Source organism: Schistocerca gregaria, chromosome 3 (assembly GCF_023897955.1).
Source record: "Schistocerca gregaria isolate iqSchGreg1 chromosome 3, iqSchGreg1.2, whole genome shotgun sequence".
Classification (NCBI taxonomy): domain Eukaryota; kingdom Metazoa; phylum Arthropoda; class Insecta; order Orthoptera; family Acrididae; genus Schistocerca; species Schistocerca gregaria.
This window is the reverse complement of record NC_064922.1, coordinates 155374234-156527666: the sequence shown is the minus strand read 5'-3', so window position 1 is coordinate 156527666 and position 1153433 is coordinate 155374234. Positions and strand designations below refer to the sequence as shown.

Here is a 1153433-nt window from a genome sequence, read left to right as displayed (position 1 = left end):
ATTCGGATACTCTTGATCTCACTCTTGTCTGTCTTATGTAAAACTAGAAATCTCATTACCACATACGTTTCTGTAGTCAAAAGTTAATTTATATTATTTCTTACGCCACGGCTAATGCAACTTTTTGTTCTGTGTTGCCAGATATTACGAGAATAAAGTATTTATTTATTGTAAACGAACATCATTGATTCTATAGATTAGCCTTCATAGTTCACACGGTGGCACTGAACTACAAGTACAAGCCAGACTCCTCTGGGAGAGGGAGGTAATCGCGCAGTGAAAGGCTGTTGAGCGTTGAGGAAGCTTAGAGAACCAAACTCGGCAGTCTTCATCGTTCACCGTACGGTGGAAATAGGAGATAGCTGGGCTCATACTGAGGCAAACAAACAAGCATCCCCGCTCCCCCCCCCCCCCCGCCCCTACAACTGCGAGTGTAGTAGGAGAAGGAGTGACTGGCAGTGATGCACAGTACTTAATTAGCAAACTGAATTAACTGCTTCAATACAGACTGTATCTAGTAATACAAACTGTATCTAGTGATTTAACGAAACACGTATAATAATTTCAGTCTGAAACTACATTTACGAATGTATGTCATAAAATATTCGAATGATGAAAGTCAGATGTTATCTTGCTATAATTGTCAATACTTCTAATTTTTGATGGCTAAAAAGCCTGAATTCTAGAAGCTAGTAACGCATACATATTACAAGAATGTATCTATGTATTTGTATGTTTGTGTGTGCGCCACATATCCTCCTGCATAGATTTCAACAAAATTTGGTACACATATCCCTTACTGTTAGGCAACAGTCGCTGTCAGGGTAAGAGCCACCTACCTGTATGTGGCGTAATAAACACTGAGATGCGTGAAAAACCGTCGCATAATGCAAGACGTAAAAACTTATATTGCTAATAACTCTATTCATAACAAGATTCACAGATGGTATCCACATATGCTGAATGTACCAACACAAAAATATCATTCTACGGCACATATTCAAGAGATATGACGTCATAAACACTTATGTGTGTCAAAAAATACTTCATCATGCAAGACGTTTCTACAATCTGTTCTTTACTGCTAACACAGTCGTAAGGTCGAGCCAATTTAAGGAAATTCCTGACACCTGGCTGAATATTTCGACAGCTTTCAGCTGCAAGTGCAGACGAATTGCAGAAGGCACTGTCGGTCAAGATTGTCCCACTCCTCTACGGCGATTCGGCGTGGATCCCTCAGAGTTGTTGGTGGGTAACGTCGTCCATAAACAGCCCTTTTCAATCTCTCCCAGACATGTTCTATAGGGTTCATGTCTGGAGACAATGCTGGTCACTCTAGTCGAGCGATGTCGCTGTCCTGAAGGAAGTCATTCACGAGATGTGCACGTTGGGGGCGCGAATTGACGAATGCCTCGCCAATATGCTGCCGATATGGTTGGACTGTCGTTCAGAGGATGGCATTCACGTTTTGTGCAGCCGTTACAGCGCCTTCCATGACCACCAGCGGCGTACGTCGGCCCCACATAATGCCACCTCAAAACAGCAGGGAACCTGCACCTTGCTGCACTCGTTGGAAAGTGTTTCTAAGGCGTTCATCCTGACCGGGTTGCCTCCAAACACGTCTCCGACGATTGTCTGGTTGAAGGCGTATGCGAGACTCACTAGTGAAGAGAACGTGATGCCAGTCCTGAGCGGCCCATTCGGCATGTTGTTGGGCCCAATTGTACCGCAATTCATGATGTCGTGGTTGCAAAGATGAACCTCGCCATGGATGTCGGGAGTGAAGTTGTGCATCATGCAGCCTACTGCGCACAGTTTGAGTCGTAACACGACGTCGTGTGGCTGCACTAAAAGCATTATTCAACATGGTGGCGTTGCTGTTAGGGTTTCTTCTAGCCGTAATCCGTAGGTAGCGGTCATCCACTGCAGTAGTAGCCCTTGGGCGGCCCGAGCGAGGCATGTCATCGACAGTTCCTGTCTCTCAGTATCTCTTCCATGTCCGAACAACATCGCTTTGGTTAATCCCGAGACGCTTGGACACTTTTTTGTTGAGTGCTCTTCCTGGCGCAAAGTAACAATGCCGAAGCGATCGAGCCGCGGTATTGACCGTGTAGGCACGGCTGAACTACAGGGAACACGAGCCGTGTACCTCCTTCCTGGTGGAATGACTGGAAGTGATCGGGTGTCGGACCCCCTCCGCCTAATAGGCGCTGCTCATGCAAGGTTATTTACATCTTTGTGCGGGTTTAGTGGCATCTTGGTGCAAATGGCTCTGATCACTATGGGACTTAACATCTGTGGCCATCAGTCCCCTAGAACGTAGAACTGCTTAAACCTAACTAACCTAAGGACATCACACACATCCATGCCGGAGGCAGGATTCGAACCTGCGACTGTAGCAGTCGCGCGGCTCCGGACTGAGCGCCTAGAACCGCGAGACCACCGCGGCCGGCTTAGTGGCATCTCTGGACCGTAGAAGGGACTGTGTCTGTGATACAATATCCACAGTCGACGTCTATCTTCAGGAGTCCTGGGAATCGGGGGGATGCAAAACATTTTTTGTTGTGTGTATAAACTCTTAAAAGTACACATGAGGAAGGAAGCAGCGTAACAGACAAAGAGGTTAAGAAACGATCATTTCACACAAATTGGTAGTCATCCTATTAAAAGAGTGAACTATTTGCTGCAGAGGTGAGTACGCGGGGTAGCACAGGTACCTACAGGCCATGCTCGTGTTTGGACACGTCCACATCGTGACTGAAACTGTCCGATTTGTTGGGGTATCAGTGCACCTGGTCCAGCGTATCTACCAGTAATGGCACACCTCTTACGGCCGTGTAACACGATGCAACAACGGTGGTCGTAAAAAAAATCCCGATCGACGGGTGGCGGAGACGAGTGTTGTTCCATGTCAGTGACAGTCACATTCAAATAACACAGAATACGCTGCTGTTAGTGAGCGCATGTCCAAACCAACCAGTTTCCTAGGGAACACTGCTAAGGGAGGTGCATACAACGGACAGCTATAGTCGTGTAGCGTAGTTCGACGAGTCGCGGTGTTGACTCATTTCAAATGAAGGCAGGCATCAACTGCAGCGGAGATTGAATGAGACCTTTAATCCGAAGTTTGTGAATAGCATGACATGGGCTCACTCACCCAGGTGTGTTTTAACATTCACAGCGGTCAGTCCTAGTGTTATTGTTAGTTCCAGAATGAGATTTTCACTCTGCAGTGGAGTGTGCGCTGATATGAAACTTCCTGGCAGATTAAAACTGTGTGCCCGACCGAGACTCGAACTCGGGACCTTTGCCTTTCGTAACCTACAGGAGCACTTTCATTCGTCACAGTGGCATAACATTCCTCACTATTGAAACCATAGTAATTGAAAACAGTGTTAGTGTGTAAGCCAGTTTACGAAGCTGTATTTTCCAATGTATAGTTTTTTACCCAGAAAACATCAAAATGATGCTCTGCTCTATCCATGTATTTTTTTCTTGTTGTAGTACTTTAGGGACATTGGTGTGATATAATTGGAATCGGTTTCTGAACCCAGTTTGACACACGACTGTCGAAGACAATCTACGTAATTCAAAAAATGGCTCTGAGCACTATGGGACTTAACTTCTGAGGTCATCAGTCTCCTCGAACTTAGAACTACTTAAACTTAACTAACCTAAGGACATCACACACATTCATGCCCGAGGCAGGATTCGAACCTGCGACCGTAGCGGTCGCGCGGCTCCAGACTGTAGCGCCTAGAACCGCTCGGCCACTCCGAATGCACGTAGTTCCTCATATCCTTAGTCGGCAGCAAATGGTATTTCAAAAAGAACTGTACGCAATTTTGTACAGTTCTCAGGCTCGGAATTAACTCGCACCATGCGAGAGTATTACAAGTCGAAATTGCGCCGGCCTCACTCGTCCGTATAACACTATTGAAAGATCTTCAGCAATTTTTTTCCACCGACTGCTGCAGCGCTGCCAAGCGATTGGCATATATAATCAAAATCGTTATCATGAAATGAAATCGATATCTATAGCTTTCACAGTCGCGCATTATATATATATATATCGCTTGTAAATATTCTTGGAAATTACCTCCATATGACTTTGAGAATGTATTTGTATGCTCAGGGAAAACCTCCCATTAACTGTGTTTAGAAATCTCCATACTCATCTCGAAGATGAAACGACAACCACCCCTTCTTAGTTTTCGAAGTGCGTAATTCTGCCGTTGGACAGTCCTTGCCAGACCACTTGGTTTCACTACTGACAAGTGCAGCCTACATGTCTACGTGTAACGCTTGAAAAATTTCCTCTTATAATTAGAAACTAACAATCTTTGACATGTATTCGAAAGTTAGAGCAGCAGGGAATTAATCACGTAGGTTACAAAGATTATTGCCACTGGTTTTGTCCGTTCATTCACTTGACGTTTCTGAATGTTTCAGTCAACAGACTTGCGGTGGATGAAAGAATGTGGTTTAATAAATTCTTATTTTACATTAACATGAAACGTTAATGACAAATATAACATAAACCTCCTGAGGCGCCTGTCTCGGTAGGAGAAACGAGGTATCTCTAGAGTGAAGGTCCGTTGGAATTGACGGATAATCATGAGCGATATATTACACGTTAAGCCTTTAGATGAAACATATCTAACATTATGTTGAACACTGAATAAATATATTGATAGTAATGCCAAAATTTCTCACATCACTGTTAACAATACAGGGCTGAAGCTAAACGCACTGTTACCCAAAAAATTCGTGTACGCTACTGCCCTGTTGATATTTACGGCACCACTGTGGTTCCGATGTGTAAAAATGATTTTGGGAAATATTTGGACTACTTATTACCAGTAATAGGATACCTATCGCTAAAGAGAGTTGCATTTCAGTAGCACTACAGTGGACAGTTTAATGCCTGGATGCCTTGGGTTCTGATATAGATATGGTTTAGTACCATTATCTACCATTTTAGCTAGACACTCCACCCTACCGATCTATATCACAGCATTTTTCTAGCAGAACACAAAAAGTACCTGAATGTCTTGGATTCCCGCTGAATGCGATGCCACATGGCACCTACGTTACTCTATGGTGTACAGAACAATGGAAGACAACTGGCGATCGGTGAGGTCGTTTCCTCGGAAACGATCCCTGTCAGTTGGTCCATTACGGCCAACGCACTCGGTTGTGACCCGACTGGGATACGGCTGTGAACGTTGGAGAAGTGCTTCCTCCGCTGGAGGCTTTTAGGCAAGGTAAGCCCCGTGTACAGTTCACCGCACAATTGCGTCTAGGCGTTGAATTTGGAGACAAGCACGAATGACCTGAAGGCTACACTTGTTTTTCAGTTTTTCAGCAGTAGCTGACTTCCTAGCAGCTCGTGATACGACGAACATTTTTCGCTTTTCATCCACCGACACTGCACATTCTGCAGAGACCATCAGCGATTCACTCTCTGTTTAGTCTGCGCAGTATTTGCTTCTGAAGGCTGCCATAGTACTTGTTTTATGTGAGTACGTGACATATAAAAATATATTGTTTCCTGACGTTTTTATTTTGAACCGAAGTAATGAGGGGTAGGGATTTTCAAGTTTTTCTTTCAAGTTAATGTTGTGTTGGATACCATGTACGCTTTTACATGTGAACACTTATGACACCCATTCGTATTTTTTAATAGTTGCTCTCGGAATCGATAAGAAACACATGTGGTAAGGTCTTCTCATGAGGTTGTACCACTATGCACTTAGACCCCTCTCTCTCCCTCTGTTGTCTGTCTCTCACTCTCTACTACACACACACACACACACACACAAAAGCGTACAAAAACCGTTTTCTCATTCTATCTGCCTGTCTCCCTATCGACCTCCCCACCCATTAGTTCTTTAGATGCAATTGAAGTATGTTATTGTTTACTACTGCTCATGAAAATGTGATTGGTATGTTTATCTATGACTCTGTGATTCGTGTTGCAATGATCCGTTCACAGATGTGAACATTTGTGAGAAAATAGTTACAACTTCACCATCTTCGAAATATATGTATATCCTTGAAGAGGTTATATAATTTAGTTAACTAGTCCCCCAGAATAGTGAATAGCCACCCCCCCCCCCCTTCCCGCCCACTCTATCCTCCCCCCCCCCCCCCTTCCCACCAAAATATTACGACATTTCCACTGAAGTTTCGGAAGAATTACATTTTACTGTAGATGATTGGAAAGCTGCCCGACGATGTAGTGATGTCTTGGGAAAGTTGACAGTATTGAGATGTAGATGAAGTATTAAGAGAGAGCATATTATAGTTGCGCGGTGAAATTTGGTAGTCATGTTTACATGTGTCCCAGGAGAATATACCAATACCTCAAAATACCTTTAATGTGGACAAGACGGTATTGAAGTTCCTGTACAAATAACTGTATAACATATTGTCTTATAGTTTTATAGACGGAAGGTGAACTGGACGGGTGTCATTGTACCGCTGGTACACTCTTCTTTCAGTCCGCCCCGATAGCTGAGTGGTCAGCGCTACGCAATGCCGTGCAAAGGGGTCCGGGTTCGATTCCAAGCCGGGTCGGAGATTGTCTCCGCTTGTCCTCATCATCTCATCCCCATCGAAGAGCAAGTGGCCGAGGTGGCGTCGACTCAAAAGACTTGCACGAAGCTACCCGTCTACCCGGCGGGAGGCTCTCGCCACATGACATTTCATTTCACTCTCATTCAAGGGATGAGCACGAATCATTCCGCAGCTAGGCACACTGTTCCAGTGGTGACTCGTACCCTGTTGCAGAGAGCCAGGATCCCTGGGATGACGACTGGCCAGGTTTTCCGGAATGTTACTTTAAGTTCCTACATATCTACAAGAGTTCAACTTCAATACGGAATTGTGTACGTGTATACCGGGTTACCTCCCTTTGCCTACGTAACTGTAGACATGATGCATCGTTGTCAGGATAGTAGTGACTTCCTTTGTCCTTCATTTCTTAGGAAAGGCGTAATACATGCTATTCAGCCTTAATTAAAGTAAGTAGCGCCACTCGTGACTAAAAGCCGAATGATGTAAAAGATATGGTAAGCAAACGGAGGAGATAATAAACATTACGTGGCATTGCGTCATCAAACAACTACAAAAGAGTCCCGCCGTTAAGAGACGTATGAGAGAAAAGGCTGGTTGGTGACTTGGCGCGTGTCATCTCATACTGTATTGCCGTGAGACTAATTACGACACGTCTCGCGGTTCTAGGTGCGCAGTCCGGAACCGTGCGACTGCTACGGTCGCAGGTTCGACTCCTGCCTCGGGCATGGATGTGTGTGATGTTCTTAAGTTAGTTAGGTTTAATTAGTTCTAAGTTCTAGGGGACTGATGACCACAGCAGTTTAGTCCCATAGTGCTCAGACCCATTTGAACCATTTGAATTACGACACCATCTACCAGAAATTATCTGATTGATTGTATCCCGAGTACCTACTACTTAAGCAGAAGTACATATAAGTAAGTTGGCGTGGCTCAAATGGCTCTGAGCACTATGGGACTTAACTTCTGTGGTCATCAGTCCCCTAGAACTTAGAACTACTTAAACCTAACTAACCTAAGGACGTCACACAACACCCAGCCATCACGAGGCAGAGAAAATCCCTGACCCCGCCGGGAATCGAACCCGGGCGCGGGAAGCGAGAAAGTTGGCGTGATTTTTATTCTTATCACTCTGTAACACCGAAAATGCAGGATGCATGGCACCTGCTATCGATATATAACTTTTTTTAAATTGTATGTTAATATTTGTAATTTAAATGCTTCCTTTTAATAAGTAAGGACATTACTTCATTGTATGTGTACATTTAGGTAGAAGTCTGTTGACGTTTCATTGTATTTGTCTGTGTTTTACTGTGAAACTTATAAGCTCTGGGAAAAAGCCAAAGGAATTGTTATTTACATCGACTAGCAACGACAATAGCAGTGCTTGTGCGTTGTAAAATCTTTGGGTAGGGAGTTGCGCAGAGCGCGGCGAGAGAGGGAGAGACGGGTTCCAGCGCTCGTAGTGTGCCGAAGTGTGGTGTTAACGCTCTCGCAGTAGAGTGTACCATTTTCGGTGGCATCATGTGTGCGTTCCCGGCTAGATGTCTAGAGCAGGAGTATGGCCAGAGGACGGACGGAAGAGGCTGTATTAATTATGATTGCCTGCTCCACAATATGCTACCGTCTTCAACAACAGCAGCAGTTCCAGCAACACAGTTTCTTTGGCGGCTCCGAGTTTCGTCGTATGCACAGCACTGAAGTAAGACTGTTCATTGGTATAAAGTATTAACGGCTCACGCAGTAGCACAACTGAATGTGATTTGATTGAGAAGATTTATGTAAATAATAATCAGTTAAACTCAGGGCGGTTGTATCCTGATTGCACCCCAGACATTGTTACCAAGCAGGATCCTTGTACTTTTTTTTCCCCTAATATGCTAACTGTCATAAGAAAGAAAGTGAATAGTTTCAGCAAGTTCATTAATGAATAATTTCTCTTTTAAGAATTTTATCCTCAGTCTGCTTTCAATTAACTGTTGCTCAACAAAGGTTTCAGTATATGACTAAAGCAAAGCTATTTCATTTTTCAAGTTTGAGAATCAACCACTGGAAAAAATCCAAATCTAAATAAATGCACGGATTAAGAGTGCGGACGTTTTATTTATTTTACATATAGCTTGGAGCACATGGCTGTTTGGTTTGGTACATATTTTAGTATTTAATTCTGTTCAAGTCAGTAAAAAAGGATGAGTTGTTCAGACAATAAAATGAAATCCAGTTTGCAAAATAAGTAACGGCAAAGTAAAAAGTGCTTGCTGTTTTTTTTCCAAATTTCTTTGATGACGTTATGCTAAGGTCACTGAAAGTCATTGTTCACGCAACGAAGTTCATTACTAACATACAGTTTAATTGCATATTTTCAAATCATTACTCGACTGCCTTTTTCAAAATTTAATACCAAACATAACGTAAGAGTGACTTCTCAGTTTTCTTTATCGTTACATACTCACTTAAAATTGGTGTAAAAAATACATTTTTTCTTTCCCATCATCTTGTACAGGATTTTGGATGAAAATTGCCCTAGTGGGCTGACGACTGCTAATTACTTCCTTTTCGTTCATTAGTGTAACCTTTGGATTCATGATCAGTGGTACCCCTTTCTGTCCAGTGTTGTTCGTGAGTGAACGCACAAAATAAGTTGCATTCTCCAAATTTTAGCCATGTTCGGTTTAATTACTTTTATTTTTAGTAGACTTTCCATTAGAAGGGTCGGTTGTACACTTTCGTCCTACTTATCGGTATCACTTCTTCGGGAAAGATAGTCGTATACAATTAGAAATAATCCATTAGGCAAACACGCGATCCACGGTTATATTTTACATCGCAAGCAGGATAGGCCGATTAGTAAGAGGGAGGTTACACCTCTTTGCCTCCTTTTTTCCCAACGAAGGTGAATGCTCTTATACTCACTGTTGCAGTTGTTCCGTTCTCTTCTAGAAGAGCGAGACTCGCCAAAGTGAGGCATACAGTCCTGGGAATAAAATCTACGAAAGTTGAGAACAACTGTGTGTTGCGGGGTAGCGAAGCTTAACAACGACTCAGCCCTAAGACGGTGCTAATTCGTAGGCAGTCTCCTGATGAGCAGCAAGTGCTGTGACCCAACGGTCCCGTGAAGCTGAGAGCTCGTAGCCAGTCTGCTGCTATCGACACGGTCGCACGAGATGATGAGCACTTGGGGAGTCACAACAAATAGTGCGAAGCGGTGCCCTCGGATCAGCTGGTGGTAGCGCAGCGTCAGGACGAAGGCGGGCAGCCAAGTGGCAGCGGCAAGCGGTGTCCGTAGCGGAGTCCTGAGGTGGCTGTCGGTGGCTCGGAGCTCGGGGTGTAACCGGCTCCCCGCGCTGACGCTCTATTGGCGAGCCTTCCTTGTCCGGCATGTTGAGCAGACTAAGCATAAAAACGCTGTTCCTGCAGTTCCGGGACCGATGGATCTCACAGCCTGGTCCCTTCAATCCCTCAAACCAACCAACCTGCAGTTCCTGTGGGGAAGAAAAGAAACGAACCTTGCCTCTACGTATTGTCCTTGGGTGATGTGATGTTGATATTCTGTGTCTTGTGTCAGGCCAACGTGTTGGTGGCATCTGGTGTGGTTGGCGGCCCAGGCCACGAACGAAACGGTTGCGCAATTGTCCCACCTTCTTGGTTCAAATGGCTCTGAGCACTATGGGACTTAACTTCTGAGGTCATCAGTCCCCTGGAATTTAGAATTACTTAAACCTAACTAACTTAAGCACATCACATACATCCATGCCCGAGGCAGGATTTGAACTTGCTACGTAGCAGTCGCGCGGTTCCAGACTGAAGCGCTCGGCCACTCCGGCCGGCTGTCCCACCTTCTAATAGGAGGATCTCACGATGATCGTGAACATGTCCTGCAGGAGCGGGATGCCTGTGTCCTAGTGCAGCAGTCGAAGGGGGGAGGGGGGGGGGGGGGAAGTATTCCCTCGGTAGACATAGAGCGGTCTTCAGAGCTCGATTCTCGATCCTTAGCAGCGTTACGATGAGTGAATCTGGGGCCTTTCGCCACACCACAGCTGAGTATCCTTACACTGGTCGGACCAGTGTTAGGTACATGGTGGTGCTGTGCTGCGGTACAGTGTCGACTGCGGGTTCAGCAGCGTGCAGAGTACGCGAAGACGCTGTAATTGTTCTTTATTTACGTGACCATTACGGTACTCCAACCCCAGTTCTCGATACCAGTAATATCGAACTACGTTTCTGCGAAGTAACAGACATATTCTCGTGACAATATTCGCATCTGGTTTTATTAATGTATAGGTACTACGATGTATCGATATATTGCAGTGATATGGTTCTTATGTGTATGCGTTCCTGTGAGACTGTCATAATCTTTGACTTATTTGTAATCGTTTTGGCGTGAATACGCACAGAGCAGTCTTTGTTTCACTTTGGCAGAAGTTAAGTTGTTTTTTCGCTTTGTAAAAGAACAGTCAAGTCTTGCGTTTGGTTAAAGTGGAAATTAAATATGTGGAGATAGATACAAAACAGTTTTCTTGATGGTGTGACAATTAAGAAGAAGTATATGTGAATTTACAAGAAGTTTATTAAAAATGTGGATCGTGAACACCAAGTCAAAAATTGCTACTACCATGCCATTGTTCTGATCTGGGATTCTCTGATCATTCAGATTTTCCTGAAAAACGCATTTGTTAGGTCTTCAAATATTGCTAAAATACAGATCTGGGCCTTCTAGCAGTCAAAGTGGAATCGCCCTAGAATCAACAAGATGAGCCATAACAACTTCGACGAAATCTACGTGGGAATCCATTCAAGATAAGTGCCAAATTAATGACTTTTTTTACAGAGACCTCATTATTTCTATTCTGACGATACCATCCACAGTTGTTGCCCGATAAAGCGAACATATGCTGCCTGAGCAACATTATTAATCTGATTTCTAATCTACTTTGCAAGTGGTGATATTGTTAGAACGCCCTATGGCTGAGCTTGTGACTTCTCGGATATGAGGCGCCCAGAAGAATCTTTGGTCCAGGGTGACACGTAGGTATTGGCATTTCGCTTGACTCTTCACTGCGTTGAATTTGAGCCGCCATTTCGTTGACCACGAACACAGTCTGCCGCTCCCGAGTTGGAGACGGCGTTGCATCGTGTTAGTGTTCATGCTGCGGGTGTGCATCGCTGTGTCATAGGCGTAGACAGCCAATTCGACGCTCGCCAGCCGCAGTTTATCGGCAATGTAGAGTGAATATAGCAAGGGGCCGAGGTCCCACCTCTGCAGCACCCCAGCACATATCCGTCTGTGGATGTACCATCGTCTGCCATGAGGTGGAACTTTGGTTCCGCTAGGTAAGACCTGAGGACTGCGTGCGACGTCGGTATCCCGATAACAGAGAGTTTGTACACGGGACCCTCGTGACAGATGCAATCGAATTCTCTGGTCATGTAGAGGAACGCTGCCCTAAGGTATTCTCTTGTTTCCAGCGCTCTCATCGCCGGCTCTACAAGTCTCAGAAGCTGGCGAGAGGTTCTGACACTACTCCTTTTCACGTTTGTCAGACATCAGCATGAGTGTGTTAGCGTCAGTAGAATAAATGAGTGAGGTTAGGAGTGGGTCCTTATTCTATAACTCAGCACGTCCGTGTTAAGCTGTAAAATTGGTTTAATTTCTCTGTTATTGTAAAAGAAGCACACACTGTTACATAGATTGTGACATGACAATTTCAGGACAGTTGTCAATACAACGCATTACGTCCTGTTTAGCAGAAATAACACTGAACACAACAATATAAAATTTAAATAGAAAATTCTCTGCAAGATTTTCCTTACTTCTATCCGGTCTGAGTGGTCGAGCGGTTCTAGGCGCTACAGTTTGGAACCGCGCGACTGCTACAGTCGCAGGTTCGAATCCTGCCTCGGGCGTGAATGTGTGTGATGTTCTTAGGTTAGTTAGGTTTAATTAATTCTAAGTTCTAGGGGCTGATGACCTCAGAAGTTAAGTTCCATCGTGCTCAGAGCCATTTGAACCTTACTTCTAGGGAGTGAAGTTGGCCGATATTACGGCAAATCATCCGATTCCGGTTCTAAGTTCAGTACTGTTTAAGATGACAATCAGGGGTGGTTAGTTTTTGAGACAAGATGAGGAAAAGATTACTTAAGGTTGCTCATGTTCACAGTGGAGGCAAGCTGGTGATCCAGTAATTTTACGCCTGTGCCAGCTGCGACGTGCTGTCGGCTGCATGGCTGCTCACACCCTCTGAAAATCCAAAAAAAAGCTCATTAAGATCTTTACTGATTTCATCAGCTGAAACTGTCTCCTGTTTCTCGTTAGGCGAGAAAACATGCACTCATCCCTAGTCTGGAAAATATGGCGATATACACGTGCATAGATGGAGCAGCGTGTATGCTTCAGTGCCCTCTCAGTTCTTGCAAGAACAGATAACTACGTGACTGTTTCCCTTCTCCGCTATCAGAGCTCAACGACTCTTCAGCTAATTTCTAGCTGATTGTCAGCCAAAGTGAACACAGTGTTCACACAAAATTTACTCTTTTGGCGTCGTACAGAGCGTGACGCTCCATGTTCTACACTTGATGCTGGTTCAGAGGAGAGCCCCCGAAGTTTTCGGTATCGTGTCTTTCGTAGCAAACTGTTCCCATCCTGTGTGTTTTCGTGCTCAACGTCATGGCTTTTCCAGACAAATGGGAGCGTTCTTTTCATCTTGTGGAAACTAACCCTGCCAATCGCAAAGGGCCTATCTTTAAATTGTCTCGTAACATCAACCCTTTTTCTCCTTCTGACTTTATTTCAGCCAATCGGACATTTTGTGTCCGCTCCTGACGCCTAATACTTACTTGCGCACATCATAAGCATACCACGGGCCCTTCATGTGGTCAAGTGCGTTGCGTCGCGGGTCTGTTTGTATCCATCTGGAAATTTCCCAACGCAGTTTTCTAAAAAAATTTCTCCATCGCAAGCAGCACTGGGCCGCTACCTGCTCCCCTCGCAGTATCACCCGGCGCCCTCGTTGTCTCTCTCGCTGCAGGTCACCAACCCCTCTTACAATCCTTCCATTATACACGGGCCGTGACGGTGCAACTCGCCTCTGCTCCAAACTAAAACGTTTCTTAGAACAGCTTTTTTCACATTTTGCCCACTGACATGTAGGATTTGGGTTCGGTGTGTTAATACCGTCGAATCGAGTGTCATCCCTTTGCATTACATACTGCACATTTTGATAGGCAAATCTGCTCACTGTCTCGAAGTATGTCAGGTGACATATCCTTCTACTTGTTACGAAGTATAAAATCTCATGTAACGTGCGAAATTAACATACACTACTGGCCATTAAAATTGCTACACCATGAAGATGACGTGCTATAGACGCAAAATTTAACCGACAGGAACAAGATGCTGTGATATGCAAATGATTATCTTTTCAGAGCATTCACACAAGGTTGGCGCCGGTGGCGACACCTATAACGTGCTGACATGAGGAAAGTTTCCAGCCGATTTCTCTAACACAAACAGCAGTTGACCGGTGTTGCCTGGTGAAACGTTATTGTGATGCCTCGTGTAAGGAAGAGAAATGCGTACCACCACGTTTCCGACTTTGATAATGGTCGGATTGTAGCCTATCGCGATTGCGGTTTATCGTATCGCACCATTGCTGGTCCCGTTGGTCGAGATCCAATGACTGTTAGCCGAATATGGAATCGTTGGGTTCAGGAGGGTAATACGGAACGCCGTGCTAGATCCCGACGGCCACGTATCACTAGCAGTCGAGATGACAGGCATCTCATCCGCACGGCTGTAACGGATCGTGCAGCCACGTCTCGATCCCTGGGTCAACAGATGGGGACGTTTGCAAGACAACAACCATCTGCACGAACAATTCGACGACGTTTGCAACAGCAGAGACCATCGCTGCGGATATCCTTGATACTGCATCACAGACAGGAGCGCCTGCGGTGGTGTACTCAACGACGAACCTGGGTGCACGAATAGCAAAACGTCATTTTTTCGGATGAATCCAGGTTCTGTTTACAGCATCATGATGTCGCATCCGTGTTTGGTGACATCGCGGTGAAGCTTGTCTTCGTCATCGACATGCTGGTGTATCACCCGGTGTGATGGTATGGGATGCCATTGGTTACACGTCTCGGTTACTTCTTGTTCGCATTGACGGCACTTTGAACAGTGGACGTTACATTTCAGATATGTTACGACCTGTGGCTCTACCCTTCATTTGATCCCTGCGAAACCCTACATTTCAGCAGGATAATGCACGACCGCATGTTGCAGGTCATGTACGGGCCTTTCTGGATACAGAAAATGTTCGACTGCTGCCCTGGCCAGCACATTCTTCAGATCTCTCACCAATTGAAAACGACTGGTCAATAGTGGCCGAGCAACTGGCTCGTCACAATACGCTAGTCACTACTCTTGATGAATTGTGGTATCGTGTTGAAGCTGCATGGGCAGCTGTACCTGTACACGCCATCCAACCTGTGTTTGACTCAATGCCCAGGCGTATCAAGGCCGTTATTACGGCCAGAGGTGGTTGTTCTGGGTACTGGTTTCTCAGGATCTATGCACCATTTTAATGGCCAGGAGTGTACATTCAAGCTCCCACCTTACAAGGTGAAATGACTGCTACGAAAACCAAACTGCTCATCTGGAATAACACCCCCTGGGTGACGTGTTCCATCAGCATTTTCGGTTACAGCCTTTCGAGAGGGACGGGAGCAGGCTGGTTGATCGGTAGTTGGTGACCTCGCGTGGATCTTTGCTAGTCTTTAGGATGGCCACAACTTCATCGTGTTTCCACACTGCTGGGTACTACTTGTGCGGAGTACCTCGTTCAACATACCAGCTAGAAGCTGGTCTGCTCCTGGTGGGAGGTTCTTCAGCAGTTAGTAGTATATTTCCTCGGTGCCTCCTGCTTTTCTGCTATTCAGAAAACGAAGTTGCACAGTGGCTTCTTCCTCTGTAATCGGCTCGATTACGTCTTCTTCATTCCTAGCTGCTGGGAAGGTCGGGAGTTGCTCGTCGGCTCTACAGCTGTGTGCCTGCTCCACGACGTCGGCCACTGGCGAGAAGTTTGCGGCGAATGCGTCGGCCAGCATGCTGGCTCACTGAAGTATTCGTTGCTGACTTGTAGCGGCGCAGCTGGAGTTTCTTCACGAACTTACAGGCGCTGCCGTCGTCTGGTTGACCTTGGACACTAAGTCTGCCCATTCTCTGTTCCTATGTTCTTCGACAGGTGCCTTTGTCTCCCGCCGAATGCGGTTGACGCGGCGTTTGGTGTCACATTGGCGAGTGAACTGCTAGTCACGGAACAGTGAACTGCTAGTCACGGAACAGTCGGTTCTTCTAGGTGATAGCTGCCAGGATGTGTGGCGGTAACTGCCGCGAGAAATCTCGCGGTCGCTGCGGTCGTCTCGGGTTGGCTGTGTTTGCTGCTCGTAGTATTCTTTGGTTGAGGAAAGCCAGGGCTGCGTCGACCCCGCCTACTTCGGGGTCAGCCGCGCATTCTAGGGACTCAAGTATATCCGCTTGGTAATACTCTCAGTCCAAATTTCTGTAACTTGGGCGCTGGTCTGGAAGGGAGGCGCCGATCACGTCCATCTCATAGATGGCTGGGATATGGTCTGATAATAGGACGTTCCGCGTTTGGACGTACGTGAATTGTATGATCCTTTCAGTAGTGCGAAGTCGATCACATCGGGTCGGCCTCGGGCGGGAAAATGCGTGGCATCAAACGGCCCCAGGCTGACGTCTCCGTTTCGGTGAATAAGGCGGGAGATTTGGCGCCCAGTGGCCTTGATGAGACGAGAGTTCCATTCAGGGTTTTCTGTATTGAATACCCCCTCCCCATGGCAAGTTGTCCCTCAGTGACAGCAGAGAATTTAAAGTTTGCCTCGTGTATCAATCTATTGGGCTGCTGATATACTGATGTGTAGAGAATATTCCCACACCCTTGGCTTCCAACATGGCCGACTCCGGCAGGTGGACTCGATAATGTTGCAGTGACCTCTTGACATAGATGGTAGTGCCTTGTGGGTGGCTCTGTTGTCTTGTTAGCGGCAGTAGTTTGCTGCTCGCACATTCACCCAGGGTTTGAGGAATGTGTCCAGCACCAGACAAATTTCAACATCCTCCTCTCGTAGGAATTGACGAAATTCTCCCTGCTGGGGACACAGTCTGTTCGCATTGATCGTGCAAGTCGTCAAACCGTGGATATGGGCATTATCCATGATGTCCTTGTATTTTGACCGCGTTGGCCTCGACGGCCGCCGTTGCTGCTTCGACGAGTGGTAGAATTTGGCGCATAAGCTGGCTCAGTGCCCGCAGGAGTGTACTGGGTTCGCTGGCGTCCGTTCCGGCAGCTACGATGTTCTTCGTCCGTGGGGTGCTGTGCGCTAGTTGCTGCATGTGCGGTTCTCCGCGCGCGGATCTTGGACTGAAATATACGCCTGTGTAAGGACAAATGTGTGGTATCACGTGAGCATGTTGCCGTGCGGACGTAAGTAACGTAAGTGTCCGCAACCGCAGCGCCGTGTGCTGCGACCTCCACGCCACGTAATGGTGAGACTGGCGCCCCAGACGTTGTGGTAACTGCTGGCAGCTTGACTGTACAAAACAGCTTGCCTCTCCTTATAAATAGCCACCTAGGTGAGGCAGGTGCCGCACCAGACCTGCAGAACATATCATGTAAATATTTCTTTCTTTCGCTACTGCCCTGATCCCAGATTGTGCGCAGGGTCGGCAGGGTTAAGCACGGATTTGGCATGGTTCATTTCAAGGGGTGGCTGGACGCCCTTCCTGCCACCACCCCATACCCCCTGGGACGGAATTAGTGTACCCCAGCCGTCGGCGTCCAGTGTAAATCATGAAATAGCGTGAATGTGTCTGATAGTCGTAACTGAGGCGGGACGTGGGGACCAGCCCGGTATTCACCTAGTAGGATGTGGAAAACCGCCTAAAAAGCACATCCAGGCTGGCCGGCACACCAGCCGTCGTCGTTAAAACGCCGGGCGGATTCGACGCGGGGCCGGCGCGCCTGCCCGAGTCTAGGAAGCAGCGCGTTGCGCTCTCGGGTATCCTGGCGGGTCCGAAACGAATCATGTAAATATAGTGGCTAAAATATGCAGGGGGCAGCGGGTCGAGGCCCAGTCTCTCATTCGACTTTGCTCGGTCCTTCTCGGAAGTACCCGGAGCAGCGTGACATTACATTTAGCATTGCGGTGTGGCATTTTGAGATTGGGACAACTCTCCGAATTCGGCAGAATCGTGGTGTCAGCGCTTTTTACCTTTCGCTATTTGTTCGTGGTACGAAGGACGTTCAGGGGTTTAGTGGCTGTTTACCCAAAAAGAGGTAGTCCAGCGATCACATCCCACTCTTCCTTCATTCCCCTCTCTTTTAAAGGACTGTGACGACAGTCCTTTAAAACAGATGGGAATGAAGGAAGAGAGGGATGAAAATTTTCAGTTCGCGCAAGTGACAGGTACTGCTTATTTGCTATGAAATGACATTATAGTACCATGCAGAAAGAATTTAAATTTTAAGATGACAGTGAAAGATCAAAACATTATAACGACCGACATATGGGATTCATTGTTCCTTGCATCAAAAAGGGCTTGGCGCCAAATTTGCAGGCATGGAGCTCTTGAAGAAATTGATGGTGCGAATAGTGAAATTTCTGAGGTCGCACCCATTATTCCATTTTCAGTTTGCAAGAAGTGCTCAATGGAAATGAACGAAGACTAGTGCAGACTTCATATATTCCTGCAACGTACGTCGGTTAAGTCAAGAGGCATGCCTGGACAGAATTATCGATTTAAATCTCGCCATTGTTGAATTTATGGGGGGAAAAGGTGTGCAGAAACGAAAATTATAACAGTGAGAGTGGACTGCAGACTTCGGATTTTAAGTGGACTTCACCGCACACTATTCACAGTAATACAGTGCAAGGCAGTTTCTATCTGATTTGATGGAGGTACATTTAAGAAGAAAATCTGACAAACACAATCCAGTTCCTTAAGCTCACTGGCATTAAAGAAAGCACGAGGTTTGAAGAATTTATTGTGGCCTTGCAAGAATCACAACTTTAGTTTTATAAAGATTTTGAGGACACTGTCAATCATACATATGTTTTGGAGACCGTTTGCCACTTCAGATCATACAAACCTGTGCATGTGTAGATGTAAGTGACTCATCTGTAAGATAATTCCAGTCTAAATTACAATTCTTTTTACGTTAAAACAGTCCAGGACGTCCACATTGCATTTGTCAGGTGGATTTTTCAAGGCTCCAAAGGGGGGTTTCGAAAGAGCTACAGTATTTCGATTGACATATTTGTATAAAAGACTTTTTTGATTAGAAAACTAAATAAGTCACCATCACGTGACAACTTGAGTGCAAAACTCTGGAATTTTGTGCATCTGTCCCGATGCCGACAGTTTGTATCAGATAAAAATTATATTGTGTATGCAGCTTGCAAAAATAAGTAATTGACACTGAAAACTTATTTTATTTGTTATTTATGTTGTAGAGAAATTCAAACCATAAAACTAAGTCGTATGCAATATCACTGTACTGTCATTTAAATGCGGCGCGTTCGCTGCTTTCCCTCTTCCCTTCCTCACGCAGAGACAGCGTGCCGAGTCGGTGGGGGGAAATGTGAAGCGAGACTGAGCACCTTGGCACGCCGGCCTGTACATCATCCATGAGCCGAAATCTTGGCTACACCTGTTCTACAGCAATGTATAGTGTGGATGTGGGAAATAATCAAAATCGAGTTTTTTTCTTTGGTTGTCAGTGTAAGTTCAAAAATGGTTCAAATGGCTCTGACCACTATGCGACTTAAATTCTGGGCTCATCAGTCGCCTAGAACTTAGAACTAATTAAACCTAACTAACCTAAGGACATCACACACATCCATGCCCGAGGCAGGATTCGAACCTGCGACCGTAGCGTTCGCTCGGCTCTAGACTGTAGCGCCTAGAACCGCACGGCCACTCCAGTCGGCCAGTGTAAGTTGCCAACCGAAAGTCTAGTTGAGTGTTGTTTACAGATCGTCAGAATTGCATTGAAGAGTTTAACAGAGCACTGAAAGACCTAAATCGAAGCAAGGCCCCGGGAGTAGACAATATTCCATTAGAACTACTGATAGCCTTGGGAGAGCCACCCCTAACAAAACTCTACCATCTGGTGAGCAAGATGTATGAGACAGGCGAAATGCCTTCAGACTTCAAGAAGAATACAACAATTCCAATCCCAAAGAAAGCAGGTGTTGACAGATGTGAAAATTACCGAACTATCGGTTTAATACTACTAATTTGATAAGTCACGGCTGCAAAATACTAACGCGAATTCTTTATACATGAATGGAAAAACTGGTAGAACCCGACCTCGGGGGAGATCAATTTTGATTCCATAAAAATATTGGAACACATGAGGCAATACTGACCCTACGACTTATCTTAGAAAATAGATTAAGGATTGGCAAACCTACGTTTCTAGCATTTATAGACTTGAGAAAGCTTTAGACAACTTTGAATGGAATACTCTATATAAAATTTTGAAGGTGGCAGGGGTAAAATACAGGGAGCGAAAAGCTATTTACAATCTGTATAGAAACCAGATGGCAGTGGAGAGGCACGAAAGGGAAGCAGTGGTTGGGAAGGGAGTGAGACAGGGTTGTAGTCTCTTCCCAATGTTATTCCATCTGTATATTGAGCGGGCAGTAAAGGAAACAAAATAAAAATTGGGAGCAGGAATTAAAATTCATGGAGAAGAAATAAAAACTTTGAGGTTCGCCGATGACATTGTAATTGTATCAAAGATAGCAAAGGACCTGGAAGAGCAGCTGAACGGAATGGACAGTGTCTTGAAAGGAGGATATAAGATGAGCATAAACAAAAGCAAAACGAGGATAATGGAATGTAGTCGAATTAAATCTCGTGATGCTGCGGGAATTAGATTAGGAAATGAGACAAAGTAGTAAGTAAGTTTTGCTATTTTGGGAGCAAAATAACTGAGGATGACAAGGAAAGCGTTTCTGAAGAAGGGAAATTTGTTAACATGGTGTATAGATTTAAGTGTCAGGAAGTCATTTCTGAAAGTATTTGTATGGAGGGTAGCCATGTATGGAAGTGAAACATGGACGATAAATAGTTTGTACAAGAAGAGAATAGAAGCTTTTGAAATGTGGTGCTACAGAAGAATGCTGAAGATTGGATGGGTAGATCACATAACTACTGAGGAGGTACTGAATAGAATTGGGGAGAAGAGTAGTTTGTGGCACAACTTGACTAGAAGAAGGGATCGGTTGGTAGGACATGTTCTGAGGCATCAAGGGATCACCAATTTAGTATTGGAAAGCAGCGTGGAGAGTAAAAATCGTAGAGGGAGACCAAGAGATGAATACACTAAACAGATTCAGGAGGATGTAGGTTGCAGTAGGTATTGGGAGATGAAGAAGCTTGCACAGGATAGAGTAGCGTGGAGAGCTGCAAAAAACCAGTGTCTGGACTGAAGAGCACAACAACAATAGTCAAAACAATTACAAATGTACGATGTGAATAGGAATAAGAAATTTTCGACTGACGCAACTCATCTTGGACGGGTGTAGATTTCGAGCAATCCCCACCACAGATAGAGGTAGGATACGTGAAACGAAGAGAACGTCGTCCGCTGGAGATGGTGACAGAAGAGGAGGAGGAGAGTGAAGACGGTGAATAGAAAGGCAAGGAGGTGGATGTGGAAATACTGGCCACTTCAGCGAAGAAGTAGCCACTGTAAGACCTGGAGGTGAACGTAAGTAACGCAGAGGAAAGGGAGGTTGACATGTGGCTCTGGGCTCGTTCGCTGGCTTCTGAAATGCTTCTGTGTTCGGCTGTAGTAGAGGTGCTCCAACACCTCTCACACAGGTAATTTGCCAACATATGAACAGTTTACTGCAGGTCTTGGATAATATTATCTTTGTACGTAATTATCATAGTTTAAATGTAGAGTTTAACAAACCCTGGGAGAATGATCTGGTTCTCAATGTGAAAAGCTATTATTTAATCTATTGCAGTCATATAGATACCAACCACTCAGTGAATATAAGATTTATTAATAGCCTATTAATTCAGTAATATTTACACTTTGGCTAAAGAATTTATTGCTAGCGCACTCGAGCAGATGTAATTTCGTTTGATTGCTCACGCGCTGCCTGCCATATTTAAGCTACAATAGAATTACAGACCAGAGAGCAATGTCGGCAGCAGTTGTAGTAGTAGCTCGCAGTCGGGCGGTTGGGTCAGGTCGCTCGTAGAGAGCAGTTGTATAGCTGTATAGCTCACAGAGAACACTTGTGATCTGTATGGAATTACCAAGGCCGGTCGTGGAGGACGATGGCGGTGCATGAGCGAAGTAGTATAAGGTAAAAGCAAAAATTATTATTATTTATTGTCGCGCGCATTTGTAATTTGCAACTCATTTTGTACTATGGTTATATCAAAGTCACATGTAAACATTTTTCAGTAATAATCTTTCTTATAAAGATGACTTTTGACAGTCATTCAACTGAATCTAAAGTTTTTATAATTTGTCCTATCCAAAGTCATGCCAATTATCGTAAAGAAAAATCAGTTTTTTTTATATACACAACAAAATCAAATGGCCAGCATTGCACTGGGCTGTGCCAGAAAAATTTATTATAGGAGCAGATATATACGCGTTATCCGGCGACATAATTGAGGTAAGAATCTTCAGTTTATTCAGAATGACTTTTCAGGGCCATTGCTGACGCCTAGATTTTCCAGTTTAGATTCACAGTCAGTTAATTATTGAAAGGTTATATATGAGTCACATTTTCATTGGGAGGTTAGTCAGATTTTTTATTCCGAGGTTACGGAAATAATCTGTTGGGAGGTTACAACTTTGTATTCATCAATACCATAAGACAAAATTTCATATTTATTATTTTGTAGAGTCAGCTTGAACTCGAAGTTTGTTAGTATAAGTGGTAAACTCTAAACAAAACAATATCCATTTTTGTCCAACAATACAACTTAATCTACACAATTGTTACATTTAATTATGTATGGCCGTAAACTACCGTATAAAATGGGAAATGTTCACAATTTAGAGGTACACAACCTGTTCTAAAAACTGTGGTTCAGTAACCACAATATGCATCAATAGTTCTAATGAAGCACAGTATTTTTGTCTTTTCAAATTTTTACCCAACTTTTCGTTTCGCACAAATTTATTTCATACACAACATTTACGAGACCATCAAAAATATTTGACAAAGCAATACAGGATGTTACAAAAAGGTACGGCCAAACTTTCAGGAAACATTCCTCAGACACAAATAAAGAAAAGATGTTATGTGGACATGTGTCCGGAAACGCTTAATTTCCATGTTAGAGCTCATTTTAGTTTCGTCAGTATGTACTTCCTCAATTCACCGACAGTTGGCCCAATTGAAGGAAGGTAATGTTGACTTCGGCGCTTGTGTTGACATGCTACTCATTTCTCTACAGTACTAGCATCAAGCACATCAGTACGTAGCATCAACACGTTAGTGTTCATCACGAACGTGGTTTTGCAGTCAGTGCAATGTTTACAAATGCGGAGTTGGCAGATGCCCATTTGATGTATGGATTAGCACGGGGCAATAGCCGTGGCGCGGTACGTTTGTATCGAGACAGATTTCCAGAACGAAGGTGTCCCGACAGGAAGAAGTTCGAAGCAATTGATCGGCGTCTTAGGGAGCACGGAACATTCCAGCCTATGACTCGCGACTGGGGAAGACCTAGAACGACGAGGACACCTGCAATGGACGAGGAAATTCTTCGTGCAGTTGACGAGAACTCTAATATCAGCGTCAGAGAAGTTTCTGCTGTACAAGGTAACGTTGACCACGTCACTGTATGGAGAGTGCTACGGGAGAACCAGTTGTTTCCGTACCATGTACAGCGCGTGCAGGCACGATCAGCAGCTGATTGGCCTCCACGGGTTCACTTCTGCGAATGGTTCATCCAACAATGTGTCAATCCTCATTTCAGTGCAAATGTTCTCTTTACGGATGAGGCTTCATTCCAACGTGATCAAATTGTAAATTTTCACAATCAACATGTGTGGGCTGACGAGTATCGGCGCCCGCAATTGTGCAATCACGTCATCAACACAGATTTTCTGTGAACATTTGGGCAGGCATTGTTGGTCATGTCTTGATTGGGCCCCATTTTCTCCCACCTACGCTGAATGGAGCACGTTATCATGATTTCATGCAGGATACTCTACCTGTGCTGCTAGAACATGTGCCTTTACAAGTACGACACAACATGTGGTTCATGCACGATGGAGGTCCTGCACATTTCAGTCGAAGTGTTCGTACGCTTCTCAGCAATAGATTCGGTGACCGATGGATTGGTAGACGCGGACCAATTCCATGGCCTCCACGCTCTCCTGACCTCAACCCTCTTGACTTTCATTTATGGGGGCATTTGAAAGCTCTTGTCTACGCAACCCCGGTACCAAATGTAGAGACTCTTCGTGCTCGAATTGTGGACGGCTGTGATACAATACGCCATTCTCCAGGGCTGCATCAGCGCATCAGGGATTCCATGCGACGGAGGGTGGATGCATGTATCCTCGCTAACGGGCGACATTTTGAACATTTCCTGTGACAAAGTGTTTGAAGCCATGCAGGTAGGTTCTGTTGCTGTGTGTTTCCATTCCATGATTAATGTGATTTGAAGAGAAGTAATAAAATGAGCTCTAATATGGAAAGTAAGCGTTTCCGGACACATGTCCACATAACATATTTTCTTTATTTGTGTGTGAGGAATGTTTCCTGAAAGTTTGGCCGTACCTTTTTGTAACACCCTGTATATAACTTCTGCTTAGGTGCACAAAGGAGAGACTTTTCAGTGAGTTTCATCTGGACCATCAGAGAGGGAGAGAGAGAGGTCGTGGCATCTCTTCTGGAGTGCAAGAGAGAGTGTTTCATCGTGGAGGAGATGCCCTCTCCGCTCTAGCACCTCACGTAATATGGCGACCCTGCCATTGATGTTTCATGTGCTTCTGAGATACAACGTAGCTAAGAGCGTTGCTGATTTTTTTTCGGAGGAGTATGAATTAATAGGTGCAGATACTATTCATAAGCTACGTTTGTAGGATACGAGATGCTCAGTTTTTTGTCACCTCATTCACTGAGTGTCATACATTGCAGTTGCAGGAATGATAGCAAGAAATAGGGCTAGGTTGTTTCAAAGTATGAGTCAGCTAGGAAGTCATAGTAATATGGAGTATACACAGCATGTGAAGAGAAACCAGTCGCAGGATGAGATGCCCTAATTTCTCAGAGAACAGGAAGCTGTGAACAGTAATGATAAGAACAATACATTGAAATGAAATGAAATGTCGTGTGACGAGGGCCGCCCTTCGGGTAGACCGTTCGCCTGGTGCAAGTCTTTCGATCTGACGCCACTTTGGCGACTTGCGCGTCGATGGGGATGAAATGATGATGATTAGGACAACACAACACCCAGTCCGTGAGTGGAGAAAATCTCCGACCTAGCCGGGAATCGAACCTGGGCCCTTTGGATTGACAGTCTGCCGCGCTGACCACTCAGCTACCGGGACGGACAGAACAATTCAGTGACTGCTTGTGAGAGGTCAGACGGTATACACAGTATGAACAAGGAGTAAAACGTGTTTAAGGTCATCAGATAGGTTTTAAGGCTACTGTTCGTAGCAGGACGTCTACTGCCCTTACAGTGCACTAGCGAACAGAGATCTTGTGTCATATCATCTAGAGGCGTACAGGAGTATGAAAATATATCAAGTATGCTCTTTCAAATACTGTAGCAGGTTAAAGAATCAGAAAAGAAACATGATTAAGAGATACAGAAACCAGAACAAAAAGTGAGGGCTCTGGTATAGAAGATAAAGGATCAAATGAAAAACTCGGCAGAGACAACGAATAAACGCCTCGACAACATTGACTTTCATGTGATAGAAGTAGGGAAAGTTAGTACTGAAGCTAATCAAAATGCTCTGAAGGCGAAGAAGGAGACAGACTTACGTTGCAACTTGTAATGAAGGTAGATCTTTGTCATAAGGTCACGGACTAAGAATATCTGAGGAGTAGTGTGCGCGAGAGAAAGTGGCGCTCAGTATTAAACTCTATTACATGTCGAATAACCGATAATAGGGTCTATGGGCTATACGAAGTGACGTTAAACTGAATATATGAACGGAATTGGACACTTAGCTTTGTGAATGTAAAAGACTACGAAGTTTGAATGACTGTATGGGAGTATAGTAATTGACCATAGTCTTTGCTATAATATCTTTGAGTGACGAACTATAAAAATCACGGGCATTTTGGTTGCCGTAATTGCTGAGAGTAATCCTAGGATCAACCCTCCCTTTCTCTATAAGCAAAACGCAATCATTCATGATCATTTAATTATTATCAACTGTTGTTAATAAAAAACTAAAGTGATTTCCACAATAGCGTGCGTATTGGTCAACGATAATCATAGGCAAGCTGCAATGTGTGTCCCTGGATGACGGAAGGTTCGATTATGAAATATTACGAAGCGTAAATTGTGACTTAAAATATATTTAAAATTTCATTGCCAAGCGGACAGAAATAATACAAAATCAAAAACAGTGCGGGTAAGTAGTAACGTCGGAAATAGGAAACTGAAACAACAAGTAACATCCAAAGACGTTATTAACTATCTTGTCTTCGGTAATGCAGCAACAAATGAAGGGTGATCGACAGTGCAAAAAGTCAATATTAATTATTATTACGAAAACCCGAAATTTAGGTGCCCTTACAGTGAAGATGTTTGTGGCTGCTGCATCTGATGTGCAGATATAACGAAAAGTCGGGGATATACAGTAGATAACAACATCAATGTCTTACGTCAGAGAAGTCGACGACAGCAGATCCTCGGAGAGCGACTACACACTCTACTAAAGTCGAAGATAACAGGCAACAATGACACTTGAAAAAGGGCAATACGCAAACAGAACGAATAAAATATGATGAAAAGGAGAAAAATATTGCTAATAACAAGGAATTCAAAACTAAAAAGGAAAAAATAGAAAAGGGTAAACAGAAATAAAGGATGTCACCATAGCTGCGCTTGTGCTTGGGTGTCACATACAGATGTTAGCTCAGGAAGTTAGAAACCGAAAAAAATAGAAAGGGTTAAGGAAACGGACTATGACAGAAGTCTTATACGGTCGGAATACGTGACTCTTTGACAATGTACACAGTCAACATGCAAACCTTCAAAACAGCTACTTTAAACACTAACTGCATCGTTTCTGAAGTAAAAGTATGCAGTTTAACGCACTAGTAGCAAGTGCCGTAAGTAAATACATCGATGCTTCAGAAAGCTTGAAGATGGAGATGAAGTTACATAGCTTAAGCGGACATATCACCTCAGAAGGATATTAAAACTGTATAGAGCGCAACGTAAATCAGCATCCAAACTATAGCATGAGATACGTGCAAGTAATGTTGACACTCGCTATAAATTTAATTTATACTTGGCAGTATCTGCGGCCTAATACTGCCGCCTCTTGTCACATATCGATAACTACAGCAGGCAGGTTCTCATGGATTTTTGTGCAAAGAGAGTTACACCAGAGTGTTAGTTCAGGTGAATTATGGCCGCTATACTTCTCGTACAATAGAGCATATCATATAAAAACGAAAGATAAAACCCAACCAGTTCACTGAGTGTGCGGGATATGGCAGTTCTATTCAGCACTTCTATTGGAACTCGATACTGAACGACATATTTCGAAAACAGGTACCACTTGCGTGGTAGGAAAGATATTCCAACAGAGTAGTCTTATAAACTGGGTGTGTTAAACTCAACCTTCGGAAGTGCCTCTTTCAATACGTCAAGAGAAAACATTTTGTAGAAAAAGATACCCTACAACTGAAGTTAACCGCATTAAATGCTATATATATATATATATATATATATATATATATATATATATATATATATATATATATATATATATATATATATATAGCATTTAATATATATATATAGGAAATCCAAGAAGCTGACTGAAACATAAATTGTATTTCGGCGAATAAAAACAAAAAACACTCACTGAGCATCACGTGCACACGCGTAGTGCGATGAACTCCCAACGAGAGACCACATCGCTACATCATATTTTGATAGAAATGTTGAGGGGGGGAGGGGGCAGCAAAACTGATTGCAAACATTGTATGTAGAAGAACGTCATATGCACAAATACATAGAGCAATAATATGCAAACTTGTATTGACGCACTCCAGAATTTGGCATCAGCTGGGTTGAATACAAAAAAATGGCTCTGAGCACTATGGGACTTAACTTCTAAGTTCATCAGTGGCCTAGAACTTAGAACTACGTAAACCTAACTAACCTAAGGACATCGCACACATCCATGCCCGAGGCAGGATTTGAACCTGCAACCGTAGCGGTCGCGCGGTTCCACACTGTAACGCCTAGAACCGCTCGGCCACCACGGCCGGCAGGGTTGAATACAGTCACAGCTCTAAGGAAGGTGATCATGGAAGGAAATGAAAGTCGCATAACAGGTACCACATGCCAACACCTAAAAGAGATAATCCCAGCATAGTAAAAAAATGAGTCGTCGGGAATGGACGACATCACAATGAGTTTATTCAATGACTTTGGTCCGTGAGAGGATGGTAATTGTCGTCAATCACTCGTTACCAGTTAAATTTTTACCATACGAGGCTCTGACGCTCATCTCGAGGAACAACATTGTTAACTGTAAAGTGCTGTCCAAAGAGCTCTAAGACCAATAGCGTTATTAAGCTCTGAATTCTCGATTACTTACGCGGCTATTAATTATGAGGTATAGATGCACTGTGTCCTAAGTTTTGGGACCATATCAAGCCAGTGTCACAATCAGTCGTTCGATAAAAAATACCTCAACTGAATTTATAAATCTAGTACACCTACCTTCGATGTGTAAATTTAAACTTGCTATCGGAATGCGTCGTCAGCGGCTGCCAGCTCATCCGTGAGCAACCCGGAGTTTTTCAGAAATCGTGACATTACCGAAGACGTCGGATGTTAGCAAGTCTTACTATTGGGCACCGCCTTTAGCGATGGCTGAATAGTGTAGGCCGTCTGTAATAGCAAGGAGATTGAATTAGAAGCTCTGCTGTTTCGCAGTAACAAACAATGTATTCCAATTTGTTTATAGATACTTTTACTGCGTTCTGAAGGTCGTTTGTAACAGAGAAGAGTTTGCAGTAGAAGATGATGTGTTTCATAGTAGCAGAAGATTACGTGTTTCATAGTAGTGTAGATGACCAAGCAGTGGTCTTTAAACTACAGCCCGCGGGCCGAATCAAGTGGCCCGAATCAAGTGTTCGTGTGGTCTGCGGTTCTCAGCCGTATTTTGTAATAATATGCATCTAGCAATTAACAGTCCAATCCGAAAATGTTGGCTAAGGTTAGCAGTTTATTTCTACTTAGAAAGTAAACTCCATTACACTCCGTTCAGATTTAGTGGTAAAGTAGCCCAGTGGATAGTCTATCAAAAACTGAACACAGATCAAGCATGAAAACAAGAAAAAGGTGTACTGAACACTGAAAAAAGAAGAAAAATGTAAACAGTGAACGGTCCAAGCTCATGACGTGTAACATCGAGCGATTCGCCAGAAGAATGGCGTCGTGGTTGTACGGTTACGGTGTCGGACTGCGAAGGGGAAATCTGTGTTCAAACCTCCCTCGTGTCCCATTCTTTTCTTCACAGATTTATGAACTGTCTGTTCGGTCACTGACGTGTCTGTTCTTCTTCTGTAATTTTGGCAATTGTCATACTATACATTGGTTGTAGAATATGAGTCATGTAGTAAGAGTATACACGCTGGTCCATTGATCGCGACCAGGCCAAATATCTCACGAAATAAGCGTCAAACGAAAAAAGTACAAAGAACGAAACTCGTCTAGTTTGAAGGGGGAAACCAGATGGCGCTATGGTTGGCTCGCTAGATAACGCTGCCATAGGTGAAACGGATATCAACGGCGTTTTTTTTTAATAGGAGCACCCATTTTTATTGCATATTCGTGTACTACGTAAAGAATTATGAATGTTTTAGTTGGACAATATTTTTCGCTTTGTGATAGATGACGCTGTAATAGTCACAAACGTATAAGTACGTGGCATCACGTAACATTCCGCCAGTGCGGACGGTATTTGTTTCGTGATACATCACCCGTGTTAAAATGGACCGTTTATCAATTGCGGAAAAGGTCGATATCGTGTTGATGTATGGCTATTGTGATCAAAATGCCAAACGGGCGTGTGCTATGTATGCTGCTAGGTATCCTGGACGACATCATCCAACTATCCGGACCGTTCGCCATAGTTAAGTTATTTAAGGAAACAGGAAGTATTCAGTCACATGTGAAACGTCAGCCACGACTTACAACAAATGATGATCCCCAAGTACGTGTTTTGGCTGCTGTCGCGACTAATCCGCACATCAGTAGCAGACAAATTGCTCGAGAATCGGGAATCGCAAACACGTCGGTGTTGAGAATTGATTGCACCCGTACCATATTTCTATGCACCAGGAATTGCATGGCGACGACTTTGAACGTCGTGTACTGTTCTGCCACAGGGCACAAGAGAAACTACGGGACGATGACAGATTTTTTGCATGCGTTCTATTTAGCGACGAAGCGTCATTCACCAACAGCGGTAACGTAAACCGGCATGATATGCACTATTGGGCAACGGAAAATCCACGATGGCTGCGACAAGTGGAACATCAGCGAATTTTGCGGGTTAACGTATGGTGTGGCATTATGGGAGTAGGGATAATTGGCCCCCATTTTATTGACGGGAATCTAAATGGTGGAATGTATGCTGATGTCCTACGAAATGTTCTACCGATGTTACTACAGGACGTTTCACTGCATGACAGAATGGCGATGTAGTTCCAACATGATGGATGTCGGGCAGGTAGCTCGCGTGCGGTTGAAGCGGTACTGAATAGCATATTTCGTGACAGGTGGATTGGTCGTCGAAGGACCATACCATGGCCCGCACGTTCACCGGATCTGACGTCCCCAGATAGCTTTCTGTGGGGAAAGTTGAAGGATATTTGCTATCGTGATCTACCGACAACGCCTGACAACGTGCGTCAGCGCGTTGTCAATGCATGTGCAAACATTACGGAAGGCGAACTACTCGCTATTGAGAGGAATGTCGATACACGTATTGCCAAATGCATTGAAGTTGACGGACATCGTTTTGAGCATTTACTGCAGTAATGTGGTATTTACAGGTAATCACGCTGTAAGAGCATGCGTTCTCAGAAATAATAAGTTCACAAACTTACATGTATCACATTGGAACAACCGAATTAAAATGTTCAAACGTACCTACGTTCTGTATTTTAATTTAAGAAACCTACGTGTTACCAACTGTTCATATAAAATTGTGAGCCATATGTTTGTGACTATTACAGCGCCATCTATCACAAAGCGAAAAATGTGGTCCAACTAAAACATTCATAATTCTTTACGTACTACAGGAATATGTAATAAATAATGGGGGTTCCTATTCTTTTTTAAAAAAACGCAGTTGATATCCGTTTGACCTATGGCAGCGCCATCTAGCGGGCGAACCATAGCGCCATCTGGTTTCCCCCTTCAAGCTAAAAAAGTTTCGTTCTTTGTTGTTTTTTCGTTTGACGCTTATTTCGTGAGATATTTGGCGCTGTCAATATCAATGGACCACCCTGTATAACCGTTACAAGTGAATGTGACGAACAGTGAGAGCTGGAGAAATGCCGCATACCTCTCACAGAAATGAAAAATGTGTGAACTATGTTACAACGATGGAATTCAAAGTCTAAAACGGTATATAAGAGGTATAACATGTGATACTTCTGTAGAACAAATGGGAGGTATGTACGTCTGGAGGTCCGTTCGTTACACGTCGCTGTTGCAAATGGACACGTGAACGATCGGACGGACAGTTCATAATTTCGTGAAAAAAACGGTCATGAAGGAGATCTGAACGCAGATCTTCCTCTTAACAGTCCGACACCGGAACCGCGTGCCCACAACCCCACTGTCATTCAGAATTGGTCGATTTTGCACATGTTGATGTTGGACTGTTCAATGTTTCTACTTTGTTTCTTTTTTCTACAGTTCACTACACTTTCCTCCTGTTTCCATGCCTGATCTGTGTTCAGCTCTTGACGGGCTATCCAAAGGGACATCTTGCCACTAAATTCTGGGTGCGTCCGGTGGGTAGTTTCCCTTCAGCTCTTGACGGGCTATCCAAAAGCACATCTTGCCACTAAATTCTGGGGACATGCGATGGGAAGTTTCCCTTATTAGTAGCAAACAATAAATCTTACAGAGAGAGTAATATTTTAAGATGTGCTTAACTTTAATTGACGATGGTAAATTCGGCCGTGAGCTAATTAAAGCTGGCCACTTACGTCAGCATCCTACAGTAAGTAAGCGCGGCCACTGCGGCTTTACAGCATGTGAGAGGGGGGGGTTGTTCTATTGTTTGTCTTCCAATAGTGACAACTCACGGGCGTGCGTAAGTACTGCATATTGTCGCTAGCTGCTGTGCGTCAAGCGTGGCGTAGTGCTGTCGGCAACAGACAGTAAGTACCTCTTTATTTTTTATCATTTCTGGAAGGCACCTGAAATATCCTAAGTATGTTGTGTGCGTATTTTCTGGAAAAGTCAATCTTTATATAAATATCTGGACTCTCTTTGCGGGAGTTCAGTTCTATTCTGACTGTAATGATTTTGTTAAAAAATGTGCATTGAGTACTAAGTGTTGTACCCAACTGACAGCATTGTGTATGGATCTTGACTTTATTGTGGTTTCAACGTGACAATATGGACTTATCAGCCAGAACATTAGGGTCACCGACCTACTGTCGATACAAACCCGTCCAGGCGATTGCAGAGACACCTGGCGACGAATGACTGCTACTCAGACACACGCACGGTGCATGTAGTATCAGCGTGCGTGCTCTCCCTGTGTAGAATGGGGAAGGCGCGCGGTCTGTCTGAATTTGACCGGAGCCACATTGTGATGGTGAGGCTCGGTACGAGAATTTCGGAAACTGCACTCCTCGTCGGGTGTTCGGGGAGTGCTGTGATACGTGTCTTCAACTTTTTATGAAACCAAGGTGCCGGTCGCGGTGGTCTCGCGCTTCTAGGCGCGCAGTCCGGAACCGTACGACTGCTACGGTTGCAGGTTCGAATCCTGCCTCGGGCATGGATGTGTGTGTTGTCCTTAGGTTAGTTAGGTTTAAGTAGTTCTAAGTTCTAGGGGACGGATGACCACAGCAGTTGAGTCCCATAGTGCTCAGAGCCATTTGAACCATTTTGAAACCAAGGTCAAACCAAGTCGCGGTGTTGGTCGCCCACCCCTCATTACACATGTCGGACGGCGTCGGCTGGGCAGACTCTTAAAACAGGAGAGACGGCGAACTGTTGCTGAAATAACATCAGACTTTAATGCTGGACAGAGTACAAGTGTGTCTGAAAACAGTGCACCGAACACCCCTAACGATGGACTTCCGCAGCAGACGACCCATGCATGTGCCAATGGTAACACCACGGCATCGGCAACTACGACTGAAATGGGCACGAGACCATCGGCACTGGATGTTGGCGCAGTGGCAGACCGTTGCTTGGTCTGATGAATCGCGATACCTTCTTCAACATGTCGATAGGAGGATGTGCGAAACCGCCGTCGTCCAGGGAAATAGCTCCTTTACACCTGTACAGCGGGAGGGAGACAAGCTGGTGGCGGTTCCATAATGCGCCGGGGAACATTCACGTGGCTGTCCATGGGTCCAGTGGAGCTCGTGCAAGGCACCATGACGCGCAGGGGGTATCGTACACTGGTTGCAGACCACGTACACCCCTTCATGGCGATCATGTTCTCCGACGGTAGTGGCATTTTTCAACAAGAGAATGCACCATGTCCGACTGCCAGGAGTATTGATGGGGTGGTTCGGGGAACACTGTTCCGAGTTCCACTTGATGTGCTGACCACCCAGCTCGCCAGACCTGAACCCGATCAAACACATCTGGGATGTGGCTGAACGTGGCGTCAGAACTCATCGCCCCCCCCCCCCCCCGGGAATTTAGGAGAGTTAGGTGACGTGTGTGTACAGATGTGGTGCCAATGTGGTGCCAAGTCCATCCAGCAACCTACCAAAGCCTCACTGCTTCCAAGCCACGAAGCGTCGCCACTGTTACCCACATCTACATCTACATACATACTCCGCAAGGCACCTGACGGTTTGTCGCGGAGGGTACCTTGAGTACCTCTATCGGTTCCCCTTCTGTTGCAGTGTCGTGTTGTTCGTGGAAAGAAAGATTGTCGATATGCCTCTGTGTGAGCTCTAATCTCTCTGATTTTATGCTCAGATATACATAGGAGGGAGCAATATACTGCTTGACTCCTCGGTGAAGATATGTTCTCGAAACTTCAACAAAAGCCTGTACCGAACTTGAGCGTCTCTCTTGCAGAGTCTTCCACTGGAGTTTATGTATCATCTCCATAACGCTTACGCGATTACTAAATGATCCTGTAACGAAGCGCGCTGCTCTCAGTTGGATCTTATCTATCTCTTCTATCATCCCTATCTGGTACGGATCCCACACCGGTGAGCAGTATTCAAGCAGTGGGCGAACAACTGTACTGTAACCTACTTCCTTTGCTTTCGGAGTGCATTTCCTTAGGATTCTTCCAATGGATCTCAGTCTGGCATCTGCTTTACCGACGATTAATTTTATATGGTCATTCGATTGTAAATCACTCCTAATGCCTACTCCCAGATAATTTATGGAATTAACTGCTTGCAGTTACTGACCTGCTATATTGTAGCTAAATGATAAAGGATCTTTCTTTGTATGTATTCTCAACACATTACACTTGTCTACATTGGGACCCAATTCCCATTCCCTGCACCATGCGTCAATTCGTTGCAGATCCTCCAGCATTCCAGTACATTTTTCCAATGTTACAACCTCTCTATATACTACAGCATCATCCTCAAAAAGCCTCAGTGAACTTCTGATGTTATATATATATGATAAAGCAACGGTCCTACGATACTCCCCTGCGGCACACCTGAAATCACTCTTACTTCTCTCCACAGAGAATGACATGCTGCATTCTGTTATCGTCAATCCAATCACACAATTGATCTGATAGTCCATATGCTCTTACTTCGTTCATTAAACGACTGTGGGGAACTGTATCGAAAGCCTTGTGGAAGTCAAGAATCACGGCATCTACCTATCAACCGGTGTCTATGACCCTCTGAATCTCGTGGACGATTAGCGCGAGCTGAGTCTCTTTCGAAACCCATGCTGATTTCTACAGAGTACATTTCTAATCTCCAGGAAAGTCATTATACTCAATCATAATACGTTTCCAAAATATTACAACTGATCGACGTTTGAGATATAGGTCTATAGTTCTGCATATCTGTTCGACGTCCCTTCTTGAAAACGGGGATGACCTGTGCCTTTTTCCAATCCTTTGGAACGCTACGCTCTTCTAGAGACCTACGGTACACCGCTGCAAGAAGGGGGGCAAGTTCCTTCGCGCACGCTGTGTAAAATCGAACTGGTATCCCAGCAAGTCCAGCCGCCTTTCCTCTTTTCAGAGATTGTAATTATTTTTCTATCCCTCTGTCATCTATTTCGATATCTATCATTTTGTCGTCTGTGCGACAATCTAGAGAAGCAACTACAGCGCAGTCTTCCTCTGTGAAACAGCTTTGGAAAAAGACATTTAGTATTTTGGACTTTAGTCTGTCATCCACTGTTTCAGTACCATTTTGGTCACAGAGTGTCTGGACATTTTGTTTTGATCCACCCACCGCTTTGACATAAGACCAAAATTTCTTAGGATTTTCTGTCAAGTCAATACATAGAACTTTACTTTCGATTCGTTGAACTCTTCTCGCATAGCCCACCTCACACTACATTCCGGTTCGTGTAGTTTTTGTTTGTCTGCATGGCTTTGGCTATGTTTATGTTTGTTGTGAAATTCCCTTTGCTTCTGTAGCAGTTTTCTAACTCGGTTGTTGTACACGGTGGCTCTTTTCCATCTCTTACGAGCTTGCTTGGCACATACTCGTCTAAAGCATATTGTACGATGGTTTTGAACTTTGTCCACTGATCCTCAACACTGTCTGTAATTGAGATAAAACTTTTATGTGAAGCTGTCGAGTACTCTGAAATCTGATTTTTGTCACTTTTGCTAAACAGAAAAATCTTCCTACCTTTTTAAATATTTCTATTTACAGCTGAAATCACTGATGCTGTAACCGCTTTATGATCGCTGATTCCATGTTCTGCCTTAAATGTTTCAAATAGTTCGGGTCTGTTTGTCACCAGAAGGTCTAATATGTTATCGCCACGCGGTTCTCTGTTTAACTGCTCAAGGTAGTTTTCAGATAATGCACTTAAAACAGTGACCTTCACCCAAATTATTTCACATTTCGGATCTCCGTCAATTTTCTTCAATACTATTGCACTTTATAACACTCTAAACACGCCTCCCCCTTCATTGTCCAGCCTGTCTCTGCGGTATACATTTCAATCTGAGTTTAGAATTTCAATCCTTGCCAAACGTGGAAATACCGGCTATTAGGTAGGCGGTCATAATGTTTTGGCTGATCACTGCATGTGACAAGGAACATGTAATTAAATTAATGCTGTTGTAATACAAGCCCATGAGTAAATGACATTCAAAACATTTAGTAAACGTTTGTGAATGTGTCACTTATTGCGTAATGCATTTAAATGTAAGTACACTTACTGTTATTAATCAGTTAATTATTCACTCACACAGACAGCACAAGAACACTTCGTCAGGCAATTACAGCGTCACAGCAATGGGGTCCCTGAGGGTGGCAGCAATGCTAATCGGAGAACAGTCGACGCGAAGTGTTCCAAGGGGTGCCAAGCTTTAACGATCGGTAACTACTTGGTGGCTGGTGGCCAACTTTTCATGTCCTTACTGTAGCTAGTCTACTGGGGGATCGTAACACACAGACAATAACATCACCACATGTGGCCCAAGGTGCCGACCAAAAATGTCAGTATTGTCTCTTGGGCAAAAAAACAATCGACGACCACTGTCTTAAGGTATGCTTTTTACATCCCATGTTTGCTACTGTAGTACCACCTTCTACATATGGAACACTTTTTTTAACACGTTGCGTGCCTAACGTGCCATTTGTTGTTCTCTGCCCTGGTTTCCAGGAGAGGTAGTCATGGAGTTTTTCTCTCCCATGGGGAGACGTGACGGACGTGTTGTCTACGTTACTACAGGAAGTAAGTAGGTTTCCATCTAGATGACTTAAATGCTTCTTTCTCTTCTTTTTGTATGTTATTCCTTTCTGACTATCGATGAATTCGTTTCATTTTAACGCATTTTGTTAGTTTTACCTACGTAACCGGTGGCAGAGTCAGCCACGGTGCTACACCACCACTGTTTTCTCTGGTTTATCTACCATAATGGGAGGACCTGTTGCTCTGGTAGTAAGGCCTGGGAATTGTGGTAGTACAAAGGCACAACCTGTCCAAGGGGTGGTTAAGTGTAGAGTAGAATGAGATTTTCACTCTGCAGCACAGTGGGCGCTGATATGAAACTTCGTGGCAGATTAAAAATGTGTGCCGGACCGAGACTCGAACTCGGGACCTTTGCCTTTCGCAGGCAAGTGCTCTACCTAGTGCTCTGAACTACCCAAGCACGACTCACGCCCCGTCCCTTCCTTCCAGGAGTGCTAGTTCTGCAAGGTTCGCAGAAGAGCTTCTGTGAAGTTTAGAAGGTGGTAGATAAGGTGAAACGTCCCCTTTAGAAAAATTTATACACGACTGTGCTTAAACTGACACACAATAGTTTTTAGCGCAACGCAATCTGACTTTCAAAAATCCCTACGAAAGAATGGCACTGACTAACATTAACCTATACGTTTCACAAATCACTTACCTCACAAAAATCTTCGTTACTCAAGCTACTGCAATACAGCGAGCAGCACTACTGCCAGCTAAATAAAAGATTCAAACTACGGAAGGCACTATCTACTGATAGGCATAGTTAGCAAATGAAAGATTTTAATAGAGAAAAAACAATGTATTTACCTCACTAGTCATAATATATATAGCAGTTCATCACACCAATTCTTACAAGTTTCAAAACTCCGCCATCTCTCTCCCCACGTCCACCACTGCTGGCGGCTCACCTCCAACTGCGCAACGCTACGCGCTGTTAGCATCCAGCTGCCGCAGCTCAACGCTACAATGGCAGACAACAACGCAAACTAAACACAGACTACGCACAGCACAGCCAGTGATTTTCATACAGAGCGCTACGTGGCGGCGGCGTTACCAATAAAAAAACCTAAACAGTCTACTTACGTAGCCCCCATGCTCCCCACAAAAAATTTTTTACAAATTGTTTTGGGCAGTGGCCAATACAGATTTGAAAATTTTTTTTCATAATTATGATTACAATAGCAAAGAAATCAAATGCACACACCTATTGATACAATGTTGGTCAAAAACTAAAATTTTCTCACAGTCCTTATAGACAGTCCTGACCATTCATCACAGTAAAATAGCAGTGTTTTTCTCAAAGTCTGAGTAGTAAAAGAAAATGCACTTGGAAGTAGTGGATTTCTAAGCAGTCTTGAAGAAGTAGTGTTGTCCTTCCAACGAAAGGCAGTGCTGAGTCTTGACATGCAGACAGGTAATGGGCCACAGCAGAGTCAGTCGACGTTGAAGACTATCGGTAGGTAGGTCATCACAGAGCAGACCCCTTGTAGTCCTGGTAGAGATTACGGTATTGGTGGGCCACCAGAGATGCAGACCCACTGTAGACCTTGTAGAAATAATGATATTTGTGGGTCATCAAAGTTGTAGACCCACTGTAGTCCTTGTAGAGATGGCCAGCAGCCATCTGTTTGACTGTGCAGGCGCACAATCACCATTGAAGAGTCTTGCGGATAATGTAACAAGTCCATAACCACCACTTGTGCACTCAGAAAAATTGTTTTTGAAATGACCTTAGAACCAGCAATGCTGTTATCCAGTCCCTTACTGAGTTATTAACACACGTGCAAACACTATCAGTCCCTACTTCTCACATATTGTCCATATTCTATGACCAACAGAAACGTAGGCAGTGAAATGTAATTTACAAGTTACTTAATTTGATGAACTGGTGTCAATTACAATTTTATAACATAAGAATACAATAACAAAGGCACAAAATATATCATTAAAGAACATAATAGTACAGATAACATTTGCAGTAATACAGGCTTTACAAAAAATCGAAATAGCAAATACATCAGTGTTACAAAAATTATAAGTACATACATAAAAGATCAGAATAAGTTTTGAAACATCAACTTCACACATGAGCATTAAAACAAAACACTATAAATAATGTCTGAACATATTTACAATGAAAATGACATAGTATTTGAAAAATTCTACAACATAAATCTTATTAGCTAAACACATAAAGACTGGAAAAAGACAAATACACAAGGGTACATAAACGAATAGAGGGATAATACGAAAGGAAAGGACAGGGTTTGTTTTATTGCAGTATTTTGCATAGAGATCTCAATTTCATAAGTGTGAAGTTATTCAACTGCGTAATTCCTTAAACATGTGTCACTGACGTAGTAAAAAGATGTTTGTTTCTCTGTCAAATAATCAGATAGCTGTGTAATTTATGTGTTAGAGAAATATGGTACCGATGTGTAAAGTTGTATAAACAAATACCATATTAGCTAGGGCTCCTTGTGCTTGCCAAACACATGGTACACAAAGTAGGCGTGTACCCCCCTGAGGATTAATGTAATTATACCCTCAGGTGTTACAGATTACAGCAATGGAATGAAATGTATCACGAAAAACTTTCTTTCTAATTCAACAATCTTGAAAAATAAATGGTTTAAGTACCTGTAGTGCTAAATGTGCGTTTTGCTGTAAGATAATTCTGTGGAACTGTCGTAGTTATCGTCCTCTGTAAGCAAAGTTCTGCTGAAGTCAATCTACTTACCTCATCATAAATGAAAGTGAAATGCTTTCTCTATAGATATCGTAGTTATCACGTACCTAACCGTGATCCAAAAGTACTATAATGTAATGTATTGTTGTGCAACGATAAAGGCTGTCTCATCGTAGCTATACCACAAAAGTTACTACTAAAACATATTTTACTTTCCAGAAAAATTCAGAAAAACTGTGCAGATATAAAACAGATAAACAGAAAAACCAACATTGTAAATTGTCACTCATTAGTAGCGTCGTGATAAAATCGTGTAGCTGTCACATAAACTAACCACTGTGTCATCTGGTATCTCACAGAAAGTACTTTAAATCCAGAATGTATTTTCAAGTAAACTAAAATGTTGCATTAAAATATCATTAGCAATACTGGTAAATGTTCTAAGTATGTGAGCCTTATAGTCGTTACGTAATCGTGCAACTAACAAGCAAGAATGTACATGCACAATAACACTGTGACGTCTGTTCACTATAACAATGCATTCGTAATTTCTGTTTAAATAAGTTCTCTTGGTTCTTGACTGGATATTTAACTTCAAACATGGTTGCATGTTAACAGATTCTAAGTCTGACAAATTGTACTAGTAGCGTGAAGTGAAAAATTTTATGGCAAAGACAAAGTTAAAAAGCAGATTATCTTTCAATAAACGGTTTTACATGTGAAATGTGGTGCGAACCTTTACTCTTCCTAGTACGCAGACTGTCAACTGAAAAGCAATTGTCATGTGATTACGTCGGTAAGGAACACTGGAATTTTGTTCAAGGTTAGCTTATGTTATTTTTCTCTGAGCCAGCCGGCGCACGCGGCTGCCTGCGGTGCGAGTCATTGTCTGTTTCTTTGTTGGCGCGCGCCGTAATTGGGAGACCTAACTTCTACAAATTCACCTTGCCGAGAGGGCCCCGCCCTGTTTGAAGCTCGCCAGTTGTGATGGAATTCAGGTCTGTCGTTTTGTTGGTAGTTTCTGTAATTTCTTTCTTGTCGGTTAAGTGGTGGAGAATTTCTCCCTGAATCGTAACTGCGAGATGAACTGTTGTGTCTGAAGTTACTCTATCTCCCTTGACAGTAATTGTTTTGGCTCCCATATTGTCTGTTTCTACGATTGACTCTGTTATAATCATTACTACGGAAATGCGATATTTTTCTGTAACTATTACTCTGCCAGTGGTTGTCATATGGGTGGTGCCTGTTTGGTTCACGATTTGCGTTGTAAGAATAGCCTTGTCGTGTCCAGTTATTATTTCTTTCATCGTGGAATTGTGACAGGTGTGACCTGTAATTGTTGTGCTCCTGTTTTCGCGTACCGCAGTTGTCAGTGTCAATTTCTAATTCTTGTAAGAGCCCCTGAAAAGTTTCAATGTCGTCTTTGCAACGGCCTGCCAAAATAATATGCCGTAAATGTTTGGGCAATTTGATTAAGAAAATGCGGATGAGTTCTGACGGGCTGTATGGGTTTGAAAGATACTGATTCTTATGTAACATGTCTTCAAAATATTTCACAAGACTTGAAAATTCAGATTGTTCGAAATTTTTCATCATTATGATGCCATGTAGCTCGTGGTCTCGCGGTAGCGTTCTCGCTTCCCGAGCACGGGGTCCCGGGTTCGATTCCCGGCGGGGTCAGGGATTTTTCACCTGCCTCGTGATGACTGGGTGTTTGTGTCGTCTTCATCATCATCATCAATCATCCCCATTACGGTCGGAGGAAGGCAATGGCAAACCACCTCCACTAGGACCTTGCCTAGTATGGCGGCGCGGGTCTCCCGCGTCGCTCCCCTACGCTCGGTAAACGGAGTATGGGACTCATCATCATCATCATGATGCCATGTTTTACTCGGTCTTGTGTGGCTTGAGACCAATATGCTGAGAGGAAGGCATGATAAAATTCTCCTTCACTATGACAATCGTGAATGACCGATCGCATTCTTACAGCTGGTTCATTCTCTAAGTAGCCACACATAAATTCTAATCTGTGCTCTAGTGACCAGTTGGGAGGAAAACAATGAGAGAATTGATGGAGCCACGCTTGTGGATGAATGTCGTTGCCAGAATTCTTAAATGTTTTGAATTTACGTGTAGTAATGAACAGCTTATAGTCAAAATCATCGTGTCGGCAGGTCGCATATCGGTCATTGTTACGTCGTATCGGCGGTTCCATCTCAAAATTCGGTGTACTTTGCCAATTTCTTTCATAATCTCCAAAGTGCCCTGTGTTGTTATTTTGTGGCAGTTCCGTATTTTTATGTCCCTCTTCCCGTATTGGAGTGCGAGTGTCCTCTGAAATACGTAATTCTTGTATTACCTGTGTCAACTGATCTTGTACTTCCCGGATTTCTCTTTGGTGTTGCGTATTAATTTGATTCTGATTTTGTTTGAATTTCCTAATTTGTTCGAACTCTTCTGTGTCATTAAAGACTACCGGTTTTGTGTCATTCAGATTATCATCTACCTTCGTAGATAAATTATTTAGCTGATCCGAAAGTTCAACTACTTTCTCTGATAATGAACTAATGTCCTCCATGTGTCTTTCTGAACCAATTTTCAGATTACCTACTGTGTCCTTTAAGTTTTCTTGAGTTTTTGCAAGTTGCGTAACCGAATCGGTAGATGCAACTGAGTCAATTTTAGCTTGCAAGGTCTCATGATTTTCATGAACAATTGTTTGCAGTTCTTTTATGGCTGCTTCGTGATTCTGTAATGCATTTTGATGCCGCGAAAAAATAGGTTGGAAATGCTCACAAATTTGTGTTTTTACGTCATTACAGACTTTTTGACATTTCGATTCGATTTTATGTAATTCAGTAGTTAAATCTTCACGTGTTTGTTCAAGCGTATGTTCCACTGAGTCTAACTTTTGAAGCTTTTGCTCCATTGCGTCTAACTTTTGCTGTGTTTGTCTCTGATTTTGTTCCATTGTGTCTAACTTTTGAAGATTATGTTCCATTGTGTCCAACTGTTGCTGTGTTTGTCTCTGATTTTGTTCGATTGTATCTAACTTTTGAAGCTTCTGTTGTGTTTGTCTCTGATTTTGTTCCATTGTGTCTAACTTTTGAAGCTTTTGTCCCATTTGTTGCATTAATTGTAATAACAATGCACTGGTGTCTGTAACATATTCCTTAGTGCTTTTCGGCAATGCATTTGAACCGGCAATATTCGCAGTTTGAAAAACAGAAAATGTGTCTTGACTTATTTGAGAAAGAGGTGAGGACGCAAAACCTGAATGTACAGTATTTCCTAGATTGTGTCCTGTCGTTTCCGATTCCTGACGCGAGCTGTTGCCGACCGATCGATCGATAATGCTTCCCTGTTCACTAATTGTTTCTCTGTCTACACCATTATTTGCAGCCCGCTCCATTTCCCTATGCACTATTCCCAAATTACTACTTTGAACATTAGTTAATTCATTACATGGTGGCGTTAACATACTGCTTTCGTCTTCACTGTCATTTCTCAGTTTACTTTGGAGCCTAGTATTACGTTTTTCACACGCCATTATTGTCACAATATTTCACACAACAACACAGAAAAACACAATTCGAAGAGCAAAAATAAGAGAACACATTAACATAGCACTGAAAATAATATCTAGTTAATTGCAAGCGCAGCTGCGAAATACTTGGTGCAAATCTACATGCATGCCACAACTGTTTTACTGTACAACAATGAAAGACTACAACTACAAAGGAAATTCTCTCTATGATTACGCGCTAGCAATAAACAAAGGCTACACTAACTGCACAACCTACAAGAAAAAATCAGAAGATTCCAGTGAGGTATCCTTGGCAAAGGGTCGACATATGAAACGTCCCCTTTAGAAAAATTTATACACGACTGTGCTTAAACTGACACACAATAGTTTTTAGCGCAACGCAATCTGACTTTCAAAAATCCCTACGAAAGAATGGCACTGACTAACATTAACCTATACGTTTCACAAATCACTTACCTCACAAAAATCTTCGTTACTCAAGCTACTGCAATACAGCGAGCAGCACTACTGCCAGCTAAATAAAAGATTCAAACTACGGAAGGCACTATCTACTGATAGGCATAGTTAGCAAATGAAAGATTTTAATAGAGAAAAAACAATGTATTTACCTCACTAGTCATAATATATATAGCAGTTCATCACACCAATTCTTACAAGTTTCAAAACTCCGCCATCTCTCTCCCCACGTCCACCACTGCTGGCGGCTCACCTCCAACTGCGCAACGCTACGCGCTGTTAGCATCCAGCTGCCGCAGCTCAACACTACAATGGCAGACAACAACGCAAACTAAACACAGACTACGCACAGCACAGCCAGTGATTTTCATACAGAGCGCTACGTGGCGGCGGCGTTACCAATAAAAAAACCTAAACAGCCTACTTACAAAGGTACTGGCGGGAGTATAGCTGTGAGGAGAGGGCGTGAGTCGTGCTCGGTAGCTTAAATGGTAGTGCACTTTTACACGAAAGGCAAAGGTCCCGAGTTCGAGTGTCCGTCCAGCACACAGTTCTTATCTACAAGGAACTTTCAGATGTTAAATAATTTTAAATAAGGTTAGTCTGTAAACCGTAATTTGATAAAATGTTGTCAATTCTGTTACTCTAACACCTGACTGTTGTTATTGTTATGGTCTTCAGTCCAGAGACTGGTTTGATGCAGATCTCCATGCTATTCTATCCTGTGAAGGCTTCTTCATCTCCCAGTATCTACTGCAACCTACATCCTTCTGAATCTGCTTAGTGTATTCATCTCTTGGTCTCCCTCTCTACAATTTTTACCCTCCACGCTGCCCTTCAATACTAAATTGGTGATCTCTTGATGCCTCAGAATATGTCCAACCAACCGATCCCTTCTTTTTGTCAAGTTGTACTACAAATTTCTCTTCTCCCCAATTCTATTCAATACCTCATCATTACGTGATCTACCCGTCTAATCTTCAGCATTCTTCTGTAGCACCACATTTCGAAAGCTTCTGTTCTCTTCTTGTCTAAACTATTCATCGTCCACGTTTCACTTCCATACATGGCTACACTCAAATACTTTCAGAAGTGACTCCCTGACACTTAAATCTATACTCGATGTTAACAAATTTCTCTTCGTTAGAAACGCTTTCCTTGCCATTGCCAGTCTACATTTTATATCCCCTCTACTTCGACACTACTTAAATCTATACACAATGTTAACAAACTTCTCTTCTTCAGAAACGCTTTCCTTGCCATTGCCAGTCTACATTTTATATCCCCTCTACTTCTACACTCATCAGTTATTTTGCTCCCCAATTAACAAAACTCATTTACTACTTAAAGCTTCTTATTTCCTAATCTAAGTCCCGCAGCATGACCCGATTTAATTCGACTACATGCCAATATCCTGGTTTTGCTTTTGTTGATGTTCATCTTATATCCGCCTTTCAAGACACTGTCCATTCCGTTCAACTGCTCTTCCAGGTCCTGTGCCGTCTCTGACAGAATTACAATGTCATCGGCGAACCTCAAAGTTTTTATTTCTTCTCCATAGATTTTAAATCCTACTCCAAATTTTTCTTTTGTTTCCTTTACTGCTTGCTCAATATACAGATTCAATAACATCGGGGAGAGACTACAACCCTGTCTCACTCCCTTCCCAACCACTGCTTCCCTTTCACGCCCCTTATAACTGCCATCTGTTTTATGTACAAATTGTAAATAGCCTTTCGCTCCCTGTATTTTACCCTTGCCCTTTCAGTATTTGAAAGAGAGTATTCCAGTCAACATTGTCAAAAGCTTCCTCTAAGTCTACAAGTGCTAGAAGACATTTCTTTAATCTATTTTCTAAGATAAGTCGTAGGGTCAGTATTGCCTCACGTGTTCCAACATTTCTACGGAATCCAAACTGATCTTCCCTGAGGTCGGCTTCTACCAGTTTTTTCCATTCGTCTGTAAAGAATTTGCGTTAGTATTTTGCAGCCGTGGCTTATTAAGCTGATACCTAGGTAATTTCCACATCTGTCAACACCTGCTATCTTTGGGATTGGAATTATTATATTCTTATTGAAGTCTGAGGGAATTTCGCCTGTCTCATATATTTTGCTCACCAGATGGTAGAGTTTTGTCAAGTCTGGCCCTCCCAAGGCTATCAGTAGTTCTAATGGAACGTTGTCTACTCCCGGTGCCTTGTTTCGACTTAGGTCTTTCAATGCTCTGTCAAACTCTTCACGCAGTATCATACCTCCTATTTCATCTTCATCTACATCCTCTTTCATTTCCATAATACTGTGCTCTAGAACATCGCCCTTGTATAGATCCTCTATATACTCCTTCCATCTTTCTGCTTTCCCTTCTTTTCGTAGAACTTCGTTTCCATCTGAGCTCTTGTTATTCATGCAAGTGGTTCTCTTTTCTCCAAAGGTCTCTTTAATTTTCCTTTAGGTAGTATCTATCTTACCCCTAGTGATATACGCCTCTGCATCCTTACATTTGTCCTCTATCCATCCCTGATTAGCCATTTTGCACTTCCTGTCGATCTCATTTTTGAGACGTTTGTATTCCTTTTTGCCTGCTTCATTTATTGCATATTTGTGTTTTCCCCTTTCATCAATTAAATTCAGTATCTCTTGTTACCCAAGGATTTCTATTAGACTTCGTCTTTTTACCTACTTGATCCTTTGCTGCCTTTCAAAGCTACCCATTCTTCTTCTACTGTATTTCCTTCCCCCCTTCTTGTCAATCGTTCCCTATTGCTCTCCCTTAAACTCTCTACAACCTCTGGTTTGGTCAGTTTATCCAGGTCTCATCTCCTTAGATTCCCATCTTTTTGGAGTTTCTTAAGTTTAGTCTACAGTTCATAACTAATAGATCGTGGTCAGAGTCCACATCTGCTCCTGGAAATGTCTTACAATTTAAAACCTGGTTCCTAAATCTCTGTCTTACCATTATATATTCTATCTGATACCTTCTAGTATCTCGAGGATTCTTCCATGTATACAACCTTCTTTTATGATTCTTGAACCAAGTGTTAGCACTGTGCAGAATTCTACCAGGCGGCTTCTTCTTTAATTTTTTTACCCCAAATCTATATTCACCTACTACGTTTCCTTGTCTTCCTTTTTCTACTATCGAATTCCAGTCACCCATGACTATTAAATTTTCGTCTCCCTTCACTATCTGAATAATTTCTTTTATCTCATCATACATTTCACGATTGTGTTGGTAACATAGCACTACTCTGTAAGCAGCCATTCCGATTCATGGATGTGGAAAAAAAATGCAGTTGTAATTTAGCTAGGCCGATTAGTAGAGCAGTGAGCTGCTGTGGCTTGTGATTGGGGATTGCGTAAGGAACGAAAATTAAGTCTCCAAAGGTTTTCCTGTGTTAGAAAATCTAGATATTTCAACACCGGTGTATTATGTTGGCACAGTCGTTGGGTTTTTAATATGCACATTATAACACAGATGCAGTTGGACATTGGTGGACTATCTTCTGGTTGTTGCCATTACTCTCATCCATAATATCAGAAAGACTATTATATCTTGACGCAAGTCCATGCTGATTTACAACGATATAAGAGGAGACCACAACAATAACAGCATTCCGTTTTTGTTACTGTCTCCTCAACTAAAAAGCTTGTATTTTATGGATGTTACAGTCTTTTATTTTTGTGGGTTACGAATTACCAAGCCACGTCGAAAACATGCAATGAATAAGAACTATATGCTTGAAGACTGATTATTATAACTTTGAAATTGAGAGAAGGGAGTTAAAAGTTTTTCACATGCCCCCTGTAATGCTCAGTATGTATAGAGGCATTGTACACACATCGTGAGAAAGGACTGATAGTAAATCAGAAGGAGAAGTTACAATTACAGTGTAATACGTCTTCGTTACAGCGCTTGAAATCAAAATGAAAAAAAAATAACTGACATGAAAAACAGAGTAATTAACATTCTTAGAGAATATGTCCTTAAAATTAATAGAGCAAGACAAAGGTGATTGATGTATCACGGAATGATGTGTTCTTGAGTGTAAATCATATATGTGTAAAACCTCATACCACGTGACACTTGCTAAGCGTATTCCCAAGGCAGGTTTGTTACATGATTGTAAATGGTTCATAAACCTCACGTTATGGCTAATGTAATACTAATCACAATTATTATAGTCAATCTTGTGCGCCCCAAAGCAATAAAATTTGTCATATCGGCATCCCAAACTAAGTTTCACCTGAAATTTTAGTACGCTGTTAACTGGGAACCACATCTAATACTAGATTTCCTAATAGTTTCTCTCTTTGCTGTGATGTATTTCCTTGAAATTCCTCTACAGCGATTTTCGTTTGATTCACACATTCTGTGTGAGTTCGATTTTGCCTATTTTTTATTTCTTCAGCCTATTGTGCAGGAACATAATCTCATTTGTTTAAAAGTACTGAGCTCTCTACTATTGACTAAGGGTAAATGAAAGAGACGATGTATCAGTGGTACGTAAAATGCTCTTTTGTATCGTGGTGGATGACAAGAACTGTCAGTTGTAATAAAATCTGTAATGTCGATTCCTCGGAAATCGAAAGTACATATTTTTTCTGTTCACTTTCGTAATGATATTATTTAGGTAGATAATGAAGTTCACTTTTATCTCCTTTGTATTAACAGAAAAGTTTTCTGGTGCAACTCATCACTTAGAAAGAAAGTGCGGTACTGAATACATAGAAGTGAGAAGTTGGAACAATATGTGACGTTCACCCACGGTCGTCATGTAACTACCTCTTTAAGGAGCCATGCATTTTAACTGCGATCTCGTACTACGTATATTCGCTAATGAAATTCGTCGTAAATAATCCATTACAATTTGAGAAGATCATTGAAGTACATACCTACAACGAGAGGGAAAAATGACCTTTATTGCCCATTGTTAAAGCTGTCAGTGGCTCAAAAGTATTCCAGTATGCAGGGACATTTTTTTATCACTTGTCCAATGATATAAAATGTCTGAAAGGCAGCGAAGTAAAGTTTAAAATCCAATTTAAAAACGTTTCTGATGCACAACTCTTCTGTACCACTGACGACTTTCTATTTAAAAACTCGTAGCCAGAAAAAAAAGTGAAGTTGCTTGAATAGGACTAAATATAATAACATATTCATTAGTGGAAACACTAATCATTTCTACATTTCCTGCAAACTGACTGGTTCCACATCATTTCGATAAAGGAATCGTTGAAATGATCCGTGTACATCTGACTGTTATTTTTTCCGTGCATGCTACCTAATACTTGAGTTAAGTTGATTACAACTACTTTCTGTCAGTAATAACTTTTGACATAAAGCGAATATAATAAAATACTTGAATCTTAGCTGTGGAAACTTGGCAAAAAACTTACTTTCTACATCAGTTGGAAAAATATCTGCTTAGTTAATAGACTATTACCCGTCCCCAACCATCTTTTAGATAACGAAATTTATTATTGTAGGCTAAAAGAAACTAAAATTTCAATTAGTTTTGTTCGTTCTACAGTAATAACCGTATCATGGATTAACACGTTACTTATGATGATTTTAACAGTTTCTTTTATTCGGATTTTACTGTAGTCATTTACTGTGAGCAGTAGCGCAGTTCACTTAGTGACACTCCCGGCACTGTGGACTGGTTTTTACTATATAATTATATTTGTTCGGCGATGCCAAGCAAATTTTGTATATGTGTTTTGACGGTGGCACTTTGACCAGATCGTATTAGGATAATAGAAATTTTCGGCTCCTTAAATCACGTATTTAAGCTCATATTTTCTATATACATGGAACTGTTACTACATTGCCGTTATTTATAATTTATTGTTTGCAGAAAGTATATTTGTCCAGCAGGTGTATTTGGTTTGCCTTCCCCTGTCATCTGAGGGTGGTCAATATGGACCGACATGGATAATCTGAAGACCATTTATTTGCGATTACAGATAGGAATTAAAGGAGCAAAATATATACTTATCTGTATTTTCATCCCTGAAAAATTAAAAGGAACCACTCTATTTTTCAGTACGAGCCTGATGTCCAACTAGTTAGTATGGCCTTATAAGCAGAGCTAACATTCTAGACTTGCTATGCAATTTGTTCCAAAATTCATACCCTATAACGTGGAGTTAACAGCGAGCAGGAAGCTCGGCGCGTCTTTCCCGATGTTCCGGGGACCTGTACGCTATCGGGTTACTAACGTGCGGAATGAAATTTGCCGTCTTCGAAGACGGCTTCGAGGTACTTCGGAACTGAAGACCTGTCGGTAATGAAATTACCAAACTTGTAAGCGAACCCGGTAATGAAAGGAAGAAGTTATTGCAGGCGCGGGGTTTCGATCGATACTAAAGCTACGCGAGCGGTAAATTTCGTTACCAGACAGCGCTTCAAACATGCAGCCGCTGAAGTGTCCACTCCACGTTACTTTTCCACGTAGACATGCAGATCTCAATAAATTTTCAGAATTTACGTTCAGTTAACTCAGAACGTGTCGCACTTTACTCGGTACAACGTTAACAGATCTTTCTCTGTGCAATGGTGAATGGATACGCAAACTCCGTATGAGGTCGCATATAATTATACCGTATGTTAGACTGTGTACAGTATCGTTTCGGAGTGTCTCCATCTTCAAGTGATTTTCTTTCTGGAGCATCACATGCAATGTTTACGCAGAGTACTACCTCATGTAAACTGCTGTGACATCGAACTGTATTTCATTCTTACCAATCATGGCCATGCTGTTACATACGGCGTTAATTCCGTTGCCAGACTGACACGAAACCGTATAAAGGCCACATGCAAATGTCACATAAACCTCAAAACGAATATACAGGTTCCCAAAAGTTGTGCTCAGTCCATACGTATAATAAAAACGTTTGTATGTATGTGTGTGCGTATGTGTATCTATGTTCCGCAACTTCGCCTAAATCGCAGGGCCGATTTCAACCAAACCTGGTACACATATTTCTCACTGTCAGGTAACAATCGCTGTGGCGTAAGAACCACGTAGCTATCACATTTCATCAGATATGAGAGATACGTGAAAACCTGCCACACCATGCATGACGTTTAAATTTGTTACTTCTCTGTGTATTAATTCTATTCGCAAGAAATTTCGCAGATAGTGTCCACGTAAGCCGCTCCATCTACATCTACATCTGCATCTACATGGATACTCTGCAAATCGCATTTAAGTGCCTGGCAGAGCGTTCACCGAATCACCTTCACAATTCTCTATTATTCAAATCTCGTAGAGCGCGCAGAAAGAATGAACACCTGTATCTTTCCGTACGAGCTCTGATTTCCCTTATTTTACCTTGGTGATCGTTCCTCCCTGTGTAGGTCGGTGTCAACAAAATATTTTCACATTCGGAGGAGGAAGTTGGTGATTGGAATTTCGCAACGAAAAACGCCTTTCTTTTCATGATTTCCAGCCCAAATCCTGTATCATTTCTGTGACACTTTCTCCCATATTTCGCGATAATACAAAACTTGCTGCCTTTTATTGAACTTCTTCGATGTGCTCCATCAGTCCTACCTGGTAAGGATCGCACACCGCGCAGCAGCATTCTAAAAAAGGACGAACAAGAGTAGTGTAGGCAGTCTCCTTAGTAGGTCAGTTACATTCTCTGTCCTGCCAATAAAACGCAGTCTTTGGTTAGCCATCTCCACAACATTTTCTATGTGTTCCTTTCAATTTAAATTGTTCTTTATTGTAATACCTAGGTACTTAGCTAAATTAACGGCTTTTAGATTAGACTGATTTATCGTGTGACCGAAGTTTAACGCGATTTTTTTAGCACTCATGTGGATAATCTCACACTTTTCGTTATTTTGGGTCAACTGCCACTTTTTGCACCATTCAGATATTTCACCTACATCGCTTTGCGTTTGTTTTCATCTTCTGATGACTTTATTAGTCGATAAACGACAGCGTCATCTGGAAACAACCGAAGACGGCTGCTCAGATTGTCTCCCAAATCGTTTATATAGGTAAGTAACAGCAAAGGGCCTATAACACTACCTTGACGAACGCCTGAAATAACTTCTGTTTTACTCGATGACTTTTCGTCAATTACTACGAACTATGACCTCTCTGACAGGAAATCGCAAATCCAGTCTAGAGATAGAAGAGAACGAGAGGCCAGAACAGTCATCAGAGAGACTCTAACATCATTATCATTGACTCGACGAGCAACTGGTGCGTCAGGGACGAAAAGTACCATTAATAGGCAGCTCACAGAAGGGCGGCTGTGCTCGTGACACATCTTGCACCCGCTACCACCGACCTTTACCACTGACCTCTGCACGCCAACAAGACTGTTTGCACTGGCGTTGGGCACATTCGAGAGGTGATGGCGTGGGGAGCAATTTCTTTTCATATCAGGACCCCTCTGGTTGTCATATGCGGCACGCTTACAGGACAGCGGTACGTCGACGATGCCCTCCACAACAAGTCGTCCTGAGCTTTCATTGCATCCAGGTAATGCCCGCCGGGTCAGAGATTCTGCTGCTTGTTTACGCGCCTGCCAAATCCTATCTTGGCCAGCGATGTCGCCGTATCTCTCCCTAATTGAGAAAATTTGGAGCATTATAGGCAGGGCTCTCGAACTGGCTCTGGATTTTGACGATCTAAGGGACCAACTGGACATAATTTGGCACGATATGCCTCAGGAGGAGATCGAACAAGCCTGTCGATCAATGCCAGAGGTGGACCATAGCGTTATTGACTTGCTCAATTTGACAACTAAAGCTCTCTCCCTTCAGTAAAGATCCAAATTATAATCACTTGTTTGACTCGGCATGTACACATCTACCAGTATCCGTTATTTTTTAGGTGTTTGTATGTATAAGCTCACTATCAGAGAAAAGTCACCATTTCACATGGAACTATGTGAAGGGGAAGAAACGTATAATTATTATTAAGTGTTGTCACAGCCTCGATATTTTCTATCCTTCTGGGGAAGGGAGGCGAAAGCGGACGTGTCGTATCGCCAATGTTGATGGTTTAGAGGCAGCACTGATGGAGCGGTGTTACCCAGGCGACCAATGAGCTTTCCCCAGTAAGATCGGGAGAGCTGTGGTCGTGGAAGGCAGCTAGTTCTCTTTGTTACTGGACTTGGCATGTGTCGGATTGACGTTGCAGTGACTGAAGTTTCCCGTAATGCCTCTCCCAGTCTGGGGACTTCGTATCCCTCATTTTCACTGAATGAGTTTGGCGTCTACATCTACATCTACATCTACATCCACACTCCGCAAGGCACCTGACGGTGGGTGGCGGAGGGTACTTTGAGTACCTCTACCTGTTCTGCCTTCTATTCCAGTCTCGTATTGTTCGTGGAAAGAAAGATTGTCGGTATGCATCTGTGTGGGCTCTAATCTCTCTGATTTTATTCTCATGGTCTCTTCTCGAGATATACGTAGGAGGGAGCAATATACTGCTTGACTCCTCGGTGAAGATATGTTCTCGAAACTTCAACAAAAGCCAGTACCGACCTACTGAGCGTCTCTCCTGCAGAGTCTTCCACTGAAGTTTATCTATCACCTCCGTAACGCCTTCACGATTACTAAATGATCCTGTAACGAAGCGCGATGCTCTCCGCTGGATCTTCTCTATCCAGCGACGTACCAAAGCCTCAATGCTTCCAAGCTACGAAGCGTCGCCACTCTTACCCACATCTACATCTACATACATATTCCGCAAGGCACCTGACGGTTTGTCGCGGAGGGTACCTTGAGTACCTCTATCGGTTCTCCCTTCTATTGCAGTGTCGTGTTGTTCGTGGAAAGAAAGATTGTCGGTATGCGTCTGTGTGATCTCTCATCTCTCTGATTTTATCCTCAGATATACATAGGAGGGCGCAATATACTGCTTGACTCCTCGGTGAAGGTATGTTCTCGAAACTTCAACAAAAGCCTGTACCGAACTTGAGCGTCGCTCTTGCAGAGTCTTCCACTGCAGTTTATCTATCATCTCCGTAACGCTTACGCGATTACTAAATGATCCTGCAACGAAGCGCGCTGGTCTCCGTTGGATCTTATCTATCTCTTCTATCAACCCTATCTGGTACGGAACCCACACCGGTGAGCAGTATTCAAGCAGTGGGCGAACAACTGTACTGTAACCTACTTCCTTTGCTTTCGGAATGCATTTCCTTACGATTCTTCCAATGGATCTCAGTCTGGCATCTGCTTTGCCGACGATCAACTTTATATGATCATACCATTTTAAATCACTTAGATTGACCAATGAGGAGCCCTCATACAACTTTTTAGACAATAGGGTGTTCACACCGCGATAAGCAACGCCACGAAGCCGGACCAATGCTTTGTTGTTATCCTTAGTTATGAGGTCTACCCATCTAATCTTCAGCATTCTTCTGTAGCACCAGATTTCGAAAGCTTCTATTCTCTTCTTGTCTAAACTATTTATCGTCCATGTTTCACTTCCATACATGGCTACACTGCACAAAAATACTTTCAGAACCAACTTCCTGACATTTAAATCTAAACTCGATGTTAACAAATTTATCTTCTTCAGAAACGCTTTTCTTGCCATTGCCAGTCTACATTTTATATCCTCTCTACATTGATCATCATCAGTTATTTTGCTCCCCAAATAGCAAGATTCATTTACTTCTTTAAGTGTCTCATTTTCTAATCTAATTCCCTCAGCATCGCCCTATTTAATTCGACTACATTCCATTATCCTCGTTTTGCTTTTGTAGATGTTCATCTTATGTCCTCCTTTCACGACACTGTCCTTTCCGTTACACACAGTAAAGCTGCACGCCCTCGGGAAATATTACGGCTGTAGTTTCCCCTTGCTTTCAGCCGTTCGCAGTACCAGCACACCAAGGCCGTTTTGATTAGTGTTCCAAGGCCAGATCAGTCAATCATCCAGACTGTTGCCCCTGCAACTACTGAAAAGGCTGCTGCCCCTCTGCAGAAACCACACGTTTGTCTGGCCTCTCAACAGATACTGCTCCGTTGTGGTTGCACCTTCGGTACGGCTATCTGTATCGCTGAGGCATGCAAGCCTCGACACCAACGGCAAGGTCCATGGTTCATTCTTTACACAGACATAGCTGCGTTGCCATCCACAGAACGCAGAAACCAGTGTTGGGGCGCACTTCCGCCTCCGCATCCATAGCGTTCCAGGTGAGCAACTGGCAAAAGAACGAAGTCATTTTTTTTAACGTGCTTTCTCTGGGTGGCACAGTTAATACATACTAAGATACTGCACTAGCACAGATGCACGTCACTGGACGCCTAATCCCCATCTTGCGGAGGGCACGTTATGATAAGAGCTGTCATAGTGCGACACCTTGGCACCCAGGCCAGATACATAGTGCTTCGTCTGTGGCACTGTACCTGCCGCAAGCTGATTCTTCGCCTCATCCCTCTCACTTTCTCTTCTGGAGGGCTAGCCAAGACTCCCAGGGTGGCAGACCGGTCACCAAGTCACTACCATGGTCTGGTCTTCTGTACCTAACCTGGCTCATCATGGATCCGACTAAACTGCAGAAAATACCAAATACGAAACTGCCGCCCGGAAAGAGTACGACTTAATATAAAAATAGTTGGATTAATCCTAGCCATCACTGATGTTAATTATTACCAGCATTAAATCTGTATTAACGGATAGGGACAGAACTCAGAGTGCGATGAATTTAAATTACTTATAAACATGTGAGTGCCAGTTCAGCAATGGACTGAAGTGTATCAGTTGGCAGAACACATAGAAAATACGATAAATCCACTAAAGAGACTGACCGCCTACACTACGCTTCTCTGTCCCCTGCTAGAGTATTGCAGTACGATATGGAATCCTTTCCAGATAGGATTGACGGATTAGATTGAAAAAATTCAAACAAAGGTAGCTCGTTTTGTATTCGAGTATTTTGTTGATGTCCGCCAACACAGAGAAAATGATTATCATAATAAAATAAGAGAAATCAGAACGCACACGGAAAGATTTAAATATTCTTTTTTCCTGCGGGCTTTCGAAAATGAAACGGTAGATAAATAGTGTGTAAGTAGTGCACTGAGTCCTCTGCCAGGCACGTAAGTGTGAATTGTATAGATGCCATGTAGATGCAGATAGATATCGGCCAGCGCCTGAGACGCTGTTCATTTCCAGTTGTTTATTAAATTACTTTTTCGTCCCCTTATAGACAATGGGTACTGCCAACATACGGTGGATTGCGTGCCTCAAGGACACACATCGTCACAACCACAACGGAAGCGTATCTGTGCAGAGGCCAGACTAATCCATGGTTCCTAAAGATGGGCAGCAGTCTTTTCAGTAGTTTCAGGGACAACGCTGTGGATGATTGACGGTCTGGCCTCATAACATTAGCCACCATTGTCTTGCTATGTTGGTATTGCGAACAGCAGAAAGCGGGTGGAAAATACAACCATTATTTTTCGCGAGAGCGTGCAGCTTAAATTATTAAATGTTGATGGCAACTTCTTGAATAAAATATTCCAAAGGTAAAACAGTTCCCCATTCGGATTTACTTGTGTGGGGACTACTCAGAAGCTTGTCACCATAAAAAAACTGGCATTCTACATGTCGAGGTGTGCAATTGCAGATCTCTGAATAGGGTTTGTAGATTAGAGAATTTAAAAATGGAGGTGGATTGGATGAAATTAGATATAGTAGGAATAAGTGAAGTGCGGTGGAAGGAAGAACAGCACTTCTTGTTAAGTCAATACAGCGTTATCAACATTAAATCAAATAGGGGTAGGTATAATGAAACGGCAGTAGGTCTAATAATGAATAAGAAAACATGAATTCAGGTAGGCTCCTATGAACAGAATAGTGAAAGGGTTATAGTAGCTAAGAAAGACACGAAGTCAGTGACCACTGAGTCCGAAGTCAACGGGCATCAAGTGTGTTGCGAAGAGATTGAGAGAGTTTATGCCTATAAAAAAGAAATTATTCACATCGTTATGGAAGACGAAAATTTAATTTTGCAGCGGCAGTGGAATTCGATAGTAGAAGAAGGAATATGCACTGGGGAGAAAGGACCTAAAGAGGAAGCAGCCTGGTAGCTTTTGCACACAGAATACTTTAATCATCATACTTGGTTCAAGAATCATGAGAGATGGCTGCACTCGTGGAACAGGCCTGGGTACACTGGGAGGTTCAGGTTATTTATATAATAGCGATAAAAATATTTGGAAACCCGAATTTAAACTGCAAGATATTCCCAGAGGCAAATGAGGACTCTGACCATAATTTATTGGCTATGAGCTGCAGAGTAAAACTGAAAACATTGCAGAAAGATAGAAAACCAAGGAGATAGGACGTGGATAAATTGAAAGAAACAGAGGTGGTTGAAAATTTTAGAGGGAGCTTTAGGCACTGATTGACTGAAACAGGAGAAAGGAAAACAGTAAAAGACGAATGGCTGGCTTCGAGAGATTATTATAGTCAAGGCAACAGACGATCAAACACGTAATGAGGCAAAGCCAAGTAGGGATATTTAGATAATAGAGAAGATGAAGGTATTGAATATAACTGAGAAGAGGAGAAACTATAAGAATGCACAAAATGAAACAGATGAAAGGCAATACGGGCATAAAAAAAATTGACAAAAAGTGCCAAATGGCTAAGTAGGAATGCCTAGACGTCAAATCCAAGGCTGCAGAAGCATTTAATCAAGGAAAAAATTGATTCTATCTAGAGGAAAACAAAGAGAGACATTTGGAGAAATGAGAATCAACCGAACTTAAACGAATTTCTTTTAGTACTTCTGCGGATAATCTTACACTTTTCATTGTTTATAGCCAATTGCCAACTTGTTGAAACATACAGATATCTTTTCTAATTCATTTTCAATTGGTTTTCATCCTCCTATGACTTAACTTAAAACGACAGCATCATCTGCAAACAATCTAAGAGGGCTCTTCATATTGTCTCCTAAGTCGTGTGTGTGGTTAGGAACAGCAGACGGCCTTTAACACTCCCTTGGGGAACGCCACATATAATATTTTTTTACTCGATACTTTCACGTCAGTTACTATGAAATGTGAACTCTGAATCGCACAACTCAGACGATATTTCTTAGCCACCTAATTTCATTAAAAGTCGCTTGTGAGGAACGGCGTACAAAGCGTTTTGGAAATATAGAAATAAGGAACGGTGTCCCGAGCCTTCTGGAATTATAGAAATAAGGAATCAATTTGAATGTTCTGTCAATAGCACTCATTGCTCTGAATGAATACAGTTAACAAAGCGTTTTGGAAATATAGAAATAAGGAACGGTGTCCCGAGCCTTCTGGAATTATAGAAATAAGGAATCAATTTGAATGTTCTGTCAATAGCACTCTTTACTCTGAATGAATACATTTGTGTTTCACAAGAACGATATTTTATGAATCCTTGCTAAGTGTCAATACATCTTTTTCATCGGTTTAGTTCGAACACAGTATCCTACAGAAAATCGACGTCAGCGATATGAGTCTGTAATTCATCGGATTACTCCTATTTCTATTCTTGCGTATTAGTGTGACCTGTGCTACATCCAGTCTTTAGATGCAGATCTTTCTTGAACGAGTGTTTTTATATAGTTGCGAAGTATGGGGCTATCATATCAGCATACTCTGAAATGAACCTAATTAGTATACAATCTGGCCCGGAAGACTAACCTTTATTGAGTGATTTAAGCTTCTTCGCTACACCGAGCCGGCCGTTGTGGCCGAGCGGTTCTAGGCGCTTCAGTCCGGAACCGCGCTGGTGCTACAGTCGCAGGTTCGAATCCTGCCTCGGACATGGATGTGTGTGATGTCCTTAGGTAAGTTAGGTTTAAGTAGTTCTAAGTTCTAGGAGACTGATGACCTCAGATGTTAAATCCCATAGTACTTAGAGCCATTTGAAGCATTTTGAGCTACACCAAGGATACGTGCTTGTAAGTTACCGTGTTTGCAGCTGCTCTTGACTTGAATTCTGAAATATTTACTTCGTCTTGTCTGGTGAAGGAATTTCGGGAAACGGGATTTAGTAACTGCGCTTCAGTGGCACTGTCATCGACAATATTACTATTGTAGTCGGCTGCCAACGGTTAATAATGCTATTTGCTTATGTTCATCTTCAGACGGCTATTCACAATTCATAGTACACTAGCGAAACTAGCAATGCTTCGGATTTGTTCAATACATATCGGCATTGGATGTGAATCCTAATTACATTCTCCCTCCGTTCTCCGTCCGTCTCATCCTTTCCCCTCGCTTTGTCCATCTCCTTGTTCCCTCCAACCCTCTCCTTCGTCGGTCTTTCCATCTCCACTCACCCTCTTTCTCTGACTTCAAGCTTGTTCATTGTTATTTCAGAGAAACCGACGTTAGGGATAGTCGTCTGTAATTCTGCGGGTCAGTTCTTTTGCCCTCCTTGTTTACAGCAGGGGATATCAGTATGAAGACAGGGTTCCTACGAAAGTAATACCACAATGCCTGTAGAATACTGCATGGAATCCATTATGAAAGTAGTAGATACATATAAGACATAAACAATCATACGGAATTACATAGTTTCTTTCATAGCACGAATACAAAATAAGGCGTTTGCATTTCGTGGGTGGAAATTGGTGTAAAGGCGCTCACTGTCATGGTGTGTTATTGAACTGTTAGTACTTAGTTCGAACTGCGTTCTTCCTAATTATCTCAAAACTTATCTTCGGTGTTGATTCTGTCAAGGTTTGTAGTTCCTACAGCGACATTGTAGCTGCTCTTCTCGTGTCACACTTTTCAGCTCACACAAGGCCTCAAATTCCCTCCCATTACGATAAACACGCCTCGCAAGTATTCCGCAATGGTTTCCACGGGATTCATATATGGGCTACGTGGAGGGCAGGGCAAGCCATTGATATCTTTATCTTCAAACCGCTGTTGCTTGTAACAGAAACGTTTAGAGATGCATTATCTTGTGGAAGCATTAGAATTTCGTTCCCTAGGCCCTCATACACTCTGCCTGTATCATCTCAGTGTACATGTTACGAGTTCAGTTCAGAAGAATGCCCAATTCATAACATTTCCACCTCCAAACTTTCTGTTCATTCATACCAGCTGCTCTGTTCCCAGATCACGCCAGTAATATCGTAATCCATCCAGCCTATCTCAATTAAATTTCTTCTCATCACTGAAGATCGCTTTATCCCATTCTGAACACCATGACATATGTTTTTCAACAACGTCCAATGTAGCGTATTTATGTTTGGGTATTAGAACAGTTGCCTGCAGTCGTTTCTTGAATGCAAGATGTTTGTCATTTGTCAAAATTTGTCGTACAGGTGTGGCAGTTACTGACAGCTTCTACAACTTGAGAAGAGTAACGATTTGTGGACGTGTCTTTGCTCAAAAGCAACCGTTTCGATGCCGCAAATAAATTATCAATCTCTGTACTTGAACGGTTCAACTTCTTGGTGATTTGACGATTAGAGATTCCGATTTCCTTGTGCGCACCATTTTTCGTCTCGTGATATCTGTTTTCTGCGTGGCATTGTCACTATCGTTGTTTAGGTACACAATACGCACTGCCTTTACCGAGTTCCACCCTTTGCCACCTCAATCGTTGAAGTGTTGTTATATAATGTACTATTGACATCAAGTGTGATACCATTTGACTGCATCTGTCGGTATAGTGGATCTCATACCATTGCTTATACACTATGCACGACTATTCCAGACGAAAAATTTAATTTTCATACAAATATCCATGCCTTTATAATAACTTTCACTACTGTATAGCAGTCACCTGTGCTTTTCCCAGACGACTGGCACTTCGCGCTGGTAGAGACATTCGCGATAAACGAAGCCTAGGTAAGGGGCCAATGCCGCGGAGTACTCTTTGTAAAACCGAATGGGGATTCCATCCGGACCTGGTGGCTCACTTGTTTTAAACTCTTTCAGTTGTTTCTCTGCGCCAAGGATGCTTATTGCTATACCGTCCATACGGGGGTTTGTTCTATGGTCAGCGATGATGCATTTGTACGACCCTCCTGCCTGAAGTGTTTCATAAAGGCGAAATTTAAAACTTCGGCTTTCGTTTTTCCGTCTTCAACTGCCACACCGGACTGGTCAACTGATGACTGAATTGAAGTCTTAGAGCCACTTTGTGATTTGACATAGGATCTCGGATTTTTGTCTGGTTATCTACCACATCTTCTACTAAGCTATGACAGTGGCAATTGTATGCTTCTTCGCGCATTTGTGTGGATAAATAGTATTATTAACTGTGCCTTGTTTCTCGGATCTTCTTTGTAAAAAAAAAAAAAAAAAAAAACTTGTAGAAACTTTCTTATTGGCATTGAGAACCAGTCAGTTTCCTTGTAAGCCACGTAGAAAGTTGCTAATAAAGTATTTACTTTCTAACATGACTCATTATTTTTTACAATGATGTGGTGAGCACTATAATTCAGTAGTATCAGAATACCTTCTCAACACTTCATCAGTTACGTACAAAGACAGACAAATTATATTTTCGTTTCTCCTGACGAATATCAGATTTGGTCTTTAGAACTTTCTCCGTTTCCACCCCTCCTTTTCATTCGTTCGACTGCGCTTAAGTGAGTTTTTGATACAGAGAAAGTGACAACTACCACATACGTTCTCTATGTTCGATCACGTTTCTGACGTATATTCCATTTCCAAATAAAGATTCAGACAGCTAACTGCTTCTAAGAATAAAACGTAAACATTATCGCCACTTGCAATGAAGGTTTTGTAACCTTACCTCGACTTCTCCTCAGTTTCACCGGTGGCATTGGGGTATTAACCCTCACTTACAGCACGCAAAAAAAAGACGGATAACAGAAGAGCAAAACACAGGGCGGAACACTATAATCACTAAAAGAGGCACATGGAGCTAATATCGTATTTGTTTCTATGAACAGTTAGTGAATCTCCGTTCGTCATACAATGGTGCGCATTGATACATCTTACTTCATATTCGAAAAGTTGATGCAAGAAAAAGCTTATCGAGGAAATAGGAAACACTACTGAAAAAACTTATGAGACATTTCTTGGAATTTATAAAATATATCAGTGGCATCATTATTTTGGGCTGGTGCAAAGTTATGCTCTGTCCATTACCTCAAAATACTGGCGTATGTAACATCTTGCTGTACCAGATCACTGCTCCCATATATCTTCCTGACGAGAGCCAGCGATCAGTCTCTCTTAGACGGCAGGGGACCTTTATGTCGCACTCCAAACTGTTTTGTATACTCTCACATATTAAATAATAATCCATATCTCTTTACACGTGAAAGCTGATTACACCAAACCATCGCCTTTGGTTCGTAGTCTATTGAGAAATTGTTCAGCAACCGTGCTTCATGTTGTTTTCCTCTGAGTGAACGTGAGCTGTCTTACCACCCACCATGCAGACATATTCCGTAGCAACTGTTACTCCTAGGTGATTGTCTCGATACATATTTTGAGCTCTGCTGTAATGTAAGAAGATTCATTGTTACTCGAAAGTTCACAGTGATGAATTGTAGATTTGAAACGTCCCCTTAGAAAAATTAATGAATTACTTTACTGATAAACCTCTAACATTATTTGATTTTCAAACAGCCGAGCAGAACTGAATGTACTCAGACATTTCACTCTCTACTTATTCTGATCATCACTAAACTCACATATGAACTACTGGAATACAGCGAGCGCCACTACTGCCAGCTAAATGAAAGATTCAAACTACTGAAGGCACTAACTACTGATAGGCATAGTTAGCAAATGAAAGATTTTGATAGGGAACAAACAATGTCGACATAAAGTTTTCTGACTTCGGTACCGCGTCATAATGTAAAAACTACTGCTGCTATAGAAAAGCTAACGTTTCGGCCACGATTGCAGCGGCCTTCATCTGCGTCTAAGGCCGCTGCAATCGTGGCCGAAACGTTGGCTTTTCTATAGCAGCAGTAGTTTTTACATTATGACGCGGTACCGAACCCAGACTGACTCTGACTCTGGCTGCGTAAGCCTACGCAATTATATTAACAAACAATGTATTTACCTTAATAGTGTTCAAAAGTCATAATATATATAGCAGTTCATGACATCCAGTTTTACAAATTTACTGTCTCTGATGGACACACGTCCAGATCATCCGCTCTCAAAACTCCGCCATCTCTCTCCCCACATACACCACTGCTGGCGGCTCACCTCCAACTGCGCAACGCTACGCGCTGTTCACATCCAGCTGCACAACACTACAATAGCAAACAACAATGCAAACCGGCCACAGACTGCACACAGCACAGCCAGTGATTTTCATACAGAGCGCTACGTGGCGTTACCAATAAGAAAACCTAAACAGCCTACTTACAGATTTACTGGAGTGATAATACTTACACAACCATCCGCAAGTTGTTAAGTTGCTCCGACATTCACTATCTATATTATTTCCTCCTTCATAGCATTCCTTACTTATTCGAAACTGTCACTTCTATAAAACTTTATCCAATTTCATATTATCCTTGACGTAAATTTTATCACTTATAGTTTCACGGAGGACGACACAGTGCTTTCGTTATGTTTGGTTACTCTGGATGCGCAGTCTGTGTCATGACAGACGCTACGTATTTACGAAGCTACTACGTCCATGTTACGGAAATTCGACTCACCTCCTGTAATACTGGCAAGGTGCAGCCTCGTTTATACGAGTGTTATTTCTTTTTTTCTAACCTCCTATGAGTCGCGAAATGGAAACCACAGTGGAAATCAGAAATGTGTTATTTGCAATTTTTAGCTACACCTTGCAACTACTTCTGAACATTGTCGCCGCTACGATTTAGACATCTGTCGCAGCATGGTACCAACTTTCCAATGCCTTCGTCATAGAAGGCAGCCACCTGTGATTTTCTCCAGTGTTCTACGCGGGTCGGAAGCTCGTTGTCTGAGCCAAAATTACGGGCTGTATTGTGGGTGAGCAAATGCTCCCCACTGAAAACTCTGCAGGAGCGTCCTCATTGACCTTTGAGTGTGAGGCCGACAACCGTCATAAAGAATCAAACGTGTGGCAGTTATGTTATGTGGGCCGCATGAAATCAGACTGAACGCTTCAGCCTGCACTTCATACTTGGTGAGAGGCACACTTAAGCGTCTTTGCGTGCTCAGTGTGCACACAGAACTGAAAAATGCTACGTGATGCGATAGGCGTTCATGCTACATCTACAGCTACGCTCTAGAGACAATGTGCAACACATCTACGCAAAGCTTCATCGGATTTTCACTGTGCTTTTAATTTCGCGACCGGTCTCAGGTTGAAAAAAAAATAGTCTTCGTATTACACCTTCGTAAACCTAGAATGGCACATATGGGCGGCTGCTGATAGTGTTCGAAATGGTAACAGGTTAAACATTCGTTACGTCTGAGAAAGATCAAACGTATTTCAACGACTTTGTTGCCACTAACTTTCGATTTTTAAATGTGCGATAATCCACATTTTAGTACGGAAGGTATTAAAAGTTGTCGGTACAATACGCATTAGGAAAAGATCACACTTTCATATGACTGGGATACAAAAAGTTATATTCCTGCGCTCGAGTAACGTCTGCTGCCACTAGATGCCTCTACTACACAGTATCTGGAATCAGCTGACCAATGGCTCCTGCATGGCAACGTCAGGGTGAGTGGAGAGCTTATTTTCACGAACATCGTTCAACATGTTTGGAGATCTTTCAGTGGCTCTACTGCCAAGTGAAATTAAATTGTTTCATTCATTGTCTTGCAGTTGAACGAAATGAGATCGTAGTGAAGAGCGTTGGTTTCATGAGGACATCAGTCGATAAATTTTTGAAATACCGAATCGAAGGAAATGTAAACCCAAACGCGACTTACATGTGGCTGCAAGAAAAACATAAAAATGAGACTGGGTGGAATTGACACCTCAACTCCACGACAGTATCCAACTTTGCTGCAGACAGACGTGTAGACGTATTCAGAGCACAGATATGGTACAGTCATAGTTAACCACAGATGTGGCTTCTCATTTGGTGACAGTTCATTATATTATATTACCAAAGACTATATCAGTTATAAATGGTCTTTAAAAAAACCGCTACATCACTGCAGATCGAAATATCTACTTGCTCATTTAGAGTGAATTCAAAGCTTTTGGCTTTGGGGTGACATGTTTCTATTTTTCCCAGTAGTTCAAAGTAAGTATTACTGTCGGATTGTCTTCTGTTCAGTTAACGACGTGGTTTTAGTGACGACCATACGCTGATATTTCGAAATCATTTAATTTGAAAAAAAACTCATACATTTGTGGATTCTCCAATATGGGGGTGATTCTGTCAAGCTTCGTCTTGGCGTATTTTCTCTTCTGCTTCGGCAGATATTTGCCATTTCATTCCTACAGTATGTAGCTGGGGTCAAGTGAAACAAATTCTGTTCATCACACGTTTAATGTAACGCTTGTGTCGGCAGAAGTAGTAGGGCAGAGTTCATTCAATGACAGATATATATCAGGTGATATATCACTTCTGTTGATACGATAACGCTGTCATGACGAGCAGTAGGTTATCAAGAACAGTTCTGGGCCAGATTACGATCTTATCACAAGGTCACCGATAAGGGCTCCCGGTGTCATACTACACACTTGGGGAACTTACATTCGTGGTCACCGCTCTTCCACCCCCTTATCCCAGGCAACCACCGGCGATTGATCAAGGACAACAAGAGTACCTCCACCTACTGCCCTACTCCCCCTTCCTCCCGTCCCCCCTGGATCAAAGAGATACAAACATCTGCTCCCCCCTCTTCATCTTTTATAAACTGTGGCAGTTGAGTGGATGGCTTCACTCTGGAGCCGTACACACATAGGGAGAGGCTCAGGCTGTGCCTATTAGCTAATAAAAATTATAGAATTTCCGTTAAGTCACGTCACTCGAGATATTTCCGTTAATAACGACATTAGATGAGTTTTGTCATTCGAGGCACCGGCAGAGACCGCACGCAGACAGCTATGTAAGTACGCTTATTTTTCCATATTTTCCAACATTTTCCGTATTTTTCCCCGTTTTCCACAATTTTACGCATTTTTTCCATATTTTTCGTATTTTTCCACGATTTTATCCAGTTGCATGAGTTCCATTCCATCTCCTCCCTCCTTACAAATTCCATCTATTGTCCACATTAGTTCTTTTATCACGGTTTGAGAGAAGCGGAAATTACAATAAACTTTCTAGTTTACTTAGCTTTTCATGCAGAGTTGACTCCACTCCTTCTTCTTTACGGGGTCTGATACTTGAATCTGAAAATGTCGTATTTGTGGGCCTGCTAGTTGGATTTGTAGATTCTTGTTGTAGAATTTCTGTTTTTACGTTGACATATTTTCTCACATTTTAGTATATCATACAGTCTTTTGATTTTTCAGGTTAACAAAGCCGAAATTACGTTGTTCACACAAAATACAAAAATACCTCCGATCACGTCAGAGGCATGCTTACGACTCCCACACTCTGCGGAATTAACCATATTCCAAAGGCTTCACAATTTTTCTTAACAAATGAATTTCTACTAGTTTCTGTTACATTATTACTTTCGATTGTTATTTCATAAATGCATCCAGAAATAAACATAGTAACCAGTGCAGTATTGCGTAATTAATAATAGAAATTTTATGTGTGCCAGTTACTCGTAATTTCAAACGTTTCTAAAAAAAAATATTCACTTTGCCTTCAGACTAGTACTTATTTTATAAAGTAATTCATTTTCATAAACTTAAGGGCAAGAAATGTTCGTCCCAGCTTATGTGGAAATTTCTTATGCTTTCGCTTTTAGTCTACATTGTTGTTATTTGGTTTCATTTTTCCCTATTCGCGAATTTTAGTATCTCAGATATTTCCTTGTCGTAACAGAAACGAGCATTTACTGCCTCTCACCCTGTTCAAGCGCAAGAGAACTAATATAAGACTTTAACTACACTCCTGGAAATTGAAATAAGAACACCGTGAATTCATTGTCCCAGGAAGGGGAAACTTTATTGACACATTCCTGGGGTCAGATACATCACATGATCACACTGACAGAACCACAGGCACATAGACACAGGCAACAGAGCATGCACAATGTCGGCACTAGTACAGTGTATATCCACCTTTCGCAGCAATGCAGGCTGCTATTCTCCCATGGAGACGATCGTAGAGATGCTGGATGTAGTCTTGTGGAACGTCTTGCCATGCCATTTCCACCTGGCGCCTCAGTTGGACCAGCGTTCGTGCTGGACATGCAGACCGCGTGAGACGACGCTTCATCCAGTCCCAAACATGCTCAATGGGGGACAGATCCGGAGATCTTGCTGGCCAGGGTAATTGACTTACACCTTCTAGAGCACATTGGGTGGCACGGGATACATGCGGACGTACATTGTCCTGTTGGAACAGCAAGTTCCCTTGCCGGTCTAGGAATAGTAGAATGATGAGTTCGATGACGGTTTGGATGTACCGTGCACTATTCAGTGTCCCCTCGACGATCACCAGAGGTGTACGGCCAGTGTAGGAGATCGCTCCCCACACCATGATGTCGGGTGTTGGCCCTGTGTGCCTCGGTCGTATGCAGTCCTGATTGTGGCGCTCACCTGCACGGCTCCAAACACGCATACGACCATCATTGGCACCAAGGCACAAGCTACTCTCATCGCTGAAGACGACACGTCTCCATTCGTCCCTCCATTCACGCCTGTCGCGACACCACTGGAGGCGGGCTGCACGATGTTGGGGCGTGAGCGGAAGACGGCCTAACGGTATGCGGGACCGTAGCCCAGCTTCATGGAGACGGTTGCGAATGGTCCTCGCCGATACCCCAGGAGCAACAGTGTCCCTAATTTGCTGGGAAGTGGCGGTGCGGTCCCCTACGGCACTGCGTAGGATCATACGGTCTTGGCGTGCATCCGTGCGTTGCTGCGGTCCGGTCCCAGGTCGACGGGCACGTGCACCTTCCGCCGACCACTGGCGACAACATCAATGTACTGTGGAGACCTCACGCCCCACGTGTTGAGCAATTCGGCGGTACATCCACCCGGTCTCCCGCATGCCCACTATACGCCCTCGCTCAAAGTCCGTCAACTGCACATACGGTTCACGTGCACGCTGTCGCGGCATGCTACCAGTGTTAAAGACTGCGATGGAGCTCCGTATGCCACGGCAAACTTGCTGACACTGACGGCGGCGGTGCACAAATGCTGCGCAGCTAGCGCCATTCGACGGCCAACACCGCGGTTCCTGGTGTGTCCGCTGTGCCGTGCGTGTGATCATTGCTTGTACAGCCCTCTCGCAGTGTCCGGAGCAAGTATGGTGGATCTGACACACCGGTGTCAATGTGTTCTTTTTTCCATTTCCAGGAGTGTACATTGACCATGGACCTACAAGAACCGAAATACATCGAGTATTGTGAAAAAAAGACATACATTTGTGACTGAGGGCGTTTGCTATTACACTTCCAATCCTCAAAACACGATACAGTCACTTGTTGTGCCCAAGTGCGATCTACGTTTAAAACAAGACCAGTGTTGATTTGCGTGTTTAGAGATGAATGAACTAGCGCACAGCGCACTTGTACTTCAAGCTACCGAGTTTACTGGCGTTACTGCGATCAAGAGCTAAAACAATTGTGTGAGACTGTGCTGAAGAAGAAGTCCTGCACGGTGGCGGCCGAAGCGTTGGCTCTTCGTCTAGGCCAATGCTTCCGATCGCTGTGCCAGGGAGTTACTGGACCAAACCAACACGACAAAGAATTCGCACTTACCGATTCTGGCATCAGTCACACGACCTTCCTAGAGACGTAAAATCTGCTCTGCGGTAATCAACATGAATTACACCAACAATGGCGGATTGAAACCCAGCTTGCTGCGTTCTTCGGCGAGACTCAGAAGACAGCAGACACCGGCACCTAGGTTGCTGCCGTTTCCTTGGCCTCCGGACGGAGTTCGACTCTGTCGTCCGAAGTGAAAAAAATAAGACCGTTCTGATCAGCTCTTGAGGAGATCCTAGCTAATAGAACAAAGAATGTCGTCATTCTTAGAACAGATGTGTCATATTACGAACTCCGATGGACTGTCTGCAATATAGAAAAATAAACTGATAAATAACATGGAAACTCCATCGGATTTCGGATGGTGCTGTTCCTTACAGGGAAGTCGCAACATTAGAATACTGTAGCTAAATACGGCAAGACACACAAAAGCTGGACGCATGCTCCAGGGATTGGCCGTTAATAATAGAAATAAGCAAATGTAATGCGCGCAGAAATGTGAAGGAAGTTCCCTTTAGTACCTGTTTGCTAAACAGTAACGTGAAACAGAGAAAAATAACCCTCATATTTTCCGGGGCAGTTTTGTCTTGCCCACTCTCTATAATTAACCCAACACAACGTTTTCTAATCTACATCTACATCTACATTCATACTCCGCAAGGCACCCTACGGTGTGTGGCGGAGGGCACTTTACGTGCCACTGTCATTACCTCCCTTTTCTGTTCCAGTCGCGTATGGTTCGCGGGAAGAACGACTGTCTGAAAGCCTCCGTGCGCGCTCGAATCCCTCTAATTTTACATTCGTGATCTCCAAGGGAGGTATAAGTAGGGGAAAGCAGTATATTCGATACCTCATCCAGAAACGCACCCTCTCGAAACCTGGCGAGCAAGCTACACCGCGATGCAGAGCGCCTCTCTTGCAGAGTCTGCCACTTGAGTTTGCTAAACGTCTCCGTAACACTATCACGGTTACCAAATAACCCTGTGACGAAACGCGCCGCTCTTCTTTGGATCTTCTCTATCTCCTCCGTCAACCCGACCTGGTACGGATCCCACACTGATGAGCAATACTCAAGTATAGTTCGATCGATTGTTTTGTAAGCCACCTCCTTTGTTGATGGACTACATTTTCTAAGGACTCTCCCAATGAATCTCAACCTGGTACCCGCCTTACCAACAATTAATTTTATATGATCATTCCATTTCAAATCGTTCCGCACGCATACTCTCAAAAATTTAACAGAAGTAACTGCTACCAGTGTTTGTTCCGCTATCATATAATCATACAATAAAGGATCCTTCTTTCTATGTATTCGCAATACATTACATTTGTCTACGTTAAGGGTCAGTTGCTACAATTTTCTAATGCTGCAACTTCTCTGTATACTACAGCATCATTCGCGAAAAGCCGCATGGAACTTCCGACACTATCTACTAGGTCATTTATATATATTGGGAAAAGCAATGGTCCCATAACACTCCCCTGTGGCACGCCAGAGGTTACTTTAACTTCTGTACACGTCTCTCCATTGATAACAACATGCTGTGTTCTGTTTGCTAAAAACTCTTCAATCCAGCCACACAGCTGGATGATATTACGTAGGCTCTTACTTTGTTTATCAGGCGACAGTGCGGAACTGTATCGAACCCTTCCGGAAGTCTAGGAAAATAGAATCTACCTGGAAGCCTGTATCTAATAATTTCTGGGTCTCATGAACAAATAAAGCGACTTGGGTCTCACACGATCGCTGTTTCCGGAATCCATGTTGATTCCTACAGAGTAGATTCTGGGTTTCCAAAAAAGACATGATACTCGAGCAAAAAACATGTTCTAAAATTCTACAACAGATCGACGTCAGAGATATAGGTCAACAGTTTTGCGCATCTGCTCGACGACCCTTTTTGAAGACTGGGACTACCTGTGCTCTTTTCCAATCATTTGGAACCTTCCGTTGCTCTAGAGACTTGCGGTACAAGGCTGTTAGAAGGGGGGCAAGTTCTTTCGCGTACTCTAATCTGCCTACTTATTTCTGTTAACCGAGATGAGGTAACTTTAGAAGAAACCAGAGTAGCGAAACAAAGTAAGACTATCTCAGTATCTATAATCACGTAATCATGTAATGATAATCATGAAGATATATTGCACGGGCAGTAGGCCTAAATGAACCCACATTTTAAACAACGAAGATGACATTTCTTTAGATAAATATCAATGTAAATTCCGATTTCAGTCGGAATTTATTTTTTACTACCTAATAGACCCGGCATTGCCCGCGTATTCATTTTGCCAGTTTTCTTTTTAGGAACGGAAATGAAAGATCACCTGCATTTGTAGCGTAACATCGAAAAAAGTTCATTCCCATGCATTCGTGAAAACACGTTTGAAATTATGAAACAGTCGTATAAAGAAATATGCGTAATGTGGAAATGTATAAGTGCAGCAGCTTCACATGTTTACAGCACCCCTGTCTTTATGGCAACGTCCCTTCATAGCCCAGTAGACGGCTGTTGCTTTCCCTCACGGTCGTTTGCCGTTCGCTGTTGACAACTGTCAAAAGCGCTGCCAGGTGTCAGGGATTTTCTTAAGTTGAATCGACTGTAAGAGTGTCTCAGTAGTAAAGACTTGATGTATTAAAACTTCATGCATGATGTGCATTTTTTTCGCATTTCAGTGTTTATTACGTCATATCTCTATGATGGTTCAAATGGCTATAAACTCTATGGGACTTAACATCTGAGGTCATCAGTCCCCTAGACTTAGAACTACTTACACCTAACTAACCTAAGGACATCACACACATCCATGCCCGAGGCAGGATTCGAGCCCGCGACCGTAGCAGCAGCGCGTTTCCAGACTGTAGCGCCTAGAACCGCTCGGCTATCACATGAAGTGTTGAGTGCTATTGACAAGGGATTTCAGATCGATTCCGTATTTATGGATTTCCGGAAGGCTTTTGACACTGTACCACACAAGTGGCTAGTAGTGAAATTGCGTGCTTATGGAATATTGTCTCAGTTATGTGACTGGATTTGTGATTTCCTGTCAACGAGGTCACAGTTCGTAGTAATTGAGGAAAAGTCATCGTGTAAAACAGAAGTGATTTCTGGCGTTCCCCAAGGTAGTGTTATATGCCCTTTGTTGTTCCTTATCTATATACTCGATTTTGGAGACAATCTTAGCAACCGTCTTCGGTTGTTTGCAGATGACGCAGTCGTTTATCGACTAATAAAGTCTTCAGAAGACCAAAACAAACGCAAAACGATTTAGAAAAAAATATCTGAATGGTACGAAAAGTGGCAGTTGACCCTAAATAACGAAAAGTTTGAGGTCATCCACATGACTGCTAAAAGGAACTCGTTAAACTTCGGTTACACGATGAATCAGTCTAATCTAAAAACCGTAAGTTCAACTAAATACCTAGGTATTACAATTACGAACAACTTAAATTGGAAGGAATACATAGAAAATGTTGTGGGGAAGACTAACCAAAGACTGCGTTTTATTTGCAGGACATTTAGAAAATGTAACCGACCTGCTAAGGAGACTGCCTACACTACGCTTATCCGTCCTCTTGTACAATAGTGCTGCGCGGTGTGGGATCCTTACCAGACAGGACTGACGGACTACATCGAAAAATTCAAAGAAAGGCAGCACGTTTTGTATTAGCTCGAAATATGGGACAGAGTGTCACAGAATTGATACAGGATTTGGGCTGGACATAATTAAAAGAAAGGCATTTTTCGTTGCGACGGAATCTTCTCACGAAATTCCAATCACCAACTTCCCCCTCCGAATGCGAAAATATTTTGTTGACACCGACCTACATAGGGAGGAACGATCACAGAGGTAAAATAATGGAAATCAGAGCTCGCACGGAAAGATACGGGTGTTCATTCTTTCCGCGCGCTCTACGAGATTGGAATAATAGAGAATTGTGAAGGTGATTCGATTAACCCTCTGCCAAGCACTTAAATGCGATTTGCAGAGCATCCATGTAGATGTAGATGTAGATCGACCGCTTCCGTCTTGGCGCTGTCCTTTGCAATCGTTCACCTGATCTTGCCAGCATCGCCGGATAGTGGCAGTGGCTCCTTTTCAAATGCCGAGCCATTCGCCGATTACTCCAACCGGCCTCTTTGAGATCAGCTACGCGTCTTGTCTCAATGCTGACATCTAGGTACATTGTTCACGTGTCTATATGCAAGACGTAGTTACTGTCCAGCTACGTACAAAGAATGAAATTCGCACTGACTTTATGCCTCGGTATCGACATGTCCCCTGTTGACTACCCTTGCCAGTTACGCGGTGAAGTTGTGTTTGCAGCATCACACATCCACCCATCAGCCGCCAAAGTTTACAGTTTTGCATTTTCCGTCGATATCAGTTTGTGACTAATTTACATAACTCCTTCGCGGTGCATCGTTTTCTTGTCTTGTTCCGTAGAGTGTAACTAATGGAGGTACGATTAGTGACGACGAGAAATTTTAATGATATTATTTTAACAGAATGCAACTTGCGAAGGCCATGGAAGCAACTATAGCTTTTATGTGATTGTGGGGGAAGTAGCAACGAAACCGATGTTTACATGTATTTTCTTAAAAAGTGCAGGGAAATGAGTAAAACGGCAATGAAGTGTGTGATGTCTTAAAAATTAGTAAAAATTAGCCACAAAACCATAAACAGCGTCTTATGATGCAGAAAATAGTGTTGGTGCCGAAAATTCACGAAAACCAGGTCAATATCGCTGGGTGGTATGCTATATTGGAAATCTGCAATATTATCCGAATTTACTAACGCTCCTACTGCTGCTCCAGTGAGGTGCAGATTGAAAATGACAATCATGGATACAGTATGGAATTGTGGGGGCGGTGGTGGTGTTGGGGGAACCACCAAAAGGAGCGCACTGTGAATGGCAGGGGGTATCATTGTTTGGGTCATAAGTTACCATCATTAAAATGACAGTTAACACTTTAACTAAAACATCAGTAAACATGAAATCACTTGGTCGTCATCTTGCCCATAAATTATTATAATCGCATGACAATTAATTATGGCATGAATAAAGAAAGCATGCATCGAAGTGAACAGTTTGCTTACAGAAGGGGCATTAAATTAGGCTAGCGCAATTCGCAATTGGTTTTGAAGAACATTCTGGACATTTCGAGCAAATGATTTGGCTACCCAGATCGCCCGACTTGAATCCTATGGAACATTTATGGGACATAATCGAGAGGTGAATTCGTGTACAAACTCCTGCACAGACAATACTTTCGAAATCTGTACGGCTATAGAGGCGGCACGGCTCAATATTTATGCAGGGAACTTCCAACGACTTGTTGAGTCCACGCCACATCGAGTTGCTGTCCTACACCGAGCAAAAGGAAATCCGACACGATATTAGGAGGTAACCTACGGTATTTGTCACTTCAGTCAATCATTGTACTGCACGTCTAAAAAAATAATAGCTCGAACGTTTCTACAGGTGTATATACTTCGCTAATATGCTCCACACTTGCGCTGCTACTATTAAGGCAGGAACGGGAGGGCTATGAACTGTACTAAAAAACAGTAACTTCCTTACTTCACACAGTGCAGTGTGTTAAATCGTACAGCACCACACACTCCAAGGTGCTTGTCTTGATACCACAAAGGACATGGAAAGGTAGCTACCATGACTTCTTCGTTTAAAACGGAAAAAATGCGACAGGACAGGTCTGGTACATCCTCACACTGCCGCCGTTACGTAGCCATCTACTGGAGCAAAGGATGCCGAAGGTGGCTTCACCCCGCACGTCGATAAACAAAACGTAATGATTACAAAACTCTCGTTGTCCTGTTTGACGGCGGGATTTCCCATCCCAACCCCTCTCCCCTCACACGGGCAACGCCCAGGAGGCAGAACGGCGATGTTTCTGGCGCAACAGCCAGCGTCTGTGAGCAATGAGCGTACTTACATTAAAAAGTTATGAGAAATCGGTTGGAAACTTTCCTCATGTCAGCACGTTGTAGGTGTCGCCACTGGCGCCAACGTTGTGTGAATGCACTTTAAAGCTAATCATTTGCATATCACAGCCTCTTCTTCCTGTCGGTTAAATTTCGCGTGTTTAGCACGTCATCTTCATGGTGTAGCAATTTTAATGGCCAGTAGTGTATATTTAGCTCCAACTTCCAGCAGTCCTCAAACGCCTGTAAATCACTCTAGGTGACCGGTGCCGCAGTTCTGCTGTAGACCGGAGCCCACACCTGAATACATTTTCCGGGTAACGTCCCGCAGCTGAAGTTATAGTAAGGACGTCTGGCAAGCTTCAAGTCGTAAAACTGTTTACGTGGAGGGTAGAAGATGAGGTACTTTCGGAAGGAAAGTTGTGAGGACGGGCCATGGTTCGTGCATTGCGGCTGCTCGCCTGTCGCAAATAAAATAAGCTATCAGTTTTTAGTGTTTGGGTTAGTTCCCATAAGTTTCCGGCAAGCGAATCTGAGCCCGACATATGCGTTCTTCTTCAGCTCGCACCTGATGATTACTGGTAGGCATTTTGTTGCAGTTAATGCTTCCGACAACATTATACGGCGTTTCTAGTACTGTTAAAGTGCAAAAGATTTAGTTGTGTTCAGGTCAGCTCCCAGTCCCACCGCAGGTCTTCCCCCACGCTTGTAGACAACTCGCCTGTGACCACTCTACATCTAAACAAAAAAACCGCAAGCCGCTGTATAATGCATGGTGGAGGGTACGTCGCACCAGTATTATCGATTGCCCTTCCATTCCACGATCACGTGCCGATTGAATAAAAAATGTTTAACTATTTACGACGATACATACCCTAATCTACTATTACGTTCCTAGGAGAAGTACGTTTTCTTTCCCAGAGATTTTTTTCCCGTGGCATATTCGAATGGACTATGCCCACCTGTACGATCTTAGGAGCTTCTACATGATGCTTTTGCTTCGCAGATGAGTCACATGTAATGAATACATGTGGGCTCACAAGATTGGTAGGCAGTGACAATGGACTGTCGAGCCTTCGTAACAATGTTACTGTCACCAGTCTGATTTAACAACAAACTGGTGTATGCGTATTACTGTGCTGACAGTGACCTCAAAGCTATACTGGAAATTTAGGATGTATGGCGAGGTGCAAAGGAGAAGCTGTGCAGGAAACTGACATACGTCAAGGGGCAGTAGATAGCGAAATACAGCACATGCTGTCTCGAGGTTCCTATCTTGGACAGCAGCTGGGTCACTGCATCAATACTCATTGTGTATGGTGTTGCTATGTTAAAATTAACGGTTTGAGATTCATCGCAGATCGTATTTATAAACCATCGAAGTGTCATGAACAGACGTGGTTTGCAGGAAGCAATATGTATTGCACTGGACTGAGAAAAGAATTGCAGTATTTTGTACTGATAACAGAAGCATTTAGAAAGAGAAATGCTGTGTGTGATCCCCGTCTCTCAGTCATTCTAAGATCAGTGCAAGATGACATACCTACTCCAACAGGTTTTGGATATAATAAATGTGGAATTCAAAGTATGCAAAAAGCAATTATTTGTGAAATATTATCACATACTTGCTAAATAGCCGTCAGTCCTATGTAAATACAATACTGCTGTGTGTGTTGGGGGAGGGGAGGGGGCGGTGGTAGGGGGGTACTCCTCCCTCATCATTAACCACTGTTCCATTAAAATTACAGTCTTCCATGCCATATATCCGCATATAGACTCCTGCTGTTACCGAAATCTAGTTTGTTTATGAAGAAAATACACTCCTGGAAATTGAATTAAGAACACCGTGAATTCATTGTCCCAGGAAGGGGAAACTTTATTGACACATTCCTGGGGTCAGATACATCACATGATCACACTGACAGAACCACAGGCACATAGACACAGGCAACAGAGCATGCACAATGTCGGCACTAGTACAGTGTATATCCACCTTTCGCAGCAATGCAGGCTGCTATTCTCCCATGGAGACGATCGTAGAGATGCTGGATGTAGCCCTGTGGAACGGCTTGCCATGCCATTTCCACCTGGCGCCTCAGTTGGACCAGCGTTCGTGCTGGACATGCAGACCGCGTGAGACGACGCTTCATCCAGTCCCAAACATGCTCAATGGGGGACAGATCCGGAGATCTTGCTGGCCAGGGTAATTGACTTACACCTTCTAGAGCACATTGGGTGGCACGGGATACATGCGGACGTACATTGTCCTGTTGGAACAGCAAGTTCCCTTGCCGGTCTAGGAATAGTAGAATGATGAGTTCGATGACGGTTTGGATGTACCGTGCACTATTCAGTGTCCCCTCGACGACCACCAGAGGTGTACGGCCAGTGTAGGAGATCGCTCCCCACACCATGATGCCGGGTGTTGGCCCTGTGTGCCTCGGTCGTATGCAGTCCTGATTGTGGCGCTCACCTGCACGGCTCCAAACACGCATACGACCATCATTGGCACCAAGGCAGAAGCGACTCTCATCGCTGAAGACGACACGTCTCCATTCGTCCCTCCATTCACGCCTGTCGCGACACGACTGGAGGCGGGCTGCACGATGTTGGGGCGTGAGCGGAAGACGGCCTAACGGTGTGCGGGACCGTAGCCCAGCTTCATGGAGACGGTTGCGAATGGTCCTCGCCGATACCCCAGGAGCAACAGTGTCCCTAATTTGCTGGGAAGTGGCTGTGCGGTCCCCTACGGCACTGCGTAGGATCCTATGGTCTTGGCGTGCATCCGTGCGTCGCTGCGGTCCGGTCCCAGGTCGACGGGCACGTGCACCTTCCGCCGACCACTGGCGACAACATCGATGTTCTGTGGAGACCTCACGCCCCACGTGTTGAGCAATTCGGCGGTACGTCCACCCGGCCTCCCGCATGCCCACTATACGCCCTCGCTCAAAATCCGTCAACTGCACATACGGTTCACGTCCACGCTGTCGCGGCATGCTACCAGTGTTAAAGACTGCGATGGAGCTCCGTATGCCACGGCAAACTGGCTGACACTGACGGCGGCGGTGCACAAATGCTGCGCAGCTAGCGCCATTCGACGGCCAACGCCGCGGTTCCTGGTGTGTCCGCTGTGCCGTGCGTGTGATTATTGCTTGTACAGTCCTCTCGCAGTGTCCGGAGCAAGTATGGTGGGTCTGACACACCGGTGTCAATGTGTTTTTTTTCCATTTCCAGGAGTGTACCTATTCATCCAACGGAACAATGGTATCACATGTGTATAGCTGAATTTGCAAGCGTCTGTAAGGGCTATTTAAATATTGTGATGCTGTGTGTGGTGCTCCATCTCACCACTAACAAATTTTCCATTAAAACTACAGTCTTCATTGCCATACGTGCATACAGACTCGCTCATGATTTCGAAATGTAATTTGCTTATTAAGAAGAAAATACTAATTCAACAGAGCAATAGAATCAGATGTGTATAACATAGGTTCCAACGTCCTTCAGGCCTACGTTTTTTATACGTTTAGTATAATGTACAGTGCTAGGAGACATGACAGCTACGCTGTACACGAAAAGGCGAATATCCGTGTAATTTATTTGAGTACCGCAGTTTTGCGAATGTTTCACCGATCTTTTTTTGTGTCTTCCGTCCTTGAGAAAAAAAAGAACTTTTTGTGGAGAAAGTCGATATAATTTTAATGTAAAACACATATTTATATGTGTTGTCTTAGAAAATCGTGCGAGAGAATCAGTAAAATTGGCCAGTACACTATAAATAGTGACATATATTAGAGCTATCACTATTTAAACTTTTAAACCAATGCATATTAGTGATGCTTCCCGAAATTCGATTAAACAGCACAGAAATCCGTATTTGCACCTGTTGTCTTAAAAATAGGTCAAATAATCACGAAACCTATATTTACGCTTACCCTCTAAAAAGTGGGAGAAACCAATATTTACGTGTATTTTCTTAAAAGGACAGGAAAATTACTCAAACAGCGACGAAATGAGCGTCTTTTCAAATTTTTTTTTAAAAGCTAGCCACGTAACCGTAAAGAGTGTCGTGCGTTGCAGAAAATATTGTTGGTGCTGTAGTGTCTCTCTTTTTATTTCTTACTTGTTATTCTTATTATTTGTCAGGCATGGAGAGCTGGGCTACATGGGTTCTTCCCTTGGCTCAGAGGATGAGGTACAATAATACATCCCTTACTCACAAGAGTTATTTATTGACAAACATTTCCTTGACAACAGTGCATTCAGCGGACTTCAACCGGTTTACTTTACTCGCTTGGTTCAGTGCTTCCGTAGCAACACGGCGTAGTGGCCTCGTTGCTGGCGGCGGCGGGAGATGCTAACGTAGACTGCAAGGAATGCCCCAGAAACAGCAGCTGACGACGGCCGAACGTGGCGAGCGCTGCTTACGCTGCAAGACTGTGTGCCGGCGAGTGTACTGGCTTGCAATTCCGGGCGGCTGGCCGGCCACTGCGATGACGAAAGTTGCCTCGTGCTAGGAGCAAACCCGTGTTCTCAGATACGGCGGCTCTGGGCGGCGTCCATTGAACTGGAGTTCTTCCCAATTCACGGGTGACTCCACTGGTTCGGCCGCATCCCTTCGTCCGAACCAGTCACCCGGGTTATTCACTATACGTCTTCCTCCGTTGCTATTGTTAAGACTTCGACTTTAATGACTTGACTCAGAACGAAGAGTCGACTTCTGTGACTTACTGGCGAAGGGATGACATCTTCTTCTTTCTTCGTAAGTCGTGGTAACTAGACGCTGCTATCAGGTTCGATGCTGTCCTACGACCTCCATAGCTGCCGCTTCTTCTTCATGCGTACCGTCGGGAGTACATCAGCACGCCCAGCAAACGTCACGAGGCTTCCGGAACATGGCAAGCGTACTCCATAAGATGACCAGCACTTCCAGCAGACTTCGAGAAGGCTCCCAGCAGACTGGAGGAAGCTGCCTCTTTCCGGGGTATTTATTTCGTGTTCCTGCTGACGGCGTGACGTTTGTAGCACAGTGACTGACCTCTGTGGTTCGATGCTAGAAGGTTCCCTCGTGTATCGTACATGTGACTTATGCTGGCTCCTGATCCGTCTGCCCGGCTTTCCAGCGGGCACGGTCAGTGTCCTCCGGACGACGCCCCCAGTAGATTGCTGACTGTTTGGTTCGCATACTCGATCGTACGACTACCTCTCCGCGGTCCTGCTCCACTTCCGTGTTTCTCCTAGCTTGCTTGAGTCCCTGTAACTTCCTTCACCAAGTCTTTACTTAATTTTATAACTAATATTTACACATACGATCACTACACCTATTACAGTGCTGCACATCCGTGAAAACCAGTCCGATACTACTAGGTGCCATACTACCCTGAACATTTGCAGTATCACATGAATTAATGGTGATGCTCCTGCTGTTTCAGTGAAGTCCAAATTAAAAATAACAGTCACAGAGACAGTAAGGAGCAGTGGAAGTAGTCGTGGTGGTGGTTGGTGGTGGGGTGTTGTAAGGGTTGGAGGAAGGGGCAATCATCAGTAGCAGAACAGTGTAGGCAGGGCGGTGTCGTTTTTTTTATCATAAATTACCATCATTAACGCCTGAATAAACATGAACCTACTAATCCGCCATATTACCCATAAATTGTGGTATTTATCATGACAGTTACTGTCCATTAATTGCCATTATCTTGACACTACTTGGCCATTAATTATGGCACGAATACTCAGAACATGAACCCAAGTGAACAGTTTGTTTACATAAGGATCATTAAATTGGGCCAGCGGAAGTGCCTCGTGTGTTTACTCAAGAGAACGCTGTCTCCTCCCCCTACCCTCTCTTTGGGCCAGAACTGGTGCCTGGGCACTACTGAAGTGGTAAGTCGCATCTTCAGAAGTTAACTGATAAAAATGGGAGAGGTATCCTACTGTAGATATCGTAATATCCATTACGTCCTTCTCTAGTTACGGTTGCTCACTAGTATCAATCATGAGAAAAAAAAATAAGAATTACATAGAACCGTTTTTTTTGAGAAATGAGACACTGTATGAGAGCATATGTATTGAGTAATAGAAGTTTTCAGACAGAGCAATATGAATTAGGAAGAACATTCGTAAGTGCCTGTATAAAAGATCACTTGCGTTTAACAGCTCAAAAGCTATGATATAGAAGGGGCCCAGTAATTTTCAGTGGTGAGGGAGAATGAGAGAAGTAGATAATACTAGTTCAGACTTATTCCACAGCATTTATGTTGTTTTAAGTACACTGATGTCTCAAATGATGGAGGGTACTACAACGTAATGCAGCACGACAAGTTCCTTACCAGAGATAAGGACATTATGTTCCAAAGTGGAGTATTTAGTAAACCAGTATCTGTTGATTCTTGGGGGGATATAGTTTCCTTCAGTAAGCGAACTGGTCAGGACAGCATCAGGACAAGGGGTATCTTTACTCGAAAAAGTTATTAAAAAATTCCTGTGAATAGAAAAATTACTGTAAATGGGGCAAACTGAGTCAAATATTTTGTTGTGCCAATCAAACTGTGATGTACAGAGAATCACCTATTCCAACACGTTTTCTGTTGCATGATAACTGTTTCAAAAAAGTAGATAATTCGTCATTAGTGGAATTAAGGCAGTTCTGGAAACAGGTAAGACTGCTCTATACGGAACATGTAAGTAGGGAGATCCAACAAAATGTTAAGCTGATAGATACCAAACATGGCAGAACGAAATAAGTACTGGTGGCTACTAGTGACATCGGAAGGCCACGAGCGAACTTGAGAGGGGCTGTGCCGAGACGAGCTGCAGTTGTTTGTGTCTGCGAGGCCGTTGACTGTCAGCTGGTTCACCCAGGAGCACCGAGTTTACGGCCCTGCGAAGCTCGCTTGTTAGGTCGACATTCATGCAGCATTTGAATGCCAGTGAGAGAAGGCCATCTCACATTATCAGCATTCTTCCTACCTGGTGCCTCTGTTTTCCTCTCTTCGGTGGGAAACGATGGAGTATACTGTCGAAAAAGTATCAGTATTTATAGAACAATCTTAGTGATATTTCTTTAAAGTCATTATCACTATTCGACTATTGTTTATTTACAGCGTTACATTTACACTTACACAATCATGATTTCGGCTTCAAAGTGCCATTATCAAGAGATTTCTGATACCAGGTTAGACAATAACAGTGAAATACATAACAAGTGACATAACCGTATAACAATCCATATTTGTAATTATTTGTAATGCTTACTTACAAGTGTTATAAATTGCCTAAGATGGCATACTGTCATATTAAAATACACTATTAAACACATTGTCTAAGAGTCGATATTTCTGACAGAGCCTACTGCTTTGTTTCATTACTGAGTACACAATCTTCACTGAATGACAGTTCGCTAAGTATCAAATTGTCTTGATCAAAGAAATCCCTGTTACAAGTAGGTGACTTCTTTTTTTCTGCACCGTTCTCCGGTAGAATAGGAAAGGTTAGGAACAATTCATTTTTGGTGGTTGTTACATCTTTGCAGTACCTATTTATCTTAGTATACAATAAAGCTACCTGCTCATAAACGTAAACAGTAACAAACCTCTCGATAATATTCGCGGCATCCATAAAAGTCCAGCTAGTCATTGATGTTGTCTAAAGTGCATTTTAGTAGATAAATATACAGCTTTGTACGTGAAATTAACACGTGGTCAACTCTAAGTTGTGTAATTTTGCCTGAATTCAGAATTAATACAATACAGTGCAATTTCTCATTCTAGTCACTCATCAATTAACCAGTGAGGTTTGAAGCGACATTTATGATGTATGTATCATTAGGCATATAAATCCTGTTATATGTGATCGAACATTACTTAGGAATAAGTGCAAATAACACATTTATGTGAAACATGTCATGTACATAAAAGCATTTAAGCAATTAAAAGAATCAAAAGATTTCATGTTAAACACCACATTTTAATTTAACATAATACAGGGTGCGTCAAAAATGTATACACACTTTGAAGCGTCATAGAAAATTCATTTCCCGTTCTACAATGTTAAATTTCTGGAAATCGAAAGCCTAAAGTCCAATTAGAAAAATAAATGTACTTTGCAAATGTGATTAATGTTCAAACTGGTGGCCTTCAGTGTCAATACATTTCTGAGTACTAGTCACCACTGATTCCGTACAACCTAACAAAGTGTCCAATGAGATTTCTGCGCACACGGCCTGAATCTCATTCCAAAGTGTGTCCACGTTACGTGGTTTACGTTTGTACACATCATCATTTACTGTGCACCATAAGAAGACATCCAGCGGCGTGAGGTCTGGAGAGCGTGCAGGAAACTCGATTGGTCCCATTCACAAAATTCTTACCTTCGATCTGGATCGTCGTCACTTAGCTGTTGCACCAGCCTTGGAATGTACACACGAAACATGCCTTTCTTCAGCTAGCACTTAACATTGCTCTCACGTGCCGCTTGCCTTGAAGATTTTTGAGGCGAACGCTGAAACAGTTCCAAGATCGCAGTTGTGGAATCATCACTTGTAGCTGTACGAGGTCGCCCTGATCGACCTTTATGTACATCACACACTGTTTCATGAATTTAGAATTTGTCTCATAGACGTGTAATTGTTAACCTTGAAGGTGGTTCTGTAGCATACTCACTTCTCCACTGTCATCGAACCACAGCTACATTCTCAAACTTCCTGTACGACTTAATTATCTGCTTCCGCGCTTCAAAGCTCAAACGCATGTCCGCCATGTTGCAGTTACTTCCTTGCCACTGCTGGTACCTGTTGAAGAAAGTAAACATAACTTTCTCACAGATATTTACCCTTGTAGAACGGGAAATAAATTGTCTATGACAGTTCAAAGTGTGTATACATTTTTTTGACGCACCCTGTATAAAACGTGAGGATGTCCTAGTATTTGTTAATGGTTGATGGGATACAATTACAAACGTGAGTGCACCGTGACAATGATACATATGGCTGTAATTTTGGTGCTATAAATCTTATGTACATGTTATAGTAGTTACATCTTATTTATATCACATAAAGATGACATATCAATGTTAACAACTTCATCAGCTACCACATATGAAAGCCCCCAAGTTGGTTAATTGCTATTTCTTAACAACAAAGATAAATGGAACATTATTGATCATAATTACTTCTTAGAGAGGTAATAAACAACTGAGAAGAAATGACGACGCACCAAGAAGGAAATTTAACCAGACGGCAGAATATAGGTAGATGTGACGTACATATACAGACAAACAAATGACTACAGTTTCAGAAAAATTGGATGATTTATTCAAGAGAAAGAGCTTCACAAATTGAGACAGCCAATAACGTGTTGATGCACCTCTGACCCTTGTGCAAGTAGTTATTCGACTTTACGTTGATTCATACAATTGTTGGACGTCCTCCAGCGTGCCATATTCTGTCCAATTGGCGCGATAAATCAAAAGGCTCTAAGCACTATGGGACTTAACATCTGAGGTACTCAGTCCCCTAGACTTACAACTACTTAAACCTAACTAACCTAAGGACATCACACACACCCATGCCCGAGGCAGGATTCGAAGCTGCGACCGTAGCGGTCAAGCGGTTCTAGACTGTTGCACCTAGAACCGCTCGGCCACCACGGCCGGCTTGGCTCGATAGATCGTAAAAACTCGGAGCTGGTTGGAGGGCCCAGCTCCAAACGATCTCAATTTGGTAGAGATTCGGCAACCTCCCTAGCCAAGGTAGAGTCTTCCAAGAACGGAGACGCTCTTGCTTTGAGTGGGTGATATAAAATAAATAAATAAAATAAAATAAAATAAAATAAAATATTAATTATTAATTATGTATGATAGTGATTGGTTGTAATTGATATTTGCTTATCTAGAACGTGGGCGTTTAATTATTTGGTATCAGACGCTTGACAATGGCTTTTTCGTGAATGCAATGTTATTCGTAGTTGACCGTGAAATGAGACTCAAATAATCGGACTTCGTATTTAAATCGTTTCCAAAGACTGCTGCGGTAGGTGCGGACTCAAAATCTAAATCTCAATATTAGAATAATTTGCCAGCGTTGTCAATACGTCGTACAGAGGTGACTGTCTACTAAACATAAAAAAGTTTACGCAATTGGTTAAATCAGATATGTTCGACGAATAAGCCTACAGTTAAATAATTCTACTTACTTTCATAAATATAAATTCTTTACAGAATCGAGTGCCTAGTAAGATTGCAACTCGCAGTGTTCTTATATAACATCAAATATGGCGGTGTGCCAGTTAATAAAATATACGTGCTTCCCGCACCAGTTATTCTACAACGCCTACTACACATAAGAGTGTCATAATTGTATTTTGTTTTATCAGCGGCATAGCGATGCAGTTCTGTACCGTTGGCTTTATTTATTTGTCAGAGATTAATTACTTAATTAAGATTTCGCGTTTCCGAAGAAACGCACGCACGGCATGCAAATGTGCCTTTATAGTGAGCATTATTCTGCTGAAAGATAACCACAGAATGACGTGACATGAACGGCAACCAAACGGGGCGTAGAACATCGTCGACGTAGCGCTGTAAGGATTCCGCGAATAACTACCAGATGGACTCTTCTATGATAAGAAATGGCACCCAACACCATCATTCCCTGTTGTCTTGCCGTGTTTTGGGGGAGAGACAGGTTGGGATCCCACCACTGTTCGGAACATGTCCAGAAACGTGTTCGGCCTCGAACTATGGTTGAATGCACTAGTATTGTCTTCAGCGTTGAGTCCGGCTTCGAGCTGAACCACGACGACCAGCTGAGACGTGCATGGATACGCCACTGATGGTGGTTGGGGGGGAGAGGGGGTGCCAACCCGACTGTCACGCAGCGTAAAGCCCGAGAACAAGAAGGAGTGGTGGCCTGGGGGGGGGGGGGGGGGCACTTCTCTTCATAGCAAGACCTCTTTGCTTACCATCCGCAGAACTTTTACAGCTCAGTTGTACTTCGACGATATTCTAAGCCCCGTCTTGTTGCCGTTTATGGTAAGCCATTCTGGGCTTACATTTCAGGGAGATAAAGCCCGCCCGCAGGCGGCGAGAGCTTCTACTTCTTGTCTTCGTGCGTGGCAGATCCTACCTTGGCCAGCAGATCGCCGGATCTCTCTCCGGTTGACAACGTTCGGAGCATTATGGGCCAACCATCTCGGGATTTCGACGATCTACCGTTCTAGTTCGATAGAATTTTGCACGATATCCCTCAGCACATCCAATAACTCTATAGTACGCGCAAAGCAGAACAGCTACTTGCATAAGGGCCAGAGGGGACCCAGCGCGTTGCTGACTTGCTGAATTTCTGAAACTCTTTCTCTTCAATATATCATCCAATTTTTCTGAAATTATAATCGTTTCTTTTTCCGTACGTGTAAATCGCATCTAGAGATTTCCGTCCCGTTCAGATAATTCCTTCGTTGCGTTTCGGTTTTTGTCTTAGAGTGTACTTTACTAAGGATACTGCTAAGATGTAGAACATGTCCAATGCGTACATGAAATCACGACGGACGGGAAAGATAGTCGGGCTTCTTCCTTATGTCGAGAACTCTAAATCGCCACCCAGTGGAAAGCGATTATTTGGTTATAACAGATAATGATGAATAAAGGTTAGACTCCAAGGACCTTATGAATCTAGGTCATTTTATTATACCTAAAGGGTGTCGATATTATCTTGAAGTCTCATAGAAACCTATGTACTTTCTCAGAGGAAATGGAGAGCATTACACACACTGAAGCTGCAGTAATAGACAAAGTTATTTCTGAGAAGTTATGCAGACATTATAAGACCACAAAAGCGGCTGTATCATTAATACTTCTGTTAATAGATCGCAACCCAAGCTAAATTACTTTTTCTTTTTACTCAGCTCTCATGACTACCACTAAGCAGTACTCACGTTCTTCTGCGAGCACCCACTGACACGTATCTCTTCCCAGAAATCTGTACCATGTGGTGTAGAGTTCTACACCAATGTACGTAATAAAGTAAAGGCATTCATTACATCGACCATTAGGTACCAAAGATAATATTATTGATCCCATCAAAAACAGCCACCAGTAATAAAAGAAACATAATCATCGAACATAAAACATTAGAACACATTACCATGCTTAACTCACTTTATCATTGACAAGCCTATCAACGACGTTTTGTTACTCATTGAATACGCATAAAGATATCAGTATGCCAGTATTAGAATCACAACCTAACAGGACTTGGGAAGAAATGCAATCGAATAAGCCATAAGGCATGAAAAACAGTTCTGGGGGACACAGCAAACAAACGACTATTCATGTTGGCTCGTAGAGCAGCGTATGACTCCAAAACCCATAGTCCCGAAGACAGCTAGGGCAGAAAAACGCAAAAACTACTGCACACTCAACTTCTCACACATCAGAGTGCTTGCAAGAATAATATGTCCAAGAATGGAAAAGAAAATTGAGGATCTGTTTCTAACATTCTGGGTGGTGTCTGTCTGTTCTATATCGTGTCTCCCTACTACTTTCACGCAACGACGCTCTGAGTGTGTTTTTTAAGGAATTGACTAGTTTGAACCTGGGACCTGTTGCTGGTAAGGAGACGCCAGACCACACATGACATGTAGAATTCAGAAGAATTAAGTGAGACTAGCGATGATATAACCAAATACTTAATGATTTCAGCGTCAGCTCCACTGCACTCCCTGTAAAAGAATCTTAATACTAACTAAATTTAGTGGAAGGGGTTCAAGGCTTTCCTACTTTTAGTTAGCTGGTAAAATAACGTCGAAAAAGCAGTTAAGTTTGCCATTGGAAATTTTATTCTACTCACAAAACATTGATCATAAATTGCACTATTGATAAAAGGAAGAGTTTTAATACATAATGGTAAAAATAAATTGCATTCAACAAAAAAGTGAACGAATATTCCCTGAATGGGTTTCCAAGTTCTACAATGGATCGAAGGATGACCTATGCCATATCACATCTATAATCTAAGTTTAAATTAAGTTTCACAAAAGAGAAAAACTATCAAAATGGTCTACAGTGACCATCAATTATCTTTAATTACTTATCTAACTTGTCGTAAATTACAGTAGCTGACGTGGGATCTCAATAATTATATAACAGAAAAATCATCGCATTTCAGATCTTAACTTCAAGTGGTAAATGTGAACACCATGAGCTTTAATTGACGATCGACACTAGTATTACGCAAAAAGGGAGTGTAAAAGATGAGACTTCTGCAGTCATGAGTGAAGCTTTATGCAGCAGCATCGCGTGCGTTCATTACCTTGTTGGTGTTCGTCAGGGGGCGGCGGCTGGCGCAGCATCCATCCAGCTCGCCGTCTCGGAACTAACTTACTTCTCCTTATCACCATTTACCGAAGTTGGTTTAAAAAAAACTAACTGGCTGTGTTTTCATCGGACTAATCAGGGTCTCAATGTTAACCTTGAGCTCCGCCTACAAAAATTCTGTCTATCCAATGAGAAACGCTATACTTTTCGTGGTGGGGCAATGTTTTTAAAGTTTGCAACGTAACAGAGACGCAAAAAAGTCTCATGCTAAAACTTGCGGGTGGCGTTTACCTAGTGGTTAGCTGGCGACGTGGGTGTCCAGTCCGTCCCTTATCGTTGGGCCTTCTAGCTTAACACGGTTCTGCTCTCGGCTTCTGTTCTTGTTTCTCCCCTTGGAACTGCGTCTGTCTCATGGTGGGAAGGTATGACATGCATTTAGGCATTCTTGTGTTAGTCTGTGGTATTCCATTTGCTCACTCGTTACTCGTATTACTTTGGTTAATTTAATGTCACGGTTTATTCGGAGCTATGTGACATACTACTGGATTTGCTTGTCATGTCAGGGTTTTCATGGAAGGTGCTGGATTTGCGTGACATCTTACATGTCACCACCCTTCGAACTTAATTTTTGCACTGAATTTAGGCAATGATTGAATCATTGTCTAAGTCAGTCAAAAATTTTCTAATTTATCTAAATTTTGTTGCGTACTGTTCAGCCACATTATTCTGTTCTATGCTAGTTTGTATTACTAATTTATATTTTTATATTCTTCCACATTATTATTAAAATTGACAAGAGAAGAATATTTTTATGCTATTATTAATTTTTAATTATTATCATTCTTTATTTAAGTGTGAAGTTTGTTTTTTAAGAAGTTTGTTATCGAATTTGAGGAGGCTTTCACATCTAATTTCTTAGAAATATTGTTTTTATAAATGTAGTAATTAAGTAAAATCTATTCCTAACACATTTTCTGAATATCATGTGCAAGTAAAATGTTTTTTTTTTCTAGTCACTCATTTCAACACTGTTACACTAACAAATAAGAATTATTTCCAAGAATTGCTTTGCAAAGAAATATACAGACACAAGTATTGAGATATTATCCTAATAAATGGTACAAATGTTAAAAAAGGAAAGCATCTAACAAGATAATGTTTTATTCTTTGTTTTTATAAGGAGAAAATAAGTAAAATATAGTTATTCTTTTATTTTTATGAGGAGAAAATAAGTGGCATGTCGTTTTAGTGTTTATTATGCCTTACTTTTGTTCCATGTCAGAACTAATGACTTATTTTTATCGGTAGTCTATTTTTTACGTAAATCCATAGTCAATGACTGTTATTTTGTAGTTTATTAGCTGTCTGGTGTGTTTAACTTATTTAGTTTTTCACACATTTATTTTGCACATAATTTGATTTCACACATTCACACAATCCTATGAATGTTTAAGCATGAGGTTGGCGAATGTTTTTGCACGAAGGTGATGGGCTTGAGCGAGATGGATGTGGGCAAGTATTTGATGTACAGCTTCGTTCGTCATTCCTTGTTGGCTTTGCAAGTGTGTGTTGCTGTTGTGGAGGTCCCATAATGGAATGGAGCTGTGAGTGCAGAATCTCGTGGTTTACTGGCTTTGTATATGTGAAAGTCATCGTTATGTGTCGCTGAAAGCGGTCGTTTTTCGTTGTAATACTTTGCGGACGACTAGTTTACAATAGGACAGGGATTTGGAAAGGTATGTCGTCTATTCTTCACCCACCTTCTTTCTTGGTCTCAACCTTGCGAATCTTCAACTTCTGTTCTTCCTGCTTTTTCTCTGTTTCTTACTTGCTTCTTGGTTCTTCTCTGGGCAGGATATGGAAATATTTATTGATAACTAGTCGCTTTGAAGTTCTCCTCCTAGTAACAGTTTGATAAATTGTTTGGGCGAGTCATTTTTACTTTGTGGAAGTTCTTCAGTTTTGTGCATCAGCGTGCTGTTTAATAGCAGTAGTGTGACTTTTATACATATTTTTTGCCAGTGGTGGCTTGCCCAAGCCGTCTTCTCGTCGGGCCGGTTTTTGCTCCTCTGCTGAGTGGGGGCGTTTGGAGACCCTCTGGCGTTTTGTGTCCTGTCGTGTCTCTGCAGGGTTCCGCCTAGCGGCCTGATTTACTGCCACTCTACATGGGCCCTCTGTTGGTCTTGCTGTCCTTTCCTTCCTCTCGACGCTTCTACCTTGTAGGAGTCGTGTCTGGCTAATTATGTCCTTTTCTTTCTTGATACTTCTCGCGTTGTAACTTGTGGGTCGTTGCATCTCTTCCTCGCTGGAGTTTTTACAATGGTTCTTACAAAAAGTTTTACTTATAATCATCTAACATATGTCTAGTACCTACTTCTTTTACGCCTTCTTAAAAAGCTTTACAAATTTCGGTGCCCTTTCCATGTTACAATTCTAAGATATATGGAGTCTTACCGTCTACTCGAGAACCCTCAAATTCTTTTTTTATTTTTGCGTAGTGTCGTGGTGTATAGCATTTTAGTATTTCATGCCGTTAGACTATCTACGCTTTATCCCTTCACCTTAATCTATGGTACTATTGGTGTTATTATTGAAACTACTTTCTTTTTCCCACCTTCGTCTCTTTTCATTCTTCTTTCTCCTGACGATCTTACCTGCAACATAATCTTGAAATGTTGTGCTGATTATTTACCAGTAATAAAATTAATCTTCAAACTTTCTGATATGGCTCACAGGGTGAAGTCCTAAGGTTTTGCCTGTTTTTTGGGTTCATTAGCGCCACAACATTTTCGTGAGCAATTCAGCTAATTAGACAGGACCTTTGTATGCAGCGTAAACCTTATGTATTTTGTGTTTCTGTTTGCTGGAGAGATGGTGTGTTTTTACAAATACTTTCTGGCCTACTGGGAATGTTCTTTTAATTGCTGTTCTATGTCCTCTTTCTTTTCGTTTTATGGCTGCCTTTCTGATGTTGGAGAGTGCTGTTACTATGACTTGTTTGTGCTATCTACGTGGTACAATAGGAAATCTAACATTTTCTCTGGTTATGTTTAGGGGTTCAATATTTTTAAGTACAGTAACTGGAGGTAGTAGTGTAGTGCATTTCATTTATTACGTCTTGAAAATCTTTAAGGTATATATCCCAAGTGTTGTGTCTTTTGCCTGCATATAATCGGCATAAAGTGCCAATGTCCTTCATAGATCGTTCTGCTGGATTTACTCTAGGTTTGTACTTAGATATGTAGATGGGTTTTATTTTGTGTTGTTTTAATGTGTTCTGCAATTCCACTGATTTTTGTTGTGGGCCATTATCAGAAATTATTCGATCCACTCGACCTACTTGTCTGAGAAAATCTTGTCTAAAGGCTTTACTTATAGTAAGACCTGTTGCCAGTTTAATGGTGTCAAGGTAAAATATTTAGAAGTAAGTTCCAAAATGACAAATATGAAAATATATCCATTTTTTGTGCATGGGAGGGGCCCTGTCAAATCTGTTGCAGCTATTTGTTTGAATCTTTTAGGGATTATTGGAAACATAGGTGGTTGGGTTTGGAAAGTGATGTGTTTAGCCTTTTCACATTTTTTGCATTTGGCTAATACTGTTCTAATTTGTCTTTCCATATTAGGAAAATGGCTTGTTTGTTTTATTTTTAAAAAGCATTTCTTTGGTCCAAAGTGGCCATTACTTAAATGTGTATACCATATGTACTTATTAATTAGTTCATCTGGGATATAAATTAACCATTCATTTGTTGCAACATTTTGTCTAAAAAATAAAACATTGTTTTTTATGAGATAGTGCTGTCGAATTTCTGGAAAATCCTTACTTTTCCAATTGTGTTTGATTACTAGTATTTCGGGATCCTTGTCCTGTCCTTTGACTATGTTTTTCAATGCTGTCATAATGTAGTTTTCGAAAGGTACTTGTTTCATATATTATTATAAACTGGTCTTCTGCTGCTTCCAAACCTATGTTATTGGATGCACCCTGTGGACATCGTGATAAAGCATCTGCCAATACATTCGCTGGTCCTGGTATGTGTGTAATAGTGAAGTCAAATTCTTGTAGTATTAACATCCATCTGGCTAACCTCCCATGAGTTAGTTTGGTGGATAAAGGAAATTCTAAAGCTTTGTGGTCAGTGTATACTTTCGTTTTTTTTCCGAATAGGAAGTATCGAGAACGTTGGAAGCCCCACACAATGGCCAATGGTTCCAGCTCCGTGACTGAAAAGATTTTCTCACTTTTTGTGAGTACCCGACTGGCAAATGCAATTGTTCTACATGACCTTAGCCCTGCCTGTTCGTATTCTTGGAATAAAACAACTCCTAAACCTGTTTTCGCGCTATCAGTGGCCATACAAAAATTTTGTGTTAGATCAGGATGTGCTAAAATCGCTGCAGCTGTTAGTGCGTTTTTCACTTTTAAAAATTCTTCATTGGCTTGTTGATCCCATACCCATGGCATGTTTTTCCAGTCAGTGCACATAGGTGTGGTGTTGCGAGAGAGTCGAACCAAATAAATTTTTTATAGAAACCGGTGAGACCTAGAAATCCTCTGAGAGTTTTCTTATTATATGGAGTACAGAATTCTTTGATTGCCGTTAGTTTTTCTGGGTCGGGCATTACCCCTTTCTCGGAAATTATGCGTCCTAGAAATTAGACCTCTCTCCTTCCAGATTTGTATTTTGTTATGTTTACTGTGACCCCATCCTCTTTCATGATCTGTAAAAACTGATTTAATGTGTCGTTGTGATGTTCCCAAGAGGGTTCTGCTATAATCACATCATCAACATAACAAGTAATTTTTTGTAAACTTTCAGGACTGAGTATAGTATTAAATCCCCTAATAAACCCTGCTGATGATATGTTTAAACCAAATGGCAATCGTTTAAACTGGTAACCTCTACCGAATACGATAAATGCTGTAAATTTTCTACATTCTGGGGCCAATTCCATTTGCCAGAAACTACTCCGTAAAACAACTGATGAAACTATCTTAGCACCGTCTAAGTTTTGTATCAATTCCTCTAATTTTTCTGGGCGATCTGTCTCAGTGATTATGATTGTGTTGATCTGTCTGGAATCAAGCACTAGCGTGATGCTCCCATCTCGTTTTTGTACAATATGGAGCCGGCTGTTATATGTGGAAGTCGCTGGTCCAATAATATCGTCATCTAACATTTTAGATATCTCCTGGAATACTTTATTCCTGTAGCTTAATGAGACTGTATAGGGTGGCACTCTAAATGGTTTGTGCTGTTTTACTTAAAACTTGTACTTAAGGTGTTTAATACTGCCAGTCTTAGGTAAAAATACCTCTGCTTTATCTCGTAAAATACCCTCTAATTCTCTTTTACTGCGTTCCGAAATACCTTAAACTTCTTGCAATTTTCGTCGATTTCTTTATGGACTTCTAACATGAGTTGTGGCGATTCCTTCTTTTGTGCATACCATTCTAATTCTTCATCCTCTTTATCTCGCATCATTCTTAATTGTTTGCTTATAACTGGCATTTCTTCTAATTTTAGCTTTTGCTCAAAGAGAAGTGTGACATTCCCGAATGTTACGCTACCTTTCCCCATATCTATTATCGCTCGTCTCTCATTTAAAAAATCTGCACCTGTAATCAAATCTACAGTTAGTTTAGATATAATCACGAAGTTGGCTTCGATCTTTTGACCTTGGCACGAAAGAGCTAACCTTGTTTGTCTCGTAACTTCCGCAGCATTGTTTCTAATAGGACCTCTTACTTTAATCTTACGTGTTTTCAGAACTGGCAATTCCTCATTGCCATTACACTGCATGAATAAATTTTCTGAGATCGCAGTCAGTTCACTTCCGCTATCAATTACAATATTGACTGGGATATGCTTTACCATGGCCTTCACAATTGGTTGAATTTGAAAGGGTTGGTTCTGTTCTTCTTGCATCAACGAATCCTCCACTGAATCATACATGAGTCTTTTTAGGAATTTCCCTTGTGAATTCGAACTTTCTGTAGGATAAGCTTCGACTGCTACTTCTCTCTCTTTTATTTCCTTTTCTCTATTTCTTCCTTCATTTACGCTTTCCTCTACATCCTCTACTTTTTCCTCATCCTCGTCTATCTTCTCCTTCTTCGTCGCTACTTCCACATAATCGCATCTAAATACTCTAATTATCGCTTCATAATTTCCTTCTTTATATACGTTGGGTTGTGTGCCCACTTGTAACTTATTTTCAACTTCTGTCGACTGCGCATTATCCTCATTGAATTCGCTTTCCCTGGTTTCCACCTCAAATAGCTCTGCAATACTCGTTACTTCGTCCTTTCCTCCTACATTCGTTGTGCATGCGTCTGGTAATTCATCTTCCTCGTCAGTATGCTTCCAATTAATTTCGTCCCAACACGATATTGTTATTTTCTTGTCTTCGTTTTCATCTGGTCCCTGCGAATTTGTTTCTTCCTTTTTCTCTTCCCGTGATAAAAGTTTTACTTCTCTGTTCAAGGTGCTGCAGTTGTCCTGGGTCGGTGCGTCATTCTCTTTGGCATGGGAACTTAGCTGTCAATTCGAACGTTTATCGGGGTTTGGTGGTCTTACCTCCACCTCTTCTATCTGTATTCGCTTTTCTTGTTCAGCTTGTTGACAGTGGTTTCTTTGTTGATGATTTGTCGGTCTATTGGTTATGCAGTACCCGTTCCGGTTGTCGTTATTCCCTCTGTAATAGTTGTTGCCGTTCCTGGGTTAATTATAGTTATTGCCATATTCTCTTCTAAATCCATAATCGGTTCTTTGTAGAAATCTATTGTCGTTTCTTGGTGCGAAGTTATCGCGTGGTTCGTAATTATTGTTTCTTCGTACTGTGTCTTGTGGATTCCACTGTTTTTTGCTTTCGTTTTCACGTGCGCTTCGTCTTTTTCTTGCGTCATCTTCCGAAAATATGAACTATAGTTCCCCTAGAATACCTTTAAATGCTTCGACGTCATTGCCTCCGCGACCTACTAATGATTGCTGGTATTCAATGGTAGCTTGATCGCGCATAATTTAATCAACTCTCCGTCACTGTATGGTACACCTAAGCATTGATTTTTCTTTACCATTAATTCGAAAAATTTCACTGGACTCTTCTTTCCTGAATTTTCAAAATATTGGTACTGTAATAATTCGTACATGGTTTCTGCGACTGTTCCTGACATGTGTACACATATAAAGTCTAATTTGCGTGATAGCGTCCAGTGTTCTGGTAATCCTACTCGGAATTGATCAATAAAGGTCGTGGATGTAATGAGTTTCCTTCTCGAAAGTGTTGAAATTTTCTGACTGTGAGGAAATGATCGTTGTGGTACTTCGTCATAGTTCTATATGAAATTCGCGATTCTTCGCCACTTTTGTTTCTGATCATTTCTCCCCTCGTTCCTTCCGACTGTGGTAGATCCATTGGATATTGTCCACTGCAACTTTCTCCTACCCTTGCGTAGTATCGTTGGAGTGGTACGCAATAATGTTCTTCCATCGGTTGTGAACGTGTAGCTGAATGCATTGCACTGTACTCTTCGCGACCTGGCTTTCCAATGTCACGTATTGGTTGGGTATCTTTTCTGGCTAATCTTGCCGCTTCATTGCACGATCCAAACTGTCTTAAAACACACATTTGTGGTTCCGCATGTGTTTGTGATGACGTTTGTTCATCAAGAATTTCGAAACGTGTTTGTTGCTGTGCAGGCTGTCTGATGTCACGTATGTTACTTTCCGCCTGTGATTGGAATCGCACATGCGTAATATCTTCGTTAATTGCTTTTTTTCTGGTGCTGTTACAGATACGGATGTGGTTGCAGACTCTGTGCTTGTTAGATCCTGTTCACTACGCTCTTCAATGGTTTGCAACAACTCTTTGCAATTTCTGAAATTGTCGCTTCGTTTGCGCGTCTAGTTTGACTATGCGGTTATCATATCTTTTCAGCGCTGCTTTTGTGATACGTTTGTGTAACACACTGTTTTCAACAATTTAACGCGCTGTACCTTCTGCTTGTCTAGTAATTTCGTTTATCTGTTTCTCTAGTTTCTTGACTTCTCCCTGGGTGTTGTTACGAAATGTTTTGATCTCGTCCTGAGTGTCATTACGCAATGTTTGTACGTCCACTTGTACCTTGTCAATGTCTGTTATCAATTGATTGTAACCTATTATTAAGTTTCCTATCACTTCTCGAGATTCTTTTGCCTCGTCTTCAATATGACTTAAGTGTAACTGAATTTTTTTTGTTTTGTTCTTTAATCGCACGCATTTGTCTCTTGGTTTCTGCAATTTGTTTCGCCATTTCTGCATTCTGAATTTTAATTTGGTTCGCAATTTTTTTATTTTGTTTTGTCATTGTTTCCGTCATTAATTCTAATAATTCTGCCAGATTGGTGGGTCCTATTGCGTTTTCTTCCGACGTCCTATGCTCTGTGTTTTCGCCCAATTGCTGGTTTGCAACCGATTGCATTGAACTGTGCTGTGACACGTTTCTGCTCGCGTTCCTTGTACTCTGTGGTGAGGGAGCTCTGATTACTTGTACTATGGGTTCTACGTATTCAAGACGCAAGTTAGAATCCTCATCGACTGTCTCTCTACTTTCCTGCTCCTGTGTCGTATGCTGACCTAGGTTTTCTGTGCCTTGGCGTACATTATCCTCGTTATGGTGCGTTATATGCCCTATTTCTCGCTATACTGCATCGTCTGTTGTACTGTCCTCTATTCTCTGCCCATTTTCATGCTGGGTCTCTACCTCAATTCGGTCAAGGTCTCGATCTGCTATTGCTGATCTTTCCGAATCCCTTATTTTCTGTTTTAAAAGCAATTCACTCGCCCTACTTAGAGTCAACATGCGCTCATACGATCTCACGCAGTTCATAAACTTTTTGTTCACACGACTTGACAAACCATTCACTTACCGCTTGGATCAGAACCAACTTGTCAACGATGTATCCGCCACCTGTGCGCTTGCATTGGAGAGAAAACGCAATTCTAACAATATTAAAATTCATAACTTAATTATGCTATTGTTTCTGCTAGACTCACTTTCTATTGAATACTTTAGCTATCTATCGCTGCAGCTACTGTTTTCGACTATGTATAACTTAAGACCTAGTTAGGCATATGGTCGACCTTTAATCATGGTATTTTACAATCCTGGCAGGGTGGCCATTTTCTAACATTCATAGTGATGTCTGTTTGTTCTATATTGTGTCTCCCTTCCACTTTCGCGCAACGATGCTCAAGGGCGTGTTTTTTAGGTAATTGACTAGTTTGAACCTGGGACCTGTTGCTGGTAAGGAGACGCCAGACCACACATGACATGTAGAATTCAGAAGAGTTCAGTGAGACTAGCGATGATATAACCAAATACTTAATGATTTCAGCGTCAGCTCTACTGCACTCCCAGTAAAAGAATCTTAATACTAACTAAATTTAGTGGAAGGGGTTCAAGGCTTTCCTATTTTTAGTTAGCTGGTAAAATAACGTCGAAAAAGCAGTTACGTTTACCATTGGAAATTTTATTCTACTCACCAAACATTGTTTATAAATTGCACTATTGATAAAATGAAGAGTTTTAATACAGGATGGTAAAAACCAACTGCGTTCAACAAAAATGTGAACGAATATTCCTTGAATGGGTTTCCAAGCACTACAATCGATCGAAGGATGACCTATGCCATATCACATCTATAATCTAGGTTTAAATTAAGTTTCACAAAAGAGAAAAACTATCAAAATGGTCTACAGTGACCCTCAATTATCTTTAATTACTTATCTAACTTGTGGTAAATTACAGTGGCTGATGTGGCTTCTCAATAACTATATAACAGAAAAATCATCGCATTTCAGATGTTTACTTCAAGTGGCGAATGTGAACACCATGAGCTCTAATTGACGATTGACACTAGTATTACGCAAAAAGGGGGTGTAACAGATGAGACTTCTGCAGTTCTGAGTGAAGCTTTATGCGCTGTTATGCAGCATCGCGTGCATTCATTACCTTGTTGGTGTTCGTCAGGGGGCGGCGGCTGGCGCAGCAGCCATCCAGCTCGCCGTCTCGGAACTAACTAACTTCTCCTAAATTCTCCTTATTACCATTTACCGAGGCAGATTTAAAAAAGCTATCTAGCTGTGTATTCATCAGACCAATCAGGGTCTCAATGTTAACTTTAAGCTACGCCTACAAAAATTCTGTCTATCCTATGAGAAACGTTATACTTTTTGTGGTGGGGAAATGTTTTTAAAGTTTGCAACGTAACAGAGGCGCGAAAAAGTCTCACGCTAAAACTTGCAGCTGGTGTGGTCCTTTTAGCGTTATCGTAAGATCTATACTGTTCTTCTGGAGGGCTCTATCTTTGAACATAGGCTGGGGGTGGTCCTAACGTAACAGAGACGCGAAAAAGTCTCACGCTAAAACTTGCAGGTGGTGTGGCACTTTTTGTGTTATCGTGAGATCTATACTGTTTTTCTGGAGGGCTCTAGCTTTTAACATGGGCTGGGGGGTGGTCCTAGACGTAACAGAGACGCGAAAAAGTCTCACGCTAAAACTTACAGCTGGCGTTGTCCTAGTGGTTAGCTGGCGACGTGGGTGTCCAGTCTGCCCCTTAGCGTAGGGCCTTCTAGTTTAACACGGTTCTGCTCTCGGCTTCTGTTCTCGTTTCTCCCCTTGGAACTGCATCTGTCTTACGGTGGGAAGGTATGACATGCATTTAGGCATTCTTGTGTTAGTCTGTGGTATTTCATTTGCTCACTCGTTACTCGTATTACTTTGGTTAATTTAATGTCACGATTTATTCGGAACTATGTGACATACTACTGGATTCGCTTATCCTGCCAGGGTTTTCATGGAAGGTGTTGGATTTGCCTGACGCCTTACATGTTATATGAGGGTCAGTATGACTTTATGAAAGGTAATGGCAATTCATAGGCCCTTCTGACATTCTGCTTGACACTGGGAAAAGAGATAGGAGAAATTAAGACATTTCACAGGATTTATCGACTTCGAAAAAGCGTACGTAATTGTTAATCAGTGAAAGGCGTTTGAAATTCACAGGCAGCTAGTTATAACCTGTGGTTAAAAACGTATAACATACCTTACAAAGAAGGAACAATGATAATAAAGACCGTGAAAGAAGCGCTAGGATTAAAAAGGACGTAACGCAAGGATGCTGTCTATCTACCCGCCTTTTCATTCTGGACATTGAAGGAGCAATAATAAATCTGTAGGAAAATTAAAATTCAGGATTAAAACTCAGGGTGAAATGATATCAACGATATAATTCACTGATCACATTGCTATTTTCAGTGAAGGTGAGGTGGACCAGCAGGACCTGTTATGTGAAACATTTTTTAACCTACTCCTGCATTACCCCTATTTGATTTTGTGTTGATAACCCTGTAGTCACCTGACCAGAAGTCTTGTTCCTCCTGCCACCGAACTTCACTAATTCCCACTATATCTAACTTTCACCTATCCATTTCCCTTTTTAAATTTTCTAACCTACCTGCCCGATTAAGGAATCTGACATTCCACGCTCCTATCCGTAGAACGCCAGTTTTCTTTCTCCTGATAACGACATCCTCTTGAGTAGTCCCCGCCCGGAGATCCCAATGGGGGACTATTTTACCTCCGTAATATTTTACCCAAGAGGACGCCATCATCATTTAATCACACAGTAAAGCTGCATGCCCTCGGGAAAAATTATGGCCGTAGTTTCCCCTTGCTTTCAGCCGTTCACGGTACCAGCACAGCAAGGCCGTTTTGGTTAATGTTACAAGGCCAGGTCAGTCAATCATCCAGACTGTTGCCCCTGCAACTACTGAAAAGGCTGCTGCCCCTCTTCAGGAACCACACGTTTGTCTGGCCTCTCTACAGATACCCCTCCGTTGTGGTTGAACCTACGGTACGGCTATCTGTATCGCTGAGGCCTCTCCACCAACGGCAAGGTCCATGGTTCATGGGGGGAGGCCTCTCCCATATTTAGCGATAATACAAAACGTGCTGCCTTTCTTTGAACTTTTTCGATGTAATTCGTCAGTCCTATCTGGTAAGGATCCCACACCGCGCAGCAGTATTCTAAAGGAGGACGGACAAGCGTAGGGTAGGCAGTGTCCTTAGTAGGTCTGTTACATTTTCTAAGTGTCCTGCCAATAAAACGCACTCTTGGTTAGCCTTCCTCACAATATTTTCTATGGGTTCTTTCCAACTTAAATTGTTCGTAATTGTAATACCTACATATTTAGTGGAATTTACAGCTTTTGAATTAGACTGATTTATCGTGTAACCGAAGTTTAACGCGTTCCTTTTAGCACTCATGTGGATGACCTCACACTTTTCGTTATTTAAGGTCAACTGCCACTTTTCGCACCATTCCGATATTTCATCTAAATCGTTTTGAAGTTTGTTTTGATATTCTGATGAGTTTGTTAGTCGATAAACGACAGCGTCATGTGCAAACAACCGAAGACGGCTGCTCAGATTGTCTCCCAAATCGTTTATATAGGTAAGGAACACCAAAGGGCCTATAACACTACCTTGGGGAAAGCCACAAATCACTTCTGCTTTACGCGATGACTTTCCGTTAATTACTACGAACTGTGACCTCTCTGACAGGATATCACAGATCCAGTCACATAGCTGAGACAATATTCCATAAGCACACAATTTCACTACGAGCCGCTTGTGTGGAACAGTGTTAAAAGCCTTTCGCAAATCCAGAAATACGGAATCGATCTGAAATCCCTTGTCAATAGCACTCAGCACTTCATGTGAATAAAGAGCTAGTTGTGTTTCACAAGTACGATGTTTTCTAAACCCATGTTGACTATGTGTCAAGAGACAGTTTTCTTCGAGGTAATTGATAATGTTCAAACTCAATATATGTTCCAAAATCGTGCTACAAATCGGCGTTAACGATATTGGCCTGTAATTTAGTGGATTACTCCTACTGCCTTTTTTGTATATTGGTGTGACCTGTATAACTTTCCAGTCTTTGGGTACGGATCTTTCGGCGAACGAACGGTTGTATATGATTGTTAAGGATGAAGCTAATGCATCAGCATACTCGGAAAGGAACCTAATTGGTATACAGTCTGGACCAGACTTTTATTAAGTTATTTGCTTCACTACTCCGAGGATATTTACTTCTACGTTACTCATGTTGGCAGCTGTTGTCGATTCGAATTCTGGAATATTAGTTCGTCTTCTTTTGTGAAGGCATTTCGGAAGGCTGTGTTTAGTTAACTCTGCTTTGGCAGCGCTGTCTTCGATGGCATCTCCATTGCTATCGTGAAGAGCAGCATTGATTGTTTCTTGCCGCTAACATACTTCACATCCGACCAGAATCTCTTTGGATTTTTTGCCAGGTTTCGAGACAAAGTTTCGTTGTGGAAACTGTTATAAGCATCTCGCATTGAAGTCCGCGCAAAATTTCGAGCATCTGTAAAAGATCGCCAATCTTGGGAATTTTGCGTCTGTTTAAATTTGGCATGTTTGTTTCGTTGTTTCTGCAACAGTGTTCTAACGTTGTTGCTACTTTACTATCACCTGTTGATATTGTTTTGTGGCAAAATAAACGCAACCTTTCAAAACTTCCGTTTGTTGATTTAATTTTGGTAACAAGTGTATGCCGGGACAGTTATTGAATTGGGTGAAAGTAAGAGAAAGGGAAGATTCAACTAAGGTGTTGCACGAATTTCCGACGTGAGAATATAACAGAATACCAGTCAAACTCCGCTACGAGAAAAGGTATTGTGCATCGCCTTACTCAAATAAATACAAAGTCCGGAAGCCAGTACCAATGGAGTAATATATTACTTTCTCCGATTCACATCTCGCGTAATATTCGTGAGGGGAAAAGTAGATAAATTGTAGTCCTATGCGGTGCAATATTGTCAGTCATTCTTTCCCTGTTCGTTTCATTCTTTGATTAATTACTACGGGGTCTGAGAATGATATTATAGCTTGAGAAAGCAGTTATTGATTCAACCTATTCAATCATGCTGAAGAATTAATAAAGCTGCCGTTAGTTATTGGTGGGATAGTGGGAACTCCATAACTGAAAGTGGAATCAGACACGTATGTTCAGTGCGAACAGGACCGTTTTCACCTGCCGCAGAGGAAGCACTTCGATACCTAAACCTGGAAATATGAATAATATGTTAAAGGAGCATATCATCAAGCGGGCGATCTTAGTATTCTCTCTGTCGTTAGTGCAGATAATCTTCAAGAGCGAATGAAAGAACGTAATTGAACTAGTTAAAATTAAGACTGAAGGTCAGCAATAATAATAGTAAATTAATGGATAATTTACAATAAGTAGTCGAATTAAGTCGTGTGATGCTGAGGGAATTAGATTAGGAAATGAGACACTTAAAGTAGTAAATGAGTTTTGCTATTTGGGGAGCAAAATAACTGATGATGGTCGAAGTAGAGAGGTTATAAAATGTAGACTGGCAATGGCAAGGCAAGCGTTTCTGAAGAAGAGAAATTTGTTAACATCGAGTATAGATTTAAATGTCAGGAAGTCTTTTCTGAATATATTTGTATGGAGTGTAGCCATGTATGGAAGTGAAACATGGACCATAAATAGTTTGGACAAGAAGAGAATAGAAGCTTTCGAAGTGTGCTACAGAAGACTGCTGAAGATTAGATGGGGAGATCACATAACTAATGAGGAGGTACTGAAGACAATTGGGGAGAAGAGGAATTTCTGGGAAAACTTGACTAGAGGAAGGGATCGGTTGATATGACAAGTTCTGAGGCATCAAGCGATCACCAATTTAGTATTGGAGGGCGGCGTGGAGGGTGAAAATCGTAGAGGGGGACCAAGAGATAAATACACTAAACAGATTCAGAAGGATGTAGGTTGCAGTGGGTACTGGGAGATGAAGAAGCTTGCACAGGATAGAGTATCGTGGAGAGCTGCATCAAACCAGTCTCAGGACTGAAGACCACAACAACAACAACAACATACAATAAGTTTCTAAATGTTGCGAAAGAAGTAGTAGAACTAGTTTTTGAGAATTCAGCGCAGTTGAAAACATGACTTAACGGGCAGCGAAGGATGGATCTTCTTGTAAACTCCATAGCTTTGAAACTAATGTTTACGTTGATACAAACGGAAAGTTTTAAATCAATGGCTTTCACCAGTTTTGATATAATGAGAATGAGGATTGAACATTTAATGGCATTAGAAAATAGGCAGAAACCACATGAAAGAGATTTGCTGAAAGTAAGAAGAGGCGCATCTGCACTAGTTTATGTCAAACTGTAAGTAGGCTGTTTAGGTTTTTTTATTGGTAACGCCGCCGCCATGTAGCGCTCTGTATAAAAATCACTGGCTGTGCCGTGAGCAGTCTGTGGCTGTTTTGCATTGGTGTCTGCCATTGTAGTGTTGGGCAACGGTAGCTGGATGCTAACAGCGCCTAGCGTTGCGCAGTTGGAGGTGAGCTGCCAGCAGTGGTGGATGTGGGGAGAGAGATGGTGGAGTTTTGAAATTTGTAAGAATTGGTGTCATGAACGGATATATATATATATTATGACTATTAAGGTAAATACATTGTTTGTTCTCTATTAAAATCTTCCATTCGCTAACTATGCCTATCAGTAGTTAGTGCCTTCAGTAGTTTGAATCTTTTATTTAGCTGGCAGTAGTGGTGCTCGCTGTATTGCAGTTGTTCGAGTAACGAAGATTTTTTGTGAGGTAAGTGATTTGTGAAAGGTATAGGTTAATGTTAGTCAGGGCCATTCTTTTGTAGGGTTTATTGAAAGTCAGATTGTGTTGCGCTAAAAACTATTGTGTGTCAGTTTAAGCACAGTCGTGTACAATTTTTCTAAGGGGACGTTTCATATGTCGACTCTTAGCCAAGGATACCCCACTGGAATCTTCTGATTTTTTCTTGTAGTTTGTGTAATTAATGTAGATTTTGTTTATTGCTAGCGCGTAATTGTAGAGAGAATCTCCTTTGTAGTTGTAGTCTTTCATTGTTGTACAGTACAACAGTTGTAGCATGCATGTAGAGTTGCACCAAGTATTTCGCAGCTGCGCTTGCAATTAACTAGATATTATTTTCTATGTTAATGTATTCTCTTATTTTTGATCTTCAAATTGTTTTTTTCTGTGTTGTCGTGTGAAATATTGTGACAATAATGGCATGTGAAAAACGTAATACTAGGCTCCAAAGTAAACTGAGAAATGACAGAGAAGACGAAAGCAGTGTGTTAGCGCCACCATGTAATGAATTAACTAATGTTCAAAGTAGTAATTTGGTAATTGTACATAGGGAAATGGAGCGGGCTGCAAACAATGGTGTAGACAGTGAAACAATTAGTGAACAGGGAAGCATTATCGATCGATCGGTCGGCAACAGCTCGCCCCAGGATTCCAAAATGACAGGACACATTCTTGCAAATACTGTAGATTCAGGTTTTGCGACCTCACCGCTTTCTCAAATAAGTCAAGACACATTTTCTGTTTTTCAAACTGCGAATATTGCCGGTTCAAATGCATTGCCGAATAGCACTAAGAAACATGTTTCAGACACCAGTGCATTGTTATTACAATTAATGCAAGAAATGGGACAAAAGCTTCAAAAGTTAGACACAATGGAACAAAATCTTCAAAACTTAGACACAATGGAACAAAATCAGAGACAAACACAGCAAAAGCTTCAAAAGTTAGACACGATGGAACAAAATCAGAGACAAACACAGCAAAAGCTTCTAAAGTTAGACACAATGGAACAAAATCTTCAAAAGTTAGACACAATGGAACAAAATCAGAGACAAACACAGCAAAAGTTAGACGCAATGGAGCAAAAGCTTCAAAAGTTAGACTCAGTGGAACATACGCTTGAACAAACACGTGAAGATTTAACTACTGAATTACATAAAATCGAATCGAAATGTCAAAAAGTCTGTAATGACGTAAAAACACAAATTTGTGAGCATTTCCAACCTATTTTTTCGCGGCATCAAAATGCATTACAGAATCACGAAGCAGCCATAAAAGAACTGCAAACAATTGTTCATAAAATCATGAGACCTTGCAAGCTAAAATTGACTCAGTTGCATCTACCGATTCGATTACGCAACTTGCAAAAACTCAAGAAAACTTAAAGGACACAGTAGATACTCTGAAAATTGGTTCAGAAAGACACATGGAGGACATTAGTTCATTATCAGAGAAAGTAGTTGAACTTTCGGATCAGCTAAATAATTTATCTATGATGGTAGATGATAATCTGAATGACAGAAAACCGGTAGTCTTTAATGACACAGAAGAGTTCGAACAAATTAGGAAATTCAAACAAAATCAGAATCAAATTAATACGCAACACCAAAGAGAAATCAGAGAAATACAAAATCAGCTGACACAGGTAATACAAGAATTACGTATTTCAGAGGACACTCGCACTCCAATACGGGAAGAAGGACATAAAAATACGGAACTGACACAAAATAATAACACAGGGCACTTTGGAGATTATGAAAGAAATTGGCAAAGTACACCGAATTTTGAGATGGAACCGCCGAAACGACGTAACAATGACCGACATGCAACCCGCCGACACGATGATTTTGACTATAAGCTGTTCATTACTACACGTAAATTCAAAACATTCAGGAATTCTGGCAACGACATTCATCCACAAGCGTGGCTCCATCAATTCTCTCATTGTTTTCCTCCCAACTGGTCACTAGAGCACAGATTATAATTTATGTGTGGCTACTTAGATAATGAACCAGCTGTAAGAATGCGATCGGTCATTCACGATTGCCACTGTGAAGGAGAATTTTACCATGCCTTTCTCTCAGCATATTGGTCCCAAGCCACACAAGACCGAGTAAAACATGGCATCATGATGATGAAACATTTCGAACAATCTGAATTTTCCAGTCTTGTGAAATATTTTGAAAACATGTTGCACAAGAATCAGTACCTGTCAAACCCATACAGCCCCTCAGAACTCATCCGCATTTGCTTAATCAAATTACCAGAACATTTACGGCATATTATTTTGGCAGGACGTTGCAACGACGACATTAAAGCTTTTCAGGGGCTCTTACAAGAATTAGAAATTGACACTGACAATCGCGGAGCGCGAAAACAGGAACACAACAATTACAGGTCACATCCGTCGCAATTCCGCGATGAAAGAAACAACAACTGGATACGACAGATACGACAAGGCCATTCTCACAACACAAATCGTGACCAAAACAGACACCACCCATATGACAACCACTGGCAGAGTAATAGTTACAGAGAAAGATCGCATTTCCGTAGTAATGAATATCACAGAGACAATCAGAGAAACAGACAATACGGGAACCAAAATAATTATTATCAAAGGAGACGGAATAACTTCAGACGCAACGGTCCAGCGCGCAGTTACGGTTCAGGGAGAAATTCTCCACCATGTGACCGACAACAAATTAATTACAGAAATTACCGACATGACAACAGACGATATGATCGTAACGACAGACCTGAATTGCATCAGAACTGACGGGATTCAAACAGAGCAGGGCCCTCTCAGCAAGGTGAATTTGTAGAAGTTAGGTCTCCTAATCCCATTAACGACGCGCGCCAACAAAGAAACAGACAATGACTCGCACCGCAGGCAGCCGCGTGCGCCGGCTGGCTCAGAGAAAAATAACATAAGCTAACCTTGAGCAAAATTCCAGTGTTCCTTACCGACGTAACCACATGATAATTGCTTTTCAGTTGACAGTCTGCGTACTAGGAAGAGTAAAGGTTTACACCACATTTTACATGTAAAACCGTTTATTAAGAGATAATCTGCTTTTTAACTTTGTCTTTGCCATAAAACATTTCACTTCACATTTCTAGTATGCTTTGTCACACTGAGAAACTGTTAACATGCAACAATGTTTGAACTTAAATATCCAGTCTAGAACCTAGGGAACATTTTTAAACAGAAATTTCGAATGCATTGTATAGTGAACAGACGACACAGTGTTGTTATTTGTACATTCTTGCTTGTTAGTTGCACGATTACGTAACGACTATAAGGCTTACATACTTAGAACATATACTGTTAATGAGGTTTTAATGCAACATTTTGGTTTAGTTGAAAAGACATTCTTTATTTGAAGTACTTTCTGTGAGATTAAAGATGACTTAGCATTTGGTTTCTTTGATAGCTTCATGATTATATCACGACGCTACTAATGTGTGACACAATTTACATTGTGCTTTTGCACTGTATCTGTTTTATATCTGCACAGTTTTTCTGAATTATTCTGGAAAGTAACACATGTTTTAGTAGTAACTTTTGTGGTATAGCTACAAGGAGACAGCCTTTATCGTAGCACAACAATACGTTACACTATAGTACTTTCTTGATCACGGTTAGGTACGTAATAACTACGATATCTATACGGAAAGCATTTCACTTTCGTTTATGATGAGGTAAGTACATTGACTTCAGCAGAACTTTGCTTACAGAGGACGATAACTTCGACAGTTCCACAGAATTATCTTACAGCAAAACACACGTTTAGCACTACAGGGCACGCATTTGAGTGATTAATTTGGTACTTAAACCATTTATTTTTCAAGATTGTTGAATTAAAAAGAAAGTTTTTCGTGATACATTTCATTCCATTGCTGTAATCTGTAACACCTGAGGGTATAATTACATTAATCCTCAGGGGGGTACACGCTTACTTTGTGTACCATGTGTGTGGCAAGCACAAGGAGCCCTAGCTAATATGGTATTTGCTTATACAACTTTACACATCGGTACCATATTTCTCTAACACATACATTACACAGCTATCTGATCGTTTAAGTGAGAGAAACAAACATTTATTATACTACATCAGTGACAGATGTTTATGTAATTACACAGTTGGATAACTTCACACTTACGAAATTGTATTTCGTCTGTACTTTGTGAACTGTTTATATTTTTTCAGAACTATTGCGATACTATAAGAGCTTTGAATGACGTATTTGGTATGGGATCATGATTTTTAAAGTACGTTTGAGGCAGATGACACTTTTGACATGAGCAGAGAATTTTTTTTTAGGTTTTGAAATTATTGGAGGAAGCTACGACGATTTCGAGAGTTGACTGAGGTGTTATGATGTTATTATTACGATGACTGTGTGTATTATGCTGTTGCGGTATGTTTATGATCAATAAGCTGATGCTAAATGAGTTATTTGATTATGCTACGTATCTGTTATGATGAAATATTGAAGAAGTGTCGACGAATAAGGTAAGGAATAATGAGTAGTGGTTAGGGACTCTGGTTTGTGGGAAAGGTGGTTGGAAACCAAGAATCGTACTTTAAGAGTTATGAAATGTATGTAAATGCGTGAATGTATTACAATGCCGACGAAAATTTTTTGGACACTCTTATATTTATAGGATTTTATTTTCTACACATTTATAACGCAAATTCTCAACCTGTGAAAATATTTTTATAAGAGACTGTCACTGTAGCGGAAACTGCTGTCGTAAACTTTTCAGTAAGAAAGGTAAGTGACCACCTGCACGTAATGCGTCGTGGGCACCCAGCTGCGCGACAGGCGCCTGGAAAAAAAGCCATTAGTGTGTGCCTGTCAGAGGCACAGGTGGAGAAAAAAAAAGAGGCCATTATCCTCGCTATTGACATTCCTTTGTAGAAAGCATCGTAAATACGACACCCTCAAACTTAAAAACATATGATTACACTTTGGAGTTCGTAATTTATGGTATTTACTGAAATGAAATGATGAGAAACATTTAATGTCTATTGTCTTGCTAGTTGGAAGATTGTTTACTGCATTATGAAATGACTTATGGCTAGCGGATGATGTTTCACGCCTTGCTTTGCCTATTTTGTTTAATATCTAGTTTCTTGCTGCACTGCAGCATTGGTTAAAATAAAATTTAATACATGTACTAATATAACTATTTTCTGTCTACAGACCCAGTAAAGGATCATTTTATGATGTACTTTCTTAGAAAAGAGAGCACAAATAATCATTTCCCTTCACAGGAATTGCAAAAATAATTTTTTTACGATTTGGTAACTTATCTGCTAGCGTATGTTCTTGTGATGCATCACTCTAGTGTTAAGATGTTACATAGGTATTAAACATTTTTACTGTAATATTTTTTCTGTTTCAGCTTTGTCATGTTTAGATATAAATTATTACATTTATTGCTGCTCGCTTTGCTTACTTGCATTTTTTTGTCATTGCTGTTTGTATTTATTGTTTTGTGCTGCTGCATTGCCTCGTCCCTTAGTTTAGCATCTGAGCTCAGTAGGTTTAAGTTAGCTTAAGAGGTGGTAGAATATATAAGAAACTAACTATGATGAATTGGAAGAAAAGCATTTAGAAACTATAAGAAAACGGTTTGGCCAAAAAAATAGTGTATAGTGGAAAAAAACTATTTTTGGAAGAGGATGTGAGCATAATACAGAAAGCAGGCTTCGATATGACTTTTTGGAAATAATGAAGAATGAAAAGAGATCGCTGAGAAGTTAAGAAAGTTTTGTTTCAAAATACTGCAGTAAAACAAACCCTGTCCTTTCTTTGTGTTATGCCACTATGTGTTTGTGTACCCTTGTGTATTTGTTTTCTTCCTATCTCTGTGTACTGTTTCATAGAATTTTTTCTCTTATAATACTAAGCTACATTCACTATGATGAGGAATACTGTTATCCTCAAATATAATTTGCATTAATAACTTGTTATTTACTTCGTAAAGATGTTTACACATTATTTATTCTGTTTTGTTCTAATTCTCATGTGTGAAGTTGATGTTTCAAAAGTTATTCTGATCTTTTATGTATGTACTTATGTCGTAATTTTTGTAACACTGATGTATTTGCTATTTCGATTCTTTTGTAAAGCCTGTACTACTGCAAATGTTATCTGTATTGTTATGTTCTTTAAAGATGTATTTTGTACCTTTGTTATTGTATTCTTATGTTATAAAATTGTAATTAACATCAGTTCATCAAATTAAGTAACTTGTAAATTACATTTCACTGCACACGTTTCTGTTGGTCATAGTATATGGACAATATGTGAGAAGTAGGGACTGATAGTGTTTCCACATGCGTTAATAATTCAGCAATGGACTGGATAAAAGCATTGCTTGTTCTAAGGACATATAAAAAAATTGTGAGTGCACAAGTGGTGGTTTATGGACTTGCTGTATTCTCTGCAAGACTCTTCGATCGTGATTGTGCACCTGCGCAGTCGCAACAGATGGCTGCTGGTCATCTCTACAAGGACTACAGTGGGTCTGCATCTTTGATGGCCCACCAATACCATTATTTCTACAAGGACTGCAGTGGGTCTGCATCTCTGGTGGCCCACCATTACCCTAATCTCTACCAGGACTACAATGGGTCTGCTCTGTGATGACCTAAGTACCAATAGTCTTCAACTTCGACTGACTCTGCTGTGGGTTTGCTCTGTTGTGGCCCATTACCTGTCTGCATGTCAAGAGTGAGCACTGTCTTTCCGTTGGAAGGACAACACTACTTCTTCAAGACTGCATGGAAATCCACTACTTCCGTGTGCATTTTCTTTTATTGCTCAGTCTTTGGGAAAAACACCACTATTTTACTGTGATAAATGATCATGACTGTCTTTATGGACTGTGAGAAAATTTTAGCTTTTGACCAACATTGTATCGATAAGTGTGTGCATTTCATTTCTTTGTCATTGTAATTATGAAAAAAAATTTCAAATCTGTATTGGCCACTGCCCAAAACAATTTGTAAATTTTTTTCTGGGGAGCATGGGGGCTATGTAAGTAGGCTGTTTAGGTTTTTTTATTGGTAACGCCGCCGCCATGTAGCGCTCTGTATAAAAATCACTGGCTGTGCCGTGAGCAGTCTGTGGCTGTTTTGCATTGTTGTCTGCCATTGTAGTGTTGGGCAACGGTAGCTGGATGCTAACAGCGCCTAGCGTTGCGCAGTTGGAGGTGAGCTGCCAGCAGTGGTGGATGTGGGGAGAGAGATGGTGGAGTTTTGAAATTTGTAAGAATTGGTGTCATGAACTGATATATATATATATATTATGACTATTAAGGTAAATACATTGTTTGTTCTCTATTAAAATCTTTCATTCGCTAACTATGCCTATCAGTAGTTAGTGCCTTCATTAGTTTGAATCTTTTATTTAGCTGGCAGTAGTGGTGCTCGCTGTATTGCAGTAGTTCGAGTAACGAAGATTTTTTGTGAGGTAAGTGATTTGTGAAAGGTATAGGTTAATGTTAGTCAGGGCCATTCTTTTGTAGGGATTATTGAAAGTCAGGTTGCGTTGCGCTAAAAACTATTGTGTGTCAGTTTAAGCACAGTCATGTACAATTTTTCTAAGGGGACGTTTCAAAACGAATGACGTTAATGACGACTCAGGGTGTAGGGCAAAGGGCAAGTGTTGATTTAGGGAGATTTAACAAAGGGTGGATTTTGACTGCTGGAAGACTAGGAACTAATAAGAAGGAACATCTGCAGAAAGTTGACTTTTATGGGTAAAGGCGATTGTAGACAAAAGTTTGTTCGCCATTGTCATTACTTCCCGGAAAGTGAAAATCGCGTCCATCCAATCTATAAATAGATTACGGTGACTGCTCAAGATATGCCGTACATGTGTTTCGGAACACTTTGTTCACCAAGAGCAGCATGAACTCTGTGGCTTCAGCTGAAGATTCATTGTTGTCTACTTAAAGGCTAATGCAATATAACTATAGTGGACGCTCTGAATGTATGATTAGTGTACGGAGCATTGAAAATGAGCCACTTTGGACTGACGCTTGCTGCTGTACCTCCAAGCATAAACGACAGGAAATGTAGACTTCCAGGAAAAATTACTGGGTCGACAGCATTGCACTGTCACGTGACACTTTAGTCCGTAAAGCAGTTTGCAAGAAAGCAGTGTCATTCATAAATGAGAAATAATTAGTGTCACACGTAAAGCTACTGAAATAAAAGTGGCAAAGAAAATGTGCTTTATAAAATCGAAAACAGCGGACATAGATCTTGAGAGTTCCTCTGCGTCTGTGTAAGTTACCCAAGGAGAAAATGGCGGACAAACTACACAACTTTCGAGAGTTTTAGTACTCTATGTCAGCCACTCTTTCAGCTGACACCTCCAACTGTTCATGGCCCGGGACTGTAAATTATGCCAATTTCGGCAACGGGTCGTTACACTTTCATAAACAATTATCTATACTCAGCGATGACGTGAAACTTTTTTCGTATTTTCCTTGTGTGATGTGATGCTACTGAGATCTTCAGTGTGTACTTAGATACTTCAGCTTTTCATTTATCTTGTAAATAACAATGCTCGTAAAAATAATAAGTCCAGTAGTAGAAGAAGAACAAATTTTCTTCTCTTGGGCGCAACAGCTGGAGAATGTTGAAGAATTTACATTAAAGATTTAAAAAATGTATGGAATGGGTTTCGATAGTGTAAGGGACAGTCAAATGAGGATGAGATAGATCGAAAAAAATTAGTAATCTGTTTTTTATTTCAAATGTTATAGCCACGATTGTGAATAAATTTATCTTACTGTGAGATGAGACGTTCAGCGCCTTCGCGGATAAAAGTTTCTGGTTGCCTGTGATTGCCTGTGGAACCACGATTGTACCCAGACGCACACTTCAGAAGCAAATCGACGGCCACGAATGTCTTTCTTCATGGAACTCGCTCATAGGTTATACAAATTTAATTCGCCATTTGAATTAAGGAAGAGACTGCCAGTAAAATGTAAAGTGATATGAATGTAACGCAAAGGATCGACAGACTGTATTAATTAAGAAAATGAAAACACCACCAGACATATTAATGTGCAATAGGAAAAATGATGTTGTGTATACAAATATGTCTCCAAAGAAGAATTTAAAGACTTTGTTGTACCCAATATTTTTTTAAATAGGAACCCCCATTTTATTACATATTCGTGTAGTACGTCAAGAAATATGAATGTTTTAGTTGGACCACTTTTTTCGCTTTGTGACAGATGGCGCTGTAATAGTCCAAAATATATGGCTCACAATTTTAGACGAACAGTTGGTAACAGGAAGGGTTTTTAAATAAAAATACAGAACGTAGGTACGTTTGAACATTTTATTTCGGTTGTTCCAATGTGATACATGTACCTTTGTGAACTTATCCTTTCTGAGAACCATGCTGTTACCTCTGCCTCGTGATGACAGGGTGTTGTGTGATGTCCTTAGGTTAATCAGGTTTAAGTAGTTCTGAGTTCTAGGAGACTGATGACCATAGATGTTAAGTCCCATAGTGCTCAGAGCCATTTGAACCATGCTGTTACAGCGTGATTACCTGTGAATACCACATTAATGTAATAAATGCTCCAAATAACGTCCGTCAACCTCAATGCATTTGGAAATACGTGTAACGACATTCCTCTCAACAGCGAGTAGTTTGCCTTCCGTAATGTTCGCAATTGCATTGACAATGCGCTGACGCATGTTGTCAGGCGTTGTCGGTGGATCGCGATAGCAAATATCCTTCAACTTTCCCCACAGAAAGAGATCCGGGGACGTCAGATCCGGTGAACATGCGGGCCATGATATGGTGCTTCGACGACCAATCCACCTGTCATGAAATATGCTACTCAATACAGCTTCAACCGCACGCGAGCGATGAGCCTCATATCCCTCATGTTGTAAGTTCATCGCCACTCTGTCATGCAGTGAAAGATCTTGTAGTAACATCGGTAGAACATTACCTAGGAAATCAGCATACATTGTTCCATTTAGACTGCCATCGATAAAATGGGGGCCAATTATCCTTCTTCCCATAATGCCGCACCATACATTAACCCGCCAAGGTCGCTGATGATCCACTTGTCGCAGCCATCGTGGATTTTCCGTTGCCCAATAGTGCATATTATGCCGGTTTGCGTTACCGCTCTTGGTGAATGACGCTTCGTCGCCAAATAGAGCGCGTGCAGAAAATCTGTCATCGTCCCGTAATTGCCTTGTCTTCAGTGGCAGAACTGTACACGAGGTTCAAAGTAGTCGCCATGCAATTCCCGGTGCATAGAAATATGGTACGGTTGCAATCGAGGTTGATGTAGCATTCTCAACACCGACGTTTTTGAGATTCCCGATTCTCGCTCAATTTGTCTGCTACTGATGTGCGGATTAGCCGCGACAGCAGCTAAAACACCTACTTGGGCATCATAATTTGTTGCAGGTCGTGGTTGACGTTTCACACGTGGCTGAACACTCCCTGTTTCCTTAAATAACGTTCTATCCGGCGAACGCTCCGGACAGTTGGATGATGTCGTCCAGGATACCGAGCAGCATACATAGTACACGTCCATTGGGCATTTTGATCACAATAAAAATACATCAACACGACATCGACCTTTTCCGCCATTGGTTTACTGTCCGTTTTAATATGGGTGATGTATCACGAAGCAAATACCGTCCGCACTGGCGGAATGTTGCGTGTAACCACGTACTTATACGTTTGCGACTATTACTGCGCCATCTATCACAAAGCCAAAACAGTGGACCAACTAAAACATTCATATCTCTTTACGTACTACACGAATATGTAATAAAATGAGGGTTCCTGTTAAAAAAAGAACGCAGATGATTTCCTTTTGACCTATGGCAGCGCTACCTAGCGGGCCAAATGCTTATTTCGTGAGATATTTGGCCTGGTCACTATTAATGGACCACCCTGTAAATAGTTAAGGCTCACCGGCCATTTGACCATCTTCTTCTGTGCAGATGCACAAACAGTGCCCAAACTCTTACGGGAATGGGCAGTAAAGCCGCGAGCAATGAGTATAATTGGCAGGGGCACTATGAATATAGTGTGGGAAAATAAGTTGGGAATGTGGGTCTCACGGGAGGCGTGCCAGAGATAAGACCCTGCAGTCGCACTATTCTCTGTGGTCTCGGTGGTTCAGATGGACAGAGCGTCTGCCATGTAAGCAGAAGATCTGGGTTAGAGTCCCGGTCATGGCACACATTTTCAACTGTCCCCGTTGACTTGTATCAACGCCTGTATGCATCCAGGGGTATTCATTTAATTGTAAATACACTCTCTGAATAGCATGTGTATTGATCATCACAGGGCCAAAAGCCACATACGGATATTTTTCAGTATCATTTCCTATGTTGTATCATTGTTTACCTCAACATAAGACTTTTCTGAGTATCGTATAGCGATATAATGAAAAAAAGAAAAAAAAAACTGTAGTAGAGGGCCATTCTTCTGGGTCTGCTGTGTCTTATTTAGACCCAGTAAAAGACCGTTGTAACCGTGGCCCAACATTGGTTTCTCCAAGTTTTTCACGTTTTATAACAACTGACTCCAGCCACGGAAGACTATCCCATCATATTCTTTATCGTTTCTGCTTAGATATTTTAACTATCATTTTCTGTTATCCTTGTCATCTCACTGTTAGACAGTGCTAATAATATGACATTTTGCTCTTTTTGCTATGATCCCCTGTTGTTTAAGATTTGGCAATGGTTTTCCTTACCTCATGAAATTTTTCTACAACTTCTTGAATTAAAGTTACGTTTTAGATTTCATGAACCATTGTGTCAGTAGTTCAATTCACATATAATTTGCGTTGAGCTAACATTAACGAAGCGACTGGAAATAAATTATGTTAATGATTTAGAATACTTTTGAATAAGTATTATGCTGCGTTTGAAGAAATTCCAATTATGTTGTATTAGTTAATGGTAGACAGGGAATCTGACTTGTTTCTACAGTCATGTTATATATGCTATTACAGTAGAATGGAAGTGTTGCCAAGTTCTGTGTAGGACAAAGAGATGTGAGTTTTAAATTTCTTCCTTTCATAATCTGAAGTAACTGTTAGCTACTAAATTTTATTTGTAATGTCAGATACATTATTTAATGAAGATCTTGAACCATGGAACAAATGTATGTTTACTTCATTATCAAGGTAAAATTATGTTGAAAATGCACTACCTGTGATGTAGAGAATATTTTGTCCTCAGTCAAGTTGCAATGAGTTGTTCATGATATCCTTAAACAGCTGTGGAATGAAATATTGATGTAATTAGGTCTATGGTGAAACATTAGGATTCTTTGTGGATTATTATGAGGTGGTGGATTTTTCATAGATAAATGATGTTGATGAAGTTATGTTGAAAAAGGGAATGTTGTGATGATTACCAATTAAAAATTTAAAACAAGTGCAGGAATGTTGGACATACAGGGGATGAGACCCTAGTAAATTGAAAGAACCGGTTGTTTTGGTGTGATTCAAAGAGGGCATTAGGGAATGGACTGAAACTCAGAGAAGGAATACAGTCGGAAAAGAACAGGTAGCTTTCAGAGATGAGACATTGAAAGTAGTAGGGTATCAAATAGATATAAATTTAAGATATAGCATGAATTTTTGGCTAAGAAATGAGATATTTAATCTCGTTAACGAAATGAGAGAATACCAAAATTGCGGCAAGTAAAGCAGGGAACTTGGAATATGGATGTCTAAAAAATGAAACTGATGGGAAGTGCAAAATGACACTGCAGGAATGGGTAGAAGAATGAAGCTGTAGAAGCATGAATTTCCATCAAAAAGAAAGATTCCACAGATAGGAAAGTTAAAGAGGCAGCTGTATTAATATCCTACGCAGATTTCAAATAGTACTGATCCAAGAACGGAAAACTGAAAGTCGGAAACGACATAACAGAAGGGGTTTACAAGGCAGTGTGGGAGAAAAAATTAATGAGGTCCTTGGAAGGACATGGTATGACAAAATTATTCCATCTCATTTGGAAGACAAATGAAGGAGCCAAAGTTTGCTCATTATTCAAGAAGAACGTGTAATTCCCATTGCAAAGAACTGTCCAATCATCAATTTAGTAAATCATAGTTGCAAAGCACTGACACTATTTTTTTTATAAAAGAATGGAAAGGCTGCTTTTATAGTGTATCTCAGGGAAATACTAGAAAGAAGAAATATAGGAACATGTGTGGTATTTTTGCCTCATGATTTATCTTAGGAGACATACGTTTATAGCACTTGTGGCTTTAGAGAAAGCTTTTGGTGTTGTTGTCTGGAAACACTCTTTGATGATACCAGAGGCAAAATGCAGAGCTGGAACGGCAATCTGCTACTAGTACAGTAATCAGGTTGCAGTTATAGAGTCGAAGGACAGAAAAGGGAAGCAGCAGTTGAGAAGGGAATGAGATAGTTTTGTGGCCTACTGCAATGTTCTTTAATTTGTACGTCGAGGAGGCAGTGTCACTTGTAAAAGGCCTACTGCAATGTTCTTTAATTTGTACGTCGAGGAGGCAGTGTCACTTGTAAAACAATTTTCAATGTTTTTATCGTATAATCCCTGAAAGCAGATATACTATGGATACAGTGAAAATAATAATATAACCACAGAGAGATAACAAAAGGAGTGGCTGGCCGGACCTCACAATTACCTGGAATAATACTTCAGAGTGTGGGAAAGTATAGTACTATCTGACCGATAGTGCAACCATACCGGTAGCATATTGGCGAGGCATTCGTCTTCATGGACGACTATTTGCGCCCCCATCGTGCACATCTTGTGAATGACTTCCTTCAGGACAACGACATCGCTCTTTCTAGAATGACCAGCATCAGATCTACGCCAAATCGCCGTTGAGGAGTGGGAAAATCTAGACCAACAGTGCCTTGATGAACTTGTGGGTAGTATGCCACGACGAATACAGGCATGCATGAATGCAAGAGGACGTGCTACTAGGTATTAGAGGTACCAGTGTGTACAGCAATCTGGGCCACCACCTCTGAAAGTCTAGCTGTATGGTGGTACAACATTCAACGTATGGTTTTCATGAGCAATAAAAATGGCGAAAATTATGTTTATGTTGATCTCTATTCCAATTTTCTGTACAGGTTCCGGAACTCTCGGAAACAAGGTGATGCAAAACTTTTTCTGATGTTCGTAAATTTTGCAATCGTCAATCACAGTTTCCCAGTATTACGTCTCGCAAAGCATTATATGATGTAGGCGAAACCTTCACGCCTAAAAGTAGTATCAAAGCCTGTCATTTCGAAACAAGAGAAGAAACACTATTTTGATCTTCCGGCCACTCTTTCTCTCTCTGCTACGTAATTACGGTAAACAATGGAGCATAGATACCCATGGGGTCCACATGATATAATACGCTATTTTCGTTGCAAGCGCCCTATGCTGCTGTGTTAGCTCGCTCATTTCCTGTCATTCCCCCATCAGCCAGTGTTCAGTAGAGTGATACTTTCCTCCCTTGACGTTATAACACGTGTAGAGTATTTTGTAGTTTTTAGCCGCTTTGTTCAATGGATGTACACTCCTGGAAATGGAAAAAAGAACACATTGACACCGGTGTGTCAGACCCACCATACTTGCTCCGGACACTGCGAGAGGGCTGTACAAGCAATGATCACACGCACGGCACAGCGGACACACCAGGAACCGCGGTGTTGGCCGTCGAATGGCGCTAGCTGCGCAGCATTTGTGCACCGCCGCCGTCAGTGTCAGCCAGTTTGCCGTGGCATACGGAGCTCCATTGCAGTCTTTAACACTGGTAGCATGCCGCGACAGCGTGGACGTGAACCGTATGTGCAGTTGACGGACTGTGAGCGAGGGCGTATTGTGGGCATGCGGGAGGCCGGCTGGACGTACCGCCGAATTGCTCAACATGTGGGGCGTCAGGTCTTCACACTACATCGATGTTGTCGCCAGTGGTCGGCGGAAGGTGTACATGCCCGTCGACCTGGGACCGGACCGCAGCGACGCACGGATGCACGCCAAGACCGTAGGATCCTACACAGTGCCGTAGGGGACCGCACCGCCATTTCCCAGCAAATTAGGGACACTGTTGCTCCTGGGGTATTGGCGAGGACCATTCGCAACCGTCTCCATGAAGCTGGGATACGGTCCCGCACACCGTTAGGCCGTCTTCCGCTCACGCCCCAACATCGTGCAGCCCGCCTCCAGTGATGTCGCTACAGGAGTGAATGGAGGTACGAATGGAGACGTGTCGTCTTCAGCGATGAGAGTCGCTTCTGCCTTGGTGCCAATGATGGTCGTATGAGTGTTTGGTGCCGTGCAGGTGAGCGCCACAATCAGGACTGCATACGACCGAGGCACACAGGGCCAACACCCGGCATCATGGTGTGGGGAGCGATCTCCTACACTGGCCGTACACCTCTGGTGATCGTCGAGGGACACTGAATAGTGCACGGTACATCCAAACCGTCATCGAACCCATCGTTCTACCATTCCTAGACCGGCAAGGGAACTTGCTGTTCCAACAGGACAATGCACGTCCGCATGTATCACGTGCCACCCAACGTGCTCTAGAAGGTGTAAGTCAACTACCCTGGCCAGCAAGATCTCCGGATCTGTCCCCCATTGAGCACGTTTGGGACTGGATGAAGCGTCGTCTCACGCGGTCTGCACGCCCAGCACGAACGCTGGTCCAACTGAGGCGCCAGGTGGAAATGGCATGGCAAGCCGTTCCACAGGACTACATCCAGCATCTCTACGATCGTCTCCATGGGAGAATAGCAGCCTGTATTGCTGCGAAAGGTGGATGTACACTGTACTAGTGCCGACATTGTGCATGCTCTGTTGCCTGTGTCTATGTGCCTGTGGTTCTGTCAGTGTGATCATGTGATGTATCTGACCCCAGGAATGTGTCAATAAAGTTTCCCCTTCTTGGGACAATGAATTCACGGTGTTCTTATTTCAATTTCTAGGAATGTATTTGCTGAATGGTTTATAGGACACTTAGGGATATTCTGTCGATCACTCCTCTTCTGCACAGGGCTCAAGTGACAAGGCACAAAAAACATTTACCTTTAGGGAATCACGCTCAAATTCAGTGCATTCGTGTGGATGCTTTGTACCCCAGATTCGACAATTATGCCTGTTCACTTTCTCATTAGTGTGAAAAGTGGCTCCGTCGCTAAAAATTAAGCGATCAACAATGCCATCTCCTTCCTCATTCTACTGTTGCAACTGTGAACAAAACTGAAAACGCTTATCTTTGCCGTCGTCATTGAGCTTCTGCAGTAGCTCCAATTTGAATGGTGTCATAGACAGCTTGTGTTGCAGAACTTTCCATACTGTCACTGGAGCCATTTCGAGTTAACGGGAAGCACGACGCACCGATTTCTTTGGACTCCGTATGAATGTCTCTCGTACGCCCTCCACATTCACTTCACTCACACTGGGATGTCCGCTTCTCTTTGCCGGGCACAAGTAACCCGTCGTAACGAATTTGTTGTGCCAGTGGTAAATGGCCTTCCCTGTTGGTAGTTTCTTACCTAGTTTGTTCAAAACATCCGTTAAACAGCTGTAGCACATATGTTTTTGTCGAACTCCAACACACACAACGCTCGTTCCGCACAAGAATTCGCCATGTTTGCGACTAGCGCTGACTATCGACAAATTACCAAACTACACTGTGGCGGTACACATGAAAAAAAAACTTTCAGGGTTTCTCTTCAAAATGACATATGTATGAAATCTGTACAAAATTTGGTTTGTGTGCAATAAATAATTGAAAGTGTTCCTGGGAGAGAGAGAGAGAGAGAGAGAGAGAGAGAGAGAGAGAGAGAGAGAGAGAGACTATATATGTACATACACTATGTGATAAAAAGTATCCGGACATCCCCAAAAACATACGATTTTCAAATTAGGTGCATTGTGCTGCCACCTGCTGCCAGGTACTCCACATCAGCGACTACAGTAGTCATTAGACATCGTGGGAAAGCAGAATGAGGCGCTCCGCGGAACTCATGGACTTCGAACATGGTCAGGCGATCGGGTGTCAGTTGTGTCATACGTTTCTACGCGAGATTTCCACTCTCCTAAGTATTCCTATGTTTACTGTTTCCGATGTGATAGTGATGTGGAAACGTGGAGGGACACGTACAGCACAAAGGCGCATAGGCCGAGCTCGTCTGTTGACTAACAGAGACCGCCGACAGTTGAAGAGGGTCGTAATGTGTAATTGGCTGACATCTATCCAGACCATTACACAAGGATTCTAAGCTGCATCAGGATCCATTGTAAGTACTATGAAAGTTAGGCGATAAGTGAAAAAACTTGGATCTCATGGTCGAGCGGCTGCTCATAAGCCACACATCAGGCCGATAAATGCCAAACGACGCCTCGCCTGGTGTAAGGAGCGTAAACATTGGACGACTGAACAGTGGAAAAACGATGTGTGGAGTGACGGATCACGGCACACAACGTGTCGATCCGATTGCAGGGTGTGGGTATGGCGAATGCCCGGTAAACGTCATCTGCCAGCGTGTGTAGTGCCAACAGTAAAATTCGGAGACGGAGATGCTACAGTGTGGTCGTGTTTTTCATGGAGGGGGCTTGCACCCCTTGTTGATTTGTGTGGCACTATCAAAAAAATGGTTTAAATGGCTCTGAGCACTATACGACTTAACTTCTCAGGTCATCAGTCGCCTAGAACTAATTAAACCTAACTAACCTAAGGACATCACACACATCCATGCCCGAAGCAGGATTCGAACCTGCTACCGTAGCCGTCGCTCGGCTCCAGACTGTAGCGCCTAGAACCGCACGGCCACTCCGCCCGGCCCGTGGCTCTATCACAGCACAGGCCTACACTGTTGTTTTAAGCACCTTCTTGCTTCCCACTGTTGAAGAGAAATTCGGGGATGGCGATTGCGTCTTTAAACACGATCGAGCACCTGTTCATACCCCGCCGCCTGTGGCGGAGTGGATAAACGACAATAACATCCCTGTAATGGACTGCACAGAATCCTTACCTGAATCCTATAGAACACCTTTGGGATGTTTTGGAACACCGGCTTCGTGCCAGGCCTCACAGACCGTCATCGATACTTCACCTCAGTGCAGCACTCCGTGAAGAATGGGCTGCCGTTCCCAGAGAAACCTTCCAGTACCTGGTTGAACGTATGCCTCCGAGAGTGGAAGTTGTCCTCAAGGGTGGGCCAACACCATACTGAATTCCAGCATTATCAATGAGGGCTCCACGAACCTGTAAGTCATTTTCAGCCATTACTTTTGATAACATGGTGTATATTGTTTGTCGCAAAGGGGGCGGGGCCGAGAAGGGGTCAGTGATCACATAGTTACGTGTTTTCGCATTGCTTCTATCTTTTATCCAACTACGTTAGTGAGTGCGGATGTGATTATTGCATTTTTGCGCTTCGCTCACAGCGAGCATAAAAAGCAGAAGTTTCGCAAAATATATGCGCACCCCTCCATGTCTCGTACAAGTGGCAGTGGCGGAAACGAATCAGATCGAAAAAATAAACAGACTTTATAACGACAGTTATCTGATGTATGGTTTTACTGTCATGAATAATAAACCTCAATGTGTGATTTGCGGCGAAGTACACTAAAGAGCCACAGAAACTGGAACACCTGCCTAATGTCGTGTATTGCCCCCGCGACTACACAGAAGTCTCGCAACACGACGTGGCATGGACGAGACTAATGCCTGAAGTAGTGCTGAAGGGAACTGACACCAGGAATCCTGCAGGGCTGTCCATAAATTCGTAAGAGTACGAAGGGGTGGAGATCTTTTCTGAACAGCACATTACTAGGCATCCCAGATATGTTCAATAATGTTCATGTCTGGAGAGTTTCGTCGCCAGCGGAACTGTTTAAACTCGGAAGAGGGTTCCTGGAGCCAATCTCTAGCAACTCGGCACATTTGGGGTGTCACATAGTCCTACTGGAATTGCCCAAGTCCGTCGGGACGCACAACTGACGTGAATGGATGTAGGTTATCAGACAGGATGCTTATGTACGTGTCACCTGACAGAGACAACTTGAACAGTCCCCTGCTGACATGCAGGTTTAATGGATTCGCGAGGTTGTCTGATACCCGTACACACCCATCTGCTCGATACAATTTGAAAGGAGACTCGTCCGACCAGGCAATATGTTTCCAGTCACCAACAGTCCAATGTCGGTGTTGACGGGCCCAGGCGAGGCGCGCATTCATCAAGGTTACACGAGTGGGCATTCGGCTCCGAAAGCCGATATCGATGATATTTCTTTAAATAGTTCGGACGGTGACACTTGTTGATGGCCCAGCATTAAAATCTGCAACCATTTGCGGAAAGGGTGCACTTCTGTCGTTGTTAGACCCGTTCTTTGAAGATCTTTTTCCGACCGCACCGATGTCGGAGATTTTATGTTTTACCGAATTTCTGTTGTTCACGGTACACTCGTGAAATGGTACTGCTGGAAAATCCCCACTTCATCGCTACCTCGGAGATGCTGTGTCCCATTGCTCGTGCGCCGACTATAACACCACGTTCCAACTCACTTGAATGTTAATAACCTGCCTAGCAGCCGTAATAGATCTAACAACTGCACCATTCTTTTTTCTTTATTGTTATTTTAAAACCTGTTTACAGGCAGGCCAGCAGCAGCATACTACGCCGCTCTTTGGCCTCAGGGAAACACACAAGATACAAATGAAGACAATGTGAGACAAAAATACGGTGGACATATAAACGGAGACAAACACTTTTTAAAATACATGGAGCTGTTCATGGGCGTAGAGTCCTAGATAAAAGTTGTTCAGACACTGGGACACATACATAGACGAAAATTGTCACACGTGAACATAGGTGCACAAAACGAATAACACTGAACCACTTAAGCACAAACGACGGCACACACAGAAACACGAGGCATTGATCTCCGGCGCGCGAATGTTCACTAACCGTGTACGAGTCCGGGGACCTGCCAAGAGAGGAGGAGGAGGGGGGGAGGAGTGGGAGAGGGAGAAGGAGAGGGGAGAAACGATGCGATGGGCAAAGGAGATATGGGGAGGGGAGAAGGGGGGGGGAACCCGGAGGAAGAGGGTTGGAGGAAGAGGACAGGGGAAAAGGAAAGAGAAGGGAGGGAGGGTGCCAAGAGGAGAGGACACAGGAAGTAGGGGTGGGGAGGATCAAAGTTGATAGGAGGGGTAGATGGAGGGGAGGAGGACATCATCAGGGAGGGGGAGCTGGCGGAAGCCACCTTGGGAGAGGGTAAGGAGGGTGGAGAGATGGAGACCGGGTGGGACGTGGGAAACCAGGCGCGGCAGCGGGCGTGGGTGGGAGAGGATGGGGCAGACAAGCGGGTGAGGAGGATCGAGTTTGCGGGAGGTGTACAGGATCCATAGCTCTCAAGGAAAAGGAGGAGGTGGGGGAAAGGAATAAGGTCGTACAGGATCCACATGGGGGAGGGGAGACAGATGCGTTAGGAGAGGCGAAGAGCATGGCGTTCAAGGATCTGAAGGGATTTATAAAAGATAGGGGGGGGGGGGGCGGAGATCCACGCTGGTTGGGCCTAGCAACTGCACCAGACACTTATGCCTTATATAGGCGTTGCCGACCGCAGCGCCGTATTCTGCTTGTTTACATATCTCTATATTTGAATATGCATGCTTCTACCAGTTTTTTTGGCGCTTCAGTGTATTATCACGCGAGAGTATGAGAGCATCAAAGTTCATGCTTCACCTCCCAAATAAATATCTCAGGGAAGCGGTGGATTTATTCGAAAGTAAAGTTAAACCTTTAACCAGCAGCAAACTACTATACTTAACAAAATAAACAGTACTGTTATTTGTTGATTAAAAATATTATGTTTTATTACAGAACACTCTTTAGATGCATGGACTATCCGTGGACTCTTTAATCAACAAATACGTCGGGACAAACTGAAGAATCACAGTATTATGTTACTGATTATTTATTTGTTTTTCTGAGTTGACAACATTTTTATATGATTTTAGGTGACCAGTGTCAACGGGAAAGCTTTATTAGCTAGTTAGCTAGCTACCGAGTGACTAAAGCGGCGAAGCCGCATACAGACGCTGAGGACCTTATTTTACCAGCAGCCCTGGACATGGTTGAAATTATATTAGGTAAGCAGGAGGCAATCAATCTAAAAAGCACATCACTTTATGATATTAGCACTGAACGCAGAACACGTCGATGACATTCGAGAACAATTAATCGAAAAATTATAGAAGAGACCACGTGCTGCTTTACATTTTGATGGATCTATTAAGGTTTCAGACTGTGCGCAATTTATGGTATTTGTGCGCTTCGAAGCAGATGAAAGTGTCATGGAAGACATTGTATTCTGCAAAGCACTTCCTGCGTAAACTACTAGCCAGCATTTGTACGACATGTTTTTAGCAAGCACTCGCAACTAGAAGATTGATTGGACAAAATGTATCGCCATTTATCGTGATGGTGCTGAAGCTTTGGCTGGCAATAGAAGTAAACTCGTAGCGAAAGTGAAATCAATAATACCAAATGTTTCATGGATATACTGCGTCCTTCATCGTCAAGCTCTGACAGCCACGGTTTTACCTTCCGATTTAAATGATATTCTTCAAGAGGTTGTGAACTCTATGGAAGGTAAAGTTTCGCAAACTCGACTGTTTAGAATTATTTGTGGTTTGCTCCGTCATAATCTCCTTTGTCATACAGAAATCAGCGGCTTTCTACAGGAAAAGCATTGAAACGAGTTCCGTAACTAAAAGCTGCTTTGCATATGTTCTTAGAAGATTTTAAATGAGGACATGCGAATTATTTTAGTGATCATATTTGGTTTGTAAAATCAACATTTCTCGCTGATCTTTTTACCTAGCTGTGTATGTTAAACAGGAACCTGGAGAGAAGAAGACATTGTAACGGCCAAGGATAACATCAAAGGATTCCTCGCAAAACTTCGCTTGTGGCCGACTTCTTTACGAAAGATGACGTTTGAGGTCTTCCCTTGCGTGCAGAATATTCTCTAAGAAACTGCAATGGACCCGTCGGTTGTTGCAAGTTTTCGCATTCCCTACATGACACAAAGCCTGCATAATTTGGAATAGAAACTATTAAGTTACTTTCCAGAACGAACTTTGAAACTGACAAGGGGCAGAGAAGGACACTAAATACTTTTTTGGATACGTCAGTCCCACTGACTGATGTGAACATGAGAATGAAAAAAACTCTTTTAGACGTTGCTGCTGATGACACGCTTGAAATGGAATACGGTTCGTAAAAGACTGACGTCTTCTGGATGAAGAGAAAAGTAGAATGTCCATATCTGGCAAGGGAAGCTTTGAAATTGTTAGTGTCATTCGCCACCTACCTCCCACCTGTGTTATTTAGCGTTCTGTTCAATGGTCATCATAAGAACTAAGAAGAGAAATAGGTTTCATTTAGGAAACGATATGAAGGATTGTGTCTTAAAAATAGAACCATCAGTTGACGAATTACTAACAAATAAACATGCATAGCCTTCTTATTGAAACTATTATATTTTTACTCTAGTGTAGGACCTACAGCCCTCGCTTACTGTTATCTGACTAAGTGGCATTATTGTTAATGACTTTACTATTGATGGTATGGTTTACGCCCCCCAGAAAAGAAATAACAATGGGATAACGGAAAACGCGGCAAAATGAATAGCGTAATGGTTATATCAATATTATTACTACGGTGACTAAAGGGTACAGTCAAATATTGCTTAACGAGCAACTTTTTTAAAGAGTGATACATAATGTAATTCTGGGGAAGTTCCGTATAACAAGTCTCTTCAGTGTCCTCTTTTTTTTTAAGTCTTTGGTAACCATTTCAAAAACCACATTCTGACCTAGACAGCTGTTTTCAGCTACTATAGCTCGCCAATAAGTCATTTGCTGTCGTTAACCAACACGAGGTCAATGAAGCTGCCCATTAACCACTACGTATAGAGATGTTTTATTCAATTAGCCGTCTTCTGTGTTTATCACTCATTCTGAAGAGTAAACGAAAACAAGTGTCTTTAGACAATTTCCTTATTAAAAAAGGATATACAGTGTTATGCATTACATTACTATTTTATGAATAGATGTATTTTTGGAGCGGAACGCTTTACCCTATTTTTACGTGGATTCGTAAAGAAAAATATGTTTCGCACAACAATAGTTTCTCATTGCGGATAAGACACAGAAGCGAATTGTACTCGTTCAGCGAGATCCCACTGTGTAGTCACTTCGTTAAAAAGAAGATATTTTTTCGTATTCCTCAAAATTCCATTTATTTGACAATCGGTTCCTGAAAACAGTTTTCAGGTTTTGTGCTTACGCGTCGTCAACACGGTGTATTAATTATAAAACACTGTACGTTAAATTAAAAACAATATTATTGTAAAACAGGGGATTAGGTAATTTTAATAACAAATAAATTTCACTTTCCTTAGGCCTATATTTCTTTGTTACTGAACCCCTAGTATTCAGACATGCACTAGTAAGTGTGTTTCATTTACATCCAACCAGTGTCAAAAGAAATCAACATGTCTTTATAATTAATTGCGAGAATATTTGGCCTATTTTATTAAAATTGTGATACTAATTTTTCAGAAGCTATTTTTCAACTCATTTACACAGCACTACCAAACTATTACCGATTCGCTTCACGGCAGTCACAATTAACAACACGAAAGAAATGAGAAATGAACCAGGCTGCATGAATGACGATTTTGTGGGAATCTCGATCAATCCACAGAGCTACGAAAAAAGACAGATCAACCCACAGTGTGAGAATTAAAATCTGAGGTGGGGTCAGGCGTCCTAGAACCACTGCACTTCGTGCATTCCTCCACTGCTGCCACTCGTAGCGATCTACTGTTTGGTTCGAAGTGCGTTTACTGAAATGCACGTGAGTTGTGTGTGTATTGGTGCAGCTACTCTGTATCACATTCAACGTGAGCATCTTTTAAATGCACGATACTTTTACAACGGTAGGTGATCGGCACGAACACTAATTTGTCAGTACTGTACAAGATGCTGTCGCGCATCGCTGTTCCAGATGGCCTGGCCACACAGAACACGGCCTGCAGGTTTGATAACAGCAGATGTCCTGCACATACAGCGGCAGATGACGCCACATAGGCAGGAGCGGCTGACCAATACGGCTGCTGCTGCTACGTCACCTGCCGCACTGTCAAAGCGGCCGAAACCTCATTATTAGCTTGCCTCTGTTGCGTGGAATGACCGAGCTGCTGTCTTCAAACGGCAGTTAGACGCGACAGCAGGTGCACTTGCGCATGCGGTGGTTCCGTATTCTGGGACAACTCGTGGTAGGTCGGTTGCCTCTGCATGAAAGCCGCGATTTGTGTGGCCGGCACGATACACAAACGAGCATTTCAACGATGCGACCTGAACTTTGCTGCCCAACGGCTTAGGCCAGTACCACACAATCATATTTCTCCGTCAAAGTTGATATGTCAAATATTTACGTCAAACAAATGCGACAGTGTAATACGGAAATTTGTCAAACCTCGCATTTCGTCAAAGAAATATGATGAAATCTAGAGACTTACGGTAGATTTGATCACAAAAGTCGTTCGTCTTCTGTTCACTGCAGTGTGAAATGTAACAGCTTGGAGTGCTGACATCGCTACAGCTATTTGACGTCTCTGTAATGTGTTTGTAAACGTGACGTCGAAGTTGGGACCAGTGATGGTTGGGACTCCTTTTAATAATCTTGCTTCAACTATGGTGGTGGTGGTGGGGGGGGGGGGGGGGGGTCAGCAAGGGGCACAAAACATGCAATTAATCGTGTCCTGATGGGCAGATGGAATATGCTGCAGGCGACTTCACACTCACAACCACACCTAAAGACATCCATTTCTACATCCGAAGACATCCAGACAGCTTTTCAGCAAGCTGGAAAGGAAGAGGTGTACAAGTATTATTATTTTTATATTTATATGTTTTTTGGTCTTTTTCGTATCTCAACTTTACTCACACAGAAGAGAGATAACAGTACGCAATATTGATTATGTTTGATATTTTAGAAACTTTGCATTTTTATGCGCTTGGGCAAGGCATCTTTGTCCGTTATGTTAATTATGACCGCGCTTCTGCAGGTATCGGACTTCGTATTTGAGATCAGCACCCGAAGACGTCGATGGTATGAGCTGGGCGACTATCTTTTCAATTTACGGATCCTTTCTTTCCCAAGCCAAGACACTCAACAATATTGCAAATAACTAGTGACACAAAATAAAACATACATGGATTAGTAATAATAATAATCTGAGATAGAAACACAGATTAAAAATACACTTGCATCATGTGATTACGAGTGCCGGTGACTGTAACTCGTGAATAAAATATTGAAATAATATAATGTTAATGGCGGTTGCCACACACGTCCGGTCTGGACGGGACCTATCCAACAAAAAGTAACCTATACTTTCTTCATCTGACGATCGTAATTCTTCCTCTGTTTTCCAGTGGCTCCAGGCAATGCTTGCACAGAAGTGGATTTCATCTGTGGTTTTTTAATATATCTTTACTTTTCAACTTACAACTACTACGTTTTCCTAAATTACCGCTCAGCGTGCAAATGTGCCTTTAAAGGTGGTCACACTCTAAAATAAAAAAAAAAACTCTTAGCTTTTTCTATTTTACTTTCTCGTCCCAGAAGTTAAAAGCGCTTCAGCTGTTTCGTGCTTTTATTAATTTTTTAGTTGTTGGAAAAATAATTCTATTAATTAAATTATTCAAAAATAAAAATGCTTCTTATTGCCCATACAGTGTACTAAACGATCAGGTCACCTTCCATTAGGAACGGGGGTGCGCTCAGCGACTCTGATCTGATTTATAAGTTATAGAGCGCAGCAGCGAGTCGTCCTATTTATTGCTGGTTTTATTTGGCGGATCAAGATTCCGGTTAGTGCCTAGCTATTACCAGTGCACTATTTTCTAATCTCAGTGCATGTCAGTTCCCTGTTGTTCGGGCGTCAGTCACAGTTCTTTGAAAAAAAAAATAGTGCATTGATAACGGCTAGGCACTAGCCGAAATCTGGATCTGCCAAATAAAACCTAAAAAAAGGAGGACTGATTGCTGCGCTCTATAATTTATAAAAGTGTACTAAACAGTTACTTACGTCCAGATATTCCCTCTTCCCTGCTTTATAGATCGCTTCACACTTTTCTGGAATGTGCAGTGAGGTATTCGAGTTCCACTAGAGTAGCTCTCGCCCGTACAAAGAAATCGTAGTGTCAGGTGAGCCTGTCTTCTGCACATACAGCATTTCTCAAGTGAGTGTTCTGATTCGTAACATGAGAATCCACTTCACTGATCAAATACTGAAACGCACTCTCATCCATTCGTAAGTAATTTATATAAGACTTGACATCCTGCACTTGCAGCTCTCGTAACAAATTTTGCTGAACGCTTTTACTATCTCGACATTATACCCTTGGCTTCACCCAATTGTGTTTCCTGTTTCTCGTTAGCTTTTCTTACAAACACACACAAAATGCAATTTTGGTACAAGGAACTTCGACACATAATAAGAGATAGTTGTCCGTCATCTTCAAATTTGACGAAAAATATGTCGACAGTGTAATATCCATTTTTAGTGCCACGCCAAAGATCTTTGTCAAAGAAATTTGATGAATATTTGATCATATTTCTTTGTCAAAGAAATATTCAAGCATGCAGCTAGAAATACATCTACTCATTCATCCTTTCACACAGAAGAGAAGGGGGATGACAGTATCTTATCTTATACTCTATATAAAAGAAAGTGCATGTAGGTTCCATATGAGACTGTATGACATGAATTACATGTAAACTGTGTTTTAAAGCGTAGTAGTGTGACGTGACAGATCGTTCTTGTTTATGTGTAACAGTAACACGTTCCACTGCTCAGTCTCCTCCCAGACAGAGTCAGAAACACCACACTAAATTTAGAAGTGGAATGTATGCTGTAAATGAGAACAGATTTAAGAAATTAACATGAAAGGAATCCAACAGAGACCTTTCAATATGATAGTGTAATACCGGCCTTACAGGCAGGTAGCGCTCTCTCTGCCGAGGCCTTAATGATCCTCGTAGCATTAATCCCGTTCCATACATGTCGGAAGAGTTAGACAGACATCGTTCACTTCTCACTCTTGCAAGTCTTTGCTTATTTGAAGTGTTCATTAGGTTTAAACTGAATTCATATTCATTACTACAAATAAGTAAAACTAGAAGATGACGTACTGAAACGGACTCAAGAGCACCGTGAAAATGGTATGGAAATTAGTTCAAAAATGCTTGAAATACACGCTCGTAAGTTAGCACCACAGTGGAACTTAACAGACTTTTAAGAGTGGGGCTGGTTGGTGCTACAGGCTTATGAAGCAACATGGACTTAAGCATATGAACAAAAAACAAAATTTCTCAGAAAATGCCACAAGAGTATCAAAATAAAATATCATCTTTCCATCACTTTGTTATTAAACTTTGAAAGAAAATAAGTGTGGAACTAAGTCAACTAGCGAATATGGAAGAAGCTCCTCTGGCATTTCAGAACTGTTGCCATGAAAGGTACTAAAACTGTAACTATAAAAGCAAGTGGACATGAAAAAATGCGCTACACAGTAGTCCTTTCATGTTGTACTGACGGTACTAAACTTAATCCAATGATCATCTTCAAGAGCAAATCAATGCAAAAAACTCCTGAAATACCGCCAGGTGTTGTTCACATAGAAGACAAGGGGTGAATGGTTCAGCTGGTTCAAATGGCTCCAAGCACAATGCGACTTAACATATGAGGTCATCAGTCCCCTAGACTTAGAACTACTTAAACCTAACTAACCTAAGGACATCACACACATCCATGCCCGAGGCAGGATTCGAACCTGCGGCCGGCTGGTTGAATGGACGAGGCTGGTATGAAATTATGGGTTAACGGAGTGTGAGAGAAAAGGAAAGGTGCTTTATTGAAGAAGAGTTCTCTTCTTGCGCTTCATCAGTTTAGTTGTCATTTGAAAAATTCTGTGTAAGAGAAACTGAGACAGGGGGATACAGAGCTGGCTGTTATTCTAGGAGAACTTACTACACAACTGCACTCTCCTGATGCCTCGAAAACTAAACCATTTGAACCGTATATGGGAGAGGAATGAAAAAAATGGATGATGGATCAAACTCAATATGAATTCACGCTGAAGAGAGCTTTGAAACGACGTGCAGTCAAACACCTGTGTCAGTGGACAAAACAGTCGTGGTATAGAATGAGATCAGACATTACTGATAAATCTTTCAAGAAGTGCGGCATAAATAACGCTCTCGATGGCAGTGAAGATCATCTTATACATGACGAGAACAATCATGGGCAAGAAAAAGAAGAAAGTTTAACCACGATTTTCAGGGATTTTAAAGGTCAGTTCGGTTTTAGAAACTAAGGATTGTTTTTTAGTGTGGCTTTGCAATCTGATAACAAAAACAGTAAAAAACTCAGTTTAAAAAACTGACTAAAAATTAGGGTGCGTCTTATTGTCTGCACCGTCTTATAGTCCGTAAAATACAGTACCTCCACTTTTGGAAGATATTACATTAGAGTAATGATTGAAAACGTACCTGTAACAGGATGGGTCAGCGATTCACTGTACCAGACAAGTATCCTAGTATCTGAATAACACATTTCCCGAATGGTGGATTGGCCGTGGAGGACCTTTTAACAGGCCTACCGGATCAACCGACCTAAACTCTTTAGTCTTCTGTTTATGGAGCTGTGAAAGGGGGATGTGTCCGCTACGCAAGTGGATACGGGCGAAGAACTTGTCGCTCGCTTCACTGACGCTGTTGCCCACAGTAAAGCCCGCCAAAATGATGTTCGATGTGCAACCCAACGCACACTCCAACGCGTTGACAAGTGCTCAGAGATGGGTAGGGGACTTTTTGAACACCGCTCGGGGGATGGACCAGTCATCTGTCCCACCATTATTTTGTCCACCACAGCGCCTACACAGCATTTCGGTAAGTAATATTCACACTTGTCTTGGACGTGTGTAGCCTTATACCCGCTGCAGATCCGTAACTATCGAAAATCAATCACACATTCATGGGACTTTCTTGGTTTATTTCTATATCTGGAATCACCTCACAAGTTATGCGTCACTCCTCCTGAATCACGCTGTAAATTCGCTCAATTCATAGGCGAATGGTCGAGGTAGTTGTATCGTTGTATATGTTGTTGTGAAAAAGTACACCTATTTGTATTCCGTCATTTTTCTGAAAAGTTTGTTTGATTTCTATGCAATTAGTTTTACCTAGAAGAGCAATACATATTTTTTTGCCTTTCTGTTCCATTTGTCTTTTCTGTAAAGGATCAGCTTTCTTATACATCGGCTTTGGCGGTGTTAGTGTCATTTGGTGGCCAGGTGAAATTCCGGACACCACCACTCCCACAGGGAAGGAATGTGTGTGTCCGTTTGTCTGAGTGTAGTGTAGACCTCATGTCAAGTGTGATACCTTTTTATATGTGTTTGGGTAAAGTTTAACCAAGGTGAAATGTGGGTACCACCTTGGTATTCACCTAATTGGATGTGGAAAACCGCCGAAAAACCACATCCTGGCTGCCGGCTCTCGAGTCATGTTCATTAATCTGCGAGGACGATTCGATCCGGTACTGGCACATCTCCCTGTAGCGAGCGAGGTAAGCAACCTCGGCTGTCCAGGCGGTTACCATTGCAACACGTCAACTTCAAAAATATTAAATCTAATCGTTGGGAATACTGTCCAGAAAAACTTAAGACACTTACTATAAAGAGAAAGACTAATTGGGGTTGGCGCATGGTCACCAAACGGCGACAGTGAAATGACTTAAAGCGGACATATTTGTTCTAAAGAAGGAAGGGAATGAAAAATCTGAAAATTATGATTTTTTCTAAATTTGGACGTTTGAATACAAATTTGACAGGTATGTGTCTGCATTGTAATTAAAATAACTTTGAGTGCTTACATTTAAGATTGATAACGTGTATACGAAAGAATTATCACCACTATCAATACATCTGGAATGAAAATTGTTGTAACTCGAGTGTTTGTACCAAACAAAACTATCCAGTTACAAGCCAAAAACCATTGTCTATGAAGAATTACATCAGTATCCTAGTCGAACTAAATGCCATTAAAATAGGAGGAGAAAGATAATTTAATGCAAGAATAGGTACAAAACAATACTTTGAGGGTACAGAAAGTGATGGAAAAATACGGCTAACAGCTTCGGAAAATATCGATTAATTTTTGCAACCAGAACTCTGAACACAGGGTGTTCGCATAAATGTATGTTTGAGTATTCACATCACCACAAAAACCATTGTTTCTTCACATTCCTCAAGAAACTGAGGTAATTAACAAAGTCTAGTAGCAATTTTTAATTTCTATAAGAATGCACATTATGTTTTGCAGCCATGGTCGCACTATCATGGTCTCAGTAACACGCAAAACAATCATCACGCAGAATTTAATGCAGTGAAACCATTTATAATATTATTGGAAAACTTTTCATTCACTTGTTGTGATCACTTTAGTGGTCACTCAATGAAATACATTTGAAGCAACGGGAAAGTGTAAGAAAAATGGTTCAAATGGCTCTGAGCACTATGGGACTCAACTGCTGTGGTCATTAGACCCCTAGTACTTAGAACTACTTAAACCTAACTAACCTAAGGACATCACACACATCCATGCCCGAGGTAGGATTCGAACCTGCGACCGTAGCAGTCGCACGGTTCCGGACTGCGCGCCTAGAACCGCGAGACCATCGCGGCCGGCGAAAGTGTAAGAGTTTGAAAATATAGGAAAATAACAAATCAATAGCAGCTGCTGTCTCATGTGCTTTCTGAACGACAACTAAAAAAAAAAAACAGGTTGTTTAGTGCTATATTGGCGACATTATCATTTCACTAAAAAGTTTATAGCGGAAGATTATCTAAAAGTTTCAGTTGTATTGTTGCAGGAAAGCAGAAACAGTGTTGTGCTGAGATAACATGTCAAATTACTAACTGCTTTGGATAATAGCGTAGTAGAACTAAACAGGAACAAAAGCTGAACTGTCTTTTTCGACGGGGATCAACACCGATCTTCCTCATAACATGATAGTTGTCTGCAACAATTGTGACTACGGTAATACAAGGAACCAACTGGAGATCTACACATTTCCAGATGAAACCTCATTACATTACCAGGTGTACTCAGTTTTTCAGTCGCGATCTAACGTTTCGTTTTGATCAACACAATAATGATAAACCAGGACAAACCAGATAGCTAACTTACCAAAGTCCAAATATGATTTTTTACATCTATATCTGCATAACTACACTGGAATTAACACTTCTGTGCCTGACAGGGGATTCATAGTACCATCTTCAATTTACACTAACAACCCAGGCTTACTGTGCTCAGCAGTGAATGGGATATGGTCGTTTATGGTATTAATGACTTAGAGCGGCAGACCTGACTGAAGAAATAAACTTAAGAATAACACTAACGTTGCTCAATGGTTGGTTTCGATATGATTAAAATGTGTCACATTACACCTACTCACGTTGTGGACGTGATCTTACTCGCTGTGTTTGTTACAACTTCATGAAGGCAACTAATTCTTCGTTTAATCTATGGTAATGATAAACACGATTCGCATTAAACTATTCCTTGGTTGGTACCTTACCTGGGTCAGAGATTCTAGGGCATCTCTTCCACACTCTAACATACAGATGCTACCTCAGCATCCACTTCCTCTGCCTTACTTACGTTCACCTCCAAGTCTTTCAGAGGCTGCATCTTCTTCAGCATCCATCTCCTTACAATTTTCTCTCCATCTTCTTCACCCTCCTCCTTCTCTTGTACCACCATTTCCAGCAGCCGACGATTGCTTGTCAGTATGTCCACTGCTCCTTTCTGTGGTTGGGGTTGCTCGAACTCTGCACCTGTCCAATAAGGATTGTGTCAGCTGAAAATACGCCATTCGTAGTACTCATGGTACACTTGTAATTCTTTTCAATAGACATCTAATACTTTGCGTTTCATAACTCAAAGACCGAACCAATAAAGCCAATGTGTTTGTCTACAAGCACCACTGGAGGCGACTTCCTGATAACAGTCTAGTAGCGACCCACAGTCACTACGTTAGAGCAAAATTTGTTTTTCGTTACTTCAACACATTACTCTGAGTTGCAGTGGAAAACACATTACTCTAGGAGCAAGGGCCAGCCGCTGTAGCCGAGCGGTTCTAGGCGCTTCAGTCCGGAACCGCGGCACCGAGCGAGGTGGCGCAGTGGTTAGAAGACTGGACTCGCACTCGGGAGGACGATGGTTCAATCCCGTCTCCGGCCATCCTGATTGAGGTTTTCCGTGATTTCCCTAAATCGTTTCAGGCAAATGCCGGGATGGTTCCTTTGAAAGGGCACGGCCAACTTCGTTCCCGATCCTTCCGTAATCCGATGAGACCGATGACCTCGCTGTTTGGTCTCTTCTCTCAAAACAACCAAACCCAAACCAACCCGGAACCGCGCTGCTGCTACGGTCGCAGGTTCGAATGCTGCCTCGGGCATGGATGTGTGTGATGTCCTTAGGTTGGTTAGGTTTAAGTAGTTCTAAGGTTCAAATGGCTCTGAACACTATGGGACTAAACTGCTGTGGTCATTAGTCCCCTAGAACTTAGCACTACTTAAACCTAACTAACCTAAGGACATCACACACATCCATGCCCGAGGCAGGATTCGAACCTGCGACCGTAGCAGTCGCACGGTTCCGGACTGCGCGCCTAGAACCGCGAGACCGCCGCGGCCCATAGTGCTCAAAGCCATTTGAACCATTTTGAACCACATTTTACACTCCAGAGTAATCCTATAATTTTTAAATCTTCTCCAGATCCCGAGAATAACATTTACACAAACATGACAACAGCTCCATTTATATTTAAACCATAGTTACGTGTGATACACGTAACTGGATCATATCGGACAGATTTCAAAATCTTTTTGAGACATCAGTACTTTCACAGCATTACAATATGACATAGCAAGTACCGAGACGCCAGCTACCTCTTTGGTGGTATATAAGTTAAGGGTGGGACAGATTCATAGCTGTCTCGCGTCTCTTAATGTAACGTAAAGCTTAATCACTCTTCTGGTTGCGCCTTGCACGGTTCGCACGGCTCCCCTCGTCGGAGGTTCGAGTCCTCCCTTGGGCGTGGGTTTGTGTGTAATCCTTAGTTAAAGTTAGGTTAAGTAGTGTGTACGCCTAGGAACCGATGATTTCAGCAGTATGGTATACATCTACATCTACATGATTACTCTGCAATTCACATTTAAGTGCTTGGCAGAGGGTTCATCGAACCACAATCACACTATCTCCCTACCATTTCACTCCCGTACAGCGCGCGGGAAAAACGAACACCTAAATCTTTCTGTGAGAGCTCTGATTTCTCTTATTTTATTTTGGTGATCATTCCTACCTATGGAGGTACGGCTCAACAAAATATTTTCGCATTCGGAAGAGAAAGTTGGTGACTGAAATTTCGTAAATAGATCTCGCCGCGACGAAAAACGTCTTTGCTTTAATGACTACCATCCCAGCTCGCGTATCATATCTGCCACACTCTCTCCCCTATTACGTGATAATACAAAACGACCTGCCCTTTTTTGCACCCTTTCGATGTCGTCCGTCAATCCCACCTGGTAAGGATCCCACACCGCGCAGCAATATTCTAACAGAGGACGAACGAGTGTAGTGTAAGCTGTCTCTTTAGTGGACTTGTTGCATCTTCTAAGTGTCCTGCCAATGAAACGCAACCTTTGGCTCGCCTTCCCCACAATATTATCTATGTGGTCTTTCCAACTGAAGTTGTTCGTAATTTTTACACCCAAGTACTTAGTTGAATTGATAGCCTTGAGAATTGTACTATTTATCGAGTAATCGAATTCAAACGGATTACTTTTGGAACTCATGTGGATCATTTCACACTTTTCGTTATTTAGCGTCAACTACCAACTGCCTCACCATACAGCAATCTTTTCTAAATCGCTTTGCAACTGATACTGGTCTTCGGATGACCTTACTAGACGGTAAATTACAGCATCATCTGCGAACAACCTAAGAGAACTTCTCAGATTGTCACTCAGCTCATTTATATAGATTAGCATCAGCAGAGGTCCCAGGACGCTTTTCTGAGGAACACTTGATATAACTTCAGTTTTACTCGATGATTTGCCGTCTATTACTACGAACTGCGACCTTCCTGACAGGAAATCACGAATCCAGTCGCACAACTGAGACGATACCCCATAGGCCCGCAGCTTGATTAGAAGTCTCTTATGAGGAACGGTGTCAATAACTTTCCGGAAATCTAGAAATACGGAATCAACTTGAGATCCCTTGTCGATAGCGGCCATTACTTCGTGCGAATAAAGAGCTAGCTGCGTTGCACAAGAACGATGTTTTCTGAAACCATGGTGATTACGTATCAATAGATTGTTCCCTTCGAGGTGATTCATGTTTGCATACAGTATATGCTCCAAAACCCTACTGCAAACCGACGTCAATGATACAGGTCTGTAGTTCGATGGATTACTCCTACTAACCTTCTTAAATACTGGTGCGGCCTGCGCAATTTTCCAATCTGTAGGTACAGATCTATCGGTGAGCGAGCGGTTGTATATGATTGATAAGTAGGGAGCTATTGTATCAGCGTAACCTGAAAGGAACCTAATCGGTATACACTCTGGACCTGAAGACTTGCCCGTATCAAACGATTTGAGTTGCTTCGCAACCCCTAAGGTATCTACTTCTGAGAAACTCATGCTAGCAGCTGTTCGTGTTCCAAATTCTGGAATATTCCATTCGTCTTCCCTGGTGAAGGAATTTCGGAAAACTACGTTCAATAACTCCGCTTTAGCGGCAGAGTCGTCGGTAACCGTACCATCGGCACTGCGCAGCGAAGGTAAGGTCTCCTAAGATCATGCCGCAACGTTGCTACATTCTGATTGCCGTATCACCTGCAACATTTGTTTGTTAATCGTAGATGGCGCTATTTACTTTGATTCACGTTGTTAACATATACACTCAGTTTCCTAAGAAAAGAAAAAAAAAAGAAAAAATACTTGTCTAAGAGCTACACTGAAAATGGAAATAATCAAACCAAGTACAAGTACAACAAGTACTTAACAGTGGCTCCTCATTCTGAATTCGGAACACTAGTAAGTTGTAAGTTTTCTCCCTCCATCAAAATCCTTAAGCTACTGCTCGCTAAGTTCTGCAAATTAAGTAACAGCATCACACACATCCATTACTCTCTCTCTCTCTCTCTCTCTCTCTCTCTCACTCACTCACTCTCACACACACACACACACACACACACACACACACACCACACACACACACACAAAAAGATTCTATGTATCATCTTCCTTCAATGATTGAGCGAGTCTGTAGTTACATCTCCAAAGAAATAAAATCTGGTGCTCGCGTACAAAGTATTGAATAAATGCCGTACTCTTCTGAGCCTGGCGGTACTTACGGTAAAGTCCCGGCAATCTTGGCCAGTCGTCATTCCAGGGATTCTGGTCCTCTTCGATCTGACGCGTTTCGCAACTGGAGCAGTGTACTGAGGTGAGGAACAACTCCAGCTCATCCCTCTAATAAGAGTGTTCCAGCGGAACACTCGTCGTATTCATCTCCTTTTTAGAAAACAATAACATTGTGAGAATCAAACAGTAACTGTATGTAAATTGACAGTGGAAAGGAAAGAGAAGGCTCGAACGATGTCGGACTTTATGCGGAATCAGCAACGTGGAGAGAAAATATGTGCTACACTGGGACTCGATCCCGGGATCTCCTGCTTACAATGTAATTGCGTTAAGTACTGCGCCACGCAGATAAATCGTTAATAAGACGTGTGCGGACTATCTCAACACGCTCCCCGTACGACCGGTACCTATGCTCAGTCCCCGTGGCCTCTATGCTCGTTGATTTTAGATTCCCGTTGGAGGCCCAACGTAAATATTCATCCGGATTGAAGGTTGTGGATACATTGTTCATCGAGGCGAATCGGTTATTTGAATGTGTGGTGTCTGTTCTTTCAGGCATGTCAAAAGGAACAGGCACTAGACATTCATATAAACAATAAGTTACTTATAAACAAATGACGATAACGTCTTAGACACACTAAAGATATGTTCTGGCCTAGGTGTATTCTCTTGGAACACAATTTACAACGCGAATGCATACGTAACGCTACAAAATTCATCCAAACTTTAAAGCTCACCATAAGATGTCTACGTTCTTCTGTAATATTTGAAGTATCTCAGTACTGTCAGATTCTGCTACCGTCCCTACACTGTCACGTAATTTTCCGACAACTTTCGGTAAAACTAAATTCGTGTAATTTTCTATGACATTGGAATATTTTATTAGCGAGAATGTTTACGAAATTGAGATAGAGATGAATGAATATTAGACAAGATGATCAGAAGTACAAGTTAATTACATGCATGTGTTCGAAGATTGGGTGTTATTTCCATGCAACTGTCGTATCTGTGTACAAAGCATTGTAGCATGAATCATACAGTCATAGGTAACCTTACCTATCACATCCTCTCGAACGGTAGGAAATAAAAATTTAATTGTAAATTAATGGAAAACAATTGAAAATAAAAGATTGAACGGACGTATAAGTGGATAGATACATAAGTACATAAAGCAAGAGAAATAGAGTGAGGGGTGAGAGGAGGGGGAGGGGGGGGGGGAGGTGGAGCGACAACAAAACACTCTTTGTAATTGTCCGTTCTCTCTTTATTTCTGCAGCGATTTTGGACCATACTCGCACGACCACTTACGAAAGACCCCATTTTAATTGTCGTTAATCAATAAAGACTGCAGCTATTCCACACACGAATGGTGTTATTAACGTAAGTAACTGACTGAAACCGAACGAGGTGGCGCATTGGTTAGCACACTGGAATCGCATTCGGGAGGACGACGGTCAAACCCGCGTCTGGCCATTCTGATTTAGGTTTTCCATGATTTCCTTAAATCGCTTCAGGTAAATGCCGGGATGGTTCGTTTGAAAGGGCACGGTCGACTTCCTTTCGCATCCTTCGCTAATCCGATTGGACCGATGACCTCGTTGTTTCGTTCCCTCCTCCAAATCCACCAACCAACCAACCAACTGAAAATTCCTACCTCTCCTTGCCTTGTAACTGCGTATGCACTTCGCTTGATGAGATACAAATTCAGAAAACCAATTACTTTCTTCTAGACGTGAAAAAGTCCTACAAACGCAATAGGGCCTATAAAGACTTATTTCACAAGCAAATAGTGCTCAGATTGTACAAATACTGAATCACTGCACGTCTCTGGAGGAGGTGTAATATCGTTGGATGAAAATCGATGTCCATGTCAAAAGCGTTCGCTCAATCGTATACCGATCTACAAAGAGCTGACCAACTGGTGAACGCGTCATCTACCGGTATCTTCAGGTCATTCGTTACAGTTTCAAACGTGGTAGCTGTACAACCCAAGGTGCAAGGTACAAGGCGTAGATTAGTGCGCTGAACTGGTCACGCGGCTTACCTCGGCAAACGGCCTCCAGTGGACGAAGCGTTCCTCCAGCGTTCCCAGGCGAATGGCAGTCGGATCACAACGTACTGCATTTGCCGCCATGAACCAACTGACATGGATAGTTTCCTCGGAAACGACGTTACCGATCGCCATCTGTCTTCCATTGTTGAGTGCATCATGGCGTGACGTGTGTGCTAGGTTCAGCGAGAAAGGATACTAGCTTGAGTTCTGCTAGACCAATGCTCTAATGTAGACAGTTACCAAACGGTACAGGTGACTAATAACAAAATATCGCATCATTTCGCTGAATGGCTAGCCTGATAACAGGGTTATACATCTACATGGGTTCTCTGCAAATCACATTTAAGTACCTGGCAGAGGGTACATTGAAACACCTTCACAATTCTCTATTATTCCAATCTCGTATAGCGCGCGGAAAGAATGAACACCTATGTCTTTCCCTCTTGTTTCCCTTATTTTATCGTGGTGATTGTTCCTCCCTATGTAGGTCGGTGCAGGCATTCGGAGGAGAAAGTTGGTAACTGGAATGTCGTGAGAAGATTGCATCGCAACGAAAAACGCCTTTTTTCTAACGATTTCCAGTCGAAATCCTGTATCATTTCTGTGACACTCTTTCATATTTCGCGCTTATACAAAACTTGCTGCCTTTCTTTGAACTTTTTCGATGTACTCCATCAGTCCCATCTGGTAAAGATCCCACACCGCGATGCACTATTCTAAAAGAGGACACTAGCGTAGTGTAGGCAGTCTCCTTAGTAGGTCTGTTACATTTTCTGCCAATAAAACGCAGTCTTTGGTTAGCCTTTCCCACAAAATTTTCTGTGTTTTTCTTCCAATCTAAGTTGTTCGCAACTGTAATACCTAGATATTTAGTTGAAATTACGGCTTTTAGATTAGACTGATGTATCGTGTAACTGAAGTTTAGCGCGTTCGTTTTAGCAGTCGTGTGGATGACCTCATACATTTCATTATTTGGGGCCAACTGCCACTTTTCGCAACATTCAGATGTTTTTTCTAAATCGTTTTGCAGTTTGTTTTCATCTTCTGATGACTTTATTAGTCGATAAACGACAGCGTCATCTGCAAACAACCGAAGACGGCTGCTCAGATTGTCTCCCAAATCGTTTATATAGATAAGGAACACCAAAGGGCCTATAACACTACCTTGGGGAACGCCAGAAATACTTCTGTTTTACTCTATGACTTTTCGTCAACTACTACGAACTGTGACCTCGCTGACAGGAAATCACAAATCCAGTCACATAACTGAGACAATATTCCATAAACACGCTATTTCACTACTAGCCGCTTGTGTGGTACAGTGTCAAAAGCCTTCCGGAAATCCATAAATACGGAATCGATCTGAAATCCCGTGTCAATAGCACTCAACACTTCATGTGAATAAAGAGCTAGTTGTGTTTCACAGCAACGATGTTTTCTAAAACCATATTGACTGTGTGTCAATAGACAGTTTTCTTCGAGGTAATTGATAATGTTCGAACTCAATGTATGTTCCAAAATCGTGCTACATATCGGCGTTAACGATATGGGCCTGTAATTTAGCGGATTACTCCTACTACCGTTTTTGAATATTGTTGTGACCTGTATAACTTTCCAGTCTTTGGGTACGGATCCTTCGTCGAACGAACGGTTGTATATGATTGTTAAGTATGGAGCTAATGCATCAGCGTACTCGGAAAGGAACGTAATTGGTATACAGTCTGGACCAGAAGACTTGCTTTTATTAACTGATTTAAGTTGCTTCACTACTCCGAGGATATTTACTTCTACGTTACTCATGTTGGCAGCTGTTCTTGATTCGAATTCTGGAATAATTACTTCGTCTTCTTTAGTGAAGGCATTTCGGAAGACTGTGTTTAGTAATTCTGTCGTCGATAGGATCTCCATTGCTATCGCGCAGAGAAAGCATTGACTGTTGCTTCTGCATGTTTATAATACGTCAGCTGACACTATTTAGACATTGTATTACAAGAGCTGTTGGGTGATAAAGACGCTGTACTTTAGGTCATCAGAGAAATGTGCCAAGTTAATTTGGTGGTTTAGGTTACTAAACGGACAGATTTGAACGTCAATTGATGTGATACTGAAGCACCTATCTCTATACCTGGTGGCCATATTATTAATAGTAATAACTAACCAACTAATTTTCCGATATAACTTGCCTCTGAGATAGAAACACGAAACTAAAGTGCGCCTTAAATATCTCCAATCTAGTACAATAGTCGAATTTTTGACGATTTTATTACGGTACTTGTATCTCTGTTGTTAGGCTAGTACAGTATGTACCTGTGATAGCAGTAATTTTCGCGTTACTGTTAAATTCAACGTTTTCTCCAGAATTCAGCATAATGTTCTACATTTGTCAGTGTCTAAACACTTAGCGCACAATTTAATGTTCATGTCGATTCAAAGACGTCGGATCTTCAACCTAGAGCAACCTCTTCACTCCTACCGAAACAAATACCTGACCATTAATCTTTAACGTTACGGACTCATGAAAAATGAGGAAGATTTTAAACTATATGTAAAATGCTTTCATACAACGTATATCTGGGTACTGACATTTGACTCACTCACGTCAAGCTGATGTATGGACAAACTCATTAGGGACTTCCAAAGGAATCTACTGAATTAACGCACAGTTACTCTTACTTTAGGCACTAATAAAAATCTTAGATTCTGGGCGTCCATTATTAAGTGGAAATATTTTGAGCATTACATACAGACTTGAAAAATATGCTCCTGTCGACAGTGAAGTCGAGTGGTCGGATAAACACTGTACAACAACAGAGATCAATACTTAGAAGGCTAAGTTTGGGCGGATGTTGCTCCATGTTCGAGTTTATCCCGGCTAATGGGATATTATCCCTGAGCCTACAGCACATCTCACTCTTAAGAATTCTGTCAACGGCATGCAGAATGAGATGCATTGCCGTTTCACATTCTAAATGGCATTATTTCACGTGATCTCAACTGTAAATCAGACAGGTTATGTTCCTTCTGAATAGACTGCAGTGCTTGCCTGAAGATTGCAGTATGTTCCGATACGGTTCGACCATCAAGTGTGGAAAATAAATATTACTAGGCTAAGCTGCGATCGAATGTGATATCTTGCGATGGAACATTCTCTGAATGTCACTGGATCTCAGTATAAGCGGACAGACGAAGAGAGATGGAAGAGAACTACGGAGGGATTCCAGGAGTCTTTTGAGGACTGCGTAGTGGGTCCTGGAGTCTACGGAGTCCTATGGGACGCGTAGCTGTATTTTGAAGTATACTTATTCATGTCACAGGCCCTAAAATCATCAGACAATGTTGTTAATCTGTAGCGAGAAGGAAGGAGAGTCAGGCATTATTCGTAGTGAAGCGGAACGTCTTCGTCTAACACAGAACTACTCGTAGCACGTGCGAAACAGATGCCAAGTGACATTTGATGTACGACTTTGCCGGGTAACGTTTATCGAAACGACGTCAGCTCTACTGGTAAGCAGTATTATACTCGTAGCTTTTAAGCTCGGTTTTAGAAGGACGACCAACATTTTTCGCCGTATACAAACGTATTCCCATCTAGGGCGCATTCTCGGAACCGTCTGTCATGTTTACGAACCGTTAGGCCTACGATCCCAAGGTTATAACGGTCAAACCGATCGGCGAGTGACTATCTACAACTTACTGCCGAACCATCACTGGTACTGTATTCGCCACAGGCAGTAGAGCCTTAAATTTTGCACACTCGTAATTTCATAGAGGCTAATACTTTCGATTTAGAGCATGCGTTAAATTAAAATTTTACTAAAAGATGTACAACTTTGCTTTCGCCATTTGCTGATAGGTGGCGACAACGGTAAGTAGCGGTCGAAAGGAACAGATCCCAGACGTCAGGTAGTTAGCTTGTACCTCGGTCAACATAACCTCATTCAAACATTAGTCGATTGATGTCTGCATCATTATGTTGTCCGTGATTGAAAATGTCAGTTTACGAGCCTAATTCTCGTCATTTGCGGGAGGTGTTACTGTTTTGTCTCAATATGAAGAAAACATGATTCTTACATGATTCTTAAAGAATCATCATGAAAGAAGGTTGTATACGTGGAAGAACCCTGGAGATACTAAAAGGTATCAGATAGATTATATAATGGTAAGACAGAGATTTAGGAACCAGGTTTTAAGTTGTAAGACATTTCCAGGGGCAGATGTGGACTCTGACCACAATCTGTTGGTTATGACCTGTAGATTAAAACTGAAGAAACTGCAAAAATGTGGGAAATTAAGGAGATGGGACCTGGATAAACTGAAAGAACCAGAGGTTGTACAGAGTTTCAGGGAGAGCATAAGGGGACAATTGACAGGAATAGGGGAAAGAAAAACAGTAGAAGAAGAATGGGTAGCTCTGAGGGATGAAGTAGTGAAGGCAGCAGAGGATAAAGTAGGTACAAAGACGAGGGCTGCTAGAAATCCTTGGGTAACAGAAGAAATATTGAATTTAATTGATGAAAGGAGAAAATATAAAAATGCAGTAAATGAAGCAGGCAAAAAGGAATACAAACGTCTCAAAAATGAGACCGACAGGAAGTGCAAAATCGCTAAACAGGGATGGCTAGAGGACAAATGTAAGGATGTAGAAGCTTATCTCACTAGGGGTAAGATAGATACTGCCTACAGGAAAATTAAAGAGACCTTTGGAGAGAAGAGAACCATGTGTATGAATATCAAGAGCTCAGATGGCAGCCCAGTTCTAAGCAAAGAAGGGAAGGCAGAAAGGTGGAAGGAGTATATAGAAGGTTTATACAAGGGCGATGTACTTGAGGACAATATTATGGAAATGGAAGAGGATGTAGACGAAGACGAAATGGGAGATACGATACTGCGTGAAGAGTTTGACAGAGCACTGAAAGACCTGAGTCGAAACAAGGCCCCCGGAGTAGACAACATTCCATTAGAACTGCTGACGGCCTTGGGAGAACCAGTCCTGACAAAACTCTACCAGCTGGTGAGCAAGATGTATGAGACAGGCGAAATACCCTCAGACTTCAAGAAGAATATAATAATTCCAATCCCAAAGAAAGGAGGTGCTGACAGATGTGAAAATTACCGAACTATCAGTTTAATAAGCCACGGCTGCAAAATACTAACGCGAATTCTTTACAGACGAATGGAAAAACTGGTAGATGCAGACCTCGGGAAGGATCAGTTAGGATTCCGTCGAAATGTTGGAACACGTGAGGCAATACTGACCTTACGACTTATCTTAGAAGAAAGATTAAGAAAAGGTAAACCTACGTTTCTAGCATTTGTAGACTTAGAGAAAGCTTTTGACAATGTTGACTGGAATACTCTTTTTCAAATTCTAAAGGTGGCAGGAGTGAAATACAGGGAGCGAAAGGCTATTTATAATTTGTACAGAAACCAGATGGCAGTCATAAGAGTCCAGGGGCATGAAAGGGAAGCATTGGTTGGGAAAGGAGTGAGACAGGGTTGAAGCCTCTCCCCGATGTTATTCAATCTGTATATTGAGCAAGCATTAAAGGAAACAAAAGAAAAATTTGGAGTATGTATTAAAATTCATGGAGACGAAGTAAAAACTTTGAGGTTCGCCGATGACATTGTAATTCTGTCAGAGACGGCAAAGGACTTGGAAGAGCAGTTGAGCTGAATGGACAGTGTCTTGAAAGGAGGATATAAGATGAATATTAACAAAAGCAAAACGAGGATAATGGAATGTAGTCAAATTAAATCGGGTGATGTTGAGGGAATTAGATTAGGGAATGAGACACTTAAAGTAGTAAAGGAGCTTTGCTATTTGGGGAGCAAAATAACTGATGATGGTCGAAGTAGAGAGGATATAAAATGTAGACTGGCAATGGCAAGGAAAGCGTTTCTGAAGAAGAGAAATTTGTTAACATCGAACATAGATTTATGTATCAGGAAGTCGTTTCTGAAAGTATTTGTTTGGAGTGTAGCCATGTATGGAAGTGAAACATGGACGATAACTAGTTTGGACAAGAAGAGAATAGAAGCTTTCGAAATGTGGTGCTACAGAAGAACACTGAAGATAAGGTGGATAGATCACGTAACTAATGAGGAGGCACAACTTGACTAGAAGAAGGGATCGGTTGGTAGGACATGTCCTGACGCATCAAGGGATCACAAATTTAGCATTGGAGGGCAGCGTGGAGGGTAAAATCGTAGAGGGAGACCGAGAGATGAGTACACTAAGCAGATTCAGAAGGATGTAGGTTGCAGTAGGTACTGGGAGATGAAGAAGCTTGCACAGGATAGAGTAGCATGGAGAGCTGCATCAAACCAGTCTCAGGACTGAAGACCACAACAACAACATGAAGAAAACAGAGGCAGAGTCTGATCGACTGCTCTCAAGTAATTATGGTAAGGACGCTATTAGTGAAAGAACATGTCGTGAGCGGTTTCAATGCCGTAGACCGGCATAGTGGTGGAAGAGAGAATGTTTTCGAAGATGCAGAATTGGAGACATTGCTGAGTGAAACAGTCGCTTCAAACTCAAGAAGGATTGGTCCAGTGCCACCTATCCATCGTTCAGTAATCCTTTGATTTAAAAATTTCCGCAGTTCTGGATGCCAGACACTAGACGGACATAGGGGACATGTTGAGCTGCAGAGCAATACGGCGAACGGATTTCTGCGGACTTCTTGTAAAACTACGGCCTTTCGATCGACATCTTTGTCAGACACTCGGGGCCGGCCCGGTTATTTGCCTTTACACAAACAACCTATTTCTCGGAATTCTTCAAAAATGGTTCAAATGGCTCTGAGCACTATGCGACTTAACTTCTGAGGTCATCAGTCGCCTAGAACTTAGAACTAATTAAACCTAACTAACCTAAGGACATCACACACATCCATGCCCGAGGCAGGATGCGAACCTGCGACCGTAGCGGTCGCTCGGTTCCAGACTGTAGCCCCTAGAACCGCACGGCCACTCCGGCCGGCTCGGAATTCTTCATGCCATCGTCTAATGCTCTGTTCTGTAGGAGGATCCACGCTATACTTAGTATGAAAGTCACGTTGAACAGTTATTACTGACCCGCACTGCGCAAAACGTAGAACACAAAACGCTTTCTGTTGTCACGACACCACTTTTACGGGAACTGAAGTGGGCGCACACTGCTGCTACGTAGCGGGAACCCTGCAAAACTCGAAAGTTTGCTCTTTCCAACAGTACGTTGTTCACGCACGTGTCTCAAATATCATAATAGTTATGATTTTTTTAATCGAATGATTCTTTTTGAAATACCCTGTATTTGAGGTGCAAGATTTAGGTAAGTCACTCCGTGTAATGGCAGGACTTTTAGAATTAGGGCATGTACAAAAATATCTGGAAAGATTCTACTGACCAAACGGTTGCGACTAGGATGCGGATAGCACCTACAAGAAGTTATTTAGAATATACTGGTACTTGAATTTTGCCTCAAAGGCGTTGCTTTGGTTGACACCACGAGATAAAATTAAAAATGAAGACGTCTGTAAGAAAATGAACCTTGGCACAATTCCAATGAATCGAAGCAACACGGTTGGGATGATATGGGCATGTATGTCGTCTGGGTGACGAAAGATAGTCTAAGAAGATGATGGAGTAGGGTCCAACTAACAGAAGACGAAGAGGCCGCCCAAAAACATCATGGGAAGAGGGAGTGAGAAGAGATACGTCAGAATGGAATTTGCACGCGGAAGACTAGAAAGATAGGAGACTTTGGAAGCAAGGATGCAAGAAACGGCAATAAAGTTGTATTAAATCGCAACTAAAAAAGGAGTAAACGATGTGGAGAGAGGAATAAAAGACAAGTCTGACCTCAAATGTAAAGGTCTGCTGTCGAATCCTTAGTTGATCCTGTGATTTCTTTATCTGTAAATTTTCATTTCTTCCGCCTCTGCAAATGATTTACTAATGCGAAAAATCGCGAATTGCAGCTTTGGTACTGTTCCGACGGTAAATCGCAGGCCCTCCGCTAAGTGACTGGGTGGGTATGTTCTCAGGTCGAGAGAAGGCAAGTTGCATCCCACGTCCAACAGGCCCATGGCTACTAAAATAAATGCTGAATAATTTTTCTACTTTTCTTCAAGAGCGCAGAATATCAAGACACTAACACTCAGAGTGTACCCGCCTGCTTGCGTGCAGGTGCACGTTCTTTACGCCTGCTAGAACACATAAGAAGAAGTTCGTGTAAAACCATACAGCTACGAATAAAAAAAAAAATAACACAACCAATAATATGTATGGACAGTCGAAAATTAGGGTTGCTAGAGACACTAAAGTTCATTGGATTCATATTCGCGAAAATGTACTGAGAAATTTTCATTAGACATTCTTAAATTAAAAACAGTAAAGAATGAGTTACGTAGTAAACATTCTCTGCAACACAACTATTAATGAAATATATCCACTAAAGACATAAAGTCTGCACAAGCATGTGCGGTCATATTTTGCACTTTACTCATGAATGTCAGTCTTGATCGCATGTGCAGTATGATTCACAATGAGCGGTTTCGACTTACTGCCAGCATCACATCATTAAAAGTATTCTGTTAACGGTATCATTGTCAAACAAACATTGCATGTAACAAGTACTCCACGCTGAAATATTTAGGGCCCTAAACGCTGCTTCTGTACAAGCATTCCAGAGATTTTGTATCTTTTCTGAGGAAATAAAACACAGGGCAAAATAGTTATCAGAAAGCAAAATAAAATTACAAGTATAATGAAACGTACAAAATATAGGGTGTCATGAAAAACATGTTTTAAGAGGTAAAAATCTTACCAATTTTCTTCATTTAAACTTTGCAAATAGTCATGCATGTCGAAAGGTTGAACCAAGGAAACAAACAGGTTTTACTCCATGGTTACAGCTCCATGTCAAACAATGTCACACGCATTACTCATTACGGCACCAACTGTGTAAAAACAGAGTATATCACGTACGGAACTAAACTGCACAATAGACTATCCAGACGAATAAAATCTCTTTGTCAATTACAGTTTTAAATGATCGGTGAGTATTTACTTGTTGTATATGTCTCGTATAGCACAGCACATTGTAAATGAAAGAGTGTGACCCATTTCGTAAGTTTATACCATGTTGTTGTTGTTGTTGTCTTCAGTCCTGAGACTGGTTTGATGCAGCTCTCCATGCTACTCTATCCTGTGCAAGCTGCTTCATCTCCCAGTACCTACTGCAACCTACATCCTTCTGAATCTGCTTAGTGTATTCATCTCTTGGTCTCCCTCTACGATTTTTACCCTCCACGCTGCCCTCCAATGCTAAATTTGTGATCCCTTGATGCGTCAGGACATGTCCTACCAACCGATCCCTTCTTCTAGTCAAGTTGTGCCACAAACTTCTCTTCTCCCCAATCCCATTCAATACCTCCTCATTAGTTATGTGATCTACCCACCTAATCTTCAACATTCTTCTGTAGCACCACATTTCGAAAGCTTCTATTCTCTTCTTGTCCAAACTAGTTATCGTCCATGTTTCACTTCCATACATGACTACACTCCAAACAAATACTTTCATAAACGACATCCTGATACATAAATCTATATTCGATGTTAACAAATTTCTCTTCTTCAGAAACGCTTTCCTTGCCATTGCCAGTCTACATTTTATATCCTCTCTACTTCGACCATCATCAGTTATTTTACTTCCTAAATAGCAAAACTCCTTTACTACTTTAAGTGTCTCATTTCCTAATCTAATTCCCTCAGCATCACCCGATTTAATTTGACTACATTCCATTATCCTCGTTTTGCTTTTGTTGATGTTCATCTTATATCCTCTTTTCAAGACAGTGTCCATTCCGTTCAACTGCTCTTTCAAGTCATTTGCCGTCTCTGACAGAATTACAATGTCATCGGCGAACCTCAAAGTTTTTATTTCTTCTCCATGAATTTTAATACCTACTCCAAATTTTTCTTTTGTTTCCTTTACTGCTTGCTCAATATACAGATTGAATAACATCAGGGAGAGGCTACAACTCTGTCTCACTCCTTTCCCAACCACTGCTTCCCTTTCATGCCCCTCGACTCTTATGACTGCCATCTGGTTTCTGTACAAATTGTAAATAGCCTTTCGCTCCCTGTATTTTACCCCTGCCACCTTCAGAATTTGAAAGAGAGTATTCCATTCAACATTAAACAAAAGCTTTCTCTAAGTCTACAAATGCTAGAAACGTAGGTTTACCTTTTCTTAATCTTTCTTCTAAGATAAGTCGTAAGGTCAGTATTGCCTCACGTGTTCCAACATTTCGACGGAATCCAAACTGATCCTCCCCGAGGTCCGCATCTACCAGTTTTTCCATTCGTCTGTAAAGAATTCGCGTTAGTATTTTGCAGCTGTGACTTATTAAACTGATAGTTCGGTAATTTTCACATCTGTCAGCACCTGCTTTCTTTGGGATTTGAATTATTATATTCTTCTTGAAGTCTGAGGGTATTTCACCTGTCTCATAGATCTTGCTCACCAGCTGGTAGAGTTTTGTCATGACTGGCTCTCCCAAGGCCGTCAGCAGTTCTAATGGAATGTTGTCTACTCCGGGGGCCTTGTTTCGACTCAGGTCTTTCAGTGCTCTGTCAAAGTCTACACGCAGTATCTTACCTCCCATTTCGTTTTCATCTACATCCTCTTCCATTTCCATAATATTGTCCTCAAGTACATCGCCCTTGTATAAACCTTCTATATAATCCTTCCACCTTTCTGCCTTCCCTTCATTGCTTAGAACTGGGCTGCCATCTGAGCTCTTGATATTCATACAAGTGGTTCTATTCTCTCCAAAGGTCTCTTTAATTTTCCTGTAGGCAGTATCTATCTTACCCCTAGTGAGATAAGCTTCTACATCCTTACATTTGTCCTCTAGCCATCCCTGTTTAGCCATTTTGCACTTCCTGTCGATCTCATTTTTGAGACGTTTGTATTCCTTTTTGCCTGCTTCATTTACTGCATTTTTATATTTTCTCCTTTCATCAATTAAATTCAATATTTCTTCTGTTTCCCCTAGGATTTCTAGCAGCCCTCGTCTTTTTACCTACTTTATTCTCTGCTGCCTTCACTACTTCATCCCTCAGAGCTACCCATTCTTCTTCAACTGTGTTTCTTTCCCCCATTGCTGCCAATTGTTCCCTTATGCTCTCCCTGAAACTCTGTACAACCTCTGGTTCTTTTATTTTATCCAGGTCCCATCTCCTTAAATTCCCACCTTTTAGCAGTTTCTTCAGTTTTAACCTACAGGTCATAACCAATAGATTGTGGTCAGAGTCCACATCTGCCCCTGGAAATGTCCTACAATTTAAAACCTTATTCCTAAATCTCCGTCTTACCATTATATAATCTATCTGATACCTTTTAGTATCTCCAGGATTCTTCCATGTATACAACCTTCTTTTATGATTCTTGAACCAAGTGTTAGCTATGATTAAGTTATGCTCTGTGGAAAATTCTACCAGACGGCTTCCTCTTTCATTTCTTAGCCCCAATCCATAATCACCTACTATGTTTCCTTCTCTCCCTTGTCCTATTGACGAATTCCAGTCACCCATGACTATTAAATTTTCGTCTCCCTTTATACCATACATTAACCAATTATTTAATCAATTAAATGTGTAACAGTACATTGCATGGTAACAAACTTGTTATAAAACACTTGTGTGTTGAAACTTCCTGGCAGATTAAAACTGTGTGCCGGACCGAGACTCGAACTCTGGACCTTTGTCTTTCGCGGGCAAGTGCTCTACCATTTATTTTTTTTAAATCTCATTTTGTTCGCTTTTGTTCGTTTCGTCTGCTCTGGGCGGACGTCGTAAGACATCCTTTTAAGTTCGTTGATGATCGATTAACTCAGTTTTTTTATTACAGAGGGCACGTAACCCTCTGACCGAACACGCTGAGCTACCGTGCCGGCTGTCCATCTGAGCTACCGAAGCACGACTCACGCCCTGTACTCACAGTTTTACTTCTGGCAGCTTCTCGTCGCCTACCTTCCAAACGTTACAGAAGCTCTTCTGCGAACCTTGCAGAACTAGCACTCCTGAAAGAAAAGATACTGCGGAGACATGGCTTAGCCACGCCTGGGGGATGTTTCCAGAATGAGATTTTCACTCTGCAGCGGAGTGTGCGCTGATATGAAACTTCCTGGCAGATTAATCTGCCAGGAAGTTTCATATCGGCGCGCGGTCCGCTGCAGAGTGAAAATCTCACACTTTTGTGTTGTACAATCAACACGTAAATAATTTATCTGTCATAATATTGTTAAGAAATAGGTACTAAAAATAACGATCCATAAGCAGGAGCTAATACACGGCGGAAAAAAATCCTAACACTAAAACATAATTAATGTAGTGTAATGAAATTTCGGGAATACATTTGTCCAGGCAACAAATTTAATTGGTCAACACTGCAAGACGGCAGGTTAATATAAGCGCGAGATAAGCCATCGCATGTTTGAAACGCTGGTACATTAACAACGGGTGTAACCGCCAGGAATGTTGAATGCAGGGATGCACACGAGCATCCATTTTGTGCCAGATGTCGGTTTGCAGGATGGAGTTCAACGCTTGTTGCACCCGGCCGACCAATGAAGGCGACGGTTAATACTGTCTGTGGTTGACGCAGGAACTGTCGTCGGATGACGACCCATATGAGCTCGATTGGAGACGGATGTGGTGAGCGAGCAGGCCAAGGCAATATGGCGACACTCTGTAGAGCATGTTGGGTTACAATGGCGGTATGTAGACGAGCGTTATCTAGTAGGAAAACACCTCTGGTATGCTCTTCATGAATGGCAGTCCAACCTGTCGAATCACCAGACAGTTGTATAGATTTGCCGTCAGATTGCGTGGACTAACTACGCACGGCGCGGCATACGGTAACTCCAGATGTACGCCCAGTGTGTCTAGCCAACAGCGACTCAAAGGAAGGCCTCGGCGCTTGTTGGTGACGTCACGTCAGCTGTTGCAGCCTGAAACGCCTGGGCGTGCTTATCACTATAAATCTCTTATTTTTGGACAAAATGTTTGATATCGTTTTGGATTCTGCAGTTTTATTTAGACTAAAGATTTACTTACTATCGTAAAGCTACAAATGAAGATCATAGTTCTGTATTACTGAATCCTGTCGAAACAAACGTAGATCAATATGAGAAGACGCTTTGCCCCATTGCAAGTTTCGGAAATTTTTCATTCAAGTAACTATATTTACTTGATCCATTTTGCTATCGAAACTTACCCAAACCCTCTTACAATGAACTCTTTTCTTTTATTTATTTTCGTTTTACATCGTCACTGGAAATGTGAACTAATTTACATGTGTAAATGTTCAGCTGTTGCCAGTCATTAGATTACAGTAGTTTTCAACGAAAGGAATTCTAAACAGGAAACAAAATAGCTTCATACATCGAAAATACTGCTGAGCGTACACTTTTTTAAACATGCACATTAGAAAAGATTAATATTCCCCTCTTGCAATTGAAAGGAGAAACTTTATAAGATAAAACAATTTTATTTGATAAAACAAGTATCTCTCTTTTGCCTCTTCTTCTGTCCCCCACCCCCTCCCCCAACGCGTACAACCGCAAGAGATTTCCTTAACATTCAGTGCTCCTCACCCGATAGCCAACCAAGATACCTAAAGAAGAGCACCAATATGTTCACAGTTTTTTGTAAAAGCAACCCAGTACAAACGTAACTTCCTGAGATTTACAAATAAGGTAAAGAAGCACGAATTCTGTTGCTGCTATAACATGAAGTTGTTTTTGTATGTCAATCCTTAAAACAGGTGGAAATTTAAGTTCAGGACTACACTATTTGATTGCAGAAATCTCTCAGAACAATGTGTGTTGGCCAATAGTTTAACATTTTCCTGTGTCACGGAGGGAGACACCACCATTATGAATATGCCTGCAACAGACCTGGCGTTCGCCTTGCCTAGCTGACGTGACGTCATGAACAAGCGCCGAGGCCTTCCTTTGAGTCGGTGTTGGTCTAGCACGCTGACAAGTTGGTTGCTGGCCCTCAACTGGACCCCTTTTAATCCACACATCGCCATCACTGCCACAGAAGCAGAACCAGTTTTCGTCAAAAAACACAAGAGACTTCCATTCTGACCTCTAATGAGCTGTCGCCTGACGTCACTGAAGTGGCAAATGGTGATGGTTTTGTGGTCAGTGGAGTGCCTGCTACAGGGACTGTGGCTCGGAGCTGTCCTTGGAGTAACCAATTTCTATCAGTTCGTTGTGTCACTGTGGGGCCAACTGCTGCCCATATTGCTGCTGCAGGCGCAGTACGACGCGCCAGGCTCATATGCCGAACACGATGGTCTTCCTTCTTCGTAGTGTCACGTGGGCGTCCGGAGACTGATCTTCTTGCAACCCCATCACTGCCAGAATCCATATTCGGTGGCAACATTCCTGTCAAGTCTTTCTGCAGTATCGCAGAAAGGACATCCATCTTCTCATGGCCCTGTTAAAAGACCAATTTCAAACTCAGTGAGGTGCTGATAATGGCGTCTTTGTCACCTGAAGAATACAGGGTACTCATCCGGCTCAATATTACCTAAAAATCAGCACCTATTTCTTTCAGGTAATGTTTATAATGTTAATTTTTTGCAGATTTTTTGTTGATATCAGGTAATGCAGCACACTAACTAAACAAATTAGAAGTATTTTGAATATTTTTGAACCTGTTTAGAGTTATTTAAAAAATTACAAAGAAATTGATGCAATTTTCTCCCAAAATGCTTCCTCAAATTGAGGTGCCATTTATTGTTGTTGTTGTTGTAGTCTTCAGTCCTGAGACTGGTTGATGCAGCTCTCCATGCTACCCTATCCTGTGCAAGCTCCTTCATCTCCCAGTACCTACTGCAACCTGCGTCCTTCTGAATCTGCTTGGTGTATTCATCTCTTGGTCTCCCTCTACGATTTGTACCCTCCACGCTGCCCTCCAACGGTAAATTGGTGATCCCTTGATGCCTCAGAACATGTCCTACTAATCGATCCCTTCTTCTAGTCAAGTTGTGCCACAAACTTCTCTTCTCCCCAATCCTATTCGATACCTCCTCATTAGTTATGTGATCTACCCATCTAATCTCCAGCATTCTTCTGTAGCACCACATTTCGAAAGCTTCTATTCTCTTCTTGTCCAAACTACTTATCGTCCATGTTTCACTTCCATTCATGGCTACACTCCATACAAATACATTCAAAAAAGACTTCCTGACACTTAAATCTATACTCGACGTTAACAAATTTCTCTTCTTCAGAAACGCTTTCCTTGCCATTGCCAGTCTACATTTTAAATCCTCTCTACTTCGACCTACATCAGTTATTTTGCTCCCCAAATAGCAAAACTCCTTTACTACTTAAAGTGTCTCATTTCCTAATCTAATATCCTCAACATCTCCCGACTTAATTCGACTACATTCCATTATCCTCGTTTTGCTTTTGTTGGTGTTCATCTTATATCCTCCTTTCAAGACGCTTCCATTCCGTTCAACTGCTTTTCCAAGTCCTTTGCTGTCTCTCACAGAATTACAATGTCATCGGCGAACCTCAAGGTTTTTATTGCTTCTCCATGGATTTTAATACCTACTCCGAATTTTTCTTTTGTTTCCTTTACTGCTTGCTAAATATACAGATTGAATAACATTGGGGAGAGGCCACAACCCTGTCTCACTCCCTTCCCAACCACTGCTTCCCTTTCATGCCCCTCGACTCTTATAACTGCCATCTGGTTTCTGTACAAATTGTAAATAGCCTTTCGTTCCCTGTATTTTACCCCTGCCACCTTCAGAAACTGAAAGAGAGTATTCCAGTAAACATTGTCCAAAGGTGTAAGTCTACAAATGCTAGAAACGTAGGTTTGCCTTTCCTTAATCTAGCCTCCAAGATAAGTCGTAGGATCAGTATTGCCTCACGTGTTCCAATATTTCTACGGAATCCAAACTGATCTTCCTCGCGGTGCCATTTAATCCAATGTTATACATTTGAAGGAGATCAAATTTTTACCAGAAATGCATGATATGATGGCTCAGGTACTATACCTATTTAATCCATGTATTATGTATATTAAAATGTTATTTTTCTATAATTTATTTGTTCTTGCGATAAAGCTTGGATATACTAGATAATGATGGACTATTGCAAGTTACAGAACAAATTAGATCAATGCTTTATAAGCTTTAGGAAATATTCGTACCTGAATTCTGAAAAATATAACTTGCGAGAAATTGCGAATGAAAATGTGAGTCAAATTAAACTGTGGTTCAGAACATTCCTGAAGGATAGTCTTCATCCTGCAGCATTTCTTCATCTTCAAGCTTACTCCTGGCATTCCTTTTAACACTTCTCGCTTCTCTGGTAACTTGTCGAGCCAATCATCCAGCTTCATGCACCCGCGTCTGTCACACACAAGCAATTGATCTTCCATGGTAGAGCCACATTTTATGCTTAAATTTCTCAGGACTTCCAATCTTCCTATATCTCCATCACTGAAACATATCACTTCATCTAGTACACCAACTTTTAATGTATTTAGTCCTACAAAAACATTCTTGGGTAATCTTTTCCACATGCAATGGTTGAAACTTGCATTTGTATTCTGAGTGCCCCCCACAAAGGCATTTACTAAGCAAAACAGGGTCACTCAGGTCTCTAAAAATTGGTTTTATATCATTCATAACAGGCTCATGAAGATAACGCTAATCATGTTATATGTGACCACTTTATTTTGGTTTTTGGTAACCACACCAAGAATCTGCTCATTTAGAGCAAAGTCCGTGAACAGGGTGGTCATCTGTGGACAACGTATGAACGTAGGCGGCCCATACAGCTTGTTTCATTGCTGTAACATCATTCACAGGTGCAGTTCGTCTAATGGCCAGTCCATAATAATTCTATAGAAAGTCTATTTCAGTTTCTGTCAATATGCTTCGGCCAGACAGAGATTTTCTATCAAATAGCAACTTCCCTTTCATTTCTCTTCGTAGCTTCCTCAATCCAGCACCCATCCTCTTTTGCACATGTACACAACACTGTAGTTTTATTACCAGGGTATCACCGTAAACAAGGAACTCATTAATTTTATTGAAAGCTTCACAGTCCCCATCACCTAGGTGCTTCGTATATCTAACGTTATAAACGGGCAGCGACTTCTGAAATATTTTTAGAGCTCCATCATGTTCCATACCTCCACCGTAACCATCACAATTCTTAGAATACTGATGTTTAATATGTCCTTCAGCGTTACCATGGCAGGTGTGGCAGTACTTAGATAAGCACTCAACATCAATAACTTTTCCATTGTCCAGAGAAGTAGCACTTGAAACACCATTCCAGGAACGATATCCGCGACGTAGCCACGTGCCATCAACTGCAACAGGAATGTCCCTGGTTCCACTAATATTTACAGTTTCTTCTACTGCACGTTTCATAGTTGGTTTAGACACAACCGTCAAGGCACCTAAAATTATTTTTATGTACTTGCTGAACCTGCTGGGAGGAGGAGGAGGAAGTTACATCAAACCAAAAAACGTTTCAGCAGCCTTTTTTCCTTTTCCTATTGCATGCATTGCATACACTAACTTCAAATTCACATCATATGAATTATGCACAATGTTTGAAGTCATTTCCGAGGTAGATTTGTTGCAGGATCTACCCAGAACAACTAATTTTGACGATAAACGCGTCCTGCTACTTTGTAGTTCAGTTATTTCCAGACAGCCTACACTATCACATTGTTTACATTTCGACACTTCCTTTATCAAAGAAGATAAGATGCCCACATCAACAACAACAAATCCACTACATCAGCGTCATTGTTAACACACATTTGAATCACCAGCAGGTGTGCCATGTGGGAGTTTCTTTCCTGAAGAATTGATACACAGATTACTTTGAACAGTGTGGCTTGCTTTGTTTGTGAAGCACGGAATTTCCTTCTATTGAATTTCTTGATGCGTGGCATAGTTCGTATTTATTGCACACTATAAAGGATGTGTACTTCCACAAATATATGTAACACTTGGGCAACAAACATTCAGTAACAAGTGAACAAACTGCTTCAGCGAAACAAAAGTAAATTGTAGCTAAGAAAATCATTTACAGACACTTGAAACCTGCACTGTTACCAACAGAGACGTATAATCGCTAGGAACACAAGTGCACAGTTATTTTTGAAATAATACTGATTTCTGTAACAGAAATAAAGGGGGGCGTTGTGGCATACATGACAGTAACTTTAAAATTTGGTATATATAGGTCCTTTTAATATGAAACCCTATAATTTATATATCAATTTAATCAGGAAGGACTACATAATTTAATAAAGTCATAAAAAATCCTGTATCCTTAAAGTCATTGTTGACTAACATGAACTCATGACATCCAGTATCAAAGATAACTAACGTCCAGACCGTTACACCGTGTATTTAAAGGAAATCTGATTTGCCTCTTCATAGTGGTCTACTAATGCCACTCTAATGCAAAAGGCGCAGAGTATGAATATACACCATCTTTCAGATGTGGAAACACGGCTAACAACTTTCGTTTATGTCGCACAATTCCTTCTTGGTTTAGCGATTTTTTTTCCGTCAGTGTATAACAACTGTAGAGATTATTGTGTTTGTCACAAATGGTTTTAAACTAGTGGACTAGCTGTATTTCTTTAGTCCATTTTATAAACTCTTTTTGGGTTACACATTCGATGATTTGGTAGTGAACATATATCAATGTGTCTCACCTTCTTTCATTCTACTGTGACTTATTTCCATAAGCGTATTCCTATTTTAAAATATTTTGCCATGGTGTGTTCCGCAACGGTTACGAATTCTCCGTGGAATAGAGCCACATTTCCGTCTCGGTTGATTCATTTATTTCGCCAGGACTAGCGGCTTTCAACACTGTATGGTTTTAATCAAGTAACGTCAGTTATAAACAAATGACGTACGCTATCGCATATATTACACTTTTTAATGGAGATACGGTTGAAACCGGCTTCTCATGGTAAAATAAAAGAATAATTTATTTCAGATGTAAATAGCTAAGGTAGGAACATGATATCGTCCTTATATTAATTCCAGTTAATAGCCGAATCTTTATGAATCTCTCGACTGTACGAACATCCAAAAATTTCATTCTCAGGAAGTTTTTAGGGATTTCAACAGCTTTGATGAGGGGATAACAATAGGAAAGCCGACTGTTTTTAATTTAGATTATCCGGCAACTCTTTTCCATTTGCTTCATGGACTAATCCGATTTACAAGCGCACAGCGAAGAGATAAGAAAACACACTAGTGGTACCGTGGGATTGACTGTATGGAGCTTTCGAAATAACATAAGCTTCTGCTGTTTGCAGTTATCGTCTGTTGTTCATAGAGTTTGTTAGTAATTCTATGATAGGATAGACTGGATGAATCTTACAGCCTGCAGCGTTGTTATGAAACTTGCTAACAGACTGACATTTTCTGGCGTTGTTGGATCAGAATTCAGAGTTTCGTCTTTCCCCTGTACATATAGCTCAGTTGGTAAGAGTATTTAATACAGAACGCAAGCGTCCAGTTTCGAGATCTGATCCAGTATACGGATATTTACACCAACTGTCATATTTTTCTACGCTTGGCAGGTTGACCGGACAATAATCCGAATTAGAGTCCAGTGTCTTCACAAAGACTCATGAAGTTATCATCTGGATCCTCATGGTGCAGAGATTTTGAATTCAGAAGTTAGATTATGAGACGTACGAGGGGCATATATTGCTTTTTTTGTAGTACGGTGACGTTTAATAGAGCTACCAGGAAAAAGCAACTTACAATGAAGTGGGGTGCAAGATGTAAGAAGAACAATGATGCGCTTTTGAAGCTGCCTGAGGCTAACGAATAGGAAATTGAGTAGTTAAGTTAAGGAGGAATGCATTACACTGAAAAGAGCGATCAAAAAAGTTACGTAGAAAAATATAAGTGTAGGGATGGAAATGTAGACAAAACTTTGAGCAATAGTAGAAATGTGTCGGTTGATTGACGCAAGAAGTAAATACAACAATTATTCAGAAAAAGAAATGAATACAGCAATATCGTAGAGACATTTCGAAAGTGTGAAGAACAAGTTAAGCAAGTATAAACGTCAGAATAACTTCTGTAGAATTTAAAAGCAAACAAAAGCTTCGAAATTAAATGTGCAAAAAGAACTTCACTTTTAAACATTTGCGAACGGTTCCAGTGACAAATAAATGCGAGAACTGCTACCTCGTCTGCTAGAGGGATCAGCCTTACAAATTGCTAACAAGATAGTAGACAGTTCTGAGGTTACCCTTGCAAAACGCGAGCAAAACTAGAAAAACCCAAAACACCTTCATAGAATGTGTTGTCATAGACAAAGCATCAGACAACGTAAAGTACTGCAATGTGTCTGATATTCTGTGCCGAATGGGAATATGTTGCAGGAGAAAACGGATAATATACAATATCTAGAAGGGCCAAGCGAGAACATTGAGACAAAGAGAGAAGTGACAGAATTAGAAAGGACTTAAGGCAATGATGTAGTATTCTCCTCTGGTGTTTCATTGTTCAGACAATGAAGGAAATTATATGAAAAGTTCAGGAGTAGGATTAAAATTCCGGATGAAAAATTATAAATTTTAACATTTGTTGGAGACATAGTAATCCTCAGTCAAAGTAAGGACAGAGCACAGAATAAGTTTTGATGGTAAACCCAAGGGAGCAGAAATTGTTTAGGAGTTGCTAAACAGGTATTACGAACAAAAATTACATAACATTAAGGGACCACGTAATAGACGAAGTGAAAGTGTGCTGAACCTTGGAAGAACAATAGCTCATATTTGACGAAACAAGTAAGACCTAAGAATTAGAGAGCACCACTTATCGACTGAAGTCTGCTAGTAACAAGCAGAGCACTAATTTGAGAAAGACATGCCATTTCAGAGAAGAACCGTCTGGAACGCGGCGTTTTTCGGAAGTGGGTAAAGATCGGGAAAGAAGACAATTGAGTGTAGGTTTAGTTCAGTTTAGCCTTTGGTACGTTCAGTAATCCAATCAAAGCTGTGAACAAATGGATGACGAAGAAGAATCGTAATCCGATCATAGCTGTGAACAAACGTACGACAAAGAAGAACCCAGCGATCATTTATACTACAAGGCGATACCAATGAGGAACAAGAGGGCCATTGTCTCGATCCAATGGAATAAATGTCCGAACAGAAGAAATCTACACAATGGGACCAAAAATATCCGGACAGCCCAGTTATGCTTAACCTCTTCAGGCTCGAGGTCTTATTAAAAGTAGAAGTGGGCTACTTTCGTATTAATTGCTTTCTGTTAATGCTACTTAACAAAGAATAACCCTCGAAACATATTTGGAATCGCGGTCTATTTCCTACAAACGGTGTCATATAAGATACCTTAGGACTCAGGCTGGACACTAAACACGTACAACTCTGCAGCTTCAAGTTGCTTCATTACAAAGGAACAAGAACATATATTACACATACTCTTCATATTTGGTGTAGTTTTCAAGATACACCATGTGGTAAAAAGTATCCGGACACCTGGCTGGAAATGACTTACAAGTTCGTGGCGCCCTCCATCGGTAATGCTAGAATTCAATATGATGTTGGCCACTCTTAGCCATGATGACAGCTTCCACTCCCACAGGCATACGTTCAATTAGGTGCTGGTAGGTTTCTTGGTAAATGGCTGTCCATTCTTCACAGACTTCTGCACTAAGGAGAGGTATCGATGTCGGTCGGCGGGTCTCGAACGAAGTCGGCGTTCCAAAACATCCCAGAAGTGTTTTATAGTGTTCAGGTCAGGACTACGTGCAGGTATGTCCATTACATGGCTTTTACTCTCGTGTAACCACTCCACCACAAGCCGTGCATTATGAACAGGTGCTCGATCCTGTTGAAAGATGAAATCACTATCTCCGAATTGCTCTTCAACAGTGGGAAACAAAAAGGTGCTTAAAACATCAGTGTAGTCAGGTGCTGTGATAGTGCGACGCAAAACAACGAGGAGTGCAAGCCCCCTCCATGAAAAACACGACAAAAGAATTTTACTGTTTGCACTACGTACGCTGGCAGATGACAGTCACCAGGCATTCGCCATGCCCACACTCTGCCAGTGGATCGCCACAAGTGAACCGTTATTCGTCAGTCCATGCAACGTTTTTCCACTGCTCAATCGTCCAATATTTACGCTCCTTACACCAAGAGAGGTGTCGTTTGGCATTTACCGGCGTGATGTGTGGCCTAACTGTCATAGTACTTGCAGTGGATCCTGATACAGTTTGGAATTCTTATATGATGGTCTGGATAGATGTCTGCCTATTACACATCACGACCCCTTTTCAACTGTCGACGGTCTCTGTCAGTGAACAGACCAGTTCGGCCTGTACGCTTTTGTGCTGTACGTGTCCCTTCACGTTTCCACTTCACTATAACATCGGAAACATTGGACCCTGGGGATGTTTAGGAGTGTGGAAATCTCGCGTACAGACGTATGACACAAGTGACCACGTTCAAAGTGCGTGAGCTCCGCGGAGCGGTCCATTCTGATCTCTCACGAAGTCTAATAACTACTGAGGTCACTATGGAGTACCTGGCAGTAGTTGGATAAGCAGCTGCAGCAGCAAGTCGTATACTCCTAGCTCACTCATTTGTTACATAGTTTAATTCTTAATTTCTTTGCGTGTTTTTGGTACTTGCATTGTTTAATTCATAAATTTCGGGCGTATTATAGTACTTGAGAGTTGTAGCATCGCGTTTTTAGTACCTGAATAGTGTAAAATCGCGTAGTCTCCTTCCGTCGCCAAGCAGTGTGTCAGCAGTGCGCAAGTAGCAGCATTACTGCATTTACTAGGCACTCTTGTATTTTAATAGCCGTTTAAATTTTGTGTCGAATTGTTTGTGCTCTTTGTAGATTAATTCAGACGTTCTTTGCACAACAGTTTTTAGCATGGATAGGGACTGCAACTGCTGTGTTCGGATGCACGCTGAGTTGGCATCCCTTCGTTCCCAGCTTCAGGCAGTGTTGTCTACGGTCACACAGCTTGAGGCTGTTGCCAACGGGCATCACTGTGGGGGTCCGGATGGGGGTTTGTCGGGGACGGCCAGCTCGTCCCACGCATCCCCCGATCGGACTACGACTGTGGCTGCCCGGGATACTGCCCACATTGAGGCAGATCCCTCACCTGTGGTAGAGTGGGAGGTCGTCTCGAGGTGTGGCAGGGGGCGAAAGACATTCCGGAGGGCTGAACGAAAGGCCTCTCCAGTTTGTCTGACGAACCGGTTTCAAGCTCTGTCTCCGGCTGATACTGATGTTCGGCCGGAGATGTCTGCTTGTCCTGTTCCAGAGGTTACCCCTCAGTCTGCAAAATCCGGGCAGTCGCAGATGGTGGGCTTACTGGTAGTTGGGAGCTCCAATGTCAGGCGCGTTATGGGGCCCCTTAGGGATATGGCAGTCAGAGAGGGGAAGAAAACCAATGTGCACTCCGTGTGCATACCGGGGGGAGTCATTCCAGATGTGGAAAGAGTCCTTCCGGTTGCCATGAAGGGTACAGGGTGCACCCATCTGCGGTGGTCGCTCATGTCGGCACCAATGATGTGTGTCGCTATGGATAGGAGGAAATCTTCTCTGGCTTCCGGCGGCTATCTGATTTGGTGAAGACTGCCAGTATCGCTAGCGGGATGAAAGCAGAGCTCACCATCTGCAGCATCGGCGACAGGACTGACTGGGGATCTTTGGTACAGAGCCGAGTGGAGGGTCTGAATCAGAAGCTGAGACGGTTCTGCGACCGTGTAGGCTGCAGATTCCTCGACTTGCGCCATAGGGTGGTGGGGTTTCGGGTTCCGCTGGATAGGTCAGGAGTCCAGTACAGGCAGCAAGCGGCTACACGGGTAGCAGGGGCTGTGTGGCGTGGACTGGGCGGTTTTTTAGGTTAGATGGCCTGGGGCAAGTACAGAAAGGGCAACAGGGTGTGGGGCAAAGTCAGGACATGCGGGGACCAAGCAGCAATCGGTATTGTAATTGTAAACTGTCGAAGCTGCATTGGTAAAGTACCGGAACTTCAAGCGCTGATAGAAAGCACCGAAGCTGAAATCGTTATATGTACAGAAAGCTGGCTGAATCCAGAGATAAATTCAGCCGAAATTTTTACAAAGGCACAGACGGTGTTTAGAAAGGATAGATTGCATGCAACCGGTGGTGGCGTGTTTGTCGCTGTTAGTAGTAGATTATCCTGTAATGAAGTAGAAGTGGATAGTTCCTGCGAAATATTATGGGTGGAGGTTACACTCAACAACCGAACTAGGTTAATAATTGGCTCCTTTTACCGACCTCCCGACTCAGCAGCATTAGTGGCAGAACAGCTGCGAGAAAATTTGTAATACATTTCACATAAATTTTCTCAGCATATTATAGTCCTAGGTGGAGATTTCAATTTACCAGATATAGACTGGGATACTCAGATGTTTAGGACGGGTGGTAGGGACAGAGCATCGAGTGACATTATACTGAGTGTACTATCCGAAAAATACCTTTAAACAGAGAACCGACTCGTGGAGATAACATCTTGGACCTACTAATAACAAACAGACCCGAACTTTTCGACTCTGTAAGTGCAGAACAGGGAATTAGTGATCATAAGGCCGTTGCAGCTACCCTGAATATGGAAGTTAATAGGAATATAAAAAAAAGGGAGGAAGGTTTATCTGTTTAGCAAGAGTAATAGAAGGCAGATTTCAGACTACCTAACAGATCAAAACGAAAATTTCTGTTCCGACATTGATAATATTGAGTGTTTATGAAAAAAGTTTAAGGCAATTGTCAAACGGGTTTTAGACAGGTACGTGCCGAGCAAAACTGTGAGGGACGGGAAAAACCCACCGTGGGTCAACAACAAAGTTAGGAAACTACTACGGAAGCAAAGAGAGCTTCACTCCAAGTTTAAACGCAGCTAAAACCTCTCAGACAAACAGAACCTAAACGATGTCAAAGTTAGCGTAAGGAGGGCTATGCGTGAAGCGTTCAGTGAATTCGAAAGTAAAATTCTATGTACCGACTTGACAGAAAATCCTAGGAAGTTCTGGTCTTACGTTAAATCAGTAAGTGGCTCGAAGCAGCATATCCAGACACTCCGGGATGATGATGGCTTTGAAACAGAGGATAAACCACTTAAAGCTGAAATACTAAACACCTTTTTCCAAAGCTGTTTCACAGAGGAAGACCGCACTGCAGTTCCTTCTCTAAATCCTCGCACAAATGAAAAAATGGCTGACATCGAAATAAGTGTCCAAGTAATAGAAAAGCAACTGAAATCACTCAACAGAGGAAAGTCCACTGGACCTGTCGGAATACCAATTCGATTCTACACAGACTACGCGAAAGAACTTGCCCCCCTTCTAACAGCCGTGTACCGCAAGTCTCTAGAGGAACGGAAGATTCCAAATGATTGGAAAAGAATACAGGTAGTCCCAGTCTTCAAAAAGGGTCGTCGAACAGATGCGCAAAACTGTAGACCTAATCTCTGACGTCGATCTGTTGTAGAATTTTAGAACATGTTTTTTGCTCGAGTATCATGTCGTTTTTGGAAACCCAGAATCTACTCTGTAGGAATCAACATGGATTCCGGAAACAGCGATCGTGTGAGACCCAAGTCGCTTTAATTGTTCATGAGACCCAGAAATTATTAGATACAGGCTCCCAGGTAGATGCTACTTTCCTAGACTTCCGGAAGGCGTTCGATACAGTTCCGCACTGTCGCCAGATAAACAAAGTAAGAGCCTACGGAATATCAGACCAGCTGTGTGGCTGGATTGAAGAGTTTTTAGCAAACAGAACACAGCATGTTGTTATCAATGGAGAGACGTCTACAGACGTTAAAGTAACCTCTGGCGTGCCACAGGGGAGTGTTATGGGACCATTGCTTTTCACAACATATATAAATGACCTAGTAGATAGTGTCGGAAGTTCCATGCGACTTTTCGCGGATGATGCTGTAGTATACAGAGAAGTTGCTCCATTAGAAAATGGTAGCGAAATCAGGAAGATCTGCAGCAGATAGGCACTTGGTGTAGGGAGTGGCAACTGACCCTTAACAAAGACAAATGTAATGTATTGCCATTACATAGAAAGAAGGATCCTTTATTGTATGATTATATGATAGCGGAACAAATACTGGTAGCAGTTACTTCTGTTAAATATCTGGGAGTATGCGTGCGGAACGATTTGAAATGGAATGATCATATAAAATTAATTGTTGGTAAGGCGGGTACCAGGTTGAGATTCATTGGGAGAGTCCTTAGAAAATGTAGTCCATCAACAAAGGAGGTGGTTTACAAAACACTCGTTCAACCTATACTTGAGTATTGCTCATCAGTGTGGGATCCGTGCCAGATCGGGTTGACGGAGGAGATAGAGAAGATCCAAAGAAGAGCGGCGCGTTTCGTCAGAGGGTTATTTGGTAACCGTAATAGCGTTACGGAGATGTTTAGCAAACTCAAGTGCCAGACTCTGCAAGAGAGGCGCTCTGCAGAGCTCGCCAGGTTTCGAGAGGTTGCGTTTCTGGATGAGGTATCGAATATACTGCTTCCCCCTACTTATACCTCCCGTGGAGATCATGAATGTAAAATTAGAGAGATTCGAGCGCGCACGGAGGCTTTCAGACAGTCGTACTTCCCGCGAGCCATACGCGACTGGAACAGAAAAGGGAGGTAACGACAGTGGCACGCCACACACCGTTGCGTGGCTTGCGGAGTATGAATGTAGATGTAGATGTAGATGTATGTTTTTGGGGTCACATTGTGTAGATTTCTTCTGTTCGGACATTTATTCCATTGGATCGAGTCAATGGCCTTCTTGTTCCTCATTCGTATCGCCTTATAGTATAAATGATCGCTGGGTTCTTCTTCGTCATCCGTTTGTTCACAGCTCTGATCGGATTACGATTCTTTTTCGTCATCCATTTGTTCACAGCTTTGATCGGATTACGAATTTTCTACAAGAACTTCGTGTTTAGTGTCGGTATCTGGAATGTTGTCGTCCTCCAGAGCCTTATCAAACGGAACCTCGTTCAGTCTGCCAAAGTCTTGAGGGTTGTCACCGTCGAAGATTCGCCGTGAAGTCTCCATATTTCAATAAAAGATACAAAACAACATGTACGGTGGCAAACATATTTTTGTACCTCCAATGCATTCCACAATTCCCCTACACACTCACAGACAGTAGCAAAACTCCTGTATGTAAAAACCTTACACGGATGGTGGCTCTGCATGTGTTACTAGTACAGACAACGGCGCTGACAAGATCGAACGCGTGCGGTGGCGCCTCTGGACATTAGAGGTACAGGAATCCGGAGAATATTGACGAGAACAACATGGCATGCGTTATCATTAGATTTCTTGGAAACTTCGCTCAATGGAAGAGGGGTCAAAATAAGAAACATATGTCTCGGCTTGTAAGTAGACACTCGACAATTTCTTTTAAAAAAAAGTAAACGTGGGATCATAGTTTTCCAGGTGTTTTCAAGTAATTTATCTGCATTTTACCTCGCCGTATCCTCAGACGTGAAGGTGCAAAGGTTAGCGTCGCAGCTTTATAATTCCGCGTCCCATTTCGAAACTCGAATATTAGTTTTATTTTTGTTTTTCATTTATATACCCATGTCTCTAGAAGATTCCTACATGAAAGTTTTCCATTGTATATTCATATAACATTGTCTTATTCGTCTACTAACTGTATCTTAGCCGAATGAATTTTTTAAGAAAGGAAAAAAAAAATTTGAATTTGCTTACGGTGAAATTCCTGTAGAGTGTTTTGATTAACAATCAATTGCAAGCGTCAGGTTTCGAAAAAGTGATCCGTTATGCAAGGCTTTGCCGCGAATTTATTGTCAAAATATTACGAAATCTTCATCAGTGTTGCGAATCTGCCTTCGTGGTGTTCGGTGTACCTGTGTTTCGAATGTGTCTACGATCGGTATCATCTAAGGGGGTGTATCAAATCTTTCTGTAGAGTAAACATATGAATAAAATATAACAGTTGCTTTGAGACTTAAATACCAAAATATGAGAATTTAAAAGACAGTAACCCTACAAACATACCATGCAGACGTACACGTGCTAGACAATAAATGTGCGACACTTATTGTGAAATCCAGCTGTAATTTTAAAAATAAAATAATGCCATTGTTCCAATAATTTGATAATTAGTATGGTTACTTCCGACAGAAATGGGTAGAAAATTGAGAACAATAAAAATGCAATAAAATAAAATAAATAAAAACAGTAATCTGGTTTCGAACACACGTCGCAAAAATAAAAAGCCGCGACGCTAACCACTGAGTCACCATTTCATGTAAGAACATCGCTACGTGAAAGACACGTAAAGTACCTCACAAATACCTCGAAAACTCCGACCGTCGATTTTACAGAAACGGTCGAGCATCTAGAGATAAGCTGAGACTCTTGCTCGCTTATTTTGACTCTTCTCCCAGTGAGTGATGTTCCTGGGTACCTGGGTGATGGCATTTGCCATGAAGGGGGAGAATGCACCACAAGATCGCTGCCAACCGTGGTAGCGGAAACAAAACTATCACGCAACTTTGATTGGTGCTCCACAACCGTAATGTTTTCAAATTTGGCGTACTTCATACACCAGCGCGCACGCTAGTGTGTTAAGATAAAAATAGGACTGTTAACGCAAAAAAAAAATACTTTTCATATATCCTTATTTATCCTTCGCCTATAAATGCGTTTAGAAGTTTATACTATCTAAGGTCTTCTGTCGCTAAAACAATTTAAATACTAGTTGGTAATACATTACAGGCCATTAAAATTGCTACACCAAGAAGAAATGCTGATGATAAACGGGTATTCATTGGAACTGACATGTGATTACATTTTCACGCAATTTGAATGCATAGATCATCAGAAATCAGTACCCAGAGCATCGACCTCTGACCGTACTAACGGCCTTGATACGCCTTGGAATTGAGTCAAACAGAGCTTGGATAGCAAGTACAGGTACAGCTGCCCATGCAGCTTCAACACGATACCACAGTTCATCAAGAGTAGTGACTGGCGTATTGTGACGAACCAGTTGCACGGCCACCGTTGACCAGACGTTTTCAGTTGGTGAGCGATCTGGAGAATGTGCTAGCCAGGGCAGCAGTAGAACATTATCTTTATCCAGAAAGGCCCCTACAGGACCTGCAACATGCGGTCGTGCATTATCCTGCTGAAATGTAGGGTTTCGCAGGGATCGAATGAAGGGTGGTAATACATCTCAAATGTAACGTTCACTGTTCAAACTGCCGTTAATACGAAGAATAGGTTGAAACCTTCCCGTCTCATCTATACCTCTTTTGTTGATGATAACCTTCCCTTCTACAATATACTATGAAACCTTTCCTTAGGATTTCTGTCTCTTGCTTATTAATAACAAATGAAATTTCCCTTTGAAATGTATTCTCTTTTCTCAATCTTCGCATACAAATTTAACTGCTGCTTTTCAAATGTGATTTTTGGATTATTTCGACGAAACATAGAATGTGTCGTCATCGTGTGACCCAAAACTGTTCCTAACTGTTTTTACTGTTACTGTATGGCCATCTGACTGCTACATCGAACTGCGACATGAATATACTTACTGTGTTTTACTATACTCTATTAGCTGGTGGTAGGCTTTCATAATAAGTGGCTGTATTTATTACCACAGCTGACCTTATTCTATAATAGCAAAGCTGACGTTATTCTTTAATTATTTTGACTGAAGTTTCGTAATTCATAGTTACACATTTTCTTGACAACAATAAAATTTTGCAAAGTTTTACGTTGATGGTTTTTGGGATGGATTATAATCAGTAATGCAATAATGCTGGCATAAATTAATTATATTCTGAAAATGCTTCAAATATTTACTGTTGGTAATGAAATGATTTTACAAATGGGACATACTTTTTACAATAACCTTACGGCTAGCATTGCGCAAACATACCTTCAGTTGCTTGTGTATCTCAAAAAAAATAATTCAATAATATTAGTTCCTCTTATGATGACAGCTGATGTCTCTGTAAATCCGTTTACAATCTCTTGCAAATCATAGCTAGAGGCTGGCAGGCACACCGCTCCTCTTAACCTCTCGCTTCAGACCTGCTACCGACTCGCTTCACGTCTCGCTTACTACTAACTTCCTATGAACGCTAATGTGCGGTCTCTCCTGCCAACAATGCTTTCTGGTGCAGACAATCCCTGCTACCATTACAAAATGTATCAATGCGCGGTCTTTCCCGCTCTTTTCTTAAAATGTATCCATACGCGGTCTCCCCCGCCCTTTTTAAAATTATACCAATTTTCGGTCTCTCTTATCAACAATACTTTGGTGCAGACATTTCCTGCTACCACAATTATTTCCAACATGACAAATATTAATTATTCCTACTTAATCCTGTTAATAAAATATAAACATCTTTCATAAACAGTGATTTGACCGTAAACAATAGAAATATATACGTCTTACATAATTTTCCTATGTCGTTAAGTCAATTGGATTTGATGTAAGGAGGAAATTTGATTATAGAAATATGTGTAGTAATAAGTAAGTTAATGGTAGAATATTTCTTCCAACAAAGCACACACATATACTGTCATAATAATTTGTTTTCCTAAGTCTAACAAAGAGAATATTTAAAAGAGTATACATCAACATATACAAATAATACGAGTCAGTAAGTTGGAAGTGTACATCAGGTAGTAAAAGTTATTTATAATTCTAGTAGTAATGGATGGCAAAGATTAGAACATAGTTTATGTTTCATTGTAAATTGGCATCTATTAGTACCATATTCAAGGAAGGGAAAAAAAGAATTGGATAGCTTGGTCAAAGCACTGGCAAATGTCTGTGAATGCACTCAAAAGTCCGTTTATTTCCCTCACATAGCACAACACCAGGATTCGCCATGTGATTCCGTCGTCTCTTTGATCCATAGTTTTAGTGTAACCAAACACTAAGTTAACCATCGCATACCCTGAGTTGCCGCAGCTACATCAGGTACGAGTTCCAACTCCAATTGTCCACTAGCAGTGATGGTGTGCATCTTGGTATGCAAGCACCTATTGACGTACATCATGACTGTGGTGTGTCTTGGTATGCCAACACCTTATAGAAAACATCGTAGATTGAAGTAATGTGGGTCACTATTCACTTTTTTTGTGCTCGATATCCAAGGGGATGCACAGCAATTAAGGTACAGGTATAATCATTTTGTCAAAAGGTTCACGGATATGGTTGATACTGTTATTACCAAATTTTACATCATCTCTTTCCTCTGTGCTCATAAAAATTATTTATTTTACGTTTAAAAGGACAAAATATGTCACCTTGTGTGACTGTAGAAAAAGTTAATAGTTTTAAACAATAACATAAAAAAACACATTTTCCATCTGTAGTGAATTCAGCCTACAATACATGTTACATTACATGACAGTTAATAACATAAACAAATATTTCTGTAAGTGGAGTTTAGTAGTACATATAGGCATCAACATTTTAAATAAAATAGACAAAGTACCTTTATACAAACTGTGTCACTTTCTGTGACTCTAAATAACTCATAATCTGGTGCTCATATAAATAATTACATAAAGACATGTTATATTACTTCACAGGTTGTGAATTCACAATTTTTGAAATATGAAAGTACATTTTGACAAAATATGTCACTTTCTGTGACTTCAATGTGTTTGGTAATGTGTTCATCAGTTACAAGACATATTGTCAGTCGACTATATATTATGTTTGAGTTGTGTAGCACAGATCGTCATTGTTATTTAAGGGAAAACATTTGTATTTTATGTAGAGTGGGAATCGGTATGCTGACATTTGGTGTTGTCTGTTTTTCCTATGTATGTATCACATGTAAAAGATATCATGTTCAATGGAGAAAAAAAATTTCGAATAGCAAAGTACATATAGTAAGCAATTTAATGTGGTTTCTCCATCCGTAGCGCTGCGCTGCGCTGTGTCACCTGTCATCAAAATAAACCATTACTAAATTGTATTCCTTACATACTAACATCTTCATTCTCCTCTCTCCTTTGTACCTCGTGTCATCTGTCTGCATAGCCTATAATAAAATATTCATTGTTAATAATCATCAGCGCACGGCATGACTTCAATATATCTCCGTATTACCTATAACAAAATTTTCATGGTTAATAATTGTCAGCGCACGGCATGACTTCACCATCTCTGTGCATCTCGAAAATCGCGTCAGCTCTCGGCATGACCTGTAAAGCATTTATCCATATTTCTCCACATTCAATACTTATATTATAATTAAAACTACGTTTATTTGGTGAACTATGGCATTTATTACTGTGAAACGTATTCGTCCCATGTTGTATGCTTTCTGTGCCAATAAATTCTACAAAGTTTCCCGATCTCTTTTATTATTCTTCCTGACGGGTTAGAAGAACGGTGCTATTTTGATATGTAAATTGGTGTTATGTTCTTACTCTCTAACATTTGTTTCCATATGTCCGACCTAAACTGCGGTCCGTTATCTGAAATAACCTTCTGTACATGTCCTACTATTGACAGAAAATCTCTTACAAATCCTCTTGATACTGATCTAGCTGTTGCTTTCCTTAGTGAAGAAAATGTTACAAATTTGGATGTCAGTTCTACGGCTACTAGAATATAACTATAACCTTTACTTGTTCTGGGGATTTGACCGAAAAGATCTACTGCTGCCATGTGTCTTAACTAACCCGGTATGCTGGGATACAGTGGTGGAATATGCGATACTGTAGATGATTTAGCTTTCTGATATATCTTGCGAATGTGTTTTTCCATATTGTTGAAGTGACAATTTTGTCGAAGAATTAGAAAGCATTTCCTAGCTCCGTAATGTGCATAGCTTAGGTGCGTATACCATATCAATTTGTTTCTGATCCCTTCTGGAATGCATAAAAGCCAGTTGATGGCGCCTGAGTACGAGCGAATAAACAGACTATTTTGATGTATAGTGTAATTATGTCTGATTTTTGCGTTGCTCTTGTCTCGCCAAAGCGTTAAAATCTCTTTTAGTGTTTCATCTTTCTGCTGTTCTCTCTCTATGTCCTGTAATGCTGATGATACAAAGTTTTCGAAAGCTACTTGTTTGATATGCATAATACTATGGTTGTTGTAGCAGAAGGTATTTTTCTTTCTCTAGTCGTTTATGGTGAATATATCTCGATAGTACGTCGGCAACAATATTTTGCGTGCTTGGAATGTGTACAATAGTAAAGTCGAACTCTTGTAAATATAATTTCCAACGACTTAATCTATCATGCGTACGTTTTGCTGATAATAAAACCTGGTTTGCTCGGTGATCGGTATATACTGTGGTGTGTCTTCCATATAGATAATGACGGAATCTCTTAAATGCCCATACTACACATAAATTCTCGAATTCAGCTTCAGCGTCTTCATGCCATGACCAAATTGTGTTTTTACTTGTGAGCTGGTATAGCAAGGGTGTGTCTAATGCTCTCTAATGAATGAATTTTCTAAAATAATTATTAAGGCCTAAAAAGTTCCGAAGTTCCTTCTTATTTGTTGGCACGTCGATATCTTTCATGCTTGCAATTTGTCGGAGTCTGGTGCTATACCTGTTTGTGAAATGATATGACCTAGAAATTTTATTGAGGCTTTTCCAAATTCAGGTTTACGGAGGTTTATAGTTACACCGTTTTGCTCAAATGTATTCACTAATTGTTGAAGGGTGTGGTTGTGCTGTTCCCAGTTTTCTGCTGCGATTAGAATGTCATCTGCATATGTAGTAATTTTGTTTTTAAGATCCTGTAGGAGAATTGTATTCATGCCTCGAATAAAGGCTGCAGACGAAATCGTTAGTCCAAAAAGTTTACAAAATTGGTAACTTTCACCAAAGCAAAGGAATGCCGTATACTTTCGGCAATTTGGATGCAACTGGATTTGCTAAAATCCTGATTTGAGATCGAGGGTGGTATATATAGAGGTGTCATGAAACTTTTGCAGTAACTCTTCTAACGTCTGTGGGCGGTCATTTTCTGCAATGATTATTTTATTAACCTCACTTAAATCTAAAACTAAACGGAGTGATCCATCCTTCTTTTCAACAATGTGTAATGGATTTATATATTGGCTTGCTGCTTGTTCAATTATACCATGATCAGTCATCGATCTTAACTCTTTCTTAACTGCTTCTATGTATATAAGCGGGATTGGATAGTCTTTTGCATTGAAATTCTCGTGTGGTTTCCCCTGAAATTCGTACATAAATCCTGTCATCGTTTCTGGAACATTGTTACAAACTGCTTTATGTTGCACAAGAATATTTTCTAATTTTGTGCGTTCTGTGTCTACTTCTGCTATACTGTCTCCAGCCTTGCGTGTAATTGTCTCTAATAAAATGGCTCTGAGCACTATGGGACTCAACTGCTGTGGTCATCAGTCCCCTAGAACTTAGAACTACTTAAACCTAACTAACCTAAGGACATCACACACATCCATGGCCGAGGCAGGATTCGAACCTGCGACCGTAGCAGTCGCACGGTTCCGGACTGCGCGCCTAGAACTGCGAGACCACCGCGGCCGGCTGTCTCGAATACAATATACTCCTGTTCCTCTGCCACGTCCTTATTTTGTGTATTCGTGCATAGTGTGAGATAACAATCGTTATCTTTAGAATCCTGTGCATATTTTGTTCTTCTGAGAATACTGTATTTTGAAATCTCACTACCACTTCACTGTCTTCCTTCTGTAATGTTAGGTATGACGATTTAAAGTCAATCTTTGCGTTGTACTGTACGAGAAAATTCATTCCTAATATTATATCAGTTGTTAAATGTGGAACTATCCAACAATTGCTGTGCAAAGTGTGGCCTGAAAAAGCAAACGTTAATTGTGTCTGTCTTTTAACTTCAATGATTTTTGCTCTAAACTGTCCTTTAACTGTAGTTTTGTGTAACGGGAATACTGGATAATCATTATCGCTATTGCATCTGTTAAATGTGTCTTCGTTAATTACGCACGTTGGTGAGCCTGAATGAATTATTGCTAAAATATTTTGTGACTTTAAATTTATCCGGTTTATTGGGTGGCATATAGTTTTCTGCATGATCGGTTTTTCTTGTACCAGTATGTGTTGCATATCGTCGAATGTAATGGCATTCTCTATTGTTATCTTTTCCTGTCCATAGTGTCATCATTTAGAGATTCATCACAGGCTATCTCTAGTCATAAATGTTCTGACATTTCATTTTCTGTTGGGGAGTGTTGTGTGTTTTCTATGAGCTGCACTGTTCTACCGGTTTGATTATTAGCTTTAGGTGGCAGATGAAATGTTGTGTCTGGTACATTCATACGGTGACTTGGTTGCTGTGCACTGTTTAAATTTCTATGAAAATTATCATTGTGGAATGTCCTTTGCGGTCGGTGGTCGTTTTCTCTCCTTCTGTCGTCATAACTGTGGTTATCCGGCGAGGCACGCGTGTTTCTCTGAAGAGGCTGTCTTTGTTCGTTTTGTTTACTTTGGGGCTGACCCATGTAATTGTTTGTACCTGTCGCCTTTTCTTGGCGATGAGTCATGTGAAAGTTTGACCGGTTCGGCATTTCCTGTCGTATATGTGTCGTGTTATTTGGATGGCCTTGTTGTTGTCTTGAATTGTAATGTACATTGTTATTATACTGCTGTTCATTGTGTATTCTAGATTAAAGTTTTCATTTTCGCTGCGAAAGCGTTTATTATGTTTGTTAGTGCCAAATCGTGTTTGCTCAAAATTATTATTGTTTGTCTGGTTTGCGTTATGTCGTGAAAAGTTCTTGTTGACAAACGCATAATCTGCCTGGTGTACCTCTAGCAATTGCAGGATGACTCTGAATGCGTACACGATGACCTTTTGCTGGCCTGTTAATAATGACACACCAGTTTGCGGTAACGTATCAAACAGTTTTCTGTGTGGTTGTTAAAACGTTCATCAATGTGAGCGTTTTGTTTAGAAAAGTTCTCTGTCATTGTTTCTCGTATGCTTACCGCAAATGCGTGTAATTCTTGGTTTGAATTTTCAGCGACTGCTTGAATTTCTACTTTGATTTCGTGTTTTAGATTTTGGTGCATTTTGTCTAATTTCTGATCTGTGTGTGTGTGTTCTGCCATGATTTCGTTTCTTAGGTCTGCTGATTCTTGTGCCCTTTTGTTAAAGTTATGATTCATGTCTTGTCTCATTTGTAGCAAAAATGACATTATTGGATGAGTTTCGGATTGACTTCTGCGTGTATTTGTATTCGTTGTTAAAGGTTGTACATCTGTGTTCATTTGTACATCCTCAGACGATTGTAATCGTGTCACCTCTTCCGTGGTTTCGGAAATTTTGTCAATAAAACTGTGGTATCTGCTCCGCAGATTGTGTAGCTGTGTACCGTTTGAATCTGTTTCGGCACTTAATGGAGTCACGCTGTTTGACTGCATTATAGTGGTTTCGTTACTGAAACTATTATGTCTGCTACGCGTAATTTGTGACTGTGTAGCGTCTGTTGTATTTAAAAACGAATTATTTTGCACCAATGTCTCATTATCAGTTGGCATTTCTGAAGTTGACTGTTCGTCAAAAAATCCATATTATTACTGCTCTCGAATGTCTGTTCACCTAATGTTTCACTACCGCGTTTTTTACACATATTATTTCTGTCAATTCCTGAAAAGAATTTCTCGTCTCAATTGTCAGAGTCAGTATATTCATTTTCACAGTAGATTCAGTATAGAGTCTTACCGATTGGATGTCGCCAAGTGAAACCTTCCCGTCTCATCTATACCTCTTTTGTTAATGATAACCTTCCCTTTTACAATAAACTATGAAACATTTCCTTAGGATTTCTGTCTCTTGCTTAATAATAACAAATGAAATTTCCCTTTGAAATGTTACGTTGATGGTTTTTGGGATGGATTATAATCAGTAATGCAACATTGCTGGCAAAAATTAATTGTATTTTGAAAATGCTTCAAATATTTACTGTTGGTAGTGAAATGATTTTACAAACTTTCAAATGGTACATACTTTTTACAATAATCTTACGAATAGAGTTGCGCAAACATACCTTCAGTAGTCTTGAGTTTCTCAAAAAAATAATTCAATAATGTTAGTTACTCTTATGATAATAGTTAGCTGATGTCTCTGTACAAACGTTTACAATCTCTTGTAAATCATAGCTAGTGGCTGGCAGGCACACCGCTCCTCTCAACCTCTCGCTTCAGACCTGCTACCGACTCGCTTCACGTCTCGCTTACTACTGACTTCCTACGAACGCTAATGTGCGGTCTCTCCTGCCAACAATGGTTTCTGGTGCAGACAATCCCTGCTACCATTATGTATCAGTACGCGGTCTTTCCCGCTCTTTTCTTAAGATGTATCCATATGCGGTATCTCCTCCCCTTTTTAAAATTATATCTATTTGCGGCCTCTCTTATCAACAATACTTTGGTGCAGACATTCCCTGCTTCCTCAATTATTTCCAACATGACAAATATTAATTATTCCTACTTAATCCTATTAATAAAATATAAACATCTTTCATAAATTGTGATTTGCCTGTAAACAATAGAAATATACACGTCTTACAAGACGACCGAGACGTGTAACCACGGCACCCCATACCATCACGCCGGGTATACGGCAGTGCCCGCATCTCATGGTCGTGCGGTAGCACACTCGCTTCCCACGCCCGGGTTCCTGGCAGGGTCAGGGATTTTCTCTGCCTCGTGATGGATGGGTGTTGTGCGATGTCCTTAGGTCAGTTAGGTTTAAGTAGTTCTAAGTTCTAGGGGACTGATGACCTAAGATGTTAAGTCCTATAGTGCTCAGAGCCATTTGAAACTTTTTTTTTTTTTTTTGATACGCCAGTATGGCGATGACGAATACACGATTCCAATGTGCCTCACCGCGATGTCGCCAAACACGGATGCGACCATCATGATGCTGTAAACAGAACCTGGATTCATCCGAAAAAATGACGTTTTGCCATTCGTGCACCCAGGTTCGTTGTTGAGTACACCATCGCAGGCGCTACTGTTTGTTGTCTTGCAACCGTCCACGGATCGAGACGTGGCTGCACGATCCGTTACAGCCATGCGCATAAGATGCCTGTCATCTCGACTGCTAATGATACGAGGCCGTTGGGATCCAGCACGGCGTTCGGTATTACCCCCCCCCCCCCCCCTCCCTTCCACGGATTCCATATTCTGCTAACAGTCATCGGATCTCGACCAACGGGAGCAGCAATGTCGCGATACGATAAACCGCAATCGCGATAAGCTACAATCTGACCTTTATCTAAGTCGAAAACTTGATGGTACGCATTTCTCCTCCTTACACGAGGCACCAAAACAACGTTTCACCAGGCAACGCCGGTCAACTACTGTTTGTGTATGAGAAATGGGTTGGAAACTTTCCTCATGTCAGCACGTTGTAGGTGTCGCCACCGGCGCCAACCTCGTTTGAATGCTCTGGAAAGCTAATCATTTGCATATGACAGCATCTTCTTCCTGTCGGTAAAATTCGTGTTTGTAGCACGTCATCTTCGCGTTGTAGCTTTTGATCATCGACTATCATTTGGCACCAAAAACTGGCTGCTGCAAATCACATGTTAATCATTTTGAACTGCAAAGTCGCTTTAACTGTCATATTCGTGAACAGTAATACAGGAGAACAATAATTTTGCTACATCAACACAACCATCCAGCGTACATGACGAAGATTGCTGATGTAGGAAAATTTTTGTGTTTCAAGGAACTTTGAGACACTTCCTTGCTGCCCTGTGTTATATTTTGGACAGCATGACATACGTTGTACATTGTAGCTATGTGACTCAAACACAACTACTTTCCACAATTAACGTAATAGTACATAGTGCTCTTGCGCTGTTTGCTCAGGTAACACGGCGCACACAGTTACCTCCTTCGACTGAAGCGTACCTGCTCTATTGGTGCGACTCTCTGGAATGGCTACCGTGTGATTTCTGCCAGCAGTGGGAGTTCGTATAAGGACATGGATGTCTCATCGTTTCTTCGTTGCACCATTTCTTCACTTATCAGTTCTGTGGCCCTTTGACGCAAGAAGGCCCTCGACTGCCCGATGCACAGCCGTTTCCTGTGTACGTAACCTCAGCGTTTATGCCGGTCACGTTGAGAACAGACTAGAATCACCATTACCCATGAACCAGCATGTCTAGCATCATCATAGGTTGCACACAAATTGTTAACCGTGTCAACACCCCCTGTCGTTTATGATAATTTCACGTTTTTCCGTGATCCCACATGTGTCGTCGAACATACAGCCAAAGTGCAGGCTTGATAACGGAATCACATATCTGTTTCTGTGGGGAACGTAAGAAACCGTAGTTCCCATTGCCCGGAAACAAAAAGTCTGGAATATTCACTTCTTATTAACACGTTTTTGAACTCAGAACGTATTCGCCATTTAATCTTCTTCAAGGAGGAAATGACAGAAACTCTTTTATCTGCCAGTTCATTCATCAGACGGACATCGCTAAACCAGTTACCGGCCGCGGTGGCCAAGCGGTTCTAGACGCTTTAGTCCGGAGCCGCCCGACTGCTACGGTCGCAGGTTCGAATCCTGCCGCGGGCATGGATGTGTGTGATATCCTTCGGTTAGTTAGGTTTAAGTAGTTCTAAGTTCTAGGGGACTGATGACCTCAGATGTTAAGTCTCATAGTGCTCAGAGCCATTTGACCCCTTTGAACTAAACCAGTTGTTAATGGTCAGATTGAGTCCTGTATTGATTACTGCTGTTACCATTCTGTGAAAGACGTCAGAAGAGTGACTAGCGACGTACTGCTGCTCTCTGGTTGTTTACCGGCATACACGGTGGTGCATTGATAGTGAACGGGCCAAATAGCTTACGAAATGAGTATCAAACGAAAAAACCACAAAGAACGAAACTTGCCTAGCTTGAAGGGGCAAACCAGATAGCGCTATGGTTGGCCCACTAGATGCCGTTGCCATAGGTCAGACGGATATGAACTGCGTTTTTTAAAATAGGAACACCAATTTTTTATTACATATTCGTGTAGTACGTAAAGAAACATGAATGTTTTAGTTGTACCACTTCTTTCGCTTTGTGATAGATGGCGCTGTAATAAACACAAACGTGTAAGTACTTGGTATCACGTAACATTCCACCAGTGCGGACAGTATTTGCTTCGTGATACATTACCCTTGTTAAAATGAACCTTTAACCAATTGCGGAAAAGGTCAATATCGTGTTGATATACGGCTATTGTGATCAAAATGCCCAACGGGCGTGTTCTATTTATGCTGCTCGGTATCCCGGACGACATCATCCAATTGTCCATACCGTTCGCCGGGTAGTTACGTTATTTAAGGAAACAGGAAATGTTCAGCAACATTGTGAAACGTCAACCACTACCTGCAACCAATGATGATGCCCAAGTAGGTGTTTTAGCTGCTGTCCCGGCTAACCCGCACATCAGTAGCAGACAAACTGCGCGAGAATCGGGAGTCTCAAAAAGGTCGGTGTTGAGAATGCTACATCAACATCGACTGCACCAGAACCATATTTCCATGCACCAGGAATTTCATGGTGACGACTTCGAACGTCGTGTACAGTTCTGCCACTGGGCACAAGAGAAATTACGGGGCGATGACATTTTTTATGCACGCCGAACATCAGCGACCTTGGCGGGTTAATGTATGTTGCGGCATTATGGGAGGAAGGATAATTAGCCCCCATTTTATCGATGGTAATCTGAATGGTGCAATGTGTGCTGATTTCCTACGTAATGTTCTACCGATGTTACTACAAGATGTTTCACTGCATGACAGAATGGCGATGTTCTTCCAACATGATGGACGTCCGGCACGTAGCTAGCGTGCGGTTGAAGCGGTATTGAATAGCATATTTCCTGACAGGTGGATTGGTCGTTGAAGCACCATACCATGGCCCGCATGTTCACCGGATCTGATGTCCTCGGGTTTCTTTCTGTGGGGAAAGTTGAAGGATATTTGCTATCGTGATCCACCGACAACGCCTGACAACATGCGTCAGCGCATTGTCAATTCATGTGCGAACATTACGGAACGCGAACTACTCGCTGTTGAGAGGAATGTCGTTACAAGTATTGCCAAATGCACTGAGGTTGACGGATATCATTTTGAGCATTTATTGCATTAATGTGGCATTTACAAGTAATCAAGCTGTAACAAATGGTTCAAATGGCTCTGAGCACTATGGGACGTAACTCTGAGGTCATCAGTCCCATAGAACTACTTAAACATCAGATACATCCATGGCCGAGGCAGGATTCGAACCTGCGACCGTAGCGGTCGCGTGGTTCCAGACTGCAGCGCCTAGAACCGCTCGGCCACACCGGCGGGCATGCGCTGTAAAAACATGCGTTCTCAGAAATGATAAGTTCACAAGCGTACATGTATTACATTGGAACAACCGAAATAAAATGTTCAAACGTACCTACGTTCTGTATTTTAATTTTAAAAACCTAAGTGTTAGCAACTGTTCGTCTAAAATTGTGAGCCATACGTTTGTGACTATTACAGCGCCATCCATCACAAAGCGAAAAAAGGGGTCCAACTAAAACATTCATATTTCTTTACCTACTACACGAATACATAATAAAAATGGGGTTCCCTATTTAAAATAAAATAAAAAAACGCAGTTGATATCCGTTTGACCTATGGCAGCGCCATGTAGCGGGGCAACCACAGCGCCATCTGGTTTCCCTCTTCAAGCTAGACGAGTTTCGTTCTTTGAAGTTCTTTCGTTTGACGCTTATTTCGTGAGATATTTGGCCCGGTCACGATCCATGGGTCACCCTGTATATTTCCATCTTGCAGGAGTAGTACATTTCTTCACCATGGGACACCTCCTAATGTCGTGTAGCACCTCTTTTTTCGCTCAACAAGTCGTTGAAACTCCCTTGCAGAAATATTGACCCATGCGGCCATAATTGTAAAATGTTGCCGGTGTAGAATTTTGTGCGTGGATTGACTTCTCGCTATGTTCTATAAATGTTCGGTGAGATTCGTGTCGCAAGATCTGGGGAGCCAAATCATTAGCTCGAAATGTCCACAACGTTCTTCAAACCAATCGCGGACAAGACATACCATCTTGTTTAAGAACATGAAGTCCAACAATGGCTGCAAATGGTCTCCAAGCAGCCGGTTCACGTGGATCAGAGCACCCACTCAGTTCCACGTAAACACAGAGCCCACACCATTATGGAACCACCGCCACCTTGCAAAGTGCCTTGTTGACAACTCGGATCTATGGCTTCATAGAGTGTGCGCCACACTCGGACCCAAACGTCAGCTTTTGTCATCTGAAATCGGTACTCATCTGACAAGATCACCGTTTTCCAGCCGTTTAGGGTCAACGCATAAGGTCACGAACCCAGGAGAGGGGCTGCAGGCCATGTCGTGCTGTTAGCAAAGGCACTCGAGTCGCAAGTCTGTTGACACATTACATTGACGCACTGTCCTAATTGATACGTTCGTAGCACACCCCACATTGTTTTCGGCGGTTATTTCTTGCAGCGTTACTTGCTTGTTAGCGCTAACAACTCTACGCAGACGCCGCTGCTCTCGGTCGTTAACTGAGAGCCTTCGGCCAGTGCGTTATCGCTGGCGAAGTGTAATGCCTGCAATTTGGTATTCTCGGCACACTGATGACATTTTGGATCTCGAATACTGAATTCTTTAACGATTTTCGAAACTGAATGTCCCATGCGTCTAGCTCCAAATACCATTCCGCGTTCGCCGGCCGGTGTGGCCGAGCGGTTCTAGGCGCTTCAGTCTGGAACCATGCGACTTCTACGGTCGCAGGTTCGAATCCTGCCTCGGGCATGGAGGGGTGTGATGTCCTTAGGTTAGTTAGGTTTAAATAGTTCTAAGCTCTAGGGGACTGATGGCCTCAGATCTTAAGTCCCATAGTGCTCAGAGCCATTTTAACCATTTTGAACCATTCCGCGTTCAGAGTCTGTTTATTTGCGCCGTGACTTTTGTCAATCAGTGTATCTTGTGCCACACTTTGTTTAATTGGACAGGGGGTACTGAATAAAAACAGAATTCCCACGGAATGTTTCCAGTTTTTCATCAAGAGTAATGTTTTCACTATCTGAGTAAGCTGCGTTGGAGTTAGCAACAAATATTCAAATGTTTCTCTTATTGGTCGTTTTCCTTTCTGCTCGCATCTCGCTGTCCTCAAATTGGATGCATCTCATTTAAATCGGGAACGACTCAACAACATGGTGAGCCTAAATGACTCCGCACCGTCACCGTTGGCATCACACATCTCTTCCAGATGTAGGCGCGCCACGTGCTGAATATAAACAAGGTATAACAAGCCAATAAAAGCTTGACTTCAACCAGCCTTGTTGAATGAGCATTCGTAGGGCGGGTGAAGGCTGTCTCACTTTGTCCGTACGTTGGTTCGTCCATGTAACGAGTCAATTCAGAGCTGCCTTTTCTAAAACCAAGAAGCCACGTATTAGTGAAGGTTTCCGGACGTCGGCTTTCGCCTTTGATCCCAGGAAGGTGAGTAAGTAAATTTTGTTTACCTACACTATGTGATCAAAAGTATCCGGACAACTGACTGAAAATGACTTACAGGTTCGTGGCGCCCTCCATCGGTAATGCTAGAATTCAGTATGGTGGTAGCCCACTCTTAGCCTTGATGATACCTTCCACTCTCTCAGGCATCTGTTTAATCAGGTGCTGGAAGGTTTCTTGGGGAATGGCAGCCCATTCTTCACGGTGTGCTGCACTGAGAAGAGGTATCGATGTCGGTCGGTGAGGCCTGGCACGAAGTATGCGTTCCAAAACATCCCAAAGATGTTCTATAAGATTCACGTAAGGATTCTGCGCAGGCCAGTCCATTACAGGGATGTTACTGTCGTGTAACCACTCCGCCACAGGCCGTGCACTATGAACAGGTGCTCGATCCTGTTGAATGATACAATCGCCATCCCCGGATTGCTCTTCAACAGTGGGAACCAAGAAGGTGCTTAAAATATCAATGCCGTCATAGTGCTACGCAAACCAACAACAGGTGCACGACCCCTCATGAAAAACACGACCACACCGTAACATCACCGACTCCGAATTTTGCTGTTGCCACTACACACGCTGGCAGACGACGTTCAGCGGGAATTCGCCATACCCACACCCTGCCATCGGAACGCCACATTGTGTACCGTGATTCGTCACGTTTTTACGCAGTTCAGTCGTCAAATGTTTACGATCCTTACACCTTCGGAGGCGTCGTTTGGCATTTACCGCCGTGATGTGTGGCTTATGAACAGCTGAACGACCATATCTCGCCTTACCATCATAGTACTTGCAGTGGATCCTGATACAGTTTGGAATTCCTGTGTGATGGTCTGGACAGATGTCTGCTTATTTCACATTACGACCCTCTTCAACTGTCGGCTGTCTCTGTCAGTGAACGGACGAAGTTGGTCTGTATACTTTTGAGTTGTACGTGTCCATTCACGTTTCCACTTCACTATCACATCGGAAACAATAGACCTAGGGATGTTTAGGAGTATGGAAATCTCGGGTAAAGACGTGTGACACAAGTGACGTCCAATCGCCTGGCTACGTTCGAAGTCTGTGAGTTCCGCGCAACTGCCCATTCTGCTCTCTCACTTTGTGTGATGACTACTGAGGTCGCTGACATGGAGTACCTGGCAGTAGGTGGCAGCATAATGCACCTAATGTGAAAAACGTATGCTTTTGGCGCTGTCGAGATACTTTTGAACACATAGTGTAGATTTATCCTGTTCGGACGTTTATTCCATTGCATCGAGTCAATTGCCTTCTTGTTCCTCATTCGTATCGCCTTGTAGTATAAATGATCGCTGGATTCTTCTTCGTCATCCGTTTGTTCACAGCTCTGATCAGATTACGAATTTTCTACAAGTTGTTCGTCTTCAGTGTCGGTATCAAGAAGGTTGTCGTCCTCCAGAATGTTATCAAACAGAATCCCGTTCAGTCTGCCAACGTCTTGAGAGTTGTCACCATCGAAGATTCGCCGTGAAGTCTCCATTTTTCAATAAAAGATAAGAAAGAACATGAACGGTGTCGTAGGTAGAACCATGTTTTTGCAACCCCAATTTATTCTACGATTGACTTAATTCCCCCACAGACTCACAGATAGTAGCAAGGTATTATGAAAAAAAAAAAAGATTGCAAAACTCCTGTATCTAAAAAACTTACATGAGTGGTGACGCAGCAGCTGTTAATAGTTCAGACAACTGCGCTGACAAAATCGAATGCGTGTGGCGACGCGACTGGTCGTTAGAGGTACAGAAATCAGGGGAATATTGACGAGAACAACATGGCATGCGTTATCATCAGAGTTCCCGGAAATATCGCTTAGTGGAAGAGGAGTCAAGATAATAAAACACATGTCTCCGCTTATATGTTATGTAGACATTCGACAACTTTTTTAAAAAAAGTAAACGTGGGTCATAGTTTTCTAGGTATTTTCAGGTAATTTATCTGCGTTTTACACTGCCGTGTCCTCGGACGTAAAGCTGCAAAGGTTTGCGTCGAAGATTACTACACGAACCTTTTCCAGTGTATATTGATATAACATTGTCTTATTCGTCAACTAATTGTATCTTAGATGAATTTTTTAAAAATGAAAAAAAATATTTGAATTTGCTTACTGTGAAATCCCTTTAGACCGTTTTGATTAATAATCAACTGCAAGCGCCAGTTTCCGGAAAAGTGATCCGTTATGCAAGACTTGCCGCGAAATTATTGCCAAAATCTTGCGAAATCTTCACCAGTACTAACGTTGTTGCTTTCCCCAGTGTGGCAAATCTGCCTTCGTGTGATGTTTGTGGTGTTCGGAATACCTGTGTTATGAGTATGTCTACGATCGGTATCATCTAGGGGGATGTACCAAATCTTCCTGGAGAATAAACATATGAATAAAATATAACAGTTGCTATGAGACTTAAATACCAAAATAAGAGAATTTAAAAAGATATTAACGCTACATACCATGCACAGATATACGTGTTAGACAATAAATGTGCGACACTTATTGTGAAATCCAACTGTAATTTTACAAATAAAATAATGCCATTGTTCCCATAATTTGATAATTCGTGTAGTTACTTTCTACAGAAATGGGTAGATAAATGACAACAATAAAAATGCAACAAAATAAAAGAAATAAAACCACTAATCGGGCTTCGAAAAGACATCGCAAAAATAAGAAGCCGCAATGCTAACCACTGAGTCACCATTTCATTGAAGATCATCGCTACGTGCAAGGCAAGTAAAGTGCCTCACAAATACTTCGAAAACTCTGACCGTCGATTTTACAGAGGTGTCCGAGTATCTAGAGATAAGCTGAGACTCTTGCTCGCTTATTTTGACTCTCCACGCAGTGAGTGATGTTCCTGGGTAATTGGGTGATGGCATTTGCCGTGAAGGGCGAGAGTGCGCCACAAGATTGCTGCCAACCGCGGTAGCGGAAACAAAAAAATCACGCAACTCTGATCGGTGCGGCACTACCGTAAGGTTTTAAATTAGGAGTACTTCATACACCAGCGAGCACGTTAGAGGGCTAACATAAAAATAGTACTGTTAACGCGAAACGTAAAATATACTTTTCATATATCCTTACTTTCCCTTAGTCTATAAATGCGTTTAGAAGTTTATGCGTTTAACGTCTTCTGTCTCTTAAACAGTTTAAATACAAATTGGTAATACACTACAGGCCATTAACATTGCTACACCAAGAAGAAATGCAGATGATAAAAAGGTATTCATTGGACAAATATATTATACTAGAACTGACATGTGATTACATTTTCAAGCAATTTGGGTGCATAGATCCTGAGAAATCAGTACCCATAACGACCACCTCTGGCCGTAATAACGGCCTTGATACGCCTGGGCATTGAGTCAAACAGAGCCTGGATAGCGTGTACAGGTACAGTTGCCCATGCAGCTTTAAGTCGATACCACAGTTCATCAAGAGTAGTGACAGCGTATTGTGACAAGCCAGTTGCACGGCCACCATTGACCAGACGTTTTCAATTGGTGAGAGATCTGGAGAATGTGCTCACCAGGGCAGCAGCAGAACATTATCTCTATCCAGAAAGGCCCGTACAGGACCTGCAGCATGCGGTCGTGCATTATCCTGCTGAAATGTAGGGTTTCGCAGGGATCGAATGAAGGGTAGAGCCACGGGTCGTAACACATCTGAAATGTGACGTCCACTGTTCAAAGTGCCATCAATGCTAACAATAGGTGACCGAGACGTGTAACCAATGGCACCCCATACCATCACGCCGGGTGATACGCCAATATGGCTATGACGAATTTATGCTTCCAATGTGCGTTCACCGCGATGTCGCCAAACACGGATGCGACCATCATGATGCTGTAAACAGAACCTGGATTCATTCGAAAAAATGACGGTTTGCTATTCGTGCACACAGGTTTCGTCGGTGAGTACACCATCGCAGGCGCTCCTATCTGTGATCCAGCGTCTAGGCTAACCGCAGCCATGGTCTCCGAGCTGATAGTCCATGCTGCTGCAAACGTCATGCAGATGGATGTAGTCTTGCAAACTTCCCCATCTCTTGACTCGGAGCTCGAGACGTGGCTGCAAGATCCGTTACAGCCATGCGGATAAGATGCGTGTCATCTCGACTGCTAGTCATACGAAACCGTTGGGCTCCAGCACGGCGTTCCGTATTATCTTCCTGAACCCACTGCTTCCATATTCTTCTAACAGTCATTGGATCTCGATCACCGCTAGCAACAATGTCGCGATACGATAAATTGCAATCTCGATAGTCTACAATCAGACCCTTATCAAAGTCGGAAACGTGATGGTACGCATTTCTCCTCCTTACACGAGGCATCACAACAACGTTTCACCAGGCAAAGCCGGTCAACTGCTGTTTGAGTATGAGAAACCGGTTGGAAACTTTCCTCATGTCAGCACGTTGTAGGTGTCGCCACCGGCGCCAACCTTGTGTGAATGCTCTGAAAAGCTAGTCATTTGCATATCACAGCATCTTCTTCCTGTCGGTTAAACTTCTTGTCTGTAGCCCGTCATCTTCGTGGTGTAGCAATTTTAATGGCCAGTAGTGAACATAGCCCTAAGATCTGTTACGCAGTAATATCTACATCTACATCTACATCCATACTCCTCAAGCCACCTGACGATGTGTAGCGGAGGGTACCCTGAGTACCTCAATCGGTTCTCCGTTCTATCCCATCTCGTATTGTTCGTGGAGAGGAGGATTGTCGGTATGCTTCTGTGTGGACTCTAATCTCTCTGATTTTATCCTCATGGTCTCTTCGCGAGATATACGTAGGAGGGAGCAATATACTGCTTGACTCTTCGGTGAAGGTGTGTTCTCGAAACTTTAACAAAAGCCCGTACCGAGCTACTGAGCGTCTCTCCTGCAGAGTCTTCCACTGGAGTTTATCTATCATCTCCGTAACGCTTTCGCGATTACTAAATGATCCTGTAACAAAGCGCGCTGCTCTCCGTTGGATCTTCTCTATCTGTTCTACAACCCTATCTGGTACGGATCCCACACTGTTGAGCAGTATTCAAGCAGTGGGCGAACAAGCGTACTGTAACCTACTTCCTTTGTTTTCGGATTGCATTTCCTTAGGATTCTTCCAATGGATCTCAGTCTGGCATCTGCTTTACCGACGATCAACTTCATATGATCATTCCATTTTAAATCACTCCTAATGCGTACTCCCAGATAATTTATGGAATTAACTGCTTCCAGTTGCTGACCTGTTATATTGTAGCTAAATGTTAAGGGATTTTTCTTTCTATGTATTCGCAGCACATTACACTTGTCTACATTGAGATTCAATTGCCATTCCCTGCACCATGCTTTTCATTGTTGCGACCTCTCGATACACCACAGCATCATCCGCAAAAAGCCTCAGTGAACTTCCGATGTCATCCATCAGGTCATTTATATATATTGTGGATAGCAAAGGTCCTTTGACACTCCCCAGCGGCACACCTGAAATCACTCTTACTTCGGAAGAATTCTCTCCATTGAGAATGACATGCTGCGGTCTGTTATCTAGGAACTCCCCAATCCAATCACACAACTAGTCTGATAGTCCATATGCTCTTACTTTGTTCACTAAACGACTGTGAGAACTGTGTCAAACGCCCTGCGGAAGTCAAGAAACACGGCATCTACCTGTGAACCCGTGTCTACGGCCCCCTGAGTCTCGTGGACGAATAGCGCGAGCTGGGTTTCACACGACCGTCTTTTTCGAAACCCATGCTGATTCCTACAGAGTAGATTTCTAGTCTCCAGAAAAGTCATTGTACTCGAACATAATACGTGTTCCAAAAGTCTACAACTGATCGACGTTAGAGATATAGGTCTATCGTTCTGCACATCTTTTTGACGTCCCTTCTTGAAAACGGCAATGACCTGTGCCCTTTTCCAATCCTTTGGAACGCTTCGCTCGTCTAGAGACCTACGGTACACCGCTGCAAGAAGGGGGGGCAAGTTCCTTCGCGTACTCTGTGTAACATCAAACTGGTATCCCATTAGGTCCAGCGGCCTTTCCTCTTTTGATCGCGTTTTCTTGATATCTTCGGTCGAAGCCGAAGAAGTTGAGATGACGATGGGGCGACGGATTAGCTGCCAGGATCTCCCGTGATTGCATCGACGGCGCTCTACACTTTCTCCTGCATTTGCAGTTTTGACAACAAGGACAAGCACGTGAAGGCTGATTGTGTAACACTACAGTAATGTATTTGCGTGTAATAAGATCGGTGCAGGTTTTTGTCCCATCGGCACGTGACCCTAGTCCTTATGGTTTCCCCGCGTTTTCTGTATGCGGTATAAATCTTCCGCACGGTGCCTCTTAACACGCTAAACACTTCTGCTACGTTGTTTACCACACGAGCACTGACGATGTTCCTACTTTCGAATTCGCTTTAATCCGACATAATGCAGTCACACCCACAATGAAAAATATTCTGACTTCCAACGCACACTCAGGTGGCAAAAGCCATAGGATACTCCCACGCAGAAGTACTTAGCCATGCTGTCCTTATAGCCGCCATTATTGTCGAAGTGTTGCCGGTGCAGGATTTTGTGTAAGAACTGACTTCTCGATTATGTCGCATAAATATTCGGTGGGATTCGTGTCGGGCGACCTGGGTAGCCAAATCATTCGCTCGAATTGTCCAGAATGTTCTTCAACTGTTGTGACCGCGTGATATGGCGCATTGTCATCCACAAAAATTCCGTAATGGTTTGGAAATACACTCCTGGAATTGAAATAAGAACACCGTGAATTCATTGTCCCAGGAAGGGGAAACTTTATTGACACATTCCTGGGGTCAGATAAATCACATGACCACACTGACAGAACCACAGGCACATAGACACAGGCAACAGAGTATGCACAATGTCGGCACTAGTGCAGTGTATATCCACCTTTCGCAGCAATGCAGGCTGCTATTCTCCCATGGAGACGATCGTGGAGATGCTGGATGTAGTCCTGTGGAACGGCTTGCCATGCCATTTCCACCTGGCGCCTCAGTTGGACCAGCGTTCGTGCTGGACGTGCAGACCGCGTGAGACGACGCTTCATCCAGTCCCAAACATGCTCAATGGGGGACAGATCCGGAGATCTTGCTGGCCAGGGTAGTTGACTTACACCTTCTAGAGCACGTTGGGTGGCACGGGATACATGCGGACGTGCATTGTCCTGTTGGAACAGCAAGTTCCCTTGCCGGTCTAGGAATGGTAGAACGATGGGTTCGATGACGGTTTGGATGTACCGTGCACTATTCAGTGTCCCCTCGACGATCACCAGAGGTGTACGGCCAGTGTAGGAGATCGCTCCCCACACCATGATGCCGGGTGTTGGCCCTGTGTGCCTCGGTCGTATGCAGTCCTGATTGTGGCGCTCACCTGCACGGCGCCAAACACGCATACGACCATCATTGGCACCAAGGCAGAAGCGACTCTCATCGCTGAAGACGACACGTCTCCATTCGTCCCTCCATTCACGCCTGTCGCGACACCACTGGAGGCGGGCTGCACGATGTTGGGGCGTGAGCGGAAGACGGCCTAACGGTGTGCGGGACCGTAGCCCAGCTTCATGGAGACGGTTGCGAATGGTCCTCTCCGATACCCCAGGAGCAACAGTGTCCCTAATTTGCTGGGAAGTGGCGGTGCGGTCCCCTACGGCACTGCGTAGGATCCTACGGTCTTGGCGTGCATCCGTGCGTCGCTGCGGTCCGGTCCCAGGTCGACGGGCACGTGCACCTTCCGCTGACCACTGGCGACAACATCGATGTACTGTGGAGACCTCACGCCCCACGTGTTGAGCAATTCGGTGGTACGTCCACCTCGCCTCACGCATGCCCACTATACGCCCTCGCTCAAAGTACGTCACCTGCACAAACGGTTCACGTCCACGCTGTCGCGGCATTCTGCCAGTATTAAAGACTCGATGGAGCTCCGTATGCCACGGCAAACTGGCTGACACTGACTGCGGCGGTGCACAAATGCTGCGCAGCTAGCGCCATTCGACGGCCAACACCGCGGTTCCTGGTGTGTCCGCTGTGCCGTGCGTGTGATCATTGCTTGTACAGCCCTCTCGCAGTGTCCGGAGCAAGTATGGCGGGTCTGACACACCGGTGTCAATGTGTTCTTTTTTCCATTTCCAGCAGTGTATGAAGTCCATTAATGGCTGAAAATTGCCGCCACATAACTGAACATAACCATTTCCAGTCAATGATCGGTTAAGTTGAACAAGAAGAGCCAGTCCATTCCACACCGTTATGGAGCCAACACCAGGTTGCACAGTGCCTTGATGACAACCGGGAACTATGGCGTCTTGGGGTCTGCACCACACTCGAACCGTGCCATCAACTTTTACCGACTGTCTCATCTGATTACGCTACGGTTTCGCATCGGTTGTCTGCTACCACAGCCCATTAACACCAAACGTCGCCGCAATGTTCTGACGGATAAATTCGTTGTTCGTTCCATAGTTCCATAGTGATATGTGGACTTATTTCGTGCAGTGTTGCTTGTCTGTTAAAACTGACAACTCTACGCAAACGTCGCCGTGTATTCCGTGTAGAGAGATGATGCCTGAAATTTGGTATTTTTGCACACTCTTGTCACTATGGACCTCTGAATAATGAATTCCGTAAGATTTACGAAATTGAATGTCCCAGGTTCTTAGCTCCAACTATCACTCCGCTTTCTAAAACAGTTAATTCCCGTCGTGCGGTCATAATGACGTCGGAAACCTTTTTACGCCAACAACCTGAGTACAAATGACAGCTCCTCCAATGTACTGCCCCTTTCATACCTTGTGTACGAGATACTACCGCCATCTGAGTAAGTGCTTTTCACTAACCTGTGACTTTTGTCCACCTCATTGTACTGACGACATTGCACAGGCGCCATTCATAGTCAAAACAGCGCAACCTGCAGCCGTGGCTACCATCTGAATTTACACTGAAGCGTCGAAGAAACAGATATAGGCATGCATATTCAAATACGGAGATACGTAAACAGGCAGAATATGGTGCTGCGGTCGGCAATGCCTATATGACACGTGTCTTGCGTTGTTGTTAGATCGGTTGCCGCTGCAGCAATGGTAGGTTATCAAGATTTCTTCCAGGAGTGCTGGTTCTGCAAGGTTCGTAGGAGAGCTTCTGTGAAGTTTGGAAGGTAGGAGACGAGGTACTGGCGGAATTAAAGCTGTGAGGATGGGGCGTGAGTCGTGCTTGGGTAGCTCAGTTGGTAGAGCACTTGCCCGTGAAAGGCAAAGGTCCGGCACACAGTTTTAATCTGCCAGGAAGTTTCAAGATTTAAGTGAGTTTGAAGGTGGTTTTACAGTCGGCGCACGAGCGATAGGTCACAGCATCTCCGTGGTAGCGACCAAGAGGGGAATTTCTCTGTACGACCATTTCACAAGTGTACACGATCAACGACGACTGAAGAGAATGGTTCAAGGTCACAGAAGTGCAAACCTTCCACAAATTACTGCAGATTTCAATGCTGGGCCATCAACCAGTGTCAGCTTACGAACCATTCAAGAAAACAGCATTGTTATGGGCTTTCAGAGTGGAAGACCCACTTGTGTGGGTACCGGGCGCGGTTGGGCCACCCTCTCCCCAAGGAGAGTGTCGGGTTCAGCGGCGTTTGCGGCGCACGAGACGGAGGGTCAATGTGGAGGCTGGCCGTGTGGCATCGCCCGCTCTGCCTCTGAGTGGACATGTGGCTGCTCCTTCAGCAAGGTCCGAGCAGACACACGGGGGCAGGGGTTTATTAGTTATTGGGAGCTCCAACGTTAGGCGTCTGATTGAGCCCCTTAGGGAAACAGCGGAAAGGTCGGGGGAAAAGGCCAGTGTTCACTCTGTCTGCTTGCCGGGGGGTCTCATCCGAGATGTGGAGGAGGCCCTACCGGCGGCGATAGAGAGCACTGGGTGCACCCGACTGCAAATTGTTGCTCATGTCGGCACCAATGACTCCTGCCGTCTGGGTTCAGAGGTTCGTACGGGCGGTTGGTGGAATTGGTGAAGGCGGAAAGCCTCACTCGCGGGGTGGAATCAGAGCTAACTATTTGTAGTATCGTTCCCAGAACGGATCGCGGTCCTCTGGTTTGAAGCCGAGTGGAAGGCTTAAATCAGAGGCTCTGACGATTCTGCGGAGATCTGGGGTGCAAATTTCTCGACCTCCGCCATCGGGTGGAGTAATGTAGAGTCCCCCTGAATAGGTCAGGCGTGCACTACACGCCGGAAGCGACTACAAGGTTAACGGAGTACGTGTGGAGTGCACATGGGGTTTCTTTTAGGTTAAAGAATTCCCTCCCTAGGCCCGACAAGACGCCTCCTGAGACGCGTCAGGGTAGGAGTAGGCAAAATGCAACAGGGAATAACAATATTTATGTGGTAATAGTAAACTGCAGGAGCGTCTATAGAAAGGTCCCAGAACTGCTCTCATTAATAAACGGTCACAACGCCCATATAGTACTAGGAACAGAAAGTTGGCTGAAACCAGGTGTAAACAGTAATGAAATCCTAAACTCAGATTGGAATGTATACCGCAGAGACAGGCTGGACAGTGAAGGGGGAGGCGTGTTTATAGCGATAAGAAGTGCAATAGTGTCGAAGGAAATTGACGGAGATCCGAAATGTGAAATGATTTGGGTGAAGGTCACGGTTAAAGCAGGCTCAGACATGGTAATTGGATGTCTCTATAGGCCCCCCTGGCACAGCAGCTGTAATGGCTGAGCACCTGAAGTATAATTTGGAAAATATTTCGAGTAGATTTCCCCACCATGTTATAGTTCTGGGTGGAGATTTTAATTTGCCGGATATAGACTGGGAGACTCAAACGTTCATAACGGGTCGCTGGGACAAAGAATCCAGTGAAATTTTTTTAAGTTCTTCATCTGAAAACTACCTTGAGCAGTTAAACAGAGAACCGCGTCGTGGCGATAACATATTAGACCTTCTGGTGGCAAACAGACCCGAACTATTTGAAACAGTTAATGCAGAACAAGGAGTCAGCGATCATAAAGCGGTTACTGCATCGATGATTTCAACCGTAAATAGAAATATTAAAAAAGGTAGGAAGATTTTTCTGTTTAGCAAAAGTGACAAAAAGCAGATTACAGAGTACCTGACCGCTCCACACAAAAGTTTTGTGCCAAGTACAGATAGTGTTGAGGATCAGTGGACAAAGTTCAAAACCATCGTACAATATGCAGTAGAGAAGTATGTGCCAAGCAAGATCGTAAGAGATGGAAAAGAGCCACCGTGGTACAACATCCGAGTTAGAAAACTGCTGCGGAAGCAAAGGCAACTTCCCAGCAAACTTAAACATAGCCAAAGCCTCGCAGACAAACAAAAATTACGCGAAGCGAAACGTAGTGTGAGGAGGGCTATGCGAGAGGCGTTCAATGAATTCGAAAGTAAAGTTCTATGTACTGACTTGGCAGAAAATCCTAAGAAATTTTGGTCCTATGTCAAAGCGGTAGGTGGAACAAAACAAAATGTCCAGACACTGACCAAAATGGTACTGAAGCAGAGGATGACAGACTAAAGGCCGAAATACTAAATGTCTTCTTCCAAAGCTGCTTCACAGAGGAAGACTGCACTTTAGTTCCTTCTCTAGATTGTAGCACAGATGACAAAATGGTAGATATCGAAATAGATGACAGAGGGATAGAGAAACAATTAAAATTGCTCAAAAGAGGAAAGGCCGCTGGACCTGATGGGATACCAGTTCGATTTTACACAGAGTACGCGAAGAAACTTGCCCCCCTTCTTGCAGCGGTGTACCGTAGGTCTCTGGAAGAGCGAAGCATTCCAAAGGATTGGAAAAGGGCACAGGTCATCCCTGTTTTCAAGAAGGGACGTCGACCAGATGTGCAGAACTATAGACCTATATCTCTAACGTCGATCAGTTGTAGAATTTTGGAACATGTATTGTGTTCGAGTACAATGACTTTTTTGGTCGTGTGAAAGCCAGCTCGCGCTATTCGTCCACGAGACTCAGAGGGCCTTAGACACGGGTTCACAGGTAGATGCCGTGTTTCTTGACTTCCGCAAGGCGTTTGACACAGTTCCCCACAGTCGTTTAATGAACAAAGTAAGAGCATACGGCCTATCAGACCAATTGTGTGATTGGATTGAGGAGTTCCTAGATAACAGAATGCAGCATGTCATTCTCAATGGAGAGAAGTCTTCCGAAGTAAGAGTGATTTCAGGTGTGCCGCTGGGGAGTGTCATATGGCCGTTGTTATTCACAATACACATAAATGACAGGTGGATGACATCGAAAGTTCACTGAGGCTTTTTGCAGATGATGCTGTGGTGTATCGAGAGGTTGTAGCAACGGAGAATTGTACTGAAATACAGGAGGATATTCAACGAATTGACGCATGGTGCAGGAAATGGCAATTGAACTCAATGTAGACAAGTGTAATGTGCTGCGAATACATAGAAAGATAGATCCCTTATCATTTAGCTGCAAAACAGCAGGTCAGCAACTGGAAGCAGTTAATTCCATAAATTATCTAGGAGTAGGCATTAGGAGTGTTTTAAAATGGAATGATCATATAAAGTTGATCGTCGGTAAAGCAGATGCCAGACTGAGATTCATTGGAAGAATCCTAAGGAAATGCAATCCGAAAACAAAGGAAGTAGGTTGCAGTGCGCTTGTTCGCCCACAACTTGAATACTGTTCAGCTGTGTGGGATCCGTACCAGATAGGGCTGATAGAAGAGATAGAGAAGATCCAACGGAGAGCAGCGCGCTTTGTTACAGGATCATTTAGTAATCGCGAAAGCGTTACGGAGGTGATAGATAAACGCCAGTGGAAGACTCTGCAGGAGTGACACTCAGTAGCTCGGTACGGGCTTTTAGTAAAGTTTCGAGAACATAATTTCATCGAGGAGTCAAGCAGTATATTGCTCCCTCCTACGTATATCTCGCGAAGAGACCATGAGGATAAAATCAGAGAGATTAGAGTCCACACAGAAGCGTACCGACAATCCTCCTTTCCACGAACAATACGAGACTGGAATAGAAGGGAGAACCGATAGAGCTACTCAGGGTACCCTCCGCCACACATCGTCAGGTGGCGTGCAGAGTATGGATGTAGATGTAGATGTAGATGTGTACCCTTGATGACAGCACGATACAAAGCTTTACACCTCGCCTGGGCCCGTCAACGCCGAGATTGGTCTGTTGATGACTGGGGACACGTTGCCTGGTCGGACGAGTCTCGTTTCAAAGTGTATCGAGAGGATAGACGTGTACGGGTATAGAGACAACCTCATGAATCCATGAACCCTGCATGTCAGTGAGGGACTTTTCAAGGTGTTGAAGGCCATGCAGTGACGAATGGCAAAACGTCATTTTTTCGGATGAATCTAGGTTCTGTTTACAGCATCATGACGGTCGCATCTGTGTTTGGCGACATCGCGGTGAACGCACATTGGAAGCGTGTGTTCGTCATCGCCATACTGGCGTATCACCCGGCGTGATGGTAGGGGGTGTCATTGGTTACCTGTCTCGGTCACCTGTTGTTCGGACTGATGACCCTTTGAACAGTGGACGTTACATTTCAGATGTGTTACGACCCGTGGCTCTACCCTTCATTCGATCCCTGCGAAAACCTACATTTCAGCAGGATAATGCACGACCGCATGTTGCAGGTCCTGTCCAGGCCTTTCTGGGTACAGAAAATGTTTGACTGCTGCCCTGGCCAGCACATTCTCCAGCTCTCTCGCCAGTTGATAACGTCTGGTCAATGGTGGCCGGGTAACTGGCTCGTCACAATACGCCAGTCACTGCTCTTGATGAACAGTGGTATCGTGTAGAAGCTGCATGGGTATCTGTACCTGTTCACGCCATCCGAGCTCTGTTTGACTCAATGACCAGACGTATCAAAGGCGTTATTACGGCCAGATGTGGTTGTTCTGGATACTGATTTCTGAGGATATGCACCCAAATTGCGTGAAAATGTAATCACATGGGAGTTCTAGTGTAATATATTTGTCCAATGAATACTCGTTTATCATCTGCATTTCTTCTTGATGTAGCAGTGTAGTTAGGCATTAGAGTTTGCGTGTTCCCAGGCCGACGTAACTGCGGAACGAAGCGGGCTGAACGTGCAGTGTGGGAGGCGACAGGTGGTGCGGTGTGGTGAGCCGGGCGGCGGGCTGCTGACCTAGACCGTGGCCGGCGGGGCGCGCGCGCGCAGAAGCAGGCAGGCGCGGGCGAGAGGAGCCGGGGGCAGCGCAGCGTCCAGTGTCTGGCCGTGCGACGTCGCGACCACAGCCCAGCGCAGCCGCACACAGCTTCCGTGTAGCCTTAGCCGACGCCCGCGACATGTTCTGGATCCTGCGGCGGACGCGCCTCGCCGGCGCCGCCGCCTTCTTCAACGCCATCAACAACAACAGCAGCAGCAGCGGCGGGGGCGCCAGCGGCTCGGGCAGCAGCGGCCTCAGCAACAGCAACAACAATCACCCCGGTGAGTCGCGCGCTCACCGCGCATTGTTGCGTCTGCCGGGCGCGGATGCGAAAAACTTATAACCGATACCGGTGTTTTAGTTCGGAATAACCGGTAATTGTCGGCATTTGTTTGGCTCGGTTATATCAAGTATTTTATTTTTTACTGATAACCGACTTCGCCTTGCATTGTTACATATGCAATGTGGGGATGGGATAAACCGACTGGTTAAAACCGATACCAGTATTTTAGTTCTGGTTCAAATGGCTCTGAGAACTATGGGACTCAACTGCTGTGGTCATCAGTCCCCTAGAACTTAGAACTTCTTAAACCTAACTAACCTAAGGACATCACACACGTCCATGCCCGAGGCAGGATTCGAACCTGCGACCGTAGCAGTCGCACGGATTTTAGTTCTGAATAAACAGTATTTTTTGGTATTTGTTCGGTCTCGGTCATAACTGGTATTTTTATTTTTAAAGATAACCGGTTGTAGAATCAATACATCAATGTGCTGTAGTAGTACTAAAATTTTTGGTTTTCACTTTAATCTTTTTTTATGAATGGAAACACAACACTGGTGTAATATTCTAAATATTTACTTTTTATTTTACAAGCCGTTTTTTAACTGTTACGCCATTAAAGGTAAGTATGGGGGCAGTGAAATTTTATTGAATCAAAGAATTTAAATTAGTGCATCTGCAGAGTATCTCCACTTCCACAGATGAAAACTGTTAATGTTAGATTCAGCAATAAAACAAAAGGGATTACTTTAGTGTAACTCTGATGTGAGACTATTTCACTAAGGTTAAATATGAGATGCATTAACTAATGGGCAATATGCAATTTAGAACAGTTGCTCATAAAAGAAAATGAATTGAACAATAAACTTTAGTGACAAGTTCCAAAGGCGTGGCTGAACAAAATCACTTCTAATCGCAGAGACTACTCATAGAGTCACCCAGGTCATATTGTAAATTGCCCCTCTTACTAAGATCTCCGTTTTCCTTTGTTTCAGTTGCTACAATTTCTATTGTGTTAAACAATTTTCCTTTGTATATCACAACTGAATTAGTTACATGCTTCATCTCACTAATGTATCTAATCTGCTTCTGATTTAGGACCTATCAAAGACTACATTATTTTGTTCAGCCACACCACTGGAACACGTCACCAAAGTTTATTGTTCAATTTAGTTTCTTCTGTGAAAACTGTTGTAATTTGTATGGAGCCCATTAGGTAATGTGACATATTTTACCTTAGCTACATAATTTTACATCGCATTTACACTGAAATAACCGCTTTTGTTCGATCCTTAAACATAAAATTAACATTTTTTATCTCTGGTTATGGACATACTCTATAGATGCACTATTTTAAAATCGTTAATCCAACAAAATTACACTGCACCACATACTTATCTATGTACGTGAAGATGGTGTAATTACCAAAAACTAGTTTGTGAAACAAATAATATTGTAGAATATTACACCGGTGTTTTGTGTGTTTCCATTCGTAACGAATAAAATATTTTACCAAGAATCGACAGAACACTCAATCAATGCACTTTTTTTTTCTAATTGCAAGTTTGGGGAAACGTCTGTGGCGCCTGAGAAATTGGTATCGTATTTGAATGATACCGCTTCTGATGAAATGAGTCAACTTACAGACGAACACGTTACATATTGCGTATTTATGAAGAGATTGGAGAATAAGTGTTGACCAATATATTAATTCATTATTGAAATTTTAAATATTGTTCTGTAAGTATTCCTGTTAGTATATATATATATATATATATATATATATATATATATATATTATGGAATGTGTAGCGCTGTTTTTCTGTAATTATTTGGAATGAAAAATTCACGTTTTATTCTTATATATATATATATATATATATATATATATATATAAAACATGAGTTTTTCATTCGAAATAATTACAGAAAAACAGCGCTACACATTCCATACGATAATTATTATTTGTCTGTCATTTCTAAGGAATAACAACACCAAATTATTATAGGAACAGTAATTAAAAACTTAACAATTCACAAAATTAAATCTCCTGCCTGTGTTTAGAATGACTCTTTCTGCTTATAGCCCCTGCAGACGGACAACTGAACAAGAAAAACTGCATTCTCCTCAGTTTTCAGTAACAAGCACTGACAATTCGTAACGCCAAAGAGTGGTATGATCCTTAATTACAACATGATTTTTGGGCACCGATTTAAAAATTTATAATCTGTAGGAGAACACAGGTGAAATTTTTTTAGCATTTAGCCCCTCATTACTATTTGAGAAAAGCAGTGGCTGATGGACCTACTAATTTTTCTTTTATTTATCTATTTTAATCGATAGTTTAACTCTATATATATTGAAACGTATAAGTAAAAGTGCGAGAAAATGTCAGAATTATTGAAACTTTGATTATTGTGTACATCTATTGCTGAAATAATAACAATATTTCAGAAACCGGTTATTTGGAGTGGTTTAACCACTCGGGTTAAACGTCAAGTGGAAAAAACCGGTGTAACTGAAAACCGATTGTTTCAGTGACAACTGCCAACTGTTTTTGCTATTGGAAACGACATTGTCTTACAACTGTTTTTCCAATCAATTGTTTTAATTGGTACAATTTATTTGCTGCTTAGTTTGAAGCACCAACGAGTTCATCTTCAGGCACTTTTGAATCGTTGTCAGTGAACTTTGATATCCTAACTATAAGACTCGATAGCTCAACTGAACTGCCAAGACGTTCGTATTGTGGATAAACACAGATGATTGGAAGTAAGGCAATCAGAAAGTAGCCTTTGTCCTCCGTAGCACAACATTTCAGAGCTGACGTCCCCAATTTCGGACGCTATGGAAGCAATAAGAAAGTGACTAATACTCGAAGGTACAACAACAGTAAATGAAATTGCAGCCAAACTGAACAGATGTTTATTCTGGAAAAGCGCACTACACGGAATGCCGTGTTACTTTCTCAAATGGTCTTTATGATGAAACTTGCTTATTCGTAATTCATGTGTTCGATAATAGCTTAGCAGCCACAAATGTCAGTACAGACAATTAAAAGGACGCTAGCTGTGGGAAAATGTTATCGTATTAACAAAACGCAGCGCCGCCGTACTATTCTGCAAACTGGTCATGCCGTAGAAATACCACAGGTGTTTTTCAGATACGGCTAGTTTCTAGAGAGATTCAAAGTCTCGATACTGTGGCAACATTATAAAATGGGAATATGACATCAGACAAATAAATACATGCCGATTCCCTGACCACCGACGTTCTCGGAGGTTTTCAAGGTAGCTTTGTATCCCATTTCACTATAACGTTTCATTATACTCGCCAGCTGACTTGAGGAAAGGACTTCAACAGAAAGTAATATGTATTCTTTTGCATATGAAGGACTTCAGTGGAGCAGGAGGGTAAGATGAACTCTGTCACTTAATAATGGAGACAACACTACGTTCTTGCGAAGGTCGAGTGTCTTATCTGGAGCAGGGGAAAAAATTTGTTTTATCTACTGCCCACTTTCTCATTTGTTAGCGGCAAAGTTTTCTAACCGCCTACCGATTCCACACTAGTGGCGATTTATAAAGTAGAGAAGTAACGGAATTATAAATAATTTATAAAGCAGAGTTACAGTAAGTTACAGCATATAATAATAGTTACATATCAAATACTTTGTCTAGATTTTATGAAAGACAAATGAAAATGTTTTTAAAATCCCTACCCCCTGCCGCCCACCATGACTGCTAGGACGTCCATTAGTGGATGGTAGGGACCCGCGTGACTACCACAAATCCAGTGTCAATAAACCGGGGAGAAATGAGAACTAACTGCAGCGTTGTGCAGCAGGGTTCTGTTTTAGATCGAAACAAAAAACTGTCTCTCCGTAATACGACGAGTTAATTCTCTCGTAACCTTTTCTCGTAGAGGTGAGCACCTTTTCTGGAGCCTCCATTTTGAATAGCCTTGCAACAGAAGTGAAAAAACTCAATTCCAAATCTACGTTTTTGTGTGTCGCCTAGTGGTGCATTGTTTGTACTGTGTATAAGTTAACTGAACAGTAGTTTGGAGTCTCTTGCTATATTCCGATAATTACTTGTGTGTACTACTGCAAATCTTTTGTACCTATTGTTTTTATATTTTTTATATTTTGTATGTAGTGTCTCATTATATGAGCAAATATGACAGTTCAAAGTGTTCCATGGAACCTACCGAAAATTGAAAACGTAACCAACCATGAAGGCCAACTTAAAATCCTCGTGCCCATAGACAAGCTGAAAATAGCTATTTCGCATACAGAGGCATAATTATAGTTTTCTGATTTCAAGTTGCTCGCCTGTGATGCAAAAGCCCTACAAATATTCATTTGCTCTTTCTAGACCTTCCCACACTCTGCAATTTACCTGCAGTTTCTTCACGTGACATCTTTCTTACATCAGACGAGATAGTTAATACAGTAGTTAACGTCGAAGAACTAAAATTTTTACCTGACAGACACAGTATATGAGAACATCACATAAGCCGATAAGCCAGAACATTATGACTACTACTCACCGCGACACTGGATGCCGCTTGGTGGAGGTTCTGTCACGTGAGGTGGTAACCAAAGTATGTAAGCGGAGCTGACACGGACTGGGGATCCTACAAGCGAAGATATGAGCTGCAAATGGGGAATTCAATTCAGGAAAGCGAATTTGACAAAGGATAGACCCTGCAGACCCTGAGAACAAGTATCTCGAAAACGGCGAATCTCGTCGAATGTTCACGTGCTACTGTCGTGACAGTGAAACTACCACTAGGCGCTAATTGGTTGGACGTCCACGACTCTTCACAGAACGTAGGGCTCGGTGGCTTGTCTGCTTAGTGAAGTAGGACAGATGGGTGATCTGTGGCATCTCTGCCGAAAGACGTCAATACTGGTGCACCCATCTATGTCGCTGTCCGGCGCCATTACCGCGTCCGCAGATCAGCGGCTCGTTATTTGCGCGAATTACGTGACCTGTGTGTAAACACCTAATTTCACATACCTCCACAAACCTACCAAGATACGCAGAGTCAATTATGTAGTTCGTTCCTGAATTGGAGAAACAAGCTATTCAGCGTGTAGTAATAATGTTTTGGGTCATTAGTGTATGTAATATAGAGGGTGGAAAGAAATGTCACGAGATTTTAGCCCTGGATAGGTGATGTCAGTTGGAACCAAAATTATTAATGTTGTGTAGTTCGACAACGCACAATTTTTAAACTACGGAAACTTGGCACCACGCGGTCCGATTGGCTACGGGACTGCCCTGTTACGAGATTCTCTGGACAACGCATGACAGCGAATGCATTACCTGCGGGCCCCACGCTCGATGGTAGCGGGCCAGCCTCCCGCCCTGGGAGCCTGGGGGCGAATCCGCAGGTGTTCGACACGTCCATTGTAGTATCATGATAAGACGTTCCGGGAACAAACCCGTCAACAGCTGTTAGTTCACACAGAGAAAGTCTTTTACAAATCGCGTCGGCACTGAAAAGGGCCTTTTTAGTAGTTAGGACATTGTTTACTTAAAGCAGATGCTGAAACTAGCGACTCTCTGACGCGACACAAGATTGGTAAAGTCAAACGGTGCTTTGCCGAACTCTTTCAAAGATTCCTCGCACTGCCCCGATATGATTGGCGGCATGTTGATTGCGACCCAACAATTCCTCTTCGTTTCTAGGTGGTTCACGTCCGGGTGGGTGGACTAGAAACTTGAAGAATCCCCACAGGAAAAGTCCGGTGGCTTGTGGTCTGGTGATCCCGGGAGCCATGTCCTACGAGCACCTCTGCCAATTGTCAGCCGGAGTGGCCGAGCGGTTCTAGGTGCTACAATCTGGAACAGCGCGACCACTACGGCCGCAGGTTCGAATCCTGCCTCGGGCATGGATGTGTGTGATATCCTTAGGTTAGTTAGGTGTAGGTAGTTCTAAGTTCTAGGGGACTGATGATCTCAGAAGTCCCATAGTGCTCAGAGCCGTTTGAACCATTTTTGAACCTCTGCCAATTACCTGGCTGTCGAATAATTCATTTAAATATCCGTGCACAGCACGACTGTTAAGTGTGGGCGCCCCATCATGTTGCAACCACATGTGTCCAGGGAACATCTTCCAGCAGGCTGGGTTGAGTTTCTTGCAAAAAGTGAAGTGGCTTATCGGTGTATGTGATATTCTCATCTACTGTGTTTGTCAGGTAAAAATTTTTGTTCTGCACCGTTAATTTGCTCCCGTAATTCAAGGAGGCAGACGGACTAGCGCAATCAGATTTTCACCCACAATGCATAGATTTTCACCCACAATGCCTGCCCGAACGTTGAGCGAAAATCGTTCCTGGTGTCAGTGGACGTACGTGACGTGAGAATTTTCCCTTGCCCAGTAATGAACGTTTCGAGTGTTGTAAAGGGCATACCGACGGAAGGTGCACTCGTCAGTAAACAACACAATGGCGGGAAAGCCAGGAACTCGTGCAATACGTCGCAGAAACCACCGGCAAAACCCTAGTCTGTGTTCATAATCCGCCACAGGGTTTAGGTCTTTGACAGGGTGGGAAGTAAATGGATGCTGGCCGTCATCCCTCAAAACCTTCCAGACTAACCGATGAGTGACCTCCATGTCGTGCCCAACCGCTCGAGTACTTGTCGTAGGTGCTTCCTCCAAGCGCTCAAGAACAGTCTCTTCAAATGCAGCATCCCGTCGTGTTCGAGGTTCCCAACATCACCATCAGATCCCGCTAACGAGCCTGTTTCGCCAAGTCGCCAGTGAATTGCTGTAAAGGTTTGCAGGTGTGGGTGGCGTCATGTTGGGTACCGTTTCTCATACAACCGTCGAGCTTCATGCGCAGTACCGTCGGTTAGTCCACAAACAAAAACCATATCTCGTTGTTCTTTCAAACGAATACTGTGCCGCCATGCTTACTGTGTGACAAAATCGCTGGTGACGTGTGTGTGCTCCGAAGCAAAGGTTACATGTGAATGCCTCTGACGTGGAGACAAACAGCAAGACCTATTCGACTCGCATTCGGGAGGACGACGGTTCAATCCCGCGTCCGGCCATCCTGATTCATGATTTCCGTGATTTCCCTAAATCGCTCCAGGCAAATGCCGGGATGGTTCCTTTGAAAGGGCACGGCCAACTTCCTTCCCTAATCCGATGAGACCGATGACCTTGCTGTCTGGTCTCCTTTCCCAAAACAACTCAACCCAACCTATTCGACACCTGTGCTTATCACGTTCTGGGGACGTTCGTATGTGTGAACTGACAACCATAGCGCTGCCCGTCAATTGACGAATGGCAACAGGGCAATCCCACGGCCAATCGGTGCGCGTGGCGCGAAGTTTCCGTAGTTTAAATATGGTGCGCCGTCGACCTACACAACATTAATAATTTTGGTTCCTACTGGCATCAGCTATCCAGGGTTACAATTTCGTGACACAATTTTTCTCCACCCTGTATTTACATTATCGTAACTATTGCAAATTTTATGGAATTTGTAATACAAGATAAAAATTTTAGGATAACTGAAATTAAAAAAAAGAAGAACAAGAAAAAGGCCAGTCTAAGATTTTGGATTTCAATGTTAGGTTGCAACTTATGGTGTATATGGTCACAGTGAGAAGTGAATGTAGGGCCACCATTACGTCCAAAGATAAGCCGTTAAATTAGTTTAGAATAGGTAAGATCTCAGTTCTAATGAAGATGTTATTCTACAGTTCAGTGTTTGCAAGACAGAAGGAACTAATAAAAGAAACTGAATGTATTGGAAAGTGGAAAAATGGGTTCATAATGTAAGACTGCTAACGATAGATGCTAGGGGTTGTGATATGGCAAAAGTTGATGGTCGTTGGGCTGTACATAACCGAGAACGTTTCTGCAAGAAAGTGTAATCCAATAAAAAGCGGTGGTCTTACTAATTGTTCTCGCCCTGGAGTGATATGTGGTGGTGTACAGGCCCTGAAATTTACGATTAGTGGGTAGTGGTATCTTATAGCTCAATTAAAATCTGTCATTCACGTTTTCCATACAATTTCATGAAACAGAAAATACGATTTTTATCACGAACTATTACGCCGTCATATGCGCTGTAATGGTTCTTTCGGGGGTGTTTTCGTTTGGGGTGGGGGGCGGTCAGATTTATTAATGGTTGATTCTGACGCGTATTGTGTGGGTTGTGAAATGTCCCGTTCACCTTATCTGAGCTAAACGACGGCTACGAGTCGTCTTGGCCTATGTTATTTGTCCGTAATGCTTTCCGTTGTTGCTGTTCATTGCGTTGATACGTCTTCCTGTTAATGCTTCTGTGCGCTTCTGATATTACATCTTATAAACACCGTTTTCTAACTTTCGGCCTCGTCTTCGTTATTTCTGCTCTGAGTTTCTTTATTTTGAAATAATTTTATGCCAACCTAGCTTACAACATTGTCAAACATGGACAATAGGTATTCAGTATCATATATTTTCCAATTCAATTATTTTATTTCCTTGTGCAGTTTCGATGCAATTTTTTTTTCCATTTCAGCATTGACAAAGGTTAAATTCAATTCTCCCCTTTTTTCTTTTCTTCTGAAGTTCCTGTAGTCTTTCGTCTATTTACAACATTGCCATTTCCTCTCCTGTGTTCATATTTCTCCAGATGGATTTCTTATTTTTTGTATAGGGGCCCTAAATGCCATTTACTATTGTTAACAATTCCGTGTTATTGCCCATTCTGGAAAACTGTTTGTATCCTAATTTTAATGTATGTGATTAAGGCTACAGTTGATTAATTTTTCCAAACCTCCTGAAGTATTTATATGAGTAAACTGATCACTATAATTCTGCAAAGGGCTTCAAATAAGTACACTTCCGTTTTGAGAATACTTTCTATGTTTTCCGTATACTTCGGTAACTTTCTTCAATACCTGGTACTTTCTAAAGATCATTAATCTGTATTGTAAACCAGGGCTGGTTTGAAGCCCAAGCGACACAAGAGACTGCTTAGGGCAACAAGTTGGGGTCGGTGCCCCAGGCGCCACAAATGTAAGTCTTCTGCACAGGCTGTATCATAATTAGTAGCGAAATTTGACACTGGTGAAAGTATACAATACGATAAGCAAAAAATGGGTCCGCAACCGAGCCGTTTGCGATGTAATTGCAAAGGCCACGCTTCGAGTCAGCATTGACTTCAGTATCAAAATATTATTGTAATTAGTATAAATTTATTTGATATATAACTTTTCGAATATTCTCGTTCCTAACTGGATTCAAATTTCACCCAAGTCTTTCCTGAACTAGAAATACAAAACTACTTTAGCACGTAACATGCTACAGTTGAACTGGGTATTATGTTCGACACATCTGTATAAAATCAGTTGTTTTTTCTTGTACTTCTGGTCCATTTTTTCCGGTGTAAACGAAAACAATTCATAAATGATGGAATTAAAAAAATTGTAATTTTAATCTAAAAATAACACATATTTTATATTTTTCATTTTTTATTTTATTGGTGGTAGAACAACACAATAGACAGAGTTGTTTCTGCTTTCACTAATAGCTTTTAATGATAAATGGAATTACCTAAAAAAATGAATTGTTTCTTTTTTTACTGTTGAACATTAGAATAAAGTTGAGAAAATTATTTTCTGTTACTTACGTATATCTACGTAGTAGTTATTTTAAAAGGAAAAGAAACCTATTTTCTGATTATCAGATTAACGCTTAATTTTAAAGGTCTAACCAAAGGGGAGGGGGATAGGGTGAGGTAGGGGATGGGTCCGTCAAATAATATTTGAGGAGGGATTGTTGTAACCATAACGATTCTTCTGACGTCCTTTCACACTACTCTAGTACATACCGTATAGTATACAAGTTTTTGTTCAGCATGTTCTCAGTTAACTTAACCTCTCTTTCAATCTGTTTCACTCATTCTAGGCTTTTAGACTGTCCTAATTCATTTTCTAGTTGATTTCGTTTAAAATATTAACACTTACTTGCGGTCTATATGTTCCTATTTCTTTTGTGTTGTAATAACCTGAGCTTGCGTTCTTTTACCCTGTCTATGACTGTCGTTTGGCTAGCATGACTTCATATCCAAATGCTAGAGTCCTATATTTTCTGTTTCAACGAGTTTATATCCATTTTGTTTTGTTCTGTTCCACGCCCATCATCCTTCACGTATTAAAATCTACGATATCATTTTAGTTTTCACTGAACTACATTATTCCTTATTTTGTAACAACTCTGTGTAAACAATATCGCTTGATACCATATGCAGCTTCTATAAGTAACACAGCTACATTTTGAGGTAAACGAAACTACGAATAACAGTCGCTACATTTTTGTAAAAAGCCGCGAATCTAAGTAACTTTCCTTTTGTACTGTTCCTTTAGTACTGTTTCGCTGCAAATAAATAGATTAAAATTTTGTGATAATCGTAGAAATTAGGTGTTTGGTCTATTTTGTTTTGTTTTGTTTATACCTTCCTTCCATAAGTTGGCTCTGGCTCTGAGCACTATGGGACTCAACATCTGAGGTCATCAGTCCCCTAGAACTTAGAAATACTTAAACCTAACTAACCTAAGGACATCACACACATCCATGCCCGAGGCAGGATTCGAACGTGCGACCGTAGCGGTCGCGCGGTTCCAGACTGCAGCGCCTAGAACCGCTCGGTCACACCGGCCGGCCATAAGTTGTCAGGCAAAAGATTCACGCGACGTGACGGACGCGGTTGATTTAGGCACGATGTCTGTATGGTGCGAAAAGGGCAATTGACTCTCAATAAGAAAAAGTGTGAGATCATGCACATGAGTATGAGAAGAAATGCGTTAAATATCGGCTACACTACCAATCACACAAACTTAAGTATCTAGAAATTACATTTACGAACAACTTAAATTGGAACGATCATATGTGTAATGTTGTGGGGAAGGCAAAGCAAAGACCGCGCTTCATTGGCAGAACACTTTGAAGATACAAGACATCTACTACAGAGATTGCTTACACTACGATCGTTCGCCCTCTGCTAGAGTACTGCTGAGCGGCATGGGACTGTTACCAGATAGAGTTGATGGAGAATATCGCTAAAGTTAAGAACATCAGCTTGTTTTGTGTTACCGCAAAATAGGGGAGAGAGTGTCCCTGAAATGATATAGGAATTGGGGGTGGACAACATTAAAACAAAGGATTTTTCGTTGCGGCGAAATCGTTTCACGAAATTCCAGTCACTAACTTTATCCTCTAAATGTGAAAATATTTTACTGTCGCAGACGTACATGGGCAGAAATGATCATTATAATAACAAAAGAGAAGTCAGAGCTCAAAATGAAAGATTTAGATGTAGACAAGTTAATTACGTAGACTCCGTAAAGTGGGTGTGCTATGGTTTCAACATAACCCTCTACGATCATAAGCCCAAACTGTGGAACCAAGGAGCTAATCTTCGTGACTTTCTATTGTAACATATTGGGTAGTAATTAAAAATTCCTCTTGCACAAATCGTGATATCTCTTTTCTGAAAACTGGGGACTGTAAGGAGTGCTGCTCTATCTGGCAGGAGACGAAGAAATAATAGAAGTTTGTGCGTCTCGGTAGCTGCACGGTCACCGCGACGGTTTCCTAACCGAAGTGACCCAGTTCGACTCCCTGTCGGATCGGACATTTTTTTCGCTCGGTGACTGTATGTCGTCCTTACGTTCGTATTGTTGTAACTGACATGTCACACCTGAAATGGCACGTGCACTTTCCCGCGAAAGGCAAAGGTCCCGAGTTCGAGTCTCGGTCGGCCACACAGTTTTAATCTGCCACGAAGTTTCACATCAGGGCACACTCCGCTGCAGAGTGAATATCTCATTCTAGTACACATTTAATCAGGTGCCGAAAGGTCTCTTGGGGAATGTCAGCCCAGCCTGCACGGAGTGCTGCACTGAGGACAGGTATCGATGTCGGTCTGTGAGGCCTGGCACGAAGTCGGCGTTCCAAAACATCCCAAAGGTGTTCTATAGGATTCATATCATGCAGCCCAGTCCATTACAGCGATGTTTTTGTCCTGTAACCACTCCGCCACAGCCCGTGCATTCTGGGCAGTTGCTCGATCGTGTTGAAAGATGCAGTCGCCATCCCCGAATTGCTCTTCAACAGTTGGAAGCAAGAAGGTGCTTAAAACATCAATGTAGACCGGTGCTGTGATAGTGCGACGCAAAACAACGAGGGGTGCAAGCCCTCCATGAAAAACGTCACCATACCATAACAGCACCGCCTCATAATTTTACTGTTGGCACTACACACGCTGGCAGATGACGTTCACCCGGAATTCGCCATACACACACCCTGCCGTCGGATCGTCACATTGTGTACCGTAATTCGTCTATCCACTCAACGTTTTTCGACTGTTCAATCGCCCAATGTTTACGCTCCATACACTAACCGAGGCGTCGTTTGACATTTGCCGGTGGGATGTGTGGCTTATGAGGAGCCGCTCGACGTTGGAATCCAAGTTTTCTCATCTCCTGCATAACTGTCATAGTACTTGCAGAGGAACCTGATACAGTTTGGAATTCTTATATGATGGTCTGGATAGATGTCTGCCTATTACACACCACGACCCCTTTTCAACTGTTGGCGTTCTCTGTTAGTCAACAGAAGAGTTTGGCCTGTACGCCTGTGTGCTGTACGTGCCCCGCAGATTTCTACATCACTATCACATCGGAAACAGTGGACCTAGGGATGTTTAGGAGTGTGGAAATCTCGCTTACAGAAGTATGACACACGTGACACCCAGTCACCTGCCCACGTTCGAAGTCTTTCACGATGTCTAATGACTACTGAGGTCGCTGACATGGACCTGGCAGTAGGTGGCAGCACAATGCATATAATATGAAAAACGTATGTGTTTGGGGGTGTCCGGATTCTTTTGATCACATAGTGTATCAACATTTCGTAAATAATCTCCCCTCGTGAACTAAAAATACATAACATTTCCTACAAATTTCACTGTGAAGGTTTTTTTATCCGACGAACTGTTGGTGCTGGAGCGCTAGTTCAGTATTAACGTGTTTCGGTTGTCTCTGCAAAACACCACATTCTTCTCTCCAAAACTCTAACTTATTATTGAAAGGGATCAGTCAATTCTCTGCAGGTACATAAATTACATCTTTTACATAAAGCTGCATGCCGTTTTTTCAAAAAATTACATAATGTTCAAGTTATTTAAGCACGAAATTCAGTTACAAAAAGTTGAAATTCCAACTAAAAACGAGTGCTCGTAGATCGATGAAATTTGTGGAAAAACCACTGGAAGAAACACATTTTACTTTCCACACGAGATGGTAGCATTTGTTAATTGCGTACCGTATTTACACTCCAGGTTACAAAAGTTCCTCAATGTGACGACCATCCGTACCCACGATAGCCTGGAACCGCTCTAAGAAACTGCACTACTGCTGCCCGAAACATCGGTGGACCACGGAATGTTCAGTGATCGTGACACGGCTCGTGCACTGCTTGAAAATTGCACATTGCATCCAGCATTCTCAGCCATGGCAACAGTATCTTCTTTAACACCTTGTGGCGCAATTGGCCGGCGGCCTGTCCGAATCATGTTGTTCAACCCCGATGCTGAAAGAGAATCTCTCCGTAAACCGTTAATGTGTCGGGGCACGAGCTGCGTTGCTGTTGTTTTGATGAAACAGCTTTATGAGTAAAGCCCTGCTCAACTTGCCCGGACTGCAGCTGGACTGCTCTCTGATGCTTATGTTTCAACCCTACGGCGCCGTCCCAGTACCGGCGACTAACAAATCGTGACACTGAACATCAATAACAACACAAATCTTGTCCATTATCATTATCCGGGCTGTTACGCCGTGATCGGTTGATGAATTCTGTGTCAATTGCAAAAATTTCGTTCCCGTCTGCGGAGGACATCTTCAAGGAGGTCTGTAGCTCGATGGAAGGTCGAACACACCCACTGGCCGTGAAAGTCTTGCAGCACACAATCTGGATATCATTCTTAAAATGTTTGGTACTCATGCGGAAAATAGTTTTCCGTCTACATTGGCTCAAGCAGGCAAAGTTTCATTAAAACTATTCTTACATTATTAGATAAGCAAAAATTATACGTGCCGTTGTCGTTTACAGTGTTCTGCCACAGATCTGTCGGACATAAAAACCTAAATAGTGCAATTTGTAGGAAATTTCATGTACTTGCATTTTGAACCGCGACGTTATTTACGATAAGTGTATAGTTTCCCAGTCATAAGCATAAAAGCACCAAAATATGAGATACTTTTTAATTTTCTTTGCATTTTTTTCACTGCTGCGTCACGATATTATGTTGCAAAACCTCCGATTCGGATTCAACATGCCCAAACACCTGTTTAAAGGAAGAAACCAAATCTACCCCATAACTTTTCCGCCAGGGGACCAGTTTAGCACAAACTGAGGTGATAAAAGTCATGGGAAAGAGATATTAACATATTCTGATGGTGGTAGTATCACGTACATGAGGTACAGAAGGGCATGAATGGTTCAAATGGCTCTAAGCACTGCGGGACATCTGAGGTCATCAGTCCACTAGACAGAACTGCTTAAACCTAACTAACCTAAGGACTTTACACACATTCATGCTCGAGGCAGGATTCGAACCTGCGACCGTAGCAGCCGCGTGCTTCCGGACTGAGGTTTTCGAAGTTTTCGAAGTGGTTATGGACGTACGACGGGAATTAACGGAGTTTGTAAGCGGAATGCTGGGTTGAGCTAAGTGCATGGGACATTCCATCTCGTAAGTCACTAGCAAATTCAGTATTCCGAGATCTGCAGTATCAAGAGTGTGCCGAGAATACCACGTATTACGTGTGAACCCGGACAAGGTAGTCGCCGTCGGTCTTCACTTAGCGACCGGGAGCAGCGGCATATGTGTAGAGTATTCAATGCTAGCAGAAAAGCAACACTGCGTGAAATAGCCGCAGAAATAAGTACGTACGACGAACTAATCCGATAGATCAGTGCGCTGAAATTTGGCGTTAATAGGCAGCAGACAGCTGATGCGAGAGCCTTTGTATGCAGCATCTCTCCTGGGCACATGAGCATCTCGGTAGGATCCTAGACGATTGCGGCCTGGACAGGTGAGTTCCGATTTCAGTTGGTTGGAACTGACGGTAGGCTAGCCCTGGAGCCAAGTTGTCAGCAAGGCACTGTCCAAGCTGGTGGTAGCTCCATAACGGTTTGGGTTGCGTTTACATGAAGTGGGCTGGATCCTCCGCTCCAACTGAACCGTTCATGGACATGAACTCCTTATTTTTGGCTACTTGGAGACCACTTGCAGCCATTCGTGGACCTGATGTTCCCAAACAATGATGGCATTTATGTGGATCACAATGCGCCATATCATTGGGCTATAATAGTTCGTAAAGGGTTGGATTAACATTCTGAACAATTCGAACGAATGATTTGGCCACCCAGATCGCACAACATGAATCCGCTCCAACATTTGTGGAACATAGTCGAGAGGTCAGCTCCTGCACAAAATTATGCACCGACGACACTATCGCAGTTACGGACAGCTATAGAGGCAGCAAGGGTCAATGTTTCTGCAGGGAGCGTCCAAAGACTTGTTTAGTCCATGCTACGTCGAGTTGCTGCACTACGCCGAACAGAAGGAGGCTCGGCACGATATTAGGAGGTATCCAATCACTTTTGGCGCCCCAGTGTAGGTGGTGAACTGTGGCAGATCTGGCGACAGGGTATGTTACTGGAGCACACCTTGCAGCGCACAGTATAGAAGATAGGGGCTCCTCTGCAGAAGGGTCCCCTGTATTTCCATGTTCACCCAACGACATTGTCAGTTAGGATTGTGATGGGCAAAGGGACATAGAGATTTGACCGTGGGTCAACGGAAATCTGTAGCCTCGTTGTATGAATCACATTTCATACTAAACATGACTGACAGTCCTGTCGAGCTACCTCGTCATCCAGACGAACGACAGTTGCACAGCGTACGCAGGCTGATGGGGCAGTAGTATTATGGGGGAGATTCACCTGGACGTCTACGGGAGGTGCGGTAGTAATCGAAGGCACCATACCAACTGTGGGTTATGTGAATATTATTAAGGAACATCTGCATTTCATCATACCTCATGTCATCCATTATTGTTAATACTCACAATCACTATGGAATATCAGAGTTACAGTTATAGCTCAAAAATGTTCTACTTCCGTAATTTATAACAAGTATTTCTCTTTTCCATTTGCAACTGCTAGTCACAGCGTACTATAGATCTTTTTCTCTCTGATACATTTGTACTGTAATGTACAGCTTCTTGCCAACAGCACTTCAGCACTTGTAAGGAGATGGGCTCCACTATCTTTAGTTCTTTTCGCAGTGCATCAGGTTGCTCGGTTAATGTAACAATGGAATTACAAGTGCTTGGCTACCTGTTTATCACAGTATTTGCACAGTACCTCTGCTGCAGCGTATGTTGATGTTTATTAATGTGTGCCTGATTAAACTTCAGTTTTGATAATTTGACGAAGTAAATGGAAGCCACATGTTAAGGCGTCTGGAATTAGACACTGTGAGAATCGAGAGAGGTCTGGTGGGATATAACCATGATTTGAGTGCAGTCAGTAGTTTCTAGTGAAAGCTCTGGTGGCTAGACACAAAGGAGGACACTTGGACTGGATAGACGAACTTGGATGGCTGCATGAAACTTATCTTGAGATTCAAAATTAGTACAACAGATTGAGACGGAGAATTCTTTAGAGCACCCTTCTGCATGTGAATCAGTCCGTTGCTGGGATTTGTGGGATTATTTTAATATAATGTCAATCTTTTCATTGCGACATTATGGTTCTTTCTTTTTTCCGAGTCGGGTATGCGATTTATTCTACCGGGTGATCAAAAAGTCAGTGTAAATTTGAGAACTGAATAAATCAATAGCAGACAAATTGCGCGAGAATCAGGAATCCCAAAAACGTCGATGTTGAGAGTGCTACATCAACATCGATTCTACCCGTACCATATTTCTATGCACCAGGAATTGCATGGCAACGACTTTGAACGTCGTGTACAGTTCTGCCACTGGGCACAAGAGAAAGTACAGGACGATAACAGACTTTTTGCACGCGTTCTATTTAGCGACGAAGCGCCATTCACCAACAGCGGTAACGTAAACCGGCATAATATGCACTATTGGGCAACGGAGAATCCAAGATGGCTGCGACAAGTGGAACATCAGCGACCTTGGCGGTTTAATGTATGGTGCGGCATTATAGGAGGAAGGATAATTGGCCCCCATTTTATCGATGGCAATCTAAATGGTGCAATGTATGCTGATATCCTACGTAATGTTGTACCGATGTTACTACAAGATGTTTCACTGCATGACAGAATGGCAATGTACTTGCAACATGATGGATGTCCGGTATATATCTCGCGTTCTGCTGAGGCGGTACTGAATAGCGTATTTCATGACAGGTGGATTGGTCGTCGAAGCACCATATCATGACCTGCACGTGCGCCGGATCTGACGTAGAATAATGTAGATAGGTACAAATTGACACACATACTTGGAATGACATGGGGTTTTATTAGAACCAAAAAAATACAAATGTTCAAAAAATGTCCGACAGATGGCGCTTCATCTGATCAAAATAGCAATAATTAGCATAACAAAGTAAGATAAAGCAAAGATGATGTTCTTTACAGGAAATGCTCAATATGTCCACCATCATTCGTCAACAATAGCTGTAGTCGAGGAATAATGTTGAGAACAGCACTGTAAGGCATGTCCGGAGTTATGGTGAGGCATTCTCGTCGGATGTTGTCTTTCAGCATCCCTAGAGATGTCGGTCGATCACGATACACTTCGACTTCAGGTAACCGCAAAGCCAATAATCACACGGACTGAGGTCTGGGGATATGGGAGGCCAAGCATGATGAAAGTGGCGGCTGAGCACACGATCATCACCAAACGACGCGCGCAAGAGATCTTTCACGCGTCTAGCAATATGGGGTGGAGCGCCATCCTGCATAAACATCGTACGTTCCAGCATGTGTTTATCAGCCTGGCTGGGGATGTTGCGATTCTGTAACATATCGGCGTATCTATCACCCGTCACGGTAGCAGTTACAAAACCAGGATCACGCATGTCCTCGAAGAAAAAAAGGCCCGATAACGATAGATGTGGTAAATCCAACCCATACCGTGACTTTCTCGTCGAGCAATGGAGTTTCCACGACAGTTCTAGGTTTTTCGGTAGCCCAAATTGTGCAACTGTGGGCGTTGACGGACCCTCTGAGCGTGAAATGAGCTTCGTCGGTCCACAACACGTTGCTCAACCAATCGTCATCTTCCGCCATCTTTTGAAACGCCCACACCGCAAATGCCCTCCGCTTCACTAAATCGCCAGGTAACAGTTCATGATGCCGATGGATTCTGTACGGATACCATCGGAGGGTACTCCTCAGTGCCAAACAAACAGTAGTGCATGGAATGCCGGTGCGACGTGCGACTGCAAGAGCGCTGACTTCTCCATACATAGAAGAACCCGCTACAGTCTCCATTTCTTCCTGAACTGTCTCAGCAGCATTACGCTTTGTGCTCGGTCGGCCACTACGGGGTCGATCGTCTAAACAACCCGTGGCTTCGAACTTCGAAATCATTCTCGCCACAGCTGCATTTGTCAACGGACCTTTACCCGTTCGAATCCCCTTCCTATGCCGATAGGATCGTAGCGCTGAACTAGGACATTCCCCATTCTGATAATACAGTTTCACGAAAAGTGCCTTTTGAGGTAACCTCAACATGCTGCGACGGCTGGCGCATCTGATTCTCTCTCTCATTACAGCTTCTTTTATACACGATTGTCATGCGCAGTCACTGACGTTCTGGTGTCCAGCGCCATCTGTCGGACATTTTGAGAACTTTTTTTTGTTCTAATAAAACCCCATGTAATTCCAAGCATGTGTGTCATTTTTTACCTCTCTATCTGCATTATTCCGTGATTTATTAAGTTTTCAAATTTATACTGACTTTTTGATCACTCGGTATATACCGGCGTTTCGACTGTTGCTAGCTCCCAATCGTGAATAACCTATTTCACCTGCAGGAGTTCTCCATTTCTTTTTCCGCCGCTAATAAATCATTCGGTCTATTTCTACGGTATATACTGTTGTATCCTATTGTCTTATACCGTGAATTGTGTCAATTATTTCTTAAGTAACTGACTATTTAATTTCTAATCGTGATATTTAAGGGCTCCTTTCGTGAAAAGTGGTTATCTTCCAGACTAGGAGGTATCATGAAGCCTCAAAAGACAGGACCCATCCCCGAGACGATAAAAAAAAGGCGGCAGTCACTATTCCCGTTGATAACTGAAATTATTGTAGTTGCTGATTATTTCTACTTCAAATGAAACTATGCACATTGCGTTTAATTGACTGAATAAAAATTATCTTCAGGCCGAAAGACCATTCTTGATTAACGGAGCAATTGGACAGGAATGACCGCGTAAGTAATTAATGTTCATACAGAAAAAGTTATTCTGGGACAAGTTAATCGACTTCTAATTAAGATGCCGGCTCGGCCTTTTAGTAATAAAATAATTAACTGTAGAACGCTTAAAGCATTCGATCGTTGCGTCATCAAGCAAGCCCCTTCCAACTTAATTTAAAAGGCCAGAAATTAATTGCATGATTTAATTTAAACAGGAAAACTGAGAGACTGGTGGTTTTACAGAGTGAAAATAAGTTCGCAATGCGATAATCCAGTTGCTACTGGCAAAGGGTACATCTAGTGCAATTAAAATCCATACTGTGTCGATGCGACAAGAAGAAAAAGAACAAGACAGCCTAGTGCCGCATATTCCACAAAGAGAACGATCATCAGAGAATAATGATTGGTATATCATTAATGTGTTAATATATTTGTTTTTCAAAGAATTGCTTTTGTGTAAGTACCACAACAAACAGTTTTTGCAGTTCATTCAACATAAACAACTGTCAAACATTTTAAGCGAAACAGTATTAGTAGTTGTTACGTGGCAGTCCTAAAGTAGGAACACCATTTGACTTTTTACTGTCATACCCATCTGGATTATTTGATTACGCACAAGAATTCACCAGTGTGTCCTTTTCAAAAGATATGTTATAATGTATAACTGCTGTTAGTGGTACCAGGATGTCGTATTGTGGAATACGAATATTAATGAGCAGTAAACCCCTATACCCGAGACCTTAAATAATGTAATATACAAAAGCTGATTTTACACGGATCTCAATGTTTATGAGATTATATCTCCTGAAATTTCTGTCGTACAATAATACAATTCTTGAAGTGAATTCAGTGGGATATGAGAAAGTTGTGTGAAAAATGAATTACGAACAGTGTTAGTTGTAAAGAAGTAATAAATGAAAATATTGTGCCGGATGCTGAAACTTCCCTGTATGAACACCGGAAATGTAAGCGATACATATTTTTCTCTCATTGTTTCCTGGAGTGTTCTCAGAGGGGAAGTTTCAAAAAGTTTGTTGGAAGCCGCTAAGTGACCCCATTCTCAAATGTAGGATGAATAAAATGTGGCAAACCTATGCGCTGCCAGTTACATTACTTCAAGAAATATACACTGCTTCTGATTTTAATACTTGTTATGTTAAATCTTAAATTTAAGGTTATACCGCTTAATGAGCGTAATTGTGACATCACTTGGATTTTTTTAAAGTCGGTCAATAACTGTGCGAAAGAACGAAAATCAAATTTTTGTTGCCCGTGGAAATAACATGAATCCATGAATACACATCACGGAGACGGTCATCTTCAAATGCTGTACTACACTACTGGCCATTAAAATTGCTACACCGCGAAGATGATGCGAAAACCGACAGGAAGAAGATGCTGTGATATGCAAATGATTATCTTTTCAGCGGATTCACACAAGTTTGGCGCTGGTGACGACACCTACAACGTGCTGACATGAGGAAAGTTTCCAACCGATTTCTCAGACACAAATAGCAGTTGACCGGCTTTGCCTGGTGAAACGTTGTTGTGATACCTCGTGTAAGGAGGAGAAATGCGTACCATCACGTTTCCGACTATAATAAATGCCGGATTGTAGCCTATCGCGATTGAAGTTTAACGTATCGCTACATTGCTGCTCGCGTTGGTCGAGATCGAATTACTGTTAGCAGAATATGAAATCGGTGGGTTCAGGACGGTAATTCGGAACGCCGTGCTGGATCCCAACGGCCCCGTATCACTAGCAGTCGAGATGACAGGCATCTTATCCGCATGGCTGTAACGGATCGTGCAGCCACGTCTCGATCCCTGAGTCAAGAGATGGGAACGTTTGCATGACAACAACCATCTGTACGAACAGTTCGACGCAGTTTGGAGCAGCATGGACCATCAGCTCGGAGACCATGGCTGAGGTTACCCTTGACGCTGCATCACAGACAGGAGCGCCTACGATGGTATACTTAACGACGAACCTGCGTGCAGGAATGGCAAAACGACATATTTTCGGATGAATCCAGGTTCTGTTTGGCGACATTGTGGTGAACGCACATTGGAAGCGTTTATTCGTCATCGCCATACTGGCGCATCACCCGGCGTGATGGTATGGGGTGCCATTGGTTACACGTCTCGGTCACCTCTTGTACGCATTGAACAGTGGACGTTACATTTCAGACGTGTTACGACCCGTGGCTGTACCCTTCACTCGATCCCTGCGAAACCCTACATTTCAGCAGGATAATGTACGACCGCATGTTGTAGGTCCTGTACGGGCCTTTCTGGATACAGAAAATGTTCGACTGCTGTTCTGGCCAGCACATTCTCCAGATCTCTCACCAATTGAAAACGTGTGTTCAATGGTGGCCGAGCAACTGGCTCGTCACAATACGCCAGTTACTATTCTTGATGAACTGTGGTATCATGTTGAAGCTACATGGGCAGCTGTACCTGTACACGCCATCCGTTCTGACTCAATGCCAGAGGATCTATGCACCCAAATTGCATGAAAATGTAATCACATGTCAGTTCTAGTATAATATATTTGTCCAACGCCTTTATCATATGCATTTCTTCTTGGTGTAGCAATGTTAATGGCCAGTAGTATGTCCATCCCCAGTAGGTACTGAGCGGCACATGCTCTTCTTTACCACTCTCCATTTCGTCCTTGGTATCGAATAGACGCCAGCGCCCTGCCTCTCTTTTCCGGAGCGCTTCCCATTGTCAGGTGAGTTCGTCGACACGAGAGAAATCTCTCTGTTCGCTGGAGCTTTCCGCCGCCCTCGCTGCAGCTTGAGCGACATTGTGCCGCGGCAGCAGAGATATATATGTACGCCCGAACTGGGAAGAGCCCTCCACTGTCCAGGCGGCTCTGAGTGCCGTGGAAAAGCGTGGCAGTGCCGTCTCTCGTCAGAGCAGCGGAAACCAGGTCGAACACTGCGCCATGTCACCTGCACTTATATTCGTGTGACTTAATTTTATGCTTTAGAACCTGCACCGCAAGCTATTATTATACTTGAATACTCGTAGTAAATCTTACTGTTTAAGAGTACACTCCTTTTCACAGGTTTAAGGTAACATTTTTCTTTCGTTCCCGTGCTACTATTATCAAAATAGACTGTCTGAGGAAAAATCAGAAGCCTTACAAAGGGAGGGGGAAATGAAATGTAACCTGTGGTTGAGAGGATACATAACGTTATTTCAGTGTTCCAAATCCAGTCAAATTTATAAAGACTTAGACTGCATGAGTTCACTTCTCAGTATGACTCTGAACCCACTCTGGCATGTATACATGGACTGACTCGGTGTCATGAAGTCGTTGCATTCTCTCCTGAGGTAAGGTGACCCATAACCACTGTAGCTGATCGTTCATATACTGTCAAAGGGATGGATCGTCGTCCTAGCTGCTGCGTCATACGATTCATTGGGAAGAGGTCTGTCGATGTTGGTGGCTATGACAGTGTCAACATTCCGTATCATGTGTACGAGCATTGTCCTACTGAAGAATGGCACTATGACTGTGAGGTAACAAATGAGTTGCAGGATGTTCTTGACGTACCGTTTTGTCACCGGGATTCCCTCAATCGCTGGTTGCAACCTGAAGTCATGCTCGATGGCAACCCAGACCATGAAGCTAGGTGTAACACCGCCGTGGCTCTCCAAAACATCTGAAGAAAGAGACCTCTCACCTGGACGCCACCATACTCGCAGGCAATGGTCATCCGACGAACACAATGCGACGCCATTCATCAGATTTCCACGCGATCCGGTTAGGGTACCATTGCAAACGCAGTTGTTTGTATTGTGGTGTCAGCGGCAGAGTACACATAACTCGGTAGGCCTAGTTCCCCAGTCAGACTGCTGCTAATCTCCAACCAATATGGTGTGGCATACAATGTTGAAAGCAGTCTGCTTCTTGTTCCCGGATGGCACGCGCAGATGTGGAGGGGTTACGGTGTGCTTAGCGCACAATTTGGCTGTGCTCCCTTGTGAGTGTCAGATGTGGTCCATCGGAACATTGATAACAAGTGTGCCTGGCCTCACATTCCCACGCAATCCAACATCGGGCCACTGTTATATCGGCACGCCTCACAGATCTGGGTATTGCACGACTGAGCCACCTGGCCAAATGGAGACCCACGCTGACACACCTTTAAAACTCTGTCAGGTGCTCATAACGGTTTCTCGCACCACTACACAGCCAAAATGTATACCTTACAGCATCACTTATCCTTATATCTTCCCAGGTCTGGTAACAACACTAGTCAGAACAACACTATTACAGTCTGGTGGCTCTTCTACCTGCCACGAACAACTGCATTTCTAGTCATCTATATTCCCGCCGATGGTGTGTTTGTGTACGAAATTGCACTGATATCCGACCATGTCTCCTGAGTGCTTCACTTTTACTGTCTGGCACTGTATTACATACTCTGAAGTGCCAAAGAAACTGGTATAGACATGCATATTCAAATACACAGATATGTAAACTGGCAAAATACGGCGCTGCGTCGGCAACGCCTATACAGTGTGGTCCATTGATCGTGACCGGGCTAAATATCTCACGAAATAAGCGTAAAACGAAAAAAACTACAAAGAACGAAGCTTGAAGTGGGAAACCAGATGGCGCTATGGTTGGCCCGCTAGATGGCGCTGCCATAGGTCAAACGGAAATCAACTGCATTTTTTAAAATAGGAACCCCCATTTTTTATTACATATTCGTGTAGTACGTAAAGAAATATGAATGTTTTAGTTGGACCACTTTTTTCGCTTTGCGATAGATGGCGCTGTAATAGTCGCAAACCTATAAGTACGTGGTATCACGTAACATTCCGCCAGTGCTGACGGTATTTGCTTCGTGATACATTACTCGTGTTAAAATGGACCGTTGCGGAAAAGGTCGATATCATGTTGATGTATGGCTACTGTGATCAAAATGCCCAACTGGCGTGTGCTATGTATGCTGCTCGGTATCCTAAACAAGTTTCGTTTGGCCCGGTCGTTATCAATGGACGACCCTGTATAAGGTAACAAGTGTCTGGCGTAGTTGTTAGATGGAGGAGGCTCTGTAATGGAGTGGGGCGTGTGCAGTTGGAGTGATGTGTCACCCCTTATACGTCTACATACGACTCTGACATGTGACACGTACGTAAGCATCCTATTGATCACCTGCACCCATTCATGTCCAGTGTGCATTCCGACGGACGTGGGCAATTCCAGTAGGACAATGCGACACCCCACACGTCCAGAATTGCTACAGAGTCGTTCCAGGAATTCTCTTCTGAGTTTAAATACTTCCGCTGGCCACCAAACTCCCCAGACATGAACATTACTGAGCATACCTGGGATGTCTTGCAAAGTGCTGTTCAGAAGAGATCTCCAGTCCCTCGTACTCTTATGGATAATGGACAGCCCTGCAGGATTTATGGCGCTAGTTCCCTCAAGCACTACTTAAGACATTAGTCGAGTCCATACTACGTCGTGTTGCTGCACTTGGGTGTGCTCGCGGGGGACCTACACGAGATTAGGCACGTTTACCAGTTTCTTTGGCTCTTCAGTGTAGTTTGAATCTGTTGCTAAATTTTCTACTGGAGAAACCAACGAAATTGCTGGGGAAATGTCATGTTTTGCGGTATGATGGGCATGTAGACTCTCAACTTTCTTCCGACCGTTATTGAAAAATTTGTTGCTCCGTTTTCAAATTTAATATTGTACCGAATCCTTTGTTTTTTGTTTTCGAGAACTAATTCTGACTGATTCAAGGTCGAGGATCTCACATATTATTTCTTTTGGTAAAAAAAAAAACATGAGGAATATCTTGTTGTTCGTCACATCAACGCATGCTATTTGAGAAAGAAAAACAGGTAATCAGAGAAAAAGAGAGACAGATAGATAGATAGATAGATAGAGAGAGAGAGAGAGAGAGAGAGAGAGAGAGAGAGAGAGAGATGACAAGCACACGACACAGCAGTAAATATCAGACTTGCAATAAAGAACACACTTTAAATTTCCTGTCCAGTTGCAACAGCGAGATTTTCCACACTTCCATTTCCTGTGGCGGTGGCGTACAAAAGATCAAGGCCAGAGTATTGCTTATAGCTGTCTTCGCGCAGATATTTTGTGTCTATGGACTCGCTCTGAGTGGTTCGTTAAACTACAACAACAGCCATATTGTCGAAGGTAAAAAGTGGTGACCGATACGATAGGTGTGCGTTTAACATCTGAAGACGTATGATAATAGTTTAAGACTCGACTGAGTGCTGAATTATCGATTCATTTCATTTACAACAAATTCATTTTTGAAAGAGAATTCCTCGTAGTAAAGGGAGACAAGGAGGAATAACAGGCTGGAATAAGCGATAGTGGAAGTAGAAGCTCCACTGCGAACAGTCAATAGACAGTAACACTGTGCGTGTTCTGTACGTTGGCGGTGGCGATGTCCGATGGTGTGAATCCTCTCTAATTGGTGACGACGGAGCGCTAGTGGTTCTCAAGTGGGCGCGACATCAGCGTGCTCAGAGATGCGATTTGACCTTCGGTTTGTCTCGACGTGGCGATAACGTAGGAGTCGTATCGAACGAGTGCGAGTGGTAAGCTAAACTCAGAACCATTTCAGAATATCAGCCTTGTGAAACATTGGTAAACGAATGAGGCCTTACACGTGACTCGATTAGTCGCCACACGAGAAAGTCTGCGGGACGGGCTATGTTCACTTGTCCATTTATTACGTGAGGGGGGAGGGGGGGGAGGGAGGGAGGGCGGTAGAGCCGAAGCGCACCCAATCTCACGTAAGGGATGAGGGTCTCGGCAAATATCACGCAAATGTTTCCACAAGAAACAGTATAGAATTGCGAGCAAACTGGGTTAAATAAAGTACAACATGTTTCTCCACCAAAATACGAATAAATCCCATATAAGAGTACTTATCGCGTGTTTTGCGAATGCCAGTAGACCCTCGATTGCTTAGCCGCCAGCGACCAGCCAAACGCACGACTAGACGAAAGGTGCGGTGAACTAGGCGCGTGGCAGAGACTGATATAGGAAACATCTCCATTAAAAAAAAAAAAACATAATCAGCCCTTGATATGTCGAAAAAATATTGGCTGCACATTGTAAATATGAGTGTGAGTCAAATAAAACCCTTACATATTTTGTGAAATATTATTTGTTGTGCAGAAGTGGTACAGAGCTGTATCACTTTTCAACATAATCTCCCCCACGCTCAATGCAAGTCTTCGAGCGCTTACAAAATACACAAATTACTTTAGAAAAAAATCTTTTTTTGGTAGTCCGAACAACCACTTATGCACCGCGTGGCGTACCTGTTCATCAGAACGGAACTTCTTTCGTCCCATTCCGTCTTTGAGTCGTCCAAACATATGGAAATCACTTGGGGCAAGGTCTGGTGAATATGGTGGATGACAAAGACACTCAAAATGCAGGTCTGTGATTGTTGCAACTGTTGTACGGGCAGTGTGGGGCCTTGCATTGTCATGTTGCAAAAGGACACCTGCTGACAGCAATCCGCGTCGCTTTGATTTGATTGCAGGCCGCAGATGATTTTTTAGGAGATCTGTGTATGATGCACTGGTGACAGTGGTCCCTCTAGGCATGTAACGCCAAAAAATGATGCCTTTTTCGTCCCAAAAGAGAGTCAGCATAACCTTCGCTGCTTTTGGTTCTGTTCGAAATTTCTTTGGTTTTGGTGATGAGGAATGGCGCCATTCCTAGCTCGTTTTCTTCGTTTCCGATTGGCGGAAGTGAACCCATGTTTCGTCCCCAGTAACGATTCTTACAAGGAAGCCATCACCTTCTAGTTCAAAGAGACGGAGAAGCCCTCCACAAGCATCAACATGTCATTGTCTCGTTTCAGGAGTCAGCTGCCGTGGCACCCATCATTCAGACACCTTGTGAAACCGGAGCACATCATGCACAATGTGGTGTGCTAACCCATGGCTAATCTCTAAACATGCTGCAGTGCCATTGAGTATCACTTGCCGGTTTTCCATCACTATGGCTTCAACTGCTGCAATGTTCTGTGGAGTCACAACTCGTTGTGCCTGACCTGGACGAGGAGCATCTTAGAATGAAGTCACACCATTTGCGAACTTCCTACTCCATTCGTAGGCTTGCTGCTATGACAAACATGCATCAAAGTACTGAACCTTCATTCGTCGATGAATTTCAATGGGTTTCACACCTTTACTACGCAAAAACCGAATAACATAACGCTGTTCTTCCCTGATGCAAGTCGCAAGTGGCACGGCCATCTTTATACTGATACTGCGACGGTGTGTGTGCATCTGCACTATGCTGACACCTACAGGCCATTCTCCACGCCGTTTGTGGCACGCTTACCAACTTACAGGATAACGGTGCGAAATTTCGATTTGTTACTACAAATTTACGGTTTTCAGTTAACTCACCCTCCTACTGTCAGTTTTAGAGTTGTATATTAAAAGTATTGATTTGTTATTAGATAATCGGCCGCGGTGGCCGAGCGGTTCTAGGCGCTTCAGTCCGGAGCCGAGCGACTGCTAGGCTTGCAGGTTCGAATCCTGCCTCGGGCATGGATGTGTGTGATGTCCTTATGTTACTTAGGCTTAAGTAGTTGTAAGTTCTAGGGGACTGATGACTTCCGATGTTAAGTCCCATAGTGCTCAGAGCCATTTGAACCATATTATTAGATACTCTGTACATCAACAAGCTAGCAGCCTGCTTATCCCGTTCATGCTTGGCGATAACCACATTGCTAACAATGGTAACTGCAGCCGAATGACACTATAAAAGATGTCCGATGGGTCCGTCGTCCCCTTTCGTCACATATCGCATTTGTTTGCAACACTTCATGCCGAGTTTCCTGCTTTTTTCCATTTCTGCAAACTCTAGCAAGCTAGCAGTTGTAGTTTCAAAATTGTGAGGCTAAGCTTAACGATGTAGTTTCTGAAACTTCCTGGCAGATTAAAACTGTGTGCCGTGCCGAGACTCGATCTCGGGACCTTTGCCTTTCGCGGGCAAGTGCTCTACCATCTGAGCAATCAAGTATGACTCACGCCCCGTCCTCACAGCTTTACTTCTGTCAGTATCTCGTGTCCTACCTTCCAAACTTCACAGAAGCTGTTCTGCGAACCTTGCAGAACCAGCACTCCTGGAAGAAAGGATATTGCGGAGACATGGCTTAGCCACAGCCTGGCCATGTCTCAGCAATATCCTTTCTTTCAGGAGTGCTAGATTTTCAAGGTTAGCAGAAGAGCTTCTGTGAAGCTTGGAAGGTAGGACTCGAGATACTGGCAGAAGTAAAGCTGTAAGGACTGGGCGAGAACTTGCCCGCGAAAGGCAAAGGTCCCGAGTTCGAGTCTCGGTCCGGCACACAATTTTAATCTGCCAGGAAGTTTCATATAAGCGCACACTCCGCTGCAGAGTGAAAATCTCATTCTGGATGTAGTTTCTGTTGGTAGCGCCGAGCACTGATTGCCTCAGCATTTCCCCTTACACTGCTACGCCCATCGCAAAGACCAGACTGACCATTTACAATTGTGTTCGTCAGTTTCAGCAACCGTTCGTAAAGAATGCCGATGTGAAAAAATAGCACACTAGTTGCGTTAAAAATTGTTTTTTGTAACAGAAGGGCTGTAACTGGAAGGGCCTGGGGCGAGGAGATAGGCGTAGTACAACAATTCTAAGCATAATTTTATTGTAACTAACCATCCAGTAAAACCCTCTAATAATATTAAAACCAGACTCATATATGTCGCCAGACTCATATATTCTACACACCAACGTGAATAGTCGTTTTGTTGCCACTTCCCCTAATGATTTTAGAAATTATGATAGAATATTATCTATCCCTTCTGCCTTATTTGAAAGTAAGTCATCCAAAGCTCTTTTAAATTCCGATTCTAATACTGGATCCCCTATCTCTTCTAAATCGACTCCTGTTTCTTCTTCTGTCACATCAGACAAATCTTCACCCTCATAGAGGCTTTCAATGTATTCTTTCCACCTATCTCCTCTCTCCTCTGCATTTAAAAGTGGAATTCCCGTTGCACTCTTAATGTTACCATCGCTGCTTTTAATGTCACCAAAGGTTGTTCTGACTTTCCTGTATGCTGAGTCTGTCCTTCCGACAATCATATCTTTTTCGATGTCTTCACATTTTTCCTGCAGCCATTTCGTATTAGCTTCCCTGCACTTCCTATTTATTTCATTCCTCAGCGACTTATATTTCTGTATTCCTGATTTTCCCGAAACATGTTTGTACTTCCTCCTTTCATCAATTAACTGAAGCATTTCTTCTGTTACCCATGGTTTCTTCGCAGCTACCTTCTTTGTACCTATGTTTTCCTTCCCAACTTCTGTGATGGCCCTTTTTAGAGATGTCCATTCCTCTTCAACTGTACTGCCTACTGCGCTATTCTTTATTGCTGTATCTATAGAGTTAGAAAACTTCAAACGTATCTCGTCATTCCTTAGAACTTCCGTATCCCACTTCTTAGCGTATTGATTCTTTCTGACTAATATCTTGAACTTCAGCCTACTCTTCATCACTACTATATTGTGATCTGAGTCTATATCTGCTTCTGGGTACGCCTTACAATCCAGTATCTGATTTCGGAATCTCTGTCTAACCATGATGTAATCTAATTGAAATCTTCCTGTATCTCCCGGCCTTTTCAAAGTATACCTCCTCCTCTTGTGATTCTTGAACAGGGTATTCGCTATTACTAGCTGAAACTTGTTACAGAACTCAATTAACCTTTCTCCTCTTTCATTCCTTGTCCCAAGCCCATATTCTCCTGTAACCTTTTCTTCTACTGCTTCCCCTACAACTGCATTCCAGTCGCCCATGACTATTAGATTTTCGTCCCCCTTTACATACTGCATTACCATTTCAATATCCTTATACACTTTCTCTATCTGTTCATCTTCAGCTTGCGACGTCGGCATGTACACTTGAACTATCGTTGTCGGTGTTGGTCTGCTGTCGATTGTGATTAGAACAACCCGGTTACTGAAATGTTCACAGTAACACACCCTCTGCCCTGCCTTCCTATTCATAACGAATCCTACACCTGTTATACCATTTTCTGCTGCTGTTGATATTACCCGATACTCATCTGACCAGAAGTCCTTGTCTTCCTTCCACTTTACTTCACTGACCCCTACTATATCTAGATTGAGCCTTTGCATTTCCCTTTTCAGGTTTTCTAGTTTCCTTACCACGTTCAAGCTTCTGACATTCCACGCCCCGACTCGTAGAACGTTATCCTTTCGGTGATTATTCAACCTTTTTCTCATGGTAACCGCCCCCTTGGCAGTCCCCTCCCGGAGATCCGAATGGGGGACTATTCCGGAATCTTTTGCCAATGGAGAGATCATCATGACACTTCTTCAACTACAGGCCACATGTCCTGCGGATACACGTTACGTGTCTTTAATACAGTGGTTTCCATTGCCTTCTGCATCTTCATGTCGTAGATCATTGCTGATTCTTCCGCCTTTAGGGGCAATTTCCCACCCCTAGGACAAGAGAGTGCCCTGAACCTCTATCCGCTCCTCCGCCCTCTTTGAAAAGGCCGTTGGCAGAATGAGGCTGACTTCTTATGCCGGAAGTCTTCGGCCGCCAATGCTGATTATGTATAAAAATTTAGACAGTGGCGGGGATCGAACCCGTGACGGAGGATGTTTTGATTATGAATCAAAGACGCTACCCCTAGACTCCACTCTAGTGGATCAATAATATCTCCATCGTCAACATACTACTTCCTGCGGAGTTCACAGGGCCAAACAGATGGAAGTCGGAAGCTGCGAGAGCCAGGCTGTAGGGCCGGCCGGAGTAGCCTAGCGGTTCTAGACGCTTCAGTCCGGAGCCGCGCGACCGCTTTGGTCGCAGGTTCGAATCCTGCCTCGGGCATGAATGTGTGTGATGTCCTTAGGTTAGTTAGGTTTGAGTAGTTCTAAGTTCTAGGGGTCTGATGACCTGAGAAGTTAAGTCCCATAGTGCTCAGAGCCATTTGAACCAACCAGGCTGTAGGCTGTAGGAAGAACAGTCCAGTGGAGTTTTATGAGCTCCTCTCAGATGCGCTGACTCGTGAGGCCTTGCTTTGTCGTGGAGAACGAGAATTTCGTTTTGCGTTTTTGTGGCGACCAACATGGTGAAGTCGCTTTTTCAGTTTCCAGACGATAGCAAACTACATTCCAGAATTGATTGTTGCACCTTGAAGAAGGATATCAAACAGAAGAATCCCTTCAGAGTCCCAGAAGATCGTCGGCATGACTTTACCGGGTTAGGGGGTGCTTTGAAATTTTTCTTCGGAGAAGAGATGATGTGGCACCACTCCATAGACAGCTGTATTGTTTCCTGTTCGAAGTGATGAATCTATGTTTCGTCACCTGTAATGATTTTGGACAAAAAATTGTTACAGTCAGTCTCAAAAAGCGCAAGCAATTTTGCACTGATGGCCCTTCGTCGCTCTTTATGGGCTTCTATTTGGCGGTGACGAACTCAGCGGGCACACACCTTCTGGGTACCCCAACTGATGGATGAGTGTGTCAGCACTAGCGTTGTGCAGCAAGGTGTCGGACTGTAATCCGTCGACCACCTCGAATGAGACTCTCCGCACGTTCCACCATTTGCAGGAGGGACAAGTGCGTGCGGCCGGCCGGCACACGGAGACCGAACAGATTTGCGATGATGACAGAGGCCTCGCCCAACGACTCACCGTGCTTTTGGTCATTGACAGGTCTCCGCAGATATTCTGCAAGCGCCTGTAAATATCTGCGATGTACTGGTTTTTCGCCAAGAGAAACTCAGTCACAGCTCTCGGGTTCGAATGCATCTCCTTTACAGGCGCCATTTTAAAGGCTGCGTATAGAGCCGTTACCTATCACAAGTTCAGGAAGTATACGAGCTGAAGCGGAAATAGTCTTCTATGGCCCACAACAAATTCCGCATTTTTTCAACCGAAATTGGTCGAGAAAAAGAAATGTTTTGAATTACTTGTTGAACGACCCTTGCACAATAAGACTGACGCGGGATTAACACAACATTTCTTAGTCACTGCAGGGAGTGTTTTGCGCCATTTTTCCAATAGGTTTTACACTGGGGCTGTGCTGGGCGTTTCGTCAAAACAGTTTTAGTCCTTAACCCTTGCATGAACAGTTCCGCACAAGTTTTCCACCAATTGTGCTTCACATAACACTCGACTGTGAGTACGCGGTGTTTAACCGTGAGCACAGTATTGTGTTACATTCAGCTGGATGGTAAATACGTCTATCCTTCTCACTCACTGAAATGTAGTGACACAGTGAGCCGGTCGGAGTGGGAGAGCGGTTCTAGGCTCTACAGTCTGGAACCGCGCGACCGCTACGGTCGCAGGTTCGAATCCTGCCTCGGGAATGGATGTGTCTGATGTCCTTAGGTTAGTTAGGTTTAAGTAGTTCTAAGTTCTAGGGGACTGATGACCTCAGATGTTAACTCCCATAGTGCTCAGAGCCATTTGAACCATTTGACACAGGGAAGTAGTCGGTTAGACCACGCGTGAGGCGGAGGCTCAGACACGTGACAGTAACCAACTGGTGCATCAATATCACGGTTTGCAGCATTTTTTGAAATGGTCAGTTCTCATGTTCATTAACGTGAATCATTTCAATATTTGTTGTTGTGGCCTTCAGTCCAGAGACTGGTTTCATGCAGCTCTCCATGCTACTCTATCGTGTGCAAGCCACTTCATGTCGTAATAACTACTGCACCCTACGTCCTACTGAATCTGTACAGTGTGTTCATCTCTTGGTCTTCCTCTACGACTGTTACCCTCCATGCCTTCCTCCAATACTAAATTAGTGATCCCTTGACGCCTCAGGACGCGTCCCACCAACCGATTCCTTGACGTTGTGCCGCAAATTCCTTTTCTCCCCCATTTCTATTTAATACCTGCTCATTAGTTACGCCGGCCGCGGTGGTCTCGCGGTTGTAGGCGCGCAGTCCTTAACCGTGCGACTGCTACGGTCGCAGGTTCGAATCCTGCCTCGGGCATGGATGTGTGTGATGTCCTTAGGTTAGTTAGGTTTAAGTAGTTCTAAGTTCTAGGGGACTGATGACCACAGCAGTTGAGTCCCATAGTGCTCAGAGCCATTTGAACCATCATTAGTTACGCGATCTACCCATCTAATCTTGCAGCATTCTTCTGTAGCACCAAATTCCAAAAGTTTGTATTCTCTTTGTGTCTAAACTCGTTATCGTCCATGTTTCGCTTACATACATCGCTACACTCCATACAAAAACTCTCAGGAAAGACTTCGTGACACTGAAAATTTACACTCGATGTTAACAAATTTCTCTTCTTCAGAAACGCTTTCCGTACCATAGCCAGTCTACATTTTATATCCTCCGTAATTTGACAGTCATAAGCTATTTTGCTTCCAGAATAGCAAAATTCATTTACTACTCTAAGTGTCTCATTTTCTAATTTAATTCCCTCAGCATCACCTACAATGTAATAATGTAAATGTGAGTTACTTCTTCCAGAAACAATTTTCACTCTACAATGGAGCGTGTGCAGATTTCAACTTCGTGGTGGATTAACTCTGTTTGCTGGACTGGAACTCGAACGTGGGACCTTTCTTTACCGATTGAACCATCCAAATATCATAGCTATATTTCCACCAGTATCTCATCTCCCATCTTCGAAACTTCACAAAAGTTCTCCTTCATACCTACGGCCTAGCACTCCTAGTAGAAAGGATACTGCGGTGACGTAGCTTAGCCACACCTAGGTGAACGAACGTCTGTGAAGTTTTGGATAGTGGGCGATGCAGTAATGTGGAAGTATAGCTGCAAGGGCGGGTCACGCGTCGTGGCTGGATAACTCAGCTCCCGGCACGGTAGCCCAGCGTGTTCGGTCAGTGAACTGGTTTGCGTCTGTAATAAAAAAAAAAGAGTGAAATGATCAACAACGAACTTGAACGGATGTCATGTGACGTCCTCAACGACCACAAAAAAAGCCAATTTTAACCTGTCGGGAACTTTATTATATGATTGCGTGGTGTCTATTTTTCGGGCATGTCTTAGAGAACAGACACCAAGCAGAACCCGCAGTCGTGGACATATTATGAAATCGTAGGTGGAGGTGGGCAGGGGAAAAGGAAAGGAAAGGAAGAAAAGGAATTAATATTATCAGCTGCATCGGGACTTTATGGGGAGTCAGTGACGACAGAGGAAAATGTGTGCTCGACCGGGATTCGAACACGATCGAAATCCTTTCCCATCCTCGACACAATCCGAGCCCGTGCTCCGTCTCTAGTGACCTCGATTGCAGATGGGACCTTAAACCCAGTCTTTCTCTCTTCCTTCCATGTCGCCCTTGCTCGCTACTTTGAAATTCCCACAGGAGGACGCACGCGATTGTGCGTTCGCACAGAAAGTGGTGGATTCATAGCCCATCAATACAAATCAGTTACATGAATACCTGGTGTCTGCCCTTTCGCACATGTCATTAGTTCGTCTTCTCTCTCCTTCTCCACCTTCAGTTTACATATATTTATGGTTTATGTCGTTAGTTCCTTCCCTTCCTCTCCCGTCCACTTCAGTTTACACAGTACACATGATTTCCTTTATTTCTAATCTTAATTACGTTTCTTTCTGGGAAGAAACCTTCACAACACTGAAAATGCCTGTAATATGCAATCACTGTAACAAGGAAGGATCCAGATGCTTGGCAGCAACTACGTTCAGGTGAAAAAACTGTTATGTGGTTGCCGTCGATGCGGGAACAGCTGAACATAGCTTCGTTCGATTGTATTCAGTGTACCGTACACGAGGTGTACATCGGCCAACTCTTCAACACAAAACATATCCGTGGTGTTGTTTGTGACTCTTGACTCGCAACTAACTGCTGCCGAGAGAATAAATCTGTAGCAGAAACTATAACCCTATATGACCGTGTACCTAAAGTCCCTAATCTGTCCGGAAAAGCCATCTGCTCAGAAGAATAATGCAAAACCGAGAGAAGCAGATGAAGTGGCAACCGAATTGCCACTGCTCAGTACTTTAGCAATGACGATTAGAAACAAAGTTCGGTTAACTTTATGTATTTTTAATTACGTAAATTAATTTTTTAATAAACAGTAGTTAGTGGAAAATTTGGACGAATGGTTTTCAAACTATGTCATTAGTGAAATAACCAACGGTCGCCAGTTCCTTAGCGGAACAAGAACAATTAAATTGGAACTGAACTTCATACTCGTAAGCAATCTTACGTAAGAATAGTTATTGGCGTCATGATGTAGGAACAATACCTAACGCACACTTTCAAGCACTTCACACCACACATATCACAGTAGTCAGATAATAATCAAATAGCAAACACATACAACATACCATATTAATTTTCAAAGATCAATTAAAGTAAGATTGTTTACTGACTGTGGACAGAAACTTTTTTTCGGTTCAAATGGTTCAAAAGGCTCTAAGTACTATGGGGCTGGTAATTTTCAAGAATTATTGCCTATCGAAGTTTCGGGGCCCAAACGATATCGAAAGTGCGATACTAACTCAAATGGTTCAGATGGCTCTGAGAACTATGCCACTTAACATCTGAGGTCATCAGTCCCTAGAACTCAGAACTACTTAAACCTAACTAACCTAAGGACATCACACACATCCATGCCCGAATCAGGATTCGAACCTGCGATCGTAGCGGTCGCGCGGCTCCAAACTGAAGCGCCCTGAACCGCTCGGTCACACCAGCCGGCAATCCTAAGTCGATCACGCGACTCTGATGGCGGGCGTTATGAGTATGTTTACGGTGGTCACTACAGCAGAGACGAAGACCGTTACAAAAATACTTGTAATTACAAAGGAGATGACTTACCTTACTCGTCGTCGGTGTTGTCGTCATTTGAAAGACCATGTGATGTGTACGCTTCTGGAAGAATTCCCTTTTTGCCATTAATTCGCGGAGGTATGTAATTTAGAGCAACTAAGGGAACGACGGTAAACAGATAAAAATGACGATCACAAATAATGGATCATAACGCCCGCCACCACAGTCGCATGATTGACTTAGGATCTCCCATTCGATATGTATCGTTTCGACCCCCCAACATCGATAGGCAATCATTCTTGCAAATAACCATGAAACTTAAGATCTGAGCTCGTCAGTCTTAAGCGCCTAGAACCGCTCGGCCACTACAGCCGGTTTTTGTTACGTTACTCACCGAAACACTGACTGTAGTAATTGTATCAAGCAGAAAGAGTGTTTGAATTTAGTCATTGGTAAGGACTGTCGTAATTGTAGCACTTTCTTTGGTATATCTTTGTAATAAAAGTTATGTATTATACCACAAGTTATAACTTATAGCTGTGCTTTGACAATGAAATTCAGTGAACAAGTTACGTAAGTTTGTACTACCAATTTTTATTATGAAAGTTACTGTGTTTTTAGCAAATGAATTAAACTGGCTTTTGCACCATTCTATTTCTGACTTTATTCATACAACAACCAAAGATTTCATTATTAATGTAATTGTCCAAAAGTTGGAAAGATTATGTTTCGATAATCTAATAAATTAATGTTCACTTCATTTTCAGTTCATTTTCTGATTATCTCGGTTCATACAAAGGGATAGGATGGATACTACTTGCATAACGACTTCGGAAAATTATTTACGTGACAATATGCACAAAAACAATGTTATTCAAGCAATAAAATTCCAACTACGTTGGTCAGTCTATTACACTTCTAGTTATAAAAAGTCTAGATCTTACTTCATTTTATGACGCCGTTGGTTTGTCGAATGGCTTCATTTAGCGGTAAATAGGGCACAGGTTGACCTTCTTGCCATACCATAACCAATAACAAGGGCTCACAGCAGTCTTGATGTTATGTGAATTGCTCTTGCTGCATTTGTACTGTGCCCAATAAATGCCATAGCTTACCCATATTAAACATCCGCCAAAACAACCATTTCAGTTTGCACTGCTCCGCACTTCGGAAACAAACTTTTTGTTTCCGCACTTTTGCATAGCCACACCGGCGAACACATACAACCAACGACATCAACCGTCTCTTCGCGACTCCGAACTGCTAATTTTTTGGCGCGCTCGCACGCCAAGCGATAATGCATTTACAATTTATTACATTCTTTGACAATAGCTTTTCCCTGACTAGGCCAGCGTGTCTACTTACGAAATGTTAACATTCCATGCCTATTCTCTTTCTTAAATAACGAATAACATTTGTAACTTGACAACATATTTACAGGAATAATATTCAGCACAACTGATAAAGCAAACGTATATCCACAGAGTTGTGGTGTTACAAAACGAGCAGTACTTAATGAAAAATTGTGAGTATTGGTGTTATCAGCAGCGAGTACCGTGGGCGAGTGGAATAAGTTTGTTGCCAAACACGAGACACAGTATTTACGGGTCAGATTTGCACTGTTGTGCAGTTATTTTAAGTGCAATACATGAAGAAAGTACGTAATAAGTCAAACGAAATGCAATTACTCTATAACAAACCACCGGATACTTCGGGTTCCTTATACCCAAACACTCAGAAAATATCCCTGAACAACGTGCGAAATATTGTTGATGGAGTTCACCATGCATGTTTCAGAAACTATTCAAGGTAACAAATCGAAGTTATCAATAAACAACTCTGCACAAATCGAGATGGCTTTGGTGAATAGCTAATACTTGAAACATTTTTACTGTCTTGCTTAACGATACGCGAAAGCTCTTGAAAAGAGAAATATAGGAAATAACAGTTATTAGTGATTATAAAAACATTTCTCTAAAACAGTCTTGAAACATTCCAGATGTAAGGCGCAAGGGTGCCGGCAGTTGGCATTTTCAGCTCTACTGCAACGTAAAAATTCTTAAATAGAACATGGACCGGCGCTGCGTGTCCAATATTCAACACGTTTCACGCACGTTATTGTGAAAATTTGCACTGCAAACATTAGCGAACGTTATGGCAGTATATTCCTCTTTGCAGTATTTGTTGGGTGTAATTAAATATACACAGTTCCACGTAAAAAGGCATATTTTCCTCAGTGTTAATTACACGAAAAGATGTCTTTCCTTTGCGAAACACTGCTTGTCGGAAACCGTACACCTGTAGCTTCAAATATTCGTGATAGAACAACGATACACGGGAAATGCTTTGACGTACTTGATACAAAAATGGTTCAAATGGCTCTGAGCACTATGGGACTTAACTACTGTGGTCATCAGTCCCATAGAACTTAGAACTACTTAAACCAAACTAACCTAAGGACATCACACACATCCATACCCGCGGCAGGATTCGAACCTGCGACCGAAGCAATCGCGCGGTTCCAGACTATAGCGCCTAGAACCGCTCGGCCATTTCGGCCGGCATATTTGATATGTCAAACAATTTAGGATTCTTACCAATGAACAGTGAAATGTAAAATGCCAACTACTTCTCTTCCTCCCCATATAGTTATTATGATCAGTATCCCATTTTCCAATCACTTTTTACTTCAAACAAACCTTAAGTGGATGTGGTGCTAAATGACAAATTTTTCAGTTGACCTATCTCTTAACCTTACTAATATGATCATATTAATTTTCTTTTATGAATTCTGTCGTGACGAAACAATAAGAGCAAAAGATTGACTGGCTATATCTTTTCATTGGCTTTGGGTTGATGTTATATTTCCGAATATAACTTCACTGATTGTTATTCGTAGCGAGAGAGTTTTCCACTGTATTACAATTGTCAAACGCCAGCAGCTACTCAGTGAGGAGTATGTATGGAGAAGTACAATAGACAGCACGAATTTCCTTCAGTCGTGCACCAACATCCTTCCCGTAGGTTGTTATTCATTACACGCCGATGTTCCATGTTTCCATATTAAGGAGACTACGTTTTCAAATGTTCCGCTCTTCGTTTACGTCTGGGGCGATTGCCGCGTGGATTTATGAACAGGAAACAAAATTAACAACTGGAACTGTCGTTTTTCAGATATTATTAATATCACATCGGTTTTATACCACAAAGAATCCCAGAGATGTCTTCATGAATTAATAAATCTCGGCAGAAAACGCTACAGTTTGATTTTAGTAAAATAAAGTTATGTTTCATATCTTGATGGTTAAAGAGGAATCCACAAATGTTTGCTCACAGTTTGTGGGTTTGTTGTGTTGGAGCTTTCGAGTTTTCAGATGATAAGAGAATACTAAATGGAACGTGTTTGGGTTAGAAAAGTATGCTGGATCACACTAAATATCCACTGTGCGCCATCTCATTTAATAACCGTTGGGATGGACAATTCGGCAACTTACACACTGTGGTAAGTGGCGAGTAACATTCGTAAAGCCAATAACAGCAATGAGAAGGAGTAGGTGATATTGGAGATGCACTAACAGCTAGGTGATATTTACTCAAATTGAAATTTGGGCTCCAGAAAAGTACGTAATCGTCGTTGCAATGAATACTACGGTTTAATTTCAACAAAGACCATCCATAGTAGAAATGTTTACACAGTATTTGCGAAACTGAACAACGAGAAAACTATTATATTTACAAGTTAAAAAGAAACAGTTATCAAAAACTGAGTTTCGTTGTTACAACAGCACAATCAGGCTATACTTTATCATTTTTTATTCATAGTCCGTTTTTAGAACCATTCCGTGATTCATTTCAAATTATGGTAACTACTCATGTTATTACAAAGTAATTAGTGTGAAATTTATTGCCATTCTTCAGTTCAGTGTATACTGAGGTACATAAGAGACATGCTTTGGAACACGTTCGGCAATAAACATCTGCTATCAGAAAATCCTTTGTCAGATATTAGGGGAGCTTTTATGTTGACAGTGACTTGTAAACTAAACACCATGGGATGTATTACTTTTCTCTGTTTAGTGATCATTCCTAGAGTGATGACGATTGTGAAGTACGGTGGTTAGAGGTGTATTATAATTCCAAACGTACACATTGTTACCGAAAAATTTTATTCTAATAGGAAGATAAATTAGCTAAAAAGCGGTTAAAACGAGTGCTTTGTTCGCTACATGTTGCGCGACTGCGGTATCGTCAGGGAGATACGTAAGATATGTGACAACACATCAAACCATGTATGATGATGAAGAAGCTAATGAAATGAGTTCCACTGCAAATTACAGGCTCTTTGTAATAAGTCCTTCCAGTTTATAGGCTTTATTCTCGATTAATTTAGCGTTGAATGTTCTGGTAATACTGCATGCAGCGGTACCGTAATACAGCGGTTTAAGGGAGACTGGTAGTCCAGTGAATTTTCTGATCAGAACTGGCGGTATTTTGTGATGAGATTAGCCTTAAACCGAGATAATAATTCAATTACCGCCGAGCAGCGCTACATCATTCTTCCTGACGCTACAGTGAACTGCGTAATTTCTCTCGTTGCTCTAGTTACGGCGCGACCTACCGTAATATGCAGCAATTTGTTTTAATAATAACATCCTGTACGTTGCAGTCTGTTACTCAGGGGTGCAATCAGTCCAAATACCCTATTACCGAAAAGTAAGGTCCGATCGGTTGCGAAATGGAAACTACTGTGAAAATCAAAAATGTTTCATTTGAAACAGTTAGCTACAGCTTCCAGCTACTTGTCTACATAGCCCCCGAGCCGACTTAGACGTTCGTCGTAGCATTGTGCCAACTTCCCAAAAGCCACCTGTGCTTTCCGCCAATTCTCTACGCTGGCCTACAGCTCGTTGTCTGTGCCAAAATGTTGTCTTCGTAGCGGTTCATGTGAACAGAGATGAAACTCACAGGGAGCGAATTACGTGCTGTATTGTGTGTGGTCAAACACTTATAATTGAAAACGCAGCAGGAGCATCTTCATTGCCCCTACAGAATGCGGCTGAGAATTGCCTCGAAGAAAGAAACGCATGACAATTATGTGATGTGGGCATCAGGCGAAATTTGTGTCCAGGCCCCCGTACTTGGGGGAGGGGGGGTACACTACTTTCCAGGCCTCGTTACGTCCTCACAGAGCTCTCAGAACTGAAAAGAGCGACGCGACACGATCGACGGGGGTACTAATGGCACTGCCCAACACATCTGTGCAAAGCTTCATCGGATTTTCACACTGGTTCCCATTTCGCGATTGGTCGGACCTCACTTTCCGAATTCATCGTGTATGTGACTGAATTAAATATATTCTGAAAGTACGTTCACCGAGTTCTTACGGAATAGCATTTTTCATGTACCAGAACATACAAAACGTTTCAAAACGAGTATGTGTGTTTCCAATGCATATATTTATTAAACTTTAAGGCATAATATGAAACTTCACACACATATTTACGAACCTCTCTAGTTCAGATTACAAACGTTCAATTCGTCCTCCATCAGCGACACGAACAATTTCACATGATACTCAAATTGCTTCCATACTCGGGCAAGCATGTCCTTCGTCACGGTTGTTATCGCAGTACGGATCCGGTTCTTCAACTCTTCCAGGTTCTGTGGGACTGGTGGTAGATAAACGTTGTCTTTAACGAAAGAAGTCAGAGGGCGTCAAATCAGGTGACCGCGGAGCCCATCTTAAACATGCTAACGCGCCAGCTCCTTTACGACCAATCCAACGTTTCGGTAGTGTTTCATTCAGATATTCACGCACTTGGCGACTGCAGTGAGGGGGTGCTCCCCGTCCTGTTGAAAAATGAAGTTGTCTTCGTGCAGCCTTGGAAACAATCAGTTTTGTAACGTACTGAGATACTGCAGACCGTTAACTGTGTTTCCATCAAAGAAGAATGGGCCGTAAACAGATGATACGGGATATCGCAAAAAACACATTGCCTCTGCGCGAATCTCGTGGAAGTTCAGTGGCTGAAAATGGCTCTGAGCACTATGGGACTTAACATCTATGGCCATTAGTCCCCTAGAACTTAGAACTACTTAAACCTAACTAACCTAAGAACATCAAACAACACCCAGCCGTCACGAGGCAGAGAAAATCCCTGACCCCGCCGGGAATCGGACCCGGGAACCCGGGCGTGGGAAGCGAGAACGCTACCGCACGACCACGAGATGAGGGCAATGGCTGAATATGGGTTCTGTAGGCCCCAAATTCGAACATTGTGTTTGTTTACGTGACCACTAACATGAAAAGTCGCTTCACTACTGAATACGATGCTTTGTGCGAAAGTGTTATCATTGTCAATAGCATCAAGAATGTCGTTACAAAATGTCACACGTTTGCGTTTGTCATCAGGACGCAGAGCTTGTAACAGCTGTTACTTGTACGACTTCTTAACAAAGCGACGTCTCAAAACAAGCCAAATTGTTGTTGTAGGCAGTTGTAACTCCAGGCTGGCACGACGAGTTGATTTTGAAAGACGACGTTGGAAAGCAGTTAGAATTCGCGCAACATTTTCTTCAGGAACACGAGGGCGGCCAGGACTCTTCCCTTTACATACACATCCTGTATCTAGAAACTGTCGACACCATCTGCGAATCTTCCTCCCATTCAGGTTATCATTTTGGTACCTCAATCTGAAACGTCTTTGTACTGCAATCACGGAATTTCTCTCCACAAAATCGGGAACACAAAATGATTTCTGCTGTGGAGTAGACATTTTAAACATATGTCGGTTACCAAGCAAAACAGAAGACAACTGACATCCAGCGGCTATTAATATAAACTACACTATGTATTTGTTTCTGCAATAGCCGAGCCGAGGCGCAGCGATCGATAGTTTGGACAAAATAATACTTTGTAAAACGTATATCCCTTTTGAAACACCCTGTACTTGCACTGCATAACCGGGACCACCAGTTCAGTAGTGCAATATCTGATACGTTTCTCATGGGTTGTTCTCATAACGCCCATTATCGTTAGATCTAATGAAAGAAATACAAATATTGTCTGGTGAAAAGTGACGGTATATCTAATAGTGTCCACCCTTCCCCTTTATAATGGCTAGCATTCTGCTGCAGACGTGTGCACTATGGTGACAATGACTGCGAAGGAACGGCTGTCCGTTCTATCTCGAGAGCCGAAGACAGAGAAACCAATGACGTTGGTCGCTGGCATCCGTAGCGATGTGATCGTTCTAATCCATCACAAAGCAGATGCATTTCATTAATAGTGTTGTTAACAAACCACTGCCTCAGAAGTACTGTGCTATGACAGCGTGATTAGTCACGCTGATGCATTCAACGCCTCCGAACTGCGCTGTACACTATGCAGAACACAATGCTGTAAAATGTGATCGTGTGCTTTGCTTAAAAGCAGAGGGTGGGCCGCATCCTAACCACGGAAAATAACCCCATACTACACTGAAGCTGGTATAGGCATGCGTGTTCAAAAGCAGAGATATTTAAACAGGCAGAATATGGCGCTGGTGTCGGCAACGGCCATATAAGACAACAAGTGTCTGGCGCAGTTGTTGGAACGGTTATTCGTGTTACAACGGCAGGTTATCAAGATTTAAGTGAGCTTGAACGTAGTGTTATAGTCGGCGTAAGAGCGGTGGTATTAAGCACCTCCGAGGCAGCGATGAAGTGGGGATTTTCCCATACGACTAATTCACAGTTGTACCATGAATATCAGCAGTCCAGTAAAACATCAAATTTCCGACATCGCTGCGGCCAGAAAAAAATCTGCAAGAACGTGACTAACGACGACTGAAGAGAATCGCGACAGAAGTGCAACCCTTCCGCAGATAGCAGCAGATTTCAATGCTGGGTCATCAACAAGTGTCAGCGTGCGAAACATTCAACGAAACATCATCGACATCGGCATTGCAAGCCTCGAAGGCCCACTCGTCAACCCTTGGTGACAGCACGACACACAGCTTTATGCCTCGCCTGGGCCCGTCAACACCTACATTGGATTGTTCATGACTGTACACATTTTGCCTGGTCAGAAGGGTCTCCTTTCAAATTGTATCGAGCAGATGGACACGTACGGGTACAGAGACAACCTCATGAATCCATGGCCCCTGCATGACAGCAGGGGACTGTTCAAGCTGGTGGAGGCTCTGTAACGGTGCGGGGCATGTACACCTGGAGTGATAATGGGGCTCCTGATACGTTTACGTACGACTCTGGCCGTTGACACGTACTAAAGCATGCTTTCTGATCTCTTGCACCCATTCATGTCCATTTGCATTCTGACGGGCTTGGGAGATTCCAGCAGGACAATGCGACAGCCCACGCGCGTAGAATTGTTACAGAGTGGCTCGAGGAACACTGTTATGAGTTCAAATACTGCCAAACTCCCCAGACGTGAATATTATTGGGCATATCTGGGATGCGTTGCAACGTGCTGTTCAGAAGAGATCTCAGCCCCCTTCGTAATCTTACGGATAGATGGACAGCCCTGGAGGATTAATCGTGACAGTCCCCTCCAGTACTACTTCAAACATTGGTCGAGTCCATGCCACGTCGTGTTTCGACACTTCTGCGTGCTACACGATGTTAGGCAGGTGAACCATTTTCTTTGGCTCTTCGCTGTATAACAACACCTACGTCGTACTTCACTGTTATTGTTCATTCTCACCGATCTGTGATATCAAAAATTGTTGTAATATATCCAGATACACTATCCCATTGGTGGTTCTCTCACGGAAAAAAGGGGGCCGTAGGCTTTGTTCCTCCTCAATGCACAAAAAACGTTCAGTTTAGGGCTACCACGAACATATTGCAATGTCTGATATTGACTTTCACTGCTCCAAATCCTGCAGTTATGTGTGTTAACCTTACCACTTAAGTAAAAAGTCGACTCGTCAGAAAAGATGATATTTTCCAAGAAATGTTCATCCTCATGTAATCAGTTTAACATATTCGCAGGGAAGTTCTTACGAGTGTCAGTGTATTTTATTGCCTGTTTATCAACACATGCAAAACAGTCGTATGTGGGATTTGCAGTTCGCGAGATGTACGCGGGGTCGATTTCGTAGGGCTGTTGACAAAACGTTGTCTCACTCGCTCGACGACGTCGCCAGATGTTCTTGGACGACCTGATGAATTCCCATGTCTTACTGAGCGCCCTGTTTCTACAAAAAAAAAAAACATTTATAGGCCTACTAGGAGGATCTTTAGACCACTTGGTACGGAAATTAGACTGAACTGTTGTCGCCGACTTCGATTCTTTAAACCGAAACACACAACTGGCATGCTCAGGTCCACTGAAAACAGCCATATTTAACGCAGCTGCCGCTAGCGCTCCTTACGGTGCGATTCGGCATTAGCGAACTACACGAGATAAAACTTGATGTATTTCCCTACAAATTGACGCTACAGTAATCTCTGTAGGCACTATGAATTAATTTATATGATATTTAAAAGCTGTAAAGCCCTTTTAGAAAACCCTGTTTTTGTCGTTCAAATGCTACGGATGTCCGAGAGTCCTTATTTGCAGTACGGCTATAACGTTATTCTGATATAATTTTGTATTCTCTTCAATGGCTATGCTTGTTAAATTTTATTATTTTGAGAGTTTGATAGCTATGGAAAATTATTTTGCACTCACTGGAATGTTTTATACATACTCGGTCTTCTCGCTTAGGTTGGAAATAGGGACACAACTGCTCTAAATGTTAATCTAACGTATCCCACACACGCTATTATTATTACTATTATTATTATTACAACAGTAAACACAGCAAATGATATAACCACAGATGATTTCGTATTTTATCAATAACCGAATGCTTCCCAATCATCTAGGACTGTGTGCTGTATCGGCGGATATGTCGTATACATCACAGTAAAGTGACTTTTGTAGTTGGCAGATTTTATTTTGTCAATGCCAACAGTTTTCAAGTGGCCACTTAAATCTTTTGATACCGCTTCGGTGTGCCGAGAACCACTGGAATTACTTTTACTTGTTTACACTACAGTGTCTGTAGTTCAGTTTTCAGACCCTCTTATCTAACAAGTTTTGCATTTCTCCTCGATTCTGCCATCAGTTACAGGAAAAATCCCCCAAAACAAATATAACACCTGTAGAGAATGTTGAACTAAATACAATGATGTTACTTCCAGCCACAGAGAATGAAGTCAATAACACAGTTCAAAAACTAAAAAAATTAAAAAGTCGGTAGGCTTAGATGAAGTACCAATGTGTATACTGATACAATGCATAGAGATTATACAAGGCACCTAACAAATATAATAAATGAATCCTTCACATCAGGGACATTTCCGGAGCAGTTAAAACACGGGAGAGTTGTACCTCTGCTTAAGAAACGTAATGCAGAAGACAGAAAATTACAGGCCCATTTCCCTGCTGTCTCCATTCTCAAAAGTAATAGAAGTAATTGTGAAAGAGTAATGAGTTACCTGAATAAATACAATCTTTTAAACGAATCACAGTTTGGTTTCCGAAGTGGCAAAAATATGGAGTCAGCCATACTAGAATTCACAAAAGTCTTACTTCATGCTCTTGACAAAGATGAGTGTGACACAGGCATATTTTTGAATCTTTCGAAATCCTTTGATACAATCGACCACAAGATTCTATTAAATAAATTAGAAGCATTAGGAATAAGAGGGGTAGCAAATGACTTGTTTCGGTCATACCTAGCAGATAAGGTGCAAAGAGTAGAGATAACACATACTTCAAATAGATCTAGACATTTAGCAAAACACTTATCAGAACCAAAATACATTAATATAGGGGTTCCGCAAGGTAGCATATTAGGACCAATACTGTTCCTAGTGCACATCAATGATTTTCCCAGTAGTGTTACTCATGGTGAAAAAATTCTCTTCACTGATGACAGCAATGTTATAGACACTGAGAAGACAAGTGAACTCCTTACAGAGAAAGCAAATGAAACTCTCAAGGAAGTTTACGATTGGTCAATAAACTATAAAGTGACATTGAACATAAAGAAAACTAATGCCATGAATTTCAGTTTGAAGAGGGAAAAAGAAAATGTTAAATTTCGATGGCACCTCTATAGACTGCGTAACAAATGCAGAATTTCTAGGAATGACTATTGATTATCAGTTGAAGTGGTGTGAACACACAAAGGTACTTGCAAACAGAATGTCATCAGCATGTTATGCCCTTAGAATCCTATCATCGGTGTGTAACATGCAGTGTCTTTTAGTTACATACTTTTGATATGTACACGCAATTCTTAGCTATGGCATTCTTTTTCGGGGAACAAATACACAAAATATGAACACAATGTTCAGAGTCCAGAAAAAAGCCATAAGAATAATAACCAAAAATAGAAGTCGAACTCATTGTAAAGATCTGTTCAAAACAGTGGGGATTTCAAACTGCTCAGTGTGAATACATTTGCCAGTCAACTGTATACGTCAAAAAAACATTGGTAATTACTGCACAAACAGCTCTGTCCATGACCATTAAACAAGAGATAGATCAACTTATATTTACCAAGAAAAAATAAACATAAAACTCAAAACAGCATTTCCTACTAAGTAATAAAACTGTACAATAAATTACCAAACGAGTTTAAATAAACTGCAAAAATACACTTATTTAAAAGGCACCTAAAAAGTACCGGTTATGCAATACATTTTATACATTGAAAGATTACTTAGATAAAACAGAGTAGGAGTTTAGTAAAAAGTACATCCAACACTCCACATAATACCTTCGCACTGTGTTTTTTTCATTCTTTTTTTCCTTTTCTAAAAAAACTTACCCCCAAGCTATGCATAGTACAAACTAACACCTCTTCCTTTTTCTAAGCTCAACGTCTCACTAATTATAGGGGGATGCTGTGTCAGTTTTTCAGATAGCAGATGGGAAGCTGTGGTACAGAAAATGGCCCAGAAACCACCAGTGTGTGTATGTTTGTGTGTGTAGTGAGTGAAATGTTATGAAACAATGGGTGTATAGTGTGTGCAGTGACTGATAGTGAGATATGAATGAACAGTGTGACATTACATTATTTAATAAGTTATTTGTAAAAGAGGTATTGTATATAAGGAGTAAATCGAATGATTGTCTCTAACTAGAAGTCTGTGAATGTATGCGTATACGAATTAGCTTATTTTAAATTGGTCTAAACTTGTAAATACGTTGACATGTTCTATGTCTTTGTAAAAAGAGACCTACGGATGAGTAACGCTAAAGCTACATAAAGCTACTCTGTCTGTGCCCACCTCACAATGCCTGTCGTGCATCTGATGACGGGTGTGCCTCAGGTATGATTCCCTTGATGATATTTCCATTACTCAGTTTGCTTTTCAAATTGTTGCAATCATTTGACCACATTTTTTACCTGCCCATGTACAATATTATTCAACTGGGAAATGCCTAAGTATCTGTAGGCTTCTGGCTGGTGGTACTTAGTGACTTTGATGCCTTCACTTTCTGAGGTTTCCCATGTTTTAATGAAATGTGGATGGCTTGTCTAGGCCATATTATTATTATTAGTGGTATTGATTTAAGTGTTATTCATTCTGCAGTTCGCTTTGATCCTTGTTCTGTTACCTTTATTTCGTCTGCTTAAATGTGCCAGAGATGGTTCAAATGGCTCTGAGCACTATGGTACTTAACGTCTAAGGTAATCAGTCCCCTAGAACTTAGAACTACTTAAACCTAACTAACCTAAGGACATCACATACATCCATGCCCGAGGCAGGATTCGAACCTGCAACCATAGCTGTCGCGCAGTTCCGGCCGTACCAGGGATGGCTCCTGGCGTCTGATCATATGGACAGTGCGAAGGGAATAGCTGGACATGTGCAGGTAACCAACACGCGGGATGTGATCGCTCCAAATGGAGGAGAGATCGTTGCATGCCTAATGCACGTCCGTTTGGTAGGTCGTTGAGCGTAGTAAGTTTCTCAGTTGTCGTCTTGTCAAGGATGCACCATGAGTATATTGATTCGTGTGAAATCGATGCCGCAACCGGCCGTTGTGGCCGAGCGGTTCTAGGCGCTTCAGTCTTGAACAGCGCCACCGCTACGGTCACAGGTTCGAATCGTGCCTCGGGCATGGATGTGTGTGATGTCCTTAGGTTAGTTAGGTTTAAATAGTTCTAAGGGACTGATGACCTCAGTAGTTAAGTCCCATAGTGCTCAGAGTCATTTGAACCATTTGAAATCGATGCCGCCTCAGTCATCTGGCATGCACAAGAAGTTGATGACTGCAGTTACCGTTGGCCGTAGCAATATGTTACAGCATACAAACGGGCCACGTTACAGAAAATCACATCCCAATTCAGTGTTGGGAAGTAACTAGTGATCACCCACAGTACCCAGTCATCTCCGCGCTGTAAGATACAGAAGCAATTGCTCCTCATGTGTTCCTTTCTCAACGCTCTATCCAACGTGGCAGCAGAAACACCGCAATAGGACGGTAGAAACATGGGAAAAGGTTGAAATCTATCCTAGGCGACGCATCGCGTTTACAGACATGGCACAATTCATAGAGGTGATGCGGGTGGTCTTGTATGGAACGTGTGTACTTGGTATGAGATAGAGTCTGTGATACGTCTGCAATTACCTCTCATCAGCGAATGACTAGTACCCGACTGCTAAAACATGTGCGTCCATTTTTCACCTATAGCAACTTGCAGGTGACCTGTATCTTCAGAAATGCATTGTACCACAGCATCGTTTCCAGTTTGTGACAGAAATATTTGAGGAATCCTCTGCAGACTGGATGGTGCCTGATGATGACTGGATGATGCCTGATGATAACATATCCTACGACCTCAGACTGCGTCACATTCCTCTCCAAACGTCTTCAGTGCTCGAGGTTTGGATCCCTCTGCTGGGACCATCTTTAGCATTCAGGTGATGTCTCTGAACGGTTGAACGCTCCAAAGATAATATCAGCAATTACAACGCCAACGATAGCCTGCAAACATATATAAGACAGTGTTTCCATATCAGCTGCCTTCAGTGTCATTGAGGGTGTGACGCCATCTAGATAGGATTCAGCTGTGGACAATGTCCGTTTGTCCTGGGCGGTGACGGGCCTGTCATAGTGGCTGGTCAGCGGTCTCTCAAGCAGTCACTGCCATAACAAGTCGCTATCATTATTAGCACGAAGGAGGTATTATGACTCCTATGAAGGTAATTTAAATTCGTTTACTTGTGAATGTTTGCTATGACGTAGTCTCTTACGTTGTGGGGTAACATAGATGTCAATTAGAAATATGTAATCTAATACAAGGTTGCATCAGTTTTGTTCTCTTTATCTTTTTTTTCAATTTTGACTGGTGTGATGTGGCCCACCACGATTTGCACTCTAGTGTCAGTTTCTTCATTTCAGAGTAGCAATTACAACCTGACCTCCACAATTTATTGTTCTCTATACTCTAGCACCCTTCTTCTGCTATAACACTTGCGCTGTGCGCCACCCTCTCGTGTCTTGAAAGTATTACCATTTTGTCTTAACACATCTCTTAGCAACCAAATCCTTCAGCTTGATATTTTCCATTCATTCTTTCTTTCACTTCCACGGAAAGCCGCCTCATTTCTTATAATATCAGTTCCATTCATTTTCAGCATTCTTCTTTAACATTTCATCTGCTATTCTGTTGCTTCCTTCTTCTACTGCCCCCCATCTCCCCACAGTATATGATTTATATCCATACAATGCTATGCTCCAGAGTTTATCAGAAATTTACTTAAGTTAAAGCCTACACTTGATACTAGTAGACTTCATTTTGCGAGGAATGCTCTTTTTTGCCTGTGTTAGTTGTGCTACTCATACTCTCCTCATTCCCTTCACCATTTGTTATTTTGCTTGCTATCTAGTATAATTCCTTCATGTTGTCCATAACATGTTCATCACTTTGGATATGTATTATATAATATCATAATGACATCCGAACAGATATTATAAATACAAAAGTAGCTCTATCTCTTACGTTTGCCAAGTTTGATGAACCTTGGCACCTTCGACCCCAAGGGAGAACACTGGCTACATTAAAGTGAACGATGCATAAATGCGCGATTCTGCACACACCTCTCTGCAGGCGCTGCTTGACAGCGATTATAAGTGTGCCGCATCGTCGTGCAGTTCGAGGGGGAGGGGAGGGGGGGGGGGCACACATCACATGCTGTGCTTACCGGAACAGGCGGACACGTGGAGGTAGCTGACGTTGTTGCACGTACTACAGCTTACTTACTCACCGTTACTCATTATAACAAAACTACCGATTTGCGACTGCAGGTGCAGATAATATGCATCAAATCTCTCTATCGTCCCGTGCAGTCTTTCTTAACACTTGATTTTTTGAGGATTGTGTCCATACTTTTCTTTAAGAAGAAAACAGTCACACCACCTTATAAAACCAAATAACATGTAGGCAGCAGTGAACCAAAAATAATTGGCCATGTCTGAGTTGAACCCATACGCAGAGGGTTCGGTACAAACGCGAGTCTCTATGTAGATAGTTAATCCATCCTGGGAATGGAAAATATCGATTATTTTCACCTGTTACTGACATCTATATTGGCAAGATATCTGTCCTGAGAATTCCAAGACTTCCGAGAACGTTTTAAATTAAAATCGGGTAACATGTGACACAAGAAACATTTTTTCATGTGATATAATTACAAATTAACGATTTTCTGATCTCTTCTTCCTTTCCTTTGTTGTGAATCTTTCGTCTCACCTAATGTCCTCATGATTCTAGGGCAACAGCAGTAACCTATAGGTTTTGATAACTGCGTTTGCGAGTATCAAAATATGTGACATAAATGGCTGTGTCTTTCCACTGCACTGGCTTAGAGGGTTACTCATACATTTATTACCCAACCAAGGAACCATAGACCTTAGAATGTGGCGTAAATTTCAGACTGATACGTCTAACTGTACCTGAGAAGGAGAGATCTTAACAGATGGACAGACAGACAGTCGGGCAACAAATGACAAAACAATATATGTTTTGTTATATTGTTACAAATTAACACTTTTTCTTTAGTTTTATGGTGAAACATTGCCTCTTGCTAAATTTCATCATTCTAGGTCAAAGGCAAGTACTCAATAGCTCCTAATGAGTGAATTTGCAAGTATCAAAATATGTGACGTAAATGGCCTTTCCTTCTGACTGCAGTGACTTAGAAACTTACGTTCATTACAGCATCATGCGACCATAGTCTTTTAATACGTGACATAAATTTCAACTTGATATACTTACACTTTCCTTAGAGAAAGGGGGCTTACCAGCGGATGGACAGACAGACGGTTGGATACCACAGACAAATTTTTTTTCATGTGTTATAATTACAAATTAACAATTTTCATTTTTTCCATCAGTTTTACTGCGAAACCTTGCTTCTTGCCAAATTTCATGATTCTGCGTCGATGCGAAGTTTCGATGAGTGAGTCTGCGACTACCAAATGGCCGTCTCTTTGATTGAATTGACTTAGAAACTTCAAATTCTTACACCGCCAAGATATGATATACCTTAGTATATGAAATAAATTTCATCGTAATACGTCTAACCATTCAACAGAAAAAGGCTTTTTAAAAGTCGGACGGATGGACAGGCAAACAGACATGCGGACATGGGTTCCTTGTTTTTACCAATTAAGGTCGTGTTTCCCATGTTCATATATGGATGACTACGTGACAAAATGTGCTGGAGAGCAGAAAATGGATATGGATGAAGCTGAGATAGAGGAGGAAGAGGACGAGGCTGAAGTAGGTAAAAGGCTTTTTAATTACAAGGTCATTAATAATAAGCAGTACCTCTGGTGACTATTTACACGGAGAATGGTGGCGGCTGAGGGAGGGCAGTGGTTTCAGGGCGGGTGAAGGGACACCGGTCGTGGTCTCTCTCAAGAATCCATCTCCGTACTAACGTAATGTGAGTGATCAGTGTTAAACTTCATAGTGCGTGACATATTTGGGGATGAGATGTCGATCATTCTAAATATGAGAACAGTGCATTAATCAATAGAAGATGGGATCCTTGTAAGTCTTTCTGAGCTAGATTGAGAAAAGAACCTGAAAGTGACGTAACGTACTGAGATGAAGTTTTTACATCTGATGCATAAATACTTAAGAAAACTAGTCTTTAGTAAGGAGCCATATCTGGAACGAAAAAACGCTTCAGTCGCTCTTTCGCTTTTGCGTTTGGTTGTTAAAGAAATCTGAAGTATTCTGAATGGTTACTACAGCGCTGATTGGTTATCCCTGAGGCGGAGGGAATTTTCACCACCTGCACCATCCATTCAAAATTTCGGATACTGGTTTTATGACTAGCGTATAAGTGACGTCAGCACAGTAACCACGGTAGCAGCTTGAACTAAGAACAGTAAACAAACATGAATATTTGACCAGAAATTTGTGAGCAGGTACTGCTAAATAGTGGACGTACGACCGTAATGTATCAACGTTGTCGTGTCAAAAATCGTAATAGAGCAACATCTCTAAATCAAGATTAAGAGACATTCTCCAGTATACTTTGAAGAATATAAAACTTGTTCGTGCGAAGAAAAAAATCATCACAGTTGACGAGACTTGGTATAATCTAACACGGACTTTTTGGGCGCTGATGACCACGCTGTTTAGCGCCCGTAAACCTCAAACACACACACACACACGCCACAAAACTAAAAAGCGCTTAAATTCACGTGCAGGATCAGCGCTTTGACGACATAACCGTCATTCATGCCAGTGTGACGTCTGAGCTGAACAAAATTTCAGGGAAGCACTTTCCTGACGATATCGCATGCCTGTGTAAACGTTCTGTGCGTTTACTCCTGTGGAAGGAGGCTATTTAGAACACCTGAAGCATTAAAACCACCACCTTCAGTTTTTTCATGTTTTATTAGTCTCTAAACTTTTTGGAGTGACGATGTATAGGTTGTCGGCAAGGAAAGGACATGGTTGTTACGACTCCTTATAAGAAATTGCACGAAAACCTGCATCAAATCCCTAAATTCCTCCAACTATGTCGTGGAGTGAGAGTTTGTTGCACTGTTGATGATGATCTGATGTTGGTTAGGGACGTAAAGCTCGGCAGACTCCTTGGTTCTGTACGAGAGGCGTAGGCTGTGTGCCGGCAACAAACTTCACCTGTCCTTTCATTTCTTCCCGTACTGTTTCACAACGGGACTAACAGTCCACCAGAGCACTCAAGTAGTCATCGCAGTCAGACGATACAGATACTCATTTAATAATTTACATAAAGTATGGGGAAAGCAATGACATATGATTCGTACTACTACCTTGCCCAAAAGAGCAAAGAGGAATTTTTAAACTGATCCCGTTGTTTTCTCCCTCAGTATAGGATTGGATCTGACCTTATTCTGGAGCACCATAAACAACCTGATCGCTAATAACATGAATATCAAATAGTTCTTCTCTTCAGTGTGAGAACTGGAACTGTTACACCGTCGTCTTCGATCACTTTTTGTATTTCAAATTCGTCGTCATCAGTTTCTGTCGATACAAGACCAAAGGACAACGGTAATATTTCAAATAGGTCAAAATGAACTTCATATTAAAACTGTCGTAGGATGGTGAAGAGTCACAAATGGACAATTTTAATATGAAGTTCATTTTTACCTATTTGAAATATTACCGTTCCTCTTTGGTCTTGTATCGACAGAAACTGAGGCCGACTAATTTGAAATACAAAATGTGATCGAAGACGACGGTGTAACAGTTCCATTTCTCGCTATGAAGAAAGGAACTATATATATAGATGAACCTTATATGTATATAAGGATTTGATGAACTCTATATAGGCATTTAAAATGGATGATGACAACTAAAGTGAATAATTTTGAATAATTTCAAAGTCCACGTGCTATCACATTATTTGAATGTACCTAGTTGATGAGTCTCATTTACGCATGGAAAAATAGCTAATGACGTTCTATAATCAGTCTTTGTGGCTAAACTGTTTGTGGAACACAGACACGTGGATACTCGTTTTGCGGATTGGGGCTGCTCTGTTTATTGGCGAATCCATTAGCATGAAAAGTCGTTATTTCGGCAAATCGTATGATGTTAATAACACGACCATCTGTCCCTTTGAAGCGACGTCAGTGAAAAAAAAAAAAAAAACGATGTACTTCGCTGCACAAAGCGACAACCAAGAGATGATGAATCTGCGTTCCAAATAGAAACAAGTCCCATTACCGCGTCCACTTTGCAAGCCTTCTTCCCCGCGTCTGCGCACCAAGTACAATCATTTTTGTCAACATGTGGCTTCCATTTAATTGATTGACACTGGAAATGTTGCTTTCCTTCTATTAACTTTACTCATTATTGTGTGAGACTAGGCAGTATACAAGTGAAATTAACAATTTGCGGATTTTACTATATAACATTTATGTCGTTGAACACACGAGCAATGCTATTAAAAGGCACAACTAAAAACACTTCAAACAGTGTGCTATTACACAATAACAATATGCGTGACCGATTATCAGCTCTGTGTGTACGGAACTGCTTCCACTGAGCGACTATAAGCTCTGCATGAACGCTTCTGCCTCCAAGCTCGGTATCCCCACAACAATTACAACTGCACTCTCTGTTGCCTGTGCAGAATCGATCCAAAGATCGTATGTAAAGGATATTGTATCCTTACATATCCCCACCAAAACATAACTTTAATATTTAGAAATTAAATGGAGACATGCCATTTTAATATTAAAATCAAAAGAAAGCAAACAGGAAGGTAGATGCTACATATCTTGTGGAAAATAAACTAAGTGTATGAATAGACACATTCACTTCACATATTTATAAAGGAAGAACTACGTATAATGCAGATGCATGAGCTTTAAGACATAAGAAATCAATAAATCATGAAAGAATATTCCCACTGATCTGTTGGCTGAATACCATCTAAATGAAACAATATGCCTGAAGTGGCCTGTACGTTTGACTTCACTGTCCATAGTAATGCACAACAAAAAAATGTTCAAATGTGTGTGAAATCTTATGGGACTTAATTGCTAATGTCATCAGTCCCTAAGCTTACACACTACTTAACCTAAATTATCCTAAGGACACACACACACAACCATGCCCGGGGGAAGACACGAACCTCCAGCGGGATCAGCTTCACAGTCCTTGACTGCAGAGCCTAAGACCGCTCGGCTAATCCCGCGCGGCAATGCACTACAATCAGTCTCATCATTTTATTATGAACACTCATTAGTTCTCATAAACAAAGACATAATTTGAGTAAATTATTTAAATCCAGTTACATAAGAAATGTAAATCTCAATTTACCATTACACAAGTAAACAGGATATACATGAAAATGTTATGATCTTGCTATCTACCTAAGATTACCTCAGGTATAATGAGAAAATGGTCAAAGCAATGAACTACTTTGGCACGTCCTGTACAAGTTATGTAATGTTTACTATAGTATTGACGTACCTTGTTATTGATAGCCAATATTTACATCGAAACATATTTGAGGAGACACTGTCGTTGGACTGTGAATAGCTGTTGCTAATCAGTTTATTGTTTATCTGCTTTTGGTCCCTCCCTAGATCATCACACATAATTGCACTAAAGCTGTGGCATTGGCGCCGCTGGGGACAAATAATCATAGTAAACACATACACTGGTACTCTGATTTAGACAATTTACTGTATGATGTGGTATAAATCGCATGCAATTATGTCGTATCTCGATGAACTAAGGCTGTGGCACCGACGGCACAGGGGAATGAAGACTTTGTTATCACCGTTTTAGCAACTGGAACGACGAATTTGCGTTCACATTTACCAAAACATCATGTGCGCTGTCGATCGACAGGTAAACAAATGAGTGGTGATGCCAGCATTGATATTGATATTGATTGATTAAAGTAGTAAAGGAGTTTTGCTATTTGGGGAGCAAAATAACTGATGATGGCCGAAGTAGAGAGGATATAAAATGTAGATTGGCAATGGGAAGGTTCACTGACAAGGGCCCCACTTCCAGACAGCGTAGAAATGTTATGCCTGGCCAGCAGTAGTGTCTGATGTTGTGGTCTTCAGTCCTGAGACTGGTTTGATGCAGCTCTCCATGCTACTCTATCCTGTGCAAGCTTCTTCATCTCCCAGTACCTTCTGCAACCTACATCCTTCTGAATCTGCTTAGTGTATTCATCTCTTGGTCTCCCTCTACGATTTTTACCCTCCACACTGCCCTCCAATATTAAATTGGTGATCCCTTGATGCCTCAGAACATGTCCTACCAACCGATCCCTTCTTCTGGTCAAGTTGTGCCACAAACTTCTCTTCTCCCCAATCCTATTCAATACTTCCTCATTAGTTATGTGATCTACCCATCTAATCTTCAACATTCTTCTGTAGCACCACATTTCGAAAGCTTCTATTCTCTTCTTGTCCAAACTAGTTATCGTCCATGTTTCACTTCCATACATGACTACACTCCATACAAATACTTGCAGAAATGACTTCCTGACACTTAAATCTATATTCGATGTTAACAAATTTCTCTTCTTCAGAAACTCTTTCCTTGCCATTGCCAGTCTACATTTTATATCCTCTCTACTTCGACCATCATCAGTTATTTTGCTCCCCAAATAGCAAAACTCCTTTACTACTTTAAGTGTCTCATTTCCTGATCTAATTCCCTCAGCAGCACCCGACTTAATTCGACTACATTCCATTATTCTCGTTTTGCTTTTGTTGATGTTCATCTTATATCCTCCTTTCAAGACACTATCCATTCCATTCAAGTGCTTTTCCAAGCCCTTTGCTGTCTCTGACAGAATTACGATGTCATCGGCGAACCTCAAAGTTTTTGTTTCTTCTCCATGGATTTTAATACCTGCCCCGAATTTTTCTTTTGTTTCCTTTACTGCTTGCTCAATATACAGATTGAATAACATCGGGGAGAGGCTACAACCCTGTCTTACTCCCTTCCCAACAACTCCTTCCCGTTCATGTCCCTCGACTCTTATAACTGCCATCTGGTTTCTGTACAAATTGTAAATAGCCTCCCTGTATTTTACCCCTGCCACCTTTAGAATTTGAAAGAGAGTATTCCAGTCAACATTGTCAAAAGCTTTCTCTAAGTCTACGAATGCTAGAAACGTAGGTTTGCCTTTCCGTAATCTTTCTTCTAAGATATGTCGTTAGGTCAGTATTGCCTCACGTGTTCCAAGATTTCTACGGAATCCAAACTGATCTTCCCCGAGGTCGGCTTCTACTAGTTTTTCCATTCGTCTGTAAAGAATTCGTGTTAGTATTTTGCAGCTGTGGCTTATTAAACTGATTGTTCGAAAATTTTCACATCTGTCAACACCTACTTTCTTTGGGATTGGAATTATTATATTCTTCTTGAAGTCTGCGGGTATTTCTCCTGTTTCATACATCTTGTTCAGCAGATGGTAGAGTTTTGTCAGGACTGGCTCTCCCAAGGCCGTCAGTAGTCCCAATGGAATGTTGTCTACTCCGGGGGCCTTGTTTCGACTCAGGTCTTTCATTGCCCTGTCAAACTCTTCACACAGTATCGTATCTCCCATTTCATCTTCATCCACATCCTCTTCCATTTCCATAATGTTGTCCTCAAGTACATCTCACTTGTATAGACCCTCTATATACTCCTTCCACCTTTTTGCTTTCCCTTCTTTGCTTAGAACTGGGTTTCCATCTGAGCTCTTGATGTTCATACAAGTGGTTCTCTTATCTCCAAAGGTCTCTTTAATTTTCCTGTAGACAGTATCTATCTTACCCCTAGTGAGATAAGCCTCTACATCCTTACATTTTTGCTCTAGCCATCCCTGCTTAGCCATTTTGCACTTCCTGTCGATCTCATTTTTGAGACGTTTGTATTCCTTTTTGCCTGCTTCATTTACTGAATTTTTATATTTTCTCCTTTCATCAATTAACTTCAATATTTCTTCTGTTACCCAAGGATTTCTACTAGCCCTCGTCTTTTTACCTACTTGATTATCTGCTGCCTTCACTACTTCATCCCTCAAAGCTATCCATTCTTCTTCTACTGTATTTGTTTCCCCCATTCCTGTCAATTGTTCCCTTACGCTCTCCCTGAAACTCTGTACAACCTATGTTTCTTTCAGTTTGTCCAGGTCATATCCCCTTAAGTTCCCTCCTCTTTATAGTTTCTTCAGTTTTAATCTACAGGTCATAACCAATAGATTGTGGTCAGAGTCCACATCTGCCACTGGAAATGTCTTACAATTTAAAACCTGGTTCCTAAATCTCTGTCTTACCATTATATAATCTATCTGATACCTTTTAGTATCTCCAGGGTTCTTCCATGTATACAACCTTCTTTCGTGATTCTTAAACCAAGTATTAGCTATGATTCAGTTGTGCTCTGTGCAAAATTCTACCAGGCGGGTTCCTCTTTCATTTCTTAGCCCCAATCCATATTCACCTACTACGTTTCCTACTCTCCCTTTTCCTACTGCCGAATTCCAGTCACCCATGACTATTAAATTTTCATCACCCTTTACTATCTGAATTATCTCTTTTATTTCATCATACATTTCTTCAATTTCTTCGTCATCTGCAGAGCTAGTTGGCATATAAACTTGTACTACTGTAGTAGGTGTGGGCTTCGAATCTATCTTGGCCACAATAATGCGTTCACTATGCTGTTTGTAGTAGCTTACCCGCATTCCTATTTTCCTATTCATTATTAAACCTACTCCTGCATTACCCCTATATGATTTTCTGTTTATAACCCTGTAGTCACCTGACCAGAAGTCTTGTTCCTCCTGCCACCGAACTTCACTAATTCCCACTATATCTAACTTTAACCTATCCATTTCCTTTTTAAATTTTCTAACCTACCTGCCTGATTAAGGGATCTTACATTCCACGCTGCGATCCGTAGAACGCCAGTTTTCTTTCTGCTGATAACGACATCCTCTTGAGTAGCCCCAGGCCGGAGATCCTAATGGGGGACTATTTTACCTCCGGAATATTTTACCCAAGAGGACGCCATCATCATTTAATCATACAGTAAAGCTGGATGCCCTCGGGAAAAGTTACGGCTGTAGTTTCCCCTTGCTTTCAGCCGTTCGCAGTACCAGCACAGCAAGGCCGTTTTGGTTATTGTTACAAGGCCAGATCAGTGAATCATCCAGACTGTTGCCCTTGCAACTACTGAACAGGCTGCTGCCCCTCTTCAGGAACCACACGTTTGTCTGGCCTCTCAACAGATACCCCTCCGTTGTGGTTGCACCTACGGTACGGCTATCTGTATCGCTGAGGCACACAAGCCTCCCCACCAACGGCAAGGTCCATGGATCATGGGGGCAGCAGTAGTAGACACGTAAAATGCTGGCTGCGCGTGTATCGCCATAACTCACCGGCAGCCTGATTCCTTGCGACAGTTAGCCAACGTAACAGCTCTCGAGCAGTGACAACAGGGATGCGTGTGCATCCAGATGGCTCACCAACATATGAAAACGTTCTCACATTATTGGTGCGATATTTATTATTATTTATTTGTTAACATTACAGAGTTACCCATCGCCTTCCTAACTATAGTGGGTCGTTTGCTTGTACAAACTAGACAATTCTCAAAATTGTAGTACTTTTGTTGTTTTCCAATATAATTAAATTGTTAATTAAATGGTAAAGCAAAACAAGAAACACGATATACTTAAGTACAATGGGAAAAAATGCTATGTCCTTAAGAAGAAAAAATATACGAAAGGAAAGACTTAGATAGCAAAAGAGATCCCTAATTTACCTAGCTGTTTCATGAGGGAGGGCTAAGTTAAACACTTCGAGCCTGTCTCCCATGAATTAGCATATTATATTCTACCATAGTTACTACTTACTATACGCATGTACTCATATGTCGTGATATTAGCTCTCTGTGAATTGTGTAAAAAAGTATGACAGTACTAATTGTTACTACAATTGCTTCCTCCACTTAATGGCACCCTAAGGGGAAAAGAAGCCTCAGGAGATGACCTCTAACTTCGTCTTCCCGAAGGGCACTTGTTATCTTTGATATGCGCTTGTGTTTGGGTGTTTGCGTCTTATTACACTGCATACGTACTAAAGTGCACAATTTTATAAAGCTTACATGATTTACAGCTTGCATCTTACACATTTCACAAATTGCACATTTACATGTTTGAAGCTAATGATACAAAGAACTAAATAATTACTTGTTTTACTTGCACAAACAGAAAAACTAGTTGTTTTATTTCTAGTACGGTACTAACTTATTGCATGTTTGTATTACTTGTAGTATTGTTGCAGTCCTTTGATCTGCTACTGTGCCGTATACACCATGTGATCAAGTATCTGGGCAGCTGGCTGAAAATGATTTACAAGTTGATGGTGCCCTCCATCGGTAATGCTGGAATTCAATATGGTGTTGTCCCACCCTTAGCCTAGATGACAGCTTCCAATCTCGCAGGCATGCGATCAATCAGGTGCTGGAAGGTTTCTTGGGGAATGACAGCCCATTCTTCACGGAGTGCTGCACTGAGGAGAGGTATCGATATCAATCAATGAAGCCTAGCACGAAATCGGCGTTCCAAAACATCCCAAAGGTCTATGGGATTCATGTCAGGACTCTGTGTAGGCCAGCCCATTACAGGAATTTTATTGTCGTGTAAACACTCCGCCACAGGCCGTGCATTATAAACAGGTGCTCGATTGTGTTGAAAGATGCAACCGCCATCCCTGAATTGCTCTTCAACAGTGGGAAGCAAGAAGGTGCTTAAAACATCAATATAGTTCTGTGCTATGATAGTGTCACGCAAAACAACAAGGGGTGCAAGCCCCCTCCATGAAAAATACCACCACACCATAACATTACCGCCTCCGATTTTTACTGTTGGCACTACACACTCTGGCAGGTGACATTCACCAGGCATTCGCCATACCCAGACACTGCCATGGGATCGCCACATTGTGTTCCGTGATTCGTCACTACACATCGTTTTTCTACTGTTCAATCGTTCCGTACACGAAGCGAGGAGTCGTTTCGCATTTACTAGCGTGACATGTGGTTTACGAGCAGCTGCTCTACCACGAAATCCAAATTTTCTCACCTCCCGCCTAACTGTCGCAGTTCTTGCAATTTGGAATTCCAGTGTGATGATCTGGACAGATATCTGCCTATTACACATTACGACCCCCTTGTTGGCGGTCATTGTCAGGCAACAGATGGGTTTGGCCTGTACGCTTTTGTGCTGAACGTATCCCTTCACGTTTTCAATTCACTATCACATCGGAAAGAGTCGATTTAAGGATGTGTAGGATTGTTGAAATCTTGCGTACAAACGTATGACACAAGTGACACTTGTGTGTCTCTGCTGAGTGGTGCCACCATACATAAAATGCACAGGCTTTATGCAACGTCTATATTTGCTAATCATATTCTGAATGTAATTATAACTATGTGCTTTTACCTAGTGAACTTTTAACAGATATTGTAACTTTCTGTGTTTCTTGCACTGCTGTGTTAATATGTCTGTCTGTTCCTTGCTTTGCGGTGTTGTGAAATGAATATGTGTTGGTATCACTGAGTTGCCCTACGACATTATTTTGTGTTTCTTGTCTGATTGTTTTATTACATTTATAGCTACATTGGGAGAAAGCATCCTATTTCATTTCTTCCACTTGTACCATAAGTCCGGTCTGGGACATTGCCTACTGGAGCATTTCGTGCTTTATCTTCCTTCGTACGTGCTAGTCAATGGCACCCTGCCCACACATGTCGTCTTTGTAATCAGTGATGTTAAAATATCCTTTTATTATGTCACACATTTGCAGCGATGTAAGACTGTTTGTTTCTAAATCTGTTAATTGTGATTTATCCTCATGTCGCCAAGCGACTGCACTTGCATGTACTGTTTCTTGCATAGCTACACCCGTTTTTAAGGTGACCTTTAGTGTCTGACCAATGTAGTTGTACTCCATGTTAATGAACGTTGTCGATAATGTCATAGTCAGTGTGTTCTATTTACCTCTCATACAACTGCTTGTAGGTAGGGCAGTCCCCCCTCCCCCCCCCCCCCCCCCCCCCAGCCCCTCCCTCATTATTACGTGTCCTGTTTCTATATTTGCTTGGTTTACATCCAACTGTGTCTTCTTCTCGGCATTCTGACTTCTTGTGGCCTGGTTTCTTTATTTTGACGGGTGACTCGGCCCCAGCAATTGAAGCTCTTCTGAACAGAAACAAAATTTTTGGTGTATAAGAGCTTGAGCTGAACATAAATTCTTCCCCTTTGTAGCAGCAGAACACAAACCCTTGGAGTGACTTCCAGGACGTTATTAACTGTTCCTTTACGTTTCGGGCCTGTTTTGAACTTTATTTTGAGCTCCTTGTAGAATTCTTCCCTAGAGATGTGTTCACTTGATGTCATACACAGAGACCCAAAGAAACTGTTACACCTGCCTAATATCTTGTAGGGCTCCACGAGCACACAGAAGTGCTGCAGCGCGACGTGGCATGGACTCGACTAATATCTGAAGTAGTGCTGGAGGGAATTGACGCCATAAATCCTGCAGGGCTGTCCATAAATCCGGAAGAGTACAAGGGCGTGGAGATCTCCTCAGAACAGCACGTTGCAAGACATCCCAGATATGCTCATTAATGTTCATGTCTGTGAAGTTTGGTGGCCAGCGGAAGTATTTAAACTCAGAAGTGTGTTCCTGGAGCCACTCTGTAGCAATTCTGGACGTGTGGAGTATCGTACTGTCCTGCTTGAATTGCCCAAGTCCGTCGGAATGCACAATGTACATGAATGGATGCAGGTGATCAGACAGGATGCTTATGTATGTGTCACCTGCCAGAGTCGTATCTAGACATGTCAGGAGTCCCATCACTCCTACTGCACACGCCCCATACCATTACACAGGCTCCACCAGCCTGAACAATCCCCTGCAGACATGCGGGACCAAACTGCTGCGGTCATCGGTCCATTACACGGTACTTAATCTAATTAAACCAGCTTACGCTAAGGACAACACACAGATCCATGCCCGAGGGAGGACGAACTCCCGACAGGGGAAGCCGCGCGAACTGTTCAAGACGCCTTAGACCGCACGGCTACTCCGTCCGCCGCAAGGTCCACGGATTCATGAGGCCGTCTCCATAACTGTACACGTCCATCCACTCGATACATTTTGAATTGAGATTCGTACGACCAGGCAACATGTTTCCCATCATCAGCACGCAAATGCCGGTGTTGACGGGCCCATCGAGGCGTAAAGCTTTTCAGTCATCAATGGTACACGAGTGGGCCTTCAGCTCCAAAAGCCCATATCGATGATGTTTCGTTGAATGGTTTGTTGATGGCCCATCATTGAAATCTGCAGCAATTTAGAGCAGTTGCATTTATGTCACGTTGAGCGATTCTCTTCAGTCGCCATTGGTCCTCTTGCAGGATCTTTTTCCGGCCTCATCAATGTCGGAGGTTTGATGTTTTACCGGATTCCTGATATTCACGGTACATTCGTGAAATGGTCGTAAGGGAAAATCTCCACCTCATTGCACCTAAGAGATGCTGTCCCATCGCTCGTGCGCGTGCTATAGCACCACCTTCAACCTTACTTAAATACAGATAACCTGCTATTGTAGGAGCAGTAACAGGTCTAACAACTGCGCCAGACACTTATACAAGCGTTGCCGACTGCAGCGCCGTATTCTGCCTGTTTACATATCTCTAAATTTGAATATGTATGCATATACCAGTTTCTTTGGCGCTTCAGTGTAGCTTCTGCAGAAAGCCCTGATCAGTTAGAGTACTTGCGATCTGATACAATGCAGGAGTGATCGGTATTTCCTCAGCTCTTCACATCCGATATCTTTTACCTGGGCTGTCTTTTCTACGATTTTACTTTTACCTGTTTGTGATTCCATTTCTGAGAGGACTGTGTTTGTTATGAATCTGCTTTTATTTTTACTTCGTCTTGTCTGGGATTGAGTGTTGTAGTGACTATTTCACGTATGGCCTTGGCGTCTTTATGGTATTCCAGTTTGAAGAGGAGAACACTTGACGGTTTTGTTGTGGCTTGCTGTATGCATTCTTCTCCTTTGCTCTTCGGTTTCGAAGCTGAGACAGCGGTCGCAGCTGGCGCACAAGACAGTGGTGTTGACTTACTTTCTGTTCTTGATCTTTGATTCTCTGATTTGTGATCGCTTATTTTTGATAGCAGATGGCGAATTCGTTCCAGCGCATCCGGTGGATTGGCCATGGCTAATTATTTACGTAAATGCTCAATTTCTTTACTTATCATTCTGTCCTTGTAATTTTGCTTCAGTGATGGCGAGTGCCCAGATTTTGTTTTAGACTTTTGCTAGTATAACTGTTAGGTTCTCTTATGCCTCAGTTCGTTTCCTTTTCCGCAGTCGACGCATCTGAAGGTGTTACCGACGATGCCAATTCAGCAGAGGTACTTCGTTTTGTAGCACCTCTTTTTCTGCCACTCGGTGTGCCGTAATTCTGTTTTCCTTCTAAAGTAACTGTGATTACTGTATCTGATGATCCGCCGTCGCTGCATGAACTAGCGGCGGCAAGTAGTTTTCTCCAGCATCCACGTTTTCGCGGGGATATGGAGAAAGCGCAATCAGAGACGCACAATGTCCGCGTCCCAAATTCTTCACAGCGTTACGTGTTGGGAGCAAAAATCTGTTCTATCTTTATAAAATATAGTCAGTTTACAGTCTATTTAGTTGTAGCGTAGTAACAGAAAATACAGGGCACAAAAAAGTTACACGCTAGTTAATAAGGTTTCACGGCCCTGCTGCTACTTTCACTGTTGCTGCTCATGCACAGGCCCCATTGTTGGTGGCGTGTCTGCTGTTTGTACAGCAGCTGACGTCACACGCCGCCTCCGCCGCTGAAGCCGATGTCCCCCGTGGCTGATATGTGTTAGCTCGTACTGGTGCTGTTGCCGCTGCCGATGTTAAGCCACGCTCATGTTTTACAAAACGACGCCCAAACCGACGCGGCTCGCCGTGGAATGACAACTGTTACTGGGAGACGAAATCACGAAGAATATTTACACGTCTTTTATAATTAAAGTATCAACCACACGGACTGTACTCACTCATAGCGACATCAGTGGCATTACATGCATTCCCCAACCGAGGGCGAAATTTAATGGGTTCCGTTTTCCACGAAAAATACCTGATAATACCGGAACGGACCGTTAACGCACTACCAACGCGGCAGCCATCTTGGACATTGCTCACGTTCACGAAGAACACAGAAGCTGCGCGCGATAGCCTACCCTCCCCAGTAAGACTGTTGATATATTTTAAAATATCAGGATTCCGATACATCGATATTTAAAAAAATATCACTACTGTTCTCGGAATACCGAAAAAGGTATCGGCATGTCGATATATCGTTACAAAAAGTATCGACGGACCGGCCTATAAAAGTATCGGCTACACATTGTAAATATACCACTGGTTTTTGGAGCTTGTGACGAAGCAAGCTGAGATCTGTTTACTTCCTCTCTTGTTTTGCCATCTACCTTCTCAAATTCATTTTATTTCCATTTTTGCTAATTACCATTGATATACATGAGTATAATCTGCATTTTCATAAGAGAGAAACGTTGGCCCTCAATCCTAAGAAATACACCACCAGATCTAATTATGTGCTTAGTTTTGTGTATGTAATCAATTTCCTAATTTATTCTGACCATTCCTAGTTAATACTTTTGTCACGGGGTGAAATCAATAATTATTTCGTGACTTGGAGTCTATTGTTGACTTATAAACAAAAAACGGCTCTCAGCACTATGGGACTTAACATCTGAGGTCATCAGTCCCCTAGAACTTAGAACTACTTAAACCTAACTAACCTAAGGATATCACACACATCCATGCCCGAGGCAGGATTAGAATCTGCGGCCGTGGCGGTCACGCGGTTCCAGACTGTAGCGCCTAGAACCGCTCGGCCTCTCTGGCCGGCAGTTATAAACAAATATAAATTCTCTACCAATTATAAACATTTGAAAGAAGAACTACTAGTATTCTTAAAGTATTTATTTGGCTCTATTCGAAAACATATTACCAAAGCCAGCCCTTAATTAATTCCAAATCTATCACCAGGTTTGTCAAAAGTATTGTTTGTGTAACTACATGGGTTAATTTCATTATTTAAACAAATAACTGGGCCTAAACTTTGTGGTAAGAGAAACTATTAAAAAGAAGGATTTTTCGATAGATTATGTTAATTAAATTAGTCATGTTTTAATTGTAATTTCTGTAATTTAAACATCGGAGAATGTATAGTTTCAGTACCTATTATTGTGAGAATATATAAAGATCCGATTTTTGGTCCCGAGATAGTCAGTCCACAGCCCATTTTCAGACGGGAAATCTGTACGAGTTAGAGTAATAATAATACAGTGTAATTAGTGTAACACCAGTAGGCCATGTTTTAAAACAATGACAGTGTCCGTTCAATTTATTTGAGAAATAGTTTCACATGTATTATATTATTCTGAGAAAAAGTCTGAACTGTGTGGTTATGTTTTCACTGCTCATAGATGTTCAACAGCAAACTTTTGTAGGAGTATCCTGATATTTGCCTGCAAGCTATTAATAAGACTGAACTAAATTTACCAAAAACGAAGTGCCCATATATCTGTATAATATTGGAGATTAAAGAACTGTGAAACGCAACTGTGCAACTGTCGGCTACATCGTTTATAGTAGTCAGTGTTGAACTTCCACCGTCATTTTTCACGCAGTATAAAAGTGAAGTATGTCGACACCGAGGACTATCAACGAAGAAATAAAACAGGGTAACGTCACAAGATGTATATTAAAGTATTGATTTATTATTAGTTATTCTATAAATCAACAAGCGAGCAACCTGCCTATCCCCCTCAAAGGAAGAATTCAAAGGGAAACGGTGCACGTTCACACTTAGCGATAATCAGTTTGCTGACAATAGTAACAGCGTGTAAATGGCACAATAAAAGGTGTCTGATGAGTCCATAGTTTAGTTTCGTCACATAGCGGATTTGTCCGAAACACGTCATTTCTGCAAACGCCAGCGACCTAGCAGCTGTAGCGTGAAAATTGCATGGTGAACCCAAATGTTGCAGTTTATGATGGTAGCGCCCAGTGCCGATTACGTCGGCATTTCCTCTCGCGCGTCTGCGCCCACTGCAACGACCAGCCTTGAAATTTAGATTTTTGTTCATCATTTTGAGCAGCTGTTTTCGAAGAATGACAATGTGAAGAATTAGCACATTAGTTGAGATTTTTTTTAACACACCTGGTTTGCTGTTTCTTCACATTAGATATCGTGTTATTCCATACACACCGCCATCCCCCTGCGCAACAGAGTTCTTCCTATGTGCCACACGTAGTTGCTTCACACAGTCAAAGATTTAATGTGATGAAATCTCAAAAGGCAATGTGACTTCTTCACACAGTGAAAGTAAAATTATGTCCAACTACAATTTGAAAAGAACAACTTCATATATTTTCTGAAAGTTGTGGAAAATATGATATAAAATAAAAATATCAGTTTTCGATATTGCCGTTTAATATCGAAATATCGATATATCTGGGGAAAACATCACCGATGTATAAAGATACACTCTGGAAAAAATGTCATGTATCGATAGTCTATCAACTGCCCTACTCCCAGCAGCTACTGCTGACAAAACACTCGCACCACGCGACACAAACATCGTCGACTGCAGCGTTCTTCATGGCAGTGCAGCACAGATTATGACAAATCTAACGTTAGTATTTGCCTAAACTTAATTCGCTTTAGCTAACCACTTCAGTCTATTAATCCTAGCTTACAATAGCTGCCAACTGCTTTCCATTTCTATAATTCACTGTACTATCACTTGTAAACACAATAACATTGCTCACAAAATTTTATCTTTGCGCACTGATGGTACATTGATGTTTTCGATGTGTTGAGGACTGTGATACTGACCAGATGATATCTTTTCTACTTCCACCGAATGTAGACGTACTAATTTTCTGATCCTAAACGGCCGATTCGTGGTTAATAGTGGACAGTTTATTGTGCATTAGGATAAGTCACGGAAATTATAGATGATTGGCCTAACGATTTTCTGATGTGCTAACTCCCTCGGTTGTTCATTGTTACAAACGCGATTTTAAAATGTTCTTCTTGAATGATGTCATCTTCTTGCGGAAACTTTATGCCAAAGAGAACAGTGCATTGTGGTAATCCCTGTCGAATCATGAGCTAAGCTGTTCATCACAGTTTCAAAATCAGAATGATCAATCCATTTGGTGCGTTTCTTGCTGCAGTAGCCACGGAGAAAACGTTTTAACTCCGGCACAGGGCGCTCAGAATGATTGGCACGTGGCCTATAAGCTGATATAGCAACATGTGTGATCCCGTTATCATGCATAAAAGCTTCCCACGCATTGTGAACGGAATTGTGAGCCATTATTATCTCTGGTTTAACTGTATTGACGAAGTATTCGCCGGCCTGTGTGGACGAGCGGTTCTAAGCGCTACAGCCTGGAACCGCGCGACCACTACGGTCGCAGAATCGAATCCTGCCTCGGGCATGGATGTGTGTGATGTCCTTAGGTTAGTCAGGGTTAAGCAGTTCTGAGTTCCGGGGCACTGATGACCTGTGCTCAGAGCCATTTGAACCATTTGAACGAAGTATTATTCTCTCAGTTACTTGATTATAATTTTGCTATTGGCTTTTCTCAGTGGATAAAGCCGCGTAAATTTTGAAAAAAAATGTCCATCACAACTAAAATTTTAGTGAAATGTTCTTTATATCGAGGCAGGGGTCCGCAGAGATCAAGGGCCGAGATTTCTCCAGGGTCTTGAGATTTTATACTCTGTAAAAACCCTTTGTGATGCACTGTAGTCATTTTAGTTTTGTGACACACTTCTCTAGACTTCATTATTGGGCGGACTTTCGTAGCCACATTGTCGAAAATAACATTTTCCTGTAACTTCGAAATGCTCTTACGTAGTCCAAAATGACCATAGCCCACATGCACATATTTTATAAGATCGTGTATAACATGTGTAGGCATGCATAGCACAACTTCCATTGATTTCAGTTGACATTTTTCTCTCAGTATAAAATCCTATTTTAAATAATTCTGGCCTATTTTGTCGTCACCTACAACTTTCGAATCATCTTATTTCACCTTTACCATTTTAAGTGGTTTGTCGGAGTCGTGGTCATGTTTTATGTTTCAGAGTATGTTCCATATGCATTCACCCTTCATAAAGTGAACCTTTATGTCTTTCTGCCGCGGGTGTGCAACGTTCCAACGGCTTTATGTCCTTCAGATAACCTTGATAGCGCATCCGCTATTATGTTTTGGTTTCCTTGTATGTAGTGTACCTTCGAAGCCTTATTGTTGAAGAGCCTACACCTGGCGGGTGATCCTGTCGTGCATCGATATGCAGTTACGTAGGATTGATAACGCTTCATGGTAGGTCACTACTGCTTTGTGTCTTTCAAACACGTAAGAGCGAAAACTTTCAAAACTGCACACGATAGCGAGTACCTCTTTTTTCTGTGACAATGTATTTTCTTTCACATTTCATTAGAGCACTGCTCGCGAATGCAGTTGTGTATTGCTCAATTACTTCATAAATTTCTGTTAGCTGATATAATTCTGCGCCTATAGCATATTCGCTTGAATCAGTTCCGAGATAAAATTTCTTATTGTGGTGGCGCAGTTTTGGTGATTCATATAGTTGTTTTTTAATCAGTTCAAACACGTCTTTCTGTTCCTTACCCAACTTCCAAATGGTATCTTTCTTTAATAGTTCCATTAACACTGGAGAATATACACAAAATCCAGGCAGAAGATGGCAATTGAAATTACAGAAACCAATAATAGTGAAACGTCCCCTTAAAACAATTATACACCACTGTGCTTAAACTGACACACAATATTTTTTAGCGCAACGCAATCTGACTTTCGAAAATCCCTACAAAAGAATGGCCCTGACTAACAATAACCTATACCTTTCACAAATCACTTACCTCACAAAAATCTTCGTTACTCGAACTACTGCAATACAGCGAGCGCCACTACTGCCAGCTAACTAAAAGTTTCAAACTACGGAAGTCACTAACTAATGATAGTTAGCAAATGAAAGATTTTAATAGAGAACAAACAATGTATTTACCTTTATAGTCACAATATATATATCAGTTCATGACACCAATTCTTACAAATTTCAAAACTCCGCCATCTCTCTCCCCACATCCACCACTGCTGGCGGCTCACCTCCACCTGCGCAACGCTACGCGCTGTTAGCATCCAGCTGCCGCTGCCCAACACTACAATGGCAGACAACAATGCCAACCAGCCACAGACTGCACAGGGCACAGCCAGTGATTTTTCATACAGAGTGCTACGTGGTGTTGGCGTTACCAATAAAAATACTTAAACAGCCTACTTACATTGCCCCCATGCTCCCCACAAAAAAATTTACAAATTGTTTTGGGCAGTGGCCAATACAGATTTGAAAAATTTTTTCATAATTACAATAACAAAGATATCAAATGCACACACTTATTGATACAATGTTGGTCAAAAGCTAAAATTTTCTCACAGTCCATAAAGACAGTCCTGATCGTTCATCACAGTAAAATTGCAGTGTTTTCCTCAGAGTCTGAGCAATAAATGAAATTGCACTTGGAAGTAGTGGATTTCTAAGTAGTCTTGAAGAAGTAGTGTTGTCCTTCCAACGGAAAGACTGTGCTGACTCTTGACTTGCAGACAGGTAATGGGCCACAACAGAGCAAACCCACAGCAGAGTCAGTCGAAGTTGAAGACTATTGGTAGGTAGGTCATCACAGAGCAGACCCACTGTAGTCCTGGTAGAAATTAGGGTTTTGGTGGACCACCAGAGGTACAGACCCACTGCAGTCCATGTAGAAATAATGGTATTGGTGGGCCATCGAAGGTGCAGACCCACTTCAGTCCTTGTAGAGATGGCCAACAGCCATCTGTTGCGAATGTGCAGGTGCACAATCATCCTCGAAGAGTCTTGCGGAGAATATAGCAAGTCCATAAACCACCACTTGTCCAATCACAAAGAATTTGTTTGAAATGTCCTTAGAACCAGCAATGCTGTTGTCCAGTCCCTTGCTGAATTATTAACACATGTGCAAACACTAACAGTCCCTACTTCTCACATATTGTCCATATACTATGACCAACAGAAACGTGTGCAGTGAAATGTAATTTACAAGTTACTTAATTTGATGAACTGGTGTCATTTACAATTTTATAACATAAGAATGCAATAACAAAGGTACAAAATACATCTTTAAAGAACATAACAATACAGATAACATTTGCAGTAGTACAGGCTTTACAAAAGAATCGAAATAGCAAATACATCAGTGTTACAAAAATTACGACATAAGTACATACATAAAAGATCAGAGTAACTTTTGAAACATCAACCTCACACATGAGCATTAGAACAAAACAGAATAAATAATGTGTAAACATCTTTACGAAGTAAATAACATGTTATTAACGCAAATTATATTTGAGGATAACAGTATTCCTCATCATAGGGAATGTAGCTTAGTATTAGAAGAGAAAAAATCTATGAAACAGCACACAGGAAGAAAACAAATACACAAGGGTACACAAACACATAGTGGGATAACACAAAAGGAAAGGACAGGGTTCGATTTACTGCAGTATTTTGCAAACAAAACTTTCTTTACTTCTTGGAGATCTCCCTTCGTTCTTCATTATTTCCAAAAAGTCCTATCTATACCTGATTTCTGTACTTTTTTCGTATAACTTCTCAATGCATTTCTTCCAATATATCGAAAATCATTCTCTTATATAGGCTACCCCCTCTTAAGCTAACTTAAATCTACTGAGCTCAGATGCTTAACTAAGGGATGAGGCAATGCAGCAGCACAAAACAATTTACACAAACAGCAATGTTAAAAAATGGAAATTGGCAAAAAAAGGCAGCAATATTACAACTAATATAAGGCAATGCGCAGCAAACAAGAAAAATAAATCAGTAATAAAATTGGCTTAACCTAGTAATACAAAGTGACATTCAGTACCACTATGAATGGCAAACAGCTGCAGCAAATGGTATAACTTATACCTAAACATGACAAAGCTCAAGCTGAAAAAATGTTACACTAAAGACAAGAATGCAGATAAGGACAATGTCCATTCACACCTTAATGTCTATGCAATTAAAGTGGTGCACCACAAAAATTTATTGTAACAAAATATTACCATGTACTTGAAAAGACAATTATGTATGCAATTTCTGTGAAGGGAAATGTCTTTTTGTGCTACTTCGTTTTTTTTAAGTACATCATAAAGTTATTATTTACTGGATCTGTAGGCATAAAATATTTATATTAGTACATCCATAAAATTTATTTTAACCAATGCCTCAGTGCATTTAGAAACTAGATATTAAACAAAATGAGTAAATAAATGCATAAAGCAAGCCACATGGCATTTCTCTCAACTAGCAGGACAATAGCCATGAAATGTTTCTCGTCGTTTCATTAGGCATTTTAGTAAATATCATAAATTAAGAGCTCCACAGTGTAATCATATGTTTTCAAGTTTGGGCGTGTAGTATTTGTGATGCTTTCTACAAAGGAATCTCAATAGAGAGGATAATGGCCTCTTTTTTTTTTTTTACCTTTTTACCTGTGCCTCTGACAGGCACACACTAATGGCTTTCTTTTGTCAGGTGGTTGTCGCGCAGCTGGGTGCCCACGATGCATTACATGCAGGTGGTCACTTATCTGTCTTATCGACATATTTACGACACCAGTTTCCGCTAAAGTGGCAGTCTCATATAAAAAAAAATTCACAGGTCAAGAATTTGCGTTACACATCTGTAGAAATAAAATCATTTAAAAATAATAGTGTTCAAAAATTTTCGACAGCATAGTGATACATTCACGCATATACATAGTTTTCATAACTCTTAAAGAACGATTCCTGGTTTCCAACAACCTTTTTCACAAACCAGAGTCCCTAACCACTACTCATTATTCCTTACCTTATTCGTCGACACTTCTTCAATATTTCATCATAACAGATACGTAGCATAACCAAATAACTCATATAGCATCAGCTTACACATACCTCAGCAGCATAATACATATCGTCGTCGTAAAAATAACATCATAACACCTCAGTCAATTCTCAAAATCGTCGTAGCTTCCTCCAATAATTTCAAAACCTAAAAAAATGCTCTGCTCATGTCAAAAGTGTCATCTACCTCAAACGTACTTTAAAAATCATGATCCCATACCAAATATGTCATTCAAAGCTCTCATAGTATCACAATGGTTCCAAAAAAATATGAACAGTTCATAAAGTACAGACAAAATACAATTTCATATGTGTGAAGTTATCCAACTGTGTAATTACGTAAACATCTCTCACTGATGTAGTAAAATGAATGTTTGTCTCTCCCAGTTAAATGATCAGATAGCTGTGTAATTAATGTGTTAGAGAAATATGGTACCGATGTGTAAAGTTGTATAAGCAAATACCATATTAGCTAGGGCTCCTTGTGCTTGCCATACACATGGTACACAAAGTAGGCGTGTACCCCCCTGAGGATTAATGTAATTATATCCTCAGGTGTTACAGATTACAGCAATGGAATGAAATGTATCATGGAAAACTTTCTTTGTAATTCAAATATGTTGAAAAATAAATAGTTTAATGCGTGTCCTGTAGCGCTAAATGTGCGTCTTGCTGTAAGACAATCTCTGTGGAAGTGTCGTAGTTGTTGTCCTCCGAAAGCTAAGTTCTGCAGAAGTCAATGTACTTACCTCATGATAAACGAAATTGAAATGCTTTGTGTATAGATATCTTAGTTATTACGCTTATTGCCGTGATAAAGTAAGTACTGTACTGTACGTATTGTTGTGCTACAGAAAAGGCTGTCTCATTGTAGCTATACCACAAACGTTACTACTAAAACATGTTTTACTTTCCAGAAAAATTCAGAAAAACTGTGCAGATATAAAACAGATAAACTGCAAAAGCAACATTGTAAATTGTCACTCATTAGTAGCGTCGTGATAAAATCGTGTAGCTGTCACATAAACTAACCACTGTATCATCTGGTATCTCACAGAAAGTACTTTAAATCCAGAATGTATTTTCAAGTAAACCAAAATGTTGCATTAAAATCTCATTAGCAATACTGGTAAATGTTCTAAGTATGTGAGCCTTATAGTCGTTACGTAATCGTGCAACTAACAAGCAAGAATGTACACATGAAATAACACAGTGATGTCTGTTCACTATAACAATGCACTCGTAAATACTGTCTAAATATGTTCCGTAGGTTCTAGACTGGATAGTGAACTTCAAAACATTGTTGCATGTTAACAGTTTCTAAGTGTGACAAAGCATACTAGAAATGTGAAGTGAAATGTTTTATGGCAAAGACAAAGTTAAAAAGCAGATTATCTTTCAATAAACGGTTTTACATGTGAAATGTGGTGTAAACCTTTACTCTTCCTAGTACGCAGAGTTTCAACTTCAACGCAATTATCATGTGGTATTCGTCGGATTCTGTAAGGTCCATTGTAAACTAGAAAGAATTTGTGACTCGAGTGTTTCTTCTTATGTGACAATGGATGAGCTTTAATGAGAACTTTCTGACCAATATATAATTTCTTTGCATTTGCTTTACCGTGTAATTTTTTCCTTTTGTCTGCAGCAGAATTTATATTTTTAATAGCCAAATCAATTATGTCTTTGTGTCGAAGTTTACGTGTATTCGGAAAAGGTACAAGCTCTCTGATTCTGTTTGGTGGTTCTTTATTCCTCAGTAAAAGAACAGGTGGTAAAGCAGTGGAGTCATGAGGCATTTCATTCAGCACGTTTTGAAATAAGTGTAAATATCTGTCCCAATGCTGATGCTTTCTGTGACAATAAAGTCTGCAAAGCTTATTGATTTCATTCATAATCCGTTCAGACGGGTTACAATATGGTGAGTACAATGAAATAAAAACAGATTTGATTTTATGGTTACGAAGCATGCGTGACCAAACAGCAGATCTGAATTGCGGTCCGTTATCTGAAATTACTTTACTAACGTGTCCAACTTCACTTAAGAAATTTCTAACAAAGGCGTTGGATACAGACCGTCCAGTGGCTTTACGTAACGGAGTGAAAGAAACAAATTTTGAAGTAAGTTCAACAGCGACTAGAACGTACGAAAATCCATTAGATGTTCTGACAAGCGGTCCCAAGAGATCAACAGCAGCAAATTCTTTTAATTTAGAAGGAATGATAGGGAACAATGGAGCACGACGAGAGACAGTAGATGGTTTCGCCTTTTGACAAAGTTTACAAATAGACAAGACTCTTCGAATTCTCTTTTCCATATTGTTAAAATAACAAGTCGTTCGAAAAATATGATAACATTTTCGTGGACCAAAATGTGCATAGCTGAAATGAATGTACCAAATGAGCTTATTAACAAAATCGTCTGGAATGCAAAGTACCCATAGCTTGTCATCAACAGTGCATCGTTTGAACAGTATGTTGTTTCTAACCAGATAATAATGCCGAATCTGTGTGTATGTCTTTTCATGCCATTTACTTTTGATGTCTTTCCAAATCGGATCTTTATCTTGTTCATGAGCAATGTCCTTTAAAGATGTGGTGATGAAGTTTTCAAAGGCGACTTTTTGGATGTAAAGAATACTGAAATTTCTCTCGAGGTTGCTTTCTGTGTTACTTTTCTCAAGCCCAGCCGGTGCGCGTGACAGTGCGTCCGCAACAATGTTCTCCTTGCCGGGAATGTAGACTATTGTGAAGTAGAATTCTTGCAGAAACAATGTCCAACGTTTTAAACTGTCATGATTTAATTTTGAAGACATAAGAAATTGTAATGCACGATGGTCACTGTATACATTTACGTGCTTACCATAAAGAAAGAAACGGAATATGTTAAATGCCCAAACGATAGCTAAAGCTTCTAATTCAGTAACGGAATAATTTTTTTCAGATTTTGTTAGCACTCGGCTAGCAAAAGCAATGGTTTTCTGAACAGTAATGTCATTTTCTGTGGCTTCTTGAAATAAATGGGCACCAAGACCGACTTTAGAAGAATTCGTTCTAAGGCAAAAATCTTGTGAGAGATCAGGATGAGCTAGTATTGGCGCGTTAAGTAACGATTCTTTCAAAGAATTGAATTACAACTGTGCTTGTTCGTCCCAGTTCCAAATAGTATTTTTTACAGTGACAGAACAAAGTTTTGGTGTAACTAGAATTTGCATATTCAGAAAACGACGGTAAAAATTTACGAGACCTAGAAAACTGCGGACTTGTTTTTTTTGTGGATGGAATTGGAATGGCTCTGATTGCTTCTAACTTTTCAGGATCCGGCTGGATGCCTTCAGAAGAAATAATATGTCCCAAAAACTTCACTTTTGTCCTACCGAATTCAGACTTTTCCAAGTTAACTGTAATTCCAGATTCTGCAAAAATATGTAACACACTGTTGAGGATGCGATTATGTTGTTCCCATGAGGCTTCTGCTATCAGAATATCGTCCACATATAAGGTGATGTGACGTTTTAAGAGCTCAGGTAATATGGAATTTAGCCCGCGAATGAATGCTGCCGCGGAAATGTTCAAACCAAAAGGAAGTTTCCGAAACTGATAACAAACGCCGAAACAAAGGAAAGCTGTGTATTTTCTACATTCTGGATGAAGTTCGATCTGATAAAAGCTGGATCTGAGATCAATGGAAGACAACACTTTTACACCATAAAAATTTTGAAGAAGTTCTTCCAACGTTTGCGGCCTGTCTGTTTCAGGAATAATGATAGTATTGATTTGTCTCGAATCTAAGACAAGCCTGATCGATCCATTTTTCTTCTCAACAACATGTAATGGATTGTTGTACGAGCTTACTGCAGGCTCAATAATGCCGTCGTCAAGCATGGATTGTATTTCTGTTCTAACACGGTCCCTATAATGTGCTGGAATTACGTATGGTCTAACACAAAATTTAGTATGCTCACGAACACGAAATTGGTATTGAAATCCCTTGATTGTTCCTGTTTTGTGAGTAAAAACTATGGAATGTGCTTGTAAAATCTCAAAAAGGTCCTGCCTATCAGTGTCATTACAATTCTCAATTGTTTGGATTTTATTCTGAATTAACTCATTAGTTTCAATTGTTCCGTCGATATCATCCCTGTCAGTACCTGCAGAGCGACTGTTAGTGTCTAGTTCCGTAGAAAATTCCGAACTGTAGTCTAACAGAAGGTAAAGCCGATTAATTTCCTCGTCATGGTTTGAGAGCCAATCTTCAAATTTCAAAGCTATTGACTTACCTTCTTTCTCTGAACTTATTTCAGCATCGTGAAAGTTTAAGATTGCTTTGTTTTCATTCAGAAAGTCTACTCCCAGTATAATTTCCGTCGACAATAATGGAACAATAAGAAAATTCATAGAGAAGCTGTGGCTTTGACAAAAGAATTCTAAGTTGGTTTGTTGGCGTACATCTACACTTTTTCCAATGACTGCACCTTCTAATTTAATCTTACGTAACGGAAGTGTGGGGCAATCTTTCGATTTGCTGCATTTACTAAAAGCTGTTTCACTAATTACTGAAATGGGACTGCCTGAGTCAAGTACTGCCGTAAATTTTACGTCATTTACTGTAATGTGAATCACAGGATATGCAATGTTGTTATGTTTTACGTCCTGTTCCTGGAGTAAGATGTCCCTAATGTTTTCCATTTTTACGTAATTACTAGCTACGGCAGCTGCGTCGTCAGTTTCATGCGTACGTTTTGTGGCTGCCAGCGGTATGAGTCATTGCCTATTGTGTCTTTGTTGGCGCGAGTCGTTAATGGGATTAGAAGACCTAACTTCTACAAATTCACCTTGTCGAGAGGGCCCTGCTCTGTTTGAATCCCGTCAGTTCTGCTGCAATTCAGGTCTGTCGTTACGATCATATCGTGTGTCGTCATGTCGGTAGATTCCAAAGTTTCTTTCTTGTCGGTCACGGTGGTGGAGAATTTCTCCCTGAATCGTAACTGCTCGCTGGACCGTTGCGTCTTAAGTTATTCCGTCTCCCTTGACAATAATTATTTTGGTTTCCATATTGTCTGTTTCTCTGATTGTCTCTGTGATAGTCATTACCGTGGAGAGGTGATCTTTCCCTGTAATAATTACTACTCTGCCACCGGTTGTCATACGGGTGGTGTCCGTTTTGGTCACGATTTACGTTGTACGAATAGCCTTGTCGTGTATTATTTCTGTCATCGCGGAATTGTGACAGGTGTGACCTGTAATTGTTGTGTTCCTGTTTTCGCGTTCCGCGATTGTCAATGTCAATTTCCAGTTCTTGTAACAGTCCCTGAAGAGCTTCAATGTCGTCTTTGCATCGTCCTGCTAAAATAATCTGTCGTAAATGTTCAGGTAATTTGATTAAGCAAATGCGGATGAGTTCTGAGGGGCTGTATGGCTTTGAAAGATACTGATTCTTATGTAACATGTCTTCAAAATATTTGACAAGACTGGAAAATTCAGATTGTTCGAAATGTTTCATCATTATGATGCTATGTTTTACTCGGTCTTGTGTGGCTTGGGACCAATATGCTGAGAAGAAGGCATGGTAAAATTCTCCTTCACAGTGGCAATCGTGAATGACTGATCGCATTCTTACAGCTGGTTCATTCTCTAAGTAGCCACACATAAATTCTAATCTGTGTTCTAATGACCAGTTGGGAGGAAAACAATGAGAGAATTGATGGAGCCACGCTTGTGGATGAATGTCGTTGCCAGAATTCTTAAATGTTTTGAATTTACGTGCAGTAATGAACAGCTTATAGTCAAAATCATCGTGTCGGCGGGTAGCATATCGGTCATTGTTACGTCGTATCGGCGGTTCCATCTCAAAATTCGGTGCACCTTGCCAATTACTTTCATGATTTCCGAAATGCCCTGTGTTATTATTTTGTGGTTGTTGTGTATTGCTATGTCCCTCTTCCCACACTGGGGCGCGAGTGTCCTCTGAAATATGTAATTCTTGTATTACTTGAGCCAACTGATCTTGTACTTCCCGCATTTCTATTTTGTACTGTGTGTTGATTTGATTTTGATTCTGTTTGAATTTCCTAATTTGTTCATACTCTTCAGTGTCAGTGAAGGCTACAGGTTTTGTGTCATTCAGATCATCGTCTACCTTCGTAGATAAGTTAGTGAACTGATCTGAAAGTTCGGCTACTTTATCCGACAGTGAAATTATTTCCTGTGTGTGTCTTTCTGAACCAATTTTCAGAGTATCTACTGTGTCCTTTAAGTTCGCTTGAGTTTTTGCAAGTTGCGTAACCGAATCGATAGATGCAACTGAGTCAATTTTAGCTTGCAAGGTCTCATGATTTTCATGAACAATAGTTTGCAGTTCTTTTATGGCTGCTTCGTGATTCTGTAATGCATTTTCATGCCGCCAAAAAATAGGTTGGAAATGCTCACAAATTTGTGTTTTTACGTCATTACAGACTTTTTGACATTTCGATTCGATGTTATGTAACTCATTAGTTAAATCTTCACGTGTTTGTTCAAGTGTGGTGTCTAACTTTTGAAGCTTTTGTTCCATTGTGTCTAACGTTTGAAGCTTTTGCTGTGTTTGTCTCTGATTTTGTTCCATTGTGTCTAACTTTTGAAGATTCTGTCCCATTTGTTTCTGATTTTGTTCAAGCGTTGTGTCTAACTATTGAAGATTTTGTTCCATTGTGTCTAACTTTAGAAGCTTTTGCTGTGTTTGTCTCTGATTTTGTTCCATTGTGTCTAACTTTTGAATCTTTTGTCCCATTTGTTGCATTAATTGTAATAACAATGCACTGGTGTCTGAAACATGTTCCTTAGTGCTATTCGGCAATGCATTTGAACCGGCAATATTCGCAGTTTGAAAAACAGAAAATGTGTCTTGACTTGTTTGAGAAAACGGTGAGGACGCAAAACCTGAATCTACAGTATTTGCAAGAATGTGTCTTGTCATTTCGGAATCCTGGGGCGAGCTGTTGCCGACCGATCGATCGATAATGCTTCCCTGTTCACTAATTGTTTCACTGTCTACACCATTGTTTGCAGCCCGCTCCATTTCCCTATGTAAAATTACCAGATTACTACTTTGAACATTAGTTAAGTCATTACATGGTGGCGCTGACACACTGCTTTCGTCTTCACTGTCATTTCTCAGTTTACTTTGGAGCCTAGTATTACGTTTTTCACACGCCATTATTGTCACAATATTTCACACGAGAACACAGAAAAGCACAATTTAAAGAGCAAATATAAGAGAACACATTAACATAGCAAATAATATCTAGTTAATTGCAAGCGCAGATGCGAAATACTTGGTGCAACTCTACATGCATACCACAACTGTTTTACTGTACAACAATGAAAAACTACAACTACAGAGGAGATACTCTCTACAACTACGCGCTAGCAATAAACAAAATCTATACTAATTACACAAACTACAAGAAAAAAAATCAGAAGATTCCAGTGAGGTATCCTTGGCTAAGGGTCGACATATGAAACGTCCCCTTAAAACAATTATACACCACTGTGCTTAAACTGACACACAATATTTTTTAGCGCAACGCAATCTGACTTTCAAAAATCCCTACAAAAGAATGGCCCTGACTAACAATAACCTATACCTTTCACAAATCACTTACCTCACAAAAATCTTCGTTACTCGAACTACTGCAATACAGCGAGCGCCACTACTGCCAGCTAACTAAAAGTTTCAAACTACGGAAGTCACTAACTAATGATAGTTAGCAAATGAAAGATTTTAATAGAGAACAAACAATGTATTTACCTTTATACTCACAATATATATATCAGTTCATGACACCAATTCTTACAAATTTCAAAACTCCGCCATCTCTCACCCCACGTCCACCACTGCTGGCGGCTCACCTCCAACTGCGCAACGCTACGCGCTGTTAGCATCCAGCTGCCGCTGCCCAACACTACAATGGCAGACAACAATGCAAACCAGCCACAGACTGCACACGGCACAGCCAGTGATTTTTCATACAGAGCGCTACGTGGTGTTGGCGTTACCAATAAAAATACTTAAACAGCCTACTTACAATAGAATTCAGCTGCTTGCGGCATTTCGGCAGCGGAAAATTCCTCACCGTGTCCATTTTTTGCCGTATTCGTTTCATTTCCACGTGGCGAAGTAACATGAACAAGAAACTTAACCCGTGATTTGGCGATTTCCGATTTTTGCTAGTTAATGGTAACTCAAGCTCTTCTAAAAGCGTCAAGCACTCCACAAAGAATATCCAGATCTTCCTCCCAGGAGACAGTACTAATTAAGATGTCATCTACGTAGAGCGTCACACACTTTGGTAAATCTTCCCTTAAGGCCGCGTCCTACGTGATCGACAGAAGCGAGCAACAGCTTCAGGCGAAAAAACACAACCGCATATACAGTTACGGTAGTGTCCTACGTGAGCGACATCTGTGTCGTTGCCTGTCTCCCGCTGCAACTGGCGACGTTTGAATTGAAACGTGTTTGAATCTTGTCGCTGCAGCACGTGCGACACAGAGCGACAGCCACGTGTCTTCTTGGCAAAGCAGTGGAGAGGACGCGACGGTAGCTATGAAATACTTATCATACTGTTTTTACAAAACTATTCGGTGAAAAAATTTGATTCTTCCTGATCTTATAGCTTGATATCTTTTAAAGATAAAGATCTGATTTTAATTTCGTTATTCGTCATAGTTACTGGGTACATGGCTGCACGAAATTTTTAAGAATTTGCAGAGGTAAAATCACACTGCGTAGACTTCCTGTATAGTTCATTTAAGGCCATACATTATTGGATTTGAAATGTAAGCAATATATGTAAATTGTATTTAAATTTGAGACTGGAATGATGTCTCTTTTCATTCTTGAGATATTGGTTGTTATATCTGAGAAAGGGTCGCTCGCGGTGCGTCCGAACCTTTCCTGCCCTTCGGCAATCAAGCGGTCGTACAAATCGTTGCATCTTATAAATGCTTCAAGATTTCGAAACTACGTTTTCTGGAAATGACAGCACGCAGAAAGGAATATTTTACCGTGTGATTAACACTCGACAAGTTTTTGTAAACGTGTGAGCAGGGCGAAAACAAGACTCCCTATAAATTACACTATGAGGTTTCGTCCGAATTTTCATAGCCAAACAAAGGGAGAGAAACAGGTAAACGGGGTATCAAAGAGACCAACGTGAGGCCTGGTTTTGCAAGAAAATATTTAACTGCTTGAAAGGAATCAGGGTAATTAACGAAAACTTAATTAATGAGTTGAGGAAAAATTGAAATATTTCACGAAAAGCTGCTGCCAAGCAATGTAAATGAAGTGTAAGAAACTTCATCTGTTCAAGGTCTAACTGTTTTGCACATAAAAAGATTCATTGGTGTATTATTTAAATGTCAAAAAGGCTTCCTTTGAATTAAGGCTTTAGGAATGCAAACGAGGAGTCAGTAAGATCATGCTTTCTGAAAAAAACTTGAAAATTAAAAAGTGAAAGAAATCAGTCAACTATTTTATGAAATGATTTGTGTAAAGGAAATAAGTAGATCAGAGAAACGTTCTACCTGCCTTTGAATGATGCTCGAAATCATGAATACGAAAATGAAGTGCACCAAACGTTTCCTTAACATTTTTTATTTCATACTTTTAGACAAATGATTACAAAAACATTTCACTTTCTTTTCAAAAATTTTGTATGCGTTACTTTAACAGCCTGTTTAGATTAATTGAAACGCTTGACCTCAGCACTGACTGCTGATGAATTACGTCCCCAACATCAAATAACTGTAAAATTTCGTGGTTCATTGTAATTTATCAGGAATTTAATGTGTGTGATACAGTGGGATAGGTGTATATGCACTTTAAGCTCAAGTTCTTTGGAAGACCTTAAAAATATACTTAGCGATGCTGTGTAAACAGTATACATAAAACGTGTATGAAGATGTATACAGAATTGTATTTGAGTGAGTTAAAATATAAGAAGGAGTTGGAATCGAACTCACGGTCTTTCAAGATGCATGTTTTCACGAACTGAAACGCTATCACTACACCACAACAATCTGTGCATCTGAGTTACGAAGCTGTTTATTTATTGGTGCCAGTCATGTAGTCAGTCTTCATTCTGCAATTATTGGCTGTTAAAAGTTCTTGATCATGTAAAAAACATTCGTATGTAATTTATTGATGAGATAGTCGAATGCTCACGTGTATTCGAAGAATTTGTCTGGTGATCTTCGTCGTTGATATTTATGAAATTCTCCATTGAGGTTCCTCCCCTTATAAATTTCGTGCACAGCTGCTGCTCTTCGCTGGAGTGTCGCGTTTCCAGAAGCCGCTCGCTGTCGGTCGCTTCTGTAGCTCACGTAGAACATGGCCTTACACTTCATCAGGCGATCACATATAAGCTGTTGAAGATATAGATAGACCGAACGGCGACTCCTGGAACTGATAACATCTTCCGTTATATAGGAAGTCAGTATATTTTCTACAATCTTCAACTACGAGTAGTCGCCAACAGCTGCTAGGCAAATCGAGGCTTAATAAATAATTGGCTCCTTTGAACTAGTAAACACTCTGAGTTTTCATGGTGACCACGTTGCGACAGAAGTATGCGATTCATCGCTCGGGCATTCAGAACAATACGGACGCTACCGTCTTTCTTAGCAACAGCGTCTTCTAACGGTTTCCCTCCTGGTTAATGGTACGGTATATGATTAACTGCGAAACGGCTCATTCTCCTCGATTTAATTCTGCAAATAGAGCCTTTAATTAAGCCAAGTAATATTGAAAATAAGTCGGCGTAAAATTTCAACACTTCAGTCACTTCTTCTTACTTCGCTTCAGGCAATTCTATTAACGATATAATCTTTATTTGTATACTTTTCATCATTCTTCACTTGTAGTCCAACGTTTTTCTCGGAATGACTATCATTTACCATTTCATTTTCTCCTAGAAAATGCATTAACATTATCTTGGCCTACGCAGCGCTACTGTCATCTTCAATTATTAATCAATTAAACAAAATCTTCTTCTCTCCATTATTCGTCTTAATCTGCAGACAACTTTCCTCAAAATCAATACTACATTTCATTTCATTTATCCAATCTGTTCGCACAACCAGTCCAATATTAAGAGATCAGACAATTACTACATTCTATTCGTATTCATCCTCTTTAATCCGAAACTTCAATAAAGCCTAAAGGTTTGCTTCTGTTATAGACTGCACAGATAATACGTGCGCTGTTAACAGGGAACGTTTGGAATGCCATCCTGTTATTTAACTGTGTAAATAAGCTTTCAGAAATTGCGCTCGTTTCACTCGCTGAATCTGAAACTATACCATAAGTTTCGATGTTAACAACAGGCATTACAATTTCTTTTTCTGTTTCTTCCTGGTACAAATCTTCTACCGTATCAACGCGTTCACACTGAATCGCATACATCATAATTTCTGACCCTTCCGTTTGAAATTGAATTTCGGGGCGGCTCGCTTCCGAAACTTGGTTTAGTTTAACGGTTCATTATTCCTCTGACTAAGGTCTCAGCTTCTAGCACATTGCGATGATCGATATTATACACTTACTCTATTGTTAGGCGGCCGGTTCGGCGAACTGTTTTGGCTGAATCGATCTCGTGTGTCATAATTATTTCGTCGATGCTTCCCGTCATCACGGCGATCAAACCTACTTGGTCGTCCGTGCTCTTGGAATTCCTACCGTAGCGTACCATTATTCAGACTCTGGAAATTAGTTGTTATTACGTTCTCGCTGTTCTCGTTCCGTGTTAAGTGCTTCCATGCGGTCAGCTAACAAACACTCTTGTTCGGTTTTTAACCGTGACGTAAGCGCTAGCTTCTCACGAATTGCCAAGGGTAATTTCTATGTTGAAATCATCAGTTCTTCTTTCTGGACCGGATCGTTTAAATATGTATTGTCGTTTCAGTACTTCTGTGTACAGTCGCGCATGGTACCGTGATGTCTTGTATAATTGGGGGACGTAAGAATTTTTGATTTAACGACCCACTGCTTCTCTTTAGACCAATACTTATTTAAAAATGCGGACTCAGATTATTCATATTGTGCTGATTTTCGGACTCTCGGATACCCCACACATGCGCTTTCCCCTTCGTGTTACTGACGCAAGTGTAAATTTTAGTACGCTCGCTAAAAGGTTTTAGAGATGCGTGTTTAAATTGCTTAATAAAGGCAACAACATGTATATCTTGTTTCGGATCATAGTTCTGGAAATTTCGGGTGCTCAGTCTACTGTCAAGAATTATATGCAACCCGCCAACATTCTTGCTATCTGCTTTGCGTAACACAGCATTAATTTCGTCTTTACTAAATGAGATCTGCTTTTCGTGCCGGCCGCTGTGGCCGAGCGGTTCTAGGCGCTTTAATCCGGAACAGCGCTGTTGCTACGGTCGCAGTTTCGAATCCTGCCTCGGGCATGGATGTGTGTGATGTCCTTAGGTTAGTTCGGTTTAAGTAGTTCTAAGTCTAGGGAACTGATGACCTCAGATGCTAAGTCCCATAGTGCTCAGAGCCATTTGATTTCCGACTTTTCGACAGTGCCAGTAATTATGTAACATATTTTACCTACTTCGTTGATCAATTAGTTACACTGTGTCCGTACGCTGTTAACCATTATACTCATTAATTCTTTTCCTTCTTGCACGTATTCTTGATTTTAATGATTTAGTGATTTTGCGTCCGTATTTTGTCATGAGCTTTACTATGCCATTCCGTCGTGTGCCTGCTTTTTTCGTCAACTTTACTCCGAAATTCTTAGATTTCCTTTTCAATTTCTTTGTGTTTGATTTTACATTCGTTTTCAGTTGATAATGTTTTTCATCGAAAGTCTTTGTAAGATCGGTTGGCAAATTATAATATACTATCTGTTAATGTGTTCAATTGAGCTTCGATTTTCTCTTTTCCCGCACTTTTTTGCTGTTCTTCCTAATAGATTATAGTTGCCTTTGCAATTCTTTACTTTTGTCATCCATGATTAATTCTATTTTCCCTAATAACTGAGTAAAGAAATCATACTAACAACAGTGATTCGCATTTGAGTAGCCAATGACGTTGGACAAGGCTGGGGCAAATCAAAGTTAACAATATCGCCATTTTCTGTTAATACGGCCGTGGAAGTTTCTAGAACGTTACTCTGTTTTCCGTTTACTGAATCGTTAAACTGTCCTTCTTCATTAAGAACACTACCGTTTTTCTTAGTGTCGGCCTTGTTAACAATGTCATACACAGTCACTACTTGTTGTAAGTTACGACTTACGCATAATTAAAAAAGCTCTTCCTCATAATTGAACATTACTAACACCGTTTTTGTTCCTTTCCCAGACACTCCTACTCAACTTTCAACCGAATTCCACTCGAAGCGCTGGTGTGCCGAATTGCTGCGGACCCTGCAACTGCTATGATACGTTCTCCATCGTATCCAAAGTTGCGTTGGATTCGAAATCCGAACACACGCCACCCTATGTAAGAGTTCTCCACGCGTCTGTGCGCCGAATAGACTCGTTTTTTTAACGGGACTGCCGAATATAATTAATTTAGATAGGAAATACTGCTTTCCTATTGTTAATTTTATTGATTATTGTATGTGGTGTTGGGCGATATGTTATTGAACTGAGCAATTCGCGGATTTTACTATACAACATTTATTTCGTTAAACGCACGAACACTGATATTAACTGACATAGAGAACAGTTCAAATAAACTGTGTGCCATTACACAATGAGCGTATGTATGACCTACAATGAGCTCTGCCTGTACGGTACTGCTTCCAATGAGCGACTATCAGCTCTGCCTGAACGCTTCTGCTTCCAAACTCGGTCGCTCCACAACAATTATAATTGTACTCTCTGTTGTCTGATCATAATGTATGCAAAGATCATATGTCAAGAGTATTGTACGCACACAAATTTTTATGCGCAGTCTCCGCTGAAGCTTTACGGCTCAATGTACAAAGGTGGACCCAATGATTCTCTGAATGATCTGTATGTATGATCTGTTGTAATGGTCGATCGTTCAGTTTTACGACTGACACGTATTTGAACCCAGGTTTGATTTCATTGCAGTGTACAACTGAATTTAGTTCGAACGTTTCCCATAACTAGAAAATTGTGGGAATCAAAGTTTCGGGATACTTTACCTGCTGGCAGAATTGGTGATTTAGTGGGGTTGTTATTATCGTACTTTGTTTTACACCTTCGTGGTGCATAAATTTTTATTCTTTTTTTTTCTTTTTGTAAGTTGGAGTGTATTTTATTATACATCACTTGATTCTGTCACGGATTATACAGAGCGATAATCATGTGACGAACGATGAAAAAGCAATCTTGAGACCAAAAACCGTTAGAGGAATCACCTCAGTTATGGAGGCTGGTAGGTTGTGGCGGGGGTGACGGTGCGACAGCACACCGCGTACAGATGTTCCATGGCTGTAAATAAATTGGCTACGCAATTCTTCCGCCGGCCGTTACTACACTAAAGTGAAATGTACGTCGGACGAGAGGCTGCACCATCGGATCCACCACGCCCAAATGCCTGCAGCTTGACATGATCTCAACAGACAGTACGACTCAACAATAGTCCATTATTATGAGACACACTGTCAAAAATTTTAAGTGTCTGAATATACAAGTTAAATGTTGAATATATAACAAACTTTATTTTACCCCAAAACAGTCTACATAGCCTGCATGTCATTGAAATAATCATAACTTGGAAACTGATAGACAGAGGAGAGTTATTTGTTGTAAAACGTTTAGCTTTTTTCAACGTATTTTTTTCCCATTGTACTATGTTGCAGATGTCACTTGGAGTGCATGGAAATGGCGACAGAGGAGAGAAAGCGCAATTTTTCATCTGGCATGTAGACTCCAAAACTATGACAAGGATACTGCGGAATTGACTCCAGTTCGGGAAGGCATCATCGGCAAAAACTAGCATAATTAGGTTGTTCAAAAACTTTAAAGAGGCAGGCTGTGACAGATACGTCCCTCACAGCAGATGTCCCACTGTCTCTTGAGACAAAGCAAGCTACATTTCCACACAGCCTCCAGAAGTGAATTCGTCGCGCGTGACACGAATTGCACTAAGGAAGATAGAAAGAAAAGTAAAATGTTCAAGTGTGTGTGAATTCGGTCCATACTCTTACACACTACTTAAACTAACTTATGCTAAGAACAAATGCACATCCATGCGCGAGAGAGGACTCGAACCTCCGGCGGAAGGGAAGGAAGATCAACCGCCCTAAATTGCTACGCCTTTTAGAATAGAAAGTTCAAATGGCCCAAGCATTGAGGCCAAACGATCGGTTTTGTTCTATGGATTCGCGTGTTGCAGGCTAGCCTCCATACATGGTGAAAATTACTACCTGAGAAAGTGGCTATTTTCAGATTTATGGACACGAGAGTTGCCACAACACTAGGATTTCGGGCTACGAAAATCCACACAACACACATCTGTAGCTTAGTGCGTGGTACAGTGTGAGAACCTCACCGTTGAGCGCCTGTAATCTATTTGGTGTGGCCTAATGCGCGGTAGGGTTATTTCCTTCAGAGAGAAAAGCTTAATTGGAATTTTTTTTCTGAAAGATGTACCAGCAGGTTTTATTCCAAAATCAGGATTTCGGCCTTAGGCTATTATTGAGTGTTACAATAAGAACAACAACAACACACTGAAGCACAATAGAAGTACAAATATTATATAAAGTATCGATTAAACAGTAGAACCTATACTTAAAACTACTTGAATAGAATACAAGTCATGGTTAAAGTCCGTATCCTCGGTTATATAAACCAACTTTTGTCAAAAGTAAATGCGAAAACATTTGTGTAATAGGCTAATTTACTGGCTGTTAGTTGACATTTACACTTGATATAGTTGTGGAATAAAACAGATGACCAATTCACATTTTTTAAACATTGCTACGCTGCGTCTAGGCAGTCACTGACATAAAAATAAGTCAAATGATCGTCAAAGACTATCATTCAGACATCGCAGTTTGTACCATGTGATCTGTGGTGTACCGTGGGAACATGTAGTGGGACACTTTTATAATAGAAGCTGGTTACATTGTTTTTGAAGTGGGCAGAATATGTATTGTGCTCTTATCTGTTGCAATGTAAAACTTGATAATGGCTTAAGGCATAAATGTAAATTGTGGAATGAAACCTGTTCTACAATCAAATGGCGATTATACCTTTCTAAGGGTTTTATATGACCGTGGCTCCACACGAAAGTAAAATCATTAACGGAAAATGTTGACCTGGACATGCTGGGCTGTCACAGATCGAAGAGCAGCTGTTGAGCAGCATCTTCCAACATGATGACGCAGCCCCGCACTTGAATTTGAACGCATGGGACGTGCTGAGTGACACATTTCCTGGGAGGTGATTGTTGTTTTCGTAGCATCGCCCCTGCGTTCTCTCGGTGTCACACCATTTCTTTTCGTAGGGTTACGTCAAGAATCGCGAGTACACAACACCAGACAATGACATGTCGACACTTCGTTCACGAATTAGTGAAGCAATCGAAACTCTTGATGCTGCACTGCTGATTCGAGCATGAGCAGAACTCGAATATAACCCAGAAGTTCACGAACGCCGAGTGTGGCGCCGTCACGGCAGCCAAGAGCTCTCCGTCAAAAAACAAACAAAAAGAAAACTAAGTAAAGTTTCCATCGTTAGACTTTGAGGGACGTCATTCGACGTCCGCACAAAACCTCTCTCCTCGCTAAAGCAAACAGATAACGTGGGGCACACAACGAAATTCAGGCGTAACAGAAAAACTTTGAGAGCTGCTAGACGTTCTACAACAAACCACGAAATTCCGACTCTAATTGTTTCTAAGGTGTGATTTTTTGAAATGATAGCGGGATTTCATGGATATACTGTATTACAGGTCCAGCGAACAGAATTTGTCCCTTAGAGAGTTAAATTACGGAAAAATATAGTTCGAAATTCTCAATAATTCGCGTTATTGCAATTTGAGGATTACAATTTAAATAGCATTTCAAAGTTTATTTCACTACACCTCGAAAAGTTTTACGTTCAAATTTAATATAAGTAATTGCTTGTGTAAACGTGTAGTGTCATATTTGTGCTGCGTTGATGAAAAATCAGTGTTGACTAAGTTGGTTTGTTTGTTAAATTGTGAGAGCTGTGAGTACTGGAGTCTTGGTAGACAAGTTCCACAACGAAGAAGTGTTTCTTCAGCTTCAAAATTTCAATGACAGGGAGCAGCAACTTTATGTAAAATCCTTAAAGCGTTAATTAATGGTTCTGTCAATAGCTGCAGTTATTTATTAGGTGACTATTTTCGAAACCTTACATATTCATTTTCAAGCGTGGCCCACTTAGGCCGCACTGACAGTACCTCATCTTAACAATAAATAAAATAACTTGATTTTGACTTGGTAACAGGCATGCATGAATGGTGGCATTCGTGTTGTTAACATTTGTAGAGACTGTGCTCCCACTCATTGTTTATAATTAAGATTAGGCACTGTCAGTGCAGCCTCAGTTGGCCAGGCCTGAAAATGAACCTGTAACGGTTCGAAACTAGTCTCCTAAAAATAACTGTAGCCGTTGACAGAACCAATAACAAAAGCTTTAAAGGAGTGTTTCCTTCCATATGGCCATCAGTGAGGCATATATCACTAATGAATAAATTTCGAACTGCCAAGGCTGCTAAAGTCATTTATTCATGTAGATGATCGGTTTCGGCAATTCTCTGTTGCCATCTTCGGATCTACGATTACATCGTTACCCAATCTTCTTCTTCAGTGCCGTTAGTGGTGCTATAAAATATATGTCCATGTTGGTATCGTGAACTGTACTAGAAGGCGGCATGTCAGTTTTAAAATTACAGCTATCTACACACATACACTTTGTGATTAAAAGTATCCTGACACCCCAGAAACATACGTTTTTTCATATTAGGCGCATTGTGTTGCCACCTAGCGCCAGGTACTCCACATCAGCGACCTCAGTCATTATTAGACATCGTGAGGGATCAGAATGGGGCGCTCTGCGGAACTCACGGACATCGAATGTGGTCAGTTGATTGGGTGTCACTTGTGTCATACGTCTGTACGCGAGGTTTCCACATTCCTAAACAGCCCTAGGTCCATGATTTCCGATGTGATAGTAAAGTGGCAACGTGTAGGGACACGTACAGCACAAAAGCATACAGGCTGACCTCGTCTGTTGACTGACAGAGATCGCCGACAGTTGGAGAGGGTCGTAATGTGTAATACGCATACAGGAATTCCAAAGTGCATCAGAATCCACTGCTAGTACAATGACAGTTATATGGGAGGTGAGAAAACATGGATTTCATGGTCGAGCGGCTGCTCATACGCCACACGTCACGCCGGTAAATGCCAAACAACCACTCGCTTGGTGTAAGGAGCTTAAACATTGGTCGACTTAACAGTGGAAAAACGGTGTGTGGAGTGACCAGTCATGGTAAAAAACTGTGTCGATTCGATGGCAGGGTGTGGGTATGGCGAATGCCGATGAACGTCATTTGCCAGCGTGTCCAGTGCCAACAAAAAAATTCAGAGGCGGTGGTGTTACGGTGTGGTGGTGTTACGGTGTTGTGGTGTTTTGCGTGGAGGGGGCTCGCACCCCTTGTTGTTTTGCGTGCCACTATCACAGCGCAGGCCTACATTGACGTTTTAAGCACCTTTTTGTTTCGCACTATTGACGAGCAATTCGTGGATGGCGGTTGCATCTTTCAGCACAATCGAACACCTGTTCATAATGGCCTGTGGTGCAGTGGTTACAGGACAATAACATCCCTGCAATGGACTGGCCTGCACAGAGTCCTGACCTGAATCCTATAATACACCTTTGGGATGTTTTGGAACGCCGACTTCGTGCCAGGCCTCACTGACCGACATCGATACCTGTCCTCAGTGCTGCACTCCGTGAAGAATGGGCTGCCGTTCCCTAAGAAACCTTCCAGCACCTGATTGAACGTATGCCTGCGAGAGTGGAACCTGTCATCAAGGATAAGGGTGGGCCAACACCATACTAAATTCCAGAATTACCGATGGAGGGCGCCACGAACTTGTAAGTAATTTTCAGCCAGGTATCCCAATGCTTTTGATCACATAGTGTATTATTTCGTGTACATAGGTGTTATTTTAAAATTGAGATGGCGATTTCTAGAATAACTGACGATATCAATAAGGACATATATTGTATAGGACCACTTACGGTGCGGAAGGAGAAGGCTTTAAGTATAGTTCACGGTACCATTTACGGTACCGAAGGCGAATATTGTGTACGATGTAAACATAGATCCGAAGATGGCAACTGAGATTGCCGACACCGATCACCTTTATGGCTAAATGATTTTCGCGATCTTGTCAGTGCCCAGAATTCTAGAGATCGCCCCGATGCTGACTATGTCCGAAGTGTATGGGTATCGCCAGCATTTAGTGCGAGGTAAGACAATTCCGGGAACCAAAATAATGTTTCCTCATGGTTATTTTCTCTTCTGCTTCAAACTATGGTTCATAGAGTTCAGAACTAAAGGTAAGCCTCAGTTACTTTGTAGTATACTTCAGTAGTGTAGCGTAACTGAGAAATTAAAGAATTCTGTGAATAGAACGTCCTGATTTAGATGGGAATTTTGCCGCTAATGGTATGCAAATTTCCAGTCATTTTGAAATAGCGATGTCTCCGCTGACTGACGACCGCATGTGTTTCATGTAACGCAACACCATAAAAAGTAGTAGCACTGCAGATAACTTCGCGTGTCTCGATCGTTACGTTGTGTGATGTATCAAGGGGACCAAACGGTAACTACATTTTTGAAATTTTTCATATCTGTGGTACGTGAAGTTCAGATCGCAAATAACGCTCCCACAAAGGAGTTCGATACCACTCTCAAAATTCCCGAGAAAACCGACTTGGAAGTTTTCCGAGTGCCTTTAACAGCCTAATGTCAGGTCGATGTTCCGCTAGGCAGCATGGATGTTTGGCAGAACATTCGCCACGTGGCTGTCCAGGGTTCCATTCCTCGGGAATTGCATATTTTTAAGGAAATACACGTATTTTACGAGCGTTCCGCGAATCGCAATACATCAATGAGTTTTTTTACGACTACCGCCTCTTCTCGCATCCAAATTTTCATCGTCTGCGGTCGTTCCAGTCTCCAGACCTCTCGCCGCCGTTGCTTCTGTCACGTTACGTTTCCATCATCTCGAAGGTGTGCCACTGTGGTATCCGTTTTGCCCATCTTGTATATAGTATACGTTGCAAGTGACCTTATTTGAGAGCGAGACTACTGTCATTTCCGTGCAGTCTGGAAGCGTGCTTTCGACGTTCAAGATGTCTCTGTCACCTTTAACATGACGAGGATCTGGAAAATCAACAACTCCGTCTCCAAAAATCCATCGGGACAGCCAACAGACGGTCATTTTACTTTTAGTTAGTTCTCACAACTGTGCGCCATACGATGTGATACTTTCAACAACAGACGATGGATGGTATGTATTGTTCTATGCATTATGTTATGGTTCTGAGGATGCCATTTAGTTGTTTTATGGATCGCTTGCCCTGACCAATTTTATTCAGCATATCATCCGTACTTCTACCGTTTGACTCCAGCATCGCTCTCAACCCTTCAAGAGTAGCAGCACCCACTTATACATCATTAACAGTATTTTCTCTCACCTTCAGGTATTGTGTTTTAGATATATTTATAGCAAATTCACATTTTTCGTATTATTCTTTGAATTTCCGGAGCATTTAATCAGTATGTAGTTAACCTTCAGCTACTGCCATTTGGGCGGCAGCAAAAAATAAGGCGAACAGGATTTCATAATCTATGAGGACAGCCATTCCTCCGCATTTCCTTTTTCAAGATTTCAACGCCTCCTCTAAGTAGATCTTAAACAATGTAGGGGCGAGTGCGTATTCCGGGCATAGTCCCTTTGTCACCTCAAAATCTCAAGAGCGCCCAAAGACAAGGTGGGTAGTAAGCCCTCTTGCTGTCCTTTCCTAAACTACGTTTTTCGAGGATAAATACTCCATCAGCACAGGAGCGACCATATCAGAACCCATTTTATTCTTTAGATAAACAAGTTGTAACTGTACATCTACCTCTTTATCGCCCCATATTAACATATCATCTGCAAACATCATCTTTTTGTCTTTTTCTTTTACTATATATTTAACTGCCCTATTCATTCCCTCTATCACAACATTAAAAAGTGCAGGAGATAGAATACTTCCTTGCTTAAGTCCTTGTCTTATTTCGAAGTATTCAGAGTTCCCCAGTGGTGTTCTAATTCTGCAATTGTGTCCTCTGTACATTGTCTTTATTACATTAATGTATCCATCTTCTATATCTATCTTCTTCATTTCTTCCCAGAGTCTTTCCTTGTTAACTGAGTCATATGCCTTGTCTATGTCTACAAAAACCATTATCACCCTTTTGTTATACTCCCAACATTTTTCCATCAGTTGACAGATAGAAAATATCTGGTCGATCATGCTTCTTCCTTTCCTAAACCCATACAGTTCTTCACTCAGCTCCTTTTCTATCTTTTCACTTATTCGATTTAGTAAAATTCTTTCAAAAAAATTAGCTTTATGACTCATAAGGTTTATTCCTCTGCAGTTTTTACAAAATCTCTTATTGCCCTTTTTGCAGATGGGAACAATGTCTCCTCTTCTCCAATCGTCACGTATCTCCACACACTTGATAGTACTCTAAATAGCCACTGTATTCCAACTGGACCTGCTGTTCTTATCATGTCCACTGATACTTCATCAGGTCCTGGGGCCTTCCCCCCATTCATCTTCTTCACAGCTATTTCCATTTCTTCCAGTATAATTTATCCTAATTCTGATCCCCAAATTCTCTCAGTTTCTCCATTATTTGTTGTTTCCTCGCGTACCTGCTCCTCAGTGTTTAACAGTTTCTTAAAATGTTCTTTCTAGAGATCTTTTATATTCCCCGGATCTTCAATCACGGTACCGTCCTCTGTTTCCATCTTTACTGGTACTTCAGAAGCGTTCCTCTTATTTTTCATCATTTTATAGAATATTTTCTTATTGCTCTTCACATCTTCTTCAAGTTTTTTTGTAAACTCTTCCCATGCCTCTTTCTTTGTTGTTTCCACTATTTCTAGGCACTTCTTCTTTTCCTCTATGTATATTTTATGCTCATCGTCAGTTTTAGTTTCCCACCACTTTCTCCATGCTCCATTTTTTCTTCTATCTGCCTGGATTGTGCTATCATCCCACCAACTTGTCTGTCTTACTTTTTCCTCTCCAGATGTTATACCACATACGTTTGGTGGTGCTTCGACTAAAGTTTCTTTGAATAAACTCCATTCTTCTTCTACATCGCATAAAATTTCTTTTGGAAATTTTTGTGTGATTAATTCTCTGTACTTCTCAGAACTTTAACTCACATTCAGTTTCCAATCCCTTATCCTCATCACTTTCTTCTTTTTTCTATTTTTCACACACTGATTCATTGTCCCACCAGTAATCTATGGTCTCCATCTGCACACACACTTGGAATTACCTTCACATTTTTACTTCCTCTCCCCATTCCCTATCTACTAGAATATAATCAATTACACTCTTGGTTCTTCCACCCCAACTGTATCTGGTGATGACATTACTTTCTCTCTTCATAAACCAGCTGTTTGCTATTTTCATTCCATTCCTCTGAAACAAATCCATGAGTCTTTCCCCTTCTTCATATCTGCCTCCATATCCAAAACATCCCAACACTAGCTCAAATTCCTTACTATCTTTGCCCACCTCTGCATTAAAATCTCCCATCACTACAGGGTGTACAAAAAGGTACGGCCAAACTTTCAGGAAACATCCCTCACACACAAAGAAAGAAAATATGTACGTAGACATGTGTCCGGAAACGCTTACTTTCCATGTTAGAGCTCATTTTATTACTTCTCTTCGAATCACATTAATCATGGAATGGAAACACACAGCAACAGAACGTACCAGCGTGCCTTCACTTTGTTACAGGAAATGTTCAAAATGTCCTCCGTTAGCGAAGATACATGCATCCACCCTCCGACGCTTGGAATCCCTGATGCGCTGATGCAGCCCTGGAGAATAGCGTATTGTATCACAGCCGTCCACAATACGAGCACGAAGAGTCTCTACATTTGGTACCGGGGTTGCGTAGACAAGAGATTTCAAATGCCCCCATAAATGAAAGTCAAGAGGGTTGAGCGTAGATGGAAGAACATGGGGCCCAACCGATACATCACCAACAATGGCTGCCCAAACGTTCACAGAAAATGTGTGTTGATAAAGTGATTGCACAATTGCGTGCGGATTCTCGTCAGCCCAAACATGTTGATTGTGAAAATTTACAACTTGATCACGTTGGAATGAAGCCTCATCCGTAAAGAGAACATTTGCACTGAAATGAGGATTGACACATTGTTGGATGAACCATTCGCAGAAGTATACCCGTGGAGGCCAATCAGCTGCTGATAGTGTCTGCATACGCTGTGCACGGTACAGAAACAACTGGTTCTCCCGTAGCACTCTCCATGCAGTGACGTGGTCAACGTTACCTTGTACAGCAGAAACTTCTCTGACGCTGACATTAGGGTTATCGTCAACTGCACGAAGAATCGCCTCCCCAATTGCAAGTGTCCTCGTCGTTCTAGGTCTTCCCCAGTCGCGAGTCATAGGCTGGAATGTTCCGTGCTCCCTAAGACGGCGATCAATTGCTTCGAACGTCTTCCTGTCGGGACACCTTCGATGTGGAAATCTGTCTCGATACAAACGTACCGCACCACGTCTATTTCCCCGTGCTAATCCATACATCATATGGTCATCTGCCAACCCCGCATTTGTAAACAATGCACTGACTGCAAAACCACGTTCGTGATGAACACTAACCTGTTGATGCTACGTACTGATGTGCTTGATGCTAGTACTGTAGAGCAATGAGTCGCATGTCAACACAAGCACCGAAGTCAACATTACCTTCCTTGAATTGGGCCAACTCGCGGTGAATCGAGGAAGTACAGTATACACTGACGAAACTAAAATGAGCTCTAACATGGAAATTAAGCGTTTCCGGACCCATGTCCACATAACATCTTTTCTTTATTTGTGTGTGAGGAATGTTTCCTGAAAGTTTGGCCGTACCTTTTTGTAACACCCTGTATATCAGCACTCTCTATATGGTTTTCTAACTCATTTTCAAAGTCCATCTTCTCTTCTTCACTACATCCCACTTGAGATGCATAAATCTGGATCACTTTTAGTGTTTCTTTTTGGAATCTCGGGTTTAAGATTATGATCCTGTCTGATATATATCTCACACTTTCAATAGAGCTTTGTACATTCTTATTCACCATCACTGCCACAACCATTTCTTCCAGACCTGTTATTCCCACTCCAGTACAGTTTTCCTCCTCCTCTCAAATTCTTCTCACTTTTTCCCTTCCACTTTGTTTCGCTAAATCCCAATATATCTAACTTTCTCTCTGTTAGTACATCTGTCATTTCTTCCATTTTTCCATTGAGGGTTAATATATTAAGGGTGCCAGTATATAGGTTATTTTTTTAGTCCAGTTGGTTTCATCTTCTTGAACTGATGAATATCATCAGGTCTCCCATCATTCGCACCAGTACTTGAAGAAGCAGTGGTGTCAAATCGCGAGTGGTTCGTTCCGGGGCTCGTCTGTGTTTTGAAAGGTTAATCTTGGGGTTAAAAGTGGGATATTATCATTATTAATTTCCGTTTGTAGTGTCAGTGAATGATGCACTGTTCTCACTTTGTAGTCCTTGGTAATCTTGTATGTATTCCTGCATCTCAATGTGATTTGTGTCTGATTAATATGTATTCTGCATTCGCGCTGTTTCTAGTATCTTCCAAGCATTATTTGCTCGTTGGTTCGCCATTCTTTCTTCTATCTCTTCGCCAAGTTTCTGCCAAGCTCTGTTTTTTACCTCTTATCGCTGTTCTTTGCGTATGCTTTCTTCTTTCCTGTATTCGTGTCAACCAGTGTCTGACTTTGAGTTTAGCTTTCTTCTTATTTCACTTGCTCTTGCACTGTGTTGGTGCGCCTCACATGAGATTTTCTATTTCTCTTTTGGATTTCTTTTTCTTGGAGTGCTTCGTAAGCTGCCGTATGAATGGCTTCTTTAAACGTTTCATACATCTTACTTGCAGAATTTTCTTCAGCATCGTTAAGTTTTTCTACTAGCCTTAGCTGGTACAAGAAACGAGTAAAATTATGCTAAGGGCTTTTAAATGGTGTTGAATATTAGTGGCATTCTGTGATTCGGTATCCAGTTGAATCTCTGTGTCTTTGATAAACTTGTAAAATGCTTAAAGACGGATAAAAAGTCTGTAACGCTCAGGACTGGTAATCGGTAGATCGTTGATTCGAGTCTCGTTACGGTCGTAATTTTTTCGTTTTTTTTTTGTTCGTTTCTTATACCTACGTCACTTAAATACAAAATTGCTAAATGACACTCATATAACTGTCATTTTCAAGAAAAATTCTCATCTTCTTATTTCCAATTAAAGATTGCACTCTGAAATCTATTTTTTATTGCAAATATCAATTCTTAATTACCGATCTTATCTTAGACAAGAAACAACAACAAATTAATCTTTGTCGTCTTTATGTACTTTACATACTAGAACTCAGGTAGACAGTTATGTTGAAGAAAGTTATGTTGAAGAATGAAACAAAGCCAAACAGATAATTGCAGCATCCAAGAAAAAATCTTGGAAAGACATTGGAAACAAATTGGAGACTTTGGGTCAAGCTGCTGGAAAAGCATTCTGGAGTGTAATTAGCAGTCTTCGAAAGGGAGGTAAGAAGGAAATGACAAGTATTTTGGACAGGTCAGGAAAACTGCTTGTGAATCCTGTGAATGCCTTGGGCAGATGGAGGGAATATTTTGAAGAGTTGCTCAATGTAGGCGAAAATACGATCAGTAATGTTTCAGATTTCGATGTACAATGGGGTAGGAATGAGGATGGAAATAGGATCACATTTGAGGAAGTGGTGAAAATAGATTGCAGTGCAATAAAGCAGCTAGTGTGGATGAAATTAAGTCGGAACTCATCAAATACAGTGGAATGTCAGGTTTTAAATGGCTACACAGGATAATTGAAATGGCGTGGGAGTCGGGACAGGTTCCATCAGACTGGACAAAAGCAGTAATCATACCAATCTTTAAACATGGAAACAGAAAAGATTGTAACAACTACACAAGTGTCTCTTTAATCAGCGTTGTGGGTAAAATCTTCTCAGGTATTGTTGGAAGGAAAGTGCGAGTATTAGTTGAGGACGAATTGGATGAAAATCAGTGTGGGTTTAGGCCTCTTACAGGTGGTCAGGACCAGATCTTTAGCTTACGGCAAATAATGTAGAAGTGCTATGAATGGTACAGGGAATTGTATCTATGCTTTATAGATCTCGAAAAGGCATATGACCGGGTTCCTAGGAGGAAGTTATTGTCTGTTCTACGAGATTATGGAATAGGAGGCAAACTTTTGCAAGCGATTAAAGGTCTTTACCATGGATAGTCAGGCAGCAGTTAGAGTTGATGGTAAATTGAGTTCATGGTTCAGAGTAGTTTCAGGGGTAAGACAAGGCTGCAACCTGTCTCCACTATTGTTCATATTATATATGGATCATATGTTGAAAACAATAGATTGGCTGGGTGAGATTAAGATGTGTGAACACAAAATAAGCTGTCTTGCTTATGCGGATAACTTAGTTGTGATGGCAGATTCGATTGAAAGTTTGCAAAGTAATATTTCAGAGCTAGATCAGAAATGTATGGACTATGGTATGAAGATTAGCATCTCCAAAACGAAAGTAATGTCAGTGGGAAAGAAATATAAACGGATTGAGTGCCAAATAGGAGGAACAAAGTTAGATCAGGTGGACAGTTTCAAGTACTTAGGATGCATATTCTCACAGGATGGCAACATAGTGAAAGAACTGGAAGCGAGGTGTAGCAAAGCTAATGCAGTGAGCGCTCAGCTACGATCTACTCTCTTCTGCAAGAAGGAAGTCAGTACCAAGACCAAGTTATCTGTGCACCGTTCAATCTTTCGACCAACTTTGTTGTATGGGAGCGACAGCTGCGTGGATTCAGGGTACCTTATCACTAAGGTTGAGGTTACGGATATGAAAGCAGCTAGGATGATTGCAGGTACTAGTAGATGGGAAAAATGGCAGGAGTGTGTCCACAATGAGGAAATCAAAGAAAAACTGGGAATGAACTCTACAGATGTAGCAGTCAGGATGAAGAGGCTCAGATGGTGGTGTCATGTTACACGCATGGGAGATGCAAGGTTACCCAAGAGACTCATGGGTTCAGCAGTAGAGGGTAGGAGGAGTCGGGGCAGACCAAAGAGAAGGTACCTGGATTCGGTTAAGAATGATTTTGAAGTAATAGGCTTAACATCAGAAGAGGCACCAATGTTAGCACGGATTAGGGGATCATGGAGGAATTTTATAACCCTGAAAGGCATAATCAGTCTTAAATGATGATGATGATGATGTAATTTACACTTGACATAAATGCTCAAAGAACGTACAGCAGCACAGATGTTATGTCCCATAGTGCTCAGAGCCATTTGAACCATTTGAACATCTGGTAGTTCTCTATGCAGTACCACGTCATCTGTGATGCAAATTTCCTCAAGATCTCTTTCAAGTTGTCTCCTTTAAGTTCAAATGGGTCAAATGGCTATGAGCAGTATGGGACTTAACATCTGCGGTCATCAGTCCCCTAGAACTTAGAACTACTTAAACCTAACTAACATAAGGACATCACATACCCCCATGCCCGAGGCAGGATTCGAACCTGCGACCGTAGCTCTCCTTTAAGCCGTCGTTGTACTATTTGAATACTTCTTGATTAATATATTCCTTAATGTAGTTTGTTTGATGAGACGCTTCAATAAACCTTTAATGGCGGCAGTTTCTTGTAACTTAACCTACTAAAAGACGGAGTTAACAACAATTGGGATTTTCTCCCGTATCGTCGGAGTAGTTGACTTGCAATTCATTTAGTCACCGAGACTAACCAATTAATGTAGGTAAGGTTTCGAAAGTTTGCTTTAATTCTGACTGCAGAGGTACAGTTTCTACGAATTTCACTCATTTCTGAGAGCTTATCGTCAACGGCCCCGAAGCTGTTGTCCTTAGTACTGATCCACTTGTCAGCCCCTTAGGTGAACGGTCAGCACGCCTGACTACCACCCAGCACCTCGGGTGGGTCGGAGATTTTCTCCTGAGGGGGACTGAGTGTTGTCCTCGCCATCATTTCGCCATAATCGACACGCAGGTCTTCCAGTGAGGCGTCAGCCTAAAAGAGTTGCAACTTAGTGGTCGAACGTCCCTATGTGGGGACACCTGGCCATCAATTCTCAACGATGAGTTCATTTCTTTTCATTTGCACAAGTTTACTTGATGCGACTCCTAGAATGCTGCGTGTGGCTCTCAACATTTAATAATATTAAACTGGAATGGACGTAATCTTTGGTGGCCGTGAACATAGTCAATCATCGGCAATCAACGCATGTAAACACAAATTTCTCTTTGTGAGTCTCTCCTACCAGAGCCCGGAATGTGAAAGAGCTGCTTTGATACACTGATTCAGTGCGGCGTATTAATAATGCAAAGGTACTAACATCGTGCTCCTCACTGAGTACTGCCAGGAATAAAGTTTTAAACACGGAGTGAGTGGGCCTGTTTACAAGGTGTTGGAGAACGTGAGCAGCTAAGGTTATGGACGCTGTCTATTCGCAAGCGGCAGTGAGCCGTGCGTGTCTCGTACCATTTAAGCAAAAACATTACGGCCTTCTGCCTTAAAAGATTATGGTAATATATTTTAAAATTTTCAAATTTAATTGTGGCCCTAAGCCGCTTGTATTGCACCTTGCATATGTTTGTTCTATCTGCTTTTGCCTTGAGGCTTTCCTGCCTAGCTGTGATACAACATGTATTTTACTTATTATATTTGCTATTTTAACTGCATTTTTTATTTTGTTGACTTTTAAAATTTCTTGTTTGGAGGCCTTCGGCCGTGAAATAATTGCCTTTTTTGAAACTCGTAGTTCTACAGGTTCTGCTATGTGCCGTTTCGGTTTAAAGGTGTTATTAAATTACAATAAATTACAATTTTGAGTGAACCTGATCGACACATTATTTGCCCCTTCTCACAATCCTAATCATCTGCTCTGACTTGCGGGTTTAGCGGGCGTCTCACTGATTTAGGTTTTCCGTGATTCCCCTAAATCGCTCCAGGCAAATGCCGGGATGGTTCCTTTGAAAGGGCACGGCCGACTTCCTTCCCCATCCTTCCCTAATGCGATGAGACCGATGACCTCGCAGTTTGGTCTCTTCCCCCAAACAACCAACTGGTAGGACTACCGACCGATGATCCACCAAGACCGTGGCCCGGCTCAAGTGATGCGTGGCGGCAATGGTTGGCGAGCCATGTCGACGCAGGACCTCACTGCTTCTCCAACCCGACCGCACTAACGTCGCATTGCAACTCCCCGACCGGGAGCTCCGTCCTGCGCTCCAGACCCGTTGCAACTGACTGGCTGACCCGAACTCGCCACCAGACAAAGACAGGGAAGTAATACCAGTCGAGCAAAGATACTGCGAGAGGGGACGTATCGATATGCGCTGCGATCGCCGGTCACTGTCAGGCAAAGCAGCAACTCAGTGGCAGTAATAATTTGCATAACGTAGTGAGGTGGAAGTACGTTAAAAACAGGGTGTAAAGTATATGATGGCGGGAACACAAAGCATGCACGGCTCAGGTAGCTTCCACTCCTCTGAAATATTTGGTGAGTACTGTAAAGGCAGTAACTTAAGACTCGTCCTGGAGAGATATCATCTATATATTCGCAGGGTCTAACAGCGTCAGACGAGAGAGACACAGCGATCTATTTTAATTACTATGAATTTTAGTAATCTTCATAGCAACATAATATATTTACAAAAAGATGATAACGTGTTTCAGTTCAATAGCTAGCATACTCAGATCACGCTCACACGATAATTGGTACCTAAATACAGTGTTAACCACTACAACACGGCTACTAATCTGTCAGTGTTAAAAGGGCAGGGAAAAGGATGACTACTGGGGTATAAAACCAGTAGTCTCCTATTTCAAACAAATTTGGTACTTACACGTGTAAGTAGGCTGTTTAGGTTTTTTATTGGTAACGCCGCCGCCACGTAGCGCTCTGTATGAAAATCACTGGCTGTGCTGTGTGCAGTCTGTGGCTGGTTTGCATTGTTGTCTGTCATTGTAGTGTTGGGCAGCGGCAGCTGGATGCTAACAGCGCGTAGCGTTGCGCAGTTGGAGGTAAGCCGCCAGCAGTGATGGATGTGGCGAGAGAAATGGTGGAGTTTTGAAATTTGTAAGACTGGATGTCATGAACTGCTATATATGTTATGATTTTTGATGATATTAAGGTAAATACATTGTTTGTTCTCTATTAAAATCTTTCATTTGCTAACTATCCCTATCAGTAGTTAGTGCCTTCCGTAGTTTGAAATTTTATTTAGCTGGCAGTAGTGGCGCTCGCTCTATTGCAGTAGTTAGAGTAACCAAGATTTTTGTGAGGTAAGCGATTTGTGATATGTATAGGTTAATGTTAGTCAGGGCCATTTTGTTTGTAGAAATTTTTGAAAGTCAGATTTCGTTGCGCTAAAAATATTGTATGTCAGTTTAAGCACAGTTATGTATAATTTTTCTAAGGGGACGTTTCACACGACTTACTGCTTGGAGGTGGCAGTGATAAGGTAGTGACATCGTAAACAATAGAAAAAGATTCAGATAAGTGTCATATCCAAAGATCTTCTAGCTCGTCTGCTGTTTAGTGACGGCCCTGATGGCATTTCACCCATACCATTGGGATAAGAGTTGGAATCAGATGACAAAAATATCAGTAACTGGGCAACACAGGGTAATGACACAGATCATCAATGAAAAAAGTAAACTATGATCTATGTCTGGTACGAGCTATGGTTGAAAAGAAAAAAACAACAATCTGTATTACTAGTTTACTCATCTTGAGTGCTAAGGGGGATCTGTAATAATTATCTGAGAGAAGGTGAAATTCATTCAAGGGAAACTCCCTAGGACTTACTGATAAGATGGCCCAGTGGATTGCTCGACAAAAACTGAACACAGATCAAGCATAGAAAGAGAAAGTAGGTGCACTGATCTGAGCAAAAAGAAGCAAAACAAAAACAGTTCACTGTCCGAGCTTAACATGTGATACATCCAGCGAAACCGAATAGTCACGACGTTGTGATTATGTGCTCATGGTGTTGGACTGCAAAGCGGATGATCCATGTTCACATCTGCGTCGTAAGCCACATTTTTTTTTCACAAAATTATGAACTATTCGTCAGGTTGTTAACGTGTCTGTCTGCTGTGTTCAGATTTGTGTCTGTGTCGTAGTGTAACGTCCGTTTGCAACAGCGTGGCGTTAAGAAGGGACCTGCAGACGTACATACTTATTATTTGTTCTCCAAATGTACCATATGTTATGACTCTAGCCTTCCGTTTCGGGAGTTTTGACTCTTGAATTCCTTTGTTATAACGTAGTTCACATTCATTTATTAGTTGCTTTGTTTCCTGTGAGGGGTCTATGTAGCATCTCGCCTGCTCTCGCTATTCATCGCATTTACTTGTGTCGGTATATATTCTTACCATATTATCAGTACTCTGTAATGAATGTATACCGGTAATACGGCGGTAATTGCACAAGACTGCAGAATAAGAACAGATACGTCAATGACAGGACGAGAAGTTCATAAATTTGTGAAAAAAAAAAAAACGATAAGCTAGATGGATCTGAATGCGCACCTCCCATTTTGCAGTCCAACAACGAGACCACGGAACCACGACGCCACGGTGCTCGTAATTCACTCTGTGACGCACATCTTGAGCTTCCGGCGTTAATTGTTTTCAGCGTCTTTTGTAGCACCTTTCTAATATACAGGAACATACTCGCATTTTTTGTGCTCTCATAGGAGCATTTTTCCGCTGATACAGACTTTACTTCGAATTATGAAGGTTTGCAGATGATAACAATGGTAGACAAAAATTGTTACTGATTAATACACAAAATTCCTAAGTTGAGGCTCGATATACAGCGTGGCGCAGGGAAACAGGAAATTTTGAAATATCGTCATTTCCACGAATAACTTCATAAAACTAGTAATTTATTAACGAAAGTGAATGTTTTCAGTATGCCATTATTCAGTATGTCTTTACAATCAAGATGTCCAAAAGTGTCTCTTTACTTTTTAAAGATCACATCGGAAAGATGTGCTCCCATTCGGCGTTCACACTCTAACAGCCTGTTATGAAAACTCTGGAATGCGAGGTGTAGCAAATCTTGGGGAATGGCAGTGATTTCGTTTTCAATGTGCTCCTTCAGTTCATGGATTGTTGCAGGACGTGTACAGTACACCGCCTTTAAGATATCCCCACAGGAAGAAGTCGCACACACTAAGATCAGGGGACCTCGCAGGCCCTGCAATGTCGCCGTTACGTGAAATAAAGCGTCTTCCAAACAACTGAAGAAACTGCTGCCATCGATTGTCGAGCAGTGTGTGACGTGGCTCCGTCCTGCTGAAACCACGTGTTTTCTACGTTAAGATTAAGCTCGTACAGTCTCGGTGTAAAGAATGTTTGAAGCATTTCAACATATCGAGCGCATGTTACTGTCACTGCACTACCATCCTCACGTTCAAGAAAATAAGGGCCGATAACACCACGGCATGATACAGCACACCATATAGTGACCTTGGCGCTATGTAGTGGTCGATGGTAAAACTCACGAGGATTGTCCTGTGCCCAATAACGAAAATTCTGTCCGTTCACGAATCCGTTCAGGTGGAAATGGCCTTCGTCTGATATCCATAAGTTACCAAGGAAATTCGCGTCCTCGTTGATTTTAGCCAATATCTGGCTACTAAACTCCATACGTGAGGCTGGGTCTCGTTCATTTAAGTGTTAGACAATCTGCAACTTATAGGGATGGAAGTCTAATTCGTGAAGTCTTCTTTGTGAGATTCGTCGCTTAATCCTTAGCGAAGATGCACGCTGTCGAACGGTGCGGCGAGGACTTCTCTCGATTGCAGCTGTAGCAGCTGCAATGTACTCTGGTGTACGTACCGTTGGAATGCCACCTGGAGGTTTCTTTTTCAAGGCAGATCCTGTTTCTTCAAAATTACGCACCCACGTTGTAGTCGCATGCGCAGATGGGACACGTCCATGACGTCCAAGCTGGTAATGCTGTCGAAATGTTCTATGCGCGGCGGTCGCACTATCACCTTTTTTGTAAAACGCTCTCACAGCTACTGCACGTTCCGCACCAGTCCAGTTCTCCATGATTACTAAATGGCAATCTGTTCACATCAATTCTGCAAAGTTTCGAACATCTGCCGGCGCTACAGTGCCGCCAACTGTAACGTTCAAAATTTCCCGTTCCCCTGTGCCACCCTGTACTAGCGTTAAATTCCCTATTCGAGTTTTGTTTTGCATTGTAGTAAAAGTCTGCTTATCGAAAGTAACAAACCAGCAGCGGCACGTAACAGAATAATGACTGTAATTCCTTATTTCGAAATTTTTAAACGTTTTTAAGTAGAAAATTGTCTTCAGTTGGCCATAAGGTGCCAGTTTTGATACTGAAAGCGCCGTTTTGTATTTAGTGTAGCTGTTTCGTATCCGTAAATTCAAACTGATCAACAAGTAAATGCATTACTACATAATTTAATTTTGTTGTCAACATCGTACTGTATAGAGGCAAATTTCGCTTCTTTTAAAATCTATTTGCGCTATATCTATCGTGAAACATACCGTTCATTACTGTTTTGTGGCACAAATGAAATTAAACTACTCGGCATAATCTAACATGCTTGTTGCATAACGTGGCTCGCTTTTGTGGAACAGTTCCAACTGTCTGACCCCAGACAGAGACAAATATCTTTCATTATGACGGACTGGGAATTGCGTTTTGTACGAATACAACGGAAGAATGGAATGAAAAAGGTAAGAAAAATTCTACTGTACTGACGAGCCAACACCAATTTATTGTGATCCGCATTACATTTCTGTATAATAAAAGCGCGTATTAGCAACGTTTATCCGCCAGGACAGTGTTTAATGTGCAGGGGATCAATGGATCGTGAAGTGAGAACGGGCGCTATATTTTTTTCCATTTTATCGCGTGCTTTCATTTCCGACGACCGAATTGGACGGCTCGTACAGGGTGAAAGGTCACAGCGGCATCAGTGCCGAGGCAACAACTCTTCGGGTTTTTCCTGCCCGAATGGCAGTTTCTACGGTTTTAATGTTCCTTTCCTTATTTTTATTTGATGTGTAGATACGAATCAGAAAGCATTAACTTGGTACTAGCCGTGTATGTTCCTTGCCTTACCTTGCGCCGTAAGCACTCGCTTAAAGGTCGCAAACGGATTGAAACGTTATTTCATGACTTATGACGCAACTACTTATCGGTTTGAAACATTATTTCATCACTCGTGAGGCAACTACTTATCGGTTTGGTACCTATGCAATTATACAGCGGTTTTTTTCCGGGCGTTAGCGCTGACGTTACGAACTGAAAATCTTGTACTTCAGGATATGACTGTTTTAAAGTGTATCGAATTTGCATGTGAATCTTGTTGCCCATATCTCTCGGTTATTACATTAACTTGATTTTGCATCTTCACTTATGGTCTGTCAACGCGTTAAACGACAATTACGCCAATTTTATATCTTGGTTAGTCCTTTAAGATTTAGTCTACAGATTAAGTCGTATCCAGCATTCAGCAAGTATACATCCGCATTACACTGGGATGCAAAACTAATGGGACTCCTTTCAATATCGTATAGGACCGCCTTTGCCTAGTTCAACAACTCGACATTGCATGGATTCAACAAGCCGTTGGAACACCACTGCAGAAATATTCATCCATGCTGCCTCTACAGCCATTCATAAGAGCGAAAGTGTTGCTGGTGGAGGATTTTGTGCACGAACTGACCTCTTGATTATGTCCCATACATCTCCTGTGGGATTTATGTCGGGCGACCTGGGTGGCCAAACCATTCGCTCGAACTGACCAGAATGTTCTTCAAACCAATCGCGAACAACTGTAGCCTGGTAACATAGCGCCTTGTTATCCATAAAATTTTCATTACTGTTTGGGCACATGAAGTCGACGAATGGCTGCAAATGTTCAATGATCGGTTCAGTTCGACCGGGGGCCCAGTCCATTCCATGTAAACACATCCCACACCATTATGGATCCTCCATCAAGTTGCACCGTGCCTTGTTGACAACTTGGATCCATGACTTCGTAGGGTCTGCGCTACACTCGAACCCTAGCATCAGCACTTACCGACTGAAATCGCGACTCATCTGAGCAGACTACCAACCGATATGGTCACAAGCCTAGGGGAGGCGTTGCAGGCGATATCGTGCTGTTAACAAAGACAGTCGATTGGTGGATCATCTGCTGCCATAGCCCATTAACGCCAAATTTCACTGCTCTGTTCTAACAGGTACGTTCGTGGTACGTCCCACATTGATTTCTGCTGTTATTTCACGCAGTGATGCTTGTCTGTTAGCACTGACAACGCCGCTGCTCTCTATCGTTAAGTGAAGGCCGTCGGCCATTGCGTTGGCCTTACTTCGGTACAGTCTTGACTCTATGGATCTCGGAATATGGAATTCTCTAACGATTTCCAAAATGGAATGTCCCACGAGTCTAGCTCCATCTACCATTCTGCGACCAAAGTGTGTTAATTTCCGTCGTGTTGCCATAATCACGTCGGATACCTTTTCACTTGAGTCACCTGAGTACAAATGCCGTGCCGTTTCATACATTGGGTAAGCGATACTACCGCCATCTGCATGCGTGCATATCGCTATCCCATGACTCACCTAAGTGTATGCGTTCATTGCTAAAATTCTTATCCTACTTACTAACTATGGAGAAATTGTGGATCTTCTGCCACAAATACCCCCTTTACGATATATGTGTCTGGACATAAGTGTATCTGGTACCGCGAGACCGCTACGGTCGCAGATTCGAATCCTGCCTCGGGCATGGATGTGTGTGATGTCCTTATGTTAGTTAGGTTTAACTAGTTCTAAGTTCTAGGGGACTAATTACTTCAGAAGTTGAGTCCCATAGTGCTCAGAGCCATTTGAGCCATTTGAACACAAGTGTAAATTATTGACTTTGGTACTTATTTTCCCTTTTGACAGAGCACGTTTGGAAATGGTTTTGGTGATTTAGTGCTGTACAGCAATTTACAGGAGCAACTACGAGACATATCGTCTGTCCCTCTTGGTCGGAATATCAGTAACAACACGTCTGCAGGCAAAAGCGTAATTGAACAGCCTAAGCTTTTGAGAAGTGGTGCTATAAAGGATGTCGAAAATTAAGTGGACTGCTAAGGAATGAGGCTGTTCTACGCAGAATTACTGGGAAGGGAAGCATGTGGAAGACAGTGGCAAGAAGAAAGAGCGGGGAGATACGACACGTGTTAACACATCAATAAATAACTTCCATAGTACTTGCGGGAGCTTAGTAAAAGCTGGAGGGGAAGACTAGAATATTAAAAAAAATTAAGGACGTAGGGTGCAGGAAGACTGGTAACACACACACACACACACACACACACACACACACACACAAGGATAGAGTATTGTGGTACAGCTTACGTGGAAATAGTTTGTTTGATAAGAACAATACTGTGAGCAAAAACTAAACTTAGTGCTAGATGCAGAAAGAGATTACAAGATATCCTTTAGCTGTAACGAATATTTAAGGAACTTAATGCCTCCTCCCCCCCCCCCCCCCCCCCATGAACCATGGACCTTGCCGTTGGTGGGGAGGCTTGCGTGCCTCAACGATACAGATGGCCGTACCGTAGGTGCAACCACAACGGAGGGGTATCTGTTGAGACGCCAGACAAACGTGTGGTACCTGAAGAGGGGCAGCAGCCTTTTCAGTAGTTGCAGGGGCAACAGTCTGGATGATTGACTGATCTGGCATTGTAACATTAACCAAAACGGCCTTGTTGTGCTGGTACTGTGAACGGCTGAAAGCAAGGGGAAACTACAGCCGTAATTTTTCCCGAGGGCATGCAGCTTTACTGTATGATTAAATGAGGATGTCGTCCCCTTGGGTAAAATATTCCGGAGGTAAAGTAGTCCCCCATTCGGATCTCCGGGCGGGGACTACTCAAGAGGATGTCGTTATCAGCAGAAAGAAAACTGGCGTTCTACGGATCGGAGCGTGGAATGTCAGATCCCTTAATCGGGCAGGTAGGTTAGAAAATTTAAAAAGGGAAATGGATAGGTTAAAGTTAGATATTGTGGGAATTAGTGAAGTTCGGTGGCAGGAGGAACAAGACTTTTGGTCATGTGAATACAAGGTTATAAATACAAAATCAAATAGGGGTAATGCAGGAGTAGGTTTAATAATGAATAAAAAAATAGGAGTGCGGGTAAGCTACTACAGACAGCATACTGAACGCATTATTGTGGCCAAGATAGACACAAAGCCCACGCAGTAGTACAAGTTTATATGCCAACTAGCTCTTCAGATGATGAAGAAATTGAGGAAATGTATGATGAGACAAAAGAAATTATTCAGGTAGTGAAGGGAGACGAAAATTTAATAGTCATGGGTGACTGGAATTGGTCAGTAGGAAAAGGGAGAGAAGGAAACATAGTAGGTGAATATGGATTGGGGGGAAGAAATGGAAGAGGAAGCCGTCTGGTAGAATTTTGCACAGAGCATAACTTAATCAAAGCTAATACTTCGTTGAAGAATCATAAAAGAAGGTTGTATACATGGAAGAATCCTGGATATACTAAAAGGTATCAGATAGATTATATAATGGTAAGACAGAGATTTAGGAATCAGGTTTTAAATTGTAAGACATTTCCAGGGGCAGATGTGGACTCTGACCACAATCTATTGGTTATGAACTGTAGATTAAAACTGAAGAAACTACAAAAAGGTGCTAATTTAAGGAGATGGGACCTGGATAAACTGAAAGAACCAGAGTTTGTAGAGAGTTTCAGGGAGAGCATAAGGGAACAATTGACAGGAATGGAGGAAAGATATACAGTAGAAGAAGAATGGGTAGCTCTGAGGGATGAAATAGTGAAGGCATCAGAAGATAAAATAGGTAAAAAGACGAGGGCTAATAGAAATCCGTGGGTAACAGAAGAAATATTGAATTTAATTGATGAAAGGAGAAACTTTAAAAATGCAGTAAATGAAGCAGGCAAAAAGGAATAGAAACGTCTCAAAAATGAGATCGACAGGAAGTGCAAAGTGGCTAAGCAGGGATGGCTAGAGGACAAATGTAAGGATGTAGAGGCTTATCTCACTAGGGGTAAGATAAATACTGCCTACAGGAAAATTAAAGAGACCTTTGGAGAAAAGAGAGCCACTTGCATGAATATCAAGAGCTCAGATGGAAACCCAGTTCTAAGCAAAGAAGGGAAGGCGGAAAGGTGGAAGGAGTATATAGAAGGTTTATACAAGGGCGATGTACTGGAAATGGAAGAGGATGCAGATGAAGATGAAATGGGAGATACGATACTGCGGGAAGAGTTTGACAGAGCACTGAAAGACCTGAGACGAAACAAGGCCCCCGGAGTAGACAACATTCCATTAGAACTACTGACGGAGAGCCAGTCCTGACAAAACTCTACCATCTGGTGAGCAAGATGTATGAGACAGGCGAAATACCCTCAGACTTCAAGAAGAATATAATAATTTCAATCCCAAAGAAAGCAGGTGTTGACAGATGTGAAAATTACCGAACTATCAGTTTAATAAGTCACAGCTGCAAAATACTAACGCGAATTCTTTACAGACGAATGGAAAAACTGGTAGAAGCGGACCTTGGGCAAGATCAATTTGGATTCCGCAGAAATGTTGGAACACGTGAGGCAATACTAACCTTACGACTTATCTTAGAAGAAAGATTAAGAAAATGCAAACCTACGTTTCTAGCATTTGTAGAGTTAGAGAAAGCTTTTGACAATGTTGACTGGAATACTCTCTTTCAAATTCTAAAGGTGGCAGTGGTAAAATACAGGGAGCGTAAGGCTATTTACAATTTGTACAGAAACCAGATGGCAGTTATAAGAGTCGAGGGGCATGAAAGGGAAGCAGTGGTTGGGAAGGGAGTGAGACAGGGTTGTAGCCTCTCCTCGATGTTATTCAATCTGTATATTGAGCAAGCAGTAAAGGAAACAAAAGAAAAATTCGGAGTAGGTATTAAAATTCATGGAGAAGAAATAAAAACTCTGAGGTTCGCCGATGACATTGTAATTCTGTCCGAGACGGCACAGGACCTGGAAGAGCAGCTGAACGGAATGGACAGTGTCTTGAAAGGAGGATATAAAATGAGTATCAACAAAAGCAAAACGAGGATAATGGAATGTAGTCAAATTAAATCGGGTGATGCTGAGGGAATTAGATTAGGAAATGAGACAGTTAAAGTAGTAAAGGAGTTTTGATATTTGGGGAGTAAAATAACTGATGATGTTCGAAGTAGAGAGGATATAAAACGTAGACTGGCAATGGGAAGGAAAGCGTTTCTGAAGAAGAGAAATTTGTTAACATCGAGTATAGATTTAAATGTCAGGAAGTCGTTTCTGAAAGTATTTGTATGGAGTGTAGCCATGTGTGGAAGTGAAACATGGACGATAAATAGTTTGGACAAGAAGAGAATAGAAGCTTTCGAAATGTGGTGCTACAGAAGAATGCTGAAGATTAGATGGGTAGATCACATAACTAATGAGAAGGTATTGAATAGAATTGGGGAGAAGAGGAGTTTGTGGCACAATTGAAAAAAAGAAGGGACCGGTTGGTAGGACATGTTCTGAGGCATCAAGGGATCACAAATTTAGCATTGGAGGGCAGCGTGGAGGGTAAAAATCGTAGAGGGAGACCAAGAGATGAATACACTAAGCAGATTCAGAAGGATGTAGGCTGCAGTAGATACTGGGAGATGAAGAAGCTTGCACAGGATAGAGTAGCATGGAGAGCTGCATCAAACCAGTCTCAGGAGTGAAGCCCACAAGAACAACAACTTTCATAGGAAATAAACTACTATGAATAATTTTCTATTTAAACGTATAAAAAACTGATATGTTTAGTTAAGACGTGTTAGCTCAGTCCCTTGCCTGAGTCAACTTCTTGATAAATCGTGAAGATATGAGTTGGCAATAAATTACATCTTTAAGTGTAATTTTTAATATGTAGAGTAAGTAATCTGTTCCACTATGGAATCACACCGGGTGTATGTGTTGTCTTTAGCGTAAGTTAGTTTAAGCTAGATTAAGTAGTGCGTAAGCCTAGGCACCGATGACCTCAGCAGTTTGGTCCCATAGGAAGTTACCACCACCTTTCAAGTTAAAATTGTCCAGGATGTCCATATTGTTTTCCTCATATAGAGTTTCCACATATCCATAATTGAGGCTACAAAAGCGCTTCCATATTTAGACCAACGTAGGTGTGTAAAAGACGTTTTTTACATTATGAAACTAAGGTAGCGACAATTACGTGGCAACCTGAATGTGAAATTTCATGTAATTGTCTTCATCTGTCCATATGCTGCACCAGATAAAAATTATATTAGGCCTTCAGAGCGCCAAAAATAATGAAATAATACTGAAAAATTGTTTCGTTTCTGATCTCTGTTCTTGAGAGATGTGAAATACAAAACGAAGTCATATGCATTGTGACTGCATTGCCATTTACATGCAGCACATACGCAGTTTCCCCCTCTTCATGCTCATAATGGACGTGGTGGAAGAGTAATAGTGCAGACAGGCTGTGAATTATGGCACTCGAGCCATCGCACGGATCACTGGCTACATTCATGGTCGCCGCTGCTGTATGGTACGTGGGCAGGCACTAAGCAGAGTTATGCTATGTAACATGTTGCTGCGATAAATTACTGGCACAGAAATAGGGAAAACGGTTGTTGTTGCTGCGTAAGACAACTCGTCTATGCTCAAGTCGTTGGAAAAATCTCAACTACATTGGCCATGCATGAAATAACAACTACTCTGCGAACATAAAAATGGAACACATCTCGATAAAATACATTTTTTTGGGGATATTATGAAAAAACAGTATTATAAGTATTATACAGGGTGTTACAAAAAGGTACGGCCAAACTTCCAGGAAACATGCCTCACACACAAATAAAGAAAAGATGGTATGTGGACATGTGTCCGGAAACGCTTAATTTCCATGTTAGAGCTCATTTTAGTTTCGTCAGTATGTACTGTACTTCCTCGATTCACCGCCATGATTTCATACGGGATACTGTACCTGTGCTGCTAGAACATGTGCCTTTACAAGTACGACACCACACGTGGTTCATCCACGATGGAGTTCCTGCACATTTCAGTCGAAGTGTTCGTACGCTTCTCAACAACGGATTCGGTGACCGATCGATTGGTAGAGGTGGACCTTTCCATGGCCTCCACGCTCTCCTGTCCTCAACCCTCTTGACTTTCATTTATGGGGGCATTTGAAAGCTCTTGTCTACGCAACCCCGGTACCAAGTGTAGAGACTCTTCGTGCTCGTATTGTGGACGGCTGTGATGCAATACGCCATTCTCCAGGGCTGCATCAGCGCATCAGGGATTCCATGTGTCGGAGGGTGGATGCATGTATCCTCGCTAACGGAGGACATTTTGAACATTTCCTGTAACATAGTGTTTGAAGTCACGCTGGTACGTTCTGTTGCTGTGTGTTTCCATTCCATGATTAATGTGATTTGAAGAGAAGTAATAAAATGAACTCTAACATGGAAAGTAAGCGTTTCCGGACACATGTCCACATAATCTATTTTCTTTCTTTGTGTGTGAGGAATGTTGCTTGAAAGTTTGGAGGTACCTTTTTGTAACACCCTGTATATACTGGGTGTACAAAACTACGTAAACAACATTGTAGAGCATTTATAAAAGATAAAAAAACACCAATTCCTTAATGTCATTAAAATATCGCAGGTGGACCATTTACCCACTAGATGTTCATGAAGAATTTAACGCTACTTATGTTCAAAGATGGTACTAAAATTGCTGTGTGATAGACGTTGCTTTAGCGGAGTCGCTGAAAATGCTGTCCGTTTACAACAATGCACAGCTGGCACTGTCTAACACGGTGAAAACAAAACCATGTGCTGCACTCACAGCCGAACGGACAGCCAGCTCTTCTGGACTGTGTTTGTGTATCTCGTACGGCCAAGACGCTTCATCTGGCGCACAAAAATACATCTATAGGAGTGGAGTTGGGATTACATAGTGGCCACGGTAGGTTAGGTTAGTTAGGTTTAAGTAGTTCTAGGGGACTGATGAACTCAGAAGTTAAGTCCCATAGTGCTCAGAGCCATTTGAACCATTTTAATCTTCCGTGGAGACGTCCTTGAGGTCGGTATTTAGCGTGAACTGACGTCCGGTGCTGGTTCTAGTATTGGCCAGCCAATCAGATGTTGGTGTAGTAATACATCCTGCAGGCCATCTCGAACACGCTCTGCAGAAGTAGTACGCGGAATGTCTGTTTCCAAGACAACCTCGGTCGTGTGTGGTGTTAGATGTGTTGCTGGCCCGCAGGGGCTACCTTGGCGACGGCCTAACAGAAAGGTGGATACCAAGCCGTAACTTGGCGGTTCTGAGGTGTGGTAGTGGATTAGCGCAACCCACAGGGGCTGTCGAGCTGTGTGTGGGCGACCCCTATAAATGCCATAGGCAGAGTGTTTACAGGTCAGTTACGGGTAGCGAGCGGGATCCAGCCTCTGACGTTGCCGCTCTCAAAAGGCCAGCAAGCCTTCTTGCTGAACGGACTATCGATGTTGCGTCTGTCATTTCTTCGCTTCATGCAGAGCCTTCCCCTGTTGTTTCGATGTCACTTTGGTTTCAGCAACTCTATAAACTTTGCTCGTTGATGGTCCAGGTACGTTCGTTATTCTTTGTAACCTGTAGGCGGTAATGGAAAGTATTGCATTATGAAGGAGCAGTCCATAACATAATGTGTATTAAATGATGAAACGATCATTCCATTCGGAATTTAGGTCCAATATCAAGTGTGGTCCCCACGTGTGCTATTACATTCTTCTATTCATTTCGGCATTGAATCACATACCGAATGTCACCGTGACTAAATTTAATCATGCCTGAACGTAAACTGTGCCAGTTCATGCCAATTCCTGGCTGGAGCCTGCTATGGATATATACATACGCCAGCACATCCCATCCTGCGGCTGCCAAATCATGGAAATATGCAAACAAGCTAACATGTTATTCAATGCATTTGTGATGTGGTGTCTCGCATTGTCTTTCTCTAATATACCATATAGCAACCTCGCCAAGAAGAGTACGACAGTAGGGTATAAAATTCTTGGCATGTACTGCCATTCAGTCAGACTCCCTTCAGCAAATAACAGGCCAGCTCTGCTGTCATGTCCAACATGTCACGTGGTGTGTCGGTACGGTGCCCGCCCTATAACTCATGCCAGTGATTCGACCTTTCTCAAAGGCTGAAGGATTGAAGGATGGTGGTAATGTGCACGTCCTTTGGGGCATGCTACGAGCAGCGTTCAATAAGTAATGCAAGACACTTTTTTCTGAAAGCAGGTTGGTTTTATACAGGATTCCAATACACCATATTATTCCGACACTTTTGTGTACAAAATCCTATTTTCCATCACAATCTTCGTTCATTGCAACGGCTTTACGCCACGTTTGTGGGAGGCTCTGTGTGCCCTGATGGTATTGTACTCGTCGACGTCTTGCTGTACCAGTAACATTCCCATCATCGACTTACTGCTTCCAGCAGAGTGGATCCTTCTTTGCGCCAAAGAAACTGGCACAGACATGCATTTTCAAATACAGAGATATGTAAACATGTAGAATACGGCGCTACGGTCGGCAACGCCTATATAAGACGACAAGTGTCTGGCGCAGTTGTTAGATTGGTTACTGCTGCTACAACGGCAGGTTGCCAAGATACAAGTGAGTTTTAACGTGGTGCTATAGTCGGCGCACGAGCGACGATACACAGCATCTCCGAGGTAGCGATGAAGTGGGGATTTTACCGTACGACCATTTCACGAGTGTTGTGTGAATATCAGGAATCCGACAAAACATCAAACCTCCGACATCACTGCGGCCGGAAAATGATCCTGCAAGAACGGGACCAAAGCCGACTGAAGAGAATCGTTCAACGTGACAGAAGTGCAAGCCTTCCGCAAACTGCTGCACATTTCAGTGCTGGCCCATCAATAAGTACTAGCGTGCGAACCACTCAACGAAACATCATCGATATGGGCTTTCGGGACCGAAGGCCCACTCGTGTACCCTTTGCGACTGCACGACACAAAGCTTTACGCCTCGCCTAGGTCCGTGAACACCGACATTGGACTGTTGATGATTGGAAAGATGTTGCCTGGTCGGACGAGTCTCGATTCAAATTGTATCAAGCGGACGGGCGTGTACGGGTATGGAGACAACATCATGAATACATGGTCGTAGCATGTCGACAGGGGACTGTTCAAGCTGGTGGAGGCTCTATAATGGTGTGGGGTGTGTGCAGTTGGAGTTATATGGGACCCCTGGTAAGTGTAGAAACGACTCTAAGAGGTGACACACACGTAATCCTCCTGTCTGATCACATGCATTCATTCAAGTCGATTGTGCATTCCGACGGGCTTGGGAATTTCCAGCAGGACACTGCACGGATCGAGAATTGCTACAGAGTTGCTCTATGAACCCTCTTCTGAGGTTAAAAATTTCTGCTAACTACCAAACTACCGATACATGAACGTTGTTAAGCATATCTGCGACGCATTGTAAAGCTGTCAGAAGAGACCTCAACCATGTTGTGCTCTTACGGATTTATGGACAGCATTGCAGGATTCATGGTGTCAGTTCCGTCTAGCACTACATCAGACATTAGTCGAGTCCACGCTACGTCGTGTTGTGGCACTTCTGCATGCTCGCGGAGACCCTACACGATATACGATATTAGGCAGGTGTACCATTTTCTTTGCGTGTAGAGGGAAGTCGGAAGGTGCGAGACCCTGGCTGTAGGATGGATGACGAAGAAAAGTCTAATGACGTTTCGTGAGAACGTCTCGGATGCGCAACACTACCAACAGAGATGTCCAGTTAAGCAGCGAGGTGTTTGATGGCGGCCTTTAATCACCTGAAGTGAGAGTGTCCGCACGTTGTAACGTTGCGGGATTCACAGTTACGTGGCCAACGGGCACGCGGGAGGACGGACCAGTTTGTGCGACCTGGTTGCAGCGATGACAGACGCCTAGCCCAACGCTTCACCGTGCTTTTGTTCACTGCCAGGTATTCGTACACATTCTGCAATGCATATGAATATCTGCGATGCCATGGTTTTCCGCCAAAAGAAAATGACAGCCCTCTGCTTGGAACACACCTCAATTACAGAAAGCATTTTGAAAAAAAAAATCACATGTGTGTGAATTGCCCTGAACCACCTGTGCCTGGACCAACACTGAGCTCTGTCGTCAGACATGCCACAGTTCGCCACCTATGCTGCTTTACATAGCGGGCAAGTCTCACGTCCAATACCTTGCGCCTATTAGTGGTTTCACCGTCCTTCCATCATTTTCCATACATTCATACAACAGTAGGACGCGAACATCCGACCAATCCACCGTTTCTGAGAGGCTTGTTCCCAAGCGCCGCAACATAACGGCCCACCTTTTTGTCAGTGTTGCTTAGGTCAGAGGAGTTCCCCATTTGCCACCCTTGTTGTCGCTAGAATGCTGCCCAATTCGTCTATACTGGTCTTATAAGGGTATTCGCAAATTCTTGGAGGAAGGGAGATTAACGTTCAGTCAACATGGAGATCATTAGAGATGGAGCACAAGGCCGGGTTGTATGAAGAATGGGAAAAGAAATCGGCTGTGTCTTACTAAGGATCCATACCAGTATTTGGCGCAAGCTATTTAGAGAAATCACGGTAAACCTAAATGTCGATGGCAGGACGTGAGTTTGAACCGTCGTCCTCCCGAACGCAAGCCCGATGTGCTAACTACTGCGCCATCTATCTAGGTGGAAATTCCAATTACAAACTTGTAGAGGGGAGTGAGTACATAATATTTAGAACAGGAACCCACGTCTGGAAACATTATCCATGAACGCTATAGAGCGTCCAAGTTTCTGGCGCCGGCACGTGCAAATGTATGTATATACAGGGTGAGTCCGTGATTCTGTTACAAACTGCCTAGCTGGAGAAGGATAAAGGTATGTTTTTGAAGCGAGGATCCTGATATTGGAAACGAACGAGACGAAAGTTGTAAGCAAAAATCTTTCTGTACTTGTACTGTTACACAATTAACAGAGCACCTGTGTTTGAAAATAATCTGGCAACTAAACGAGAGACATTTATAATTTTCGTAGAATTGCTATGTGACCCAAACACATGGAAAACCGAGAATGCCAGATCTGTGCTACAGGGTGGACGCAGCAACTACGTCCAACATAATCCGACGATGTCTTCTCTTCTTCCGAGAGTCATATGGGTGTGCATTGTCGTGTTGGATCAATATTACACTACTGGCCATTATAATTGGTACACCACGAAGATGACGTGATACAGACGTGAACTTTAACCGACAGGAAGGAGATGCTGTGATATGCAAATGATTAGCTTTTCATTCACACAAGATTGGTATCGGTGGCGACACCTACAACGTGCTGACATGAGAAGCGTTTCCAACCGATTTCTCACAAAAATAGCAGTTGACCGCCGTTGCCAGGTGAAACGTTGTTGTGATGCCTCGTGTAAGGAGGAGAAATGCGTACCACCACGTTACCCACTTTGATAAAGGTCGGATGGTAGCCTATCGCGATTGCGATTGATCGTATCGCGACATTGCTACACGCGTTGGTCAAGATCCAATGACTGTTAGCACGATATGAAATCGTGGGTTCAGGACGGCAATACGGAAAGCTGTGCTGAATCCCAACGGCCTCGTATCACTAGCAGTCGAGATGACAGGCATCTTATTCGCATGGCTGTAACGGATCGTCCAGCCACGTCTCGATCCCTGAGTCAACAGATGGGGACATTTGCAAGACAACAACCGTCTGCACCAACTGTTCGACGACGTTTGCAGCAGCATGGACTGTCAGCTCGGAGACCACGGCTGCATTTACCCTTGACGCTGCATCAAAAACAGGAGCGCTCAGCGACGAACCTGCGTGCAGGAATGACAAAATGCCCTTTTTACGGATTAAGCCAGGTTCTGTTAACAGCATCATGATGGTCGCATCCGTGTTTGAGGACATTGTGGTGACGCTCATTGGAAGCGTTTATTTGTCATTGCCATACTGGCGTATCACCCGGTGTGAGGGTATGCGGTGCCATTGGTTACACGTCTCGGTAGCCTGTTGTTCGCATTGACGGCACTTTGAACAGTAGACGTCACATTTCAGATGTGTTACGACCCGTGTCTCTGCCCTTTATTCGATTCCAGCGAACCCTACATTTCAGCAGGATAATGCACGACCACATGTTGCAGGTCCTGTACGGGCCTTTCTGGATAGAGAAAATGTTCGACTGCTGCCCTGGCTAGCACATTTTCCAGATCTCTCACCAACTGAAAACGTCTGGTCAATGGTGGCCGAGCAACTGGCTCGACACAATACGGCAGTCACTTCTCTTGATAAACTGTGGTATCGTGTTGAAGCTGCATGGGCAGCTGTACCTGTACACGCTATCCAAGCTCTGTCTCGATGTCCAGGCGTATCAAGGCTGTTATTACGGCCAGAGGTGGTTGTTCTGGTACTGATTTCTCAGGATCAATGCACCCAAAATGTGAAATTCTAATCACATGTCAGTTCTAGTATGATATATTTGTCCAATGAATATCCGTTTATCATCTGCATTTCTTCTTGGTGTAGCAATTTTAATGGCCAGTAGTGTATATCCTGAGGTGTAGAAAATCATGGGATACTTCGTAATATTGCGTCGGGCCTCCTTTTGCCTGACGTAGTGAAACAACTCGACGTGTCAAGGCCTCAACAAGACCTCTGCAGAAATATTCAGTCATGCTGCCTCTACAGCCGTCCATAACTGCGAAAGTCTTGCTGGTGCAGGAATTTGTGCAGGAACTGACCTCTCGATTATGTTACACAAATGTTCGACGGGGAGATTGTTCTTAAATAGTCGCGAACAATTGTGGATCGATGACATGGCACATTGCCATTCACAACAATACCATCGTTGTTTTGGAACATGAAGTAGCTGAAAGGCTGCAAATGGTCTTGAAGTAACCGAACGTTCAGAAGACTCAGTCCATTCCATGTAAACACAGTCGACACCAGCATTGAGCCACCACCAGCTCGCACACTACCTTGCTGACGACTTGAGTCCATAACTTGGAGGGGGCTGCACCACACTCGAACTCTACCAACTGGAATCAGGACTCAACTGACCAGGCCGTGATTTTACAGTCTTCTAGGGTCCAACCGACATGGTCATAACTCCAGTCGATTTGCTGCACTCGATGTCGTACTGTTAGCAAAGACACTCTCTTTGGTCGCCTGCTGTCATAAGCCCATTAGTGCCAAATTCCGCCGCACTGTCCTATCGGACATTTTCGTCATACGCCCCACATTTCTATCCGGGGTTATTTCAAGCGGTGTTGCTTTTCTGTTAGCACTGACAACTCTACGCAAACGCTGCTGCCCCTGGTGGTTAAGTGAAGGCAGTCAAACACTACGTTGTCCGTGGTTAGAGGTAATGCCTAAAATTTGGTATTCTCGGCACATTCTTGACACTGTTGTTGTTGTTGTTGTTGTGGTCTTCAGTCCTGAGACTGCTTTGATGCAGCTCTCCAAGCTACTCTATCCTGTGCAAGCTTCATCATCTCCCAGTACCTACAGCAACCTACATCCTCCTGAATCTGCTTAGTGTACTCTTCTCTTGGTCTCCCTCTACGATTTTTACCCTCCACGCTGCTCTCCAATACTAAATTGGTGATCCCTTGATGCCTCAGAACATGTCCTACCAACCGGTCCCTTCTTCTAGTCAAGTTGTGCCACAACTTTCTCTTCTCCCCAATCCTATTCAATAACTTCTCATTAGTTGTGTGATCTACCCATCTAATCTTCAGCATTCTTCTGTACCACCACATTTCAAAAGCTTCTATTCTCTTCTTGTCCAAACCATTTATCGTCCATGTTTCACTTCCATACATGACTACACTCCATACAAATACTTTCAGAAACGACTTCCTGACTATTACATCTATACTCGAGGTTAACAAATTTCTCTTCTTCAGAAACGCTTTCCTTGCCATTGTCAGTCTACATTTTATATCCTCTCTACTTCGACCATCATCAGTTATTTTGCTCCCCAAATAGCAAAACTCCTTTACTACTTTATGTGTCTCATTTCCTAATCCAATTCCCTCAGCATCACCCGAGTTACTTCGACTACATTCCATGATCCTCGTTTTGCTTTTTTTGATGTTCATCTTATGTCCTGCTTTCAAGACACTATCCATCCCATCCAACTGCTCTTCCAAATCCTTTGCTGACAGAATTACAATGTCAGCGGCGAACCTTAATGTTTTTATTTCTTCTCCATGGATTTTAATACCTACTCCGAATTTTTCTTTTGTTTCGTTCACTGCTTGCTCAAGAAACAGATTGAATAACATCGGGGAGAGGCTACACCCCTGTCTCACTGCCTTCCCAACCACTGCTTCACTTTCACGTCCCTCGACTCTTACAACTGCCAACTGGTTTCTGTACAAATTGTAAATAGCCTTACGCTCCCTGTATTTTACCCCTGCCACCTTCAGGATTTGAAAGAGAGTATTCCAGTAAACATTGTCAAAAGCTCTCTCTAAGTCTACAAATGCTAGAAACGTAGGTTTACCCTTCCTTAATCTAGCTTGCAAGATAAGTCGTAAGGTCAGTATTGCCTCATCCAATATTTCTACGGAATCCAAACTTATCTTCCCCGAGGTCGGCTTCTACTAGTTTTTCCATTCATCTGTAAAGAATTCGCGTTAGTAATTTGCATCCGTGACTAATTGTCAACACCTGCTTTCTTTGGGATTGGAATTTTATATTATTTTTGAGGTCTGAGGGTATTTCGCCTGTCTCATATATCTTGCTCACCGGATGGTAGAGTTTTGTCAGGACTGGCTCTCCCGAGGCCGTCAGTAGTTCTAATGGAATGTTGTCTACTCCCGGCGCCTTGTTTCGACTAAGGTCCCTCAGTGCTCTGTCAAACTCTTCACGCAGTATCATATCTCCCATTTCATCTTCATCTACATCCTCTTCCATTTCCATAATATTGTCCTCAAGTACATCACCCTTTTATAGACCCTCTATACACTCCTTCCATCTTTCTGATTTCCCTTCTTTCCATCTGAGGTCTTGATGTGCATACAAGTGGTTCTCTTTTCTCCAAAGTTCTCTTTAATTTTCCTGTAGGCAGTATCTATCTTACCCCTCGTGAGATAAACCTCTACATCCTTACATTTGTGCTCTAGCCATCCCTGCTTAGCCATTTTGCATTTCCTGTCGTTCTCATTTCGAGACGTTTGTATTCTTTTTTGCCTGCTTCATTTACTGCATTTTTGTATTTTCTCCTTTCATCAATTAAATTCATTCTCTCTTCTGTTACCCAAGGATTTCTAGCAGCCCTCGTCACTTTACCTACTTGATCCTCTGCTGCCTGCACTACGTCATCCCTCAAAGCTATTCATTCTTCTTCTACTGTATTTCTTTCCCCCACTCCTGTCAATTGTTCTTTTATGCTCTCCTTGAAACTCTGTACAACCTCTTGTTCTTTCAGTTTATCCAGGTCCCATCTCCTTAAATTTTTGTGGTTGGCAGGAGAGCCAACACCGTGTTACTAGAGGAGGCCGAAAGGCACGCGGTTTAGGTCACGCAGGCTGATAATGGCGCCTTGCTAGGTCGTGGCAAATGACGTAGCTGAATGCTATGCTAAACTATCTTCTCGGCAAATGAGAAGGTAAGTAGGCAGTGAACCATCGCTAGCAATGTTGACTGTACAACTGGGACGAGTGCCAGGAAGTCTCTCTAGGCCTGCCGTGTGGCGGCGCTCGGTCTGCAATCACTGACAGTGTCGACACGCGGTTCCGGCGTATACTAAGGACTGCGGCCGATTTACAGGCTACCACCTAGCAAGTGTGGTGTCTGGCGGTGACACCACATAAATTCCCACCTTTTTGCAGTTTCTTCTGTTTTAATCTACTGTTCATAACCGATAGATTGTGGTCAGAGTCCACATCGGCCTCTGGAAATGTCTTACAGTTTAAAACCTGGTTCCTAAATCTCTGTCTTACTATTATATGATCTGTGTGAAACCTGTCAGTATCTCCTAGCTTCTTCCATGTATACAACCTTCTTTTATGATTCTTCAACCAAGTGTTAGCTATGATTAAGTTGTGGTCTGTGCAAAATTCTACCAGACGGCTTCCTCTTTCGTATCTTCCCTCCATCTTCACCTACTACGTTTCCTTCTCTCCCTTTTCCTACTACCGAATTCCAGCCATCCATGACTATTAAATTTTCGTCTCCCTTCACTATCTGAATAATTTCTTTTATCTCATCATACATCTCATCAATCTCTTCGTCATATGCCGATCTAGTTGGCATATAAACTTGTACTGCTGTGGTAGCCGTAGGCTTCGTGTCTATCTTGGCCACAATAATGCATTCACTATGCAGTTTTGTAGTGGCTTATCCGTACTCCTATTTTTTTATTCATTTTTTAAACCTACTCCTGCATTACTCCTATTTGAATTTGTATTTATAACCTTGCGGTCACCTGACCAGAAGTCTTGTTCCTCCTGCCACCGAAAATCACTAATTCCCACTATATCTAACTTTAACCTATCCATTTTCCTTTTTAAATTTTCTAACCTACCTGCCCGATTAAGGGATGTGACAATCCACGCTCCGATCCGTAGAACGCCAGTTTTCTTTCTCCTGATAACGACGTCCTCCTGAGTGGTTCCCGCCAGGAGACCCGAATGGGGGACTATTTTACCTCCGGAATATTTTACCGAAGAGGACGACATCATCATTAAACCATACAGTAAAGCTGCATGCCCTCGGGAAAAATTATGGCCGTAGTTTCCTCTTGCTGTCAGCCGTTCGCAGTACCAGCACAGCAAGGCTGTTTTGGTTAGTGTTTCAAGGCCGGATCAGTCAGTCATCCAGACTGTTGCCCTTGCAACTACTGAAGAGGCTGTTGCCCCTCTTCAGGAACCACACTTTTGTCTGGCCTCTTAACAGATACCCCTCCGTTGTGGTTGCACCTACGGTACGGCTATCTGTATCGCTGAGGCTTTCAAGCCTCCCCACCAAGGGCAAGATTCATGGTTCATGGCGGGAGGACTCTTGACACTATGGATCCCGGAATAGTGGATTCCCTAACGAATCCTGAAATGGTTTACCCCATGCGTACAGCTCAGCTACGGTTTCGCGGTTCGAAGTCTGTTAATTCCCGCCGTGTGGCCATAATCACGTCGGAAACTTTTTCACGCTAATCAAATGAGTGCAAATGACAGCTCGACCAGTGCAAATCTTTTCTATACCTTGTGTACGCGATATTACCGGCATCTGTTCATATCACTATCCCACGACTTTTATCACCACATTATATGCAGGAAAATGTCCTTTTAACTGCTTCAAATTTGATGTTTTTTTCTGCACATGCGGCAAGTTTCGAACAATTAGACTCATGATACAACCGTACTGAACTACCAAAATGGTTTCTACGGAAGCCTCTCGTTATAAACAACTTGCTACAAATGAATTCTTGCTGGCCGCGCTGATGCCACGGTCGCAGGTTCGCATCCTGCCACGGGCATGAATGTGTGTGATGTCGTTAGGTTAGTCAGGTATAAGTAGTTCTAAATCTAGTGGACTGATGACCTAAGATGTTAAGACCCATAGTGCTTAGACCCACGTGAACCATTTGAATGAATTCTTGTTTGTTGCAAAAGAAACCGTGGTGAACATACATGGACTTTCTGTACAGTGTATGGTAACGACGCGGTTGATATGAATACCCTTGGGTGATGGGTAAAGAGAGGTTTGTCAAGAAGAGTGTAAACTGAGCTCCACTATCGCCCACGTTCGCTACGACCCCGAGCTGGGGAATCGCGCGGACGTCATCATTCATGCAGACCGGAGAAGCACAATCGACAATTAGATTTACAGCCTTTGGTGAGCGTTAGAAGTGCGTGTTCAATGATAAGTGCTCACAACAGACCACAAGAACCAAAGCTCAGCCATTTCATCTGAACTGTTGGAGCAGTTCGTGGCCAGTGGAGCGGAATACGAATCGTTGCAAGTGACGAAACCTTGATGCATCAATTTGAGCCCGAAGCCAATGGGCAGTCAGCATAGGCGTACGAACCGCAAGCACCAAAATATAAAAAACACAATGCACCTCCCTGTGGTGGCAAATTCACAATGACATTGTTTTTCGATGGGTAACATTCTCGTGGACGTGTTGCCAAAAGGGTCAACTGTTAATAAAGAGCCGGCCGCGGTGGTCTCGTGGTTCTAGGCGCGCAGTCCGGAACCGTGCGACTGCTACGGTCGCAGGTTCGAATCCTGCCTCGGGCATGGATGTGTGTGATGTCCTTAGGTTAGTTAGGTTTAAGTAGTTCTAGGTTCTAGGGGACTGATGACAACAGCAGCATAGTGCTCAGAGCACCCATAGTGCTCAGAGCCATGTGAACCATTTGTTAATAAAGATGCATCTCTGAAGACTCTACACGAACTGAAAAATAGTTTTCGACGTGTCCGGTCTGACAGGACTCTAAAATTACACTACTGGCCATTAAAATTGCTACACCAAGAAGAAATGCACATGATAAACGGGTATTCATTGGATAAATATATTATACTGGAACTGACATTACATTTTCATGCAATTTGGCTGCATAGATCCAATGGCACCCCATACCATCACGCCGGTTGATGCGCCGACGATGAATACACGCTTCCAATGTGCATTCACCGCGATGTCGCCAAACACGGATGCTGTAAACAGAAGCTGGATTAATTCGAAAAAACGACGTTTTGCCATTCGTGCAGCCAGGTTTGTCGTTGAGTACACCATCGCAGGCGCTCCTGTCTGTGATGCAGCGTCAATGGTAAATGCAGCCATGGTCTCCGAGCTGATAGTCAATGCCGCTGCGAACGTCGTCGAACTGTTCGTGCAGATCGTTGTTGTCTTGCAAACGTCCCCATCTGCTGACTCAGGGATCGAGACGTGGCTGCACGATTCGTTACAGCGATGCGGATAAGATGCCTGTCATCTAGACTGCTAGTGATACGAGGCCGTTGGGATCCAGCACGGCGTTCCGTATTACCCTCCTGAACCCACCGATTCCATATTCTGTTAACAGTCACTGGATGTCGACCAACGCGAGCAGCAATGTCGCGATACGATAAACCTCAATCGCGATAGGCTACAATCCGACCTTTATCAAAGTCGGAGACGTGATGGTACGCGTTTCTTCTCCTTACACGAGGCATGACAACAACGTTTCAGAAGGCAACGCCTGTCAACTGCTGTTTGTGTATGAGAAATCGGTTGGAAACTTTCCTCATGTCAGCACGTTGTAGGTGTGGCCACCGGCGCTAGCCTTGTATGAATGCTCCGAAAAGCATTTGCATATCACAGCATCTTCTTCCTATCGGTTAATTTTCACGTCTGTAGCATGTCATCTTCGTGCTGTGGCAATTTTAATGGCCAGTAGCGTATTAACGGCTCTAGAAAACACCTGAGGCCTTGTTTATTGAACGACCCTCGTACATGCGACATGCTGTCAGTCTTAAAAGCAGCATGAGAGAAGAAATATGTCCAAGCAATCCGTGCCTTCGCACAATCAGTATAGACGATTTGTTTACCGAAATTGATTCAGATGATGAAAAATTACATATATGACTTGCTTAATATTACATCTATAATGACTGCTCTACTTGGAGATGACCTGGTAAGAACACTCCGCAATGACGAAGCATTGCTAAGAAATGAGTACCAGCATCAATTGACTGCTTAATGTGCGGCCAACAAGGCTTAAGCCAGGGAACTTAAGAGATTAGGTGTTAACTGGTTTCCAATAAGAAAGTATGAACACTGACACCTCCATTGCTTAATGTGTTTTGTCCTTAAACATAGTATCGAGTTTATTATTGCTATTCTAAACTACTTTAAATCTCGCATTACGAAACCTTTTCGTGAACATGTATACCAGATGGCGTTGAGCACACTTAAGTGTGTGTCATGCGTCCTCTCCCTTCGTATACGGGGTATCTGTTGGTCAGGTGAAGACTGAAACTGGTTGTGAAGAAAGAAGCATTAACTAACAGCTCTTTGGTGTGGAATTATGTCCTTTTTTTAAATAGAACTGAAAAGATTGATTTCTTTGACTTCCTAAAATACATCTTAGTAATGAACGTTTCAGAGAAACGTTCAGACATATATTTTGCTGAAAAGCGTATTTAAGAAAAAATGGTTCAAATGGCTCTGTGCACTATGGGACTTAACTGCTGTGGTCATCAGTCCCCTAGAACTTAGAACTACTTAAACCTAACTAACCTAAGGACATCACACACATCCATGCCCGAGGCAGGATTCGAACCTGCGACCGCAGCGGTGGCGCGGTTCCAGACTGTAGCGCGTAGAACAAGCGAATTCATGCGACTTTCTGCGATATACCATATTATCCTGAGAAGTAGTGGACACTGAAACAAAATGTGGAGGAATCGATTAGATGAAGACATACTTCCTTGTAATAGGACCGACAGCGGTATTTATGAAATCGTACAAAATAACCACTTTTGAAACTAATAGACAATGAAATAAATTTAGAAATAAGAAAATTTAAAATACCAAGAGACGGCATGGGTATCTACGGAATTTAAAGGGTAAGTCACGTATGTTTAAAGAAATACACTATCGTCCCCAAAATGATATACTGATTTCAGACAAGGAGACAAATACAATTTGTACCATGGAGGAAAAGGTGAAAAAACTGGCACTCTCAGTGGTTAATAGAAAGCTTGATTGGCTGCACATATGTGAGAAATGGATATTCATTTGTGTAATATATCAATATTATGCTAATGACTACTGTTCCTATTTGGGTTGTCCACATCCATTTCGCGAAAACCTTCCACTGAAATACGGTTACTTATAATTGTTATTTTCTCTAGTTCTGTCAGCATATACACCAAAGATGTGCGTCAGTGGTATTCTTGCTCTCTTAAAAACCAACTGCTCTCTGTGTTTTCTCGGTTTTCAGCAAACTGGATGTCCTTTTAGAACCTTTTTTATAGTTGGGAGAGGCCATGTTCGAAACAGCAGTTACGTTTGTGTTCCCGGATATTGCTTTATTCTTTACGAGCTATATAACTACAGTAACGTGGGGGCTATAAAAGTTTAATATCATACATCATCCGTAACGTTGTTATTTTGATGGATTCCGACGGCATTACGACGCAACTGCACTTTTATACTTGTGGCACTCAGCGGTTGTTTTCGGGCAGCGCGTATGGACCATTTGGAAACACATCCACTTCAGTCAAAATTACAAGACGATGGGTAGTACGTGTGAGATGAACTGTATACCGTTTGTTGGGTACGTGACATTGCGTAGACAATTGGGATTACGGAACTGTGCTTGATGTGTAACCGACTACGAGAATTCTGAGTAAGAGAAAGCCTCCACATGTTGAAATCTCTTTCTGAAACCGTTGTACATGAGATCAGAAAGATCCTGTGCATATTCCCGTGGAATCTCCCTGCGCTCAATATCTGTGTGAGTTCGCAAAGATTAGACAGCGTTTATTGGAGAACTGCCTCTACATATTCTAAAGGCATCTTGTCGAGTTAAACATCGTCTTCCGTCGCTGGCCATTCGTTTCGTTTAAAGTTAATGCGATTGTCACATCTTATCCTCTTTTCCATGTGTTCCAAGTACTTCACCCTATTCAGATGGCTCTGAACACTATGGGACAACTTCTGATGTCATCAGTCCCCTAGAACTTAGACTACTTAAACCTAACTAACCTAAGGGCATCACACACATACATGCCCGAGGCAGGATTCGAACCTTCGACCGTAGCGTCAACGTCACTTTATTGCTTATTGTCAAATTGTGAACTTTCTTGACGCTTCCATTTGCTTTCTCTGCCAGACGTTCTCTTGTTTTCTCACCGGCTTTAAATTTGCTGTCATAACCGAAGAGAATTTATTCCCCATGACTCAAAATCCTGGGAAAGTCATGGATGTGTATCAGGAACAGTAATGGTGCTAATATGCTACCATGGAGAAATCGTGCATTCATGTATTTTGGTTCTGATGAGTCTGTTACTGAGAGTTGACAGTTACTTGAGATAGATGTTATCTGTAACCTTCGTGTACAATCACCTAGGTATGATCGAAAACAGTCATTAGCTAACCCTTTTTTTTCGTAATGCTTCTAGCTATCTACAAAAAGACTGGTACTGTTTGGAGCAGCAGGTGAAACATACCATACAACATCCTCACAAATTTGGCGACTCTGCACCATCTATACATCAGTGAATGTCTTCAGAGTGCTATGGTATAAAAAAATGAGGTAACGTACGGAGTCTCTACCCCACTGAATCGAGGGCATTATCAAGGCTAGAGATGATATTTCACGGAATTAGACTGATGCGACCAAGTGGTAACTAATTATCAGTGCAGTCAGGTCGTTGGTATCTCTCACTTCATATAATCGCTGAACAATTCGATTAGTTCCTGATGAAGCTGGAACAATTCAGCTGGCGAATTCACTACCTATCTAAATCCATCGAGTCATTAGCAGTCGTCCTTGTCATAAATCAGTCATCTGTTCAGTTTCGCTGCTGATTCAAATCTGCGTTATGTGGTCCTGCGTTAAATAAATAACAGGTCGTTAATTTTATGCAGAATTCGATTGAATTTTTTGTTTTAGGACAGTGGAGCATGGAAGCTAGAAATTATGCGTTGAGGAACTTGACATAGAAATGCAAAACAGGTCGTAAGTGTAACATTTGCTATGTATGTTTAGTATATCAGGGAATACTTCATTCATGCATCCACACTTGTACCCCCACAAAAGACAAAGTGGTTGATTTAAAGTGTGAATTACGAACCAGAACTGTGATTTAACGGATGCCAAATTTCTCTTATCTTGTGATCGTTGGTGTACCTTCGGTAGACACTTCTACTTACAACCTCTCTGCCGTCAATATCAAGACGTTCAAATATCAAAATTTAGGGAACTTCAAGTGTTTCTTCTGTTTTAATATGGCGTTCCCTTACGATTACATCAAATAGCCGGCCACTCAATATCATTTTGGTTGTAATAAACAATTTTCCAACACTCACTTTCCTTAGGGACGAAGAATGTTGTTTTTTAGCACATCTTCCAAATTTTAACTGTGAGATGGTTCTTGAATCCACAGTTACTTGTTAGTCCGTATAATTATGCTGCTTTTGGCGATAATTCCTTGAAGCGAACGTTGATATAAGATACTAGGTAGAACTTTAAAAAATGGTAATAGTACCGATTTCCAGACATTATTATCATTTTAAAACGACTGTTATATCTCTGATATCTTTATTAATGTAGCTTTAGTGTCATTAAAAAGGTCAATACTTTTTTAAACTTAGAGCAATAAGAAAGTAAATTTGTATTTAAAAAAATCGAATGAATTTCGTCACTATCAAACAGCGTGCATTTTACCAAAGAAATGTCCATCGTGCAATAAATTAAAAAAAAATTAACCGTGTTCTGCTTCAAATCTTTTTCTTTTCAAATAAGAATATTCTCTCTTAACATATCAAAACTAAAAGTTATCGAAATTGGCTACATTTATCAGTAGATAGAATATCAGCATAAATATTATTCTATTTATCTAAAAGGGTAGATATTGCTACTTATGGGACCAGATGTTCTTCTGTTAAAATACGTAGCGAAAAGCACCGTCTACCAGAATCAATTCCCCCGCCCTTCTCGCCCCATCTGATAGGGAAAGAAGATGTTCTGCAGAGAATTGTCGGATTGAGGGTAACGGGGAAAAGATTGGGGAGGAGAAGGGGCAGGATAATACGACTTGTGTTAGGACGTCACGGAAACTGTAGGGGAAAACAGAGCTTTGATTTTAACCCTTTCATGGGCAATGGGAAGGTACCTTCCCACATACTTCAATAATATCTTCCAGGGTCCAAGGGACTCGAGATTCTGACGAATTGATGGTGCTGCCATCTGTAGATTAGAATGAGAAACGTACGAAAATTCCCGGTGCTGGCAGCAGTTGCACTGGCAACAACTGGCAGTGTGTTACTTGTCTGTTCTGCTCAGTTTGGTCCCAGAAAGACGTAGTCTTTGTGTTATTTTTTGGTTTTGTTTATCTGCAAACAGTGGCGTTTGTAAGTAACTCCACGGTACTTATTTGATATTTTATGCCATTTTCTTGATACTAACGCATGAAAGAAAATTTTTAGTCCATACTGACACATCAAAAATATGTTGTGAACGTGTGGCAACATTTGCTCCCTCGGTTCAAGTTGGCAGCCCATTTAGTACTGTTTCACACATTTAGTGTAGACAGTTGCCTGTTTATAGAAGTGTTATTACGCATCTTACTTATGGTAGGTATTTCATTACAGAATTACTTTACCAGAGGGGAAGGCGTGGTGCAGTGTCTCTTCTCTTTTCCTGAAGATGAGTCAGTTTCTGACATTGAACCAGACGATGTTTCAACAGATGAGGAAAATAATATACTGAACATCTATCCTCAGTCTGATGCTAATTTTCAACAACAGCAGGTGCCCTCAGTAGTAGACAATGTTTCAATCCATGGAGTGTGCAGGTTTTTCCACAGAGTACACAAAAATTTCAGCTCTGAGAGATAGTGATGAGAGCACTGAAACCGACTGGGATGAAGCCCTGCCTCAGTGTGTAGACATATATCCTGTTACAGGAAGCTTAGCATTGTCAAAGAAAGCAACGTCCACACGAGTATTTTCTTGATATGCTCAACGAAAGTGTCATTCAGAATACGGTTGAATAAACAAACTTGTATGCATCCCAACAGCGACAAATTTTTCGTATGAGCTCTGAAACACCTGTGACAACAAAGAAATGGGTGGACACGACAGACTCTGCACTCGAAGTATTTATCGTGTTGCTCATGATTATGAGCATCCACAAATTGCCACATTTATCAAATTACTGGATTTCAGATCCTCTTCCGCATGTTAAATTAGGGTTGAAAGTGGTAACTCTAAAAAGGTTCAGAAAATTTTAGAAAACCTTCATATCCACAATAATTCGAAAGCAGTGATGAATGGTGTACCTGGATGTGATAAAGTATATAAGGTGAGACCACTAACTGATGCTCTAAATAGTAATTTCTTTGAGGGATATGATCATTAAGGCACATTGATGTAGCACTTTGAAGGGGAGCTCGAGCATAAAACAGTATACGCCATAAAACGAAGGTTCAAGGTCTAGTACCAGGCTGATGCTAAGACAGGCTGTCTATTGTGAGAAAGAGGAAGACAAAAATGCCAATATTCCTCTTGGTGAAAGGGTTGTACTTGAACTGTGTTCAGCTTTGAAAAATAGGAAATTTATTGTTGTATTTGATAAATGTTTCACTTTGGACGCCATAATGAAAACACTATTGGATAATGGAGTATATTCTGTAGGTATTATCAGAGTCAACAGAAAAGCTCTTCCAGAAATGATGGAGAAAAATGACCAACTTTCAAGACACGAGTTGAAGGAACAGATCCAAGATTCAGTCCTTGCGATAAAGTGGCAAGACACAAGAACAGTAACAGTTTTGTCTTCAGCAACATCTCCCAAGAATGTAACATTCATTTACAGCAAAGTAAGAGATGGTTCCATGTGTATCATAGCTTGTGCAAGTGCCATAACTTTATACAACAGTGTAATGGGCGGAGTGGATCTGTTCGATCAGAAGCGAGAACGGTATCAAGTTGGACGGCGATCTCTAAAATGGTGACACGGAATGTTTCATATTCTAGTTGATGTTGCCATTGTGATTGCGTTTATAATGCACGCAGTAGTCACAGGAAATGGACAGCAGCTAACATTCAGTTTACAGTTAGCAAGAGAATACTGTCAAATTGTCACCACGGAAACGACGTAGGTGTTCACCTGTGTTCACTTAAAAATAAAGCAGACAGAATTGGTGTTCCCGGTGAACTCAGACATTCAAATGTGGCGCGAACATCCGACGAAGAAAATTGTGAAGTAAAGGCAGTAAAGTCGTATGTGTAGTAGGGTCTACAAGAAGTGCAAGAATAATATGCTGCAATTGAAATGTCGCTTAGTGTGTAGATCCATGTTTCAGACTGTTCCATAACATCCAGTAATTAAATTTTCGTTAATCTATTGTGAATAAAAGATTATCTAGGAATCATGTATATTTTTTTATTTTGTTTTGCAGTGTAAATTTTTATAATAAATGAATTCCTAAAAATTTTGCAGTACGAGTACCTTCTTATGGTCCATGGGAAGTCTTTTTCCCACAAAAGTTTTAAAAACAATGAGTGCCAAAAATTGTTTTAATTTTTAGTGTTATGGCGTAGGTTGCTCATAGCAAAGCACTGAACCACCAACTGTTACCCGTGATAAGTCCAGAAAAATGTGCCTATGAAAAGGGATATCCAGCAAGTAACTCAGGACAACTGACAGACTGTGGTTGGGGCTGACGCAGACCCATTACGAGACTCGTACATATTACGTACTACGCAGTAAACAGCGACAGCATAGGTACATACATCAACACTTATATATTGCCGCGCGGGGTAGCCGTGCTGTCTAAGGCGCCTTGTCACGGTTCGACGGGCTCCCCCCTTCAAAGGTCAGTGTCCTCCCTCCGGTATGGGTGCGTGTGTTGTCCTCGGCGTAAGTTAGTGAAGTTCGATTAAGTAGTGTGTAAGCTTAGGGACCGATGACCTCAGCAGTTTGGTCCCATAGTACTTATCACAAATTTCCAAAAAAATTATATTTACTTCCACATCAGCAGATAAGTTGTGCGACGAACAGCACTTTCTATCAGGATCACTTCCCATGCTCACCTCGTCCCAACTTCCTTCTTGTCTTACTGCTGCTACGCGGGGAAAACGGACATCGACATATCTCCCTACGGACAGGAATAGCTTCAGTTTTGCGAGGAATAGTCATAAAGCATGTAAAGGCCCGACCACTTTCGCTGTACATAGAATTTTTTTTCTAAAACAGTAACTTAAAATTAAAAACAAAAAACTGGTCTGGTGTGTTACAAGTGTTTGCTGAGTGACGGGATAAGGGCTTCAAGCAGAGGATAATCCTGTTATTAATTGGTCTTGGAAAATTTGTTGCGCCTGAGTATAAGAGGCGCCACACAGAAGATGTAACTAAAGCTTCGCACAACACCAGTCTTGTGTTCTTTGGCGACGGCCGTAGATGTCTTATAACTGAAATTAATACTGCTAAATTTTCATTAAAAGATAGTTAGGTACCGCGACAAGACGCAGCAAGTGTTTTGTTACTGGAAGAATAATATTGATACATCAGTGTTTAGCGATTCTTATTCTTTCCTTTACACCACGAGAATACATGAATAACTGTGTGATGACTATGCTGATATTTAATTTCAATTAATTGCAGTGTTCTATAGATTACTTTTATTTAATGAATGTTGTGAATAGTAAAGAGTGTCATTTATTGCTTGAGCGGCGGAACCTCGTCGTGTGACGCAGCCACTTCGCGAATTCTAGAGCCCCGGCAAGTCTGTTTTACTGGACAACGTACGGCAATTTTTATGTTAGACCCCCGCTGCGGTAGGTTCACCTGAGTCAGATAAGCAGAACTGATGTTACGACGTAACATTAGCGCTCCGGAACTGGTGATTGGAATTCTCATAGTTACACCCACTCATTCTGGCTAAATACGAGATAAGCCCCACGTGCAGTGTAGTGTTCTGCAGCGTAGCATGCATATTGCTTTTACAAATAGTGAGGTTACTATGTAACCGACGCACGCAGATCTGAAGATGGTTCAATGCAATCGAAACTGATCGTACAATTATAAATATATGCAGGTTAGGCGGACAGGAAATTGTCTGCGCTACAACTGACTGCCCATTTTCTTCGAAAAGACAGTGTGTTAGTTTTTGCAAGTAACACCAAATCCAGAACTTTAACTGATAGTAATCAAAGGAACCGACGAAATAGTTTATTATAACTCCATGAAAGTAGTGAGAAATTGAAAATAGTGAAGGAGTCATCCAATCTGACCAAAACTTTTGTTATTAGTGTTAGAGAACCCTCTCAGATTATTTAACCGGTGAAACGAGCAATGAATACGTATCAGTGGAACATACCTGAGCCGTATTCTTCACAAGCTGTTGACGATGCACTCTTTGGCTCTAGTGCAGATAACAACGCAAGGAAAAACTTGAGAGACCAAACTGAAAACTAGCACTGAATTATAATAATGTACAGCAGGTAAAAATGTGGATCCAAAATGAAAATTTTAGAGTTAAAATACGAAACAATCTCTCGGAAATGTTCCTCGTTACTTCTGGAGTTAGACAAGGAGATGGTTTATCTGGACATATTGTCTCCTATAACTGATGTATTGTCCATTTTACCTTACCTATTACATCTGTAGTGTGGATTGATCCCATTGCTTACATTTTTGGCTTTATTTGACAACTATCGCATCATGCCTTACTTTTATTTATTTATTTATTCACGTATCGTAGCAGTCAGAGGACAGTAAGTTCTGCTATCAATGGACTGGTTATTTTTTGAGTTTGCTTAGTTTCTTGAATAATCGACTGATACGCGTTTTCATGCCGTCTGTGTGTTGCTTCCGATTTTAGGTTTTAACAATCTCTTCTGACTTTAAAGTTTTTTGTCATTCCGTTAATATATTTTCAACTTTAATGTTTATGTACCCTCGTGACCAGCTGACGGGAGTTCGATTACACTTTACCTTTTTACTAGTTTTTATGGTTTCAGTTGTCTTCCCTGCATATGGACTATTCTAACACACCACCCATGTTTTTATTTGCACATTTGTTTTTGTATTACGACTGGTACTTACGAGCACTTTTTGCTGGGAATTTCCTCTGTAGCATTTTTAATGTAACATGTTTCTGCCCATTCAATTCAAGGCACTCTGGACATACTGTTTTCGTTCTTGTCCCTTCTTCCATACCTATGCAGCGATCCTACAATTTTACAGATATTTGTTCACATGCTATCTACTTAATATTATTCATCCTGTCTTACGATTTGTTCGAAAAGCCATGTTTTGTTCAGGGTCAGTTCACATTATTTTAACATACCAATTTTCCTCATAATGTTTTTCTGTGCTATTAAATTTAACTATTACCCAGGTTTTTTATTGCAATAATTCTCATATAAGATTATATAGTGATAGCTATTATAATGTGTGACTATATTCTTCTCTCTGTGTTGCTACACTGCCATACACTGGTTGAGAGTTTACTCTGTTAATGACTTCTTGTTTTATAATTTATTTCTGCCTTATATGTTTGCTTAAATTACTTTAAATTTGGTAATGGGTATTTTAATCACCTCTACAGCGTACACGCAAAAATTAAATGAAAGATTACAAAAAACAAGTAAAATAATAAAAACAAAAAGTAATTAGAATTAACGTTTTCGAATTTAGACTCTTTTCTGACCTAAATGCATGGTTGTCATTTCTGGCGTTCTATTCTTTTTAGGGGCTCTTGCATTCCTTCAAAACTCGGTTGTACCGTTAGTGTTGGTTCGCCTTCTTCCTTTATCGTAGACTGCTCAAAATAATTAGGGGATCATGTCAGATATCATACAGAATAGACATTTGGTAACGTAAGTTACGCCCGCATCTCGTGGTCGTGCGGTAGCGTTCTCGCTTCCCAAGCCCGGGTTCCAGGGTTCGATTCCCGGCGGGGTCAGGGATTTTCTCTGCCTCGTGATGACTGGGTGTTGTGTGATGTCCTTAGGTTAGTTAGGTATAAGTAGTTCTAAGTTCTAGAGGACTGATGACCATAGCTGTTAAGTCCCATAGTGCTCAGAGCCATTTGAACCATTTTGAACGTAAGTTATTCAGATATCGGTTACAATTGTAATCTATGTGTGAGACAGTAAGATATTTTGCTGACTCAATTCTTTACTTGAGGTTTGCATGGCGTTTACGTAGAGCGAGGCACCATGGGACTACCATAACAGTGAAAGTCATTCTCGTTACCCTCTAATAAGGTGTGTGACCACCTCGGCCAGTATAGCTGCACACCTGCGTGGCATGGACAGTATGAAGTTATCAATCAGCTATTGAGGGATATTTGGCTATTTTTCCATGAGCGCAATAGCCAGCTCTGCAACCGTCGAGGGAGGAGCTGGTCTGGCTGCAGTGCGTCTGCTAGGTCCATCCCAGACATGCTCAATCGGGTTTAAGTCCGGTGAACAAGCTGGTCACTCCACTCGTTCAGATCCCTCAGCTTCAAGCATGTTGTCCACCAGTGCAGCTCTGGGGACGAGCGTTATCATCCATCAGAAGGAACCCGTCTCCTGTGGCATCAGCGTGGGGCACAAAAAAAGTTCTGTTATAGGATGACTGGAGCGGGTGACGTGGTCGGGGTTGGAGGCTGTGGCTGTGCAGGAGAAGGTGGCTGTTTTTAGCAATCTTCATCTTTATTGTCGGTTTTTCCAACACATTCTCCGGTATCTCGGCCCCACCGCTCAGGTTGTGGTGGAGATGAGCTGATGCGTGCATACCGGGGAACGCGACGCCGTGCTCGGTCAGTGGCTGCGCAGGCGGTAGGAGGTTAGCAGCACGAGGCTCAGCCTAGCTCGCCTCCTGCAGACGCTGCGCCTCGTGACGATGCCGGGAGTCGCCGGTGCAGCAACGGGCAACGCCCCCTGCCAGCCGGTCCTCGGGGACAGCGTCACTGATGACGACGACGTGACAGCGACCGAACTGTCGGACCGATGCCGACGCCCACCTCTGATGCCCTTAAATAGTGCAGACCGCTGCTGAACCCACCGGCTGCGCGGCGCCGTGTTTATTAGAATGTTCCCGATGATTTGACTAACGCAACCGCGCCACACGCGGCCTGCGCCTGCGTAATTCCGCTAATTCTGCGTTCTGATGGCTTCCGTGCACGTACACACATACCGACGCTCGTTTCAAAACTGTCTCACCTGCGTAACGCGCCGGCCAGCCTTCCGCAGTCTTCCGTGAGGCTGGTGCATTGCGCACTGAAACACACTAAACCACAATTTCGCACCATATTTCCTAAAAATAGCCCCTTGTCCTCTACAGTTCGAATGATGTTGTCTCTACACCTCTGAGCAGTCAAGGCGCCATTCTGAACGGCATAGAGGTCCGTACGTCCGCCAAAACCGACTCCTGCCCACACCATTCGTCCAACACCATGACATGGTGATGTTTCCTGCTCATAAGCAGGATTGTTCAGGGTTCCACGATCTCTCCAGATGAGCGAACGACGATTGTCTGGCTGAACATCTGTGAGCAGCATCCTGCGTCATGCGTTATGATTCCAATCCTTATGTTCCTCCGTCCAGTTTCTGCGGCATAAACGGTGTCTGGTTTTAATGGGACACACACCATATGCGTCCGTGCGTAGAGGGCACATTCCCGAAGGCGATTTGTGTTGATATTGCCCGTCCTGTTGCTGCCAGGATGGCGTGTTGCAGCTGAGTTGCATTCAGCCTTCTGTCTCGACAGGCTGTTAGTCAGAGATAACGGCCGTCTCTTGCTGAGGTTACCCGTGGAAGACCTTGGCTTTGCCTTCCTTATCGGTTCCTGTTACCTGATACCGCGTCGAAGGCCTCGAAAAATACACTTTGGGATACTCCAATAGCTGCAGCCACCTCCCCCTGTGTCTGCCCTGCTTCCAACTGTCCTATGGCTCTCAGTGCCATAGCTTCCGGTAAGTCACATTGTTGTCGCGTTGCACTTCCTGCTAATTACACTATCTGAACCCAACTGCTTGTGTAATTCGTTTGGTAGAGTAAACACAACACCAGCCCCCTTTGCAGCAGCTTTCCGTTATTACCACTATCTCGGTGACCGTAATGTTCTTGTCTCCTCTCCGTAGAACCGACAGCAAGACGTCGAACCATTTTAGTTCGTTCTGCCGATAACAGTACTTCAGAACCTAGATATCTCAACTGATTCCCTAATTGTTTTGACCAGAGTATTTTCGCATTCATTATTTCGCTTTCTTACTTTTCCATATCAATAATTCGAGAAAGATTTTCTGTCTCAATCACATATGGGATGCCATTGTTTGTGCGACATGATTCAGCATAATTTCCGATGAAGGCTTTACTGATTACTACAATAAAGTAATTTTTACTGTATTTCGTAATATGTTTATATTGTATTTTGTTTAAGCGGTTTTTATTATTAGCATGAAGGGGTGACCAATGATTGAGTCTCATGCATTTTATTTTGGAGTCTTAATATTTTTTATGTGTTTGTTATACGTTTCACTAAATCATGACGTTTCACTAAATCATGACAACTGATACAGCATACAGATCCGACTGCTATGGTGACCTAAACTATTTTGTCGATTGTTAGAGGGACCTGAAGGTGGTACCAAAGAGGCACCGAACCTGGTACGTAATAAAATTAGTTGATAGGGTTGGGGCTGCTGGTATCTACTTTCTTCATTTCTTCAACCAGTCACAGTAGCATTCTATGTCTATAAGATGGAATTACAGAAATTTGCACGCAAGGCTTACTATTTTCGGGTGCCCTTATTCCACAGTTCCATCACGACTCCTCCGAGTCCAGCTGACTTTCCATTTCTTATTTTTTCATTATCTGTTTTACTTCTTCCTATAGTAAAGGTTCTGTACTACCAGGAGTTCTTCAAAGTGCTTTTTCGACTGTCCAGTAGATGTATTGTGGGTACAGATTGCTGGCGATTTTCATCTTCCTTCACCTCCACGCCTCTGCTGATCTCCTCTGTTCAAACGAATGCTCGATTTCCCCACTTACTCCTTCCTGTTCCTCTTTCTTACAATTTCTTGTTGACATCCTAGCCCTCATTTTATATATCTAGTACCTATTCCAGTCGACTTCAGTCCCTGAGCTTAACGATGTGTGATATAATTTCTTTTTCTCCTCAACCACCTTCAATAACTTTGCAGTCAAGCATTAAGGTATCTGGCTGGCCGCCCGCTGTGACCGAGCGGTTCTAGGCGCTTCAGTCCGGAACCGCGCTGCTGCTACGGTCGCAGCTTCGAATCCTGCCTCGGGCATGGATGTGTGTGATGTCCTTAGGTTAGTTAGGTTTAAGTAGTTCTATGTCTAGGGGACTGATGACCTCAGATGTTAAGTCCCATAGTGCTTAGAGCCACTTGAACCATTTTTTATGTGGCGGGATTTTAGATAAAATATAGTGGAATGGAGAATATTATAAAACAAGGAAGTGCATAATTTATATGGAGAACAAGACAGTGTATCGAGAATTAAAGCTACGAGACTTCGTTGGATTCGACATGGGCGTCGAGCTCCAGATGAGAGGAAAATCTGTCAAGTATCTTCAGAACATCCTCAATAAAGAAGACCTATAGGAATACGAAGACAACGCTACTTTGATCAACATCAGAGACTATACAAAAATGTTACATGTAATGAAGTGCAAAACCGAATGTCAAGATAGCACTACTTAGCAAACACTGTGGCATCAGCAGAAAAGAGCTTTCATAGCTTGTGATGCGTGTGAACAATAATAGTAATACTAATAACGTACAGTGAACACATCGCAAAGGAACGTGGGATGGGTAAACATCATGCAAAGAAAACCAAGTAGTTTTAGTCTACATACTGCGTACTTAGTCACAAAATAACCGAAAGTTCCTTCCTCATTTGGTTTTCCTCTCACTAGCTCGTATAGCTCAACTAGTTGAGTAAAAGGCACTGCCTACGTATACATTCTTTCCGAAGTGCTATTAGTCCAGCTCTTCCTCCCCATCTCTTTCCCTCTCTTTTTGCCCACCTTCTCCTCCCCCACTCTGTCAATCATCCCCTTCCCCTACCGATCCTCTCTCTACTTACCTCCTTCTCCTCCTCTTACAGCACATGTCCCCCTATCCTATCTCTCTCCACCTCCACCTCTCCCTCATCTCTATTTCTTCCTCCCCCTGTCTCTGTCTATCTCTTCCTCCCCCTGTCTCTGCCCCTCTCCTTCTTCCCACATATGTGTCCATCTCCTCCTTCCCCCTCCCCATCTCTTCATCTCCTTCTCTCCCACCCTTCTCTGTCCATCACCCCCACGCCAACAGGAAGTTGGTGGCTCTTACCCCACAAAATCTCTTTTCAGATAGTAAATAGGATGTGTACAAAATTTGATTGAAATCGATCGTAGGGCTTAGCAAGGGCTTTTTACCTTTGGCTTTTCTCCTGCATGTACATAGCACACATGTATATTTCACATGTTTGTAAACACATTTTTTTGTATGTCTAACGAATTTCGCCCTGCAGTTACTTTTTCATGAGGTGAATGCTAGACGCCTTATCTCCTGAACTGTGTGTCGTATAGTGATGTAATTTTGAGGCTAGAGTCAGTGGTATACATGGACATAGTCTTTGAAATGTGGGCAGTATAGAAGTAAAGAAGTCATAAAGTGAAACGTCAAACCTGATGCGGCAGTTTCACTATATTATGAGACGATACAGCCAGAAAATGTTCATGAAAAACTTTAACAACAGACGCAGCCGTGTGGCAGGCAACCTGTCACAACAATGGCGACCGAATCGGCGGGTGTTGTGACAACCAGGGGAATGTGGTTTGAGAGTTGTGTGCCGCGCGGGATTAGCCGAGCGGTCTTAGGCGCTGCAGTGACGGACTGTGCGGCTGGTCCCGGCGGAGGTTCGAGTCTTCCCTCGCGAATGGGTGTGTGTGTTTGTCCTTAGGATAGTTTAGGTTAAGTAGTGTGTAAGCTTAGGGACTGATGACCTTAGCAGTTAAGTCCCATAAGATGTCACACACATTTGAACATTTTTTTGAGAGTTGTGCGCCTTGCCAGGCCAGATGAGCTTTGCGGCGTGGTCGGCAAGTGGCTGCACCACTGACGCCCAATAACTGCCGGAGCTCAAAGTGTGTGAATTGCTTACTGCACGTCATCTAGCCTGACGCTCTGAAAGCGAGGAGGGGAAATTCCGACCGTTTGAACGAACTGCAGAAAGTAGCGGTCATGACCGAACGAACTGAATAAAGTAAATATGAAATTACGGGAACTCTAAATAAAAACTGAACCAAATCAGTGGAAGAAAAACCAGTTACATGGTTTTAAAGATAAAAATTAGACACGTTTTTCAGTAAAAATGCGTCTTAGCTACGACATTTGAATTGTCGAACTGTTTTAATAGATTTTCTGTGAATATTTCGTATTTCAAGTAACAGGCCGGCATGTACAGGGTGATTATAATTAAACATTCAAACTGCTGTAGATATAACACCACCTGTGAGAATGAATTAAAAATTGCAACGGAATATTATCGGAGAAGGGGGAAACATATGCCAGACGAAAAATCAATAGTTACAAAATGTAGCAATAGATGGCGCTGTAAGCATTCTCATTTAATAGTGATCGACTGCAAATGACAAATGAATCATACAGCAATGCCTAAGGTCTACGTTTGACGTTAAACAAAATTGCACTACTCAGTGTGCATGAGTGTACAGGTGTAATATTGTTAGTTACGTAATCCCATCCACCACGGCGAGGTCATATCACATCGGATGGGAAAAATCAGTTTTTAATTGTTCTAAGGCTAAAAACCGCATAAAAGCATCCTCACATCGGTTTTTAAGTGTTCTGAGGCCAAAATCCGCATAAAAAGCATCACTCACATCGGTTTTTAATTGTCCTAAGGCCAACAACCGCATAAAAACCATCCATCAAAATCAAATCGGATAATTAATTTCAGAGTGACATGTGGAAACATGTTCAATATGCCGTCCACCGCTTTTTGCATCAAGTTGAAGTCGAGAAACATCAAAGTTCGACGAGTTATCGAAGTGTTTCCAGTATCACGATCAGAATGTGTTGTGCAATGCGTGCCTTCCATGCAGCTAAGTTTGCTGTCGGAACACTGAACACAACATCTTTCAGATAGCCCCACAGTCAGAAGCCACACGGATTAAGATCAGGTGATCGGGACGGGCAGGCTGCAGGGAAATGGCGTCTGATAATTCTAGCATTTCCGAAATGGCGCTTCATCAGCTGCTTAAGTATATTTGCAATGTGCGGAGGTACGCCGTCTTGCATAAAAATGATCCCACCCACACATCCACGCAGTTGGAGAGCTGGAATGACGTGGTTGCGCAAAATATAATCATAGTGCTTACCAATGACGGTACAGGTAACAGGACCGGAAGCAGCTGTCTCTTCGAGAAAATATGGCCCAGTGATAAATGATGCCGTAAACCAGCACCACACAGTGACCTTTTCAGGATGAACTGGTACTGGTTGATTACCTTGTGGGTTTTGCGTTGCCCATATTCGACAGTCCTGTGTATTGAATAATCCTGTCTGATGGAAGTGGGCTGTCCACAAAATCTTCCCCTGCCAATCATTGTCCACTTCCATGCGGGCAAGAAAAGGTCTCTCTCGCTGGCAGGTCAATAAGAAGATACTCGCGCCCATGGGTAATTTTGAATGGATAGCAAAGAATGATGTTTCGTAGGGTTTTACGCACCGTGCTCCTGCATATGTCCTGTGTTCGGGCAATTCTTCGTGCACTACACGTTTGCACACCACCACTCATCTGGTCCTGCACTGCTGTGGCCACTGCTTCCACTGACGTCGATTCAATTCGTTTCCTCCCTCTACCAGGTTGAACACCAAAAGAACCCGTATTTTCGAATTTCCGGATCATTTTCTCCAGACACACGGCAGTCATCGGACCAACGCCTTTTTTCAAGCCCTTAATTGTCCGGAACTTCTGCAGAACGACGTTTGCACCGTCGTCATTCTTGAAATACAGCTTTACAGGCAGAGCGCGCTCCTGCATTGAGACAGTCATGACGGACGTCTCAGCCACGAAAGGAGGAAAAGCCGTGTACCCGGCGTGTTTATATCAACCTCAGTGGGTCGCGCGCAATATACGTGTTTTCATTTACGTTTTCTGACACATACATTTTCACACTATTTCTGCTGCCATACGCTTTCCCCCTTCTCTGATAATATTCCGTTGCAATTAGACATTATTCTGGCCAGTGGTGTTATTTCTACAGCCTTTTGGAAGTTTATCTGTAATTACATTCACCGTATATATTTTGCGCTTGAAAGAGTGATTTTTCTAGTAAATAAAGCATGAAACAGTGAAATTGGAGAGAGAAATAGTGAACATAGGTAATTAGTGTTGTATGACTGGAATTACTTTAATTGTTTAGTATCTATTAGTGATATAAAGACTCAAAATAGCGTTCATATGAGCAAAAACACTGTTTTTATAAAAAAAAAAAAAAACTACGTGAAGCATTGAAGCGGGTGAAATTTGCATCCAAATCTATGTGTAACACTGAGATTCATATGTTTTCGAAAGTCGGAAATACTCGAGTTCAACCATGCCTGTTAGTATTGGCGGCCATTTTTGCATGACACAATTTCGGCTCTCAGTTGGGGCAGAGCTCGCGTGCAAACAAATCTCATGTGCAGCTGGAGGTAACCACATGTCTGTAACCGAAATTGTTCTCAGTGTTCGATCAAGACGTAAAACTTTCGCATGCGACGGTTGTGACAAAGTCTGAAATAATTTTTGTTTGTTCGTACATAGAAGAAATTCAATGTCACGTGAACGGATGGTTGAGGCTTGTAAATATTTTGGAAAGAGTTGGAAATGTTATTCAGCTTTTGGACCTTGAATAATATTCGGCTAGCGACTTTAATCATCTATGATATGTTCTACATTTAACTTTCATGATGATCTGCAGTTAAAAATATCGTTAGTCCACGAATACAGAACTTTAACTAAGAAGTGTGCTGAAGCACTTTGAATAATTCTTGTGTCTTTGTTCACAATGTTCAAATGTGTGTGATATCTTAGGACTTAACTGGCAAGGTCATCAGTCCCGAAGCTCACACACTACTTAACCTAAACTATCCTGAGGAAACACACACATCCATGCCCAAGGGAGGACTCGAACCTCCGCCGGGACCAGCGGCACAGTCCATGACTGCAGCGCCTGAGACCGCTCGGCTAATCAGCGCGGCTCTCGTGTCTTTGCTAAAGGTCAAGCAAACTCGGGATACTGGTCGACCTACTTTCACGGACAGATGTTATTTTAATAACAAACGGTGTTGAATGCCGTGAAAGAATATTTCGTTTGTTTGTTGTTGAATAAATTCAGTCAATGAAATTCAACATTATTACACCGCAAATTCCTGCAATTTTAATAAACATGACTGCCTTCATTTACGGTTGAGAGCGACGGATGCGTTGGTTTGGCCTTGGTCAGTGACGAAACCAGTATTTTGAAATCCAACAACACACTGGGAAGCGCTATGAACAGTGCATTTCTTGCTTTATTCAACTTTTTATACGTGTTGAAGCGCATGTGGTCTCATGAGTTGAACTTTGATGGAAGCAACAGCTAATAGATTCACCATTCGTAATTCATTAAGAAAGAAGAACAGACCATTGTAAAAAACAAATATTTATTCCTACCCCTCGCCCCCTCTTCACCAATAAGTTAATATTTACTTCGCACATGGTTGATGTCGTCCAGGATAAAACATTTTCTCTCTCTTTCTCTCACCCCCCCCCCCCTAAATATTACCCTAACAACGTCGCAATGGGCAGCGAAAATGATGTAGTAAACGACAAAGATTTTTCCTTTAATCATGATGAAAATTATTTCGAGCTGTTAGTTCATGAGCCCACTCGAATAGTAAACGGTTCTGAAAACACACTTGACCTCTTGGCAACAAATCATCCTGAGCTAATAACAAACATCAAAATGGGTACAGGGATTAGTCAACACAGGGTTGTCGTAGCGAGACTGAATACTGTAACTCCCAAGTCCTCCACAATTAACGAAAAATATACCTAAAATTTCACTTGACACCTTCCCGAGAGACAATCTTCACACCTTCAAACTAACAATGAACCGGTAAGTGTAGACCAGATTTGGCTTGAATTTCAAGACGTGGTATCAAAATCCATTGATAGATTTATACCAAATAAATTAACAAACGAGGGAGCTGATTCCCCTTGGTATACAAAACGCGTCAGAAAACTGTCGCAGAAACAACAAAAAAAGCATGCCAACTTTAAACGAAAGTAAAATATCCTAGTTTGGCGATCTTTTACAGAATCTCGAAATTTAGCGCAGACTTAAGTGCGAGATGCCTATAACAGTTTCCACAACGATACTTTGTTTCGAAACCTGACAGAAAATCCAAAGTGATTCTGGTCGTATGTAAAGTATGCTATCGGGAAGACATAATCATGCGTTCTCTGCGCGATAGAAATTGAAATACTCTAGATGGCAGTGCTGCTGAAGCAGAGTTACTAAACACAGCCTTCCGTAATTCCTTTACCAAAGAAGACGAAGTAAATATTTCAGAATTAGAGTCAACAACAGCTGCCAACATGAATAACTTAGTGGTAGATATCCTAGGAGATGTGGAGCAACTTAAATCACTTAATAAAAGGAAGTCTTCCGGTACAGACTGTGTACCAATTAGGTTCCTTCCAGAGTATGCTGATGCAACAGCTCCGTGCTTGACAATCATATACAAGCGCTGGCGCGACGAAGGATCCGTACCCAAACGCTGGAAAGCTGCACAGGTCACACCAACATTCAAGAAAGGTAGTAGAAGTAATCCACTAAAATACAGGCCCATACATTAACGTTGATATGTAGCGGGATTTTGGATCATACACTCCTGGAAATGGAAAAAAGAACACATTGACACCGGTGTGTCAGACCCACCATACTAGCTCCGGACACTGCGAGAGGGCTGTACAAGCAATGATCACACGCACGGCATAGCGGACACACCAGGAACCGCGGTGTTGGCCGTCAAATGGCGCTAGCTGCGCAGCATTTGTGCACCGCCGCCGTCAGTGTCAGCCAGTTTGCCGTGGCATACGGAGCTTCATCGCAGTCTTTAACACTGGTAGCATGCCGCGACAGCGTGGACGTGAACCGTATGTGCAATTGACGGACTTTAAGCGAGGGCGTATAGTGGGCATGCGGGAGGCCGGGTGGACGTACCGCCGAATTGCTCAACACGTGGGGCGTGAGGTCTCCACAGTACATCGATGTTGTCGCCAGTGGTCGGCGGAAGGTGCACGTGTCCGTCGACCCGGGACCGGACCGCAGCGACGCACGGATGCACGCCAAGACCGTAGGATTCTACGCAGTGCCGTAGGGGACCGCACCGCCACTTCCCAGCAAATTAGGGTCACTGTTGCTCCTGGGGTATCGGCGAGGACCATTTGCAACCGTCTCCATGAAGCAGGGCTACGGTCCCGCACACCGTTAGGCCGTCTTCCGCTCACGCCCCAACATCGTGCAGGCCGCCTCCAGTGGTGTCGCGACAGGCGTGAATGGAGGGACGAATGGTGACGTGTCGTCTTCAGCGATGAGAGTCGCTTCTGCCTTGGTGCCAATAATGGTCGTATGCGTGTTTGGCGCCGTGCAGGTGAACGCCACAATCAGGACTGCATACGACCGAGGCACACAGGGCCAACACCCGGCATCATGGTGTGGGGAGCGATCTCCTACACTGGCCGTACACCTCTGGTGATCGTCGAGGGGACACTGAATAGTGCACGGTACATCAAAACCGTCATCGAACCCATCGTTCTACCATTCCTAGACCGGCAAGGGAACTTGCTGTTCCAACAGGACAATGCACGTCCGCATGTATCTCGTGCCACCCAACGTGCTCTAGAAGGTGTAACTCAACTACCCTGGCCAGCAAGATCTCCGGATCTGTCCCCCAATTGAGCATGTTTGGGACTGGATGAAGCGTCGTCTCACGCGGTCTGCACGTCTAGCACGAACGCTGGTCCAACTGAGGCGCCAGGTGGAAATGGCATGGCAAGCCGTTCCACAGGACTACATCCAGCATCTCCACGATCGTCTCCATGGGAGAATAGCAGCCTGCATTGCTGCGAAAGGTGGATATACACAGTACTAGTGCCGACATTGTGCATGCTCTGTTGCCTGTGTCTATGTGCCTGTGGTTCTGTCAGTGTGATCATGTGATGTATCTGACCCCAGGAATGTGTCAATAAAGTTTCCCCTTCCTGGGACAATGAATTCACGGTGTTCTTATTTCAATTTCCAGGAGTGTATATTGTGTTCTAACACTATGAATTATCACGAAAAGAATGTTCTATTGACACACATTAAATAGGGATTTAGAAAACATCGTTCTTGTGAAACACAACTAGCTCTTTACCCACACGAAGTGTTCAATGCTATTGCCAAGGAATTTCAAATAGATTCTGTATTTCTAGACCAGATGTGTTGGATGGCCTTAGGTTAGTTAGGTTTAAGTAGTTCTAAGTCTATGAGACTGATGACGTGCTTAGAGCCACTTGAAACGTTTTTCGTAATTCTAGATTTCCAAATGTCTTTTGACACAGTACCACACAAGCGACGTGCAGTGAAATTGCGTGCTTACGGAATATCAGTTGCGTGGCTGGATTCGTGATTTCCTGTCGGAGAGGTTACAGTTCGTAGTAACTGACGGAAAGTCATCGAGTAAAACAGAAGGTAGTGTTAAAGGCCCTCTCATGTTCCTTATCTATATAAGCGACTTAGGAAAGAATCTGAGTAGCAGTCTTAGATTGTTTGCAGGTGATGATGTCGTTCATCATCTAGTAAAGTCATCATAGGGCCAAAAAAAATTGCAAAAAATAGCGAAAATGGCAATTGAGCCTAGATAATGAAAAGTGTGAGGTCATCCACATGAATGCTAAAAGGAATCCCTGAAGCTTCGGTTACACGATGAATCAATGAAACCTACAGACCGTAAATTTAACTAATTACGAACTAACTAAATTGGAAAGAACACCTAGAAAATATTGTGGGGAAGGCGAACGAAAAGTTGGATTTTATTGGGAGAACACTTAGTGGCTGGAACAGATCTACTAAAGAAACTGCCCGCCCTACGCTTGTGCGTCCTGTTTTGGAGTATTGCTGCACGATGTGGGATGGTTACCTGATAGGATTAACGGAGAGCATCAAGAAAGTTCAAAGAAGAGCAGCACGTTTTGTGTTCTCGAGAAACAGGAGACAGGGTGTATTATACAGTATTTTGGGTGGACATCATTAAAGCAAAGGCGTTTTTCGTTGTGGCGGTATCTTCTTAGGAACTTTCAATCACCAACTTTCTTCTCCGAATGCGAAAATATTTTGTTGACGCCGACCTGCATAAGTGAATCATCAGATCGTTAAAAGGTGAAGGGGGATTTGATCCCGCGACTTTCTTTCGAGCCAAGCGCATCACCACTGAACAGCAAGGCCCTACACTTCCTTAGGTTAAATAACGCCTGTAGAGACAGGAAGAGCATCCGGCCACAAAGTTAAAATAAAAATAATTTTGCAAAACATGACAAACGGCGAACTCTGCACGGCAGGTAAAATTCTAGGGGAGGGAGAGACTCTTTATTTCTTCTATAGAACAGGAATTATTAGCAGTTTTAGTTTGATTGTATTCTTTTATTTCTAGGTAAATATCGGGAGACTATCTGTTTGTGGTGTACGCCAATGGCGCAACCCTCGCAGATTAGATTCACAAATTACATAATGTCGAATTGAAACTTTCCCGTGAACTTCTGCCTTATGTAGCTCTCAAACAGCACCAATAATTTCTCTCTCTTTCCAATCGCGATCAACATCAACAATGAAGCGTTGTTAATGTATTTCACCTGTTTTATCGGACAGATGTTCTAATAGGTGGTTAACTTCGCAGTTTAGCGGCGTAGAGGGTCGGCAACGGCAGTCCCCTGCATAGAGGACCAGCACGCCGCGCCATGTTCACCGTGCGTTGTCAGGTAACGTGTTCATCCGACAACGGCGTGCATGACCAATGCAGTTGTGACGTCAGCAGACGCTTAAATAGTTCGCCAACTGCGCCGCGGGCTGTGTTCTGTTCGGGCAGTTCTCGAACTCAACCACAAAGTCAAAGCGGCTTCCCAACTAATTTGCTCGCTCGAAGACAATCTCAAGTACCTCAAGTCTTCCAGAAAATCACGAGGTGCTGCTTGCTAGGTAAATTGCCAGAAATAAGGCTTACTGAATTCTACTGACGCAGTCGTAATTATGGCCGATTTTCGTTGTAGCGAAATTGAAAGAAATCAATTCGATGGCAGACACTTGTTATAACAGACATACGATACAAATCAGCCAAAAAACAGTTTTGCTTTATGTTCACTGAGTGAAACAAATGAGAATATCAACACTGTTTTTTGATCAACCCCAATTTCCCGGCATTACACATTAATAAATTCCAAAAAACAAATAAAATTAAAATAACCCCATCATTATTCGAGGTGATATGTACCGAGGCGATATGTTACTAAAATACTGCAAAATGGCTACTTAACAATAATAATATCCACTCATGAATGTGATTCACAGCAAGGTCGAGGATCTGATTTTCACGCTGACTCACATTTAGTTAACAACAATATTCACGATTCGTAATTCGCATACATACTGCATTACGTTATAAAAATGATTTAAATCTGACAGAAATTTGACAATAGAGTTATGAATAACCCATTATCTCATGTAAAGTTAACACTGGATGCGAACAAATTTACAAAAGTAGCACAAAACAAAACTCCAGTTGCTGCACAAAAAATTAAAGGCGAAACTAGGAAAAAACAAGATCGGGCAAAATAATAAGGGGAAAATTGCAGGAAACATCACAAAAAAATTATTGTACTGCATTCACATCTTCATTCATTCAGACTATATACCGAACGAAAGTAATGCCATCCATTGTATGAAATAATTGAAATTTAAAATGTACCTATAGGAGAATATCTGACTTTTGTTTCGCCTGATATTGTGGATTTATACACGAATATTTCCATAGAACAAACAGTGGATATTGTTTCTGAAAATATTAGACAGTTTTTCACCAGTAAGCCAATGAAGCTAATTGTAAAAGCATAACATACTATTACAGGTGTGGAGATGATACACTTTTGCGTATCAAATAAAAATGTAAATCCTGAAAAAAATTGTCTTCACAGTAGAAATTGGCACAAGGCACTCCCATATTGATGAAAATGTAAATCCTGAAAAAATTTGTCTTCACAGTAGAAATTGGCACAAGGCACTCCATCAGTTTCCTACATCTAACTATAAAGAGTGATAATGAGAGGAGTGTGTCATGAATCCTCAGGAAAGCAAAATATACTTACCTTATTCTAGACTCTAATTCTAATTACCATTACTCACATACAAAAGCATTCTTCCGTTTTGCATTTAATAGAATTTCTGTTTAACAAAACTTTTAAACTACCCTTGTCAAACTCTGATCATGAGGCGGAATTTAAAATAATGCAGTATCTTACTGGGAATATGTAGTGAACATCTGTTTGTAGTGAACATCTATAATACAATTGGTAAAATATATGAACAAAACCCCTAAATTAAGAGCAAAAATTAAGGTCGATAAAGAACTGAAACCGGTAAGACGGACTATAGGTATTAGAGAAAGCCCTTTGTATAATATAGTTGAAAATGTTAACAATTTTGAACAAACATCACAAATTTGACCAATAATATCCAATAAAAATTGTGTTCAGTTAGTAAATGCAATGAAAATGTACCTGTAATATCATTCTCCTCGGAAAAAACTGTTTTTTCTATGTACATATCGTTAGTGACCTCAACGATCCTGTTACCTTTACCATGCCTGGTATTCATTGCGTTATTTTCTAATAATTTAAAAGATTACCGAAAATTCAGCTTCTTATTTGGTTAATAAGCAGGATGCTGTTTCCACCTTACAGATATTCTACTTGTTCAATGCAAATACTTCAGACAAAATTATTTGACAGAGGACTAAAACGCCTGGTGGCTCCGAAAGGATCTGAAATCTTTTGAGTAGTGTAAAACACCAAAAACATTTTTTACATGCCACAACTTTAAATCAAAAAAGTTTCTTAAAGGTTGAACACATGCTTCATTTACAGTACTGCTCAAACCTAGCAGCCTTCTGCGGTAGTAGACACACTTAGCCGTACTTGTCACGCGGCAACGAATCAGTCGCAGCTCTGCTGGCTTAGAAAACAAGAAGTTCCTTCCAGAACACAATAAACTGTGAAGCTAGCAAACCTTCGCACGCAAAATATTAAATCAGATATTAACGTACAGCTTTGCATACAGTCAATGAGCTTGGAGGTCTTAAAGCAAATTGCAATACTTCAAATCATGTAAGACATACTCATTGTGACTTTAACCATCAAATGACTTAGGCAGGAGGCTTAGTGAAATACTCTAGCAGTGTGCAAAACAGTAAAGGCACAGCTTATTATAAGGTTAAGGGGACATTGTATGCCCTACGCCGCCAGTGTTAAATTATAGAATTTTGTGACCCATTATCTTGGAAACTTTTTAAGACACCAACTTACAATTTTCCATTATTATTGAATGCACCTTTCTAGATGCACTGAACTAGAATCATTGCGAAAATTGTATTATGGGGCATGTTATGTTTTTTTCCATACACTCAATTTTTTGATAGAATTTTGTAAATAAATGAACATCAAAACAAAACAACACAGGATATTTTAATTATTCTAGTTAAATATGTGTTGAATCTCACACTTGTCATGCTGTGAGAATGTCTCTACGATCAGAACTTTCTTAGAAAACGGGTCATTTATTGCAAAAAATCTAGTTCAGAGAAATTGAGATAAATTTTTTTATTACAAATTCTTATACAGACTTACATTTCTACGTCTTTTAAGCATTAGAATTGCCCTGGCCCATAGTCTGCGTCTTCTTCAGTGTCACAACAGCCCAGTGTTTGCCTCCTTCTTTTCTTTCTTGCTTCTTTTGTCATTTGCTGATGAGCTAACTCTGCTTCACGTACACGAAGCTCATCCACTTCATTCACGGAAAATTTCTCGCAATACTTTAGCTGCGTTCTGTACAAATCTTACCCCTAACTTCTCCAGAACCGTAATTCTTTCATAGTTTCCACTAGTAAAAGTTATTACATCATCAGTCACTGCTAACTTTCGAGTCATAAGGCCAAAAAGTAGATTTTTAGGAACATAGCATCACGCAAAATTATTGGACTCATTCACTTTCTGGGTCTTCCCACGTAAAACTTCTTTAGTAGCTCAGGATTTGACAAATCTCTGTAAACAGGTTTGATTGCCGCTATTACTGCCAAAGGAAGACAATGTTTATGTGTAAATTCATGTAGGGTGCCAGAAAACTCAGCTTGCCTGTATTTACACCAAGTGTTTGGTGGAGGTGGATACAAAGCATGACATGACTTTTCATCGGTTGATAATCGATGAGAGGAAGTGCTACACACTGCTATTTTCATCTTCTTTAAAATGTTACAGTTATCTCTAATGGCCTTCTCATAATATTCGTGTAATCCTCATCAATTATTTTGTCCATTAATCTTCCAGCATATTTCATTGTCTTGTATAGAAACTAGCATCAGAAACAAAGGACTCGATTTGTTTATTCGTAATGCCTACTTCTGAGACCTAGCAGTAGGCACAAAAATAAAGCAATTCACCGCCTTCCGGAGTGTGGAGTTCCCAAGACGTGACTGTTCAACTGTTGCAATATATGCGTAGCCACGAAATTTTACATTCACATGTCAACATTCAAAATATTCTTTGAAGGTCTCACAATTGTCTGATTTTAAATACCAAAATGTTCAGGAAAGCACAAAGTACATTATGGAGTAGAAAACAGAAAATTTCAAATTTCACCGAATTTCACGTACAATGTCACCTTGAGCAGTGCATTGCATAACTTGAGCTGCTTGCGCGCACACTTGGGCAGAGGTAACCAGTACGTAATCAAGCACTGCAAGAGGCATCCTCACCAGTAATTACACAACAGACACAGATAGTAGTTATAAGCAAAACGCCACTTACAGGGCGAGGAACTCCCACACACAACATGTGACAGCATATTTGAGGTACCACAGCTCAACGCGGTTGTCGTGAAGGGCCACCCAACAGTTAATCGCACAAGAACGCTCCGGGATGAGGAAACAGTTTAGCTACCTGAATTACCACAGCTGAAGGTGGCAGCGGCAGATTAAAGTCCTGGCACGGTGATAGGCTGTAGACGGTTGTATTCAGTCCTCTGCACGGCTACACTGTCCTCCAGACTTAGCAAGGCCCCATTTCCGCTACCAGCGTGAACACGACCAATCGCACCGCGGCAGGGAGCGAACGCGCTAACAACTCCAGAGACAAGCTACGGCTCAGGCTCTCGCTAATGCGCCCCACAAACTGATGGAAGGTTAAAAGTTCATCGCTTCGTACATTTTTGCTGTTCGTGCAGTAAAACTGTCGCATCAGTTATTACGTTTTATTACTTCTTTACCACAAACTCCATTCGGAACACATTTTACTTACATTATCCAGATACACCACTGAATGTACCTGCAAAATTGTCATTGTCGACACGTAGATATGTCACAAATACGAAGATGCCTGAAAAACTAGGTTTTCTTAAAATGAAGCGCAAATTACCATATTACCGAGGCTTTACTCACCCAGCGTTTATTAGGGTTTTATCTCTTCATCCAAAAGAGATTAAATGGTTAACATCAAATATTGAACACATTAAATGGTTTGTAAAGTAATCACATATTTGCAGGTGTTCCCTACACAGGAGTTCGATTCTTTAAAGAACAGAGGTTATGCGGGGGCATCTGATCAATACGAGGAGACAATGCATCACTTCAGACATCGAGTGTGTGAAAATGTATCTTGTTTTTAACATAGGCGTAGGTGTCCCTGCACATTTTGATATCAATTTGTATCTAGTACATACTTCCTTTCATCTTGCGTAGTTTGTATAAGCAGTGGAATATCTTTCTGAAGGATCGTGTGCATAGTTTTCGACAGTTTGTTTCACGAATTGCACGTATCTAACCTTTTTGAGTATTTGTTGCTGTTGTGGTCTTCAGTTCGAAGACTGGTCTGATGCACCTCTCCATGCTACTCTATGCTGTGTAAGCCTCTTCTTCTCCGAGCAACTACTGCAACCTACAGCCTTCTGAATGTACTTACTGTGTTATTAATCTCTTAGTCTCCCTCTAAATCGGTGCTCCGTTGATGTCTCAGAATATATATTACCAACCGATCCCTTCTTCTAGTCAGGTTGTGCCACAAATTTCTTTTCTCCCCAATTCTATTCAGTAACTCCTCATTAGTCAAGTGCTCTACAAGCCTAATCTTCAGCATTCTTCTGAAGCACTACATTTCAAAAGCTTCTATTCTTTTCTTGTCTAAACAGTTTATCGCCCATATTTCACTTCCATACACGGCTACTTTCATAAAGGATTTTCTGACAAATCTATACTCGATGTTAACAAATTTCTCTTCTTCAAAAATGCTTTTCTTGCCATAGTCAGTCTACATTATATATTTTCTCCACTTCGACAATCATTTACTTTTCTGTGCAAATAGCAAAGATCGTCTGTGTCTCACTTCCTGATGTAATTCCCTCAGCATCACCTGACTTAATTCGACTACATTCTTTGTTTCGCTTTTGTTAATGTTCACCTTATATAGCCCTTTCGAGACATAGTCCATTCCGTTCAACTGCTCTTCCGGGTCCCTTGCTGTCTCTGACAGAATTACAATGTCATCGGCAAGCCTGAATGTTTTCACTTTTTCTCCCTGGAATTTAATTCCAACTCAATTTTTCTTTTGCTTCCTTTGCTTCCTCAGTATACAGATTGAATAACATCGGGGATATGCTACAACTCTGTCTCACTCCCTTCCCCACGACTGCTTCCCGTTCATACCCCTCGGCTCTTATAATTGTCATCTGGTTTCTGTACAAGTTGTAAATAGTCTTTCGCTCCCTGTGTTTCACCCCTACTTCCCTCAGAATTTGAAAGAGTATTCCAGTCAACATTGTCAAAATCATTCTCTAAGTCTACAAACGTTAGGAACGGAGGTTTACCTTTCTGTAACCTATCTTGTACAAGAAGACATAGGGGCAGTATTGCTTCGCAAGTTCATACATTTCGCCGGAATCCAATCTTCCCCGAGGTCAACTTCTATCAGTTTTCCCATTTTTCTGTAAAGAACTGGTTTTAGTATTCTACAATTGTCACTTATTATGCTGATAGGAAATATTCTTCTTGAAGTCTGATGGTATCTTGTCTGCCTCATTCATCTTGCTCACCAGACGGAAGAGTTTTAGGGTATGTGATTTACTGGTTTGTGCTGCATCTTATATCGTTCTCTTTCATAACGAAATGTATAAGTAAAATAGTGCAGAATTAGTTCCCTCATTGGTCTGTAAATGTCAGAATCAAACGCAGTTCTTCATCTCATGCAGCAAAATTATCACAATTTTTCTGTGTTAGTCTTGAAACCCCCTTATCTTCTGCCGAAATCTGGAACATGGGATGTAATTGGTTCTCGTGGGCACAGAAGCGGTAATTATTTTCGTTTCCATTGCAGCGACACTTCGTGATGGACTTGTTGTAGCTGGGCATGATACGAAGTCTGAATGACGATCTGTGGGCAGCACACAGAGAGCTGAAGTTCGACATCTAGTTCACATACACTGACTAAAGGTATCTGGACCCCTACATAATGCTGAACTGACCAACAGATGTCACGGGATGCGGACGCGCTGTGTGAAAGGGCTGGGGAGTGTTGTGTGGTCAGCAGAGAGGCTGCAATAGCATAATGGATAGGCCAGGCGTGTTCAGGGACTTGGTTCAAATGGCTCTGAGCACTATGGGACTTAACGTCTGAGGTCATAAGTCCCCTAGAACTTAGAACTAATTAAACGTAACTAACCTAAGGACATCACACACATCCATACCCGAGGCAGGATTCGAACCTGCGACCGCAGCGGTCGTGCGGTTCGAGACTGTAGCGCCTAGAACCGCTCGGCCACTACGGCCGGCGTGTTCAGGAACTCCTACTGTCCTCTGGTAGTTGGATGTCCCCCTGGTGAAAGACTTTTAAAGCTACCAAAGTCGGTTGTTGGTGGTGTGATTGTGAAATGGAAACGAGAAGGAACAACTCCAGCTAAATCAAAACCAGACAGATGCCATGCAGTGATGGACACATATCATTGATCATTGCGGCGGGTAGCCGTAAAAATCGTGTGAAATGAGTAGAAGGTATAACTCGTGAGTCCCAAAGTAGTTACAGCAGTTCAGTTACCAAAATGGATCTAAGAAGACTGGGGTCGAGAAGCTCCTCATGAGTCTCACATTTCTGTAGGCAGTAGTGAGGCGTGCATGACGTGGAGTAAAGGGTGACGCCAGTGGACTGTGGATTACTCGAAAAGAATGGTTTGGAGTGATGGGTCACGCTATGCCCCTTGGCAATCCGATTGAAGCGTTTGGGTTCGGTCAATGTCTGGAGAACGCTGACTGCCATCATGTATAATGGCAAACACGAAACGCTCAATGGGGAAGAACATAAAATTTCGCAGCATTGTGTACTCTGTACCGTAGGGGAACATTTAGCTGTGCTGCGGCTCGCTTTGGTGCTGTTTGTAGGTTTCCACCCTCTGTTGCAGGCCAGACGGTATCGTTTAGTTCGCATGGTTGCTGTTGTTTGTCTTCTTCTCGCGTTGACTGGCAAGCGCTGCGTGTCTGCTAGTGGCAGCAGCGGCAGTTATCGATATGCAGTAACTGTTGCCCTATCTTTGGGGCGACGCCGTTGTTCTTCTGGGTCGTGTGAGTGGGGAGTTCGGTTGGGGATTGAGGAGAAGCCAGGTCCGTGCAGTGCGAAAACATGCCGGGACCGCTGGCGGCGCACATGGACCGTTGGATGGAAGGGCTGTGCTCACGACAGCGCACGACATCGTCGTAAACCGCATCCAGCAAGCTTTAAGATGAGTGCATTTCAACCCAAGTATAGAAACCTCCACCATTGTGATATCTTGCGATTCACCAGTGGCTTGGGTTCGTGTTGCTGTTCGTAGTGTCGCCGAGGCGAAGAGCAGCGAGTGGAGTGCTTGGGGAAGGCTGACCCTCGAATTTTTAGTACTATTTATTGCGTTCAACTTGATGCAATTTATTAAGTTAATCCAGCGGTAATTTTTCTTGACTGGTGGCCGCTAACGCCCTAGTTACCTGCCCCGGGGGTTAGTGTATGTAGTGGCAGTGTACATTTACTCGCCGCTGCTATCGTGTATGGCGTGTAGTTTTGACGGCTTTCTTGATTGTAGGCCGGTTGGTGATTCCTCTACTCTGGTGATAATGATTCCTTTCTCGTTCCGGGGGCTCTAAACACAGTAATCTGGGGACGTAGTGCAGATTATCGGTTCCGGCTTTGGCGTATTGTTCCATCGTTGCATTTGGTTGATCGGACGACAGGTAGCTTCAGCAACATTATCATTAGTCATTCGTCATACTGTCACTAGTCTGAGCTACTGTCTTGTAAAGTGAACGCAACTCTTGCCTGCCTATCTCATCACTCGCAAAAGTGTTTATTGTCGGACCTTCTCAGAGGACGATTCCTGGAGCACCGTCTGTGGCCCCTTGTGTTACAAACTTTACCATCATCTTATTTTATCCGTTTGGTGATCAGTTGCTTGTTTTTTAATTGACATTTGCTACTGTATTTGCTGTTTTACAGCAGGTTTCAAATTTTGTTTCATATTATTGCCATGGGACACTGTGCTGTTATTGTGTCAGATGTGATTGTGGTCGCTTGCTTTAAAATTTTAATTTGGTATTTGTATTTACGCATTAAACCTTTAGAATCTTATTTACCGCCATTCCTGGCGTCTGATGCCTTCTGCTGTGTTTGTGGCGACTTGCCTTTCACATTTCAATTATTGTAATTTGTAAGTTGCAGCGAGTCTTAATCAATTCTTAATTTATTGCAATTACTGGCGTGTAAGGCCTTCTGCTCAGATCACAGTGCCTTGCTTATAAAACATTATCTGTTGTATCTGTTTTTAATGGTGATTTGCTGAATTGTAACTCACTAAAAACGCTATTATTTACACTTTTGTTTATTCCTTTATTAATAACGTGTGGTATTTTTTATTTATCGTCGAGGCTGGAATTACTGGTCTAAAACAAAATGTGTGTAATTGTAAGAGGCAACCAATAGTAACTGATTACGGCCCCGTCCACAATCGCAACCGAATCCTGCCTTCCCTTGACTACAACCCGGTTTCAAACATTTTCGAGACAATGATTGCATCACTGTGACAATAAACCCTGTCATAAAGCAGCATCTTTCTTGCAATGGCTTGTGGACAATAATGTTCGAAAAATGGATTGTCCCTACGTGAACCTATTCGAACACTTTTTGGACAGTTCAGAACATCGGCTTCCTTTCAGTTCCCAGCATCTTGCATCGGCCCTTGATGTAGAATAGGTGTTATTCCTCCACAGACATTCAGACAGATCATTGGAGAGGCCAAGCAGTTGTAAAGGCGAGGGGTGGAAAACCTTACGCTAACGTCAGACAATAAGTTACCGGATACTTTTCACCATATAGTATGGATGTCACTGGAAGAGTCCTCATCTACTGATTAATAACTTTACTTACTACTGTCATAGCTTTGAAAAACTCGTTTACGATAGAGGACTGGAGTACCATGCCCCCTTTCAATTATCGAACAAACGAAAGAATGGCTGACATAGTGTATAGTGTATCTATTGTAAAACAGTTAAGATCCTTATACGCCAGAAAGGCGTAAGGTTTTATGTTGAATATGCTACAAATATAGCACCATTCTTATTCGTCATCTATCAGAGATAATTGTAACGGTGGAAAGTTCCACGGGACTGGAAGAAGGCCCAGATCATAGGAATCTATAAAAAGGGGCAGAAAATCGGATGCACATAATTACCGGTCAATTTCACTGACATCGATTTGTTGTAGACTCATGGAACATATTTTGTGTTCAGACATAATGACCTTTCTAGACTCTGAGAAGCTCATCTGCAGAAACCAGCACGGTTTTAGGAAACAGCGGTCATGCGAGACACAGCTGGCTCTGAGCAATATGCGACTTAACTACTGAGGTCATCAATCGCCTAGAACTTAGAACTACTTAAACCTAACTAACCTAAGGACATCACACACATCCATGCCCGAGGCAGGATTCGAACCTGCGACCGTAGCAGTCGCACGGTTCCGGACTGCGCGCCTAGAGGCGCGAGACCACCGCGACACAGCTGGCCCTCTTTGTACATGATATACATTAGGCTATAGATACCGGCTCCCAGGGTGATGCCATATTTCTCGACTTTCGAAAGGCGTTCGACTCAGTTCCGCACTGTCACCTGGTACAAAAAACGCGCGATTACGGTCTATCCAGTGAAATATGCGGTTGGATAGAAAGTTTTATAGCAGACAGAGAGCAGTATGTCGTCCTGAACGGGGTAATTTCAACAGCGAGGAACTTCAGGTGTGCCCCAGGGCAGCGTAATAGGTCCTCTGGTTTTTACTATTTACATAAACGATGTGGTTGATGGTATTGACAGCGGCCTTAGACTGTTTGCCGATGATGCTGTAGTCTACAGGAAAGTAGTATCACACGAAAGTGTGAACAAATCTATGAGGATTTGCAGAAAATAAATGCGTGGTGTAATGACAGGCAGTTATCTCTCAATATTAGTCAATGCAACCTACTGCGTATAACAAGGCGAAAATCCCCATTAAGGTATAAGTACAAAATAAATGATAAGTCTTTGGAAGCGGTAATATCAGTCAAGTATCTGGGTGGGACTACTCGAAATGATCTCAAATGGAATGATCAGATTACACAAGTAACCGGTAAGCCGAACTCTAGATTGCGGTTTATTAGTAGAATCCTGAAGCGATGCAGTCCTTCAACGAAGGAAATAGCTTACAATACGTTAGTTCGCCCAGTCTTGAAGTACTGTTCGTCTGTATGGGACCCTTACCAGTTGGGTCTGATTCAAGAAATTGAGAAGGTCCAAAGAAGAGCGGCAAGATTAGTGACTGGTATATTTAGCCAACGCGAGAGCGTTACAAATCTCATAGAAAGTTTGAAGTGGGACACACTTGCAGATAGACGACGCACTAAACAGAAGGGGCTGCTCACTAAATTCCGAAATCCAATCTTCACCGAGGATGTAGAGCATATATTATTACCACTAACTTTCAAATTGCGTAAGGGAAATAAGAGGTCGTACTGAGGCGTTCAGACAGTAGTTTTTCCCTCGTGCGATGCGCGAGTGGAAGAGAGGGGGGGGGGGGGGGGGAATATGACTTCGGCGTGAATTGTGGCCCCCGCCAAGCACCGCTTGGTGGCTAGCGGAGTATATAGAGGAAAGATGCCTAATATGAGACACACTTTTGTAAACCCATTTGAAAGACTTAAAAGTAAGTGAAACTATTTCTTATGGTGGTAAAGATCTTGCATTATTTAGTTTTATCACACAATTATCGTATTTGCAATAATAAACAATCTTTCAGAGTAGTTATTAAATCTTCACAAACAAGGCATTTCGTAGAAACGAGATCAAGGTTTTCTAATATGAGACAGTAATAATATTTTGCTTTAATTATTTTATTGCATAATAATGACATATGAATATACAATTTTTACATATGTTCATTCATTTCTGTTATCCTTCACTCATTTCACACTACTTAGGTTTATATTTACGACATCTGGGGCAAACAAAATTATCTTCTGTGACACCGCAATCTTCATGGGTCCGGCGATAACATTTCGTGCACTGTGCCCATTTCTCCCCGTGTTTGCCTTCAGAAAAGAGCCCAGTACATAACAGACACTCTGCGTCATCGTCATCACTGATGTCTGAATCCCCAATGTCATCATGATGGACATCGGAAGCCGAGTCACTAGACGATTCTTCTGCTTTAGGTCTGCGATTGAAAGATTTTCCACTCTTCTTCCCAAATAACTTTCTCGCAGCTTTCTTAGCTTCAGCCTCTGATTTCTTCTGTTTAGATTCTTGCAATTGCTTCACATAAGGAGCTGAAGTTAGTACCGCAGCAGAGCACGAACGCGATGTTTGACCTATTTGACTAACTACAGGTGGTTTTGCGATGTGTGGGAGAGGTCTGATATCTGCCGGGCCGACAGCTTGACCATCACCATCAGTAGTTACATTTTCGTTTTTGGCATCTCTTTCTTGAAGAGCGTTATCATAGCGATGAATTGAAAATTCATGTTCCCTAAAGATGTTTGTGTTGCATGGGATGAGAAATCTTTTTCTGAAGGCATTCACAGATTCTTCCATTTTTGCTGCTCGGTTGTAAACTGCCCCTAATAACTTGGCTATTAATAATGGGATGATAACACGATCTGGGTTACTTGCCAACCACGTTTTTATCTCTTGGGCATAGCTGGTTTTCAAAGGCCCATAACTCCGGCGTCAGGTGGCTGCATTTTATGCGTTGAGTGATGTGGCAAACATACAATATGAATATTATTTTCATGTGCTTTATCTACCACATCGAGATTTTTTGTGTGGGAATAATGCCCATCAAGAATCAAAATGACAGGGTCATTTGAAGATGGTTTTACATGACTCACAAAATGATCAAACCACTGAGTCAAATTGTGAGTTTGTATCCAGCCACTTGGATGGCAAGCTGATATTGATCTTGCAGGTGCACCGTCCATCAAGTTCCAGAAAACATCCCAATTTCTGATCATAAGACTAGCTAAAGTAATGCCTGTTTATGATAATTTAATCGAATTAAAATAAACGCAGTTGCCAAAATTTTACTACAATAAATGGCGAAATATTGTTATGTCATGATAGTATTGCGTAAATTGTATATAAAAAGTCGTGAAAGAACGAGTTCCCACAATATGCGATAGGTATCGTAATATGCGACACTGTCGCGTATTTGAATCTCCATACTATCGCATATTAGGAATTTCGCCATCTTTCACAAAGGATAACGCACTTGCTAACAATTTTCATTGGAAAATGATCCTAATTGTCAGTAATTATAGGTAATACCGTTATAAATAACAACAATAAAAGAGTGCAGTAACATCCACTCACCTTTAAGCTGAATTATTGTCTCAACACCGATGTCGCAAAAACTCCAAACACAAGAAATTTTACATCATCCTCTACGTACTGTGCCCGGCTCAACTATGGCGTCCTGCTCGCTGTGTCGTCGTGTGGCACGCAACAGACGTGTTTAAAAACCTCTCCACCAGAGTGCAACCCCTAACACGAGCACAGTTTGGGTGTCTCATATTACGGAACTATCGCATAATAGGCACCTTTCCTCTATGTAGATGTAGATGTAGAAGAGCGACACGTAAAATACTTTATCGATGAAATATGTCGAATGTGGGATATTTTTCCTACTGTGGACTCTGCTGACAAATTTTCCGACTGGGCACGCGGCTCGCCGGTGTGAAGTTGCCGGCGGCCGCGCTTCTCAGCGACCTCGCGGGCGTCCGCTCATTAGCGAGTTTTGCGCTAATCTCGCGGCCAGCAGGTGGCTCGGCCGCCAAGCGGGAAGCAGGCAGTAGCCAGGCAGCAGCAGCAGCAGCCCGTGACGTCACCGCGCCACTCCCTCCACCACCACCACCCACGACGATAGTGGCACCGGCTCCTCTAGGCCAGGCGAGGCCGCAGCTTCCGACGGGGGCGCCGTCTGCGAATACCCTCCTAATTGTCCCAGTGACGGCGAGCTGCGCCGGGTCGCTCATTAAAACTTGCCCCTTAATACTTACTTTCGCCATTAGGGGACCGAAGTCTTATAAGGCACTGACCCGGGCCGTCGGGACGCGGTCCCTGCCTCCCCTCACCTCTCCCCCCTCCCCAGCCCGCCCTCCCCGCCTACCCTGTCGATATAATGGACCAGAGTCCGGCGCCCTCGCCCCGGTGTGGCGGGGGTCCGTCCCTCCAGAATTGTATTTCCTGACGTCTGGCGGCGCCAACTTGGACGATATTGGAGTCACATCGCACGGATTCAGACCGACGGAGCGTAGAAGTGGAAGGGCCGTCCTCGCGCCGAAGACTGGAAGGCGTCTGCTCCGACACCCACCCCTTGGATACCTACGGTGGCCAGCGCAGGCACAGTGTCGCTGCTGCTTGTTCATTCACTGCCTCCTTCTATATATCTACATCTACATACATACTCCGCAATCCACCATACGGGGCGTGGCGGATGGTACCTCGTATCGCAACTAGCATCTTCTCTCCCTGTTCCACTCCCAAACAGAACGAGGGAAAAATGACTGCCTTTATGCCTCTGTACGAGCCCTAATCTTATCTTACCTTTTTGGTCTTTTCGCGAAATATAAGTAAATAATATAAATAAATACGCCTCAAATGCGGTTCTCTTCCTCAGTAGCGATTCACGAAAAAACGCCTCCTTTCCTCTACACTCCCACCCGAGTTCCTGAAGCATTTCCGTAACACTCGCGTGATGATCAAACCTACCAGTAACAAATCTAGCAGCCCGCCTCTGAATTGCTTCTATGTCATCACTCAATCCGACCTGATAGGGATCCCAAACGCTCGAACAGTACTCAAGAATAGGTGGTATTAGTGTTTTATAAGCGGTCTTCTTTAGAGCTTCCCAAAATTCTGCCAATGAACCGAAGACGACTATCCGCCTTCCCACAACTGCCATGACATGCTTGTCCCACTTCATATCGCTCTGCAATGTTACGCGCAAATATTTAATCGACGTGACTGTGTCAAGCGCTACACTACTAATGGAGTATTCAAACAATACGGGATTCTTTTTCCTATTCATTTGCATTAATTTACATTTATCTATATTTAGAGTTAGCTACCATTCTTTACACCAATCACAAATCCTGTCCAAGTCATCTTGTATCCTCCTACAGTCACTCAACGACGACACCTTCCCGTACACTACAGCATCATCAGCAAACAGCCGCACATTGCTATCCACTCTATCCAAAAGCTCATTTATGTAGATAGAAAACAACAGTGGACCTACCACACTTTCCTGGGGCACTCCAGATGATACCCTTACCTCCAATGAACACTCACCATCGAGGACAACGTACTGGCTACTGTTACTTAAGAAGTCTCGGAGCCATTCACATACTTGGGAACCAATCCCATATGCTCGTAGCTCAATTAGGAGTCTGCAGTGGGGCACCGAGTCAAATGCTTTCCGGAAGTCAAGGAATATGGCATCCGTCTGATACCCGTCATCCATGATTCGCAAGATATCATGTGAAAAAAGGGCGAGTTGCGTTTCGCAGGAGCGATGTTTTGTAAAGTCGTGCTGATGCATGGACAGCAACTTCTCGGTCTCAAGGAAATTCATTTTATTCGAACTGAGAGTATGTTCGAGAATCCTGCAACAAACCGATGTTAAGGACATTGGCCTGTAATTTCCCTTCCGCCTTTCTATCAGATTTGCTTTAAATTGGTTACTTTTCAAGTTACATAACTGAGCGAATAAATTTAATCATACAGATAACATCGTGAACAAATTATTAGGTTGGTGCGTAAGTTGGTAGCGTTTTTGTTTTACAAGGGTCACTCCAAAAGAAATGCACACTATTTTTGCTAAAAATACAGTTTTCATTCTGCATGTATGAAAGTTTTACAGTGTGTAGATACATCCTTCCTGCTTGTTTTCAAACTTAGTTCAACCTGTTCCCGTGAGTGGCGCCGTCACAGCAAATCTTCAAGATGGCTGCTACAATTGGCGTTCGTCAGAAGCAGCGTGATGTCATAAAATCCCTGTGCTGTGGAAACGAGACAGTGGGAAGCATCCACAAGGGGTTGGAAAAGGTGCATGGAGATGCTGCTGTCGATCGCAGTACAGTCGGTCGGTGGGCAAGCAGGTTACGTGATGAAAGCGGGCACGGCAATATTGAGGATTGTCCTCGCAGCGGCAGGCCTCGTACTGCACACACTCCAGACAATGTGCAGGGATCTAAAGGATTGGTGACAGACGCATCACAGTGAACGAATAGTCTTGCTATCTTGGGATAGGGGAAGGAAGTGTTTGCGGAATACTGAAAGTGTTGGCGTTAAAAAAGGTTTGTGCAAGGTGGGTGCCCAGGATGTTGACAGTGGCTCACAAAGAAATAAGAAAAACGGTTTGCAGCCAACTTTTGGAACAGTACAAGAATGGTGGAGATGAATATCTTGGAAGAATTGTGGCAGGTGATGAAACATGGCTCCATCATTTTTCACCAGAGACGAAGAGGCAGTCAATGGAGTGGCATCATGCAAATTCTCCCAAGAAAAAAAAAAAAAATCAAAACCACTCCTTCTGCTGGAAAAGTTATGGCTACGGTGTTTTTCGATGCCGAAGGACTCTTTCTTGTCGACCTCATGCCAAGTGGAACTACCATAAATTCTGATGCATATGTGACGACACTGAAGAAACTTCAAGCTCGACTGAATCGTGTTCGACCACATCGGCAAAAGCAGGATGTTGCTGTTGCACGACAATGCACGGCCACATGTCAGTCAAAAGACCATGGAAGCGATCACAAAACTCCGATGGACAATGTGACTATCATCTCTTTGGGAAACTGTCTTTGTGCAACAAGGTTTGAAGATGATGACTCCCTTGTGCACGCTGCCAAACAATGGCTCCAACAGGTTGGTCCAGAATTTTACTGTGCGGGTATACAGGCGCTGGTTCCAAGATGGCGTAAGGCAGTTGAGAGGGATGGAAATTACGTGGAGAAATGAAAATATTGTTCCTAAAGGATGTACCTAGACATTGTAAAGCTTTCAAACATGTAGAATAATAGATGGATTTAAAAATAAATAGTGTGCATTTATTTTGGAGTAACCTTCGTACATGTTGAAATTCTGTTTACTGTGTGTTTATTTATCGATTTTCATTTCTCATCTGTGGTTCGCCGTTGCTGCTTGAGTTTAAATATTGTCAGTTTGGAGATAGTGATTCGATATGTGGACACTAGAAAAATGAGCGCGAAGTACAAAAATGGAAACCTCTTCGCTATAGGCTTTTGCTCTAGTTCTGTAGACTAGAGGCAGCCCGTGTATGGGGATAATAGCATTGGACAGACAAAGGCAAGAAAATGGTTATCTCGTTTTAAGGACGATCGTTTTAATGATATACCACAGTTCAGGTGGAAGTCGGCTATGACTGAATAATGAGAAAGTAAATGAGTCAAAAATAAAAATGTAATACATTACAATACTTCAATCACCGTTTCCGCAAATACTGCCATTTTCCCATTATATATATATATATATATATATATATATATATATATATATATATATATATATATATATATATATATATATATATGACTTTTGAACATTATTAAGGTAAATACATTGAAATACATTGTTTGTTCTCTATCAAAATCTTTCATTTGCTATAACTATGCCTATCAGTAGTTAGTGCCTTCAGTAGTTTGAATCTTTTATTTAGCTGGCAGTATTGGCTCGCTATATTGCACTAGTTCGAGTAACGAAGATTTTTGAGAGGTAAGTGATTAGTGAAAGGTAAAAGGTTGTTGTTAGTCAGGGCAATTCTTTTGTAGGGATTATTGAAAGTCAGACTGCGTTGCGCTAAAAATATTGTGTGTCAATTTAGTGTTGATCAGAAAGAGTAAAGAGAGAAATGTCTGAGTACGTTCAGTTCTGCTCAGCTGCTTGAAAATCAAATAACGTAAGAGGTTTGTCTGCACAGTAATTCATTATTTTTTTTAAGGGGATGTTTCAATTCTGAATATGGCCCGACGAGTTCTTCGCCTCGTAGAGTCGCGGAATCGAATACCCCAGTGTTGGCCCAGTATTGCAAATGGTGAAGGAGAATACATTATGGATGACTAAAGTCTTTGTTATGTGTATCTCAGATTCATGGAAAAACTTTACGAGCTTATGCACCAACTAATTAATATAGGCAACAGTGTTTCCTGAAACCTGGTAGCATAGACCGTAAAAATTCCCGTGACTGAGAATAGGAATCGCGCACAGAGAACTCCCTACAAACTTAATAACGTATAAAGATAGTTCTCCCATATTGGGAATCGAGAATTTCAATTATTTTTGTCTGTTATACATGTCAATACCAGCAAGATATCAAAATATGTGACACAAGTGGCCATTTCTTTTCATTGCACTGACGAATTGTTTTCTACCACCAAGGGACTGTAGACATCAGTATGTAACGTAAATTGCAGCTTAATAGGTCTACCCGTTCCTGAGAAAAAAGGAATCTTGACAGATGGACAGACAGTCGGTCAGACAACATGACAAAAAATATTTTTTGTGTGACACAATTACAAATTCAAAGTTCCCTGATTTTTTCCCCCTTCACTTATACTGTAAAACTTTGCTTCTTGCCAGATTTCGTGGTTGTAGGTTAGTGGAAAGTACACTGTGCGTTTTCATGGGTGAGTTTACGACTATCAACATATGTGACATAAATAGCCGTAACATTTTATTGCATTGACGTAGAAGCTTAAATCTTTTACATCGCTGAGAGACCATAGACGATAGACCATAGACCTTCGTATGCGATGTAAATTTCAATTTGATACGTCTTCCCGTTCCGGAGAAAAATGTTTTTTAACAGTCGGACAGGCGGATGGACAACAAAATAATTCTCAAGATTTGCAGCTTTACGGATTGGGGTACGAAACTGTAAAAATACAGTCAGCATCACGAGCTGGTACCTGATTAAGTTTTTCTTTCGAGTCCGGCTTCGTTTTGTATCGGCAGCATACAAAGAAGAGAAACACACCTTAACTCCGCACTCCGCATAGCAGTTGTAATAGCAGCACTTGTGGCACGTAGATGCGACCCTCGTCGTCGACAATATGTCTCAAGTACTTTCTCGAGAATGTAAAGGGATACGCGTCTCTTTCCATCGTTAAAAACAATTCGCTATGTTAGCTATATTTAAACGTAATCCTGTTGGACGAACATCTGCAGCTGAGCGTTATGCTAGGGGTTGAAAATACCGCTCCAGTTGTAAATTTCTTTTATTATCGCGACCGGTTTCGAGCTCTCATAACCTCATCCTCAGGTGTCGGCGAAACCAGATCAAGCGACACCTGAGGATGGGCTTATCAGAGCCCGAATCTGGTCGTGATAACAAAAGAAATTTACAACTGAAGCGGTATTTTCAACCTCTAGTATATTTAAACGATTTCGATGTGTTAGCTATATTTCGTATGCAGTAATGTGTGGCATAAAACACAGCAAACGTAAACCACCCAGCGACTACATTTTTTCGCTGTAAACTTTTCAAAATATGTACTGTGTTGTACTTTACTTTGAAGCATCACAGTAACTATGGGCAATAACGAAAAGGAAACAAGTTCGTTGTCAAGTTGTAATGACTGGTTATGAGATACAGAAAAATAGTTTACTTTTACCGAATTGTTTCATCGGTCCGAATGAGAAAGAGTGCATAGCAGAGAACACACGTGAGTCCAAAAACAGATTTTTTTCCCCAGCGAAACCCAAAAGCTTTACTGAGAAAGTTCACCTACATAAAACAACTTTTTTAGACAAAGCACATGACTCGAAATTTCAGTCCTCGTGTATCGTGCGATATGAGTTGCTTGGACCGACCAGCACCTCTGTAGCTGTGGATACCCGGAGACTACTAACGATTGTTCAGCTTTTCTGTTTTTCTGTGTAGTCAAGTTTTCGTAGGATTTGATGCCACCCTCGTTCATAGCAACTCTTTAAATCTTTGCGCCTCTGCGTATTTATTACAGCCAATGTTCTCAATAACCTTGCTCAAATTTTCTAATCTTTGCAGCTTCCCGACTGTGTGCCAAACTGAGACTCGAACTTGGAACGTTGCCTTTAGTGGAAAATGCTGTTCTACATCCACAGAGTGACCAGAAAGTCCCTTTACACGAGCAAATTATTTCCTTCTAGCTGTAATAACACAATTGTTTGCGCAGAACGTCCGTATGTCCACCACCATGGTGGCCGAATTACAAAAATGTAGATAGGCAATGGCAAGAAAAGTGGTCCTGTAGAAGTGATATTTGTTAACATCAAATGTAGATTTAAATGTAAAGAAGTCTTTTCTAAAGGCATTTGTCTGGAGCGTAACCACGTATGGAAGTGAAACGTAGGCGATAAACAGCTTGTACAAGAAGAGAATAGAAGGTTTGAACCGTGGTGCTACGGAAGACTCTGAAGGTCAAGTAACGAATGAGGGGATACGAAAAGACAAATGACAACGCATATGAGCACTTGTTCATCACGTGACGCCTTTAGCATCAGGAGATGATCTCTGAAGGCGGAAGTCGGCCACGACTGAATCATGAGAAAGTAAATGAGTCAAAAATAAAAAAGTAATACACTACAGTACTTCAATCACCGTTTCCGCAAACACTGGCATTTTCCCAAAATGTACTGAATAGAATTGGGGAGAAGAGAAATTGTGGCACAACTTGACTAAAAGAAGGGATCGGTTGATAGGACATGTTCTGAGACCTCAAGGGACGACCAATTTAGAACTGGAGGAAAGCGTGGGGGGTAAAAATCGAAGAAGGAGATTCAGAGGGATGTAGGTTGCAGTAGTTCTCGGAGATGAAGAGGCTTGCACAGGATAGAGTAGCATGGAGAGCTGCATCAAACCAGTCTTCGGACTAGAGATCACAACAAGAAGAACAACAGCTAAACACTATTTGCTTGATACTTTTTTTAAAAAAAATACGCATCCAGGCGGGAAGTTGTTGATGTGGTCAAAACAAGTACGACAGTCTGTACAGAATGTAGATGGCGTCATTCCTGCCTAGTTTGCACGGTTTGACTGAAATTCTAATGATTTACATAACCGAAAGTGTAGCCCACTTCATGCAAATTTTATGCCTTTTGCGTGGCGTCTGACGGCATTGACAGCAATTTCTCATGTGGTGTTCTTCAGACTGGCAATTCTGTCCTACGCTCTGATGTATTAACTTTGTTTATTTTAAGATGAAAGGTAATTTGTTTACACTCGACATTTAATGCTAGAAACACTCATGCTGCGTACTAGTAAAGTGGTTAAAATTGTATCGGTCATAATAACTGTGATTACTTGATACATCTCACTGCTTATGTAGGACTAGAAACTAATTTTTCTGTCCACGATATTAATAACTTTGTGTCTACTTGCAGAACGTTGCGCACACATTGGTTAATTTGCTGCCATCTTTCTAACGAATGAAATCATTCGCATTGAGATGGATCACGTATTTTGCAGCCTCGACGGTACGGAGCAGTCGGAAAGCGGAGCGTCCGATGTAATCCTTCTCCTCTCCTGTTTACCCCACGGCGCTGGCACCGGCGGCAGCTGGCCAATCAGGTGGATTGGTGGCTCCTACCTGCCTGCCACAGGCAACCGCCGTGACGGATTACGGTCGCACCGCGCCATCAATTGAATGCCGAATCGGCGGATTGGTCACCGCGACGCCCGATGCGCTCACGCCCCGTCCTCATTCGTGTAAATGGTGCGGACCCCTTCAGTGGCGAGCTGAAAAAAATCACAGTTTGCAATAGATGCACACAGGGAGGTTCAGATGCCCCTACCTAAGGGTTTTATGCAGCCTGCAAAACCTTCAAAAACCACGTGCGAGATTTTCATTTTCTGTCGCTCGCTACGTGCTAAATATTAGTCCTACTTCAGAAATGAACAGATCCCTTTTGAAGGAAAATTAATGTAGTTAGATTTCCTACTGGGATAGGTTACGGCTGAAGGACTACAGTTTTCGACTTATTCCAGAAAAACTTTTGAAGGCCACTTTGTACTTTTTCTTGAACAATCAGAAAATTATGGCCTCCTGCGAAAATACTGTTGACTGGAATACTCTCTTTCAAGTTCTGAAGGTGGCAGGGGTAAAATACAGGGAGCGAAAGGCTATTTACAATTTGTACAGAAACCAGATGGCAGTTATAAGAGTCGAGGGACATGAAAGGGAAGCAGTGGTTGGGAAGGGAGTGAGACAGGGTTGTAGCCTATCCCCAATGTTATTCAATCTGTTTATTGAGCAAGCAGTAAAGGAAACAAAAGAAAATTTCGGATTAGGAATTAAAATCCATGGAGAAGAAATAAAAACCTTGAGGTTCACCGATGACATTGTAATTTTGTCACAAACTGCAAAGGACCTAGAAGAGCAGCTGAACGGAATGGACAGTGTCTTGAAAGGAGGATATAAGATGAACATCAACAGAAGTAAAACGAGGATAATGGAATGTAGTCGAATTAAATTGGATGATGCTGTGGGAATTAGATTAGTAAATGAGAAGCTTAAAGTAGTATATGAGTTTTGCTATTTGGGGAGCAAAATAACTGATGATGGTCGAAGTAGAGAGGATATAAAATGTTGACTGGCATTGGCAAGGAAAGCGTTTCTGAAGAAGAGAAATTTGTTAATAACGGGTATAGATTTAAGTATCAGGAAGTCGATTCTGAAAGTATTTGTATGGAGTGTAGCCATGTATGGAAGTGAAACGTGGGCAATAAATAGTTTGGACCAGAAGACAATAGAAGCTTTCGAAATGTGGCGCTACAGAAAAATGAGAAGTTATTGAGCAGAATTGGAGAAAAGAGAAATTTGTGGCACAACTTGAATAGAAGAGGGAATCGGTTGGTAGGGCATATTCTGAGGTATCAAAGGACAGAGGGTGACCAAGAGATGAATACATTTAACAGAGTCAGAACGATGTAGGTTGTAGTAGGTACAGGGAGATGAAGAAGCTTGCACATGATCGAGTAGCATGGAGAGCTGCATCAAACCATTCTCTGGAATGAGGCCACAACAATAACGACCTGCGAAAGCGTAGTCCAGTACCAGATTAAGGTTAATTACATTTATTTCAAAAATTTCCAGTTCATTTTTTTTGTAGAACTAACAGTTTGCACATATCGAGCAAGAGAATATGAATATCATGTGTATGGTATTTGAAGGCATTGCAGGTTCCATGAAACCCATAGGTAGGGGAAGCTTAATCATCTTGTCTACAGATACGAATTCAGCTTCAAAAGACGAAAACAAACTACCTATTAAACGGGACTACATAGAGAATTTCATCCTGATAATCCATTTTTAAAAGAGATAGTTTGAAACAGATTTATTTTCTGCAGACGAATATAGGAAACGTATTCAGTTTTCGGTTATTGGTGTTGCAAATCATCAAGTGCAACCTCATTTGTAGAGATTACGTGCTGAAGAACATTTTTGAACCATAAAAGGTGCACGTACGCAGCGATCTGCCACTGCGCTTGTTGCTCTGATGTCAATAGAATTGTGGGCGGTTGAATAGTCTGCGTTGAGATACACACCGTTAATGCAAAATAGGAATGAACCGCCGGACCTAGCATCTTAGAACAAAGAAAGATGTATGTTTGTCTCCTAGCTGAAGTTCAAAGTATAATGCGAACACTTTAAAGTGGCAGTTTTAGATGGCGGGTGCTATGAGCCGCGGTAGCCTCAAAGGTAGATGTCAGGCCTGAAGTACATCGTTTACGTATCTGCAAGGCAACAGCAAGCAATTGCGCGACAGTCTTTACACAATGCTTTGCGTTCTGAGTTCCTGGTTGTTTCGTTTTCTTATTTTGAAATGGATGAAGAAGTCACTCGTGGTCCAACACGGAGTCCGATTGCGAGTATTAAAACCCCAGAAGGGATCGGTGTCCCGTCAGAGGCTATTTGTCAGTTTCTGTTTTAGCAGAAACACAAATCACGGCTGTCCTACGAGGGGGATTATTTCCCCACATCGCTCCTCTCCCCTCTGGTGGTCAAAATTCTAGTTGGCCTACGCTCGCGGCCGACTGCCAGGTTATGGTAGCCGTTCTCTGCACTATAGGGCGACCGGGAAACAAGACCAGTTAATGTATTTCGACCACAAAGTCTGGTCCAACCTGAAAATAGAGTTCGCTTATCTTCTACTTATATGTTAAGTAACTTGTCAGTGCTATCTGTAGCGTTGTCAAGTATGGTCACACGACTATAAAAAGTTCGAAATCAGTACTCGACAGATTTTGTAATTATTGATGTTTACAGTAAGTATCAAAGCACTAAGACTACGTCTTCAGCCATTTGGAGCGTCACTCTAATGAGTTTTACGTCTACTCATTAAAAAAAAAACATCGTTGCAAAGAATGATAAGAATTTCGCCAGACATAGGCGAGAGTTTCGCCAAAAATGTATGTTTCATTTTCAGGTTCACATGCCATTAGAGACCATCTCATCGACGAAAATTACATTTCAGCTGGATTTTTTAACTCTGATATTGTAACGACGTATCTCCACTGTTGTTTGATGCCATTTTTTGTTATTTTAATGTCAGCAACGTAATGCGACCGTAATGGCTAATTTTAAATTCGTCGCGCTACCTCTAATTTGTATTTTAAAATGGATTTGCAGCTGACTGCCACGAGTTAATGAGGTAACTTGATCATACCCTAACTTAAATTTTATTAATATACAGAAAATAATTAACACAACGATGTTGGATGAGTGCTTATTTATTCTTCAGATTTAAAACACCGGTTTTCGTGGTGTTCAGTCATAGCAAAAAATCTTAAAATGCTTTATCCTTCTGCAACCTGCGACTCCTACTGAAATCGAATAAAATAGAAATCGGAGTAAATTTTAGGCTGCCTGCCACTACTCCACCTAACAAAAATAAAAACTTATTCGTCTCTCAGTCATTACCTTCCAACCTTTATTCAACTCATCCAGTACCACTTTCGAAATTTTTTACAAATTTGGCTCAGGTACCCACATCAACATCAGAGATTAGGACACCGCAATTTCGCACATCTCACCGTGTTGTAATATGCAACTCCAGAATCTAATAACCCAATTTGGTTGATGTGATCACTGAGGATTAACTTCTAAGACTAAACAAAAACAACATCTGTGATCTATGGTCTTCATTTGCCAAGCAGTGTAATACACATGGCCGGCCGCTGTGGTCGAGCGGTTCTAGGCGCATTCTAGGCGCTTCAGTCTGGAACCGCGGTGCTGCTACGGTTGTGGGTTCGAATCCTGCCCCGGGCATGGCTGTGTGTGATGTCCTTAGATTAGTTAGGTCTAAGTAGTTCTAAGTTCTAGGGGACTGATGACCTCAGATGTGAAGCCTCATAGTTCGTAGAGCCATTTGAATTTTGTAATACACATGCAGCATAACATCATAATCTCAATTAATGTACATTACAACAAACATCTGTGCTTCTTAGACAAACCCTTCACAGAAAAATACCTTCAATCAGCTGCTTGATATTGTGATACATGGAAATGAGTGTAAAAAATACCCTCTCAGACCGGTAGAAGTGGTTTGTGTGGTATCTTACACTGTGATAAATTATGACAAGATTTATTTATATAACCGTGTAGACTTCAGGATTAAGACTTAGGTAACATAGAAGTTTACTGGATAAGGTGTCGTGTCATGTTCCGAAATAGTCGCTGAAAAGAGAACTACGATTCGGCCATGGTTGCAGTCGTCTTTATTTGAGTCTATTGGTGTACTTTAGTGTATGAGTTCATTACGAATCTGCATGACTCGTCTACTGAATATGACATCATCATTTTAAAATATTATTGTGCCCTTGAAGAGCAAATAATGGGTATTAGTCGACCACGATATTATTGCACCTGATCTCCCCTAAACGCTATCGGGAACATGTGGTGACGTTACAGTAAGCAAGTACAGTAGTGTCCACGGAAATTGCATCGTACTGCGAATGCTTTCAGGACAGTGGTGTATCTACTATCCAGAGGTCCAGGGTGTCCTCTTGAAACATCACAATAGTAAACCATGATAAGCGGAGCGTAGGCATAATCCCAGCTGCAATAATACCACAGTCCAATGCAACAGCCGCGACACTGCGTCTCTTTTTCTGTTACTCACAGCGACAGAAGCGCCCCAAGCGGCCAGAAAGCGACACTTCTGAATACGATATCGGGTGAGTGTAAGTACTAACGTTTATAATGATTCACAACGTGCTCTTTCAATAGAGAGTGTATGTAGTGACACAGCGATCGATAACAACGAAAACATGACACCGCAATCGTCGTTATTTAGTTACGTAAGGACTCTGGGAGGTACCAAATGGTACATTATAAGACAATTCATTTACGATTCTCTTGTAACGTACTGACATTTAATGACCAATATCTTTTTCCTTTAACAGCAAAAAATTGCTGATAAGCACAATAAGACTGGGCCTTTTGCAGAAAGACGTCGTACATCTACCTAACGAAGCAGAGTCTTGTTCGCTACACTTTCAACCAAATCAATGAAAAAGAAACGTAGGAAACCTGAATAGAATGTAATACCTACGTTTTTAACGTATGAAATAAGCCACCGCAACTGTATCTTAAGTGAAGACAGCTAAGATGTGATAATCAATCGTCAAAAGCAATAAAACTGTTTCCCAACACTGACAAAACCAACTGCACAATTGTAAAAGTAATTACATTTACAAAATTATTCGTGTATTAGAAAGTCGAGTGAAGCATAAGAATGGGTGAATGTTTACACTACATACAAAAAAATGTGTGTGAAATCTTATGGGACTTAACTGCTAAGGTCATCAGTCCGTAAGCTTACACACTATTTAACCTAAATTATCCTAAGGACAAACACACACACCCATGCCCGAGGGAGGACTCGAACCTCTGCCGGGATACATACAAAGTATTTCAGTGTCAAGGAAAGTACATAAAATAATAAAACAGACATAAATAGAAATACATTCTTCTCATGCATAAAATATGGGTTTATATTCTCCCGATTTAAGCAGAATAAGCTGAAAATATTCACATATTGGGAAGTTTTACTTCATCAGTAAGTTGTAGCTTACGTCATAGAAACTGTGTGATTCTGCTCTTTTTGCCGGTATTTCGCGATAATTCGTGCCTCTTTGTAATTAACTAAAGCGTGGAACGCAAAAATATAACAACAGTATCGTTATTTAAGAAGAGAATAATTAAAATCGAACATTATCCTTACAACGTATGTGGAAGTCTTCTGTCTCACCGCTTGAAGCGCTAGTATCGCTCCAGCTCTCAAACGGTACCACGTTTTACACGAGAAAGCGTCCTGACTCTACTTACTAGACTATGATAATATTGTGGTCGACTAATAACTGTATGAAACTTGCTTCATAGTAGTACTGCGGGGATACGCTGTTTTCTATTGTCTCATAGAGTATGAAGCGTGTGGTAATCATCGGTGATTAGAGTCTGGATTCCTGGTGTCCTCATACGAGACATACACTATGTGATCAAAAGTATTCGGACACCCCCAAGAGTATACGTGTTTCGTATTAGGAGCATTGTGCTGCCACCTACTGCCAGGTACTCCATAACAGCGACTATAGTAGTCATTAGACATAATGAAAGAGCAAAATGGGGCGCTCAACGGAACTTACGGACTTAGAACGTGGTCAGGTGATTCGGTGTGACTTGTCATACGTCTGTACTACTAAACATCCCTAGGTCCTCTGTTCCCGATGAGATAATGAAGTACACACATGAAGGAACACGTACAACACAAAAGTGTACAGGCCGACCTCGTCTGTTCACTGACAGAGACCGCCGACAGTTGAAGAGGGTCGTAAAGTGTAATAGGCAGACATCTATCCACACCATCACACGGCAAATCCAAACTGCATCAGGATCCACTGCAAGTACTATGAAAGTTAGGAAGGAGGGAAAAAACTTGGAATTCAGGGTCGAGAGGCTGCTCATAAGCCACACATCAACCCGGTAAATGCCAAACGACGCCTCGCTTGGTGTAAGGAGCGTAAACATTGGACGATAGAACAATGGGAAAACATTGTATGGAGTGACGAATCACGGTACACTATGTGGCGATCCGTTGGCAGCGTGTGGGTATGGCGAATGCCCGGTGAACGTCATCTGCCAGCGTGTGTAGTGCCAATAGTAAAATTCGGAGGGGGTGGTGTTACGGTGTGGTCGTGTTGTTTTTCATGATGGAGGCTTGCAGCCCTTGTTGTTTTGCGTCACACTATCGCAGCACAGACCTACATTTATGTTTTAAGCACATTCTTGCTTCCCACTGTTGAGGAGCAATTCGGGGATGGCGATTGCATCTCTCAACACCATCGAGCAGCTGTTCATAATGCACGGCCTGTGGCGGAGTGGTTACACGACAATAAAATCCCTGTAATGGATTGGTCTGCACAGAGACCTGACCTGATACTACAGAACACTTTCGGGATGTTTTTGAAAGCCGACTTCCTGCCAGGCTTTACCGACCGTCGTCGGCACCTCTCCTCAGTGCAGCACTCCGTGGAGAATGGGCTGCTATCCCTCAAAAGCCTTCCAGCCCTTGTCTGAACGTATGCCTGCGAGAGTGGAAGCTGTCATCAAGGCAAAGGGTGGGCCAGCACCATATTGAATACCAGTATTACCAATGGACGAGCCACGAAGTTGTAGGTCATTTTCTACCAGGTGTCCGGGTACTTTTGATCACATAGTGTATGTCTCGTATGAGGGCACCAGGAGTCCAGACTCTATTCACCTATGATTACCACACGTTTCATAGTCTATGAGACAATAGAAAACAGCGTTGTTTGTGCAGTCTGTTGCGCTCTGATATCTGGCAGCTAGGTTGTTGCAAGCCTATAAGGCCATCGCATCCTCTCTGTTCATGTTGTACTGTATATTAATGATGAATGTATTAACATTACTATTAATATTCAATCAATGGGTTTTAGTAAAATTGTGATCATTTATTTGTCTGCACATAAACGTCACATCCACCGATTTCTGTCCCCTTCGGATAACTCTTTCTTTGTGTCCAAGGGATCCCCAGAGCGTACTCGAAACAACTTCTCAGCATGTGAGCTGGCCTACAAGTAGCGAAAAGGGTAAATTTATTAAGTTGTAGCGACGACTTTCGAAATAATAAACCGTATACTCATGTTTCTTCCAATTGTTTCATTTTCATTTGACACGTCATACATAGCGAGGAACACCTAAGACAATCAATGAATCTTTGCTGTATCAGCCAACCACCTGACGTTACACGTATTTTTCTTTCCTTGTATTCTTCCCTTGATAATCGATGAGGCAGACGACCGCAGCACGTTTACATTGCCACCACAAGTGGCAGACTCTTCTCTCTTCTCTGTGACCACGACGACGGCCCAGGAGGGTGTTTTTCCTGAGACATCCAATCTCCTAAGAGACTGACAGCCGCAGTAAGACACGGCAAGCAGCAAAGTGCCAGCTCTGCGTTACAGCCGAGGGCGGACATGCCTTAGCTCCTGTCAGTCTCTCTCTCTCTCCCTCCCCTCTCTCTCTCTCTCTCTCTCTCTCTCTCTCTCTCTCTCTCTCTCTCTCTCTCTCTTCCTCCCTCGCTTCTCTCTCCCTCCTTCCCCCCTTTCTCTCTCTCACTATGTCTTTGCCTGTGTCTGTCCAGTCTCTACTTGGAGAGAGAAGACAGCTGACAGTTGACAGTTGACAACTTACAACCACATAGTGAGGAAGATTGCCAGCAGGTCTGCATGTACATGTTTGATGGTAGTGTCCCTACACACGCGTCTGCACGTTTGGCCACCTTACACACACACACACACACACACACACACATACACACACACAGAGACACAGGTGCGCGGGTATACACTATCTGACCAAAATTAGCTGGACACCTGTTAGTTATGCTGTATGTCCATCCTTCGCTTTTCAAAATGGCTCTAATCACTATGGGACTTAACATCTGAGGTCATCAGTCCCCTAGAATTAGAACTACTTAAACCTAACTAACCTAAGGACATCACAGACATTCATGCCCGAGGCAGGATTCCAACCTGCGGCCGTAGCAGCAGCGCGGTTCCGGACTGAAGCGCCTACAACCGCTCTGTCATAGCGGCTGGCCCTTCGCTTTTATGAGGGCTTGAACTCCACTGAGGACACTTTCAATAAGGTGCTTCAATCAATAAAAGTTGTATACAGTACACACAAATCCCCTGCAGAAGGTCACTTGCAAGAGTGACCGAAACGTCGGTGATTTTATGTATTGACAATGTGGTCACAAACCCAGATAAATTTTATTGACTCTGACAGTGGCTGCGGAAGCCTACGTTTATATTTAAGGTGATTCAGCGAGGAAAGGCAGCCCATCCTTCGCCAAGAGCCGATACTAGAGAAGATAATGAAGTTGGACTCTGAAATCTGGAACGAAGTTGACGCTTTGTGATATCCCATAGATGGGATCCCATCAGTTGGATTCAGGTCGAGATTCTGGGCACGGCAGTCAGTTTTAGGAATGTTACTGTCTTCGAACCATTGTCTCACAGACTCAGCTTTATGAAGGAGTGCATTGTTATGTTGATATGAATAATCATCGCCTTCGAATAGTTCCCCTATTGTACGCAGTACACAGAGCGGTAAAATGTCTTCATATTGCTTCGCAATTTAGCGATTTTCTAAGCGCAGTATGGGTACAATATGCCAACACCGCTGTACTTGCGCTCTGTCGGCACTACATATGATGGCAGGCAGCGTTCTCCTCGCATTCATTAAACATGAGCCCTTCCATCGGATTACCACATGGTATAGTGTCATTCACCACTCCAAATCCCTTGTTTCCGCTCATCCACTGTTAAGTGGCATTGACATTCGCACCACCTCAAGCATCGCTTAGCGTTGACTACAGTCTTAACAATGTTTGAATGTCCCTTATGATTTGTTGCTGAGATGACATCCAACTAGTAGACACTCTCTCTGCTGCCTGACCTATTATGCTGTTTCTTCTTCTCTAATGACAACACGGTAATCACCGGCCCTTCTTATAGTGGCAGGTCTACCTGTCGTGCCTTCTAGTGGTCATACCCATCACGGGTTGTCCGGATAGTTTTGACCAGATAGTGTGTGTACTTGGTCTGTGACTATATTTCGAGAATTTGGCTCAGAAATTCATGGCAAGAGGCAATCAGCTCTGCTTTAATAGCAACACTTGAAGAGAACTGTTACTGTCACTTATGAACAAGTAGAGTCATTCATAAGCGCATTTACGAGGCCGTGCTGAAAAGCAATGCCTCCGAATGTGATACGTGAAAACTCTTAAAGCTATTAGAATAAAACAAATGTTAACATTCTACTATTTTATTCTTCATGTCTACTTATTTGCCGCCCTCTGTCACAAAAGGCGTCTGAATTGTACTGTGTAACATGGCTATGTGTCAGGTGACTACACTACTGGCCATTAAAACTGCTACACGACGAACATGACGTGCTACGGATGCGAAATTTAACCGACAGGGAGAAGATGCTGTAATATGCAAATGATTAGCTTTTCAGAGCACTCACACAAGGTTGGCACCGGTGGTGACACTTACAACGTGCTGACATGAGGAAAGTTTCCAACCGATTTCTCATACACAAGCAGCAGTTGACCGGCATTCCCTGGTGAAACGTTGTTGTGATGCCTCGTGTAAGGAGGAGAAATGCGTACCATCACGTTTCCGAATTTGATAACGGCCGGATTGTAACCCATCGCGATTGAGGTTTATCCTATCGCGACATTTCTACTCGCGTTGGTCGAGATCCAATGACTGTTAGCACAATACGGAATCGCTGGGTTCACGAGGGTAATACGGAAAGCTGTTCTGGATCCCAACGGCTTCGTATCACTAGCAGTCGAGAAGGCAGGCATCTTATCCGCATGGCTGTAACGGATCGTGAAGCCACGTCTCGGTCCCTGAGTCAACAGATGGGGACGTTTGCAAGACAACAACCATCTGCACGTACAGTTCAAATGGTTCAAATGGCTCTGAGCACTATGGGACGTAAACCTAACTAACCTAAGGACATCACACAACACCCAGTCATCACGAGGCAGAGAAAATCCCTGACCCCTTCGGGAATCGAACCCGGGAACCCGGGCGCGGGAAGCGAGAACGCTACCGCACGACCACGAGCTGCGAACTGCACGGACAGTTCGACCACGTTTGCAGCAGCATGGAGTATCAGCTCGGAGACCATGGCTTCGGTTGCCCTTGACGCTGCATCACAGACAGTTGTCTCCATTAGTTGTGAACGCACATTGGAAGCGTGTATTCGTCATCGCCATACTGGCTTATTACCCAGCGTGATGGTATGGGGTGCCTTTGGTTACACGTCTCGATCACCTCTTGTTTGCATTGAAGGCACTTTGAACAGTGGACGTTACATTTCAGATGTGTTACGACCCGTGGCTCTACCCTTCGTTCGATCCCTGCGAAACGCTACATTTAAGTAGGATAATGCTCGAGCGCATGTTGCAGGTCCTGTACGGGCCTTTCTGGATACAGCAAATGTTCGACTGCTGCCCTGGCCAGCACATTCTCCAAATCTCTGACCAACTGAAAACCTCTGGGAAATGGTGGCCGAGCAACCGGCTCGTCAAAATACGCGTCACTACTCTTTATGAGCTGTGGTATCGTGTTGAAGCTGCAGTGGCAGCTGTACCTGTACACGCCATCCAAGCTCAATGCACAGGCATATCGAGGCCGTTATTACGGCCAGAGGTGGTTGTTCTGGGTACTGATTTCTCAGGGTCTATGCAACCGAATTGCGTGAAAAGGTAATCATATGTCAGGTCTAGTATAATATATTTGTCCAATGAATACCCGTTTATCACCAGCATTTCTTCTTGGTGTAGCAATTTTAATGGCCAGTAGTGTATACCAGTGGGTCAGAAACAGTATGCTGCAGTATAGTTTCGGATTATAAATGTTCGTCCACACGAGCACCATCTCCTCCAGCGCGACAATTCCGGGCCACACACGAGCGCTGCGATTTCTACAGAAATCTGACGCCTTTGTCATCGATCATCCTCCACACAGTTCTGACGTCGCACCCTTCCGATTTTCGTCTGTTTCCACAACTTAATGAACATATCGGAGGACTTCACTTTGTTAGGGTGGTGAACCAGTGCAACCACAAATGAGGTTGTGGCTACGCAACAAATATTGTACCGTGAAGGTGTCAAGAAACTGGTCTCTCCTTGGGAGAAATGTGTTCGTCGCGAGGGTGACTTCGATGAGAAAGAAATACGTAATTGTGGAGAATAAAGATGAAAAGAATGTTAAAACAGTTTGACTCATTTAAAAGCCTTCGAGTTTTTAGATAAAAATTTCTGAGGCATTTCCGTTCGGCAGGCCCTCGTGTTTTACCTTAGCTGTCATTTTTATTATCACACGTTACAAAGCAATATTTTTTCGTCGATTATGACTGGTATCATCACCAGTCCTCAACCTCATCTTGCATATTTACCCTAAATGTGAGATGAGATGCGGCAGTTCGCGAACTCTTCCTCACCGGCTTGTGTTGACAGAATGAATGTAAGCAGATAACAGAATGGCTTAGCACCTGTAAGTCCTCGAAGCTTCTCGTGAAGTGGTCGATAAGAATTATTTTTTTTTGTGAGATGTAAAAGTTTTTTTTTTTTTTTTTTTTTTTGGTCATCAGTCTACTGACTGGTTTGATGCGGCCCGCCACGAATTCCTTTCCTGTCCTGTGCTAACCTCTTCATCTCAGAGTAGCACTTGCAACCTACGTCCTCAATTATTTGCTTGACGTATTCCAATCTCTGTCTTCCTCTACAGTTTTTGCCCTCTACAGCTCCCTCTAGTACCATGGAAGTCATTCCCTCATGTCTTAGCAGATGTCCTATCATCCTGTCCCTTCTCCTTATCAGTGTTTTCCACATATACCTTTCCACTCCGATTCTGCGTACAACCTCCTCATACTTTACCTTATCAGTCCACCTAATTTCCAACATTCGTCTATAGCACCACATCTCAGATGCTTCGATTCACTTCTGTTCCGGTTTTCCCACAGTCCATGTTTCACTACCATACAATGCTGTACTCCAGACGTACATCCTCAGAAATTTCTTCCTCACATTAAGGCCGGTATTTGATATTAGTAGGTTCTCTTGGCCAGAAATGCCTTTTTTCCCATAGCGAGTCTGCTTTTGATGTTCTCCTTGCTCCGTCCGTCATTGGTTATTTTATTGCCTAGGTAGCAGAATTCCTTAACTTCATTGACTTCGTGACCATCAATCCTGATGTTAAGTTTCTCGCTGTTCTCATTTCTACTACTTCTCATTACCTTCGTCTTTCTCCGATTTACTCTCAAACCATACTGTGTACTCATTAGACTGTTCATTCCGTTCAGCAAATCATTTAATTCTTTTTCACTTTCACTCAGGATAGCAATGTCATCAGCGAATCGTATCATTGATATCCTTTCACCTTGTATTTTAATTCCACTCCTGAACCTTTCTTTTATTTCCATCATTGCTTCCTCGATGTACAGATTGAAGAGTAGGGGCGAAAGGCTACAGCCTTGCCTTACTCCCTTCTTAATACGAGCACTTCGTTCTTGATCGTCCATTCTTATTATTCCCTCTTGGTTGTTGTACATACTGTATATGACCCGTTGTCCGTATAGCTTACCCCAACTTTTTTTCAGAATCTTGAACAGCTTGCACCATTTTACATTGTCGAACGCTTTTTCCAGGTCGACAAATCCTATGAACGTGTCTTGATTTTTCTTTAGCCTTGCTTCCATTATTAGCCGTAACGTCAGAATTGCCTCTCTCGTGCCTTTAGTTTTCCTAAAGCCAAACTGATCGTCACTTAGCGCATTCTCAATTTTCTTTCCCATTCTTCTGTATATTATTCTTGTAAGCAGCTTCGATGCATGAGCTGTTAGGCTGATTGTGCGATAATTCTCGCACTTGTCAGCTCTTGGTGTCTTCGGAATTGTGTGGATGATGCTTTTCCGAAAGTCAGATGGTATGTAGCCAGACTCATATTTTCTACACAGCAACGTGAATAGTCGTTTTGTTGCCACTTCCCCTAATGATTTTAGAAATTCTGATGGAATGTTATCTATCCTTTCTGCCTTATTTGACCGTAAGTTCTCCAAAGCTCTATTAAATTCCGATTCTAATACTGGATCCCCTATCTCTTCTAAATCGACTCCTGTTTCTTGTTCTATCACAGACAAATCTTCACCCTCATAGAGGCTTTCAATGTATTCTTTCCACCTACCTGCTCTCTCCTCTGCATTTAACAGTGGAATTCCCGTTGCACTCTTAATGTTACCACCGTTCCTTTTAATGTCACCAAAGGTTGTTTTTACTTTCCTGTATGCTGAGTCTGTCCTTCAGACAATCATATCTTCTTCGATGTCTTCACATTTTTCCTGCAGCCATTTCGTCTTGGCTTCCCTGCACTTCCTATTTATTTCATTCCTCAGGCGACTTATATTTCTGTATTCCTGATTTTCCCGGAACATGTTTGTACTTCCTCCTTTCATCCATCAACTGAAGTATTTCTTCTGTTACCCATGGTTTCTTTGCAGCTACCTTCTTTGTACCTATGTTTTCCTTCCCAACTTCTGTGATGGCCCTTTTTAGAGACGTCCATTCCTCTTCAACTGTGTTGCCTACTGCGCTATTCCTTATTGCTGTATCTATAGCGTTAGAGAACTTCAAACGTATCTCGTCATTGCTTAGAACTTCCGTATCCCACTTCTTTGCGTATTGATTCTTCCTGATTTCGGAATCTCTGTCTGACCATGATGTAATCTAATTGAAATCTTCCCGTATCTCCCGACCTTTTCCAAGTATACCGCCTCCTCTTGTGATTCTTGAACAGGGTATTCGCTATTACTAGCTGAAACTTGTTACAGAAGTCAATTAGTCTTTCTCCTCTTTCATTCCTTGTCCCAAGCCCATATTCTCCTGTAACCTTTTCTTCTACTCCTTCCCCTACAACTGCATTCCAGTCGTCCATGACTATTAGATTTTCGTCCTCCTTTACATATTGCATTACCCTTTCAATATCCTCATACACTTTCTCTATCTTTTCATCTTCAGCTTGCGACGTCGGCATGTATACCTGAACTATCGTTGTCGGTGTTGGTCTGCTGTCGATTCTGATTAGAACAACCCGGTCACTGAACTGTTCACAGTAACACACCCTCTGCCCTACCTTCCTATTCATAACGAAGCTACATTGCCGAAAAAAGTAAATAGTATACACTTTCAGAGATCTCCAATTCACTCAACATTTGTTGTTGCAACAGTGCATTTGGAGTACATGAAATGGTAACACTTACAGATCAATAGCACAAGCGGTTCTGAGGTACCAGGAGCCGATAAATGCTGAAACATCAATATTAATATGTGGTCTAGCCCACACGGACTGCAATGCAGGTGCGATACTGTGGCATCCAGTCAATCATACAGTCGGCGAATACTGTCCTGGGATACATTATGCCACATCTGCTCGACGTGTTTATAATGTTCTGTAAGAGTTGTTGGCTGACGAGTCGCAAATTGAGTGTCAAAAGTTAATTTTTATAAGAAAGATTTTTATTAAGATATTTTTTTAAAAACATTTACATGGGACTTGATATAACAATACTACATATGCGCGAGGCTGCCTTTACCTTATACTACATCGTTCAGGCTCCGCCATCACTCCCCACGACCGGCCCAGCCAACTGCACACTTCTTGTCCCATCACATCCCGCACTTGCTCGAAAGGAAACAAGTCTGAAGGTGGTGCTGCCCAGGACAGTCGCCACACGTCTTGCAAAGCAAGCTGAGTTACATGGACAGTGTGTGGGCGAGCATTATCCTGTTGGATTAACACATCATCTTCCTGCTGCCAAAAAGGCAAAACAACAGGTCTAAAAACAGTCTGCCCTCACCGAGTGCTGGTTAGCGTCCCCACCAGAAACACCAAAGGTGAACAAGAGTTGTAGCTTAGCGCACCCCAGACCATAAGGCCTGGGGTGAAGTCAGTGTGTCTTTGACGAATGCACTCTACACGAGACAGTGCTCCTTAAGTCTATGTCGTACATGCGAACGACCAGCGTGCACGCGGAATCTGCTTTCGTCACTGAAGACTGTTGTGCGCCATTTCACCTTCCAAGTGGTCCTCTGACGGGGACCAGTGGAGTTGTGCAAGTCGATGATGGGGCCTGAGTGGAAGACAGGCTAGAGTTGTGCCTGCCCGTAGTCTCACTGCTAATAACCCGTTCGAAACAGTTCGCATTGCCACGTCTGGGCTTACAGGCCCTCTTACCTGTGCGGTGATAGCTGTACGATCTGGCACTACCTGGCCTTACAATGCCACGATCCTCGCGAGCGTCTGTGCTGCGTGAATGTCCAGTGTCTCGTTTACGGGTGTGAGAATGTTCACTTGACCACACGTGACCACTGATACCAGCATCGTTTCACAACTGATGCAGCACGTCCAACATGTGTTGCAATTCTCCGAAAGAGCCATTCCGCCACTTGAAAGGCCACAATTTGACCGCTTTCAAATGCACAGTTGGCTGTGCACGAATGCGCCTACGTGTCATGGTTGCCCGCTTGCTTCACATGTTAGCATAGCACTGTGTCTTATGTCTTTGAGCATTCCCTATTAAAATATAGGCAGATATGGTTCTCTGCCGGCCGTTGTGGTCGAGCGCCTCTAGGCGCTACAGTCTGGAACCGCGCGATCGCTGCGGTCGCTAAGTTCTAGAGGACTGATGACCTGAGTCCCATAGTGCTCAGAGCCATTTGAACCATGGCACTCTGGTAACTATGCTACTACGATATCTGTTGTTAGAAGTCTGCTTAACAATTTTTTTTGCCGGCTGTGTATTAACTGGGCACGTGAAGTGTAAAATGAATAAAAGTATTCTACAGCCAATGCGGATTATTTCTTTGAAAATGCAGAAACGTGTGGTTGCGGTTGCCAGCAGCTTAAAATAATATGCACTATGTTAAAGAGTCACCGATTTGAGACGCAATATGTTTCAGCATTCGTGGCGGTACATACCGTTGTACGCTTGTGCAACTGATCGATGTTGTCGAAATGCCTTTTGGAACTAGCTTTAAATAGCCAAAGAATATCATCCGAGGCTATGAAACCACAATTTCGCCTGCAGCAGTCTCGTACGTATTTGAAATTCATTTGTCTTCAAGTATGACATTTTCACAGAGCGACAGACGCGGTGGCTAGCACGCTGGACTCGCACTAGGGAAGACAATGGTTCAAACCATCGTCCGACCAGCCAGATCTGCGCTTCATGTGGTTTCCGTAAGACGTTCCAAGCGAATGCCGGGATGATTCGGGGGTTAGAATAGGCCCGAGATATCCCTGCCCCTCGTAACAGGCGACTAAAACGATGATGATGGTGTTTGGGTTGTGGGGCGTTCAACTGCGCGGTTATCAGGGCCCGTACAAAGTCCCAATCGTTGCTCAGTCCACCACGTAATCATCTCGAGGCAGGTGAAAATCCCTAACACCGCTGGGAATCGAACCCAGGACCCCGTGCTCGGGAAGAGGAAACGCAACCGTGAGACCACGAGCTGCGGACGCAACTAAAAGGAGTCTCACACTTTTCGGCACTCTGAATTCATGTCCCATTTTATTGTTCGATCTGCCACTTTCCAAATTGCTGGACGTATAGGGAGGGACGTCTTAATTGGTGCATGAGGTATCCATAGCGCCCCTACATTCGATCTCCTGAACCTCTTGTCACGGCTTACATCTCCACCAGAAATTCAACTATTTGGAAGGAAACTTTTTCGGGGTATATCATCTTCTTCCGTTGTCTCCTCTCCTCTTTAGCCCCTATGACAGTATTGGATTTCTCTGCGACCGTTATCTAGCATAGTAGCCAGTCCATTGTGGTGGGGCCGTCATGTACCCATTTGCTGGTAGCCCCCTGACAACACAGGGATTGCACTGCTGATGCCTGAGCATCATGCCAAGGAATAGATGCCTGTATTCCTGCGGCATCAGTACTCCCAGCAACGGCCATCATGCCAGATGGCCTTTGCTGTGGGTGGGTGGCGCCTGTGGGGAGAGCCCAGGAACGGAGTGGATAGCGTCAGGGCGATGACCCGCAATAATGCAGACTGAGTCATCTCTTGCAGGTGACCGTGCGGCGCCAGCAGTCTCTAAAAGGGGCAAGATCGAGTACCATGCTGACAGATATGACCCTAAATCGTTTCCCTTCTTCGCTACACCAAGGGAGGAACATTGGGCTACAGAAAGAAGGAAGTCATATTCACCTCGGTATTTAGTCTGTAGCACAATGGATGGGGACTCCTTTCTACCTATGAAGCCTCAATTTTTTGTTGAACATATTGAGGATAAGTTTGGGGAAGTGACAGCGCTGTCCAAGATGAGAAATGGTGCAGTCTTGATTCAGACAGCATCTCCAGCCCAATCCCAGGCGTTACTCTCAACATGATCTAGGGGATTATTTTCCATCGCGACCTCCTCTTGCAGTCTGACGACGAACTCCGCGTCAATCTAGAACGGCAGCGTGTTCATTTCATCCTATGGGTTTACAGGGGCACACTGTGTTCCAACTGGTGCCTTCATCTTGGCCTTTGAGCCAAAGGTCAAGGTGATTGTTCACCTCTGTCATGTTAAACCATACGTCCCTCCTCCTCCGTAATGCTTTAAGTGCTGGAAATTCGGGCACATGTCTTCCCACTGCACTTCCAACGCCACATGTCAAGACTACAAACGTCCACTGTATTCAGATACTCCCTGTGCGCGCGTCCCCCTACTTGTATCAACTGCAGAGAACAGCAATCACCCTGCTCGCCAGACTGCACAGTCCTCCAAGAGGAGTGGAAAATCATGGAGTATAAGACCCTGGACTCATTGACTTACCAAGAGGCTAAACGTAAATTTGAACGATTACACCCTGTTTGGTTGACATCCACATACGCTGCAGCTACATTACCATCGCCATCAGAAGTACCAGTCATACCATACTCTGTGCCATGAACAGTGGGCCCTCAGGGCTTCCAAAATACATCTCTCTCTTGATGGTAGGGGGAAAATCTCCTTCCATTGGTCCCAAAATACCTACTTCTGGAGGAAGGCCCCCCTCCACCAAATGCAGGGAACATTAGTCCCCTCCCCCCCCCCCCCCCAGCCATAGAAGCAACAGCCTCCTCTGGCTCCTCTAATGTGGAAGTGGTACCTTGGGACCATCTCTTCCAAGATCTCCACTAATGTCAGAGCAGACACTCGCCAGTGCCTAAAGGAGCCAAAAGCTGCTGGAAAAAGAGCTCCATGGTCTTCCTTGGTGTCTTCAGAGAAGTCCTCCCAGCAAGTCCCTAAGGAGAAGCAAGAGGGCAAGCAAACAAAGACGTCTGATAGGGAAAAGGACCCTCTGATGGCTCCAACACCACCGCACCCTACCAATTCTGCTCCTGCAGATGATGTGGAGATCTCAGCATCCCCTGAGGAACTGGATCTCACTGATGCCCCATCCACAATAGGTATGGATACAGGTACTCAATCGGTGGCAGTAGTTGACCCTGAGGCGTAACCTGCCTCCTTGCATGCTTCACACCTTCCCAGCCTCATCACAATATCATTCTCCAGTGTAATTGCTGCAGTTTTTTCCACTACCTGACTGATCTACAGCAACTGTTAAGCGTTACAGCTGCTTTCTGCATTGCCTTCCAGGAAACATAGTTCCCGGGAATGCAGGCCCCTGTCCTTTACGGCTGTAGAGGATATTACAAGAACCATAGCGACTATAATAGAGTGTCAGGTGGAGTTTGTGTCTATGTCCTGAACTCAGTATGCAATGAACCTGTGCCCCTTCAGACCTCTCTCGACACTGTGGCTGTCAGGACATAGACGAGGCAGGAAATAACTGTCTGCAATGTATATCTTCCTCCAGATGGTGCAGTACCCCTGAACGCATTGGTTGCACTTATTCATCAACTCCCAAAACCTTTCCTACTTTAGGATGATTTTAATGCCCATAACCGCTTGTGGGGTGACATAGTGCTTACTGGCCGGGGTACAGGTGTCGAAACTTTCCTGTCTCAACTCGACCATAAATACATTTCAGTGTGGCTCATGGTACTCACTCGGCCATTGATTTATCCCTCTGCAGCCCAGGACTTCTCCTATGTGTCCACTGTAGACCCCACAATGACCTGTATTGTAGTGACCACTTACCCATCTTCCTCTCACTCCCCCAACGCCATTTCCACGGACATCTATCAAGATGGGCTTTAAACAAGGCAGACTGGGAAGCTTTCACCTCTGCTGTCACCGTTCAATCTACCCCACATGGTACCATCGATGAACAAGTCACAGCACACGTTTCTGCGGAGGAAAATATTATCCCTTGTTCTTTAGGGTGCCCCCGGCGGAAGTCAGTATCTTGGTGGTCGCCGTAAATCGATGAGGCCATTAAAGAGCGTCGGCGAGCTCTACAGCGACATAAGCATCTCCCTTGCCTAGAGCACCTTATAGTTTTTAAGCGGCTCTGTAACCGCGTTCACCAACTCGTAAAGAGATGGAAACAGGCGTGTCGGCCATTGGGTGCCATACGCCACCTTCCCAAGTCTGGACGAAGATCAGACATGTTTTTGAGTAAAAAACCCCGACAGATGTTATTGGCATTAACATCAACGGCGTGTTATCTGCCAGCGCAAATGCAATTGCTGAGCCCTTTGCTGAGCACTATGCTAGAGCCTCCAGCATTCCGCACCCTCAAACGACGGATGGAAAGGAAAACCCTTTCGTTCACTGAACGTCACAGTGAACCCTATAATGTTCCATTTACAGAGTGGGAGCTCCTCAGTGTACTTGCAGATTCCCCCGATACAGTTCCTGGACCATATCAGATCCACAGTCAGATGATCAAACATCTCTCGGCCGACTAGCAGCGACATCTTCAACCGGATCTGGTGTGATGGCGTCTTTCCATCGCACTAGCGGGACAACACCAACATTCTAGTGCTCAGACCCGGTAAAAACCCGCTTGATGTGGATAGCTATCGGCCCATCAGGCTCACCAACGTCCTTTGTAAGCTGTTAGGACATATGGTAAGCTGGCGGTTGTGTCGGGTCCTCGAGTCACGTGGCCTACTGGCTCCATGCCAGGGCGGTTTCTGTCAGGGTCGCTCTACCATTGATAATCTAGTTTCCCTCGAGTCTGCCATACGAACAGCCTTTTCCAGACGCCAACACATGGTTGCCGTCTTTTTTGATTTACGAAAAGCTTACGACACGATCTGGCGGAATCATATCCTTGCCACATTATATTAGTGGGCTCTCCGGAGCTCGCTCCCGATTTCTATCCAAAATTTCCTATCGCTCCTTACTTTCCGTGTCCATGTTGGTGCCTCCCATAGTTCCCTCCATATCCAGGAGAATGGGGTCCCGCAAGGCTCTGTATTGAGTATATCTCTATTTTTAGAGGCCTTTAACGGTGAGCAGCAGCTGTCGAGCCGTCGGTCTCACCTTCTATGAATGCAGACGACTTCTGCATTTAGTACTGCTCCTCCTGTCCTGGTGTTGCCGAGCGGCGCCTACAGGGAGCCATCCACAAGGTGCAGTCTTGGGCTTCAGCCCACAGCTTCCAGTTTTCAGCCGCGAAGTCGTGTGTGATGCACTTCTGTCGGCGCCGTACCGTTTTCATACGGAACCAGAACTTTTCCTTAATGACTATCCAGGTTTTCGACGCCCGATTGACGTGGCTTCCTCATCTTCGTCAGCTGAAGCGGAAGTGCTGGCAACAGGAGCTTTCAGGACGAGTCCGGTGAGCAGTGTCCTGGTGGTGGCCAGAGTACCTCCATTGAAGGTTAGGCGTGCACAACTTCTCGCCAGTTACGTTGCACACATTCATAGTTCTTCTGAGCATGCGAATTACCGTCTCCCTTCCCCATCCACGGCGGTTCATCTGTCGCATCAGAGGCCCAGGTCAGGGCTTAAGAGCGCAGTTCGTGTTCGATCTCTTGTGTCTGTTGTCCTTGCCTTTACCACCTATACTCGAGGTCCATTCACGTACACCTCCATGGTGTACACCTAGGCCGAAGCTTCGCCTTGACCTTTCACATAGTCCTAAGGACTTCCTCTCGATTCTCGACATTTACCGGGACAAGGAAGTGGTTTACAAAAATAATTTCAAAATTTCTTATATGACACTTAACTGCTAAGGCCATCAGTCCGTAAGCTTACACACTACTTAACCTAAATTATCTTAAGGATAAACACACACACCCATGCCCGAGGGAGGACGCGAACCTCCGCTGGGACCAGCCGCACAGTCCATGACTGTAGCGCCCAAGACCGCTCGGCTAATCCTGCGCGGCCAAGTTTTACACTCACTGCTCGAAGCCTGATGGTCACGTTGGCTTCACGTATGTTCATGGAGGAAATACTGAACAGCACTCCTTGCCAGATGTCTGCATTCTTGAACGCATCCGCTCATGTCCTGGAGGGTCATTTCTCCTATGTACTGCCTCCTTGAGCAGCCTGCAAGCTATCGACCAGTGCTACCACCGCCATCCTGTCGTAACGACCACCCAGGAGTCCATCTACGCCCTGAAACGGTCCAGTTGTTCAGTGGTATTTGTGTGGACCCCAGGCCAAGTCTGAATCCCAGGAAGTGAACTCGCCGACAGGCTGGCCAAACATGCTACACGGAAACTGCTTCTGAAGATCGACATCCCTGTAACTGACCTGCGACCATTATTACGCCGCAAGGTTTTTCAGCTTTGGAACACGGAATGGCATAATCTCATTACGTAGAACAAACTGCGTGCCTTTAAGGAAACTACGAATAAGTGGAAGACCTCCATGCGGGCCTCTCACAGGGACTCTGTGGTTCTCTGCAGGCTCCGCATTTGCCATACGTGTCGGGAGGACCCACACCAGTGTCATTGCGGCTCACATATGACTGTAGTCCACATCTTGCTGGACTGCCAATTTTTAGCCGCTCTGCGGCTGGCTTTTAACCTCCCCAGCACCCTACCGTCGATGTTGGGCGACAATGCCTCAACAGCCGATTTAGTTTTACGTTTTAATCGTGAGGTTTTTTTTATCGTACCATCTAAGGATGGGCATTTAGCCTTCTCTCTGAGGTCGCCACCCTCCCTTTATTTTAACTCTGTCGTACTTTTCTTGCCTTTATTTGTCTTCGTAGTCGTCTTTTCTCTACATCATCTCACCTTGCCTTTTTGGGGTGGACATTTTAATGTATTGCAGAGTGGCTGGCTCACCATCTTTTATTCTTGTGATCAGCCAGCCCAGACCATCTCCATGGGTTTAATACAATCTTCTACTTTTCCTTATGGTGTATGTTTTCCACGTTCGTTCCATTTGTTTTCTTTTTAGTTGTGGTGTTGGATGTTTTCGTACCTTGAGTCTTGCTTGCGTCAGGAAAAAGGGAATGACGACTCTGTAGTTTGGTCCCTTTATACGCCAAACCAACCAACCAACCTGGTTGATTTCTCTGAGAAGGGCATGGCAGATTTCCCCCCCACCCTTCCGTAATCTCAACTGATCGTGCTGTCGATGGGATATTAAACTGCAATCTCCCCTCCTTCCTTTTCACATATTCCTAGTACGAAACTCAAAAAACGCTTCATGTATCAGCAGAGTCGTGATAATAACATTAATAATGATAAAGAGGGTGGTACGGTTACATATTTTTATCGGAAACATTGCCGCCTTCGCAGCGTAAGAGATACGGTGTTGTATTACAGGCTTCATTATTTTCCAGCTCTGCGCAGTAACACAACTCTTTTGCTTGTCTAATAATGTCCGTGGGCCGGAGCCCGGTAATGAGAAGATATTACATCTGTAGCACGGCATGAGTTTGTAAAACATTCGTAAATGATATTTTCTCCAGAAGCCAAATACGGGCTGCTGCACGAATTTGCAATGAAGTTTACTGGACACCTGCATGAGACATAACGAAAACGTTATTTCAGTGATGGAGATTTGCTATCGTGAATCAACTGCTGCCATTGTGTAGAACCAATCTCCGTTCAAACTGATAGTCATAACTCATTCGATTAGATGCGACACACCGGACAAATTATTCACGTGATATTGCATAAAATTTCGGCAGTCGTACCTCTGAAGACAACAAATTGATGCATAAATTATCGAATGTCTGGGCTTACTATATTCAGTCATACTGTCAGCACCTACGGGTACGTTACTGCATATACATATCAGCCGTTGTTTAACCAACGCTCTGATGGACATAGGCTAAAAATTTTTAAAATATTTATGATCATACACTATACGAAGGGGAAAGGTTACCAGTGACAGTCTCTAGGAGAAGTTCTAGGCTAGTGCACTTCAAATCCTTACAAGATGCTCTAAAGAAGTCTCGGAAGGACGTACGCTATATAGTTTTCTAATATATGCCGTATATAAATATACACATTAAATCTATACGCTGTTTAACGTTACGTTGTTACGAAGAAAGTTTTTGACAGGTTTACTTCAAATTTATACACGATACTCTAGTAAACTTTCGGACGGACGTAAGATACGTATTTTTGAATATGTGTGGTATATAAATATCTATGTAATAATATATAACTAGGAAAAGTTTTCACCAAGATCTCGAAAAGTTCTCGGAAATATTTAAACATTCAGACAGAAATGTATGTGGTATGTAGATAGAGATATATGTTTTGTAAAGGGGAAACGTTGTTAACAATAATCTCTAAAAGTTCTTGACTGATGTACTTCAGATTCTTACAGGCTACTCTAATAAATGGCTTTTAACATACATGGTAAATTTATATATGTAGTAATATAAAGGGAGAATGTTGTTAGCAAAAATATTGAATAATTCTAAACCGATTTACTAGAAATTTGTGCAGAATGCTGTAATAAATTTTCTTATGGACATAAGGTACATATCGTTTTAAAGAAAGACGTACAGGCTTTTTAAACAAAAATGTGTGCGCTGTTGCTGTTTTCCCAGTCAAGGATTAAACAATCTGGTCAAAAACAATCTGGAAAGCATGTAAGGGTGTTGTAGCTTAGGTTATCCTGAGAATTCAGTTCCCAATCAAGGATTATGTGCGCTGTGTGCAGTGTGCTGTTTTGTTTTCTTCCTCGCAGTCGGGTTTAACAGAAAAACGGAAAGCTGTATTATTGCTCATCAGCTTATGATTAGAATACTACCACGGAATCTCAATCGTCCCAAACTTTGTAATACTATCCGTTTCCTGTTTAAAACTTTGTGAAATACTATCATTGAAGCTGCTATCTTCACAGATTCAGCAGCAGGAGGGGTCTCTTATATGTCTTATATAATGACTCCAACCGATTTACCAAATAACATTTTAAGGGAAGTTTGTTCCCAATCAAGGATTATATAACGTGGTCAGAAACAATCTGGAAAGCTTGTAAGGATGTTGTAGCTTAGGTTGTACTGAGAAATAAGCGTCATGAAAAAATTTTTGTATGTTTGATCGTTTCCGATTTAATTAGCCAGTCAGGTCGTTGCGCGTGGCAGAACATCCCTTGCAACACCGTTACAATCTTTTCAGAATGTTTCTGAGCATCATGTGCACGTTACAAGCCAACATACGATGTATGAGGGACAGTACTTCCCATACTTCCCTTACCTGTTGCAGTCGATAATGACGAGCAAGAAAGGAGGTTTGGCAGGAAACTTCAATAAGGGCACCAGTTTCTCTAATTTTAGGGAGGAGTATTAGGTAGGAACTAATGTGTTGACTGACTAATTTTTTGACATGATTTCTCAGGATTTTCGTGGTAAAGGTCTTCGTGACGCTAAACGGCTATTTTGTATCGTCTCTCATGCCAAAAGTACCATCTAAGGAAAGCTCTGGTACGGATTTCACGTCGATGGACGATACTCAGGAATTGGCTGAATTAAAGTACTGTGAATTACATTGCCTTATTTTTGAAACAGATCTCAATCCGGTACATGCTTCCTCGACAAGTAGTTGCTTATGATAATGTACTTGAAATTATTCGAGATGCATATTCATATATGTTTAACAATTGTGTTCGTGTTCAGTAACAGACAATCATTCGTCTTCTGAAGCCTCGATGGTTCACGTAGAAATGAAAGAAATACAGCACCTCACTTCCAGACACTACCAAATAATAATGGAAAGAAACGGAGTGAATCTATAGGCAAATGAAACCATTGAATACACAGCTAGTGTTGCTGTATCTTAATTAATTAAGCTGACCGGACAATACATTTGTCACCGCTTAAAGGAGCACCCTGGTCGTTATACTTGGGGTATCACTGGGTCCATACGATCATGTGACACTCAACGGCTGACGTCAGTCATGGCAGTGACGCATTGTGCATGTGCCAGTCTGTTGTGCGGAAACAGCTAAGTAAGATCCAGAATGAGATTTTCACTCTGCAGCGGAGTGTGCGCTGATATGAAACTTCCTGGCAAATTAAAACTGTGTGCCGGACCGAGACTCGAACTCGGGATCTTTGCCTTTCGCGGGCAAGTGCGCTACCAACTGAGGTTCGCAGGAGACCTTCTGTAGAATTTTGAAGGTAGGAGACGAGGTACTGGCAGAAGTAAAGCTGTGAGGATGGCGCGTGAGTCGTGCTTGGGTAGCTCAGTTGGTAGAGAACCCGCGAAAGGCTAAGGTCCCGAGTTCGAGTCTCGGTCCGGCACACACTTTTAATATGCCAGGAACTTTCAGCTAAGTAAGATGGTTGGTTAAACGAGCCAATGAACATACCGTGAGAGATACTGTTAAATTTTTTTTGTTTATTTATAGACACAATCACATATTGATGACACAGTCGTAACCGGTTTCGGCCACACAATGAGCATCTTCAGATGCTAAAGGCGGCATACACTGAAGACCGGTTCATGCGTTTGACTTTGAAAACGCATGAACCTGTGTTCAGTGTATGCCACCTTTAGCGCCTGAAGATGCTCGTTGTGTGGCCGAAACCAGTTATGACTGTGTCATCAACATGTGATTGTGTCTATAAATAAACAAAAAAAAAATTGCAGAAGAATCAATCATGCAGTCCACAGACAAAATGTAGTTTTTTCCAAGATACTGAGCAATTTGGTAGTATAAGACAGTGCACTTTACTGCATCTCTACAAGTACGGGGTGTCGATAAATAAAGCTCCAGTTTCAAAACGCTGTACCCAGCGAGGTGGTGCAGCGGTTACTCTGGACTCGCATTCAGCAAGATGACGGTTCAGACTCTCATCCGGCCATCCTGATTTAGGTTTTGCCCTAAATCGCTTCAGGCAAATGCCGGGAAGGCTCCTTTGCAAGGGCACAGCCGACTTCCTTTTCCATCCTTCCCTAATCAGATGGGGCCAATGACCTCGCTGTTTTGTCTAACCTCATCCTCCTCCCCCCGCCCCCCGTCAAAATCAGCCAATCAGAACGCTGTAGAAAGAGAAGAATTGCTGAAATGACGTCATACATGAAGCTGTAGTTTGAGTTGCGCGTTACCGCGTCCGTACTGTTCAATGTGCATGACTGCACAGGTTCGGCAATCAAGAGTTGTGGCACTGTTAATTAGACCCATCCACCAGGGCAAGGTCGTACCACATCGGCTGCGAGGAATTGGTTTTTAGTTCTCCTGGCACCAACAACCGTAAAAAAAGCAAAACGTCGTCGGTTTTCGCATGTTGTGGGACTGGTCCGAGACATGTTCAGTATATGTTCACTGTCGTTCCCACAAGTTGTAACTGACATACAGCATGTTCTACTAGGCATGGGAGTGTCTCGAGTGTCCTGTTCAGAATGCGTGCCTCCAGTTAAGCTACGTTGGTAACTGGAGCACTGAACACCAAATCTTTTAAATAACCTCGCAGGCAGAAAGCACACGGATTAAGATCAGGTGATCTGGATGGCCAGGCCGTAGGGAAATGACGGCTGATAGCCCCAGCATTTCCGAAATGCCACCGGCTGTGGAATGCGCGGAGGAGCGTCTTCTTGCATAAGAATGATCCTACCCAGAAAGCCGTGCTGTTGAAGGGTTGGAATGATATTGGTGCCCAAAAGACACTCATGGCGTTTACCAGAGAAGGTCCGGGTAACTGGACCCGCAGGGCTCATCTACTCGAAAAAAATACGATACTACGGTAACTGATGCCGTCAACCCGTACCACACAGTCGTCTTCGCATAATGATGCGGTACCGGTCGATGAGCATGCAAATTTTCCGTTGCCCGTGTTAAGGAATTCTTTGTCCTTCGAAGTGGAAATGGGTTTCGTCTGTCCGCAGAACGTTTCACAGCCACTCATTGTCTGCTTCTATGCGAGCAAGATATTCCAGAGCGTAGATTCGTCTTGCTGCCAGATCAGCAAGAAGCAGTCCCTGAACATGGGTGATCTTGTATGGATAGCAAAGCAGGATGGTTCGTAGGATTTTATGCAACGTGCTGACAAGTATGTTAGTGCAATTCCCTGAGCACTGCGTGTTTGCGCATGACCGCTCGATCCCTCCAGGAATTCTACATCTACATCTACATTTATACTCTGCAATCCACCCAACGGTATGTGGCGGAGGGAACTTTACGTGCCACTGTCATTACCTCCCTTTTCTGTTCCAGTCGCGTATGGTTCGCGGGAAGAACGACTGTCTAAAAGCCTCCGTGCGCTCTCGAATCTCTCTAATTTTACATTCGTGATCTCCTCGGGAGGTATAAGTAGGGGGAAGCAATATACTCGATACCTAATCCAGAAACGCACCCTCTCGAAACCTGGCGAGCAAGCTACACCGCGATGCAGAGCGCCTCTCTTGCAGAGTTTGCCACTTGAGTTTGCTAAACATCTCCGTAACGCAATCACCGTTACTAAATAACCCTGTGACGAAACGCGCCGCTCTTCTTTGGATCTTCTCTATCTCCTCCGTCAACCCGATCTGGTACGGATCCCACACTGATGAGCAATACTCAAGTATAGGTCGAACGAGTGTTTTGTAAGCCACCTCCATTGTTGATGGACTACATTTTCTAAGGACTCTCCCAATGAATCTCAACCTGGTACCCGCCTTACCAACAATTAATTTTATATGATCATTCCACTTCTAATCGTTCCGCACGCATACTCCCAGATATTTTACAGAAGTAACTGCTACCAGTGTTTGTTCCGCTATCATATAATCATACAGTAAAGGATCCTTCTTTCTATGTATTCGCAATACATTACATTTGTCTATGTTAAGGGTTAGTTGCCACTCCCTGCACCAAGTGCCTATCCGCTGCAGATCTTTCTGCATTTCGCTGCAATTTTCTAATGCTGCAACTTCTCTGTATCCTACAGCATCATCCGCGAAAAGCCGCATGGAACTTCCGACACTATCTACTGGGTCATTTATTTGTATTGTGAAAAGCAATGGTCCCATAACACGCCAGAGGTTACCTTAACGTCTGTAGACGTCTCTCCATTGATAACAACATGCTGTGTGCTGTTTGCTAAAAAATCTTCAGTCCAGTCACACAGCTGGTCTCGTATACCTATATATTCGATGTACGTCGGAAAAACTGATTTCGTCCCTCTGAAACACTGCACCCCAAAAGAACCTTGTCTTTTCGAATTTAATAAAGACTCTCTTCAGAGTCTTAGCAGATCTCGGACCAATGCCTCTTTTCATACCCTTCAGTGTTCGGAAACTTCTGTAGGCTATTGGTGCGCGGTCACCATTCTTCTAAAAGAGCTTTACCAGAAGCGCTCGAGCCTTCACAAAGACGGTCATGCTGGGCGCTTCGGAGACAGAGAAACAGCCGTGTGCGGCTCGTATGTTGGCGTGCGTATTTTGACGCTTACAATAACATCTGTTTGTCTATTTTTTTGAAATTTTCTATGTTTTTTTTTTGTTCCACGACATTTACCCCTTCGTCAATTTTTTTCGAGTCATCATCCTCCTGCGGCCCGCCACGAATCCTTCTCCTGTGCCAGCCTCTTCATCTCAGAGTCACACTTGCAACCTACTCCTCAATTACTTGTATATGTAGGATGTATTCCAATATATTACTTCCTCTTTACCTTCTACAGCTCCCCCTAACACCATGAAAGTTATTCCCTGAAGTCTTAACACATGTCCTACTATCCTGTCCATTCTTCTTGTCAGCGTTTTCGATACATTCCTTTCTTCACCGATCTCCTTTATCAAAAACAAGCAAACACCGCCCGAACAGGCCGTGAAGCCCCAACGATACCGACTGGCGGTCATGTCATCCTCAGCCCTGAGGCATTACCGAATGCGGATCGGAGGGCGTGTGGTCAGCATACTGCACACCCGGCCCTTGTTGGTTTTTGTGACTGGTGTCGCTACTTCTCGATCATGTAGCTCCACTTGCCAAAGACATTGACCCATCCGGGTGCTAGCCAAGCCCGGCAGCGCTTAACTTCGGTGATCTCATGGGAACCGGTGTTACTACGGCGGCAAGGCTTCGGCTCCTTATCTTATCAGTCCACCTACTTTTCAACTTTCTTCTGTAGCACCACACCTCAAATACTTCGATTCTCTTCTGTTTCGGTTTTCCCAACATCCGTGTTTCATTACCATACAATGCTGTGCTCCAAACCTACATTCTAGGAAATTCATTTCTCAAATTAAAGCCTAAGTATGATACTGACATCTCTTGGTCAGGAACCCCCTTTTTGCTAGTTCTGGTCTACTCTTGATGTTCACCCTGCTCTGTCCACCATGGGTTATTTTGTTGCACACGTAGCAGAATTCCTTAACGTCATCTACTTCGTGATGACCAATCCTGATGTTTATGGCTGTTCGCATTTCTACTACTTCTCTTTACTTTCGTCTTTCTTCGATTTACTTTCAACCCATTTTCTGTACTTATTAGACTGTTCCTTTAATTCTGCAGAACCTGCAATTCTTATTCACTTTCACTGACTACAAGTGTCATCAGTCAGTATTATCATTGATGTCCTTTCACCTTGAATTTTGATTCCAATCTTAAACGTTTCTTTTATTTCCGTCATTCCTTTTTCGATGTACTGTAAGGTGCAATATTTTGTGGTTCACTCAATTTAGGATTAAAAACAACTGTTAAAGTTGAAATGACATGTTTGATGTTGCAATATTACCACAAAATAAGCATTTTACACAGTTTTCAATGTGTCAATAAGAAACTATTGTCAGGATAACACATCTCGTCAACATCAAAAAGTGAAATAATCCTAAACACAACAATATTAAATATTAACTCTCAGAAGGTTAAATTATCCTAAACAGGGAAATATTAAATTTGATTAGAAGTTTCTTTACAAAATTGTTCCTGCACTTGCGTTATGATGTTGGTCAGTACTACGAAAATCGCCTAATTCCGGTTCAAAGTTCGGTACTATTTTTAGGATGAAAATCAAGTCTACGGTGGATGGTAAGTTATGTGACTCTGGAGTTTACAGTGGACGCAAACTGGTGAACCAACATGTCTACACCTCTGCATGCGCTATTTACCTTAAGCTACGATGAGCTGTCGGCTGCTAGGCTGCTCTCTTCCGCTGAAATTCCTATAAAACTCATTACACCTTTGCCGAATTTTCCAGCAGTAACTTCCCCTATGTTACTCGTTATATGAGAGAATATGAACTCATCCATAATCTTAGAATGTGGCGATATATTTAGAGCAGTGTGCATATTATAACGCCCTCTCAGTTCTCACAAGGACAATTGACTAATTGGCTGGTTCGTTTCTCCACAGTTGGAGCTAAACGATGCTACAGCTAACTTCTAGCTGAACATCAGCCACTGTGAACGCAGTGTTCACACAAATTATGCCTCTGCGTCGTACAGAGCGTTATGTGCTCCGTTCTGCACTTGACGCCAGTTCAGAGAAGACTCCACGAAAATTTTCGTCTTGTCTTACTCAAAGCCGAACTGTCTCCCCACATGGGTTCTTTAGTTCTTCACGTCATGGCTTGTTTCGGCCAGTAGGAAGTTTCCTCTTATTTTTTGGAAACTCTCTCTAGTAATTGCAAGGTGCCTACCATTAAATTGCGTCGAAACTTTGTCTCTTTTCTCCTTCCTAGCGCGTTTCCACCAATCGGACGTTTTGTGCCCTTTCCAGACGCCTAAATGGGTACGTTGACTCTCTCACGTGCGTACCACTCACTGGACACGTGATCGAAAATGCGTCACTGGTCTTGTTTCCTATCCATTTGGAATTCCGAAACACAGTTTTCTAAAAGTTTTCTTTCCTGTTCTCCCTCAGATGGGCCATTATACTCGCTCTCCCCGTCTGAGTCACTTGGTCGATCATTGACTTTCTGCCTGGGACTCCCCTTTAAGTGGTTTCTGTGGTAACCCTGTAGCGTGGCCTTGCCTCTGCAGCCTCATCCCTCTGAATTCCAAACTAAAACTCCTCTCGCTGCTTGTTTGCCCTTCCGCTCAAACATGCATTATAGGAACGGTGTGTTAATTACTGTCGATTGAGTGTCATCCCTTTTTGTATTACATACTGATAGGAAAATTTTTCTCACTACCCCCAAATTAAGTTAGGTGTCACATTCACCTTCCTGTTGCGATGTATAGAGCTCTCATGTAAGGTGCGAACCTGACCTTCATTTATTCTGCCACCTTATGGTACAGATTGAACAGAAGAGGCGAAAGACTACATCCCTGTCTTACATCCTTTTTAACCTGAGCACTTCGTTGTTAATCTCCCACTCTTTTTTTCGGTGTTGATTATTGTATATATTGTATAATACCCGTCTTTCCATATAGCCTACTCCTATTTTACTCAGAATTTCGAGCATGTTGCACCATTTGACATAGTCGAATGCTTTTTCCAGGTCGACAAATCCTGTGAATGTGGCCCGATTTTTTTAAGTCTTGTTTCTGTTATCAACCGCAACGTCGGCGTCAGTGTTAGTAATATGATGTTAAATTCTGACATTATTCTGAACGCGTGTTCTCTTCCTACAACGGTGTCGTACTGGAACTTTATTTATGTGTATCTTGTAAGGACATACCACTCGCAGCCATACAGCATGGCATAAGAACAGTGATGGTGAACGGTCCTACTCGACAGGAACGGGAGACGGATGGCATTTATTGTCGACGACATTCGGTTTCAAACACTACAGTCAGCGAATATTGGTCCGTCTCAACCAGATTCAGTGGACGTTGGGAGTTGGGTGGCTCGCAGAAGAACTGTTCGTAGGTGTGATTCGTCGACCGATGTGTCGCGATTTTGGCTCTTTTCAAATGATGCATTGACTCGAGTGCGCCTGTGAGGTTTTAACCTCTAGTGTGCCGAGGGTGCCGCTCAGGCAGGAGGTGGTTCTTTGTTGTTTTGGGAGTGTATTATACACCATCAGTTGGCGTCCTCGCCCAGGGTACGGTGAACATTTATCTGGATGAAACTACCTGGCAGATTAAAACTGTGTGCCCGACCGAGACTCGAACTCGGGACCTTTGCCTTTCGCGGGCAAGTGCTCTACCAACTGAGCTACCGAAGCACGACTCACGCTAGGTACTCACAGCTTTACATCTGCCAGTATCCGTCTCCTACCTTCCAAACTTTACAGAAGCTCTTCTGCGAACCTGGCAGATCTAAAGCTGTGAGTACCGGGCGTGAGTCGTGCTTCGGTAGCTCAGTTGGTAGAGCACTTGCCCGCGAAAGGCATAGGTCCCGAGTTCGAGTCTCGGTCGGGCACGCAGTTTTAATCTGCCAGGAAGTTTCATATCAGCGCACACTCCCCTGCAGAGTGAAAATCTAATTCTGGATTTATCTGGATGTTTACACTGTCTAGTCATATGAACGTGAACACCTGTCAGAAGCTGACAGACGTGCAGGAAGACGGCGAGTGAGCTTTTGTTGGGCACTCTGTGCAGCGTGGAGACACGCCGACTCCGGTGCTGCGAGCATCTGCAGTAGACTCCTGGGTTGAGGATCCACTGTGCGGACAATCCACTCGGTTTAAATTCGGTGAATTTAGTGGCAAGGGGAGTACGGCAAGCACATCCTGTTGTTCTCCTAACCATGCACGTTCACAGAGACTTGTGTGACAGATTGGACTGTTCTTGGAAAAAACGACATTTTGTCTAAGGAGTTCGTGATTGACTCTTTTGTAAATTTTTTTTGTTTATTTATAGGTACAGTCACATGTTTAGGACACAGTCATAACCGGTTTCTGCCATACAGTGGCCATCTTCAGATGCTAAAACAATACAAAAGAAAATTTATATTAAAAACTAAAAATAAGACCAATATTTAATTACCCTTATTAGTGATCTAACTGAATTTATGCGAAGTGCATGTAGTTCATACCTAAAGGGGGCATACACTGAACAAAGGTTCATGCGTTGTCAAACTAGCTATAAAATGTAACACACCGGTCTTATATACAGAGTACGTTCCGAAAGTAATGCAATTGAATTTCCCGCGCCGCTCCTAGCAGTCGGAGTGGGAGCGGGCCACATGGAGTAGGTGGGGGGGGGGGGGGGGGACGCTAAGCTTTGCCGCGAAACCGGTTTCAGTGCTCTCCGAGCTGCGGAAGCGGCAGGACGTCTGTTATTGTAAACCTCTGCGCGCCGACCGTGTCACGGAAAAAATGGAATCGACGATCGAGCAACGTTACGCGATTAAGTTTTGTGCTAAACTGAACAAATCTTTTGAGGAGACTAACAAAATGATTCGTGAGGCTTACGGGGACTCTGCTCTGTCCTACTCACAAGTTTCGAGGTGGTTAAAGGCCTTTAAGGAAGGCCGGGAAGAGGTTCACGACGAGCAAATCAAAAGTGAAAACAATGCTCATTGTCTTTTTCGACAGCAAAGGAGTGGTCCATAAGGAGTTTGTTCCTCAAGGACAGACAGTTAACGCAGCCTACTACGTGGATGTGCTGGAAAGACTCCGCAAAAGGGTCGTCAGGACGAGAAAGGACATCTCCGCTACCTGGCAACTCCATCACGACAACGCGCCTTGCCACAACACGCTACGAGTCCGCGAGTTCCTGGCCAAACACCAGGTGCCAACGCTGCCCCACCCCCCTATAGTCCTGACCTCGCCCCAGCTGACTTCTTTTTGTTTCCTAGGATTAAGTCAGCCCTGAAAGGAACCCGTTTTTCGTCCATAGACGAGATCCAATCCGCCGTGACGAAGACCTTGCGAGAGGTCCCAGAAGACGCCTTCCAGGGCGCGTACCGGTCATGGCAGAGTCGCTGGAAAAAATGTGTAGAGGCCCAAGGACAGTACTTTGAAGAATTTTAAGTGTTTGTGCAAATCTGTTCAATAAATTACTTTAAAAACAAATAATTGCATTACTTTCGGAACGCACCCTGTAGATATAAAAATTTATCAGATTTTGTTGACACACTTTGCGCTAAATGCGCGCGTTTTCTAGAAGAGAGTCTTAATTGTTAAAAAGCCTAAAATATACAAATTTACTATTAATATTATGTCAAGTGTGCATAAAATAATAAATTACAGAACAGATTGTTAAATCAGTAAAATAACATTTCAGAATAAGCAGAAAACATTGCTATAGATGAAAATAATAGCAGCACTTGTAGACTGTATTTCTGACGCCCAATGGCGCTGTATTTCCAACTATTGCCTGTTTATGCCGCCGTCCATTAGCACGGCAGGGGCAATACGGAGAGGACGACGAGTGTAGTAGTGCTCTGCTGAAGGTGGATGGCACGCTCCTCCGCCTTAGAGGTTGTTCAAAAATGGTTCAAATGGCTCCCCTAGAACTTAGAACTACTTAAACCTAACTAACCTAAGGACATCACACGCATCCATGCCCGAGGCAGGATTCGAACCTGCGACCGTAGCGGTCTCGCGGTTCCAGACCGAAGCGCCTAGAACCGCACGGCCACACCGGCCGGCGTAGAGGTTGTTGACATCTGCTGCGCAATATTCGACCGCCGGAAGGCTCTATCCTCAGCGAAGCACGTATGTAGTAAAACCAATTCGCTCAGATGAACAGATTGTCGTAAATGTTGAAGTATGCGTCTGTTGCAGATTCATTCTGTTCATTGAGGAGTTTATCAGGGTCTCTGCTTCTCGTAACATAAATCTCCAGTTGTTACAAAATGTCTAACCCTTTACTTTTTGTAACTTCATGTAGAATTTGAAGCTGATCGTCGTTGTTACCAATATCATGACCCTCCTCTTGCATATGTAAGCCTAGCGCTGTCTTATTAGTTCTTTAAACCTTATATCAAAGGATCTGCCTGTCTGTCCGATATAGTTTTTCTCGCATTCATGACATGATATTTTGTACACCCCGGAAACATTAAGACTATCTTATGCAGGACGCGCGCATCTAGCGCAAAGAGTATGAACGATATCTGACAAATTCTTATATCTATGTAAGACCGTGGTTTTACATTTTATATCTAGTTTGACAACGCATGAACCTCTGTTCAGTGTATGCCGCCTTTAGGTATGAAATACATGTATTTCGCATACATTCAGTTAGATCATTAATAAGCGTAGTTAAATATTGCACTAATTTTTAGGTTTTAATATAAATTTTCTTTTGTATTGTTGTAGCATCTGAAGATGACCATTTTATGGCCCAAACCGGTTATGACTGTGTCATAAACATTTGGAATGTTCTGTTGCTAGATGCCCTCGTGCTGAGGGAGAAACGAACTGCATGTAGGGATGGACATGGCCGCGCGGGATTAGCCGAGCGGTCTGGGGCGCTGCAGTCATGAACTGAGCGGCTGGTCCCGGCGGAGGTTAGAGTCCTCCATCGAGCGTGGGTGTGTGTGTTCGTCCTTAGGATAATTTAGGTTAAGTAGTGTTTAAGCTTAGCGACTGATGACCTTAGAATTTCAGTCCCATAAGATTTCACACACATTTGAACATTTTTTATTGGGTGTACATGGTCCTCAAGAATAGGTGAATACTTGTGTTGGCCCACTGCGCTTTCCAGAATCATGAGATCACCCGACGAATGCGACTGAAATACTCCCCTGACCATAACGCTCCCTCCTCTGACTTGATCCTTTCCAACGTTCGCTGCAGTGCCGTACCCTCCAAGGACCATCAACATCTACATCATACTCCGCAAGTCTCCTAACGCTCTGTGGCGCAGGGTACTGTCGGTACCATTATCTGATGCCTCCATCCCTGTTCCACTCGCGAATACCGCGTGGGAAGTGTGCGCTCTTGCCCATTCTTCTCCTATGGGGTGCCTAAAGGATGCTGCGTTCTCGGAATGCTGTACAACAATTCAAGCAAATCAAATTAATAGTTTTTATTAGAATAAGGAGATTGACAATACTTAATTTTGAATTTACAAGGGTGTTGCAAGCGATGGGCGACATGCAAACAAGTAATGATCAGACAATGGCCATGTAAGCAACTGATATGGATCACTACTAATTGCTGTCGTAGCGCTCTCAGCTAGGCCGTGTAAATCCTCTGCTAATACTGTCCGGCCGAGGCTGGTAGGACTGGTGCTTATATTCTCTTCGGCTAGAGGGCGCTCCTGTCATGTTGCGGTGGGCTATTGGCTGACATCGTGTCACCGCCTTCTATGCTCTTGCGATCTTCGTCTTCGTACCGGCGCTTGTCGACATGCCAGAACAGGAAGAATGACTGTCTGTATGGCTCTAATTTCTCGAATTATCTCCTAGTGGTCAATGCGCGAGAGGTATGTGGGGGGAAGTAATATGTTGTCCGACCGCTCCTGAAAAGAGCTGTCACGAAATTTCAGTAGTAAATCTCGCCACGATGCACAACACCTCTCACATCTACCAGTGGAGTTTGTTTAGCATCTCCGTAACGCTCTCTCGCCAGCTAAACAATTCCGTGACGAAACGCGCCGCTCTTCGTTGGATCTTCTATCTCCTTTATCAGTCCTACCTGATAGCGATTCCGGATAGATGAACAATACTCGAGAATCGGGCGAGCAAGCGTCTTATAAGCCACATCTTTCGTCGATGAGTTACATTTACTTAAGATTCTTCCGATGAATCTGGTGTCTGCTTCTCCCATTATCTATTTCATATGGCCGTTACACTTAAGGTCGCTCTGTATAGTAACGCCTAAATATTTTACGGCAGACGGTATCTCCAGCAGTTTGTCATCAATAGTGTAGCTATACAGTAGTGGATTTCTTTTCCTATGTATGCGCCATATATTACATTTATTTACCTTCAGGGTCAACTGCCAGAGCCTGCACCATTCATCAACTCTCTGCAGGTCGTTCTGCAAATTCTTACTATCCTCTGGCGTTGCTACTTCGTTACAGACTACCACATCATCGGCAAACAGTCTTAAAGAGCATACGACGCTTTCAACTAGATCATTTATATATATTGTAAAAAGCAACGGTCCTATCACACATCCCAGTGGAACTACGAATATTACCTTTACATCTATCGAGTTAGTTCCATTAAGACCGTCATGTTGATTTCTATCTGCAAGACAGTCTTGAATTCAATCGCAGGTCTACTCCGATGCTTCGTAAGCTCGTGTATTTTATCATTGCACAGCAATGCGGGACGGTGTCCAATGCCATACTGAAATTAAGGAACACGGCATCAACCTGAGCGCCGTTGTCCACTGCGCTGTGGATCCCCTTGAGTAACAGAGCCATTCTGAGTTTCGCAGGATCTCTGTTTGCGGAATAATGTTCATTTTTATGGAGGAGATGTTCATGTTCCAAAAGCGTCATAATTCTTGAGCATAGAACGTGTCCCATAATTCTACAACAGATTGACATCAACGATATAGGTCTATAATTGTGTGAATCTGTCGTATGGTCTTTCATAAAAACAGGAATGACGTGCGGTCTTTTCCAGGCGTTAGGTACCTTTCGTTGCTCAAGCGATCTACTATAAATTACTGCTACAGGGGGAGCAAGTTCATCCGCGTAATCTTTATAAAATCGCATAGGTATCTCATCTGGTGCTGACGCCTTTCCACTAATAACCTAGTGTAGCTGCTTTTCAGTTCCACGGTCGGTTATCTCAATATTTGCCATTTCGATGTTCGCATGACAATTGAAAGGAGGGACAGTGTTGCGATCTTCCGCGGTGAACAACTTCGGAAGACAGAATTCAGTATTTCGGCCATCTTTCTGTTATCTTCCGTTTCTGTGCCGGTGTGGTTGCTGAGATTATGATTAGACGATTTTGACCCACTTACTTATTTTACAGCTGGCCGTTGTGGCCGAGCGGTTCTAGGCGCTTCAGTCCGGAAGCGCACTGTTGCTATGGTCGCAAGTTCGAATCCTGCTTCGGGCGTCGGTGTGTGTGATGTCTTTAGGTTAATTAGGTTTAAATAGTTCTATGTCTAGGGGACTGATGACCTCAGGTGTTAAGTCCCATAGTGCTTAGAGTATTTGAACCAATTGTACTTATTTTACATACGTCCAGAATCTCCAAGGGTTTGTACTCAGGTCGGTTGACAACGTCTTACTTTCAAAAGCATTGAACGCTTCTCTCATTGCTCTTACGCTCATTTTCGCTTCGTTCAGCTTTTGTTTGTTAGCCAGGTTTTTGGTCTTCAATCTAAGATGAAGTGCTCTTTGTTTACGTAGCGCTTTTCTAACACGGCTATTAAACCATGGTAGATCTTACCCATCCCTTAAAACCTTACTCGCAACATACGTTTCTGGTTCATATTGAAAGTTGCCTTTGAATTTTTTCAATTGTTCTCTACACCTTCGTCCTCCTGAATATTTGATACTGACTGCTGAGATATTCTGAAATTTGTGTCCTGTCACCCTTGCTGAGCAAATATATCTTCCTCGCAGGACCCGTCATCATAGATGCTGTCACATCCTTATGGTCACTGATACCTTCCTCTTTGTTAACTGATTCAATACGTTCAGGTCTGTTTGTTGGTAGGAGGTCTAAGACGTTACCCTCGCGAGTTGGTTCTGTGTCCGATGGTGCATCAAACGTGACTGACCTTTAAAGGTCACATGCAGCCACTCAGTGGATGTCTAGCTGCGGTATTGGAGTGCAGATTCCAGCCTCAGTCACCGATGAATAGCAGGCCATATGGAACAAGGCGCTTGCAGCAGAGGCACAATATGCAGCAGTGTTCGCTGAACGGTCGTTGGGGAGGCACCGTTAATAGCCACTTGCTTCACGGGGGCGGTCAGTTGTTCAGCAGTTGCTCGTCTGTTCTCCCGTACACATCTCAGCAGCCGTCTTTCACCCCAGTCATCTATGGCCTGTGGTGCACCATAGTTGCCTCAGTCCTGGTTTTTGCCCTCCACCGTGCTCTTTAACCACTGCGATACTTGAACAGTTTACAAACTTAGCCGTTTCGCAAATGCTTCCACATTTGGCTCGGAAACTAATGATCGTGCTCTTTTGGATGCCAGAGAAATCGCTCCGTTTCCGTATTACAAGAACGGTTACACTGAATGAGATTTTCGCTCTGCAGCGGAGTGTGCGCTGATATGAAACTTCCTGGCAGATTAAAACTGTGTGCCGGACCGAGACTCGAACTCGGGAACTTTGCCTTTCGCGGACAAGTGCTCTACCAACTGAGCAACGCAAGCACGACTCACGCCCCGGACTCACAGCTTTACTTCCGCCAGTACCTTGTCTCCTACCTTCCAAACTTCACAGAAGCTCTTCAACGAATCTTGCAGAACTAGCACTCGTGGAAGAAAGGATATTGTGGAGACATGGCTTAGCCACAGCCTGGGGGGATGTTTGCAGAATGAGATTTTCACTCTGCAGCGGAGTGTGCGCTGATCTGAAACTTGCTGGCAGATTAAAACTTATGCGAACTTTGGAAAGTAAGAGACGAGGTACTGGCAGAATTTAAGCTGTGAGGACGGGTCGTGAGTCGTGCTTGCGTAGCTCAGTTGGTACAGTATTTGCCCGTGAAAGGCAAAGATCCCGAGATCGAGTCTCGGTGCGGCACTCAGTTTTAATCTGCCAGGAAGTCTCAGCTGTTGCACTGTTTTCCGCGTCCTCCGGACGGGATTTATATACCTTCCGCTGCTCGTGTGCGACCTGCTGTGTGTGAGCGGCACGTTGATGTTGAACATAGGGCCGGTCGGGGTGGCCGAGCACTTCTAGGAGCTACAGTGAAGCGTTAATCTTTCTTGTATACCTTCAGAGGACACTGTCATCTTGACTGCAGCTTTGCGTAGTTCTAAGTTCTAGGGGACTGATGACCTCAGAAGTTAAGTCCCATAGTGTTCAGAGCCCTTTGAACCATTTGAACCGAACATGCGCAGTGGTCACAGTAAAGTGACTGGACCGCGTATTTGAACAGTCTTGGTGATCAAGCGTTAATCTTTCTTGTATACCTTCAGAGGACCCTGTCATCTCGACTGGAGCCGTGTTCACAGGCTTGCATGCATACGTTACTTGCCTGAGGAACACTCAAGCACCTTTTCGCATCTAGACTGCCTCACTAAATCACGCAATCTTAATCACATAGAAAAAGTGTTTGAAAAAGCGAGTGGTACGCAGTGACCAACATCCAATACATCTGGTACGTCTACGCTATCTAATCATCCGGCAATGGACTCCTTCTGTCGCCGAACTGATCTCATCATCAAGGCTAGAGGTGCTGTTAACGTGATGCAACCTGGGCGGTGATAAAATTTTTTTCACGGTGTGCTTACGTATATTTTGTGTTACAAAGCACTCAAAAATATAAATGAAAGTGTTACGTTGTGCGCTTACACCTATCGCTAGCGACACGCCGCGTACGACGAGGCCGCCTTTAGAGGACAAGACGTAGCCTGCTAATGAACTCCAACAAATTAACATTGATTCTTGAGTATGATAGTGAAATGTGCATGCGATGCTTCGTCAACAATATCAAAGAGGAGATCGTGCGCGCCTGTTTAACGTACTGTGCAGAGTAAGAGAAAACTAGTTAAATTTATTTACTATCAAAAACAATCTTGATGACAAATTATTTATTCCGGTGACCGGTTTCGACCACAACTGTGGTCATCTTCAGACCAATGAGTAAGAATCTCCTTCTCGTGGTAAATCACCAGAAGGAGGTTTTTACTCATTGGTCTGGAGATGACCACAGTTGCGGTCGAAACCGGTCACTGGAATAAATAATTTGTGACCACAACTGTTTTTGATATTAAATATTTGTAATAACACTGATCACTGCATACTCCCACAAAGTATTCAAAAGTAATTAGTTAAATTTAGTTTATTTAAATGCGGACGTAATGTTCGGTTGCTAGAAACGACGTATGGAAACTCGTCAGAGCTCTTTTTATTTTGGTACTGAATAATATTCATTAATAATGGTGGCCTTACAAAATTTGAATTTCTGCGGTTCGATCTGCTACCTTCAACCGTTCTGTGACTCAAACATTCTTGATCCTATCCAATGAGAGCTTTGGGTGTTTCGTGCAACGACACAGTTTGTTAATTAAGACCGATAATGTAGGAGAGACACGAAGCTTAGGAAAGTTACAGTCATTCGATAAAATATACAAACTATTCGATATAAGTTCGACAGTGTCGCCACACTCTCCAAAAATACAAATAAATTAAGCTATTTCGCTAAATAAGAATATCACTCGCGATATCGCCAAGTCGACAAATTTCAGAGTTCAGCGATGTGTCACACTGACCACACCGTTCTGAAACGGAACTTCAGGGCAACGAAGTGCGACACCCTCCCAGATAGCCCTGGAGTGCCTCCGCGTGGGTTCTTAAATAACCGACGTGTTAGTCGCCATGCCACTTTTTCGCATCCTGCTGCCTTAGCGAAATTTTATCAATGGCCCATCATTCAAAATTAGAATGTAGTTAATGCAACCTGAAAAAGATGTGCACTTAGCAGCCGATCATTCTGAGACTTTACACATGCATGAATAGCTATTTCATATGAGGCACTTAACACAGTGGAATCAGACACAAAAATTTACTTCAGAATATTTAGACGATATGTAATTACATCATTTCCAGTCGTTTTTTATGGTGGCGCCTCCTTTGGGTAAATCAAACATACACTTTTTAAAATAAATATTAATTTTTGTTGCTGGTTTAATCCAATTGCGTTTATTCACTAAATATACCGTAATATCGAGTATTCTGTACATGTAAGATAATGGTATTGATGGTTTTCCCACTTACTCAACTTATTTAGCGTAAATGTATTGTAAACAGGATTCTGCTCCCGTTTGAACGTTTCCCATAATTATTGCTGTAGTGTAAGAATTACGGACTGGATTGCCATGGAATTTGCCACTCATAGTACTAAACAATATACGTGTAGTTCATGCGTCATATCTCTGAATCTATAACCAGTGAAAAATTGTCAATCTGAATTTACATTGTATTTCCGTTAACAACTCTCGCACACAGTTGGAAATAGTCAAAGAATTTGCTCACTGAGATGAGAAAATGAATGTACTTGGATTTTCTGTAGTTCTTTTATATCGTATGGAAATTAACATTACGGTGAATGCGATGTGCTCTCATTCAAGGCTTCTCAAGCGCGCCACTCCGAAGTTTTATTCAGTAAACTCGACGATGGGTTTTTCACAACTGCTTCGTGAACAGCAAAGTTCGCTGCCTATCTCCGTTCTGCCCACTGGGTCCGCCTCTGGAAGTTCACCTCTTAGGCCAGCAGGTACCTAGCGTAGCCCTTCTGTCCCCTCTCAGGCTCTCCAGCTCGTAAAACTCTCTCAGAGCCTCTCTCCTAGATTCAAGCGAGCCTCGGCAGCCACCATTTCTAGTCTCCATACGTAGCTATGGACATAATTCTGTATATGAGTGCTAAACAAATATTACTTTTAACCGAAAACAGGAGTTCTAATGAAATAAAATAAAAGTCTGGCACTGTAGGGGATTTTGAATATACAGATTTACTAAAGCGCAATTGGTAGGCATTGTTCAGTAAGGACATAAACTGTAAACTATACGAGGGCGAAGTGAAACTTCATGTTTGGCCAGGAAAGAATGCCCAATGATCAAAACAAACTGCAAAATCATTTAGAAAAAAATATCTGAATGATGCGAAAAGTGGCAGTTGACCCTAAATAACGAAAACTGAGAGGTCATCCACACGAGTGCGAAAAGGAACTCGTTAAACTTCGGTTACACGATAAACCAGTCTAATCTAAAAGCCGTAAATTCAGCTAAATTCCTAGGTATTACAATTACGAACAACTTAAATTGGAAAGAACACATAGAAAATGTTGTGGGGAATGCTAGCCAAAGGCTGAGTTTTATTGGTACGACACTCAGAAAATGTAACAGATCTACTAAGGAGACTTCCTACACTACGCTTGTCCGGCCCCTTTTAGAATACTGCTGCGCGTTGTGTGACATTCTTACCAGGTAGGGCTGACGGAGTACATCGAAAAAGTTCTAAGAAAGGCAGCACGTTTTGTATTATCGCCAAATATGGGAGAGAGTGTCACAGAAATGATACAGGATTTGGGCTAGAAATCATTTAAAGGAAGGCGTTTTTCGTTGCGTCGGAATCTTCTCACGAAATTCCAGTCACCAACCTTCTCCTCCGAATGCGAAAATATTTTGTTGACACCGACCTACATATGACGGAACGATCACCGCGATAAAATAAGGGAAATCAGAGCTCGTACGGAAGGATATAGGTGTTCATTCTTTCCGTGCGCTGTACGAGACTGGAGTAATAGAGAATTGTAAAGGTGGTTCGATGAATCCTCTGCCAGCCACTTAAATGGCAGACATGTAGATGTAGATGTAGATACGATAAATGAAAGATCTCACCTCTGTACCTGAAGTGATTTCTCTGCACATGCATTGGGATGATCCCAATACATGTGTGACACCCCAACAGCATCATTGGCGATCAGATGTTTTCCTGCTTTATTTCTAACTTGCTGATTTCTCCACTGTCCTTCATGGTCAAGCCATAAGTACTCCACGCTGTTTCGGCAGAGTCATTGTTGCACTGTTGTCTTCAGCTGCTCTTGTCGTCTTCCTACATACTTTGGCCGTTACCCCCCACCCCATTCGCACTCTCTCCAGGTCACTCCGCTCCCGTCGCCGTGTTGCCCCCGCAGTGGGTGGTTGGTGTGATCACCTTAGCGACGCCCGACTGCGATCTATGACCTTCAGTGTCCACACGTGTTTCAGCTGGAGGCCGCTACCTTTGTTAATTAGACTATCTTGGACCATTTTTTTCAATGGCCTCTTTAATCACAGAAGGTGGAAGCTAGCCTACGTCGTTTGGTTTTGTTATAATCCTTAACACAGCAATTTTTTACAGTATGGTCGGCCACAGCTGGTTTGGTGGTTTGGCGTAATTTAGTGTTGCGTCATGTTCACAATACCTCTCATCTAACTTGTGCATAGTTTCTACAATGTATGCCATGCCCCAATGGCAGCAGAGTTTTTAGATCCCTTGTGTAGGAACGCCTAGACCGTCCTTTACTGAACCCAGCAATGAAATTTATCAGTTAATGAAAAAAACCCACTATCATACAGAAATTAAAAAGTAGAATACTGCAATGGGCTGGACATGTGGCTAGAATGGGAAACAACACAATCACCAAGAAAGCATTTCAGTGAATTGTCCAGGCAAAAAGACCATTGGGCAGACCCCGTCCAAGGTGGAAAGATGACATAGAGGATGACATCGCAGAATTAGGAATTTGCACAGGGTGGAGAGAGGCTGCGAGAGATAGAAGGCGGTGGAAGCAGAACGTTGGTGCAGCGCGTGGTCTACAGGCCTGTGATCGCTGAGAAGAGAGAGAAAGAGAGCAGTTTCGTATTCTTAGCAGCTGGGCGACACGACGTTACATGTGTATTACGGCCATCCACTAAGGCATTGCCACTACTAGGTTCAGTAAAGGATGATCTAAGCATTCGAAACCAAAATCGCCTGTCACTGTGGCAAGGAATACTTGCGGAAAGTTCATGTTTACGGCAGCTCTCTTTTACTGTGTATAAACACTACACTGGTGCTAGCCTACCAACGCACCCACCGCCGACCATTGCATAAAAGTTGCCCATAGTATGGATTCCAACAAAACCTTTCTGCTTCCTGGACTGCTTGAGTAACCCTCTGCCACAATTTGGGGTGGAAAACCACTCGCCCGCCTTATCTGCCTTAATGCACATGCACGATGTATGCTTGTAGGTTGTCACGCCCACAGTACTGGAGGGGTCGCACTACCCGAAATGAGATTCATTCCGTTAACGTCCTTCCGGTCAACCTCGTGATGGGAGAGTTAAACAGCCCATCGAAATTAACATACCAGATGGCTTAATTAACAAACTGACCTAGGTGTGGAACACTGCGCTGAGCCTGGAGAAAGAAAAGCATTCCTTTACAGTGAGGTCTGCACGCAGCAGCGATAGGGCGGACCCTGGAGTCCAGAATTTCCAGAACTGCAGAGTCGAATTAGGCGTGACGCAGTACAGTTACTGGGTAAAAATTCGAAAAGAAACATAACGAAACAGCCATTTGTCACTTAAGCATATTTCTTTGCATTAACATTTAAACTTAAGTACGAGGGTTGGAGCTTTAATAGTGGCAACTATTTATTTACAGCTCTTACAAAATAGATACGTGTTTCAGAGTTTTACTCACCTTAACCTAGTCACCAGCATTGTGTGTAACCCGTTGCCAGCAATGTGGAAGTCGTAGAATAGTCTTAGCAGTGCCAGTTGTATTGATAGAGCGGCGCGGTCTATTGCAGACGAATTTGTAGCAGTTCTAAAGCGAATGCCGTGAAGTATTTTCTTCAGTTTAGAAATCGAGTTCAACTTACGAGGGCTTAAGTTACGGGGTGCAGTAGGTGGTATAGCACTTAGCAGCCCCATCAGTGAAACAAATCAGTAACAGCTTGCACTGTACGTGCTTGAGCATTGTCCTGCAAAATAATGGTCAGCTCCTGCAGAAAGTGTCATCACTTCTGTCTCTATGCTGCTCATTTTTGGAATACAACCTACGACCAGCTTAGAGAACGAAGTGATGATACTTTCTGCAAGACCTGACCATCATTTTGCAGGACAATACTCAAGCACGTACAGTGCAAGCTGTTTCTGATTTGTTTCACTGATGGGGCTGATAAGTGCTATACCACCTACTGCACCCCGTAACTTAAGCCCTCGTAAGTTGAACTCGATTTCTAAACTGAAGAAAATACTTCACGGCATTCGCTTCAGAACTGCTACAAATTCGTCGGGCAATAGACCGCGCCGCTCGAACTATCAACGCAACTGGCACTGTTAAGAGTATCTTACGACTTCCACATTGCTGGTAAAGAGTTATACACAATGCTGGTGACTACTTTGAAGGTCAGTAAAACGTTTAAATACTTATCTATTTTGTACGAGCTGTAAATAAATAGTTGAAGCTATTAAAGTTCCAACCCTCGTATTTACGTTATCCTTAAAAAAGTGTAACTCAGTACGTACAGATGCATTCTGACAGCGGCTCGATGTGGCGAACGCCAACGTTGTTACAGACACTGTACCTACGAGTCATGTTGTGGTGCTCACTCTCCATCCCACCTGGTGTGTCTTCAGTTTCTAGTGCAGCGGCCAGAACTCGTGCCAGCAGATCTTTCTCTGTCTCTACGGGAGTCTCGCAGCAAGGTAGATGTTAGGTGACGTCAGGTGACCGTCAGTTGTAGTACACGTCATCCTGTCTATCCTATTGCGTACCAGGATAAGCAGCTCTGAGTCTTTTCTTTCCCTGAGCAGACATGGACGCGTTACACATCTGAATTGAAACCGTAATGGAATAGAAACGGCGAGTTTCTGGAATTGGGTCCCTATTCAAAATATTATGTACTTACACCCCTTTACAAGTCCTAGAAGTTTGTAACGGAAATATCCGAACACCTTGAATAGGGCGTCGACAAAAGCGGGACAACAAACATCAGGGACCACCTGAAGATGGCAACCAGGCTGTTTACCGAAATGTCGTAGAATTCTTTTGACGTGACTTGGGAGGGCACCCAAGTATTTTTTTATTCATTCTGCAACTTAATGAATCTTTGATAAGCTCACTTGCCTCAGATACGGAAGTAAATTGAAAGGATATATGCCAGTGGTCGTCATTCCGTAGGCTGCATGCGGCCAGAATAAAATATTTCTGAGGCGCATTTTTTAATAACATGAATCTAGCAACTACCTGCCGTATCCAAAGCTGTCAGCTAACGTTAGTGTAGTTTTCTTGCTCAGTAACTGCACGACTACACTGGTCTGGCGGTTTGATTTGAAAGGCTACTGGCGACTGTAAGTTAACATCCTGACAGCAATCACTAACTTGTAAGCCTTCTATTTGTCTGCCTGGTCATGTATCTGCTAATTTGATCCTGTCCTCTGACAGTGGTTATTGCTGCTAGCCTGCATTGGAAGTTGATCACTTTTTTTTATCAGAATCTTGAAATAAAGCTTGAACATTCAAATAATTTAATGAAATGGTGGCTATATCATTACTGTAGTCAATTATTGATGGATGATTAATATGTTAACATGGGATTAATCTTTTACAAAAAGACAAAAGTTTATTGATCATAAAACAGGACCAGTAACACAAGTCAAGCGAGATGACAAATAAATCATGAACTGCTGGCAACACAGCTAGAAGCAACAAATAATGAGCACTGCACTGGGTGGCATTTAGCTGGCGAAGACTAAGGTTTATCTATTTAATCTATTCACCCCGGCTCAAAATCTGGAGTCCGCAGCTCGTGGTATAGTGGCTAGCGTTGCTACCTCTGGATCACGGGGTCCCGTGTTCGATTCCCGGTAGGGGTGGGTATTTTCGCTTCCCTGGGACTGGGTTTTTGTGTTGTCCTCATCATTTCATCATCATTCGAGAAAGTGGCTAGATTGGACTGCGTACAGATTGGGAATATATACGGGCGCTGATGACCACGCACTTGAGCGCCCCACAAACCAATCATCATTTTCTCAGCAAACAGGTATCGGCAGCCTGAGCAGACTCCAGGGTCCTTTGCCAAACTTTGATTGTTGGAGGTTGCCAATGATGCAGTGAACCTAGCAGATAAGGAAGATGATCTTCAGAAAGGAATCTACTTGCTAAAACAAACTTGCAAAATTTAACATGGAAATTTCAAAATAAAAACTTAGGCAATGGCCTTCACGGGGAAAGAACCAATCAGAACCCAAATAGTGATAGACGAGAAGATTTTAGAGCAAGTTAACTGTTTCAACTATCTCGAATGTGAAATGACATGTGGCTACAGCAGAGATATTGAAATTATGCTTATTAAATTCAGTCGGGTATGTGGAACAATCAACAGGAACCTAAACAACAAAACCCAGAAAGACACTCAAATTAAATTTTACAAAACTGTTGCAGTTCCCTCACTGCTCTATGGAAGTGAGACATGGGTGATTGCGAAGAAGCAAGAAAGCCGGATTCAGGCACAAGAAATGAAATTCCTTAGAGGTGTTAAAGGCTGCACAAGAGAAGACAGGCCAAGAAATCGAGATATTAGAGAAGAACTGCAAATCTTAGCCTCAACGATAAAATTCGAGCTTACAGAAGAAAGCGGAACGAACATCTCCAAAGAATGGAGAGTGAGAGACTTCCCTTAAAGGCAGGAAATTACGAGTGCCATGGGAGAAGAGAGAGAGGAAGGCTCTGACAGAGATGGGTGCCGTAACAGGTAATTCCTGCCTAATACCTGAAGAGAAGATGAAGTAACCTTGATTTGTGAATACGCATTACAGAGACGGAAATCTTAAAACGTGCTACATATTCGCAGCAAGAAATATGAAATTAAATAAAAACAGTAGTAATGCAATGAAATACGTACAAGAAAAATTACTTCAAAAATATTTGGTAAACACCTGTGATCGTGACTCATATTGCATAATACATTTAAATCTGAGCACAGCGACTGTTATTAATCAATTATTCATACGCTAACGCAGTCAAAGAGCAACACTTCATCACGCCGTGTGTCAGTTTTTTGGTAGCGGAAGGTGGAAGGAATCTGAAACAGAGAACAGTCGACATGAATTGTTCCCAATGCTTTCGACTTTTAACGATCAGTACTTGGGAGTTGTTCCCAATGGTTTCGTCTGTTAATGATCAGTACTTGGGGGCCAGTGGCCAACTTTTCGCATCCTTATTACAGCTAGTCTATTGATGGGTCATAAAACGGTAGTTTATACGGGTTGCCAATTCGTAATAAGATTGTGATACATGCGGTACGAGTTGCAGCCCTACAATATAGTACTGGCACTCTTAACAAAAAGTTTGACAACCACTGCTCTAGGCCTACGATTAGTATTCTATCTTATCCGGTCAGCGCTGCTTGTCCGACGTCTTTTTCAATACACTGGTTCTCCCTCTAAAGCGAAATTTTGGATTGTTCACAGATTAATAGCTGAAATTACGTCTTCACAAACCTTTTTACAGCTGAGGTGTCTTTAGAAGCGAGAATGATTTCTGACACAAGTCTTATGAATCACGCGGACGTTTCAAAACTTCGTTTGCCAGGTCATTCATTTCTCCCACTGACAGGCTACATCTTTGGGTAAGTGCAGTGTTGAGCTAACTGAAACCTGTTTACTTTTCTTTCCTGCTTTTCGCGACCTGTCGCCTTATCATTAGACAGGAAATTTACTCTGCAGAAAACAACTGAAGGGTCAATTTTTTAAAACCTCATAATTGTCTCCCACTCCTTAGAGAATGGTTGAATCGCCCGGTGTATGTCAGCAGCTTCAAAGAATATCGAGCAGGTCGTTCTGTTACACATCGCACTGCCAACTGTCGTTTACGTTCGCAAAATGTGTGAAAATGAACGCCCCAAGGGACGGGGTGGTTTCATTGACGCCATTTATGCCTCCTTCAGAGGCTCTTTAGTGTCGATTTTGAGCAGCTGTGCGTCTGAAAAGTTTTCCTCCGCCACACACAAGAAAACCGCATGATTTAAACGCTGGGAGTCGCGGTTCCGACCCCCATTACAAAGGAGTTAAGTGAAGGAGTGAAATGTGGGTAAGAGCGTGTGTGTCGATGTTCCCACTGTGTGACAACGTCCATCGTGGCATTCAGCAGAATTGTGGTGCAATTTGGTGCCAATGTTGCATCATCAACCCATCTTACACTTCAAATTAACGTCTGCCCTCTGGCCTTTTTTTTCGCGTGCGTCGTCACATTTTACACCATTAAAGGGAAACGTTGTGGGCCGCTTTGAGGGAAATGTCAAACTTCCCCGTTGCAATGGAAAAACTGATTCGTTAGTTGTATTACTCCTTGTAGGTCAAATTCCTGGCTTTGCCACAAATTTTTAGTTGCCGCTTCAGATGAGATATGGAATTTTTGGTAGTAATCGTTCCACTTGTCTCAAGATTATCAATTATTCATATTCGTTTTGCATTTCAAAAAAATGGTTGAAATGGCTCTAAGCGCTATGGGACTTAACATCTGAGGTCATCAGTCCCATAGACTAAGAACTACTCGAACCTAACTAACCTAAGGACACCACACACATCCATGCCCGAAGCAGGATCCGAAACTGCAGCCAAAAGAGTTGGGAATAATATGGTGTGTTGGAAATCTGTAAAGGAAGGGGAATAATGGGATGTACTGGAATTCTGGAAAGGGAGGGCAAAAATTGGATGTACTAGAATCCTGAATAAAGGCAATCTGCTTTTAGGAAAAAACGTGTTGTAGTACTTACTGAATGCAAGTCGTTAAATTAACAAACATTTTTTTAATTAAATATTGTCAGTAGAAAACTGTATAATCCCTATGCATGTATCCTCTTAACTCCTTTTAAGCGAATCAGTCACTCAAGATGACAGTCTAATGTAATGACAGTAACCGTCATTACTACTGATGATGACGAGGTCCTATACTGCGAGGAGTGTAGGGAACGGTGCGGGAGACCCGTACCGCCGTACTAGTCAACGTCCTAGCGTAGGTGGTTTGCCCTTGTCTTCCTCCGACCGTAATGGGGATGAATGATGATGATGATGATGACGACACTTTAACACCCAGTCATCTCTAACACGAATTCTTTACAGGCGAATGGAAACGCTAGTAGAAGCCGACCTCGGGGAAGATCAGTTTTGATTCCGTAGAAACACTGGAACACGTGAGACAATACTGACCTTACGACTTATCTTAGAAGAAGGATTAAGGAAAGGCAAACCTACGTTTCTAGCATTTGTAGACTTAGAGAAAGCTTTTGACAATGTTGACTGGAACACTGTCGTTCAAATTCTAATGGTGGCAGGGGTAAAATACAGGGAGCGAAAGGCTATTTACAATTTGTACAGAAACCAGATGGCAGTAATAAGTGTCGATGGACATGAAAGGGAAGCAGTGGTTGGGAAGGGAGTGAGACAGGTTTGTAGCCTCTCCCCGATGTTGTTCAGTCTGTATATTGAGCAAGCAGTAAAGGAAACAAAAGAAAAATTCGGAGTAGGTATTAAAATCCATGGAGAAGAAATAAAAACTTTGAGGTTCGCCGATGACATTGTAATTCTGTCAGAGACAGCAAACGACTTGGAAGAGCAGTTGAATGGAATGGACAGTGTCTTGAAAGGAGGATATCAGATGAACATCAACAAAAGCAAAACGAGGATAATGCAATGTAGTCGAATTAAGCCGGGTGATGCTGAGGGAATTAGATTAGGAAATGAGACACTTAAAGTAGTAAAGGAGTTTTGCTATTGGGGGGGGGGGGGGGGCAAAATAACTGATGATGGTCGAAGTAGAGAGGATATAAAATGTAGACTGGGAATGGCAAGGAAAGCGTTTCTGAAGAAGAGAAATTTCTTAACATCGAGTGTAGATTTAAGTGTCAGGAAGTCATTTCTGAAAGTATTTGTATGGAGTGTAGCCATGTATCGAAGTGAAACATGGACGATAAATAGTTTGGACAAGAAGAGAATAGAAGCTTTCGAAATGTGGTGCTACAGAAGAATGATGAAGATTAGATGGGTAGATCACATAACTAATGAGAAAGTATTGAATAGGATTGGGGAGAAGAGAAGTTTGTGGCACAACTTGACCAGAAGAAGGGATCGGTTTGTAGGACATGTTCTGAGGCATCAAGGGATCACCAATTTAGTATTGGAGAGCAGCGTGGAGGGTAAAAATCGTAGAGGGAGATCAAGAGATGACTACACTAAGCAGATTCAGAAGGATGTAGGTTGCAGTAGGTACTGGGAGATGAAGAAGCTTGCACAGGATAGGGTAGCATGGAGAGCTGCATCAAACCAGTCTCAGGACTGAAGACCACAACAACAACAACAACTCGAGGCAGGAAAAATCCCTGACCCCGCCGGGAATCGAACCCGGCACCCCGTGCGCGGGAAGCGAGAACGCTACCGCGAGACCACGAGCTGCGGACACTTTAATTACTACCACCTAACTGAGACTGAGGTCGTTTGCCATCTTAAAGTATGTGAAAACTGTAACGCACACGATGAATAACTGAAATAAACCCACACAAGAATGATATGTAAAAGAGCCTATCACCAACCAGTGAGAAAAACCGTACCTAGATGAAGTACACGTAAACGAAGAGCGCCTTCTCTTAAGGAAGATTTACAAATGGTTATTATGGCTCTGAGCACTATGGGACAGAAGTCATCTGAGGTCATCGCTCCCCTAGACTTAGGACTACTTAAACCTAGGACATCACACACATCCATGCCCGAGGCAGGATTAGAACCTACGACCACAGCAGCTGCGTGGTTCCGGACTGAAGCGCCTAGAACCGCTCGGCCACAACGGCCGGCTTTTGCATTTCAGAATGTAGTAGTTATCATCTTTACGTTTAAAGGATACATCTTCTTTCTTTGTGCTGGATAGCATGTTTGTAGCTACTTTTTAAATTGCTTTTTCATTTCTGGCAAGAAGTAGTGGACCCCAGCACAGTCCATGTAAAGGAAGTGGTGCGCAACAAAATTGCCCGCGAAAGGCAAAGGTCCCGAGTTCGAGTCTCGGTCCGGCACGCAGTTTTAATCTGCCAGGAAGTTTCAAAATTTATATTAGTTTCAGATCACTTAGAAATTTATCTTCGAGTTTCTCTGTGGTCAGTATCGTCCAAAAACAGTGCGCACTTCGTACGAACCTTTCTTCATGTAAAATGTATTGTACTATTTCCTCTGTCAGCCGTGTTCTGTGAGAAATTTCATTCTTTAAACACAGGTCACCCTATATTGCACTCTATATTTTCCTGTCGTTGTAATTTGAAGAGGAGGCTGCACCTCGAAACAGGTGCCTTTGATAATTTATGTAACTCAACGAAAATTTATGACTGGTAACATTCTGTGAAAACCTTCTCACGCTCTGTCAAACACAATTTTTCGATGTCGGTATTCCACTTTTCTGGTTGATTTACTGTATTTATAGCTGTATTTTTAACTTTCTTCAAGTAATTCCAGTATCTCTTGTGGTACCATGTATTTCAGCTGCGCTCTGTTTTTCTACCTAATAGTTCCTACGTTGCTTCACGTAACCTTTTCTTATAGCCACCCTATTCCTCTCATACTGTGTTCCTTTGCCCTCTTTGTGTCAAAAGTTGCCTAATGCCCCTCTGAAACTCCGAAAGCTAATTGAAGAATTTATTCGGAAAGTGATGAAACAGCGACTGCAGTATGTGAAGAACAGAAGACAGTTATTACTGAGAAAAGGAGAAAAAGGTACTGTTCATTTCATCAGAAGCAGGAATAACGATAAATACGAATGTATGATATCGTTCGATAAGCACGTGTATTGTGGTCAAGGAGCAAGGCTGCGTTGGCGGAAAGCTTTGATATTATTTGTGCTTTGCATTCTGCTTCTGACTCTCTCTTTATTTCGTTGTGTTCCAGGTGAGTAACGATTCAAGACGGCGCTGCGTGCCTCCTAACAACAGACTGGGCGTGCTGGGTTCCAGCAAGATACAGTATCAAAGGCACCGTCCGCTGTATCTTCTTAACGGTTGGTAACGGTCACGTTGTTTATTTCAAAACACTGCTCGTCAAAATGTTTTGCTAATGCACTAATAAACAGTAGCAACTGGTCACATAACAGGTTTTTTTAGGTGAAAGTTAAACCAATGGCAACAACACTTAAAGTTCTATGGTATAGAAATGATACGCATGCAGGTGCCCCAGTCACCATGACATGTTACACCAATTCCATAAATTTTATACATCTATAAACATTTTACAGCAGTTCTGACTGTATTTCACTCGAAGAAATATGAACTAGCTGGAAATTTCTGATGCTATTTTGCGCATAAAACCGACTAACTAAGAGTGCATGACTGGAACAAAATTTCTGTAACGTCCTTCTATTAACCATTCCAGCATTATGACATTCTGCTATATCGATTGGGCTTTGCTTGGGGATAGTCAATAACAGTCGGCAACAACTAATTTGGCAAATTGAACATAATATCTACGAATCAGTGTAGTGATGTAATGAAAAAGTTGAAATAAACGAGGTGAGGTTCTATTGTCCGTCATAAACTTCTTTATCAATACTGAAAAATATTGTTTCGTGATGTGGGTAGCCTTCTTGCACCTTCGACTACCGTAACTGTTTAATAAACGTATTTGGAGATAATAATGAGCAATCTATGTTATTTATGGACTAGCATTTCAAAAATTTAATATAACAGTTCTTCGAAAAATTACCGGAGCTGATAATGATACATACTGACAGCAGGTGTATTTATTAAGTAGAAAGTGAACCACTATTTTTACTCTTGTCACATGAGGTTGTAAGTAGGCTGTTTAAGTTTTTATGTTAGTAACGCCAGGCAGCGCTCTGCATGAAAATCACTGACTGTGCTGTGTTCAGTCTGTGGGTGGTTGGCATTGTTGGAATATTCGCTATTGTAGTGTTGGGTAGTTGGATGTGAACAGCGCGTAGTGTTGTGCAGTTGGAGGTGAGCCGCCAGCAGTGGTGGCTGTGGGGAGAGAGATGCCAGAGTTTTGAGAGCGGACAATCTGGACGTGCGTCCGTCGGAAAAAGGAAATTTGTAAGACTGGATGTCATGAACTGATATAAGAGGTTTTCCAGCACAGTCATGCTTAATTTTTCTATGGGGATAAGGGGACGTTTCAAGGTATTGATTTAAATATTTGCTGAGATGGCGAAACGCCAACGTGCAGCCGTAATTACGGCGTAAAATCCGCAGCACGGAACGTTTGCTTTCTTCATGTATGTGGATAGTGTGTGGAAAGAGGACTAGGTGTCGTAGTATCCCCAATTACGCAACATAAACGATACAATCCTGCAACTTCGAAGAGCTCTTTCGAGTGGGTGATAAAGTATGTCGCACATTGAAGCATGTTGAGCGTCTGTTATTGGTCAACCAAATACCGTATTAAACATCTGAGTAATACCCAAGAATGTAGTGCGTCATACTTTTTTTAAACTGACAGCTCTTGCCGTGAACCACACTCTGCGTTTATCCATCGTCATTCGCGGATGTCGCTTGCCACATACTACGGTTTCGAGGTAGTACCTACAGATGTCTAACTGCAGTGTGAATTCGTCAGACTGCCAAAATGAGCAGCTGTAGACAGCGTACTGCGGTGAAAATTATGCTCGGTTGGCACGAAGCAGGTTTGTGTCTTCTGTTTCACATGGTATTCAAAACATGCGAAATTTAAACAGACGCAAAATCCTCAAGATTGGCGATACCTTACAGAAGCGCGAAACTTAGCGCGGAGTTCAATGCGAGGCGCCTATAACAGTTTCTACAACGAAACTTTGTCTCGAAACCTGGTAGGAAATCCAAAGAGATTCTGGTCGTATGTGAAGTATGTTAGCGGCAAGAAACAATCAATGCCTTCTCTGCGCGATAGAAATGGAGGTACTATCGAAGACAGTGCTGCGAAAGCAGAGTTACTAAACACAGCCTTCCGAAATGTCTTCACAAAAGAAGACGAAGTAAATATTCCAGAATTCGGATCGACAACAGCTGCCAACATGAGTAACGTAGAAGTAAATATCCTCGGAGTAGTGAAGCAATTCAAATCACTTAATAAAACAAGTCCTCTGGTCCAGACTGTATACCAATTGGGTTCCTTTCGGAGTATGCTGATGCAAAAACAGACATAATGTCTTATGGGATAACAGCAATCAGTGATTTTATAATGTTACTTAAAAACCGTCTTGATTGCAATTTGTTTTTATTCATATGACCGGTTTCGGTTCATTCAGAACCATCTTCAGATCTGTAAAAATAATGATGCTAATTTACTATTCCACGGAAGCAAATCTTTTTCATCCTATCTAATCAACATCAAATGTACCAGACCGTACCTGATATTTCAGTTACAGGAGTAGCCCGTCCAAATCCAGCAACTTTCACATGCTACGTCACATAAAATTGGTTGGCAGAGTGCACGTCATTTATATTAATTATAACACTATTACCGACAGGTGGCGTCTGGTACATTTGTTTCATTCCATTTGCACATACTGTATTCAGTAGATCATTTTTTAATTAAAAATACTTAATTAAAATATGTAGATGACAAGTACAGATTTTAACCTTTTTAAGTAACAGTATGCTAATGCATTAGCTCCATACTTAACAATCATATACAACCGTTCGCTCGACGAAATATCCGTACCCAAAGACTGGTAAGTTGCACAGGTCACACCAATATTCGTGAAAGGTAGTAGGAGTAATCCACTAAATTACAGGCCCATATCGTTAACGTCGATATAAAGCAGGATTTTAGAACATATATTTTGTTCGAACATTATGAATTACCTCGAAGGTTCAAAATGGTTCAAGTGGCTCTGAGCACTATGGGACTTAACTTCTTAGGTCATCAGTCCCCTAGAACTTAGAATTACTTAAACGTAACAAACCTAAAGACATCACACACATCCATGCCCAAGGCAGGATTCGAACCTGCGACCGTAGCGGTCGCGTGGTTTCGGACTGTAGTGCCTAGAAACGCTCGGCCACACCGGCCGGCACCTCGAAGGAAACGGTCTATTGACACACAGTCAACATGGGTTTAGAAAACATCGTTCCTGTGAAAGACAACTAGCTTTTTATTCACATCAAGTGTTGAGCGCTATTGACAAGGAATTTCAGGTCGATTCCTCATTCCTGGATTTCCTTAAGGATTTTGACACTGTACCACACAAGCGGCTCGTAGCGAAATTGCGTACTTATGGAAAATCGTCGCAGTTATGTGACTGGATTTGCGATTTACTGTCAGAGAGGTCACAGTTCGTAGTAATTGACGGAAAGTCATCGAGTAAAACTGATTTCAGGCGTTCCCGAAGGTTGTGTTATAGGTCCTTTGCTGTACCTTATCTATATAAACGATTTGGGAGACAATCTGAGCAGTCTTCTTCCATTGTTTGCAGATAACGCTGTCGTTTATCGACTAACAAAGTCATCAGGAGATCAAAACAATCTGCAAAACGATATAGAAAAAATATATGAATGGTGCGAAAAGTGGCAGTTTAGCTTGAATAATGAAAAGTGTGTCATGCACATGCTAAAAGGACTCGTTAAACGTTGGTTACACAATAAGTCAGATTAATCTAAAAGCCGTAAATACAACTAAATACCAAGGTATTACAACTTAAATTGGAAAGAACACATAGAAAATTTTGTTGGGGAAGGCTAACCAAAGACTGAGTTTTATTGGCAGGACACTTAGAAAATGTAACAGATGTACTAAGGAGAATGCCTTCACGACGCTTGTCCGTCCTCTTTTGGAATACTACTGCGCGGTGTGGGATCCTTACCAGGTAGGACTGACGGAGTACATCGAAAAAGTTCAAAGAAAGGCAGCACGTTTTGTATTATCGCGAAATATGGGAGAGAGTGTCACAGAAATGATACAGTATTTATGCTGCACATCATTAAAAGAAAGGCGTTTTTCGTTGTGACGAAATTCCAATCACCATATTTCTCCAGCGAATGCGAAAGTATTTTGTTGACACCGACCTACATAGGGCGGAACGACCACCACGATAAAATAAGGGACATGAGAGCTCGTACGGAAAGATACAGGTGTTCATTCTTTTAGCGCGCTATACGAGGTTGGAATAATAGAGAATTGTGAAGGTGGTTCGATGAACCCTCTGCCAAGCACTTGAAAGTGATTTGTAGAGTGTCCATGTAGATGTAGATGTAGATGTACAGAGCAGAGGGCCAGTCTCCCGTAGATCTCCACATGGGAAACTTTCAGTACTGTCGACTATATTGGTCACTGCCAGTATGAGAAGAAACATCACTCTCGCGTTCAATCGTATGAGGAATGTTTGTTTCCGGTGTATCAGTGTTTCTAGTGTGGACCTGCTTCGTTTTATAATTATCTAAATTTATGTGATAACCGATAACTCCCGCTTGAGCGTCTTAAATAGAGCTTACAAAACATACTGCATTCGTCATCCTTCACGGACGCGACAGGCGTTCAATAAGTAACGCAAAACTTTTTTCTCGGCCAGTTTCAGTTGAAAAATGCGGAATTTGTTGTGGAACATCGCGGGATATTCCTGTTTCAGCCCCTACAGTTCCATGAAATTCCGATAACGTCGCGGCGCTCGGCGTAGCGCTCAAAATGCCGTCTGCAATGGAGGTGCGTTCCGAGCAGAGAGCTGTCACTGAGTTTCTTTTGGAGGAAAACCAGAGCATCGCAGATATACCTAGGCGTTTGGAGAATTTCTACGGCGACTTACTAGTGAACAAAGGCGCGATGAGTCGTTGTGCGAGGCGTCTGACGTCATGAGGAGAAGGTCGGGCAGATCTGTCCGGTATCCCGCGTGTCGGCCGACTGCATACAGCTGTGACTCCTGCATTGTTGGAACGTGTGGATACACCCATTGGGGGTGATTGGCGGATTACAATCGAACACGTCTCTGCAAGAGTCGACGTCCCTGTGCATAGTGCTGACACTCTCGTTCCCGGTGTCCACTCTCATAGTGAAGCGATCAGCTCGGAACTGTATTGTGCTACACAGGAAACTGAAGAATCGACTTCAGCGTGTCCATCGCCAGAAAAGTGCGAACTCCTCCTCCTCCACGGCAACGCAAGGCCTCGCAAAAGTCTGCGCATCCGAGACGACGTTGGTCCAGAATTTTACCGTCCGGTTATACAGATACTGCTTCCAAGATGGCGTAAGGCAGTTGACAGTGATGGAAATTATGTTCCTAAAGGATGTATCTACACACTGTTCCTAAAGGATGTATCTACCCACTGTAAAACTTTCAAACATGTAGAATAAAAAATGGATTTAAAAAAAAGAAATAGTGTGCATTTCTTTTGGAGCGACCCTCGTATACATCCCTTCATCACAAACGTACTGCGTATAGCCAATAAAGCTAAGAAAAACTTAACATATTAGAAGCACTTGAGATAAATAATACATCAATTAACAAAAGGACGCTACAGTTGCTAATATAATCTTTAAGTACACGACCGGCTTCGGTCTTCACAACCGGACCATTTAAAAGTGGAAGTGAAAATTGTGGTGTTGTAAAACAAGTCAAAATATCAATGTTTTTGAGGTTGCTTCACAACAGAGACTTTTTAGTTAGTGGAATATGCAGTTGCAGAGAAACAGCAGTGTCCAAATATGGAGAAACTAATAAGTAAGCATTTAGTGTCAAGCCCCCATCCCGCTCTATACAATCACTTAGGGTTGAGCACGCCAGCACTCGTAAGCTTCAGTGCAGTCTACCAGCCACACAAGCCTGTCTTTAATCCCAAGGCTCGCAGTATTCCCATTTACTAGCAACACACTAGTCTTGTTATTACACGTAACTGTGTTTTTCTTTACAATGATTATTATTACGAGTACATTTACATAACTCGTGTATTTTAGTATTGAGTGTTGTCGTTAAATACTGTGATTGATACTATTCATTTTGTAAATTGTTATTTAACATTAATTGTATATGTTTGGTGCATACGACGATGGATCAACACTCGAACTGACAGTTATCATTCAATATCATGACCAAAGGTTCTGTATGTTACGACTATCCTTTTCTTTTGTAATCTTCGTTTTTCAGTACACAGTGAGCCAAAAACCGGTTCGAAATGAACAAATATCAGTAGCACAAAGAGGCAGTACGTTTATTTTACCACCCTTTGACACATCTTACTTACGTAAATCAAAGCATCGTAGTTAAAATGGCTCAAAAGAAACAGAAAAAAATTTTACAAGAAGAACAAACTGTTTTCTGTAAAGGTCAGTCACAAGCAGCATATACCATACAACAGCTGAGGCAGAAAAGGGAGTGAAACTAATTTTGAAACATGTGTTGTGTTCATCAGCTATACCAAGGCACTCGACAGGATAAAGTTGCTATTATAATAGACTACACAAATACACAACTGTTGTTTACGCAACACCTTCAATGAGACAGTAAGGCCTGTTCAACCAATCGAGACACTAAACAAGATTTCTGTCCTCAGTCTAATTCATTCTGCCCTTCAACGACACGGAGAAGCCATGACAGAAATATCTCCAGCGCGTATTGTAACATTATGGGTAATTCATCTTTACGATCTTGTGTAGACAGAGATCTTACCACTTCATCTCTTCATACAATATTTCGGTAAATAACATTTGTAGGCTCTCTATCACGAAGGAATGCGAGTCGTTTGTATTCTTCTTCCTCTTCTTCTGCGGTTGTCACTGCTTCCTCCTTCCTTTTAAGCGCCCTGTTCATCTGCCATTGTGGCCGAGCGGTTCTAGGCGCTACAGTCTGGAACCGCGCGGCCACTACGGTCGCAGGTTCAAATCCTGCCTTGGACATGGATGTGTGTGATGTCCTTAGGTTAGTTAGGTTTAAGCAGTTCTAAGTTCTAGGGGACTGACGACCTCAGAAGTTAAGTCCCACAGTGCTCAGAGCCATTTGAACCATTTGATCTGCCTTTTACCGTACGTGGGTCCGCTCTCGGCTCAAATGGCTCTGAGCGCTATGGGTTAACATCGGAGGTCACCTGTCCCCTAGACTTAGAACTACTTACACCTAAGTAACCTAAGGACATCACACACATCCATGCCCGAGGCAGGATTCGAACTTGCGGCCGTAGTGGTCACGCGGTTCCAAACTGAGGCGCCTAGAACCGTTCGGCCACACGGCCGGCTCCGCTCTCGGCCATAATTTCCCGGCTTCTGGGCAAATACAATATCAAAACCATTCTCCGTCCACCACCGAAGACGAGGGAGCTTCTAGGTTCTGCCAAAGACTCGCTGAAGCACAACACACCATGAATATACAGCATCCCATGCGAATGTAGTAAACAATACAATGGACAAACACAGCGCTTTATATCTAAACGCTGTGAAGAACATATCAGACGTGTGCTCCTAGGTCACACAGAAAGTCATAGCAGAACACAGCATAAATTAAGAAAACACCTTTAACTTCGAAAACACGAAGGTGCTGTGCCGAGCATCTGGCTTCTGGGAAAGTATTATCAAAGAATCCTTACAAATAAGGATTGACGACAACCTGGGGAACAGCAATGAGGGATACCAACTCAGCGCAGCATGGAACCCTGCGATAGCGGCAATCCGTCGGGATTGCTCCCGTCAACACGACCTCCTCCGCAGACGCAGACAGAATGCTTACACCGAAAACTGAACGCGGCCGCCGAAATTATTTTCTTATATTTTCTGCACTGTGAGACCGTATACAACATATTTTTAGGATAATAATGGATTTTCATATTTGATAGTATGAAATAAAACAAAATTATGGTATGTCTATTACATTGTTTAATTCATAATTGCAGAACTATTACTTATTCAGATGATTCGTCCCAGCCTTATTTATCTCAGCAGTCTGTTTCACTTGAGACCTCCTCGTCATCTTCATTTTCGGCTTGAGGGACCTACCTAACCCCTTCCTCTTAGGAGAAGTAAACGTAATGTCTCTGCTAAGAAAGGTTTGCTGGTTTTCCTTGGCGTCTGTCTCAGACCTGTTATCATTGGATCAGATGTCAGAAGTACCGTGTTTAGTATATCCAAACTGCATACTTCCTGTGAGAATTTCCTGCCACAATTTCGTCTGTACAAACTGAAGTGCTTATTCCGGGCCTCGGCTTCTTCTTCTGATAAACTGCCTATAGGTAAGAGGGCATGTTCGATGACATTTGTGCCATGCACCAAAATCTTCTGAACGGTGGGAGACATAGGATACCATGGATGTAAATCAACATACATTCTTGCAGTTTCAACTGCATAAGCAGAAAAATTGTCCATGTCTCTCTTATATCCACTGGAAATAGTTTCTAGAATTACCTTGGATCGATCGACCCATGTTATTTCTGCAGATGTTTCAAGGTCTGCAGAAAACCTTCTACTGGTGTTTCAATCATTGCTATTTTCATAGCCTGGCTTGGGAACATCAACCACTAATCATAATCGATTTCTAAATTTCTCGTGTATGAGTTTCTTCCTCTCTTGAACAATTGTCCTCTCCTCTTTTGAACGAATTTGCCATTTCTTGACGTTTATTTTATATGATAACTGCAACAAAAATTCGAAAAATCTGATTCGGGCATGGAGTACAGACAGACCGAACCGAAGAGATTCTGTGTTTGCATCTTTGATTTTTGAAAAATCAATGAAGTTTTTTGAGGTAGCCTTGCAAAAGTAGCATCTCAATGTCGACGCTGTGTCCGTTGCTGCATTGCAGACCTTTTCATCTACCATGGTCATCAGCAATGTATGTTTATGAGTAAATCACCCTCTGTTCTTGCAATCTTTGTTTCCTGTAATGTTTTGACTGTTGATATAACCTGTTTCTTCATTAGAAACATCACTTGTTCCTGAATAAATCTAATTCTTATTGGCCTGCAATAGCGAGGTGATGATGGTGTTGGATTTTTCCAAACAATGAGGTCTTTGCTCTTGCGACTAAGAAGTTGAAGAGGCACTAAAGACGACTGAAATATGTTCGAATCAGGATCATGGCTGATTTCAAAAATTTTTGTTTACACTGAACTTGCTGTGAACCATCACAACCTCATTTACAAATACACTCCTGGAAATGGAAAAAAGAACACATTGACACCGGTGTGTCAGACCCACCATACTTGCTCCGGACACTGCGAGAGGGCTGTACAACCAATGATCACACGCACGGCACAGCGGACACACCAGGAACCGCGGTGTTGGCCGTCGAATGGCGCTAGTTGCGCAGCATTTGTGCACCGCCGCCGTCAGTGTCAGCCAGTTTGCCGTGGCATACGGAGCTCCATCGCAGTCTTTAACACTGGTAGCATGCCGCGACAGCATGGACGTGAACCGTACGTGCAGTTGACGGACTTTGAGCGAGGGCGTATAGTGGGCATGCGGGAGGCCGGGTGGACGTACCGCCGAATTGCTCAGCACGTGGGGCGTGAGGTCTCCACAGTACATCGATGTTGTCGCCAGTGGTCGGCGGAAGGTGCACGTGCCCGTCGACCTGGGACCGGACCGCAGCGACGCACGGATGCACGCCAAGACCGTAGGATCCTACGCAGTGCCGTAGGGGACCGCACCGCCACTTCCCAGCAAATTAGGGACACTGTTGCTCCTGGGGTATCGGCGAGGACCATTCGCAACCGTCTCCATGAAGCTGGGCTACGGTCCCGCACACCGTTAGGCCGTCTTAATCTCACGCCCCAACATCGTGCAGCCCGAATCGAGACGTGTCGTCTTCAGCGATGACATTCGCTTCTGCCTTGGTGCCAATGATGGTCGTATACATGTTTGGCGCCGTGCAGGTGAGCGCCACAGTCAGGACTGCATACGACCGAGGCACACAGGGCCAACACCCGGCATCATGGTGTGAGGAGCGATCTCCTACACTGGCCGTACACCTCCGGTGATCGTCGAGGGGACACCGGATAGTGCACGGTACATCCAAACCGTCATCGAACCCATCGTTCTACCATTCCTAGACCGGCAAGGGAACTTGCTGTTCCAACAGGACAATGCACGTCCGCATGTATCCCGTGCCACCCAACGTGCTCTAGAAGGTGTAAGTGAACTACCCTGGCCAGAAAGATCTCCGGATGTGTCCCCCATTGAGCATGTTTGGGACTGGATGAAGCGTCGTCTCACGCGGTCTGCACGTCCAGCACGAACGCTGGTCCAACTGAGGCGCCAGGTGAAAATGGCATGGCAAGCCGTTCCACAGGACTACATCCAGCATCTCTACGATCGTCTCCATGGGAGAATAGCAGCCTGCATTGCTGCGAAAGGTGGATATACACTGTGCTAGTGCCGACATTGTGAATGCTCTGTTGCCTGTGTCTTTGTGCCTGTGGTTCTGTCAGTGTGATCATGTGATGTATCTGACCCCAGGAATTTGTCAATAAAGTTTCCCCTTCCTGGGACAATGAATTCACGGTGTTCTTATTTCAATTTCCAGGAGTGTAAGTTCAAATGAATTTATGTCATCATACGGAAAATTACTTAAAATCTCCTCTACATATGATGTTAATCGCTCACTCGTGTGATTAAGCAAGGCTTGCAGTTGAATGTCCGCGCATGTGTCAGTCACATGATAGGATTCAGTAACAGGGTAGCACTGCTTTTTAGCTTCTTGACTGACATCGTAACAGGGATAGACCTTTTAAGCACCTGTTCGTGTTATTTCGTACTGTTTCCTTGTCAGCGAGGCTTCCACGAAGGTAGATAAGGACTCAGATACGTGAAAGTCGTGTTCCTTCTTGTAAGTCTCTCCTGCGAGTGCGGTCTAATGCTTGTCTGTATTTAGCTCCTCGTGTAGGGGAGCCTCAACATTTCCAGATTCTCGGAGCATCATTTGACTGGCATAACGTTACTTCTGTGGCTTCAAAATGTTTTCTCAAGTGCTGTGTCTTACGCCTTTTGGTGCGTTCGCTTAAGTCTAGGAACGAATTTGTCGTCGACCAATTCGAGTTTTGTTACAAGGAATTTCAGTGGTACTTTTCAGCCAATTAAGATTCTTTTTTAAGAAGTTACTTTCAACTTTATGTGAAGCAAGCCATCTTTTCTTTAATTGTGACTTTATGTATGACAGTTTATGTTTAAAAAATTTCTTTTCATCGTCAGGGAAAGTAGGGTCGGGTAATATATAATTTTCTGTAAAATCCATTTTGTATACGAAATTGTTTCCAGTACATCTCTTCATAATGTCATAGAGACCTTTTCTTGTCATAATTTTACGGCTCGAAGAACCTTGGATATCCATAAATTTAAAGTAAATAAGTCGTATAAAATATGTCGACGGTATTCTGCGGCTACATTCTACAATGCCCAGTAGACAAAAGATTTTTCTATTATACCGAATTCAAATTTACGCAGGGAAACACACTGAACTATAACAAAACTTCTAGATTGTTGTACTAACAAAATGTATTTTCTGTACTTCACAGGTTAACGTTCAACGAATTATTTCTAATCAAAATACTACATACTATAAATGACAACATAAATAAATAACAGTATATGCCCCGATGGTTAGAATCCATATCAATTTCAACCACGACTCAAGTAAGAACACACTTTAGAACAACCACAAACACAGAGCATCAACAATCCAAATGAGAAGCTTCACGTGCGCTAGCTGCGAGACGTAGATAAAGACTGTCTCCAGCGCCTATCAAAGCACAACAAACAAACACAATGCAGCGTCAACACTGGCCCATCTATTTGACTATCATAGGACATGGCGAATTCCGAGAACTATTCGCATTTTAAATATGGTCTTTAAGCCAGCGTTTAGGGCGAAATCCTGGGAGAACCTATCCCATGGAGTGGGACGGCGAAATACCTAGACCGCAGGCTCACCTGGAAGTATCACATCCGTGATGTGAAAGGGAGAGCAATTGGACGCCTCCGCGCCCTGTATCCACTGCTAAACCCGCAGTCGACATTGCCACCGCAACACGGCATCACGCTTTACCTAACATTGGTTCGCCCACTGTTAGAGTATGCGGCCGTGGTCTGGGGGAAAGCCGCAGATGCTCACATTGTGACTCTGCAACGGATACAGAACCGCGCCCTGAAGACTGCTATGCATCTTCCGAGGCGCTTTTCGACGCGCCAACTCCACGAGGACACCGGAATCCTGCCTCTCCGAGAAAGGTCCCGCGCCATCGCCAGGAAGTTCAACGAGAGGACGGAACACTCCCGCAACCGGCTCATCCGTGGACTGGGCCAACAACCACATCACAGGCCAACCACGCGTTGGCCTGACCTGCTGAGGGATTAAGTTTTACTAATCCCTCAACAGAGTGTGTCTTTCTCTTTTTCAGGTAAAACCAGACAGGATCATTCGACTAGACTGTTAATTAATATTTCTCCCCCCTACAGGAACTGCAGGAACGACACATATATGTCTATACTGCATCGCCTCGAGCCATGGACAGGCTCGTCATTCCAGCGTCAGCGTCAACCTCGACACTTCGCCGGAAGATGGGTAGTATGACACTTCCCGAAACGTCGCGATATATCAACACTACAACCCGGCTGGAGACCCGAGACCTTCATCCACACTACGGATGTGTGTGTCTGTTGCCTATCATTCTCATTAATCGTGGCAATTCGCAAATTCCCGTATGAGATCGAGCTTGGTGTGCATTTGCACTGAAGAGGTCATTGACCGCCCTCGAGTTAATCGCATATATATGATCTCTTGGCGGCGTAAAAATTGTAAGATTCTATGTCACTGCAAACAGAAAATACAGCTATTTATGTCACATATTCTGACGCTCGAAAACTGACTATCAAAACCTTTAGAGTGCTTCTCTGTTGACCTATAGTGATGGAATTTTGCAAGACGCAAGGCTTTGCAGCAAAAGTAAAAGAAAAAAAAATCCGAAAATAGTTAATTTCTATTCATATCACTTTTTCGTCATTTTTGTCCGTCTGCCTATTCGTCAGTCCTTTTTAAAGTCCGTTTTTCCCTGAAACAGTTTGGCGAAACAAGTTCAAATTTATGCCCCTTGACATTATAAGAAATATAAGCTTCTGAGTCAATATGATCAAAAGATTCGATTATTTATGTCACATATTTTAATTCCTACAAACTCATTCTTCGAAGCCTATAGGAACTTCCCGTTGACCTTGCATCACGAAATTGGGCAAGATGGAAGGATCCACAGTACAAGTAAAGTAAAAAAATTTGAAACTTGTTAAATTATACCACATGACAATTTTTTTTGCCATTTGAACATACATTGCATTCATAATCCGTCAAAAGCATAACAGGCGAACATTATTGGTTGCAAACATAAAATGTAAGATGTAATCATGTTTTTGTAAATGAATGAAAAACCTTTTATTGAATATTCTCTCTTTACATGTATAAACTAAAGTTCCCTGCTAATTTGTTTTTGTGTATCTGTGCTAGTCTGGGGATCTACTGTAGAGATTTTGATACGGTTGTGGGATTCCAGACACCAACATCTTGCCAATATCGTTATAGATAATAGGCAAAAGTCGATATCCTCGGTTACGAGTATAGATTAACTTCATAAATACGTTACTGGCCATTAAAATTGCTACACCACGAAGACGTCGTGCTACAGACGCGAAACGCAACCCACAGGAAGACGATGCTGTGATATGCAAATGATTAGCTTTTGAGAGTATTCACGCAAGTCTGGCACCGGTGGCGACATCTACAATGCGCTGAGGAAAGTTTCCAACCGGTTTCTCATACACAAACAGCAGTCGACCGGCGTTGCCTGGTGAAACGTTGTTGTGATGCCTCGTGTAAGGAGGAGAAATGCGTACCATCAGGTTTACGTCTTTGATAAAGGTCGGATTATAGCCTATCGCGATTTAGGTTTATCGTATCGCGACATTTCTGCTCGCATTGGTCGAGATCCAATAACTGCTAGCAGAACTTGGAATCAGTGGGTTCAGGAGGGTTATACGGAACGCCGTGCTGGATCCCAGAGACCTCGAATTACTAGCAGTCGAAATGATAGGCATCTTATCCGCATGGCTGTAACGTATCGTGCAGCCACGTCTAGATCCCTGAGTCAACAGATGGAGACGTTTGCAAGACAACAACAATCTGCACGAACAGTTCGTTGACGTTTGCAGCAGCATGGACCAAGGAGCACCTGCGATGGTGTACTCAACGACGAACCTGGGTGCACGAATGGCAAAACGTCATTTTTTCGGATGAATCCAGGTTGTGTTTACAGCATCATGATGGTCGCATCCGTGTTTGATGACATCGCGGTGAACGCACAGTGGAAGCGTGTATTCGTCATCGCCATACTGGCGTATCACCCGGCGTGATGGTATGGTGTGCCACTGGTGACACGTCTCGGTCACGTCTTGTTCGCATTGACGGCAGTTTGAACAGTGGACGTTACATTTCAGATTTTTTATGACCCGTGGCTCTGCCCTTCATTCGATCCCTGCAAAACCCTACATTTCGTCAGGATAATGCATGATCGCATGTTGCAGGTCCTGTACGGGCCTTTCTGGGTGCAGAAAATGTTCGACTGTTGCCCTGGCCAGCATATTCTCCAGATCTCTCACCAACTGAAAAGGTCTGGTCAATGGTGGCCGAGCAACTGGCTGGTCACAACACACCAGTCACTACTGTTGATGAACTGTGGTGTCGTGTTGAAGCTGCATGCGCAGCTTTACCTGTACACACCATCCAAGCTCTGACTCAATGCCCAGGCGTATCAAGGCCGTTATTACGGGCAGAGCTGATTGTTCTGGGTATTGTTTTGTCAGGATCTATGCACCCAAATTACGTGAAATTGTAATCACATGTCACTTCTAGTGTAATATATTTGTCCAATGGGAACCCATTTATCATGTGCATTTCTTCTTGGTGTAGAAATTCTAATGGCCAGTAGTGTAAATGATTAAGTTTGTACGGATACCCCAACGTGTCAGTTCTACTCACACATGGACAATTTCTTTCTGATGTCTTTAGAAGAAAGGAGGAGAGACACATAGGTCTCAAATCCATGGGATTGGTATGGTCAGTTCTCCTGTCTTCGGGATGAAAACAACTCAATGTTCTCCAAGCATTTGAATGATTACTGCTGCCAGGCTGACACTGTACAGTGTACATAGAAATACAATTAAATCCTCTCCTTCTTGCTACGATAGAGCTGGAAAAATACCACCTGGGTCTGGTGATTTCAGCGATTGGTATGTTCCCAGTGCCCATTGGATTATTTTGAAATCAAGGCATTCTCTGGCAGATTCCCAATTTTCGTTTTGATTACCTGTAAACTATTGTCTCTGATCGACTGACTCCTGCAGCATTCTTTACTTGAAAGGCACAAAAAAAAACAGAAAAAAGACACTCACAGCACTCTCAAGAAACAACTGAAACTGTTGATCACGTGATCTCAAGAACAGGCGCAAGGGGGAAACAATAAAATCATAATGCTTTGATAATAGAGTGGGGTCGTTGTTTCCCGAACGCAGTTTGTCACGTTTTATTCCACATATATTGCATGTTCCTCAGACAGGAAAACACCTTATTGGCTTACGCTGTTAAAGGAAGTCATTTTCCAATAAACGCCGTAGTAGTATACGACACAATTCGGCGAGCATTTCCGTTGTTCTCTTGTGTCACCAGACTAAATTCCATTTGCATCCCGCAGAATGGACGCAGCGTTGAACATGAAAACTGTCCGACGATTTAATATTCTCCTGCGTGCCATGATGCAAGGCGACAGTGGGGACCGAGAGAGAGGAAGATACTGACTGCCTCATACATATTCAGTGCTTTTCCTTCCCTTAGCCTCCAGCCGCACCTTCCTCGAGGGCACGTATTCCGCTTAGTTTGGAAACTGAGGTTAAATCAGGCACATTGTTTGTGGCTGAATTTTAATTCTCATTCTTTTCCACGATTTCAACATTTACGGTAGCACTAACCACTATATGTCCATACCGATGGCTGTAATCTACCGCCTGCTGCCTACTTCCATCTACTGTAAACAATAAGCAAAGTCTTTTATGCAGATTTTCAGAGGAGCGAAGATTACAATAAATGTCTTAGTTTACTTGGCTTGTCATGTATAACTGGCTCCAGTTCTTCGTATGTAGAGGTCTGATTCTTGAAGCTGAAAATATCCCATTTTAAGTCCTCACGGTTGAATTGAACTAAATAAGTTTGAAGATTGTTGTTGCAGAAGTTTTGTTTTTACGTCAATATATTTTGTAACATTTTAGTATATCATATAATCTTTTGATTTTGACGCCAACAATGCCGAAATACACAAAAATACAAAAATACGTCCGGTCACATCAGAGGCATGCTTACGACTCTCACACTCTGCCGAAATAACCATACGCTAAAGAGTTTACAGTTTTTCTTCACAAATGAATTTCTTCTAGTTTGCGACATTGTTACTCTCGATTATTATTTCATAAATGAATCCAGAAATAAACGTAGTAACCAGTACAGTATTGCGTAATTAATAATATAAATTTTAAGTGTGCCAATAATTCGTAATTTGAAATGTTTCTAAAAAAATAATTTTAATTGTACATTCAGAACTAGTACTTATCCATTATAACATCTAGACTAAAATATTTATAAAGTAATTCATTTTCATAAATTTTAGCTTGACACATGACACAATGCGTATAAATTATGTAAAAGTTTTCGGAAAAGCAACTGAGATAATACTGACCTACCCAAAATACGAAAAATAATACTGGCAAGGTAATGCTAGAGGAGGATGTTCGTCACATGGTGCAAAATCTGTGGAGCTGGCTCTGAGCACCATAAAATCCTTCGTCTGCTGACTACCTCTTTTCTTGAAGCACCTGGACGAATTTTTCGTGAGATACATTCACCATTCACGAAGGTGACAGCACTGTTTACAAAAATTTTCTTACTCTTACTATTGTATTTCTATGGGACGAATATGAACTATCGAATGACGATTATTTGAATTTGTGACACTTCTTTCCCTCTTAATTGCGGTAGTTCACTAAAAAGTCCTATATTTCAGCATCCACACTGCTTCATTCGAGAGGAGTGGGCTACTTCAACACACACACACACACACACACACACACACACACACACACACACACACACACGCACACACAGTTACGGTCATCTACACGAATCAGACTCACTCGATATACGACTCTCGTACTGAGCGAAAGAAAGGTGCCATTGTGCCAAATGTATAGGAAAAAACCTTTCGAGTTAGGCTACTGAGCTGCCTCTCGGTATATGCCAGTCAACAATACCATATGACTTTACTTTTTTACTGGAAAGGAAAACCTACATTCATGGCATTTGTAACTCAGAAAAAGTTTATGACAATGTCTGACGTACCACACTCTTTGAAATTCGGAATTGATCATGGATAGAATTACAAGGAGCAAAAGATTATCTAAGACTTCTACAGCGACCAGACTGCAGCTATAAAAATCGAAGGACATGGAAGGAAAGCGGTGATTCAAAAGGGAGTGGGACAGGATTTTGGCCTACGCACCACGTTAATTGAGCAAGAAGTAAAGGTTACCCAAAAAAATAGGAGAAGGTATTAGACTTCAGGGAGAAGAAATAAACGGTTGAAGGTTATTGAATCGCATTCCAATTTTATGAGAGACGGGAAGGCACCTGCAAGATTAAGTGAACGAAATATGTCTTGAAAATAAGTTATATCATTGACATCAAACAATGTAAAGTAAGGACAATGGAATGTAGGAGACTAAATAAAGTGATCCCTGAGGGAATTAAATTAGGAAAGGAGCCATTAAATGTAATATTGTAAGTTTTTTACTTTGGGAAGTAAAATGTCTGTAGCTGTCAGAAGCAAAGGCGACAAAAAATTGAGACCGCTAAATAGCAAGAAAAGATTTTTTTAAAAGAGAACATATTAATATCTGATAATAATTAAATTGTTAGAAAGTCTTGAAAGAAAATATTCGTGGTAGTGACGGAAACGATAAGGAACACAGATCAGGAAAGAGTATAGTTTTAGGAATGTGCTTTCAGAGCTGCAGAGGCATAGTTTATTTTTTGGATGTGAGATCCGCCAGTTATGCAGAACACCGTTGTCCTCAGTACCCAAACATGTTTCGACACCACTGTGCCATCATAAGTGGGTTTTCGTTTTTATTTATTCTGCAATGTGAAATTATTTTTAAAATGATTATAAAATTATGTGCACTTTTAGTTCAAACAACAGATCGTTTCTTTTTGTAAATACCTTTACATTTGGTGTGCATGAATTTTCTGGATGACTTGTGTGTTAATTACTACAGGTAGCTTGTCATGTGCAACCAAACGATGTTGATGAGAAAGTTTTTTCCTGGGAGTTAACCTATCTTCTAGAATGTAATTTAGTTTTTTGCGATGTTTTCGCGCCTATTTTCGTGTTTTCTCACGTTTTCGTGTTGTAAGCACTTCCATTCTCCGCGTCATGCTGAGATGTTGTGATGTATACGTAACTATAACAAGTATTTTCCACAAATAACGTAGTAAAACACTTTTCACTACACCCGAAGACATTGTGATTGTGATTTGTTATGTGTCCCAGTCCAGTCAGTATTCGGCGCCAAATTTGAATTTTGTTTGCATTTTATCTTTGTGTGTGTGTGTGTGTGTGTGTGTGTGTGTGTGTGTGTGTGTGTGTGTGTGTGTGTGTGTGTGTGTGTGCCTGCGTGTAGACTTTATCTATTTGTACTGTTTTTATTTGTAAAGTTCCATTAATGTGATCAATAGTGTGCTCTTGCAGAGTGTAGTGTATTCGTTTATGACCTATTTTCCTTCTGCTATTGCCTTCTGTATATGGAAGTATATGCATCACAACATCTCAGCATGACGCGGAGAATGGAAGTGCTTGCCACACGAAAACGTAAGTAAATACGAAAATAGGCCCGAAAACATCGCGAAAAACTAAATTACATTTTAGAAGATAGGTCAACTTGCAGCAAAAAACTTTCTAATCAACATCGTTTCGTTGCAGATGACAAGCTGCCTGTAGTAAGTAACACAAAAGTGATCCAGAAAATTCATGCACACCAAATGTAAAGCTATTTACAAATAGAAACGAGCTGTTGTTTAAACTGAAAATGCATATAATTTTATAATCATTTAACAAAAATGTTCACATTGCAGAGTAAATAAACACGGAAACACACTGATGATGGCACGGTGGTGCCGAAACATGTTTAGGTACTAAGAAAAATGGTGTTTTGCGTAACTTACAGACCTCACATCGAACAATTTTAACTGCAAACACGGCCAATACAAGGAGGTGCAAATCAAAAAGAATAGTTTATGCTGGGTAGGTAAATCATGTAACTAATGAAGAGCCATTGAATCAAAACACGGATAAAATGAATTTATTGCCAACTTAACTAAACTGATATAGGAAGAAGCTGTCTTTTTGTCACGAATGGCAGCTTATTCTGAATGTATGGAAACGAAAGATAATGAAAGTGAGTAGGGAAAACAATCTTGTAACGTACGAATATAGCATTAGTAGTGTGCTATTTCACACACTCACATCGATTAAATCTAGGCGTAACGTTGCAAAGGGAAATGAAACGGGACGAGAACGTCAGTTTGTTACTAGGGAAGGCGAATGATCGACTACGTTTTATTGGGAGATTTTTGGTTAAGTATAGCCCAATCTATAAAAGAGAGAGCATACTTGAGGTCTGCTCGAATGCACAGGATGCCTTCATGCGCGATTAAAGGAAGACAACGAAGCAGTTGAGAAGCGTGCTGCTAGATTTGTTAGCAGTAGGTTCGATCGGCATGCAGGTACTACAGAGACGTTTCGTGAACTGAGAAGGGAATCCTTGGTGAGAAGACGAAGTTCTTTTCGTGAGGCAATATTGAGGAAAACGACGTAGCAGTGCCTACGTTGGTCATAAACACGAAACAATGTTCCTTCGTCTATTCATGCATGTACGAAGGAACGGACACTTCTGCGACTCAGTGAAATACTTGAAATGTGTTAGCAGCTCCGAATGTGGGCTGCCGTCAATGGTACAGTCGGATGACCATAATGAAAATTTGTGCTGGAGTGGGAGTCCAACCCGAACTTGTCACTGATCGTGAGCGTTCGCCTTACCATTAGGCTATCCGGGCAGACCCAAACTTCCATATGTCGCCTGGCCGTGGGCCGTGCTCGGGAAATTCGGGTTGAAGTCCCGGTGCGGTAAAAATTGGCATTACACAGCTGATGGTTGTCCATACTCGCAACTGCGAATACACTACTGGCCATTAAAATTGCTACACCAAGAAGAAATGCAGATGATAAACGGGTATTCATTGAACAAATATATTATACTAGAACTGACATGTGTTTAAATTTCACTCAAGTTGGGTGCATAGATCCTGAGAAATCAGTACCCAGAACAACCCACTCTGGCCGTAATAACGGCCTTAATACGCCTGGGCATTGAGTCAAACAGAGCTTGGATGGCGTGTACAGGTACAGCTGCCCATGCAGCTTCAACACGATACCACAGTTCATCAAGAGTAGTGACTGGCGTATTGTGACGAGCCAGTTGCTCGGCACCGTTGACCAGACATTTTCAATTGGTGAGAGATCTGGAGAATGTGGTGGCCAGGACAGCAGTCGAACATTTTATGTGTCCAGAAAGGCCCGTACAGGACCTGCAACATGCGGTCGTGCATTATCCTACTGAGATGTAGGGTTTCGCGGGGATCGAATGAAGGGCAGAGCCACGGGTCGTAAAAAATCTGAAATGTAACGTCCATTGTTCAAACTGCCGTCAATGCGAACAAGAGGTGACCGAGACGTGTAACCAATGGCACCCCATACCATCACGCCGGGTGATACGCCAGTATGGCGATGACAAGCACTCGCTTTCAATGTACGTTCACCGTGATGTCACCAAACACGGATCCGACCATCACCATGCTGTAAACAGCAGTTGGATTCATCCGAAAAAATGAAGTTTTGCCATTTGTGGACTCAGGTTCGGTGTTGAGTACACCATCGCAGGCGCTACTGTCTGTGATGCTGCGTCAGGGGTAACCGCAGCCAAGATCTCCGAGCTGATAGTCCATGGTGCTGCAAACGTCAACGAACTGTTCGTGCAGATGGTGGTTGTCCTGCAAACGTCCCCATCTGTTGACTCAGGGATAGAGACGTGGCTGCACGATCCGTGACAGCCATGGGGATAAGATGCCTCTTACGGCATTCCGTATTACCCTCCTGAACCCACCGATTCCATATTCTGCTAACAGTCATTGGATCTCGACCAACGCGAGCAGCAATGTCGCGATACGATAAACCGCAATCGCGATAGGCTACAATCTCACCTTTATCAAAGTCGGAAACGTGATGGTACGCATTTCCCCTCCTTACATTTCTCCTCCTTACATTTCTCCTCCTTACACTAGACATCACAACAATGTTTCACCAGGCAACGCCAGTCAACTGCTATATGTGTATGAGATATTGGTTGGAATCTTTCGTCATGTCAGCAGGTTGTAGGTGTCGCCACCGGCTCCAACCTTGTGTGAACGCTCTGAAAAGCCAATCATTTGCATATCTCAGCATCTTCTTCCTGTCTGTTTAATTTCGCGTCTGTAGCACGTCATCTTCGTGGTGTAGCAGTTTTAATGGCCACTAGTGTACATCTCAGATAATGAGGAAATTTAGAAAACCGACGTTTCAGGCCGACTGCAGAACGATTCTACTGCCAACCAACGTACATTTCCTATACAAATCGCGAAGTTGGGTTTGCACACAGACTTGCAGACAGTTGTTTCTCGCGCGCTTTATCTGCGAGTAGAATAGGAAAGGAAATGATTAATAGTGGTAAGTGGGACACTCCGCCAAGAACTGTCTGGCCGTTTGTGGAGTACGCATGTAGAAGTAGAATGTAGGATAGCTTGGGGAGGGGGGGGGGTAGGAATTGTAGATCAAGATTCGACTACCGACAGTAAGCATATCCAAAGAGTATGCAGAGATGAAGACACTCACAGAGAAGAAAACTGCACCAAAAGCAGCTTTCGTATTTAAGACCACAACCACAATAACAGCAGAGGTTTTCAAACACATCTAACAGGTTTGCAGAAGAGCTTCTGTGAAGTCTGGAAGGTAGGAGGCGAGGTACAGGCAGAATTGAAGCTGCGAGGACGGGTCGTGAGTCGTAATTCAGATGGCAGAGAACTTGCCAGCGAAAGGCAAAGTTCCCGAGTTAATCAGTCCGGTACACAGTTTTAATCTGCAGGAAGTTTCATATCGGCGCACGCTCTGCTGCACAGTGAGAATCACATTCTGGAAACATCCAACCAAAATAATCTAGACTTCTTATTTTGAAATATTTAGTGCTGTCAGTGAGGAGATCACGTATTTCCGAAGGGTCTAAACCAAAGTAACTCCCATATATTTTCAAGGTAACATAATGTTAAGGTAATGTCGTAGGAGAAAAACGGGAAATGTACAAATAAATTCAAGAGCAAGAAATAACAAACACTTTTGGGGTGGGAGTGCGGAAGATGTCTCCAGTGCTATTACTTTATGCATTAAGTTTGCGTGCAAAAGAGATGTACCGTTTACCTACATGTACACAGTGCCAGCCGAAACGTCAGTGAAACTTCAATGATGTGTTGATTTCAGAAGTACTTTGAATTCTAGTGTCTTCGTTACGCGCTTAATTGTATCGGGTGATCAAAAAGTCAGTATAAATTTGAAAAGTTAATAAACCACGGAATAATGTAGAGAGAGAGGTAAAAATGGACACACATGCTTGGAATGACATGGGGTTTTATTAGAACAAAAAAATAAGTTCACAAAATGTCCAACAGATCTCTTGCTAGCGTCGTTTGGTGATTATCGTGTGCTCAGCCGCCACTTTCGTCATGCTTGACCTCCCAGGTCCCCAGACCTCAGTCCGTGCAATTATTGGCTTTGGGGTTACCTGAAGTGGCAAGTGTATCGTGATCGACCGTCATCTCTAGGAATGCTGAAAGACAACATCTGACGCCAATGCCTCACCATAACTCCGGACATGCTTTACAGTGGTGTTCGCAATATTATTCCTCGACTAGAGCTATTGTTGAGGAATGATGGTGGACATATTGAGCATTTCCTGTAAAGAACATCATATTTGCTTTGTCACACTTTGTTATGCCAATTATTGCTACTATGATCCGATGAAGCGCCATCTGTCAGACATTTTTTGAACATTTGTATTTTTTTGGTACTAATAAAACCCCATGTCATTCCAAGCATGTGTGTCAATTTGTACCTCTCTATCTACATTATTCCGTGATTTATTTCGTTTTAAAATTTATAATGACTTTTGATCACCCGTTATATTAGTCTACTCCACTGTGAGAATATGAGAAAATTTTGCAAATAAGTTGAATAAACGTTATAAAACGACTGAATTAGCATATACAGTTATTATGGCGGTATGATTCATAGACAACGATGTGCCAAATACTATTTCAAGTCGTATTTACATAAACAGTCCGCTGGAGCCTTGAAATATTAACAATAATAAATATACAATGGAGAACTATAACAAAGAGAAGGGAAGACCATTAAAATGAGTATTTAGAACGTTACAACACCAGTTTGAGCAAGTGATAAAATCTGGTTAACAAAACACACGAGGTGCCAAGTATATATCTTGAAATAATTATACACAAAAGAGTTGTGGTTAAGTGCTGCAGAATCTGTGTTCTGCATTGGCGCTCTCGAAAGTACACGACTTAAGAAAATGATGATAATATGTATCCAGCTGAGGTAACAATGGAAAAGATTAAAACGGTATTCATCTGTTATCATTCGAGTCAGAGAAAAGAAAGGAAAACATCATCACTGACCATTAATATAACAGATAAACGTAGACGTGAAGTATTATCCATGACGAGCAGCAGTAAGTGAATATTCATTGCCACTTTTTTCCGCCAGATACATAGAAAAAATTTAGCATAAAGCTAAAGATAAGGAAAACGTCATCATTCACAACAAATAAATATGATAAACACATGACGTATTAACCATGGCTAGCAGAAATAACTGAATGTTCCGTGGCAATTTTCCATTGAGATTTGCAGAAACAATTTCAGCATCAAAGTCTCACCAAGTAATCTTTACCTATGTGATCGAACTGGTGTCAATGTCAGGCTCCCACAACTGATGAACTTAGGCAAACTTTCTTCTTAAGGCCCTTCTCGAAGTTAAGCGACAGGCGTGGACTGTAGGAACTACATCGGAAGTAGAAGACGCCAAACAGAACTTACCCACACAGCCACGACATAAAATGTCATGGAGGTATAGGGCCTCTAGCACAACATCAGTGTAAATGTCCCAAGTAACTCAAGCACATGACTGACTCCGCTAGCATGAACGTATCGCTGAAGTAGGCGAAGCGCCGTCTGCAGCTGTGGGCGCAGAAACTACAGACCTTCCCACGAGTCAGGTAAAAAAAGAGAAAAAAGACTATCGCTCCCACGCCTTGCGCGGATCATATATAATAAATAAAAACCGACAATTATTTTGAAAAAGCGCTACAGATCAAATTGCTATAAAATACATGTGAATGTAAAACGAATTTCGCCTATTTTGTAATGGAAATATATGCCCGGTGATGAATCGCATATATTCCTTACCTTCCGTTATTTTTAATATTTAACGATAGTGATAGCTTTGTGTGAAATACAGTACAAATACCAGGGAAGTGTTAATACGAGTAAGAATAATAATTAACCTACATTTAGGGATTAATAAGATACTGACCGTGATGTCATTTCTTATTAAATGCGACGAGTTCCCCAAGTAAAACGTTAACGTCAAGCGTTGATACGGCCCATTTACCGTGAATTTTTTTTTTCATGAGTCAAACAGTGCCAGCGCCTTTCTGCTCTTCTAAATTTGAATTAAAAATTCGTTTGCGTTTCAATTAATATGGTTCAGTGGAGCAGCAGTCAGTTACGAATAACATGAGCACTGTTTTATCTTTCCCAGTAAACGTTAAACGAATTCTGAAATTTCATTGTTTTTATAAGAATACATGTCTCTACTTTAATTTTAAATTTCAAATTTTCCTTTGTGTTTTTTCTACATATTCGGCTTGATATTTTTACTGTTGGAGATAATTATGTATATATTCGATTAGGTACGTTACATGGAAACATAAAATGCTTAACGTGTTTGAAATGCCAGAGCCTGGAGAAGTAGAGGTATCGAATATGATGCACGATTTACGTTGAAATTACATTACTTATATTTATTTATTTATTTTTATTTATTTATTTATTTAACCTGGCAAGATTAGGGCCATCAGGCCCTCTCTTACATCTAACCAGGCATTCTACTTATTTTACAGTCATATGTTTCAGTAGGCATGTTAAACTACATCTAATACAAAAAGTGAGATAAACAATTAGAAAGGTACACCTCGAAAAATACATTATTGAAGAGAAAGATTTAAGATAGGAGTGCTGGCAGCAGGGAGTATGAGGGAGACTCATGGTGAAGGGAGGAGAAGAATAGAGAGATATGATGAAACATAATTAAGGAAAATATAAAGGAAAAGGAGACTGCGTGGCTAATAGAGATAGATGAAGAAGAAGGCATCTCAGCAGCAAGATAGGAGACGCTAGCTTTGCTATTTGACAGATAGGATTGGCCTTGCACATTAATTTTGTGGAGAATTTTATGCGGATGATAGTAGGAAATGCTTCAACTTCTTCTTAAAAGCAACAGGAGATTGAATTTTCCTCAAGGTAAGGGGCAGTTTGTTCCAGAGGCGGACAGCGGCAACTGAGAAGGAGTTTGCAAAAGTTTTTGTTTTGTGAGTGGGCACAGTTAGGATACCAGATAAGAGTGACCTCGTGTTTCGATTATGATGGCATGACAGGTTTTTAATCTCTGAAGCTAGGTACTGGGGTGCTTGCGCGATGAGGAGTCGGTGAAGTAGACATAGTGTGTGGTAGTCACGCAGTTTGTCCGGCCGCAGCCACCCTAGCTCGGAGTATGAAGCACTAACATGATCATATCGGCGAATGTTGCAGGTGTAACGCACACAGGCATTCATGGTTAGCTCTAGCCGTCTTTTGTTTTCACTACTCATGCCTTGTTGAATCACATCACAATAGTGGAGGTTCGGTAGCACGAGTGCTTGCACGAGCTGGCGTTTCAAGTCCTGTGGGAATATGTTCCGAAACTTTTTGAGAGCATAGAGACAAGCAGACGTCTTTCGGCACACTGCGACTGTATTCTCCGCCCAGTTGAGATGCTCGTCCAAAGTTACACCCAAGTTCTTCACTGTTTTCTGATATGGTATTGGAGTACCTTCGAGCAGAATAGGAGGTAGCCGTTCGCGGAAATCTGAACTTATTAATTTCTGATGGGCTATTAAGATTACTTGCGTCTTTTTTGCATTTAATTTAAGCCCCAGATTTTTCGCCCATGTCACTACTGAAGACAGATCATCATTCATCAGAGCGATTGCAGTGTTTACGTCTTCAGGTCTGACGCTTAGGTAGAGCTGGAGGTCGTCGGCATAGAAATGATGTTTACAGGAGGACAAAACCGACGAAATATCGTTGACATATAAAGAAAACAAAAGTGGTCTTAAGACTGATCCTTGTGGCACTCCCGAAGAAACATGTTTCCAGGAAGATTTTTCATTTGCGCAGACAACAAATTGCTGTCTGTCTTTTAAGTAGCTTTCAAACCATCTCATTGCACTATCAGAGAAATTAAGCTGTTTCATTTTTCTGAGTAATATGTCAAAGTTAACAGTGTCAAAAGCTTTGCTGAAGTCCAGTACCGTCAATATTGTTGCCTTTCGATTGTCGATGGCATATTTCAGGTCATCAGTTACTTTAATTAGAGCAGTGTTTGTGCTGTGATGTTTACGGAAACCGGATTGAAATTTGTCATATAGACTGAATTCATGCAAGTGTTCAGTGATTTGGTCATGAACAATATATTCCAGTGCTTTGGAAACAGCAGGCAGTATGCTAATTGGTCGGTAATCACTAGGCAGTTGCGGGTTTTCGATCTTAGGGATGGGTCGAATTATGCTTCTTTTCCATGCAGTGGGGTATATTCCGTTCACGAGGGAAAAATTAAATATGTCAGTTAAGACAGGTACTAAGATATCGGCAACATTCTTAATCATGGCTATACCGATACTGTCGTTGCCTATTGCATCAGAAGAGATTCTCATTATTGCTTTTCTTGCCGTATTTGTTGTTACATGTTTTAGATGGAAGGTATCGTTGTTAGTTATCCTGTTTGGGGATTCTTGTGGACGGTAATTATTAGCCGTGCTGGTATTCAGAGGTGCAGAGAAGAATTCATTTAATTCGTTAGCTGACACATGAAAAGTAGTTTCCGATTTTGCCTTTCCGACCCCCAAGCTACGGAGATTCTTCCATAGAGTCGTGGGTGTCAGATGGCTGCATACAAGGGAGCGAGCGTGCCTGATTTTGGCATTGCGAATGCATTGTTTCACTCTGTTCCGTAGCTTTCTATATTCTTCAAATCTTTCGGGTTTCGGATCTGCCTTGAAACGCCTGTGGGCAGCATCCCTATTAGTCATCATTTGACGTAATTCAGCTGTCAGCCATGGAGCAGGAGATTTTCTTACACGGACTGTGCGCACAGGTGCATGTTTGTCATAGAGGGCAGTGAGTTTATCACCAAGTTCATTAATTTTGCCGTCGATTGTAGGTTCTCTGATTATTTGATGCCATGAGATTTCTGAGCAATCGGCTGTTAGAGCGTCAAGGTCAATACGTTTCATGTTCCTACAAGTTATGTAACGCGATTTGATCCTTGGGGGCTGCACAGAGTAGGCCAGGAATATTACATCATGTGCTGAGAGGCCAGGGGCCGATGATTGACCAACATCTCTTACTTTGTCAGTCTGTTTCGTTGCGATCACGTCTATAAGAGTATGACTGTGCGCCGTATGGTGTGTAGGTTGTAATGGAAGAATGTTCATGCTATTGCAACTAAACAATCTTCTTAGGTTTATTGCGGAGGGAGTGTCTCTTAGCAGGTCTATGTTCAAGTCACCCATTACGATGACATGTTCGTATTGACACTGAAGTGAATGTAATTCCGACTGGAAGGAACTCATTGAGCTTATTTTTGGCGGCTTGTACACGACGCCAGTCAAGAATTTCCGACTTTGTATATTTATTTCAATGAACATGAATTCAGCCTCTTTTTCTTCAGCAGGATTTGACGTACATAAGACTTTCGCTTTGAGATCTGTTCGTATATATGCGCCGACCCCGCCACCTCGCTTTTTTGATCTGTCTGCCCTAAGAAATGTGTACCCTGGGAGATGAATAGATGCAGAGGATATGTGTGGTTTCAACCACGTTTCGGATAAGAGGATTACGTGGTAGTTTAGTTGGTGGAAGAGGAGGCTAAGTTCTTCGTAATGCGCAGGTAAAGACTGAATGTTGCAGTGAGCTGCTAAAACCTCGGACGCGTTCCGCTGAGCAGCCTGGAGTAGGGTGGCAGACTGGTTTGTCCCTTTGTTAGGCACTACCTGCCGCGAGGGGCACTGACCGGTGTTTCCGCCAAGTGACATATTACAGGGGTGTCCGAGATTTTGCGCGCCCTGTTTGTGACTCCGCGACAGCCGAAAGAAAAGCGACTGCAAGAGATTTCCTGAGGTTGCGGGAGTATAGAAAATGGATTAGTGGTATTCGGTGCAGGGAGAATATGACCAAAATGGTGACAGCTGTGTGTCACTGAGTATCCTATGTCGTAAGAGGAAAAATGTAATTAGAGTATTTGAAACAGCTTAGGGTGGAAATAAGGGAAAGAGGAGTGATTTAAGAGGCCGATGCTGCCAGCAGAGAGAAGTAAGCTTAATATTTAATAGAGTATCGTAGGAAGCTAGAATTAAATTGAAATTTGCTAACGTGATACTGATAGTGATTTTTGTTATGAACAATTTAAACCGAAGAGATGGTTGACTAATGAACTAAAGGAGAGACTAATAATTGCAATAGAACTATTACAGAATGGAAGAGAATAAACTGAGAAAATGAAAAAAGTATTAGCAGTAACTAAAACTAAGCAATGGCTACAGCTAAAGACAAAAAAATAGTAAAAAGTTAATACAGTTACAAAAACAATTAGTTGAAGGTACAAATAATTAAAAAGTTAATACAGTTACAAAAACAATTAGTTGAAGGTACAAATAATTAAAAAGTTAATACAATTACAAGACTATATCTGAGTATAGGACTGTTAAAATTTGCAAATGGTGTTAAGTTTGACTTTTGGCTCGAGTAGGTTCACTTAATACTATTTAGTTCTGTCATGTTTGTGACTGTCTTCTTTCCAGCTGCAGTCTTAATGATTACTCTGCCATCCTGAGTCCACACATTCTGCCGGCCGCGGTGGTCTAGCGGTTCTAGGCGCGCAGTCCGGAACCGCGCGACTGCTACGGTCGCAGGTTCGAATCCTGCCTCGGGCATGGATGTGTGTGATGTCCTTAGGTTAGTTAGGTTTAAGTAGTTCTAAGTTCTAGGGGACTAATGACCACAGCAGTTGAGTCCCATAGTGCTCAGAGCCATTTGAACCACACATTCTGAAGACCGAAATGGGATATGGCACTGTTTAAAATCTTTAGCCGCTCGTGTGTCAGATCTTCCCTTATTGTAATCCCTGTCCTTGCTAACTTCTTCTTCTGGGTAAAGATCTCAGCCCTTTTTCGGTACGACACAAATTTAATTATTATTGGACGAGGTTTGGTAGCACCTGGTAGTTTTCGTCCCACCCGGTGGCTCCTGTCAATGTCTGCCTTCGTCACTTCGACGCCTAATTTTTCACGCGCAACCTGTATAAGCAGGTTGTCCGTGTCTTCTTCTTTATTTTCTGCTACTCCAAACAGTCGTAGACTATTTCGCCTTTGGTACTGTTCTAGCTCGTCTGTGGCGGCAGATAGTTTCACTTCCAACTCTCGTGCCTTTTTCTCGTATTCAGACACAGACTTTTTTAGTGCTGTAATTTCGGCAGTATTGGCCTCAACAGTTTCACGCATTTTGGCCAATACTGCTGCCGTTACAGTATCTGATATGGTGCCTGCTATCAGATCGAGATTGTTTTTATCGCGAAGCGCAGCGTTTACCTCAGAGCGAACCAGTTCCGCTATACCGGGAGCCGCGGCCGCACCTTCCACCAGGAGCAGGCCCGCCGCACCTGCTGCTTCCCCGCTGCTGGACGCGCTGCTGTTGATTCTTCTGTTTACCATTTTCTCGCAGATATTGGCGGAGCACAGAAAAAAAATAGCACTACTACACAGAGCACCGTTGTTTACACGATTTCCACTTGTACTAGACAACACCACCTGCGAGAACACCTTCGAATTCGACTAAATTTCGCGAGCCGAACTTAACACGTGTTACACTGCAGCCGCCATGAGCTATATCATACTATGTGTCCAAGGGGAATGAAACGTTGTCTGCGACGTCAGGAAGTATATTTTTCGAAATTCAAGTGCATACATGATGCGTATTCACTTCAGAGTTAGCCATTCAGGCAGACTGAAGGAGTTAGGAAGGACCAGAAACGTGGCGGCTCACAGGTTCATTCGTATTACAGGGGTATTCATAGGAGTCATAAACACAGATAGAAAGAAAAATCACAGCACCAAAATATAATAAATGCAGAGTAATGAAATTTCGAGAATACATTTGTCTAGGTAACGTATATAAGTGATTAGAACTGCAAGATCACAGGTAAATCTAAGCTGGAGATAAGCCATTACAGATGTGAAATGCTGGTACTTTAATAACCGGCTTAATCGTCAGAATATTGAGTGCAAGTATGGAAACGTGCACGCATTGTATTGTACAGTTGTCGGATGTCAGTTTGTCGAATGGAGTTGCACGTCCGTTGCACTTGCTCGGTCACTACATGTTTGGGGATGACGCTGACGCTGGAGACGTCGTCTGATGAAGCCACATACCTGTACGTGTTCGACTGGAGGCAGACGCCGTGATCGAGTAGGCCAAGGGGCACGCAGACGCTCTGCAGAGCATGTTGGGTTACAACAGCCGTATGTGGACGCTCGGTATCCTGTCGGAAAACACCTCCTGAAATACAGCTCATGAATGGCAGCACAGCAGGTCGAATCACGAGACTGACGTACAGATATGCAGCCAGGTTGCATGGGATGACCGCGAGTGTACTCCCGCTGTTATGTGAAATCGCACGCCAGATCACAGCTCCAGGTTCAAATGGCTCTGAGCACTATGGGACATAACTTCTGAGGTCATCAGTCCCCTAGAACTTAGAACTAATTAAACCTAACTAACCTAAGGACATCACACACATCCATGCCCGAGGCAAGATTTGAACCTGCGACCGTTGCGGTCTCGCGGTTCCGGACTGAAGCGCCTAGAACCGCTCTGCCACTCCGGCCGGCTGTAAAGCTTAAAAAAGATTTAGCACAAGCATGTCTTTCACAGAGATGCACTTCTAAAACCATAAACTACTCACATCAAAAAATGTTTTGCATCTCCCCGGTTCCTGAAACTCTGAAGACTGTGGATATTGTATCACAGACACAGTCCCTTTAACTGTTCAGTGATGTCACTAAACCCGCCCAAAGATGTAAACAACCATGCTTCAGAAGCGCCTATTAGACAGAGGGGGTCCGACAGCCGATCAGATCCAGTCATTCCACCAGGAAGGAGGTACATGGCTCGTGTTGTCTGTAGTTCAGCCATGCCTAGACGGTCAATACCGCAGTTCGATCGCGTCCGCATTGTTACTTTGTGCCAGGAAGGGCTCTCAACAAGGGAAGTGTCCAGGCGTCTCGGAGTGAACCAAAGCGATGTTGTTCGGTCAAGGAGGACACACTGAGAGGCAGGGACTGTCGATGACATGCCTTGCTCAGGTCCCCCAAAGGCTACTACTGCAGTGGATGACCGCTACCTACGGATTATGGTTCGGAGAAACCCTGACAGAAACGCCACTATGTTGGACAATGCTTTTCGTGCAGCCACAGGACGTCGTGCTACGACTCAAATTGAGCACAATAGGCTACACGATGCGCAACTTCACTCCCGACGTCCATGGCGAGGACCGTCTTTGCAAACACGTCACCATGCAGCGCGATACAGATGGGCCCAACAACATGCCGAATTGACCGCTCAGGGTTGGCATCACGTTCTCTTCACCGATGAGTGTCGCATATGCCTTCAGCCAGACAATCGTTGGAGAATTGTTTGCAGGCAACCTGGTCAGGCTGAACGCCTCAGACACACTGTCCAGCGAGTACAGCAAGGTGGAGGTTGCCTGCTGTTTTGGGCTAGCTCATTGAAAATGATTTACGTTGGAAGGAAATGAAATGGAATGATGAGATAGGCTCTGTCAATAATAAGGCAGAGATCAGGTTTTTGTCAGGCTACTGCCAAAATGCATTGCGTCTAAAAAGACTGCTTGTACGTCACTTGTGTGTCTCAGAGTATTGTTCAATTGTATGGAATTCAAATCCAATAATACTATCCAGGTGTAGGGACGGCGGCACAAATGGTCACAGGTTTGTTTGACTCACGGAAAAGCGTCACCAAAATGTAGATAGCCTGGATTTGGAGGCTATTGAAGACACATGACAACTATTCGGCGAATGCCCACCTGCAAAATTTCAAGAAATGGTATGAAGTTGAGAATCTAGAGGTATTCTCACAGCAGTTACACAGTCATTTCAGCAGCCATTCTTTCCGCGTTTTATACACGTCTCCAACATCTAGTAACTTTCTAAGATCCTACTGTCATTCTGTTAACTGTGGTTTGCAGACTATGAACGTTAATGTGAGTAAATATTGCACTGAAGCGCCGAAGAATCTGGTCTGGTATAGGTATGCATATTCAAATACAGAGATATGTAAACAGACAGAATACGGCGGTGCGGTCGGCAACGCCCATTTAAGACAACAAGTGTCTGGCGCAGGTACTAAATCGGTTACAGGTGCTACAATGGCAGGTCATTAAGATTTAAGTGAGTTTGAACGCGGTGTTACAGTTGGCGTACGAGTGATGGGACGCACCTGCTCCGAGGCAGCGATGAAGTGGGGATGTTCCCGTACGACCATTTCACGAGTGTACCGTGAATATCAATATTCCGGTGAAACACCAAATGTCCGACACAACTGCCGCCGAAGAAAGATCCTGCAAGAACGGGACCACCGACGGCTGAAGAGACTCATTCAACGTGACGGAAGTGCAACACTTCGGCAAATTGCTGCAGATTTCAATGTTGGGCCATCAACAAGTGTCAGCGTGCGAACCGTTCAACGAAATATCGTCGATATGGGCTTTCGGAGCCGAGGGCTCACTCATTTGCCCTTGATGATTGAATGACACAAAGCTTTGCGCCTCGTCTGGGCCCGTAAGCACATACATTGGGCTGTTGATGACTGCAAACGTGTTGTCTGGTCGGACGAGTCTCGTTTCAAATTGTATCGAGCGAATGGATGTGTACGGGTATGGAGACAACATCATGAATCCATGGATACGGCATGTCAGCAGGAGACTGTACAAGCAGGTGGAGGCTCTGTAATAGTGTGGGGCGGGTGCAGTTGGAGTGATATGGGATTTCTGATACGTCTAGATACGATTCTGGCAGTTGTCATGTACGTAAGCATTCTGTATGATCACCTGCATCCATTCTATCCATTGTGCATTCCGATTGTCTTGGGCAATTCCAGCAGGACAATGCGACACCCCACACGTCCAGAATTGCTACAGAGTGGCTCCAGGAACACTCTTCCGCGTTTAAACACTTCCGATGGTTACCAATCCCCCAGACATGAACATAATTGTGCATATCTGGGATGTCTTGCAAGGTGCTGTTCAGAAGAGATATCCATCTCCTCGTACTCTTTTGGATTTATGGACAGCGCAGCAGGATTCATGGTATTAATTCCCTCCAGCACTACTTCAGACATTAGTCGAGTCCATGCCACGACGTGTTGCGTCACTTCTACGTGCTCCAGAGGGCCCTACCCGATATTAGGCAGGTGTACCACTCTCTTTGGCTCTTCAGTGGTGGTAGGAAGTTAAGTTCGTTTTTATTCACCTCACGCAACGTTAAGGTGGATACAGAAAGTTAAATATAGATGCATAAACTATCTGATCAAAAGTATAACTCCTGGGTAATACGAATAGAGCAGTAGTTGTCACGACAGTCAGATCAGTACATATGAAGAAATTTGGAAATTTGTGGTAAGGTCTCATAGGACCAAACTGCAGAGGTCGTCGATCCCTAACCCTACACACTACTTAATCAAAGTAACTTACGGTGCGGACAACACACACACCCATGGTCGAGGGAGGACTCGGTCCACCGACGGGGGGAGCCGCATGGACCGTGACAAGGCGCTGAGACCGCGCGCTAACCACGCGTGGCGACCCATGTGAAGAGAGACGGGGCATATTATGTTGTTAGTAGAGAAGCAGCAATTGCAGAGTGGTTCTGTCAGTGGAGCTCTGTTACTTCAAGAGTGGGGTAATCATTGAAAGCCATCTGCGTAGGAAATCCATCATTGATATATCGACCCATCTAAAGCTGCCCAAGTCGGCTATAGGTGATGTGATTGTGAAGCGGAAACGCAAAGAGGCAACTGCAGTTTAATCATAACCAGGCAGAAGTCGTGTTCTGACGTCCAGGGACCGTTGAAAAATGCTGGAAGTGATTGTGAAAATCGCATGAATTTGCGGCTGGAATAAGTCGTTAGTTCCAAAATGGCACCAGCTGTCCAATAGCACGTTTGATGTGCATAGAGAGTTCGAAGGAAGAAGGTACAGTGGTCGAGCAGCTCAAGTTTCGGTTTAGCGAAATCTTGGAGAACGTTACCTGTCATGATCTGTAGTGCCAACAGTGAAGCACGGTACGGGGAGGGTTTTCGTGGAGAGGATGTAGTCTCGTTATTGCGCTGAAGAGGACGCTAAATGCAGGAGGATATCAAAACAGTCTACAGCACTGGGTACTGCGTACAGTAGAGGATCGCTTCGGAGAGGATGAGGCGGACATCAGCATGACGCTGAATCCTGTCTTGAAGCAACGTATGTGAGGCAGTGCGCTGAGGACAATAATTTTCATGAAATAGACTGGCCTGCTCAGAACTCCCACTTATAGCCATGAACTGCTTTCGGATGACTTAGAACAGGTATGCTCAACCTTTTTGGCCTTGTTATCTACTAAATGCAATTTAATCCATGTAGAGATCTACTGACTTACAAATTCATAAAAGTTTAAAAACAAAACAACACTGTAGCCAAAACTAACCACTATAATTACACAAAATATGTGAATGGTAATTTTCTCTCCATCAAAAGTTATCGGCGTACTACTCAATTTTCAAGATATTACCTGTACGAAACGAATATTTGGTAATTTTTGAGAACATTTGAAACTTCCCATTTGCATGTAAAGAATGACAGTGCTGGAAAAACTCTTACGTTATTTGATTTTCAAACAGCTGAGCAAAACTGAACGTACTCAGACAGTTCTCTCTTCACTTATTCTGATCATAACTAAACTGACACACAATATTTTTAGCGCAACGCAATCTGACTTTCAATAATCCCTGCAAAAGAATGGGCCAGTCTAACAATAACCTATACCTTTCATGAAATACTTATCGCACAAAAATCTTCGTTACTCGAACTACTGCAATACAGCGAGCGCCAATACTGCCAGCTAAATAAAAGAATCTAATTACTGAAGACACTAACTGCTGATAGGCATCAAACAATGCATTTACCTTAATAATGTTCAAAAGTCATCATATATGCACCTATCAATTCGTGACATCCATCTTCACAAATTTCCTTTTTCTGACGGACAGACGCCCACGTAGTCCACTCATAGTGACCTCTCAAAACTCCGCCATCTCTCTCCCCACACCCACCACTGCTGGCGGCTCAACTCCAACTGCCCAACGCTACGCGCTGTTCAAATCCAACTGCCCAACACTACACTAGCGAATATTCCAACAATGAATCCAACCAGCCACAGACTGCACACCGCGCAGTCAGCGATTTTCATACAGACCGTTACGTGGCGTCACCAACACAAAAACCTAAACAGCCTACTATTGCAGTACAGAGGTTTTTTTAGTATTTAAAATGAACGTGAACAGTCACAACCGCAAGAATTTTCTTTTATTATTATTTTTATGAGGTTACCGGTTTCAGTCTATTTTAGACTATCTTCAGACCTAACACTACGATGGTAGACTGTGGCGTTGAACGGAGCAAGTGCTACGACTCCACGAACGCCAACTGCAGAGACAGGCTGGACAGTGAAGGGGGAGGCGTGTTAATAGCGATAAAAAGTGCAATAGTATCGAAGGAAATTGACGGAGATCCGAAATGTGAAATAATTTGGGCGAAGATCACGGTTAAAGGAGGATCAAACATGGTAATCGGATGTCTCTATAGGCCCCCTGGCTCAGCAGCTCTTGTGGCAGAGCACCTGAAAGAAAATTTGGAAAATATTTAAAGTAGATTTCCCACCATGTTATGGTTCTGGGTGGTGATTTTAATTTGCCGGATATAGACTGGGAGACTCAGACGTTTATAACGGGTGGCAGGGACAAAGAATCCAGTGAAATCTTTTTAGGTCCATTTTCAGAAATCTACCTTGAGCAATTAAGCAGAGAACCGACTCGTGGCGATAACATATTAGACCTTCTGGTGACAAACAGACCCGAAATATTTGAAACACTTAACGCAGAACAGGGAATCAACGATCATAAAGCGGTTATTGCATCGATGATTTCAGCCGTAAATAGAAATATTAAAAAAGGTAGGAAGATTTTTCTGTTTAGCAAAAGTGACAAAAGGCAGATTTCAGAGTACCTGATGGCTCAACACAAAAGTTTTGTCTCAAGTACAGATAGTGTTGAGCATCAGTGGACAGAGTTCAAAACCATCGTACAATATGCATTACATGAGTATGTGCCAAGGAAGATCGTAATAGATGGAAAAGAGCCACCGTGGTACAACAACGGAGTTATAAAACTGCTGCGGAAGCAAAGGGAACTTCGCAGAAAACATAAACATAGCCAAAGCCTTGCAGACAAACAAAAATTACACGAAGCGAAATGTAATGTGAGGAGGGCTATGCGACAGGCATTCCATGAATTCGAAAGTAAAGTTCTATGTACTGCTTTAGCAGAAAATCGTAAGAAATTTTGGTCTTAGGTCAAAGCGATAGGTGGATCAAAACTAAATATCCAGACTCTCTGTGACCAAAATGGTACTGAAACAGAGGATGACAGACTAAAGGACGAAATACTAAATGTCTATTTCCCGAGCGGTTTCACAGAGGAAGACTGCAGTGTAGTTCCGTCTCTAGATTGTCGCACAGATGACAAGTAGATATCGAAATAGACGGCAGAGGGATAGAGAAACAATTACAATCACACAAAAAAGGAAAGGCCTCAGGACCTGATGGGATACCAGTTCGATTTTACACAGAGTACGCGAAGAACCTTGCCCCCCTTCTTGCAGCGGTGTACCGTACGTCTCTAGAAGAGCGAAGCGTTCCAAAGGATTGGAAAAGGGCACAGGTCATCCCCATTTTTAAGAAGGAACGTCGAAGAGATGTACAGAACTATGGACCTTTATATCTAACGTCGATCAGTTGTAGAATTTTGGAACACATATTATGTTCGAGTATAATGACTTTTCTGGAGACGAGAAATCTACTCTGTAGGAAGCAGCATGGTTTTCTAAAAAGACGATCGTGTGAAACACAGCTCTCGCTGTTCGTCCTTCACCGAGGAGTCAAGCAATATATTCCTCCCTCCTACGTATATCTCTCGAAGAGGCCATGAGGATAAAATCAGAGAGATTACTGCCCACACAGAGGCATACCGACAATCTTTCATTCCACGAACAATACGAGACTGGAATAGAAGGGAGAACCGATAGAGGCACTCAAAGTACCCTCCGCCATACACCGTCATATGGCTTGCGGAGTATGGATGTATATGTAGATGTAGATGCAGTGGTGAGAGGTTTGAAGATGGCTGTTCATTTTTAAACTAAAATACACGTAGTCGTAAATGTTCAGAAACGTATAGTGAAGTATTTGGTTTTGCACATCGTTGACAAGTTTACTGCAATCAGGTGAATAATTTCCAGAGCCAACATTAAACATCATGAAAGACGAGATTTCACTATGTTCATCGTTGAAACGTTGGTTCAAAATAACGATAAAACATATGATGCCATTTTATAGATTTAGGGTAGATTGCTGAATTCACTAATTTCAAAACATAATATGTGTCATTACTTTAAGGAAATATCATTCTGAAATGGAATAATTTCCTCTTCACGCTACAGTTCACGAGTAGTAACCTCAGCATGCAGAAGGAAAGACTAATGCATCGCGAGGAGCGTTAAAAGGCGGTGAAATTCAGACGTGGACGAAAGAGCGGAGGCAGTGTTGTCATATTTTCGCCTATAAATACCAGGAGAAACGCTCTTTGTCAAGAAATCGATATCTTACAGAAACAGTTCATTTAAACATATTTAGGACAAAGGTCTTGAAAGATCGACTGATAAAGCGATGGCGATCGCTCGATCTACTGCAATCGACGGGTTGAGCACCTCTGAGTTCGAAAATCAACTTCGCTCCAGATCCTAGCGTCCATCATCATTACCTCCTCTGATATCGTCTCTTGCGAAAGAACTGATTGCCATTCCTCCAAAGACATTCAGACACCTCATTGGTAGTGTCCCCTGTAAAGAAGAAGCCGTCATAAAGACGATCACACGTTTATTAATGTCCTGTAGTAGGCGTCTGGACACCTTGACGCTAACAGGCGGTCAGTATTCAACATTTATTTATTTTATTTGCTGCTGCCATTAGTAATGACCTACCTCCTAGTTACTAGGACAATATGAAATTGTACATGAACAGAATCTAAAACTTATTTGATATTTCTTATTTGTAATAAGGATTAATTATTTTGCAGCTTTAAATGTATATAGACTTAAAAGTAATTATGAAATGAAAATCTTAAAATTATTGCCTTATGAATAGAAGATAGAACTTTAGGAAGATGGAAAGACGTTATGAAATGTAATTAGTTCATGAGATACTGTAAATCCGGAAAATGATAAGGATGTGGTTTTTAAGAAAGGAGAAATAAAAGACAATAGGGGAGTACAGAGATTTGATAATTTTATGTGTACAGGCGTGTGTTGTATTACTCTTATATTACATTTGTTAGAGGTCGTATGTGCTTTATAGAAGAGCATAACGGGTACATTATATGCCCATCTTTTACTTACTTATTTCTACGTAGTGTGTCCATGGTGTCTGTGAGGTAAAACATTATTTAACTTTAATAACCATTTGCATCATTTTCATTTACAGATACTGTTTTACCTAAGCCTGGCAACAACTATATCATTTAAGTTTCATGTATTACTCAAGACGTTTCTACGTACACTACTGACCATTAAAATTGCTACACCAAGAATAAATGCAGATGATAAACGGGTATTCTTTGGTCAAATATATTATAGTAGAAATAACATGTGATTACATTTTTGGGCAATTTGGGTGCATAGACCATGAAAAATCAGTACCCAGAACAACCTCCTCTGGACGTAATAACGGCCTTGATACACCTGGGCATTGAGTCAAACAGAGCTTGGATGGCGTGTACAGGTACAGCTGCCCATGCAGCTTCAACACGATACCACAGTTCATCAAGAGTAGTGACTGGAGTATTGTGACAAGCCAGTTGCTCGGCCACCATTGACCAGACGTTTTCAATTGGTGAGAGATCTGGAGAATGTGCTGGCCAGGGCAGCAGTCGAACATTTTCTGTATCCAGGTAGGCCCGTACAGGACCTGCAACATACGGTCGTGCATTATCCTGCTGAAATGTAGGGTTTCGCAGGGATCGAATGAAGGGTAGAGCGACGGGTCGTAACACATCTGAAATGTAATGTCAATGTGAACAAGAGGTGACAGAGACGTGTAACCAACCAATGGCATCCCACACCATCATGCGGGGTGATACGCCTGTATGTCAATGACGAATACACGCTTCCAATGTGCGTCACAGTGATGTCGCCAAACACGGATTCGACCATCATGATACTGTAAACAGAACCTGGATTCATCCGAAAAAATGACGTTTTCCCATTCGTGCACCCAGGTACGTCGTTGAGTACTGTCTGTGATGCTGCGTCAAGGGTAACCGCAGCCACGGTCTCCGAGCTGATAGCCCATGTTGCTGCAAACGTCGTAGAACTGTTCGTGCAAATGGTTGTTGTCTTGCAAACGTCACCATCTGTTGACTCAGGGATCTGGACGTGTCTGCACGATCCGTTACAGCCATGCGGATAAGATGTCTGCCATCTCAACTGCTAATGATACGGCGTTTCGTATTACCCTCATGAACGCACCGATACCATATTCTGCTAACAGTCATCGGATCTCGACCAACGCGAGCAGCAATGTCGCGATACGATAAACCGCAAGCTCGATAGACTACAATCCGACCTTTATCAAAGTCGGAAACATGATAGTACGCATTTCTCCTCCTTACACGAGGCATCACAACAACGTTTCACCAGGCAACGCCGATGAACTGCTCTTTGTTTGTGAAATCGGCTGGAAACTTTCTCCATGTCAGCACGTTGTAGGTGTCGCCACCGGCGCCAACCTTGTGTGAATGCTCTGAAAAGCTAATCATTTGCATATCACAGCATCTTCTTCCTGTCGGTTAAATTTCGCGTCTGTAGCACATCATCTTCATGGTGTAGCAATCTTAATGGTCAGTAGTGTATATTAAAATGACAGTTGATTCATATCTGTGTTCCTTAATATAGTCACATCTTACATCTTGGTATGTATATTAATCTCACTATTTGTATCTGTTTCAGTATCTGAGTCTATTTCTGTGTTTGTCTCTGTGTCTGTCATTCCAAGTATCTTGTTCCCGTGTTTATGTGTTTGCTCTTATTTGTGTATATATTTGTACTTGTTTGTATAATTAGTGCAACGCATGTGACACATTATGTTATGTCATTCAGAAAGCTCCAATCGTTCGGCTGTCGCAAAATTTGTCCTTTGTTGTCACACACAGTTCGGGGTCGAATGCGTGGGGGTGTCACCGTATAAAGTGTTATGTTCAGGAGTTCCTAGTTCTACGCAAGTGAACATGAGTGTTCGGCTGAGACCAAACCGATGGGGGTGTTCTGGGTGTGGAAATAGACCATGCCACGATCGGGATCTATATGTCTTAGCCCCATTCGTTCCTTGGTATTTGGGAAAAAAGGTGTAGACGCAACGCCCATTTCCTGTCGAATCCCATTCTCTGTGCCAAGTATCATTTCGTGAGCGGTTTAGTCGGCGTCTTTCTCATATGTCCTCTCCTATAATTTCCAAACATCATGTCTCATCTACCTTTCTTCAGTACGCTTGCTCATTCTGACGGAAGGTGATGTCCGTGGGATACACTCCCATCGCTATGCATAGTGCCTCCGCCAACGTTGTCCCGAAGGAGCAATGACCCACAATATGGGTCAACATATGGGCCCCTGTGGGCACCTTTTCCTGAATTTTCTAGGCAACTCTTCCGAGGCTCGCCGCCATTCTAGAACTCCGTCTCTGGAGCACTCGAGGAAGCTGAACACTGCACTGTTGCAGCACACGGTACACACAGAGCAACATGTGAAGGGTGTGTATCGGGTAGCGCGGTGCACCCACACACTTCATCACTCCACAGAGGAAGAAGCCGGCTGAGGAAACTTTTCGGTCACCGCGCGGCTCAGCCGTCGGTTCGCTGCGCTACATTAGAGTAATTAAACGCGGCTGCCGGCGGTTGCCATGGCTACGTTTTCTCTCTTGTTACCGCTATCCGCGTCTCCCCACTTCCCCACAGAACGGACCACCGCCATCCACCCAGAAACGGAGCAGTTTTATTTGGCCACACCGTTTCTATCTTGTTCCCACCTTTCCTCTCTCTCCCTCCCCCCCTGTCTCTCTCACTCTCTCTCTCTCTCTCTCTCTCTCTCTCTCTCTGTCGCTCGCTCTGTCTCCGTCTTGATTTTCCTCATTTCACCCGCAAACATCTCCGCGTTGAAACCTGAAACCTCCATCGAGAAAGCAGCGCCAGTGGGCAGAAGGAAACTTTTTCCATCGGATTGAAAAGAACCGTGTTTAACTTTCTGGCGCATGCTGCCGAGCGTACATTTGGCTCCGAAATGTTCCTCTTTCCCTTTAGCATGAATACAACAGAGGCTGGACCGCAGAACTTTGTTCCCTCTGTTTAAAAATTGCCTCTCCTTCTCTCTCAATACGCTTGGCCGCAAACACACGCCGGCAGCTTAAGAAACCAAATGAAAGGATTGCCGAAAACACTGGCTCGGAAATTCGCAGATTAAAAATCTGAGGTTCATGTGTAGTTTCCAGCGTTTTACCTCAAATACAGAAGAGGTTTTCACGTTTATCGATTTCTCGCCTCACTGGAGGTGTTATTCTAGAAGGATGTTACCCGCGTGTGAAGTTTGGATACTATGCTTCTTTTGGGAATGTTTCTTTAATAACTTTCAGATGACCAGGAAAACGAAAGACAAATACAACATTGTGTAAAGCAACTTGTTAGAGGGTCTTTCGTAAAAACTTGGAGTTTCTCTTAGTAATGATACAAAATCTAAAATAGTTTTTAATGATAGTAGATTAAGAAGCTTCACATGTAGCTGTAAATGACTTTAAAAAATCGTATATGTCAACGAGTACCTGCATAACCAAAGCCCAGTATTTCCTGTAGTTAGTTTACGATAATATTCTCTACACTCGATTAAATATTCGTAAAATTTCTGTCAACCTCGCAAACGATAAACTGTCTTATGCGTTAGTAGTAATGATCTACTCATGAACCAGAACTTGTAACCACCCTCCAGCTATATTTTGGTGTTTTGTTTGCGGCTGCTGGACAAAGATTAACAGATGGAACACACTGCGTGCGAAGCCTGAAAATGTTGCTTAAAACGAGGATATGTTCCTGTCCGTTACGAATATTTGAACTCTTGCGTTTTAATTCAGAAAGGGTACTTTGGTAGGGTACATTTACTTCGTTCCCTGTACTTGTAAGTAACACACAACCAACAATTGCTAGACACAAACTCGCTCATGTTAGCAGTCAAATTTAATTTTACTTTCACACTGAAGTTTACTATTGCTGTATATACGGTTGACAGGTGTAAGAGTAGAAAAGCCAGATTCGGCGCTATATTTAGCCAGACGTTTTGCCCCAAAAGCCCGCCTATCTATTTCAAGAAGTTGGGTATTTTCAGTCATTTATTAATAATCAGTTACAATCAGTTTTTTCTTTAGTACGGTTGCAGGAGTCTCGCTGAGTAGGGTCTGCACTTCTAGCACGAGAACTTGAATTCTCCCCTTAGCAGGCTTAAAATGTTGAATAAATCGATGAAAAAGTCTTCTGCTACCGTCTGTAGCCGCTCTTATGAAACGAATTTTCGAAAGATGTAATATTTAATCTAGAGCAAATGAGGCTAATCGTTTTTGGAAATAGCTTCTGCTTTTGTGCAAAAACGGTTTACGTCTTTAGCGAGTTTTGAATCCGTGTAGATGCACTGGAGTTGTGCATCCAGTGACTTAAAAGATTCGTAATGTTTAATGGTATGATAAACAAAAGTAGTTTCTGTGGCAGTTCAGCAGAAGAATGAGAATCGCAGAAGTATGTACAAGGAAGGAAACTGTGAAGAAACCTTGATTTTTACATTTCACTATGACCGGTTTAGGCTACTGCCATCTTCAGATCATAAAATATTCTGATGCAGTATCAAAGTCAAATTAAACATGTAGGTACATAATAAGTGGTTACTATGTACCTACATGTTTAGTTTGACGTTGATACTACATCAGAATATTTTGTAAGCAGGCTGTTTAGGTTTTTGTGTTGGTAACGCCACGTAGCGCTCTGTGTGAAAATCACTGACTGTGGTATGTGCAGTCTGTGGCTGGTTGGACACATTGTTGGAATATTCGCTTATGTAGTGTTGGGCAATTGGATGTGAACACCGCGTAGCGTTGCGCAGTTGGAGGTGAGTCGCCAGCAGTGGTGGATGTGGGGACAAAAATGCCAGAATTTTGAGAGAGGACGATCTGTTTGTGTGTCGGAGAGAAAGGGGAAATACACTCCTGGAAATTGAAATAAGAACACCGTGAATTCATTGTCCCAGGAAGGGGAAACTTATTGACACATTCCTGGTGTCAGATACATCACATGATCACACTGACAGAACCACAGGCACATAGACACAGGCAACAGAGCATGCACAATGTCGGCACTAGTACAGTGTATATCCACCCTTGGCAGCAATGCAGGCTGCTATTCTCCCATGGAGACGATCGTAGAGATGCTGGATGTAGTCCTGTGGAACGGCTTGCCATGCCATTTCCACCTGGCGCCTCAGTTGGACCAGCGTTCGTGCTGGACGTGCAGACCGCGTGAGACGACGATTCATCCAGTCCCAAACATGCTCAATCGGGGACAGATCCGGAGATCTTGCTGGCCAGGGTAGTTGACTTACACCTTCTAGAGCACGTTGGGTGGCACGGGATACATGCGGACGTGCATTGTCCTGTTGGAACAGCAAGTTCCCTTGCCGGTCTAGGAATGGTAGAACGATGGGTTCGATGACGGTTTGGATGTACCGTGCACTATTCAGTGTCCCCTCCACGATCACCAGAGGTGTACGGCCAGTGTAGGAGATCGCTCCCCACACCATGATGCCGGGTGTTGGCCCTGTGTGCCTCGGTCGTATGCAGTCCTGATTGTGGCGCTCACCTGCACGGCGCCAAACATGCATACGACCATCATTGGCACCAAGGCAGAAGCGACTCTCATCGCTGAAGACGACACGTCTCCATTCGTCCCTCCATTCACGCCTGTCGCGACACCACTGGAGGCGGGCGGCACAATGTTGGGGCGTGAGCGGAAGACGGCCTAACGGTGTGCGGGACCGTAGCCCAGCTTCATGGAGACGGTTGCGAATGGTCCTCGCCGATACCCCAGGAGCAACAGTGTCCCTAATTTGCTGGGAAGTGGCGGTGCGGTCCCCTACGGCACTGCGTAGGATCCTACGGTCTTGGCGTGCATCCGTGCGTCGCTGCGGTCCGGTCCCAGGTCGACGGGCACGTGCACCTTCCGCCGACCACTGGCGACAACATCGATGTTCTGTGGAGACCTCACGCCCCACGTGTTGAGCAATTCGGCGGTATGTCCAACCGGCCTCCCGCATGCCCACTATACGCCCTCGCTCAAAGTCCGTCAACTGCACATACGGTTCACGTCTACGCTGTCGCGGCATGCTACCAGTGTTAAAGACTGCGATGGAGCTCCGTATGCCACGGCAAACGGGCTGACACTGACGGCGGCGGTGCACAAATGCTGCGCAGCTAGCGCCATTCGACGGCCAACACCGCGGTTCCTGGTGTGTCCGCTGTGCCGTGCGTGTGATCATTGCTTGTACAGCCCTCTCGCAGTGTCCGGAGCAAGTATGGTGGGTCTGACACACCGGTGTCAATGTGTTCTTTTTTCCATTTCCAGGAGTGTATATATATGACTTTCAGTAGTTCGAGTGACGAAGATTTTTCGAGGTGAGTGATTCATGAAAGGTATAGGTTATTGTTAGTTAGGGCCATTCTTTTGTAGGGATTATTGAAAGTCATATTGCGTTGCGCTAAAAAAATATTGTGTGTCAGGTTTGTGATGATCAGAATAAGTAATGAACGAACTGTCTGATTACGTTCAGGTTTACTCAGCTGCCTTTGTATCAAATAACATAGAGGTTTACCAGCACAATAATTTATAATTTTTCTAAGGGTACGTTTCATATAATTTTCCAAGGGGACGTTTCAATTTTATGATCTGAAGATGGCTATATCCGGAACCGGTCACAGTGAAATGTAAAAATTTATGTGATCAAGACGGATCAATAAAATAAAGTGCCAAGAATATGATCACGGACTCATTTTCAGACTTTCTGTTGATAAGAAACCTTGACTAACAGACGGAAATTGAAATTGATCGACTAAGTATGTAAGTACAAAAATGTTCATGGTAGGATATGAGTTCGTTAATATAAGTGATTTAGGAATGAAAGACAGTGTGTGCAGGGAAATCAAGACACCAAAGATGCACAGAAATTGAGAAAGAAATCGTTGTTCGAATAATTGATTCATTATGTAGCTTAGTGAAACAAACTTCGGTGAAATGAAAAGCAGAAGTGTCAACATTATTCATAGTCAAAACAGGTATCAAACGTCGGCCGTGAGGAGTACATTTGTAAGAAAATTTATTTGTACAGAAGCGAATTGTGGACTGTCGGAAAAGAAGAGAATTTTTGACTGAGATGTGGTGCTATAGGAGCATGTTGAACATTAGGTGGTTTGATAAGAAATGACGAGGTTCTCCACAGAATCGGTGACGAGAGTGACATGTGGAAAACTTGACAGTAAGAAGTGACAGGATGATAGCAAAAGTGTTAAGAAATCGCGGAGTAAGATGCATGGTATTTGAGGGAGCTATAGAGAATAAAATCTGCAGGGAAAGACGGAGATTTCAATACATACAACAAATAATTGAGGACGTGTTACTATGAAATCTCTCTCGACAGATCCTATGAACGTGTCTTGATTTTTCGTTAGTCTTGTCTCCATTGTCAACCGCAACGACAGACCTGCCTCTCTTGTGCTTTTACCTTTCCTTTAAGCCACACTGATGGTCATCTAACTTATCCTCGGAACTAGAAAGCAGAAGAGAGAAGCGGGCTACTCACTGAAGTGAGAGGATTGAGGACAGAGAAAAGTTAGAAATAAAATGATAATATGAAATTAAATGTTGTCAGTGAACTATATTTAAACCCAGAGAGGTTTAGAGTGGCAGGACAAATAGGGCACCATCTTCTGAATTTCGCAGACTTTGGTCTCACGTTTTCACACTGTCAGGTGACTTGGCGGAGTATGGATGTAGATGTAGATGTTGTTCATTAAATTAATTCCTGTTAGTGCCACTCCCATGTAATTAATTACACTCTAAATGCGATAGTTTTTACATCTGTACATAAAACTTTGAATAATTTAACTGTCTGCCTTATCTGTGAATGAGATGTTTTGATCATAGAATGGAATCTGTGAAGTATTAAGAAGACAGCCCAGGAGACGAAAGGGATTCACAGTGAGACTCTAAAAGTAATTATAACTTCTGGTTGCGAGTGATAAATGTGTCACCAGCATGCTGGTTTGAAAAGAAGCAGATAAGCCCCCCTCCCAGAAAAAGTCTGAAATATCTCGTTTATTCAGGGATTTTCAGTTGACAGTTCAGACAGTTTATTACTCCGAAGTTTTAATACAGTCGACATCGTACAGAATGAAACAGCGCCGTTTATGGACATGGAAATGATTTAAGGGAATGAGAAGGAACAAATCCATGATGAAAAAGTGGGCAAATGGCAACAAGACAAACTTTTACGGGAATCAGCAGATGAATGAGAGACAAGAAAAGCCGGTAAAACCTGTCGTTATGTTGATGGGTTTACTCTACCACTCCGTTTTCAAATTAATTTTATTTAAGCCATTTACAGTAGTACATACTGGCAGTACTAATTTTTCACATCGGCGTGTTTGTAAAATGAGCAAACTTTTCTATTGATGGAGTAATCTGACTATTGGGTACAATAGTCGCTTTTCGTGAGGACTTGTCGTGTGAAAGCTACTGCTAAAGGTTTTTTAACGTAAATCAGGCAGTTGCCTGTTATTTGTTATTGTTTTCTTTGTCTTGCATCTTTGCCGACAAAACTGATGGTCGGCGATTTTTATTTCCACTTCCCAGATTACTTATCTTGTGGACAACAAAAGTGAGTTGAAAAGTAGTAGTTTTTAGTTTATTCTGAGCGCAGTGGTTGAGTGCTGGACTCGTATTCGACAGGACAGAGGTTCATGTCTCTCAGCTAGCCATGACGTTTACTGTGCTTTTCCTAAGTCAATTGAGATAGATTCCCGAATGATTCCGCAGGATATGGGACATGCAGTTTCCTTCCATCTACTTACCCTATCTGTGTCTGCTCTCTGTCGCTCTAACCCCAGTGTTGACTGGACGTTAAATCCAGCTCTGCTTCCGAGTATAAGTTAGATGACCATCAGATTGGCTTTAGGAAAGGCAAAGGCACCAGAGGTGTAATTCCGACGTTGCGGTTGACAATGGAGGCAAGACTAAAGAAAAATCAACACTCGTTCATAGGATCTGTCATCTGGAAGAAGCGTTCGACAACGTAAAATGATGCAAGATGTTCGAAATTCTGAGAAAAGTAGGGGTAAGCTATAGGGAGAGATGGGTCGTATACAATATGTACAACAGTCAGGAGGGAATAATAAGAGTGGACGACCAAAACGAAGTGCTCCTATTAAAGAGGCTGTAAGACAGGGATGTTGTCTTTCGCCCCTACTGTTCAATCTGTACACCGAAGAAGCAATGATGGGAATAAAGAAAGGCTCAGGAGTGGGATTAAAATTAAAGGTGATAGGATAGCAGTGAATGATTTGCTGATGACACTCCTATACTGAGTGAAAATGAAGAAAACTTACATGATCTACTGAACTGAATGAAGAGTCTAATGAGTACAGAAGGTGGACTGAAACGAAGAAAGACGAAAGCAATGGGAAGTTACAGAAATGAGAACAGTGAAAAACTGAACATGATGATTGACGGTCACGAAGTAGATGAATTTAAGGAATGAAGAATGGGAGCAAGGAGACTATCACTGGCAAAAACAGTATTCCTAACCAATAGAAGTCTACTAGTATCAAACATAGGCCTTACGTTGAGGCAGAAATTTCTGAGAATGTACATTTGGAGCTCAGCATTGTACGGTAGTGAAACATGGACTTTGGAGAAAACCGGAACAGAAGAGATTGGAAGCATTTGAGGTGTGGTGGTACAGGCGAATGTTAAAAATTAAGTGGACTCATGAGGTAAGGAATAAGTAGGTTCTGCACAGAATTGGACAGGATAGTAATGTATGGAAAACACTGACAAGGAGAAGGGACAGGATGAGAGGACGTCTGTTAGACATCAGGGAATGTCTTCCATGGTACTGGAGGGAGCTGTAGAGGTTAAAAACTGTACAGGAAGACAGAGACTGGAATGTAAATAATTGAGGACGTAGGTTGTAAGTGCTACTCTGATTTGAAGAGATTGACACAGGAGAGGAATTCGTGGCGGGCAGCATCAAACCATTCGGAAGACTGACGACTCAAAAAAAAAAAAAAAAAAAAAAAAAAAAAAAAAAATTACTTTTGCACGTCATGCAGGACATATCTTTGTCACTTTTAAAGTATATCTGTTCCACAACATCTCAGTAATTATCTCTGAACACAAACGTCAAAGAAAGTACACTGCACAGCATAATTAGAGGGTGACATTCCGGAGACCCCGTGATTGTTTGCAGTTCCGACGCTTAAGTTTCAGATCTGTGTACAACCTTCCTCTACAATTGTGGAAAAGCGGCGCCTTGCGACATCCCCGTACGGCTTCAAACACCAACCTATCGACACATGCGAAAAAGACCGAGCTCAGAAGTCCGTGTGGAATGTAAGATGGATTAATGATGTCAAATGTGGACCAAATTTCACCACCATTCTTCGCTACGCCACTGTGGACATGTTTCACGACGGCAAGGTCGTCACACCCACCCCTTGACCAAATTTCACGCTTTATTTTGACGCCTCTGCGAAGGAGGTTAGAACGGCGACGCGCAGAAATGAACCCACACAGTTTTCTTACGGGCAGCTGTCTTAGCACTTGAGCGCAGGTAACCCCTTCGACACCCTTTGCATTCCACGCGCACCCAAACATCCGCTACAGCTGCAGCGGAGAGCCACTCAGCCAGGTAGGTATCGAAGTCTGTGTAGAGGTACATTTTTCAAGTGCTCAAAGAAGGTGCGTGTGTGGCGGGGAAGGTGTTGTCAAACTGGGGGGCGGCTTCTTCTTCTAGAGAGAGACCTTTGCCATTTTATTCTCATACGTGTCATTGTTGAACACTCAATGTTCAATGGCTAATGCACGTTAGTGCGAGCTATATCAGGGAGACCAAAATCGGCAACCACATCGACAGGCGACTTGCAGTTGCACTGTAGCAAAGTATTAGTTTCGATATGTAAGTTAAAATCTACCCAGATGTCCTACCTTCTTTCAAGCAAGTCTTGTGATACGAAATGGATGTTTTTGCTCAATCTTACATATTATTTATCTACACATATGCAAAATTTCGATGTCGCCCTCTTCAACTTCTAGTCTGGTATGACATTGTCTGTCTGAAGACGTCTGGTGTTGGTTCAACATCATCTCAAGCAATGAGGTCCTCTCCATGTCCGCCCCCGGTAGTTGAGTGGTCAGCGCGACAGACTGTCAATTCTAAGGGAGCGGGTTCGATTCTCTGGGTCGGAGATTTTCTCCGCTCACATACTGGGTATTTTGTTGTCCTAATTATTATCATTTCATCCCCTTCGAATCACAAGTTGCCGACGCGGCGTCAACTCGAAAGACTTGCACCCGGCGAATGGTCTACCCGACGGGAGACCCTAGTCACACGACACTTACATTTAGGTCCTCTCCATTCCTGAGAGGTGACTCGTGCGTAAGACATTTCAAATGCCCGCACGAGCAGAAGTATGACCAGATCAGGTGAACGAGGTTGCCTCACCTGAGATACACCTGTATTTTGGTTAGGTAAATGTTCTGTACAATGTTAGCAACAGGTTCAATAATAATTTCGTTTATTACATTGTAAATAGAAGGTACCCGTGGTCTAGGACAGCCGGCACGGTAGCTCAGCGTGTCCGGTTAGAGGGTTAGCAGCCCTCTGTAATAAAAAAACTGAGCTAATCGATCAAGAACGAACTTAAAACGGATGTTTTACAACGTCCGCCCCGAGCAGATGCAACGAACAAAAGCGAACAAATTGAGATTTAAAAAAAAAGGGGGGGGGGTAGCGTCTTTGATTCATAATTAAAATGCCTTCGGTCCCGGGTTCGATCCCCGCCACTGTCTAAATTTTGATAAATTGGCGGCCGAAGACTTCCGGCATAAGAAGTCAGCCTCATTCTGCCAACGGCCTTCTCAAAGAGGACGGAGGAGCGGATAGAGGTTCAGGGTACTCTCTTGTCCTAGGGGTGGGAAATTGCCCCTAAAGGCGGAAGAATCAGCAATGATCAACGACATGAGGACGCAGAAGGCAATGGAAACCACTGCATTAAAGACACGTAACGTGTATCCACAGGACATGTGGCCTGTAATTGAAGAAGTGTCATGATGATCTCTCCATTGGCAAAAGATTCCGGAATAGTCCCCCATTCGGATCTCCGGGAGGGGACTGCCAAAATGTGAAGACATCGAAAAAGATATGATTGTCGGAAGGACAGACTCAGCATAAAGGAAAGTCAAAAAAACATTTGGTGACAGTAAAAGCAACGGTGGTAACATTAAGAGTGCAACGGGAATTCCACTGTTAAATGCAGAGGAGAGAGCAGATAGGTGGAAAGAATACATTGAAAGCCTCTATGAGGGTGAAGATTTGTCTGATGTGATAGAAGAAGAAACAGGAGTCGATTTAGAAGAGATAGGGGATCCAGTATTAGAACCGGAATTTCAAAGAGCTTTGGAGGGCTTACGGTCAAGTCAGGCAGAAAGGATAGATAACATTCCATCAGAATTTCTAAAATCATTATGGGAAGTGGCAACAAAACGACTATTCACGTTCGTGTGTAGAATATGAGTCTGGCGACATACCATCTGACTTTCGGAAAAGCATCATCCACACAATTCCGAAGACGGCAAGAGCTGAGAAGTGCGAAAATTATCGCACAATCAGCTTAACAGCTCATGCATCGAAGCTGCTTACAAGAATAATATACAGAAGAATGGAAAAGAAAATTGAGAGTGCGCTAGGTGACGATCAGTTTGGCTTTAGGAAAAGTAAAGGCACGAGAGAGGCAATTCTGACGTTACGGCTAATAATGGAAGCAAGGCTAAAGAAAAATCAAGACACGTTCATAGGATTTGTCGACCTGGAAAAAGCGTTCGACAATATAAAATGATGCAAGCTGTTCAAGATTCTGAAAAAAGTAGGGGTAAGCTATAGGGAGAGACGGGTCATATACAATATGTACAACAACCAAGAGGGAATAATAAGAGTAGACAATCAAGAACGAAGTGCTCGTATTAAGAAGGGTGTAAGACAAGGCTGTAGCCTTTCGCCCCTGCTCTTCAATCTGTACATCGAGGAAGCAATGATGGAAATAAAAGAAAGGTTCAGGAGTGGAATTAAAATACAAGGTGAAAGGATATGAATGATACGATTCGCTGATGACATTGCTATCCTGAGTGAAAGTGAAGAAGAATTAAATGATCTGCTGAACGGAATGAACAGTCTAATGAAAACACAGTATGGTTTGAGAGTAAATCGGAGAAAGACGAAGGTAATGAGAAGTAGTAGAAATGAGAACAGCGAGAAACTTAACATCAGGATTGATGGTCACGAAGTCAGTGAAGTTAAGGAATTCTGCTAGCTAGGCAGTAAAACAACCAATGACGGATGGAGCAACAAGGACATCAAAAGCAGACTCGCTATGGCAAAAAAGGCATTTCTGGCCAAGAGAACCTACTAATATCAAATACCGGCCTTAATGTGAGGAAGAAATTTCTAAGGATGTACGTCTGGAGTACAGTATTGTATGGTAGAGAAACATGGACTGTGGGACAACCGGAACAGAAGAGAATAGAAGCATTTGAGATGTGGTGCTATAAACGAATGTTGAAAATTAAGTGGACTGATAAGATAAGGAATGAGGAGGTTCTCCGCAGAATCGGAGAGGAAAGGAATATGTGGAAAACACTGATAAGGAGAGGGGACAGGATGATAGGACATCTGCTAAGACATGAGGGAATGACTTCTATGGTACTAGAGGGAGCTGTAGAGGGCAAAAACTGTAGAGGAAGACAGAGGTTGGAATACGTCAAGCAAATAATTGAGGACGTAGGTTGCAAGTGCTACTCTGAGATGAAGAGGTTGGCACAGGAAAGGAATTCGTGGCGGGCCGCATCAAACCAGTCAGTAGACTGATGACAACAACAAAAAAAGATTTGCATAGTATATTGTATTCTTATGGCAAAAGTCACCTGCTTACTGACCTAAGGTACTTTTCAGACCTTCTCCATCTTTCCTGTCAGTTTGTGCAATCATGTGGGAGATACTGTACTTGCGCTCGCACGCAGTGTTGCTGGCGCGCATTGGTTTAGTTGATTGTAATGTACATCAATTACATTTTGAACTTCAGTTTATCATGAATGGCATCCAAAGTTTATAATTGGTTTTGTAAATATTTTTCATTTTAATTACTGTTGACAATGCTCTTAAAGGCAGAGCAGACAATTCCATGTCTGATCCATTATAGGGGCTATAAACGATAATTATTTGCAACATACCACAGTGATGAAGGCACCACTATACAGGACACTTGTGGTCTATCAAGTCGGGAAGGTATCTTAAATTGACATACAGAAGTTACCTAAGCTACAGTGCATGCGCATCGCGAGATGTTTTCATATTCTCTCACTCTCTACGCGCAAACTGTTAGTCCTAGAGAAAAAATGAAAACGACCTTTGTGTAGTAAATTAATGAAGTTTAGTTTGTATTGGGATACATTTTCCCAATCATTTACGAACAAGTGCATAAGTGGCCTTCAAACGCCATCTCCTCACTCATCTTCATCTAGTCAGGATTTTTAGTATTTTTCCACGGTACTGCCTCCTACGACTGTACAAAAATTGGCTAATATCGCATCATTTCCTATAATCGACCTTCTTTGGGCCGGCCGCGGGGGATGAGCGGTTCTAGGCGCTTCAGTCGGGACCCACGCGACCGCTACAGTCGCAGGTTCGAATCCTGCCTCGGGCACGGATGTGTGTGATGTCCTTAGGTTAGTTAGGTTTAAGTAAATCTAGGTTCTAGGGGACTGATGACCTCAGATGTTAAGTCCCATAGTGCTCAGAGCCATTACTGAACCTTTTTTGGTCTTCATAGACTGAGTTATTAAGCGAACCATTTAGTTGGCTAATTTTTAATTATTTTAAATTTCAAGTGGCAGTAATGAAAGAAAATAGACTTTAGTAAACGTTACGCAGTAACTAAATACTATCACAATTATCTCCGAAGTTAACCCTTACAAAAACAGGTGTTTCGTATTCATAAGGAGAAACTAACTAAACGAGTTACTTATTTTATGGTGTTAAAGTTTACTAAATTGTTGGTTAAAACTTACAAAAACGTTACTTTGACGACTTGTAAGTGCGCTACTAAGCCGGTGACGTAATAAGCTCATTTACTGAATACCGAAAAAGGTTAAAAATTGATAATTAAGCTTTTAATCGTGAATTTTTGTACGGTAGTAGGAAGGAGTATCATGAGCAACATACTGAAAGTCTTAATCCTTTGGAGATGAGTTTGTAGGTGGGGCGCTTGAAAGTCAATTTTGTAAGTTTTAGTTTAATAATTAGAAAACTGCAGCCTCTAGGGAAAACGTATCCCAGTTAAAAATTAACTACATTATATTTCCAACAAAAAGATTCTACTGATTTTATCACAAGGACAATAGTTTACGCGTAGAGACCGAGAGAATGTTAAGATACTGCGCGACGGGTAAGGGCTGTAGAAGTTTTTTGTGGGGCAATTTGAAGTTATTTGCCGCGCTTGATGGGCCCCAAGTGCTCTGTATCAAACTGCGTCTCGACTTCTTCTACACTATTATGGTGCGTTGTAGACAATTGTGTGGAGTCGAAACATGTTAGTAGTGGAACAAAAGCAGTCCTAACTGAAAACATCTGGAATGAGATTTCCAGTTACAGAATTTGTCCTACCAAAAAGTGAAACCTCTCGAAAACGTGATCGGTACTGGGGAACAGAAACTACTTTTGATTTAACTCTTCAGTGAAAAGCACCAAATTAAAATTATGAAAGCCTAGCGTATGTTGAAGTCTGTTTGCTTCTGTGTACACGTGATGTGCAGAGAATCAAAAAATGGTTGAAATGGCTCTGAGCACTATGGGACTTAACATCTGTGGTCATCAGTCCCCTAGAACATAGAACTACTTAAACCTAACTAACCTAAGGACATCACACACATCCATGCCCGAGGCAGGATTCGAGCCTGCGACCGTAGCAGCCGCGCGGTTCCGGACTGAGCGCCTAGAACCGCGAGACCACCGCGGCCGGCTGCAGAGTATCAATGTCGCTCCCATTCACAGGCGATACAACCGACAGCGGCTGTTAAGTTGTCTCTGTGATTGATTACTTGTATGAACAGTTTGCCTGTGCGTTGCACAGGCGTCGTCAGCTGAAGGCTGCAACACTTGATCAAGAGTAGTTGTTTATTCCTCTGTTCCGCCTTCAGAGCGCAGAATCCGCGGCCTTGTTTGCTGGGACCTGATTACAGTGAGCACCAAGTTGGCGAAGACAGCAGCAGCGGCGGCGGCGGCGCGCAGCGTAACGTTAAAACACAAACACGGCCGAAGTAGCACCGCCCGGCAGGGGCTGATGGATGGCACGGCGGGCAAATGTTTGCTCGCTTCCCGCGGGCCGTGGGCTCGCAAATACTTCACACAGCAACGGCGGTAGCGGGTCCGCTGGAAATCGGGAACGGAAATTTATCCACCAAAATGGCGTGACTCGCTGCTGGTGACGATATATTTCAAAGCATAAGCAATAAGATTCCCAGTAGTACGTTCATTAGCAGTTTAATTAGAGACACCCGACGGTAGGATGCAGCACCAATTTTCGATCTAATTACAACGGCTGGATATCGTATCAAGGACTCCACGAGGTACAAATAGAACTCGGGAGCGATATATGATCACTCAACCGCCGTCTCAATTTCCCGCAAATCGGTCTAGGCATGAGTCAGGACTCCAACACCTCACGGAAATACACTACTGGCCATTACAATTGGTACACCACGAAGATACCGTCCTACACACGCGAAATTTAACCGACAGGAAGAAGATGCTGTGATATGCAAATGATTAGCTTTTCAGAGCATTCACACAAGATTGGCGCCGGTGGCGACACCTACAACGTGCTGACACGAGGAAAGTTTCCAACCGATTTCTCATACACAAACAGCAGGTGTCCGGCATTCCCTGGTGAACGTTGTTGTGATGCCTCGTGTAAGGAGGAGAAATGCGTACCATCACGTTTCCGACTTTGATAAAGGTCGGACTGTAGCCTATCGCGATTGCGGTTTATCGTATCGCGACATCGCTGCTCGCGCTGGTCGAGATCCAATGACTGTTAGCAGAATATGGAATCGGTGGGTTCAGGAGGGTGATACGGAACGCAGTGCTGGATCCCAGCGGCATCGTATCACTAGCAGTCGAGATGACGGGCATCTTATCCGCATGGCAGTAACGTATCGTGCAGCCACGTATGGATCCCTGAGTCAACACATGGGGACGTTTGCAAGACAACAACCATGTGCACGAACAGTTCGACGACGTTTGCAGCAGCAGGGACTATCAGTTCGGAGACCATGGATGCGGTTACCCATGATGCTGCATCACAGACAGGAGCGTCTGCGATGGTGTACTCAACGACGAGCCTGCGTGCATGAATGGCAAAACGTCATTTTTTCGGATGAATCCAGGTTCTGTTTACAGCATCATGATCGTCGTATCCGTGTTTGGCGCCATCGCGGTGAACGCACATTGGAAGCGTGTATTCGTAATCGCCATACTGACGTATGACCCGGCCTGGTGGTATGGAGTGCCGAAGGTTACACGTGTCGGCCACCTCTTGTTCGCATTGACGGCACTTTGAACAGTGGACGTTACATTTCAGATGTGTTACGACCCGTGGCCCTACCCTTCATTCGATCCCTGCGAAACCCTACATTTCAGTAGGATAATGCACGACCGCATGTTGCAGGTCGTGTACGGACCTTTCTGGATACAGAAAATGTTCGACTGCTGCCCTGGCCAGCATATTCTCCAGATCTCTCACCAGTTGAAAACGTCGGGTCAATGGTGGCCGAGCAACTGGCTTGCCACAATACTCCATTCACTACTCTTGATGAGCTGTGGTATCGTGTTGAAGTTGCATGGGCAGCTGTACCTGTACGCGCCATCCAAGCTCTGTTTGACTCAATGCCCAGGCGTATCAAGGCCGTTATTACGTCCAGAGGAGGTTGTTCTGGGTACTGATTTCTTATGTTCTATGCGCCCAAATTGCGTAAAGATGTAATCACATGTTAGTTCTACTATAATATATTTGTTCAATGAATGCCCGTTTATCATCTGCATTTCCTCTTGGTTTAGCAATTTTAATGGCCAGCAGTGTATTAAACCTACCGATACAACACATGAAAAAAAAGGAACGTTTTTCCTTGTGATAGGATAAGTCTCGGTTGCAAAATCTTTTTTATTCACAAGAAGTGACGAGTTTCGCACTTTTGGAGAAAATGTGGCAAACATTCGTCCATTTCCACATTAATTTTTACTTCAGTCTGATCCGTGCGTGGCTCGTGTCCCGCCATCATGTATTTTACACCCTGTTTTTAACGTACTTCCACCTCACTACGTTAATGCAAATTACTACTGTCACTGAGTTGATACTTTGCCTGACCGCCACCGGCGCTAGCAGCGCGTATCGAAATATCCCCTCTCGTAGTATCTTTGCTCGAGTGCTATTATTTCCCGATAGTTGTCTGTCGTAAGGCAGTTCGTGTGACAGCTCCGGTCGCGAGTTCGGGTCTGCCAATCAGTTGGAACGTGTCTGGAGCGCAGTTCGGACCTGCCAGTCGGGGAGTTGCAATGGGGCACTAGTGCAGTCGGGTTGGAGCAGTGGGGTCTGCGCCGACATGGCTCGCCCGACCATTGCCACCACGCACCACTTGAGCCGGGCCACGTACTTGGTCGATCGTCGGTCGGTCGTCCTACTTGCCGCTCGTTCATGAGTCGGATGTGTGTGTGCTTTGACTCTCGGTTTGTCTTCGTGCGTGCTTCGTTACTGTTGGGTATCATTCAGGCTCTGAGCACTATGGCATTTAACATATGTGGTCATCAGTCCCCTAGAACTTAGAATTACTTAAACCTAACTAACCTAAGGACATCACACACATCCATGCCCGAGGCAGGATTCGAACCTGCGACCGAAGCAGTCACGCGGTTCGAGACTGAAGCGCCTAGAACCGCACGGCCACACCGGTTGTCATTCAGGTCTTCGTGCAAGTGTTTGTCAGGTTGTGTGTGTAGTTCGCGTGATTTCCTGTGACAAGTTATTTTAAGTGTCGTCGGCATACTGCCTCAGAGAGGTCGCTCGTCTCATCGGGCGACGTGTAAGTGGTTCTCAGATCGCTTCTGGGTCCCTTCAGTTACCATCTTGTGGAAATTGAGCCGGTACTTTCCCGGTACAGGGATGTCACCTAGTGAGTGGGAGTGTTTCCTCTGCATGGGTGGATTCGAGCCAGTATTTGCGCCGTTGTGTGTCTGGAAGTGAGTGGGAGACCCACCAGCAGTGCAGTCGCGACGGAGCGGCAGTCGTGGACGAACCAGCGGGCAGTCGGTCGGTTGATGCGGACCAGGAAGGATAACTCCGTGCGGTGCAGTCGGCTGGGTTCGGTGGTGGACCCTGCTCAGTGTCGGAGCGTGTGTGGAGCCGTCCGATCGCTACGAGCTTCGTGGTTCCCCGACCCAGGACCTCAAAGTTGACTTGTGGTTTCAAGTTGACAAGCCACGTCCATTCATGTTGTGTGGTTCGTTTCGATGGTCCGCTGTTGGGGAGCTTTTCCTGTGCTGAAATTTAGTCGCCATGTGATGGAATTAATTATACTGGTGGACTACAATTCAAGTGCACCTGCGGAATTTTCTGCCTGGTGGCCGGTAGTGTTCTGGTTACTTGCCCTGGCCACTAACGTAATTTCAGGCAGCGTCCTTTCCTCACCTGTTGTCGGTGTCCATCACGGTGTGTTGTTTTGACAGCTTAATACATATACGTATTTGATTGTGGATAATCAAGCCTGTAGCGTTTTGTGTTTGAATTCTCATGTACCGTTTGGTGGCAAGCAAGTAGTTTGTCGGTCGGTCCGTGGCTGTCCCTTGGTTGGGTTCTGACGGATCTAGTTGGGCTCAACACCTGTCTCACCTAAGTCAACGAGGGCAGACCGACCCCCTGGAGGCTTCTGAGTGCTGTTGTCTTTACTGCTTTTCTTACCAGTGTTAAACTGTCTGTTTACGATCCAACATAGCCGATTGGAACTTTGTTCTTAAAATAACACTTCAAGCAAAACAATGCGGCCTTCTGCCTTAGAAAGGTGATGCTAATTTATTTTAAAATCATCAAAATTTTATAGTGGGCCTTCGGCCGTTTGTATTGCATTTTGTTTGTTTATCCACTTTTTACCTGAGACTTTCAGCCTAGCTGTAATAAAAATATATTTTAATTATTTTATTTTCTATTTTAAGTGCATTTTTATCTTTTTCATTTTTAAGATTTTTTGTTTGGGAAGGATCGATGACCGTAGCAGTCTGGTCCCTTTAACCCCCACAAACCAAACCAACCTTGTTTGGAGACCTTCAACCGTGAAAGAGTTGCATTTGTTAAAGGTTCGGCTATGTTCCGCTTTGGTTGTAAATGTGTTATTAAATTACAATGAATTACAATTAGAAGGTGAAACTGACCCTAACCTTACTTGGCCCTTTCCACAATCCCCATTACCTGTTCTGCCCAGTGGGTTAAGCGGATGTTTCACTGATGATGCCCAAAAGGGCGAAGCGCGTGCGGCAACAAGACCTACCGTTATTCTCTTCACATCACAACCTTTAACTTGCGTAAAAAGGGGAATGACTCTTTTATACTGAAGCTCAGCACCAGGGTGCAATACAGATTAGTATTTCACCAGATCTGTAAGGGGCGAACTATACCTTTCAGTCTGAGGACATTGCTGCAACGCAGAGGGCCTCAGACGGGGAAGTGCAGGGTGTTCAAAAAGTCTCTCGGCAGTGCTGTACGATTGTTAGCCGCGCGTGCCGTACACCGCAGTGAATATACCGAAATGAAACTCAGTGAAATACAAGTTATTAATTTATTGAATATTCATTTTTACTTTCAAATTTTCACATTAAATGTTGAAAGTGTCACCCCTGTTGCTGAATACACAATTCCGTTCGTCTAATTATACGGCACGTGTGGCTAACAATAATACGGTACTGCGGAGAGACTTTTTGAACCGATGGCACTGCTTAGAGACTTTTTGAACACCCCGTATTATAAGCACCGACGTGTACGAAAGAGGTTAGTTTGGCATTCGTGTCTTTCCGACGGGCATCCGGTAAATGCAGAAACGTTAACTATGGTCACATTATTACCAAATGCGTCCAAACGGGACCAACAAATTGTTATTATATCCTAGACCGCCTAAGGATGAAAACCGGCAGGCATCCATCGGAAAATAAAGAATCTGTCTGTCGAAAATCAGATGCTACTTCGTGATGGCGGACCTCCCCATATCGCAAATGTCGTGATGCAGAAGTTACGCAAACTCTAATGTGGGAGACACTCGAGTACCCGCCCTATAATCCTCATGTCTCCCCATGCGATTATCGCCCATTCGATTACTCGACAAAGATAAACGATTCCTGTCCGACGAGGATGTCCATCAGGTAGTTACGGACTTCTTCACGGTGTTTTGTCAAACGTGTGTCTTTTCCTCATTGACATACCGAGTCTGGACTGCGCGGCATTCAAACTGGAACTCTTTGATCGCCCCTTATAAGATTTCGCATTTATGTTCGTCGGTTCCACCACCCCAGAACCACTCACTCCGCTTCGGCACCAGGCTGCGCTACGGATCAGAACGTCGCTACAAACTACAACTGAAAGAATAGAGGGTATCCCCAAAAAAATGAGCCGATTTCAACTTGCAATAATATTGAGACAAATGTCACAAGGTAACTGAAACAGCGCTAGATGTAATCGGCATGGTCTAGAGTTTCAGAAAAAATCCGCTAGATGTCGCTACGAGCGCTGACCTGGAGCGTGCAGCCAGTCTCGCGCAATATGGCGTCCGCACAACAGAAGGCGTATTGTGTTACTGAATTTAGTCGTACTCAGTCAGTGATCACAGTTAAGCGGGCGTTTCGTATTCGATTTCGTGCTAAACCACCATCACCAAAGAATATACGACAGTGGTGTAAACAGTTGGAAGAAACAGAGTGCCTCTGTAAAGGCAGAAGTCCTGGCTGGCCACGCGTTCTTGAACAAACAGTGGAACAAATTCGACGAACATTTGAGCAGAGCCCCCGCAAGTCTACGCGTCGTGCTAGCCGAGAATTTGCGTTACCGTGCATGACACTGTGGCGTGTGTTACTTCGTCGTTTAGCCTTCAAACCATACCGATTACAACTGGTACAAGCTCTTCGAGATAGTGACAAAGTGAAGCTAGTGGACTTTAGCAGTGCTATTCTAGAGGACATGGAAGATGACACTTTTATGTCACGATTGATATTCAGCAATGAGGCCACTTTCCATATTAGCAGTAAGGTTTACCATCATAATGTACGTATATGGGGATTCGAAAATCCTCATGAAACAATTTAACATGAACGTGATTCACTAAAAGTGAATAATTTTTTGCTGTTTCGCAAAGTAAGGTTTATGGACCCTACTTTTTTCAGGAAGAAACCGTAATAGGACAATCATATTTTGCAATGCTGCGGAACTGGTTATTCCCACAACTTGACTCTGATAATTTCATCTATCAGCAAGATGGAACACCACCGCATTTGCACAACAACGTGCGCAGTTTCCTCGGTGCCAACGTATCTCAACTTTCGGCTGTCAGCCGGATGTCGTCCGTGCCGCCAATGAAGGACATATTGAACATTTATCATGGATTTTTATAAACTTCTGTCTTTTATGAGTAATTTAGCATGCAATTTGTTGGTGTTCAGCCCTTCTTCCTAATAAATAATGCTATTTAAAATGAGGTCATTCTTTTTGGGACACCCTGTAATACAGAAACAAAGCAATTTTTACAGAATGTAAAAATGACAGAAAGTACATCTTTTCGTTGTTTAATGGCATGCAACCTTGAAAACGTCTTGATTCAAACAGGAGCAGCCTCGTATTTTCATAATATACTTAAGACACTCAAATTAGAACATGGTTATTAGGGATCAGAGTCGACAGTTCACGACAGTTTGTTTGCGATGACTGACTGCAATTAAAACAAGAAAAACAAATGTTTTTGGTGTTATGTTCTGTTTGAGCACGAGTAACTTAATACATGTCAACATCATTACGTTTAGAGCGAAGCCAGACAATATAACTTTCGGCCAACTCAGTTGTTCCCTTGAGAAAGGAGACACTTGTAATTGTGTGGCAGAGAGTTCGAGACATCTAACCGACCTCATGTCACGCTGGATTTTGTCTTCTACCAACTCAGCCACATCAATATTTGACAGAAAAACTGATCGGAGTCCTGAGCCCATACATGGGAATGGCGTACAGTTCGCTCAGAACTAGGCATCAGGGCCAGCATCTGACTATGCGAGGTGGCGCAGTAGTGAGACACTGAAATCGTATTTGAGAGAATTGCGTTACAAATCGTTGTCTCATCACCAAGATTACTTGTGGTGGCCGTAAATCACTAAAAGCAAATGGCGGAATTGTTCCTTTTCAAAGAAAGCTGCTGATTTCCTTCCCTGTACTTCCGCTTCTGACTGAACTAAAGTTTCAGCTCCGTTTCTAACGGCTTCGTCGTCAACCACTTGTTAAACCCCAATTATTTTCAATCGTCCGACCACTTCTGGGACACTAAAGTTTAGGAGTGTTTGTAGCTAAGTTTCAGCCTAATTTAAGGCTATCCTGGCTCTAGGAGAGGGTCTACCTATCCACTAGTCAAGGGCTTGATCTGTAAAGAGGTGACTATACTCCCTATTGTTCCATTCATGAACTCGTAGTGGAAAGCCCACGCTTGTCAGATCCAGCCGGAGGTGGGGAGTCGCTGCACAATCAGGTAAACACAGTGAGGACAGCCACATAATCAGTCCAGTAGTCCAATTTAGCAATGTCACGCACAAGATGATAAAACTACGAGTGCTTGCATGAAGAATATTCGATACAAGTTGCACATCTCAATTTTTCACGCTACTCTAGAAGCCATCCTTGAGGAGCTTAGTCCCATGATGCCACATATAAATAAATGTGCTTGACATCAAATTCGTGCAGGGTTGTTACCAATACAGTTACAGTCTGCTTTACTAGCAGCGCTATCAGTGCCGTGCGTGCGTTAAAATCTATATCATTCAATCAAGTGTCCATTCTCCTCATTCAGCCTATAAAATAAGAAGATTTTAAATTTTTTTTTGAAAACTAATGAATGTAAATCTTTTTGCACATTATTTACTGATTCATGGACAAACTATTCAGAATTTTTAAAGAAATTCAGTTCTCATTAAGCCAGCCATCCGACGAGTTAAAATTTCTATTTCCAAAATGAGACATATCCATGACAGAAGTCCTGCAGTTTGCAAATTTTTCCTGAAATCAAAAAATCGAACAATTTTCTTAATCAATTGCGTACTGCTCAAGGAGTAACAGCAAAGTATTTTTTTAAAACAGAGAAAATAATAAAATACAGGACATCTGAAACAAATATGTAGTTTCTCTATGTGTTTTTCGTCAAGTCTTTTGCAATGATGAATGAAAAAATTATAAAAAAATAGCCTACTACTCGTTACTGAAATTCCCAGGGAACAATTCAGACAAATTTCTGAAAGATCTCTTTATTGCTTTGCCTGAAATCCATTCTGTCAGTTTGAAATTCATTGTATCCCAAGATGACGGAACGTATTGCTGGCACGCTAATAAAGATACCTTTCTGAAACTTGTAGTAGGCTATTTTCTTATTTTAGCTTATTATTGACTTACTGCAAGAAACGAGACGAAAAACACACGACATCTTTGTTTCAAACGTCCGCCATTCCATTATTTTGTTAAATTAAAAAAGATATATCGTGCAATTGCCCCGTGCACAATATCCTATAGATTAAGAAAACTGTTTATTCTTTTTTTATTTCAGACAAGGTTTGCAGGTAGCTGAATTTCAGTCACGGACACATCTCATTTTGGACAGAGCAACTTTAACTTGGGGGGTCTGATGATGACGGAATTTCTTTAAAAAAACAAAAATAAGAAAAGTTGTTCACGAATTAATAAAGAATGTGTGAACAAATTTACGTCAATTGCTTCATCAGTTTTTCCATAAAATGGTAAAAATCACTCATTTTAGAGGTTGTGGTTCTTCAGATTCTCCCGGTGTATTTCTTGCTCGAACAGTCGACGGGTGTACGGCTGGTCCATAGTGCCCAACGGGCTAAATATTTCGGCGACCAGACATGCCGCCATCGTCAGGTGCGCTGACGAACTGATCTCCTGAGGCGCTGGCGGCCATCTCAAATCCCCTCCTCCTGTGACGCGTTCTCTCCGCGGTCTGCGCCCGTGGCCACGCGTGGGCAGTAGCTGAGACGCTGGCGTCGGCGTCTGTGGTGGCGTCGGTGTTATTTCCTCGTTCGCCCTGGTCGCCCGCTAGTTTTCTCTGCTGAGCGTCCTTTCAATTAGACTCAGTACTGCTTCTCATACCTTGCTGAGATTATAGTCTCTCTATCGACACTGTCCCAGTATTTAGACGTCTGTGCCAAGACCCTGGTATGTTGTTGTCTATTTCGTGATTTTCGTACAAACAGTGCTCTGCGACCGCCGACATGTTGGGGTATGTAAGTCGAGTGTGCCTCTGGTGTTATCGGCAGCGATCTTCGATGGTGTGCACTGTCTGTCCAATATGTCTTCCCACACTGACATGGAACCTGGTATATGCCGACCTTACGCAAACCGAGATCGTCTTTGACAATTCCCAATAACGCTCGTGTTTTATTGGGTGGGAAAAAGACAGTTCCTACTCTGTGTTTCCTCAATATTCGTCCTATTTTCCCCGATTGTGCGCCAGGGATACGGTATATATGTAGTGGCTATCTCTTCCTCCGTGACTTCTTCCGTCTCCACACGCTGTGCTGTAGTTGTGGGGCAGAGAGGGCGTCTGATCTGCCATTCCGGAATACAGGTTTGAGGTGTTCCAGCTCATGGGGCAGACACTGTGTGTGTCAGAGATGGTGCGCACCTTGTGCACCAATGTTACGCGCTTTTGACACAATTTATATTGTATAACTATTTATCAGTGTATAAGCACTACTTGATGCTTTTATTGAATTCATCTATTTCTTGCCTTCACTCTGCAAAATCTCGTAGAACATGTTATTAATTTAGTGACAATGCGTGGGTCTGAAGGATGTTAAAATCTTTGTCTGGGTATTAATACGTGAATTTCATCATTTTGTAGTATTACACGTACTTTCTGTGTCAAACCTAAAAATATATACAATAATTTCTTTTTCCTTTCTTCTTAAGTGATTCGAAAATTAGCGTTTGAAGCACTCAGTATGGTTAATTATTAGCGCCACTGTTGGAGAGAAATTCCGCCTTATGTAAGATAGCATAAACAATGCTGAAACATGTTTTTGGCGAAAACAAAACTATAAAACGGTGTCTTGCACAGAATTCCTCTTCAGTTCTTCATAGCAAGCTCGGAAATGAGAAGCGCTGCAACATTCACAAGATGAGTGTAGCGTCATTGTATTTGTAAGACTGTTTCCTTTTTTGAGAAACCAATTACAGACGTATCTCAAACACTAAAAAAATTTGACCTTTTCCCTATCTGTCAGAGGTTCGAAGTCTGACCCCGTTGGGTGACAACATCAACTATCCACAGATGAAGAAACAAGTCAGAGCTTAACAAAACATGCTTCAATCTTTCTGGTAACCTACAACAGAACATTTACAATCACTGGAACGAACTTACGAGGATGCTATACTGCAAATCACAGTTTTCCCACTACTTTGGTATGCGTTTTTGTAAAAGCATTGGGTACTGGCAGAAGCATGTTCCTTTGTCTCTTAACCTTGCTGTGTCCAGGCAAAAGCAATTTTTTTTTAATATTTGGTATACTCGCGATGGAGATGAAACAGAAGGTGCTGGATGACACGATTAAATTGCTTCCCAAAGACGCGGTATCGGGAAGAGAGTTAATACACAGGCTTGTATTCGCTATCCTTCTGAAACGACGTTGATTCTCGATTGCAACAAATTGACGTACGGTTATAGAAATCCTGCCAACAGTTCACATTAGTTCGTTCTTTTTGAGATTGCCAATATGTTCCAAAGAATTATCTGCCCACTCGACACAGCAAAGACTTCAGATGTTGTGACATTTATGCCTGAACTCCAAAAGGACGTCTTTCAGGTTCACAGCAAAGAGTCAAAGCCCCCATTTTGTGGAAATCTCATGAAATGCATGCGGTATACACTCTTTGACATTTTCAACTCTGCAAAGCGACGGTCTCCCATTATGCATGCCGCACGTGTCGTTTGTAGCTGTGACGTTGTACGTGGAGGTCACGCAGAGTGTGGCCGCTTTGTGTGGGATGGAAGTTCCCTTTTCAGCTCACGTTCACACCACTTAATCCTATTGCTCCACGTTTGCATAAATCTCTCCCGTCGCTTAGCGGCCTTGGAAGAGGGCAGGAGTCGTGTCAGGCTCCTCACTGCAGCCGTATCGAGAGAAAATTTATCATATTGGATGGTCGATGGGTAACATAACTTTTGGTTATTTTATGAAACTATTGGTGATGACATTCATTGTACCCACTGATGAAAAGAGTTCGCCGGTGGATTCCTGGTGCTATTAGCTTCCAATTCACACGATTTCCGAGTGTTGCTGACGTACACAACTCTTAGTGTGAGCGCAGAGTGTGCGGAATATAAACAAAAGAACAAGTGCTGGAAGAGACCTTATAATAGCACCAATAAATTTCTGTAGAGTGCAGAATTTCATCCTCTGTAATATAATACGGGAAACGTTACAGTTTTACTGCTAGTTACCAAACAGAGTACATTTTCATCCATTTCGATTTATTATAATTTTTATTAATTTTACTAATTTGTCTTACTTCAGTGTAAACTACTGGAAATACTTTTAACTCTGGGTGTAAACCAGACTGAAGTTAGGCTTGGCAGATTCGTTCCCCAAGAATTAAAAGAGTTCAGGAAAAGCACACTTAGAAATAAATCGCCTGCAAAAGTAACAACGATGATTATCACTCTCTAGCAGTGCGATATACGAAGTACGCAACTCTGATAAGAGTTGTAAAAAAGATAATGGTAATCTGTGGACGAGACTGTGTACGATCAAAATCTGTAGCATGAATAAGACCCCAAGGCAAATATTTGTGGCAGGAGATAAGAATTTCAGTGCCTGAAAATGAGATAAGCCATGAACACAAATGCAAAAAATTGAAATAATTAAGTTGAACACTGAAACAGTCAAGTAAGACTACTAAACAAAAAATGTTTTGAAGGCCCAAATATGCATATAAATACGGGGATGGCACTGTATACTTTACTGAAACAAATGAAACCGTGAAAGTTTACCGAGGACAATGGAGATCCTTACAGGAATGGCCATATTCCTATAAGCTGTGCAGTACAACTCTATACTTGCACTATCAACAGTGCTCAGTTTATAGCAGTTGTATAAATATTCATTCATTCATATTCTAAATGTTAATCGCTTGCCGATGCAAGCACTCTCTTCTGTCATTGGCTGTTCGTTCCATTTCTATGTAGTTGCCACATCCTATCCTCTCCACAACGCCATCTAACTATTTGATCCTAGGTCGTCCTCTTCCCCACATTAGTGTCAGAGCACTTCCCCTTCAGGAATATTAATGATGAAGGTGCTGCGATAAAAAAAAAAAGACTCAAATGGCTCTGAACACTGTGGGACTTAACATCTGGGGTCATAAGTCCTCTAGAACTTAGAACTACTTAAACCTAACTAATCTAAGGACACAACACACATCCATGCCCATGGCAGGATTCGAACCTGCGACCGTAGCGGTTGCACGGATCCGGACTGAAGCGCCTGGAACCACTCGGCCACAGAGGCCGGCGGTGATGTGTCTTATGACAAGTAGAATTAATTTTATTTTTATTTTTTTTCGTTTCATTTGATAGTCTTCTCTCTTCGTTGATTTCCCTCAAGACTTCCAGGTTGGTTTTTCTTTCCGTCGAGCTCATTCTTTACATTTTGCATCATATGTGTGTAGCGTGTTGACAAAAAAATTGTAATACGTTTTGGTGTTATGTTAACTCAGTAAACGTATCAAAGTCATCTGTAGAGACATAGTGACATAGAAACCGAAAACGACGCAGAAAAGGCCGAAATACCAATGGCCTTTTTCCTAAACTGTTCCTCAGAGGAAGATCGCACGAACGACAAAATGGCTGATACCGAAGTAAGTGAACATGGGATAGAAAAGCGACCGAAATCGCTCACCAGATGGAAGGGCAATGCGCTTGACGGGATGTGACTACGATCCCACACAGAGTACGGGGAAAGAACTTCCTGTGTAGCGTCTCTCTGCGAAGGACCGAAATGTTCCTGATGACTGAAAAAAACAGCAGAAGTCATTCGCGTTTCAACGAAGAATCGTCAAACGGACGCACAAGAAAAGAGGTGCATGTCTTTAAAGTGGGTCAGTTGCAGAATGTTGGAAAATGTTTTATATTTGTAGATGACTCGACAAATACATAGATATCTTCTGGATTTGCCGGCCGCAGTGGTCGAGCGGTTCTGGGCGCTTCAGTCTGGAACCGCGCGACAGCTACGATCGCAGGTTCGAATCCTGCCTCGGGCGTGGTTGTGTGTGATGTCCGTAGGTTAGTTAAGTTTAAGTAGTTGTTAGTTCTAGGGGACTGATGACCTCAGATCTTAAGTCCCATAGTGCTCAGAGCCATTTGAACTATTTTTTTTTCCCTTCTGTGTCTACCTGGCGAAAAGCCCAAGAAGAGGGAATTAGTGTGATTTAGAACCCACACGCAGCCTTGCCGGCAATCGTTGCTCCTGCGAATCATTCGTGACTAGCACAGGAAAGGAAAGAAGTGACAGTGGTGCGCAAAGTACCCTCCGCCACACACCGCACGGTGGCTAGCGAATTACAGTCGATGAACACCCACAGTGTAAGGTGAACACGTCCACAGGTGTGATAAATATCGGATTGGATCTCGTGGTGTAACACTTGCCACTTCCGCAAGCGTGTTTCGCCGAATTATCTGGGAGAGGAGCGGTCGCAAAGCAGATAATCGATAGGTCGACCCGGATCCTTGTATCCGCATCTGCTAGGGTCCTAGACCTCCTTGTCTGTGGGCTGCTGGTGAGATGTGGCAGAGCCCCGAGTGACCGCTAATGGCCGCGACAGCTCGGGGCCGGGCTTTGTGAGCGACGCATAATGAGGAACCCCGGGGCTGGACGTGTCCGCCGCTGCAACGCTCTGCTGCACAACAGTAAACGCTGCACGCCGGAGCCCTGTCAAGAAAGGCATTGCTGGCTGGGGGAACGCGAGGGGTGACCACATTGGAAAGGGATTTTATTCCTTAGCGCACAATGGCATTTTTCCTACACAATCTTTACTGCCTCCCTCACCTCCAATCTCTCTCCCACCCCTCTATCCCCTCCGCACACATTCCGTCCATTCCCAAAATATTTGTAACTATTCCTTGATAGTATTGGTTGGAATTTTATTTTTTTATTTTTTGACTACGCGTTTCGCCTTATTTAGGCATCTTTAGGTCGATCTTAGTTTGGTATTTCTTAGAACGATCCTTTAGACAGTGTAGCCAAAGGACATCGTCGAATACATGAGGCCAACATCGCCTTTGATAAACTCAGTAATCTAGAAAGTTTTTACTGTCTAAAGGATCGTTCTAAGAAATACCAAATTAAGATAGACCTGTAGATGCCTAAATAAGGCGAAACGCATAGTTGAAAAATAAAAAAAACTAAAATTGCAACCAAGACTGTTTTTAACGAATGCTGTTAATCACTGGTTTGCTGTATGTCACAGATGGATTGGAAGTATTCCTTGATACCGTATGAAGTGATATACCAAACCACCTCTTCTATTAATCAAGTTCTGACAGAAATTTCTCCCCAGTTTCTACGCTCCCCAATTCGATGGAATATCTCGTCTTCATTATGTGATCTACCTATTTAGTAAGTCACGGCTGCAAAATACTAGCACGAATTATTTTCAGACGAATGGAAAAACTGGTAGAAGCCGACCTTGGGGAAGGTCACTTTGGATTCCGTAGAAATGTTGGAACACCTGAGGCAATACTGCACCTAACACTTACCTTAGATGGTAGATTAAGGAAAGGCAAACCTACGTTTCTAGAATGTGTATACTTAGAGAAAGCTTTTGACAATGTTGACTGGAATACTCCTTTTCAAATTGTGAAGGTGGCAGGGGTCAAATACAGGGAGCGAAGGCTATTTACAATTTGTAGAGAAACCATATGGCAATTATAAGAGTCGAGGAACATGAAAAGGAAGCAGTGGTTGGGAAGGGAGTGAGACAGGGTTTTAGCCTATCCCCAACGTTATTCAATCTATATACTGAGCGAGCAGTAGAGGAAACAAAAGAAAAATTTGGAATTGGAATTAAAATCCATGTAGAAGAAATAAGACCTTTGAAGTTCGCCGATGACATTGTTATTCTGCCAGAGACAGCAAAGGACCTGGAAGAGCAGTCGAGTGGAATTGACAGTTTCTCGAAAGGAGGATATAAGGTGAACATCAACAAAAGCAAGACGAGGATAATGGAATATAGTCAAATTAAATCAGTTGATACTGAGGGCATGAATTAGGAAATGAGACACTTAAAGTAGTAAATGAGTTTTGCTATTTGAGGCGCAAAATAACTGATAATGGTCGGAGTGCGGAGGATATAAAATGTAGACTGGCAACGGCAAGAAAAGCGTGTCTGGTGAAGAGAGATTTTATAACATCGAGTGTAGTTTTAAATGTCAGGATTCTTTTCTGAAAGTATGCTATTTGTATGGAGTGTAGCCATGTATGGAAGTGAAACATGGACGATAAATAGTTTAGACAGGAAGAGAATAGAAGCTTTCGAAATGTGGTGCTACAGAAAAATGCTGAAGATTAGATGGCTAGATCACGTAACTAATGAGGAGGTAGTGAACAGAACTGGGCAGAATAGGAATTTGTAGCACGAGTAGAAGAAGGCATCGGTTGGTAGGACACGTTTTGAGGTATCAAGGGATCACCAGTTTAGTATTGTAGGGAGGCGTGGAAGATAAAAATCGTAGAGGGAGAACAGGGAATAAGTATGCTAAACAGATTCAGAAGGTTGTACGTTGCAGTAGTTACTCGTAGATGATGAATCTTGCACGGGATAGAGTAGCATGGAGAGCTGCACCAAACCAGACTCTGGACTGAAGACAACAACAACAACAACAACAACACATTTAATCTTCAGTACTCTTGTGCAGCACCTCATTTGGAAAGCTTCAATTTGCCTCTTGATGCACAGTTCATCGACAAGTTTTCCTTGCATGTAAGGGTGCACTCCATCCAAACACCCTCAAAACACTTCGATATGAATATTCGGTTCTTTTTGCCATAGTGTCTCGTCTGCTACACTATTCGCGTTAGTGCTCTGACGTTTGCTGCTTGTTGACTATTTCCCTCTCCATGGGGTTCGAATCTATGGCGCTGTAAGTACTTCTTATTTAGGTTTCTTTTATTGACTATCCTTAATTAGATTTTTTAACATATAGATTGTAATGACGCTATCCTTTCTATATAGAACCATCTGAAGATGCTGCTTTCACGCAGCGATCCAGAACGTGAACAAATCGTCTATTAGCAGCCATTTGCGTTTTTTTTAATGTCATTTTAGTATGAATTTCAACGGGTGTGGCTGTCTATATTATAAAGTTGTATGTACCTGTCTACTTAGTTCTTCTTAAGTTATTTTGTTATTCAAATTGCGAAACTCTTCTATTACTTATTGTTTCATTTTCCAATTTAATTCGGTTAGTATCTCCTGGTTTAACTAACGTGCACTACATCATCATTGTTTTACTTTTATTTGCGTTCGTCTGAAACATCTTTTGAATATTCCATTCCAGTCGTCTGCCGTTTGCCTCAGGATTGGAGTTGCACCAACGAACCTGAAGTACGTCCTGTCTTCTCCTTGGACTTTAATTTCCTTTCTAATCCATTAACCTCTTGAGACATAGACACATTTTTGTAGAAATTATAAGCGAAATTGTTGTTTTTGTGTTCCTTAAGGCCTTAAACTACTTGTGAAAATGCTTAAAAAACCTTTTACTGATACTTTTCATGAAATGGTGGGTATAGTGTGCTGTACTTCAGGACTCTGTACAATGAAAGGTATATATAATTTCACTAATGACATCCAAAGTAAACAATTGGAACATTATTCCAACATAATTATTGAAAGTAATAAAATGGATTACAATGTCTCTTGATAAACAGATTTTAGTCTAACTAAAGAAGTAACATACATAGTAAATAAAACGTATAACACAGTCATGGGATTTTTTTCTCATGAAACGATTGAAAACAGTTTCTTTTCACTGTAAAGCACAGTGAAATTTTAAAAGTAGTACAATGTGTCCTCGTTCTTTCTGTGCAGCCTGGTCTTCTACATTTTTGTCAGTCTTTAACATCAGAAACTACTGGCATCTGTGCAAATTTTGACATTCAAACATTTTTGTGAGGAAGTGGAAGAGGCACTTTTTCTCGTTTAGTACTTGGCTTTTCTTCTTCATCTAGTTCCTGTCTTCTGCATTGTTTATTACTTCTACAGTGTTACTGTACAAAAGTGCTTCTCCGAGGATAAGTTTTTACTTTCTAAGATGAGGAATATTTTATGAAGGCACCCTCTTTTGAATTTGGTCCGTTCTGAATTGTATCCCATAATTAACTACTGACATGACAATCTGATGAAATATACACTCCTGGAAATTGAAATAAGAACACCGTGAATTCATTGTCCCAGGAAGGGGAAACTTTATTGACACATTCCTGGGGTCAGATACATCACATGATCACACTGACAGAACTACAGGCACATAGACACAGGCAACAGAGCATGCACAATGTCGGCACTAGTAGTGTATATCCACCTTTCGCAGCAATGCAGGTTGCTATTCTCCCATGGAGACGATCGTAGAGACGCTGGATGTAGTCCTGTGGAACGGCTTGCCATGCCATTTCCACGTGGCGCCTCAGTTGGACCAGCGTTCGTGCTGGACGTGCAGACCGCGTGAGACGACGCTTCATCCAGTCCCAAACATGCTCAATCGGGGACAGATCCGGAGATCTTGCTGGCCAAGGTAGTTGACTTACACCTTCTAGAGCACGTTGGGTGGCACGGATACATGCGGACGTGCATTGTCCTGTTGGAACAGCAAGTTCCCTTGCCGGTCTAGGAATGGTAGAACGATGGGTTCGATGACGGTTTGGATGTACCGTGCACTATTCAGTGTCCCCTCGACGATCACCAGAGGTGTATGGCCAGTGTAGGAGATCGCTCCCCACACCATGATGCCGGGTGTTGACCCTGTGTGCATCGGTCGTATGCAGTCCTGATTGTGACGCTCACCTGCACGGCGCCAAACACGTATACGACCATCATTGGCACCAAGGCAGAAGCGACTCTCATCGCTGAAGACGACACGTCTCCATTCGTCCCTCCATTCACGCCTGTCGCGACACCACTGGAGGCGGGCTGCACGATATTCGGGCGTGAGCGGAAGACGGCCTAACGGTGTGCGGGACCGTAGCCCAGCTTCATGGAGACGGTTGCGAATGGTCCTCGCCGATACCCCAGGAGCAACAGTGTCCCTAATTTGCTGGGAAGTGGCGGTGCGGTCCCCTACGGCACTGTTTAGGATCCTACGGTCTTGGCGTGCATCCGTGCGTCGCTGCGGTCCGGTCCCAGGTCGACGGGCACGTGCACCTTCCGCCGACCACTGGCGACAACATCGATGTACTGTGGAGACCTCACGCCCCACGTGTTGAGCAATTCGGCGGTACGTCCACCCGGCCTCCCGCATGCCCACTATACGCCCTCGCTCAAAGTCCGTCAGCTGCACATACGGTTCACGTCCACGCTGTCGCGGCATGCTACCAGTGTTAATAAAGACTGCGATGGAGCTCCGTATGCCACGGCAAACTGGCTGACACTGACGGCGGCGGTGCACAAATGCTGCACAGCTAGCGCCATTCGACGGCCAACACCGCGGTTCCTGGTGTGTCCGCTGTGTCGTGCGTGTGATCATTGCTTGTACAGCCCTCTCGCAGTGTCCGGAGCAAGTATGGTGGGTCTGACACACCGGTGTCAATGTGTTCTTTTTTCCATTTCCAGGAGTGTAGTTCTAGTAGACCATTACTTGATTCCTGATGGGCAGTATGAGAGCATTCTGTCGAAGACGACCACTCCTCCCATTTTAGCATTGTATGCTTGGATGGTCATTGGTATGGTGACTTCAGTCTGAGACATTCTTTTTGCTTTACCGTACGCACATGTCTGTTGGGCCCACACCATGGGCAGAAGACATCAACATTAGTCTGTTTTTTATTCATCCATTCAATTAAACATATGTTTCCATCATATGGATAAGCATATCTGACGACCCTCTGCCTTCCTTAGTGAGCTCCTTGTCAATTTTCCGGCTTGCCTCCTTGGGTATCCTATTTTTCTATATAGTGCCACAGAAGTGAAACCTCTTTTCAGAAGATCACATACATTTCATACTGGTGAAAAATCTGTCACCATAGATTGAATGTCCAGGGGCAGGTCTTCCGGCCTACTGGATTACAGCTGATTCACCTAAACCAAATCCTTGGTATGTGGTCTTCCCCTGATAAAATGCACAGTCTATCATAAGTCCATTGCTATTTGCAAGAACACATACTTCAAGACCAACTGGATTTGGCTTGTTGGGGCAGGACTGCCTCAGACTACTTGTACTGGAAAATCTCATCCACTAACACATCTGCCTCTTTTTCTTGCTTCAAACATACGTCCCTAATTTTTGTGATCAGTGGGCGTAATTTCCATAGCCTGTCCTTATTTCTTTCTTCATCTTTGACATCATCATCAAACACAACTTTCAAACTGCTCCTATTTACAAAGAATCTGTTCCTAGTCATTTTATCATTTATCACAGGTATTCTTCATCCGTTATCCCAATACATACGGATATTGTAAGCAGCTCATGAACAGGCATATGCCAATAAACATCTTCAGTTCAGTCAAATCTAAACCTGAAGGCCTTCCACTCACTTTTGTGTAAGTCTTACAGGTTTTCTCGTCTATTAGTTGCAAGATGTCATCGTCTAGGTACTGTCTAAAATAATGTATTTGTAGTTTCTAGTGCCTGTTGGAGGCCGTGCTGGTTGGGAAATTGTAGCTGAAGCAGGCTTGAAAGATCTTCGCCACTGGCACCTCGGCGCAATGGGAAGAGGAACCTACGATTTAAAATAGATTAAATAAATTTGTTTGAATACATGTTGATTCTTTGTTACCTGTTCATACATTAGCACTTATTACAGAAAGGGAAAAATCTCTGAATATCTTTGCAAATTTTGGGACAGTAGAATTATTGTTTAATTGCTGTTCTACAAATATCTAACCTTAGTTTCCTCCTCTGATTCTTCACTGCCAGATTCGTTTTCATTTATATTCTGTAGCAGTGGCTGAGTCGCGATTGTTCTGGTGTTACTATTTTCTGGAACGTCATCACCGTCAGAAATAACTCTTTCAGACATCATCACAGCGGTCTAGCGATTCCTCCAGGTATAGTAAAATTTAATCATCGGAAATAAAAGTAATTACCACTATTATATTCACATATTTTAATTTAGTGGTCACTGTTTGCTCTATATATAGACTGAATAACATCCTCTTGTTTCGCTCTTTCATCTTTACTGCTTTATTTCCGTTTCCTTCGATATTTATAACTTCAATGTTATTTATATATAAGTTGCAGAGAAGGTTCTGCTCTTTGCCAGTGTTGAATGGAATGGACTCTCATTGTCAAATTCCTGTTGTACAGGTATTTATACATGCCATAAACATTGGTCTACCTTCCATCAGTCTATATTTGAAGTTAAGCCATAAAGTGTTGACTTACATCTTCTAATAATTCTCTCAAACCCAAGTCGATTTTCCACTAGCGTGTGGTGATTGCGTAAAATAGAAATTTTTCAGTGGAGTGGCAGCACGTTGGAGCCTTGCAAATACGAATCGATCCCCATCTCCTCTAACGTTTTGTAACGTCTTCAGCTGCTTCGATATTTCAACAAAATCTTCTCGGTTTCCAAGCCACGTCAGTTCTAATAAAATTCTCGAGCTTTCGATGCTCATCTCCGCCATCGTCGTCAGCAGTGAAATTGCTGGGACATTAATTTGTGTGGAACCTAATCTGAGATCCACTTTGTACACTCAGCGCTTTGTCTAGACTGGGTAACCTATATGTGTAGGTGTCCGAATGAATGATTTATAAATAATTAAACAGCCAGTCATACGTCACCAAGATTGCGTGTGGATGAGTTAAAACGTTAGCTCAAAACTGATTCACCCTGAATTTTTTACCTTGCAAGTGACGTAACCCTCACACGAAATCGTTCTACGCGAACTACTAGTTTTTGATTTTATTATTGCCAATTGTTTCACATGCATTCTGGCTGGAAGCAAGGAGAAAGACAAACATACCGCTAATCGCAAACAGTGGTCCAGCAGAGAGCCACGTGCGGTTGTTGAAATTCGTTGTGAGTAGCGGTACGGTGCATTATTTGAAAAAGGGTTGTGCTGCCGAATCGATTAACATTTGAACAAAGCGTAAAAGACTGACTACTCGAATTCAATACTGAAGTGAAGTAGTGGATCGTTGTCGGAAACTGACACGCGATCTAGAACTAACTGTAAAAAATGTAAGTGGCGCTCCACGACACTCAGTGTGACTGGTTCTGTTGTGAATCTTTATGGACCGCTGGGTGATGAACAGATTAATAGAAATTCTGACGTGACCCTAAATGTTCCAGTCCTGGAGCACTCAGGTCAAGGTCGTATACATCGATCGTACTGATCACATTTCAAACGCGGACGATCTGTGCGGTGTTTGTCCTGAGCACTACCTGTGAACTGAAACCGATTTCTTGTTCGCACCACATCACTTTGGTGCACACGTGGAGTAACTTCCCTGGTTGACAAACCTTCTGCCCGTAGCGTGATGACGGGGACCCAATGACTGATTGAGATGGATATTCACTGCATTGTCCCACAGTTTACTTTCAGGTGAAATGCGTTCTACCAGTACGTCGTGGTCATGGTAAGAGTGTGTATGTTTACAAAGAACGTCAGGGGGGTGTCCTTCCTATCGGCTCAAGGACAGCCATAAGAGTAGCACACCCTCGCAACATATCGGACTGATACAACGACACTTTGTTGATCTATGTAATAATGGTAAAAAAAGGTCCAGAAACTAGTAGTTGTTTTCATTTTGCAGGGCAGGAGTGGCCGAGCGGTCTTAGGCGCTGCAGTCACGGACTGTGGGGCTGGTCCCGACGGACATTCAAGTCCTCCCTCGGGCATGGTTGTGTGTGCCTGTCCTTAGGACAATTTAGGTTAAGTAGTGTGTATGCTTAGGGACTGATGACCTTAACAGTTAAGTCCCATAAGATTTCACACACATTTGAACATTATTTTTTGTTTTCATTTTGGTCATCCAGAAACGCAATTGTTCGAGAATGGCCATTTCTCAATGTTTTCCGTTCATTGCTTATTTCTTATTGATTGTGTTGCCGCCCGTACTTAGACGCATGAATGCCACTGTCGAACGTAGCACTTACAGCTGTGTCAGCACCTACTCCGTACACATCGTTTTGATATCCTACTGGCATCAAAACAAGATTACTGGTTCAGTGAAATGTGGATAACAGTCAAATAAGGTCCTATTCTAGTAAGCAACAAATGGCAAACATGGTATACAGTTATGACTTCTGCAAGCGGTGTGTGTCATTTACACTGATCGAAATATCGCACTCGGTTTAGAGAAAAAAACAGTTCTAGCTACCTCGAACATATTTGGCATCATTAGCAAGGATTGTGATTCACAACACATCTCCTACAGTTCGTACGCCGGATATCAAGTAGCTCATATGGCGACGAGTAGATGATCCTAAAACAAGTGTCCGAGAACCTAGAGCTGCTGTAGGCACCACAGTCAGACGGCTAAGATAAAATCGACTAATACAATAAAAAAGAGATGAGCAATTAACATTCACAAGATAACTGACCCTTCTCGATACTAGTTAAAAAGACAATATCTAAAGGATTATTTCTTTCCATACATATGAAAGTTTTTCTACTTTCGAATTGTACTATTCCCTCTGAGAATAAAAGAAATTTCTGTTTAAACATTCCAAGTATAGTCAGGCAGAATAAAGGATGAAACATTAGACACAGTCGTCTACAATACTTAATTTACTGCCCTCTGTTAAGCAGCTACAAAAGAATGAATGACATTAAGGACTTCCTGGGGTGCTGGGTTATAATAAGAACAGAAGTAAAAGCACTATGCTGTGCAAACTGTTACCTGTGTAGAGGACAGATTTTTTAAATTACGTGTCCACCAGCATAGCATTAGGTGACGCCGCTGCTTTCATTTCACGTCCTAGCGTCAGCTGCCAGATTTAAAACGTAATGCTCGTTTATACGGACTGACATATGCTGGAAACAATAATGAGGACAGAACCCGTCAATCACGTAAGCTCCGCCCCGAAATGATGCTGGCGAGCGCTCGATCGCTGCAGAGTGATTAAAATGAAACAAAGCAGAACGCCTATCAGCTGTGACCTACATTTTTTCGTTCCGGGGAAAGTCCATTCGTACTTATGACGTTTAAGTGTTGTTTTATGAATACGCTGTAAATATCTGGCCGTATATATAGTGATATTAATACACTTCACTTTCAGGTATACGCCACGGCGGGAATTTCATATGTCACAGGGATTGGTACTTCTGTACCGCAGAACTGATAATCATTATGTGTTCAATGAATTTGTAGCTCTGTCGGCCGTTAATATGACAGTATCCGTGCTAGCAAATTGTACTCCGTTTATCACGTGTTACTCGACATCTGAAGTGCAGAGCTTCTATATGCGCCTTGAATGTGAAGAAATATTGTCCTATACAAAAGGTCAAAAATGTGAACTGGCAAGTTTTTTTTCTTTTTTTTTTAAAAAAAGAAAAGAGGTGACAATATTCTCTGTTCTCGGCGTAATCTATGTCTTGACGCATAAAGTGAGTAGAAATAGCTAAACCGATTACAGGGAACGCGTAACACGGACAATAACGTTGCAAAATTGTTGTTCAGTCATTTGAAAGACTGCCACTGCTGGCATGGAAGAGATATTCCGTGCTCAGTAAGAAAAATGGTTTAAATTCTTTGCTCAGTGAGGATTATGCATCAGTCAACTTGATTATTCCCAGACGTAGTGAATTAGTCAGCTAAGGAAAAAAGGAACCTGATATATTGTTAAAAATCACAAATATCAGTGACTGTGGGTAGAATGTACTTGAAAAACACAAATATCGTCGAGTGGCAGTACGCGTAACTATTTTTAATCCTAATTAGCTGTTTCGAGGGCGATATGCACCATTGTCTCCCAAATTGTTACCGATGAGAAAAATGGTTTATATTTTTCAAAACTCCATAAACAAACAAAAAATGGTTCAAATGGCTCTGAGCACTATGGGACTTAACTGCTGCGGTCATCAGTCCCCTACAACGTAGAACTACTTAAACCTAAATAACCTCGAACCGGCGACCGTAGCAGTCTCGCGGTTCCAGACTGTAGCGCCTCGAACCGCTCGGCCACAGCGGCCGGCCATAAACAAGTACAAGTGAGAGGATCAATTTAGAGTCAATAAAAGAGCAGCACCTCATGAAACTTATTTGTCCTTCGTAAGATGACTTCTTGTCATGTGGGATGAAACAGACGTCGTATATTGCGATTTGATATCCAGGAAAGCAATCGTCACTGCTGACAATCAAGCCTTGGGGCCGTAAGGCAAGAAAATATAAAAAAAGAATATAAAAAATGCTGTCCATCTATATCTGTGCACATGGCAATATCTTCTAGGCCAGAAAGTAAGATTATGCTTTTTCGGCATCTTTATCTCAACTCAGATTAGTTATTTCAAATACAACATTCGTGCGTCAACAATATTCGAGAAACAATGGATTTTTACGTTGTACGCTAATTCATCACTTATTTCATACGCATTTATGTAAATCCCTTCTGTGTTGTTAGCGTTTTAGGTTTCAAAAATTAACCATTTCATTGAAATAGTTCCAGCTATCCATTTACTACTCGCTGTGTCCACATACACCGCAATCTACAGCTTATGACTAGTTATTCTAGGTCTTGAACATGTTTTTACTCGTTCCTTCATTTTCGTCCTTTTGGTTTTCTATATAATCTCTTTTTTCTTCCTGAGCATTTAATTTACAACTCCAAAACAATTTTTAGGACACAGCTGAGATAGTTATTACACTCACCATTGCAGTTACATCCGCTTGATATCATTTGCTGTGTTATTACGGTTTTGGATGGTCCGGACGCTGTTGATAGCGGAGTATTTCGCGGTGACGAGTTGGATGGTATTCTGTCACCAGGTAAGGAGAACCGGTTCATCGACTATCGTGGAATCGTTACAGGATACGGATGTTAGTAGATGTGTCTACACTCGTTCCCTGTGTGACTCTGTGCAGGTGGATATCTGTTAGGCTAACGGAAATAAATCCGAAACGTGTCAAGTGAGCACTTTAAGTAATGAAGTCAGTTTTTAAGGCTGCATAACTTTTTTTAAGCGAGCTATTCGGCTCCAATACAGTACTACGTTATAAAACGTATTGTTGTTAGAAAAGTGTTGCTGTATCCGGTGATAATTTTTTTGTATGTATCGTCTTGTATAGCAGAAAATAAGTGTCCCATTGACCAGTCCCATTGTAACTCTGGGCATTATTGATTGGTTACGAACTTTAATTTAGTGCTTAAAAATGGTAAAGGTGAGGATATAATGATGGGGCTGTGATAAACTGAAAGAACCATAGGTTATTCAGAGGTAATGACGGAGCATTAGGCAACGTTTGGCGAAACAATGGAAGGGAATGCAGTAGAAGACGAATGAGTGGGTTTGACAGATCAAGTAGCGAGGGCGGCAGAAGATGAAATAAATGAAAAAGAGGAGGTCTAGTAGAAATTCGAGGATAATGCAGGAGGATAATGCATTTAATTGATGAATGGGGAAACTATAATAATCTTCCAAATGAAGCAGGCGAAAGGTAATACAGTAAATCTTCGTTTACACGTTTTTGAGGCGGAATGATACAAGAAATGTTTAACTGAGATTAACATTAAAATTAAACTTTTCAATATATATATTTTTATATTACTACACTCAAATGCGTGCAAATATAGTGAATTCAGGAGGCGACGCTGTCATGAACTCTATTCACATCTAGAAAAGGTCAGACCGTTTGTACTACGAGTACTGTTTTCTGCATCTCTCGTTGCTCGTACGAGTCCTTCAAGGTTGAGCATTCGGTCTTATGCTACTATGTCAGCAATAAAATCAAGGAGGTGCGGTTTGCCATGTTAGAAAAAGAAAACCTGCAAGAAGTAGGAATACCATAGGAGGATAAGCGGAAACGTATACCGCTCAACAAGAAACTCCGTCTTGGTTATCAAGAGAAGCCAGAATTAAAAACTGCCAAATCGTCGAATGAAGCAAGAAAGAATTAGCACAGGAAATGAATGAGGGAATACAGATCTAAAGCAAAAGCTCAGGTGTAAGGTAAATTGCCGATACAATAAGAATAGGAAATTATCATTTCATCAAGGCGAAATCAAATCACAAATTTTCATGTGTATTACCATATTCATACTACGTAAGGCGCGTCTATTTGAGCTGCTACAGGTAATTAGAGACAAGGCATTGTAAATAGATAACCTCAATAAATGTGGCGTGATTGAATGGACGAATTTTTGGACGGATATACTTCTACTTGAACGAGATTTTCACTCTGGAGCCGAGTGTGCGCTCATATGAAACTTCCTGGCAGATTAAAACTGTCTTTGTCTTACAGTGACAGCCGCGGACTTATTAGAAGCTGCTGTGATGAACGCAATTGGGCAGAGTGCTTTGTTGAACTACACAGCAGACAAAAAGTAAGTGTGATGGTTTGGCTGTCACTATATTAACATGCGATCTCACCCCCTACGTATTCAGGATAATCTGAATAGCAACCGCTACGTTGAGGAGATTGTAACTCCCGACACACGGTATGGAGGCGCACATGCCATTGCGTCGGCATCCATGGAAGAGGAACAGCCCACCCCTGAGGCGATCTTTGACACGGGAACGCTAACTCTGGCGTGACTGAATGGAATCTGCTCCACTTCAGCTCCAGATGACATAGTCCAGCAGAACAATGTCCGGCTGTATATGGGAAGGAATATTTCTCAAAAACGACCATTACATGCCTGGCCTGCACATGCCCCTGACGTGTCACATGTCCCTTTGAATGTTCAGAGATGTCACTTAACCCGCCCAAAGATGTAATCAACCATGCATGAGCAGAGGACGGAGGTACATGGCTCGCGCTGTCTGTAGCTCAACCATGCCTAGACGGTCAATACTGCGGTTCAATGGTGTCCGCATTGTTACTTTGTGCCAGGAAGGGCTCTCAACAAGGGAAGTGTCCAGGCGTCTCGGAGTGAACCAAAGCGATGTTGTTCGGACAAGGAGGACACAGAGAGACAGGAACTGTCAATGATATGCCTCGTACAGGCCACCCAAGGGCTACTACTGCAGTGGATGACTTCTACCTACGGATTATGGCTTGGAGGAACGTTGACAGCAACGTCACCATGTTGAATAGTGTTTTTCGTGCAGCCACAACACGTCATGTTACGACATAAACTGTGCGCAGTAGGCTACATGATGCGCAATTTCACTCCAGATCTTTATCGCGGAGTCCATCTTTGCAACCACAATACATTGCAGCGCGGTACAGACAGGCGCAACAACATGCAGAATGGACCGCTCAGGATTAGCGTCACGTTCTCTTCACCGATGAGTGTAGCATATGCCTTCAACCAGACAATCGTCGGAGACGTGTTTGGAGGCAACCCGGTCAGGCTGAACGCTTTAGACACACTGTCCAGAGAGTGCAGCAAGGTGGAGGTTCCCTGCTGTTTTGGGGTGGCATTACGTGGGGCCGACGTACGCCGCTGGTGGTCATGAAAGGCGCCGTAACGGCTGTACGATACGTTAATGCCATCCTCTGACCGACAGTGCAACAATATCTGCAGCATATTGGCGAGGCACCATCGTGTACATCCTGTGAATGACTCCCTTCAGGATAACGACGTCGTTAGCCAGCATCTTCTCTAGACATGAAACCTATCGAACATGCGTGGGATCGATTTAAAAGAGCTGTTTATGGACGACGTGACCCGCCAACCACTCTGAGGGACCTACGCCGAATCGCAGGTGAGGAGTGATGCAATCTGGGCCAACAGTGCCTTGTGGATAGCATGCCACGACGAATACAGGACTGCATCAATGTAAGATGATGTGCTTCTGGGTATTAGAGGTACCGCTGTATACAGCAGTCTGGACCACCACCTCTGAAGGTCTCGCTGTATACGTGGCACAATATGCAATGAGTGGTTTTCATGAGCATTAAAAAGGGCGGCAATGATGCTTATGTTGATCTCTATTCCAATTTTCTATACGTGTTCCGGAACTCTCTGAACCGAGGTGATGCAAATCTTTTATTGATTTGTGTGTATGTATAGTTATTTTATTCTAATCGTTTGTATATTGTCGTGTGCCTAATGTTGGGGATGCAGGAGGCTGGCGTAAGTTATCTTCAGTCAGAAAGATTTCTAACAATTTGTAATAAAATGATATTTATGAAAGATGAAGGAATACGCAAATGAGGCTTCTTCTTGTGGACGTTGAAATTATTACACGTCCTCTAAAGTAGTAAAGTCCTCCCACTGTGCCTCTGAGTGATGCCTACGTCAAGTCCAGAGCTAGCCTACGGGGTCAAGTCTCGTACACGACGGACGAACACTGTAGCTTCTAGACTGGTCGGTAACTGGAGACCGTACACGACTCGACGCGCTGAGGAGGTCCACCGTAGGTCAGCGCTCCGGTAATTAACGAGGCACTGACCAATCGCTATCTGCGCACGTGATGCCCATGGGTTGGCAGCTGCGGCCCCTGGCCGACCTCGGTGTAGTTCGTACTGCCAATCCATACTGCTGCGGCACTAGGAGTGTTTCGAGCGTGCCTTATCGGTTTGAATTGGATTGGAGGACACACCATTCACTACCTATTTGGACAAACTGTAGACTCTGTACTCGATTTTTGGACATACCTCAATGACCGTCATTATGTCGTTGTCCGGCACCCAAGATACAGACAATTTTTCTCGAACTTCCTTGGGAGTGCTTTCCACGACTCGTCTCGCAGCTGGAAGAAGGTTTCCTGTTTGAACAATGAAATTTCTGAACAATTGAACGGAACACATCAATTTCGAGAAGACGTGACTCAACATATTACCAGCGGGGCGCAGAAGGCCTCTAATCAATTACACACACAAATAAATAAATAAATAAATAAAACAAAATTCAGAAAAAGGAAGATATTGTTTTGTTTGTAAGCCTTAAACTTGAATTACCATATTTCCCCTGCTATATAGGCAGCTGTCTGGGGCAGGTTTAGTCAGGAGAATACGCCTATAGTGGACCAGATTTTTTTTGTTATAGGATGAAAAGTGGCGGTGGCGCTTAGTTTCTTTTTTTAGTTCCATTTGAAGAAAAAACAACACAAAACTAGCAAGACGACTGGGGTTCGAGTCCCGGACGCAGTACAAATTTTAATTCATTTCGTCTGCTTTGATCACTATCAAAGAAAAATACTTGATAAATGGCTCAATTCAATGAAAGTGAATAATTTACAGCAAGAGTGGATAGTCAGTGGCGAAAAATTCATTTGAAAATATATATACACTCCTGGAAATGGAAAAAAGAACACATTGACACCGGTGTGTCAGACCCACCATACTTGCTCCGGACACTGCGAGAGGGCTGTACAAGCAATGATCACACGCACGGCACAGCGTACACACCAGGAACCGCGGTGTTCGCCGTCGAATGGCACTAGCTGCGCAGCATTTGTGCACCGCCACCGTCAGTGTCAGCCAGTTTGCCGTGGCATACGGAGCTCCATCGCAGTCTTTAACACTGGTAGCATGCCGCGACAGCGTGGACGTGAACCGTATGTGCAGTTGACGGACTTTGAGCGAGGGCGTATAGTGGGCATGCGGGAGGCCGGGTGGACGTACCGCCGAATTGCTCAACACGTGGGGCGTGAGGTCTCCACAGTACATCGATGTTGTCGCCAGTGGTCGGCGGAAGGTGCACGTGCCCGTCGACCTGGGACCGGACCGCAGCGACGCACGGATGCACGCCAAGACCGTAGGATCCTACGCAGTGCCGTAGGGGACCGCACAGCCACTTCCCAGCAAATTAGAGACACTGTTGCTCCTGGGGTATCGGCGAGGACCATTCGCAACCCCATGAAGCTGGGCTACGGTCCCGCACACCGTTAGGCAGTCTTCCGCTCACGCCCCAACATCGTGCAGCCCGCCTCCAGTGGTGTCGCGACAGGCGTGAATGGAGGGACGAATGGAACTTGCTGTTCCAACAGGACAATGCACGTCCGCATGTATCCCGTGCCACCCAACGTGCTCTAGAAGGTGTAAGTCAACTACCCTGGCCAGCAAGATCTCCGGATCTGTCCTCCATTGAGCATGTTTGGGACTGGATGAAGCGTCGTCTCACGCTGTCTGCACGTCCAGCACGAACGCTGGTCCAACTGAGGCGCCAGGTGGAAATGGCATGGCAAGCCCTTCCACAGGACTACATCCTACGATCGTCTCCATGGGAGAATAGCAGCCTGCATTGCTGCGAAAGGTGGATATACACTGTACTAGTGCCGACATTGTGCATGCTCTGTTGCCTGTGTCTATGTGCCTGTGGTTCTGTCAGTGTGATCATGTGATATATCTGACCCCAGGAATGTGTCAATAAAGTTTCCCCTCCCTGGGACAATGAATTCACGGTGTTCTTGTTTCAATTTCCAGGAGTGTAGGTTGTGGCGCGGTACTCTCTGGAGTTGTGAGTAGCGTCACCAAACCTAATCTATTTTAATCTCATGTTTCTTTAGTGCTGAAATGTTCACAAACAATGGTGTGTTAAAGGAATGAATACGTATCAACAAGGTGCGTTAACTATCCTGTAACATAAGATGAAAAAGTACAAAGAATTTGTGTTACGAGTTTGTCACCTTTTGCTGATGTATAGGAGCGCAGAAACGCTTCATACAGAGTAAGCCAGCCACGTAACAGGTGCCGCATGCTACTGGCAATGCAGTCGGAGGGAGGACCCTGTGGTTCTGTCAGTGTGATCATGTGATATATCTGACCCCAGGAATGTGTCAATAAAGTTTCCCCTCCCTGGGACAATGAATTCACGGTGTTCTTGTTTCAATTTCCAGGAGTGTAGGTTGTGGCGCGGTACTCTCTGGAGTTGTGAGTAGCGTCACCAAACCTAATCTATTTTAATCTCATGTTTCTTTAGTGCTGAAATGTTCACAAACAATGGTGTGTTAAAGGAATGAATACGTATCAACAAGGTGCGTTAACTATCCTGTAACATAAGATGAAAAAGTACAAAGAATTTGTGTTACGAGTTTGTCACCTTTTGCTGATGTATAGGAGCGCAGAAACGCTTCATACAGAGTAAGCCAGCCACGTAACAGGTGCCGCATGCTACTGGCAATGCAGTCGGAGGGAGGACCCTATAACGCTGTGTTCAGACTCGGGCGGGCCAGCCACACTGAGACAGCGGGCGACAGTCGGCAGAGAAAAGAGTCTGCCATTCGTGTTGGCGGCGCGGCGCGGCCCGCCGTACAAACAACTTTTTTAATTAACTGCCCCCGGGCCGTTAAACGCGAAGCCCAGCCGCAGAGATTCAATTTAGCGCTTCATTTGCATGCTCGCTGTGAGCTGAACGCGCTGCTCCACCCACCCCAGGGGCTGTCAATAAACTGAATCTTCGGCCCGCCTCGCATTCGCCTGACTGTTTATCAGCTCCCTGTCAGATCCCCCACCCCCCTATCACAGACTTCTGGACCTCTTCTGCGGGAGAACTCCGTGTACTATTTAAAATCTGAGATTAATCGTAAATCAGAAAGTTTGATCGCTGTAATTAAAACTTTCACGTCTGCCTCGAACGAGACCCATTAGAACTATATCACTGCTGGAAGACACCGAATTTCAGTGCGACAACTCCATTTTCTTGCTCCTTGATATCTATAAATCATGGCATGGTCGCCTACCGAATGCTTTCTAGGGCCAATTTTTTTTTTCTTTAATATTTCATATTCGAGGGTAATTTCAAAAATTCTGCACACTCTAAGATAGAACTGAAGAAAATAATATATTTTACAAATTACTTCTGATCAGTAATGTTTCAGATTTCGATGTACAATGGGATAAGAATTACGATGGAAATAGGATCACATTTCAGGAAGTGGAGAATATGGCCGATAGATTGCAGTGCAATAAATCGGCTGGGGTGGATGAAATTAAGTCGAAACTCATCAAATACAGTGGAATGTCAGGTCTTAAATGGCTACACAAGATAACTGAAATGACCTGGGAGTCTGGACAGGTTCCATCAGACTGGACGAAAGCAGTAATCACACCAATCTTTAATCATGGAAACAGAAAAAACTGTAACAACTACAGAGGTATCTCTTTAATCAGCGTTGTGGGTAAAATCTTCTCAGGTATTGTTGAAAGGAAAGTGCGAGTATTAGTTGAGGACCAATTGGATGAAAATCAGTGTGGGCTTAGGCCTCTTAGAGGTTGTCAGGACCAGATCTTTAGCTTACGGCAAATAATGGAGAAGTGTTATGAGTGGAACAGGGAATTGTATCTACGCTTTATAGATCTAGAAAAGGCATATGACCGGGTTCCTAGGAGGAAGTTATTGTCTGTTCTACAAGATTATGGAATAGGAGGCAAACTTTTACAAGCAATTAAAGGTCTTTACATGGATAGTGAGGCAGCAGTTAGAGTTGACGGTAAATTGAGTTCATGGTTCAGAGTAGTTTCAGGGGTAAGACAAGGCTGCAACCTGTCTCCCATGTTGTTCATATTATTTATGGATCATATGTTGAAAACAATAGACTGGCTGGGTGAGATTAAGATATGTGAACACAAAATAAGCAGTCTTACATATGCGGATGACTTAGTTGTGATGGCAGATTCTATTGAAAGTTTGCACAGTAATATTTCAGAGCTAGATCAGAAATGTAAGGACTATGGTATGAAGATTAGCATCTCCAAAACGAAAGTAACGTCAGTGGGAAAGAGATATAAACGGATTGAGTGCCAAATAGGAGGAACAAAGTGAGAACAGGTGGACAGTTTCAAGTACTTAGGATGCATATTCTCACAGGATGGCAACATAGCGAAAGAACTGGAAGCGAGGTGTAGCAAAGCTAATGCAGTGAGCGCTCAGCTACGATCTACTCTCTTCTGCAAGAAGGAAGTCAGTACCAAGACTACGTTATCTGTGCACCGTTCAATCTTTCGACCAACTTTGTTGTATGAGAGTGAAAGCTGGGTGGATTCAGGTTACCTTATCAACAAGGTTGAGGTTACGGATATGAAAGTAGCTAGGATGATTGCAGGTACTAGTAGATGGGAACAATGGCAGGAGGGTGTCCACAATGAGGAAATCAAATAAACTAGGAATGAACTGTATAGATGTAGCAGTCAGGGCGAACAGGCTTAAATGGTGGGGTCATGTTACACGCATGGGAGAAGCAAGGTTACCCAAGAGACTCATGGGATCAGCAGTAGAGGGTAGGAGGAGTCGGGGTAGACCAAGGAGAAGGTACATGGATTCGGTTAAGAATGATTTTGAAGCAATAGGCTTAACATCAGAAAAGGCATGAATGTTAGCACTGAATAGGGGATCATGGAGGAATTTTATAAGGGGGCTATGCTCCAAATTGAACGCTGAAAGGCATAATCAGTCTTAAATTGTGATGATGATGGTGATGATGAATACTTCCATAGGCCTTCAGTTCCTTCTCGCTTCTGACACCTTCCAACCATTTGGCAACTTCTGTATTCTAGACAGGGCACCTTCATTGTTGAGCTTTTGGATTACTGTGGTTATCTCACTGTAAGCTTTATCAGTTGTATCGAAACCTTCTGCAGTTTGGGCAACAAATCAAACTTTCCACAATGAAATTTTCTCTCTGCACCGGAGTGTGCGTTGATATAAAACTTTCTGGCAGATTAAACCTGTGTACCGCACCATGGCTCGAACTCAGGATTATTGCCGTTTGCTGCTAAGAGCTCTGTTTTTTGTGTAGTTTGTAAGGCAGGAGATGAGGTTCTGGCTGAACTAAAGCTGTGAAGACGGGTCGAGGGTCGTGCTTGGGTAACTGAGTCGGTAGGGCACTTTCTCGGGAATAGCATATGTCTGAAGTTTGAATCTCGGTCCGACACACATTTTTAATCTGCCAGGAAGTTTCACACTTAGCAGAAGAGCGAAAAGTTCATTCTGGAAACGTCCCCGAGACTGTAGCTAACCCATGTCTCCGCAATATACTTTCTTCCATCACGAACTACGAAGATCTTAAGTTGGAAAGGACATGTTGTGGGGAAGGCAAACAAAAGACTGCTTTTTCACTGGCCGAACACTTGTAACAGACCTACTAAACAGACAGTCTACATTACGTTTATGCGTCCTCTTTCGGAGTAATGCTGCGCGGCCTGGCTTACTTACCAAATAGGATTAACGGAGTATATCGAGAAAGTTTAAAGAAGAGCAGCAGGTGTTGTATTCCACCGAAACAGGGGAGAGAGTCTCACTGGGCATCATTAAAGCAAAGGTGTTTTTCGTGGAGGCGGAATCTTCTCGCGTAATTTCAGTCACCATTTTTTTCCTCCGAATGCGAAAATATTTTGTTGACGCCGACTTACATAGGGAGAAACGATCATAATAATAAAATAAGGGAAATCATATATATATATATATATATATATATATATATATATATATATATATATATATATATATATATATATTTTCACGCCTTGCCGGCCGGTGTGGCCGTGCGGTTCTAGACGCTTCAGTCTGGAACCGCGCGACCGCTACTGTCGGAGGTTCGAATCCTTCCTCGGGCAGTGTGATGTCCTTAGGTTAGTTAGGTTTAAGTAGTTCCGATCATAATAATAAAATAAGGGAAATCATATATATATATATATATATATATATATATATATATATATATATATATATATATTTTCACGCCTTGCCGGCCGGTGTGGCCGTGCGGTTCTAGACGCTTCAGTCTGGAACCGCGCGACCGCTGCTGTCGGAGGTTCGAATCCTTCCTCGGGCAGTGTGATGTCCTTAGGTTAGTTAGGTTTAAGTAGTTCTAAGTTCTAGGGGACTGATGACCACAGATGTTAAGTCCCATAGTGCTCATAGCCATTTGAACCATTTCACGCCTTCTGTTCCAGATTAGAATAAAAGAGAATTTCTGTGAAGGTGGTTCGATGAACCCTCTGCCAGCCACTTCAGTGTGATTTGCGGAGTGTCCATTTAGATGTAGATGTGCTAGTCTTGCAAGATTCGCAAGAGAACCAGTGTGAAGTTTGGAAGGTAGGGGATATGGAAATGGGGGAAGGAAGGCTGTGAGGACAGATCATGAGGCGTGCTTGGGTAGATCTTGCCGGCACGGTAGCTCAGCGTGTTCAATGAGCGAGCTGGCTGCTCACTATAATGAAAAACTGAGTGAAGGGATCAGCAATGAACTTTTTACGGATGTCCAGTGACATTCGCTACGACCAAACACAACGGACAATAACTAAAAAAATAAAAAATAATAAAGAATCCGGCAGAGCATCTGCCTGAGAGAAGCAAAGATACCTAATTTGTGTCTCAGTCCTGCATACAGTTTTAATCTGACAGATAATTTCAAATCTAAGTCTGGTGATTTCATACCAGAACTATATGGTGAATTGAAAGTATTTCCCATCCATATTCCTCTAGTCTTTCTCTCACTGGGAGGGCAATACGCGGTCTTGCTTTCTTGTGCAGAACGGGGCACCAGCTGCAAACGTGTCAACCATTTTTGACGAATTTTCGGGTGGAAAACATTTTTCAGACACAGCCTGTAGTACAAACCTGTGACAGACGTTCCCTGGAGCACTCTGTCTGTAGTTATGACACCATCGTCAGTTTCACCTTGGATTGTTGACGCCAAAATATTTCGGGCGTGGAGAGTGGGAACTTTCCATTGTCAGGACTAAGATTTCAGTTCTGGCTCAAAATTTCGTATCCAGATTTCATCAATCACAAAAATTCTTTTCAGACACTGTTCTCCCTGTGTTCGATAAGGTTGAAGACATTCTTCTGCAGTTCTTTTGCGAACTTCTTCACTCAGATCATGGCGAACCGATCTGGTATTAACTTTCCTCGCTTTTCACTTTTCACTTACGAGTCTGTAAACTGAAGTGACAGACATTCTGACCTCATACGCAATTTGCTCACACGTTTTTCTTCGCTTCTCTCTCTAAATGTGGTTACCAACAACCTGAGAGATGTGATCTGGTGCAATTGATGGCCTTCCACTTCTTTGGTTGTCCTCAGTGTTTACTCGACCTTCACGGAAACGAGCAGACCATCGTGATAGTATGCTCCTATCTCAAAGCGTTGTAAATTTCTGTTGGGTCATTTCCATTTAGATATTTGAATTTTATGTAGAGACACTGGCCACTACGTGTTATCCGACCTGACGCGGTTTCACCTTCCATTTTGAAATTGAATTACTCACCACCCAGCCACGTGAAGTGGCAAACACATATACGAATCTCACGTCTGAAGTCTCGCTCACAACTGAGAGAAATTTCAACTTGATCACGCCGCGTGCGCATTTGCAGGGCTTTTGAAATTACCTTCGTAATTATTCATTCAATTAAAAAATTTGTAATTCTGTTGTAATTTATTTATTAATCTGTCATTAAGAGTTTAACACAGTTAGTCAAGTATTAAAGTTACAAATCGTGTCTTGCGGCATCGTAACTCACTCATGAGCAATTTACCCTGACTATATCCATCCTGTGTTTGAAAACTAGAGAACTTAGCGACTTCCAATAAACGTCACACGTAATTACCACCCTTTTCGGAATTTTTGTCGCCAGCACTTCCAGAAAATGTTGAAAGGAATTTTTTTTATGTTTACTACATTTTCGCTGATCACACAACAAAGCTTCAGCACTAGGTACGACGTTTTAGTGTCATTACTTTTATGCCAGTGAATCAACTCGCAACAAATTCTGCAGGAGTATCCACGTATACCAGTGAATGTAACTGTAAAATTATGTCATTGTACAACACGTAGTTCAGAAGATATGACGTCATAAACAGTGAGATGCTGGAAAAACTAGCTTCACTTAAAACAATACACTGTTTGATAAGAAGGTCTTAGATGAACAAATAAAGAGGCTATCACTTGCTTGGTTCAACAGATTTGGTTTTGACTTTTTCATTAATCCATGAGTGAATAAGCCTAAACGAATCAAGTCATCATCATTAGGATTTTGCGCCTTCAACCTTTAGTGTTTTTGAGGGGGTAGACCATGTTGAAGCTCCAATCTAGAACCGATATTCATGACTTTTTCCCAAGATGATGGCAAACAAGTTACAAAAGTGACTGTAGACCTTTATAGTACAGCACGGTAGCTCAGCGTGATTGGTCATAGGGTTTAACTATCCTCTGTAAAACTGAGTAAACGGATCAACGAACAACCAGAACGAGTGTCATGGGACGTCCGCCGCGAACAGGTTCAACGAACAATGTAGAACAAAATTAGATTAAGCACAAAAAAAGTGGTCAGTGGTACAGAAAGTCAATCTTAAGGGCCCGGGTTCGATTCCCGGCTGGGTCGGAGATTTTCTCCGTTCAGGGACTGAGTGTTGTGTTGTCCTAATCATCATTTCATCCCCATCGATGCGCAAGTCACCGAAGTGGCGTCAAATAGAAGGACTTGCATCAGGCGAGCGGTCTACCCGACGGGAAGCCCTAGTCACAAGTCATCATATCACCCTTACAAATTGTGTTATGTATTTCATTTTTAACTAAACAAAAATTGCACCCAGGGGACACTAAACGACGTAGACGAAAGGACTTCGTGTAGAGCGAAGGCAGTTGGTAGGAGGTCTGAACGTCCCAATTTTCAACCTGGAACAGAATTTGAGAAACTGCTTTGAATCTGATGATATTGTGCAACGTAATACACAGGGATATTTAAAAAAACTGTTTTTAAGAAAACTGCGGCACTCTGAAATACAACTCAATGTTTTCGACACAAAAGACGTGCACTGAAAATCTTATTAAAAATAAATCGCAAAAATCCTATGCACTGCATTAGGAAAACACCGATTCACAAGTTATGAAAAAGTAGTCTGTCATTGTACAGGTAATTCAATAGTTATAGCTCCTGCCAACTTGAAAAATAGTGTTTCGTAAAAACAAACGTTTAAAGTCTCAACTTGTGTGTTTTACAACTGAAATAGATCTTTAATCGGCAATGTCAACACCGTACAGCTGTCCTTTTTTTCGCTAATGTCGAAAAAGTTCATAATTATATGGATTAACTGGCTTTTTTGCGCGATTGGAATTACTGTTCGAACCTTTTCTATCCGTATAAATACGTTTGTTTGTCGTTTCCAAGCACTCACGTTTTTCTTCTTATAAAAAACAGACACACGCGTATTATCAGACCTTTTACCATAAACGAATGATGTTACTAAGAGAAATCGTGTTGAGAAAAGTAGTTTAGCTGGTGCTAATAGCCTCTGTGATATTATCCGAAAGTAACAGGACCCCTATTCCATCGGTAACTATTCGAGAACTCCGATGCACCAGATCACATTGTATCCCATGCGTCGCACCAAGCTCTCTAAGTAATAGAATTTTCCTACGAAACGTGAAGAGCTTTTAAGGTGGAACTGATGAGTAAAAATTATTTTTCTATCAGAAAGGAATTTCTTTTTACGATGCAAGCGAAACAGATGCTCAACAATATATTCGATGTAATTTCTTGAAATATTATTTGCCGCTAAAATATACATATTTAGTTGCTAATAGGTCGGATTAGATATGTTTGTTTACACTTAGAGTGTCTTCATTTCAAGCTCAATATTGGGTTCGTTTCGTATAGATTCCTCGGTCATTACACACGTAAATTATATTTCGGCACACAATGAATAATTTTCTACACATCCGAAAACTAACTTGTAGAACGAAATATCCTGACCCTGGCAGAAACTAGACCTGCCCAAAAGCAGTATTGTTAATTTTGTTCGGACAAACAAACAAACGAAGATAAGAATAAAACTCCCGAGTGCTGATGCGACTGCGTAAAGTAGGTACTGAATATCTAATTTGCCCGAGAGGCGGACAGTTGGCGTTTCAACTCATTTTTTGTTTTAACAGATTATTCGAATTACACGTCTTCATGTTCAACGTTAAAAACTGAACTAACTTCAAAACACGTTGTCGTGACGTGAATAAAGCTGCCAACATCAGTCTACAAAGCAAAAATAGTTCACAAAGTAACTCTTTATTCTGTTGCAATAATTTGACAACTTGCACAAACGGAAGCTACTTGACAAGCAGCTAGTATAATCGACAACCGGTTTAGAGAGAACATAAAACAAAACATGATGTGCAAAAATATTTACATCATACTCGTTCATTCATTTTCTCTGATACTGGAGTTGCTATGAAGGAAGAGTAGAGTAACAACAATGTATGCATGCAAAAGTGACCGTCGTGGGCTTAAAATGAAACCTGCGAAATCAAAATTTCTCTCTGGTACAGAGCCGGATTACAGTACACATTACATTTTTCAGCCAATTTTCTGGAGAGTCGGAAAATTCTAAAATAAGCCACATTTTCAACCAATTTACAGTACTTACCTTACTCATCTGTGGGAGTCGTATTGTGATCAATATCTGACCACAAAGAAAACTTGTGTACCTTTGTTGGCTGTGTACTCCATGAGAGTCTGTTGATTACATTGTTTCTTCGGTTTTTGCTCTTGCCTCTTTCACCATAAGGCTTCTCACCTGTTAAGAATAAAAATATACCGTTTCGCAAATCAGCAGAATGTGAAAGTACTACTGAGAAAAAAAAAACCAAATATTCCGTTCTTTACAAAAATTTAATTATTATCCAGCTTATCAGTACTTCGCCAAAGACACTCTACGATTCTACCAAGACAGTCTAACGAATAGTTTACATATATTTGGGTTATTTTTGCGTGTGAATGTATCTGAGATGCTAGTCTTTACTGCGGCCGGATTTTGGTTTGTTGGTAGACGACGAATGGGGGAGGGGGTTCACAAAAAGTCTATTTTAGATGCTTCTCCTTCTTGAGGTTCTTTACTTAAGTGTTTCAGGAGCATCATCTTCCATGGCAATAGGAGTTGCAGTTGTATTTTTATAGTTCTTTTGAGTCCACCTTTAAGCGTTTTAAGGAAAAATCCAGAAGAAAATTACGAGTCAACGTATACCAACTTAATATAAAAGCACTACAGCACACGTAACGCCCGAAGTGAAATCAGTTTCTCCATCAGTTTGAAGTCAAGCCTTCTATACCCATCAGTTTGTCCATCAGTTTGATGTCAAGCCCTCTATACCCTCTACTTCTGTTTTCTCGGAAATATTTTCGCACAATGCCTAATATTGTCTTTTCACCGGTTAAAGCATGGGCAGTCACCTGTTTCGACAAATTTCGTTCGACGCCTCCACAGTTCTCTCAAGGATGTGAACAAGTCCACCTTACTTTACATGTCACAAGTTCCTTCACCGCAGTCAGAACAAAATGAAGTTGAGGACAACAGGATTGCATGTGTTCCTATATGACAGGAACAATTCGGTAAAGAATATCCACGAAAAGCAACGATAATGTTGCCAGCTTGATCAGTCGTAAACGGAACATCTTTGAGACTATTCTCGGGAATACAAAAGCAGATAAATCGTCTCAACAATTCCTTTGAAATATTTTCGCCTGTTTTTAAGTTCGTCTGGAAACCTGATCATAAACAACACGCTTGGTCTGAGGTCCCAATTAACGAAACCAGATACTGTATATGTCAAGTAAGGCGTTTTCCTTGGTCAATATGTCCACATATCTGTGGTCGGAGTACATTAGCCTCTTTTCACGTAATAAGTTACCTCAGAACGTGTCATGAGACAGTTGTGGGGTGAGGCGTAATAGCTGTTGCAGATAGTTTTCCTAAGTCACCGCAGCCTCAACTAACGTTTCAGCGAGACCCAAAAATCCATCTCCAATAACTTCAAATTATCTAAACTCTTGTACACATACGGCCATGTTTTTGCCAGTGATTTTGTCCTGAGAAGATCTGGGAAGGCATTTTAGTCAGTATGTGCCACTTGTTTCTGAGACGCGTGAAATATGCGAAGTACCTGGTCACCATTTAGCGTGCGCGTGTAGTTCATTGCATTCCACACAAAGCACAAAGTTAAAACTGTTGCCAGCACCATCTAGTTATACTACAAGCTTAAAAACTGACCAGACTGAACACCTGAGATTTGGATCAGCCTCTATGGTTCTGTACTCACCAGCCATTAGTTTTTGTTTTATTTTTCGTTTTCTAGCCATACTTCCCTTTCTTCTCGAACCACTTGCAATTTCTGCACTCATCTCCTATAGTAAGAAAAGCATGAATCTCTCCTACTGTAACGTCAGTATTCACTTTTATTGGACAAATAATGAGACAAAATGTCTTCTTAAAGATTCCCGCTCATTTGTTTGCCTCCATCGTATTATGATTGCCACTAATATTGTTGGGGCAGCTGTACTAAATAGCATCTATTTTAGTATGAAGATGGCACAGTCTTGTACAACTGGTGTCAGCCTGATTACAGAAATTAAAAGAGCGTAAACAGACTGCATGAATATGGACGAGGCGATTAGTGCCATTAGGGAAGGCGATAAAGTAACCAACGTGAAGAAACGGTACGAACTAAGAAGTAATGTGTTGCGTAATACAGAATGGCAGTTTTTTGACGAGTGCTTCGGCCAAGATTAATCAAAAAGCCATATTCTCCTTTCAATTAAACTCTAAAATGAGACTAGAAAGTTTCAGTCATAAAATGTAATAGATAAGAAATCAAAGATCGCTATATATAGATAAAGGAAAAAAAGTATCTACCTTCGATCCCGAAGTAGATTGCATGTGAAATAATATGAATACGTACGTCAGGAAAACAGCCTTAGAAAAAGAGAACGAAAACCAGAAAAGAGAGTGAACGTGTTATTATAAGAATGGGTAGGTGGAAGCAATAAAAGTAATTGACTTTTGATTGAATGATGGCTGCAGATGCATCTATTGCAATTAAAAGTAAATCTACGCTTTTGGAGGAAGATAAGTGGACATGCACCCGGGTATTTTTGTCTATGTTTTGACGGACAATCTTTAGTAAAAAAAATTTTCTCTGATAAATACCGACACAGATCTCACGGAGGAACTCTAAATTGACAAATAAAGCCATTAAAATATCTTTCGCTCTTTGTTTTAAGCAGTGAATTCCTCGACGTATTTCCCTGTCCCAACGTATCTGCCGCTCTGCTTTTTTCAACAAAGAATTTTTCAATGTATATCGATTCCACTTCTTTTAACGTTAACCTTGGGCAACTTTTACTATCGAATTGTGGCCAGATTTTCTTCATTTCACATTCCGTGCTATACTTCATGTGTTACATATTTCATTATGTATTAAACTTCTTACGTAATGAGTTCAATGGTTTTTTTATTTTGACATAGTGCAGACAGCATTTTGAAATTATCCTTATTTAAAGTATTATACGCACATTTGAGCCAGACCTCCAAATTTCGCGAACATAAACAAATATTTGCGAGTGCACGACACACACCAGCAATGGGAAAATAAAATGCTGTATTTATTTTTTTAGTCAAAATGCACATATAATAGGACATTGGGATTTTTTACAATCGACTCCGTCATACTACAGCTTCAGAAAATACAAAATCTGTACACAGGTTAAAAACATTGCTTTGCTAAAATCTTATATTAAAAGGAATGTAGTGGATAACTATAATAGAAATTACGTTGAGCCTTACGACGTGGCAGCGGCCTGTAGAGGTTGTGGTTACAATCTTGACCAGCGTACGTTGACTGAAACGTACTTCCCAACATAGCTGTAGGTATACTACGAGTTGCCATGTCCACTGTGTGCAGTTTTGATTAAGTTGGAAAAGTTAAACTTCGTTTATGAAATAGAAGTACGTAAATTAACGAGAAAACAAGGCTCATGTTTCCAGTTGTGGACATAAAAGGCAACATTATTGTAGCCAGAGTTAAAATGATTGTAAAGGTGTGCAATGCACACTCTACTATGCACTGTGCGGAGCAGCCGGCCCGCGCTGTGACGTCACGACCTCGCATCGTCCAACAATCTGTTGTCCAGTGCGTTTTAGCCCGTGGGCCGGGGTGATTTGAAGGGCTGGGAGCACTGCCACAGCCTACGCCACAGAACGCCGCTCCACCTTCACAAGCAGGTGGCCCAGCCCGGCCTGTGCAGTGACGTCACAGGCTCGTTTCGTCTGAGACAGTTGAAGCCTAGTGCGGAGCAGAGCGGCACCCGCCCGTGAGACGCTGTGCTAGACCCCTGTGGTGTGCGTACTGTAAGACCTTCAGTACACACACCATCAGATTATTTGACTTGTCGCTCTAACGAAGTAGGCGAGTGTCAGCAATATGTCTCGTGGTCTTGTCGTGACGTGTTTATCTCCTGCCGTTAGGTCAGATGATAGAAATGCCACTTGCACGCTTAGAGTAGCAGATTGACGGTGACCAACTTTAAACAGAACTTGATTAATTTTCACACACATTTATTAAAATAATAGCAATCATAAACCTTACTGGATGCTGTTTACAATTGATTCTGGGTGCTGTTTACAATTGACAATCTGAAGTTCCTTTGGTCTAGGTACGTTAATCTTATTCTCACATATCTCTGATGCTTGACAAAGTGTCTATTGATTTATCTTCATGGCTATGTACAAGAAAATGGTGATATTATTAGGCGCAGACTGAACTTAACTATGGGCTGGTACAGACAAATGCAGACTGGTACAGACTAATGGAGACTAATGCAGACTGATTAATCGGAGGTCTTACACCCGTTATAATACCTCGTGCGTTCAGGTATCACAGCGCGAGTGCGATCCGCGAGGAGAAAAGGTTCTACGTTAGCAGCAATCTCATTGGCTGCGTTACATATTAATACTCGGATCGGCGGAAGCAGAATTTGGTCCGTCTCTAAGACAGCGCCATCTCGTAGTGTGGAGACGGACGAGCGCTGCGCCTGCGCTGTTGTACTTAGCGGGGCGCGCTCTAGGGGGAAGTTGTGTACGCGCTGACTACGCGGTACTATGTACACAACAACCCACATACAGCAAATCGCGGGTTTCACCTATTTTTAACACCAACGACACATTTTATATGAATGAATCTAAAAAAAAAAAACAGACTCTTTAAGCAACATTTTAAGCCGATAAGAAATTTAGGCATAAAAATTTCTACTCTGGTCTACTCCCTTAAAGGTTAACGCCAAATATTAACGCCTTAACATGTCTATTTAGTAATCGGACGTTCGAAGTTCCTTTATACATGGGACTTTTATTTTTTAAAGAATCGGGAAGAGGAAGTTTACTGCTTGTTGATAAGCTACTGAAGCTATTGTCCGATAAAATATGGAATGTACTCGTCTCTCAATGGATAACCAAGATCACTTGCGAAAATATTTTACTATGAGACTGAAAGTTTGATGACAGATTTACAGTTGCTGTTATATAATAAACTGAATTGTAGAGATTATGTTTATTGCTTTACAATTACCCAGTTATGGTGCTAATAGAGAAACGAGTATTTCATTCGTCGATGCTGCTGTAACAGATTTTCTTGTGATGAATAATGATAAATTTGTTTCCAATACTAATCATATAAATTTGCTTCCAATACTATTTAAATATAATTGGAAATAAGCCATTTCCCGCTGATATAGTTATCGACAAGTGTAATTTTCGTTATTAATATATCCATAGGGTGACATTTGAGCGTGTTAAATGAACGCCAGACCATAGAAATTAAAATAACTGGATGTTTTCAGGTAAAATTCCGTTCCTGCAATGTTGTATTACATTTTATGTAGCTGCCATCTGTATTAGTAAAAGCCTGAAATGGGCACCCTAGTCTGATTTGCAGGCTGCCTATCTCACCCCTTCTATAGGCGACAACAATTACATTTTCAGTATTTTACACAGTTATTGACAGAATTTAAAAATTTAAAATGCTGTCAGTAATCTACTTCTTTAAGAAGTACAGAATTATGTGCAGAGTTTAACACAAGTGAAGAATAAAAGATGGAATCTGTGTGTACGTTGGCTTTAGAGAGGTTGAGAAGGCAGCATTTCCAAGATGACGTAATGTGGTGTGAGGTACCGATGACAGATGGTTTGTTAGGTACGAGTACACTGTGAGGAAGATCGACTAAGTTATGGTCCTTCTCCGCGATTGGGTGCTGCATTCGGAACTTGCGCGCCAAAATGATAATCTTCTATTATTAACACTAGAGAAACAAAACAGCGTCTTTAGTTACTTTTCAAATTAAAGCATCTCTCAATAGCGTGCTTTCAATCCATTATTTCACAAGTATTAACAACCAGCAGTATAATAAACAACTGCTAAACGAAAATGCAGAGAAAGCACTTCGGAGATCTTCGGATCGCGCCTCAGTTGGATGGCGGGCGAAGATCATATAGCTGGTTTGGCAGTGTCGGAGGACAGACATGATGTCTGCCGCGGACGATGTCAGGTTAAGACTTTATTAGCAAGTATGGCTACATGGACGTGTAGCTGAGAACAGTGTGAATGAAATTGCAGAAATAAGTAGGTCATTAATTTGTTGAAGTACAGAAATGATTTGCGAGTGTAAAGTGGAATGTAACTGTGCAGTTTCTCGTGTTCTGGCAATTAAAAGCGATTGGCATCCCGTATAAACAAACTGATTGAAAATTTAATCATATCTAAGATAACAGTACTTCGCCAAGAGTTTCTTACAGCCTCAAGATTACGGATTCAAGACTTACGTACTGTTTTCTTGCTTAGGGGACAAAATAGAAAACTGCAGGTTGATGAACATTTATTAAAACGTATGCGTCTCACTCAGGGCTGTGGAAGGAAATGGGCAACTCGATTGTACTGCATTCTTAGCACAAATGACGTCAGTGACACGTCATCTGTGGTAACACAGATATATAACTCTCTCTTTTTCAACTTGCCATAACGTCTTTAAGCACTGTCAGTATGTGAGACTGAGAGTACTTAGCAACCTCCAACAAACTTTACGCATAATTTCTAACTTTTCCTCGCCGGCACCTCCCACAAAACAATGAGAGGAAAGAAGTTTATCCCTAATTTTCGCTCTTCGTGCAGTACAACTCCATCATCAGGCATGACATTAGTATACGAAGGCACGCTGAAAAAAATAAATCATAATGTTTTATCTGAAAACTCTTAAAGCTTTTTAAATGAAACAGAAATCTTTATTCTTCATTTCTACATATTTCTTTCCCAACATGGCCGCCCTGGTGACTCTTTTAACTGAGCCCCAATCTCACCTCTGCTCACATTGCTTCATGACTATCAGTGCGAAGTCCTCAAAGGTCTTATTTAAGTTTTGTGAGAAAGATGGAAATTCGATGGGGCCAAGTCGGGAATTTATAGAAGATTATTGACGACAGTGAACCCAAGGCGTCGGATTGTTATTGATGTTGCATCGCTCTTGCAGAAGAGAGGGTGCTCCGAATGTGTTGGTTACAGCTATCTGCTCCCCATGCACCGTCATAATTGTATACACACCGCCATGGTACACGCTACAGCTCGGAGCCCTCTAGTGCCGGAGGGCTACAATTATGTAGACACGAGGAATAAAGATGTTGAATGTTAATAAAGTTTGTTTTATTTAAAAATCTTTATGAGCTTCCACATAAAAGAAAAAAGAATCTGAGGTATTACTTTTCAGCATGCCGTCGTACATTACATGTTTTCTAAACGGTACCCACAACACATTTTTCAGACACTATCCACATACACCACTGAGTTTACCAGCAAAGTAATAAAAATGGTTCAAAAGGCTCTGAGCACTATGGGACTTAACATCTGTGGTCACCAGTCCCCAAGAACTTAGTACTATTTAAACCTAACTAACCTAAGGACATCACACACATCCATGCCCGAGGCAGGATTCGAACCTGCGACCGTAGCGGTCGAGCGGTTCCAGACTGTAGCGCCTAGAACCGCTCGGCCACTCTGGCCGGCAGCAAAGTAATACCAATGTACGACATATAGTTCAGGAGATACGACGTAAGAAACTCTGAGATGCGAGAAAACAAGCTTTTCCTTAAACTGCGCACAAATTACCCAGACTATACTCATTCGTTATTTGATAATGACGGCACTTGGCGATTTACGACAAATTTAAACATCATTTAAAATTTCTTATAAACTTTTTCTTTCTTACTGTCTCACAAAATAATGTTTATTCTTTACGTCAAATATTTAACATATTAAATAATCTGACGTTTGAAGCTGTTTCATACATCTAACTTCGATTCCTGTAAATTGTACTGGAGTCTACGTGACTGGAGGACACTGTACACTGAACTATCGGTGGTGGACTTCTGTTGACAGCTGGGTTTGGTAAACACCTCACACAAATTCCAGGGTAGTCTTTTGAATAATTGTTCTACGCAAGCATATGGTTGTTAACGTAACTGAGACGTAAGGTGGCATTCATTCCCTCCTAGATTGTGGGACCAATTTTCATCTGTGTTCGTGTGAAATGACTGAAGATAATGTTTCGCGTACACCAATGTACTGTTGGTGTGGTATTCAACCCTAAGTTTCATTTGATGACGATCATCATTACTGTTCCTTGCCAGTTGTCCCCTATATTTCAGCATAACTCCGATGTTATTTCAGTACCCAAATCTTGGTATGTGCGTATGATTCTTTCCTTCTAACACCGATTCAATGGAAAACGATGTGTCTGAACTTTCTACCTAATCTGTTTACTACATTCTTTATTGACTGGTAGAAATTTAACTTCGCGATCGGGTCCAATGGACTGCACTATGCCTACCGGCCATCTTGTCATCCTCTGCCATATGACGTCATTCAGATGCTGATATTGACGCTGTTCTCGTCTTTTATAGACCTTTCGCTCGTTACTTCCCATTCAAGTAGCTCCTCAGTTGGCATCAGTGAGGCTTCCTGGACCCGTTCTTGTCCTCGCGCATTTCCTGGAAATACCGTAAATTGACCTTGGGTCTTCCGTATGGCATTTAGCCTCAACACTTATCTACGGAGTGGGACGTGTTATTATTTACTAATCACTTTTTCTTGTTGACTCGCAGAAAGTACTTTTTCACTCCATGCTCGGTCAGTCCATCTACTGTAACACGTTATTTCAACGGCCTCTATTCGTTTCGTTTCCGTCTTTCGGCTTGTCCAAGTTTCACAGAAACAGTGGCAGGTCATAAGCATGCAATTTGGGTGTTAATTTTTAGATTCAGATAAATCTGAGAACGTGAAATAGCGCCTGAAGTATAACAGTTATGATTATGAACATATTTATACAAGTGCATCCACTGCCAATAATAATAATAATAATAATAATAATATACTTATATGAGAAAAGAAATCATTCTTTTCGTGGAATTTTGTTGCTTTCTACATTATTAAGTACTGTTTAGCGCAAGAACGAAATAATGTGTAAGCCTTCGTTACACTCCACTTCGCATTTTTCTGTAAATGGGAGTTCTCGTGCTTTTTTTTATTTTTTCAAACATGTGTACAAGATCCCTAACACCTGAATTAGTCCACTAATTAACTATCGGGCTGAAAATCAGATATTCTTTCCTTGCACTCAGACAGGCACTATTGCGTATTGTAAACTTATTTGTTAAACGTTGGCTTGTAGTCGAGCTTATTTGGTTTCGTTGGTTCCTTTGCGGCAAACCTTTCTTTGCGTTTTATTTTGTGTTAGCACTTAAAATAGATTCAATAGAGTTCATGTTGACACTGCACACGAAAGCGGATCCCCGCGCAACAAACGACCCGCTTCAAACACAAACTCTGCTTGTGAAAATTGTTGAATTTAAGTAGTTACGTCTACCAACATGGTTACTTGACTATAGGTAAAAGTAGTTATGAAACTGCTGCATTCTTCTGTTAGGAATACAAATGGATTGAAGTATGATAAAATCTCAAACTTAATGTACTAAACTCATTCAGAAACCCACAAAATAGGTTTTTCATTCAGTATAACTATAACATATACCGACGTCTGACCTAACTTTGCAATATAGTGAGTGAATTGGCGTATGTGAAGGGTGTGCTACCTTTTAACGGGATTTATGCCAAGCGAACGGGAAAAAAGTCTGCTGCAGTGTGCTTCCACCTAGTCGTATTGTCGTAAGCTGGTGTGCACGCCACGAACCGAGCACGTTGTTTGTCAGATCCGTATGTGCTTGACCCATAAAACAATTACGTCATGCTAGCTGCGCATGTGCAAAAGCTTCTTAAGACGTGCACAACTGAAGGTGTTCTCGCGACCATGATGCTAAAGTTCACAGAGTCTAGAGGAGCGGCAAAGTAGCACAGCGCGTTAGATTTAAGTACCGTGTATTTAAGGTTACCGCATCTACATCACGTTTAAAAGGATTCAAAGAAAAATCAGCAATAAATCCGTAAGTTGTCAGAAGTTAGGGTGTTCACGTGCTGTCATGCTCTCACACGGCAGCCCCCACTGAGCACCAACACAGAAATGTGTTCTAAATATACATTTGCAGCAATACCTTTCTGATCCACGGCATATAACTGTGTTAACAGTTGTTTCTTTTACCTCCAGCAGTCCTTGCTGCAACGTCCTCCTTACATTTTTTTCTCGTTTCGTTGACCACTACTGTGTGAGCAGCGACCGGTATCGCGCTGGTGTTCTGTCCATGACAAACAACTTTCGCTTCAAGGCATTCCTTTACTTCCTCGTTTACCTCCCTAGACAGACAAATTAAACGTCAGTGATGTCATCCTTGCCTTCCATCTTGCCTGATTTGGGTCACTTTTACCATTCCGCCAGTATTAACTGTACCACTCGGCTGCTGATTCCGATTATGCGATACACTTCTTTCTATTCCTGTAGATGACACCTCACGACCTAAGATTAGAAAAAAACTAGAAATTTCATTCAATTCGACATTAACGAAATTCCTCCTCTTATCCTATGAATACGATGCATGATTTCTCCTTTTTCCGAACTCTATCATAAGCTACAGCGATAAATATGGTTCTTGCCCCCATTTTCCCCAAATCGACTCGGTCTCTGTGTTTTCCATTTCTCAGCAAAGTATTGTGACGTGTATTTTTGACACATGCCAATTCATTCCTCCTCTATCCTTTCTTGTAGGCTTTTATATGCAGTAATTGGATTCTTTTCAAAATCTACTTGATCTGTCACAGCTTCATAAATTTCATTCACAAGCTTCTATAGTTCTTGCTCTATCTTGGTATCTGTAAGTGCTCCGTCGGCATATCGTCAATACTTTGATAACCGGTGACATACGCTTCATTTGTCAAACGATACGCTCCTAAATCAAAACCTCACTTAAGGAGATAAAGTTAATTGCGGTTCAGATCCACTTAACACTGAAAAAAGAAATGTCGATAAGGGAGTAAAAAATGTTTCTCGAGAAAGACATAAATCCCAAGGGAATGAGGACTGTCCTTCTGCTTAATTTTACTGCCAGCTGTTAAACAACTCAATTAATGGGAGAAAATAAAACTGCGAGTTAATTTCTGGGGAGACGTCATGAATCTCTAGAAGCGCACGTTTCGTTAATGAAACTAGATGGTCTTGAGTAATACCTTCACCAACTACTTCTCATTTGTCGTCGCCACAGTCGCCACTGTATTCACCGCAATGTTTATATTATTATCCACAAAAGTCGCCTTTCGTCGTCGATGTAGAATTAAATGTCTCAGCCTGTGCTTCGAGCTACTCAACGACCAAACAACTTGGAATTCCATACTGGACTTGTGATTTTCCATTCATCTTCAGTTTGACATGACAAATTAGAATTTTCTTTTAATTTGTAGTGAGTCTAATAAACATATTAATCAATGGATTTCTTTCTTGAAAACTTCAGGTGCTGATATTACAGTCGAACATTATTTTAGGTTTAAAGAAAACTATATTTTCATTACTATTTCTAGCTCTTAGATAGCTACTCATCAACAGTTATTTATCAATAATATCTGATATTACTATGAAAATGTTACTAAATAAAGTTAATAGCATGCACGTACAATAATGTGACAGCAAGTGTTTCTTTTGGACTGAAGTTAGGTTGACCAGTTATGTCTTATAAGCTTTCAAGAATGTGGTCCATCGTTACTTTAGTCATAAGGTGCTAAATGGTTATTAGTGGGTGAATGGTTATCTGGAAGGTGATCTGCATACACGAACTGGGGAAAATTAGCCAGTGTGGAACTCCGCAGTCTATTGTAGGTGTCGTGTGTCACAACATTTTCCTGGGTCGCCATCCAGTTTCATTAAAACTGGAAAAAATTAATATAAGAACTGAATTAATTACTGAATTGGTAAGCATAACTAACGTGTTAGTATTAATAAAAAGATCCAGGTGAATGTATGGACTGAGTATATGCGAACAATATGATTACAAACGTTTAATCAAATAATTCAGAACAAGCAGGAGCTTAAGCCTCAACAAAAAGAAAAAGATCAGACAAAAGTTTACAAATGCAAGACGTACCTTTTGTGCTTCAGAAACGCCAGCTGCGATGTATTAGAAATAACCTTACGAAAGAGGACGGATTTGTCTGAGAAACAGTCATCACAATTTAACATAGTATATTAAAATAAAATATCGCATTATAAATTCACGAAATAATTCTAAACTATGATCTGTCGTCGCTTGTTATTTACTTAATTAACTCACTCAGGTTCGAATCCTGCCTCGGGCATAGATGTGTGTGATGTCCTTAGGTTAGTTAGGTTTAATTAGTTCTCAGTTCTAGGGGACTGGCAACCTCAGATGTTAAGTCCCATAGTGCTCAAAGCCATAACTCCCACCTATTATTATATTAAGTGCTGAGATGGATTGCGGTGATAAACGAAAAGGAAATCTTAGCCGCGCATGGGGAAAGTTCACACAAACACACACGATTCACACGTACAAGAATAGAGATAAAAAGAATTTCGCTCATCACAATAAGTCAGAGGTTCATCCCTATCGCTGTGATTCAGTCATTGTGAATAATAATACTATGGAACACATTCCGACAAAAAAATTTATCTGCATCACCTTCCCCATGAAACTAAGACACGCTGGCGTGAAACACGCGAAAATCCGTCAATATTCATCAACAAAGCAAAACTGCTAAGACTCGTGAAAATTTGAAGAACATAAATGTAATCCGTATAGACACAAGAAAAAAGAAAATGTCACGCGGAATAAATAATAAAACTTATTTAAATTGTACTGAAATTACATACGGTGGAATCACAACCACGTGCTATGAAAAAAACTACAAATCTTAAAATTAAAACTTAATGAAAAGTAGAAGAAATTAAACCCCTAGACGATTATTCTGCAAAAAAAAAAATTAATATCCGGGTCAGCATTCGTGATACTTCAATTCCTCTCTCTCAAACCCCACCGTATGAGGAGACAGGGAGAATTTTTAAAGCGAATTAAAATTTGCAAAGTAAGTGAGTATTTTTTATTTATCCGTAACCATTTTCCACGCAAAAATGAGAACATGGATTTTCTTGAATGACAGCGCCAACTACCAAGAATCAAAACAAATGTTTAAGAGAAAATGTACGTAGTTTTTATGTAGAATCTGATTGTGCAATAAAAATTGGGGTTCCCATTTGAAATTTTAAAGTTGCCTCCCGCCCCACCCCTAGGGGGCTGTGGTGGCGAGCAAATTTTAGCACCAGCAGATGTCCCCATCGAAAATAATCAACTTTGGATTCTACACATTTTTTCGTGTGAAGCCTATTTTGAGAGTGATTCTGGTTTGTCAACTTAAAATTTACACCATGTATATTTTCAATTTCATGACCGTTGTCCAATTACTGCTTTTGATTATGTCATATTTGCGTGTTGTCACTTCTAGTAATATTTTAAAGATATGTGAAGCCATAATGGTACCAACACTAATCAAGAGTATTTCATGGTATGCATTCTGTAATTGATTCGTGTATACACTCTACAACCCTGATACTATATTATGTGAAATTCTGTAAGACGTTTTATGATGCTAACAAGAGAAAAAAATCTTTTTTATGTCTCACATCTCAGAAGATGGCTCGGTTGTTAGTCGGAACTAGTTATCAACCCAAATAAATGAGATTTTTTTGCAATCTTGACTGAGCCGTGGTAAAAATTGCTGTTTTGAAGAGCGCTCCGCAGCGCGTAGTGTGAAGCAGTCGCCCTCCGTTTCTGGCGGTGGCACCGCTGTGGCAATCGCAGCTTTGGTGTCTCCCTCTGGTGGGAAAGGGGAAAGGTAGCCTGTTCACGTGCTTTTAAGGGGCGCTATGAGCTGGCTAGGCGGCGGTGGAGTCAGTTAGTCAACCGGGTCACTGAGGGGCAGCCAGTGTCTGTCTGTGGTCCGGAGTGCTAGTATGTGTTAGGCCGCCAGTCTGCTCGAGTTTGTTCGGGCAACGGTCATTGGCGGTTGCATCGATCGATCGGTTGGTCGCTCGCGCAGTGAGACAGAAGACGACTTGTCCGTCTTGAGCGTCGGTGCATGTGTGGTCGCCTCGTGAGTTCAGTGGGCCGCGCCATATAGCGAGAGGTAGTGACTTCGCGGCCGACACGAGAGTAACAGGAGTCAACCCACGGCATCGGTCTGGCCGGCGCGAGGTGCGACGCCGTGAGACTGGAGATCTGCGCATTCCTGTGTCCGTTGAAGTGGCATGGAGCGAACGGTTCGGGATAGCGTTTTGGGGGTGATGCGCCAGGTCTTCGCCAGACATCGTTGTTTATTAGAAGTTAAGTGATTCGTGATATGTTGTTTCATTTACTTGCTAAATTCTACTTGTTTTCTTGGACAGTCTTTCGTCCCCAGCTTGCTCGTCGGTCTCCCGTCCACATTTGGTAGGCAGTGTCTGTCTGTCTGCCGTATGTTAATAGTTGCCTGTGTCATGTTTGTCGGATTCAGTGTTAACGAATTTATTCCTTGAAGTTCAACGGCTGAATTCCTGAAATATGTTTTTATCTTGCGTATCATCTTGAGAGGCGGTATATGTGTAATGTAGAGCATGTTTGTATATTTTATGCAAGTCTGCATTTCATGGGTTTTATTTAAATGGTCATTTTAGTATATAAAGTTGCAACCATTCCACCGTAAGAGTTTTCTTTTAAAAACTAGTTGCACTTTCGGTGGCAAGTAATTTTTTTGTCTATTAATGTGAGTGTTTTGTACCGTTTCCATCCCTCCTACGGGGTGCATGGTCTATATGTTTGTGTGAGTTGTTAAAATTTTTAGTTTAAAGTAATCTGGTGTGTTGCAGATTTGCTCCTGTGTAGTCTTTCAGAGGTTGTTGTGAGCGGTCGTGACTACGGCCGTGTTTAAAAAGAAGCGGCAAGTTTCTCAGCCGGAAAGCTCATATTGTAAAAAAAAAAAAAAATATTTCTGCCTCTGATTACATTGTGACTTGATATTTAGAGGGTGCTTTCTGATTATAATCTCCAAATCATTTATTTTTTTTTAAAAAAAAGAAAGGGTTTTTAGGTTAAAATTTCCATTTCCTGAAAGAAATTTCTTTTCATCAGTTACCCATTGGCGACTACTTCCAAGCTGACATAGTGTGATTAAATGTGTTAATGTTCTTGATGAATCGATACTAAATAAAGTAAATTCTTTAAGAAAAGATTTTTAAGGTAAATCCACGGTTCATTGACTTCATGGGTTTTCAGTCCCTAACATAAATAAGAATTTTAATTGAGCAGTACGAGAAAGTATTATCAGAGCGCAGTACGAGGTATTAATTAGAGTGGCTGGGTGGAGTGTGCAGAAGCTGGTACGGTGAGCGTCGGCGGTGTTGAGGTGAGAGTGGGGCAGGTCCCGCACAGTTTGCAGTGGCGTGGCCAGCCATTGTTAGCGGCTCCGGCTCAGCGCCTGCTCTCTGGGAGCTGCCCCTGGCGGTGCGTTAATTACCCTCCGCCACTCTGCGGGCAGCCTCTTTGTTTCGGCCCGGGCTCCCGCGGCGCCCCGGCTCAGCTGATGGACGCCGCTGCTCCGTGGAGCTCGTGCGGTCCGAGGCGCCTGCCACTGCGCGAGTTCTCTGGCACACGCTGGGGAAATCAGCAGCTCGTGTGGCCAACTTCCCAGTCCCCGGCGAGCGGAACAGCTGCCGATCAGGGACAGCAAGTCGCGCGCTTAGTTAACAAAGTTCCTGAACCTCCAAAACTGACCGTGTATGGAGCTCAGTACATCATCATCCGTTTGTCAACCATTTCTGGATAGAGGACTCTTCCAGAATCGTTCGTACGTTACAATCTCCAGCTTTCGCATCTAATTTTGACTTCCTTCTTTGTCAGCAATTCATCTTCCATCAGGGGTAATTCACTTCACGAGGAATGCTTAGTCAATCTCCCATGATGCCCGACCATGTCCAAACGATTTCTACATCTATGTCATTACTGTGCTATTCACAATAAAGTGACTGGCAGAGGGTTCAATGAGCCACCTTCTAGCTGTCTCTCATTCGTTCCACTCTCGAAAGGCACGCGGGAAACAAGAGCACTTAAATTATTCCGTGCGAGCCCTGATTTCTCTTATTTTATCGAGATGATCATTTCTCCATATGTAGGTGGGTGCCAACAGAACGTTTCGCAATCGGAGGAGAAAAATGGTGATTGAAATTTCGTGAGAAGATCCCGTCGCAACGAAAAACGCCTTTGTTTTAATGATTGCCACTCCAGTTCACGTATCATGTCCGTGACACTATCTCCCCTATTTCGCGATAATACAAAACGAGCTGCCCTTCTTTGTACTTTTTCGATGTCACCCGTCAGTCCCACCTGATGCGGATCCCACACCGCACAACAATACTCAAGAATAGGGCGGACAAGCGTGGTGTAAACAGTCTCTTTAGTAAACCTGTTGCACCTTCTAAGTGTTCTGCCAATGAACCGCAGTCTTTGGTTTGCTCTACCCACAATATTATCAACGTGATCGTTCCAATTTAGGTTATTCGTAATTGTAATCCGTAAGTATTTAGTTGAATTTACAGCCTTCAGATTTGTGTGACTTATCGCGTAATCGAAATTTATCTGATTTCTTTTAGTACTCATGTGAATAACTTCACAGTTTTCCTTATTCAGGGTCAATTGCCACTTTTCGCACCATACAGATATCTTATCTAAATCATTTTGCAAGTCGTTTTGATCATCTGATGACTTTACAAGATTGTAAATGACAGCATCACCTGCAATCCAAGAGGGCTACTTAGATTGTCACCTATGTCGTTATATAGATTAGGAACAATAGAGGGCCTACAACACTTCCTTGGGGAACACCGGATATTACTTCTGGTTTACGCTATGACTTTCAGTCTATTACTACGAACTGTGACCTTTCTGACAGGAAATCACGAATCCAGTCAAACAACTGAGGCGATACTCCGTAGGCACGCAGTTTGGTTAGAAGACGCTTGTGACAAACGGTGTCGAAAGCCTTCTGGAAATCTAAAAAGATGGAATCAATTTGATATCCCCTGTCGATAGCACTTATTACTTCATGAGTATAAAAAGCTAGTCGTATTTCACAAGAACGATATTTTCTGAAACCTTGCTGACTATGTGTCAATCAATTATTTTCTTCGAGGTACTTCATAATGGTCGAATACAGTATATGTTCCAAAACCCTACTGCAAATCGACGTCAGTGATATAGGCCTGTAATTTCAATTTCCTTACGGTCAATACCATTTCTTCAGCTCCTTTCCTGTTGGTTTTTTCTGTCCTATTTTGTTACTTCCGTTATCCTAATACCTGTTGCTCGTTGAGAAAACTTGTTATACGATTCCCTACATCAATTAGTAACAACGGAACCCTTCTACACTGAAGAGCGAAAGAAATTGGTACACCTGCTAATATAGCATAGGACCCCTGCGAACACTGATGTTCAAGTCTGAGGAGTTTGGTGGCCACCGGAAGTGTTTAAACTCAGAAGGGAGTTCCTGGAGCTGCTGTGTAGCAATTATGGACCTGAGGGTGTAGCATTATCCTGCTGGAATTGCCCAAGTCCGTCGGAATTCATAATGTACATGAATGGATGCAGGTGATCAGATAGTATGCTTACGTACGTTGCACTTGTGACAGTCGTATCTAGACGTATCAGGGGTCCCATATCACTCTAAGTGCATACGCCCCAGAGCCTCCACCAGCTTGAACACTCCGCTGCTGACATGCAGGGTCCATGGAGTCATGGGATTGTCTCCATATCCGTACACGTCCATTCGCTCGATACAATTTGAAACGAGACTCGTTCGGCGAGGCAACATATCTCCAGTTATCAATAGTCCAATGTCGGTGATGACGGGCCCATACGTGGCGTAAAGCTTTGTGCTGTGCAGTCACCAAGGGTACACTAGTGGGCCTTCGGCTCCCAAAGCCCATGACGAAGATGATTCTTCGAATGCTTCGCACGATGACACTTTTTGAGGGCCTAGCACTGAAATCTACAGCAATTTCTGGAAGGGTTGCATTTCTATCACGTTGAACGATTCTCCTCAGTCGTCAACGGTCCCGTTCTTGTTGGATCTTTTTCCGGCCGCAGCGATGTCGGAGATTTGTTGTTTTTCAGGATTCCTGATATTCACGGTACACTCGTGAAATGGCCGTACGGAAAAATCCCCAAGTCGTTACCTCGGAGATGCTGCGTCCCATCGATCGTGCGCCGGCTATAACACCACCTTCAAGCTCACTTCAGTCTTGATAACCTGCCATTGTAACAGCAGTAACCGAGCTAACAACTGCGCCAGACAAATGTCTTAGGTGTTGCCGACCGCAGCGCCGTCTTCTGCCTATTTACATATCTCCGTATTTGAATACGCATGCCTACACCAGTTTCGTTGACGGTTCAGTGTAGCATCACTTTGTTGTCCGTCTATTTGTTTGTCTGTCTGACCGACTATTAAAATCCCTTTCCCCCAGGATCAGAGGGACGTATCAAGTCGAAATATATGTCACACACCGATATCTCTGGTCCCTTGGTGGTGTAAAACTTCGAAGCTTGTACGTCTATGCAACCAAAAGATACGGTCATTTATGTTACATACTTTCATATTTCAAACCTAGAAGAATCTTATTGACTGTTGACTCCTATACGGTAGTTTCTGTTGATCCAGAATCATGAAATTTGGCAAGAATCGAGGTTTCACAGTACAAGTAAAGGGAAATCCGAAAATTATTATTTGTAATCATTTCAAACGAAAAAAATATTTCATTTGTCATTTCTCATCTGATATCAGACTTGGAATGAAAATAACCAGTCTGACTGTGCTGCAATGGTTTAGATGGTTCAGATGTCTGTGAGCACGATGGGACTTAACATATGAGGTCATCAGTCCCCTAGAACTTAGAAATACTTAAACCTAACTAACCTAAGGGCATCACACACATCCATTCCCGAGCCAGGATTCGAACCTGCTTTTGTAGCGGCCGCTCGGTCCCAGACTGAAGCGACTAGAACCGCTCAGCCACACCGGCCGGCAAAACATCACGTTCGGAATGACTTTACAGCTCATATGACGCGCTTCGGAATTTATCCGTCATCAGATATCATGAAGCGGTTACTGCACGTAGATATGGTGTTTGTAGTTGTACGTCAAACAAACATTCCCTGACTAGTCTGCGAATGACTTCACCATATTCGAAAATGATTTGTAACCAATCTCCTTTGCAGACTTCCTGATCTGCCATCCGGTGTGGCCGAGGGGTTCTAGGCGCTTCAGTTTGGAACCGCGCAACCGCTACGGTAGCAGGTTCGAATCCTGCCTGGGGAATGGATGTGTGTGATGTCCTTAGGTTAATTAGGTTTAAGTAGTTCTAAGTTCTAGGGGACTGATGATCTCAGATGTTAAGTCCCATAGTGCTCAGAGCCATTTGCATTTCATGAACTTTTCCAGTATTCCGCCAGTAAACCGAAGTCTTCCACTTGCCGTATCTATGACTGACCCTATAGGATCATGGAGTTTCATATCCGTACATATTGTTGTGCAAGGATACTTATTTTAGAGTTCCGTACATTTGCAGCAACTTGTCAGTCATATCAGTATCAGACAGAACATTTCGGCAGCTTTTTTGAGACAGTACCCCGCTGTAGTTAAATCTATCATCGATGAAATATCAGAGGTTACTATTAATATTGTCTTAAAGTTCCTCAATGTATAACATGAACAACACACGTCCCAATACATTTCTGTGGGGCACTTCTAAAGTTACTAAGTATTACCGTCGGTTATTGTCCATCGAAGATAGCAAGCTGCTTCCTGCCTACCAATAAATCCTCATTCCAATTACAAACACTCTCTGACATCCCATCAAACGTACTTTGATTAGTACAGTTAGGTGTGGCCCGAGTAAAATGGGTTTTGGAAGTCAAGAAATGGTAATGATGTTCTGGTGTCACCGCCAGACACCACACTTGCTAGGTGGTAGCCTTTAAATCGGCCGCGGTCCGGTAGTATACGTCGGACCCTCGTGTCGCCACTATCAGTGATTGTAGACCGAGCGCCGCCACACGGCAGGCCTAGAGAGACTTCCTAGCACTCGCCCCAGTTGTACAGCCGACTTTGCTAGCGATGGTTCACTGACTTCTACGCTCTCATTTGCCGAGACGATAGTTAGCATAGCCTTCAGCTACGTTATTTGCTACTACCTAGCAAGGCGCCAGTATCCGTACTATTGATATTGTGAATCATGTACCATAAAGAGCGACGTTCTCCGTTAATGGATTAAAGTTAAGTATTCCACCAGCTATGTCCGTTTTACTCAATTCTAATTCCCTTGTCATGTTCCAGACCTCACGCCAGCCTGCGTGAGCTGAGACGCGTGCATTTCGGCCTCCTCTAACCATACGGTTGGCTCTCCTGCCAACCACAACATATGTGCCATAAAGCTGAACAGCAAAAGTCAATCAGCTAATACTCCATCAGAGTCTCAGAGTTCTTTAAAGTTAACAGCCAGGTCAGGAATCCTGAATTATACAATCATTCATAATTCTTAATTTATTGTGGACTGAGGTTGTTCATTTTCTTTTAAGTACTGCTGAGTAATGTGGTAATTTCGTAGAGGTTAACGACCAACATTGTATGACGACCAAAAACTTGTATTTCGAATGAAAATTCAAACAACTACTAAGATTTTTAGTTGCATTTATGCAGCTGAAGTACCTAATACTTTATTAATATTCATATATATATATATATATATATATATATATATATATATATATATATATATATACACTCCTGGAAATTGAAATAAGAACACCGTGAATTCATTGTCCCAGGAAGGGGAAACTTTATTGAGACATTCCTGGGGTCAGATACATCACATGATCACACTGACAGAACCACAGACACATAGACACAGGCAACAGAGCATGCACAATGTCGCCACTAGTACAGTGTATATCCACCTTTCGCAGCAATGCAGGCTGCTATTCTCCCATGGAGACGATCGTAGAGATGCTGGATGTAGTCCTGTGGAACGGCTTGCCATGCCATTTCCACCTGGCGCCTCAGTTGGACCAGCGTTCGTGCTGGACGTGCAGACCGCGTGAGACGACGCTTCATCCAGTCCCAAACATGCTTAATGGGGGACAGATCCGGAGATCTTGCTGGCCAGGGTAGTTGACTTACACCTTCTAGAGCACGTTGGGTGGCACGGGATACATGCGGACGTGCATTGTCCTGTTGGAACAGCAAGGTTCCTTGCCGGTCTAGGAATGGTAGAAAGATGGGTTCGATGACGGTTTGGATGTACCGTGCACTATTCAGTGTCCCCTCGACGATCACCACAGGTGTACGGCCAGTGTAGGAGATCGCTCCCCACACCATGATGCCGGGTGTTGGCCCTGTGTGCCTCGGTCATATGCAGTCCTGATTGTGGCGCTCACCTGCACGGCGCCAAACACGCATACGACCATCATTGGCACCAAGGCAGAAGCGACACTCATCGCTGAAGACGACACGTCTCCATTCGTCCCTCCATTCACGCCTGTCGCGACACCACTGGAGGCGGGCTGCACGATGTTGGGGCGTGAGCGGAAGACGGCCTAACGGTGTGCGGGACCGTAGCCCAGCTTCATGGAGACGGTTGCGAATGGTCCTCGCCGATACCCCAGTAGCAACAGTGTCCCTAATTTGCTGGGAAGTGGCGGTGCGGTCCCCTACGGCACTGCGTAGGATCCTACGGTCTTGGCGTGCATCCGTGCGTCGCTGCGGTCCGGTCCCAGGTCGACGGGCACGTGCACCTTCCGCCGACCACTGGCGACAACATCGATGTACTGTGGAGACCTCACGCCCCACGTGTTGAGCAATTCGGCTGTACGTCCTCCCGGCCTCCCGCATGCTCACTATACGCCCTCGCTCAAAGTCCGTCAACTGCACATACGGTTCACGTCCACGCTGTCGCGGCATGGTACCAGTGTTAAAGACTGCGATGGAGTTCCGTATGCCACGGCAAACTGGCTGACACTGACGGCGGCGGTGCACAAATGCTGCGCAGCTAGCGCCATTCGACGGCCAACACCGCGGTTCCTGGTGTGTCCGCTGTGCCGTGCGTGTGATCATTGCTTGTACAGCCCTCTCGCAGTGTCCGGAGCAAGTATGGTGGGTCTGACACACCGGTGTCAATGTGTTCTTTTTTCCATTTCCAGGAATATATATATATATATATATATATATATATATATATATATATATATATATATATATATATATATATAACTCCGTCTTCAGGCCACGAGGGGTCTACCGGGACCATCCGACCGACGTGTCGTCCTTCGGGGGAGGATGCGGATAGGAGTGGCGTGGGGTCAGCACACCGCTCACCCGGCCGTTATGATGGTATTCTTGACCGAAGCCGCTACTATTCGATCGAGTAGCTACTCAATTGGAATCACGAGGCTGAGTGCACCCCGAGAAATGGCCACAGCGCACGGCTGCCTGGATGGGAACCGGTGTAGCCACTGCGGTAACGCCGTTGTCATATATATTAAACTTTCAAGCTGCTGTAGATATAACACCACTGGTCAGAATGACGTCAAATTGCAACGGGATATGATCGGAGAAGGGGGGAAGCGTATGGTAGAAGAAAAATACATAGTTACAAAATACAGCAACAGATTACGTTCTAAGCATCATAATTTAATAGTGGTCGACTACAAATGAGAAACGAATCATACACAATCCCCAAGATGTGCGTTTGACGTTAAATAAACTGTGTACAGGTGTGATACTGCTATTTACGTAAGCCCATCCACCACGGCAACGTCATATCACATCGAATGTGAAAAATTGGTTGTTAATTGTCTTGAGGCCAAAAACCGCATAAAAAGCATGGATCAAAATCAAATCGAATTTCCTAGTCACTGGCGCAAAATTTGTTCAATATGCTGTCCATCGTTTTCGGCAACAAGCTGAAGTCGAGAAACAGCATGTTCCATAACTGATCGAAGTGTTTCCGGGGTCACGCTCTTAACGTGCTGCGCAATGCGTGCCTTCAATGCAGCTAAGTTGGCAATCGGAACACTGAACACAACATCTTTCAGATTGCCTTACAGCCAGAAGTCATTCGGATTAAGATCAGGTGATCGGGACGGCCAGGCTGTATGAAAATGGCTGGTGATAATTATAGCATTTCCGAAATGGCTCTTCAGCAGCTGCTTAACTGGATTTGTAATGTACGGAGTTGCTCCATCTTGCATAAAAACGACCCCATTGACACATCCACCCTGTTGGAGAGCTGGAACAACGTGCTTGCGCAAAAGATACTCATAGCGCTTACAAGTGACCCTACAGTTAACAGGACCGGAAATACCTGTCTCTTCGAATAAATATGGTCATGTGATAAATGATGCCATAAACGCGCTCCATATAGTGACGTTTTCAGGATTGAGTGGTACTGGTTGATTTTACGTGTGGATTTTCCTCCCCCATATTCGAAAATTCTGTGCACTGACATGTCCTTCCAGACAGAAGTGTGCTTCGTCTGTCCGCAAAATCTTCCCATGCCAATCATTATCCTCTTCCATGCCAACCATTAATTCTAAAGCAAAGGTCTCTCTTGCTGGCAGGTCAACAAGAAGATACTCGCGCCCGTGGGTAATTTTGAATGGACAGCAAAGAAGGATGTTTCGTAGGATTTTACGCGCCCTGCTCACGGGTATGTCCTGTGTTCGGGCAAATCTCCGTGCACTACACGTCTGAACAGCACCACTCGTCTCCTCCTGCACTGCTGTGGCCGCTGCTCCTACTGATGTCGAATCAATTCGTTTCCTCCCTCTACCTGGTTACACACCAAAAGATCCCGTCTTATCGGATTTCCGAATCATTTTCTCCTGACATACGGCAGTCATCGGATCAACGCCTTTTTTCAAACCCTGCAGTGTTCGGAACTTCTGCAGAGCGACGTGTGCCCATTCATCATTATTGTAATACAGCTTTAAAAGCAGAGCAGGAACCTGCATTGAGACAGTCATGGCGAACGTCGCAGACACGAAAAAAGGAAAAGCCGTGTGTCCGGAGTATTTATACCAACTTCAGTGGGACGTGCACACGACAGGTGTCTTCATTTACGTATTCTGACACACACACAGTGCCATCTATTGATCAATTTTCACACTCTTTTCTTTCTTCTGCCATATGTTTTCTCCCTTCTCCGATAATATTCAGTTGCAATTAGGAATCATTTTGACCAGTCGTGTTGTTTCTACAGCGTTTTGTGAAAATTTAACTTTTATAATCACCCTGTACAAAGCCACTATGTGGTGCGTGTTGGAGGGTAACTTGCATTTCAGCTAGTCATTTCCTTTCTTTGCGACTCGGAAGTGGAGCGAGCAATAGTTTCTCGGATCTTGTCTTCGCGGTCGTTACGGGAGGTGTGTAATCCGTTTCTCTGAAATTTCTCAGCGTTCTTCCGTGAAAAGAAACGTCTTCTTCCTTCTAGGAATTCACGTAGCAATTCTGATCTAAGCTACTGGTAACAAATCTAGAAGCAAGGCTCCGATTGCTGCCATGTCTTCATTTAATCCGATCTGTCTGGGATCCTAGAATTGTGCAGTACTCAATAATAGGTCGCGGGAGAGTTCTGTATTCGGTCTGCTTTACGCACAGTAATCCGAAGAAGACCAATCGCATTCCCCACAACCGTTCCATTTCATGTTTCCTTCCAACTTACGTCTAGACATTTAACTGACGCGATCATATCAATGGGTACACCACTGATGCAGTATTTGATCATTAATGAACTTGTTTTCCGCACCCGTCTTACATTGACTGAAACGCCATACGACATTACTGTACATTAATCTGGCCTGTTGCAACTTCCTAGCCTATATACATTCATTTCAACTATGAACTGCCAGTAACGTAACGTTATAAAGCCCTATAAATCGACCACAACATATATAACCTAGCTAAAGTGTAATTTATGAAGTACACCGAACGAAACTTTACAGTTTACAGTGAGATGTGTGGACATTAGGAGCCACTTATCGTTCGACATTCTATGCAATACCAAGACACAATGGGGACTTTAGGAACTTTCCGCCTAAACCTTTGTAGAAAACTCCGGTTATCAAGAACTGTAAACGATATAATCCTCTACCATGCTGATCAAATGATGATGGAAATCGCATGCCCCATCATTACTACAACGACTACTTCATGATGGTATACATGAAAGATACGAAGTATTAACGAGACCCATGCGAGTAAATGTCGTGTCATTGGGGTCAATTTCTAATACACCGTACTGTCTTCGGCACGCAGACAATTTTACGAAAGCGATTGGAGTTTAGTGTCAAGTAAGCATCCGTCGCTGCAGCCCGCATTGTGTTCCTCGTTCTCTGGTGATTAGCCCTATTCACAGTGGCGTGTGATAAAGTGGCAAGGCTTGCAGGAACTCAGTCAGTTGCATACGTCTGCCGCGTTGCCTGGTGTGCATGATGCTAGCTCCTCGTGCTGGAGAGGTAACGTCTGCGGAAAATGGTAGTCGAAGCTCTGCGAAACATCGGGGAGCGTATTTGCTGGAAATTCTAAAAGGTAAGTACGCACGCCCTGTAATGGTTTTGGTCCTAGACATATGAGTCATTGTAACGTTTCCGTTATCACGTGCTCATCGGGGCAACATACTGTATTCTGTTAGAAATCTAGCAGAGGAACGTAACTCGTGACTACACTCATTTGGCAGCAGAAATCTGGGCAACATGAGGGTGCAGTGTGACGTTAATAAACAACTGCGACGATGGGAGTTTTCAATGTTTATTTTCCAAATCACCTTTTGTATGAAAAAGTTTTTGTGTTTATTTCTTCGTCCATCTGATTCCATGATGATCTACGTTCTTATATATATATGACAGACTAGCTACTACACTTCTGGAAATTGAAATAAGAACATCGTGAATTCATAGTCCCAGGAAGGGCAAACTTTATTGACACATTCCTGGGGTCAGATACATCACATGATCACACTGACAGAACCACAGGCACATAGACACAGGCAACAGAGCATGCACAATGTCGGCACTAGTACAGTGTATATCCACCTTTCGCAGCAATGCAGGCTGCTATTCTCCCATGGAGACGATCGTAGAGATGCTGGATGTAGTCCTGTGGAACGGCTTGCCATGCCATTTCCACCTGGCGCCTCAGTTGGACCAGCGTTCGTGCTGGACGTGCAGACCGCGTGAGACGACGCTTCATCCAGTCCCAAACATGGTCAATGGGGGACAGATCCGGAGATCTTGCTGGCCGGGGTAGTTGACTTACACCTTGTAGAGCACGTTGTGAGGCACGGGATACATGCGGACGTGCATTGTCCTGTTGGAACAGCAAGTTCCCTTGCCGGTCTAGGAATGGTAGAACGATGGGTTCGATGACGGTTTGGATGTACCGTGCACTATTCAGTGTCCCCTCGACGATCACCACAGGTGTACGGCCAGTGTAGGAGATCGCTCCCCACACCACGATGCCGGGTGTTGGCCCTGTGTGCCTCGGTCGTATGCAGTCCTGATTGTGGCGCTCACCTGCACGGCGCCAAACACGCATACGACCATCATTGGCACCAAGGCAGAAGCGACTCTCATCGCTGAAGACGACACGTCTCCATTCGTCCCTCCATTCACGCCTGTCGCGACACCACTGGAGGCGGGCTGCACGATGTTGGGGCGTGAGCGGAAGACGGCCTAACGGTGTGCGGGACCGTAGCCCAGCTTCATGGAGACGGTTGCGAATGGTCCTCGCCGATACCCCAGGAGCAACAGTGTCCCTAATTTGCTGGGAAGTGGCGGTGCGGTCCCCTACGGCACTGCGTAGGATCCTACGGTCTTGGCGTGCATCTGTGCGTCGCTGCGGTCCGGTCCCAGGTCGACGGGCACGTGCACCTTCCGCCGACCACTGGCGACAACATCGATGTACTGTGGAGACCTCACGCCCCACGTGTTGAGCAATTCGGCGGTACGTCCACCCGGCCTCCCACATGCCCACTATACGCCCTCGCTCAAAGTCCGTCAACTGCACATACGGTTCACGTCCACGCTGTCGCGGCATGCTAAAAGTGTTAAAGACTGCGATGGATCTCCGTATGCCACGGCAAACTGGCTGACACTGACGGCGGCGGTGCACAAATGCTGCGCAGCTAGCGCCATTCGACGGCCAACACCGCGGTTCCTGGTGTGTCCGCTGTGCCGTGCGTGTGATCATTGCTTGTACAGCCCTCTCGCAGTGCCCGGAGCAAGTATGGTGGGTCTGACACACCGGTGTGAATGTGTTCTTTTTTCCATTTCCAGGAGTGTATTTCGTTATCATTATGAAGAAAAGAACTTTTGTAATATTTTTAGTCTTCATTTTCCCACAGTGAGTTTTTTTTCCATTTTCGTTGGAACACATGTTTTTTTTTTATTCGCAGTCTTGTTATTCTGGTTGTGGACGGATACATTTTCGAACGATCCAGCTGATCTTCACCCTAAATTTACTAGTTCGCCACATTTTAGGAATGTTTACGCTTTTTTTGTATTACAAATCAACTCTGCTACGAATTCCAATCATTTGAAACTGATGGACGATTCGCACTATGAACACCGTTCACACATTTTCGCTGCAGGTCATTATACTGGAGCCGATGGTGTTATCTTAGAGATAATATACCCGGAGATTCGCATATTTTGACTTTACACACTTTCGGCGAGTTCAGTTTCTGCAGTAGAATCTTTAGTCTTAAGGCTGTGGAACAGCTTTTCTGGCAGATTCAGGAAATGCGAAGACTCACTACGAAAGATTGCACTTTTATTTTCATCGATAGTTCTATCGATCGAAAAAATCGTTCAAATGGCTCTAAGCACTATGGGACTCAACATCTGAAGTCATCGACCCCATAGACTTAGAAACTACTTAAGCCTAACTAACCTAGTGACATCCCACACATCAATGCCCGAGGTAGGATTTGAACCTGCCTTCGTAGCAGGCGCGCGGTTCCGGACTGAAGCGCCTAGAACCGCTCGGCCACCACTGCCGGCTCTCTTGATCGAAGTGTAAACTTGCCATGTAACAAGAATCGGCTCTTAGGCGTCCCTGTTGCTATCACTGGCAATTTAGTTTTTCTGCCGTAGAATGGCTGTGTTGCGTAAGTATTCTGAGTAGATGTCCCGGTATATTTATGGAACAGCTGTTCGGGTCTTTCAACCATCTTGAAAAGATAGAACATCAATAAGCTTAACTTTTTTCACAGATAAGTGCACTTGTTATCTCTCGAGATTTGCTGTATCGTACCTGTTGTTAGATTGATTTTTCCCCACTTGCGATTACAGATGTTCAGTTGTTTTACACACTCATTTATATATTCGACGTGTTAATCTGGGTATGACAGACAACATTTGACGAAAATCACCCAATGATATCAGCAAGGCGCCTCCGATCATAACAACCTAGTAAGTCGTGGAGCGTTTTAGTCCACTGCATCACACAGATTAGCCAATCTCACCAACCTTTATGCATACGTATATTTATTGACCTTAAAGACTAACTGTTGTAGTACTTCCAGTGTTAAGGGGGTTGACCAGGGTGACGCACGCTTTTGGAACCGATATTCATAAGTTTAAAAAACTGGCTTTAGACCTTTATTGTAAAGCCTCAAGACTGTATTACGTGTTTTTATTAAGAAAAAAAAAAAACTTGGACCCAGAGGACACAGCACGACGTCGACTAAAGGCCATCACGGAGTGGGAGGCTGTTGGCGAGAGCTCTGAACGCCATAATTTTCAACCTTGAATTAACTCTCTAAAACTGCTTTGAAACTGATATTGTCTAACGTAGTACGTAGCGATATTAAAAAATATCTATTTAATAAAATTACGGCACTGAAATAAAAGTAAAAGGTAGACAACTACGAGCTGTATTGTGGGTAGTCAAACATTTGCAACTGAAAACAATGCAGGAGCATCTTCATTGCCCCTGCAGAATGCGGCTGAGAATTGTCTTGAAGAAGAAAACGCACAGCAGTTATTTAATGTTGGCTGCATAACTTCAGGCGAAGTTTCTCACCAGGCCCTCGTACTTGGCGGGAGACACTATTGTTCTAGGTATCTTTATGCGCTCTCTGTGCGCTCAGATCTAAAAAGAATGACGTAATGCTATCGATGGGCGTACACTGCCCAATACACTTGTGCAAAACGTTATAGGATTTTCGCTGTTGTTTCCATATCGCGACCGATCGTCCATTACTTCCCGAATAACCCTCGTACTTCATATAAAACTTAAGGAAATAACGAGTTAGGCAGACACGAAATGAGCATGTACTTTCATATAGTTTACGATAAAGAAATCATGTTACTAAGAGAAATCTTGTTGAGAATGGTATTTTGGTTGATACTAATGCCCTCTGTGATTACATCCTCTGTTCCATCTGTTACTATTATAGAATTACATCGGTTGAATTCGAGCGCTCGATGTGTCAGACCGTCCCCCCTCCCCTCCCCCAAGTAGTAAATAGCGGTTTTACGTATTTTAAAGTTTATGGAACACTTGATATGAATGAATCTTAAAATCAGACTCTCTAATAAATAATTTAAACCAATAAAAGCATAGAGTAAGAAAAAGAAAAATGCACACTGGTGTACCAACTTACTTACTGATCGTTGGTTACTAAGGCACATACACTCACCAGCTAGAACTTTATGACCGTCTACCTAATAGCAAGTATGTTCACCTTTGGCACAGATAACACCGACGATGTCGTAACTTGGAAGCAATGAAGCCTTTGTAGGTTGCTGGAGAGAGCTGCCACCACATTTCCACAAACATATCACCTAATTCCGGGGAATGGGGCGGTGAGCTCAATCAAATCCAAGATGTGTTCGATCGGGTTCAGATCTGGCGAGTTGGGGGGCCAGCACATCAACTGAAACTCACCACAGTGTTCCTCGAATCACTCCATCACAATCCTGTCCTTGTCAAATGGCGCATTATATTTCTAATAAACGTTATATGATCGTCATGAAGGGGCGTTTGTGGTCTGCATCCAGTGTACGATATTCCTTGGCCGTCATGACACTTTGTACGAGCTCCGCTGGACCCACAGATGCTCATGTGAATCTCTCCTGCTGCGTAATGGAGCCGCCGCCATCTTGTTTCCGTGCCGCAGAACAGGTGTCAAGGACCTGTTCCCCTGGAAGATGACAGGTACACGACACCCCCCCCCCCCCCCTCTGCCCCTTCTCCTCCCACCCCAAATCGGCATTATGAAGAAGGTATTGGGATTCCTCAGACCATCTAGTGCAGGTGGTGACGTGCCCATTTCAGTCGTAGTAGCGTTAACGTTGCATAGGCTTGTCGTTAGGAGTGTTCGTTGCACTGTGTGTTCATGCACACTTGTACTTCGCCCGGTATTAACTTCTATGTTAGTTCTGCCACAATTCATCTCATGTCCTGTTTCACCAGTCTGCCCAGCCTACTATGTCCGACATCTGCAATGATGGGTGGCCTCCCAACCCCATGACATCTGGACGTGGTTTCGCCATGTGTTGAAGACAATCACCACAGTACTCCTCGAACACACGAAAAGTCATGCTGTTTCCGAAATACTCGTACTGAGGTCCTGAGTCACGGCAATCTGCTCTCGATCAAACTCAGATACATCTTGCGCCTTCTCCATTCTACACACCGAGAGCACACTCGCTGATACTACAAACACAGTGCGTGTGTCGGACGAGCAGTCATTCCTCTCCAGGTGACGCTGCTGTCACCTGGATAGGTTTTTATCGCTAGTAGCTTTGTGGCCACAACGTTCTAGCCCAGGAGTGTAATGACTGCATGTAGCACGCGATGGCTGTGGCACTGGGTTCAGCTATTGAATACTGTATCAGTTTACTCGTTTCTTACCGCTGAATTTACCGCCTTGTGAAATCAGAAGATCAAAACGACTTGCAAAATAATTTAGATGAGATATTTGTATGGTGCGGAAAGTGGCAATTGATCCTGAATAAGGAGAAGTGTGAAGTTATTCACATGAGTACTGTTGTGTACATACACTCGTGGAAATGGAAAAAAGAACACATTGACACCGGTGTGTCAGACCCACCATACTTGCTCCGGACATTGCGAGAGGGCTGTACAAGTAATGATCACAAGCACGGCACAGCGGACACACCAGGAACCGCGGTGTTGGCCGTCGAATGGCGCTAGCTGCGCAGCATTTGTGCACCGCCGCCGTCAGTGTCAGCCAGTTTGCCGTGGCACACGGAGCTCCGTCGCAGTCTTTAACACTGGTACCATGCCGCGACAGCGTGGACGTGAACCGTATGTGCAGTTGACGGACTTTGAGCTAGGGCGTATAGTGGGCATGCGGGAGGCCGGGTGGACGTACCGCCGAATTGCTCAACACGTGGGGCGTGAGGTCTCCACAGTACATCGATGTTGTCGCCAGTGGTCGGCGGAAGGTGCACGTGCCCGTCGTCTTGGGACCGCACCGCAGCGACGCACGGATGCACGCCAAGACCGTAGGATCCTACGCAGTGCCGTAGGGGACCGCACCGCCACATCCCAGCAAATTAGGGACACTGTTGCTCCTGGGGTATCGGCGAGGACCATTCACAACCGTCTCCATGAAGCTGGGCTACGGTCCCGCACACCGTTAGGCCGTCTTCCGCTCACGCCCCAACATCGTGCACCCCGCCTCCAGTTGTGTCGCGACAGGCGTGAATGGAGGGACGAATGCAGACGTGTCGTCTTCAGCGATGAGAGTCGCTTCTGCCTTGGTGCCAATGATGCTCGTATGTGTGTTTGGCGCCGTGCAGGTGAGCGCCACAATCAGGACTGCATACGACCGAGGCACACAGGGCCAACACCCGGCATCATGGTGTGGGGAGCGATGTCCTACACTGGCCGTACACCTCTGGTGATCGTCGAGGAGACACTGAATAGTGCACGGTACATCCAAACCGTCATCGAACCCATCGTTCTACCATTCCTAGACCGGCAAGGGAACTTGCTGTTCCAACAGGACAATGCACGTCCGCATGTATCCCGTGCCACCCAACGTGCTCTAGAAGGTGTAAGTCAACTACCCTGGCCAGCAAGATCTCCGGATCTGTCCCCCATTGAGCATGTTTGGGACTGGATGAAGCGTCGTCTCACGCGGTCTGCACGTCCAGCACGAACGCTGGTCCAACTGAGGCGCCTGGTGCAAATGGCATGGCAAGCCGTTCCACAAGACTACATATAGCATCTCTACGATCGTCTCCACGGGAGAATAGCTGCTTGCATTGCTGCGAAAGGTGGATATACACTGTACTAGTGCCGACATTGTGCATGCTCTGTTGCCTGTGTCTATGTGCCTGTGGTTCTGTCAGTGTGATCATGTGATGTATCTGACCCCAGGAATGTGTCAATATAGTTTCCCCTTCCTGGGCCAATGAATTCACGGTGTTCTTATTTCAATTTCCAGGAGTGTAGTTCCACGTAGTCAGCGCATACACAACTTTCCCACTAGAGCGCGCCCCGATAAACACAACAGCACAGGCGCAGCGCTCGTCCGTCTCCGCACTACGAGATGGTGCTGTCTTAGAGACGGACCAAATTCTACTTCCGGCAATCCGCGCATTAATATGTAATGCAGCCAATGAGATTGCTGCTATTGTAGAACCTTTTCTCCTGGCGGATCACACTCGCGCAGTGATACCTGAATGCGCGAGGTATTATAACGAGTGTACAGACTTATCAGTCTGCATTAGTCTGTACCAGTCTGCATTTGTCTGTACCAGTCTATAGTTACGTTCATTCTGCGCCTAATAAGATTACCATATTCCTGTACATAGCCACGAAGATAAATGAACAGACACTTTGTCAAGTATCAGAGATATATGAGAAAAAGATTAACGTACCAAGACCAAAGGAACTTCAGATTGTTAATTGTAAACAGCATCCAGAATCAATTGTAAACAGCATCCAGTAAGGTTTATGATTGCTATTATTTTAATAAATGTGTGTGAAAATTAATCAAATTCTGTTTAAAGTTGGTCACCGTCAATCTGCTACTCTAAGCGTGCAAGTGGCATTTCTATCATCTGACCTAACGGCAGAAGATAAACACGCCACGATCAGACCACGAGACATATTCCTGACACTCGTCTACTTCGTTAGACCAACAATAATCTGATGGTTTGTGTACCGAAGGTCTTACAGTACGCACACCACAAGTACAAAAAGAAATCACCTGAATTTCAATTACGCAATAAGTCACACAAATCTGAAGCCTGTAAATTCAACTAAATACTTAGGCATTACAGTTACAATTGACCTAAATTGGAACGATTGTGGATAGAGCAAACCAAAGACTGCGATTCATTGGCAGAACACTTAGAAGGTACAACAGGTCTACTAAAGAGACTGCTTACACCACGCTTATCCGCCCTATTCTGGAGTATTGCTGTGCGGTGTGGGATCCGCATCAGGTGGGACTGACGAATGTCATCGAAAAAGTACAAAGAAGGGCAGCTCGTTTTGTATTATCGCGAAATAGAGGAGACAGTGTCACAGACATGATACTTGAATTGGAGTGGCAATCATTAAAACAAAGGCGTTTTTCGTTGCGACGGGACCTTCTCATGAAATTTCAATTACCAGTGTTCTCCTCCGATTGCGAAAACATTGTGTTGGCACCCACATACATAGGGAGAAATTATCATCACGATAAAATAAGAGAAATCAGGTCTCGCACAGAATAATTTAAGTGCTCGTTTTTCCCGCGTGCCGCTCGAGAGTGGAACGGTAGAGTGTCAGCTTGAAGGTGGTTCATTGAGCCCTCTGCCAGTCACTTTATTTTCAATAGTAGATTAATCACGTAGATGTAGATGTATTTATATTCTGTTAATGATAACGTCGTAAACTGCAGCTACATTTAACTTCACAAGTATTTCTACATGAACACGTTGCAGCTTTGAGTCATACATTTCAGGTCTACACGCTTAATATGGTATGACACGCATCTCTAAATTTTAGAGTAATCCTCGTATGGCGAAAACTGAAGAATTAATTCATGAATAATGTAGAGAAAGAATAAAAACGTACATCATACTTAGGAATTACATGGTGTGAACTGAAGGCGTGTTTTCTCGCCACTTGAAGCTTGAGTACCACTTCAGCACTCAAACGATACCTAATTTCACAGCAGCGTGTGTCACGGCGATACGTGTTACACTGTAAAATTGGATACCTGCGCTAGCTCTGGATTCCGATCAAAATGAACAGGGCACATAAAATATTTGTTGTTGCGATTTGCTGTCTAGCATCGGCACGATTAGGAATTTCTGCGCAATAACTCTCAACGAGTATTTTAGTACTTCGTGTTGCATATACGCCATCCTGCTTTGGTTTACGTTACGGTGTATATGATAACAGAAGGAGGTTACAGCCTTTAGCTCTGGGGAGACGAACACGTAAGCATTACATTCAACTGAGCAGCTTAGTTATTATTCTAGTTGGTCTTCGTACAGCTGAAAGGCGTCAGGCAAATCCAACACCTTCCATGAAAACCCTGACATGATAAGCAAATCCAGTAGTATGTCACATAGCTCCGAATAAATCGTGACATTAAATTAACCAAAGTAATACGACTAACGAGTGAGCAAATGGAATACCTCAGACTACCACAATAATGTCTAAATGCATGTCATACCTTCCCACCTTGAGACAGACGCAGTTCCGAGGGGAGAAACGAGAACAGAAGCCGAGAGCAGAACCGTGTTAAGCTAGAAGGCCCTACGATAAGGGACGGACTGGACACCCACGTCGCCAGCTACCCACTAGGACAACGCCAGCTGCAAGTTTTAGCGTGAGGCTTTTTCTCGTCTCTGTTACGTTGCAAACTTTAAAAATATTGCCCCACCACGAAAAGTATAACGTTTCTCATTGGATAGACATAATTTTTGTAGGCGGAACTTAAGGTTAACATTGAGACCCTGATTGGTCAGATGAAAACACAGCCAGAATTTTTTTTTAAACCAACTTCGGTAAATGGTAGTAAGGAGAAGTTAGTTCCGAGACGGCGAGCTGGGTGGCTGCTGCTCCGGCCACTGCCCCCCTCAAGCTGCCTAACCAACGACAAGGTAATGAATCACTGTCCTCCTAAACCCGGTTGCACTGTGCCACACCTCGTTCAGTTTTTTCGCCATATACAAAAGGTACAGAAGGGGGGAGAGGACGGAGCCTTGGGGCACACCGGCGGAGGGAATAAAGGTGTAGGAATCTGTGTTATGAATGGTGACGTAGGAAGGACGGCGGGAGAGAAAGGAGCCGATCAGACGGACGTAATTAATGGGAAGGGCGAAGGTTTGGAGCTTGAAGAGGAGACCGGAATCCTCTCCAGGCTCCTGCGCCAGCCTAAATACTGCTTGGCGCATGGATATGGCTGGATCTATTTGCAGTTACGTGTCGAGCGGAAGGAAAGAGGTCCGCGGCTGTAGCGACCTCTTGCGGCGCCGTGGACGCCTCCCGGTGGAAGCGTCTGTGTTTCCGGGACGACCGGCAAGGCTGACCCCTACTAGGTCCGGGGCCCACTGTACCGGTGTGCTTCGCAAGAAGCGAGAGCTGCAGGCGCGTAGTCTGGACACAATACATCCATAGTTCTCAGTGTATCATGTGAGAAAGGGACAACCTGAGTTTCGCACCTTTTTGGATAGCCTTACCAAGATTCATAAGCTCACGTTTCAAAATGATTGGTTCCACGAGTAATGACGACAGAGCTAAAAGAACAGAAATTCTGACACAAACTTCCCGTTTCTGTACGTCATACTGCAAACTCCTTTCCCTGTGCTAGTGCCCCAGCCTACTTCGACCCACCACCAGCCGGACCGGTGCTGGATATAAGTGTCAGCAAGGTGTTCGGCTCAGCCCGCCCTTCCGCGGCGCGTCGTACAAGAGTTTCGCGTCGGCTCTTCGCGCCCGCCCCCGGTGAGTGGGAGAGCCAATTCATTACGTACTGTTTAGCGCGTCATTCTCGCGCCGCCGCCGCGTTAAATGAGCTGGGGGTAACGCCGCCGCTGTTTCGCCCCGGACCCGCATTACCCGAGGGGTGGGGCCGCACCGCCCGCCGGCCCCCGGGGTAACGCGACACCGGGGGCGGCGGCGCCGGCGCCTCCGCGTCGCCTTATAAACCTGGCCCAGCCCGGCCCCCCCCTGTCCGCACAGGGCGGTAATTGTGCACCGCGCCCCCAGCTAATGGACGCCATTGTTCGTGCACGGCCGCTAAGAGCGTCTAATAGAATGACTCGGCGTCGGTAATGGATTGCAGGGGATCCTCCGACGATTACGGCCACGGCCAGAGACCCGCGGCGCTTATGAATATTTACCGTGTCGTGTGATGCAGCTGCAACTAAGTTATACGCCAATGATGATGTGTAGTAACACCTCCGCAGCGTAACCTGCGACGGTTCGCCCAAAACTAAATACAATTTACGACTTCCGTTATAATTTCGGTGCAAAGAGGCTGTGGTAGGCGCATAAAATGTTTCAACCTCGTCTCTGGGGGACATCCTCAAAATTGAAACAGTAGCTACCAAATAGAAAATTTGAGGGACCACGAACCTGTGAGGGCGTTATGAACTGTTGAGGATCTAACAGGGCAGTCGTAGGCCGTCAGTACTATCATCACTGGCGATTGTTGTTTTATCATGTGTGCTAGCTCTGTTCGCTTTTGTATTCGGACCGGCTAGTTTCCAGTTGTACGTGGTGATTTTTTTTCCTAATTGTCCTATATGGCTGGTGGCTGGAGCCGAGCAGGCGGATTTACGGAGCTAGGAATTCCCCAGAACAGTCGGCGTATCCAGCACTCTTTGCACAGTAATCTCTAAAAGACATGTCAGAAAGTTGCACCTTATGGAAGCTTTCTTGTCGAGAGCAGGAAATGGTCAACGAATGCTTACATCCTGCTCCAGATTCGTGCTGACTAGAAGGGGCTAAAGCTCTCCGTCTTCAGGCCAGGAGTGGCCTACCGTGACCATCCGACCGCCGTGTCATCCTCAGTGAAGGATGCGGATAGGAGAGGCGTTGAGTCAGCACACCGCTCTCCCGGTCGTAAGATGGTATTCTTGACCGAAGCCGCTACCATTCCGTCGAGTAGCTCCTCAATTGGCATCACGAGGCTGAGTGCACCCCGAAAAATGGCAACAGCGCATGGCGGCCTGTATGGCCACCCATCCAAGTGCCGACCACGCCCGACAGCGCTTAACTTTGGTGATCTCACGGGAAACGGTGTAACCACTGCGGCAAGGCCGTTGCCCCTGGAACGGGCTAACCGCGAAATAACTTCGTGGAGCAGTCTGGCAGTACGATAGGAGATTTTTTGCGATCAACTGACTCCAGCACTGAAGGTTCTGGAATGTCTAAGGGGGGTTCCCTGTCATGGGAGAGATGTTCTGCTCAGGCACCCTCCCGTCTCATAAAAAAGAAGTAAATTTGGCATTGTGGTCATTAGACACGGTACACAAGCCCAGATGATGGGGAAGGAAATCAGCCATGCCCTTTTCGAAGGAACCACCCCAGCCTTTGTCTGGAGCGATTTGGGGCAATCAGATAAAACAGAAATTTGGATAGCTGGTTGGGGATTTGAATCGCCGTCCTCCTAAACCCGGTTGCACTGTGCCACACCTCGTTCAGTTTTTTCGATAAGAAACCGACACATTTGAGCAGAGTGGAGAGCTGCTTACCTAGAGATGATGATGGGTAGAATAGCAAGATTAATCACACACAGTTGATGTTCCTGAGAAATATTTAGTCTCACCTTTAAATACGTCGAAGATGTACACTGAAACAATTAATTAAAATTTTTGCCAGTGCCATAATTCAAACTCGCGTCTCCTATTTACTACTCACATGCACTATCCATTGCATCAGCTTTAATTTTTTTATTTATATTGACATCAATGTGTGAACAGTCAAAGTTAATCAAGCCTGGAAAAGTAAGAATGAAGACACCATCGAAGATAGTAAACATAAATAACATGAAAATAGAGGTACAACTCCGTAGTTAGGCTTTGCAGCGACTGCGCCCACTGATAAAGATAGTTCAATATATGATCGATTCCAGTTCGTTCTGACCTCATCTACCATTGCCTGGAACATTTCAGTTACACGGCGGGCTGTGAAAGGCACTCCATAGGTAGTTTGCGAAGCATTGTCGATATCTGGTATGCTCGGAAACAGCATGATGCCTTTCTTGCAAATAGAGCCCGAAGTAAATTCTTGTGTCCGTCACGACAGAGGTAATGGATCGCATGTCCACGTATCCAGGTGACAGAGTTGGTTCGAGTCTTGGGGTAAAATGTCTCATCCCGAAACAATAACGTGCGTGTAGATATATGCTTCGGCGTAACTAGCAAGAGATAAGTTAGCATCTGCCGCACTAGTTGCCAAACCGGTTCCGCCTCTCCACAGCTGAGGCTGTGCTCGTCAGAATCTACTCTATTACAACTCACACAATTGGGAGATTCTGGTGATGGACACGCAACACCCAGTCCCCTGCCGGGAATTGACACTCCAGCTCTCACAGGTGCACTGAATTCCTCAGCACGCCTCCCCCACCGGTATAAATTCCACCTCAGACAGTTCCTGTTCCCATTTTAAACTCGCATCAGTGTTGACGAGCTCTATATTGGAATAGCACCTTATCAATGAGCAGAATGGGATCAGTCCTGCCTGTGCCTCAGGCGTGAATTGTAATTTACAGAGCACTCCCGCTTTGCGCGACTAGGTTGTGCTGTTAGTGCCGCCTCTACCGTAGCGCTGCGTGTTTTCCTCGTGTCCGTTTAGTGCCGTGCTGGTGTCCGTGCGCGTCGCATCGCTGGTGGTCGGTTAGTGTTTGGTGTTCGTGCTCCCTTTCCTGTCGCGGCGTCGTCTCGCGCCCTGATGTCCACCGTGATTCCCACGAAAATTCCACGTACACGTACTGACGGCTTCACCTTCGAAAATCCAAGAGTCACGTCCAGCCCGGTTCTTTGGAGATACCTGATTGGTTAGTCGATACCATTAAAGTCACTACTGATCAGGTGCATACCGCATACGTATTTTTACAGCGAATTATATGTGTTTTTTGTTGAGTTTCTTGACCCCCCCCTCCAGGTTTTAGGGTACTTTCTCGTCACGGTTCTCAGGTATCCTTTACGTGATGGTTCTACTACTATGGCTCTATTTGGCAAATGCAGAGGTGATGTATACAGATTTCCTGGTGTTTAACCTTCCGCCCGAGGTACACGACTGATTTCTGAGGCCCGATATTGTTCCTTATGGGGAAATACTACGACAAGAAAGGAAGAATGAATCGATTGTTGGTGTTAATAACGATCATCCTCCTTTAGCTCCTCTGCATTACTGCAGATGACGTCTCACTGAGCACATTTGTTCTGTGCATGCAGTACACGTGAGGCGCCTAGTTGTTTCCACTGCACTGTGTGGAATACGAAGGTTCTGTTACAGCTCACTAACCTGCTGTCTTCAAGTTGATGTCCCCAGCACAGGAAACAGCACGCAGGTTGTAGGTTCTGTGTCTTGAGGCTGAAACTGACTTTTAAGCGATGTCCTGTATTGAAATAATGTAACACTTCTTAGGGATGCCACTCGCGTATTTTAATATACACTCCTGGAAATTGAAATAGGAACACCGTGAATTCATTGTCCCAGGAAGGGGAAACTTTATTGACACATTCCTGGGGTCAGATACATCACATGATCACACTGACAGAACCACAGGCACATAGACACAGGCAACAGAGCATGCACAATGTCGGCACTAGTACAGTGTATATCCACCTTTCGCAGCAATGCAGGCTGCTATTCTCCCATGCAGACGATCGTAGAGATGCTGGATGTAGTCCTGTGGAACGGCTTGCCATGCCTTTTCCACCTGGCGCCTCAGTTGGACCAGCGTTCGTGATGGACGTGCAGACCGCGTGAGACGACGCTTCATCCAGTCCCAAACATGCTCAATAGGGGACAGATCCGGAGATCTTGCTGGCCAGGGTAGTTGACTTACACCTTTTAGAGCACGTTGGGTAGCACGGGATACATGCGGACGTGCATTGTCCTGTTGGAACAGCAAGTTCCCTTGCTGGTCTAGGAATGGTAGAACGATGGGTTCGATGACGGTTTGGATGTACCGTGCACTATTCAGTGTCCCCTCGACGATCACGAGAGGTGTACACCCAGTGTAGGAGATCGCTCCCCACACCATGATGCCGGGTGTTGGCCCTGTGTGCCTCGGTCGTATGCAGTCCTGATTGTGGCGCTCACCTGCACGGCGCCAAACACGCATACGACCATCATTGGCACCAAGGCAGAAGCGACTCTCATCGCTGAAGACGACATGTCTCCATTCGTCCCTCCATTCACGCCTGTCGCGACACCACTGGAGGCGGGCTGCACGATGTTGGGGCGTGAGCGGAAGACGGCCTAACGGTGTGCTGGACCGTAGCCCAGCTTCATGGAGACGGTTGAGAATGGTCCTCGCCGATACCCCAGGAGCAACAGTGTCCCTAATTTGCTGGGAAGTGGCGGTGCGGTCCCCTACGGCACTGCGTAGGATCCTACGGTCTTGGCGTGCATCCGTGCGTCGCTGCGGTCCGGTCCCAGGTCGACGGGCACGTACACCTTCCGCCGACCACTGGCGACAACATCGATGTACTGTGGAGACCTCACGCCCCACGTGTTGAGAAATTCGGCGGTACGTCCACCCGGCCTCCCGCATGCCCACTATACGCCCTCGCTCAAAGTCCGTCAACTGCACATACGGTTCACGTCCACACTGTCGCGGCATGCTACCAGTCTTAAAGACTGCGATGGAGCTCCGTATGCCACGGCAAACTGGCTGACACTAACGGCGGCGGTGCACAAATGCAGTGCAGCTAGCGCCATTCGACGGCCAACACCGCGGTTCCTGGTGTGTCCGCTGTGCCGTGCGTGTGATAATTGCTTGTACAGCCCTCTCGCAGTGTCCGGAGCAAGTATGGTGGGTCTGACACACCGGTGTCAATGCGTTCTTTTTTCCATTTCCAGGAGTGTAGTTATACGAGAAGACTACATGATCTTAATACAACACCTGCTGATACAGCAAAGTCATGATCAAACACAATGTTTACGAAAAACGTATCTTTACACTATTTGTGGGCCGTGTCCGTGCTTCATAACTAGCTGAGTGAACCTCTTAATACTGAATACTGCCAAACACATGCTGTCACAGACAACATGACTGTACATCTCGACTGCCTAATCCAGAGTGACGAACAGCCCGAAATACTTCGCTCGCCATACCAGAAAAGGCGTCACCCTCACGTTTCCGAAGTGCTTCGTCTGCAATTTCGTCAGTCTTTTGTTTTTGATTTAAATTGTTTTTAACAATTCTAAAATGACTGTTTGATAGTCAGCTGTTGAGACATATTTATATTAAAAAGTGAAATTCTGATGAGTAGTTTAATCAATAATCATAACTATAACGTTTTGGCGCTCTTGCTCCGAACGGAGCAGCAAATGACAGAGCAGTAGCATTATGCAGGCGGTCTTTCTCACTGGAATGGTACCGAATCTAACATCTGTTACAGGTACCTCACACCACATTTCGTCATCTACATACTTCTTGCATCTCCACTGCTCTGGGAACAGCGTCTTGGAGCCTAATATGATGGCTGACTAAACCATAAATATTATAATACCTCATATTCGAAAGGAACGCTGGCCTCTTCAGCACCAGTTACAGGTCTATAGTGGTGTCCGGTCGTTGGAAATGGTGGTCAAATAACTTATTCCTTCTCATCTACAGGTATGTGGTTATAGGATCCATATTACGTACAGTGGCCAAGAAGGAACATGCTGTTATTGTAATCAAACCGGTCATTTCCGTACTAATTGTCTGCGGCTTGTGGTGGTATTAAAACCTACATACGAACACCGTAAAGATTGACTTTGTCTGATCTTCACCCGGAGGGATCCCAGACTGAATCGCTCCCTGCTACTGAGGGACGTAGTGATCCGTTGACCGACACCGACCGTGATTTTACCGCGCTGTCCTTGCGTAGGGATGTTAAATAAGTTAATTCCGATTTGCCCGCCACGATTTCTCACAACAAGTGTCGCCGAACACAAGATGATGCGGCTGATGAACCTTCCACATTGGCTGCTCTTCCGATGCGCCTCCAGCAGAGGACCCTCCTTCTCAGTCTGAAATCGTGGATGAGAACGCCACAAGTGCTTTCACACCTTTGCAGAAGATAGCTGACACCTTATCTGGCGTTGTTCCTGTTGTCGAGGCCGTCCCTTCGGAAGGGGCCCGTGAAGGTACCTGTTTCCGGTTCCAACGTGTCTTTTCCGGTTCTCTCGGACACTTCTCCTGTCGACTCTGTTCCCCATCCCCTTCTGCGACTTCTGTCGCCCTCTCTGGGTCACAGCCTTCTCCAATGAAACAACTGGTTGTTATTTACCAACCGTCCCTCTGTCAATCCATGTCTGCGGACGAGTGCGATGTAGAGGCCTCTCCCTCGCAATCTGAAACTGAATACCTACATGATGCTCCCACGCGACCGGACGTGGCAGCGTCGGCGTCGCGGAGCCGCAGTAGAATCCGTAAACAGCCACAGAGAGCCGCGTTACGGCCGAAAGGAAAAGCAGTGGGGAGATGAGGGTCCCGTTTCCATCTCTGGCTCAGCGATTGATACTTGATTGGTTACTTGTATGTTGCTCCGTGAACTGGCGGATCTCTACCGTTCTTTGTTCTTTTTTTCTGGGTTTGAAGTTCCATGCAAGCATACACATTTCTTGAAATGGTCTGAGCTTCGGCTCGCCGCTTTGCAGCAGTTTATATATCAATCAGGGGGAAGATTTATTTTTTATTTATTTATTTTTTACAGGAACTCTGTAAGAGGTCCATGACTAAGGAATTTATTGCTAGCGCACTCGAGCATATGTAATTTCGATGTATATTTTTTATTTTTTATTTAAAAGAAAGTATGCATCGAAATAACATCTGCTCGAGTGCGCTGGCAATAAATTTCTTGGTCATGGAACTCTTAACATATTACATCTGCTCGACTGCGATAGCAATAAATGCCCTAATCATGGACCTCTTACAAGTCTTATTCGACCAGTTTTCCATTCCTGTGTTCTCCACCATTTTTTAATGTAGCTTCCGAACTTTCTACGGGCATTGCCTTGTTTTATAGAGAAGGCATTCCGTTGATGGATTTCGAAGTGCTCGACAGTGGAAGGGGGATCGGGTGCACGTTTTGTGATAGTTTACTCCCACTTTATGCCCTTCTGGCACAGATCGTACTACTGCACGTTCGAGTTTCTATAAAGAAGAAGTCATTTACCTGCTACGTAAATCCCCGACCAAAATTATGTTAGGTCGGGACTTGATTTCTGTTCTACGGCCGGTGGATCAATCTCCTAATTTTAATTTAAATAAACAAGTCGACGACCAGGTGCGCTCCTTGCGCCTCCGTGACGTGTGGGTTTCTCGCTATCCCACAGTTGTGCGACATACATACTTTACTCCCACGCCTAGCAGTCACCTCGATCGGTTTTAGCTTTCCGATTCCTTGTGTGGGCACCTTCTGGATGCTGATGTGATACCAGCCTGTTTTACTGATAATTGCTCACTAGCCGTCACGTTTAATTACGAGCAGCAACCGATGAAATTGTTTCGTCCTCCCTGGATGCTCGATATAACCTGTTTTGCAGGATACCTCTCTTGTTGTCGTTTTGGAGGACGTATGGGTTCGTTGTTCTCCTACTATGGACCGGTACTCGTCTATTGTCTCATGGTTGACACTGCATGCTAAACCACAAATCCGTAGGGCTTTCATACGTTTTGGAGCTGCGAAGGTGGCAGACGATTGACGAACGCAAGAATTGTACTACGCAGTCTTACGTCAACTGTACGATGTGCTAAGCATACTCCCTTACGGGTTACTGATGTACAGCACATCAAAGCCAAACTGCTGCAGCTCAAGCGCCTTCAAATGGAGCGACTGCGGACGAGGTCTCAACCACGTTCCCTTTTACAAGACGAATTGACGTCACTATACCATCTCGTCCGTTTACGGGCGCGCCGGAAACGTGTATCCCCTACCTCCCTCACAACCGCTGACGGCCGCATGTTCACCTCTCACCGTGACATTTCCAACTTTATTGACACCTATTTTACTGATCTGTACGATACCCATGTCCCGACTGAAAACTCTCTCGACGATTTTACACCCTTGCTGCATCGCGTCGTCACTCCTCAATTAAATGACGCCTTTGTGCTTCCCTCGAGTAATTACTATCCGTCTCTCTATGCTGCTCGCTACCATTATTGCCGCCCACCAAAGCCGTATGCCTGGACACACGATACTGACTTCTGTTCTCGAATGTCGCGTTGTAATTTCGGTGGCGGCTGCCGCTAATATCCCAGGGGCTTTGCTTTTCATTGATTTCCAAAAAGCGTTTGATCGTGTCAGCCATGATTTTTTAACGAGAGTGCTCACCGCTGTCAGCTTTAACAATGATGATCGACAGGTCTTAACTCGCCTTTTTGCCGGTATCAGTGTCTGGGTGATTGTGAACGGTCACCTTACCCCTCCGGATATCAACCCGACGGGGCTCATACCAGGGAAGCCCCTTATCCATATCACTCTTTGTCTTGTCTTTAGAGCGCTTGCTTCGCCCCCTCGCCATACAATTACGTGGCTGGACTATACTGGGGGAACTTGTTTCGGTCCATCCATACCCCGAAGACGTCATCGTTTTAGTACGACATGTCGAAGACATACCGAGGCTTAAGGGATTCATTTTGTCGTCTTGCTGGTGCTCGCATTAATGATCGTAAATGCACGTTCCTACCGCTGAGAGGCTTCGATCATGACGTTATTCCCTGGGCGACGGTCGTCAGTCGCCATAAGACCTTAGGCATCTTAGAGGATCGCAATCCGATCAAAATGGCAACACTAAATTGGGGTGAGGTTACCAGTGGTATTCACGGGACGATCCTTGAACGTGAATGCCTTTCCCTTAGCCTTCTTCACAAGGTACGGGTTTTAAAGACCTAAGTGTTCAGAAAAGTACGCTAATGGCCATTAAAATTGCTACACCAAGAAGAAATGCAGATGATAAACAGGTACTCATTGGAGACATATATTATACTAGAACTGACATGTGATCACATTTTCACGCAATGTGGGTGCATAGATCCTGAGAAATCAGTACCCAGAACAACCACCTCTGGCGGTAATAACGGCCTTCATACGCCTGGGCATTGAGTCAAACAGAGCTTGGATACAATGAACAGGTACAGCTGCCCATGCAGCTTCAACACGATAATACAGTTCATCAAGAGTAGTGACTGGCGTATTGTGACGAGCCAGTTGCTCGGCCACCATTGACCAGACGTTTTCAGTTGGTGATAGATCTGGAGAATGTGCTGGCCAGGGCAGTAGTCGAACATTTTCTGTATCCAGAAAGGCACGTACAGGACCTGCAACATGCGGTCATGCACTATCTGAAATGTAGAGTTTCGCAGGGATCGAATGAATGGTAGAGCCACGGGTCGTAACACATCTGGAATGTAACGTCCACTGTTCAAAGTGCCATCAGTGCGAACAAGAGGTGAGCGAGACGTGTAACCAATGGCACCGCATACCATCACGCCGGGTGATACGCCAGTATGGCGATGACGAATACACACTTCCAATCTACGTTCATCACGATGTCGCCAAACACGGATGCTTCCATCATGATGCCGTAAACAGAACGTGGATTCATCCGAAAGAAAAAGACATTTTGCCATTCGTGCACGCAAGTTCGTTTTTGAGTACAACATTGCAGCCGCTCCGGTCTGTGATGCAGCGTCAAGGATAATAGCAGCCATGGTCTCCGAGCTTATAGTCCATGCTACTGCAACGTCGTCGAACCGTGCAGATGGTTGTTGTCTTGAAAACGTTCCCATCTGTTGACACAGGGATCGAGACGTGGCTACACGATCCGTTACAGCCATGCGGATAAGATGCCTGTTATCTCGACTCTGGTGATACAAGGTCATTGGGATACAGCACGGCGTTCCGTATTACCCTCCTGAACCCACCGATTCCATATTCTGCTAACAGTCATTGGATCTCGACCAACGCGAGCAGCAATGTCGCGATACGATAAACCGCAATCGCGATAGGCTACAGTCCGACCTTTATCAAAGTCGGAAACGTGATGGTACGTATTCTCTTCCTTACACGAGGCACCACAACAACGTTTAACCAGGCAACGCCGGCCAACTGCTGTTTGTGTATGAGAAATCGGCTGGAAACTTTCCTCGTGTCAGCACGTTGTAGGTGTCGCCACCGGCACCAGCCTTGTGTGAATGCTCTGGAAAGCTGATCATTTGCACATCACAGAATCTTCTCCCTGTCGGTTAAATTTCGCGTCTGTAGCACGTCATCGTCGTGGTCTAGCAATTTTAATGGCCAGTAGTGTATATTGCTTTGCGCAGGTCTTCACGCTTCCCACGATGATGGCCCGCAAACTGAGTCAGCTGTCTGGTCGATTCCTGTGTCCGGTATGAAGTCGTGGCCAGGCCTCGAAAGCTTGGAGGATCGGGTCTTTCCTATATCAAAGTGAAGACATCCATCTTATTTGCCTGCCGCAATGTTTTAACCTGCACGCGTGCTCCGCATTCAGTTACCTCTCGTTTACTTTCCCGCCTCCGGCCGGTCAGTCTGAGCCCTCATGTTGATGTTGGACGGATTAATCGTAAATTGCGGCACATTCGTGAATACTTTCTAATCATCCGTATCCTAGGTGGTTTCTATGACGCATATTACTACGAATATGTTATCACCCCGTTGGGATGCACCATGTCCCCTTTCTTATGTTGAACTTGCTTCCCCGCCCACGTCTTGGAAAACGGTCTGGTCTCATGTTCGTCTTCCTATACTGCCGATGGAGATTGCTTCAAATTGGTATAAGGTCATTCACGGCCTGATACCTACTGGTGATCGTGTTTTTCGTATTGGCCTTCGTCCGACTGATCAGTGTGAGGAATGTCGTCAGACTGACACCTTACTTCCCAGACTTGTCGCTTGCGGACGGGATCATTGGCTCTGGGTCCGCCGTCAATTAGCTTTTCTTACTCGAGAACCTGAAACCGTTTTGCCAGACGACATTTTGCTACATCCGGACATATCCTTTCTTCCCCAGACGAAAACGAACACGATTGTCTGGCTCTTGGGTTGACGGTTGGAATGACCCAGATCCCCGCGTTTTTCACCATTATCTGACAACTGCGCATTGGAAATGGCAGCGGTTGCCAGGATACCGAACGCTTGTTTTCTTGTGTTTAACCGTCAGGTTGTTGGTTAATTTACCCTGTGATCCCTTTTTCTTCCCTGAGCTTGAGCCCCTCCCTTGTAGCTTTGTTTTGCCACTTTGTCTCTTACACACACACACAATATATATCCACTGTTTAAAAGTCCATAACTTGCAAGCTAATTGCCGGAGTTGTCTCGTTTTTGGTGAAAGTGTAGCTTAAAGTCCAACTTAAAGATATCACTGTAGGTGTTCCAAATGGTCACCATTAACATCCACACACAAACGATGCCGCCAAACTACATCACGAACTACTGACTGCAACGTGTTCAGTTAGATATTTGCACATGTATGTACGATGGATTCTCGAAGTTCATCCAACGTGCGTGGCTTTTGTCGATAAACGACGTCCTTTAGTGTTCCCCACAGGTAAAAGTCGAGAGGAGTTAGCTCTGGGGAACGTGGTGCATACTCCACAGTACCTCTACGGCCTATCCATCTTGCTGGTAGATTTTCGTCCAGATACGCCCTAACACGATTTTGGTACGATTTTGGTAGTGGGCTTGGGCACCATATTGTTGAAAGTAAACTCTTCCGTCTCCATACAAGTCTCGGATGGCATGTAAAATGGATGTCTGAAGCTTCTGAAAGTACACCCATCGGCAACCGTGCTGTCAAAGAAGAATGGTACAATCAAGCCACAGTAAGACAACCCCCACCACACATTTACTACTGGCAAATTCACGGCTTTGTCTACATGGACTTTCGGATTTTCGGCGGCCCAGTAGACGCAATTGTGGCAATTTACTGTACCATTGAGTTTTAACTCTACCTCATCAGACCACACAATCATCTCTGCAAATTCTTCATCGTTGAGCACCATGTTAGTAAACCACTCGCAATACTACATTCTACGATATTGGTCGTCCTCGGTCATTGCGTGTAGCAATCGTCGGATGTAGCACTTCCACTTTGCTGTCTTCAGAACACTAAAGGATGTCGTTTATCGACAAAAGCCACGCACATTGGATGAACTTCGAGAATCCATCGTACATTCATGTGCGAATATCCTACTGAACACGTTGCAGTCAGTAGTTCGTGATGCAGTTTGTTTGTGTGTGGATGTTAATGGTGGCCATTTCGAACACCTACAGTGATATCTTTAAATTGGACTTTAAGCTACACTTTCACCAAAAATGAGACAAATCCGCCAATTAGGTTGCAAGTTATGGACTTTTAAACAGTGGATACATTTTTTGGATAATGGGTTAGTCCTCCCATTCAGAATTTAATAATTGTTTGTGAAGAAAACACTGTGGGGAGGGAGACATGCTAGGGTAGTCCATCAGTTTTGGTGTGCCAATGCGACACAACGGATAGCGCATCTGCCTAAAAACAGGTGGCCTAGTTTCGAATCCAAGCACTGGTACAAATCATAATTCATTGCTGTAGCATACATCATTATTGTAGATACAGGTGAGACCCAGTGTGTCTCACGAACATCAATTGTATGTGATTAAAATGTCACCTACACGTGATGTACAGGCAGGATTAACCCCATTTCTCTCATTACTAAGGTGATATACCAATATCGGAGAAACTCACGAATACTGATAGTTTAGAATTGGAAAAGCAATTAACTGAGGCATCAGTTGGAGTTTGTATTGGGGAGGAAGGCGTACTAGGATTGCCTGTGCAAGTGTGGTACCACGGACAGCTCTTCAGCCTACGAAGCAGCGGTCCGGTCTTCGAATCGTGGCACAGGTATAAATTTTAAATCATCCCTTAAGCGTATATCATTATCGCAGGAATGCCAGAGTTGGCTATGGTAATTTTTTTAATTTTTGATGTAAAAATTGCACAAATTCTTCCAATTGTAATTACTTTCAAAGAACGTATATTCTGTGGAAATTGAAGAGTGGTAGTTTCGTGGGGTTTTTTCTCTAATCGTCTAGAACTGTATCCCCGTTTTGTTCTTGTGATATTCAGAGATAGTTTTTAGTGGTCGGTTGAAGGCAGAGTATGAATTGCTAGCAGCATACATAGTGGACTCCACTGTTCGGAGCTAAATTTCAAGTGCATTTTACAACAATTTATGCACGAATCCAGCTATTGCAGTGTAGAAAAAAACATTTTTACTGTGCATATAGCGTCATAGTTACAGCTCTTTTAGTAATAGGTCATATTTCGTCCAAATGTTACCGTAATACGTTAATTTTGGCCTACTTTTGCCAAAATTGCATATTACGTATATTGTTGTACTTTTAAGGATACAACAGTAAAGAACGTGAAATTGTTGCACACATGACAGTGTCTCAGGTGATATTGTCACAGAAAAACACGGCGGTCATTACAAAGCATTATTTAGCGGAAGTATAATAGACAACAGGGTGCACTCAGCCCTTTTGAGGCAAGTTGAGGAGCTACATGATTGAGAAGTAGCGGCTCCGGTCTCGGAAACTGACATACGGCCGGGAGAGCGGTGTGCTGACCTCATGCGCCCCCCCCCCCCCCTTCCCCATATCCGCATCCAGTGACACCTATAAGCTGAGGATGACACTGCGGCTGGTTGGTACCGTTGGGCCTCCATTGCTTCCGATGTAATAAAAGTCGCACACTTGCTCACCCACTATTCAGCTTCGTTACAAACTCAGTCTGGTTCGATGTACCACCAGTAAATTGCACCAACAACATGAAGCTGAGAGGTTTTTGTTCGTGATTTTGGAGAGACGTTCTACGGTACTGATGGGGGAATATTATTTTGTAAGCAATGTCAAGTTAAAGTTAGTACAGAGTAGTGAAACAGCACTGTCGTACCGCCAAACACAGCAGCTGGGTGATGATAGGTGCTGGAAATGTTTTTTGAGCAGACGTTGTCATCTTCAACCGTGCTATCGTTCTTCGCGGACTTGTGTGATATGTGCTGCAACATCCCACATAAGAGGCTCAGGAATCCACGCATCAAACAGTTATTGGACAAGGACACAACAAATCCAGCTCCAGAAGAATCTACACTGAGAAAGAACTGTTTATCCATGTGCTACGAGTAGCTCCCCAAGAAAATACAAATTAATGTTTGTGACCGAAAGGTTTTGGTTTCGACAGATGAAAGCACCGATGTGGGTTGGAAGTTGGGTTGTAAATGTTGTTGTTGGTGTTCTAAAAGTTGATGGCTAGAAAAATGACCCTCTTGACCTGTGAAGCTTTCGAGAGAGTAAACAACTGGACAACTGCCGTTTAATCTGCTAAGGCAGGATTGTGTGACCACACTACGTACCTGTTAACGAATAATGCTTCATACACGGCTAAAGCAGTTAACAGGCTTCAAATTCTCTACCCCAGTGTAGTGTGCGTCACTTGCCTTGCACGTGCGTTACAGAGTTGCAAAAGACCTGCAATCACATTGCTCGCCGGAGTGGCCGATCGGTTCTAGGCGTTTCAGTCTGGAACCGCGCGACCCCTACGGACGCAGGTTCGAAACCTGCCTCGGGCATGGATGTGTGTAATCTCCTTAGGTTAGTTAGGTTTGAGTAGTTCTAAGTCCTAGGGGACTGATAACCTCAGAGCCATTTGAACCACTTATTTTTGCAATCAAATTACCTTGATCTGGACAAATTAATTTCCTGTGGCAAGAAAATCTATATGAAAGCGCCACTAAGGGGGTAGAAATTCAAGGAACAAGCACCTTTACTGCCCCTTCCCCTCGTCCAATTTCTACGCAATGGGATTCTTGGCTTACTGTTGCACAGTATTACTCCACCAACCACAGCAAGCTTCATAGCGATGAATCAAGTGCTACCAAAACTGTGAAAGAGGCCTTTACAGAGACAGTGTCTGGAAACGTGGCATACATCAACTTCAACTTTTCAGTGGTTCCAAAAGCCAACAAGCGACTGGAAGCTGCTGGTACTCAGCTGTGTGACGCCCTAGATATTGTGCGACACGTGTTGAGTGAGCTGAGTCGAACTCTTGGTCATGTCTCTGAATCTTGGATATTCTGCAATATGCAAAATTAGTGACGGTCTTACTGGAAATAGCACACCATTTGAAGACAATGAACCAAAACTGGTCTGCAGTGAGCTCACCGCCTCAAATAAATTCCTATGATGTGGAGAGAACATTTTCCAGGTGCAGAACTATTCTTACCGACAGTTGTGGTTCTTTGAAAACAGAAAACCTGTAAATGTATCTTCTAATCCAGTGTAACACTACACAAACCGAAGATTGACAGGACGTGCTAACTAATTTGGAATACTTTAAACAAGTATTGTGCAATAGCAAAACATGGTTTTATTATTTGGATGGGTGTTATTGTTTTCACTATATCGTGTTCTTTTCAGACAATTACAGACATATCAAAAAACTACTAGTTAGTTTCAACTTTGCAAAAATTGTGGTTGTTCAGAAGTGAGTTTAGTATTTCACGGTGTATACAAAAATGAAAAAGAATGTTTTTAAATAAACTATTATAAAATCATATTTTAGCTATTCAAAAATGGTTCAAATGGCTCTGAGCACTGTGGGACTTAACATCTGATGTCATCAGCCCCCTAGAACGTAGAACTACTTAATCCTAACTAACCTAAGGACGTCACACACATCTATGCCCGAGGCCGAATTGGAACCTGCGACCGTAGCGGTCGCGCGGTTCCAGACTGAAGCGCCTAGAACCGTTCGGCCACTCCGGCCGGCTATTTTAGTTATTCACGTCATATTAAGTTAGTTTTAAGTCTCGAAATGTCTTCACATTTCGCTGTCATTAAAATCCAGGTCTTAATGATAGTTAAGTTTCGCCACAGACACAATCTGAAATCTGAGGAATTATCAAAAAGTTTCTGTTCGAAGGGTGAACTAGCCCCTTGCCTACACGTCTGTATTTGTAAAGCACACATCGGAGTCACGCTGGGTTGCATACACTCTGCTGCAATGCCCTCAATCGGAAACTTTATGATCACCCCTAATATGTCCACAAAGTTCTTCAGATATTTTTATGATGAAATACCACAAAAACGCAGAAGGACTTTTTGCAATTGGAAGAAGCTCAAAAAGCTTTCCGTTACGGAAGGCCCCTAATGGCTCCTTTAACACAACTCTGACTGATGTATCTTCTCATTATAACCGAAAAGGGGTAATGTTTCATCTTTAACAACCCTGCTGCCGCTGGAACGTTGAGTTCTTCACGGGAGGAAGAATGAATTCATAAAAGTTGGCGCGTTTCTCAAAGAGGCGAAATACGGAGTGAACCAGAACTGCACCTACAAACTTTCAGAGGTTGTTCAGGGTGAAGTGTTTTGACCTTCTTCTTATGTGTTTGAAGTCGTGTCAGAACACAGACGTTTGATCTGTCACCTGAAGTAACGTGTGTTAATTTACCTTTAACGTAGCGCGGTCGCCGTTAATTATCATCTTTGTATTAAGGTCCTGTAAAGCAATATCTCCGTAGAACAGTGTTTCGCGACTTACTTCGTACCTAATACTAGTTTACTATTTTGGCACGGCAATCTTTCCTTGTCGTAAATAAGGAGTGAGAAATGACGTTTGTCCGAACGGCACGTAACATTACAGATGCCCCCACTTAAAGGAACGGTCTGGACAACTCTTTACTCTGTTCGTTACAAGTGAAGTCTCATGACATAAAGTGTAAAACACTTATTGCTAACTGACGTTTTGTTAAGGAGAAAATACTCCATATGTAATAACAAGGCACATGTCTTGTATAATCCCATCGATTTACAGTTCTCAACACTATTGATACTATTGTCCTTTAAATTTTAACCATTTAAGAAGGTGCTAAGTCTTTCAATTAGTTTCAGGCAGATTCGGCTATGCAGCACAAACAGACGAGTATTCGTCTTATATACTTTACGTTCTATTTATCTCATACAGTAAACTGTTATTTAATTTTTTTACAAAGATAGATATATCTTAGATATTGATATAGATTCATCTTAGATATAGATATAGATTTACAATGATAGATATATCATTTTAATATACAGGATTATTCTAAATGATGGATCCATTTTCAAAACTTCGTATGGATTCAAATACAGATCCAAAATGAACAAGCTTTATACCAACGAAAACATGAAGTTTCAAAGTTTTTGGAGGGCAGCGGCGGGAGGTCGGTGATGGTTTCACAAGCCGCCAGTAGCCTTCCCGCGGCAATGGGGCCGTCATTCCGTTTCACTGTCAGTTGTGAGTGACATGGCGACTGTGGAGAACAAGGTATTTTGCGTAAAGTGAGTCGCAGATTGTAGCGCAGCGGGTATTTCGTACCAAATTAGGTATTCAACCACCAACTCGCAAAAGCATTAGCCGTTGGTTTAAGCCACTTAAAGAGACTGGGAGTGTGTGCTAAGGAAAATTCACAGGTCGACCACTTGTGTCAGAGGATGATGACTGGCAGATTCAAGAAAGGTTTTTGCGCAGTCTCAGTAAAACTACCAATAGAACCAGTCCAGAACTTGGAACACCCCGACCAACTGCATGGAAAGTTCTGAGACGGCGTTTGCCCTACCGATTACAACTTGCGCAGCCTCTCAACCCCAAAGACAAAGAGAAGCGTCTCGCATTTTGTGGTTACGTGCTAGCAAAGATGGAAGATGACGCATTTCTACAGCGTGTAATTTTTACCGATGAAGCGACGTTCCACCTTAGTGGAAAAGACAACAATGTTCGCATATGGGGTTTGAAAACTCCACATTCACCAATGCAACACGAAAGAGACTCACCAAAGATCAATATCTTTTGTGTCGTACCCCTTAAAGGTTTATGGACCATTTTTCTTTTCGGAAAGAACTGTAACGGGAATCACATACCTGGACATGTTGGAACAATGGTTGTTCTCTCTAGTTATGGAAGATTCTCAGGACTTCATTTTCCAACAATATGGAGCTCTGCCCCATTGGCAACCTGATGGACGAGGCTTCTTGAATGATTCCCTTCCTCAGCATTGGATCGGTCGAAGGGACTTGAGGACCTGGATCTGCACTTCGGGGCACCGAGATCTCCTGACCTCACATCCTGCGACTATTTATTATGGGGTTATGTGGAGGAAGCCTCTACTAACCGCGCAGCTGCTGCGGTCGCAGGGTCGAATCCTGCCTCCGGCATGGTTGTGTGTGATGTCCTTAGGATAGTTAGGTTTAAGTAGTTCTAAGCCTCAGGGACTGATGACCTAAGCTATTATCCCACATTGCTTAGAGCCATTTGATCCATTTTTGTGAACCTCTGCTAACCACTCTGAACTACCTGCGGAACCAGATCACTACTGCAGAGCACTCAGTAACGGATGATACGCTTTCGCCTGTGTGGGACGAGTTTGGGTACTGTATCGATGTTTGCCGTGCAACTAACGGTGACAACATTGAATATTTATAACATTTACCACCTTTCTAATTATTACATAATTATTAAAACTAATTAATTACAAATTATTATAGTTATTAAACTAATATCAAACACTATGAAAAACAATTTTGAAGTTCCTCTTTTCATTGGTATACAGCATGTTCGTTTTGGATTTGTACTTGAATAAATACGAGATTTTGAAAATGGGTCTATCATTTAGAGTAACCCTGTGTATGTACGGATATTCTGGATCTGAATGGTATCCTGTAACGAGAGAAAAACTTTTTTGTCTTCTTCTTTAATCTATGATGAAAATCACGAACTAATACATAGTCTATTTGAAAGCTAGGTGTATCCTTGTTATCATTAAAGGTCTTGAGTCTTTTCTGTGCCTGTGTATGTAGATTCTCCTCCACCTTCTCTTGCAGTTTTAATAAATCAGTATCTGGCGATAATGGCCAGGTACTGATAATCCTGTTGACATTTTCAGTAGCTTATTTAGGATTACCTGAACTTCTGGGACTAATTGTGCCCATATAGTCCTCCAGATTCTTTCACAAGCGTTATCATGTGTTAGTTTGTGGATTATGTTTGGATGTATTTACGTGTCTTATCCGTTCCCATCCCAACAACTCATTAAAATTGTGACCGGTACACTGCAGGCCATTATCCGTTAATAGACGTTGTGGTCTTCCTACGTCTTGAAAATAGTCTTGAAAACAATACATTACTGTGTTAGTATTTGCTCATTTAACGGGATGAAGTTTAACATACTTTGATCAATAGTCGACTAACACTAATGTGAAACTAACTCCTCCCGTGCCTAGGCGTGACTGGCCAAAGAAATCCGCAGCAGTTATATCATGCAAGCCTTCAGATATATAGTTTATGGTGCATATGGCTTTTATTCTCTATGACATGTTGTACATGACCTCAACAACGCGACTATTTCAAAATGGTTCAAATGGCTCTGAGCACTATGCGACTTAACTTCTGAGTTCATCAGTTGCCTAGAAATTAGAACTAATTAAACCCAACTAACCTAAGGACATCACACACATCCATGCCCGAGGCAGGATTCGAACCTGCGACCGTAGCGGGCGCTCGGCTCTAGACTGTAGTTCCCAGAACCGCTCGTCCACTCCGGCCGGCCGCGACTATTTTTCTACATCTACATCTACATCTACATCCGTACTCCGCAAGCCACCTGACGGTGTGTGGCGGAGGGTACCCTGAGTACCTCTATCGGTTCTCCCTTCTATTCCAGTCTCGTATTGTACGTGGAAAGAAGGACTGTCGGTATGCTTCTGTGTGGGCTCTAATCTCTCTGATTTTATCCTCATGGTCTCTTCGCGAGATATACGTAGGAGGGAGCAATATACTGCTTGACTCTTCGGTGAAGGTATGTTCTCGAAACTTCAACAAAAGCCCGTACCGAGCTACTGAGCGTCTCTCCTGCAGAGTCTTCCACTGGAGTTTATCTATCATCTCCGTAACGCTTTCGCAATTACTAAATGATCCTGTAATGAAGCGCGCTGCTCTCCGTTGGATCTTCTCTATCTCTTCTATCAACCCTACCTGGTGCGGATCCCACACTGCTGAGCAGTATTCAAGCATTGGGCGAACAAGCGTACTGTAACCTACTTCCTTTGTTGTCGGATTGCATTTCCTTAGGATTCTTCCAATGAATCTCAGTCTGGCATCTGCTTTACCGACGATCAACTTTATATGATCATTCCATTTTAAATCACTCCTAATGCGTACTCCCAGATAATTTATGGAATTAACTGCTTCCAGTTGCTGACCTGCTATTTTGTAGCTAAATGATAAGGGACCTATCTTTCTATGTATTCGCATCACATTACACTTCGCTACATTGAGATTCAATTGCCATTCCGTGCACCATGCGTCAATTCGCTGCAGATCCTCCTGCATTTCAGTACAATTTTCCATTGTTGCAACCTCTCGATACACCACAGCATCATCTGCAAAAAGCCTCAGTGAACTTCCGATGTCATCCACCAGGTCATTTATGTATATTGTGAATAGCAACGGTCCTATGACACTCCCCTGCGGCACACCTGAAATCACTCTTACTTCGGAAGACTTCTCTCCATTGAGAATGACGTGCTGCGTTCTGTTATCTAGGAACTCCTCAATCCAATCACACAATTGATCTGATAGTCCGTATGCTCTTACTTTGTTCATTAAACGACTATGGGGAACTGTGTCAAACGCCTTGCGGAAGTCAAGAAACACGGCATCTACCTGTGAACCCGTGTCTAAGGCCCTCTGAGTCTCGTGGACGAATAGCGCGAGCTGGGTTTCACACGATCGTCTTTTTCGAAACCCATGCTGATTCCTACAGAGTAGATTTCTAGTCTCCAGAAAAGACATTATACTCGAACATAATACGTGTTCCAAAATTCTACAACTGATCGACGTTAGAGATATAGGTCTATAGTTCTGCACATCTGTTCGACGTCCCTTCTTGAGAACGGGGATGACCTGTGCCCTTTTCCAATCCTTTGGAACGCTTCGCTCTTCTAGAGACCTACGGTACACCGCTGCAAGAAGGGGGGCAAGTTCCTTCGCGTACTCTGTGTAAAATCGAACTGGTATCCCATCAGGACCAGCGGCCTTTCCTCTTTTGAGCGATTTTAATTGTTTCTCTATCCCTCTGTCGTCTACTTCGATATCTACCATTTTCTCAATTGTGCGACAATCTAGAGAAGGAAGCACAGTGCAGTCTTCCTCTGTGAAGCAGCTTTGGAAGAAGACATTTAGTAATTCGGCCTTTAGTCTGTCATCCTCTGTTTCAGTACCATTTTGGTCACAGAGTGTCTGGACATTTTGTTTTGATCCACCTACCGCTTTGACATAGGACCAAAATATCTTAGGATTTTCTGCCAAGTCAGTACATAGAACGTTACTTTCGAATTCATTGAAAGCCTCTCGCATAGCCCTCCTCACACTACATTTCGCTTCGCGTAATTTTTGTTTGTCTGCAAGGCTTTGGCTATGTTTATGTTTGCTGTGAAGTTCCCTTTGCTTCCGCAGCAGTTTTCTAACTCGGTTGTTGTACCACGGTGGCTCTTTTCCATCTCTTACGATCTTGCTTGGCACATACTCATCTAACGCATATTGTACCATGGTTTTGAACTTTGTCCACTGATCCTCAACACTATCTGCACTTGAGACAAAACTTTTGTGTTGAGCCGTCAGGTACTCTGTAATCTGCTTTTTGTCACTTTTGCTAAACAGAAAAATCTTCCTACCTTTTTTAATATTTCTATTTACGGCTGAAATCATCGACGCAGTAACCGCTTTATGATCGCTGATTCCCTGTTCTGCATTAACTGATTCAAATAGTTCGGGTCTGTTTGTCACCAGAAGGTCTAATATATTATCGCCACGAGTCGGTTTTCTGTTTAACTGCTCAAGGTAGTTTTCAGATAAAGCACTTAAAAATATTTCACTGGATTCTTTGTCCCTGCCACCCGTTATGAACGTTTGAGTCTCCCAGGCTATATCCGGCAAATTAAAATCTCCACCCAGAACTATAACATGGTGGGGAAATCTACTCGAAATATTTTCCAACTTATTCTTCAGGTGCTGAGCCACAACAGCTGCTGAGCCCGGGGGCCTATAGAGACATCCAATTACCATGTCTGAGCCTGCTTTAACCGTGACCTTCACCCAAATCATTTCACAATTCGAATCTCCGTCAATTTCCTTCGATACTATTGCACTTCTTATCGCTATAAACACGCCTCCCCCTTCACTGTCCAGCCTATCTCTGCGGTATACATTCCAATCAGAGTTTAGGATTTCATTACTGTTTACGTCTGGTTTCAGCCAACTTTCTGTTCCTAGTACTATATGGGCGTTGTGGCCGTTTATTAATGAGAGCAGTTCTGGGACCTTTCTATAGACGCTTCTGCAGTTTACTATTAGCACATTAATATTGTTATTCCTTGTTGCATTTTGCCTACTCCTGCCTTGCCGCGTCTCAGGAGGCGTCTTGTCGGGCCTAGGGAGGGAATTCTCTAACCTAAAAAAACCCCATGTGCACTCCACACGTACTCCGCTACCCTCGTAGCCGCTTCCGGCGTGTAGTGCACGCCTGACCTATTCAGGGGGACCCTACATTTCTCCACCCGATAGCGGAGGTCGAGAAATTTGCACCCCAGCTCTCCGCAGAATCGTCTGAGCCTCTGGTTTAAGCCTTCCACTCGGCTCCAAACCAGAGGACCGCGATCGGTTCTCGGAACGATACTACAAATAGTTAGCTCTGATTCCACCCCGCGAGCGAGGCTTTCCACCTTCACCAACTCCGCCAACCGCCTGTACGAACTGAGGATGACCTCTGAACCCAGACGGCAAGAGTCATTGGTGCCGACATGAGCAACAATTTGCAGTTGGGTGCACCCAGTGCTCTCTATCGCCGCCGGTAGGGCCTCCTCCACATCTCGGATGAGACCCCCCGGCAAGCAGACAAACACTGGCCTTCTTCCCCGACCTTTCCGCTATTTTCCTAAGGGGCTCCATCACCCGCCTAACGTTGGAGCTCCCAATAACTAATAAACCCCTCCCCCCGTGTGCCTGCTCGGACCTTGCTGAAGGAGCAGCCACATGTCCACTCACAGGCAGAGCGGGCGATGCCACACGGCCAGCCTCCACATTGACCCTCCGCCTCGTGCGCCGCGAACGCCGCTGAACCCGCCACTCCCCTTGGGGAGAGGGTGGCCCAACCGCGCCCGGTACCCGCGAAGATGTCTCGACAGCAGGGACAGTGGGTGAAGCATCTAACACCTGGGGTGCACCATGCGACGCACCAGACTCCCCACTGCCGCTACACTCCGAGGCAGCAGCCTGAAGACGGCTGACCGCAGCCATCAACACGCTCAGCTGTTCGCGAAGAGTGGCCAGCTCCTCCTGCGTCCGTACACAGCAGCCACACATCCTAGCCATCCTAAGAAATCAATTTACTATAGAGTGTTAATCAGCTTTTAACTAGACTGCTAATTCACTAAAGGCGGTTGATTATTGACTAAACTGTGATTGCTAACCACTTCTTGTAGAAACAAGGAAAATAGCACTACCTGTCTCTGGACGGCATTGAAAACAAACACTAGCACTACGAGCACTATGGCTGACTAAAGGGACTCTCTGACTGTATTCGAAACACACACGAGATCTATGGAACACTTAATAGCACTCTACTATTAAAGCTTCCTAAAAGCAAAAACACGCAGAAGAAGAAGTGACAAGTAAGAAAAATACAGATAATACTTAAATTAAGGTAGCTCGCTGCACAGCAGACGTGAAGCAGACGGCGGTTAGGGCGACACATATTTTTAAAAAAAGTGGAATTTACACATTTGTTTAACACACTTTCTAACTGCAAAGTGACCATAGCCTTGGTGTACAAACCATATCAGATTGAGCTAAAATAATATATTACCATCTACTGAGGTTGCTCCGTCTGGTGTAACGGTAGTTTTTTTTACATCTGTTATACTTATTATTAAAATAATGATCGACCTTTACTTCTTGTTTTATTCTTGAAGCAAAATTTCTTACATCATTGTCGGTGTAGCTTAAACCCAAAAAATGTATTCCAAAAATTACTCCTGGTCCTTCAGTTCCTTTTACTTTACTCATGTCTAGAGTTAATCGTGATAATGCATAGGGTACTACATTCTGTGATACCTTTCTATAATTAATTTCGACGTGGTATGCCCGTAAGAGTACAGCTCAACGCATGTGTCGTCGATACCATGATCGGCCCTCCATCAACAATGACAATGCTTGGTGGTCTGTACAGATAATAATCTGTAAACCCCTTATCAGTGTTTTAAATTTTCGGACACTCCATACAGTCATTAACAAGCATCTCTATGTGGCCGTACAATTCATTTTGTGGTCGTTAGGCTTCTACTAGCGAAAGCTGTTCGGCTGTGTTCCCCCACTTCGGGATTCCATTCACTTCGGAATAATTCTGCAGTGATTTCGTTTTCCGACGTATCTGTTGCTAAGTTACACGGCTCGTTCGTTACGGGATGCTTTAAAATGGGTGCCTCTATTATCAACTGTTTAATATTTGATAATGCTTCAGCTCTACCTTCATCCCATTGCCACAGAGACCGTTGTTTTAACAGATATAGTAACCGTGGATCGAATAAGCCTTGCATCTTTCGCTGTCGTAGATATGGAGGGGGAGGATGTCGTTTACCTAAACGGCATGTAATACTACAAGGGATGCCTTCTGAGTATTTCCGCATAAAGGACCCACAGTCCCCGGATGCTCGTTACAGAGTTATCGCATTTTTATTTTCGGCCGACAATGGACTGGTACCGGTAGTCCTATTCCATGACAAACTGGGTTACCAGACATGTCACCAGTGGACTTCCTGCCAGGGCAGGTAAGGAGCCTACTAGTTTACGAGATCCCACTCGCTACTGGCACCAACCTGGTTGTTTGAATTGTCGCGGCATCGGAAGTGGTAAGCCAAACGTCTGGGATTCTTGAAGCTATATGACAACCGATGGTGTACTGCTGTTCACTGTGGCGGTTCATGGCGGTCGAAATTTTGAACAGTACCTGTAAGGGAACAGTTCTCCGTTTGTTACGCGCTGTCCGCTGACCGAACAAACACCCTATGACAAATTTAAGATAGAGTGTTTCGTCTGGACGTTGTTGCATTACTCTGTATTGTGTGTTTCGTGTTTCACGTTTTGGTTATTGCGTACCACAGGCGTCTTCACTGTTGTGAAAGCATTTTCAGAGAGACAAGGGTGAACGCGGTAACAAACCGAATAAATCACATTTACATTATTACTCTGTAACGAGCTGCCAGACACCGTTGGTCGCTTATACAAAAATACTCGGAAGATATTCCTGAAAAATCTTTGAAAGTTTGTCGGTGAAGCTCTGGTTCAGACTACATTACCTGCTTCCTTTGATGCCGAGGTTTCAGACAATCTTCGTCTTTTCTATGTGAGTTGTGACGCAACACAAACGATTCGTGTAGCAGATAAAAATGCGTTTAGCTCACTAGCTTCAGAAATTCACGAACAGCTGAGCATACACGTATATTATTTCCCAAGTCAACATACCTTTTTCTCAACGTATGCTAATCGTGCAGGGATGAATGAGCTATCGTTAGAAAGGTTTTTTAAACCGTCCTCTGACATTGCATACCCATTTTCCGTTAAAACTGCTATTTGTCGAAAATTTTAACATAAAAAGACTTTTAACTATCATAGGAAAAAAGGAATATCGATACGCAGCTTCATACGTATATTTTACGAATATAACTTACTAATCACGAATAAGACTCTCGTTTTTTACATTGTCTTATTACAAATACCATTTTGTTTGTTTTAAAATACTTATTAACTGGATAATTTGTGTACAGAATTGTCATAGATAACAACTGTGACCACTGCAGTGGTCCATCATTTCTGCTCGTCTCATAAGTTGACTTCTCTACACGAATACAGTTTCCGAAACCATGAACGTATTTGTCATTATCGTCTTGAATTGTGATTTACCTCTTCCTATTAGGGCCTAACGTGCTTACTGTAATTGGATTTGTCGGCCGATGTGGCCGAGCGGTTCTAGGCCCGCTTCGGGCATGTATGTGTGTGATGTCCTTAGGTTAGTTAGGTTTAAGTAGTTCTAAGTTCTAGGGGACTGATGAGCTCAGATGCTAAGTCCCATAGTGCTCAGGGCCATTTGAACCATTTGCAATAGGATGTACGTGGAAATGTATATACAACGCTATATCATAAATTTGTTATCATTAATTCGCTTCGTTCGTTTCTTTTTTTAAAGATGTTTTCTCTTCATTCCCACAACTGCCCTTACGCCAAGGACTAACCTTATTCCACATACCCTCATTATTTTCAACTACAAAAGGCGAAAATTTCGCACAGGTCGCCTGTTTGCAATTAATGCTGAGCTGATTTACACCGGAAAAGCTGTTGTAATACCACGGATAACACCATTTGATCCAAGCATGCATTTTCAATTGCCTATTAAAATTGCATCTGCGATCACCAAATAGCCTACACGTCGCAGGGACAAACTATTCATAGAGCAGTACTGTATTTACCAAATCGTTTCTTTACAAACGCACAATTTTATGCAACCTTTGCAACGGTAGCTAAATCCATTAACATTTGTTGTATCCCTCAAAGAAAATCAAAAACAAAAAGTTTGCGGAGATTACTATATTACGACAAATATCATCCACACCGAGGTACTGTAATACTCAAAATTATGTGCATAGAAATATATATACAACGCTGTATCATAAATTCATGATTATTATTTCATGGCGTTCGATTTATTTTTAAAGATGTTTTCTCTTCATTCCAAAACCTACACTTATCCTACGATTACGCTTATTCCAAATAAAGTCTTCGTGTAAAACTATTAAAGTGTGAAAGTTTCGCTCGGGCCCCTGGTTCAGATTTGTTCTCAATATCTGAAGTTACATCTGTTCTATTTGTGAAATAACATTTAACAGCATTTTGCTCCACTGAACAAGGAAAGCCTTGTGAATGCCAAACAGATAATGAAATATCGGAAATTAATTTACGCAATAACTACGTCACTCGAGTGAAGAGTTAATAATTTGTCTGTGCTTCTGAACTAAATTAGACAAAACAATAATGCAGTTTGCGGCAGTTACAAATGCAGTTGGGAAAATATTGAAATAACACTTTCATCTTTGTGGCATCCTTGCAAAGGGTAGCAAAAAGTGAAACTGCATTGTTATAACTTGCTGTTCAGAAAGGATGATTGGAACGGATGTCGCTGTTATAAAACCAGAAACAATTACCGTAACTATAAAGTTCCACGACCAGCCGCCTATGTTGTTGAGGATGTCCTGATATGCTATTATTTATCACATATTTTTACGTATGGTATTACATTTAGGAAGTTGTTTATTTTGCAGGGTCTTCTTACAAAGGTATTTTAGCCAGGAGATCTTTGAGATTATCTGGATGCTCTGCTTCTAGGCTTTACTTACTTTTCTTGTGACTGTGTTTAACCACCACCCAAAGGGCACGTATGACTTACGAACGTCACGGACGCGAGCAGTTGTGTTAGCTGGAAGGAAATTTACAGTAACTACAGGAAAAGACATTAGCTGTTGTGTTCAACCGTTGCCTAAAGCTCCCTCCGAAACTCTCAGCAACATCTGGTTCTTTCACCTTATCCAAGTCCCATCTCCTTAATTTCCTACCGTTTTCCAATTTCTACAGTTTCAGTCTACAGTTCATAACCAATATATTGTGGTCAGAGCCCACATCTACCACTGGAAGAGTCTTAAAATTTAAAATGTGGTTCCTAAATCTCGTCTAACCATTATATAAACAATATGAAACCTTCGGGTGTCCTCCATGTAGACAATCTTTTTTTACCATTCTCCCGGCATTTGCCTGGAGCGATTTAGGGAAATCACGGGAAACCTAAATCAGGATGGCCGGACGCGGGATTGAATAAGACAACAAGTGTCTGGCGCAGTTGTTAGATTGGTACTGCTGCTACAATGGCAAGTTATCAAGATTGAAGTGAGTTTGAACATGGTGTCACAGTCAGCGTACAAGCTATGTGACACAGCATCTCCGAGGAATCGATGAAGTGAGGATTTTCCCGAACGACCATTTCATGAGTTTCCTTGAATATTAGTAATCCGGTACAACATCAAATCTCCGACATCACTGCGGGAAAGATCCTGCAGGAACGAGACCAACGACGACTACTGACGAGATTCGTCCAACGTGACAGAAGTGGAATCCTTTCGCAAATTTCTGCAGATTTCAATGCTGGCACATCAACACCCGTCAGAGTGCGAACCACTCAACGAAACATAATCGATATGAGCTTTCGGAGCCGAAAGCCCACTCGCGTACCCTTGATGACTGCACGACACAAAGCCTTACGTCTCGCCTGGACCCGTCAACACCGAAATTGAACTGGAAATACGTTGCCTGGTCGGATGAGTCTCGTTTCAAACCGTATCGAGCGTATGGACATGTGCGGGTATGGAGCCAACGTCGCGAATCCATGGATCCTGCATATCAGCAGGAGACTGTTCTAGCTGGTGAGGCTCTGTAACGGTGTGGGACGTGTGCAGTTGGAGTGATATGGGACCCCTGATACGTCTAGATACTATTTGGACACGTGATACGTACATCAGCATCCTGTCTGAACAGCTACATCCATTCATGTCCATTGTGCATTCCAATAGACATTGGAAATTCATGTAGGATAATGCGACACCCCACACGTCCAGAATTACAACAGAGTGTCTCCAGGAACACTCTTCTGACTTTAAACACTTTCGCTGGCCACCAAACTCCATAGACGTGAACATCACTGAGCATATCTGGGATACCTTGCTGTTCAGAAGAGATCTCCAGCCCCCTCGTACTCCTATGTATTTATGGACAGCACTGCAGGACTCATGGTGTCGTATCCCTTCAACACTACTGCGGACATTTGTCGAGTCCATGCCACGTCGTTTTGCGGTGCTTCTGCGAGTTCGCGGGGGCCCTACACGATATTAGGCAGGTGTAATAGTTTCTTCGTCTCTTCAGTATGCTAAGTCGACGCAGACGATGAAATGCATTACGTTTATGTAAGCTTACTCATGGGTGGATTGGTCCCTCCGTTTCTAGTTCACTCAAGCGTGTGAAGATGAACCTTATGATCGAAACTGGTGTGAAAGTAAAGTGATTCATCCCAGGAACTGTGTGTTTTCGACATGAGTGTTATGAATCAGCAGTGGTAATAAAATGTAACCTAGTAGTATTCTACCATTTATACGCTATAACTCAGAACATTTTATGTCATATACAATCACAATAATTCTGGAGAACTTTTCCAATCCATACTAAATACCTCTTCGCGCTCTTGGCCTGTATCACTTCCCCTGAACGTGTGATCACACACGTGCAAAAATAAAATAAAATAAAATAAGAACCTGGATAACCCGCTTTCTGATTTATGAAACAGTTTGTAGTGGGTTAACTGGCGTGGCTCGTTCGTTCTCCGCTACGAAAACAGTGGCGTATCGCCTAGGGGCACCGAGAAAATCCTTCTCAGAAGAAGTAACTGTTCTCTGGTTCCCTTTCGTTCTCCAGAAGAAAGAGAGAAGAGAAACATATGCATGAAATGATGCAGTTCCGGCTGTTCGTAATGGAACGTACGTAAGCGGGGAAAAGCTTTTCAAGCAAACCCGAAGCATATATCCGAGATAAAAGCTCCGGATATTACTCTGAAGAGCTTTTAGATGTCGGATACACGGAGTGTATAGCAACTGCTGAACTCGATACCCCCTACTGCTGCCTGCGATGCACGTAGTTGAATATGAGCTGCGCTTTGCTTGATTTCGTCCTTTTGCGACAGGTGCTTTTATTCAGCACACGCTACGTACAACTACAGTACCGGCAACTTATTTTATTTATGTTATTCCAACTACTGCGTGTCCTCGATCTGGAAACATCGTTTCCTGGTCAGTGAACGTGTCTGTATCGGATATAAAACATTGTATTTGCAGTATGTTTTATTACGTCGTGAAAAGAGAGTTGTACTGACTGTGTTTTGTCTGTTTCTCTTTGCCGAAGAAAATAACACAGGACACGTGTACTTGGACATGTTGGAATACAAGTTTTTGCCAAGTTTGTGCAGTGAAGGAGAAGGACATTGATCAGTTACTGAACGAGAGGATGCACCGGGCCATTCGCCAGTGAATGTTCCACGATTTAGACGTCTGGTTGGTGTACAGACTAAAGTCAGAGATCGCAGTAATCGCCTTCTAACTAAGATAAACTTATTGTTCTGTGGACCCCTGCGTGTTATTGATTCCAGGGACGCATCTTCAATGGTAAGTTTTTATTCCTGCACATGAAACGACGTTGTGATGTGTGGGTAGGCGTACTACCACAGCAATCGAAATTACCATACCAGACTCCGTCGAGAGGGGTTGGCGGGAACAAGATTGCAGCTTGAACATACGTAGTATCGCACATGAAGATCATCTACATGTACGCCTAAATCCGAAAACCACCTTACTGTGTGTGACGGAGATTACTTCAAGAACCATTACATTTGTCTTTTTCCCTGATCGTTAGCCCGTGTCGCTTGGGAAGAATGATGCCCCCATAATTAGTTTGCATTTATCGCGAATCTCTCACCCAGCTCGTAGTCCCAAGCAACTGAAAAAGAAAAAAAAGGCGCTTATGAATCCTGTATGTAAGAAGGGTAAAAGAACGGAATCGCTACATCACAGACAAATGTCCTCAACACCGATCTGCAGCGGAATTCTTGAAAATGTTCACAGATCGGATATAATAATTTTCCTTGACACAGAGAAATTTCTGTCCACAAAATAGCAAGGTTTTAAAAAATATCGTTCGTGCGAAACTCAACTTCCCTTTTCTCACATAATATCTTGTGAAGTATGGGTGAAGGGCGAAAGGAAGGTTTATTATTACTAGAATTCCGAAATGTGTATACTAAGGAACCACACTGGAGACTGTTACCAAAGGTACGAGCATACGGAGTAATTTCCCAGATAAGTCAGTAACTCCAATATTTCTTAAGCAATAGCACCCAGTACGTTGGCATCAGAGAGAAGGTTATCGTCAGGCGCGCCCCAGGGAAATCTGACAAGAGCGCTCCTTTTCTCCGTAAACATAAAGATCTGACAGGCATTATTAACAACCAGCTGCTGAAACTTCCTGACACATTAAAACTGTGTGCCGGACCGAGACTCGAACTCGGGACCTATGCTTTTCGCGGAAAGTGCTCTACCAATTTCATTCTCGATACATCCCCCAGGCTGTGGCTAAGCCATGTCTCCGCAATATCCTTTCTTCCTGGAGTGCTAGTTGTGCAGGTTCGCAGGAGAGCTTCTGTGAAGTTAGGAAGGTAGGAGACGAGATACTGGCAGAAGTAAAGCTGTGACGACGGGGCGTGAGTCGTGCTTGGGTAGCTCAGATGGTAGAGCACTTACCCGCAAAAGGCATAGGTCCCGAGTTCGAGTCTCGGTCCAGCATACAGTTTTAATCTTCCAGGAAGTTTCATATCAGCGCACAGTCCGCTGCAGAATGAAAATCTCGTTCTGGAAGCGCTACTGTTTACTGATGATGCTATGGTGTGAGAAAGCTGTGATATTTATGGCTTATTCAGCCATCATATTAGAATCCAGGAAGTTATTCCCGGGGCAGTGGAGATGCAAGAAGCATAGAGATGACGCAATGTGGGATGAGGTACCGGTGACAGATGTTAGATTCGGTACCATTCTCATGAGAAAGACCGCCTGCGTGATGTTGCTGCTCTGTGACTGGCTGCTGTGTTCGGCGGTAGGGCGCCAAAATGTTATACTTTAGTTGCTATTATTAATTAAACCTGTCATACAAATTACTTAATTGTTTAATAAAATCTCCCAACAGCCAGCTATCAATCAGTTATTTCAAAATTATTAAAATCAAAGTATTAGTAAAACAAAAGACTGACGACATTACTGCCGATGAGCTTCGATGGCGTTCGGGTCACGCCTTGCTGCCTTGGGTTGCGATGTATCTCCGGCAGTCCGGCTCTCCAGTTCCGACCGTTCCAGTAGACAGACATGTTGTCTGTTATAGCAGTATTTGTTTGATGCAATTTTATTTACTACAGTTCCGACCGTCGCTAGGTACAGACATGTTGTCTGTAATAGTAGTATTTGATTCATGTAATTTTATTCTTCAGTTCTGACGGTTCCAGTAGACAGATATGTTGTCTGTGGCAGGATGTATTTCATGTTATTTTAGCCAGATAAAATGACTGTGGAAAGATATGTTCAATACGTTGTGATCAAGAATAGTTTATCGTGTCTACATCAATAAAAACGCGAATGGCATCCCAAATGAATTATAGTTTATTCGTAGCAGCAATTACTAGCGAAGAAAAAGAATCCACGACTTGCGTGCTGTTTTCTGCGCTGGGGACATCATCATCATGAAGACAGCAGGTTAGTGAAGTGTACAAGAACTTACGTATTCCACACAGTGCAGTGGAAACAACTAGGTACCTCACGTGTACTGCATGCACAGTACAAATGTGCTCAGTGACACGTCATCTGCAGTAATGCAGAGGAGGTAAAGAAGGATGAATGTATTAACACTAACTAACTTTATTCCTTTTTTCTTGCCGTAAGGCGTCATTGTTGAGTGACTGTAGGATGATACGAGATAACTAAAACAAAATTTCTAGTGGGTATCATGAATTGCAGCTACCTGTAAATGCAGGAAAAATGGAAATTATGCAGAAGAGAAGGAAAAAAAATCCCGTAGAATCCGAATACAGCATTAGTTGTGTGGTGCTTGATACAGTCACATTGGTTTAATATCTAGGCTTACCGTTGGAAAGCGAAATGAAATAGAACCAGCATGTAAGAATTGTACTGCGGAAGGCGAATCGTCGACTACGATTTAGTGGGAGAATTTTAGGCAAGTGTGCTTCATCTATGAACGAGACCGCGTGTAGAACACTAGGGCGTCCTGTTCTTGAGCACTGCTAGAGTGTTTGGGATCCCGACAAGGTCGGACTGAAGAAAGACATCGAAGCAGTTCAGAGCCGGGCTGCTAGGTTTGTTACCGGTAGGTTCGCACAACAAGCAAGTATTGCGGAGACGCTTCGGGATTTCAAATGGAAATCCCTGGAGGGAAAGCGAAGGCCTTTTCGAGGGATATTGCTGAGAAAATTTAGAGAACCTGAATTTGAAGCTGACTACAGAAAGATTCTACTGTCTCCAACGTAGATTTCACGTATCGACCACGTAGGTAAAATAGCGCTAGTACGGAGGCATATGGGAAGCTGTTTTCAAATCGCTTTATCTGCGAGTGTAAGAGGAAAAGGAAATGACTAGTGTGGTAAAAGGTACCCTCCTCCAGCGACCACACTGTGGCTTGTGGAGTATATATGTACATGTAGAAACCTTCTACTGGGCTCTAACTTCTCTCGTTTATCGTCGTGATCATTTCGTGAAACGTATTTGGTGGGAAGCAATATGAAACTAACTGGCAAATTAAAACTGTGTTCCGAGCAGGACTGGAGCCTGGGGATTTGGTCTGGTTTTAATCTGCGAGTAACTTCCATATAAGAGCACAGTCCGCTGCAGATTAATTGAAGAAGCAATTAACGTGTTACCCGACTTTCTCTGGAACGTACGCTCTCGTACTGTCAACGGTAAATACACTCCTGGAAATGGAAAAAGAACACATTGACACCGGTGTGTCAGACCCACCATACTTGCTCCGGACACTGCGAGAGGGCTGTACAAGCAATGATCACACACACGGCACAGCGGACACACCAGGAACCGCGGTGTTGGCCGTCGAATGGCGCTAGCTGCGCAGCATTTGTGCACCGCCGCCGTCAGTGTCAGCCAGTTTGCCGTGGCATACGGAGCTCCATCGCAGTCTTTAACACTGGTAGCATGCCGCGACAGCGTGGACGTGAACCGTATGTGCAGTTGACGGACTTTGAGCGAGGGCGTATAGTGGGCATGCGGGAGGCCGGGTGGACGTACCGCCGAATTGCTCAACACGGGGGGCGTGAGGTTTCCACAGTACATCGATGTTGTCGCCAGTGGTCGGCGGAAGGTGCACGTGCCCGTCGACCTGGGACCGGACCGCAGCAACGCACGGATGCACGCCAAGACCGTAGGATCCTACGCAGTGCCGTAGGGGACCGCACCGCCACTTCCCAGCAAATTAGGGACACTGTTGCTCCTGGGGTATCGGCGAGGACCATTCGCAACCGTCTCCATGAAGCTGGGCTACGGTCCCGCACACCGTTGGGCCGTCTTCCGCTCACGCCCCAACATCGTGCAGCCCGCCTCCAGTGGTGTCGCGACAGGCGTGAATGAAGGGACGAATGCAGACGTGTCGTCTTCAGCGATGAGAGTCGCTTCTGCCTTGGTGCCAATGATGGTCGTATGCGTGTTTGGCGCCGTGCAGGTGAGCGCCACAATCAGGACTGCATACGACAGAGGCACACAGGGCCAACACCCGGCATCATGGTGTGGGGAGCGATCTCCTACACTGGCCGTACACCTCTGGTGATCGTCGAGGGGACACTGAATAGTGCACGGTACATCGAAACCGTCATCGAACCCATCGTTCTACCATTCCTTGACCGGCAAGGGAACTTGCTGTTCCAACAGGACAATGCACGTCCGCATGTATCCCGTGCCACCCAACGTGCTCTAGAAGGTGTAAGTCAACTACCCTGGCCAGAAAGATCTCCGGATCTGTCCCCCATTGAGCATGTTTGGGACTGGATGAAGCGTCGTCTCACGCGGTCTGCACGTCCAGCACGAACGCTGGTCCAACTGAGGAGGCCAGGTGCAAATGGCATGGCAAGCCGTTCCACAGGACTACATCCAGCATCTCTACGATCGTATCCATGGGAGAATAGCAGCCTGCATTGCTGCGAAAGGTGGATATACACTGCACTAGTGCCGAAATTGTGCATGCTCTGTTGCCTGTGTCTATGTGCCTGTGGTTCTGTCAATGTGATCATGTGATGTATCTGACCCCAGGAATGTGTCAATAAAGTTTCCCCTTCCTGGGACAATGAATTCACGGTGTTCTTATTTCAATTTCCAGGAGTGTATTTCCGTGATGCAGAAGGCGTTTCTTGTAGATTCCTGACACTGTAGTTTGCTGAGAATTCCCGGAACACTCTCTCGACGACTAAACAATTTCATCCATCCTCTCTGCTAATCAAACCCGGTAAGAGGACTAGAATATTTAATAATGCTCAGGAACCGGTCGAACACCGTTTTCACAGACCAGTTCTTTCGAGTCCCTGTACCAAGCTTCGGCCTTTGCACGCCTTCCTGCATTCGCCACAGGCTTTTGTATCGACGAATTCCTATAGGCCAACAGCATGTACCTTTGTTCCGTACTGGTGGAAATGCAGCCTTATTTAGTAATCTAACTTTGCGGTTATGCTTAGGAGTGGTTGAAGAGTTTGTGACTAAAGTGGTTGAGGAAACCCCTAGCGCAGTGCTGAGAATTGCCGTTGGCTCGGAGCATAAAGAGCAAACTGTCCCTGCTTTAACATGTACGGCATTGCAGTTCAAGCCACCTGGAACCACTGGAAAAATTCGGCCTGTGGATGCTTGATTTTTCGCTTCCTATAAAACATATTACCGCTCTATTTGCAGCTAAGGTTTAAAGGATAGCCAGTTTCACGATAAAGTCCAAGGCAGGCTGTTTCGCATTCGGTTGCATTCTAACACATTCCATCAGTTCACATCATCGCTTTGCACCAATATTATTTGGAGTGGATGCTTAGGTGAGCGTCCAGCAGAGATTGTAATTTCCAAGGAGATCGCCTTCGATCTTAATGGTGCGATCCCTTGTGATCACTATGGCTCGGCATTTCGCATTCTGTGTTCATGGTGCAAGTTAATAGTTTGTTTTGAACATTTCTTGAATGTTGATGACATTCATTTTGTGTAGTGTAGTACATAAAATATAGAAGGTTCATTTCTGCACCTCCTGGACATCATTTTTTGTGCCCCCCCACCCCCCTGATGCGTATAGTGAGTCATTAGTAGCTTTCAAATCATCCTTACTGAAGATTGAACTTGGGACCTCGCATTCAAGGGGCTCCTTTTAAGTGGCTCGCCATCTGACAGTGTGATGGTGTGAAGCGTTTGTATTAATTTTCTGAGGGGTGTGCCCAACCACTTTCGTGAGCGTTCACTGGATTGCAGTTTCTTTAACATCGCATTGTCATGAGGATTTGATTGAACCACACACTTAGAAGCCTAAGGATCACGTGTAAAGAGATTCATTAGGTAGTTTCTGAGAGACGCGAGTAATATAATAAAAATAAAAATTAAATGCTTGTAAATGTCATGTTGTTGTTGTTGTTGTTGTTGTTGTTGTTGTAGTCTTCAGTCCTGAGACTGATTTGATGCAGCTCTCCATGCTACTCTATCCTGTGCAAGCTTCTTCATCTCCCAGTACCTACTGCAGCCTACATCCTTTTGAATCTGCTTAGTGTACACATATCTTGGTCTCCCTCTACGACTTTTGCCCTCCACGCTGCCCTCCAGTACTAAATTGGTGATCTCTTGTTGCCTCAGAACATGTCCTACCTACCGATCCCTTCTTCTGGTCAAGTTGTGCCACTAACTTCTCTTCTCCCCAATTCTATTCAATACCTCTAAATGTTATAAGAAACAGAAATTACATACTGTGTTGTGCAGGAAGGAATGAAGAACATAGTAAGACTTGTGTAAAAATGTTATAACGTTTTCAGTTTTTGCCTCTAAACTCGCCATGACTATGAAGAAAATCGATAAGGTCGAGTGAGTGAGGTGCCCTAGTGATGGGCTGGGTTGCATGGAGCATACTTGGATTGTTGAAGCGATCGGTAGGGACTGCCGCCTGTTAGTGTAACGGAATATTATGGGCGGGCTGCGCCGTAAGCCGAACAAGGTAGGGAGGGCGTGGCTTGTGTGCGGCGCTTTGCTGCAGCTGCTAGACTGGGCCTACCGAGCCGTGCACACTGGGCCGCTTCAAAGAGCCTCTGTCTGCCTGCCGCCGCTGGCTTTGTGTGTGTGTGTGTGTGTGTGTGTGTGTGTGTGTGTGTGTGCCCGGCGTGTGTGTCTGGCCGATAGGAGGTGCGCGGCTGTTTGTCTGCACAGGGCGCGTATCTGCGCTAATTGCAACCATGTTGCCGCTGACACACGCGGTCCTTCTTTGTTCACTGCGCTGTAGCCGGCACGTCCAGTTATCAGGGTATCGCAGTCGTTAACTGTTCACAAGGCAGAACTTTGTCGGAATGAATTCACCATGTTTCGGATGCTTGGCTCTGTAGATGAAAGCCCCATCTAATTTTGCCAATTCCGCTTGACCAGGCGCAAATACAGAACGAGGTGTGCGGCGAGAGGGGATGGGGAGCACGTGAGGGTCATGACGACCTACCCCTCACAAAAAATAATATAGCCGTTTATATATACATATACCAGTTTAGGAGTATAACAGCTGGCTTTTGGAGAATAAAATGGCATGAAAACGCACGTATCGAAAGTGGCAAGGAATTTTAGAACTTATAATACTACTTACAATCCGTCTTGATTGCATAAAATATTTATTCTCATGACCATGTGACGCAGCATGTGAAGGCTGCAGTGTGTGGAGGTATTACTCCTGTAACCAAAATTGCAGATCTGAAGATGGTTCTAGAGGAACCGAAACCGGTCATGAGAATAAACATTTTATGCCATCAAGATGATTATAAGTAACATTGTAAAACCACTGATTGCGGCTATCACATCAGACATTATATCTGTTTTTGCCAACTTACAAGATACTTTCAACTATCAAACGCACTTGTGCGGTCCTTTTCGATACCAATGAAACTGTAAACCCCGGCCATTCCCTCGGTTCTTCACTCTACTGGTGGTTCCACATACCTTGTCGGCAGTTGATAATCCACCTGCAGACAAACTAGAAGCGTTGTCGAGTCGTCTGCTTTTTCAGTGCACTACAGTAAATGTTGGGTAGCGCCATTATTCACCACACAACACCGTGTTTTCTATACGGTCAAAATTTACTTAGCAACTAAATATCTATCGCGGTAATTGGACAGCATTTGGGTCATGATATCTACATCTACAAACATACTCCGCACTCCACCATACGGTGCGTGGCGGAGGGTACCTCGTACCACAACTGGCATCTTCTCTCCCTGTTCCACTCCCAAACAGAACGAGGGAAAAGTGACTGCCTATATGTCTCTGTACGAGCCTTAATCTCTCTTATCTTCGTAGTCTTTCCGTGAAATATAAGTTGGCGGCACTAAAATTGTACTGCAGTCAGCCTCAAATGCTGGTTCTCTAAATTTCCTCAGTAGCGATTCACGAAAAGAACGCCTCCATTCCTCTAGAGACTCCCACCCGAGTTCCTGAAGCGTTTCCGTAACAATCACGTGATGATCAAATCCTACCAGTAACAAATCTAGCAGCCCGCCTCTGATTTGCTTCTATGTCCTCCCTCAATCCGACCTGATAGGGATCCCAAACGCTCGAGCAGTACTGAAGAATAGGTCATACTAGTGTTTTATATGCGATATCCTTTACAGATGAACCACATCTTCCCAAAATTCTACCAATGAACCAAATACTACTATCCGCCTTCCCCACAACTGCCATTACATGCTTGTCCCATTTCATATCACTGTGCAATGTTAAGCCCAAATATTTAATCGACGTGACTGTGTCAAGCGCTACACTACTAATGGAGTATTTAGACATTACGGGATTCTTTTTCCTATTCATCTGCTATATTTAGCTCTCATCTCGTGGTCGTGCGGTAGCGTTCTCGCTTCCCGCCACAAGGTTCCCGGTTTCGATTCCCGGCGGGGTCGGGGATTTTCTCTGCCTCGTGATGGCTGGGTGTTGTGTGTTGTCCTTAGGTTAGTTAGGTTGAAGTAGTTCTAAGTTCTAGGGGACTGATGACCATAGATGTTAAGTCCCATAGTGCTCAGAGCCATTTGAGCCATTTGCTATATTTAGAGTTATCTGTTTGTTAGAGTTATATGTTGTTTACACCAATCACAAATCCTGTCCAAGTCATCTTGTATCCTCCTACAGTCACTCAACGACGATACCTTCCCGTACACCACAGCATCATCAGCAAATAGCGGCACATTGCTATCCACCCTATCCAAAAGATCATTTATGTAGATAGAACAGCGGACCTACCACATTTCCTTGGGGTACAACAGATGATACCGTCACCTCCGATGAACACTCACCATCGAGGACAACGTACTGGATTCTATTAGTTAAGGAGTCTTCGAGCCACTCACATACTTGGGAACCAGTCCCATATGCTCGTACATTAGGAGTCTGCAGTGGGGCACCGAGTCAAACGCTTTCCGGAAGTCAAGGAATATGGCATCCGTATGATATCCTACATCCATGGTTCGCAAGATATCATGTGAAAAAAGGGCGAGTTGTGTTTCGCAGGAACGATGCTTTCTAAAGCCGTGCTGATGCATGAACAGCAACTTCTCTGTCTCAAGGAAAGTAATTATGTTCGAACTGCGAATTTGTTCGAGAACCCTGCAACAAACAGATGTTAAGGATATTGGTCTGTAATTTTGAGGATCCGTCCTTCTACCCTTCTTATATACAGGCGTCACCTGCGCCTTTTTCCAGTCGCTCGAGACTTTACGTTGGGCAAGAGATTGGCGATAAATGCAAGCTAAGTAAGGAGCCAATGCAGTAGAGTACTATCTGTAAAACCGAATTGGAATCCCATCAAGACCTGGCGATTAATTTATTTTCAACCCATTCAGCTGCTTCACAACTCCAGGGATGTCTATCACTATGTCCTCCATACCGGAATCTGTACGAGACTCAAACGGCGGTATGTTTGTACGATCCTCCTGCGTGAAAGATTTCTCAAATGCTAAAGTTAAAATTTCAGCTTTCGATTGGCTGTCTTCCGTTGCCAGGCCAGACTGGTCAGTGAGTGACTGGATGGAAGCCTTAAACACAGTTTTTCTGAAACTGCAATCATATGTCTGTCTTTCCCTCTACATCACATCTCCCGATTTTCGTCCTATTCGGATACTTCCTTTCTGGTGCGTCGTCTTCTTTGTGAGTGTATTTCTATCACACTCTTCACGGGTAGAACACAGTTCATGATCATTCGTAATGGCAGTGACTATGAGACTGTACGGTAAAAGCAAGCAATCGCTGTGGTTGACTAGCCAGTACCAAGTTCGAGAGTGTGACAAAAGTCGCAATAATCGTGAGCAAAACAGACCAGCGAACGATCTGAATCTAAAAAGATAAACACAGGCAAGGTCAGTCACTCCAGTATTAATGTCCCTTATCGAAGTCTTCACAGAACAGGGAGAACTGCCGGACGAGTGCGGAGTTGCAGTACCTCCAGGTCAGTGGGCGGGCCCAAGTGATATGCCCACGGCGGCAATGCCCTCCTTGGACTGGGCTGCAACCATGCTACGAAGCTTGAGCATCTCTGACTTTTCGTCCATGTCGATGCTCAAGCTGGGCGGGATACCTGAGTCACCGTTACATACTACACCAGTCACATTAACGTGAGCACAGCCTATGTCCGACGCCAATGTGCAATAATCACTCGTGGACTGCAGATGGCATCACTGGCAGCGAATGGTATATGAAGTGTGTTCTGCAGGCCAGTCGTCTTTCTTCGTAGTGCGGAAATGGAGCGATTTAGGTGACACCCAAAAGGACATGATCATAGTCTTTCGGGTCAAGTGCGGCAGCATTTCCGAAACGGCTACACCTGTAAACCGCTTGTTCTCGTATAGTATACCATCAATGGCAAAATCGAGCTATCCAGAACCGGCACAGGTACAACTGTCGCGCACCGAGCCTCATGTTTGACAGGGGTTAAGGAGCCAGATGAAACTGGGGGCTACCATCATTGTATCCTCAACTATCGTTCAGTGAACGTCGCTGCATGTCGGCGGCCTCAGCAGTCTCCTCGTTCTTGCACCGATGCTCACTGCTGTTTCATCAGCGACGAAGGCTGGAATTTGTGCGCCGATGCCGCAGCTGGACGTCCACTAAGTGGTACAAGTGTTGTTTTCAGATTAATCGCGTTTTATGATCCTTTGAGGACACAGACCATGCAACAATATTTGGAAGGGTCCAGGCCAGAAGAGGAAGGTTTAAGACCTGTGGAATGTTTTTGTGGCATTCCCAGCTTGATCTCGTCATTCTGGAAGGAACAGCGGAAGAGCACAAGTGTGCGTCCATCGTTGGGGACCATGCACATCCCTACATGCAGTTGGTTTTTGCTCAGCAGGATGACATCCACCAGCAGGACGACACAGCCTGTCACACTGCTCGCTGTTCACGAGTGTGGTTCAAAGAGCACCAGGATGAGTTTACCGGACTCCCCTGGCCACCACATTCTCTGGATGTAAAGCCAATCGAGAATCTGCGGGACCGTCTCCATCGGGCCTTCCGCACCGTTGATCCTAACGCACCTAACGCAGCTGACCTCGCCACTGCAGTTTGCGTGGCTCCACATGGGACTGGACAGTGCAAAAACTTCTTAGAGTTTAGTTGGTATTATTATTAAAATCGTACACATCCATCTCGCTTTAAGAGTGGAGGAGTGAAGAAGCTATATCTGGTTTCATTTTTGGGTCAGTTTGCTGCGGGGCGGATCGGTCTCTCATTATCCTTTAAACAATCTGTTCACCTACCTGGATGGGTTTCAGGTTGTCTGCCCCTTCACTCTGCGATGGTAGATACTGGTTTAGCCGATAACTGCAGCGTTGACGAAAATTCAGCTAAATACCTACCACGCAAAGGCCACTTAACTCCGATTCAAGGGCAGCATCTGAAAGTCAGTTAAACTATCGGGCGTTCGGGAATCTTGCAGGACTCGCTTGAAAAATGTCTAAATTTCCTGTAAGCTGGTCTATTGTCCTTAAAATACAGAAAATGGCTGTCAAGTCCTTATTTAATATCTCGACGCTAATTATGCAATGCTACTGACCCGCTTTGCAACAGCTTAACACCCAAAAGCACCCGGAATGTATTTAGTCCGACATGATATTTTAAACGTCCTAAACAATCACTGACCCACTACTATTTGCGAGTTCGCATAGACAGTAGTTCAATGGTATTCTGGTGCAGAAGCGCTCGTCATAATGCTTCGTGATTCGCATGAAACACGGAGCTTATGTACTACTTGAAATGTTCACTCGCTATATCTCCTATAATAAATCACTCTAGAAGCTCAAACTTTCTGAAAATACGCAACACTGTCGTAGCTTTTCATCAACTACATGATATACAATCAAACGCGCTCTTCATTTTGGTACAAATTTGATCAGCGCATAACCGGCCGTGGTGGCCGAGCGGTTCTAGACGCTACAGTCTGGAACCGCGCGACCGCTGCAGTCGCAGGTTCAAATCCTGCCTCTGGCATGGATGTGTGTGATGTCCTTAGGTTTAAGTAGTTTTAAGTTTCTAGGGGACTGATAACCTCAGAAGTTAAGTCCCATAGTGCTCAGAGCCATTTTTTTGACCACCGCGATTTGTCATAGGCGTTTACTAGAAGACGGTTCCCGAGCGACTACATCGACTCCGAGATCTGAGGCGCAAAGCCTTACCGGACCCGCGGAAAACAAATTACTAATAAATTTAATAATCAGCGTCTTTTCTGGCTGCCCTTTACAAAATCAAACTCACTCGGACATATGTCATAAATTCCCTTATTGCACAACTACTTTCTCGCTCGTACATTTACATCGTTTTAATGAAATATTACGTTCTAACTTTACGTATGTCCTCTTCACTCTATCCAAAACACTCACAGAACCAAAAAGAAATGAAATAATAGTTTGCCAATGTACTGTTAATTACGCCAGAAGTCTGTGGCAATGAATGTAAAGAAAAATCCATAAAATTAAATTATATGAACCTATTCTCTTGGCTGCAGTTTCAGTTGATACTGTAATTGAACGCATTACAGTACCTAACTCGGTTTCACAGGGCCAGCTCAGTTATAATGTGCTGTAGGTAAAAATTTATGTCTCCGGTTCAAATGGTTCAAATGGCTCTGAGCACTATGGGACTCAACATCTATGGTCATCAGCCCCCTAGGACTTAGAACTACTTAAACCTAACTAAACTAAGGACAACACACAATACCCAGTCATCACGAGGCAGACAAAATAGCTGACCCCGCCGGGAATCTAACCCGGGAACCCGGGCGCGGGAAATACACTCCTGGAATTTGAAATAAGAACACCGTGAATTCATTGTCCCAGGAAGGGGAAACTTTATTGACACATTCCTGGGGTCAGATACATCACATGATCACACTGACAGAACCACAGGCACATAGACACAGGCAACAGAGCATGCACAATGTAGTACAGTGTATATCCACCTTTCGCAGCAATGCAGGCTGCTATACTCCCATGGAAACGATCGTAGAGATGCTGGATGTAGTCCTGTGGAACGGCTTGCCATGCCATTTCCACCTGACGCCTCAGTTGGACCAGCGTTCGTACTGGACGTGCAGACCGCGTGAGACGACGCTTCATCCAGTCCCAAACATGCTCAATGGGGAACAGATCCGGAGATCTTGCTGGCCAGGGTAGTTGACTTACACCTTCTAGAGCACATTGGGTAGCACGGGATATATGCGGAAGTGCATTGTCCTGTTGGAACAGCAAGTTTCCTTGCCGATCTAGGAATGGTAGAACGATGGCTTCGATGACGGTTTGGATGTACCGTGCACTATTCAGTGTCCCCTCGACGATCACCAGAGGTGTACGGCCAGTGTAGGAAATCGCTCCCCACACCATGATGCCGGGTGTTGGCCCTGTGTGCCTCGGTCGTATGCAGTCCTGATTGTAGCGCTCACCTGCACGGCGCCAAACACGCATACGACCATCATTGGCACCAAGGCAGAAGCGACTGTCATCGCTGAAGATGACACGTCTCCATTCGTCCCTCCATTCACGCCTGTCGCGACACCACTGGAGGCGGGCTGTACGATGTTGGAGCGTGAGCGGAAGACGGCCTAACGGTGTGCGGGACCGTAGCCCAGCTTCATGGAGACGGTTGCGTATGGTCCTCGCCGATACCCCAGGAGCAACAGTGTCCCTAATTTGCTGGGAAGTGGCGGTGCGGTCCCCTACGGCACTGCGTAGGATCCTACGGTCTTGGCGTGCATCCGTGCGTCGCTGCGGTCCGGTCCCAGGTCGACGGGCACGTGCACCTTCCGCCGACCACTGGCGACAACATCGATGTACTGTGGAGACCTCACGCCCCACGTGTTGAGCAATTCGGCTGTACGTCCTCCCGGCCTCCCGCATGCCCACTATACGCCCTCGCTCAAAGTCCGTCAGCTGCACATACGGTTCACGTCCACGCTGTCGCGGCATGCTACCAGTGTTAAAGACTGCGATGGAGCTCCGTATGCCACGGCAAACTGGCTGACACTGACGGCGGCGGTGCACAAATGCTGCGCAGCTAGCGCGATTCGACGGCCAACACCGCGGTTCCTGGTGTGTCCGCTGTGCCGTACGTGTGATCATTGCTTGTACAGCCCTCTCGCAGTGTCCGGAGCAAGTATGGTGGGTCTGACACACCGGTGTCAATGTGTTCTTTTTTCCATTTCCAGGAGTGTATGTCTCCGGAAGTACTGAAGTTGTTGCTTTGAAATTTTAGCGATATCGTTCTGTTATCTGTAGAATTTGGTACACTAAGTATAAAAAAGATCGGTTTTTCAGATTCATACCGAGTATGTGTAACGTACTGCACGCAGCGTTAGCCAAGAACACCGCTTGCCCGGCACAGTAGCCAGCGTCAGGTGTGCCAGCGAGAGACCCAACACCTGCTCTCCTCCCAAAGCCAAGGCAAGCCATGTTTTAAATGCAAGGTGACCACTCGTAATACTTAGTTACTTTCTGTGTTGTTGACACAGTAACAATCTGTGAGCCTCCCGACTCTCCTCCCCCCCCCCCCTCCCCCGAATCCAGCAGCACCGCCAAAAACCGTGTTTATAAGACTTTTCAGTGAGTCGTATTTTTAATAGTATTTTTGATCTCATGCTGCAATTTACCGAGCAAATCGTCCAGTTCCACGAATCAGTCTTTCAGTTCCTGTCCTGCACTCTACCGATGTCCTCAGAACTTATCCTCGTAATGTCTCTGAACACATCTACAAGTGGTAAAAGCCACGTTCGATCTACAGTGTGCGCAGAGAGCAAACATGCAGTAGCAAAATTTGATCCTCTTTGTCGTAAAAGAAATTCTCTGCGAACCACGGCGTATCTTCTGGCAAATACTGTGAAGCGCGTGACGCAGGTCTATTTGGTCCGCTGGGCGAGAAGAGTGAACATTTACGAAACCACCTCTACGCAGTGTAATCAGCCTAGTATAATCTTTGCAATCCCTAAGGCAGCAATACAGAGAGATTGGGTGTAAAAATTCTTTAGGCAACCTTTCGTGGAATAGTTGTTACCTTGATTCGAGCGTCTCTCAGTTATTTCAGTACTTCCGTGACCCTCCCCTATAAATCTAGCAAATCTAGGTGTGGTATCGTTCAAAGATCGTTGCGCCACAACAGAAACGAACATCGATGCCACAGACATTAGCGATATCTCGCTGCAATCCGCAACGACGTATGTGAGAGGCAGAAGAAGATATGCCTTCCCTTTCAGCACAGCGGAGCCTTCGCATGGAGATCAATATAGTGTTGAGACGCTCTGCCCCAGTGCTTGACCTCAGCTGAAACAGTCAACATCACTGAGTAGGATTAAAGAGTTAATCGAGTCTCAGATCGAAATGTGCTATCGTAAATGTTGAACATTGTACAGCTTCAAGAGAGCAGTTTGTTAATTAACGCATCCAGTGGTGCTTTCATAATAATCAGTGACAGTTGTAAATTATCAAGCGATCATGTAGCGAAGAATTTTGTCAAATAAAACTTTTTATTCATTTATGTGATATAGTGGACTAATACTAAATCTACAACTTTGCTTCCGCCGTTTTTCTCTAAGTTCGGGGCTTTATTGTGAAAAACATACAAAAAATTATGATTCCTAGTATTTTCTATCTCGAGCCACTACATTCTCCCATCTTTCGGTTAGCATACGAATCCCGTAGCGGAAGAACTAACGTCGTTTGTGGGGATCCATCAGTCGATTCAATTTTGCACTTGTTGACATGATCAGAAGTGCTGGTCAGCCAGACTGTATGCCACTGATCGAAAAAAGTGGCAGTCAGAGAGGGAGCCACGTATGGAGAATACGGCGGGAGCGGTAGGACTTCTCATTGTAACGTTTCCTTGTATATTTTGACGGGTTTTGCGACATGGGGTCGAGCACTGACCTGCTGCAAAATTACCTTTACGTGTCTATCGCTGTATTGTGGCCGCTTATGTTTCAGTGCTGGGCTCGAACACATCGATTGCTTTCGATAATGATGTCCTGTGACTGTCTTCGTCTGTTTCAGTAGCTACGAAAACGTTCTGTCTTCCGCCACCATGCCGGTCTTCGACATCAAAATCACCGTTCTTAAGGCGTTGAAAACATTCTATGCACGTTCTTCCGCTAATAGTTCCGTCACCATTGGCCTTACCAAGCATTTTAAGAGCCACAGCCGAAGATTTCTTCAAGTAAAAGCAGAAAATTAAAACTTCCCGCAAATGGCGACAAATGGGTACATAATTTGACGTACTTAATCGAGAATAACCTTATGATGCAATCACAAATCGAATAATATTTTTATGGCATTATGTTTGCAGATGCCTAAGATTATTGTATTACTCGTTTGACCAACCACCTGAATCCCACTTGTCGCTACTGCCGTCTACTGCAAAACAGCGGAAGCAAAGTTTTAAACCTAATATTTCATATGTTGTGGTTCTAGTGAGCAATCCCACAGAGCAGTCAAAGAACCCACAGTTATAGCTGGACTATTGCAGTTTCATCTGCTCGTAGCACTAGTATTCCTGCTGCCGTTCATTGTAGATATCCGCTTTTAGTCTGGGTCTCACACATAGATCTCCACGATTATTTTATAAGCGATATACAATATTTTATGGAGAGGTGGTGTTTTCCCACTATCCTACAAATGAGGCCACCTGCTTTAGCTGCGATTGAGCTTATGTAATCTTTGCATTTCATATCCACACTAGCTTCTGCATTCACTTATTTGTATGAGTCCACTGATTACAACTGTAATAACTAATATTTTAGTTACGCGATACTGCGTTTTTCCTCATTTTGCTAAGTGCACAAATTTACATTTCTGAACATTTGCAGAAAGTTGCTAAATTTTTATTCAGGTCAGACTGAATATTATTGCGACCTCAGTGTATTCTGCTTGTCTGAGTTCCATTCAGATTTAAACAAGGACGATATGTATAGATAACATGAAGAACGCTGTGATTTGTAGCACGTAAGATATCACCGATGTGTTTTATAACGTAACACACCAGTCACAACTTTTTTGCTTATATACCGAGTGCGCTGCAGTTACGTTTTCATGACACATCTCTAACCAGAGTGTTATGATTTTATTATCATGATATATCTGCAACATATACACTAAGCAACCATAACATTATTACCACCTACCTAACTGTCGTGCGCCGGCTAGAGTGACCGTGCGGTTCTAGGAGCTACAGTCTGGAGCCGAGCGACGACTACGGTCGCAGGTTCGAATCCTACCTCGGGTATAGATGTGTGTGATGTACTTAGGTTAGTTAGGTTTAATCAGTTAAGTTCTAGGCGACTGATGACCTCAGAAGTTAAGTGGCATAGTGCTCAGAGCCATTTTATTTTACTGCCGTGGCATGGAAGCATGGGTAGCTGGAGGGGGTTGGCACCACATTAGCATACACAAGTTACCTAATTTCCAGCAAATTCCGGGAAGAGGGCAATGAGCTCTGATACCACGTTCAATCACATCTCGGATGTATTCAGATATGGCGAGTTGGAGGCCAACACATCAATTGGAATTCGCCACTGTGTTAATCGAACCATTTGATCACAGTCCTGGCCTTCTGACATGATGCATTATCATGTCACACATTATCACATTTAACCTGGCAGTGGTATCTGGAAGGCCAGTGCTTTGGTGGAGCTGTCATCTGCGCTCAGGAGATTCATGTGAAAAGATTTGCGACGTGATTATGGCCGCCATTTGAACGCAGAGTTGTAGTAGGGGTGGACAAATGGCACATTTCATTTCGGAAATAGGGAACTCGATATTCCGAGGTCCACTGTCAACAGTGTGACGAGAATACCACGTTTCAGGCATTACCTCGCCCCATAGACAAAACAGTTGTCGATGGCCTTCACTTAACGACCGTGATATACTGCGTTTGCATTGAGTTATCAGTGCTAACAGACAAGCTACAATGCGTGAAATAACCGCAGAAATCAATGTGAGGACACTGCCTCAAAATTTGGCGTTATTGGGCTATAGCAGTAAGCGACCAATGCGAGTGTCTTTGCTTAAAGCATGACATTGCCTGCAGTGCCCCTTCTCGGTTGGTGACCGTATCGATCGGACCCAATGACTGGAAAACCTTGGCGTGGTCAGATGAATCCAGATTTCATTTGAGAAGAGCTGATGGTAGGGTGGGAGTGTTGTGCAGACCCCCACTAACCCATGGACCCAAGTTGTCTACAAGGCACTGTGCAGCTTGTTAGTAGCTCCATAATGGTGTGGGATGTGTTTACATAGAATTGACTGCGTTCTCTGGTCCAGCTGAACCGGTCATCGACTGGAAGCTCTTACGCACTGTTCGGCTACTGGGAGACCGTTTTCAGCCATTCATGGACATCATTCTCCCAAACAATGATTCGCCATTACACTGGGCCACAATTGTTTGCAACTGATTTCAAGAATAATCTGGACAATTTGAGTGAATGATTTGGCCACTCAGATCTCCCAACATGAATCCCATTGAACATATATGGAATATAATAGAGAGGCCAGTTCGGTCACAATATCCTGCACCAACAACCCTTTCGAGTTGATGAAGGCTATAGAGGCGGTATGGCCGAATATTTCTTCAGGGGACTTCCAACGGCTCGTTGCGTCCATGCCTCATCGAGTTGCTGCATACACTGGGCAAAAGGAGGTCGACACGATATTGTGAGGTATGCTATGTCTTTTGCCACTTCCGTGTATTTCCCTGTGTGCAAGGCAGATAATTACATAGTTACCATCACTAGTAGATGAGAATGAAATATCTGTCTCAGGAAGCTGCCTCATTGACTGTTTCATTTTTATGGCGGTATGAACTGAGATATGTTGGGTGGTTTTAAATTTGCATAATGCAACTGTCATAGAAATTCTCTGAGTCAACTATATAAAAGAAAGAGGTGTGGTTTAAGAAGGAAATGATTAATTCGGTTTTATGGCTGTAGAATACTAAGCTCTTACTTAGACAGCTTCTGTTTGGCCTGTTTAAGAAAGGGGCTGTGGCTTATGAAATGGGGAGGAGACAAAGGGACACAGCTTAGGAGATGGGTGGGTGAGTGGGTGGGGGGCGGGGTGTATAGGGGGAGAAAGGATGAGTGTATAGGGGGAGGGGGTTGGGAAGTGGAGGGGTTTAGGAAGGGAGGAGAAGAAGGTGGAAGGAGACATGTGAGGGAGGGGCAGGCAGAGTGTCAGAGGGGAGTTTCAAGGTCAAATATTATCCAGAATGCCTGTTGTCCTCCTACTTAATAATAATGATAGCCTCGATGGCTTGTTCATCTGCAGTTGACTTAATTCTGATGTGACAATAAGAGTTTACACCCCTGCGAGTGCAGCAGTCGAAAATGATATAATATGCTTTTTAGAGCATTAATCAATTAATGTGTTTAACAATATGGGATATGCATTCCTCCCTCCATGTAACAACAAAATGTATCCAACTGGTAGTAAATATAAAAGGGGAATTCTATTTCCTCCTCGAGTTTTGCTGCTAGACAGGAAAATAAAGAGAACTGGAATAAGAGGAAGAAAACCAGACTGTGCACTTTATCGTCTGGGATGACACGGTTAATCTAATAGGTCTCGCCAACTGCTGACCCTTCTTAGATGCACCGACGGAAACATAAAACAGGAGTGCAGTCTCCCTAATCTGTTGATGCAATGCTGCGAGCAGTTAAGCTCGTTGCAGACGGAACGACCTGGCAACTGTCCAAACAGCGACAGATATGCTGGTGGGCTACACCCGAAGGTCTGTAAGCGTTTTATTTGTGGTACAATTCACCAGAAATTGTTTTTGTAATCATGTCAGTGGTCACGCACTATGTACCTATGTTTCTCGTTGACTTTCGATGGTGAAATCTACTGTGGTTATCTGACGAGTAACAGCCTATGTTTCGAAGATGATGAGTAGGAATAATGTCGTGGGAACTTAATGAATTTTTTTTGCAAACACAGAGAGTGTATTTTGGCATACATACCGAGTTTCTACAAATGATAAGGTAACTCAGGAGAAGATGCAATAGTTAACAAATTTTCTTTCATAGTGGTTGAACCACTCATTCAAGGAGCTTCAAATTACGAGTTAAAAATGATACTGCAAGAACTGCACTGCAAATCGAAACAGTAAATATCTGAATAAATGAGAGATACACTTTTATGTTGCAAGCACTATACAGCTGGCGTCTTGCACTAATCTACATCTACATTTATACTCCACAAGCCACCCAACGGTGTGTGGGGGAAGGCACTTTACTTGCCACTGTCATTACCTCCCTTTCCTGTTCCAGTCGCGTATGGTTCGCGGGAAGAACGACTGTCTGAAAGCCTCCGTGCGCGCTCTAATCTCTCTGATTTTACATTCGTGATCTCCTCGGGAGGTATAAGTAGGGGGAAGCAATATATTCGATACCTCATCCAGAAACGCACCCTCTAGAAACCTGGCGAGCAAGCTACACCGCGATGCAGAGCGCCTCTCTTGCAGAGTCTGCCACTTGAGTTTGCTAAACATCTCCGTAACGCTATCACGGTTACCAAATAACCCTGTGACGAAACGCGCCGCTCTTCTTTGGATCTTCTCTATCTCCTCCGTGAACCCGATCTGGTACGGATCCCACACTGATGAGCAATACTCAAGTATAGGTCGAACGAGTGTTTTGTAAGCCACCTCCATTGTTGATGGACTGCATTTTCTAAGGACTCTCCCAATGAGTCTCAACCTGGTACGCGCCTCATCAACAATTAATTTTATATGATCATTCCACTTCAAATCGTTTCGCACGCATACTCCCAGATGTTTTACATAAGTAAGTGTTACCAGTGTTTGTTCCGCTATAATATAATCATACAATAAAGGATCCTTCTTTCTATGTATTCGCAATACATTACATTTGTCTATGTTAAGGGTCAGTTACCACTCCCTGCACCAAGTGCCTATCCGCTGCAGATTTTCCTGCATTTCGCCACAATTTTCTAATGCTGCAACTTATCTGTATACTACAGCATCATCCGCGAAAAGCCGCATCGAACTTCCGACACTATCTACTAGGTCATTTATATATGTTGTGAAAAGCAATTGTCCCATAACACTCCCCTGTGGCACATCAGAGGTTGCTTTAACGTCTGTAGACGTCTCTCCATTGATAACAACATGCTGTGTTCTGTTTGCTAAAAACTCTTCAATCCAGCCACACACCTGGTCTGATATTCCGTAGGCTCTCACTTTGTTTATCAGACGACAGTGCGGAACTGTATCGAACGCCTTTCGGAAGTCTAGTAAAATGGCATCTACCTGGGAGCCTGTATCTAATAATTTCTGGGTCTCATGAACAAATAAAGCAACTTGGGTCTCACACGATCGCTGTTTCCGGAATCCATGTTGATTCCTACAGAGTAGATTCTGGGTTTCCAAAAACGACATGATACTCGAGCAAAAAACATGTTCTAAAACTCTACAACAGATCGACGTTAGAGATATAGGTCTATAGTTTTGCGATTCTGCTCGACGACCCTTTTTGAAGATTGGAACTACCTATGCTCTTTTCCTTTCATTTGGAACCTTCCGTTCCTCTAGAGACTTGCGGTACACGGCTGTTAGAATGGGGGCAAGTTCTTTCGCGTACTCTGTGTAGAATCGAATTGGTATCCCGTCAGGTCCAGTGGACTTTCCTCTGTTGAGTGATTCCAGTTGCTTTTTTATTCCTTGGACGCTTATTTCGATGTCAGCCAATAGTCTGATTCTCAGTTTCCAAACCAAGAAGACTGACATCAAAACACGGTCATATTTGCCCAACCAGAAATAGCCATAATTTGCCAGGTTCATTCATAAGAATAAAGTGATTGTTCATGCAGGTCATACACACTTCTGTATTCACATATGCAGAACCATCATGGACATGGGACATGGATGTATACAGTCTTCAAATTCAGGTTCCTCCCTTTTCCCTTTAGTTGTGCAGTAGGGTGGAAGGAATTTCTCTTCGGAATTCACCAGGAAATTAGGGATACGGTTTCACTTTGTTTTTACTGACCTTATATGATGGACGTCTTCTGAATCTTTCACGGCTAGAACTTCCCCATATTGATTGTTTAGGTAAAGTTCACACTGCCCATGTCATAAATTATCTCAGGCTTTCAGAACAGCTTGCTCTGGCAGGTGGTACTGCGATATAGTTCTCAAACTTTCCTCTACACATTCCCAAATCTGTTGCAATGTATATACTCCAGGCATTCATCATAATTACGGTGGGATGCCTTCACAAGAATAGATTCAACTAGACATAGTCTGCTGTTTTACTTTCGTTAGTTCACCTGTTAAGTTTCCTATTTTTCTCCGCAAATGGTTACCCCAACCGCCGAATTGATTTTGGCGATGGTGGATATCTAGCTTCTTGTAGTCGTCGGACATAGTCCACAAGTGTGCTTTTATTTTTATAACCAAGGTGTCCTGAAGAAGATTCCAATATGAATTACGATTAGTATTCTGTTGTTATTAAAATTCCTGCATCTATAGTACTGACGAAGTTGGGTCCACTATTGGTTTTATGATTATATCTTTACCTGCAAGGTGGGGTGGTAATTTGGTTAAATTTTTGTTTTCCATTCTCCGTTTCTGGGGTTCCGTATGGTATTTGGTACAATTTCGAGGCATCCCACATACGCAAATTCCCACTATTGACATGTTCTGCAACCAACAGGAGATTATCCTCTGATCTTGAAACCGGCTGCTGTGGTCGAGCGGTTCTAGGCGCTTCAGTGCGGAACCGCGCAGCTGCTACGGTCGCAGCTTCGAATCCTGCCTCGGACATGTAAGTGTGTGATGTCCTTAGGTTAGTTAGGCTTAAGTAGTTCTAAGTCTAGGGGACTTATAGCCTGAGATGTTAAGTCCCATAGTGCTTAGAGCCATTTGACCCATTCGACCAAATCATCAAGATATCTGTCCTATTGACGAGGCATGATACTTTACTCTGGATGTAAGTTAAAGGTTTACACGTAACGTATTTCATACTGTATAACTAAAGTAAAACTAATTATGTCTCAAATTTAAATGTACTAGGTACATATTTTAATTTCAGTCATGTGAGATATACACACATCAACAAAAGTTTTGCATCACCTTGGTTCCGAGAGTTCCGGAACCTGTACAGAAAATTGGAATAGAGATGGACATAAACATTATTTCCAGCCATTTCATTGCTCAATGAAAGCCACAGATTGCATGTTATACCACAATACAGCAAAACCTTCAGAGAGGGTGGTCCAGATTGCTGTACACACCGATACCTCTAGTACTCAGTAACACGTCCTCTTGCATTGATGCATGCCTCTATTCGTCGTGGAATACTATCCACAAATTCATCATGTTGGTTCAGATTGTCCCACTCCTCAAGGCGATTCGGCGTAGATCTCTCAGAGTGGTTGGTGGGTCACGTCGTCGATAAACAGCCCTTTTCAATCTATACCAGGCATGTTCGATAGGGTTCATGTCTGGAGAACGTGCTGGCCAGTCTAATCGAACGATGTCGTTATCCTGAAGATAATAATTCACAAGATGTGCACGATAGGAGCGCGAATTGTCGTCAATGAAGACGAATGCCTCGCCAATATGCTACCGATATGGTTGTACTATCGGTCGGAGGATGGCATTCACGGATCGTAAAGCCGATACAGCACCTTCCATGACCACCAGCGGCGTACGTCGGCCCCATATAATGCCACCTCAAACCATCAGGGAACCTCCATCTTGCTGCAGTCGCTGGACAGTGTGTCTGAGGCGTTCAGCCTATCTGGGTTGCCTCTACACACGTCTCCGACAATTGTTTGGCTGAAAGCATATGCAGCACTCATCGGTGAAGAGAACGTGATACCAATCGTGAGCGGTCCATGCGGCATGTTGTTGGGTCCATCTGTACCGCGCTGCATGGTGTCGTGGATGCAAAGATGGACCTCTCCATGGACGTCGGGTGTGAAGTAGCCCATCATGCAGCCTGTTGCGCACAGTTTGAGTCGTAACACGACGTCCTGTGGCTGCACAAAAAGCATTATTCAACATGGTGGCCTTGCAATCAGGGTTCCTCCTAGCCATAATCCTGAGATAGCGGTCAACCACTGCAGTAGTAGCCCTGGGGCGGCCTGAGCGCGGCATGTCATCGACAGTTCCTGCCTCTCTGTATCTCCTCCATGACATCGCTTTGTTTCACTCCAAGACCCCTGGACAGTTCCCTTGTTGAGTCCTTCCTGGCACAAAGTAACAATGCGGACACCATTGAACCGCAGTATTGACCGTCTAGGCATGATGAGCTACAGACAACGCGAGCCGTGTACCTCCGTGAATGACTGCAACGGATAGGCGTAGGCGATGGAACCGCGGTATTGACCGCCTAGGCATGGTTGAACTACAGACAACGCGAGCCGTGTACCTCCTTCCTGGTGGAATGACAGAAACTGATCGGCTATCGGACCCCTCCGTCTAATAGGCGTTGCTCATACATGGTTATATGAAATGAAAAAAAAAAAGATGTATAGAGCGTCTGCCATGTAAGCAGGAGATCCCGTGTTCGAGTCCCGGACGGGCCACATATCTTCAACTGTCCCCGTTGACTTATGTCAACGCCTGTAAGCAGCTAGGTGTATTCATTTCATTGTAGTTTAAATATTTAATGGTTTGTATCGGACATGATACTGTAACATGATTTTGTTACAATGTAGCTTGACTTGGACCATCAGCATGTATAAAAATTAAATTGAAGCAATGGTACGATACAGATCTTAGCACCAAGTTTCCACGTCTAGAGAAAGTTAATTCAAATAAACAGAAATTAATTAGAAAGATTACTAAGTTACAGCTTTAAATGGAATAGGCCTAAATCAAAAACACTGGTTTAATCTTCAGTGAAACAGTTGTCACAGGTGTAGTAAAAACAGTTCTTGTCTTTAATAACGCATTTCTCATCGGGCCAACCCTCACACGGGTGGCACTGAAGTCACTCACCTTCAATGGTTTTATTGACCGTAGAATATTATTTCCTCTTCATTACCTATGTTTTCCAGTGGAATACTACTGGGTAATTTCATTAATTTTTCTACGTGCCTTTGACGGCTTTGTTGTGCGCAGTTAAGTGGCACCTGAAGATGAGATCAGTAGGTTGAAGCCAGGGTAGTGTACATGCCTTTAGCCAAATAAAGAAACTTTGAAACAGCAAATACACCGGATTTTATTCACCATTAGCTACCCAAGTAACAGTTGTGTCCCTTCGTTTAATTATTGTCCATTTATGTCGTGACTTCTCCATATTTGCCTTTAAAGAAAAACAATTCCACGATATCTGTTTTTTCTTCCAGAACAACCAGGAACTGCATTATCACACACAAACTAAACGTGCTATTGTGAAAGTCGTTGGTAGTCGTAATTTAACATTCCCAGAGATATTACTTTGGGTAGACAATGTCACATCGTACTGTACAGGGAATACTACAGTTGTCCCTAACGATCCAAAAAGAAATTTTACTTGCAAACAAAATACAGCACCCCAAAGTTCAGTTCGTGCACCAAAAATAGAAACGTATACCTTGTTGCCACTCCAAAACGCAATATTGTTTTGATTCAGAATTGCGAGGCCCGTCTTGTTCCTATGAAGCGCACACTGAAGTGGCGCTTTAGATGCTTCCAATAGCGACAGAGCTGAGAAACAGCTCTTGTCCGATAAAATCGGCTGTCCGGTACTATCCGGACTTCCACCACTTGCCGTGGTAGCTCCCACCAGTTACTTTTTATGTTGACAATACAACACAACAATACAAAAGTTACTTAATGCCTGCAGGGCCTGAGGATGAGGCATCATAGCATGAAAAGTACTGCCAGTGAATAAGCAGAACAGAAATCTTTGATACAGATAAATACTACGTGACCAAAGAAGTATTTATACTTTACTTTACTTTACATGTGGCAGCCAGCTGCGGAGGCCGTGCGGTTCTAGGCGCGCTGCTGCTGCGATCGCAGTCTCGAATTCTGCCTCGGGCATTGATGTCTGTGATGTCCTTCGGTTAGTTAAGTTTAAGTAGTTCTGTTCTAAGGGACTGATGACCTAAGATGTTATGTCCCATAGTGCTCAGAGCCATTTGAACCATTTTTACATGTGGCAAGGGCCTTATCGACTATACGCCTGCTCTGTGAGCCTCTTCCACTTCTGTCTGTCCATTGGGCTGTTTGTCCAGTTGCTGTTGCTGTTCATTGTAGTTGTGTCCTACCGAATGTTATCCGGCCATCTGATTCTGGATCACCCTCTTCCTCTCGTTCCATCTATTGTTTTGCTGATTGCCATTCTAGGTAGTCTCTTCTCTGACATTCTTGCTATTTGGCCTGTCCAATTCAACCTTCTCCTCTTGAGCACTTCAATGATGTTACGGTGTTTGTACAGCCCTCTTAATTGTTCATTTCTTATTATTCTCCATCCCATGTTATTTTCGCCTTATAAAGGTCCAAAAATTTTCCTAAGCACTTTTCATTCGGATATTAACAGTTTTTCTTCATCTTTCTTTCTAAATATTAATGTTTCACATCCATATAACACCACAGGTATAATGGTCGATTGACATAAGTGGATTTTGAAGTTACGGCTAAGTGATCTTTTTCCTAGAATTTTGATGAAACTAAAAAGTGTCTTGTTTGCTGTTGCTAAAAGAGGACATATTTCTATATCTGTTCTGTTGTTATTACTAAGAAGACTTCCCAGATACTTGAAGTGGTCATCCATCTACAGTCAAAGGTGCATGTTTTCTGTTTTTTCTTACTTATGCAGTGTGTCTTGCCTTCATTAACATGCAATCCTATTTTCCCAGCAATTTTGTAGTAATTTTGCATCATTCTGATTAATTCTGTTTTGGAACTACTTATTTGTGCTACATCATGTGCATAGGAAAGGCTTGTAATGTTCACTTCCTGTAGCCGGATTCCTAGTGGTCTGGTTTTAGAAAATTCTTTGTCCATCTTCTCTAAGACAGATTAAATAAAATAAGTGAATTGGCTTCCCCCTCGTCTCAGTCCAGTGTACACCTTGAAACCTTCAGTTTCTCCTACCGGTGCGACGTAAAGTTTCGTCTATACACATTTTAACTGATTAATTTTGATGGTATTTTAAATTCCTTCATTATATTTAGGAGTGTCTGTCGGTGTATGCTATCATTGGCCTTTTTAAAATCTACGAATAATATGTGGACATCAGAATTCCCACGCCTTCTCAGTTACTTGTCTTAGGGTGAATATGTGATCTAGTGTGGACCTGTTTCTGCAGAAACCGCATTCGTAGTCCCCAATAATTTCTTCTATTATTGGTATTAGTATTTATACTATAATTTTTTTATTTTGGTTTACTAGTTTCCTTCCATTGGTGACTTCTGATACAGTTGCGATAGCAAATCTTGTCGTTTTGAAAAGCACTTAACTTCACGAATTTACTCTCGTGTGAAATATTCTTCTAGCTGCCAGTAAGAGCTCTTATTTAGAAGCAGACCGGGAGGCACTGTTGTTTCGCCACTTTTTTCGAGTAGCCGTTATCGCTAAGCTGTTGGGAGGCAGAAATTCCGCGGCCAGCTGCAGGTGTTTCCCACAGTCACAATTTATGGAACGAAAGTGGCCTCCTGGAGCACCGTCCTACGATAAATCATAAAAAGGGGATGAGGTGGTGGGAGCTACGTACCAAAGTTGTATTGGGCGGAAGATGTATGGCCCTGTGCTTCCGCAGAGTCAGGCATGAACAAGGCGGCGGCGAAGCTCATCACTGTGTCTGCGGAAATGAACTCGGAAAAGCGTACAGAGGTGGGTCCCGTCAGATACATATCAAACCGTAAGATTCGTCACGCAGCTGATTACGAAGAGACACGGTAATTTTTTATTTGAGAAGAACGCGCATCTCAGTTTATCCCATTGTCTTCCCAAAAATTAAACGTCATTTGATTCTGTTAGATTAAGAACTGGTTATCACTTCAGCGGAATAGGTCAAGTTACTGAATACGTATTCTACATTTATACATGTAGGTCAAAATTAATACATCCATAATGTTAGCATTTGAGCTCTGTGGATGAAGACTAATCTCCCTTAAAAGATTTACCCACTTTCAGTTTCATTCCAGGCAAATGGATTGTTTATCTGATTTTTGACGGCATACAGGTATGTGTAATTCCGTTCATCTCTCGTGCAAAGTTAGTAATAGTGCTTTGATGACCTTTTGAGATTATGTTCAGGCTACGATTCTTGTTCATCTCACTAGACCTGGTGAGATATTTTTGTATTCATCTTTAGGCACAGTTGGATTTGCGTTTGAAAGGGGAAATAATATGATGCTTCATTAGCTTGTCTATTAAATGATGGTTGTGCCTACACAAATATTGTAAATAAGTAATTTATATATGAATCATTGTGTTTGTTGTGGATAATGTTCAACTCTATCATTTTTATAAAAAATATTGTTATCTTAACCGATTAAACTGTAAAATTATGTTGGACTATAAATAATAATACCAGTAGACACAATTTTTATACTTCTCTTTAACCACCTTGCTGTCATAAAAAATTTTTCCATGTCTGCTAGCGGCCTTATTGAATGAAGAACAATCAAAATTTTTTTTACCATCTCACAGTATGTTTTATTCTTACGTTTGTCTTATTTCTGTAACTTTTCATGTTGCCTTCAAAAAGAAATTGCACATGATACGTAGCAGGTAGTTACACGGTAACAACCAGCCCAACCGAAATTACAAGAAGTTACCCCATACGTTGCCAATTTGTATTCAGGAGTAGATAAGCCACAATTTTCATTTGTAGAGAAACTTTAAGCATTTTTCGCTCACCAAAGTTAAGATCTTCGCATGATAAGGGGCTTACACTCATACAAAGGAAGGCTTAGATCTCAAATGCAACATCAAGAAAAACACGTATGGTATCTACAGTTAATTGCAAATATCTGTAAGTGCACAAAACAAGACACAAATGACACGTGAGGTTTGAAAGATTATAGGAAGGGAAACATGCTTTATATTTGTATACACATAAAAAATAGACATTAACTGTGGATTTTGTATCACAGACACAGTCCCTCTGACTGTTCAGAGATGTCACTAAACCCACCCAAACATGTAAATAACCATGCATGAGCAGCGCCTATTAGACAGAGTTGGTCTGACAGTAAATCAGTTCCAGTCGTTCCATCAGGAAGGAGGTGCACGGCTCGTGTTGTCTGTACTTCAACGATGCCTAGACGGTCAATACAGCGGTTCCATCGCGACCGCATTGTTACTTTGTTTCAGGGAGGGCTCCCAACAAGGGAAGTGTCCAGGCGTCGCGGAGTGAACCAAAGCGATGTTATTCGGACATGGAGGAGATACAGAGAGACGGAACTGTACAGATGACATGCCCCACTCAGGCCGCCCAAGGGCTACTACTGCAGTAGATGACCGCTATATAAGGATTATGTCTCGGAGGATCCCTGACAGCAACGCCACCATATTGAATAATGCTTTTCGTGCAGCCACAGGACATCGCGTTACGACTCAATATGTGTGCAAAGGCTGCATGATGCGCAACTTCACTCCCGTCCATGGTGACGTCCATGTTTGTAACGACGACACCATGCACTGCGGTACAGATGGATGAGTGTCGCGTATGCCTTCAGCCAGCCAATCGTCGTTGACGTGTTTGGAGGTAACCCGGTCAGGCTGAACGCCTTCGACACACTATCCAGCGAGTGCTGCTAGGTGGAGGTTAAGTGCTGTTTTGGGGTGGCATTATGTGGGGCCGACGTACGCCGCTGGTGACCATGGAAGGCGCCTTACGTTACTTGAATGCCATCCTCCGACCCATAGTGCAACCATATCGGCAGCATATTCGCGAGGCATTCGGTTTCATGGACGATAATTCGCGGCCCCATCGTGCACATTTTGTGAATGACTTCCTTCAGGATAACTACGTTGCTAGACAACAGTGGCCAGCAGGTTCTCCAGACATGAACGCTATCGAAAGTGCCTGGGAAAGATTGAAGAGGGCTGTTTATGGAGGGCGTGACTCACCAACCACTCTGAGGGATCTACGCCGAATCGCCGTTGCGGAATGGGACAATCTGGACCAACAGTGCCTTGATGGACTTGTGGGTGGTATGCCACGACGAATACAGGCATGCAAGAGGACGTGCTACTACTAGAGGTACCAGCGCGTACAGCAATCTGCACCACCACCACCTCTGAAGGTCTCGCTGTATGGTGGTATAGCATGCAATGTGTGGTTTTCATGAGCAATAGAAAGGGCGGAAATGATGTTTATGTTGATCTCTATTCCTATTTTCTGTACAGCTTCCGAAACTCTTGGAACCGAGGTGGTGCAAAACTAGTTTTGATATGAGATGCAACAGCGCCACCTACAAGTTTGGTTTGTATGGTCCATTTACAATACACACACACACACACACACGCACTACACTTTCACCAGATGTTTCTGTGTAGTACGTGAAGGAGTAGTGGAGTAGTTGGAAAAAAATATCGAAACATGGCGCGAAGTGCATGATTGAACATAAATGACCATACAAACCAAACCTGCAGGTGATGCTGTGCTGTCGCATTTGTCACGGGCGCCACCTGTGCAATGTCATTAATTATTTGCAGGTGTGAGTCGTAGTCCGAACAGTGTTGTGATTGTGTTACGTCGCAGCTATGTGAATCCCAACGTGGGCAAATTGTTGGAGCTCGTATGGTGGATGCTGCTGTATCCAAGGTAGCCAAAGTGTTTGGTATTCCAAGAGGCAACGTATATATATATATATATATATATATATATATATATATATATATATATATATATATATATATATATATATCGAATACAAGGAAAGAGAAAAAATGTCCCTTGCTAAGTAACAACGCGGACGAAAGAGTGTTTTTGGTGATCGCGGCGGACGGTCATTGGAGAGTACTGTGGCGGTAAGTGAGACGACGACCGATACAAAAATCATTACTGGACTGAATGTCACCCTAGCAAACCCTGTCATCCCCAAACAGCAGAAAGAGGGCTCCAGAAGCAGGCAACTGCAGTGCGAGCTAGAATTCGAAATGCCTAAAGCGGGAATATGTGATCTAGAAAGCATAAAACCAAGTCTGTGGAGCGACTGCAGAATGTCATTTGATTAGATGTCTCTTGTTTCAAACTGTATCCAATTTCAGGCCCAGTTTGCGGCGCAAAAGTGAAACATGGCAGGGGTTCGGCGATAATTTGGACAGCCTTGTTGTATTTCATGAGACCCATGGTTACTCTATAAATGCGCATTATTGCCAAGGATTATGTAACCATTTTCGCTGATCAGGTCGATCCCATGGCACCATATTTCCCCATTGGCGATGCTGTGTAAGATGATTGGTTCAAATGGCTCTGAGCACTATGGGACTTAACATCTATGGTCATCAGTCCCCTAGAACTCAGAAATAAACCTAACTAACCTAAGGACAGCACACAACACCCAGCCATCACGAGGCAGAGAAAATCCCTGACCCCGCCGGGAATCGAACCCGGGAACCCGGCCGTGGGAAGCGAGAACGCTACCGCACGACCACGAGATGCGGGCTGTGTAAGATGACAGTGCCCCTATTCTCACAGCTCACATCGTCCAAGATTAGTTTTGTGAGCACGAAGGTGAATTTTCGCATCTCTCTCGCCGCTGCGGTCACTAGATCTCGATATTATTGAGGTGTTGTGGTGTACTTTGAGGGGATCACCAGTGATCGCTATCATTATTATGCAAATTTGCCACTATTTCGCTGGAAGAATGGTACAAGGTTCCCTTCAAAACGATAAAGGACTGAGACGCCCTCTAAACCCGCTGGGCAGAACAGGTAATATGATTGTGGATTTTACCGAATGAAGCTCTCTGACGGCTGAAGGCCTCCAACAAGAAATCTTAACAAGATAAAAATCCATTTAACATATAAAATAAAATAATTCAAATAACAACATACGCAAAGTGCAATACAAATTGCGGAGGGCCACAATTAAATTCCAAATTTTTATAATATATTACCACAGACCTTTAAAGGCAGAAGGCCAACAAGAAATCTTAAAAAAATGAAAATTTCAATTAAGATGGCAATAAAATAATTTAAAACCCAAGATAATCAACATATGCAAGGTGCAACACAAATGGCTAAGGGCCACAATTAAAGGCATAATTAAAGGCACAAGGCCAGCATATTTAAGAAGCAGAAATCTTAAAAACAACAAGATAATAATCCAATTAAGATAACAATAAAATAATTTAAAGAAGCATGCAAGGTGCAATGCCAATGGCTGAGGGCCACAATTAAACTTCAAAATTTTAAAATATATTACCATAATCTTTAAAGGCAGAAGGCCGCAGTGTTTAAGCTTGAAAGATAAATTTAAGAATGAATTTTGCAAAATTTTAAGGAAACAAACAAATAACCATAAGCCTAAATTTTAAAATGAGTGACAACAGGTAATTAAACACCGGTGGCACTCAGAAGGCCTCGAGGGAGGTCGGTCTACCCTCGTTCACTTAGGTGAGACAGGTGGTGAGCCAAATTACACTTGATCTGTCGGAACCCAACCAGGGGACAGCCACGGACCGACCGACACAACGACTTGCTTCCCGTCAATCAGTACATGAGAACTCAAACTGACAGTGTTACACACGTGATAATCCACAATGGAGTATGTATTAGTTGTCAAAATTACACACCATGTTGGACAGCGACAACAGGCGAGAAAAGGACGCTGCCTGAAATTACGTTAGTGTCCAGGGCAGGTAACCGGAACACTAACGGCCACAAGACAGAAAATGCCGCTAGTACACTTGAATTTGAAACACGGTAATAGTTAACCGTCTAACGGTAAGGTGAAGTTTCCTGACATAAACGGTAAGGTGGGGTTGGATCAGACCCCACCCTCCATATATCGATTTTTTGGGGTAAATTAAAAAATTAATAATGGGAAAATGTTTTATTATCAATTAAACACATGTAATATTTGTTATAACAACAAGGTTTCTTTTATAAGTAAGAATATAAAGTACTTTGGAAAAAAAATACGAACTCGATTACAAAAAAATACCTTAATAGAAATATTCTCTATAAAATTATTGAAAACATAGTAAAAGTCAATAGATTCATTCAACTAGGAGCTTGAGTGCTTTAGAAATTCTAAAGATGGGAACGAAATGAGAAACATCTCTGATTGTAGAAAATAACTATAGTGTCAGGAGTTTCGAAATACAAAGTTCTCAATAATAAATGTATTTGTACACATAATGTAATAGGAACAAATAATAAATGTATAATGTTATCCTGGAAACGATTACATATAGCCCTGAAAATACATATTTGGCACAATTTATCACATATCAGTTTCCTTACAGCCAGGGCATATAATAACTTTATGCTCCCCACATATATAACGATTACACTTACAACAAAAAACATTCCCCTTCCTAACTTTTGATCTGTCACAAAAATCACATCTTCTTTTCTTTAGTGGCTGTGCTCGGGTAGGCTTGTCTAATTCGATTGGTCCTTTTTCTAAAAATTTTCCAATAGACGAAAGCAGCTCACACAGAAGATGTGTGTTATTCAACCTCTTTTCCATAAAAGGTTTTGTTAAGAGAGTGCAAGATTTTGAGAAATGATATTCTCGCGTCATTTGAAAAGCTGTCAATTTTGCTATAGCTTTTGTAAATGATAAAACTTTTATAGCAGCGATGTCTAAAATAGCATAAAAGTACCGCATGGGCCATCTTCTCGATTTTCTTTTTGTGGTCCTGCTGTGGCAAAGCATATCTAGATTGTAGAAATCCACAATTTCAGGCTTATTTGATTTTTCATTTATCTCTCCACAGAAGTGCATAGACGATATCAGTAAAACTTTTTTTATTTTTCTTTGGGGTAAATGACACCAAAGTTTTGTCGTTCTGATACATAAATGTTGAAGAGCCTACTGGAGCGGAAAACAGCATCGATGGTGGTATTTGCTGTTTCTTCCTCCTCAATGTACCTACAAATGTGAGTTTCTTTTGGAGGATGGCGTCAGTCACCTCCAGTGAGGAGAACCAATTGTCCGCTGTAATGTTTCTATTAGAACCCCTGATAGATTCCGTCAGGCGCAAAACATACTGGGCAGGTAAAGGCAAATCTCCAGGTCTCCTCTTCATTCTGTTGTCCTTGCCAGTGTATGGAATGCCACGCAAAAAATAGAACGCCCTTGGGTCGCATAGGGACATTATTTTCAACGCATATTTGTCGGGTTTAGATGGGATATACGTTTTGAATGGAGAGGCACCCCGAAAACTCAGTACAGTCTCATATTCAGATGGACTATAATTTTTTTCACTGTTAGATTCACACATGTCCCACACTTCTTTGAAATCCGCAAATTTGTCGGTGATTTTTCTGGCCTCTCTGGTGGCTTAACCATCGAAGCGGATGTTTTATAGAAGAAATGCAAACCTTTTCTTGCACCCAGTGCAACGTAATACCGGCGGTCCATAGGTTGCTGAGAACATCTCATCTACGCTGAGCATAGAATTTTTTAGAACACCACTCATGATGAGAAGGCCCATCAACCCTTTTATTTCAGCGCTCTCTGTTGATGAATGAAACCACTGGACCGTATTGTACTTTAGCCCAGATTTCTCGATTTCAAGATTTGAGTACAAAACAATTTTTTCTATAATTTTCGAATGTATAAAAAATAAAAAGATTTCCAAATCACTAGTGACCCCCCTTGCTTCCCCACGTGGACCAGGGAGATTAATATTATTTGACGCTAGTGTCCTAGAAAATTTTTAATGGATGGGTTTGTTGGTCCATATTGTCTTTACCTAGCTTATAATTTCTCTCATCATCTACATCTGACTGAGAATTATCGAACTCGACTGCTCCTGCCGCACAATGAAATACATCATCCTCGTCATCAGTATTAGATAATACACCATCCTCAGTTTCTGAACAGTTTTCTGCATCAATATTGTCGCCATCCTCTGACTCAGCCTCCTGTCGGGGAAACTCGTTGTATATCTCCTCAGGAGTTCTAAGGAGTTGATGCGCCATTTTAGTACGATATTAGAAGAGAAAACAAAACTTAAATGTAAAATAAACATCAATATGGGGTTGAATCCTCTCCACAAAAGAAACTAATAAATGTGACGTAAACAATAATGTGGGGTCGGGTCCAACCCGAGCGCGGGTAAGGTAGGTTTCGGATAGAGAGGGTAGCTGCGCGTCACTCACCAGACTGACGTGGCCTCCTCGCCGTTCACGGGACGAATGGCTGGTAGGGTAGCTGGAACCACAGAGCTCTCAGAAAAGGGAGTGGGGAGTTACAAACAGACTCGCTGGGGTCGGATCCAACCTCAACCTTATCGTTAGAGGGTTAACTTCACTCAAAAGAACACTGCCTGAATTTACGTCAGTGCCCAGGTCAGGTAACCAGAACACTAGCGGCCACAAGACAGAAAATTCCACTGGTGCACTCGAATCGTAGTCGACCAAAATAGTTAACTGCACCGCATGGCGGCTAAATCTCAGCAGTAGAACCACTCGGTGTTGCTCACCGGAAAACCTACCCGACAGCAAGCGAACCACCACAACATGTTTAGTGAAACCACTACTCAACTTCGACGTCCTGGGTCGGTGAACCACGAAGCTCGTAGCGATCGGACAGCTCCACAAACGGTCCGACACTGCGCAGGGGCTGCCAGCGGCCCCAGCCGACTGCACCGCGCGGAGATAACTTCCCTCGTTGACAACAACCGACCGACTCCGTCCAGAACCCCTTGCCGGAAACTATATGCACCAAACCAAAGATAGTACACGGCGCCAATATCGATACACATCACTGCTGCCGCACTTTGAAGGAAGAAGGACCACGACGTAACCGCGACAAGGGCGGGATACCAAACACAGATATACAGCGAAGTTCAATAAAACACTTAATTGGGAGAGAGCACGGCTGAAGGACCCATATTTATCCATTCAGAAACGGCTGGAAGCTGTTTGGAATGTAACGGTTGTCCTACACTGTATCAGGCATGTTAATGTGTCGTGTTTTCTGGTGTTTCCATATTTTTGTCCACCCACTGTATTACTGTCTGTTGGAAGGGAAGTGCATTACTAGCAGCGATTACATCATAGTGAACAGTAAGTGTGGTTCGTAATTAGAGGACGACGATGTCGCAATGTACAGCCGACGGTACGAATTTCTAACGGCATTAGCTAATCGTCAGAGGACGCTGTGAGGGCCATGTTAAAACGTCAGAGAGGTGGGAAGTCTTTATTGTTACATTACAATTTGTGGATAAAGAAATCCTAGGTAAAGGTCGCTAAAACTCCTTTATTTGGTAAGTAGTTTCCGCTCATTGACGAGCCATCTTCAAATCAATAAAAATGGTACTATTTGAGTCCGTGTACCCCAGACTCCGGGCATTACACATCATCATAATCTGTTCAGCTGAATCGCCCTTGCCAGCCGTTGTGGCCGAGCGCTTCTACGCGCTTCAGTCTGGAACAGCGCGACCGCTACGGTCGCAGGTTCGAATCCTGCCTCGGGCATGGTTGTGTGTGATGTCCTTCGGTTAGTTAGGTTCAAGTAGTGCTCTGTGCAATTGGAACCATTCGAATCGCCCATATTGTCATGTAAAAGCTAAAGCAGGTCGTCAAGGTTACAATATAGTGTAACAACAGCAATTATGACGGTGTGCAATGTTTAGTGGCTGGTATATACACAATCAAATAAAATTTTCATTGAGCAGAACATAGCTCGTGAATGAGCTGAAACAAGTTATCAAATAAAGAAGTTTTAGCAATACTGACCAAGAATATTTTAGCCACTTATTTTAACATGACAGATCGTATAACTCCCCATTTGACAATGTCAAATAACAACGTCTTTACGTTACGTGTTTGTTATTCTATACTCCTGGCAATACCATATACTTCGTTTCCATACCTTATTGTGTACATTAAACAAGGATAATTAAAATAAATACCATAGGTTATATACAGAATTTGAGTTTACCTCACATCGAGTAGTAGTGTGCACAGAAAATAGCTTTGGCAGAGCTTCTAAACTACGGCTAGCGAGTCTCCAAGCGATGATATGAACGGCCACGGCCAATAATTCGACAAGTCAGACCATAACGGTATTATTTTCTTAAAGCACTGAAAAGTTTATAATTTTCAGTCGGAACGCTCACATTTTCAAAAATGAGAGAAGGAATAACGGCTATTACATTTCTGTAATTTTAGCTTGCTTAAGTGTAATATTTGGAGGAAACAGTGTTCCTTCAGCACGTTTTTTTTTTTTTATTATTGTGGCAACTTTTACCCACTGTTTCAATGTTCTCTAACCACAAAAATTTACTTCATGTATGACATCTTGGTTTTTATTTTTACTAGTTTTGAACTAGGACATATCGTGCACTTACTTTGTATTGAATGTATTCTTGGGGGCAGTTACACTGGAATTTGTATTACACTTACGATTCAGCTGCCGCTGACGACGTAGGTAAAAATTCAATTCCTTAAACCAGACGTCCGCAGCTCGTGGTCGTGCGGTAGCGTTCTCGCTTCCCGCTCCCGGGTTCGATTCCCGGCGGAGTCAGGGATTTTTCTCTGCCTCATGATGACTGGGTGTTGTGTGCTGTCCTTAGGTTAGTTAGGTTTAAGTAGTTCTAAGTTCTAGGGGACTGATGACCATAGATGTTAAGTCCCATAGTGCTCAGAGACATTTTTGAACCTTAAGCCAGAGAAATTTGCTACGTCACAACTTATCAGAGATATTAACTGCTGAAAACGAGTTACTGGGCACCTGAGTTAAATCAACTCGTAGACTATCTATATTGCAGTTTATATTAGAATTGCAGCTTATCAGGTATGAGAAAAAAGGGAGACTCCACTACTGTGGTACGGTTTGATAAAACGTTGTGACGAAAGACGCGTCGTTTTACGTCACAAACAAGGCGAAACTAGTGTTAACTACAATAGCTCGATCTGCAACTTGAAAAGCTAAGGTACCGAAGTGCTAAATTAGGCTCCATATCATGAGACCGTTAAGAAATAGATCGGTTGGGGTGGGTGAAACCCCAGCGTAGTAACGAAGGGTTAACAGACGGTGCACTCCTTTCAGCAGGTGACACTTAAGACGGCCGCCCTTTCCGAAAATAAGGGTAGACTCGTCCAGCGCCGAGAACCGAAACGCGTTTCTGCTCAGGTGCGTAGACGTCCGCAAAGGTCAGGGTGGTTGGGGCAATAAGAGGTACTTGCCCCCTTCTGGAATATGGAATACAGCTTCTCACAGAGGTTTTTCACACGAAATTATGCCCCTTCTTTGACACAAACTATTTCGACGTTATTCTGCATTCAGGGGAAGATTTATAAATTATTACCAAAACAGCCCCCAAATCATTCTCTGTCCCTTACTCATATACTTCTTATCGAGCTTTTGATATGGACTACCCCATCACGCTGACATATGAATTTTGGCGTCTATTCCCAACAAAAAATAAACATAGCTGCACTATAGCTGTCTTAACAACTGTACCAAATCCCCAAAAGGACACACACTCTTCCTACTGCTAATCAACTTAATCGCAACAGTGATTTACCATTTGTCTGTGGTCAAGGAAGACCCGTCACAACTTACTGAAACAACATTGAGTATTACAGTCGCAGAATGGTTGTAGTAGACTCTGAAGAACAGGGTGTTACTCCTTAGGTGTGTTCATCTGTGCCCCAGCTATGGACATCTGCATCCATTGGAAAGAGAAAACACCGTTTTCTGCGCTATAGACTAGAAGAGAAATGTGAAAATAAACGGTGGAGAAGATCTCCGCTTCAAAACATTGGATCTTTTCAGACACCATGGGGTCCAACAGAGCACAAGATGCTGTCATCTTGGTTCACTCGTAGGTTGTTAACAGTCCATTGTACTGGGCAATATTTGGTTGATTTTGTAGGCATTGCTCATTCATATCGTCGAATGCTGACTTGGGTTCGTGACCATATCACTTATACCCTTGAGGACTGGGAAACTGTGGTCCAGTCAGATGAGTTCTGATTTCAGTTGGTAAAATCTGATGAAACAAGTAGTGTGTGGAGGAGATCACAAGAAATCATGGGCCCAAGTTGTCAACAAGACACTGCGTAAGCTGATGGTGGCTCCATAATGTTGTGGGAGCCCGTCATTGACTGGAAATAGTCATGTTCGGCTACTTGGGGACTATTTGCAGCCGTTCAAGGACTTCAAGTTCTCAAACAACTATGGATTTTTGATGGATGACAGTGTGCCATGCCACCCAGTCATAATTGTTCGCGATTGGCTTGAAGAACATTCTGGACAATTAGAGCGAAGTGTCTGGTCACCCAGATCGCCCGCCGTGAATCACATCTAACATCTATGAAACACAATAGAGAGGTCACTTTGTGCACAAAATCTTGCTCCGGCAACACTTTCGTAATTATGGATGGTTATAGAGGCAGCATGATTCAATATTTCTGCAGGGGACTGTTAACGCTTTGTTGAGTCCATGCCACGTTGAGTTGCTGCAAAAGGAGAACTGACACGATTTTAGAAGTATCCCACGAGTTACGTCACCGCAGAGTATTTAGCGTTAGCTGCTTTCATTAACTGACGTTTATGAGATAAAGATGCATATTTTCGAATGTTCTGTTTTCCGAAATCTTTTATGTCGTGTAGATACCATTTTACAGATTTCATGATTTTCAGTCCTACACATACGTCATAAGCTTTTAAATATTTACGCTTCTGTGTTATATTTAGGTATACAGTAGACAGTGGTCTTTAGTATTGCTATGCGACATGGGGATTTAGTTTCATGATGACAGTTGAACGACCGCCATGCTATACGTGTTGCCGGATCCTAAAAGCGCTGTTAGTACCGATGGCTTTCAGAGTCCACCAACAGTGCATTGAAGCTCGCCCGTGGGAATAAATTTCTGCTGCAGAATATGAAACGCGCTTGTACAGGAATTTATGGATGACAAAATAAAGGAAGTGAATTCGTGCAGCAAACATGTGGACATGTATTTTCAGGTCGTGATTGTTAATGTATCAGAATCTCATATGAGGAAACAGCAAGAGCAGTGATTCGTTGTAAGGTAATCTAAGCGTGCTTATTCTGAATTATGCGATGCTACACGACCTTGGATAGTCGATCTTGAAAGCGCACGCTAAAAGCAGTGTTGTGCGCGTACCTTAGAATCGTTATTTTATTATGCGCCGTTTGTAAGCACGAGCATATAGATGTTTCTGTGGATATGTTGCACTTTTGCAGTGTCGTATTGATAAAACTTCCTCAGATAAAGCATTCTATAGATATCGATATTTCACAGTTAAAATCTTCATCGGAGCTCATGCTGTTGTTGACTGCGTTGCTAAATTGTTCAGAGATAACTTCTAACTGCTGCATCAAAATTTGTAATAACCTCTAAGTTATTAATGAATTAAATTGTTTTCACTTTCAGTTATGCTTCTGTTCAGATTAATTACTGATACTTGACGTCCTGTTCCTTGTAAATCTCACACGCTCTCATAGCTCGCAATACATGTAGTTAGTTTCAGAAACTCAGCATTGTAAGTTTATAAGACCACACATGCGATTGTAATAACATTTCTGTGACATCTTTCAATTTCAGAGTTAGGTATGGTATATTAAACTTGCAAGAAGCATTTGGTCCTTAGGTAATCATTGCTAAGTTCAGATAAAATGATCTTGAATTAGAATTCAACTCAAGACCACTGAACAATGTTTAACACTTCATAACGATTTATTCCATCGTCGTAACAAACAAGTTACTGTCATGGAACCACGTTAATCTACAAAATGTATGTGATCAAGCGTGGCTAAAGACTTACTGAACTCAACTGCCGAACTGCCGACCGGTGTGGCCGAGCGGTTCTAGGCACTTCAGTCTGGAACCGCGCGACAGCTACGGTCGCAGGTTCGAATGCTGCCTGGGGCGTGAATGTGTGATGTCCTTAGGTTAGTTCGGAAGTAGTTATAAGTTCTAGGGGACTGATGACCTCATATGTTAAGTCCCATAGTGCTCAGAGCCATTTGAACCATTTTTGAACTCAACTCATATGCTATTTTAGTAAAACGACGCTTTTTTCTTAAAACAGAAATTGTGTCTTGAAATAGCTGGAGGCGTCATCTCGCGGTGTATGGTTGTCATCTCTCGGTCGCAAACTGGTCCGGCTCTCAGTGTCCCCAAAACATCGCAAGAAGACCCTTCTATTAACGTCGTGGCTCTGGGTGGTATACGAAACACACCTATAAAACCAACATATTTTGTAGCATTTTCAAATATATTTAATGTAATATTAAATGAATTATAACCTACCGTAAAATGTATTGTGAAGGTGGCATAATATGTAGCGAAACAGCTTCAGAGTTGAAGGACCTCTAAAGGTCACTCCCTCTACGAAACAACCTTAAGTTCGCTTGGAACTCATATTATTAGCAGCTGTTTCAATAACTTTTACTAATTTTAATTAGCTCGTTAGTTCTTTTTGTGTGCGCATCACAGAGCAAATAACAGGGGCTATTAATAATTACGAGAAAGATCGAACGCACAAAAAAAGTATTAAATACCGCTAGCAAAATGTATAGTTGTTTCATTTTCTGCGAAACGATAAATATTCGCACAATCAAGTTTTGTGTATTAGTTCTTGCAAATTCATAATGTGCAGGAAGTGTGCTCGATGTCGATGCAGAGGGACAACAGTATCGTAACAAAGAGCCAGCGGTATGAAATTCAAACGGTCTCGTCTAAAGGTCAGAGGACGCTGCGCCGGCCATGTTAAAACGTCTGACAGTCGAGAGCTGTAAATAAATGTCCGCGTGGCGGCAGCACAGTCTCGCTGCTTTTATTTTCGCACACATAAATCCCAATCGCGGCCCGTTTCATATTCCACGGCAGGAATTTATTCCCGCCGGAGAGCTTCTGCCAACCGCAGCGCAGCGTCGGTAATCTCTAAAAGCCGTCGGTATTAACAATGCTTATAATTGAGTCCTCTTCTGCTTCCTGATCCGACAAAATTTATAGCCTAATGGATATTAGGACTGTCGCCCTGGAAGTAAATCTCCAAGCCACATAGCAATACGAGAGGGAGAAATAATAATTGTTGTCCGTGAACGTGGCAAACGTATCGCTGGGTGAGCTGTAACGGATGGGAATGCACAAGCCGAAGAAAAAAGAAAATGTTTGTGCAGTATTGTGGTCCAGCAAAAATCTTGACGAAGATAGTTTTAAGTTAAGGGTCTGGGGATCACAGCCTTAACAGCAATATATTTGGTTACATCAGTTCATGATCTATTCCACTCCCCTAAAAGTCCACCTCAGGCCTTCCAAATTTAGGATGCGTTTTAATTCAGTCTCTCTTGAAGAACCTCTCGTTTTGCTTACGATTGCCATAGTTTGATTTTGTACAGCCCCTGACCTGTATGATCAGAGCAGCTACAAGTGAAAAGCATTCTCATTTAGAAAATCTCAGAGACAAGCTAAAGGAATAAATTTTTGAGAACGTCTTTGGTTTACTCAGTGGCGGATACATATGAGAGGAGCCCCCCCCCCCCTCCCCCTTCCCCCTTATGGAGCCAACCGCATTGCTACCCGCGGCGCCACCGTCAGTCAGCCCACGCGCTATTCGTTTGTTTCTTTCGTCAGTCGACTGGATTGAATCGAGTTATCGAGTACTTGTAATTTCCTATATAGAACGAGCGTCCGGGTCATCGTATTTTATACGTTTCTGTCTGGCACATAGATAGCTTACACATAACTACGAGAAAAGACGCGGCCATCGTAGTAGTTTCCATACGTTATTGTGTCAGGCATTTGTTCGAGAAAAGTCGCGAATATTCTACTGTTACCGTGTACAGAGAACCGTCGATACATAGCGTTATGAATACGGACTATTCGCCGAATACGAAGCTACAGTACTGGCTATTCAAATCGCTAGACCAAGAAGAACCGCAGATGATAAACGGGTATTCATTGGACAAATGTATTGTACTAGAACTAACATGTGGTTACATTTTCACACAATTTGGGTGCATAGATCCTGAGAAATCGGTACCCAGAACAACCACCTCTGGCCGTAATAACGGCCTTGATACCCCTGGGCATTGAGTCAAACAGAGCTTGGATGGCGTGTACAGGTACAGCTGCCCATACAGCTTCAACATGATACCACAGTTCATCAGGAGTAGTGATTGGCGTATTGTGACGAACCAGTTGCTCGGCCACCATTGACCAGATGTGTTCAGTTTTTGAGAGATCTGGAGAATGTGCTGGCCAAGGCAGCAGTCGAACATCTTCTGTATCCAGAGACGTGTAACCAATAGCACCCCATACCATCACGCCGGGTGATACGACAGTATGGCGATGACGAAAACACGCTTCAAACGTCCGTTCACCGCGATGTCACCAAACACGGATTCGACCATCATGATGCTGTAAACTGAAGCTGCATTCATCCGAAAAAATGACGATTTGCCATTCGTGCAACCAAGTTCATTGTTGAGAACACCTACGCAGGCGCTCCTGTCTGTGATGCAGCGTCAAGGGTAATCGCAGCTATAGTCTCCGAGCTGATAGTCCATGCTGCTGCAAACGTCGGCGAACTGTTCATGCACATGGTTGTTGTCTTGCAAACGTCGCCATCTGTTGACTGAGGGATCGAGACGAGGATGCACTATCCGTTACAGACATGTGGATAAAATGCCTGTCATCTCGACTGCTAGTGATACGATGCCGTTGGAATCCAGCACGGTGTTCCGTATTACCCTCCTGAACCCACCGATTCCATATTCTGCTAACAGTCATTGGATCTCCACCAACGCGAGCAGCAATGTCGCGATACGATAAACCGCAATCGCGATAGACTACAATCCGACCTTTATGAAAGATGGAAACGCGATGGTACGCATTTCTCCTCCTTACACGAGACATCACAACAACGTTTCACCAGGCAACGCCGGTCAACCGCTGTTTGTGTATGAGAAATCGGTTGGAAACTTTTTTCGTGTTGTAGGTGTCGCCACCGGCGCCAACCTTGTGCGAGTGTTCTGAAAAGCCTATCACAGCATCCTCTTCCTGTCGGTTAAATTTCGCGTCTGTAACACATCATCTTCGTGGTGTAGCAATTTTAATGGCCAGTATTGTAGTTTACATTCAGAAACAAAAATATTAAGAGTGAAGACCAAGCTGTAGCAAGTGCAGTTGTGAAGATTAGTCAAGAGTGAGTGTGATTAGTTTATTGTGAAGTATTAATAACAGTAATTCATAGTAACAATATTTTTAGTAATAACGTAACAATAGTTTCCCATACCTAACTACAAAGTATTTGCTTGTCTACCTGCAGCTATTGCTACAGTAGAAAGTTTTTGAACATTACGGCGTACAAAGAAATGGCTGAGGTCGACAATGAAGGAGGGTCGACTTGATAGCTTAGCTCTGTTGAACACTCACCCTGCTATTGATTGTTCTATTGACGGTGTATTTAACCAATTTGTCAGGTAGAATAGGGGCATGGAATTCATCATTTAAGGAACAGAACCACAATTGTAACTTTTTTATATCACAAGATGGCATTGCCTTGTATATGTGTACAATCAGTTTAAATAAAACTTTCTTAAACTTTGCATGTGACTTGATTATTTTTATTACGGAAAAAGTAAAGGTAGTTCAAGATATCTTTGACGGCCCCTCCTTGAGGTTTTTTCTGTATACAAAACTGGGTTTACTGCACCCGACGTGTAGTTGAAATAGTTCTAACATTAACTTAAAATTTTATTCACGGTGATCAATCAGCAGATGTGAAGCATGTTTTAAGAAGAGATATAATGAGTCATCAGCTGCACAATTTTTTATTAATCATCTTCTAAGTTAATTAATAAAAAATTGTACAGCTGGCAACTGATTATTTCTATTCTTAAAATAATAGAAATTTCGTGTTCTTGAACGTAGTGCGTAACAAACTTGAGGGCTATTAGTGACACACTATCGAGGCAATCCAGAATTTTCTTCGTGCAGAAATCACTACCGATGAGTTTCATTATTTTATCTCCAGAGTATTGTCTTTCAGCCAAATTCTAAGGTTTCATACGGGATGACCAATAATTTCTTTCACTGTCAGAACGGAATATACTGTCGGACGCAGGGGAACATCATTACCGCTTTGTAATAATTCATGTCAGGAAACATTTGTCAAAGTCTCGCGAATAAACTGTGTGTGGAATGGGTCTTAGTATGGGTCTGTGAGGGAGACCCCATGTCGAATGCTCAGGACCGATGGTGTTGTTGTGCCAAAAAAGATGTAATAGCACATATAAAATAAAAATAACTGGGTTAAAACAAACTTCCTTTCCTAAACTGTTATTTCCACAATGTCACTAGCTACTGAAATAGCACAGAATATAGAAAGACAGAATCATTTATTCACGAATGTTCGTTGAACTATAGTTTTCAAAAGCCCTATGTTATGAAAACCACTTAAGAAGAATACGATTTCTTTCCGTCCACCGTTCTAATCTGTTTTCAACCTTTCTTTCAAAGGTGTCCCACAGACATTAGGATAGTGCTATTAGTCTGTAGGTCGATAGGATGAAAGGATCTTTGTTCGGTTTAAGAATAGGAATTGAAGTTTGCGACGTCAAATCTTGCAAGGTGGACCACTCGTGCACACATAGAAGTGCACCAGAAATTTCGGAACGTAATGAACCTGTGTTGAGTGAACGTGTCAAGCTGTTAATCAGTTATAATTCTCCAGAATGAGTACAGATTTCATGCTTTGTTTCATTCCCATTTAAATGAGCGATTTCGTGAACTGTTGAACCCAAACGACGCGTCAAATGAAGAAGGGTGATCTAATACACCTGCCAACCGTGTGCAGCGGTTTTTATACCCATGCAGGGCTACATCTGCTTTCCACCTCAACTGTACAATGTAGAAAAATCTAAAGGACACAAGTTTGGCACCGGTGGCTGCACCTAGTACAACGTGCTTACATGAGGAAAGTTTCCAACCGATTTCTCATACACAAACAGCAGTTGACCGGAGTTGCCTGGTGAAACGTTGTTGTGATGCCTCGTGTAAGGAGGAGAAATGCGTACCATGATGTTTCTGACATTGATAAAGGTCAGATTGTAGCCTATCGCGATTGCGGTTTATCGTATCGCGACATTGCTGCTCGCATTGGTAGAGATCCAATGACTGTTAGCAGAATATGGAATCGGTGGGTTCAGGAGGGTAATATGGAACGCCGTGCTGGATCCCAACGGCCTCGCAACACTAGCAGTCGAGATGAGAGGCATCATATCCGGATGGCTGTAACGGATCGTGCAGCCACGTCTCGATCCCTGAGTCAACAGATCGGGACGTTTACAAGACAACAACCATCTGCACGAACAGTTGGATAACGTTTGCAGCAGCATGGACTATCAGCTCGGAGAGCATAGCTGCGGCTACTCTTGACGCTGCATCACAGAGAGGAGCGCCTGCGATGATGTACTCAACGACAGACCTGGGCGAATGAATGGCAAAACGTCATTTTTTCGGTTGAATCCAGGTTCTGTTTACAGCATCATGATGGTCGCATCCGTGTTTGACGACATCGCCTTGAACGCACATTGGAACCGTGTATTCGTTATCGCCATACTGGCCTATCAACCGCTGTGAAGGTATGTGGTGCCATTGGTTACACGTGTCGGTCGCCTCTTGTTCGCACTGACGGCACTTTGAACAGTGGACGATACATTTGAGATGTGCTATGACCCGTGGCTCTACCGTTCATTCGATCCCTGCGAAACCCTACATTTCAGCAGGAGAATGCACGACCGCATGTTATAGATCCTGTACGGGCCTTTCTGGATACAGAAAATGTTGGACTGCTGCCCTGGCCAGCACATTCTCCGTATCTCCCACCAGTTGAAAACGTCTGGTCAATGGTGGCCGAGCAACTGGCTCGTCACAATACGCCAGTCACTACTTCTGATGAACTGTGGTATCGTGTTGAAGCTGCAGGGGCAGCTTTACCTGTACGCGCCATCCAAGCTCAGTTTGACTCAATGTCCAGGCGTATCGAGGCCGTTATTACGGCCAGAGGTGGTTGTTCGGGGTACTGATTTCTCAGGATCTATGCACCAAAATTGCGTGAAAATGTAATCTCATGTAAGTGCTAGTATAATATATTCGTCCAATGAATACCCGTTTATCATCTGCATTTCTTCTTGATGTAGCAATTGTAATGGCCAGTAGTATAGGTTTGTAATAAGTAATTTTTTCTTTAAATATTTGTAATTTAGAAGCAACGAAGATGTCAATATGATGTTCATAAAAATGAAACAATATCTTGAGAAAATGTGTGTTTGTTTTTATTTTAACTGACAGACATCTCTTGCAAAATAATAAAAGGCTTCTGCCTCACACCCAATAATGTTCTTCACATTACAAACCCCGTTTCTCTAACAACAAATTTGATACATCGAAGAAATCTGTATTTTAACTATCGTTAGCATCTATATCACCCAGATGATTTATCGAAAGCAAATGACTGAAAAGCAGCCAACCAGTTGCAACGAAAGGTGATTCTATTTAACCTCTTACAATGATTTAGAAGGCTGTAAGACCGTCTTCTTCACAAAGACACAAAACAAAATTTCAAATTTGCAAATCCAATTAATGAAGTGATCTGATATTTGTCGAATGAAAATATGTGATCAATGCGCATCAATGTATGCATTATAAAAATGTTTCCCTCTGTGATCAGGGCTTATCAAGTAAAAGTAGTCAGAAACAATACTGTCAGGTCATAATAGAGATGTCCACGTTCTCTTTTTTGTCGGAACAACAGTGAGATCAACGCGAGGGGCAGCCTGCGAGGGAGCTGTGACACGCACGTGCGCCCAGCACGCTTTCATTCAGAGCTTATACAACCATCAATTGAATGCATTCGCGTTGGGAGTAACGGTACAAAAGGAGCATCCTGATGTTGGCTATTGTACCTCCTCTTTCAGCGCCCTCTCTCAAAGCACAGGGTAGTGTATCAAAGTCACTTGCAGCTGCGTGCGTCACGTTATGTAATCGACTCTTTGGTGACCACGCTTTTTAAACTCCCATTACTCGCTGCCTTGCGCCTGCGATACCCAATTTACAGTTTGAGTCCTTTCCCATTTTCATAGTCAAATTACTTACCTTAGAACAACTCCGAATGTTTAATGATTCGAACTCTTCGCTGCATAAGTTTTAGCGCAGGAACGAGAATTTAGTAAGCGATATACTGTTTTTTGTCATGCTTTTGGTCTGTAACTGAGAAAAAGTACAGAAAAAATGTGAAATCCGTATCTGTATGTAAAAGAAACGTATGTTCACGTACTAACAGAGTTAACTCAATGGCTAACCACTGCCACCCATTCGTGGTTGCGGTGGTAGATAGTCCTCGGTCTCATGCTGTTAGTAAGGGAGTTCGGTCGCCGTGTGTGGCAGTGAGTGAGCAAAAATGCGCGAAATATGGAACAATAAATACTTTTAGGGAAATCATATTCTCTGTGACTTACGAACTTAACCTTAGATGTGAAAATGTGTTTATTGTTTCACTAGCAGTGCCCACGGTGTTATCCGCGCTTAAACATTTACTTATAAAGAAATGTTAATGTCTAAACTAGATATCCACGCGTATGGGCCATTACAAAAGTTATCACTTGGAGGTATTGAGGTGTGAGACACCTGCGCCTCTGAAAAAGGGAAAAAAAGGAGACTTAGTAGACGGGGGAAACTGAAAGAAAAAGGTCACTTACAACTCACTCATTTACTGGAGGTAAAAACTCATCTCTTTGCTAAAATTAATGCATTCATTCGATAGTTAACTTCCCTGGGTGATGTTTTAGTCACGTTACCCATCTAATGGGAATATATGGTACGTATTTCTCCTCCACACACGAGGCGCCATAACAACGTTTCGCCAGGCAACGCCGGTCAACTGCAGTTTGAGTATGAGAAATAGGTCGGAAACTTTCCTCCTGTCAGCACGTTGTAGGTATCGCTAACAACGCCAACCTCGTGTGAATGCTCTGAAAAGCTAATCATTTCCATTGTATATGAGAAATCGGTTGGAAACTTTCCTCCTGTTTGCATATCACAACAACCTCTTCCTGTCGATTAAATTTCGCGTGTGTAGCACGTCATCTTCGTGGTGTAACAATTTTAATGGCCAGTAGTGTACATTCAGCCGTTCCAGCGTGAAATACTACATACACAGTAACGTTCACATTGGTAATATATATAGGATTCGTCCGACATATCCAGTACTCGCGCCGTTTCGTCATTCAGACATTGATAACGACGTTTAATAGCAAACAAATCAGTTTTTAATCTTTCAGCGCCTATTCGTTTTACCGACGCTGCAGAGACACACAAAGAAAAAAATCCAGATAGACTCGAAGATTTACATGTGTACTTGGCAGATCACATTTAGATGCCTGGCAGAGGGTTCTTCGAACCACCTTCACAATAATTCTCTATTACTCCAATCTCGTACAGCGCGGAAAAAACTAAGACCTATATCTTTCCGTGCGAGCTCTGATTTCCCTTATTTTATAATGATGATCGTTTCTCCATATGTAAGTCGGCGTCAACCAAATATTTTCGCATTCGGAGGAGGAAATCGGTGATTGAAATATTCCGCCGAAACGAAAAACACCTTTGTTTTAATGGTTTCCACCGCAAATCCTCTATCATTTCTGAGACACTCTCTCCCCTATTTCGCTATAATACAAAACGTGCTGTCCTTCTTTGAACTTTCTCGATGCACTCCGTCAATTCCATCTGGTAAGGCTCCCACACCGTGCAGCAGTGTTCTGAAAGAGGACAGGCAAACCTAGTGTAAACAGTCTCCTTAGTAGATCTGTTACATTCACTAAGTGTCCTGCCAATGTAACGCAGTCTTGGATTAGCCTTCCCCCCAACATTTTTTATGCATTCCTCCTAATTTAAGTTGTTTGTAATTGTAATTCCTAGGTATTTAGTTGAATTTACGGCCTTTGGATTTCAACGATTGATAGTGTAACGGAGGCTTAGCGGGTTCCTTTTAGCACTCATGTGGATCGTCTCACAGTTTTCGTTATTTAGGATCAGTTCCAAATTTTCGCACCATGCAGGTATCTTTTCTAAATCGTTCTGAAATTTGTTTTGATCTTCGTAAATTACAAATGAACAATCGAACGGTACAGTACAGCGATTTCGGATAAACGTTTGAGTTATTCTTCGTGAGTATAATCCTTTTAAGAGCGCCCGGTTCGCCGTGCGGTCTAACGCACTTCTTTCCGGGCGGCAACGAATGCCGGTCGCCGGCACGAATTCGCCCGGCGGATTAGTGTCGAATTTCGGTGTGCCGGCTAGGCTGTGGATGGATTTTAAGGCCGTTTTTCATCTGCCTCGGCAAATGCGGGCTCGTTCCCCTTATTCCACCTCAGTTACACCGTATCGGCAATTGCTGCGCAAACACTTTCACCACGTATGCGTACACCATAATTACTCTACCATGCACACATTAGGGCTACGCTCGTCTGGTGTCCGACGTTCCCGGGTGGGTGTGGGGGGTGGGGGTTCCACTGGGGGCCGAACCGCACAATAACGTGGGTCCGGTGTGGGACGGCGGTGGGGTGAGTGGACTGCTGTAGCCTGTTTTAGGGTTGTGTACCACTGCGGGCTACTGCACGGACGAAGCCTCTACGTCGTTTCTAGGTCCCCAGTTCCATACAATACAATACATCTATCCTTCTCATAATTTAGCACCTTTTCTTCAATCACTTCGCTAATACTACTTTTGCGTATTGACCACAGTGCTAGTATTACAAAATTTGCATTGGCCCCGTGATGTTACCAGCGGTTAAATATGTCTGCATAACCTAATCTTAATACCAGTATGGATGGAAGAGGGCCAGGACTGCTGAAGCGAGTTTATTCACTAATGTGGAAAAGTTCAAAAATCACAGAGAAAATAGCAGTTTCTAAAGAATTTAGTTTTGCACATCGTGCATTATATTGTGATATTCAGAGTTTGGATGAAACACATTGAGGGCACAATTACATTACATCGTGAATGAGACAGTGAAAACAGTTTCATATATATGGTAAAGTCCGTAAGTTGTACATAATTTAGCTTTAGTTAGCAACATTTATTGCTCCATAATTCGTTGATCACACTCAGCCACTGACACGCACAGCAACCAGCCTGCCTTACTAACAGGATAAATGCAGTCATAATATCCTTAATGAGATAAACGTCTGTACGCATCTTATATCTAGAATGGTACTCATACCTTCTCCCATTACATATATTCTGACCCGGCCAACACCGCATTTCTTAGCTAAGTATGCATAAATTTTGCTGGAAGTCGCTAACTGCTCTTATTATGAAACACCTGATGCATATAGACCCAATGATTAGCACTCCACACCATCATGGATTCACGTCTTCTGAATTATTGTGTCGTATTCTGTTACAATTTTTCATTCGGTGGTATAAGAAGATACTGTCTGCAGAGTTTGTCGAATAGAATTAATAGTATGGAAGTAATAAAATAAAACTTTATGACTTATGTTGACTTTTACTGTATTAGCAGCGAAAATGTAGTAAGCGATAAATGTGTTTCCTTCATTGTTTCGTGTTGGCGGGGGAATGTTGAAAAGATTTGAAATTACGTCTAACGTTTGTTGCAATCCCTAAGCGCTGAGGTTCTCAGATACTGGATGAATATTCGCGTACCCTAGTGGGCCAATTGAGACCGACCGACCGCCGTGTCATCCGCTGCCACTAGCGTCACTGACAGCGCTCGGGTAGCACACTGCTGCCCCGCTACTATCGGATTTCTTCACCCAGGACTCGCTACTCAAGTGGCTCCGCAGTTGGCATCAAGAGGCTGAGTGCATCCTGTTCAAGTCCTCCCACCAAGAAAAAAGTGCTCGCAGTATCGGGAATCGAACACGCTGTGCACTCAACTACAAAGGCGGTCAGTGGATGAATATAGTCTGGCTAAATTGCGCTACGTGAATTATTAGACGACAGGACACACCATAGACAATTTATAATTTTATTTCTTGACTTACTGCGTTAAATCTTTAACGTAAGAAGTCATGATTTAGCCCCAAGAGCTGCTGCTACAAAATTTCTTCATCGAACATCTAGTTTCCGTCCATGGACGACTACCGTGTTCTTGCATGCCACTGGAAGAACATACACTGACAGAAAAAAAAATCCTAGCACCAAATACAATTTATGCAAAGTAATGAAACTTTGGGTATATATTTGTATTGGTGACATTGCAAGATCGCAGGTTAATGTAAGCCATCGAATGTTGTAACATTGCCAACCGGTGTATTGTGTTGTGCAGGTGACGAATGTCAGTTTGTGGGATGGACTTCAATGCCTGTTGCACTTGGTCAGTCAGTACAAGGACGGCTGATCCGGTTTGTGGATGACGCTCGAGTTATCGTCCGATGATGTTCCGTGTGTAATCGATTGGAGAGAGATCTGGCGATCAAGCAGACCACCATGGTACGTACTCAGATGTGTACTTGACGATGATTTATGTCAGAAAAGTTTGAGGATCTGAAGATGGCGATAAGCCGAAGCCGGTCATAAAGCGTAAAGAAATTAACGTGATCAAGACGGACTTGTGAAAATAAATAAAAAAGGTGCTGTGGACTCGTATACAGACTTTGTGTCTTCAATTGATAAGATAAGTAGACTATGTGTGTAATTTTAAATTTTTCCAATACTAAATGAAATTCTGAAAATCGGATTTTTGTTGCTCCTGAAAGTCATTAAACAGGCAACTATTTTGGGTGACCATTTTATCCGTATAACAATACAGATAAAACTTTACTTGGCATAAATTTTCACTATGCACGGAATAGCTTATGTACGATATCCCACGTAAGTCAGTTTTTATGAAGCTACCCTTTACTTTTTTGTGGCGCACAACGATGTGTTGGCAGAACCTTAAACGTTTTCATTCTATCGTAAGATAATCATATTACAGAGATTTCGTTGAGCTGCTTCTTCTAAATGATACGCGTCGGTCGCAGAATGCACAGCAGTTTTCAGTGGTGAACTAAGTAACAGAGAATCATAGCTTTGGAAATAATGCACTTCATGAAAGTTCTACTTGATGATTGTTGTCTGTCGATTGTGGCACACGTTTTGTTGTACGTATTCGCCACATATTATCGACGCGAACTAAAAGGTTACTATAAATTTCAAAAACCGACCACCGCCGGCTGTTATTTTACGTCCATTTGTTGAGCCCCGATCGATTGCATTCTGTACCAACATTATCAGGACACCTGCAATCCAGCATGGCGTACATAATGTTAAAAGTTAAGTTACTAAAACAAAATATTTTGTATATATGTTGTGGTAGCTTTTAGCTAAATATCTCTGTTGTTCAACCGCAGATCACCTGGAGTTGTTCGTACACAATGAAACCAATCGTGGCTCAATAAATTCTCCTAAAATAACAACTGTTGCAGTTTTTTTCTTAACATACAATCCTCAGTTTGTCTCACGGTAACTAATAAGCCGAACATACTGATCCCGATATTACAACTACAATAATGGGCTTATTATCGTTTCTTCTTATTGGTGGTGTTGGATGGAGATAAGTTAACTGCATCAGAATAACTTTTCCAAGTGGTAACTGCAATTAATCAAACCACAATCTATCTACTACAGCACTCCATTTATTTGTTATTAACTGAAAATGCCACAATAAGGTGCTAATTTTACCGGTAATAATTGTAAATAATGCAAATTAATCTCTTTATGTGAAGATATCAGTCACACAGAGTAAATGAATCAGTACAGGGTTAACAGTATTCATCATTGCATAAATGGCTCACTACAGGTGGCTTAACAAGATACCCATAATCATATAAAACATAGGTCCTACCAAATTGGTTATCAAATTAATATGAGTTTCCAGCTTATTATGCAGTGGTCCTATTTCCTGGACAACTACGGGGTGCTTCTTCCATTCAATTGATGGAGAAGAATGCCAGAGATACAGATTTAATATAGTTTATGAATTTCAGGCCTGGAACAATAATCAACATTAGTCAGATGAGAGATGGTCGATATGAGTTTGATTTTTTGAAATCAGGAGGCTGTAGTCATTACACACATATCCAGAGAAAATAGAAATATAAACAAAACAAAAACAAGAATAAAAATAAAAAAAACGATGGTACAGATATGTTGCTAGTCAATAATTAGATCAGAACCTAGTGGAACATTTAGAGCGCTTCAATTCCCCAGTTTTGAAAGAATGAACAATTTTTCTACAGATCTGAAAGCTATCAGTGAAGAAAGAGGAGAAAGGAACAAGCATATCAGCAGAAGATATATAATATTACACAGGAAACGCATAATGTGTAATGTAAAGCAAGGGGAGCAACAGCAAAATGATCGGGTAGTACTGACAGACATAATGGCAAAGTTGCAAGAGCAAAATGTTAATTTTATCTATGGAGGAGTTGTAAGTTGTACGGGGCAAAATGAGGAGCTATCTATATACATTGTCGTGGAAGATAAAGAGATTAATATGACGTGACGCAATGTGAGGCTGTGAATTAAATTATCAGTGAACAAAGTAATCATGAGTTTCCAAGAACTAGTAGTAGCGAGACGTGAATGGGGTGGTACAATAGCGTTGCATGACGGTACACAAATGCTGCTTAGATTTTTGGCCCCACATTCGGAAAAGGTATGTTTTTCATGGTTCGTTTGATGATACTTCACAGAAAAGTGATCGGATGTCATGAAATTACGCGAGTGGTGTAGAGCGTTTCATTACCACGAAGCTATCGTGTGTACTGGCTCCCTGCATGCATGCGCGATGGATATCAGCCTTAATGTGCGAGTATGGGTGCGGCTTAGGGATGCACCCTTTACCGCCACAGCGTTAGCCACACCGGCTGCCTGTGCCTGCAGTGGCCTGCATCCCGCGACAAGTGTCAGTAAGCATGTTACCTTGCAGGGTTTGTCTTCTTCAATTATTCCCTGGCAACTCTTATCCTGTCGTAATGTCTTTTTTAGTTGTCACTTGCTAGCTGTCCTTTAGCATTCTGCAAAATCTGACCAAAATGCGTCCGCAAATCTGACTGTTCAGCTTGTATTTGTCATCCTGTCAATCGAATTATTTTTTAATAAGTTACGTTTCTGTTGTGTGACACTTTATTTTTTCGTTTGTTCACTACGCCTCGGACATTCAAAACAGCAATCCGTTAAATACATACACAGCCCCTCGCGAATACGTGGGTGTATAGGACCATTGCCCATGGGTGTGGCTCGTGTCACATAAATGAAAAATGGAAATTACAAAGTAGTTAGATTGAAGGAAGTCGTAGCTGCTGGAAACTGCAGAACACACACTTCACGTTTGGACATTATTGTTTAAAAATAGAAACGTAAATATTTCATAGATGTAGAAATATTGTTTCTTGGACGTAGAGGACACATACTTTGAAGGACTGAAATTTTAGGAATTAAAAGAAAGAGAATTTGATTTCTCACCATTCAGGATACAGCCAAAATGCCAGAAAGAATCTGGTTGATCTCTGTATCTCTCTCCTCCCCCCCCCCCCCCTCTCTCTCTGTCTTTCTCTTCCTCCTCTTCTTCCTCCTCCTCCTCCGCCAATTCTGCGTTATTCATTGACGTAACTGGTATCACCATTTCTTCACTTGCGAAAATTAGTGAAACTAACTATATCCTCTGTGGTAGGTCGGGTACCATTCTCAAACTTTTGTATTCAGAAACTCTAAATATTACGCGTAATGTACTTAAGTCATGATTAATATTATGAAGTGAAAAACCACAATACGTAATCTACAATGTACTACATTATTAATGGATCATATCGTCATTTAATTTCCTTGTTTTATATTGTCACATTTTGATATATTTTGAACACAACTTAATTTCTTTGGTGGTGATAAATATTTTATTTTGCGTTAAAATGCAAAAAAAAGCAGATTCACTGAAGTAGTTAAACAGCAAGCTAGACTCGCAGTTGCCAAAGGCAGATCGAATTCCGCAAGGGACTGTTTCAGTGCTGCCGGTCGGACGGAGAATCGTATTAAGCTCTGAGATTCGCCGTGAGCGACTCAATCACCCAGGCGGGCTCTGCGCTAAGTGGATTTAAACACAATAGCGGCCGCTGCCAATGCCTAAGACCGACCAACAGCTAACAGGTTTAGCAAAAGACAAGAGGACCAATTACAAGTTTTGAACGCATGAGAACTGGGAAGGCAAGAAAGTTCATGATTCCCTTCCACACTGTACAAGAACAGAAATATTTTTAAATTAAAGTGTGGCAGTAGAAGAATGAACGCAGAGTGGTATGTCACTGAGTTGGATGAGACCAGATGATATGCAATTCGAGGCAAAAGTACCAGAAGCACTTTCATGGATTCAGGATAAGACTGGCGTCCTAGTCGTGCTTCTCCAGAGTTAGGAAACAACTTAGATGCTCTTCAAACGTCTTCGAGGGAACAATCTCATTCAGGTTGAAGACGCATCGTCCGTATAATATCTCGAAGAAGGTTGGTCGTCTTACGTTTAAAGGTGACTGTAGCGTTGCACAGAACAAACGCCACAACTCTGAATTCATACAGGCCAACATCTGTTCAGAAAGAAGTTATCTTTCGATTGGGTTCGTGAACCTCGATTTACCAGTAATCTGTGCCTATCCGTAGAGGAGAAGTACATCCCTCCCTACAGAGAGTCGAAGGTGTTATCAATGCATTATGATGCGTTTGTATAATTTTTAGTGATTCGGCGGTAATGGACGAAGGACGTCATGCACCATATTTCTTCTTCACCAATGCCCTGGGGGCTGAATGATGGATAAACTGTGTCGCCTCCCAACATCTTCTCCACTACCTTCTTAAATATCAGTTGCTCGGGTAGAAAGGCCCCATATGAGCGTTGACACGTTGAAGGATGGTCCCTACTATTTTCATAATGTTTCACATTGGTTCATCTAGTCTGACCTCCAGATATGAATGCGCCCGATAACTGACGCAAAGTGACCAACACTCACCGAATTGTTCCTTGGCCAAGCTTTAACCTACTGCGCCTAGATTAGATTCGTCCAGTTAGCATTCGGAAATTTTAACGTATTATGACTCTCCATCGAAGGTACTGAGCTCAAATTCCTTCACTGGTTCGGCTGTCTGTGCACACACCTTGTTATTCATTGAAGACAGTGACCCAGAGCTCTCCTTTTCCATCTGTGATACTTATGACTGTCGCTGGCTGAACATTTCGCTTGTGAGGGTAATTATTAGCACTTGGCTACACTTCACAACTTAACCAAGTATCCAGACCGTTAACTGAAACTCCTCTCATTGATGATGATGGGATAAGTCTTCAATGGCAGGCAGTCGTCCTGGATAATCATTGTTATGTGGTCATGTCGTAGTAGCTTCGTCTGTGTGGAGCACTGCTCATCCACAATCATGCACTTCTCTTGATGCATGAAAAAAGTAAATTCCAAGGATAACGTTATGGGTGCATTCTGGTAAAATGAGAACGGTTGCCGTTTATCATTGACTCTCACATGTGCATTCGAAAGCCTGTCGAGCATCTTTCGGTTTTTATTTTCTGGTGTGGTAACTTGCTTGAAAAAGAACACCTCATAGGTATTTTATGCCAAGCCCTTCATCAAATGTGAAACTTCGCAGGTTCCATCATATTGAGGTTCGCAGTGTGTGACACTCCCAAAATACAATTTATGCAAAAGTGTGTCGTCTTCCCCCGGCGCTACTCTTTGCTCTTGAGCTACGCAGACTTGCTACTGATTGTCTCCAAATTACCTCCTAATTTCTACCCGAAATTTGTGGCATGTTCTGAGTTTTCCCTCTTCGCGTCTAATAAGTACCGTCCAAATAAAATGTGTTGGAATATACATCATGTCATTTCAGATTTTGTTTAGAGAGGGGAAAATAAAATGGCCATGAAAATATATACATGCACCTCAAGACAAGCAACCCATCTAACATCATCCGCCTAGGGGTGTGGGTTGTCAGATCCTAGTCTCCAAAAAACAATGATGGAGGACGGATGTGCTGTTGACTGACCGATGCTTTTGTATCTACTAGCAACCTGACACTGTAGACTCTATGAAGAATGAAGGCCTACTGATTGTACTCCGATCTGCAGCTCATGAAGGCAATGGGTTTTTCATAGTTTTAGTTGAACCACACCATTGTGTATACTAGGATTACCTGGGAACTCCATCAAATATGACTCTCATACTCCGACATCGACTACCAGTCACGAGGTCAGGGCCGTCAACAAGAAATGACATTTCACACTGGAAGTAAATTTATTGAATGTACACGAGATGCCTGCTTACATAGAACCTTTTAGCAGACATCATTAATCCATAAATGAATACATTCCAGAAAAGGACGCAAATTATAAATAATGAATTATTAATTCAGAGAGAGGAATCGAATCGGTGACCTTGCACGTCACCAACAAGTGACATTAATCGCCACAAACATGCATACATGATTGTTTACAAAAGGATGTGAGAGTTATATGGAAGTGGATGTGGGATTTATATGGAGGAAGTGTCTAACAGCTGGAAACGTATGACGGAAGTGGCTAAGCTTTTAGTTGAGAAAATGGAAGATGAATTAGAAGCTGAATCCGGTTTAGGACCTGTGAAATAGGATACAGTTGATAGAATGGATAGATTTCAGGTTCGTCACATCTGTGAGAAGGTAACTAAAACGCCCTTATGTCGTATGATATTATATTTTGGGTAACTCTTCTCATTATAAAAGGGTATTTTTGGCTCAGAAACGGGCGGTTCGGGCAATAAGTGGTGTAAATTCGCGAACGTCCCGTCGACCACCGTTCACTTGTTTCGGTATTTTGACATTAGTGTCTCAATATACATATTCTTTACTGTAGTTTCCTGTTAACGATATCAGTTTATTCCCAAAAATCAGCAGCTTTCACTCAGCTAATACTCGGCAGAAATACAGTCTGTATTTGGATCGCAATTCCTTAACTCTTGTGCAGAAAGGTGTTCAGTATACTGCTGCATCCATTTTCAATAAGCTCCCACAAGAATTCAAAAATCTTAAGAGTAATCCATGATATTTCATATCGAAACTCAAGATTTTCCTCATGGGTCACTCCTTCTACTCTGCTGAGAAGTTCCTTGCAAAATTAAGCTGATTCTTGTTTTATATTATTGATTGCGTTTACTTAAACTTATGGCTTGATGTTTTTTTTGGGTTCATAAACATTATGTTCTATCTGTTATTACTTGTGTGTTGTAATTTCATGTACTTACACTTTCCATGATCTTGGCGATTTGTTCCTCAGTTTGGTCCTACGGAATCAGACTTTTAAATAAAATAATGAAGACAGGACACGAAGTATTTAGAGATGAGGATAGGATGGAATCATGAGTGGCTGTAGTGCCCAATTTGTACGCTAAAACGTGTACGTGAAATCTATATAGCAATAACACTGTTGATCGTACGAGTGTTAACATTGAAACAAGATATTTCCTAGCAAACTTCAGGAGGTACTTCCGGTGTTGATAATCTGTTACTAATCATAAACTTCTGTGATAGCGTGACTTTCTTTGGTACAGCTTATGAAATTACTCCTACCTTGAACGTGTTTTGGGTCCACATATTATTGGTATTGATCAAGCAAAATAAATTTTCAGCTGAAAACAGTTTCACTAGCATCGCTACTGTTTACATCAAGCACGTAATCCCTATTTGGAAATTTCACCGTTCAACGCTGTTGCGAAAGAATAATTGAAAGCATGTAACGAATTCTCATGACAGACTTAATCTAATATGTATCTGAATATTTCCAAACTCTAAATGCGAACATTTTTAGGTAAGGCTTTACCGTGACTGTTACTGACATTAAATGAAACAAGTAGTTCACTGTTACCAGTCACCGTAACAGTGAACTTGTTGTTTCATTTAATGTCAGTAACAGTCACGGTAAAGCCTAACCTAAAAATGTTCGCATTTAAAGTTAATCTGTCTAGTCAGGCAATCAAGGCTATTTTCGGGTACAAACGGTGACTGGTAACAGTGAACTTGTTGTTTCATTTAATTTCCATACTCATTAACATTCGGTAACCATCTAATGAATTAGTCTCGTTTGCTTACGTATGAAAAGCAGATACTAATCGCAGTCATCTACAACGCACGATTGGTGAAATGTAATAACAATTACGGAAAGGAGGGATACCTCAAAGCGGGAATTTTCCCTTTATTTATTTGCTGCAGCATCACGATAAAAAGCGATATCATCAGAATTCATTGGAAAACCAAATCTTCTAAGACGATCATTCAGTAATTAAAGAGACAAATTGATCTGGAGAAAAAGCGTTTACTTTTACAAAACAAAACTTTTTCTACTTTGAACATAATCCCCTTCAACATTTATGCACTTGTTCGAACGGGCTATTAGCTTTTTTATTCCAGCTACAAAGAACTCTTTATCTTGATGTTTGAGCCAATTTCACACAAATTTTTTCACGTCCTCGTTGTTTTGGAACCTCTTCCCACCTAATTCCTCCTTCAGTGCACCAAACAAATGGAAAATACTAGGTGCTAAATCAGGACTGTAAGGGGGATGAGGCAATTCTTCCCAGCCCATTTTGTAGATGGTTTCACGGGTTAGTTGAGCACCATGAGGACGTGCGTTGCCTTGCTGGAGAATCACACCTCTCCTCTGAGATCCACGACATGTCTCTCGCTGCGCTTCGAGATAATCACAAAAACCTGTCCTTCAGCATCCCAAAACACCGTCAACATGACTTTTCCTGCTGATGCCTGGGTTCTGAATTTTTTTTCTTGACAAGTGGCTTAGTGTGCTTGCGCTCCATGCTTTGTCTTTTTGATTCTGGTTCATGATAGTGAAACCAAGTTTCATCAGAAGTTAAAATCTTGTTGAGGAAGTGCTCATATTCTCTTTCATAATGTTCCTTTAGCTCTGTCCACACTCTCAACCTTGTTTCCTTGTGTGGCCGAGTCAACTCCTTTGGGACCCATCTTGCACATATTTTGCGGTACTTCAGCTTGTTTGAAATAATGTTATGAGCTATACCAGTACTAACTTGTACCTTACCAACTATGATTTCCACAGTCACACTGCAGTCGGCACGAAAATGTCATCAATTCAACTTGCAAGTGAGGGAGTTGAAAATGCAGCTGGTTGCCCAGAACTGTGCTCGTCAGTCACTGAGTCGCGACAATTTTTGAACTGCTCTACCCACTTGTAAAAATTTGAATGATTCATACAAGCTTCACCATAAACTTTAGATATTCACTGGTTTCTCGCCTTCATTAAGTAAAAAGCGAATAACAGAACGTTGTTCAACTAATGTGGATGTTTCAAGCGGGCTACCCAACTTGAAATATATTTTTGAGGTTATAAAAATAAATAATATTGATACATCAGCTGATCAGAGGTCTTCCCAGTGATGCCAACAGAGAGCCACAAAAGTACCAAACTTGCCCTACTAACAGATTTTTCTCCAGAGCAATTTGTCTCTTTAATTATTGGATGATCCTCGTATTTAGGAGCAGAGAGTGTGTATCAAAACGATAAATATCCGTAATGTTTTAATTAACTGTAGTTATTTATGGTATAACTCATCCTATGAAAACCTGTTCGTGTAGAAGGTTTCACTACTGTTAAATACAGACTTCAGATCTCTTGCAGTTTATCATTTTATAATATTCAGTGGTCTTTAAACTACTGTCAAAAGCAAAACTCATTAATTATAAAATGACTTTTCTTTTACAATTTTAGTGGAGCAGTGTACTTAAATTTTTAGATTAAAGCAATGGTCTCGCTTCCATCGAGCTATGGGTAACATAAAATGGTTTACCAGACCGCGGGGAGAGTTACTGCTTTAGAGATGTGTGTGACGCAGGAGGCTGTCAGGGGCACAGGGGGGGGGGGGGGGGGGGATGTAATGGGAACCCATCAATCATGCTGGAAAGCCCACTCGTGCATCTGTTTACGTATTCGGTTTGTATGGAAATGCAGAGGCGCGTAAATACGCGGTACTTGAATAGGCAGTGCTGCTCGTGCTGTGACAAAGTTTCACCGAAACTTTGTCTGCCAGTGGCGTGCAGTACCACCCTCACTCACTAGCCTACTGCAAAACTGATGATGCGAACCGAGTGTAAACTTTCAATTTCAGGCACTTTCGAGGTAGTAGCCATTTTTTTACTTTGCGGCTCATCCAAGGATAAAAACCTTCACTTGCCATCAATAAACATTTTCCAAAGATGACAGCTAAATGCTTTGCCACTTTGCATTTATGAAGCAGCGTTTTCAGATAATGATATTAGAGCCATAGAACGGTTCTTGGTATCTGCGAAGGCAACATGCTAAAGCAGATTTGGATAAATCGAGATTTGTATTATTATGGTGAACGGTCAGGATAGTATTCGTTGTCATTTTTTGAAATCTAATATCTCAGCTCACAAGCGTGAAGGCAGGCCTTAGATTATGCAAGCTATGAACTGATTGAAACTGAAGCAGTATTTGTGATATCCACCACAACTCAAATGTTTCAGTTCTGTTCTGTTCCCGTTTTCGTGTGGGAACTACCATGCAATGATGTGGCCCAAACGCACATTCTCGGAAATTTCTTCCTCGGCTTAACGCCGATGTTAGATACTAGTAGACTTCTCTTGGCCAGGAAACCCTTTTTTGCCAGTGCTAGTCTGCTTTTGAAGTCCTCTTTTCTCTGCCCATCATTGCTTATTTTGCTGCCTTTTTAATCTGAGCACTTCGTTCTTGGTCGTCCATTCTTATTACTCTCTCTTGGCTCTTGTACATATTGTATATTACCCATCTTTCCTTATAGCTTACCCCTATTTTTCTCAGAATTTCTAAAATATTGCACCATATTACATAGTCGAACTCTTTTTCCAGTTCGACGTATCCTATGGACGCGTCTTGACTTTTCTTTAATCTTGCTTCCATTACCTACCGTAACGTCAGAATTACTTCTCTGGTGCCTTTACCTTCCCAAAGCTAAAACGGTGGTCGTCTAACACATACTCAATTCTCTTTTCCATTCTTCTGTATATTATTCTTGTTAGCAACTTGGATGCGTGAGCTGTTAAGCTGATTGTGCGATAATTATTTCACTTGTCAGCTCTTGCAGTCTTTGGAATTGTGTGGATGATACTTTTACGAAAATCAGGCGGTATGTCACCAGAGACATACATTCTACACGTTACTGTGAATAGTCGCCTTGTTGCCACTTTGCTCAATGATTCTAGAAATTCTGATGGAATTTTATCTGTCCCTTCTGCCTTATTTGAACTTAAATCCTCCAAAGCTCTTTTAAATTCTGATTCTAACACTGGATTCTCTATCGTTTCTAAGTCAACTCTTGTTTCTTCTTCTATCATATCAGGCCTTCAATGTACACTTTCCACCTATCCGCTCTCTCCTCTGCATTTAACAATCGAATTCCCATTGCATTCTTAATGTTAACACCCTTGCTTTTAATTTCACCGAAGGTTGTTTTGACATTCCTATATGCTGAGCCTGTCCTTTCGACAACCATTTATGTTTCGATTTCTTCACATTTTTCATGCAGCCATTTCGTCTTAGCTTCCCTCCACTTCATATTTATATCATTCCCAAGGGACTAGTATTTCAGTATTCCTGAATTTCCTTGAGCATTTTTGTACTTCCTTCTTTCATTGATCAAGTGAACTATTTCTTCTGTTACCCATGGTTTTTCGTAGTTACATTCTTTGTACCTACATTTGTTTTTCGCAATTTCGGTGATTGCCCTTTTTGGATATATCCATTCCTCTTCAACCGAACGGCCTACTAAGCTAATCCTTATCGCAAGTTCTACACCCGTAGAGAATTGCAATCGTATCTCTTCATTCGTTAGTTCTCCCGTATTCCACTTCTTTCCGTATTGACACTTCCTGACTTATCTCTTAAATTTCAGCATACTTTTCATCATTGCTACATTGTGATTTGATGCTGTATTTACTCCTCGGTAGGACTTGAAAATCAGTATCTCATTTCGCAATATTTGTGTGGCCATGATGTAATCCAACTGGAATCTTCCAGTATTACCTTTCTCTCTCTATCTCTCTCTCTCTTTTTTCTCAGGTATACCTCATTCTCTTATGATTATATTATTAGCTGAAATTAATAGAAGAACTCAGTTAGTGTTTCTCCTCTCTCATTCCTAGTACCAAGCCCATATTCATACGTATCCCTTTCATCTACTCCTTCCCCTACCACTGCTTTCCAATTCTCCATGACTATTAGGTTTTCGCCTCCCTTTACGTACTGAATTACCCCTTCAATATCCTCATATACTTCTTTATCTCTTCATCTTCTGCTTGTTACGTCCGCATGTATATCTGAACTATCGTTGTCGGTTTTGGTTTCCTGTCTATTCTGAGGAGAACAACGCTATCGTTGAAATGTTCACTGTAACACTCTTTCTTTCCCACACTCCTATTCATAACCAATCCTATTTTGACTTTCGTACATGCTGAGACAGTGGTTCTAACAATAATTTCTTTTTAGATTTCTTCGCATTTTTAACTCAACTATTTCGTCTTAGCTTCCCTGTACTTCCTATTTGTTTCACTCCTGACTTGTATTTCTATATACTTGAATTTCCCTAAAATTTTTTGTACTTCCTTCTTTCATCGTTCAACTGAAGAATTTCCTCTGTAACACATGGTTTCTTTGGAGTTACTTACTTTGTATGTATGTATTCCTTTCCAACTTCTACGATTGCCATTTTTAGACATGTCCATTCCTCTTCAACTGTACTGCCTACTTAGCCATTCCTTATTGGTGTATCTACAGCCTTAGAGAACTTCAAGCGTATTTCATCATTCAAATAGTTCAAATGGCTCTGAGCACTATCGGGCTTCTGAGGTCATCAGTCCCCTATAATTTAGAACTACTTAAACGTAACTAACCTAAGGACATCACACACATCCATGCCCGAGGCAGGATTCGAACCTGCGATCGTAGCAGCCGCGCGGTTCCAGACTGTAGCGCATAGAACCGCTAGGCCACCCCGGCCGACAACTCATCATTCCTTAGTATTTTCGTATCCCACTTTGGGTATTGATTCTTACTGACTAATCTCCTGAACTTAAGTCTACTCTTCATCGCTACTTCATTGTAATCTGGGTCTATATCTGCCGCTGGGCACACCTTACAATCCAGTATCTGATTTCACTGCAGGAAATCACCACAGAGAGGCTTCACACATTCGAAAATTCACATATCATAGTTCCAGACTCGAGTCCTCCTCGTGACATCTGAATCGAATCAGCTGTGGGAATAGGAAGGCCATCGGCCGCTCTTAGCAGTTGGAGTGACGAGGTTCTCCAAGCTGTAGCTGCAGCCAGCTGACGCAGACCGTCACACTTATTTTCGACGGCCACCCATTGCCTGCATTTGCACAGTCCTTAGAAGAACTGCATCGAGCAGGCTATAAACTGGCTGACAGGACAGTGACAGGAACGTGCAACTAGTGTGTGTAGGTAGTTGGAGGACACAAACAGTCGGCTCCTAGAGGAAGGGGAGGCGAAAAACATTGAACATCATTTTTTATTAAGTACCTCCTCCAAAAACTTCCTTTCTAAAATAGTAAAGAAACAGCAACAAGGTATAAGCAACTACGCTTTCTTTTCTATTAAAAAAAAATTCAAGATCAGCTTTAAGAAAAATTATTGAACTCCAAATACCAAATGTTAAACAATTTAGACATGCTTCACAACTTTTAAAGGATTACCGTCGATCGAACACATTAAATCTTAACGATTTACAACTGGTCGTCAGATCGGGGCACAAGCCCACTGGCAGCAGACCAGGCTCCAGGCGCAGAGCTCGCCCCCCCCCCCCCCCTCCCTCCACTTCCCTCCCCTGGTGACAAGGTAAGCGAGAATAACTTGACCACTGCAGCACGTACAGCAAACATACTCTTAAACTCTGAAAGATGTAACACTTAGACCTGAACCCAGAATGAGAGGTTATTTATACTGTAAATGTAAAACAAGTATTTCAGTATCATATAAAATACTTCACTTATTTCGCTAAAGAGTAAGGAGGAAGATATACTACTGGCTGACACTTATTAAAGTGGATTAAAGTGGATACCGTTTCTTAAGTTCAAGCTAGGTAGCGCAGTAGTTAGCACACTGGACTCGCATTCGGGAGGACGGCGGTTCAATCCCGCGTCCGGCCATCCTGATTTAGGTTTTCCGTGATTTCCCTAAATCGCTCCAGACGAATGCCGGGATGGTTCCTTTGACAGGGCACGGTCGACTTCCTTCCTCATCCTTCCCTAATCCAATGAGACTGATGACCTCGCTGTTTGGTCTCTTTCCCCCAAATCAATCCAATCCAATCCAATCTTTAGTTCAACAAAGTGGCAAGATGAAATCTAAACTTACAAATTAAGCACAGGCTGCGAGGTCTTAAAATCAAAATCATAAGAGAACAACAGTTTGAACATTTACTTAAAATCGGGCGCCTGAAATAAAAAAATAAATAAATAAGCCAATTTCCATGTGGAAGAGAATAGAGCACATGCCAGCAACCCCTACAAATAACCACGAATTAAACTCAAAATTGCGGGAGCGCAGCACAAATGAAGTTACAAACCAAGCGGAAGGCAAGAGCCAAGCCCCTACAAACAAACTGCAGATAACTTTTGACAAGTTTCTCGTGAACATTACAAATCACGCTCACCCATATACAGGAGGAGGCAGAACGTGGTCCTGTTCTCGATCGGAAAACCAGAGCAGGCGCTTACTAGGCGGTGTCCTACAAAATCCCACATTTGAGACGTTCCGAGTAACAAAGGCTGCCCCGAGATCCATCCGTAGGCTTTGCCGATGCGCCTACTTCCGCAGGAGGAACCCAAAACAATACTAACTCGCGCAGCCAAGAAAGCGATGTAGGCTTGCCAAGCACGGGACGTCAACAACTGCACCGTCCAATACGGCAAACGCCGGTTCAGGACACTCGCACCATAAATCCGTGCGCCAGCAGTACTGGCCAGTTGCTTCGCAAGAAGCACGTACTCTACGTCGGAGACAGCCACCAGCACCCTACAGCTTCGACCACGAAAGACTCTCTAACCGGCAAAGAAACTGCTCAACTCGCCGGGCGCGAGCTAAGTTACACTACGTGATCAAAAGTATACGGACACGCCCAAGAGCATACTTTTTCATATTAGGTGCATTGTGCTGCCACCTACTGCCAGGCACTCCATATCAGCGACCTCATTGGACATTGTGAGAGAGTAGAATGGGGCGCTTCGCAGAACTCACGGACTTCGAACGTGGTCAGATTATTGGGTTTCACTTGTGTCATATGCCTGTGAACGAGATTTCCACGCTCCTAAACATCTCTAGGTCCACTGTTTCCGATGTGATAGTGAAGTGGAAACGTGAAGGGACACGTACAGCACAAAAGCGTACAGGCCGACCTCGTCTGTTGATTGACAGAGACCGCTGACAGTTGAAGAGGGTCGTAAAGTGTACTAGGCAGATATGTATCCACACCATCACACAGCAATTCCAAACTGCATCAGGATCCACTGCAAGTACTATGAGAGTTAGGCCGGAGGTGAGAAAACTTGGATTTCGTGGTCATAAGCCACACATCACGCCGGTAAATGCCAAACGACATCTCGCTTGGTGTAAGGAGCGTAAACACTGGACGATTGAACAGTGGAAAAAGATTGCATGGAGTGACGAATCACGGTATGGAATGTGGCGATCCGATGGCAGGGTGTGGGTATCGTATATGCCGGGTGAACGTAATCTGCCAGCGTGCGTAGTGCCAACAGTAAAATTCGGAGGTGGTGGTGTTTTTTTCAACCTCTACTTGGAAAATATGATTGACCAATGCTCATTAGATGACAAAGGAGTAGAAATTGGAGGAAGAAAAGTGAGGTGTTTGAAGTTTGCTGATAACATGGTCCTTCTAACCACATGGGAAAAGGAATTAAAGGATTTGGTGGACACCATTGAAGCTGACGGAAAAAAATATGGAATGAAAATTAACACAAAGAAAACAGAAGTATTGGCACTAGGAGGAATCTTGGAAGCAGAATAGACACCAACTGGAAGTGACCACAGAAATTAAAACAAGGATAGAAATGGCAAAAGAGGCATTTCATAGGGAAAGGAGAATTTCCAGCAGCAGTCTTCACAGAGAACTCAGGAAGAGGCTCATAAAATGTATTTTATGGAGTGTTCTTCTATATGGCGCTGAAACATGGACTTTGAGGAAGAAAGACAGAGAAAGGATGGAAGCTTCTGAGATGTGAACATGGCGGAGGATGGAAAGAATAAGTTGGATGGACAGAGTAATAACTGAAGAGGTACTGAGAAGAGTGGGAGAGAAAAGACAGTTACTAGATATAATAATTGGATTGGACATATATTAAGAAAGAATGACGGACTGATAAAAACAGTTTTAGAATGTTATATAGAAGGGAGAAGGAAGTGAGAAAGGAAGAGATTTCAGATACTGAATGACGTGATGGACGGTACAACATACAGCAGCCTTAAGAAGGAAGCAATCGAACACAGAAAATGGAGAGGGAAAGAACCTGCTAATGTAGCAGAAAACTGATGATGATGGTGGTGTTATGGTGTGGTGGTGTTTTTCATGGAGGGGGCTTCCACCCCTTGTTTTGCGTGGCACTTTCACAGCACAGGCCTACATTGATGTTTTAAGAACCTTCTTGCTTCCCACTGTTGAAGAGCAATTTGAGGATGACGATTGAAGCTTCAGCACGGTCGAACAACCATAATGCACGGCCTGTGGCAGAATGATTACGTTACAGTAACATCCCTGCAATGGACTGGCGTGCACAGAGCCCTGACCGGAATCCTATAGAACACTTTTGGGATGTTTTGGAAGGCAGCCTTCGTGCTGGCCTCACCGACCGACATCGATACTTCTCCTTAGTGCAGCACTTCGTGAAGAATGGGCTGTCATTCCCCAGGAAACCTTCCAGCACCTGATTGAACGTATGCCTGCGAGAGTGGAAACTGTCATCAAGGCTGAGAGTGGGCCAACACCATATAGAATACTAGCATTACCGATGGAGGGCGCCACGAACTAGTAAGTCATTTTCAGCCAGGTGTCCGGATACTTTTGGTCACATACTGTATGTTGGATTTTCTCTTTTTCTTTATTTAAGTGGTTGTCTGCTGTGCCACTTTTGTAACTATTAAAGTACATGTGACTGGAAAAGAGCATCAGACGCCGAATAAATAAACCCGCGCGTCTCTTGGCGGTTGGGATAAGGGGTGTAACAGGCTGCCTCAGCGGGGTGTCGCTGGCAAGACGGGCGGCCTGCCCCCTGCGACGAAGTCTGCCCCGGTCCTGCTGGGGACAACCCTGCCGCTGACAGGCAAAGCAGCTAATTACGTGGTAGCGTCAGGGGCAGCGCGACGAGGACAGCGGGGACGGGGTTGGCGAGAAAGGCTGTCTCTGACGTCAACGTCATCAAGGCGCGCTCGGGAAAGGGGATCTTGGCCCACCATTACTTGCCGAGTGCCTTAAAACCGCCTTTACATAATGGGTTCACTCACACTGTGCTCTACCCAAGTGGTGTACCAAAACGAGCCGTTTTCGAGTTGCGAACGAAGCTACAGAACTGAGTCTTCTGTACGAATTACCGCATTGCCTGGGGTTCAGATAGTCTCGTGACATAATTTCAAAAACAATCTGTAATGTTCTGTGTGTCGTGCCTGAAGACGCCCCTAAGCTGAGAAATAGAGCGACAGGAGACTATGGAGGGTACTGTGGCTTCTTTTCGCGTGTTGGCACAAAGGGAACAACACTTTCCATATTGCCGGCATTACAAACTGATGTTCACTCAGCAAGCAGATTGTACGAGCATCAGCAAGCAGATTGTACGAGGATCACTCCAAAATAAATGCACACAATTTTTGTAAAAATACAGTTTTCATTCTGCATGTGTGAAAGTTGTACAGTGTGTAGATACATTCTTCCCACTTGTTTTCAAACTTTGTTCAACCTGTTCCGGTGAGTGGCGCCGTCACAGCAGGTCTTCAAGATGGCTGCTACACTTGACGTTCGTCAGAAGCAACGTGCTGTCATAGAATTCCTGTGCTGTGCAAACGAGACAGTGCGAAACATCCACAAGAGGTTGAAAAAGGTGTATGAATATGTTGCTGTCGATCGCAGTACAGTTAGTCGCTGAGCAAACAGGTTTCGTGATGAAAGCGGGCACGGCAATATTGAGGATTGTGCTCGCAGCGGCAGGCCTCGTACTGCATACACTCCAGACAACGAGCAGGGAGTTAACGAATTGGTGACTGCTGACAGACGCATCACAGTGAACGAATTGTCACGCTACGTTGGGATAGGGGAAAGAAGTGTTTGCAGAATACTGAAAGTGTTGGCGTCAAAAAAAGTTTGTGTCCGGTCGGTTCCCAGGGTGTTGGCCGTGACTCACAAAGAAGCATGAAAAACGGTATGCAGCGAACTTTTGGAACAGAACGAGAATGGTGGAGATGAATTTCTTGGAAGAATTGTGACAGGTGATGAAACATGGCTCCATCATTTGCCACCAGAGACGAAGAGGCAATCAGTGGAATGGCATCAAGCAAATTCACCCAAGAAAAGAAAATTCAAAACCACACCTTCTGCTGGAAAAGTTATGGCTACGATGTTTTCCGATTCCGAAGGACTCTTGCTTGTGGACATCATGCCAAGTGGAACCACCATAAAGTCTGATGCATATGTGACGACACTGAAGAAACTTAAAGCTCGACTGTGTTGGACCAGATCGGCAAAAGCAGGATGTTTTGCTGTAGCACAACAATGCACGGTCACATGTCACTCAAAAAACCATGGAAGCGATCACAGAACTCGGATGGACAACCCTGAAACACCCGCCTTACAGTCCTGACCTGGCTCCATGTGACCATCATGTCTTTGGGAAACTGCAAGACTGTCTTCGTGGAACAAGGTTTGAAGATGATGACTCCCTTGTGTACGGTGCAAAACATTGGCTCCAGTAGGTTGGTCCAGAATTTTACCGTGCGGGTATACAGGCGCTGGTTCTAAGATGGCGTAAGGCAGTTGAGATGGATGTAAATTATGTGGAGAAATGAAAATGTTGTTCCTAAAGTATGTATCTACACACTGTAAAACTTTCAAACATGTAGAATAAAAGATGGATCTAAAAAAAAATAGTGTGCATTTCTTTTGGAGTGACCGAAGTACCTTTACTAAGGATGGCACCCTGCGAACAGTAGACACGAACGATGCGTCGATATATATGTACAGTGGGCAAAATAAAATTGGTCCAGAAAATACAATGGAGGAAAAAAACGGCACCAAGAAGAAGTAGTTTTGTGACACAAACGAAAGTTGATGAGCGTATTTCTGCATCTGAAATATGTTGTCTGTCAAAATTTCGCTCCAGTCGCATAAGAGAGGCGCTAGTTGCGCCACTATGAGAATGGAAATCAGGTTTGCCGTCAGCGTTAGTTACCTTTGAGATTCAACGTGACGAATTGATATTAATCGAGAATGCCTTTATCAACGCGTCACTGAATTTGAACGAGGCCGTGTCATTGGGCTACGAGATACCGGGTGTTCCTTCTCCGATATTGCAGACAGGCTTGACAGGAATGTAGCCACTGTACGTTAATACTGACAGCAGCCTCACGAGAATATGTGTTCGCAAGAACACCGGGCTCAGGACTGCCACGAGGCTTTACCGAGAAGGAAGACTATCGTGTTCGGCCTGGGGCTCTAACACATCGGACTGCATCTGCAACAACAAATTGTCCACGCCCGGTAGCTGAGTGGTCAGCGCGACAGAATGTCGATCCTAAGGGCCCGTCTTCGATTCCCGGCTGGGTCGGAGATTTTCTCCATTCAGGTACTGGGTGTTGTATTATCTTAATCATCATTACCATTTCATCCCCTCGACGCGCAAGTCGCCGAAGTGGCGTCAAATCGGAAGACTTGGCGAATGGTCTAGCCGACGGCAGGCCCTAGTCAAACGACGACACAACAACAAACTGCTACAAATCGGTTACTTCAAGGACAGGTCCGAGCCACACACACTGCACCGTGCTTTCCACTGGACCCGAACTACTTTCAGTTGCGACTTCAGTGACGTTGAGGGAGAACTCATTGGAGGGCAGGGTCGGGAAATGTTGTGTGTTTCAGATTTTAGCCTCTAGGCAAAGAATGACATAGTTTCCTAAGTTTTTTCACTATACGTTCACACGGTGAGAAAAATAAAACACGCGGACTATGTTTCATTCACCGAAACCCAACATACATTACCTGTCGTGAGAGCATACGAACGCACTGGACGGCGGGGTTGAGGTGTATTGGCTCTCCCTCGATGTCAGTGACGGTCGTGTGTTGGTTAGAACGAGGTCAGTTGAGGGCTTCCAAACAGCCTGTCTCTGTGCTAGCCACACTCGACCTACACCTGGAGTTATGGCCTCAGGTGCGATTTCATATGACAGCAGGAGCACTCCCGTCGTTATCCGAAGCATCCTGACTGCAAATATGCCCGGTAAATATGCTTGACTTGTCACTCATGACCAGCATTCCTGGGTCTCCAACAGGATAACGCTCGCACACATACTGCTGTTGTAACACAACATGTTCTACGGAGTGTGAACATATTACTTTGACATGCTGCGATAGCGTCGGTCACAACTGCAACAGGCAGGGAACTCCATGCAACAAATTGACATCCGGCACGTGTACAACAATGCATGCACATTTTCATACTTGCATCCATCGTTCTGCCTATTATACTGGTTATTATTTTACCAGCAGTTCACATTTCCAACGGCTTATCTTGATCTTACATTACCCTGTGATCTTCCAATGTTAATCATTTAAATATGTTACCCAGGCAAATGTACTCCCGAAATTTCATTACTCTACATTATTTTCTTGTGTTACGATTTTTCTTTCCGTCAGTGTATGTGGTGTCGTCGTAATATAGGGACTCCAACCTACTTCATATGCTCCAAGGGAAGCTGATTTAAGTGGTATGCCTATTTCAAAGTGAATTAAACATGCTTCACGTAAGTTTTGTTTTGCTCACCCTGTGCATAGGGAAAAAGTGATTTGCCTAGAGACTAAAATCTGAATTATTTTTTTTATACATCCGTACATCATTATTTGCTAAAAATAGTTAGACTAATGGCTTAAGATCTTATAAATTTCCTCAAATTGGTAATCAGAGGTAACTGAATTGTATGATAGTATAACTTACCCAAGTATAAAGGGAGATATTATGGCAATATTAACACAGTGGTAATCATTGTATTCTACGAAGGGAAACATCAGCGTTCCAGAAGATCTAGTAACACTTCAATACGCCTCACAGTAAGCCTAAGTCCTCTACTGCTTCTGGTCCACTAGGGCTACCCTCAGCAGATTTGAATAACTGTGCTAAAAGACTTTAGAGTAAACCTATTATACTTTTTTTATTAAAGGACAAGCGGCTTTTCAACGTCACGCCACCGGTTTTTTATTTGACGTTCAGACATTGATAAACAGCTGAAACTTACGTGTGTGTGTATGTGTTTACGAGAGTTAATCGGAAAGTAGCGCTAGATCGGTTGCGAAGTAGAAACAACAGAGAAAATTTCATGGATGTTTGAACAAATCCATTGGCGGTGTCTCTAACATGCCCATGTATCGCCTGTGAGCACGTAAAGACGGCTAGAAAGTAGTGTCTCCCTTGAATTAAGGGTACCTGCTGAGAGATTTGGCCTTATTTTATGCAACCTCACGTAACGCAAGTGTAATGCGCTTCCTTCTTCATGACAATTCACGGCCGCACATTGGAGGGGCAATGAGAACGCAGCTGCAGCGTTTTCGACGAGAAGTGTTTGATCCCGCTCCATTCAGGTCGGACTTGGCTGTATGATTTTCTTCTCTGCTCACTTGAATCGTAGGCTATGAATACAACATTATGGCACAGAGATGCTGCTGCAGACTAGCATAGAGAATTGGCGGAAGGCACAGGCGGCTGCCTTCTATGACGAGGGTACTGGAAAGATGGTACAACTCTACGGCAGATGTCTCTAAGGCTCTGCACTCATGGAGTGTGCGGCTGGTCCCGGGGGAGGTTCCAGTCTTCCCTCGGGCATGTTTGTGTGTGTTTGTCCTTAGGGTAATTTAGTTCAAGTAGTGTGTAAGATTAGGGACTGATGACCTTATCAGGTAAGTCCCATAAGATTTCACCCTCATTTGAACATTTGAACGACAGATGCCTAAGCCGGAGCATGACTATGAAAACAAGTGACTATAAGGTGTAGCTAACTGTTGCAAATAAAATATTTTTCGTTTATACTTTATATTTTGTGATCTATTGGACGTTACATTCCGAATAACTCTCGTATATGTATGTGCGTGTGTATGTGCGTGTGTTTGTTGGGGGTGGGGGGGCAGGGCAATAAGACGTAACACAGACAGTAGTTGTAAATTTGTGCGTTTATCTTACACACATTAGTCCAAGTGCATGTATCTTTCTGGCTCTACTCATATGAAAAAAAAGGTACGCCAAATGCGGCTGTCTGGAGCAGAGAAATTATCCCCATTCAGCGTCATTTACCCCAAGAGGTGCATATAAAGCTGGAATTGTACTAGCTGTTGGCGATCATTAGACGTGGAGCGTGTGGAAGATAACTGAGCAGACGGTTTAGTGGGTGCAGGAGATTGCAGCAGTGGCGAAGGCTCCGTTGTGAACGATCCCGGTGCATTAGGAGTGGAGGAGTTTTTTGTTCGGCAGCTGAAGCCTATACATAAAAATGTGTCTAACTTTTAAGTTACAGCTAGCAAGTCCGCAAACGACTGTATTAACACGCTATTTCACGACCAATAATTCAACAAATAAAGACATGTTGTTGTTGTTGTGGTCTTCAGTCCTGAGACTGGTTTGATGCAGCTCTCCATGCTACTCTACCCTGTGCAAGCTTCTTCATCTCCCAGTACCTACTGCAACCTACATCCTTTTGAATCTGCTTAGTGTATTCATCTCTTGGTCTCCCTCTACGATTTTTACCCTCCACACTGCCCTCCAATACTAAATTGGTGATCCCTTGATGCCTCAGAACATGTCCTACCAACCGATCTCTTCTTCTGGTCAAGATGTGCCACAAACTTCTCCCCAATCCTATTCAATACTTCCTCATTAGTTATGTGATCTACCTATCTATTCTTCAACATTCTTCTGTAGCACCACATTTTGAAAGCTTCTATTCTCTTCTTGTCCAAACTATTTATCGTCCATGTTTCACTTCCATGCATGGCTACACTCCATACAAATACTTTCAGAAATGACTCCCTGACACTTGAATCTATACTCGATAACAAATTTCTCTTCTTCAGAAACGCTTTCCTTGCCATTGCCAGTCTACATTTTATATCCTCTCTATTTCGACCATCATCAGTTATTTTGCTCCCCAAATAGCAAAACTCCTTTACTACTTTAACTGTCTCATTTCCTAATCCAATTCCCTCAGCAGCACCCGACTTAATTCGACTACATTCCATTATACTCGTTTTGCTTTTGTTGATGTTCATCTTATATCCTCCTTTCAAGACACTGTCCATTCCGTTCAACTGCTCTTCCAAGTCCTTTGTTGTCTCTGACAGAATTACGGTGTCGTCGGCGAACCTCAAAGTTTTTATTTCTTCTCCATGGATTTTAATACCTACCCCGAATTTTTCTTTTGTTTCCTTTACTGCTTGCTCAATATACAGATTGAATAACATCGGGGAGAGGCTACAACCCTGTCTTACTCCCTTCCCAACAACTGCTTCTCTTTCATGTCCCTCGACTCTTATAACTGCCATCTGGTTTCTGTACAAATTGTAAGTAGCCTTTCGCTCCCTGTATTTTACCCCTGCCGTCTTTAGAATTTGAAAGAGAGTATTCCAGCCAACATTGTCAAAAGCTTTCTCTAAGTCTACGAATGTTGGAAATGTAGGTTTGCCTTTCCTTAATCTTTCTTCTAAGATAAGTCGTAAGGTCAGTACTGCCTCACGTGTTCCAACATTTCTACGGAATCCAAACTGATCTTCCCCGAGGTCGGCTTCTACTAGTTTTTCCATTCGTCTATAAAAATTCGTGTTAGTATTTTCAAGCTGTGGCTTATTAAACTGATAGTTCGGTAATTTTCACATCTGTCAACACCTGCTTTGTTTGGGATTGGAATTATTATATTCTTCTTGAAGTCTGCGGGTATTTCGCCTGTTTCATACATCTTGTTCACCAGATGGTAGAGTTTTGTGAGGACTGGCTCTCACAAGGCCGTCAGTAGTTCCAATGGAATGTTGTCTACTCCGGGGGCCTTGTTTCGACTCAGGTCTTTCAGTGCTCTGTCAAACTCTTCACGCAGTATCGTATCTCCCATTTCATCTTCATCCACATCCTCTTTCATTTCCATAATATTGTCCTCAAGTACATCGCCCTTGTATAGACCCTATATATACTCCTTCTACCTTTCTGCTTTCCCTTCTTTGCTTAGAACTGGGTTTCCATCTGAGCTCTTGATGTTCGTGCAAGTGGTTCTCTTATCTCCAAAGGTTTCTTTAATTTTCCTGTAGGCAGTATCTATCTTACCCCTAGCGAGATAAGCCTCTACATCCTTACATTTGTCCTCTAGCCATCCCTGTTTAGCCATTTTGCACTTCCTGTCGATCTCATTTTTGAGACGTTTGTATTCCTTTTTGCCTGCTTCATTTACTGCATTTTTATATTTTCTCCTTTGACCAATTAAATTCAGTATTTCTTCTGTTACCCAAGGATTTCTACTAGTCCTCGTCTTTTTACCTACTTTATCCTCTGCTGCCTTCACTACTTCATCCCTCAAAGCTATCCATTCTTGTTCTACTGTATTTTTCTCCTCCATTCCAGTCAATTTTTCCCTTATGCTCTCCTTAAATCTATGTACAACCTCTGGTTCTTTCAGTTTATCCAGGTCCCATCTCCTTAAATTTCCACCTTTCTACAGTTTCTTCAGTTTTAATCTACAGGTCATAACCAATAGATTTGTGATCAGAGTCCACATCTGCCCCTGGAAATGTCTTACAATTTGAAACCTGGTTCCTAAATCTCTGTCTTACCATAATATAATCTATCTGATACCTTTTAGTATCTCCAGGGTTCTTCCATGTATACAACCTTCTTTCATGATTCTTAAACCAAGTATTAGCTATGATTAAGTTGTGCTCTGTGCAACATTCTACCAGGCGGTTTCCTCTTTCATTTCTTAGCCCCAATCCATATTCACCTACTACGTTTCCTTCTCTCCCTTTTCCTACTGCCGAATTCCAGTCACACATGACTATTAAATTTTCATCACCCTTCACTGTCTGAATAATTTCTTTTATTTCATCACACATCTCTCCAATTTCTTCGTCATCTGCAGAGCTAGTTGGCATATAAACTTGTACTACTGTAGTAGGTGTGGGCTTCGTATCTATCTTGGCTACAATAATGCGTTCAGTATGCTGTTTGTAGTAGCTTACCCGCATTCCTATTTTCCTATTCATTATTAAACCTACTCCTGCATTACCCCTATTTGATTTTGTCTTTATAACCCTGTAGTCACCTAACCAGAAGTCTTGTTCCTCCTGCCACCGAACTTCACTAATTCCCACTATATCTAACTTTAACCTATCCATTTCCCTTTTTAAATTTTCTAACCTACCTGCCCGATTAAGGGATCTGACATTCAATGCTCCGATCCGTAGAACGCGTTTTCTTTCTGCTGATAATGACATCCTCTTGAGTATTCCCCGCCCGGAGATCCGAATGGGGGACTATTTTACCTCCGGAATATTTGACCCAAGAGGACGCCATCATCATTTAATCATACAGTAAAGCTGTATGCCCTCGGGAAAAATTACGGCCGTAGTTTCCCCTTGCTTTCAACCGTTCGCAGTACCAGCACAGCAAGGCCATTTTGGTTATTGTTACAAGGCCAGATCAGTCAATCATTCAGACTGTTGCCCTTGCAACTACTGAAAAGGCTGCTGCCCCTCTTCAGGAACCACACGTTTGTCTGGTCTCTCAACAGCTACCCCTCCGTTGTGGTTGCACCTACGGTACAGCTATCTGTATCGCTGAGGCACGCAAGCCTCCCCACCAACGGCAAGGTCCATGGTTCATGGGGGGAGGAAATGAAGACATAGCAAGCCAAAAGTCTAGGAGGTCTGAAAAAGAAGTATTCACATAACAAATAGTTGAAGTAAACTAAGGTCGACACAAGGCCTAATCCGAAATCAGTACGTTGTACGCCACAACGAACTGAGTTCGGGTACAGGTGCAGGAGCAGGAGAGGTGCTTGTAGCACCTGTACGAGTGTGTGAACCTGAGCCGTAGCAATTCGCCGGCTGGACGAGTGGGGGAGGACTGCGGGCAGCGGACGGAAAAAGGGCGGGGGGGGGGGGAGGGAGGGGGGGAGGCTACGAGATTAAAGTGTCGCGCCAGCTCCCAAGCTGCCAGTTCATCATCAGACCTGATGTAGGGAACGTAGTCGTTTGCTGAAATATTGTGGCCGTACACCCATGAAGCACTTCATGAATAATAATAATAATAATAATAATACGCACCAACGAACCTCTGCTTTTGAAATAGAGACGGAAAACTGGAACTGACGGATAATGAGAACTGCGAGGTGCTGGCACAGTACTTCTCAGAACTTCTTAATTGCCCAGAATCCACAGAAATGAAATCAAATGATCGTATGGCAGTTATTGGCCGCGGTATTGCAAGTCTTGTTAGTTGACGCCACTTCGGCGACTTGCGTGTCAGTGATGATGTAAGACACACAGCACCCAGTCCCCTGCCGCGAATTGAACCCGTGCCCCCTTGCGTGGTAGGCGGTAACAATACCGCTGCGCTACGGAGGCGGACAGAACCCACAGAGAGATTCCCAGACGAACAACCTGCAGACACACACAGACTCACTAACCCCGACGCAAGAGGAAGTCCACAGGTACATCCTCAGCTTCAAAAGCAACAGGACATCTGGTGAGGACGGCCGAAATACTGCAAAACCCACTCATATAACTCACACAGGTCATCACAGACATTTGGGCGTCAGAAAAGTTGCCAGACGACTGAAAATGTGCTCTGATCCATCCTCTGCACAAATAGGGTGACTCCAGAGATGTGCAAAATTACTGGGGCATTCCACTAATACAAGTCACATACAAGGTATTCTCAGCGTGCCTACTCCAAAGAACACTGAACCAACTGGAACAAGATCGGCGAGTACCAGGAAGGCTTCCAACATGGTTGCTCCTGAGCAGAATAAATCTGCAGTCTGAAGACTACCCTTAAAATCAAAGTCCTCAGGAAGAGTCCAGTCTAATGCACCTTCGATGACTTCAAGAAGGCATATGACTCCATCGACTGCCAGTCATTGTTCAACATTCTACATGAACAAGGCTTGGATGGCAAGACACTGCGACTGATCAAACAGACACTGTCAGACACGACATCTATGGTTAAGCTCAAGAGGGAAATCTCCGAACCCTATGAGATCAAGAGAGACGTTCGCCAAGGTGACGGACTCTCACCGCTTCTCTTCCACCTACTGCTGGATAAGTCGTCAAGGAATGGGAGAAAGAGCTGCAGATACAAGGCTACTGGAAGCCAGTGCGACTTGGACGACCCAAGGACAAGCTGGAGGTTGGTTGTCTAGCCTTCGCAGACGGTCTGGTACTACTCACAGATAACGAAATTACAGCAATCAGACAGATAGAAGTACTCAAAGGGTGAGCAGAAAAAGTAGGACTACAGATCTCCTTTAAGAAAAATTGAGTTCTTCTGCGCGAAATTAAACATACCACATCAACAGGGTCACACACTTTAAGTACGTAGGTCAAGTGCATGGACGGCGAACATCTACCAGGGCCAGAGATCAGCAGTGGATGCGCCCGTTGGCTTCAGCTGCACGCCGTGTCTGCCATGGTGAACGGCAACAACAAGGAAGAGGGTGTTGGCCAGAGGCTTGCGGTACGGTGAAACTGGGCGCTGTTTGATTCAGGGCTGTTTGGCTGGCTGTTACCGACGCCGAACCTGGAGACAGCGGAATAGCCTGTGTGAGTGTAATACTTGTAAAATGTAAACTTTCACGGCCGGAACTGTCATGACTAATAAACGTCGGGTTACAATGCGAAATCCATCAGACCACCGCATAATAGCCCGGAAAAGAATTTTATTAATCATGACGAGTGTAATACTACACAGGGCCGTTCGATTGTGTTGGAGGTCTGCAGATGTTATTAAGTGGTGTGCGCTGCTGTGTGTACCGAGTGAATTGAACCTGACAACCACACATTAAAAAATCAGTACTTGCCTTGCAACTGTACTTCATATCTGTCGGTCATCGATTTCCTAAGGTGTTAAGAGACGAATTCTTTTGGCCATTGCATTTGATGCCATTTGATTTTTCATTACGTTCTATTCAATCAACCAGCTCCTTGTTTAATTGTCACATTGCAGGTAATGCTTATTTGTATTGTATGTTTGTTATAAAAAGTCTTTTCAAGATCTGAAGTAGAATTTCCTCCTTGCGTAATGGTTTTGTGTAGAAGCACTGATACATCAAACTTTTTCACTATATTAGAATTTGCTACTGTAACGTGAGAATTTGAGTGCTGGCTAAATTCTTCTTGTTAAGCAGCTAGAAAGCTGATTTGTTTGCTTATATTGTAACAGTTCTGGTCAGGAAAAACAACTGTTTTTTTTAAATTTCTAAATCGTGCTGATTTTTACGAGAAAATAAATATTCATAACTTGTTTAAATAAAATGAAAATTATTTTAATACGGAGCAAGTACTATTAACAGCTCAACGCTTTGTATTACTTCTCCCTCAGTTTTTATTGTCCCACTAGTTTGATGAGGTTATACCAGATCGGACACGTGAACGTGTACTTTTGCATAACACTAAATCTGTCACCTCGTCCATTTCATTCAAACGACGGTGGGAAAAATTTGATTGTAACCTGCGTATTATCCAAAACCATTCTTCGTTCGAAATTAAACCCTTGTCTTTTATCGTCGAAGCTTCCCTCTCTGCTTATACAAGCTGCTTTTTTTTGTGAAAAGAAACCACTGCGACACTTATTACTGTCAATGCTTTTCTGATCCATTTCGATTTCTGTTTTCTTCTTTCCATTCCATCTGTCACTCTTTCCCTGTTATTTCTCGCTCTTAATCTCACCAATCAACTTCTTCTCCTCAGTATTCCATTCTTTACCGTTTTAATTCATTTCTGTAACAAGTCACCCACCACATTCGATCAATAATTGCTCAATGGTCACGAGGCCGAAAGATCTTAAGTTCCACATTATTTATTCATCACCTTATCATCATCGTCATCAGTCTTACACACGTTACATGGCTTTTATCAGACCACACGGAACATTCATGAATACTTATTCTTCCTGTTCTTGCAGTACTCCTTCATTCGTTCACTAAAGGCTCTCTTCCTTTCTTCAGTCCACTGTGGCCTTTGGGCTGTTTTCTCTGACATCACTTCCCACTTGTACACTTTGTGTCTATAGACGCCTTTGTCCATGACGTCCGCTGAATCTTTCTGAGCTCTTTCCAAATCAATTTTGATTTGTGTCATCCTGGGTGTAGTGTTCTTAAGTCCCTGGATGTACCTGAGGATTCTGTTGGTGAGTCTGGTCTATGGGAATCAGCTGACCATAAAATTTTAGTCGCCTATTCTCTAATGTCCGCTGCGATGTTGGAGAACTTCTCTGTGGTGTCCCAGGAGTAAAGCCAACATCCATCGTCCGTTAGATTTGGTCCAATAATTTTCCTAATGTTTTTTTTTCTTTCCTGTGTGAGAATGCTCTCAAGGTCAGCATTTGTGTGTAACATCATCGTCTCACTGGCGTATAGCAGCTCAGGTTTGATTACAGTGTTGTAGTGACGAATTTTGGTGCATGTGGACAGAAATTTCTTGTCGTAAATACCCCGTGTTTTGTGTAAGGCTCTCTTTATTTTCAACAACCTAGTGTTCCTGTCGGCTCGAGCTGTTCTGCTAAGGTTCGCTCGGTGGCGCGTGTGTCGCGATGCACGCGGCCCAGCGCCGCCACCGAGCTGAGCTGCTCAGCCATGTACGCATTGTGGTAGCCCGTGCTGTAAGGTGCGACGGATGCGAGGCGTCTTGCGACGGCATAAATATGACTTAAATCCAGTTCCCATTACAGCCTCAGTGAGATCCTGCAACATCCAACGGGTTACACAGGGCTACTGGTATAGTTTCTGTTTTTCGTTTACGAGGCAACCTATGGAAGGACTAGCATCATGCAGAAAGACACTGGACCAGGTCATGCATTAATGAGGACGCGGATTCATCAACTTGAGCGAACGTCCAAATGTAAGTGCTCCCCACATCTCATACGGCGACTGCCGGAATGGCTCTTTTGGAAAGAACGTGGCTATTTTCCTTCCTCCACAGAGGCTTCGCCTCTGATGACCTCGTTAACGGCGGCCATTAAATACCAACCTGCCGTCCTTCCTTCGAATACATACTGATTTCTTCCAAATCTGATTGAATACTTTTCGCTGGGCATTTTGAAGTGTAGCAAACAACCTCCCAGTAAATCTTCCGGATTGTATAGTCAATTTTAGAATTTAGTCCAGAACTGCGCTCGATAACTTCGGAGGTGCACCAAGTCTTGCTGAATAGCAGGTCCGACGTCGCAGGACGGCTTAAACACTTTGGTATAAGTGGGTTTTGTAAGTATACGCGTCATCGACAGAGATAATTCTTGTCACGATAAAATTTAACTATCGACCTGTCGTTTGTGAAACATATAACTCCTCTATCGAGTCTATGGATCTACTGCCCATATATCACTACGTTTTTAGCGCTAACATTTTCACATAAAATTATTCCCATGTCTGTACATGTCGATGGCTTCGCCATCTAAGAGTTCGTCATTGTAGATAAAATTTTGGTTTCTGAAAACTTCGCTTCATGATATCCTGATTGAAAAGCATCCGATTTTTCTAGTTTCGCTAGTAGACAAGGACTTTTATGATCCTTCAGCCACCAATTCACGGTTCTCTTGTTAATTTCAAGCAGAATTTGGTTCTCACCGCAAGCCGAGAGAGGAGAGAGTTTACAAATGTGAGGGCTTTGATACACAGGGCTATCAACTGTCGTTTTATGAAACCTGCAATGCCTTTAATGATCTTCAAAAGCTACGTACGAGATTGTCCTAATCTCTCGCTCCCTGCGAGCCGGAGACGTGGTATTCCAGCCGATACAGACCAATAAAAAATATCGGGAATGCTTCGTGCAGACGGAAATTATTTTGCAGTCATATGGGGGAGTGACACGAACTGCGTACTAGAAATCTTACTGGTGAGGGATGAGTGTGGGGGCAGAAATGCGTTTGAAGGTCAATTTTGTGGTTTCATCTTGAGTAACACGAAAAACATGGCGCCCAACGAAAAAAGATCCTCGCACAAGATTTAACTGCATTAAATTTTCTACAAAATACCCGTTCATTTTTTCTGTAGCACTAATAGTTTACGCGTAGCGAGCTAGAGAATATGAAAATCTTGCGCGTGGTTTCTGAAAGTCAGATATAACATTGCGCGTAACATAAAACGACGTCGGTAGGGGCAGCAGATTGCCTTGCATTTTCTTGGCGTATTGTGTCTAACAAGGGGCTTCCCTGCCGATAACGGGTGAACTTCTACCACCCTTCTTTGGCACAGTATTTATGTCGCTCTCTGGCGTCGTACCCGTCATTCGGCATGACTCTTGGAACCACGAGCAAATTTGAATATGTGGAACGCAGTTCTGGACGAAACGTTACGTACTAAACAATTTCATAATCAACCGTCATAAAACACGAAATCAAAGACATACGGCAGTGAGAGCCTTCATTCATGTTATTCTTTGTCTGAACTTACGACATTACCTAGTATTACAATCGATAATGAGCCTGGGCACGGAAATGTAACGTGACTGCCATGTCTGAAGCTGGTGAACATATAGATTACAGAGCTTCTTTTCGGAAAACACCCGCTCTCTGTGCATGAGCAACGACGGTCCTACAGCATCTATTTCCATTCAGAACAGCCTGCCAAACACCTTGCTCTACGATCTGGGAACGGGCTGCCATTGGCCGTTAGTGACGCGCTGGAGACGGAGGAGTTCCGTGCCACGGCGGACTTATCACGGAGCCAGCTGGTAGCTGGCAGCTGTTAGCTGCAGGTAATGAACTGCCGGGCCGTTTATCTCGCGGAGAAATTCGCCAAGAATTTACGACGAGCGCGTGACGAGAATACCGGCCGCGAGAGATACCGCGGCGGGTCTCGCACCCCATGCACAATGGGTCTTTAGAGGGAGCTGCCTGCTCGCCGCCGCTCTGCTCGGCGCTCATTTTGCCTCACATGTCGGTCTCAAAATGTAGCAGCAAGGCGATGGCCGTTGTGAACGCGGGAACAGGCTAAAAAGTATGCGGCCTGCCTCAGAGAGAGCCTTAGTTTATCAGGTAAAAATGCACGTATGAGCCGTGGTAACATTTGCTGTTTCGAAGAGCACGCCGCAGCACGTAGTGTGAAGTAGTCGCCCTCCGTTTCTGGCGGTGGCGCCGTTGTGGCAGTCGCAGCTTTGGTGTCTCCCTCTGGTGGGAAAGGTTGCCTGTTCACATGCATTTAAGGGGCGCTATGAGTTTGCCAGAGTGCAGTCTGGGTCAGTCTCTCGTCGCCAGCTTGCTAGTCTGTCTCTTGTCCGCGTTTGTTAGGCAGTTAGTGTCTGTCTGTCGTTCTAAGTGCTAGTATGTCTGTCGTTCGCATCAACCTTGAAAGCCGGCAAAATGAATTTCCACTCCACCAGTAACACAACTCACCTAGTGGTAGCCCGGTCGGGGCTGAGTTCCTGCATCTGAGTCTGCGCGTTAGGCCGCCAGTGTGTTCGAGTTGCTCGGTCAACGGTCATTGGCAGTTGGATCGGTCAGTTGGTCGGTCGCGCACTGAGACACAAGATGACTTATTCGCCTTGAGCGTCGGCGCGTGTGAGGTCCCCAAGTGAGTCCAGTGGGCAGCACCGTACAGAAAGGGGTACTAGCTTTGCGGTCGACACGAGAGCAACAGGAGTGAAAATACGACATCGGGCTGGCCGGGGCGAGCTGCGACGCCGTGAGACGGGAGATCGGCGCGTCTTCCTGCGTCTGTTGAAGCGACTGGCAGCGGTTAGTTCGGGAGAGCGTTGGGGGTGCTGCGCCAGGTCTTCGCCAGAATTCGCAGTTTATTAGAAGTTAAGTGATTCGAGAGATGTCGTTTCATTTACTTGTTACATTCTACTTGTTTTCTTGGTGAGGTCACCAGCCGCTTTGTTTTGGGGTCGTCCCACCATTCTTCGCCGTTTGCCCACCCGCGGGAAGGTGGTTATTTGTGAATTAGGTGGTCTGTTTTTCCCTTGTGGAGTTGTGGAGGGTGAGAGCAATCTGTCGTTCGGGTTGTTCAGTAATGCCCCTGTTAGTCTGCTATACGTTAATACCGGCCTCTATCATGTTTGTCGGATTCGGTGTTAAGGAATTTATAGAACTGAGATGTAAAGGCCAAATTCCTGAAATATGTTTTTATCTTGCCTATCATCTTGCGAGGCGGTATATGTGTAATATAGAGCATGTTGTACATTTTATGTAAGTCTGAATTTCATGGGTTTTATTTAAATAGTCAGTTTTATAAAGTTGCCACCCAAGCACCATAAGAGTTATTTTAAAAACAAATTGCACTTTCGGTTGCAAATAAGTTCGTAGTGTGAGTGTTCCTACCATTTCCATCCCTCTTACGAGGTGCATAGTTAATGTGTTTGTGTGAGCTGTTAAAATTTTTACTTTAAAGTAATCTGGTGCGTTGCAGATTTGCAACAGTGTAGTCTTTAAGAGGTTGTTGTGAGCGGTCGTGACTACGGCCGTGTTGAAAGGAAGCGGCAAGCTTCTCAGCCCGAAGGCTCATACTGTCAATATTGTTCTTTTTGCCTCTAAATAAAATGGTAACTTGATATTTCGAGGGTGCTTTTCTGCCTATAAATTTTAAATCTGTTTTGAAAAGGCTTTTATGAATGGAGTTCCCATTTGTTAAAGGTAATTTTATTTTCATCAGTTACTCCCTGGCAACTACTTCCACGCTCACCTAGTGTGATTAAATGTGTTAATGTTCTTGATGAATCGCTAGTAAATAAAGTAAATTCTTCAAGAAAAAATTTTGAAACTAAATTCATCGGTACAACGTAGTCCGCGTTTGGACAACGCAGTGCGTCTGTTTTTCTAAAGAACGGATTGCATCTCTGAGATGTGAGTCTGGGTGGCGTGGATATCCATGATCACACAAGTTTCTTTACGCACACGCTTATGACGCTTGTAAAATTCTATGCTTGTGGACTAGGGAGAGCGACACGGTGGTCATAATAGCACACCCACCCTCTTTCCACCCTCCCCCCATCAACTAGAACTTAAATAAAACTGTACTGTAAGCATTTACATTTTTGACATCCAACATTTTCCGAATTTTTCAGCTACTTTCCAAGGAATAATGCAGCATGAAAACTAAACTGCCTGCCGTAGAACTAGTTGACGTAACGGAGCTGCAGCCTGACCTGTTGCAAAAAACATTCGAGCCACCGAAATGCTGACCACACCTGAAGCCAACACCAAAGACGTCACGGTTCCAGAGTCCTCAAGTAAAGTCAGAAAGCTACAAGGAATTACGCAAGGTTGAACAGAATCGAAAAAGAGAAATAACAGAAGTACTGACCCGTCCCATTAGTAGGTTGAGGCAACGTTCCACCACCACGCCTCATGTGCGTATCACAGCCACAGCCTGCAGGCGTGTACTCATGATCGTAGTGCTGGCTGAAAGGGTTTTGAAAAGGCTTTTATGAACGGAGTTCCCATTTGTTAAAGATAATTTTATTTTCATCAGTTACTCCCTGGCAACTACTTCCACGATCACCTAGTGTGATTAAAAGTGTGATTATTGAGCAATTCCTTGTAGCTTTCTGACTTTACTTGAGGACTCGGGAACCGTGACGTCTTTGTTGTTGGCTTCAGGTGTGGTCAGCATTTCGGTGGCTCGAATCACACTATGGGGTCAAAAGTAAGGGTGAGAAGATGCAAGTGATAATCTACTTTGATGACATTGGTAACCTCATTGAAAGTTGGTAAGAGCCACAGGGTCTGTTGAATGAAATCAACAGTATAATGAATACGCGCTACATATTCAGAGTGAACCGAAGGACGACAAAAGCATGAAGGAATAGCAGAAATGAGATTAAACTTAAGATAAAATCTGCGTGCCAGTGAGGAAACGAAATAAAGGATTTCTGCTATCTTGAAAGCAAAATAACACTTGACGAACAAGAGAAAGGAGAAGACTAGCAGAGGCAAAGAGGGCATTCCTTGCCAAAAATGTCTACTGCTGTCAAACGCCGGACTTAATTTGAAGACCAAATTTGTGAGTATCTACATTTGGATCTCAGTGTTGATAAAAGTGAACCATGCAGTGTTTGAAACAGGACAAGAGCAGAATAGAAATGTTGGAGGTATATTGTTATAGAAAGATGTGAAACATTAGATGGGTCGATGGGGTAATGACTGAAAAGTCACTCAGCAGAATGGTATGGAAATATTGGGAAGAAGAGGGGAAGAGTGATAGGACACGGGTTAACACACAAAAGAATAACATCCATGAAGCTGGAGGAGGTTGTAGAGGGTAAAACCTTTAAGGAGTTGGAATATATCCAACACATAATATAGGACGTTGGATGTGTTGCGTTCCGAGATAGTACAGGAATGGGAGATTAAAAAATATCTGTCGCCATAGCCGAGCGTTGCTTAAGCGCTGAGATGTGTCAACGTAAGCCAGCCGCAAGGCGTAAACGTTCCGACGTGGCTAGTCAGTCACCAAGAGTACGACATCGACACATCTATGTGTCTGAGCTCAGTGGAAAAGTGTAAGACATGTACACACCAAACTACCTTCATTGCGCTACATAGGACGCAGCAACGACTATCGGAGACCTGACGGAACAGCTACGGTACTGACACCAAGTGGTTAAGCAAATTTAGCGGGACTAGACATCACTGACCACTCGTAACAAACTGGACTGGTTTGGGCATTACTGATAGTGTCTAACAGTAGACTTCTCCATAGTTGAATGTTAATACCCCGAATAGCTACCTAAGAGGCAGTCGATCAGTAGGATTGATGTTGTCCATGTCGTTCGCACTCGATTCTCTGATTCTCCTGCCGTAGCATCCTGTGCAAGATTGTTCCGGTATTGTCGCACTGTGTCAGTCACACTTCAGTTGCGTGGCAATATGACAGTAGTTCCATAACGACGGGTAACTGACGCCGATGTCTAGGGCTGAAGCTGCGGCTGATGAGTAGACCACTTGTCCACCAAAACCGTTCCAGATCAGGCCCTGAGGTGCTCTGATACTTAGGCACTTCATGGACTAGAGGAACTACCAAATCAGTGGTTCAGGATCAGCGTACATCGTGACATCAGACATAACGGCTCTCGACACCGTGGTCAATCTCTTGCTTGCGGCGATGTGGGGAGTGACAGAGAAGGACAGAGCATTCTCAGAGAAGCGTGTGAATCAATCACCCACGCCCCGCAGCCTCGCCTCTAATACAGCGGATCTGCTGCAAAGACAGCGCCTACGGATCGGCGTGCGGGCAACCCGCCAGACCGGGAATCGTAGGCCTATGCTGTCGGCAGATGTCAGCAGATGTCGGCAGATTCCACTACGGCCTGTATAGCAACTGGTGGTCGCCGACGCCACAGCTGTGAGATGTCCACGAGATCCAGGTAGATGCCGTGTTTCTTGACTTTCGCGAGGCGTTCGATACAGTTCCCCACAGACGTTTAATGAACAAAGTAAGAGAATATGGACTAACAGACAAATTGTGTGACTGGATTGAAGTGGTTCAGAATTTGAAATACGAACAGCTGCTAGCATGAGTTTCATACAATTAGATACCTTAGAGGTTGCGAAGCAACTCAAATCGCTTGATACGGGCAAGTCTTCAGGTCCAGATTGTATACCGATGAGGTTCCTTTCAGATTACGCTGATACAATAGCTCCCTACTCGTACAACCGCTCGCTCACCGATAGATCTGTACCTACAGATTGGAAAATTGCGCAGGTCGCACCAGTGTTTAAGAAGGGTAGTAGGAGTAATCCATCGAACTACAGACCCATCTACATCTACATCTACATCCGTACTCCGCAAGCCACCTGACTGTGTGTGGCGGAGGGTACCCTGAGTACCTCTATCGGTTCTCCCTTCTATTCCAGACTCGTATTGTACGTGGAAAGAAGGATTGTCGGTATGCTTCTGTGTGGGCTCTAATCTCTCTGATTTTATCCTCATGGTCTCTTCGCGAGATATACGTAGGATGGAGCAATATACTGCTTGACTCTTCGGTGAAGGTATGTTCTCGAAACTTTAACAAAAGCCCGTACCGAGCTACTGAGCGTCTCTCCTGCAGAGTCTTCCACTGGAGTTTATCTATCATCTCCGTAACGCTTTCGCAATTACTAAATGATCCTGTAACGAAGCGCGCTGCTCTCCGTTGGATCTTCTCTATCTCTTCTATCAACCCTACCTGGTGCGGATCCCACATATCATTGACGTCGGTTTGCATTAGGGTTTTGGAGCATATACTGTATACAAACATCATGAGTCACCTCGAAGCGATCTATTGATACGTAATCAGCATGGCTTCAGAAAACCTCGTTCTTGGGCAACGCAGCTAGCCCTTTATTCGCACGAAGTAATGGCCGCTATCGACAGGGATCTCAAGTTGATTCCGTATTTCTAGATTTCCGGAAAGCTTTTGACACCGTTCCTCACAAGCGACTTCTAATCAAGCTGTGGGCCTATGGGGTATCGTCTCAGTTGTGCGACTGGATTCGTGATTTCCTGTCAGGAAGGTCGCAGTTCGTAGTAACTGACGGCAAATCATCGAGTAAAACAGAAGTGATATCAGGTGTTCCCCAGGGAAGCGTCCTGGGACCTCTACTGTTCCTGATCTATATAAATGACCTGGGTGACAATCTGAGCAGTTCTCTTAGGTTGTTCGCAGATGATGCTGTAATTTACCGTCTAGTAAGGTCATCCGAAGACCAGTATTATTTGCAAAGCGATTTAGTGAAGATTGCTGTATCGTGTGGCAGGTGGCAGTTGACGCTAAATAACGAAAAGTGTGAGGTGATCCACATGAGTTCCAAAAGAAATCCGTTGGAATTCGATTACTCGATAAATAGTACAATTCTCAAGGCTGTCAATTCAACTAAGTACCTGGGTGTTAAAATTACAAACAACTTTAGTTGGCAAGACCACATAGATAATATTGTGAGGAAAGCGAGCCAAAGATTGCGTTTCATTAGCAGGACACTTAGAAGATTCATCAAATCCACTAAAGAGACAGCTTACACTACACTCGTTTGTCCTCTGTTAGAATGTTGCTGCGCGGTGTTGGATCCTTACCAGGTGGGATTGACGGAGGACATTGAAAGGGTGCAAAAAAGGGCATCTTCTTTTTGTATTGTCACGTAACAGGGGAGAGAGTGTGGCAGATATGATACGCGAGTTGGGATGGTAGTCATTAAAGCAAAGACGTTTTTCGTCGCGGCGAGATCTATTTACGAAATTTCCTCTTCCGAATGCTAAAAAATTTTGTTGAGCCCAACCTACATAGGTAGAAAATGATCATCAAAATAAAATAAGAGAAATCAGAGCTCGAAAGGTTTAGGTGTTCGTTTTTCCCGTGCGCTGTTCAGGAGTGGAATGGTAAAGAGACAGTATGATTGTGGTTCGATGAACCCTCCGCCAAGCACTTAAATGTGAATTGCACAGTAATCATGTAGATGTAGATGCAGATAACAGAACGCAACATGTCATTCTCAATGGAGAGAAATCTTCCGAAGTAAGGAAGATGTGCCGCAGGGGAGTGCTGTAGGACCGTTGCTATTCACAATATATATAAATGACCTTGTGGATAACATCAGAAGTTCACTGAGGCTTTTCGCAGATGGTGCTGTAGTATATGGAGAGGTTTTAACAATGGAAAATTGTACTGAAATGCAGGGAATGGCAATTGAATCTCAATGCAGGCAAGTGTAATGTGCTAGGAATACACAGAAAGAGAGATCCTTTGTCATTTAGCTACAATATAGCAGGTCAGCAACTGGAAGCTGTTAATTCCATAAATTATCTGGGAGTAGGCATTAGGAGTGATATAAAGTGGAATGACCATATAAAATTAATCGTCGGTAAAGCAGAGGGCAGACTGAGATTCATCGGGAGAATCTTAAGGAAATGCAGTCCGAAAACAAAGGAAGTAGGTTACAGTACACTTGTTCGCTCACTGCTTGAATACTGCTCGCCGGTGTGGAATACGTACCAGATAAGGTTGATAGAAGAGATAGAGAACATCCAACTGAGAGCAGCGCGCTTCGTTATAGGATCATTTGGTAATCGCCAAAGCGATACGGAGATGATAGATAAACCCAAGTGGAAGATTCTGCAGGAGAGACGCTCAGCAGCCCCATACGGGCTTTTGTTAAAGTTTCGAGAACAAACCTTTACCGAGGAGTCAAGCAGGATATTGCTCCCTCCTACGTATATCTCGCGAAGAGACCATGAGGATAAAATCAGAGGGATTAGAGCCCAGACAGAAGCATATCGACAATCTTTCTTCCCACGAACAATACGAGACTGGAATAGAAGGGAGAACCAACAAAGGTACTCAAGGTACCCTCCGCCACACACAGTCAGGTGGCTTGCGGAGTGTAGATGTAGATATATATTGAACAAGTAAGTGATAACTAATCCCACAGATCATCATAAAGAAATGTAGCGTACTACACCTACATCTACATGGATACTCTGCAAATCACATTTAAGAGCCTGGCATAGGGTTTATCGAAACACCTTCACACTTCTCTATTATTCCAATCTCGCATAGCACGCTGGAAGAATGAACACCTGTATCTTTCCGTATGAGGTATGATTTCTCTTATTTTATCTTGGTGATCGTTCCTCTCTGTGTAAGTCAGTGTCAACAAAATATTTTCGCATTCGGAGGAGAAACTTGGTAATTGTAATTTCTTGAGAAGATTCCTTCGCAACGAAAAACGCCTTTCTTTGAATGATGTCCATCCCAAATCCTGTATGATTTCCGTGACACTCTCTCCCATATTTCGCGATAATACAAAACGTGCTGCCTTTCTTTGAGCTTTTTCGATGCACTCAGTCAGTCCTATCAGGTAAGGATCCCACACCTCGCAACAGTATTCTAAAAGTGGACTGACAAGTGTAGTGTAGGCAGTCTCCTTAGTAGGTCTGTTACATTTTCTAACTGCCGTGCCAACAAAACAGTCCTTGGTTAGCCTTCCCCACAACATTTTCTGTTCGTAATTGTAATTCCTAGGTGCTTAGTTGAATTTGGGACGTACCCTTAGAAAAGTTATACAAGATTGTGCTTAAACTGACACACAATATTTTTAGCGCAACGCAATCTGACTTTCAAAAATCCCTACAAAAAATGGCTCTGACTAACATTAATCTATACGTTTCATAAATCGCTTACCTCACAAAAATCTTGGTTACTCGAACTACTGCAATACAGCGAGCGCCACTACTGCCAGCTAAATAAAAGATTCAAACTACTGAAGGCACTAACTACTGACAAGCATAGTTGGCAAATGAAAGATTTTGACAGAGATCAATGTATTTACCTTAATAGCCATAATATATATAGCAGTTCATGACATCCAATCTTACAAATTACAAAACTCCGCCATCTCTCTCCCCACGTCCACCACTGCTGGCGGCTCACCTCCAACTGCGCAACGCTACGCGCTGTTAACATCCATCTCCCAACGCTACAGTGATGAGTATTACAACAATGCCAACCAGCCACTGACTGCACACAGCACAGCCAGTCATTTTTCATACTGAGCGCTATGTGGCGTTACCAATAAAAAAAACCTAAACAGCCTACTTACATAGCCCCCATGCTCCCCACAAAAAAATTTACAAGTTGTTTTGGGCAGTGGCAAATATAGATTTGAAAAACAGTTTCATAATTACAATAACAAAGAAATGAAAGGCACACACTTATCGATACAATGTTGATCAAAAGCTAAAATTTTCTCACAGTCCATAAAGACAGTCCTGATCGTTCATCACAGTAAAATAGCAGTGTTTTTGCTCGATGTCTGAGCAGTAAAAAGAAAATGGACACGGAAGTAGTGGATTTCCATGCAATCTTGAAGTAGTGTTGTCTTTCCAACGGAAAGATAGTGCTGACTCTTGACATGCATACAGGTAATGGGCCACAACAGAGAAAACCCACAGCAGAGTCAGTCGAAGTTTTGAAAAATATTGGTAGGTTGGTCATCACAGAGCAGACCCACTGTAGGTCTGGTAGAGATTATGTTATTGGTGGGCCAGCAGAGGTGCAGATCCACTGCAGTCCTTGTAGAAATAATGGTATTGGTGAGTCATCAAAGGTGTAGACCCACTGTAGTCCTTGTAGAAATAATGGTATTTGTGGGTCATCAAAGGTGCAGACCCACTGCGGTCCTTGTAGAGATGGCCAGCAGCCAACTGTGCAGGTGCACAATCACCATCGAAGAGTCTTGCGGAGAATATAGCAAGTCCATAAACCACCACTTGTGCACTCACAGTTTTTTTTTTGAAATGTCCTTGGAATGAGCAATGCTGTTAACCAGTCCCTTGCTGAATTATTAACACACGTGCAAACACTATCAGTCCCTACTTCTCACATATTGTCCATTTACTATGACCAACAGAAACGTGGGCAGTGAAATGTAACTTACAAGTTACTTAATTTGATGAACTGGTGTCAATTACAATTTTATAACATAAGAATATAATAACAAACGTACAAAATATATCATTAAAGAACATAATAGTACAGACAACTTTTGTAGTAAAACAGTCTTTACAAAAGAATAGAAATAAACATGCACATCAGTGTTACAAACATTATGACATAAGTAAATACATAAATATCAAAATAACTTTTGAAACATAAACTTCACGCATGAGCATTAGTACAGAACAGAATTAATAATGTCTAACATCTTTACAAAGTAAATAACATATTATTAATGCAAATTATATTTGAGGACACAGTATTCCTCATCATAGTTCATGTAGCTGAGTATTAGAAAAATTCTACTACATAAGTCTTATCAGATGAACATATAAAGACAGGAAGAACATAAATACACAAGAGTACACCAACACATAGTGGGATAACACAAGGAAACGACAGGGTTTGTTTTACTGCAGTATTTTGCAAACAAAACTTTCTTTACTTCTCTGAGATCTCCCTTCGTTCTTCATTATTTCCAAAAAGTGCTATCTATACCTGCTTTCTGTACTTTTCTCGTACAACCTCTCAGTGCATTACTTCAAATTCATCGCAACTCATTCTCTTATATAGGCTACCCCCTCTTAAGCTAACTTAAATCTACTGAGCTCAGATGCTTAACTAAGGGACAAGGCAATGCAGCAGCACAAAACAATTAATACAAACAGCAATGAAAAAAAGTGCAAGTAAGCAAAGCAAGCAGCAATAAATGTAATAACTTACACCTAGACATGACAAACCCACAAGCAGAAAAAACAGTACACTAAAGGCAACAACGCAGATAAGGGAAATGTATATTCACATCTTAATGTCTATGTAATTAAAGTGGTGCACCAGACTTATTCTATGAAATAAATTACCAAGTACTTGAAAAGAAAATTATGTATGCAGTTCCTGTGAAGGGAAATGTCTTTTTGTGCTCCCTCATTTTTTTTGGAAGTATATCACATTATTATTATACACTGGATCTGTAGGCAGAAAATATTTATATTAGTACATCTATAAAATTTTATTTTAACCAATGCTGTAGTGTGGCTAGAAACTAGATAACAAACAAAATAGACAAAGCTAGGCGTGAAACGTCATTCACTAGCCGTAAGGCATTTCATAATACAGTAAACAATCTTCCAACTAGCAAGACAATAGACATGAAACGTTTCTCATCATTTCATTTCAGCAAATATCATAAATTAAGAACTCTACAGTGTACTCATGTTTTCAAGTTTGAGGGTGTCGTATTTTTTTTCTACAAAGGAATGTCAATAGCGAGGATAATGGCCTCTTTTTTTTTCTCTCCACCTGTGCCTCTCACAGGCACACACTAATGGCTTTTTTCAAGGCGTCTGTCGCGCAGCTTGGTGCCCACGACGCATTACGTGCAGGTGGTCACTTAACTTTCTTACCGAAATATTTACGACACCAGTTTCCGCTACCATGGCAGTCTCATATAAAAAATTTCACAGGTCAAGAATCTGCGTTACACATCTGTAGGAAGACAATCCTATTGATATAACAGTGTCCAAAAATTTTCGTCGGCATTGTAATACATTCACGCATTTACATACATTTCATAACTCTTAAAGTACGATTCGTGGTTTCCAACAACCTTTTTCACAAACCAGAGTCCCTAAGCGCTACTTAATTTTCCTTACCTTATTCGTCGACACTTCTTCAATATTTCATCATAACAGATATGTAGCATAACCAAGTAACTCATATAGCATCAGCTTATTGATCATAAACATACCGCAACAACGTAATACACGTCGTCATCATAACATCATAAAACCTCAGTCCACTCTCAAAATCGTCGTAGCTTTCTCCAATAATTTAAAAACCTAAAAAAAATTCTCTGCTCATGTCAAAAGTGTCATCTGCCTCAAACGTACTTTAAAAATCATGATCCCATACCAAATACATCATTCAAAGCTCTCATAGTATCACAATGGTTCTGAAAAATATGAAGGGTTCACACAGTACAGACAAAATACAATTTCATAAGTGTGAAGTTATCCACCTGCGTAATTGCGTAAACATGTGTCACTGATGTAGAAAAAGATTGTTCCTCTGTCAAATAATCAGATAGCTGTGTACTTCTGTGCTAGAGAAATATGGTACCGATGTGTAAAATTGTATAAGCAAATACCACATTAGGTAGGGCTCCTTGTGCTTGCCAGACACGTGAGACACAAAGTAAGCGTGTACCCCCCTGAGGATTAATGTAATTATATCCTCAGATGTTACAGATTACAGCAATGGAATGAAATGTATCACGGGAAACCTTTGTATCATTGTACTTCAAATATCTTTAAAAATAAATGTTTTAAGTACAAAATTATTCACTCAAATACATATACTGTAGCGCTAAACTGTGCGTCTTGTTGTAAGATAATCTCTGTGGAAGTGTCGTAGTTATCGTCCTCCGAAAGCTAAGTTCTGCAGAAGTCAATGCACTTACCTCATGATAAACAAAAGTGAAATTCTTTGCATATAGATATCGTAGTTACTATGCTTATTGTCGTGATGAAGTAAATAATGTACTGGAACATATTGTTGTGCTACAGGAAAGGCTGTCTCATTGTAGCTATACCACAAAGTTACTACTAAAACATGTTTTCCTTTCCAGAAGAATTCAGAAAAACTGTGCAGATATAAAACAGATACACCGCAAAAGCACAATGTAAATTAGGTCACACATTAGTAGCGTCGTGATATAATCGTGTAGCTATCAAAGAAACCAAATGCTAAGTCATCTTTAATCTCACAGAAAGTACTTCAAATAAAGAATGTCTTTTCAACTAAACCAAAATGTTGCATTAAAATCTCATTAACAGTATAGGTTCTAAGTATGTGAGCCTTATAGTCGTTACGTAATCGTACAACTAACAAGCAAGAATGTACAAATTACAACACTGTGTCGTCTGTTCACTATAACAATGCTTTCGTACTTTCTGTTTAAAAATGTTCCCTAGGTTCTAGACTGGATAGTTAACTTCAAAACATTATTGCATGTTAACAGTTTCTCAGTGTGACAAAGCATACCATAAATGTGAAGTGAAATGTTTTATGACAAAGACAAAGTTAAAAAGCAGATTATATTTCAATAAACGGTTTTACTTGTGAAATGTGGTGTAAACCTTTACTGTTCCTAGTACGCAGAGTTTCAACTTCAACGCAATTATCATGTGGAATACGTCGGATTCTGTAAGGTCCATTATAAACTAGAAAGAATTTGTGACTCAAATGTTTCTTCTTATGTGACAATAAATGAGCTTTAATGAGAACTTTCTGACCAATATATAATTTCTTTGCACTTGCTTTACCGTGTAATTTTCTCCTTTTGTCTGCAGCAGAATTTATATTTTTAATAGCCAAATCAATTATGTCTTTGTGTCGAAGTTTACGTGTATTCGGAAAAGGTACAAGCTCTCTGATTCTGTTCGGTAGTTCTTTATTCTTCAGTAGAAGAACAGGAGATAAAGCAGTGGAGTCATGAGGCATTTCATTCAGCACGTTCTGAAATACGTGTAAATATCTGTCCCAATGCTGATGCTTTCTGTGACAATAAAGTCTGCAAAGCTTATTGATTTCTTTCATAATCCGTTCAGACGGGTTACAATGTGGTGAGTACAATGAAATAAAAACAGATTTGATTTTATGGTTACGAAGCATGCGTGACCAAACAGCACATCTGAATTGCTGTCCGTTATCTTAAATGACTTTACTAACGTGACCAACTTCACGTAAGAAATTTTTAACAAAGGCGTTGGATACAGACCGTCTAGTGGCTTTACGTAACGGAGTGAAAGAAACAAATTTTGAAGTACGTTCAACAGCGACTAGAACGTACGAAAATCCATTAGATGTTCTGACAAGCGGTCCCAAGACATCAACAGCAGCAAATTCTTTTAATTTAGAAGGAATGATAGGAAACAATGGAGCACAATGTGAGACAGTAGATGGTTTCACCTTTTGACAAAGTTTACAAATAGACAATACTCTTCGAATTCTCTTTTCCATATTGTTAAAATAACAAGTCGTTCGAAGAATATGATAACATTTTCGTGGACCAAAATGTGCATAGCTGAAATGAATATACCAAATGAGCTTACTAACGAAATCGTCTGGAATGCAGAGTACCCATAGCTTGTCATCAACAGTGCAGCGTTTGAACAGTATGTTGTTCCTAACCAGATAATAATGCCGAATCTGTGTGTGTCTTTTCATGCCATTTACTTTTGATGACTTTCCAAATCGGATCTTTATCTTGTACATGAGCAATGTCCTTTAAAGATGTGGTGATGAAGTTTTCAAAGGCGACTTTCTGAATGTAAAGAATACTGAAATTTCTCTCGAGGTTGCTTTCTGTGTTACTTTTCTCTAGCCCAGCCGGTGCGCGTGACAGTGCGTCCGCAACAATGTTCTCCTTGCCGGGAATGTAGACTATTGTGAAGTGGAATTCTTGCAGAAACAATGCCCAACGTTTTAACCTGTCATGATTTAATTTTGAAGATATAAGAAATTGTAATGCACGATGATTACTGTATACTTTTACATGCTTACCATAAGGAAAGAAACAGAATTTGTTAAATGCCCAAACGATAGCTAAAGCCTCTAATTCAGTACCCGAATAAGTTTTTTCAGATTTTGTTAGCACTCGGCTAGCAAAAGCAATGGTTTTCTGAACAGTAATGTCATTTTCTGTGGCTTCTTGAATTAAATGGGCACCAAGACCGACTTTAGAAGAATTCGTTCTAAGGCAAAACTCTTGTGAGAGATCTGGATGAGCTAGTATTGGCGCGTTAAGTAGCGATTCTTTCAAAGAATTGAATTCCAACTGTGCTTGTTCGCCCCAGTTCCAAATAGTATTTTTTCTAGTGAGAGAACAAAGTTTTGGTGTAACTAGAATTTGCATATTCAGAAAACGACGGTAAAAGTTTACGAGACCTAGAAAACTGCGGACTTGTTTTTTTGTGGATGGAACTGGAATGGCTCTGATTGCTTCTAACTTTTCAGGATCCGGCTGAATGTCTTCAGAAGAAATAATATGTCCCAAAAACCTCACCTTTGACCTACCGAATTCAGACTTTTCCAAGTTAACTGTAATTCCAGATTCTGCAAAAATACGTAACGAACTGTTGAGGATGCGATTATGTTGTTCTCATGAGGCTTCTGCTATTAGAATATCATCCACATATAAGGTGATGTGACGTTTTAAGATATCAGGTAATATGGAATTTAGCCCACGAATGAATGCTGCCGAAGAAATGTTCAAACCAAAAGGAAGTTTCCGAAACTGTTACAAACGCAGAAACAAAGGAAAGCTGTGTATTTTCTACATTCTGGATGAAGTTCGATCTGATGAAAGCTGAATCTGAGATCAATGGAAGACAACACTTTTACACCACTAAAATTTTGAAGAAGTTCTTCCAACGTTTGCGGCCTTTCTGTTTCAGGAATAATGATAGTATTGATTTGTCTCGAATCTAAGACAAGCCTGATCGATCCATTTTTCTTCTCAACAACATGTAATGGATTATTGTATGAGCTTACTGCAGGCTCAATAATGCCCTCGTCAAGCATACATTGTATTTCTGTTCTAACACGGTCCCTATAATGTGCTGCAATTACGTATGGTCTAACTAAAAATTTAGTATGCTCACGAACACGACGTTGGTATTGAAATCCCTTGATTGTTCCTGTTTTGTGAGTAAAAACTGTGGAATGTGCTTGTAAAATCTCAAAAAGGTCCTGCCTATCAGTGTCATTACAATTCTCAATTATTTGAATTTCATTCTGAATTAACTCATTAGTTTCAAATATGCCGTCGATATCATCCCTGTCAGTACTTGCAGAGTGATTGTTAGTGTCTAATTCCGTAGAAAATTCCGAACTGTTCTCTAACAGAAGGTAAAGCCGATTAATTTCCTCATCATGCTTTGAGAGCCAATCTTCAAATTTCAAAGCTATTGACTTACCTTCTTTCTCTAAACTTGTTTCAGCATCGTGAAATTTAAGATTGCTTTGTATTCATTCAAAAAGTCTATTCCCAGTATAATTTCCGTCGTCAATAATGGAACAATAAGAAAGTTCATAGAGAAGCTGTGGCTTTGACAAGAGAATTCTAAGTTGGTTTGTTGGCGTACATCTAAATTTTTCCCAAAGATTGCACCTTGTAATTTAATCTTACGAAACGGCAGTGTGGGGCAATCGTTCGATTTGTTGCATTTGCTAAAGGCTGTTTCACTAATTACTGAAATGGGACTGCCATAGTCAAGTACTGCCGTAAATTTTACGTCCTTTACTGTAATGTAAATCACCGGATATGCAATGTTGTTATGTTTTACGTCGTGTTCCTGGAGTAAGATGTCTCTAATGTCTTCCATTTTTACGTAATTACTGGCTACGGCAGCTGCGTCGTCAGTTTCATACGTACGTTTTGTGGCTGCCAGCGGCAGGAGTCATTGGCTATTGTCTCTTTGTTGGCGCGCGTCGTTATTGGGATTTGGACACCTAACTTCTACAAATTCACCTTGTCGAGAGGGCCCCGCCCTGTTTGAATCCCGCCAGTTCTGATGCAATTCAGTTTTGTCGTTACGATCATATCGTCTGTCGTCATGTCGGTAGATTCCATAGTTTCTTTCTTGTCGGTCACGTGGTGGAGAATTTCTCCCTGAATCGTAACTGCGCGCTGGACCGTTGCGTCTAACGTTATTCTGTCTCCCTTGATAATAATTATTTTGGTTCCCATATTGTCTGTTTCTCTGATTGTCTCTGTGATAGTCACTACCGCGGAGAGGTGATCTTTCCCTGTAATTAATACTATTCTGCCAACGGTTGTCATACGGGTGGTGTCTATTTTGGTCATGATTTGTATTGTGAGAATAGCCTTGTCGTGTCCAGTTATTATTTCTTTCATCGCGGAATTGTGAAGGATGTGACCTGTAATTGTTGTGTTCCTGTTTTCGCGTTCCGCGATTGTCAGTGTCAATTTCTAATTCTTGTAACAGTCCCTGAAAAGCTTCAATGTCCTCTTTGCAACATCCTGCCAAAATAATATGTCGTAAATGTTCAGGCAATTTGATTAAGCAAATGCGGATGATTTCTGACGGGCTGTATTGGTTTGAAAGATACTGATTCTTATGTAACATGTCTTCGAAATATTTCACAAGACTGGAAAATTCAAATTGGTCGAAATGTTTCATCATAATGATGCTATGTTTTACTGGGTCTTGTGTAGCTTGAGACCTATATGCTGAGAGGAAGGCATGATAAAATTCTCCTTTACTGTGATAATCGTGAATGACCGATTGCATTCTTACAGCTGGTTCATTCTCTAAGTAGCCACACATAAATTCTAATCTGTGCTCTAATGACTATTTAGGAGAAAACAATGAGAGAATTGATGGAGCCACGCTTGTGGATGAATGTCGTTGCCAAAATTCTTAAATGTTTTGAATTTATGTGTAGTAATGAACAGCTTATAGTCAAAATCATCGTGTCGGTGGTTAGCATATCGCTCATTGTTACGTCGTGTCGGCGGTTCCATCTCAAAATTTGGTGCACCTTGCCAATTTCTTTCATAATTTCCGAAATGCCCTGTGTTATTATTTTGTGGCTTTTCCGTATTTCTAAGTCCCTCTTCCCGTGTTGGAGCGCGAGTGTCCTCTGAAATACGTAATTCTTGTATTACCTGTGTCACCTGATCTTGTACTTCCCGGATTTCTCTTTGGTGTTACGTATTAATTTGATTCTGATTTTGTTTGAATTTCCTAATTTGTTCGCACTCTTCTGTGTCATTCAGATCATCATCTACCTTTGCATATAAGTTAATGAACTGATCCGAAAGTTCGGCTACTTTCTCCGATAGTGTACTTATTTCCTCAGTGTGTTTTTCTCAACGAAATTTCATTTGTGTTGAAATCGTATCTACTGTGTCCTTTAAGTTTTGCTGAGTTTTTGCAAGTTGCGTAACCAAATCGGTAGATGCAACTGAGTCAATTTTGGCTTGCAAGGTCTCATGATTTTCATGAACAATAGTTTGCAGTTCTTTTATGGCTGATTCGTGATTCTGTAATGCATTTTAATGCCGCGAAAAAATAGGCTGAAAATGCTCACAAATTTGTGTTTTTACGTCATTACAGACTTTTTGACATTTCGATTCGATTTTATGTAACTCAGTAGTTAAATCTTCACGTGTTTGTTCAAGCGTATGTTCCACTGAGTCTAACATTTGAAGCTTTTGTTTCATTGTGTCTAACTGTTGCTGTGTTTGTCTCTGGTGTTGTTCCATTGTCTCTAACTTTTGAAGATTTTGTTCCATTGTGTCTAACTTTTGAAGCTTTTGTTGTGTTTGTCTCTGATTTTGTTCCATTGTGTCTAACGTTTGAAGATTTTGTTCCATTGTGTCTAACTGTTACTGTGTTTATCTGATTTTGTTTCATTTGTTGCATTAATTGCAATAATAATGTATTAGTGTCTGGAATCTGTTCCTCTATGCTTCTCGGCAGTGCATTTGCACCGGCAACATTCACATTTTGACAAGCATAAAATGTGTCTTGACTTATTTGAGAAAACGGTGAGGACGCAAAACCTGAATGTACAGTATTTCCTAGATTGTGTCCTGTCATTTCGGATTCCTGACGCGAGCTGTTGCTGACCGATCGATCGATAATGCCTCCCTGTTCACTAATTGTTTCACTACCTACACCATTATTTGCAGCCCGCTCTATTTCCCTATGCACTATTACCAAATTACTACTTTGAACATTAGTTAATTCATTACATGGTGGCGCTAACACACTGCTTTCGTCTTCACTGTCATGTCTCATTTTACTTTGGAGCATAGTATTACGTTTTGCACACGCCATTATTGTCACAATATTTCACACGACAACACAGAAAAACACAATTTGAAGAGCAAAAATAAGAGAACACATTAACATAGCACTGAAAATAATATCTAGTTAATTGCAAGCCCAGTTGCGAAATACTTGGTGCAAATCTACATGCATGCCACAACTGTTTTACTGTACAAGAATGAAAAACTACAACTACAAAGGTAATTCTCTCTACAATTACGCGCTAGCAATAAACAAAAGCTACACTAATTGCACAAACTACAAGAAAAAAATGAGAAGATTCCAGTGAGGTATCCTCGGCTAAGAGTCGACATATGAAACGTCCCCTTACAAAAATTGTGCAAGATTGTGCTTAAACTGACACACAATATTTTTAGCGCAACGCAATCTGACTTTCAAAAATCCCTACAAAAAATGGCCCTGACTAACATTAACCTATACGTTTCACAAATCGCTTACCTCACAAAAATCTTTGTTGCTCGAACTACTGCAATACAGCGAGCGTCACTACTGCCAGCTAAATAAAAGATTCAAACTACTGAAGGCACTAACTACTGACAAGCATAGTTAGCAAATGAAAGATTTTGATAGAGAACAAACAATGTATTTACGTTCATAGCCATAATATACAGTATATAGCAGTTCATGACATCCAATCTTACAAATTACAAAAATCCGCCATCTCTCTCCCCACGTCCACCACTGCTGGCGGCTCACCTCCAATTGCGCAACGCTACGCGCTGTTCACATGCAACTGCCCAACGCTACAGTGGCGAGTATTACAACAATGCCAACCAGCCACTGACTGCACACAGCACAGCCAGTGATTTTTCATACAGAGCGCTATGTGGCGTTACCAATAAAAAAACCTAAACAGCCTACTTACAAATTTACGGCTGATTTATCGTGTAACTGAAGTTTAATGAGTTCCTTTTAGCAGTCATGTGGATGACCTCACAGTTTTCGTTATATTAGGTCAACTGCCACTTTTCCCACCATTCGGATATTTCTTCTAAATCGTTTTGCAGTTTGTTTTGATCTTCTGATGACTTTATTAGTCGATAAACGACAGCGTCATCTGCAAACAACCGAAGACGGCTGCTCAGATTGTCTCCCAAATCTTTTATGTAGATAAGGAACAGCAAAGGGCCTATAACACTACCTTGGTGAACGCCAGAAATCACTTTTCTTTTACTCGCTGACTTTCCGTCAGTTACAACAAACTGTGACCTCTCTGACAGGAAATCATAAATCCAGTCACATAACTGAGACGATATTCCATACGCACGCAATTTCTTTACGAGCCGCTTGTGTGGTACACTGTCAAAAGCCTTCTGCAAATCCAGTGATTAATAAACGTAAACATGGTCTGTAGTAGGCTATAATGCGATGTTTATTCGATCGCTCGATTAGCTAATTTCGATTAAATTTCATTGTCAAGCAAATGTGTAACACTTGTATTTCATATGATTTTCAAATCACTCTTAATTATAAGGAAAAATTAGCCATATTTTGTCATTTCACGAAAGGACCCGAACTACAGTGACATCTTTTCAAATCGTATTCCGAACTTTATTTATGTGTTGTTTAATATTAATGCTGTGGAAACGTTCGTTCGTAAAAGAGTCAGCCAATGTATATTGTATCTTCCCATGTACATTTGGCGAAAGGCCCATGAAGATAAAATCAGAAATTTGAGCTCTAACGAAGGCTTACGAAAAATTATCCGCGAGTGACTGAAATAGGGAAGGAGGTATGAGACAGTGAAATATTAAGTACCTTCCGACACACACCATATAGTAGTTTTCGGCGTATTGATGTTGATTTACACTGACGGAAAACAAATTTGCAATAGCAAGAAAGTTTTATGCCAAGTAAGTGAAAGTTCGCAGACTTGTTTCTACATCTGAAAGGTGACGTCTACTCAGATTTCTTACCATTCTTATTAAAGTGGCGATAGTAGCGCCTCACTGAGGAAACAAATGAGGTTTGCAACAAATACACACTTAACAGTCGTGAACTTTAGTTGCCTCTGAGATTGCACTTGGTGAGTTGATGTTTGGCAGCAATGCCCTTAACGCGACAAAGAAGCCATTATCAGCACCTCACTGAGTTTTAACACGGTCTTGTAGTAGGGCTACAGGAAGCTGGATCCTCCGTCTGAGATATTGTAGAAAGTCTTGGCAGGAATTCAGCTACTGTACGCGATTGCTGGCAGCGGTGGTTACGAGAAGCATCGTCGGAAGGAGACCGGGCTACGGATGGCCACCTGGCACAGCCGAGAGAAGACACCAACGTGATCGTCCTGGTGTTCTGGCGCATCGTACTGCATCTCCAGCAGCATTATGAGCAACAATTTTCACCACAGTGACACGAAGAATTGTTACAAACCGATTACTTTAACGACAGATCTCAACCAGACTCCCTTTACCGCCCATTCCTTCAATCCCTAAACTCTTCCATTTGCTACTACAGTAGTGTGAAGCGAGACCTCATTGGAGGACAGAGTGGAGGTCTGTTGTGTTTTCTGATGAAGGCTGCTTCTGCCTCGGTGTCAGTGATTGCCGTGTGTTGGTTAGGAGAAGGCGAGTTGAAGGCCTGCAACCAACCCGTCTGCATGCTAGACCAGCGGACCTACACTGAAATTATAGTCTGGGGTGCTATTTCGTATGACAGATTTTGCACACACACTACAAATGTGTACGCTAGTCCGGTGATTCGACTTGTTGTAATGCCTTTCATGAAAAGCATACCAGGGGGTGTTTTCAACAGGATAACGCTCGCCCACATATCGCTGATGTAACTCAATAGGCTCTAGAGTTGCCTTGACCTACTCGACACCAAGATCTGTCTCCAATCGAGCGTGATCGGGCAACAACTTCAGCGTCATCTCTAAAGAGCACTGACCGCCCTATAGCGACTGACCGTGTCCAACAGGCATGCAACTCCATCCCACAAACTGACATCCGGCACCTGTACAACACAATGCATGCACGTTTGCAGACTCTTTCAACGTTCTGGAGGCTACACCGATTATTAATCTATCAGCACGCCACATTTGCAATGGCTTATGCTTACAGAAATATGTGATCTTGCAATGTTCACCATTTAATGTGTTACGTAGACAATTGTACTGTCGAAATTTCATTACTCTACATCAATTATTTTTTGTCATTGCGATTTTTTTTACATCAGTGTAGATAGAAAGATATTATCAGATGATCGGTTTAACAGAGTGAAAAATGAGTAACAGTTGTTGTTGTTGTTGCTGTGGTCTTCAGTCCTGAGACTGGTCTGATGCAACTCTCCATGCTACTCTATCCTGGGCAAGCTTCTTCATCTCCCAGTACTTATTACAACCTACATCCTTCTGAATCTGCTTAGTGTATTCATCTCTTGGTCTCCCTCTACGATTTTTATCCTCCATACTGCCCTCCAATACCAAATTGGTGATCCCTTGATGCCTCACAACGTGTTCTACCAACCGATCCCTTCTTCTAGTCAAGGTGTGCCACAAACTCCTCTTCTCCCCAATTCTATTCAATACCTCCTCATGAATTATGTGATCTACCCATCTAATCTTCAGCATTCTTCTGTAGCACCACATTTCGAAAGCTTCTATTCTCTTCTTGTCCAAACTATTTATCGTCCATGTTTCACTTCCATACATGGCTACATTCCATAGAACTACTTTCAGAAACTACTTCCTAACACTGAAATCTATACTCGATGTTAACAAATTTCTCTTCTTCAGAAACGCTTTCCTTGCCACTGCCAGTCTACATTTTTATGTCCTCTCTACTTCGACCATCATCAGTGATATTGCTCCCCAAATAGCACAACTCCTTTACTACTTTAAATGTCTCATTTCCTAATTTAATTCCCTCAGCGTCACCCGAGTTAATTTGACTATATTCCGGTATCTTTGTTTTGATTTTGTTGATGTTCATCTTATATCCTCCTTTCAAGACACTGTCCATTCCGTTCAACTGCTCTTCCAAGTCCTTTGCTGTCTCTGACACAATTGCAATGTCATCGGCGAACCTCGAAGTTTTTATTTCTTCCGCATGGATTCTAATACATACTCCGAATTTTTCTTTTGTTTCATTTACTGCTTGCTCAATATACAGATTGAATAGCATCGGGAATAGGCTACTTGCCTGTCTCACTCCCTTCCCAACCGCTGCTTCCCTTTCATGCCCCTCGACTCTTATAACTGCCATCTGGTTTCTGTACAAATTGTAAATAGCCTTTCGCTTCCTGTATTTTATCCCTGCCACCTTTAGAATTTAAAAGAGAGTATTCTAGTCAACATTGTCAAAAGCTTTCTCTAAGTCTACAAATGCTAGAAACATAGGTTTGCTTTCCTTAATCTATTTTATAAAATAAGTCGTAGGGTCAGTATGAAATTTTAATCGTATCAGATACGAAATTGAAATAAATTAGGAGAAGGGACAAGTTATTGTCAATTTTATTTTTCGACAACAGAGCATGAGAGGGCTACGTGGACCTTACTTAAGCGTTGGAACTCGTCGCAGCCTTTCCGCAGTGCTTCTAATAAAAGCTCGTCGTGCAGTTTTCCCGAGACAATGCACTTTCGTGGACTGTACGTCCGGCTCAGTGCCGCACCATCTCGGCCATAATGCAGAGTAGCGGAGAAGACTTCTCTCCAACTGTTATTCTGTGCCGAGACACCAACTTTGTCTCCACCTTCTGCACAAAAGAGAGCCAGAAACTCCCTGGGAAGTTACAGACGTTCTGGCCCGTTTTTGCTTTAAATGATTTTTCCAGCTTAAAGAGAAAGTGCCCCTAGAAAAAAAGGGGCGGAAATTTCTCCGCCTGACGCAAAATGGCGCTGACGTTATCAAAGTTTCGTGTTTTCTGTTTGCACAATACATGAATTGCTTAATTGTTATTCAGAATACTTCTGTCCACACACTCTCATCAAAACTGCATACTATCTGTATCATAAATTACAGCAATATGAGATTATTTAATGCAGTTTTACAGATTATCTTGGCTTATATATGAACCCATAAACTTTTTTAAGGATCTCAATCTGTATGGAACGGCACGTGTATATGTAAGTCTGCAGGCTTTCGTGGCCGTTGTCACTGAAGTTAAAATCTTCTGAGTTGTTAGGCCCCGTCATGTTTCTTCTAAAATGTTCGACGTTTCGATCCCTCTGCTGGTGTCTTCCTCAGGAACTTTTGGTGTCCACTAGCGCTAGAACACTGTAAGAAATGGCTCTGAGCACTATGGGACTTAATATCTGTGGTCATCAGTCCCCTAGAACTTAGAACTACTTAAACCTAACTAACCTATGGACATCACACACATCCATGCCCGAGGCAGGATTCGAACCTGCGACCGTAGAAGTCCCGCGGTTCCGGACTGAGCGCCTAGAACCGTGAGACCACCGCGGCCGGCAACACTGTAAGAGAAGAGTGTCGCGTCCACTTATAAAGGGGGAGTTTTCTGACGTTCGTGCTGGAAAAGTGATAGTATTGCTTATATTCATATGGTTAACATTGGTGGGCCATAGTCGTAGGCTAATGCAGAAGAAGGGGCGATGGTAGCACATCCCCTGTGGATACCATTGGCGGTCATTGTTCAAAAATGGTTCAAATGGCTCTGAGCACTATGGGACTTAACATCTGAGGTCATCAGTCCCCTAGAACTTAGAACTACTTAAACCTAACTAACCTAATGACATCACACACATCCAAGCCCGAGGCAGGATTCGAACCTGCGGCAGTGATGGTCACGCTGTTCCAGACTGAAGCGCCTAGCACTGCTCGGCCACAGCGTCCGGCGCGGTCATTGTCATTGGATAGAAAGGCACTATTCTGCACTTATGCTAGAGAAGGGTTATTGGTTGAAATGCCTGCTACAGCTATTGGTTGGTCGTCATCAGTGGCTAGATTCGAAAAGAACAGAGCAAGAGGGGCGGAATGGTCACCCAAAATATTATTGTCCGCCGACGTGACTTCCAGCGCGTTGTTTATGCCGCTCACACACCGCGGCCGCGTATTTACTTCCTTGATGGCGGGGAGCCACGATGCCGGTAGCCTATAGCCGTCCTCTCTATTGAAATGACATGCATTCTTAGAAATTTCAACCGCTTCTCGGACCTTTCTTCTATAAATGTTTGTTTCTTTAGCCAGTACACGTACGTTATTAAAATCGATGTCAGAGTCACAGTTCTCGTGGTGTTCCGCTATTGCCCATTTTGCACTTTGATTTAGCGGCAGGTGCCGTTCGTGTTCTTTAATGCGTTCTTTGACAGTTCTTCTCGTTTCGCCTATATACACTTTGCCGCAGCCACATGACACTTGACAGACGCGACACTCGCCTCTGACAATGCTCTAGCAGTAGTGGACACCAAAAGATCCTGAGGAAGATTCCCAGCAGAGGTGTCGAAACGTCGAACATTTTAGAAGATACATGACGCGGCTTAACAGCCCAGAAGATTTTAACTTCAGCATGTGAATAGTCAGTCATATGTCCACCTAGCGCCTTTATCCACTATTTATTCAATGTACATGCACACCTATTAGTGCACATTAATACGCAGCATGTCCACTCTTCTACACCTACATCTACGAGGATACCCTGCAAATCACATTTAAGTGCCTGGCAGAGGGATCATCGAACCACTTTCACAATTCTCTATTATTCCAACCTCGTTTAGCGTCCGGAAAAAATATCTTTCCGTACGAGCTCTGATTTCCCTTATTTTATCGTTGTGATCGTTCCTCCCTATGTAGGTCGGTGACAATAAAATATTTTGGCATTCGGAGGAGAAACTCGATGATTAGAATGTCGTGAGAAGATTCAGTCGCAACGAAAAACGCCTTTCCTTTAATGATGTCCAGCCCAAATCCAGCATCATTTCTGTGACACACTCTCCCATATTTCGCGATAATACAAAACGTACTGCCTTTGTTCGAACTTTTTCCACGTACTCCGTCAGTCCTATCTGGTACGTTGGCTGAAACTCCGCTGGGAAGATTTTCAGTGAGGTAACTGAATGTGTGTGGAGAAATTGTTAGTCATTATTGGTGGAGATCATCAGGCAGAGAAGGTAATAATGTTGGACACTGAGTCATGGAGCGAACTCAACGTTCTGATTCATCCCAGAAGTGTCTCACTAGGTTGATTTCGGAACTCAGGGCAGGCCAGTCGTAGGAATGTAAGTGTCCGCAAACCATTGCCTCACAAATGTCGTTTTATGACAGGGTTCGTTGCACTTCTGAAGTACCCGCTCATCGTGTCCTTACTGTCTCTTTACTATGCACGGTACATGTTATGTTATGTTATGTGAACCGGGGACCTAGAAACGACGGAGAAGCTCCGTCCCCGCTGCAGCCGCAGTGGTTCGCAACCCCACGACGACTACCGCAGCCCACTTCACCCCTCCGCCGGCCCACACCGAACCCGAGGTTATTGTGCGGCCCACGGTGGACCCCCCCCCCCCCCCCCCCCCAAGGGAACGTTTCACACCAGACGAGTGTAACCCCTATGTTTACGTGTTAAAGTAATAGTGGTCTACGCGTACGTGGAGAACTTTTTTGCGCAGCAATCACCGACATACTGTAGCTGAGGCGGAATAAGGGGAACCAGCCCGCATTTGCCGCGGCAGATGGAAAACCGCCTAAAAACCATCCACAGACTAGCCGGTTCACCGGACACCGACGCAAATCCGCCGGGCGGGTTCGTGCTGGGGACCGGGCGCTCCTTTCCGCTCGGAAAGCCGTGCGTTGGACCGCACGGCCAACCTGGCGGGCCGCACGGTACATAATGCTCATATCCTTCTGTTTTCTTAAGCTTAGTAAGGGAACCCAGTTTAACTGCGAGAAACACGTTCATACCATTGTACCATGTACCGCGCACACTCCAATTTCTGGTGGAAGGAGGTTCCTACTCATTGGTCTCAAGATGACCAAAGTAGTGGTCACAACCAGTCACCGTAATAAATAAATTGTGATCAAGACTGTTTTTGTTAGTCAGTATCTGTAACACATTGATCACTGTTCACTCCCACAATGTATTCAAAAGTAATTTCTTTTGCCATAGCCTAGGATTGATACCACTTCGTCCGCTCGGATGTAAGGCAGTGAACTGGCTGGCTTGGGGTGGAGGGCGGAGGGGGAGGGGAGCGTTGACTTGACTGACTGGAGGAGTTCGGTGAGCCCCGTTGGCCGTGACGTGTTTCCTCTGGCGGTGCACAGCTAACAAGGAAAACTGCCCATCGCACCCCACTCAGATCTAGCAGTAAAATATCCAATGGAGAGCCAGTAAAAAACTAAACACGTATCAAGCATGAAAACAGGAAGAAGGTGTACTGAACTGTAAAAAAAAGAAGCAAAACAGAAACTGTGAACGGTCCATGCTCCAGACGTGCAATATGGAGCACATTGCGGGAACCACGGCGTCGTGATGGTGTGGTCACGGAGTTGGATTGCAAAGCGCGAGGTCCGTGTTCAGATCTCCTTGTCAGTCCGGTCATTGACGTGCCTGTTCTCCTTACGTAGGCTTGGAAATTGTCGTACTGTACATTGGTCATACAACAGAGTCATCTGGTAAGAAAATATTATCGTCCCAAGTAAATTTGAAGAGTAGTCGCACCAGGCGAGAAATGAAAACATCGAATAACCTGGTGTGAACTATGTTACAACAAAGTAAAAGTGAAAACTTCCAAGACCGAGCAGAAAAACCATAACATCTGGTACTTATGTAGAACAAATAGGTGATACCTATGTCTGGAGGTCCCTTCCTTAAACCTCGCTGCTGCAAACGGACGTTACACAACGACACAGAAAAAAATTTGAATACAGCGAACAGTGACCGGATGGACAGTTCATAATTTTGTGAAAAAAAAAAAAAAGAGCACGAGCGTCATTTGAACACGGGTCCACTCCTTGGCAGTCCAACACCGTGACCACAGAACCACGACGCTGTGGCAATGTAAATTTGCTCGATATTCCACACCTTGAGCTTGGACTGTTCGCCGTTTTATTTTGCTTCTTTTTTCATATTTCCGTACACCTTCTTCCCGTTTTTACGCTTGATCAGTGTTCAGTTTTTGACTGGCTATCCACTGCATCATCTTACTACTAAACCTGTTCTGGAAAGTTTCCCGGATGCAGGAGCAAGTGGCGGCCTAGTCTCGTGTTGGTTGCTTTCATCAGTGCTCTGGATACAACCATCCGAGCACCTTACACTCCTGCTGAGCATACCGCACCATACTATTACCTTATTTTGTCAAAACGGTGCAAATGTTAATGGTAAACTTCGGCTTTTACATCGTGTGAAGGTTTCTGCCTGTTCTTCAAGTTTCTTGCTTTCCGCTCATCTTGGATACTTGCCTTTGTGCTATCTGTACATAGCGTGTGGCCGTTTGAGCCGTTGAATGCGTTTTCTGCCGTAGTTGTAGAAACCACGCATTGTGTGTGGCTGTGAAAAAGTATTGTCAGGGTAAGAGCACCAAATGATCGGTTATCATGATTTATCTTCGATGTTTTTCCAGGATTATTTGAAGGATATGTCCACTGATAGCAACTTCTATTCCCATGATTAACTCTCCTGTAAACGGCGCCTTGTCTGCGATCGCTATACCCTATGGCAGGTCTGCTGTTCGGCGTGTAGCAAGTGTCCTTCTTGGTGCGTTGTTATGTTGTTTGATGTCCGTCAGTAGTACCTTAGAGGCGGCTGTCATTTCCTTTTTCAGGGGCGTCGCCATGCAGGTACTTTGCGCTGTTTGCGCTTGGGGCGTGTTGATGTTGTATTTATTTTGCTCTGTTCAAAAATTGTTCAAATGGCTCTGAGCACTATGGGACTTAACATCTATGGTCATCAGTCCCCTAGAACTTAGAACTACTTAAACCTAACTAACCTAAGGACATCACACAACACCCAGCCATCAAGAGACAGAGAAAATCCCTGAGTCCGCCGGGAATGGAACCCGGGAACCCGGGCGTGGGAAGCGAGAACGCTACCGCACGACCACGAGCTGCGGGCTACTTTGTTTTATTTAATGCTGTTACTACCTGAGCCGGGTATGTCGATCGCTGGTGCCTATTTATCAACATTTCACAAGAAAAATTTGCTTCATTTGGGTTTCACTTTCTTTTGTAGGCTCTGTAAGTTATGTGATACGCAAACTTATGTGAGTCACGAGTGTTTTAATGAAATCTGTTATGTTTTAGGTAATATTTACAATCACTATCTCGAGTAGATTTTAAAATGTATGATATCGCAGCCTATATCCAGTCAGTCCTATTTATGTTAACGACCCATTCTGATGGCCTGAAGCCACTGAGTCATTAGGTAGGCTACATTTGTTCATTGATTTCTGTAGCTGGCCAACTGAGTAAAATGATGTCTTACTGTAATTTGCTGAATGCTTCTTTTACTTTATTCATTTTGATTTAATTGGTAGTTGCACTGTTAATTTGCCATGTTCGTCTGTTATGTTTGGCCGGCCAGGGTGGCCGAGCGGTTCTAGGCGCTACAGTCTGCAACCGCGCGACCGCTACGGCCGCAGGTTCGAATCCTGCTTATGGCATGGATGTGTGTGGTGTTCTTAGGTTAGTTAGGTTTAAGTAGTTCTAAGTTCTAGGGGACTGATGACCTCAGAAGTTAAGCCCCATACTGCTCAGAGCCATTTGAAACAATTTGTTATGTTTGTTTTTGGTGCAAGCTTCTGGCGTTCCTTTGTGTAATATTCTAAACTTGCTCGCCTTTAAAACTGTAGCTTGAGTTTTAATTATTGGCTAAACAGAACCTCTTGTGGTCGAGTACCATGTGACTTTTCCATTAAATTATTGCGAAATGTTGTCCTTCACCATGCCTAATTATGTTACCAACGTGTCCCGAACTTTACTTTTCACGGGTGTTTTCTTTTTAATTACACGTTATTGCATTTTACGAGTAAAATATTGCTTTCAGATGTGTATCTACTGATTTAAAGATTTTGTACCTGGATTTCGTTGTGGTTAATTGTGCCGCCATTAACAGATTTTTCTAACGGTGACTGAAGTGTACATTATGCAAATGCATAAACTCGGGAAGTGTTGGTAACATGCACAGTCAAGTAATCTGTGTTGGGAGCTATTCGTTTTAGTCTCGCAAATTATTTCTGGTGCCTTTTACGCTACAGATAAAGTGAAAGCTGCAAATCAAAACAATTGTAATTGCATTTGTCATATGGCACAAATAGTTCTTAAATGTTAGGTGACTCGCCTCACTTGCTTTAGTTGATGGTTAATATGTTTGTCAGACTTCATTGTCATTTTCTGCGTTGTCACTAAAGTGGATATTCGAGGGCTGGGAGTATACTGGCACGTTTTCTTCACTGTGCCTGACTAAATAATAGGTGCATGCATTAGCGACCTGTAATTGAAGGTCTTATTCGTTACCTACCCTGCGTTTGTTTATCTTACCACTTACTAAATCGTGTTGTAATAAAGTTGGTTTGTGTAAAAAAAAATTATATTCTCTGATCCTGTAACTTTCCACTGCCCCAACCCGCTTCCTGTCATTTCACACCACATACTTCGTAATGCACTGTTGGCATTAAGTATGACAGCGAGTAACGATCTCCGTGTGTTCACCAAACCCAAACCCTCTCATCAGAATTCCACAGGAAGGAAGGAAGATTAGATTTGTACCTCCAGTCGACAGCGAGGTAATTAGAGACGGAACACAAACTCGTGTTACGAAAGTATGGGGAAGGAGATCGGGCGTGCCCTGTTCAACGGAACGATTCGGGCGTGTGCCTGGAGTGATGTAGGGAAACAACAGAAAATTTAAATATGGATGGCTGGACGGATAATGTCCCAGGATATAGTATGATTCATCACTTCAAATCGTATTCAGTCATCCACTGCCCAGCGGCGTTCTTTTTTATATCACCTAAAACACTCCTTAACACTGACTACAGAAATTTGTGGCTTGTAAGGAGCTGGTGTGTGACTGTACTCCAATGTTAACGCCCATCGCACAGCCGTTATGTTAGCAGGACCGCTGGTAGAACTTTGGAACATACAACTGAGCTCTCTCGTTGATTTTTTTGCGATTTTTTGCACCCACGCTTCGGAATGCTCGACGGTCCCTCTCCGACAGTATATCAGGTCTGCCTGGCCTCGGCTTAACCGTTGTTGTTCCTTCACGTTTCAACTTGACACCAGCAACTGTCCACTTGGACAGCTTTACAAGGATTGAAATGTCCCCGATGGAACTGGCACTCAGGTGACAGCCGACAGTTAGTCCACTTCCGAGGTCTCTGAACTCTTCTGACAGAACGATTCCGTTGTTGTTACCACTTCACTTTCGATAACGCAATATCCCTCACCTCCTTTCATACTGGCGGGCTGACTTCTCAAGTTCGCGTTAGATAAGTGTGCCCGTATATTTTAATCGATATGTACGTGAGGCTCTTCACTCATATCCATTGACAATGTGTTTTTTTAAATATGCTTGGGAGCTTTCTCTTATAGTACGACGTCACTTAGTTTTACGTTTTTTTTGGCGTAATCTCTGCATCTTCATTTTGAACATTTATGCATATTGTCATTATAGTGTTTCAAGTGGGTCTGGAGATGGTTAGTGACGAACGAACGAGGTAATTTCTTTTTGAAAACATTTGTGATTGAACGATAATGATCGAAGCAGACGAAATTAATTAAAATTTGTACTGCGGCTGGGACTCGAACCCGGGTCTTCTTGCTTACTAGGCAAAAATGCTAGCCACTACCCCATATGGTCAACACTGCTGCATGAACTAGCTAAGCTGGCAGCCCTCCCCAACACAAACCTCAGTTCATTTTTCCCTTACATATTGTCACTACTGCCAGGGCTCTCCGATATTGGCAAGCACCCCAGCATTGAATGTAGTGGAACGTCCTTGTACCATTGGTGATCTTATAGATCTTATAATTAAATGTTTCCCTGAGACATTTAAGTCTCTTTTTATTATCTACTATATCGGAGAGCTCTGGCAGTACTGACATATGTAAGGGAAAAATGAAGTTTGTGTTGGGGAGGGCAGTCAGCTTTGGTAGTTCGTGCAGCAATGTTGATCATATGGGGTAATGGTTAGCATCTTTGCTCGAAGACCCGTATTGGAGTCCCTTCCGCAACACAAATTTTAATTCATGTTGTCTGCTTCGATCAGCATGGTAGATAATAAAAAGAGAAATGTCTCAGAGAAATATTTGATTATAAGATTTGTGATTGTCGCTGACGTGAAGTTTTTTCTACCTAAGAGATAGCTAAATTTGACAGTCTGTTATCACTAATACTTAACATTGGTTTTTTTAATATCCTCAGTGTGTTGGAACTGGATTCACATATTTCTGCTCTAACTGCAATTGTCTTAAATACCTTCGAAACTAAGTAGATGCTTCCTTAAGCATGCCTTAACCATAACTTTAATCGCAAACCCTTTCTTACTGTCAAATTTTTCGGGCAGTCTTTGCACCCCTCCAGTGACTGCACCCTTGTAGGGGCCTTAGCTCGCCACACCATCGGTATAAGCATTTGGTCACTGACTCGTCTTTTTATGTAGCTTTAGGATAAAATTTATGCATGGAAAGGACAATACTTCTGGCGTCGTAATCAGTCACACAGTTTTAAATATAAAATGTGAATGGACGTCTCCTTATCGTCGTTTACATGGTGCAGTAAGTTCCCGGCCATGTGGTAACTTAACACTGTGCTTTCCGGAAGCTTACATTGTTCAGAAACTCTATGTAAATTTACCGCTCAAAACAAGTGCACAATTCGGTGTATGTAATGCCAGAAGGTATGAAGGTAATTTGGGTTGGGGCTGTTTGGGGGTGGAGACCAGACAGCGATGTCATCGGCCTCATCGGATTAGGGAAGGACGGGGAAGGAAGTCGGCCGTACCCTTTCAAAGGAGCCATCTCGGCATTTGCCTGAAGCGATTTAGGGGGATCGCGGAAAACCTAAATCAGAATGGCCGGACGCGGGGTTGAACCGTCGTCCTCCCGAATGCGAGTCCATTGTGCTAGCGACTGCGCCATCTCGCTTGGTAAAAGGTAATTTGGTTTCAGTTCGAAACAGTGTACTGTACCTAGTCGATAACAGCTTTGAATAACCAATTCATCGGCAGCTTAAATACAGAATGGCCCCCGCTAATCGCCTGTGCTCTATCTCCCCGCGGTTCTCTACAGCTGCAGTTGTCGTGTTGCTGTTTTAGCCACAGATGCGTCATCAGAGAAATCCCGTAATGACATTTATGGCGGCCTTCTGCTGCGTGCTCAGCGAAAGGCAGATTACGTCGTTTTTTGTTTTCCGCAGTTGGTACACAGCAGCCGTTTCGGCTTATGTATCGACTCTCATGACGAAGCCAACGAGCCGAAATGTTGAAATTACGTGTTGTGAATACCTTGTAAATTCGAATCCTTATCCACCTGTAGAGATAACACTTTAGAGGTGTATACGAAAGTTAGGCATAAATGTTTAGTTGTTGCTGTTGTAATCTTCAATCTGAAGACGGGTTCGATTCAGCTAACCATGCTGCTCTATCTCGTGCAAGCCTCGTCATGTCCAAATAACTACTAAACCTACATGCTTTTGAACCTTCTGACTGTATTCATCTCTTGCTTTACAATTTTTGCCTCCCACGCGTCCCTCCAATTCTATACTGATCCCTTGATGTCTCAGAATACGTCCTGTCAATTGGTCCCTTCTTTTAGTCAAGTTCTGGCACAAATCTCATTTGTCTCCAATATTATTCAGTACCTCTTCATTAGTTACCTGATCTACCCATATAATCTTCTACATTATTCAGTAGCCCCACATTTCAAATGCTTCTATTCTCTTTTTGTCTGAACTCTTTATCGTCCAAGTTTCACTTCCACACAAGGTGACGCTCAACAAAAATAGCCTCGAGAAACATTTGTTTGGCAATTAAAACCGCCTTTTCTTGTTGCACTGTATTTTATTTCTCGCAGACGCGTTTTGGCTTTTTCACTTCAAGGCATCATGAGTGAGGTCTAGAACGATACAGTTTTGTTGTGACATGTGTTGTTTGTAGATTATAAAACACTTCACGTTTCGTTTTTATGTGAAATAGTGATTGCAGCTGAACACAGCCTGGGACCCGACCATCGCGAGGGTACAACGGGCGCTACGGACGCGGGATGAAAACATTACCATGTATGGCGAGGCAGAGACCACTAGCGACGTCACAGCCAGCAGTGCGGCTATATAACCACGTGGCCACGGTGACGCAGCAGTTAGTCTTACCGCTTGACAATGACTGAGGAGAGCTCAGTCGAAAGCTCGTGGAATTTTAACCATCTGACGCGGCTGAAAGCGCGTGAAAATTTTATTAATTCATATCTTCGAGAAACCATGCAACACACAAGATGGTACACAATAGTATAAACTTACACATAAAATCATCAACATTTTCAAAAGACAGGGAATAAACATAGCACACACAACAGACAAATCTATTCAAAAATACACCCGATCTGACAAAACACAGAGAAAAATACGAGAATGTCTATATCTATCAAATACAGTGTAGCACATGCGATAGCAGATACATAGGACAAACAGACAGAACGTTTGAAGTCAGATACAAAGAACACATGAGAGCCTGCAAGTAAGGGACGAACTTCTCCATATTTGAAGAAAACATAAGAGAAAAGAGTCACAAACCAACAAACAGAGATAAGTAAAAATAATTAAAGTAAACAATAAAAAAACACGTCCTAATCCTGCTTGAAAATTACCACGTACACAAAATCAAGGCAGAAAGGAAACTTCGTTGAATGATACACATGCCAAACAACTCATTTTTTACACTAAGAGAGAAAATAATAGAGGAAAATTACAACAGAACTCTATTAACGTGATGTAATAAACACCATATGACCCCTTCCCACTTACTTGTCCATGAATCTCTCCACAAAAAATTTAAACCATACTCATATTAGCTGAACAGCAAAACTTTTAGACATTCACTCAAAGCTATTATTACATTCGTATTCAACGTTCTGCAACTCGCACTGAATAACCGCCAGCTACCCAACCCTAACCACACAAAAAGAAATATATTAATATACTCTCTGTTCTCTCCGCCCCCCCCTCTCTCTCTCTCTCTCTCTCTCTCTCTTTCTCTCTCTCTCTCTACACGCACACACAAAAGTGGATAGACATTAGTTTTCAGCATATACTTAGATCAAATATTTGTATCTAGTGACAGAAGACTGATAGTGCATCGCAACAATAAGGGGAAACAAGACGAAAAGGAAGAAGAAAAGAGTTCTGATTATAAAAACATGTTTATGTTTCGTAAACATATCTGCAGAGCGACGTCCAGAATGTGACCAGGTGAGAGGAAATGCAAATGCCGACCAAAAACGTGAAGAACTGTAACAACTTATCTACTTAAAAACGAAATGTGAACTGTTTCATAATTTACAAATAACACATGTCAAAACAAAATTGTACCTTTCTGTATACCACAGACGATGCCTTAAAGTGGAATAGACGAAAGGCGTCTGGGAGAAATAAAATACAGTACCACAAGAAAAGGCGGCTTTTATTGAAACAAATATTTCTGTGCTTTTTGCGGAGGATAGACATGTAAAAAAAAAAAAACTCGAAAAAGACTTCCTAACACATTTGTATTGGATTTTAAAAAATTCATCTCTTTCAGAAACGTATTTCTTGCCATTGGCAGTCTATGCGTGAAAAAACTGTTTTGAGTGTCGTACCTGACGACAAGAAACTTGTTCAGATCGTGTTCTGTCGAATGATTATGATGTGAATTTCCACTTGAGAAACAGTCTAATCAAGCTGCAGTCACTAGCCCATAATGAATTCTCTTCAGCAAGCCTTAGCAATGCGCTGAAATATGCCTGATGCAAATCAGGGTATTTCGAGGATCACCTGTGACTACTTGAAAACTTACTGATTTTTCGTTTATTTTATGTGCATGTCGTAAAAGAAGTTCTGTTTTAAGTATTTTCTTACAGATTGTCACTATTTTAATTATTTTCTGGCATAACAATGAGTTACTTATTATTTTTAGTTAACAAAATACACATGTGCAGCGATTAACTACAAAAACATGAATGTAGAACGTAAGATAAGAATTTAAAACATAACACAAATATGACTTAAATAAATAATTAGAAATGCAATGAATGTTCAGATATTTTAATCAGGTGTATTGCAAATACTTCAACACCACATTGTTTACAGCTTTTTTCGAAAAATAGTATTTCAGGAACCTTTAATGCACATGGATGTATGTGGCTTTAAACATTCTATAATTTATATCGTAACAAAAGTTTTCACTTATTTAAGTTTATTAATGGGGCTAGGGTACTTTGCAAAAATTCAAGTTATTACAAAAGTTGATTTTACAGTTTTCAAGAACGCTAATTACACATCAACTTCTTTGTGAAAATCATTATTATTATTCGTTCTAAACCTAATATACAAAATTACCTTTCGGGGTATCTTTTACTCTTAAAAGACAAACTGGGCACAAACTAAAAATACGTATTGCATTATTTTGTCGCTTCTACACACCTACAAAGTTTCACCAAGATCGTTTATTTACACTTGGGAACGTTCCCTTGTAAGTCATCTTGGTTCTCATTATTCATCACCTCAGGAAAACGTTGGGATCTGGACTTCCATGTTTGGCCTTCCGCAAAATTGAGGCCCTTTGGAAAATTCATTCTTAGCAGTCCAGTTCCCATCGACTCGCTATTTTCCAATGGAGTTGTCACGCGCCCTGTTGAAGTTTCTCTACAGCTGTGGACTTCCTCTGAGTCCAACAAAAGTGACTAGGGCTTAGGAGCAAGTCATCTACCGACAAAGAGCTAAAGAGCAGTTTAGAGGACGACTTCTTTACTTAGTGATAAACTTTACCACAGGGAAATTCTAACGTGTGCCTCGTGCACTCACATTGCTTGCCAAGAGCTACTCCGGCCACCAAATCTCTTGGCTACACGTCCTTGTCAGGCAAACAATTGAACTTCTCAATCGGTGTTCACACCGCCCTTGAGAACAACAGCAAGACTTGACACTGAAAGATATTCTTTGATTTGCACAGGGTGGTATCCTGAAGTTGCACCAAATATATTATTTGAAATGATTATGTCTCAGCTAGATCTTATTCTGAATCAGCGCCTTAAAAGTATTCTCTGTGGTTATGAATTCACCAGCGCAACGCTTCCGCAACTTTTGGAACGCAACATGGGAGTCTTCCTTTAATAGTGTGTTTAGTACTCTTTGTACACTTGAATAACCTCTACAGATCAAAACTTCGCCCATTCCGATTATTTTCATTTTGGGGAAGAGAAAGAACTGACAAAGTCAGGTGAATGTGGTAGGTTGAATAGGAATGTTATTTTGCTTTCGCCAAATGTTTCTGAATACTATACGCCGTGTGGGGTCGTACATTGTCATGGTGAACTAACGAGTACTGTGCATGTCGTCTCCGTACATGTTTTATCCTCCTGACTTCCATAAATCGTCTTAAGACATTTAACATAAAAAGAGTTTTCTTGGTGTGGTTCTGGTGTCACATTGTGAACTTCACTTGTATCCAGTGACAATCAGTCTATATATGACGGGAACTATACCCGGAAAACTTTTATGTCAGCTGATTTTGGACGGAGAAGCTTCCGCAATATTGTCCTTGAACATTGTGGCAGCACTCATTATTAACATTCTGGTCTGGAGGTACGAAATAATTATAAAATACCTAGTGGAGTTGTACTGTGCATGTATGGTAGAAACAGACCCGCAAGAAATTAAAACTGTTGTTGATTAGTATAGCTTTTATTAAGTTGAGGAAGGACTCTTCTAATGCTACTCTTGTTCTTACTCTTAGGATCATTGCCGTAAATCAGCCTTGAGAGGAAGGTTGGTTCGTCTTTATGGGTTTTTGAAGTACCCTGCAGACTCCCATGCGGTGTTCCTTCTGATCCTCGTGAAGCAGTCGTGGCATAAATGCAGTCCTGGTCGGTCTAATGTTCAATTTTACTGACGGAGTACTGCAACGTATCCATAAGATGTTGACTAGTTCTTGCATGGTCTGTCTACGATATTTCAGAATCGCATCCATCACTTAAGAGCTTGACTGAAATCGTTCCCATGCAGCTCTTGTATTGGTGACAGGTGGTACGAATGAAACTTGTAACTTGCACTGTTCGTCAGTCAGATCTACGGCTAATACCAGTGATTGCAGCAACTTTTCGTAGGCTGAGGTAAGGATCTCGATGTAATGTTGTTACAACAAACTTCCATATCTCTGTTTTTTGCTAATCTTGCTATTAGCGCTGCGCCTTCTGCTGCTACTTACCTCTCAAAATCTTTGTTCATGGCGTAAGACCGTAATGGCTGATGGAGCTCTTCGACCTGGATATCCGACGGCTTAAGAGGTTTATGCTGCTGCGTCGCTGGTCGCTGCTGGTACGTAGCACCTCGCTGCTCGTATCCCCATTCGCCGAGCATGGGCCACATTTCAGCTACTCGCAGGATGGGCATGCTGTGTGTATTCTGCGTCACTATCCGCGGTAGACCGATCCTCGTTTGCTTTGTCCAGACCGACCTGCCTTTTACACGGCAGTGTAAGGATACATTCTGCAATCAAACCGCAAAAGACTTCAAACAGAACATTGACGAAGCTTGTCGCTCTTTCGCACCACCAATAGTAGCTGTCTGCTGCAGGTCTTTTATACGATAAGTTGTGTTATCCATTCAGGAAACAGGGCACTCATCTGAAGACTTATAAATGAAGATCCTGCCACCAAAACATCCATGTGAATACAGCCTATTATGTGTAGCAGCTTCCATCCACATCTAAGACTGAATGTTTCTAGCTCCCTAAATAAAACCGATCGAAATTTGAGTTAAAATAATCTTTACGCAGTTGGATTATATACATAAGCTACGTAAAAAAATGTTCTGTTTATAAAAAATCTTACTCTCCGTTGTAACTTTTTCTATATAGAGAAACTATTTTCACACAAGTGCAGAAAGAATGACATTTCTTGTGATTACGCATCCTTTCACATATGAGATTGTAACTTGTAGAGAAAAACATTACATCTGAAATACGAGGCGTGTTTTTCAAGTAAGTACCGTTTTGAAATAAAATAAAGCGTGCTAACATATCTCAATAATTTTACTTTTATATGAAAACCTGTACCTTAATCTACGCACTGACGCCATAACGCTCTGATTCTTCCTTGGTTACATTGTTTACTGAGTGTTTAAGGTGCCTCCGATAATCGTCCCACAGACTGTGAAGTACGGGCTGTTATAAGATTTCTTAGTGCTAAAGGCCTAAAAGCGATAGATATTCATCGTCGTATCTGTGCAGTTCACGGAGAAAACATTATGAGTGGTGGAATGGTAGGAAAGTGGGTGAGAGCATTTAAAGATGGCCGCAAAAATGTGCATGATGATTGACCGAGTGGGCGTCTTTCAGTCGTGAATGAAAGTTCGGTGCAGGAAGTGGACAATAAGGTGAGAGAAAAAAGACGCTTTACGTTTTTCTCCTTGCCGGATGACTTTCCTAATGTTTCTCGTAGTGTTTTGTATGGCATTGTGACCGAGCACTTGCATTACCGAAAACTGTGCGCACGTTGGGCGGCGAAAATGTTGATGGATGTGCACAAAACCAAACGTTTAGACAGTGCATTGACTTTCCTTGAGCTGTACCACAACGAAGGTGATGATTTCTTAAGCCAAATTGTTACGGGCGATGAAACATGGGTGGCCTACGTCACACCAGAATCGAAGCAACAGTCCATGGAAGTTGAGCAAGGGCATCGTTTTGCTGCAAGACAATGCCCGTCCGCATGTGGCGAATCAGACCAAAGATCTCATCACATCTTCTCGATGGGAAAATCTAGATCATCCTCCTTACAGCCCCGATCTTATGCCCAGTGACTACCATCTGTTCCCGCATTGAAGAAACACCTGGGCGGTCAGAGTCTTCAAGGCGATGACCAAGTCAAAACAGTCAGGCGGCAAACTTCTATCAGGAGGGTATTCAAAAACTGGTACAGCGTTATGACAAGTGTCTCAACATTTACGTAAGTTATGTAGAACAGTAGATTAAGGTACAGGCTTTCATGTAAAAATGAAATTATTGATATATCTAAGCAAGTCTTTTTTTTAATTTCAAAACGGTACTTAAAAACACACCTCGTACATTATTTACACCCTGCTCTGTCAGGTCAGACACAGAAAAAATGTAAACTTAGGGAAACACTCCTACAGAGATACTCGCCAATAACTATTCACCCTACTGACAGAGGGACTGCGCCTACATGTCATCTCCAATTTCATCCAGACTTATGGTGCGTGTAGGGCTTGGTCAGAAATGAGTGTCGAAAGTGGAAACTCCAGATGGCCAAGAAGTTAGAAAAAACAGCATTTTTGGCGCTGGGTGGTGAGGTATGAGCTGTTCATGATAGCAACAGGTTCGAAACCTACCTCGGGCATGGATGTGTGTGATCTCCTCAGAACTACGTAAACCTAACTAACCTAAGTGAAGGGGACTGATGACCTCAGATGTTAATTCCCATAGTTCTTAGAGCCACTTGAACCATTTTTCCCAGACCGTAGTTGGCGCTGTGGTCACAGTACAGAACGGTCATCCGAGGTATGTATGCACACTATCACGGTATAAGTGTATATTTTTTTATTTTTATAAGTAATATTTTACGATTATGGTTGTGGTGGCTTTAAATATTGTGGGCTAGCATGAGACTTTTAATTAACGTATACCGCGATAACACTCATACTGACATCAGCTGCCCCGAAGTACGCACGAATAATATTTTTTTAAACACAGCGCGCGACTCACCGCCTTCTAATAAATAGTTTGCGTGAGCGCTGCTATTTAGAAAAGAAAATATGCGTATTCTTACTCAAACTGTAATTATTAATATGGGTCTCAGGGGCTACTGGTTAGTCATGTACCAAATTACACAAAGATTAACTGAGATATTGCGTAATGTAATGATTTTTTAATATTTATTTTTCATTATTTGCAAGGTCAAACTGGAGAGAATCTCGTCTGCCGTTAGACGGCCAAAATGAAACATACTGAACTCACTCAGTATTCTACATATTAATAAACAGAATCTATTTTGACTCTTTTTAACTTTGAAATTAATGAAAGATCAAAACTGAGAAGTCTCTCGCATTTACATTTAACATTATGACATGATATTTTAATGAAATAATACAGTCAGCGTAATGGCCGACTAAATCCTGCTCGGGGAGATGAGCTCCCTGTACTGCGAAGTTCTGTAAAAACTTTGTTAATTATAATTAATGGTCGATATCATGAGAGGTGACAACTATATCAATAATACACACTTTCTAATAACAATTTCTACTATATTTTTCAAAATACAGATTTACGTTAATTATCAGACAGCACTACAATGGCAGCCTACCGCTAGACGAAACAAAACAGAACAGCTAGTTCAATCAAAGTATTGTCTCTGATCTTCATGGCCTATGTTCCACGGAGATTATGCCAAAAAAATTGTTTTGTTAATTACATCGATATTTGTGTTTTGATAATAATAACTTACGTTCTTTACAATTTGTTATACATCGCGTACACGTACACAGTTTTGAAATAATTTATAATTCACACGTCTCATAACAAAAACTTCCTTTCCATTTCTCCAAATGTCCATTTATGCGACGTACCGTCACAAGTAGTTGGCGCTGTGGCCACAGTGCAGAACGGTAATCTGAGGTATATATGTAGACTAAGGCGACGAATTAAAATTCGTACTCCGACCGGGCTTCGAACCGAGGTCTCCCGCTCACCAAGCATAGTGGGTGAACCACTACGCCACCCTGACGCAGTAGCTCTGGGCAGCTGCGTGGACTACCCTACCACGCCTACCTCGTCAATCCAAAACCACATTCGCGCGTCAGCCCAGTTGGTGTCCCCTAAACTTGAACAGCGCTGCAGAGGCTCTCCAACTGTGCCTGGAACGCCATCTCAGCATCGAACGGTACGAGGAATCCTACCTGAAATCCAGATATAGGTGCTTTAACCATCTGATACCATATGGTTACAGAAATCTTTTCAAATCTCAAACTTCACTGATTCTCCATCTACATCGGCATTGTCTGGCAAAGGGTTCCTTGAACCACCTTCACAGTAATTCCCTATTACTCCACTCTCGTACAGCCCGCGGAACAAACGTACTTTCCGTGCGAGCTCTGATCTGCCTTACCTTATAGTGATTATGATTTCTCACTATGTAGGTCGACGACAGAAAAATATCTTCGTAATCTGAGGAGAAAGTTGGTGATTGAAGCTTTATGAGAAAATCCCGCCACAACGAAAAACGCCTTTGTTTTAATGATGTCCACCCCAAATCCTGTATCATGTTCGTGACACTCTCTCCCCTATTTATCGATAATACAAAACCTGCTGCCCTTCTCTGAACTTTCTAGATGTACTCTGTTAATCCTATGTGGTAAAGATCGCGCACCGTGCAGCAGTACTCCAAAAGAGGAGAGACATGCGTACTGTAGGCAGTCTCTTTCTGCCAATAGATCGAAGTCTTTGGTTTGCCTTTCCCACAACATTTTCTGTGAGTTTTTTCCATATTTAAGTTGTTCGTTACTATAATACGTAGGTCCTTAGCTGAATTTTCGTCCTTTAGATATGACTAATTTATCGTGTAACAGAAGCACTGATGTGAATTCGTTACTGAGGGTCAATTGTCAATTTTCGCACCATTCAGGTGTCTTTTCTAAATCATTTTCTAATTTCTTTTGATCTTCTGATGAGTTTACTAGACGGTAAACCTAAACATCACCTGTAAACTATCTATGTCGGCTGCTCAGTTTGTGTCCTAAATCGTTTATAGATAAGGAATAGCACAGGGCCTTTAACACTACCTTGGACAGCGCCAGAAGTTACGTATATTTTACTCGATGACTTTGCTTCAATTACTACAAACTGTGACCTCTCTGACAGGTAAACACATGACTGACAATATTCCATAAGCACTCAATCTCACTACAAGCTGCTTGTGAGATATGGTGTCAAAAGCCTTGTGGAATCAATTTGAAACCCCTTGTCATTAGCACTCAAAACTTCATGTCACTAAAAAGCTAATTCTGTTCCACAAGAACGACGTTTTCTAAATCCGCGTTGACTGTGTTGATAGACCGTTCTAGTCAAGGTAATTCGTGAAGTTAGAACACAATATATGTTCCAAATCCTGCTGTATATCGAAGTTAAATGATGTGAGCCTTTAATTTAGTGGATAACTCCTACTGCCTTTCTTGGATATTAGTGTGACCTGTGAAAGTTTTCAAGTCTTTTGGTACGGATCTTTCGTCAAGGGAGCGGTTGTGTATGATAGTTAACTATGGAGCTATTGCATCAATATACTCTAAAAGGACCGTAATTGGTATATAATATGGATCGGAAGACTTGCTTTTATTAAGTGAGACTTCAAAGTGGGCTTTGGTTCCATACCGTATCACTTCAGTAATCCGACGTTCCTCAGGTCGAGTCCCTATGTGGAAACGTATTTTTATTTAAAATTTTTACGTTACTTACACCGAAAATAAACGGAAATAGCGCTCGGTACGTTGTATTTACTAATGTTTTCATAAAGGTCATGAAAAGGAAAGTCAAAGTAAAACATGGAATTGCAAATAAACTTCCAGGAACGGACTGTAAGGGGTACACGAAAACTTCTTATATAAAATAAGATAGTTCTGTTATTTTATAGTTGAGGATCTACACGTGCTACGTAATATTCATCATTAAGAAAGGGGAAACAGTAATTCTATTGGCGTCTAGCAACGGAACCCAACTGTTCGTGTGCATATGCCGAGAGCTGCTCGCAGGACAAATGAAACTAGCAGAACACGATGTCCTGTATGCATTAATTACAATCCCTTCCTGAAAAGATATTTGGAGAAATGTCGTGGTCGCTGTTCGTACCGTCCTTTTTTTATATTTATTTTAATTTCCATACATTGCTTGGCCTTTCCTTTTCATCCCTTTTGTTGTTGTTGTTGTCTTCAGTCCTGAGACTGGTTTGATGCAGCTCTCCATGCTACTCTATCCTGTGCAAGCTGCTTCATCTCCCAGTACCTACTGCAACCTACATCCTTCTGAATCTGCTTAGTGTACTGATCTCTCGGTCTCCCTCTACGATTTTTACCCTCCACGCTGCCCTCCAATGCTAAATTTGTGATCCCTTGATGCCTCAAAACATGTCCTACCAACCGATCCCTTCTTCTAGTCAAGTTGTGCCACAAACTTCTCTTCTCCCCAATCCTATTCAATACCTCCTCATTAGTTACGTGATCTATCCACCTTATCTTCAGTATTCTTCTGTAGCACCACATTTCGAAAGCTTCTATTCTCTTCTTGTCCAAACTAGTTATCGTCCATGTTTCACTTCCATACATGGCTACACTCCAAACAAATACTTTCAGAAACGACTTCCTGATACATAAATCTATATTCGATGTTAACAAATTTCTCTTCTTCAGAAACGCTTTCCTTGCCATTGCCAGTCTACATTTTATATCCTCTCTACTTCGACCATCATCAGTTATTTTACTTCCTAAATAGCAAAACTCCTTTACTACTTTAAGTGTCTCATTTCCTAATCTAATTCCCTCAGCATCACCCGATTTAATTTGACTACATTCCATTATCCTCGTTTTGCTTTTGTTAATGTTCATCTTATATCCTCCTTTCAAGACACTGTCCATTCCGTTCAACTGCTCTTCCAAGTCCTTTGCCGTCTCTGACAGAATTACAATGTCATCGGCGAACCTCAAAGTTTTTACTTCGTCTCCATGAATTTTAATACCTACTCCAAATTTTTCTTTTGTTTCCTTTACTGCTTGCTCAATATACAGATTGAATAACATCGGGGAGAGGCTACAACCCTGTCTCACTCCTTTCCCAACCACTGCTTCCCTTTCATGCCCCTCGACTCTTATTACTGCCATCTGGTTTCTGTACAAATTATAAATAGCCTTTCGCTCCCTGTATTTTACCCCTGCCACCTTTAGAATTTGAAAAAGAGTATTCCAGTCAACATTGTCAAAAGCTTTGTCTAAGTCTACAAATGCTAGAAATGTAGGTTTGCCTTTTCTTAATCTTTCTTCTAAGATAAGTCGTAAGGTCAGTATTGCCTCACGTGTTCCAACATTTCGACGGAATCCAAACTGATCCTCCACGAGGTCTGCATCTACCAGTTTTTCCATTCGTCTGTAAAGAATTCGCGTTAGTATTTTGCAGCCGTGGCTTATTAAACTGATAGTTCGGTAATTTTCACATCTGTCAGCACCTGCTTTCTTTGGGATTGGAATTATTATATTCTTCTTGAAGTCTGAGGGTATTTCGCCTGTCTCATACATCTTGCTCACCAGCTGGTAGAGTTTTGTCAGGACTGGTTCTCCCAAGGCCGTCAGTAGTTCTAATGGAATGTTGTCTACTCCGGGGGCCTTGTTTCGACTCAGGTCTTTCAGTGCTCTGTCAAACTCTTCACGCAGTATCGTATCTCCCATTTCGTCTTCATCTACATCCTCTTCCATTTCCATAATATTGTCCTCAAGTACATCCCCCTTGTATAAACCTTCTATATACTCCTTCCACCTTTCTGCCTTCCCTTCTTTGCTTAGAACTGGGTTGCCGTCTGAGCTCTTGGTTCTCTTCTCTCCAAAGGTCTCTTTAATTTTCCTGTAGGCAGTATCTATCTTACCCCTAGTGAGATAAGCTTCTACATCCTTACATTTGTCCTCTAGCCATCCCTGTTTAGCCATTTTGCACTTCCTGTCGATCTCATTTTTGAGACGTTTGTATTCCTTTTTGCCTGCTTCATTTACTGCATTTTTATATTTTCTCCTTTCATCAATTAAATTCAATATTTCTTCTGTTACCCAAGGATTTCTAGCAGCCCTCGTCTTTGTACCTACTTTATCCTCTGCTGCCTTCACTACTTCATCCCTCAGAGCTACCCATTCTTCTTCTACTGTATTTCTTTCCCCTATTCCTGTCAATTGTTCCCTTATCCTCTCCCTGAAACTCTGTACAACCTCTGGTTCTTTCAGCTTATCCAGGTCCCATCTCCTTAATTTCCCACATTTTTGCAGTTTCTTCAGTTTTAATCTACAGGTCATAACCAATAGATTGTGGTCAGAGTCCTCATCCCTTTTATGAAACGTTAATAATTTCAGTATATTGAGCAGTATTTCGATTTATATCCAGTGGTCGTAATGTAAAAATTCAAAATAAATATGGGTTTCCGTATAGGAGGCTCAACCATACCACCCTTGGAATACCGTTCTGTACTCCTTCCGCTGCGCCTATTGCTAGCTGCAAGAAAAGCTTACATAAATAGCTTATGTGTCGTTCGACCCGCACCAAAAATACTTTTTTTTCCTTAAATGCTTTGCATTATGAAGCTCCCATTTCTTTCACTTTCATTTGTGGCCAAGCGTTGCACGTACCACAAATGTGGACGAAATGTCTGATGAAGAGTAGGCATGGACCTCCAGTCAGCTGTGAGCCAATTGCCACGCTAAATGAAGAAGGACGTCTGGGAAGACACGTAGCTGTATTTAAATGTACTCGTGATTACATTAGCCCAAAATTCACATATGTACATATAAAAGAAACTGGTATAGGCATTCATATTCAAATATAGACATATGTAAACAGGCAGAATACGGTCCTGCGCAGGAACGCTTATATAAGGCAACAAGTGACTGGCGCAGTTGTCGGATCGGTAACTGCTGCTACAATGGCAGGTTATCAAGATTTAAGTGAGTTTGAACGTGATGTTATTGACGGCGCATGAGCGATGGGACGCGGTATCTCCGAGGCAGCAGTGAAATGGGGATTTTCCCGTACGACCATTTCACGACTGTACCGTGAATATCAGGAATCCGGTAAAACATCAAATCTCCGACATCGCTGCAGCCGGAAAAGATCCAGCATGAACGGGACCACCGACAACTGAAGAGAATCTTTCAACGTCGTAGAAGTGCAACCTTTCCGCAGATTGCTGCAGATTTCAATGCTGGGCCGTCAGCGTGCGAATCATTCAAGGAAACATAATCGATAAGGGCTTTTGGAGCCGATGGCCCACTCGTGTACCCTTGATCACTACACGACACAATGCTTTACGCCGCTCCTTGGCCCGTCAACACTGACATTGGACACTCAGACGAGTTTCAAATTGTGTCTAGCAGATGGAAATGTACGGGTATGGAGACAACCTTATCAATCGATGGACCCTGCATGTCAGTAGGGGACTGTTCAAACTGGTGGAGGCTCTGCAGTGCTATGGTGCGTATGTGGCTGGAGCAGTATGGGACCACTGGTACGTCCAGATACGACTCTGACAGGTGACACGTACGTAAGCATCCTGTCTGATCACCCGCATCCATTCGTGTCCCTTTTGCATTCCGGCGGACTTGGGAAATTCCAGCAGGACCATGCGGCATCCCACACGTCCAGAATTACTACAGAGTGGCTCCAGGAACACTCTTCTGAGTTTAAACACTCCCCAGACACGAACATTATTGAGCATGTTTGCGATATCTTGCGATGTGCTCTTCAGAAGAGATCTCCACTCCCTCGTACTCTTATGTATTTATGGACATCCCTGCAGGATTCATGGTGAGCGTTCCCTCTAGCACTCCTTGTTATTCCAGTCCACGCCACGTCGTGCTGCGGCACTTTTGCACACTCGTGGGAGTCATAAACGATATTAGGTAGGTGTAGCAGTTTCTTTGGCTCTTCAGTGTTTGTTATATATATGCACAATTAACATGTCATGTGACCAAAATTTGTCCACGTCCACTTTTCTGACGCTTGCGCTTGATGGAGTCTTCTGGATTACAGGAGGCTGGACACAGTTGACATGTGCTGGGCAGTCTGGACTTCTCCACAGTCACGCTTAATCCATACTTAATATATGGTCTTCAAATTGTGAGGCGCATTCCGTTTATTTTTGGACTGCTGTTGGCGCAACTTCTTTATGTCTGATGTACGCACAGTTCTTAGCACTGGTGTTGACTGCATACGACTTGTGGCAGTTATTCTTTGGCTGTTGTTTTGTCTTCCATGTTAACAAATACGAGGCGTGTCTTTTTAAGTAAGTACCGTTTCGAAATTAAAAGAAAGACGCGCTAAGATATGTCAATAATTTTATTTTTACATGAAAGCCTGTACCTCAAATTACGCACTGACGCCATTACAATCTGATTTTTCCTTGTATACGTTGTGTACTGAGTGCCTCCGATAATCGAGAGTCCCGCCGACTGTGAAGTACGGGCTGTTATAAGAGTTCTTATTGGTAAAGGCCTAAAAGCGATCGATATTCATCGTGAAATCTGTGCAGTTTACGGGGAAATCATTATGAATCATGAAATGGTAAGAAAGTGGGCGAGAGCATTTAAACATGGCCTCACAAATGTGCATGATGAACAACGGAGTGGGCCTCCTTCAGTCGTGAATGAAAGTTTGGTGCAGGAAGTGGACAATAAGGTGAGAGAAAACAGACGCTTTACGTTTTTCTCCTTGCCGGATGACTTTCCTAATGTTTCTCGTAGTGTTTTGTATGTCACTGTGACCGAGCACTTGAATTACCGAAAATTGTGCGCACGTTGGATACAGAAATTGTTGACGGATGTGCACAAAACCAAACGTTTAGACAGTGCATTGACTTTCCTTGAGCTGTACCACAACGAAGGTGATGATTTCTTAAGCCAAATTGTTACGGGCGATGAAACATGGGTGGCCTACGTCACACCAGAATCAAAGCAACAGTCGATGGAAGTTGAGCAAGGGCATCGTTTTGCTACAAGACAATTCCCGTCGGCATATGGCAAATCAGACCAAAGATCTCATGACATCTTTTCGATGGGAAAATCTAGATCATCCTCCTTACAGCCCCGATCTTATGCCCAATGACTACCATCGGTTCCCGCAATGAAGAAACACCTGGGCGGTCAGCGTCTTCAAGACGGACTTTTAACAAGTCAGGCGGCAGACTTCTGTGAGGAGGGTATTCAAAAACTGGTACAACGTTATGACAAGTGCCTCAATATTGACGCAAGTAGATTAAGGTACAGGCTTTCATGTGAAAATAAAATTATTGAGATATCTTAGGAACCCTTTTTTTAATTTCATAACGGTACTTACTTAAAAAACACGCCTCGTATAACGATTAACTGTGTCCCTGGAAAGGGCTGAGATTCCGAATAAAGATAGCATAATGCACTGAAATGACCATCTAACGTACACGTTGTTATGTCACAACAGCTCGCTTTAGAAGGACCAGCCGAGAGGACAGAAGTGCGTTCCCACAGCGCGCGGCAGCCGTCCTGCCTCTGCCGGACTTTTAACGACTGCCGAGCGTTCGCTCTCTCACCCCTCGCTGCCTTTTGCCGCCTGCTGTTAGCCACGACTTTGGCAGAGAGGGATGGCGTGCGAGCTCCCTCCGGTGCCAGCCGCCGCCACGGGGAAGCCGCCCCCACCCCTCCTGGCATTATCCCTGCCTCTGGTCACTGCCGGCGGACACGACACGCATTCACCCTTGACCTTAGCACGCCGCCCATACCGCTCGGAAATCAATGAGCGTAGCAACCCTAGTGTGAAACAGTCCACAGATCATAGAACGCCGCCAGCAAGTCGTCGATTTATAATCTGTAAGGTGGCACTCTTCCCACATTCATCTAAAGCGCAACTATCACTGCAGACATCTCGGAGATCGTAACCTGCAGTACTTCAGTTCCAAATATAGTACACCCACACCAGCAGCTCCCACCCCATCTCCCCCGCTACACACACAAATGAAAAGAAGAGTCCACGAAAAAAAAAATGAAAATGATGTCTTTGCGAGACTTCAAAATGATTTCGCAAAAACGAACTAGTTTATCTACTTTTAAACGTTGAAAAAATTAAAAAAATAAAAAGGAAAAAAACCACAGCTCATTCAGTCGCATGTTGTCAAAATTGCTCCACCCGTTACTAAACTAGTTGAACAACAGAAATGTGTAATTCCATAGGCTTCCATAAGAAGAGTCAGTTTATGGATAAGTTTTCTGTGTGTTGTAGCGTGCCGTATTATTAAAAAACTATTACATGATGAGGTATCAAACCAGAAAACTTTTATGTCAAAAAGCATAATACTGAAAAGGTTATAAAAATTCTTCGGTATGCATATCGGTTAAAACTTAAATTGGAAAGATCAGTTAAATGGTTTATATTCAGCTACGTAAATCGTAGGAATAATTGTGAATTTTAGTGACACAAAAATCAGCAATTTGACATGTTACGCATTTAAATCGTACACCTACGCAGCTGGTATCAGTCTCATTAAAATATTTCTTGGTGTATTGCCATGTCATCTAGTAACTTACCTGAAATACTTTGCAACAGCCTCTCCCCAGGCTTTTCTTTTATTCACTGATGTCCTTTGCTCTTGTGTGCCTGTTTCCTTCTGTAAGAAGTAAAATATTCATTGCTCATAAGAAATTAATTACTGTTACATATCAAGTTCACACGTACTTCTTACAGCCATCTATTTAAACAATTAAACACAGCCTCGCAGAACATTTATTGACTCTTTTCTGTTAACAATCTATTGGATTTTGAGACTGACAGAAATATTCATCTGCATAATGCTGGAAGAGAGAGATTAGTTTAACTTCTATACCCATTAAATTAAAGTTAAATTGTTATGACTGAATAATATCTGGTTACTTGAATGGAAACTTTTAGGCGAGAGAAGTTGCTCCCCAATATTTTTAACGCAAGCACCCCCCACCCTCCCAGGTATCCCAATGTAATCCCAATTTGAATTCTCAAGTCTATAAAGCAAAATGATGAATAATATCCAAAGGGAAGTTACAGTTCGTAATAATACTCTGTCTGGCTCTCGATGTCAAAGTCAGCACCTGGAATAAAATTCCTGTAGCTCTGCAGAATTACGGCGATCGTCAACTCTAAAAGTTCTTAAAACAGTCAAACGCACAATGGTACGCCGTGGGGAAGCCGATTTTACAGTACTATCACAAACTGTAAAGGACTTAAGTCGGTCAGACGGAATGAACAACTTATCCGAAAGAGGTCATAATATGACGCCAAAAGCCGAACAATTGTAATGCAGGATAGTCGATTTAAGGTAACTGGTGCTAAGCATATTAGACTGAGAGATCTTCTGAAAATAGTAGACCAGATCTGTCGTTTTGGTAGCAAAATAAGGATAGAAGTAGAGAAGATTTCAAACGCAGGCTGGGAATTGCAAGAAAAGCTATTCTGAAAAAGAGATATTTGTCAAGTTCTAAAGTAAATTTACTTATTAACCCGTCTTTCTTGTCAGTATTTATCTGAAGTGTAGCATGGTATAGAAGTAAAACGGGGACACTAGACAGTGCAGACAAGTGGAGAATATAAGCCTCTGAAATGTCGTGGCTCAGAAGAATGTTTAAGATTAAACCGGTAGACCGAGTAATTAATGAAGGGGTAATGAATGGAATGGGGGACAAAAGAGCTTTGAGGCTCAAATCGACTGAAACAATGGACAGTTCATTACATACATCCCGATACGTCAAGGAGAAGTTCATTTAGGAACTGATGTAAGTCGAGGGAATATTGTGAAGGGAGACAAAGTTTCAGCTACAACAATTCTTTTTATGGTCTTCAGTTCGGAGTCTACTCTGATGCGGTGTAAGTCTAACCCCCCCCCCCCCCCCCCCCCCCACACACACACACACACACACACTTCTCTCCATTGGTCTATCTGACTACTGTTAGATGCCACAGGATATGCCACACGAAACCATCCGTTCTTTCAGTCAGGTTGTGCTATACGCTTTTCTCCATTCTTCTTTAGTTATTAAATCAACCCGTCTCATCCCCAGCGTTATTCTGTAGCATAACATTCCAAAACATTATTTCTCGTCTCCTGTGTTCGATGACCATGTTTGACTTCCATCGACTTGAACTGTGAAATTTAAGATTGTGCTGGCTGTGGTAGCTTTATGGGGATGAAGAATCTTGCTTAGGGTAGACTACCGTAGAGATCTGCACCAAGCCAGTTTTCTGACTGAAGACCATGTTGTGGTCATATCTTATGACGTGATGCAGGACACTGATGTAAATGCTACCGGACTGCCTTGTTAGAACGGATCATCTTTCTCACCAAGTCTTAACGGCAAGAGTGATCTTCGCACGCGCATTCATTTTGGGACGCGAGGTACAAAGCAATTGAACTCGTTATAGAGATTAGTCACAAACCTTACAGATCTAGCGGTAACTTCAGAAAGGAAGCAAGATCCAGATTTCAAATAATTAGAAATCTCAATCATGCAACACGGTAGTACACACTCCATATCCTTGAGCTATAGCCGAATGGTGTCAATTGTTCTCCATCGAGAGAGTACAGGCACATTGATATTATCATTTGATTACGTACGTAAGTCCATGGGTTGTGTGTGTGTGTGTGTGTGTGTGTGTGTGTGTGTGTGTGTGCGCTTGAGATAATAAGGCTACGAGCCTACAAAGTTTGTGTGAATGTTATATGTCCATATGCACGGTAACTCCGTTTGTCCCCAGGGCGATTTCTGAAAAAATCACTTGCAGATTCGCGTACTCACACACACCACACACACACACACACACACACACACACACACACACATACACATACCAACGGACAATTAGAGAGAGAAATTACATCGTTGGAGTGGTTCAAATGGCTCTGAGAACTATGGGACTTAACATCTGAGGTCATCAGTCCCCTATAACTAAGAACTACTAACTAACTAACCTAAGGGCATCAAACACATCCATGCCCGAGGCAGGATTCGAACCTGTGGCCGTAGCGGTCGCGCTGTTCCAGACTATAGCGCCTTGAACCGATCGTCCACTCCGGCCGGCTATGGTTGCAGTGATTAAACCATAGTTTACGATAGTATTATGAAAAACCATTCAAAACCCACGATAAGTGGAAAAAACTCAGCACATTATAAACGTTTGACTTCGTGCGCATGAGGTTCAGTGTAAAATGAACATGTCTTACTACAAAAAAATGTTTTCGATATAAAGATGACAGCTAAGTCTGTTGAAACCGGTTGTCTTGAATAGAAAAATATTTTGCGCGATCTTGGCTTTTGAATGGTTTTTAACGACTAAATCACGTCGCCCTTCAATGAACTCCTAATGGGAAAATTCAATCCAATAGCATTAATTTTGGACAGAAAATTGCGCCAAACTGTTGCGCACATCACTGTTTACTAAATGCATCGTCAGATCTAAAATGGTTCCAAGTAAACTATCGAGTCATTTCATTAAATGACTCTCGCTAACCACCTGCGTTGATGCTACATCGTAGGTAAACTAACATCATGATTTAAAACCTTTCGCAGGAGTCACACGTTTCGCAGATTTTAAAGCAGCTTAGTCTTCACTAAACCGTCTTTCGTTGATCTGTAATTCAGGGTGTCCCCAGCTACTTTTAGTTATGAACAGAAATTAGCGATTGGAACTCAGTTGTCACTGCATACACCAGACTAACCCACGCGAAAGTGAATTAACTAGTAAACCAACAAAAAAACTTTTTGGATCATCTTAGGAAAACTTGTTGTCACCTAACTGAATATGTTCAGATTGACATGCAACTCGTTTCAGTTGCTTCTACGAGGGCTATCCGGAGAGTAAGGAACGATCGGTCCCGAAATGGAAACCGCCGTGAAGATCAGAACTGTTTTATTTGCAACAGTTAGCTACAGGTTCCAGCCACTTCTCTACTTTGTCGCCACTCCCACTAAGGTATCTGTCGTAGCGTTGTACAAACCTTGCAATACACTCGTCACAGAAGACGGCCGCTGTGCTTTCTGACAACTCTCTACGCTGGTCTGTAGCTCGTTGTCTGTGCCAAAATGTTGTCTTCGTAGAAAGCGGTTCATCTGAGCAGAAATGAAAATTAGAAGCAGCCAAGACTCGGCTCTATGGCGGGATGTCAAAAGCTTCTCATTGAAAACGCTGCAGGAGTTTCCGCAAGCCCTTTCAGTGTGCGACAGAGAACTGTCATGAAGAACGAAATGCATGGCAGTTACGCTATGTACGGTTGCATGAACTCGGGCGAAATCTCATGCCAGGCACGCATACTTGACAGAAGATAATATTTTCTAGGCGTCTTTACGCTGTCACTGTGCGCTCAGAACTAAAAAGAGCAACGTGACGTCATCTTCGGGCATGCTAGAGACACTGCCAAAAACATCTGTGCAATGCTTCATGGGATTTTCAATCTTGTTCCCATTTCGCTACCGATTGTTCCTTACTTTCCGAAATACAAAGAATGGTCACCTTAACAGGCCATCCGTATGCTGATACAAACGAATCACTTGTTATTATAAACTCCACACAAAATTTAACAACTCAATTAGATAGCTGAGCCAACTGAGAGATTAGAATATTTTACGAGATTAGACTTGAGTGGCTGTTGTTAGCTAGAGAATCGTAGCAACGTATTTCAAGATTGTTTATTGTGACCTTGGTGTGAGTGACAACTGACAAAGTGAGAGCATTCCTATGTGCTCAGTAAATGTATGAAAATGGGGATTACACTGTCGAGCCGAAACGTTATGACCACCTGCTTCACAGCTTGTTTGTCCGTCTTTGGAACGACCATATAACTGATTCTGCGTATCAGTGCTAGGTTTCTGGTGGTATGTGGCTTCAGATGTCTGCGGTCAAGTCTTGTAATACGCGTTATAACGGGCCACTGATCTGTGATGGCTCCATGGGATTCAGATTGGTAGCCGAGACATGAACGTCAGTTCACTATAATGCTTCTCAAATCATAGTAGCACGGTCCTGGCTCTGAGACACGTACAGTTATACTGCTGAAAGATGACATCACCATCAGAGAAGACAACAAGTATAAGGGATGCAGGTGGTTCGCCACTGGCAGCGTGCCTTCGACCACTATCACAGGTCCCATGTGAGTGCAGAAGAATATGTCCCCAAACCATAATGCTGCTCCCACCAGCCTGCGTCCGTGCCGCGCTGAGTGTTTCCAGCCGCCGTTCACCTCGAACTAGTGTAACAAAAAGTGATTCACCCGAAGAACCAACACTTTTCTATTAAGCGGGGTAGGACGTCAAACGGGCCGACTTGGAGCAGGAGAGGCACCAAAGGACATTTTAATTTCCACTGTCTATACTTTTACAAATAAATACACATAACTTTGAAGCCATGATCAGGAAGGAATCAGGATTCATATTCATAGCATTTGAAGCTCAAAAACGAAACAAAATACATTTTTACATGGGAAATTCCATCTTTTTTCACTTACTACTGGCTGCATTTGTTGCTATAGGTACACTTTTCTTCCCAAGTAAGAGAGATTCTTCGATGAATTTTGCACAGCTTACACACTATAGTTACATGTGTATGAAACTCTAGAGTTTATTTAATTCATGAAAAAAGATGAATAAACTGCGACATTTTAAACTTCGTGTTGAGAAAAAACTCAAATTTTGTAATTAATTATATCAATTTTTACCACAGTTTTTAATAGATTTGGAAAATTCTAGAGTTTCGTACACCTGTAAGTACTGCTTGTATGCTGTGCAAAATTCGTCGAAGAATCTCTCTTACTTAGGAAGAAAAGTGTACCTACAGAAACAAATGCAGCCAGTGGTAAGTGAAAAAATGATGAAATTTCACATGTAAAAAAAAAAAGGTATTTTGCTACGTTTTTGAACTTCTACTGCTATGAGTGTGAGTCCTCAATGCTCCCTGGACGTGCTGACAAAGTTTTATGAATTTATTCGTAAAAGTGTACACAGTAGAAATTAAAATGTCCTGTGGTGCCTCTCCTGCTCCAAGTCGGCCCGTTTGATGTCCTACCCCCGTTAACCGACGGTCGAATCCCGACGATTTTGTACCCACTGCAATCCTAATTGATGACGTCGATGGGTCAACATGTGAACATGTAAGTGTGATCTGCTACGGAGCTGCATGTTCAACAATGTACCATAAACAGTGTCCTCCGAAATACTTGTGCGTGCACCAGCATTGTGTTCTTTCGGTAGTGAAGCCATAGATCACCGTCTATTCTACTTTATAGAGCAGACAGGCATCCGAACCCAACCATTTAGGCTCTAGTGGTAGTTTCACTGTCCTTCTACCTCTTTACGAGATCCTCAAGACAGTAACACTTGAAAATTCGACCACCTTCCCTGTTTTCTGGATATTCTTCCACTGGCTCTGCGGAATAATAATGTGCCCTTTGTCCAAGTCGCTTATCTCAGTGCATTTCCTCAATTGCAGCCCAAATCTTCGCTAGGGTGATTGCCCGTCTGTGTCTGCTCCGCCTACATTCTTTTGTTACAGCGTCATATGCCCGCAACGCTACCAAATGTTTAGGCTTATTAATGTATGCCAACATACATCGATAATATCTGCCTTGTATCACGTCTATATTTCCGTCTCGGATAACTGCAGGCCAAATTGAAATATAGACAGCCCTGTACGGTATCTCAGAAGAGTGGTTAAGCGTGAAACGAAAGTGAAAGACGCTGGAGTTTACCTCCGGTACACGAGCCAATATAGAGGCGGGCGGTGCTCTCCGGGACGAGGGTATAAAGAGGCTGGCGAGTTATTCTCTCGCGCAGCCTCTCCGCCCACACAAAGGCGCTCGCACCACATCGCGCGCTGACTCCGCTCCCCGTCAGCTCAATTTTCCGCGCGCCTTGCTGGCTGTGGTCGCCTGCGCCACGTCCTGCTGTGCCCCTGATTGCGGCGGCCGGGCACGCGCCGCGGTCGGTTGGAATGCCTGAACTGCAGGCGCACTCCGTTCTCACTATCGGAACATTCCACGAAGGCAATGGGGCACGGTCGCGGCGTCTCGTCGCAGTGATAAGGTTCCTCTGTCTCGGGAAACTGAGTTCCATGTCACGTATCTCGCTTTTTTACAGCTGCTACGAAGTAAACTCTTTTATTTTCTCATGACTACCACAGGGTCGGTTCTGGACCCACTATTGTTCTCCCTCTATGTCAATAAGATCTCGTCTATTAAGCCCTTCAGTGAATGTCACTTATATGCCGACAACCTCCAGACTCACGCATATGCCAAACCTGTCATCAAGATCTGTCTTCAGTGGTTGCATGGGCGTGAAACCTGGGGATTAAGGTAAATGCACATACTTACAGTTTTTTGGGAGTCATTAGTTCTTTGCTAGTTTTGATGCAGCACATGACGAATTTATCTCCCGTGCCAATGTCTTCATCCTAAAGTAGCACCTACACCTCATCTCTTCTAACATTTTTTGGATGTGTTCCAATCTGTCTTCTGCTACAGATTTTACCCTCGGCAGCTCACTCCAGTACCATGGAGATCACACTTTGATGTAGTAATATATGCATTATCATCCTGTACCTTCGTCTTGTCAATGTTTTCCACAGCTCCTCTCCCCCCAAAACCTGTGGAGAAACTCATTTCTTATCAGCCTACCTAACTTTCATCATACCGTACACGTCTATTCTCTTCTTTTCTCTTTTCCCCACAGTCCATGGTCCTTTTCCTTTCAATGTTGTGCTACAAGCGTATATTCTCATAAATCTGTTCCTCAAATCATGGCTCATATTTGATACCAGGAAACTTCCTTCTCCTTGCAGTGCCCTCTTTGCCTGAGCTAGTCTGTTTTGTTGTGTCATTTTTGCTTCCCTTGTCTTTGTCTACTTTGTGGTCCCCTATTTTCATGTGAAGTTTGTCGGTAACCGCATTCCATATACTGTCAATACCTTCGTATTTCTTCGGTTTACTTCAGATGGTTCAAATGGCTCTAAGCACTATGGGACTTAACATCTGAGGTCATCAGTCCCCTAGACTTAGAACTACTTAAACCTAACTAACCTAAGGACATCACAGACATCAATGCCCGAGGCAGAATTCGAGCCTGCGATCGCAGCAGCAGCGCGGTTTCGGATTGAAGCGTCTAGAACCGCTCGGCCACAGCGGCCGGCTTCGGTTCACTCACAGTCCCTCTCTGTGACCGGTAGACTGTTCATTCCATTCAATAGATCTTGTAATTCTTCTCCACTTCCACTGAGGACAGCAATGTCACCAGTAAGTTCATACTGTTGGTGTTCTGTCAACCTGAATTTTAATCCGATTTGCTTTGAAGTACATATCGAACTACAGCGGAGAAAGGCTGCATCACTGTCTTACACCCTTATTAATCCAAGCGCTTCACTCTTCAGCATTTATTCTTATTGCTTCTTTTCGTTCTAACAAATATCGTGTATTACCCGTGTTTTCCTATTACTCATTCCTATTTTTTCAGGAAAAAGTTGCGCAATTTTACTCTAAGAAACACTCTTTCTAAATCTTATGAGTATGTGTCGATCTTTCTTTATTCTTGTCTCCATTATCAGGCGCTAGTCAGAACTACGTCTCTGATGCCTTTACTTTTTCTAAAGTCATATTTATCGTCATCTAATGCACACTCAGTTTCATTTTCCATTCTCCTGTGTATTATTCTTCTCAGCAACTATGATGAGTAAGCTGTTAAGCTGACTGTACAATAATCTCTCAGTCATATATGTCTTACTACCTTTGCAGTTGTGTCGTTGATATTCTTCCGAAAGTTTGGCGATACGCCTCTAGTTCTCCTACATTATACACACCAACTTGATAAGTCGTTTGGCTGGCACTCCCTCCAATGGTTTGATACATTCCGAAGAATTGTTATCTACGGCTTTGGCCTTATTTGATCGCAAGTCATTCAAAGCTCTGTCGGACGTTGACTGTACTACTTGGTCCTCTATATCTTCCGTATTTAGTTTCATTTCTTTTACCGTACTGTCAGCACACAGTTCTTCATTGTAGAGTCCTGCAATGTACCTTGTCTTTTGATACCCTTGTTTGTCGTTTCAACTAAGCTGTTTCGATTTTTCTCTATGCTGAATGATTCCTTCCGACGATCACTTCCTTTTCGATATCTTCGCATTTATCCTGCAGGCATTTCGCCTTGGCTTCCCTGCACTTCCCATTTTTATTTCTTTCTTAAGGCACTTATATCGCTGTGTTTCTATATTTTTCTGAACAGTTTTCAGCTTCCTTGTTTTCTCAACTAACTGAAGTATCTGTTTTGTTGCCCTAGTTTTTGTAGACCCTCTTTTTTGTACTTACGCTTGTCTGTCCAAATTCTCTGATTTCCCGGCTGGAGATGTCCACAGCTCTTCAACTGATCTGGCTATTGTAGTATTCATCTTCGCAGTATCTAGAACGATAGAGAACCACCGATTCACAGTATTTCTCAGTACTTTAGAACCTTACTTCATTCCACACTGGTCCTTCTGGACGATTCTGTTAACCTCAATCTTTCATCATGGCTAAATTGTTATCTGTGCTTGTTACTTCTCCTGGGTACTATCCAATATATGATCTCAGAACGGCCGTCTGACTTCGACAGTAATCCAGCTGGCGTCTTCCTGTGTCTCCACGTTTTTCAAATACATCTCCTCGTCTTATGAAGTCTGAGCTGAGCAATCGCTGTTACCAAGTGAAATTTATTGCGAAACTCAATCTTTCTCGTCTTTCATTACTACTAACAATCCCACACTCTACCATAACGTTTGCCTCTTTTCCTTCCCATACTACTGCGTTCCACGCTCCCATGACTCTTAGATAATCATCTCCTTTTACATACTGAACTACGCATCCAATATCCACAGACATATTCTGTATCTCTTTATCTTCTGTTTGTGAAGTCAGCATGTATATCTGGAGAATTGTTGTTAACGTTTGTCTGCCGTCGATTCTGATGGGAACAAACCCTTATCACTGAACTGTTCATGGATCGCTCCTTCTATTCATAACGAACGCTGCTTCTGTTATACCATTTCATACTGCTGGTGATATTTACCGATACTCTTACAACCAGCAATCTTCTTTCCACCTATCTTTACTCATCAGCCTTTCGTCTAAACTGAGACTTTGTACTTTCCTTTTTTGATTTTCTGGCTTATCTACCACCTTCAATTTTCTAACATTCAACCTACTAGCGCGATGCATGTTGGATTTTCGTTGGTTACACTGTCCAGTCACATTAATGTTACCGTCAGTCAAAAGACTGTTATCCAACTTTTGTAACGCGGACCGTATTGAGATGTGCAGGAAGAGTCAGTGATGTTGTGGAAGGTTGGGTTGGGTTATTTGGGGGGAGGAGACCAAACTGCGAGGTCATCGGTCTCAACGGATTAGGGAAGGATGAGGAAGGAAGTCGGTTGTGCCCTTTCGAAGGAACCATCCTGGCATTTTCCTGAAGCAATTTAGGGAAATCACGGAAAACCTAAATCTGGCTGGCCCGACTTGTGGAAAGTATCATCAGGAATGTGGAGCCATGCTAGCCCCAGTTCTGTGGCCATCTCCGCTACATTTCCTGGTTGGCGGTCCATGAGTCCGATCGCTGCGGTCGCACAGATTCTCGATTGAGTCTAAATCCGGAATTTTGTCTGCTAGCGGAATGCGGTAACCTCATCATGGTGCTCTTCGAACCACATACGTAAACTCTGAAGCGTGTAACACGTTCCATTTTCCTGCTGGTAGACGCCATCACGCCGGGGAGAAACAAACCGTTTGCGGAGGGTGGACATGGTCCCCAAGGGTAGATGGGTACTTGGGTTGATCCACTGTGCATTTCAGAATGACATCATCTAGGGAATGCTAACCAGCCTGAACCCTTCCTTCGAGTATTGTAAGACTTTTCACACCGTACACGCCAACAGCCATGTGTCCAATGGAACATAAAATACGATTCATCTGAGAAGTCCATCCGTCGCCATTCAGTGGATGTCCAGGTGGGGTATTTGCTTGGAAATTCTATCGTTTGTCGGCGATGAACAGCAGTCAGCGGGGCGGTGGGGGTGGGGCTGGGCGGGACGATCCACGCGCCTGCTGCAGAGGCCTATATGTAGCAACGTTCATCGAAAAGTAGTTGAGGAGACACTATCGGTAGTCCCTCGCTTCGTGTGGGCTGTCAGTTGCACGTCTATTCGGCCGTACACCTCTCTGCAACCGAAATTCGTGCCCGTCATGTGACCGAGCGAGGTGGTGCAGTGGTTAGTGCACTGGACTCGCATTCGGGAGGACGACGGTTCAATGCCGCGTCTGGACATCCTGATTTAGGTTTTCCGTGATTTCCCTAAACCGCTCCAGGTAAATGTCGGGATGGTTCCTTTGAAAGGGCACGGCCGACTTCCTTCCCCACCCTTCCCTAATCCAATGAGACCGATGACCTCGCTGTTTGGTCTCTTCACCCAAACAACCCAACCTAACCCTCACCCCTGTCGTGTATGACCAATAATTCACCACTGCGTGTGCATTGAACTGGGGACCTAGAAACGACGGAGAGGCTTCGTCCCGCCGTAGCGCTCAGTACTTCACAACCCTACAACAGGCCACCACAGTCTACCCACCACACCAACGCCCCACACCGAATACAGGGTTATTGTGCGGTTCGGCCCCCAGTGGATCTCCACCCCCCCCCCCCCTCCTCACCCCCTGGGTACGTCTCATACCAGACGATTGAACCCCCAAATGTTTGCGTTGTAGAGCAATTATGGTGTATGCATAAGTGGAGACAGTGTTTGTGCAACAATCTCCGACATGGTTTAACTGAGGCGGAATAAGGAGAACCAGCCCGCATTCGCCGAGTTAGCTGGACATACACGACGAGCAGTATTGTGCTATGGGCCAGACTTGAAGATCTGCAACTGTCTCACGGCAAGTGCGTTGCACAATACGGGGTTCTGTAGCCATTTTGTTTATTGCAGTACATTTTCTCACTTTGAAAGTAGTTCATATTTTCGAGAGAAAGTATGGATGATGCTAGGAAGAGAACTGTGCCAGTCGCTGGCTGTTTGAGCCTCTTGCAGAGTATAGTAATTCGTAATATCTATTAAACAATGAACGTAATGCGGGAACAGTGTGCAGTGATGAATGTAGTGCAAGTGGCATTTTACTGACGCTCACTTTAGTGTTGATTTATGAAACACATATCCCCCCCCCCTTTTTTTCACGCTTCTTTCAAAATATCTACACCCTACTAAGATTATTTTGAAGTTATTGGAGGTACTTTAAATCCTTCTCAGAAATTACACAAAATGCGTTTCATTTCATTGAACTAAAGCATCATCCGTGGTCTGTAATGAAACATATTCACAAATTGATTTGATTTCTGCAAGTGTACGACGGGGTGGAGATCTCTTCTTAACAGCACGTTGCAAGGCATCCCAGCTATGCTCAATATAATGTTCATGTTGGGGATTTTCGTGACCAGCAGAAGTTTTTAAACTCGGAAGAGTGTTTCTGGAGACATTCTTCAGAAATTTGGTAGGAATGCTGTGTCGCATTGTCCTGCTGGAATTGCCCAAGTCCGTCAGAATGCACAATGGACATGACTGCATGCAGATGATCAGACTCAATGCCTACGTACATGTCACCTATAAATCGTATCTAGACGTATCAGGGGTCCCATATCACTCAAACTGCACGCGCTCCACGCCATTACAGAGTCTCCACCGGCTTAAACAGTCCCCTGTTGACCTTCAGGGTTCATGGATTCATGATGTTGTCTCCATACGTGTAGACATCAATCCGCTCGGTACAATTTGAAACGAGACTCGTCCGACCAGGCAACATGTTTCCTGTCATCAACAATCACGATACGATGTGGCCTTCGGCTCTGAAAGCCCATATTGATGGTGTTTCGTTGAATGGTTTGCACGCTGACGCTTATTGATGGCCCACCATTCAAATGTGCAGCAATTTGCGGAAGGGTTGCACATCTAAGACGTTGAACGGTTCTCTTCAGTCGTCCTTGGTCTGCTCTTGCAGGATCTTTTCCTGGCCGTAGTGATGTCGGAGATTTGATGTTTCACCGGATTCCCGATATTCATAATACACTCATGAAGTGGTCGTACGGGAAAATCCCCACTTCGTCGCTACCTCGGAGATGCTGTGTACCATCACTTAAATGCAAAATATCACAATAACTGTAATCATTAGTGCGATGATAGGTGCTTCATCATAAAGTTGACATATAAAGCTATAACTGACGTAGAAACCATTTTTAACCAATATTTTCTTTAAAATCTTTTTAGAAAGATTATGGGGTATACGAGGTGAGTGCGCCGTTCTTCCAGAGTAGAGCGTTGGCTACCGGCTCGCCTAAAATTCAGAGACATGACCGAGCGAGGCACGTCGCACAAATCTGCCGTGTGTGTACTTGCTGAAAGGCTGAATCGCCGGTTCCGAGAACTGCAGGAACGATTTGAAGGTCGTGTCTCCACTAACGCACGGAGAGGAACTGCAGCTATCCAAGAATCCCTCCCGAAATATGCGTCGCCCTTCACGGGAATCCGCCCGTGTATGACCAGCTAGTAGGGAAAACTTCTCCAGCCTCGGCGCCTCCCACCGACTGGTGTGGGAGTCAAGTGGTATGATCGCGTAAAAACTGTATTTGGGGGAAGCGAATGGAAGACGCATTTTTTGGACGGGTTGAAGAATCGTGAATGCATCTGTAGAGGTTATCTCTTATAAGTATTGGTCCAGCGTTTCGAGGTTTGATCAAGCACGGAAGTCAACAGTTATGTAACGAATTCAGAAATACACTGCTAGGATTGTAAATTGTAACAGCTGATTGAAACCCGTACATATACGCTTGTAAAACTTAAACGGAAATACCTGGAAGAGAGTTTACGTTGTTCCTGTTGAACTCTGGTGCCTAAATTTAGAGAAAATGTATTCCAGGAAGACTATGCGACACTTTGGCTGTGCTACTATGTACCTTTCCTAGGCAGTATAACAACATGCTAAGATATATTATATGGCATATATATATGGCATGTGGAGATTCATTTTCCAATTGAGGAGCTACCTGAATAGTAGATGTAGCTGCGCCAGGTGACCAAAACATATGACGGTCGGGAAAGCGGTGTACTGCTCTCATGCCCCTGTATATCGGCATCCTATGTCTTGCGGCTGAGAACGACTTGGCGATTGATCGGTACCGGTCGGACTTCAGAGGCATGTTCAGACGGAGTTTGGTTTAGTTTAGGTAACTTTTTATCTGGTTTACGGTGGCGATAATATGGTAAGAGAAATCGGGAACTGTACAGAGGTACGTAGGTAATTAATTATTCCTTCTTCTATATATGAATCCGAATGGATATTGGTACGACACATGCCAACGAACTATGCACATTACTAGAAAGACATTGTTGGCAAGACACGACAGACCGAAGGGATGTGATATATTTTTTATCATTTTTATAAAAATTTTCTGTTTCGTAGAATACTTCACATACGCACGCAGAGGTTTCAAACGGTGACCACATCCTTTAACGTTTATCTTTCCCGCATTGACATGTTACAGTTCGTAACGAGAATATGTCGACACTGTACTCACTAACGAGGATATGTCAGCCAGTTAAATCTGTTAACACGGTATTTTTTAATTAGAAGTTACATTTTCATGTTCTAATGGTCTTCAATTACTTTTTCAGTTGGTTTAACAACTTACCTTTACTAAAAGCTGATTCTTAGTTCGTCTCCATAGGTTCAGAATTGCACTTTGCAATCGCGTAAGTAAAGCCAACCCAACTCCGTCCGAACAGACCTTGAAGGCTCAACGGCATCGGCCGACCGCCATGTCATCCGCAACCTATAGGCGTCACTGGATGTGGATGTGGAGGGGCATGTGGTCAGCACGTGATACTACAGGCTGGTGTCACTTTCCGTGATCGGAACCGCTCATTCTCAACCAAGTGCCCCCACAGTAGGCATCACCGGGCGTGAGTGCACCCCAGTTACCAACAGCACTCGGCAGACCATCCACGTGCCTGGTCTAGTAGCGCTTACCCTTGGTGACCTGACCACTGAAGCAGGACCTTTGCCTTGGTAAAGCCAACAGTATACTGAAAGCTTGTCTCATTAGTGAGCATCGTATGTTTCTATATTTTTTTGTTATTTTTATTTTTCCCCTCTACCACCTATTTAAACAATGTAAGTGTTAAAAATGTTGTTTGTTCATACTAAACAACAGGTATTTTTAATTTGTTCAATGTATCGCCGAGATACCTTTCAGACGGTAGAGTATTGTAGTCTACAGTGTATCTAGACACATAATCTCTAGCATGAGTGGTACATTTCCGCACTTAAAGGTTGCTACTTTGCAATAATGTATGTTCTTAATGAGAGTAAAAATCATGTTAACCTAAAGGGAAATTTCTTTTTGTTCGTTATACAGATCTGAATCAGGCTACATAGCAACTGAAACTCTTAACCAGTTCTAAATTAATGTATTACTGCCAAAAAGACAACTAAAATTTTTTCTAAGAAACTTGGTTTATTAAAGTTCTAGATTTGTGTATATGTATATAAGTAGATGTGTTTGGGCAGCGATAGAGGGAATGATCCCTAGAGATTAGACGTTGAATATAGCGTATAATGACGTGTTATCAGAGGCACTATAAGGTAAATATTGGAAAGCAATATGTATCATCTAAATTCTAAGCTGACGTTTATGTAACTACACATCTGAGCAAGTAAAGTCTACAGAACAGAGACTTCCTAACAATTTAGAACTGCAGGTGGGAGCAATACTCAAATCCTGAACCAGTAATTGTAAAGGGTTAGAGCCAGAGTGTGGCACACAGCTTTACTCCAGCATTAATCCATTTCTTGCTGTGCCCGTGTACCCATTGCTGCTACGCCGTTCTGCAGATGTTGTGCACGCGTATACGCGCCCTGCTTGGGTATTCCTAAAGCGCTAAGGACGTCTGAGTGCGTCCTGAGCCGCCGACCTGTCACGATGGGTAAGAGTGCTTAAAGTGATTATCGTCCTATATTTGCCTCATTGCATGCTATGAGTGCAGAAAAACTCGTTTCCTCATCTTGACTCGTTTATGAGAATGGTTGATTGATTTGGGAAAGGGAACCAAACATCAAGGTTATCGGTCCCCTCGTATTAGGGGAGGATGGAGAAGGAAGCCGGCCGTGCCTTTTCAGAGGAACGATCCCGGCATTTTGCCTGTAGCGATTTGGAGAAATCACGGACAACCTAAATCAGGATGGCCGGGCGCGTGTTTTAACCATCGTCGTCCCGAATGCGAGTGTTTATAAGGTACGATGGTTTATATGAGCACATGATTCGCTATCCGTAAAGGCGTAAATGGCGCATTGCACACAAGCATCCATCAGATATAAAGCTCAATAACTCAGGCACGGAATGAGATATACTTTTGTTCTCATTGGAAATAACATTTAAATCTTATACACATTTCATTCACTGCAATGTAGGAGCTAAAATCAACCGTGCGCCAAGTATATGCAATGCGTTTTTTTCCTCTGTGAACTCTTCAAAACTTCGCGCAATGCTTTACTTGACTTGCTGTGGCACAGTAAGTATGATGGACAAGGAAAACAAAATCAGGTGCCTACCTAGTAAAGATAGACTGTAAGACGCACAAAAATCATATTTTGTCACCCAATAGAAAAATCGGATGCTAAGTATTTCATGTCAGCTGGAAAGTCCTTGGCAAGGCAGTAGCATCTGGCGAACTGTACAGCCAGAACAAAAGCACACTCACCACGGAATGCAAAGAGTTCGTCTAGAGCAGCGAAAGGGTTAAGTTTCGATGTAGCGAGCACTCCGCTGTAGAATGAACACTACTGGCAATTAAAATTGCTACACCACGAGGATGACGTGCTACAAAGTTTAACCGACAGGAAGAAGATGCTGTGATATGCAAATGATTGGCTTTTCAGAGCACTCATATAAGGTCGGTGCTGGTGGTGACACCTACAACGTGCTGACATGATGAAAGTACCATCACGTTTCCGACTTCGATAACGGTCGGATTGTAGCCTATCACAATTGCGGTTTATCGTATCGCGACATTGCTGCTCGCGTTGGTCGAGATCCAATGACGGTTAGAAGAATATGGAAACGGTGGGTTCCGGAGGTTAATACGGAACGCCGTGCTGGAGCCCAACGGCCTCGTATCGCTACCAGTCGAGATGACAGGCATCTTTTCCGCATGGCTGTAACGGATCGTGCAGCCACGTCTCGATCACTCAGTCAACACATGGGGACGATTGCAAGACAACAACAATCTGCCCCAACAGTTCGACGACGTTTGCAGCGGCATGGACTATCAGCTCGGAGACCATGGATGCGGTTACCCTTGACGCTGAATCACAGATAGGAGCTCCTGCGATGGTGTACTCAACGACGAACCTCGGTGCACGACTGGTAAAACGTCATTTTTTTGGATGAATCCAGATTCTGCTTACAGCATCATGATGGTCGCATCCGAGTTTGGCGACATCGCGGTGAACGCACATTGCAAGCGTGTATTCGTCATGGCCATACTGGCGTATCACCCGGCGTGATGGTATAGGATGCCATTGGTTACACGTCTCCGTCACCTCTTGTTCGCACTGACGGCACTTTGAACAGTGGACGTTACGTTTCAGATGTGTTACGACTCGTGGCTCTACCCTCCATTCGATAGCTGCGAAACCCTGCATTTCAGCAGGATAATGCACGACCGCATGTTGCAGTTCCTGTACGGGCCTTTGTGGATACTGATAGTGTTCGACTGCTGTCCTGGCCAGCACATTCTCCAGATATCTCACCAATTGAAAACGTCTGGTCAATGGTGGCTGAGCAACTGGCTGGTCACAATACGTCAGTCACTACTCTTGATGAACTGTGGTGTCGTGTTGAACCTGCATGGACAGCTGTACATGTACAAGCCATCCAAGGTCTGTTTGACTCAGTATCCAGGCGTATCAAGGCCGTTATTAAGGCTAGAGGTGGTTGTTTTGGGTACTGATTTCTCAGGATCTATGCAGCCAAATTGCGTGAAAATATAATCACATGTCAGTTCTAGTATAATATATTTGTCCATGAATACCCGTTTATCATCTGCATTTCTTGTCGGTGTAGCAATTTTGATGGCCAGTAGTGTACATTCTGAAATTCTTTGCATTGCTCAGTGTACTAGTAATTATAAGTGCCTCAGTTGACCACGTATTACCGCTACGGCAAGAGCATCAGCGGTGACAGCATTAATGCCCACGTATGGGCTAAGTGGACGTCAGAGCGGTGAACCGCGGCCAGCGAACCGCGCCGCGCCGTGGTTCGGGCCACGCCCGCACCGCCGCCGCGGCTGCTGGTAAATTGTGTTTGCACACCTGCCAGTGACACGCCGGGGCGCGCTTTCCATCACGCCGGGGGCCCTCTGCGTTATCGTGTTTCCTCTCGCAGCAGCAGCAGCCGCCGCTGCCGCCCCTCCCTTCTTTACGGCCACTTACCGACACCAGCCGCGATGTCGATACCTGATATGCGGCGACACGGAGTGCCCCCCACCCCCACCTCACCGCCCCCACCCACACCCTCTTCCACCCCCCACCACTTACCACTCCTGCTGCAACTGGAGCGGCTTGATGTGTGCGTCGCCTCTGACGGACGCCCACACACACACACACACACACACACACACACACACGCTGCAAATCCGGCTCTGTGACCGCCGCTGCAAAGGCCGGGTTTTATTTACAGCCAGCTTCAATTCCGTTTTTAGCACGCGCGACGAGAAAAATGGTACTGCTGTAAAGGTATTGTACAACTGTTTCCTGCCGTTATGACGATTCTTTGTAATCCGGCTGAATCAGTTTATAAGAATGATGGGGCTTTTACATGAAGCAGATTCCTACACTATCTTTTTGGATCACAATACACCGATAGCTACTTAGTCGGCAGTACAGACTGTACCATAATTAATGCGAAAACTGGAAGCGCTAAAATACCTCTTTTTCTACAGGGCTAATGTGATCACTGTCTCACTCAGTCCTGTCCCAGTGCAGATTGTCACTCTAACTTTCAGGGGCTACAAAAATTGAACTATCAGCATTTTGTATAATTATAATTATCGACCGAATTTAAAAACTGAAAATACTTTCGTAATCTACTCTCTACGAGGTATAACCTTACGTTTAATATTTAAAATAATAAGTCAAGTATTAAAAGCTCTCCGTCTTCAGGCGACGAGTGGCCTACCGGGACCATCCGACCGCCGTGTCATCCTCATTGGAAGATACGGATAGGAGGGGCGTGGCATCAGCACACCGCTCTCCCGGTCGTTATGACGGTATTCTTGACCGAAGCCTCTACTATTCGATCGACTAGCTCCTCAATTGGCATCACGAGGCTGACTGCACCCCGAAAAATGGCAACAGCGCATGGCGGCCTGCGTGGTGACCCATCCAAGTGCCGAGCAGGCTCGACAGCGCTTAACTTCGGTGATCTCACTGCGGCAAGGCCGTTTCCAAGTCAAGTTCAAATGGTTCAAATGGGTCTGAGTGCTATGGGACTTAACATCTGTAGTCATCAGTCCCCTAGAACTTAGAACTACTTAAATCTAACTAACCTAAGGACATCACACACATCCATACCCGAGGCAGGATTCGAACCTGCGACCGTAACGGTCACGCGGTTCCGGACTGAAGCGCCTAGAACCGCATGGCCACCGCGGCCGGCTGGCTATAAGTACAGATGTTTTTATATGTGGTATCTTAGTACGTACGTACATCAGTGCGTTCTTTGTTTTTTTCTCTGTGTCGAAAATTCTCCACAAAAACGTCATAAACTTCCTGAGCTGACGTTTTCTGCACGGCTTTAACTTCACCTCTAACAAGGGGACTCGGAGAACTTCCCCTCACAGATCTGATTCATACTGACGTGGTGTATAGGACACGATTAGGACTTTTAATATATTTTCGAGTAAAAAGAGTTTCAATATTACAGGCCAGCTTCTGCTGTAGGTTTTGTAGCCCCCTAGTGTTCACCGATTCAGCAGCCGAGCAAGTAAGTGCTTAGTTTTATAACGACAGCGTCTCTGAATCGAATCTCGCTGTCGGTAGTCTTTTTTTCGTTCTCACGCGATCCTAACAACAGATTCAGTATCACCATTAACACTATTCATATTTAATCATTCATTTACTATTTTCCTAATCTTTAACATGAAAAAGAGGAGAAAGATCTGTTTCTTAAAGAGATTCGAAAGGATGTGGTCTATTTCTCTGTCTCGAACTGCAGTTTGTGATCCATGATTCTAGTGTTAACACATACATAGATTTATTTATGTAATACAGATCGTACCGCCATTTGGATATACTCTTGCCTGCAAACGCATGGCGTTTGGTAAATGTGTGAGTCCTGCTTGTCTTTGACCAATGTGAGCTCACGTATTTTGTTGGTCGGTCTGAATAATTTTGTCTCCTTGGTGGTGTAATTTCCTTCGTTACTTGCGTCTTTTCACCGGTGTTGATCTTGTCGCACTTCGACGCGTCACGTTTCGCTCTGTTCTGGAACATGCTGAAAGGGTATTTCTCATGTACCATTCCGTATGCCATACATGTTACATCGTTAGTTTCCACCATTGCTCGTGATTATCAAGTGAAGGAAAACTTTTTATCTTTCTATATTTCCATGGTAATCTTAATGGCGCATGCAGACTCTTTTGTTGTTTCAGATGTTACTAAACCCTTCCTTAGTACTCTTCCACGCGATGGAAGTATCATCCACGTAGCGGTGACTCCAGGGTACTGGAGTCGGACTTAATGGACTTCCCATGGTCAATAATTCCCACTGTTCGTAGAGTTCGCCATTCCGCGTATTGACATCACGTACGCATGAAGAACTTGGTTCTGTCACCTGGGGAATTGAGACTAGCCAGTAGATTCGCAAACAATTTAACTGCATTCAAATAATTTGGAGTGGGGAACATAAAATAGGAGCACTGCATAACTAACGATGCTAGCTGCATAAACGGCTAACTCTCAGTGTGGGATTGCATCCGAATTTCATAATCGTAAATACTGCGAATGGCGTATAGCAAGTGATGTTTTCCAGTTGTGCGGCGATCGATGTCCACAGAGGGTAAGAAATACATAGTCGCTGCGTGGCGCATTACCCGCATGTGAATCCTTTCCACTACGAACAAAAGGTAAATGAACATTTGTTGAAGCTCTTAGGCACTTGTTTCCCCTCTGTCTTAAACGAATGAACAATTGGTAGTTTCGACTTGTCAGGAAACTAAAGCGAAATAATTTGCATGACAGGAGAAATATGCACTTAATCAAAGAGTGTAACCAGATAGAACAGGAATTTTCGTCAGTTTCAGTTTTATACCAATAGAAATTTCGGGTAGATAATGCTTCCTTCAGCGTGCAGAATATTCTGCACTACGATTCGTAACAGGAGCGGCAAAAAGTCCGATGTGGCAGCATATTTGTTGCTATTAGTGTCGTTTTATTGTAAATCTTACTATTATTAAACTACAATTTTGTAATATACAGGATTTACTGAAACTTTAGGGTATATTACCTGCATGAAATCAGATTAAAAGAAATATTATAAAGCGGAAAAAATGAGAATCTATCTCTCATACTGCAGCGGATGATGCACATTTTCAAAACTTCACACCTCGGCGCACCAGGACCTTAATCCAGTACATTACATTTCGCAGGAAATGCTTTTACCGGTTAAGCACTGCCTACAGAAGGCAAAGATCCGCAGTCAGCCACGATCTAGCAGACATTTAAAAATGTCAGCAGTTTTGCGGTCACTGTGCTGTTAGGCGCTTTAAGTACGGATAAATGTCGCCTAGTTTGATGGATGGATTTTGCTTCCCGCTAGCACAAGTCGGTGGCAGGAGACTGAAAACCACAGTGAGACAACGAATGCCGCTTGTCAAGGTAAGTGGTGAATCATGTCTGGCAATGAAACATGATCCGTGATGGTTCTGTCAACCGCAGATCTTACAGTGATGTGGATTCCGATCATTTAAATACTTTTTTTTTTACCTAGCGCATTCTTAGCCGAGATCTAGGACGTGGCATTAAAGTTTTACTAGGATTCACACTCGTTTATGTGACAGAAACGTTTAGTGACAGTTTTCTTTCTGTAAATCCTGGGAATAATTGTCCGACGGTTTTCTTTTCCACAGCAGTCTACCTGGACAAAATCGTCTTGTATATATGAAACGTCCCCTTTGAAAAATTGTGAATGACAGTGCTGGAAAAACTCTTATGTTATCTGATACAGAGCCAGCTGAGTAAAACTGAACGTACTCAGACAGTTCTCTCTTTACTTTATTTGATTATCACTAAACTGACACACAATACTTTTAGCGCAACACAATCTGACTTTCAATAATCCCTACGAAAGAATGGCCCTGAGTTATAATAACCTATACCTTTCATGAATCACTTACCTCACAAAAATATTCGTTACTCGAACTACTGCAATACAGCGAACGCCAATACTGCCAGACAAATGAGAGATTCTAGCTACTGAAGGCACTAACTACTGATAGACATATTTAGTGAATGAAAGATTTTGATAGAGAGCAAACAATTTACTTACTTTTCTAGCGTTCAAAATTCATAATATGTAAATAATTCTGTGACATCCAGATAAACAAATTTGCTTTTACTGACGGACTCACATCTAGATCGTGCTGACATAGTAATCCATCTCCCGACATCCACCACTGCTGGCGGCTCACCTGCAACTAACCAACGCTACGTGCTGTTCACATCCAACTGCCCAACACTACAATAGCGAATATTCCAGCGGTGTCAACCAGCCACAAACTGCACAAAGCACAGTCAGTGATTTTCATACAGAGAGCTACGTGGCGTTACCAACAAAAAAACCTAAACAGCGTACTTACATATTGAGCCGGGGCGCTCGTTACTGACGCGCCAGTCTCTTGGATGTCCATTATCGATCCTTCGATGTTTCTTAACTTTGCTTGTGAGTGGCAGTTGACGTTTACTCTGGCTACCTGCTGAGACGCCGCGAGGTACGAGGTGGGGGCAACTACGTATATGTGGAGTTGATTGTACGCGGTCTGCCGGTTCAGAATGGAGGATATGTGTTGGCTGTCTGCCTGTCTGCTGTCCTCATTTTGCTCGCCTGGCTTGGGTTGCTGCCTGGTGTATCCTACACGAGCCATACCGGACATCCAGCAAAAGTTAAGCAGCTTTGTGTTTCTTTTAAAGAAAACGAGCAAATGTAGAAGACTTTTTGTAACCAATTTTGGTGAACTCTTAAGTGTGGCCTTAGCATTTTCATTGTCTTTGGGGAGAGCTAATCCCTTTAAATTTAAATAGTTGGAGTTCCCTGTCCTTTATAATCGTTTGGGGGTTTTATTTGAATTTTCTCTTTGGGGTTTCTTCATTCTGCTTTGTTAAACTTTTATTTGTATAGCGAGAAGTGACTCCTGGTTAAAACTCGGAGAAAGCGTTTGATGTTACTGCCGCCTCCGGCATTCGTCTTTTCAATTAAGTGTTGTCATCCCTTCGAGCGACATGGTGTCACTCCTCGTTAATTAATGTTGGTTTATGTGTGTTTAATTTTGAATTGGCCATTTAAATTAATATTTTGGATCACAGTATAGCACAAAAGCAGCCTCGTTGTATACCACCTTGTGCTCCGGTCTAGTACCTTAATTTTCAGTGACACAAGTTAGCTCCACTACCGGTTTTACTGATTTGCTCCCTTCAAAATCTTGTCTTGTATAAATTTGCCCCAGGTGTGTCTGGGAACACAGAGATGAGCTTTAGTGTGATTTCAGTGCTAGTCAGTTAATGGAATCTTCATTTTGGCCTGGCTTCCCTACTAATTATTCAATGGCAAGGCTGTTGATTAGTTGGTTAGTGTGAGTACAAACTCACGCAATTTATTTGTTGCTGAAATTGTTAAAGTGTCTGTGTCGTGATTCAATCACTATCTAAGTGTTTGAGCTAAATTGATATGAACCTTACGTTTCCTCCACAAATTTTTTTGCCAGTAGAAACCCTTAAGAGAACTAAGTTTTGTCACGGCTTATGTTAACCTTTACTGGGAACAAAATTTCATGTGGTTAAATTTTGCCTTAAAATGTGTATTTCTCAGATGTAATAAACAAGTGATAAAAGAAAAAAGCAAAGGGGTTTGGTCCTTCCTATTGTATCCGGTTTGTAACCCGCATCACATATATTTCGTGGTAATGTTGAAGGAACTGTGATCAGAATACAGGGTTGTTGTTGTTGTGGTCTTCAGTCATGAGACTGGTTTGATGCAGCTCTCCATGCTACTCTATCCTGTGCAAGCTTCTTCATCTCCCAGTACCCACTGCAACCGCCATCCTTCTGAATCTGCTTAGTGTATTCATCTCTTGGTCTCCCTCTACGATGTTTACCCTCCACACTGCCCTCCAATGCTAAATTTGTAATCCCTTGATGCCTCAGAACATGTCCTACCAACCGATCCTTTCTTCTAGTCAAGTTGTGCCACAAGCTCCTCTTCTCCCCAATTCTATTCAATACCTGCTCATTAGTTACATGGTCTACCGAACTAATCTTCAACATTATTCTGTAGCATCACATTTCGAAAGCTTCTATTCTCTTCTGGTCTAAGATGTTCATTGTCCATGTTTCACTTCCATACATGGCTACACTCCATACAAATACTTTCAGAAACGACTTCCTGACACTTAAATCTATACTCGATGTTAACAAGTTTCTCTTCTTCAGAAACGCTTTCCTTGCCATTGCCTGTCTACATTTTATATCCTCTCTACTTCGATCATCATTAGTTATTTTGCTGCCCAAATAGCAAAGCTCTTTTACTACTTTAAGTGTCTCATTTCCTAATATAATTCCCCCAGCATCACCCGACTTAATTCGACCTCATTCGATTATCCTCGTTTTGCTTTTGTTGATGTTCATCTTATATCCTCCTTTCAAGACACTGTCAATTCCGTTCAACTGCTCTTCCAAGTCCTTTGCTGTCTCTGACAGAATTACAATGTTATCAGCGAACCTCATAGTTTTTATTTCTTCTACATGGATTTTAATACCTACTCCGAATTTTTCTTTTGTTTCCTTTACTGCTTGCTCAATATACAGATCGAATAGCATCGGGGAGAGGCTACAACCCTATCTCACTCCCTTCCCAACCGCTGCTTCCCTTTCATGTCCCTCGACTCTTATAACTGCCATCTGGTTTCTGTACAAATTGTAAATAGCCTTTCGCTCCCTGTATTTTACCCCTGTCACCTTTAGAATTTGAAAGAGAGTATTCCAGTCAACATTGTCAAAAGCTTTGTCTAAGTCTACGAATGCTAGAAACATACGTTTGCATTTCCTTAATCTTTCTTCTAAGATAATTCCTAGGGTCAGTATTGCCCTACGTGTTCCAATATTTCTACGGAATCCAAACTGATCTTCCCCAAGGTCGGGTCCTACCAGTTTTTCCATTTGTCTGTAAAGAATTCGTGTTAGTATTTTGCAGCCGTGACTTATTAAACGGATACGAGAGTTAATATACGGGTCGGCAAGCACTAGCCGCAACAATTGCTCTATCCAGACTAGACATCGAGTCGAACAGTGCTGTGATGACAGATACGGGTATGTCGTCCCATGCTGCTTCAGCTATATGCCAGAGGCTATCAACAGTAGAGGTTAGAGAGTAATGGAATTGCACTCTGTTGGCTCCTCATTGTAAAATATTTTCAGCGGATGCAGTATCTGGAGAACTTATCACCTAATGTGACAGTGGAGGGATCTCTTCATTGAAGAAGGTCATAACAGCACAGATACTTCTTGCCGAAACATAACGTCAGAGGGACCTCGTAGTTAGGGCACGGCCACCCCCTTAACACCATGGAAATATATTAGGCTGCTTTCAGTACCATGGGGTATGTGACTTGGAAGTGATGGTGTTGTGAACGTAATTGTGCCCCTTACCACAACTTCAGATGCTGACCCCATACAACGATTAAGGCTGAAATCTGGTAACGTGTGTCCTCCAGGGAGCCTTCACACACTGGTATGTCCATCGTGGTGCCGCACGCGGAGTCTTTTCAGACTCAGGTAGCGCCCAGAGTTCTACTTTGGCGGACCATGGTCGGGGCACCTCTCTCTACTGCCGTGTCAGGGAACCCGCCACGATGGTAGCCGTCCTGACGATCCTGAGCGCTCCAGATGATGTACCACAGTCAGTGTGTGTACTTGTCTCGAGCTCAATGCCAATTCCTGATTGAAGGAACAAAACGCGGCTATACGACCCTGCACCACCGAGCGAAAAGTGCGTCTGTTCTCCCGGCCGCTAGTCCTGTTGGGGCGTTGAGATCCGGCATGGTGGTGAGTGGAGTCCTCCTTAACCAATCGGCTACATCTTCGCATACGCAATCTTGAATAAAAACCAGAACCAGCAGCAATAACGCGAAACAGTGATCTGCAGTCTAGATAGACTCATGACCTAACCGCTGTTGAATTACGACATGTGCTGGAAGACGTTTCCACATCATTCATGAGGCGTAAAATAGTCTTCTCACAAACAATCAACAGTTAACTGCGATATCTGAGCGAGAACCTCGTTATGTAATCTTTCCTCCTATACAGGGTGTTACAAAAAGGTACGGTCAAACTTTCAGGAAACATTTCTCACACACAAATAAAGAAAAGATCTTATGTGGACATGTGTCTTGAAACGCTTAATTTCCATGTTAGAGCTCATTTTAGTTTTGTCAGTATGTACTGTACTTCCTCAATTCACCGCCAGTTGGCCCAATTGAAGGAAGGTAATGTTGACTTCGGTGCTTGTGTAGACATGTGACACATTGCTCTACAGTACTACCATCAAGCACATCACTACGTAGCATCAACAGGTTATTGATCGTCAAGAACGTGGTTTTGCAGTCAGTGCAATATTTACCAATGCGGAGTTGGCAGATGCCCATTTGATGTATGGATTAGCACGGGGCAATAGCCGTGGCGCGGTACGTTTTTATCGAGACAGATTTCCAGAACGAAGGTGTCCCGACAGGAAGACGTTCGAAGCAATTGATCGGCTTCTTAGGGAGCACGGAACATTCCAGCCTATGACTCGCGTCTGGGAAAGACCTAGAACGAAGAGGACACCTGCAATGGACGAGGCAATTCTCCGTGCAGTTGACGATAAACCTAATGTCAGCGTCAGAGTAGTTGCTGTTGTACAAGGTAACGTTGACTACGTCACTGTATGGAGAGTGCTACGGGAGAACCAGTTGTTTCCGTACCATGTACAGCGTATGCAGGCACTATCAGCAGCTGATTGGCCTCCACGGGTACACTTCTGCGAATGGTTCATCCAACAATATGTCAATCCTCATTTCAGTTCAAATGTTCTCTTTGCGGATGAGGCTTCATTATAACGTGATCAAATTGTAAATTTTCACATTCAACATGTGTGGGCTGACGAGAATCCGCACGCGATTGTGCAGTCACAGATTTTCTGTGAACGTTTGGGCAGGCATTGTTGGTGATGTCTTGATTGGGCCCCATGTTCATCCACCTACGCTCAATGGAGCACGTTATCATGATTTCATACGGGATACTCTACCTGTGCAGCTAGAATATGTGCCTTTACAAATACGACACTACATTTCGTTCATGCACGATGGATCTACTGCACATTTAAGTCGAAGTGTTCATACGCTTCTCAACAACAGATTCAGTGACCGATGCATTGGTAGAGGCGGACCAATTCCCTGGCCTCCACGCTCTCCTGATCTCAACCATCCTGACTCTCATTTATGGGGGCATTTGAAAGCTCTTGTCTACTCAACCCCGGTACCAAATGTAGAGACTCTTCGTGCTCGTATTGTGGACGGCTGTGATACAATACGCCGTACTCCAGGGCTGCATCAGCGCATCAGGGATTCCACGCGACGGATGGTGGATGCATGTACCCTCGCTAACGGAGGACATTTCGAACATTTCCTGTAACACAAAGTTTGAAGTCACGCTGCTATGTTCTGTTTCTGTGTGTGTCCATTCCATGATTAATGTGATTTGAAGAGAAGTAATAACGTGAGCTCTAACATGTAAAGTAAGCGTTTCCGGACACATGCGCACATAACATATTTTCTTTCTTTGTGTGTGAGGAATGTTTCCTGAAAGTTTGGCAGTACCTTTTTGTAACACCCTGCATAGATTGGACTATACAAAAGTATTGGGATGACGATATGCGAAGGCAGTTACATCGCGTACACAAGATATTAAATGGCAATACATTGTCGGAGCTGTTATTTGTACTCATGTGACTCGTGTGAAATGCTTTCCGAAGTAATTATGGTCGCACGACCGGAATCAACAGACTTTGAAAGTGCAAGAGTAGTTGGAGGTAGACGTATTTGACACTCCATTTCGGAAACCGTTAGGGGATTCTATATTCCGAGTTCCACAGTGTGAAGTGCATGTCGAGAATACCAGAATTTCAGGCATTATCTCTCACCATGGAAAGCGAGGTGGCCTACGGCCTTCACTTAACGAACGAGAGCAAAGGCGTTTGCGTAGAGCTATCAGTGCTAACAGACAAGCAGCACTGTGTGGACATATATGCTAAAATCAACTAGGGATCTAGGATGAACGTATCCGTTGGGACTGTGCGGAGAAATCTGGCGTTAATGACTATGGCAGCCGACGACTGACGCGAGTTTTTAATAGAGATGGGGCCCCTCCACGCCCGCACCATGGTGGTGACCAGACCAAAAGTTCTACTGTCACCTCCGTCAACACATTAGTTATCTAAGAGGTGGATCACAGGATGCTGGGCTGTGATATTATTCGTGCGTCTGGGTAAGACTACGCATTGACACGGACCATGAGGTAATAGATAGTGGACGAAACGCGAATGATGGTAGCAATTTGATGAGCAGAGGGGAAAAAGTGCCAAGGCTCGTGCCAGGGAAAAAAAAAAAACCTTGCGGCAGTGGAATGGGTAGTAAGAGCACTGGTGGCTTACTAGCTCCGATAGTTCATGCAAGGTTGGGTTTGTTAGTACGGATATCATGATCATTACCGTGGCAAGCGATGGCGATGCATCCCAGTTGCTGCAACCGCTTCATTCCTGGAACAATCAAGATCGTTATATAGTAGTGGGAGATCGGCCATAGATTATCTCACTGTGTGTGTGTGTGTATGTGTGTGTGTGTGTGTGTGTGTGGGTTGGGGGGGGGGTGGAGCTTGTCTGCGTGCAGTTTACGGTACCACTTCCCTGTGTGCTACCACTTATTTGCCAAGTGCGTACCAGCTATCCAGTAATGTCGTCTGATTAACAGGGGCTGACCTGCACCGTTGTGTTTGCGTGTGCTTGGCCATAGATATGAGGTCCTTACAATTATGTCTTTTGGTATTTTATGCTTCCATCTATGGTTGTTGTCGTAGCTCCCCAGATTCAGAATAAACGGGTTCTGCTGCGAATGTCTGGAGTTTCTGGTGGTGAGTTTGTGGGTTATCTCCGTGAGAGTCTCAAGTCGGTATTCCCGGTGAAGGTCCGCGATGCGTGTGTATCGTGGAGCATTGCTTATGATTTTGAGTACTTTGTTTTGTCTGAGCTGCCGACGGCGCGGGCGTGTGGGCGCTTCGTATCCCGAGACAGGGGCTGCTTACGTCTTCAGGGGTCGGATAAGTGTCGTGTACATGGACCTCGACACCCTTCTGTTCAGTGTGCTACGCCTGTTGAGCATAGGATAGAGCTATTTGAGCCTCGCGCTTGCTCGGTTGGTCATGTGTTAAATGTGGTCCCCCCAGAGTAATTTCCAGTCTAGCCAGACACCGAGGTATCTTTCTCGCGGAAACGTATTGGGCGTGCATGTAGAGTTATTGGTCTGCAGTATCGGTGTTTGCGCAGTTGCTTCGGTCCTCTAGTGAACAGAACGCACTTGTCGACGTTTACTCTAACACGCCGTTTCTCCAACCAATGCTCAACCACTCTGAGTACAGTCTGTAAGCGTGACGTAATGTTTGATGGTTTCTAATCTTGCGCGAGGATCCACGTAGATTGAAATCGTAGTGTTGTGGGTAGTTGGGAGATCGTTTACGTAGAGGTTACACAGTAGGGGCCCTAGGATGCTTCCCTGGAGTGCTCCCACGTGTATACCGTGTCGTGTTGATTGTTTTCGCTGCACGTCAGTGTTGAAACTCCTGCCTGTGAGGTATTAGTGTATGAGACGCACCCAGCCCGTCGGGTAATCCCGCGTATTCGCTAACAGCACAGACATGGCGTGCAGCGCCTCTATTGGGCTCGTGACCACATTGGTTCGGCTTTAGACGACTGGAAAACCGTGGTCTGGTCAGATGAGTGCAGATTTCAGTGGGTAAGACCTGATGGTAGCGCAGACCCCACGAAGCCATGGACCCGAGTTGTCAGCAAGTGGCTGCGCAAGCTGGTGGTGGCTCCAGTATGGGTTGGGCTGTGTTTACGTGGAATAGACTGGGTCTTCGGGGCCAACTGTGCGGATCATTGACTGGAAATGGCTATACTCGTCTTCTTGGAGACCGTTTGCAGCCCTCGTGAAGTTCATGTCCCTAAAGAACGATGGAATTTTTATGGATGACAATGTACCATGTCACTGGGCCACAATTGTTCGCCATTGGTTTGGAGAACGTTCTGGACAATTTGGGAGAATTATTTGGTCACCCAAGTAGCCCGAACGAACATTTACGGGACATGATCGAGAGGTCAGTTCGTGCACAAAATCCTGCCCCGGCAACATTTTCGCAATTATGGACGGCTGTACAGGTGTCATGGGTCAATATTTCTGCAGGGGACTTCCAACGACTTGCTGAGTCCATGCCAAGACGATTTGCTGCACTACGCCGTGCAAAATGACATCCGACACGATATCAGGAGGTATCCACGTCAATCTACGTTCCAACTTACTTTTGTGGTTGCTTTGAAATGGTAAGCACTTATATATGTAAAGGTTTAGTTCAGTTTGCGCCAATACGACGTTGATCGCTTGCCTTTTTCATGGTGTTATGTTCTCAACGGCCAGGATTTCGTTTTCGGTCCGATACTCTCTCCAGAATAGTTATTTAAAGTGCAGCAATAAGTGGATTCGTTGGTAATTTTGAGCGAATTAGTCAGTTACAATCGAGAATTGAAGGATGTGTTTGTATGATAAAAGGAAAGCTTGAATATTGTTGTAAAAGAGCAGACAGTACATCATAACACAAATCGGAAGAAAGTCTATCACCGTAGAAATGAGTGTTATTTCACCATTTCCATCAGCAGTGGAAAATTATAAACTTACATCTCAGACACACTGTCGGTGCCGAACCATACCGGAGTGCGTGTAGGACAAAGCACAATAGTAAAATACACCTTCGATCCTTAGCTTTATATGGTACTGAGCTGACAACTAGTTTAATTTATCGCTCAGAGAAAAGGAAGAATTGTCGCTGCGGGAGAAAAAACATCCAGTATGCCAGAATGAGATAACGGGCGGGCGTTTTTACGACACAACGAGCTTCTAATTGCTTGGAACTCTGGAAGCAAGAAACGAGGGAACGAGCCTTTGTGTAGGCTAATAGTCTTTGTAGTCCCCGTAATTACATTCCACTGGTAACTCGTCTAGAGAGATAAGGGCGGGATAAGAAGCGCTAGTGCCAAAGTGAACAGCTGCGATGTACGAAAGAACTTCGCGGAAAGGCGTAAGTACTCTTTACAAAAATCTTCTTGACAGGAAGAGTTCTAAGGGAAAGAATAACCCACAGGGAAGTTCAGTATTTGTGACAAAAAGCAGCAACGTACACTGTAAACCGCTGTTCGATTTGTCACGACGCAAGATCCACCCTTTCCTTTCGATTAGATAGGTTAATTGTACTTTGAGTCTGCTGCTACCATTTTCAAGTTCCCTTAATGAATCCTCTTCTCCAAAAAGGCTACGAGAAAGCCAATCGGTGCCATGTCCTTGCTCCCCAGAGTGCCAGTTTGCAGTTATTGGAGTTGGGATTATTCTAATTAATCGAGAAATATTTCTGTTCCAATACAACGTTTGTGTGGCGGCAAATATACTAATGACGTGCACATACATCACAAATCTAGTCACAGTAGATTGTTCACGTCCATTTATTATAAACGATTATAGTTATGTATATAGTTCTCGCCCTTTCCAGCAGCGGCTCACTGCAACTGATTCTTATTTTGGGCATGAATCATATGAAACGTAAATCTCCTGGAGTTTCATATTCTCCTCTTAATCCTACTTCCGCTTTTTTTTATCTCTAATTACTTATGCATCATTCCCTAGCAATGTGTTCGTCGTTAAAAATAGCGTTTTTGATACATTTATTACAGCGTCGTGGTCCTGAGTCATCAATGAAGCTTAGTCACGCTACTACAGTTGTTTTCATTATCATCTTCGTCATCTTTAAGGGTTACGCATGTGAGCCTGTTCCTTTTCGAGAGAAACTAACCTCCTATCTGATGGGTGTCATGATACACTCTCTCGCCTTACTGGCTTACACTGCGGAAAACCTTCTGTATTCTATTACGTTCCATGCGTTTAATATGCGCTGTCCATTGTTTTATTGTCCTGTATTCTATCAGTAATATTGAAAATTTCAATTTACCTCCGTACGTCATCAATTCTTTTAATTGACAGCGCATATCGCCACTAACAAATCTTAAAAATCCGATTTCGGCATCTTCTAATTCACTCATGTAACACTGTGTGTTAACGCAGGTAGTTACATCACCTTTGAGAACTTTATGCACGTTGATTTCTAGGTTTTCTCGTTTAGTGTCCTGTTAGTTGTAGCGAAAATTCTTTACATTTTGCATATTTTATTCGTAATCTTTACTCGGTATTACATCCTAACTAGTTAAAACTATTTAGCTCCTTTATAATTTCGTTGTTTACAGCTGTTGCAGTTCTCAATTGCCGTTTCCCTCTGGAGACGATTGCCTGAGATTTTGTTGGTGATATCTTCAGATTAAATTCTTTGACATTTTTCATGTCAGTCAGTGCTAACTGCCCGTTCATAGGAGATATAGTTAACACTGCACATTTAACATTCAAAACTTTAATATTACAGTCAGAATAATATTGAGTACGTACATCTGGCACAATTCGAACTGACCGACTGAAACTTTGAAGTGGATTGTGAGGTACGCCTGAACTTTTCGGTCGGTAAGAGACTAATCATCATTCTTCATTTGGCATCCAATACATTTCTACATTGTTTCACAAATTCCGGTGTTCGGCTGCGTGTATGCGTGTTGCTGCGACTTGGTTCCTCTGTCCTCCATCACCGTTCCACTCGGTCCTCTTGCCGTTCTTTTTTTCTATCTGTTAAAGTGCTAAGTTGGTCAGTACACCATCAATGCGTCAGGTATCATGTCCGTCTCTAAAAGTTAATTTTCATTGGACTCGCAACTACATCTTCCACACGAGTTTGTTCCTGCTCCATTAACTGATTTTACTGTCTACTAGAAATCCCTCAGTTTTTTAATGGTGTCCGCGACAAAAATCGACGTCTCTCTGCCTTGTATGACAGCTGGTAATGCTTTCGTTCGACAGAAGTTAGTGCCTTTGTTTTGAAATCTGCATGTAGTTTATCAAAAGCTGTCATATTTAATTCTTTTGCGGGCCACGTGTTCAAATGGTTCAAATGGCTCTGAGCACTATGGGACTTAACATCTATGGTCATCAGTCCCCTAGAACTTACAAGTACTTAAACCTAACTAACCTAAGGACATCATACAACACCCAGTCATCACGAGGCAGAGAAAATCCCTGACGCCGCCGGGAATCGAACCCGGGTGCAGGAAGCGAGAACGCTACCGCACGACCACGAGCTGCGGACACCACCTGTTCATTTTCTTCAAATACTCTAAGTACCAAAACAAAGCAATGTTAATGTATATGTACAGATCTCCTCCATACTTCTGCCATCACTGTCCTCATTTCTGTATTAACAATGCTTAGTATATATTTTAATGGTCGTTCCAGACAACAGCTGGATGGGCAGCACTAAAAATCGGTATCATCTCAAAGTGAGATAGACCAACTAGATTTTGAAGCGTTCTCTTTCAAGTATTGTGCTTTTCCTCATATCAAAAGCAAGTGTCAATACGATCTGCTAAAAGTTAATGTTACATCACTGGGCACAGCTCTGAATGTCACCTACAACAACCTGCCATTTTCTTCTTCTTCTTCTTCTTCTCACTGGTTAGATGCGGGCCGCCAAGAATTCCTGTACAACGTCAACTTCTTCATCTCATAATAGCACATGTAACCCATGTCCTCAGTTATTTGCTGAATTGCTGAATTTATCCTAATCTCCGTCTTACTCTGAAGTGTTTATGCTCTATAGTACCCTCCAGTACCACGGCAGATATTCCCTGACGTCTTAACGGATATCCTATCATCCTGTCCCTTTTTGTCGTCAGTGTTTTCCATATATTCCTATCTTGGCCGATTCTTAACAGAACCTCCTCATTCCTTACCTTATCGCTCCATCTAGTTTTCAACATTTTTCTGTAGCACCACATTTCAAATGCTTCGGTTCCCTTCTTTTCCAGTTTTCACACAGTCCATGTGTCACTACCATACAAAGCTGTCCTCCAAACGTACATTCTCAGACATTTCTTCCCCAAATTAAGGCTTATGTCAGATATTAGTTGACTTCTCTTGGCCCAGACTGCTCTTTTTGCCAGTGCTAGTCTGGTTTTTAGATCGTCCTTGCTACGTCCATTCTTGGCTATTTTGCTGTCTAGGTAGTAGAATCGTTAATTTCGTCTACTTCGTGAATACCAGTCGTGATATTGAAGTTTCTCGCTGTTCTCATACCTGCTGCTTCTCGTTACTTTCGTTTTTCTTCTATTTACTCTCAGTCCACGTTCTGTACTCCTTACACTGTCCATTCCATTCAGAAGATCTTGTAAGTCTCCTTCACTGTCACAGAGAATAGAAGTGTCATCAGCGAATCTTACCATTCACATGCTCTCACTTTGAATTTTAATTCCTCTCTTTAACCTTTCTCTTATTACTTCTTCGATATATACGTTGAACAGTAGCGGCAAAACAATTCATCCCTGTATTACACACTTTTTAATTCGAGCACTTCGTTCTTTCTCTTCCACCCTTATTGTTACCCCTTGGATCTTGAACATATTATACAGTACTTCTATTTCCCTATAGCGTACCCCTATTTTCTCAGGATTTCGAATATCTTGGATTATTTTACAATATCGGACGCTTTTTCCAGGTCTTAAACTTTCTTTAGTGTTGCTCCCATTATCAACCGCAATGTCACAACTGCCTCTCTGGTACTTCTGCCTTTCTTGTCAGCAACGTCAGTATCTGAGTGAGCTGTTTAGCTGATTGTGCTATAATTGTCACACTTGTCAGCTCTTGTTGTGCTATAATTGTCACACTTGTCGTCTCTTGAAATCTTTGGAACAATTTATGTGAGATTTTTCCCAGAGTCAGATGGTATGTCGCAAGCCTCATATATTCTACTACCCTCAACGATATCAGAAATTCCGGTGGAATCTCATCTCTCCTTTATGCCTTATTCGATCAAAAGGCGTCCAAAGGTCTTTTGAATTCTAATTGTAATACTGGATCACCTATCTCTTCGATATCGACTCCTATTTCTTCTTCAATCCCCTCAGACAAGTCCTCCTGATGGCGGCCATTATACTCTTTCCATCCGTCTGCTCACTCCTCTTCATTTAATAGTGGTATTCAATATTACCATCCTTGCTTTTAATTTCACCGATGTTTTTTTGACTTTTCTATATGCTGAGTCAGTTGTTCCAACAATCATATCTTTTTGGACTTCTTCACATTTTTCATGCAGCCAATTCGCCTTATCTTCCATGCACTTTCTATTTATTTCATTGCTAAGTGACTTGATTTTCTGTTTTCCTGAATTTCCCTGGCGTTTGTATACTTACTTCCATGATCGATCAGATGAAGATTTCCTTCTATAACCCGTGGGTTTCTTCGCAGTTGCCTTCTTCCTACCTATGTTTTTCTTTCCAACATCTCTGTTCTTAGAGATGTCCATTCTTCTTCAACTGGACTGCGTACTGAGCCGTTTCTTATCACGACATCTACAGTCTGAGAAAATTTGAAACGTATCTCTTCATTCCTTAGTACTCTCTGTATGCCACTTCTTTGCTCATTTATTCTTCGTGACTACTCTCTTAAACTTCGGCCCATTCTTCACCGCTACTAAATTGTGATCTGAATCTATATCTGCTTCTGGGAACGTTTTACTCTCCAGTATCTGGTTTCGGAATTTCTGCCTGACCATGACGTAATCTGACATAAAGCAACCTTCCGCGTATCTCTCGGTCTTTTCCAAGCATACCTATTCATCTTTTGATTCTTAAACAGTGTATTCGGTACTACTAGATGAAATATACTACAGAGCTCAATTATTCTGTCTCCTCTCTCGTTCCTACTACCAAGCCCACTTCCTGCTGTAACCCTTCCTTCCACTTCTTCTCCTACAACCTCAATCCAATAGCCATGACTGTTAGGCTTTCGTCTCCCATTACGTACTGAATTACCCGTCCAATATCCTCATGTACTTTCTCTATCTGTTCATCTTCCGCTTGCGACGTCGACATGTAAACGTGAAATATCGTTATCGGTGTTGGTTCTGTCGATTCTGAAGAACAACCCTATCACTGAACTGTTGACAGTCACTCACACTCTGTCCTACCATCCTACTCATGATGAATCCTGCTCCTATTATACCATTTTCTGCTCTTATTGATATTGCCCTATACTCATCTGCCCTGAAATCCTTGCCTTCTTCCCATTTTGCTTCACTGACACCACTATACATTTATTGAACCTTAGCATTTCCTTTTTCGTCTTAATGGCACGCAAATACTGAAAATATGTCGCGTTACACACACACACACACACACACACACACACACACACACACAAACACACACACACACACACACACACACACACACACACACACACACACACACACACACACACACACACGTGCGCGCACGCACGCGCACACGCTCGCGCACACGCACGCACACACTCACTCACACACACACACACACACACACACACACACACACACACACACACACACACACGTAAACCGTTACAAACAAAATGGTTTTTTTAAATCGAAATTTTACTTGTCTAGTCGATAGAACAGTAGAAAATTAGCCTAGTGCGATTATCGTGTTATTGATGTGAATTAACAGGAACAGTATAGCACGAAGAATAATTAGTACTTCAACAAGGAATGAGCAGCCCTTTTGCACGGCGAAGCAGTCAGCGGTGGCTACAGCGGTGCCGTCGCCGCTAGAGAACTGTTTATTTTCGTGTTTTACTGTCCCCGTTAATGTGTATCGATAGAACGAATACCGCACTAAATTAAGTCACGTCTACTCTGTCGAAGGGGCACGTAAAATTGCACTTTAAAAGTAGTTATGCGTGTGTATTTGACGATGACGATCGTTCAACAAGGAAAGAGGATGAAGGTGCCTTCTGCAGGACGACGTGTCCAATAGTGTGTACTGGACAGTCTGCTCCATAACACTTGCGCCTACAACGGCACTGTACTCTGTCGTCATATATGCAACAGAACGCCACTTATTCTATTTTACACAACGCAAATCCCTGTGATCACCATGTTCTATGTTGAGGCTAGCATATGCTAAACCTTATCGCCTACTCGTGGTTACACTGTGTTTCACCCATAGACTCTCACGACAGTAGCACTTAAACAGGCCGCCAATTTCGCAGTTTCGCAGATGCCCTTTCCTATGTGCTGTGTAACAACGACATGCCCTTTTGTCGAGTTGTGACAGTGGATTTCTCATTTGTGGGCTATACTGCCGCTGGAGTGATTTCTGATTCGCCTGTGCTCCTGTTACACGAGGTGCGACAATAAAGTAATGAGACTGATTTTCTTTGCGAGATGTGGCAATCCTGCAGGCTTGCGTAGGCACAATATCTTTGATCTTGGTCTATAAGCAGCTTCTAGTCCAAGAAGCACATCGATGCAACTGCTAAGTCGTCAGTTGTGCTGCAATAAGTTAATACGTGTTCGTGTCTCTCGTCACGGAAATGGAACCACATAATATTGCGGAAGAGTATTCCATTTCTTTTTGCGTTAAATCGGGTGAAAACGCGACGAGAACTTACGGTAAGCTTCAGAAGTCTTTTCGAGAGGAGGTTATGGCAAGAGTTCAAGTTGTTCGTTGGCATAAAATGATTAGCGAAGGCAGAACGAATGTTGAAGATGAAAACCGCAGTGGACGACCATCAACCTCACGGACGGATGTCAACTTGACTAGGGTGCGTGAACTCGTACGATCTGATCGAAGGTTGTCCGTGAAAATGATTGCAGAAGAACTGAACATCAATCAAGAAATGGTTCGTCTAATAATAACTGAAGATCTGGATCACCATAATGCGCCACCCTATACTGCTCTGTCAGTACAGCAATTTTTTACTTCAAAACAAATTTCAATTCTGCCACAGCCACCTTATTCACCAGATATCGCTCCATTCGAATTATTTCTATTTCCGAGAGGCAAAACGGCGCTCAAGGGACACCATTTTCAAACAACACAAAACGTCCAAAAAGCTGTGACGAGGGTGTTGGAGGATAGTGTAGAAGATGAGTTCCAGAAATGTTACATCTACATCTACATTTATACTCCGCAAGCCACCCAACGGTGTGTGGCGGAGGGCACTTTACGTGCCACTGTCATTACCTCCCATTCCTGTTCCAGTCGCGTATGGTTCGCGGGAAGAATGACTGTCTGAAAGCCTCCGTGCGCGCTCTAATCTCTCTGATTTTACATTCGTGATCTCCTCGGGAGGTATAAGTAGGGGGAAGCAATACATTCGATACATCATCCAGAAACGCACCCTTTCGAAAGCTGGCGAGCAAGCTACATTGCGATGCAGAGCGCGTCTCTTGCAGAGTCTGCCACTTGAGTCTGTTAAACATCTCCGTAACGCTATCACGGTTACCAAATAACCATCAATGGTAGAAGCGTATTGGGCAGTGGTCATAATGTTTTCATTCATCGCTGTGTGTGTGTGTGTGTGTGTGTGTGTGTGTGTATGTGTGTGTGTGTGTCCGTAACACACTGCAGAGAGAGAGAGAGAGAGAGAGAGAGAGAGAGAGAGAGAGAGAGAGAGAGAGAGACTGAGTACTTGCACGTACAAAGCACATGATCGAAGGCGGCGGCCGTCATAGCTGTGGCGATGTCTTCGGTAGTGGTGTTGCCTGCGCTGACCAAGAGGGGCGTGTCGCTGGAGTAGCCGTCGGCTTGCGACCGCGGGGCTGCGTAGCTGCCTATGCCAGATATGCTCAGAATGTCTGGTGTCAACCTGTGAATTAGGATGTGACATGTCTGCGGTGGTGTCTATGACAAACGACAACACAGGCCGTTTAATCGGTACGTACTCATAATGTCAAGAAAAACTCCAAAACGTTTGATAAATATCGGACTAGTGCTTGATGTTGCAACACTCCCCATTAGCATCACTGTATTTCAGTAATTTTAAGTACACTACTGGCCATTAAAATTGCTGCACCAAGGAGAAATGCAGATGATAAACGGGTGTTCATTTGCAAGCAATTTGGGTGCATAGATCGTGAGAAAGCAGTACCCAGAACAAGCATCTCTGGCCGTAATAACGGCCTTGGTATGTCTGGGCCTTGGGTCAAACAGAGCTTAGATGGTGTGTACAGGTACAGGTGCCCATGCGGCTTCAACACGATACCACAGTTCATCATGAGGAGCGACTGGGCTATTGTGACGAGCCAGTTACTCGGCCACCATTGACCAGCCGTTTTCAATCGGTGAGAGATCTGGAGAATGTGCTGGCCAGGGCAGCAGTCGAACATTTTCTGCATCCAGAAAGGTTCGTACAGGACCTGCAATATGCGGTCGTGTATTATCCTGCTGAAATGTAGGGTTTCGCAGGAATGGAATGAAGGGTAGAGCCACGGGTCGTAACACGACTGAAACGTAACGTCCACTGTTCAAAATGCCGTCAGTGCGAAGTAGAGGTGAGCGAGACGTGTAACCAATGGAACCAAAAAACCATCACACTGGGTGATACGCCAGTATTGCCATGACGAATACACGCCTCCATTGTACGTTCACCGTGATGTCGCCAAACACGGATGCGACCATCATGATGCTGTAAACAGAACCTGGATTCATCCGAAAAAATGACGTTGTGCCATTCGTGCACCCAGGTTCGTCGAGTACACCATCGCATGCGCTCCTGTCTGTGATGCAGCGTCAAGGGTAGCCGCAGCCATTGTATCGGAGGTGATAGTCCACGCTGCTGCAAACGTCATCGAACTGTCCGTGCAGATGGTTGTTGTCTTGCAAAAGTCCCCATCTGTTGCCTCAGGGATCGAGACGTGGTTGCACGATCCGTTCCAGGCGTGCTGATAAGATGCCTGTCATCTCGACTGCTAGTGATACGAGGCCGTTGGGATCCAGCACGGCGTTCCGTATTACCCACCTGAACCCACCGATTCCATATTGTGCTAACAGTCATTGGATCTCGACCATGCGAGCAGCAATGTCGCGATACGATAAACCGAAATCGCGATAGGCTACATTCCGACCTTTATGGAAACAGTCATTGGATGTCGACCAACGCGAGCAGCAATGTCACGATAGGATAAACCGCAATTGCGATAGGTTACAATCCGATCTTTATCAAAGTAGGAAACGTGATAGTACGCATTACTCCTCCTTACACGAGGCATCACAACGACGTTTCACGGTGCAACGCCGATCAACTGCTGATTGGGTATGAGAAGTCGGTTGGAAGCTTTCCTCATGTCAGCACGTTGTGGGTGTCGGCACCGGCGCCAACCTCATGTGGATGCTCTGAAAAGCTAATCATTTGTATACCACAGCATCTTCTTCCTGTCGGTTAAATTTCGCGTAGCACGCCATCTTCGTGGTGTAGCAATTTTTAATGGCCAGTAGTGTAATAGTGTCAAGAGCGCCTTAGCTGACAGCCACGGTTCTTACAACTCAGATTCCATGAATAACAATGTTTGTTTTGGACAAGCTGTGCCTGTCGGGGTGAGTTTTGCCAGCCCACCCTGTTCGGTGACTGGCGCGAGCGCTCATATTTAGAGAATTCCTGGAAGACGGTCTGCTTTGGACAGCGGATTAGGCGGTAAGCAGCACTCACGCGGCCTCGGAATGAGGGGCGAGTACGCCGGGTTGATCCGTGGCGGGCGATGGGTGCCCAGAGCACCGGCAGCGGAGCAGCAGCAGCGGCCGCGTAATGAGTTCCCGGGCCGCCGCCCCTGCGCCCCGCCTGCGACCGGCGCCGGCGCCGGCATATTGTGTTGACTCTGCGCTTCCTGGTGGCCCGCTGCGGTACAGGCGCCCCGCCTCCCTGCCTGCCTGCCCTCCGCTGTGCTGCACCGGCCGTCTCACGCGGCCGCCGAAACCACTGTGCCCAGGCTGGCCACACGCGCGGAGAAAGAGGCAGACTAAACGGACAGTAACAGCACCACCCCCGATCTTCATACAATCGAACTGTCTTGTATAAACTAACTTCAAAAGTCTCATTACTTTACAAATGAGTCAATGTGTAAGTAAGCTGTTTAGGCTTTTATGTTGGTACCGTCACGTAGCGCTCTGTATGAAAATGACTGACTGTGATGTGTGCAGTCTGTGGCTGGTTTGCATTGTTGTAATTTGCTATTGTAGTGTTCGGCAGTTGACTGTTCACAGTGCTAAGCGTTGCGCAGTTGGAGGTGAGCCGCCAGCAGTGGTGGATGTGGGGAGAGAGATGGCGGAGTTTTGAAAATCATTCTGGACGTGTGTCCTTCAGAGAGAGCACAGAGAGTAAATTTGTAAGACTGGATGTCATGAACATATATATATTAAGACTTTTGAACACCATTGAGGTAAATACATTGTTCTCTATCAAAGTCTTTCATTTGATAACTATGCCAATCAGTAGTTAGTGCCTTCAGTAGTTAGAATCTTTTATTTAGCTGGCTGTATTGGCGCTCGCTGTATTGCAGTAGTTCGAGTAACGAAGATTTTTGTGACGCAAGTGATTCATCAAAGGTGTAGGTTAATATTAGTCAGGGCCATTATTTTGTAGGTATTATTTAAATTCAGATTGCGTTGCGCTAAAAATACTGTGTGTCAGTTTAGTGATGATCAGAGTAAGTAAAGAGACAGGTGTCTCAGTACGTTCAGCTTTGCTCAGCTGTTTGAAAATCAAATAACGTAAGGGGTCTACAGGCACAGTAATTCATTAATTTTTCTATGGGGACGGTCCAAATGTTTCAACTGTTGGACGTCGAGCCCATAAAACCTTCAGGTAGGACGATGCAAAAGCCTTATTTATGTGGCTTTAATTAGTTCCGTATTATTCACTGGATGAGTATGGGCAGCGCACGCGTTTTTTTTTTTTTGGTACGATTTGCACACATCACAATATATGACGTCATATCTCGCAAAAGGGATGTAAGACAAGGATGTAGTCTGTCGTCCCTGCTATTCAGTCTACACATCAAAGAAGCAATGACGGAAATACATAGAGTTGCCCAGAAAGTAATGCACCGCATTTTTTTTGTTGTTCTGCAATTCTTTATTGAACATAATGAGAAGTAGACGCTCGAAAGAATGCTGTTTTATCTCCGCACCCCGTTTTTCCACGTAATCTCCATCCCGTCCTATGGCCTGCCTCCAGCGCGAAACGAGAGTGTGTATACCCTGTCGATACCAGTCCACTGCTTCACTGTGTGAATCACCTCCTCGTCGTCCTCAAGATTTCTTCCACGAATGCCATCCTTTAATGGCCCAAACAAATGTAAGTCCGAGGGGCTAGGTCAGGCCTGTCAGGTGTGAACGCCCTGGATGGTCTCCCCAACTGCTGCAAATCGTGCAGCGCCCCCGAACAGCCTCCTGATGACCTCGGCCTCCATGTCCAGTGACTAACTGTACTGGTGTGGACAGCAGATTATCCATAGACTTTGCACAAGCGTTTGTGAATATTCACCATTCTTTCAACGAAGGCACGTTTCTTATAACGTACATCACCTGCAGATGCCACTTTGAATCTGCCCACAGCTACGCTATCTGTCGGAAGTGACGGAAACTTTGCGCGCTCACTCTGGAGACTTCAAATACACTCGTGCACATAAATTGACAATGCCGATACATCGTGAAACAATGCTCTGCTGGGCGGTTTGCGGTTTTGAGTTACCTCGGGGTATGACCATGCGGTGCATTTGACCTGCGGTCGTCGCACGGTCGCGCTGGCAGCAGTCCACACACGCAGAGGTGTGTTGGAGCATGTGAGAGTACGGTGCAGCGAGTAAGTGTGCAGACGTTTTCAGACGTGCTAATGGGGACTGTGTGTTGAAAATGACTCAAAGAACACATATTGATCACGTTATGAGGGATAGAATACTAGGGCGACTGGAGGCTGGTCAAACACAGCAGGTCATAGCTCGGCCCTTCCGTGTGCCACTAAGTGCCATCTCAAGATTATGGCAACGATTCCAGCAGACAGGAAATGTGTCCAGGCGCTACAGTATGCCACGTCCACAGTGTACAACACCACAACAAGACCGAAATCTCACCATCAGTGCCCGCAGACGGCCACTGAATACAGCAGGTAGCCTTGCTCTGGACCTTACCGCAGCCACTGAAACAGTTGTGTCCACAAACACAGTCTACAGACGACTGAACAGACATGGTTTATTCGCTAGTAGATCTGCAAGGTGCATTCCACTGACCCCTGGTCACAGGAGAGCCCGTGAAGCCTCGTGTCAAGAACACAGCACATGTTCATTGTAACAGTGGCCCCAGGTTATGTTCACGGACGAGTCCAGGTATAGTCTGAACAGTGATTCTCGCTGGGTTTTTATCTGGCCTGAACCAGGAACCAGATACCAACCCCTTAATGTCCTTGAAGGGACCCGTATGGAGGTTTTGATTTGATGGTGTGGGGTGGGATTGTGGCTGTTGCGTGTACACCCCTGCATGTCTTTGACAGAGGAGGTGTAACAGGTCAGGTGTATCGGGACGTCATTTTGCACCAGCATGTCCGCCGTTTCAGGGGTGCAGTGGGTTCAACCTTTCTCCTGATGGATGATAACACACGGCCCCACCGAGCTGCCATCTTAGAGGAGTACCTTAAAATAGATGACATCAGGCGAATGGAGTGGCCCTGTTCTCCAGACCTAAACCCCATCGAGCACGTCTGGAATTCTCTGGTCGATGTATCGCTGCACGTCTTCGGACCCCTTCGACAGACGCTGGTAAAAGAATGGGAGGCTATACCTCAGCAGCTGCTCGACCACCATAGTATGCCAACCAGTTTTGCGGCCTGTGTACGTGTGCATGGTGATCATATCCCACTTTGATGTCCTGGTACATACGCAGGAAACAGTGGCGTTTTGTAGCATATATGTTTCGGTTTTTTCAACTTATCACCAATACCGTGGACTTACAGATCTGTGTCGTGTGTGTTCCGTATGTGGCTATGCTATTAGTGCCAGTTTTGTGTAGTGCCACGTTGTGTGGCACCACATTCTGCGGTTATACTTAATTTATGACCATTAGTGTAATACACACGTAACGTTTCGCATCCGTATCATTGTATTCGGCTGAGAGAAACAATGTGGTGCGTTACTTTCTGGGTAAGCCTCGTAAAAGAAAAGTTCAAGAGTGAGATTAAAATTCGCGGTGGAAGGCTCTGAGCACTCTCGGACTTAACGTCTGAGGTCATCAGTCCCCTAGAACTTAGAACTGCTTAAACCTAACTAATCTAAGGACACCACACACATCCATGGCCTAGGCAGGATTCGAACCCGCCACCGTAGCGGTCGCGCGGTTCCAGACTGTAGAGCCTAGAACCGCTCGGCCACATCGGCCGGCCGCGGTGGAAGGATGTCAATGATAAGATGAGGTGATGACATTGCTAGCCTCATTGAAAGTGAGGAATTACAGAACCTGTTGAATGGAATGAACGGTCTAGTGAGTTCAGAATATGGTTTGAGAGTAAATGAGAAAAGATTAAAGTAATGAGAAATAACAGAAATGAGAACAGCGAGAAACTAAATATCAGGATTGGCAGATGAAGTTAAGGAATTCTGACACCTATGCCTCAAAAAATCTCCTGACCTACTACAGAAGGAGGACATAAAAAGCAGACTAGTACTGTCAAAAACGATGTACGTGGAAGATATTTCTGAGAACTACGGTTGGAGGACAGCATTGTATGTTAGTGAAAACCAGAAGAGAAAAGAATCGAAGCATTTGAGATGTGGTGCTACAGAAGGCTGTCGAAAATTTTGTGGAGTGGTAAGGTAACGAATGAAGAGGTTCTCCGCAGAATCGTCGATGAAAGGAATGTATGGAAAACACAGACAGAAGAAGGGACAGGATGACATCTGTTAAGACGTCCTGCAATATCTTTCATAGTACTGGGGGAGCTGTAGAGGACAAAAACTGTAGAGGAAGACAGACCAAATATTTGAGGACGTACGTGGCAAGTGCTGCTCTGAGGCGAAAAGGTTGCCACGGAAGAAGACTTCGATGCGCGGCGAACCGCATTAAAGCCTTCAGAAGACCACTGAGTCAAAATAAAATATCTCCTGACCTACTGAGATTTTTTTTAAAGTCGCCCACTGTTCATTAATTATTGAAACTGTCTAAATATTTGGAAACCTCATTTTTGATGAGAGATACTTCTGCCATATAACAGACTTTTTCGTATTCGAGGCTTTCCTAATGAACCTAGTGTTTATCATACTCTAACTTCCATTGAATGCCAACCACTCTGAAATCACATACACATTAAGTTGGTGCAATGAAATCTAACTCCGACGCTTCACATCGTAACAACTTCACGAAATACTTCCTAGTATCTCTCTCTCTTACAAAGGTAAATGATATTACTTGCTCCAGGATGTGGAGTGGCTCGCTTGTATTCACATCAGGGAAACGTTCAACGATGTGAATTGATTCTAAATTGATTTTTATTCATATTGTGGAGCGTGCATCCCTAAAAAGCAAGTCCTAATACTATGGTTCGTTAAGGGGAAACTATTCGTCATTGTATTAATTATGATTATTCAGGGAGGATTAGTTTAACTGAGGAACGCAACACAAATTCAAACATTTAAAAGAAAAAAAAAAACAGAATTCACCTCTTTCTAGTAAATGTTGTGTCCTCAAAATTGGCTTGTAACTCACAGCGAGAAGAAAGACGAAACTTAACCGGTTACGATGGCTGAGGTGAAACGTGACTGCATGAGGAGCAACGTTGGCTCCGTAAGTATGTAAAAAATAACAAACTTATCACTCACGTGAACCCCATTATTTTTCTGGCAAATGAATTTAAAAATTACAGCGAGTTCCTAACACGAAAAACCGAACAAACTCACATCCAAAGTAACCTTCCAAGAAGCGGCACCTCATATTCAACAGACCCCAGAACAAAGACAGACTAACTGTGCACAAAATCCGCCACACTTCGGTGAACAAAGATACGTGAAGGGGGCGAACTCAGCAATCGACAAGTCGAATTTTTCAGCGGTACTAGGTGTCTTGTCCAATCAGAAGACAGGAGAAGCAGCGCCTGGTTCGTTTCCTCCAAATTTGTCGTCAAGGTGGATTGACTGCCACTTTTCACTGTGTTGCGCAATTACATAATTTTGCAGGTACATTCAGTGGTGTATGCGGATGGTGTCTCCAAAACGTGTTGCCAATAGGGTTAGTAATAAAGAAGTAATAAATTGAAAAGCCATACCTGATGCTAAAGTTACACTGCTTAATTGGAAAAACGTAGTAGGCGATAAACTTCTTTTTTTATTATTTTGTGTGGTACGTCAGCGGAATAAGTTTCCTATAGGTTTTAAATAAGTATAAAGTTGTTGAAAGTCGCTAGGTGCCCTCACTCTCAAATATTGGATGAATATAGTGTGGATAATTTGTGCGCTGTGGGCTACGATACCGGAAGAGATCGATACTGTTTCTAGCTTGATTTACTGTGATAAATACTTAGCGTAAGGTTATATCTTTTAATTAGCATGTTTTTGAGACCATCTTAAATTTTTAAATTAGGTCAGTAATTATATGAAATAGTAATAGAAAAAATGATGAAATTTTCCATGTGAAAGAAATTATTGTGTTATGTTTTTGAACTTCCACTGCTATGTGTGTGAATCCCGAATCCTTCCTGGTCATGCTGACAAAGTTTTATAAATTTATGTGGAATTTAAAATATCCTGTGGTGCCTCCCCCGCTCTAAGTCGGCCCGTTTGACGTGAAACCCCCCTCCCTTAATTAATTCCCCGTAGCTCATTATTTCTACCGTCTAACTGAAACAGCTGAATGAAATACGGTCGTTAGATGAATGTTATTCAACAATCTCTCTGGAAGAGCAATCGTGCATTTTAATGCAAATAAGAATGGTCTTCACCAAAAGGTCATCGTTTCGATCCTACCAGCAGTGTTGGATACCAGTATTGTGACCGTGAATCGATTCTCGACCAGCAAAATGGATGAGAATAGGAGCACACAATCTAGAAGTTTGGCTGCGCGTGCAAAATGCTTTTTAAACATAGTAATCCTGATAAAAGTTCGATGCGCACCGATTTGGGAGTGCACAGATGTGACGCTAAACTACCTATAAAGGCATTTTGTTTGGTTTGATGATTCAGTTCTGAAATTTTTCTTTTCTTTTAAACAGCCTCTAATTTTTTCTTCCTTAATGTTTAGAGTACGTTCTCAAGACTTCCGTATTTGGTTCGGCAGATGTTGTGAGGATGGGTGAAACCTGAAATTTTTCTAATACAAAATTTTTAACAGCAATGGATCTGTTGCTTTTAAGCGACCCATTGCAGCAACGGATAAAAAATGTTCAAAATTTCATCATTCGATGCCAACATGACCTACACAAAAAAATTTACGTTACTATCGTAGATTGTATGGTATGCATACTTTTTTTTTTCTTTAATAGAACCGTATGTTGTTACGCTCATCGCTCATGCGTAAATCTAAACCAAATACCAATTTTCGTATTTCTAGCTTGAAAACAGACTTAATATCGGTGTGTTTTCAAAAAGCCTTTCATTCACTATTTCACCCTCTTAGGGATGGAATTTCGCAAAATTCCTTCTTAAAGGGTGCCTACTGTGCAATATAAAGTCTCTATTCTTAGCAGTTTGGGCTGGATGATAATGTCAGTGAATCACTAAGGCCCTATTCACCACCTTAGTTGCTGAATTTCCGAAAACAATGAGACAATTTTTTTTATCATTTCCAATCGAGAAATCAGGTAGCAGTTTTAATAGATGTACCTTTAAAAACGCATTAGTAAGTCTTTAACAATGCTACATTAAAAAATACCTTCACCCACTTTTCCATCCCCTCAGGGGTTGAAGTACCAGAAATTCTGAAACATGTACTCTTTCATTTCTGACCAAACATCATTTGTTGTAGTTCCTGCTTCAAATCTGACTTAATAGCAACATATCTCCAAAAACTTTTCATTCCCAATTTCACGCCCTTGTTAAACGATTAGTACAGTACGAGATGAAGACCTTCTAGAGATTTCAAGTTCCTGCCCTAAGCATTTGGGCTGATCGATTATGTCAGTCGGTCAGTCAGGATATTTCCGTTTAAAATTTAGGGATTGGGGTTAGGTTGTTGCGATCTGTTAGATGATGATATGTTGAGATGTTGCAAAATATCCTACAAATGACTAAAAAATCTATCACAAAAAACTCAATGCTCATTTAGCATAAAATGACTTATTTGCTCTTGTGTAAATTTTTTTCTGTTAGGTACGGCATGTGTAAAGTCGTACTATAGCGCTCAGCTTGTTGGAGTGTTTGGTACCTATATTATAACATTGTGTTTAATGTGTAGCTTACCTGTAACGAACGCAGATTTTCAAAAATAGTTTTACACAATGGCATTCACAAAGGATAAACCGTACGCTTCGTGACGTAAAATGATCTGGATTTTGTAGATTAAAAATACTGTTGTTGGTCGACGCAGTGCCATTCCAGCTTAATACGCCATCTCAGACGTCTGGCAGTGCTTTCAGTAGCAAAATGGGCAATGAAACTAAGTTTCAATCCTTTTTAAATTTTCAGAATATTGCTGGTAAATTCATTTTACCCTTGCTTTTCTGTCAATATTCAGTAAATATAGCATCCAATTAGCACAAAGCGTTCTCATAGTTAATACCTCACCCAAATATGCTGCACTCATTACTTTTATAAATCTATTGCGTCTTGGTACATTTTTAAATGTGTGCACTTCTTGCGTGAGACTTCGCCCTTCATTGTTAGCTAGTGATGATTTTAGTTTGTGGTACAAAAATATGGCGGATGTTTGCAGTCTCGTCACGCCCTGACAGCTCGCATTAAGTTAATGAGCCGCGTTATGCAGTCACGTAATTTGGACGTGCTCTAGCCGGGCCACACCCGACGGCCTGCATAGCTCGTGACGTCACCAGGCTTCCGTCAGTGTTGTCGTACTGCGCACATCCGTGAGCTGTTGAAAGTCACCTCTCAGTTTTATAGACGTTATGCATGTTAAATGTGTTACGCATCAGGCATCAACCGTTCCTCTAGGGTTATATCTCCCCCACTGTAATAATACTGAGATGGAGAGAAGAATGATATAAAATTAAACCTACACAGTACTTTCTGAAATATTATTCGAATGCACGTTGTTGTCCTTGCATCAGATACATGTTCTCTGTTTTATTTCTGCAATTTATCTACATCTATTTTGACTGTCTATTAGAGTCTCAAAATCGCACACTGGTTATATTATTGTTTCATGTACAGTCTGTTAAGTAAGGGCACAGCCGGCATTACAAATAGATGGTCAAAGATATCACTGTAGTTCTTTCACAGCCCAATAGAGGGAACCTTTCTCCTTCATGTAATGTCCATAACACATTAATTTAATTTGATTTCTTGACTGATATATGGAAGATGAGACATGTGTGCAGTTTACCTGTCGCGTTTTGATGCTGTTTTCCTCTGTGGCCACCACTAAGGTCCGAAAATGAGTCGTGCCGCGGCTTCTAAATATATGGAAATGTCAGTCATTTGTACAAAAGTGGATAAAACGCTATAAATTAGTAAAAACGTGGGTGAAGAACGTCGCTCAATCGGTAAAGTGACTCCAGAACTGGAAGAAATGAGTATTAACCTCTTTTCGGGAAACTTATCCTTAACACTGGGTTAAAAGCAAGCAAAATTCACTTTGAGAGGCAAAGTCGACGCATTGGGAGGTATCTTCCTCGTGAATACGCGAAGAACTTGTTTTCAGTCTTGCCTCGGATATACAAAGCAATTAATCATCATCATCATCATCATTTAAGACTGATTATGCCTTTCAGAGTTCAGTCTGGAGCATAGCCCCCTTATCAAATTCCTCCATGATCCCCTATTCAGTGCTAACATTGGTGCCTCTTCTGATGTTAAACCTATTACTTCAAAATCATTCATAACCGAATCCAGGTACCTTCTCCTTGGTCTTCCCCGACTCCTCCTACCCTCTACTGCTGAACCCATGAGTCTCTTGGGTATCCTTGCTTCCCCCATGCGTGTAACATGACCCCACCATCTAAGCCTGTTCGCCCTGACTGCTACATCTACAGAGTTCATTCCCAGTTTTTCTATGATTTCCTCATTGTCGACACCCTCCTGTCATTGTTCTCATCTACTAGTACCTGCAATCATCCTAGCTACTTTCATATCCGTAACCTCAACCTTGCTGATAAGGTAACCTGAGTCTACCCAGCTTTCGCCCCCATACAACAAAGTTGGTCGAAAGATTGAACGGTGCACAGATAACTTAGTCTTGGTACTGACTTCCTTCTTGCAGGAGAGAGTAGACTGTAGTTGAGCGCTCACTCCATTAGCTTTGCTACACCTCGCTTCCAGTTCTTTCACTATGTTGCCATCCTGTGAGAATATCCATCCTACGTACTTGAAACCGTCCAACTGTTCTAACTTTGTTCCTCCTATTTGGCACTCAATCCGTTTATATTTCTTACCGACTGACATTACCTTCGTTTTGGAGATGCTAATCTTCATACCATAGTCCTTACATTTCTGTTCTAGCTCTGAAATATTACTTTGCAAACTTTCAATCGAATCTGTCATCACAACTAAGTCATCCGCATATGCAAGACTGCTTATTTTGTGTTCACATATCTTAATCTCACCCAGCCAGTCTATTGTTTTCAACATATGATCCATAAATAATATGAACAACAGTGGAGACAGGTTGCAGCCTTGTCTTACCCCTGAAACTACTCTCAACTATGAACTCAATTTACCGTCAACTCTGACTGCTGCCTGACTATCCATGTAAAGACCTTTAATTGCTTTCAAAAGTTTGCCTCCTATTCCATAATCTCGTAGAACAGACAATAACTTCCTCCTAGAACCCGGTCACATGCCTTTTCTAGATCTATAAAGCATAGATACAATTCCCTGTTCCACTCATAACACTTCTCCATTATTTGCTGTAAGCTAAAGATCTGATCCTGACAACCTCTATGAGGCGTAAACCGACACTGATTTTCATCCAATTGGTCCTCAACTAATACTCGCACTTTCCTTTCAACAATACCTGAGAAGATTTTACCCACAACGCTGATTAAAGAGATACCTCTGTAGCTGTTACAATCTTTTCTGTTTCCATGTTTAAAGATTGGTGTGATTACTGCTTTTGTCCAGTCTGATGGAACCTGTCCCGACTCCCAGGCCATTTCAACTATCCTGTGTAGCCATTTAAGACCTGATATTCCACTGTATTTTATGAGTTCCGACTTAATTTCATCCGCCCCAGCTGCTTTATTGCACTGCAATCGACTGACCATTTTCTCCACTTCGTCAAATGTGATGCTATTTCCATCATCATTCCTATCCCATTCTACCTCGAAATCTGAAACATTGCTGATCGTATTTTCACCTACATTCAGCAACTCTTCAAAATATTCCCTCCATCTGCCCAAGGCATCCCCAGGATTCACCAGAAGTTTTCCTGAGCTGTCCAAAATGCTTGTCATTTCCTTCTTACCTCCTTTTCGAAGACTGCTAATCACACTCCAGAATCGTTTTCCAGCAGCTTGACCCAAAGTCTCCAACCTGTTTCCAAAGTCTTCCCAAGATTTCTTCTTGGATGCTGCAATTATCTGTTTGGCTTTGTTTCTTTCTTCAACATAACTTTTTTTGTCTACCTGAGTTCTAGTATGTAGCCATTTTTAATACGCCTATTACAGGCTGCCTTGACTGTGTCATTCCTCCAAGCTGTTTGTTTCATCCTACTGTTCCAAGACATTCTTTAGCCACTTCTTGTACTGTGTCCCTGTACCTCGTCCATTCCTTTTCCAAAAACTGTAACTGACTACATTCAACTAACTGGTACCTTTCTGAGATCGTTGTTATGTACTTGTGACTGATTTCCTTATCCTGAAGTTTCTCTACTCTTATCCTCCTACATATGGACCTGACCTCCTGCACTTTCGGCCTCACAATCCCAATTTCACTGCAGATTAAATAATGGTCATTGTCATCAAAGAATCCCCTGAATACCCGTGTGTCCCTCACAGCCTTCGTGAATTGCTGATCTGTTATTATATAGTCAATGAGACATCTGGTTCCCGTGCCTTCCCAAGTATGCCGCTGAATGTTCTTATGTGTAAAAAAAGGAGTTTGTGATTACTAAGCCCATACTGGCACAGAAATCCAGGAGTGGTTTCCCGTTCCTGTTGGCCTCCATATCCTCTCCAAATTTACCCATAACCTTTTCATACCCTTCTGTTCCATTTCCGATCCTGGCATTAAAATCACCCATGAGCAGAATACTGTCCTTGTCCTTTACTCTAACAACTACAACACTGAGTGCCTCATAAAAACTATCCATCATATCTTGATCTGTCCCTTTGCAATGCGAATATACTGACAGAATCCTAATTTTATTGCTAGACACTGTCAAATCTACCCACATCAGTCGTTCGTTTACATACCTTACTGCAAATACACTGGTTTCCATTTCTTTCCTGATGAAAAGCCCTACACCCCATTGTGCTATTCCTGCTTTGACTCCTGACAGGTAGATCTTGTATTCTCCCACTTCCTCTTCCTTCTCACCCCTTACCTGAATGTCACTAACAGCTAAAACGCCCAGCCCCATCTTACTTGCAGCTATTAATTATAACATTTTTCTTTCTTCACATGTGATGTATGCATGTGTTTTAGTTTGTTGTCAAATATATTTGTGTACCGATTAACACGACCCCGATCTTACTTAACAGACTATAGGTGAAAATCATTCCTTATCTTTATACAGGTTTCATCGTTGTTTAACATAGTGAGTGACTCAAATTTCACGTTTATGATGGTCTTAAAGTCAGGTGGCTGTCTGGGCTGTGCCAAATAAATCTTATGCACTCATTGCCATGAAAAGAGCAGCACCGATCCACTGCAAACTGGATGCGTACGTTGCACACTATCATCTTCACCAATGATTAGTTTTGATTGGTCGGCCGCTCATTCGTGGCGTGCGTGTGGGGCCATTGATGTTGTGCTCTTCGATTGATGTAGGAGTATCCCCAACGATCGTGCCCGCCCGTACGATAGCAGGTGGTGTCACTAAAGCACCACCTAAACGTCCACCATGCCCAAGCGTCACGTTTGACAGCAGATTACTCAGCCTGGTGCGGTCGAGAGGGGTTGGGGATGACTGGGTGTTCCTATCGTCGTACTGCTCATGGCGCCTTTGGCATGGACACCATCATTGCCCTTTGTTCGCTGCAGTGGATACAGGACGGTACACATCAACTACATGTAGGATCTGGACGTCCGACACGCAGCACGAGCAGGGAAGGCCTAAGGACTGTCTGCCACGCAAGAGCAGATCCGACAGCGCTCACAGGAACCATTCAGAGCGCCGCCTTGCCTTCTACGCAACATAGTGTAGGTGTTAGTGTTACTGACATGCGGCTGCACGATCTGGGACTAACCGCACGTTGGCGACGCCTGCCACTCGCTTCCAGGCAGTGTCGCGCCCGACACGCCTGCTGTCGGCAGCTTGGACACTCATGTCTGAGAGACTAGTGGTTAGGTAGGCTGCTCAAGGACATAGTTAATACACACACTTCCTTACTTTTATGTGTAATAAAGCTCTAATAAATAATTTTGCGGAAGAAGAAAACCTCTCACATTATTTGGACGACAATCCCCACCATTTTAACTATCCTTGCATTGAGTGTAAAGATTATAATGAGCATGACCCAGGTAGTACGAAAATTTAATGAGATGAAAAATATGTATCATGTCAGAGTGTATGAGACGGCTCGGTTAAAGGAGCCTTCACTAGAGGTATCCATTGTGCTAATGCGAATCTTATTTGGAAAATAATTAATTAATGGGGATGTCTTCTTCCTTTATTTATCCCGGTTCTGAATTGAGGAAAGTAGCGAGAGCAGAGAAGGAATTGTAGCATAGTCTGGCAGTGATATGCGAGAACCTTAGTTACGCAAACCAAGCGTACTTGAATTAATAAAAAGGCAACTAAAGGCGAGTAGGAAGCCCACTGCTACTCTGTCCTGTGTAAGCCTATTCATCTCCGTATGATTACTACAACCTACATTTAACTATTTGTAGTATCGTTCCGAGAACCGATCGCGGTCCTCTGGTTTGGAGCCGAGTGGAAGGCTTAAACCAGAGGCTCAGACGATTCTGCGGAGAGCTGGGGTGCAAATTTCTCGACCTCCGCTATCGGGTGGAGAAATGTAGGGTCCCCCTGAATAGGTCAGGCGTGCACTACACGCCGGAAGCGGCTACGAGGGTAGCGGAGTACGTGTGGAGTGCACATGGGGTTTTTTTAGGTTAGAGAATTCCCTCCCTAGGCCCGACAAGACGCCTCCTGAGACGCGGCAAGGCAGGAGTAGGCAAAATGCAACAAGGAATAACAATATTAATGTGCTAATAGTAAACTGCAGAAGCGTCTATAGAAAGGTCCCAGAACTGCTCTCATTAATAAACGGTCACAACGCCCATATAGTACTAGGAACAGAAAGTTGGCTGAAACCAGACGTAAACAGTAATGAAATCCTAAACTCTGATTGGAATGTATACCGCAGAGATAGGCTGGACAGTGAAGGGGGAGGCGTGTTTATAGCGATAAGAAGTGCAATAGTATCGAAGGAAATTGACGGAGATTCGAATTGTGAAATGATTTGGGTGAAGGTCACGGTTAAAGCAGGCTCAGACATGGTAATTGGATGTCTCTATAGGCCCCCGGGCTCAGCAGCTGTTGTGGCTCAGCACCTGAAGAATAATTTGGAAAATATTTCGAGTAGATTTCCCCACCATGTTATAGTTCTGGGTGGAGATTTTAATTTGCCGGATATAGACTGGGAGACTCAAACGTTCATAACGGGTGGCAGGGACAAAGAATCCAGTGAAATATTTTTAAGTGCTTTATCTGAAAACTACCTTGAGCAGTTAAACAGAAAACCGACTCGTGGCGATAATATATTAGACCTTCTGGTGACAAACAGACCCGAACTATTTGAATCAGTTAATGCAGAACAGGGAATCAGCGATCATAAAGCGGTTACTGCGTCGATGATTTCAGCCGTAAATAGAAATATTAAAAAAGGTAGGAAGATTTTTCTGTTTAGCAAAAGTGACAAAAAGCAGATTACAGAGTACCTGACGGCTCAACACAAAAGTTTTGTCTCAAGTGCAGATAGTGTTGAGGATCAGTGGACAAAGTTCAAAACCATGGTACAATATGCGTTAGATGAGTATGTGCCAAGCAAGATCGTAAGAGATGGAAAAGAGCCACCGTGGTACAACAACCGAGTTAGAAAACTGCTGCGGAAGCAAAGGGAACTTCACAGCAAACATAAACATAGCCAAAGCCTTGCAGACAAACAAAAATTACGCGAAGCGAAATGTAGTGTGAGGAGGGCTATGCGAGAGGCTTTCAATGAATTCGAAAGTAACGTTCTATGTACTGACTTGGCAGAAAATCCTAAGAAATTTTGGTCCTATGTCAAAGCGGTAGGTGGATCAAAACAAAATGTCCAGACACTCTGTGACCAAAATGGTACTGAAACAGAGGATGACAGACTAAAGGCCGAAATACTAAATGTCTTCTTCCAAAGCTGTTTCACAGAGGAAGACTGCACTGTGCTTCCTTCTCTAGATTGTCGCACAGTTGACAAAATGGTAGATATCGAAGTAGACGACAGAGGGATAGAGAAACAATTAAAATCGCTCAAAAGAGGAAAGGCCGCTGGTCCTGATGGGATACCAGTTCGATTTTACACAGAGTACGCGAAGGAACTTGCCCCCCTTCTTGCAGCGGTGTACCGTAGGTCTCTAGAAGAGCGAAGCGTTCCAAAGGATTGGAAAAGGGCACAGGTCATCCCCGTTCTCAAGAAGGGACGTCGAACAGATGTGCAGAACTATAGACCTATATCTCTAACGTCGATCAGTTGTAGAATTTTGGAACACGTATTATGTTCGAGTATAATGTCTTTTCTGGAGACTAGAAATCTACTCTGTAGGAATCAGCATGGGTTTCGAAAAAGACGATCGTGTGAAACCCAGCTCGCGCTATTCGTCCACGAGACTCAGAGGGCCTTAGACACGGGTTCACAGGTAGATGCCGTGTTTCTTGACTTCCGCAAGGCGTTTGACACAGTTCCCCATAGTCGTTTAATGAACAAAGTAAGAGCATACGGACTATCAGATCAATTGTGTGATTGGATTGAGGAGTTCCTAGATAACAGAACGCAGCACGTCATTCTCAATGGAGAGAAGTCTTCCGAAGTAAGAGTGATTTCAGGTGTGCCGCAGGGGAGTGTCATAGGACCGTTGCTATTCACAATATACATAAATGACCTGGTGGATGACATCGGAAGTTCACTGAGGCTTTTTGCAGATGATGCTGTGGTGTATCGAGAGGTTGCAACAATGGAAAATTGTACTGAAATGCAGGAGGATCTGCAGCGAATTGACGCATGGTGCACGGAATGGCAATTGAATCTCAATGTAGCGAAGTGTAATGTGATGCGAATACATAGAAAGATAGGTCCCTTATCATTTAGCTACAAAATAGCAGGTCAGCAACTGGAAGCAGTTAATTCCATAAATTATCTGGGAGTACGCATTAGGAGTGATTTAAAATGGAATGATCATATAAAGTTGATCGTCGGTAAAGCAGATGCCAGACTGAGATTCATTGGAAGAATCCTAAGGAAATGCAATCCGACAACAAAGGAAGTAGGTTACAGTACGCTTGTTCGCCCAATGCTTGAATACTGCTCAGCAGTGTGGGATCCGCACCAGGTGGGGTTGATAGAGGAGATAGAGAAGATCCAACGGAGAGCAGCGCGCTTCGTTACGGGATCGTTTGGTGATTGCGAAAGCGTTACGGAGATGATAGATAAACTCCAGTGGAAGACTCTGCAGGAGAGACGCTCAGTAGCTCGGTACGGGCTTTTGTTTAAGTTTCGAGAACATGCCTTCACCGAGGAGTCGAGCAGTATATTGCTCCCTCCTACGTATATCTCGCGAAGAGACCATGAGGATAAAATCAGAGAGATTAGAGCCCACACAGAAGCATACCGACAGTCCTTCTTTCCACGTACAATACGAGACTGGAATAGAAGGGAGAACCGATAGAGGTACTCAGGGTACCCTCCGCCACACACCGTCAGGTGGCTTGCGGAGTACGGATGTAGATGTAGATGTAGATGTACATCCTTCTGAGTCTGCTTACTGTATTCATCTCTTGGTCTCCCTCTACGATATTTGCCCCGCACGCTTCCCTCCAGTACTAAACTGGTGATGTCTCGGAATGTGTCCTATCAAGCGATCCCTTCTTTTAGTCAGGTTGCGCCACAGATTTCTTTTCTCCCCAATTCTGTTCAGTATCTCCTCGTTAGTTATGTTATCTACGCACCTGATATTCATCATTCTTGTGTAGCGCCACTTTTGAAAAGCTTCTATTCTCTTCTTTTCTAATCTGCTCTATATATCCGTACTTCATTACTGTAGATAAAATTTTGGGTACAAAATACTTAATTTCATTATTTCCGAACTGAAGAGAATACTGGCTTTTTGTATCTTCTCCAGTCGACAAAGAGTTTTATGTTCCTGCAGCTTTGTATACACGCTTCACTTGGTGGTTCTAGTATAAAACTTAAAAAGACTTCCACGGTATTTTTTTTATCCCTCATGCCGAGGGAAGATGGTGTTTCTTTACCTATTTCGTATGTCAAATGACCACCTTCCCACTTGAAAACAACGGATTTCATCCAAGATCGCTGATAGAAAATTGTTCGCCATGTTATTAATATACCCTCACAGGTTTTTCCCCCTCTCTCGTCTCACGGAACTTGACTTCAAATATCTGTTTATCTACCTGGTTTTGTACTCGAACTGTGGACCCACACTTATCACTAACCTTGAACATCGATCACGGCCCCAAGGCATAATTTAATACGAAAAATGCTATTCTGGGTGCGTAATGTTAGTTTCATGGACCATGGAGCAGATACTCCAAGATATCGATAGAGATTTGCTGGTTCGACAAATTTAAACTGATTTTGGTATCATTTTTTCACAATACTTCTGATAACGCCATTATATTTATTTGATCCTATTTAAATCGTCTTGGAACCTGAGCTCACAGCTTAAATTGACAAGAGTGAAACGATTAGCTATCCTATTTATAATCTTGTTTGTCGCAAATATTTGGCTATTTCTTCTAGTACGAAGCGATTGCCAAGGGTGAGGTTAGCTCAATTCCAGTTCTCCATTCCACGTTCCGTTGTTTCTCCGGTAATTGCGTATTGCTTGTATTTATGATTTTTTTTCTGCATCCGAACTTGATGTATTGATTGGGGTCAAATCGAGATGTCGATCCCAAGATTTATTATTTATCACGTTATTGTAGTAGAGAAAGCGATATCAAAAAGTTCAATCCTCAAAGGATTAAAAACACACATCCAGTAACAGTCACTAAAAATAACGGATGTGGAATCGACAACTAGAATTGACTGAAGTATACTGAAGCGCCAAAGAAACTGGTGTATCATGCGTATTCAACGGCTACGTAAGACTACAAGTGTCTGACGCAGTTATTAGATCGCTTACTATCGCTACAACGGCAGGTTATTAAGATTTAAGTGAGTTTGAAGGTGGTGTTATAGTCGGTTGACGAGCGATGGGACACAGCATCTCCGAAGTAGCGATGAAGTGGTGATTTTGCCGTACGACCATTTCACAAGTATACGGTGAATATAAGGAATCCGGTAAAACAACAAATCTCCGACATCACTGCGGCCGGAAAAAGGATCCTACAAGAACGGGATCAACGACGACTGACGAGATTCGTTCAACGTGAGAAGTGCAACCCCCCCCCCCCCCCTCCGCAAATTGCTGTAGATTGCAAATTGCTGGGCTATCAACATGTGTCAGCGTGCTAGCCATTAAACGAAACAACATCGATATGGGCTTTCGGAGACGAAGTCCCACTCGTGTACCCTTGATGGTTGCACGAAAAAAGCTTTACGCCTCGCCTAGACCCGTCAACACCGACATTGGTCTGTTGACGAGTGGAAGCATGTTGCCTGGTCGGACGAGTCTCGTTTCAAATTGCATCGAGCGGATGGATGTGTACGGGTATGGAGAGAACCACATGAATCCATATGCCCTGCATGTCAGAAGGGGACTGTTAAAGATGGTTGGAGGCTATTAATGTAGTGGGCGGTGTGCAGTCGGAATGATACGGGAACCCTGATATGTCCATACAAGGCTCTGGCAGGTGACACATACGTACGCATCCAGTCTGATTAGCTGCATCCACTCATGTCCATTGTGGATACCGAGGGACTTGGCCAATTCCAGTAGGACAATGCGACACAACATACGTCCAGTATTGCTACAGAGTGGCTCCATGAACACTCTTCAGAGATTTAATACATCCGCTGGTCACAAAATTCCCAAGACATGAACGTTATAGAGCATATCTGGGATGCCTTGCAATGTGCTGTTAAGAAGAGATTGCCACTCCCGCGTACACTTACGGATTTCTGGACAGCCCTGCAGGATCCATGGCGTCAGTTCCCTCCAGCACTACTACACCTTAGTCAAGTCCGTGCCACGTCATACTGCGACACTTCTGCGTGCTCGCGGGGGCCCTACACGATATTATGCAGGTGCACCAGTTTCGTTGCCTCTTCAGTGTGACGCCAAAAATGATAATTCCAGAAGAAAGCGAAAATTAACAAACATCAGAATAGGCAGATAGAATTAACTTAGGTGAATTCTACATGTCGATAGCACATTTCGTTGTTTTTCTTGAATATGCATACGCCTGAAGTGAGTTTTCTGTTATGATTTCTATGTTGTTTTGCTACTGTTTCCTGTCTCTGACGTTTCTGCGTTTGGTATATGTCTCAATTTATTGTGCTGCTGTTATGTTAGATTTAATTTATCCGCCCAAAACCCAACTTCCCAAGGTTTTCCTGTTAAATTCAATATTTATTTATTATAGTTTCTGCGATTCTGAAATGCTCTGAGTCTACAATGAGGAGTACTGAAATGGACGTTGAAAGTTTTCTGTGGTTCCATGACTACTCTCGTAAACAGTGACAGTAATTTATTTCCCGTATGTATATTTAACTTTTTCCGTCTTTTTCTTCATCCTAATTTGTTCGCCATATACTTTATGCGTAAATAATTAACTATGACTGTAATTTATGCTATATACGCCCATTACTCTATTTTCTTTGCCACATTCGTTTGTTGACGAATAAGCAAAGCAAAGCGAGAATCGCGCCGGGCGAAGTAACAGTGTCGTAGACTCCAGTATTCTTACTGAGTGGGCCGGTGTCACAGGCCTAGTGGCGATTAACATGTTCACAGACGACACAGTTTACTGAAGACGAAACTCTAATTTCCAAATTCCAATGCAATATTTGTTGTCTTGTTTACATATCAGGCCCGTATTTATTTTTCTACCCGATGAAATACCGATTTTCGGGAGTCACTTGTCTAGCAAGAATGTACTACGTTATGTGCTGATCCGATTTAGCAACTCTGTGAAGTTTTTTTGTAGAGGGAGAACGTTGCTCAAGAAAAGATGTTTGAAAATCTATTCCAGGCGGGACTGCTTTATTACTGTCGCCAAACCATGCGCATTATGGAAAATAATTGTGTAGTGACCATTATTGAACACTACTGTAATCATACATGGAAATCTGCTGATTGGGTAAAGGCATTACGAGTAATCAACAAAAGAGCTTCTGTGATGCTGTATACTCTAGAGAAGTAGTTCTCATTCTTTCTCAGACCATTAACCCTCTGAGTGCAATCAGACATTAGCTTGCACATCCTCCCCTCGACCCCCCCCCCTCCACCCTCACCCCCTCGACGGGCACACACACACACACACACACACACACACACACACACACACACACACACACACATTGTCACCAACTTTAGCACCTAACTGTAGAACGAAATGATTTTTTTTGGAACACTTTTTTTTGAAGGATATTTAGTTTGTGTGTGTGGGAGGGGGGAGGAGGAGGAGCAGGTGGGAGGGAAGGGGGTAGAGCAGTGTTAGAATGAAGACGAAGGAATTCGTGATGCATCGCAAGTGCTACTCATAGGTCCTTGGCAGGTAAGAAAGCTAACTATTCACAGTAAGAGTAGGCACTTGTTACAAAACATACTTCCCCTGTATTTCTTCTCTCCATTACGTCACTTACTTGACCTGCACCCTGCAACGTCATTTAAAATCAACCAAGTTAAAATGTGTGTGCGATACCTACTGTTCGTAAATCACTTGATTTCTGCACTCCAAACTTCTGACTGGGAGACTTCAGGCTGTTAATGCTATGTCTGACCACAGCCGCTAATATCAATAATAATAATAATAAGCTTTTGATAATGTTGACTGGAATACTCTCTTTCAAATTCTGAAGGTGGCAGGGGTAAAATACAGGGAGCGAAAGGCTATTTACAATCTGTACAGAAACCAGATGGCAGTTATTAGAGTCGAGGGGCATGAAAGGGAAGCAGTGGTTGGGAAAGGAGTGAGACAGGGTTGTAGCCTCTCCCCGATGTTATTCAATCTGTATATTAAGCAAGCAGCAAAGGAAACAAAAGAAAAATTTGGAGTTGGTATTAAAATTCATGGAGAAGAAGCAAAAACTTTGAGGTTCGCCGATGACATTGTAATTTTGTCAGAGATGGCAAAGGACTTGGAAGAGCAGTTGAATGGAATGAATAGTGTCTTGAAAGGAGGATATAAGATGAACATCAACAAAAGCAAAACGAGGATAATGGAATGTAGTCGAATTAAGTCGGGTGCTGCTGAGGGAATTAGATTAGGAAATGAGACATTTAAAGTAGTAAAGGAGTTTTGCTATTTGGGGAGCAAAATAACTGATGATGGTCGAAGTAGAGAGGATATAAAATGTAGACTGGCAATGGCAAGGAAAGAGTTTCTGAAGAAGAGAAATTCGTTAACATCGAATATAGATTTATGTATCAGGAAGTCGTTTCTGAAAGTATTTGTATGGAGTGTAGCCATGTATGGAAGTGAAACGTCGACAATAACTAGTTTGGACAAGAAGAGAATAGAAGCTTTCGAAATGTGGTGCTACAGAAGAATGCTGAAGTTAACCCTGAACCGCCTTCTGATGACCTCACTCTCCGTGCCCAGCAGATGCTCCGTAGTCTTGGCACAAGCATTTGTGAATATTCTCCACAGTTTTTTTCTCTGCAGTGAGCAATTCAATGATGAAACGTTGCTTGTGACGTACATTACCTACAGACGCCATTTTGAAACTCTACTGCAGCTACGCTTTCCGTCAGAAGGGAAGGAAACTTCGCGCGCTCACTCAGGAGATTTGTAGCGCTTTGCATTCCTAGCATTGTTTTCGGCACAGAGAGAAAAAAAGAAAGCTGCGCGCTACTTTCTGGGTAACCCTTGTATGTTTAATCTAAGTAAACCACTGACGGCTGTGATTCTTCTGTAAAAACCTAACATAGTATATTCTTTTTACAACTACGTCCTCTCGTTTGCTCCTAACACCTTAATTTTGGCTCTTTAGTTTTAAAAACTAAATAGCTTGGACAGAAAACTTTACGACGACTTTTCTTGCTAGACATGAATTTCAGTTCTGTGTGACAGAAGATGTCTAGTTTTTGCAAAGTTGGTATTTGTTTATATGTTCGTAACAGTGCATAAATTGCTGTCAGATAATTCGTTTAACTTTATCGTCACTGGAATACTTATTGTGAGCACCTCGCTTCGCCTTCTTTAACGTAGATACTTGAGTTCCATTCTGTTCGGCTTCTAGTCCCCCTTTCCGTAATTCGCTAACCACCCTGTTGCTCACCATTATCATTTTGGCAGCATGTTCCATCGGCTTCTCTGCCGACACGTCCCCTCCGATAGCTGAATGGGCCGGCACGGTAGCTCAGCGTGCTCGGTGAGAGGGTTAGCAGCCCTCTGTAATAATATTTTTTTAAAAATACTGAGTTAATGAATGAACGACGAACTGAAACGAGTGCCTTCCGACGTCCGCTCAGAGCAGATGCAACGAACTAAAACGAACAAAATGAGATTGAAAGAAAAATAAAATAAAATAACTTGGTCAGCGTGACGATCTGCCGTCCTAAGGGGCCCAGGTTCGATTCCCGGTTGGGTCGGGGATTTTTTCCGCTAGGGACTGGGTGTTTTGTTGTCTCCATCACAATTTCATCTCCATCCGGCGCGCAGGTCGCTCAATGTGGCGTCGAATGTAATAAGGCCTACACCAAGGCGGCCGGTGCTCCCACGTAAAGGGCCTCCCGGCCAATTATGCCTAACGCTCATTGCCATTGTTTCTGCCGACACAATAAATAGCTCCTGTTTCTCATCGTCAACGGATGAGATCTCGTTACAACAATCCGTCGCGCCTGCCCTCGAAGATATTTCCCGCGCTCTCCTCCTGTGCCTGCACTGCGACATAGCGCACTATTTTAATCCGAGTGTGACTGTACCAAGTCAGGTGACCAAGCTAGTTCCCACTAATGCCGCAGTACCACTTCGCCTTCCCGGTTAATAGAACGTTTCACATATTTATGCAAGTATTGCCTCTATACAGCATCTGTGCGTTAAATCACTGGTCAGGTCTGACGTGCGGAGCCGGACACTAGACCGTATCCTGAACGCCTGTACATATGAATTAAGTTTTTCGTTCTTAAATTTTGATGCCACGACCTTGTCCATTGTTCTTGTTGCAGTGATCCACGAATGAATGAACCTAGTGTAGCCACTTTTATTACTATCGTTAAATACACAACAGTGTACGAGTAGTGTGCAGTGCTTAGCCACTGACAGTTGGGTACGTTAGATAGTCGTGGCAGCTGCGGCGACGGGAGCTAACGAGGACACGTGTGTTGCAGGTAACGGCGCCAAACAGGGCTACGACCGGCTGCCGGCAGACGAGGGTCACTTGACCGCCGCGTCATCCGACAGCGGCTCCGACGTGTCTGAAGACAGCGACTACGGTAAGGGCGATATCTGCACATCTGAAAACTATCCAATCACTCCTGTAACTCTCCAAGCGCTCGTGAATTCTGAATGTATTTTTGCACCAACGGCCTTCATTTACACGTGAACAGTGCGTTGTATATTATCGCTTCCGTTCTGTGGTTATGAATTATTATTATTATTATTAAGTGAAATACAAGAAAGGGATAATATGATATATATTAATTTCTAGGTGGGCAAAGATAAATATTAAATTATGTTTCAAATGAGCGCCAGGCTCCGTACAAATTTCTTCAAATGCTTTCGGCGAAATGTAATGCAGGCTAAGTTCACTGACCTAGAATAAATCGTATCTTTGAAAGTATGCATTTTTTGACGAAAAAAAATTAGTGAAGCTTTGTACTTTAGTTAATTGAATAACTTGAAATGATTCTTTCTTGCTCCGGCTGTGGTGATATATTACACAAAAAAAAATTAAGTACGCCGCGTAATGGCGGGCAATTTTTGACAGTCAAATACCATTGCTGCTTGCTTCGCAGAGACTGAATACATGCTAAATAACTTCTTGTAATTATGAATTCAGGAAGAATTCTTTGCATGGGTTCTTTAAGTAACACAATGCACTCTTTTTTGAAAATATATTTCCACTAGGCACAGAATACACACTTGAATTATTCGCTACGTACGAGAACAAATAGAACAAAAGGTATCGCTTTACTATAGCAAGCATACCTTACATACAGCAGAAGAAATGATCTGACTCGAAGTGAGTTTAAATATCTTTTTTCTCTTATATATAATAATAAAGATAATAATGTTAGTTCCGAGAACGTTATGCACTACGATCGCATCTAATATAAATAATGTATTCTTATTACATTGCAATCGATATAGTCTGTCTTTGAAGCTAATTTAACACATTTTCATAATTAATTTGTCGTATAAGTCCATATAATATTATTCAGAGTCCTTTTATTATGTACTTCAAATATATCGGCTTGAATATTTCAAAAGGGACACTATAGCTGGAACATCGATTTGTAACGATGTACGTCTATGGTAACATTACACGTCTTTTATATCTATTCGAGACGTAGAAAGCTTCAGCTCGTCTGATCGTACTGTGTTTCTATAGTGAAAAGGCCTATGTTTGACTATGGTATTCATGCATATCGAAGGATTTTAATATTTGACGTGTGCTGAAGCGAAATATTTTGCAGCATTACTTGAAAATGTTCAAAGGTCGAAAGTGAAAAAGTGAAATAAATAATTTTTACAACCAATGGCGAATGCCATGTCCTCCAAAAAATTTTACATGACTTTGAACACCGATCATTGGAAGTGAATTCCTGCTAGTTTCGAGTGTATCATTTGATGTGATCAAAAAGAAACGAGAATTTTTGTTTTTCTTAAAGAATCTTTATTTATTCATCAGCATCAACTTTGTACCATTCAAAGTAACCCCCTCAGATACAAAGCACTTGTGCCAGAGCTTTTTCCTATCTTGAAAGCACTTTTGGGACTCATTTTTGTTTATGTTCTTTTCTCATCTCATCAGTGGTGACAAAACAACGTCTCTGAATGGTTTTCATCCGCCTCTGGAATCGAAAGAAGTCACAGGGGGCCCTGTGCGGCGCATACTGTGGCTGTTTTGTTTTTTTTCCAAAAGATAACGAACAAGGACTGAGGTGCAAGCGCCATCATTATAGTGATGCAATTTCCACGAGTGGGTTCGTTAAAATTCTGGCAGGAAAGAAGGAACAAAGCAAGAATGGGTGTAATATCCCGTTGGCATCGAGGTCACTAGAGACGGAGAAGAACTTCCAGCCAGTATTCCTTATGACTGTACGACCATAAGGCAGGAAATCACGACGCACCTTTCCGTTGCAGTCGAAGGAAACGGTGAAAAGGACCTTCACATGTGATCGTTCTTGTAACTTTACGCCACCCCCACACCACGACACCTGATCCACTGAAACGATCATGATCGACAATGATCTTCGGCGCATTCCGTGTCCATACCTCTTGCGACAAGAGGGTTCGTCCAGAATCACTACTCAGAATGAATCTCCTCTCATCTGATACGTTCACTTGACCTCATTGTCATTGGGCCAGTCTCTATGCTTTTGACACCATCGTAAACGATTCTAGAAGTATGTTGGTGTCAACGGAAAAGGCAGAAGGACCACACCTATACAACCGTCGTGCCAGTATGTGCCGCGAGATTGGGTACTTTGAAGCCCTGTTGAACGTGGTCGCAATTGCGGCCGCTGTTTGCCGTGGGTCCTTTGTTGTTTGTTGTACTACGTAGTGGTCATCTGCTACTGTAGTTGATCGTGGTCGGCCACCCCTTCCTACGGGCAACTGTGCCTGTGGTTTCGGAACGCTGTCCATCCACGTGGCACAATGTTGTGAGCAATGCCAAACGTCTGGGGTTTCCCTCGTCACATTTCGCCCTTATTTCAGTTTACTGGTGATTCTTCCCAGTGCGAAGTCATCCAAAAGGTGTCTGCGGATCGTGTTATAATGAAGAACAACACCACAGCGCAACATATCAGCTCGCTGATTGCCACACACCGTCTTTTCCCCTTCCTTGAACTGCATCGTGTTTGGGGCTAATTTGTCGCTAGCCACGCTGATCTTACACCATGCGACGCCGAACTTTGTGTGTGCAACCAACCTCCTAGTCTGAAAGAATTTTATTTTATCCGTACAGCTGCGGCTTTCCTTGTGGTGAACGAATGTGTCACGTGTATCTGGTATGTCTAGACGATTGAAATATATGGGAGCGTAGTGTAATACACTACTAGCTATTAAAATAGCTACACCATGAAGATGACGTGCTACAGACACAAAATTTAACCGACAGGAAGCAGATGCTGTGATATGCAAATGATTACATTTTCAGAGCATTCACGCAAGGTTATCGCCAGTAGTGACACCTACAACGTGCTGACATGAGGAAAGTTTCCAACCGATTTCTCATACACAAACAGCAGTTGACCGGTGTTTCCTGGTGAAACGTTGTTGTGATGCCTCGTGTAAGGAGGAGAAATGCGTACCATCACGTTTTCGACTTTGATAGAGGTCGGATTGTAGCCTATCGCGATTGCGGTTTATCGTATCGCGACATTGATGCTCGCGTTGGTCGAGATCCAATGACTGTTAGCAGAATATGGAATCGGCGGGTTCAGGAGGGTAATACGGAACGCCGTGCTGGATCCCAACGGCCTCGTATCACTAGCAGTAGAGATGACACGCATCTTATCCGCATTGGTGTAACGGATCCCTGAGTCAACAGATGAGGACCTTTGCAAGACAACAACCATCTGCACGAACAGTTCGACGACGTTTGCAGCAGAATGGACTATCAGCTAGGAGACCATGGCTGCGGTTACCCTTGACGCTGCATCACAGACAGGAACGCCTGCGATGGTGTACTCCACGACAGACTTGGTTACACGAATGGCAAAACTTTTTCGGATGAATCCAGCATCATGATGGTCGCATTCGTGGTTGGCGACATCGTGGGGAACGCACATTGGAAGCGTGTATTCGTCATCGCCATACTGGCGTATCACCCGGCGTGATGGTATGGGGTGCCATTGATTACACGTCTCGGTCACCTCTTCTTCACTTTGAACAGTGGACGTTACATTTCAGATGTGTTACGACCCGTGGTTCTACTCTTCATTCGATCCCTGCGAAACCCTACATTTCAGCAGGATAATGCACGACCGCAAGTTGCAGGTCCTGGACGGGCCTTTCTGGATACAGAAAATGTTGGACTGCTACCCTGGCCAGCACATTCTTCAGATCAATCATTAACTGAAAACGTCTGGTCAACGGTGGCAGAGCAACTGGCTCGTCACAATACGCCAGTCACTACTCTTGATGAACTGTGGTATCGTGTTGAAGCTGCGTGGGCAGATGTACCTGCACACGCCATCCAAGCTTTGTTTGACTCAATCCCCAGGCGAATCAAGGCCGTTATTACGGCCAGAGATGGTTGTTCTGGGTACTGATTTCACAGGATCTATGCACCCAAATTGAGTGAAAATTGAACCATATGTCAGTTTCAGTATAATATATTTGTCCAATGGATACCCGTTTATGATCTGCATTTTTTCTTGGTGTAAAAATTTTAATGGCCAGTAGTGTATATTGCGAGTGTTGTACTAGGATGAGGAAAACGGGAGAGGTTGAAGCCCAGTGCTAGAATTCTTTTTATTTTCTTTTGATTTTGATTTTTGTCTCATCACTCATTTGCCTAGTTCTATGTGACCCTCCACGATATCGTCTCCATTGCCTACCTCCTCATCTACGTGGGGCACCGGCACCCAATGTCCTTAATTGTTTATTGGACATACTTCCCCTACAGTTTCGACCCCTTACTGTTCCCTCTAATATTCTGGAGGTTATTATCTGATGTCTTAATACCTGTCCTATTATCCTGACTCTTCTTGAAGTCAGCAATTGGCACGTGTTCCTTTCCTTGACCTTTCTTTGTTGATTGCCTCATTGGTTCGCATTAATTTTCAACAACCTTCGCTAGCACAACATCTCATAACTTCCCTCTCTCGTCTTTCATGTGTAAGTTTGGTTCCAAGCCACCAGGCGCTCTTCACTTAACCTACTTCGTGGTATTCTATTCTGATGTTAAATTTATCGCTTATTTCAATTGTGATCTTCATAATTTCTTTCTTATTTCTTTGGTTTATTTTTAGTCCGTGTTCTTCATTAGACTGTTGATTCCACAAAACAGTTCCTTCTATTCTACTTCACTTTCAATGGGAAGACCACCAGTAAATCCAACAAGTGATATCCTTTCATCCTGAATTTAGTATCACTCTTGTACCTTTCCTTTAATTCTGGCGTTGCTTCGTCACTGCAGACACTGACAAATGGGTCAAAAATTACATCCCTGTCTTCAAATGTTTCGATCCTATCTACTTCTTCTTGCACTTCCATTTTTACCATTCTTTCATTCCTGTACGTACTGTATTCACCCGCCTTTACCTATGGGTTACATCTCTTTTCTTACCATTTCAGTCTTCTTACATCTTTTCACGTTGTAGAATGATATACCCAAGTCTAAAAATCCAATTATGTTCTCCTAATTTTTCTTAAGTATTGCTCCCATTATCTAGCGGAACATCAGAACTCTATTTCTAGTGAAACTTCCTGGCAGATTAAAACTGTGTGCCCGACCGAGACTCGAACTCAGGACCTTTGCCTTTCGGGGGCAAGTGCTCTACCAACTTTTTTTTTTTTTTTTTTTTTTTTTTTTTTTTTTTTTTTTTTTTTTTTTTTTTTTTTTTTTTTTGGACCCAGACTCGGACTCGGGACTTTTGCTTTTCGCGGGCAAGTGCTCTACCAACTTTTTTTTTCCGCGGGCAAGTGCTCTACCATCTTTTTTATTATTTTTTTGTTTTTTGTTTCTTTATTTTTTTTCTATAAAGTAATTTCCCTTAAAAGCCCCTTAGGAAAATGGAACTAAAACAACCCCCTAAGTGCCACCGCCACTTTTCATCCTATAACAAAAAATCTGATCCACTTCAGGCGTTAGCTCCTAAGTAAACCCACCCCAGAGAGCTGCCTATATATCAGGGGAAATATGGGAAATCAAGGTTAGGGCTATCCTTTGCCACTTTTTTTTTGTTACATGTGAATTCTAGTAAGTAAGTGTTACAAGTAAGTGTTACAACAACAAAGGTGGCATAAAAGAGTAATCCAGAAATAAAAACATAAATCACTGATGTAATTCCAACTAAAAGGTTCTTCAATAATGTAACTGGTTCCACTTGGAGCCTCGTCATCGTTATCTGATATCTCCAATAGCGCCTTTGAAGGGCATCTGCAATGGAGGCATTCAGCTTCGCTAGTGCCTCAAGGAAAACAGCATCCTTGCAGCAGCTTGTCTCTTCCTTCGCTCATGGCTGACAAGGCAGAACGTTCAGCCGTTTGTGTGATGCGGCACAGAACATTAACCGCAGCTCGGCACTCCCCAGCTGAGTGGGGGGTTAACGAAAACGCTGCGTAAATAATTTGCGAAGAGCCTACGGTATTTCGGTGTGCGTTCGAGGGCATTGTGAGCGTTTTGCAGGAACCACCAGTAATCAAGCTGCTCTTTCTCTCCGTCGCGAAAGATGTAGGCGACGGTAAGTCCTTTGAACCATGTAAGCGCATATTTTGCAGCCGGAAAGTAAGTTCCATCGGGACAGAGTAGGGTCTGAGGGTCAATCATATCAGGTGTCACCCAGAGGTAACAAGCCAATATCTTCTGTGTTAGTCGCCAAACTCCGGACGATGACGCGCAGGTAAAACGATGTTCATCAGTATCCAAAAGGTGACAATCTGGGCAATAAGGGGAGTCTGCTAGTCCAATAGTGTGAAGTCGCTGTAGTGTGGCATATTTTTTGTTGGCGATCTGATACCACTTCGAACGCACCGTGGAGGACAGAAAGTTGTGGTGTATCGTTTTCCACACTCTTGGCCAGTGAACCGTAGGGTACTTGTTTTCCACCACGTTATGGGGAACAGCACGCAGAAGGTTGGTGTAAAAATCTTTCGCCTTTGGTGGACGCGTGGCGGAGAGGTTCGAGCTGACATAGCTGTAATCAAGAATGAAGGTCGACACATGGGAGAGCTGTGGTGCGACGTGCGCAACCGACACCGGCGGGACGTTAGAGACTGGCATCAGAACCTGTAGTAAACGACCCGTGAGAGAGGTATATTGACTTTTCCATCGTTTCCTCATGTTGCTCATGTAAAGGCTAGCTGCTCTCGCCCTGACGTTGACCAATCCCAGCCCTCCTTTGTGCACTGGGAGGGTAAGAGTGTCGTATCGTACTTTAAAGATATGACCTGCGGAAACGTAGTAACTGAAGGCTGCTTGAAGCCGGCGACCTATCTGCAGCGGTAGTGGGAGGACTTGTGCCACGTGATTGAGTTTTGATGCCACGTAGAGGTTCAGGTATTCAACACGTTGTAGCTGGTTCAAGTCCCGGAGCAGGTTCTGTCGCACCATTGCGCGTATGATCTGTAATAACCTTCGGTAGTTTGCTGCAGCTGTTTTACGTACATCTTTCTTGAACGTGATTCCCAAATATCGCAGATCAGAAACTGGTGGGAGGGGAGCGAGGGCTTCCGGTCCGAGACCTCGCCCAATATCCAACGCCGCCGACTTGTTGATGTTCAGAAGACTGCCGGCGGCCTGTCCGTATCGCTCAATCCAGGTTAGTACGCTTTGAACTTCGTCATTGGAACGAACCAGCAGTAGCAGGTCGTCAGCGTATGTCCTATAGCGAAAGGTGACGTCCCGCAGCGTGATGCCAGATAGGCGGTGGTTAAGGCCCCCTAGGAGTGGCTCGAGTGCGATGGCATAAAGGTAGGTAGAAATGGGACAACCCTGGCGTAGAGACCTCTTAATGGGTACTGGTCCTACCGTCCTTCCATTGACCTGGACGTGTGAGCTGGCTGCGGTCCAAAGACGCCGTAGGGTGTCGATGAGGCCCGGGGGGAATCCCATACAGTCCATCACTCGTAGGAGGAAGTTGTGGTGCACTCTATCAAAGGTGCGGTTGAAATCTACGGAGACGATCGCCGCTCTCAGACGGCACGCAGAAGCGATTGCTATTAAATCCCTGCAGTCACCGGTGGCCATGTGTATGTTGGCTTCTCCCCCCTGCGACGTCTGTTCAGGAGCGAGGATCATCGGCAAAGTCGTCTTAATACGGCTCGCCATAATCCTGGTGAAAATCTTGTAATCGGCGTTCAGCATTGTAAGCGGCTGATAGTCGTTAATCGATAGCCCTCCACCTGGCTTGTGTACCGGTATGAGAAGTCCTACAAACGCTGGCGGCACAACACAGTCTGGAGACGTAAGTTCGCGGAACATTATAACCCAGCGAGGCATCATGATGTCACGGAAAGTCTGGTAGAATTCGATGGGCAATCCATCAGGTCCAGGAGACTTATTGGCCGCACCTTTGTCCACGACGTCTTCGCCTTCTTCGAGTGAGATCTCCTCTGTTAGTGCATTCACGGTAGCCTCGTCGATAGTACGTGTTACCTGCTGTAACACTTCAGTAGTGGCCTCGTCATCGACGATTCTTTCCTTGTAAAGATGACGAAAATGATCCTCCACCGCCTTTACTATGGTTGCTTGGGTCGTACATAAGCGACCGTCGTGTGTCCTGAGTTGTGTGATTAAGTGTTGGCGTTGTCGGCGCTTATCCGCCACAACGTGATGCATAGTGGGTTCCTCCGCAAACGTTCGGTCGTGCCGTCGCGAGCGGACGAGTGCACCTTCTAGTCGGCGCTTCGTCAATGATAGTATGTGAGCCTTGATTCTGCTTTGATCATGTTGTCTCTCCGGGGAAGGGGGTAAGGCGTCGAGGTCCCTGAGAGTCGCGTAGTAAAAATCGAGGGTCTGTCGATGCCACGCAGTCACGTCCTTGCCATATTGCATAAGTGTCCTACGGATTGCTGGTTATGGCACAGAGGAGCCACCACTCCAGGGTCGAGGCGTATCGAGGGTGGCGGCGTTCACAGTCAGTCCACGTTGCTGCAACTTGCCGACGGCAATCCAGGTCCTGGAGATGAGTTATGTTGAGCTTCCAAAAGCCATTGCTGCGCCAGATTTGTTGGGGGCGTAGGTGTATAGTGCAGATATAGGCACTGTGATCAGAATAGGCTTGAGGCCATAGTTCGGCGTCCACCACACCTTGTGTGAGATCTTGTGACACATATATGCGGTCGAGTCGGCTGGCCGAATGACTGGTAAAATGAGTGTGGCCAGAGCGATTACCGTGGACTTTTTCCCACGTGTCGCACAAGTGAAGTTCTTGGATCATCGCACCCAGTTCCGGACAAGGCGTGTAATGTGGGATTTGGTCCTTGGGGTGAAGTACGCAATTAAAATCGCCGGCGAAGACGCTGTGGTCGTATCGTCCTAGGAAAAGGGGAGCGACATCTGTGGAGTAGAATCTGGCGCGGTCGTGACGTCTTGTGGTACCCGACGGCGCGTAAACATTAATGAATCGGGTGTTGAGTGCCGTAAATGCTATTCCTCGAGCGGAGGGAAGAAACGTGACGTCGGTAACTTCAATACCTTCACGCACTAATATTGCCACTCCGGTATCTGCAGGGCTACCGGGCGTCACATGTGTGGTGTACCCGTAAAAGTGCGGGAGTGCCGTCGTTTTCGCTTCTTGTAGGAAAGCAAAGTCAACCCCCATGGCTCGTATGGTTTCTTTCAAAAGTGGGATCTTGACAGGAGAACTGATCATGTTGATATTCATTGTCGCCAGGCGGTAAGCCTGGCAACGAGTTGTTTGGGCGAGGTTATCCATGGTGAAGGTGGAGAGAAGCGAACATCGGAAGTGGTGTCACCCGCCGCCGAACGCGGTCCTCCTTGTGCTGCTTATGCTGCATGATCCGGCGGCGCCTCAGCTGGCCGCGGGTCGTGATCTTGTGTCTCAACGTCCTCGGCCCATGAAGCGGGCGCGGATGTCTGTTCATGGTCCATAGCCTCAGAATGTTTGATAGTAAGGGACCGGGCGACTTCGCTACCTGCACTGGTACCTTCCCGCTGCTCACTGTTTCTGTCAATGGGCCGATGGTCGAAAGATGCACGTTTTTCTGTCTGTTCTGCAAGGTTGGAGTCAGTGGAAACAGCTTCAGCTTCGCGGCTGGCTTCTTGAGTGGTCAGTCGTTCTTCCCCGGCCGAATGCGAACCCCTGTATTCCGACACAGTCCGACGACGCCGCTTTCGGCGTTTTGGTGATCGCTGTTTCCGTACGTGGCCTTCATTGTCAGAAGACGGCACTGACTCACGCTCCGCCGGAACAAACGCTTCGGTCGGTACAATAAGGGAATCAATTGCCATCTTACTGGCGTCAATGTCTGTCGCGTTCGGTAGCTCCAGAGTCGTAGTGCTATTTTCCACCACTGGCCAGGTCGGCGGATCATCCAGGTCTTTGTCCGTGGAAAGTGATTCTTGTACCGCTGAAGCGGTCGGCCGTGTCTGTTGTGTGGAGAACGTCGTGAGCGCCGCCGCGTAAGTAACGGGTAGAATAGTCTTCGCCGCTGGTGGTGCAACGTCCTTCGGTGGGAGTTGTGTGATCCGACGCTGGAGGCACTCGGAACGAAGGTGACCTTCCTTACCGCATCCGGAGCACGTCTTCGGTTGGCCGTCATAAATAACTATGGCCCGGCATCCACCTATCTGTAGATAGGATGGCACGTGTCGTTGGAGATCTATGCGCACTTGGCGTACTCCATTGAGTACTGGATACGTCTTAAACTGGGTCCATTTTTCAGCCACGTGTTCGTGTACCGTGCCGTAGGGGCGGAGCGCCGCTACAACTTCTGCCGCCGGGAGTTCAAATGGAAGTTCGAAGATGCGTATAGTCCGCAGTCCCATTGCGGCATGGCCGACCTCGACGTTGCCAACATTTCCATCTGCGTGGCAGAAGCGGAGTTCTTGTTTCATCTCTCGAAGCACCTTGTCGCAAGTAGTTTCGTTTATGAGCTTTACATAGACCGTGCTACTGACGATCGAAAAGTGAATGCCGACAATGTCGGCAGCCGGGATCTTGGCTTCCTCTTTTAAAAAACGTTCGACTTCGAGCGCCTTTGGTCGGGTAAAGTCGTTCCGAAATGTGAATTTCAAGGTTGATCTTCTGTACTGGTTTGCCATGGTCTTGGAGCGCTACGGCGTCACGTTAGTGTCGGCCGAAGAAAGTAAACAAGGCGCGCGGGCCCTCTCTGCCAGCGGAGAGCACACACCGCACGTCCGCTTCGCTCGGCTGCGAGAGCCGCACTGCCACCAACTGAGCTACCGAAGCACGACTCACGCCCGGTACTCACAGCTTTACTTCTGCCAGTATCCGTCTCCTACCTTCCAAACTTTACAGAAGCTCTTCTATTTCTAGTGTCTCTATATTTCCTAGTCCAAACAGATCATGTAACAAATTCTCAACTTTCTTTTCCATTTTTCTGTTTATAATTAGTGCAAGAAATTTTGATCTAAGAGCTGTTAAGCTTATTATGCTGTACTTTTCGCATCTGTCTGTCCTAACTTTCTTTGATATTGTGGAATGACATTTTCTTCAAAAATCTGATGATATGTCTACAGCTTCATGTGCTGTACGCACCAACTTGAGTAGTTCTTAGTTTGCCACATTCCAAATTATTTCAGAAATTCCAGAGGAAAGATGTGTCTTCCTTCTTGCTAATCCAGCTCTAATTAATATTGTACCTACTGCGTATTTTAACCCGACGCACTCTGTTTCTTGTATGATGTCAGCAAATTCCTCGCTCTCGTAGGCGCCTTCAGTGCAGTAGTTCCACCTTTCAGTTGTCCTCTCTGCTGTTATCAGTGAATTCTTTTTGCACTATTAATTATGACGCCTTCAATATTAATTTCACTGAGGGTTGTTTTGACATATATAAGCTGAATTTGTCCATCTGACGACCGCTTAACTTTCCATTTCTTCACATTTCTCTGAAGTCATATCGTTTTAGGCTCTCTGCTTTTTCCTATTGTTTGTAAATTTCTGACTTCTATTCCTGTCCATTCCTGGAAATTTTCGTACTTCCTTGTTTCATTGATCAGTTTAACTATTCCTTCATATCCCACGGTTTCTTCGCAGTTATCTTCATTGTACCTACAATTGTCTAACTTCTATGATTGATATGTCCATTCCCTTGCGTCTAAACTGCTTACACTAATATTCGTATTTGAATTTTGTACAACCTCAGACAACTTCGAATCTACATCATCATTTCTCAGTGTATCAGTATCCAAATTCTTTATTCAATTATACTGCCTTAGGGTTGACTTCAGCCTATTCTTCATCATTACTAATTGCAGAATCAGTACCTGTTCGTGAATGCAACTTATAGCCCCTAATACCCGATTCTCTGTCCTGTGCCTCCAGGACTAATTCAAGTTTATATCCTCCTGTCATGATTTCTGAAAAATGTATTTTCGAATACAAGGCTAAAGTTATACTATAAATCAGGAACATTTTATATTACAATTGGAAAGTTACTGTATAATTCCGGAGACTTTGTCCTCTCTTGGTCCTGCTACAAAGCCGGTACTCCCCTGTCGCTCTGTGTTCTATTTCTTCCCCCTATTATTTGGCCCAGGCTTTTTGAATAGCACCAAGCCGATCGCCGGGGCTAAAGTTCTCAAGAGACGGATGGAAGACAACCAAAAATGTCACATGGTTTCAGCCAATGAAAATCAATGAGGACGCTTGTAATTTAAGCCAATACACTGGCGGTTGGTCTGGTGATCAGGAATTTCACGCCACCACATCACCTTCTCTTGCCAGCCAAGCAATGATAGTGACAATTTCTTTCTCCACCAGGACTCGAACTGGATGCCTCGTCAACGGAACGCGTTGTAAACTTCGGCTACGGAGGGGGCTTAACCAGTAAAACCTGCGAAACTTTAAAAAATGTTCAAGAGATAATTTAGAATTAATGAGAGATATTGTCATAGTGTAAATAAAAATCAATAAATAATATGAGTTCTTCCAGTGACCCACCCCTTGAGAATCATAAGTAGAGGCAAGGAAAAAAAAGACCACTGTAGACTCACAGTACGGTCTAAGTACAGACAGTCAACATATCAGAGTTACCTCTTACTAAACTTGAAGAACAGAGCTTAACAAAGCCAATGTGGAGTACGTAACCCTGTTGAACAGCCTAGAATGTGTTTTTTTCCATGGAAGATGATCTTGTTACTGAGTGTATGAAATATTATGAAGGAACGAAATTTCATAATAATTTTAATCATATTTATGTTTATCAGCTAGTTGAGAACGATTCTGTCTTTTGCTACATAATGTTTTCACTGCACATGTTTCATGTAGTCACGCGAGGCATACTTAGGGTTTTTCATTCTTACATTCTTGTCATGTGTCCATTGGTCCTTCTGTAGGCACTAGACGCACGTAGTACCGCTTTCCAGTCGATAGCATGTCACATTTACATATTTCACTGTAAATAATCTTACTTGCTGTACACTAAACATGGTCTTTCTTACTTGGTGTAGGGTTGAATCTACAGTTTGATTTGATGCTTAAACGCCAGAATGAAAAGATCGCTTATAAAACCAACTGAGTGTCATATCGACGATCGATGTTAGTCAGATTATAGGTTCAGTATTTGCAAAACACAAGTAACTTGGCTTTTCTTTCAGATGATGCAGTCACAACATAGAGACGCTTACATATTTTCAAGTCTAAAATAATATCACAAAACTAGACAAACCAGAACTCAATTTTTGCAAATATGAAATGAGAACTGTTAAGAAAGTCTGTAGAACAAAAAGGGAACAAAAGTTTCTGTATTTTGCACAGACCGGAGTAATAAAACATATTCCTCTTAAATTAGGAAGCTGAAAACAACAAGAGCTTAAAGTACTGCGCAAGATGATTAGGACTGGATATATTTCTGGAGCCGCCTGGAACAGAATTATCGTCCCAAGATTTAGGTCACTATTCCTCTGTGTTGTAACTGTGCCTTTTAGCTCACTGCTTTCTCGTCATATGCCACGCTCCTTTGGAATTTTCCCAGTTATAGAAGTTGCCGAGATTTGCATATTAATTGCTGCACTTGTGGAGTTTCTACCATTATCAACTGTTTGCCTTAAATGGGTCGTTTAAAATAATTTAGTGGCCTGTAACAACAGGCAACGGCGATATTTAAAGGCCTAAAATATTTGATTTACAGATTAAACGTGCACTGACCACGAACTTCTCTGAATTTTTCTCGCTGCATTCATTTCCAACTGTCAACTTGAGACGTGAGGGCGACGTATAAATTTCAGTTAATTAAGAGCACTCATTGTGCACAAGAGATCCAGTAAATATCATTCAAATGTCGCAGCAATAAAATTATTGCTGCTCATGAACTCTGATATTTAAAAGAGTCAACGCCCTGAATATCATTACCGCTCAATCTTGTAAGATCTCATTAACATTTTTATGTTCTACGTTCAAAGAAACGTATTTTCATTTGCAAACATTTTACCGAGTTTTATGAATGTTCTAAGGAAACGTTTGTTTGAACCCATTTTGACATTTTTTGTTGAGAGCTTTAGCAAGCTTGTGTATGCCACTTATGTGTTAGTTTTCTTTCACTATGAATATTTCCTTTCCTGTACAGTTCTGATTCCTATGTTAAATCACTTCTGTGATGTGTAATTTTAAATTCAAAATAACACTGCTAGTCTAGTTTTGATTTCACAATTTTAAGTGCGTGTCCAGAACTTCCATTGTGGTTTATACTTGTGTTTGACAACAATTTCTTATTTTCTAACTGACTGAATTTTGTCAACAATTATAGCGAGACGCCCGAAATTGTTTTGCTACGCTTTTATATCATCGTAAAATGTTTTGTATCAGCCTATAAGACTTAATAGAAATGTCACCAAGCAACATGTATGACCCCAAAAATGTGTTCCACTCTAAATGCGGGCTCTGCTTTATACTTCCTGTACGCGCTCGTTTTATGATAAGCATTTGGCACCAGGAATCAAATTTCATTGTCTATACTGGAAAATATAATAAATACGCATAAAATATTTCTTTCATACGGGTGCTCGGAAATGATCATCCAGCGTTGATCGGTTATCGAATTCTTGCGTAAACAGGATGAATAGTAGGCCAACGGTTGTAGTACTTTTCTGTAGGGTCATTTTGCTGGGTCTTCTGAGCACCAGTAATGCTTACATACACTGTTGACCATGTGTCGCAACTGACCGCTCACATACCTTCAGGCCTAATGAGTTATTGACGGGAAATGGCATTCTAGAAGACGGAATATTTTTGCGCACAAGTCCATAACCATGCTAAGAAGCTTGTTTAGCAAATATCAGCTGATGTAAAGTACCAGCAGTTGGGGAATATAGAGCCGAAACATGACGAACAAATGTGATATTTCGTATGTCACGTGATAATTCGCATTCCATAGCGATGGTACGTCGTAGCGAGCGTGGTAACGCATGGATCTGTGAGGCTATCTTTTGTAAACCATCGTCGCCAGTTTCGTAAAGTCCTCGTCAGTACTGCTCTGGAGACAGAGTTTCCGCTATTGTTGCTGTAGTCCGAGTTTGTGATTTCGTGAAACGGCTTCTGATGCAGTATACCGCTGAAACAATTTCTCCCTGCCACTATTATACAGCTATGCTCAGGGTCAGGTAACAGGATAGGAGAACGAAGGTTCTACAACACTCCAACAAATTAGTAACAGAGGCACACAAATGAGTTAAAATCAGTTTACTTGTCTTTGTGACTACTTGAATAAAGAAGTCTGTAACACTCCTTTTAATATAATACAAAAGAGGCTCTCAATGTCTAAGTGCAAGTAATCATAGGTGAACTTCACAGTACATAGCAAATGAAATTTACAACAAGTTTCTGTTCACTTCTAAGAGCCCACAAAACGACGTTCCCTGTCTAAGTCACCATGAACGATCATTTCTAAGCAAGTCGGCGACAGTTGCTTTTCTATCTCCCGAGTAGGCTTCTGTCCGTTGTCGTCCGGATTGGCGGATTGTACTCGGCCGGCAGTTGGTCCAGGCGAAGTCGATATTTTCATCATCAGCGCCGCCCGTGGCGATGGTGAAATTCGCACAACTGGCGAGTCTCTATGGCACTGACTCCAGCTGGCATTTTTGCCCCTTTGGTGCTTTCGCCCTGTCTGTGTCTTGTTCGGACGACACAGAACTATCTACGACTGTAAACGTATTAATGGTTTGAAAATACCAAACCGCTTCACTTTCTGCAATCCATGCGATGTATCATACAACATCAGATTCATTACTCGTTATTCTCCACCCATATGTCCATGACGTTATGCAGCTTTATGGCTTCCACTCTCCGAGATAGCGTTAGATCACTAAGTTGCAAATTAATATAAACTCCTCGGGTTTACAATCGAGTGAGTTCGTCGAAATAGCGCGAAGACAATTGGATGCACACTCATCAGCGGCGAATTCACTGCCTGCAATCCAGACAACTTTATACTAGTTCAGCTTGCCGTGGAAGACAACAAGGTTACATCAAGCAGTAACTGTCGTGTTGTATGGTTTCAGATTTTTAATGTTTCTTTCTAGTCAGTCCTCAGTGTCTTCGGTATCCGTGCACGCAGTGAAATCGCATAATATGCGCTGTCCCCGTTACATAAATGGAGATCTATGCTTCGTCTGTAACTGATCCGACAAATAACCAGAAATTTCATTTAGAGTTTGCTTTGCAAAACTAACGTATACTTAAACTATCGCGATGCATTCAGCGTAGCACACTGCTCTCTCTCTCTCTCCCATGTGTTATTATTGCCTTACATGAACGTTCAACTTTTAGGATAGGACTACTCAACGTCTGTTACATCATGTTGTTTACTATATACATAAAGTGACTGGCCATCTGCGGAAGGCTGTGTGTTCTTCAAAAGTGTACCTGTCTAATTTAATAACAATTAAAATACTAATAGTAGTACATCGAACTATTCTCCTAGACATCGTGGTGTCGTAACTGAAGTAGTGTTACTGGTTGATCCCTACAAATTAGCAGTCAGTGCTATGAATTCGTAATTATCTCCGTGAAAATACCTTGTTAGTTCCAAATCCTCGAAGTTGGGAGCCAAAATTCTTTGTTGTTATTAAACTGCTCAAAGTTGTAAATTTAAAATGGTGACTGATATACACTAAAGAGCCAAAGAAACTGGTACACTTGCCTAATGTCTGTTGGGCCCCTGCGAGCACCCAGAATTGCCGCAACACGGATTCGACTAATGTCTGAAGTAGTGCTGGAGGGAATTGACAACAGTGAATCCTGCAGGGCTGTCCATTAATCCGTAAGAGTACGAGGGAGTGAAGATCTCTTCTGAACAGCACGTTGGGAGGCATCCCATATGCTCAAAAATGTACATGGCCGGAGAGTTTGGTGGAGAGCGGAAGTGTTTAAATTCAGTAGAGTCTTCCTGGACCCACTCTGTAGAAATTCTGGACGTGTGAGGCGTCGAATTGTCCTGCTGGATTTGCCCAAGTCCCTCGGAATGCACAATGGACATGACTAGATGCAGGTGATCATACAGGATGCTTACGTACGTGTCACCTGTCAGAGTAGAATCTAGACGCATCAGGGGTCCCAAATAACTCCAACTGCATACGCTGCACACCATTACAACGCCTCCACCTGCCCCTGCTGACATGCAGGGTCCATGGATTCATGAGGATGTCTCCACATCCTTACACGTCCATGTGCTCAATACAATTTGAAACGAGACACGTCCGAGCAGGGGACATGCTTCCAGTCATCAGCAGTCCAATGTCGGTGTTGAGTGACCCAGGCGAGGTGTAAAGCTTTGTGTCGTGCAGTCACTAAGTGTACATGAGTGGGCCTTCCTCTCCGAAAGCACATATAGATGATGTACCGTTGAATGGTTCGCACGCTGACAATTGTTGATGGTCCAGCGTTGAAATCTGCAGCAATTTGCGGAAAGGTTGCACTTGCGCCACGTAAAACGATTCTCTTCAGTCGTCGCTGGTCCCGTTCTTGCAGGAAGTTTTTTCGGCCGCAGTGATGTTGGAGATTTGATGTTTTACCGGATACCTGATATTGGCGGCACACTCGTGAAATGATTGTACGGGAAAATCCCCACTTCATCGCTACCTCGGAGATGCTGTTTCCCATCGTTTGTGCGCGAACTATAATACCACGTGCAAACTCATATAAATCTTGATAAACTGGCATTGTAGCAGCAGTAACCGATCTAACAACTGACCCAGACACTTGTTGTCTTACATAGGCATTCCTGACCACAGTGCCGTATTCTGCCTGTTTACGTATCTCTGTTTTTGAATGCTTATGCCTATACCAGTTTCTATGCGTTTCAGTGTACAAACAAGCATATCACTACGAAACTTCTTCTTTGTACATGGCTTGCTATTCTTTAACTTGTAATTATTCTCGAGATTATAATAACTAGACGTAATATACCTCCCCGTATCAAAGGATCCCTATTGTCTCGTACCATTCCTTAGATTCCTCGTGTCTTTCAGTTATTTTTCTAGTAATAACAAACTGTTTGACATTACCCGATCTCTTTGGAAAGTGGAACACCTTCAGAAGAATGTCTCTTTGAGCTTCAGGTAACCTAATGCAGGGAGTTGGGGATAACTTTATTTCTGCAGCCTAAGTTCTGTTGGTTGAAAAGCTTCTGTTTAGAAGATAAAAGCTCCCGAGACGTTCTGCGAAATCCGGTACTTTTGAATTTTCTTTTAATAATTGTACTCAGCATAAGGTCACGAGGTTGAAGGGGCTTTCGAAGAGTAGGATGTAGCAAAAAAGAAGTGAAAAACCTTGTATCTCAGTTCCAGTTTTTATGCGTTTAGTGTAGCTAGATAATTTTAAGATATTGTCCTCTGCGATCTCTAACTAGGCAACTATAAATTTTTTACCCTCTGGACGTTCAGTTGCTTCCTCTTTACGGGAACGCAGACAATGCCAGCGAGACAATTTTGCTTTCTGTGGTTATTTGAATTTCACGTTCTTCTGTCGGGGTTCGCCATATGTCTCACAGTTAGCTACATTAGAGGAGGTATTATTATCTGAATAATATTACACAAAAAGATTCCAAACTAAAACGTATTTAGTGTTGCATATGAGCCCATATATTAACATTAGCAGAATAAGATATAAAGGAAACGAAATTATTCTTTCATTATTTCTCTGTATGAGACAATCAACCAAGAGTTTTATGTGCGCTGATTAATATACTACACGGCAATGAGAGCAAATAATTAACGTAGTCATATTTCAAATTTCTCCCCATACAAATACGCCAGACGGTAAGAGTTCCTAGGAGAGCTCACTCACTAACTTTTCATACATATTTTTCTTTTTTTAATGTGAGAATCTTAACTGCTATTGTAACTGTTAAATATGGAATAAAGTTAACTGAGAACGTCACGGTGAGTAAAAAGGCACTGTAGACTCTGTCAAGATGCATTCTTTTCCATTAATAAACGACAGTTGATCTTGAAGAAAACTGTAAACTCAGTTTATAGGAACATCTGAACCCACTTAAGAAGTTTTAATGTGGCTTCGCCCCGCTGTAAGCGGCATTTCTCATTACAACAAAAGTCTCAAGTTACGAGGTTCGTAAATAACCGTAAAACTGAATAATTACTTGATGCAGTTCTTAATTCTAAAGAGAGAGGCCGAATGTCTTTAAAACTTTCTCTTCTGTTGTCACCTAATATGAATTGCTAACCGCCGTAAAAGTTAGGAAGTGGAATAGTCTGGTAGCAACAATAAAACATTTTCTGCCAGAGAGAAAAGCAGAGAGCGTTGAACCAACTTTTGACCTTTCGTCTGTTGAAAGTTCGACCTCACAGACGGCAATGTTTCACTGGTAAACACAAACCATGGTGCCTCAAATATTAGGCAGATTTCCAAGTTTATCTGAGCTGCAGGTGTGAAATATCGCACTAGATTTCTTACACCAGTTCTTTCTGGTGAGATATGGAAATGTGTCAATAACAATTTTCGGTTTCCTCTCAATAAAAAAATATTACTTTGATACCGTTCCCAGTAAATATGGGGAAGTATTATAATATTAAATGAGTTACTCACCATATTTTGTTTATTTCGAACAAAAATTGATAAGTTTAACATGCTAACTGACAATGAATACACGAACGATACAGTAGTTTCGAAACACCTCTGGATATCAAATCTACATCTATAGCTACACCTACCTCTACAAACGTTCTCCGCAAGCGACTGTGAGGTGCGTGGCGGAGTGTACCACGTACCTCTACAACTGCTACGGTCGCAGGTTCGAATCCTGCCTCGGGCATGGATGTGTGATATCATTAGGTTAGTTAGGTTTAAGTAGTTCTAAGTTCTAGGACACTGATGACCACAGCAGTTGAGTCCCATAGTGCTCAGAGCCATTTGAACCATTTTTGAAAAATAACTGTCTCCGTACGAGCCATAACATCTCGTATCTTTATCTTCGTAGTTCTTACGTGATTTGCACGTTGGTGGCACCAGAATCGTTCTGCAGCCGATGTGAAGATTTCCGAAAGTGCCTCGAGAAGAGAGCGTCGTCCTTCTCCCAAGGGTTCAGATCTGTGTTCACGACGATTCACTGTAGTACTTTCTTACTGACCGAACCTGTCGGCAACAAATTTAGCAGCTCTCACCGGAATGATTCGACATCTTCCTTTAATCCAACCCGCTTGGAATCCCAAACACTCGAACACCATTCAGCAATGGGTCACCATCTCCTTCACAGACGAACTACACTTTACCAAAATTCTCCCAACAAAAGGAAGTCAAGCACTTGCCTTCCCTATTTCATACCACTCTGCAACATTACGCCTAGATATTTAATCGACAGGTGTCAATTCTCTCTTAATTCTGTATTCCAACGTTACAGTATTATTTTCCCAATTCATCCTCATGAACTTGCGTTTTTCTAATTTTAAAGCAAGCTAACATTCATCATGAGCTAGAAATTCTGTCTAAATCTTTTTGTATACTCCTACAGTTGTTCAACGATGACTCATTCACGCACGCCACAGCGTCATCAGCAAACAGCCGTAAATTGGTACTCACTCTTGTCCGCTGTTCTGTCACACTTCCCAGTGGCACCCTTGACGAACCCATATGTCTGTTGAACAGTCGCAGTAGAGGACAACGTACTGGGTTCTATGACTTAAACAGTGTTCGAGCCACTCACATATCTGAGAACCTAAATCTTATGCTCGGATCTCCTTCAACAGCCAGCTGTGGGACAACTTATCAAACACTTTCCGGAAATCTACGAATATGGAATCTGCCTGTTGTTCTCCATCCATACTAAGTGGGACATCAACTGCGAAAAGGGTAAGCTGAGTTACTGAGCAGCAATGCTTTCTAAATCCGTGCTGGCACGTGGAAACAATCTTTCCTGTCTCATGGAAAGTTATTATATCCGAACTTGCTGTGCAATCACGCTAACGCTTACCAGTGAGTCTGCTGTACGAAGCACACGTCTGGTGTTCGCTTACCACTCCACGCCGATAAAATCTTTCGATTTGGACTTCCATTAAGTTATTTGAAAAGGCTTGTGAGTGACAAGGTGAGAAGGCTAAAACGAAATATATTACTGTTACGGGACATGTCATTTGCAAACGGTATGTTTTAAATGCTTTATTTTCAAGAATGTGTTCCCAGTAATAAAATGTAACTCCCACGGCCATTATCTACTGACAGATTCTGCGAGGTATGTTCTACACTGAAGCGCCAAGGAGACTGGTATAGGCATGCGTATTCAAATACAATGTAAACAGGCACAATATGGCACTGCGGTCTGCGACGTCTATGTTCAAAAAATGGCTCTGAGCACTATGGGACCTAACATCTGTGGTCATCAGTCCCCTAGAACTTAGAACTACTTAAACCTAACTAACCTAAGGATATCACACACATCCATGCCCGAGGCAGGATTCGAACCTGCGACCGTAGCAGTCACGCTGTTCCGGACTGAGTGCCTTAACCGCGAGACCACCGCGGCCGGCCGTCTATGTTCGACAAGTGTTTGGCGCAGTTGTTAGATCGGTTACTGCTAGTACAATGGCAGGTTATCAAGACTTAAGTGACTTTGAATGTGGTGGTACAGTCGGTGCACGAGCGATGGGAAACAGCATCTCCGAGGTAGCGACGAAGTGGGGATTTTCCCGTATGACCGGTTCACGTGTGTACCGTGAATAACAGGAATCTGATAAAACATCAAATCTCCGACAACGCTCCGGGCGGAAAAATATCCTGCAAAAACGGGACCAACTACGAGTGAAGTGCAACCCTTCCGCAAACTGCTGCGGATTTCAAAGTTGGGCCATCAACAAGTGTCGGCGTGCGAACCATTCAATGAAATATCATCAAGATGGGCTTTCATAGTCGAAGGCTCTCTCGTGTACCCTTGATGACTGCGCGTCACAAAGCCTTACGCCTCGCCTGGGCCCGCCAACACTGACATTGGACTGTTGATGACTGGAAACATGTTCCTTGGTCGGGCGAATCTCGCTTCGAAATATATTGATCGGATAGACCCAGTATGTAAGCAGGTGGAGGTTCAAATGGTTCAAATAGCTCTGAGCACTATGGGACTTAACGTCTGAGGTCATCAGTCCCCAAGAACTCTTTTTTTTTTTTTGTTTTGTCACCAGTCTACTGACTGGTTTGTGCGGCCCGCCACGAATTCCTTTCCTGTGCTAACCTCTTCATCTCAAGGTAGCACTTGCAACCTACGTTCTCAATTATTTGCTTGACGTACTCCAATCTCTGTCTTCCTCTACAGTTTTTGCCCTCTACAGCTCCCTCTAGTACCATGGAAGTCATTCCCTCATGTCTTAGCTGATGTCCTATCATCCTGTCCCTTCTCCTTATCAGTGTTTTACACATATTCCTTTCCTCTCCGATTCTGCGTAGAACCTCCTCATTCCTTACCTTGTCAGTCCACCTAATTTTCAACATTCGTCTATAGCACCACATCTCAAATGCTTCGATTCTCTTCTGTTCCGGTTTCCCTACAGTCCATGTTTCACTACCATACAATGCTGTACTCCAGACGTACATCCTCAGAAATTTCTTCCTCAAATCAAGGCCGGTATTTGATATTAGTAGACTTCTCTTGGCCAGAAATGTCTTTTTTGCCATAGCGAGTCTGCTTTTGATGTCCCCCTTGCTCCGTCCGTCATTGGTTATTTTACTGCCTAGGTAATAGAATTTCTTAACTTCATTGACTTCGTGACCATCAAACTTGATGTTATGTTTCTCGCTGTTCTCATTTCTACTACTTCTCATTACCTTCGTCTTTCTCCGATTTACTCACAAACCATACTGTGTACTCATTAGACTGTTCATTCCGTTCAGCAGATCATTTAATTGTTCTTCACTTTCACTCAGGATAGCAATGTCATCAGCGAATCGTATCATTGATATCCTTTCACCTTGTATTTTAATTCCACTCCTGAACCTTTCTTTTATTTCCACCATTGCTTCCTCGATGTACAGACTGAAGAGTAGGGGCGAAAGGCTACAGCCTTGTCTTACACCCTTCTTAATACGAGCACTTCGTTGTTGATCGTCCACTCTTATTATTCCCTCTTGGTTGTTGTACATATTGTATATGACCCGCCTCTCCCTATAGCTTACCCCTACTTTTTTCAGAATCTTGAACAGCTTGCACCATTTTATATTGTCGAACGCTTTTTCCAGGTCGACAAATCCTATGAACGTGTCTTGATTTTTCTTTAACCTTGCTTCCATTATTAGCCGTAACGTCAGAATTGCCTCTCTAGTGCCTTTACTTTTCCTAAAGCGAAACTGATCGTCACCTAGGGCATTCTCAATTTTTTTTCCATTCTCCTGTATATTATTCTTGTTAGCAGCTTCGATGCATGAGCTGTTAAACTGATTGTGCGATAATTCTCGCAGTTGTCAGCTCTTGCGTCTTCGGAATTGTGTGGATGATGCTTTTCCGAAAGTCAGATGGTATGTCGCCAGACTCATATATTCTACACACCAACGTGAATAGTCGTTTTGTTGCTACTTACCCTAATGATTTTAGAAATTCTGATGTAATGTTATCTATCCCTTCTGACTTATATGACCGTAAGTCCTCCAAAGCTCTTTTAAATTCCAATTCTAATACTGGATCCCCTATCTCTTCTAAATCGACTCCTGTTTCTTCTTCTATCACATCAGACAAATCTTCACCCTCATAGAGGCTTTCAATGTATTTTTTCCACCTATCTGCTCTCTCCTCTGCATTTAATAGTGGAATTCCCGTTTCACTCTTAATGTTACCACCGTTGCTCTTAATGTCACCAAAGGTTATTTTGACTTACCTGTATGCTGAGTCTGTCCTTGCGACAATCATATCTTTTTCGATGTCTTCACATTTTTCCTGCAGCCATTTCGTCTTAGTTTCCCTGCACTTCCTATTTATTTCATTCCTCAGCGACTTGTATTTCTGTATTCCTGATTTTCCAGGAACGTGTTTGTACTTCCTCCTTTCATCAATCAACTGAAGTATTTCTTCTGTTACCCATGGTTCCTTCGCAGCTACCTTCTTTGTACCTATGTTTTCCTTCCCAACTTCTGTGATGGCCCTTTTTAGAGACGTCCATTCCTCTTCAACTGTGTTGCCTACTGCGCTATTCCTTATTGTTGTATCTATAGCGTTAGAGAACTTCAAACGTATCTCGTCATTCCTTAGAACTTCCGTATCGCACTTCTTTGGGTATTGATTCTTCCTGACTAATGTCTTGAACTTCAGCCTACTCTTCATCACTACTATATTGTGATCTGAGTCTATATCTGCTCCGAGGTACGCCTTACAATCCAGTATCTGATCAGTAGAGCTTAGAACTACTTAAACCTAAGTAACCTAAGGACATCACACACATACATGCCCGAGGCAAGATTCGAACCTGCGACCGTAGTGGTCGCTCGGCTTCAGCAGGTGGAGGCCTGTAATGGTGTGGGGCGTGGCCGTTGGAGTGATATGGGACCCCTGACATGTGTACATACGACTCTAGCATGCTGTCTGATCACCTACATCCATTCATGTCCATCCATGCTTCGAGAATTCTAGCAGGACATTGCGATACCCCACACGTCCAGAATTCAGATCTCCACCCCTTCGTACTGTTATGGATTTATGGACAGCGCTGCAGGATTCCTGGTGTCAGTTCCCTCCAGCACTACTTCAGACATGAGTCCAGTCCATGCCACGTCGCGTTGTGGCACTTGTGAGTGCTCGCGAGAGCCTTTCACGATATTAGGCATATGTGCCAGTTTTTTTTAGCTCTTCAGTGTATTTGATCCTGTATATTCCTATCTGAATCTGTAGTTTGGCCTCCACAAATACACTAATGTAGAAAACGTGAGGACGAAAGAAACTTTAGCATGGTATGTCATTGGCAAGTGACTCAACGCGATGAAACTTCGACCATACATAGAAAAACCTGCTACAGTATAGTACAGAAGATAAGTCAAGGAAATGCACAATGAGACGAACAGTAATCACGCTTTCATTTGAAGACAATGATTACACTGAAGTCACCGCGGCTTATGAAGCTCTCCTAGGCAAGACAAAAGTCGGGACATGGTTCTTAAAAGGGCATGTGATTACCGAGGATGGCAATGTATGCTCTCCATTCAGCTCCAGTGCTGGACACAAGGTTCGTAAGATCATCTTGTGGTAAGGCGTTCCATTCTGCCACCAATGCGTTTAACAACTGCTGGACGGTAATCCTGCTTGTAGAGGTGTTACAATACGTCTCGCCAAGGCATCACACACGTTCTCTGACTTACGTCCCATCGTGATGGAACACCACCGGAACAGGAACTAACCCCAGGAAACGGCCTACTTTGGTTGACATGGATATTTGTTAACAGTCTTCTTGTAGGAACTGACTACGTTAAAATGGAGGCTGGCGCAGAAAGGACTGACCTGCGCATGTTTTGCTAAGCAGATCGTGAGCCATCTCGGTCACTGCCCGTTTCCTACTATCTCGTCTAGCATTGTTACGTAAGAGCACCAGGCATCAGCATATCAACTGTGTACCTTACTGAGGTACTACCTTCCATTTAAATGCCTTCCAAAAGTTGTTATCGACTAAAAAAAATTCCCAATAATTTCAAATTTCAGTGTGTGTATTCCAGTCAATACTGTCAATTTTCATATGAAATATCATAAAAAATGATGTGCGTATCAGTCGAGCAAACATAACGTCTGTAAAAAAAGACTATAGTTTAGCGAGAGTTTCCTATCGTTCTACATTATGCAGATATGAAAACGGAAACAAATATGGCAGCAGAGCATGGACTGTAGGAACATAGTTTTACAGAAAGAAACTGTTTACTCCTCTGCTACAACTGTCATATAACAGGTGCCTACTGGACGCTTTCTATTTTCCTGTTCTGCGCCTCCTCCTTAACGTGCTGCTATCGCCATCCATTTTTACTGCCATCCAGGATATCGACTTTTACCTCTCTCTCTGCCGCTATAAACTTTAGTTCAATCACCTTTCGCTGCAGTCGATTTGTTGCAGTTTATGACCCAACGAATATGTTTTTCTTATCCTTTTCATTTTCACTACTTTTTCCCCTCTCTTATTCTTAGAAGAACTTTTGCATTCGTCATTATGTCAGTCCATTTCACTTTTAGAATTTATCTGTAAAACCATGTTTCATAACTATTCCAGTATTCTTCCTTTATCTTGTTATCTGCTCATGAGTCGCTGCTATAATTCTATTCCAGTTCTTTTTCATGTTAAGAAACATTTCATCTTTTCTAAAGCTATTTTAGTAATAGATATTCAGCTTCTTATATCTTCCACACAACTACATTTCCTGTTACCAAAACTCCTAGCTGCATATATTTTTACCTTCCCATGATATTTAGAAGGGGCTTCATCTTTGCTGATTCTCATCACTACGGAATTTCCTACTCAAAGTATTCCACTTACGAGCTCATGACAGACTATGATACCCGTTTTTAAGTCCTGAAACGATACCCATTTTCCTATAATCTGATGCATATGTGAATAAACGCAAATTCCATATTGATGAGAATTTAAATTGGAAAAAACACATTTTGGAGCTCCTAAAACAATTCATTTCAGCCACAATTGCACTTAGAATCATAGCAAATTTTTGGACTGAGAAATCAGCAAGTTGACATATAATTTGCTTATTTTTATTCAGTAAAGTTCTGGATTAACTCATTTTTAAGAAAGAAGGTCTTCATTGCCCAAAAACGTGCTGTTAGAATACTGTGTGTTGCTCACCGGCGACCATATTGTAGACCTGTTTAAGGAGTTGGGCATTCTGACTACTGCTTCACAGTATATTTATTGTCTCATTATGTTTGTTGTAAATAATCCACTACAGTTCAAAAGGAACAATGAGGTACATAATCGCAATACTAGACGAAAAAATAAATTGAAAAAGTTTCTCCTTGACAACTCCTTTTATTCGGTGGAAGAATTTCTATGTCTGTAATGTGTAAAAGGTGGTGGGTAGCAATTGCTAACTCAATCTTTATATCTTGTTTTTATTTCAGGGGAAAAATAATCATACGGTGATGTTTAGAGTACAAATGGATGTACAAATTAATGTGCAATATGAATGTAAAGTGACACGTTCCACATCATGACGATTTATCGTGCAAAGAGATGCATGGAACATGAAAGTAACTAACGAACTAATTAACTAACTTCATAAATACGTGGGACTGACTAGCGAGTAATGTGATAGGTCGCCGCATCGTGTTGAAAGACAGCATATGTACGTTCATAGGGGGTCAATTGTGAGTAAAATACCTAGACGATGTGCATACACACAGAAGTGGTTATTTTTTTTTCAAAAAATGTTGACGCTGCACACCACTTTCCGATTTTTCACTGTGATGAGGTTCCTCTTTAATTGTATACGGATTGTACGTTGACCAGCGTCTAGTCTTCTGGGAGGTCAAATGTCCTTGCAGATATAACCAGGCTTCATCATTCATGAAATACTGCAGCGAGTCCAACATTCCACTCTCAACTAGTTGGCATTGCCACGCGTTTTGCTTTATCTTCCTCCTTCAGTTCTTAGACACATGTCATTCTCTAGCGTTACATCCCTATGTGGTGTAAAACACGTTGGCAAAACCTGCGCAAAACATTCGCTTGTTGCGACGTTTGCGTGTACCCTCTTTCGGACTCTGGATCATTCGTCTTCGAATATACACGATCATAGAAGATGTATGAACGAGCGGGGCAACGATTTTCTTTTGCGTTTGCCACCACTGCTGTAGTACATTTCTTTATCAGCAAATCCTCTTTACTACTCTTTGCTGGTATGGAAACACGAGGAAACTACTTTGCAAAAATGTGCCACGTTTCCTGAAATGAACTGCTATACACGTAGGCCTCCACTTTTTTCATTCTTTCTTGAAGAGGATGCACCTCACTGAGATATCTACATCTAAATATACATACATACTCCGCAGTCCACCATACGGTGCGTGGCGGAGGGTACCTCGTACCACAACGAGCATCTTCTCTCCCTGTTCCACCCCGAAACAGGACGAGGGAAAACTGACTGCCTATATGCCTCTGTACGAGCCCTAACCTCTCTTATCTTATCTTTGTGGTCTTTCCGCGAAATGTAATTTGGCGGCAGTAAAATTGTACCGCAGTCACCCTCAAATGCTGGTTCTCTAAATTTCCTCAGTATCGATTCACGAAAAGAACGCCTCCTTTCCTCTAGAGACTCCCACCCGAGTTCCTGAAGCATTTCCGTAGCACTCGCGTGATGATCAAACCTCTGAATTGCTTCTATGTCCTCCCTCAATACGACCTGATAGGGATCCCAAACGCTCGAGCAGTACTCAAGAATAGGTCGTATTAGTGTTTTATAAGCGGTCTGCTTTACAGATGAACCACATCTTCCCAAAATTCTACCAATGAACCGAAGACGACTATCCGCCTTCCCCACAACTGCCATTACATGCTTGTTCCACTTCATATCGCTCTGCAATGTTACACCCAAATATTTAATCGACGTGACTGTGTTACGTCCAAACACAATACACTACTAAAGGAGTATTCAAACAGTAGTGGATTCTTTTTCCTATTCATCTGCGTTAATTTACATTTATCTATATTTAGAGTTAGGTGCCATTCTTTACACGAATCACAAATCCTGTCCAAGTCATCTTGTATCCTCCTACAGTCACTCAACGACGACACCTTCCGGTACACCACAGCATCATCAGCAAACATCCGCACATTGCTATCCACCCTATCCAAAAGATCATTAATATAGACAGAAAACAGCAGCGGACCTACCACACTTCCCTGGGCACTCCAGATGATACCCTCACCTCCGGTGAACACTCACCATCGAGGACAACGTACTGGGTTCTATTAATTAAGAAGTCTTCGAGACACTCACATATGCTCCTACCTTAGTTAGGAGTCTGCAGCTGGGCACCGAGTCAAACGCTTTCCGGAAGTCAAGGAATATAGCATCCGTCTGATACCCTTCATCCATGGTTCGCAAGATATCATGTGAAAAAAGGGCGAGTTGCGTTTCGCAGGAGCGATGCTTTCTAAAGCCGTGCTGATACATGGACAGCAACTTCTCTGTCTCAAGGAATATCATTATATTAAAACTGAGAATATGGTCGAGAATCGTGCAACAAACCGATGTTAAGGATATTGGTCTGTAATGTTGAGGATCCGTCCTTCTACCCTTCTTATATGCAGGCGTCACCTGCGCTTTTTTCCAGTCGCTCGGGACTTTACGTTGGGCAAGAGATACGTGATAAATGCAAGCTAAGTAAGTAGCCGTCAATGCAGTAGAGTACTCTCTGTAAAACCGAACCAAAGATGAGAACTGGCGGGCGACTATGAGCAGTCTAATACTCGTGGGAGGTTCTCCGTGCGCCAACCTGTGTGAGTTAAAGAATGATTGAGTCGTAGTACGTTTTCATTGAGACGATAGTGGCAGTTTAATGTCATGCTCACTGGAGTGGAGGATGATTCACGGATGGATTGGTCTGGACAGGGCCGTTATTTCCGGCCTCCTGTTCTCTCGCTTCTTTCCAGTTTGCACGCGATCACCTTGTTCTGCGGGCCAGCCTACCTGCCACCGTCCAGGCGCTGGCGAGGGATTTGTCATGTAACGGCCCATTGACACGGCACTAAAAGCGACGTGCGCAATGGATAGGCACTAGGGGACCGCCCATTACGGGAAATGGCACAGAAAGTCGTTCCCCGTTTAACCCCCGCCTCCCCTCCCTGCCCATCTCTCTGCCCAATAGGCTGCTGCCGCACGAATTGCTGCCGTGCCAGAACGGCAGCCCAAAACTTTCCGATGGCGGTAATGACTCCACTTCCCACTCCCGTGCTTTCTCTGGGCACAGCTTGGATCGAGGTCTACCCCGTTAACGGGTCGATTTAATTACGCGCGAGAGAAAAACGTGTTTCCGAGTGACGGCTCGCTTGACGCAGCGGTTTCAGAGGCTGTACAGGTAACATGGTCATGGAAGAAGTTGATTTTGGGAACAATGCACTTGGATCGTGGGTACTAGATTGTCACGGGTCATATTCGTTTCCGTCGTAGTCATTATGTGGTGTGTTATCAAGTCCCCTTGTTACAATACAAGATAGATGCAACGGAACTTGAATAACGTATTTGCCTCTATTGGTTACGGTAGAGAGATCGATCTTTCGGTCCTGTCTGTATATTTATATATAATATTCCATGAATAAAGGCTGGACGAGTGTAAAACATCGTTAAAAACGCACGCCGCGCGGTTTGTTACGATTTGGTCGGTCACAATAATAATAACATGCTTTTGAAAACAATTAAAATACAACGGCGATACCTGTTTAGTGTTATTGGAAATAATATGTAGTACATTAATGAGTTAGGTAACCGATCAATTGCGCAAAATTTCTTCAAGATCGGAATAAAACTATGGGTTGGTGTAGAAGTGGGTAAGTAAAGTACCCTCCGCTATGCACGGGTTCAGATTTTTAAACAGACAGCGCCCTTCATCCGGCTTTGAATATCAAGTATGCCAAATTTCATCAACATTGTACAAACGTACAATTTGTTGAATTCCGTTAGGTACAGTAACCTTTGCTATGCGCCCTACGAAATTTCATGTAGACAGTGACCTTGGGAGAGCCAGTCATGACAAAACTCTACCACCTGGTGACCAAGATGTATGAGACAGGCGAAATACCCTCAGACTTCAAGAAGAATATAATAAATCCAATCCCAAAGAAAGCAGGTGCTGACAGATGTGAAAATTACCCAACTATCAGTTTAATAAGTCACAGCTGTAAAATCCTAAGGCGATTTCTTTACAGACGAATGGAAAAACTGGTAGATGCGGACCTCGGGCAGGATCAGTTTGGATTCCGTAGAAATGTTCGAACACGTGCGGCAATACTGACCTTACGACTTATCTTAGAAGAAAGATTAAGAAAAGGCAAACCCACGTTTCTAGCATTTGTAGACTTGGAGAAAGCTTTTGACAATGTTGACTGGAATACTCTCTTTCAAATTCTGAAGGTGGCAGGGGTAAAATACAGGGAGCGAAAGGCTATTTACAATTTGTACAGAAACCAGGTGACAGTCATAAGAGTCGAGGGGCATGAAAGGGAAGCAGTGGTTGGGAAAGGAGTCAGACAGGGTTGTAGCCTCTCCCCGATGTTATTCAATCTGTATATTGAGCAAGCAGTAAAGGAAACAAAATAAAAATTCGGAGTAGGTATTAAAATTAATGGAGAAGAAGTAAAAACTTTGAGGTTCGCCGATGACATTGTAAGTCTGTCAGAGACAGCAAAGGACCTGGAAGAGCAGTTGAACGGAATGGACAGTGTCTTGAAAGTAGGATATAAGATGAACATCAACAAAAGCAAAACGAGGATAATGGAATGTAGTCAAATTAAATCGGGTGATGCTGAGGGAATTAGATTAGGAAAGGGGACACTTAAAGTAGTAAAGGAGTTTTGCTATTTAGGAAGTAAAATAACTGATGATGGTCGAAGTAGAGAGGATATAAAATGTAGACTGGCAATGGCAAGGAAAGCGTTTCTTTAGAGGAGAAATTTGTTAACATCGAATATAGATTTATGTATCAGGAAGTCGTTTCTGAAAGTATTTGTATGGAGTGTGGCCATGTATGGAAGTGAAACATGGACGTAACTAGTTTGGACAAGAAGAGAATAGAAGCTTTCGAAATGTGGTGCTACAGAAGAATGCTGAAGATAAGGTGGATAGATCACGAACCTAATGAGGAGGCATTGAATAGGATTGGGGAGAAGAGAAGTTTGTGGCACAACTTGAATAATGGATCGGTTGGTAGGACATGTCCTGAGGCATCAAGGGATCACAAATTTAGTATTGGAGGGCAGCGTGGAGGGTAAAAATCGTAGAGGGAGACAAAGAGATGAATACACTAAGCAGTTTCAGAAGGATGTAGGTTGCAGTAGGTAATTTTTATTATTGCGTTTGGCATCAAGGATACATTACTTGAATTGAATAGCAATGATGTTACTAGTAACACAATATGCATGTACTACAAATAAAATAGATTACATTCATTTATGGTAATAAAAGTCTTCGATTAGATCGATAATAATATTCATATGGATAAAAACACTGGGATGAGTCACATGTAAAAGAGAAAAAGTGGTTTTTATAAACAGTAACATTGACAAACAGAGCTTCAAGTTGTAATAAAAACTGTAGGTTAATATCTAAAGTATCCAGCCAGGAGATTGCTTCCTCAGAGACCTCATGTATGCTGGTCAGAGTTCCAGCATATTTCCGTAGGGGACACTCTGTGACTATGTGGTGTATTGTTTGTCGTTGGAGTCCGCAGTCACACTTGGCGCTTTCAGCGATTCCCCACTTATGCTTCAAGTCCTGGCATCTTCCGTGCTTGGTGCGTATGCGATTTAGGGTGGTCCACGACCTCCTAGGTAAGTGGAATCCAGGAGGGACTCGTGTAGGATCAGTAATGAGACCTGCAGAGTCGGGATTGGCTGCGGACCATTCTTCCCGCCATGCTGTTTCTGGTTGGAATCCTTCAGAAGTAAGCCTTTTTCCAAGTCTCCAGGAGGGTTTTCTGGACTTAAGACGTTGCCTTTGAGTGGCATCACAGTCCTGGTGTAGCGGTAACTCGGGACTCTTGGAGCATTTCTCCCATTCCCTTGACGTCGTAACTTCGGTGGTGCAATATTAGACAGGACAGGTAGCCATTCTGTGGGTGTGGATTTTATTGTCCCGGATACGCTTCTCATGGCTACATTCAGCTGCGTGTCTACCATGGTTGTGTGAGCGCTGTTCAGCCATACTGGGCTGCAATATTCCCCGACAGAGTATACAAGTGAGATGGCAGTTGTTTTGAGAACTGATGCCTTAGCTCCCCAGCTTCTTCCGGAGAGTTTGTGTAATATATTGTTTCTGGTTCTCATTTTTAAAGCTGTTTCAGTTAGGTGTTTTCTATGTGTTAGCGAACGATCCAAGGTCACGCCGAGATATTTTGGGAATGGTTTATATAAATAACAGCAACTGATTTCTAAAGGAAATTTTTGGTTTATAGCGAGCATGCCTATTACTCAGATGGAAGGTGGAGGATTCAGTTTTATTTCTGTTTACTTTGAGTCGCCATCCATTAAAAAATTCATCTAGAGTTCGCAGATCCTCAGTGAGAGTCATTTCTGAAGTTGTAAAATCGTTAGCCTGCGTCACCAAGGCTATGTCATCAGCATAGATAAATGTTCTGGCTTTCGTTTCTGGCAAGTCAGCGACATATAAATTGAAAAGTATGGGGGCCAATACTGATCCTTGTGGTAGTCCGTCATTTAAATTGTATACCTTGCTTACTTGACCTTTTAGGTGAACTTGGAATTTTCTGTTCGACAGCATGTTATTGAGTAGTTGTGCAATTCTTTTACATGGAATTACTCTTAAAAACTTAAGAGGCATGCTTTTCAGCCATGCTGATGTTAGGTCAATAAACAGGGCCATTGTTTTCTTCAGGTCTTCGAAGCCCTTCTCTATGTATGTTGCCAACGCTAGCACTTGATCGCTACAACTGCGGTCTCGTCTGAAGCCAGCCTAACTAAGTTACGGCTAAATAGTCTACAGATATAGGCTGCTGGACCTCTGGTGGTTGCAAATTATCTTAGGCTATCCCAGTTGCTAGAGGATACATAGCAGTAGGAACTGGGAGATGAAGAAGCTTGCACAGGACAGAGTAGCATGGAAAGCTGCATCGCCGACCGCGGTGGTCTCGCGGTTCTAGGCGCGCAGTCCGGAACCGTGCGACTGCTACGGTCGCAGGTTCGAATCCTGCCTCGGGCATGGATGTGTGTGATGTCCTTAGGTTAGTTAGGTTTAAGTAGTTCTAAGTTCTAGGGGACTAATGACCACAGCAGTTGAGTCCCATAGTGCTCAGAGCCATTTTTTTTTTGAAAGCTGCATCAAACCAGTCTCAGGACTGACGACAACAACAACAACTGAGACCTTCCTCTTGGTTTCAAGGCACTATGGGACTTAACGTCTGACGCCATCAGTCCCCTAGAACTTGTTTATTTTTTTTTTTTTTTTGGTCATCAGTCTACTGACTGGTTTGATGTGGCCCGCCACGAATTCCTTTCCTGTGCTAACCTCTTCATCTCAGAGCAGCACTTGCAACCTACGCCCTCACTTATTTGCTTGACGTATTCCAATCTCTGTCTTCCTCTACAGTTTTTGCCCTCTACAGCTCCCTCTAGTACCATGGAAGTCATTCCCTCATGTCCTAGCTGATGTCCTATCATCCTGTCCCTTCTCCTTATCAGTGTTTTCCACATATTCCTTTCCTCTCCGATTCTGCGTAGAACCTCCTCATTCCTTACCTTGTCAGTCCACCTAATTTTCAACATTCGTCTATAGCACCACATCTCAAATGCTTCGATTCTCTTCTGTTCCAGTTTTCCCACAGTCCATGTTTCACTACCATACAATGCTGAACTCCAGACGTACATCCTCAGAAATTTCTAACTCAAATTAAGGCCGGTATTTGACATTAGTAGACTTCTCTTGGCCAGAAATGCCTTTTTTGCCTTAGCGAGTCTCCTTTTGATGTCCTCCTTGCTCCGTCCGTCATTGGTTATTTTACTGCCTAGGTAGCAGAACTCCTTAACTTCATTGTCTTCGTGACCATCAATCCTGATGTTAAGTTTCTCGCTGTTCTCATTTCTACTACTTCTCATTACCTTCGTCTTTCTCCGATTTACTCTCAAACCATACTGTGTACTCATTAGACTGTTCATTCCGTTCAGCAGATCATTTAATTCTTCTTCACTTTCACTCAGGATAGCAATGTCATCAGCGAATCGTATCATTGATATCCTATCACCTTGTATTTAAATTCCACTCCTGAACTTTCTTTTATTTCCATCATTGCTTCCTCGATGTACAGATTGAAGAGTAGGGGCGAAAGGTTGTTGATCGTCCTCTCTTATTATTCCCTCTTGGTTGTTGTACATATTGTATATGACCCGTCTCTCCCTATAGCTTACCCCTACTTTTTTCAGAATCTCGAACAGCTTGCACCATTTTATGCTGTCAAACGCTTTTTCCAGTTCGGCAAATCCTATGAACGTGTCTTGATTTTTCTTTAGCCTTGCTTCCATTATTAGCCGTAACGTCATAATTGCCTCTCTCGAGCCTTTACTTTTCCTAAAGCCAAACTGATCGTCACCTAGCGCATTCTCAATTTTCTTTTCCATTCTTCTGTATATTATTCTTGTAAGCACCTTCGATGCATGAGCTGTTAAGCTGATTGTGCGATAATTCTCGCACTTGTCAGCTCTTGCCGTCTTCGGAATTGTGTGGATGATACTTTTCCGAAAGTCAGATGGTATGTCGCCAGACTCATATATTCTACACACCAACGTGAATAGTCGTTTTGTTGCTACTTCCCCTAATGATTTTAGAAATTCTGATGGAATGTTATCTATCCCTTCTGCCTTATTTGACCGTAAGTCCTCCAAAGCTCTTTGAAATTCCGATTCTAATACTGGATCTCATATCTCTTCTAAATCGACTCCTGTTTCTTCTTCTATCACATCAGACAAATCTTCACCCTCATAGAGGCTGTCAATGTATTCTTTCCACCAATCTGCTCTTGCTTTTAAAGTCACCAAAGGTTGTTTCGACTTTCCTGTATGCTGAGTCTGTCCTTGCGACAATCATACCTTTTTCGATGTCTTCACATTTTTCCTGCAGCCATTTCGTCTTAGCTTCCCTACACTTCCTATTTATTTCATTCCTCATCGACTTGTATTTCTGTATTCCTGATTTTACAGGAACGTGTTTGTACTTCCTCCTTTCATCAATCAACTGAAGTATTTCTTCTGTTACCCATGATTTCTTCGCAGCTACCTTCTTTGTAACTATGTTTTCCTTCCCAGCTTCTGTGATGGCCCTTTTTAGAGACGTCCATTCCTCTTCAACTGTGTTGCCTACTGCGCTATTCCTTATTGCTGTATCTATAGCGTTAGAGAACTTCAAACGTATCTGGTCATTCCTTAGAACTTCCGTATCGCACTTCTTTGGGTATTGATTCTTCCTGACTAATGTCTTGAATTCAGACTACTCTTCATCACTACTATATTGTGATCTGAGTCTACATCTGCTCCTGGGTACGCAGGCATAGTGTGCAAAATTTCATCAAGATTGTATGCAATACAAACACACGGACACAATGAAAGCGCACTTTCAGTTTTCCTCAAATTTTCCCACTTTTCAGTCGATTTTCCAAAAATTTTATTTCATAAAAACCTTGTCCTGAAAATTGCGAACGCAGCAAAAAAAAAGTTTGCCGAATTGTTCCAGCCGTTCTCGAGTTTCACGGTTATCAACACATTTGGCAATTCATTTTTATTTATATAGATAATATGCCCGAAATGTAAGAGTAAAGGGAGAATGTACAAATAAAACTCAATATATATATATATATATATATATATATATATATATATATATATATATATAGAGTTTTTTGGTGCTCAGGTAAAATAAAAACTTATATATAAGTTTTTACTTATATATAAGTTTTTATTTTACCTGAGCACCAAAAGACAAACCCCAATATATATATATACACTCCTGGAAATTGAAATAAGAACACCGTGAATTCATTGTCCCAGGAAGGGGAAACTTTATTGACACATTCCTGGGGTCAGATACATCACATGATCACAATGACAGACCTACAGGCACATAGACACAGGCAACAGAGCATGCACAATGTCGGCACTCGTACAGTGTATATCCACCTTTCGCAGCAATGTAGGCTGCTATTTTCCCATGGAGACGATCGTACAGATGCTGGATGTAGTCCTGTGGAACGGCTTGCCATGCCATTTCCACCTGGCGCCTCAGTTGGACCAGCGTTCGTGCGGGACGTGCACACCGCGTGAGACGACGCTTCACCCAGTCCCAAACATGCTCAATGGGGCGCAGATCCGGAGATCTTGCTGGCCAGGGTAGTTGACTTACACCTTCTAGAGCACGTTGGGTGGCACGGGATACATGCGGACGTGCATTGTCCTGTTGGAACAGCAAGTTCCCTTGCCGGTGTAGGAATGGTAGAACGATGGGTTCGATGACGGTTTGGATGTACCGTGCACTATTCAGTGTCCCCTCGACGATCACCAGAGGTGTACGGCCAGTGTAGGAGATCGCTCCCCACACCATGGTGCCGGGTGTTGGCCCTGTGTGCCTCGGTCGTATGCAGTCCTGATTGTGGCGCTCACCTGCACGGCGCCAAACACGCATACGACCGTCATTGGCACCAAGGCAGAAGCGACTCTCATCGCTGACGACGACACGTCTCCATTCGTCCCTGCATTCACGCCTGTCGCGACACCACTGGAGGCGGGCTGCACGATGTTGGGGCGTGAGCGGAAGACGGCCTAACGGTGTGCGGGACCGTAGCCCAGCTTCATGGAGACGGTTGCGAATGGTCCTCGCCGATACCCCAGGAGCAACAGTGTCCCTAATTTGCTGGGAAGTGGCGGTGCGGTCCCCTACGGCACTGCGTAGGATCCTACGGTCTTGGCGTGCATCCGTGCGTCGCTGCGGTCCGGTCCCAGGTCGACGGGCACGTGCACCTTCCGCCGATCACTGGCGACAACATCAATGTACTGTGGAGACCTCACGCCCCACGTGTTGAGCAATTCGGCGGTACGTCCACCCGGCCTCCCGCATGCCCACTATACGCCCTCGCTCAAAGTCCGTCAACTGCACATACGGTTGACGTCCACGCTGTCGCGGCATGCTACCAGTGTTAAAGACTGCGATGGAGCTCCGTATGCCACGGCAAACTGGCTGACACTGACGGCGGCGGTGCACAAATTCTGCGCAGCTAGCGCCATTCGACGGCCAACACCGCGGTTCCTGGTGTGTCCGCTGTGCCGTGCGTGTGATCATTGCTTGTACAGCCCTCTCGCAGTGTCCGGAGCAAGTATGGTGGGTCTGACACACCGGCGTCAATGTGTTCTTTTTTCCATTTCCAGGAATATATATATATATATATATATATATATATATATATATATATAGAGAGAGAGAGAGAGAGAGAGTTTTATTTGTACATTCTCCCTTTACTCTTACATTTCGGGCTTATTATCTATATAAATAAAAATGAATTGCCAAATGTGTTGATAAGCGTGAAACTCGAGAACGGCGTCATATATATATATATATATATATATATATATATATATATATATATATAATTTTCCAGAGCAGTGCTTATGAAGGGTTTTCAGTGAAATCCATCAGTAGATCTGGATGTTAGGCTAGAAGCAGGCAGATTTACATAACACCGAACGGAATTATGTCTAGCAAAAGCACAATCATTTCAAAAATAATCTCGGATTTAACTTTCTTGTTGATTTCTTAACATCTTAAGTAGGATGTTCCGCAGACTAAATGGCTGCGTAGCGCAGCTCAGCAGTAATACGGTCAGGCAAGCAAGTTTCTCGCAGTCTGCCCGGGTTGGGTTCTGCTTGGCTTGGCTTGGCTCGGAGTAAAGCAGCCTGCCCGTTCTGTTGACAACGCGCGGCGGCCTGCACGCCTGGCCACCGGACAAGCACGGGCGGGTTAAAAGCGGAACATGTACACCACTGGTGTGGCGTCGACTAAAACAAGGCTGGCAACCCTGCGCCCAAACTTCGCCGGATGGAGATCAATGCCACACGATCATTTTTTTTCCATTTCTTGTGCGTGTGCAAAAATTCAGAAAATTAATTGATTTTACTACGTCACACAAACAAAAATCTCAGATTATACGGTTTTAGTAAGGTGAGTAATATACGGGGGTGGTTTTATGAGTCTCGTAATTTCCATGAAAGAATAAAACAATTTTGTTGGGCCTTCGTGGTTGGTAAGCTTCATTATTCGAAGGATAGTATAAAGAATTTCAACAGCGTAAAATTCATTGTTGATAGCAACCTGAATTGCTCAATGTGTACACTGCGATTGAAAATGGGCAATACCGAGCTTCATGCTATTATTAAATATTTTCATTGGTAGGGTTGATTTGCCGCACAAAGTAAAACATAATTAGATGTAGTTTACGCAGACTGTGTACCATCATTGAAGAACATTTACTTTTGGATTAGTTAATTCAAACGTCATTGTACAAACACCAAAACTGGAAGACGAAGCTCACTTCAGCTCTCAAGTTGACGTCACCACAAAGGAAACCACTGACAAAATCCATGATATGGTAATGCAATGCTGCGAATATAAGTTGTGACATTCCTGAGTTTGTAGGCATCTCAACTGAGCGAGTGCATAATATCCTGCATGCATAATTCCCTATGAAGAAACTGTGTGCGAGATGGGTGCCGCGATTGCTCACAGTTGACCAATTTCACATCTGGCACAACATTTCAACGCAAAGTCTGGCGATGATTAATTGCAATCCATGAGACTTTTGCTGCGATTTGTGACTTTTAATGAAACCTGGGTCATCATTATACACCAGCGTCATAACGGTAGTTAAAACAATGGAGAAAGTGCATCGCAAAGTCAGACCATTTTGCCACTTGGTAAGGTGATGGACACTGTTTTTAGAGATTTCCTCACAAGTTATTTGGAAACTGGCAGAACCGTTACTTGACCCTATTATGCTCCATTGCTGGATTATTTGAAACTTGAGTTGGCTGAAAAAAATGCCAAAGTACATACGCAAAAATTGTTCTCGTTGACCTAGATAATGCACCATCCCGCACACCAGAGATAACAATGGCGAAAGTGCATGAAATGAGCTTGAAATGGTTCCTCATTCACCCTATTGACGCGACTTAGACTCAAGTAACTTCTTCTGTCCGATGGAATAAAAAAGCAGGGGTTCGCTGGTCCGAGTGACTGTTCCTTAAAACAGACTATGTTAACAAGTAAGGTGAGTTGTTTACAAAACAAATGTATTTTTTCTTGACTTTTTGCCAGACGTCAAACCACCTTCATATAACCTGGGAATAGTGTATTGTTTCGTCAGGGTCTACCGTATCTTCCTTCGTCGTCGGCGTTGTCGTTGCGAGAGGCACCGTTATACCACGTGGAAAGGCGCGTCGATCTTAGAGCATGAGATATGGTAACCTTAAGTCATTGACAACACACAACGATCACGGTAGCACCTGATTCCGGAATAGCTGCAGTAGTTACGATCTACAGTAGTTAGGATCTACGAACTACCCTCCCCCCCCTTCCCCCCCCCCCCCCCCCCCACCGCTTGAGCAGGTCCCCAAAACTTAACTCGCAAAGAGATCCCTTCGTACAACAATAAGAAATGTTTCAGTTTATGGAATAATAACAGATGCGACCAAACTGCCTTGTTTCTTCTGTTTTATTTAACGTAACTTAGTTCACGGTTTTATTTCGCATTCACCACTCATTCACACTCTGATGTGGAGTATATGCGAGTGCCTGAACCCTAACCCAAGTTTCATTGAAACCCTTTGATAAACAGTTTTGGTTGCTCGACACCGACATTCAATGATATAGTATTTTGTAGTTGACTCTTCCAGTTTATCCACCGCCTCCACGAATGTTTGTTAGGCGTAAGACAATTACACACTTTTCTCTCCTATCCGCAATTATTAAGAGTTCTCGTAAAAGTTAACGTTTTTCTCCTTTTCATAAACTGGAGCCTGCTCTCCGTGATATAATTAAAAAAAAAAAACTGTCTCAATACCGCGTCCCTCGTGAGGTGCGTATAGATTTATCTCGTATTTGACCGCCCTGTAGGTGTACTCAGTTTAATGACCACACTTCGCTATCGCGATTTCGTGTAACTAAATGTCCTTTTGTTACTCTGATTGTATACCGTAGTTATTTTAAAACTCTCTCCTATATTTTACAACGCACAATTAGCACTTTTTTACTTGTTTTTTTTTCTAAGGAGTAAACGAAAAAAATGACGCCGTATCATCGGCTTCGTCGATATAAAGCAAAACACCGCACGCAATATGCCCAGTTTTACCTCCTCTTATAGGACCATCAAGAGGAACATCATTGTCTACATAATATTTCGGACAGTGCATGAAATAGAGTTCCAAACAAAAGATTTTGCCATCGTTTGCGGGTTACCATGAAAGTTGGCTCATTTACGCATGGAGAAGGTTTTTGAATGTTTCCATGTGCATCTTTATATCTATGATCTTTTTGAAATTTGAGAGATGCCTGACACATTCACAGTCATCGTGTTTGACAATTCGCTCACAGCAAATGTCGTTTAACAGTTGCAAACCATTTTTGGTTGAGCGAACGCGTTATATTGGCTGCAAAAGTCCTTGATGTTAACGAAATGAATTTTCATATTCAAAATATGATACCTGGCTAATTGATGACATAAAAGTCGGTTTATTCCGTTATTAACCAAGATGGTGTAGTCAACTATCCTATGGAATTTTTAGATTCGCTGGATTTGCCCGGATTAACGCCTCCCAATCTACAATTAAGTCGGAGCGGCAATCATTATGTTGCGAAAGGTAAACCAGCCACGTCTTTGTAACGGCACCTGGCTTGCGTTTCGAATATTCGAGCCAGTTTTTGGGCAGTCAGGAAAGGCAGAGCACATCAGTACATATTTATTCAAACGCCAGTCTGAATTTATGTAATGCATTGTCACCCATATGTAATGCACCCCTTTGTAATTGTCTGTCCATAGATCAATTGTACTGGCACATATACCAGAACGAATCGCATGCACTATATCTGGGAGCATTTTGCTGCGCACTTTATCAGCCAAGGTTTGATCTTTCCTAGCTACCGTCACTCGGGAAGGCATAATATATTTAATATCAAGTGAGCCATATTTTTTACCTATGTCGATCAGTGTCTGCCCTAAGTCTAGAAATCCTTCTCCCTCTATACTGTTAAATGGTCTCAGGTCCTTAGCACACATTTCGACGCACTTTTCGGACATTTCATCTTTGTCCTCTTTCAAGATATTTACGGAGTGACGGAACTGCTTCTCAAATTTGCACACATGTCGTAACATACCCGAGATTCCCGAATAAGTACTTAAGAGCCTTTTACCTAGTTTGCATTGAGACACACCTACCGATTTATTTGAAGCGGCCTCATAAACACACGAAAACGTTTCCCATGCGGCACTTGTGCTCTGTTTCGTTACCAACATGTATTCGCCAGTTGGCAATTTTTTTTGCAATCTCACTAAATTTTGACCTATTCATTGTGCTGCCTCAAACCGTTGCGACAAATGAAGTGCGGCCTAACTACCTGGCTACTCTAGTCACGGTAGCTTGACAGCGCAACCTGTTGTCAGGCGCAGCAAGCTGGGCGGGTCCCGTGAAGCTTGGCAGGCCTGCGGGAACCCAGGTAGCCCGGGCTTGCGGGAGCCCAAGTCGGCCGCATTACCCACTACGCCTCAGTACACGCGCACTCTTGTGTTTACGTCGCGGTAGGCAGAACTGCAGAGGAGCTAGGGGTAAGCAGGCTGCAAGGGGAGTTTTTACACCTCTGCCGGCCACACTGGGCGACTTGCGCGTCGGTGATGGTGACGAGGAGATGGTCAAACACACACACATACACACACACGCACACACACACACAAGCGCGTGCGCGCGCCCAATTACTTAAGTGTGGGGGGAGAGGAGGTGATTTCATTTATAATGCACTACTAGACGTATTTCCTATACATCTGGGCCGTCTCGCGGCATGTAAACTGTGTTCTCACTTGTTGGATGATCGCTAAAATGGTGGAGCGTTTTTCACTGGGAGGTCACGTACTGAGACGAATAAGAGGAGCGTCATGTGAAGAATGTGACGTTTACTGTTCGTGAGCCATAAATTATCTTCATAACTTACTTGGACAGAAGATTAACAGCCACCTGTTAGTCTATGCTGTTAACTATGTAACACGGTGCCATGTTCCAGCGTAGCACCCATCTCTTCCTCATATCAATCCTTTAACGCCCTTATAAATATCTGGAGGTATTTTTGTAGGTTATGTTTTTATTTTTGTACTTGTTGACCAGTGAACAGAAGGATACTGAAGAACAGATTGGCAGATCCAATAACTGATGATACAGTACTCCATGGAATGTGCAATGTGGAAAATAAGAAATTTGTGGCACAGCTTACCGAAAAGAAAGAGCAGAGGAGGAGAGGATATGTAGAGGGAGATATATATAGTTAAGTAGAAAGTTGAGCTTGATGTAGGTTGCAGTACTTATATAGGAATGAAATGTCTACACACAATTAACCAGCACGGAAAGCTGCATCAAACTGCCCTTGAGACTGAAGGCCACAGCAATCAGTAGTAGTGCACCCTTCTCCACACTTCAGAAGACTTGTTACCTAACAGTAAACCTGTGGTGAATTATATATATCAACTATCGAACTATTCCCATTGTTTGGTTTGTTGTGCGTCCTCTTCATACTGCCCCATATCGCCATGACTACTCTTGATTAATCAGTTAACACCTGTGTAGAGTACGAGGCTTGCGGGACTATAGAGAACTGAATCTATTTCCTAGGAATCAGTTATTTAGAGGAACTGGCTGTCAAACTAGGGACTTGGGGACACAAACCCGGACTGGAACAACGATGAGTTACAGAATCTGCACTGTACTTGTGTAAGGAATCAAACCCTCATGTGTTTGGGCTGAGTGAGGGAAACCACAGAATGTTCAAACAGGATGCAATCTGAATAATAACCCCTCTAAAACATATGTTTCAACCACTGTGTCACCTCACATAATGATTGGTGTTCTGGTTGCGTCCTTGTACGTCTATGAATAACTAGAACGGAAAAGTCACCTCTCTTTTCCAGTAAACTTCGTTAAATGGGAACTCCTGGATAGATACATTGAAATACCTCAAATAATCTGTTTAGCCCCATTTGATAGTCTTCTTTACCACTTCTTTGTCCTCATTCATTTTGCTGTTGCTTCTCTTACTTCTTGATTCCACAACGACTTCTGCAGCTGCTATTTCAGTTATGTTTCTTAGATTCCTTCATGCCTTTTTTCTCATTGCCTAAAAAGTAGTGCATAATGATTATCTGATCGAGTCACTTTATGTCTCAGCTTACTCTTATAATATATGATAATTGTCCAACTGTAATCTGCTACGAAATCACGCAAAATCCTCCTATCTATGCAGCGTATATCTTCGTCATTGTTTCCTGACTAGATCTTCTAATGGTTCATTATTACTTCTGACATTAAAACCTCCCACAGTGATGATGTGTTCTTTTCCATTAGCTAGATGTAATGAATTCCGTAAATCTATTTTAAAAAGTGTCTGTTTGGTTTTTCCTAACACTTCTTCGTGCATATGCACCTATTATAAAGTCGTTTCCTCTATCCACTTTATATCTTGTAGATACCAATCAACCATTTATCATATTCATAATATAAGCCTTCTTCTGTTTCATTCAGGTCGGAATATGGTCATCATCGGCTGAAGTTGATAATATGGTGACTGTGTTTGGTTATTGATTGAAATTAAAGAAAGAAATTGTCGTTTATCCAGTTCTAATTCAGTCTACATACCAATTTGTTTTTAGTGAAATCCGCCACCACTTTTGTTGCTCTGTTTTGTTGTGTAGCTCCACTATACGTCACAGTGTTGTTGCTATCAAATATTTTTTCCTCGTATTTTCTCTCGTTTATAGAATTGCAACAATACCTACCTTTCTTATAACTTGTATATTTACTGTTGTTCTTCTCCATTTAAAGACGTAGCGTTCCGTATGGATCTAGTAAGATACGCCGTTTCGCTTGCCGTTGATAATCATATTCAAAGGGGCAATCCCTCTGCCTCTGTTTTTAGTAATATGACTCTTGACAGGTTCCAGTACGGGGGACGAGTCCAGAGAAGTTAGGCCTGGTGATGGCGCTGCCGCCTCCGAACTTCGTATCTAAGATACCTCGGCTTCAGGAGTGGTACATATTTCCTCTGCACTAGATTCCTTAGCACTAGATCGTCAGGGATTTTTTACTTTTTCAGACCACACTACCAGTAGGTGAGGTTAGCATTTGAGTGGGGAAGGGCTTCAAATTCTCATCTCTCTATTAGTAACCTACGCTGATAATTACACTTCGTATTACATTAACACTTGAAAGTAATCCGAAACTAAGTCGCCTCTGTTAATCACTGACTAGGCTTGAAGACTCTTACAGTTATTCACACGTGGTATTCGACTGTTTCAGAATGAAACTGACCCATCGGAAGTTTGTTAAAACCGTCACTCAATATGCCGATATGGTGGTGAATATCATGGCGTGCACTTTATATAAACTGTTCAGTTACGCACAGTCCAATATACACTCCTGGAAATTGAAATAAGAACACCGTGAATTCATTGTCCCAGGAAGGGGAAACTTTATTGATATAATCCTGAGGTCAGATACATCACATGATCACACTGACAGAACCACAGGCACATAGACACAGGCAACAGAGCATGCACAATGTCGGCACTAGTACAGTGTATATCCACCTTTAGCAGCAATGCAAGCTGCTATTCTCCCATGGAGACGATCGTAGAGATGCTGGATGTAGTCCTGTGGAACGGCTTGCCATGCCATTTCCACCCGGGGCCTCAGCTGGACCAGCGTTCGTGCTGGACGTGCAGACCGCGTGAGACGACGCTTCATCCAGTCCCAAACATGCTCAATGGGGGACAGATCCGGAGATCTTGCTGGCCAGGGTAGTTGACTTACACCTTCTAGAGCACGTTGGGTGGCACGGGATACATGCGGACGTGCATTGTCCTGTTGGAACAGCAAGTTCCCTTCCGGTCTAGGAATGGTAGAACGATGGGTTCGATGACGGTTTGGATGTACCGTGCACTATTCAGTGTCCCCTCGACGATCACCAGAGGTGTACGGTCAGTGTAGTAGATCGCTCCCCACACCATGATGCCGGGTGTTGGCCCTGTGTGCCTCGGTCGTATGCAGTCCTGATTGTGGCGCTCACCTGCACGGCGCCAAACACGCATACGACCATCATTGGCACCAAGGCAGAAGCGACTCTCATCGCTGAAGACGACACGTCTCCATTCGTCCCTCCATTCACGCCTGTCGCGACACCACTGGAGGCGGGCTGCACGATGTTGGGGCGTGAGCGGAAGACGACCTAACGGTGTGCGGGACCGTAGCCCAGCTTCATGGAGACGGTTGCGAATGGTCCTCGCCGATACCCCAGGAGCAACAGTGTGCCTAATTTGCTGGGAAGTAGCGGTACGGTCCCCTACGGCACTGCGTAGGATCCTACGGTCTTGGCGTGCATCCGTGCATCGCTGCGGTCCGGTCCCAGGTCGACGGGCACGTGCACCTTCCGCCGACCACTGGCGACAACATCGATGTACTGTGGAGACCTCACGCCCCACGTGTTGAGCAATTCGCCGGTACGTCCACCCGGCCTCCCGCATGCCCACTATACGCCCTCGCTCAAAGTCCGTCAACTGCACATACGGTTCACGTCCACGCTGTCGCGGCATGCTACCAGTGTTAAAGACTGCGGTGGAGCTCCGTATGCCACGGCAAACTGGCTGACACTGACGGCGGCGGTGCACAAATGCTGCGCAGCTAGCGCCATTCGACGGCCAACACCGCGGTTCCTGTTGTGTCCGCTGTGCCGTGCGTGTGATCATTGCTTGTACAGCCCTCTCGCAGTGTCCCGAGCAAGTATGGTGGGTCTGACACACCGGTGTCAATGTGTTCTTTTTTCCATTTCCAGGAGTGTATTAATGGAAATGTGGCATTAAAAGTAGCAAGTGTGACCAAATGTGTTAGGACATGTTGCAGTAAGAGGGCACGATGGCACTACGTCATAAAAATAAGCATAGTGCCAGCGTAGTTGAGTCCATTCGCAGGAAGCAGCGAAAAGCTGTGTTCTCTCAGAGCACTTGAGCGTTCGTAATCACGGTGATGCGAAGTCAACTACGGCACAAGTTCTCACCTGTTCTAGGAAGAAACGTCTGAACCGAAGTGCCCATAGCAGCCATAGATAACCAAAATTTAACAGTCTTCCAGTAGCTTTGTAGGCATTCATCCACTTTTACCAAATATGGTAGCAGCTTACGAAAATCTGAAGAGCCTTAATGTTTCCTTGATGCTTCGGCTAGGAGCTGTCGCCATGTCCCTGATTGTGCGCAAAACAACCACACATATTCCTAGACAGTGCTGGCAGACTTGTACCATAGGTTATGGATGACAAACGTTTGTGTTCCTTACACCCGAAATGCTCATGGATGCTTATTTCCTTTTTTCTTTGTCCAGCAGATAGATGTGCTAGTTGGAGATCATAAGCAGGACCACTGACCTCTCGTTGGGAACTCACTCTTACCGACAAATGAAAATGATAGCACAGGACTGTCAGATGTTCATGAGCTACTGTCATACCTACTATAATTGGATAACTGTCTGTATAAAAGCCAATGGACGCTAAAGCTTTTGTTGCCTGGAATATGTGGAACTCATTGACACAGTTGACTTTACAGTATTCGACCACTGTCCCTTTCTCACTTTTCTGCCCCGTTAAAAAATTGATACTTGTGGTCATAATTAGTACCATTTGGAAATTAAAAACGAACAATTTCAGTAGCCGATGATACAAAAGCACGAAACCAATAAAAATTCATGAAAAGTTTGCAATATTTAGCAATGTGATAGCAATTGAAACTGATCTGACTGACAACTAAGCTTAAATCATGATATGGCGAGCCTGAGTTAGGCAAGTGCATCTTCCTACATTTTCGAATTTTTTGTTGTACTCTGAACAATAAGTCCACGGACACTTGCTTATGACTTAGAGCGCCTGTTACCACACTTTCAATGTGCTTAAATAATAGTCACACCAAGTTTGGTATCCCCCACCGTCGTCGCAATTATGCGTCAGTTTTTTTCTATAACTGTTACTTATATTGAAAATCGATCTGTGTAAATGTGGAGCTGTCTTCTTGTTCTGTCCTCGGATTTTGAATTCTCTTGATGGGGGCCGGTGACACCCATATTAGCATCAATCGACAAACATGACTCACGTGGGAACGCCGTCTTGGTCGTAAAGATGCAGCTCTGCCTGTCACCACCCAGTGAAGCTTTTCACAGTTCAGCAATATCTCATACCCAAATAAAAAGATTCTCGTTGGGTGTGACCAGTTTCCAATACCTAGTCGTGCTGCCCAAAATGAGTAGGTAAAACGCCCTTTCATCAGATGCAGTCAATGGAATAATTTCTCAACGCCTTGAAAACCTGTTCTAACCGATATTTCAGGAACTCTCCGATCACGTTTGAGGAATGCTACGTCATACAGCAGGGATAATTATTCGTAAAGAACTCATATCCTTTGTGTCTCCGTGGTTTCAATCTTAACGCACATGAGACGCACTGACCGCTAAGTGTAACGAACTGCAGCCACCTCACAGTAAATTGCTGTTCTGGACTTAAGAATTCAATGTGCATGGACAGTTGTTCCTTAAATTGTGAAGTTTTGGTTTCGGAAAATCTCTACACTGTTTGAGGTCACAGACGTGATTACGTGTTAAAGCGAGGTAAGGGCAGTTTGACAGACGTTCACTGTGCATTCTTCTCCTAACATTAGTCATACACGTCACAGCGTCTTAGTTACCCTTTACCCACTCCTTTCAGATACGCGGCAGTTACGTTCTAAACATAAGGGAACTGGTGTTGCGACAGAATTTTTTTTTTTCGTGCGTGTGTGCGATGAACCAATAGCGACGTATTATACGTTGCCGCTCCAAAGCAATTTCTTTTATAATTTTTGTTCATCTACCTCTTTACAGCGGTAGATATTCGCACGTAAACTCCTGACTACAGCTACTTACGAGATCACAGAAAGCAGTGTTGAGGAAACTGTAACCTCATAGCTACACGCCGGAGGCCGCTATAAGTAAAATTTGCTGAAAATTGTGCGTGTACTCTAAAGAAATGATTCGGAAAGGGGATGTCACTCGTGCTTTGAACATGAAGTTCAAATTTAAACCTTCAGTTGATCTTTATTGCCGTTAAGCGAGATCGTCAGCCCACATTTACGAAAATTACTAAAGTTTCTGCTCATAGTTATCACCATACCTAAAACAGCCAGAACTTTTACCTTCCCAAATTCCTAAACCAATTACTTGTAACACAGTCAATGATCGGCCAATTACTTCTGCACACGATGTTCAGTGGTTGTCTTTAGTCAAAGTTTATGATCGCTATAAAATACTCAGTACCGCCGCTCTATATAATTCAAAGTTCACTCGAGATTTTCGTCGGAACGAATTATCACAACACTAAAGTTTCCATAAACAGTTTCTGGTCACTAGCAGATACCATTAACACTGGACCATAACGCGGAAGTAACCCCAAGACTTCATCTTCCACATAATGCGAAAAGTCACATCCAGCCTAACCGCCTCCAATCAAAGCTAGTTCGCGACTCTCCTCTCCCTCCCCCACTACTCAAAACTATATCTCCTCGCTAGGCGGCCAGCCGTCTCGCTTCTCATTGGCTGTCAGCACTTACGACCAATGAGAACTCACTTCTAGGGCGCGGCTCGCGCCAAAATCTAGCAAGCACCAACCACTTCTCTAGGTACATTGACGTCATCAAATTAAGTCACACAAAACTCTCTAAATAAATAAACAAAACAAAATGAACTATAAGCTTTACTCTACATCTGGAAATTTGTTTTGTAGTTGCGAGTGTTCTGGCTGTCTTATACATAATCATTCATACTTGGACATCCGACATTCACTAGTAGTGGATTCGTTCCGACGGTGCAGAGCTGGAACACTTGCCAGTTCCTGTAGAGAAATAGATGAATGATTTTTAATAATGCCGAACGTCCCACATACTCTCACGCACGCATTCTCATTCACACGCACCCTAACACACAATACACATATTTACTTAGAGTCCTTGAAATTATTATTATAGAAAAGTTACAGAGGTTTTCTGAAACTAAAAACTTTCCAAATTTATCTATGAACACTGAAAGTGTTATCATATTATCGTACCTAGTCACTGAAGGTGAACTATTACATCACTGTATTTATTTAAATTCTTGACTGTCGGAAAATTACGTTTTTTTAATGGAATTTTACTAACTTCCAAAATACAACTATTTTTGATCTCGAGCTTTGACATATTGTTTGTTTTCACAACAGAAGGTTGTACATCAAATATGACGTTCCTCAGGTTATTCTTTTATTATTTATTAATATTTTTAGTTTCGTATAGTGTAAGTGGCCTGCCAGCGCTACTCCACTGCTTTCACACGCGCACCTGCAACAGATGGTCGTGACGTCAGTCTGCAGGACACAACTCGTCCGTTACTGACCGTATAATACTCTACCGGCTTACACTGCAGCCCACATACATTCTGAAGTAAAGCTTTTAATAGACAAATGGGCAATCGCGCACTAGTTGCGACGCCACAGTGTGCGTGATATCAAAATCTTGAGAGTGCCGAGATCGACAATTTTAGTAATGCACATTCAACTGTCATATCACATGCGGCTTTTGATATAGTCGCTAGTTTTGGTACCGCATCGTGGGTACTCTAGGAGTACAATTTACGTGCGCAGTAACTTCAGAATGTGCGTCATCCATTTTTGTAAATCACGTGGAATTTTGCAGTGGATCCTGAACTAATATCTTGATGAAGCCCCATTTGTGCATCGTTCTTGTGAAACTACTAGGCTCAGTGTTGCTTGTAGTGTACAGTGATCTTTGTGTCTGACTAAATGAAACATTTCAAGGAGTGAAACAGAATTCTGTTATGCACAACGTACTCGTGCGGTCCAGCTGCATAGGTGTCAAATACGAAATCAGCCTCGCGGCAGAATGTCTGTTATAATTTATTTGGTCATGGTTTTACCTAAACGTAATTTGCATTGAACTGTAGTTACTACATCTTAGGATCGGTTATGTAAGGCGCAAACGACAGCTAAAAACATTGTATCCCTGGAGAAACGATTATCTTCAATGGAGAACACACAGGTCCTCAAATTTGTCGGTGAAGTCATAAAACACACTGTACTCCTTTCGTTTCGCGATCTGTGATCGTCATGTGACAATTGGTATGAGAGAAAGTTACTCCTGGTTCGGTTGTCATGGGCCACCTTCAAGTCTTTTCAGCTTAGTTACAATATAAATGGTACTTTAATACAAAGGCCGCTACAGGTGGTGACGAGGCTGAAAAGCTCCGAAGATGGCTCAAAAGACCGCACAGTAATCGCATGCATTAAATAGCATCTGTGACTAAAATCAAGGATCAGTTATATAGTAGTATAAAGATGTAATGAAAAAGCGATTTGTTTGTAGAAACTGTCATTCTTCATTTTTCCCTGTCATCTACACTTCTTTTCAGCTGTGGTATGTTTCAAATTCAGATCTGTTTTTGTTTCCTTGATATACTGAAATCTTATTCTTTCTCTCGATTTACCGCAGGCATTTTCCTTCTATTAATTTCACAGTGAATTGGCAATGTCTGTATAGGAGTCCAAAACACCAATCCCTCTTTACATTGATATTCCTTCTCAACGATCTTTTGTCTCCTGTTTTGTGGAAGACTTCTTCATTTGCCCCTTCCTCTGCCCATGAAATCTTAAGAAGTCTTCTCCAACACCACGCCTCAGATATCTGTACTCTTATCCATTATGGATCCCCTACTATCTATATCTCTGACCTAACATTTAAAAAAATCATGGAGCTCATTCTTACTCTTTATTTCCTTTAGAGATTGTGTGTTCTTTACTTTGGTTACTGAAGCGGTCTTATCATTCCAACCTCTTTTTAAATGTTACGAACATTTGTCGTTTCTGGCAGTCATAAACTGTTCACGTGCGGTTCTGCATCGTACAAGGATATATATATATATATATATATATATATATATATATATATATATATATATATATATATATATATATATATATATATATATATATATCAGTGAAATCCATCAGTGGATCTGGATGTTAGGCTAGAAGCAGGCAGATTTACATAACACCTAACGGAATGATGCCTAGCAAAAGCATAATCATTTCAAAAATAATCTCGGATTTAACTTTCTTGTTGGTTTGTTAACATGTTAAGTAGGATGGAAAACAATATCACCCTTTTTTAAAGTAATATTTGAAGGAAGGCCCTTTTTGTGACCAATACTACAGTGCATGATTCTTACAGCCGTTACGCTGCACGAGGTGTAGTGCCGTACTCTGCACGAACCACACGTCGCAAAGCTGTAATTGAATTCCACCTGTTGAAACGTTGAACACAAAACGCCTCTTGTTGCTGTGCCATCGCTACCAACACTCGGCGCACATTTAGTAATGAACGAGTTGAACTACCCCTAAAGCTAAGCAGCCACATCATCCTGAGCCTAGATACACGTTTAGTTGCGACACTTTGGTTCAAAATTCACAACCAGTTCCCAACTTGTAAAGGACGCAGTGTTGTGAAATCGGATTAATCAGTTTGAAACTCCCTGTGTCTAATGTTTCAAATGACCAGAATTTGGAACGCTACTGGCACATTGCCTGCAGGTTATGAGACATCAGCGTTAGCCTCCACGACCCACCCTATTCCTTTACTTACCTCATTCAATGAAGTAAGTTGAACGTATGAGAAAGATTTAAAAGTCTGATTACTTTACAATAGAATCGATCTGTCAGAAATTTGACGCTAAGCTTGTAAAAGCCTTATAGATGAAGCGTTCGTAATTTTCTATGAATCTCAATGTTTATAACAACGTTTCTCTTGAAGTACGCACCTTACAGTGCAGTGATATAATTTAGTAGGTACGTTCAGTGATAGATGTGAGTACTGTCTGCAAAAATATGTTGCGAATAGATTTTGTAGCAGATATGTAGTAAACTAAAATGTCATGCCTGACACTAAACTTTTACTGCATAAACAACGAAAACTAAAATGAACGATAAACGTTTTTCCTTTCATTATTTTGTGGATGAGAGGCTGTCAATAAGAAAATGTTTGCAAAACGTTTGAAACCATGTGTAAAGTTTGTTGAAAGCCTCAAAATGTTTTCATTTTGCAATACTGGATAAATACGTTCTTGGTAATTAGTGCAGTCTCAAGACATACAGGGAGTTCGTCCTAAGACCCATCAGGCACATTTTCGGTATTTCGGCACATATCTACAATTTTCGAAGTGTTTAACTGGAGTCAGCCACACCACCCTTCATACCACAAAAAAAAAGAAAAAAGAAAAAAAAATCGTCACGTCTTTCATGAGACCTACAGCGTCGACGAAAAGTGTCGTTTTGTTTTACTTTAAGAACACAATTATCTTTAAAGTCGAATTTTACATGCTCACTCGATAGAGCAGCCAAAAATTTGTCTCGGGACGATGTTTATTATATGGCTATGTATAACAGAGACCGTAAAACACTTACAATAATCAGTACTCCCTCAGTAGGTGAAGTATGCTAGCGGCAAGACACAGTCAGTGCCTTTTCTGCGCGATACCAATAGAAATACTATAGACGACAATGCTGCAGGAGCAGTGTTACTAAACACTGCCTTCCGAAGTTCCTTCACCAAAGAAGACGAAGTAAATATTCCAGAATTCAAATCAAGAACAGTTGCCAACATGAGTAACGTAGAAGAAGATATCCTCGGGGTAGTGAAGCAACTTAAATCTGTTAACGAAACTAAGTCTTCCGGTCTACACTGTATACCAATTAGGTTCCTTTCAGAGTATGCTGGTGCAATAGCTCCATACTTAACAATCATATACAACCGTTCTCTCGACGCAAGATCCGTACCCAAGGACTGGAATGTTGAACAGCTCACACCGATATTCTAGAAAGGTAATAGGAGTCATCCACTCAATTACAGACCCATATTATTATCTTCTATATGCAGCAGGATTTTGGAACATAGATTGTAGTCGAACATTATGCATTACCTCGAAGAGAACGGTCTATTGACACACTGACAACACGGGACGTCGTTCTTGTGAAACACAACTAGCTCCTTACTCACACGAAGTGTTGAGTGCTGCTGACAAGGGATCTCAAATTGATTCCGTATTTCTAGATTTCCAGAAGGCTTTTGACACTGTACCACACAAGAGGCTTCTAGTGAAATTACGTGCTTATGGAATAAGTCTCAGTTGTGTGACTGAATTCGTGATTTTCTGTCCGAGAGGTCACTGTTGGAAGTAATTGACTGAAAGTCATCGAGTAAAACATATGTAATTTCTGGCGTTCCACAAGGTAGTGTTATAGGGCCTTTGCTGTTCCTTATCTATATAAACGATTTGGCAGACAATCTGAGCAGTCGTCTTAGGTCGTTTGCAGATGACGCTGCTGTTTGTCAACCAGTAAAGTCATCAGAAGATCAAAACAAATTGCAAAATGATTTAGCAAACACATCTATATGTTGCAAAAATTGGCAATTGACGCTAAATAACGAAAAGTATGAGATCATCGAAGTGAGTGCTACAAGCAACCCATTAAACTTCGGTTACACGATAAATCAGTCAAAGGTAAAGGCTGTTAACTTCATACCTAGGAAATACAATTACGAACAATTTAATGTGGAAGGTACACGTGGGAAATGTTGTGGGGAAGGCTAACCAAAGACTGCATTTTATAGGCACTACGTTTGTCCGTCCTCTTTCAGAATACTACTGTGCTGTGTGCGATCCTTACCAGATAGAACTGATGGAGCATATGGAGAAAGTTCAAAGAAGGGCAGCAAGTTTGATATTATCAAAGATACGGGGTTTGGTGTGGACATCATTAAAACAAAGGCGTTTTTCGTTGCGGAAGAATCGTGTCACGTGATTTCAATCAGCAATTTTCTCCTACGAAAGCGAAAGACTTTGTTGGCGCCGACCTACATAGGGAGAAACGATCATAATAATAAAATAAGGAAAATCAGAACTCGCTTGGAATAATAGAGAGTTAAACTTCCTAGCAGATTGAAACTGTGTCCCGGACCGAGACTAGAAGTCGGGACCTCGGGACCTTTGTCATTCGCGGGCAACTCTTCTACCATCTGAGCTATCCAAGCACGACTCACAACCCGTTCTCACAGCTTTAATTCCGCCAGAACTTCGCCTCCCACCTTCCAAAGTCTAGGCCCGGCACACAGTTTTAATCTTCGAGGACGTTTCATATCAGCGCACACTCCGCTGCAGAGGAAAGGTTTTGTTCTAATAGAGAGTTACTGTGAAGGTGGTTCGATGAACCCTCTGCCAGGCACTTAAATGTGACTTGCAGAGTATCCATGTAGGTGTAGATGAAATCCTCTGAACAACACTAATACCAACCGCCATGCAACAGCGCTGCTCGGTCGCTGGTTAGTCTTCATGTTTTACCGTCCCTGTTGACAAACATTTATAAATATCACACGAGATTAGCTCTGGACTGCTCTTTCTAATGGGCACCCAGAATTGCGCTTTTAAAGTCATTTTGTTAGTAAAGGTGAAGCAAACCGATGTTTTCTGTCAATGCTGGGCGTTGCATGAAAGACACGAGGGTCCGCATCTCGTGGTCGTTCGGTAGCGTTCTCGCTTCCCACGCCCGGGTTCCCAGCTTCAGTTCCAGGCGGGGTCAGGGATTTCCTCTGCCTCGTGATGACTGGGTGTTGTGTGATGTCCTTAGGTTAGTTAGGTTTAAGTAGTTCTAAGTTCTAGGGGACTGATGACCATCGATGTTAAGTTCCATAGTGCTCAGAGCGATTTGAACCAAAGACGCGAGGAGCAATACTTTTTTTTGAGTAATCATTCTTCTGACAGGTTTCATGTGGCCCGTACGAATTCCTGTACTGTGCCAGCCTCTTCATTTCAGAGCTGCAATTACAATTCACGTCCTGAATTATCTGATGGATGTATTCCAGTATCAGTAGTCCTCTACAGTTTTTAGCCCCTGCAGCTGCTTCTAGTACCAAGGGGGTTAATCCCGGATGCCTCAACACTTGTCTTACAATCCTGTCCCCCCTTCCATACGCTCCTTTCTTTTCTGATCCTGCACAGAACCTGACCTTTCGTTACCATATCAGTCCACCACCTAACTTTTAACATTTTTCTGAAGGACCACATATCAAATGCTTCGATTCCCTTCTGCTCCTATTCTCTCACTGTCCATGTTTCACTCTACCTACGCAATGCGGAAACGAAATAACACATATCTACATCTACTTAGATACTCTGCAAATCACATTTAAGTGCCTGGCAGAGGGTTCATCGTACCACCTTCACAGTTCTCTATTATTCCAATCTCGTATAGCGCGCGGAAAGAACGAACACCTATATCTTTCAGTACCAGTTCCGATTTCCCTTATTTTATTGTGGTGATCGTTTCTCCCAATGTAAGCCGGTGTCAACAAAATATTTTCGAGAAGATTCCCCAGCGACGAAAAACGCCTTTCTTGTAATGATGTCCAGCCCAAATTCTGTATCATTTCTGTGACAATCTCTCACATATTTCGCGATAATACAGAACGTGCAACCCATCTTTGAACTTTTTCGATGTACTCCGTGAGTCCTGTTTGGTAAGGATCCCACACCTCGCAGCAGTATTCTAAAAGAGGACGGACAAGCGCAGTGAAGGCAGTCTCCTTAGTAGACCTGTTACATGTTCTAAGTGTCCTGCCAATAAATCGCAGTATTTGGTTAGCCTTCCCACTTTCTGTGTGTCCCTTCCAATTTAAGTTGTTCGTAATTGTAATTCCTATGAATTTCATTGAATTAACGGTCTTTAGCTTTGACTCATTTAACTTGTAGAAGTTTAACGAATTCCTTTTAGCAATGTGGATGATCTCACAGTTTACGTTATTTAGGGTCAAATGCCAATTTTCCGACCATACAGAGATATAATCTAAATCGTTTTGCAATTTCTTTTCATCTTCTGATGACTTTACCAGTCGATAAATGACAGCGTCATCTGCAAACAACCTAAGACGGCTGCACAGATTGTCTCCCACATCGTTTATATAGATGAGGAACACCAAAGAGCCTACCTATAACACTACCATGGGGAACGCCATAAGTCACTTCTGCTCCACTCGATGACTTTCCGTCAATAACGACGAACTGTGACCTCTCTGGCAGGAAATCGCAAATCCAGTCACATGACTGAGACGGTATTCCGTAAACACGCAATTTCACTACGAGCCGCTCGTGTGGTACAGTGTCAAACGCATTCCGGAAATCCAGAAATACGGAATCGATCTGAAATCCCTTGTCAATAGCACATATCTGTCGAAATAGAAGAGGAAATGCGCCTGGTAACTCGTAGGAGCAACACCTAGTATGCATAGTTTCTTACATGCACACTTGTCTCATCTTGTTACATCTTAAATGTAAGAGCATGCCTCTTAACGAGTACATTGTGGGAGATTTAAAATTTTTTATTTCATTCAGTAATCATATCAAATATTAAAAATGGAATTTTTCTTGCACTTGGGAGCCTGACCATCTTTTTATTAGTACAATTTACACTGTGGTAAACAGTGTCCACTTATATTAAAAACAAGTATTTTGGGAAAAAATGATAATGAATAAAGGCTTCTAATAACTTTCGCTATAATTTTCCCCTGCAGCTTGTGGTGGAGGACTGCTCTTGTCATGGCCTCGCGCCAGTGCTGGTATGACACGAGGGAGGAAAAAGACTCGGGAGAGTTGCTTTTACGAGCAATAACTCCAGCGGCCGCTGACAGGAAGCGGCTGCCGCAGCACTGTTTGTCTTGGACAGCGATGTGAGCAGTGGGGCCGAGTTTGAAAAGGCTCAGCTGAGGCAGTGCCTTTGTCCTCCCAGAATGGAAGGCGAGGCGAAGGAGCTGGCAGCAGCGCCTCCGGCGTCTCTCCCCGGTGACCTGTGTGCGGTCGGCCGGCGGGGCGGGTAAGGGAGTGGGGGCACAACCTGTTGCAGCGGATCGAAGCCTGGCGGGGTCAGGCTTGCCCGCGCCGTTGCCGAGGGACCTGCTCACGGGCAAAGTGATTGTGTCTCCGCGCCATGCGGACGCGTTGCTAGTCGAAGACTGGACTGCAATTACTCATGGAGTTGAACGACACTCAGTTACACTACGCATTGTCCTACTGGCACTACCGTGTGATTATACGAGGGCTATTCGGAATATAAGGAGCGATAGGTCGCGAAATGGAAACCACTGTGAACATCAAAAGTGTTTTATTTGCAGTAGTTATCTGCACGTTCCAGGTACTTCTATACACAGTCGCCGCTCAGACTTAGACATCTGCCGTAGCATGCATCAACTTTTCAATTCCCTCGTTATAGAAGACAGCCGCTAGAGCTTTTCGACAATTTTCTACTCTGGACTGGAGCTCGTCGTCTGTGTCAAAATATTGTCCGCATAGCCAGTGGTTCATTTGATCAGAGATGAATCTCAGGGGTAGCTACTTATGGGCTATATTGGAGGTGATCAAAAACTTCCCATCGAAAACGCCGCAGGAGCATCTTCATTGCTGTCGTGTAGAACGAAGCGCATGACAGTTACGTTATTTGGATTGCATAGCTTCAGGCGAAATCTTTCGCCTGACCCTCATATTTGGCGGGGACGCTAATTTCTAGCCATCTTTACGTTCTGTGAGCTCAGAACTGAAAAGAGCGACATGATTCGATCGATGGGCGTAATAGTGCACAACGCATCTGTGCAAAGCTTCATCAGATTTTCACTGTATTTCCCATTTCGCGACCAAACGTTCCTTACTTTTCGAATAACCCTCGTAATTACAGTGCAGTTTCTCACGGAGGTCCAGTATGGGCTGTTATTATCGTCTAGCAGAGAAACTTGGTACATATATTAGTGCGTTAATGAGCCACTGATCTGAGCAGAAAAAAAAATAGTTGCAGCTGTAACCACCAGGTGCAAATCTGCCATCACACGCTCTTTCTATTACGCTCTCATCTGTCAGGCCGTGACGACAGTGAACGGTATGGCTACCGAGAAGAGAGGCCGTGCACTGTTAACGAACTTTCTTACGTGAACGGCAGCAATAATAGTGATGCATTGAGAGAGTATCGGTGACTGAAATATCTGAGCAGAGGCCTGATATCATTAAATGGTTTGAAGAAGACGATAATGAAACTCTAAAACTGGATTATCTTGGTTGGCACTTGAAGAGGAAGGCTTCATATCCCAGTGGAAGTTATTGGCTTTCTGTTCCAATAACTGAACATGCAGCACGTCGCCTGGATAGTGCTAGCGCTTGTGTAGTGCCACGTTAATTGTTCATCCAATGGCCAACAGCATGGTAAGTTCTTCAGTCTGTCGTACACTGATACCTGTACAATTTCGTATGGTGTGGCAACTGAAATCTCGTGACCGGCAGCAAACATTATGAAGTTGCTCTTCAGTTTCTGGCATGGATCGGAGTTGGTGACTTGTGCACAGGCAATATTCTAAGGAGTGACGAAGCACACTTTACACTTCAGGATGCAGTGAGTACACATTACTGCTGAATCTGTGCTACTGTTAAACCGCATGTTGTGCACCAGGAGACTATGTGGTGTGGATTGTCAAGTACATTTATTCTCAGTCTGTCCATTTTTGAAGAGAATACACCTATTGGGTGTATCATGACGTCAACACATTATCCACTCCGTCAGCGTGTGACTCTTACTTTGGAAGAGCGCGACTGTTTGGAAACCGCCATTCATTTCCCATTTATTTCATTCCTCAGTGACTTGTATTTCTTTATTCCTGAATTTTTGTGAACATTTTTGTACTTCATTCTGTCACCGAACAACTGAACTATTTCATCTTTTAGTTATGGTTTCTTCGCTGTTACCTTCTTTGTACCTACGTTTTTCTTTCCCACTTCTGTGTATACCCTTTTTAGAGATCTTCATTCCTCTTCAACTATACTGCCTACTGAGCATTATTGCAGTATCTACTCAAGTGTTTCTCGTTATTCCTTAGTACTTCCATATCCCATTCCTTTGCGTATTGATTCTCCCTACTCGTCACCACTACTTCACTACTACATTGTGATATGAGTCTGTATCTGCTCCTGGGTACGGCTTACAAACCTGTATCTGATATCGTAATCTCTGTCTGACGATGACATGACCTAACTGACATCTTCCCATATTACCTGGCCAGAGTATTCGCTATTACTAGCTGAAATTTATTGCAGAACCCAGTTAGTCGTTCAGCTCTCTCATTACTTGTTCCAAGATCATAGGCTTCTGTAACCATTTCTTCTACTCCATCCGCTACAAGTGCGTTCGAGTCACCCGTGACTATTAGACACTCGTCTCCCTTTACGTAATGTATTGCCCTCTCAATGTCCTCATATACTTTCTCTATCTCTTCATCTTCAGCTTGCGCCGTCGCCGTGTACAGATGAACTATCGCCGTCAGTGTTGGTTAGATGTAGATTCTGATAAGAATAACCCTATCACTGAACTGTTCGCAGTAACATACTCTCTGCTCTATCTTCCTATTCACAACAAATCCTACTCTCGTTATACCATTTTCTGGCGCTGTTGATGTTATCCCACACTCATCTGGCCATAAACCCTTGTCTTCTTTCCATTTCACTTCACTGACTCCTACTATATCTAGATTTAGCCTTTGCAATTCCCTATTTAGATTAACTAGCTTTCTTACCATGTACAAGATTGTAATATTCCACGCAACGACTTGAAAAACGTTATCCTTCCGTTGGTTATCCAATCTTTTTCTCACAGCCACCTCTCCCTGGGCAGTGCCTCCCAGAGATCCGAATGTGGGACTATTCTGGAATCTTTTGCCAATGGAGAGATAATCATGAGACTTTTTCAATTGTAACTAAGAAATAGATTTTCTAAAAATTATGACACCTATATTCAGACATTTTTAGAATCGTTCTATTGTGACGTGACATTTACCGAATTAAGGGACTTATAAGATAGTAATGTAACAGTACGAATACAAAATGTAGCATGAATGATACTGATCCGTTACTTCGTATGGGTTTCATGAGTCTTTGCCGCTGCAATTTTGCACTAGTGATATGCAGATGCTATGGTGGTGTAACGAATCAGATGGCAGGATCTGAGAGGAAGTGATTTCGTCCATCGCGGGAAGAAACGATGTAGCGCGATGTAGGTGAAGGAAATACAAACGAAATTGGGGCAGAATTTACAAATGAGTTTTGTGACTTGGTGAGTAAGCACTTCAGTGTCGCACTAAAAATACAGAACTTCAAGGTTCATTTTTCACTCTTCCTTAAAAATTGTGTCGCGCAATTAATGCGTTGAATTTTAAATATTGTAGTTCATAGTCCACAGAAGAGAACTGAAGCATTCGAGATGTGGTTCTACAGACGAATGTTGAAAACTAGGTGGACTGATAAGGTAAATAATCAGGAGTTTCTGCCCAGAATCGGAGAGGAAATGTATACATGGAAAACACTGACAAGGAGAAGGGATATGATGATAGGACATTTGTTAAGACATCAGGGAATGTCGTCCATCATACTAGAGGGAGTTGTAGAGGGCAAAAACAAGAGACAGAGTTTGGAACACATCCTGCAAATAACTGAAGATGTAGGTTGCAAGTGGTACTCCGAGGTGAAGAGGTTGGCACGGGAGAGGAATTCATGGGGGGCCGCATCAGTCAGAAGACTGATGACACACAAGAAAAGACAGGTGCTTTAGTTTACATCTAAGAAGCTTTCCTGTCGGATATAAAGCTGTTGTCACATTTTAAGGAGACAGTTACAGTCACAAATCAGTAGTGTGCGTTTCGACGTTTTACTTGCCCCTTTTTACATTGTTGAAAACAAAAGGACCGACTTCGCTTGGTGTTAGCATATTTTAGGTGAATTTGAATATGGTGCAAACAATGTAAACTGTATCTTTCTAGTAAGTCACGGTTTCCTCGCTTATCTGTTTGAATGAATCAGACAAAACAACTGGTCCGAAAACCCGTGTAAACAAAAATATCCCACCGTACAAGTGGCCACTAGACTTCCAGTAGAAAGTAACATGGATCAGTACTTACAAACATCACTGATATCAGCGTCAACATTTTCCCTCTGGGGACTTTTTAAACATGCAGTCGTAATTATGTACTCAGGTGACAAAAGTCATGGGATACCTCCTAACATCATGTCGGGCCTCCTTGTGCCCAGCATACTGCAGCTGCTCGACATGGCATAGACTCAAAAGTAGTTGGAAGTCCACTGCAGAAATATTGCGCCACGTTGCCTCTTTATCCGTCCATAACCGCGGGAGTGTTGCCGGTACAGGACGTTGTGCATGAACTGGCCTCTAGATTATGCCCCCTGAATGTTCGATGTAATACATTCGGACCATGTGGGTGGCCAAATCGTTCGCTCGAACTGTCCAGAATGTTCTTCAAACGATTTGCGATCAGTTGTGGCCTGGAGACACGATATCGTTGTTGTCCGCAGCTCGTGGTCGTGCGGTAGCGTTCACGCTTCCCCCGCCAGGGTTCCCGAGTTCGCTTCCCGTCGGGGTCTGGGATTTTCTCTGCCTCGTGATGACTGGGTGGTGTGTGATCTCCTTAGTTAGGTTTAAGTAGTTCTAGGTTCTAGGGGTCTGATGACCATAGATGTTAAGTCCCATATTGCTCAGAGTCATTTGAACCATTTTGAACACGACATCGTTGTTTGGGAACGTGAAGTCCCTAAATGGCTGAAAATGGACCCCAAGTAGCCGAACAAAGCTAGTTACAATCAATTATTGGTTCATTAGGACCGGAGAACGCTATCGATTCCATGTAAATACAGCCCACGTCGTTATGGTGTCACCGTCAAATTGCAAAGTGCCTCGTTGACAACTTGAGTCCCTGGCGTCGTGGGGTCAGCGCCTAACTCAAATCTTACCAACAGATCTTACCAACTAAGACAAGGGTTCGTCTGACCAGGCCACAGTTTTCCAGTCGTCTATGGCCCAACGGACATAGGCACGAGCCCATTAGGGCCACTACAGGCGGTGTTGTACAGTTAGCAAAGGCACTCGCATCTGCCATCTGCTGTCATAGCCCACTAATGCCCAGTTTCGCAGCACTGTTCTAATGGGTAAGTCGGTCGTATGTTCCACATCACGCAGTACTGTTTTCCTGTTAGCGCTGATAAAGCGATGCAAACACTGCTGCTCTCAGTCGTTAAGTGAGGCCGTCGGCCACAGCGCTGTTCGTTCTGAGAAGTAATGCCTGAAGTTTGGTATCCTCGGCAAACTATCGACACTGTTGATCTCTGAATACTGAACTGCCTCACGATGTCCAAAATGCAGTGCCCCATGCGCCTGTCTCCACCTATTATTCCCTGTTCAAAGTCTGCTTATTCCGCTCGTGCGGCCATAATCACGTCAAAAACATTTTCAAATGAATCACTTGAGTACGATTAGGGGATCTAATACAGACTCTCACTAGACAGGAATGGGCAGTAAATCGAACGAGACCTGTTCAGTGTAATCTTATCGATGTTCGCCTTAAGTGATATGGGGAAATCAAGAGAGACCTAAATCATTATGGACCCAAAGGATTTTATCCTCGTCCTTCCCCACTCGAAGAAGGAATAAAAATCTAAGAGCACAATGTCTCGTCGATGACAGTGGTGCTAGAAATCATCTGACTCAAATGCACAAGAGAAGAATTTAGGTGTTCCACATGGCGTTCGATACTTCCCCACAGTCGTTTAATGAACAAAGTAAGAGCATATGGACTATCAGACCAATTGTGTGATTGGATTGAAGAGTTCCTAGACAACAGAACGCAGCATGTTATTCGCAATGCAGAGAAGCCTTCCAAAGTAAGAGTGATTTCATGTGTGCCGCAGGGGAGTGTCCTAGGACCGTTGCTATTCACAATATAGATAAATGACCTTGTGGATAACATCGGAAGTTCACTGAGGCTTTTGCGGGTGGTGCAGTGGTATATCGAGAGGTTGTAACAATTGAAAACTGTATTGAAATGCAGGAAGATCTGCAACGAATTGACACATGGTGCAGGAAATGGCAATTGAATCTCAATGCAGACAAGTGTAATCTGGTGCGAATACATTGAAAAAAGATCCTTTATCAATTAGCTGCAATATAGCAGGTCAGCAACTGGAAACAGTTAATTTCATAAATTATCTAGGAGTAGACATTAGGAGGGATTTAAAATGGAATGATCATATAAAGTTGATCGTCGGTAAAGCAAATGCCAGACTGAGATTCATTGGAAGAATCCTAAGGAAATGCAATCCAAAAACAAAGGAAGTAACAGTACACTTGTTCGACCACTGCTTGAATATTGCTCACCAGTGTGGGATTCGTACCAGATAGGGTTGATAGAAGAGCTAGAGAAGATCCAACGGAGAGCAGCGCGCTTCGTTACAGGGTCATTTAGTAATCGCGAAAGCGTTACGGAGATGATAGCTAGATAATAATAGATAGTGGAAGACTCTGCAGGAGAGACGCTTCGTAGCTCGGTACGGGCTTTAGTTGAGGTTTCGAGAACATACCTTCACCGACGAGTCAAGCAGTATATTGCTCCCTCCTACGAATATCTCGCGAAGAGACCATGAGGATATAATCAGAGAGATTAGAGCCCACACAGAAGCATACCAACAATATTTCTTTACACGAACAATACGAGACTGGAATAGAAGGGAGAACCGATAGAGGTACTGAAGGTACGCTCCGTCACACACCGTCAGGTGGCTTGCGGAGTATGGATGTAGATGTAGATGTAGATGAGGCAAGGCAATGTGAGCGTGAAATAAGGCTTGAGATGAGAGACCCAAACATTCCGATTACAACACAAGCGTCTCTAGTCTAGTGCTAGACCGGCGTGTTGGAATACAGAAAGTATAAGTTGAGAATAAAAATGAATTTGAACAATGACATAGGATCTGTATTTTAATTACTGCATGTTTCCAGTTAACTACTTTGTCGGAAATATGACAACACAAAAATCGGTTAATGTAGAATAATGATATTTCGAGAATACGTTTGTCTCGGCAACATATTCAAGTGATTAACATTGCAAGATCACAGGTTAAAGTAAACGCGAGGTAAGCCATGGGAAATGTGAAATACTGATACATTAATAACAGGTGTAACCGTCAGAATGTTGAATGCAAGTATGCAGATGTACTTCCACTGTTCTGTACAGGCGTCGGATGTCAGTTTGTGGGATGGAAATCTACGCACACGGTCGCTTAAAGCTCGCACAAAGACGTTAATGCTGTTTATGGATGATGCTGGAGCGATGGTCCGATGATGCCCAATATGTGACCTATTGTTGATTGAGCAGGCCAGGGTAACATGTAATCACTCTGTGGAGCATGTTAGATTACAACGGAGGTGTGTGGGCGAGCGTTATTGTGTTGGAAAACACCCCCTGGAATGCATATCATGAATGGCAGGACAACAGGTAGAACCGCCAGATTGACGTACAGATTTGCAGTCAGGGTGCGTGTGAGAACCACGAGAGTGCTCCCGCTGTCATACGAAGTCGCACCCGAGACCGTAACTCCAGGTGTAGCTCCAGCGTGTCTAGCACGCGGACAGGTTGGTTGCAGGCCCTAACCTGGGCTGCACCTAACCAACTCACGAATATCACTGGCACCGACGCAGAACCAGCTATCATCAGAGAACACAACACAAAAATCCATCCGCCTTCCAATGACCTCTTGCTTGACCTCAATGAAGTCGCAATTGGAGGTGGTTTAGGGTCAGTGGAATCCTCGCTACAGGGCGGCGGCTCGAAGCTGTCCTTGAAGTAACCGATTCGTAAAAGTTCGTGCTAGAGATACTGTACGATGCAGTTGGAGCAATATGCCGAAAACTATGGTCTCCCCTCTCGGTAGTGCCTCATGGCCGTCTGGAGCCCGGTCTTCTTGTGACCGAACATTCCCATGAGCACCGCTGCCAGCGTCATGTACAGTGGCTACACTCCTGCTAAGTCTTTCTGCATCATCACAGAAGGAACATCCAGCTTCTCATAGCCCTATTACACCATCACATTCGAACTCAGTGAGGTGCTGATAATGTAGTCTTTATCGCCTTAAAGACATTCTAGACTGACATCAACTCACCATGTCCAATCTCAAACGTAACCAACGCTCACGACTGTTACAGCGAGTATTTAAAGCAAACGTAATTTGCATCTTCGTAGTGGTGCTGCTGACGCCACTTTTATACAACTGGCGCGAAATTGGAACACACATCATCTTCCAAACGTAGAAACGCGTCTACAAACTTCCGTCATATCGCACAACTTCTTCCGGGCGTTGCGACTTCGTTTCTTTCAGTTTATAATGTGAGGCAGCTTCCTGTCTTGTAATTTTAACTTCATTCCCTCGCTATTTTTATAATTTTAAAATTATATTGACCTAGATACATACTTTTTGCCTTGGTTTGTTGTCGTTACTTATGATTTGTATGCTAGATACGGCATGTTGACACGTAACTATATACTATATAACACTGCTACCCTGCTCTGTAATTTTAACGTCCTTGTTATTTTTACAATTTTAATGTTTATTTCAATTTAATTAGAAGCTTTTAAAGAATTTCTGGCTTTAAATTCTTCCGGCCTGTTGACGACCTGGCCCGCTCCTGATGAAGTTTTTAACTACATACTGTCATAGTCTTATTGATCCACGATACGAATGCATTTCAGTGCATGGCTACAGTTGAAAAATGGTTCAAATGGCTCTAAGCACTATGGGACTTAACATCTGAGGTTATCAGTCCCCTAGACTTAGAATTACTTAAACCTATCTAACCTAAGGACATCACATACATCCATGCCCGAGGCAGGTTCGAACCTGCGACCGTAGCAGCCGCGTCTTTCCAGACTGAAGCGCCTAGAACTGCTCGGTCACTGTGGCCGGCGCATGGCGACAGTTCGTGATGATGTTATTCAATGTATGTTCACAGCTGTTCTACGATTTGAATGGTATGTCATCTTAAAAGCAGTAACTTTTTATACACTACTGTTAAGTGGATCGCTTACATCTTTACTTTTGCTATTGGAGCTGGCTCTAATTATACAATTTTTTCAGTGGTTATACATTGTTTTGCACTGTACTTTATTCTACAATATTTTCTTAGACTACTTCTCCATTTGTTTACACATCTGGAGATAGTTGTAAAAGACAACCGAAACTAGTACTAGTGCTGCAATTGTTTAGTGAAAATTGCTGTTTTACATTTTAATTTTTTTTAATCCAGTAAATAAAAGTACTTGGCAGCACTGTTTGGGAAAGAGAACAGAGTGATAATAATGATGATTTCCTCAGCTCTTGTACTGTGGGAAAGGTTTCTTGGAGCAATGTTCTGTGAAACTTATGTGACAGTACCAGTAATTGCTTCGTATTCTTGTAAAACGCAGGATGGACCTGGATTACATATAAACTGCAGCGAAGTTGGCTCCATAGAGGGACTATAGCATTGAAGAAGGAGGGGGAGAACGTAGATTGTTTCGTGGAAAGTTATGGCCGGAATAATAGGCACATTGCAGGAAGTCAGCATGCATTTACTGCCTTTGCTGTTACCCAACTTCGAAATATGTGGCGTCTGCTTTATGTTAAGCACAGCCGTGACGTATATGTGGAATTGATGACGGTCTTTATTGTCACTGTTTAAAATGTTAAAAAAAGAGGGACAGCGGAGTGACGAAAGGCGGACAATGATACAACCCTCGCCGTGGCTGGTGAGGCTGTTGTTGTTGCATCCAGCTACCGGTTGCCGGTTGTACCAGACGGGGAGGCAGTCAGCGAGCACAGAGTCCCGCCGTGTTTTGTTACGGGATAATGGCGCCGCCCCTGGACGTTGAGTGATGAACGCACTGCGTGCTCGCCGGGGCCATTCAAAGCCATTACGCGCGCGTTCGATACGGCGAGCTGCAGGCAAGGCGGATGGCGTAATATTACATCCCGGCGGGCGCTCTCTACGGGCCCAAAGCTCGGCGCCTATGTCTGCAGCTTTAATCCACTCTCGCCGAAATGAACCGTGCCGAGCGCGTGCACGTTTCAAATGCGCGTATTGAGAGTACGACTCCCTCTGTCTCCGTTTGAGTCTTTTATGTGAGCGAATATGTGTGTGTGTGTGTGTGTGTGTGTGTGTGTGTGTGTGTGGGAGGGGTGGGCGCCCGCGCTGGGATTAAGGCTCCTAGATGAACGCGTCTCATTCTCGAAAACTCTCCAAACGTTTTACCATTTTCTTCTATTTTTGTACACTATTAACTATTCGCAGTAAAAGAAAAAAGAAATACGAATGATGTATACTTTTAAAAATTACGATAAAGACAATACTGTCTTAGCTATAAGTTGAACTTCATCTTCTCTTTCAAATATAAGGGATGAAAGTATAGGTTGCCTCAAAAGTCTGTTAATGTAAGTAGTAGGAGAAAGCTTATGTCACACCACATTGCTGGTTGCCTACATCAGGGTCAAGTATACATTCAGGGGCAAACCTGTTGTTCTCATTTGATTGACAGGTCCTTAACCTACTGCTCTGATAAGAGGATTAAGCCCCCCTGGGGATCATCCATCCTTTTGATTGACAGGTCCTTAACCTATTGTTCTGCTAAGAGGATTTACACTCTCAGATCTCAAATTAGAACAATAGCATTGTCCCCTGAATGTATACTTGCCCCTGATGTAGACAACCCGCAATGTTGGGTGTGACAGTTTTTCCTACTACTAACATATTCAAGAAATAATGTAGGTGGAGATGTAAAACCTGACACACATGTCTGAAAATCGCGAGAGATTTTAGTGAAAGCAAAAACGGTTGCAAAAACCAGCCAAGAGGAGGGGTCGCAAAGCATGTGCACAGCAACATGCACAACTACAGAATTTGAGCTACCGAATATCCTATAACTGTCATAGAAATCCCATTGCATGTTGAGAAAATCACAGTGTGGTATGGATTTACCACATCACTTGCGATCAGACCATTTTTCTTGGAGCGAATACGGGCTGATGCCTTTTAATCTGTTAGCATGATGGGTGCGAGGTACACCCATATGTCACACAATCTCATCACCCCCAAGCATGGCTGATAAACATGGCCAGCTAGAGTGGCCGTGCGGTTCTAGGCGTTACAGTTTGGAGCCTAGGGACCGCTACAGTCCCAGGTTCGAATCCTGCTTCGGGCATGGGTGTGTGTGTGATGTCCTTAGGTTAGTTAGGTTTAATTAGTTCTACGTTCTAGGTGACTGATGACCTCAGAAGTTACGTCACATAGTGCTCAGAGCCAGTTAAACCATTTGATAAAAATGTGCTGGAAGGTACGACTTTTGTACACAATGGCACTCAACTCCATATTGCTACAGGTGTGAAAGATTCCTTGTGCACATAGTTTGTTTAGGATAGTGTGCTGAGTCGCCAGTTCTGTGGTGCTTGGCCTCCCAAGTCCCCAGACTTCAGTCCTTGTGATTATTGGTTACCTCAAGTCGCAAGTCTATCGCAATAATCCAACCTCATTAGGGATGATAAAAGACAACATCCTGTGGCAATTTCTCACCACACCTACTGGTATGCTGTACAGTGCTGTTCAGAACATTCTCCGTCAACTAAAAGTTTTGTTGATGAAAGATGACCAACATTCAGAGAATTGTTATAAAGAACATCTTCTTTGCTAAAAATCAGTTGTTATGCTAATTATTGCTTTTGTATCATATGTTAGTTATTTTGTGCACTTTTTTCGGTTTCAGTAAAACTCTGTCATTTCAAATATGAGTGTCAATTTTAGAGCCCATGAAGAATACCGTGGCCGATGCACAGTGACCAGTTTTCGTTCAAAGCGAGTTCATTCGTTGCTTCGGAACGCGAGGCTGACGGTGTCTGCCTCCATTCGGTCAGTCAGCAATGACAGAATCGAGGCGCACGCCCGGCGATCTTTCTCAAACGATTTTATAGAAACTATTATTATTTACCTTACTTATGGCTGTAAATGTCAGGTTCATAATAATGTGATCATCTTTTCGTTAATGGTGGTAACTCTTGTGGAGGTTACATGGAAGTAAGACATTATACGAAATTCAAAAGAGTTTGTAATGAGAAACAGGGGGCGCTATGATTTAGCGTTTGGTGCATGCTACATAATGTTCCTGGATATGAAATTTAGCTAACGTATCGATTTTTTCATTAGACTTGCGTGGAGGTCTCTGTTTGCCACCAACTTCGAGGAAATTGATGTGATGTAGCGCACTCTTTTGCAATCTCGCCGCGGCAGTTGTAAAGCCCGAGTGAAATATTCACAACATTCCGCATATTTCACATATGATTTGAGATATCGAAATGAGATTTTATTAGTAACTACAGACTTCCAAAGAAATAATGTAATTTTTAGGGGCCATCGACAGCTGTCGAAATGAGAAATGCAATGGCTTTTGAAACAGCAGAAGTGAAAATATTATACGTTTAGTTTGTACCAAGGATGTTATTTTTCATAGGATACTGACCTTTAGTGCAGATTCGACCTTGGTCAGCCATTGTTTAGATAGTAATGTATCCATGTTTCATCCACAGAGACGAAACGAGGCTTCAACTCCTGCGGATTTTTCCTTAATAGCTGCAAACCATCCTTGCAGCACTTGACACTATTCCGTTTTTGGTCAAGCGTGAGCAATCGCGGACCTATCTTGTGGATAGCTTTCTCGTGTCCAAATGTTTATACAAAATATTATGCCCACAGCACTAGCAATCTCATACGCCTTAACTCTTTTGTCATCCATCACCATATCATTGATTTTATGAATGATTTCTGGAGTCGTAACCTCCACAGGGCGTCCAGAACGTTCAGCATCACTTTGCCCATATGGCCACTCAACATTTTGAGACCACTTATAAACAGTGCTAATCGAAGGTTCAGAGTCACCATACTGTTTATGAAACTTCTCTTTAGCCTCCTGAGGCGTTTTGAATTTCATAAAGTAACGTTTAATCACTACACGAAATTCTTCTTCATCCATTTTTGACAATCACTCGACTTCCTTGATTCACACGAATGCCAAACACAAAGAAATAGAACAATATGGCTGAACCATGGTGTTTGTTCATTCCAAGGATGCTACTAACTAAACATTACCTCTATACGTGCTAGTGGTGCCATCTCCCGGACTTTGCACGGACTTTTCAAACACCCCTCGTACTTTTCCTCAGTTTCTCACTTAATAAACTCAATCAAATACTGTTTCAGAATTCTTTCACAGTTGCATCTGCACAACATGTCAGTATGGTGACACTGTGTACACTTTACTGTGTTTTTTAGGAAAAGAATCAACGTTTAGTATGGCAAAAGATAATAGTATAAGTTTTACTTAAAATTCGCTACTCATGATCCTCCTCTGACAGTTACAAATAGTTAACAAGCCAGGTGTAAACAAATAACTGCATTTTCGGTGGAATTCCTATTAGATGCTAATGAAAGCAGATCACCATGCAAGATGGAGGGGTTCCACTTAATATTTGTAAGAAATGTAGGTTTCAGTTTGGAGCAGCACTTCCCCTCCAGTGCTCGGCATTTCCCCTACAGCGCCTGCTCATAACCCTACCACTATTGCTCTCCCCACGCATGCCCTGCTGGTCGCGCATCTGCTGGCAAAGGTGTTCTGCGTGCTCTCTACCTCTCTACCTACATTATTTCGTGAAGTATTAATTTTCCAAATGTTATCGGACTTTTGGGTCACCTTGTATACTTCGCTGTCAGTATTGATAGAAACTGTACTCTTTGGGCGTTTATTGTGATGACAGTGTAACATTCAGTTGATTTAGCTAGCGCCTTTTTTGTGAGCAAATCAGAAATCAACAAACAAAAAATTTTTGTTAACATCAAATATACAAGGATTCTTTACCCACGTAATCATCACCGAAGAACGTTGGGCCTATTACCAAGAACCCAAGGGAAGGGAGTAAACTAAGCAGTAGAAACATGTGGATTCACCACCTCCGAAAGAACCGAAGTCCCAACCGACAATGGCCAAGGTGAGGCTGGAAGTTTTTTTGAGATTCGTGTAGTGTGCTAACAGAGCATGTGATCTAAAGGAGATACTGCCGTAATGTACTGTCAAAGTTATGGCAAGCTGCCAAGACGAACCTTAGCGAGAAGCTGCCTAAAAGTTGTCCTCTCGCGGAGCATCAAAAAGTACGTGGACGAATAGCTGGTGACATCACAGCGTGGAGTCCCACGTTCCACTACACTGTGTGGTGTGTAATAAAGTGTCCGATCTGTCAGATTTCTGCCTGTTGGAGAGCAACTTGGGCAATGAAATGTGACATCATTTCATGTTACATGCAGAATATAGGAGCCGCCGTACTGTACGGCGTTACACACCAAATAAGGTACGTTTTCTTTCTCATAGAGCACATGCCATGAATATAATCTGTCTCAGGGCATCATCAAATTGAGCTCTCGAAAACTCATCATTTTATTTACGATTTGTTACAATACATTCCACTTAACTACATATCTCTAGAGGAAGATTTCCTGTAGTTGATGTTTTTAGTATTATAACTTGTGTGAACCGAAAATCATTTCATTGCTTCAGCAAATTCCTTGTGGTACAGTGTGCATATTAAATATCAAATAATGACATTTGCAGATGCTGTCTTTAGACATTGTATACACTACACCAAGACGCGATCGTCAGCTTGTGGTTTTAGTGTAGTGGATTGTGTAAAGCCCACGCCCTATTCGCGAGTGGAACACGGTTGGTGGGATCAGATAGTGGTACCGAATGCACCCTCCTCCACACACCGTTCCGTGGCTTGCGGAGTATGATGTAGATGAACACATAGGGGGCGCCAGCTGCTGAGGCCCATGTTCAACAATGTTCGCTGAACAGCGAGCGACGGAGCGTTTGTGGATTCACTACAATTGAATTCTGACGTCACATCGGCTACAAATCACAACCTATCGTGCTTCATTAGTAGACAAGCCTATGACTTCTACTTTCAGTCGTCTACCACAGCTTTCCACGTATATTTAGACCACTAGCTCGCGAACAGCCACCACCTTCTAAATTTGCGAGATGCTAGGTGCGTGGCCACAACAACCTGCCCTTTCTCAATGTCGCTTATGCTAGTGAATTTCGCATTATATATTTTCCTTTCCAGGATGCTTGCCTAAAGACCCATAATGTTGCGCCCAATCTCGCAGCGGACTGTCGTTGTATTGTTTTGGCTCGATAGTAAATTTTGCGATGGAGTGACGAAACGTCTGTAGCCTAGAAACGATCTGCTAGGTAGCTGTATGCTCCCTGCACTCAGACGATGGTTTCATCATTGTTCTAGATACATCCTCTAGAATTTACATTCTCATTTCTATTTCCATTCCAAAATACTTTAACTGCTTGGATGAGCAAATAAGTGTACTAAAAAATTGACAGGATTCGAATAACTAGATTCAGATCGTAATCCAAGTTTCTCTACAATTCCGAAAATAAAGCCAGTAACAGATGAAGAACTTCGTCCTGAAAAACTCCACAAGCCGATTTGAACCTATAAACTTTTGGCACCGGTCCCCCAGTAGCCGGACCCAACAAATACAGGTACAGTAAAGCATGTAGGTTTTAGAGCCCTAAAACAGAAAGGATCACAGTATTACCACATAAGACACAAAAGAGCAAAGTCGACGCATCTCAAAGAATGGTCAATGGATTAACAATCCCATTTGTACCTGCAGGATTTTTTCGCTAACCTGACCCCAAGATTTTTTTCGCTTCTTGTAATTGTTACTAACAGCTATGGAGACCCAGCTTCTGGCTCCTCTTTCGTTACCCCATTGTTGATATGGATATAACCATTCTGCTCTGCCATACTTTTGCCCGTTTTCCTCGTTTTATTTACGGTTGGTATGTCCGTATTATATTTCATGAAATACATTCTAAGACAGAAATGATGTACGACGAAGGAATTACCGGCATGGAACGGAAATCTTTAGATAGGATTTACATGTACAGACAAACAAATGATTACAGTTTTAGAAAAACTGGATGATTTGTTGAAGACAAAGAGCTTCACAAATTGAGCAAGTCAATAACCCATTGGTCCGCCTCTGGCCGTTATGCAAACAGTTATTCGGCTTGGCATCCATTGAAAGAGTTGCTGGATGTTCTCCCGAGGGCACCGTGCCAAATATTGTCCAATTGGCGCTTAAGATCGTCAAACTCCCGAGCTAGTTCGAAGGGTCTGCTCATAAAGCTCCTAATATTCTCGAATGGGGAGAGATCCGGTGACCTTGTTGGCCATGGAAAGGTTTGTCAAACACAAACAGCAGAAACTCTCGCCATATACAGATGGGCATTATCTTGCTGAAATTTAAGTCACGAATGGCTAGCCATGCTGGTAAACCAAACGGGCGGCACAACATCGTCGGGTACCATTAAGTTGTAAGAGTGTTGTGGACGACAACCAAAGCAGTCCTCTTTTGCAATGAAACGACACCACAGACGATCACTCTCTTCCCAGCTCAGGAAGATTTGGATGATTAAGGGTAGGGCCCCTCAACAAGCTCGAGATTTTGACGATCTAGCCCACGAATTGAACAGAGCATGGCAACATATCCCTCAGCAGGGCATCCAATAACTCTTCCAGTCATGCGAATCTGAATAACTGCTTGAATAGCGGCCGATGGGGATCAATGGGTCTCTCTCTGGAATAAATCTTCCGACTGATCACATATTGTAATCATCTGTCTTTACATGTACGTCGCATTCACCAATTTCCGTCCCATTCGGATAATTCCTTCGTGGTTCGTCTTTGTTTTTGTCGTTGACTGTGCATATATAGTTTCGTTACCATAAGAAAGCCTTATGGTTAAAACAACAAGTCACGATAAACAGGAGAGTCAGGTTCGAAACTGCTCTGTCAGAAACATTTACATTTATTATCGTTTAAGAATTCCCATTGTGCTCTTTTTTCGGGTATCCGTTCAGAAAATTTTCATTTCATACTTTGCATACCTATTTCAGTTTTAATGTCTTCTTTACCATTTCTTCCATCTCACACATTAATCCACAAATAATTCGGACTTAGTGCAAGCAATTTACCCCTAAACGCAGACCAGCGTTGTTATATTATTATCTCTTAAACTGCTCACTTCTCTGCACTAGCCACCATTCTACACATTCTCTCTTGTATGTCTTTTCGCTTGGTTCTCTCTGTAAATCCTAGGTTTCGTTTACACTATGTTCTAGATTTCTTGCTGTTGTTGTAATTATTATCGTTTCCTTTTATTTCATTCGGAATCGTAATTTTGGGACTTCGAAACAAACACACTTTTAACGGTAATATTTATGTCCAAGTACCTTCAAATTTCATTGTTACCTAGTATGTCTTTTTATAAAATGCTTATAGTTTCTTGAGCGTCAGATTAGATGATTTAAAAACTATCCATTTCACATACCAGCTCCAATATAAACGTACATTTGAAATGTAACCCTGGTGGGAATATTTATATAAATGTGAGTGTAGGCAAAAATTAGTATACTAACAACATTTATTTTCCCAAAACAGGCATAAATTATGCTGAACAAGTTATTGATTGAATACCGTAAACAACTAACAGGTGATTTAAGACTGCACTGAGAAAGGATCCTGGGCGGTAGAGTCAATTTAACTAGGTGATCAGTGAGTCAAGTACTCTGGCCCTAAAAGTGTGGACACCCAAGCTGAACCGATCTGACGCTGAACAGACTTTGATCAAATCTACTGAAGTTTCTCTACATAGGTGCAGCTGGGAGCAAGTGGTGATTGAGATCTGTACGCCCTGACAGTACCAGAGCGGCAGTACGTTACCCTGTCGGCTTGATGGGGACGACGTGACTTGCAGCTGGCGAGAGGTGTGCGGCGGAGGAGATGAGACGTGGAGGCGGCACCTGCGAATCGATCTTGGCCACGAAAGAAATGCCAAAATCTTACGGTCTAGCGATCGGTCAGACAGATCGCAATTTACTCTCTACCAGAGCCTTGAAATCGCAGTATATTTCAGTGTGTGACACACCCATTCTCTAGTCGTATCAAGGACCAATTTGACTCACTTATACGACAGAGCGCACAAGTATACCAAACGTCAAGACTGGTAATCCAAAAACGAATAAGTGTGCCTTCGGCAAACGAGTAGTCCGAGACGTTTGAAGCCACACTGTCGGTACAGTAAGAACTTCAACACAGGCTTCCCCGTCTAAACTACTCGAAAGTGAAGTCAGTCTCAGACAGGTCCCACATAGCAACCCCACATGCCAGAACTTCGTACAGAAGTACTTACGAGACCAAAGTCCCACACTTGAGTGCTTCGCACCTCTCCAGGAAAAAAACCATCTTCCTGCAAAGTACACCAACGACAATGACTTCACACGGTCTTGAGCCAATCACAGAGCTCTAGAGGCGCTAAATCTCCCGTCGCACACAACAGCACAAACTCATGTCAAACCAGGGCAAGAGTTAAGAAACCTGCATCTCCGACAGAAAAAAAACCGACAATACTGGCTCTTTTAAGCTTTTGCAGGGGGGAAGAGATGATGTTTTTTTCCGAAGTCGTATATCTTCCCATAGCAACAGGCAAACAGTTACAATCTTAAAGCTCTTTATCTAAATCGCCTGTGACTTGGAGTTTTGTTAGTCCTATCTATGAGATGCAATAAGATTCTGTCTCTAAACCTTTCTCAGACGCCGGACTTTTCTTATGCACCTGAGGAAGCTGGGCAAAGTGGTTCACTGGCCTATTTGCACTATTGATGAAAAAATACTCGTGAATTTTTATTATGTGTGGCTCTACACACAATGCTCAGTGTACGACTCCACTGTGTAGACGCGTTCCTTTAGACCATCGCTCCCAGGCCATGACAGGTAGTGGGGCATTGTTCTGCTGGAATCCTGTCTCAACAAGGTGCTGCCCTGTCTGCCCTGTATGGTTGTGGGCGTGTCCCGCAAGATTTACGAAGGGATGGGCTTGCCGCCAGTTGCTTTCAACTCCCAACATGCCTTTTCTATGAGCTAAGAATCATAAAAATACGTCATGCTCTTAGCGACATACCAGGCTCTATTAATGTCTGCTCAGGCTGTTAACTTTCTAGAGGCTCGCTCAAGGCGTCTCAGGTTGTAATTAAATCTTTAATAATTTTCCGTATGCGAATAATAGGTGAGAGAGTAACTTCTCCTCGCTCACATTGGCTGATTGTATATTACTATTTCTCCCTTGGTTTTACAATTGATTTAAAATAGTTACCTTAGTTTATTTTTGGATTTCTCGTTTACCATTAGTCAGTGTAACATGTTATCCTGTGCACCTTTATTATTATTAATTCAGCTCAAGAGTACCACGTAACACCGCAAGATCGACGATCAAATGCCTAATTTAAATTCAGATGTGTAGGCTGGTAAATTTGTAACCGGCATACCATGTTTACACGATCGCAGCACAATTCGGTTGAGCTCAGTGGATGTGAACGAAATAAAGAACATTTGCAGGAACATAAAATGGACAGGTATAAAATTCAAATATCGAATATTCTCAATGAATGGTACTACAAGAATCAAATTTTGTTCACATACTATAACTGCTGTAAAGGGTATATTATTCGGGTAACTGGCTCACATAGCGACAAATTCTTTTCGACTGGAAGTCAGTGCCTTGTTGAGTGATCAGGAGTAACATTGTGCTTCCTTTATTAAAGTGTCCCAGAAGGATGGCCGTTTTCTAAAGCATGCTCAGCTAACGCAGATTTCTCTGGATAGTGTAGGCGATAATACCTCTCGTGTTCTTTTCTGCGTTGTTCCACAGTTCGCACTGTTTGTCCAATGTACTTCTGGCCACACTCACTCAATCTTCAGGCCTCCAACGAAAATCCGTCAATTACTGAGCCAGTTAAAGACGCAGTAGGTCTCAGAACACCTAGAGTCTACGAAGCACCTTGTGAGTGCCCGCATCTCGTGGTCGTGCGGTACCGATCTCACTTCCCACGCCCTGGTTCCCGGGTTCGATTCCCGGCGGGGTCAGGGATTTTCTCTGACTCGTGATGGCTGGGTGTTGTGTGATGTCCTTAGGTTAGTTAGGTTTAAGTGGTTCTAGGGGACTGATGACCATAGATGTTAAGTCCCATAGTGCTCAGAGCCATTTCTTTTACCTGGTGAGTGTGGGCAGAAGTACATCGGACAAACAGCACCCAGTGTAGAACAACGCAGAAAGGAATATGAGAGGTATTATCGCCTAAGCTATCCAGGGAAATCTACATTAGCTGAGCATGCGTTAGAAAACGGCCACCACATAAAATTTGACCTCTGTCGTGGCTCGCACTAAAGGCTTCTGGGACAGTTTAATAAAGGCATCTATTGAAATAAAAATTACCGCAAACAACCTTGAATAGAGACGTTGGCTTGGATCTCAGCGCTGCGCGGGATCCAGCGATTGCGCGGTTGAAGAGGGCACATCGGACGCCGACTCAAAACATGCCCATTTATTGCAATGTCACTGGCACCAGTGACGTCACAGCCGGCAGCTAGTGTATATAAGGGCACACCAACAGAACACTTGACAATGGCCAACGAGTATTCGGCCGAAAGCTCGTGTAGCTTTAAGCGACTGACGCGGTTGGAAACCCGAGAACATTTTATTCAATGTTATAACGGCGAGACTCTGCATCCATACATGACATCTAGATTGTGTCTATAAATGTTCGATGGGATTCACGTCGAGTGGTGTGGGTGGTGAAATCATTCGCTCGAATTGTCCAGAATGTTCTTCAAACCAGTCTTAAACAATTGTCGCCCGGTGACACGGCGCATTGTCATCCACACACATTCCATAGGCGTTTGGGAACGTGAAGTGCACGAATGGCTGCAAATGGTCTCCAAGTAGCCGAACATGCAGAGGACCCAGTCAGTACATGTAAACAGAGAAGACACCATTATGGAGCCACCACCAGCTTGCACAATACTTTGTTGACATCTTGGGTCTGTGGCTTCGTGGGGTCTCCGTCACCCTCGAACATTATCATCAGCTCTTACCAACTGAAACCGTAACTCATCTGACCAGACCACAGTTTTCCAATCGTCTAGGGTCCAATCCGGGAGAGGCGATGTCGTGCTGTTAGCAAAGGCACTCGCGTCTATCGTGTGCTGCAATAGACCATTAACGCCAAATTTCGCCGCTCTGTCAAAACGGATACGCTCCTCATATGGCCGACATTCATTTCTAGCCTCGAGGAGTGGTGGCGCGGTTTGAGGCGCCATATAACGGATCGCGCGACCCCTCTCGCCCGAGATTCTAGTGCTCCCTCGGGCATGGGTGTGTGTGTGTGTTGTTCTTAGCATATTTTAGTTTAAGTTGTATGTTGTACGTTGACCGGGGACCTAGAAACGACGGAGAGGCTCCGTCCTCGACGCAGCCGCACTGGTCCACGATGACTACCGCAGTCCACTTCACCCCTCCACCGCCCCACACCGATCGCAGGGTCATTGTGCGGTTCTGCCACCCGGTAGACTCCCCCCCCCCCCTGCCCACCACGGGAACATCTCGCACCAGAGGAGTGTAAGCTCTATGTTTGCATGGTAGAGTAATGGTGGTGTACACGTACGTGGAGAACTTGTTTGCGCAGCAATCGCCGACATAGTGTAGCTGAGGCGGAATAAGGGCAACTGGCCCACATTCGCTGAAGCAGATGGGAAACCGCCTAAAAACCATCCACAGACTGGCCGGCTCACCGGCTTCGACACAAGTCCGCAGGACGATTTTGTGCCGGGGACCAGGCGCTCCTTCCCGCTCTGGAAAGCCGTGCGTTAGATCGCTCGGCTAACCAGGCGGGCTAATTTAAGCTAGTTTTAGTCTATCGACCGATGACCTCAGCAGTTTGGTCCCTTAGGAATTCACACGCTATTTTTCATTTCTACTGTTATTTCACTCCGTGTTGGTTGTCTGTTAGCACTGACAACTCCACGCAAAAGCCTCTACCCTCGGTCGTTAATTGAAGCGAGCCGACCACTGCTTTGTCCGAGGTGAGGGATAATGACTGTAATGTGGTATGATTGGCACACTCCTGACACTGTGGCTCGCAGAATACTGAATTCTACGATGATTTCCGAAATGAAATTCCCATGCGCCTACCTGCAGCTACCAACCCGCGTTCAAAGTCTGTTAAATTCCCGTCGTGCTGCCGTGTCACGCCGTCCGCCTTCCCATGTGAAGCAGCCGCCTTTAGGTGACAGCTCCGCCAATAACTGCTGCTTCATACCCTGTGTACGCGATACTAGCACCATCTGTATATGTGCATATCGTTATCCTACGGCTTTTATCACCACCTAGAAAATGATGTGTCAAAAATCAGCACGATCTGCGTAAGTGCTAACTGTTACGATATAGAGAAGAAAATTATACTACAGTTTCTTTAGAGATTTCCAGAAAGCTATTCGTCGATACAGGATAGTAGTAACATCAAGGGACTGAGTACTGATAAATGAGATGCATCAAGTATAGTTGCGGCATAATTGATTTCGTGCGGCTGTATATACACATGGTTACTTACACTAGAGTGACGTACACAATGTGATCAAAAGTATCCGGACACCTCGCTGAAAATGACTTAGAAGTTAGTAGCGCCATAAATCGGTAATGCTGGAATTCAATATCAAATCCAAGTTTTCCCACCTCCCGCCTAACTGACATAGTACTTGCAGTGGATCCTGATGCAGTTTGGAATTCCTGTGTGATGGTCTATAGTCTGGGTAGATGTCTGTCTATTACACAGTACGATCCTCTTCAACTGCCGGCGGTCTCTATCAGTCAACAGACGAGGTCGGCCTGTACACTTTTGCGCTGTACGTGTCCCTTCACGTTTCCACTTCACTATCACATCGGAAACAGCAGACCTAGGGATATTTTTGAATGTGGAAGTCTTGCGTGCAGAAGTATGACACAGGTAACACCCAATCACCTGTCCACGTTCGAAGTCCGGGAGTTCCGTGGAGCGCCCAACTCTGCTCTCTCACAATGTCTGACTACTCAGGTCGCTGCTATGGAGTATGCAGGATCCCCTCGCTTCTAAAGTGGTACTGTTATTACTCAGCTCATACCGCGAGTCCGTAGAGGGTTGTGTGTGTGACGTACAGTATAACTGGTCAGCATTTCCACCCGGAATTTGCCAGTGTGAATCGGAGCTGCCTTGATCCGCCTTGGTGGGTCGTCTCGTCGGATTTGCTACTACCTGTGCGCGGTGCGGCTCTAGCAAATGTCGTCCCGTGTGGATTCTTCATTGGAGCATTGGATGTCTCTGTCGGCAGAAGCTAACTATCTGAAATTGCTTTCGATCAACTTCGGGGTGTCTATTTACTCGAAATTATCATTCAGAATGCGGTAATATCACCTTTATTTCTATTACATCAATTATGAAACACTCATGTCAAAAACTACTCGTAACCGAGAGCATGGCTACTATCGAACAAGACAGGAAGAGCTCTTAACACCGACTGCCGACTTTGGCGCGCAGTCCGTACCTCTTACTGGTTACGTCACAGTTCGTAGATTTCCGATCAAGTTCGTACTTACTAAGTATGCATTTGTTAATGAACGGGCGTGAAATTTAACGAGGCAAAATTATGACAAATACGTAATTTCAAACATCTAGAGGCTCCTCCTAGTATTAATGTTGTCTTAAATGACTTTAATCAATAAATATAAATAAACAAAATTGGTGTCTTCGGCGCCAAGATGGCCGTACTTCCCGTCATATATATTTCCCAGGCTCACGCTTTTTGCTACGGTCCAGCGCCGAGCCCCACCCCACTACGCGCGACACATGGTCGCTTCGTCACCTAGCCAGCCAGCGTGGGAAATGCTCTCCGACTCATGGCCGGCTACGGACTACAGCACTTCCTAACTATCGCGAATACATCAGTAAGAGACAATAATTTATTCAAATTGGTAAAAATGTCTTCCTCACGCAAGAGGCATCTTACAAGTACCTGACAGCAGGTGGTAGCAAAATCCATCTAACATGAAAACCGTATGTTTAGGACGTGTCCGGACACTTTCGATCACATGGTGTATTTACAGTGTGGCCGAAATAAAACTGATCCGGGAATTTCACGGGAAGCAATTATCTTATCACCGTCGAACGGCTATTCATTATATTGGCGATGTTTGTAACAGCAAAAGAAACTCGTCCCCCATGTTGTAAACTAGTTACGAAATATTGTAGATTCATTTGCTGTGCTATAAATTCATATATTATCCGATCAAAACCATCTTGGTAGCCGTTAGCGGACAGTAACAATGGGTTTATGACGGCTTGAACTGTGTTCGGTACACTTTTAATGAGGTGTCTGAATGTCTGTGAAGGGACGGCAGCCCTTTATTTCTCTATGGCGCAAGGTACGGAGGTTTCTGACGGTGGACGTCGGCATCTGAAGCAAAGTCGCCACTCTAACTCACCCGAAAGGTGTTCCGTTGGGTCCAGGTTAATACTCTAGGCGGGCCAGTCCATTTCAGAGATGTTATTGTCCACAAAGGACTGTCTAAACAGCTGCTTTATGGCGGAATCCATTGTCATGTCCATGCAGTCATTGTTTCCGAACTGTTCGTCCGCTGTCGGCAGTGCAGAATGCCGTCCGCTGTAGGCAGTGCAGAATGCCGTAAAATGTGTTTATATCCTTCTGCATTTAGTGTATCCTGAAGCGCAATAAGCGGACCACCGAAAATGCCCGCATACCGTAAAACCACCTCATCTGCGCTGCACCTGATGACACGTAACGTTCTCAAGGCACAAGACAAACCCAAAAACGTCCATTCGATTGTCTTAGGGTACAACGTGACTCACCAAGGCACTTGTTTCCAGTCATTCGCTGCCCATTAGCGCCACTTAGCCTGACTACACGAATGTGTGGTGTATGATAAGCTGCTCGACCGTTGTACCCCAATCTTGTAACTCCCTAAGTACAGTCATTGTCTTAGCTGGATTTATGGTTACAATTTGGAAATCACGAGTAACCCCTTACGCTGACTTCATGCTATTTATTACAACCACCCTCCGCATTGCTCGATTGTCCTTGCCCATCAGTATACGAGGTTCGATTGCCTTTAATTTAGTTGTGGTTGTTCCTTCGTGTCTCCATTCGGCAGTCACAAAAGTCGGCTTGGGAAGCTTTAGAAGGTAGAAATGTCGCTGATGGATTTGTTTCTCTGGATCCTTTTTCCAATCTAACAATTGAGATGCTACCATTGCTGAAATGTTCAAAGAAAACTTGAGTTTAATCTCAAACATGCGCTCTACTCATACAGTTGTAGTTGCTGGTCACTTTAATTTACCTTCAATATGTTGCCGAAAATACGTGTTTAAATCCAAAGGTACCGGTACGCATAAAACTTCGTCCGAAATTCTCCTAAATGAATTCTCTCTAAATTGTTTGGAGCAGTTAGTCCATGAGCCCACACGAATAGTAATCAGTTGTGAAAACACACTTGACCTCTTAGTAACAAATAATCATGGGCTAATAACAACCATCAAAAAGGGTGCAGGGATTAGTGAACACAGGGTTGTCGTAGCAAGATTGAATACTGTAACACCCAAATGCTAAAACAATAAACGAAAAATATACCTATTCAATAAAGTAGATAAAAGTTCACTTGACGCCTTCCCGGGTACCATCTCCACTCCTTCCAAATTAACAGTATAAGTGTAGAAAAGATGTGGCTTGTATTCAAAGAAACAGTATGGGAAGCAGTTGGGAGCTGTATGCCAAATAAATTAACAAACGACGGAGCTGATCCTCCATTGTACACCAAACTGGTCAGAACCACTCTTGGACAAACAATGAAAACAGCATGCGAAATTTAAAAGGACGCTGAGTCCCCAAGACTGCCCGAAATTTAGCGCGGACTTCTATACGAAATGCTTATAATACTTTCCACAATGAAACTTAGTATCGAAACCTGTCAGAAAATCCAAAGAGATTCTGGTCTTATGTGCAGTATACTAGTGGCAAGACACAATCATTACCTTCTTTGCACGACAGCAATGGAAATAGTATCGACAACAGTGCTGCCAAATCAGCGTTACTAAACACAGCCTTCCGAAACTGCCGGCCTTCGTGGCCGAGCGGTTCTAGGCGCTACAATCTGGAACTGCGTGACCGCTACGGTCGCAGGTTCGAGTCCTGCCTCGGGCATGGATGTATGTGATGTCCTTAGGTTAGTTTGGTTTAAATAGTTCTAAGTTCTAGGGGACTGATGACCTCAGAAGTTAAGTCCCCTTCCGAAATTCCTTCACCATAGAAGACGAAGTAAATGTTCTAGAATTCAAATCAAGAACAGTTGGCAACATGAGTAACTTACAAGTAGATATTCTCGGAGTAGTAAAGCAACTTGTATCAGTTAATAAAAGCAAGTCTTCTGGAACCAATTAGGTTCCTTTCACAGCACGCTGATGCAGTAGCTCCATACTTAGCAATCATATACAACCGCTCACTCGACGAAAGATACGTACCCAAAGACTGGAACATTGCACATGTCACACCAATGTCCAAGAAAGACAGTAGGAGTGATCCGCTAAGTTATAGCCCCATATCATTAACGTCGATATGCAGGAGGATTTTCTAACGTATATTGCATTCGCATATTATGCATTACCTCGAAGAGAACGGTCCATTGACACCCAGTCAGCACGGATTTAAAAAAAACATCGTTCTTGTGGAACACAGCTAGTTCTATACTCACACGAAGTACTGAGTGCTATTGATAAGGGATTTCAGATTGATTCCGTATTTCTAGATTTCCAAAAGGCTTTCGACACTGTACCACCCATGAGGCTTGTGGTGAAATTGCGTGCTTATGGAATATCGTCTCATTTATGTGACTGGATTCGTGATTTCCTGTCAGAGAGGTTACAATTTGCAGTAATTGACGGGAAGTCATCGAGAAAAACAGATGTGATTTCTGGCGGTCCCCAAAGTGGTGTTATAGGCCCTCTCCTGTGCCTTATATAAATAAAAGATTTGGGAGACAATCTGAGCAGCCGTCTTCGATTGTTTGCAAATGATGCTGGCGGTTATTGACTGGTAAAGTCATCAAAAGATCAAAACAAATTGTAAAACGATTTATAAAAGATATCTCTATGGTGCAAAAAATTGATAGATTGCCCTAAATAACGAAAAGTCTGAGGTCACCCACATGAGTGCTACAAGGAATCCGTTAAACTTCGATATAAATCAGTCAAATCTAAAGGCCGTAAATTCAACTAAATACCTTGGAATTACAATTACGAACAACTTAAATTCGAAAGTACAAATAGAACATGTGATGGCGAAGGCAAACCAATATTGCGTTTTATTGGTTGAACATTTAGAAAATTCAGCAGATCTGTTACAGACACTGCCTACACTACGCTTGTCCGTCCTCCTTTGGAGTACTGCTTCGCGGTGTAGGATCCTTACCAGATAGGACTGACGGAGTACGTAGAGAAAGTTCAAAGGGAGGCAACACGAAAATTTCATTTATTTAGATGAAGAATGTAACTGCCTTTATTTTATAAAAAGTGCATCAGCCCCAGAGTTTTGCTACTGGCTTTGGCAACTGTTAGGAAAACTCATTATTAATCTGACATGCAACGCGGCATGATAGCTTGTTACTGAAACACAGCTTAAGTGGAAATATTAACTGTTCTTTTCTTAAAGCGAAATGTGAGATACACAGTCGAAAATTTCCTCATCATTGCTTTTGAGGCTCATTGTCTATTTTGTCCAGTCAATCAGTGTGGCATAAACACAGTTATGCTATTATTAATGAGTTCACCGCCCGAATCGGTGATTGGTAGCGCACTGGATGCATTATAAATTGAAATTTTCCTGTATGTGGTGCATACTTTTGCATAGGTGGTATTGTTTATGAAACAAGAGAAGTCGTCACACTGCGGCGCCCTGCTGAAGAACACTACAAGGTGTTCATAAATACTTACAACTTCATACTTCAATATACTTTAATACTATGCCTAATAACATCTCCTGGTTTTCAACATCTCTGAAACTGTTGTATTATCAAACTTCCTGGCAAATTAAAACTGTGTGCCGGACCGAGACTCGAGCTCGGAAACTTTGCCTTTCGGGGGCAAGTGCTCTACCATCTGAGCTACCCAAGCACGACTCACGGCCCGTCCTCACAGCTATACTTCTGCCACTACCTCGTCTCCTACCTTCCAAACTTAAAAGAAGCTCTCCTGCTTCGCCTCACGTTAGTAGTGAACCCACGAATTTTTAATATTTACCGTTTTCGAACGATTTAGAGTACGCGGACACTAGAGATTTAGAGAAATGATTCAGCTTCTCACCAAATGAAGTGACCCATCGGTTAAGTCTCTATAAGGAAAGAGACGAGTAGAAATCTCATTTGCCCAACCTTATTTAGGATTTCCATGGTTCGCTAAACTACTTCACACGAATGGTCGTGTGGTTCGATCAAATTAAACACAGCGGGATTTTTGTCATTTTTTTGTCGAGATATTGCTTCTACATTGTATATAAGACATTCCGATTGGCCGTGCGTTTAACCGTAATCTTCCTCCTGCGACATTTGCTCTCAGATAAACAGGGCGAAGAACACACTTAAATAAATGGCTAGGATTCTGCTTCCCGATCCTAGTTTGTGTCTCGGTTCTATTCTGTCACATTTCATTCAGACATTATACAAAAAATTTGAACTAATTGATGCGTAACAACCTATAACTTCATTTATAGCTGCTGGCTACTATTCGAGATTATATATATCCTTTCCTTTCGACTCTCAATATGTTCATTAATAACTGTACGAAACTAGCACAATATGATTTATCAGTTTTCATGATTCATCTTATTTACTCTTACATATTTGTCAGGGATAGAGTGTTTATTAACGTCTCAGTTATTCTAGTAACAGATAAATCTTAGCAGTGTTCTTCTCTAACGTTTGTTCTGTTTGTAGTTCAAGGAGTAAATGATGAGGAAAGAACAGTGCTTGGTCCTGGGGAGGAAGCATTGACGGTTCTTGATGGGAAATCTAAAGCATGCTGGGCCGAGAGTATAATGAACCTAAAACGGTCTTAACTAGTCAGTCTTCTAACTAACGACCATGATTTTTTCCAGATAGTTTAAGACACTTTGTGAAGTTGCCAACTTCACACTATTTGGTAAAGTTCTGAGAAATGAAACATTTCAAAACCTAAAGAGCTATTTCCAGGGGAAAAGTATATGTATAAACACGTTAAACCATAGCTACAAGGTTAAACAATAGCTATAAGGGAATAAATGGAGCTTGTTTATCTTAGCCATCATTGTTTCCTTAAGTAAATAATAACGATATAAATAATTGTATTTTTCTCCTTCATTAAAGGGAACCTTTTCACTTGAAATGTTATATAATGGAAATAGCTTCGTCTACTTATATTCCTATTTATGTACATTGGAGGCATCATCTCTTCTCAGTTATTGTCAAATATAAATAATTTTTCTATTTCATGTATCTGACGTCGCAAAAGTGATCATAGAACATTTACAGCTTGCCACAAAAACAGAACATAATAAAAATAATGAAGATTATGAAGGCAGAAATGCACAAAATCCACTTCTATAACACTAGTGAGCGCTGCGAAAGTACATTAACTTAAAGTGTTAGCAGACGACGATACCGACAAAACTTTGATTCGAAGAAACCTTGACGTGGTGTGGCGTAGCGTGGCCTGGTGTGATGGTCCGCTGACGACATGCGCCAATGCCGCCTTTTGAAATGCATTGTGGAATTTTTGATGTGCCGTGACGACCAATGTGAATTGGCCATATACAGACAGTGTCGTCCGGAAATCTCGAGATCACGTGACGAATTCCAACTTAATATTCATAACATGCACAAAATGCAGTGCTCAGTCCAGAGATATTTTTACTCTGTAAGTTTGTTTCAAGATGGAGTAAAAGGAAATCACAGATTCTAGTTGATAGTTGAGTCTTGGTCACAGAATTGGGGTACCTCTTGATGTCTGCGGTGTGGTTCTCTGGTACCGATTCACTGCTGTTTCGAAATATTGCAGACCTAGAGTAAGAGGACGTTGCGTATCTCGTTAATTAAGGAAGATAAAACCATAAGCGAAATAAAAAATCTTAAGCTACACTGACGTGTAAGGATATGGATACTTGCACCGTAAAGAAATTTATCACGTTCCAAATGGTGTTGGATGGGATACGTCTGATTAATGTGGCCAACATAGATTTTTTACCTTCAACAATGACGACTGCTTGACTGTGTATTTGAAAAGCAAGTCGACGGTCTTTTACTCTCATTAAAAAATGACAGCCGAAAGCTAGGTTCTCAAATACTATTAAACACAGTTTAGAAACAAAGAAATTCACAGTTCAATGCCTGAAACGTCATTAGGCACTTAACACTCCAAATTCTGTAGAATCATAAAATTTACAGTCCCCTCCTACATCAAATATCACATTACTTAGTTTGATTGGCTGCTTGGAATACGTCACGATATAACATCCTCGTAACTTATTCGACAAGGCTCTATGGCTCAACAATATCTTCTCCTTAGCGTCTTCTGCGATGATATTCTAAATTTTCTTAATTGTAAATTCTTCTTTCTTCTCAGGACGTCTTTTACTCTTGCGCTTCCTCTTCTGCGTCGACTCAAAAATAAATTATTTCTCTTTAAAGTTTTAGCAAATGTAGCAACAATAATGCAGTAGTTTTGTTCTACAACGTTCCAAGGCTGACTCTCCTATGGTCTCAGATAACGAAATTCTCTGTTCTCCGTAACATTGCTAGGTCCTTCCATGAAGTAACTCGATCGCCAATTGTCACTCTCACGTTCGTAAAACCTTTACACAGATAGCATTAAGCCTACTGCGTTAAAGCTTCCAGAAATACATAGAGAATACATACAGATACACTGATATAATATTACACTCAAAGTAACATATTAACTTACATAATAATTTCTCATCCATGTTCGCCTACACAAGATCACAAAATTACTACAGAAAATTTAAAGGAAAGAAGATACGTACAGCTTTGTAATGATTTCTATGAGACATGAAATTAGTGGGAAGGGATAAACATCAAAGGGAACTAAAATTCCTCCGTCTCAAGTCCACTCACGTCTCAGAGGAAATTGTGCAACACTATTCTTTACACGAGTGTCAAAGATACAGTATTTTTTCTTTAAAATTAATAAAATAATAACGCTAACATTAATACTTTTATAATTTCAATAAATCAGAACAATAATGGTGTCTAAACTGAAAGTTGCATTGGTTTCTTGCCAGAATTTCGTCACTCTGTCTTTACAAATATGAGACTCAGCAATGCTCTATAGGTGTTAAACATTTCAGAAATATTTTGTATGAAGTCCGATAATAAACTATAACAATTAGTCGCATTTTTCAAGCACCAGACAAAAAATGGTTCAAATGGCTCTAAACACTGTGGGAGTTAATATCTGAGGTCATCAGTCCGCTAACTAACCTAAGGACATCACACACATCCACATACGAGACATGATTCGTACCTGCGACCGTAGCAGCCGCGTGGTTCCGGACCGAAGCGCCTAGAACCGCTCGTCGACAGCGGCCGGCAGCAGACAAACAGTAGCACATGCCGTTTATACGTGAAAACTTGTGACGTTTCTTAAACATCTACTTCTGAATAATTCGAGTTTCTTTAAGCTACAGTCACGCGGGATTAGCCGAGCGGTCTGAGGAGCTGCAGTCATGGACTGCGTGGCTGGTCCCGGCGGAGGTTCGAGTCCGCCCTCGGGCATGGGTGTGTGTGTTTGTCCTTAGGATAATTTAGGTAAAGTTGTATGTAAGCTTAGGGACTGATGACCTTAGCACTTAAATCCCATAAGATTTCACATACATTTGAACATTTTTTAAGCTACAAATAAATCAAATAAAAGGGGTAACTCACTTGTGTCTATACTTTAACGAAAGATCTCTTAATCAGAATGCCAAAATGGTGCCAAAACTTGCTTAACTGACAGTCACGAAACTATGGTACACATAGAGCAGAAATGCAGCAAAGTGGTGCTGTAATTCCTAAAATTGGTATACCATTGTACCTGATTGTAAGAGACAAACAGTGTGTTGAACCAGGATCGAAGGCCGATTTCTCTCTGTCATGGGCAGCGCACTATCAGTTTTGACTGTGGAATGATTTGAGTTAGTAGCTCTGCCTCTGAAAGAAGAGACTTGAGTTTGAATCTCAGTCCAGTATACAGTTATATCTTTGTTAAATACGACGATAGAAGTAAATATTCTGTTTATTTGAAAAGAATTACTTGCCAAGATATACAAGAGACCATCAAAAGTTTCAGTTCGAAGGCACTACAGTTCAGAAACGGTTTGCTAATCACGCAAAATCGCCTTGAGCTTAGATGCAATCATTCCAGCGATGTACCAGTTAGAAGATACCCGTTTGCTAAAACACTGTGTGCTGCTGCGTGAAGGAGTCCGTAACTGCCTGCTGGACATCCTCGTCCGACAGGATTCGTCGACCCTTCGAGCCATTTTTCAAGGGATCGAAGGCGTGATAATTGCGAGGCGAGAGTTCAAGGCTGTTGGACGGGTGCTGGAGTGCCTCCCACTTGACCTGGAATACTTTTCGTGTTATATTTGAGATATTGGCACGAGCGTTATCAAGAAGCAGTCTTCCTGGCATTCCGCCTCAGCTGCACGCCTCATACACATTCTTCATTCTCCGATGGATGTTTACTGTTGTTTCTCCTCCTAAGGCGAAGAATGCAATAAGAGCACGTTGGTCCTCCGTGGAGGCATTTTGTAATAACGGCGCCATATTTCACAACTGTACATTTATCATGCGCACGTCAGAAAGACACGAATGCTACAGTAATCCCTTTCCTTCATGTCGGTGCTTACATTCTCACGCTGCGTCGCATATGCTCTGCAGCAACGCACTCAGGCCGAAATTGTCTTGTCGTCCCTTATATTTATGATCTATGCAAGGCAAGATGTATTGATGTGACCGTACCAAATTACTAACTCTGAACTGTTGGTATTGCTTAACGCAAGGCGGAACGCGGAGAGGGGTCATGCCCAGATCAAGACTGCGCCCCAGATTGACGACCGCTCGTCTGGTACAGTGGCCAGACCGAGTATAGTCTTCAGCAAGTTCCAAAAGTAGCAGAGAAGCACTGAGAGAGTAGAGTCTGCGAGTGTTTGTCGTGTGTCGATAGCTCAGCCGGGTTCAGCATCCTCCGGCAATGGCTGGGTTACTATATCGAGTTTTTTTCCTGTCCCACAGCAGATTTGATCTGGCAGAAAGTTTTTTTTCTTTTTTTTTTGATCTTTAGACGCTTTTGTAGGCAAATGCTAGACAGGTACACAATCTTTCTCTCGAAAATAGTACTATAGTGATAGACTGTTAAAACGAGATTAGACGCAAGTTTACGTGTCTCACAGATAGATCCACCGACTACCAATGGGCGATTTCACCCGCTTAGATTGAGTAACTACCATTGCAGAAAGGAGACCCGCCAATAAGAATAAAACACATTAACAAATGCCAAACCATGTCCAAAAGGCGAGCTCGATAAGGAACAACGCCATGGAGAAGAAAATCGAATTATCAGGTCTCTTGCATTGCCTATACAGCTTCCATATGGAAGTTCACAAATTTATTTTCAGAATACACTACAAACATCTTTTATAAAACATTGCAACTGGTTATTTTGAATATAACTATCGAACACTAGGTAGTTAGACGTGAAAAACGTAATGGAAATGTCAAAGACTTTCTTTCCGTCTCTCTCTCTCTCTCTCTCTCTCTCTCTCTCTCTCTCTCTCACACACACACACACACACACACACACACACACACACTCACAACCACAGTTGAGTAGTAATTTGAAATCCGTATCTCGGAGTAATGTTACAGTACAAGGTGGAATAATCTACCATGGCTGTTTGTTTATCTGTGACGTGTTGCTCTCCGTATTGCACCTAATAGAGTATGCGAAGGGGGGGGGGGGGCTGATGAAGTTGGATACTGGTGTAGCCCTCTCGTCGGGCCTCTAACGCAATTTATATGGCTGAAACCAGTCATATTTCTAATTACATGTACATATGCGTTTCATAGACCGGCGTACTGTCTGGGTGCTAGTCCATTAGTACCATTAGCCACTGCTACAGTTCCATTTCCGACTAGTTCACATCTGAAGCAAATACCTACACGCCTCTGAATGAGCAAGTATGTCTCAAAGTTTGCTGTATTGTTTATTAGCCTGTGTGCGGAGAGAAAGTTATGGAAATTCCTATGAAACGGCCTGTAACAGGATACCAAAATCCTTAATTATTCTGAATGACTTTGTCATGATTTACAACACGTTTAGCTCCGTAAGGATACAGGGTACTTTTTCTGCTCAATATTATGTAAAAATCAACACCTGTTTCTTTGAGACACTGTTTATAATGTATGTTTTAGAGATGTTTTGTTGATATCAAGTAATGCAGCACACCTTCTAAACAAATTAGAAGTATTTTGAATATTTCTGCAGGTGATTAGGGTTATTTAGAAAAATTACAAAGAAATTGGTGCAATTTTTTTCCAAAATGCTTCCTAAAACTGAGGTATCATTAAATCAATGTTATACATTTGAAGGAGAACAAATTTCTACCATATATGCATGACATTATGGCTGCGGTACTTGACCTATTTAATTCCACCTAGTATGTATAGTACAAGGATGAAAAAAACACATCTTACATTTTAATTTTTATAATTTCTTCCTAATAAAAATAATAAATTCTGCAGTAAAGCTTAGGTCTACTAAAAAAGTATGGATTATTGCAAGTTACAGAAAAAAATGAGAGCAATGCTTTATAAACTTTAGGAAATATTAGTACCTGAATTCTGAAAAATACCACTTGTGCGAAATTGCGAATGGAGGTATGAGTCCAATTAAACTGTGCTTCAGAACATTCCTGAAGCACAGTCTTCATCCTGCAGCATTTCTTCATCTTCAAGCTTCCTCTTGTCATTCCTTTTAGCACTTCTTGCTTCTTCGGTAACTTGAAGAGCGAATCTTTCAGTTTCATGCACCCATTGTCTGTCACACGCAAGAATCCATATTAGAGCCACATTTTGTGCCTAAATTTCTCAGCACTTCCAAACTTCCTATCACTCCATCATTGAAACATATCACTGCTTTTAGTACGCCAACTTTTACTGACTCTAGTCCTACAAAAACATTCTTGGGTAAACTTTCCCATATGCAATGGTTGAAACATTCATTTATATTCTGAATGCCCCCATGAAGATATTCACTAAGCAAAACAGTCACTCAGGTCTCTAAAAATTGGATTTATTTCATTCATAACAGGCTCAGGAAGAAAATGCTTATGATGGTATACTTTACCACTTTCTTTTGCTTTTTGGAAACCACACCAAGAATCTTCTCATTTAGGTCAAAGTCCATGAACAGTGTGGCTTGCTTTGTTTGAGAATTCGTTACCACGGAATATCCTTTCATTGAATTTCTTCATACGTGGCATAGTTCGTATTTATTGAACACTAAAGGATATGTGGTTCCACAAATATATGTAGCACTTGGGCAACAAACATTCAGTAACACATGAAAAAACTGCCTCAGCGAAACAAAAGTAGATACTAGCAAAAATAACATTTACAGACACTAGAAACCTGCACTGTTACCAACTTATTCAATGTATCATACGTATAGTCGCTGGAAACTGAAATTTCGCAGTTCTTTTCGAAATACTACTAGTTTCTGTAACAGAAATAAAGGAGGGGTATCGGCATACATGCCCTAACTTTAAAATTTTGTATATATGGGCCATTTTTCATTTGGAACCCTATAATGTGTATATCAATGTAATCAGGCAAGACAATAGAATTTAATAAAATCATATAAAATTCGCTTTTTCCACCATTTATAAGTATCATATATACTTAAGAGATAGGTTTGCCATACAGCAGTCGAGATAATTTACATGGACGATGCTATCCAAGTGATACCGTGAACGCTTTTTATTGCTAGACGCGTCTAGAAGCAAGAGCTGTCTTTACACGCTCACAAGAACTGCAATCACACCGCAGATCATTCCAGGATGATCGGTGCTTATTGATGAACCTTGTCTCACACAATGGGGAATATTTGTCGGGAACCATGGCCAGCACTCTGTGGCTGATCGAAACAGCATGCCGGTTCTTTTCTGCTCACGACCACAAATTTATTCTAATAACTATTAATGTAGACTTTCCCGGCCCCAATAACAGATCAAATTCTTGTTGGGTCTACAGTCGGATCAAACTGTCATCTGCACACAATAGTTCCGCAGTCCACCTGGCCGCCATCATCAGGAGAGAAGAGCTAAGCTGCTCCCTCCAGTAGCTGATTCATACCGTGACCGACGGAACATATGCTGCGAAAATACGAAAGCGCGTCCGCTAAGGCAAAATGCGCAAGCGCTTAAGCATTGTTGATGCCCCCTGGCGCAAAAAGAGTTGCAGCGCCTCCGGTGATGAATACCGTCGTAAAGGACATATCGTTTGTGGTGTGCGTGCTGTAAGACCTTCGGCACACACACCATCAGATTATTTGACTTGTCGCTCTAACGAAGTAGGCGAGTGTCAGCAATATGTCTCGTGGTCTTATCGTGGCGTGTTTATCTTCTGCCGTTAGGTCAGACGATAGAAATGCCACTTGCACGCTTAGAGTAGCACATTGACGGTAACCAACTTTCAACAGGACTTGATTAATTTTCACACACATTTATTAAAATAATAAAAAGGTTGGACATTACGTAACTTGATTCTGGATGCTGTTAACAATTGACAATCTGAAGTTCCTTTGGTCTTGGTAGGTTAATCTTATTCTCACATGTCTCTGATACTTGACAAAGTGTCTATACATTTCTCTTCGTGGCTATGCTCAGGAATATGATAGTCTCTTATACTGAAACTTGACTATAGACTAATGCAGACTAATGCAGACTGACTAATCGGAGGTCTGTACACTCGTTATAATACCTCGAGCGTTCAGGTATCACTGCGTGAGTGTGATCCGTGAAGAGAAAAGGTTCTACGTTAGCAGCAATCTCATTGGCTGCGTTACATATTTATACGCAGATCGGCGGAAGCAGAATTTGGTCCGTCTCTAAGACAGCGCCACCTCGTAGTGCGGAGACGGACGAGCGCTGCGCCTGCGGTGTTCTGCATAGCGGGGCGCGGTCTAGTGGGAAAGTTGTGTACGCGCTGACTACGCGGGACTATGTACACAACATAGTTAAAGAACATTACTCATAGCCCATCGATTCAGACGCTGTTGTTTCTTCAAATCTGGTAAGACAGGATTCCAAGTTTTCTTAGCTGGTATCCATTATTACGGTTACTGTTATTATCTGCTTGTCTAATTTCTACAGATTCTTTTAAAACACAATCTCAGTAACGCGAGGCTTTTGAAACCACGCATATCTTATTGCGTAGCGTCCTATGTCCCTCTGTAAGACAGTGCTCAGACAACACAGAGTTGCCAGGTTGTAATAATCGCGTATGGCGATGATGTTCAACACATCCGTGATTGACAGTACGAGTAGTTTGGCGAATGAATAATTTACCGCACTCGAATGGTACTTGGTAAACGCCAGGCTTCCTAAAACCTAAATCGTCTTCAAAAGGGCCAAGAAGTGCTCGAATCTTATTTGGCGGACGCAATACGCATCTGATATCACATTTCTTCAAAACCCTAAATATCTATGTAGTCTCGTTCTCAGCATATGGAAGGAAAGCCGCAGAACTAAAAGTGTCTTCAGTTGATTTAGGTATTGATGCAAACTCAAGATCATGTCGAACCTGTCTGCCCGTATGTCGTTATGATTAAACACACCCTTAAGATGTATCAACTCTTGCGGTAAATTCTCAGCATCGAAGAAAGAATATGCTCTTTGAGCTAAGGTCCGTAGGTCACATGTACGCTGAAACGGTGGAAGACAACTGGAAGCATGTAAATAACCATCAGTATTAGGAGGTTTCCTATGAACTCTGTGCCCAAGAGTTCCGTCACGTTTTTTTATTAACCGGTACATCCAAAGTGGGTAACCCACATCTTTTCAGTTTCCTTCGTGAATTTGATGTTAGGAAGAAGACAATGAAAATGGTCCAATAACCGGTGCAAAGAATCTCTTCCATGTGGCCAGACAAGAAACAGGATGCTCAAAATGGTTCAAATGGTCCTGAACACTATGGGACTTAACATCTGAGGTCATCACTCCCCTAGAACGTAGAACTACTTAAACCTAACTAACCTAAGGGCATCACACACATCCGCCCGAGGCGGTTCTGGACTGAAGAGCCTAGAACCGCTCGGCAACACTGGCCGGCAAACATGTCGTCAGCAGACCTCAAGAAATACGAAGGACTCAAGAAACATGTTTTCAGGGCCATATCCTCAAAGTGTTCTTGTGTAACGACAAGTGCCGGCACGAAGATCAAGAACGATACGACAGAGAGGGCTGTGAGACAATGTCATCCAATAGCACGCTGACTAAGACGTCACCACGACAGCAGAGGCCTCTACACGAAGAGAATAAAAACGATGAGGCGCCTTGCCTGTCCCGCATTAGAAGAGAGGCACTAGAAGAGCGCACTAGAAGAACCACAGTGATATTAACGATAGCAGTGACTTATGAACTTGTGTGATTAACTCACACGGAAATTGTATATCTCAAAGAACACTGATTATTTGCACGTCGCCAGTTGCTTGGGACCCATCATGTAGAAACTAAAGTTAATTACTGTCAATTCAGTTATTGTAATAAACTTCATTAAAATGATTTGCTTGGATGTCGTCTAACTATACGAGAAGCAGCTTCGTAGGCACCCTATCTACATCTACATCTACATTCATACTCCGCAAGCCACCCAACGGTGTGTGGCGGAGGACACTTTACCTGCCACTGTCATTACCTCCCTTTTCTGTTCCAGTCGCGTATGGTTCGCGGGAAGAACGACTGTCTGGAAGCCTTCGTGCGCGCTCGAATCTCTCTAATTTTACATTCGTGATCTCCACGGGAGGTATAAGTAGGGGGAAGCAGTATATTCGATACCTCATCCAGAAACGCACCCTCTCGAAACCTGTGCGAGCAAGCTACACCGCGATGCAGAGCGCCTCTCTGGCAGAGTCTGCCACTTGAGTTTGCTAAACATCTCCGTAACGCTATCACGGTTACCAAATAACCCTGTGACGAAACGCGCCGCCCTTCTTTGGATCTATCTCCTCCGTCAACCCGATCTGGTACGGATCCCACACTGATGAGGAATACTCAAGTATAGGTTGAACGAGTGTTTTGTAAGCCACCTCCTTTGTTGATGGACTACATTTTCTAAGGACTCTCCCAATGAATCTCAACCTGGTACCCGCCTTACCAACAATTAATTTTATATGATCATTCCATTTCAAATCGTTCCGCACGCATACTCCCAGATATTTAACAGAAGTAACTGCTACCAGTGTTTGTTCCGCTATCATATAATCATACAATAAAGGATCCTTCTTTGTATGTATTCGCAATACATTACATTTGTCTAATTTAAGGGTCAGTTGCCACTCTCTACACCAAGTGCCTATCCGCTGCAGATCTTCCTGCATTTCGCTACAATTTTCTAATGCTGCAACTTCTCTGTATACTACAGCATCATCCGCGAAAAGCCGCATGGAACTTCCGACACTATCTACTATCTATATATTGCGAAAAGCAATGGTCCCATAACACTCCCCTGTGGCACGCCAGAGGTTACCTTAACGTCTGTAGACGTCTCTCCATTGATAACAACATGCTGTGTTCTGTTTGCTAAAAACTCTTCAATCCAGCCACACAGCTGGTCTGATATTCCGTAGGCTCTTACTTTGTTTATCAGGCGACAGTGCGGAACTGTATCGAGCGCCTTCCGGAAGTCAAGAAAAATAGCATCTACCTGGGAGCATGTATCTAATATTTTCTGGGTCTCATGAACAAATAAGGCGAGTTGGGTCTCACACGATCGCTGTTTCCGGAATCCATGTTGATTCCTACAGAGTAGATTCTGGGTTTCCAAAAACGACATGATACTCGAGCAAAAAATATGTTCTAAAATTCTACAACAGATCGACGTCAGGTCTATAGTTTTGCGCATCTGCTCGACGACCCCTTTTGAAGACTGGGACTACCTGTGCTCTTTTCCAATCATTTGGAGCCAATTATTAACCTAGCTCGGTTTTTGAGCGTAACCTCTACCCATAATATTTCGCAGGAACTATCCACTCCTACTTCACTACAGGATAATCTACTACTAACAGCGACAAACACGCCACCACCGGTTGTATGCAATCTATCCTTTCTAAACACCGTCTGTGCCTCTGTAAAAATTTCGGCAGAATTTATCTCTGGCTTCAGCCAGCTTTCTGTACCTATAACGATTTCAGCTTCGGTGCTTTCTATCAGCGCTTGAAGTTCCGGTACTTTACCAATGCAGCTTCGACAGTTTACAATTACAATACCGATTGCTGCTTGGTCCCCGCATGTCCTGACTTTGCCCCACACCCTTTGAAGCTGTTGCCCTTTCTGTACTTGCCCGAGGCCATCTAACCTTAAAAACCGCCCAGTCCACGCCACACAGCCCCTGCAACCCGTGTAGCCGCTTGCTGCATGTAGTGGACTCCTGACCTATCCAGCGGAACCCGAAACCCCACCACCCTATGGCGCAAGTCGAGGAATCTGCAGCTCACACGGTCGCAGAACCGTCTCAGCCTCTGATTCAGACCCTCCACTCGACTCTGTACCAAAGGTCCGCAGTCAGTCCTGTCGACGATGCTGCATATGGTGAGCTCTGCTTTCATCCCGATAGCGAGACTGGCAGTCTTCACCAAATCAGATAGCCGCCGGAAGCCAGAGAGGATTTCCTCCAATCCATAGCGACACACATCATTGGTGCCGACATGAGGGACCACCTGCAGATGGGTGCACCCTGTACCACTCATGGCAAGCGGTAGGACCCTTCCCACATCTGGAATGACTCCCCCCGGTATGCACACGGAGTGCACATTGGTTTTCTTCTCCTCTCTTGCTGCCATATCCCTAGGGGGCCCCATTACGCGCCTGGCATTGGAGCTCCCAACTACCAGTAAGCCCACCATCTGCGACTGCCCGGATCTTGAAGACTGAGGGGCAACCTCTGGAACAGGACAAGCAGACATCTCCGACCGAACATCAGTATCAGCCTGAGACAGAGCCTGAAACCGGTTCGTCAGACAAACTGGAGAGGCCTTCCTTTCAGCCCTCCGGAATGTCTTTCGCCCCCTGCCATACTTCGAGACGACCTCCCACTCTACCACAGGTGAGGGATCTGCCTCAATGTGGGCAGCATCCCGGGCAACCACAGTCTTAGTCCGATCGGGGGATGCGTGGGACGAGCTGGCCGTCCCCGACAAACCCCCATCCGGACCCCCACAGTGATGCCCATTGGCAACAGCCTCAAGCTGTGTGACCGAAGCCAACACTGCCTGAAGCTGGGAGCGATGGGATGGCAACTCAGCCTGCATCCGAACACAGCAGTTGCAGTCCCTATCCATGCTAAAAACTGTTGTGCAAAGAACGTCTGAATTAATCTACAGAGAGCACAAACAATTCGACACAAAATTTAAACGGTTATTAAAATACAAGAGTGCATAGTAAATGCAGTAATGCTGCTACTTGCGCACTGCTGACACACTGCTCGGCGGCGGAATGAGACTTCGCGATTTTACACTATTCAGGTACTAAAAACGCAATGCTACACCTCTCAAGTACTATAATACGCCCGAAATTTATGAATTAAACGATGCAAGTACCAAAAACACGCAAAGAAATTAAGAATTAAAGTATGTAACAAATGAGTGAGCTAGGAGTATACGACTTGCTGCTGCAGCTGCTTATCCAACGGCGGCAGGGAGCACACTGACTGACCAACCAACACTGGCCGTTCAAAACAAAACAGAAGACAGACGACTACGCGAATTTACACTATTCAGGTACTAAACCGCGATGCAACAACTCTCAAGTACTATAATACGCCCGAAATTTATGAATTAAACAATGCAAGTACCAAAAACACGCAAAGAAATGAAGAATTAAAGTATGTAACAAATAAGTGAGCTAGGAGTATACGACTTACTGCTGCAGCTGCTTATCCTACGACGGCAGGGAGCACCCTATAAGAGACGAGAGGCAGGATTCCACGCAAAGTCATCCATAAAAAGATTATTCCCCATAGTTGCTTATCTTATCATGTTGGACTTTGAGGATATGAGCCTGAAAAGGTCTTTATTGAAATTTTATCAATTCAGGAGAGATCCGGTGACCTTGTTGGCCAAGGTAGGGTTTTGCAAGCACTACGATGTGTAGTTGAAACACTAGCCGGCGGGTATTATCTTGCTGAAATGTAACCCCAGGTTGGCTTGCCATAAAGGCAACAAAAAAGACGTAGAATATCGCCGACGTACCGCCATGCTGTTACGGCGCAGCAGATGACAACCAAAGGGGTCATGCTATGAATAGAAGTGGCACGCCACATAATTATACTCCAATGAATGAGATTATAGACCGCTGACCTGCTGGAAGACGCCTCTAAAAAGGGTGGGACAGTAACCCGAGTGTTGCCCATTATACGTCCTGAGAATCAGAAGTGATTTCATTGTAGGTCTCCTTTGGTTGTCATTTACGGGACCCTCACAGCACTGCGGTATGAGGACGATATTCCACCGCTATTTTGTTGTCCTCCGTGTTAAGCCAACCTGGGCTTACATTTCAGCAAGATAATATCCGCCTGCACACGGCGAGACTTACTGTTACTTGTCTCCATGCTTGCTAAGCCCTGCCTCGGCCAGCAAGTTCGTCCCTTTCCTTATATTAACTGTATTGTATCTGGCTGCGTTTGCTCCTTCTGGTTAATTATTACACTAGTTTGTAACATCTATCTGAGTTCTCTTTCCCTCTGCTGAGCAATTATCGTTGGTCACAGTTTTTTCTTTCCTTTTTCTTCCTTTTTTGTCCCAACTGCCAGCTTCAAGTCTGCGTGGAGAAACGAAGCTACACTACTGGCCATTAAAATTGATACACCAAGAAGAAATGCAGATGATAAACGGGTATACATTGGACAAACACATTATACTAGAACTGACATGTGATTACATTTTCATGCAATTTATGTGCATAGATCCTGAAAAATCAGTACCCAGAATATCCACGTCTGGCCATAATAACGGCCTTGAAACGACTGCACATTGAGTCAAACAGAGCTTGTATGGCGTGTACAGGTACAGCTGCCCATGCAGCTTCAACACGATACCACAGCTCATCAAGAGTAGTGACTGGCGTATTGTCACGAGCCAGTTGATCGGCCACCATTGACCAGACGTTTTCAATTGGTGAGAGATCTGGAGAATGTGCTGGCCAGGGCAACAGTCGAATATTTTCTGTATCCAGAATGGCCCGTACAGGACCTGCAACATGTGGTCGTGCATTATCCTGCTGAAATGTAAGGTTTCGCGGGGATCGAATGAAGGGTAGGGCCACGTGTCGTAACACATCTGAAATGTAACGTCCACTGTTTAAAGTTCCGTCAGTGCGAACAACAGGTGACCGAGACGGGTAACCAATGACACCCCATACCATCACGCCGGGTGATGCGCCAGTATGGCGATGACAAATACACGCTTCCAATGTGCGTTCACGGTGATGTCGCGAAACACGGATGCGACCATCATGATGCTGCAAACAGAACCTGGATTCATCCGAAAAATGACGTTTTGCCATTCGTGCACCCAAGTTCGTCGTTGAGCACACCATCGCAGGCGCTCCTGTCTGTGATGCAGCGTCAAGGGTAACCGCAGCCACGGTCTCCGAGCTGATAGTCCATGCTGCTGCTATCGTCGTCAAACTGTTCGTGCATATGGTTGTTGTCTTGCAAACGTCCCCATCTGTTGACTCAGGGATCGAGACGTAGCTGCACGATCCGTTACAGCCATGCGGATAAGATGCCTAGTGATACGAGGCCGTTGGGATCCAGCACAACGTTCCGTATTACCCTCCTGAACCCACCTATTCCATATTCTGCTAACAGTCATTGGATCTCGACCAACGCGAGCACCAATGTCGCGATACGGTAAACCGCAATCGCGATAGGCTACAATCCGACCTTTATCGAAGTCGGAAACGTGATGATACGCACTTCTGCTCTTTACACGAGGCATCACAACAACGTTTCATCAGGCAACGCCGGTCAAATGCTGTTTGTGTATGTGAAGTCGGTTGGAAACTTTCCTCATGTCAGCACGGTGTAGGTGTGGCCACCGGCGCCAACCTTGTGTGAATGCTCTGAAAAGCTGATCATTTGCATATCACAGCTTCTTCTTTATGTCGGTTAAATATGGCGTCTGTAGCACGTCATCTTCGCGGTGTAGCAGTTTTAATGGTCGGTAGTGTATAAAGCAGAGGTTCTTAAATGCCTCCTGTGGCATAACACTTTGAGAATCCCAGTAATTTTATGAAACACCCTGATTATTTTTAAGGTTAATGACTTTACTAAAAAATGAGAAAATTTGTATTATTCAGTGATTACTTCAAATTTAAATCATAATAACAAAGAAATCGTAATATGGTTTTGAAGGAAGTTGTACCGTCAAATCCTCGGGAAAAATCCCGCCATGTTATTAATACCTGTTCGCTGAGCAGTTACACACTTCCCGCAGAACACGTGTTTTGTCGAACACAGTTTGTGAACCCACGCTGTAGAGGTATGTGTCAGGCTGTAGAGCCTCTGGCCTGGTCCTTGGGAAGATAAGTGCACTGATCGTCGCCACACCCCACCACGTCAGGCGTTCACATTCGCCAAGGACCCCTTTTTTACAATCTATTGTACAGAAAAATCTACATGATGACAATTAACCTCCAAATTTTCAAATAAATATAAAGCCCCATGTGACGTAGTTCTCGTATTAACATACTGTATCAACGGCTGTAAGCTGCAAATAAATGAAACAATTACAACGAATTATTTCGTTAATTTAAAATACTGCAAACGTTTATTATTTTCACAAACTGCAACAGCCGTTAACATGTTTCCACCGTATTTTTTCAAGATACGATTCCAGCACTCGCTCCACTGATTAGTTCACGTCGGTCAATGTATAAGTGCAGAAAGTGAAATAAACGAGGTAAGATAAAGAATGTCAGAAAATAATGCAAGTTACAGGTCTTTTTACTAATTCTAACATTCATAAAAGTTTCCGCCTGAAGCATTCAGCCTAAAATTAGTAACGTATAAAATTTTTTTGGTAAAACGGAGAACCACTTGTTTTCGGGCAATTAGCCCATTGTCAAGGATTACTTAACTAACCCGAAAACTCGATCGCAAAAGTAAATAATTAATGAAACAGGTGGTGAATCATGCAGTCGATTTCATTTACTGCCAACAGTGGTCAAGGAAGATTATCTGCGTTTTTTTCTCTGATTCCAGAAGTATTAGCAGCTTAACGCTTGGCGATGCAGATGCTCTAAAATTGAAACTCATTTTTTGTGGGAGCCTACAAAAGTAGTCACCCGGCTGAGTAAAACTTCCACTGATTTTTTTTTCCTTCGACATCTCTTCGAGAGCGTGCTTAAACCTTCTTGTTATTCTGCAGAAACATTAAATGGCTGAAAGGCTGATTCTACTAAATAAATGAAAGCTTCCACAGCAGAAAGGAACCATTTACATAATTGCTTTACGCAGCACATTTAGCAGAACAGCGGTCCCTCGCCAATTAAATTTAATCCGCGGCCGCAATTAAGATTCCAGGGCGGCTTCTCAGATGGATCTCTCCTGTCTTGCTTTCGCTCATTCAAAAAGTTCACTTTCTGTGTAGAATGAGCTCAGAAATAACGAAAAATTTGGCACTTTTTCTTGTCGTACAAGTAAACCACAAACAGATTCAAAAAGAAACGGAATCGACTCTCGTTGTTTTGTTGCTAATCACACTTGCAATATTGGTTTTATTATTATTATTATTATTATTATTATTAATATTGTTATCCGTCCCATGATGAGGCTTACAAGATCGCTCGTGTTTTTTTCTGTTATCATTATTAGTGGTTTGGCCACAACACTTAACATTTCACTGGAAGCGAAAATTTAAACATAACTGATAAATAAGACATTTTTGCCGAGTATAATGCTGCAAGCGTTACGTAGACAGACGACGTTCGTTCATTCATGAGACCAGCACAGACTATATATATATATATATCGAAACATACAAAAAATAACATTTGGGAGGATTTCGGATTGGTCATGTTGCAATATCATACGACTACCATAAGAAATTCACAATATGCAGGTACGCAGAGGTGAGCCCCGCCCGGCTAGCCGCGCGGTCTAACGCCCAGCTTCATGAGCGGGAAGACGTGCCGGTGCCCGGCACGAATCTGTCCGACGGATTAATATCGAGGTCCCGTGTTTTTAAGACGGTTTTCCATCTGCATTGGTCTGGTTCCCCTTACTCCGCCTCAGTTACACCATGTCGGCGATTGCTGCGCAAACACTGTCTCCACGTACGCGTACACCGTAGTTCCTCTACCACGCAAACATTTGGGGTTACACTTGTCTGGTATGAGACGTTCCCAGAGGGTCCACTGGGGCCGAACCGCACAATAACCTTGGGTTCTGTGTGGGGCGGCTATGGGGTGAATGGACTGCTGCTGTATGTTGTGGGGTTGTGAACCACTGAGGGCTACGGCGGAGACGAAGCCTCTCCGTCGTTACCATGCTGCCAGTTCAATACACACACGCGCGCAGAGGTGCAGATATCGATTCGGATCACTAGGTAACCAGAATAAAAATTAAATTCACACCCAAGAGAAAATTCAAAAGAAAAACACCGCTGATGCCAAAATTTGATCTACACAAAATGAAAGACCAATAACACTGTAAAATGGGAACAACAACAAGCAGAGGATTGGGAGGATTTTCAAACGAAACCATCAAAACAGCGAAAGATCTGATCCCCATTCACAAAAAAACCAAAACACTCTTGGTGGAATCAAGACTGTGAGAACGCACTAGAAGAATGAAGAAGGGCATTTCAAAATTAGAGTTGCAACAAATCCGAAGACACACCGAAGAAATTTTTCGAAATGCGCAAACAGGATTCCAAGATTTTAAGGCAAGTTAAACGAAAATATATCAGTGAAGCAACTGCAGTCAATCGAAGAAAACTTCAATACCTACAACACACATGATTTCCATAAGAGCTTTGCAACTCACAACAAAACCTTTGCTTTCGAAAACAAGATGGTAAATTGGCCCTGACAAAGAAAATTGCCAGGTACTAGACACATACTTTTCACAGCTTTCAAATTTTTCACGACTCAAAGAGAGATTCCCGAAAGTGCAGCGAGAAATCTCACCACAGAACTGGTCACTGTCAACACAAGAAGAAATTTATGCGCACATCAGGGGACGACGGCACTGTAGCAGAACAAATTCACTCACTGTTAAACCGAAAACATCCTGGATGACTGGAAATTTCTCTTTCGACCACTACATAAAAAAGATAATAAATCACGTGTAACTATAGGGGGATCTCTCTATTACCAGTCACCTACAAAAGTCTATCAGCTTATCTCTTGAACAGAACAAAACAGCAGTTATAACCCAAAGTAGCAGAATATCAAGCAGGAATCTGACCAAACAGATTATGTCCGGAGAAAATTTTCAACCTCAGAACCATACTCAAAAGGCGAGCTCTCAGACAAAATCCAGTAGTATGCACATTTGTAGATTCCACAATAGCAAGCGATTCAACAGATAGGCTCTCAGTACTACAAATTTTAGAAGAGTGGATTATATCCCAAAACACGAGAAATCATAAAACAAACACTAATTAGCTCGAAAGCTAAAGTAATATTTATGGGGGAGATCTCAGAACCCTTCGACATTCAAACAGGTGTGACACAAGGTGACGAAGTCTCTCTTATTCTGTTCAACGCAGTTCTAGACAAAGCTGCGGAAGAATGGAAGAAAGAACTCAAGAAATGTGGAGTTTGGAAGCCAATCCGAGTGCACGTCGCCAAAAACAGCCTCTACATACCATAGGTTGCATTTGCGGACGACCTTGCGAAACTAACAGAGGGTGAACAGGCGGCAGTCAAACAGCTCCAAAGAATGTGCGGAAAAAGTAGGTTTAAAAATATCATTTGAGAAAACTGAATTCTTTTGTTCACAAACAGAAATTTCAAGTTTGAAAACAAAATATGGTAAAATTAACAGGGTCTCATACTTTAAATACCTTGGAGAATTCATCAGGCCGACAGGTATTGAAAAACTGCCACAGCAACATCGCCTCTCAAAAATTATACAAAATGGTTTAGGGTTAACGCAAAAGCTCTACAACAATAAATCAATCAAGAGGGGCAAAAATTTGACACTACAAAGCTGTCAGAAAACCAGGAACCCTCTGTGGAAGTAGAACACTAATCCATATCAGAAGACAACAACTTGAAGACATCAAAAAAGAAGAGACAAGAGAGAAAGATCATCAGGAAAATACCCAAGACGGTTATAGTCAAAAGTCAGTTAAAACAAAACAGAAGTTTTCAAACATCGAAACTGATAGTAGGAAAAGGGCAATGAAATTCTTTGAACATCTAAGTTGATTACCAGAAAATCAATTGAGGAAGAGAATAATAGATTATGTAACCTCGCTTAAGAATTCCACGCCTTGGCTAGATGAAAGTCGAAAGGACCAAAATAATGCAAACGTAAGACCAGACGAAATTCTGGGAAAAGACACCTTCAGGCAAATGGAAACTTATATCAGAGAAACCAAAAGAAAAACAGTTCAGACGAAAGTGGTCGGATGAGCGTAAACAAGCCTTTCCAGGAAGACTCAAAGGATATTGGAAGAACAAGAAGAACTCAAAGAAAATGTATCGAGTTATTCGCTTAACGGATCCATTTCTCGGGAGAATACGCCAATATCCTGAGTTCACCCAACAGGTATAATTAACAATTTCCACTTCATGCCAAGTCAACTTCAGACGATTTACTGAAAAAATAAAGAAAAGGTAATCCAAATTAGTAATAAAAAGAACTTCAATACAGAAGCATACCTACTTCAGTATGTTAACGAGCTAACTCCCCAGTTGACACTTCGCGACAATTTGGGTAGACGGCCGATCCCGTCACTTGTCAGGGTACGACTTCTTGCGCTTTTAAATAGAAAATAACAAATATCTAGACGGGTTTGATCAGTCTTCACAGGTAGCTAGTCTTCTTGATAAATTTTCAAAACCTGCTTTCTAAGTAACGGCAAGATTTATGTGTCCGGCAGTCAAAGAGCCCGGAAGAGGCTCGCAGAATGCGATCACACCTGCGCCCTCTGTTTAGTGTACGCCCTACACTCGCCTTCACCAGCTACCTCTTTACGACTCGCGGGCCGCGTAAACAGGCAGATGGCAACTATTCTTGTGCTAGTGCGCATTTAACTTATCTACACCATCAGTTAATACACTGTACAGAAAATTGGAATAGAGATCAACGTAAAAATCATTTCCGCTCTTTTTATTGCTCATGAATCCCACACATTGCATGTTGTTCCTGCATACAGTGAGACCATCAGACGTGGTGGTCCAGATATCTGTACACAACGGTACCTCTAATACCCAGTAGCACGTCCTCTTGCATTGATGCATGCCTGTATTCGTCGTGGCATCCTATCCACAAGTTCATCAAGGCAATGTTGTCCGAGATTGTCCCACTCCTTAACGGCGATACTGCGTAGTCCCTCAAAGTGGTTGCTGGGTCACGTCGTCCATAAACCCGCCCCTTTCAGTATCTCAGGCGTGTCCGATAGGGTTCATGTCTGAAGAATATGCTGACCACTATAGTCGAGCGATGTCGTTATCCTGAACGAAGTCATTAACAAGATGCGCGAGATGGGAGCGCGAATTGTCGTCAATGAAGATGAATGCCTCTCCAATTTGCTGCCGATCGAAGGATGGCCTAATGGTCGGAGGATGGCATTCACGTATCGTACATCCGTTACTGCGCCTTCCATGACCGCCAGCGGCGTACGTCGGCCCCACATAATTCCGACCAAAACAGCAGGGAACCTCCACCTTGCTGCACTCGCTGGATAGCGTGTCTAAGGCGTTCATCCTGACTGGGTTGCCTCCAAACACATCTCCGACGATTGTATGGCTGAAGGCACACGCGACACTCATCGTTGAATAGAACGTGATGCTTAACCTGACCGGTCCATTCGTCATTTTGTTGGGCCCATCTGCACCACGCTATGTGGTGTCGTGGTTGCAGAGATGGACCTCGCCATGGACGTCGGGACTGAAGTTCCCCATCTTGCAGCCTATTGTGCACAATTTGAGTCGTAACACGACATCTTGTGGCTGCAGGAAAAGCATTATTCTACGTGGTGGCGTTGTTGTCAGGGCTCCTTCGAGCTGTAATTCGTAGGTAGCGGTCATCCACTGCAGTAGTAGACTTTTGGGCGGCTCGAGCGAGACATGTCATCGACAGTTCCTGTCTCTCTGTATCTCCTCCATGTCCGAAAAACATGGATTTGATTCACTCCGAGACGCCTGAACACTTCCCTTGTTGAGAGCCCTTCCTGGCAGAAAGTAACAATGTGGACGCGATCGAACCACGGTACCAACCGTCTAGGCATGTTTGAATTACAGACAACACGAGCCGTGTACTTCCGTCCCGGTGGAATGACTGGAACTGATCGGCTGTCGAACCCCCTCCGTCTAATAGGCGCTGCTCACGCATGGTGGTTTACGTCTTTGGGTGGGTTTAGTGACATCTTTGAACCGTCAGTCTGTGATACAATACCCACAGGCAACGGCATCTTCAAGAGTTCTGGGAGCCGAGGTGATGCAAAACTTCTTTTGACCTGTGTAATTCGCAACCTCTTCAAGGTTAATCCGATGTGTATGAATATGTAGTAGTGTCTCGGCTCGTGGACTGATACAGATGGACTACCTGACTAATCTCAAACTTTAGAACTGAATATAACGTGCAAAGATCTTACCGGTCGCCTTGCATGTGATATAGATTGTACAAAACCATGGATCCATAGCTTAACACTTCAAGGCATTGTACCATGAATTTAATGGCTGACTTCGTTGTAACAAGGAAGGACACGGCACTCCCCACAGATCAAATCATGCCACTGACTGCTGGCTATCGGCTCACGAAAGATTAAATTTCGATGACGTGGGTGAGCTAATAGTTCACGAAAGTATTTCAGAGAGAGTTGTAAAATAAATAATACAGATAAGGTTGCCTTCCATTCGGAAAGCGACTGCACTCGGCGGTTGTTATGTGATTTATAAATTATAGAGCAATCAATCGTCTTTTCTTTTTGCAGTTTTTATTAAGCAAATCCAGATTTCGGCTAGTGCTTAACCATTACCAATGCATTATTTGCTAGTCTCGACACATGTCAGTTTCCTGTTGTTGGGGCGCCACTCACAGATCTTTTAATACTAGCAAATACTGCACAGGTAATGGCAAGGTACCATCCGAAATCAGGATTTGCGTAGTAAAACCTGAAAACAAGAACGACTGATTGCGGCGCCTGTGATTTATAACTATTACAGATCTTGAGAAAGTTAAGATAAGCGGCGAGCAAATGCCGGCATCTGTGGCCGAGCGGTTTTACGCGCTTCAGTCCGGAACCGCGCTGCTAATATGGTCGCAGGTCGAATCCTGCCTCGGACATGGGTCTGTGTGATGTCCTTAGCTTTGTTAGGTTAAGTAGTTCTAAGTCTATGGGACTGATGACCTCAGATAATAAGTTCCATATTGCTTGGAGCCATTTCGATTTTGTGATCAAATGAAGGATCAAACAAACAGGCACCGTTCAAGTGTATATGGTGATGATTAGTTCCGTAGATGTAGTTATCACTGCCAGATTTTCAGTCTATGTTGTTGATGATGATGATGTTGTCTTCAGTCCTGAGACTGGTTTGATGCAGCTCTCCATGCTACTCTATCCTGTGCAAGATGCTTCATCTCCCAGTACCTACTGCAACCTACATCCTTTTGAATCTGTTTAGTGTACTCATCTCTCGGTCTCCCTCTACGATTTTTACCCTCCACGCTGCCCTCCAACGCTAAATTTGTGATCCCATGATGCCTCAAAACATGTCCTACCAACCGATCCCTTCTTCTAGTCAAGTTGTGCCACAAACTTCTCCCCAATCCTATTCAATACCTCCTCATTAGTTACGTGATCTATCCACCTTATCTTCAGTATTCTTCTGTAGCACCACATTTCGAAAGCTTCTATTCTCTTCTTGTCCAAACTAGTAATCGTCCATGTTTCACTTCCATACATGGCTACACTCCAAACAAATACTTTCAGAAACGACTTCCTGATACATAAATCTATATTCGATGTTAACAAATTTCTCTTCTTCAGAAACGCTTTCCTTGCCATTGCCAGTCTACATTTTATATCCTCTCTACTTCGACCATCATCAGTTATTTTACTTCCTAAATAGCAAAACTCCTTTACTACTTGAAGTGTCTCATTTCCTAATCTAATTCCCTCAGCATCACCCGATTTAATTTGACTACATTCCACTATCCTCGTTTTGCTTTTGTTGATGTTCATCTTATATCATCCTTTCAAGACACTGTCCATTCCGTTCAACTGCTCTTCCAAGTCCTTTGCCGTCTCTGACAGAATTACAATGTCATCGGCGAACCTCAAAGTTTTTACGTCGTCTCCATGAATTTTAATACCTACTCCAAATTTTTCTTTTGTTTCCTTAACTGCTTGCTCAATATACAGATTGAATAACATCGGGGAGAGGCTACAACCCTGTCTCACTCCTTTCCCAACCACTGCTTCCCTTTCGTGCCCCTCGACTTTTATGACTGCCATCTGGTTTCTGTACAAATTGTAAATAGCCTTTCGCTCCCTGTATTTTACCCCTGCCACCTTTAGAATTTCAAAAAGAGTATTCCAGTCAACATTGTCAAAAGCTTCTCTAAGTCTACAAATGCTAGAAACGTAGGTTTGCCTTTTCTTAATCTTTCTTCTAAGATAAGTCGTAAGGTCACTATTGCCTCACGTGTTCCAACATTTCGACGGAATCCAAACTGATCCTCCCCGAGGTCCGCATCTACCAGTTTCTCCATTCATCTGTTAAGAATTCGCGTTAGTATTTTGCAGCTGTGACTTATTAAACTGATAGTTCGGTAATTTTTACATCTGTCAGCACCTGCTTTCTTTGGGATTGGAATTATTATATTCTTCTTGAAGTCTGAGGGTATTTCGCCTGTCTCATACATCTTGCTCACCAGCTGGTAGAGTTTTGTCATGACTGGCTCTCCCAAGGCCGTCAGTAGTTCAAATGGAATGTTGTCTACTCCTGGGGCCTTGTTTCGACTCAGGTCTTTCAGTGCTCTGTCAAACTCTTCACGCAGTATCGTATCTCCCATTTCGTCTTCATCTACATCTTCTCCCATTTCCATAATATTGTCCTCAAGTACATCACCCTTGTATAAAACTTCTATATACTCCTTCCACCTTTCTGCCTTCCCTTCTTTGCTTAGAACTGGGTTGCCATCTGAGCTCTTGATATTCATACACGTGGTTCTCTTCTCTCCAAAGGTCTCTTTAATTTTCCTGTAGGCAGTATCTATCTTACCCCTAGTGAGATAAGCTTCTACATCCTTACATTTGTCCTCTAGCCATCCCTCTTTAGCCATTTTGCACTTCCTGTCGATCTCATTTTTGAGACGTTTGTATTCCTTTTTGCATGCTTCATTTACTGCATTTTTATATTTTCTCCTTTCATCAATTAAATTCAATATTTCTTCTGTTACCCAAGGATTTCTAGCAGCCCTCGTCTTTTTACCTACTTTATCCTCTGCTGCCTTCACTACTTCATCCCTGAGAGCTACCCATTCTTCTTCTACTGTATTCCTGTCAATTGTCCCCTTATGCTCTCCCTGAAACTCTGTACAACCTCTGGTTCTTTCAGTTTACCTATCCATTTCCATTTTTAAATTTTCTAACCTACCTGCCCTATTAAGGGATCTGACATTCCACGCTCCGATCCGTAGAACGCCAGTTTTCTTTCTCCTGATAACGACATCCTCCTGAGTAGTCCCCGCCCGGAGATCCGAATGGGGGACTATTTTACCTCCGGAATATTTTACCCAAGAGGATGCCATCATCATTTAATCATACGGTAAAGCTGCATGTCCTCGGGAAAAATTACGGCTGTCGTTTCCCCTTGCTTTCAGCCGTTCGCAGTACCAGCACAGCAAGGCCGTTTTGCTTAATGTTGCAAGGCCAGATCAGTCAATCATCCAGACTGTTGCCCCTGCAACTACTGAAAAGGCTGCTGCCCCTCTTCAGGAATCACACGTCTGTCTGGCCTCTCAACAGATACCCCTCCGTTGTGGTTGCACCTACGGTACGGCCATCTGTATCGCTGAGGCACGCAAGCCTCCCCACCAACGGCAAGGTCCATGGTTCATGGGGGGGGGGGGGGGGGCAGTCTATGTTACCATCTTTAAAAATATGATGTTAATAATAATTAGGACGGGGTTACTGTCATGCTTTCATCCGTAGAACGCCAGTTTTCTTTCTCCTGATAACGACATCCTCCTGAGTAGTCCCCGCCCGGAGATCCGAATGGGGGACTATTTTACCTCCGGAATATTTTACCCAAGAGGATGCCATCATCATTTAATCATACGGTAAAGCTGCATGTCCTCGGGAAAAATTACGGCTGTCGTTTCCCCTTGCTTTCAGCCGTTCGCAGTACCAGCACAGCAAGGCCGTTTTGCTTAATGTTGCAAGGCCAGATCAGTCAATCATCCAGACTGTTGCCCCTGCAACTACTGAAAAGGCTGCTGCCCCTCTTCAGGAATCACACGTCTGTCTGGCCTCTCAACAGATACCCCTCCGTTGTGGTTGCACCTACGGTACGGCCATCTGTATCGCTGAGGCACGCAAGCCTCCCCACCAACGGCAAGGTCCATGGTTCATGGGGGGGGCAGTCTATGTTACCATCTTTAAAAATATGATGTTAATAATAATTAGGACGGGGTTACTGTCATGCTTTCATCCTAGTTGTTCATTCCAGTAAAACGAATCCATCGGCTGTTGTTGATCCACTCATTACTGTTGCCACACTGGTGTAGTGGCGTGAGGTGCAGCGCTGGACCGCCGTATTCTACTCGAGGGCGAGTAGTCTGTGCAGTAAGAAATCAGCACCGGCTCCAGGCACTGCAGCGCACTGGCACCAGTGTTCGCTGAGAGGCTGCGTTTAGCACCGTCATTTTTGGACGTGTGATTTTAAGTGTGCCGCGGTGTTCTGTTTCAGACGAACTGGCGTGCAACGTGTGCGACCGCACCTTCTGCAACGCCCGCCAGCTGGCGCACCACCAGGAGAAGAAGCGCCACTTCGCGTGAGTACATATCAGCTGCGCTACTCTTGCACTGTGCCACGACAGAGCCAATGACTGTGTACTTAGTGCATGTCTGAGATTAGTACCCTCACACGCAGCTGTGCCGTTCGTTCTGAAATACACTCATGGTCGTAAAAAAAAAAAGCGGAGCACCTTGAACGACTAGAGACAGCACGTTATGTTCACAGGACATGTACATTAGTATATTCTGCAGAAGAAATGAATGTTTCTGTCACTTCGGTTCAGCAAGTTCCCTGTTGGTTAGTAGGCACCGCGTCAGCCATGGGCCCTGATAGCTTGTTCCACATGTGATGGCTTCGACGCGTATAAGGCGCGAATGGCGTCCTGTGGTATGGCCGCATCTTTTCGAGTGGCGACATGTCTGGTGGGGTTGCGGGCCAGGGCAAATGGCTGATATACTGAAACCAAGAAGGGTTGTGTTCATGCAGCACCATGTGGTCCTGCATTGTCGTGCTGAAAAATGGCGCCTTGGGTGTTGTGCAGAAAGGGTGTGGCTATGGGTCGCAGGATGTCATTCACGTAGGTCACACAGGCCACAGTGCTCTGGACACATAGCAGCTGTGATTTTTGGGTAGTACCCAATAACACCGCAGACGTTAAGGCCTTGAGTTGGAGCGTTATGTCTTTCTCGAATGGAGTCACTGTGATGTCGCTCCCTCCTGTCTGCGGCAAACCAAAATGTGGCCATCATTTTCAAACAAACAGAACCTGGATTCGTCCAAAAGCACTACCTGATGCTATTCCTGTCCTCGGCGACGTCGTTCCGTACACTGTTGCCGTCTATCCTGTTTCTGCACACTCATCAAAGGTAGGAGGAGAAGTGGACGACACGCGCGTAACCCAACTCGTAATAAACGGCGACGGACTGTCACACACGATACTGTACGATGTCTTCCACTGTTGGTACAGAGCTGAGGAGGATGCAGATCTGTCGTGCAATGCCATTCGCATAAATGTCGATTTTCTCTTCTCGTGGGAAGGGCGGAGGGGGGTCATCTGGGTGGTACAACCTGATCCATTTCGTCGTTTCTATGACCTCCCGTGAAACATTCTGCATACACCTGTTGCACTGCCGAAACACTTATTCCCACACGAGCAGCAGTTTCTCCGGATGGATGCATCACATTCCCTCATACCAATAATGCGTCCTCTTTCGATTTCACTGATTTGACGGTACGGTTCGCCCACACGTCTGCAAGGCATCCTGCACGTCTGCTCATGTCACACTGATCCATTACCTTCACTTGTAAGTAGGCTGTTTAGGTTGGTAACGTCACGTAGCGCTCTGTATCAAAATCACTGACTGTGCTGTGTGCAGTCTGTGGCTGGTTTGCATTGTTGGAATATTTGCTATTGTAGTGTTGGGCAGTTGGATGTGAACATGACGACTTTTGAACACTATTAAGGTAAATACATTGTTTGTTCTCTATCAAAATCTTTCATTTGCTAACTGTGCCTATCAGTAGTTAGTGCCTTCAGTAGTTAGAATCTGTTATTTAGATGGCAGTACTGGCGCTTGCTGTATTGCAGTAGTTCGAGTAACGAAGATTTTTGTAAGTGATTCATGGAAGTTATAGGTTATTGTTAGTCACGGCCATTCTTTTGTAGGGATTATTGAAAGTCAGATTGCGTTGCACTACAAATGTTGTGTGTCAGTTTAGTGATGATCAGAATAAGTAAAGAGAGAAATGTCTGATTATGGTTTTGCTCAGCTGTTTGAAAAAAAAAATAGCATAAGGGGTTAACCAGTACAGTAATTGATAAATTTTTCTAATGGGAGGTTTTACGGTTTTTGGAGACAACGAGAGGCGCAGGCACATTTTACCGGTACGTGGTGGTGAGCCGAGATATCAGTGTTGACTTCGAGCCCACGGGTCGATGTGACTCAGATGCTATCATTTCTGCCGAATATACTGATGTACATGTCCTGTGATTATGAACATCCTATATCCAGTTGTTCGAGGTGTTATTTTCTTCTGAAAACGAGTGTGGGTGACAACATCACGTTGTCATGGTGAACGTTGTGTACAAATGTCTGTTTCTGCTATTTTGGGGTTCCAAATGCAGTGATAATCATATAACATTAAATAACTTACAGTAAAAGAAGTTTATTTCACCTAAGGCATCTTACCTGAGCTTCAAACTCTTGTTGCTTCACCACAGTCAACAGCACAATTTTTTTACTCAACATGATTAGGGTTTTAGGGGAAAGGTTGGTACCGCCTACAGGAAAATTAAAGAGGTCTTCGCAGAAAAGGGAGGCAGATGACGTAGATGAGCCAAGATAATGCGAAAAGAAACAATACCCTAGGAGCACACCACATTCCGTCAGGACTGCTCGTAGCCTTGAGAGAGGCAGCCATAACAAAGCTCTTCCGTCTGATGTGTAAGATGTGTGGGACAGGTGATTTTAGGAAGAATATCTATGAAAACCTCGTGATCCCATTTGTCTATGAAAACCTCGCAGTTTCAGTGGCCAGAAATTCCATTAACAAAGAGACATTTAAAAGTGCATGGATTTTTCTAATCTGTCAATAACTAGGCTTCTAGAATATGGTTACATTTGTAGGAAATTTGTCTGTATCAGTTTACATTATTTTTAACAGACTGTTTTTGTTTCTCCTGTAATATTCAACAAAGAGGATTTGCGAGGTTTCCGTTGCCTACCATCGATATAATAATTCAAATTAGAAAGATAGCAGGTGCTTACAGGTTTGAATGTTACCGAAATATCTGTTGAATAAGTCATGGTTGTAAAATACTGTTCCTTACAGAAGAACGGAAAAGCTGGTAGAGGCCGACCTCGGGGAAGTTTGAATTCCGGAGAAATTTAGGAACATGCAAGACAATACTTACCCTACGACTGATTAAGGAAAGGCAAACATACGTTTGTAGCATTTGTAGACATAGAGAAAGCTTGTGGCATGTTGACTGAAATTCTGAAGATAGCAGGGATAAAATACAGGGAGCGAAAGGCTATTTAGAAATTGTACAAAAGCCAGAAGAATCAAGGGTCATGAAAAGGAATCAGTGGTTGAGAACAGAGTGAAATAGAGTTGTAGCCTATACCCTATGTTACATAATCTGCACAGTGAGCCTGCAGTAAAGGGAACCATAGAAAACTTTGCAGTAGAAATTAAAGTCCGGGAAGAAGAAAGAAAAAGTTTGAAGTCTGCCCATGACATCGTAAATCTGTCAGAGACGGCAAAGGACTTGTAACAGTAGTTGAACGGAATGAAGAAGGTCTTGAAAGCAAGATATAAGATAAACTTCAGCAAAAGCAAAACAAGGATAATGGAATGTAGTCGAATTAAATCAAGTGTGCTGAGGGAATTAGATTAGGAAACGAGACACTTAAAGTAGTAGATGAGTTTTGCTATTTGGGCAGCAAAATAACTGATTATGGCCTAAGTGGAGAGGATGTAAAATGTATAGTGGGAATGGCAAGGATACCGTTTCTGAAGAAGAGAAATTTGTTAATATCTAATGTAGGATTAAGTCCGCCCTGTTAAGCTGAGTGGTTACATGCTTGCCTACCACGCAGTGGCCCGAGTTAGCGATTTTTTCCGCTCTTGCACTGGGTGTTGTGTTATCCTCATCATAATCTCATCATCATCTACGCGCATATTGTCCAATGTGGCGTCACCTGAAATAAGGCTTGCAAGCCGGCTGCCGAACTTCCCCGGAGGGGGCCTCGTGGCTAACAATGCCACACGATTATTTTTTTCATAGATTTAAATGACAGAAATACTTTTTTGAATGTATTTGTATGGAGTGCTGCCACGTATGAAAGTGAAACATGGACTACACAATTTAGACTAGAAGAGAATAGAAGCTTTTGAAATGTGGTGTTACAGAGGAATGCTGAGGTTAGATGGGTAGGTCACGTAACTAGTAGGCAGATACTGTACGGAATTGAGTAGAAAAGAAACTTGGCTCACATCCCGACTAGAAGGAGAGATCGGTTGATAGGTCACATTCAGAGACATCGCGGTTCTAGGCGCGCAGTCCGGAACCGTGCGACTGCTACGGTCGCAAGTTCGAATCCTGCCTACGGCATGGATGTGTGTGATGTCCTTAGGTTAGTTAGGTTTAAGTAGTTCTAAGTTATAGGGGACTGATGACCACAGCAGTTGAGTTCCATAGTGCTCAGAGCCACTTGAACTTGAATTCTGAGACATCGAGGGATCAACAGTTTAGTGCTGGAGCGAAGGGTAAGGGGAAACATTGTAGAAGGAGACCAAAAGATAAATACAGCAACAGATTCAGAAGGATGTAGGTTGCACTAGTTATTCGGTGGCTTGCACAATACAGAGTAGCAGTCTTCGGACTGAAAACAACAGCAGCAACAGTGGGTTTACAAATATGTGGTGGATAATGAATGTGAGAAATAGCTTAAATATGAAACTTGCTGCTACTGATCAAAGTCAAATACTTCTCTCAATCATGTAACTAGTGTTCAGTTTACGTGGGAAGGTACCCTATTGACAAGGCGTTCTCAAGTACACAAACCTTTTTGTTCTCAAAATGACCTTTATATTTTTCTCACCCCGAGAAACCAGAGGGACAATATATGCGAATAACGTGGCGGCCGGAGGCATATCCTTCGCTTGCAGCGTCGCATGTCTGGGAAGCTGCCTACTTAGGTGTCGACCGCGGTTCAGTAAGGCAGATTATCTTTTCCCCGCTGGTGACCGTTTCGCTGTGGGTTGCAACATGTACGCTCTCCTGCCGATGGAACTCCGAACATTTTGCATTTCTCCACTACATCGTCGATCAACGGAAGTAGCGATATTAGGGACGCTACAATAAGGGTTTACACGAATAATGCAGACTCGGTGGGACAGGGTGAAGTGGGACTCGTTCGATGTCACTACACCAATCCACTCAGCAAGCGAAAGAGTGCGTTTCCAGGACCATTATAGTCTCTGGCGTTTGTAATTTTTGGGGAATTGGAAAATGGAAATTTGTGGTAAGGTCTTATGGGACCAAACTGCTGAGATCATCGGTCCCTAAGCCTACACAGAATTTAATCTGACTTAAACGAACCTACGCTAAGGACGACACACACACCTATGCCCGAGGGGAGGACTCGAACCTCCGACGGGGTCAGCCGCGCGGACCGTGACAAGATACCTTAGAGCGCGAGGCTACCCGGCGCGGCAGTTTGTGGGGAGTAGAATCCGATACTAGGTAATGCCACACCAAACTGATATGGAAACTGCTGCGGAAGCAAAGGGAACTTCACAGCAAACATAAACATAGCCAAAGCCTTGCAGACAAACAAAAATTACGCGGGCTATGCGAGAGGCTTTCAATGAATTCGAAAGTAAAGTTCTATGTACTGACTTGGCAGAAAATCCTAAGAAATTTTGGTCCTGTGTCAAAGCGGTAGGTGGATCAAAACAAAATGTCCAGACACTCTGTGACCAAAATGGTACTGAAACAGAGGATGACAGACTAAAGGCCGAATTACTAAATGTCTTCTTCCAAAGCTGTTTCACAGAGGAAACTGCACTGTCCTTCCTTCCCTGGATTGTCGCACAGTTGACAAAATGGTAGATATCGAAGTAGACGACAGAGGGATAGAGAAACAATTAAAATCGCTCAAAAGAGGAAAGGCCGCTGGTCCTGATGGAATACCAGTTCGATTTTACACAGAGTACGCGAAGGAACTTGCCCCCTTCTTGCAGCGGTGTACCGTAGGTCTCTAGAAGAGCGAAGCGTTCCAAAGGATTGGAAAAGGGCACAGGTAATCCCCGTTTTCAAGAAGGGACGTCGAACAGATGTGCAGAACTATAGACCTATATCTCTAACGTCGATCAGTTGTAGAATTTTGGAACACGTATTATGTTCGAGTATAATGTCTTTTCTGGAGACTAGAAACTACTCTGTAGGAATCAGCATGGGTTTCGAAAAAGACGGTCGTGTGAAACCCAGCTCGCGCTATTCGTCCACGAGACTCAGAGGGCCTTAGACACGGGTTCATAGGTAGATGCCGTGTTTCTTGACTTACGCAAAGCGTTTGACACAGTTCCCCACAGTCGTTTAATGAACAAAGTAAGAGCATATGGACTATCAGATCAATTGTGTGATTGGATTGAGGAGTTCCTAGATAACAGAACGCAGCATGTCATTCTCAATGGAGAGAAGTCTTCCGAAGTAAGAGTGATTTCAGGTGTGCCGCAGGGGAGTGTCATAGGACCGTTGCTATTCACAATATACATAAATGACCTGGTGGATGACATCGGAAGTTCACTGAGGCTTTTTGCAGATGATGCTGTGGTGTATCGAGAGGTTGCAACAATGGAAAATTGTACTGAAATGCAGGAGGATCTGCAGCGAATTGAAGCATGGTGCACGGAATGGCGATTGAATCTCAATGTAGACAAGTGTAATGTGATGCGAATACATAGAAAGATAGGTCCCTTATCATTTAGCTACAAAATAGCAGGTCAGCAACTGGAAGCAGTTAATTCCATAAATTATCTGGGAGTACTCATAGGAGTGATTTAAAATGGAATGATCATATAAAGTTGATCGTCGGTAAAGCAGATGCCAGACTGAGATTCATTGGAAGAATCCTAAGGAAATGCAATCCGACAACAAAGGAAGTAGGTTACACTACGCTTGTTCGCCCAATGCTTGAATACTGCTCAGCAGTGTGGGATCCGCACCAGGTAGGGTTGATAGAAGAGATAGAGAAGATCCAACGGAGAGCAGCGCGCTTCGTTACAGGATCATTTAGTAATTGCGAAAGCGTTACGGGGATGGTAGATAAACTCCAGTGGAAGACTCTGCAGGAGAGACCCTCAGTAGCTCGGTACGGGCTTTTGTTAAAGTTTCGAGAACATACCTTCACCGAAGAGTCAAGCAGTATATTGCTCCCTCCTACGTATATCTCGCGAAGAGACCATGAGGATAAAATCAGAGAGATTAGAGCCCACACAGAAGCATACCGACAATCCTTCTTTCCACGTACAATACGAAACTGGAATAGAAGGGAGAACCGATAGAGGTACTCAGGGTACCCTCCGCCACACACCGTGAGTGGCTTGCGGAGTATGGATGTAGATGTAGATGTAGATGTAGATGTAGAAGAAGATTATATTTAACTTAATTTGGTCCTTCACTTATAGTGTAAGAAACGTTGAAATTTTCGACGACTGCAACACGATTTTGTTCGTTTCATATTACATCCTACAAAATATGTTTATTTTTTATCATTTAGAAACGATATGTTCAACAGACATTAGCAGTCTTTCTTACGAAATTAAGTGTCGAGAATAACTACCACTGTTACGAAAATACTTGATATTTAGCATTATTTCATCCACTGTAAAAGATGAAAAAGAATCACGAATATAAATTTAAATGGAAGATTTTAAAAAAGTTAAATGAAGAGCTTATTAACGACAGAACACATCTGTTTTCGCTCGTATAATGGAATGGAAACTCGAACAAGTTACACATGAAACTTGTAGGTTTCACAATTAACACCTTTACCAACGACTGTGCGAAAGCATGGAAACATCATTAGGCGAGGGTATATGGTACATTATAATACAAAACTGTTTCTTCACGGGAGATGGCCGTTACAGAGTGAACAACGGAGCTCTTAGAACTGCCTCACGGGTTCTATGCGTTACACTGTATGGTTCAAATGGCTCTGAGCACTAAGGGACTTAACATCTATGGTCATCAGTCCCCTAGAACTTAGAACTACTTACACCTAACTAACCTAAGGACAGCACACAACACCCAGCCATCACGAGGCAGGGAAAATCCCTGACCCTGCCGGGAATCGAACCCGGGAACCCGGGTGTGGGAAGCGAGAACGCTACCGCACGACCACGACATGCTGTATCGTAACAGTGCTGTTGCATTAACCTTTCTATTACCGACAACTGCGTTCGACTTTTTAAAAAAATGTCACGTCACGCTCCAGCCCAGATGTGGAGTTTCACCTTACGAAATTTCACCTCACTCACCAACGAGCTGTCATTATAAAGATCACCTCCTGTTGGTTTCTTGATAGTGACTCAGCAATATTTTGACAATTTTATCTATTCTTTTATCTGAAATTTCGAAAAGTTTAGGCCTTCTCTACACTACCTATGCCGGCCGGTGTGGCCGTGCGGTTCTAGGCGCTTCAGTCTGGAACCGCGTGACCGCTACGGTCGCAGGTTCGAATCCTGCCTCGGGCGTGGATATGTGTGATGTCCTTAGGTTGGTTAGGTTTAAGTAGTTCTAAGTTTTAGGGGACTGATGACCACAGATGTTAAGTCCCATAGTGCTCAGAGCCATTTGCACCACACTACCTAAAAATCGCATTCTCAGCCGCTCTGATGGTCTTCTTCCTTCTGGGGATTCTTCTGACACGATCTTGATGAATGTCTCTTGTGCTGAATCTGTTGCATGAATAATATACATAAGCATTGTTAAAATATCAGCTTCTTTAAATGTCTCATATAGTTCTGCACATCGAATAAGTAATGATGGAAAGAAAAGAAAGGTTCCGGAGTGTAATTAAAATTGAAGGAGAAATGGTATCAATGATGCGACTCGCTGATGACATTGCTATCCTGAGTGAAAGTGAAGAAGAAGTACATATACGCTGAATGGAGTGAATAATCTAATGAGTACAGAATATGGATTGAGAGTAAATCGAAGAAAGGCGAAAGTAATTAGAAGTAGTAGAAATGAGAAATTTAACATCAGGATTGATTCTCATAAATTAGATGAAGTTAAGGAATTCTATTACCTGGGCAGCCAAGTAACCGTTGACGGACGAAGCAAGGAGGACATCAAAAGCAGACTAGCACTGGCGAAAAGGGCATTCCTGGCCAAGGGAAGTCTACTGATATCAAACATTGGCCTTAATTTGAGAAAGAAATTTCTGAGAATGTACCTCCGGAGCACATCATTGTGTGGTAGTGAGACATGGACTGTGGGAAAACCGGAACAGAAGAGAATCGAAGCATTTGATATGTGGTGCTATAGACGAATGTTGAAAATTAGGTGAACTGACAAGGTAAGGAATGAGGAGGTTCTGGGCAGAATCGGAGAGGAAAGCGATATGTGGAAAACACTGACAAGGAGAAGGGACAGGATGATAGGACATCTGCTAAGACATCAGGCAATGACTACCGTGATACTAGAAGGAGCTGTAGAGGGCAAACATCGTAGAGGAAGACATCGATTGAAATACATCGAGTAAGTAATTGAGAATGTAGGCAGTAAGTGATACCGTGAGATGAAGAGGCTGGCACAGGGGACACATCAACATCAAACCAGTCAGAAGACTGACGAGAAAAAAAAAGAAGAAGTTCTGCGTTCCATTAGAATTCACCACGGTCCACTGACAGAGACTTTCACTGATTTAAACATGTTGAATAGTATATGGCTACTATAAATGATGCATTCGTTTTCAATGTTCTACATTTTCCAAAGCGTTGCATGCACAAAAATGAATGTAACCGTAAACTCTGAGTTTGCAGTGTACCCACGTACTGGCGTTCCGGGTACAGTGCCTTAACAAAATGACGACAAAGTAAGGAAAGAGCTTTTTGTATCGGATTATGCGAGATACATATACCTGTTACAAGAGTGCACTCATGTTAACTGTACAGTCCTCAGGCATGGACTGCAAACCGAACAGCGCCGCGCCGCGGAACGGCATCGAGGAGGTGCTGACTGACCCGCTAATGGAGAGTGGTGGCAGCACCACACCTCCAGGAAGACAGAATTCAGCGCCCCCTGTCAGCGCTGACTTCACCAGCCGTCCAACGCTGGTCAGAGGGTCGCAGTCTTCGAGAGCATCAGTAGTGAAAGCAGGAAGACGTTAATTAGCCTACGATTTGCGTATAGTAATATACTGTCAACGTACATGTATGTACGGGGCACAGGAAGAACACGAATCAAGAGAAGTTTATTTTCTTTTTAGAAACAAAGAGTTCAATTAATCGTCATGTGATACTTACAAATCGTAAGGGATTCCTGCTACCGGCCATCGTCACTTCTTTTCTTCCTCGTTTGTATCGGTGCTCATTCCCAGAGGGGCTCGTACAACATAAACAAAGCGTTGTCCCATGGGCACACTTGCTGTCTGTGTAAACTTTCGATGAAGTGTGACAGATTCAACAGTAGAGATGGTGGTTGGAATTTTGCTACGCAGCCCAACAAAAATTAACGGTCCGCGCAAGCCGCGAACTTCCAATACTGCAACAAATTGTGTGGAAGTTTTTGCGACGGCGGTTACATTTCAAACCGTGGTGTCTACAGCTCGTGCAACGATTAATATCGGAAGATTACTGTTGGCGCCTGCAGTTTTGGGTCACAATGCAGGAAGAGCTTGAGTATGCCAATTTCAAGTTAAGTTGATATTCGGACACGAAGCAGACCTTCAATCTTTCTGGAAAGATTGATCGCCAAACTGTAGGAGTGTGGGACACTGAACTTTCTCATGAAGCTGTCACTCCTGGATGACACTCGCTGAAGGTTAACGTTTTCTGTGCAATGTCACAGACGGAAACTCTACGTGCCATTTTTTTTTTATGTGAGACGACTGTTGCGTATCTCAGAGCTTGAGTATGCCAATTTCAAGTTAAGTTGATATTCGGACACGAAGCAGACCTTCAATCTTTCTGGAAAGATTGATCGCCAAACTGTAGGAGTGTGGGACACTGAACTTTCTCATGAAGCTGTCACTCCTGGATGACACTCGCTGAAGGTTGACGTTTTCTGCGCAATGTCACAGACGGAAACTCTACGTGCCATTTTTTTTTTCTGTGAGACGATTGTTGCGTATCTCATGAAGCTGTCACTCCTGGATGACACTCGCTGAAGGTTGACGTTTTCTGTGCAATGTCACAGACGGAAACTCTACGTGCCATTTTTTTTATGTGAGACGATTGTTGCGTATCTCTTACCCTGATATGCGAAGTTCTGGTTATTTCCATAGCTGACTGCCGACTACCGACTGCGAGAATTGTAGTGTTGAAAATGATATGGCTCTGTTCCCTTGGCCCAACAGGTCATCTGACCTAAGGCTTTGTGACTATTTCCTTTGGGGGTACAGTAAGGAAAGTGTGTACGTACTACCACAGCCAGGAATACTGGAACAGCTCAGAGAACGCATCAACTCCGATCTGACGACCATTGACAACACACCGCTAAATAAGGTATGGAATGGGATTGAATACCGCTTTGGCGTGTGTCGCGTGGCCAGACACGTACTCATAGAATACATCTGAGGAGTGCAAAATACAAACCTGGAGGACTCACAGTTCTCTTTGTATTCAATTATATTTCTATATGTTGTACTTTGGAAATACAGTGATCTTAAAATAATTTGCTTCCTTCACAGTTTTAACCACATTTCTGTGCCAGATCGTTTAAGATTAGCATCCTGTTACAAACGACAACAACGATATTGTGACTCAGTGGAAAACAGCTATTTTCTTTGTATCTTAGGCCGTAACAGAGGAATTTGGCATTTAAACCGCTTCGTTTGTTCTTATTTCCGAGATATAATAAATAAATCTGTTTTACAACATCGAAGTTTGGGACACTTCATTGCGCTAAAATCCAGTATACATCTTATTTTGTTCATTCTATTGTTTGATTTCTTTATTGGTTTGTAGATTGGTTGTAGTGAAACTAACGGTCCTTTTGTTATTTGAGTTTGAATTCATCGGCAGAATCCACATGTCACGTAAATGCTTACACCATCCTAATTACTTCCACTATATCTGTGGAATTGTGCCGTTTGGCAGCCTGAAAAAACACATTACTTCACCATTACCAGTGAAAATAGCCTAGCAGTATTATTTTGGATGAATTTAGGTGATCAAGACAAAACGTGGGAACCTCATGTCGGCCAATTTGTGGAGGGAAATGAAACAGAATCCTGACAGGCTAGACAGGGTGGTCAGAAACGGTCTGCATAGCTTGTAAGGTTGTTGCGTTTTGTGTTGTGCTGAGAAGTAATAAAAACATTAGATACGTTGCGCTGATTCCGATTTAATTAGCAATGATATCAGCCGATCAGGCCGTTGCATGGCAAGCTGAAGCGGCGCGCCTGGTACAGTTACTGTCTGTTGTTCTCTTAGCATTGAAGAAATTCGGAAATTTGAGGTAACGTTTTATGGGACCAAACTGCTGACGCCGTCGGTCCCTAAGCTTACACACTACTTAATCCAATTTAAACTAAGTTACGCTAAGGACAACTTACACAACCATGCCCGACGGGGCGGGGGGGGGGGGGGGGGTGCGAACTTTGACAAGGCGCCTGAGACCGCGCAGCTACCACACGTGGCTTGTGGCTTGTACGTTTATGATAGCGCACGAGACTGTTCAGCCTTTGGCTCTGGTTCGATCCTTACATCCTTACAACCGTTCCATGCCCACATTTTGTGTCGCTGTCTTGTTCGATTTGGGGAAACCAAACGAAGAACACCGTATCTGGTGGACTACTCGAATATGGGCCCGCAATGGCCTGATTAGCTGAATTCACTGTTAATTAAGCCTGTGCCCCTTATCGAATTTTTTGAGAATTTTTTATCATCAAAACCTACGTAGCAACAATGTTACAACGTCTCAGACTGTTTGTAACCACCCTGTAGGCAGGTGTGTGTATAGAAATGCCCTCTGCTACGAAGCAGGAAGAAACGAACTGAACGTTCACCACTGTGCCACTTGTCTGTTAGACGCGCACGACGTCACGTCAGGGAGTAGTGGTCGCCCCACGTCACTACGCAGCCCGGGGTGGAGGATGAGCGTGGTGCAGTGCGATTCCTGACTGCGGAACGAGCGCCAGGAAATGGAATTCACGTCAAATTGTCTGCTGTGTGTGGAGAACACACTATGTCAGGTGAGCACGTGTTTAAGGTGAATAAACGATTTCGACAAGGTTAGATTTCACTGAAAGACATCATCTGACCTGGATAGGCTCATCGTGTCACTATCCCTTCTCTCATTGCTGCGGTGGACGCTGCCGTCAGAAGTGACCGACAGCTGGCGGTGGAAGACATTCGGCTGATGTTGGGCATCAGTTGCGGTACCGTTCACACTATCATGACATTCGTGTACCGCAAGTCTCTAGAGGAACGGAAGGTTCCAAATGATTGGAAAAGAGCACTGGTAGTCCCAGTCTTCAAGAAGGGTCGTCGAGCAGATGCGCAAAACTATAGACCTATATCTCTGACGTCTGTTGTAGAATTTTAGAACATGTTTTTTGCTCGAGTATCATGTCGTTTTAGGAAACCCAGAATCTACTCTGTAGGAATCGGATTCCGGAAACAGCGATCGTGTGAGACCCAACTCGCTTTATTTGTTCATGAGACCCAAAAAATGTTAGATACAGGCTCCCACCTGGATGCCATTTTCCTTGACTTCCGGAAGGCGTTCGATACATTTCCGCACTGTCGCCTGATAAACAAAGCCTACGGAATATCAGACCAGCTGTGTGGCTGGAGAGACGTCTACAGCCGTTAAAGTAACCTCTGGCGTGCCACAGGGGAGTGTTATGGGACGATTGCCTTTCACAATATATAGAAATGACCTAGTAGATAGTGTCGGAAGTTTCATGGGGCTTTTCGCGGATGATGCTGTAGTATACAGAGAAGTTGCAGCATTAGAAAATGGCAGCGAAATCCAGGGAGATCTGCAGCGGATAGGCAATTGGTGCAGGGACTGACAACTGACCCTTAACATAGACAAATGTAATGTATGGCGAATACATACTAAGAAGGATCCTTTATTGTATGATTATGTCATAGTAGAACAAACACTGGTAGCAGTTACTTCTGTAAAATATCTGGGAGTATGCGTGCGGAACGAGTTGAAGTGGAATGATCATATAAAATTAATTAGTGGTAAGGCGGGTGCCAGATTGAGATTCATTGGGAGAGTCTTTAGGAAACGTAGTCCATCAACAGCGGAGGTGGCTTACAAAACACACGTTCGACCTATACTTGAGTATTGCTCATCAGTGTGGGATGCGTACCAGGTCGGGTTGACAGAGGAGATAAAGAAGATCCAAAGAAGAGCGGCACGTTTCGTCACAGGGTTATTTGGTAAGCGTGATAACGTTACGGAGATGTTTAGCAAACTCAAGTGGCGGACTCTGCAAGAGAGGCGCCTGCATCGCCTGTCCAGGTTTCGAACGGGTGCGTTTCTGGACGAGGTACCGAATATATTGCTTCCCCCTACTTATACCTCCCGAGGAGAACACGAATGTAAAATTAGAGAGATCCGAGAGCGCACGGAGGCTTTCCGGCAGTCGTTCTTCCCACGAACCAAACGCGACTGGAACAGAAAATGGAAGTAATGACTGTGGCACGTAATGTGCCCTCCGCCACACACCCTTAGGTGGGCTGCGGACTATAAATGTAGATGTAGCTCCTGAATATAAACATAGGCCTCCGTGGCCATTGTCACAATCAATAAAATATTTCTGGCTTTGTGACTGTGTTGTCAATAGGTAAAACTAGTGACGTTTCGGTCACTGTTACCAATGACCATCATCAGGGTGTTTTTGTTTACTGCTGAATGTTCCTTATGTACCTGCAGAAGTGGCTGTTACCTAATTCTGATAGGATATAAAGGATGTAGGGGAGGGATGTAAGACCTCCTATTTCAGGTGAGAAGTGGAATTCTATGAACAGACAGATGGTATAGCTATGGGCTCCCATCTCTCAGCTATTGCAACAGATATCGGATCATTTGAAGAAGCAGCTGTCCAGTCCGCAACATTACTCCCAGAATATTGGCTCCGATATGTTCCTGATACCTTCGTTATCAGGTCACAAAGAGAGGAAGAGCTATGAAATTTTCACGGGTACCTCAACCTGCACCACAACAGAATCCAATTCACTATGGAAATAGACAAGGACGGGATGCTGCCTTTCCTCGACGCGAAAGTTTACAGAATGCGTGATGGTAAACTGGAACATAGAATATATCGGAAGTCAAACAGTACTGACAGGTACTTACATGCCTGATCATCACCCTACGCAGAAGAAATCCCCCCTGCGTACTTTAACCAACATGACTCACAGGATCAGCGATAAGGAACATCTAAAGGGTGTACTACAAAACTTAAAGCCCAATTTTGGTGCCAATGATTATGCGATGATACTAATAGATAAAGCTATGGGGTTAAGAATGAAGGCAATAGAGGAGAGTAGAAGGAAGCACAAAACAACCCGCCAGGATAGCCGAGAGCGCTAACGCGCTGCTTCCTGGACTCGGGTAGGGGCGCCGGCCCCAGATCGAATCCACCCTGGCCAGCCTGGATGTGGTTTTTAGGCGGTTTTCCACATCCCACTAGGTGAATACCGGGCTGGTCCTAAAGTTCCGCCTCAGTTACACACGTCGCAGGCATTTTAAACACGTCCGCACTATTTCACGATTTACATTAGACGCAGACAGTTGGGGTACACTGATTCCTTCCTGGGGGGTTATGGGGTGGCGGCAGGAAGGGCATCCGGCCATCCCTGACACTAACACTGCCAAATCCGTTGTAACCACGCCGACCCTGCGATCGCTGCAGGACTATGGCGCAAGCGAAAGAAAGAAAGAAAGAAAGGAAGAAGGAAGCACAAAACATCGCTCTATCACCATATGTTCAAGGTGTCACTGAACAGGAGAGCAAAATTCTCTGCCGAGCAAGCGTCCAGCCGATTTTCCGAAGCAGCAACAGAGTAAAAGATGTTCTTCGCACAACAGCAGCTGCTGTTGACAAATTACATGCTGCTGAAGTTTACCAAATCAGGTGCGAGTGTGGATTAGTGTGTGTAGGCGATACGGGACGACCCATCAACACATGGATATCTGAACACGAAAGATATATGGGACTAAGACAACACACAAAGTCAGCGGTGGCAGAAGACCAGGATGAGTGCGGCAAACAGATTGACTTTGCTAAAATGTAAATGTGGTGTGTCTATGGTAGACCGTTCACCGGGTGCTAGTCTTTCGATTTGACGCCACTTCGGCGACTTGCGCGTCGATAGGTGTGAAATGATGATGATTAGGACAACATAAAACCCAGTCGCTGAGCGGAGAAAATCTCCGACCCAGCCAGGAAACGAACCCGGGCCCTTAGGATTGACATTCTCTCGCGCTGACCACTTTTCCTTTTCTTTTCTTTTTTTCTTTCGATATAGTTCGTTGCATTTGGTCTGTTCGGACTTCGCAAAACATCCGTTCAAGTTGATGGTTGATTCCTTGACTCAGTTTTTTTTTTTAATTACAGAGAGCACGCAGCCGTCTGACCGAACACGCTGAGCTACCGCGCCGGCATCACTCAGCTACCGGGACGGACATAAGCTCGCGTACTGGCGAAACAGCGCCTTACTTTCAGGAGGAAGATTAGAGGGGCAGTAGAAATAGCCAAGGGACCCGTCAACATGAACAGAGAAGACAGTTACTGACTTCAACAACGTCTTGGCTGTCAGCAATAATAGCGTTATGGGAGGACAGCTCAAGCGGAGCAAAACACACATGTGCGCGGGGGTCCGCAGCGGGCGCAATTTCCACCAGTCACAAGCAGTGATGCAAGTCCCAATTAAACGTCGGGTTTGCACCAATGAAAGACACCAATAAAGAACTTCTAAAATCCCTCCCTTATAATTGCGTAGACTTCCACGGCCATGTCGACATAAAAGAACAGCAACAAGATTGCGGAAAAGAAATAAAACTCGACGAGGCCTGCGTGTTGATCAAGCAGCCGGTTACGACGGAACGCAAAATCGGAGAGGCCGCCGAAATGCTTGAACACCCTAAGAACATGAATAGAGAGAATGGACTCAGGCTTGCCCCATCTTGGCTGCCAGCAATCAGAGCCGAACAGACAGCACTGTCAACGCAAGGCACGATCACTACCGGCCCGGCGGAAGTCCAGCATTTGGTAAACACGGGCCAACTTCTCATTCGCCGGTGACCACCAGTCATGGCACATAACACAAGAGCCAATAGACAACAGGGGTTACGCTCTCCCCCCACCGCAATAGCTTATTAAAATAAAGTTTACTCTCATTCTCGCTTACGTGACCAAAGAAATGAACTACCTTTTTCAAATTATGACGTAATGGCATGCACAGTGAACAGTAATAACAAAATATGAGGGACACTGCATAGCTATAACGCACCAGTAGACCCAGAAGATGGCCGCTGCAACCGTGGCCGGAATGTTGTTTTTTTCTCCAGCAGTAGTTTCACGCAATATGACGCGGTACCATACCCAGAAAACTTTCATGTCGATCCCTCCGCTTCATCCTTAGCATGTAGCCTGTTGAAATAGACGAGAGAGAGGAGCCGATAGCTACACCATCTGTCTGTTCACAGAATCCCCCTTTCCACGTGAAATAGGTGGTCTAACATCCCTCCCCTTCATCCTTAACAGCCTTTCAGGATTATGTAATAGCCACTTCTGCACGTATATAGGAAACAAAGTTTTCTCATTCAGCAGCAAACAAAAAACGCTGAAGAAGGTCATTTGTAACAGTGACCGAAGCGTCAGTAGTTTCACATATTAACAATGCAGTCACAAGTCTAGAAAAATTTTATTGACACAGCATCTGAAATTCCGGAAAGTCTGTCGCAGTAGGTTCCCCGCAGCTTGACGGAGGATCTCGACATCACTGCTGCACCGGGCACGATATGAGGACTAAGAATATGGTGTCGTGTCCCGTACTGTCGCGGGAAATGAAATACGGTGCCCGAGAGCAGGTGTCAGAGCCAGCAACGGAAACACATGGATCACACCCTCCGAAACATTCAAAGATGTGGACGCTAGCTGGGGGAAAGTCATTGTGACCTTTTTCTTTGCATGCAAGGGACTGCTGTTCATTGACTTTCTGGAATGCGTCGCCTCAATTAACGCACACCTTTTCGTGGAGAATTTGCAAAAATTCAATAGCGCCATCAAGACCAAACGTCCACGAATTTTTACGGAAGGGGATACTGAGTTGCGGGATGTTGCCCGTCCACGTGTTGCCAAGGTTGTTTCCACTACGCTGCAGAAGTGTCAACGGAAATACCTCACCACACATCATCCATAGTGTCTCGACCTCCCTCCATGCAATTTCCATATTTGTGGATCCCTGAAGAGGGACATTCTTGGCGACCATCTGTTTGCTTCCGACGAAGAGGTGTGGAAGCCTGGATTCAAACATGATTCCGTAACAACTGTAGTAGCCAAAACCAACCGCGGGAACGCCTTGGGCTGCGGATCGGAGCCGCCAGGCGGGGAAGCCGCCGGCGGTGGAGCGTGCACCACCGGGTAACCAGAGCCAGGCAAATGTCGACAACGAGCAACAACCAGAACGCAGTACTGCCGACACGCAATCCAGAGCGAGTACCAGACTGACTGGACTAGGTTTTGTTTTTCTTTATTGTATTTAAATTGCGGACTGGCAGCAGCATGTGCTTTGCTCTTCAGCCGAAAGACAACAATAGAAGACAGTGAAAAATATACAAAGGAGATAATATGGTGAGCACAGATATGAAAAAGGGGGAACAATATGGAAGGCAATAGACAAAAAAAGGGGTGACTTTAAAATGGAGATAAAAAACTGTAAAAAAGTAGCACACACAAAAATCAACACACGGTGACAATTAAAAGAACACAAGGCACAGTATAACTGGAGCATAAAAAGTATCGACGGACGGCGTTGCACATAAACACTGACAGTGAAACTCAAGGCAGTACACAATTAAAATCACACCTATTGATGCACAGGAGAAACAGCACTTAATACAACACTGACATGGCACACTGACGAATATCAAAACGGAGGATCTGCCAGGCGAAAGGAGATGAGGGAGACTCGAAGAAGGGAGGGAGGGGAAGAGAGGGGGGAGATGGGCGGGGGGGGGGCGCTGAAGAGGGCCAGGTACAGAGGGATGTGGGAAGGAAAGAGGCAGGTATGGGATGCAGGGTCTCAAGGGAGGGGGGGAAGGAGGAAAATCCGCTCTGGGAGAAGGAGGGGAGAGGAAAAAGGTGGCCCTGGGCAGGAGGGGAACAAGGCCAGATTATAGTTGGAAGGAAAGGTATACGTCATGGCGAAGTTCGTCATCCAGGAGGAGGAGGCGCTGGAAATTGCCCTGATGAAGGAGATGGAGGGTGTGGATGTGGAGGGAGGGAGGGATATAGCGATAGAAGGGCGGCAACAGACAGGGGGTGGAGAGGAAGGAGGAAACCAGAGGGTGGGGGGGATCAAGCCTGCAGACAAAGGATGAGGAGATGTTAGAGGAACAGGAGGATGTGGGGGAAGGGGATCAGTTGATACAGGACATGTGTGGGGGAAGGAAGGAGGATACAGAAGGCAAGGTGGAGCACATGGTGTTCAAGGATTTGGAGGGCCTTGTAAAAGCGGTGGGTGGGGGCAGAGATCCAGGCAACGCTGGCATAACAGAGGATAGGACGGATGAGGGATTTGTAGGTGTGGACGATGGTAGAAGGATGCGATTCCCAAGTCCGGCCAGACAGGAGTTTCAGAAGGCGAAGGCAGGAATGGGCTTTCTGCTGGATGGTCTGGAGATGACGGGTCCAGGTGAGGTGTGTGTCGAGGGTGAGGCCAAGGTATCTAAGGGTGGGGGTGACCTGGATGGGGCTACCATAAAGGGTGAGGTTAAAATCATGGATACGAAAGGAGCAGGTGGTGCGGCCTATGATGATTGCGTGGGTTTTGGAGGGGTTGAGATGGAGGAACCACTGGTTACATCAAGTGGTGAACTGGTTAAGGTGGGTTTGGAGGGTACGTTGGGACCGTTGTAGGGTAGGATAGAGAGCCAGGAAGGCGGTGTCATCAGCATACTGGAGAAGGTGGACTGGTGGGGGTGGCTTGGGCATATCAGCCGTATACAAGAGATAAATGAGAGGGGAGAGGACAGAGCCCTGGGGGACGCCAGCCGTGGTGTTGTGGAGGGTGACATACGAAGGACGGTGCGAGAGGAAGGAAGCGACCAGACGGACAAAATTGATAGGCAGGGCGTAGGTTTGGACTGGACTAGGGCAGAGCGGGTCCCTATATACGAAACCGGAGGGAGTGGGTATTGGCCGCGGTCTGCACATGGTGTAGCGGTGGCGCCCTCGCTGCGTGAGAGCCGCTGCTCGGAATAGCCGTCGCGGAACCTGAGCCCTCTGTGGGCTGGCCACGTCCATTTGCTCTGGCGCGTGTTCGACTTCCGCGGCGGGAGATACTAGAACAACAATAAACATTTTTCGATAAATGCAACGACCACCTTTTCTGACTGTGTGATAAATGTATTAAAAGTTATCGCCATTTATTTTGAAATAATAAAAAGTTTACTTTCATTTGACCGCCCCTTACACGTCGATGGATCGATAAACGTGGACGTTCAGTGCCGTTTGCCATCCCTATGATTTCGAGGGAGCTGGCCAGTCACCTAAATAACTTCTATTTGACATCATATCTGCTGTTCTCAAAGCTCTGCCCAGAAAGCAGACATTGAACATTTAGGTATCACAACATCCCGTCGGCTATCCGCCCAATTCCACATGGGAATCATCTGACTGTACCGAATTCAAAAAGGGGCTTGTAGTATTGAGGCAGAGGTCGATTAAGCAAAAACGGAGGAAATATCTCACTAAATACCCTTTGATTCAATATCACAGGATACTGATTTCGCAGCTGAATCAATAAGTGAGCCACACGAACTAACTCAAAGTGATCTAAGTGATCTGTCAGTAATTTAATTCGAGACACAGACCTACGAAAAAAAAGGCTGACCTTTTAGTTTGCAGGCTGGAGCAGTGGAATCTTCCGGAACCAGATATTAACGTTACATGTAAAATACATTGGAGAAATGTTTCAAACAAAATTATAAAATAAGCGTAATGCAAATACGTGCTGCGACGTGAGTGGTTTGGCGACAGCTTTGAATGTGGTGCAGAGAGCTGAGGAGTGGTAGCTTTTCACAAGCGCAAAGGAGCTTAGTTGAGAAGCTGCCTTGTTACATATTGGGAATTGTATGTAGCCTTTAGGCCTTGCTGTCCATATGACAATATGAAATTACTTCCGGAAGTTATTAAGAACTGGCAGATCTGAGGTGATTACGGCAGTTGTGGTAGATCCACACGCTATAGCAGAAAACACTGGTCTCCATGGGAAACTCTGTGATCCGATTATAAGAACGTCCATCACAGTACGCTGGTAAATCGAAATAAAATTATTCGGCTGCCTTTTACACACAAAACTCTACATCGTGAACAACTTTGTATAGGAAATGAACAAGGATGGGGACGCTTTCAAGTACCAGAGGCATAAACTCCCACGACTTAGTGAGGCGAAGTTGAAGGAAGGAATCTTCATTGGTCCTGATATTCGTAAAATTGAACTAGTCTTCCAGGGCAATGAGGAACAAGGTTGGCAAGTTTTTAAAAGTGTTGTGCATAGATTCTTGATAGCAGAAGGGCTGAAAATTACGTTTAGCTGACAAAAACCTGATGGACGAATATCGTATCTTAGGGTGCAACATGTGCCTCAAAATGCACTGTCTCCACTCGCAGTTTGGTTTTTTCCGGAAAACAGCGGTGTAGTGTGAGTATATGAACGGTTCCGCCAAGACATAATCAACAGTGGAACGGAGATTTCAGGGTCTGTGGAACTGTTCTACCGTTGCAGTCTGTTACTGGACGGTGCCCCAGAATAGGACTACGGTAGACAAGCAAACGCAAAGCGCTCTCAGCTATAGGAGACTATGTCTGAGTTTGATGTATTCTTTTATTTTCTTTTACGTTGGTGCTATTAAGCTAAATGTGCTACATTTTCATTTTGAAACGTAACGTTCACACACTTTGGAAAAGTTTCATATAATAGCATTAAATGTAGCGTTTCGCTCGTGTTACATTATTATGTCTTTCCAAAACTAGGGCTAATAAATAAACTGATAACAGATTCTTTTCCTACAATTACAGATAAGTGGTATTCCAGATCTTACAGTCATACCAGAAATTTTTTTTGTTTGACCTGGGTTATTAGGAGAAAAACAATTTCTTGTTGCACATGCTGTTCCAATTTTTAATACTGTTAGCATCTACGAATGAATTTGGGTAACCTTTGTCAGCAAGAAGTACGTCAGGAAGTTATTGTTTTAAAGCTCTTTCTCCTTCTGTCTATCTCTGTCTGTGCCACACACGTGCGCGCGCACGCACGCACACACACACACACACACACACACACACACACACACACACACACTATTCATGCTACTATGTCCAGGTTGAAAACAACTTCGCCGCATATGTTACTCAAATTTTCTAAAAGTTGTTGGTTTTATTTACAAGTTCGTCTCATCAAATCGAGTTATATATGGGTTAAAAATAAATGGTGTGTGATCTGGTAACAGCAGTTAATGTCAAAAGCTTAGATACAGCTACCTGTTTAAGGCAATGTTATTACTTATATAGAAACCATATAAAGAAAAATATATGTTACACACCATAAATAAGTGAAAGAAGTGAATGTCACATGACAAACAAGTACAACCATTTTATTTAAGCGGGGAGACGAACATGAGGTGCAAGGAATGTATCATCAAATTAGTGACTAAAGAATGGCAGAGATACGCATAGTGCAAGATAGTTTGGTCATTGAGGATGCAATATTTCGTATCCCTTGGCCTTCACTACCTCTGTGTTTGAAGGTGGCCAAGTCATTGTAAAATGTAGCTAAATCCTGTCACTCGACTCTAACATCCCTCAAAGAAAATTAAACGTTTCTTTGCGACAGCCAACTGACAACTAAACAAGATTTATTCGAGGAGGACTCAGTCCATTTATGATGACAAAGCCACAGGCCCAACGCCGTATTATGTGCGTCTTTGTATTGTCTCGACAAAAAGCCAGAGTAGCAGATAACTCATGACACGTCCCCAGACAGTGCCTTAATGTTTGTTGCTTACAGTGCACATTCACCTTACATTTTTGCGAACATGCTACTTAAGGTTTTACGAACATTTCAAGCGTACTGGAGGGAATAGACATCATTCGTAGATTTAGAAGATGCACCGAATGGATGAAAACTCTTCTACTGATGTCCAACACACAAAAAAGCGTCTAAGAAGATATTATTGCCGGGTTGTTAGCATAATTTCGGCTACTGGAAGGCCGTACGGTCGGATTATAAAAGGAAGGAGTCAAAAGTAAATACAGATTGGGGACGAAAAGTACAGTTAAACAGCAGATAGACGTGTGTTGCTAACACATTTACGATAAAGCAGGTTTTAAAAGAGAAGAAAACACAGAATGGAGATATCACTCTAGCTTTCATTGGTGCAGAGATAAAGCAGAGATATTTATGATAAATTAGGTTTCAAAAGACAAGAAAACACAGAATGGAGGTATCCATGTAACCTTTATTGGTGCAAAGATAAAGCAGAGATATTTAAGATAAAGCAGGTTTTAAAAGAGAAGAAAACACAGAATGGAGGTATCTAAGTAATTTATATTGGTGCAGAGACATCTTATGTCCATTTACCTATCATAATTTCGGGAAAGTTTTAAATGTGGGCCAAGGAAAAAATATGTATTTATTTATTCATTTTCAACGTTTTCAATCTTTGCAATGTATACAGTCTTAAGATAACACATACAATTTCATGTACGAGGTGTGGCACTGTAGAAACCGGGCTGGTTGTTGTGCGCATTTTCGGCTTCGTCAATGACAAAGCAAAGAGTGGCGGAATAAACTTGGGACTTTTCCTAATACGCGTAAAAAATTTCACGCCGCTGTGGTGGTAAGTCGGGCTGTGAGACTTCTTACAAACGGTCGTGCGTCTGAGCTCCGTCGGAACTATGTTACGCTCTTATGTGGAAGAACATGTTTATATCCAAGTTCTCACAAAACTTGGAGAATTCGCCATATAAACTTACGATTTATTGAAACAAGTTTGTAGTGATCAGTGTGTATGTCGTACGCGAGTTTTCGAGTGGGTTAAGAGGTTCAAGGACAGTAGGGAAGACGCCGAGGACGATCCGAAATCGGGCCGTCATTCCAGTTCGGAAACTGAAGAGAATGTTGAGAAAGTCATTAGAACTGTACGACAAAACCGCCGCCTGAGCAATTTCAGAACGTGCCTCCATCAATAAGGAAACCGTTAGACATGTTTTGGAGGATAATCTGGGCATGACAAAGGTTTGTGCCAAAGTGGTGTCAAGAATTCTTGCAAACGAACCAAAGTAACATCGAGTGAACTGGTGTGCTGACACTCTTGAAAAAATTGAAAATGACCCTGCTTACCTCAGTAGAGTAACTGCATGTGATGAAACAGGGATATTTCAATACGACTCAGAGACTAAGCGACGACCGGCCCTTGTGGCCGAGCGGTTCCAGGCGCTTCAGTCCAAAACCGCGCTGTTGCTACGGTCGCAGGTTCGAATCCTGACTCGGGCATGGATGTGTGTGATGCCCTTAGGTTAGTTAGGTTTACGTAGTTCTGAGTTAGGGGCTGGTGTCCTCAGATGTTGAGTCCCACGGTGCTCACAACCATTGGAACCAATTTGACTAAGCGTCAATCTATCCATTGGAAGAGCACTTAATCACCTAGGAGGAAGAAAGTGTGCATGAGAAAATCAAAATTCAAAGCAATGATTGTTTTCTTCGATATCCCTGGGTTATCTACATTTATTGCCCGGCTGTAGGTCATACCGTCAATCAAGTTTACTATGTAACTGTTCTGAAGACCCTCCGTGAACGTGTGATACGAAAGAGACGAAATTTGTTGAAGAATCGCTCATGGATTCTTCGTCGGGCCAACGAGCTGGCCCATAATGCGATGTCTGTGAAGCAATTTGTGGCCGAAAACGACTTTCCAGTGATAGAACATCCACCGTATTCGCCTTACCTAGCACCATGCGACTTCTTCCTATTCCAAAAACTGAATTCTGAGCTCAAAGGAACCAGAATAGAGTCAGAGGATGCACTGAAGGAAAAACCAACAAGCGTCCTCAACAGCATCACAGAAAAAGTCTTGAAGTACTGCTTCAAACAGTGAAATATTCGCAAAGGGCGCCGTAAGGATCAGGGAGGGGATTACGTCGAAGGGGACAACACTGCAGTTGAGTAAGCCTTTTCAATACAGAATTAGAGCTGGTTTCTTTATTGCCACACCACGTGTGGTATCGAAGCTGCGAGTGAAAATTTGTAGCAAGGACGGGAATCGAACCTGGGTCTCCTGCTTATTAGGCATGTGCGTTAACCACTAAGCCATCTTGCCACAGTATTTCGCACAACTGCATGGATTATCCTGGCATGCCTTCCTCCTCGATTCATATTCTCACTGCTGCCCCAGTGAACTTTACATTCCTCTTTACAAACGATTCCTAGCCTTGGTAAAAATTCTCGCTCGTAGCATCAGTCTACATACATAAAATCATATGTGTATGAGGCCAGTAAAGTATGAAATTGTGTCATTTCATTTGTATAAACAAAGTTCCATCGGTGTTTCCTTGCCTCTCTGTCTCCTGCTCTTCTCCGTCGTTGATGTTGCCACTTTCTTCCGTTGGCCTGGCTTGTGGTCTTCATCTTTTGCAGGGACTCTACTATAGTACTGCCTTTCCCATCTTCTTTCATTTCTTCGTGCAATATGTCCTGCCCATTTCCATTTTAGAGCCTTTACCTGTTACAGAAAATCCTGAAATCCAGTTATTGCTCTTATGTCTTCTATGTCTTCCATTCTTTTCCCGTCTTTATTCAGTCAGACTTAAGAGTGACCTTTGCATAGCTCACTGAGCTGATTGAAATTCTATTTTGGAAAACTAGTATAAAATCCAAGTTTCACAGCCATATGTTTGTGTGGAGAGAATACACCGTTAGAAAACAACCCTTTTTTAAGTTTGTTGGCGTATTAGATTTAATGATGGTTGCATTCGGTCTGTAAGCCTTCCAACATAGCTTGATTTGGCGACAAATTTCATGTTTAAGTCTCTTTGGATGCCAGTTGATAGTCCCAGACAAACATGTTCTTCAGCATGTCTGCTCTGTATTATTTGTCTTGCAGCCACCCACTTTTTGTGTATAGCGTGTGATTTGTGCAGGCACACTTCTGAAATATCTCATATATCCTTTATAGACGACTGTAATTCTATCATATCTGACTAGGAATACACATCGTCTGCAAACTGGAAGTTTGACTTTTTCCCTATTTATTCTAATTCCGTTTCCTTTCCAAATAATATACGCAGATTCGGGGATAGAGTGTCATCCTGATTTGTTTATCTTCAAATAAAAAAGTCCTCCGTGTGTAGCTCTATGCTGTCAGAAGCCATGTTACTTAATATGTTTATGTACTTTGTTTCCGCACCTTGTTTGATCAGTGCCTGTGTAATTGCAGTGTGGTTGATGTAATGAAAAACCTTCTCAAAATCTACAAAAGCTGTGTATACTGGCATTTCATATTAATTGGCTTGACTAATTACTCATGCAGATTGCGTACAAGGTCAATTGTGCTATAAACACTACGGAATCCAGCTTGTTCTACGGGTTATACGTTTCCCACAATAGTATTAATGCGATTTGTGGATGCTGCCTTTTTCTTTACGAGAATTTAAGATTGGAGCCGGATTAATTTCTGTTTCATCGTCAGTGAGATCATCATGACCTCCTACCTCGACATTCTGCATTTAATTTATGGGATTGCATCATTTTCATTCGCATAAGGTGTTCTTGGCTGTTCATATAGTTTGCAGTATAGATTCCTTATTTGCCCTGGAATTTATGCGCCCTTATACTGTCAATCTTCATTATTTATTTACCATTTATAACCTTCTGTTTAACTTGCTTTCACGCCCTTTTATTCTCTAGTACCAAATTTTATGGCATTTTGTTGTATCTTTTTATACCAGTTTTTATTTTCTTCCTTATACAAGTTCCATAGTTCTGAGTATTCTGTTTTGTCAAGAGTTGTTTTAATTTGCGTATCTTGTCTGTTTGTAAGGCCCTTGTTTGCGCTGTGAACTTCTCTGGTTGTTTAGTAACTCCTCCAGTTTTCATTATCGGTTCCACTTCTGTTCTAATCTCATTCTACTTTTTTCGCTTATTGTATCCGTGTTGATAGCTCCTTTTCTTTATGCTATTATAAGTAGTGCTAATATAAAAAATACATATTAACAGAAATAAACTTGTATTATTACGTGGAAGACCGGCTAAAGCTACTTGGTCTGGTGTATATTGGATGGAGGATATCCAACAGACTGCGTCACAGCAGCCTATTACATCCGACTCTCTACATGATATACCAGGTGATCAATAAGTCAGTATAAATTTGAAAACTGAATGAATCACGAAATAATGTAGATAGAGAGGTACAAACTGACACATATGGTTGGAATGACATGGTGTTTTATTAGAACCAAAAAAATTCAAAAATTAAAAATGTCCGACAGATGGCACTTCATCTGATCAGAATAGCAATAATTATTATAGCAAAGTAAGACAAAGATGATGTTCTTTACAGGAAATACTCGAAATATCCACCATCATTCCTCAACAATAGCTGTAGTCGAGGAATAATGTTCTGAACAGCACTGTAAAGCATGTCCGGAGTTATGGTGAGGCATTGGCGTCGGATGTTGTCTTTCAGCAGCGCTAGAGATGTCGGTCGATCATGATACACTTGCGACTTCAGGTAACCCCAAAGCCAATAATCGCACGGACTGAGGTCTGGGGACCTGGGAGGTCAAGCATGACGCAAGTGGCGGCTGAGCACACGATCATCACCAAACGACGCGCGCAGGAGATCTTTCACGCGTCTAGCAACATGGGGTGGAGCACCATCCTGCATTTTGGTTCTAATAAAACCCCATGTTATTCCAAGCATGTGTGTCAATTTTTACCTCTCTATCTACATTATTCCTTGGTTTATTAAGTTTTCAAATTTATACTGACTTTTTGATTACCCGGTACATCACTGAAGTGTTGAAAGGATAGTCAAGTAGGTAAGGAATAGAGAGTGAAGAGAATTGACGATTTATGATGATTTTTTTATAGAAACTTTACTGTTTCTTGTTAATCAGGGGTTTTCGCCATAAATTAGTTTTGTACAGAATACATGAAGAGAAAGTTATTCGAAGGATACTGCAAGACAGGACTGAAAGTGACGTTCACCAATACATAAATCTGCCAATAGGACAAGAAAAAGTTGCTGAGGCCAGCTTCTAGAGAGGAGTATTCATATTTAGGTGTGTTACTTTCTAAATAAGAGCTCCACACCAGAGTTTTTTTTTTTTTTGTTTTGTTTTATTGATGTCACACCCTTGGAACAAGTAATATTACTAACGGTAGGAAGGTGACGTAAGGCCGGTATTACACTATCAAATTTCTTTGTCAAAGATTTGATCAAAGATGTGATCAAATATTCCGTCAAATATATTTGACAAAGATCTTTGACGTAGCGCTAGAAGGGGTATTACACTGTCATAATATTTTTCGTCAAAGTTCAAGATGGCTGACAACAACAACTTGTTATTAACCGCAGCTGTTGCATGTACCACAATTGCACTGTGTGCACATGCGGAAGAGAAGCTGGGGAAAAAAGGAAACATTCCTGTGTGAAGCCTTGGGTTTTACGACGACACTATAAAAGAATTCAACGAAACTTGTTACATGAGCTTATAGTAGAGGATGTCAAGTCGTACATCAATTACTTAAGAATGGATGAGCATACATTTCTGTATGTGCTCAGTGAAGTGTATCCTCATATCACAAAGCACAATATTCTCTTAAGAACTGTTACATCTGCAGAAGACAGGCTCATTGTAACACTCCGATTTCTTGCTACAGGAGAGGGTTAGGTTAGGTTAGGTTAGGTCAGTTCATGCCTCCTATTTTCTTAATCTATTTTTGTATTCAGGGTGCCTCGCGTTGTAAAGCGCCTCATCAGCTTCATCTCTTAATTTTGTAATTTGTCAGCACACACCATTTTGTATTTATCGGCAATGTTTATAAAAACACTACAGACGACAGAACGCTGCAGCGATGCTAGCGCTCCATGTGGTAACATGAACAGAAGACAAGCGACTTCTTTGATCAAATCTACAGCGAGGCCCTAGATTTGATCAAATATTGGACGACATGTGACAAAGTTCCCTATTACACCATCAAATATCTTTGACAAAAATATTTGACAAAGAAATTTGATTGTGTAATACCGGCCTAAGGAGGTCTTTGGCAATATGGGGATGCTTGTGAAAGAACATATTCAAGAAACATCAGATAACGTAGCAAGGAACTCCAGAGAGAACGATAGGGGAGTTCGCAAATTATTACCTGAAGAAACACATAGCTACTAAGGCTTGTCATTACAACACCATGACAGTATTCTCTACTGGGAGGGCAGGTGTGTAAGTTACCGCCAGGTGTAAGCCTCCCACGGTGGGTCCTCCCTTCCGCCGCCCACAGCAGGTGAAGGCGGCTTGGGACGGGAGACAGCGGCGCAACACGGCACAGCACTCGCCACTCAGCGTAATAAGCTCAGCTGAGGCTGCCGCAGCCGCCACCGACTCTCACCACCGCCGGGATGGCAGGCAACCCGCAATGAACTGACGCAGTCCCAGTTGCACTCTCTCCCCTGAAGCTGTGGCTGTGGATGTTCCTGTTACCTGCAGGCACTGCGTTGCGGCATGTCGATAGCAATATCAGGCACAAACTCGCAAACAGCCCAGTGGACTGCTAACTCGCTTGTGGCCGCACTGCTCAGGAATGTTGTGTTACTGTTACTCATAATAAAAATTACTGTTGCTATTATACAGGGAGGTCCATCTGAAGTTTCGGGTGAGACTATATCGAAAACTATGCACCGCGTGAAATTAGTGGGTAAGAAAAGTTCGTAAGCTCAAAGGGGGCCATCAAATGATACTACACGCTACCTCCAGCCGCCGCCCCCTTGGGTGGGGCGGGGTGAAACTTTTAAATCTTAAATGGAAACACACATTTATTATTGCAGATTCGGATTCTCCATAAAAAAAGTTATCAAGTTATGTCTGAAACATAGTTTCAAACCAGGTGGCGCTGAAATCGAAAAAAATGTAAAGTGGCGAAGAACTCTGACTTATTTAGAACAATCCAAGAAAGACGCATCAAATCGATAAAAAATGGGCACTAATTCTTTCGTTGCGCCAAATTTAGCTATTTTTGTACAAAACGTACTGTATCCTACTTTTAGCGTTACCCAAGAACAACGACATGGACGTAGTAGAATGATGTTCCCATGGGGTGCTTCATTAGTGTGAGTCCCCTTGCCTCTCACAATTTGGGGTGCTTAATTAATGAAATTAGCCACGAAGAAATTGTTCTAAATTATCCGCATTTGATTCAATGCGTACAGTCAATCGTCTGTGAAAGTTGTCCACAGTCCTGAGCAGCACATCCCGTGGTATGGCTGCACATGCTCATCAAATGCGTTGCTCCATATCGTTTCTGGTTGTGGGCTGTCTTTCATAGACAAATTTTTTTTTAAATAACCCCACAAGAAAAATTCAGGAGATGTTAGGTCTGGTGAACGTGGAGGCCACTGAATTGGTCCACTTCGTCCTGCCCACTAACGAGGGTAACATAAATTTAAAACGTTCCGCACATTTTTAGCATAAGGGGGAACTTCTTCGTCCTGTTGGAACCACATTCGTTGCCTAGTTTGTAAATCAACATCTTCCCATAGCTCCAACAAATCATCGCGGAGAACTTGTAAATAAGACTCCCCAGTAACATTTCGGTCAAAAAAATACGGTCCTATCAAGTAACCTTTTAAAATTCCACACCAGACAATTAACGACCATTTGTGTTGATTGTCAACAGGTCTGTGTCAGTGTGGATTTACAGGGGACCATTAATGACAACCATGACGATTTAATTGGCCACTGTTTTTGAATGTGGTTCCATCGGTGAACATAACGTACCTAAAAAAATCATTGTCATCTCTTATCATTTCCAAGGCCTATTGGCAGATATGCACGCGTATCTGCATATCTTTCAGCGATAACACCTGTGTCACTGTGATATGATACGCATGATATTTATGTGCCTTCAAAATTCTCAAAACAGTTGATTTCCGTATTCCCGTTTGTCTGAATCGCACGACAACAAATTTCGGGTTCCAGTCGAACACAGATGAGAACGGTAAGGGTAAAAGCGTCAATTTCATTGTATTTGCGATGACGAGGTGAACGGTGCATATATCCATTTCGAGCTCAATGAGTGCAATTTCGAATAATGTTTTCGCTTGGTTGTCGTCTGTTTGGGAAACGACCCGCATACAATTGCGTAGCTGCAGCTTAATTGTTGTGGAATTCACCTAAAATTAACATTATATCAACAATCTGTAGGAGGATAGTGAGCCATGTTTCGCTAAAGAATAACTGACTTTCGTCAGTTTATGTTTACGGTTCAGAATCTGTAAGTGAAGTGACGTCTGATCGCATTGCACCGACCTCTATAGTGAGCAATAGTTCGCAGTTTAGCCACGGTAGCGCCACAATCGGGTGAGTAATGCAATTGTGAAGAGTTCCCTAACGAGACATTAATACCATTCCGCCTCCCTCCATCAAAAACTGTGGCGGGTAAAATACAGTTTTTAAAAAAGCTTAATTTGGCGAAATAAAAGAATTGGTGCACATTTTGTATCAATTTGATGCATCCATCTCGGATCATTCTAAACAAATCGGCATTCTTCTCCAATTTTAATTTTTCTCGATTTCAGCGCCATCTGTCAATGGTTCAAAAATGTGATTCAGACAAAGCTTGATTACTTTTTTTATGAAGAATCCGAATCTACAATTAAAAAATTGGTGTTTCTATTTAAGATTTAAAAGTTGCCCCTCGCCCTACCTAAGGGGGCGGCGTCTGGGGGTTACGTGTAGTATCATTTGATGTTCCTGTTTTAGCTTACGAACTTGTCTCACCTACTATATTTACCTGACGTATAATTTTCGAGATAATCTCATCCGAAACTTCTGATGGACCACACTGTATATACTGACAGGATAAAATCGAAACACCAAAAAATAATTAACGTAGATTATCGAAATTTCAGAAACATGTTTACCTTAGATTACTTAAAGTAGGTGCAAGAAAAGCCATTTCTATTGTGAAGCGCTGGTACATGTCGAAAGCAGACATGCAAAAGTGCGTGCATGGTGTCACATGTACCGGATATTAGTTTTTGGAATGGAGTTCCTTCCATGCCGTGTGCACACGATCGGTGAGTAGGGAGTCGATTAATGCTGATTGTGAGTGATGCTGCTGTTGTCGTCCAGTGATGTCCCGTATGTGCTCGATTGGAGACAGATCTGTTGCTCGTGCAAGCTAAGGCCGTATGTTGATGCTCCGTATAGCACATTCGGTTTCAACAGTGGTGTGTGGGCGGAAGTAATCCTGTTGGAAAAGATACCTTGGGACACCATGTATGACAGGTGATTTACCTGTTTCACGTACAGATTCGACACCGGGGTGTGTGGCATAGCCACGAGAGTGCTCCTGCTGTTGTACGAAATCATAATGCTGAATACAGGATCTCAGCTGGCCTCCTCCTAACCAACAGCGAGCAAGGTGGCGCACTGGTCAGCACACTGGACTCGCATTCGGGAGGACGACGGTTCAATCCCGCGTCCGGCCATCCTGGTTTAGGTTTTTCGTGATTTCCCTAAACCGCTCCATGCAAATGCCAGCCGACTTCCTTCCCGTCCTTCCATAATCCGATGAGACCGATGACCTCGCTCTCTGGTCTCCTTCTCCAAACAACTCCAACCCTAACGAACATACGGCTGTCAGTGGCGCCGATGCAGAAACGTTTTCATCAGGAAACACAACACAGCTCCACACTGCCGTCCAAATGAGCTCTCACGTGACACCACTGAAGTCGCTGATGGTGGTGGTTAAGGCTCCGTTGAAAGCACGCTACAGGGAACCTTGATCAGGGCTGTCCTTGAAGTCACCATGGTGCCAACTACTAGTACTACGTAGTGTGATTCAGCCATACTTCAAACACTACAGTCTTCTCCCTCCATAGTGTCACGCGGCTGTCTGGAGCCTGATCTGCTTGTGGCTATACCTTCCCATGACCACCACTGCCTGCAGTTACACACAGCAGCTACATTCCTGCCAAGTATTACTGAAATATTTCGTAACTACACTCCTGGAAATGGAAAAAAAGAACACATTGACACCGGTGTGTCAGACCCACCATACTTGCTCCGGACACTGCGAGAGGGCTATACAAGCAATGATCACACGCACGGCACAGCGGACACTCCAGAAACCGCGGTGTTGGCCGTCGAATGGCGCTAGCTGCGCAGCATTTGTGCACCGCCGCCGTCAGTGTCAGCCAGTTTGCCGTGGCATACGGAGCTCCATCGCAGTCTTTAACACGGGTAGCATGCCGCGACAGCGTGGACGTGAACCTTATGTGCAGTTGACGGACTTTGAGCGAGGGCGTATAGTGGGCATGCGGGAGCCCGGGTGGACGTACCACCGAATTGCTCAACACGTGGGGCGTGAGGTCTCCACAGTACATCGATGTTGTCGCCAGTGGTCGGCGGAAGGTGCACGTGCCCGTCGACCTGGGACCGGACCGCAGCGACGCACGGATGCACGCCAAGACCGTAGGATCCTACGCAGTGCCGTAGGGGACCGCACCGCCACTTCCCAGCAAATTAGGGACACTGTTGCTCTTGGGGTATCGGCGAGGACCATTCGCAACCGTCTCCATGAAGCTGGGCTACGGTACCGCACACCGTTAGGCCGTCTTCCGCTCACGCCCCAACATCGTGCAGCCCGCCTCCAGTGGTGTCGCGACAGGCGTGAATGGAGGGACGAATGGAGACGTGTCGTCTTCAGCGATGAGAGTCGCTTCTGCCTTGGTGCCAATGATGGTCGTATGCGTGTTTGGCGCCGTGCAGGTGAGCGCCACAATCATGACTGCATACAACCGAGGCACACAGGGCCAACACCCGGCATCATGGTGTGGGGAGCGATCTCCTACACTGGCCGTACACCTCTGGTGATCGTCGAGGGGACATTGAGTAGTGCACGGTACATCCAAACCGTCATCGAACCCATCGTTCTACCATTCCTAGACCGGCAAGGGAACTTGCTGTTCCAACAGGACAATGCACGTCCGCATGTATCCCGTGCCACCCAACGTGCTCTAGAAGGTGTAAGTCAACAACTCTGGCGAGCAAGATCTCCGGATATGTCCCCCATTGAGCATGTTTGGGAGTGGATGAAGCGTCGTCTCACGCGGTCTGCACGTCCAGCACGAACGCTGGTCCAACTGAGGCGCCAGGTGGAAATGGCATGGCAAGCCGCTCCACAGGACTACATCCAGCATCTCTACGATCGTCTCCATGGGAGAATAGCAGCCTGCATTGCTGCGAAAGGTGGATATACACTGCGCTAGTGCCGACATTGTGCATGCTCTGTTGCCTGTGTCTATGTGCCTGTGGTTCTGTCAGTGTGATCATGTGATGTATCTGACCCCAGGAATGTGTCAATAAAGTTTCCCCTTCCTGGGACAATGAATTCAGGGTGTTCTTATTTCAATTTCCAGGAGTGTATATTACAACACCTTGTTGATAACTGCGTTGTCCTACGGACGTTCTTCACTAATCTCAACTCACTACGTCTAATCTCAAAGTAACTAACGCTCATGACCGTTGCAACGCGTATTTAAAGCAAACCTGATTTGCATGCTCAAAATAGCACTAGCAGCGCCGCTCTTACAAGACTGGCGCGAAATCTGAATACACATCTTTCAAATATAGAAACACGCCTACCAATTTTCGTTTATCTTGCATTCCTCGTTCTTGGTGTTGAGATTCTTTTGTCAGTTTGTTTATTATCATTATTTACTGTCAGTCTACAGATTATTGAAACTATTTATCTGATATTAAGATCATTTCTTAAGAAACCTGATGATTTACCAGTATCCTCACAAATAATTACAGTACCCACTTGCTCTATGGGTTGTCACATTTATCTTGTTCACCCCAACCAACTTTTTGCCCCAAAGGGAATTTAGAAGAAAAAATGTGCCGAGAAAACTTCGTTTTGCTACCAGGTTCACATTAACCATCATGAATGCCTTCCTTTTAACTTTGTTTGTTGCGAAGACGTGAAGACCAGCACCTGTTTATTTTTCTTTTCTTTTTTTTAAATCTATAGTTTTTGTTTCATAACTTACTTCCTCTCCTCTTGTTCAAAAACATATCCCACTGACCCTTCAGGTAAAAATGACATTGTTGAAAACGTAACAAAAATTACTTTGAAGAACACAAACTATCATGGCCGTTGACGTTCAAGATGAAATCGAAACCGTGCGGCTGCTACGATCGCAAGTTCGAATCCTGCCTCGGGCATGGATGTGTGTGATGTCCTTAGGTTAGTTAGGTTTAAGTATTTCTAAGTTCTAGGCGACTGATGACCACAGCAGTTGAGTCCCATAGTGCTCAGAGCCATTTGAACCATTTGAACCAAGACGAAATGTTGTAGTTTACTAGGCGGGCTCATATTCCACTTTAGTTTCTTCCTACAAGTCGTCTGTTGGCCTGTTCTGCTGGGATCTTCTTCTTAGCTCAACACCTAACCAAAAGCACCAGAACATCCTGAAGAAATCTGAGCAAAGGGGTTGATAAGTCGATTGTGCGAGAAGAAAATGACGAGTAACACTGCATCATTGGATAACCTAGAAGATTTACCTTCAATTGCAATGACTGTTTTCGTATTTACAGTACAGGCACGTGTAGAAGGATATTGTAGTACTTTTATGTGATACCCCGTGTACAGTCAAGGTGTCCATGGCGTTCGTGTATCTTTAAGTGAAGGTGGTTGACTAACTAAAGAGCACACTGTTTTCTCGTGTTTCCATCTGTTTACTGTCAACTGCAGCAAGTGGAAGAGTTACATTACCCAGGGTGTCCGCACTTTGTACTAGCACAGCGAAGTTGAAGTCAGTTATATTTTTAATTTTTAATATCCTCACCTTTACAGAAATGGTACACAGTGATCCGCTTTTGAGCAGCGGAAGAGTGACGATTACCGAATAACAAGCATATAGGGTACTGTTTAGAAAACACTTTTGCTTTTCGTGTATTCGTAAAGTGCAAAGGTACAGGAAAGGCAATCAGGACGGTTAATATTCCTCTGGTAGCAAAAGAACATTTTTCTTCACACAGTTTTTATTTTGCTTCTGCGCAAAAAGTTTTTTGTGGTGGGCAAGATAAATGGGACACTCTACACGCATATAATAAGCACACTGGGAAAAAGATTAGTTATTACCAAAGACACGAGAACACCAGTCTTGATATTGGTCTGAAATCGGCCAGGAAAAGGGTCCACAAGTTTCTTCACGTATGCTATGTGCAACTGACGCCACTCATTGATCATTAGATTCCGTAGAGCCAATAAAATGCGTGGACGTTCATTTGAACATTTTTCCTTCAGTTCCAAATAGTCCCTTATACATCCTGTGGGATTACGATAAGGTAATGTAGCGGGTAGTTGATATGAAACTGCATATCTGAGTGTTCGTCAGAGCAAAAATAGCATACATGCAGCCCTCTGTTGTCATCGTGCAAGACTGTTGTGTCACTGGGAATATTGGAACAAACATCCTGATTCACGTTCGCATTACTCTAAAAGAGTAGGCCGAAGTCACACTATGAAAAAGACACCCAAAACATTGCAGAATAACACCCTCACACATAGTAGGCTAAACGCTATTTTGGGCTATCGGTGCTGGTGTGTGTGTGTGTGTGTGTGTGTGTGTGTGTGTGTGTGTGTGTGTGTGTGTGTGTGTGTTAGTAGCTTACGCGCGTTTAACGGCAATGTTATAAGCGCCTTTATAAATTTTAAAAGTTACGAATGCGGATAAAATTACTAAACTATTTTTCGCACAGTGACGAAGAAACCTATAAAATGACACTATCGCTTCAATCAACGTCTTGAATCTTTCACAAACAGGCAAAATGGTGACTCATGTGACAAAACTACACTCCTCCATCCTCCTACTGTCCAGTTTCAGCGTGTTGTGGGGTGAAAAAAAGATACAGCTTTGAGTAATTATGTGAGCAATGGTCTTTTGCGAGGTACCCAACTCCAAACGTCCATTTGATGCAGTTTCCACTTCTCGTTCGTGAACTGATTCCGAGGGACCTGCATTCACTGGCATCTGTAAGTCCCGTCGCCTTTGAAACCGTGAGTCATTAACAGCGTGTGATAATTATCTCCGGTGACTGTCAGTTGGGACACTATTACGCTGTTCTTGTGCCGTGTTACATTGTTGCGAATGGTGCAGCATTCTTTGTGGGCACGACGGACGGTTTGCATTAATAGATCTGCACATTGGGTAAATTCGTTCACAGTGTTGTCACTGGAACGTCCAAATCCGGTAGATCTTTAATGACATTCTGTCACCTCCTTTTTCAATGTTGTTCACTTGTGTTAAAGCGTTTGTAAGCCACTATACATATACTGTACATAAGTGCAAGCCCCAAAAAAATTGCTGGCGCAGTAGCGGGTATGAACGCAGATCTTTGCTCTGTTTCTCGATGGGTTCAGAACCTAGGTCTGAAACTAAACCCCAAGAAATCCCAGGTCACACTTATATCTCATCCAAAGTTAATCAGCCGGTACTTTCGCGAAACAGTCCCTAAAATACTCCTCAATGGTACCCAACTACCATACCAAAAAACAGTAAAAGACCTTGGAATAATCTTGGATGAACACCTAAACTGGGAAGAACAAACAGTCACAGCTTGCCGGAAATCGCTCTTCTCCCTATATGCAATTCAAAAATTTAGAAAAATATTTCCAACCCATGTTAAACAAAAATTAGTCGAAACACTAGTCTTGCCTAATCTTTACTACTGCGATGTAGTTCAACACGGCACAAATAGTGAAAATTCTAGATGCCTCGAGCTAGTGATGAATGCTTGCGTTAGATACGTGTGCAATATTCGGTTGTATGATCATATCAGTCCTTCATACTCCCAGCTAGGTTGGATACGCCCACATAAGGCACGCGATCTCCACACAATGTGCTTACTTCATCGATTTCTTAGCCACTGGTGCCCCCAATACTTATCTTCTCACATTAAACACCTATCATGATTCCACAATCGCAATACCAGATCGGATACGTCTAGCATCTTGGCTGTACCTTTACATAACACAAAATCTTTCTCCGTGTCATTCTCCATCTCAGCCATACGACTATGGAACGCACTCCCGTGTGATCTGCGTCTTATCCAGAACTACTCAACATTCAAGAGGGAACTCAAAACTTACATATTAGGGACGGTATAGCCACCATTGTTGTGCCCCTCCCATCTCTTTCTTTCTCCTCTCCATCACAGCTTCGAATTTTACCATTCTATTTCTCTTCCTCTAACCTATCTACCTCTTATATATCTCTTTCACCCCATTCTATTGTCTTATGTCTCTGCTCGATGAGAATAACTCACAAGCTGCAAGAATATAACGAGAAAATTCCCAACTAACAATGGGACTGACATTCACAAAAGAAAAGTATGTTTACTTTCATATACATAGTCACTATTATTATTATTATCATTATTATTATCATTATTATTCTTGATTGTTATAATTATTTTTATTGTTATAATTATCATTGTACTACTGTTATAATCTCTATTTTTTTTCTTTAACATCAATACTGCATAATACGTTAAATGTCCTTAATGTTATTTAGAAACTGTAACTCGTTCAATCTGAGTATGCCTGGTTAGGTGTAAGAGAGGGCCTGAAGGCCCTAATCTTGCCAGGTAAAATAAATACATAAATAAATAAATAAATATATGAACTGTGCTACTTTCGGATACGCAGATAAATAGCTAATCTTTGGGAAATACTGTACTCGGACGTCCGGAAAATATATCTAAAATTCGCTGTACGTCTGTCAATCACTGGCCTTGTTAATCTCTACTATTCTTTGTTTAAGTTTTGCAGGATCAGTACTTCAATACCCAACATGAACTCTGTACAGAAGCGTGCTATCTACATCATGTTACAGTGGGGAAGCGTATTCATAAGACAACCCTTCTACCCAGCGTAGCAGGGAACGATGTGCACTGATTGGATCACAAACATAACTTTGAGAAAGAATCTCCACTTTTATAGTGCAAAATCCAATGAACAAATCGTCTATTCCGGATGCAGCACTATTCGTGGCTCGTTTTCTGCCTCTGACTAGTCGCGTCACTTCGTTTCAAACACTCGAGTAAACCTACGTTAATCGCCGTGACCAGAGCTTTGCACGTCGTGTTAAGGTGAAATTCTGATTCCAAGACTGTATTAATTGAGGCAGCTGCAATGGTTACATACACACAGTGCATCTTATAATTTCGTGACTGTATTCAGGAATACTAACATACAAATTACAAATTAATCCACTTGCAACTATTCCTGTTACTTCTAAGCCAAATACTGTGTGGAGCACCATTCGTATAATTATACCGTCCAAAGAAATGAAATAACGACTTGATGATAATGTAATACGTTAATGCGACTTACCATTACCATTTCCTACACAATGCCCATCTTGGGACCAGAAATCTTAACAGTCAGATCTAAATGGCGGTTATCTGCGTACTTTTAAACCTCGAAAGATTACATCACTGTCGGTTCACTTCATATAGCCTACTCGACCCAAGGATAAAATACAAAATCCAGTACCACTGAAGTAATGCTCTTCAATAAAGCAAACCCTACTTCATATTCCGGTGTTTGTACCGCAATTCCACATTAAATATTCCCGTTTAAAGAGTACAAATCTTTTCTCTCGAGTTATCCATCAATATAATTACAAGCCAGATTTATAACGCTTGCCAGACTGAGTGTGGATAATTTCTTACTTTGCTATCATTACAAAACGGTTCTTAATATTGACTGTTCAGAACCTTATTTTCTTTTCTTAATAAGCAAATTATTTTTGATCTTTCCTTCTGATTATATTATATTCCCTTTTAACGCTGGTTTTCGCAACCTTATTACTTTCGTAATTAATAACCCCATTTCAATATCTTTGATTATTCTACCAGATTTAAAGTGTCTGTTTTGGCAAACATCTCTGATTTAGAGATTGCTATTTATTAAAATTATGATTTTCCAATCATTTATTTTTTCCTTCTTTGCATAAAAGAATGATAAGAAGGTTTCCTTTATTAAAACTACGGGACATGATTTCTTTCTCGTGGAACAACAATATTTTACTTCTTTTTGTCAGTACTGTCATACGATGATATGTTACTAGGGCTGCCAACTCACTGACGTGCGGACTAAATATAAAAAAAGGTAACAAAAATAAACCACTAAGAACCACCGCGACTTAAAACTCTGATATTTAACAGGTTAGCCTACAGAGTCACTTCAGGCGTTGGATCAATAAACGTACAAACTAAAGACTCTACTTTAAGACTCTTGCAACTTCGTATCCTGGAATCCTTAAAAGTTCCATCCTCAGGCAAGTTACACGTCATACGATACTTTTTAAGAAAAAAGAAAAATTTCAAATAAGAGTTAAGTTTACGTTCCCTGGGGATAGATGATAGACATTGATAAGGATTTTGATGAATAAAGGATGTGAGGAACAATACTGACAACACTTCCTTGTCCTCCGCTGTCAGTTCGACATTAATGAATCACAAAAAATAACTTTGATTAGTTATTAAAGTTTTCTATGTGAGATTCAGGTGTCTAGCAAGGCTGACGATTTAAATTTGGGCGTAATATTTACGCAGCTGATTCAATTGTCTCTCGCAATTGTTTTCATAAGAGACATCACATGTGTTTTCATCCTTAGCAGCAATGTGGTTGTGTTGCGAGGCAGCGTGCACACGTGAAACTACTGCTGGGAGCACTTCGATAAGACGACTGTTTCAGTTCGCGAAAAACCGCACGCTAACTGAATCGTCAGCCAGGATAGAAAAGCTGAGTTATTCCATCGACCTGTTCATATTTAAAATCTTGCCAGACACAATATCAACACTGCATATTTAGTAGCATATTCCATGCGATATTTTCTGGAAATGTGACTACACAAATTTTCGAAGTCACAAGCAAGGAAAACAAAATTTCAGATTCATTGTTGATCTGGCGATCATAAAAATCCAGGTAGGTACAGGAGATGCCAACTGCGATGTTCTCGAGTTCTGCAGTGCAGGTTATAAACATTGCTGGACGCTTAAACGACGTAGGTAGGTTCATTAAGCGGTACGCTGGCCGTATACGCTGAAAAAAGTTCCACTTTCGGCCACGAAGTGAAAATATGGTCCTGTAAGCAGTCCAAATGCGGCGTGGGTGCAGAAAAAGGGGAACAACGGTAAAACACACAATAACGGTGGCTCTGGTGCGTTTGTTATGCCATGTTCAGAGCAGGATGAGTCCGGATAGATCGTTGACAGACACGATCTTTCAGATATCTCTACAAGCAGAAGTCGAATGGATCTGGGGATTTGGAAGACAAAACATCTTCAAATTACATAGAGATGATGTGGTCGCTACCGAGAATTTCTCGAAGCAAATCTTTCACCTGGCAAACGACATGTGCTGTTGCCCCATCTTGCATGAAAATAGTGATTTGTACAGAGTTACGAGGTCCTTACAACATGCAGATGTCATTCTACACCTAACAGGTTCGCGAGGTGTCATCTACTAGAAGAAAAATGGACCGGGGATGAAGGGACATGTGCAACCTCAACACAGTCTTGTAAGCTGTGTGGAGTGGATGCTCCTGTACAAAATGTGGCGGAGTAGAACCCCATATGATACAGTTCTGTGCATTATGGCACTGTGTAGAATCGAATGTGCTTCGTCCGTTCAGAGATAATTCCCCGGCCACATGTCATCCATATCTACCAGCGCAAAGAAAAAAAAAGTAGGCCAAAGTCACGGCGTTGTTGCCTATCTCGGTGCTTCTTTTAGTACACGTTCAGTATCTTGCAAGGACACCATTGTAAAATGCGCTGAAAAATTGTTTGAACTGTTGGCAATGGGAGAGGCAATCCCCGTGAACAGCTCGAGTACTCTTTGCAGAGCTTGAGGCATCTGCTGCACGGTCGGCTATAGCTACAGCAGCTTCATCAGCGGTCCATAATTGCCAACTGGTACCACTCAGCCACATGTCTGTGATGATTTATGCTTCAACCGACATTCAGCGCAGTATGAGAGCTCCGAAGTACAGCGCGACTGAAAACTCGAACTCTCTGGGAATGACAGGTGTCTAGCTGCTTTTCACGCACTACTTTGCTTGCCGTTATTTTCACGGAACTGGCCGACTGCTGGCTGAAGGTCCCACATTCAAATTAAGCAACAGAGCTCGGTACAAGTATGAAGTCTGTACACCTGATCGTACTCTCTAGTGGTACGGCTTCACCGCTTGTTCCGTTCTCTTTGACCTTTGGAACACTCTTTGAAACATTATTTTTCTTCGGATATCCGCTGTGCAGTTATTTTCGCTCGATACAGCTAGCCAGGTTTCCTACAGTGTCCGTTTGCATGCAAGTACTCGAGAGTCATGTTTACTTTCACCGTACCACATTACAAAGTCATTTCACAACAGCCGCTCGACTGTGCACTTCACAATGTAAGCGCAGACTTGAGGCTTGCAGAACTATAGATCAGCCAGCCGAGCGGTTCTAGGCGCGACACTCTGGAACCGCGCGACCGCTACGGTCGCAGGTTCGAATCCTGTCTCAGGGGTGGATGTGTGTGATGCCCTAAGGTTAGTTAGGTTTAAATAGTTCTAAGCCTAGGGGACGGATGACCTCAGATGTTGAGTTCCATAGTGCTCAGAGCCATTTGAGCCATTTTTGGACCTTAGATGTTAAGTTCCATAGTACTTACATCCATTTGTACCATTATTACATTTTGAGATAAGTAATGCTACGTAACGCACCTAAGTAGAGAGGGAAAGCTAGACGATCAGTCATTGGATTAGCTTCCAGTCGTCAACTGTGTGCGAGTGTGTGTCCAGAGGGATGCAAAGGGCGATCAGAAAGTTTCCATTCGAAGGCCACTCTAACCTTCATATGCACTGACCAGCCAGAACATAATGTCCTCCCTTGGTACGGATACCAACGGCGACGCGTCGTGGCACTGAAGCAGTCAGGCCTTGGTAGGTCGCTAGAAGAAGTTGGCATCACACCTGCACATTACCTAATAACCGTATTTTCTGGGAAGGGTGACTATGAGCCATCACGTCACGTTCAATCACATTCCAGATGGCTTAAAAACTGGAACTCACCACTCCATCACACTCCTGCCCTTGTGACATGGGGCATTATCTTATTGAAAAATGCAACTGCCATCGGTAAACATGATCATCATTACGGGTTGTGTAGTCCGCCACCGACGGTGAGTGGACAGCGTGTCGGCCTGTCATTTCCAGGGGGAAGCGAAGGAGGGGAGGGGGGGGGCTTCGATTACCGGATGGGTTGGAGCTTATCTCTGCTCAGTGAGTGAGTGTATGTGTCATCATCACCACTTCCTCCTCATCGACGCGCAAGTCGTCGCAGTGGCGCCACCTCAGAAGACTTGCACCAGGTGATCGGGTCAACCCGCCAGGAGGCCCTCACCATTTCAGGGGTGTATATGGTCTGCGGCCAGTGTATGATACTCCTTGAAAGTCATGGTACCTTGCACGAGCTCCACTAGATCCGTGGATGCCCACAGTAATGTTCCCCAGAACATAGCTGAGCCGCCGCCAGCTTGCCTCCGTCCCGCAGTACAGGTGTCAAAAAGGTGTTCCCCTGGAGACGACGGGTTGACGCCCTGCCACCGGCATGATGAAGAACGTACCGAGAATCATCAGACAATGCAACGCTCTGCCACTGTGACAACGTCCAGTGCCGATGGTCACGTGCCTATTTCAGTCATAGTTGCCGATGTCGTGGTGTTAACATTGGCACATACATGGGTCGTCCGCTGCGGAGGCCCATCGTAAGGTGTGCTCGGTGCACAGTGCGTTCGGGGACACTTGTACTCTGCCCGGAATTAAAGTCTGACTGTAGTTCCGCCACAGTTAGCCGCCTGTCCTGTTTTAACAGTCTGCCTGGCTTACGACGTCTGTCATGAGGGGTGACCGCCCAACACCAACACCAATTGGTTGTACCACAAGTTGAAAGACTCAGCACAGCACTCCTCGAATACCTGACAAGTCGTGCAGTTTCGGAAATCCTCGTCCCGAGCCTCCGGGTCATGACAATCGCAAGACCTCCCCGTTCTACATTCGCTCACTCATGCTGTTTGCACCATGCGTGGGTCTGACTAGTAGTAATTCCTCGCAAGGTGACGCTGTTACCGCCTGGACGGGTTTATGTCAAAAGTAGGGCGATGGTCATATGTACCCGCATTGGTGCAGGGTTCAATAAGTTGCAACAAAGCACTCAAACGGAGATTGGTGGAGCGACCATATACGGGGTGCAATCAAGTTCTAATCCCTCCGATTTTTTTTCTAATTAAGTACTCACCCGAAATGGATGAAACTGGCATTACTTCTCGACGTAATCGCCCTGCAGACGTACACATTTTTCACAACGCTGACGCCATGATTCCATGGCAGCGGCGAAGGCTTCTTTAGGATTCTGTTTTGACCACTGGAAAATCGCTGAGGCAATAGCAGCACGGCTGGTGAATGTGCGGCCACGGAGAGTGTCTTTCATTGTTGGAAAAAGCCAAAAGTCACTAGGAGCCAGGTCAGGTGAGTAGGGAGCATGAGGAATCACTTCAAAGTTGTTATCAAGAAGAAACTGTTGCGTAACGTTAGCTCGATGTGCGGGTGCGTTGTCTTGGTGAAACAGCACACGCGCAGCCCTTCCCGGACGTTTTTGTTGCAGTGTAAGAAGGAATTTGTTCTTCAAAACATTTTCGTAGGATGCACCTGTTACCGTAGTGCCCTTTGGAATGCAATGGGTAAGGATTATGCCTTCGCTGTCCCAGAACATGGACACCATCATTTTTTCAGCACTGGCGGTTAACCGAAATTTTTTTGGTGGCGGTGAATCTGTGTGCTTCCTTTGAGCTGCCGGCGCTTTGTTTCTGGATTGAAAAATGGCATCCACGTCTCATCCATTGTCACAACCGACGAAAAGAAAGTCCCATTCATGCTGTTGTTGCGCGTCAACATTGCTTGGCAACATGCCACACGGGCAGCCATGTGGTCGTCCGTCAGCATTCGTGGCATACATCTGGATGACACTTTTCGCATTTTCAGGTCGTCACGCAGGATTGTGTGCACAGAACTCATAGAAATGCCAACTCTGGAGGCGATATGTTCAACAGTCATTCGGCGATCCCCCAAAACAATTCTCTCCACTTTCTCGATCATGTCGTCAGACCAGCTTGTGGGAGCCCGAGGTTGTTTCGGTTTGTTGTCACACGATGTTCTGCCTTCATTAAACTGTCGCTCCCACGAACGCACTTTCGACACATCCATAACTCCATCACCACGTCTCCTTCAACTGTCGATTCATTTCAATTGGTTTCACACCACGCAAACTCAGAAAACGAATGATTGCACGCTGTTCAAGGAAAGAAAACGTCGCCATTTTGAGTATTTAAAACATTTCTCATTCTCGCCGCTGGCGGTAAAATTCCATCTGCCGTACGGTGCTGCCATCTCTGAGACGTATTGACAATGAACGCGGCCTCATTTTAAAACAATGCGCATGTTTCTATCTCTTTCCAGTCCGAAGAAAAAATATCGGAGGCCTTAGAACTTGAATGCACCTCGTAAAAAACTGTGAAGAAGGTAGATGGGAGACTCGCATATATTCCAAGCATCGTAAGGAAGCGTAATTCAGATACGAAAAAGACAGTTTGCAAAATCTTTAAACGACCGATTGTTAAGAGTAATTTCAAGATGTGGGTCGCTTAAAAATTTGAATTTCCGGAAGAAATACGGAAGTTATCAAGAAGAGCTGCGTGCTTCGTTTAGAGTTCATTCATTGAGCTCGACGGTGCCATAAGCTTGTGCCTCCTAAATGTTTCAGTAACTGCAGAGACAGACGCTGCAAGAAAAACTTTGTACTTCGCGGGAAGTCTGAGAGCACAGGATTCGAAACGCGTCGGGACACATATTAGTGCTTACGAAAACAGTGATAAAGGAAGAAGGAAGAATGAGGCTTAAACTTTTCATGGTGGGTTGGGTTGTTTTGAGGGAAGACATCAAACTACTAGGCCATCGGTCTCATCGGATTAGGGAAGTCGGCCGTACCCTTTCAAAGGAACCATCTCGGCATTAGTCTGGAGCGATTTAGGGAAATCACGGAAAACCTAAATCAGGATGGCCAGACGCGGGATTGAAGCGTCGCCCTCCCGATTGCGAGTCCAGTGTGCTAACCACTGCGCCTTCATGGTGGGGCTCAGTTACGCAGAAATTTTTGCCTGACATGATACTCGCCTAGAACACAGAAACAGAATTTACTCATAAAATCCAATAATGCAGTTTAGAGATTGTTGACATTGTCAAGGGGAATACTACGAAAACTTTACAATATCTGACTCTATAATATTAAGTTATTGACAGGACGATGACATACGTACTACACAGTTGAGTACGGATGACTGATGATATATCGAAAATCTGTGCGCGAGGGTTATCTTCCTCGTATCGCCCGGATCTCGCTTTTATTTGGATAACTCGCCCCGAACGCGCCGCCGGAAGTGAGCCGAATATCGCGTTGTCGTTTCCCCCAGGGCGCCTGCGAGGTGCACGGGAGACTCGACGCAATATCGCTCTGCCTCGCGCTTCCGCGCCGTCAGATGAAATCAAATGCCGCAGATATTCAGCTGCGTCGTGCGGGCGGCTGGCATTCCAGGCGTATCCGAAACGTCTTATTCCCCCCAATAAACGTTGGCTCGAGGGTACTTTAGCCATTTTACTGATAGTATGCTTAATCCTTGCACAATGTTAAATGAGCTCATGAGCATTGCCTAGTACTGCGAAGCATATTCATTTTCTCTGATAACGATAATGATGCGTCGAGCGTGAATTACACGACACACCGAAAATATCGAATTCCTGTTCAAGTCTATAACTGAATAAGCATTTAGAAAAGTCAGAGCAAAGTTTGGTGGAATGAAAAGGACGGGGGACAACATTAAGAGTGTGATGGAAATTCCACCTTTAAGCGAAGAGGTGAGAACGATAGGTGGAAGGACTCTATGATGGGGATGAACTGTCTTAGGACTTGGTTGAAGAAGACTTTAGAGTCAAGAGTCCAGTATTAGAGCCAAGGTGAAAGGATGTAATCGTAAGATTCACTGATACCATTACTATTCTCGGTGAATCTGAGGGAGATTCACAGGATCTGTGGAATGGAATGAATAGTGTAGTGAGTACAGAATATGCATTGCTTGTAAATCTAGGAAACATCAAAAATAATGTCAAGCAGCAGATATGATACTAGCGCTAAGCGTATCATCAGAATCGGTGACCACGAAACAAGCCAAGTGAAGGAATTCTGTGACCTCGCAAGTGAGACGGACGAAAAAACGAGGGTATAAAAGTGTAGCATAGGTAAAGAGGGCTTTTCTGGCCAAAATAAGATTTCTGATACCAGAGAGAGGCATTAGTTTGAGGAAGAAATTACTGTGAATTTACCGTGTGATCAAAAAGTCAGTATAAATTTGAAAACTTAATAAACCACGGAATAATGTAGATAGAGAGGTAAAAATTGACACACATGCTTGGAAAGACATGAAGTTTATTAGAACCGAAAAAAACAAAGTTCACAAAATGTCCGATAAATGGCGCTGGACAGCAAAACGTCAGTGACTGCGCATGACAATCGTGTATAAAAGGAGCTGTAATGAGAGAGAGAATCAGATGCGCCAGCAGTCGCAGCATGTTGACGTTACCTGAAAAAGCGCTTTTAGTGAAGTTGTATTATCAGAATGGTGAATGTGCTAGTTTAGCTTTACGATCCTATCGCCATAAGAAGGGGATTCGAACGGGTAAAGGTCCGTTAACAAATGCAGCTGTGGCGAGAATGATTTCGAAGTCGAAGCCACGGGTTGTTTCGACGATAGATCCCGTAGTGGCCGACCGAGCACAAGGGGTAATGCTGCTGAGACAGTTCAGGAAGAAATGGAGACTGTAGCGGGTTCGTCTATGCACGGGGAAGTCAGCGCTCGTGCAGGCGTACCCTCCGATGCTATCCGTACAAAATCCATCGGCGTCTTCAACTGTTACCTGACGATTCAGTGAAGCGGAGGGCATTTGCGGTGTGGGCATTTTAAAAGATGGCGAAGACGACGATTGGTTGAATAGCGTGTTGTGGACCGACGAAGCTCATTTCACCCTCCGAGGGTCTGTCAACGCCCACAACTGCAGAATTTGGGCTACCGAAAATCCTAGAACTATCGTGGAAACTCCATTGCACAACGAGAAAGTCACGCTATTGGTTGGATTTACCACATCTACCGTTATGGGGCCTTTTTTCTTCAAAGGAAAGGCGTGATTCTGGTTTTGTAACTGTTACCGTGACGGGTGAGAGGTACGCCGATATGTTGAAAATCAGCTGGACTGACAAAGAGAGGAATAAGGAGGTTCTCCGCAGAATCGGTGGAAGAAAGAACGTACGGGAAACAGTGACAAGAAGAAGGGACAAGATGATAGGACATAGCCTAAAACTTCAGGAAATAACTTCCAGGGTACTAGAGGGAGCTGCAAGGGATAAAAACTGTATTGGAAGACAGAAATTGGAATACATTCAACCACAAAATGAGGACTTAGTTTGCAAGTGCTACTCTGACATCAATAAGTTGCCACAGGAGAGAAAATTTTCGTATTTGTGTAGTGGTACACTGATTCGCTGAAGAAAGACTTCGCCTGTGGGTTGCTGGTGGCAAAACAACGGATGCCCACAGCCGTACAATGGTTCTCCACATGATTTGCTATCATAGCAAATGGTACCCGTGGCCTAACGTCTTCCCACGCAATATTCTTCATACGGAAATACGTACACACGTCCCAAACCGATCACCGGGTGCTGAGGTATGTGGCTGTTCCCTGTTTGTTCAAAACCTGCGCTGTGTTGGCGAATGGTTTGTTATGCTGTCGCCAGTTCATCTGCTGTTCGGATCGCTGTCGACCATTACTCCTGTTGTCAGCGTGTGATGGTGACGGCTTTTCACGCTTCTGTCGGTATAATCATAGCTTGAAGTTATTAAAAATAAGTTAAAGGTGCATAGGGCGTGGATCCTGCGCGTTGGCGTATTTGTGCTGAGCAGGCCAGATGCTACAGAGTGATACAGTATGATCCTCTGGTCGTGTGGTAGACAATATTTGTCACTTGCCACATGGCATTTTTCTTGAATTACCACGCGACTTTCTCGATCTGGTTAGTGAAAGAGTTTCTTTTATCTCGTTTTCTTTCAAATTAAGTAAGAGGGAGAACGACTTGAAAGAAGGGTAGTCAGCAATAATTACTGAAAATAGATATCTGTGTGTCTCTATGAGCGATCAGACTATTGTTCAAACAAGAACTGATCACAAAGAAAATGTTTTAGAGACAATCATTATATAGTCCCTCCGGCTCAAAATTTCCTGTCCTATCGCAAGAAAACAATGTCCGAATGTGATCATGTACCTCCTGTATTATATAAAACGATGAATTAAAATATTATATTCTTGTCCGGTCTGCAGCTGGAACATTCATTCGTCTCTAGGCAGTATTTAAGTGGTCAATTTTCAGGTTAGAACGCTGTTCGATAAATACCTCTGGAATAGTAATATTGTATAAGGAAGTGAAGATTTCCCGATGACGACGAGATCATGAGAGACGGAAATGGGTTTCAAAATTGAAACATAAAAGCTTAACGTTCAGTGCATTTTTTGAATCAGGAAAATGTGACAATTCTGCAGCGTACAAGTTCAAGAACAGATAATACGTCACTTTCTCTGGTTGGTGTGTGGATAGCAACAGTATCCTACAGAAACATAACCCTGTATTTCCACTTGCTGCATGAGAAACTGTTTTAAATGAGTTAATGTGTCAACAAAGCATAGACAAAAGCGGGTAAGAGTAATAGAGAGCAGAGTAGCTACTTTGTAATATAAACATGCGGAAGACAACAAACAACTTAACACTCTGCTGCTTTTAATATCATGTTTCTTTGTCCACTTCCCACAGTATCGCCTGATTTAATACGGCTACGTAAAATTATCCTTGATTTATTTTATTTTATGTTCATCTTATGACCACTTTTCAACTCCTATCCATTCACTTCCACTGTTTCCAAGTCCTTTGCCGTCTCTGACAAGATTACAATGTCATCAGCACACATCAATGATTTTATTTCGTCTCCATGATATTTAACTCCCTTTTCCAATTTCTCCTTATTTCGCTCACAGTTGCTCAATGTACCTTCCGAATAACAACGAGGATAGGTTAAATCCGATCCCAACTTCATTCTCATCTACTGCTCCTCTCTCATGTTCTTCCACTCTTATAACGGCGGTCTGGTTTCTGAGCAAGTAGTAGATATCCTTACACTCTTTGTATTTTACTCCACCACCATAGGATTTTCAAAATGTGTAGACTAGGCAACACTGATAACAGCTTCCGCTAATTTTACAAATACTGAAACCGTATGTTTGGTTTTCTTTAACCTGTTGTCCAACGTTTTTCGTAGATTCAATATTTCCCGCGTTTACCTACATCTCTCTGACTTTCCCCGATGTCGCTACCTGCCAGCTTTTCCTTTCTTCTGTAAACAAGTATTTTGCTACAGTAACTTACTAAACTGATAGTTCGGTAACATTCACAGCTTTCAGCAGCTGCCTTTTTAATATTTATAATTATTACATCCTTTTTGAAGTATAGGGTACTTAATCTGTCTCGTACGTCATGCGCACCAGCTGGAATATTTTCATATAATTGGCTCTTCGAAGGATAATAATTCTGAGAGCCGGCATCTCGTGGTCGTGCGGTAGCGTTCTCGCTTCCCACGCCGGGGTTCCCGGGTTCGATTCCCGGCGGGGTCAGGGATTTTCTCTGCCTCGTGATGGCTGGGTGTTGTGTGATGTCCTTAGGTTAGTTAGCTTTAAGTAGTTCTAAGTTCTAGGGGACTGATGATCATAGATGTTAAGTCCCATAGTGCTCAGAACCATTTGACACATTTGAATTCTGAGCTAACGACGTCTTCTCCAGGATGTTGTGATCGGAAGGTCTGTGGGTAATGATTAGCAGTTTACAGCGGTCAACAAGATTTTCTGTAAGGTTAACGCCAGAAACAGAGTGGCTATGTGTCCTATGGTACGAACACATGTATTGCACTAGGGTGAGGGAAAACTTCGGAGAAAAGGTAAAACCTTGGAATTTACGAGTGGTCCAGTTGTTTTCGTCCACATACGTTGTAACGAATGAGAAGACAAAACTTCAATCCGTACAAGACGTTCAGTGCTACGAGGGCTACCAGCGGGGAGGCGACACACGAAAATGCGAAGTTCTGCTTTTCTGGATGGAAATCGATACTCTCAGGTTCGGGTACCTACAACTAACGCTGGGGGAACTGTCTGTTAAAAGAAACTTGTGGTTTTATAGGCTTGGGTCCCTCTTCTACATCTTGCTATGATGTGGGGACAGGCGACCAATTCCGCGTAACGGATTTGCTAGAGCACCACGGAACTCCCCATTCGTGTGTCGCTGCGAGCGAGGATTCCTTTCCTTGCTTTTCTTAAGGTAAATAATGTAAACACTTGAAACTTCCTGGCAGATTAAAACTGTGTGCCCGACCGAGACTCGAACTCGGGATCTTTGCCTTTCGCGGGCAAGTGCTCTACCATCTGAGCTACCGAAGCACGACTCACGCCCGGTACCGGCGTTCGAGTCTCGGGCGGGCACACAGTTTTAATCTGCCAGGAAGTTTCATATCAGCGCACAATCCGCTGCAGAGTGAAAATCTCATTCTGGAAACATCCCCCAGGCTGTGGCTAAGCCATGTCTCCGCAATATCCTTTCTTTCAGGAGTGCTAGTTCTGCAAGGTTCGCAGGAGAGCTTCTGGAAAGTTTGGAAGGTAGGAGACGGATACTGGCAGAAGTAAGGCTGTGAGTACCGGGCGTGAGTCGTGCTTCGGTAGCTCAGATGGTAGAGCACTTGACCGCGAAAGGCAAAGGTCCCGAGTTCGAGTCTCGGTCGGGCACACACTTTTAATCTTTCAGGAAGTTTCATATCAGCGCACACTCCGCTGCAGAGTGAAAATCTCATTCTGGAGTGTAAACACTTGTCACCTGCACGACATTTTGTGCAGGTGCGACTAGACTCCTTCGAATGCCCTGCTAGCCTAGAAGACTTCGTCATTTTGATTTCACACGAGAAGGAGCTAGCAAGCTCGTGCTTAGAGCAGGTCTGATATAGCTATGTCATTGGAAACATGGACGTGGCTTAGAGAGGGTGATCATTTCAGGTAGCATCTGCCTTCAGCGGCTCCAGCCGGTCAGTTCCAGGGATGAAACTGGCTGGGTGGTACCCACGAAAGGAGCACTAGCGTTTCTTCTCTTTGTTCATCCTCATCAGTTCGCGAATGTGGTTTGTCCCTCATTAATATGGGCCGCTGTTGTTTTGATTTAGGTTTTTTCACTCTTATTAGCAACTAAAAAATAATCCAGATGAGTCTATATCCAAACCCTTCTCTTTGTTTTGGTATGAGGAACTTCTGCCGCCCCCCCCCCTCCCTTTCCCAACATTTGATTGAGTAATTTTTCATACACCTTCCACGTAGACGTGCTGCTGATAGTCGAAAATCCGTCTTGGCTTGGAAAACCCACTCTCCTGGCTGTACCAAAGAAAGTGACACATCCGCCATTGGCGTTGACGAGGAAATTCGTACATGTGTAACAAATACTCGTAAGGTGTTTGGACTTGATACCGACCAAGTAAGAATTTTAGAACTCTTAGCGTTAATTATGTGTTGTGGAATGACAGGTAAATGGGTTGTCATCACTACTGACAGAAAGTAGTCATTATGAATTTTCGTTGATTATTTAGTTTTCTTTGAGGCAATTTTGTATGTAAACGCAGAGTTCTGATGAACACTCAAAACGCGACTCCAGTTCCGCCTTTTCTCTTCTGCTTGTGTGCTCGGTTTTTGTTTCAATTTTTTTTGTTACAACTGCAGTAGCAGTGTTTTCACATGGTTTCACACGTTTTCTTCTTATTTTGAATAAAAAGCTGCGATTTGTGCAGGTGAACTTCATTTCTTCTTACACAGTTCAGCCCTCTCGTATTTTTATGACCGTCCCTCTATCCTTGACGTTGTTTAGAATTTTCCTGAACAGATCTCTTCCGTGATACTCACATTTGCAAGTCGTCGACAACTGTCTGAACTTGTCACCAGGAAAATTAGACCTTTTATGTTCCTTAAACGCATCTTTACTCGGATACCTTAACACGTACCGTGGACTGTTTAGTGTAAGAATCTTCATTAATCTGGAAATATTTCTCTCGACACACAGCAAGCGACAGTGCTGAAACACGTATCGTTTATTTTCTGACTGAACAACCAAATACCATGTTTCGTAGTTCTAGTTTAGGAGAGGAATTTCGAACAATCGCTTGTTAAACGATGTCTACAGTATAAGATACACACCCTCTCCAAACCTCATCTGGTCGATAGTGAATCAGTCAGGGCATTGCCTCTAATATATATATATATATATATATATATATATATATATATATATATATATATATATATATATATATATATATATATATATATCTTTGCATCAGTCACTAAGTGCAGGACTCGACATTCCGTTGCCGTGTTCAGCACAGTGTTTGGTCAAGAGCTTACCACGTCATGGTGACTGATCGAGCTGATGCATGTTTTCGTTACGACCTCCAGCACTTTACGGTGAAGGTGTGTGAGTGTAGTCAGCAGTCGACCCCGTATCAGTGTACGTGAAATGTATTTGCAGTTGCGAGTGTGGACGACCTTCAGCTGCATAAAGAAATGATGACACTGAGAAACTGTGCAAGACCGGGAATCGAACCCTGATTTCCTGCTTATCGCTAGCGGTCGCCTTAACCATTCCAGCTATCCGAGAACGCTTTATGGCCAGACGCAACCTCCCGTCCGCCGGCGTCCACAAGGCAAACGTTCCCGTCAAACTGGAAATCCGAGTTCTAGTACCAGTTCGGCAAAAATTTTCAACGCCCTCATTCCATTATACAGGGTGGTCCATTGATAGAGACCGGGCCAAATATCTCACGAAATAAGCATCAAACGAAAACACTACAAAGAACGAAACTCGTCTAGCTTCAAGGGGGAAACCAGATGGCGCTATGCTTGGCCCACTAGATGGCGCTGTCATGGGTCAAACGGATATCAACTGCAGTTTTTTTTTAAATATAGGAACCCCATTTTTATTACATATTCGCGTAGTACGTAAAGAAATATAAATGTTTTTTGGACCACTTTTTTCGCTTTGTGATAGATGGCGCTGTAATAGTCACAAACGTACAAGTATGTGGTGTCACGTAACATTCCCCCAGTGCGGACGGTATTTGCTTCGTGATACATCACCCATATTAAAACGGACAGTAAACCAATGGCGGAAAAGGTCGATGTCGTGTTGATGTATTTTTATTGTGATCAAAATGCCCAATGGACGTGTACTATGTATGCTGATCGGTATCCTGTATAACATCATCCAAGTGTCCGGACCGTTCGCCGGATAGTTACGTTATTTAAGGAAACAGGAAGTGTTCTGCCACATGTGAAACGTCAACCACGACCTGAACCAAATCATGATGCCCAAGCAGGTGTTTTAGCTGCTGTCGCGGCTAATCCGCACATCAGTAGCAGACAAATTGCGCGAGAATCGGGAACCTCAAAAACGTCGGTGTTGAGAGTGCTACATCAACATCGACTGCACCCGTTCCATATTTCTGTGCACCAGGAATTGCATGGCGGCGACTTTGAACGTCGTGCAAAGTTCTGCCACTGGGCACAAGAGAAATTACGGCACGTTGACAGATATTTCGCACGCGTTCTTTTTAGCGACGAAGCGTCATTCACCAACAGCGGTAACGTAAACCGGCATAATATACAGTATTGGGCAACGGAAGATCCACGATGGCTGTGACAAGTGGAACATCAGCGACCTTGGCGGGTTAACGTATGGTGCGGCATCTACATCTACATCTACATCTACATCTACATCTACATGACTACTCTGCAATTCACATTTAAGTGCTTGGCAGAGGGTTCATCGAACCACAATCATACTATCTCTATACTATTCCACTCCCGAACAGCGAGCGGGAAAAACGAACACCTAAACCTTTCTGTTCGAGCTCTGATTTCTCTTATTTTATTTTGATGATCATTCCTACCTATGTAGGTTGGGCTCAACAAAATATTTTCGCATTCGGAAGAGAAAGTTGGTGACTGAAATTTCGTAAAAAGGTCTCGCCGCGACGAAAAACGTCTATGCTGTAATGACTTCCATCCCAACTCGTGTATCATATCTGCCACACTCTCTCCCCTATAACGCGAAAATACAAAACGAGCTGCCCTTCTTTGCACCCTCTCGATGTCCTCCGTCAATCCCACCTGGTAAGGATCCCACACCGCGCAGCAATATTCTAACAGAGGACGAACGAGTGTAGTGTAAGCTGTCTCTTTAGTGGACTTGTTGCATCTTCTAAGTGTCCTGCCAATGAAACGCAACCTTTGGCTCGCCTTCCCGACAATATTATCTATGTGGTCCTTCCAACTGAAGTTGTTTGTAATTTTAACACCCAGGTACTTAGTTGAATTGACAGCCTTGAGAATTGTACTATTTATCGAGTAATCGAATTCCAACGGATTTCTTTTGGAACTCATGTGGATCATCTCACACTTTTCGTTATTTAGCGTCAACTGCCACCTGACACACCATACAGCAATCTTTTCTAAATCGCTTTGCAGCTGATACTGGTCTTCGGATGACCTTACTAGACGGTAAATTACAGCATCATCTGCGAACAACCTAAGAGAACTGCTCAGATTGTCACCCAGGTCATTTATATAGATCAGGAACAGTAGAGGTCCCAGGACGCTTCCCTGGGGAACACCTGATATCACTTCAGTTTTACTCGATGATTTGCCGTCTATTACTACGAACTGCGACCTTCCTGACAGGAAATCACGAATCCAGTCGCACAACTGAGACGATACCCCATAGCTCCGCAGCTTGATTAGAAGTCGCTTGTGAGGAACGGTGTCAAAAGCTTTCCGGAAATCTAGAAATACGGAATCAACTTGAGATCCCCTGTCGATAGCGGCCATTACTTCGTGCGAATAAAGAGCTAGCTGCGTTGCACAAGAGCGATGTTTTCTGAAGCCATGCTGATTACGTGTCAATAGATCGTTCCCTTCGAGGTGATTCATAATGTTTGAATACAGTATATGCTCCAAAACCCTACTGCAAACCGACGTCAATGATATAGGTCTGTAGTTAAATGGATTACTCCTACTACCCTTCTTGAACACTGGTGCGACCTGCGCAATTTTCCAATCTGTAGGTACAGATCTATCGGTGAGCGAGCGGTTGTATATGAGTGCTAAGTAGGGAGCTATAGTATCAGCGTAATCTGAAAGGAACCTAATCGGTATACAATCTGGACCTGAAGACTTGCCCGTATCAAGCGATTTGAGTTGCTTCGCAACCCCTAAGGTATCTACTTCTAAGAAACTCATGCTAGCAGATGTTCGTGTTTCAAATTCTGGAATATTCCATTCGTCTTCCCTGGTGAAGGAATTTCGGAAAACTGCGTTCAATAACTCCGCTTTAGCGGCGCAGTCGTCGATAACAGTACCATCGGCACTGCGCAGCGAAGGTATTGACTGCGTCTTGCCGCTTGTGTACTTTACATACGACCAGAATTTCTTCGGATTTTCTACCAAATTTCGAGACAATGTTTCGTTGTGGAACCTATTAAAGGCATCTCGCATCGAAGTACGTGCCAAATTTCGCGCGTCTGTAAATTTTAGCCCATCTTCAGGATTTCGCGTTCTTCTGAACTTCGCATGCTTTTTCCGTTGCCTCTGCAACAGCGTTCGGACTTTTTTTGTGTACCACGGGGGATCCGTTCCATCTCTTACCAATTTATGAGGTATGAATATCTCAATTGCTGTTGCTACTATATCTTTGAATTTGAGCCACATCTCGTCTACATTCGCATAGTCAGTTCGGAAGGAATGGAAATTGTCTTTTAGGAAGGCTTCTAGTGGTACTTTATCCGCTTTTTTAAATAAAATTATTTTGCGTTTGTTTCTGATGGATTTGGAAGAAATGGTATTGAGCCTAGCTACAATGACCTTGTGATCACTAATCCCTGTATCAGTCATGATGCTCTCTATCAGCTCTGGATTGTTTGTGGCCAAGAGGTCAAGTGTGTTTTCGCAACCATTTACAATTCGCGTGGGTTCGTGGACTAACTGCTCTAAATAATTTTCGGAGAATGCATTTAGGACAATCTCGGAAGACGTTTTGTGCCTACCACTGGTTTTGAACAAGTATTTTTGCCAACATACCGAGGGTAGGTTGAAGTCCCCACCAACTATAACCGTATGAGTGGGGTATTTATTTATTACGAGACTCAAACTTTCTCTGAACTGTTCCGCAACTGTATCATCGGAGTCTGAGGGTCGGTAGAAGGAGCCAATTATTAACTTAATTCGGCTGTTAAGTATAACCTCCACCCACACCAATTCGCACAGAGTATCTACTTCGACTTCACTACAAGATAAACCACTACTGACAGACACCAACACTCCACCACCAATTCTGCCTAATCTATCTTTCCTGAACACCGTCTGAGACTTCGTAAAAATTTCTGCAGAACTTATTTCAGGCTTTAGCCAGCTTTCTGTACCTATAACGATATCAGCTTCTGTGCTTTCTATTAGCGCTTGAAGCTCAGGGACTTTTCCAGCGCAACTACAACAATTTACAACTATAATTCCGACTGTTCCTTGATCCAAGCACGTCCTGTAATTGCCAAGCACCCTTTGACATTGCAGCCCATCCCGCACTTTCCCGAGGCCTTCTAACCTAAAAAACCGCCCAGTCCACGCCACACAGCCTCCGCTACCCGTGTAGCCGCCAGCTGAGTGTAGTGAACTCCTGACCTATTCAGCGGAACCCGAAACCCCACCACCCTATGGCGCAAGTCAAGGAATCTGCAGCCAATACGGTCGCAAAACCGTCTGAGCCTCTGATTCAGACCCTCCACCCGGCTCTGCACCAAAGGTCCGCAGTCGGTTCTGTCAACGATGCTGCAGATGGTGAGCTCTGCCTTCATCTCGTAAGCAAGACCGGCAGCCTTCACCAAATCAGATAGCCGCTGGAATCCAGAGAGAATTTCCTCAGATCCAAAGCGACACACGTCATTAGTGCCGACATGTGCCACCACCTGCAGCTGGCTGCACCCTGTGCTCTTCATGGCATCCGGAAGGACCCTTTCGACATCAGGAATGACTCCTCCCGGAATGCACACGGAGTGCACACTGGATTTCTTCCCCTCCTTAGCCGCCATATCCCTAAGGGGCCCCATTACGCGCCTAACATTGGAGCTCCCAACTATGGGAGGAAGGATAATTGGCCTCAATTTTATCGATGCAATCCAAATGGTGCAATGTATGCTGATTTCCTACGTAATGTTCTACCGATGTTACTACGAGATATTTTCACTGCACGAGAGAATGGTGATGTACTTCCAACATGATGGATGCCCGGCACATAGCTCGCGTGCGGTTCCACCTGTATTGAATAGAATATTTCAGGACAAATGGATTGGTCATAGAAGCACCATACCATGGCCCGCACGTTCACCGGATCTGACGTCCCCGGGTTTCTTTCTGTGGGGAAAGTTGAAGGATATTTGCTCTCGTGATGCACCGACAACGCCGGACAACATGCGGCAGCGCATTGCCAATGCATGTGCGAACATTACGGAAGGCGAACTATTCGCTGTTGAGAGGAATGTCGTTACACGTATTGCTAAATGCATCGAGGTTGACGGGCATCATTTTGAGCATTTATACCATTAATGTGGTATTTACTGGTAATCACGCCGTAACAGCATGGGTTCTCAGAAATAAGTTCACAAAGGTACATGTATCGCGTTGGAACAACCGCAATAAAATGTTCAAACGTACCTACGTTTTGTATTTTAATTAAAAAAAAACTGTTACCAACTGTTCGTCTAAAATTGTGAGCTATCTGTTTGTGACTATTACTGCGCCATCTATCACAAAGCGAAAAAAGTGGTCCAACTAAAACAATCATATTTCTTTACGTACTACACGAATATGTAATAAAAAATGGGGGTCCCTATTTAAAAAAAAACGCAGTTGATATCCGTTTGACCTATTGCACGGCCATCTAGCTGGCCAAACATCGCGCCATCTGGTTTCCCCCATCAAGCTAGACAAGTTTCTTTCTTTGTAGTTTTTTTCGTTTGACGGTTATTTTGTGATATTTGGCCCCGTGACGATCAATGGACCACCATGTACAGCTTAAGGTTGTTGGTATTCGCAACTGCGAATACATTTCAAGTATTTCATAACAGCTATAACTGCCTCAGCGCCTATTCCTACGGACATGCGCGTGTAGCAATATTGCCCTCATACATTTATTTGAATACATCTGCCATGCTACACATGGTGACTAGACGATAATGACGAGTTGTTGCGGCAATTGTTGTATGGCTAGAATATAACCGCATATAGTGACTAAAACCGTTCGCTTTGTGATAAGAGTAGGGATCTAGGTACACCAAGTACTGTCATGTAAATAGAAGAACCTTCAAGTACATTTAATATTCTACAGCCGTAGCCTACTCAATATCGAGATTAACAAGACCAGCGCATTGCTTGGTTACCATCAGCTGTGCCAACACCAGTGTAAACCGCCCACCCCGTAAGATTCCAAAATAACGCTGTACATCAGGAAAAGCTACAAGTAGGTTTCACGTTCATGAATCGCATTGAAATGTTCTTTTCTTGTCAGAAAATCGCCTTACATATCGTGTGACAAGGAGAAACGTCTTCCGCAGCGTTCCGGAATCGGCAAGTGGCAAAATCGTGGGCTATGGTGACGGCAGTTTATTGTCCCTCGATATTGTTGTTCGCGTTGGACTGGATCCCACGACTGTCACATGAACATGGAATCGATGGGTTAAAAAAAATGGTTCAAATGGCTCTGAGCACTATGGGACTCAACTGCTGTGGTCATCAGTCCCCTAGAACTTAGAACTACTTAAACCTAACTAACCTAAGGACATCACACACATCCATGCCCGAGGCAGGATTCGAACCTGCGACCGTAGCAGTAGCACGGTTCCGGACTGCGCGCCTAGAACCGCGAGACCACCGCGGCCGGCATCGATGGGTTCAGGAGGATCACACTTAAAGCTACAGGGTGTTCCAAAAATGACCGGTATATTTGAAACGGCAATACAAACTAAACAAGCAGCGATAGAAATACACCGTTTGTTGCAATATGATTGGGACAACAGTACATGTTCAGGCAGACAAACTTTCGAAATTACAGTAGTTACAATTGTCAACAACAGATGGCGCTGCGGTCTGGGAAACTCTATAGTACGATATTTTCCACATATCCACCATGCGTAGCAATAATATGGCGTAGTCTCTGAATGAAATTACCCGAAACCTTTGACAACGTGTCTGGCGGAATGGCTTCACATGCAGATGAGATGTACTGCTTCAGCTGTTCAATTGTTTCTGGATTCTGGCGGTACACCTGGTCTTTCAAGTGTCCCCACAGAAAGAAGTCACAGGGGTTCATGTCTGGCGAATAGAGAGGCCAATCCACGGCGCCTCCTGTATGTTTCGGATAGCCCAAAGCAATCAGACGATCATCGAAATATTTATTCAGGAAATTAAAGACGTCGGCCGTGCGATGTGGCCGGGCACCATCTTGCATAAACCACGAGGTGTTCGCAGTGTCGTCTAAGGCAGTTTGTACCGCCACAAATTCACGAAGAATGTCCAGATAGGGTGATGCAGTAATCGTTTCGGATCTGAAAAATGGGCCAATGATTCCTTTGGAAGAAATGGCGGCCCAGACCAGTACTTTTTAAAGATGCACGGACGATGGGACTGCAACATGGGGCTTTTCGGTTCCCCATATGCGCCAGTTCTGTTTATTGACGAAGCCGTCCAGGTAAAAATAAGCTTCGTCAGTAAACCAAATGCTGCCCACATGCATATCACCGTCATCAATCCTGTGCACTATATCGTTAGCGAATGTCTGTCGTGCAGTAATGATAGCGGCGCTGAGGGGTTGCCGCGTTTGAATTTTGTATTGATAGAGGTGTAAACTCTGGCGCATGAGACGATACGTGGACGTTGGCGGCATTTGGACCGCAGCTGCAACACGGCGAACGGAAACCCGAGGCCGCTGTTGGATCACCTGCTGCACTAGCTGCGCGTTGCCCTCTGTGGTTGCCGTACGCGGTCGCTCTACCTTTCCAGCACGTTCATCCGTCACGTTCCCAGTCCGTTGAAATTTTTCAAACAGATCCTTTATTGTATCGCTTTTCGGTCCTTTGGTTACATTAAACCTCCGTTGAAAGCTTCGTCTTGTTGCAACAACACTGTGGTCTAGGCGGTGGAATCCCAATACCAGAAAAATCCTCTGTTTAAAGGAATAAAACATGTTGTCCACAGCACACTTGCACGTTGTGAACAGCACACGCTTACAGCAGAAAGACGACGTACAGAATGGCGCACTCACAGACTGCGTTGTCTTTTATCTCTTTCACATCACTTGCAGCGCCATCTGTTGTTGAAAATTGTAACTACTGTAATTTCGAAAGTCTGTACGCCAGAAAATGTACTGTTGTCACAAGCATATTGCAATAAACGGTGTATTTCTATCGCTGCTCGTTTAGTTTTTATTGCCGTTTCAAATATACTGGTCATTTTTGATACACCCTGTATGTGCTAAATCAGTGGCGCCAAGTGACTAGTGTCTGAGAAAGCAGACGTAGTGTTAGCTGTAGCTTACGTCCATGACACGTACTTTGAGTCTTTAAATGGATTTGTTTGCAGCAAGAGAAGTACCCACACGGGCAGTGTGAAGCTGCACGGTGAGCTTCGCAGCAGATTCCCATGATGCCACAGCACCGACACTACAAATTAAAACTGTGTGCCTGACAGGGACTCGAATTCGGGACATTTGTCTTTCGCTATCAAGTGCTATTCTCACTGAGCTGCCCAAACAAGACCCATCCTCACAGCTTTACTTCCACTAGTACCTCCATTCTTGGAAACATTCCTCAGGCTGGGGCTAAGCCATGTGACTGCAATATCCTTTCTTCCAGGAGTGTTGCAGGGTTAGCAGGGGAGATTATGTGAAATTTGGAAGGTAGGAGACGAGATATTGGCGGAAGTAAAGCTATCAGGATGCGTTGTGAGACGTGGTTGGGTGGCTCAGTCGGTGTAGCACTTGACGCGAAAAGCAAAGGTCCCGAATTCGAGTCTCGGTACGGCAAACTGGTTGAATCTGACAGGAAGTTTTATATCAGGGCACACTGCGCTGGCCGGTCGGAGCGGCCGTGCGGTTCTAGGCGCTACAGTCTGGAACCGGGCGACTGCTACGGTCGCAGGTTCGAATCCTGCCTCGGGCGTGGATGTGTGTGATGTCCTTAGGTTAGTTAGGTTTAATTAGTTCTAAGTTCTAGGCGATTGATGACCTCAGAAGTTAAGTCGCATAGTGCTCAGAGCCATTTGAACGATTTGAACACTGCGACGCAGACTGAAAATTTCATTCTCAAATACGGATTCTGCCTACTTCATCACGAAGGACGTATCCATGAGTGGAGAACAGATTTTGCCGCATTGCATTCGTCAAGGCACCATGCTATGAGGTGCCATCGGCTACGCACATCACTATCGCCTGTATCCGGTAAATTCGACAAATGGTTCAAATGGCTCTGAGCAGTATGGGACTTAACATCTAGGGTCATAAGTCCCCTAGAAATTAGAACTACTTAAACTTAATTAACCTAAGAACATCGCACACATCCATGCCCGAGACAGGATTCGAACCTGCGACTGTAGCAGTCACGCGGTTCCGGTCTGAAGCGATTAGAGCCGCTCGGTCACCGTGGCCGGCGGTAATTTCGACAGCAAGCATCACGCTTCTGATGCGTTAAGGTGACTAGTACGCGAATAAATGTAAAAATATCGACTTTTAACTTTGTCTTAAAAATTTTTTGTATTTTTCCGAATAAGAAAAAGTTTACTTCGAGGAAATTGCGACGAAGAAAACCTCCAAATTAGAGGAATGTAAAAGTATCTGGACTGATGAGAGCGCAGACAGCTTTGTTAAAAACAGAATTTTATTTCTCCCTCGTTTTATTTTTTGTTTCGTTTTTGACTTCTCAGCCTTTAATGTATTAGTGACAGACGATTACTGGAGAAGTAATTGCGCGATAGGACTCAGAATACATATGAGAGTTTTACCAACAATATATGGGAACAGATACAAAAAAGCGTTCTGTAGGACTAAATACTTTGAAAACAGATGTGCCGGACGCTCTGCTATGTTTCACTGATGGTCCAGTGTCAAGGTGTAAGGTTATGGAATAGAAGTGAGTGCCCGATGGACTAAATATGCTAATAACTTTAAATAGAGAAGTCAGTGTGGAAAGCTACAAAGGGAGCAAAAATATGAAGAAGTAGTCTGAAAAAGAAAAGGGAGTGGGGAAAAAACACCAGAAACGATATGAATATGAACCAGGAATGCTTTAGCGTTATGCACTGTAGGTAGAGAAAAAAGCTTTAAGTTAAATTTGACTTTCCCGAAAGTTCACTTTCTTAATGTTCTAGTACACACTGGTTAAAAAGTATTAAGGAAAGAGTGCTGAAATTTTGTATACTGTCTTAAAACATGCTTACCCAAATAGAAGACTATTCTTATGACTTAAATTTCAAAACTAAGGGCTTTTTTAAAGAAAAACCATGAGTTAAGTACTGAAGTTTTTGAAAATCGTTATAAAAATATTTTTGAAACGTAATTTATGAGAGAAACATCTTTTTAAAAGCCTGCTTTAAACATAATAGTGAGGAGAACTTATAAAACCATCACGCTTCTACTTTGTTTTTATTTCGAGGTATGTGTACCTATGGTATCCGTAAATAATTGTTGTTGTTATTGTGATCTTCAATCTAAAGACCGGTTTGGTACAGCTCTACAAGGTACCCCGTCCAGTGCAGGCCTCTTCATCTCCGAGTAACTGCTGCAAGCTAGTCCTTCTAAATCTAATTACTGTATAAATCTCTTGCTCTTCCTCTACGAGATTTTCTCCTTCACTTCCCTCCAGTACTAAATTGGTGATCAATTGGTATCTCAGAATGTGTGCTATTATCAGATCCCTTCTTCTAGTCAGGTTGTGCCACAAATTTCTTTGCTCCCCACCAGTGTACAGTACTTTATCATTAGTTAGTTACTTGCTCTAAGCACCTAATCTTCACCATTCTTCTGTAGCACCGCATTTCAAAAGCCTCTATTCACTTCTTGTCTAAACTGTTTGTCGTCCATGTTTCACTTCTGTGCATGGCAACACTCCATACAAATACTTCCAGACAGGACTTCCTGACACTTAAATCTATATTCGATATTAACAAATTTCCCTTCTTCAGAAATTCTTTTCTTGCCATTCCCAGCATACATTTTATATCATCTCTAATTCGGCCATTATTAGTTACTCTGCTGCCCAAATAGCAAAACTCATTTACTACATTTTCTCGTTCCCCACTCTACTTCCCTTAGATTCACCTGATTTAATTCGACAACATTCGGTAATTGACATGTTTTATTTCACCTGCAACACAAAGTATGGTTGAGAAAAAAGTGTTACCCCAGAAGTTGTGGTTCATACAGCAAATTCATCGCGAAAGATCTGTAAAAGATGATAAGCATTACAAGGGCTTACAACTCTTATCTTTGAGCTCGACAAATTTTTCATGGTTTCCCCTTGAGTTGACGAATCAGTCCCCTTAAGGTCGGTGGCTGTGCCTTATCCTCGAGGTCTCCATGATGTTCTCCCTCAACAAAACAACGCAAGACCTCGTGTTCCCCAAGCTGTCCTAAAGCACCTCCCATATAGGGGGTGTTCCCTACCCAGGGTGTTCTCCAGATATCTCATACACTGAGAGCATCTGGCCATGGGTGTCTAGGGACTGCCAGCCACTACGATCGATGACGTCAGGCATTGGGGTGAAGCAGCATGGAATGATGTGCTGTGCCTCTTATCCGAGCTCAGACTCATTCTATTTTTGTCCTGGTTAGGAATACTGCTGCTGCCACAGCTCCAGGGTGTATATAGTATATTTCGAACTTTGTATATCATCAGATCACCTACAAATTTAATCATGTATTTTTTCCTACTATAAAATGTAAGCACTCTAATTAATATTTTGTTAATTACTGTCCTTCTCGATGATGCTGTTTTAATGTTCAGCAGTGTGATGCCACGTACTTATTCTTTGTGACTATTAAAGTGCCATCTATCACAAAGCGAAAAAAGTGGTCCAACTAAAACATTCATATTTCTTTACGTACTACACGAATATGTAATTAAAATGTGGGTTCCTATTTTTAAAAAACGCAGTTGATATCCGTTTGACCTATGGCAGCGCAATCTAGCGGGCCAACCATAGCGCCATCTGGTTTCTCCCTTCAAGCTAGACAAGTTTCGTTCTTTGTAGTTTTATCATTTGACGCTTATTTCATGAGATATTTGGCCCGGTCACGATCAATAGACCACCCTATATTTGTGGCCTTCCCCCAACCCCTAATTCTACAGCTTCACATAGCTGAAACATCCGTTTTAGATACAATCTCAAAATCCTGCCGCGGTCAGGAGACGGAAGAGCGTTGGAAAACTAGCTCCTATGTGGAGATAGGAAAAGCCTAGAGCTCAGCATTTTTAATTAACTCTGTATCTAATGTGGTTGAGACTCGCAGCGCTTTGTTTGACCTTTTTTAATTTTATGTATTTGTCATCGCCACATCAGGACAGTAACAAAGTGACCCAACAGTGACTCAATAAAATGTTACTGGCTATCATGGCGTGGTGGAATGGATTTCACTTTAAAACTCGACGTTTCGTCCCCATCTGGGGGGGGGGGGGGGGACATCTTCAAGTGGAATTGTAGCTTTGTTGAATGTCGCACCTTGGCTCGCTACTGACTGCAGCTAAATTTTGCATCCGCGAGCTTAGGTGCAGTGGCGTGACGTCACGTGAATACGCGAGCGCAATTGGCCGTTATCGACTGCGGTCGTCCGTTGTTACTATCATCCCATGGTCGGAGAGTGGTACACATATTTTTCAGCACCGAAATAAAAATGACATTCAATTTCACGCCCTCCTCCTTCCTACTGAAATTCCTCGGGTGTTTTGCAATCTCTATGGCCTCTCTGTATATCCTTTCTTGGTAGCCGCTTGTAGCTGCCAGTACTTATGTCGTATCAAAATGAATGTTCTCCTGACTGTAAAACATAACCGCAACAGCTCATCTGTCAGTCTCCCCTCTTCTGCGTTTGCTCTTTTTTTTCCTCGAATCATTTTTTGACAGTTCGTTCTGTAGTACCCACGTAAACCTCCCCACAACTACACGGAATTCTATCAATTCCATCTTTTTGCAGCCACTGCCGAGCATCCTTGGCCGATTTTTAGGTGATGTTGTATCTTCCGTGTTGGTGTGTAGATTACTGCGATGTTCTGCTTTTTCAGGGTTTTCCCTATGCGGCCAGTCACGTCCTAAATGAATGCCTGGAAAACTTTTGATTTCACCGGTGCTTGAGCCTCACTATAATTTATAAGCGGTGATCTTATAGATCTTTTCACCTCATGAACGAATAACCATTCTTGAACAATGCATTGCTGGGATGTTTTAATTCTCTGTCAAGCAGCTCTCGTTCGCAGATTTTCATTCGCTATCAGCCAAAGTTTTGGTGATGCGTCGCTTTTTTGTGGGTGGTGGTTCGAATCCCGGTGTAGGTAATAGTCTGTGTGCGTAGGGTTTCGGTAAACTGTGTGACCCAAGCTAGCATCTTCTTTCTTGAAAATCAGCACATCAAGAAAATTTAATCTGTGGCCTGCCTCCTCCTCCATTGTTGTTGAGGTCTTCAGTCCTGAGACTGGTTTGATGCAGCTCCCCATGCTACTCTACCCTGTGCAAGCTTCTTCATCTCCCAATACCTAGTGCAACCTATATCTTTCTGAATCTGCTTAGTGTATTCATCTCTTGGTCTCCCTCTTTGTCAACCTCCTCCATGGAAAAAGTGTATCTCCCAACTGATCCTGTTCAGATGTTCGTGAAAGCGATCCATTTCCTCTTGCCATGCAGCCACAGAACAAACGTATCGACCACGTAACGGAACAGTTTCCAGTGAATGCCCCTCGATTTTTTCCATAAAAAAATTCGCTATAATTGCGATTCAGGGGCTCCCCATAGCGACGCCATCCATCTATTCATAGAACTCTTCGTTACATTTGAAATACGTGGTTGTGAGGCAGCATTTAAACAGTTCTGCAACATCGGGAGGAAAAATCCGATTCAGCTGTTTCAACATTTCGTTGGCTGGGACAACAGTGAACAGCGACACCACACCAAAACTAATATGTCCCCCGGCTGCACCACTGTGCCTTTTACTTTACTGATAAAATGTGCCGAAATCTGCCGGCATGTGTGGCAGAGTGGTTCTAGGCGCTACAGTCTGGAACCGCGCGACCGCTACGGTCGCAGGTTCGAATCCTATCTCGGCATGGATGTGTGTGATGTCTTTAGGTTAGTTAGGTTTAAGTAATTCTATGTTCTAGGGGACTGATGAGCACCCACTATAGGTCATAGAGGACCATGATCTTTGTGCACCTTCGGCAATCCGTAAAGTCTTGGTGCTACCGCAACTGAATTGAACAGACTTTTCTGACCGTTGTCTTCGGTAGAGGACTTCTTTGTCAACTGCGTAACATCTCTAAGAACTTTGACAGTAGGGTCTTTACTTACAAGGGAACCTCCCTATCGCACCCCCCCCCCCCCCCCCCCCTCAGATTTAGTTATAAGTTGGCACAGTGGATTGGCCTTGAAAAAACTAAACACAGATCAATCGAGAAAACAGGAAGAAGTAGTGTGGAACTATGAAAAAAATAAGCAGGATATACAAACTGAGTAGTCCATATGCAAGATAGGCAACATCAAGGATAATGTGAGCCCAGGAGCGCCGCGGTACCATGGTTAGCGTGAGCAGATGCGGACTGAGAGGTCTTTGGTTCAAGCTTTCCCTCGAGTGAAAAGTTCACTTTGTTTATTTTCGCAAAGTTATGATCTGTCCGTTCGTTCACTGACGTCCCTGTTCACTGTAATAAATTTAGTGTCTGTGCTTTGCCACCGCACCGCAAAACCGTGCGATTAGCATACGAAAGGACGTGCCTCTCCAATGGTAATCGAAAACGTTTGTTCGCAAGTTCATAGGTCAACCGATTCCTCCACAGGGAAACACGTCTGATATATTCTATACGACACCAGTGACAGGATGTGCGTCACATGACAGGAATTTGTTGTCGACCCACTTAACTTGTTCACTTGCCGAATGGGTAAAAAGATTCTTCTACCTCGTCCGATTTAGGTTTTCTTGTGGATACGTACTACAGCGCAGTTACCTCGCATCGGACGGACGGACATATAATAATTGTCTGAAAATAAAAAATTAAAATTTTCACTCGAGGGAAGGCTTGAGCCAAGGACCTCTCGTTCCGCAGCTGCTCACGCTAACCACGAGACCACTTTTTGCTATATATTGTTCGTTAACTTTGTCCGTGGCGGACGTCCCGTGACACTCGTTCAGGTTGTTCGTTGACCCGTTTACTCAGTTTTTTTTTTATTACAGAGGGTAGCGAAACCCTCTGACCGAACACGCTGAGCTACGGTGTCGGCTTTTTTTGTTCGTTTTCGTTCTTTGTATCTGCTCAGGGCGGACGTCGCAAGACACCCGTTTCAGTTCGTCATTGACCCATTAACTCAGTTTTTTTATTACAGAGGGCAGCTAACCCTCTAACCGAACACGCTGAGTTACCGTGCCGCCGTGCCGGCTTTCTTTTGTTTGCTTTTGGTCGTTGCACGTGCTCGGGGCGGACGTCGTATGACATCCGTTTAAGTTCATTGTTGATCGATTAACTCAGTTATTTTTTAATTACAGACGGCAGTTAACCCTCTGACCGAACACGTTGAGCTACCGTGCCGGCTTTTTTTTGTTTGTTTGTTTGTTGTATCTGCTCTGGGCACACGTCGAAAGACACCTGTTTCAGTCTGTTGTTGATCCAATAACTCAGTTTTTTTTTTATTACAGAGGGCAGCTAGCCCTCTGACCGAACACGCTGAGCTACCGTGCCGGCAGACCACGGCGCTCCTGATCTCACAGTATCCTTGATGTTGCCTGTCGTGCGCATGGACTACTCAGTTTGTATATTTTGCTTATTTTTTTCATAGTTCCACACAACTTCTTCCTGTTTTCTCGATTGATCTGTGTTCAGTATTTCAAGGCCTATCCACTGGGCCAAGTTATAACTAAATCTGAGGGGGGTGCGATGGGGAGGTTTCCTTGTTAGTGACAGTGACTACATGATTCTCAGCGTCACACGTCCGCCAGGTATTCAGTCTTACTACAGAGGGGAGGTCGCAGCATCGCGGCTGACAGGCGCGTTTAGGCGGGCAGCTGAATTCCACCTGCGGCGCTGAATCGCTGCGTGATTAATTACTACTGGCGTTGGGCGGGACGGCAGCGGAGTCCGTGCCTCAGGCGACGTAATTACTGTCTGCGGCGGCGGGGGCGGCGGGGGCGGCGGCACGCTGTGTGAACAGCTCGGCAGCGCACATACTGCCGGCCGTGTGCTCTGCCGCCAGGGTGGGGACCACCGCCACCGCCCCCGCAGCTCATGTTTACACAGCGGACTCGATACAACGCTGCTGCCTCTGTACGCCACCGTCCGTGCCTCCCAGGGTGATCGAGTAGCCGCAGAACTGTCAACAGTGCACGACGTGTGTCCACACACCCTTGCTTTTTATCTGCCTATTTTGGCATAACTTTGCTGTCCTGCTGTCAGAAATTTATTTAGTAATTGTAATGTTTTGTACCCAGATCCCAACGTGGCGCACATTGAAACGCTTCATAAAAAGGCAAAATACAGGGTATCAACGATGGTGGTATCAATGCAGTGCTGCAATCTCCTTGTCATTGACTGAGTGGTACTCCTTATCACTGCGGCACTTGTCGAAGCACATGCTCTGACAATTCCCGGTCGTACATCGTGCAAATAGCAAATATTCGCCGCATACTGTGTATCCATCTAACGTGCCATTGTCATGTAAACACAATTCGACGTGTTCGCAATACAACAGTAATAGGAACGGTAAGACTAGTATTTAGAATCAAGCTATGTAAATGATGTATTCCTTCGAAGAACAAGTCGATATGCTTCTCATTTACGCAGAATGCCATCGAAATTCAGCGAGAGGTAGAGACTTACAAGCTGAATGATATCCTCAACGTACTCACCCTACATGACGTACATTTAAATATGTGTACAATAAACTCAGACCAACTCGATCTTTAACTGATCTGAAACATATCCCGAAAATGAAATTATCAACGAGGAAACGGAAATTGATACTCTCGCCACTGTGGTTCGAGATCCTTGTGTTAGTTCGCTTCAAACCGCAAGGGTTGTTACAAATGGCTCTAAGCACTATGGACTTTACATCTGAGATCATCAGTCCCCTAGAACTTATAACTACTTAAACCTAACTCACATAAGGACGTCACACACATTCATAACCCAGGCAGGATTCAAACCTGCGACCGTAGCAGCCGCATGGTTCCGGCCTGAAGCGCCTAGAACCGCTCGGCACAACGGCCGGCAAATCGCAAGGGAATCTATCATGGCTCCGCTATATCCTTTCTTTGAGGAGTGCTAGTTCTGCAAGGTACGCAGGAGAGCTTCTGTAAAGTTTGAAAGGCAGGAGACGTGATACTGGCACAAGTAGAGCTGTGAGTACCGGGTGTGAGTCGTGCTTCGGTAGCTCAGATGGGCGGCAGTCTGCCGCCGGCAGTGCTGCGAGGCGGTCACGCGCCAGAGCGCTGCGGGCGAGGCGCGCACGGTGTGTTTGTGTTTACTTCGGCCGCTGTAAGTGCCGTTCTCCCTTCTAGACCACCATGGCGCACAACTATCGGAAGAAGACATTACGTTTCAACTTTTGTTCCGACTTTGCCCGACCCAAGGCCCTGGAGGTAGAACGATTGATTCGCGATGAAGTTAAAATACCACCAACGGATGTAATTGGTATCCACTTGTCGATAGTTAGCAGTACCGTCTACGTAAAATTGATCAACGATGCGGCGTGCGACAAGGTGCTTCAAGAGGCAAAACGTGGACTGCGCTTCTGCCATTCCGACGGCAACGTCGGACCCGTTACCGTCGATCACGCAGGTCTCGGCACACGGACGATAAGGATCTTCGAACTGCCGTTCGAACTACCTGCAGACGTCGTCATAGAGGCACTCCGTCCCTATGGCAACGTTCTGGAACATGTTGCCGAACGATGGGTACAATGTCAGACCTATCCCGTTTTAAACGGTGCTAGACAGGTCCGCATCGAGCTGCAGAAACACGTGCCTTCCTATCTACGTATCGGATGCTGCCGTGCCATTATAATGTACGACGGCCAACCTCGAACCTGTTCCGGTTGCGGGAAAGGTCACCTACGGTCTGAATGCATTCAACGACGTGTCGCGCAGCTCCCGTTGTCGGAAGCGTCCGTCACACCCACAATGACCGCCCTACCGGTCACTTACGCAGCGGCTCTTGCCACGTCAACAGTTTCGTCCAGTCCGTCGCCCGGGCCTTCCGATCGGCACGTCCCACCGTCCCAGTCACCTATGGACGGTGCGGACGTCCCACCTGACAACCTTGCCGCCGAACAGGCTCCCGCACCGGACGCTGAGGAGAACAGTACTTCTTCACAACACCTGTTTGGCAATTTCATTGTAAGAACTTTCAGCATTGCAGCGCGTCAGCAATCGTAATTATCTAAATAAATTATGAATAATCCGCCTCGATTGCGAAAATTCCCGGTGTTTACCCCGGTTTCACCGTGGATAACCACGCCTTCTTCAGAACCTTGCCTAAATGGGCATAGTCAATGTTCATTTTAGAAATTGAATATGCTCATTTAGGCAAGCTGTTTTTTATTTTGTTCTGAAGAAGGCGTGGTTATCCACGTTGAAACCTGGGTAAACACCGGGAATTTTCGCAATCGAGGCGGATTATTCATAATTTATTTAATTTCATTGTACCCACCGACGCATTCGAACCAGGTCGACGCTCTTCCTTGCCGTCGTCCGACACTGAGGAACACGTGCGCAAACAACGCTCGCCACGTAGGCGCAAACGCCGTCGCCGTTCACCCACGGGCTCTCAAAGCGTCGCCCCCCGCGACGACGAAGACGACACCCAACTAACCGACATTCCCATGCAGAGGTCGGCGGACAACTTTCACGATGATCAAGACATTTCTCAGGACGGGACCACTATGGAGGTCGCCACGCACAATGTAACGATCGGTGCGCCGGTTGAGACGCCTGTCTCCCCGCCGACAACTCCAGATCTCTCTCACCACGACGCAATTCCCATGGACATTGGACGGACCCATGGCACAGGAGCATGGGCCGACGAGATCGAGGAAGATACGCCCCCTCCTCCAGATGAGTTGCCTCCGCCGGACAAGGCTGCCTGTTAACATCAAAAGCGAGGCCCTGCAGCTGATGGGACGGGACTTCCTGTCGGTGCCCTCCTCTTACTTCCCTTGGTGATGGTAGATGCGCGTCCACCACCACTGAAACAAATGTATTGGTTTGCCACGCTGAACATCAACATGATCGGCACTGTACCCAAGCTGAAACTCCTATGTGACATGGTTCGGGTCTCTGACGTCGACATCGCCCTTCTTCAGGAAGTACGCGTTGCCACACTACCACCAGTCTACGGCTACGACTCATACACGTCCACATGTGATCAATCAGGGCGTGGAGTGGCTTTCTACATACGCGAAGGACACGACAATCCTTCCTGTGGAAGAGGCATGGCTGTTACCATCTTCGACACGCGCGTCATCAATATCTACGCTCCGTCTGGCTCCACGAACCGTCGGCAGCAGTCCACTTTCTTCGGACAAGACGTGGCGCCCCTGTTTTCTGGCGCTATGATCGCCTTATCATGGGAGGCGATTTCAACTGTGTCCTCCATCCGCAGGACCAAATGCCTGGTTATTCGCCATGCCCGGCGCTTCTCACCTTAATCGAAGATTTTCACCTAGTGGACGTTTGGGAGAAAATTCATGGCAATACCCCCGGTTTCACCCATTATACAGCACATTCTGCGAGCAGACTGGACCGGTTATATGTCTCTGCCCACCTTGGCAATGACGTCGCCCAAGCTGAACGGTGGCCCTTGCATTTTCGGACCACTGCGCCGTCATTTGCTCCCTGGCTCTGCCACCTCAGTCAGTGTGGCGCAGTAGAGGTTACTGGAAGCTTAATACCTCCCTCCTTAGATCCACACTGCCGACAATGTATTGCCACTACGTGGGCGTCTTGCGAAAGACGCCTTCCGCAGTACACATCCACGTTCCATTGGTGGCTCAAATGTGCCAAACCTGCGATCAGAAAGGCCTTCATACAATGTGGCAAGGAAGCAGCAGCATGGCATCGAGACACCACAAATTTTTACTACGCCGTCCTCCGTGAGCTCGATGCGCTCCCTCCATCACCTGACACCCATAGGGAACGACAACGTACCAACGCTCGTATCCTCTCTCTTCAACGTGCACGACTGCATGGTGTCGTGGTGCGTTCCCGACGACAAGACCTCCTCCACGACGAAACCCCATCCACAATCCATGCCGCATCCGACCATAGTCGTCGACGTCGACTCTTCGTCCCCAACATCACGACCACCGATGGTGTTCACCACACAACACAGGCGGCGGTGGTGTCTGCCTTTGCTGAACATTATCGCCAATTTTATGATGAAGAACAGATGGCGACGCCCATTCCTGATGATCTCCGTCCTTCCCCTGACCGGACCCTCACCGTAGCGGAGTCAACGTCCATGATGTCTGCAATCACCGCAGAAGAGGTAGTAGATGCGATCAACAGAGGGGCCAAGAACAAATCACCAGAGCCAGATGATCTCCCAGTGGAGTTTTACCGGGCGTTCACCACGTTGATGCTTCCTCGCTGGACGGAAATGATTCAGGAACTCTTTACTCCATCCTTCCCAATTCCACCTGAATTCGTCACTGGCATTCTTCTACCTGTGCCTAAACCGAAGGGAGGGCATCATGTCTCTGCATATCGCCCCCTTACACTACTGAATGCAGACTATAAAATCTATGCACGCCTCTTAGCAGCGCGCATACGCACCGTGTTACCTACGGTCCTTTCACCTGAGCAGACTGCACGTGGTTGTGGGGCCACCTTACAAACAGCCCTAGGAGAATGCCGTGACCTCATTGCACTGGCGTCGGTTTGTCGCCTTCGTGCAGCACTGGTATCCGTCGATTTCACGAGTGCCTTTGATCGCGTTCGACACCAATTCCTCCTCATGGTGGCGACACGTACGGGGTTCCCATTACTTTTTGTCGATGCCATTCGCCGGTTTCTACTTCCCGCCGTCTCGATGGTACAAGTCAATGGGAGGCTTGTAGGACCGATTCCTATACGCCGCTCTGTACGTCAAGGATGCCCTATGTCTACTTTACTATATGCCATTGCACTTGAGCCCCTCATCACTGGACTTACCTCTAGACTGCAGGGCCTCACTTTGCGTGACTACACTTTTCACTGTAGGGCTTATGCGGACGATCTCCTCTTTCTCACCAGCTCCTCCACGGAACTCAATGACGCCATCCAATGGATCCACCAGTATGGACGTCTTTCTGGTAGCATTCTTAATGTCCGTAAATCGACTATGATGCACATTGGGCGCGGCCTCCCGGCTATGGTGCCGAACCCACTCCCAGTCAGTACCACCCTTTGTTACTTGGGTATCGAATTTACGAGCTCCACACACCGCACAGTGGCCCTGGCTGGCATACCGGCGGCTTTTGCAGTCGATTCGGCACCATGTCCGCGGTCAAGTGCACCGTAACTTAAGCCAAGTCCAACGTGTGTCCTATGTCAACATGTATGTAGCCCCTAAACTGGTACACGTCGCCCAGATCCTCCCAATGCCGTTACTCCTTGGCCGCCGCATCCAATCAGCCTTTGGATATTTCGTGTCAGCAGGGGCACTTTTCAAAGTCCGCTACAGCACTTTAACATTGCCTCCTGCAAAAGGTGGCCTCGGACTCGTCAACGTGCGGGCACGATCTTCTGCACTCTTTGTCCACACTCTGTTGCGGCACTGGCAGGGGACGGTTCCGTCCTTAACACGTAGTCTCTTAGATATCCTCCGACCAGATTCTCTCGATACACCGATCAATGTGGCACCTATTTCTCCATTATTGTACCACGTCGCCAATTGTTTCATAGAACTCAGCTACGTTCGGGCCGATCTTCCAGTCGCCCGTCCTCCCCGTACAAAAGATTATTATCGTTTGTTTATGCTGTCCAACCCTTGCGACCCCATGGTGCTACGGCATCCTGACATTAACTGACGCACGGTTTGGGGGTGTGTGCATGCACCCTTTTTACCGTCGTCTGTGTCTGAACTCTGGTATGTCTTAGTTTATGGAAAGTTCCCGACTAACAGTCGACTTTATCCCATAGGACTGGCCACCTCCCCACTCTGCCCTGACTGTCAGCTCGAAGACACCGACGAGCACCGTCTTACGTGCCCCCTGAAACAAAACTTATGGCTCCTCATCCAACGAATCGTGGGCTTTTACCTACGTGCCCCGCCAACGACGGTAACCCCGGATTTCCTGTTGTTGCCCCAGACATTTAACTACCCTCTTGCTAAGTACCATACTCTCATCTGGTTTCGAGGACTGGCTTTAGAATACCTCTTTCAAAATGGTCCGCATACAGTCCTTGACTTCTGGTACAAAGTTGTGACCTCGCATAGCACCCTCACCCGAAAACCATCTTACCGACAAACTTTTGCCGGTTATCTCCGCAGCGTCTTCCTTGAACCCCCTCAAAGCTGGGGTGTACCATGCATACCTGTCACATGATGCAACACCCTTATCCATGTCCCAATGCATCGGACAAAAAAAAAAAACAAAAAAAAAACAAGAAGACAGAATATGTTATACTTTGTTGTATTTAATGTTTTTTTTCTTTTTAATGTATTTATTTATTTTTTTGCTTAACTAACAGTCATTTGTATATGTTTAAATGGAATGGTACCTTGAAGAACTCTTGCATAGTGAATATATATGTACTTTTAGTTTCTTCAATACAAATTATTACAAAAAAAAGAAACAAAAAAAGGATGTTATATTTTGTTGTATTTAATGTTATTCTAATAATTTGTTTACCTGACACTCATTTGTATATGTTTAACTGGTACCTTGAAGAACTGTTGCTTTGTGTATATATACATATGTTCTATCCGTGTGTTCAATAAAAAAAAAAAAAAAGATGGTAGAGCACTTGAATGCGAAAGGAAAAGGTCCTGAGTTCGAGTCTCGGTCGGGCACACAGTTTTAATCTGCCAGGAAGTTTCGGAGTTGTGTTGTTCGTGTCCTGTCTCGCCATAAATATCATCCTAACTATATCAGTCTCCACCAAGAATAAACTGGTACGGATTTTATGCATCGCATTGAATTCTGCCTATGGGCTCAACTTCAGATTCAGAGAGATGAGACATATATTAATTTGAATTTATTTATTAACGAGGCTACATTCACGAACCTTGCAAATGTTAATTTGCTTATCATGCATTACTGGGAAACTGTAAATCCATACTGACTGCGGTAAGTTGCACACAAAAAACCGCGGTCGGTGAACCTATGGTGTGGGATTTTGGAGGAAAGAATTATAGGCCTCTGTATCATCGAAGGAAATCTTAATGGCTGGAAGTACACCACATTCCTGCAAGAGAAATTGTTGTTGGAAGAAATGTATTTAGGAACCAGGGACAGAATGTGGTATCAACACGATGGGTGTCCGGCACTTTCCCGGTGGTGGCTACAAATAAGTTGCAGAGACAATTCCCAAATCGTTGGATTGGACATGGAGGACATGTGTCGCGGCCGGCTCGGTCACCAGACTTGAGGCCTCTGGAATTTTCTTGTGGGGTTTCGCAAAAGACATCCTTTATAAAGACGTTTCAACTACACCTGACGAAATAGGAGAGAGAGAGTTGTCAGAGCATGTGCTTCGATAAGTGCCCTTGTAATAAGAAATACCACTCAATCCATGATAAGAAGATTGCATCAATGCATTGATACCAATGGTCGTCACTTCGAACACGTTCTGGAAATGGACCTTCGTTGACCTTCAAAGACCTTAGTTACACATCATTGGATTCGGCTCGATAGCCGCTCTCAGAAAATAAGTACCAAACTATAGCATCCCTTTTAGAAGAACAAAGCTGACCTTCATATCTCTGACGCGACACCACCTAGCAACAAAAACCCATTGGCATATTACGACCCCCGTTGTCCCATGATACGTTTGTCCCACAAACTTTTCATCTACCATCAATCTTTCGAAGGTATCCTAGGTGGTAATAGTGAATAACCCTGTTTAATAAAAAGATTATTTACGGGCGTAAACCTGTCTTTATTTAATATGACGCGCTCCCACTATTATTTACTGATCTGTTACAAGACGGTGATTCTACATCTGGCATTTCGTGGGGTGCCAATATTTTTCATCATTTATGGCCAACTTTTAAGCTTGAAAACATGTAAAGTGTCCTGCAATATACGTTAACGACATAAAAAACTTAAAAAAGACAGAAAATCCTTTAAAAAATATTCTACGACTCCTGCTCAGCAACATCAGAAACTGTCTATAACAAAAAGGTTTTGATCGTGACAGTACACTTCATTAAGCGCGTAGACCGGGGTCTATTTTTCTTGCCGGCCGGGGTGGCCGACGGTTCTAGGCGCTACAGTCTGCAACCGCGCGACCGCGACGGTCGCAGATTCGAATCCAGCCCCGGGCATGGATGTGTGTGATGTCCTTAGGCTGGTTAGGTTTAAGTAGTTCTAAGTTCTAGGGGTCTGATGACCTCAGAAATTAGGTCCCATAGTGCTCAGAGCCATTTGAACCATTTCTATTTTTCTTCTTTTTTTGTGAGGTAGGCTGTTCGAATCTCGGTGGTTGATCAACTGTCTGGCAATCGAAGGAGCGGTAGTGGCACACGATACGTGGTGACCATAAATCGTAACACTGTCTTGGGTTCAGATTCAGACGTCTCTGCAGTGTCTAACGGAATGAAGGCAAATGACAGTGTTGCTGATGATTCTCTCACTGTTCGTCCTCATCCACTAGAACAGAAACACAAAGCTTCCCTGTACAGCCACTCATTATGGTAATCCACACGGTATATGCACATGCTTGACACTACAGTACCATTTAAACCTTGTCCAGAACGAGAATTTGTCCCTCAGGCTCATTCCTGTGTGTGAGATCAACTTTTCCTTGTACTAAGCCACGCGCTCGAAAAGAAATTTCGACAAGAACACATGAAGTCTTTACCGTGTTTGGAACCAAGTTCAACACTTCAGGGCCTCCAGGCCGTAGACCCTCATTTTGGAACTGATATTTACGATTTTTTCAACAATATAACAAACAAATTATAAAACCGGCTACTGACCCTTATTGCTCACCCTTAATATCGTATTACGTATTTTTTTAAGAAACATTTACATCTTGAGGACAGTGCAAGACATCGTCGTAAGGCCATCGCAGACAGCGAGGACGTTAGACGAATGCTCTGATCGCCACATTTCAACATAGATCAAAATTTTAAAAAGTTCTTTGAAACTGATGATATTGTCGAACTTAGTAGGTAGGGATATTATTAAAAACATGATTTCAACAGTATGGTGGCACTCTGAAATAAGTCAATTTTTTCGACAAAAATAGTCGAAAGTGCACCAAATATCGAAACTAAAAATATCGCAAAAATGTATTGCAGTAGAGAAAATGCCGACACGCGTTACCAAACTGCATATTGTAATTGCGTGTATAATTCATGAGTTATATCTCTCGCTAGAGCGAAACATGTTGTTTTGAAAAAACAAATGTGTAAAATTTCAACTCGTGTTTTTTGATATTGAAAATGAGCATACCTTCAGTGGACACTGTACAGGTGGCGTTGTTTCATCGATGTCGTAACGCTGTGATTCTGACGAAATTGCATCCATTAAGTGGTTTCCGCTTACCAATCTACGACTTTTTCGTCCTTTTTTTTGCACGATTGGGATTACCTTTATTTGTCATTTTCAAGCACTCACTCTTCACTTCGTAGAAAAAACTTACGAAATGATACCCAGACGCGAGACAAGCACGTGCTTTCAGACTAAAAAAATATTCTGTGTCCAACGATGACGAAAAGTCGAAACCATTTGCAGGAAAATATAGTTTAATTTACTAGCGGTTTTTCGTGGTATCATGCACTCATGTTAAGGCTTCAGTCTGAAGACTAGTTTGATGCAGCTTTCCACACCAGTATATCCTGTGCAAGTCCCTTTATTTCTGCAAAATGCTGCAACCTACACAATGTGATGGAAAGTATCCGGACACCTGGCTGAAAATGACTTATAAGTTCGTGGCGCCATCCATCGGTAATGTTCGAATCCAGTATGGTGTTGGGCCACCCTTAGCCTTGAGGGTAGCTTTCGCAGGCATACGGGTACTAGAAGGTGTCTAGCGGGATGGCATTCTTCATGGAGTGCTGCACTGAGGAGAGGTATCGACGTCAGTCGGTGAGCTCTGGCACCAAGTCAACGTTCCAAAGCATCCCGAAGATGTTCTATATGATTCAGGTCAGGAATCTGTGCAGCCCAGTCTATTACAAGGATGTTATTGTCGTGTAACCGCTCCGTCTCAGGCCGTGCATTATGAACAAGTCCTCGATCGTGTTGTAAGATGTAGTCGCCATCCCCAAACTGGTCTTCAACACTGGGAAGCAAGAAGGTGCTTAAAACATCAGTGTAGGCCTGTACTGTAATAGCGCTACGCAAGGCAACAAGGGGTGCAAGCCCCCTCCATGAGAAACACCACCACACCATAACACCACCGCCTCCGAATTTCACTGTTGGTACTACACACGATCGCAGGTGACTTTCACCGGGCATTCGCCATACCCACACCCTGCTATCGGATCGCCACATTGTGTACCGTGATTCGTCCACGCAACGTTTTTCCACTGTTCAGTCGCCAAATGTTTACTCTCGTTACACAGAGCGGTGCATTGTTTGGCAATTACCGCCATGATGTGTGGCTTACGAGCAGCCGCTCGACCACGAAATCCAAGTTTTCCCACTTGCCGCCTGGTAGCTGAGTAGTCAGCGCGACGGTATGACATACCTAACAACTCGGGATCGATTCCCAGCTGGGTCGGAGATTTTCTCCGCTCAGGGACTGGGTGTTGTGTTGTCATTATTATCATCATTTCATACCCCTCGACCCGCAAGTCGCTGAAGTGGCGTCAACTCGAAAGACTTGCACCAGGCGAACGGTCTACCCGACCGCAGGCGCTAACGACACGGCATTTCCATTTCCATTAACCTGGCGCCTAACTGTCATAGTACTTGCAGTGGATCCTGATGCAGTTTGGAATTCCTGTGTGATAGTCTGGGTATATGTCTGCCTATTACACATTACGACCTCCTTCAACTGTCGGCGGTCTCTGTCAGTTAACAGACAAGGTCCACCTGTACGACTTTGTGTCCCTTCGCGTATCCAATACACTATCACGTCGGAAGCAATGGGCCAATGGATGTTTAGAGTGTGGAAAGCTCGAGTACAGACGTAAGACACAAGAGACACACAATCATCTGGCCACGTTCGAAGTCCGTGAGTTCCGCGGAGCGCCGCATTCTGCTCTATTACTATTTCTAATGACTGCTGAGGTCGCTGATATGGAGCACCTGGCAGTAGGTGACAGCACAATGCGCGTAACATGAAAAACGTATGTTTTTGAGGGTTTCCGGATACTTTCGATCACATAGTGTATAAAAACAATTAAATTAAAAAAAGGGAACTGAACAGTATCCTTATTATCAAAGCTGATACGGAGCGATTTTGTTACTATACACTTGTAGTGATTATACAATACTCGTACATCACTTACACAACCGATGGTGTGTTCGCACAAGAAAAACATTCTTCCATTGTTTCGTGTCGTAGTTCTGAAAATCTGAAGAATCGTGTTGCAAGCTATCAAAAATAAAATTTGTAAAAAATGCTGCGTTTGAGACCGCAGAATCCATTAAGTGCATAAGTGCTTGCTAATTGTCGTAGACTCCTAAACATTCTTTGTATCACAAATAATCATCACCTGTTGTTCTCGTGTTGCTGAAATTTGAGGGTATTCCGTCGGATGATGATGATAAAAGGTTTATGACTTTTAGACGAAGTACTTGATAGATATTTTCAGGCGACGATGTCGATTGATCGACGGAGACCACAGACACTTGCTAGCATGAGTGCCTTCAGACTGTCGTCACTCTGATGCCGCATTGATATGCACTGTGATAAATTCCTCAAAATCAGCAGAATACTTCTCACATATAACGGAAAAGGCGCTTTCCGCACAAAAATCGTGATTGAGGTTCTGTTGGTTCTGTTAGGCAGTGTAAAGGATGATACGGACCTACAGAAACCGGGGACGTATCGCTCACCACGTCCGTGTGGTATTTTCATACCGTCAGGTCCGTTGACATTAGGAGTCAGGAGCATCTATGCCACGCGAGACTCAAAGAGGCTTCCAGATCAGCTATCGAGGAACATTGTTAGGAACGGCATCATTCCATGAATTACAATAATGTCTAAATTCTAACAGAAACACGCAGGTACTGGGATAGTGAAGTTATACACTGAAGAGCCAAAGGCTCATAACGTGTAGGGCCCCAACTATAACGCAGAAGCCCGACAGCACGTCGTGGCATGGACTCGGATAATGTCTGAAGTAGCGCTGTAGAGAAATAACACCATGAATCCTGTGTGACTGTCCATAAATCCATAAGAGTACGAGGAGGTGGAGATCTCTGCTAAACAGCATGTTGCAAGGCATCCCAGATATGCTCAATAATGTTCATGTCTGGGGAATTTGGTTTCCAGCGGAAGTGTTTAAACTCAGAACAGTGTTCTGGAGCCAAAGTTCGTCGGAATGCACAGTGAACATGAATGGAAGCAGATGATCAGACAGGATGCTTACATACGTGCCGCTTGTCACGTTCGTATCTAGACATATCAGGGGTCCCATGTTACTCCAGCTGCACACGCCCCACACCAAAACAGAGCCTCCAGCATCTTGAAAAGTCCCCTGTTGATGTGCGGCGCACATGGATTCATGAGGTTTTCTCTATACCCGTACACGTCCTTCCACTCGATGCAATTTGAAACGACACCTGTCCGACTAGGCAACGTGTTTCCATTCATTAACACTGCAATGTCTGTGTAAAGCGTTGTGTCGTTCAGTCATCAAAAGTATACGAATGCGCCTTCGGCTCCGAAAGTCCACATCGATAACGTTTCGTTTAATGGTTCTTAAGCTGACACTTATCGATGGCCTAGCATTGAAATCTGCAGCAATTTGTGGAAGGGTTGCACTTACGTCACGTTAAACGATTCTCTTCAGTCTTCGTTGGTTCCATTCTTGCGGCATCTTTTTCCGGTCGCAGCGATGTCCGAGATTTGATGTTTTCTGGATTCCTGATATTCACGGTAGACATGTGAAGTGGTCGTACGGGAAAATCCCCACTTCATCGCTACTTCCAGACTTTGTGTCCCATCACTCGTGCGCCGACTGTAATACCACGTCCAAACTCCATTAAATCTTGATAACCTGCGATTGAAGCAGCAGTAACGGATGTAACAACTGCGACAGACACTTGTTCTTTACTATAGCGGCTGCCTACCGCAGCGCCGTATTCTGCCTGTTTAGGTACCTCTGTATTTGAATACGCGTGCCGGCCGGTGTGGCCGTGCGGTTTAGGCGCTTCAGCCTGAAACCGCGTGACCGCTACGGTCGCAGGTTCGAATCCTGCCCCAGGCATGGATGTGTATGATGTCCTTAGGTTAGTTAGGTTTAAGTAGTTCTATGTTCTAGGGGACTGATGACCACAGATGTTAAGTCCCATATTGCTCTGAGCCTTGTTTTTTTTTTTTTGTTTTTGAATAGGCGTGCCTCTACCTGGTCCTTTGCCACTTCAGTGTAGAATCCATCGAAAGAAACATCACACAGAATCTTATCAACCGTGATACGGGATATCCGCTTAGCACCGCCTCAAATCCGGCCCTTGATCTCCTAAAGACTGAATGGAGGCAACATTCATCTCCGGCGGAAATAACTTCGGAAATTGTGACAGAGCAAATAATCCAGCACAACGAACAGTGGGCATTCAGACGTTGATATTTGAGACAGCAAATAGGGTGCCTAAGGACGTTCGTTTCGAGAGCGAGTGGCAAATTGAGTACCAACGGCCAGAAAATAATCCGACAGACTCTCTAGCGAGCGCGGACCTCGGAGAAAGCATCTTACGCGGCTTGCTGCGGCAACAGTTCAACATAGTCAACAGCAAGGACTAAATGCCAATTTTAACCTTGAGGTGGAACATAACGTCAGATGGCAAAATTTTTAACTAACGAGGACCAAAACGTACGCTCACAGTTGCCGGAACAGCTACGGGTAGGAAATACGATTGCTGTTTCTGACCGGCGCGTACGTCGAACGGAGCGCCTAGCCCCACATAAGCATGAGTGCTGGACCCGTTCCACGATGGATTCAGCCTCCGGCAGCACTTGATGAAGCCTGCGAGTTATCTATCGAAATGTCGTGCTAATACGAAACAGGTTACCGGCAGAACACCCGACTTTCCAAGATGACAACGCCTTGACGGGGGAGCCTGAAGAGCTACACAATTTTAATCAGACTACACAGGGTGTTACAAAAAGGTACGGCCAAACTTTCAGGAAACATTCCTCACACACACAGAAAGGAAAAATGTTATGTGGACATGTGTCCGGAAACGCTTACTTTCCATGTTAGAGCTAATTTTATTACTTCTCTTCAAATCACATTAATCATGGAATGAAAACACACAGCAACAGAACGTACCAGCGTGACTTCAAACACTTTGTTACAGAAAATATTCAAAATGTCCTCCGTTACCGAGGATACATGCATCCACCCTCTGTCGCACGGAATCCCTGAGGCGCTGATGCAGCTCTGGAGAATGGCGTATTGAATCAGAGCCGTCCACAATTCGAGCACGAAGAGTCTCTACATTTGGTACTGGGGTTGCGTAGACAAGAGCTTTCAAATACCCCATAAATGAAAGTCAAGAGGGTTGAGGTCAGGAGACCGTGGAGGCCATGGAATTGGTCCGCCTCTACTAATCCATCGATCACCGAATCTGTTGTTGGGAAGCGTACGGACACTTCGACTGAAACGTGCAGGAGCTCCATCGTGCATGAACCACACGTTGTGTCGTAGTTGTAAAGGCACATGTTCTCGCAGCACAGGTAGAGTATCCAGTATGAAATCATGATAACGTGGTCCATTGAGCGTAGGTGGAAGAACATGGGGCCCAATCAAGACATCACCAACAATGCCTGCCCAAACGTTCACAGAAAATCTGTGTTGATGACGTGATTGCACAATTACGTGCGGATTCTCGTCAGCCCACACATGTTGATTGTCAAAATTTACAATTTGATCACGTTGGAATGAAGCCTCATCCGTAAAGAGAAAATCTGCACTAAAATGATGATTGACACATTGTTGGGTGAACTATTCGCAGAAGTGTACCCGTGGAGGCCAATCAGCTGCTGATAGTGCGTGCACACGTTGTACATGGTACGGAAACAACTGGTTCTCCCGTAGCACTCTCCATACAGCGACGTGGTCAACGTTACTTTGTACAGCAGCAACTTCTCTGACGCTGACATTAGAGTTATCGTCAACTGCACGAAGAATTGCCTCGTCCATCGGAGGTCACCTCGTCGTTCTAGGTATTCCCCAGTCGCGAGTCATAGGCTGGAATGTTCCGTGCTCCCTAAGATGCCGATCAATTGCTTCGAACGTCTTCCTGTCGGGACACCTTCGTTCTCGATATCTGTCTCGATACAAACGTACCGCGCCACGGCTATTGCCCCGTGCTAATCCATACACCAAATGCGTATCTGTCAACCCCCGCATTTGTAAACATTGCACTGACTGCAAAACCACGTTCGTGACGAACACTAACCTGTTGATGCTACGTACTGATGTGCTTCATGCTAGTACTTTAGAGAAATGAGTCACATGACAACACAAGCACCGAAGTCAACATTACCTTCCTACAATTGGGCCAACTGGCGGTGAATCGAGGAAGTACAGTACATACTGACGAAACTAAAATGAGCTCTAATATGGAAATCAAGCGTTTCTGGACACATGTCCACATAACATCTTTTCTTTATTTGTGTGTGAGGCATGTTTCCTGAACGTTTGGCCGTGCCTTTTTGTAACACCCTGTTTGTGTAGTATGTCCACCAAAGGATGCGTGTTTAGACTACGTCGGAGGTGTAAACTATGGGCTGCGCTTTTAAAACAATATATCCCTAACAGAAACTTTTTATTGCGCTCTTCACTGGTTTTTCAGCATATCAATACATTCATTTCTGTTAATGTAATTTTTGCTTTCTTCAAATGGCTTTTTTCCGTATTTTTTACAACTTCCTGGTGTAAGTATCATTCGCACAGCTTCAGTTGTTGATTATATTCAAATATCTCTCAGTTCGAATTACAAATTACATAACACTTTGTCCTGCGGTTATTATTGTATACACAAATTTGAAAGAAATGTTCTATACACTCTCATTCGCTTTTCTGCTTGCGATCATCAACTACACAGGTACACCACACGTGTCGAGTATGTCATCGACTTTGTACACATTCACGAAACAATACACTTTCGCACAGACAGCTTAAAATTTATGTCTGAGACGTATTTCCCCAGAGTTATAAATATTTCTCCTTCTCTGGTTCTGACCGTCTGTTAGGTGTTTACATTCATTATGAAGCAAATGCCGCAGCTTGGAATCCTGCTCAAATATTCCCGACTGGGGCTCCTTATGGCCCATATCACGTAGCCTCGGATTTCACTGAAACGTTCCCGACTACAAGAACGGCACGGAAAGTGGAAAGTAACCCATTGTTAAAATACAAGTTGCAACAATGTACCATAAACGACTATAGGATCGTAGTCTGTAGACTTAGTTTCGCATGTTACCACATTGTGACGTTATTATCGTCTACCAGGTGACCACAGATAGTACTTCCAAAATGGCCGACATCAAAGTTTCGTTTCGTCAGCGTGACGTCATTGATTACTTTTATAAAGGAGGAAACTGTACAACTGACATCATTCCCAAATGTCAGCGTGCCTATGAAGATGTCTGCATAGGCACCTACAGTGTTAGGGGATGTGTAAAACAGTTCGAAGATGGAAAGATAAGTATCCAAGATGCTTCCTGCTATATAGGGTAAAAGTCAGTTAAACTGACAAACTATGGGAGGGTGCACGGGACACAGAAACAAATAGTCTTCTCTAATGCCATCTGCTCGTGTCAGCATTTATTAAACTGGTAGAAGGAGTTTCCTCTGGATGAAAATTAATTAATCTGGCAAATCCTGGGAGGTTGCATGGGACGAGTTTTTCTACTGTGTTTTCCTGCGAGGAGCAAAAGTAACACAAACATGTTTTAATTCTTCACTACAAGCAGACAATAACATTAACACTTACTTCATTTACTGACTTGCAAACAGACTACACCGGTGGGTTATATTTTGACAAACATGGTCAAACACTGCAGGAGTGTTCTTAATTTCCACTGCTGCTGCTACTATCTTGTCAACCACATACCCTTCTGATTCGGCAGGGGTTTTGTAAACAAGGATGCACATCTCTCGTCAAACGAAACTGGGGATCGAGTTGGCCATGGCACAGTACCTCAACTGCCTATCCCCTTTTCTGGAACTAACGGTTCAAGAATCGACGTACGCTGGAACCACATGTGCTGTTTTGTAGCGAATGACATGTCATCCAGTAACTCTGGCAATGCTCTGGCGAGGAAACTGTAACTATTCCTGCCATTTAATGGCCCCATTAAAGAATCACCAACAACATCGGCCCACACATTCACGAAGAACTACAACTGATCAGCGCGACTGGATGTGGCATATGAATTATCCCCACTAAGAATTTGTGAACTGTGGATATTGAAGGCCCCTTCAAACCCGAACGTCTCTTCATTTGTAAACAGCGTGGAGGACAGTGTTTAACACTGTTCCATGTACTACTGTGCTCTGAATGAATAATCACTTGGTCCCAGATTGTGCACAAGCTGTAAGTGAAATGGATTAACAACGGCTCATGCAGAACATTTCTTACGTTCGTCTGATTCGTCCCCATATTATGCTCAGTTGCACGAGTGCTGAGGCCGATTACACCATCTATCGGATTGAAAATAAACGTTCACAGGTAATTATGACATTATAGAAAAATGCTTGTTTTGGTCTACAGAGCAATGTCTCAGAGTATGTCGGTTTGAATAATTTTCAACCTGTCTGCAGGCACATTCTTAGCTCCGCCGTGCATTGCGCAATAAACACAGTAGGAATAAGATCGTCCTACAAAGGGACAACAGTCGTACTTACACTGCTTATATCACCGTGGAGAATATCCGCACAATTTGATGGGAAATCCCACATCCTCCCTGCAGTCTCGACTTTCCACCTCCGGCTACCATTTTTTCTGTTCTGTTAAGGAACAGACACAGTGCCAACGGTACTAGACAATGGAGGATGTATAGCAAGCAGTGCTTCAATTTCTATGGGAAAATGGAACGGGTTTGTATAGCACGGGTATTTTCAAACCTGCAGCACGATGGGGAAGACGTGCGCAAAGAATGGAGACTATGAAACTCCCTGGCAGATTAAAACTGTGTGTCGGACCGAGACTCGATCTCGGGACCTTTGCCTTCCGCGGGAAAGTGTTCTACCAACTGAGCAACACAAGCACGAGTCACACCCCATCCTCACAGCTTTACTTCTACCAGTACCTCGCCTTCTACCTTCCAAACATTACAGAAGCTCTCCTGCGAACCTTGCAGAACCAGCACTCCTGAGAGAAGGGATATTTCGACAACTGGCTCTGAGCACTATGCGACTTAACATCTGTGGTCATCAGTCGCCTAGAACTTAGAACTAATTAAACCTAACTAACCTAATAAGGACATCGCACACATCCATGCCCGAGGCAGGATTCGAACCTGCGACCGTAGCAGTCGCGCGGTTCCGGACTGAGCGCCTAGAACTGCGAGACCACCGCGGCCGGCGGATATTTGGGAGACATGGCTTAGCCACAGCCTGGGGGATGTTTCCAGAATGAGATTTTCACTCCGCTGCAGAGTGAAAATATTCTGGAATGGAGACTATGTTGAAAAGTGGCAGTAAATACGTAGCTTGAGGTGATGTACTTGGTCTGTCTAAAAAGTAGATATTAAAAATGTAAAAATCGCCGCTATTGCCTCCAGTATCGCGCTTGTATATTGGGTTATTACTTGAGTTGGTTGCTCTACGTAGAGAATGGACAACGAGTATGCACTCTAATGCCCACCACAACCCAAAAACTTATGGTTATTCGTATAGATGTTACTTATATATATATATATTTTCTTTTCGCTGAGATCTGATAACTACACTGACGGAAAAATTGCAGCACCGAAAAGTAATTACTGTATAGTAATGAAATTTCGGTTATAGGTTTGTCTAACTAACGTATTTAAGTGATTAACATTGCAGGATCACAGGTTAATGTAAGAGCGAGGTAAGCCATTGAAAGAGGAAAATGATGGTACATTAATAGTTGGTGTAACAGGCAGGATGTTGAATGCAAGCATGAAAACGAGCACGCATTGTTTTGCACACGTACCGTTCATAAGTTTGGGGCATGGAGTTCCACGCCTTTTACATTTGGTCGATCAATACAGGGCAGTAATTCCTGGTTATGGATGACGCTGGAGTTGTCGTCCGATGATGTCGCATACGTGATCGATTGGAGACAGATCCGGCGGTATAGCAGGCCAAGGCAATATGTTGTCATTCTACAAAGCATGTCGACCTACAACAGCGGAAAGTGGGCGATCGCTATGCCGTTGGATAGCACCCCTGAAATCTGTGCATTAATGGCAGGTCGAATCATTAGACCCACGTACAAACTTGCAATCAGAGTCTATTGGATAACCACTAGAGTGTCCCTGCTGTCATACGGCATCGCTCCCCAGATGATAACTCCAGGTGTAGGTCCAGTGTCTCTAGCACGCAGACAGATTGGTTGCAGGACTTCAACTGGCCTTCCTTTAACCCACCCTACGATCACTAATATCGAGTCAGAACCATCTTCCATCGAAGAACAGAAAAGACCTTCATTCTGCCACTCAAAGAGCTCTCGACTCACACCACTGGTCGAAAGCACCAGTGATTTGGGGTCAGTGAAGTGCTACAGGGCGTCTGGCTCGAACATGTCCTTGAAGTAACCGATCTGTAACAGTTTGTTGTGTCATAGTGGTTCCAACTGCTGCTCAAATTACTGCTGCAGATGAAGCAAGATGGACCAGAGCCGTACGTCTAACAGGTACTGCCATGTAGCCATCCATAGCCCGGTCTCCTTACGACTGTACTTCTAGTACAGTGGCTACATTGCTGCCAAGTCTTTCTGCAATACCGCAGAAGGATCATCGAGCTTCTCGTAGCGTTATTCCACGAGCCCATTGTAGCTCAGTGAGGTGCTGATAACGGGTTTTTCTCACCTTAAAGTCATTCTTGACTAATATCAGCACACCAAGTCCAATGTCAAAGGTAACTAACGCCATGACCGTTACATTGCGTGTTTAAATCGAACCTAATTTGCATCCTCATAGTGGCAGTACAAGCGCCACTCTAATGCGACTGGCGAGAAATTTCAGTAGACATCATCTTTCAATTGTAGAAACACGCCTACCAACTCAATTTATGTCGCACAGCTTGTTCGTGTTGTTTTTCATTTCGTCAGTGTACGAGGTTTGACAATGAAGCAATGAGACTTATATTTAAAAAAATGTTGCTTACCCTTTTAGTCTACTTCAGTGTTGTCTCCTTCAAAACAGTTCCCTTCTGATTGCACACACTTTTTCCAGCGCTTCTGCCATTGATGGTAACATTTCTGGAACTCATCTTCTGTAATATCCTCCAAGACCCTCTTCACAGCTTTTTGGACATCTTGTGTTGTTCGAAAATGGTGTCCTTTGACCGCCGTTTTGACTACTGGAAACAGAGAAAAGTCGCACGGAGCGATATCTGGTGAATAAGGTGGCTGTGGTAGTACAGAAATTTGTTTTGAGGTTAAAAATTGCAGTTACTGACAGAGCAGAATGGGATGGCGCATTATCATGATGCAGAATCCAATTATCAGCAATGTTGGAACGGACACGAAGAACTCTTTTACGAAGTTTTTCTAAAATTTCTTTGTAGTAATATTGATAAACTGTTTGTCCAGGAGGCACCCACTCTTTAAGAACAATTCCCTTGGAATCAAAGAAGCACACAAGCAATGCATTTCACTTATGACTTTGACATGGGAGCTTTTTTTGGTCTGGGTGACCCCTTTAAGCATCATTGAGAACTTTGGGGTTTTCTCTCTGGATCGTACTGGAAAAACCAACTTAAATCCACCAGTGATAACGCGGCTCAACAATTCTGGATTGATTTCCGTTTGGTCTAACACATCGGCTGCCACATTTTTCCGTGTTGTGCTGTGAGATTTTTGGGGACCATTTTTTCACAGATCTTTCTCATACCAAGATCTTCAGCTGTTATTAGACGAACCGTTTCTCGATTGATGTTCTTCTGCAATCATTTTCACTGATAATCTTCGATCAGATTGTAGGAGTTCACGCACCATGGCCAAGTTGACATCCGTCCGTGAGATTGATGGTCGTCCACTGCGGTCTTCATCTTTAATATTCGTTCTGCATTCACTAAACATTTTAGGCCAAAAGCCTTCTGAAGCTTACCGTAAGTTGTCGTCCCTTTTCACCCAATTTAACGCGAAAACAAATGGTATGCCGTTGCGAAATATTATGCGGTTCCATTTCCGCGACGAGAGACACAAACACGTGTTAACTTATTACAACACAACTCACGACTGAGCACTTGCATTGATGTGCCGCTTGGACTACACGCAGCTTACAGACCAAGGTCAAAGGTGTAGTGCCTACGCAAGCCTGCAGGTTTGCCACATCTTGCAAAGAAGATCAGTATCATTACTTTATTGTCGCACCTCGTATATGAGTCGAAATCTGGTATTGGCTGGTTCAAATGGCTCTGAGCACTATGGGACTTAACTTCTGTGGTCATCAGTCCCCTAGAACTTAGAACTACTGAAACCTAACTAACCTAAGGACATCACAAACATCGATGCTCGAAGCAGGATTCGAACCTGTGCACGTAGCGATCGCGCGGTTCCAGACTGTAGCGCCTAGAACCGCTCGGCCACTACGGCCGGCGAAATCTGGTATTCCTGTAATAGCTAGTTCATCATAGACTTCGAGAATTTCAATAAGTTTATCGAAACAGTACGTCGTGTATGTTACAACCTTTGTATTGTAATTCCTGACACCGTACTCGTTAAAGCCTGTGCTATGGTAAGTGAGCGGGATTCACCTTATGACAAAGGATCTTCGTATAGATATCGACCGCGTGTGCCTGAATGGTGGCAAATTAGACTTACATCCACTCTTTAATTACAATGATACGTCAAGTAAGTTCGAAATGCAATCACACGCCAGGATGGATCAAAAGCAATCCAGAAGGTACTACCAATGTGACAATAATACGGTCGCCAGCCTCATTAGGCATTAACTCAGTTTCTTCCTTGTACATGTTGGTATATATTCTTGCCAAACAACAAGTTGTAAGACTGTGTAATATAGTAGAATTTTTGAACATTCTGTACTGATATGGAAAATCGTGAATGCATAACACTACACTATAATGTTTACTACAAAACTTTATACTGTCTATTAATCTGATTAAAATCGGGCATAGGTTATCCTAGAAATTGTACTTTCGTGCCACACACACAATATCAATTTTGATAAAGATAAAGCGCTGATAAATTTTGTCTTTTATATTGACGACTTTAACTTTTTCTGGTCAAACCAATTTAGAACACTTCAGAATTCAAGTGAATTGGGGGGGGGGGGGAGGCTGAAACTATTATGATTTCTGTATTTACAAAAATTATTACTGAATTTATTATTTGTTCAAGGTTTCCAGTATGCGAGTTACTATTCTTTTCATCTTATTTACTGGTCATTTAAATCTCTTTAAATCTGCCTCGAAATAATAAACTTGATTACTCTATCAATACTAAAGTTACCTTTCGACTTCGTTAGACCTTCGCTATTCATTTACTGGTTCATTAACAAAACATTTCTTTAAACACCATTCTAATATAGCTAGTTCTGCAAATAATTATTATTAACACAATTTTTAATTTTCATTTCGGGACACTCGTATTGAACAACGTTTGGAAAGGACCCTGTCTAGGTTAAATGGTGGAAAGGTTCTGGCAAAATTTTGGTTATTATTGCACCAAACAGACACAGCTCACTCTCTGATACATACGAATACAGTACTAAAACTTTCAACCTGCTAGTATCAATGCGTCGGTGGTGGGCGGCAAGATGGCGAGGCACAGAGCATACATACAACCACAGCTGTGGCTCTTGATGTATCGGCACTTTAATTCTTCTTAGCGTCGCAATACTTTTCCATTTAGTGCCTATGGACTTTTGCCATGCTGTGTGGGCGTTGGAACGACTGGTGCAGGCATGGACTGGCCTCCATATTCGCCGGACTTGACTCCTTGTGACTTTTTTTTTGTGGAGCACAGTGAAAGACATGGTCTACTCGAAGCATCCCGCCACGCTGGACGAGCTCGAATCGGCGATCTCTGTGGCATGTGAATCCATTTCGGTTGATACACTACGAAATGTGGTGGTGAATTTCATTCTTCGTTTGCACCTCCACTGTAGTGCCAATGGTGAACATTTTGAAAGCATTGTGACGTGATTGTTTGCAAAGATTGTTTTCATACGATTATTTCACTTATGTATGCTGATATGAGCTGTACAGCGCCATATGTTAGCTGCTTTTGTAAGTATTATTTCAAACTGATGTATAAACTTCTTACAGCTTTCACAATAAACATACCGTTTACTGCATTCCTCTATCGATCTTTGTTTTCGAGATATTTAATTTTGAAATCAGGGAGCCCTTTTCTGGACACCCTGTACAACAGTGCAGAGTCGTTGTTGTTACAGTATGTTCAGGTGAAGTGCTTGAGTTTGCTACAGGTAATGACTGGACAACCAGCCACATATCGGTGCCTCGATTTCGTGCGAAGGACGTGTAGCCGGCGAGCCATCAGCGACACTCGGCTTTGCTAGAGACGTCACGTTCCAGCCGTGGAGCACGTTCCCCACAGATAGTGCCAGCCGCAGCTCGATCCTGCGAAACGACAGACGGATGGCGCCCCAGGGGCTTCGCGAGATAAGTCGAGCCGTGCGGGGGACCGCATAACGCAGCGCGTGGGAGGTTCCCAGGACACGGCAAGGGGGCTGCCCGAGAAATATCGCCGAACGGAGGGCGTCGCGCGCAATTCTGAGCGTTCCGTAACAGCAGGGGGAAGTTCGTGATCACTATAACGTACAACAACGACGCCGAGCGTAACTGAGAAATCCGGTTCACTACTTTATTGGTGGTAATAAAATCTTGGTAGAATTTTCTGACTTCAAATAACGTGCCTTCTTACAGTAACGGGAAAAGAATGCATATATTGCGGATGCCTAGAGAATCGGAAACGTATGGTACAGAATACGTTGAAACGTATGGCATAGCACTACGAGGTGACAGAAAAAAAACGAAAAAATTAGCAAAGTACGAATAGTAGTTGGTTCCCTACAGACCTAATTACGTACATACCCAATTCCTGCATTCCGTAAATAGAGAACCCGACGATGTTTGACTGTTGTTGACACTGATACTTGCAAGATATCTGTCCCAGAGACTCCGAAACGTTCGAGAACGCAGCATATCATTCTCAAAGGAGAGCAGTCTTCCGATGTAGGATTTCAGTTGTGCCGCAGGGGAGTGTCGTGGGACCGTTGCTGTTCACAATGTATATAAATGACGTTGTGGATAACATCGGAAGTTCACTGAGGCTTTTTGCGGATGAAGCTGCAGTATATCGAGAGGTTGTAACAATGGAAAATTGTACTGAAATGCAGGAGGATCTGCAAGTAATTGACGCATGGTGCCGGAAATGGCTATTGATTCTCAATGTAGACAAGTGTAATGCGATGCGAACACATAGAAAGATAGATCCCTTATCATTTAGCTACAATATAGCAGGTCAGCAACTGGAAGCAGTTAATCCCATAAATTATCTGGAAGTAGGCATTAGGAGTGATTTAAAATGGAATGAACATATAAAATTAATGGTCGGTAAAGCAGATGCCAGACTGATATTCATTGGAAGAATCCTAAGGAAATGCAATCCGAAAACAAAGGAAATAGATTGCATTACACTTGTTAGCCCACAGCTTGAATACTGCTCGCCGGTGTGGGATCCGTACCAGAGTTGATAGAAGAGGTAGAGAAGATCCAGTGGAGAGCAGCGCGCTTAGTTACAGGATAATTTCGTAATCACGAAAGCGTTACGGAGATGATAGATAAACTCCAGTGGAAGACTCTGCAAGAGAGACGCTCAGTACCTCGGTATGGGCTTTTGTTGAAGTTTCCAGAACAGACCTTCACCGAGGAGTCAAGCAGTATATTGTTCCCTCCTACCTATGTCTCGCGAAGAGACCATGAGAAAAGAATCAGAGAGATTAGATAGGCATACCGACAATCTTTCTTACCACGAACAATACTAGACTGGAATAGATGGGAGAACCGATAGAGGTACTCAGAGTACCCTCCGCCACACACCGTCAGGTGGCTTGCGGAGTATGGATGTAGATGTAGATGTAGAATTTCAAGTCTGCAGTCGGATAACATATACAAAAGAGAAAGTTTTTTCGGGTATTTATACTTTTAACAATTTTCTGACCTTTATTCTACGTCAATGGAAGTATCACATACGTTTCAACGAGTGCTTTGGCGAGTATCAAAATATGTGACATAAATGGCCTTGTCTTTTATGTTGCCTTGTCTTCATCACCGAAGGACTGTAGACCTCAGCAGTCATAAATTTTAACGTGATGCGTATACCCATTCCTGAGAAAAACAAGGCGTGACAGGTATACGGAAAAACAGTCAGTCAGATAAGAAATGACATTGTTTTGTGTGATGTAACTACATATTAACAATTTTCCGATTTATTTCTTTAACTTGGATTGTGAAGCCTTGCTTCTTGCCAAATTTCATGATTCTACATCAACGGGAAGAATCCTACAGTTTTCGATGAGTGGATTTTCGAGTATCAAAATATGTGCCGTAAATGCCAGTACCTTTCGATTACGTTGACTTAGAAGCTTACTTTTATTGCCCTGCCAAGGAACCATAGACCTTAGTATGTAACATACATTTCAGATTGTTACGTATACCCGTCCTGAGAAAAAAAGGAGTCTTAGCAGACAGACGGACAGAAAGACAGTCTGATAATAAGCAACAAAAATTTTTTTCCGTCTGATATAATTACAGATGAACAATTTTCAGATTTCTTCCTTTCGTTGTACTATGACGCCTTACGTCTTGGTAAATTTTATGATTTTAGGTTAACGGGAAGTTCCCTACGGGTTTTTATGAGTAACTTCCCATGTGTATGAATATTCGACATAAATGACCGTGTCTCTTCATTGCATTCATTTTTTTACACCGCCAAGAGGCCGTAGGTCTTAGTAAGTGACCTAAACTTCAGCTCTTTATGTCCATCTGTTCCTGGTGAAAAGTCTTGTTAACAGACGGACAGACGGACAACAAAATGATCCTGTAAGGGTTTCGCTTTCAACGATTCAAGTATCGAATCCTGATTCTCGGGGAATCAGGGTAGCTATATTTATTTCGGAGTGACATTTCGGCAAGTTTCTCACTTGTCGTCTTCTGAGGAAGATGCAGGAACGAACATATAACTCGGCTGAATGACCGAGCGGAATTAATCCGCGCAGTTCGGAGAGAGCCTGTATTCGTAGAGGAGGGAGTTTCTTTAAACTATATACATTTCAACTACAGTATATAGTACCTCAGTTTTATTTCGCATCTCCAAAGCAACAGGATTCATATCTAAACGTAACATTTTACAGAGTTTGTTGCGTGCGATGTATAGAGCAAAGACTTGTGGTACTCTCGGTATGTTCAGTTGTGTCTGTCTTTACGAAGACGGAGCCGACACGAGAGAAAGTTTGTTCACGTTCAGTAGTAGAAGGAAACTAACACTATCGTAAAGGCCGACCCCAGTGGCCGAGCGGTTCTAGGCGCTACAGTCTGGAACCGCGCGACCGCTACGGTCGCAAGTTCGAATCCTGCCTCGGACATGGATGTGTGTGATCTCCTTAGGTTAGTTAGATTTAAGTTGTTAGATGCACGAAAATTAGTGCTAAACTACGTGGCGTAAATACGTGGCGTGTATGAAGAATAGATAATTGAAGTATCATCAGATTGTTATGCTTGAAGCAAAATAAACAGCAAAGTGTAAAAAAATCTGCTTTATTTCTTTTGCATTTTACTAGCGAAAAGACATTTTTATATTCCGAGTATCCGGTCCACAGAGAACCGAAAAGAGCACCAATGTTCTCGCTCATGAAAGAAAGCGATGCGGTCAATTGTTAAAAAATTCAATTTGGCACACTTGGCAAAAATATAAATAATCCAGTTCAAACAGCTAATAAACTTTGCCGAAAGAGGATGTTATAAGTACCAATTGTGTGAACACTGATTCAGGTTCTGCCACAAGGATTATAGGGGTACAGCACTGGAATTATTGAAATTCAGTAAACCGCATTTCCAGTCATCAATGTCGTGTTAAGAAGTCGCCTTGCAGCAACAACTTCGCTCATAGAAGACGCAAAATTTGCCGTCCGTCAGTCTCAGTAATGCATACATTACAGAGGCGCATAAAAATTGCCTGCCCTCCACGGTTTCTTTCATGTTCTTCAAGCAGTTTGACCTACTGAAGGAGAGAGAGAGAGAGAGAGAGAGAGAGAGAGAGAGAGAGAGAGAGAGAAAGAGCCTTAACCGATGAACCCTCTCCACAAGGTCGCCCAACACTTCCTAGAGTTGTGCCACATGAACAATTCATAGCCAAAAGCCTTCACAGCTGTCGGCGAATTGAAACACGCAGTTTCTCGCACGCCTTTATAAACGATGGTATTGTTTTTACACGTCCTTTTTAAGACATTTTTCAGTTTTGAGAAACGAAAAAAAAAGTCACTAGGACGCAAATCAGGAGAATGGTGGCGAGGAGGGGGGGGGGGGGGGGGAGCTGTCGAACAACAGGAATGCCTTTTGAGGTCAAAAACTCCGTGAACGATGTGGCCGTGTGACATGGGGCGTTGACATGATGCATCATACACTTCAACGTCCCGTCTCATTCGATTTACCCTTTTTTAAGCCTTTCAATGACATCTTTGTAAAAAATTGGTATGCAGTTTACCCTGGAAGAACAAATTCTTTATTCACGATTCCCTGCTCTCAAAAAAGGAAATCGGCATTGGTTTGCTATTTGATTTGCTCATTCGAGGTTTTCTTCGGTCGACAAGGCCTCAGTGTGCCACTCCTCAATTTGCAGCTTTGACTCAGGATCGTAATAAAAAAATTACAGCATTCTTAATCAGCCGAGATCACACGTTGAACCATTCGCGATCATTGCCTAACCGCTCAAGATCACCACACACGTCGCTTCGATTGTCCTTCTGCTCAGCTGTGACGTTTTTCGGCACCATCTTGGCCCAAACGCTTCGCATGTGAAAAACTTCGGTTGAAAATTGATGTACGATGAAAGCGTTTGAGTTGGAAAGGTCGCCAGTCATCCTTTTTGTTGAACGTCGGTTTGATCTCACAAGAGCACGCAAACGTTTTCATCAGTTTTTGAAGTTGGAGGTCTTCCTCAGCGAAGTCCATCTTGAACAGGATCTCGGCTTTCAAAAAATTATTTGTGCCCGCGAAATACACTCCTGGAAATGGAAAAAAGAACACATTGACACCGGTGTGTCAGACCCACCATACTTGCTCCGGACACTGCGAGAGGGCTGTACAAGCAATGATCACACGCACGGCACAGTGGACACACCAGGAACCGCGGTGTTGGCCGTCGAATGGCGCTAGCTGCGCAGCATTTGTACACCGCCGCCGTCCGTGTCAGCCAGTTTGCCGTGGCATACGGAGCTCCCTTCGCAGTCTTTAACACTGGTAGCATGCCTCGACAGCGTGAACGTGAACCGTATGTGCAGTTGACGGACTTTAAGCGAGGGCGTATAGTGGGCATGCGGGAGGCCGGGTGGACGTACCGCCGAATTGCTCAACACGTGGGGCGTGAGGTCTCCACAGTACATCGATGTTGTCGCCAGTGGTTGGCGGAAGGTGCACGTGCCCGTCGACCTGGGACCGGACTGCAGCGACGCACGGATACACGACAAGACCGTAGGATCTTACGCACTGCCGTAGGGGACCGCACCGCCACTTCCCAGCAAATTAGGGACACTGTTGCTCCTGAGGTATCGGCGAGGACCATTCGCAACCGTCTCCATGAAGCTGAGCTACGGTCTCGCACACCGTTAGGCCGTCTTCCGCTCACGCCCCAACATCGTGCAGCCCGCGTCCAGTGGTGTCGCGACAGGCGTGAATGGAGGGACGAATGGAGACGTGTCGTCTTCAGCGATGAGAGTCGCTTCTGCCTTGGTGCCAATGATGGTCGTATGCGTGTTTGGCGCCGTGCAGGTGAGCGCCACAATCAGGACTGCATACGACCGAGGAACACAGGGCCAACACCCGGCATCATGGTGTGGGGAGCGATCTCCTACACTGGCCGTACACCTCTGGTGATCGTCGAGGGGACACTGAATAGTGCACGGTACATCCAAACTGTCATCGAACCCATCGTTCGACTATTCCTAGACCGGCAAGGGAACTTCCTGTTCCCACAGGACAATGCATGTCCGCATGTATCCCGTGCTACCCAACGTGCTCTAGAAGGTGTAAGTCAACTACCCTGGCCAGCAAGATCTCCGGATCTGTCCCCCATTGAGCATGTTTGGGACTGGATGAAGCGTCGTCTCACGTGGTCTGCACGTCCAGCACGAACGCTGGTCCAACTGAGGCGCCAGGTGGAAATGGCATGGCAAGCCGTTCCACAGGACTACACCCAGCATCTCTACGATCGTCTCCGTGGGAGAATAGCAGCCTGCATTGCTGCGAATGGTGGATATACACTGTAGTAGTGCCGACATTGTGCATGCTCTGTTGCCTGTGTCTATGTGTCTGTGGTTCTGTCAGTGTGATCATGTGATGTATCTGACCCCAAGAATGTGTCAATAAAGTTTCCCCTTCCTGGGACAATGAATTCACGGTGTTTTTATTTCTATTTCCAGGAGTGTAGTTGAACTCTTGGTAAGGAATGTCCCCCAAAGGCCTGCTCCAGATTTTCAAAGATCACTCTCGCGGATTCCCCAAATTTAATACAAAACCTCATGGCATAGCTATGCTCTAAATTCTGCTGTCCCATATTCGTCACACACAAAAGAACACTAATTTACTGATGTTCCTAGCAGAATTCACCTGTTGACTGTACGGAGCTGAATCTCGGACTGAGTATGTCGAAGGAATGAACACACCAGTCTATGAAGGTAGAACAACACAGCTTTGTCCAATAGAATGTAGCACTATAGTAGTACATGGGAAAACAATGGACATTAAGCTTAACGTTGAGTAAATTACATATAATCAGTGCTGAACATCAACAGAAGTAAAAGAAAGGCAATGGAGTGCACTCTGATAATTTCGGTTGATGTTAAGAAATTTAGATTAGAAAATGACTCACTAAAAGTAGTAGCTGAGTTTTGCTATTAAAGCAGCAACGTATCTGACGGTAGCAGAAGTAAGGACTATGCTATAATGCAGGCTGTAAGTTGCAAGAAATGATTTTCTGGAAAAGATGACTATATCGATCTTTCATATAAATTTTAAGTGCTAGGAAATCTTCGCTCAAAGTATATATATGGAGAGTAGCATTATGTGGAAGTGAAACGTGGGCGATAAAAGTTTCTACAAGAAGAGAGCTAATCTTTTAAAATGTGATACTACTTTAGAATAGTGAAGATAAGATGGATGAATAGAGTTAATTATGTAATGTTACTGAATCAAATCACAGACAAATGAAATTGATGAAGTAATTGGAGTAAAAAGACAATCAGGTCAAGGGGAGACATCGGAGGCGTTAAGGAAGAGTCAGTTCGCAAATGGAGACGCTATAAGAGAAACATTTTAAGAACAGTGGTGACTGAAGTAATCGGAGTCAAATATAGGTAATTTGCAGAAGTTGTGTGGAGATTAAGCAACTTGTAGACAAGAGGCTAGGGTGGTGAGCCACATCAAATCTGCCTCCAGACTGTGGAAAGCAGCAATAACAGCAACTACAACAGCAAGAAACTGAAATTAAAGTAGTTGTTTATATGACCTGCGATTGGTGCCAAAAAGCGTAACGAGGACTTCTCTAATACCTATACAACCGCTGTGCAGACTCATTGGTAATATTTTTTTTTTATAATTTTGTGTGTGTGTGTGTGTGTGTGTGTGTGTGTGTGTGTGTGTGTGTGTGTGTGTGTGTATGTGTGTGTGAGTGTTTGTGTGTGAGTATTAAAGTCTTAGAATTCGTAACAATGAATTGCAGTGCGACGGAACAGCTTGTAACATCCTTTAAAATGTTCAGCTTTTCATCAACTATCAACCCAACAAAAGCCGTCCCTACATAGCTACAGCAGCCTCAGAATCTTTCTCAATTCTTCCTCACTCCAACCGCGCCTTCCAAAACTATACGTCAGCCTTGAATGCGCTCCGAGAAAATTCGCTCCCCGCCATATCGCTCGGGGGCCCGGCGCGTTCAAAAGAACGGCGCGCCCTGGAGGCTGCCAGTAAATTCCTCTTTTATTAATTCTGCTGCAGAGGTATGCCTCCTTATCGATTTATTTTCTCACTCAACTCCTGTCGTGGCATCCCATACGCTCCATGCCTCCAAGTGTGCTTCCAGCTTCCTCCTGCCGTAGTGGCCGGTGTGCCCAGGGTGTTCATTGTCATTCTTTTATTTGAACTACTTCCTACAATAGGTTTCCGTCGATAACTAACCAGTAGACTTCAGTCATCTCCAAGTTTTCCTGTGTCTCCCATAGCCGGGTGTAACGGGTATAAGTGAAGATAGGACAGTGTACTAAACAACATTACAGCAGTATTCACGTCATTTGCAGGCTAACAATTACGGCTATTCAAAACCAGGATAATTTTAGGCAGGATAATACCTCCAAGCATGTGGCAAGAGCACATCATTAGTGATTACATCCCAGTGGGCACTAGGTCAGTTGTTGAAGTCTGAATGTATGGATGCATAACGGTTAGTGTATACTGAAAGGTGTCGTCCACTTAGTGGGGCAGTTATGACCACACAGAAAACATCAAGTCGCAATGTTTGTGATGTGTTTTAGGGGAAATGTTCGAAACAGTGATGTGTGTACGTTATGAAGTACCACAAATAAAAATATCTCCACGTATACCCGTCATACCGTGTATGCTAGTCACTCAGAACATACGGGCACTGAGCAACATGCGGTCCAATCACTTATACACTGAAGCTCCAAAAAAAACTGGTATAGGCTTGCGTATTCAACTACAGACATATGTAAACAGGCAGAATACGATGCTGAGGGTGGTACAGCCTATATAAAACAAGTGTCTGTTGTAGCTGTTAGATCGCTTACTGCTGCTGCAATGACAGGTTATCAAGATTTAAGTGAGTCTGAACGTGTTGTTATAGTCGGCACACGAGCGATTGGACATAGCATATCCCAGGTATTGATTAAGTGGGGCTTTTCCCGTAAAACCACTTCTCAGGTGTACCGTGAATATCAGGAATCCAGTAAATTATCAAATCTCCGACATCTTATAAGAACGAGACAAACGACGACTGAAGAGAATCGTCGAACGTGACAGAAGTGAAACCCTTCCGCAAATTGCTGCGGATTTGAATGCTGCTTGGCCACCAACAAGTGTCAGCGTTCGAACCATTCAATGAAACATAATCGATGTGCGCTTTGGGAGCCAAAGGCCCACTCGTGTACTCTTGATGACTGCGCGACTCAAAGCTTTACGGCTCGCTTGGGCCCGTCAAAACCGACATTGCACAGATGATGACTGGAAACATATTGCCTATTTGGATGAGTCTCTTTTCAAATTTTATCGAGCGCATGGATTTGTACTGGTATGGAGACAACCATAGGAGTCCATTGACCCTGCATGTTAGCAGTGTGGAGGCTCTATAATGGTGTGCGGTGTGTGCAGGTGGAGCGATACAGGACCCCTCACATGTCTAGATACAGCTCTGACAGATGACAAGGACGTAAGCATTTTATATGATCACTTGCATCCATTCATGTCCATTGTTCATTGCGACGCACTTGGGCAATTCCAGCAGGACAATGCGACACCCCACACGTCCAGAATTGTTACAGAGTGGCTCCAGGGACATTAACCCACGTTTAAACACTTCAGTTGGCCACCAAACTCCGCAGGCATGAACGTAATTGAGAATATCTGATATGCCTTGCAACGAACTGTTCAGAAGAGATCTCCACGTCATCATGCTCTTACGTATTAATGCATAGCCCTGCAGGATTCATGACATGTTCCCTCCAGCACTATTTCAGACCTTAGTCGAGTCCACTGCACGTCGTGTTGTGGCACATCTGTGTGCTGTAGGAGGCTCTACGCGATATTAGGCCGGTCTACCAGTTCCTTTGGCTATTCAGTGTATCATCCCATTCCAGATTCCATGCTTGTTATTACCTTGTTTTGCGTGGAGTGAAATAAATTGATGTCAGCCTTGAATGTCAGCTTAGTCTGAATGTTGATGCACATCGCCCACGCTCTTCAGTGGACGAAATTTTCCTTTGCTATTTGTTCGGATCTGTACCATCCCCGTATTGTTCAGAATTAACGTATTATTCCGCTTTACTGCAATAGCGTAGCTATATGGAATTAATATGTGGCCTGATTCTTTACACATAGATTTACCGAACTTTAAGAACGAAAGTAGCTTTCACGTGATGTGTCACTGCCAAATAATATAGGTCAATGAAATATCGACAATACATGGAAAGAACTCGTTCAGCAGGACACAGTGGCTCATTGAAAGAAATATACCACGAGGCAAACCGAAACGACACTTTTATACACTACTGGTAATTAAAATTGCTATACCACGAAGATGACCTGCTACAGATGCGAAATTTAACCGACAGGAAGAAGATGGTGTGATATGCAAATGAATAGCTTTTCATTCACACAACGTTCGCGCCGGTGGCGACACCAACAACGTGCTGGCATGAGAACCGATTTCTCATACACAAACAGCAGTTGACCGGCGTTGCCTGGTGAAACGTTGTTGTGATGCCTCGTGTAAAGAGGAGAGATGCGTACCATCACGTTTCCGACTTTGATAAAGGTCAGATAGTAGCCTATCGCGATTGCGGTTTATCGTATCGCGACATTGCTGCTCGCGTTGGTCGAGATCCAATGACTTTTAGCAGAATATGGAATCGGTGGGTTCAGGTGGGTAATATGGAACGCCGTGCTGGATCCCAACGGCCTTGTGTCACTAGCAGTCGAGATGAGAGGCATCTTATCCGCATGGCTGTAACGGATCGTGCAGCCACGTCTCAATCCCTGAGTCAACAGATGGGGAGGTTTGCAAGACAACAACCATCTGCACGAACAGTTGGACGACGTTGGTAGCACCATGGAAGATGGCTGCGGTTACGCCCGACGGTGCGTCCCAGACAGGAGCGCCTGCGATGGTGTACTCAACGACAAACCTGGATGCAGGAATGGCAAAACGTCATTTTTCCGCATGAATCCAGATTTACACAATCATGATGGTCGCATCCGTGTTTGGCGACATCGCGGTAGACGCACATTGGAAGCGTGTATTCGTTATCGCCATACTGGGGTATCACCCGGAGTGATGGTATGGAGTGCCATCGGTCACCTCTTGTTCGCATTGACGGCACGTTGAACAGTGGACGTTACATTTCAGATATGTTACGATCCGTGGCTCTACCCTTCATTCGTTCCCTGCTAAACCCTACAATTCAGCAGGATAATGCACGACCGAAAGTTGCAGGTCCTGTATGGGCGTTTGTGGATACACAAAATGTTCGACTGCTGCCCTGCCCAGCACATTTTCGAGATCTCGCACCAATTGAAAACGCCTGGTCAATGGTGGCCGAGCAACTGGCTCGGCACAATACGCCAGTCACTACTCTTGATGAACTGTGGTATCGTGTTGAAGCTCCATGGGCAGCTGTACCTGTACACGCCATCCAAGCTCTGTTTGACTCAATGCCCAGGCGGATCAAGGCCGTTATTACAGCCAGAGGTTTATTTTTCTGGGTACTGGTTTGTCAGGATCTATGCACCCAAATTAAGTGAAAATGTAATCACATGTCACTTCTAGTAAAATATATTTGTGCAGTAATTACCAGTATCTCATCTGAAATTCTTCTTGGTGTAGCAATTTTACTGGCCAGTAGTGTAGAAACACAATAATTAGTTTGAACAAACATTCCGCTTGGGAGAAAATCCGTAACTGAGAATTGTAACAGGATTGAAAATACAGCTTCAGTTGTAAATTTCTTAATTTTCACGCGACCGGTTTCGGTTTTTTATAAGCCCATCTTCAGGTATCGTAACTGTGCTGTGGTCCCCGAACGCCGCGTGTACCAGGCGCGGTGTGCTGTCTATGAGCGCAGAACAAAATATAGCTGAATGAAACTTCGACAATAGATAGAAAGAACTCCTACAGCAGGGACCAGTAGGCTCAAATGCTCAAATGGCTCTGAGCACTACGGTGCTTAACATCTGAGGTCATCAGTCCCCTAGAACTTAGAACTACTTAAATCTAACTAACCTAAGGACATCACACACATGCATGCCCGAGGCAGGATTCGAACCTGCGACCGTAGCGGTCGCGCGGTTCCAGACTGAAGCGCCTAAAACCACTCGGCCACACTGGCCGGCGGCACAGAAGGTCATTGAAAGAATGCGCTCAGGGACCACAACACAGTTACGATACCTGAAGATGGGCTTATTACAGTCCGAAACGGGTCGTGTATAAACAAAGAAATTTACAACTGAAGCGGTATTTTGAACCTCTGCTATAGTTACTTTGACGCCACAACGATTAAAGGTGGTTCCCCATAACATTACAAAATGCAGGACTTCGTTCTCAATAGGATATGTTATCACCACGAATGGGTAGTGCATGTGCTCCCACCTTGGTCACAAAGAGCGTAGGAGGTGCTTGTGGTACGGCGTTCAATGCCTCCACCGGAGCAGCTGAAAACTTACTGGATGGGCGTCGGCTCGTGCACGTGTTGCGGAACGTCTCCCAACGCATCACACACGTGGTGGAGTAAGTCGGGGGAAGAAGAACATTCTCTTGTAATGTGAACTCCTCCCCCGCACCGGTCGATGCGGCCGCGCATTGTCATCCATAGAAATGACGTCACGGCCAAATGTACACTACTGGCCATTAAAATTGCTACACCAAGAAGAAATGCAGATTATAATGGGGTATTCATTGGACAAATATATTATATTAGAGCTGACATCGTATTACGTTTTCACGCAACTTGGGTGCATAGATCCTGAGAAATCAGTGCCGAGGACAACCATCTCTGGCCGTAATAACGACCTTGATACGCCTGGGCATTGGGTCTAACTGAGCTTGGATGGTGTGTACAGGTACAGCTGTCCATGCAGCTTCAACACGGTACCACAGTTCATCAAGAGTAGTGACTGGCGTATTGTGACGAGCTAGTTGCTCGGCCACCATTGACCAAACGTTTTCAGTTGGTGAGAGATCAGAGAATGTGTTGCCCAGGACAGCTGTCGAACATTTTGTGTATCCAGGAAGGCCCGTACAGCACCTGCAACGTGCGGTCGTGCATTATCTTGCTGAAATGTAGGGTGTCGCAGGGATCAAATGAAGGGTAGAGGCACGCGTCGTAAAACATCTGAAATGTAACGTCCACTGTTCAAAGTGCCGTGAATGCGAACAAGAGATGACCGAGACGTGTAACCAATCACATCCCATACCATCAAGCCGGGTGGTACGCCAGTATGGCGATGACGAATACACGCTTCCAATGTGCGTTCACCGTGATGTCGCCAAACACGGATGCGACCTTCGTGATGCTGTAAGCAGAACCTGGGTTCATCCGAAAAAATGACGTTTTGCCATTCGTGCACCCAGGTTCATCGTTGAGTACACCATCGCAGGCGCTCCTGCCTGTGATTCAGCGTCAAGGGTAACCGCAGTCATGGTCTCCGAGCTGATAGTCCATGCTGCTGCAAGCGTCGTTGAATTATTCGCGGAGTTGGTTGTTGTCTTGCAAACGTCCCCATCTATTTACTCAGGGATCAAGACGTGGCTGCACAATACGTTACAGCAATGCGGATAAGATGCATGTCATCTCGAGTGTTAGTGATACGATACGAGGCCGTTGCTATCCAGCATGTTTTCCGTATTACCCTCATGAACCCATCGATTCCATATTGTGCTAAGAGTCAATGGATCTCGATCAACGCGAGCAGCAATGTCGCAATACGATAAACCGCAATCCCGGTAGGCTACAATCCGACCTTTGTCAAAGTCGGAAACGTGATGGTACGCATTACTCCTCCTTACAAGAGGCATTTCAACAACGTTTCTGTCTATGAGAAATAGGTTGGAAACTTTCCTCATGTCAGCACGTTGCAGGTGTTGCCACCGGCGCCAACCTTGTGTGAATGCTCTGAAAAGCTAATCATTTGCATATCACAGCATCTTCTTCCTGTCAGATAAATTTCGCGCCTGTAGCACGTCATCTTCGTGGAGTAGCAATTTTAATGGCCATCTCGGAAAAGACGCAGTTGGGAGAGGAGTATAGTGCCACAATATCTTTGACCCCTGTGTGTATCATTTTCAAAGGTTTGCAGGTCAGTAGGCCCATGCAACATTGTGCTTTCCCACACCATAACACGCAGCGTACCAAACCCATCGTTTACAGCAATGATCCTGGGTGTATTACGTGTTCCCACCTCTGATCACACGAGATTGATTGATCTCAGCTAAACATGATCGTTTTGGTGGTCCAGATGCTATAGTGTGAGGAGGCACAGTGTGGCGAGGCGGTATTGTTATCCAGGTGTTTGATGACGGTTCAGTTATCAAAAAGGGTTCAAATGGCTCTGAGCACTATGGGACTTAACATCTGAGGTCATCAGTCCCCTAGAACCTAGAACTACTTAAATCTAACTAACCCAAGGACATCATACACATCCATGCCCGAGGTAGGATTCGAACCTGCGACCGTAGCGGTCGCACGGTTCCAGACTGAAGCGCCTAGAACCGCTCTGCCACTCTGGCCGGTAGTAGCGTATACCATGCGATGTTTTCTGGAACTGTGACTACACAAACTTTCGAAATCGTGAGCTAGGACAATAAAATTTCTGATTCACTATTGATCTGCGCATTCTTTCAATGACCTTCTGTGCCTCCGGCCGGGGTGGCCGAGCGGTTCTAGGATCTTCAGCCTGGAACCGGGCGACCGCTACGGTCGCAGGTTCGAATCCTGCCTCGGGCGTGGATGTGAGTGATGTCCTTAGGTTAGTTAGGTTTAAGTAATTCTAAGTTCTAGGAGACCGATGACCTCAGAAGTTAAGTCGCATAGTACTCAGAGCCATTTGAACCATTTTTGAACCACCCCGGCCGGCCACCACTAGGTACTATGTTGTATGATGCGTATGGATTGAAGTCTCTAACTTCTTTATCAACGAAAAGTTTATTGCTTCTGAGATATTCTCTCGAAGAATATTGATCGTGAAAAGATACAGGCTCACGGTACCATTCCACGCTGCACCTCCGATCGGTCTACGTCACGTGATATCTGGAGAATGTTTGTCAAATACTTTATAAATTAATAAATACACACCTTGAATGCTTTTTATTTTCTTTAGTTTGTTTAATGTGTTATCAACCAACTGAACATTCACAATCAAGCTTAATAGCGTCGCACAACAATAGCAAAATCTCTCCAACAGAAAACACGTCCTATCTCTGTAATCGCTTCAACACAGAGTCCTCCAATATACAACTTCGGTTACTTATTCCAGAGATATTCCGTGGCATGAAATGTCCAATTCTCGCAGGCAGTTTGTACTACTTTCGGGATTAATATATTCACCAAATTTGCTCGATCGCCCATCACGTTTTCCCACGGTTTTTAACAATGCCTTAGAACCATTCGAGCGTACACCTCGCACTGTTCCAGATCTAGCTGGTTGTGCTAATTTCTCGATGTTCGTCGTGCTCAGGTTGCCACTTTGATAACTTCACCCAGGTGTCACTTATTCGTTGTAGACTTTTACCTGTATTTATCTGTTATAAAGCCTCAACGCCAATTCCCACTTGTCTCTTTTCCTCAGATACTTCAGCAGGTCTTCTACTCGTTGTACGGTGAAGACTATCGGGTCCCGCACCATAATGAATTCCTATCGAACATCGCGGTAATACGGAAGAATGGTACAAACTACTGAGAGTAAAATACTACTTCCTAGTTACGATGAACATTCAAAGCTATAGCGCACTACCTCACAGTCCCTCGACACTTAACATGTCCCTAGCGCACACGATAAACTACTTACACACTAAAACATATCACGGAAACTGCTACACTGTACAGTGCACTAATGACCATCATAATAGTGACGTTAGGGAGAACAGCAAATAATCTCACGTATGGAGTATACTAGGAAGAATACAAGATTAAATGTGTAGGTTATTTGGAGGTTCGCATAGTTTGAAAGTTAGTATTCACTACTAGCCCACCGGCAGTAACAGCATCTCTGACCTGAGTGGCTGTCGAGTCGAACCTGGCTTGGATGAACAACACGAGAACTTCACTGTATGCTGTTTCAGCTATATGCTAGATTTCATTAATCATAGTGGATTGAGAGTAGTGGCTTTACAACCTAGAGGCACAACCATAGAACTGATACTTTCAGTGGGTGGCAGACAGAGGGAATGTGCTGGTCGTGCCAACATCGCACACCCTCTGTGTCGTGGTAATTTAAGGCAATTTGGGCGATATGTAGTCTTGGGTTATCTACACTCATCAAAGAAAGTTAAGCATACTTCCAAATTACCCACCAGTGGACGTTGATTTTTGTGTTTATGTAGGAATGTAGTTGCGTACATAATGCTTGTCGTTCCCGCTCTGCTTCAGCAGCGGACCCGCAGTGACGGCTTGTTCAAACGCAATACACAGGAGCTCATTTCATTTGAAAGCACAGTGGTTCGTTGTGTCTGATAGTGCAGCACAATGCCTCGGAACGCGCTATCTATGGCAGACAGTATCAAAACCATCACATTGATGAGACAAAACATGAGACAAGTTAAGGCTGCGAATAATCAAAGTGCTGTCTCCGAACTGTGGAACAAAATTCCAGAAAACGCGTTCAGTATCGAATCATCATCATGAAGAAGGTCCATACAAAACTAAAGCCTGTCAGGAGCGGTAAGTAACGATATCTGTACTGCGGCTGCTCTGTGCAGTGATCTTCTATAAGCTATAGGGGTTGCCGTAAGTACCCAAACTGTTCGCAACAGACTTCATGACGGGTGGTTGTAGAGTCGAAGACCTCTCAGTACTCCACCACTCTGTCGACATCACACAGTTGCTCGTGTAAGACGGGCTAGAGGACATGGACATTGGGCACGAGACCAGAGGACCAAAACGCTGCTTAAGGACGAAGTGCGAATAGGCTTGAACCCTGACGACTGTTCACATATGGAAGTGAACAAGGGACCGCAGTCGTCGCTCAAAGATCCTGGAAGGTCACCACCAATTCGGTGGCTCAGTCGTATTCTGGGCAGGTGTCATGTATGTCTGCCACTTACCCCACACTTCCCAGTTGAAGGCATCATGACTGCTACAATGTATGAAAACAACGTTCTCGGACCAATAGTCAGTGGTAATCCATAGACTGTAGGGGAAGGATGCGTGTATATGTGTGTATTCAACCAGGGACCTAGTAACGATGGAGAGGCTTCGTCCCGCCATAACCCTCAGAGGTTCACAACCCCACAACAGGCCACATCAGTCCACCCACATCACCGCCGCCCCACACTGACCCAGGGTTATTGTGCGGTTACGCCCCCAGTGGACCCCCTCCCTACCCCCAGGATGTGTCATACCAGACGAGTGTTCAAATGGTAAATGGTTCAAATGGCTCTGAGCACTATGGGACTTAACATATAAGGTCATCAGTCCCCTAGAACTTAGCTTAAACCTAACCTAAGAACATCACACACATCCATGCCTGAGGCAAGATTCGAACGTGGGACCGTAGCTGTATCGCTGTTCCAGACTGAAGCGCCTAGAACCACTCGGCCACAACGACCGGCTAGACGAGTGTTACCCAGTGCTTCATGGTAGAGTAATAATGTTGTATGAGTATGCGCAATCTTCGACATACAGTAACTGAGACGGAATAAGGGGAACCAGCCCCCTTCGCCGAGGCAGATGGAAAACCGCCTTAAAATCCATCCACAGGCTGGCCGGCGCACCGTACCTAATGCACCACGCGGATTCTTGCCAGGGACCGGCACGCCTTCCTGCTCGGGAAGCAGCGCGTTAGACCGCGCGGCTAGCCGGGCGGGCTAGGGGAAAGATTACAGCGTGATAATGCCCGATCTCGTCATGCTCGCAGTGTGTGTCGCTATCTGACAGTACAGGAGATCTAAAGAATGGATTGGCCAGCATGCCCATTGTATAAGAATTGCACAGAGCATGAATGCAGCTTGCTCAATAGACTCATTTCCAGTCGTCAAGATCCCCGATTAACGATTGAAACTCTCTGAAATGCTGCCATTCAGGAGTGGGGCAATATGTCTCAAGAGGTCTGCAATGTAATTGGTCTGAACATGACGTGTCTCATTCTAGAGTGCCTATGGGTTCGTGGCTGACCTACACGTTATTGAACAGTGTACTTGAACACATTTTATGTTTTTGATGTTGTGGGATATTGCAACTTTTTTTCTCAAATGTTCCCTTTTCATTTGATAATCGGTTCAACATGAACATATGGTGTTGTTTTCCTTTGCGTAACATTGTGTCTTATCAAAAAATGTAAAATGGTTCAAATGTCTCTGAGCACTACGGGCTGGGCGGAGGTTCGAGTCCTTCCTCGGGCATGGGTGTGTGTGTTTGTCCTTAGGATAATTTAGGTAAAGTAGTGTGTAAGCTGAGGGACTGATGACCTTAGCAGTTAAGTCCCATCAGGTTTCACACACATTTGAACAAGCACTTAGAGTCATCAGTCCTATAGAACTTAGAACTACGTAAACCTAACTAACCTAAGGAAATCACATACATCCATGCCCGAGGCAGTATTCGAACCTGCGACCGTAGCAGTCGCACGGTTCCGGGCTATAGCGTCGAGAACCTCTCGGCCACCGCGGCCGGCTCAAAAAATTTAGTATGAGACCTCTATCCCATGTAAAGGTACGAGAACCAACAGCTTAACTTTCTAAGATTGATGTAGTTGATCGTAACGGCATGGAGACTTTGAAGGCCGGGCACAGTCGCCGACCTCGACACGTCAGAATTGTAATACATACTGTCAGAACAACCGGCTATGACAACCAGAGGTGATCGAGTTGTTCATCTAAAGGCACCCTGTGCACACAAGCCACGTACTAGCGTCACATGACGATGACCTTATTCAGTCTGACAACGTGCTAACAGTCCATGCTGCACCAGAGGATAGGTTGTGTCGCGCCACCTCATAAATTTTCGATGTGATTAACCCATGTTTCATCGCCTCTTACCATGTTCGACAAGAAATTGTCACGATCAGCCTCTTAAAGTGGAAGCAATTCCGCCCGTGCGGTGCTTCGTTGATCTTTATGGTCTTCTATTCGGCGGCAAAGAATCCAGTGGGCACACACCACTGAATACCCCAGCTGGTGGACGAGTGTGTCAGCATTACCAACAGTGACGTCCAGTGGAGCAGCGAGGTATCTGATTGTGATTTCGAATGAGACTGTTCGCACGCTCCGAAAAGCATGAGTCACAGCCTTGCGTGATCGGCCGGCAAGCGGGAAATTGGACATTTCCACGCGACCTTGTTGTGCTGATGGAAAGCGCCTCGCCCAACGACTCACTGTGCTTTTGTTCACTGCAAGGTCTCCGTAGACATAGTGCAAGCGCCAATGAACATCTGCAATACTCTGGTTTTCCGCCGAAAGCAACTAAGTGACAGCTTTCTGCTTGAAACACACTTCCGTTACAGACGCCATTTTGAAGGCTACTTATAGGGCCACCACTTATCGGAACTTCATGAAACAATAGGGGTTGAAGTAGGAATATTCCATGAGGTACCACAACAATTTTGGCGCTTTTTAACGGAAACTGACTGAGAAAAAATGAGTAGCTTTACGTATTGAACAGCACTCCTAATTTTATTGCTACCTGTATAGCTTTTTAAAAATGAATATGAACAGTCACAACCGTAAGCCTGTTCTGACTGTTCATATTCATGACTAAATAATCAATAAACAGCTGTACTCCACAGAGACATATTCTCTAAAATTACCTGTGTAACTGTTTCACGGGAATATCTGAAGCTGGAACGGACTGCTTTGAAATTCAGCTGACGCGGTACTCGTTGCAGGGTGCCTAAGGAAAAAGATGTGTGCGCGGTAGAATGACTCACAGTAAACTGTTGCACTGCCCTCTGTGCATATGTGTGTGTGGTTATTCTTTAAGTGAGTATGCATGTGTTCTACTGAATGTAATGTAAATATGAATACCGGTTCAAAATGGCTCTGAGCACTATGGGAGCTAACATCCGTGGTCATCAGTCCCCTAGAACTTAGAACTACTTAAACCTAAGTAACCTAAGGACATAACACACATCCATGCCCGACGCAAGATTCGAACCTGCGACCGTAGCAGTCTCGCGGTTCCGGACTGAGCGCCTAGAACCGCTCGGCCACCGCGGCCGGCATGAATACCAGACAATGATGGATGCTCTCATCTTGAAGCAGCATATTCACTGAGATTATGTGTTGCGTTTGTAAACAAGCTCGCACGCACCACATCATAGACACACAAGGCGAACATGATTCAACGAGAAAGGAAATAACTTACTAACTAGTTCCTCAGGTCCCAAACACGCCCCTGGCTTTGACAGTTTCGAAAGTGCCGTTTGTTTGCTGTCCGTTTTCAGCTCACTCACATGTGTGCGGTTGGCAGACATGAAATATGTGAGAACCAGCAAATGTCGTTTCTGAAAGTATTGTGAGTATGCACCATGTATTTAGCTTATTGCAGAGAATAAAAGGAAAAAAATTAGGCTTCATTATTTCGATTAAATAAATATGCTGCTTAGAACAAATAGTACCATGATGATCTCTGACTGGGAAGATTGTAAGTTTGTTGACATCAAAGAACTTAACGCGAAATAGATATTTTAGTAACTGCATGATACAAAGATGATCTGACTCAGGCATTTTCTCAAATATATGACGGCTGTTGGAAGTAACTCGAAAAAAAAAGTAGATAAGATATCACACCTCGGAAAGAACACACAACTCAAAAATTTAATATTTGGGAAAAATCGATTTAAAGATGCCTGTTAAACAGATACCACAAGAGAAGCCGGCCGCGGTGGTCTCGCGATTCTAGGCGCGCAGTCCGGAACCGTGAGACTGCTACGGTCGCAGGTTCGAATCCTGCCTCGGGCATGGATGTGTGTGATATCCTTAGGATAGTTAGGTTTAAGTAGTTCTAAGTTCTAGGGGACTGATGACCACAGCTGTTAAGTCCCATAGTGCTCATACGCATTTGAACCATTGAACCACAAAAGAATAAAATTAAGATGATTTTGCCAGCAAAGTCCATTACAATCTACACAACAGAAATATGGACACGTACTGCTGTTTTCATCGTGTATGGTGTGTTATCAGGCAATAATTAATTAATTTTTTGAGTTGTGTCACATATCCTTATTTTCTAAAATATTTTTTGTTTTTTTATGACCCTACATGCAATACGTTCTCCAGTTTTCCACCCCAGATAATGTACCTCTTTCCCTTGCTATAACATGATACAACGTTCGAATCTCCGTCACGCAGAATACATAAGTTAAAGTAAACGTCCTTATATGAATAAAGGCAAATTATAATATGTAGTTTTGTAAGGCGCTAATGGGTAATGTCTGTGCCTCAGATGCTTTTACTTTGTAATTGACGTACTTTATAGTGATTGTAGTACGTACAGGAAATGTATGCGCAGATGTGGGCTTTGCATGGGTATGTGAAGAGCAGTTATAGTAAAGTTGTGTTTTAGTAGTAATGAGTGGTTATACCGTGCGCTATCTGGTGGCCGGTTGTGAACCGCTAGAATCACAACAGGTAAGCCCGCTCGGAATATGGAAGTGATGCTGGCGACCGGTGTTAGGCGATCAGTGGTAGTCTCATCTGGTGACTTCGGTTTTATATTTTATGGAAAGAACGACCACGAGAGGAGTTTTTTATTACTTTTTATTAGTTGTGACACTGATTTTATCAAATGGTCTGCCTCATGTGCCATGATGTCCATATGGTTTTATAAATGTTAATCCACGTTTCAGGTATGCAGTTCCGTAATAATTGCAATGTAAATAGTTAAATCATGTAAGCCTTCCCTCAAATCTGTTATGTTATACCTTCACAGATCTGATGATGCACCTTCAGAGTGCTGAAACCGGTCATCTAAGAAACGATTGAAGCGATCGTGGCTTTTCAATTCTTTTAAAAACAGAGTGATCGCCCCACGACACACCATGTGTTCACTGCACCAAAGTAAACAAGTTGAGATTGTTTTATTAGAAAAATACAATATACAGAATTGTAAGAGTTGAAAATTAATACAATTTAATAAGGAACATGAAACAGGAACAACTTAAAGACACACCGTTTATTTTCCTATAGAACGTTAATGGCTTTTCCCGGGAATAGCCACTCAGTATGAACTACAGCAGATATTTTTGCATTTTCTCTTGTACGCTGCAATGCACGAAATTTCGTAATATTTACAACAGCCGTAATAATCAAAACAGTGCCTGTTCCTTCAGACATGCTGGAGTACGTTGTGATAATCGATACAGACACTGTGTAAACACAGACACTGTTATAATCAATGATATTAAAAATTACATTCAGCTTACCTTACACATGAAAAGTTTCAAAACTCAGAATGTGCCGCTCTCCTTCCATGAGCCACGCACATTTGCCAGTAGAACGCTGAAGTAACGCTGTGTCGGATCATGCAGTAGCCTACAACAAAACTGACGTAACTGCCCTGAAGAGGACAAATTTCGAGACAGAGATGTGACATCTTTCATGCACATGCGGCACTTCACAGATATTTTTCAATGACAACATCTAAAAATGAAATTACAGTGAAATCCCGACCATTAGCTGCTCACAGGCGTTGATAAAAATCAATGGGGATAGTTGAAAATGTGTGCCCCGACCGGACTCGAACCCAGGATATCCTGCTTTCGTAACAGATACCATCTTCATATAGATAAGGCTTACGGACCAATGATCTTCTTCAGTGCAGATGCAGTCACGTTGCTCAAACTCTTACGGGAATCGGTAGATTGACTGCCGCGAGTAATGAGTATAGTTGGCAGGGGCACTACAAATGGCGTGTGTTGACATTAAGTTGCAAGTGTTGGTCTCACGGGGAGCGGAGCAAAGAGAAGTCCCTGCAGTCGCACTATCCTCTGTGTTCTCGATGGCTCAGTCGAATACAGCCGGCACGATAGCTCAGCGAGTTCAGAGAGTTCCATGATCTCTGTAAAAAAATAAATAAATAAATAAATAAAGTGGAAAAAAGATGGCTCAGTCGCATAGAGCATCTGCCATGTAAGCAGTAGATCCCGGATTCGAGTCTCGGTCGGGGCATACATTTTCAACTGTCCCCGCTGATATTTATCAACGCCTGTAAGCACCTAATGGTCTGGATTTCGCTGTAATTGGTTCTAGGTGATGCAGTCCGGAAGCGCGAGACTGCTACGATCGCAGGCTCGAATCCAGCCTCCGGCACGGATGTGTGTGATGTCCTTAGTTAGGTTTAAGTAGTTCTAGGTTCTAGGGGACTGGTGACCTCAGAAGCCCCATATTGCGCAGGGCCATTTGAACAATTTTTCACTGTAACTTCATTCTTCGAGAGCTGGAAAATCCCCAATGGTATCTGTTCTTTCGGCCAGGATGGTATCTGTTGTTTCATACATCTAAAAATTGCCGATTTTTAACGTGTGACTTTGCTTCCTAGGGTGCCATATAGGTAAATTGTGTACAGGAAAGTATTACTTCGCCGCGCGCGGATAGCCGAGCGGATCTGAGGCGCTACAGTCATGGACTGTGCGGCTGGTCCCGGTGGAGGTTCGAGTCCTCCCTCGGGCATGGGTGTGTGTGCTTATCCTTAGGATAATTTAGGTTAAGTAGTGTGTAAGCTTAGGGACTGATGACCTTAGCAGTTAAGTCCCATAACATTCCACACACATATTTGATAGCATTACTTCCTAAACACCGGAAATACACTCCTGGAAATGGAAAAAAGAACACATTGACACCGGTGTGTCAGACCCACCATACTTGCTCCGGACACTGCGAGAGGGCTGTACAAGCAATGATCACACGCACGGCACAGCGGACACACCAGGAACCGCAGTGTTGGCCGTCGAATGGCGCTAGCTGCGCAGCATTTGTGCACCGCCGCCGTCAGTGTCAGCCAGTTTGCCGTGGCATATGGAGCTCCATCGCAGTCTTTAACACTGGTAGCATGCCGCGACAGCGTGGACGTGAACCGTATGTGCAGTTGACGGACTTTGAGCGAGGGCGTATAGTAGGCATGCGGGAGGCCGGGTGGACGTACCGCCGAATTGCTCAACACATGGGGCGTGAGGTCTCCACAGTACATCGATGTTGTCGCCAGTGGTCGGCGGAAGGTGCACGTGCCCGTCGACCTGGGACCGGACCGCAGCGACGCACGGATGCACGCCAAGACCGTAGGATCCTACGCAGTGCCGTAGGGGCCCGCACAGCCACTTCCCAGCAAATTAGGGACACTGTTGCTGCTGGGGTATCGGCGAGGACCATTCGCAACCGTCTCCATGAAGCTGGGCTACGGTCCCGCACACCGTTAGGCCGTCTTCCGCTCACGCCCCAACATCGTGCAGCCCGCCTCCAGTGGTGTCGCGACAGGCGTGAATGGAGGGACGAATGGAGACGTGTAGTCTTCAGCAATGAGAGTCGCTTCTGCCTTGGTGACAATGATGGTCGTATGCGTGTTTGGCGCCGTGCAGGTGAGCGCCACAATCAGGACTGCATACGACCGAGGCACACAGGGCCAACACCCGGCATCATGGTGAGGGGAGCGAACTCCTACACTGGCCGTACACCTCTGGTGATCGTCGAGGGGACACTGAATAGTGCACGGTACATCCAAACCGTCATCGAACCCATCGTTCTACCATTCCTAGACCGACAAGGGAACTTGCTGTTCCAACAGGACAATGCACGTCCGCATGTATCCCGTGCCACCCAACGTACTCTAGAAGGTGTAAGTCAACTACCCTGGCCAGCAAGGTCTCCTGATCTGTCCCCCATTGAGCATGTTTGGGACTCAATGAAGTGTCGACTCACGCGGTCTGCACGTCCAGCACGAACGCTGGTCCAACTGAGGCGCCAGGTGGAAATGGCATGGCAAGCCGTTCCACAGGACTACATCCAGCATCCCTACGATCGTCTCCATGGGAGAATAGCAGCCTGCATTGCTGCGAGAGGTGGATATACACTGTACTACTGCCGACATTGTGCATGCTCTGTTGCCTGTGTTTATGTGCCTGTGGTTCTGTCAGTGTGATCATGTGATGTATCTGACCCCAGGAATGTGTCAATAAAGTTTTCCCTTTCTGGGACAATGAATTCACGGTGTTCTTATTTCAATTTCCAGGAGTGTATTATAAGCGAATCGATGAGTCCAATTCCAAATCTGAATCATAAATTGAGCTTGCTGTAATTTAGCTTCTTGCTGCAGGTTTATTGAGAATCGCATCCTTTACAGAGGCTGACAGTTTCATTATTTACAGAAGTTATAGTCAGCCTATTTGTATTCACGCGTTCGCACCCTTCAGGGATTTACGACCAGTGCTTCCAGAGGGCTGTAACCCTGCGTCCAATGCACACAGCCGGCGGCTGGCGGCTCTGACGAGGCTGAGGAGCCGAAACGTGACGCGCGGCTTTTACGGGACTCGGAGGAACAGCCGCACGTGCACAACGAAGGCGTTCGGGAAAGCGGGAGAAGTTTGGAAACGAAAAGTGCCGCAACGCTTGTACTCTTTCTTTCTTGTTTTTTACATTCGACCTTCTTGTAGATACTCCGTGCGAATTGGTGTGGGTGGAGGTTATACTTAACAGCTGAATTAAGTTAATAATTGGCTCCTTCTACCGACCCCCAGACTCCGATGAACAGTTGCGGAACAGTTCAGAGAAGGTTGAGTCTCGTAACAAATAAATACCCCACTCATACGGTTATAGTTGGTGGGAACTTCAACCTACCCTCGGTATGTTGGCAAAAATACTTGTTCAAAACCGGTGGTAGGCAGAAAACGTCTTCCGAGATTGTCCTAAATGCTTTCTCCGAAAATTATTTCGAGCAGTTAGTCCACGAACCCACGCGAATTGTAAATGGTTGCGAAAACACACTTGACCTCTTAGCCACAAACAATCCAGAGCTGATAGAGAGCATCATGACTGATACAGGGATTAGTGATCACAAGGTCATTGTAGCTAGGCTCAATACCATTTCTTCCAAATCCATCAGAAACAAACGCAAAATAATTTTATTTAAAAAAGCGGATAAAGTGCCACTAGAAGCCTTCCTAAAAGACAATTTCCATTCCTTCCGAACTGACTATGCGAATGTAGACGAGATGTGGATCAAATTCAAAGATATAGTAGCAACAGCAATTGAGATATTCATACCTCATAAATTGGTAAGAGATGGAACGGATCCCCCGTGGTACACAAAAAAGGTCCGAACGCTGTTGCAGAGGCAATGGAAAAAGCATGCGAAGTTCAGAAGAACGCGAAATCCCGAAGATGGGCTAAAATTTACAGACGCGCGAAATTTGGCACGTACTTCGATGCGAGATGGCTTTAATAGGTTCCACAACGAAACATTGTCTCGAAATTTGGTAGGAAATCCGAAGAAATTCTGGTCGTATGTAAAGTACACAAGCGGCAAGACGCAGTCAATACCTTCGCTGCGCAGTGCCGATGGTACTGTTATCGACGACTATGCCGCTAAAGCGGAGTTATTGTACGCAGTTTTCCGAAATTCCTTCACCAGGGAATACGAGTGGAATATTCCAGAATTTGAAACACGAACATCTGCTAGCATGAGTCTCTTAGAAGTAGATACCTTAGGGGTTGCGAAGCAACTCAAATCGCTTGATACGGGCAAGTCTTCAGGTCCAGATTGTATACCGATTACGTTCCTTTCAGATTACGCTGATACAATAGCTCCCTACTTAGCACTCATATACAACCGCTCGCTCACCGATAGATCTGTACTTACAGATTGGAAAATTGCGCAGGTCGCACCAGTGTTCAAGAAGGGTAGTAGGAGTAATCCATTTAACTATAGACCTATGTCATTGACGTCGGTTTGCAGTAGGGTTTTGGAGCATATACTGTATTCAAACATTATGAATCACCTCGAAGGGAACGATCTATTGACACGTAATCAGCATGGCTTCAGAAAACATCGCTCTTGTGCAACGCAGCTAGCTCTTTCTTCGCAAGAAGTAATGGCCGCTATCGACAGGGGACCTCAAGTTGATTCCGTATTTCTAGATTTCCGGAAATCTTTTGACACCGTTCCTCACAAGCGACTTCTAATCAAGCTGCGTAGCTATGGGGTATCGTCTCAGTTGTGCGACTGGATTCGTGATTTCCTGTCAGGAAGGTCGCAGTTCGTAGTAATAGACGGCAAATCATCGAGTAAAACTGAAGTGATATCAGGTGTTCCCCAGGGAAGCGTCCTGGGACCTCTACTGTTCCTGATCTATATAAATGACCTGGGTGACAATCTGAGCAGTTCTCTTAGACTGTTCGCAGATGATGCTGTAATTTACCGTCTAGTAAGGTCATCCGAAGACCAGTATCAGTTGCAAAGCGATTTAGAAAAGATTGCTGTATGGTGTGTCAGGTGGCATTTGACGCTAAATAGCGAAAAGTGTGAGATGATCCACATGAGTTCCAAAAGAAATCCGTTGGAATTCAATTACTCGATAAATAGTACAATTCTCAAGGCTGTCAATTCAACTAAGTACCTGGGTGTTAAAATTACGAACAACTTCAGTTGGAAGGACCACATAGATAATATTGTCGGGAAGGCGAGCCAAAGGTTGCGTTTCATTGGCAGGACACTTAGAAGATGCAACAAGTCCACCAAAGAGACAGCTTACACTACACTCGTTCGTCCTCTGTTAGAATATTGCTGCGCGGTGTGGGATCCTTACCAGGTGGGATTGACGGAGGACATCGAAAGGGTGCAAAAAAGGGCAGCTCGTATTGTATTATCACGTTGTAGGGAAGAGAGTGTGGCAGATATGATACACGAGTTGGGATGGAAGTCATTACAGCATAGACGTTTTTCGTCGCGGCGAGACCTTTTTACGAAATTTCAGTCACCAACTTTCTCTTCCGAATGCCAAAATATTTTGTTGAGCCCAACCTACATAGGTAGGAATGATCATCAAAATAAAATAAGAGAAATCAGAGCTCGAACAGAAAGGTTTAAGTGTTCGTTTTTCCCCATCGCTGTTCGGAAGTGGAATAGTAGAGAGATAGTATGATTGTGGTTCGATGAACCCTCTGCCAAGCAATTAAATGTGAATTGCAGAGTAGTCATGTAGATGTAGATGTAGGAAACCTGAATGGTGGCCAGCAAACTGAAATTTTTCTGAGGTACGTTTCGACAGTCCGACTGACTGCCAAGAAAACCCCTGAGTGCAAGCTCACAAGTTCAGTCTCCAGTAAGGCTCATTTGGAAGTGTTGCGTTAACAGTTATGACAGCAGAAATGCTACCTGCTCATTACTCACTATGTACATTATGAGGTTCAAATGGCTCTGAGCAGTATGAGACTTAACTTCTGTGGTCATCAGTCCCCTAGAACTTAGAGCTACTGAAACCTAGCTAACCAAAAGACATCACACACATCCATGCCCGAGGTAGGATTCGAACTTGCGACCGTAGCGATCGCGCGGTTCCAGACTGTAGCGCGTAGAACAACTCAGCCACTACATTAAGAGGGCGACAGATAATGAGTGTCTGGAAGATGCAGAGATCAAGCATCTATCGGATCCATGTATTACACATCACAAAATGGACATCGTCTTCATTCAAGAAATGCTCAGGACAAACCATTAACGTGCACCATGCACACTAAATGGAAATGGCGCAAAATCGCAAGATCGACAGCGAACTCATTGAGAGTTACAAACCTTGAAGGACATTCCGCTAGGTATCCACTCTTAAAGAATGCAAATACACTGAAGAACCGAAGAAACTGGTACACCTGCCTAATATCGTGTAGGGCACCCGCGATCACGCAAAAGTGCCGCAACGCGATTGGCGACGGACTCGAGTAATGTCTGAAGTAGTGGTGGAGGGAACTATCAATACTGCAGGGCTATCCATAAACCCGTAAGAATACGAGATATCTTTTGAACCCCAAATTGCAAGGAATCCCAGACATGCTCAATAATGTTCATGTCTGGGGAGTTTGGTGGTCAGCGGAAGTGTTTAAACTCCGAAGAGTGTTTCTGCAGCCACTCTGTAGCAATTCTGCCGTGTGGAGTGTCGCGTTGTCCTGCTGGAATTGCCCAAGACCGTTGGAATGCACAATCGACATGAATGGATGCAGGGGAACATGAATGGATGCAGATGATCAGACAGGATGCCTGCGTACGTGTCACTTGTCAGATTCGTGTCTAGACGTATCAGGGATCCCATATCACTTCAACTGCACACACCCCACAACATTACAGAGCCTCCACCAGTTTCGACAATCCCCTCTTGGCATGCAGGGTCCGCGGATTCATGAGCTTTTGTCTATACACGCACACATCCATCCACTCGATACAATCTGAAACGAGACTCGTCCGATCAGGCAACATGTTTCCAATCATCAACAGTCTAATGTCGGTGTTTCGGGCCCAGGTGAGGCGTAAAGCTTTGTGTCGTGCAGTCATCAAGGGTACACAAGTGGGCTTCGGCTGCAAAGCCCTTATCGATGATGTTTCGTTGCAGATCGCAGAACCCTTTCCTGCCTATTTACATATCTCTGTATTTGAATATACGTGCCAATATCATTTTCTTTGGCCCTTGAGTGTAAAATAATATTGGTGTAACAGGTTAATGAGAACTGGTAGAGCCGATCCTGTGACCGAGCGGTTCTAGGCGCTCCAGTCCGGAATCGCGCTGCTGCTACGGTTGTAGGTTCGAATCCTGCCTCGGGCATGCATGTGTGTGATGTCCTTAGGTTAGTTAGGTTTAAGTAGTTCTAGGGGACTGATGACCTCAGAAGTTAAGTCCCATAGTGCCCAGAACCATTTGAACCATTTTTGTCCCGCTCCCTGTTGCTGTTAGCAGCCAGTATTGTGGCTGCTTAGTAGATAATATGTGGAGCGTTGAATTCCGTAAAGATCATTGGCTTTCTGCGACAACCGAAATAAAATGTTCAAACGTACCTACGTTCTGTATTTTAATTTAAAAAGCCTACCTGTTACCAACTGTTCTTTTAAAATTGTGAGCCATATGTTTCTGACTATTACAGCGCCATCTATCCCAAAGCGAAAAAAGTGTTGCAATTACAACATTCATTTTTCTTTACGTACTACACGAATATGTAATAAAATTGGGGTTTCCTATTAAAAAAAAAACGCAGTTATATCCATTTGACCTATGGCAGCGCCATCTAGCGGGCCAACCATAGCACCATTTGGTTTCCCCCTTAAAGCTATACAAGTTTCGTTCTTTGCAGTTTCTTCAAAAATGGCTCTGAGCACTATGGGACTCAACATCTGAGGTCATCAGTCCCCTAGAACTTAGAACTACTTAAACCTAACTAACCTAAGGACATCACACACATCCATGCCCGAGGCAGGATTCGAACCTGCGACCGTAGCGGTCGCGCGGCTCCAGACTCTAGCGCCTAGAACCGCTCGGCCACCCCGGCCGGCGCAGTTACTTCGTTTGATGCTTATTTCGTGAGATATTTGGCCCGGTCACTATCAATGGGGCACCCTGTATACTCCTTCTCGGTGAAACGGCTAAACGGACTAGGAAGAAATTTGGAATGGAGATAGATTACAACCTGAGTTAACACACAGGGAATCTTAGATAACTCGTATCTGTCTATCAAAGCAGTGAGGCTAGAAAAGAATTTTGGGCTACGACTCGTGAATACGAGTACATAAATGGTTTAGTCATCCAGGATTTGAGAATGAGACATCTTAGAGACTTACAATAAACTTTACACATAATCTAAAATCTTAATCAAAATTCTCCTTGCTAACGACCCAAACAAAATAATGAAAAGAGAAAAGCTTATCCCTTATTACTTTCCCGCTGCTCATGTGTTAAAATTGCATTCACGTAAATTTTAGTAGACGCTATCAATATCATCCGTCGAATGTACCTACAGAAACATATCATTGCACAACATATAGTTCGGAAGATATGCCTCATCAACTTTTAGACGCGTGAATACCTTCTGCATGAAGTGTCACGTTTTAATTTATTACTTCTTTGCTACTAACTCTACCCACAGTTTCTGACACAGTAGTCACACATAACACTGGATGTACCTGCAAAATCATACTATTACACAGCACATAGTTCAGAATGTACGACGTGATAAACATTGAGCTGCAGACATACAGGTTCACGTTTGGCGTGGGCCTTTTTCGCAAAGCCACTGGTAAAAAGCTGGTCTTAAACATTGGTACATGTACTAGCTGCGAACTAAAAAGAAATGCTATGGGGGTATAAACTAGCAGCATTCTATTAGGGTGGGGACGATAACGTGGAAAGAGACGGGGGAAAGGGATGGGAGAAGGAAAGGAAGGATGAGATGGAGAGAGATAGACGGGAGGAGGAATTGAGTAGGTAGAGGGATAGGAGGAGGAGGAGGAGGAAACTGGCAGAGAGAGAGGGAAGAGCAGGAAATCGACAGGTAGAGAAAGGTGAAGATTGACAGAGTAGTGGCAGAGGGAAGAGCAGGAAATCGACAGGTAGAGAAAGGTGATGATTGACAGAGTAGTGAGGAGGAAATGAATGGGAGGAGGAGATGGAGATATGAGTAGAAGGAGGATGACTTGAAGGGAGGGAGGGAGAGAGAGAGAGAGAGAGAGAGAGAGAGAGAGAGAGAGAGAGAGAGAAGAGAGAGAGGTGGTTGGAGGAGATGGACAGGAAGAGGAGGGAGGATGATGTTGGTATAGACTGGGGGTCGTCGAGGACGTCGACAGAGAGGGAACGAAATAGGTGAACATGGGGGGGGGGGGGAGGCAGGGGACGGAAGAGATGGAATAATAAGAGATTGGAATAAACACTTACACGGGAAATATTTACAGAGAATGGTTTAACCATGGGTAGGAGTCTGGATCGGAATGACTTTATTTAGAAGGGCGCCGTTGTGGTATGACAGCGTTTCTTCACAGTTCTATTGAAATCAAGCTGGCCAGTTTGTGTTTAGACACTCTTCCACATCATCAACTGATGTAGGAGAGGCGCTTTTAAAGGATATTCCGTCTACGTCTACACTGACCGGAAAAAATAGCAACACAAACAAGGAGTTGTGCCACATATACGAAAGTTGGTAGGCGTACATCTGAAAGATGATATCCATTCAAATTGCACTCCAGTTGCATCAGAATGGCGATAGTATTGTCAATATGAGGATGCAAATCAGGTTTGCTTTACATACACGCTGTAACGGTTGTGAGCGTTAGTTACCTTCGACGTGGTGGTGAGTACATGTTACTCAAGAACATCTTTAAGACGAAAAGATGCCTGTATTAACATTTTACTGAGTTTGAACGAGGTCGTGTAATACATCTACGTCTACATACATACTCCGCAATCCACCATACGGTGCGTGGAGGAGGGTACCTCGTACCACAACTAGTATCTTCTCCCCCTGTTCCACTCCCAAACAGAACGTGGGAAAAATGACTGCCTATGTGCCTCTGTACTAGCCCTAATCTCTCTTATCTTACCTTTGTGATCTTTCCGCGAAATGTTATGTTGGCGACAGTAAAATTGTACTGCAGTCAGTCTCAAATGCTGGTTCTCTAAATTTCCTCAGTAGCGATTCACGAAAAGAACGCCTTCTTTCCTCCAGAGACTCCCACCGAGTTCGTGAAGCATTTCCGTAACACTCGCGTGATGATCGAACCTATCATTAACAAATCTAGCAGCCCGCCTCTGAATTGCTTCTATGTCCTCCCTTAATTCGAACTGATAGGGATCCCAAACGCTCGAGCAGTACTCAAGAATAGGTCGTATTAGTGTTTTACAAGCGGTCTTCTTTACAGATGAACCACATCTTCCCAAAATTCTACCAATGAACCGAAGACGACTATCCGCCTTCCCCACAACTGCCATTACATGCTTGTCCCACTTCATATCGCTCTGCATTGTTACACCCAAATATTCAATCGACGTGACTGTGTCAAGCGCTACACTACTCATGGAGTATTCAAATATTACAGGATTCTTTTTCCTATTCATCTGCATTAATTTACATTTATCTATATTTAGAATTAGCAGCCATTCTTTACTCCAATCACAAATCCTATCCAAGTCATCTTGTATCCTCCTACAGTCACTCAACGACGACAGCTTCCCGTACACCAGAGCATCATCAGCAAACAGTCGCACATTGCTATCCACCCTATCCAAAAGGTCATTTATGAAGATAGAAAACAACAGTGGACCTACCACACTTCCCTGGGGCTCTCCAGATGATACCCTCACCTCCGATGAACACTCACCATCGAGGACAACGTACTAGGTTTACTAGGATTACTTAAGAAGTCTTCGAGCCACTCACATACTTGGGAACCAATCCCATATACTCGTACCTTAATTAGAAGTCTGTAGTGGGGCACCGAGTCAAACGCTTTCCGGAAGTCAAGGAATATGGCATCCGTCTGATACCCTTCATCGACCGAAAAATATCGCAACACAAGCAAGGAGTTGTGCTACATACGAGGGTCGGTCAAAAAGTAATGCCTCCAATTTTTTTTCTACTTAAAAAAATTAAGTTAAGTGAAAAATTTGAATTTGGCGCCATTCCTCAAACCTTCTTCTGCAATCCACTGCAGTAGTAACTTTCTGTGTCAACAGGTGGCAGCACAGCAGAAGTTTGTAAGATGGCCGACATCGATGTTCGTTTGAGACAGCGTTGTGTGATTGAATTCTTGAATGCAGAAGGTGAAACGCCCATACGCATTCATGAAAGACTGAAGAAGGTGTATGGTGTTGTGACAGTGGATGTCAGCACTGTTAGACGATGGATTCGTCGTTGTAAGGAAGCTGAAGGGCAAACACCGTTGACTGACGAAAAGCGGAGCGGCAGGCCGGTGAGTGCAGTGACTCCACACAACATTCAGCAAGTTGATGACATCATTCGTGGTGACCGTCGGGTGACTGCAGATGAAGTGTGTCGCATTATTTCTCTTAGTAAAGGCAGTGTGATCACGATTATTAAACAATTGGGGTAATCAAAAGTTTGTGCACTGTGGGTTCCAAGAATGTTAACTGATCAGAATAAAGAGGCAAGGAAAACAATAGCCTCCCAACACTTGCAGCGCTTCCGTTTGGAGGGAGATGAGTTTCTGAAAAAAATTGTGACCGGGGACGAAACATGGGTGCATTTTTTTGAACCCGAATCAAAGAGGCAGTCAATGGAGTGGCGTCACACAAGCTCGCCGAGGAAGAAAAAATTCAAAACTGTGCGATCGGCAGGGAAAGTTATGGCAACAGTTTTCTGGGATACAGAGGGTGTGATTCTGGTTGATTTTTTGGAGCAGGGATGCACAATAAATTCTGTTCAATAAGTCACAACCCTCAAAAAACTTAAAGCACGTCTTCAGCGAGTTCGCCCAACAAAATCAATGGCAGATGTTCTTCTTTTGCATGACAATGCAAGACCACACACCAGTCGTCACACCTCTGACGAGATTGTCAAAATTGGATGGGAAGTTTTGCCTCATCCCCCATACAGCCCTGACCTGGCACCATCAGACTTCCATCTGTTCGGGCCACTAAAAGAAGCTCATCGTGGGATTCATTTTGAAGATGAGGAGGCCGTCAAAACATCCGTGCGTCAATGGCTTAGGAAGCAGAGCTGTGATTTTTACCGTGCTGGGATACATGCCCTTGTTCAAAGATGGACCAAAACTGTAGAGATGGGCGGAGATTACATTGAAAAATGACAAAATGATCCTCAATGTTGTGGTTTTCAACCTATGTAATTGCATTTAAATTTCCTGACAATTAAACGTAGAAAAAAAAATAGGAGGCATTACTTTTTGACTGACCCTCGTATATGAAAGTTGGTAGGCCTATTTCTACATCTGAGAGATGATGTCCATTCAAATTGCACGCCGGTTGCATCAGAGTGGCGCTAGGAGTGCCCCGATGAGGATGCAAATCGGGTTTGCTTTACGTACACGCTGTAACGGTGGTGAGCGTTGGTTAATTTTGAGGTTTGGACGTGGTGAGTACATGTTACTCAAGAACACCTTTAAGACGCAAAGATGCCTTTATTAACATTTTACCGAGTTTGAACGAGGCCGTGTAATAGTGATACGTCGTGGTATGGGAAAACTTAACCAAAACGTGAGGTAAGCAGAGCTCAAAGGCTGCAGGGAGCAGAAACGTAGACCCAAATGAGGTTACAGTTTCAAACACAATTTAATTTCATTAAACATTGAGAAAAAAAACACTTGTTCACTGGCACAAATATATATATTTATCACAAAACACAATAAAAAAATTTTAAACTCCGAGCCTGAAGGACCGCTGAACATTCACAACTGCAACGTCAGAATGACAATCTTAAGATTCAAGGTAATCACGGTGTGAAGGACCCAACACTTTTGATTTATTATTGACCAATACAATAAGTTACTGAAAGGAATGACGTTAATCAGTGGGCCAGAAAGGCCAATCAAATATCACCACAAATGCTGTTTTGATGATGCTACAAGAATGCAAAACCAACAGTTAATTTATGTAAGTTTGCAGGCTTTAGTGGCCGTTGTCACTGAAGTTAAAATGTTCTGGGTTATTAGGTTGCGTCATGTTTCTTCTAAAATGTTCGACGTTTCGACCCCTCGGATGGGATCTTTCTCAGGATCTTTTGGTGTTCGCTACTGGTAGAACACCCAGAAGATTTTAACTTCAGCAACAGTTAATTTACTTCGTCCAAAGGAGCAGTAAAGACCAAAAGACAAATTCATATACCAAAGGTGTTTTTTTTTTAATGAAACAAGCTAACAAGATAGAACGAATAACCAAAAAGGGGTAGTGAGGTCGCCACTCGGCCTGAAGGGCCTGAATATCAGTAGTAATAAATATTTGAGAATGGTTGAAGTTAGCGAGTTAGCACTTAAAAACCAGCCCGTACTCCTCACCACTAGGAAAAAATTACAATCAGCTGTGCGTGGACTGCCTGCTTTAGTAATATGGCACAGACCAGCGGAACAACTGGAAACTTCACCAACGTGGCGAATCGTCCACATGGGGCATGACTGCAACTCTCTATAACACACAAAATAAAAATTACTAAACATTGAAACACGTGGCTCAAAATGTAACGCCTATGTAGGCAGGAACTGTTAATGACGCCCACTGGCCTTCGTAAATCTTCGACTTAGTAAATGTGACGGCCAGCACTAAATAATAATACCACTCAACAAATTGTAAAATACAAGATCGTTATTGCACTTGGATCAGAATAAAATTTCAACCACAGATAATATTTTATGTTGAGTTATTAAGACACAGAGAGTTAACACTCTTGTCTAGTGATAGTTACACTTGACAATATAACAGCAGATCATTGAACCGGGATTTCGGGCACGCCTGAGCCTACTAAAATTGCGAAACACCATGGCACAAGACCTTAGAGCAAAACACACCCGACGACACGGCCAGAAATTGAGTGAGACACATCAAAAAATTCTCACCGTTAGCCCAGAAGGCAGACAAGCATTCGGCGACAGGTTGCAACCAGCACCAACACGAGTTACGTCAACCGCCCCAGTTCCGCCATAGCATCGCGGACACGCCGCGTCAACAGTTGCCACGCCGAGCTTCCTTATCACACAGCCCGTCCAGAACGACTGCCGCTGTCCCGAGTACACACGGTCGTAGCAATCACGTGCGTTTACAGGAAGTAATATCACCTTTCCCGCACATTGCGCTGCCACACAACCGGAAACTAAACTCCCGTCTCATTCCGGCAGCAGCACTCGATACTCTCGTCATCAGCAGGTCCCTCCCAGAACGCAGCGCCCTCCGATATTTAAAAGCAAACGGACTAATTGCGGCAGAGCAAAGCCAAGACTCCGTAAGACGACACACCACACGTAGGCAAAGGTGAAGATGATAAGGTTCAAATAGGACTACTGGTAGCCTGGTGTTCCTGATGCGATACTGCGGATGGGCTGGAATGTATCCACTGCACATGTCTGCTGGCAGCGGTGGTCAGGGACGGCCACGTGGTGCTACTGAGAGGGGAGACCGTTGGGTTCAGCGTATAGGTCTGGCGAATTGTACTGCACGTGCAGCAACAGTTTGAGCAGCAGTTGGCACCACAGTGATACAATTAACTTTTACAGACGCCTTGTAGCATGCATTCCACTGACCCCAAATCACCACCATTTGCGACATAAGCGAGAGCTCATTGAAGGGCATGGGCGGAGGTGCCAGTGAGGACCTGCAATCAACATGTTTGCATGCTAGACACACTGGATCCACACCTGGGGTTATGGTCTGAAGTTCGATTTTGTGTGGCAGTAGAAGCACTCTCGTAGATATCCTACTATCCCTGACTGCAAATCTGTATGTCCTTCTTGTGATTCGACCTGTTGAGCTGCCATTCGCGAAGAGCAATCCAAGGATGTTTTCCAACAGAATAACGCTCGTCCGCATACCGCTCTTGTAACCCAATATGCTCTACAGAGAGTCGACATGTTACCTTGGCCTGCTCGATCACCAGATCTGCCTCCAGTCGAGCACATATGGGACATTATTGGACGATAACTCAGTGTCATCCACAATCAGCGTTAACTGTCCCTCTATTGAACGACCAAGTGCAACAGGACTGGAACTCCATCCCACAGACTAACATTCGACACCTGCACAACACAAGGCATGCATGTTTTCATGCTTGTATTCGACATTCTAGCGGTTCACAGGTTACTAATGTACCAGCATTTCCCATTTGCAATGCCTTATCTCGCGCTTACGTTAACCTGTCATCTTGTAATGTTAATCTCTTAAATATACCTAGACAAATCAATTCCCGAAATTTCATTACCCTACAGGGAATTATTTTTGGTGTTGCTATTTTCTTTCCTTCGGCGTAAAATAAAAAAGAAATTTACGACCTTTTTTTTTAGCTAGTCACCTACTGATGTAGCGTCCGGCCCGATAGCTGAGCGGTCAGCGCGCGGTCTGTCACGCCAAGAAGCCCGGGTACGATTTCCGGCTGGGTCGGAGATTTTCTCCGCTCAGGGACTGGTTCTTGTCCTCATTATCATTTCCTCGTTATTAGCGGAAGGCGACGGGAAACCACCACTGGAATCAATTTCCTAGACGCTCATGCGGTGGACCTCCCTGATGAGGTTTCCCCCATGACAGGACCTGCCGTAAGGCAGAACACAAAGTTTACTGACTTAGCGACAACGGTACCTTCGTCATAGCGCTGACCGGCAAAGTGCTTCTTCACGTGCAAGAACAAGTGACAGGCACTAATTCATTGATGTACGGAGGGTGATCAATATGTTACAAACCGTACGTCGCGATGAGATTGTGTGTCTGACGGACCATATGGGATGGGCGTTGTCCTATAGGCAAAACGACCACTCTAGTGAGGGAGAGACACCTTTGGTTTTTGATTTGCAGGTACGGCACCTTTGAGATTTCACACAATAATTTGTCTGCCTTGACTGTGCTAGCCCGAGGCGAAACATTCCCACACTAAACAACCTGCCTCTCCCAGATCTTGTTCACATGATTTTTCGGACTGACATCGTTTACTTGAACTTCAGTTTCAGGGGAACGTTTGATGACAACATTCCGAGGCCTATTGTTTTGATTCTGGTGTTACGTGAACAAGTCGAGTTTCATCAGCACAGAAAATTTATCTTACAAACTCGTTCCCTTTTGTACAGTATGGCTGGAAAAACAACTTTGCGCTGGTTAAATGATCGATTTTGTGTTAAACTGTCGACATTTTTGGAACCCAAGGTGAACGCAGCTAGTGACACTGTAAGCTTTCTGTAAAATTTCATAGAGAACATCTCCTGATTTTTGACGAAGGGCATGAGATAACGGTGAAATAATGTCGCATCTCGCTTACTGATCTTTTGATCGACAATACGAAGCCATTAGTAATGACGGAGATTCTCCTACTTCGTTTCGCATCGTGTACATTTGTGCAGTCATCTTCAACTGCTCTACACCATTTCTATCTGAAACTTCCTGGCAGATTAAAACTGTGTGCCGGACCGAGACTCGAACTCGGGACCTTTGCCTTTCGCAGGCAGGTGCTCTACCAACTGAGCTACCCAATCACAACTCACGCCCCGTCCTCACAGCTTCAATTCTGCCAGTGCCTCGTCTCCTACCTCCCAAACTTCACAGACGCTCTCCTGCTAACCATTCTGGACCCATTTCTATCTGTTCGCATAGCGTTTTTTTCTCATGTACTTCACTAATCTGTCGATGAATTTCGGCACATCTCACGTCTCTTACAGTTAAGAAACGAGTAACAGCGGCGGCATTTTCAATTGGCTGAGCCATTTTAAAAACGTATAAATTAATGTTCATACAAGAGAAAGCTACCGAAATGTTGTTTGTGAATACTCAGAACAGATGGCACTTTCCGAACATCTGTAGTATTGTGATCACAAAGCTCCAGTGGCTATATTTCAAAACGGTGCTCACTTTAAAAACGCGCCTCGTACCATTGCCAGTGAGATTCAGTTTTAAGCACTGTCTTACCAAACTCCACGACTTTTGCAGACAAGCTGAATGACGCAAGAAATGGCGCCAACAGTGCTTATACAGTTGTCTAATTCTGAAAGGTTTCGTTTATTCACACCTTTCCATTGCCAAGTGTATGTTGCATCTTACGTGTACTCCTTTTGACTGTGTTACTGTGATTCATGCACAGGTAATGTAGCGTCACGTTTATTTTGCCTGTGATGAGATACAGGGATCGAGGAGAGGTGGTCCCACGTATGCTACTGCTTTTGGATGGTACGAATGAGACGAAATGATCACAGTTGACAGCGTCTTTCAAGTCTACATTTGCATTACTTTCGGGAAAGATCTGGGATTTACACAGGATAACAAAATACATTATAATTAATCATCCATCAGGCGTTATAGGTGATGAGATTAGCGCTAAGCGATAAGAAATTCTAAATCTCAGAATACTGTCCATTCTGAATCCTCACCCACATTTCTGGCATAGTAAACAAGTATTGTCTTCCTGTCAGGTTAAAACAGTGTGTTGCACTGGAACTGGAAACTGGGACCTTTGCCTTTCGCGGGAAAATGCTCTATGACTGAGTTATCCACGACCACCCCTCGCAGCTTTACTTCTGCCAGTACGTCGTCTTCTACCTTTCAAAAGGCAAAGGTTCCAGGCTCAATCCCCCAGTCCGGAACAAATTTGTAGTCTTACATTAAGTCCCAGATCAGCACACACTCCGCTGTAGACTGAAAATTCGTTCTGGAAACAATCCCCCTAGCTGTGCTTAGGCGCTGTCTGCGCAATATCCTTTCTTCCAGGAGAGCCAGTCCAGAAAGTTTCGCAGGAGAACTTCTGTGAAGTATGGAAGGATGGAGATGAAGTACTGGTGTAAATAAAGTTGGGAGAGTGGCTCGTGAGTCGTGCTTGGGTACATCAGTCGGTAGATCACTTGCCCGCGAAAGGCGAAGGTCGCAGTTTCGCGTCCGCGACCCAGCAAGAAGTTTTAATCTACCAGGACGATTCAGATCATCGTACTCTCTGATGCAGATTAAAAATTCATTCTGGAAAGCAGTATGGTGCTCGAAACAACACATCAGGTGTTATTAATGTCAAAATATAGCTTTTATGAACGATTCAAAGGGCGTACGTGTTGTCCACATTGTCTACAGTTTGGTGCTTTGCATCGCTGCCTTCATCACCCATTAATTGTGCAACATGACGATTTGATCTCTCTGTGACACATTTTAGATCTGCTGTCTCTCTAGTGAAAATTAATAGCCCCCTCAGTAGCACTTACTTTTTACTGTGTGTCTTGTGACCAGTCATAAACATTAGCAACTGCTTATTTCGCCGCGTGTCGACTAACATCTGGCATATTTCAGCCTTAACTCGAGTGATTTGAGATGAGATCTTAAGCAGACAATGATCCGTAACTCACGGAGGATCATGAAATTAAATTTAGTGCCTGAACTGTTTGGACGATAATTTACGTCTTTTTTTTCTTTTTTCCCATTTTTCAACACCTATGTCGAAATCACACTGATTAATTCGCCATGTTGCACAGTTCCTTTCTCGATCCCAACCAAATAACACATGACCCTCATTTTGCACTACTGTCGTTTCCTTCCTGAAACGTTTCTGATTATCCACTGTTATTCTTTTTGCGTAAACGTTAAACAGTAATTTATTTTTTGCGTATATAGCGCCCTGTAAATGATTTACTTCCCAGGTAATTTGCGTAATGTGTTTAGAGTGGCTCGAAATATTTATCGCTGAATTTGAAAATTTCGGTACCCTGGAGTAGGGTACACAAGTTGACGAATGTGAATGCGTCGGAAGCGGGATCGCTATTTTTAATCTGCTCCACGCAATACCGGGTAATTGGTGCGGTGACAGATGTAAACGTCAGCGCTCGGAGCCCTCGTAATAACGGCCTAATTTATTCCTAATGGGTCGCGCGAAATGACGGAGCACGTGTGATTAAGGGGGGGGGGGGGGGGGCTGTCAACACCACAACGCACCGTTCCGTTCTGCGTTGCATGCGACACAGGGCAGACGTAAAAAAACAGCAGCATAGTAATACGTTCGTGTCTGGCCTTCAGAGGAGTGATATGCCGTACAACGGGCGACACCTCACCTTCTGGCAGCAGCACGTATTTATTACTGGCAATTTTGTTACACGTTAATGAAACCATGAAATGATTGGTAATGCGATTGTTTGTTTCATCAGAGATATTGTCATATTTATGGAGCAGAATCAAACCCTTTGGTTTGTGATGCTGTGAAGTAGATGTCCTTGCAAGTCGTGAGTACACCTGTTTAGGAACACTTACGCGGGGACGTTCATGAAACTTTTTGATTCTTTTTATTTATTAGTAGAACTCAGGGACAGTAAGTTGCCAAAGTTTCAATGATGAATTCGATCCGAAGTGCCTGAAAGATAATTAAATACGGACGTTACCTCCGTGCAACGCCCACTTTTTGAAGCAACACTTCAGTACTAGCATGGTGAACAACGATTCAGTGGATTACTTTCAAGCAAACTTGCAGGGTGTACATCTAGAAAACTTATACTGTCTAGAGACTTATACTGTATATTTTTATAGATCTATGACTCTGTTGCGTGTCTTAGAAACAGTAACAAAGCAGTCACTTTCTTCGTGAAGAAGCAATTCTTGTTTTGACACATTTTAATCTGCTACAGTTGCCAGAACTTATGATACAGTTCTTGTATTTAATGATGGAGACCTAGGAAGGATGAAGGTATTAGACAGAATGGGCCTAAAGACATCTTGAGTAAAATAGATTTGCTGTGCCTCTCTGCAGCTGAAAAGTCAGGTGAAGAGATGGTGAAGGAAAGAGGGCAGGAAACAAGACACCAGAAGAGAAGTGATGAAGGGAAAGATGACTCTCAGTAAAAATCTCGGGTGTTCTGAGGAGGTGAATAGAAAAAAACGTGAGGCTTAATTTTAAATGCATACCCTGAAAATTATCTCTTTAAAGTTCATATACCACTTACTCAGGATATATGAAGACTGTAGTTAAGAAATTTGTACACTTAAAACTTCACAAATGGGACAAATGTTTTCTCAAAGGTAAAATTTGAAATTCTATGAGAAGGCTGACGACTGGTGCTATGGTGCTAAATGCTTAGAATTGTGCATGAGTTTTATATTATACCTACAGAATTGTAGTTAAAAATATTAAAATGCTCCTGATCGATATATTCAAAATACCTCGTGAGAGAAGCTTACTATATGAAAAGAGATTGCACAGAGAAAATTTCCTAGAAGTATCTTGAATAGTTTCGAAGATAAAGGGACATACATTGCTTTCAAAGAATTTTAAATTCCAGAAAAGAAATTAAGTACATATAACCTAGGGAACCTAACAGTAAACGTGTTGATTTTTTGTAAAACATGGTAGAAATCATAACCGTATCTTCAAAATTGCGGTTTTGGAAGATATTTAATGTTGTTGTTGTTGTTATTGTTGTTGTTTGATGCAGCTCTGCATACTACTCTATACTGTGCAAGCTTCTTCATCTCCCAGTACCTACTGCAACCTACATCCTTCTTAATCTGCTTAGTGTATTCATCTCTTGGTCTCCCTCTACGATTTTACCCATCTCGCTGCCCTCCAGTGCTAAATTTGTGATCCCTTGATGTCTGAGAACATGTCCTACCAACCGGTCCATTCTTCTTGTCAAGTTGGGCCACAAACTCCTTTTCTCCCCCATTCTATTCAATACCTCCTCATTAGTTATATGACATACCCATCTAATCTTCAGCATTCTCCTGTAGCACCACATTTCAAAATCTTCTATTCATTTCTTGTCCAAACTATTTATCGTCCATGTTTGACTTCCACACATGGCTACACTCCATACAAATACTTTCAGAAACGACTTCCTGACGCTTAAATTTATACTCGATGTTAACAAATTTCTCTTCTTCAGAAACGCTTTCCTTGCCATTGCCAGTTTACATTTTATACGTCTTTAATATAGTGTGTGTTTTTCTCGAACGTCCTCACTTAAATTCTGCTCAGTTTCATTCATTGCCTCAAGCACGCTTCGGCACTTCCATCGTGTCCTCAGTGTGTTATTATTTTATTACCTAAGGCAATTACTATTTTTTTTTTTGCTTTTTAAAAAGTCGTTACTTCTGACGGAATAGCCTGTCATACATATTCTTTCAGTTTTATTTTCTGCAAGCATAGGTATGAGTAGAAAATGCTGGTAGAGACCGACCTCGACAAAGATCAGTTTGTGTTACGGAGACTGTAGGAACTGGCAAAGCAAACAGACCCTACCGCGCATCTTAGACTGAAGAAAGGGAAACTTACGTTTAGAGCATTAGTAAATTAAGAGAACAGTTTTAACAATTTTGAGGGAAATAAAGTCTTTGAAGATCTGAAGAGAGAGAGAATAAAATATGCTGGGCGAAGAGCTATATACCGAACAGGCTGCAGTTACAAGCTCCGAATGACATGGAAGGGAAGCAGTAGTTGACAGGGGTGTGAAACAGGATTGCGGCATATATCTAATGATATTCCCTCTCTACACTGAGCAAGAATAAACGGAACGAACAGGAAATTTCGAGAATAAATTTAAGTTCAGCGAAATAAATTAAAAGTTTAAGGTCTACTAGTGACGTTGTAAGTCTATAAGAGACAGCGAGGGACTTGGGAGAATAGCTGAGCAGAATGGATAGTGTTCTAAAATGAGGTTTTAACGTGATCATCAATAAAAGCATAACAATGCTGCTGGATTTATGGCGAATTACATTAGATAATGCTGAAGAACTAAGATTAGGAGATACTAAAAGTGGTATACTACTTTTGTTGTTTGGGCACCAAAGTAACTGATAGTGGGAACAGGAGAGAGGATGTATAACGGAGACTGTCAATACAAAGAAATGCGTTTCTCGTGATAAAGAGGTATTGTGATACCTAGTATGCCGTATACTCTATTTATTGTAGCTCAGTGGTTAATTTCCAGACTGCTGATCCAAAGTCTGGGGTTTGATGATTGCTCAGTCCAAAGACTTCTGTATGTCAATTGCCATTTTTTTCACCACTGGCAACGTTCGTTGATGTGAGAAATCTGAGCGAAAAACATGATTGGGAGTTCACGTCAAAGAGTAGGCCGTCTCAAACTGGTTGGATAAAACAGCTCCAATGTCCGACCAGAGCACCTGTATACAGCTATCGATCGCACTATGCGTACCTATACAATGTCGTTTTCAAACGAACCTTATTGTTACGACTGCTTTACCTTATCGTGAATTTAAGAGCTAGAAGATCTTCTTTTCTCCGTAAGGAACAGAAACGCGCACGATAAATATCACACGCAAGAGGAAGTAAAAGCTCCATTTTGTCCATTGATTGCAGTGTTTCTTCAGTGCCAGTATTACTGTCTTAATAATAATGAACAAGCACCTTCAGCCAAAAATCGTCATTTTATTAAAACGTTCGGTTTATTTCGAGCCCTGGGGGCTCATCTTCAGCATAGAGAAAAAAATCGTGAAAATGTTGATCTGCTAGAGAAATTACAAACAGTGTTTCATAAAGAAAAAGCTTCTGACAACTTTTTGAATGAACAAACAGAGTTTGGTATTCACAATTTTGTCGGTAATTTTAAAAGTTTATTTTTTCCTTCAGAAACAAGTATTTAATAATGTAATCATTTCACTTACCACATTCACATACATTTGTATTACGAAGGACATCTTTATAAAAATACTGTAAAAGCCTCGCGGTATTAGCCGAGCGGTCTAAAGGGTTGCAGTCATGGACGGTGCGGCTGGTCCCGGCGGAGGTCCGAGACGTCCATCGGGCATGGGTGTGTGTTTTCCCTTAGGATAATTTAGGGTAAGTAGTGTCTGAGCTTAGGGACTGATGACCTTAGCAGTTAAGCCCCATAAGATTTGACACACATTTGAACATTTTTTTAAATACTTGTTAATAATATCTGTGTATTTGTAGAAATGCAGCATTTTCACAGTCGAAATTCTTTGGCTTCTTTTGGTTGCGTTCGAAAAATGCTGTGTCAAAATGTTCCTCCAATTGCGCTTTTTTGTGTGTATTTGTATTTGTACATAGTGTGTATTTGTACATAGAAATTCTCCAGAACCATACACCTACTACTAGAAACATTTCGATTTATCATAGTTTTATGAACATATATTTCATAATGTGACATTTTGTAGTATAACAATGTTATATAATTAAATGAATTTTAAAGTCGCTGAAGGCGGTTGTTCTTTATTAATACGGGAGTAGAATCTTTTGAAATTTCATGCTACAGACGAATACTTGGGATTCCAGTGGTAGATTGGGTATTTAATGAAGAGACAGTGAACAGAATCGAGGAGGGACTATAAAATTTGTAATGGGACCAAGAAAGAAAACGGTTCCTAAAGCCTGTCGACAATAGATAGACTCTTCGAGGAGAGACTATAAAATTTTGTAATGGGAAAAAAAAGAGAACGGTTCCTAAAGCCTGTATACAATGAATAGACTCTTCGAGGAGGGACTATAAAATTTTGTAATGGGAAAAAAAAGAGAACGGTTCCTAAAGCCTGTATACAATGAATAGACTATAAAATTTTGTAGTGCAACCAAAAGAAACCAAGCGGTTCCTAAAGCCTGTATATAATAAATAGACTCTTCGAGAAGGGACTATAAAATTTTGTAATGCGACCAAAAAAAGAAAACGGTTCCTAAAGCCTGTCTACAATAAATAGACTCTTCGAGATGGGACTATAAATTTTTGTAATGCGACCAAAAAACTAAAACGGTTCCTAAAGCCTGTCTACAATAAATAGACTCAATTAGATGTAAGGTACAGTGGCTACGGAGAGGTGAAGAGATTTGCACAAGGCGGACTAACGAGTCTTTGGGGTGAAACCTAAACAACAATTTATCCATTGCATCAGCGCCACTAGTGGCTACATGTAGATTCGGAGGTTTAGGTTGAGTAGGTACATAATGAAGTTTGATCAAAAGTATCCGGACATCGCTGTGTAATGTGTAATTCAGCTCTAGACAGCACGGGAGGTGGGACTCTCGCCAATATAAAATGTGACGGGTGGTTGCGTAATGACAATAGCGGAGGAGTAACACCGGAATGGATCGACCAGTCATTGGACGTCACATGAGTAACAAATCCAACAGAGATATTTCAACCCTTCCGAAGCTGCCCAAGTCGACTGCTTGTGGTGTGGTCATGAAATGGAAGCTCGAAGGAGGACTCGCAACTAAACCAAAAGAGGGTCGATTCACGTGCTCACGGACACGACCGTCAAGCATTGTTCCTTGATGCAATAATTTACCACCAGTCGTATTTATTGTAGAAATTTATTTTATTTTATGAACTTCTATGTGCTACCAGTTTCGGCATTACATTGATGCCATCTTCAGGCCCCACACGTCATAGTCGTAAAATCGATATACAAGGAAGGAACCATATAACTGGGTCCGTGAACCACATCTTCCTGCAACAGCTCTTGCAGGACGATGTGATTCACGGATCCCGTTATATGGCTCCTTCCGTGTATAGCGATTTTACGACTATGACGTGTGGGGCCTGAAGATGGTATCAATGTAATGTCGAAACTGGTAGCACATAGAAGTCCATAAAATAAAATAAATTTCTGCTATACATACGACTGGTGGTAAATTATTGAATCAAGAAGTTCATGACAGCCGTCGTCCCACGATCCGCAATGGATCAACGAAGAAGAAGATCAAGCATTGTGGACGGTGGTTACGGAAAGTCTTATGAATTCAGCGAAGGCCTCACTTCACTTGTAGGTTCCATCGTGCTACGTGCAGTCAAGCTAACAGAGTGACCGTACAAAGGCAGTTCAAAAGGATAGGGTACAACGGTCAAGCAGCTCTTCGTAAGCGACAAATTTCTGCAATCAGTGGTAAGCAACAGTTGAGATGGAGCATAGAGCGATGACACTGGACAGTGGATGGCTGGAAACGAGTGACGTGGAGTGATGGAGCACGCTATACCCTGTGGCAACCCGATGGAAGGGTTTGGGTTTGGTGAATGCGTGGAGAACGTGACCTGCCATCATGTTAACTGCGAAGGGTGAAGTGCAGAGGGCGAAGGGGAGGGGGGGAGAGTTACGGTATGGGTGAATTCTTCGTGGTTAAGAGTTGTCCACATATTCCGCTTGATTAAAAACGAAGTGCGGAAGTATAGTAAAACATTTTACAGCATTGTGTACACCGAACGGTAGAGGAAGACGGTGGTGTGTCCGAACATGGTAATGCACCCTGCCATAAAGCAACATCTTCGAAGCAATGGTGTATGGACAGTAACGTTCCTGCTTGGACTGGCTTGCCTGGAGTCCCGGCTTGAACCCACTGTAATACCTTAAAAACTTTGTCTTCTCTCCAGACCAGCACTATTAACATCTTTACCTGCTCAGGTTTTTTGCTGTTCACGAAGAATAGGCTGACACTCCTCCACAGAGTTTCGAGCATTTCGTTGAAAGTGCCCTTTGCAGAGTTCCGGCAGTCATAAAAGCGAAGGCAGTGTACACTCCATGTTAGTGTCAGCTATTAGCTGTCCGAATATTTTTGATCACTCTCTCATATGGAAACATCCCCCAGTCTGTGTCAGCTATTAGCTGTCCGAATATTTTTGATCACTCTCTCATATGGAAACATCCCCCAGTCTGTGGCTAAGCCATGTCTGCGCAATATCCTTTCGCCCAGGAGTGCTAGTTCTGCAAGGTTCGCAGAAGAGCTTCTGTGAAGTTTGAAAGGTAGGAGACGAGGTACTGGCGGAATTCAAGCTGTGAGGAAGGGTCGTGAGTCATGCTTGGGTAGATCAGTTGGTAGAGCACTTGCCCGCGAAAGGCAAAGATCCCGAGTAAGAGTCTCGATCCGTCAAACAGTTTTAATCTCCCTGAAAGTTTCATTGTTGATCAGATAGTACACCTTGTAGCTCTTAGGGGAGGTGCTGATGTATCCTGAAAGAGACTTTATCGACTCTCAAGTGTGCAATAGTAGCTATGAAACACAAGCATCAGCTGTTGTCATACCAGTGACGCGCCAATTGTGAAAAAGTCCTTCGTTTTTTGTGTCACACTTTCGTAGATGAAGGTTTATCTATTCGTATGAATTCGATATCGCGGATTCCATGATGACAAATATGTCCGAAGGATGTGCAATAACGTTGCCAGCTGCGCTATATTGTGCGGAACTGGGTGGTTAGAGCTTACATCGTATAAATGCTTCGCGAGAGAATGAGCTAATACGAAATCCAATAATAGCGTGAACGGTGTTAACCGGACTACATTACACACGACCATATGGCTCTGTATTGCAGGAAGGTATCGCTCCCAATGCAATGGGGATCATTCCGATGATAAACTGCCTAAATAGCAGCGGTGAAATACAGTATGATCATAACCATTTGGACTACATTAGAGGGAAGATGGCTTCATAAAATGAAAATGTGAGTTCGTCATAGGATTTTTTTCCCTTCACACATGTGTGGCAAGTGACGTTCACAAGACTAACCCGACAACTACACCGAAGACTCTTCATAGTCATTAACAAAAGCTGTAATGGCCTAGAAATATCGATACCAGTGAACACTATACCATACAGCGCCACCTACAGACTCGCCTCATCGTTTTAAAATGTTTCTTCTGGCTAATGGCGTTGGGAGGCTGTAGATAACGGTGGCGCTGGAGTCTGCGTTTTGGACAGGGCGCTGTGAGCGTAGACGCATAACCTTTACTGATGTACTCCTGTACACCTTATTGGTGTTATGGATGTTTTATTTAGCAAGTTCTACGTAAGTGGCAAACTAGTGTGAAGCTGTATTATTGTGATTGGAGCATGTCCTCTGCGCGTAGATGAGAATTTAGACGTTGACTGTGGATACTGTATCATAGACACAGTCACTCTGACTTTTCAGAGATGCCACTAAAGACGCCCAAAGATGTAAACAACAATGCATGAGCAGCGCCTATTAGATGGAGGGGGTCCGACAGCCGATTCGTTCCAGTCATTCCAGCAGGAAGGAGGTACACGGCTCGTGTTGTCTGTAGTTCAGCCATGCATAGACCGTCAATAGCGCGGTTCGATCGCGTCTGCATTGTTACTTTGTGCCAGGCTCTCAACAAGGGAAGTGTCCAGGCGTCTAGGAGTGAAGCCAAGTAATCTTCGGACATGGAGGAGATATAGAGAGACAGGAACTGTCGATGACTTGCCTCGCTCAGGCCGCCAAGCGGCTACTACTGCAGTGAATGACCGCTACCTACGGATTATGACTCGGAGGAACCCTGACAGCAACGCCAAGATGTTGAATAATGCTTTTCGTGCAGCCACAGGACATCGTGTTACGACTCAAACTGTGCGCAACTTCACTCCTGATGGCCTTGGCGAGGTCCATCTATGCATCCACGACACCATGCAGCGTGGTACAGATGGGCCCAACATCATGCCGAATGGCCCGCTCAGGATTGGCATCACGTTCGCTTCACCGATGAATGTCGCATATGCCTTCAACCAGACAAACGTCGGAGACGTGTTTGGAGGCTGAGTGCCTTAGACACACTGTCCAGCGAGTGCAGCAAGGTGGAGGTTACCTGCTATTTTGGGGCTGCGTTATGTGGGGCCGACGTACGCCGCTGGTGTTTGAAATGGTTCAAATGACACTGAGCACTTGCACATAACATCTGAGGTCATCAGTTCCTAGAACAAAACTACTTAAACCTAACTAACCTAAGGACATGACACATATCCATGTCCGAGGCAGGATTCGAACCTACGACCGTAGCAGTCGCGCGGTTCCGGACTGAAGCACCTAGAACCACTCGGCCACAACGGCCGGTGCCTCTGGTAGTCATGGAAGGCGCCGTAACGGCTGTACGCTACGTGAATGCCATCCTCCGACTTGTGAATGACTTCCTTCACGATAATGACATCGCTCGACAAGAGTGCCTAGCATATTCTCCAGACATGAACCCTACCGAACATGTCTGGGATGATTTGAAAAGGGCTGTTTATGGACGACGTCACCCAGCAACCGCTATGAGGAATTTACGCCGAATCGCCGTTGAGGAGTGGGACAGTCTGGACCAGCAGTGCCTTGATGAACTTGTGAATAGTATGCCACGACGAATACAGGCATGCATCAGTGCAAGAGGATTTGCTACTGGGTATTAGAGGCACTGGCGTGTACAGCAATCTGGACCACAACCTCTGAAGACCTCGCTGTATGGTGGTACAACAAGTAATGCTGGGTAGCCGCGCGGTCTTGGGCGTCTTGTCACGGTCCGCACGGCTTCCCCAGTCGGAGGTTCGAGTCCTCCCGCGGGCATGGGCGTGTGTGTCGTCCTTAGCATAAGTTAGATTAAGTAGCACTTAAGCTTATCCACCGATGACTTTAGCAGTTTGGTCCCATAAGTCCTTACCACAAATTTCCTTTTCCATGAGCAATAAAAAGGGCGGCAATGATGTTTATGCTGATCTGTATTCCAGTTTTCTGTACAGGTTCCGAACTCTCGGTGATGCAAAACTTTTTTTGATTTCTAGGACATCTGAGAATGACAGCTAGTTACTGTCGAAACTGATCATGAAATAAACTGTTTCACAACACATGATATTGGTCTCTAATTTTATAAGTTATAACTAGTAAGCAAATACTGACTTGCGAAATGTAAATATTTGCTTAAAAGTGGAAACAAAAACAGCTAACGCATGTCGTTCAGTATTAAAACTGGAATACAGCCACTAACAACAAGTCACAGATTAAGATATGATAGGACACACGTCGTATAAAGGCAGACAGCCAACTTACTTACCTTAGATTTACAGTGAATAATAGAATGTGTGTGCAGTATTACAGAAATTACGAGAATTATGGTAGGCCTAGTAACTGATTTATTTTGAAACTATTGTTTGTGAAAGGTTTGTTGTGGCAGTATTTAACAACAGAGGCTATTCATATAACTCAGTGTAATTTTATAGCGATCTGGATTAGCCTCCCAGTTGCATACTTACCCTTAAGATCAATTTTCTTCGCAAGACGTATGTTGAACTAATCACACAGCGAAGAACCTGCTAGAGCCCAGGCTCGTCGTACCAGCTGTCAAGGCAAGGTTCCGTTCTTGAGGCCAAATGATTCTCGCCGCAGTTATTTAGAAAATTGATTCCTCGGACTGTTATGAGCCTGCAGTCTCGTTCCCTCTTCTCATCAGTGCCAACAACTTTCAACACTCGGCAAGATTATTCGACTGTTAATACCTGTCACCGCGATCAGCATGTAAGTAATAATTACTCAATGTAAAAAGAGTCGCAAGAAATATTAATACTGAACTTGGCCGAGCGATGCAACACAGTGTTGGGACACTAGTCCGGTGTTCGGGAAAACTGAGTTGCGAACCACCGCTGTGTAAACTCACCTGAAGATGACTGAACGGTGGTCATCCCAAATATGGAGGCTATATATCGATGTCATACGGCTGCAAGCCCGAAACCTCTCGGAACACTCATTGCGTCGGCATAAATTCGAGCATCACATGCCCACTTCACCATCCAGATTAATTTTCCATGGTCTCCCTAAATCGGTGCCAGCCGCTGTGGCCGAGCGGTTCTAGGCGCTTCAGTCCGGAACCACGCAGCTGCTACGGTCGCAGGTTCGAATCCTGCGTCGGGCATGGATGTGTGTGATGTCGTTAGGTTAGTTAGATTTACGTAGCTCTGAGTCTAGAGGACTGATGACCTCAGATGTTAAGTCCTATAGTGCTCAGAGCCATTTTTGAACCTAAATCGGATGAGACAAATGGCCATATTTACCTTCCCATGGCTCCCTAATTTGAATTTGTGCTCTACTCCTGTGAACTCGTCGTCGATACGGTATTTAACGCTAATGTTTCTTCTTTGTTTTGCAAACTGAAGTTGCTATTTTATTAATGAAATTTCAATGGATTACAAACATCAGTTGTATACGGGACGTAGATAGAAATCAACGGGGAGAGTTGAAAATTTGTGCCCGAGTGGGATTCGAACTCGGGATCTCCTGCTTACTAGGCAGGCACTCTAACCCATAAGTACCGAGGACACAGGAATTAGCTCGGCAGGACGGTCTTGGCCCTAGCACGCAACTCCCCACCCAGCAGTCTCACATTCTCAACTTACCCCACACACTACGAAAGTCCTGCTCCCTGCCCTTCAGTCTCAATGCTCGTGGCAAGACCTATTTCCGCATGAGTTCGTGCGTATGTGTGGATCCGCACAGAAATGATCCTTGGCTTGTGGTCGCCATAACCATATGTGTATGATGTCCGTTCTTTCGGACACATATATATTATTAACTCCTATCCAACAAGTTCTGTGAGAGAATTACGAAGAGCTGAATCGCTGGGACCACAATTAACACAGACAGGTAATGTGAGACTCTGAAAAAACTCAAAGGGGCAATTCAGAACCGTAGAAGAGGGATGTTGAGCAATGGCGTAAACATTCTCCATGACAACGCTCGTCCACACATCGCTCGGCAAACCGTTGCTCTCCTGCAACAATTTGAGTGGAACAGAATCACTTACCCATCCTATAGTACTGACTTGGAGACCAGTGACTATCACCTGTTCCCTAGGTTAAAAGAACATTTGGCCGGAAAGCGATTCAGCTCCGACGACGAGGTGAAATAAGAGGTTCATAGCTTTCTGAACAGCATGGCGGCGAGTTGGTATGACATGAGCATACAAAAACTGAAACAACGTCTACAAAAATGCACCGACAGAAATAGTGTTTATGTCGAAAAATATCTAAATGTTCAAGCTATAAACTGATGTAAACCATTGTAGAAATAAAAAGGTCTATGTATTTATTACAAAAATAGGAGACCTCACTTTTGTGATTACCGTCGTACATTGTGAGGTCGTGTACCGTATCGTATGCAGCCCACGTTAATTTGTTGGCAATTTTTCAATGCTGCTGGTGATTCGTCTGGATACTATCGTTGTGATTCATGAAATATTTTACTTACATTTTGTCCAGACCTATGCTCCTGTTTGCGCTGAGTCTAACCGACTGATGGGTCGGACATCGGAGAGCGACATAAGAAGCTAAATTTTATCTATGACAGGAATTATTTCCGTTAATCTTACGTAAACTTTTAGCACGCCCCCTTTTCACGGCACTTATGTCGCTCTCCAGCGTCCGATCTATGAGTAACCACGACTGAGAGGTATCCGGAGCACCTCTGAAGATATGCAGCGCAGCTCCGGACGAAACTTAAGGGGCGAAAAACTGTCAAGAACCAAGACCGTATACCCCGGAAGATTAACAAGCAACTTAGACACCCGGTCGTGAAAATCTTGACTGTAAAATTTTTCAAGGCTTCCTCAACCAGGTCGCCCAGCAGTGACTGATAACCACGCCTCGGCACCTGCCAGTGCATTTTACCAGATGCGAGCAGCTGGACCCAAGTCATACACCGCATCTCGGCGGAGGCGCTGGGCCTCACGGGAACCTCAAACACTCTGCAATCCTGTAATTTCCCATCAAATGCTCGGTCATTCGATCTGGTGGCTTCGTCCAGATGCTGCAATGTTAATACACACGTGATCGCCTTACTGTGGATGCTGTCTCATACACCAGCGCGTTGCAGGCGCTGGCCCTGGGCTCAGACGCCGTGCTGCTGCTGAGTTGAAAACACTGCTGCAGTGGAGAAAGTATTTTACTCAGGTCTCCAGGTGGCGCAGAGCAAGTGGATACCGTAAATGGCCGGCTTTGACTTTTGGGCACATTAAAAACTCGTACCCACGCTTTGGTAAGCATGACGTTCAGACTGTAATCTAGCTAGATGTCCAGCGATTTCTTTAGGATACACTGGCAGGGTGCGTTGGCCTTGGTGCCGTCACACTTCATGTGTTGTGACTTGGACAGGCAGTACGCTGTGACAGCTGACATTTTTGGCTGGCCGCGCGGGATTAGCCGGGCGGTCTTAGGCGCTGCAGTCACAGACTGTGCGGCTGATCCCGGCGGAGGTTCGAGCCCTCCCTCGGGTATGGGTGTGTGCGTGTGTTTGTCCTTGGAATAATTTAGGTGAAGTAGTGTGTATGATTCGGGACTGATGATCTTATCAGTTAAGTCCCATAAGATGTCACACACATTTGAACATTTTTGGCTGTTCCTTGTTACCACCGAAATGCTGCGCGATCTGGTCGAACGCGTCCGATTGTATTTCACATAACTGTATAACAGCTAGAGCTGAGAACCGATATGGGTTTGCTTCTATGTCCACATAGCTACACTCCAAGCCACTATCCAGCGAAAAGCGGAGGGTACACTGTACCAGTATTGTTGATTTGCTATCGTATTCCATTCGCGTAATGAGCGAGAGGAAAACGACTGTCTGTACACCTCTGTACGCATCTTGATCCCTCTTACGAGTGTTCCCACCCCTCCCCAACCTCTGCTCCCACCCTCGAACCCTTAAAGCAGAGAACTCAAATGTATAACACAGTTTCAGACGGCCGGTTACTTTACGAATGAGTTAATTTGGTAAATATTTAAAGTCAAGCACGTAAAAGCTCTATGGTTCAACACACGAAGTCCTTATCTCGTTTATTTGATTAAATTCGGAATATTTAGCTACTCACTATTATAAAGTCAAAACCAAATCAATATTTGTGACTCCATATCTCCTCAGTTATGCATCGTACAGTGGTATAATTTTGTAGATACGTTTACTTGTACGAGGGTGAGTCAAATGTAAACCTTACATTTGTAATAACAAATCGAAATTTCGCGCCGTTATCCTGTAAGTTGGTAAACGTGCTACAAACAGCGTGCAGAATGGCCTGTAGGTGGCATTATAGTGCAGATTCACACATACCGCCCCAGTATCAGTATAAAGATGCTCGCCCAACTTGCGACTTGCACCAGGGAAGGACAGCGTTCTGTTATTCGGTTTTTGCGTAGTGAAGGTGTGAAACCTATTGAAATTGATAGACGAATGAAGGTTCAGTACGATGATGCATGTTTGACACAGCAGAAAGTCTACGAATGGAGTAGGAAGTTCGTAAATGGTGTGACTGCAGTGGAAGATGCTCCTCGTCCATGTCGGACATAACGAGTCGTGACTCCACAGAACACTGCAGCAGCTGATTCCATAGTGAAGGAAAACCGACAAGTGACACTGAATGACATCGCAGCATGTTCACAGATTATTCCTGGGTCAGCACACTACATTGTTCATGATGTGCTACAGTTTCACAAAGTGTCTGCAAGATGGGTGCCTCGGCAGCTGACTCCTAAAATGAGAGAACGACGTGTTGATACTTGTGAAGAACTCCTTCGGCGCTTTGAACGAGAAGGTGATGGTTTCCTTACAAGAATCGTTACTGGGGACGAAACCTGGGTTCACTTCCACCAACCGGAAACACACAGAACGAGCAAGGACTGGCGCCATTCATCATCACTAAAACCAAAGAAGTTTCGAACAGAACCATCAGCAGGGAAGATTATGCTGACACACTTTTGGGACGAAAAAGGCGTCGTTTTGGAGCATTACTTGCCTAGAGGGACCACTGTCACCAGTGGATCATACACAGATCTAAAAAAGATCATCTGCGGCCTGCAATCAAATCAAAGCGACGTGGGTTGCAGTCAGCAGGTGTCCTTTGGAACATGACAATGCAAGGCCCCTCACTGCCCGTACAACAGTTGCAACAATCACAGACCTGCATTTTGAGTGTCTTCCTCATCCACCATACCATACCCCAAGTGATTTCCGTATACACTCCTGGAAATTGAAATAAGAACACCGTGATTTCATTGTCCCAGGAAGGGGAAACTTTATTGACACATTCCTGGGGTCAGATACATCACATGATCACACTTACAGGACCACAGGCACATAGACACAGGCAACAGAGCATGCACAATGTCGGCACTAGTACAGTGTATATCCACCTTTCGCAGCAATGGAGGCTGCTATTCTCCCATGGAGACGATCGTAGAGATGCTGGATGTACTCCTGTGGAACGGCTTGCCATGCCATTTCCACCTGGCGCCTCAGTTGGACCAGCGTTCGTGCTGGACGTGCAGACCGCGTGAGACGACGCTTCATCCAGTCCCAAACATGCTCAATGGGGGACAGATCCGGAGATCTTGCTGGCCAGGGTAGTTGACTTACACCTTCTAGAGCACGTTGGGTGGCACGGGATACATGCGGACGAGCATTGTCCTGTTGGAACAGCAAGTTCCCTTGCCGGTCTAGGAATGGTAGAACGATGGGTTCGATGACGGTTTGGATGTACCGTGCACTATTCAGTGTCCCCTCGACGATCACCAGAGTTGTACGGCTAGTGTAGGAGATCGCTCCCCACACCATGTTGCCGTGTGTTGGCCCTGTGTGCGTCGGTCGTATGCAGTCCTGATTGTGGCGCTCACCTGCACGGCGCCAAACACGCATACGACCATCATTGGCACCAAGGCAGAAGCGACTTTCATCGCTGAAGACGACACGTCTCCATTCGTCCCTCCATTCACGCCTGTCGCGACACCACTGGAGGCGGGCTGCACGATGTTGGGGCGTGAGCGGAAGACGGCCTAACGGTGTGCGGGACCGTAGCCCAGCTTCATGGAGACGGTTGCGAATGGTCCTCGCCGATACCCCAGGAGCAACAGTGTCCCTAATTTGCTGGGAAGTGGCGGTGCGGTCCCCTACGGCACTGCGTAGGATCCTACGGTCTTGGCGTGCATCCATGCGTCGCTGCGGTCCGGTCCCAGGTCGACGGGCACGTGCACCTTCCGCCGACCACTGGCGACAACATCGATGTACTGTGGAGACCTCACGCCCCACGTGTTGAGCAATTCGGCGGTATGTCCACCCGGCCTCCCGCATGCCCACTATACGCCCTCGCTCAAAGTCCGACAACTGCACATACGGTTCACGTCCACGCTGTCGCGGCATGCTACCGGTGCTAAAGACTGCGGTGGAGCTCCGTATGCCACGGCAAACTGGCTGACACTGACGGCGGCGGTGCACAAATGCTGCGCAGCTAGCGCCATTCGACGGCCAACACCGCGGTTCCTGGTGTGTCCGCTGTGCCGTGCGTGTGATCATTGCTTGTACAGCCCTCTCGCAGTGTCCGGAGCAAGTATGGTGGGTCTGACACATCGGTGTCAATGTGTTCTTTTTTCCATTTCCAGGAGTGTATTTGGACCACTCAAAGACGCAATGGGAGAAAAAAGTTCCGTTCCGATGAAGAGGTACGCCACGCGGTGCATGAGTGTTTGTGAGGACTACCAAAGAATTTTTCTAAAGGAATTTATGCACTCTGTAAGGGCTGGAGTACTTGCATTGAGCGGGGGGGAGATTGTGTTGAAAAACTTCTGCACAATAAATAACATTTAAAACAATATTTAAGGTTTTCATTTGATTCACCCTCGTACATATATAACGTAAACACCGTCTGCAGGCCCTAGTTGGCCCATCGGTACCGAACGACGGCCGTATCATCCTCATCCAACGGTATCAATGGAGGATCGTGGAGCCAGCATAATGTACTCCCAGTCGTTGTCAGTTTTTGTATCCTGGAACCGCTACTACACAGTCCATTATATCCTTAATGATCAACACAAGGCTGAATCCGGCTCCTCTGCATGGCAGTCATACGTCCTGAGCACTCAGTTACGGAGGTGGACTATATATGCGTATACTGTCTGCAAAATCTGAATAGAGCTCTTTTTTCTTAAAAAAAAAAGTAAAATATCTTGGCTGTTAATGAAATTTTACTTCATGACCAGCCGAAATTTGCTAAGCGATAAACTTTTCTTTTACTATTTTGTGAGGGGTATTAGCGAGAAAAAATGTCGAAAACGTCAGAAATTATGTATAAAGCTTGAGGGATATCCTATTCTGAAACAGTGAATGAAGACGGTCTGCGTAATTTCACACAATCTGTCTGAAGACAAACACTCTGTTTCTAACTGTAATGATAATCTTATTGTGTTTGACGTAAGATTATACCTCGCAATGAGTATATTATGACAGCATTTTAAATTTTCAAATTTGGTCAGTAATTACACGAAATACCGAAAGCCAAATTTTTGTTTCCCTTGGGAGCTGTTAGATGGGCAACCTGGAGCTGTTAATGGGTTGCAGGATCGTTCAATAAGTAATGCCCAACATTTTTTTGTCAAAACATATTTATTCTTAAGAGTCAGAATTTGGTGGCAATATACATCAACATGTCTCGTCCATGTCCTTTTGTTCTACGTAGTCTCCATCAATATGGCCGTACGTGGAAGAGCATCTATCCCCTGCTGGTAAAAGCTCTTGTCCTGCAGCCGTAGCCATGTTTACACTACATGACTGACACTCACGTCATCTTCCCCCTAGAGAATTTTTAAGCGGCCCAAAGAGATGGAAGTCCGAAGGTGCCAGGTATGGACTATAGGGTCGATGAGGCAATGATGTCCAACCCAATTTGGCGATGTGTTCCCGGGTTCTCAGGATTGTGTGTGGGCGTGCATTATCGTGTTGGACCAAGATTTCTGCTGGATTATTGTCCGATCTAACTCGTCGGAAACGATTCTTGAGTTTATTCAGAGTCTTCACGTATGCCTCTGAATTGATGGTTGACCCTCTTGGCATCACATTCACGAGAATGACGCCATCACAATCCCAGAAGACGGTCACCAGGACTTTTCCGGCAGACGGGGTTGTCTTGAATTTCTTCTTTCGTGGTGAATGTGGATGATGCCACTCCATGGACTGCCCTTTTTGCTTCTGGCGCAAAGTGGTGGACCCAGCTTTCGTCCCTCATAACATTCAGAGACAGGAAGACCTCTCCGTCGGTCATAAAACGCTCCAACAATAACCCACATGTTCAAATGTGTGTGAATCCCCAAGGGATCAAACTGCTTAAGTCTTTGGTCCCTAGACTTACACACTACTTATGCTAAGAACAACACACACACACCCATGCCCGACGGAGGACTCGAATCTTCGGTGCGAGGGGCCGCGCAGTCCGTGACATGACGCCTCGAACCGACCGGCCAAATCAGATAAAATGGCCTTTCTTTTAATCTTGTGGACCGTTGTGAGGATTCATGGAACCCATAGTAAACATCTCTTTGAATATCCGAGAGTCTCGATCATTGCAGAGGCACTTCCAACGCTGGCCGACAACTGTAGAGCCAATATAGGGTTGTGATGTGACGGTCGGTGCGAATAATGGCATCCGCACTATTCAGCATGTCTGTGACAGGACGTAACGAGCGTGGCTGATCATGGATCTCTGTTTCTGCATTTCCTGAGGCTGCAACTTTCTTCACCTATCGCCCAACTGTACTGCTATCAACTGCAGCATCGCCATACACTGCACACAAACGTTTATGGATGCTCACCACGGTTTCTTTTTCTGCACACAATTATTCAATAACAGCACCCCGCTTGTAACGTGAGTCCTATGTAGACACCATTTTGACACTGTACTACGGCTCTGCCATCTGCCAGAACGAATCGAAACTTCACCGGGGCACAGAACAAACATCAAAATATGAGAAGATGCTAGTTGTGGTACGAGGTACCCTCCGCCACGCACAGTATCGTGGATTGCGGAGTATGTATGTAGATGTAGAAGTAGAGCACTGTGCGACAGTTCTTATCACGAGATTTGAATATACAAATAATGCACGAACTATATAAGAAACGTTGCGAAGACGAACAGGTTACTGTTGAAAAATATTGGCTTTACAGAGAAATATTCAATACAGAGTTTAACTTAGGCTTTCATGTACCAAGAAAAGATGTGACCACTGCTATCGCTTCCAAAATCTCTTTGAAGAAAATCAAGAGGCAGAGAAAGACCAACACTCAGAAAACCTAAAGAGAAAGGGGGCAAAGCAGGAGAATGTAATTTACTGGAGTTTGACCTAAAAGCTGTGAGATACTGTTCACACATAGCAGCTAAGGCCATTGTTTACAAAAGAAAACTGGCGGTATACAACCTCACAGTATACAATACTGTTACCAGGAAAGCTAGAAATTACATGTGGCCTGAAGGTGTGGCTAAACGCGGCTCGTTTGAGGTAGCATCATGTGTATTTCAAGAACTCCAGAAGATGGCAGGTGGCCGTCCAGTTGTTTTGTTCTCCGACACTTGTGGTGGACAGAACCGAAATGTCAACATGAGTACCATGTTCCTTCATGCTGACCAAAAATCGAACATCCCGGTGATACAGCAGTGCTTCTTTGAGGCTGGCCACTCTTTAATGGACTGTGATTCAGTCCATGCCCATATAGAGAGGGCTGCAAAAAATGTTAATATTTATGATCCTTCGGGGTGGTATACTGTTGTTCAAACTGCTACAAAACAAAGACTGTATGAAGTCATTGAAATGGACCAGAAGCACTATTTGTATTTTGGTGCTATGCAGAAGGAAAAGTTTAAGAGTACTAAAATTGACAGTGAAGGAAATCAAGTACAATGGCTTAGTGACGCAACTTCAATATCGCAAAAGTGATGTTAATCACACGTTTTTCAGGCATTTCCACAATCAACGTCCTGGCAGATTAAAACTGTGTGCTGGACAGAGATTCGAACTCGGGACCTCCGCTTTGCGAAAGAAGCGGCGACACTTTCTACGCAACCCAGCCATCATTTCGCACGGCAATCCGCGGGCGCATACAGCGCAAGCTGTGGCTGCTCTGTTAGGTCGACGGGACTGGGAAGTACTGTACCATCCACCATACTCTCCGGATTTAAGTTCTTGTGACTTTGATTTGATTCCGAAGAAGAAGGAACCACTTCGTGGCATTCGCTTCAGAACTGTTCCAGAGATTCGCACCATCATCAGAACAGGCTTTGCTAATGGTATACTACGCCTTCCACATGGCTGGAACCGGATTCCACGCAACGCTTGGGACTACTTTGAAGGAAAGTAACAGGTGCAAACATGTAACTCTTTTTCATCGGTTGTGAATAAATAGTTGCCATTATTTAAGTTCCAACCCTCGTAGTATCAATAAAGGATGATTAATGAAATGTAAAATAAACATACAGTGTGTCACCTAGTCCACTTTCTAAAACCCGCTATAAGGTAGACAGGTTAGAATGTAGACAGCATGATCACAAGAAAACTATTGTTATTTATTAGGTAATTAAATCAGTAATCTCTAAAATTACAATGATCATCTGGCTTGTAATTACAGGTTCCATGTACGTACGCGACGTCAGTAATCAGATCTTCCACATGTTTCTGATTTCAATCATTACAATACGTCGCCTTGTTTAATCTGAAGGAACTTTATAGCGTTCTTCCTTTTTAATGGAAATAAATGCAAAGGTTGTGCTGATTCACTAGGCTCCGGTCGGAAGGAAGCATGCAGTGAATTTATTGTCTTTGTCACATCGCCTGTTTGACCTCTGAGTGCTTCGGTAAATTTCTGCCAATCATATTTCTTTTATTTCGATATTAGAGCTGTTGATCTCTTGAAGCCCACAACCACGAATGATAAAGTAGCCAAAATAAATATTCCATTTTGCCGAAATTTTAACACTGAAGATTACGATACGGAAATACGTTATGATATCTACACTCCTGGAAATGGAAAAAAGACACATTGACACCGGTGTGTCAGACCCACCATACATGCTCCGGACACTGCGAGAGGGCTGTACAAGCTATGATCACACGCACCGCACAGTGGACACACCAGGAACCGCGGTGTTGGCCGTCGAATGGCGCTAGCTGCGCAGCATTTGTGCACCGCCCCGTCAGTGTCAGCCAGTTTGCCGTGGCATACGGAGCTCCATCGCAGTCTTTAACACTGGTAGCATGCCGCGACAGCGTGGACGTGAACCGTATGTGCAGTTGACGGACTTTGAGCGGGGGCGTATGGTGGGCATGCGGGAGGCCGGGTGGACGTACCGCCGAATTGCTCAACACGTGGGGCGTGAGGTCTCCACAGTACTTCGATGTTGTCGCCAGTGGTCGGCGGAAGGTGCACGTGCCCGTCGACCTGGGACCGGACCGCAGCGACGCACGGATGCACGCCAAGACCGTAGGATCCTACGCAGTTCCGTAGAGGACCGCACCGCCACTTCCCAGCAAATTAGGGACACTGTTGCTGCTGGGGTATCGGCGAGGACCATTCGCAACCGTCTCCATGAAGCTGGGCTACGGTCCCGCACACCGTTAGGCCGTCTTCCGCTCACGCCCCAACATCGTGCAGCCCGCCTCCAGTGGTGTCGCGACAGGCGTGAATGGAGGGACGAATGGGGACGTGTCGTCTTCAGCGATGAGAGTCGCTTCTGCCTTGGTGCCAATGATGGTCGTATGCGTGTTTGGCGCCGTGCAGGTGAGCGCCACAATCAGGACTGCATACGACCGAGGCACAAACGGCCAACCCCCGGCATCATGGTGTGGGGAGCGATCTCCTACACTGGCCGTACAACTCTGGTGATCGTCGAGGGGACACTGAATAGTGCACGCTACATCCAAACCGTCATCGAACCCATCGTTCTACCAATTTCTAGACCGGCAAGGGAACTTGCTGTTCCAACAGGACAATGCACGTCCGCATGTATCCCGTGCCACCCAACGTGCTCTAGAAGGTGTAAGTCAACTACCCTGGCCAGAAAGATCTCCGGATCTGTCCCCCATTGAGCATGTTTGGGACTGGATGAAGCGTCGTCTCACGCGGTCTGCACGTCCAGCACGAACGCTGGTCCAACTCAGGCGCCAGGTGGAAATGGCATGGCAAGCCGTTCCACAGGACTACATCCAGCATCTCTACGAGCGTCTCCATGGGAGAATAGCACCCTGCATTGCTGCGAAAGGTGGATATACACTGTACTAGTGCCGACATTGTGCATGCTCTGTTGCCTGTGTCTATGTGCTTGTGGTTCTGGAAGTGTGATCATGTGATGTATCTGACCCCAGGAATGTGTCAATAAAGTTTCCCCTTCCTGGGACAATGAATTCACGGTGTTCTTATTTCAATTTCCAGGAGTGTAGTTACAGGATCAGTTCAGGGTCGTCTCAGAAGTGGCCGCTGAATAAAACCAACTTGCGTGCAGCATCGATATCTGCGTACAACAGTAATCCCAAGCACTTAACAAAATGCTGCAATTCTGCTTCGGTGCTTCCAAACAGCCACTGGAGTGCAAGTATCAACACAAACGGTACGAAATAGGTTTCATGAGCAGGGGTTACGTCGCAGAAGACCTGTCACGGATTCCTCTCTACATCGGGTTTGGAGGGTGGTCCATGTCATATGGACACAAAAAAACTCTTTGTGGACCAGGGAACAGTGGGACACAACGCTCTTTTCTGTTGAGATCGTAATAGTCCCCACGCTGAACATACTGATATTCATATCTTTAAGCAACGATGGCAATGTTTACACCCTAAATTTATCGTAGGCAGCCGCCTTCATCAAGGCAGTTCACTCATGTTTTTGGGTGCAGACATGTATTGCCACAGGACAGCCCTTGTGCCAATACAGAATACATGGGAGCGTGAAGTATCGGGACGTCATCCTTGCACGCATTGTGGTTCTGTCTGGTGAACATAAATGGAGTAGGATTCACTGTGACGAACGACAATAAGCACTCCATCAATGTTGCGAAGATCTTCTTACTGGAGCTTAGAATCATTCGAATGGAATGGAATACATATTCAGATCTTAGTTGTATTGATAATGTAAGGACAATTGTAAAACATGCGGCTTGCAATCGTCTTATGCCACCAGAGACATTTCAGGCTGTGCACGAATGGGACAAATCCCACGGGCTCGTCTGGTTATCTTGTCATGAGTACCTCTAAATCGCATGGAACAGTGCCTAGATTTAGGAGAAGGACAAGTGCTTCATAAACAATGTGGTTTGCAGGATGACAGAGAGAAGAAGCTGTAGTGTTGGGAGTCGAATCTTATGTATGGTTTTTTATTGTTGTTTTGTTTTGTTTGTGTTTTTTGTTTTGTTTGTGTTTATCAAGTAAAAATGTGTATATATTCTTAATTTTTTTGTTATGAATGTACCTTACAGAAAGAATCAGTTTTCTTTCCTGTTACGTCCAGTATTGACAAGAAAGCAAAGCGTAATATTTATTTTGACCACTGTATTTATTGTTTCGGTCTCAGGCGTTTTGCACGGTTCGCGCGGGTTCCCCTGTCGGAGGTTCGAGTCCTCCCTCGGGCATGGTTGTGTGTGTGTGTGTGTGTGTGTTGTCCTTAGCGTAACATAGTTCACGTTAGATTAAGTAGTGTATAAGTCTAGGGACCGATGACCTCAGCAGTTTGGTCCCATAGATGCTTACCACAAATTTCCAAATTTATTGTTTGGATTTACACATGATAACAGCACAGCAACTTGCGTTAAGCAGATTGATGGAGGAAACAGCCAAAGTTGCGAAATTCAGTTTTTTTTTATTTAACTGATGACCGGATTCCGATATCAGAACCAACTCTCAAATCATCCAGACAGAGACATTTTTTTCTGTTTGGGTCATTTGGGAATAATTTCTGATTCCTGAAACCCGTCATCGCTTAAATAAAAAGAACAGAATTTCGCAACTTTTGCTCTTTTATGCATCAAACTTTTATCTCATTCCTTTATCACCAATGTTACAATCTCTTCACACCACTCCACCACTCACTCATCTCGTATCAACAACAAAAGCTGTTGCACACAAAATAGCAGAGGTTTGCTCTCTATTGTGCTAGCGCCGTAGCGGAGAGGACACGAACTTCCTTTGATGGATCGCTAAAAGTCCGTCCACTGGCGAAAGACGAGCGAGTAGTAGCGAATGCGAACGGAACACGGACGAATGTTGTTCGCCCGCACTCCCCTACCGCTTACATAAGAGCGAATTCTTGTCCCCTTCATTTTAAGCAGCCTTCACAATATTCCAAGATTTTAAACATGGCTGAAACAGCAACTGTTGAAATTCTTCACGATAAAGAATGACAGCCAAAACATTTGAGGGATTAAAAATTTTTAAAATTCTTGACCAAGGTTTCGGTATATATAAATATACCTTCATCAGAAGTAAAAAATACTGAACAGGAAGACATTTTCATCAGAAAAACCTTAGCATCGCAAATGACAAACACTAAAGCTTAAGTAACAGTGAAATTACCACAGTAATACAGGCACAAAAATGGACAAGATGTCCTAATTATTGACGACGCCTTTGGCATAATTGTTTTATTAATCTCCATTTAGTATGTAACTAAAAGATTTTGTGCCTGTATTACTCTGGTAATTTCACTGTTACTTAAGCTTTAGTGTTTGTCATTTGCGATGCTAAGGTTTTTCTAATGAAAGTGTCTCCCTGTTCAGGATCTTTTACTTCTGATGAAGGTATATTTAAATATATCGGAAGCTTGGTCAAGAATTTTAATAAATTTTAAATTTTTATCCTTGAAATGTTTTGGCTGTCATCCTTTATCGTGAAGCTTCACAATATTTTAACTGTGCGCTTTCCAGCCTCATATCCCGCTTGCAGCGGCCTTGTAGACTGGATGCGGAGCTGAACAACCTGACCGCCCGTCTCGGTGTGCTGTGTTTCAGGTGCTCCTCGTGCGACAGCCTCTTCCCCTCGCTGGAGGCGCTGCACCACCACCGGCAGCAGTTCCAGCACTGGACCAACCACAGCCCCATGGAGCCCTCCTGCTCCAGCTCCAGCTCTGCGGACGAGACGTCTGACGACACCGTGTCCAGCGAGGAGCTGGAGCGCCTGCTATGATCCTCGCCCTCCGCCCCCACACAGTCCACCCCTCCTCGCCCCCTCTCCCCCAACCCTCACAGCCCCAGCACCGCCGCCACATATCACACACCTCTGTGAATCGTACGTGTCTCTTCCTTCTGTCTCCCTGTGCATCTCACTCTGTCTGTCCAGCGTCCCCGTCATCGAAACTGGAGACTGCACTCGATGGAAGGAAAAGAAAGATGAAGGGTTACCTAAATGGGGCCCTCTTCGGTAGGAAGTTGTGGAATTCTTCGCGAACTAATAGCGAGACGGATGTCCATTTGCCACCAACTTACGAGCAATCGTATGTCAACTGCGACCCTGTCAATGCTGTTGGCACCCGAAATGCGGCACGACTAATAGTTTGTGAAATATTTCACCGCCGGCCAGGCCAGTGTGTTTTAAGTTTCCATCAGTCCTGCAGCGATATGGTCTTTTTTACTGCATGTATCTGTGGTATTATTTTTAAAATCTATGTCGGTTACCAACCACAACGATAATTGCAGACATTTGTACCTTGTAAAATATATATATTTATAGTTATGTGATCTGTAAATTATTATTGTATAGTAATCTATATATCAAAGATGTTTCATGTGACGAAATAAAAGACGAAGGAAGTGAAAATACTTTGAAACTCTAGTGTTTAGTGGGTACGATGTGACTATCCTTTTCGGTTCCCCGGAAACTATCCAAAACTGTCAAATGCAAAAAGGCATTTGCTCTGATTTTCATAAAACATTTATTATTTTTTTCTACCGTATGAACCACACATTTCAATTACAGATGTCTGAAGACTAATTATAATAAAACCCGACTTATATTCAACCATACCATTATATGCCTAGTAATATTAGAGAAGTTGCAGAAAATGAATATGGCCAACATGAGGCATTTTCTTCACCAAAAAAGGCATTAATTTTGAGATTTGTGATTGTAGAAAAAGCCAAATAGTGAAATTTAAATTGCATACATTTATGGTTTCATTTTTTGTGAATAGAAGAATAGATTTATTTATCCTTATCAGATTAGGAGCTTAGACCCTCTCTTACAACGGATCAGTGTTTTAACATACATACACTTTCTGGAATCACAATTTGATTAAATTGTGATAGTGTTTACGATGTTAAAAATAATAATACTAGCAGCAATAACAGAATCAGAACGATGATCTGCGTAAGACTATTTGGAATCTCAGTAGGGGCTAAGATCTAATTATAATAACGATGCTACAGCCACCACCACCGCCAGGATCACCATCACCAAAAATACTGCTACTACTACTTATTATTATTATTATACTTATTATTATTATTATTTTTATAAAATTAAAATAGGCCTATATTCATGTGTGCGCAGAATCGAGACATTATGATCAAGAAAATTCAAAGGCGAATGATGAGAAATGAGGGAAGCGAAGTTTCAGAGGCATTTCAATACAGTGAAATTCGTGTATGGTAGGTACCCAAATTGTTGAGTGACAAATATACGATGAAGTATTCTTCAAAAGATATGTATTATTGGATTTAAGGACACATACGGGACAATCAGTAAACATTATGTCTCAAGATTCTTTTTCTTTTTTTTTCACTCTGCTTCGCCTATACATAACCAACATGGTCAGTTTCAGTAAATTATAATGATCGTCAGACGACCGAATTATACTTTCGATTGCATTTACGCGTCACTGTGCATCCACATGTCATGCTGTGACAACTGCGGAGCTAAATCAGTATATAATCGACACAGCAAATTATTAGTACATTTTGACAATTTAATGGAGTCGATGTTTCCCTGATGAATTCAGTTCAACCATCGCTGCAACCGACCATGGGAACACATAATGCCTATGGCTGTTCTTTTAAGGAATGTCCCAAATGTGAGGTCCTCACATTCATCTCTTACTTGAGCACAGCGTAATAAGTGATAGCAGGAGTTACATCTTTCATGTTCACGGGTTATGTATGCACTTACGTACCAAAAGAGAAACACTGTTTGGCTTAGCAAACATTTAAATACTGATCAGTTGTTCTACGGTGGTACGAGCTTCCTTTTGAAGAAAACAGTACCTATCATCCTCTAGCTTCCAACGAATACCGTCTGAAGTCCCAAGAATATTAACTGAATTTAGCCCTAGGTTCTAGGAAAAAAAACTTCACACCGACCGATCAGAGTCTGAACGTTACTAAAAGCTTCCTAGTAACATTCTCTTATTCGTTAGTTTTGGTTAGTTGTCACTGGAGGAGGGAAGATGTGCTTGTATGCACACTGGAAAAACGTTTAATGAAATATATTGATGCTTAAAGCGAATTCATTCACAAAGTAGAGCTTAGTCTTGAACTTAATTAAGCATGGAAGATGTATGAAATCCTTACACTGTAGTTCCCTAATAGTAAACTGTATTGTCACCATTATTCAGCAATGTAGGTTGGCTCAGGGACGCAACACGAACCCTCATGTGCTCACTCGCAAAGACTCAAACATTCACAGGATAATCTACGATGGTATTCACCTTTTCCCAGCAAAAGCCTAATCGCCAAAACTAACTTGTGACTGACTCGCAGCGGAAAGAAAGACGAAAGTCAGTCGGCATCATAATGCATTAACTAAATCCTGCTCAGATGAAGAACAAGGTAGATTTGACATCAAATTTAACGTTCGCGAGTAACTGATAATGCTTATAACAGATGACTTCAAAACTGCAGAAGAAATCTCGACAAATCTGAATTAACTTACATTGAAAATCACCATCTAAGACTGCAAGAAGGTGGGAGATCAGACTCACCTCGCAGCAACTCATCGACACTTCTACGACTGACTCAGTGACCCATAACGAAATCCAACCTGCCTCGCCTCCGTGCCGAGGGACAGAAAACACTGGGATGGTGCAAAATGACCAATTAACGAGACGAATTTCTTAGCGGTAAAGAGTGCCCCCCCCCCCCCCCCATGAACAATGGACCTTGCCGTTGCCGGGGAGGCTTACGTGCCTCAACGATACAGATAGCCGTACCGTAGGTGCAACCACAACGGAGGGGTATCTGTTGAGACGCCAGACAAACGTGTGGTTCCTGAAGAGGGGCAGCAACCTTTTCAGTAGTTGCAAGGGCGACAATCTGGATGATTGATTGACCTGGCCTTGTAACACTAACCAAAACGGCTTTGCTGTGCTGCTACTGCGAACGGCTGAAAGCAAGGGGAAACTACAGCCGTAATTTTTCCCACCGGCATGCAGTTTTACAGTATGATTAAATGATGATGGCGTCCTCTTTGGTAAAATATTCCGGAGGTAAAATAGTCCCCTATTCGGATCTCCGAGCAGGGACTACTCAAGAGGACGTCGTTATCAGGAGAAAGAAAACTGGCGTTCTACGGATCAGAGCGTGGAATATCAGATCCCTTAATCAGGCAGGTAGGTAAGAAAATTTAAAAAGGGAAATGAATAGGTTAAAGTTAGATATAGTGGGAATTAGTAAAGTGCGGTGGCAGGGGGAACAAGACTTTTGTTCACGTGAATACAGGGTTATAAATACAAAATCAAATATGAATAATGCATGAGTAGGTTTAATAATGAATAAAAAAATAGGAGTGCGGGTAAGCTACTACAAACAGCAAAGTGAACGCACTATTGTAGCCAAGACAGACACGAAGCCCACGCTTACTACAGTAGTACAAGTTTATATGCCAACTAGCTCTGCAGATTATGAAGAAATTGATGAAATGTATGATGAGATAAAAGAAATTATTCAGGTAGTGAAAGGAGAGGAAAATTTAATAGTCATGGTTCTACATCTACATCTACATCTACATGACTACTCTGCAATTCACATTTAAGTGCTTGGCAGAGGGTTCATCGAACCACAATCATACTATCTCTCTACTATTCCACTCCCGAACAGCGAGCGGGAAAAACGAACACCTAAACCTTTCTGTTCGAGCTCTGATTTCTCTTATTTTATTTTGATGATCATTCCTACCTATGTAGGTTGGGCTCAACAAAATATTTTCGCATTCGGAAGAGAAAGTTGGTGACTGAAATTTCGTAAAAAGGTCTCGCCGCGACGAAAAACGTCTATGCTGTAATGACTTCCATCCCAACTCGTGTATCATATCTGCCACACTCTCTCCCCTATAACGCGATAATACAAAACGAGCTGCCCTTCTTTGTACCCTCTCGATGTCCTCCGTCAATCCCACCTGGTAAGGATCCCACACCGCGCAGCAATATTCTAACAGAGGACGAACGAGTGTAGTGTAAGCTGTCTCTTTAGTGGACTTGTTGCATCTTCTAAGTGTCCTGCCAATGAAACGCAACCTTTGGCTCGCCTTCCCGACAATATTATCTATGTGGTCCTTCCAACTGAAGTTGTTCGTAATTTTAACACCCAGGTACTTAGTTGAATTGACAGCCTTGAGAATTGTACTATTTATCGAGTAATCGAATTCCAACGGATTTCTTTTGGAACTCATGTGGATCATCTCACACTTTTCGTTATTTAGCGTCAACTGCCACCTGACACACCATACAGCAATCTTTTCTAAATCGCTTTGCAGCTGATACTGGTCTTCGGATGACCTTACTAGACGGTAAATTACAGCATCATCTGCGAACAACCTAAGAGAACTGCTCAGATTGTCACCCAGGTCATTTATATAGATCAGGAACAGTAGAGGTCCCAGGACGCTTCCCTGGGGAACACCTGATATCACTTCAGTTTTACTCGATGATTTGCCGTCTATTACTACGAACTGCGACCTTCCTGACAGGAAATCACGAATCCAGTCGCACAACTGAGACGATACCCCATAGCTCCGCAGCTTGATTAGAAGTCGCTTGTGAGGAACGGTGTCAAAAGCTTTCCGGAAATCTAGAAATACGGAATCAACTTGAGATCCCCTGTCGATAGCGGCCATTACTTCGTGCGAATAAAGAGCTAGCTGTGTTGCACAAGAGCGATGTTTTCTGAAGCCATGCTGATTACGTGTCAATAGATCGTTCCCTTCGAGGTGATTCATAATGTTTGAATACAGTATATGCTCCAAAACCCTACTGCAAACCGACGTCAATGATATAGGTCTGTAGTTAAATGGATTACTCCTACTACCCTTCTTGAACACTGGTGCGACCTGCGCAATTTTCCAATCTGTAGGTACAGATCTATCGGTGAGCGAGCGGTTGTATATGAGTGCTAAGTAGGGAGCTATAGTATCAGCGTAATCTGAAAGGAACCTAATCGGTATACAATCTGGACCTGAAGACTTGCCCGTATCAAGCGATTTGAGTTGCTTCGCAACCCCTAAGGTATCTACTTCTAAGAAACTCATGCTAGCAGATGTTCGTGTTTCAAATTCTGGAATATTCCATTCGTCTTCCCTGGTGAAGGAATTTCGGAAAACTGCATTCAATAACTCCGCTTTAGCGGCGCAGTCGTCGATAACAGTACCATCGGCACTGCGCAGCGAAGGTATTGACTGCGTCTTGCCGCTTGTGTACTTTACATACGACCAGAATTTCTTCGGATTTTCTACCAAATTTCGAGACAATGTTTCGTTGTGGAACCTATTAAAGGCATCTCGCATCGAAGTACGTGCCAAATTTCGCGCGTCTGTAAATTTTAGCCCATCTTCAGGATTTCGCGTTCTTCTGAACTTCGCATGCTTTTTCCGTTGCCTCTGCAACAGCGTTCGGACCTTTTTTGTGTACCACGGGGGATCCGTTCCATCTCTTACCAATTTATGAGGTATGAATATCTCAATTGCTGTTGCTACTATATCTTTGAATTTGAGCCACATCTCGTCTACATTCGCATAGTCAGTTCGGAAGGAATGGAAATTGTCTTTTAGGAAGGCTTCTAGTGGTACTTTATCCGCTTTTTTAAATAAAATTATTTTGCGTTTGTTTCTGATGGATTTGGAAGAAATGGTATTGAGCCTAGCTACAATGACCTTGTGATCACTAATCCCTGTATCAGTCATGATGCTCTCTATCAGCTCTGGATTGTTTGTGGCCAAGAGGTCAAGTGTGTTTTCGCAACCATTTACAATTCGCGTGGGTTCGTGGACTAACTGCTCTAAATAATTTTCGGAGAATGCATTTAGGACAATCTCGGAAGACGTTTTGTGTCTACCACCGGTTTTGAACAAGTATTTTTGCCAACATACCGAGGGTAGGTTGAAGTCCCCACCAACTATAACCGTATGAGTGGGGTATTTATTTGTTACGAGACTCAAACTTTCTCTGAACTGTTCCGCAACTGTATCATCGGAGTCTGGGGGTCGGTAGAAGGAGCCAATTATTAACTTTATTCGGCTGTTAAGTATAACCTCCACCCACACCAATTCGCACAGAGTATCTACTTCGACTTCACTACAAGATAAACCACTACTGACAGACACCAACACTCCACCACCAATTCTGCCTAATCTATCTTTCCTGAACACCGTCTGAGACTTCGTAAAAATTTCTGCAGAACTAATTTCAGGCTTTAGCCAGCTTTCTGTACCTATAACGATATCCGCTTCTGTGCTTTCTATTAGCGCTTGAAGCTCAGGGACTTTTCCAGCGCAACTACAACAGTTTACAACTATAATTCCGACTGTTCCTTGATCCAAGCACGTCCTGTAATTGCCAAGCACCCTTTGACATTGCAGCCCATCCCGCACTTTCCCGAGGCCTTCTAACCTAAAAAACCGCCCAGTCCACGCCACACAGCCTCCGCTACCCGTGTAGCCGCCAGCTGAGTGTAGTGAACTCCTGACCTATTCAGCGGAACCCGAAACCCCACCACCCTATGGCGCAAGTCAAGGAATCTGCAGCCAATACGGTCGCAAAACCGTCTGAGCCTCTGATTCAGACCCTCCACCCGGCTCTGCACCAAAGGTCCGCAGTCGGTTCTGTCAACGATGCTGCAGATGGTGAGCTCTGCCTTCATCTCATAAGCAAGACCGGCAGCCTTCACCAAATCAGATAGCCGCTGGAATCCAGAGAGAATTTCCTCAGATCCAAAGCGACACACGTCATTAGTGCCGACATGTGCCACCACCTGCAGCTGGCTGCACCCTGTGCTCTTCATGGCATCCGGAAGGACCCTTTCCACATCAGGAATGACTCCTCCCGGAATGCACACGGAGTGCACACTGGATTTCTTCCCCTCCTTAGCCGCCATATCCCTAAGGGGCCCCATTACGCGCCTAACATTGGAGCTCCCAACGACGGGTTGACTGGAATTCGACAGTAGGAAAAGGAAGAGAAGGAAACGTAGTAGGTGAATAAGGATTGGGGCTAAGAAATGCAAGAGGAAGCCGCCTGGCAGAATTTTGCACAGAGCATAACTTAATCATAGCTAACACTTGGTTCTAGTATCATGAAAGAAGGCTGTATACATGGAAGAACCCTGGAGATACTAAAAGGTTTCAGATAGATTATATAATTGTAAGACAGAGATTTAGGAGCCAGATTTTAAATTGTAAGACATTTCCAGGAGCAGATGTGGACACTTACCACAATCTATTGGTTATGAACTGAAGATTAAAACTGAAGAAACTGCAAAAAGGTAGGAAATTAAGGAGATGGGACCTGGATAAACTGACTAAACCAGAGGTTGTACAGAGTTTCAGGGAGAGCATAAGGGAACAATTGACAGGAATGGGGGAAAGAAATACAGTAGAAGAAGAATGGGTAACTTTGAGGAATGAAGTAGTGAAGGCAACAGAGGATCAAGTAGGTAAAAAGACGAGGGCTAGTAGAAATCCTTGGGTAACAGAAGAGATACTGAATTTAATTGATGAAAGGAGAAAGTACAAAAATGCAGTAAGTGAAGCAGGCAAAAAGGAATACAAAGTCTCAAAAATAAGATCGACAGGAAGTGCAAAGTGGCCAAGCAGGGGTGGCTAGAAAACAAATCTAAGGATGTAGAGGCTTATCTCACGAGGGGTAAGATAGATACTGCCTACAGGAAAATTAAAGAGACCTTTGAAGGGAAGAGAACCATTTGCATGAATATCAAGAGCTCAGATGGAAAACCAGTTCTAAGTAAAGAAGGGAAAGCAGAAAGGTGGAAGGAGCATATAGAGGGTCTATACAAGGGCGATGTTCTTGAGAACAATATTATGGAAATGGAAGAGGAGGTAGATGAAGATGAAATGGGGGATATAATACTGCGTGAAGAGTTTGACAGAGCACTGAAAGACCTAATTCGAAACAACGCCCCGGGAGTAGACAACATTCCATTACAACTACTGGCAACCTTGGGAGAGCCATTCCTGACAAAACTCTACCATCTGGTGAGCAAGATGCATGAGACAGGAGAAAAACTCACAGACTTCAAGAATAATATAATAAGTCCAATCCCAAAGAAAGCAGGTGTTTATGTGAAAATTACAGAACTATCACTTTAATAAGTCCAGGCTGCAAAATACTAAAGCGAATTCCTTACAGACGAATCGAAAAACTGGTAGAAGCCGACCTCGGGGAAGATCAGTTTGGATTCCGTAGAAATACTGGAACACCTGAGCCAATACTGACCCTACGACTTATCTTAGAAGAAAGATTAAGGAAAGGCAAACCTACGTTTCCAGCGTTTGTAGACTTAGAGAGAGCTTTTGACAATGTTGGCTGTAATACTCTCTTTCAAATTCTGAAGGTGGCAGGGGTAAAATACAGGGATCGACAGGCTATTTACAATTGTACAGAAATCAGATGGCAGTTATAACAGTCGAGGGACATGAAAGGGAAGCAGTGGTTGGGAAGGGAGTGAGACAGGGTTGTGGCCTCTCCCGGTTGCTATTCAATCTGTATATTGAGCAAGCAGTAAAGAAAACAGAAGAAAAGTTCGGAGTAGGTATTAAAATCCATGGAGAAGAAATAAAAACTTTGAGGTTCACCGATGACATTGTAATTCTGTCAGAGACAGCAAAGGACTTGGAATGGAAGTTTAACGGAATGGACAGTGTCCTGAAAGGAGGATATAAGATGAACATCAACAAAAGTAAAACGAGGATAATGGAATGTAGTCGAATTAAGTCTGGTGATGATGAGGGAATTAGATTAGGAAATGGGACACTTAATGTAGTAAAGGAGTTTTGCTATTTGGGGAGCAAAATAACTGATGATGGTCGAAGTAGAGAGGATATATAATGTAGACTGGCAATGGCAAGGAAAGCGTTTCTGAAGAAGAGAAATTTGTTTTGAAATGTGGTGCTACAGAAGAATGCTGAAGATTAGATGGATAGATCACATAGCTAATGAGGAGGTGTTGAATAGGATTGGGGAGAAGAGATGTTTGTGGCACAACTTGACTAGAAGAAAGGATCGGTTGTTAGGACATGTTCTGATGCATCAAGGGATCACCAATTTAGTATTGGAGGGCAGCGTGGAGGGTAAAAATCGTAGAGGGAGACCTAGAGGTGAATACACTAAGCAGATTCAGAAGGATGTAGGTTGCAGTAGGTACTGGGAGATGACGAAGCTCGCACAGGATAGAGTAGCACGGAGAGCTGCATCAAACCAGTCTCAGGACTGAAGACCACAACAACTACAACGAGCGCCCCTCCAATTAGAAGACAGTAGGTGCAACGCGTATTTCCTCCTGCTGAAAATCTTCAGTCTGTTCAGAGTCTAAAATTTCAGCACACGTGTTCGTTGTGCATGGCTCTGAAGCAACCAGTTGTGAGGCTGCCCGTTAAGAAAGCCCGTGCTGATGACGCTTAAGTGGCGCTTCGAGGGAATTTAGACAATTAAGCTAAATAGCAATTTTCAAGCCGTTGCTGCAAAGCTGAACCAAATAGTCCACCTGAATTTATAAAGTTGCATGCGCTTACAATGACACGCACTTCATTCAGTCTAGCGATAATCCATGTATACCAAAAATAATTACGTGTAACTGGTGTGCTGAACATAAAGTGTAATAAAAATGACAACAAAACGCATTTGATCTCGGTTCCCAATGTGGTTTTTCTTCCTTGCATTAAAAAAAAATGAGAAAACGCAAACGGAGGAAGGACCCACTACAGTAATTCACAAAACCAAGAAACTGTATGAAAGGTGGATTAACTGCCGCCTTTCAGTACCTTCGGATGTATATCTCGACGTCACGTTGAGAGTGATACCTGAAACAGTATAGTTGATTATTGTGGTCATGAGCCATAAATGAATAATTAACACAGTGATATTATACAACCTAAGATTTAACAGTGGTTGAATTTCTAGGACTCTAGTCAAGTACTGCGTATCCGCTCCACGACATAGACAATGTTCCTGTTTGTCTCAAATGCGAGCACAACCTGTGTTAACTGGTCGGAAAATTTCGCCTTCTGTATCCAGAACAACCGTGACAGGGGTGTTTCACTAAATGTGTTTGCCTCTGTAATTCACGAAGTAATAGGCTACGGAAATATTTATTGCGGTTGGTCACCATAGGAAATGGTACACTATCTGCAGAGCTATGAACATAGATTATTGTGTTATTATCCAAAGACTACAACAAATAGATACAATTTTTTAATGTAACAGTAGGCGTTTCTCTCATGCACTGGAATCACTGACACCAGCTGTGTATGTATCAATTTAAATTACATTACTATCACTTTTAGTTTGGGTGCTACAACCCTTCAAAGTTTCAGGGGCAGATACCACACACGCTGTGCACAACGCAATGCGCCTTCTAAATGTGGTGCGGCAGGGTTGTAACGCCGCCGGTGTCACGGAGCGAGAAGCTTCGTCGATGCGCTGTTAGCTTGCCGACTGTCGCCGCACACGGCCGTTTCCCCCCACACTTTGTGCCACACAAACAAACAGGGTTCTATATACCACAGTTACGGCCATCGGATGAAGATAGCATACACAAACAACGTGTACGTTGACGTGTTGCTGGTGCTTGGCGAGTGCCGACACGATGCCGCTGAAGCAGCCATGGCGAACGCAGTGAGATATCCTAGGCGAAGAGCTCTGGCAGCTGTTATGTTCTTACCTGGTGAAGAACGACTTCGGGAAGCAGGCAGCTTGGTAATCCGCATCAGTAACAGACGAACAACTGCAAGAAGTGAGGAGACGGAGGCGTTTGTTTTAGCTGCGGTGCACCACGATCCGCATGTCAGTTTACGAGCTGTTGCTGCAGTCGCTGGTGTCAGTCTCACATATATGCAGCGTTTAGTACAAATAGTTCAAATGGCTCTGAGCACTATGGGACTTAACTTCTGAGGTCATCAGTCCCCTAGAACTTAAAACCTAACTAACCTAAGGACATCACACACATCCATGCCCGAGGCAGGATTCGAACCTACGATTATAGCGGTCGCGTAGTTCCAGACAGTAGCGCCTAGAACCGCACGGCCACAGTGGCAGGCTATAGTATATGGTTATAGGTTTCACCCGTGCGCCTGTCACTGATCCAGGAGCTGCGACCGGCCGGTGTGGCCGGGCGGTTCTAGACGCTTCAGTCTGGAACCACGCGGCCGCTTTGGTCGCAGGTTAGAATCCTGCCTCGGGCATGTATATGGGTGATGTCCCTAGGTTAGTTAGGTTTAAGTAGTTCTAAGTTCTAGGGGACTGATGACCTCAGATGTTAAGTTCCATAGTTCTCAGAGCCATTTGAACCAGGAGCTGCATGACAACGATTTCCGTGCGAGAGTTAGATTCTGTGTATGGGACGTGCGTAATTTCACGTTGGAGTTTTTACAAGGTGTTGTGTTCTCTGATGAATCCACGTTCACAAATTATGGTGCAGTGAATCGCCATAACATGCACTACTGGGCCACAGACAATCTTCAGTAGGTATGTACGGCCTTCAATGTAGGTGGTCTATTAATGTATGGTGTGGAATCATTAGGGATGAAATCATCGGTCCACACTACTTCCCAAGTACAATGACAGGTAAGTTATATCACGCGTTTATAGACGACAGGTTGGGTGGTCTCCTTGACCACGTGTGGATGCAGCACAATGGTCACCCATCCCATTCTGCACGTGCTGTTGTGGAAAAACTAAACAACAGGTTTGTAAGAAGGTGGTTGCAGCACCATGGTCCTCATTTATGGACCGCAAGGTCACCCGATTTAACTCCATTAGAGATTTCTTTTTGTGGGGACATCTAAAGGATATGAGCCCACATCCCCACATAATCTAAAACGGCCCATCGAGGCTGCATGTTGCTCCGTGACACCGACGATGTTACATCTCGCCCGCAGATTCTTTAGAAGGCGCATTGCATTGGCGTATTCAGCAACATGGACACACATTTGAACCTCTCATTTAAATCAAGTTCCCACCGCCAGAACATCAATCACCAATCACACAGCCAGGTATTATGTACAGCGTGTGGTATCTGCCCCTGAAACTTTGAAGCATTGTAGCTCCCAAACTAAAAGCGATAGGAATGTAATTTAAATTGATGTATACACAGATGGTGTTACGGATTCCAGTGCGTGATAGAAACAACTATTGTTACATTTAAAAAAATTGTATCTTTTTGATGTAACTCATTGGATAATAACACAATATGTTCATAGTTACGCAGACAGTGGAACGTTTCTAATGGTGACCTACCGCAGTAAATATTTCCGTCGCCTATTACTTCGTAACTTACAGAGGCAAACTCGTTTGTGAAACACCCTGTATGTGCGCTTAAGTCAAGCCGAGTGATATTTCTGTATCCATTGTCTTAAAATTAAACTGATGGTGCAGTTAACGGCAGCAGTGTCTTCACAACCCATCACATTTATACAACTTACATGCAACGAAGATTAACATTTTCTCAGTAGTCAAAAGAAATTAGATCAGACAAGGAATTGTAGGGAACATTAGGGTAAAACAAGCTACCTTAAATTTTAATTCACATAGATCGTTATCAGTGATCAATGAGATGCAAGTTAAGGTTATTCAGATCTCTTACATTTTCAGCAACATGATACTAGTCCTGTTTCAGCTTAAAAATACCATTGCAGGAGTTTTAATCTGGCAGGAAGTTTTATATCAGCGCACAATCCGCTGTAGAGTGAAAATTTCATTTTAGAAACATCCCCCAAGCTGTGGCTAAGCCATGTCTCCGCAATATCCTTTCTTTCAGGAGTGCTAGTTCTGCAAGGTTCGCAGGAGAGTTTTTTATAGTTTGGAAGGTAGGAGACCAGGTACTGGCAGAAGTAAAGCTGTGAGGACGGGGCGTGAGTCGTGCTTGGGTAGCTCAGTTGGTAGAGTACTTGCCCGTGAAAGGCAAAAGTTCCTGAGTCCGAGTCTCGGTTTTAATCTGCCAGGAAGTTTCATATCAGCACACACTCCGCTGTAGAGTCAAAATTTCATTCTAGTAACGAACGTAGTTGGATACAGAAAACGGGTTATACCACACCCAGGAGGTGAAACAGGCTACCCAATAAAATGAATGGAAAACATCGGAAACTAGAAAAATGTTTTATTTTATTGCAAAAAATATATGAAGACATACAGAAATCCTTAAATATAATACCAAGAGCTACGATAAATCTTTTTTGACTACGAAAACTGGTCTTTAACAAATCAGAATTTTTGAATAACTCTATAAACTTCACTGATACAGGAAAACTTTTCAATAACTGGTCATAAAAAACTGAAAACACACTAGGCTACGAACAGAAATCACAGTTGAAGTAGCTGTCTTTTTATCTCAGCACTGGAACATGGTTGATGAGACCAGACATGACAAGACAGACAGCACACCATCTGTCCTTTGATAACTATTGTGAATATAACCCATTAGAAGCTATCAATTCTTCGTCTGGATCTTCTTCGCCTGATGAAGTACGAGAATATTGTTTTTTTTCCTTAAATTTTTTTGTGAGCTGGTCTAATCTTTTCATCTGTCGTTTTCTGCTTCTTAGCCTTTTGTTTCTTCCCCATAAAAAGCTTTCGTTTGCATTTTTCCTTTTGTTCTTCATGTTTTGTACCATATCTGCTCAGCTTGCAAGTGATTTTTGCATAACAGGAGGTCAATATTGTTGTTTTGTCCTTTCGCTTCTTGGTGAGTTTCTTTGCACTTTGTACCAAGTCAACCTTCTGAGGCTGCACTACAAGGCTTCCCGAACCCGGTTCTGCCCCTCACAGTATCTCTGATTTTGTCCCACAGTGCAAGACGGAACTAAACAAAGCGTTGGAAAGTCAGCGTTCACATAGTGTGCGTCGTGCAAACACAGAAATACACTGAAAAAATGCTCAGTCTAAATAGTTACTTACCTATGTACAAGTAACGTTGCTGGTCAAAACTGCTCCAACAAGACCAACACTGAAGGAAAAGTGAACTAAAACTTAAAAAAAAAAAAAAATGTGTAGAAGTAAAAGCAACAGGCGACCGCTAGTGGTGGTTACGTAAAGTTCTCAGAATGTCGGCGCACCTCAGTATGTTATTAGACTGATGCCAGCACTTGTCACGGAAACCTGAAGCTATCGTGTTTGACCCGAATACTCACTCACACCAGATTTTAGCGACGTATCGTCCAAAGTGTGTGCAACGTTTGTAAACTCCGAAATGGCGTTTAGTGACGTGAATTGTGTTCCCTCGACAGTGATCTATTAGAAAAAAGTCATATACGAGGAAACCGACAAGAATTCGTCAGCTTGCGCCGTGAAATGCTATACTACATTATTAACTTTTTCGAATCAACAACAGGTATGCTGCAAAAACGCGTGCCACATAGATAAGTCATCAGTCATGCATGGAAATAGCACGCCGACGGCATTACTGCACAGTCTACGTGGGACGTTGTGTGTCGTTTCAGGGAGACGCATTTTAATGTCATTCATATGGCTGCCATCATTTAACACTACCCCTCACACATTGCAGGTATGTACCAGGCGTTCTTGAGTAGTGTACAAGGTTTTTCAAATGGAGAGACCTGACTTCAAAAGTCCATATTTATTGATAAAAATATACGGCAAACATGGGGTCGATTGCAAAACACTCATAAAATCTTAAAATTTCAGCTATGGCATTAGAAATACTACATGTGTCCACCAGCATTTGTTGCACGAACAGCATCTAGAAGATAGCTAAATTCGTTATAATCTCTACACAAAAGATATGCTTTTACAAGGTTATGACGGCTGATAGTCTGTTCAACATATCTCACTAATTAAAGGGGAGATGAACACAAATTTTTTCACATATCCGCACAAGAGTAAATAACATAATGTAATGTCTGGTGATCTTTGAGGTCAAGAATGCAGGGCAGTGTCTCGTGGTCCAGCACACCCTATCCAGCGTGAGACAGTGTGTGATTGAGAAACTGACGTAAGTCGTTGTGGCAGTGTGGTTTGGTGGAGGTCCATTCTGTCGGAAAACGAAGCCAGCTGAATCCTCCTGAAGCTGGAGAAAAAGACATTTCTGCAAAATTTGAGGACAGTTCGTTCGAATCACCTTGTTATCCTATCAAAAGAAGGGACCATACGCTTTTCCACGAGCAATTACACAAAAAACTTTCGCTTTAGGCGATTCTCTGTCGTGCTTAGTAATTTCATGAGGGTTCTGGAGTCCCCATACCCGCACGTTACGTCAGTTTAATTTACCGCTAACATGAAATGTTGCTTCATCATTGAAAATTAAGCGAGATAAAAATGTGTCGTCATCCATGTCCTCAAGCAGAGAATTGCTGAAGTCAATGCGTTTTATCCTATCATAACCCGATGAGCTTTTACTAATTCTAGTCTGTGTGAATTATAGACCAAAAAACGCGTAGATACCCGCCAGACATTCACATGAGACACTGCCATTTTTCTCCATGGGTGGCAAGTAGGCTTTCGTGGACTCCGCTCAAACGTTTACCGGATTCTCTCCACAATGTCATCAGAAATGCGAGGTCGAGCTGAATTCCTACTTTGCACAAGCATCCTGTCTCTCTTTCTGTTCTGTTCTTTGACGATACCAACGACGAACGGTTTTCGGTGCAGGCGGATCAAAGCCGAAACGCCGACGAAAAGCACGTTGGACCAAAACCACTTGACTAATTCTGCAGCACACAAAACGCCTTCTGTTGAGTGGACGCCATCCTACTTCTGACTGACGGCAGACTGAAAAGACTCATTGACATCTAATGGCGATTTTCTGAAACACGATCATTCAAACAACATTTCGTTGTCGGCACGTCCCAAGGTTCGTAATTATTATCGTTCAAAATGAGATTATTCTTTTTGAGAAACCCTACATATCCCAACCAGTCCAATGACAAAGTACAGTTCATTTACCAGATTATCACATTCCATTCATTCATGACGTCATACCGTATTTGTTGTAACCAATAGAATTAAGACTGACGGTATCAGTAACTTAATCGTGCCTCAGATGCGATAAAGTACGACGAAATGTATGCACTTCCTTTAACACTATGCACAGGCTGCAGCCAGATCTTTGGTGAGTCATGGACGTTGACTATTTGTCGCCCCCTAGATGTGCCACGGAACACCGTTACACGCTTCTTGGATCAATGTCAGTCGCTCACTATTTTACACCTACGTTGCCAGTTCACTGTTAGAACGACGGTAATAAGTGTAGGAAAAGAAGTTAGAATCTAGTGACAAAATATCTTTCACAATAAGCCACGAAGATATGCACGTTAGTGGAAGATGAGTAAAGCACTTCCAGATGAAATAGCCTAACATGAATGAAGTTATACTCACATGTTATTCAAACTATATGCTGTGTATGATAACAATCATAGCGGCATACATCTGAGCACATTTTTCACAAGTGTTTCACTGTCGTATGTAGCCTGGAATAGAAACAAGATCATCTTGTAATCCTGCAAGGAGATTTCACTTTGGAAGATAAATAAAAGATATTTGTGCGTTCTGCACTTCTCTATTGTACTTCTACCCTCTTCACTGGTTCAGACCTCCATCTGGAGGTGGACAGTTTAGTTATATTTTTGGTTTTAAAGCAAAGCGCTCATGTCTTTTCATAACAGCAAGGAAAGTGAAAACCCTGTTACTAAAACGGTCATCCACTCACCTATACGCAACAGAAAGTTGCCTATCCAACAGCATCGAAGGGCAACTAAACAGAGAGGGAGGAGGAGGAGATTAGTGTTTAACGTCCCGTCGACAACGAGGTCATTAGAGACGGAGAGCAAGCTCGGGTGAGGGAAGGATGGGGAAGGAAATCGGCCGTGCCCTTTCAAAGGAACCATCCCGGCATTTGCCTGAAGCGATTTAGGGAAATCACGGAAAACCTAAATCAGGATGGCCGGAGACGGGATTGAACCGTCGTCCTCCCGAATGCGAGTCCAGTGTGCTAACCACTGCGCCACCTCGCTCGGTGGGCAACTAAACATTTCATTTTCAGCCCACAACTATGAACTGAATTTGCTGTTATAGTCCACTCATTATCAGGTTATGTTTCGCACAATTCATCAAGTATTACAGTTAGAAACAGTGTTTATTTCTTGAACCATTGTAACTGCTTGCAAGATTCCCAGACTCATTTCATCCATTATTTGAGAACGACAGCACTTAGCAGCTTCCAACATATCCCACACATAATTTTAAATCTTTCCGGACCTTTTTCTGACACACCCACAAAATAATGAAAGGAAAAAGTTCATGCCTTACAATATTTTCTCGGTTCATGCAGTGAAACTTAAGAATCAGGCACGACGTTTTAATCTATTGCTTCTTTATGGCTAAATCTGTTCACAACACATTTTGTAGGCAATATCCCCATGTGCCACAGCAGGTACTTGGAAAATTGTTTCATTGCGTACCACATATTTCAGAAGATATGACGTCACAAACATTGAAATGCATGAAAAACCAGCTTTTGGCTTAAGTTTGGCTGTTTAAAGAATCTGATGTGGGGGCTTACCGGTCATGTTAAGTTTCGTATTTTGAGGTAAATAAAAGCCAAGACGGTACTTCAGAGCTCTAGTAAAATATCTTTATATGAAGTTACAGTGCAACACCTGATGTACTGCGAGAAACAAGCTCATAACAAAACTGTATGCATCCTCTTGCTTCTCCTTTACCTTAAGAAACAAAAAATAGCCTGTTTATCATTTGGACTGCGGACAACAACCCACCAAAACCGAAATGGCCATACCGACGTAAGAAAAAAGGCTCTGAGCACTATGGGACTTAGCATCTGAGGTCATCAGTCCCCTAGAACTTAGAACTACTTAAACCTGACTAACCTAAGTACATCACACACATCCATGCCCGAGGCAAGATTCGAACCTGCTACCGTAGCGGTCGCGTGGTTCCAGATTGAAGCGAGTAGAGCCGCTCGGCCACATCGGCCGCCCATACCGACATAAAAACTGAATTTGCTGCCACAACTAAACCCAATGTGGACCATCAGTCTTACCAGCCACATCGTTCGCTATCAGGTGTGGGCTACACGTTGAATAGGTGTCAGGGGGAGCCTAGCGTGTGGCGCCCTAACTCGGCACCTACGAGTAGCTTCTAGCAAATATAAATACCTTTCATCCTGATTGCAGCATTCCTCTGAACAACAACTGAATCTCTTATAATAACTAAGCTCATAGCAACTGTTTAAAGACACGACCGCCAGAATCAAAGCAGGTATTGCTGTATATAACACACAGACAGAACAGGCCCTCTTCTCAAACTCATTTCGCCATTTACATATTTGATCCCTTCTTCACTAGTATATAGTATTCTAGGAAGTGTGCGTTTCAGCAATAAGTTGACGAGTACTTGTTAAAAAACTTACTACCACTCAATCAAAACTTATCTGAGGTTCTCCTATGCGGACAAACATTTGTTGAGTACCTTGGCGGGTTTGAACGGTGCGGTATTTGAGCATGGCGATAAACTTTTTCCTATTATGATGACTCTTGTCCCAAAAGTCTTCTTCATTTCGCTCTGTGGGCACTAGATTCTGCTAGACTGTGCCATCAATGCAACCCTGCTAGTTCTTGCCGTGGGAGGCTTGATATTCAGTCGTCCGCCAGCTCCTGTAAGACGTAATGCTCCACCTGTGGCGATTAGTAGCAATCGCTAAGTAAACTGCACTTGTCGCTTTACCATAGAAGCATTACCAGCGTCAGTGTGGCTGGAAAGTGTTTATACTGACACACAATGAGTTTGCGAAAACTTTCTTCAGTGCAAATTGTCCATTTCAGGCGTTCGTATAATTTTAATGCTGAAGGTCTGGTTGACGCTGCGTGTATAACATCCCGAACGTTGTGAGAATCTCCAAACATAAGAACTCTGTGATGGTTCAAAGGGGTGTAAGCAGTATGGGACTTAACATCTGAGGTCATCAATGCCCTAGAATTAGAACTACTTAACCCTAACTAACCTAAGGACATCACACACATCCATGCCCGTGGCAGGATTCGAACCTGCGACCGTAGCAGCAGCACGGTTCCGGACTGAAGAGCCTAGGACCGCTCGGCCACAGCAGCCGGCGAATACTGTGATCTCTAAGCATTCACGGCTAGATGGAAAGAGCAGCTCGTGTTGTGATTTAGTGTGATGAGGTCGTAAAGCTGTTATGAATGGAGGGCTAAATGCTTGTCTTCTCTACGCATGCGAACTTGCTGAACGTGGGACCAAGTCCATCGGCGAATGCTGCGACAAAATACTCATCTGATCATTGGTCACTCTCATCCTAGCAGTTCTTGTGTGTCTGCGTGAGGCCATTTTAAATTGTTCAATGTTCCTGAACCGTGATTTATCTTCAAAGAATATTCAAATGAATTTATTTTATTTACTAGCGATTCATCAAGAACATCACCACATTTAATCACACTATGTAAGCGTGGAAGTAGTTGCCAGGGAGTAACTGATGAAATCATAACCAAATTGCTTTTAACAAATGGGAATTTTATTCACTTTAATGGTGCTTAAAGCATTTTTTAAAAGAAACATTTAAAATTATAGTCAGAAGGCACCCACTAAATATCAAGTTATAATTTATTCAGAGGCAGAAAGAAACAAACCTTTGACTGTATGAGCTTTCGGGATGAAAAAACTTGCCGGTCCCTTTTGACACGGCCGTAGTTACGACCGCTCAGAACAACCTCTGAAAGACTACACTGGTGCAAATCTGTAACACAGCAGATTACTTTAATCTAAAAGTTTTAACAAATCACACAAGCACACAAACTATCTACCTCGTAGGAGGGATGGAAATGATACAAAACACTATAATTAAAATATCAACCACCGAGCGAGGTGGCGCAGTGGTTAGCACACTGGACTCGCATTCGGGAGGACGACGGTTCAATCCCGTCTCGGGCCATCATGATTTAGATTTTCTGTGATTTCCCTAAATCGTTTCAGGCAAAGGGCACGGCCGATTTCCTTCCCAATCCTTCCCTAACCCGAGCTTGCGCTCCGTCTCTAATGACCTCGTTGTCGACGGGACGTTAAACACTAACCACCACCACCACCACCACCACTAAAATATCAACTTTGCCACCGAAGGTGAAACTTGATTGTAACTTCTAAGAAAAGTCTTACGGTGGAAAGGTGGCAACTTTATATACTACAATGACCATTTAAACAAAAACCCATGAAATGTAATCTCATATAAAATAATGAAAGGTTGTCCAAAGAAGTTAACATGCTCTACAGTACACAGATTCCGCCTCTGAAGGTCATAGGCAAGATCAAAACATATTTCAATTATTGGGCCGTTACACACCAAGCAATAAATTCGTTAACACTCCATATCCGACAGACATGACAGAGGCAGCTCCGAGCGACAGACAGGCACTAACTGCCAAACAAATGCGGACTAGAGACAGACGAGCAAGCTGGGGACGAGAGACTGACCAAGAAAACAAGTAGAATTTAACAAGAGTAAATCACACAACATATCACCAAACTGCGATTTCTCGAGAAGACTTGGCGCAGCACCCCCATGTCGCTCTCCCGAACCGTCCGCTGCCAGCCGCTTCAGCGGACCCAGGAAGGCGCGCCGATCTCTCGTCTCACGGCGTCGCAGCTCGAACCGGCCACACTGATGTCATGGGTTGAGTCCTGTTGCTCTCGTGTCGACCGCGAAGTCACTACCCCTCGCTATACGCCGCGCCCCACTGGTCTCACGTGGCGACCTCACATGCTCCGACGTCCAAGACAGACAAGTCATCTTCTATCTCAGCGCGCGAGCGACCAACCGATCGACCATTGCCTGAGCAAACTCTAGCAGACTGGCGGCCTAACGCGCAGACTCAGATGCAGGAACTAAGCTCCGACCGAGCGACCACTCGCTGAGTTCTTTTACTGGCGGACTGGAAAGACTCTGATTTTGACGACTTTAAAGGGTTGCTCCAAACGGAAGACATGCTAGCACTCCGAACGACAGACAGACACTAACTGCCTAACAAATGCGGACGAGAGAAAGACTAGCAAGCTGGGGACTGACCCAGACTGACCCCTCACTGACGAGCTCATCACGCCCCTTAAATACACGTGAACAGGCTACCTTTCCCCTTTCCCACCAGAGGGAGACACCAAAGCTGCGGTTGCCAGAGCGGCGCCACCGCCAGAAACGGAGGGCAACTGCTTCACACTACGCGCTGCGGCGCGCTCTTCAAAACAGCAATTTTTACCACGGCTCAGTTCCCTCTTCTGTACCTTATTTGACACCAGTTTTCATTCATTCTGGTACCATAATAGCTTACGTTACCAATGATGAAAGCTGTTAACTCGCTAATCAAACTTCTTACAAAATTCAACGTCGTGTGCTGCATTGGTATTTGGGTGCCTAAAAACCTCCTTGGGAGGTCCCCAGGCACCGTCGTTCTTCTTTTTAAGCAAAAAATAAATAAATAAAAAATAATAAAAAAACGGACGTTATGAAACAGAAAAAGCGGCTTCGGCCTTGACTTTCCCGCGCTAAAATCACTTGTTATCGACAAGAAATGTGTAAAACAATATGGCTGTCCTTGGCTGAATGAAGTTTGGGGAATGGACGGGTATCAAGGGGCCGATGTCTACTGCTACTGTTTAGTGCAAGCAACATCGTGGTTGTCAACATCCTTACATGAGATAAATAGTGTTGAAACATTATAAGATGCACACATGTGGAAACGCTACAAAATATCACATTATCTATCTTGCACTTTTCTTATGTCGGCACATACAATCGCTCGTAACCGTACAGAAGTGAAAACCGATTCACAAACGCTTGTTAAAATAATGGTACCAGACCAGAAGAACTTCGGAGAAGCACGTCCAGCGGAAATGTTTGACTGATTACCGATATAAAAACTAAATGAACCAACTATTCTCTAAGCACACTGAAATCGTCCAACAGAATGTGAGACGAAACACAAAATTGTAGAACACATTCCATATTCATCAAATTATCACTTAAAATTGAGGGGAGGTGTGCTAATAAGCAATGTTGTTCCAACTCGCGGATGACGACTCTACGGCTGTCCTGACGGAGGATTTATGGGGCAGGATTTATTACTGTCTCCCTAAACACTCCAACACGTGCGTCACAGACTTAGTGAACATTATTCATCTTCCAGAACTTTGAGGTTAACATGTTAAAAGTACAAAAGCTACGCACGATCCACAAGATCTAACAGAACCCCGTACATTGCACTACTGCACTCACCATTATTGGTAATAGACTTCTTAAACGTACTGAGGCAACTTAATACTCTCAATGGAGACACGCATAGATTGTGAACACAGAAATCTTGCAAGACACAACTTGCTCACCTCATATATGGTAAGCGAAAAGTAATATTAAGATGAACCCAGTTGGAATGGCTGCTTCTACACCATCTAAAATTCTGCGATTCACTGCTGAAGTGACAGCTGTCTCACGAAAAATGTTAATATGTGCTGTATAATGACTAATGACTTCTTACCAGGTAGAACATTGGACCTGCCGGCCGTTGTGGCCGTGAAGTTCTACGCGCTTCAGTCTAGAACCGAGTGACCACTACGGTGGCAGGTTCGAATCCTGCCTCTGGCGTGGATGTGTGTGATGTCCTTAGTTTAGTTAGGTTTAAATAGTTCTAAGTTCTAGGGGACTGATGATCACATATGTTAAGTCCCATAGTGCTCAGAACCATTGGAACCATTTAGAAGAACATAGAACCTTCTCCTGTCGGAAGGGTCGGGAAAAGAGATACCGATGCAATTTGGTTCGTATTCCAGTCACATGTTGTTGAGGCACACGCTGGATATTGATAAAGGAATAGATATTGGTTGGGAACTCGCCTAATATTTGAAGAAAGCCTATATACAACTTTAATGGCGTAGACTCCATTGTAGGTGGGGAAGAAAAGATAGACTTGTCAGGGTTGCTGGTCTGATATCCTTCTTCCTGCGCAAGCATGTTCAGTAGTAGGAAGCAGGAGCGTATCCATTCACGTATGAAACTAGCTGGGTGTTTCTCGAATGCTGTGATAATGAATTGCGCAGTAGGCAGTTCAGCTGTAGAGGAGTGGACATCTCTAAAAAGGCAATCACCGAAATTGGAAGGAAAAACATAGGTACCGGGAAGATAACTGCGAAGATACCATGGATAACAGAAAAATACGTTAGTTGATAGAAGAAAGAAAGAATTAAAAACACGTTCAGGGAAATCCAGGAACACGGAAATACCAGTCACTGACATAAGCATGAAGTGCAGGGAAGCTGAAGTGAAATGGCTGCAAGAAAAATGTGAAGAGGTAGGAAAAGAATTGATTGTTGGAAGGACTGATTCAGTATACAGAAAAGTCAAAACAACCTTTGGCGAAATTAAAAGCGAAGGCAGTAACATAAGATCACACTGACAATTCCATTGTTAAATGCAGAGGAGAGAGCGAATCCGTGTGCGGAGTACATTTGAGGCAGCTACGATGTTGAGGACGTGTCTAATGACGTGATAGAAGAAGAAACAGGTGTCAACAATGAAAAGATAGGGGATGTAGTATCAGAATCACAATTTAGATGAGCTTTGGAAGACATAAGATCTTGTAAGGCAGAAGGGATAGATAACATTCCATTGGAATTTCTGAAATCATTGGCGAAACTGGCAACAAAACGACTATTCACATTGAAGTATAGCATGTATGAGTCTAGACATACAGGATGTGTTAGATGACGATGAGTTTGGCGTTAAGAAAGGTGAAAGCACCAGAGAGGTAGTTCTGACGTTGGGGTTGATAATTCAAGCAAGAGCGACGAAAAATCAAGACACATTCATAGGATATGTTGACCTGGAGAAAGCGTTCGATAATGTCAAATGGTGCAAGATGTTCTAAATTCTGAGAAATTAGGGATAAGCTATAGCGAAAGACAGGTAATATACAATACGTAGAAGAAGAAGCAGGGAACGATAAGAGTGGAAGACCAGATACGATGTGCTCGGATTAAAAAAGGTGTAAGGCAGGGATGATGTCTTCCACCCTACTGTTGAACCTGTACCTCGAAGAAGCAACGGCGGAAATAAAAGAAAGGTTCAAGAGTGGGGTTCAAATCCAACATGGAAGGATATGAATGATAAGATTTGCTGATGATTATGCTGTCCTCAGTGAAAGCGAAGAATAATTACAGAATGTCTTGAACGGAATGAGAGCTGAATATGAATTGAGAGTGAATCGATGAAGATTGAAACTAAGAAGAAGTAACAGAAACGAGAACAGCGAGAAACATAACATCAAAATTGGTGATCTCGACGTAGATAAAGTTAAGGAATTCAGCTACCTGGGTAGCAAAATAACCCATAACGGATGGACGAAGGAGGACATAAGAAGCAGACTAGTGATGACAAAAAGGGCCAAGAGAAGTCTGCTAGTATAAAACTCAGGTCTTAATTTGAGGAAGAAATTTCTAACACCGTACGTTTGGAGCACAGCATTGTATAGTAGTGAAGCATGGACTGTGGAAAACAGGAACGGAAGAGAATCGGAAAATCGTAGATGTGATGCTACAGATGAATGTTGGAAATTAGATAGCTGATAAGGTAAGGATTGGGGAGGTTCTTCGCAGTACTGGCGATGAAAGGAATAGATGGAAAACATTAACAAGAAGAAGGGACAGGATGATATGACAGGTGTTAAGACATCAGGCAGTAGCTTCCATGGTACTAGAAGGAGTTGTAGAGGGTAAAAAGTAAAGTAACACATAGATTTGAATACATCCAGCAAATAATTGAGTATGTGTGTTGTAAGTACTTGTCTGAGATGAAAGGCCTGGCAGGAATTCGTGGTGGGCCGCATCAAACCTGTCAGAAGACTGATAACATAAATAAACAAATTACTTTAATTACGATGTGACACGGCCGCTAAATCCGCTAGGCAGTACAGGTAATAGGATTGTGGAAAGGGCCAAAGGTTGAGATCAGTTTATCCTTCTAATTGTCATTTATTGTAATGTAATAACCTTTATAACCATAGTGGCACATAGCCGGACCTTTACCGAATGCAAATCTTTCACGGCTGAAGGCCTCCAAACAAGGAATCTTGACAAATCAACAAGATAAAATTCCAATTAAGATGTTGTTGTTGTCTTCAGTCCTGAGACTGGTTTGATGCAGCTCTCCATGCTACTCTATCCTGTGCAAGCTTCTTCATCTCCCAGGACATACTGCAACTTACATCCTTCTAAATATGCTTAGTGTATTCATCTCTTGGTCTACCTCTACGATTTTTACCCTCCACGCTGCCCTCCAATGCTAAATTTGTGATCCCTTGATGCCTCAGAACATGTCCTACCAACCGGTCCCTTCTTCGTGTCAAGTTGTGCCACAAACTCCTCTTCTCCCCAATTCTATTCAATACCCTCTCATTAGTTATGTGATCTACCCATCTAATCTTCAGCATTCTTCTGTGGCACCACATTTCTAAAGCTTCTCTTCTTGTCCAAACTATTTATCGTCCATGTTTCTCTTCCATACATGGCTACGATCCATACAAATACTTTCAGAAACGACTTCCTGAACACTTAAATCAATACTCGATGTTAACAAATTTCTCTTCTTCAGAAACGCTTTCCCTGCCATTGCCAGTCTACGTTTTATATCCTCTCTACTTCGACCACCGTGAGTTATTTTGCTCCCCAAATAGAAAAATTCCTTTACTACTTTTGTTCTCATTTCCTAATCTAATTCCCTCTGCAACACCCGACTTAATTCGTCTACATTCCATTATCCTCGTTTTACTTTTGTTGAAGTTCATCTTATATCCTCCTTTCAAGACAATGTCCATTCCGTTCAACTGCTCTTCCAAGTCCATTGCTGTCTGTTACAGAATTACAATGTCATCGGTGAATCTCAAAGTTTTAATTTCTTCTCCATGGACTTAAATACCGACTCCGAATTTTTCTTTGGTTTCCTTTACTGCTTGCTCAATATACAGACTGAATAACATCGGGGACGGGCTACAACCCTGTCTCACTCCCTTCCCAACCGCTGCTTCCCTTTCATACCCCTCGACTCTTATAACTGCCATCTGGTTTCTGTACAAATTGTAAATAGCCTTTCGCTCCCTGTATTTTACCCCTGCCACCTTTATAATTTGAAAGAGAGTATTCCAGTCAACAGTATCAAAGGCTTTCTCTAAGTCTACAAATGCTAGAAACGTAGGTCTGCCTTTCCTTAATCTATTTTCTAAGAATAGTAGTAGGGTCAGTATTGCCTCACGTGTTCCAACATTTCTGCGGAATCCAAACTGATCTTCGCCGAGGCTGGCTTCTACCAGTTTCTCCATTCGTCTGTAAGGAATTCGCGTTAGTATTTTGCAGCTGTGACTTATTAAACTGATATTTCGGTAATTTTCACAGCTGTCAACATCTGCTTTCTTTGGGATTGGAATTATTATATTCTTCTTGAAGTCTGAGGGTATTTCGCCTGTCTCATACATCTCGCTCACCAGATGGTAGAGTTTTGTCCCATCTCCTTAAATTCCCACCTTTTTTCAGTTTCTTCAGTTTTAATCTACAGTTCATAACCAGTAGATGGTGGTCAGAGTCCACATCTGCCGCTGGAAATGTCTTACAATTTAAAACTTGGTTCCTAAATCTCTGTCTTACAAATTATGTAATCTATCTGACATCTTCTAGTATCTCCAGGATTCTTCCATGTATACAACCTCCTTTTATGATTCTTGAACCAAGTGTTAGCAATGATTAAGTTATGCTCTGCGCAAAATTCCATATTCACCCACTATGTTTCCTTCTCTCCCTTTTCCTACTCTCGAATTCCAATCACCCATGACTATTAAATTTTCGTCTCCCTTCACTACCTGAATCATTTCTTTTATCTCATCGCACATTTCATCAATTGCTTCATCATCTGCAGAGCTAGTTGGCATATAAACTTGTACTACTGTAGTAGGCATGGGCTTCGTGTCTATCTTGGCCAGAATAATGCATTCACTATGCTGTTTGTAGTAGCTTACCCGCACTCTTATTTTTTAATTCATTATTAAACCTACTCCGGCATTACCCCTATTTGATTTTGAATTTATAACCCTGTATTCACCTGACCAAAAGTCTTGTTCCTCCTGCCACCGAACTTCACCAATTTCCAATATATCTAACATTAACCTATGCATTTCCCTTTTCAAATTTTCTAACCTACCTGCCCGATTAAGGAATCTGACATTCCACGCTCCGGTCCGTAGAACGCCAGTTTTATTTCTCCTGATAACGACATCCTCTTGAGTTGTCCCTACCCGGAGATCCGAGTGGAGGACTATTTCACCTCCGGAATATTTTACGCAAGAGGACGCCATCACCATTTAACCATACAGTAAAGCTGCATGCCCTCGGGAAAAATTACGGCTGTAGTTTCCCCTTGCTTTCAGCCGTTCGCAGTACCAGCACAGCAAGGCCGTTTTGGTTAGTGTTGCAAGTCCAGATCAGTCAATCATCCAGACTCTTGCCCCAGCAACTACTGAAAAGGCTGCTGTCCCTCTTCAGGAACCACACGTTTGTCTGGCTTCTCAACAGATACCTATCCGTTGTGGTTGCACCTACAGTACGGACATCTGTATCGCTGAGGCACCAAGCCTCCCCACCAACGGCAAGGTCCATGGTTCATGGGGGTAGCCAATTAAGATATCAATAAAATAATTAAAAATAGTAGACATATGCAAGGTGCAATACAAATGTCTGAGGGCCACAACTTAATTTCAGAATTTTAGAATATATTACCACAGACATTTAAAGGCGGAAGGCCAGAATGTTTAACAACAAGAAATCTTAAAAATCATCAAGATTAAAATGCAATTAAAGAAGGAAATCAAATCAAATAAAAAACGTATCACCGCTACGGGGAAAGCCTTAAGGCTAAGCAGATATATCATACACATGCAAGGTGCAATATCAAAGGCTGAAGGCCACAATTAACTTTCAAATTTTAAAATATATTACCATAATCTTTTAAAGTCAGAAGGCCGCAATGTTTAAGATAAATTAAAAAATTAATTTTGAATTTTTTTTTCAAGATAATAAAAACAAATAACCACAAGCCCTAAATTTAAAGTAGCTGACAACAGATAATTAAACACCGGTAGCACTCAGAAGCCTCCAGGGAGGTCGGCCTGCCCTCGTTCACTTATGTGAGACAGGTGGTGAGCCCAACTACACTTGATCCGTCGGAACCTAACCAGGCGACAGCCACGGATCGACCGAAAAAACGAGATGCTTCCCTTCAATCAGTATTTGAGAACTCAAACCGGAAATGTTACAAACATGGTGATCCACAATGGAGTATGTATTAGCTGTTAAAATTACGCACCATGTTAGACAGCGACAACAGGTGACGAAAGGACGCTGCTTGAAATTACGTTAGTGACCAGGGCAGGTAACCGGAACACTAACTGCCAGTACGCAAAAAGTTCCACTTGTACACTTGAATTTGAAACACGGTAGTGTAGTTAAATTCACTCAGAAGAACACAGCCTGAATTTACGTCAGTGCCCAGGTCACGTAAACAGAACACCAGAACACTAAGGGCCACAAGACAGAAAATTCCACTGGTGCACTCAAACTGTAGTTGACCAAAATAGTTAATTGCACCGCATGGGGGCTAAATTTAAGAAGTTAGAACACACGGTTTTGCTCACAGGAAAACCTCTCCAACTACCGAAACAAACCACCACAATATGAATGGATGTGGCTTGTGTAATTTAAAACCACTACTCAACTTTGACGTCCTGGGTCGGTGAACCATGAAGCTCGTAGCGATCGGACAGCTCCACACACGCTCCGACACTGCGCAGGGGCTACTAGCGGCCCCAGCCGACTGCACCCCGCGTAGATAACTTCCTTCGTCCGCAACAACCGACCGACTCACTTCACTATGCCGACAGCATCTAAAATTGTAGTCAGTGGAAATAACGCCAAGTACACACACACAACCTGACAAACACTTGAACGAAGACCAGAATAATACACAAAAGCAACGAAACACGCACGTGGACAAACCGGGAGTCGATGCACACTGCCGAATCATGAACGATCGGCGAGCCAAAACGCTTCGTCCAGTAGGACGACCGACCGACGATCCACGAAGACCGTGGCCCGGCTCAAGTGATGCCTGGCGGTAATGGTCGGGCGAGCAATGTCGACGCAGGACCTCACTGCTGCTCCAACCCGACTGCACTAGCGCCGCATCGCAGCTCCCCGACTGACAGGTCCGGACTGCGCTCCAGACGCGTTCCATCCGAACGGGAGGGCCGAACTCGCAAACCGAACTCGCTTACGACATACAACGAGCGGGAAGTAAATGGCAGTCGAACAAAGATACTACGAGCGGGGATATGTCGATATACGCTAAAAACAGGGTGTAAAATACATGATGGCGGGAACACCAGCCATGCACGGCTGACAATGGGCATACGGTGATGTTTGAATACCTACGGCTAGCAGAAATGGGCAGGGAGGAGGTGGTTGCCGTTTTGTTTCCGGTTCGATGTGATGAACCCATGTTTCATCGCCTGTGACGATTGAACAAAAAACTGTCACGATCAGTCTCGTAAATAGCAAGAAATTCAGCACAGATGGTCCTTGTTGTTCTTTACGTTCTTCTGTTAGGCGGCGAGGAACCCAGATGGCGCACACGTTTGAGCACTGTCACTGCTGGATGTGTGTGCCACTGCTACAGACTGGGACGTTCAGTTCAGCAGCGAAACGTTTCATTGTGATCCGTCGTTCATCTCGAATGCGACCGTCCGTATTGCCAGCATTGCTACGACCTGTCATTGGGGAACTGTACGATTCTTTCCGTGAATACTGAAAACAAAAGAGTCACGGTAGGAAGGTTATTTTTATTTGAAAACAACGCGTTTAGGCGTGGTTAAGCTTTGGAACGTCCCCTTAGAAAAATTAATGAATGACTGTGCTGATAAACCTCTTACGTTATTTGCTTTTCAAACAGCTGAGCAAAACTGAACGTACTCAGACATAACTCTCTTTACTTATTCTGATCAATAATAAACTGACACACAGTATTTTTAGCGCAACGCAATCTGACTTTCAAAAATCCCTACAAAAGAATGGCCGTGACTAACAATAACCTATAACTTTCATGAATCACTCACCTCACAAAAATCTTCGTTACTCAAACTACTGCAATACAGTATGCGCCAATACTGTTCACATCCAACTGCCTAACATTGCAATAGCGAATATTACAATGCCAACCAAACACAGACTGCACACAACACAGCCAGTAATTTTCATTCAGAGCGTTACGTGGCGTTACCAATATAAAAAACTAAACATCCTACTTACAGCTTCAGTAGATCATCTAGAAGGGAAAGGGAGGCTCATTAAATATCCTATGACCATCGTAAAGCATGGTTCTAAGCTGCACAAACAATTTAATTAAAGCTGTAAACACACGTAAAAGTGACAAATTAAGTTCAGTGCCCGGTCTACCAAAGCTCTATGTCAACCACGTATACATAAAACTGTTTGGGCGGAAATCCGGTCATCATGCTGTTCTACATCAACTACAGAGCTCGGCATTAGTCATCCACATCGCTCATTCTGAATGAGCAGAGTGAAGCACACAATATACACACACACCAGCTGTGAGAACGTGCGTCAGTTCTCCTCCCACACAACGTTCAGAGAGCAGTGCGTGCGCATCGCGCTTGTGCAGCGACTGCCACCCCCATGAATGATGCAAGCCGGCGGCCTCAGCTGGATTAATGCATCGCACTGCTGCGAAAGTTTGCCAGCTACAGCGTCACAGAACGGAAATACAGCCGGGGCGACTCGAACGTCTTTCCACAAGAGAAACTGGTAAAGTAGGTTCTATTTAATATTAAATTCAAAGTACTGTCGTCAAAGGCGCATTTCAATCGACGCCCTTTGTATAATGTACTACGAACTGGTTCCTGTAACGAAATTCACATTTACTTGCTATCTCACTTCCGATTTCCCTTATCATTCGCCACACCAAGTGTTAAAAATTAGTCCAGGCTTGTAAGGTACTTCCTAGATTGAATCCAAATTTTATTCCCTTATTTTACAGTTTTACAATTTTGTATAATGTCTGCAGATATCACGTAGCGTTCACTCAGTGAAGCGGTACATCAAAACGCGCTCAGTCGGGAGTAAGATTTCAGTTCCCACGCTGGCTAAAGTAGCCGGTGGACTATAAGGCGTTTGCCACTAAGCTGTGGTGTGAGGTGCCGTGGCTATAAATTAGAACGCCCCGTTACGTCAGAGGTGAGGTACGTACGAAAAGCAAATTTATTCTGGCGCGAAGCAAGTACTCTTGCTTCATACACGTTTGCTAATAAAAGTGTTTTCCTATGCAGATATTAGGAGAATCCTACAGGTCATAAGTACTTACTTACAGAAATATTACAATATCTGAAATCGATCATCTTAATAAATAAATGATTAATTTTTAACCTAAAGAAAATGTATACAGGGTGAAACAAAAAGGTTCGGCCAAACTTCCAGGAAATATTCCTCACACACAAATAAAGAAATGATGTTATGTGGACATGTGCCAGGAAACGCATAATTTCCATGTTAGAGCTCATTTGAGCTTCGTCAGTGTGTACTGTACTTCCTCGATTCACCGCCATGATTTCATACGGGATACTCTATCTGTGCTGCTAGAACATGTGCCTTTACAAGTACGACACAACATGACGTTCATTCACGATGGAGCTCCTGCACATTTCAGTCGAAGTGTTCGTACACTTCTCAACAAAAGATTCGGTGACCGATGGATTGGTAGAGGCGGACCAATTCCATGGCCTCCACGCTCCCCTGACCTCAATCCTCTTGACTTTCATTTATGGGGGCAGTTGAAAGCTCGGTACCAAATGTAGAGACTCTTCGTGCTTGTATTGTGGACGGCTGTGATACAATACGCCATTCTCCAGGGCTGCATCAGCGTATCAGGGATTCCATGCGACGTAGGGTGGATGCATGTATCCTCGCTAACAGAGGACATTTTGAACATTTCCTGTAACAAAGTGTTTGAAGTGACGCTAGTTCGTTCTGTTGCTGTGTTTCCATTCCATGATTAATGTGATTTGAAGAGAAGTAATAAAATGAGTTCTAACATGGAAAGTAAGTGTTTCCGGACACATGTCCACATAACAAATTTTCTTTCTTTGTGTGTGAGGAATGTTTTCTGAAAGTTTGGCCGTACCTTTTTGTAACAACCTGTATACGGCTGCGAAATATAACGAGTATTAAGTCCGAGGTCCAGGCTGCGCGCCATTGTCGCCAGCTGCCAATAGAATACGGTCAGATCTAGTTCTGTCGTAAGACCATGTTCCCAGGAAGTGGTTATTTTTCAGTTAAATTATTAAGTGTGTTGTCGATATTATCAGTTTATTGTGCTCAGTAAATAAATAAATCATAATGGCACCTCTTTTGAAAGTTATTCCGCATTTTATAGCTTCCAGCCTCATCACTTAGAATCACTGGAATTAGAACTGGACTTTACAGAGAACTCAACGCTGCTTCTGCAAGGGACATAAACTTAAGCAAGTTCTCAGCAAAAGAGGCTCAAAAATGGTTCAAATGGCTCTGAGCACTATGGGACTTAACTTCTGAGGTCATCAGTCCCTTAGAACTTAGAACTACTCAAACCTAACTAACCTAAGGACATCACACACATCCATGCCCGAGGTAGGATTCGAACCTGCGACCGTAGCAGTCGCGCGGTTCCGGACTGAAGCGCCTAGAACCGCTCGGACAACGCGGCCAGCAGCAGAAGAGGTAGAAAGAATCCTACTCGATGACTAACTAAGATAGTACAACGACAAATTGTCTTAGTCCCAGTAAAACGCGAATGGAAAAGCACGGACAGTCTTACTTAAGGCTCTTATTCCATCCTCTACGGACTCACTGGCTAAACTGAGATATATCTGGATGTATAATACCACAGGGGGAGGGGTAGGTCTTGCTACTTAAATACACACTATTTTCTGGTGCCTTTCTTTTAAATTTTACATTTAATTGGCTGAAGAAGCAAGACTTCCGAAAAATCAAGAGGCGTTCATAGGATTTATCGATTTGTGAAACACCTACGACAACGTAAAATGCTGTAAGATGTTGAAAACTCTGAGCAAAATACCGGTAAGGGTAGGACGGATAATATACAGAGTGACCCAAAAGTCCGTTATCATTTGAAAATGCAGTAGTTCACAGAGTAATGTAGGTATAGAGATAAGACTTGGCACACGTGCCTCAAATGACGTGGGGTTCTATTGAACCCAAAAGCGAGTACAAAAACCGGCTAGCAGATGGTGCTGAATAGCAACGCGTCAGTGACGTCGCATGAGGACAGTGTATAATGTGGCAGCGTGAAGGATGAAAGGTACGCCGATGTGTTGCAGAACAGCATCATCCAATGCCTGGCTGATAAACACCTACGGAAAGGTATGAATTTTATAAAGGTTGGTACTTCATATTGCTACACGGCGAGGACTGCGAGCTGAGTCGTCACTTCCGCAATGTTTGGCTTCCCAGGTCTCCAGACCTCAGCCCATGGGATTATTGATTGTGGAGTTAGCTGAAGTAGGAAGTTCTACCGCGATCGTCCGACCTCATCAGGGATACTAAACGACATTATCTGACGATGTATTGTTCGTTGTTGTTTGTGTGGTAATGTCTAGTTCCTTCTGGTAATTTACTGTGATGAGTGGTACTGTGTTACGTCTACAAAGCAGTGGGTACAATAGTAAACTCGTCACAAAATTAAATAAAACATGAAACAACACAAACATTCAATAAATACAAAACATTGACAGCCACAAATCATAAATGAATATACAATGCAAAAAAAATAGCATTCAAAATAGGCAATTCAATCCAAAAGCACATTCCAGAAAACAACAAAAGGCACAGACAGGCATTCACCAGGAAATAGAAATGTAGCAACTAAAATGCACCACGTGTGATGGAAGGTGTGTAAGGCAAAGTGGCAGAACTTCCGGCACCCACTAAAAGCAACGTATCAGAGCATGTAAATATGGGAGAAGCCACTCAATGTCTGCAGAACACTTAAAAGAAAATATTCACAAACTTACGGCAAGACAGAAAGACATGAGAATAGTTACAATAACTCACTAAAGACACCTCCTAACCTTTCAAGACAATTACCACATATACAAGACAAAGGATGGAAAGAAGCTACCAGTAAATGACAACAGCAATATGACTAATCAATCACAGTTTACACTCACTGATCATATAACAGACAGAAATCATAATAGATGAACACAGATCCCATTCCTGTACTAAATATGTAAATGAAAAATGAAAAAGAAAATAATAATGACAACATCAAGTAAATAAATTACAAACGGAACAAAAACGAAATTGAAATAACAAATAGAAACCTTGGATAACAGAATAAATATTTCAGTGGATTGATGAAAAAGGAAAGTACAAAAATTTTCAGGAATACTGAAATACAAGCAATTTACGAACCAAATACATAAGGATTGCATGATAATGCCTTCATGAAAAATGTGAAGAAATCTACCAGAAATGACTGTCGGAAGGACTGCCTCATCATATAGGAAAGTGAAAGGCAAAATTAAAAGCTTGGGCGGAAGCATTAAGAGTGCAATAATAATGCAGCTGTTAAATACAGAGGAGAGGGCAGATCTGCGAGGGAGAGGACTTGCCTGACGACGTGACAGAAGAAGAAACAGGAGTCGACAGCGAAGACGCAGGGCATCGAGTATTAGAATCAGAATTCAATAGATCTTTGGGCGACTCAAAATCAAATGTGGCAGAATATTCCAACGAAATTTTTATAATCACTTGGTTAGTGTCAACAAAACGACTATTTAGTTGGTGTGTAGACTGCATGAGGCTGGCTTTATACAATTGGACTTTCGGAAAACATAATTAGCACGATTCCGAACATCGCGTGAGACGATAAATATGAGAATTATCGCAGAAAGAGCTTAACACCTCATGTATCCAAGTTGCTGACAAGAATAATACAAGACAGAGGAATCGAAAATTAAACTGAGGATGTATTATACGAAGATCAGTCTCGTGTTAGAAATGGTAAATGCACCAGACAGGCAGAAGACCAAGAACGAAGTGGTCGAATATAAAATTCCATAAGCCAGCGATGGAGTCTTTCGCTCCTAGAGTTCAATCCATACAGCGAACAAGCAATAGCAGAAATCTAAGAAAGTTGAACACTGGGATTAAAATTCAGGATGAAAGGATGTCAATGATAAGTTTCGCTGATGACGTTGCTATCCTGAGTGACTGTGAAGAGAAATTACAGAATCTGTTGACTGCAATGCACAATGTAATGAGTGCAGCATATGGGTAGAGAGTACATTGGAGAAAGACGGAGATGAAGAGAAGTGGCAGAAATGAGAACAATAAGAAACTTAACATCTGAATTGGGTATCACGAAGTAGACGAAGTTGAGAAATTCTGCTGTCTTGAAGGTAAAATAACCCATGATGGGCTGAGCAAGGAGGACGTGAAAAGCAGACGCACTGGCGAAAAAGTGCATTCCTGGGCAAGAGAAGTCTATTAGTATCAAACAAAGGCCTTAATTTGTGGAAGAAATTTCTGAAAATGTGCGTTTCGAGCAAGGAGTTGTATGGTAGTGAAATTTGAACTGTGGGAAAACCGGAAGAGAACAGAATGGAAGCATTAGAGATGCCGTGTTTCAGATGAATGTTCAAAATTAGGTGGGCTAATGTGGTAATGATTGAGAGAATCTTCGCAGAATCGGCGAACAAGGGAATAGATGTAAAACACTAACAGGGAGAAAGAGTAGTACAGTAGGACATCTATTAAGACATTAAGAAAAAACTTCCACGGTGCTAGAGGGAGCTGTAGAGGTTAAAAACTGAAGGTGAAGACAGAGATTGGAATAAATCAAGCAAATAATTGGAGATGTAGGTTGCAAATCCTTCTCTGATATGAAAGGTTTGGCACGGAAGAGGAATTCGTGGGAGACCACATCAGACCATTCAGAAAAGCGATGACTTAAAAAAGTCATTAAAACACACACACAATTTAAAAGGATCAATAGTTATGCTTAATCAAGTAGTGATGGAACTAGAACTGATCAAAATGAGAGTCGTTTTACAGCAGTCTTAAGAATAACTCTGGCATGTCACTTTTGCCAGGGGTGCTGATACACAGGCAGAACTGACGGCCACTAGCGCAAGCTAGACAAAACAAAAAGCGAGAACCGAGAACAAATTTCTGGCTCAGTAAAAGAACTAGGGTCTTTTTGACTCGAATTCAACACTTAATCATAGGCAAGACAATGTGATCGGCATTTGTTTCAATGAGAGATCTTGATGAAGTAAGAAATGTTGCAAGACCACATCCATCAACGAAGGCATCCTAAATGCAAACCATGCCGACTCAAAAGACGGTTCCCGAGACCATGAAAGCAGAGAGAAGCAGTGATTCTCCAAGTCATTGACATGCTCTTCGCCGTGAAACATCGTCTACCACAACACGCTGGTGGTATCCTGTCCTTGGCGAGCAACTCCTATTAGTATCTAACAGCCAATAAGATAATGCTACATAGAGAGCCGTGCGTGCGAAAGCTACAAGGTTTCCCCCTCGTGGGATACCAGAGAAGCAGTCACTAAGAAATAAAGGCCTGAGTAATTCAACGTACAACCAGCAATCAATATGAGTGCCTACATGGCTCAGTATTGTAACAACCTAATATATGCAACACTATAGCATTGAAATGAGATGTTATTTTACAAAAATATTTTGACTGTGCTCATGTTACCAATTGTTAGTATAGGCCGTGGGGAAATTAAGTATTCTTCTCTAGAACATACTCTAATCAGTGACAAAATAATGCTTATTGCAGATTCTTTCTGTTGAGTCTCACAAATCAGTAATTACGTCTTGTTACAGCGTTAAATTATGGTGACCTGACCCATTCACATATAGTAAAGAAAGTACAATAACTGATCCATACATTTCAACTGCTATCCGGCTGCCTACATTAAGTATTCCATGAGAAAGCTGTTGAACTATCTTTCTAATATATTCTGTTCACTTCATTGTGAGGCACTAATTAATGAGCCATTAACGGCTACAAAAATCTTGTGTATACTTATGAGCAAAGCAACATCTAAAGTAACCAAGGAAATTAATCTCACGCTCACTTTTTAACATAGGTGTCCTGTCGACACAACTATAAATAAATGAACATACACTTCCGGCGCGTAGCAAACAATAAACAAAATATTAATCGCTCATCGTCAATGTTGGTCGGGATAAAGTTACTTTTAGAATATTGGTTGACTTCTCACGGATATCTGGTTCGATTACCAGTTATGAAACATACGAAACTGTGGTCCTTTTTAACTCAACTAAGTAGTTTTACAAGGTAACGCAAATTTCCAGCAGTTTTTGTTCAGAAGATAAGACAGATTTTCCTTTATAATTATGATGTTAATTTTTAGGAATTTGGTCCAGGAATCTATCACAGGCAGCCTGACTTGGGTCGACAGGAGACTTAATTCACACCTAAGGGAAACTATAGTTGGTATGAGAACCCCCCAATCCCAAAAAAAAAAAAAAAATTCTTACCCATGTGGTTTGCAGTACTAAGGAAACAGCACAGTATTTGGAGGGGACGATGTTAATCGTTGCGTCAGCGTTTTCAAGTACTGTTTGTTTTAAATTCCGCGTTTACGTGGCTCACACATGGCTCTTCGTTAAACTAACAAATGTCAAGCAGCAGCGTTTAAGCCTCCCACATATTTAACACAGAAGCCAACGCCTATCCGAGCCCATAAGGACAACTAATTGTATTGATTTCAGCTTTGTGTTCGTTTCGAGGTGCGCTCACTATGAATGTTGACTACTGACAGATGATTTTTCCTCAAATGGAGCCCTCTCTAAGCGCCTACCACACTTTATATTGGCACCCTTTTGGCCCTTAGGACAAAGAGATTTCGTTTCAGATTTTTATATACTATGTGACAATTCTATCGACGCTGTACATGGACATACAGCGTTTTTACAAATTACGTTTTACATTTAGAAATGGTTCATATTTAGTACAAAAATTATAAATAAAATAAACGGTAACAAGACACCCTCAAAATACATGCAGATTATTGTCTGTAGATGGAGCAAAGTTATAGAGGACACATTGTCGATGGTGTAATTTATTTATGTCGATCGTTTGTTACTACTATCTAGCACCAATAATCGTATTTAGCAGCAGAGTTTTATGACAAATTAGGTCCATATTTTGTTCTGACGACGACTGTGTTTTAAAGAAAAGGCAGACAAATTGTCTTTACTTTTCCTATGTTTATGATGACTGATGAGTATCGTTTGATATATGTTTACACTGAAATCATTATGTCTTGTTCAGACCACAAGCTCAGCTGGTCCAAAGGCGAGAAGGAACATGTCACTCTTACCGAGGTAGTACTCCAAGCTGGCCGAGGTGGAACACTGGTTCTGAAGAGCAGGACGTTCTACTGTGATCTCAACGTGAAACCTTGTGAGAACGAGTCCAGAGGAAGGAAAATTAAGGATTAAGAAGCTCGTCTTCGACAAGGACTCACAACCAGCACGGATATTTGAACCGATTCCTCTGTTAAGAAACTATCCATATTCCGCCATGACTGTATTACGCTCCTGGTCATTTACAGCACGCAATCAGTCGATTTTGCTGATGGTCCGTTTCAAAGTTTTTGCCCGTAACACGCATATGTGCGATTTCGATATGCATGGTGATTCTTATCGACGTTTAAAAACCTCCTAGGCGACGTAAATGACGCTGAGACAAGTAACGTAATGTCAGAAACATGAAGTCGTAAATGTCAGGAAATATGCCAAAACAGGATGACAGATGTTCAACAAGTGACGTCACCACATGACGTACCTCGCCGTACGTTTAGCGAGTGAACCTACCGGTCAACTGTCAGTGTGGCACTGGACCCACGGGCGCGTCTTCAGCGCATGGGGTTTAGGGTTCGAGACTTGCGTCTGGCACGCAGTACATTTTTCATTGCGGTAAACAATTATGTGTTTACATTGAGGTAACATTTACTATTTTATGTACTGGTCTCGCGGTCTCCGCTGGTTTATTGTAAATTATAGTATAACAAAAGCCTACCGAATTGCTTCAGAACTAAATCAGTATAAGCTGCCGAATAGCGTCATTATCAGTAAAAGACTAACGTTTTCTTGATTAAATAATGTTTGTAAATAAAAAAGAGGGTAAAAAGGAAGGAAATACAAAATAAAAGAAGCTGCTACTTGGTTGCAGTGAGAACAATAATTTTGTAACTTCTACATTTACAACAGATCACATCTACAAAAAGTATTCAAAATTAGCACAGCTTGCTCGATTGCAAGTATTGCATCCGTCTATTACCATTTTACGTCCAAGCCCAACCGCTGCACGTGCGGCGAAGAACGTCACCTGGCGGCGTCACATATTCAACATTTCTCATTCATTTTTGGTGTATTTCCCTACATTTGCGATCGCATGTGTCTTGTATTAAATTACTTGTCTCAGCGTTATCTATGTCGTTCCGGAGTTTTTTAAACGTTGTTAATAATCACCCAAACATTGTTACTAATCAACCTGTATAACTACTACCGTAGTAGACTCAAATGGAAACAACGTTCCACACTCGTTTCAAGAGCATTGCTCCTGCAGTAGTGAACGAGCATAAACATAAGCACTGAGCATACATCGCACAGAAAATTATTCCGCACTCGTTGATTTAGTGCGTGGCAACTAGCAGTTATATGCAATAGGACATGCAAAGTGTATAACAGGTATGGTACAAATGGCTCTAAGCATTATGGGACTTAATATCTGAGGTCATCAGTCCCCTAGACATAGAACTACGTAAAACTAACTAACCTAAGGACATCACATACATCCATGCCCGAGGCAGGATTCGAATCTGCGACAGTAGCAGCCGTATGGTTCCGGACTGAAGCGCCTAGAACTGCTCCGCCACAGCGACCGCCTGTAACAGGTATAAATGCAGGTGCCGTTATATGTGATACTTTAATATAGACACACACCAGGGTGCTGATGGTTTTTTATCTGCGTCGAACAGTCGTTCCATAAACACGTCACATAATTTACTGTTTGTTGTTTTCTGCATGGTCGTAACTGCAGCCGTGAGTGGTCTGTGCCTGTCAGTATGGACTAATCACTTCAGGTACATGTATCCACTATTCAGCACTTGACGTTCCCCCACAGGGAAAATTAGCATTATTGACTTGGTCTCGCCACATGTTCTTGGAGATACAAACCAACCTAAAAACATAAGACTTGTTATAGCTATAATTATTAGTCTGAAATTACTTAAATACAAATGTGATGTTGTGCAGTACACTGTCCTCAGTCAGCAATACAAATACCGGCGGTTATCCCCTTTACACCCGGGATACGATTATAAAATATCTGTCAGACAGCACATAGAAATTGAAAAGCGTTTCTTAGAGAATGTCTTTCGTTTCATTTGTCACTATGTGAATAGGAAGCTACTGGCAAAGTGCGAAGACTGTCTTTCGAGGGTCGTAACGCTTCTGATAATGTGGACTGAAGGAGACGAAATATGAGGGTTACAACTTAAATAGTGGATACTATTTATTCACAACCGATACAAAAGAGTTACATGTTTGCACCTGTTACTGTCCTTCAAAGTAGACACCAGCGTTCGGTAGAACCCGCTGCCAGCGAAGTGGAAGGCGTAGTATACCGTTAGCAGAGTCTGTTCTGTTGATGATGTGAATGGCGCGGTCTACTGCCTGTAGAATCACTGGAAAAGTTCTGAAGATAATGCCACGAAGCCAAAACTGAAACGCCAATCGACCGAATGGCGTCATTATGGGTGGCCGCGAAAGACGAAAGCGCGCCAGAGCGCCAGTATGGTGAAAGTTAAGGTGATTCTCGTGTACGGCTGTGATGCTGTTATCGTAACGCATTACGGTCCACCACAACAGACCGTCAATGCATAGTGTTACTGTTCGGTTTTGGAGCATCACTTGCGACCAGCTTTGCGAAAGAAGCGACGACCCTTTGTGCGCAACCCACCCATCATTTTGCACGACAATGCGCGGGCGCATACAGAGCAAGATGTGGCAGCTCTGTTCTGTCGATGGGACTAAGAAGTATTGTCCATCAACCATACTCCTCGGACTTAAGTACTTGTGACTTTGATTTGATTCCGAAGGTGAAGGAACCACTTCGTGTCATTCGCTTCTGAACTGTTCCAGAGATTCGACAGGCAGTATACCGCTCCATTCGCACCATCAACAGAACAGGCTCTGCTAACGGTATACTACGCCTTCCACATCGCTGGCAACAGGTTCTACACAACGCTGGTGACTACTTTGAAGGACAGTAACAGGTGCAAGCATGTAACTCTATTGTATCGGTTGTGAATAAATAGTTACCACTATTTAAGTTCCAGTCCTCGTATATTTTTTTATCAGTCTGCTTGCCACTCCCCAGGACGCAATCATAGTACTCCATTTGCTGCTTCCAGAGTAAACTGTATGCGCAAGTGTGAGAAATTTTCTAAATATGTAGCAGGTATTAAGGCAGGACGAGTGTATCAGTCCGATATTCATCTAAAACCCACATCGAGGCTGGTTGTCGTTAATCTGTGGATTCGAATCGCGGCCACCGTTCCTCCCTTCTCCCAGAAGGACGAGTTTTAACGAGGACGGCTATCCAGTTGAGTTACTGTGCAGTTGTCCGCTTTGGCAACACATATTTGGCAGCATAGTCATAGTACTTCTATTATCTATTTGATATACTTTGAGGTGGAGCGCTTCCTATCAATCATGTGACTCAATGATTAAGATTTGAACTAGCTTGCTCATGTGGACAGAGAGACAAAACGTTTACGACCTTTCTTTCGCTCAGTTATGACCCTAGTTAGATACTTATCGTCGTGTGGACGCAGCCTGCAGTTATCATGATTCTGTTTATTCAGAAGAGACACCGTTTGTTTGTGTTTCATTGTGTGTTCAAATGTGTGTGAAATCTTACGGGACTTAAATGCTAAGGTCATCAGTCCCTAAGCTTTCACACTATTTAACCTAAATTATCCTAAAGACATTCACACACACCCATGCCCGAGGGAGGACTCGAACCTCAGCCGGGACCAGCCGCACAGTCCATGACTGCAGCGCCCAGACCGCTCGGCTAATCCCGCGCGGCTGTGTTTCATTGTCATAACCATTTATAAGTTGCAACATCCAGGAATTCACGATGGTGTTGTTGCCTCTTAGCTTGCTTTGACTTAATACTCTATTTATGTGAAACTCAGACGTTGCGAAGGTGGGGTAGCTTGCGTGGCGCAACGATGAAGGTACCATACCGTAGGTGCTACCGCAACGGAGGGGCCATCTGTGGAGAGGACAAACAAACTTGTGGTTTCTGAAGAGGGACAGAAGCCTTTTTAGTAGTTGCATAGACTTGCTGTGCTGATGCTGCGAACAACTGAAAACACGGGAAAACTACAACTGTTACTTTTCTAGAGGACATGCAGTTCTATTTTGTAGTTAAATGATGAACACATCCTGTTGAGTAAAACGTTCCGGAGGTAAAATAGTCCTCCACTGTGATCTCTGGACAGAGACTACTCAGGAGGATGTCGTCATCTTGCCATTGTATGGATTGGAGAGTGGGATTGGTCCCTTAACAGGCTAGTTAGCTTAAAAATATGAAACGGGAAACAGATAGACTGAAGTTAGATATAAGTGGGGATAGATGAAGTGCGGTGACAGGATGAACAGGACTTCTGGCCAGGTGAGTATAGGGAAACAAATAAAAAATCAAACAGACGTAATGCAGGAGTAGGTCTAATAAATAATTAAAGAAATGGGAATACGGGTAAGCTACTATCAGCAGCCTCCGATGAAATATGAACATTGCCGTTTGTGGGGAGGCTTGCGTGCCTCAGCGATACAGATGGCCGTACAGTAGGTGCAACCACAACGGAGGGGTATCTGTTGAGAGGCCAGACAAACATGTGGTTCCTGAAGAGGGGCAGCAGCCTTGTCAGTAGTTGCAGGGGCAACAGTCTGGATTATTGACTGATCTGGCCTTGCAACATGAACCAAAACGGCCTTGCTGTGCTGGTAATGCGAACGGCTGAAAGCAAGGGAAATTACAGCCGTAATTTTTCCCGAAAACATGCAGCTTTACTGTATGATTAAATGATGATGGCGTCCTCTTAGGTAAAATATTCCGGAGTTAAATAGTCCCACATTCGGATCTCCGGGCGGGGACTACTCAAGAGGACGTCGTTATCAGAAGAAAGAAAACTGGCGTTCTACGGATCGGAGCGTGGAATGTCAGATCCCTTAATCAGGCAGGTAGTCTAGAAAATTTAAAAAGGTAAATGGATAGGTTAAAGTTAGATATAGTGGGAATTAGTGAAGTTCGGTGGCAGGAGGAACAAGACTTTTGGTCAGGTGAATACAGGGTTTTAAATACAAAATCAAATAGGGGTAATGCAGGAGTAGGTTTAATAATAAATAAAAAAAATAGGAGTGCGGGTAAGCTACTACAAACAGAATAGTGAACGCATTATTGTGGCCAAGATAGACACAAAGCCCATGCCTACTACAGTAGTACAAGTTTATATGCAACTAGCTCTGCAGATGATGAAGAAACTGATGAAATGTATGATGAGATAAAAGAAATTGTTCAGGTAGTGAAGGGAGACGAAAATTTAATAGTCATGGGTGACTGGAATTCGTCAGTAGGAAAAGGGATAGAAGGAAACATAGTGGGTGAATATGGATTGGGGCTACGAAATGAAAGAGGAAGCCGTTTGGTAGAATTTTGCACAGAGCATAACTTAATCATAGCTAACACTTGGTTCGAGAATCATAAAAGAAGGTTCTATACATGGAAGAATCCTGGAGATACTAAAAGGTATCAGATAGATTATATAATTGTAAGACAGAGATTTAGGAGCCAGATTTTAAACTGTAAGACATTTCCAGGAGCAGATGTGGACACTGACCACAATCTATTGATTATGACCTGTAGATTAAAACTGAAGAAACTGCAAAAAGGTGGGAATTTAAGGACATGGGATCTGGATAAGCTGAAAGAACCAGAGGTTGTACAGTTTTTCAAGGAGAGCATAAGGGAACAATTGACAGGAATGGGGGAAAGAAACACAGTAGAAGCAGAATGGGTAGCTCTGAGGGATGAAGTAGTGAAGGCAGCAGAGGATAAAGTAGGTAAAAAGAATAGGGCTGCTAGAAATCCTTGGGTAACAGAAGAAATATTGAATTTAATAGATGAAAGGAGAAAATATAAAAATGCAGTAAAGGAAGCAGGCAAAAAGGAATACAAACGTCTCAAAAATGAGATCGAGAGGAAGTGTAAAATGGTTAAGCAGGGATGGCTAGAGGACAAATGTAAGAATGTAGAAACTTATCGCACTAGGGGTAAGATAGATACCGCCTACACGAAAATTAAAGAGACCTTTGGAGAGAAGAGAACCACTTGTATGAATATCAAGAGCTCAGATGGCAACCCAGTTCTAAGCAAAGAAGGGAAGGCAGAAAGGTGGAAGGAGTATATAGAGGGTTTATACAAGGGCGATGTACTTGAGGACAATATTATGGAAATGGAAGAGGATGTAGATGAAGACGAAATGGGAGATAAGATGGTGCGTGAAGAGTTTGACAGAGCACTGAAAGACCTGAGTCGAAACAAGGCCCCGGGAGTAGACAACATTCCATTAGAACTACTGACCGCCTTGGGAAAGCCAATCGTGACAAAACTCTACCATCTGGTGAGCAAGATGTATGAGACAGGCGAAATACCCTCAGACTTCAAGAAGAATATAATAATTCCAATCCCAAAGAAAGCAGGTGCTGACCAGAAAATTACCGAACTATCAATTTAATAAGTCACAGCTGCAAAATACTAACGCGAATTCTTTACAGACGAATGGAAAAACTGGTAGATGCGGACCTCGGGGAAGATCAGTTTGCATTCCGTAGAAATGTTGGAACACGTGAGGTAATACTGACCTTACGACGTATCTTAGAAGCATGATTAAGAAAAGGCAAACCTACGTTTCTAGCATTTATAGACGTGGAGAAAGCTTTTGACAATGTTGACTGGAATACTCTTTTCAAATTCTGAAGGTGGGAGGGGAAAAATACAGGGAGTGATAGGCTATTTACAATTTGTACAGAAACCAGATGGCAGTCATAAGAGTCGAGGGGCATGAAAGAGAAGCAGTGCTTGGGAAAGGAGTGAGACAGGGTTGTAGCCTCTCCCCTATGTTATTCAATCTGTATATTGAGCAAGCAGTAAAGGAAACAAAATAAAAATTTGGAGTAGGTATTAAAATGCATGGAGAAGAAGTAAAAACTGTGAGGTTCGCCGATGGCATTGTAATTCTGTCAGAGACAGCTTAGGACCTTGAAGAGCAGTTGAACGGAATGGACAGTGTCTTGAAAGGAGGATATAAGATGAACATCAACAAAAGCAAAGCGAGGATAATGGAATGTAGTCAAATTAAATCGGATGATGCTGAGGGAATTAGATTAGGAAATGAGACACTTAAAGTAGTAAAGGAGTTTAGCTATTTAGGAAGTAAAATAACTGATGGTGGTCGAAGTAGAGAGGATATAAAATGTAGACTGGCAATGGCAAGGAAAGCGTTTCTGAAGGAGAGAAATTTGTTAACATCGAATATAGATATATGTATCAGAAAGGCGTTTCTGAAAGTATTTGTATGGAGTGTAGCGATGTATGGAAGTGAAACATGGACGATAAATAGTTTGGACAAGAAGAGAATAGAAGCTTTCGAAATGTGGTGCTACAGAAGAATGCTGAAGATAAGGTGGATAGATCAGGTAAGTAATGAGGCGGTATTGAATAGGATTGGGGAGAAGAGAAGTTTGTGGCACAACTTCACTAGAAGAAGGGATCGGTTGGTAGGACATGTCCTGAGACATCAAGGGATCACAAATTTAGCATTGGAGGGCAGCGTGGAGGGTAAAAATCGTAGAGGGAGACCAAGACATGAGTACACTAAGCACATTCAGGAGGATGTAGGTTGTAGTAGGTACTGGGAGACGAAGAAGCTTGCACAGGGCAGACAGAGTAGCATGGAGAGCTGCGTCAAACCAGTCTCAGGACTGAAGACAACAACAACAACTACCAGCAGCACAGTGAACGCATCATGTTCGCCAACACAGACACTCAGGCAACATCCACCACTCCAGTACAACTTTGTATGCCAACTAGCTCCGGAGATGATGAAGTAGTTGAAGGAATGCATGATGATAAATTATTCGGATAGTTAAGGGAAAAGGAAATTTTATTGTGATGGGTGACCGTCATTCGGTCATACGAAAAGAAGAAAAATAGAATATAGAATGGGAGAAATGAATGAAGAGCGAAACCACCTGGTGGAATTTTGCAGGGAGCATTATTTGTCTCATCGTTAGCACTTAGTTTAGTTTAAGAATCAGGAAAGATGTTTATATACGTGGAAGAAAACTGGAAATACCGGAAGGATTCCCATTGATCATATAGTTGTAAGAAAAATGTTTCTGAATTAAAGTTTGAACTATAAGATATTTTCAGGGGCGGTTGTGGACTCTGACCATAATTTAGAGGTTATAAACTGTAGATAGAGATTGAATATTCCAAAAAAGTAGGAAATTAAGGTGTTGCATCTTGATAAATTAAAGGAACCTAAGGCTGCTGAGAGATTCAAAACAAGCGTTAGGCAGCGGCTAACTAAGCAGAGGAAAGGAATACACTAGAAGATGAATAGGCAGCTTTGAGAGATGAAATAGTGAAGGCAGGAGAGAGGCAAAGAGATAAACGACAAGGCCTAGTAGAAATCCTTGGGTGTTGAATTTAACTGATTAAGGAAGAAAATATGAATATGCAACAAATGAAGCAGACCAAAGGGAATATAAATGTTCAAAAACTGACATTGACAAAAACAGCGAAGTGGTTCAGCAGTAGTCGATAGAGGACAACTGTAAGTCTACAGCAGCATGTGTAACTAGAGGAAAGATAGATACCATCTACTGGAAATTCAAGGAGGCCTTTGGAGTACAGAGATGTATGAATATCTAGAGCTCATATGTAAAACCACCAGTAATAAAATGAGAATATACAGAGTGGCCAAACAAAGGACATAAACTTGATGGCAATATAATGGAAAGAAAAGAGGGAACAGATGAAGATGAAATGGGATATATGATCTTGCGAGAAGATTTTGAGAGAACCCTGAAAGCCCTAAATCGGTACCGGGCCTCGACAGTAGAAGACATTCCCTCGGAACTGCCGATGTCCTTCAGAGAGACAGTCACTGTGGAGCTAATACACCTCTTGTGCAGGAAACAAGAGACCGGTGAAATAAGCTCAGCCTTCAAAAAGAGTGTAATGATTCCAATATCAAAGGAAACAGGTGGTGACAGGTGCGAATGTTACCGAAGAATCACTTTAATAAGTCATTATTACAAAATGCCGACACGAATTATTTAGAGACGAATGGAAAAACTGGTAGAGGCCGACCTCAGGGAAGATAAGTATGGATCCTGGAGGTACGTTGGAACACGTGAGGCAATACTGATCCCTCAACTTATGTTAGAACACAGGATAAACAAAGTCAAGCTTTGACAGACTTGGATTAAGCTTTTGCCAATGTTAACTGGAAAACACTCTTTTAAATTCTGAATTGAGCAGGGATAAAATACAACTGTTCGAGAAACCAGATGGCAATTGTAAGAGTCGGAGGGCTTCAAAGGGAAGGGTGGTTGAGAAAGGAGTAAGGCAGGGTTGTAGCCTATCCCCGATGTATTTAGTCAGTAGAATGAACCAGCGCTAAAAGAAGCCAAACAAAGATTTGGAGGAGGAGAAGGAAGTAAAGTTCAGGGAGAATAAATAAACCTCTAAGTTTTTTGACGACACTGTAACTCTGTTACAGATAGCAAAGGGCTTGGAAATGCAGTTAGGAATGGTCAATGGCTTGAAAGAAGGATGTAAGATGAACGTTATCGAAAACAGAGCAAGAGTAACGGGAGGTATCCGAATTAAACCAGGAGATGGTGAGGGAGATAAATTAGGAAATGAGTAACTACTGTAGCAGTAAAATACATTGTACGACAAGGAAACGACGCACCAAGAAGGAGTTAATCAAATTGTCACATACTGATATTCATACAAGTATCGACGGAAAATGCAAAACTCTAGACTTTGCGGCCGGTGGGTGAATGTGTGACGCTGCAGGGCTATCTCATCGCGCAAATGGCAAGGATAGTATACAAGAAACATGTCGATACTAGCCCATAAGGTCTTTGCCATTTTCATTCTGTGTACTCGAACAGTACCTATGCCTCGCAGATAGGCGCGTGAACAACGTACGCACATGTTAGCATTTGAGAGACAACATGTTGTCTAGTATTGCTTAAACAAGTTGCTTGGAATAAACGGCGGATCGCTCCACATTTCAATAAGAGTAATGCGACTACCCGACGATGTTGGTAGGAGTTTATGAAGCACAGCTGAACACAGCGTCAAGATGAAAGCGGTCGACGTAGAGAGACGGCAGAACTTGAGGATCGAGCAATCGTGAACGAGGCACTCAGAGACCAGTATTCATCGTTATCGTCGATCCGACGTGCTACTTGCACTTTAGTGACTACGAGAACCAACAGGCGGCTCACATAGTGGGAGCTGACCCCACGGCGGCCCTTGAGCAGGTTACCATTGACCTTGTGCACTAACGACGTAGTTTGGGATTGAGTCGTACACGTTCGACTTGGAATCTCATTCGCTGGAGTAGAATCATCTTCAGTGGTGTTCTGGACTTAAGCTGCGATAACCAGCTAAACGACTGGAGGCGCCCCAGAAAGCAATGGGATATTAACCTGACTGTCACTCGCCACTGACGGAGTGATGGTCTGGAATGTTATTTTTTTTCATAGCAGGACGCCTTTGGTTGTCATCCGCGACATCAATGCAGCACCGCAGTACTTCGACGATATTCTACGCCTCGTTTTGTAGCCTTTCATGGTAATTCATAGTAGGCTTACATTTCAGCAAGGTAATACCCGTCTGCATACGGCGAGAGTTTCTAGTGTTTGCCCGGTTCGACAGAATTAGGCACGAAAGCTCTCAGAAGGACATCCAATACTCTGCTAATGAATGTGAAGCCGGATAACTGCTTACATAAAGACCTGAGACGGACCAACGCGTTGTTGAGTCTCTCAGTTTGTTTTCCTGTTCATGTACATCACATACACCGCTTTACCTCCCATTCGGACAATTCTTCGCCGTGCATCATCCATATTTTTTGTTTTGCTTTTAAGTGTAACTGATGATGTCCGAAGTAGAGAGATTATACAGGGTGGTCCATTGATCGTGACCTGATTCTTCGCCGTGCATCATCGATATTTTTTGTTTTGCTTTTAAGTGTAACTGATGATGTCCGAAGTAGAGAGATTATACAGGGTGGTCCATTGATCGTGACCTGGCAAAATATCTCACGAAATAAGCGTCAAACGAAAAAACTGCAAAGAACGAAACTTGTCTAGCTTGAAGGGGAAAACCAGATGGCGCTATAGTTGGCCCGCTAGATGGCGCTGCCATAAGTCAAATGGATAAAAAATGCGTTTTTTTTAATATGAACCCCCATTTTTATTACATATTTGTGCAGTACGTAAAGAAATAGGAATGTTTCAGTTGGGCCACTTTTTTCGCTTTGTGATAGATGGCGCTGTGATAGTCACAAACATATGGCTCACAATTTTAGACGAACGGTTGGTAACAGATAGGTTTTTTAAATTAAAATACAGAACGTTGGTACGTTTGATCTTTATATTTCGGTTGTTCCAATGTGGTACCTTTGTGAACTTATCATTTCTGAGAACTCACACTGTTACAGCATGATTACCTGTAAATACCACATTAATGCAATAAATGCTCAAAATGATGACTGTCAACCTCAATACATTTGGCAATACGTGTAACGACATTCCTCTCAACAGCGAGTAGTTCGCCTTCCGTAATGCTCGCACATGTATTTACAATGCGCTGACACATGTTGTCACGCGTTGTCGGTGGATCACGATAGCAAATATCGTTCAACTTTCCCCACAGAAAGAAATCCGGGGACGTCAGATACGGTGAACGTGCGTGCCATGGTATGGTGCTTCGACGACCAATCCACCTGTCATGAAATAGGCTATTCAATACCGCTTCAACCGCACGCGAGCTATGTGCCGGACTTTCAACATGTTGGAAGTACATCGCCATTCTGTCATGCAGTGAAACATGTTGTAGTAACATCGGTAGAACATTACTCAGGAAATCAGCATACATTGCACCATTTAGATTGCCATCGATAAAATGGGGGCCAATTATCCTTCCACCCATAATGCAGCACCATACATTAGCCCACCAAGGTAGCTGATTTTCCATTTGTCGCACTCATCGTGAATTTTCCGTTGCCCAATAGCACATATTATGCCAGTTCACGTTATCGCTGTTGGTGAATGACGCTTCGCCGCTGAATAGAACGCGTGCAAAAAATCTGTCATCGTCTCGTAATTTCTTTTTTGCCCAGTGGCAGTACTGTACACGACGTTCAAAGTCGTCGCCATGTAATTTCTGGTGCATAGAAATATGGTACGGGTGCAATCGATGTTGATGCAGCATTCTCAACACCGACGTTTTTGAGATTCCCGATTCTCGCGCAATTAGTCTGCTAGTGATGTGCGGATTAGCCGCGACAGCAGCTAAAACACATTCTTGGGCATCATCATTTGTTGCAGGTCGTGGTTGACGTTTCACATGTGGATGAACACTTCCTTTTTCCATAAATAACGTACCTATCCGGCGAACGGCCCGGACACTTGGATGATGTCGTCCAGGATACCGAGCAGCATACACAGCACACGCCCTTTGAGAATTTTGATCACGATAGCCATACATCAACACGATATCGACTTTTTCCGCAATCGGTAAACGGTTCATTTTAACATGGGAAGTGTATCACGAAGCAAACACCGTCCGCACTGGCGGCATGTTACGTGTTACCACGTACTTATACGTTTGCGACTATTACAGAGCCATCTATCACAAAGCGAAGAAAGTGGTCTAACTAAAACATTCATATTTCTTTACGTACTACACGAACATGTAATAAAAGTGGGGGTTCCCATTAGAAAAAAACGCAGTTGATATCCGTTTGATATACGGCAGCGCCATCTAGCGTGCCAACCATAGCACCATCTGGTTTCCCCTTTCAAGCTAGACGAGTTTAGTTCTTTGTAGTTTTTTCGTTTGATGCTTATTTCGTGAGATATTTGGCCCGGTCAGTATCAGTGGACCACCCTGTATATGCGGAATGGCAACGGCAAGAAAGGAATCTGTGAAGGAGAGAAATTTATATTTTATTTTTAATTTTATAATTTTTTTTAATTTTAATGTTAGAAAGTAATTTCTGACGGCATTATCTGCAGTGTTGCCCTACACGGAAGTCATCACATTTTGAAAGAAGAAGAGAATAGAAGCTTTTGAAATCAGGTGCTATGGAAGAATGTAAAAGATTAGGTGGGTAGATCACGTAACTAACGAAGACCTACTGAACAGAACTGATGAGAAAAGTAATTTATCGCGTATTTTTGCTAAAAGAAGGGATTTGATGGTTGGGAACATTTTGTGACAGCAAGGAAAAATCAGTTTAGTAATGGAAAGAAGTGTGGAGGTAAAAATTACAGATTGAGCACAAGAGACGAGTATAGTAAGCAGGGTCAAATGAATGCGAGTTGCAGTACTTATTTGGACATGAAAAGGCTTCCACAGGATAGAAGAGCGTATAAAGATCCATCAATCCAGTGTTCGGAACGAAGACGACAACAGTAACAATAACAACCCGATTTTCATCTCTGCAAATCTGTTCCTTAATGTTCAATGTTAAAAATGTTGCTCCTATCGAGGCTTTATTCCAAGTGCAAGGATCAATATCGGTCTTTCATTAAGTCATCCGTGAATATAGGTTATTGCTCACGTTGCTTTTCCAGTTATTTAATGCTATTGAGGGGATCACAAATTATATGGTGTTCCTTTGGTTCTATTTTTATGATTTGTTGTATTGTATTTCATATTGTATCATGGAGGGCATTCGAAATTTTCTGACTGAATTTTAGTGGTTGTTTGTTGAATAAGAAAAAAAAGGTATTTCTTTTATCTTTCATACCGCAGACATTTATGAATCACTAAGATTTCATTGTCCGCTCCGATTTCCTCCGTTATCCTTCGTGTGAGTTTATTGTGGACGGAAACACTGTTTACCGAAGGCATCCCGTCTCCAGCGAAATAGTTATTCTGATAAACTGCCGTCGGCAGGCAATTTATTTAGTTCTTTGTACGTATGTTACAGCAAGTGTAAGGTAGGTCCTCACTGCAGAGAATTTCGTAACAGGTGTTGTTCGAGAATATGTTCGGGATGACAACTTTGATTCATGCTTGTTACGAATAGACATCAGGCTAGCCAAAGTGGAATCTACATCGCCATAGCACGTGTTTTCTCTGCAAGAGAGGACGAATTACACTTTCAAATTTTGTTGGAAAGTTTGAAATAATAAGTTGTAAATTTGCATTACTTGGACGCATCTTCAACATTCCCTTACAATGACCGTTCCGCTATGAAATTTCTCCCTACTTCTGAATATTTCACCAATAGAAGTCACATTGTGTTGGATCTCAATCATGGTTCAAATAATCCGTAAAAACGGAATGTTTTCACGGCATTGATACTGTCATACCAGGTTAAATTTAAATGGATGTCGGAGGCTTTCGAAACAAATGCCTACGAAGACACGTGTCACTTTAATGTTGCTGATTCCTGTGTGAGCCACAGTACATTAGTTGATTAGCGCTACAAAGCCTCTGTTATCTCAGAACACTGGAGATGAGCCGAACCGCGATTAACATCATTACGCACAATCCCCGCCTCCGGGCTTACTGTGTGATATGCGGACACGTGTCAATGCGCTTAATAATGATCCTGAGCGATGCTCGAGACGCGCAAAGGGCAACAAGATAGACCAGTTGGCGCATACACAACGGGAAACGTTGTTTTCCTATTAATGACAATGCCGTAAAAAGGAAAAATGTTTGCGAGGTACTCTCTATCAACTAAGAGATAAACAGACACCCAAGTAGGTCCGCAGCCGATGTTTCTCACACAAAGTGCAATTCGTGGGCGAAAACATAATAGCATCGCAGAGCACACTGTTTCCCGTCGAAGATGTGCAGAGTAAAATCACGTGGCAGCGCACCGACAGAGATCCGTAACATGACGAATACAATTCCTGATGCAATTATCCTTCCCATCAGACTTGAGAGTTAATTAAAACAAGCTATTTGTAACTCAAAATCTTACACGTTGTGTCGACGGTTAACAGTTTAAATATAGTCCTGTTTTGCGGTTTATGCGTTTAGTGAGAATATCGCGACTTTCCATCGCGCTGTTATGAAAACACTGCCAGTCATGATGGCACGTGTCTGAACTATAATAAAACCTCGCCGCGTGGAATGAGTTTAAAGAATTTGATGGAATACTAATTTTAAGTCCATGTCTAGAAAAATACCATGAATATCAAAGAATTCCGAGAAATATTATACAAAATATACGAGGGCTATATGGAAAGCAAGGTCCGATCGGTCGTGAAATGGAAACCCCTGTGAAAATCAAAAATGTTTTATTTGCAAGAACCAACTACATCCTCCAGCTACTTCTCTTCATAGTCGCTGATCCGACTTAGCCGCCTGTCATTGCGTTCTTCCGCTAATTCTCTACACTTGTCTACAGCTCGTTGTCTGTGCCAAAAGGTTATCTTCATAGCCAGTGGTTCATGAGAGCGAGTCACGTAATGTATTGTGGGTGATCAAACACTTCCCATCGAACCATCGATGATGCAGCCGGGGCAATTTCGTGCCCCTACAAAGTGCGGCCGAGAACTATCATCAAGAAGGAAACGCATGACAGTTACATTATGTGGGTTGCATGAAATCAGGTGAAATGTCTCACCACCTCCTCATACTTGGAGGGAGACACTGTTTTCTAGTCATCATTACATGCACACTATGCGCTGAGAATTGAAAATAGCGATGTGATGCTCACATACACTCATGCTCCTAAATTAAGGATAGTGCTGATACATGAAGAAACAACTTTCTGGTGGGTGGTCTGCGGGTTTTGATCCTCTCGGGGTGTGACCATGCGGTTCATTTGACCTGCGGTCGTCGCACTGTGGCGCTGGCATCAGTCCACACACGCAGAGGTGTGTTGGTGCATGTCAGGGTACGGTGCAGCGAGTAAGTGTACAGACGTTTTCAGACGTGCTTATGGTGACTGTGTGTTGAAAATGGCTCAAAGAACACATATTGATGACGTTATGAGGGGTAGAACACTTGGGCCAGTGGAGGCTGGTCAAACACGGCAGGTCGTAGCACAGATCCTCCGTGTGGCACAAAGTGTGATCTCAAGGTTATGGCAAAGATTACAGGCGCAACACCACAAGAAGACCCCTATCTCATCATCAGTGCCCTCACACGGCCACGCAGTACTGCAGGTAGCCTTGTTTGGGACCTTACTGCAGACACTGGAACAGTTGTCTCCAATCACACAGATTACAGACGGCTGAACAGACATGGTTTATTCGCCTGGAGACCTGCAAGATGCATTCCACTGACTCCTGGTCACAGGAGAGCCCTTAAAGCCTGGAGTCAAGGACACAGTACATGGTCATTGGAACAGTGGTCCGAGGTCATGTTCACGGACGTGTCCAGGTATAGTCTGAACAGTGATTCTCGCTGGGTTTTCATCTGGCGTGAATCAGGAACCAGATACCAATCCCTTAATGTCCTTGAAAGGGGCCTGTATGAAGGTCGTGGTTTGATGGTGTGGGGTGGGATTATGATTGGTGAACTTACACCCCTGCATGTGTTTGACAGAGGAACTGTAAAAGGTCAGGTGTATCGGGACGTCATTTTGCACCAGTATGTCCTTTTCAGGGGTGCAGTGCGTCCGACCTTCCTCCTGATGGATCATAACGCACGGCTCCACCGAGCTGCTATCGTGGAGGAGTACCTTAAGATATCAGGTGAATGGAGTGGCCTGCCTGTTCTCCAGACCTAAACCCCATCGAGCAGGCCTGGGATGCTCTCGGTATATGTATCGCTCCACTTCTCCAAACCCCTATGACACTTCAGGAGCTCCGACAGACACTGGTGCAAGAATGGGAGGTTCTACCCCAGCAGCTGCTCGACCACCTGATCCAGAGTACGCCAACCCGTTATGCGGCCGATGTACGTGTGCATGGTGATCATATCCCATATTGATGTCTGGGTACATGCGCACGAAACAGTGGCGTTTTGTAGCACGTGTGTTTCTGGAAGCCGGCTGGTGTGACCGAGAGGCTCTAGGCGCTACATTCTGGAACCGCGCGACCGCTACGGTCGCAGGTTCGAATCCTGCTTCGGGCATGGATGTGTGTGATGTCCGTAGGTTAGTTAGGTTTAAGTAGTTCTAAGTTCTAGGGGACTGATGACCTCAGAAGTTAAGTCCCAAAGTGCTCAGAGCCATTTTAACCCTTTTTTTGTTTCGGGACGGTTTTCTTAACTTATCACCAATACAGTGTACTTACATACTGCCATGTTGTGTGGCACCGCATTCTGCAGTTATCCTTAATTTATGATTATGAGTGTAAAAGCTCGATTCAACATATATGCGCGAAGTTTCATAGGATTTTCACTGTTATTTCCGTCTCATGCGGGATCGGACCTTATTTCCGGCTAGGCCTCGTGATATACCAATAAGTAGTGGTAACTAGGAGGTCCTTACACACATAAAACAGCTAAACATTGCAGCTCTTATTAAAAATAGGGGTAATATGCATTATAATCTCTACATAAGCATTCATAGCTGAGAGCACCACGCACGCTTGTGAGAGGACACTAAACTAAGAGGTCTCCTGTTAGTTTCCTGGCGGTGGAAGAAACGAATCTATGTGTTAGGGTTACAGATTAAATTCAACAGTCTCTCACAAAGTGTTGTCCATGAGGACTATTCGAATACAGCTTGTAACCTCCCCACAAAAATAAAATATAATAATATGAATAATACTCTCATTTAGCGTAACTACCCAACAGTGAAAATATAATACAATGTGTCAAACCTATAACCTTTCAATAATTGACAGTCAAGTTAACCTGGCAAATTTTGGACTTCAGCAATGCTGCGTCATGGCCCTGAGACATCATTCTGAATAAGCTGAAAAATCTTACCTTAATTAGGTCGCCGGATAACGCGTATATATCTGCTCCTATAAGAAATTTTTCCTGGCGCAGCTAAGTGCAATGCTGGCCGATAGATTTGTCTTATATAAAAGGGAAGAACTGATTTTTCTTTTCAATAATCGGGATGACCAAGGATTGGAGAAATTATTGAATTGTTTGAATAGAGATTAATGTCAAAAGTTACTTTTTATGAGAAATATTATTATTAACAGATCTTTTTTTAAACATTTACATGGGATTTGATTAACAATACAACATATGCGCGAGGCTGCTTTTACCTTATCCTACAACGCTCAGGCTCTGCCATCGCTGCACAATACCGGCCCAGCCAACACGATACACCAGACACGAGTGCTCGCTAGCAACAACTTACTCCTACTGCTACACAGTTCGTACTGCAGTCAATACTGCTCTTTGGTCTCAGATTCTCTTCTAGCTTACATATCGCAGGCAGCGCGTGAGCAATACATCGAAATTACATCAGCTCGAGTGCGCTAGCAACAAGTTCTCTAATTATGGACCTCTTACATAACCCTCCACTGGCAGCGATGGTGAGTCAATTGGACTTGCCATGACCAACAAATTTTTCTATAATCTATTTAGTTTACTAAGACTACAATCACGGAGTGTATACATCATTGATAAGTGCAGAACATATTAAGAAATTAAATAGAGTGCACATGCACTGAGTACAAAACATATTCACGCAATGAGAAGAAAATATATTAACAAAATAGAGTGCACACGCACTGAGTACAAAACATATCATTTTACAAGAATTTAAATGCACTGTATAAGCCTTTACTATTTTACAGGAACTAGAAAGGAATGGGAAGGATTGCATCATGGTTGTAGCACAGTAGGTTGCACGTAGCTGCACTGAAAGTCCATATCTTTCTACAGAAGCACAACACTAAGTAAGACAATCTGAAGTTCACAACACCAAGTGAGACAATCTGAAGTTCTCTTTCCTGAAGTACTTATTAGTGTAGCCAAGACACTGAAATGTATTAATATTCAATGTTATCATTTTGGTAGTACATTAGGTACACCAAACAGTGGGACCATAATAACATCTCCATCGTTCAAGGTGGTGGACAGCTTGATATGTTAACACCATATTCTTGTAGAATCCATACTCTTACAGCAACGTAAAATTAGTGCAAAAACCAATATAGTGCTCCATGATCATGAGGATGGACAGGATAAACGGATATTGCAGTAATTAGGTCAGAAGGTGAAGGACACATTAAGTCTTATGCTAGTCATCATAGAATTACACTAGTGTATCAACCAATATGAACAATATTGAGTATTACGAAACACTATTCATAACTCATCTGACTGAATCAGTGGCATTCATTGGCCAGTTACAAAGTATTCATATAGTGTTACAAAACATTATTCAGTGTTATTCACAAGTCAATCAGTGGCATTCATTGGCCAGTTACAAAGTATTCATATAGTGTTACAAAACATTATTCAGTGTTATTAACAAGTCATCATTTAAAACAGGAGCTATTGAATTATTGGCATTCATTGGCTAGTTACAAAGTATTCATATAGTGTATTGGCACTCATTGGCCATTTACAAAGTATTCATATAGTGTTACAAAACATTATTCAGTGTTATTCACAAGTCATCATTTAAAACAGGAGCTATTGAGTTATTGACATTCACTGGCTAGTTAAAAAGTATTCATATAGTGTTACAAAACATTATTCAGTGTTATTCACATGTCATCATTTAAAACAGGAGCTACTGATTGTAGCATCAAGCTACTGGTGTTTGTATATGATATCATGTAAGTGACATAAGACATATTAAAATGTAAGACATTGGAACTATTACTTGAGGTCAGTAGTCCAATAATACATAGACATAATGGATCAATACACAGAAAATTTGCATTATCTTTAGGGCTAAAAGTATATCTTAAACTGGTAGCATTATTTAGTTGTATAATGGTAATAGATGGGACTTGTAATAATTTTTTTTTCTAGCAATGCATTGCACTGGCATCGATAATTAATTGCTGGGGCATGAAAATATTTGCTTTTGACTTATTGCTGGAAATAAGTATTATTAACGTCATTCGTCATGAGTCAGCTGTAGCAAGGTTATGAAACAAGTACAGTATATGTGATCACATTCATAAATGATAGACACAACTGGGTAAAACAATGCAAGAACTAGAACAGGTTAATAAGTAACAGGTTTAGTAAGTATCATGAAAAGCTTCTCTTGGAAAAAATACAAAGTGGATTATTGAGCTGAAAGAAGAAATGCATGTTATGCTGAAAAGTAGTGAACTTCGAATTAACAGGTAATGAAACGTGTACTTAATATGTATGTACTCTAGCTGTCTTTTCCAAAATATTCAGTCATTATACTATGCGACATAAGACATACTGTCAAAAGGAACTGCAACAAATACTTAAATAACGACATAGCATTTCTTAACTAACAGTAAATATTATCATCATCTGCAAAGAAAAACTTCATTATTCATAATATCATAACTTCATCACTATAACCACCTGCAAAGAAAAACTTCATTATTCATATTACCATATTCTTCATATAACTATTCATTTATTACCATCTGCAAAAAATAGACACTTCATTAGGCATATTCATATTACCATTTACTTCATACAACTATTCATTACCATTCATTTCTTCATATAGTATAGAGTTTCTTACTTCTAGCATATTTCATCACTAAAATTAACATCTGTAGTTCTGTCTGACAGTCTGCATCAATCGCCTTGTATTCTGAAAGAAAAATAATTAGTCAAGACTGCTATCATACGATGTGTACAGAATATTCTGGTTAATGCTTGTTAATTCTGATCCATCTACTCTTCATGACAAGATATTGCATTTTCTTTCCTTCATTCTGATGGTAAAATTTCCATTTCATAGCAAACCACTGTGGTTGTTTAATTCATTTCTTTTACACGGTATTGCTTTCTGAAAAATGATGAATATGGATTAATATCTTGCATTTAATTCATATACCCATCAAATTAAAACTTGTTTGTAGTAATATAATTAAGCATACAGCATGGCATGACAGAAAACGTATTAGGTCAAAAACATAGTCAGTTTTCAAGTGCAAAAAAGGTATACACAGTATCATAATGTAGTGCCAAAAAATCTAGAATAGGCAAAATATCATGACAGAAAACGTATTAGTTTAAAAACATAGACAGTTTTCAAGCGCAAAAAATGTACACACAGTATCATAATGTAGTAGCAAAACATGTAAAATAGTCAAGATGTTGAGATATCATAAGGAAAAATGTCAAAGTCAACTGTTGTTTGTTACATCTTAAAGATTTCGTAGTGCATACAGACAAAAATTCTACTTTCGACAGGAAAACAATCATACATACACAAAAAAAATTGAAAATGTGCACGGTCTGATATATAACGACAAGAAAAGCGACCTGCTAACCTTACCGTGCCGGGCACTTGCCAGGAAAAAATATGATAATCATCAGTAAATAGTCACATAAATATAATTGCGCGAGTGGTCATACAAATATCAGGAAATGGCGGTACAGTGTGATAATTCGTAAAGAACATTCATTCAATAAAGGGTTTAATATTGGAAATATGGTGATTGCCTTTGCTTTTTCTGGTTCTCGAAGTTTCAACATGTACCACATTGGGATGAGGATTGCTGCGAATTCTGTATGGACCTGCGTATAGAAGTTCAAATTTACTGCATCTACTCTTTCCTCTGTTGGATAAATAGTATGTGCGTACTAATATCTTCTGTCCAATGTGAAAGTCACGGCATGTACAAACCTGTTTTTGCCGTCTTCTCTGGCGCTCTGCGGCACGTTTGATGTTGTTGAGCGCAATCTCAATTATTTCATGGTGGCGTAGTCGACGAGATGTAGGAAAGGATACTAATTCTTTGATTTTGTTAGGTGGTTCAACATTTTTCAATATAACAGTCGGAGATAGCATAGTAGATTCATTTGGTACGGAGTTAACTACGTCCTGGAATGAGAGTATGTGTGTATCCCAATCAATATGTCTCTTATGGCAGTACATTCTACACAGTTTACCAATTTCTTTCATCAGTCGTTCACAAGGGTTCGAAGAAGCGTGATACTTGGATATATAGATCGGAGAAATGTTTCTAGCTCGTAACATACGTGTCCATATCGCAGATCGAAATCGTGGTCCATTGTCTGAAATTACTTTCAATACATGCCCTACATGAAATAAAAAATGTTTTACAAATGCATTCGAAATAGTTTTAGCAGTAGCTTTGCGTAACGGAGTGAAGGTAACAAATTTCGAAGTGAGTTCAACAGCGACAAAGATGTAGCAAAAACCTCTATTAGTTCTGAGAATCGGTCCAAAAATGTCTACAGTGGCCATGTGTCTCAATTTAACAGGTACAATGGGATGTAACGGAGGAATATGTGAAGTCGTGTCTGATTTAGCTTTCTGGCAGATTTTACATGTCGCTAAAACTCGTCGAATACGTTTCTCCATGTTGGCAAAATAACAGTTCTGTCTCAGTATAAGAAAACATTTTCTGGCTCCATAGTGTGCGTAACTTAAATGAGTATACCCAATTAATTTGTTAACAAGTTCGTCAGGAATGCATAATAACCAGTTGTTGCCGTCAGGGTGAGAGCGGCGAAACAGAATGTTATTGCGTACCGTGTAATGGTTTCTAATGGTAACGTTATTCTTATGTTGCCAAAGGTGTTTAATTTCTTTCCATACGTTGTCTCTGCTCTTGTGCTATGTCTCGTAATGACGATGAAATAAAATTTTCAAATGCGACATGTTGAATATACATGACGCTAGAATTTGCTTGGCAGAAGTTGGTTGCGATGTCTTGCTGATTGTTGCAGAGAGAACGGGATAGTGCGTCTGCTACAATATTTTGTGTACCGGGAATGTGAACAATTGTAAAATTAAATTCCTGTAAATACAGTTTCCATCTGCTTAATCTGTCACGTGTAAATTTAGCGGAAAGTAAAAACTGGATAGCTCTATGGTCTGTGTAAACGGTAGTATGTCTTCCATAAAGAAAATGTCTAAATCGGGTAAATGCCCATACAACACATAATGTTTCAAGTTCTGTAACAGAATAATTGCGTTCAGCAGGTGAGAGAACGCGACTTGCAAAAGCGATGTTTTTAATTACTGTATTACCGTCTTCTTCAATTTCCTGAAAAATGTGTACGCCTAAAGCTGTGTTAGAACTGTCGGTGGCAATGGAAAAATTTCTAGTGAGATCTGGGTGATCTGGGTGTGACAAAAGTGGTGCGTTCAACAAGGCATGTTTCAAATTAACAAATTCAGAATGTGCTTGGCTATCCCAGGACCAAATAGCGTTTTTACCCGTCAGTTGGCATAATCTAGGGGTGTCTAAAGCAGAGTAATGAATAAATTTACGAAAAAAATTAATTAACCCCAGAAAGCTGCGTAGTTGTTTCTTCGTCGTTGGAAGAGTAATGTCATGTAAAGCTTGAAGTTTTTCCGGGTCAGGCGCAATGCCTTCTGCTGAAATTACATGTCCAAGAAATTTTATAGAAGTTTTGCCAAAGTGTGATTTGCTAAGATTAACTGTGAGTCCTTGTGCACGAATAGTTTGCAACAGTTGTTCCAGAATCAAATTGTGTTGAGACCAGTTAGCTTCTGCAATAAGGATGTCGTCTACATATGTTGTGATTCTGTCTTTAAGTTCTGTCGGAAGTATACTATTCAAACCGCGAACAAATGCTGCTGAAGAAATTGTTAAACCGAACGGTAATTTACAAAATTGATAACCGTCACCAAAACAGAGAAATGCCGTGTACTTTCTGCAGTTCGGATGGAGCTGAATTTGCCAAAATCCCGATCTCAAATCTAATGTGGAATAAATAGCACTGCCATGAACTTTCTGTAGAAGTTCTTCTAGTGTTTGTGGGCGATCTGTTTCATTAATAATAATGTCATTGATGTGACGCGAATCAAGTACGAGGCGAAGTGAGCCATCCTTTTTCTTAACAATATGGAGCTGGTTTATGTACGGACTAACTGCTGGTTCAATAATACCTTGGTCAAGCATAGTTTGCAATTCTCTCTTAACTTGTTCTCTGTGGATATACGGAATGGGATAATGTTTGGCTTTAAACGTGTCGTGCTGTTTAACTTGAAATTCACACATGAAACCGGACATAGTACCAGGGATGTTGTCAAAAACTGGAGCTTGCTGTAAAAGAATTCTGCGTAGTTGCGTACGTTCGTCGTCTGTATTTGCGCTGCTCTGTTTAACTTTATCAGAAATCATTTGCATAACGTCACAGTAAGCTTCGTCTGGTATATTATAGTTGTGTACGAACGTATCTGTGAACAATGTGGAATGACAGTTTATGTTACGTGATGCAGAAATGACCTGTGTCCGATTAATTGTTTGTTCTTCTGCAGATAAAGAATGCTGAAAATCTAATGCCAGTTGTACATTTTCACCCTTTAACATTAAATAGGAATTTTGAAAGTCTATAATTGCGTCGTGTTGTACCAAAAAATTCGTACCTAAAATAAAGTCTGTTGTCAATAAGGGAACAATCCAAAAATTTGAGTGGAACGTATGACCTGCAATACAAAATGATAAGTGCGTTCTGTAATTTTACATCTACTCCTTTACCAGATACTGCTCCTTTTACTTTAGTTCTGCCTAATGGTAACGTAGGATAAGTATTCTCTTTGTTACATTCATTGAAGGTTTCTTCATTTATGACTGACATAGGTGATCCAGAGTCGATTACTGCTGAAAATGTGGATGATCCAATCTTTACTTCAATGACAGGGTGGGAAATGGTTTTTTGAATAACTGGTTTTTTATGCAAAAGAGTGTCTCGGATGTCGTCAAAAGTAATAATATTTTCGTGAACAAGAGTCTGTGTATCAAAAGTATTGCTTACATCGCTGGAAGGTTCAATCTGTGCTGTATCTAGTCAAATTCTATCTGACGTGCTGTTATCTGCGGGAGGATGCTGTGGCATTTCCACTATTTGTACTGTTCTGTTATTTCTTCCTGACGTATTACGTTGGGGATGATATCTACCGTCTGGTTCATTCATGATAATCTGTTGTTGCCGATGATTCTGCTGCTGGTAAGACCGACTGTTACGCTGAAAACTGTGCTCATTACTTTTACGTCTGTCATAATAATCGTTGCTATACGGCGCATTGCGATATGAGTTGAAATGGTGTGTTCTCTGTACGTAGTGATTTCCTTGTTGCTGTGCGTTACTATTTGGTGGAGCCGACGCTATACGTGGAGGCGGCGAAACATTAAAGCTTGGTTGACCTTGCAGACTAATTGTTGGTTAGATATGCTAACCGACTGGTTTTGTTGATGTTCTGGGGAAAAGCCTCTATTGTTGCCAAAATGTCTTTGCTGTTGGTGATAAGTATGAGGATACTGATAATTAAAATTTTGTCTGTTCTTAAAGTTCTGGTGGTTGTCATTCCTGGACCGTCTATCACCTTTGCTATTAAAATAGCGTGGCTGATCGTAATTTCCGTATGCTTGTTTGCCTTGGTTATGATGTGAAAAATTTTTGTTAATGAAGGAATAGTCCGATTGCTGAACTTCCAAAAGCTGTAACAGATCTCTGAATGCCGAAATATTTTCTTTCTGCTCACCTGTTAAAAGCGATACTCTTAACGAACGTGGTAATTTAGATATACATAATTGGGTAAGTGCTGATTCACTGTATGGCCCACTTAAGTATTGGTTTTGTTGGACCATGTGCTCAAAAAACTGCGTGACAGTGGGAAAATTTGAGTTCTCATAATTTGGTAAGCTAATTAATTGATCCTTGATTCCGCGCTGTGTTGTCTTCGACCAATACGCTGACAGAAAGGCATTCTGAAATTCTTCTACCGAGTAAATTCGAGTTTGTGTGTCACGGGCCAAGTTGGTGGAAAAGCAAAGCTAAATTGTTGTATCCAATCCAAAGGGTGAATCTGTGTTCTGTCATTTTTGAATACCTTAAATTTCCTAACGAACAGAAAGTGCTTGTAATCAAAATTTTCGTCTCTGAATGCCTGAACAGGTTCAGGACTGTACGTACTCTCTGTAAATTACCTAAATTGTACTGGCTGTGTGAGTGTGAGAAATGTTCGGAAAGTGGCGTATGCTGTGATGTGTTAAAGGCTGAAATATTTTTCATCTCCGTCAATTCGTGCTTTAAACATGGTAATCTTCTACGTAATGTGTTATTGGACGAACCTATCTCACTAATCGTCTGCTGTAAATTTTGGAATTCGGGTGTTTGATTAAACGAAACTGGTGACGTATCGTCTGATTTGGTGTCATTGTTATTTTCGATAACATCAATGCGACTGGCCAATTCATCAAATTTTTCAGTCAATGCTTTAACCTGATCATCATTTTTAGTGTCACAAGCATTAATTTGTTTTTGGATTTTACGGTAGTTTTGTTCAATTTCTTAACGTCTGCTTTAATGGCATCGGGATCCTGTATTAATTCTAATTGTTCAAGTCTGTTGGTCATTGTCTGAAAGTCTACTGTGTGTGTGTGTCTGTTTTTGTTTTAAGATCGGAGATTTCATAATGCAATTCGATGTTCAGCTGTTTAATAGTATTTAATACTATTTCGTCTGATACTGTAGCAATGTTATAGTCTACGTATGTTTTTGCTTTCGTAAATAATTTACGCTTATCTTCCTGTCTCTGTGCAGTAATTGTTTCCCTGACTTGTTTCTTTACTTTGTTCTGTTCCTGTATGAATTTAAGGTAACGCCTTTCACTGTTTTGTAGGTGGTGATTAAAACGTTCGTCAATTAGTCTGTTCTGTTGTTCGAATTTCTTGTCTACTTTCGCGTCCAGCGTGTTTGAAAGTTCTGCTGACATTAATTTAAACTCGTCGCGTAACTGTGTTGTGTTTTCAGAACATTGTTTAGCGACTGCACTAATTTCATCTCTAAGTAATTTAGTTGTGGCTGCATGTGTATTACTTAATTCTTGTGCAACAGATCTAATTTCTTTACTACTATTCCTAGCACAAGCCTTAATTTCCTCACGTAATTTTTCTTTAGTATCATGACATTGTACGGCAACGGCTGCAATCTGTTCATTAATATGTTTAAAGTTCTCAGTAATTTCTTTGATCGACCTGTCGTGTTTTTCATTCGACTGTTTGGAATTGTTGTCAAGTTTTTCATTAAGTTGTTTGTTCGATTCATTAATTTGTTGTTTGAGATTTTCATTCAGTTGTAGCAATAATTCCATAACTCGATCCATGCCAAAATTAGCTGCTGTATTTTCTGTGCTGTGTGATGGTGTATCTGCATGTGTCACGTTTTGTGTAACCATTTGGTCATTGTCTGATTCACAAAAAGGTTTGCTAATCGGATGTGCTGTGTTGGTCACTACAGCGGAATCAAATAAATCTGACGTGCTTTGTGTATATTGGTCACCTTCGTTAGAAACAATTATCTGTACGCTACGTAAATTTTGCAAATCAAACTGGACAGTGTTCATTCTAACGGAACGTGCCGCATCATCAATTGTCGTTAAATTAACAGAGGACACAATTGAATTTGTTTGCTCATCATTAGCATCAAAATCATTACTAGTGATCGACACACACTGATTATCTGTAATTAGATGATTATCACTATTACACTGAGTGTCGCTAGTATTATCAGTCAAATTATTCGAGTCAGCTTTTTCACTCCTTGCACATCGCGATGCACTGTTAGCAGTTTTGCGCGGCATTTTCACAAGTCAAAGTGAAGCACAAAATCAAACAAAGACAAAGCAAAAATGGAACAAATACAGTTACAACAAAGAGCAATAAATTGCCGATGATCTGTGAAAGAAAACGTGACAAATTAGTAAATGCGTTGCGCCAGATGCGAACTACTTTTAATATTAAGTAAATAAGAGCAGATATATAGCTGACCACTTCTCAAAAATTCGATCCTGGCAGGGTCGCCAAGTGTAACCTCCCCACAAAAATGAAATATAATAATATGAATAATACTCTCATTTAGCGTAACTACCCAACAGTGAAAATATAATACAATGTGACAAACCTATAACCTTTCAATAATTGACAGTCAAGTTAATCTGGTAATTTTTGGACGTCAGCAATGCTGCGTCATGGCCCTGATACATCATTCTGAATAAGCTGAAAAATCTTACCTTAATTAGGTCGCCGGATAACACGTATACATCTGCTCCTATAAGAAATTTTTCCTGGCTCAGCTAAGTGCAATGCTGGCCGATAGATTTGTCTTATGTATAAGGGAAGAACTGATTTTTCTTTTCAATAATTGGGATCGCCAAGGATTGGAGAAATTATTGAATTGTTTGAATTGAGATTAATGTCAAAAGTTACTTTTATGAGAAAGATTATTATTAACAGATCTTTTTTTTAATCATTTACATGGGACTTGATTAACAATACTACATATGCGCGAGGCTGCTTTTACCTTATCCTACAACGCTCAGGCTCTGCCATCGCTGCACACGACCGGCCCAGCCAACACGATACACCAGACACTAGTGCTCGCTAGCAACAACTTACTCCTACTGCTACACAGTTCGTACTACAGTCAATACTGCTCTTTGGTCTCAGATTCTCTTCTAGCTTACATATCGCAGGCAGCGCGTGAGCAATACATCGAAATTACATCAGCTCGAGTGCGCTAGCAACAAGTTCTCTAATTATGGACCTCTTACAAGCTGGCCAAGTCTTGGCTCACGTTTACACCATCTGCCTCCCCTCATCATCGTAAAACACCAACATGACACCACACTGTACATGTAGACGTACCCTATACAGTCGCCTACATTCCACAGACAAACGTAAAACACCATACACCGCGATATGAGGCTATTATGTGAGGTGGCAGAAAACCAGAGAACAGGCAGTTAAACGTCCCCTGGGCAACAAAGTCTAGGGGACCGATGATCTCAGATGCTATGTCCCATAGTGCTTAGAGCCATTTGAACTATTTGAAAATATCTGCCACCTTAGGTTCTGAAGAAATATTCCCTCGAAGGACACAAACTTAACATTTATTATTAGATCTAAGATCAGAGTACAAAACTCTCTAGACAGGGATGAAAATTGCTACTCTAATGATACAAACTTTCGTCGTAGCACACACATAAACACACCGTGAAGCTTTCTGTATTTTTGTTCAGGTATGTTTCAGTCATTGTCAAAGGCCTTCGTGGGGAAAGAAAATATTAGAACCAAAATAGTGATAGATGAGAACGTTTTAGAACAGGTGATGTGAGGTGACATATGGCTACAGCAATTAAGTTTGGTGGATTCAGACGGGTGTGTGGAAGAGTTAACAGAAAGTATTAAAAACAATACTGGAAAGGATTATCAGATTGAATTTTACGAAGCTGTTGCACTCCGCGTACTGCTCTACGGAAGCGAGACCAAGGTCATTACCAAAAAGCAAGAGATTTTGCTTAGTACTTGAAGAGAATATTAATAAGTAATAGTTCCATAATGACTATCTTATTTATTAGAGGGCTATAGTTTTTAGAATTTTTGTAGTAGACGATGATTTAAATATGCTTTTACAGAATTTAAGGGCTGGCTCCTTACACCGAATGAACAAATATGTTCATATAAACGTAAGTCCCCGAATCCTTCACTTTATTCAGAACGCTCACCACGACTTGTGCCCGTGCAAATGAGAAGAAATATGTGCTTATGCACGGTGGATCACCAGCACAATTCTCTCCCATTGATCTTTATACACTGACTAACACGAACCGTCACCAGTTGATGCGTTGAGTAGCAGTTCCATGGCCTGCACGTTCTCCCGATCTCAGTACTTTAGATTTTGTTCTCTGAGCGACTTAAAACAATATTGATTTACATCGCAAACAACCGAATGGAAACCCACTTCACCCGACACTGCCAGAGAGTATAGGAAAGTCCATAATGCGACGACTGCACAACACGCGTGTGGAAGAACGACGAGGTAATTTCGAACAGTTTCTGTGGGTTTTTGCATTGATCACACTTTAGAGCTGACAATGTGCAACATGCGTTGAACGCCATATTTCACGAGTTAACTAAGGGTTTTTCGGCAGATGTCTGTATAAATTCTTTTCCTAGTATCAGTGGAAGGGACGAGCCTGTTTCCAAAGATAATTTTACTATCATACCACCATCCGTCTGGGCTGCATCCGAGAGCTGTACCTCACCTTCCACTGTCTCACCCGTTAGATGTACACACAGATTCGTGGCGATTGGCTGATTGATTTAAAACCTGAATGAAATATTCACTCTGCATCGGAGTGTGATATGAAACTGCTTGACGGATGAATACTGTGTGCCGGAACTAGACTCGAACTCGGTACCTTTTCCTTTCGCAGGCAAGTACTCTACCGACTGAGCTACCCAAGCACGCCTGGCGCCACCTCCTCCCACCTGTACTCGCCTGCAGGTTTCGGAGGCGAGCATCTGCGAAGTTTGGAAGGTGAGACACGAGGTAATGGTCGAAATACACCTGTGAGGAGAGGTCGTGAAACGTGCTTGGAAACCCCAGTCGGTAGAGCACTTGTCAGCGAAAGGCAAAGGCCGCTGGTTTAAATCTCGGTTCGGTACACAGTTTTAATCCGATTTAAAACACGTTGACAAAACAGACGCTATGCGTTACGTATTCCGCTCCAAAGTTTGTCGCTGTGTCAAGTTGTTTTAATTCAGGCAATAACTACCCTTGGAGTTCGGTGTACAGCCAACAGCCGAAATATTGCAAGTCGAAATATTGTTCTCCCGGATGGACGCATGAAAGATTATAGAATATTCTGCCGGCCGGTACAATTTCTACATCTACATGACTACTCTGCAATTCACATTTAAGTGCTTGGCAGAGGGTTCATCGAACCACAATCATACTATCTCTCTTCTATTCCACTTCCGAACAGCGAGCGGGAAAAACGAACACCTAAACCTTTCTGTTCGAGCTCTGATTTCTGTTATTTTATTTTGATGATCATTCCTACCTATGTAGGTTGGGCTCAACAAAATATTTTCGCATTCGGAAGAGAAAGTTGGTGACTGAAATTTCGTAAAAAGGTCTCGCCGCGACGAAAAACGTCTATGCTGTAATGACTTCCATCCCAGCTCGTGTATCATATCTGCCACACTCTCTCCATATAACGTGATAATACAAAACGAGCTGCCCTTTTTTGCACCCTTTCGATGTCCTCCGTCAATCCCACCTGGTAAGGATCCCACACCGCGCAGCAATATTCTAACAGAGGACGAACGAGTGTAGTGTAAGCTGTCTCTTTGGTGGACTTGTTGCATCTTCTAAGTGTCCTGCCAATAAAACGCAACCTTTGGCTCGCCTTCCCGACAATATTATCTATGTGGTTCTTCCAACTGAAGTTGTTCGTAATTTTAACACCCAGGTACTTAGTTGAATTGGCAGCCTTGAGAATTGTACTATTTATCGAGTAATTGAATTCCAACGGATTTCTTTTGGAACTCATGTGGATCATCTCACAGTTTTCGTTATTTAGCGTCAACTGCTTGTAACATCTTCTTGAATCACCATATGTGATTCGGTAGCTTGTAATTTATTTATGAAGTTGTACTTAAAACTTACTCCTATTTATAGAGGGAAGGTTTAAACCCTGAATATGTCAGTTTTATCAAGAAAGCTGACACGTGCGATCTTCCTATTAATATGGAATATCGACTGTAGTCAGACGTGTAGTACTAATGTAAACACTGTGGAATTTGAAGCTGATGTTCGACGAACGAGGGCTGCCATTAGTAATATCAATACGTACAGCATTGTTATACTTCTTTTTTCACCTGAGAGAGGATAAGAAAATACCGATGACAACCTATCTAACTATTTTATTTGAGTTGTAAAAAATCTAAACGAGTACTGGTTGAGTTAAACAATAAAATAAAGAGCCAATGGTGACGGAATAGACGTGAAATACAGTTGTGAAAGAAATGTATGAAGAACAGTCACTTTTCCAAAACTCGGCGGAACCGTCATTTTAGTTAACAGATCTTTAGCACTGCAGAAAATAGTTAAGGGGGGAAGGAATTTCAGAATATAAGACCAGAGTCACCGTAAAAGCTGACTGAAAGAAAATTAAGCGCACAGCTGGTCTGTGCCCGAGACGCTCTTGAGAGACGTTGCTGCTGAGTGATCGCTCTTCGGTGGAGGACGCACGAGCCCTGCCTTTTAATTCGAAACTTTTCTGACGGCGCGCAGTGGCGGCGGAACTTGGCGCCGTCTCTGCGGCTTACAGTAACAGCCCTCATTACGCATGCACTTGAGCTGGAGTGCGCTCCAGATTTGTTGGTCTTGTGCTCTCATTTAATCTCTTTGCAATTAAAGGAGGGCGAAAAGGAGCCCTTCGTCTGGAGGGGACGGAGACGAGAACAGCCTGCCATTTGTATCTGCTAAACGGTGCTCGTCTGAGTAGCGGGCGTGGGAAGATGGATGTGCCGGGACGAGTACAGGCCGCCGTCTGGTCTGCCGGACCGAAAACGGCGCAACACGCAAGGCGGTATTATTGTGCGGCATCACAAATTTATGGATTTGCAACCTGTTTTGGCTTTGTGAAAGTCCAAGTAGTTATGAGTGACCAAGAGTTTTAATTCGAGGTTATTTATTTTATACGAGGGCCATCCAGTATGTAAAGCCATATTTTTTTTCTGAAAGCTGGTTTAACTGTGGTTTTTATTTTCAAAGACTATTCTTAAGAATTTATTTTCTTTACAAGCGATTCATCAAGAACATTATCACATTTAATTACACTATGTAAGCGTGGAAGTAGTTGCCAGGGAGTAACCAAATTGCTTTTAAACAAATGGCAATTTACTCACTTTAATGGTGTCTAAAGCATTTCTTAAAAGAAACAGATTAAAATCAGAAAGCACCCTCTAAATTTCAAGTTACAATTTATTCAGAGGCAGAAAGAAACAAACTTTTGACTGATGATCTTTTGGGCTGAGAACCTTGTCACTCCCTTTTGACACAGCCGTAGTTACGAGCGCTCACAACAACCTCTGAAAGACTACACTGGTGCAAATCTGCAACACACCAGATTATTTTAAACTAAAAGTTTTAACAATTCACACAAGCACACAAACTATGCACCCCGTCACCGAAGGTTCATTTTGATTTTAACTTCTAAGAAAAGTCTAAGGTGGAAGGGTGGCAATTTTATATACTAAAAATGACCATTTAAACAAAAGCCTATAAAATGCAATCTTATATAAAATTTATACAAGTTGGGCATCAAGTTAACATGCTCTAAATTACACAGATACCACCTCTCAAGATGATATGCAAGATCAAAACATATTTCAGGAATTAGACCGTTACACTCCAAGCAATAAATTCGTCAACACACCAAATCTGACGAACATGAGAGAGGAAGTTCCAAACCACAGACAGATACTACCTGCCTAACAAATGCGGACGAGAGACAGACGAGCAAGCTGGGAACGAGAGACTGACCAAGAAAAGAAGTAGAATTTAAAAAGAGTAATCACGCAACATATCACCAATCACTTAACTTCTGCCGGCCGAAGTGGCCGAGCAGTTCTAGGTGCTTAGGTTTGGAACCACGCGACCGCCGCAGGTTCGAATCCCGCCTCGGGCACAAGATGTGTGTGATGTCCTTAGGTTAGTTAGGTTCCAGGGGACTGATGACCTCAGAAGTTAAGTCCCATAGTGCTGAGAGCCATTTGATCCATTTTGAACTTAACTTCTAATAAAATACGATTTCTCGAGAAGACCTGCCGCAGCACCCCCGAATCGCTCTCCCGAAGCGTCTGCTGCCAGCCGCTTCAACGAACGCAGGAAGGCGCGCCGATCTCCCGTCTCACGGCGTCGCAGCTCGCACCGGCCAGACTGATATCGTGGGTTGACTCCTGTTGCTCTCGTGTCGACCGCGATGTCACTACCCGTCGCTATACGCCGCGGCCCACTGGACTCACGTGGTGACCTCACATGCGCCGACGCTCAAGATGGACAAATCATCTTGTGTCTCAGCGTGCGAGCGACCAGCCTATCGATCTAACCGCCAATGACCATTGCCTGAGCAAACTCGAGCAGACTGGCGGCCTAACGCGCAGACTCAGATGCAGGAACTAAGCCTCGACCAGGCGACCACTCGCTGAGGTCTCTTACTGGCGGAGTGGGAAGACTCATTTTGCCGGCTCTAAACGTTGATCCGAACGACCGACATACTAGCACTCCGAACGACAGACAGACACTAACTGGCTAACAAATGCGGACGAGAGAAAGACTAGCAAGCTGGAGAGGAGAGACTGACCCAGAGTGACCGACTGGTTAGCTCATAGCGCCCCTTAAATGCACATGAACAGGCAACCTTCCTCCTTTCCCACCAGAGGGAGACACCAAAGCTGCGATTGTCAGAGCGGCGCCACCGCCAGAAACGGAGGGCGACTGCTTCACACAACACTCTCCGGCGCGCTCTTCAAAACAGCAATTTTTACCACGGCTCAGTTTCATTCAGGTATCCAGTACACCATCTTATTTCCCAATCTTTTGCCTACCAAACCCTGCTTTTGAGCATAACCTTGGTTCATTGCGACAGCCTTACTCCACCTTACTGGGAGGGTTGTATGCTGCAGGGTACCATTCAACCGGTCGACGTCAAAGCCACCGTCTTGCAGCGTCAATAACCTCCCCATCGTCCACGTATGCGTGGAGTGCATAATTCATTGGGGTAAGCAGGTTTTGCTAGGCGGCGAGGATCCAAGCGGGCGCACAGCTTTCAGTACCGCTACTGGTGGACGAGATTGTCAGCACTACCAATAGAGACGGCCAGTTGTGCAGCGGGGCTTGTGACCGTGATCCGTCGATAGACTGGAATGAGAGTGTCTGCACGTTCCATCGCAGGAGTCACGGCTGCGTGCGGTCGGCTGGCACGCGGGAGATCGGATGTTGCCATGGTGACAGACGACCAGGCAACGACTCATCATGCTTCTGTTCACTGCCAGGGCTCCGCAGACTTTCTGCAAGTGCCTATCAGTATCTGTAGTGCTCTGGTGTTCCACCAAACCAAAAGAAACTTAATGACAGCTCTCTGATTGGGGCGCACCTCGACAACAGAAGATAACGTATAGTTGGGCCACCTATCGGAACTTCATGGAACTATAGAGGCTGAAGCGGAAATATTTGCGACGTCCCACAACAAATTCAACATTCAGACACTATCAGAACTGTGAACTGTGCTTCGTTTCTAATCTCATACTATTCAGTTGTGCCCTAATTACCGAGTTTACGGTTTCCATAATTTGATCTTGATTTGGGAACTACAGATACTGTGTTCAAAAATGGCTCTGAGCACTACGGGACTTAACATCTGAGGTCATCTGTCCCCTAGAACTTAGAACTACTTAATCCTAACTAATCTAAGGACATCACACACATCCATGCCAGAGGCAGGATTCGAACCTGCGACTGTAGCGATCGCGCGGTTGCAGACTGTAGCGCCTAGAACCGATCGGCCACCCCGGCCGGCGATAGGTACTGGGAATGTGTTCTGTTGTCTCTGTTTAGAGGCAAATTAAATTCGCCTAGTGTGAAGACTATACCTCAGGTTCCACCGACGACTAACACGGTTTAGTCATACGAGTTGCGCGAGAGGAGTCATGAAGCTGGCACTGCGAGAGACCTGGGAACGCTGTGTTGTCTTACTTGCTTAGACCGGTGTGCTCAGTCCGCGTTTCAGTTCCGTACAGCCACCACGTGATACTCGACAGCACCATCAGTGAGTTACTGTTGTTGTTGCGTGTTACGAAAATGAAACGGTGGAATTTAGAGAAACTTTACGCCATCCAGTTTGTTGTTAAACATGGGGAATCCGCGAGTGTGACTTTTGAAAAGCTGAAACAGGCCTAAGGGGAATATTTTTTATAAACAGCACAAGGTTTCCGTCGGCACTAATCATTTTTGGAAGGCCGAAAACGCACTGAAGATGAACCTCAAACGGAGAGATCTACAGGTTCAAAAACTGACGGAAACGTCGAACCAGTGCATGCTCATGTGAGATCAGGACGAAATTTAACAATGAGGAAGATGGGTGACGTGGTAAACTTAAACACTCTCACCGTACACCAAATTTTGACCGTAGTTCTGCACATCCGGAAGGTTCGTGCCAACATGGTGCTGAAAAACCTCACAACTGATAAGAAAGACCATCGAAGAAAGTGTGAGGATTGCTAATGTTCGCGAATGGTTCAATAATGTAATCATCACAGGTGATGTCCGCCCCGGTAGGTGAGTGTTCAGCGCGACAGACTGTCAATTCAAAGGGCCCGGGTTCGATTCCCGGTTGGGTCGGAGATTTTTCTCCACTCAGGGACTGGGTGTTGCGTTGTGCTAATCATCATTTCATCCCCATCGACGCGCAAGTCGCCGAAGTCGAAAGACTTGCACCAGGCGAACGGTCTACCCGACGGGCGGCCCTCGTCACACGACATTTCATTTCATCACAGGTGATGAATCCTAGATTTCTGAGTACCAACCTGTGAAGGAGAGTCAAAGTGAGAAGCGGCAGACTGAGATATTTCCTCGACCGAGACAAGTTCGAATGAGCAAGCCACAAACATCAAAACAACGTTGTTTCGCCTTCCTGACAGTAGGGGCATCACGCATAAGGAATTTCTACCTCCAGGAGAATCAACCAAATCTTTCACAAATATGTCCTTTACAGGCTGAGGTGAAAAATGAGTCGAGTAAGACCAGATGTTAAAAACAAATTGACAAAGCCCCAAATTAAAATATCGGAAATTTGTGGTAAGCTCTATGGGACGAAACTGCTGAGGTCATCGGTCCCTAGGGTTACACACTACTTAATCTAAGTTAAAGAAACTTACGCTGAAGATAACTCACACACACACACCTATGTCCAAGGGAGGACTCGAACCTCCGACGGGGGGACCGTGGCAGGGTGCCCTAGACTGCACGGCTACCCCGCGCCGCCGCCCCATGTCACACGGCCGCTTCCAACACGGAATCTTCGGCCTCAAAATGCATTCCGATTGTTCCCCTGTTCACCTTATCCGAGTCCTTGCGACTGTTTTCTTTTCCCGAAACTGAAAAAAATGTCTTAAAATAAAGTGGTTTTGGGAGTATGGAGAACATTCAAAAGAATGTGGTTGACATGTTAAAGATCCAACCAGTTGAAGCCTTTGAGCGCTGCTACCAAGACTGGGAGAAGCGACTTAGCCGGCGTTTAGATGCCGAAGGAAACTGCTGTGAAAGGGACAATATTGCTGTCTTGATAAACATGAAAACTTTGCTAGAAGAAAAATCGGTCTCATTACATTCCTCACACACCTCACACTTCTGTCCAAATATTTCGAATGTACGTGGGTTTGGAACTGCAATAGTGGCAACTATTTATTTGCAGCTCTTACAAAATAGATAAGTATTTCAGAAGTTTGATGAACTTCAGAGTAGCCACCAGTATTGTGTATAACCCGTTGCTAGCGATGTGGAAGTCATAGGATAGTCTGAGCCGTGACAGTTGGGTTGACAGTTCGACGGGCGCGGTCTATTGCTCTTCGAATTTGTAGCAGTTCTGAAGCGAATGTCGTGAAGTGTTTCCTGCAGTTTAGAAACCGAGTTGAACTTAGGGCGGCTTAAGTTACGTGGTGCAGTAGGTGGTATAGCACTTAATCAGCCCCATCACACTAACTAATCAGTAACAGCTTGCACTGTACGTGCTTGAGCATTGTCCTGCAAAATGATGGTCAGGTCCCGCAGAAAGTGTCATCACTTCCGCCTCTAAGCTGGACGTAGGTTGTGTTCCAAAACTGAAGAGCACAGAGACAGAAGTGATGACACTTTCTGCTGGACCTGATCATCATTTTGCAGGACAATGCTCAAGCACGTACAGTAAAAGCTGTTACTAATTTGTTTTACTGATGGGGCGGCTAAGTGCTATACCAACTACGGTACTCCGCTGACTTAAGCCCTCGTGAGTTCAGCTCGATTCCTAAACTGAATTGAACACTTCACGACATTCGCTTCAGAACTGCTACAAATTCCTCGGGCAATAGACCCCGCCGCTCGAACTGTCAACGCAACTGGCACTGCTAAGAGTATCCTAGGACTTCCACATCGCTGGAAACGGGTTATACACTATGCTGATGACTACTTTGAAGGTCAGTGAAACTTTGAAACTCTTATCTGTTTTGTACGAGCTGTAAATAATTATATGCCATTATTAAAGTTCCAACCCTCGTATATTCAAGCTATGGCATGTGTCAGCGTGAACTACGGTTTTCGTGATTTTCAATTTACTCATTCATTGATTCACTCTGTAAATAGTATGAAGAAGGACCTACAGGAATTGGAATTCTTCAAGGTATACACTAAAAAAATTTTTTAAAGATTAAAAAAAGAAGCCAAAGAAATGAGAAATATTGACAGAATAAGGTTTGCACTCTCCAGCGGAGTGTGCGATGGTATGAAACTTTCTGGCAGATTAAAACTGTGTGCCGGAATGAGACTCGAACTGGGGACCTTTTCCTTTCGCGGGCAAGTGCTCTACCATCTGAGCTACCCAAGCACGAATCACACACTGTCTTCACAGCTTTAATTCCGCCATTACCTCGTCTCTTATCTTCCAAAGTTTCGCAGGAGAGCTTCTGCGAAGTTTGGAAGTAAGGAGACGAGGTACTGACGGAATTAAAGCTGTGGGGACAGGGCGTGAGTCGTGCTTGGGTAGCTCAGATGGTGGAGCACTTTCCCGCGAAAGGCAAAGGTCCCCAGTTCGAGTCTCGGTCCGGCACACAGTTTAAATCTGCCAGGAAGTTTCGAAAAATATTTAAGCTGTGTCCTGTATTAAAAAGGAAGTATCAGTGTAGTGCTTAACTACATTCGTGCTTACGCGAGCTAAAATGGAAACAACAACTAGCGTCTTTGGACGCTTGGCACTAAGTACCGATGACCGGACAGTAATAAATTACTCACAGAAAACATCATCAGTCTGTCTGTTAGTGAAAAAGTATTAATATCCCCACAGCTGTTCCTGAGATTAGCCTTTTCATACAGACAGAAAAACTAGATGAAGGACTTATATTTGTAATTTATACACGAAAACATTCTTCGTAAACCAGCCAATTTACTAGAGGAATCAGTGTCAAAATGCTGATAAAGGACATAAATTTCCACCATCATTGGAATACGTCGCTTAGTATTATTATATTAATACTAGGTTAGCTACCACTGCTTTTCTCGTGTAGGTTGTACGGTCTGCACAGATCTTTTTGTTTTTCTTTAATCGAATTTATATGTTGTTCAGTGAGTGCAATACCTTCTACACTTCTCACTCTAATTAATGCCATAGAAGCATGGCACTACTGATGAAAAAGCGATTCTGGCAGCTAGAGTTTCTGTTAATCATTCGTTCTTTTGGTGATATTTACAAAGAAACTTTTATCCTCTGATAAATATTGATTTATATCTAACCGAGAAATCAAATACCGGTTTTTTTTAATGTAACGACATATTTTCTTAATAACTTTCATCTCCTATTTCACCCTTTTGGGGCTGAATGTCTAAAAACAGTGAAAAACATATTTTTTAGTTTCCAACACAGAAGCCACACACATAATCTCATTGCTTAAGCCTTGGAAATGCGTTCATAATGATATAATTACATAAACTTTTTGTCCGTTATTTCTATAGTTATTCTATAAGTTCGAATAATCTCTTCTTAAACGATGCCTGCAGTATAAGATCAACAATGTCTCCTAATTTCAAGTTTGTGTCCTTAGCAGCTTGAGCTGGGTGATGATGGCCCTATTTCACCCACTTAGGAGTTGAATTTCCAAAACAAAAAAGTCCAAATGTTTATTTCTACTCGATAAGCCAAACACCAGTTTTCAAAGAATTAGCTTTAAAATATTTTAACAATGAAATATTTTCATAAAACATTTAACCCCTATTTCCCTTGGAGGGTGAATTTCCAAAATCACTGTAATTCATTTTTTTATCAGCATCCAAAAAGTCAAATATCAGTTTACATAAACGCAACTTTAGAAATAATTCAGTTGTTCTTTGACAACGATTTATTTTCAAAAACTAACTTCATCCACATAGGGATTTATAACATTATACTTCAACAGAACAAATAGTCATGCTAATGGAAAAGCTACGAATAACACCATTATATGGGGAATTTTGCATACACTATAACGTTACCCCTTTTATAGGAATTGACCGTGATGTACGACTAATGGATGGAAATCAGACTATTAGTTCCTTTTCCTTAGAGTTTTCCACCTGTTAGAAAGAAACACACTAAAATGTAATAATACCAAATCTAGGATATTTCTGTGCCAAGTTCATTAATACGTTTCTCTAATGGGTTTATGATTGCCAGCATCCGTTGGCAAAGAAATGTTTTAGTTTCAGAAAATCAGAAGTAAATTTGGCCTACTTTCTGCTGTTCCCAAATATAGCTTTACAAATAAATATAACTTTCAGGATATGGTTCTCAGACAGACACAGTAGTCTTTCAGCTACTACATTCATATACATATATAGTTTTGAACTAGGTAGGCAACAAATTTTAAGCATTAGTACGTGCTAAAAAAAATTTGGCCAGGTGGGGAGATCTACATTTGCATTTCGTATAACCTAAAAATTAAATTCTTATGTATTGTAACAACATAATACAAACATTTGTCTTTTTATTACGAATGACCAATCAGTAGCCAAATGTAGGGAGGGTGTAGTCACTCTACATTGTTATTCAGTAATTCTGTACAGTTCTACTTCAGTGATACTGAGCCACATCAACAATTTTCTTTTCATTACTTTTTGTGTTACTGAATTTCATTTATGGGAAAAAGAATTTTATGTGTACTTAATTCAAAACTTATTTACTCACTTTCTCTTTACTTATTGCCACAAAACAGTAACAATATCAAAATCGTTAAAGTTGACTGAAAATATCGACTTCAGTACTTAAGCAAAATTTCATTTCACCACATCTGTTATGTAAATCGCACAGTACTGGTACCTTCACTTTAAAAGTTAGTTCACAACAATTATTTTTCCACATTTATTCAAAGATCAAAATTAGTGTTTGTAGATACTGAATAAAGCACTTCAAATGCTGTTATAACAGGTTTACTCAGACTAATAGAACGCCAGGCAAGAACCCTATGTAGTGAACGATTAGGAATAAAATGAGAGGGAGAACCAAATTCCATGTTTAACACAATAATTCTTCAAAAAACTTCATTTTAAAATAATAATTCACATTTCTACAATTCCAATTATGCTGTTCGTAATCTGTTAGCTGTAGACATCTGTGGCGCATAGTAATGGCGGGTATACTACCCATGTTATGTGTACAAGTTTCTTGAAGTAAAGGCCAATTAATTCTTCTTGGCTTCGTTTCAACGTCCATAACATAGCCAACAACTTGTACCAAAGCCGTAATATTTCAGCAGTCGTCTTATGAGGTTGTTGTGCAACAACCTGCTGGTAAAGCATCGCCTGTTCCATCCGAGTGTTGCTTCTTTCATTGCTGCCTGCAGACTGTGTTTTCTCGTTACTGTTCACTCTATACGTAGCGCGGCAAAAACCTATGCCACATTGTACACTTCCCACAGTAACTTCTGTGCAATACAAAATCACTCCATCTTTTGCATAACACATATCGTACACATTGTCCCTAACCATGTACCATTTTCCATGCCGAGCGAGGAGGCGCAGTGGTTAGCACACTGGACTCGCATTCGGGAGGACGACGGTTCAATCCCGTCTCCGGCCATCCAGATTAAGGTTTTCCGTGATTTCCCTAAATCGTTTCAGGCAAATGCCGGGGTGGTTCCTTGCGCTCCGTCTCTAATGACCTCGTTGTCGACGGGACGTTAAACACTAACAACAACCACCACCACCACCATTTTCCATTTTACACAAATGACAAATTACAGAAACATATAAAATTACACACAAAAACATTTCATTGGCCTCACCTCCCGAGCAGGCCATGAAGGCACAACGGCACCGACCGGCCACCGTGTCATCCTCAGCCCACAGGCGGCACTGGATGCGGATATGGAGGGGCATGTGGTCAGCACACCCCTCTCCCGGCCGTATGGTAGTTTCCGTGACCGGAGGCACTACTGCTCAGTCGAGTAACACCTCAGTTTCACTCACAAGGGCTGAGTGCGCCCCGCTTGCCAACAGCGCTCAGCAGACCAGATGGTCACCCATCCAAGTGCATGCCCAGCCCGACAGCGCTTAACTTCGGTGATCTGACGAGAACCGTGTTACCACTGCGGCAAGGCTGTTGGCTTAATTTCATTATTCTGTGTCAAAATATAGCCATATCCATTACGTATAACGCCCTAGATGCCATTTTTCAGCAAGACAATGCACTACTACCTTTTGCTGCATCAGCATGTGTCTTCTTGGTGTCACAGGATGTCAGCCTTTTGCTGGACCGGCACATTAGACTTGTCACCAATCTAAAATGGGTGGGATGTGGTGAAACGATGGGTGCAGCGTTGTGACTCAATGTCAATCACCACAGATGAACTTTTGAACTAGGTGAATGCAACATGGATGGATATGCCACAGGGCACCATTCGTGCCTTGTACGCATCGATGCCATCATGCATGGAAGAAGTTGCCAGTGCACAAGGTGACTCTGTGCCTAGGCAACAGGACACATGCTGAAGCGAGGTGACTGATATGCTAATTATTCCTGCAGAAGAAAATAATGTTCATGTCCTGTGAATATGAATATCCTACCTCTAGTCGTACAAGGGTTCTGTTTTCTTCTGAACATCGGTCAGTCTCGGAAACCATTTGGAATAGGGAAAACGTCAATATAAAGTTTTTTGCTTCATATGAGTGTTCTTGTCATATGCACGTATATTGGCCATTCCCCCTGACCAGGAAAGTACTTGGGCTGGAACAAACACAAATACACCAATAATGTAAAGGTCTCTTATTGCACTAGTGATACTCCCGCATCTGCAAAACTCTGCAGTCGTCCGTTAGAGGCCTCTGCGTATGCCATGCCGCATTGCACACTGACCTGCCGGTACGCCAGTCGGGACCAGTAGGGACGGTGCAGTGTGCCTCTGAAGTTGCGTTTTGTGACATTATTTGTGTATTGAAGCGTCAGATGGCTCGGCGGTTGGTAATCAATCCTGCTAATGTATTGCGATTGGTTGAGATGAAGTTACGAATAACCCTTCTTCGTGAAGATGGTCATGTTGTAGAAGAGGAATCATTCGCATGTTTTCTGGTATCTACTATAGTGCAGAAATATGAGAAAAGTTACAATCAGGTACTGTTGTAACACTAACACATAATGTTGATGATAGGGATGATAATGACGAACAACTCATTGCAAACGGTAGTGCTATGGCAAGTGCGGGAGGAGGCGATGGGAGCAGTGACAGCGAATACCACCCGTCTCGCAAGAAGAAGGTTAAAGTTGTATCATCACGGCGTTTGATGACAACACACTGGCGAACATGTACGATGATTATTACGTAAGAGGTTTTTACACATACGACAAGCTTCTGAAAAGATACCCTAAACTGAAGTCTAAAAGCAGTATTAAAAACATACTGGATTACGTGGCAAAGAAAAGAGAAGGAAATACAGTTTTCACAGGAAATCGTACATTGCCGTTCAAGACCATCAAGGAGTGTGTAATGGCGAAATTCAATGAAGCACGAGAATGCTGTTCCGCCGTTCATTATTGGCATTTACAACACTGGGCATTGGACGTAGCCAGAAATCTGGGGTGTACAAACTTTACAGCTTCACTAGGATTTATTACTAATTTGAAAAAGGAGTTTAGGATAACATCACGCCGTATCACTGTGCTCCAAGCACGAAAAGATAAGGATGACGAAGAACAGCTGATTGAAAGGGCTCAAACGTTTGTTGCTGACGTAAATGAGCATATAACGAGAGAAAACATCGATATTAGTTCTGTATGGAACTGTGATCAGAGTCATTTCAAGTATGAACTTTCTTGTGACAGAACACTATCCACGAAAGGGGAGAGAAACACTGTCGCGATGTTGCAATCAGTTTACTGTGCAACACATAGTTACACGATCGATGTTGCTATATCAATGGACGGACGATTGGCAGACAAACTCTATATTTGCTTCCAAGAATCCAGTGGAAAGTTTAGACCCCGCGTGTCAAGGGAAATAGAAATGCGGTGCCCTCCAAATGTCGTCGTCGATGCAAGTGCGAGTGGGAAGATGTCGAAACAACATCTGAAGACGTTTTTTCTGTCCGTTTTGAATCCACATTTGTCGAGAAAGTCATTAGTACTTTGTGACTCCTGGTCTGGACATAAGGATGAACGAGTACTACTAGAAGCATCTGGCGGAAGACATGTAGATTTAAAAATCATTCCGCCTAAAACTACAGAATATGCACAACCTCTGGATGTGTATTTCTTCAGGCAATATAAAATACATGCCAAAAGAATAACAGACTTCATTAAATTACGTTCCAGTAATATGCAGCCGAAATTGCACCACAGATTCTTTATCATGAATATGCATTCTGTCGTTTACAGTCAGTTATCTGCTGGAGTATACAGACCAATGCTTCGTTACGCGTGGCAGAACGCAGGCTACGATATTGGTGCACCGGTGAACAACTTCAAAAGTGTCATTGACGTGGCGTTCAACACTGATATTATAGAATGTGCAAATACGCCATGCGATCAACTTGCATTTCTTCAGTGTGCGTTTTGCAGTCATTCGTATTGCTCGGAGCATTTTATTGACATTCCGCATTTACATTCATAGTTAAGACTGCTGCATTGCGTATGGCGTCTACAATTACATCTACAGTGATATCTAGAGCATGGCTGCAGAGTTTCGCAGAAAAGCGACACCCACCGGCACATTCAGAGGTACATAATGGTCCTGTAACCAAACGTTCATACAGATCTTTTTGTTCGAGCCCAAGTACTTTCCTGGTGAGATACACAATAGTTAGGCATCTACAGATTCCAGTGAAACTTGACTGCTTGAAAGATAACTTGTTGGACTATTTAATTAATTGAGAATGTTGGCAAAATTTAGTGTACTAACAACATTTATTTTACCAAACAAGACATAAATTATTCTAAACAAGTTATAGACTGAATTCCCTAAACAACTAACAGAAGATTAAACACTCCACTGGGTGGCGTCTCGTTGACAAACACAGTTTAAATAGGTGATCAGTGATTCAAGTACTCTGGCCCTAAAATGTCGATAACGCAAACTGAATTGATCTGACGCTGAGTAGACTCTGATTGATCACATCTACTGAAGTTTCTCTAGATAGGTGCAGCTCAGAGCAAATAGCGATTGAGACCTGTGCGCCCTGACAGTGCCGTAGTGGCAGTACATTACCCTGTTCACTTCATGCGGCGACGTGACTTGCAGCTCGTGAGACGTGGAGGCGGCCTCTGCGAATCGATCGTGGCCGCGAAACAAATGCAAAAATCTCATGGTATAGCTTGTTACTGCTAGCTAGGAGGTGTAATAAAGATTCCATCTCTAAACGTTTCTCACATGACACAGTTTCCTTATAGAACAGGGGCTCACTGGTCTTCTCGTAGTACTGGCGAACACGAAAACAGGGGCTCACTGGTCTTCTCGTAGTACTGGCGAACACGAAAACAGGTGAACCAGTTTTACCTCCCCTCCTACCTCCCCTTTTTCCTCCCGGCGCAGGTAGGGATATAGGCATTCCAGGGTTGTTCTACCCTGTCGCTGGCGGTACACAAAGAGATCGATCTGCTGACATTGATATACTGTTTCCGGTCTGCCGAAATCAGTCACACAAAAGACTCAAGAACAGGACGCTTCCTGCCAGCCACTGATCGTATTTTTCAGAAATACTGCCCCACCCTCTCCCTCCCAAACCCGGAACGATAGCGAAATGCCTGACTATTCATCACGGATGGAGAACAGAATGGACAACAGCAGTGTGCTTTAAAACGTTCTTGATGTACCAGTACTGTTTGAAAGAGGTCCTTAGCTAAGTAACATCAGTCTCATGCAGGAAAAACAGTGAAATAATACGTCTCATGTAAATGAGATACATGTAGATCGTTACAGTGATCGTCTCACTATGCGACGACCTGCCCTACTTCATACCTGCAGGGGAAGAAAGTGCTCAGCACTCACTGGCATACTCCTCTGAACGCGGTGCATTCTACTTCATAAGGTAAACTGTCCAAAGGCTGTCTTGCAGACGTTTCAGACGATCAACTGTATCAGTTGTATCAGTTAACAGATTTGTGTGTGCGTGTGTTCTATACTGTCGAAGAATGAGATTCCTACTGTACAGACGGTGGAGGCGTACATGGTGGGGTAATTTGACACAGATCCGTTGCTCGTCATGGAATAACAGGCTGTGTATGCCTGAATTGTTGGGGTTCCTAGAAGCTCAACTTCTGTAACGTCAGCTCATTTATTATAAAAAATTACTGAATAAACACGAACACTCATTTGTTGGATCAAGTATTACCATCGTGTATTCTTCAGGTGTTACTCATACGCTTCCTACAACGAATATTGTACCGACAGATCTCTGATACCACAGAACTAGATTTGAGATAGCTTAAGGGAAAAATATGGAAGGTGGACCCGCACATTCGTCGTTCGTTGTTTCGTGTAACGCAACTTATTACTTAATGACGATACTAACACTACAATCTACAAAATTATTAAAGGAATCATAAATCTGAGCAAAGGTTGAACAGGCTCAAACCTTTTTCTTAACGAACGCTTCAACAGGACATGAAGAACGGAAGTACAGAGTTGCCGAAAACAATGTGTTACATAAAGCGAGTGTAGCTGCAAATAAGCTCACCAAACAATCTTATCAATCGGATGCATTACAGGAACAGCAGTTAAACGTACTAAGAATTGCTCAATTCATTTAAAAAAACAACTTCAACAACTGTATAGTTATGAACAGGAGTTTAAAATAGGAAGTATAGATATCTGAAAAACAAAGGTTACATCAACTGAGCGTAGCTGGGAACAGCTTCAACAAATAAATCAACCAAATGAATTAAAATAACAGTTGTTAAATGCACTAACAGAATTCAAGTTTAGCTGTCCGTTACACAGCTGAACAACATTCATTCAAACCGCGGGTTGCTCACAAGATATGCTACTGGTTGAAGCGGCTGGGATCGGCCCTTTGTGACCGAGCGGTTCTAGGCGCTTAAGCCCGGAACCACTCTGCTGCTACGGTCTCAGTTTCGGATCCTGGCTCGGGAATGGATGTGCGTGATGTCTTTAGATTAGTTAGGTTTAAGTAGTTGTAAGTCTAGGGGACTGATGGCCTCAGACGTTAAGTCCCATAGTGCTTAGAGCCAAGCGGTTTGGGAGCCGCTAACCAATGCATAACCCAATAAAATCCCCCTAAACAATATACTACCCAGTACCTCAAAACAGACCCATTAGAAAGGTATAAAATTTTAAGATAAATAGCTACTCATAAATCGCAACCAAACATTAACAACGTGGCTTAGTATATAAACAATTGCCCAAATTTTAAGATGAGTTAAAGTACATACCCTTCAAATGTACTTTAATATGGCGCAGACCAGCAGATACTTTGACGCAATCCTTAACAACCAAACAGTTGCCAAAATTCAAAGTAAGCTAAGAGATACAGCAGACGGTTATGACAGCCAATAAGGAACGAGTAGCCAAGTTTCGCAGCAAGTGTACTAGCTAATGATTGGATCAAGGTAAGGTTCGGCAGTTTATCTTAGCAGGTCTTAAACTGCAAACACCGAGAACCAGTGATAAGGGTGCCAGATTTAAAGAATAGTTACAGAGGTACAAAGAGGAAAAACCTCTGGCTTGGCAAACACGCCTTAAGCTCCTGAGGTCTTTAAATTCTCCAAACAGGTCTAACTACTGGTCCTAGCATGAACGCCGACACTCCGCCGTGGCACACATGAAAGGATCGACCTTACTTGAGCCATACCGACGCGGCTCATAGGGGCGGCCGGCAGCCGGCTGCCGACCAACCCAGACGTCGTGTGACGATCGGAGTGCCGCCGAGCCAACACACAAACACTCCTCCGGTCCGGGTCCAGGAAACAGAAACGCTAAAGCTGTCTTTCCAGCACAGACGAGAACAGCAATCTGCGGACATAAAACTTCATACAAGAATGGCCTGGGAATAAAAAGGAAATATATAGATTAATGGCAAGCGGGTACCAATATATTACATTTAACACTCCTTGAAATTATTAATATTCACTATCAATCATGTCAAAACAGAAACATACGCATTTACCACCATGCCTCCCACGCAGATCGAGCCACAAACTATTCCCTTCACGATACCTGCCACGGTGAATACTCTTACACTTGCATGAAATTTGACCTAGAACATAAATTGGAATTAGTAACACTGACAGATGGTCATGTGCTCAAATACTGGTATGTGCAGTAATATAACAGGCTCTATTCCATATAATACCGATGGCCTTATACTATAATAAAACACTTAACCCCACGTAGGTGTTAAGAAGCCGCGACATGCAGGATTCCTACTAGAGCGTTATCGCTTCACATCTACATCTACGTGACTCCTCTGCTATTCACAATAAAGTGCCTGGCAGAGGGTTCAATGAACCACCTTCAAGCACGCGGGAAAAACGAGCACTTAAATTTTTTTGTGCAAGCTCTGATTTTTCTTATTTTATCGTGATGATCATTTCTCCAAATGTAGGTGGGTGCCAACACAATGTGTTCGCAATCGGAGGAGAAAACTGATGATTGAAATTTCATGAGAAGATCCCGTCGCAACGAAAAACGCCTTTGCTTTAATGATTGCCACTCCAATTCACGTATCATGTCTGTGACACTATCTCCCCTGTTTCGCGATAATACAAAACGAGCTGCCCTTCTTTGTACTTTTTCGATGTCACCCGTCAGTTCCACGTGATGCGGATCCCACACCGCACAGCAGTCCTCCAGAAAAAGGGCAGTCAAGCGTGGTGTAAGCAGTCTCTTTAGTAGACCTGTTGCACCTTCCAAGTGTTCTGACAATGAACCCCAGTCTTTGGTTTGCTCTACCCACAATATTATCTATGTGATCGTTCCAGTTTAGGTTATTTGTGATTGTATTCCTGAAGTATTTAGTTGAATGTGAGGCCTTCAGTTTCTGTGCCTTATCACGTAATCGAAATTTACCTGATTTCTTTTAGTACTCATGTGAATAACTTCACACTTTTCCTTATTTCGCCCCATACAGATATCTTATAATTTTGCAAGTCGTTTTGTTCATCTGATGAGTTTACAAGACGGTAAATGACAGCATCATCTGCAAATAATCTAAGACGGCTTCTCAGATTGTCTCCTACGTCGTTAATATAGATAAGGAACAATGGAGGTCCTATAACACTTCCTTGGGAAACGTCGGATATTACTTCTGTTTTCCTCGATTACTTTCCGTCTATTACTACGAACTGTGATCTTTCTGACAGGAAATCACGAATCCTGTGGCACAGCTGAGGCGATATTCCGTAGGCACGGAGTTTGGTTAGAAGACGTTTGTGAGGAACAGAGTCGAAAGCCTTCTGGAAATCTAAAAACGTGGAATCAATTTGGCATCCCCTGTCGATAGCACTTGTTACTTCATGAGTATAAAGAGCTAGTTGTGTTTCACAAGAACGATATTTTCTGAACTGTGCTGTGTGTCAATAAATCGTTTTCTTCCAGATACTTCATAATGTTCGAATACAATATATGTTCCAAAACCCTACTGCAAATCGACGTTAGTGATATAGGCCTGTAATTCAGCGGATTACTCCTACTTCCCTTTTTGGGTATTGGTGTGACTTGAGCAATTTTCCAGTCTTTAGGTACGGATCTTCCTGTGGGCGAGTGGTTGTATATAATTGCTAAATATGGAGCTACTTTATCAGCAAACTCTGAGAGGGACTTTACTGGTTTGCAATCTGGACCGGAGGCCTTGCCTTTATTAAGTGATTTAGGCTGCTTCGTTACTCCTAGGATATATACTTCGATGTTTCTCATCTTGGCAATTGATCTTGATTGGAATTCACGAATATTTACTTCATCTTCTTTCGTGAAGGATTTTCGGAAAATCGTGTTTAATAACTCTGCTTTAGTGGCACTGTCATCAGTGAAGATATGGATTGCGTCTTGCCACTGGCGTGCTTCATGTATGACCAGAATGTCTTTTGGTCTTTCGAGACAGGATATCATTGTGGAAATTATTAAAAGCATCTCGCATTAAAGTACGCGCCATATTTCGAACTTCTGCAAAACTTTACCAGTCTTGGGAATTTTGCATTCTTTTAAATTTGGCATGCTTTTTTCGTTGCTTCTGCAACAACGATCTGACAAGTTTTGTGTACCATGGGGGATCAGTACCATCACTTGTTAATTCATGTGGTATATATCGCTCAATTCCTGTCGATACTATCTCTTTGAAAACATTCCACAACTTTTCTATGCTTACATGATCAGATCGGAAGGAGTGAAGACTGTCTCTTAAAAAGGCGTTAAGAGCATTTTTAGCAGCTTTTTTTTAAATAGATATACTTTGCGTTTCTTTTTGATGGTTGTAGGTGTTACGGTATTCAGCCTAGCAGCAACTGCCTTGTGCTCGCTAATCCCTGTATACGTCACAATACTCACTATTTGTCCAGGATTATTTGTTGCTAAAAGATTAGTATGGTTTCGCAACCATTTACTCTTCGAGTGGGATCATGAACTAATTGTTCAAAATAATTTTCTGAGAAACCATTCAGGACAAATTCGGATGATGTTTTATGCCTGCCGCCGGCTTTAAACGTATAATCTTTCCATTTCGAGGGTAGATTGAAGTCGCCACCGACTATAATTGTATGAGTGGGGAGCTTATATGAAATGAGTCTCAAGATTTCTTTGAACTGTTCAGCAACTATATCTTCTGAGTCGGGGGTGGGGGGTCGATAAAACGATCCAATTAATAGTTTAGTCCGATTGTCAGGTATAACCTCTACCCATACTATTACTACAAGGCAAACTACCTCTGACAGCAATAAATACGTCACCACCAACTGTATTTAATCCATCCTTTCTGAACACTGTTAGATCGCTAGAAAAAATTTCTGGTGAGCTTATTTCCGGCTTTAGCCAGGTCTCTGTACCTATAAGTATTTGAGCTTCAGCGTTTTCTATTAGGGCTTGGAGCTCTGGTTCTTTCCCAACACACCTCTGTCAATTTGCAACTACAATACCAATCGTTTCTACATCTACCTTACTGTGCTTTACCTGCCTAATTTTAGACGGACGTCTCTTCTGTGGTTCGCTGAGACCCTCTAACCTGAAAAACCGCCCAGTCCCTTCCACACAGACCCCGATACCCGTGTAGCCGCCCCCTGCGTGTAATGCTTCCAACCCACACAGACTATCTTCGACGTGGCGTAAACCTTAAGTCTCTCCTCGCGCGGCCCGTCGCTACCAATTCATAAGCAAGCCGACCAGCCTCACCCCCCGACTGATTAAATCTTAACCCGTTCCTCGATACCCGCCCCGGACAGCAGGAGTCCCCGAAAAGCCACAAGTTGCCAGCCACGTCCCCCTCAGCCAAATGGCTTCCACAGCCTGCGCCAGACCAACACGACACACATCTCCACCAAATACCTTAGCTAGCGAAACACGATCGACTTGATATTTGCTTCCTGGGCAGCTAAGGCACCAGTGGAACGCCATACTGCCAATATTAGAACCATCACACTGTGTAAAGAGTCTAGCCTTACACTTTCATAAAACGAATACTGTGACACTGCAAGTAGCTGATATAATACTAAAATCAACTAAATCTCCAGCTAAATACGTGTAGTCACTCGTACACATATCAAAAAAAGCTCCCAGAACTCCTGAAGATAAACGTTGACTGTGGATATTGTATCACAGACACAGTTCCTTTGAGTGTTCAGAGATGTCACTAAACCCGCCCAAAGATGTAACCACCCATGCATGAGCAGCACCTATTAGACGGTGGATCCGACAGCCGATCAGTTCCAGTCATTCCACCCTGAAGGACGTACACGGTTAGCGTTGTCTGTAGTTCAACCATGCCTAGACCGTGAATAGCGCCGTTCGATCACGTCCGCATTGTTACTTTGTGCCAGGAAGGGCTCTCAACAAGGGTAGTGTCAAGGCGTCCCGGAGTGATCCAAACCGCTGTTGTTCAGACATGGAGGAGATACAGAGACGCAGGAACTTTTGATGATATACCTCGCTCTGGCCACCCCAGACTACTGTACTGCAGTGGATGACCACTGCCTACTGATTATGGCTCTAAAGGACCCTCCAGTGTTTGGAGGCAACCCGGTCAGACTGAACGCCTTAGACACACTGTCCAGCGAGTGTCCATGATGTTTTGGGGCGGCATTATGTGGAACCGACGAACGCCGTTGGTGGTCATGGATGGCGCCGTAACGGTTGTACGATACGTGAATGCCATCGTCCGACCGACAGTGCAACCATATCGGCAATATATTGGCGAGGCATTCGTCTTCATGGACGATTCGCGCCCCCGTTGTGCACATCTTGTGAGTGACTTCCTCCAGGATAACGACATCGCTCGACTAGAGTGGACAGCATGTTCTAGAGACATGTACCCTATCGAACATGCCTGGAAGAGACTGGAAAAACCGCCCGGTGTGGCCGAGCGGTTCTAGGCGCTTCAAAGTGTGGAATCGAGCGACCGCTACGGTGGCATGTTCGAATCCTGCCTCGGGCATTGATGTATGTGATGTCCTTACTTCAGTTGGGTTTAAGTAGTTCTACGTTCTAGGGAACTAATGTCCTGAGATGTTAAGTCCCATAATGCTCAGAGCCATTTGAACCATTTGGAGACACTGAAAACGGCTGTTTATGGACGACGTGACC

General features: G+C 43.0%; 1 protein-coding gene across 1 annotated transcript; it reads left to right on the top strand.

Moving 5' to 3' along the window:
- The first annotated feature begins 199140 nt into the window (after positions 1-199140).
- On the top strand, positions 199141-1062432 carry LOC126354400 (uncharacterized). The gene is made up of 4 exons (XM_050004010.1): positions 199141-199295; positions 788249-788353; positions 901843-901927; positions 1061521-1062432. The coding sequence occupies exons 1-4, from the start codon at positions 199154-199156 to the stop codon at positions 1061693-1061695; spliced, it is 507 nt and encodes a 168-aa protein (XP_049859967.1). The 5' UTR covers positions 199141-199153; the 3' UTR covers positions 1061696-1062432.
- The last annotated feature ends 91001 nt before the right edge of the window (positions 1062433-1153433 follow it).

Coding starts and splice junctions, on each gene's coding strand:
- LOC126354400 (XM_050004010.1), top strand. CDS start 199,154: ATGTTCTGGATCCTGCGGCGGACGCGCCTCGCCGGCGCCGCCGCCTTC. Junction 788,354..901,842: donor GTCTGAAGACAGCGACTACG/GTAAGGGCGATA, acceptor GTTCTGTTTCAG/ACGAACTGGCGTGCAACGTG. Junction 901,928..1,061,520: donor GAGAAGAAGCGCCACTTCGC/GTGAGTACATAT, acceptor GCTGTGTTTCAG/GTGCTCCTCGTGCGACAGCC.